Here is a 1,084,111-nt window from a genome sequence, read left to right on the forward strand (position 1 = left end):
AATTACTGATCTTTTTACAATCATTTTTTGGGGGGCCTTTTTTTAGAGTGTCATATAATTGAAATAATATTGTATATATCCTCTTCAAACTGGCTTCTTTCACTTAGCAATATGTGTTAAAAAACCATCCATGTCTTGTCATGACTTGATAGCTCATATTTTTTTATCATTGGCTATTATTTCATTGTATGGATATACTATTGTTTATACATTCACCTTTTGAAACACATCTTGGTTGCTTCCAGTTTTTGTCAACTTTAAATAAGCCTGCTACAAATGTTTATGTGCAGGTTTTTGTGTGGACATAAATTTTCAAACTAAAACTGGGTAAATATCTAAGCATACAATTGCTGGACTGTATGTTAACACTATGTTTAGCTTTGTAAGAAACCGCCAAACTGTCTTCCAAAGCGGCTGTAGCATTTTGCATTCCCACCAGCAATGAATGAAAGTTCCTGTTGCTCCACACCATTGCAAGCAATTGGTAGTTTTTTGGATTTTAGTCATTCTAATAGGTATGGAGTGGTATCTCACTGTTGTTTTAATTTGCAATTCCCTACAGATGGGGTATATGGTTTCCATCTGTACATTTTCTTTGATGAAGTACCTGTTCAGATCTTTGCCCATTTTTAAATTGGTTTGTTTGTTTTCTTAATGTTGAGTTTTAAGGGTTCTTTGTATATTTTGCATACAAATCCTTTATCAGATAATAAGTTTTGCAAATATTTTCTCCCAGTCTGTGGCATGTCTTTTCATTCTCTTAACATTGTCTTTCACAGAGCAGAAGTATTTAATTTTTAAAAAGTTAAACTTAATCTATTTTTTTCTTCATGGATTATGCTTTCAGTTTTGTATCTAAAAACTTTTTGCCAAATCCATGGTTACCTTGATTTTCTCCTTTATTTTCTTCTAGAAGTTTTATAGTTTTGCATTTTACATTTGTGTCTATGATGCATTTTGAGAAAAAAAAATTTGAAAGGTATATGATATGTGTTTTTTGTTTGTTTGTTTGTTTTTGCATTTGGGTGTCCAATTATTCTACCACCATTTGTGGAAAAGTCTATCCTTTCTCCATTGAATTGCCTTTGCTCCTCTGTCAAAGATAAGTTGACTCTATTTGTATGGGCCTGTTTCTGGGCTCTCTGTTCTTTTCCATTGATCTGTGTGTCCATTCTTTCACCAATACCATGCTGTCTTGATTAGTGTAGCCGTGTAATAAGTCTTGATAATTGGGTACTGTGAGTACTCTTATCTTTGTTCTTCTTTAGTACTGTGTTGGTTATTCTAGGTATTTTGCCTTTCACTATAAACTTTAATGTTAGTTTGTCGATATCTACAAAATAGTTCATTGTAATTTTGATTGGAATTGGGTTGAATCTTAAGATCAACTTGGGAAAAATTGACATCTTCATAATATTGAATCTTTTAATTCAGGAAGACAAAATATTTCTTCATTTATTTAGATCTTTAGATGATTTCTTTCATCAGAACTTTATAACTTGCCATATACAGCTCCTGTACATACTTTGGTAGGCTTATACCTAATTTTTTTTTTTTTTTTTTTTGCCACACCACGCTACATGCAGGATCTTAATTCCCCAACCAGGGATCAAACCCCTGCCCCCTGCACTGGAAGCATGGCTTCTTAACCTCTGAACTGCCAGGGAAGTCCCTAATACTTCTTTTCTTTTTAGTGCTATTATAAACGGCATTGTCTTTTTAATTTCAAATTCCAGTTCATTATTCGTATGTTGGAAAGCAATTGACTTGTATATTAATCTTGTGTCCTGTGACCTTTCTATACTCACTTAGTAGTTTCAAGAGTTTTTGTTGTTGTTAATTCTTTGGGATTTTCTACATAGACAATCATGTCATCTGCAAGCAAAGGCAGTTTTCTTTCTTTCTTCCCAATGTGTATATCTTATTTCTTTTTCTTTACATATTGTCTGGGACTTACAGTAAAATATTGAGTAGCAGTGGTGACAGAGGACACCATTGCCTTGTTCCCAATCTTGGGGAGACATTGTCTGGTCTCTCACCATTAAGGATGTTAGGCTATAGGGTTTTTGTAGATATTCTTTATCAGTTTGAGGAAGTTCTCCTTTGCCCCTAGTTTGCTGAGAGTTTTTATCATGAATAGGTTTGAATTTTGTCAAATGCTTTTCCTGCATTAATTGATACTGATCACATGATTCTTCTTTAGCCTGTTTAAGTAGTAGATTACATTGGTTAATTTTCTAATGTTGATCCAACCTTGCATATCTGGAACAAATATCACTTGGACATGGTGTACAATTCTTGTTATATATTGTTGTATTCAATTTGCTAATATTTTGTTGAGCATTTTTGCATCTATGTTATAACAAATGTTGGTCTGTAGATTCCTTCTTTGTAATGTCCTTATCTGGTTTTTGTTTTGGGGTAATGTCAGGTTCATCAATGTTTGTTAAAGTTCATCTGTGAAACCATCTGCGCCTGGTGCTTTCTTTTTCGAAGGTTATAAGTTATTGATTTGATTTTTTAATAGATTAAGCCCTATTCAGATCATCACAGAAACACACATCTTTTTGTGTGTTTTGGTACTTTGTGTCTTTCAAGGAATTTGCCCATTTCATCTAAATTATCACATTTCTGGGTACAGAGTTGTTAATAATATTCCATTATTATCCATTTAATGTACATGGGATCTATAGGGATGTCCCTTCTTTCATTTCTGGTATTAGTAATTTGTGTCTTCTTTTTTGTTGTTGTTCCTGTACTAGCCTGGCCTAGAAGTGTATCAACTTCATTAACATTTTATGAGACCATCTTCTGGTTTTGTTGATTTTCTCTGTTGATTTCTTGTTTTCAGTTTCATAGGTTTCAGCTCAATTTCTATTGTTTCTTTTATTCTGCCTGCTTTAATTTTAAATTGGTCTTTTTTCTCTAGTTTCCTAAGGTCCACTTAGATGATTGGTTTTAGAACTTTTTTCTTTTCTAATATATGCATTTAAAGCTGTAAATTTTCCTTTAAGCACTGCTTTTGCTGTATCCCACAAATTTTGATAAGTTATATTTTTAATTTTCATTTAGTTTAAATATTTTTAAAATTTCTCTTGAGACGTCTCCTTTGTCGTATGTGTTATTTAGAAGCATGTTATTTAATTTCCAAATCAAGAAAAGTAGTTGATTTTTACTTTGTTCAGCTTTTCCTTATTTTAAGGATATAAGTGACAATTTCCAAGCTCTATATGTTAAAGCTGAAACCAGAAGTCCTTGGAAAGGTTTTTAACCACTTGAGCTTATTTTCTCATTTGGAGACATGACTTACTGTTGGGCTGCACCGCACAGGCCTATAAGGCCTGTGCTTGCCCAGCTTTGAGACCAAAGGAAGAGCCCAGAGTCAGCAACAGAGACATCAGTGGTTTAATGGACGAGGGAGCTTCCACTTCTGAGGACAGGCAGGAGGACATGGTGGCAGTCTTTCCTCCCAGGAGGGTCGGGGGGAGGGGGCGAAGTGGGTGGGAGGAAGATGAGTGGGGGGGGGAGATTATAAGGGAATTGACACTGGCATCAGGTGGGCTCGTTAGTTACTAGGGAAACCAGTAGAGGGGCACACCCCTCACCACCCCTTTGATAAGAACAGTCACTAGCTGGGGCAGGGGCAAGTATGTAGGAAGGTCAGTCATGTGAGTCATGTGAGTAGGGTACAGGTGAGACAGGCACTGGTCAGGCAGGGGAGGTACAGAGAACAAGAGAACAGCCATCTTGAGTGGCCTGACCATACACTTAGCACAGAGTTATGAGTTTTAAGCGGCTTGACTGGGATTATCCAGCACTTACTTATTAAGTGTTTAGGTACTTTTATTTCTTTATTTCCATCTTTTCACGCTTAATGAAAAGAAACTCATGAGCTTTAGAATAGTAACTTCATATGCTTAAGAGACATTATTAAATCGACCATCTTTATTCTAAATAATACTAATACCTTCCATAAATTCTATTTTCCAGCTTTTCCATCCTCTAGATCTTTTTGAACTACTATCTTTTTATTTATTTATTTATTTATTTTTATTTATGGCTGTGCTGGGTCTTTGTTTCTGTGCAAGGGGTTTATCTAGTTGCAGCAAGCGGGGGCCACTCTTCATCACGGTGCGCGGGCCTCTCACTATCGCGGCCCCTCCCGTTGCGGAGCACAGGCTCCAGACGCGCAGGCTCAGTAATTGTGGCTCACGGGCCGAGTTGCTCCGTGACACGTGGGATCCTCCCATACCAGGGCTCGAACCCGTGTCCCCTGCATTGGCAGGCAGACTCTCAACCACTGCGCCACCAGGGACTCCCCAAACTACTATCTTAACATCCTCTTAATCTGTGAAATCTAAACCACTACTCAATTATCTATCAAGGGTCAGAACATGATAAGGGCTTACTTTATGACCCTACATTTTACACCACTCATCTTATTTTCTTTATTTTTGAATCACAAAATGACTATGAGGATTCAATTTTAATTATTTACAGACTTTTTAAGCAAAAGTTTTGTTTAAACAAAACAAAAATTTTGAGATTATTTTTAACTACTAGGCAGTATTTTGCTATATTTGTTCTTAAACTATGCAATGCAGATGTTCACCCAAATTACTTTCACATTTTGTTAACTGGAAGTTGCCATATATTGCATATCATACACGCATATAGATATCCAGAGAATTTGAAAGCAACAAAAATATGTTAAACTTCAGTGGAGATTTTTTAATGAATCAGAAACAGAACCCTAGAATATTTATTATGAATCCCAGCTTTACAAGTGATAGGATTTCAGACTACATGTCTGAGTATGAGAGAGAGAGAGAGAGAGAGAGATTGAATGTGTGTAAAATTTTCTTTGTAGAAATATTCATTTGTCAAAGGACTTTAACCATTTATAATCTGAATCTATCCTATAGATTTTATGATATTAGTTTTTTCTTATTATTTGATAAAAGTAGAATATCAAAAAAAGCCACTTTTTCTTGGGCCTGAAAACCAAACAAGGCAAAAAATTGTTAAAGTGCAATGCTATAAGTCTATAAATGGTACCCAGGCTTACAAATGCTATAATGGTTGGTTCTTCTTTGGGATCTGGGGAGGGGGGCATTTCAACAAGGATCTAACATGTGAGTACAATCTAAAAAGAGAAGTACATATTTTCTAGGGAATTGGGATGAAGAGGTAGCAGAATGAACACAGGCACGAAGACATAGGCAGCGTGCTTCTTTATGAGTACCATACATCATTGATCATGGCTGGAGCATAACATGTGAGGATGATAGGATGAAAGATAATGTTGGAGAGACAAGCAAGGACTGGATCTTAGAGGTCTGTGTTTGCCTTGCTAAGAGTTTCATTTATCAATAGGCATGGAGAATCCCTGAAGAATGTTAAGCTAGATAGTAACACGACGAGATTTTCATATTCTTAAGACCATTCTTGCAGCAATTTGGAGGATGTATCTGAGCAAAGGGAAAAACTAGAAGCACAACCTCCTATAAATAGGTCATTGCAGTAATCTAGGTAAGAAATGTTGGAGGCTTGAACTAGGATAATAGCAGGGGGGAAAAAAGAGAAAATTCTCAAAAAGACAGAACAGGCCTTGGTGAGTGACTAGATTAGAGAGGAGAAGTATGCGAAGATACTCCATTTCTGGTTTGGACAGTTGGATAGAGGATGTTGCTATCTACTAACAGGGTGAGCCTCTCTGAAAGTAAGTTTGTTTCAGATGCCTGTGGGGATATCCCAGAGAAGATTTCCAACAGATTGTTGCATGTGCAGATCCAAAGCCCAGAAGAAAACTCTGAGGTGGGCTTCCCTGGTGGCACAGTGGTTAAGAATCCGCCTGCCAATGCAGGGGACACAGGTTCGAGCCCTGGTCCAGGAAGATCCCACATGCCACAGAGCAACTAAGCCCGTGAGCCACAACTACTGAGCCTGTGTGCTGCAACTACCAAAGCCCATGCGCCTAGAGCCCATGCTGCACAACAAGAGAAGCCACTGCAATGAGAAGACCGCACACTGCAACAAAGAGTAGCCCCCGCTCGCCACAACTAGAGAAAGCCTGCATGCAGCAGTGAAGACCCAACACAGCCAAAAATAGATAAATAAAAGTAAATTTTAAAAAATAAAATTAAAAAAATTTAAAAAGAAAACTCTGAGGTAAAGAAATGAATTTGTGGTTCATCAAATTTCAAATTATTTGAAGTCTGGATAAATGGGGTTTGTTATATGCCAATAGTATATAGTATAAGCAGTATATGTTACATGGGTGAACATTTAAAAATCATTTAGGCAACACTAAACCCAATGGGAAGATGGCATAATGTCTAACAAACACTCCTACCGTTCACTAAAAAGGATTATTATAAAATAATTAGAAGAGATTTCAAATAAATTAAATGACAACTAAAAAGTTCACACTAGATTGTAAAGAGCCACCATAATTAATGTTGTATTTACTTAAGTTGCTGTTGTCCCTCTGCCAGTTAGATCATTATTAGGAACTAGTTCTTTTTCTTTGTTTTTTGTTTTCTTTTGTCTGTGTTTTTTATTCTGTTTGGAACTAGTTTCTACAACTGATGTTTTATGGTGGATGGACATAACTGATATTAGGTGGATGGACAGTAAATACTAACTAAATAATGAAAATTTTATAAGCTGGTTAAAGTAAAATGTTGAACCATATAAAGTAATAAAACATTTTTAAAACAAATATTTACATGTTACATTGAGCGTTGTGCTTTGGTAGTCTTAAAACATGGTATGCTACTTATCCATTTAAATAATACTGCCCTTTCTTTAACAACATACACAAAAATAAACTCAAAATTGACTAAAGACCTAAATGTAAGACTGGACACTATAAAACTCTTAGAGGAAAACATAGGCAGAACACTCTGACATAAATCATACTAATATCTTTTTCGATCTGTCTCCTAGAGTAATGGAAATAAAAACAAAAATAAACAAATGGGACTTAATCAAACTCAAAAGCTTTCTCACAGCAAAGGAAACCATAAACAAAACCAAAAGACAACCCACAGAATGGGAGAAAATATTTGCAAATGATGCGACCGACAAGGGATTTATCTCCAAAATTTACAAACAGCTCATGTGACTCAATATCAAAAAAACAAACAACCCAATCCAAAAATGGGCAGAAGGCCTAAATAGACATTTCTCCAGAGAAGACATACAGATGGCCAAAAGGCACATGAAATGATGCTCAACATCACTAATTATAAGAGAAATGCAAATCAAAACTACAATGATATATCACACCTCACACCAGTCTGAATGGCCATCATCAAAAAATCTACAAACAATAAATGCCAGAGAAGGTGTGGAGAAAAGGGAACCCTCCTACACTGTTGGTGGGAATGTAAATTGGTACAGTCACTATGGAGACCAGTATGGAGAGTCCTTAAAAAACTAAAAATAGAGCTACCATATAATCCAGCAATCCCACTCCTGGGCATATATCCAGAGAAAATCATGGTTCAAAAGGATACATGCACCCCAATGTTCTGGCAGCACTGTTTACAATAGCCAAGACATGAAAGCAACCTAAATGTCCATCGACAGAGGAATGGATAAAGAAGATGTGGTACATACATACAATGGAATATTACTCAGCCATTAAAAAGAATGAAATAATGCCATTAGCAGCAACATGGATGGACCTAGAGATTATCACGCTAAGTGAAGTAAGTCAGACAGAGAAAGACAAATATATGATATCACTTACATGCAGAATCTAAAAAACAAATGATACTAATGAACTAATTTACAAAACAGAAACAGACTCACAGACTTAGAGAGAGAACCTATGGTTACCGGGGGGAAGTGTGGGGGGGAGGGATAGATTGGGAGTTTAGGATTGACATGCACACACTGCTATATTTAAATTAGATAACCAACAAGAACCAACTGTACAGCACAAGGAACTCTGCTCAATATTCTATAATAACCTAAATGGGAAAAGAATTTGAAAAGAATAGATACATGTATATGTATAACTGAATCACCTGAAACTAACACATTATTAATCAACTATACTCCAATATAAAATAAAAATTAATTTTAAATAAATAATACTGCCTATTCAAAACATTTTAGAAACATATTCTTTTGGTATTATTTTCAGAGCCTCCCTAGTGGCCATACAAGAAAAAAAACTTCATTGTTTTATAGTCAAGTCCCATTTTTCAGAAAAATCAGAACTTTTTTTCCTCTTTTTTAATGTTTTATTATGGGAAATTTAAAACATATACAAATTCAACAGAATAGAAAAAATGAACTTTTATGTACTGTTCACCCAGATTTAATAGTTGTCAACATTTTGCTGTTCTTAATGCATCTATATGTTCAGACACACTTCCCACTCTCACTTAATTTTTATTTATAATTTTTAAATTTTTAAGGTAAATTTCACATACATTGAAATACACCAATGTTAGCTGTACAATTTTGACAATGGATACACCTTTGGAACCCTACACCTCTACCATGATATAAACCATTTTCATCTACTAAGAATGTCCCCTTGTATCCCTTCTTAGTCAGTTGCACCTAAAAGCAACCACTATTTAGTGAATTCATCTTATGTTAATTTTGCCTGTTCTAGAATTTCAAATAAATGGAATCATGCAGTATGTACTCTTCATGTCCCGCTTCTTTTGCCCAGCATAAGAGCTTTGAGATTCACCTGTGTTGTTGCATGTATGAGCACTTCGTTCCTTTTTATGGCTGGATACTATTCCATTGTATGGATAGCCCACAATCTGTTTATCCATCCTTCCTGTCCCAGTTTCCTATGGCCACCTAACAAACCACTCCAAACTAAGTAGCTTAAAAAACTGACAGCCATTTATTTCACTAATGAATCTGCACTTTGTCCGTGCCATGGGAGGGACAGCCTCTCCCTGTTCTACATGGCATCAACTGGGGTGACTCAAAGGCTGGAGGTCACTTGAGGGCTAGAGGCTGGAATCATCTGAAGACTCACTCATGCCTGGTGGTTGATGCTGGCTGTCAGCTGGGAACTCAGCTGGGGCCTTGGCTTCCTCACAGCCTGGCAGCTGGGCTCCAAGAACATGCATCCCAAGAGAACAAGGCAGAAGTGTGGCATTTTTATGACCTAGTCTCAGAAATCACAGAGCATAGCTTTCTTCATACTCTATTAGCCATCACAGTCATAAAGTTCTATCTAGGTTCAATGGAATAGCACATAGACTTCATGACTCATAAGTGTCAATGTCACACTGTAAGATGTGTGAGATAGAACATATTATGATAGCCATCTTTAGATAATGCTATCTGCTACAGTCTCCCTTCTGGCCACAAGAGTTCACATCCCTCCCACATACAAAGTACATTCAACCCCTCTCCCAAGAGCCCTAAGCCTCTAACCATTATGGTATTCACTGACGGTCCAAAATGTCATCATGTCATGTCATTCAGGTCTAAGTGTGGTTGAGGCTCCTTGGGAGCAGTTCCTTGAATTCAGCTCCTTGAGTAGAGTTCTGAAGAACTATGAACTAAAGAAATAAGTTTTATACTCAACATAGACTCTCCATACAATGATGGTTCAGGCAGAGGATAACCACTCCAAACCCTGCTGTTCAAAAAGAGTTCTGCCCTCTGAGTAGTCATGTCTTTGCCATTAAATCTAGAAGGGGTTTTAAGAAAAGCCCTTCTCTACCTAGGAATCTCTGTGGGGCTGCTACTTGACAACACCCTCAAGATCTTTAGAAGGATTTTTTGTCCATTTGAAAAGGTCCATACAACACCATCTTGTCTTTCTGAGATCTTAACAAAGAAATTTCCAGTCATGTCCTTGGCTTCATATTTAGACCACATTTTTCTGCAGCACCACTGATTTTCCTAGAAGCCATTTCTTAATTTGAGTGTCATTTACCATCTGGAGAGGCTGAAAATGAGAAAGTTTAATTTTTGTACCCAGCAATTCCTGGGTTCTTCTAAGTTTAACTGTTCTTTCTCTTATCTCTCTTCTAACCCAGAGCCAGTGAGAGGTCAAGTGGCACTTTCACACTCGGCCTGCAAATCTCCTTAACTAGATTATTGACTCCATTGGGTGCATTTCCCATTTTCCATATTACTGCAGGTGACTTTGGGGACAACTCTCCAACACTATAAAAAAAAGGTCTTTTCCCCCAATTCCCAATGGCATTTTCTTCAATTTCTTTTCAGTCGATAATGAGCTGTCAGCTAGGACACTTACGCATGAATTCTTCTTGTTTCCTAGCACCATAGTGTCTGGGTTCCAAGAACTAGTGTCCCAAGAGAACTGGCAGAAGTGTGTGGCATTTGTATGACCTCGCCTCGGAAGCCACATAGTGTCACTTCCTCCATTCTCTATGGGTTGACACAGTTACACAGGTCTATCCAGGTGAGAATGGAGGGGATATGGGAGATATAATATGAGGTGGCAGCCATTTTTGGGAAATAAAATCTGCCACACTACTGTTGAGGGATATTACTTAGCTTTAACTTACAGTTTTAACTTGTATCTCATTCACAAGTCTAGGTCCCAAATGATATTTTTATATTTCTGAAGATCAAACACATTTTCAAGGAACTATAACTGAGGTAGTGGGACGAATACAGTGGAGGCTTTCAAATACCTAAAGAGTTTTTTAAATATTTTGAACAAAGATATTGGAAAGACTGTTTGAACCTATATTTAATTCTAACTCAACCCTTTAAAATAGATTGTTTATATGTGTAATTGAATGCATTGTCTACTTCTATTATCAATTACAATGGTTAGATTATCGCTATCAAGAAGAGAATTAAATTTTGCTGGCAAGGGGCAGACTAGTTAATTTCCCAAGCTCCCCAAAACCTGCGAATAATTTTATGAGATCTTTGATATGGTTAATTATTAACATGCTTAATTTTTCTTTCCCACTAGCACATTTCCATGAAGAAAATCAACTAATATATACTTTCTGTGAATATAGCCCGAGAGTATGTAACAATCTAATTGTATGCTTAATTCTTCCAAGAGGTAGCTTTTTAAAAGTTGGTTGTAGGATCTCTTGCTAAATTCTGTATCCAAAGGAAGACATAACTGATGCAGACTTTTAGGGAATCCCTGAGAAGTATTTAATATATAATCCTTTCTGCTATATTTGAGACACTCAACACGTGGAGAATACTCTATAGGCATAGGGCTACAGAAGAAAAATAAGCACAGGAAGAGAGATGCTTGCAGTGGCTACAGATATTCTGGATCATTGCAGTCACCCTGAATAGGACTTTTGACTTAAAAGTAAGAGAAGCAGAATGAGTAATAAAAAACAGTTTCTTACTCCAAAGTGATTAATAAGTTATGTTTTAGTGAAAATTGGCAGGTTTTACTTGGGTGTCTTCCTCTACATACTTGCTGTGTAGGTATAACAGTTTAAATCATGTTTGTTAGTAATAGTTACAAGTTCAACTTTTAAAACAACTGAAACTAGCACAACATTGTAAATCAACTATACTCCAATAAAATTTCTTTAAAAACAGATTTTAAAAGAAAAATTTTTAACCATCTTTACATGTCAAATAAGCATGCTTGGAATGACAGCCTTCACCTGGGACCATGTAACTCTTACCAAGACCTCACCACCATTTACTGTTGCTCTATTCTAATTGCAGAAGGAAGGAAACACCCAACCTTTAGAGTATTAGATTTGCAAATATAGTCATAGATTCAGGGGGTAATACTGTTTTAGAAAATAGTTTAAGTATGACTTTAGAGAAACTGACAGATTTTTCTTCTATTTACATTATGTGAGCCATCTTTAGGAGGGTTGCTGCGGCTCCTCAGCTTTCTCTCCTAGATTTAAGCATCAACCTAATTTTTCCAAGTCATATGATCTTGATTCTTCAACTGACTCTACTTTGTCATTGAGAACAAGGAGAGAGAGCCTTATGGAGATGGTGGGACTTGAAATACTTCTTAAAGGATAATAAGATGTTTAAAAGTATAATTTGGATCAATTTTATTTTGAGTCATTGTAGTATCTTGATTAACTAATTGAATTGTTCTATAAGCCAAAAGTAAACTTAAACATTAGTCATACTAATTAGTAATACATAAAAACTGATTTTACTACATAAATCTTAATGTCAGCCTTTGAATACAAAGGAAACTTCCTTGCTTATGTTCTTTTTTATTATTTAAAAAAAAATACTTAAATATTTATTTATTTATTCGGCAGTGCGTCACGCAGGATCTTTGTTGCGGCATGCGGGATCCTCCTTGCTGCATGAGGGATCTTTTTTTAGTTGCAGCACATGGGATCTTTAGTTGCTGCATGCAAACTCTTAGTTGCAGCATGTGGGATCTAGTTCCCTGACCAGGGATTGAACCTGGGCCCCCTGCATTGGGAGCATGGAGTCTTAGCCACTGGACCACCAGGGAAGTCCCACTTATGTTCTTTTTTTTAAAAAATTAAAATAAAAGTTTGTTCTTTTGAATCATTATTAAAGATAGATAGATAGGTAGATAGATAGATGATAGATAGGTAGATGATAGGTGATAGATAATAAACCTTCTTTAACACTGTACTGGTAGGCTATAAGAAATCTTAAAAGGTGAAAATGAATTTGGTTATTCATATTATTCAAGGTATATTCAAAGTTTTTGAGTCTGTATTTCTTGAAAACGATTAGTGGAGATTTGTCATTGCCTTCTCATTGCCACTACAAACACAATCATTTTGCTCCCAATAAAGTTATTTCTGATTCTCTCCTTCATTTTGATTTTGATTTTGTTCTAAATGGATCTCTCTTTGACAGCAACAGAGTAAAATTTCTTGAAGGGGAAATTGCTCTATATGATAGTTTTGAAATAGAATACCTGCCAAATTGGATTGATTGGGGCTCTGAATGCAGCAATATTAATATCAAGTGAAGAAGTTATCTTCCATAAAAACCTTTGGGTGAAATAATATGTGAGTTACAGGGCTATATTTCAAGATGTCAAATTGGGGTTCATGGCATGAAAATGAAATGCTCACTGAAATAATGCCAAATGCACTAGAAACTAGAGACACGTGCCTAGTGCTTGAGGCATAGAAAAGAAAGAAAAATTGTTTGGATCATCCAAGGCTTTTTAGTCTTTATTTCTTGAAACCCATTAGTGGATGGTCATCTACCTACTCATTATCACTACAAATCTAATCACTTTGTTCCCAATAAAGGTATTTCTGATTCTCTCCTTGCATTTGATTTTGTTCTAAATGGGTCTCTCTTTGACAGCAACACAGTGAAATGTCTCGAAGGGCATTTGGGAGGTCAGGTGGTAGATGGGGGGCATAGGAAAAAACCTCAGGCATCACAGTTCTTAAATCAGTGGATCTCAGACTTCCATGTGCTTGAGAATCACCTGGGGAAGGAGAAGTGTTAAAAATACAGATTTTCAGGCCTCATAGATGCATCCCGAGACAACCCCAAAGATCAATTAGATTTACCTCTAGGGCCAACAGAGTAACCCTTGACTGGATCTATGCATCAATTCCTCTCAACTTGGGAGAATTACCCTTTCTGGTTCCTTCCTCTGAAAACACTTTAAATGTTTCTTCTGAAGTAGCCTGAACACGGGGCCAAATCCTGATGTCATCTGGAAAAATTTCAGGTGCAGAGTTTACTCTCAAGCATCTTCAGGCTTTGAATGAATGTGTGTTCTCTGGAGGTCTAAAACATGTTACCTGGCTTTAATGTTTATTGTAGAACTAAACTATATTTGTTATACATTGAATATTGTTTTCAAAATGTTTCAGTCCAGTTATGTGTTCATTAAATATGTCTGTTTCTAGCAGGACGTTTTATTTGGGCAGGAATTTCTCTTTAACCTTCATCACTACTAGAATCTTTTTGGAACTGAGCCAACTTCATAGGTACTAAAGTGTAGATTCAGTCAGCTTAACTTCCACTGAAGTGCTTTGCATCCATTGATTTACGCATGGACTGAGGCGTCCCCTTGAGAGGGGAAGCAGCAAGAATGTAACTGCCATCCAATGAGGCTTAAGAATAAATCAACATTTCTGATGAACTGAGGTAGGACCAAACCAAGTCTGGATCACAGGAAATGGCTGTGGGATGCCTAAGAGCAAATGGGGATGTCTTAATTATTGTTAAATAAAAAACAACTCCCGAACTTAATGCCTTATAACAAAAAAATCATTTATCTTGCTCATAAGTCTGTGGGTCAGGAATTGGGACAAGGCACAGAGGGAATGGCTCATCTGTGCTCCATGATATCTGAAGGTCTTAGCTGGGATGACCCCAAAGTTGGGAGCTCCCACGACCTCCCCCACCCCTTGTCTCTCTCTCTGCACACAGCCTGTCCACATAGCTAGCTTGAGCATCCTCAAAGCATGACAGCCTCTGCGTTTTCAGACTTCTTACGTGGCAGTCAGGGCTCCAAGACAAGTGTCATTAAGAGGCCTGGGAGGAAGCTGCAAGTCTTCTTATGACCTAGCCTCAGAAGGTCCCAGAACATCACTTCCGCCACTTTCCATCAGTCAAGTGAGTCTCTAGGACCAGGCTAGATTCAAGAAGAAGGAAATAGACTCCGCCTCTCAGTGGAAGCAGTAGCAAGGAATTCATAGCCATTTTCAATCTTCCATAGTTTGTCGTCTGGCCACATTATTTACATTCATTGTACATGCAAAATACACTTAACCCCTCCCAAGGCTCCCAAAAGTCTCATCCCATTTCAGCACTAACCCAAAGTCCAGCATCTCATCGTGTAAATCAGGATGAAGCACCTGGGTGCCATTCCTTAAATACAGTTCGTATGAATCTGAAGACTTGGGAAATAAAGATACACGTTATCTGCTGTAAGGTAACTGCAATAAACACTGCCATTCAAAACAGAGAAGTTTGGAATAAAAGGCTCCTAAGAGTCTCTGGTTCACAATAATTGTGAAATCCGTCCAGATCCATATCAAGAGTTCATTTGCTCTGAAGCCATTTCTTACACTGAGAACTTTTGCTGAAAGAATCTGGGGATAACACAGTTTTATTTTCAAACCCAAAAATGGGAGACCTTCAAGGTGGCAGAGGAGTAGGACGTGGAGATCAGCTTCCTCCCCACAAATACATCAGAAATACATCTACATGTGGAACAACTCCTACAGAACACCAACTGAATGCTGGCAGAAGACCTCAGACTTCCCAAAAGACATATAATTTTTTCCTTTTTCTCTTTTTGTGGGTGTGTATGTGTATGCTTCTTTGTGTGTTTTTGTCTGTATAGTTTTCCTTTTACCATTTGTCCTAGGGTTCTGTCTGTCCGTTTTTTGTTTTTTGTGGGTTTTTTTGTATAGTTTTTAGTGCTTGTTATCACAGTTGGATTTGTTTATTGGTTTGGTTGTTCTTTCTTTTTTTTTTTAATGACTTTTAAATTTTTTATTTTTAATAATATTCTTTATTTTAATAACCTTATTTTATTTTATTATTTTTTTCTTTCTTTCTCTTTTTTCTCCCTTTTCTTCTGAGCCATGTGGCTGTCAGGGTCTTGGTGCTCTGGCCAGGTGTCAGGCCTGTGCCTCTGAGGTGGGAGAGCCGAGTTCAGGACATTGGTCCACCAGAGACCTCCTGGTTACATGTAATATCAAACAGCAAAAGCTCTCCCAGAGATCTCCTTCTCAAGGCTAAGACCCAGCTCCACTCAACGACCAGCAAGATACAGTACTGGACACCTTATGCCAAACAACTAGCAAGACAGCAACACAACCCCACCCATTAGCAGAGAGGCTGCCTAAAATCATAATAAGGTCACAGACACACCAAAACATACCACCGGATGTGGTCCTGCCCACCAGAAAGACAAGATCCAGCCTCATCCTCCAGAACACAGGCACCAGTCCCCTTCACCAGGAAGCCTACACAACCCACTGAACCAACCTTAGCCGCTGGGGGCAGACACCAAGAACAACGGGAACTACAAACCTGCAACCTGTGGTAAGGAGGCCCCAAACACAGTAAGGTAAGCAAAATGAGAAGACAGAGAAACACATAGCAGATGAAGGAGCAAGGTAAAAACCCACCAGACCAAACAAATGAAGAGGAAATATGCAGTCTACCTGAAAAAGAATTCAGAGTAATGATAGTAAAGATGATCCAAAATCTTGGAAATAGAATGGAGAAAATACAAGAAATGTTTAACAAGGACCTAGAAGAAATAAACAGCAAACAAACAGTGATGAACAACACAATAAATGAAATTAAAAATTCTCTAGAAGGAATCAATAGCAGAATAACTGAGGCAGAAAAATGGATAAGTGACCTGGAAGATAAAATAGTGGAAAAATAACTACTGCAGAGCAGAATAAAGAAAAAAGAATGAAAAGAATTGAGGACAGTCTCAGAGACCTCTGGGACAACATTAAACGTACCAATATTCGAATTACAGTGGTCCCAAAAGAAGAAGAGAAAAAGAAAGGGACTGCGAAAATATCTGAAGAGATTATAGTTGAAAACTTCCCTAACGTGGGAAAAGAAATAATCAACTTCAGGAAGCACAGAGAGTCCCATACAGGATAAATCCAAAGAGAAACACGCCAAGACACATATTAATCAAACTATCAAAAATTAAATACAAAGAAAAAATATTAAAAGCAGCAAGGGAAAAACAACAAATAACATACAAGGGAATCCCCATAAGGTTAACAGCTGATCTTTCAGCAGAAACTCTGCAAGCCAGAAGGGAGTGACAGGACATATTTAAAGTGATGAAAGGGAAAAACCTACAACCAAGATTACTCTACCCAGCAAGGCTCTCATTCAGATTCGACGAAGAAATTAAAACCTTTACAGACAAGCAAAAGCTAAGAGAATTCAGCACCACCAAACCAGCTTTACAACAAATGCTAAAGGAACTTCTCTAGGCAGGAAATACAAGAGAATGAAAAGACCTACAGTAACAAACCCAAATCAATTAAGAAAATGGTAATAGGAACATACATATCGATAACTACCTTAAATGTAAATGGATTAAATGCTCCAACCAAAAGACATAGACTGGCTGAATGGATACAAAAACAAGACCCATATATATGCTGTCTACAAGAGACACACTTCAGACCTAGGGACACATACAGACTGAAAGTGAGGGGATGGAACAAGATATTCCATACAAATGGAAATCAAAAGAAAGCTGGAGTAGCTATACTCATATCAGATAAAATAGACTTTAAAATAAAGCCTATTACAAGAGACAAAGAAGAACATTACATAATGATCAAGGGATCAATCCAAGAAGAAGATATAACAATTGTAAATATTTATGCACCCAACATAGGAGCACCTCAATACATAAGGCAAATACTAACAGCCATAAAAGGGGAAATTGACAGTAATACAATCATAGTAGGGGACTTTAACACCCCACTTTCACCAATGGCCAGATCATCCAAAATGAAAATAAATAAGGAAAAACAAGCTTTAAATGATACATTAAACAAGATGGACTTAATTGATATTTATAGGACATTCCACCCAAAAACAACAGAATACACTTGCTTCTCAAGTGCTCATGGAATGTTCTCCAGGATAGATCATATCTTGGGTCACAAATCAAGCCTTGGTAAATTTAAGAAAATTGAAATCATATCAAGTATCTTTTCCGACCACAATGCTATGAGACTAGATATCAATTACAGGAAAAAAATCTGTAAAAAATACAAACACATGGAGGCTAAACAATACACTACTAAATGAACAAAACCTATGGGATGCAGCAAAAGCAGTTCTAAGACGGAAGTTTATAGCAATACAATCCTACCTCAAGAAACAAGAAACATCTCAAATAAACAACCTAACCTTACACCTAAAGCAATTAGAGAAAGAAGAACAAAAAACTCCCAAAGTTAGCAGAAGGAAAGAAATCATAAAGATCAGATCAGAAATAAATGAAAAAGAAATGAAGGAAACAATAGCAAAGATCAAGAAAACTAAAAGCTGGTTCTTTGAGAAGATAAACAAAATTGATAAACCATTAGCCAGACTCATCAAGAAAAAAAGGCAGAAGACTCAAATCAATAGAATTAGAAATGAAAAAGAAGTAACAATTGACACTGCAGAAATACAAAGGATCATGAGAGATTACTACAAGCATCTATATGCCAATAAAATGGACAACCTGGAAGAAATGGACAAATTCTTAGAAAAGCACAACGTTCTGAGGCTGAACCAGGAAGAAATAGAAAGTATAAACAGATCAATCACAGGCACTGAAATTGAGACTGTGATTAAAAATTTTCCAACAAACAAAAGCCCAGGACCAGATGGTTTCACAGGTGAATTCTATCAAACATTTAGAGAAGATCTAACACCTATCCTTCTCAAACTCTCCCAAAATATAGCAGGGGGAGAAACACTCCCAAACTCATTCTACGAGGTCACCATCACCCTGATACCAAAACCAGACAAAGATGTCACAAAGAAAGAAAACTACAGGCAAATAACACTGATGAACATAGATTCAAAAATCCTCAACAGAATACTACAAAACAGCATCCAACAGCACATTAAAAGGATCATATACCATGATCAAGTGAGGTTTATCCCAAGAATGCAAGGATTCTTCAATATATGCAAATCAATCAATGTGATAAACCATATTAACAAATTAAAGGAGAAAAACTATATGATCATCTCAATAGATGCAGAAAAAGCTTTTGACAAAATTCAACACCCATTTATGATAAAAAAAAAAAAAACCCTCCAGAAAGTAGGCATAGAGGGAACTTACCTCAACATAATAAAGGCCATATATGACAAACCCACAGTCAACATCGTTCTCAATGGTGAAAAACTGAAACCATTTCCTTTAAGATCAGGAACAAGACAAGGTTGTCCACTCTCACCACTATTATTCAACATAGTTTTGGAAGTTTTAGCCACAACAATCAGAGAAGAAAAAGAAATAAAAGGAATCCAAATCAGAAAAGAAGTAAAACTGTCACTGTTTGCAGATGACATGATACTATACATAGAGAATCCTAAAGATGCTACCAGAAAATTATTACTAGAGCTAATGATGAAAAAATCTGAAAGAGAAATTAAGGAAACACTCCCATTTACCACTGCAACAAAAAGAATAAAATACCTAGGAATAAACTTACCTAAGGAGACAAAAGAGCTGTATGCATAAAACTATAAGACACTGATGAAAGAAAATAAAGCTGATAAAACAGATGGAGAGATATACCATGTTCTTGTATTGGACGAATCAACATTGTGAAAATGACTATACTACCTAAAGCTATCTACAGATTCAAGGCAATCCCTATCAAGGGATTTCACAGAACTAGAACAAAAAAAATCTCACAATTTGTATGGAAACACAAAAGATCCCGAATATCCAAAGCAATCTTGAGAAAGAAAAACGGAGCTGGAGGAATCAGGCTCCAAGACTTCAGACTATACTACAAAGCTACAGTAATCAAGATAGTATGGTACTGGCACATAAACAGAAATATAGATCAACGGAACAGGATAGAAAGCCCAGAGATAAACCCACGCACATATGGTCACCTTATTTCTGATAAAGGAGGCAAGAATATACAATGGAGATAAGACAGCCTCTTCAATAAGTGGTGCTGGGGAAACTGGACAGCTACATGTAAAAGAATGAAATTAGCACACTCCCTAACACCATACACAAAAATAAACTCAAAATGGATTCAAGACCTAAATATAAGGCCAGACACTATCAAACTCCTAGAGGAAAACATAGGCAGAACACTCTATGACATAAATCACAGCAAGATCCTTTTTGACCCACCTCCTAGAGAAATGGAAATAAAAACAAAAATAAACAAATGGGACCTAATGAAACTTCAAAGCTTTTGCACAGCAAAGGAAACCATAAACAAGACCAAAAGACAACCCTCAGAATGGGAGAAAATATTTGCAAATGAAGCAACTGACAAAGGATTAATCTCCAAAATTTACAAGCAGCTCATGCAGCTCAATATCAAAAAAACAAACAACCCAATCCAAAAATGAGCAGAAGACCTAAATAGACATTTCTCCAAAGAAGATATACAGATGGCCAACAAACACATGAAAAGATGCTCAACATCACTAATCATTAGAGAAATGCAAATCAAAACTACCAGGAGGTATCATCTCACACCAATCAGAATGGCCATCATGAAAAAATCTACAAACAGTAAATGCTGGAGAGGATGTGGAGAAAAGGGAACCCTCTTGCATTGTTGGTGGGAATGTAAATTGATACAGCCACTATGGAGAACAGTATGGAGGTTCCTTAAAAAACTAAAAATAGAACTACCATATGATCCAGCAATCCCACTACTGGGCGTATATCCTGAGAAAACCATAATTCAAAAAGAGTCATACACCACAATGTTCATTGCAGCTCTATTTACCATAGCCAGAACATGGAAGCAACCTAAGTGTCCATCGACAGATGAATGGATAAAGAGGATGTCACACATATATACAATGAAATATTACTCAGCCATAAAAAGAAATGAAATTGAGTTATTTGTAGTGAGGTGGATGGACCTAGAGTCTGTTATACAGAGTGATGTAAGTCAGAAAGAGAAAAACAAATACCGTATGGTAACACATATAAATGGAATCTAAAAAAAAAAAAAGTGGTTCTGAAGAACCTAGGGGCAGGACAGGAATAAAGACATAGATGTAGAGAATGGACTTGAGGACACGGGGAGGGGGAAGGGTAAGCTGGGACGAAGTGAGAGAGTGTCATGGACATATATACACTACCAAATGTAAAATAGATAGCTAGTGGGAAGCAGCCACATAGCACAGGGAAATCAGCTCGGTGCTTTGTGACCACCTAGAGGGGTGGGATAGGGAGGGTGAGAGGGATAAGCAAGAGGGAGGAGATATGGGGATATATGTATACATATGGCTGATCACTTTGTTACAAAACACAAACTAACACACCATTGTAAAGCAATTATACTCCAATAAAGATGTTAAAAAAAAAGAAGACATTTTCCAAGTGAGTTGAAAATCATACTGTTATTCAAATATTCAATAAGTATGTATTGAGTTCATACTAAAAACAAACAAACAAACAAACAAACAAAAATGTCCTGACTCCTTAATAGGTCTTCTAGATTCTCAAAAATTGAACAGTTCCATCTTTAATTTTTTCCTTCACTTCTCGTATTGTATAGTAAGTAACTAGGAAAAGCCAAGTAGCACTTTGAGGATTCTGCCTGGAGATCTATACAGCCAGATGCTCAAGATCTCTCTTTCCCACATTACCGCAGGCAACAGTTTGGCTAACTGTTCTACCAGGACAGAACGCGTGTGCCCTTTCCTCCCGCCTCTGATAACATTTTCCTCATCATCCTTCAAGGCCTTATGAAGAGTTTCCTGAGGCCCTTCCAGTTTCCGCATACCACCCAGTCCCAAACCAATGTTACCAGCACCCCATTCTTGGCACCAAATTCTGTTTCAGTTATCAACACTGTGCAGCTACTTAATATAATAATCATTTGTTTTGCTCATGAATCCGTGGCTTGGAATTCAGACACTGAACAGTGGGGAGGGTTAATCTCTACTCCGGATGTCTGAGGCCTCAGCAGGTAGGACTTGAATGGCTGGAAAGTATAACAGAGTAGGAGCTGGCTTGGGTGTCCTTACAGCGTTGCGGCATCAAGGTAGTCAGACTTTTAAAAGTGGTAGCTCAGAGCTCCAAGAATGAGTGTACTGCAGCCCAGGAGGAAGCTGCAAGGCTTCTCATGACATAGCCTCAAAGGTCCTTGAATGTCACTTTTGCCACATTGTATCTGTCAACCAAATCACTACGGCCAGCCCAGATTTAAGGGGAGTGAAATTAGATTCCACCTGTTAATGGGAAGAATAGCAGAGAATTTGCAGCCATCTTTGTTTGAAAGAGATCTACTTTTATAACATGATTTCATTACTTGGAATATGAACATTTGTATATATTGCAATGTCAAATAATAGCAAATGGGGACTTCCCTGGTGGTGCAGTGGTTAAGAATCTGCCTGCCAATACAGGGGACACAGTTCGATCCCTGGTCGGGGCAGATCCCACATGACGCAGAGCAACTAAGCATGCTGTGCGCCACAACTACTGAGCCTGCACTCTAGAGCCTACGAGCCACAACTACTGAGCCCTCGAGCCACAACTACTGAAGCCCGCGTGCCTACAGCCGGTGCTCTGCAACAAGAGAAGCCACCGCAGTGAGAAGCCCGCGCACCGCAACAAAGAGTAGCCCCCGCTCACCGCAACTAGAGAAAGCCCACGCACAGCAACAAAGACCCAACACAGCGCCCCCCCCCACAAAAAAAATAGCAAGTGGAAAGAGAAATGGGTGATTGACTATAATTAAGAAAAATTCAGACCATTGAAATGGTGAAGCAGATATAGCTATACATTAGTCTTCATATTTGTATTCTTTTAACTTGGCAAAACTTCGCTCAAATATATTTAGACACAAGGTGTCAGCACAAGCTTGAATTCAATTAATTCTCATCAAAATACCTGGATAATTGGGTAGGGAAGAGTTGGTCTAAAGAAGGCAATGTAGCTTAGTTTCTTTATTTTGTGTTTGGCATTCTGCTTAGTTATTTAGTACTAATCATTTTTAAATGCTATAATATAAACTCAAAGGGGTGCTCTAAAATGATATTAAGAAAAAGCACAAAGCCATAGGAAGGCAATAAAATTTATCCAATGGGATAATAAGTCATGTGAATTCTACAGAAACAATAAACCCTTAATATGATTGTGAACAATGTGTAAAGTTTACTTTTGTTTTGTGACTAATTAGAAGTCATGCCTCTCAGACTTTTGATAATAGGCAGCTATTTCTATAAATATATGTTATCACTAACAGGTACCTGCTCTGGCTCAAGCAGAATCCACGCAACTGTTTTTAACTGTAAGTTAAAGAACATATTTTTCCAGGTTTCCACTTCTTACAACAGGAATTGATTTATTTGTATCCCTCAACTGAGAATCTTACTTCTCCCACAGTCTTTAGAAATAAAGCTGGACATTACATACTGATAAAAGCGTCAATTCAACAAAATGACATAATCCTAAATGTGTATGCACTTAGAGCTGAATCTTTGCATTCATACTCAGTTATTTTCTTAGGATAAATTTGCTGGAAGTAGGTATGTACATTTTTAAACCTTCTGATAAATCGTGCCGTATTGCCCTCCAGAAAGGTTGCACCAGTTTTTACTCCTAGCCAGAAATATATGAAAAATGCCTGCCTCTCTTCATTTTCACCAAAACAAGATGGCCATTCCATCTAAGATTGTTTTTAAATGTGGTTTTATTACTTCTGATTTCTCCTACTGATAGCGACTCCAAAGGACAGGAATTTTTTTTTAAGTATGGACTCTTGTATCTGCTTTCAAAAACAATGAGAATGGGGACTTCCTTGGTGGTGCAGTGGTTTAGAATCTGCCTGCCAATGCAGGGTACACGGGTTCGATCCCTGGTCCGAGAAGATCCCACATGCCGCGGAGCAACTAAGCCCGTGCACCACAACTACTGAGCTTGCGCTCTGGAGCCCACAAGCCACAACTTCTGAGCCCACATGCCACAACCACTGAAGCCCGCGCACCTAGAGCCCCGCAACAAGAGAAGCCACCGCAGTAAGAAGCCCGCACATTGCAATAAAGAGTAGCTCCCACTCACTGCCACTAGAGAAAGATGGCGCACAGCAACGAAGACCCAACACAACCATAAATAAATAAATTTTTAAAAACCAAAATAAAACCCAATGAGAATGGTGTTATTTGTATGTAAACCTGGTGCTCTGAACATGCTTCAGAGTGGTTCAAAGTTTTTCTTTAAAATTTGATGTGGAATGGTCATGTCACACAAATATGTGTGTGTGTGTGTGTGTGTGAGACAGTGCCAAGGTAAGTAAATTCTCCCCTCACAGCCTATATACATATTTCTATCACTAAATTGTCACATCACTTTCTAATTATCAAAGTATGTTTTGCCTGATAAATTGTGACCTTCCTTAAGGTCAGGGATTTTTGTTTTATATGTTTTTGAGTTATCTCACAACTACAGAGTCTGGTATGATAACCATTCAATACAGGTTTGGTGAAGGAAGGTTGGAATGAAGGAAGAAATGAGGGAAAGAGATGTGAATTTCAACCTGGTCTTTGTCCACAGAATCACAGATTTCAGTTCACACAATCATATTAAAAGAGGTTAACTGTATCCTTTTTTAAATTAATATGTTGGCTTCTAAATCAGTCAATTATAATAAAATCCACATAGAATGCATTGCAGATGCCTACCTAGAGCCCATCAGGAAGTTCTCTCTGGGACTTCCCTGGTGGTCCAGTGGTTAAGAATCCATCTTGCAATGCAGGGGGCGTCGGTTCAGGGAACTAAGATCCCACATTCTGCGGGGCAACTAAGCCCGCACACCACAACTAAGACCTGACGCAGCCAAATAATAAATAAATAAATACTTTTTTAAAAAAAAAGAAAGTTCTCTCTTGTCTGAATTTTTTCATAAACACTAGCTGATAATCTGCCTTTCACACTAGTGAGAGAGTTTGGACTGGCTGATAATTGTCAGAATGTTATATGTGAACTTCCTCAACCCATGTATAGAGGATTTATATCCCTTTCTTTCCTGGTTAATTTCAAAAGTTGGCTTTGCTTTATTGAAATGAGGGTAAATTTCTCATTACAATTAGAATTTTATATTTGTGTAAAATGCTTGTAAAAGCCAATCTAATAAGTATTTTCATTAGTCTGAAACTTCTATTTAACCAGAATTTTGCTAGGCATTCAAAATGACAACTCTAAAGTTTGCATTGTTTTGAAATGCATTCTGAATTATCAAGGACTTAATTATATTTAATACAGGCTTATACATCATATTCAAATAATTTGAAAATTGACATTGTATGCAGAATCAGCAATAATTTTAGAACAATAGTTGATTTTAGAGATTATCAAATTCAACTGCATCATTGAACAGGTAAGAAAACTAAGGACCCAGATAGGTGAAGTCACTTGTCCAAAGCCACACAGCTGGTTAATGTCACAATGCAGCTGGATTCCAAATCTATTGAGTTCGAGCCAATTACTGTATCCATTTATTGGCCAGGTTGACTAACAGAGTACTTTTTTCTTCAATTGATCATATTCCTTACCTAGAGAAAAGTGAGATTTTTCTGTAATAATATACAAAAGAATAATGGGGCCATTGGCCAACCACACAAAAGACATCAGATCTCTATAATGAAGAAAAATTAAGTTAATATCCTAAGGTCTGAATATTTTGAAATGGAATCTCTCAGAATTAATTCTTCAGCCTAGAATCCTCCTTATGTTTTTATAACTCTAGTTTGGGCACATAGGTAAGCATCTGGTACCTACCTGTTAGCTAATAATGAAGAATGATAAGAATTAACAAGAAGCAACTCAATCCTTATTCTTCTCCCCCTAATGATCAAGCTGAGCATCTTTATCTCATTAATATCTGACTGTGAAATCTCTTGACACCTGAAAAGACTAGCAATTTATTTATCAGGATATGGTACCTGATTGTGAGGCTTTCTGCTGGCAGAGATTTTTTTCAAAGATTCATCTTCCTCCTGGAGTAAATATCATATTTTTAATTATTCATAATGTTTCTCCTGTTTTACCACAAGCTTCCTCAGAGGACAGAAGTGCATTAAGGCTCTTATGTTACTATAAAAGTGTGAAGGGTGAATAGGAAAAAAAAATTATATATGTATAGCATTTCGTTGTTCTTCTGGGCAAACAAAATTAAACGTGATTTGCAAATTGTACAGTCAGAAATAACAAAAGGTGTAAAGTGACGCAACAAAACTTATACTGCTTGCACACCAGAAAATGCAAATGAAAAATGTTCATAGCTGAAGTGGAAACTGGGAAGATTTCACATTCTTAACAGCTATATTAGAGAGGTAAAAATGTGAGCATGCCCATAAATATGAACGGAAAAGCGTTATTTAGATTCATGCTAGAGAGATACTCTACAATTGTAAGCATCTTTTATACAAGCTAACTTTGGTAACCTTCCTTTTCTCATATTGAAAACTTAATAATTAATCCAAAAAAAGGGAGAGACTTGCTCCATATGGTAAGGTTACCTGGAACCATTAGGTTACTATCTTATAAATGCTAAAGTTGAAAGTAGTCCTATATTGCGTTCAGGTTCATTGGGGAATAATTTACATGCAGTAGAATTCGTCATGTTTAGTGTACAGTGTACAGTCCTGTGAGTTTTGACAAACATTCACAGTTCATCACCACCACCACACCCAAGATACAGAACATCTCCCTCTCCCCAGAAGTTTCCTCATGCTTCTTTCTATTCAACCTCTTCCCCCAAGTTCAACCCACCACTGCACTAATCTTTTTTCTGTGTTTTGCCTTTTTAAGAACATCACATAAATGGACTCGTACAGTGTTAGACCTTTTGAGGCTGGTTTCTCTCACTTAGCATAATGCATTTGAGATTCACTCATGTTGTCATGTTTGTCTGCAGTCGGTTCCTTTTAATGGCTGAATACTCTTCCACAGTGTGGGTGTACCAGTTTCTGTACCCTTGTACCAGTGGACGAGCATTTGGTTTGTTCCCAGTTTGGGGCGATTATAAATAAAACAGCTATAAGCATTCATATACAATTTTGTGTGTGTGGACATAAGTTTTTATGTCTCTTGGATAAACACCTTGGAGTGGGACTTCTGGATCTTATAGGAAGTATATGTTTAACTTTATTAACAGTTTATTAACTGCCAAACTGTTTTCCACAAAGCTTGTAACATTTCTCATTCCCACTAGCAATGTATGAAAGGTCAAGGTGCTTTGCATACTTGTCAGCATTTGTTATCAAAAGAAGTTTTGGTTTTTTAATGTATTTATTTATTTATTTTTGACTGTGTTGGGTCTTCATTTCTGTGCAAGGGCTTTCTCCAGCTGTGGCGAGCGGGGGCCACTCTTCATCGTGGTGCGCGGGCCTCTCACTGTCGCGGCCTCTCCCGTTGCGGATCACAGGCTCAGTAGTTGTGGCTCACGGGCTTTGTTGCTCCGCGGCATGTGGGATCTTCCCAGACCAGGGCTTGAACCCGTGTCCCCTGCATTGGCACGCAGATTCTTAACCATTGCGCCACCAGGGAAGCCCCAAAAGAAGTTTTTATTTTGGTTTTTAATGTTAGCCATTACCTACGTTACACGCCTATTAGATGTGTAATTGTAACACACTGTGATGTGAATTTGCATTTCCCTAATGACCGGTAGTGTTGAGCATCTTTTCATGTACTTATTTGCCATCTGTATATCTTCTTTGGTGTGGTATATGTTTAAACACTTTGCCCATTTTCACATTGGGTTGTTTGTTTTTTCATTATTGCTTTTTAAAGTTCTTTATGTATGTAATGTTGTTACCAGTCCTTTAGGAGGTAAGTGTTTTGCAAATATTTTCTCCCAGTCTGTGACTTTCTTTTCATTTTCTTAACAGTGTTTTTGAAGAGCAGAGGTATTTAGTTTTGTTTTGTTTAGTTTTTGTGGGGTTTTTTTTGCATATGGGTGTCGAATTTCTAGCACTGTTTCTTAAAAAGACTATCTTTTCTGTATTAAGTTGCCTTGGCATCTCTGTCAAATATCAATTGACTGCACAAAGCGGGTCTATTTCTGGACTCTCTATTCTGTTCCATTTATCCATATGTCCATTCTTTCACCAAACACCAGAGTCTTGACTACTATAGCTTGATGGTAGGTCTTGAAATCAGATAGTGTGAGTCCTCCAGCTTTGTTCTTGCGTAAGTCAATGGGGAGTGATAAGAAATGCAGGTAAAGTGGAGAATGCATGACCAATCTATAAACACTCTAATTTTTAAAAATTTGTGTAGGCCAACAATACGTATCTGTAGGCTGAATTCAATCTGTAGACTGCCAGTTTGTCTAGAAGGAAAAGACTTCCTGGTGGATCTCTTGTAGAGCACCAGCCCTTGCAGGAGTCCTCTGCAGTCCCCATGACAACGAGGCTTGACCTCAGGAGCCTTCAACAGCTGACCCCAAGTAGGGAGGAGCTGTGTGGCACAGGGAGCCACGGCTGTCTTCAGTGAGGGCCCGGGGCACTCTGCAAAGCATCCTTAAAGAATGAAATCAGAGACTTCCCTGGTGGCGCAGTGGTTAAGAATCTGCCTGCCAATGCAGGGGACATGGGTTCGAGCTCCGGTCCGGTAAGATCCTGGATGCTGCAGAGCAACTGGGCCTGTGCACCAGAACTACTGAGCCTGCGCTCTAGAGCCCCCGAGCCACAGCTGCTGAGCCCACATACGACTACTGAGACCTGCATGCCTAGAGCCTGTGCTCTGCAACAAGAGAAGCCACCGAGATGAGAAGCCCACGCATCGCGACGAAGAGTGGCCCCCGCTCACCATAGCTGGAGAGAGCCCGCGCACAGCAATGAAGACCTAACGCAGCCAAAAATAAATAAATAAATGTGTTTTTAAAATTATAAAAAAAAGAGAGAGAATGAAGTCAGAGTTCCCATTGCTTACTGATGGTTGAAATTCCTTTAATTGAGGGAAAAGACTTGAAATTCACATTCAGAGTTGAGGCTTAAAATGCAACTAGCTGTTTCTTAAAAAGTTAACCATAAACTTACCATATGACCCAGCAATTCTACTCCTAGATACCTATCCAAGGGACATGGAAACATATGTCTGCACAAAGACCAGCATGCAAATGTTCACAGCAGCATTCTTCATAATAGCCAAAAATTGGAAACAACCCAAATGTCCAGTGAAGGTCTAGTGAACACATAAGCAAAATGTAGTATATCACAGAATGGAATACTATTCCGTAATAAAAAAGAATGAGTTGATGCCTACTACAGCATCTCAAAAATGCTATGCTAAGTAAAAGAAGCTAAACACAGAAGACCACATACAGTATGCTTTCATTTATATGAAATGTCTTGAAAAGGCAAATCTATAGAGACAGAAAGTAGATTAGTGGTTGTCTGGGGTTGAGGGTGGCTACAGGGATATACTGTAAATGGACATAAGAGAATTTGAGGGGGTGAAGAAAATATTCTAAAACTGGATTATAGGTATGGTTGCACAGCTCAGCAAGCTTACTAAAAATTGCTGAATTGGACACTTACAATGAGTGAGTTTTACAATATGTAGAAGATACTTCAATAAAGTTAAAAAATAACTGAGTGCCTGTTTGAGGTAACAGTTTAGTGTGAATGAGTCTCAAGTACACTGCAGTTAGTCAAACTCTGAACTAATATGGGTGGTTAGTTATAGAGCTTAGCCTCTTTTGTTTGGGGAGAGGTTGAGGAGAGCAGAAAGTCTTTTTGGGAGGGTGGAAGGGAAGAGGAGGGGCACAGGAGAGAGGCAGCACTGCAGAGGGATTCAGAGCTTGGAGAGCTAGAGCTTGGTCCCTATCCTGTTTCCACCACTTACTAACAAGTCATCGTGGGCAAGGTACTTATCTTTAAACTCCACTGCCCCTCAGTGAAATAGTGTCTCTTTTAGGACTACTGTGAAAAAACAATGAGATAATCCATGTAGCATACTTAGCATAGTGTCCAACCCATAAAAAGAGCTTTTATAATTACCTATTATTATTATTATTAAAATAGCAGTTTGTGAATAGAAGACCAAGTTGCAAGGTGTCACTTATTTGCAGATGGTGTTCCTTATTTATTCTCAAGTGGGAATAGATTAAGCCTTATCCTTCATAGCCCAAAGTGCAAGCTTGGATATTACCAGAGTCTCCCTCAATCCATCTGAAGTTTCTCTGATCTCACATGCACACCCTCACCCTTAAGCACAGGAGTATGATTGCTGGATCCTTTCTCAGGAATCTCCTGGTTTCTCCACCCTAATCTTGTGCCTTTTGAATCTTCCTCCTTCCACCCACTCCATCCTTCAGCTGGAAATGCCATCCACTTCCTCTCCAGGCAAGGAGATGTTGCTTTATTTCATATTCCAAGTTCTCTTATGCAGAACTTTATGTTCAGATCTTTGAGCTTTGGTTTTGGTAAGTAAAAGGAAGGCTTGACATTTTCTCTCTCAACCAAGCCTGGCTTTTAAGACTTTTCTCTTATTCAGATGCAAAAAAAAAAAAAAAAAAAAAAAAAAAAATGGCAGTCAGAACTGAACAATAACTTTGTTTTTCTAGCTGGTATCTGCCCTCTCTCTAAAACAATGAAATACTGATTCAGTGAGTAAAGACATCATCCAGTGAGCTTCACATTTTTAAATGAAATTTAAGATACATTGGTTTAAATTCTTCAAAATGATTATATCTATTACAAATGTACAGAGAAAAAAACCATTTTAAATACAAAGAATCAAGGAATTTTAAATTATTTTAGATTATCGGTGAAAGTGAGGAGAAGCAGACATTTTCATACATTTTTTTCTCACATTTCTGGTGGTTGATGAGTATAAATTTGCTGATGAATGAATCTAAAGGTCCAAGTGGTCACCTACTACAGCTCGTAACCTGTTCCCCTCTGCTCATCTCTACCAAACCCCTTTCTCTCTTTCTCTGAAATTTTAGAGAAGTGACAATAGATAGAAAATCTCTAAACATGGAGAATATTAAGAAAGAAATTAATTAGTTAATTTTCTCTTTTATAAAAAATTTAGGTTGCAAACCAATTTATATACATGAAGGGCATAACTTTCTGTTTCCAATTATCTTTCGAGATTTGGGATAGATTATCCAGTCCATTCATATCAAGAAGCATGTTATCGTGGAATGTATAGACTGCTTTTAATTTTGGCCATCTTGATTATATTTTTAATCTATTAATCTTGATTGTATTTTTTAATCTATTAATTTAGTAAATTCCTAATATGCTGGAAATGTTGATGCTTGCGGTCTGAAAGGTCTATATTCATGTAGGATATCCTGATTCAAATTTTCTGTTCTCCCAGTAGTAAGCTTTGCATTTAGAAAATGTGGCCTTTTCATCTAGGTCAACCCTACAGGCCTAATGGGAGAACTTTTTTCCTATTCCATATCTCTTAGAATGAAGCTTTTTTAAAAATAAATTTATTTATTTTATTTATTTATGTTTGGCTGCGTTGGGTCTTCATTGCTACGTGCGGGCTTTAGTTGAGGCGTGGACTTCTCATTGCGATGGCTTCTCTTGTTGTGGAGCACGGGCTCTAGGCATGTGGGCTTCAGTAGTTGTGGCTCACGGGCTCTAGAGTGCAGGCTCAGTAGTTGCGGTGCACAGGCTTAGTTGCTCCGTGGCATGTAGGATCTTCTCGGACCAGGGCTCGAACCCATGTCCCCTGCATTGGCAGGCGGATTTTTAACCACTGTGCCACCAGAGAAGTCTTAGAATGAAGCTTTAAGAAGCAAAAGAGACTTCTGATCAAACATGACAGATTAAGCACATATGTTTACCTCCACTTCCTTCCAGAACCTCATGACATGAAATAGATTTCCTAAAAGACATAAACCAAGAAAGGCCATGAGTAAGAGAAAGGAAATGACAGCATAACATGTTAGAATTTTGAAAGTAAATAGATGAGTGGTAAATGACTTATTAGATAAAAGAATGCTGAAATTTAAGCCAGCAGCGAGGCAAAGTAGGGTTATCCAGAATCAAAACAATGAACTTCACAGAACCTCAAAAAGGCTCAGAAATTATGGGTACCGTATACCTCAAAGTGCTGGTCAGGTGGGGCTAAAAACAGGACAGGGTAAATCTGTGTAGGAAATAAAGCTCTCAAATCCTTTCTTCCACCTCACATAGTGACTACCTTTTCAACATCCCAGTAGAAGACTGGTTTACTCTCTGAAGGAGCTGCACCAGGTGGCTTAGGACATAGGACATCAGGAAGCCAAAGACAGGGATACACTGCTGGTAATGAAAGTCTGCATATGAAAGGTGAGAATCTCATTGCCTTTCTTTAATCTGATGCCCAAGAATGCTGGTGTCCAGGCTGATACCCCCAAGTAGAAAATGGGAAGATTCTTCTCTGGGAAAATTGACCAACCCGAGAGACTCACAGATACTGACTGCAGAGGATACTTATGACACTGTCCACCCCAGTCACCCTGTGATGAAGATCACCATTCCAGAAGCATCATCACCACTCACACAAGGGCTTGAATACAGTTTCTTAGTGCCTCACTCCTCAAGTAAAATACACAATAGCAGAGAAAGATTGTGAGATAGAGCTGAACCACTCTCACAGAAGGAAAAAAAAGGCAGAGGTGGAATAAGAGAGAGAAAATTAGAGGACCAGTGTGGACTAACCAATAATCCATGTAATAGGTATTCTGGAAAGAATGAGTAGAGAAAATGAACAGGAGGGTGTTATTATAGAAATAATCCAAGAGAATGTCCTAGAACTCAATGACATGAGGTTTCGGATTATGCCCAACACCTTATCATGCCATGCATGACATGTCATAAAATTTCAGAACCCTGGTAATAAAGATAAGATCCTAAAAGCTTCCACAGATTTTTCAAAATATCATATACAACAGATCAGGAACCTGAAGAGCATCAAACTTCTCCATAATAACAATGGAAAGTAGAAAAAATGTAACAGTATTCAAAATTCTAAGGAAAATTATTTTCAACCCAGAATTCTCTACCTAACCAAGTAATCAAATAAGAGGATAAGGACATTTTTAGATGTGTCAAGTGGGTATTCTGACTGGGACAAGGAAAATTTATTATGAAGAATTATTAATTAGTAGAAGATGCTTAACTAATAAATGTGGTAAAAAACAAACAAACAAAAAACACAAAAAAGAAAAGAAAAGAACCCTAGGGGAGAAGGGATAAATTAGGAGTATATATTAACATATATACATTGCTATATGTAAAATAAATAACCAACAAGGACCTACTGTATAGTACAGGGAACTATACTCAATATTTTGTAATAACCTATACGGGAAAAGAATTGGGAAAAGAATATATATATATATATATATATATATATGTATATATATATATATAATGGAAACACTGTGCTGTACACCTGAAACTAACAACATTGTAAATCGACTATACTTCAATTAAAAAAAAAAGAAAAATAGATCCCTTGAAAAAGAACCCTAAAGCATACAGGAGTACCAGGTGTAGGCAGCAGTTACTTCGTCTAGGGCTGAGGCAGAGTACCCCAAACCAAGGAAGGAATAAACTCAGAAGAGCCTCCTCTCCCTAAGGCTGAGATTCAGACCTCATCATAGAGGGCGCTGCTGAGACCCATTAGTTGGTGGAGATGTTCACTAGGGTACCATGGGCCACAGCTGGTCCACAGGAAGCTGCCCACTGGGGTGTGGTGAACTGCAGCCAGTGTGCAGGAGACCACCCACTGGAGCGAGCGGGAGGTGGCTCACTAGAAGTCACTTGTTGGAGAACTGGAGGAACTCACTGGAGGTGAGTGGAGAAACTTGTTGGAGGGCAAGAGCCACTGAGTTCCCTGCACACCTGTTGGCAGCTGCACGTGGGACCCAGAAGGAGAAGCCCTTTCCTCTGCCATGCCTTGCAATGTCCTTCCAGAACCCGGTTATTGACCCAACCTAACACTGCTGGAAAAGGAGACATGTTCACAAGGTCCACCTCTACTTCCATAAAGAAGGACAATGGAGCTGAGAGGCAGTAATTGATAACTGGCACACAAAGTCTCAGAATATTTACCTCCCAAGTGCCTTTTCTCAGGAAGCTACTAAAAATGTGATCCCCCAAAAGAAAGTAAATTAGGAAAGAAGAATATATGAAATCCAAGAAACAAGAGATAGGGGATTGATCACAGGAATGAGGTAAAGGGAATCCCAGAATGATGATAAGGAAAGACCCAGAATGACAGCTAAAGGCAGCAGCCTGGGGAGCAATCAGGATCTCTGATTGGAGCAGGAAGATACAGGGCTCCAGGAGGGTTGCATCAAAAGACAGAAAGTGTGTGTGTGTGTGTGTGTGTGTGTGTGTGTGTGTGAGAGAGAGAGAGAGAGAGAAGAGTCAGGGGAGCGCTTGAGGGAGGGGGCAGTGAAGAGGAGGAAGGAAGGAAAGAAAAGAAGAAAAAAAAAGGTTTGAACTACTGATGAACTATTGAAAGGAAATTTATGCTCTGGCAGTGAGCTTGGAGGTGAATTAATGATAGATATATCAAAAACTAAGCAAAAGAGAGAGAAAGAAAGAAAGGAAGGAAGGAAGAAATGAAGGAAGAAAGAAAGAAAGAAACCCAACCCTGACAATTATTAATACAAGAGGGAAAAAAAACCCAATTTTACAAAAAAGGTTCATTACATGGCTTGTTGTGCGAAGTATTTACATAGTCATAAGAATCTAAACAAATATTCAACTAACCAAAAATCACGATATAACTATTGGGCTGGCCAAAAAGTTTGGGTTTTTCTGTAACATCTTACGGAAAAACCCAAACGAACTTTTGGGCCAACTCATGTATTAGGAAGATGAAGTGAGAAGAGGAAAGAATAAAAAGAGATATGCGAGTATTAGAGCCCCTTCTTACACAGAAATCAATGATACATGATAATCAAAATGAAAAACACAAGGAAGAAACATTATAAAAATGCTATTCAGAAATATGAAGGTAAATACCAAAAGAAAGACCTAAAAGTGTTACCAGGGGTTGTTTCTGGGTAGCAATAATTTGGGATGGGGAGAGGTGGGGTAGGGATTGTCAATTTTAGTTATAAGACTTACAGAATTTTGACATTTTAAACTATGTATATAAGTATCCTCAGTAGAAATTGGGGGAAAAATAAGTAGTAAAGGGAAAGTTCTTCCTTAAGTTTGATTTGGAACTTAAGTCCGGGTTAAACACATTCCTTCAAATGATTTCAACCAAAGACTTATCCAGGGTCTATCTCACTGCTTTGGACATATTCTCGGGAACATAAAGTCCTTAGGCAGTAAGGATACCCTCCTCAAATTGTGTGATAGTCAAAACCAATATGTTCCTGAGAGAATGAGAAACTACAGTGTAAGCATGACCCATCTTTACAGTAGAGAGTCAAGATTACCCAGGTGGAACTCATGGAAATCTTCTTTGTATGTATTAGAAAATATACGTATGTTATGGAGGATGGTGGAACATTCAAATACATTTCTGGAAAATTTTCCATGTGTTCATTCTTTGGTGTTACAGATACTTCAGAATTAAAATTAAGAACAGCCGTTAGAAATTACTTTAAGGAAGGATAGAGATTTGGATTACTTCGGCTGCTAAGATATATACATGGTTACACTATCATCAGAGGTTTTGAGAAGTGTCTCCTCCCAAGTACATGCCCCTCTAGCTCTTCACAAGTATATTACGTTTCAGTTCAGTGTGTCAGATATATATTGAACACTCCATTGTATGTTATGAGTTGAATTGTGTCCCCACCGCCAGCATTCATAGGTTGAAGTCCTAACCCCCAGTATCTCAGAATGTGGCCTTATTTGAAAATATCGTCATTCCAGATATAATTAGTTAAGGTGAGGTCATTAGAGTGGGCCCTAGTCCAACATAACTGGTGTCCTTATTAAAAGAGGAAATTTGGACATAGAGACACACACATAGTGAGAACGCCTTGTCAGGATGAAGGCAGAGATCTTGGTGATGCTTCTACAAGCCAAGGAATGCTAACGATTGCCAGCCAACCACCAGAAGCTAAGGGCTTGGTATGGAACAGATTCTCCCTCACAGTCCTCAGAAGGAACGAACCCTGCCAACACCTTGATCTAGACTTCTAGCCTCTAGAACCGTAAGAAATTAAATTTCAATTGCTTAAGCCACACAATTGGTGTTACTTCGTTATGGCCACCCTGGCAAACTAACACGGTATGTAATATGCTTTCTCTATTAAGTGAAGGTCTAATTCCCAGATGATTTTCTTTTTGCTGCAAATCTTTTCCAAAGAGTCAATATAGGTGTAATGTATCTTCTCAACATAAATGCATCATCAACTGAATTAGATTTCTTCTTAGAGTTACATTTGTATAGTTGTGTATGAGAAGCTGGGGGGGTGAGATAGCAGAGAAAGAAAATGTAATTATTAATTTCTTTAAACTGAACAAATGCATTTATTTTTACATCAGGGGTGGAAGGTATCAGATTCATTAAGACTTTCCAGTTGCGTTCTTTTTTTTTTTTTTTAACTTTGGGTTTATTTATTTATTTTATTTATGGCTGTGTTGGGTTTTCGTTTCTGTGCGAGGGCTTTCTCCAGTTGCGGCAAGTGGGGGCCACTCTTCATTGCGGTGCGCGGACCTCTCATTATCGCGGCCTCTCTTGTTGCGGAGCACAGGCTCCAGATGCGCAGGCTCAGTGATTGTGGCTCATGGGCCCAGTTGCTCCGCGGCATGTGGGATCTTCCCAGGCCAGGGCTCGAACCCATGTCCCCTGCATTGACAGGCAGATTCTCAACCACTGCGCCACCAGGGAAGCCCCCTCCAGTTGCGTTCTTTATTTGATTTTCTACCTAATCCAATTCCTGTCAGTTTACATTTCATTTGTAAGTTTTCTTAAAAGATGAATGCACATAGTTGTGTGTAGAATGCTTAATATCTATACACTGTAAGGCAAGAGTAAGCCTGCCTTTCCATTTAAAATATTCTCTGATGGCAAAATACTGTGGGTCTAACTGGACAACACTGTCCTGAGACATATGCATTACACAGAAGTTCAAGTGATTTAGGGATCTGTGAAAACAAATGGAATTGAAAATGTTGCCTAACACAGAAGAAATTTCTAATTAATGATATATACGTGTTTCAGTGCACAGTCAACCACTTATGTCTTTAGAACACATGGTCTCTCTCAATGTGCACAACTGGAGTATCTCTAGAATAAAGGCCTGAAAAGATTCTATTCCTCTTAGTATTAAGAACTTCAATTACTACAAGCAACTCTATGCCAATAAAATGGACAACCTGGAAGAAATGGACAGATTCTTAGAAATGCACAACCTACCGAGACTGAACCAGGAAGAAATAGAAAATATGAACAGACCAATCACAAGCACTGAAATTGAAACTGTGATTAAAAATCTTCCAACAAACAAAAGCCCAGGACCAGATGGCTTCACAGGCGAATTCTATCAAACATTTAGAGAAGAACTAACACCTATCCTTCTCAAACTCTTCCAAAATATTGCAGAGGGAGGAACACTCCCCAACTCATTCTACAAGGCCACCATCACCCTGATACCAAAACCAGACAAAGATGTCACAAAGAAAGAAAACTACAGGCCAATATCACTGATGAACATAGATGCAAAAATCCTCAACAAAATACTAGCAAACAGAATCCAACAGCACATTAAAAAGATCATACACCATGATCAAGTGGGGTTTATCCCAGGAATGCAAGCATTCTTCAATATACGCAAATCAATCAACGTGATACATCATATTAACAAATTGAAGGAGAAAAACCATATGATCATCTCAATAGATGCAGAGAAAGCTTTCGACAAAATTCAACACCCATTTATGATAAAAGCCCTGCAGAAAGTAGGCATAGAGGGAACTTTCCTCAACATAATAAAGGCCATATATGACAAACCCACAGCCAACATTGTCCTCAATGGTGAAAAACTGAAACCATTTCCACTAAGATCAGGAACAAGACAAGGTTGCCCACTCTCACAACTATTATTCAACATAGTTTTGGAAGTGTTAGCCACAGCAATCAGAGAAGAAAAAGAAATAAAAGGAATCCAAATCGGAAAAGAAGAAGTAAAGCTGTCACTGTTTGCAGATGACATGATACTATACATAGAGAATCCTAAAACTGCTACCAGAAAACTACTAGAGCTAATCAATGAATTTGGTAAAGTAGCAGGATACAAAATTAATGCACAGAAATCTCTTGCATTCCTATATACTAATGATGAAAAATCTGAAAGTGAAATTAAGAAAACACTCTCGTTTACCATTGCAACAAAAAGAATAAAATATCTAGGAATAAACCTACCTAAGGAGACAAAAGACCTGTATGCAGAAAATTATAGGACACTGATGAAAGAAATTAAGGATGATACAAATAGATGGAGAGATATATCATGTTCTTGGATTGGAAGACTCAACATTGTGAAAATGACTCTACTACCCAAAGCAATCTACAGATTCAATGCAATCCCTATCAAACTACCACTGGCATTTTTCACAGAACTAGAACAAAAAATTTCACAATTTGTATGGAGACACAAAAGACCCCGAATAGCCAAAACAATCTTGAGAACGAAAAATGGAGCTGGAGGAATCAGGCTCCCTGACTTCAGACTATATTACAAAGCTACAGTAATCAAGACAGTTTGGTACTGGCACAAAAACAGAAATATAGATCAATGGAACAGGATAGAAAGCCCAGAGATAAACCCACGCACATATGGTCACCTTATTTTTGATAAAGGAGGCAAGCATATACAGTGGAGAACAGACAGCCTCTTCAATAAGTGGTGCTGGGAAAACTGAACAGGTACATGTAAAAGTATGAAATTAGAACACTCCCTGACACCATACACAAAAATAAACTCAAAATGGATTAAAGACCTAAGTGTAAAGCCAGACACTATCAAACTCTTAGAGGAAAACATAGGCAGAACACTCTACGACATAAATCACAGCAAGATCCTTTTTGACCCAGCTCCTAGAGAAATGGAAATAAAAACACAAGTAAACAAATGGGACCTAATGAAACTTAAAAGCTTTTGCACAGCAAAAGAAACCATAAACAAGACCAAAAGACAACCCTCAGAATGGGAGAAAATATTTGCAAATGAAGCAACTGACAAAGGATTAATCTCCAAGATTTACAAGCAGCTCATGCAGCTCAATAACAAAAAAACAAACAACCCAATCCAAAAATGGGCAGAAGACCTAAATAGACATTTCTCCAAAGAAGATATACAGATGGCCAACAGACACATGAAAGAATGCTCAACATCATTAATCATTAGAGAAATGCAAATCAAAACTACAATGAGGTACCATCTCACACCGGTCAGAATGGCTATCATCAAAAAATCTACAAACAATAAATGCTGGAGAGGGTGTGGAGAAAAGGGAACACTCTTGCACTGTTGGTGGGAATGTAAATTGATACAGCCACTATGGAGAACAGTATGGAGGTTCCTTAAAAAACTAAAAATAGAACTACCATACGACCAAGCAATCCCACTATTGGGCATATACCCTGAGAAAACCATAACTCAAAAAGAGTCATGTACCAAAATGTTCATTGCAGCTCTATTTACAATAGCCAGGACATGGAAGCAACCTAAGTGTCCATCATCGGATGAATGGATAAAGAAGATGTGGCACATATATACAATGGAATATTACTCAGCCATAAAAAGAAATGAAATGGAGGTATTTGTAATGAGGTGGATGGAGTTAGAATCTGTCATACAGAGTGAAGTAAGTCAGAAAGAGAAAAACAAATACAGTATGCTAACACATATATATGGAATCTAAGGGGAAAAAAAAAAAAAAAGGCCATGAAGAACCTAGTGGCAAGATGGGAATAAAGACACAGACCTACTAAAGAATGGACTTGAGGATATGGGGAGGAGGAGGGGTGAGATGTGACAGGGTGAGAGAGTGTCATGGACATATATACACTACCAAATGTAAAATAGATAGCTTGTGGGAAGCAGCCACATAGCACAGGGAGATCAGCTCGGTGCTATGTGACCGCCTGCGGGGGTGGGATGGGGAGGGTGGGAGGGAGGGAGATGCGGGAGGGAGGAGATATGGGAACGTGTGTATATGTGTAGCTGATTCACTTTGTTATAAAGCAGAAAGTAACACACCATTGTGAAGCAATTATACTTCAATAAAGATGTTTAAAAAAAAAAAAAGAACTTCAATTCTGGCACTTGAGTCTATACATTCAAAGAAGAGTTGAGAATTGTGATATAGCTATGCTGATAATTCAAGTTAAAATCACATTTTCTTTGATTATCTGGATGTTGCAGGCAAATGTAGGAATCTATTAGCATGAATTATTATCCAGAGAATTGAATCAATTTTCCATTTCACTTTACTCATGTTAAGCATGGCCTAAATCATTGGGTGAGAAGTATTCCTAGCAATGGACTGCATTTAAAACCTCAATAAAAAGTCATTTTAATCTAATGGCCAAACATAACATAACAATAATAACAATGATTCCTTATATGTACATGGGTTTGCAATTTACAAGCATCTCCCTATTTGTTAAAAAAATTTGATCTGCTCAATTTTTCCCCCAAGGTGGGAACCGGTCAGAAAAATGAGGAACCTAGAGGTCAAAGGATTTGATGGAGACTACGCAGTTTAGGACTCATGAGTGTTTATTCCATTACATCAAGTGTTAATCTTTTTGTGCCATGAGCCTCTTAGGGAATTTGCAGAAGCCTTTGGACCCCTTCGCAGAAAAATGTTTTTAATTGCATTTTAGAAGCACCATATGATTACAAAGGAAACCAATTATATTAAAATATAATTATCAATTATCAAAATATTTTTAAATGTTTGATACAGTGATACATGGGCTTTTTATTAATGCATTAAATATCAATATACAGTAGCAAACCTAATAACTACCACAATTTCAAAGATATTGAAATTGATATATCTGCAACAACTGTACTGTGATATGCAAAAGGTTGTGATTCCTACTGGTGACAACGTAACTGGCACTGCTACATATGAGACCTTGGATGTCCCCAATAAATAGTAAGCCAAACAGGATGTGGTATTAGAGTTTTGAATGGAAATAGTTATTTGATCGGTTTCTGGAGTGGTTCAACAACTCTTGCTGGGTTGTGAAGAATGAGACAGAGACCTTGGAGTAGCTACATGTTGCACTGGGGTACAGGGTACCATCATTGGAAGGTCTGGAACCCAAGCTAAGTTATATGCATCCAGAAAAGCTCCTTCAGTGTATGTGGCAGTGGCATTTATTCATTCAACAAGGATTATCTGCTGGGAACCAGGAACTGAGTGGACCTTCCTCAGCAGCTTGATCCTATCTTCAGTTATTCAAAAGCCAGTCATAGGGCTTCCCTGGTGGTGCAAGGGTTAAGAATCCTCCTGCCAATGCAGGGGACACAGGTTCGATCCCTGGTCCGGGAAGATCCCACATGCTGTGGAGCAACTAAGCCTGTGCACCACAACTACTGATCCTGTACCCTAGAGCCCATGTGCCACAACTGCTGAAGCCCACATGCCTAGAGCCCGTGCTCCGCAACAAGAGAAGCCACAACAATGAGAAGCCCGCGCACCGCAACAAAGAGTAGCCCCCACTCTCCACAACTAGAGAAAGCCCACATGCAGCAATGAAGACCCAACGCAGCCAAAAATAAAATAAATACATTAAAAAAAAAAAAAAAAGCCAGTCATAAAAATCCAGGAAACACGCATCCTGATTATTGGGTTAGGCTTTCAGGACAGGGACATATATTCTACTTCTACTCACACCATTTCTTCTCCCAAAAATCTTGGTCAATTCACGTGCGTGTGTGTGTGTGTGTGAAAATATTTTTATAGATTTTGTTTTTTAGAAGTTATAGATTTACCAAAAAATGAGAAGATAGTACTAAGAGTTCCTGCACTTAGTCTCCCCTATTATTGACACTTACGTTAGTGTGGTACATTATTACAATTAATGAACTCACACTGATACATTACAATTAACTAAAGTCCATCATTTAATCAGATTTCCTTAGTGTCCACTTAATGTCTTTTCCTGATCCAGGACAGCACAGTACATTTAGTCATCCTGGCTCCTCAGGTTCCTCTTGACTGTGATAGTTTTTTAGACTTTCCTTGTTTTTGATGACCTTGACAGTTTCAAGGAATACTGGTGAGGCAGTTTTAGAATCCCTCAGTTGGGATTTGTCTGATATTTTTTCATGATTGGACGGTAGTGATGAGTTTGGGGGCGGAAGACTACAGAGATAAAGTGCCATTTTTATCACATCATATCAAGGGTACATACTATCAGCGTGATTTATCACTTTTGATGTTGACCTTGATCACCTGGCTGAAGTAGTTTTTGTCAGGTTTACATCATGGTAAAGTTACTCTTTTTTCCTCCTAACAACTCAATTTTTACATTTCTGTAATTAATTACTAAAGAAAAAAAAATAATTCCCATACAGCATGTTAATCTAGTCCTTTATAGAAGCATAGACATAGAGGAGATTTGGGGAGATTAGTTAGCTCAGTTTCTGGGCCCAAGCCATCCTGCACAGATGGGTTTCTGGCTGGCCTACTTTTAAAGATAAAAAAGGAAGGGAACTCCACAGTGAAAGAATTCTGAACTCTTGACAGTTGATGTTCTACAGCTCAATCAACAAATAAGTAGAATGTCCTCACCATGTGCAAGCTGCCTAGATATGTGTGTAGCTCCAAGGCCTTTACACCATCTTAAATCTCTCCTGGAACAAGTTGGTATATATGTAAATAAATATATGAGTGGAGAGACAAATGACTGAATAAAACAGAATGCAATATAACATAGTGGGAGTCAGGATGAAAAAACTCTAGTGAGCAGTTTTAGACTCATAAAATCTAAATTTATGCTCTGGGCCCACCAGACTGAGGCATACAACTTTAGACAAGTCACTTGGCCTTTCTAAACCTCAGTTTCCTTAACTGTAAGATGGAGATAATCACACCCACTATTAACATACAGAAAGCATTGGGCATGTAGTAGGCCCTCAGTATACTGTGGCTATTCTTATTATACAAGGAATAAGTAAGTGATCCCACTTCAGAGTCGCTCTAAATTAAATGGGATCTGTTTTAGGGGGATTTTCCTCTGCTGAAATTGAGTTTAAGGGATGCGCACTGTATATTCTTCTTAGTTTTCTTCTTGATTTCCACCTTCCTCCACTCCTTTCTTTCTCCCTTTTTTTTTTTTTTTTTTTTTCAGATTTCATTACCTCTCTGCTGCTGCCTTAGACTGCTGGAGGCCCCATATCATTTCCCACTGCCAAGCCCCCATTACACTGGTATTTCTGAAGCAGCAGAGCTTCTTAGTGCCTGGTAAGAACTGCTTCTCCCCCAGGTAGCCAGAGAGAGGCAGAAAGCTGGAGAGAAGGGGGGAAATGTTTCTGTGCCTCAGATTCCTGTGTGTGTTTATTTTGTTTTAAGTGGTCGCTTTGCTGATCCTATTACTGTAAAGGGTAATGATATTTGGGAATAAAAGTCTATGAATAAGTAATGATAATAGAAGTAAGAACCAGAACTGTGGGATATAAAGCGTGTGTTTAAAATAGTCTGTCATTTTCAACTCTGCCTACTAAGCTTTTTCCTAGACTGAAAGACACAGACCTTCGGGGAGAGAAGCAGGCAGCCTGGGACCCAGTCCACAGCCAAAGGGCAACCGCCGCTCCACAACAAACCAGCTTCTCTATTGTGGTCAAGCTCTATCTCCACCACCACCACTGGGTTTCTCTGATGCAGGCAATGAAACTTTTTTTTCAAAGTTAAATAACCAGAGTAATAAATGTAAAATGTATCGATTTAAGAATGGAAACTACAGAATGAGAACATTTGAGGGTCTGCTTTGAGAACTTTATGCTTCTTGAGACACAGTTATTCTTCTCGCAGAGCATCTGTGGTTGTGTACACTGCTGTAACAGGAAGGCCACCCAGGGATCCAATTAAAGCGCCAAAATGAGCCACGCTGAACCATAAGGAAATATGAGGAGAAGAGACTGCGGCTCAGGATGAGGATTCAAATCCTAGCATCTGAGACATCATGCATTTCATTATCTGGAAGACTGGTCAAACCGGCGTCCTGAAACTCAGCACAAATGGCTGCCAAATCCTGGTTCTAGTGAACTAAGAGAAAACAGATAACTATATAAGAAGCAAGGGCCCTGTGCTCAAAACACCCAGCCTACCGTCCACGAAGACCAGATCCTCAGCCTGCAAGCCAAGGCATTACAACCGATGGGAGCGATTGCTCTGGTGCCAATCATGGCCTCAGATTTATTGCTTTCGAGGCTAAGGTCACAGGCTAAGGCATTCTCCAGATTCTGCAATTGAGCACAGACACGCCACCCTTCCTGCTTCCCCCCCATCAAACGCCAGGAGTCTGTTAGGGCAGAACTGCACAAATGGGAAACACCCATCAAATGCAGCAGGAATATTAACTTCACTAGGAAGCCTTTATATGCCATTACTTTAGAAAGGATTCCTTGTTAGTCCTACCATTAAACAATTAAATTGTCAGAGATGAATTCTGTGCATGTGTGTGCAGAGCGGGCGTGTGCGTGCAGGATGTGTAATTTCCCACTCAGGTGATGTCTGCTGCAGGTCTCTCTGTCTCTCTGTCTCTCTCTCACTCCACCTCAATTGTATGCTTTTCCCTTTACATTATTGAAAATAAATACATCTTCTTGGTGGCATAAGCAGTTTTTGTTATGAACTTTGATATGCCTATGTATTTTATATCACTCAGAAACTAGGAATACAAAACGAAATGCTCAAAGGCAAATTTGTCTTCAACTATCCCCCTGGTGAAATATGATTCCTTATTCCCCTTTCCTGACACTAGTTATTGATACAGTTGGTTTACTCTATTGGCATTGTGTACATGGACATTATATGAAGTAGATCGAAATCAAGCTAATGCCTACAGATGGGCAGAATGATAACCACATATTTCCCTTACATTTTCATCCTAATTAGAGCTTTATGCCTTCACAATACCGATTTCCTTCTCCTAGTCTCTGTTGTAGAATGTTTGACCTGTGGAAATCAAACATGCTTGTGAAAAGCACACATATTTCACTTAAACCCAGTATTGATTCGTTCAGTAAAGAGAGAGCATACCACTTAAAACAAATTGGGTAATATTTAATAAATGTAATTACGGTCACACTTTAATCTCTATAATTTTATATAGCTTAAAATTTTACTTAATCAGATTACATCCTTGCCTTCGTCAGCTACCAAAACTCTTCTCTGCAGCTTTAATCTTTTAAAAACTGCAAAAAAAAAAAAAAAAAATAGAATAGCTATGCACCAAGATGAAAAGACCTCTAGAAATTACACGTATATAAGACAAAAGGCGAGCCCAAGAAAATACTGCCAACTCCTCAAGCTCCTGAAAGAACCATGTTGTATTAATTCTCTATGTGCCAATGCAATTATTAGTGACTTAATAAATGCTTCTTGATATGATGACATAGTATCATAAATATATCCTGCTGTTCTGATGTTAAGCCTCATAAAATGTTTAGCTTATCTGTTTTACAACAATGTACTTATCTGTAAATAAAGTAGGAAAGGGATTTTGAAATCAAATTGCAAGTAGCTACAGTTTCTCCACAGACTGCCCCCTTTTGGGGTCTCATTCCCCTTGGCTTATGCCTTTTTTTAAAAGGATGACAAAATTGTGAATTTTGGATCCTACCCTTGTTTATGTGGTGAGATTTCTATTCAGGCTTAAGATTAACTGGGGTCCACTCTGATGGCCAGCTCTGCATCCCCTCCTGCAACTCTGCCTAGCCTCTCCCTGGCCTCGCCAAAATCTGTCTTCAGGATTTAGATGAAACACTGCACCTCTTTATTCAGTAACTCAAGACTTCTGAACTAGTGCTCTGGCACAGGTGAACACATGTGTTTAAGTTTTTGGTCAAGAAAAAAACTGTACACGCCCTTGATCCCAAAGGAAGGAAAGGAATATGGGTGGGGAAATCTCCTTGGAAGAAGAAAAGGAAAATAGTTTAACAGAAAAAGGTGATATACCCAGAAAGTATTCATATCACATTTTTCATTTATTTATTTCCTAAATGAATATTGTAAAAAGTTCATATTGTGAAAACTTTAAACTCACCCCACCCCCAGTACACACACACACACACACACACACACACACACACACTTTGACCATTTCTTGCTCACATAATTCTTCTTTCTGACAATAACACAGCCATCTTTCCAAATATGAAGATCTAAACCTTAGAGTTGGCTTCTATCCATCCAGTCTCTCATCCCTGGATCACACCATGTAAGCACTTGCCCTTAATCCTCATGGGGGGTTCCTCCCTCCCTCCCCATCTCTGGTTATCCAGGTCCCACCCAACTTTCATGCTTCACATCGATCCATCTTCTCCCTGAAGACTTGGGTTGAATAGTAATTTTGATGTACACCCAAGCACCACACTCTTGTAGCTAATACAAGACTAACAGCATTAAAAGTGTTTTAATAGAAATTTTTAAATGGCAAAAATTACCAAGTAGGTTGGAAGAACATCTCTTTACAAATAATTGGTATGTTTACTGTAAGCCATTCCTACCTATTCACTAATATAGGTGCCCCCAAAGAGTACCCTGAACAAGGGATCATATATGTTGTGTGATTTCCATTCAGAAATAATACTTATTGGCTTGTGTTATACCTGAAATCATGTCATTAATTATTAATTACTTTGATTAAAATTTGTGTGGTAGAAAAAAAAAAATTTGTGTGGTATTTAGGAGACTCCTATTAAAATACAAATATCCCTGAGAGACATAACACTCCAAGCTTGTTATCAATGATTTACATCTTTTCAGGGATTTTCTCAAGATTCTTTGATGAAATATCAAATCCCTTTCCACCTGTGATGGCAAATCAGTAGACTCAGTCACACGAGGAAGCACAGCATATAACCACTTCTGTGTTGTGATGTCAGGATAGTCAGGAAAGATTGCCTGCTACCCCCCATCCACCAACCCATCCCAAATTTCTTCTTTTAAATTTAAGCCAAAAGGGTCTTAGTACACCATTAAATACAAATATCCCTGAAAGAGGTCACACATTAGCCCAAAACATTATTTTAACCTCTGAATAAACGCATTTATCAGATTCTTCAAGGTGCTGACCCAAGCTTTTCACTCTTAAATTCTCTGTAATGTCTTCAATTACCTCATCATGTCCTAAGACTGCCACCTCCATAGTTATTGAAATCATCCTAAATTTTTATAATTTTCTCTCAAATTCTATCCACAGCTAGACCAGAATATTCAGATGTCTGTCTGTTGGACATCTCCATCTGTCTGTTCCCTGAACATCTCATACGCAACGTAAGCAGAAGCAACACATTCTATTCCCTTCAAACTTGCCTCTTCTCATTTGTTGTGAGTTCACTTAACCACACGGTAACTCAAGCAGAAACCTCAGAGTCATCTTTCACTCCTCCCTTCCCCACAACCAATCAATGATAATATCCTAAAGATTCCAACACTGCAACATCTCGTACCTGTCTCCTTCCTCCTCTCCAGGGACCCCCACTGTAACAAGGACTCCCATTTCCCTTCACCTGGGCTGCTGAAACACCACTCTGCACTGTACACTACTCTTCCTAAAGCTGGGCTTTGATTGTGTCATTCTCCAATTCAAAACCCTTTATTGCTCCCCATTGCTCATTAAATTAAAATCATACTCATCTTGGTTTTCAATGTTTATTAACCTATGGCCTCATCTACCTTCCACTTTCACATGCTTTTTTTTAACCCCTCTAGTAAAACTGGAATACTCACTGTTGTCTGAAAATGCCTTTAGCTTTCCAACCTATGTGCCTCAAATGGTTTCCTCCACTCGAAATACTTTCATCCATTTTCCATTTCCACCCATTAAGAGCCTACCCTTCAAGGTCAACTTCAAGTTTTGCTTTCTTCAATAAGTCTTTCTGGAGTTCCCCACTGCTGGATGTGATCTGTCCCACCATTGAACTCCCATGGCAGCTACTATGCCCTGAATTACTAAATAGTATCATTATTTTTATGCCTGACTTATGCTATTCACTACACTGACAACTCCCTAAGCCTAGGAACAGTGTCTTATTCATCTCTACCTCACCTGCAGTTCCTAGCTCAATGCTCGCATATAAAATGCACATAATTATTGAAGGTTTCTTAGCAAGTTTTGATGGAGGATGAAAAAGACAGTAGAGGAGTTCCTGGCTTCTGAAAGGGTGGCTTTGCCAAGAAGTGACTTTACAGGGTTCTGGAGAGCAACTTTACATACTTTGTAACCTGAAGACTACAGCGTAGGACAAGCATCTTGGCAATGGATGGAAATCTGCTTTGGTGGAAAGGAGGGCTGGTCCAGAGCACCAGCACCCACCTGGATGAAAACATGGTACTGGGGACTTTCAATGAAGGCAGGACAGCATGAAACAGTTTGGGTGCTTGGGGATCTTGGGAGTGTCTTCAGGTCCTGGAATGCTGCAGGGCAGATAGGAGCACTGGGTCAGAGAATTCTAGAATAGGCAAATGAGTAGGTGATAAAATGAACTGCCTGTTTTACCACTCTACATACACTAGACTAAAGTAGCTCTATTTTAGCCTTGTTTGGGTTTCTGTACACATGTGAAACTGTCAGTTAATTGCTCAGTTAATCAGTACATAATTATTGAGTGCTTTCAGTATGCCAAGCACTGTGCTAGGTGCTGGAGATATAGGGGTGAATAAAAAAGACAAAAATCCCTGCCCTCAAGGACCTTTTTAGTGAGAAGAGATAAGTGATAAATAGAATAAATATATAAAATATAGAACTTATTAGAAGGTGATAAATTCTCTGGATAAAAATAAAATAAGATATGGAGATTAAGTGTTAGAATTTTGAGCAGAGTGGTCAGGGTTTGTTAGGAAGGTGATATGTGAGCAAAGACTTGGAAGAGGTGGAGCGCTGATCTGTGCATCTACCTGGGTAAAGAGCATTCAGACAGAGGGAATAGCCAGTGCAAATGTCCTGAAGTAAGCACAGGCCCAACATACTGGAGGAACAGGAAGAATTGGAGGTAAGCACAGGCCTGACACACTGGAGCCAAAGTAGCTGGAGACAGAGTGAGGTCAGAGAAGTAAAGGGAGACTTGCAGCCTGTGTAGGCCATTGTAAGGATGTGGTTTTTACACTGAGTGAAATGGAGACCGTTCGGAAGAGTCTGAGCAAAAATTGACAGCATTGGCTATTGGGTTGAGACTGAATGTAGAAAGGACCAGAAACTGAAGCAAGGAGGAAGCTACTGCAATATCCCAGGCAAGACTGATGATGGTGACTTGGACCAGAGTGGTGGCAGCAGAGATAATGAGAAGTGATCAGAGTCTAGAAAAACATTAAAGGTAGAGCCTTAAGGATTTTTGGATGTATTAGATGTAGGGTGTAAAGGAAAAAAAGAGTCAAGGATGACTCCAAAGCTATAGTGTGCTTTATTAACTGGAGTGGAGAATATTAAGGAAGGGGGAACAGAGACAATCGGGAATTTGGTTTTGGATCTGTAAATCCTCTGATTATTAAGCATCTAAGTGGAGTCTGGAGATCAAGAGAAAAATCTTGACTGGAGATCTAAATTTGGGAGTCATCAGAATATACACAGTATTTGAAGCTATGAGACTGAGTGATTTCCACAAGAGAGTGGTTAAAAGGAAGAGACAAGGTTCAATGACTGCGCTTGAGGCACTAAAGCTTTCAGAGGTCACAGAGAATCAGTAAAGGAGACTGAGAAGGAAGAACCAGTAGGGTGGGAGGCAAACCAGGTGTGTATGTTGTCCTGGAAACAGGATATAAGTTTTCAAGGAAGAGAGAGTGATCAACCTGGTCAAATGCTGCTTACAGGTCAAGAAAGATGAGAACCAAGAAAAGCCCTTTGGATTTAGCAACCCAGAGGTCACTGGTGTCATTGACAATAACAGTTTCAATGGAGTGATGGGATAAGAAAGCCTGATTAGAGAAGGTTTGAGAATAAGAGAAGAGGAATTGGAGAGATTTAATATTAGATATCTCTTTTTGTTGTTAAAAAAGGTTGCACTTTTTAAAAAATGCCAGTAATTCTGACTTTTTATAACCCAAATGGGCACTGTGTCCACAGTAATCTGAATATGTCAAATTTTACTTGAGAAATCCCCCTTTCAAATGATAACAAGTTTTTGAGAAATGGGTTTCAGCAGTTTTAAGTCTGGCACTCTCTTTGTTCACTGAAGAAAAACAATCACGGTCTTCAGTGAATTTGCAGCTCAAGATATTTTAAGTTTCATAATCAAACTTTTGTCTTGGAACTTCAAACACACACGCACACACATCCAAGAATGATGACATCAGAGCCCTCAGGTTGAATATTGCAACTCATAAATTACATTCATTCATTCCAAATATTTCATTATTGATGTATAGTGAGTCCTTTCCTTGTGCCATAACCACCACTTACTCACTTTAAATTTTTAAATGATGTTTCTCATTCCACGGACATTTGACTGCCTCCTCTGCCTGTAGACATTAGCTCGTGTTGTCAACAGTTGGGCCCTGAATTTCTGCAAACATTAAGCTTGAGATTAAAAGTAGGCCAGGGAAAGCTTTCGGTAAAACATGCTAACCTAACATATCTGAACAGGACAGGGTCAAGTTCTTACTCAGAACCACAAGGGTGCTGTGAAGTAGAATGATTTCATACTTCTGTTATGATGTCATTTTCTCGTAACATTAAAGCCAAGAGTCCTCCCCACCCAAGGGCAATGCCAGTTTCCCAGAAGGCTCATTTCTCAGAGCCAAGGCTCCAAAGATGCCAATGCAACCCATGCTGATACTTAAGTCTCATGTTTTTCTCAATTTTATGCTTAATTTGCTCCTTTTGGTTTTATGTATTTTGACACAGCTAAGGGTATGTGGGGATTTCCCCACAGTCCTTTAAATGCTATAAAACTTTAATACAGGGAGATAAAAACAATAATAAGCCATGCCTCCAAGCCCTCACATTTAGCTCTTTATTTGAGTTAGACACTAACCAGTTTTAGACACTTAGATTTTCAAGTACTTGCACTGCTTCAAATGCCCTTGTGCCTTTCCTTACCCCACCTAAATGAAAATTACATTCTATCCATAACCTGGGTAGAATCTTTACAATTCTTAAATTATCATCATAATGGCCTATATATCGTGCATGAGCCAATGCAATTTAATCTGGTTCAGAATAAAGCCAAGATGGATGCCCAATTCCCAATCCTAGGCATGCAACCCTGAAATGCCTTTAGGAAAAAATGATATAGTGCTCCTGGAAGTCTGTTGAGTTGGTCTGTTTTCAGCATAATTGCCTTCTCTCAGCTTCCTAATACCCTTAAAACCTCTGAGAGTCTTCAATGTACAAAATTCAGCAAAAATACCTTCAAAGCAGATTAGTTCTAATTATGTTTAATATTTGTTTGCTGCCTTATTGGATAAACTACATTTGCTTTAAAAAAAAAAAAGAAATTCACTTAACTGCATGTCAGTCACCCAAATTTTAAGCGTACAAATGAAATGGAAAACATTTATTACAGAAATTTAATTACAATTCTAAGAAATAAACATGCAAATTAGATAGGGCTCAATTTGCAGATGCTAATCCTCATCCTTGATCTTGTTCCTTTTCTCCCTGATTTTCAGCCTGTGCCTCCTCTTGATTCCTAGGGAGCCAGGCAGCAAGAGGTTTGGTTTTTCACAGTCGGAGGATCTCTGTTTTAAAGAAGTGTTATATTTAGCACATCTGGCATAGTAGCAGTAAACAAACATTACAGTCTTTGTAACACTTTTGTGCAGGTGCCTTCCCCCCATTTTATTAGGTCTATGCCTTCCAAGCCTCTGTGTTCATTACACCTGAAATGACCCATCTCGACTATGGAGGGGTCCCTAGACAGAAGTTATGAATTAATGTTTCAAAATACAAACTCCAGTTGAGCCCAATATAGGGAAAAATTACTATTTGCAAAATAATGTGATTCCGGGGCTTAAATTACATTCTTTTGACCAAGGACAGCCTCCTTTATTACTTTTTTATTTCCTGGAGGTTTTCCCTTGAGGCTCCCCACCCAGAAGGAGTTGCCAATTCAAGTTGCAGTCTGACCAAGGTTGCTTTTTTATACATATACAGCTCCAGAGGGGCGGGGGCGGGGGCGGGCGGCGAGGGGAGCATAACTGCTTGGTCCTGCAAAGGCATCTGTTTCTCATCTCCGTTTGCTGTGGCAAAGGAGAAGAAAGTCTTTTGCAAAGGGTGGGAAAGGCACAGATTTCTTTCTTTCTTTCTCTTTTAAATCACACGCACGCACAACAAAAAAGTAAACCAAATAAAAAAAGAGAAGACATCTCAGAAGGTTGCAGAGTGAATACATTATTCGGCTGGAGCCGAGCCCCCAGGGCTGGGGCGGGAGCCCGGGAGCGCGTGGGGTCTGCGCTGCGGGCTGGAGCTGGGCCCGCGTGTCCCCGGGCACCGGGAGGGGAGGGGAGTGGAGGGGAGGAGAGAAGGAGGGAGGGCGGGAAGGAGGGAAGAAGGCAGGGGGCGGGCTGGGGTGAGGGGAAGGCGCCCCGTGTGCTGCCTGAGGAGCGGCGGCGGCGGCGGCGGCGGCGGCGGCGGCGGGAGCGGAGGGAGCAGAGGGAGGGAGGGAGGGAGGGAGAGCGGGCGCGCTTGTCATGTTCCTTTTCTCACCCTGGGGGCATCCTGCAGAACCTCTCCTCGGAAATCCACGGGGAAATGGCAAACAGGATTGACGGGTTTCACACGCTCCTCGCTAGACAGAGCCGCTCATTACCATAACCGTCTGCAGCGACGGCGGCGCAGCGCCCCAGTCGCGGCGGCGGGACCTGCCGGGACCCTCGCCCGCCGCGCTCCAGCGGCCACCGCCGACCGGGCCGCCGGGCCGGGACCCGCGCGAGTGTGCACCGGCGGCCGGGCTGGCGCCGAGCCCGGAGAGGGCCAGCAGCAGCTCGAGCGCCGCGGCCGCCGCCTCCCGGCTGACCCCGCGGTAAGAGCCGGGCTGGGCGCGGGCGGCGGGGGCGGAGAGGCCGGGCCGGGTGGAGCGCGACAGCCGGTCCCCTCGGGCGTCTGCTGGGGCTGACTGGCTCCCGCGCGCCCTTCCGGCCCCGGGGCTGCTCCGGGGTCACCGAGTGGACGCGCACCGGCCGGAGCGGGACCCGGGGCGGCTGGGGGGCCGGGGCGCTGCTGGGCGCGGAGGCGGCGCGGGCTTTTTTCCCGGGGCTGGCGAGCGCCGCGGAGCCTTTACCCGGGCGGGAACCGCCGCCGCCTCTAGGGCTGCTCGCGCTGCAGCCCGCGCGCACCGAGGCGAGTCTAGGGGCGGGTGGGGACCGCGGCTCTGGTGAGACCCCAGGGTCCTCGGTGGCCGCTTCTTCCCTTGTCCTGGGGGACGGGGGTCAGTAGGAGGGATGCCACCAGGTCTGGACGCCGCGGAGCTTGGCAGGTGGGGAGGGAGGGATGGTGGATGTCAGGAGCGCGCGTTTGCAAGAAAAAGGAATAGCTGCAGGAGCTGACACCTTCTGTCCCCCCCGCCACCTCCGCCCCCGCACTCTCCTCCCAGGCAGCCGAGCCGCGCTGCGGGCGGCGGCGGCTCCTCTGTCCTCAGCTCACCTCCCCGGCGGGCTCGGCTGCTGCCCGCCTGGTCCACGCCTCCGCCTCTCTCCTCCCTGCCTCCCCTCCCGCCTCCACTGCCCTAGCAACTTTCCGGAGTGCCCGGCCGGGACCACAGAGGCGGGGGGAGAGGCGGCCCCGCGGCCGAGGGTGTCGCGGACACGGCGGGCGCCTGCGGGAGGCACGGGCAGAGTCCTGGCCGCCCGGGTCCAACGGATGCGCAGGGCGATCCCGCAGGCGCGGGCTCCGAGTGGGTTTGGCCGGCGAAGGGGGGAGGGCCGGGCAGGCATCTGCTGCGGGCTGGAGCGCGGGCCGGGGCCAGCCTCTCTAGAGCCCTGCCAACCGCCGTGAGTCATTTCCTTGGAATCCTACCTTTGGTGTTTATTGCCCTTAGAAGGAAACTTGGTTTAAAAAAAAAAAAAAAGAAGAAGAAGAAAAGGAAGAATAATCATAGCTCTTATTCTTCAGGAGAGGCGCACGGCTCCAGCACCGTGGAAAGACAACTTGCCTTTGTTCCCAGACACTTGGGGTGTTGTTTACTTTCTCCTTCGGTCGGCGGCCTGCAGGGCTCTGCCCGCTTCCCCGGAGAGGGGCTTGGGTTGCGGCACCGACACCCGAGGGTGTGTCAGTGTGGGAACTCGGACGTGGTGTCTGCTGCCCGCCTGCAGGGAGTGGGTCTCTAATCCTCGGACCCCAGCCTTAGGCCTGGGATGGGGAGACCTGGCGCCCGGGCTCGGACACCCGGGCACCCCCTCGTCTCCCTCCTGCTCAGCACCCGCATTCCAGCCCCAGGACCCCACCTAAAGATCTTGGCCTTTCAGAGCTGCAGCTGAGGAAATGCATTTCCCAGGGCAGACAGGTGTGCTGCAGGGACTGGTAGAAAAGTAGTATCTGTCTATTTAGAAGGGTTGAAGGATTTCATTCCACCCACCCAGCCCCTTCCACCACCACCACTACCACGAGCTGGACAAGCTGTTGAGGTCTTGTTAGGAACAGTGTCAGGTCAAGGGCTTGATTCCACCTGGGCAGGACAGCTAAGACCGGCAGTGTCAAAGGTGTATCGAAAATACCAGCCCTTTACTTCCTTGCTTTTCAGTATTGGAATCAGACCTCTAACTTCTATAATGCTCTTAATAAAATGTTTTCTAATGATGGATGAGGGGGAGGGGTGGGCAAAGAGTGACCAGTATCGCCTGTTGGATTGAAGGCATCACTGAATCTGCAGCTACCCAGTTATGTGTGCCACTTCTATTAGCATCATCATGGCTCCAAGGAAAGAAGAAGCCCAACTCATCTGGAAAAAACAAATTGTATAGAAATGCCTGGTAACTTTACTGTGAACATTTGCTGGAAAAACTTGACATTTTAGCCCTTGGCCTTCTGGGAATGCTTGAGGTGTCATTCTACTACATTCCCTTGGCTGACGAAACAGACATGCGGGAGCCTGAGGATAAAAGGTTAGGACCTTTCTAGTTTTTATTTTTTTAAACACTTGTGTAGACAAAACACACTTTAACACCCTTCTTTTGAATTCACTCACCGCTGATGTTAAAAAAAGCAAAATTTACTATACATGTACATCTTTGTGACTCTAGTATTAACAGCACATAAATTTGTGAATTTCAACTTCTGAACTCAGTAGCAGAATTATAATGTAAATCTCATTGTACTGAGAAAAAATGACACTTTGGATCTGTACATATAATACAAATAAAAAGAATCATGGCTTCGTGCCCCATACTCCAATATTTCATGAATGTTAAACTTGCCTTCTTAATTTCCTAACATCCCAGTGTAAGTTCTGGATAGACTAGGAAGACTCAATTGCAAAATCTCCTCCCCGCTCGCAAATAATCCCAACTCATTTATTTTTTATTCAGATTTACATAAATCACTCTTGGAACTCACCTCTCCAGTTTAGGAATTTGTGTGTAAAAGTTTCCCATTCAAAGAAAGAAAAACTTACTGAAACTAGATATCATAAAAGGAAAGAAACAGCCAAGATAAAAACTATTGTGCCATGTTTCAAGTTCAAATGCATGAGTAGACTTTTGTGCCGGAAACAATACTAACAAATAGAAACGCTGAAATCCTTAACAACCAAAAGGCTACAAGGATAAGTCATTAAAATATAAACAAACTCTTACTAACATAAAATAGCACAGGGCCCATATAATGTCCTTTTAAACAAAGGTAATTGCTGCTAGGGGCCTGCAAATGCTTCTCTGTCTTATGGGATATGGATTTGTCAACGTGCCTTGGTTTATATGTAATAAAATTTCCATGTAGGCAAAAAGCTTGGATCTTATTCCCAGAATCCAGCACAAAGTGAGTGTAAATTTCAAGCGAGAAAATACTGTTGTAGTCAATGAGACAGGGCTACCGACTCTGAGAAAAAGCTATATAATTCATGTGCTCCTGGCAACAGCACTTCCTGATATAGTTGTCTCTTAGATAAGTTAAGAAATTGGACCATTTCATGAGAGTCTTCCAGGAAATAAATACCTTGTTTGGATGTCGAGTTTGAGGGGTGATAGAATGGCTTAGTTTGTGAAATCAGTGTGGTCTAAATTTCTTGATTGATGACTCAAAGAACAGAATAAATGGCATGTCCGACCATTTCTTTTTAGAGAATTAATTGAACCTTTTTTATTCTCTTGAAATAAGGTTTTCAAATAAGTCCTTGCTGCTGCCTTTTTGGAGGGCATTTTAAAAGAAAGGGGGTAGGTAGTTTAGCAGCCCAAATCAGCTGGGTCCTAATTCCAGCCACTGACCTGGACACCTCCCCTGTATGTCAGAAGGCCTGGCTTACGTCTTCAGTGAGGTTGGGACAGAATTTCAGGTCTCAGAGAGAAGTCTGGGTGACGGAGTCATTGCTGCCAAGAGTTGCTCTGTTAGCCAGAAGGACATTGTCACTTAATGAAGCTATTTCCCCTTCCCCTTGTGCCTTTCCTCCTTTTACTTGGAAGTGGACCCTTGTTATAACATGTAGGTAATAATAGTCTCCCACGAGACAATAGTAGATTCACTCTTTCCCCCAAACATTACAAGCTGTATAATTTGGAGAAGAAAGCAAGAACTAGACCCTTAGCATCTATTTGAAAGACAATCAGTCTTCAAGAAAGCAGGCCTGTCATCTCTCTTTGTGACAGTTCTTTAAACGGCAAAGTGAGATAGTGGAGGTTTGGGTCTCGTAAAGGAATTGGTGGATAATAAGGCACTGAGGCTGATCTGCAGTCACCACTGATCTATGGCCCCCAGGTCTTTTGGCTTTAGATCCTCTTCTCCCTTGCACTCACTCTGGACCCCACTTTGAGCCCTACTTAGGACCAGGTGAAGACACTGAGCCCCCAGGGAAAGGCCCCCACCACCCAAGGTGCCGAGGAGCCCAGGGCACATCCCAAGAGTAGAGAGGCTTCCAGTTTCCCCGCAGACCCTAGGGAAGGGCGTGAACTGGACAGAAGGGCAGTGGTGTTTTGCCTCTTGGAAAGTTTCTGCCTCGCCTCTGGGCTTTGCGGTGTAGAGTTGTCCGCTGCCTCTGGCCCTGAAGCCCTGGCTCCTGTTTAATATTCCGCCTGCTCCGTTGATGTTGTGCTTGGCTCCTGTGGGACTGCAGCTCACGGCTGGAAACTGGAGCCAATTTTCTGTCTTCATCTCTCAGTGTTTTGACTGGAGGCAGATCCAGTTCAGGCCAATCAGGGCTGGTGGAAACAACTACCAAGTGTGTCTCTGTCTGCTTCGCTTTGGGAGAAGAAAGTGGAGAGAGCCCCAGAATGTTGTAGAGGAACTGGCCCTGCAGAAACAGAGGAAGAGGGGGCAGCGGGCAGCGGAACAGACTGAACCTGAGAGCATCAGTAGGGATTCCGGGGAAGACTTCTGTCTCCTCCTTCCTTTTCTTTTGATTGATTAGCGGATTTCATCAAAGGAGACTCTCAGGGGATTGACTAGAAAATTGATTTTGCCTTATTAATAGAAAGGAAGCGGCAAGGGTTTTGGCCTTGCCTCTTAGCGGTACATTTTCTGCGGGAAGGTCAGGAGGAAAATGTGTTTAGGAGGCAAAGCAGCTGTCTGGAAGAGGGCTGAGGGGAATCTGAGAACAATAAGAAATGGGGTTTTTAAAGATCCGCCCATGAAATGCAGATTGCTGAACACAGAGGCTGAGCTAATAGCAGCAAGAGAGTTTGCTGAGGTTTTCTTTGAAAAAATAATAAAATGTTTCAGGGCAAAGGGGAGGACTGAGACGTAAAAGTTTCCCAAAGCAAAAGAAGGAGGAGCCAAGGCCATCCCCTGGCTTGCTCTTGATTAGGGCTGTTTTCTTTTTTTTTCCAGATCTGAGGCTGTCAGAGATGACTCTGGTTCTGTCCATGAATAGATTCTGCGAGCCCATTGTCTCGGAAGGAGCTGCTGAAATTGCCGGGTACCAGACACTATGGGAGGCTGACAGCTACGGAGGCCCAAGTCCCCCAGGGCCAGCACAGGCTCCTCTGCAGGGAGACCGGGGAGCTGGTCCCCCGCTGGCAGGTACTGCCCTTGACCTTCCCCTGCTGCCTTCTGCGGCCAGACTGATGGGCAATGGTGGTGTCTGGGGTGCCCTTCTGAGCGGAGAGAGCTCGTGCTCCAGGGACGTCCCAGGCTGCCTGTGTACCGCTCATAAGTGAGCCCAAGGCTCCAGGGAAAGGACCAGGAGTGATGTTAATTGCATTCAAACCTGAGTTTCCATGTGCTGCTGCTTCGGGTAAAAGTCAGGCATCTGTATTTTTAAGAGAACCAAACCAGATCTTGAAACTTCAGTTTGAGTTTCAGTTTTCTACCTTCTGGAACTATATGGTTCTCTCAGAGCTACACAAGCCCTGGTGGGCTTGACAATGAAATCTTTATCCCATGAGACATAAGGGAATCTGCACTTTGGGCCGGCAGCTATGTGGCTCTTCTTTTTATTAAGCGCGCAATAGGCTTTGGAAAAAAAAATGTTTAAGACCAGAAAAAAATATGTTCTCCCTGATTCTTTATTCTTATACTTTAAGGTGAGTTCCTTTGGATTTTTGTGTAGTACCAGTGATTGGAAAAAAAACAAAAACCTAAAATGTAAAATGAGTACTTGTTGAAGTCAGATTTGCTAAAAAGGATTAAAAGCTTGGTCTTTAAAAATTAGACCCTATTTTTATTCATGGTTGATATGTTACATTTTTGAGAGCAAAAAGGACTTTTGTTACCCTGAATTTTAATTTTAAATTTAAAAAATTTAAATTTTATATTTTAAAAGAAGGAATATTATGACTCCAGTGTGCAGATAATAATTTGCTTACTTACTGAGAGCCCGTAATATTTAAATGTTATTTGGTTATTAGTGTTTACAGTTAAAGATATATACATCTGAACAGTGGTGTTATATTATGATGGGTTTAATTAAATAATTGGAATAAATACTAATATTATTTCGGAATTATTACACTACTCCCCTTTATGAATGTTGCTGTTTGCCTGTGCATAGAGTTAAGATTCTGAGTATTTAGTAAATGCTGAAATATGTCATTTTCCTCTATAATTGTCTAGAAATCCTTGCCTAGCCTGGGTCACAGGATTCTGTATGATAGCAACTATTAAGACTAATGTTTATTTTTAATCACCACATGTACAGACAAATACGTAGCCAAGTTATCTTCTAAAAGGCAAGGCAAGGAAAGTATTTTGTTTGGAGAACCTCTGGCAAACCGCATGTCATTTGTCGTATCTGATTTATTACCACAGGATCACATTACAGGGGAATTTCAAATCCTATAACAACATCCAAGATCACATACTTTAAGAGGAAGTATGTGGAAGAAGAGGATTTTCACCCACCACTCAGCAGCTGTAGCCATAAAGTATGTTTTTTTAAATAGTCATTATTTTTATTAAGAGTTTAAGATACTTAGCAACAGTTGCTTGATCCATTTCCAGAAATTAAAGTGTTCCACCCAAGCAATGAAAATGAGCCACTTCTCAGAAGAGCCATGTTAATCGTTGTCACTTTTTTGGGTCCTGTGTTATTTTTCACAAGTATTTGAAGAAAGAGCCAGCAAGAGCTCCTCTGCCCAGAAATAACAAAATTATATAATCTGAAGAATGTCTTTTTTACTAATGATTTCATTTTCCTCAAGTTGCATTAAGGGTCATGGCGACTGGTGCTTTCACATGTGCAGAAATGCACCTGTTCTTTCCTGACCTGTTCCCCGTATCTGAGCTCCAGCTACCATGGCCAGTACCACACGTATGTGCCTACACGGGGGTGGTCACCCAGGGCTTTTCCTGACCTCTCAGCGGGGGACTCACCATCCTTTGAATGTGTGCATGAAAGTAGAAACGTCCTTCATGGTGCATTCATTACACATGTTTCATTTGTTAAAATATATAATTCATTCCCAGGAAAAGAGCAAAGCTAACTTTTTTGCATGTATAAGAAGAAAATAACAGGATTGGGAAAGTGCACAGAAGTATGAAACTGGCTATCTAAGCTTTTGAAATACCAGTTCCTTTTCCTTGTGGCTACCTTCCTTCAAAAACAATCTGCTAATTTAATCGAGGAGAGGATAACCCAGACCAGAGTTTTTTGAAACGCAGAGAAGATTTTTAATTTTTTAATCATCTTCCTCACTTCTTACTCCCTCTCCCCCACCCCACCCCTTTAGATGTTGCTTTGACTCTGCTCATAAAAAGTCATCAGCATGCATTGGCAGATGTTGGGCTTTCCCCTGCATTTGTAGTTCCTCCGTTAGGTCAGCTTGGGCTGGTTTAATTCACAGCTCCTCAGGTTGGCGCTTTTTTTTTTTTATGACCTGGAAGAGCTGATCCCCAGGTGACAAGCATTTTAAGTCCTTTTTGGTTTCTGTGTTGTGGCTTATAGCAGTTTTCCAAATTGCCACTGGGTTTGTAGCAATGATCACACAGTGATGGTATCACACAGCTCAGGAGTGAGTCCTCTGATTCCCTCTCTGCATCTTTCCTCCTGCCCAACACCAGAAAAAGCCTGCTTTGGCCCTTCAACCAACAGTTCCTTTTAGGGTTTGAGCCTCATTCATTATTTTTGTCCCCCTATGAAGCAAAGATAATTGCAAGAATGAAACCCAGAAGAACAGCCAGAGAGAGCCATGAGATCTGACAGCCAGATCTCATGCTCCTTGATGGCTAGGCCAGGGTTTGAAGTATACTTATGATGACCTGCATGTTGGCATCTTAAAAAGGCATATATTGACATATATATGTGTCACATAAAGGCCCAAGTGTCATAAGAGTCCAGCTTGATGAATTTCACAAAGTGTGAAATAGCCATATAACTAACATCCAGATAAAGAAACAACATAACCAGCAACCCAGAACCTCTCCTGTGTCCCCTTCTAGTCACCAGCTCTCTGCCCTCCAAAGAACCCCCTCTCCTGACTTCTAACAGCATAGATCAGTTTTGTGCATTTCGGCATCCCCCTCACTGAGCCGTAAAAGGCAGACATCCTGACCTGTCCCTGCCGAGGTCTGCACTGTGGCTGGATTCCCCAATGCTCGACATCACCAGTGAGTCTGCTGGGAAGGGGAGACATTAGCAGCCCCTGGGACAGCATCTCTAAATGAACCTGGGGAAACAAGATCACAACATTCCCAGACTCAGAAACTGCCAAGAGAGAAATGTGCTGTGATGATATTTTAATATAGACCATTTCCTAAGCTTTCTCTTCCTTTTTTTGATTTTTAGACCATCTCAATCTTTGAGGAACGAGCCCACATCCTTTATATGTCCTTAGAAAAGCTAAAGTTTATCGATGATCCTGAAGTGTACCTCCGAAGATCTGTCCTTATAAACAATTTGATGAAAAGGATCCATGGAGAAATTATCATGCAGAATAACTGGTGCTTTCCTGCCTGTTCTTTCAATGGCACCTCTGCCCAGGAGTGGTTTATGGCTCAAGACTGTCCTTACCGGAAACGACCTCGGATGGCCAAAGAGGAGTGTGAAAAGTTTCATGCCTGCTGCTTGTACCAAGAATGTGGTGGTCACTACCTAAATTTACCCCTTTCTGTCAATGCTAATGTCGGAAATGCCTCCACCACTGCCTCTTCCTCCTCCTCCTCCTCCTCCTCCTCCTCATCTTCCTCTTCCTCTCCCCCTCTGCCTTTACCGAGTTGTTCCCACCAGGTGGATTTTGATGTAGGCAGTGCACCCATTTACAAGGGTGATGGCCAGATACCTGCCAATGAAATCTTTGTTACTAATGTGAGGTCACTTGGTGTTCAGGAAAAGGCCAAATTGAATGAGAAAGCAAATGATGACACCAACAGGGATGGTGGCCCCCTAAGCCATGAACCTGTGGGAAATGACCTTGCTTTTGAGTGCAAAGGCCAATTTTATGATTATTTTGAGACTGGATATAATGAAAAAAGCAATGTAAGTGAGTCGTGGAAAAAGTCCTTAAGGAAAAAGGAGCCTTCACCAAGTAACAAACTGTGCTGCAGCAAAGGAAGTAAAATATGAGCCACCTTCTCACCGAAACTTTGAAGCATGCACAGCATGATCAATTAGCTCTCATGAATTTTATTTTGAATGGATTTTATAGTTTTGTACAACTGATACAATTATGCCATGAACATGCCATGTCATTTTAATGCCTGGAGAGCAGATTGCATATAACATCTGTATAGTAGGCATCGGGGAGCTACTTATAAATGTGGTGACGTTACCGAGAAAACAGTTGACGCTTAAAAGTATATCTTAGTTTTCTTACAGAAAAGATCAGTAGATTAGAATGGGGGGCAATGTGCCCTTGTGATATTTCCGTGACCTCCAGGAGCCTGTCACTAGCGAAGAACCTTCCACCTGTTTGCCACTTAATTAGGTAGTTATTTGGTAAGCAAATCAATATAACCAGCAAGGAATGTCTGCTTCTTCTTTATGATACAGTATTTTTTTCTGACTAAAAGACTGAAGACAGGGAGCTAGGTGAAATGGCTTCCTGGTGCTGTTAAGTATTTGGATTCAACAGTCTTGTGTGACAGATGAAAATAGGATAGAACGTAATGAAGCACACCTGTCTAGGGGCAGCAATCAACAATATGAGTAGAGGCTAATCCCTGCAAGTTCCCAGCTTGCCTGTGATGGGTGATGAGGCTTTTAGAGATATATTATACAGGGCGATTTTTGGTGCCTTACTTTATCTTAATTTTTGCCAGTGTGAAAATTAAGGATAAATCAGAGTACAGCAGGGATTTAACAAAGAGGAAAACAAAAAAACACAGGGTGGATCAATATTGTTTGGAAACCGTTAATGTCGAACTATTGCGTTCAACTTTTGATTCAACATCTCTATTCTTCCTTTGTTTTTGATGCCCAATTGCTTTCGGATTTGGCATTTTTAGAAAGGGATGGAGGAAACAATAGACAGAGCTGTTAGAAACCAGCACTGGCTGCTCGAGCTTTTCTATGGCAACGGTCTGTTGCTGGGGTTTGGGTTTTCTGGGTTTTGGGTTGTTTTGTTTTGTTTTCTTGTCCAATGAAGTTCATGAACCAGTGGCATGCATCATACTTTAATCTGTTTTGCATCATTTCACTCATTTAGATTATAAAAGCATGTGGTTTTTTATATATGACTTTTGCTGTTGATTACGAAGCACAATGTTGATAAATGATGTGGTGATCAATAAGGTTTTATCTTAAAGAATGTAAAGATTTTAGTTTGGGGAAAGTTATTTTGGAGAAATGGGACTCAGTCGGCAAAAGCTCCTATGTATTTGGTCGTTTTTCTCAATCATTTCTTTCATTTGTGCATTGGCAAGGTACCAGAGTACCCTTCTGACCATCCTTCCTTCCACACCAGCCAACTCCTCCTGCTAAACTGTATTCCCATTTCCAAGGTTACTGGCTGACTTGGGCCTCCTTACACAATACTTCACAGGAACCAAATGCCAAACGGAGGAAGTAAGTAAGTCCTCCCAGTTTCTCCAAGATAAAGCTTTTTTATTATTGCTATTAATATTAAATATAGGTCTCATTCATACAGTGTATGAGTAGGATCATCATTTGGACAATGTCCACAAGGACCAATTTTTAAAACCTGTTCTTGTGTTATGGCTGAATAGTCTAGTGATGTTTTGTCCTTTATTTTCAATATTTGATAAACATTTGATGTTGAAAACTTAGATGATAGATGCTTGTATATGAATGTGTTGTTGTAATAAAGTGAAGTTTTCTTGATATATATTTATTAAAATGATCAAAATTCATTCAGATTTTCTTACTTTAATGACTGTTGGCTATGTTTCTCTTTTCCGTTGCTCTTTCTCCTTTAAAAAACTCAAAATGTCTAGAAACTGTCATGGGCAGTGGCCACACAGGCGTTTTCAAAGTTAAAGTGTACTTTGAGAGGCCCATCTAACAGGTGTTTCAGAATGCTCCTAGTTTGTAGGTTTAGATTTCTGTTGATTAAGAGCACAGTGTTAGTAAATGACGTGCTTTGTGATCGATAAGGTTTTATCTGAAAGGATCCGAAGGTTTTCATTTTTATAAAGTTTCTGAAAAAAATAGCATAACATGAAGCCAGAAATACTGAATCCTAGCTGATTCCTTTATGAAATGTCAAATTGTCAAGAAGATGGGCCACATGTAAACGGTTAAAATAGCTACAGAGGTTATTGCCGATAGTAGTCCGTGCAATTCTGTATTGTTGTTATTCTTAGAGGCTAATATTTCATTTGATAAAAGGGGCAAGCTATTTGGAAGCTAGTTAATTTGCCAAAAGTAGCATTCTTATTGTGAGCGTAATACATCATGAACATTTAAATATGAAAGAAAGGACTTACATTTTTGCTTTTTAAAAGCCCCCAGCATTACTCGATAATGGTGGCCAAAGCTGTAAAATGATGGAGTTGGTGATTTTCCACAGAACCCACTAGCGCTTCTTTGCAGGATGACGGGTGTCTTTGAATCCAGCAGCATTAAAATGTGTAATATTTAGTAATCAGGTTTTTGTTTCTAGGACATTTCCAGCATACTTTTTCTTTACTAAAAGATAATCCCTAAACACCCATCCAAGTAACAAAAATGTTTCTGGTGTTGGTATGAAAGCGTTAGGGCCTCCTCTGTGCCTACCTGGTGATTTCTACTCAAGAGATATTAAGTTAGATTTTGCAGAGTTGTCAAGGCTCCCCTTCATAGTTAAGTCTATGAATTGGGTTCTATAGTTATAGCCTCAGAGATGGGAAAATCTAAGACCGCCCTCCACAGCACACTGCTGTCTCTCCAGCTGGAAGTAACACCTTTTCTTATTGCTCTGCTTTCTTTGCTTTAAGGAAAACCTCATATGGCCGAATCCAGACTTTTAAAAGTTGAATGAAGGGAAATCTTCACTTAAGAAAATGGCCCAGCTCCCCAAATGTGCCTTTAATTGCTACTCCCCTAGGCATCTAGGTGCATGTCTGTAACCAAATCATTAACCTCTGCCTCTGGTCGTTCCTCTCTTAAAGTATGTGATTTGTAGAGGATAGCCTGGCAAAGGCCCTTTAAAAGGGCAAAGGTATCATTATATGCTTCCACTCTTAAAATCCTATTATTCTATAGTTCACCTTGAAGGTGTCCTAGGGACAGGGACCTGGGAGGAAGGTAGCTAGGAAAAACTTAAACCTAGTGGCAGTGACTATTTGACAACAATCAATAATTAGGGTAAAGCATCTTCGGCCTGATCTTTTAAGACAATGGAAATGTTGAACATTTTACCTGCTACTTTGTTAAATAGATGCTGAAGCGAGTGAATGTAAGGTATTTGCTTTTAGAGCTCATAGATTATAACTCCATCAAAGCATGGTTACCCATCCCTCCAAACGTGAACTTGCACTACAGCTTCCCTTGAGTACTTCCTTTCTGTGTATCAAGAAGAGAGCCAAGAACAACTTGCAGAAGACATGGGTGTTAAGAGGTGCCAGCCTCACAATAAATATCAGACAGGGATATGAGGATTTGTTTGCAATGCAGCTAAGCTTTTATATCCCTCAAACAAATTATGAGCAGAAAACGTTTTTGAAGATAATTAGTTGTTCAAATCCACTTTTATGACAGTCCCTGAAATTTGTAGTCATTGTATTTGTAGTGAAATCACATTCCTGCCAGTTTTACTAGGCCTTTTCAAAAACAAGGATTCAACATGGCATCAATAATGATGGTTTAAACTAGACACAGAAATGTCCTGTGAAGAGAAGAATGAAATCAATATTTAAATAAGAAAAGAGACAATGTATGTTTTCTAGGAATTCATTTTAAGATTGTTTTGCTCTGATTCTGTGGTTTAAAATAAATGCATTAAGGATCTTTTAAGTTAACTGCACGATGCCTCCAGTACTTTCTTAGTTATAGTATAGTGAATAAGCAAGGTATATTCTCTTCACTTGGCTAAAACGTCTCCATTTTATGTGACGTAGCTACATGACCTGGAGTAAGTCAGTTACTAGTTTAGAGATTATTTCCAGCCCTGTGTACTTGCCATATTTTAGCTGGGAGAATTCACTTAGGAAATGCACTTGCAAAGATGTAAGTTATGAACACTTGAATCTCACATCCTGCCATAAAGTGCATCAGCAAGTGAGTTTAATAAAACATGCTGTTTAAAATAGTCTGTAATTTCCTGTTTCTGCATTTCCCTTCAGTATCTGTGACAGGCTGAAGAACGATGACTAAACGAAGGGAATTTACACAAGCTAGTCTGGTGGTGTTTGCAAACCATCACCATGAGCTTCATCTTCTTTGGTAAACAATTCTCTGGTGGGCTGTCTATTGCTGTTTTTTTTTCCTTGGTGTCGGTCCAATTTGTTAATTTTTAAAATGCAAACTACTTATTCACAGCCTGGAAACACCTGCTTTTGACCACAATGAAATTGATGGAACGTATGGAGATGAATTAGTCGTTTCTCATGAAATTTCCCGTATTTCTCAACCCCATTCAATGGAACTGTTCCCTTCATTTAACATTATGAAATCTTATAAAATGCCATATCTTGGGGGGAGAACACACACAGAAAAGAACTGCAGAGATGTAAGTTGTGATCTTGCTTCCTGCTGAGATCCCAAGATGGTAAATAGCAGAACTTCGGGGAGGGGGGGATGGGTTTCAGCAGGAGTTGCCTCCAATCAGGTCATTCCATGGGAGCAGCTGAGTCCAGGCATCAGGTGTGTGATCCTCCACCACCCCATCTGATTGGTCAGCTCACACATGAACCCAACCCGGATACTTCTAGACACAGTACTTTTCTGCAGATGTCTTCTGAGGCAACTGCAATGAGCTAAGCTCAGATGTGACGTATCCCTTGTATTCTGTCAATTAAGAAGTGAGCAGATCTCTCTGAAACGCATCTGGCACAGTGCTCAGGCATCTATACCATCCTCAAACTCACACAACCCCTGTGTGCATAATAAGGAAAAGATGGAGAATGACAGCCTTCAAGGCAAGGGATTTCAGCAAAAGGTTGCGGAGTTGATTTCTGATGGAGTGGAGGGGAAGAAGTCTGGGAAATACAGCACTCCACGTGCACAGAGGAGTGTATTCACTTTCTTTACGGAGAAGTCTAAAGATTAAAAAGGAAAGAAGGCAATTTTTTGGTCAAACCTCTTTATGAAGACAAGAAAAACCATTTCAGGTACTAAAAGAGAGAAATGGCTTGTCCGTCCTTTCTAGGAGCTGGGAGGGGTTCTCATTGTTGTTCTTCGAGTCCTTAGATGCTGTGCTTTTCAATAAACCAACCAAACTGTCTTTGTGACTAAGTATAGGCATTAGCTCATCTCTCCTATTCAGTTCAGGCACAGTGGTTGTGGGTTTCTCGTGAAACTGGAATATAGCAGAGGGTTAAGAGTGCGGGACTTGGAGTCAAACTGCCTGGATGCAAATTCCAGCTCTGCCAGTGTAGCTGTGCAAACTTGGCCTTGGCCAGCAAGCCACTTTACTTCCTAGCACCTCAGTTTCCTTGTCTGTAAAATGGGGTGGCATGCCATACCCACCTTGTCAGTTTGTCAGGATTAAAGACTTTAATATTGGGGAAGTGGCTTGACCTTGCCTGGGCACGCACTATGGGTGTGAAATAGCAGTGAGCCTCCATGACTTTTCCGCTAATGTCCCTGGACCCCCTGAAAGCTGGAGCTGACAGTACCAGATCCTTTTCGGGGAAAGTATTCAGCCTCCTGGGTTTTGTACAGCAAGTTTGAAATTAAATAGAGGGATGGTGTCAAACCTGGGGACCCAGGACCCTTAGACAGCTATGAAAGTAGTCACTGGTGTTCCTGAGATATGTTTAATATTTCAAAAGCTTATTGGAAATCATAAAATTTCCTGAAAGCAGTTGTGCAGGAAATTGTCAGATTTCTTTACATTGTCAGATTTCTTTACCCTTGGCTGGAATTAAATCAGCTCTGGGTTAACACAGCACAAACTGAGAAGAAATTCTGGGAAAATGAAGGCATTTTTCCTAATAAATAAATTTATTTTGAGGATAGTATCTTTCAGAACATTGGCTACCTGAGAGGCATAAGAGATGTCCTTTACAAATGAAAAGATTAAAAACCACTGACCTCTGATTTATCCCTAGGATTCGCCAAAGTTCAAGTTTATCCAATTACTATATTGAATGATTCTCTTAGACCTAGTTTTTCCTCAGAAAAAAATACAATATGGAGTAAATAAATACAGACCAAGCATTATACCTTATGTTCCTATATCTGATAATGGAGGCCAAAGCAGGATTTTCTGTATAATTATAACTTCGAGGACATGGCCTCAAAGTAGTTATAAAATAACTTCGATACAGTTTCCACTTAGAAGATCTAAGTTTAAAAGCAGCTCAACTAGGGAGTGGTTGTCCCTACTTCAAGAGCTCATTTCTTTCTATGTTGCCTTTAAACTCAGAGCCCAATTGATGACTTCAAAATAGGATTTCATTTTTAAAATTACATTTCTGTCTCTCTCGATGTTCCAAGAGTATATATTTTTCCATAAGCTGAGGTACATCACCTGTAGTGATGCTTGCTGATTGTTAGGACTGAAATGAGGACAAAACTGAACCATATAGTTTGAGAATGAGAAATTGGTGCCAGAGTGAGAGAAAATGCAGTGTTGTGCCGTGATGGTTCCAGAACTTCTCTGGGACAGGTTCTCCTCCTTCCCAACTGAGCTCTAGGATCTCATAAGTGACACAGTAGTTGCCATTTGAGCTAGCAGAACAGCTGAGAGGGGCATGGGGGTGGGGGAGGACACCTCAACCTGCCCCGGGAGATCCAGGCTGGCCATCTCCAGACTCTTGTTCTCCCCTTACTTGGAAACTCAGCAGCTGGAGCAGATTTTTTTAAAAATAAATTTATTTATTTGGCTGCGTTGGGTCTTCCTTGCTGCGCGCGTGCTTTCTCTAGCTGCGGAGAGCGGGGGCTACTCCTCGTTGCGGTGTGCTGTCTTCTCATTGCGGTGGCTTCTCTTTGTTGTGGAGCACCAGCTCTAGGCGCACGGACTTCAGTAGTTGTGGCATGCAGGCTCAGTAGTTGTGGTTTGTGGGCTCTAGAGCGCATGCTCTGTAGTTGTGGCGCACGGGCTCAGTTGCTCCGCGTCATGTGGGATCTTCCCAGACCGGGGCTCCGAACCCGTGTACCCTGCATTCTTAACCACTGTGCCACCAGGGAAGTCCAGGCGGATTGTTAACCACTGCGCACCACGGAAGTCCCCTGGAGTAGATTTTTTATTTTCCAGTGGGTAGTATTCCAACCAGTAAGCATTCTCAGTTAGAATTCTTAACCAGTCTAGCCTTAACCTAGCTGGTATTAGCCAAGATGACTTAATGTGCAAGGGACATGAGGCATTGGCGGGTGTGTGTGGGGGGCGGGGATCTCTCTGGAAAAGGTATTAGTCTGCACAGAAAGGACCCATAAAGAAATCCTGGGACCATCTGTCTATCTGGGTGTTGCAATGGATGAATGAATAGATAAATGTTAGGAAGAACCCTGGGGTGGAGTTTGCAAGAATTGATTGATTTCCAATCCTTATGCTCATTATAGAGCAGACACGGTTTAACTCATTCTAAAATTTTCTAACTTTTTACCTATAGTCTATTGCATTGGTTTCTGATCAAATGACTTCTGTTTCTTAACCATAGAAATATAACCAAGTATGCTGAGGGCTCTAGATTAGGAGTTAGGAGACAGGTTCTTGCCTGGCTCTACCACTCACTAGCCGTCTAACCATCAACAAGCCCTTAACTTCTCTGAGTCTTAATTTCCCGTCTGTCAAATGATGAGGTTCCACTCAAAGGGCCTTGGTCTCTTCTGGCCCTGACATTTGTGATCCAAACAACCGGAAATCTTTCTGAAGATTTTCACTTGAGTTTTCTACACGTGTCACTCCTTCCTTTACTTCCCCAGTATGCCTTTATTATTTTTCCCCCAGTGAAACCGAGATACTGCTTCTGGATGTTTCTTAAAGAATAAATCTCTGAGTTTTCGTCCAGATGATTGTATTCTGCACATGGCTGCTAACCAATTGCCTGAAATGCATTCCTCCAGATAAACCACGCTCCCCCGCGGTGTCTCAGTACCGTTACCCTCCCCCTCCCCGGAGAGGGCTCCCCCCATCCATTAGCCCATTAGCTCCGCACATTCGGAGCCAGCCAGGCGCAGCGCCGCTCCTCCTGACACAAGATTGTCCTCCCCTTCAAGCAACCAGCCTGCCTGTCCTACGCAGGCAGGAGATCCGAGAACCCTCTTCTCTCTCATGTTTATGAGTAATGAAATAGCGGACTTTCCCCCTTCTTTTTGTGAAGACAGTCCTTGCAGCTGTGACTGCAACTTATTTTTTTTTTTCCATATGAGCCAAGATTATGGTCCCGTAACCCAATTAGTGTCATTTGGTGGTGGTCCAAGTGCTTCCCCTGCACGAGTTTTAATTTGGGGATCCCCGGAGGCTGCACTCCACATCTGTAGCCGGCCTGTCCTTCCTCTCCCCTTATTTGCTCGAGGTTTATGGGAGGATTAGCTGTGTGGTCTGGGAGGCGGCTGCTTCTCTTTCATCCGCACTGCTCTCGAGCCGCCGAGGAGCCTTTTACTTTTCATCAAGCCCTGGCACCTGGAAGGCAGGCAGCCGGGGTGACTGGAATGAATCAGTGGATGCCCTGCAGGCCCCGAAGGGCGCGGCCCTGCTAGCGTGGGGGAGGGGAGGACGGGGGGAAGCTGCGTTCGAGGGGAGCAGCCCACCACCCCGCCAGGCTGGGCCAAGCTGGGATCCAGAGCACAGGTCGCAGAGCAACCCCACACCCCGCCCCCACTCCCTGGCTGGCGAGGACTGGCGAGGGCTCGGGGTGCTCATTGTGCAGGCAGCTGGCACCAGCTGGGAAGGGGAATTAGCATAACAAAGAGCCGGAGCGAGCGCCGCGCGGCCCGGCTGGGGCTCTGCCGAGAGCCCCGGGCTCGGAGAAGCCGCGCTGTCATCAGCAGCGCACCCCGGGCCGCGGGACCGGTGACCCTCGGAGCTGCAGGGCGGGACCCCATTGCAGACGTCCGCGCCAGCGCGAGGTCGGCCAGAATCCCGGCCGCCGGGCTCCCCCGGAGAAAATAGTGCGTGTGGGTGTGAGTGCCCGTGACAACGTGAGTGGGCGTGTGTGTGTGCGCGCGCGCGCGCCTGTGTAGGGATGCTGTGGGTCCCTCTGAGTGTGCGTGAGTGTGTGCATGGGCGTGCATGTGGCTGTGGCCGTGGGCATGTGAAGAGGCCACCTGCAGACTGGAGGGGACCCACTAGCTCCCTTCGCTCCCTCCCCACCTAGGCCTCTTTGTTTATTCCTTCCCTGGAGAGGAAAGGAATCACCGGTTCTTAACTCTGGCGGCCCCGTGGAACCCCCTGGGAAGCTTTTACAAAGCCCCCGGCCCCCGACTAGCTAATAACAGGCCCCTGCGGGGGTCTCCAGCGCGGTGTCTCCTAATCCGCCCTCGCGGATTCCGACCCGCCCCTGGGGTGAGAACAGGTGAGAACTGGCTGACCCGGCCGCCAGCCAGCGACCGCGGAGGCAAGGACCTCCGAGCCCTGCGTTTAGGGCCTCGAAGCTTTGCCTTCGCCTTCACTGGCTGAGGTCAAGTGCACATTCCTCCCACACTAGCGCTTGGGTCTGAAGCTTCCGACTGGGCAACATCATCTCAGTGTTTGCATATAATCCTTAGAGCTGCCCGTGGGAAGAAAGCGGTCGGGAAACTAAGGCTCTGTTAAGTATCACAAAAGGTCACAAAGCAGTAATTCGGCCGACCGAATTGGAGCCCAGGGCTGTGGGACTCGAAGCCCACGTTCTTTCCACTGTGACATTAAACAACAACAAAAACAAACACCGCTGTTTAATGCGCAGCAGACCTCAAGCTGACCAGGTCCCTGGAAGGACCCACGGCCCGAGAAGGCAGACACAGACCAGACGACGTCCCTAGAAAATGCCCAGGGCCTCTCCTCCAGCCCCGATTTCTGCGCCACCTTCGACCTGATCGCCCCTTCCCCGATCTACCCGGCTCTCGGTACAGCCCTCCGCAGACTGCGGCCCCCAGCCCCCTCCCTACAGGAAGGGAAAATGACGGCACAAGCCACTTGCTGCCATCCGGGAGCTGTCGGCAACTGCGCAGCCAGGGGCGGGGTGGGGGCTGGAGAGAGAGAGCGCTGCAGCCGGGGACCCGGGGACCGGGGGACCAGGGAGCTACACCTCCGCGCCTCGGGCCCAGCGCCTGGGTCTCGCCTCGCTGCTCCGCGCCCGCTTCTTCCTTGCGGGCTCCGGGCGCCTTTGAGGCTCCTCACGCGTTCCGTGACAGGAGTCCCTGGCCTCGGCTGCCTGCACAGCCCTCCCGGAGAGGGAGGGGAGGAGAACTGGACGAGCTGCGACGCTCTGCCAGTCCCAAGCTTCCCCACTACCCGGAGGTCTGCATTTCCACACGCGCAGCCTGTATCAGGCGCCTTGGCAGCGCCAAGCTCTAGAGCCGAAGAGGCCTCCCACTCAGGCCACCGGGGCCCACTCACCCTTCTCACCGTCTGGGAGACCAAGGCCCCTGGGAGATGAAGTAAATCTCCAAGTTTCACCGTCCTCTGTCTGCCTGCCCAGCTTTGCTCAGCTGCACAGACTCTTTGATAGGCAAACCCCGGTGCTTACTTACCAGGGCCATAGTCTTTAGTAAGAACCCCAGTGCCGAGGAAAGGAGCCGCACTAGGAATGCAGGCAGCAGCTGCTCTTGGAGGTGTCCTGGAGACGAAGAGGGTTGAAACCCTGGGCCCCTAGCCTGAGTGCCACCCCATCGGAGTTAAGGAGTGCGGCAGGTGAACCGGTGGTCTAAAGGGGATGGTGATGGCTGCTGTTATTATTATTAAGAGTTCAGAATTCTCCTACGTTCTGACAACTGCGTTCATTCTCAGTAAATGGTTTCTTAATAATCATTTTAATTAGAAAAAAAGCTGTCTTATTAAAGCTAATTAAAGGCAATTTGGGAACCTTATTTTCATACAATCATAAAATTAGAGAAACAAGAGGCTGGAGAAATGGGGACTGCCTGAGCCTTTCTGCAGAAGGGGGCAGGGAGGAGCTGGGAAGGGAGATGCTAGCTCCAAGCCAGGCCTGCAGAACAGGAGTGTCGGGGGGATGCACAGGAGACCCCAGATTTGGGTGGCCTCATATTGTGCTGGGGACAGCTGTGGGGAGGGATCCTCTGTCCACATTGTCCAACTGGAGTCTCAGAGTCCCCTGAACTTCTCCCTCTGTCCCATAATTGGCCAGTTTTCTCCCTCTCGTTATCTTTAAATCGGAAATGAACTACCATGACAGCCCTGATTTACCCCACACCTCACCTCTTCTCAAAAGCTCCCCATCCGTCTCCAGGCATTCCTTCCTTCCCCATCCATTCTATGGCTGATTGTCCAAAATCACCAGGCTAGCAGTTTTCCTCACCTCTCAGGCCTCTCAGTGCCCTCCAGACTTCAGCCCAGGCTATTTGCCCAACCCCACCTCCTGCTCCCTGTAGGGAAGCATCTGCTCCAGCCACTTTTGTCTTCTCAGTATCCTCTCCTGCTGATCCACTCCTTCCCATCTCCCAGCCCTCACCCCTGCTTCTCCCTTAGCCTGCGATAACCTTCCTCTGTCCTCGCTTATGCAAAGAGTAACTTCCCCTCAAGGCCAATTCAAGGTACACATTTTTTTTTAAATTTTTTAATTTTATTTTATTTTTATACAGCAGGTTCTTATTAATCATCAATTTTATACACATCAGTGTATATATGTCAATCCCAATCGCCCAGTTCAGCACACCACCACCTCCACCCCCCCGCCGCTTTCCCCTCTTGGTGTCCATACGTTTCTTCTCTACATCTGTGTCTCAATTTCTGCCCTGCAAACTGGTTCATCTGTACCATTTTTCTAGGTTCCACATATATGTGTTAATAAACGATATTTGTTTTTCTCTTTCTGACTTACTTCACTCTGTATGACAGTCTCTAGATCCATCCACATCTCAACAAATGACCCAATTTTGTTCCTTTTTATGGCTGAGTAATATTCCATTGTATATATGTACTACATCTTCTTTATCCATTTGTCTGTTGATGGGCATTTAGGTTGCTTCCATGACCTGCCTATTGTAAATAGTGCTGCAATGAACACTGTGGTGCATGTGTCTATTTGAATTATGGTTTTCTCAGGGTATATGCCCAGTAGTGGGATTGCTGGATCATATGGTAATTCTATTTTTAGTTTTTTAAGGAACCTCCATACTGTTCTCCATAGTGGCTGTATCAATTTACATTCCCACCAACAGTGCAAGAGGGTTCCCTTTTCTCCACACCCTCTCCAGCATTTGTTATTTGTAGATTTTCTGATGATGCCCATTCTAACTGGTGTGAGGTGATACCTCATTGTAGTTTTGATTTGCATTTCTCTAATAATTAGTGATGTTGAGCAGCTTGTCATGTGCTTCTTGGCCATCTGTATGTCTTCTTTGGAGAAATGTCTATTTAGGTCTTCTGTCCACTTTTGGATTGAGTTGTTTGTTTTTTTAATATTGAGCTGCATGAGCTGTTTCTATATTTTGGAGATTAATCCTTTGTCCGTTGATTCGTTTGCAAATATTTTCTCCCATTCTGAGGGTTGTCTTTTCATCTTGTTTATGGTTTCCTTTGCTGTGCAAAAACGTTTAAGTTTCATTAGGTCCCATTTGTTTATTTTTGTTTTTATTTCCATTACTCTAGGAGATGGATCAAAAAAGATTTTGCTGTGATTTATATCAAAGAGTGTTCTTCCTATGTTTTCCTCTAAGAGTTTTATAGTGTCTGGTCTTACATTTAGGTCTCGAATCCATTTTGAGTTTATTTTTGTGTATGGTGTTAGGGAGTGTTCTAATTTCATTCTTTTGCATGTAGCTGTCCAGTTTTCCCAGCACCACTTATTGAAGAGACTGTCTTTTCTCCATTGTATATCCTTGCCTCCTTTGTCATAGATTAGTTGACCATAGGTGAGTGGGTTTATCTCTGGGCTTTCTATCTTGTTCCATTGGTCTATGTTTCTGTTTTTGTGCCAGTACCATATTGTCTTGATTACTATAGCTTTGTAGTATAGTCTGAAGTCAGGGAGTCTGATTCCTCCAGCTCCGTTTTTTTCCCTCAAGACTGCTTTGGCTATTCGGGATCTTTTGTGTCTCCATACAAATTTTAAGATTTTTTGTTCTACTTCCATAAAAAATGTCATTGGTAATTTGATAGGGATTGCATTGAATCTGTAGATTGCTTTGGGTAGTATAGTCATTTTCACAATGTTGATTCTTCCAATCCAAGAACATGGTATATCTCTCCATCTGTTGGTATCATCTTTAATTTCTTTCATCAGTGTCTTGTAGTTTTCTGCATACAGGTCTTTTTTCTCCCTAGGTAGGTTTATTCCTAGGTATTTTATTCTTTTTGTTGCAATGGCAAATGGGAGTGTTTCCATAATTTCTTTCAGATTTTTCATCATTAGTGTATAGGAATTCAAGAGATTTCTGTGCATTAATTTTGTATCCTGCAACTTTACCAAATTCATGGATTAGCTCTAGTAGTTTTCTGGTGGCATCTTTAGGATTCTCTATGTATAGTATCATGTCATCTGCAAACAGTGACAGTTTTACTTCTTCTTTTCCAATTTGTACTCCTTTTATTTCTTTTTCTTCTCTGATTGCCGTGGCTACGACTTCCAAAACTATGTTGAATAATAGTGGTGAGAGTGGACATCCTTGTCTCGTTCCTGATCTTAGAGGAAATGCTTTCAGTTTTTCACCATTGAGAATGATGTTTGCTGTGGGTTTGTTGTATATGGCCTTTATTATGTTGAGATAAGTTCTCTCTATGCTTACTTTCTGGAGGTTTTTTTTTTATCATAAATGGGTGTTGAATTTTGTCAAAACATTTTTCTGCATCTATTGAGATGATCATATGGTTTTTATTCTTCAATATGTTAATATGGTTTATCACATCGATTGATTTACGTATATTGAAGAATCCTTGCATCCCTGAGATAAATCCCACTTGATCATGGTGTATGATCCTTTTAATGGATCTCTTTGGATTGGATTGATTGGATTCTCTTTGCTAGTATTTTGTTGAGGATTTTGCATCTACATTCATCAGTGATGTTAGTCTGTAATTTTCTTTTTTTGTAGTATCTTTGTCTGGTTTTGGTATCAGAGTGATGGTGGCCTCATAGAATGAGTTTGGGAGTGTTCCTTCCTCTGCAATTTTTTGGACGAGTTTTAGGAGGATGGGTGTTAGCTCTTCTCTAAATGTTTGATAGAATTCACCTGTGAAGCCATCTGGTCCTGGACTTTTGTTTGTTGGAAGATTTTTAATCACAGTTTCAATTTCATTACTTGTGATTGGTCTGTTCATATTTTCTATTTCTTCCTGGTTCAGTCTTGGAAGGTTATACCTTTCTAAGAATTTGTCCATTTCTCCCAGGTTGTCCATTTTATTGACATAGAGTTGCTTGTAGTAGTCTCTTAGAATGCTTTGTATTTCTGCGGTGTCTGTTGTAACTTCTCCTTTTTCATTTCTAGTTTTATTGATTTGAGTCCTCTCCTTCTTTTTCTTGATGAGTCTGGCTAATGGCTTATCAATGTTGTTTATCTTCTCAAAGAACCAGCTTTTAGTTGTATTGATCTTTGCTATTGTTTTCTTTCTTTCTATTTCATTTATTTCTGCTCTGATCTTTATGATTTTTTTCCTCCTGCTAACTTTAGGTTTTGTTTGTTCTTCTTTCTCTAGTTCCCTTAGGTGTAAGGTTAGATTGTTTATTTGAGATTTTTCTTGTTTCTTGAGGTAGGCTTGTATAGCTATAAACTTTCCTCTTAGAACTGCTTTTGCTGCATTCCATAGGTTTTGGATTGTCGTGTTTTCATTGTCATTTGTCTCTAGGTATTTTTTGATTTCCTCTTTGATTTCTTCAGTGATCTCTTGGTTATTTAGTAACGTATTGTTTAGCCTCCACGTGTTTGTCTTTTTTATGTTTTTTTCCCTGTAATTCATTTCTAGTCTCATAGTGTTGTGGTCAGAAAATATGCTTGATATGGTTTCAAGTTTCTTAAATTTACTGTGGCTTGATTTGTGACCCAAGATGTGATCTATCCTGGAGTATGTTCCATGCACACTTGAGAAGAAAGTGTAATCTGCTGTTTCTGGATGAAAAGTCCTATAAATATCAATTAAATCTATCTGGTCTATTGTGTCATTTAAAGCTTCTGTTTCCTTATTTATTTTCATGTTGGATGATCTGTCCATTGGTGTAAGTGAGGTGTTAAAATCCCCCACTATTACTGTGTTGCTGTCGGTTTCCTCTTTTATAGCTGTTAGTAGTTGCCTTATGTATTGAGGTGCTCCTATGTTGGGTGCATATATATTTATAATTGTTATATCTTCTTCTTGGATTGATCCCTTGATCATTACATAGTGTCCTTCCTTGTCTCTTGTAACATTCTTTATTTGAAAGTCTATTTTATCTGATATGAGTATTGCTACTCCAGCTTTCTTTTGATTTCCATTTCATAGAATATCTTTTTCCATCCCCCTCACTTTCAGTCTGTACGTGTCCCTAGGTCTGAAGTGGGTGTCTTGTAGACAGCATATATATGGGTCTTGTTTTTGTATCCATTCAGCAAGCCTGTGTCTTTTGGTTGGAGCTTTTAATCCATTCACATTTAAGGTAATTATCGATATGTATGTTCCTATGACCATTTTCTTAATTGTTTTGGGTTTGATTTTATAGGTCCTTTTCTTCTCTTGTGTTTACCACTTAGAGAAGTTCCTTTAGCATGTGTTGTAGAGCTGGTTTGGTGGTGCTGAATTCGCTTAGCTTTTGCTTGTCTGTAAAGCTTTTGATTTCTCCATCGAATGTGAATGAGATCCTTGCCAGATAGAGTAATCTTGGTTGTAGGTTCTTCCCTTTCATCACTTTAAGTATATCATGCCACTCCCTTCTGGCTTGTAGAGTTTCTGCTGAGAAATCAGCTGTTAACCTTATGGGAGTTCCCTTCTATGTTATTTGTCGTTTTTCCCTTGCTGCTTTCAATAATTTTTCTTTGTCTTTAATTTTTGCCACTTTGATTACTATGTGTCTCGGCATGTTTCTCCTTGGGTTTATCCTGTATGGGACTCTCTGTGCTTCCTGCACTTGGGTGGCTATTTCCTTTCCCATGTTAGGGAAGTTTTCAACTATAATCTCTTCAAATATTTTCTCAGGTCCTTTCTCTCTCTCTTCTCCTTCTGTGACCCCTATAATGCGAATGTTGTTGCGTTTAATGTTGTCCCAGAGGTCTCTTAGGCTGTCTTCATTTCTTTTCATTCTTTTTTCTTTAGTCTGTTCTGCAGCTGTGAATTCCACCATTCTGTCTTCCAGGTCACTTATCGATTCTTCTGTCTCAGTTATTCTGCTATTGATTCCTTCCAGTGTAGTTTTCATTTCAGTTACTGTATTGTTCCTCTCTGTTTGTTTGTTCTTTAATTCTTCTAGGTCTTTGTTAAACATTTCTTGCATGTTCTTGATCTTTGCCTCCATTCTTTTTCCGAGGTCCTGGATCATCTTCACTATCGTTATTCTGAATTCTTTTTCTGGAAGGTTGCCTATCTCCACTTCATTTAGTTGTTTTTCTGGAGTTTTATCTTGTTCCTTCATCTGGTACATAGCCCTCTGCCTTTTCATCTTGTCTCTGTTTCTGTGAATGTGGTTTTTGTTCCACAGGCTGCAGGATTATAGTTCTTCTTGCTTCTGCTGTCTGCTCTCTGGTATATTTGTTTTTTTAAACTCTTATCCTTTATGCCTGCAGAGTCCAAAGCCCATCTCTGGACCCAGGTTGGAGTTGTAACAGACTGTGCTGGCAATGGATTGGATCCTGTGGCTGATGAAATGGCGGAAAACCAAGAAAACAGCTTTCTGGGCCAGTTGGGAAGTTCTGAAGGCTGGGAAGTCCAAGATCAAGATGCCGGCTGATTGGTCTCTAGCGAGAGCACCCTTCCTAGCTTGCAGCCAAGGTCCACATTTTGTATGAACCCTTCCCAGGCTATTATAGACTGGTCCATGACTTATAAAATGTAATATCCGCCCCCCCATCTATAATGCTTTTCAGCTAGAATCTTTTTATATATATATATAATTATAAAGTTGGAATTAAACATGGGTTTTAGCATCAGAGAACTTAGTTACAATCCTGGCTTTCCATAAATTTGTGAAGTGATTTATGGGCACATCCTTGCTATAAATATCTCATGTCTAGCAAATGGCTTGATTTCCCTAAGCTCTGGTTTCCTCATGAGTAAGTGAGGCTAATGATAATACCTACATCACTAAGTTATTAGGATGTGTAAATAGATAATGCATGTAAGTCATTTTACACAGTGCAGGCATATGATACTAATAGCTCTGTGCTCATTGTCATTGTTGATGTGGGGCACCATTCAGGGGGTATGAACAAGTACACTTGGAAGAGAGAGCCCACAGTCAAAGGGATTCCCTGGCTACCTGCACTCCTGCTAGCCACACCTCTAGGGGTTTCAGTGCCTCAGTGCCTCTCCTTCATCCCTTCTCTCCAGGGTTCCTCCCAAATCCTGGGATAGGACTCTTCTCTGGGGACCACAGGGCAGTGGTTTATGGGCACATACTTACTACTGTCAGAACTCAGCAGAAGAAAGACACTGGACAGTGGGTGTCAACTCCTTGCCTTCTTGCTTTAAGTTTCTCAGCCTCCATCCTCAGCAACCCTTCCTGTAAATGAACACATTCTGGCAGGGATCTAACAGTTAAAAAGAGCTCTCCAGTAAATCCTACCATAACACCGAGCATTCTTGACTGCACTTGAAAACATAGCTTGGGACATCTAATATTTTTGCACTGCAGACCTTGCACCTCTCCTTATCTGTTGCTTAGGCCACGAGACAGTGAGTGGCCGTGAATGAGCAGGAGCCTTCCCTGCTGTTCACCCCTGAGCATCTTTTGGATGAAGTCTTAACCATGGCAGAACTGACCACAGAGGAAGGACAATGAACAGATCACAATGCACTACTGTTTAGCTGCCTATTCTCCAAGTAATTGTTTAAATAGGGCCTCTGCCTTGATAATAACTATTATCACAAGACCTTATGTTTATTAGAGTCTCCTCATCAGAAGGAAATGCAAACCTATGACATTCTGATTCTGATAAGCAGCATACTTTCACCTACCAGGGTCTGTAATCAAAACAGAAGTGGCACACAAATTAACCAGCAGTCCCCCGCATACAAGACACAGTGTACATTTTCTTCATCTCAGCCAAGAAAGGGACTCATTTCCCATCCCTGAACATCAGCGGCTGTGTGAGCCTCACCACAGCTTCCGATGGGGCTGGGACTAGCCTGACATATATGATTAAAGCTCTGTGTTATACAGCAGCGGCTGTGTTTTCAAGGAGATGGAGGAAACCTCACAGGACCCCTGGGGCAGGACACAACACTGCTCCTCAGAAAATTCCCTTTAAAAAAGTTGTCATAAAATCCAATTAACCAGCTGGAAGGCCGGCGTGGGCAGCCCTCCTCGGGGTTAATAAATAATAGAACATGCCCTGTGTTGGAAGGGGTCTCTCTCTTCTCTGAGCTCAGAGGCTGTGACAAGCCCTCCCAGCAGGAAGAAATGGGTACCATCCCCACCACTACTCCCTCCCCTGGTCCCTGAAACCTCAGTGGGTCCAGCAGGTATGTTCCCCTAGACAGAGGCCACAGCATCCCGGGGGCATCTCCTCCATCCCCTCCACCGCAAGCCACAAGTTCATCAACCCAGCCCTGAGAGTAAGGGAATGATGGGGGCTTGTCTTGAGGGAATCCAGCATAGGAATGGGCGTCAGGAGCTCTGGTTTTAGTTCCAGGTCTGGCCCATTCTCAGATAAGCTCTGCGGAGGCTCCTAACCCCAGATGAACTTCATAGTGAGGCCTGTGAGGAGGGCATAGCAGGCCCTTCCTTGCTGGTCCTCTCTCCAAAGCTGACCACCCTGGATGGGCTCTTTGCTTCACTTTTGCAGGACCAGCACTGTTCAGTAGAAATATAGTGCAAACCAGGTATGTGATTTTAAATGTTCTATTAGCCACATTTTTTAATTTCAAAGAAATGAGCGACATTAATTTTAATAATATAGTTTATTGAACCCAATATGTACAAAACATTATCACTCCAACGTGTAATCCATAGAAAAATAATGAATGAGATATTTCATATTCTTTTTTGTTGTATATTAAGTCTTTGAAGTCTGGTGTGTATTTTACACAACACATACCACTTAGGACAAGATACATTTCAAGTGCTCAATAGCCACATGTGTCTAGTGGCTCCCATACCGGACAGTGTAGTTCTGGACCCTTTGGGCCAAGGCCTGGCTATGGGTCTAAGCCTGGATCCCCATGATCCCTTGTACAGGGAGACATGAAGCTCCCACCTGGCTCACAATCACATCCCTTCTCCTCCCTGCTGTCCGGGCACCATGTTCATGCTTCTTGGGGACCCTCAGGCCCAGCCCTCTAGTTCAAGGCCATGGGACCAGAGAAAGGCATCAAAAGCTCTGCCGCTCCCAGCGATTTCCAATGAAAACTCCCAGCACCAGGGGGTTAACATCTTGGGCTGGCCTGGCTCTGGTCCATTCTCTCCTCACATCATCCCCACTCCCCAGGAGGGGACGTGTGGGGGCCATTCTAGCACGAGTAGAGCCAGGACTGGGCAGCCAGGGGGTGGGAAGGGGCTGCAGACAGCCGTGTTCCCAGGGTGGCAAAGGCCTCTATTAGAAGCAGAGCAGTCTTTAATCCTCTGTGCTACCAGAGAGGCAGCAAGTAAAGTCTTGTCGGGGAAAATACTGGCAGGAAGGTGAGCCACATGCCCGGGTAACTGCCAACTCCACCACGCCCCTCCTTTGATGTCGTGCCTTGGTGCCATGCAGGCCAGGTCAAGCCTGTGACAGACACAGCCCACCCCGGGTGAGTGTGACTGGGTGTGTGAGTGTGTGTCCCAGCCTCTAATCAGGCTGCACCTGCCTGTCTCTGCATCCCTCCAGTCTGAGAGTATCCCGGGGGAATGAGTCCTGGGTTCATGTACTGACCCCCAAATTTAGACATGAGAAATGGGAGTGTGATGGAGAGGACCACAGGACTGGGAAAGATGGCACTGTACTCATCAAGTCCGTCCTTCCTCCCGGACTGCTCGTTGCCACCTTGTGGAATAGAAGTGGGTGGGTGACCACGTGACTGTCCCCACCATCAGTATGTTGAGTAGAGGGAGACGGGGGTTACAAGGAGCAGAGAGCTTTGATGGAAGTGATGTTCACAGGCCTGGACTGTGGAACGTGGCGCAGCCTCAGTGAGGCCCTGGGAGTGGGGAGAGGACCACCTGTCAGTAAGAGAACACAAGTGGGGCACAGTTCTCATATCAGGAATTCGGTGAGCTCTAGCTGCATGTCACCACCAGCCCCCAGATGTTGGAAAAGGAAAAAGTAAGCTGGCTAATTGAGCTCTCATATTATAAAATACTTTTTGGCTTATAAAACCTTTTACCTTGATTGTGGTATAATTCTCCTAACAATCCTATAACGTTGCCAGGGCAGGTATTATTATCTTTATTTTACAGATGAGAAAACTGTGTGGCTCAATGAAGCAAAAGACTCCTTCAAAGGGCAGCACCAAGATAAGCAGGCAGATAGGCCTTTCCAGCATCGAATTCGCCAAAATCATCGCCCACGGAGACCTGAGAGCAAAGTTCTTAAAATTTGGGGGTTTTAGTTTTTTGGGGGAGTCTGGTTAAAACTTTGAATCCCCTCACTGAAAACCTGGACTTCAAATGGTCTACAACCCCCTTGAAATTTTACAGAACGTATTATGTGTCCATTTTTTGGGGGTGGGGAGTAGAGACAAGGAGAAAGAGGATCAGACTTTTAACAGAGTCTATGACGTCCAAAAGGTTAAGAATTAGAGAGCTGTTCCAACGCCTTCACTGAACAGATAAGGAAACTGAAGCTCAAAGAGGGCTAGTGATGTACCCAGCATTACTCGGCCTCAGGGCAGAGGTGGGACATCTGAGTCAGGTTGCTCCTTTCACTGTTCACCAAGCTAATGAGGTCTGCAGGGGCCTGAGCTAGCTGCTCATGGATCCAGGGAATCACAGCTTCAGAAGCAAGATAGAGACTAAGAATGGATGTGCCGTCTCAGCTCTAGGCTTTGCCACTGCGCAACCATGGCCACGACTCTGCCCTCTCTGGACCTCACTTTCCCTTCCTGAACCATAGAGAGAAGTAGCCCCTGACTCCTTACTTCTGAGGATCAGTGTGAGGATACAAAGGCAGGAAAGGCTATGGAACTCCAGAGATGCAGGACAGTGGAGGGAAGAACAGAGGGAAGCAAGTGGATGTGGACCCCAGTTGAAGAGGCCAGGGCTGGGCACTCGATAAATGAGATAGGTTTGTTTTAGAGTCCCACTTCATTCCCTGGGACTAAATTTCCCCTGGGATGAGCCCCTTCCCTTGCACTGTATAGCAAAATTCTCCTCAAACTTTGCCCCTGAATCATCTGTATTATCGGAGTCCTTCTTTGTAAAACAAAACAAAACAAAAAAGCGGGAATCTTCTCCAGCTGGTTTAAGTATAATGAGATTTTTTAAGGATATTGGGAGGACTGAAAAAATAGACTCCAGCTGAGTTTCTAGGACAACTCCCAGAGCCACACTGCAGATCTGGCTGCCACGGGAGCTGCTGCCTCTGTCAGGAGCAAGAAGCTGCTAGCTCCCACCCATACTGTGCCTGTTGCAATCTGGTGCCAGCAAAAAAGGATGACCCCTGCTACATCCCTGTCTTTAGGTAACTCTGTTCTCAGTCAAAAGTGCATCTGACTGGTAGAACTTAAAGCCCTTATGTGCCCCCTCACAGCAAGGGAAACTGGAAAACCTGGGCAGGTTCATTTTGTTTTACTTTTCTTGGGAAAGTAGGATGTATGCTCTGAAGAACTATTAAAATATCGAGAGGGTGTCTAAAAGATTTGGGCAACCACAAATAACATATATCTATGATAGTGCCCCTTGGGATGCTGGGGACATAGTCCCAAGAGGTTTGCTACAAGAATTAAGTTTTTTGAGGTCTCTCATTTTAATTTAAATATTTTTTGGAAATTCATGGAAATTCTGTATTATATGTGTATATATCTCAATCTATCTACCTATATAGACATAGGTATGTATATATGTCTACCACAGCACACACATATACTACTCATAAGTACAAACACACACATACTCTATATGTATATATATATGTATGTATATATGTGTACATATATATGTTTTATTTAGCATAGTAATCATATTTCTTCTAAAATCTTCAAATAGAATTGAGGTGCTGAGGGCGATATTTGAAGCTAATTTTCTGGTTGCCTAAAACCTCAGCTGCACACACACCTAGGCCCTGAAAGATTTTAGGAAGGGAGGATAGTAAAATGTCCTGGTGTATCTGGAACAGTCCTGGTTTATACTTGTGGGCCGGCATAATTATTAATAACATCCCTTTCCCTCTCCCAAATGTCCCCATTTCAATGAGAAATGGTATGGTCATTTTATTCTTGAGGGACACCTGACAGGTCCTTGGCCTCTTGGATGTGCTGGCAGAGATGTCACTGCAGCCTGACCCAGCAATCCCAGCAGCTGGGTTTGAATCCCTTGGGGAAAACTTAGCAGTCCGTCGATTTGTCTTTATTCTCCTACTATCAGATGTTGGAGATCCAGGCCCTGCCTCACCACCCTGGATTAGTCAAACTGAGACCTCTGGGGAGGTGGGCTTCTAACTCCTGCTCCCTAAGAGCTAAGAATGTGCAGCTCATAGACTCTCATACTCAGCCTGTTGTCCTATTGTCCTTGCCAAGCCATGGCCCTCCAGCTGCTCAGAACTGCCCTTTTATTGGAAACATCCTTAACCCCATCCCACTGTAAATATAATTCCTTTGTGTCCTCACTTTGCATGAAATTCAGCGGAGCCTCTTTTCATGCTAATTTGGTATGAGTTTCGTGTCTGTTTCATTTACTACAGTCCTGCCTTCCCTATCAGACTGGAGACCCCAGGGTCAGGAGATGTCTATCGGGGATCCCTAAATGCAGGGATTGGATTTCCCCCATGAAAGTGGGGTTCTCTAAGGGCAGAGAACTGTCTCTTCTATCAGATGGGGGCTCCCAAAGACGGGAATCCTGTAATCTGAAAGACAAATATTTCAACTCATCCTGGTACTGTCTTTGCCTTCTGTGTCCGAAGTTAGCCCCCAAGGTTCAAGGGAAGTTATAGGCGTGAGGCGCATTCTCCTAACTCCTCACCCACTTGGGCTGAGTGAAGGGGTGAGATTTGTCCCTGTGGCTCCCCCTCAGAGCAGTTCTGATTTTTCCAGTCTGCCTGGGCCTCCAGGCTGCAGAGTGGACTCCTTGCTTAATGAAGCGCATTCTCCATCTGTGGTCTGGGCCTCCTGGCAGCCCCAGCTGCCGGGGGGCCTAGCTTTGGGGAAAGCAGTAAAGAAGTTCCCTCATCCCTGGCCCCCGCCCCTCAAGTACACACCAGGGGATCCACTCCCTCACGGCCAGCCCTGCCCCACCCATTTTACGCTAATGAGATCCAGACCCCACACCAGAGCTGCTCTGACTGGCTTGACCTATTTAATTAAAACAACAGCTTCCAAAAATGGAGGTTCTGCTCCCAAGGCTCTGCCCCTGTCCACAGAGACAGACTCTGGCCGTCTCCGGCCAGCTTGGACTTTGGCATTCCTTCATCAGCCCCTGACTTTCTTCTCTCCCTCCCTCCTTCCCTCTCCTCCATTTTCCAACATCTGTGTCCAGAAAGGAAGAAAAACCCTGTTTGGACTGGCCTCCTTCCATCTGTCATTTTTTTCCCCTTTCAAACGTCTTGTCTAAAGCAGAGTCAGTTACATAAACATTCCACCTCTTTCCATAAATTGGCCGCAGTTTCTGAACAATAGAGTTACTGTGAAGGGGAAGAGAGCCCAAGGCCACACCCCGCGAGGGCTGGTCCCCCAGCCAAATAGAACCAGAGACTTATTCTTTGAAAGAACCAAAGAGGAAATCCAGAATCTTCAGGCGAGACCTTTTCTGTTGTGCTTGGAACCGTTTCTTCACCAAACCCCCTCTTGCTCTGCCCCTCCCGCTGCCGTCCTTCCATCTCTTTAGCTTCAAGCTGTTTGAGCTGATGCCCAACTTCTGTTTTTTCCTCAGCTGCCTGACAGTGTATGTCAGTGTTCATCCCAGTCCCTAGGGCAGAGTGTGTGAATGATGGAGTTGGTGGCTGCGGTGGCGGGGTGTGTGTGTGTGTGTGTGTGTGTGTGTGTCTTCTGGCATGATTTTTGGAGGCACACCCTGAAGATTTTGTTGCCTTTTTCTTTAAATAGAAACAGTTGGACCTCACTAATTCAGACCAGTTGGAGAACAGTCCGGAGGGGAAGAAAAAATCCGACTTAACAGAATACGTTGAAATGTAGGCCTTCTTATTCCCCCCAAGTTCATCGAGTTACTGGAAATGGACTAACCACACTGGCAGATGTGGTCCTGCCTGGCCTGCTTCATGTATAGATGAAGTGTGTTATTAGCAACCTCTCGAATACCTAGTTAAATGTGAGGGCTCCTCAGCGTGTGAAAATACATTATTTCATAATAGGTCAGATACCTTCAACATTAGTAGCACTTCTCATTGGCTTAGCAAACTGTCTTCTTAGCCAGGCTGTATGCTCTTTAAGGACAAATTCCGCATCTTATCCATTTGCTAACCAGTGCCTATTGTAGCTCCTACTAAGTGGGCAAAATATGTGTTGAATAGTGGAGGGAGGGATAGGTTCATAAGATGAATGAGGTAGGAATGGGGGCATGCGGAAAGAGTCTTGGTAGGGGGAGGTGGGAAGGAAGCTTTCAGTGACCTCACCTGATGTGGGGAGAAGGAGCAGAGGTCTGCGGCAGAGCAAGAGCGTGTAACTGAGAGCATCCCCCTCAGCACGGGGCAGGAGACGGCAAAGGAGAGATGGCTGGGGATGTGGCTGCAGCAGAGAGTTAGCTTCGAGAGCTCCGGTGAAGCAGAGGTAAGGAAGGCTGGGATGGAAGGTGATTGGTGGGACAGTGTAATCATGTTAAGGGATCTGTGAGCAGGTCTGGGGCTGGAGGAAGATGTGGGTGGGCAAAGGTAAAAACAGATTAGTCTGTTTTGAGTAAACAAAGTTCAGCGGATGCTTAAGATGCTTTTTTTTTCTTTTTTTTAAGATGCTTTTGACAACAAGTAGCAAATAGTTTAGTTCGGTTGGCTTGCACCAGTGGTTCTCAATGGGGGATGATCTGATCCCCCTAGGGGACATTTGGCAATATTTGGAGACATTTTTGGTTTTCACAACTGGGATGGGGGATCTCTACTATTATTATCTGGTGGGTAGAGGCCAGGGACGCTGCTCAATATCCTACAATGTATAGGATGGCTACCCACGATAAAAGATTATGTAGCCCACAATGAAGGATTATATAGTCCAAGATGTCAGTAGTGATGTTGTTGACAAACTCTGGCTTAAACCAGTAAGGAACAATTTATTGTCCTGTACCACAAACAGTTCTATGGTTGGCTATTCTGTTTGCTAATTGAAGAGCTAGGTTCTCTCCATCGGTAGGCTTTGCCTCTGCCCTTTATGGGCCCTGTGTTCTCTCAGGGCCACAAGAGACTACAATGACTCCAACACTACATCTTAACCCGAGAGCCTCCTCCTGTCCCTTTTTAAAGCTCAACTTCCCTTCCTGTCTCACAAGCCTTGTATCCCGTGCTGACTCCTAAATCAGTCCTGGGCAAGGGGAGTCCCATGACTGGTTTTAAATTGTGATTCCTCACCTCCCCCACCCCCCTGGGGTCTGAAACCTGAAGGCAATTTATATTTTGTTAGAAAAATATGTGCCTTCCAGAGAGGAGAAAGTGCACTGTGTAGTTCATGACAAAATCTCTCTGGCTTACTGGGTTCATAAAACTGAGAGATGTGCTCCTGGCCCTCAAGACTGGAGCTTGCCACTCACCTATCCACTTTGGATCCAGCCCTCCTTAAGTCATTCAGTTCATGAGCAACAGCTATTACAGAAAGCCTTCTCCCTGTGCTAGGGGTGAAAGAGACATGGCTGCTGCCGGCCTGAAGCTTTTGCTCTTGTAGGGGAGATATTATTCAAACAATCTCATGGATGATATGCAATTATAGACAGAGATATGCTGTGGCTTAAAAGTACCTGGAGCTGTGACAGCATATGACAGAATCTTACAGGGAGGATGGAGGAGAGTCAGATCTGAAGAATGAATAAAAATTAATTAGGTAAAAGATGGGGAACAGAGGAGATTTTCCTGGGAGGATGGGCACTTGTGCACATCCCTCTGAAGGGAGGAGCACAGCTCGATCCAGGAATTGGCAAATGGCAGTGGAGTGCAGAGCAGAGATCCAGAGGAGGACGGCCCAGATTTTGAGAAGTTAGACAAGGGCTAGATCTCCTATGGCCTTGTAGCACATGCTAAGGATTCTAATCTTGATCTTAAGAGCATGGAAAAATCATTCAAGTGTTCTACACAGATCACGTTGTTGGCAGTGTGAAGAACAAATTGGAGAGAATCAGGTGAGATTTGGGAAGATGGGGAATGCCAGGGCTAGAGGCCTGTGAGGAGCGATGGTGGTTTGACTCAGGCTGGTAGTGAGAATGAAGAGAGGCTCTTAGATTAGACAGATATTTAAGAGAGAAAACTGACAGAATTTGCTGTGGATCAGGGGAAAGAAGAAAGGGTTACGGACGAGTAAGCCTGAGTTCTAAGTTTCTGGATTGTGAAAATGGGAGGAAGGTGGAGCCATTTCTGAGAAAGAAAACACTGGAAAAGGAGCAGACTTGTGGGAAAATTAGAGTTTAGCTTTGGACACGGTGAGATGGCAGTTCTTTTGAGACCTCCAAGTGGAGACGATGAATAGGCATTTGGAATATGGCTCTAGAGATCAAAGGAGAAGACTGGCGTGGAAATATAAATGTAGGAGATATCAGCGTACAGATAGTGTAGTGGTTGTCTACTGCCGAGTAACAAATTACCTCAACGCTTAGTGACTTAGAACAACAACAATCATTTATTATCTCTTATGGTTTGGGTCTGTTGGGACTTTGGACAGGGTACAGAGGGGATGACTTAACTCTGCTCTACAATGTCTGAGGTCTCAGCTGGAAGACTCAATGGCTGGGAGCTGGAATTATCTGATGTTGATGTTGGCCGTTGGCTGAGACCTTAGCTTAACTGCTTAGTTGTTGGCTGCAACACCCACATGTGGCCTCTCCATGTGGCCTGGGCTTCTTCACAATTGGATGGATTGGTCCCCAAAGGAAAAATCCCAAGAGAGAGAGCCAGGTGGAAACTGTATCCTTTACATGACCTAACTTCAGAGGTCATATAGTGCCACTTCCACCATACTTTATTGGCCAAGGAAGGCATAAGCTGCAACCCAGAGTCAAGGGGAGGGAACTCAGATCCCACTTTTTTGGTAGAAGTGTCAGTTACATTGTAAGAAGAATACGTGGGATGGAATAAATATATAGATGTGGCTATCCTTGGGCAATACAATCTGTCACAGATGGTAATTGAAGGTAATGGATAAGATCTCCCGAGGAAAGAGAATCTAGATGAGAAAAGAGCCTAGAATGGAGGCTTGGAGTCATCCCACATGGCAGGATGAAGGAGATGAGTCTACAAGGGAGACAGAGCAGGAGCAGGCAAGGAGAGAGGAGAAAACTGGAGAGTATGGCATCACAGAAGCCATTGGAAGACAGTTCGTTCATTCATTCACCAAAATTTATCAAGGATCGTCTATGCCAGCCTGTTCTAGGTACTGGGGCTATAGTAGTAAATGCAAAATTCCCTGACTTCATGATGGCTATATTCTAGGAGGAAAATATCTAGTTAGGTGAGGACCAAAAAAAAATGTGCCTGGATGTAGTGACATGAAGGTCAGTGGTGACTCTTATAAAAACGGCTTTATTTGGAAGCCAGATTGGGGCTGGTTGAGGAACGAATGTAATAAATGGATTGGGGAGGTGAAGATAGCTCTGGCTTTCTGGCGATAAAGATGGCCACTTAGAACCCCCGCCTGGGCATTGCATCCCCTCTATAGCATGTCCTGTTGTCAGTCTGGACATCTGTGTTGGCTCTTCAAGCCCAGGGATTCAGAAGTTGGGAGGAGCTGAAGCCCCATTGAAACTGGAAAGGAACCTGGATGAATTTTTCCCGGGCTCCACACGGTGTTGTTCGGGAGGGAACTGAGAGAATGTGCTGCCTTCTGCAGCCCCTCCTCCAAACCTTAGCCAACAGCTCTGTTGTCTCCCTTCCTGTCATGGATTTTTCCCTGAATGGCTTTTGGTTACTGCCCAGCTCCATCCTGAACCTGCAGCCCAGACTCCAGCCACATTGGTTTCCTCACAGGCTACACCTGGTCCTACCCTCTTGATGCCTGGACTCACTCCTCCCTTCCTTCCTTCCTCCCTCCCTCCCTCCCTCCCTTCCTTTCTTCCATTCCACTCACCACTTGAGGCCCAGTTCAAGACTCCTTCTCTTGAACACCCACTCCAGCCTTCATGGATCTCCTTACCCACTGCCCCAAGCTTGATCCTGCACCTGGTGTGGTTCTGACCAGCCCATGACCTGTACGTCCTATTTAGTCTCCCCAGACCCCATGCAACCTCCTTGAAAGAGGAGCAGGATTAAAATGTTTCCTATATCTTCACAGTTACCCTGAGCAGAGCTCAGCATTGAGCTAAGCAAACAGCAGGAGACCAATACTTGTTGCATCCATTGAATGAATCAGCATAGAGTCTCCCTGTGGCCTCCCACACCTGCCCAGACTACATGTCCTTCGAGCTTGTAGCAATAGCTGAATCCAGGAGAGGGATGGGGATGATTTTTCAAGAACCTGCTTGCTCCCTGGGGAACAAACAGCAGAAGAGACACTTTCTATACTCAGGAAGCTTCCATATGGGGACAGGGGAAAGAGGCTATGGTTCCCCATCCCCAGAAGCATTCCCAAATCAGGTAGGCAGAATACATGAACTCACAGCAACAGCCGAGCAAGTCCATTTAGGTACAGTGAATAAATACAGGATAAAGAATTGACTGAGGCAGGGTGGTCCTCTCTGGTAGTATTTTTTCCAAGTGAAATGTCTTAAATTTGATGTGGGAGAAATACAAAGCATCACTTGCTAGCTGTATCACATTGTGCAAATTGCATAACCTCTCTGAGCCTCAGTTTTCCAATCTTTAAAATGGGAATAACAATTCCCACCACATGAGGTTGCTAGAAAAAGTGAGTGAGATAATGCACAGTCAGCCCTCATTATTTGTGGGGTTCTATCTTTGCAAATTCACCTACTAACTGAAATGTATTTGTAAATCTGAAATCAATATTTGCTGTGCATTCAGGATCATTCCTGGACATGCACGAAGAATGCAGAAAGTTTGAGTCACCTGGTATGCACGTTTCCAGCTGAGGTCAAATAAGACACGCTCTGCCTTCTTGTTTCTGCTCCCATACTATAAACAAGTGTCCACTTTATGGTTTATTTAGTGCCACGTTTTTGGCATTTTTGTGCTTTTTGTTGACAATGTCGCTGTTTAAAATGCCCCCCACCCCCAGCACAGTGCTGATGTGCTATCTATTGTTCCCAAGCACAAGAAGGCAGTGATGTGCCTCATGGAGAAAATGCATGGGTTAGATGTACTTCATTCAGCCGTGAGTTATAGTGCTGTTGGCTGTGAGTTCAATGTTAATGAATCAAAAATATATATTAAATAAACACATAAAACAAGGTTGTATGTTGACTGGTTGATGAAAACATTGTGACCAGAGACTCACAGGAGCCTAACCCCATATTTTCCCCAAAAACAATGGTTCAGCAATGGTTTGCTAATTCAGGGTTCACAGCGACTTTACAAATAAAACCGCCATGAATAATGAGAACGGACGATGTGGAAGCACCTACACAGCACCTGGTGTAGATAAGCGTTTGGAAGCGTTGACTCCGAATCTCAGTGAGAAGAAGGCAGGAAGCCCTCCAGCCAGTTTAGTGCCATAATTGTTCATGCTTTGCCAGGAATTTGGTTCCTAAAAGAGTCAAAAAAATTCTTTTTGCACGTCCCCACACCATTCTCTCCTGGCAGAACCAGTAATACAACAGTGGGGTGTAACCACCCCTTACAGCTCCATCCCGCTGCTACAAATTATGTTCTTGTAAAGACGTTGCTCTCTTATTCCTCTTCTAGCCGTTGGATGCCTCACATTTCTGTCCTCAGAGAAGGAGCTCTAGGCACGTGCTAAGTCTCCTCACAGCCTGGGGATGTGAAGGGGGCCGTGACTCTTCCCCTGCGTGTGTTTTCTGCCCTCCTTCCCTCTCAGTCCCAACTATCTTCTGTGTGTTGCTTCCACTTTGATTGTTCTTCCTGGAGGGAAGAAAAAAAGGAACAAAAGCCTTGTGGGTGTCCAGGTTTCCTGGCCAGGTGAAGTCATCTCTAAGCTCCAGCCCTGGGGCAGGACCGGTGGAGAGGGCAGGAGGGACCCTGGCCACCAGCTTTCCCCCAGAGGAAGGCCCTCCCAGATCGGGCCACTCTTGTCTCCTCCCAGGTCGGGTGGAAGCAGCAAGAACAAGGGGAAGGGAAGAGAGGCTTTCTCTACACCTGGGTCTCATTAGACTCCCATTCCTGAGATTCTGGGCTTGAACACTTTCTCTCCAGGCAGCCAATTGGAGAAAATCTGTAAACCTGCGCTGAGGCCAGGCTTCAGGAGGCAGCCCCCGGTGAAATGGGAGGGCTGTGGGTACTTGATCTATATCAGAGCCCTCTCTGCCTCCCGGCCTCCTGCCAGCTCCCAGTCACCCCCAGCCAGGAGTCTTGAGGAATTCAGAGCCTGGGGATTGTATTACCTTCTGAATTCTATTAGCACAGGCTGGCTGGGGCGGGGATGGGGGCGGGTAGCAGTATAAAGGGGAGGGGGGCGTCCAGCAGCCTTTGGTGCCAAGTAGGGCCTTCAGTTGCTTGTCTCTGTTTCTCCAGGTTCCACTCCCCCTCTGCCCCCATCTCTCAAGCTCTCTGCAGGGAAGGATGTGGATTAAGTATATTCGAACTAAGAAAGATATGGCTTTTCAGATGTTCACAGGAGAACAGAAATTAACGATGATAGTAATAATAGCAAAACTGTGTTCCAGGCACTAGTTTAATTGCTTTATATACATTGGCACACTTAGTTCTCAAAATATCCCTATTTTACACATGAGGAAACAGGCAGACCTGTATGACCTTCAGGACGTCAACACATCCTTGTTTTGAACTGCAGTTTCCTCATAACTATAAAGAGAGGTTAGATGAGATAAAGCTAAGGTACCTTTCAATATCAATTTTTTTTTTCTTTTTGTTGGTCTCTTTTAACAACAAGAAGGAGGAAAAGGAAGGAGAAAGAAGAATTAAGTCCTTACTACAGGGGGTTCTGTTACAGAGTTGGTAAACACTTGTGTAAAGGGCCAGACAATAAATATTTTAGACCTTGAGGTCTGTGCAGTCTTTGTCCTCTGTTGTCACAACTACTCGACTCTACTTTTCATAGTGTGAAAGCAGCCATAGACAATGTGTGAGTCAATGAACACAGCTATGATTCAACAAAATTTAACCAAATAAGAAGAGGGCTGGATTTGGCCCTTTGGCCAGGTTGCTCTATAAGAAATCTGATTACCCACGCAGGGGCCCTGCCCTCAGAAAGCTTACACTCTGCACCAGGCTTCATCATGGGATGCATGCGGTGACTGACAGATTCCATTTGTTAACATGCAAACTACATGCATCTGTGGACACACACACATGCACACACACACACACACACACACACACACACACAGTGTTCCCCGGCCTTATGTCCATTTACACTAGCTAAGCTCCCTTTTACATATTGTTTGGCAGTTTATATTTCCAGATGGGGTACAGTTGACCCTTGAACAACATGGCTGTGAACTGCCCGAGTCCACTTATACATGGATTTTTTCCACTAAGTACATACTACAGTCCTACACGATCCATGGCTGGTTGAAACCGAGGATGCGGAACTGTGGATATGGAGGGTCGACTGTAAAGTTGTATGTGGATTTTCCACTGCTCGGAGGGTGGGTGCCCCTAACTCCTGAGTTGTTCAAGGGTCAACTGTAGTATTAAGCGGCCTTTTACTGGGCATTCACTGTGTGCCAGGCACCGTGTTCGGTGCTTTTCATATATTATCTAAATTCGTCCTCCTAACAATTCCATCAATAGAAGTTAGGGTCCCTGTGTTAGTTTGCTAGGGCTACCATAACCAAGTACCACAGACTGGGTGGCTTAAACAATAGAAATTTATTTATTTTTCTCACAGTTCTGGAGGCTAGAAGTCCAAGACCAAGGTGTTGGCAGGGTTGGTTTCTTGTAAGGCCTCTCTCCTTGGCTTGTAGATGGTCGCTTTCTCCCTGTGTCTTCACATAGTTGTCTCTTTGTGCCTGTCCCTGTCCTAGTCTCCTCTTCTTATAAGGACACTGGTTATATTGGATTAGGGCCCACCCACATGACCTCATTTTACCTTGATTACCTCTTTAAAGGTCCTATCTCCAAATACTCACATTCTGATATACTAGGGTCAGGACTCCAACACATGAATTTCAGGGGCAGGGGTTACGACCCAGCCCACAACAATCCCCAGCTACAGAAAGATAACAGAGACTCTGAGGGGCCAGGTAATCTGCCCAAGGTCACACAACAGTTTGAATACCTTACTCCAAAGCCCATGTTCTTAATCTCTTGAAGGTAGCTTTTTCATCATGGGAAAATCACAGCATTTTGAAAATCAGAGATAGTAGTTTCATAGAGCTTTATGACTGAAGGTTTCTCTATGGAGAACCCTTAAAGTAATAATCCAACACCAACGTGGCCATTTCCAATACTAGAAATATGGTCACTTTCAAGAGAAAGAAGCTATCCTCCCGCACCAACACCCCCGTGTTAGGAATTGTCCTGGAGCCCATTGCACACCACCACTGTTTTCCTCCTCTTCCTCTCTCTCTCTCATCCCCTCCTTGTCCTTCTTCCCAATAAAGCATCTTCCCAGGGGTAGAGATTTCATCCTAAGGGCCCAAGAAAAGGCACCAGGTCCCAAGAGAAATAGCCCTGAGACAGAAGAGGACCTTCCTAGGACCACTTAACCATAGCCCTACGGGGAAGTACCCTGCCCTATGAAGCCCAAGTGACCACCAGGTGGTAGGTCTGCAGTGGCCACAGGGCAAATTCAGGGCAGTTGTAGTCACTGAGGTAAGTAAACCAGGAGTTGATTGGGCTAAACATATTTCTTGGATGAGAAAGAATCACTCACAACTCCTCGATGCCTAGTACTTTCTCCAGAAGATTCTTTGGAGTTCTCTATAGCCTATTCAATCCTCAGATACCCTGACCACTATCTCAATCTTTCTTTCACTATTGATTAGTTTTTCCTGTTCTAGAACTTCATATTAAAGGAATATAGAGTATATATTCATGTTTGTCTGGTTTCTTTGGCTCAGCACAATGTTTTGGGGATTTATCCATGTTGCTGCTTGTATCAGAAGTTTATTCCTTTCTATTCCACTGAATGCATATATCACTGTTTTCTTATTCATGTTTTTCATTGATGGACATTTGTGTTGTTTCCAGGCTGCTATGAATAAAGCCACTCTGAGCCTTCTTACACAAGTCTTTTTGTGGACATTAGCTCTAATTTCTCTTCACTAAATATGTAGGAGTGGAATTGCTGGGTAATAGGGTAGGTGGAATGTTTAACTTTATAAGAAATTGCCAAACTATTTTCCAAAGTGTTTGTACTATTTTACACTCCCACCAGCAATGGATGAGAGTTCTGGTTGTTTCATATCCTCATCAATGTTCGGTTGTATTTTCTCTTTGTTACTGGGTTGTAGGAGTTTTGTTCAGGAGGTTGACTTCTGGCATGACAGAGTGGGGAGCTCTGCAGGACCACTCCCCAGTGAAACTGGTAACAATTCTTTAAAAACAACAACAACATTTAAAGGCTCTAGAAATGACCATAATGGCATATAGCAAATAAAGAAATTTCTACTAAAGAAAAATGGACAAGTATTTGGTGAGAAAAGTGATAGTCTGTGGTATTTAAAACATTACTTCTTTGTAGAAAGTTTCTTTGACAGGCTGATTCTAAAATTCTTATGGATTTGCAAGGGACTCAGAATAAACAAAAAAATCTTGAAGAAAAAATAAAACAAAGTAGGACTCATACGTACCAATTAAAAAACTTACTATAAAGCAACAGTAAACAAACATTGTGGTACTGGCACAGGAAAGACATATAATCACATTTCAAGTAGTTGAAATGTGAATAGCCACATGCAAAAGAATGAGGTTGGATCCTTACTTCACACCATATACAAAAATTAACTCAAAGTGGACCAAAGATATGTATGTAAGACCTAAAACTATAAAACTCTTAAAAAAAAACATAGGGGTAAATATTTATAACCTTGGATTTGGCAAAGGATTCTTAGATATGACACCAAAAGCACCAGCAACAAAAGAAAAATTAGATAATTTGGAATTCATCAAAATGAAAAACTTGTCTGCTTCAAATGACACCATCAAGAAAGTGAAAAGACAACCCACAAAATGGGAAAAAATATTTGCAAATCACATATATATAAAGGGACTGTATCCAGAATATATAAAGAATTCTTACAGCTCAATAATAACACAACAAGTAACCCAAGTTAAAAATGCGGAAAGGGGGGGCTTCCCTGGTGGTACAGTGGTTGAGAATCCGCCTACCAATGCAGGGGACACGGGTTCGAGCCCTGGTCCGGGAAGATCCCACATGCTGCGGAGCAACTAAGCCCGTGCGCCACAACTACTGATCCTGTGCTCTAGAGCTCGTGTGCTGCAACTACTGAAGCCCATGCGCCTAGAACCTGTGCTCTGCAACAAGAGAAGTTACCGCAATGAGAAGCCCGCGCACGGCAACGAAGAGTAGCCCCTGCTCGCCGCAACTAGAGAAAGCCCAGGTGCAGCAACGAAGACCCAACGCAGCCAAAAATAAATAACTAAAATAAATAAATTCATTTAAAAATAAAATGGGGAAAGGATCTGAACAGACATTTCTCCAAGGAAGATAAACAAACGGTCAATAAGCACATGGAATGTTACTTGACATCATTAGTCATTAGGGAAGTACCAAATCAAAATCACCTACTAGGATGGCAAGAATCAGAAAGTCATATGCCTGTGCATTTGAACTTTATAGCAACGGCCTTCAAATGCTAGGTACCTGTCTTCAGCACACAAGTGACTATGCACCTGAGAAAGAGTTTGGGCATATTTTGTAGCAACTTCACATGAGGGACTGTGTTTGTCCAATTCTCAGCTAAAGCAGCCTGAATAGTTGGAACCTGGGTGTGATTTTAAGGGAGTTGATAATCTAAACACAGGAAGCAACCAAGAGAGTTTTTCATCTGGGGTCTGGAGACCTCCAAAGGAGTCCATGAGTAGAGCTTTATCTCAATACAATTGGTTTCCCAGGTAATCCCATGTATTTATTTTATATATTTGAAAACACTGTTTGGAGAAGGGGTCTGGAGGCTTCACTAGTTTGTCAAAGTGGTCTATGGTACAAAAAAAGATCAAAAGGTTAAGAACGCAGGGCCTCTCTCTCCTGTCTCCTTTCTTTCCTTTTCTCTCCTCTCTATCTCCTTTCTCAGTTTTCCTAGCAGTGCAACTGCAAGACAAAAAAATGCCTTCTGATGTTAATACTGATCCCTTCTCATAGCACACTTTTTTTTTATTTAATAAGACTTTTTTTCATTTTTATTTTTTGGCCACACTGCGTGGCATGCGGAACTTCCCCAACCAGGGATGGAACCTGTGCCCCCTGCAGTGGAAGTGCAGAGTCTTAACCACTGGACTACCAGGGAAGTCCTCATAACATACTTCTGATATGTTTGTTTAAAAATGAAACATCCCTATCAGGAGAGAATGGGGAAAAACAAAGGCGCTGACCCCACTCTCACTTTCTAGTGGGGAAGGTATCCATCCAGTGGTTTATTTGTATTCCAGCTCCCTCCAGAAAGGGCTTGCGGCAAATAAAAATATTTCAACATATGCAAACCTATGTCTTAGGTATCAGGCAGCAGGATAGAGAACACAGGAGTGATCCTGGAATGCTGGCAGAGACCTTGCTCAGTGGTTGAAATCAGCATTAGCATTTGGCTCTATTCCAAAAAGCTCCTTCCTCACCTTTACAGCATATCTCAGAATCTAATAATAATCTACGTGAGTATTTTTGTCAAACTTAAAAAGCTTGGTATGTTCTGTCCTTTAATAATCCCTTCTCAGAAAAGGTAAGCTACTTAATAAATCTCAGTGGTAATGGATGGAATCAGTCAAGAGGAAGAAAGTTTATTTAACAGTCATTTGACTTAATTAGTCTTCAAAATATTTTCCTGGAGAGGAATCGGACAATTCAAGACTTTTTCTGTCAGTAACAGTGAGAAGTGGCTTTGGTACTTAGGTAGTTGAGGGGTCACTGTAGGAAGTTTCCAGCTTCCAACTCTGTGTACAGTTTGGCCTTTTGAATATTAGTCACAAACAACATGGTACAACTTTGCCAGGTATTTTCAGAAATCATCAGGAATAAAAATTCCACTTAGTTCCTAAAATATGCATTAACCCTATAGCATATTAGTTTGCCCCCAATATCCATTTTCCCTTCCCTTCTTTAGTATAGAATCACCAAGATTTATCTGGGCACATTATTACGTAGCTAAAGACCACATTTCCAGCTCTTTTGCAGCTCAGTGTGGATGTATGACTGAGTCTTGGCCAGTGAGATGTAAGCAGAAGTGATACGTGCACCTTCCATATCATTCCTTTAGGAAAAAGATGTGCCCATCATTACCCGTTCTCCCCTTCCCACTGGCTGGAAGGTAGAAGTTATGGCAGGAGCTGAAGCAGCCGTCTTAGACCAGGAGGTAGAATTGCAAGCAGCAATATAGAAGAAACCTGGCTCTCCAAGAAGATAGAAGAAGCCTGTATCTCCAACAACACAGAACCACCCCCCTAGCCTTAAACCATCTACCCTGATCTTCATGTAAGAGAAATATACGTTGTTAGAGACACCTTAATTTTGGCCTTTAACATAGTAGCCAAATCTGTGTTCTACCCCATCTTGGTCCCAGCCACATTTCTTCCTGCTCCTAGTTACTTTTATCCTCATCTAGACTCCATTTCATCCGGCTGGTCAACCTCTGACATTTTGCCACCATGATCCATTGCCAGTTTCCTCAGTCACTCTCCCTTACTTACTGCAGCTTATATCACTTCCCCATCCAATCCCATCCTCAATTCTCCACCATGGCCCGTCTCTAGACAATCTGTGATCTCCAGCTTCTGAAAAGAATCCATCGAAATAAAAGAACAAATACTGACAATATTTATTCAGTGCTTATCATGTGCCACTTTCTGTTCTAAACTAATTACTCATTAAAGTAATATCTAAACTAATTACAGTTCATTTTAACCTTTCAACAACACTTTGAGGTAAAAAGTTTTATTCCCTCTATTTTGGAGATGAGGAATCTGAGGCACAAAATAATGAGGGGATGCTCTTACCGTTAATCATACAGAGATCCTGACTCTAGAAATCCTAAACAGAGACACACAAGGATAAAGTCCTCGAGGTCACTGAAGAGTGTGAGAGCCAGGCTATATACGACCAAGGAGGTCCCAGGGGCAGCTGTGGGCCCTTCTCTGATGGCCCTGAAACCCACCGCTGAGGGCAGCCTCTTCTTGCACAAGTCACTCCAGGAGACCAGCAGCAGGTAACGGAGCAGAGCCTGGAGGAGCTGGCACTTCTTGTATTCCAGGTTGTTGAGCTTTATAGGACAAGCTGAAGGGATTCCCTAGGCAGACTTTCCTAAACGTGTAATTCCATATATTCTCCTCCTCCCCCATTATCATCTCCCTAGCTCCTCTTGCTAGACCTCGTTTTGTCATTGACCAAGTCAGTCTTCCTCGCCATGAACCACTGGGTCTTTGGCCAGTGTCCTTGAGCGGGTCTTACCTTAGCAGGGGAACAGTCCTGCCATCGATTCACCAGAACTAACATGAGGTGGGCATTCAGAGCCTAGCTTGTTCTGGTACCAGGGGTGGTTCTGGGCAGAACCCTACTAGGGGTGTAGAGATAAGCTAAGAAACTTTGGGGTCTCCTCCTGCACGTCTGGTTCTCAAGAAGCTACTCAGCTGCTCTCAGGGTTCTGTTGTCATTTACACACTGCCCTGCTCTTCCTCTCCCTCCTTGCTCCCCACACACATAGTTCCACAGTGGTTTTCAATGGTGTTCTCCCCCAGGGCCCTGCAGAATCCTCCAATCCTTACCCTCAGGCCCTCTCCATTTTATCTAATTATTTTTTCTTTGTCAAGCTTCGTGTTTAATTAGATCCACATTCTAGCAGAGAGTAAGTCACCAAGCCAGACCCCCAGAGGGCCCTAGGAGGAGGAACTGGGTCTCTCCCCTCAGCCTGAGGACAGCTGTGTCCTTTCCCCACCCCAGACACTGGCTAGCTGAAAGACACCCAGTACAGCCACAGAGAAACCAATCTGAAGTAAAAGATGCCTGTTCAAAATGGAAAATTCTTCTCCCTCTCTCATCCTTCCTCTTACCACCCAGAACATCCCTCTGTTTCTTGCACCCCACTTGCAGTTGCAACAAGGATGGTGTGTATCCTCAAGTTAATAGAGTGTAATTCCTCCTCCCATTAAAGTGTTTGTCCATGGGGGAGTTTCATGCTCTCCTACTAGGGGTGCCACAGACAGTTCTTTGTTCTTTACACTACCGTAGAATAAATGCAACGTGTCAGCTGTATTATTGTTATTCTGCCAAAATGGCTGAAAGGACTGCAGTGATGATGGTCGATGGTCACTCAGTATTTGTTCCACCTCCCCAAGTATGACTTCCTGGATTACACAGGCTGGTAAACTAAACTCTCTGTTTCTCAGACTCCCTTGCAGCTAGGATTTTGGATGAAGATTTGGGCTCTGCCAACTCGATGCACTTGAGGCAAGTAGGCAAAGGCCCTCTTCCTGCAGCTTTGGCTGTTGAGCATCTACCTGAGAACCAGGGATTTCAGCTTGTCAGACCTCATGGTCTTGCCCAGAGTAATCCTGGAACCTGCAGCGAGTGTGGCTGTGTAGACACTACGTGTTTCTGCAGCGGTCTTCCAGTGTTCTGTCACCAGTCTTGTAGGTGTCAAGAAGCAGTGGCTGTGGTGGTGGTGGTGGTGACAGATTCCTGATCCCTGAATCCAGCTATAGCCATGGCCATGTGGGTTTTTTAATTCATCAGCTTCAGATTCACCCACCTAGGTGTCAGCTCCCCTGTAGCGGCAGTTCCGGGGTGCTCTGGGAATTATCCCAGAGGCACCATCTAGAGCCTCCTGCTTCAGCCCTTCCAACAATTTTTCAGGCACCTAACTCCCAGTAGTAAATAATATTTCTGTTTAACATAGGTATAATGGTTTCTGTTTCCTACAAATTAACTCTTTTGAAATAGGAAGATTTGGAAGAAAAGAGAGTTGAGAACTATGGAAAAAAAGTTTTAGTATTTGCCTGTGGAAAGAGGAAGTCATATTACTCTTCTTGCTGAAATGCCCATAAAAAGCTAGAAAGGTATTTCTTTATGGCAATATTTATTCCAATTTGGAATGAGGACTTAGATTTCAAGCTTGCCCTAGGAAAGTTTAATTCATTCACTCAACAAACATTTATTTTGTACCAGAGACTAGACCAGGCACTGGGGTCAAATGAAGAATAAACCATGATTTTTACCCTCCAAGTACCTGGGGCAAGCATCCAAAGTTTAAGAAAAAAAAAAAAGAGGTAACTTGGAAGAAAAATTTTAATCAAAGTTTGGGAATAAGACCAAGCTTAAATTGTGATTGATGACAGTTAAAATTAATTGACTCTGTGTAGCTGTTTCCCTGAAATCCTTTTTGGAACTGACATGAGTCAGTAGATAGATATCCTTGCTTATGTGTTTTATTGAAAAGCTTGCTTCCTGAGCATCTTATCCAAACGGTTCATATGTTTTAGCAAAGAATTGTAATTTTCGTTTTTAAAGTATCTGAAAATTTTATCATTCCAAGCTAGATCTTAGGCACAACACACGTAGTGTAGTTTGGAACGTGATAGCGAAGCATCTACCACCAGCTGGGTGCAGAGCGTTCCAATTCTGGGAAAAATAGAGCATCCTGAGTGCTGTATTTGTAAAACTAAAGTTTTAAAAGGACAACAGTAAAGGGCCAGTGGCTGAGGCTTCATCTCTGTACCCAAAGCTTTTTGGTAATATTGATTGATTAAACTGACTGCTTATTTTAACATGTACGAAACAAAACCCTTCTTCGTTTTCTTCCCCAAACCTTTCCCTCTCGCAGGGCAGGGACCTTATCTATTTTGTTCAGTGCTGAATCCCTAGCAACTAAAATAGACATAGCTGAGCTCAATAAATATTTTTTGAATGTGGAATAAATGTTTTAAAAGGATCCTTCTGGCTACTGGGTGAAGGATAGGCTGTCAGGGGTAAGATGCGAAGTAAGGTGGCCGTTTAGTGGGCTGCTATGGTAATCCAGGTGTGGGATGGTGGTGGCTTGGATTAGGATTGTTGATGGAGATGATAATAAGTAGTCTGATTTGGGATCTCTTTAGAATGTAAACCTGTCAGGACTTGCTAATGGATTGGCTATGGAGTCTGGGGGAAAAAAAGGAGTCAAAGATGACTCAACTCCATGGCCGGAGCAATTGCATGAATCATGGGTCCATTTATGGGAACTGCAGGCCTAGGCAGGTGTGTGCTCAGCCTGTTCAAGGAGGCCAGTGAGTGAGCTGAGGTCACAGAGGTGGCTGGAACCAGATCCCAGAGAGCTGACCCTTTTGAGTGTTGCTCTAAGTGATGGGAAGGTCTTGGAGGGTTTTGCACCTTGTTGTAACATGATCTGATTTGCATTTTAAAAGGATCACTCGGGCTGCAAGTGTGGAAAATCAACCATAGAAAACAAGAAACAGAAATCGGGAGACTGGCTAGAGGCTATAGTAGTGAATCAGGTGGGAGACAGTGGGGGCTGACCAGGTTGGTAGCTGTGGTGCGGATGAGACAAACCAGATTGCGTCTCCCGTGTGATGAAAACTTGCTCCTTCTCAAGCACACCAAGCTCACTCGCTCCTCTGGGTCTGGACTGTGCTTCACTCTCCCACTCGCTTCACTCAGGTCTCTGCCCGAACGCCAGCTCCTTGGAAGTCTCAATCCCTTTTTTTGTTTAATTTATTTTTTGAAATATAGTTGATTTACAATGTCATGTTAATTTCTATTGTACAGCAAAGTGATTCAGTTATACATATATATATTCTTTTTCATTATGGTTTATCACAGGATATTGAATATAGGTCCTTGTGCTTTACGGTAGGACCTTGTTGTTTATACATCTATACCTCAATACCTTCTTGCATTTGGTGCCAGATACCCTCTTCTCTTTCACTCCCTTTCCCTGCTTCACTTTTTTTGGCAGGGGTTGGGGAGGGGTGTGGGCTAGGCCGAGAGGCTCGTGGGATCTTCGTTCCCCGACCAGGGATGGAACCCGGGCCCTTGACAGTGAAAGCACAGAGTCCCAACCCCTGGACCGCCAGGGAATTCCCTCCGTGCTTCATTTTTATTCACATTCTGTATCACTCCCTGTTCTGTAGTTTCTGTTCTATAGTTTATTTCCTTACTTTTATCATCTGTCTTCCCCCACTAGAAGGTAAGCTCCATGAGGGCAGGGGCTTGGATTTGCCTCTTGGCCAGTGCCTGCAAACAGACCTTTCACAGGTCTTTGGTGAACACAGTGAGGCACTTGTGTAGAAGCTGGGAAGGTTTTCTTTATATGAGAACAGGGTTTCATATGCAAATGTGTAGTGTAAACATGATTTAAGGGCAGTGGTAATATTCAAACTACCTTAGGGAACTTTCTATTCTAAATACCTGTTGCCACACAGCCAACTTGTGATAGGAGCACCGTTAGGTTGGTACTTATATGGATGTGAGCAATTTCTTGCATCTCAACACAGGTTTAAATGAAAAAAATTATTTATTTATTTTAAATAACTTATGACTGATTAATCTTCTAAAAAATAGCGCATATCCATAATACATATCTTTATACAAATGCATGTGCCCAGTGTATACATGCTCTTTTATTATTTTTTTTAATGCGGTCTTTCTTTTCATTTCCTTTTTTTATGGTCAGCCCTAGCTTAATGCCTTCAATATAGAGTATATTTTTCGATATTTTCTCTAGGCTCACATATTCTACATAGAATATATACATATACACATACTGAGGGGAAGCTGTTCATTGGTTCACAAATGTGGATCATTTATACACCTTTTATCCCCACGCCGTACTTTTCTCCCTCAATGACATTTCATAGAAATTCCTCTACGTTATCTGGCATAGCTCTGATTTTTCATGTTCGTTGGTTACGTACTGTTTCATGGTGTGGATGTATAGTAATTTATTTAGCTATTCCCTCTTGGAAGGCATTCTCTCTCTGTTTCCTGGCTTTTGCTCCTTTGAACTATGCCACAACACCCATCCTTGAAATGTACAGTTAGTTTCCGAGCCGGAGGTGAAGTTACTTGTTCTTTCTTTCAGTCCCATAGTTTTACAATTGAGGCAATGAAGATCAGAAAGGGAAAGCCATGTGTCCAAGATCCCACAGTTCTTTAGTATTTGACAAAAATTTGAATAGCCATTATTTCACATAATCTTCACAAGCAGGGCAAGTATTATCAAGTCATCCTTAAAGGTACAGAAACTGAAGCCAAAGAGACTAACTGATTTGATTTCATGGCCAGTGAGGGCGAAAGCCAGGGCTTAAAGCCAGGACTTTTGATTCCTGATTCCCAGTAGCTTCTTCCACTCCTAGTTTTATTGATGTCATTAACACAAACCATCTACAGGGCAGCCTTTGTTAATTTATTCTGGACTTAATGCACTCTGCCTGCAGAAAAGTTTTGCTAAAAGAATGACGCAGTTCGGATTTGCCCACAATTCAGGACACACGTTCCTTACCCATCAGGTTGAAATCATGGTTGGGGTTGTAGAAAACAGTCTTTGGAATCAGACAGATTTAATTTTCTGTGTTGGCTTGGCTGCTAACTCTGTGACTTTCAGCAGATGACTCAGTATCCCAAAAACCCAGTTTCCTCATCTGTAAACTAGGGATAGGATTGTACTGCACCTACCTTATCAGACATTGTTAGGATTAGATGACACAAGATGCGTGAGCAGATAGGACAGTGCCTGGCCTTAGTAAGCTCTCCATAAATGTTAGCTATTATTTTGGATGTTTGGCTCCACCCAACTGACTGGTAGATATCTATCCTTCCTAACTGTCTTTTATCTGGGATAGGAAAAGCCTTTCTCAGGGCAGGTCCAGGTCAGTTAGGATGTCCTTGCTGGTTGCCCTGTTGTTTCTTCATAAGCAGAAGGTAAGAGAGAGAAAGACCTGGAAAGAGTTTTCCCTTTTTGCATTGCACAGTGCCTTAAGTGGAGGGGAATCTGTCTCTTAAAAAGGAAAGCAGGACTTCCCTGGTGGCGCAGTGGTTAAGAATCCGCCTGCCAACGCAGGGGACACGGGTTCGAGCCCTGGTCCCGGAAGATCCCACCTGCCATGGAGCAAGTAAGCCCGCAAGCCACAACTACTGAGCCCGTGTGCCACAACTACTGAAGCCTGCGCACCTAGAGCCCGTGCTCCGCAACAAGAGAAGCCACTGCAATGAGAAGTCTGCGCACTGCAAGGGTAGCCCGCGCTCACTGCAACTAGAGAAAACCCCACAGCAACGAAGACCCACTGCAGCCATAAATAAATAAATAAATAAATAAATAAATATATTGGAAAAAAAAAAAAGGAAAGCAGGAACATTCTGACCTTCCTGAGTGTGCCTGCCTGTATGAGACACAGCGAGTGCAGACATTTTTCAGCAACAAAGCATAACTGTCAATGGATGTGTTACAGCTATTTTAGTGCCTTCTCCTCTCCAGGAGAAAAGCCATTTTCAAGCCAGTTGCTTGCAATGCATCAAGTGATGAAATACAGATAACAAATTGTGCATTTGTTTGGCTTCATGCTTATTACACCCCGGTTCTGGAAAGCATTGCACTTAGCCCCTTAATAATCCCTCTCGCGAGATCAATTACCGGGATTTATCTGGTTCCTCGATCATAAAAGTGTTTTATTGTTTTTACTTTTGCTCCAAGTGAAGTGTGAGGGGGTAGGCCAGGTTTAAAGGGACTGTCCCAGGCAAGAGTGTGAAGCGGGGATGATTGGCCCTGCTTTCCTGTCTACTAAATCCTCATGAACAGGAAAGTAGGGAACATTTGGAGGCGTCTCCCCTGAGGAGTGACCTGGCCCAGATGGTCTCATCTCTGATTATTTGCACTTAGAATGTAGGTTTGCAGGTGCCTGGGAAGGTGGGTGCTGCTTGAGGGGAGAGGCTGGAAAGCAGAGCTAAGTTACCATTTCAGACCAAATCATTTTTCCTCTAAAGTTTCGCTGTAATCCAAACCAGTTGAGCATTTGAGAAGAAGTAGGTACCATGAAAAGGGGTAATGGAATTAGCTTTCATGTTTTTCCAGGACTCTAAACCATATTTCCTGTCACAACTGTACATTATTAATACAAGGCATCTGTTAGCACAGAACTGCCCGAAAATGTGCACCCAAAACCTTACATCTGGTTTCGATAATTTATTTCTGACATTTGTAGTTGGTGGGGAAGGGCGGGGGGAGGATGGGAAAAAAGGGGGAATTAAACCAAGATGTTGCTTTTAACCCATCAGAAGCTCCTAGTCGGAGCCAAAAGACGGAGTTCTTAACGTGGTTTTTGCATTAGGTAATATAATTATATTAATTTAGCAGCAAATAGCATGACTCCGGGGCTGGTGGGTGTGGGTCCACGCTCGCTTTTATCCTGCCTTCTCTGGCTGCAGCAATTAGCTTCCTCTCGCGAAGGGGATTAGCAGGACCACCTCCCCCCCCCGGGGGGCTGGGGGGACTCGCTCAGAGCTGTCAGGTGTCACTCGGCTTTCCCGGGCCCCCTCCCCCTCCCCGCCCCCGCAATTAATTCCCTCTCCTACTTTGCGCGTAGACAAAGCGGTCTGTTCCCGAGGTGTCTGACCTCCCGCCCCCTCGGCGGGCCCAGCCCGGGTTCCTCCAGCAGGAATCGCCCCAGGCGCTGGGAGCCCGAGCTGGCCAGGTCTGAGACCCGCCCCAGACTTTCCACGATCAGATTTCAGCTCGTCTAAAGAGGAGAAAAGAAAGAAAGAACGCGCGACTTCCGCGAGCCGGAGCCGCTGGGGCCCGAGGGAAACGCGGCCCGGGTGGGAGGGGAGGCCGAGGGGCTCTGGGCTCGGCCTGTGTCTGCCCCGGGCCCGGCCGGAGGATGGGTCCCACACAGATGTCCGAGGCGGGCCGCCCTTGACCGGACGCGGACGGGCCCCCTGACCCTTCCTCCCATCGTCTCCCCAGAAATGCCTCTGCTTCTGCCGGGGCGTCAAGGTCGCGGATGCTGTGTGAGACGAATGTCCGCTTAAGCCAGCGGGCCTCAGTTACCCCGCCAGAACTGGGTGGCAGCGCCCGGATTGTCCTCAATAGAACACTCAGAAAACGGGGCGTTAGTGGCCTTTGGGACTTTGGGCACTGTTTTTAAGGCAAGAGATTTACTTGCTAGACTCGTCAGCTTCGAAACACAGTTTTTCTGTTTGTTTAATAGTAGAACCTCAAAGATCATCAAGTCCAACAGCCTTCTCCTTTTCCCAGATGAGGGAACTGGAAACCAGAGAGGTTTTGCGTTTTGCTCAAGGTCACACAGGTGAAGTTTGTGGTTGGGCTGGGAGGAACCAAGTCTGTTGAGCCCGGCTCAGTGCTTTCTGCAGCTACGATAGGAAAAAAAAAAAAGAAAAAACCTTGGCTCTGCGGGAGATGGGGGAGACATCCAGGCCTGACTTGGGCAGCCAGGAGTGAGGCTTAGTCCAGGGTTCAGATTTTCCTGGAGCCAGTCCACTGGCGGTCAGGCCACATGTGAGTAATAAAGGATTGAGTGTTGTATACTTTAGACTGGTCCCCCTCTTCTTGGCCCCCTTCCCCGGCCTTAACTTCCTTTTGGAGTCCCTACTGACTTCTGGGTGTCCACCATGGGCCTTGTTGGAAAAATTTCAGCTCCATTTCAGAATAAAAGGAATGAAAACCTGGGGAAAGAAGCCAAGGAGGAAAGCCACAAATACGCATCTGGCCGCGGCAGACGGAGCAGCTCCGAGTCTGCAGAGTGCACTGTGACGGCTGTTTGCAGATGTCGAGCTGCCAGAGGCTCGGGTGCCCTCCCAGGACGGTTCCTGAGAAGTGAGACCAGCCAAGAGAGGAGGCACATCTTCCCTACCACACTCTTCCTCCTGCCGCCCACCCAAGCCCCAAAAGTTTCTGCAGACGGTGGGGGAATAGCAAGAGCCATGGGAGTCAGATAGCCATGCGCTGGAATCCTAACTCCACAGCCCATTGGCTGGGGCCTTGAGCCAGTGACTTAACCTCTCTGAGCCTCAGTTTCTTTACTGATTACATGGGTAACGAGAGGACTGTACCCAGGGCCATATTGTGACTCCCATGGATCGTAGCCACTTTTACCTTTGTGGCGGTGGGCCCGCTCCTCAAACAACGTTTTCTTTTTTAATAAAAATATATTTTATGATTGCATGGGTATAAAGATGCATATACTTATGTATTAAAACATTTTTTAATCTAAAATTTTATTTTTTCTTCTGTTTCTACAAAGAAAAGATTTTCACGGACCCCCAAAAGTACTGTGGGCCCTCTGCATGGATAATCGTAATGGTAAGTGGGCCGGCCCTCACCCAGTGAGACTCTAGGCCGTCAGCTCAGAGTCTGCTTTGGGGGCAGCCCAAACTAAGACATACTGCGTTAGAGGAACTCCAGCAGAGAAGCTACTGAGATGGGAGTGTGTTGACTGGTGGCTGGGGGATGGAAAGGAACAGCTTCACAAACTCATCACCCACTGCCCCCTCCCATCCAGTCTCCACCTCATGCGGGTTGTGGTGCCAGACTTCCCTGCAGGATGGGTCAGACCATGCTTCCTTTACATGTGCCCTCTGCACCTTCACGCCTTCATTTCCACTCCCTCTGCTCATACCCAGGCAAGTAGAGTGAGGCCCAGCCACCCCTCTAGCTCCATCTCCTGGGTCCCTTTTCAGGGACGGGCATCTATTCTGCCCCTCCTGCCAGGGGACATCCCGGGCCCTGGGGCTCTCAGCCGGCCTCCCTCATGCGTGCCTCCTGAGGCCCACATCTGGCATATCTGGCTGTGCCTTCCCCACCCTCTTCCCTTCCTGGAGCAGGCCCCCTCTTCAGCTTCCGAGAGCCTCAGGAGGAGAGTGGACAGGAGAAAAAAAGCCGCTTTTGCATGATATGAGCTTCTTGCCTGTCTGAAGTCACAAGGCTGGATCCTGCCGCCCCTGGGGCCTCAAAGCCCTTATGATTCTCTTCAAGCTACCAGGCAACTGGCGGGAACTGAAGAACTTATGTTTCTAAAGTGGGAGTGGCTGGTGTTTATCAAAGACTGATGGGCTCCAGTGGCCCCTCCAGACGATGGCTGAGGCCTGTCCCGAGCGCTGTGGAAGCAGGAAGTTCCCGGCTAGGCTGGGGCTTGCTGGCTTTGCTGGAGAACTGGCAGGATCTGAGGAAAGCATTCCTCACCAATGTCTCCTTCAGAGGCTGCTGGATTCCTTTAACAGCTAATTAGTGAGGAGTCGCTACTGTGATGGGGGCTGACCTGGGCCTTCCTCCACCTCCTCCTAGGGGTCAAGGCCCCTGGGGAGGCCAGCAGTGCTTTACTATGGCCATATTTCCTCCCAATGTCAGCTGTTTCTTCGGGAATCATCTCTTCAGCTTAAGCCTTTTTTCAGAAACAAGCTTTTCCCTGACAAGTCTGCAGCTCAAAAGAAGCCGGCCCCTCTTAACTGTTGAAATCAGGCGCATCTGGAAGCAGTAAACTTTTCAACAGGCTGAGAGAAAGAAAAGACATATTGTAGGGGATGGATTCACCTCTGGGACTAATTATTCTTTATATTTCACCCGTCACATTTACAATCTTCGTCAGAGCAAAGAGACAATAAATGATCTCATTAAAACCCAGAAAGATGCTTCTCCCCGTCGAGAAGAACCTTCCCTCAACGCCCTGATCTCTGACGAGAGAGAGAGCCATGTCAGTGAGGCGGGCGCTGGGTCCCTGGGACCAGGGATGGGAGGGGCAGGGCTCTGCCAAATGTTTTTCCTTGTCTGAATACAATATCTAATTTTTCCATCACTGGAAATATCCTCATGAGTCTGAAATCAAAGTCTTCTCCGGTCACATTTTCCCCAGAGGCAGGATCTTGTGGCGGAGACAGTAATCAGGGGTGGGTGTTGGACTGTGAGGTTTAAAAAATCATCTGAACCAACAGAAAGAAAGAAAGAAACGAAGATGAAGAAGAAAGAAAAAAAAAGTTATCTGAATCAGCTCTTCTTCTTTCTTTCTCCCCTATCAAAAACCCATCCTGGGCTTCCCTGGTGGCGCAGTGGTTAAGAATCTGCCTGCCAACGCAGGGGACACGGGTTCGAGCCCTGGTCCGGGAAGATCCCACATGCCGCGGAGCAACTAAGCCCATGCGCCACAACTACTGAGCCTGTGCTCTAGAGCCCGTGAGCCACAACTACTGAGCCCACGTGCCACAACTACTGAAGCCTGTGCACCTAGAGCCCGTGCTCCACAAGAGAAGTCACTGCAATGAGAACCCTGCACACTGCAGAGAAGAGTAGCCCCCGCTGGCCGCAACTAAAGAAAAACCCGCGCGTGGCAATGAAGACCCAATGCAGCCAAAAATAAAATAAATTAATTAAAAATTTAAAAAAAAAAAAGGTCAAAAACCCATCCTGGTGAAAAGATTCCAGAGAAGACACTGAATCATATTCTTCCAGGGCTGGGGTGACGCCCACACAGTCATTGATATCAGGATCTGAGGGGGCTCTTGTTACCCCGTTTTCCAACCATACAAAGAAATGGCCCAGATTGGGCACCCTAGAGTCCTCCCAATCCATACCTCCTCATCCTCCACCAGGCACAGTGGCCTTAGGGCAACTTAGAAGCGCCCCCCCCAACTCCTACTCGACTCCCCAGTCGCTGGGGTTGTGTGCCAGAGGAGAAATTCTGCAATCTTGTCGGGTGTTGGCCCTGCAGGTGGGAACTCCTTCTGCTGAAGAGGGCTGGTGTTTTCCAGGTCCTTGCTACTTAAAATGTGATCAGAAGCATTCGCGTCACTTGGAAACCCCTTCAAAACACAAAATCACCTCACCCCTTCCACCCCCCCATCCCAGGCATTTTAACAAGACCTCCAGGTGATCTGTATGAATACTAAAGCTTGAGAAGTAATGCCCTAGACCAGCGGTTCTCAATTTTTTACTTGGCTCAGGTCACCTGGAGGGCTCATTAACACTCGGGATGCAGGACCCAGAGATTCTGATTCAGTAGGTTGGAGTGGCTAAGAATTTGCATTTCGGATACATCTCCAGGTGGTGCAGTTGCTGCTGGTCCAGGGACCACATCAAGCTGATTCCCAAGCCTAACGGGACGCACTTAAGGAATCATACTTAAAAATACCGATTCCTGGGCTTCCCTGGTGGCGCATTGGTTAAGAATCTGCCTGCCAATGCAGGGGACACGGGTTCGAGCCCTGGTCTGGGAAGATCCCACATGCCGCAGAGCGGCTAGGCCCGTGAGCCACGATTATTGAGCCTGCGCGTCTGGAGCCTGTGCTCCGCAATGGGAGAGGCCGCGACAGTGAGAGGCCCGCGCACCGCGATGAAGAGTGGCCCCCGCTTGCCGGAACTGGAGAAAGCCCTCGCACAGAAACAAAGACCCAACACACCCAACAATAAATAAATAAATAAATTAAAAAAAATACCGATTCCTGGGCTCCACTTGAAGAAATTCAGATTCAAAGATCTTGTCATCTAATAACAGTGTCCTTCCAACAATGTATATCTGTCTAGCACAGTTGACAAAGCACCTTGACAATCAATATTCCATTTACTCTTTGGGAATGAGAAACTTCTTACAAAGGATGAGGGAGCTCAGGCTCTGAGAGGTTATATGAATTACCTAATGTCTCTTAGACAGAGAGTGAGTAAGCCAGGATTTGAACCCAGAAATGCCGAAGTCACAACCTATACTTTCCCACCTCAACACAACCTGCCTTAACAAAATCAATTTAAAGATGGTTGAGTCCATTTCAGTTATTTCAGTTTCATGATCATATTTGAGTCAACTGTTCATAGCGTTTCCCAGAGGTGGTTTTATGGTCCTCTGGAGCCTGGTTAATGAACAGGTAAGACTATTTTGTACCGAGCAGCGTCCATTGAGATGCTGGTAATATCCTACAATACTTAGAAGCATGCCAAATAGATTGAGCGTACCTTCTCTGATCTTGCCTACCCTTTCGATTTACCTTTAGAAACTGGTTTTTTTTTTTAAATTTATTTATTTAGTTTATTTATGGCTGCATTGGGTCTTCGTCGCTGTGCACGGGTTTTCTCTAGTTGCGGTGCGCGGGCCCCTCACTGCGATGGCTTCACTTGTTGCGGAGCACGGGCTCCAGAGTGCAGGCTTCAGTAGTTGTGGCACACGGGCTTCAGTAGTTGTGGCGTGTGGGCTTAGCTGCTCCGCGGCATGTTGGATCTTCCCGGACCAGGAATCGAACCCGTGTCCCCTGCATTGGCAGGCGGACTCAACCACTGTGCCACCAGGGAAGCCCCTAAGTGAAAGGTGGGGGGCGAAGATGCGACTCATCTTGGAAGCGTGGTCACTTTCACAGTCCAGCTCGTCGTCGCCGGGCTCCACGGTGAACTTCCTCTTGCTGGGACTGATGGGCGGGGGCCCCGTGTGGTGACTAGTGAAGGCCGAGGCCACGGGCAGGGTCTACAGCCAGGGCTCCCCCCTGAGAGTTCATCATCAGCATGTACCAGGGATGTTGCCCTTGACAAGACATCCAATGGCGTCTCCAGTCCGCTGGGCGGCTCTGGGCTTGCCCGCCTCGGGCCAGCCGGGCCCCACTGGGGCAGAAACAGGTTTTTAAGAGAAAGCAAAAAGACCCAACCCTTTCTTCGAAGGTCAAAATGATCGGATTTTGATTTAGCTGTGTCTGAATCGGTGAGTTCACTGGAGTTCACACCTCCAGTGCCCATCACTGCCACAATGCCCAGTGAAGCTTTTTCAGTCAAAGTAAAGGCATTTGCTTGCATTGTAAATACTAGTTGTTGATTAAAAATCAAAACAAAACTCACACACAACATTGTATGCCTTAGGCCATAGCTATGAGAAGAAAAAATCTTCTCCTGAGTCTGTCCTCAGATCCTTTTAGAAGTGCAAGTTGAGACGAGGTTTCCAAGCTGGCTGGAACCGAGAACAATGCCCTGTGGGCGTCGGTGTGGGAGTGGGTGCAGCTTGTCATCCGGCAGCTTTTGAACAGGTGTCAAAAAAAGGCCAATTTGAAATAAATGCTCCTGTTGCCTCAAAGAGAGCAGTGCCTAGGTCAGAAATGTCCAGAGGTCTCTTTGAAGGAAAAAAACAAATTTTCTGCTCCTTCGTGTCTGGAGGGGAGCAGAGCTGGTATTTTCCCATTGACTGAGCACTTTCTCCCAGAGGTGTCTCTGGAAGCACAGAGATCAAATTACTAAGCCATTTTCTGCCTCACAATTACTTGGTTGGGTTTTTAACTTGTAAAACTTTCTTTTTTCAAAGTCTAGTGCTACATTTATTTTCCCTTCCCCCCCTCTGACAGGGGTGGGAATCAAGGTGTCATTAGCCATCCCAGAAAGTGAGCCAAGGGTGCCTCTGCGTTAGATCACATGTCGTAACCAGGAAATATTTTTAGAAATTAAAAAAAAAAAAAATCTCCTGGGCAAATGGTGTCTATCTTGTGCTGTTTGGGGAAAGTGGCTCATCAGAGTAAATGTTTCTTTCTCTGATGCCTTAAGTATCCTCCCTGCCTCAGATGAGCGGGTTATTAAGGTAATGTTACCCTTTATTGCTGAAAAGCCGTGTAAATAGACACCCAGACTACGGAGATTACCAGCTTTCAAACGGCAGAAATGAGACACTTTCTCTTACAATTTCCTTTTCCTCCAAATAACATACCCTATTTACTTAGGGGAATAGTCCCCTTCTTATAATGACCACACCCATTCGCTCAGACAGAAAAAGCTGGCGAAGTAGGTGTAGCTATCACGTGGGCAAATCTTTGCGTGTCTTCCCCCTCCTGTGTGCTCTGCTGTGTGCTTACTGCCCCCTGTTCATTTGGTCACGTACAGAAAGTACTGCCTCCTTTCTCCTGAGCCCTCCTTTGACAAGGCTCAGGGAACTCCCAGTCCTAGGACAGAGGATGCCTCTTGACTGATGGGGGAGGAAACCCTGAGATTGGGTGAGGAGACACAGCCATCTGCGGTTGGAGAGCTCCTAGTTGATGGAGCACAGCCCTGACACTGAGGAAACTTACATATATACATATACACACATATTTGTATATATCCACATACACACATTCATACATATGTGCACAACCATATACATTATATATTTCCACTAAACATTATTATACTTATTAATATATAAATTGTTTTTCTTAGACTGCTTCTAGAAAAGTGGCATTGATGAATAACGCTGAGACTTGAAAACAAGGACATGATTAGTATCAGCTGACCTAAACTCTGGAGTTAGTGCCGAGGGCAGAGATCTTTAAAGAGAGAGAGTGTGGCCGGGATATACTCTGAGTGCTTAATATTAGGCTAGGAAAGAATGGCAGAAACTCCGCCTGCTCCTTCCCGACGGAGATTCCTTCATAACCAAAGCACAACAGCTTCACCCAGCCCACTGTAACAGGATAAACAAGTTTGATGTAACTTCCAAATCTATTTTCCATTGTAAGTCCCATTTATTGAATAAAATAGCAATTCAACATGTTTGCAAATCATGGTGCTGTTAGATGCCAGTGCTGGCAGAGATTCATGTGTTTACTGTACAGCTCGCCCAGCTAGGCTCTGCGACTCAGCAGAGCATCATTGTGGAATTCCAAACAGCTGCAAGGAGTAAGTTGAAAGATATTCTGGTTAATCTTTCAGGGGGCTGTGTGGCATGGTGGAAGCTGGTTCCAGACAGCAGAAGGTACTTGCTTTTAGACGTAAGACTCAGAACAGCTCCTGGATACTTGCTTTTTGGACTGACGAAAATTAAGAACGAGGCTGTGACATGAGATTGCACATTTACATTTAGTATCGTCTAAACGTGAACCTGAATTTGCTTTATGTTCAAAAACCCCTACTTTTCAACATTTTTTCTCCCTGGTTCCCAGGCTCTGGGAAAATGCACAAAAGCAAAGATGTGGTCCACTTATGGAGGAAAATGGGAAAGCTAACACTACCTCCTCAAGCTCCTCCAAATGATTCAGAAATTCTTCAGAGAATTTGTTGTTGAGCTAGGTTGAAGGTAGAATTCACCTGCATGCATTTGGCTAGAGAAAAGTTGATCTTGATTTCCTGGTCAAAGCACATTTTCAAGATGGAGATGCAGAATTTGGTGGTGGTCTACCAAGTACACCTAATCTGTGAATCGCGCTGTTCAAGTTTGGCCACCATAAAATCAGGACTTTGCAGGCCTGCTGCTTGGGTCCTACCTTTTGCAGTGATTCCCAGCCCCATCCCACCACCCTGTCCTGCCTATAGCCCATGGAAGCCCAGCCTAGAGGCTGCGTTTCATTCCCATCAGGACCGGGATGGGAAGACCCTCTGCTGCTGCCTTTTGCTGGTAGCTGGAGCACTGTGGACACAGCCTTGAAACTGACTGTAAAATAGAAAAAATAGAAGTACACGAGTAGCCAGGCTGTCTGCCTGGTCCCTTCTGCCCTGGTCTTTGGCATGGAGGTAGGCCTAGCCTGTGTTCCAGCCGCCCGGCTGGTTGCTGCCAGTTCAGTTTCCCAGGACTTGGGTGTAATCCCAGTCTCACACCTCACATGGAGCTGGCTGGTTCCTGTTAGCGTTTCAGTCTACCCCTAACAGGGAGCAGAGCTGCTGCCAAGAACTCATGAAACTGGATTCCCATTTGGCCCCTTCTGATCAGACCCTGCCGGATCACTTTGCCTGCTTGGAAACAGATGGTAGCTGTACCACGTCTCTCCATATATTCTGATTCAAGTTACCCCCTGTCTCCCCAGCTTGTGGTGCAACAGGCTCTGATCTGGAATTCTAGGTAATGCTAGCCTCCTTTCAGAATAGTTCCTTAGAGATATAACCTATGCCAAACAAAATAAAGAAACCTTATCGAGTGAGGAGACTTTCAGAGAACTTTATCTATTTTTCAAAGTCTTCCACGGAAAGTTCCCAAGAACATTCTAGAAGATAACATGGTTTTATTTGCTTAGCGGCTTAGCTCAAGTCAGAGGGGATTTGATAGATTTATGACCGGGCCTTTTTCAAATGCAACGATCTGGTGATCTGGCTAGCTTTGACCTGCCCTCAAAAGAATGCTCTGCCCTGAAGCAGGCCCATCTGGTCAGACATAGTTACACAAATGGGTAGGTTCTTGCAAATGGTCAATCAACTTACAGAGAGCAAAACAACCAGCCGAGCCTTTAGTTGTGTCTCAAAGTACTGCTATTTTCAAAGCTATTTTCATTGAGACCTTCTGCCTGGAGGAAAACACTTGTTAAATCTGTGTGTTATGAAGTGTTAGGCTAGTGACATTCAAAACTGTTAACACTCAGACAGTTTTTATTTATTAATGGACTTTTCATCTTTTCAAACTGGCTTTTTAAAATCAATAATAATCTCTGTTAATCAAAATGCATACAGAAACACAATTTATGAGTTGGTCATTATTCTTTCTTGCTATAGAAAATTAGCCAACAGCTGTTCAACAGACCCACACAACCAGCAATAACTTTGAAATATAGTTAATAACAAACGTATTCATGATTTTTCACTATCTTGCTTGTTCTCAGTGATAAGAATCAATATAAATGTCTTGAGTTAAGATTTGTGTTTGTTCCTTTCTGGTGTGTGCAAAAGAAATAAAACAGTATTCCCAACAGTTAATATTTTAATTGCTTTGTTCTTTTCAGTGTATTTTAGAAATAAATCACTTACTCTGGTCTTATCCATTAATAAAAAGTTATTATGACTTCAAATCCTCTTTTGGCTAGATTGCGAATACAAATAAATATAGAATCCATTGAAAATCTACTACATACAAGTCACCTAAAACAGGGCTGTTTTCAGGACCTTTCTACTAAGCTATGGAGACCTTTTTGTTAATTTACGAAAACTTTCCTACTACAGGGAAAACAGATGAAATAGTGACGGTCATGGTTGAATTGGTGGTGAAAGGCCCAGAACCTGCCAGGAGCTACTCCCCCAATCTCAAGGTCTCTCTCAAGGGTCACCTCCAAGCACTCAGGCTACTGTGAAGCACAGTTAGAAAGCTACAACCTGAGAGGCGAAATGTGATTTCAACCCTAGTTCTTTTTGGGTACAGAGGGGGGTCACCTTAACAGCATCAATCCAAATTTTACTGAGTCTTCTTGCCGTGTATTCAATGAGGACCTTCAACCTATTTCAATAACGTCCCACCCAGACTCCACAGAGATGTCTCACATGTCCTTATGAATGGTGACCATGTTGTTACAGGCAACATGCAGATTCTCTCAGGTGCATCCCCTTTTCCCTGGCCCTGGCCCTATCCAAGGTCCTCTGTCCACAAAGCCTCTTGAGGGTGCCTTCCTGTGACCCCTGCTTCTGGCCACCACAGTCAGAATTTCAACTTTCAAGCCAAAGCAACTAAATATAGGGTCCAGAGCTGCCAATCCATTAGGGTCAGAATAGCGCTATGTTCTGGCCCATCTGTCCAGCAGCCTGTGTCATGCTCTCCTGGGGATATAAGAATGCTACTCGCAGAGTCCTTCCTGAAGACCAACCCTACAGCTTTGGCTCAGGCCCTCTTCTACAGGGCTCAAACACCAAACTAAAGCGCCAGGAGGGAACACATCCCATGCTGGCCTTTCATTTTCACCCCACCAGTCATCACTAAACTTCCTCCCTTCTCTTTCAGCACCATACAACAAAACTACAAACTGACTACTCTCATCTACTCAGCAGTTTAGGTACATTCTCTGACATGTGTGGACCTTGGTTTGGGCTCAAGGTGGAATTCATCAGACTATGTTACTTTGAGCCAAGTTTGATATCAGCTGTCCTGCTTTTCTTAGAATGACACCATTGACTTGTCCAAGCCAAGGCTCTGAGCCCAGCTCCTGAGGTGCCATGAGCTTAAACACAGAGATGTGCTCAGGATATGAGACAGTTTCAGCAAACACATCAATCCTTTTGGCCCTTGGAATGAATGTGCTACCCAAAGGGCAGCTACTGTCTTGATTATATTTCCCAGAAAGCTACAAGGAAAAACCAACCAACCAACCAACCACAAAAACTATTTCCTGGCTCTCCCAGCAACTCTGACTAGTTTTGAGTGGTTGTTTTTTATTATCCCTTCCTTTGGGGAACAAATTAAAGTTGTGTGTTTATTTCTGCAACGCTGAGAAACACAAAGAGAAAGCCTCCCAAAAGGATGATCCCGTTTCCCATTCCAGAGATTTGCCAACAACCACATGAAAAGGAAAACTAAACTTGAAGGCGTTGCATTATGTAATAGGTTTGCCCTCTTATATGACTTATAATTCCATTTCTGTTTTAAATTCACTCGAGGTATGACCATCCTCAACCCCCCAAAAAAGTCACGCTCCCCTGAGAAAGACATAGGTAATAAAGTGAATGCTCACTATATACCTAGTATATCTGTTATGTAGAAGTTCTCATTCTCAGGTTCCTCAAAGTGGGGCATAAATGTATTTTTCCCTTAGTTTCTGCGTGAGTCAATCCAAACCTTAGGGGCTTTTTATGACAGCTTGTACTCTAACAATGTCGTGGTCTCCCCCATGTCTCTGAGATTAGGCGTGATACAGATCGAACTGAGATATTATCACACACACTAGATTGTCAGGGACAGATACCCTGGCCGTGGCCTCCTTGCCTGGTCTAGCCTAGTCCTGGTCTTCACGCTCCAATACCCAGGCCAGATACATAGACTTGTCTCAGTCATTGTGGGTCTCCTACTTAGTCCCTGCTCCTGAGGTCTAGAGGTTGGATTGTGTGAGTGGGTAAGAAGCAACAAACCTGGGCTATCAATACCACAGGTCTTTGAGCTTTTCCTGTGCCACCCAGTTGCAGGTTCCTACACTGTTTTTCCTGGTGGGTGGCCCCTGGGATTTCCAGGGGATTGACCATAGCCCGGATGGTAACAGAAACCACTTAGCCCACATGTTTCCCCAGAAGGAGATCTGCTCCCATTGAAGGTGCACTGGCTGATCCCAGAGCTTGGGAGATCTCCTTGGGATGAAAGGACTTGCTAAAGAGAGCAGCGAAAGAGCATTGGAGCTTGAAGGCAGCAAGCCCCACTGGCCTGAAAGAACTTATGTGTCAGTTTCCTAGGGTGGGAGAAAAGTTGGAAGGACCCTGAAAGTTCTCTTTAGCTCTATGACTTCTGGTTTTAAGTGAACGCATCTGCCTTGAGAGCAGACCTCAGAGAGTTGGGGAAGAAATAAAACTGTTCCTGGTCCCAAGGGAGAAAATCAGGGACAGAATGGGGAGAGACACCAAGGACTTTGCTGTGCATCTGTCAGTGTCTGTGAAGAGAGTGAGGCTGCTTGCCTAAGGTTCCTGGGCTGATCATGTCCCCTCTTCCCTAAGCCCTCAGGGTCATCACCACTGGCTGTTGTCTCTCCCTAGTATTTTCACTCTCATGCTTGACCTGAGGCATTTTCTCAAAGGATCAAAGTTCCTTCTTTCTTTATTCTGCCCACCAGACTGGATAGGCTATTCTGCTGTTCCTCCAGCCACCTCACTGCTAAGACTGATGTTTAAGTTTCTGATCGTGGGGCTCTACCCTCATGACCTCATCTATACCTAATAACCTCCCAGAGGCTCCAATTCCTAATACCATGACATTGGGAGGTAGGGTTTCAACATATGAATATTAGGGGCACGGCGCACAAAGGTTCAGTCCATAACACTGGTCCATAAGCCAAGATGCACCACAGCTGGAAAGAGACACTCATACAGGACATCACCAGAGAGAAAACGATTCTAACAAAAGCCAGTCATGACCATATTCAGCATCTAGGATGGGGAAAACCTACTGCCTCCTTCCCCATTGGCTCTCCTTTTGGGTCATACTGGAGACATTCCTTCTTGAGGAATTCTCTGAGCTGGTTTCAGTTAGTGGCTCCTTAGAGTCCAACATTTTCAGAATCATCCCAAAACACCATTCTGAAGCAGTCTTTCTTCTGTCAATAGTGATGGCCTCTAATAACTGTGACATGTTATTGTGGTAAAAGAACTCCTTTTCAAGGTGAAGGAGGGATGGAAAAAAAGGCAGTGAAGGGAATTGTGAGATACACATGTATTAGTTTGCTACAGCTGCTGCAACAAATTACCCCAAACTTGGTAGCTTAAAACAATAGAAATTTATTCTCTCACAGGTCTGGAGGTCAGAAGTCCAAGGTCAAGGTGTTAACAAAGTTGGTTCTTTCTGGTAGCTCTGAGGGAAAATCTGCTCCATGCCTTTCTCCTAGCTTCTGGTGGCTGCTGCAACTCTTGGCATTCCTTGGCCTGCAGATACATCACTATGGCCTCTGCCTCTGTCTTCACAGCACCTTCTTCACTGAGTGTCTTCTCTCCTACATAAGGACACTTGCTATTGGACTCAGGGTGCATCCTAATTAAGATCCTTAATTAAATTACATCTACAAAGACTGTTTTTCCAAATAAGGTCACATTCACAAGTTCTAGGTAGACATATCTTTTGGGGAGATACATTTAACCAATACAACATGTAAAGGAAAATCAAGTAAATCCAAATAAGAAAGGTAACCAACATCTCTATAACAATTGTAGAACAGATAAAATAGACTGGAGTTGGGAACTGGGAGTGAAGATATTGGGTTATAGTCTTAGTTCTGTCAGTAATAGTGATTCTGCAATCTTGGGCAATATCCTCCCTTTTGTAGGCTCAACTGTTGCATCTCGAAAATGAGAAATGGATTAAATGAGCTCTTCCAGCTCCACTGTTCTATGGCTCCATTTGATAGTCTTTCTTCTAATTAGATCTCACATGTGTTCATGTGTGCACGTGCACACACACACACACATGCATGCATGCAAAGCACACCCCTCCCTACTGCAGATCAAGCCGGACACCTCTCAGACACCCAGCTGAGTATTGAATTTATACTGTTTCATGTGGGAAGTCTGGAATCTCGCTTCCATTGTGTCATGTTTGACTTGGCTGGAGAAATCTATTTGGCAGTGCTTAAAAATGCCGCACCTTTATATCCTGAGTTTTTCCACAATCTTCTTGTCCTGGGTTTTGGAACACTTCTTTTCTTCTTTTCCATTTGAGTATTTCAGTCTCTGGTCTTCAGCGGGTCCACTGTTCTTTCTGCCCCAGGAGTGGTCACGTCTCAGATGGTATGTCCTGGCTCTGGCAGATCATTCAAAAAGAGGGTGATAGATAAAGAAGAGAGGCTTGGAAATTCCAGGGCTTTGTTTCTTCATGGAACTCCTGATGGTATAATGACCAAGTACTGGAATTTACATCACGACCCTACTCCAGAAAACATGTGTGCCTCTAATTGTGGTAGATAAACTGTATCTTATTATCCCATAGTTTACATGTGAGGGCTGGGCAAAGGAGGAGTGTAGTCATGGAACACAGGATGAAAGAGCTGGAGAAATCGTTTGCAATCGTTCCTATGTGTATGAATGTTTAGAAAATATAAGTTCTGTGAGAGGACAGCGGTTTTACGGTCCTGTTCTTCACACCTGTATCCTCAGCGCCTAGCTCAGGGTGCGGCACATAGTAGACACCCTTTTAATTTCTGATTATGACTGAAAATGAATGTATGAATCAGATTCTTAGAGGAGTACAGATCTCATGCAATGCCCTCATTTCTGGTTCATTTTCAGTAGGCAGAAATGTTAATAGGCTAACACTTCTCTACTAAATAACTGATGATCTCAAAATGATTAAAGGTATTGAGGGAATTCTGCTCCTTATTAGCTCTGAGGTCCTTCCATTAATAGGTATTAAGAAAAATAACCCTCTACTTACCTCTTTTATAAATTTAGGTATTTTGATGTTGATTATTTTTCTTAAACTTCCGTCTTTGCCTCCTCATCCTCTCCACTGGGCACGCTCCTAAACGCACACACACAGACACACACACACCACATACAGGAGTAGCTGGGGAGGGTCTGGTCTCTGCCACCAGCTTGTCTCCAACAGGAACAAACAGGTGGTCTGTGCGGCCACCTAGTGGAACCTCTTCATCCCTGCAGTTCCTCGTAGCTTTTGAAGGAGCCGAGGGAAACTGCAGGCACGAGGTATTCTGAAGATTCCCCACTTCCTCAGGACTTTGGAGACCCGCCCTGGAATGTAAGCCAGAGGAGAAGGGCGGGTGAACTTGAAGGCGTGACCGGCTCGGGTCGCTGCCCCACTTCCGCAGGGATGGGTGGCCAAAGCCTGCCGCGCCTGAGGCTGGGCGACCCTGACCCAGCCGGAGGAAGTGATGTCACGGCCTCCTACTCAGAGATGCCTTTGAAACGGAGGGGGCGGTGTGGGGAGAGTGGAATGAGTGCCCGGGTGAGACAGAAAGTCCTTGTTTCCTGGGAAAGGTCAGGCTTTGAGAGACTTTTTAGCAAAGATCTCTCGCCTCAATTTTGAACTCTCCATTCGAGTTCCTTTAGAGAATTGTTCTTTGGGACTGAGCAACTGTAGCGATTGTGGAGGACACAGAAAAGGAGGAGCAAAATGGTGATCAGAGAACAGAGCCAGCAAAACTCAGCAGCCGCTGGGAAATGGAGTTTAAATGAGGAGTTTGGGCTGTGGCATAGAAAGAGGCTCCTAGGAGGAGACACTCTAGAACCTTCCCATGGGGCCCTCAATCTGCGTAGATCCCTGAGACCTGGGCCCCAAGAAGGGGGTGGCGCTGGGAGACGGAACTACAAGATCAGCACTGCTGAGACACACACCATTACCAAGAGCGTCCCCCAATTTCACACTCATCCTGCAGGTGCCACAGTGAATGGGACTATTGCGAGACGTCACCTTTCCTTTGCTAATTTGATCAGGTTTTGCCTGAATGTGCACCACATTGGAAATCACCTCTAGCCCTGGCTCCTACCTTTACCCAGATAGCTCTGTGTAAGCCCTTCCTGTGCGCCTATAAATTCTCCCTGTCGATCCTTAGGTTTCTCCATTTGGAGTAAGAAGAACTTGTCCTCAGGCCTGCTGTCATGCTCCTCCACATCCACTCTCCTCTCCGTACCGGTGTCTCCAAAGAGCAGTTTATTCTTTTTTTTACTTTTCCACATCTTTATTGGTGTATAATTGCTTTACAATGTTGTGTTAGCTTCTGCTGTACAACAAAGTGAATCAACCATATGCATACACGTGTCCCCATATCTCCTCCCTCTTGCGTCTCCCTCCCACCCTCCCTATTCCACCCCTCTAAGTGGTCACAAAGCTTCGAGCTGATCTCCCTGTGCGATGCAGCAGCTCCCACTAGCTATCTATTTTACATTTGGTAGTGTATATATGTCCATGACACTCTCTCACTTCGTCCCAGCTTCCCCTTCCCCACCCCATGTCCTCAAGTCTGTTCTCTATGCCTGTGTCTTTATTCCTGTCCGGCCTCTAGGTTCATCAGTACCGAAGAGCAGTTTATTCTGACCCCTGTGTCCTATTCCCGTCTGGTTTTTGTCTTAACCATTCCCTGGAAATTGCCCTTTTAGAGACTGCTCAGGACTTTCTCGGTGCCCAATCCAAAGGCCTCATTACTAATAACATGTCAGGTTTTATATTTCTTACAGTCACAGCCCCTGGTGTTCAAGGATATAACTTTATTTTCCTAGAACTGACCTCAGACCAGCAACTCAGCCTCCAATGTCTGCTTGGCAGCAGAAAACACAGCCTTTCCTAATTCAACATAAACTCAGCCAATTCTGTTTTATTTTTTGATCCATTTACAGACAATAACTTGAGGGATTATGATTCAAACATCAGCTTTGTTTTCTGGTACTGCGGGCAGTTCTGTTTTCTACATGGTTGTGTTACATATCACTTTGTCCTTTATATTATGGTAAGGAAAACATAACATAATAAAAGTATGTGTTTTTTATTGAGATGTAATCGACATATAACATTATATTAGTTTCAGGTGTACAACCTAAAGATTCAGTATTTGTATATGTTGTGAAATGATCACCACAATGAGTCTAGTTAACATACATCACCAAACATAGTTATAATTTTTTTATTGTGATGGAAACTTTTAAGATCTACTCTCTTAGCAACTTTCAAATATGCAATACAGTGTTATTAACTCTAGTCACCATGCTGTACGTTACATCCCCAGGACTTATTTATCTTATAACTGGAAGTTTGTACCTTTTGACCCCCTTCACCCAGTTCACCCATCCCCTCCCCCCTGCCCCTGCCTCTGGCGACTACAGTCTGTTATCTGTGTATATCTATGAGCTTGGTTTTTGGTTTTGTTTTGTTTTTTAGATTCCACATATAAGCGAGATCTTACAGTATTTGTCTTTCTCTGTCTGACTTATTTCACTTAGCCATAATGGCTTCAAAGTCCGTCCATGTTGTTGCAATGGCAAGATTTCATTCTTTTTTTAAAATTGGTGTATAGTTGATTTAAAATATTATATTAGTTTCAGGTGTACAACATAGTGATTCAGTATTTTTATCAATTATACTCCATTTAAAATTACTATAAAATATTGGTTATACTCCCTGTGTTGTACATTACATATTTGTATCCTACTTGTTTTATACCTAGTGGTGTGTACTTCTTAATTCCCTTCCCCTGTCTTGCCTCTCCTGACTGCCCTCTTCCCACTGGTAACCACCCCGTTATTTTCTATATCTGTGAGTCTGTTTCTGTTTTGTTATATTCATTTGTTTGTTGTATTTTTTAGATTCCACATATAAGTGAAAACATACAGTATTTGTCTTTCTCTGTCTGACTTACTTCACTTAGCATAATACCATCCAGGCCCATCCATGTTGTTGCAAATGGAAACATTTCATTCTTTTTTATGGCTGAGTAATATTCCATTGTGTACATATGCCACATCTTCTTTATCCGTCATCAGTTGATGGATACAGAGATTGCTTTCATATCTTCGCTATTGTAAATAATGTTGCGTGAACATCTGGGGTGCATGTATCTTTCCGAATTACTGTTTTTGTTTTCTTTGGCTATATACCCAGGAGTGGAATTGCTGGATCATATGGTAGTTCTATTTTTAGTTTTTTGAGGAACCTCCATACTGTTTTTCATAGTGGCTACACCAATTTACATTCCCACCAGCAGTTTACTAGAATTCCCTTTTCTCCACATCCTCACCATTTATTATCTGTTGTCTTTTTGATGTGAGCCATTCTGACAGGTGTGAGGTGATATCTCATTGTGGTTTTGATTTGCATTTCCATGATGATCAGTGATGTTGAGCATCTTTTAATGTGCCTGTTTGCCATCTGTGTGTCTTCTTTGGAAAAATGTCTATTCAAGTCTTCTGCCTATTTTGTAATTAGGTGTTTTGTTCTTTCTATGTTGAGTTGTATGAGCTCTTTATATATTCTGAATGTTAACCCCTTATCAGACATATCATCTGCAAATATCTTCTCTCACTCAGTAGGTTGTCCTTTCATTTCATTGATGGTTTCCTTTGCTGTGCAAAAGCTTTTAAATTTAATTAGGTCCCCTTTGTTTATTTCTGCTTTTGTTTCCCTTGCCTGAGGAGACAGATCCAAAAAATATATCGCTAAGACTTACGTCAAAGAGTGTCCTGCCATGTTTTCTTCTGGGAGTTTTATGGTTTCTGGTCTTACATTTAGGTCTTTAATCCATTTTGAGTTTCTTTTTGTATATGGTGTGAGAAAATGTTCTAATATCATTCTTTTACATGTAGCTGTCCAGTTTTCCTAACACCACTTATTGAAGAGACTCTCTTTTCCTCACTGTATATTTTTGCCTCCTTTGTTGTAGATTAATTGACCATATATGCATGGGTTTATTTCTGGGCTGTCTATTCTGTTCTGTTGATGTGTGTCTGTTTTTGTGCCATACCAACTTGTTTTGATTACTGCAGCTTTGTAGTATAGTCTGAAGTCAGGGAGTGTGATACCTCCAGCTTTGTTCTTTTTTCTCAAGATTGCTTCGGCTATTTGGTGTCTTTGTGGTTCCAAACAAATTTTAGGATTATTTGTTCTAATTCTTTGAAAAATGTCATGGGTATTTTGATAGAGATTGCATTAAATCTGTAGATTGCTTTGGGTATTATGGACATTTTAATAATAGTAATTCTTCCAATCCATGAACACAGGGTATCTTTCCATTTATTTGTATTGTCTTCAATTTCCTTCATCAGTGTCTTATAGCTTGCAGAGTATAGGTCTTTTTCTTGGTTAAGCTTATTCTTAGATATTTTCTTCTTTTTGATACAATTTTAAATGGGATTGTTTTCTTGCTTTCTCTTTATGATAGTTCATTATTAGTGTATAGAAAAGCAACAGATTTCTGTATATTAACCTAGATCCTGAAACTTTACTGAATTCATTTATTAGTACTAATAGTTTTGTGGTGGAGACTTTAGGGGTTTCTATATCATGTCATCTGCAAATAGTGACAGTTTTACTTCTTCCTTTCCAATTTGGATGTTTTATCATTTGATTGTTGTGACTAGGAATTCCAATACTACGTTAAATAGAAATGGCAAGAGTGAACATCCTTGTTCCTGATTTTAGAGAAAAATCTTTCAGTTTTTTACTATTGAGTATGATATTAGCTGTGGGTTTGTATAAATGGCTTTTATTATGTTGAGATATGTTCCCTCTATACCAACTTTGTTGAGAGTTTTTTTTTTTTCATCATGAATGGCTGTTGAATTTTGTCAAATGCTTTTTCTGAATCTATTGAGATGACCAAGTGATTTTTATCTTTCATTTTGTTAATGTGGTATATCACATTGATTGATTTGCAGATATTGAACCATCTTTGCATCTCTGGAATAAATTCCACTTCCAGAGATGTGGGATTTGGTATATGATCCTTTTTATATATTGTTGAATTCAGTTTGCTAATATTTTCTTGAGGATTTTTCATAGATTTCATTCTTTTATGGCTGAATTTTATATATATAATTATTATAATATATACAATTATATATTATCTGTAATATTATATATATATCTATATATCTATATATATATATCTATATCTATCTCACCTCTTCTTTATCCATTCATCCATTGATGGACACTTAGGTTGTTTCCATATCTTGGCTGTTATAAATGATGCTGCAGTGAACATGGGGGTGCATATATCTTTTTGAGTTAGACTTTTAATTTTCTTCAGTTAAATACCCGGAAGTGGAATTGCTGGATCATATGGTAGTTCTATTTTTAATTTTTTGAGGTACCTCCATACTGTTTTATAATTCTGGTTTTAAAACGGTATTAAAACATGGTCTCTTTTGGGTAGCTATTCAGGAGTTTTCGTCTCTTTATTCCTTCTACTTCTTTCAGTCTTTGTAGCTGCAGAGGACATCCATCTGGGGAGTGGAGCTTATGCATACCCTGATTTGGAAGGGAAAACAGCTGTTGTTCTTCCTGGGACATTCTGATAGGAGAGACACATGTGCCCTCTGCTATGGCATTTCTGGTATGTGCAAATTTCATTGACTGTGACTACAGTAGGAAATACATTTTACATCATGGCTGAGTACATGTACACAACATAAATGAAACAACAGCTTCATGAAACAATATTTACCATTACTCCAATGTACTCCATTGTACTGCAATGTACTCTGGTATTTTCTATTTCATTCTGTTTCCTTTAATACCAGTTTTAACCCAATAAATCAATCTTATTATCCAAGAGTAGGTCTCAACCCAGTTTGAAAAACACTGCCCCCTAATAGTGGGTTTCTATCCATCACTAGTCCTGGGATTTGGTTCATGGGGTGGGCACTGGGCCCCAAATCAAAAATCAGGAAACAGTTCCACACTTGGGTGTTTCTTTCTCAAAATGCACAGCTTTTGGAATAAAAGAAAGTTCTGCCTTTCAAGATGTTATCTCTACTACGAGTTATCCATTCAGACATTCAACAGACTTTTTATTTTCAGCTTTCTCTACTCTCTGAGAACAAAGTGTATAGAATATGACAGAATGGTAGAGGAAAGAGTAGCGGAAAGGCACAGAAAGAAATCAAACCTCAGTATTTCCAAACATCTCATAGTAATAATAATAGCTAATGATGACTGAGTGCATATTATGGGTCAGGCACTGTACTTGGCTTTTCACATTTATTATTTCAGTTAATCCCCATAACATCTCAGTGATATGGTACAAATATTATCCCCATTTTATAAAGAGGAAATGAAGGCTAACCTAAATTTGACTCTGTCCCCTCCCTCAACATCTAAAGACCATTTCTCATTTCTACTTCCTACTTTGTGCTTATTCCACCTCCATAAGATGAGGGATGGGGACTAGACTATCTCTTTCAGCTAAAAAAGAGCTCAGCAACCTTACACAAGGCACAGCTGCTTTCTGTGAAGTTTGAAAAGTAACAGTCTGTTGTAAGCCTGTAGTTTGACCTGCACATGATCCCTCCCACTGCTCTTAGTCACTTCCCATCCAGGGCTTCTTCCTATGGCCTAGAACTCAAGGCCATCTACAATCTTCTCCCGAACTAGAAGGGATTGGAGTCCTTCCTGGTTCTTAGCAACTGGCAGGCCCTCAGAGGAAATGACTCTAGTAACTTCTCTTTATCTTTTCTAAAACCCACATCTTTAGAAGGGAGAAAGATGCCTGGATAATGCAAACAAGAGATAAATCACAAACTATGAATTTTTTTCCCTTCCAATTTGGTTAGTTCGTGTATTCCACACATATTTATTGACTATGTACTAGGTACTATGTTATGTACTACTGGAGATTTGGTGGTGAACAAGACAGTTCAAACTCTTGCCCTTCTGGAGTTTATATTCTATAGGGGCTGTTTTCAGGGGAGGGTAGACACTGACAGGTCGGGTGCTTTTCTACCTTCTCGCAAATCACACCTCCCAGTAAGAATACTTTTTGCACAGCAGAGAAGTTCATTCCTTTTCTATTCTCCTCATCCAACAGAATAAAAAGTTTTGTAGAGTAACACTCTTATTACATATAAAAAAAAACCCCAAAATTAATATTATCTTATTAATACTTGAATGCAGTATAGAAAAAATTCCCAAATAAGCAATACATAAACAAAAATTAGGCAAGATTTTATTTAGTGCACTAGGTGCTCGTACGCTTCTCAGTTATTTCCAGTCCAGAACACACAAGGACGATACTTCATGCATCAACACACGAGCCTGCTTCTCTCCTTTGTTTTAATCAGTTTTAAAGTTTGAAAATCCTGGTTCATACAATAATGGTAATAATAGTGATGCATTCTTTTTACCTGGCAATGGAGATTCTTCTTTAATCTCACCCTAAAATGGTGACGAATTTAATGCCTTGTGATCATCCTTTAGTGCAAATGAAGAACTAAGGTTTAATAATTCATTTGCCTCTCTGAGGCACCAAGTTTAGGTCAATTATTGATTCAGAATTTTAAAAAAGAAAATGGTTTTTTCATCTGAAAGAATTTTCGTAGTATTTATAATTTCTCTTCTGGAAAGTAATGATTACACATTTGAAACTGAGAAATGGAATGTAACAATTTCCCTAATTTGATTTCCGTCCCTGTCTTTACTGATAATGTCCTTTCAATATGTTGTGATAATACTGGGAACAAATAGGAGCTAGGGTGATTGCTTTTACATCTTACTTGCCATAACAAAATGTCGTTTGGAATCCTGGATATGTTTAGCTTGCTGAATTATCATGTTGTTTTCTCCCTGAAGTTATAAATTTCAGTTCATTAAAAATATCAATATCATCAGTTAAATATACTAATTCTAAATCCCAAACATCATCTTCAAAAATGAGATTGCTTGCCAAATGAGATTGCTTTTCATCTAGAAAAATGTGACTCATTTCTGAGTTTACTAACCATGCTTAATACTTTCCCTTGGGTTCCCTTAGGACAGTCAGTGAACTTCATTCAGTGTGCTTCAGCATGAGGGTCTGGCTAGCTCCAGTCTGAACAAAACACGTCAATATTTTGGCTGTTCCATGAGCTCTCTTTAATAAATTTAACACCTTCACCATGTTTTTCTTTTTTTTTTTAACACTTCCATGAGATACAGCAGAATCATTTCTAGAGATGTCAAGTAGAATTCCTATTGATTCTAAGCACAAGTGTTATTAGTAGCTTTTAACAATATTTAAATAATTGTTGTTATGTTTTCTAGCCACATCTGCTGGCTCCACCACTCACACTTCCTTTATTATTTTTCCAGTTTGATAGATATTGACCGACAAGGCATTTTTTTCCAGTTTTGTAAATATATCTGACCCAGTGTATGCCAGGTTAAATTTAAACACACGCACATGCACACGCACACACACACACACACACACACACACATTCCTGTCATCTTGCATAAACTAGAAGAGTTGAATAACTTACAGAATCCATGCTCTTTTGGAGATGGATCTCAAACTCGATACTGGATTTTAACTACATGAGGAGCATGGCTTTGGAAGTTTCTGCAATAGTGCAGATTCAACTAGAAATAGTATTATCTCAAAGAGTTGTAAATTTTAATTTATCAGCTGATTTAGCATTAAAAATCATACGCATCATTTCTATTTATGTTAGAAGAGTAATGTTTTAACATCTGTATGAGCCATTTTCTCTTTGCCAAACCATATGCAACAAAATCTCATTAACATTCTGTAGAACAACTAAGAAATTGTGCCAATAATTTTTCGTCTTTTGTTTTCATTTAAAAGTGTTTGAGTGGTTTGTTGACAAGTCCAGTATGCTGTGTTTCTAAGTGTCCTACTAGTTTTGAAGGCGTCATTACAAATAATATATTGGGATTTGTCGCTTTTGTTGGATTTTACTCACTGAAAAAAATACTGTAAATAATCTGCCTCATAAGATCTTCCATTCTTTTTTTCTTTTTAGAATGCTCCTCCAGTGAAGTTGAAGCTTACTATTAGAGCCAATATATTTCTCAACATTGTCTACAGTTCTAGATACCTAGAGTTTGAACTGGGGCGCTCCTCCAATTTTCCCTTCATCATTCTTTGCTCTTGTAATGGTAAGGAGAAATCCCATTAAAGGGAAATTCATGCTAATTTAATTAAATGTACATTTGACGCAAACCTGAAACATATCATGTTTGATAACGTTCTTTCAGAAAAATGCTTTACAATGAAGTCTGAAAAATTTTAATATAAAATATAAATTCTGGTTAATTGTCCTGTAATGGTGATGGTCATATTCACATCATATACCAAAAAATCAAATGAGATGTTTTTTAGCAGAAGGCAGAATAACTTGTATTAGTCAACTGAAATTCATCATAGCCTTCCATTATTTCTCTTAATTCTGTTCATAGCAACCAGATGCAGTATTTCCAAGTTCACAATTCTTAATAAAAATCCACTGATGTGTTCTCATTCTATTCTATTCTACTCTATTCTATTCTACTTTGTTAAAAAAAATTAAGTCTAGTTATGATCCATTAGCTTTATTTTACAATCTACTAAAGTATTATGCCTTGCAAATAGCCTGAATAATACTGGCATAGATAATAAACACATGTTAAAAAACCAAGAGAAGTTCAGAGAGTGTCAGTGCTACACTAAAATATAAAAGAATAGTGTAATAAACAGAGAATGACTGGGCAGGGACTAATTTTGCCAGGGTGGTCAGGGAAGGCTTCTTGGAGGAGGTGGCATTGAATTGTGCTCTGTAGAGTTTACGCTACTGATATGAACCCATTCTTCAGCATTTATGGGTAGTTTGAATTATATTATTTTAAATATACTTATTATTTTTTAGCTGTTTTGTGTATATTTGATGAATCCTCAGCTAGACTGCCACTTCCTGTGGGACAAGTCTTTTTTTCACTTAAAAAAATCTCCCCCAGCATTCAATTTGTGCTGTGTGTAAAGTAGATGCTGGACAAATGCTAGGTCAATGTTGACTATTGCAAATCACCATAAAGTAGAGCCAACATCCTCGTAGGTGGAGCAGATGAGAGCCTGTGCCAGGTGGTGAGGGTTGGGAAGGCACTTGAATCCTTCCGAATAGCTCCCCGTTATTGCCTGTGCCTGAAATTTCATAATTAGAAATTCACTCCTTTATCTTTAAGCCTTTATCAATTAAGTCTCAACAATCATTCGTGCCTCTGTTGAATCAGTATAATATCTCTGAGTCATAGTTGAATTCACAAAGAAGAGTTGGCTGGTTAATCCTTCCTAAGCACCAGTCCTGCCATCTGGAGATTGGCTCCCAGGTGCTCAGGGCTGCCTGTCTAGACAGGAGGCCCCACTAGACTACTCAGGCCCCACTAACTGAGAGGGCTGGAGAGAAAACATGCCCAGTGAAGGCACCTGATTAATGACTTTAGGATCAAAATAATGGTATAAAGAGTGACTGACCATTAATTGCCCACATTTACATACTAATTTTGATATTTTTGCTTTTAAAGAAACATAATACCAAGGCACAAATTAGTTTCCTCTTTTAAACCTCAATTATCATCAATTTTGGTCATCAAGTTTACTCTAGGCATGGTTCGCTTCTCAACTCCAGGGAGGAATTTCTCTGGCTTTACTTGAATGGTCAGAACAGAAGCCTTCCAAGGCAAGGCAGCTCTGGCTATGTCTGGGCCCTGGACTGGCCACTTCAGCTGCAAGTCAGGGAGCTCCAGAACCCTGATACTTCTGCGCTAAGACAGGCACAGATCACTGAAGGCCAGATACTTCCGCCTACGTGTAAAGCACTGAAGAGAGAAGGGAAAATCCTCTCCTCTTCAACACCCACAACTTTTCTCCTGGTGTCTAGATTCTGACATTTACTGCAGTTATCTTCCCTCTCACTTCCAAAAGGGGCTGAATATCCAACCATCCGCTCCTTCCACTCTAAACCCTGGCCTTTGCAAGATGTCCATGCTTTTCAACAAATGGTGTTGGGAAAACTGGATATCCACATGCAAAAGAATGAATTTGGACCCTTGCCTTAACCAATTAACTCAAAATGGATCAAATATCTACTATAAAGAACTAAAATTATAAAACTATGAAAAAAAAAACCAGGGGAACATTAGGGGAAAAGTTTCATAACACTGGATTTGGCAATGATTTCCTGGCTATAACACCCAAAGTGCTGGCAGTGAAAAAAATAGATATACTGGACTTCATCAAAATTAAAAATTTTTGTGCATCAAAGGACACAATCAACAGAGTGAAAAGGCAACCCACAGAAGGGGAGAAAATACTTGGAAATCATATGTCTGATAAGTGGTTAATATCCAGAATATATAAAGAACTCCTACAGCAACTCAACACCAAAAAGACAACCTGATTAAAAAATGGGCCAAGGCCTTGAATAGACATTTCTCTAAAGAAGACTTGTAGATGGTCAATAAGCACATGAAAAATGGTCAGCACCACTGATCATTAGAGAAATGCAAATCAAAATCACAATGATTTATCACCTCATACCTATTAGGATGGCTGTTATCAAAACAAACAAATAAACACAACACAAAACAACAAAAAACAAATGAATTTCAAAATAAAGTGAGGATGTAGAGAAATTGGAATCCTTGTGCGTGTTGCTGGGAATGTAAAATGGTGCAGCGGCTATGGAAAACAGTACGGCTGTTCCTCCAAAAATTAAAAAATAGAATTACTGTATGATCCAACAATTCCATTTCTGGGTATATACCCAGAAGAATCGGAAACAGAGTCTGGAAGAGGTATTTATATACCCATGTTCACAGCAGCATTATTCAGCATAGCCAAAAGGTAGAAGCTACTCAAGTGTCTACTGACAGGTGAATGGATAAAGATTGTATATACATACAACGGAATATTATTCAGCTTTAAAAAAAGGAAGGAAATTCTGGCACATGCTACAACAGGCTAAGCCTTGAGGTCATTATGCTAAGTGAAATAAGCCACTCACAAAAGCACAAATGCTGTATGATTCCACTTATATAAGTGGCCTAGTGTAGTCAAATTCATAGAGACAGAAAGTAGAATGGTGGTTGCCAGGGACTAGCATAGTGAGGAGTTACTTTTTAATGGGTACAGAGTTTCAGTGCTGCAAGATGTAAAGAGCCTGAAGTGGCACAACAACGTGAATGTACTTAACACTGCTGAACTGTACACCTAACAATGGTTATGATGGTAAATGTTGTGTTATGTGTATTTTACTACAAAAGTTTTAAAAACTCTATGCTATTAAGCTTGTCCCCTTTTAGAATGTAAAACCCAAGGCTGTATATAATTTGCTGAATTAAAAAAAATATTTAAGGCACTTTAATTACGGTATGGTTATGTGAATGACTAAGTTGATAAATTCAACATAGAACAATTTGCTAAGATAGACCCTAGGTTAACAGACAGCATGCAGAGTTGGCTAAGGTGTTTATATTTAGGGAAAATGTTTTAAGGAGCTTTTACTGTTTAGATAGTTTTAGCATTTAATACATGATTGTGCAAAGGTGAGATTCTAGAGTTTGTAAAACTGACATTATAAGAAAAGTACTTTGTTTTTTAGGGGGTATCACCTTAAGATTTTTCTGTTATAAAATTAATTTGTGCTTAATAAAAATATGGAAAAATTAAGAATAGAGTCCCACCACCCAAATTTAACCTTATTTCCTTTCCAGTCATTTTTCCATGCACAAGTTTAAAAAAATATTTAGTTATGATCATATTACATATGAATAGTAACCATTATTTTAAGAGGTTGCAAGTATAATAGATGACAGAGTATATAAGTTTTAGTTTAATTTCCACTTTTTTATTTTTGGAAAATTAGGGAATTTTCAGGATATTCCCCCCCCCCCAGTTATAGTATATTTTGGTGCATTATACTATATTTTCCTTATTATGGTATAAATTAAAATGATATAAATTAAAATTGAAATCTTGGTTTGTAAAGAGCATTTTCTACATTATGGATTATCTCCTTTGGATTTACTCCCATAAACAAAATTCAAAATCAAAAGGTTTAAACATTAAGGGTTTTCGTAATTGTAAGGGTTTTGATATTGCCAAATTGCTTACCTACCTAAAAAGTGTATAAGTGCTATCACACAGCACCCTCGCCAGCCTTTAATGTCATTTATTAATTTTTGTCAAATATTTTTGTGAAAAATTGTGTTCTTATTTTACTTTGCACTTCTTTGAGCTTCTTTCAATATGTTTGTTTCCTTATTGTATATCCTAGTTTTTTTTTTTAGTGGATTGTTTATTCATGTGTCTTGCTCATCTACAATTGGATTCTAATGTTTTCTTATTAATTGTATTTAATTTATATATAATAAACAATAACACTTTGTATCATAGTTCCTGCAAATACTTTCCCCAGTCTATTGCTTACATTTCAATTTTGACTATTTTTATTTAATTGATGTTTCTAATTTACCTATGATGGAATCTGCCCTTATTTTCATTTGTGTTTTCCAGTGAATATGTTGTGTGTGCAGAAAGGGGTTAAATGTAAATGACAGTGAACCTACATTATTGTCCAACAGTGTCATTTAGAAATAACACAGGAGTTATCTCATTCCTGTCCCTGAGTCTGACACTACCTGAATAGTGAGAGTTCTTACTCTGTCCCTCCCTCTGCCAAACCCTTCAGGTGAGGGTTGCCAGATCAAATACAGGATGCCCAATTAAATTTGAATTTCAGATAAACAACAAATACTTTTTTTAAAAAAGCATCAATATGTCCCAAATATTGCATGGGCCCTACGGATACTAAAAAATAGTATTCATTGTTCATCTGAGACTAGATTCAATTTTAGCTGGGCATCCTGTATTTTTATTTGCTACATCTGGCACTCCTACTTGGGACTAGTTTATTTACACCTGCTTACTTAACACCATGCTGTACTATGTGTTGGGGCTGCGGATGGTGGGAGCTGAACGAGGAGATAGCTCCTGTCCTCAGAGAGTTTATACTCTGGTTTCCCAGAGAATTTTGCGATCAGAAAAATAATCTCCTGGACTATTTCAATGACCGCTAGAATAAACTTGGAGCACAGCCTCTGTGTTTTCCTGCTGCCTAACGCAGAGTTGTCCACGTTTACCTGACCACAGAACCACCTGAAACACCCCTCCCCTGGGGAGTCTGATTCTTTTGGTTTGAAGAGGGATCCAGGTACCAGCGGTTTTAACAAGAGCCCAGGTGATTCCCCGGCTCAGATAAGTCTGTGCAACTCTGGCAGCCTTGGCGTTGGAGGCCTCTGAGTAACACCTGGCATAAAGTCACGGTCCAAGGCAGCTTCAGATCTTCCACTCTTTTACGACCTATTCAAAATCACTGATACACGTTTTGCAGTGCTGATCATTTTTGTAAGCTGCTTTACAGTTCATGAAGTTCATCCCATTTGGTCCTCACTCTAATTCTACAGGAAAGCCGAGAAGCTTATTTCCGCTTTACAGAGAAGGACAAGGAGGCTCACAGGGGCTAAATTCACACAGCAAGCTCCAGAAGCCGCCCAAGCGGCAAGGCCCGCCCTCTTTCCACCCCACCGAGCTACCTCCTTTCGCTGACAAAAGGTACGTGGGGACCACTGGGGCAGGACTTCAGGTGACTTCCGCTCCCAAACCTGCAGCCCCAGGCCTGCAATTAACAAACGGGGGTGGAGAGGTCTGTGCGCTGCTGGGCGCAGGCACCGGGGCCCACGGGTGAGCGGGGGCTGGGGCTCCGCGGGCCGGCGCCAGGCGCTCCGGGTGCGGAGTGGCGGGCAGTCCTCCCGCGGGTCCCCTCCAGCCGCGCGGCCTGCTCGCCACCGCTCCCGGGGCGCCGCCTGCTTGTGAGCCCGGCGGCCTGGAGCAGCGCGCGCGGGCACGGCGGCGGCGGGGACGTGCTCCGAGGACGCGCGCGGGGCTGGTCCTCCAACCGCCGCTCCCGGGGAAGAGGGCGGCTTCCCGGGAAACCCGCCGCCGCCGCCGCCGCCGCCGCCGCCAACTCGGAGGTGCGGAGAGGGTTGTTGGGAACTCGGGGCGCGCGTGAGCGTCACCAACGCCGCCGCCGCCACCCGGGACAGCCCGGAGGTTGGTAGCTGGTGACCGTAGCGGGTCCTCGGGAAGTTAGGTGTTGACTTTCTGCTTCGATTGACTCGGTTGAGGAAAAGAAACGCCCGATACGCTTTCTGTTTCCAATTCCCGTTCCTGCGTGCGCGCCCGAGGGCGGGGCAGAGGAGCGGAGACAAAGGCGGGGGGGTGGGGGGTGCGTGCGCCCGGGTCAAGGCTGCGTTCCCCGCGGCCGGCCGAGTCCGGTCACGCCCCTGCCAGCGTCCCCCCTCCTTGGCTTCGTCACCAGCTTCTGGCACTGTTGCTCTAAGTGTGGACGCTGGTCCTCTTGGCGATCTTAGAAGTGAGCCTGCCTGACTGCTGCGGCTCCAGTGACCCCCAAAGTTAGAGACTTATTTTGCTTTCTACTCTCCGGACTCAGTTTCCCTCTTTTCTTCTACGTGTGGCCTTTAGGTGGCATCAGTCTTGATGTGGAAAGGCCCTCCTCCTCTCAATCCCTACAAAGTGGGCGGGAGAGGTACCAGGATGGATAGCACTGGTGTTAAGAAATGTGCTGCTTCATTGCTTCGTGGCTCTTGGATCAAGGCAGTCAGGCTAGCCAGTTGGTATCGTCGGTGGTTTACATTATATGGGGGTGCGACTCACTGTTTCTGTCCCTTTCTGATTTGCATTCCTCCTTCATTCATGTGCACAGCTAGGCGTTTACTTCCATGTGATAAGTGCTATGGGAACACAAGGAGAGGAGAGGGAAGGCTTTCCTGAGGAGGGGGTGGTTTTTATACTGGAATTTGAAGAATAAGTATGAGTTTTTTTTCCCTTTCATTCTTCATGTTCCGCCTTTCCTATAATTTTTCTCCCTCCTTTCTCAGTGGCAGCCCCTAAGTGTGATTAAGTGTTGGATAGGAACAGTCAGTTCTGACTTGAAAGATTCAACTAATAGTGATGGGCACGATGTGCTTGTCAGGTGCTTTAAATCCATTATTTTTGAACCTTGCAATAACTGGGAAGGATACCTAGTGTTAGCCCTTTTCACAGCAGAAGAAAGGAATACTTAGAAGAGATGCCAGAGCCACAAAGAGTAAGTGTTGGGATCGGGTTTTGCACTCCTCTTTCTGGGTCAAAGCCTGTGCTTTATCTGCTGTTTGCCCCCTCCTTGGGAAGTAAGTTATATAGACTAACTTAGAGTGAAGGCCAAGTCTTTAGAGAGAGCAGTCATTTTTGTGGGTGGCTAGATGTTGGTGGGAACTCTGAAGGTAATGTCAGGAACTAGCCAGGGTGAGCCTTACTCATCTGTGTGTCTTCTTCCAGGCCAGGGCCTGGCCAAAGGGGAGTGCTCCTTAACTCTTGCCTGGGAGTTCCATGGCTTGCGTGAGATCCTTGATTCTTTGCAGGGGTTCCTTACCCTTTTTTTGTGCCATGGACTTCTTTGGAGTCTGGGGAAGCCAATTTTTAAAAGGCATTTAAAAATACATAGAGTTACAAATTATATTGAAACAGTGATCAAAATAGTGTAAAAACCCCAACATTTATAATAGTATTTTTATTCTTGATTAGTGCGTTAAGTGACAAAATTCAGGGCTGTATCAGGTAAGTCTCAGAATTTCAAAGTAGTGATGCCCATGTAAATGATGTTTTGCAGTATTTGCAACAGCTGCAATTCTGTAGTATGACAGAATTTGTGACACTTATTGGTGACAGTCACCAGAAATGCTCTTACTAGTGTGATTTGCTCTTCACACTTATAATCAAATGAAATCCTGAATTTCAGTTAGAGGTTGGTGAAAATACAGACATATGAGAAAAGAAATTTAAGTTCATGGCCTCCTGAATTCTGCCTAGGGACATCTTGTGGGTGGAGGGCTGGGTATCTAGGTTACAAACCCAGCTAGTGGTGGTTTTTCTTGCTCCACGTTCTTGCTGGCCACCCTATAGCGTTACTAATGGCTGTTTCTTTCTCCTCCAGTTCGTGTCTCCTTTTCCGCAGGTGCACAGTTGTTTCTGGTGATAAAAGCTGTTGAGAGAGAATTGCTGGATTGTTTCCATGCTCTACCTGTCTTCCTCCTTCTGTGTGTAATTCTGCTGGAGAATATTCCAGTGATAGTGGACTTATTTGTGTCATATAATGCATGACCATCTTCCCTCCAATGGTTTATGGTATTACCAGTGTCAGGGAAGAAAAAAGGAGTTATCACTACATATCCTACAGACATTTAAAAAATCTTCAGATGTTATTATGAACAATTTTATGGTAATACATTTGAAAATTCAGATGAAATGGACAAGTTTTTTCAATAAAATACCTCATAAGACATAAGAACTAGAAAATCTGTATAGTTCCATATCTATAAAGAAATTAAGTATGTAATTAAAAATCTTTTCATTGCAGAATTTCCAGGCCCAGATGGTGTCACTAGTGCAATATTACAAACATTTAAAAATATGAAAAAGAAGGAATACTCCCGGACTGCTTATATAAGGCCAGCATAACCTTGTTACTAAAGCTTGGTAAGGAGGTTACAAGAAACTATAGGCCAAACTCTCACAGAAAAGACGCAAAAACCCTAAAATGGGTATTGGTAAATCAAATCTAGCGACCTATACCTACATTTGTAGGATACTAAACCATGACCAAGTTGGATTTATTCCAGGAATGTAAACTTTGTCTAACATTAGAAAATCAATCAATAATTTAACCACAGTCACAGAATAAAGGAGAAAAACTACTTGATAAACTTCAACACCCATTTGTGATAAAAATTCTTTGCAAACTAAAACATTATTGAGAGAACTTATAGTTTTAAAATAATGAAGGGTAAGTCATTGCTCTACAAATAAATGTGTGGATCCAGTATAATCCCAATCAAAATCCCAGCAGATTTTTTCCAAAAATAGTAAGCCAATTTTAAAATATATTTGGAAATTCTAGACAATCTAAGTAAAAGAACAAAACTGGAAAACTTAAGCTGATAGGTAGTACTGTACATAGTTTGTCAGCATGGTGTTGGCACAGTGCTAGACAGACCACGGAACTGAGTAGAGAATCCATAAACAGGCTCACATGTATGAGGTCTCTTGATTTATGACAGAAGTGGCACTGCAGTGCTCTGGAGAAAGGACAGCCTTTTCAGTAAATGTTGCTGGGCCAATTGGATATTGCAAATGGACAAGATGAATTTTGATCATCTACCTCACCCCATACACAAAAATTAATCAAGATACATTATACATCTAAATGTGAAATCTGAAACAAGAAAGCTTCTGGAAGAAAGCAAAGTAAAACACCTTTATGACAAAGGTTTATTGACTAGGACACAAAAAGCAGTAGTTATAAAGGAAAATATTGGTAAGAACTACTGTTCATCTAAAGATTCCATAGAGTGAAAAGGCAAGCTACAGAATGGGTGAAGGTATTTGTGATAGTTATATCCAATAAAGGACTCATACCCAGAATGTAGCAATAATTTTTTACAAATCATTGAGAAAAAGCCCAGTAGAAAAACGGGCAAGTCACTTCCCCAAAAGATTTCCAGATTCCCAATAAACATATGAAAAAGTGGTTAACCTCATTAGTAATTAGGGAAATGCAAATTCAAACTACAATGGGATTATCACTCTATACTCAACAGAGTGGCTAAAAACAAAAAACAAACCAAAAAACCTGTCAATGCTGAGTATTGGTTAGGATATGGAAAACTGAACTTCTCATACATTGCTGATTGTTATGAAAGTTAGTGTAACTGTTTTGGAAATTGTTTTGCAGTATCATTTACTAAAGATGGGCATACACATCCCCTATGACCTAGCTTACTGTTGAGTGTCTGTCATTCTTTGAGAAACACTAAGCAGTAAGACAGGTGTATTTGTACCAAAAGACATGTAAAAGAATATGCAGAGCAGTATTATTCCTGATAGCCCCAAGCTGGAAACAACCCATGGGTTCATCAATAGTAGAATGGACAAAAGCCTAAGTAAATTGCTTATACAATGGAATACTCCACAGTAATCAGAATGAACAAATTATTGCTTTATACACAACATGGATGAGCCTCACAAATATAAAGTGGAGCACAAAGAAGGTAAACACAACAAGAGGAAGTGCTAGTGGTCACCTTTAGTGGAGTTATAAGGAAAGAACAGAAGGGGCATTCAGTTTTTTATCTGAGCAGTAATTCCTGGCGTGAGTCTGCTTTTTGAAAGCCTTACATTGTTTTTTCTTTATCTAAGCATACTTTAATACAAAGTTTACTTAAAATATATTATAAAAAAATTTGATTCATTCAGATGCCCCTAATATGGGGAGTGTAAGATGTGCTGGGCATGATTCTTGGTGATTAAACAGGCTTAAAATAGGTTGAGAATTTTCCGGGGAAAGGGTACAATATCACATCAGTAGCTTTTCTGAACTAGGGGCTTATAAATCTGACTCCTTTTCTGCCAATCTTTAACAGCAGAGATCTGGCTTAAGGGCAGTTCATATAAAAGGACTTACGAGTTATGTTTCATATTAAGATTGATATCAGTGTGAGACAGAAGCCAAAAAAATGCTAAGTTGAGAACTGAATGCAAAATTTTGTTTTCAGATTTCATTTTCTTGCAATTTAAGTTTTTAAAGTTTATAACAATTAGATTAAAATATTCTGATGTTTTATATACATCCTTTTAATTAGGTACTTTCCTTCCACTAGGCCATGAACTAATTGAGGGCAGGGGTAGCATATTAGTTTCTGTAACAAATGACCACAAACTTAGTGTCTTCAAACAACAGAAATTGATTACCTTACAGTTCTGGGGATCAGAAGTCCAGAATGGGGTGGCAGGGCTGCATTCCTTCTGGAGGCTTGGAGTGGTGGGGGGCGAGGCAGAGGAGTGGTGTCTTTCTTCTTTGCTGCTGTTCTCTGCCTCTACCATTCCTTTGTTTTGGCCCCTTCCTCTCTCCTCAAAGCGTTATCACTCTAACCTCTGCTTCCATCATCATATCTCCTCTCTGTCTCTGACCCTCCTTCTTCCCTCTTAGAAGGACCCTTGTGATTACATGGGCCCACATAGATAATCAGGGATAATGTCCTCATCTCAAGATCTTTAACTTAATCACATCTGCAGAGTCCCTTTGCCATGTAAGGTAACATATTTACATGTTCAGGGATTAGGGCATGGATGTTTCTGGGGTAGCTATATTTGGGGAATCCTACAGATGGAATCTTTATATTTTGTCTTCACAAATAGTGCAGTTCCTGATCTTCAGTAGGAGCTCACTGATATTTGTCGAATGCAGGAATGAGTCTAAGATTTCACTATTTGAAGTATAGTTTCGGAAGAAGAGAAACGATGGTCTTGTCCTACTCTTGCTCTGCCACAGCTGGAATTTTGGTTTCAGCTTTAGGTACCTATACTATAAAGAGACAACTGACAGAATGGGAAAGGGTCTGGGAACCAAGCTACTGAAATGATTGAAGGAAGCATGGGGGTTTGTCCTGGAAGAGGGCTTGGGGTGGAGCGGGTAGCATTAATTATCTCTAAATATTTGAAGGAGTATGATTGGCAAGAATAATTAAGCCTTTCAGTATACTTAATAGTAGCAGTAATATTAAACACAACAAGAATGAGCATTTTAGAGCTTACTATGGCCAAGGTAATATTCTATCTCTTTGTAAACCCATTTAATCCTCACAGCAGCTCTCTGAGGATTATTATTATCTCTATTTCATAAGTAAGGACATTGAGGCACAGTGAGGTCATGCAACTTGCGCTGGGTCACACGGCTAGAAAGTAGCAAAGCTGGGATTCAGCCTTTGGCATTCTGACTCCAGGGCCATCCTCTAAACTATCATACTTTCCGGCCTCCGTGCTTTTAGTTCCTGCAGGTACAATAGGACTAGTAGCAGAACGTTTTTTAGAAATAGAGGGGCAGATTTTGACTCAGTTTAAGAAAAAAAAAAGATGATAACAATAAGAACTTCTTAGAAACAGAGTTTCCCTGCCTTGCAATGTTGCTGGAAGTGGTCAGGTAGGTTATTGTAAAAGGAATTCCCAAACTGGCTGGAGATTAGACCAGATGACAATATTGATTTTGAAATTTTGATTTGAGAACACAATTCTTTAAAATATACATCTCTCTCAACCTTTGTGACATCTTATGTAATAAAGACCTACTGTGAGATGTAGTTTTTCCACTAACTTTCCAGATTTTATTTATTAGGAATTCTAACGTACTGGTATGGTAAGCCACGTCCCCGCCCCTTTTTAAGATGCCATTGCTGTTCCTCCAGTAAAGAGATGGAAGCAGTTCTCTCTTCCCCCTTGAATCTGGGCTGGGCCCTTGACCAATAAAATGTTCTTTGAATTCTGGAACCTGGTCCTTAAGAGACCTTGCACTTCTTGCCTTTGTTCTTTTAAGACCCTGAAGCCACCATGCTATGAAGGGTCCAGCCTACTGGAGGATGAGTGCCCACATGGAGGAGAAGTAAGGCACCTAGCTGACAGCTGGCACAAAATGCCAGACATGTGGGTGAGGTCATGTTGTCCTCTCCAGTTTCCTTGAGCCGTGCAGTGACTTAGTCATACGAGTGATGCCAGGTGAGATCAGCAGAAGAACTGCCCAGATTGCCATCCCATAGAATCACGAGAGAGAATAGATCTTGTTATTTTAAGCCACTGTGTTTCGGGATGGTTTATTGCACAGTGATACATAACATTTGGTGCATATTTAGAAGTAGTGATATGTATTTTTAAATATTCTGTAATTAGACCTTTGCCCAGCCCAATGGACCTCTCCAGTCTAGCTTATCATTCCAGTGCGTGGGTGAAGGCTTTCTGGGTTTGGAAAAGCGTTTCTCTGTAGTATCATGTGGGTGGAAGAATAACACTCTTCGTAAGACTTTTAAGCAGGGTTTGGAGAACACTGTACTGTGAGAGGACATGATGAATCTGGGCCTGGTTTTCCTGGTGAAAGTCATGTAATGTATATTCTGCAAAATAGGTTTCATCAAATTCCACCTGGAAAAGAGTAAAAGTCTCCTAATATCTTTTCCAAATGTGCTAGAATATTGCTCTACTATTTCATTTTCTTTTCTTCAAAGCCGTTGTCATTTCAGTGGGCATGAGTTCCTTTTACTTTATTACTTTGTGGTCTCCAGAGTGCTCATTTGTTCCTAAATTTAGAACTATTTCAATTTTATTCAGCCCTTACCTCTGTATAACTGCTGACTTTCCCCTCTGATTTCCGAGGTAAATTGGTTTGGTTTAGTTTGTCTTCTTCAGTAAATCTTCTAAGGAATGTATGAATTAGATGTTTCATGTGTATTTTGATTACATCTAGTTTATCTTCTTCCTGGGGTATATCTACGTTATACATAACTTTAAATTCTTTTGCATGTATATAGCTTACATTATCTTCTGGCTTTCCCAGTGAATTGATTTTGTCATAGATGTTGAAAAAATGAATCCTGTGAACTCTGTAAGAATAGGGAGGTGGGTGAGAGAAGGCTCTGGAATTAGACTTGATGAGTATGAATCTAAGCTCTGCTGCTTACTAGCTGTGTGATTTGGGGCAGGTTTCTTGATTCTTCTGGGCTTTGGTTATCTTTTGTGTTAAATGAGGTACCAGAAGTACCAACCTCAAAGAGTTGTTATGGAGATTAAATGAAAGAATACTTGTAAAGTGCTTTCTCAGCATAGGTAATCTGTAAATACTACTTATTGTAGGACAGCTGTTGCTAAACTCTGGGTAAACTCAGTAGAGAAAAATTTCAGTTTAGTTAGTTGGGAGTGGTGATGGTGATGGCACTGGAGATTGTTAGCTTCATGCGGAGGGTGCCATTTTAACGTCCTCTCGTGCATGGGAGTATTTGGTGCTAGCCCATTTAGTGCTAAATGTCAAGGGTGAGGGACAGAAAAGAATTTAAAGTGGAAGTGTTGGAATCCATTTGTTGTACTTATCAACAATAAAGATAAAAGGCTTTTGAAAGGATATTGGAAGTTACTGGGGAAAAGCATCTTACAGAAGTTATGTGTATGCACACTTCAGGCTCTGGCATAGTGAGCTGTACTTTTCTGCCAAGAGTAAAGAACAGGATTTCTGCCTAAGAGAGTGGGAGTTGAGAACTTGGGTTCTATTTTTTGCTCCATTGCTGGCTTCTCTGGATCCTTGGGCAGATCACGTCTTTTCTCTGAGCAAGATTCTGATTCCTGAAAAAAGAGCTAACAGTTAGCCCTCCTGGTGAGTATGAGAGTGGATGGCATCTTTGAAAGCAGGTGGAGTGTTAAATTACAAAGTGAATGCAAATGTACATTGCTTCAGTATAGAAAAATCCCTCTTAGCTGAGGAATTCTTGCCATTTTCCAGCTAAGATTTTATTATGTGGGCCGCTTGAGTTCTACAGTTCCCAGATAAATATAATACTTTTTGGAAATACCCAGCTTGGGGCTCTTATACCCAGTATGGGGGTAGAGAAATCTTGTTCCTCCAGTTTGACTTCTTTCTCCTAATCCCAGGGAAACCTCTGCTATGATTTTCTTCCAAGACCTCATCTTAAATGCATTTTCTCTCTGTCTTCACTTTGTGCCTGTTTCTCACCTTCATCAATAATATTCAGCTTTGAGACACTGTAGTCTTGACAGCTTTGGAGATGCTATTTTATGTCCTTTATTTTCCTCCCCCCCCAATGCCTCCTGGACTAATTTGGTGCCAGGTGCAACTTAATTTTCCCTCCTCTCTGTTGCTTGGTTCTAGCACTTTCTCTCCACTTCCCACCGAGAGCCTGAATCGCTGACCTCCCTGCCTTTAGTTTCTACTGCTATGTCAAGGGGCTTCTTCTTCCTGAAGCTTCATGAAAAAATTAAATGTGCTGGCTCACAAGCCTGAGGTTTCTTCAGGTAATCAGATCTGAACCTGTCATCATATATGTTTAAGACCCTCCGCCACTTGCCTCCTAAACTATCCCCATTTTCTCTTCCTCACAGTCCTGACCAGTATTCCCACCAAAGTGGAAGTGTTCTCAGACACATCTTCACCATCAGACATCCCAGCAACCCGCCTTAGCTCTCACATATCAGTACTGTAACCTCCTTTGTATAGATTGATCAGGTAGCCTCCTACTTAAAAACAGGCTGTGTTGCTGTAGGTTGGCTGTTTCCTACAGAAATCATGTTATAAATGGTGACGAGTTTCTAGGCTATCGAATGGATGCCCACTTAGCTGATAATGTTGCTGCGGGACTGAATCTTATGTGTGAAAAACAGAAAAGAGGCATTACTTACACATTTGAGTAAGGACTTCTTTGATTTCATCGTGGTAGCTTATGCCTAAAGAAGAACATAAGCATGTTTAGAAAATGAGACATAGAAACTTGAGAATTCTCTGAGTTTTTAGGAACGTTTATGGGTTTGGACATGAAAAAAAAAAAAGTTCTAGTTACATTCCCAAAGGTACAGCTTTGTGTTGTGTCATTGAATCCTTTAAAACATATCTACTCTGATTGGCTCTCTGAGTGCACAGCTGAAATGAACAGGGAGCGGGGAAAACACTGGGGAGAGGAATTTTCCTGAGATGAGTGGACAAGAGTTGAAAAGAAGTATTAAGGAAGAAAGATCTGTTAAGGACAGGTGGGTGTCTGTGTGATGGTGGTGTTTTGAGGTCACATTCCTGGGATTGTGAATGATGAGGCAAGAAAAGGGAGGACTGCATATAATTCCTTTGGGGCTAAGAAAAGAGGTGGTGAGAAGAGACACTGGTCAGAAAGCTCTCCAGGTGGCTCCCAAGGACAGTTTGTTTGCTGTCTGGGGTGGCCTTGGGGCGAATGTGGGGAGAGGATGGGGATGAGAAATTGGAGAGAACTCTGGGGTTGCCGATCAGCTGAAGAGGGCCCAGCAGCAGGTAGGATGCTCACCCCCTCTCGCCATGGAAGGTCAGTTAGATGTCATCAGTTCTGAAAGAAAACCAGGGCTCTGGCTAGGTAAGCTCCTGACGAGTTAAATTCACTAACTGGTCCTGCTGGACAGGTCTTAGCTAATGTTTATTGAGTGCTTACTCTGTGCCAGGCCCTGGGTAAACATTTTACATTTAATCCATTCAATAACTCTATGAGGAAACGTATCTGGAAAGTTGTGATCTACTTAAATTCCTCAGCCAGTCAGCGGCAGAGCCCGGTCTCCCCTAGGTCTGCATCTCTCCCTGATGCATCTCTCCCTGCTATGCTGTCAGTAGGAGGCTATTTGGTCCGGTCCCCAAATTTTAAATATGAGGACACAGCCCTGCTGCTTTGTTGCTTATTACTGTGTATCTCTGTGTATATGTCTGCAAAACATATACACTGTAGCTAAGAGCAGCATCAAAAAGGAAAATGTTATAACGCTGAGTTTTCTAGTTTCCTGACAGTTAAATCACTAATTCAGGGGAACTGTCCTAGAAGGACAATGTCCATGAAAAGGTTCAAAAGAGCAGGGCTTCAGGAACTTTGATTTAATCTCCAAGATTATTTATGTTCAAATTTAGTAGCATTTGCAGAGGGGTTCAGCTCTTTGCTAATTGAGGAAGTCATCCAATATAGTAATACCAACATCCTTGGAAAGGAGAGACAATACGAAACCCAGAGGTTGAAATTCACTTCCCACTAAATTGAAAATTACTATATTCCTACAAAGTTCCAGAAAGAAATCTTAACATATTCTAGGAGATGCCAGGTATTTAAAAATAAAGTGTGACTAGAAATGTATGAAGCTAGAAGTGGTTCTGAAAAGTAGTAGGGGAACCTGAGAAGGCGTTGTTGAAGTACTAGGTCTTAGAGAGCTTGCGATTGAGAGCATGAGTGGCTGCTTCTGGATTTTTTAGGAGATCTGCAGGAGAAACTCAGACTAGACTGGCTTGGCAACTTTTAGGTAATGACCAGAGGGTCCTCTGGTTGGAGGACCACTGATTTCTGACCTCATATTTTATGAAAGTGTTACTGAGCCCAAGCTTGTACTGCTCACCACACAACAGGCCAATAAATTGAGAGACAAGGTGTTGGGGCAGGGAATAGCGACTTTATCCGGAAAGCCAGCAGACTGAGAAGATGGTGGTCTAGTGTCCCAAAGAACCATCTTACCTGAATTTGAATTCAGGTTTCTTTTATAGTGAAAGGAGAGAGGGTGTGGCTGGTTGCTGGAAACATCTTGGTGTCAGGATCCTTTGTTCTTGCAGCTGTCCTCCTAGGTCAGATGGTTATGATGTTCCTGTGAACCTCCAACAAGACAAATGTTATTCTCTGTCCTGCAACTTTTTATCTCTATATGAATGAAAAAGTGTTATACCATTAAAGGTCAGAGCCTTGAGAATGGGCTCTCCTGTATGTTTTAGGCTATAGGCAATATTTTTAACTTGTAGCAAAAGCAATAGAATACAAAGGTTAAAAGTTAAACAAAACAGATCCAACATGGAGTCAGATTTGTTCTTCCCTATTACAAAAGCTAAAGTTTCTATCCCTTCCTGCTGCGTCTCCCTGTAGCCTGAAGAAAAGAGTTTGTGTGTGGCAGATTCCGAGCCAGGCTCTAAGGACAAGTAACCCTGTGAACTGGCACTAATGGGGCTGAGCAGTGGGGTGGGGGCCCAGTGGTCTCAAGACCTGGATTTGAGCCCTGGCTCGGTTATTTCTGATTGTGTGACCTCACGGTGCTTCACATTCCTCATCTGTAAATGCCTACCTCCCTTGCTCCACCTACTTCACCGGGCTGTTGTGAAGGTAAAACGAGCCCATGTGTGAATTCTGATTTTTGGCGTTACTATTACATATTAGAAATGCTTGCTTGGGGCTTAAAGTTTTGCTGTTGTTTTAATTTGACATCCACAGTGAGACATATTTGAGAGGTTTAAGTAAAGCAATGAGGGCCGTAAAAGGGTTTACATTTAGTTAACTCTTTGTTATTTGGGAACTGATCATTTAATTTGCAGCATTTTAAGACTTTCTGTTACCTGCTTTATTACTTAGAATATAGACATGGCAGCCATAACAGAGAGATCGAGAACAGCACAGGCTTAAATATCCTGGGAATGCATTTCTCTTTCATGTAATGATCCAGATATAAGAGGTTCAGGGCATTTTGGGGGTGGGGGTGGGGTGGGGAGGTACATGCAGTCAGGGACCGAGGCGCCTCTGTCTTGTTTTTCTATGTGGCGTTTACCTCTTGGTCCAAAGGTGGCTGTTCCAACTCCGCCCAGCAGGAAGGGGATGACCACAGCCTCAGAGCCAGAACTGTTCGAACGTCCACACTTGGATACACTGTAGAGTTGAGCTCAGTATCCATGTGTTCAGATAGAAATTCAATTACTGTGTAAGACGGGAGATTGCATATACAGGGTGGGCAACTAGCAGGCTATTAACTTCTTTTTAAGAAGTGCCCAGAGGATGGAAGACAGAGTGGTTTTATTAATCCATTCTTATAAACAACTATGGGATGACATTTGAAGGGGAGAACAAAGAGGTTAATGCTGTTGGCTTAGAAGAGGTTTGGAGATGATTTGTGCTTTTCTTTTATTCAGGCTTTTGAATAGTAATTTATTATTTATTCGTGGAGCATTTCGTAGTCCTTTCCTGCTACATTCCACGTCCTGTGCTAGGTGCTGGGACTCAGAGATCATGGTCCCTACTCTCTAAAGGTCCGCTCCACAGGGGGAGACAGGTGTGGCAGGCAATGAGAACAGAAGTGTCTGGTGTACACTGTGATGGGAGACAGATGGGGGGCTGTGGGAGCTCATAGGGAAAGACCTGCCCACCCTGGGCAGGCAGAGTGTGTGTGTGTGATGTGATGCAGGTGGGATAAGGTCATGGCAGGAGGAGGTGTGATAGGAGGAGGGTTACGTCTGTATCCCCTTGAATAGTGATGGGTCCCTGGGAGAACAAGTAAGATTCTGTCCTCTAGTGTCATGTTTATGGTTTAATGTTTTGATTTCTGTTTCTCTTCCTAGAAACTCTCAGCGTGGGCCACGGGACCCTTTGTCACAAGGAGCAATGCTGCCCCGATGGGAACTGTCTTTTTACCTGTTTGCTTCCCTAGGCTTCCACTTCTATTCTTTCTATGAAGTTTACAAAGTCTCCAGAGGTAAGGCCCCGACTTTTCTAAACTTGTATCAGGAAAGAAAGATGGAGGAGGGAGTGCTCAGAGGTGGAAGATTCAGGAAGATAGCCTCATGGGCTCAGGATGACTTGAGCCCTGCTTTGCTTTCCTCCTGTCTTGGACAGTTTGAATCAATGACCTGAGTCGGTGGAGTTTTCCACCCTAATCCTGGATCTTTTAGGTGATCCTGTGGCTGGTCTTCTGTAATCAGAAGGTTTGATTCAATGGCTACTGAAGGCCATGGAGGTGATTTGCATTCATAATTAGCAGTAACCTCTTTAACTTCTCTCTCTCGCCATTACTTCTCTCAGACACATGGAGGCCCGGACTGCTTTACTCTTCCTGTTCTGCTGTCCACAGTGCTTTTGTGCACATGTTGAAGAGGACTCATTACCAAGTCCTCATGCCAGCCCATGGGAAGGGGCATGGGAACCCTCCTTTCCTTTAAGGGCAGCTTGGAATAAACATTGCCCTGTCACTTCTGCTCACACCAGCTGGCCAGCACTGAGTTCCCTGGCCACAGCTGGAAGGCTGGGAAATATTGTCGTTAGCTTGGTGGCCGTGTGCTACATAAAACTTCCCATACTGGGGAAGAATGGAAGAAAGAATTTTGGAGGGTCCATGAGTGATCTCTTCCGTAGTCAGGGACAGTTTCCTAGAGGTGATGGTGAGCCTTGTTTTAAGGAAGAACAGAAGTCAGCCAAGTAGAGAAAGGGGCAGAGGCTCTGTGGACAGAGATGTGTTTGCAGGCAAATGGACAAGCATGTGCAATGCCATTGGGGTGTGAGAAAACACAGCATGACCTGGGAACTCCAAACCACTCAGTAGGGCTGGAGTGTAGTGCGTGGAGGGAGAGTGGTAAGAGTTGAGCTTAGGTCAAAGAGCGGGATAGATTGTGAATGACATTGTGTATTCATTCGGCTGAGGAGTCTGGACTTTATCTTGAAGGCAGGGGAGTTTGCTGAAAGTAATTGTGGTCACTTAAAATGGCAAAGGTAGGTTTTGGGAAGCACAATTGACAGTGCTGTGCCCCCGGCAGCTGCCTCCCTGTGGATCACTGGGATTGATTTAAATCACTGGGGTCAGCTTTGCCCGCATTCTACGTGTGTCCCACTCAAAGCCATGGGAGAGACTGACCATCTAAAGTAGATGAAGACTGTTTGGTCAAGGCTGTCCAAGTAGCCACATTCCCTGGCTGGAGCCTCTGAGCTCTCAGGGCCCATGTGCAAGGAACTCACCTGGTCGATGCCAGGCAGCATGTTAGGTACTTTATGTACCCTGTCTCATTCTGTCTTTAGAGCAGCCCTGTGAGATGGTGTGTTACTTAGAAGATAGGCTTGGCTGCAGAAATATAGCCTCCACAATAACTGTGGTCAGGGCTGGTATGGTGTCTGGATAGCATCCGTGACCCTGGCTCCTTCTACTGTGTTCCTCTGCCATCCTTGACATATGGTTCCACCTCATGATGTGAGGTGGTTACTCCACCTCCAGCTGCCATGTTCGCTTTTTTCCCAGCAGGAAGCATGGAAGGGAAGGGGGAGGACAGACCCTCTCTTTTTTTAGAGCATAACCTTGAAAGCTGCTTATGTCGTATTCTTTCATGTACTGTTTGTTAGAACCTAGTCCTGTGGCCATATCAACTGTGAGGTTGATATTGGGAGGTAATCTTTTGTTGGGAGGCCATTTTTTTTCCAGCTAAACCGAAGGGTTTTATTATAGAGGAAGAAAGGAAGAATGGGTGTTAGCGGTTAATCATCAGTCTTTTCCATAAAATGGGTGTGACCGTTGTCCATTGTTACCTAACAAACCATCCTGAAGCTTTGTGATTTAAAACAACTACCGCCATTTATTATCTCTCACTGTTCTGTGAGGTTCTTTTCCTTTTAAATAGACTGTTTTTTTAAGAGTGGTTTTAGGTTCACAGCAGTATTGAGCAGGAAATACAAAGAGCTTCTATGCACTCAGGGCCCCCTGGCAACCACAGCCTCCCTGACTATCAGCATCCTGCGCCAGAGCTGATACAGTTTGTTACAATTGATAAACCTGTATTGATATATCATTATAATCCAAAGTCCACAGTTTATAGTAGGGTGCATTCTTGGTGGTGTTCATTCTGTGAGTTTTGAGAAGTATAAATTACATGTATCCATCATAGTACCATACAGAGTAGTTTCACTGCCCTAAAAATCCTCTGTGCTCTGTCTATTCATCCCTCCCTCTCCTTTAACCACTGGCAACCACTTATCTTTTTACCATCTCCATAGTTTGACCTATTTCAGTTTTAAAAAAAAATTTTTTTTTTTTTTGGCCGCACTGCACAGCTTGTGGGATCCCAGTTCCCTGACCAAGGATCGAATCTGGGCCCCCTGCAGTGGAAGTGCAGAGTCCTAACCACTGGACCACCAGGGAATTCCCAGTTTTATCTATTTCAAAGTATCATATAGTTGGAATCATACAGTATGTAGCATTTTCACATTCGTTTCTTTCACTTAATATGCATTTAAGGTTCCTCCATGACTTTTCATGGCTTGGTAGCTTATTTCTTTTTAGTGATGAACAGTATTCCATTGTCTGAATGTACCACAGTTTATTCATTCACTTACTTAAAGGCATCTTGGTTGCCTCCAGGTTTTGGCAATTATGAATAAAGCTGCTGTAAACATCCATGTGAAGGTTTTTGTACGGACGTAAGTTCTCAGCTCTTTTGGGTAAATACCAAGGAGCAATGGCTGAATTGTATGTTAAGGGTATGTTTATTTATTTATTTTTTTAAAAAAATTATTTATTTATTTATTTTTGGCTGTGTTGGGTCTTCGTTCCTGTGCGAGGGCTTTCTCTAGTTGCGGCGAGCGGGGGCCACTCTTCATCGCGGTGCGCGGGCCTTTCACTGTCGCGGCCTCTCTTGTTGCAGAGCACAGGCGCCAGACGCGCAGGCTCAGTAGTTGTGGCTCACGGGCCCAGTTGCTCCGCGGCATGTGGGATCTTCCCAGACCAGGGCTCGAACCCGTGTCCCCTGTATTGGCAGGCAGATTCTCAACCACTGCGCCACCAGGGAAGCCCAAGGGTATGTTTATTTTTATAAACAGCTTTCTTCCAAAGAGTTGCCAGTTTTCTTCCAAAGAGGCTATATCATTTTGCATTCCCGCCAGCAATGGGTTCCTGTTGCTCCACATCCTTGTAAGCATTTGGTGTTGTCAGTGTTTTAGATTTTGGCCATTCCAATAGGTGTGTAGTGGTATCTTGTTATTGTTTTAATTTGCATTTCCCTGATGTATATTGTGGAACATATTTTCATATGTTTATTTGCCATCTACATGCTTTGATGAGCTGTCAGGTGAAGACATTTGCCCATTTTAAAATCAGATTGTTCATTTTCTCACTTGATTTTCAACAGTTTTTGGTATCTTTTAGATAATAATCCTTTATAAGATATGTTTTTGCAAATATTTTCTCCCACTCTGTGGCCAGTCTTCTCATTCCCTTGACAGTGTCTTTCATGGAGCAAAATTTTAAAATTTTAATACAACCAGCTTATCAATTTTTTCTTTCATGGATTATGCCTTTGGTGTTGTATCTAAAAAGTCATTGCCACATCCAAGGTCATCTAGATTTTCTCTGATGTTATCTTCCAGGAGTTTTATGGTTTAGCATTTTACATTGAGATCTGTGATGTCCATTTGTGAAGGGTGTAAAGTCTGTGTCTGGATTCATTTTTTTTGCATGTGGATGTCCATTTGTTCCAGCACCTTTTTTTTTTTTAAACTTTTTTTTTTTTAATTTTATTTATTTATTTATTTATGGCTGTGTTGGGGCTTCGTTTCTGTGCGAGGGCTTTCTCTAGTTGCGGCAATTGGGGCCACTCTTCATCGCGGTGTGCGGGCCTCTCACTATCGCGGCCTCTCTTGTTGCGGAGCACAGGCTCCAGACGTGCAGGCTCAGTAATTGTGGCTCACGGGCCTAGTTGCTCCGCGGCATGTGGGATCTTCCCAGACCAGGGCTCGAACCCGTGTCTCCTGCATTGGCAGGCAGATTCTCACCCACTGCGCCACCAGGGAAGCCCTGTTCCAGCACCTTTTGTTGACGAGGCTCTCTTTGCTCCACTGTATTACCTTTGCTTGTTTGTCAGAGATTGGCTGTGTATATTTATGTGGGTCTATTTCTGGGCTGTCTGTTCTTTTGCATGGATCTCTTTGTCTGTTCTTTTACCCATACCACACTGTCTTGCATACCATAGCTTTTTAGTAAGTCTTGAAGTTGGATAGTACTGGTTGTCCGACTTTGTTTTTCTCCTTCAATATTGTGTTGTCTATTCTGGGTCTTTTGCCTCTCCATATAAACTCTAGAATCAGGTTGTTGATATATACAAAATAACTTGCTAGTATTTTGATTTGGGTTGCATTGAATATATAGATCAAGTATGGAAGAACTGATATCTTGACAATATTGAGTCTTTCCATGAGCATGGAATATATCTCTATTTATTTAGTTCTTCTTTGATTTCTTTAATCAGAGTTTTGTTGTTTTCCTCATATATAACATGCATATTTTGTTAGATTTATACCTAAATATTTCATTTTGGGGGGTGCTGTTGTTTTTAATTTCAAATTCTACTTGTTCATTGCTGATATATATTTATTTGTTTATTTATTTTTTGGCTGTGTTGGGTCTTCACTGCTGCACGCAGGCTTTCTCTAGTTGCAGCCAGCGGGGGCTACTCTTCGTTGTGGTGTGCGGGCTTCTCATTGTTGTGGCTTTTCTTGTTGCAGAGCACAGGCTCTAGGCGCGCGGGCTTCAGTAGTTGTAGCACATGGGCTCAGTAGTTGTGGCTCGTGGGCTCTAGAGCACAGGCTCAGTAGTTGTGGCGCACGGGCTTAGCTGCTCCGTGGTATGTGGGATCTTCCTGGACCAGGGCTCGAACCCATGTCCCCTGCATTGGCAGGCGGATTCTTAACTACTGTGCCATCAGGGAAGCCCCATTGCTGATATATAGTAAAGCGACTGACCTTTATATATTAACCTTGTTTCCTGCAACCTTGCTATAATTGCTTATTAATTCCAGGAGTTTTTTGTAGATTATTTGGTTTTTCTAGACAGACAATCATGTTATCTGCATACAAAGACAGTTTTATTTCCGCCTTCCCATTCTGTATACCTTATATTTCAATTTTCTCCTCTTACTGCATTAGCTAGGATTTCCAGTACAGTGTTGAGAAGGAGTGATAAGAGGGAACATCCTTACCTTTTTCCTGATCTGAGCAGGAAAGCTTCTAGTTACTCACCATTAAGGATGATGTTAGCTGTAGGTTTTTGTGGGTGTTCTTTATCCAGTTGAGGAGGGCCCTCAGGGTCCTCTCTATTTCTAGTTTACTGGGAGTTTTGAATCATAAATGGGTGTTGGATTTTTTTGAACGCTTTTTGTGCATCTACTGATATGATCATGTAATTTTTCTTTAGCCTGTTGTTTTGATGGATTACACTGATCGAGTTTCATGTTCTGTGAGACTTTGTTTTTAATAAATCTGGATTGGACTTAGCTGGGCAGTTCTTCTGCATTGTGTGTTGTTGCTGGGCTGCAATTATCTGGTGGCTCAGCTAGGCTGAAACGTCCAAGATGGCTGACTCACATGACTCGCTATCAGCCAAGAGCTCAGCTGGAGGCTGTCAACTGGAATGCTGTGGTTCTCTGTACGTGGTTCTCCACATGGCTTTGAAGAAGGAGTATCGCATGTGTGTAAAACCAGAAGCTGCAGATCTCTTAAAGCCCAACCTGGGAAGTTGAGTAGGTCACTTCTGCCTCACTTATTGGTCAAAGCAAATCATAGGGCCAGTCCAGATTCAAGGGGAGGAAAGACTATGGCTTTTTATGACTGGAGCAGCGCACATAGACACGGAGACAAGGAATTGATGGTGGCCATCTTTGGAGTCTCTCTACCACAATGGGTGTTATACTTCTTTACCCAGATGGGGATACTGAGGTTGAAAAATATAACTTGTCCAAGGCCACACATCTAATAAATAATGGAACAGGGTTGTCCAACTCTAGACCCAATATTTTATTCTATTCTGCCACTTGTATTTATTGGTAATTTAATTTCCTAAAGCAGCTTGCTTTACAGGAGAAGCCCTTTTATCCATTGTACTGTAAAACTTCAAACCTTAAAATTTTATCCCAGTGGAATAAAATTTTTCCTTCCTATGTGGTGAAAGCTACTGGGATGGAGGTGGGAGGGGATCCTTCTGCGGAGAATACAAAACTTTTCGGCACCTCAGTTGATCCAGCGGCTGTCATCCTGTTTGATTTATTACTGACCTCACCCTAGCCTGGAGCTTCTTTTATCCTTCAGGCTTTTTCTCTTAATATCAGTGCCAAAGTGGCCACTCCCAAGAAATGTCTTATTTCTCTATTCCTTTTTCCATTCAGCTCATGGAAGCCAGATCCCCCTGCCTTGCCAAAGCGTGTTTAACGCCATGTTGAGTCTTTTTGGCTCCACGTCTTACTATCTAATTCAGGGAAAAGTGCCACTTAACCCACATTATGGAAGTGGATCCACTGGGAAAACTGTCTCTTCTGTGAACTTTTTTGGAATGTTTGTTTCTGGAGCAAATATGGGGCCTAGAACATACTAGAGGCTCAGAACTTATTTGTTAAGTGGAATGCCGCGGGTGGGCACTTACACGGCTGCTTTCTCTGGGCACAGAGCAGGCGTCTCATTCACTGCTCTCTTCCCCATCAGCAGTAGCAGGGTGGTCTGACCATTAGGGACAGCAGACTGATTATAACAGCCCTAGTCACAAGGGATCTCTTGGTAAATCCACAGCAGGGACTGAACAGAACAGCCCTTCTTCCAGTCAGCTCTTCCAAGAGTCTACACAGAGTGTGTCAAAGTCATATGGAAATGCTTGGGGGTGGGAGGTGGTGGTAGTGGTGATCTTCTATGCTTGGTGACCTCTCCCCTGGCATTCTGCAGTATTGTGGCTAATCCAAACCTGCTACATTAAGTTTGTGTCTTATGGTTTAGAACATGTAGAAATACTTGTATGTCTCTCTGATTGCACTTAATTTGAGGAAAGATACAATGTGTCATGCAGTAACCTTGAAAGAATTAATGCCTCTGCCTAAAAGAGGGCCATGTATTTTTGTTGTTCATATCAGCTTAATGCAGTTCTTGGAATGAAAACAGTTGAATTCTCATCAGTGAAAACCATTGGTGATAGGAGGTCACCTGGAAAAGCATCTGGAAAGGGAAGTCATGGCCTACTGTTTCAGCTTACTAACTATTGATTTGTATTCAAAATTTCTATTTCTTCTTGTACCTATTTTGACATTTTGATCTATGCATTTTATGAAGGTTTTCAACTTGATTAGTATATTGTGGATCATAATACTTATCTTAGAAAAAATTTTTTGTTTCTCTAGTTGGCTTTTCTCTCATTGTGTATTTTGTTATTTACATCTTCTCCTTCACTCCCTCCCTCCTACTTTTTTTTCCTTTGATCAATTGTGCTAGAGATCTTATTAATCTTTTCAGCTTTGGCTTTGTTAGATTTCTCAATTGTTTCTTTTTGGTCTCCAATTCATTGATTTCTGCCCTTATCTGATTATTCCCTTCCTTATTGTTTCTCTGGGTTTGCTCTGTTCCTTCATTCCAACCTCGTGAGTTGAATGCTTAGCTCATTTATTTTGTGAGGAATCTATTTGTACTGTTTTATTGTACCTGATTGTTCTTCTCAGAAGGATTTCCAGAAGAGGAAGTATAGAGTCAAACTACATGAATGTTTTTAAGGTTCTTGATAGATATACCCAGACTGTTCTCCAGGAAGGCTGTGCCAATTAACATGTTTTCTATTGGAGAATGTCCATCTTACTGTAGTCTCAGTAAGTTTAGCCTTTATTCTTCAATCCACCTCTTCAATCCACCTCACATGTATTTGGTATATTGATAAGAAGTGTGAAGAGTTAAATTACTTTTTTTCCAAATAGGTAACCAAACACTATTTAATAAGTCTGTCTTTATTGAATTATAATGCAATCTTGATCATGTACTAAATTATTATATCTATTAATTCTTTTATGGATATGCACACATGCATACACACACAGTATGGGGGCTGTCTTTTCTGTTTCATTGATTTCTCAATCAATTCTTTCATCAGTACTGTGCTGTTTTAATTATTTTTGCTTTTTAAATGTCTGAATATGTGGTGGAGTAAGTTACCACTCCTTGTTCTTTATTTCCATTCTTTTCTTAGCTATTCTTACTGGTTTATTCTTCGAGATATGTTTGAAATTGGCAGGTTCCAAAAAAATCTCATTAGGGTTTTAATCAGAATTACAATAAGCCTAGAAATTAATTTGTAAATAATTGACAATCTTATAATATTGCATCCAGGAGTATGGTATCTTTTTCTCAAGGTTTCTGTTACTTCCCTTAAAAGAAGTTCATGGTTGTCTTCATAATAGGCCCTGTTAAAATTCCTAAGATTATTTATAAGTCTTTTTCTTCGTTTTATAATTGGGATACTTTCCAATTATATTTTCTATAATTTCTAGCTGATTATTTCTGGTCTATAGTAAAGTTGTTTATTTTGGTATCTCTATTTTATGTTCCAAAAATTATTGAATTCTCTTAGGGTTCCATTGGCTTTTATCATTTGATTCTCCTGGTTTTTGTATTTAGATAATATCCACACATAATGATAATGGTTTTGCTTCATCTATTATTACTTAGCCAGGACTTCTAGAACAATATACTAGTTGGAAAAGAATGCTATCCTTATTTTGTTATCCCTAACTTTAATGGAAATCCCTGTATTATTTTACCATTAGTGAAACGCTGAATAAGCTTTTCTTTGGAAAAAAAACATGTTAAGGAATATGTCTAGCTCCCTTTTACTAAAATTTTAAAATCAGCAATACATGTTGAATTTTATCCATTTTTTAAAGTAGCTATTCAGATGATTACATAGTTTTCCTTTCTCAACCTATTGATATTGTAATCATATTTCCAATATAGTTTATATGGTTTCCTACAACAAACCTACTGTGACTATGCTATTTTTAAATACACTGCTTGTTTCTGTGTTTAAAAAAATATTAATAATTTCTAAGTGAGATTAACTGGCCTGTAGTTTTATTGTTTCATCCTCAGATTTCAGTATCAGCATTCTGTTAAGTTTTTGAAATGAATGGGGAAGCTCCCCCACTGTCTCCGCCAATATTATGGAACTGTTTAAGTAGTGTACGAAGTGTCGACATCAAAGTTTGATATCATTCGCTTGTAAGTTTGTCTAGCCACAGAGTCTCTTTGGAAGTAGACTTATTGAAAAATTTTCAGTATCTTTCAGGATTATTGGTATACTTAGCTTTTCTTCTTAAGTCAGTGTGAGTAATTTATATTTTTCGATTTCATTGAAATTTTCAGATGTATTAATGTACAGTTGTATATCATATTCTTAAAATGTTTTGAATTCTAAGTGTGTCCCTTGTTTTAGGAAATTTAAAAAGGTTTTGTCTATTTGGTAGGTTGATTCTCTTTTTTGAACAACAAGCTCTTGGATTTATTTATAAATTCCACCCTTTTTCTGTTCTCTGTGATTACTTCCTGATGAACAGCAGCCACCCTAGATCTTTTTGCCTTTACAGAGCCCAGGCTCACCTTTCATGGAGTAGCTATCTTCCTGAAAATTTGCAGTTAGAGACATTTCTATAAAAGGAACTGTGCTTTCCATTGATTTGAGTTTTTATTTCACAGGTATTTTATTTTCATTTCTTTAATCTTCAGTGACAAGCAGTTAATGTTTCTCTAAATAAACTCTGTGACACCAGAGAGCCCTGATATTTAAGCAAATATGGAGCAAATCATTTGAATTGCCGCCTCCAGTTTCTTTTTGCTTTTTTTTTTTTTTATATAATAGGTGTTCTTAAAGTGGGATGCAAATATAGTTGAGCATATGCATCTTTTGGCTTTTGTTTGTTCCTTTACATGCCTGTTCTTATCACTTGTCACTAATCCCAGCTTATGAGAAAAGGATATAGCAGCTCATCTATAGATTAATTCTTTTATGTCGTTCATGCAGCATACTAACCTGTCATGGGGGACAGGCTTTGTCAATCTGGAGGTAATTTTTCCCACTTGCTTCTGTGATTAGAGGAGTTTGGTTGCAAGATGGCTGGGTACTTATCTGGGGGCCCCAGTTCAGGGTAGGGAAACAAAGGCTACCAGTCCTTTGTTTGTACAGGTGGCCTATGCCCTTGGAACCAGGTGAGCTGGCTGCCCATGGACAGAACCACTAGGGGCCCTTCAGTTAATACAGCCTTGTGGAAGGACCCAAGTGCAGGAGGCAAGGTCTGGACAGCCTGTCTAGATAGCCAGAATTAATAGTGTGTGCTGTGGTGCAGCTAAGACTCCGAGTGTTCTATTTGGCAGGGCTTCGTGTTATATTTGATCTTTTTTTTTCCATGTTACCTATGGCCAGGGTCATAGGAAACCATCAAGTCGCTGCCTTCCTACTGGAATTGCAAGTCTCCTGGCCCACCCCTTCCTCTCAGGCTTGCACTGGTGTTTTCTTCCTAGATTGACACTGATCTTCAAGGGAGGGGCTTGTTGGCTTCCAGAGAGTCTGCTTTCTTAAAGCCTGTGATTAACCTCTCACAATGACTGGGGACCGGGCCCCGGGCTGGAGGGCATTTGAAGGCAACCCTCAGTGTTCGACTCTACAGCGCCTCACTCCTCAGGCCCCCTGCTCCCCCAGCCTTTGCTCTGTGTTGCATCAAAGCTTACGGCTTTTTCTTTACTAGAGTGTTTCCATCTTAGTCTGGGGCTTCTGGCTCTCCAGGGAGCCCTAAGGATTCCCATGCAAACTGTGTGCCTGGTGGCCTGCCTTGATAGACCCCAGAATTCCTAAGGAGTCACAGATGAGCAGCTCTTTCAGGGAGATTTGAAGGTCATTTATGTGTATATCGCTTTGCATACTATTTACATATATGATTTGTTTTTGCTTGGGCTATTTCTAAACCACTTTATTATTCCCTGAGTGGGAACTGGAAGAGAAGAGAGAAGGAGCCCACGTACTTCAAGAATCTCATGGAAAAACCAGCACCTTTTCATCCCTCTTGTATATGATCATGTACTTGTGCATATTTGAGAGTTGCTTACTATTAAATTCTCTTATCTTTAGAAGCCCATCTTTTCGGCTCCCTTCCCCCACTCTCATTTACTACCATGGTCTGCTATATCCTCCGGCTTCCTAGAGAAATAAAGAATCCATAGGAGCTGATTGGAATTTTTCAAATGCATAGAGACAGCAGGACAGTTAGGCCACGGTTGGGTGTGCATGTCCCCGACAGCGGCTTGTATCAGACGAGGGTGTGTGTGTGTGTGTGTGTTTCCCTCCCCTTCCCTCTAATTACCGCTACCCCACACCGGAATTGATTTCCCATCAAACTGTTGAGGGTGAAAGGGTAGGTAGGTTAGAGACTTTAAGTGAACGGTTTACCACCACAGCTCATTGGCGACGATTGAAATGCGAACCCTCTCACTCAGCAGGTGGAATGGGGCTTTGATGTATCCCGTTGTTGGGTGGTGGTTGGTGGCGGAGGGCAGGGGAAGAATCAACAGCTGACATAGTACTGAGGGCTCATCAGCAGAAACTGCTTAATTTCTCTGCTCTCAGGCAGTTTTGTGGAGCGCTGAATTTGGGGAAATGGAACCAGGGCACCTAGAAGAGAGGGCTGGTTCTGCCCACAGTCAGGCCCGTGTGGTGTGGAGAAAAGTGCTCAGGTAGAGAAGGCTTCTCTCTATTTGCAGCGTCCTCTTGCTTGAGGGAATGTGAGTTATGATGAAATCTCGTCTTGCCCAAAGGGTGAGGGTGTGGGGTCCTCACCTAAGCAGGATAATCAGAGAAGTTCTGAGGGTCGTCCCCCTTCACGGAAAGATCTCCTGCTACAGTTTCTCAGCTTCCGTTCTACCAAATTTGGTAGAATTCAACCAAACTTTGGTAGAACTCTACCAAATTCTATAGCAATGCATTTCAGCTAACTCAAGATTGTCTGAAGACAGTGATCACCAAAGTATCATGAATGGATTTAAGTTGTAATTTAAATGTATGTCATACAGCATTTGTTTGTGTCAAGAAATCAGACAAGGGTGATTGGTAGGAATTCTCCAAAAGCTGAGGGAGGGTTTTGGTGTAGAACGATACTGTCCATTGCTATAGCCGCATGGGGCTAATGAGCTCTTGGAATGTGGCCATTTCAAATTGAGATGTTCTGTAAGGATAATGTGTCCATGGAATTTTGAAGAATTAGTAAGAAAAAGGAATGTAAAATAATTCATTAATAATTGTTTAATATTGATTCCATGTTGAAATAATGTTGGGACATATTAGGATAAATAAAATATTCTAAAATTAATTTCACTTTGAAAAATTATTTTTTTAAAGTGTGGCTACTAGAAACTTTAAAATTATAAATGTGTCTCAGATAGTATTTCTACTGGACAACGCCAGACAGGATTTCATCTTAATTCTCATGTCTGCATACGATTCCTTTTTCCCACTAGAGGGAGATGTGTCCTCATTTGGGGGAGTCAGCTGCTTAGCTTGTAAACTTCACTGCTTTGGAATGTATCCTTTTAAAAAAGAAGCAATCAAGTTTTTGCTTTGTTTCAATTCTGCATAATTCTGTTGTTTCTGGAGGTTGCACTTTGCAGGAAAGTGAAGCCAAAACAGAAGAGGCAAGAAAGCAGAGAGGTTTTCCCCCTTGTTTTTGTTAGCGTTCAGGGAGACCTGTTACTTTGTTGGATTGTAGTAGCTTGCTGCTTGTTTGTGAGTTGTTCCCTTGGAACCTGAGCCTGTGTACAGCACAGCGCACATACACAGACACACACACACACAGACACACACACAATGTGACCTGTGTGTAGCTGTAACAGAAAGGACCAAGGCAATCACACACCGCCGCAGCACCTCCTGGACCTTATGGAATTCAGTGTCAGTGTGTCCTGGAGTTGCGCCCTGTGGCACACTGGGCCCCAGTACTCAATGAGCCTCCCTTTTCTGCTTTTCCTGGGGGCAGTGTTGCCTGGGGTTTGAGGCTGGGGCTGCTGTTTGCATCTAGTGTGTGTAAATCTGCCCTTTGATCCTACTCTGAAACCAGCATCATTTCATGATTATGTTTTAGTGACGCGCTCTCTCCTGCTTTTCCTTGGATCTTTCTGGGTAGCTCCTTTGTGGTCCTCTGTGTTTTTTGTATGTTTGTTGGTCCGATGAGCACTGGATTTTTCTTTTCTTGTCTGTGCAGTCTGTGCCCTTTTGGGTGATCTCAGCCATTCTGGAGGCTTCATTACTACCCTTATACGGGGGACTCCTAAGTCTTTACCTCCAACTGAGGCACTGTTTTGAGCTCCATCCATGCCCATCCAGCTGCCTATTGACGTCACATAGACACCCCCAGACTCAGACCCCATAGCACTCCTTACCTCCCATATCATGGCATTCTTCAGCACCATTGTAATTTCTGATTATTTGTTTGTCTCTCTCATCCAGTGTACGGTAAGTCCCAGGAGAGCAAAAGCCTTGCCAGTCGTGTTCTGCGTCACTCCTGCTATTTCACACTGTGCCTGGTTATTGTTCACGCTTAGGAAGTATTTGAATAAGATTTTTTAGTATTTTTTGTTTTAAACCAATTGTACTGTTTACTTATAAGCATATGTATTACCATTATACAATTCCATCAATAATCTTGTTAGCTTTATATCACAGGGCTATGATCACCATCATTTTGTGGCATGGTCTGTTTAAAAATTTTTTTCACCATCTGTACAAGTGGGGCATTTGCCCTCATCCCTCCTGTGCTTCCTTGTGTTGGAAGCTTTTGAGCTTAATCCCTCTCCTTTTGTGACCCTTATGAAATATTAAAGGGACATTTCCATCAGCCCCACCATGTATTTCCAGGAACTGAGGTCACAGAAATGAAGGAGCGTGACATGTTTCCATGCCTGTAGCTCAGTCCACGGGCAGCTTTTCCAGGACGTATTCCAGCTTCCTTTGGTACCTCTCCTGTTAAACCAAGCCCGGTTTCATTTGGATTCGTGACTAATGCACACTGTTTTTCTTGTCAGAACATGAAGAGGAACTGGACCAAGAATTTGACCTGGAGACTGGCACTTTATTTGGAGGATTAAAGAAGGTACAGAGTGGATCAGTGATAAACCTTTTCAATTTTCAAACCTGGTTTCAGTGTTTTGTATCACTTTTGTATTTGGCATTGACCCAGCCATAGTTCTCAGCAACGACTGGACATTAAGTACCTTTCCTGCTGTAAAAGGTGCGAGTGTGCCGTGTGGAGAAAAGCATTCCCCGTGCTTTGTCTTTATCTCGTCCCATGTTCTCCTCTCAAGATACTAGAGATGTGGATCGGTAACCTTATCGGTTCATGCAAATTTCACTTTTGTAAAGTTTAGGAAGTTCCTTCCTGACCTAGCCATAGCGATTGGAATCAAATGTGGCTCCTGGACACTCCCTATACCAACTCATGGCAACTGTGGAACTGTTTCCTTCCTGCCTCTACTGCCCCTGGCTGTCCACACCCTGCAGAGCATGCTGGGAATCCCCCGCCCCTCTGCTCCCTGGTTCCAGGTGGCAGTGGGCCATTTATCCTCCACTGCAGCTCATTGTGCCTGCTTAGATCGCGGGCAGGGTGGCCACTGTTGCTCTCCTAGTGGTGACGGTTAGCACTTCTGTTCTTCACAGTATGTCATGGGTACGTACCAGACCCTCCTCTTTTGATTGCAAGATGTTAGACTACTTTCTGTGTCCCACCAGAACCCCTTTCCTCTTGAGTCTAGAGTTTTTCTCATTCTTCCCCTTTCAGTTTTCCAGGACCCCATTTCAGTAATGACTTGGATCACACGACGTCCAGCTTCAGCTCATAGTTTGGGGTTCAGGTCAACCCTAGTGAGGAGCTGTGTATTTGTTTTTCTGGGCATTTGGATATATTTAAAAAATGATATCCCAACATTGCTTTTTACTATTTTTGTTCTAAGTGTGTAGTGTGCCCGGTATATTGTAAGTTTAATCAGCTTTCGTTGGTTGGCTTGGGACATAGAATGATGCTTGCACTCCAGGTTCTGAGCACCTGACTTACAAATGAACTTTGGAAGACAATTCGTTTCCAAACTGGGTACTGCCTGTATTGATATCTTCCTACTTTGAGAGTTGCAGATCTTACTTAGAAATGAAGAAAATTGGCTTCAGTTTCCATTTGATTTTCTAGGGTAACCTGTCCCTTTTCTTCCAGCTCTGGCTCTGTACAGAGCCACCGTATTAAATACATGGCCCATGTTTGTCTGGGGCTGGGAAGAATGTCCTGCCCTGCGTGATGCTCTTCCCAGTTGTTCTACTCACCAGACATTTCCGTGAAAAGTTGGATATAAATTTAATTTTCGTTCATTGAATCCACTTGTAAATGTTTCTGATTTAAATAAGCCCTTTTTAGGATTATTAGTAAGACGTGTAATGTGGGTGGTATTGTGCCCACTTCAGAGATGAGGAAATTTGGGAAGCTTTATGTCACAGTGGAATTTGAGTTGTAACAGTGTTACAGAACTCAGGTTGAGCTGCTCATCGCTCAGGAATCCAATACTGAGAGATAAGTATTGGGTAAAAGGAAAGGTAGCTTTATTGAGGTAGCTGTTAATCCTGGCGAGGAGATGGACTCATGTCCCAAAGAACCAACTCCCCAAGTTTTGCCCAGAAATTATATAGGGAAAAGAGGAAGGGGCTATGTGCTGAGGAGAGGGTTGTGAGGTGCATGATCAGCTCATGGACATTCTTGGTTGGTGGTGAGGCAACCAGGAGTAAACATCATCAACCTTCTGGTTCTGATTGGTCTGGGGTCTACATGCTTGTGGGCAGCATATAGTTAACTTCTTCCACCCGGTGGGGGTTTCAGTATCTGCAAAACAGCTCAAAGGACATGGCTCAGAATATATCTATAGCCCCTGAGGAGAAACTAAAGGTCCTTGACTTCGTTTAGTGGCTAAACTATTATTATTTTGCCTTGTTTGACTTTTTCCTTTGTTTTTGCATTTTCTCACTTCGCTGATTAAACTTACTCTTTGACTACAGTTTTTCTGCAGACGAGCCAGGCGGAGGACAGTGGGCGGGGGGGGGGGGGTTGTTTGTCCTGGGAAGGCCCCATTGGATCCTGCTCTGGTTACAACAGCAGATAGCCCTTGTGAGTGTCTGGGATCTACTCTTCAGAAATATACTGCTATTGGATCTCTTACAACAGAAAAAAATGGTGATTTAAAAAAAATCTTTAGAGTCATAATTCAGGCATTTCAGGTAATACTGAATTGTTTGCCAGAGGCAAAAATAAGCAAACTCATTTTAGACTAAGAGACTTTTCGCTGAAGAGAAGCAACTGTGAGGCAGTTTGAGAAGCTGAACGAGGATCAGGCCCCGCCAGGTGTGGAGCTCCCGTGGATTTCATTGTTGCAGGCTCAGCCCTGCTGGGTGTTGCTACTTCTAGACAAAGGGGCTTTGTCTTCGCTGACTTCCCAGCTCCCACCACTCCATCACGTTCAGCTGCTTGACTCCCTGCCAAGGCTCCAGAATCCTGGGGACGTGACCTCTTCTGTGCATTCTCCGTGACAGCCCCCCGTAGTGACGGGCACAGGCAGTGGGTGTCAACGTTTAGGTCGACCCTGCCTTTGTGGAACAGTGCACAAGGCTCAGATAAAAGCTCCAAGGACTTTTTCTATTCTGAAAAATCTCTGTTCCTCTGTCCTGCTGACCATCCTTCCATCCATTCATCTGATGCTATTGAGAACCTCTTGTCCTCATCTTTCTGTATCTCATTACCCTGCGTAGGGGATGAGTAGTTTGGAGTCCTAGAATTTAGAGGGAAAATGATGAGCCAGGGTGGATAGCCAACAGCTGAAGGAAATTGATTCTGTGTCCTTGGTGAAGATCATAAAATAGACCCGGGGCCGTATGCAGTGACAGGAGGTTTATTGATGTCTGCTGAAAGTCTTATTTCAGCTAAAACAGAAACCTAATAGGTTCTAAGTATTTCCTTTGGAGGTTATGGGAGGTGGCAAGCAGATGCTATTCTGGTCTAAATTCTAATCAAAAGGCGAAATTAAGCATGAGTAGAAATCGTGAACTTCAGAAGGAAGCTTTTATGTTCTCTGACCAGTCCATCCTTTACATGTCGCTAAACCTCAGCACTGCTGACCTCCTTTGTTTGGGGGCCTGTTCTGTACATTGTAGGGTGTTTAGCAGCATCCCTGGACCCCACCTCGTAGATGCCAGTAGCACCTGCTGCTCCAAGTCATGACAGTCACAAGTGTCTCCAGGCATCGCCACATGCCCCCTAAGGACAAAACCGCCTCTCTTTGAGAACAGCCGGCCTGCAGTAATATTTAAGGGCTTTGTCATGCTGACTTGGCCATTTCCTACCTTTGCTCCTCCTGTTTCCTCCTCTGGACTGTGCTTCACCTCTTCCCTATCTGGTCCTCACTCACACTTCACGTCTGAGCCCAGCTGTCTCCTGTCACGGAAACATTGCCTGGACCTTTAATTTGGGCTTAATGCTCGTAGTTCCTGACACTTCTCTGCTTCTCTTTTTATCTCCTTCCACAAATACAGCTTTTAACGAATGTGTTTCTGAGCCCAAGTCCATGTGGAGTGCTAGGGACATAGTAGTGAACCAGACAGACAAACTTCCTGTCCCAGTGTCTCCTAGTGGGGACAGACCAACAGTAAGTAAATGGATAAACGTAACAGCCACAGATTGAGCTAAATGATATGAAGGAGATGAACAGGGTGATGTGTAGTCATGCTTTGGATTGAATCTTGTACCCTATTATGATAAATATATTTGTACAGGGTTATCTTGTAGTATCCATCCTCCACCAGACTGTGAATCTCACAGGGGCAGGGCTGGGATTTAATGAGTCCTGTATCTTCAGGGCCTGGGACAGAGTAGGTGAGTATTTTGCTGAATTTAACTGCAGGAAAGAGTGAGTAACACTGTGCCAGGTGGCAACATTGGCGTAAAATGCATCAGTCCTAAGTTCACCTGGATTGGCATGTACGTGAATGCCGAGTGGGACAGTGTTGACAGTCAGATCAGGGAGAGACCACCGTGGGCACAAGCAATCCCACACTGCTTCTGGGGGCAGACCTTCAGCTGAGCTCCACAGAATGGGTGGGATTTGGCAAGGTCATCGGTAGAGAAGATGCTCTTCCAGAGGGGCTCAGTGTGGTTGGAAAGGAGACGAACGTATCAGGGTGACGGTGACTCAAGGGGAAGCTTCCCTTAGGACAGTGAAAGGGTGCTGGGCCTGACCACGGTCCTCCGGTTGCCGATGATGGTAAGGAAGATTAGAGCCCAAATCAGGAATACCTTTGGGTCTTATCATTCCTTTGGTGTAAAGCTGCTTGTTTCTGCCGAGACGCCAGTTGTGGTGCGGGAGATTGCATAGGTGTAGCTCTCAAGGAGTGTTCAGGTTATATATGCTGTGACGTTTGCATCCTGTTTTGTGTTGTCTCTTTTTTCAGGCTTGAAAGTGCCTCCCCGCGTGGGCTCCAGTGGCCTCTTGGAGCAGTCCTGCGCTGGGAACCTGTGTGTGGCCAGGGACGGGTCGAGCCCGATGCCTTTCCAGTTCTGGCCATCTGTCTCGGTGTTTGGTGGTTCCCTTTTCTCTTGCCTAGTGTTCTTGCTAGATGTCCCAAAAATATGAAGGAAACTTTTTAGTGGCCATGTTCCTTGCTTGATATTTCTAGATAGTAGGTTCTGAATCAAAGTGACATGAATGAAGCTCCGTGTTGGGTTGTATTATCATGAATTTGTTTTCCCTTTATTTTTATTTCTGATTCAAGATAGTTGTTATAATGGAAAGAGCACAGGTGTGGAGTTGGATGGACTTGAGTTCAAAATGCAGTTTGCTCCATTTTGGAAATCATTCACCTCATTTGAGCCTTAGTTTTATTTTTTGGAGTATGGGAACGGGAGGTCTCATCGTGGAGAAAGAGATGATGATAAAACACCCAGCATGTATGTGGTTGGTATAGAATGGATCCTCAGTCCATGCTGCTGTGGTCATTATTTTGTCCTTCCATGGATGAAGACGTCCTTGCTTTAGAGCTAAGATTTGTTGATTCCCCCTGTCTGGCAAGGAGATAATGTTCTACAGAGAAACATTTAAATCTAGAAGGGGATGGATTGCTGCTGAAAGGAGCTCTCAAAAGCCTAATGCATTATGAAGAATTTTATATGTAATCAATTACTCATTTCTTTCCTGAGGACACCTCTTCCTGTGACAGTTCTGAAATTGGGGCCCACTTGTAAATGAGACGTTCTTTCAGAAGTAGAATCAGAGAGGAATTTTCATTGCCTGCCAAGAAAGTCAGAAAGAGAAAATCAGATCAGAGAAGGGAAGCTTGATCACTTATGTCTTTGAATGTTAAGAGAGAAGAGGTCGTTTCTAAAGTAAAGATACAATTTTTAGCTACTCAGATTTTACCTATAAAGATTTTGATATTCAACTTATTTATAAATTCCTCTGTATTTTGATACTGAAAAAAAAACACCTCAGCAAGCTCTATGTTGAATCATTTAACAAATATTCCTTGAGTGGCTGCTGTGTGAGAGGCTTCTAGGCTGAGTGCTGGGAGGCTGTGACCTTCCAGGCTCTGTCTTCACTGGGCCCTGAATTCGGGGGACACTGATGCTGAGACGGTGAGGTAAGTGATGCAGCTGCTCACGGGGCATGCAGAAACAGAAGGTGCCTGTAACCCAGACGCACAGAAATTAGAGCTGAGGTATTGGGGAAGGATGGGTGAAGGGAGTAGCAGGCCTAAGGACTGGATTTGAGAGAGTCATTCAGTTTGGCTGGGAGGTTGAGTGAGAGGAAGGGATGATACGAGATAGACAGGGGCTGGATCATAAAGGCCATTGGGTACCATAGGTGGAGTCTGGACTTTATTCAGAAGGCAAGGGATGGTTACTGAAGGGGTTGAGGCCGTTGCCATTTCTTCTGAGGACTCTTTGAGGAGCCTTGGGATTTCCCTGCCTTGCCCGCCTCTCCCGATCTCCCCCACTCAAGGTTTGTGCATCCCTGGAGTTAACGTCCTGGAATGTATATCTCATAGTGTCCCTCAAAACCCATGCATGGCTTCCCATTTCTTACAGTGTAAAGTCCAGACTCGGAGGCTGACATTCAGCCCCATTTGTCCACTGGCCCTACCTTGTTTTAGCAGCCTCAGCTGCATGTAGTAACCATGTGCTACTAAATAACAGGATCGTCTGCCATTCCCCAAGGTTGCCTTGAGGTTTCCTCCCCGTGATCCTCATGCAGACTGGGCACACTTCCCTGCGGCTCAAGGAACAGCCCACGTGGAACCTTTCCTGATGCCTCTCCCCCAGCTCCTCCCCCTGTTGGCATTGATTTCTCCCTCCTATGAGCTCCATTCCCAGGACTCCTCCCCGAGCCTGTGTTATAGAGCAGTTAACCTGTTCTGGATGTAAGAGGATCTTTCATCCCTGCCTCACTGGAGCAGGCATTCAGTAGTGGCGGTTGGATTAAGGTGGACATGGCTGTCTGGTTGGGCACTTATTGTGAAGGATCACTGGCCCCTTGGCAAGGTTTGCTTTGTTTCACGTGTCTAAGCTCTGGCAGGTTTAGAGAGTGTAGGCCTTACCTCATTTTCATTAAGCCGTAGCTCCTCGAAGATGATTCCGGTGTTCCGGTCGTGTCTGCCTTCCTCCATCTGATGGGAACAGGTGAATGTGTGGTTTGGCTGTTTGTGTGAATTTTCAGCCCGTCCTTATTAACAGAGGATTGGATTTGATGCAGCTTTGCCCCTTCACACGGGCTGCTCAGCAGACGTAGATTCTTGTGTCCTGGGCCAGCCCCTCCAGGCAGAGAGGGTGTGGGCTGAGGAGTCTCCAGATGGTCGGGGCAAGAAGCCCACAGACTAGTAATGGAGGGAAGGTTCCTGAGCACACGTTGGGCTTGATTCCCTCTCGTTAACACGAAGAACTCCTGCTCTTAACCCGCCAGTACGCTGTCTCTTGTCTAGTCTCATCCCTGCTGGATGTCCTTCCTGATGTGTAGGAGATTTGCAACTAGGCGGGGGGAAAAGTGAGGCGGTAGTGATTTCCTGGGGAGCACAGGAAAGGGAAGCTCTCTGCCTTATGTGAAAATAGGGTCTGTAATGCAGATGGATAAGCATCAAATTTGCTTATTAGCTCAGCGACTAAGGCCCCTGCTTGGCCCTCCTCTCTCTTTTATATCAGTCTCATGCAAAATATTGTTTTTTAAAAAAAAATTAATTAATGATTGATTGATTTTTGTCTGCGTTGGGTCTTTGTTGCTGCACGCGGGCTTTCTCTAGTTGCGGCGAGCGGGCGCTACTCTTCGTTGCGGTGCACGGGCTTCTCATTACGGTGGCTTCTCTTGGTGCAGAGTACGGGCTCTAGTCGCGCAGGATTCAGTAGTTGTGGCGCACGGGCTTAGTTGCTCCGCGGCATGTGGGACCTTCCTGGACCAGGGATCGAACCTGTGTCCCATGCATTGGCAGGCGGATTCTTAACCACTGTGCCACCAGGAAAGTCCCCCCAAATATTGTTTATTTTGTTGTAAAGGTTCTTGAAGGAGCCAGGAGAAGATAAGGTGAAGTTAGAACCCAGGGTTTAGCCCTGCAGGACTAAAAAATCAGGTGTGTGTATGTGTGCATGCGCACGTATGGAGGGAGAGAAGAGAGAAAAAGAAACAGATTGAGAGAGAGAGAGATTCCCCATGAATACTTAGTAAAACCTTGAGGTGATGTTATAGGTTTGGAGTGGTGAGACATTTCTCAGCCACAAGCCAGTCAGTTTACAAGTAATTCTTTGCTCATCAACTGCTTTTCTATAGGTGCTGTGGGTTAAGGGAAGTAAGAAGCATAGTTTCTCTCCTCAAGAAGCTAATACTCCACCTGAGAATGCCAGGCTGCCATGTGGCTTTAGTAGGGATGATGCTCTAATTATTTAACGAAGGGCAGCAGCGTCAGTCAAGCTGAAGAGGTAGCAGGTGTACACAGCCAGGACAACTGACCCTGTTTGTGTGTCCTGCCTGAAAATCGGCATTACATTTAACAGAGTGTTTCCATTTTTATGAGTGTCCCTGGTTGGTATAGCCAAAAATTGCCAGGTGAGTTTCCAACCTTGGAATGACCAGGGAAGGCTCCCCAGAGGAGGTGGATCTGAGCTGAGCCTTGAACAGAAGGATAGTGTTTTGAACTGACCCGAGTCTGTCTGATTGTTGAACAAAAGTCACATTCTTTGGTTTTACTCTTATTAGCTTCTGGTAGTTGGAGGTGGGTAGGAGTTAAATATCTTCCTTTCCTGTAACCTCACTACCAAGTGGTACGTCATAGGGAAAGAGTTCAAATCTGAATTCTGCCACGTGTGCAAACACTTATTATTTATTTCTTCAGTGGCAGGTACAGAATCTGCCACTGAACCTGTTCTCTGTCTTTAGGTTCTCCAACAAGCACCCTGCAGGAAGGATTCATCTGAGGCTGAGGCAGTTCTACTCTGTGGGCTGGAGCAGACACCCTGGTAGTCTGACAGGGGGAACGGAACCTTATGAAGTAAAGGGACACAGAAGCACAGGGGTGCTAGAAGGAGGGCTCTTTTCTCTGAAGCTCTGGGTGCCTGCTCCAGGGATTCTGATGCCTCACCCTTATGAGGTTATTGGAGGCTGAGAAGATTTCTAACCCACTGCCTATGTTGAACAACACTTCTTTCATTTGTAAATTACTTATTTCTAACATTCTGAATGCTAATAAATTCTCAGGTGCAGCTTTCAATACCAATATTGAAATCATTTGAATTGTAGCCATGTCTGGAACTGGATTTCTGACTGGGACCCTTCAGATGCTAACTCATTCCTTCTGGAATGTGGACTCTGCATTTGGGCACTTATATTGTCAAGAACAGTCCCTCGGGGTAGAGGGGGTTGTTTACACAACACATCCTATGTAAGTGCTCCAACAGATAGGATTCTGAGAGTAGAAGGAGTAGAGTTCAGCAGTGGCTTAGAGCTGAAATTTGGGGAGAGACATGGGGGAGTGGGGAGGAGGGGAAACACTTCCTTTTCCCAGTACATTCCCTAAAAGTGGTGCCTGTCACCATTCTTTAAAAGGTTATTACCTTTTAAAATCATGACATGACAGTTGATAAGTCTCTGTTAAAAAGAAATTAGAAGCAGCTGCAGGATAAGAGTAAGATCACGGGCCCGTGGGAGATGTGAAGGGCGGTGTCTTTGTGTGGGGAACTGACTGGAGCCGCTTTCAGGATCACAGTATCTGCTGAAAAGTTCAAATTGGTGAGGGTTCGTCCATTATAATTTTGCTTCTGGGTTGTATGAAGGCAGTTCTCCAGCTAAATTTGATCACACATGTAGACATTTATTAGGCAAGCAGTAGAAACCAGTTCATACCAGCCTGTTTGCTGGGCTGGATGAAGTTTCAGGAGGCTCTTTGTCATTTAGGAGCTGGTACCACTACCCACTACCATGCATTGAAGGTTCCTTTCATGGCTATGACATCATGCACTGGGGATTCTGGACAACCTGGCGTCAGACCACCAGATACTTTCCAACTTGTAGCTGAATACAGGACCTTTGAGTGGGGCTTCAGGGTCATCACTTAGGATATATGTTTTCAACATTTTAGATTCTTCATTATGTAGGAGAGGGAAGAGGAACAGTTCAGTTGTTTTAGCCAATGTTTCTGGCAAGTCAAGACTTCATCAGTGGAAATTCATTTCACATAAATTTATGACATTTTACTAGAACAGTTCAGGTAGAAAACCAATAAAACCTGTCTATAAGTTTCTTATTTATAATACTAAACTGTGTAGGTTTACCAGAACAGTTCAGGTAGAAAAACAAATAAAACCTTAGCCTATAAGCTTCTTACCTATAATACTAAACTTCATAGGTTAAGAGGAATAACGGCATGTTAAAAATGGCAGGAAGATGGGTTATTTCAGAGAAGTCATGTCTTTTATTACAACATCAGACATCAGCTCTGCCAAAGCAAGGCCTCAAAAAATTTGTTGAACACTCAGACTTAGTTCTCTTCATGGAAATCTTTAGTAAAAGGCAAAAGATTTAGTCTATTTGAAGAGAAACCAGAGTGTAAGACTGGCTTACTAAGCTCATTTCTCCAGTAACCGCAGCTCCTACTGCACTGATGGTGGCTCTTTGTCCCCAAGGGCACTTCCTGCTTAAAGTTTGTACAAGGAATTTTGTAAGCAAACTTCTCATAGTTGGAAATGTTGAGTTGAAAGGAATATTCTTTTAAACTTGAAAGGATCGTACTCTATGCAGGGTACTGTGGGTATGCAAATGAGAAGTCTGACTCATCAACTTTGAGATTCTGCCAATACCACAGTATTCCTAGCATGCCTCAGGAACCACCATTAGGGGGCGAAGCAGATGTCTACGTGGCTGGACTTTAAACCCCGTCCTGGTTCAACCACGGAAACTGCAGTTTTTGTATGTGGTATATTGGGACTTTGAGTGTGGTTTTATTCCTTTCCTTTCCCTAACCACCAGCACAGTTAAAATACAGAACCCGAAAGAACTCCCTTGCTGCCTCTTTCTAGTCACACCCATCCTGCTCTCGCCATCCCTAACCCATGGAAGCCAGTTTTGTTTTTCCGTCTCATGATTTTGTCATTTGAGAATGTTATATAAATGGAGTCATACAGTATTATAACCTTTTGAGACTGGCTCCCTCCCCCGCCCCCAGCTTAATGCCCTTGAGATTCATACAAGTTGTGTGTATCAGTAATTTATCCCTTTTCTTTGCAGGGTATTAGTTAATGATATGGATGGACCGCAGTTTGTTTAACCACTTGGCCTGTGAAGGACATTTCGGTTGTTTCCAGTTTTTGGCTATTATAACTAAATCTGATGTGAATATTTGTGTACAGGTTTTCGTGTGAACTTAAGTTTTATTTTCTCAGGGATAAATACCCAGGTGTTTGATTGCTGGATTGTATGATAAGTACATGTTTGGTTTTATGAAAAACTGTGTGAATTGTTTTCCAAAATGGCTCTACCATTTTGCATTCCCACCAAAAAAATGTATGAGATACTCAGTTTCTCTGCATACTTGCTGGCACCTGGCCTTATTAACATTTTAAATTTCAGCTATTCTGATTAGGTGGGTAGTGATATCTCATCATGGTTTTAATTTGCATTTCCCTAATAGTTAAAGATGTTGAACATATTTTCATGTGCTTATTTCTCATCTCTATATACTCTTTGGTGAAATTCTGTTCCTATCTTTTGCCCATTTTTACTTGGATTGTTTGGTTTAGTTTTACTGTTGAGTTCAGAGAGTTCTCTGTATAGTCTAGATACTAGTTCTTTGTCAGGTAGGTGGTTTGCAAATATTATTTCTCAGGCAGTAGCTTGACTTTTCATCCTCTTGGTAGGGTCTTTCACAGAAATTCAGTTTATTAATTTTTTTTTCTCTTAAGAACTGTGCCTTTTTTTTTTTTTAATTTATTTTTATTTTATTTTTGGCTGTGTTGGGTCTTCGTTTCTGTGCGAGGGCTTTCTCCAGTTGCGGCGAGCGGGGGCCACTCTTCATCGCAGTGCGCAGGCCTCTCACTGTCGCGGCCTCTCCTGTTGCGGAGCACAGGCTCCAGACACGCAGGCTCAGTAGTTGTGGCTCACGGGCTTAGTTGCTCCGCAGCATGTGGGATCTTCCCAGACCAGGGCTCGAACCTGTGTCCCTTGCATTGGCAGGCAGATTCTTAACCACTGCGCCACCAGGGAAACCCCAAGAACTGTGCTTTTAGTGTCATGTCTAAGTACTCTTGGCCTAGTTTTATGACCCAAAGATTTTCTTTTTTTTTTCCTCCCAAAGTTTCCTAGTTTTGCATTTTACCTTTAAGTCTATGATCCCTTTTGGGTTAATTTTTGTGTTAATTTAGGTAGAGGTTTATTATTATTATTTTTTTGCTTATGGATGTCCAATTGCTACAGCACCTTTTGTTGAAAAGGCTGTCTTCCTCTATTGAATTGTTTCGCACCTTTGTCATAAATCAATTGGCCAAACTTGTGTGGCTCTATTTCTGGGTTTTCATTTCTGTTCCATTGATATATGTATCTGTCTTTACACTAATGCCACATTTTCTTGATTACTGGTGAGTCTTAAAATCAAGTAATGTAATCTAACTTTATTCTTTTTTTCAAAATTGTTTTAGCTCATTTAGTTCCTTTGCCTTTCCAAATATGCTTTAGAATAAGCTTTTCTATATCTACAAGACTTTTTGCTGGGATTTTGATAGAATTCTGTTAAATTTATAGATCAATTTGGAAAATTGATGTCTTCACTATGTTGAATTTTCCAATCCATGAGCACAGTGTATCTTTAGATTTATTTACATCTTTTTGGATTTATTTCATTAGTATTTTGTAGTTTTTAGGAGACAAATTCTATACATGTTTTGTTACATTTATGCCTAAGTATTTTATTTTTTGAGTGATTATAAATGGTTTTACATTTTATATTTCAATTTCCACATGTTCATTGCTAGCATATAGAAGTCCAGTTGGCTTTTATATGTTGATCTTATATCCTATGGCTTTTCTGAGCTCATTTATTCCTTATTGGAGGGGTTTTTTTCCTTTCTTTTTGGACAGACTTGTTGAGTTTTTCTGTGTAAACAGTCGTGTCACATGCAAATCGGGACATTTTCATGTCTTCCTTTTCAATCTATATGACTCTTATTTTCTTTTCTTATTGTGCTGGCTAGGATTTCTAGTATTATGTTGAATAAGAGTTATGAGAGTGTACATCCTTGTCTTTTTCCCAGTCTTAACCATTAAGATCAGTCTTTCACCATTAAGTATGATGTTTCTGTAGGTTTTTCTGTAGATGTTCTTTATCAATGAGAGGAAGTTTCCCTCTATTCCTAGTTTTCTGAGAATTTTTATGAATTAGTATTGAATTTTGTTAGATGTTTTTTCAGCATCAATTGATATGATGATGCGATTTTTCTTCTTTAATTAAGAAAATGTTAATATGTTGGATTACTTTGATTAATTTTTGAGTATTGAATCAGCCTTGCATCCCTGGGATAAACTCCACTTGGTCATGGTGTATAATTTTTTTATATATGTAGCTAGACTACACTTGCTGATATTCTGCCGAGATTTTTCTTGTCTGTGTTCATGAGGGATATTAGGCTGTATTTCTCTCTTTCTCTCTGAGTACTGTCTATGTCTGATTTTTTATTTATTTATTTATTTATGGCTGTGTTGGGTCTTCGTTTCTGTGCGAGGGCTTTCTCTAGTTGCGGCAAGTGGGGGCCACTCTTCATCGCGGTGCACGGGCTTCTCACTATCGCGGCCTCTCTTGTTGCGGAGGACAGGCTCCAGACGCGCAGGCTCAGTAGTTGTGGCTCATGGGCCCAGTTGCTCCGCGTCATGTGCGATCTTCCCAGACCAGGGCTCGAACCCGTGTCCCCTGCATTGGCAGGCAGATTCTCAACCACTGCGCCACCAGGGAAGCCCCTATGTCTGATTTTTGACATTATATATGGTCTTGTATTTTTAATTTCAGATTTCATGTGTTTATTACTAGACTTAGAAAATGAGTTGGGGAGTATCTCCCCACTTAAAGAGAGGTTCTTTAGGTGTCAGGTAGAATTCTTTAGTGAAACGACGTGGGACTGGAGATTTCTTTTTAGGGATTTTAAAACTATGAATTCAATTTGTTTGATGGTTAAAATGATATATATATATATTTTTTTTAATTTAATTTTATTTATTTTTTTATACACCACGTTCTTGTTAGTCATCAATTTTATGCACATCAGTGTATACATGTCAACCCCAATCGCCCAATTCATCACACCCCTACCCCCATGCCCCCTGCCGCTTTTCCCCCTTGGTGTCCATACGTTTGTTCTCTACATCTGTGTCTCAATTTCTGCCCTGCAAACCAGTTCATCTGTACCATTTTTCTAGGTACCACATATATGCGGTAATATATGATATTTGTTTTTCTTTTTCTGACTTACTTCACTCTGTATGACAGTCTCTAGATCCGTCCATGTCTCAACAAATGACTCAATTTCGTTCCTTTTTATGGCTGAGTAATATTCCATTGTATATATGTACCACATCTTCTTTATCCATTCGTCTGCTGATGGGCATTTAGGTTGCTTCCATGACCTGGCTATTGTAAATAGTGCTGCAATGAACATTCGGGTGCATGTGTCTTTTTGAATTCTGGTTTTCTCTGGGTATATGCCCAGTAGTGGGATTGCTGGGTCATATGGTAATTCTATTTTTAGTTTTTTAAGGAACCTCCATATTGTTCTCCATAGCGGCTGTATCAATTTACATTCCCAGCAACAGTGCAAGAGGGTTCCCTTTTCTTCACACCCTCTCCAGCATTTGTTGTTTGTAGATTTTCTGATGATGCCCATTCTAACTGGTGTGAGGTGATAGCTCATTGTAGTTTTGATTTGCATTTCTCTAATAATTAGTGATGTTGAGCAGCTTTTCATGTGCTTCTTGGCCATCTGTATGTCTTCTTTGGAGAAGTGTCTATTTAGGTCTTCTGCCCATTTTTGGATTGGGTTGTTTGTTTTTTTAATATTGAGCTGCATGAGCTGTTTGTATATTTTGGAGATTAATCCTTTGTCCATTGATTCGTTTGCAAATATTTTCTCCCATTCTGAGGGTTGTCTTTTCGTCTTGTTTATGGTTTCCTTTGCTGTGCAAAAGCTTTTAAGTTTCATTAGGTCCCATTTGTTTATTTCTGTTTTTATTTCCATTACTCTAGGAGGTGGATCAAAGAAGATCTTGCTGTGATTTATGTCAAAGAGTGTTCTGCCTTTGTTTTCTTCTAAGAGTTTTATAGTGTCCAGTCTTACATTTAGGTCTCGAATCCATTTTGAGTTTATTTTTGTGTATGGTGTTAGGGAGTGTTCTAATTTCATTCTTTTACATGTAGCTGTCCAGTTTTCCCTGCACCACTTATTGAAGAGACTGTCTTTTCTCCATTGTATATCCTTGCCTCCTTTCTCATAGATTAGTTGACCATAGGTGCGTGGGTTTATATCTGGGCTTTCTATCTTGTTCCATTGATCTATGTTTCTGTTTTTGTGCCAGTACCATATTGTCTTGATTACTATAGCTTTGTAGTATAGTCTGAAGTCAGGGAGTCTGATTCCTCCAGCTCTGTTTTTTTTCCTCAAGACTGCTTTGGCTATTCGGGGTCTTTTGTGTCTCCATACAAATTTTAAGATTTTTTGATCTAGTTCCGTAAAAAATGCCATTGGTAATTTGATAAGGATTGCACTGAATCTGTAGATTGCTTTGGGTAGTATAGTCATTTTCACAATATTGATTCTTGCAGTCCTACAACATGGTATATCTCTCCATCTGTTTGTGTCATCTTTAATTTCTTTCATCAGTGTCTTGTAGTTCTCTGCACACAGGTCTTTTGTCTCCCTAGGTAGGTTTATTCCTAGGTATTTTATTCTTTTTGTTGCAATGGCAAATGGGAGTGTTTCCTTAATTTCTCTTTCAGATTTTTCATCATTAGTGTATAGGAATGCAAGAGATTTCTGTGCATTAATTTTGTATCCTGCAACTTTACCAAATTCATGGATTAGCTCTAGTAGTTTTCTGGTGGCATCTTTAGGATTCTCTGTGTATAGTATCATGTCATCTGCAAACAGTGACAGTTTTACTTCTTCTTTTCCAATTTGTATTCGTTTTATTTCTTTTTCTTCTCTGATTGCCATGGCTAGGACTTCCAAAACCATGTTGAATAATAGTGGTGAGAGTGGACATCCTTGTCTTGTTCCTGATCTTAGAGGAAATGCTTTCAGTTTCTCACCATTGAGAATGATGTTTGCTGTGGGTTTGTCGTATATGGCCTTTATTATGTTGAGGTAGGTTCCCTCTATACCCACTTTCTGGAGAGTTTTTATCATAAATGGGTGTTGAATTTTGTCAAAAGCTTTCTCTGCATCTATTGAGATGATCATGTGGTTTTTATTCTTCAGTTTGTTAATATGGTGTATCACATTGATTGATTTGCATATACTGAAGAATCCTTGCATCCTCGGGATAAATCCCACTTGATCATGGTGTATGATCCTTTTAATGTCCTGTTGGATTCTGTTTGCTAGTATTTTGTTGAGGATTTTTGCATCTATATTCATCAGTGATATTGGTCTGTAATTTTCTTTTTTTGTAGTGTCTTTGTCTGGTTTTGGTATCAGGGTGATGGTGGCCTCATAGAATGAGTTTGGGAGTGTTCCTTCCTCTGCAGTTTTTTGGAAGAGTTTGAGAAGGATGGGTGTTAGCTCTTCTCTAAATGTTTGATAGAATTTACTTTTGTTTGTTGGAAGATTTTTAATCACAGTTTCAATTTCATTACTTGTGATTGGTCTGTTCATATTTTCTATTTCTTCCTGGTTCAGTCTTGGAAGGTTATACCTTTCTAAGAATTTGTCCATTTCTTCCAGGTTGTCCATTTTATTGGCATAGAGTTGCCTGTAGTAGTCTCTTAGGATGCTTTATATTTCTGCGGTGTCTGTTGTAACTTCTCTTGTTTCATTTCTAATTTTATTGATTTGAGTCCTATCACACTTTTTCTTGATGAGTCTGGCTAATGGTTTATCAATTTTGTTTACCTTCTCAAAAAATCAGCTTTTAGTTTTATTGATCTTTGTTCTTGTTTTCTTTGTTTCTATTTCATTTATTTCTGCTTTGATCTTTATGATTTCTTTCCTTCTGGTAACTTTGGGTTTTGTTTGTTCTTCTTTCTCTAGTTACTTTAGGTGTAAGGTTAGATTGTTTATTTGAGATGTTTGTTGTTTCCTGAGGTAGGCTTGTATAGCTGTTAACTTCCTTCTTAGAACTGCTTTTGCTGCATCCCGTAGGTTTTGTATCATCATGTTTTCATTGTCATTTGTCTCTAGGTATTTTTTGATTTCCTCTTTGATTTCTTCAGTGATCTCTTGGTTAGTTAGTAATGTATTGTTTAGCCTCCATGTGTTTGTGTTTTTTACGTTTATTTCCCTGTAATTCGTTTCTAATCTCATAGCATTGTGGTTAGAAAAGATGCTTGATATGATTTCAGTTTTCTTAAATTTACTGAGGCTTGATTTGTGACCCAAGATGTGATCTATCCTGGAGGATGTTCTGTGCGCACTTGAGGAGAAAGTGTAATCTGGTCTTTCTGGATGGAAAGTCCTGTAAATATCAATTAAATCTCTCTGGTCTATTGTGTTATTTAAAGCTTCTGTTTCCTTATTTATTTTCATTTTGGATGATCTGTCCATTGGTGTAAGTGAGGTGTTAAAGTCCCCCACTATGATTGTGTTACTGTCAGTTTCCTCTTTTATAGCTGTTAGCAGTTGCCTTATGTATTGAGGTCCTCCTATGTTGGGTGCATATATATTTATAATTGTTATATCTTCTTCTTGGATTGATCCCTTGATCATTATATAGTGTCCTTCCTTGTCTCTTGTAACATTCTTTATTTTAAAGTCTATTTTATCTGATACGAGTACTGCTACTCCAGCTTTCTTTTGATTTCCATTTGCATGGAATATCTTTTTCCATCCCCTCACTTTCCATCTGTATGTGTCCTTAGGTCTGACGTGGGTCTCTTGTAGACAACATATATATGGGTCTTGTTTTTGTATCTATTCGGCAAGCCTGTGTCTTTTGGTTGGAGCATTTAATCCATTCACGTTTAAGGTAATTATCAATATGTATGTTCCTATGACCATTTTCTTTATTGTTTTGGGTTTGTTGCTGTAGGTCCTTTTCCTCTTTTGTGTTTCCCACTTAGAGAAGTTTCTTTAGCATTTGTTGTAGAGCTGGTTTGGTGGTGCTGAATTCTCTTAGCTTTTGCTTGTCTGTAAAGCTTTTGATTTCTCCATCGAATCTGAATGAGATCCTTGCCAGGTTGAGTAATCTTGGTTGTAGGTTCTTCCCTTTCATCACTTTAAGTATATCCTGCCACTCCCTTTTGGCTTGTAGAGTTTCTGCTGAGAAATCAGCTGTTAACCTTATGGGAGTTCCCTTGTATGTTATTTGTCGTTTTTCTCTTGCTGCTTTCAATAATTTTTCTTTGTCTTTAATTTTTGCCAATTTGATTACCATGTGTCTCGGCATGTTTCTCCTTGGATTTATCCTGTATGGGTCTCTCTGAGCCTCCTGCACTTGCGTGGCTATTTCCTTACCCATGTTAGGGAAGTTTTCGACTATAGTCTCTTCAGATATTTTCTCGGGTCCTTTCTCTCTCTCTTCTCCTTCTTGGACCCCTATAATTTGAATGTTGTTGCGTTTAATGTTGTCCCAGAGGTCTCTTAGGCTGTCTTCATTTCTTTTCATTCTTTTTTCTTTAGTCTGTTCCGCAGCCATGAATTCCACCATTCTGTCTTCCAGGTCACGTATCCGTTCTTCTGCCTCAGTTATTCTGCTATTGATTCCTTCTAGTGTAGTTTTCATTTCAGTTATTGTATTGTTCATCTCTGTTTGTTTGTTCTTTAATTCTTCTAGGTCTTTGTTAAACATTTCTTGCATCTTCTCAATCTTCTCCTCCATTCTTTTTCCGAGGTCCTGGATCATCTTCACTATCATTATTCTGAATTCTTTTTCTGGAAGGTGCCTATCTCCACTTCATTTAGTTGTTTTTCTGGGGTTTTATCTTGTTCCTTCATTTGGTACATAGCCCTCTGCCTTTTCATCTTGTCTCTGTTTCTGTGAATGTGGTTTTTGTTCCACAGGCTGCAGGATTGTAGTTCTTCTTGCTTCTGCTGTCTGCCTTCTGGTGGATGAGGCTATCTAAGAGGCTTGTGTAAGTTTCCTGTTGGGAGGGACTGGTGGTGCAGTAGAGCTGGCTGTTGCTCTGGTGGGCAGAGCTCAGTAAAACTTTAATCTGCTTGTCTGCTGATGGGTGGGGCTGGGTTCCCTCCCTGTTGGTTGTTTGGCCTGAGGCAACCCAACACTGGAGCTTACCTGGGCTCTTTGGTGGGGCTAATGGCAGACTCTGGGAGGTCTCACGCCAAGGAGTACTTCCCAGAACTTCTGATGCCAGTGTCCTTGTCCCCACGTTGAGCCACAGCCTTCCCGCGCTTCTGCAGGAGACCCTCCAACACTAGCAGGCAGGTCTGGTTCAGGCTCCGCTGGGGTCACTGCTCCTTCCCCTGTGTCCCGATGTGCACACTACTTTGTGTGTGCCCTCCAAGAGTGGAGTCTCTGTTTCCCTCAGTCCTGTCGAAGTCCTGCAATCAAATCCCACTAGCCTTTAAAGTTTGATTCTCTAGAAATTCCTCCTACTGTTGCTGGACCCCCAGGTTGGGAAGCGTGACTTGGGGCTCAGATCCTTCACTCCAGTGGGTGGACTTCTGTGGTATAAGTGTTCTGCAGTCTGTGAGTCACCCACCCAGCAGTTATGGGATTTGATTTTACTGTGATTGCATCCCTCCTACCGTCTCATTGTGGCTTCTCCTTTGTCTTTGGATGTGGGGTATCTTTTTTGGTGAGTTCCAGTGTTTTCCTATCGATGATTGTCCAGCAGGTAGTTGTGATTCTTGTGCTCTCACAAGAGGGAGTGAGAGCACGTCCTTCTACTCCAGCATCTTGGTTCAGGGCCTGCCCTGTGATTTGTCTGAGAGGGGCTGAGAAGCTAAGGGGAGGCCAAAATGATATATTTTTATTGGGTGAACTTTGGTAGCTTGTGCTTTTTGAGGAATTACGCCATTTAATCTGAGTTGTCAAATTTATGTATATAGAGTTTTTCTTAGTATGCCTTATTATCCTCATAATGTCTGTGGACTTTGTAGTGATATCCCCCTTTTTATTCCTGATTTTGGTAATTTGGGTCATCTTGTTCTTTATTTTTTGCTTGTTTTCTGGAAATTTGTGAGCGTATTGATTTTTACAGAGAACCAGCTTTTTGTTTCATGAGTTTTCTCTATTTTTCTCTTTTTGATTTCATTGATTTCTGCTCTTTATGTCTTTCTTCTTGCTTGCTCTGTGTTCATTTTGCTCCTCATTTTCTAGTTTCTTGTGGTGGTAGCTTAGAGTTTTGAGATTTTTACTCTAAGGTAACTGTTAAGTGTTTTGTATTTTCTTCAGCATTGCTTTAGGTATACATTTTGATAAATTGTCTTTTCATTTTTTAAAAAATGAATTAATTTTTGGCTGCGTTGGGTCTTCGTTGCTGCGTGGGGGATTTCTCTAGTTGTGGCGAGCGGGGTCTACTTTTTGTTTTGGTGCATGGGCTTCTCATTGCGGTGGCTTCTCTTTGTTGCAGAGCACGGGCTCTGGGTGTGAGACCTTCAGTAGTTGTGGCATGCAGGCTCAGTAGTTGCTCCACGGCATGTGGGATCTTCCCAGACTAAGGCTCGAACCTGTGTCCCCTGCATTGGCAGGTGGATTCTTAACAACTGCGCCATCTGGGAAGTCCCTGTCCTTTCATTTTTATTCAGTTATATTTATTTTTTATTTCCCTCAAGACTTCCTCTTTGACTCGTGTTATTTAGAAAAGTGTTTGGAGATTTTCCTATTATCTTTCTGATACTGATTTCTAGTTTGATTCCATTGTTGTCAGAGAATATACTCTGTATCATGAAATTCTTTTAAATTTGTTGGGATTTGTTTTATGGCCCAGGATATAGTCTATCTTAATGAATGTTCCATGGGTACTTGAAAAGAATGCGTATTCTGATGTTGAATGGCATGTTCTACAAATGTTGATTAGATCCTGCTGGTGGTTAGTGGTAAGTTTTTTTGTATCCTTAATGATTTTCTGTCTGGTAGTTTTATCAGTTGCTGAGAGAGAGGTGTTAAAGCCTCTAACTATAGTTGTGGATTTGTCTATTTTTATCTGTTCTATCAGTTTTTGCTTCATATGTTTTACAGCTCTGTTGTTTGGTGCATACACATTTAGGATTGTTATGTCTTCTTGATGGATTGACTGTTTTATCATAACTTTATGATCGTTTCTGATGCTGGCGATTTTCTTTCACTGAAATCTACTTTATCTGATATTAATATAGTCACTACTGCTTTCTTTTGATTAAGATTTGTAGGCCATATCCTTTCCTAACCTTTTATTTTCAACCTACCTATATCGTTATTTTGAAGTGAATTTCTTGTAGACGGCATAGAGTTGGATTGCTTCTTAAAAGTCCATTCTGCCAATCTCTGTCCTTTAATTGGTATATTTAATTTGATTGGGTTCAGATTCTTGAATCTTCAGGTTTATTCCTTTTGCAAATTTGGTAAATTTTTAGTTTTTATTTCTTTGAATATTTTTTCATCCCCACATTTTTCTCCTTTCTTTCTAGGATTCCAATGACACAAATGTTAGACCTTTTATAACCATGTTACAGGTCCCTGAGGCTCTGTTTATTTTTTTCAGCCTATTTTTTTTCTCTGTTATTCAGACTGTGTAATATTTGTTGACATATCTTTAGGCTCAGTGATTCTTTCCTCTGTCATCTACCTCTGCTATTAAGTCCATCCAATGAGTTATTTTATTTTATTTATTCCTCAAGTCCTGAGGTCCCTAGCCAGTCTGCCTTCTTCTTTCCATCTTTCAGAATCTTCTTATGTTTGTTTTATAATTACATCCAGGGCTTTTAGCTGTCCTTAGTGGGAGGGTTAGGGAGAAATGTGTGCACTGTATCTTGACTGGAACTAGAAGTCTCTGTGTTGAAGTATTTAAAATAAGTTCAGACATGATAAAAAAAAGATAAGTCATTTTCATAACAAATAAGTTTCTGCAGAGAGATCGTTGAGGCAATGCACTGTGGGGGAATGGTTGGTGGAGATGTGCCCGGAAGATGTGGTGAGCCTTGGATCTTGTTCTTGTTTGTCTCCATTCCTGGCCTTGGAGGTATCTCAGCTACTGTGATGGCTGACAAGTCTAAGGGATGCTTTGGGAGGGAAAGGTATGGAAAACCTCCCTTTTCCTGTGTGTTTCTCCTTTACTCTCATACTACTACCACACTTACAGTACTTCTGACACCAGCTGTGTGCATGGTTTCCCCACACCAAGCAGTTCTGCAAAACAGTTGGGTGTCCTACAGTTTAACTCAATTCTGACACTACCTGGAGATAGCATCAGATCCCACAGGTTAAGGGCTGAACGCCACAAGACTGCTCCCCCTACCTCCCTTAAGATGCCAACTGCAAGTCCAGTTTGTTACCTGTGTTTCTGACCAACTGGTTTTAAATTGGAGCTTCCCACCACCCCTTCCTCGGGTTCAATTAATTTGCTAGAGCAGCTCACAGAACTCAGGAAAATAGTTAACTTACTGTTTACTGGTTTATTATAAAAGGATATAATAAAGCATACAGATGATCATCCAAATGGAAGAAATGCATAGGGCAGGGTATGTGGGAAGGGGCATGGAGTTTTCATGCCCTCTCCAAGAGCATCACTCTCCCAGTACCTCTATGTGTTCACCAATCCGGAAGCTCTCTGAACCCTGTCCTTTTGGGATTTTTATGGAGGCTTCCTCATGTAGGCAGGATCGATTATTAACTTCATTTCTAGGCCTTCTCCCTTCTCTGGACAATGGGGAGTGGGGCTGAAAATTCCAAGCTTCTAATCCCGGCCTGGTCTTTCTGGTGACCAACCCGCATCCAGTAGCCCACTGAAAGTCACCTTATTAGAACAAAAGACACTGCTGTTACTCAGGAAATTCCAGGGGATTTAGAAGCTTTGTGTCAGGAACCAGGGTCAAAGACCAAATATTCAAACAAAAGGTGTTCCTAGTGCTCTTATCACAGGAAATTACAAGGTTTCAGAAGTTCTGTGCTAGGCACCATGGGCAGTCAACAATATACATTTTCTATTATTTCACAGGGAGGTCTCTCTTTGAGAGCTTGGGCAGCCAGCTAATGGGCGAAGGGGACAGATTGAAAAGATACATGGGAGAATCCTTCCACATACTCTGATTGCTCACTTTCCTGGTCTTTCATGCAGTGTGTAAAATTCAAGGAGAGAAATGGTATGTGGGATTATGAAAAGCTCCCCTCCTCCCCCCTGGATGGATGGCAAAAATGTCCGTTTTTCCTTTCTCTCTCGTATTATTCTTATCTTTCTTAATTGGCCTTCTGCCCTGGAGACCTTCAACATTTTGGGATTCCATCTGGAGTTGCAGTTTGCTAGTATTTGCCCACCACAGAGACGTTACATGTTAATGAGTTTTCTTGAATGTGTGAAGCCTTCCTAAGAAGAAAGCAAATTCTCTGAGCGTGAGAGCCATTTTAGGGGCCATGGCTTCCAAAGGACTGGGGATCATTTTTTTTCTCCATGTTACTGTGACTTAGTCTTTTTGGTGTTCTGGATGAGTGACACTAATGAGATGCATGATTCATTAGCATAGTTTGTAGCTGGGAAATCTTATGAGCTTGTATAACTTGCTGTCTAGCCATCCCATTCTATTACTTTTTTTTTTTTTTTTTTTTTTTGGTCATGACCCCTAACTTATTTAGCAGTTTTATTAATTGTTTATAGCTCATTTCTCCACATACCTTATAGAAAATATAGTTAGTGTTTTTCCAGTTTGAGAGATATAGAGACTATAATATAGTTTTTGTGCCTTTGATTTCATACCAGAATTTAATATTTCTTTAAAAAAATTGATTCTTTGTTAGCTTTAGGAAGAAAGAAAGGGAGAAATATGGAACTGACAAAGTATGGAGAGAGAATCTATATATGTCTGATCACGTATATTGCACATATCTTGAATAATCTGGAGCAACTTCTAGAAAGCAGGGAGGTAGAGGTATAGCCCGAGGATGTTACTGAGTTTGGGTTGGCAATTGGGTTGAAGAGATTCAAAGAATCCACCCACATTAATTAGGTCCCCTTGATGAATTCAGTCATTTTGAGAGGTTTTCTCTTTCCTTCTTGTGCAGAACACCTCCCACCCCCATTATACCCTGGACCTATTTGCAAGGCTTAGATCCTTAGGGCCAGTTAAGAGACTGGATGGTACATGTTAAACAGTACTGTTGTTACCGAGTCCAAGCTTGCTCTGCTTGCCACACGACAGGCCAATAAATCGGGAGACGAGGCGTTGAGGCAAGGAATAGCGACTTTATTCGGAAAGTCGGCAGACTGAGAAGATGGTGGACTAGGGTCCCCAAAAAACCATCTTACGGGGTCTGGATGACAGTTTCTTTTATAGAACAGAAGGGGAGGAGGTGAGGAAGTACAGTAAAAAGGCCATTTATCTTGTAAAATAGGATGGGATGTTCTGCAGCCATTCACAGGTGGGCAGGGTCAGAATGTCTCTCTGTGAGCTGAACAAAAACCTTTTAGTTTAACAGGCAGAGGGGCAGGGTTCCTTGTGGCAGGCCATTATGTACGCTTACAGCCATAGACAGTGATTATAATAACAAAAGCAGTGAAAAGCAAAGGTTAAAATAAAAGAAGCAGATCCAGCATGGAGTCAGAATTGGCTCTTCCCTTTTGCCCTGTTTGTGCTAGTCCTGTTGATGGTGTCCCCACCCTTGTGAGCATCTTCTTTACCTGGGCAGGATGGTAAAGACGTTTAAGCAGAGACTTGTTATTTACAGAAAAAAAAAGTTTTGTTAGTGAAAATATTTTATCTTTGAGGAAATGTTGGGGAAAGAGTGTTGTCTCTGGAAATTGTGAGCAGTAAAATAATTTAGTTCAAATTATTTTAGAAATAGCAAAGCATCTGTTGAAAGATAAAGAAAACTCTTCCAATAATTGCTAAATGAATCATTAGCCTGAGTTCATCCAGAGAGCAGTGCTGCTTCTGTGCAAAATCCCTGCAAATTAGTCATCTTTTTTTTCTTTCCCCTTTGGAGAATTATAGACCATTAAGGTGAGCTTGCTGCCTTTGAATGTGTAGGGAAACATTTCTGGATTCAAGTATCTTATAAAGGTTTTCTCTATTCATAGATAAGTTTTGCTCAGTGTGTTTGGGAATTAGGTATGGTCTCAAAGTAAATAATATGCACAAGTGCTGTTTAGGAAATAGATATGCAAAAGTGTTTAGTGTTTCTGTTGTATTGCTTTTTTTGTTGCAAAATGTTGGATATGAGGTAAGGAAAACAGTAAATATATACAGCTCTCCTTCTTTTCCCTATTCAAGGAGAAAATAGCTATGGTAATGAAAAATATAGACCAGTGGGTAAGGTAGATAATTTTCTATTTGGTTTTGAAATCCATAAATTGGTGCACTTATGAATGTGAAACACTCACTGCCTTCATTATCCAGTTCTAGAACACTCCTTGGAGTGATCTACCTGGTGTTTTTTTCTCCATTTATTTTTCTCCACCGAATAATGTTCTTCAAAGTGAATTATTTTCATAATGCTTCTATAATACAGCTAGAGCTGTACTGCAGTCAGAAGAAAAATCCTTTCCAAAGTATGTTGATCAAGGCTCCATTACAGACAACAGAATCCACCACAGTCAGTTTAAGCAGAAAGGACTTTATTGCAGGGATTTAAGGAGATTTCAGAATAGTCGAAAGGACTATAGGGATGGGCACTAAGTAAGGTTCCTGGAGCAATTCCCAGAGCCACCCTGTAAAACCGTGGCTGCTGCCCAGCCCCTGGCTGGAGAACGCAGTGCTATGGTGCACTAGCAAAAGCTGCCACACCAGGAAGCTACAGCACCTCTGGACTGACTGGACCCTGGAGCCTCCACCGTGGCTGCTGCAGAATAACAAGAGCCTCTGCCACCATCCTTTCAGAAGTCTCAAAGCCCATACATTTTTATGTTCGTTCTTTCACCTTCAAGTCTGCGTGTGTGTGTTTTTTCATCAGAAGCTAGGTCCAAAGGGAACATGCTAGCTACAGGGAATTCTGGGAAATGTAGTTTTTTGCCTTCTAACCTCTAATGTATAGGAAGTCAAGCTAGAAGTGGTCGGAGGAGTGTTGATTGAGGCAATTGGCAGTATCAGCCACGCAGAGCAGATATTTTATTTTGAGAAGAAGGTTAAGACGGTTGCTTTCCCAAGGCATTTTAGATGTTTCAGCTTTTCTGAATGCAGATGTTCCCCTTTTGTTAATCATGGATTCACTCCTTTCCAGTCCAGTTTCTAGAACCTGTCTGCTTTCCTTTCTTTTGACTGAGTTTGAGGGAATCTTGAGCAGGTCGCCTCTCTACCTCTATCTGTCTCCATATCTATGAGTATCTCTATCTGTTTCAGGATATACAGCTTGAAAACTCTCAGATTTATGTTTCTGGGGCTATCAGAATAAAATAGAGTGTGTTGTTTGTTTTTTTGTTTGTATATTTACTTAAACACACACATAGTACTTAATAAGTACTAGGCACTATTCCAAGTGTTTTCCATATTTTAATTTATTTAAGTCTTATAATTAAATCATGAAATAGACCCTCTATTATGACAGTACTCTATTTTGTCCATCTCTTTAGAGCAAGTAATTGATATAACCAGAGGGTGGGCCTTGAGTTGGTGAAGATAATCTGCAGAGCACATCATGCACTAGAAATATTCCATGAGTTTCTGTTCTCTAACTGTGATTATAAAGACATTCAAGGATAGGTGCCAGGTTCTCCACTTTTTGTGTCTCTTATTCCCTTTTCCCGGTAGACTGTGCTTACACTAGGTTCTTAAAAATGATTGGGGGGGGGCTTCCCTGGTGGCGCAGTGGTTGAGAGTCTGCCTGCCAATGCAGGGGACACGGATTCGTGCCATGGTCTGGGAAGATCCCACATGCCGGGGAGCAACTGGGCCCGTGAACCACAATTACTGAGCCTGCACGTCTGGAGCCTGTGCTCCGCAACAAGAGAGGCCGCGACAGTGAGAGGCCCGCGCACCGCGATGAAGAGTGGCCCCCGCTTGCCACAACTAGAGAAAGCCCTCGCACAGAAACGAAGACCCAACACAGCCATAAAAATAAATAAAATAAATAAATTTTAAAATGATTTGACCCATATGTCATTCAGTTTATTCAACAAGCGTTTATTGAGTGTCTAGTATGTGTTGGTTTCTTGGAGGATACAATGCTGAATGTACATGTAGTCCCTTTTGGGGCGGGGGGAGAGGTCACAGTTTAGTGGAGAGGCAGCTCAGTAACCTACAGTTAAAGTACAATGTGGTAAATTGCCATGATATGGGTAACCATCGTACATTGAGGGAGCATAGACAAGGAACAATCTGTCTGGACTCTAAATGGATAGATTAGGTAAAGCTTCCTGGGAGAGGGCTTGCCTGACCTGAGGCCTGAAAGATAGGTCATCATCCTGATATTTGAGGGACCGATTTCTCCAAGTAAAGGGAGCAAAGGGTGGGAAGTTTCGGCCATATGAACACAGCACATTCGGGTGGTCAGCACGGCCATGTTGCAGAACTGGGGAGAAAAGTTGGGTAGGATGATGAAGGCTGGGCAGAGCCAGATAGGAAGAGCTGAATGCATCTTGCTGAGAATGTTTCTCTGGTATGCTAAGGGGGAAACCTGAAGAATATTAAGTGAGAGAGTGACTTGATCAGGTGTGGTCTTAAAAATATTACTTTGGTGCTGTGAAGAGGGAACAGAATGGGGGGAACAAGACCAATTGTGCAGAGAATAATCCCCACCTTTGAAGTACGTCCAGCGCAGAGTACTGGGAGGAAAAAGATGTGCAGTAGCTCCGAGTTTTTCCTGGATAACCAAGGGTAATGGGTGTGCTGCGGCTGAGGCTTCTGTGGCCTTCGTAGAATCTGCTTCATCTGTAGATGTAGACTTCAGAGCTGATAGTAAATTACCTAAAAATGCCATCCATATGTGTAATAAGACAATGTTCCTGACCTACTCTCACTAGGAGATAAGTGGTGGGTCTAGGAGAAATGGTAATCCCTTAGAAGAGGGGCCTGCAAACCAGAGCCTTTGTACCAAATTTGGCCCTCCACCTGTTTTTGTGGGTACAGTTTTTTTGGAGCACAGCTGCTCCCATTTGTTTATGTCTTACTATGACTGCCTTTGGGCTACACCATCAGAGTTGAGTAGTTGCCACAGAGACTCTATAGCTCACAAAGCTGAAAATATTTACCATCCAGCCCTTTATTAAAGTTTGCTAGCCCTTGTTTCAGTGTGATTATTTTGATAGCAATAAGCAGGATGGATTTGGAGGGATGAGTTCAATTTTAGAGGCATTAACATTTTTTAACTTTAGACTTTGCACTTCACCAATCAATCCCTTTAGCTTTTATGATTACTTTAAACTCTAATTATATAAATGCCATTTGCAGCAACATGGATGGACCTAGAGGTTATCATACTATGTGAAGTAAGTCAGACAAAGACAAATATCATATGATATCATTTATATGTGGAATCTAAAATATGACACAAATGAACTTATCTCCAAGACAGAAACAGACTCACAGACATAAAGAACAGACTTGTGGTTGCCAGAGAGGTGGGAGGGATGGATGGACTGGGAGTTTCGGATTAGCAGATGCAAACTATTACGTATACAATGGATAAACAACAAGGTCTACTGTATAGCACAGGGAACTACATTCAATATCCTGTGATAATCCATAATGGGAAAGAATATGAAAACGAATGTATGTATATATAATACATATATGTATAACTGAGTCACTTTGCTGTACGGCAGAAATTAACATTGTAAATCAACTATACTTCAATAAAATAAATTTTAAAACATTCTAATTACGTAAAGGAGGACTGACCAGCCTGAGGTCACATAAGGGTAGGTGACAGAACTGAGACTCAAGCCTGGGTCTCCTGAACGTGAGCACAAGTCCAGTCTCTGCCACACACAGCAGACCACTGGCTCCATCAGCCACTTCGAGAATAAGGTCACTTTCCCTGCATTGTGATAGATGCAAATTCGAGGTGAGAATAGTATCTCTGGGAAACAGGCCTTCCTCTGAGGCCATCCATTACAATCACTTTCCTCTGTGTTCTTGGTGTCCTTTACTAGGAGGGATGTTAAAGCCCACGATCTCCTCATTAGTGATGTTAATTCCCTCTGTTAACTCTGTGGGAATCAACACCCTTGCTCCCTTCAAGGCCCCGGAAGAGTGTAGAAATGAAGGTCAGATTTAACTCTATTGAGTCAATGGAAGTAGCTGAACATTCCAGTTAGGCTGCAGCTCTTCCTGAACCCTGAGGAATTGAATTTTACAATTCTAAGGTCCTGAACCCTCCTTCTGGTGGGTACTGAGCCAAGACTGTCTGCACCCGGGAGATTTCTATCACGTTCTTTCAGTTCCTGATCGCGTTTATGGATGGTAATAAATTTGCTGGTCAGAGCAGATTTCATCATTAAGTAAATAGCCATTTTAGCCTTTGTATCGATCTTAACAAAAAAATAATTCTTTCATACAAACCGAAAGAATTATTGAATTTAAAAAATTCAGATGCAAAATCCTGCAGACTGACAGGATTAACTTTTCAGGGAGCACTTTATGTAATAAGATATATCCCAAAGCCAGTTTTTACCCCGTTATTTCCAGCAACTGCTGACGTTTGCCCCCAGGATGAAATTGGAATGTTAAAACAGCAGATTCCTCAAGTGTCTGCCCGAGGAGGTAAGCAGGCTCAGAGCAGGAAGAGGCCTTGTTGAAAGAGCTGAGTTCTCTGTGATGCTAGTAAAACTCCCTGTGGGCAGAGGGTTAGTTTTTTTGGCCTTAAAAACTCAAACTTGGAATGTAAAATGGTGTAGCCACTGTGGAAAACAGTTTGCACGTTGCTCAAAACATTACACATAGAATCATGATATGACCCAACAGTACTACTCCTAGGTATAGACCTAAAAGAATTGAAAATGGGTATTTTAACAAACACTTGTACACAGATATTTATAGCATTAGTCACAGTAGACAAAAGGGGGAAACAGCTGAAATATCCATTAATGGATGAATAGATAAACAAAATGTGGTATATCCCTATAATGGGATGTGATTCAGCCATAACAAAGAACGGCGTACTCGTACGTGTTACAATGTGGATCAACCTTAGCAACATTATGCTGAGTAAAAGAAGCCAAGTCACACATCGCAAGACTCCATTTATATGAAATACCCAGCGTAGCTAAATCCATAGAGATAGAAAGCAGGTTCATGATTGTCAGAGCCTGGGGGAGGAGGGTGGAATGGGGAGTGACCAATTAATGGATACAGAGCTTCCTTTTGGGGTGACGGAAATGTTTGGAACTAGATAGAGGTGGTGGTTACACAACACTGGAAGTGTAGATGCCACTGAGTTGAATTTAATGTGATTAATTCTATGCTATGTGACTTTACCTTAAACCAACAGCAGCAAAACAACAAATCCCCCCAACTCAAGCTTTTTCAGAATCCCTAAGTTGTGGAGTTTCAGTTCTGTTAAATCCTGGCAAATAATCTTCTAATAATATTTGAGTTAAAGTTTCAGCTACTGGTAAGAGCAGTGATCTACTGGAAAGTAGGCAAGGTCTTGGGAGAGTCTGGGTTAAAAAACTGGTGGTGGACTTGGTGTAACTGATTTTATCTGTGGGATGACTTTCTCAGCCTCCCTTGGGGTGTCTTGGTAGGTGGCTTGGGGTTGTACTTGGTACCGGGTGCTTTAACAACATTTGAGTCCAGTGGCCTGGCCATATTAGCCATGGGATTGTTATCTTCAGCCAGTGTTAATTCAACATGGTCTGAGGAATGCAGGAAAAAAGCAGAGATGGAGAGTTTTGGCCATCCCCCTGTGATAACACTGCAGGACTCCAGCTAAGGGGCCAGGAGTGAGGGTGCTGTCATCTGGTGAGCTTCAGGGCTGATGGGAATTCATGGCTAGAATAAGGAAAAATTTACTCAGTGGTGAGTTGGCAACATAAGATCTTCACTTGCCAGGAGTTTTTTCTTTTAACTTTCTGCCCTTGAAGTACTAGATGATTTTGAAAGAGATTTGAACCACCAGATATGAGTACACATGTTTAAAAAAAAAAAAAAGGTCATTTGGCAACATTAGGAAATCATTTAAAATTCAAAATACTAAAAAGTAAACCTTTAGCACACCCATGTTCATAACAGCATTATTCACAACAGCCAAGAAGTGGAAGCAACCCAAATGTCCATTGACAGATGAATGGATAAATAAAATGTGGGGTATCCATACAGTGGTGGAATATTATTCAGCTTCAAAAAGGAGGGAATTCTGCAGTATGCTGCAGCATGGATGAACCTTGAGGACATTGTGTCAAGTGGAACAAGCCAGACACAAAAGGACAAATGCTGTATGATTCCACTTACATGAGGTACCCAGAGTAGTCAAATGCATAGAGACAGAAGTAGAATGGTGGTTGTCAGGGGTGAGGGTGAGGTATGAACGGGGAGTTACCGTCTAATGGGTACAGAATTTCAGTTTTACAAAACAAAGAGTTCTGGAGGTGGATGGTGGTGATGGTTGTATCACAGCGTGAATGTACTTAATGCCACTAAGCTGCACACTTAAAAATGGTTAAGATGGTAAATTGTATGTTACATATATTTTACTACATGAGGCACAGACTTTGCAGCCTGAGGACCTGGGGTTTTAAAGTCAAGCTCTGGCATATATTAGCTGTGGGACCTTGGATGTGATATTTAACCTTTCTGAGGATAGTTTTCTTTTTCTTATCTTGCTATAGGCAGAATCATAGCACATAGTCAGTCTGTATGCTGTAGTTTCTTCCCAATCTGGGGAAGAGGCTGGATGACTGGGGAACTTTCTGGAACAGAGCAGGCTGACAGTGTGGATGTGGAACTTGGAGGCCTGGGTTGGTGCCATGGGAGTGTGAGGGGGGATCTCTCCCCTCTACCCTCCGAATCATGGGCACTCAGTCAGGACGCTGTTTGTAGGCAGGTTACTAGCTGTTCTCTTAGTACTTCTTTCCTTTAGTATTTTTTCCTTTAGGAAAAAAATAACTTTTTTTCCACCCTTTGAAAGCAATCTGCCCTTCATCTTACGTACAGGAAGGCTCAGGGCCAGATAGTTAAGTGACTCGTCCAAGTTTACACAGGGGGAGAAATGTGATGAGAACTTAGGTCACCTGATTTCACTTCCCCACCATTTTAAAGGCCTACTGATTGTTGGGTAATCATGATAGAAATTTGTGGTTAAGTCAAGGTTTTTGCTCTCAGGAACTTACTATTTTTTCCCTCTAGAGAGAAAATACATGAAATAGCCAGAATGAAAAGTGCTATAATAAATATGCTATAGTAAAATGTGCTATCATAAAAGTGCTAGAATTGAGTTGTGAATTGACAGAGAAAGGGATGCAGTGAGGTCCACCTGGAAGGGTGGAGAAGGCTTCACACCGGAGCTGACATGTCTGTGGATACGGGGCATTAAGGAGGCATCCCCGGGGTTGGAAACGGTTTGGTCGGATAGTGGGGTGTGTGTATGTGTCTGGGAGTGGTGGGGGAATCCAGGTAGAGCGTCAGCACAAGTAGAAACATCTTGGAAAAGGGCTTCTTCCTCTTTGGTATCAGACAGGACTGGGTTTGAAACCCAGCTCTGCCGCCTCTAGTTTTGTCTGCTCTGACCTCCAGTTAACTCATCTGTAACATGGATTAAAAAAAGGGAAAGGTCTCAATTGTATCTCTAGTATATGTAGATGAATGACACCACTGTTACCTGTCTTGCTTTACAGTGGTTTCCAGAGTCCGGGGTGTTAGTGTTGGTACCCTGACCTCCTCCAGGGTGAGGAATTCTACATTTCCCCCCACCCCGGCCCCGTACCTAGTGTAGAACTCTGCTCTCTATGGGACAAGAGGCCCAGATCCTTTTCCTTGTTAAGAGTAGGAGAAACAATGTTTCACCAGGAAGTTAGAGTCACTATTTAAGAGACCCAGAATCATCATGTCCTTAGAGTTCTCTGTTCTTGCCTCATTGCACACTGAAAGCCTCAGAATGAATAACCATGCTTAACTCACTCAGTTTATTAAATTCTCACATCTCGGCGCTCAGAGCTTTCCATGGTGAGCAGGATGATGGTCGCTCTGTTTGTGAATATTAGGTGGTCAGCTTTAGTGTGTCCCTGCCCGGGAATGGCGTGGGGTGGCGTGAGCTGTTAAGGGTTCTCTGGGCTTATGAACAATGTAGGGAATCATGATGGATGATGTCAATCTCTACTACTTGAAATGCGGTCCCCAGGCCAGCAGCATGGCATCCCCTGAGAGCTTTGATGAAAGACATAATCCCAGGCCCTATCTCAGACTTCTTGGATCAGAATCTGCATTTTAGCAAAATCTGTAGGTGATTTGTGTGTCCACTGAGGTTTGAGAAGCGCTGATGTAGAAGATTGGATGTGAGTCTTGGAGTTCAGCCTCGCCTTTCTCCACGGGGGAGCCTTCCTGGTTCTGTCCAGCTAGAATTTATCCCCGGTTTATATTTGACTTCCTTACAGAACCAAAGAAGAGGCTTCTAATTGACTAAGAATTACAGGATCGAGAAAGGAAATGGGGAGGGAACAGAACATGAAAAAGTTGTTCTTGATTTGAGACTTTAAGATTTACCTTGAGGGCTTCCCTGGTGGCGCAGTGGTTGAGAATCTGCCTGCCAATGCAGGGGACACGGGTTCGAGCCCTGGTCTGGGAAGATCCCACATGACACGGAGCAGCTAGGCCCGTGAGCCACAACTACTGAGCCTGCGCGTCTGGAGCCTGTGCTCCACAAGAGAGGCCACGATAGTGAGAGGCCCGCGCACCGCGATGAACAGTGGTCCCCACTTGCCACAACTGGAGAAAGCCCTCACACAGAAACGAAGACCCAACACAGCCAAGAATGAATAAATAAATAAATAAATAAATAAATGTACTATTAAAAAAAAAAAAAGATTTACCTTGAAATGAGTGAGCTCAGGGTCTATAAGGCTTTTGCTTATGAAATCAGGCAAGTCAACATTTTTCTTCCCCAAATCAGTAACTGCTACTTATTGGCCATCTTCTATTCATTAATTCAGCTTTTCTGTCTGGTTATTTCCTTTAGGTAAATATTTTAAATGGAGAAGAATAAACATAAGAAGAATGTTTTTATTTCCTTTAAATGGCCCTTTACTGAAATAATTAGTGATGAGAGACTGTGTAGTTTTGTTGATGGGATTTTAAAAAAAAATTTATTTATTTAACTTATTTATATTTGGCTGCGTTGAGTCTTCATTGCTGTGCGCGGGCTTTCTCTAGTTGCGGCGGGCAGGGACTCCGCTTCGTTGAGGTGCACGGGCTTCTCATTGCGGTGGCTTCTCTTGTTGCAGAGCACAGGCTCTAGGTGCGTGGGCTTCAGTAGTTGTGGCACGTGGGCTCAGTAGTTGTGGCTCATGGGGTCTAGAGCGCAGGCTCAGTAGTTGTGGCGCACAGGCTTAGTTGCTCCGCGGCATGTGGGATCTTCCCGGACCAGGGCTCGAACCTGTGTCCCCTGCATTGGCAGGCAGATTCTTAACCACTGCGCCACCAGGGAAGCCCTGTTGATGGGATTTTACCAGCACAGGGTTTTCAGTAGTTCTGGGCCTTAGGATGAAGCATAAAGATTTTTTTGGTTTCTTGAATGTTATGAGATATTATTTCATTTTTCCCCCCTAGAAATTAAACTTGGAAAAGTTTTGAAACATAGGTATAAGTCTGAGGTGATGAATTCTAATGTAATTTTGAATGTTCAATAACATTATTTATATTTAAAAAGCTAAAATGTTGGGATTTTTATTTTGAAGGGGGTAAAAAAATTCAATCTTGGTTTTTAGTGTCTGCATCCATGTTACAAAGTGGCATTTTACTAGCATGGCCTCATCACATGACCTTTGCGCCTTTAATCAGCTGAGTGACTCTCCACTAATTTGACATTTTTAAGATGGGGAAGTGAGCTCTGGAACAGGGATGAAGCCAGGTTAACGATTTGAGCTCTCTGCTCTGCTGCTGCCTGGGTGTGCAGCGTGGGCACGTCCTGGGCTCTGATGTAGTCAGTCTTTAAATGGAAGGAATTGGACCAGATCTATGATTTTCATGGGATGGGGACTCGATGAGCAGGTTGTGTGTGTTTCAGGATCTTGGTTGTGGGGAAAACGTGTTGTTTGAGAAGCACAGTACTGCTGTCTTTCTTTATTTGGAAAACAGAAAAACTTTTTTTTTTTTTAACAAGAGGCAACATGTAAAGCATGATACAATCTTAGCTGGCTAATACAGGATGGAAAGCACATGGGACTAGCAGTTAGTGGCAAGTAACAATTTTTAGTGAGTACTGTGTGCCGGGTACTGTTTTAAAATTTTGATATGCATGTATTTTCAGTTAAACCTCACAAATTCCTAGAAAATCAGTCCTGTTATCATATGAGCAGACAGCAGAAAGGTGAAGTATCTCACTCAAGGTCATCACAGCCAGTATGTAGGTAGATCTGGGATCCAAACCCAAGATGAATCGGCAGCCTTAGCTGCTACATTTGCTACCTCTACATCCATAGTCTGATATGAATCAAGATCACTTCAATCTATATTTTACCTTCTGAAAAAAAGAGTTTTGTAATATGTGTAACTTGTATGAAATTGCCCCTCAATCCTCAGGTGCAAAAAAAAAAAAGAAAAAAATAATAGAAAAAAATCCTATTTTCCTTTAAACCCAATTAAAAATTTGACTCAAAGTTTCACTTGTAGAGACTGATGAGATGTTCAGTATCGATAGATCAATAGTCAGCGGGGGATTCCTTTGTCCCCCACACGATTTGGCTAGAAAATTCTGAGGGCCTCAAATCTGCACTCCATCCTGGTGGTGCCGAGATGCTCATGGGCCAAGCCCGCATTATCCGTTTGAGAGTGGCCAATCACTGTGCTTATTCCCTCCATGCTCAGCTTGGCTGCCATGATCTCCCCAGGGCTCCTGAGGCCGAAGCTTTTAGGTGTGAGCCCCCAGGTGTCCACGGGTCCAATCTTGCCAGAGGTTTTCACCTGCCCCTGTCAGGGAGCCATATAGACACAGAGCCTGGTACAGACGCAGACAAAGGGCACTGATGGACATAGCTTCCCAAGGTGAAGGGAAGTATATCTTTCATTCTTTCCTTGTAATCTTATAGGGAATTAGTTAATTTCTCTATCAAATTATCCTCCTGCCTGTAAGTGACAGCAAGATTTAACATGACTGACCTTACACGATTTTATTAGTGTCCAGTGTACATTTCTCTTGCTGGTGAAAGCATCTAGGTGATGAAACTGAGATATGCTAAGTTGTTATTTGTACTATCTATGTGATGCTGGGTAAATGAACTGAATTCTTTAAGTCTCTGTTTCATATTTTATAATGTGGGGTCAATAATAGTTTCTATCCCATAGAGGGTCCAGAGGTTGGGGGATCAGCTTTAACAAAGACACTCAATGGGGGAATGGCAATGAAACCAGCTAAGCTGGAGGGGAGGGTATAAGTAGGTGCGGTGTGTGGTGGGGTAGATGCTGGAAATGTTGTGTCAATGCCGTTTTATAGCATTTGGACTCACATTGGCCTTCTTCTTGCAATTGTTTTATTAACTGGTGTTTGTGTTCTGCCTCAAACACGTACCAAGATCCCTCTGATGAACTGCTGTTTTGGCCAATTTAGGACCCAACTGACTTTGAGTGGAGCTTCTGGATGGAGTGGGGCAAGCAGCGGCTGGTGTGGCTTCTCCTTGGCCACATGGGTGTGTCTCAAGTAGCCAACCTGCTTGCAAGGAAGGTACGGTTATGTGCATCATTTCCGTTTAAGCTTCTTTCTCCTTTGCTTTTTGTGAAGAAAGAGACCTGAGCTAGGAAATCAGGAGACATGGATATTAAGCCTTGGAAGACTGGAAAAGATGAGAAAGAATTGTTACTGGTCAATAAGATAGATTATCAGATAAAAAGATAAAAATAAAAGATAAAGATAAGATAAATTGTTAATGATGTTGATAAGATAAAAATTTCATACATGCTTATCCTGTGCTTACTTCCTCCAACTCGTTTTTCAAACCAATGAATATGAAGGTTTTAGAGTAAAACTAACTTCAGATGGTATTCTTTAAGACCATTCTTAATCACATGATCTTATAAAAACCACCTGTTGAGAATCTATGTGATTTCAGTTCAGAAGAAAGAGAATGATTTCATTAAGAAGTGGGAATGATTTTCACGTCAAGTAATTTATGCTACAGTAGCTGTTGTAGATCAGAATCCTAGTATTTTGCTCTTTCCTTGGCCTGGTTTCGAGAACAAGAGATTCTTCCAAGCAGATGTTAGAAAAGTGCTTTTGCAAGAGGTGGGATTGAGAACCTCTTTATATTGTAGCTAATACGGGGCCTGAGATAGTGCCAGGAGGATCTTTCTCTAGTGTAGGGGCCAGGCTTTGTCCAGCATCCTCTCATATATGCATATTGCCTCTGTGGTTTCCTAATCTAAAAAAAAAATGAGTCTGTGCTTGGAAATCTACCCAGTAAAAACAAAGCACAGCCAAAAATGGACTTGGAAGTCAACCCAGGAGAAATGTTTGATTCTTAGAGGTTCACGGAGGTGAAGAAACAAGGTACAGAAGAAGCAGGAGCCTCTGGGCTCGAGAGACCTGGACGTGAACTGAGAAAGCAGTGCCATGTGCTTAGAGATGTCACCGGACTTGGGCTACTTTTCAGCTCTTTCCTAAAAATCGGTACTTTCTGGGCCTGCTTCTCATCCTGGAATACAGAAAATCCCAGTAGCACACCAACTTTCTTTGTTTTAAATATGATAATGATTACTTTTTTGTAGTCAAGTGGTTTCCATCTTCTAAAGTAGCAAAAGATTAAAAATTTTAGATGATGTCAGATCTGAATATATTTTAAAATTTCATACAACTTTCTTTTTTTCAGTTTTATTGAGATATAATTGACATATGGCACTGTGTAAGTTAGGTATACAGCATAATGACTTAACATACACATATTGTGAAATGATTACCACAGTAAGCTTAGTTAATATCCACTGTCTAATATAGATACAAAGAAAAAATGAGAAAAAAGAAAAGAATGTGTTTTCCTTGTCATGAGAACTTTTAGGATCTATTCTATTCTCTTAGCGGCTTTCAAATATACCATACAGCAGTGTTAACCATAGTCATCATGTTGTACATTATATTCTTAGTACTTATTTTTCTTATAACTGGAAGTTTGTACCTTTTGATCACCTTCTTTCAATTTTATATAACCTTCTGAGCAAACCTAATAATAAGTAATCCATTTTTTTTGTATTCCTAAACTAGTTATGAATATATCCACCTCAGCCTTCATTAATGTGTTTCTTTTCTTCCACAAATTTGTTTGGTATGTGCTAAGACATCAGTCTTTCTAGAAATTTAACATTTTTGTTTCTAACACAAAGCTTCTCTGCCCCTAGGTAAATGACTTACTGCCCCTAGGTCTTAGTTTTCCCATCTGTAAAATAAATAGCTTAATACTTGTGTTTTCTGTCTCTGTGGGGGGGAAGATGAACTATTTTGAGGAGTATCTGTGAAATTCAGCCAGTCTCACTACTGCTGCTGTGGGAAAGGGTCAGCTGTCATGGAGTGGAAGAGTGCTGGGTGATGGATTAGTTCCTGGGCTTTCTCACTTGTTAGCTTTCTGACCTTAGAAAGGCTTTTCACCACTGAATCTTAATTTATCATTTTCTGTAAAGTAGGGTTGATGAGATAGTATTATTCTTTTTCTTTTCCTCCTTTTAAAACATGGTGGGCTTCTCACTATTCACAATAGCCAAAACATGGAAGCAACCTAAATGTCCATCGACAGATGAATGGATAAAGAAGATGTGGCACATATATACTGTGGAATACTACTCAGCCATAAAAAAAAGAAATAATGTCATTTGCAGCAACATGAATGGACCTAGAGATTATCATACTAAGTGAAGTAGGTCAGAAAGACAAATACCATATGCTATCACTTATATGTGGAATCTAAAATATGACACAAATGAACTTATCTATGAAACAGAAACAGACTCACAGACATAGAGAACAGACTTGTGGTTCCAAGGGGGAGAGGGGTGGGGGAGGGATGGATTGGGAGTTTGGGATTAGCAGATGCAAACTATTATATGTAGAATGGATAAACAACAAAGTTCTAACTATATTCAGTATCCTGTGATAAACCATAATGGAAAAGAATATGAAAAATAATGTATATATATGTATAACTGAATCAATTTGCTGTACAGCAGGAATTAACACAACATTATAAATCAACTGTACTTCAGTAAAATAAATTTTAAAAATATGGTGGGCTTCATTTGTTAGAAATTTCACTAAAAAGTAAGGATGAAACATGGAAAAGGTAGGACAAAGAGAAAGCACCAAAGAAATGGCAGAAATAAATGCAAATATATCAGTAGTCACAATCAGTGTGAATGGACCCAATCCACCCCCCAACCCCAGAAAAGGATTGTCAGACTGGATAAAAGTAAAACAGAAAAAAAGGAAAATAAACAAAGAAGTAAAACAGCATCCACAGGGGTGCTTCCTAGCAAGATATACTTAAAATGGAAAGACGCAAGGACACAGAGTGTTTGAAAGTGAAAGGATGGAAAAAGGTGTTCCAGCAAATATAAGACTCGTCTTTGTCCCGTCCACCTAGATACTAGTGCAGTTTCATTAACAGCTGGCAAAGAACATTATTTGTGACAAAGAGGGTTCTTGTTTAATGATAAAAAGTTCATTTCATTAGGAAGATACTATAATTCTAAGTTTGTTTATTTTGCTTCCAAATATAGGAAGCAAAAGTTGATCAATACCATAAAGATAAATAGATATATCTGTGATTTTAGGGAGAGATTTTAACATAATTTTATCACTAATTGGTATATCAGATAGAAGAAAACAAATAATACAATTAATAAGCTTGATATACGAAACATAAATGGGGACTTTCCTGGCGGTCCAGTGGCTGGGACTCCACGCTCCCAAAGTGGGGGGCCTGGGTTCGATCCCTGGTCAGGGAACTAGATGCCACATGCCTCAACTAAGACCTGGCACAGCCAAATAAATAAATTAATTAATTAAAAGGTAGTTTATAAGCGGGCTATAAAGGATCTTAAATACTATAGTTTGGGAAGCAGGAATCCACTGAAGGTTTAAAAAAAAAAAAAATGAAACGTAAATGATTACATCTAACAACTGGAGAATTCACATCCTCTTAAAGAACACAGAATATTTATAAAAACTGACCACATCTTAACCATAAAGTGATTTTCAATGAATTTCAAAGGCTGTGTTTTAAATAGGTTACCTTCTCTAATCCCAGTGTAATTAAGTTGTAAACCAGTAACACGATGACCTGAAAACTCTAATTCATTTAGAAATTAAAAAAGAAAGCAAACTTTAAAATAACAATAGGTAAAAAAGAGATCATACTGGAAATTAGCAAATAGTTAGAAATGAATGAAAAATATATTACATATCAATACTTGTAGGGTGCTAGTTGGATAATTTTAAGTTTATGTAAGTGCATAACGTTACATGCTCCTATTAAAAGAAAAGCTGAAAGTTAATGAGCTAAGCATACAACTTAAGAAATTAGGAAAGAACAGAAAAAAGCAACAAAAAAGAAAAAGGAAGGAAAGAACAAAAATAAGAGTAGACATTAATGAAACAATCAGCGGCAAGATTGGTCAAGAAAAAACTGCACAAATAACCAATATTAGCTGTGGACAAGAGGATGAAAAAATATAGTAAGAGGATATTTTGCACAACTTTATGACAATAATTTTGAAAACTTTGGCAAAGCAGACATTTCTAGAAAATATAACTTACCAAAACTGACTCATGAAGAAATAGAAAGACTGCATAGTACTATAACCATGAAAAGAAGTTGAATAAGTAGTTAAAAATCTATTTGTAAAGAAAACAATAGTCTAACACACCACTTCTTCCAAACATTCAAAGCACAAATTATTTAAATCTTTTCCAGGCTTTTTCAGAAAATAGAAAAAGAGGAAACATTCATTTTATGAAGAAGAGAGCATAAAATTAATACCAAAATCAGAGTATGTGCCCTACCAGATACTATGACTTAATAAAGATATAATAATTAGGACATTGTTGTATTGGCACCAGGATAGATAAATAGACCAATGTAACAGAATAGAGTTTAGAAAATACTTGTACATAGATGGAAACTTGATTTTGACAGATGTGGCATTTCAGATCTGCATGGAAAAGATAAACTGTTCAATAAACAGTGCTGACACAATTGTTTAGTCATATTAAAAAGAAATGAATACTTAACCTCATACCATTCATAACCATTTTCAAGGTGAATTAAGTCCTTAAAATAGGATTTCCATGGTGGCGCAGTGGTTAAGAATCCGCCTGCCAGTGCAGGGGACAGAGGTTCGATCCCTGGTCCAAGAAGATCCCACATGAAGCAGAGCAGCGAAGCCCGAGAGTCACAACTACTGAGCTTTTGTGCCACAACTACTGAAGCCCGTGCGCCTAGAGCCCACGCTTCGTAACAAGAGAAGCCCACGCACCACAGCGAAGAGTTGCCCCCACTCGCCACAGCTAGAGAAATCCTGCGCGCAGCAATGAAGACCCAATGCAGCCAGAAAAAAAAAAGGACTTAAAAAAAAAAAAGAGTATGAAATTTTTCGAAAGCATGATGTAGGAGGAGAATACTTCTTGACGGTAGGGTAGAGAAAGATTTCTTAATTAAGACACAAAAAGTATAACTTGTAGAGGAAAAAATTGATAAGTTTAACCACATTAAAACCAAGAACTTATCAATGTATAATAATCAGTGTATACATCTTTGTATGTATCCAGAAACACAGTGAAGAAAGTGAAAAGGCAAGTCACTAATTGAGAAGTTATTTGCAACCTGACAGAGGTTTGGTATTTGGAATATATAAAGAAATTTCAAAAGGAAAAAACAAGTCACCCGATAGAAAAAGGGCTCAATATGGGAAAAGGAATTTGCAGAAGAGGAAACACAAATGTGTTCAACTTTATTAGTAGTCAAGAAAGTGTACCTTAAAACTACAAGATACCATTTCATACTTTCAGTTTGGCAAAGATAAAAAAACAAAAATCCCCTGATGATATCAAGTACTGGCCACCTGAACTCATACAGAGAGGTTGTGAGTATGTGTTGGTATGGCTTCTTTGTATTACATTACCTAGTGAAGTCAAAGAGGTGCAAATTCCACAGCTACCGGTGCTAACCCGGACATGGTCCCTGCAGAAGCTCTTCTCTGCCAATCAGGGGACATGAGCCAGGACGTTCATTGCAGCAATGGGATTGTAGTAACAAAGAGCCAGAAGCAATCCAAATATTCATTATGGGGAAATGGATGAATTGTAATGAATTTATTCCATGGAAAGGAATGAATTATAATTGTAATTGTCAACGTGGCTGAATTTCTGGATCACGACATTGAGCTAATAAGGCAAGTTGCAGAGGAATCTATCAGATATGATCCTATGCACGTAGAGCTGTACAGACTAAATGATACATTCACGTGTATGATCACAAAGATGAGATAGCCATGAAAATAAATTCAGGATAGTGGTCACATCTGGTTGGGGAGATAGAATCAGGGGGGAGAGGGACTCCCCTGGTGGCACAGAGGTTAAGAATCCTCCTGCCAATGCAGGGAACATGGGTTCAATCCCTGGTCCAGGAAGATCCCACATGCCATGGAGCAACTAAGCCTGTGCACCACAACTGCTGAAGCCCGCATGCTTTAGGGCCTGTGTGCCGCAACTACTGAGCCCACGTGCTGCAGCTACTGAAGCCTGTGTACCTAGAGCCCATGCTTCGCAGTAAGAGACGCCACCGCAATGAGAAGCCCGCGCACTGCAACGAAGAGTAGCCCCCGCTCGCCACAACTAGAGAAAGCCCGCTCGCCACAACTAGAGAAAGCCCGCGCGCAACAACGAAGACCCAACGCAGCCAAAAAAAAGCTGAAAAAAGAATCAGAGGAGAGATAACCAGGGCCCTTTTTTGGTTTGATTATGTATTTATTTATTTTTATTGAGGTATAATTGACATTTTTAAAATTGAGATGCATTTGACATATGCTCAGGGGCCCTTTAAAGCACTAATAGCTTTATCTTTCTTAAGCTGGTGCTGGGTATGCAGGTGTTATTTCATTATTCTTTATACCTTATAAACTTTATAAATATTCCTTTCCCTGTGTTTGATATGTGATGTATTTTTAACTGAACATGTGGAAGAATGGTGTGGCAGGGAGAAGGAAAGATGACGCTGCCCTGGGCACACTGAGTTTTCGTCCCCTGCCTTCCTCACCGTTTTGCCACGTGCATCAGGCCCAACATGGCCCCATCTGATTGGTCTCCTTTGCTTCCCACTCTTTGTCTTGCTACCTCTTGTTTGCTTCCTGTAGATCAGTGTTTCTCTAGCTTTCTTTTTTTTTTTTTCATTATTTCTCCCCCAGGAGCATTTTTAGCTGTTTTTCCCCAATTGTCACTTCCTCTTTATGACATTTTAATACCACAGATGTACTGTCTGTTTATGTACTGTGTACCTGCCTGTGCTTTATGCATAGAGGAAGGTTTTCTTGTCTGCAAGAACCAATTCCCCCCCTTCCCTTGGAGTAGATACAGCTCCAGTAGACAGTGCAAGATGTAGATTCACCCTCTGCTCGTGAGCGGATATTCCTCCCTCTTTCCAAATTTCCTCCGTTTTCAGCTCCTATTTTGCACCTACCACCATCAGAAATCTACCTAGGATAGGATATAGAGGTTCCTCGGGTTAATTTGCTTGTAACTTTGAGTTGTCTCTTCCTGTTAGGAGTCCACATTCAGGGTGGCTAAGAGCTCCTGGCTGAAACCCGGCTTTGTCGCTTTTTAGTGATGCAGTCTTAAGCCAGTTAATTAACATCTTGAAGCCTTTCTCCTCATTTGCACAACAGGGACGGTACCGCTTGCTTCCTGGGGTAGTGGTGAGAGTCCGATGGTTTTCAAGGTTGTGCTGGCATACGATGACAGCCAAGTAAGAGGCGGCTGCTGCTGGGGTCCGCTGGCCTTTGCTGTGCGCCGTGACTGCGGTCTGTGTGTGCTCCTGGGAGCAGTTCCCTCTGTGGTGTTCAAAAAGGAGGCGACTGTCAGAAATGCTGAAACCCCAGAGGGCAGAGGCTGTCTGTCCAGCCATACCTACCTTCCTCTCCTGCATGTCTTTCTCTGACCCTGTTTCAAGCTTGAGCTGGGCTGTGGGAGAAAGGATGGGGAGACACAGTCCCTCCCCCAGGAGCTGAGTGAGAAGTGACAGAGGAAACCAAGTCCTGGGAGGAGTGGGCCACATCTGCCTGGGGGTGTCAGGGAAGGCCCCCGAGGAGGTGGCTTGCGAGCTGTGCCTTGAAGGGACTGGAATCATCTGCTTATTTCAGCTTCCTGCATCTCATTACCAGGCATGGGTGGATAGGTGGACTTGTCTTTTTATCTGCAGAGCACATCTTATCCAAACTCAGTAGGAGGTTTTGTTTGCATTTTTCTTGGAATGTGGCAGAGTTCGCACTGAGCCGTGTGTGTGTGTGTGTGTGTGTGTGTGGTCTTCCATCTCTTTGTGACCACAGGTTTGATTTGTGCAACAGCTGGTGGGCAGGGTTCTGGTCGGGCTGGGGCACAGTGTGCTCTTTGAGTCCGCTTGGTCCTTATGTAAGCATGAACCACAACTTTGGCCCCATTAGTTCCATGCTTTCACCACCTGGACTGAGTGTTCCAGATGGCCTTAATTTGGGTGGATGTTTTTGATACTTATTCAGGGTGGAAGATTTGGGTTGCAGTTGTCTGTTGTTTCCCCATGCTCGGGGGCATCATGAACTGTGGACGATGCTGTGCAGAGGGTTAGGCGTTATCACTTCTTGCGGTTACAACCCTTGGACCCTGAAGGATGCTTCCCGCCTTCATCTACTATCTGATCCCGTCTCTGCCTTTGTGGCCCTACCTCCTCCCAGAGAGAGGCAAAGAAGAGTTTATTTTCAAAAGTGGGATTTTCTTTTTCTTCCTTTTTTTTTTTTTTTTTTTTTGCCATGACAAGTAATAAAACTTTCCACTAAGCTCCTCGGCCAAGGTTAAACACCTTTTCTCTGGGTAGGGCTCTCTCTGGGATTTGGCAAGACTACATCGCGGGCAGTGCCCTGGGAGGGAGCGGAGGCTGAGTAACGGCTCTGAGATTTGGCTCCGGGTTTGTTACGATTGGAACGTATGTGGGGTGTGTCAGACAGTGGCCTCCTTTCTTGAACACCGTCACCACCTGAGATGTTGCGTCCCCTGCCCTTAGAACCAAAAATACCCCTGTGCAAACTTTCTGAGAAGGCTGACCGCGCGGGGGGCCGAGGCTGGGTGCTGCTGCTGACCGCAGGGTGCGTTCTCACCTGACCTCTGACTGGCAGCACCTGCGCTACTAGCGCTGGGCCCCGGCTGGCTGAGCTCATTGGCCGCAGGCTGAAAAGCGTGGTCCCATGGCGCTGGCTGAGACAAGTAAACTAACCTCTGGAAGGCCGTGGTGAACAGGCGCTCCCTTCCAGCGTTATTATTGAAACCACACACCTGATAGGAATCTCATGCATTAATGGTTTTCCTGGAATCAGACTCTTCCACCTCCATCACTGCATCTCTAAGGAGGGATGAAATTGGCTTTATTTGGGCCCACTGGCCTTTACTCCCAGGAAAAGGAGGCTAGAATGCTGTTGTGTGGACTCTGGGATGGTTTTGGTTATTTTCCCTTTCTGTTTGTGTGGTGATACACACACACACACACACACACACACACACACATATATATTTTGTTTTTCAGTAGCAGCTGCAGTTGATTATGTAGTATGTAATAAACTATGCCCCCCCACTGAGTGGTTTCTGGGCAGATGTACAAAAAGAATTAATACACAGCAAAGTCTGGTCCAGTTGCCAGCAGGAGTCTTCACCAAGCCTTTGCACTTTGGTTCCTCCCTACAGAGGTGAGCTAATGAGGGGAACCACTCAGGCACATCATGTTATCACTCAGCATCCACAGCACAGAACAAGCTGAAGCAGAAGGGAAGAAGAGATGGTGTGAGGGGGGCATGGCCAGCCAGCTCTTCCTGTGGCTGGGTCCTGGCTCCCTATGAGGAAGATTTGAAGAATATAGATTTGCAAAAGAAAAGGCCACAAGTCCATGGTCATTTCTCAGGGGTGCTGATTTCAGCCTTTGAAACACGCCAGCTGAATTTGTTGATCTCTCGGAAGCCTTCCCTGGGGTGACAGGAATCAGGTTCTATCAAAGAGTCTGCTTTCAAAGGTTGGTGCCTGTACCCTATCAGTTGTGCACTATTTGAGGCTTCCCCCAACACAAGATTGTAAGAGATCCCTGTGAGTGAAAACAGGCAGTAGGCAGTGAGATGTGAAATAACACCTTTTTATCCTATCTGCATTGGCAAAGCAGTCTGTTCATAAGGGGTTAGGTGTACAAGCAGAGACTTTGGAAATCAGTAGGTTTTCACATTAGTGACTAAAAAGCCCAAAATGTTGGTGCTGATTTCTTGTTCTTAGTCATAACTGCCAGGTTAAATCCCAATACCTGGGGAAGCGTATCCATCTATCCATCCACCCATCCATCCCCCCATCTATCCATCCAACTATTCTAACCATTCATTTATCCAGTGTTTATGAAACACTTGCTATATGCTAGGTACCATGTAAGATGCTTACATTATTGTATTATGAACAAGACAGGATATTAATTTGTTAAGGGAGCCTATCAAAAAGAGGGACAGTTATGCCCTGTTTTGAGAAGTGGTTCAGTATAAACACAAGGAACAATGGGAGCAGAGGGCAAGTCTGCCTACCCCATTCAGTCTGGCCTAATTCCATCTGAAAGGCCATAGTATTTAGTCTGGCTTTATCTCAACTGCCACGAAAACAGAGTACAGTTTCTTTCTTATTGTTTGTTAAACTTTTAAAAGTTTCTCCTCTTCCCCTGCCTTCCTTTTTGTCTCCTATCAGGAACTGAAGAACCTGGAATAAAGAGAGTTAAGGGGGTCAGGATAGTTCTGATGGGCTGGCATCTTGTGCCCCAGCGAAGTTCACTCAGTCCATCTTACTGATGCAAGGTTCAGGTTGCTCACACTTTGATACTCTTTAAAAGAGCGTGATAAATGCAAGTTAAAGCCACAGTGGGATACCCCTGTCCAACTACCAGAGTTGATCAGGTAAAAAATAGTAACAACACCAAATGCTGGTGAGGATGCAGCATTTGGATCCCTTGTATGTTGCTGGTGGAAATGTAAAATGGCCCCTCTGGGAAACTGTTGGGCAGTTTTTATAGAGCTCTAAACATGCAACTACCATGCAGCCCAGCAAGCTCACTCTTGGGCATTTATCCTAGAGAAATGAAAACATATTTACATAAAAACCTGTACACGTATGTTCATTTCAGTTTTATTCATAATAGCCCCAAGCTGGAAAACAGCCCAGATGTCCTTCAACAGGTGAATGGTTAAAGAAACTGTGGTCCATCCACACCATGGAAACTACACAGCAATAAAAAGGGGGCAGTCCTTTGATACCTGTCACAACTTGGGTGGATTTCAGGGAATTATGCTGAGTGAAAAAAAGCCAGTCCTGGGACTTCCCTGGTGGCGCAGTGGTTAAGAATCCGCCTGCCAGTGCAGGGGACACGGGTTTGAGCCCTGGTCCGGGAAGATCCCACATGCCGCGGAGCAACTAAGCCCGTGCGCCACAACTACTGAGCCTGAGCTCTAGAGCCCGTGAGCCACAACTACTGAGCCCGTGCGCCTAGAGCCCGTGCTCCGCAACAAAAGAAGCCACCGCAATGAGAAGCCCACGCACTGCGACGAAGAGTAGCCCCCGCTCGCCACAACTAGAGAAAGCCTGCACCCAGCAACGAAAACCCAACACAGCCAAAAAATAAAAAACAAGGAAATTTATTAAAAAAAAAAAAAAGCCAGTCCTAAAGGTTACATACTGTATGACTTTTGAAATGACAAAATTTTAGAAACGGAGAGGATATTAGTGGTTTCCAGGGATTAAGGATGTGGGGTAAAGGAAGCAGGAAAAAGGTGGGTGTGGTTATAAAAGGGCAATGCAAGAGATGCTTGGGGTGATGGAGCTGTTCAGTATCTTTACTGTGGTGGACACTGAACCTATATGTGATAAAGCGTTTTATGTGATAAAACCGTATAGAACTAAAACACACATGCACACACACGAGTACAGGTAAAACTGGGGAAACCTGAATGTCTGTGGATTGTTGCAATGTCACCATCCTGGTTGTGATATATTCTGGTTTTGCAAAATGTTACCATAGGGGGAAATTGGGTAAAGTGTCCATGGGATCTCTCTGTGTTATTTCTTATAACTGCAGGTGAATCTACAACTGTCTCAATAAAAATCTCAATTAAAAAAAAAGCATCATATAAAAGTAATACTTGATTAGAATTTGAATCTCTAAATTAGAAACATCACAGCCCAACATTAAATTAAGATTGTTTTATGTGTACATGTTACTTGATCAACATGACTCTTTGTGCCTCATTTCAAGTGAACAGCAGTTTCCAATCATAATCGTCATTTGAACCTCTTAAATGAATTGGGCTATTCTGACTTTTAGGCAGATCTTTAATCAATTAATTAAAATTAATTAATTAAAATTAACTAATTGATTTTAATTAATTAATTATATTGGCTGCGCTGCCCGGCTTGTGGGATCTTAGTTCCCCGACCAGGGATTGAACCCAGGCTCTCAGCAGTGAAAGCACGGAGTCCTAACCACTGGACTGCCAGGGAATTCCCTAGGCAGATTTTTAAATCTTGAACTTGACATAGATTATGTCTGTGACCAAAACTGTGCGTATCTGCCCAGATTGCCCTGAGAACTTGCAGAAAAAGTTTTTAAAGCCCTTCTAGTGATGAATCAGAAGTATTGTTTTGGAATAAAACATAACACACTTTCTTTTTTGGTTTTGAAAAGTTAAAAGATTCCTGGCATATTTGATGTCAGAGGCTCAATATCTGATATTTAAGCATTTTTGCTAAAGAGGTGGACACAAGTTTGATAAATTAAATACATAAGCACTTTTGGAGTAGAAATAGGTGGGACAGGGCTGTCTTTAGGCCTTTGCATATGAAAATGGTCTTTGAAACACTTGGGCAAAGCCCTCCTCCTCCTCAGAGCAGCAGACCTTCTATGCTGCTGCCTGCACTGCTAGGCAGTGTCACATTTCTACTTCTCGCCCTCTCTGCCCTGCTTCTTGCTGGTCTAGGCGTGTGTGTGTGTGTGTGTGTGTGTGTGTGTGTGTGTGTGTGTGTGTGTGTGTGGTAGGGGGGGATAGCGGTTGGAGGAGGTGTGCCCTAAGGGCTGCATTGATAGTGGGGGACTGTTCCTCTGATGCCAGTCAGAGAACAAGGCATGGAAGACTAATCATGCTGTATCAGCATCTTAGTGGTGTTTTCAAGGATGGGATTCCAATTGCATTCACTTTATAGAATGAAAAAAATCAATATGTTAGTCGGGTTCTAATTTATGTTTTAAAATAGGTGATTATTTTTTGCACTGTTCACATCTTTCCCTTTTTATCACCTGCTCGCTGTGAATGTGTATAGCGGAGTTGTCTTTGCCCATTGGGGAGGATTAGTGGGTAATAGAAGGGATGGCAGAGAATATGAGGTTCACGTGGGTGCATTTTCTGTGATGTCTTAGAGAAAATTAGACGTTGTCTGCCTGTACTCTTTGGCAGGAGGAAGATGGTGAGGGATGAGAGTATAGGACAACCTTGTGTGCCCCCATGGTATCATTTGTGAGCACAGGTAAATTCATCAGAGAATCTCTGGAGCAGATGGGGTTTGCACAGCACTATTAAGTAGTTCCTGAAGGTTCCTCCAACTTTTTCAAGTTGAAGCAGCTTAAGTCTGTGGTTAAGTTCCCAAATGAATCCCAACAAACAGGCTTTTTCCAAGTGGATCAAATAGCACTCAATAAAAATGTAGCTGTGTATGTGTATATGTATGTAGCCATGCACACATGGAAAAAGATTCCAAGTGGTAAATGCTGTAGATCAAGTTGAAAAAGACACCCCTTCCCTTTTTTCGTTCATAAGAACTACTTCTTAAAATAGTCTCTGGTGACCTTGTTCCTTATAATTGAACTCTGTCCAGAGGTGAGTGCTTGGGGGAAAGTTTGAAGCAAATTTATGTGGCTGTTAAATGTGGGTAGTAGGATGGAAAAATAGTAAAAATGAACTGCAGATTTCTCTGATTTTCTTGGAACTTCAAAGTGGCTGACCTAGTCCCTCATTTAAAATGTTCTCTCTTAGGCTGGAGTATAAGTTTGGTAAGGAATTGTACTAAGACAGTATTTTGGGAGAGTTAGCACTGAAGGATGGGGTTTACAGTGTGCAGTCCACATCTGTCTTTCCCTTAAAGAAGTCTTGTTTTCACAGGAAGACCTAATTTCAAGCAGCCCCTACTTTTCAACTCAGTGTATTCCTGGAAATCCTATTTTTGAATGCTCACCAAAAAGCCACATCATATTTTCCTATAGGAATAATAACTAGTATTTGCCTTGTCCTTCCTGTGTATGCAGACACCGTTGTAAGCATTTTACATGCATTAACTTACTTAATCCTCACGACAACCTCATTAAGTAGATACTGTTATTATCCTAATTTTATATCTGAGAAAACCGAGGCACAGAGAGATTAAGTAAGTTGCCGAGGGTCACACAGCTAGTTAATGGGGATACCAGGATTTATTTAGGCAGTTGAACTTCAAAGCTTGAGTAATTACACCACTAAGATATGTTGCCTCTCAAACAATGTTAAAACATTATTGTGGTTTTTTAAGTAAGGATTTACCGGCCAGATATGACCAAGAGTATATTGTAAAAGCAAAGACATGTTAATTTATCTGTTTAGTTATTCAGTGTCAATAACTATAAAACTTGATAATGAAATAGAAAAATTCTCTCCTAAAATGGGAATAAATGTATTAATTGGATTGACTATGCAAAGGCCTCAATATCACTGAAAGCAGGTAAGCTATACTTTTTCTGTGACACAAACTTGACTGTAAATAATATGCTAATGAAATAAAAATGTAATTAGAGATTTACTTGTAAGTCTCTGGTTTAAACTTTAGAAAGCCTTTTGTGGTTTGGATGGTCCAGTTTTCTCAGTAAGACTCCCGAGAAATGTGCACCAATATTTTATCTTGCCTTCGTTTGGCAGAATAGTGTACGCAGGGGCTAGTGTGCCAGGTTGGCAGCTTTTCCAACTGTCTTCAGGCTACCATAATGTCTGCTGAAAGTCAGCCATAAATCTTATTGTTGTGGGATCCAGTGGTCTGGGTGGTTTTGGCTGAAGGCAGGAAAGTGGCTCCTTTCTCTGGGTGGATCTGGTGGAGTTCTGGGGACCTGGAGGTAGGCAGCCATCACTCTGGGGTTAATGTGGAAAGTCCCTCTGAATCCTCTTTGTCTGTGTTACACTAAATCCCCAGGCCAGTGAGAACAGTTTGGTTAACGGGTCACAAGACATTACCCTCTTTTATGTAGAACCTTCAATAGCAATGCCTGTTAACTTACCCTTCTCTTTTTTCTTCCTTCCCCCCTGTTCCCCCCCACCCCCCATGTCTTTCTCACTGGGTCCCTCCCTGTCTGCAGCACAAACCCTGGATCCTCACAGCCTATGGGATGTGGGCCTGCTGGTGTGTGCTGGGGACCCAAGGCACAGCCATGGTTCTTATTCACACCACCATCTCCTTCTGTGTTGCCCAGTTCCGGTCGCTGTTCCTGTCATGGCTGTGTTCTCTCTTCCTGCTCTCTACACTGAGGCTTCAAGATGTGGAGGAAGTTAAGGTAAGAGTCTCCGTTTTACCACAGGGAAGGAGAAGGCCCCTTTGGCAATGCCTTTATCCAGGTAGATGCCTTTGTTTTCAGACAAGAGTCAATTGAAGAACTGTGGTGGTGCTCCCTCTAGTGGCCACAGGGGGTCGATGCATGTGAACCCTGGTGTTGCATTCTGCAGTCTTTTTTATCTGACTATGTCTTAGTCCTTGGAGGTTGCCCAGCGCTGACCTTGTACCTTTTCTCCCAGTTTGGGCAGGCATGGATGGTGCCAGATGTCACAAGAACAAAGGGGGAAAAAAAGCAATAATCCCCTATGCATTTAATAAAACAGTCATCTGTAGAGTGCTGCACGGTTTATAGGGAACTCTCACACTCCTTATCTCATCAGAAGCCCACGATAGTCCCTGAACAGATAAGGCAGGTATTTTCCTTGCACAGAACATCTTGGGAAGCTTTTGATATTCTTTCTTTAGTCATGTGGAACTGGGCTTCCCGTGGTGTCTTTATTTTTGTTCATTCATTCGTTCACCTTTTCATTGATTTAAGTGATGGCACTTAGAATTGGTGAGCCCTGGATCTGCACAGTCATGGCAAAGAATGCGACGGGAAGGATGAGCCAGTGGTTTTCTAGTCTCTTCTATTCACTGTCTCTCCTGCTCTTGAAACTGGAGGCGGTGTTTAACCTCTGAGTCTTAATTTCATCATTTGGAAAATGGAGGTAATAGCTGCTCTGCCTTCCTCATGGAGTTGTTCTAAGGATCCAACAAGATAATACGTGTTAAGCAATTTTGTAAAAATGGTAGCATTTTGAAAATTCAAGAATTCTTGCTGTTGTTAGGCTACCTTAATTTTTCTTCACTCTTACCAATGGACTGGAGCGAATACTTCAAGCACTTGTCTCAAAACGTGGACTTAAGAGAAAAAGTAGGGTATCATAGCGTCTCTCTCCTAACAAAGATACGTAACTTCCCAGAATGATTAAACTAGGTGATCACTTAAATAAGTGTGCTTAAAAATAGATTTGCGATAAAAATAAAAACAAATTCACACCTAACTTTTGGGGGACCTGGCAAATGTTCAAAGACGGTCTCCAGTTGTAATTATCCTTTAATTGGTGACTGTTAGCATCAGTTATGGGTGTTGGTGGTAAATAAGTATTCCATTTGTTATGTAAGCTGGTGGTGTGAAAAATATTGCTGAAGGGGAGAGAGCAAATGACCAGAAACTAGTTGCCCTGGGTTTCCATACTTTCACACATGCAGTTTTCTTGGTTTTTCTTGGTGGCTGCTGAAGTCCTGGACGTGGAATAGAAACTCTGTTCGGTACTTAGTTTTTCAGTGTAAAGCCTTAAAAGACCCTCATGGATCAAGTGAACAACTCTTTCCTTTGTCCCAATTTTATTTCTTGTATCTATTTCCATAACCTGTTTTCTCATTAAAAAAGCAATACATATGTATTATAGAAAATATGGAAAATATAGAAAAATATAAGGATTATAAAATGATCCATAATTTTATTCCCCCAATATTAAGATTTTACCACATTTGCTCTTAGTCTTTTGTTCCATACCTAATTTTGTACGTGCTTGTTATTATTTCATGCTGTGTTGTAATTATACTTTTACATACCTATCTCCGGTATGAGAATTTAGGTACACTGAGGGCAGGGACTATTTCTTTTGACGATGTTTCTCTAAAACTTATTTGGAAAATAGTCTTCAACTACATGTGGAGCCAAATTAATGATAGAAGAACAGAAGGAAAGATACGCTGAACACATAAATCCCACGTGACATTTCCAGATACACCCCATTTTATTGCACTTTGCGGATATTACATTTTTTTTAACAAATTGAAGGTTTGTGGCAACCCTGTGTTGTCAGATGATCAACAGCATTGTTTCTTTTTTTCAGCGATAAAGTATTTTTAAATTAAGGTATGTTCTTTGTCTTTTTAGACATAATGCTGTTGCACAGTTTAATAGACTACAGTATAGCATAAACATAACTTTTATGTGCACTGGGAAAGCAAAAATATTGTGTGACTCATTTTATTGCAGTGTTCGCTTTAATGCGGTGGTCTGGAACTGAACCTGCAGTACCCTGAGGTCTGCCTGTATAAGTCTCTCTTTGTCTTTAGAGTTGTTGAAGGAGCTGTTAGAGTACCCACTGGATGTAGCTGATCTCCATGCTGTCCGCTGGTGTATCTGACAGATGCATATCTGGGAAAACCTTCACTCTGTGTTGCATCAGGCTTAATGCGAAGCTTCTGGCTGATGTTAGGGACACCCTCCTGCCCGTTGCTCATTAATTGCTTGTTCTGATGATCGATGATGTTTACCTGCTGTTCAGTGCTTCTCGACTCCCTGGACGGGACAGCTGCTCTGCCCGTGGAAGAGATCTCCTTCCTGGGAGACTGGATGACGTCCCTCCTTGACACTCAAGGTTGTTGTCTCCTTGTGACTTTGCAGAGAGGGTGGTACCAGACGGAAAATGAGTACTACTTGCTGCAGTTCACACTGACCGTTCGCTGCCTGTACTACACCAGCTTCAGCCTGGAGCTCTGCTGGCAGCAGCCGCCGGCTGAGCGCACATTCTGCTTCTTTCCCTGGATGGTGGCCTATGTCTTCTACTACCCAGTCTTCCACAACGGGCCCATCCTCAGCTTCCCGGAGTTCATCGCACAGGTGAGAGCCTTTCGGGGATTGGATGGGTGTTTCTGCAGATGATGCTTCTGTCTTTGCTGCTGTGGTCATCCGTGAGTCTTTTCATACAGGGGCGCCCACAAGTTTAGAACACACATTATTGTCATGATTTCTGATCATAAATGAAATACTTCGGGGAAATAAGCCTTCAAAATAAAGGTCAGCATATCTCTTGTGCATGTTGGTTGTAGGAGCTCCCACCTGGATTCTCTGTGGACTGTGGCAGCCAGAAATAATAACTGGGCACAGCCAGGAACTTGGGGGTAGGCATCCCCTGCAGGGCAGTCCCAGAGAAAGAAAACTGGCTTCTCATGGTATTACTTGCAAAGTGGAAGGAGAAACTGGCTGAGCTCTTAGCTGGCAAATAATAGGTGCCCTTTTATTTTCACAAACTGCTTCTGAAATAGCTCTGCCGTGGCCTGGGAATTGTTCAGGGCGATCTGGATGGGATGACAGAGTGGAGTTGAAGAGGGTTTGAAAGCAATGGTGTGTTTTCGGGTCTGGGTGCCTGTTTCTGCCCAGGATCTCGCCTGCCTACTTCTGGACAGCAGCCTTGTCTGGACAGCGGCCTTGTCTGAAGCTCATGGGAAGCCACCTTCGTCATTGCCACCTCACTTTTCCTCCTAGTTCGGATTTTTTTCCTCATTCCACAGCTAGCCTCGTGGAACACGTGTACTAAGTTAATTCACCTAAAGTGTGAGTAATCAATTGATGATCCCTAAAAACAGTGTTTCTCAAAGGACATTCCTGCCTCCCTCCCCCCAACAAAACAGTCCCCATGGAGGTGAGAACAATAACACGTATGCACACACAGTGCACACATGAGCAAGCACACACACGTACACATGTGCACACACACTGGGGCCTGGACACGTAGTTCGAAGAGCAGGGCCAGCAGCAGTGTTTGACATTTCCGGAGGGCAACCCGAAAGGTGCCCCCTGCACAAATAGGAGGGTTCTTAGAAATCCCTTATTTTGTCTTAAAAATTTCACTGAGTTACACATTGTACTCAGAAGTATATTTCTGCATTATAATAATAACTTAATGTTTAAAAATTGCCAGTTAAATCATTGAATGTTTTCCCCTCTGCAAATCTTTAAGTGAAATTGATATTCTGGGCAGATGTATGTTTAGTATGTGGTTTCTCATACCTCAGTTTGGGTTACCTAAGATCGTTCTTTTGCCATGAAGGAATTTAAAATCTGTGTTTGAAAATCATGGTTAAAATTGTTGTGTAAAAGAAAGAGGTGGTTTAGTGATGACAGCTGATCTTCTAACTCAGAGATTCTCAAAGTGTGGTCCCTGGACCAGCAGCTACAGTATCACCTGGGAAGTTATCAGAAATGCACATTCTCAGGCCCCACCCCAGACCTAATGAATCAGGAACCGGGGGGCAGGGCCCAGCAGCGTGGTCCTGATGCTGTTAGAGGTAGAGAACCACTATCCGAAGTTCTTAGAAGAGCAGGGGGTGGGGTGAGGGTGGGGTAGATCCAAGGTAGGGTGGGTTCAGGTCCTCCGAATTTTGTCTTCTTTACAACCTCCTTGCCACTGTAAGTTTTTAATTCTAACATTGCAGTCAATAACTTTTGGACTAAACATCCACAAGCACACCCCCACCCCTCTCTTGAAGGCAGATAATTCTCAGAGAAACATAGACTAAACCCATTAAGAGGAAACAAATTGGGACTTCCCTGGTGGCGCAGTGGTTAAGAATCCGCCTGCCAGTGCAGGGGACACGAGTTCGAGCCCTGGTCCAGGAAGATCCCACATGCCGTGGAGCAACTAAGCCCGTGTGCCACGACTACTGAGCCTGCGCTCTAGAGCCCGCGAGCCGCAACTACTGAGCCCGTGTACTGCAGCTACTGAAGCCCACGTGCCTAGAGCCCGTGCTCCGCAACAAGAGAAGCCTCCTCAATGAGAAGCCTGTGCACCGCAACGAAGAGTAGCCCCCGCTCGCCGCAACTAGAGGAAGCCAGCGTGCAGCAGCGAAGACCCAATGCAGCCAAAAATTAAATAAATAAATTTGTATATATAAAAAAAGAGGAAACACATTATTTTCCTAACTGCCTCTTATCCATTAAGGAGCTTAGCCCTATGGGATCTGTACTTCGTTGTTAGGCAAATCATCATTCTTCTTAGTTCCCGTCTGTCGTCTCCTTTCTGATTGTACCCTGTAGGGTCTTGAGGGAATATGAGAAGCGTGTCTCAGGGTCCTGAATATGTTACACAGAGGCGAGCTTTGAGATTGTCGCTCACCTAAATCCTTAGCCAAAGGCTCTTGTTCTCGAGTTTCAGCCTGGGGAAATGAAGGGGTTTCTCCCTGTAGGGAGTCAGGTCTGGAGACTGCAGGTAGCATCTATGTCCCCTCTCTCTGTTTCTTTTACCCCTTTCAAAATGGTAGCAATTGCCGAAAGCAGGGAACTCAAATAGGCAAGTTGAAACCTTTCTCTATGGTCTGAGAAGATTCATAGAAAAGTCAGTCTAGAAAAGGCGAAATGTTTAATAAGCTACAGGACAATAAAAACAAGCCAGGTGGTTTCTGCTGTTGCTGGGGGTGTCTATGGGGCAGTTAACCTCCTATGAGAAAAATGGGTCTAAAAGGAGAGCAGTTAAACTAGGGAGCTAATCTAGTAGTGAAAGGGCTCCTTCAGAGAAGCCGGGAGGGGGCAGAAGAAAGCCAACTGGAAGAGCTTGTAAGTAAGGTTTTCTCTGAACGAGTGCTTGTGTGAATGAATAAATGTAATAGGAAATGGTAGTATTGAAATTTTGGCTCTTAGCTTCTCAGGTCAACGCTCACAAACTCTAAAGAGCAGGCAGAGACTTGCCACCAGGGGGCGGCAGAGCCTCACCGTGGAGACGAACCCAGCTGGGCAAACCACAGTCCATAAATTTACGGTACTAGGTCCACCCTGGAGAATGTTCTCTTTCACCCAGTTTGTTTTTTTTTTTAGTGTGTAAATTTGCATATCCAAGATGAGGCAAGTATAGAAGAGGTGCCTCTGTAACGTATGGCATGTGAAATTTGTACACATCAATCATGAACAGGGGAAAATGTGCCTGTCAACGGGCCTCAGTGCCTTAACTTGAAGGCCATCTCTGATGGCATTTGGAGTTTCAGGAATATGGGCCCCGTTTATTTTTCTCCCAGGGTTCTATGGATCTCAGATACGGAGCCGGGGGTGAGGTCGGGGGACAGGGTCGGGGAGGTCTAGGGAAAGGCAGGAAATGCTGTTTATTTGCTGAGCTTGGAGCCTGGGGCCACCACATCTTAACTCTGAGCAGGTTGAATCATGCAGTGAGGGAGGAGCTGATATGGGGGAGGACGGTGAGCCTGGGTGTGGGAGGACCAGGGGGCTTTTCCTGGCTGAGGGCTGTCCTCCTGCCCCGAGGGGAAGAGCCAGCGCTCAAATAGGGAGCTAGGTTGGTGGTTAAGAGCAAAGACTCTTGTGCCCAATCCTGTTGTTACAGGGTTTGAATCGCTGCTCTGCTTTGGCGAGAGCTTTTGGTGACTCACCTTACTTGTGACTCAGTTTCCTTATCAATGAAATGGGAAAAGTAATAATACCTCCCTCGTAGGGTTGTTATAAGGATTAAATGATTTTGTATAGATAGTGGAGCTTGACATCTAACACTATGAGGTGTTAACTATTACTATTATTGTTGTTATTGTTATCCAAAAGCGGGGGCATTTCTGGGGTAAGCTGTTGAAGGAGGGCATTGAAAGGATGTGACCACCGGTTGACCCGCAGTCTGGACCTGGGCAGTTGGAAGCTCCTCACCCCTCCCCTGCCCTTGGAATATACGTTCTGCCTGCCATTCCCACACTAGGAGCCATTTCAGGGACATAGCCTTGACCTTGAAAGAGGAAGGTGTTGTTGAGACCGTCTGGACTGACTATGTGACTAAACCCAGGTAAGGCCTCTATTTAAACTTTAAAATTCTGGCCGGTGGATGCAGAGATCTACTTGCCTTTCAGCGCCCAAGACAAGGCTCATCTGTAAGCTCCCTTGCTTATTAAACCTGCCACCTGCCAATCCGGAAAGGTCTGGCTGTTTCTTTGGTCTCTCCTTGCCCCCTGTGTACAAGGGGCCAGTTTCAGATTTCACCCAGGGAAGCTCCCGAGGGTGAGAACTAACATAAGTTTATGCCAGAACCGAGGCCCTGGGTGTCCAGGCTGATAGGTGAGGGCAGCAGCAGGGGCCATTCTGGGCCGGATTCTGGGCAGGGACCATCCTTGATCTTAGAGGAGGCCAGCGGAAGACAGATGCAGGCAGTGGCTGCAGGTGCAGGGGTGGGCCCAGCCCCTGACGGACCAGGGCTGGCAGTCAGTGTCCCAGAGAAACCACTCGGGGTATGGGGTGGGCTCTGGTTCTAGGGCGCATCTGGAACGATGCCAACTGTGAGAAGTAACCCTAACCGAGCACTTACTCCTAACCAGGCTTTCCATGTTCTGATGCCTTTCATCCTGGCAACAACCCCAGGGGAGAGGCCCTGTCGTTACTCCCACTTCACAGATGGTAACACAGAGGCAAGGACAGGCTAACGCAATGCGCGTTGGGGTGGGAGGGACAAAGACCAGACAGAGCCTTGTTGCCAGCTCGGTGAGCCTCACAGCAGTTAGAGGGAGGAAGCAGTGTGGCCTCGTGGACGTGCGGGTCTGGAGGCTCAAGCTGGCCAGACCAGGTCCCAGTCCTGTGGCAGCTACACCGACTGCAGGCCCCACTTGCTGTTCTGCCAGAGACCACCCGGTACTACTGGCCTTGGTCTGGATGCTGGGGAGGGGCAGTGAGGGTCTGATTAGGGAATGATTTCCTGGGACTAGGGGTACGGTCTATGACCCTGGGCTGGAGAGAAGCTCCCGCGTTACAAAGGAACAAGACTCGGGCTACAGTGCCCTTGACCCAAGTGTGGAGGTTGGAGCAGAGGTAACTCAGTTGAACAGTTGCCTCTGGGGAAGGCTTCTGTTTGGTGCTCTCCAACATGGGTATTATTCGTATGTGAAAGAAAGAACCTTTCATCTTTGAGAACTGTCATCTTTAATCATTAGAATATCTTTGAAGGGCTTCGATATTCCTTTTTATGCAATTTGCATGAAATGAGGTTTTAAAATATAACGTGTTTTAAAATGCACTTCGCAGATGAGTTGGTGTGTATTTTTTAGGGGAGCCTTAACTAAAAATTCCCGTTGACGGCAGTTGCCAGTGGTCTTAAGATTGGCACTCCCCTCAGTTTGAAATATCTCAAGTGAAACGCTTTGCATGCAGAGGTTGAATAGTGAGCAACTCTGCTCATTAGGTGAGCTGTGTATGGTGTGTCTTTTCCTCCTGCTGAATTGACAAGGGGCAAATATAAATGGGCTGTAATAACAGTACAACTCTGCAGAAAGACTAATAACCATGTTTTTAAGTAAAAGCAAAGAGAATGAAAAATCGGATTGTTTTCCTTCTGCTCTGTTTACTTGTGCAGTTAAGGAATAGACGTTTCTCTTACTCTGAATGGGGAGGTATCCAGCGTCAAAAAGGGAGGATTGCAGAGAAAAGCCCAGCCCTTCTGGTCCAGTGGTGACACATAAGTATGCCTTGTTAAACCTGGAGAGCAAGTTTGGCCCTGGGGAAAGTAGGAAAGTCATTACTGGGAAGCCAGTCAGTCACAAAATGCACCTCATGTTTCTTCTTAATTACAGATACTCGTGTCATTTTAGACTGTGCATTGTTTGGGGAAGGAAAGGAGGGCCTCTGGACTGACCTTGAAATGTGGTGGCCTGGAGCTGGAGGTGATTGGACAGACTTATTTTCCTGATTGCCTGGCGTGGCTGTTTGTTCTGATCTCACAGTGGCTTCCCTCCCGTCTAGATGCTTCTCTCCCTGGGACGGGGCTGCACACCCAGTGATGCTCCAAGGCCTCGGGTGCAGGTCTGGTCTTCAGGGGACCTGAGCTTGGGGTTAGGCAACTGCTCAGGGTCCTGCAGGCCATGTGCATAGTTGCTTATTTGGGAACACTGGAGACAGTTGTGCAAAGATTGTCTTTTGTCAACACTGCTTTTGAGGTCGTTATCACATTCAGTCAGGGAATCTGCTTTCCTCCAAGAGTCTGGCACCAAGAAAGGCCCCTTCTGTTGGTCTGGAATGGTTTTAGGTGCCTCTTCATGTCTTAGCTTCCCCTGTTGCCTTGGTGTGAACTGTTTTAGCCTCCATAGTCTGATGGACACTGTATTCGTAATTGTTTCTTCATTTGCTGATGGTCATTTGGTCAAAATGAGTTTGCTTTAGAGAGCTGGAAAAGGGTTGAGAATGGACAAAGGGCAACTCAGCGTGTAACTAAGAAAGTCTCCAAGTGAGGTGGGAAGGTAAGGAGAAATAAAGATGGGTAGCACAAAAGAGAGAGAGGCTTGCTTGCTCATAGAGAGGATGGTGGGCTCCCCTGGGGAGGTCCTGAGACTTGGCATTTTTTACAAGAAGGCTGCAGAAACAGAGGGCTTGCCTCTCTAACAGAGAGGACCAAAGTCTTCATAATATTGTAAAATTACATTACTTTTTGCCCTGATTGCAAAAATAATAATTGTTAAAAAATAACTTAAGAATCTTACCATCCAAAGATTACCATCACTGCTGCCATTTTGGTGTCTGTCTCTCCAGTCTGTCTTTATGTACATTTATATCAAAAAATAGTTTTCATGGCTACGTAAGATTGAGGCGCACTCATGCATTTAACCAAGCCCCAAGCCCCTACTGTTGGAAGTTTGGGTTATTTCCTTTTTCTTCTCAATTATATAATGCAGACACGAGGGATCGGACAGGTAGGGCGTCTCTCACTGAGGATTTCGCCATCCACTGGCTTGTCGATGCTCTGCTCCAGACTTTGTACATGTACGCTTGACGTAAGGATTCATATGAAAACCACCCTCAGTTATGCCTAGAGAGGGAAAGGGGTCTGCATTGGGTTGCTGTGCTGCGGCTATAATTGCAGTGAGCTGCGGTCCCTGCAGGACTGCAAATTCCCCTGTGCCCTACCTTCCTTCCTGGATAACCTTCCCAGCTAGCGCTTCCCCTGTCAAACTTGGCTGGGTGGATCCTTCAAAGCAGTTACTTCTGTTTCCTAATAAATATCTTTCTGAGGTGACCTGAAGAAAATGAAAGGAAATTCCTGTTAATGTGATCAGCTTACATTAAAAAAATTTAAACCAACAGCTTTCCTGGGCGTAGCTAACCAAGCAGATGGCAAAAGGGGGAAAGCCATTTATGCAGCTTATTGCAATTTCACTGCGCCAGCCAGAATTTCTCGGTCTGGTTTCTTGCTGTAAGAGGACCGTTTGAGACCGTGGTAGAATAGATGCTCAAGAATGGAATAGAAATTAATTCCTTGGAGTGTAGATAGCCCATCACCTCTAAGGGCAGTGCCTGCCGCCCCTCCTGGCTGCCGTGGGACCCACTGCACCTTGATGGTTAGAGGAGAGGAGAAGTTAAAGAAGCGTGTCAGGATCACCTTCCCCTAGGGATGGGCCTCTCTTGTTCATGTAGTGTCTGGAGCCCTAATTGTCAAGCCCTTGCTGAACAAAGTCCGTATCCTCTGCCAGCTAATGTGTGCAGATACAACTTCATAATTAAGGCGGTCACTTCACCTCTGCATTTCCAGGCAGCCTTCAGTCTAATAAAATCGTGTCAGTGTAAGATCTGGAAAACTTATACGTGCTCTCTTGTTTTTCTGTGTTTGTCTAGGATACATCAGGAACTGCCCTCCATCCTGGGTTTTGGCAGGGCTGCTGCTGGGGTGAAGGGATGCAGAACCCCTTCTTGGTTCTCGGCACTGGGCTAGCTTGTGGCCTCCACCCTATTCTTGCTCTTGGACAGAGTTTTCTAGTTTGGACATGACTCAAAAAAATTTTTTTTATTGAAATATAGTTGATTTACAATGTTCTGTTAGTTTCAGTTGTACAGCAAAGTGATTCAGTTACCTATCTATCTATTCTTTTTTTAGATTCTTTTCCATTATAGGTTATTACAAGATATTGAACATCTTGTAATATATTACTGTGCTCTACAGTAAGTCCTTGTTGGTTATCTGTCTTATATACAGTAGTTTGTATCTGTTAATCCCAAACTCCCAATTTATCCCTACCCCCTTTTCCCTTTGGTCACCATAAGTTTGCTTTCTATGTCTGTGGGTCTATTTCTGTTTTGTAAATAAGTTCATTTGTCTCATAATTTTTAGATTCCACATATATGTGATATCATATGGTATTTGTCGGGCATGGTTTTTTTACCCGAGAACGCCGAGTGTTCCCAAGGCAAACTAAACCAGCCCTCCCTTAGAAGATACAGCGAAGATGAAAATTTATAAAAACGTTGTCTAGGGGACTCTGAAAGCTTTTAAAAATGGAGGTGCCATCTAATGACTTCTTCTGTTTCTACTTTAGATGCAGCAGCAGGAGCAGGGCTCGCCGAAGGCCAGCTTTTCCATCCTTGCCCTGGGGCTGGGCCGCCTGCTCTCCTGTTGGTGGCTGGCGGAGCTGATGATTCATCTTATGTACATGCACGCCATCTACAGCAGCACCTCCCTGCTGAGGGCCGTCTCATGTTGGACCTTAGGTAATGTTGGAGATCACTGGCGGTAGAACAAGCATCGAGACAGGTAGCTTCACGGCGAAGCTGGACCGGGGGCAGACAGGGGTGTAGTCGCCTTGAGCAAACCCTCCTTTTTTTCACCTTGTTCCTCTTGTGGCCGAGATGACGCATGTGTGAGGTGGTTGACAGAGGGGAGGGTCAGGCTTGCTGGTCTTGGAACCAAGGATGGTAGCAATCCCTCTTCCTAATGGAATCCTGCGTAGTTCAGCTGGGTCCGCGTCTTCCTGGTGTGGCCAGCATTGCACTTGACAGGAAAAGGCAAGAGATGCTGGGTGCAGCCTCTTAGTCCCTGCTAAGAGGTAAGGCTTTATGACCGAGTTCTGCAGTAATCCTTGTTGTTTTCCTGTATGATATAAAGCAAAGAGTATGAGCTTTAGAGTCAGACAGATACAGGTTTTTTGTTTTTTTTTTAATTGAAGTGTAGTTGATTTACAATGTTGTGTTAGTTTCAGGTGTACAGCAAGTGATTCAGTTATACATACATATATGTGTATATATATACACACACACACACGTACATATGTGTGTGTGTGTATATATATATATATATATATATATATATATATATATATATTTTCTTTTTCAGATTCTTTTCCCTTATAGGTTATTACAAAATATTGAGTATAGTTCCCCGTGCTATACAGTAGGTCCTTGTTGGTTATCTATTTTATGTATAGTAGTGTGTATCTGTTAATCCCAAACTCCTAATTTATCCCTCCCCACCCCAACCCGCTTTCCCCTTTGGTAACCATAAGTTTGTTTTCTATGTCTGTGGGTCTATTTCTGTCTTGTAAATAAGTTCATTCATATCATTTTTTTAGATTCCACATATAAGTGGTAGCATATGATATTTGTCTTTCTCTGTTTGGCTTACTTCACGTAGTATGATAAAACCTAGGTCCATCCGTGTTGGTGTGAATGGCATTATTTCATTCTTTTTTATGGCTGAGTAATATTCTGTTGTATATATGTACCACATCTTCTTTATCCATTCACAGCCAGATATAGGCTTGAACCTCGGCTCCACCAGTCGCTAGTGGGCAATCTTTGGCAGCTTGCTACAACTGTCTGCATGTTCACCTGTCAAATGAGCAGACTCATATTTGCAGGGTTGTTTGGAGGATTAAGTGAAACCATGAAGGTGAAGGGGTTACCTCGTAAAATGTCTGGTAGATAGAATTAATGGTGTGTTCTTATGTAGGCCCCTCTGTTGGCCCCTTTTTCTTGTCTACCCATTTCTTTCTGTCTGCAAGTAGGTGGGCTGCAGGTCTCATTTCCTTAGCAGGACACAGTCTCCAGTATAAGACTTTTCTGTGGAGATGCCATCGTTCTTTATTCCTCTGGCCGAAACAGCAGAGAACGTGCTCCTTTCTGAACGAAATCTTCTCATTTCTTTGCACTCCTTTCAAGAACTGAAATTCAGCCCCGTGGTCTGACCTCCAGCCTGTGGCTCCAATGGGAAATGTGTGATCTTCCGGCCAGATTAAGCTGCTCCCTGCCAAGGGCAAGAGTAATAGCCTGACTCCTTATCTGTTTGGTGATTTATAGATTTTTTAAAAAAAAATCTTGATTGCCCTTGTTATCACACATGCTTAATCAGAATGTTTTCAAGGAAGATGCCTTTTAGGATTGGAAAAATGCTGAGTTGTTTTAATGACAGTCTCTTCTTCCCAGACAAAATCTTTTTTCGTAGTTGGAGGTAACTAATAATCTAAGGCTTTAATGACACACTTAGGCAAACAAAATAGGATTAAGTGATGGCTTATGCTAAATCAGATCCCAGTTGTACTACATCCAAATTAAGAGATTGTATCCGTTTGGGTGATTTTAACTATGAAAACTGGAAAGCAAAACTGAAAATGGGGCTTAAACAAAAAGGAAAAGTTATCTCAGACAGCTATTACTCCTAAGGTCAGCACTAAGGGTGGTAAATCCAGTGACAAAGAAAAGTCATTAGGGGTCCATTTGGGTACCAACCACTCAGCTGAAGAACTAACCAGAATCCTACAAGCCCTTTGTTTGCACCCATAACCCCATCACCTCCTTTCACCCCCTCCACAAAGATAACCTGACTTTTGGGTTTATCATTCCCTTTTTATAAAATCTTTTTTAAAAAAAAAATAGACTTTATTTTTAGAGCGATTTTGGATTTATAGCAAAACTGAGAGCAAAGTACAGAGATTTCCCATATATCCCCTGCCCCACACGTACACAGCCTCCACCAGTATCAACGTTCCCACCAGTGTGGTACATTTGTTACAATTGATAAACCTACAATGACACGTCATTATCACCCGAAGTCCCTCTTTATATTAGCATTTACTCAGTGTTGTACAGTCTGTGGGTTTTGACAGATGTGTAATGACGTGTATCCACTCCTATAATATGAGACAGAGTAGTTTCACAGCCCTAAAAATTCTCTGTGCTCTATTCATCCCTCTCTCCCCTTTAATCCCTGGCAACCACTGATCTTTTTACCATCTCCATAGTTTTACATTTTCCAGAATGTTGTCGTATAGTTGGAATCATACGGTATGTAGCTTTTTCAGATTGACATCTTTCATTTAGTGATATGCGCATCTAAGGTTCCTCCATGTCTTTTTATGGTTTTATAGATCATTTGTTTTTAGTGCCGAATAATATTACATTGTCTGGATGTTCCACAGTTCATTTATCTGTTTGCCTACTGAAGTACATCTCAGTTGATTCTAAGTTTTGCAATTATGAATAAATTTGCTATAGATATCCACGTGCAGAGTTTTATGTGGCCATAAGTTTTCAACTCCTTTGAATAAATACCAGGGAGTGATTATATGGTAAGAACATGTTTATTTTTGTAAGAAACTGCCAAACTGACATTTTTCAAGCTGGCTTTTTTTTTTTTTTTTTCTTACCTGCAAGTTATGAGTGCCTGCTAGTCCACATACTTGCCACTATAACAGTACTTTATCAGGTGTGTCTTTCGCAAATATTTTCTCCCAGTCTGTGGCTTATCTTCTCTTTCTCTTGACAGTGTCTTTAAATGAGCAAAAGTTTTTAATTTTAATGAAATCCAGCTTATCAATTATTTCTTTCATGGATCGTGCATTTGGTGTTGTATCTAAAAAATCCACCATCCCCAATGTCACCTGGGTTTTCTCCTGTGTCATCTTCTAAGAGTTTTAGAGTTGTGTGTTTTATGTTTAGGTCTGTGATCTACTTCGAGTTAATTTTTGTGAAAGGTATAAGAAATTAGACATGAATTTCTTCCAGCACCATTTGTTAAAAAGACTGTCTTTGCTCCGTTATGTTGCCTTTGCTCCTTTGTCAAAGATTGGTCGACTTTATTTATATTTATGAGTCTATTTCTTGGCTCTCTGTTTTGTGCCATTGATCTTTTTGTTTATTCTTTCACCAGTGTCACACTGTCTTGATTAATGTAGCTTTAAAGTAAGTCTTGAAGTCAGATAGTGGCAGGCCTCTGACTTTCTTCTTCTTTTCCAATGTTGCGCTGGTTATTCTGGGTCTTTTGCCTCTCCATGTAAACTTTAGAATCAGTTTGTCGATATCCACTAAATAACTTGCTAGGATTTTGATTTGGATTGCATTGAGTCTATAGATAGAGTATGGAAGAATTGATATCTTGTTATCTTGAGTCTTTCTATCCATGAACATGGCTGGCTCCCCATTTATTTAGTTCTTATTTCTTTCATCAGACTTTTTTAGTTTTCCTCATATATAACTTGCACATATTTTGTTATATTTATATTTATACCTGAATTTTTTTGAGGGGGTACTAATGTAAATGATACTGTGTTTTTAGTTTCAAATTCCACTTGTTTATTGCTGGTAAATAGAAAAGTGATTGACTTTACTATATTAACCTTATTTTGTACAACCTTGCTACAATCTCTTATTCCAGGAGATTTTTTTGTTATTGTTGTTTCTTTGGGATTTTCTACATAGACAATCATGTCATCTGCAAGGAAAAGTAATTTTTTCCTTCCCAAAGTATGTTTTTTGTTTCATTTTCTTCTTTTATTGAATTAGCTAAGACTTCCAGTATGATATTGAAAAGGAGTGGTGAGAGGGGACGTCCTTGCCTTTTTTCCTGTTTAATCTCCAAGTATTTTGAGATTTCTTAGCTATCTATTGTTGATTTCTAATTTAATTCCATTATTATCCATTATTATCTGAGAGCAGACATTGTATGATTTCTGTTCTCTTAAATTTATTTTGGTGTGTTATATGGTCCAGAATGTGGTCTGTCTTGGAGAATGTTCCATGTGAGCTTGAGAAGACTGTGTGTTCTGTTGTTGGATAAAATAGCCTATAGATGTCAATTATATCCACTTGACTGATGGTGCTGTTGAGTTCAACCATGTCCTTACTGATTTTCTGCCTGATAGATCTGTCCATTTCTGTTAGAGGGGTGGTGAAATCTCTAATTACAATAGTTGGATTCATCTGTTTCCCCTTGCTTTTCTATCAGTTTTTGCCTCACATATTTTGACCCTCTGTTGTTATGCACATACATACTATATATTATATTAATATGTCTTTTTAGAGAAGTGACCCCTTTATCATTATGTAATGCCTCTTTTTATTTCTGATAATTTTCCTTGCTTGGAGGTCTGATGTGTCTGAAATATATCTACTCCAGCTTTGATTAGTCTTAGTATGGTATATCTTTCTCTATGCCTTTACTTTTAACTTAACTGTATCTTTATATTTAAAGTGGGTTTCTTTTAGACAATATATGGTTGGGTCCTATTTTTTGATCCACTCTGATAATCTCTGTCTTTTAATGGATGTATTTAGACCATTGATGTTTAAAGTGATTATTGATATGATTGGCTTATTATCTGTCATGTTTGTTACTCTTTTCTATTCATCGCCCTTGATTTTTGTTCCTATTTTTATGTTTCATTCTTTGCCTTTTTTGTTTTTAATTAAACATTTTATATCATTCCATTTTCTTTATTTTCTTAGCATATCAAGTATACTTCTTTTTTAACTTTCTTAGTAGTTGCCGTAAAATTTGCAGTATACGTTTACAACTACTCCAAATCTATTTTCAGATAACACAATATCACTTAACAGGTACTGCAAGTACCTTAAAATATTCCTGATTGTTCCTTATAATAAAATATTCCTAATTCCTCCCTCCTGTCGTTCGTGTCATTACTGTCGTTCATTTTACTTATATGTAAACTGTAGTGGTAAATACATTGTTGCTTTTATTATTTTGAACAAACTGTTATTTGTTAGATCAAGAATAGAAAAGAATTAGCAAAGGTTTTATTTTACCTTCATTTATTAGCTCTTCCCTTCTTTATATAGATCCAAGTTTCTAACCTATATCATTTTCCTTCTCTCTGAAGAATTTCTTTTAACATTTCCTGCAAGTCAAGTCTACTGGAAACAAATTCCACCATTTTTGTTTGTCTGAGGAAGGCTTTATTTGTCATTCACTTTTGAAAGATAGTTTCACAGGACCACAGTGTTCTAGGTGGTTGTTTTTTCTCCTGTCAGTACTTTAAATGTTTTCTTCTACTCTCTTTGCTTGCACGTTTCTAGGAGAAGCGGGAGGTAATTCTTATCTTTGTTCCTCTACAGGTTAGATGTTTCCCACCTCCACCACCTTGCTTCTTTCAGTGTTTTTTCTTCGTCTTTGGTTTTCTGAAGTTTGAATATGATACGCATAGGTGCAGTTTTGGGGGCATTTATCCTGCTTGGTGTTCCCTGAGCTCCTGGATCTTTGGTTTGGTGTCTCATGTTAATTTGGGGAAATTCTTAGTCATTACTGCTTCAAATATTGCTTCTGTTCTTCTCCTTCTGGTATTCCCATTACATTTATGTTACATCTTTTTTAATTGTCCCACAGTTCTTGGGTACTCCATTCTGTGTTTTATTTCCTTCAGTCTTTTTTCTATTTGCTTTTCATGTTTAGAAGTTTTTATTGACAAATCCTCAAGCTCAGAGGTTTTTTCCTCAGCTGTATGCAGTCTACTGATAAGCTCTTCAAAGGCTTTCTTCATTTCTGTTCAGTGTTTTTGAGTTCTAGCATTTCTTTGATTCTTAGCATTTCCATCTCTCTGCTTACATTATTCTTGCATGTTGTCTACCTTTTCCGTTAAAACTCTTCATATATTAATAATAGTTGTTTTAAATTCCCAATTCGATAATTCCTACATCCCTGCCATATCTAGGTCTGGTTCTGCTGCTTTGTCTGTGTTTTGGTTTGTTTGTTTGTTTGTTTTTTGCCTTTTAGTATGCTTTGTAATGTATTTTGGAAAGGTGGACGTGATGTGCTGAGTAAAAAGAACTTTAGTATATAAGGTGTTGGGAGAGGGGAAGTGTTCTTTAGTTCTGTGATTAGGTCTCAGGCTTTCAGTGAGTCTATGCCCCTGTGATGTAAACTTCACAAATGAGTCTCAGGTTTTTTTCCCCCTATCCTCTTTGGTAGTATAGGATGACTAAGGGGTACTGGAGTTGGGTATTTTTTCCATTCATGTGGAAGGCTATAGCAGACTAGAGTTGGGAATTTTCCTTCCCCCAAGTTGGTAAAGCTCTGATAAAATCCCAGTAGGTTAGGCTCTGGTAAAATAGTTTGTCTTAACAAGGAGGGCAGTCCTTGTTAAGAAGAACATATGGACAGGGCTGAGGGGGAGGGGTTGGACTGCAGCATAAATAAAGGTCCTGCTTGGTATGGGTTACTCTGCTGTACTCAGAGAACTGTGAGTTGTAAGGAGAGCTGGACGCAGAGTCTAAGGTATAGTGAGAGATTCTGCCAGAAAGACATGAAGGGTTTTTATTAGGAAGAGCTTCTGGACCATGCTAAGGAGGATTTGTTCTACCTTTTAGGTGATAGGGACCCATGGACGTATTTATATACTTTAAGTAATTTAAATACCCAAAGAGTGAAAACCACAAAGTATTTAAGGGGAGAGGAAACAGGATTAGATTTGGGGTTTAGAAATATTCTGCTTGCAGTGTAGAATATGAATCAGAGTGGAGTAAAACTAGAAATAGGAAAATCTGATAGAAAAAGGTCCATGTCTTTATTCAACAAATATTAAAGAGCCAGACCATGCTTTACATGATGGAACATTAGACTAAGTCAGGAGCAAGGTGATGATGACTTGAGTGAAGCAGGGAGGTTGGAGAAGAAGGGAGTGATGAGAAGGATGGAGGCACAGTCAATAGGCTCTGCTCACCAATGAGACAGGGAAGTTGAGAGAGGGAAGATCTAGGGAATCTTCTGGTTTAGAGTTTAGGTGATGATTGACACTTCCATTCACCAAGAGCAGGGAACATAGGAGGACTGGGGGCAGGTTTTAGGGAAGAATAAAGGGTCCAGTTTTTGACAAGTTATGCCGAAAACTGAACATCCAGGTGGAGACATCTCTGCTACAGTTAGATGGCACTGGAGCTCAGGAGAGGGATTGGGAATGCAGACAGACATTTGAAAGCCATCACATATATGTGATAGTTGAGTCCATGGGAGTGAAGGGATTTCCTAGAAAAATGTGTGGAGTGAGAATAAAGGAGGGCCAACTATAGAACTTGAAGGAATGCCAACATTTCAGAGGCAGGCAGAAAAGGAAGAGCCAGCAACAAGTGAGAAGGAATATTAATAAATGAAGGAGGAAGCAGATGGTTTTGTGAAGGTTTTGATAAGAAAGGGAGGCTCAATTTATCAGAAGTTGAAGAGAGGCCAAGGAAGAGGGGACTGAAGAGAGTGTTTCATTCTGAAAGTCATTGTTGACTTTGGCCACGTTTGACTTTTTTTGTTGTTGACTTGGTCATTTTTAAGCAATATAAACCAGGGTAGTAGAATAATCAGAAGTGAGAAAATAGAGGCAGTAGCTAACATGCTGCTTTAATGGTGTTAAATGATAATGCCTGTTGTGTTCTGTCTCCCTGTCAAGGAAGCTCAGATGGCCTGGCCGGCTTCTCACTTTCTTGTGGCAGACCTGCCACCCCTGTGTCTCTCCTCGGGGTTTCCCTTCCTCCTGGCTGCCATGGGATTGGAGTAGAGCCTGACAAGCATCCCCTTTCTTTACAGTGCACAGGATTTCCCCAGCCTCGGGGTTTGGGGGCTAATCCCTCTTGGGACGTTCAGAGAGATAAAGAAAATAAGCATCAGGGAGTATAAGGCTTACAAAGGCCCTTGGGCCCTGGTCTGCAATTTCTGATTTCCTTCTGATATAGTAAAGAAATACTTTTATTTTTTTATTCTGTTAGGCTTTTATTCTCTCGATGAAAGGGTTCTCTCTTCTTCTGTGATGGCCTTTTTTCCCCACCCTAAAGTTGCAGTTGAGTGTGAGGCAGCAGCGCAGGCAGAATAAAAGGTGCCTCTTTGTCTTACTTGCAAGAAGATATACAACTGGGTTTTCATCTCCAAGGATCTCAGGACTGAGTAACGTTCTACTCTGCCCAGAGATGACTCCCTCTGAGCACCACTAAGTAGGGTGAAAGCTGCTTTAGAGAAGGAACTATGCCACTACCTTTGGTGTCTTTCCCCCTCAGCGCTCACTAAAGAACAGTGCACTGCACAGGTGCTTAATGAATACTCACGTACACGTTCAGGTGAATAAAATAAATCTTATAGGAATTCTGCCTAGTGAATGTGAGTGATCAGGCATTCAAACCAGTGATCAATTCAAGATTCTGAATAAGGTGCCAAAGGGAAATCATCCAAAAAGTGATGAGTGCAGATTCAAATGATGATGGTGGAGTAGGAGGGCACAGAGCTCACCTCCCTCCATGAAAACGTCAAAAATACATCTACATGCAGAGCAATTCCCACTGAAAACTAACTGGAGACTGGCAGAAAGACTCTTGCAAAACCAAGGCTGTAAGAAAGATCCACATGGAGTTGGGTAGGAAGGGAATGGAAGCGATTAGGTTTGGGACCTGTGCCCCTGGGAGGGGACTCAGAAGAGGTGGGGGGTTACAGAGGTGGAGGTCCTCCCTTGGAAGTGAGAGGTTTGAGCCACATGTTGGGTGTCCCAGTCCTGGGGTCCAACACCAGGAAGACGAGTCTCCTTAGCTGGTTAGAAAGCCAGTGGGACTACCAAGAGGACTGTAAGAAACCTAGACTCCACTCAGGAAGAGCATGTACACACTTGCTTACTCCTGGGAACAAGGCGGAGAAAGTAGATTGAAACTGCATGGGACTCTGGCTGGTTTTCTGTGACCACCCTCGCATGCACCCCAGCCTGCACTGAGTGTCCACTCTGGCCCCACTTGCTTCGTGATGCAGCTCCACACTAGGGTGAGGGCTGTTGCAGCTGAGCGGAGTGCTTAGTTGTGACGATAGAGCCTGCTTGGACCTGGAATGACATCTGAACAGTGTGGGGACAGCCGTACTGGTCCTTATGGAGGCAGCGCATCAGAAGTGGTCTTGGACTCTAGGGCCAGGGCTGCCACAGCCTGAGCCCTGACCCATGCTGAGTGCCTGCTCCAGCCCCTGCTCCAGGCCCTCTTGCTCCAGCACTGCTCTGCTCTGGGGCAAGGGTGCCAGTGCTAGGAGTGGGGAGAGCACACACTTAAAGGGAATGGAACCATCTTGGACCCAACCCTCAGAGCTTCTGCTCCAGCAGCTTGGGGCCCACCCCTGCCCCTCGTAGGGTGGTGGTGGCCACTGAGCAGAGGAGAAGCCCCAGCTCACACCTGGCTCTGTCCCTATCTGCTCCATCTCCGGCCCCACCTCCCACCAAGGTGATAACTGCCAGCACACCCTGGGGAAAGACATGACTCCTGCTCACATCAGATCCAGCTCTCCCACTGTCAGATCCAGGCACTGGGCACATGCAGACTGTATAGGGAGACTCCCACACAAGAGCACACCTTCAAGACTGGGATAGGTAACTATTTCACCTAATTTCATACAGACAGAGAAAGTTAAGCAAAATGAGAAGAGAGAAGAATTTATTTCAATTGTAAAAACAAGAGAAAACCCCTGAAAAAACAACTAATGAAACAAAAATAAATAATTTACCCGATAAAGAATTCAAAGCATTAATAAAAAGAATGTTAACTGATATAGGGAAAAGAATAGATGAATACAGTGAGAATTTTAACAAGGAACTAGAAAATATAAAAAAGAACCAGTCAGAACTGAAGAATACAATAACTGAAATGAGAAACACATTAGAAGGAATTAATAGCAGACCAGGTGATACAGAAGAACACACAAGTGATCTGGAAGATAGAATAATGGAAATCACCCAATCAGAACAGCAAAAAGAAAAACAAATTTAAAAAAATGAGAACGGTTTAAGGGACCTCTTGAACAACATCAAGTGCACCAATGGCAAAAGTTAAAGAGAGAATTCTAAAGGCAGCAAGAGAAGAACAAAGAGTCATATACAGGGGAACCCCCATAATGTTGTCAGCTGAGTTTTCTGCAGAAACTTGCAGGCTGGAAGGGAGTGACATGATATATTTAAAATGCTGAAAGGAAAAAACCTGCAACATAGGGTAATCTACCCAGCAAGATTATCATTTAGAATGGAAGAAGAAATAAAGAACTTCTCAGATAAAGCAAAAACTAAAAGTTCATCAATACTAAACCTACCCTAAAAGAAATGTTAAAGCATCTTATCTAAATGGAAAAGAAAAGGCTATAACAAGGATCAGTAGATAAGGGGAAAATCCCACTATATAGTAAAGGCAAATATATGTTAAGGGCTGAGGATCAACTACTTAAATAAGCTAGTACAAAGATTAAAAGACAAAAAATTTTAAAATCAACTATAACCACAATAAATAGTAAAGGGATAAACATGAAGATGTAAAACATGACATCAAAAACACAAAATTTGGGGGAGGGGAGTAACAAAAGTAGATCTTTTAGAACGTATTTGAACTTAAATGACTACCAGTTTAAAACAAGTAGATACAGTTATAGGTCAACATTTATGAACACCATGGTAACCACAAATCAAAAACCTACAATAGATAACAAAAACTAGAGAAAGGAACACAAGCATACCATGAAAGAAAATCATCAAATCACAAGGAAAGAAACTAAAAGAAGAACAGAGAAGGACTACAAAAACAACCAGAAAACAGGTAATAAAATGGCAATAAGTACATACCTATCAGTAATCACTTTAAATGTCAGTTTCTAATCAAAAGATATATGGTGGCTGATTGGATAAAAAAACAAGACCCATTTATATGCTACTTACAAGAGACTCACTTCATATCTAAAGATACACACAGATTAAAGTGAGGGGATGGCAAAAGATATTTCATGCAAAAAGAAATGACAAGAAAGTGGGGGTAGCTATGCTCATATCAGACAAAATAGATTTAAAACAAAGTTTGTAACAAAAGACAAAGAAGGGCATTCTATAATGATAAAGGTATCAATATAAGAAGAGTATATAACACTCCTTATCATATATGTACCCAATAAGGAGCATCTAAATATATAAAGCAAATATTAACAGACATAAAGGGAGAAATTTACAATAATCATTGATAGCAGGGGACTTTAACACCCCACTGACATCTATGGACAGATCACCCAGAAAGAAAATCGGTAAGGAAACATTGGCCTTAAATGACATATTAGATCAGTTGGACTTAATAGATATCTACAGGACATTCCATCCCAAAACAGAAGAAACACATTCTTTTCAAGTGTACATGGAACATTCTCTAAGATAGACCACATTCTAGGTCACAAAACATGTCTCAACAAATTTAAGAGGATAGAAATTATATCAAGCATTTTTTTCTGACCACAATGGTATGAAACTATAATTGAAATCAATTATAGGAAGAAAAATGGGAAAAACACAAACACATGAAACTAAAAAACTAATGGGTCAGTGAAGAAATCAAAGAGGAAATCAGAAAATACCTCAAGACAAATGAAAATGGAAACACAACTTTCCAAAACCTATGGAATGCAGCAAAAATAATTTTAAGAGGGATGTGTACAGAGATACAGGCCTACCTCAAGAAGTAAGAAAAATCTCAAATACCCTAACCTACCTTCTAACAAATTAGAAAAAGAACAATGAAAAATGCCCAAAGTCAGCAGGAAAGAGGAAAAATTAAAGATAGAAAGGAAATAAATAAAATAGAGACTGAAAACTGTTAGAAAAGATCGATGAAACCAAGAGCTAGTTTTTTAAAAAGATAAACAAAATTGATAAACCTTTTGTCAGGCTTATCAAGAAGAAAAGAGAGAAGACCAAAATTTAAAAAATAAAAATGAAAGGAGAAATAACAACTGTACCACAAAAAATTATAAGAGAATACTATGAACCATTATTTGGCAAGAAATTGGACAACCTAGAAGAGATGGACAACTTTCTAGACACATACACCTTCTACAGCTGAATCAGGAAGAAATAGACAATCTGAACAGACTGATGACTAGTAATTAAACTGAATCTGTAATAAAAAAAACTCCCAGCAAACTGAAGTCCAGGACCAGACAACTTCACAGTGGAATTCTACCAAACATATAAAGAAGAGCTTAGTACCTGTCTTTCTCAAACTATTCCAAAAAATTGAAGGGGTAGGGGACACTCCCAAATACATTTGGTGATCCCACCATTACCCTGATACAAAAACCAGACAAGGACAATACAAAACAGGAAAATTACAGGCTAATATCTTTGATGAACATAGATGCAAAAATCCTCAACAACATATTAGTAAACTGAATCCAACAATATATAAAAAGGATCATACACCATGATCAAGTGGAATTTATTCCAGGAATGGAAGGATGGTTCAACATATGCAAATCAAACAATGTGATACACCACACTAACAAAAGGAAGGATAAAGATTACATGATCATCTCAAAAGATGCAGAAAAAGCATTTGACAAAATTCAACACCCATTCATGATGAAAACTCTCATCAAAGTGTTATAGAGGGAACATAACTATCTCAACATAATAAAGGCCATTTATGACTAACCTGCTGCTAACATCATACTGAATAGTGAAAAGTTAAAAGCTTTTCCTCTAAAATCAGGAAGAAAGCAAGGATGCACACTCTCGCCACTTCTATTTAACATAGTGTTGGAAGTCCTAGCCACAACAATCAGGCAAGGAAAAGAAACAAGAGGCATCCAAATTGGAAGGGAAGAAGTAAAACTGTCACTATTTGCAGATGATGTGATGCTACATGTAGAAAACCCACCACAAAACTATTAGAATTAATAAATGAATTCAGTGAAGTTGCAGGATACAGATTAAATACAGAAGTCTATTATAGCTTTTTATACATACCATATACAAAAATAAACTCAAAGTGGATTAAAGACCTAACTGTAAGACCAGAAATCATAAAACTCCTAGAAGAGAACATGGGTGGAACAATCTTTGATGTAAACTGTAGCAATATTTTTTTGGATCTTAAGGGTAAGGCAAAAGAAACAAAAGCAAAAGTAAACAATTGGGACCTAATTAAACTTAAAAGCTTTTGCACAGCAAAGGAAACTATCAACAAAACAAATAGACAATCTATTGAATGGAATAAAATATTTGCAAATGATATGACTGATAAGGGGTAAATGTCCAAAATTTATAAACAGTTTGTACAACTCAGTACATAAAAAACTTGTTTAAAAAGTGAGCAGAAGGCCTGAATAGACAGATAGCCAACAGCACATGAAAAGATGCTCAAAATTGTTAATCATCAGAAAAATGCAAATCAAAATCACAATGAGACATTACCTCACACCAGTCAGAATGGCTATCATTAAAAAGTCTACAAATAACAAATGCTGGAGAGGGTGTGGAGAAAAGGGAACCCCGTACACTGTTGGTGGGAATGTAAATTGGTGCAGTCACTATGAAAACAGTATGGAGGTTCCTAAAAAACTAGAGCTAGAACTACCATATGATCCAACAATTCCACTCCTGGGCATATATCTGAAGAAAATGAAAACACTAATTCGAAAAGATACATGCACCCCAGTGTTCATAGCCGCACTATTCACAGTAGCCAAGATATGGAAACAATCTAAATTCCATCAGCTGGTGAATGAATAAAGAAGATGTGATATATATATACATAAAATGGAATATTAACCATAAAAGAATGAAATTTTGTCATTTGCAACAACATGGTTGGACCTAGAGGGTATTATGCTTTAGTGAAGTAAGTTAGGCAGAGAAAGAGAAATAATCTGTTATCACTTACTTGTGGAATCTGAAAAATAAAATGAATGGATGTAAGCACATAAAAACAGATGCACAGTTACAGAGAACAAACTAGTGGTTATCAGTTTGGAGAGGGAAGGGGGGAGGGCAAGATAGTGGTAGGGAATTAAGAGACACAAACTACTATGTATAAAATAAGTAAGCAACAAAGATATATTGTACAAGCACAGGGAAATATAACCATTACTTTATAATAACCTTAAATGGAGTATAATCTATGAAATTATTGGATCACCATGTTGTATACCTGAAAGTAATATAATATTGTAAATCAGCTATACTTCAATTAAAAAAAAGTGATGACTGCAAAGTTAACAGGAATAGGGGTGTAAATAGAGCTTGTTTACTATGGGATTCATTTGGTTTGGTTAATCCAACAATGAAGATATTCACAAACTCTGTGGAAGGTATTAAATCCTCTCCTGGTGGAGATGGAAAAAGCACTGGTGGCTGGCTTGGCCATCAGAGCTCAAGTGCGCCTCACTAATTAAGAGGACTTTAGGAACTCCATGACAACAGGTGACATTTGCTTTTCTTTCATTCCCTTTCATACTCCCCTAGAGATGTCAAAATAAAATTTTCTTCCCATGTATTTTATCTCTTCTCAGCGAGATGTTGGTTTCTTTTCCCTTCTACTTCAATTTCCAGTGAGGCTTAGAGCTGCTATAATCAGATTCTCAGGTGGAGACCAGACTCTAGGAAGATCTGCTACATGAGCAAAGAGTGGACAGAGCTTTAGGGGCTATGGGTGGTGTCCATGTCAGGGTTGTGCATGCCCTCATGGGGCTACCTCTGCCCCCTGTGGAGCTGTGGGGCTGTTCCAGCACCTCCATTAGACATATCTTACTGGAAGGATAGAACTTTAGAAAACATCAACATTTAAGAGACAGGTAGAAAAGGAGGATCCAGTGACAAATGAGAAGGAGTGTTAATAAATGAAGAAGAAAGCAAATGGTTTTGTGAAGGTTTCAAGAAGAAAGTGTGCTCCATTGATCAGAATTTGAAGAGAGGTCAAGTAAGAGGGGACTTGAAGGGATTCTGTTTCATTTGGCAGTTAAGAAGTCACTGTTCTCTTTGATCATTTTGGAGGAGTATAAGCCAGGGTTGTAGAATAAGGCGGCAGTGAGAACATAGAAGCAGTTTGAGGGTAACTTTTAATGTGTCTGTTGAGACCAACTAAAAGCAATCAGAAGGGCAGACACAAGTGGGAACAGTGATAGTAATTGTACCTTTCTGAAGGCCAAGAGGAGGATGAATTCTGTCAAAACGCAGGAATTTACAGGAAGAGGATGCTGACCAGCTCCTCTTCATGTGTGTTGAGTTCAAACAAGATTTAAGTTAAAGCAAGGAGACCTTGTTAGATATGGTCCTCAAGTGCTTTGCCACAGACTGACCTTCTTCAAGAAGATACACAGCTATCCCTCACAGGGCGGGAAACATTCACTTCCTTCCCCAGAGAGGGACAACCCATCAGCAACTGCCTCCAAGTCCAAGTCCAGGCTCTCAGTGGGGTGCCCGTGTCTCCTTGAGTTCCATCGTAATTATAACATTCTATAACTGTGGGCTCAGTTGTAGAGTTCACCACCAACAACACACTTTACGTTAAATAGTAGGGGAATGGACTAGGAGTGAAGAGGAATATTAGTTAAAATTTATATGTGAATACAGTGCACAGCAAATAAGAAAAATGGTAAATGTTATAGAGCTAATTCTAATCAGAGGACTTATGACTTTTGTTCTCTACTTTCCATTCCATGTTCTCTTTGCCTTCAATCAGTACCTTTGTTGTTTGGGGTTCTTTGCCCAGTGGTGTGATCGAAATCTCCATTCCTGAGGGCTCTAAGCCCTAGGTGCTTCTATGTATGTTTGGCTGCTGTAGTCTTCCATTAACTAACCAGTAGAAACCGCAATACTGAGAAGCACCCTACAAGTTCCCTCTGTATTCCTTCCTGCCTCCAATGTGTAGGGGTAACTCTGTTTCCCCTTGACAGGGAGGATTAATTTACGCAGCTAACACCATTACCCCTCTTTGCTTGTTCACCTAGATCCATGAGGAGCCCCAAATGGCTACATATTTTAATAGTAGCTTTTGATTCGATGGAATCATTGTGTATTCCCAGATGGAAGCGTTTCCTTGCTGGGTGGTTAAGCCTCCAGACAAGTAGATCAGAGTTGCAGGGATGGGAAGCAGCTATTTTAGGAGTGGATTAATAGGTATAATAGGCATAATAGTGGATTAATAGGTATAATTAATCCACTTCTACTTCTTGGATACCGACTCTACTTATTTAAGCTATGAGTAAAAGCATATGTAGTTTGCTGGTTCAGAACACTTTCTACATCCCGTGAGACGGCACCTCAACATCATAGGCAAGGACAGCATCTCAGCGTCATCAGTGTCTTTCCTCTGGTGCCATACTGGAACTATTGACAGACTATTCTATAAGGTCAGCTGCTTCTGGGTGATGGCATAAGACCAGTGAATCCCATGGATGTAGCTCATTGTCTCACTCCATGTGATGCAGTCAGAAGCTGTGTTAGGTCTGATAACATGGCAGTGAATAAGACAGTCAATAAGTCCATGGATGGCAGTACTGGAATGAGCATTGTGGAAAGCAGTTTCACATCCAGAATAAGAATAATTCTCTGGCCCCTCCAGGATGGAAGAGGTTGAGTGTAATCAACCTGACACCAGAGTATGGAGGCTGGAAAGTTAGGTGCTCAGCAGCAGTGATAGGTTAATTTTGGGGAGGGGCAGTCCGTATTGTTGATCCCATGCAAAGCCTTCATTGCTGCCACTGTGGCCACTTTGGTCGTGGAACCCTTGAAAATCATTAGAATGGCTGTGGAAAGAGGCTGGTTGGTATGTACAGGGCACATCACCTTGTTGTTGAGAGCAGTAGGGCCCTTTGGTTGAGTATTTACATGAGTTACAATCTTCTCATTGGCTTCATTCTAAGGTGTTCACTTACACATCTCTTCTTCAAAATCTCCTTATCAACACTTCAAGCTTACCATAGACAGCCATCAGTGAACAGAGCTCATTTTTTCCCTCCTTTATCAAATCCTCATGGGGCCTTAGGTGTGGCATGAGAGAAAGATGGCAATTAGCAGGAGTCAACATACTGGGAAGGTGAGGTCCCTTTTCCTGCAACATATTTGTGACTTCAAGATCCTCTCTCTTTGTGTGTGTGTGTGTGTGTGCGTGTATGAATATATATGTATGTGTATATATGTGTGTGTATCCATTGATGATGGAGTGCTACCAGGCATGCCTGATTTTATGGCAAGGTGGATCAGATAACTCCCAGTGGATAAAAGACAACTCTGGTAGCATGGTCTTCTGGTATCCTGTGGTTAGGCATAGTTCATCTAGTAAATGATGAGTCAAAGCAGCATGCCCAACTATGTATATATTGCTTCCAAAGTCCCAAGAGGCTTACCAACAGTTGTACCTCTTTATTAGGACTAGTAGCACAAGGTGAATCTACTTGTCCTTTACTTGGATCTCAAGGTCCCCCACAGAAATTTCTCTAAGGTAACTCAACCCTATATTCTCTTTCATTTCTGGTTTGCTTATATCTTACATCTGGTATACCTGGAACTTCTAGGTTTATAGGTCTTATTAGCATGATCCTATTAAAGTACCAAATCAACTTCAGGTCTTCCGTGAGGGAAGAGACAAACTTGTTTCCTACAGATGAATTAGGGACACAGAACTGGAGAGGTAATATTACCCCTCAGGCAACACTGTAGAGGTGTCCTTTTGTCCTAACCAAGTTAAACTGTTCTACTTTTGATACTTTTTCTTATTAGGAAAGAGAAAAAATTTCCAGGTTAAGAGCTGAAAATCAGATGCCGGGGGCTGTGTGAATTTGCCCCAACATATTACAGCTGGAAGAGCACCTTCTAAATCTGTAATTGGAGTCCCTAACGGTATTAAATATACAGTAATGCATAGTCATTCTCTAAGGCTCATCTATCTCCTATACTTGAGAGATTGGCAAGTTAAATGACAATGTGATTAGAATCATTTTACCTACATCTTTTGGGTCTTTGGATGTTAGTCTTTTATCTCTGTAATTTCACCAGAGATGCCATGTTGCTCTTGAGTTACTATTTTGATAGGGAGAGTGTGCCTGTATCTTTACTTCCTAATAATAGACTTTAATTCGTAGACCTGGGAGCAAGGGTAGGGATTCTTCTAGTTCTTTCCTCAGGAACTCAGAAGATAACTACAGATGGATTTCGGGTCCCACTGGGGCTACTGTGAAACAAAGTCAGGTCCAAAGTCCATTTGCCACTTGCCCCCATTTGTTCCTACTCTGATTCATGGACCAGAATAGCATTTGGGGTTCCTACATATTAGTGTTAGCTTAGGGACAGTGTTCAAAGACCCCCAAATTCTGGATATTTTACTTTCTCTGCAAGCACAGTCATCCCAGGAAATGACCTCGTCTCTTTAGGGAGTGCTAGGAAGAAGAGATGAGTCATACTGTGTACTTGTGATATTGTTGTAGAATTTTTTCCCTCATAGTAACTTGGCCTCCCTTTCATTCAAGGGACTCTAGGTCTATGAATTGACTCAGGTCTTGGATTAGGTTGAAGAGCTATAACTGTCATGGTGGCTTAGGTCTGGTCTCTGTTCATTAAGACTTGATTTTTTCCCCTGGCTATTCATATAATAATAACGGTAGTGGTAATAATGATATCTAACATTTATTGAGCACTTACTCTGTGCCAGACATTTCCTTAAAACCTTTACATATATCGACATATATAATCTTCACAGCAGTCCTATGAGTAGGTAGTAGGTCTATACCTATATTACAGGTGGGGAAACAGACACAGAGAAATTTAGTAAGTGAAGAAGTTTGTCCAAAGTAAGTGATGAGAATCCCCATTGATTTAAGGTCCAGGGACCTCATGGTCAGTTACCCTTCACCAGAGATGCCTGTGGGTCAGAGCATTGTGACTACCAAGCTGGCCACATGCCTTACTGTCATAATTATGCTCACTTTGCCTTGAGGGTAAGGCACTGCTATTGAGTCTTTATCACTTAACATGGTCTCTGCATTGAAAGGTGGGATCTCATTTTCCCTAAACAGCCTCCCCAGCCCACAGAGAATGGCCTTGGCAACGCATTTCAGAGATGTTCCTGCTCTCCTCACTACTGTATAATCTCAAAGTCTTAGTGAAGGGAGTATCTTCTGGGCTCTCCTGGGGACATAGTTAGGGGTGGGTTAGCAGGTCACACGTGATAAATCTACCCGAACACTCTTATCTTCTGAAATGATTCTATTACTTCCTTTATGATTTCCTAAAGAATTTCTGGCATGTCAGTCCCATAAGTATGGGCAATTGTGGTGGCTGGGTTTCTAAACTCTCAAATGATTAGCACCATTCCCAGCTGCTACAGCTGACATATGGAATCCCGAGTTGCTGGTAAGTGCACTCATACTGATAATTCCACCCAATGTAGCGTTTGTTCTTTTCTCCTCCATCTAGAATCCTCAGAATCCATTTCCACAATTTTTGTCAGTATAAGATGACAAACTCTTGCCGTTCTTTTGGAGTGAAAGCCTTGAAGTAGGCTCCCTGGGTCATGCTGGGGTCCATCCTAGCTGGTAAAGAGTGGTAGGCAGAAGGGACGAGGAAAATGGGCTTCACTGGCACAGGAATTCCCTCAAGTGACTTCACTAAAGGAGTCTTCAGTCAAGGCCAGATCAGCCTTATCTCACAGGGGAAGAAGGACTGCTTCTACTGGCAAGGGATGCTCACTAAGGCTTGGGGGTTCAGGGTATTCTGGGTATTCTTCCTCTGTAGTTCTTAGGGGTCCCACTCTTTAAAGATTGGTGCCTGATGTTTGCATTAAAGGCACGGGTGAGAATTCAGTTAATGTTGTAATTCGATAAACCTAAGGATCAAACTTTTGGGTTGCTTTTGGCACTCTCAGACCTATGACTGCAGGAAATGAGATTTTTTTTTTAAAGCAGAGTAATAAAAGGTCCCTGGATTTCAATCCGTTGCTTGAGCTGAGAATTTAGGAATGTGAGCCTGCCATCCTCTTCTTACTCTCCTGTTAAAGCTCTCCATGGCTGTTGGAAGCAAGCAGCCCACACCATATTTCCTGGCTTTCACCAAGGGTGTGATGTCTATAGCTACTCTGGTATCAGTTTCTTAATCGGTCAGTTTCTTCCTTGGACGTAGCAAAAACCAGCTCTGGGTGATTCATGCAGAAAATCAAATGCATTAAAAGGAAAATGGGTAGTTCATAGAATCACAGGAAGGGCTGGAGAGCTGAATTCAGGGCATGCAGCCAGGAATCAAACCCCAAACTATGCCACAGAACTGATCTGTGAGGGTACCATTGCCCTCATCACAGCCACTGCTGGGCTACAAGCCCATACTGTCAACACCACCACTGGACGCTGGGTGCCACCATTAATGTCACTGCCCTCAGAGTGTCCCTGTCTGATTGGCAGAGCCTAAGTAAAGTGCAAGGGAATCTGGGGAAGCACGTGTCTGACATGGTCTACTTTTATAGTAGGAGGAAGACTGCACCAACTACAAAGGCTTGTAAGATGGGGAATTCCCTGAACACAAGAGGGTAGATGCTAGGCAGCCAAAAGTCATTATAAATGTTCACTGTATCATTTGAAACAAACAAACTTGACCACTAATTCCTTACATAGTCACCATTCTGTCTCTTTTTTCCCCCAGCACAACAGCAATAAGCTATTGCTTACATTTGCACTCTAGAAGATGATAATTTAATTTTTTATACCCCACCACCACTATACAAATGCATACTTCCCACCCTCCCATCCTTCCCATATAGTTATTTTCAATTCTGGTTAGATCAGGTAATGCTTTCATTACATGACAATCTGAATTAGGTATTTACCATCATTATTTTTCTTTTAGTGAATAGTTTTTCAGCTTCCCTGAAGTTAATAATTTTTGTTTGTTTGTTTGCTTTTCTATATATTCATCATTAATCTATTCCCACATTCTCCCCCAGCTACATACATGTCCTTTGAAGGTATTCACAGAGATTGGGTATATATGAATTTTATCTTTAAGCCTTTTCTGGAGTCTTCTGTCCTGTCGCCATCTGGGTTTGTTGATTTCCAGGCCTGCTGCATAACTGTTGTCCAGGGAAATTCCTTTCTCCATTTTCCTGGGGATTCCTTTTGCTGCTTTTGTGCGTGGGAGCCCTGTTTCCTGGAATACACTTGTTCTTTGAGTTTCTCCCTCATTTAGACAAAGTATATCCTCCAGTATCTTTCTGAGAAAGGAGGTAGGGAAGGTCAATTTTTGATAGTCTACATATCTAAAATGTTTTTATTCTGCCCTCTTCATGCTCTATAAGGTGGCAAGGTATAGAATTCAGAGTTGGAAATCATTTTTCCTCACCAGAGTTTTGAGAACATTGCCCCATTATTTTCTGGCTTGTGGTGCTACAGTTGAGTCTGACGTCATTCATTTTCTGGATCTTGTGTATGAAATTCGACTTTTTTGAGCCTCCTTTCTGGGAGCTTTTAAGGTCTTCTTTTTGTCCAGAATGTTCTAAAATTTCATAACGATATGTCCTGGTTTGGGACTATTTTCATCCATTGAACTGGATAGTCAGAGGCCCTTTCAAAAAAGGGAGCTGATTTTCTTTAATTCTGGCTAATATTCTTGAATTATTTTGCCAATGCTTTCCTTACCTCCATATTTTAATTTTAATTTTTTAGTTCTCTCTCTTTGATGCCTTTCATTCAGTTGTTGGACCTCCTGGACAGGGCCTCTTATTTTCTAATACTTTTTCCTTTATTTTTTTCACCTTTTTTTTTTTTTTTTTCTCTGTTTTGTGGGATATTTTTTTCAACTGTTTCTAATCTGTCTATTTAATATATTTTTTAAAAGTTTTGGCTTTCACAGTTTTAATTTTCATGAGTTCCTTTTGTTCTTCAAATGTTGGTATTCCCTAGCCTTCTGTTTTCATGGATCATGGTATCTTTTCTTATTTCACTGGTGATGTTACTTATGTCTTTGGGTGGGGGGTTCTTCTCTTCGCATTGCTCCTTTTTCCAGGTTCCTATTTTCTCCTTTGTTTTGTTGGTCTGTCTTTCATGTTAATAAATGACTGGTGACGCTTGGCCCTTTACTTTTGAGAGTGAGGCTCTTAAAGGTAGGAGCAGAGTTTCTTTTTTGCTGACTGTTGTATCCCCAGTTAGGTTGCACATAACGGAAGCCTGACTGTAGTAGCACAATCACATAGGCATTTATTTTTCTCACAGAACAAGAAATGGAAGGATGAGCAGGTCAGTGCTGGTGTAGCTGCTCTAGGGAGTTACAAGTGACCTGGGCTCCTTCCAGCTCTCTGTAGCTTGTGGTCTCAAGGTGGCCTCACTTAGGCATTATAAGAAGGAAAATGTAGGAAGACAGAAAGGTTAAAGATGAGTTTCAAATCATGCTCTACCTTTTGTTGGAAAAAGTCATTTTCCCAAAAGCCCGATGGAATGGAAAATTGCTTATTATATTCTCATGGGACAGATATGGATCATGGCCACTCCTAGGTGCTAAGCATCCTGGGAAGGTGATTATTTTTAAGAGGGCACATTGCTACTTGAGCAAAGTCAAGATTCTATTAGGAAGAAAGGGCAAATGGATATTGGATAGGCGAGTGGCAGTGTCTTCCACACCAAGCACAATATCTGGCACATCAATATCTGTTGAATGGACAAATGAAGAATGAGACAAATCTACAGAGCACAGACACGTATGTGCCAAGAAACCGAGACATTTAAAAGTAGACATGTGGGGTTAATTGTGAGATAATTAAGAATTCTGTGTGTTTTTGCAACTATAAATAAAAATAAGAGTGGATTCTCTTGGAAAATGCCGTAACTGTAGAAAAATAGGGCCAGTTTTGTCCCTTAGGTCAGAAGTCAAGTAATCTGGCATTGCTAGGATGCACAGTTCTGCCCCAGGAACTAAAATGGGAGAACTGTTGGTTTTCTCTGAGCTAAGAGCCTGTCTTTCTATGACTTTCTCGTTCTCACTTTTCCAAATCCTCATTTCCCAATTATGTTCTTTCTTGCCCAGTCTCCACTCTCAGACCTAACTTCTCCATGATGATATGGTCTATTGCTTTCTCATAAGTTGGAGTGTGTGTGTGTGTGTGTGTGTGTGTGTGTGTGTGTGTATGTGTGTGTGCATGCGTGTTGTATTTGTATGAATGTGTACACATATGTGCTATTTGAGTATTTCATACCTGTATGCTGGTTCTAGTGCATCTAAATATTTTGAGCAGACCCATGAGAAGCTAAGAACATCTTCTGTATGTCCTGAATGTGGTGCCATGTGAACTGGGTGTCTACCTGAGGCTTTCTGTTGGGGACAAGAGAGATGACAGTAAAGATCCTGGTGTTAGGAAAAGATCTCCTCTCACGCTGTGAGGCTATTTCTTTGTGGCATCTCCCTTTGCTCGAGGCTGCACTTTCTTTTAGGCCCCAGACTTTTGAGAAAAAGGGAAGAAAAAGACTTTTGAGTGCCTACTGAAAAATGGAGGCCAGATGTTCATTGTCAAGCTTTTTTTTGGGGGGGGGACTTATCTGATAGATACCATAGACACCACCTGAGAATTCTTCCCCAGCAGCAAATGCTTCTGTGCACGTATTTGTCAGATGTTGATACCTCTGAAGCCAGAGCAAGAGATGCAAAGATTAGAGTACCTTGCTCTGCTATTATGCAGCCTGGAGGATAGGCAGATCGAACCACTCAAATCAACAGGCCCCTAGAATAAGTCGTCTGAGACCACTATCACTTCTAGCCTTTGTAGTTATACTTGCCTCTCTAATTATCCCATCTCCTGTGTTATTCTCTTTAGATTCTTGGTCATTCTTCCTAGCCAAGAGTTCTATGTGGTTAAAGCCTGAACTTGAGCTGATATCCCTAAGGGAAAAATGATTAGATTAGGTGTGTTAACATTTCTTATCCACTGCACTGTTTGATTTGTGGGAAGTGAGACCTTACTTCTGGATATTTTTGTATAGTTAAAATTCAGTAAGAAAATGTACTTGGCCTTCAGAAGCGTGGATGATGAATTATTTCCTTCCAGCATTTCTTAGTAGGATCTCAGGCTCGCTCAGTGTCCTAACAAATAACTTAAAAAAAAATCAAGACATGGGACTTCCCTGGTGGCACAGTGTTTAAGAATCCACCTGCCAGTGCAGGGGACACGGGTTCGAGCCCTGGTCTGGGAGGATCCCACATGCCGCGGAGCAGTGAAGCCCGTGCGCCACAACTACTGAGCCTGTGCTCTAGGGCCCATGAGCCACAACTACTGAGCCTGCGTGCCACAACTACTGAAGCCTGTGTGCCTAGAGCCCGAGCTCTGCAACAAGAGAAGCCACCGCAATGAGAAGCCCGTGCACCGCAACAAAGAGTAGCCCCCGCTCGCCACAACTAGAGAAAGCCCGCGTGCAGCAACAAAGACCCAACGCAGCCAAAAATAAAAATAAATAAATAAATAAATAAATTTATACTAAAAAAAAAAATCGAGACACAAGATCCTATCATGCTAACAAATCTCTTTCCTTGTCTGTAGACCTGTGAACGAGAACATAAATGCCATTTGCTCCTGTGCTCATTACCCTTGAGTTTATCTCCAGCCACCTTACTGTAAGTTCTGTTGCAAAAGTATGGACATTGGAATCTTAGGGATGGAAACTAGAAATTTCATAGAGCTTCAGTTCAAGACCTTCTTATAGCATCCATGGATAAAGGTATAGTTCCAGGGCTGTTTGCCAGGAGTGCAGGCTAGAAAGATGGATTGGACTAATAAAGCCAGTCCCAGATTATTGTCCAAGACAGGAGAATAGAAGCTAGAGATAGAAAGTCCAGTAAGATTTGAGATGGGTGACCAGGGTCATGAGAGCTAGGAGGCTGTCCTGAATTGCTGGAATGGAACTCTGCAGGTGAAGATTTGGTTTTAGAAGCAATCCTGACTAAACCAGATGATGAATTTAAAGCTAGGGTTACAAGGCAGGTTAAAAGTTATCAAACTGGGACTACATAGAAATTATAAATACCCAGAATTCCTCAGGTATCTACCTGTAGGGGGTTCAGGGGGTTCCATGGCTGATCAAGGAAGAAGACATGAGCACGAAGTGGCAGTAGCACACGTAAGCTTTATTTGGGTGATGCTTTGACAGGTTGCGTTCAGGGGAAGTCCCTCACAGTATGAGTCCCTCCAGAGGCTATATAGTGTGGGTCCCCACTCAGAAGGGGAGGAGGGCAAGGGAACTCCCTGGGGAGAGTGGAATCAGAGAGGAGAGGGTGTCTAGGTGACGTCGCTCAGCACCATGGTTTGGAGTCTTTGAGTCAGAGAGCGCCAAAGGGGAACAGTGGTGTGGGTCTTTGTAGCCCTGAGGTTTGTCTTGTCTATGGCTAGTAGATGTTGGGCACAGTTTCACAGGGTATGCAAAGCAGGCAGGTTCTAGGTGGCAAAAAAGTCTGCTTATTTGGTCTGTGTTTTAAAAAACTGGATGTATAAAAATTTGAGTTTGGCACTAGTGGGGTTTTGAACTAATGGGTCTCAGCCTGATATGAAGAAATAAACAGTTTAGGAGCCAGTACACAGAAGCCAGTTTTGGCTCATTTATGTAACACTGTCTCCTCTCAAAGTGCTACCTATCAGTGCATTGGTCTTTTGCATAGGTCTAGCTTAGGAGACAGACAGAAAGCAGGTCACAACCCACCTTGGGTCAGAGAGTCTGGCCAGGAGGTGGAGCCTTGTGGCAAAGACACTGACAGGTAAAGAACTGTGCTGTACTCATTCACAAATGAACTAATTGATTCACACCTTTTTTGGTTAGGTAACAAGGATGTAAAGGTGAACAGGCAAGTTCAGCCTCTGTCCTGGCATAATGCGTGGTTTAAAGAGTTGTTTAAAAAAAAAACAAAATAAAGGAAAAACAAAAAAAGCAATAACAATGCAGGGAAATAGGTCCTGTGATCGTGGGAGTCCAAGGTGCTGTGCAAGTGTCAAGAAGTACGTAGCTCAGTCTAGGGGAGCCTGGAAAGGCTTCTCAGAGGAAGTGATGTCTGAGAGGAAACCTGAAGGATGATTAGGAATTAAGCAGATAATAGGTAGAGGAGGGAACGAAGATTGGGGGAAGGATGCTCTAGGCAGAGGCACCAGCACATCCAAAAGTCCAAAGAGGAAACATCTAAGGGCATGTTTGGGGAAAAGAGAGAAGTTCAGCATGGTTAGAAGCTCCTGTGATATGTACGTGTGTGTGTTTTGGTGGAAAGCAAGTTTGAAGTGAAGGCAGGCAGACAAGAGGTGATGGAAAGTTTCAAGATCTATGATAATGAACATAAAAGCAAATTGGGGACATTCATGAGGTGGAATTGACTGGCATTACTAAACAGCTGGTGGTGGGTGTGAGGGAGAGAGGGCGGAGTCAGGGATGAAGGCTGGGATTCTGCCTTGGAAACCTGGCAGGTGAGGTGCCGTCAGCCTTTTAACCCACACGTTCTGAGACTCTACCCAGACATTCTTGCAACTAAACATGTCTTCCCAACTCTCCTGTGACAGGTTGATTATTGCAAGCAACCACTATCAACTTCTCTGGAGGTGGCACACTGCATGAATGCACGTGTTGGTTTTTTAAAGACATGCCTGAGATTAAACTAGCCATTGCCTGAGTATGTAGAGAATTTCTGAAAACTGAGTGCAGGACACTTATTTTTCTTTTGTTCTGGTTCTAAGATTTCTCTGCATTTAAGGTTGGTTGTGAGCTCTCAGTTACTCCAGTGCTTCTGAATTCTGGCTGAGTCTAAGGGGTGACTGGGTACAGTTGGTTAATCACAGGCAGTAGAACAGCTTCCTTTCTGTCTTTTGGCTTCAGACATTCTTATCCTTTGTTCTTTGACTCTTTTTGAAAATTTCAGGTCAATTTCATAAATTTTGTTAGGTGCTCTGAAGGGTTACAGAAAGACACAATGTCTGTCATCTATGAATATGCAATGTTTTGGAAGAGCCAAACAGGTGGATATTCTGGTAATGCTCCTGTTTTTCTGTAATCTTAAGGGTAAAATAGTTAATGTTTTAACTTTTATTATAGGTAACCAGACTGGAGTCCATTTGAGAAATGTGTTTGTTAAATGTTTTGGTTAATATCCATTAATGATCAGCAGACATAGATCGTGACCTCCATGTGACTGTGTCTCTCTTTCATCATTGTTTGCCTGGTGTAGAAAAAGTGCTCCGTACATATTTGTCAAAAGGATCAACAGGTGAACAAATGGATTCCTTTGTTGACTCTTCTGTTGTCAGCCATATGTTTTCTTTGTTTTTTAGTTGATTTTTCTTTAAGACATTAATGACGCAGTGAAATAATGTATGGTGATGGTTCAATGCTAAAATAAGGGATTTTTCTTATTCATATGGCTTTTGTTGAATACTTACAAAAATCGCTCTGTGTGTGTTATGTGTTTTATTGGTTATAAAAAAAATCCTGCCAAACTAAGAGCACCTAATGGGACAAGGTGAATAAAGACACTTTTAATTAAGGACATAAGTGTCCTTGAGGCAACCCAAGGCATCCATTGCTGGTGATCTGCAGATGGTGTTGATTTGAGCAGCAGTGTGAGTACAAGTCAAAAAAGTGTTATATTTTGTTCTGACGCAGAGTGTAGAGGGTGTCTGGGGGGAAGCAAACCAAACAGAGAGCGTGTTGAGAGATAGAGTGACCCGACTGACATGGTTTGCCAGAGACTGTCCTGGATTTGGCACTGAGAGTTTTATCCTGGGAAACTCCCCAGTCCTGGGCAAACTGGGATGATTGGTTCCCCTATATGAGAACTCAGAGCCGAATATAGAGCAGATGAAGGGGTGCTTTTGCATGATCAAGTAAATGCATGTTTAAAAAAGAAGTGCTGTAAAGAATGGCTTCCCCAAGAGGCCCATAGAGGAGGCACCCAAACTGGTTTTACAGAGTCCAGATTTGTGCAGTGACAGTTACTGTAAAATGGAATTGTTTGAGAAGATCCCCTGGCCTCCAGGTACATTGGGCCATCTGTTTCCCATGGTCCAGGGATTTCTTTGGAAGTGAAATATTTGGGAGATATTGAACTCTGAAGTTTTAGAGCCAAATTAGACCTCACAGATTGTCTAACATTTATTCTGCAGATTAGGAATGGAGGCTCAGAGAAGCTCAGTGGCCTTTCCAGGGTCACGGTTGGTTGGTGGCCAAGCATAGGTGGGAGCCAAGTGTGTCCATTTCCAGGCCCCTGTTCTTTCTGTGGCCTTCACTCCCTCTCATCTGGTCCCGTTGCATTACCGGGTGCGTGAGTGTTGCCAGTCAGGGCTGATGTGGGCGTCTTCCTGTGAAAGAGGTAAGAATGCAAACCATTGATGTCTCTGCCTGGGTGATGCGGATGGATGGTAAGGAATGAGGACGAGGAAGGGGACTGTAGTCAAGTTTTGCCAAGTGTAGTGTCGATTTCAGACCACAGCAGCTTGTTGTTGCATGGCCTGAGAATCTAAGAGTTGCCACTGAGGCCTCCTGGGGGTTACTAGGCAATCTCAAGCCTGCTGGGCCCTCCGCAGGCAGGGAGCTCGGTGGTAGTTTTCACAGAGCTGCAGGCCCAAAGGTCTTTCGAAAAGAGACCTTGTGCCCTTCTCTGGTTGATCTTTCTCTGCACCCTCCTGATGCCAAACTCTTAACCCAAATGAGTTTCTAACAGTCACATGCTCTCCGGCGAGTGTACTAGCAGTTCAGAGAGTTAAAACTGCGAAAGTCTTCCCAGCCGCCCTCTACTTTCCCCATTGCCCTTTTGTTTCTTGTCCAGATTATTTACAAAGATTTGTGTGTTCCCCTGTTTACCTTCCAACTTTTTAACTGAATATATTCTGAATTTTTCCTTATGTGTTGAAAGAGTCTTTTAGATTCTAATTCCCTTAGAGTATGATTTTTACTAGTTTTATCACGTTCCTTCCTATGACTTGGCTGTAACTGAGTTGACGGATTCTCTGTTGTTGACCACTGTTTAAAATTTTGCCCTGTTGTAAATAAACTTTCAGCGAGCATACTTGTGTAAGCCTTTTTGAGCTCATCCCTCATGACGTCCTGAGGGTGATTTCCTAGGTCAAAGGCTACTGTTTGTTGCCAAACCAGTCTTTGGAAAGAAAGATAGGGCCGTTTTTCTTTCCCCGTGTCAGCAGTGTTTAAGAGTGGGTGTGGAGGGCAGTGATTTTTTATGCAATGAACTTCTATGTAGAAGGCATGTATCCTCCCTACCTTACCCTCTTCCTTACCCCTCACCGCTCCTCCCCCCCCATTCTCTCTCTCTTTCTCTCCCCGCCATTCTCTTTTCTTGACTCTCCTTCCCTGCTCGCCTCTTGGGGTGTTTTTGAACATCTCTTTGCTATGGGACAGCTATAGGTTTTATCTCAGAGTTGCGGAGAAAGCAGTTGTCAGGCTGCCATCTGAGCAGTGAGCTGTGGCAAAGCAGGATGGCCTTGAGCCTGAGGGAGACACTGCTTTCTGGGTGGGTGAGGGGAGGAGTCAGGCAGGTCCCCCCCCCCCGTGCCCCCCCCCCACCGTGTTTCTGAACTGAGCTCTTCTAGAAGGCAGTCAGTGCCTCCTGGGAGCCTCGCTGGGCCTCCTGGGAGCCTCGCTGGGCTTTCTGGAGCGCAGAGGCCATGAATCCACCACTTCTAAGTATGGGTTTTCATAGACAGGATTCCCAATGAAAATAATCAACAAACAACCTATAATAGGAACAGAAAAGAGTTTTATTTGAGCCACACTGAGGACCATAGCCCAGAAGACAGCTTCCCAGATTACTCTGAGAAACTGCTCCAGAGAAGCATGGTTTTCAACACAGTTTTATATCTTGTCAGAACAAAGAACGTCAAATAAGTCAGGGATACATTTCTTCAAGGTTTCAAAAAAACCCCAAACCAAAAACCAACAGATCAACACCTACACAGTGAGTCAGCATGGCTTTGGTACCTGGAAAGGGAGTCTTATCATTGAAGGAGTACCAGCACGGGCATCCCAGGAAGGGAGGCATTTCATCTTTATTTTTAACATGACATTCTTTACTTCTGGTCAGTGTGCCCATTTCTTTAATTGCACAGATGTGCAATGTGTGTTTGATAAGCCATGAACAGGCTATTTTACTTAGCATGAAATTCAAGTATAAGCCAGAATGGCTTCCCCAGACCTCAGTCTATGAAAATTTCTTTTATCAGGACACACCTTTCTCCTTCTCCCCAGATAACTCTGTTCTGAGTTTTTCAAATACCTCTTACTTGTTTATGGAAAGCATTGTAAGTTCATCAAAGACTTGAACCGTTGTGCCGTAGGAATAGTGAGCTGATTGAGACTTTGGAATTGAGGTGTAAAACCTATTCTAGAATGCTGTGACTTCTTTGAAAAGTGGCACATTTCCGTAGTAGCGTGATGGCTTTCCATTGTGCTTTGAATAAAATCTGACTGATCCTCCTTAACGAAAGGCCATGTGGTTTGACTCCCACCCACCTCCTGACTAGCCTTTTACCACCCCGTTTGCCCTCTGTTCCCCAGCGCACTGGACTTCTTGTTCTTTTTCAGACGTAGCCAGTATGGGCCCATCTCAGGGGACCACGCTGTGGTCTTAGCTGTCCCTTCCGGTTAGAATGCTCTTCCCCTTCATCATTGTATGTCTTCTTGGAATTTCCACCTCAGCTTAAATGTCCTTTCCCAGAGAAGCTTTCCCTGGTGACCCAAACGGAAATAGCCAATCAGCATTTGACATCCCCGACTTTTATTCTCTGCACAGGGCTTATCACCATCTGAATCTTTCCTTGTTTGTCTCTCACCACTGAATATATGTTCCATGGAATAGGAACCTTATTTAAATTCATCATCCTTTACCTATATGAGAAAAGAATCTGAAAAAGAATGAAAATATGTATGTGTATAACTGAATTACTTTGCCATACACCTGAAACTAACATAACATTGTAAATCAACTGTTCTCCAATAAAAGTTTTAAGAAAAGTAAAGTAGAAATCTTAGATCAAAAAACCCAAAAAGGATCCATCCACGTTGTAGCATGAAAAAAAAAAAAAATTCATCATCCTGGTGTTCCTAAGTGCCTAGAACAATAGGTAGCTGCTAACTGACAGTCCATAACTAGTTGTTATATAGGAGTAGGTCAGTCGGTCAGGCAGAGTTCCTTTATGTTTACTGTTAAGAGCTGGCTTCCTCAGTAGACTCACCTGGGATTCAACGATGTAAGTTGTAGTCTTAACCCTATATTCACTAATTCTGCAACCTTGGAAAAACCACTTACCATCTCTGAATCTCAGTGTCTTTATCTGTAAAATAAGAATCATAATATTTACCCAAAGAGCCCCAAAGGGTGCTTGAGAGGACTAGCTGCAATAAGGGATGTAGAAACTCTGTGTAAACTTCTAATCATTCAACAAATGGAAATTATCATTACCTGTTTATTGGAAGTCCATGGAACTACCGTGGTGCCTCCAAAAGCTTGGAAATAGGGACAGTACAGCCCGTTGCAGACAGCCGACTATGGTATCGGTGCACAGTGGAGCAGAGACACGGATCTCGGTCAGCACTGGACTGGTGGAAGCTTCACCGGAGGCTTCATCGTCCCCATGAAAACATCCTGCCAACCAGAAAGGGAGGTGGATTGGCCAGAACTGGACAGGGAAACATCTCAAAGGCAAGGCCTGATAATTCCCATTCAAGCATTGACGGGAGAAGGATAGATACGCTGTTCCAGAGATTTGCGTTGTTGTGTCCAGTGGCAGAATATTCCAGTTGTGGGGCAGACGACCCCATCTCTCAGAGCCGGATGCCTTTAAAAGTTCGTGTTCTCTGGCCAGTGCCCTGGCCCTGATTTCCTCCTCGCTAAGCAATTCTCGTGAGTGCATGATTTGATTTCCAGTGTGCCTGACCTAGAGAGAAAAGTGGTTCTTGTAGGAAAATATGAGGCCTGGGTTACCTTGGAGGCGATGATTCTCACTCTAAATTGGTACATTGGTGTTTATGTATTAGAGATCTGTCTCCGTGAGCTTGGTGAATGTGCATCTGCCCCTAGACACAGATCTGCCCTCAGCGTGCTGACAGATCGGGGACCAGGGGGTAGTCAGCTGGCTGGGGTGACCTTATCAGTGTACAGCTGCCTTATTCAGGGGTTCCCACTCGATATCACAGCCTTACAGTTGCAGTGTGATCATGGTTTAATTTGATGCTCTATCTAGCTGGAGATGCGTGAATGTGGTAATGGATTTTGTGTGTGTGTGGTTATCAGCACCACTGGTTCGGGGGGGGGGACATACCAGAAAGGGCCAGGAGGTGGCAGTAAAAGCTAGGCAGTCATCTGAGCAATTCCAATTAGACAACATTTTATTAACCTCATTTCAGCCTCTCCTGGGCAGTTTTCAAAGTTTTGAAGTGGGAGTAAGGTGGTGGTACTGCTGCTGGACCAGAGAGAGGTGGTCTACCATAGTGGCCATTCTCATCCCAGTTATCACAATATCCCTGAGTCTTACCACTCTAGGTTCTTTTTATGAAATTCCGTAAAATAATAATAAAAAATCTTAATATACTCTGATTTTCAGATTTTTTGTGGAACATGTTTTTATATACAGGCTGTCGATCAGATTTCACTGGATTTTAGCTGTGAGCGTCTCCCAGCCCCTTAATTTCTAGATAACGTGAACTTGACTTCTTGTTCAAGTCATTGAACTGACTGTCATTGGACTGAGCAGAGCCCAGTGCTTTTCTGAGACTCAGTTCGTGGCCTCCTCTGTCTCTCATCTCTTGCTTTTGTGGAGTTTGTTCTGTTTAGGGATCTTGTGCTGTCCCCACTGGGCATTGCCCTCATTATCACATGGTACTTGGTTCTTTTTCTTGACTACTACGTACACACACACACACGAACTGAAATCTGTTCGGGTAAAGCCTTTGTGTGTGTTAGAGGACTTTAGTAAAGGTTTGGCAGATAGCCACGCTAACGACTTGCAATAGACAACTGGAGCTCCCTGGCTCCTCCGCCACGTCGGAACTCAGGCTCAGGTCCCGGCTATGCTGCTCCATCCTCTTCTCTGTCCTCCTCCTCTTTCTGCCCTTCTCCTCTCGGGAACAAAACCATCCCCCGTTTCCTTATAGAGGTTTCTAAAATAAAACAGGGCTTCCCTGATGGCGCAGTGGTTAAGAATCCGCCTGCCAATGCAGGGGACACGGGTCCGAGCCCTGGTCCGGGAAGATCCCACATGCTGCGGAGAAACTAAGCCTGTGCGCCACAACTACTGAGCCCGCATGCCACAACTACTGAAACCCGTGTGCCTAGAGCTCAAGCTCTGCAACAAGAGAAGCCACTGCAATGAGAAGCCCGCGCACCGCAATGAAGAGTAGCCTCCGCTCGCCGCGACTAGAGAAAGCCTGCGCAGCAACGAAGACACAACACAGCCTAAAATAAAATAAAATAAAACAAAACAGATCATCTTACTTTCCTGATTGGTTTCTCAGGCCTTTTACTGTAAAGTTGTGCTTCTTAACTGACAGATGACCCTTTCTGATCATGCCTCTCGTGTCACTGAAGCTGCAGTACCATTCCCGCAAATGATTTTCCTTTTGGCATATTGAACCGGTTTTTTAAAAAAATTATTTTATTTAAGTATAGTTGATTTGCAATGTTGTGTTTATCTCTGCTGTACAGCAAAGTGATTTGATTTTACATAGATACATTCTTTTTAATATTCTTTTCCATATTGTTTATCACAGGATATTGAATATAGTTCCCTGGGCTATACAGTAGGACCTTGTTGTTTATCCATCCTATATATAACAGCTTGCATCTGCTAACCCCAAACTCCCAATCCTTCCCTCCCCCACCCTTAGCAACCACGAGTCTGTTCTCTATGTCTGTGAGTCTGTTTCTATTTTGTAGATAGGTTCGTTTGTTGGACCGTTTCATATCCTCATGCTTTGTACACGTCATTGCTTGAGGTTTCCTTTGTCTAACTCCTCCCTCAAAACATCTCACTTCTGGGCTACTTCCCCCATTGCTCAGGTTCCGGTGATGCCTCCCTTCACCCCCAACGACTGTGATGAATTACTTTTGGTTAGGAGAGCAAAGTTGAGTGTCCTCGTCCTGAATTGTCACCAACTTTGCAATACTGGGCATATTAAGGGAGTTGAGATGGGCTCAATGATTGTGAAGTGTTATTTAAGTGCTAAGCTTCCTCAGATCTAGCTGTGGTCAATGAAAAATTGATGGTCGTTTCATTCAAATCAATTCAACAAGGTTTCATTAAGCCTCCAGAAGGGAGTCACTCATTCTCCAGACCTTCATTAGGCGCATGTTGGATGCCAAATACTGTGTGGGGACCGGAGGTACGGAGATGAAGTGGAGGTGTCCAGGGGTGATTCCATCTACAGTTTTGGAATTCAAGAGAAATATCAGTGTTAGCGATATGTGTTTGGGTTTCATAGCGAATGGGTGGCCATTAAAGCTGTGGGAGCAGATGATACCAGTTGGGGAAAATGCAGTCCACATAGATCGCTGGGGTGTTGGGCACAGCCTGCTTTTCAGACATTTCTCTTCCTGTGAAAGGAAAGGTGCCCAGAGTGTAACTTCCGTTTTCTGAAAGATTAAAAGAAATCATTGTATATCTTTTATCACTGGTACATTTTAAATCATTTTCATGTACCTTAAGGACTATCACAATAGCAGAGAGAACATATTGTGATGAAACTATAGGTTAAATAAACACACAGATAAAATCTATAAACTTTTTTTTTCCTGAAATTCCAGCAGACTTACCAATTACCTGATGATTTACCCTTTGAGGGGAGCTTTGATACCTGCAGTGACTCCTTACACTATGGAATAGAATGGTGTTAAGTTTTTTTAATTTTTATTTTTATTTTCTTATACAGCAGGTTCTTATTAGTCATCAGTTTTATACACATCAGTGTATACATGTCAATCCCAATCTCCCAATTCAGCACACCCCCACCCCCACCCCCCCGCCGCTTTCCCCCCTTGGTGTCCATACGTTTGTTCTCTATATCTGGGTCTCTATTTCTGCCCTGCAAACCGGTTCATCTGTACCATTTTTCTAGGTTCCACATATATGCATTAATATACGACATCTGTTTTTCTCTTTCTGACTTACTTCACTCTGTATGATAGGCTCTAGGTCCATTCACATCTCAACAAATGACCCAATTTCGTTCCTTTTTATGGCTGAGTAATATTCCATTGTATATATGTACCACATCTTCTTTATCCATTTGTCTGTCGATGGGCATTTAGGTTGCTTCCATGACCTGGCTATTATAAATAATGCTGCAATGAACAATGGGGTGCATGTGTCTTTTTGAATTCTGGTTTTCTCTGGGTATATGCCCAGTAGTGGGATTGCTGGGTCATATGGTAATTCTATTTTTAGTTTTTTAAGGAACCTCCATACTGTTCTCCATAGTGGCTGTATCAATTTACATTCCCACCAACAGTGCAAGAGGGGTCCCTTTTCTCCACACCCACTCCAGCATTTGTTGTTTGTAGATTTTCTGATGAAGCCCATTCTAACTGGTGTGAGGTGATAGCTCATTGTAGTTTTGATTTGCATTTCTCTAATAATTAGTGATGTTGAGCAGCTTTTCATGTGCTTCTTGGCCATCTGTATGTCGTCTTTGGAGAAATGTCTATTTAGATCTTCTGCCCATTTTTGGATTGGGTTGTTTGTTTTTTTAATATTGAGCTGCATGAGCTGTTTCTATATTTTGGAGATTAATCCTTTGTCCGTTGATTCATTTGCAAATATTTTCTCCCATTCTGAGGGCTGTCCTTTCGTCTTGTTTTTAGTTTCCTTTGCTGTGCAAAAGCTTTTAGGTTTCATTAGGTCCCATTTGTTTATTTTTGTTTTTATTTCCATTACTCTAGGAGGTGGATCGAAGAAGATCTTGCTGTGATTTATGTCAAAGAGTGTTCTTCCTATGTTTTCCTCTAAGAGTTTTATAGTGCCCTGGTCTAACATTTAGGTCTCCAATCCATCTTGAGTTTATTTTTGTTTATGGTGTTAGGGAGTGTTCTAATTTCATTCTTATACATGTAGCTGTCCAGTTTGCCCAGCACCACTTATTGAAGAGACTGTCTTTTCTCCATTGTATATCCTTGCCTCTTTTGTCATAGATTAGTTGACCATAGGTGTGTGGGTTTATCTCTGGGCTTTCTATCCTGTTCCATTGAGCTATATTTCTGTTTTTGTGCCAGTACCATATTGTCTTGATTACTGTAGCTTTGTAGTATAGTCTGAAGTCAGGGAGTCTGATTCCTCCAGCTCCATTTTTTCCCCTCAAGACCACTTTGGCTATTCGGGGTCTTTTGTGTCTCCATACAAATTTTAAGATTTTTTTGTTCTAGTTCTGTAAAAAATGCCATTGGTAATTTGATAGGGATTGCATTGAATCTGTAGATTGCTTTGGGTTGTATAGTCATTTTCACAGTATTGATTCTTCCAATCCAAGAATGTGGTATATCTCTCCATTTACGTGTATCATCTTTAATTTCTTTCATCAGTGTCTTATAGTTTTCTGCATAAAGGTCTTTTGTCTCCCTAGGTAAGTTTATTCCTAGGTATTTTATTCTTTTTGTTGCAATGGTAAGTGGGAGTGTTTCCTTAATTTCTCTTTCAGATTTTCCATCATTAGTGTATAAGAATGCAAGAGATTTCTGTGCATTAATTTTGTATCCTGCAACTTTACCAAATTCATTGATTAGCTTTAGTAGTTTTCTGGTGGCATCTTTAGGTTTCTCTATGTATAGTGTCATGTCATCTGCAAACAGTGACAGTTTGACTTCTTCTTTTCCAATTTGTATTCCTTTTATTTCTTTTTCTTCTCTGATTGCTGTGGCTAGGATTTCCAAAACTGTGTTGAATAATAGTGGTGAGAGTGGACATCCTTGTCTTGTTCCTGATCTTAGAGGAAATGCTTTCAGTTTTTCACCATTGAGAATGATATTTGCTGTGGGTTTGTCGTATATGGCCTTTATTATGTTGAGGTAGGTTCCCTCTATGCCCACTTTCTGGAGAGTTTTTATCATAAACGGGTGTTGAATTTTGTCAAAAGCTTTTTCTGCATCTACTGAGATCATCATACGGTTTTTCTTCTTCAGTTTGTTAATATGGTGTATCACATTGATTGATTTGTGTATATTGAAGAATCCTTGCATCCCTGGGATAAATCCCACTTGATCATGGTGTATGATCCTTTTAATGTGTTGTTGGATTCTGTTTGCTAGTATTTTGTTGAGGATTTTTGCATCTATATTCATGAGTTATATTGGTGTGTAATTTTCTTTTTTTGTAGTATCTTTGTCTAGTTTTGGTATCAGGGTGATGGTGGCCTCATAGAATGATTTTGGGAGTGTTCCTTCCTCTGCAATTTTTTGGAAGAGTTTGAGAAGGATGGGTGTTAGCTCTTCTCTAAATGTTTGATAGAATTCACCTCTGAAGCCATCTGGTCCTGGACTTTTGTTTGTTGGAAGATTTTTAATCACAGTTTCAATTTCATTACTTGTGATTTGTCTGTTCATATTTTCTATTTCTTCCTGGTTCAGTCTTGGGCGGTTATACCTTTCTAAGAATTTGTCCATTTCTTCCAGGTTGTCCATTTTATTGGCATAGAGTTGCTTATAGTAGTCTCTTAAGATGCTTTGTATTTCTGCGGTGTCTGTTGTAACTTCTCCTTTTTCATTTCTAATTTTATTGATTTGAGTCCTCTCCCTCTTTTTCTTGATGAGTCTGGCTAATGGTTTAGTAAATTTGTTTATCTTCTCAAAGAACCAGCTTTTAGAAATGCAAATGAGATCCTTGCCGGGTAGAGTTATCTTGGTTGTACCTTCTTCCCTTTCATCAGTTTAAGTATATCATGCCACTCCCTTCTGGCTTGTAGAGTTTCTGCTGAGAAATCAGCTGTTAACCTTATGGGAATTCCCTTGTATGTTATTTGTCGTTTTTCCCTTGCTGCTTTCAATAATTTTTTTTTGTCTTTAATTTTTGCCAATTTGATTACTATGTGTCTCGGCGTGTTTCCCCCTGGGTTTATCCTGTATGGGACTCTCTGCGCTTCCTGCACTTGGGTGGCTATTTCCTTTCCCATGTTAGGGAAGTTGTCGACTATAATCTCTTCAAATATTTTCTCGGGTCCTTTCTCTCTCTTTTGTCCTTCTTGGACCCCTGTAATGTGAATGTTGTTGTGTTTAATGTTATCCCAGAGGGCTCCTAGGCTGTCTTCATTTCTTTTCATTCTTTTTTCTTTATTCTGTTCCTCAGCAGTGAATTCCACCATTCTGTCTTCCAGGTTATTTATCCGTTCTTCTGCCTCAGTTATTCTGCTATTGATTCCTTCTAGTGTAGTTTTCATTTCAGTTATTGTATTGTTCATCTCTGTTTGTTTGTTCTTTAATTGTTCTAGGTGTTTGTTAAACATTTCTTACATCTTCTCAATCTTTGCCTCCATTCTTTTTCCGAGGTCCTGGATCATCTTCACTATTATTATTCTGAATTCTTTTTCTGGAAGGTTGCCTATCTCCACTTCATTGAGTTGTTTTTCTGGGGTTTTATCTTGTTCCTTCATCTGGTACATAGCCCTCTGCCTTTTTATCTTGTCTCACTTTCTGTGAATATGGTTTTTGTCCCACAGGCTGCGGGATTGTAGTTCTTCTTGCTTCTGCTGTCTGCCCTCTGGTGGATGAGGCTATCTAAGACGCTTGTGGAAGTTTCCTGATGGGAGGGACTGGTGGTGGGTAGAGCTGGCTGTTCCTCTGGTGGGCAGAGCTCAGTTAGACTTTAATCTGCTTGTCTGCCAATGGGTGGGGCTGCGTTCCCTCCCTGTTGGTTGTTTGGCCTGAGGCGACCCAACAGTGGAGCCTACCTGGCTCTTTGTTGGGGCTGATGGCAGACTGTGGGAGGGCTCACGCCAAGGAGTGCTTCCCAGAACTTCTGCCGTCAGTGTCCTTGTCCTCATGGTGAGACACAGCCACCCCTGCCTCTGCAGGAGACCCTCCAACAGTAGCAGGTAGGTCTGGTTCAGTCTCCTATGGGGTCACTGCTCCTTCCTCTGTGTCCCGATGAGCACACTACTTTGTGTGTGCCCTCCAAGAGTGGAGTCTGTGTTTCCCTAGTCCTGTCGAAGTCCTGCAATCAAATCCCGCTAGCCTTCAAAGTCTGATTCTCCAGGAGTTCCTCCTCCCGTTGCCAGACCTGCAGGTTGGGAAGCCTGATGTGGGGCTCAGAACCTTCACTCCAGTGGGTGGACTTCTGTGGTATAAGTATTCTCCAGTTTGTGAGTCACCCACCCAGCAGTTATGGGGTTTGATTTTATTGTGATTGCGCCCTTCCTACCATCTCATTGTGGCTTCTCCTTTGTCCTTGGATGTGGGGTATTTGTTTTGGTGAGTTCCAGTGTCTTCCTGTTGATGATTGTTCAGCAGTTAGTTGTGATTCCAGTGCTCTCACAATAGGGAGTAAGGGCACGTCCTTCTACTCTGCTACCTTGAACCAAATCCTCTATTTCTGTTTTGTATATAGATTCATTTGTATCATTTTTTAAACTTCCACATATAAGTGATATTTTATGATATTTGTCTTCCTCTGTCTGACTTACTTCACTTAATATGATAATCTCTAGATCCATCCATGTTGCTGCAAATGACATTATTTCATTCTTTTTTATGGTTGAGTAATATTCCATTGTATATATACACCATATCTTCTTTATCTGTTCGTCTGTTGATGGATGCTTAGGTTGCTTGGCTGTTGTAAATAGAGTAGCACGACTTTTTGCGGACGTATTTATTTTAGCAGAACTCTTTGCATAGAAATTTGTGGCTTCCTTTCTCTAATGGAGGGTATCAGATTGGGCCCAGGAGACCACTGATCTTCCCTCTCAAGGTAGCAGAATATTGTTTCTTCACAATTAAGTTGCTGTTATCAAAATTATAGCAATCTTTAGCTAAGAAGATTAAAGGTCAGTCCTGTGGCTCAGATTTTCCTTTGAAATTCCCTGCATGTTCCCTTTTTTGGTAACTCGGCTATGAGTGTCAGAATGAGTCTGAAACATTACCTTTCAAATTCTGTCATAGAACCAACAGAGTGAGCAAGAGAGGTGTCTCTTTTCTGTATATGAAAATCAGAAAATATGAATGAACAGCAGCAGAAAGGTAACCTTACTTTCCCCAGGAAAATTGCTGTTTACACCTTGATGGATGTTTTTAAACATGGGGAAAGGGAATAGGGTGTGGATCTTCTAACTCAGAATTTCTCAAACTTGACTGAACATAACTTCCCAGGACTTGTTCTGCATTCAGATTTCAGGGCTCTGACCCAAATCTACTGAACCAGAATCTATCAAGGAGAGGCCTGGTAATCTCTGTGATTACCTGTTATCCTAGGTGATTCTTAGGACCAAATAAACTTGAGAAACGTGGTTATTGATGAAGATCACAGTGGGGCATCTTCCTATATGGAGACATGCTTCTTCCTGGGCTGCCAGTTCCCAGTGATTCAGGGACTGATAAGCAGGTTCATTATTCCGCCTCATGTCATTCTCTCCCTTCTCCTTCCTGTAATTGGCCTCTCCATTTTACCGTTTTCAGACTTTCTGTGCTCACAGTGTGAGAAGGAGGTGGAATTGTGCTGGTATTAGTCCATTTTGCTCACTATCCCCTGCAGATGTGTTTGGTTGGTGGATAAAGAGGAAGTTGAATATTTCTGGCTAAAATTCAGCGTTCTGGTGGGGGCTCTTAATGCCTCCCATTTTAAAAGTTCATACTTTGGAAAAATAAAAGCGTAAGCATATAATTAACCCCCATATATTCATCACCCAGGTTCAACAATTATCAACTCATGGGCATTTTTTCTTTCATCTGTACTCTCTCCGATACTACTGTTTGGAAGCAAATCCCAGGTGTCTTATCACTATACACAAACATTTCAGTAGTATCTCTAGAAGATAATAACTCTCATTTTCTTTTCTTTCATTCTTTTTAAAAAAGACTTTATTTTTTTTACAGCAGTTTCAGGTTCACAGCAAAATTGAGAGGAAGGTACAGAGATTTCCTATATATCTCCTGTTCCCCCTGCCTGCCCACTGTAAATATCCCCTATCAGAGAGGGTACATCAGCTAAAATTGATGAACCTACATTGATACATCATTATCACCCAAAGTCCATAGTTTACAATAGGGGTTCACTCTTGGTGTTGTACATTCTAGGGCTTTGGACAAATGTACGATGACATGTATCTTCATTTTCTTTTGAACATCAGAATCTTATAAGAAGACAAAATATGGCATCCTGAAACTATACCTGAATTTGAGTTTAGGAGTTTAAGATTAAGGAGGGCAAAGACAGTAATTTATGGCTTTTCTTTAAAAGACCTCAAAAAGATCACATTTCTTGAGTTCATTATTGAATAGTGTTTCACCATGGTAAATCCAGGTATATGAGGTTATGGGGATAAAAGAGAGCTTTGGCAAGGGATTTGAGAGTGATTGAAGGGGTGAGGTGGTGAAAATAATTGCAAATGAGTTGTTCTTACCTCATAGGTAAAGATATAATGAAGCTCTGCGGAATGTGCATTAGAGTCTTTTAAAATCTTAACTGTTCACTGGTTGGACTTCAGAGCCCCATCTCCTAAATACATGTAGTTTTGTAACTCATTGTTTAAGCACTAGCTGTTGTTGAAATAATGTCTGCGCACCTACCTAAATGCTAATGAAATGCTAACGAAGCCATCCATTGGCTTTTTCTCCTTCTACACATCACAGTGAGGGAAGAGGGATCAGTCGTTTGACATCTGATGTCTGTCTTGAAAACTAGGGACACAAACATATGTCAGATAGCGTAAGAGTCTCTTTGTTTTTTCACCCTTTGGAGGCATTAAATATGCCAAGGTTTGTTAAGATACAACAGAAAAATATTAATTTTTATAAATTCTCTCCTTGGATTAGAATCCTGAGGTTATTTTAAATTAATACAGTGTGAACCCGTAGCTATATTGGGATTTACTACTGTGGGACTTGACTGTTCAATTACAGGTGCTCTGTGTGGTGTGAGGATAATTTCATGGTGCAAGATTGCAGAATAGGAGAGATGTCTGCTCCATGCGGGGTCATAAAGGGTAGCAAGTTGCACCACAGTTATTTAAAACACTAACTATCCCTTGCCCTCCCTTTCCCTCCGCAGTATCCCTCAGAATACTGTGATCTTTGTTGATCCCTACCTAACCCATTATTGTGCTCATGTAGCTTAGCGTACAGCTAACTTTAGATAACATAAAATAGGCGTATTTTTCTTTTAAGCAAAGTTGATATATGGAAATCTAAATTTGTTGGATACTTTGGGGAGGCAATTATTTGCTTCCTAAAGGGATTTTGTGGTTTCTTGAGGATTTGCAATAGAATACTTTAATTAGTAGTTAATTTCCAATTCTTTTTGCACATAGATTTTACAGACCACTTCTGGGCAAAATGAGTTACACTGAAGCATCAAAATTCAAACAATAATCAACACCTGGTCTCTACCTGCAGATTTGCTTTTTAGAGTTTTCGGGTCACTCAACCCCGTGTAAATCTCCCTCCTTTTCCCACATAATTTCATTAAGTCTTACGAGGCTGTGTGTGTAGTATTACTTTGCTTCTGCTGCGTGGGTTCTTCTTCCCTCACAGTTTTTGGATGGGGAAGGGCCTTTGCAGACTTATATAAACTCTTAATTCAGCATGTCTATTCTGTTACATGACAATAGTCATTTTTTAAAAAGATTTAAAATTTATTTTACCATTTAAAAATGCTTCTGGAACACTTTGATTTTACTTTAAGATATATTTTGTGATGTATTTAATATTTTTATTGGAAAATTATAATTTGATGTTAAGTGTGATTTATTGTGGCTTATAGCCTTTTCCCTAAAGATGTTAACAATTTATAATTAAAGAGGATGGGAAAATAAGATTTAATATTCTACCCAGATAACTTTTTTTCCCCCTAGCAACATACCTTTTCTTTGAAGAGAGGCGTTTTGGTGCTTTAAACTCTAACAAGAAGAAAGTTTTGAAAACTAGATTTTGCATTAACTAGTATGCCCAAAGATTAAGCATTTTGGAAGGTAAACTCTCTTAGTTTCTGAGTTAATAACTACTTATTTTGATGCTATGAGGATCAGAATTCTCAAATCTGTGACTCCAGAGCTGCTCACCACAGCACATTTGTTTTTTGCACATCTTTACTTACTGTGTGCTCCTTGAGGCTGGCTTCCTGAGGATCTTTAGAGCTCGGTCCCTGGCTGTTTTATTCTGCTTGGAATACCTCCTTCAACTCCCTTTAGCAGCTCCCTTGTTGTCCTGTCATCTGGTCTACCTCACATAGACTCTGTTCCGAGTCTGGTCTCAGAGTTGTATGTGAATCTAGTAAATGTGGTGACTTGGAAGCAGCAGATCCAGATTCAAGTCCTGACTCTGCTACTTTAGTGTGTGATCTTAAGCAAGTTTTGTAACCTTTTTTTGTGCCCAGGTTCCTGTCTATAAAATGTGGGTCGTAATAATACCCATGCCCACAGAGGGGTATGTTGTGAGAATTAAAAATGATGATGCATACTGCTCGGTGTATATAGAGAGCAAGTGCTTAATAATCAGTAGCTGCTGCTATTATGCCAGAATGTATTCTCAGAAACTAGTTTGTTGGTAAACTTGTCCTGGCAGTGAGACTATATTTTATACACACACACACACACACACACACACACACTCTTGAGATATTTAAAAAGTCATTAAAAATATAGTGAATATGTGTTTATCCATCACTTAGTTTAAAAAGTAAAGTATTACCAACATAGTTGAAGCCCCCGTGCAGACCCCTCCTGATTGCCTTTCCCTTCCTCCTTCTAAATGGTAACCACTATCCCGAGTTCAGTGATTGTTGCTCTCATGTGTTTCTTTACACTTTCACTACGTATGTGACTATTGTTTTAAATGGCTGTTGGTAACTAATAGGGCACGTGGAAAATGAACTAGAGTTGTTTGAGGAGCCTCATGTAAAGGATGTGGTGGGTCCCACCCTCACAGTCGTAGGGAGAGAAGAAAGGGCAGAGCTCTGACTTACGCCCTGTCAGGAGAGCCCAGGCCTTGGTGTCCCCTTGCTTGGCTGCTGCCCCGCCCCTCGCTGGAATGGGGACCCACCTGAGGACTACAGCCTGGCCTCTCTGTCCTCTGCTGTACGTCACTTAGAAAGAAATTGTGTGGCCAGAAAGTTACATCTCCAGGATCACTCTTGAACAACTTGAGTGTGTTCTTGTTTCATTTGTCATCCACCCTCTTGGCTCACATCTAGTTTGGGGGTTTGGGCACTTTGATTACCATTCCTCTAGCCTCTCCAACTCATTGCCTTTTTTTTTTTTTTTTTTTGACTCCTCCCAGCTCCTTGGTTTGGCATTACTTGCACTGAATACTCAGTATTTGCATTTCTAAGAAGCAGCCTTCTCTGAACTGCTCATGGGGGAGATGCAGCCTGGGTGCTGGGACCACCGTCCCTCCTTTTTGAGCCCTGGAGGGTCAACTGCTGGGCATGGGTGACCTAGTCATCTACATGTACAGCCAGTTGTTTAGAGCATATTATTACTATAGTATGAGCAGGGAATCTTGTGATACAAACCATGCCCTGGTAGATAAATGACAGGTATTCACGTTAGTTAGAGATTCAGCTCAGGATGATGTAGTGGATGAGTCTGAACTCATTACTGGGTTCCAGCTGGTTTCTCCTTCAGTGGGTCAGTTATCCTGTTGAGCCCAGAAGGTGAGACACTGTCTCCTACCTGGTGGAGCTGCAGGTTCAACTTCTAAATCCTTAGGTTTAGGTTGAAACTACAGAATTTGCTGTAGTTACTTATTGAATTTCTTTTATCTCCTTGGCCTCGGCAGGCTGGACAAGGTTCATGAGCTCCGTCGGCGGCATGTCTCACCAGCATGCCGTTCTTTCCTTCCTGACTTCAGTGCTTGCTCTTCTGGAGCCCCTGGTAGCAATTCCTCAGTTTTATTATCTCATGCCCTTCCCCCATCAATCACGTTTACTGACTTTGTTTTCTCGGCACCGATCCATCTTCTCCTCCTGACAAAGAGTGTTATATAATCACTGCAAGGCAATAGCTACCTCTTCTTTAGTGTCTCAATGGGAACCTGTGAAATCATGGTAATTCTGACCACTGGTGTTGACCTTCCCAAGACGTGAGCTCCCCTTCCTCCTAATACCCCCAGCGAGAAGGGAAGAATTGCCAGTTCTATCATGGCACTACTTCTATTTAGGTTGTGGTTCCTGATCTGTATTCTTAATGACTAATCTTTATACTTCTAGTACTTACCCTGATCTTATGTAGGAAAGGTTCTTTTTTTTTTATTATTGTGGTAAGAATACTTAACATGAGATCTATGCTCTTACCACATTTTTAAGTGTAAACTACGGTATTGTTCACTGTAGGCCTGAAAATTCTTATAAAGAACTTTATGTGTGAGGAAACTTTTATAAAATATCTAGGCTTCCTAATCCGAACAGACAATCACAGAATGGTTCACAAAATCTAGAATAGGTTAGATGTAGGCAAGATGAAGGTGACTGGAGTCATTTGCTTGGAGCAGAAAAGGTCCAGGGTTGAGGTCAGGGTATGGACTGAGGCAGGAGCCTAGGACAGGCTGGAGATGGGAGTATAGTGGTGGGTCAGGGTGGCACAAGCTGGTGAGGACAGATACGACAGTATGATAGTGCAGAGACAGCATGCCTCCTGAAGCGGAGTGAAGCTGGAGCCAGTGCCTTTCACTGACTGTTGGCATCACAAGAACAGGGCTCAGGCATGCAAAGATGGCAGCTCTGCAGCAGGCCAGCAGAGCCGAGGGACGTCTCTCTTCAATCCTCGGCAAACTGTGGCATAAGACGTGACTTGACCCATTCTCTGGTTAGTGAAGGCTTTTCACTAGAGGGAGAGGTCATTGATTTTGGAAACAAGAGACCTGGGTTTTAAGATCCAGTGTTGATGACCCCTGAGACTCGAGGAGGTCATAATTCTTACAAATGTTTGTTTTTTTAAATCTGACAATGGGAGTAATACTTACGACCCAGGGTTGAATAAAAAATAGCAGTGGGTTAATATACATGAAAGTACATTTATTTTTTTCAGTGCATTTCTTCATTCAGCAAATACCCATTGGTCATATCCATGCTGTGTCAGACACTGCTTGGGGCTAAGGGGATGGAGGTAGAGAGGACAGCTGTGGCCCCTGCCCCATAGAGCTCACAGTGACTGGACTTCACAGAAAGCTGTCCCACGTTATGTACTTGCAAGGAAGCATGTGACTGTTTTGGCTGGAGCTTTTGGGAAGACTTTGTGAAATAATGGCCTTAGGTGGGGCCTTAAAGAAGGATACAGTTTCAGCAGACAAAATGGAGAGGGGAAGACCTTTAGGCAGAGGAATGAGTGAGCAAAGAGAGAGTGAAGGGTGCGATTCGGTAAAATGAGTAGTTTCAGGGAGGAAAAGTGAGTTGGGCCTGACTCACTTTCCCCTTCACACCTACCCATCCCCCCCCCACCAGCCAATATGAAATTCTTCAGCTACTTGTTTGAGGACCAGAGTTGAGAGGAGGGGGAAAGCCAAATGGGAGCCCATCACCAGCTGCTTTAGATCAGTTCAAATTATGGTGAGGTCATGTCAAATGCAGAGAGAGTATGGAGGGCTGGGTAGGTAGGGATGTCAATGGAGGAAGGGCTGAACTCAAGGGAACCCCAACATTTGGGGTTTTTTCTCAGTCCCCATTCTCCTAGAACTCTTTGTAGAATTAATCTCCTCCTGTCTCGAAAGTCTGCTCTGTTTCTGGTTTTGAGGGAGAGAAAGCCTCATTCTCTTTGGACAAGTTGAGTTTGAGGCCCTTCCAGTTGGAGGTGGCCCACAGGTGGTAGAATTCACTGCACATTCAGTCACTTGGAGGCAATAGCAAGCATAGACCTAGGTCTTCTGTTTCTGTCTCCCTTTCCCAGCTTTGTTCTTGATGCTGGGAGGTCCCAGACCCGCAGAGGATTCTTTTATCTGGTGGCAGGTCTGAACTTCAGTAGTGACTTAGTCCTCAGAATAGAAGATTAAGATTTTAGAATATCAGTATACTTCCCAGAAAAACCCTGATACAAATAGTTTTCATACTACAGGGTGAATTATCAATTTAGTTACTTTTCAAGGAAACATTTATTAAGCTTTAATTATAGGTCAGATATTAGGTGCTGGGAATACAAGAGGCATAAGATAGAATTCCTGATCTTGAAAAGCTTGTGGTCTCGCAGGATGGGTACAACTATGGTCTGGTGTGATAATCACAGCACAAACCGTAGAACAAAGTATGATGACAGCCTGGAGAGAGCCAGGGGGCTGCATAGCTCACCCCTTACCTTCACGTGTTTGCTCAAATATCCTCTTTTCAATGAGGACCACCCTGACTCCCCTTTTAAAAAATAGCAGCACCTGCCACCTCTGCATTCTGAGTTCCCTCACCCTGCTCAACAATTTTTATTTCTTTTTCCATTGCATTTATCACCCTCTGTCCCAGTTGGCTGTTGCTGAAAAACAAACCATCCCCAAACTTAGTTGAAAACAGTGATTTCCTCTCTCTCACTGTTCCGTTGGTTGACAGGAGTTGGTTGGGTAGTTCTTGCTTGGGGTCTGTCCTGTGGTTGCTGCCAGATATCAGCTCGTGCTGCAGGCATCTGAAGGTTCTACTGGGTAGGACATCGAAGGTGGCTTCTCACACGGTTGGCAATTGAGGCTGACTTGGCTGGGAGCTCAGCGGGCGCTGTCCTCTAGCGCATCTTCATGTGGCCTCTCTACGTGGCTCAGGCATCTCGCAGCCTGGCAGCTGGATCCAAGAGTGAGCGTTCCAAAGGGCAGGAAGCAGAAGATGCCAGGCCAATGACAGGCTACACTTGGAATTGGAACAGCATCACTTTTTCTGAATCTCTTGGTCCTAGGATCTGCCCAGATTTACTTTTGATGGGGGGAGTGGCAAGATTACATTACAGAAGGGCATGTGGGATGGAAGATATCATTGCAGCCACTGTTGGGGAATATGTTCTGCCATACTTCCTTAGTATCCCTATAGAATTTATTTATTTTTATGTCTGTTTTTTGTTGAGTCCTGTTAGGATGTAAGCCCCATGAAGGCAGGAATGTCCACTGATGTATACCAAGCATCTACACCATACTAGGCACATAATAATTACAACGAATAGTTTAATAGTTTAATAGTTTTAAGTTTAATAGTTTTAAGTTTCTGTCACTTTTAACACACTGTATACTCTATAAAGCAGGGATCTCATGTCTTTATTCAACACTGTATGGCTCAGTATCTGGTAAGCAGTCGGTGCTCAATATTTATATACTGAATTAATGCAGAATAAGTTATTGATTCCGCTTGAAGCATAGGGAAGTTAAGAAGAGGCCATATTGGAATTGGGGCCTGAAGGATAAATGGGATTTTGCCAGGAAACGGTGGGATAGGGCATAAAGGCAGAAGAAAACACCAAGTGCCAAGGGGAGAGATAAATGGAACTGTAATGAAACTGACCTGTGAGCTCCCTGAAGCCTGGGTCCCCACCTGGTCTGACCACTAGTCTACTTCCCATAGCAACTAACTAGTGATTCAGTGGTCAGGTGCTTGGGACATGCTTGTTGAATGAATGAGTGTAACGTATGAACTCATCTATGACTTTTTTGGGAGGAAAGTGTTGGGTTAGGTAAAAACCAATCATAACTCCTGCTAGTAAGAAGATCTTTTAAATATAATCCTGGCAAAAATGTTTTAAAGTATTAAAAAAATAGCTAAATTTTGTATTTTTAAATATAATGAAAGTGAGTTCAATTTATGTATGTCAAATAACTTTCAATCAGAGTAGAGTCACTTGTATTCTTTTTTTTGAATTTTTATTGGAATATAGTTGATTTACAGTGTTGTATTAGTTTCTGCTGTACAGCAAAGTGAATCAGTTATACATATACATACATCCACTCTTTTTTAGATTCTTTTCCCATATGGGTCGTTACAGATTATTGAGTAGAGTTCCCTGTGCTATACAGTAGGTCCGTCTTAGTTATCTATTTTATATATGTCAATCCCAATCTCCCAATTTATTCCTCCTCCTCCCTTTCCCCCCTGGTAACCATAAGTTTGTTTGTTTTACATCTGTGGCTCTATTTCTGTTTTGTAAATAAGTACATTTGTACCATTTTTTAGATTCCACATATAAGTGATATCATATGATATTTGCCTTTCTTATGTTGCCTTCCAGCATATCATATTCCTAGTGGGAGATTGTTAATCCTTAGGGTTAACCCTGAAACTTTGGGCCAAATCTTAAAAGGGAAAGACTAATCTTCAGGTCAAGGGGAAAGAAGAATGAGCCATGCGTCTTTCGTAGGGATGATGGAAATCAACAGCAAGAGAGCAGAATTGTTAAGCTCATGGGTATAAACACACTTTTTTTTTCAGAAAGACTAAACAATACAGAAATCACAATTATAATGTTTCAACAACCACTATGCATCATTTCTTCTTCTATAAGCTTATGAACCAGTTACTAAAATGTCAAGGAAAAAGTTAAGCCTTTTGTATCTTAATCCATAAAAGAATACTCAATATCAGGTAAATGGGGCACTTGTTGCATACTGATAAATATGTGGCTTCTTGTGCTTTCCATCCATATTGGGGGAAAAAAATCCCCAATTATGTTATCTTCAATTAGATCTAGCCACAGAGTTCTATTAAATACCTGTACAAAATCAACCCTTTCCTTAGCCTAGTTCCATATGAAAGTACTAACAAATGGTGACAGTTGTATGCAAATGGTGATTCATAAAAATGTAGATTCAGTTATGGATTTTAATTCATATGCCTCATATATAACAGCTGTACAAAAATAATGTCAAATTAAAGGCAGCATTGGAGACAAGGAGCAGCCTGTTCTCCCTGATCTGGTACCCGTTACCAAGGGAAAGAAATCTCTGATGCTTCATCTGTAAAAGAGCTCTGGGCGGCCTTGACCATCCATGTACAGTCTTCCATAGGTCCTTTGATACCTTCAGTTCTTCAGGCTGATCATTGTCAGCTCTGGAAGCTTTGTGCCTTTTAATTAGTCATTCTTACTTATGTCCTGCCTTTTAGTAGCTCTGGGACTTTTCTGACTAGAGCCTGGTGGTTCATTTTGAAATATTTTATAGTCTCCCTCACTGCCATCTCAGCCAATGGAACTGGTTTCTCCACCATTCAGGGTAGTCCTGTGCCCCCCAGCAAATGCTTTTAAGATGGTATTGTTAGCATATATATCCCTCTTCTTGATGAATTTGTATATACACACCCACACGCACATATATATGTATTCACATGCACACACATCAGCTTTTTTCTTGTCTCTTATCAGATACATCCAAGAAGGCTACCATTATATACCAGCCCTTCCAACAGATATGACTGTAGTCTGGTTTCCAAAAAGAACCTGTTTGACCACTCCTGAGTGGGACTGAGACATGGTGATTCCTGGGGTTTTCTCCTTGTAGGACATATGGCTGTTGAATTGGAACCACTGTTTGCCTTTGCCCAAATTGTATATTCAGAAAATGGCTTATGTGTTTCTTCTGGCACAGAGTTACTATTTATAGACACATATTCCATGGTAGTGATATTCTTTCAAGGATCCTCGTGTAACACCAAGAGGACCAGATAGTAATATCTTCTGCTGGTACTTCTTTAAGGCTTAGTTATTTCCTTCAGACTGTCCCACAGATAAGCTGGTCAGTGGCATCAGCCTGCCCTGCATTATTTCCCTGCACGCTGGGGAAGGTGAGTTTGGAGGTTGGACAGCACGTGGCCACTGGCCATCTACTCCAGGGTTTCCTCGTGCACTTTGCCCTTGGCCTTCTCCTTATGGGCACTGCTCTGGCAGACTCGCTTCACCTCCTCACCCCGCTGCTGAGGCCAGCAGTTTGCCCAGGTTTGTGGGGCCCCGTAGACCTATAGCCCAGATCCCCCGTCCTCCTCTCAGGGTGAAGAGGTTGGAAGCAACTGGCCCAGAAGCCCACAGGGGTGTGTCAATCAGGAGAGCATCCTGAGCTCCAGCTGGAGACATGCGTCACCCTCAGAGGCGGAGGCCTGTGACGCCAGAGTATGTGTCTCGGCCTCAGAACTCACCCTGCGCCCACACCCTGCATTCCTTTTGCTCCAGAAAGACACAATTGTGGCCAAGAAGCTGCTGATTCTTACAGCTTGGGGGCCTTATTTTTTTTTTTTAATAGCTTTATTGTGATAGAATTCACATATTATGCAATCCATCCATTTAAAGTGTACAACTCAATGGCTTTTACTATATCACAGATATGTGCAAATATCACCACCACCAATTTTAGAACATTTTCATCACCTCAGAAAAAACCCCTACCATTTAGCCACCACCCCGCATAATCTTGCTCTCCAGCCCCTCAGTGCTAAGGAACTAGTAATCAACTTTCTGTCTCTATTTCTGTTTTTGTTTCCCTCTTCTGGACTTTTCATTTGAATGGAATCATATAATATGTGGCCTTTTGTGGCTCACTTCACTTAGCATGTTGTTTTCAAGATTCATGTTGCAGCATGTATCAGTACTTCATTTCTTTCTTTTTTTTTTTAAATTTATTAATTAATTTATTTTTGGCTGCATTGGGTCTTCATTACTGCACACGGCCTTTCTCTGTTTGCAGCGAGTGGGGGCTACTCTTTGTTGCTGTGCACAGGCTTCTCATTGCAGTGGCTTCTCTTGTCGCAGAGCACGGGCTCTAGGTGCATGGGCTTCGGTAGTTGCAGCACGCGGGCTCAGTAGGTATGGCTCACGGGCTCTAGAGCTCAGGCTCAGTTGTTGTGGCGCACGGGCTTAGTTGCTCCAGGGCATGTGGGATCTTCCTGGACTAGGGCTCGAACCCATGTCCTCTGCATTGGCAGGCGGATTATTAACCACTGTGCCACCAGGGAAGCCCTTCATTTCTTTTTATGGCTGAATAATTTTCTACCATATGGCTATACTATGTTTTATTTATCCATTCATCTGTCAATGGGCATTTGGGTTATTTCCAACTTTTGGCTCTTGTGACTAATGCTGCTATGAACATTCGGGTACAGGTTTCTATGTGGACACCTGTTTTCATTTCTCTTGGGTATATACCCAAGGGTGGAATTGCTGGGTCATATGGTAACTGTATGTTTAATCATTTAGGAACTGCCAAATGTTTTCTAAAGTGGCCGCATCAGGACTTCCCTGGCGGTCCAGTGGTTAAGACTCTACGCTTCCACTGCAGGGTGCATGGGTTTGATCCCTGGTCGGGGAACTAAGATCCCCCATGCTGTGTGGCATGGCCAAAAAAAAAAGTGGCCACATCATTTTACATTCCTACCAACAGTGTATGATGGTTCCAGTTTCTCCACATCTTTGCCCCCTTGTTGATCTGACTTTATGCTTCTAACCATCCTAGTGGGTGTGAACTCATGTGAGGTTTTGAAAGGATTTGGGAAGGATTTTTCCTTTCTAATAGTTTTTAATGCCATATATATTTACATATCTATATGTTTTTAAAGTGTGCCCTTTTCTAGCATTTGTAAAAGCATGGCTGCTAAGAGGTCCTGTTGCCTGTCACAATAATAAAGGAGATTTCAATATTTGTTAATCCCCAAATATCATTGCCCAGAACCGACATGGGAGACTTGTTAAATGTGTGAGTTGCGGGGAGGGGCGGGGAGTGGTCGGAGAAGCGGGAGCAGGTAGTGTGTTTCTGGAGCCTTGCATCTTTCCCAGGAGACTGCTCCACTTCTCGTCGCTGTGTCTAACGGGTCCCTCTGTCTTTCAGGAGGACTGGCGTTGGCCCAAGTGCTCTTCTTCTATGTGAAGTACTTGGTGCTCTTTGGGGTCCCAGCTCTGCTCATGCGCCTGGATGGACTCACGCCGCCGCCCCTCCCTCGCTGTGTGAGCACCATGTTCAGTTTCACGGGGATGTGGAGGTCAGTGGCTTGGTTTATTAAGGCCCTTCAGGGACATCCAGTGGGAGGACCCATGGCTTGGCCGGCTTCAGAGCGCCTGGGCCACCACCCTTTCTCTGCCCTTCACTCGAGCCGCGTTTGGCACTGCGGTTTTTTTAATCTAACAGGATGACAATTCATGTTGTCTGAACCTCAAAAATATTGTCAGGCTTCGAAAATTGTGAATAAGAAAGTTTCTCACCAAGTTTGTGTACAGATACACGAAGGGTTATGTCTGAAGCGGTTTTTTACTAACTTGGGACATGACATATATATATATATATATATATATATATATATATATATATATATATATATATATATATACACTTTTAAAAAATTAATTAATTAATTAATTTATTTTTGGCTGTGTTGGGTCTTTGTTGCTGCGCTTGGGCTTTCTCTAGTTGCAGTGAGCGGGGGCTACTCTTCGTTGCGGTGCGCGGGCCTCTCACTGCAGTGGCCTCTCCCGCTGCGGAGCACGGGCTCCAGGCTCGCAGGCCTCAGTAGCTGTGGCTCGCGGGCTCCAGAGCACAGGCCCAGCAGTCGTGGTGCACGGGCCTAGTTGCTCCGCGGCACGTGGGATCTTCCCAGACCAGGGCTCAAACTCGCGTCCTCTGCACTGGCAGGCAGACTCATAACCACTGCGCCACCAGGGAAGCCCCCATGATGTATATTGTGATGATTTTATCGCTGTCTGTTTTTCTTGAAAATAACATCTTTGTATGTGGGACTGTAGATTAAAAAAATAGACTTAGGTTAATAGCACAGGCCAGGGCATTTACTAGCTCTCAGATCCAGGGCAACTTACTAAATCTAAGTTTCAGTTTTCTTATCTCTTACATGGTAATAATAATGATAATGATAATAATAATACTCATCTCTAAAAGCTGTTTTGAAGATTAAATAAGCTAATATGTACATTGAAAGCATCTGGCACATAGTAGGTGTTTAGCTTTCATCCTTATTTATTTATTTATTTATTTATTCATTTATTTATTGGCTGTGTTGGGTCTTCATTGCTGCACGAGGGCTTTCTCTAGTTGCAGCGGGCAGGGGCTACTCTTCGTTGCAGTGCGTGGGCTTCTCATTGCGGTGGTTTCTCTTGTTGCGGAGCACGGGCTCTAAGTGTGCGGGCTTCAGTAGTTGCAGCATGTGGGCTCAGTGGTTGTGGAGCATGGGCTCTAGGTTGCACGGGTTTCAGTAGCTGTGACTCGTGGGCTCTAGAGCGCAGGCTCAGTAGTTGTGGCGCATGGGCTTAGTTGCTCCGCGGCATGTGGGATCTTCCCGGACCCGGGATCGAACCTGTGTCCCCTGCACTGGCAGGCAGATTCTTAAGCACTGCGCCACCAGGGAAGTCCCTATCCTTATATTATTCCTACACTCATGCACTTGGCTACACAGGTGCTTCTTCCGAGTTTTCTTAGTCTTCTTGATTTTGCCCCATAAACATATAGTTGCCCTAGAGTCTTTGTTCTAAAAGATCCCTCAGCTCCCCCTGCCATTTCTGATTGTTGTTCTCCAGATGGGCTTGCTTGCCACTGTGTTTTATTATCACTTCCAGTGTGGAACAAGTGGCAGGCTGGCTTTTGAACTTGGAAAGCTAATGTAAGAACCTCAGGCTGGGGACTTGCACGTCTGTGGGAGGCAATGTCTACTTAAACTGTGCTCTTTAGAAGCCTCCATTTGCTTCACCCGAGTCCTGGCCCTGCTCAGAAAATCCATCCTGGCTCATCCAGTCTTATATTTTGTCTCTGAGCTCAGTGAATATTGTTATATCTAATGCTGCTCTTGGAAAGGGGGTAGACAGCATGCAACAAACATCCTGGTTTTCCATAGTAATTTATTGTGGAGGCTGAATTGATGTAAGCCTCTTGTACACATTTTATTTTTGGTCCAGTTTGCTTCTTGGGATTAGAAATGTCATGTGATTATTGTAAGGAGTGTTAAGTAATTGCTTTGATTTGTCTTTAATTATTTCATCAAATATCATAGGTTGCCCGGCTTTAATGGCAAGTTTAGGAAAGGGGCTCCCTCTCTAGCTAGGGGGCCAGGAAGTGGTTCTGTTTGAAAGGTGAGCCTGGTTGGAAGGCCCTGTTCACTTTTGACCTGCTCATAAAAGTAATTTACTGAATAGACGGGTTGGGACCTAGCATGGCTTGGGGGGACATGTGATGAATGCCTTGTGGGCACCCAGCACGGTTCCTCTGCCTCCTTGGTGTGAATGCTTGCTCTCATGCATTTCTTGGGAAGCACATTCTCCTAAAGGGCTTCTCCACTGTTGGCTGGGATAATTAAAAAAAACCTTGACTCTTGGCAGGCATGCTGGCTCCAGGCGAGTGAATTAATTATTTTATTTTTTGTCCAGGATCCTCTGTTGTAGACAAACCACTGAGGTGGAGAGAGTATGTCTGCCAAGACCTTTGTCATTCTTGTTTGGAACCAGACTCAAATAGTGTAGACCCCAGCTTGTTGAAACCCTCCCTCCTCCCTCTCAGTTACTGTGCGGGCAAGAGAGTAATAATGAAAAGTTACCCTGAGGGGGGGCTCTGGGGTGACTGCTTGGAGTGATGTGATTCTAAAGCACGGTGCTCACAAGAACGTGGGATGAAGCAGCAGACATGGTCTTTCCTGGGGGTGACCTAAACTTGTATCCTGGCTTCCTTTAGCAGGCATGGGTGTAGATCTGCCCCTTCATGTTTGTTTCAGTTTCTTGAAGGGTTTTCTGGTTTGCCAGTTATATGTAGAAACACTTGGGCCTTCATTCTTTGTACAATAACTGTTCCACATTAAGTAGATGAATTTAGGAAGGGAGATGAACTCTTTTTGAGCAATTCGGTGCCCAATTTAAGGTTCAGAAGAAGTAGTTTTTTAAGTGAAAAAAATAAAAATAAAAATTGTAGATTCTCCTTTGCACTATTTTTTTTAAAGGAATTCCTTTATTATTTATTTATTTATTTATTTATTTATTTATTTATTTATTTTTGGCTGTGTTGGGTCTTCGTGTCTGTGCGAGGGCTTTCTCTAGTTGTGGCGAGCGGGGGCCACTCTTCATCGCGGTGCGTGGGCCTCTCACTATTGCGGCCTCTCTTGTTGTGGAGCGCAAGCTCCAGACGCGCAGGCTCAGTAGCTGTGGCTCGTGGGCCTAGTTGCTCCACGGCATGTGGGATCTTCCCAGACCAGGGCTCGAACCTGTGTCCCCTGCATTGGCAGGCAGATTCTCAACCACTGCGCCACCAGGGAAGCCCCCTCCTTTGCACTATTTATGATGTTCCTCCACCCTTAGTTTACCATGCTCATAGTCAGGATCTGGTCGCATAACCCTGCCGTGGTCCTGGTCCCCATTCTCTTAACTTTTCTCCATAAGAAGGCATGCCAAAGGAAACTAAAATTTCCAATCTGTAGTTTCTATTTATATCCAATATTTCTGGGCCATCATTGAGGCATTGCTGTAGACAGGGCATTGCTCCCCCTTCTTGGGTTAAGGTTCGAGAAGAATTGAGCCATGAGCAGATGTGAAAGCTGGTGATGCAGATCGTTCTGCTGGGCTGTGGCAGCCACTCATACAGTGACACAAAGGACAAGGTGGATGGGAACTGGAGGGAAGAGATTTAAAAACAGTTTCCGGAGATTGTTTAATGGCTGCCTGAGCTTCTAGAAAATCCACACTGAATGAGGTTTACAGCTGAGGGTGAGAGATGGATTTTTAGCCTCCTATTTGAAAGGAGCCTTACACACCTGAACGCTGTGATGACTGATTGCACCATCTTTCAGTCCACTTAGCAGTGAGAGAAGACTTGAAGCCGGCAGCTCACCGTATCAGAGGAATCTGAGCTCTACATCACAGAAGAGATGAAACTGGCCATCAGCAGAGAGATAATGTTCCCTGACAGGATAGTTCAAATTGATCATGAAAAATTGCTATTCGCCCAGATGGCCCAAACGTAAAAGTTAGGACCTGATGTGTTTATTATTTTTTTTTCCTACTAGCTCTTCTGTTTCGTGTAATTCTTGCTCAGATATTTGCAGGCAGAACAAACCCCTAAGGAGTGTGTGTATTCCCGCTTGTGTGATTTTTCTGTGGCTGTACAGAGATGAGAAATTGAGAATTTTCTGCTTAATTTGGGGGGTTTCAGGTTTTAATTTAGGTAGGCTGAGATCTGTAATGAGCATCTTTTTCCAGGAGTCATTAAAGATGACATTGCGTGTCCGAGGTTCCAAATTAGAAATCTGATCATGTTCTTCTGATTTGATTTCTAGCTATGGAAGCAAAGTGATAGAATTTCCCATGGTGGCTGGTGAGTTATGGGTCAGTTTCAATTATCTCAGGAATCTCGCACAGCTTGCCCTCTGCGTTTCTTGAATTATGATGCTCTCAGGTCTTCACAGGCAAATTCATGCATCACTGCTTATCCCAGAGGGATCTGGGTGCTGTTGGTGGCTACTAGACCTTAACGTATGGAGACATCTTTGGGCTGGGGATGGGAGGAATCCGAGCCCCCTTTTTCAGTGGGGCATTGACTGCATGAACTGTTAGGTCAATAGAAGAATTTAGGTCCCCAGATGGAGAGTTGGTCCAGGCCTGCGGTAGATGATAAAAACCAGCTACACAAACTGCCGGCTTTGTATGAGTCCTGCCTTTGAATCACGTTTAACCTCAAGTTGCAGGGCAGGATGGCAAGCATGGAGTTTGTGAAATACACACCGTATCTACCAGCATTGTTGGGGGGAAAGCAGGGAAATTATGAACATAAAGGAGAAAAGATGCTTATTAACAGGTGCTGTTAATAAGAGTTCACTTGTTTTTTGGAGGCAAAGTAGTAACTAAGAGTTTGCTACGCCACATACTAGCTGTGTGATTTGGGCAAATAATTAAAAGTCTCTGGGTCAATCTTTTTGTTTCTAAAATGGAGATAATAATAGCCCTTGCCTCCTAGTGGTGACATGAGGGTTGATTGAGCCTGGGGTATAGTCGTTCCTCAGGAAGTGGTAGCTTCTTACTTTTTTGCACTTGAAAATCTAACAAAGCCAGAGGTGACTGAGAGATGGGCCGGGTTGGGGAAGCAGTGGGCAGTGTTGAGACTGGCTGAGGAGAGGCTCTTGTCCAGCTCTGAGCCTGAGATGTGACAATTCAGAGATACAGACTGTGGTGGAAAAGAGACGGGCTCTGCCCTCAGGAGGGGGCTTGATCAGGTTACTTTTACCTCAGTTTCCTCATCTGTTAAATGAAAGACAGACTCTTGTCACTAGATGATGTCTATGGTCCCTTGCAGTTCTACCATTATATTAGCCCCAGCCCCATTGGATGGAGATGACCACCAGTATCCTGGTGCTAAAATACTCCCACCCCTCCCCCACCTGTGCAATTGGGCAGGTATTTAATTTCCTTATGCCTGTGTCTTCTGAGGTATCAAAATGGGGCGAATCATAGTGTTTGCCTCACTGGGGAGGTGCGAGGGTTAAGTGAGACCATGTACTGAAGCAGTGAACACAGGCAGGCACACTGTAGACATCAACACATTAGCTATTAATCAGAATTGCAGACAGGAGAGTAAAGGCTGCACTGTTTGTTTTTTAATTTCTCAGAAATGAAAGGCCTGATCGGGTGGCTGGTTGAGGAGGTGGAAAGTGGGGATGGAGGGCGATATGTGGGAGGGGTGGATTTCAAAATGGAAGCATGGGGGTCCCCGAAATCTAGACCATCGCGACCTCCCCCTCACACCTGCGGGAATTCTTTTTGCAAATAGTTTCCAGCTGCTGGCCATTCGTATTACCTCACATTTTGGATACCTCTCTTAGTCTACCCTTCTCTCTTCTGATTCCCATCCCAACAGACTCAGAAAACCTATTTTCTTTCTTCTTCCATTCATATTTCAAAAATCCCCATACCTTTTCCTCCAAACACAGACTTCTGTAAATCAAAGCAGAAATGGGATGTCAAGCTGAGGCAGATTTTGTGAGCCATCATTATGTTTTGCTTCCTGGATTTATTTTTACTTCAGAGACAGTTGCTCTGCTCCTCTCTCCATTTCTCCCTGTGTGGAGAGTGTTTTCAGTTCACATATCACTGAGCGAACCCTCAAACTTTTTAGAGTACGAAGCGCTTTGATGCAGGAAGCACCAGGGCATCTTCAAACAGAAGGCTTTCGTTGGTCACCAGTCACCAGAGACCGACTGCCTGCATTTGAATCCTGGCTCTGTTCCTTATTACCCAGTGACCCCCTCTGTGCCTTAGTTTCCTCCTCTGGAAAATGGGGATATTATAATACTCACCTCTGGGAACTAAGACCCTGTACTTGTCACGCAGCAGCCTTGCTCCACAGTAGTTGTCTCTGTACTTGTTCATATCCCAGCAGACTATAAGCTCTTTGAGGGCAATGATCAGATCTTGTTTTGTTCAGTGCTGTGTCCCCAGCACCCTCTCTGGTGCCCAGCATGTAGTGGGCACTCAGGAAATATGTGCTGAATGGGTGAATAGTCACTCTTCTCTGTAATTTTGGATACTAGGTCTGAAGAGCCAGATTTTTCAAATAGTCTGATCTGGCGGCTGAGCAGTTGCTCTGTGTCACTGGCACTGACATGTCCTTGCTTAGGTACACACACCGTGACCACTGTCAATACCCCACCCTCTCTATCTCCCTGTTTTTCTTGTTAAATGTGTGTACATGGCTTGTCAAAATATTGTGTCTGCTTGCAGTTTTCCTGAGAATGAATCTGCCTTGTGAGGAATGAGGGATGTACGCCTTTCTCACTTAATTACTATCATTATTTTATCTGACATTGTGCCACGTCCTTGATACCAGGTGAGGGAGAACGTTGCAAACTTACAGGAAGAAAAGAGATTCCATTCAGACTTTGATGTGAGAGAGGAGTTTGACAACTGTTTCTCTTTGGAGATAGGATTTTTCCAAGGGAGGGGCTACAATGGAAGATGGAGAACACGGAACAGGACTTGGAGGGAAGTGCTTTGAAAACACGTCCTCACAGCGAATACAGTTGACCCCTGAGCAGCTCAGGGGTTGGGGCGCCGACCCTCCTGACAGTTGGAAATCCACGTATAATTTATGGTCGGTCCTCTGTATCCATGGTTCCGTGGTTCCGCATCCTTGGATGCAATCAGCCTCGGACCAAATAGTACTGTAGTATTTACTATTGAAAGAAATCCGAGTATAAGTGGACCCACACAGTTCAAACCCGTGTTGTTCAAGGGTCAACAGTTATGGCAGGAGTAATAATAATAATAGAGGCAGTGGCAGCAAACAGTGCATACATGATGCCAGGCACATTTCTAAACACTTTTATAGATTTAATTTATTTAATCCTCACAAAACTCCTACGGTGTAGGTTCTGTTATCCCCACTTTACAAATGATGAAACTGATGGAATCACACACCTTAAATCCTTAAATCACACTGCTAGTTAGTGGTGGAGCTGGGATTTGAACCCAGGCACATGGCTGTAGCATCTGTGCTCATAATCACTGCCTTTCACTGTCTCCAGTGAAATGGAGCTGAAGTGGATTCCTCCTCCAGGGTCTGGAATGTAAGGCTTGTGTGACAGGCTCTGGAACTTAGGGGTACTGAGAATGACGGTGGCTTTTGTACTGACTCCCTAGAAAGGGAGATGGTTCGGGGGTGAGGGGAGGGGGCAGTCGGGCAGTGGGTCGGCCTCTATGTACCAAAGGGATGAGGAGACAGGGAGCTGCCATTTAACCCTGAGTAGCTGACCAAGGGAATGGTGTGGGGTCCACGGGGTTTCTGTTCTTACGTTACATCCCTTATGTTACAAATGGCAATCCAGAAACGGCTGCCTCAGTGGAAGGGGGAAGGGGGCTTCACCTGGTGCCCACATAAAAACTGGACTTTGTTTCTCCTGCCAGTGTCTCCTCCTCCTGTGTCCCCTGGCACGTGGCCACCTTGAAGGCTGTCCTCCTCCTCCTGCTCTGTTTCTTTGTCTTACATCAGGCTGGGTCAGACCTTCTTTGTCAACAAGGATGGAGAATTGTCCCACATCTGCCAGCCGGTAACCTTATGGGCACTTAGCACTGTCTTGTTTCTAATTCACGCCCTCCCTTTAGCAAACCCGTGTTGCTTTTTGCCCCACCTCTGTTCTGAGGATTAAATTCACAGTGCAACCTGCTGTTTCTCTGAAATGTTTGTAGGCATTTTGATGTATCAGTTTTACGTTCGTATGCGGTCAGGTCTCTTCTTATTTTCCTGTGTAGTTTCTGCCTTTGGTGATAATCTGAGGAAGTCCATTTGACATTTACTAACTTTTATATAAGGCAAGAATCCTTCATTTGGGGATCCGTAAGCTACTGAAAGAGTTTTTCTGTAGATTCTCAGAAACCCGCTCTCCATAGTCTCTGCATCACCTAGCACTGGGCCTGGCACATAGTAGGCCCTCAACAAACAGATATTTCCCAAGTAAAGAAAGATGATTCTCCACGCCTCCCACTCCTTTAAGAGATTAAAGGGAAATTGGCTTATATGTGAAGTATGGGTCAAACTTAATTATTCCCAGTGGCTAACCTGCCATCCTGTCCCACTTATGGTGCATTTATACAATGCCACCTGCTTCCATATAATCTGTTTCCTATGTTGTACCAGAGGCTCTTTCTGGGCCCCCCCCCCCCTACAGCGTGCATTCTAGGTTCTGTGTTTCTTTCAAATGTGAATGTTTCTATCTTTTCTGTATTGAACGACTTACCATTAGAATCCAAGAGGGAATTTGTGTTTCTTTGTTGGGTCTGGTGCAAAAAAGAGCAGGGGGTGAGTAAAGAAAACAACTCTTTTATTCCTCCTCATTAAAGGCCCCAAACCAGCAAACCAGCCAGCCACCATCACCATCACCACCACCACCACCACCACCACCACCACCACCACCACAACAACAACAAAAAAAGAAAAATTTAAAGGACTTTCATTATTTCAGGGACAACAGACTAGGGAGAGGCTGTCCTCTTTTCCGCAGTGGGTGAGAAGGAGGGAAACCCTCATCGTGGACAAACAGTGGTGTTTGTGCAGAAGCAAAGGATAAGGGTCAAATTTGGAGCCTCCTGAGGGAAAGAAAGGGGCTGAGTAGGTGTCACCTGGGATGGGAAAATTATGCCCCCCCGGGGTTCTGAGTAACTGAACCTCAGATTCTCCTCCTTGGACCCCCTGGAGCTTTCCATCCATTGCTTCTCCTCTCTGTCCTCTCTCCCTGTTTTACATGATATAATGTCTCCTGCCTGGGCCTGGGCTTGGGAGGAGTAGGACCAGCTTGATTACTTATCAGTCGAGGGGAAGGCAGGCAGGCCCTTGCTTCTTTGCTTTGAGTGAAGATTGCTCCTGGCATCCCAGGTTGCCCCCCTGAGTGCATGTTCCCTTGGAAAATTGGTCTAAACCGTGGTCAGATTCCACATTACTATTACCAGTGGACTGAGGAGTAGGCCTCAGATGATAGTATGTATTAGAATCATCTGCAAGGCTTGTTAAATGGCAGAATAGGAGTCCATGTCTAGATTCTGTTTGAGTAGTTTGGAGTAGGGCCCAGTAATCTGAATTTTGTCAAGCAACTAAAGTATCTGTGGTCCATGGACCACACTTTAAGAAACATTTGCTACCATCACCCTTAGCCTTAGGAAGGAGAACAGATTCCTGCAGAGCCTTTCCTGATCTGGCCCCAGCTACTGTCTTTCATTCTCTTTATTCTGAGCACTTGCCATGTGGTAGTCTAATGGGGAAGAGGGATACGAATTCAAAGACTAATAGAATTGCACTGAGACAGATGATGTGAAGGGGAGATCCACAGTGCTCTTAGAACCTGTGTAGAGGGATTTGTTCTCGTCATAGAAAGCTCCTCTGCTGAGATATGGATTGACCTGAGGTCTGAAAGTTGAGTAGGAGGGGAAAGAGTTTTCCAGGAGGAGGAAATGGCATGTCCAAAGGTCCTCTGGTAGGAGAATGTGGCAGTTCTCTGGCCCGAAGAAGGCCACTGTGTGGTGTGCAGAGAGCACATGTTTGGGGGGTCGAGATGAGATTGCATACAGGTGGGGTCTCTGACCAAAGATGACCTTGTAGGCCCAGGGAGGAATTTAGTCTTCAAACAAGGACTGAGATTTTAGGACTTCAGCACTTTCAGCCTGGGTGGACAGGTTTGAGCCTGTAAAGCAGATAAAAAAAGGATTGGCTAGAGAAGGCCAACTTCTCTTGGTAAATAAAAAGGAACAACTAGGGAGCATATTTTACCAAGAAGAACAAAGAGTGTTTTGAGAAAGGAGGAAGCAGTTACCAGAGCCCAGTGCTTCTGAGAGGTTGAGGGTGATGAAGCCTTTTGGGGTTTGTCAACTGGAGGTTATTACTAACCTTATCAAGAGAGCTTGCTTCAGTGGAGCAAAGGGGCTGGGGGCTGGATGTGAGGGGTTGCAGTGTGAGAGGGGAGGGAGCCCTTATCTCCTTACAGTCCCTCCCTCAATTCGATGTTCTGGCTCTATCGGACTTTTTGTTGTCCTCCAAGGCCATCAGCTGTCTCTTCACTGAGAGCCTTTGCCCATTCGGCTCCTCCTCCACCCATTCTCTGTTCCCTCCTACTTCTGCATCTTCTGCTCTTACCTCACACTGCATCTTTTCTGGGATACCTGGTTCTCTAAGGTTGAATTAGGTACCCTTCTGCTGTGCTTCCATGATACTCTCTGTACTTTCACTATGACCATGGTTTGTACACATGGGCATTATAATCACTTGTCAACTTGCCCGTCTCTTTCGGTTGGGCTGTGAGCTCCTCAAGGCAGGGCCAGCACTGTGCTCCTATCATATCACATACGCCTTTTGCAGTTAGGAGGCATTCAGTAAATGTTTGTGGAACGAACAGTGAATGAATGAATGAGCGTATAATTCAGTTATGGCTAGAGTGATGTCTGTGGTAGGATCATTATCATGTATACCCCTATCATATATAACATATTGTTACTGACTATATGACAATATACCATTGTTATATAGCGGGTAATACGCGTGCTCTTAGCCATTCAGGACTCTTCTTTGTAGAGGTGAAACATACCGTGGTTCCCTCTTTCCTAATACTACTTCCATTCACTTAACACGTAACTATTGAGTATATCCCATGTGCTAAGAAGAACAGAGGGAAATAAAGAAATGTGAATTTTGTTTGCCCTCTGAGGACACGTGCTTAAATATCAAATACATGGCAGAATATGACAAGGCTTAAAGACTAATTTAGGCAGTGAGTGTATGTGGAGTACAGGGGCAACGGAGATTACGTGCAGCTGGGCTTATCAAGCAAGATGTTCTGAATGAGTTGGCATTAAGAGGAGGGCTCAGGTCCGTCCACCTAGAGTCTGTCATACAGAGTGAAGTCAGAAAGAGAAAAACAAATACCATATGCTAATACATATATACGGAATCTAAAAAAAAAGGTTCTGAGGAACCTAGGGGCAGGACAGGAATAAAGACTCAGACGTAGAGAATGGACTTGAGGACATGGGGAGGGGGAAGGGGAAGCTGGGACGAAGTGAGAGAGTGGCATGGACATATGTACACTACCAAGTGTAAAATAGATAGCTAGTGGGAAGCAGCCACATAGCACAGGGAGATCAGCTCAGTGCTTTGTGACCACCTAGAGGGGTGGGATAGGGAGGGTGGGAGGGAGGGAGACGCAAGAGGGAGGGGATATGGGGATATACGTATATGTATAGCTGATTCACTTTGTTATACAGCAGAAACTAACACATTGTAAAGCAATTATACTCCAATAAAGGTGTTTTAAAAAAAATAAAGAGGAGGGCTCATTTCTTCATTTATCATCATGTCTCCCATGAACCAGGCTCTGTTAGGTTTTGGCTGTACAAAAGTGTATGTGATAAAGTCCCAAAACTCTTGGAGGGTTGGGAAAGGAGTGGAGCAAGAGGGCTGAGCAAGTGATCACATGTGCCAGGTACTGGGCTGGTCATTTTCATATTCTTCACGTCATGGAGTGTAGTTCATGTGTTATCACCCTAATATACCAAATAAATGTAATCTCTCTATTTCAGACAGTTTATCCACTCTTCCTCATTACGATATCTGGGTATGGGTTTGGAAAGGGGCATTTCAGTTTTAAAAGCCAGTCAGTAAATGTTGAGTGCCTATGTGGGAGATGCTGTTTTAGGCTCATGACGTAAAGTAGTGAGAAAAAAAGCAGAACATCCTGCCCCTTATGGAACTTCCATAATAATAATAGGAGGAAGATAATAAGCAAAATAAGTAAACTAGGTAGTGTGTTAGAAATTCATAACTGTAGAGAAAGATAAGCCAGGTGAAGGGGATGGGGAGTGGCAGGGGTTGCAGTGTGAAATGTGGTGGACGAGGAAGCTTCACTGAGGAGGCGCCATCTGAGCAGAGCCTTGGACGAAATGAGGGAGCGGCCACATTGGTGGCTGAACAGAGCGTTCCCAGCAGAACGTACATGGAGGACAGAGCGTGCGCCTCGGTGTGGAAGGCGTGGCAGGGCTGCCAGTGCGGTGGGGCAGAATGAGCAAGAGTAAATGTAGAGGCAAATGGGTGGCCAAGAGAACAGGGGGCCATTTTAAGGGCTTTGGATTTTACGTTTGCTTTATGAATCTTAAGCTCTGCTACTGCGTGCGCAATCATTTGGGAGTATTATACTTTCTTGATGAAGGAACCATTTTATCATTTTATAATGATCCTCTTTATTGTTAATATTTCTTGTTCTGAGGTTTATTTTGTCTAATATTAATATAGTGAATCCAGCTTTTTTTTTTTTTTGATGTGTTTTCACGGCATATCTTATTCCATCCTTTTACTTTTAACCTTGTGTGTTTTTAAAATTAAAATAAGTTTTTTTGTAGACAGCATAGAGTTGAGTTTTACTTTTTTATCCAAACTGACAGTCTCTGCCACTGGGACATTTAGATCATTTAGAATTAATGTAATTATTGGTGTGGCTGCATTTAAATCTACCATCTTGATAATTGTTTTCTGTTTATCCCATTTGTTATTTGTTCTTTTTTTATGCCTTCGTATCTACCCATCTGTCTGTCTGTCTGTCTATCTATCTATCATGGTAACATACACAATTTAATATAAAATTTACTTTTTTTGTAGTATGAGGAGCTCACATTTATTGAAGGTTTACTCCATGTCACTATATAGAGCTATGTATTGTTCAAAGGTTATATCAATGCCCACAATATATCTCTGAAGAAGAGTTTATTTCCCTAATGAACAAGTAAGTAATTTGGAGTTTATAAAGTTTATCACCTAAGATCACTATACTAATGTGAACTTGAATGCATATCAGGTCAATAGCATCATCTGAGCTCTTATCAGTACTTTCCTTTTCTGTGATATTATGATGCCCTTCAGTTACTGAAGTATCTACATTTTTTCCCTTAACGAGATAGGAAAATTTACCGTTTTAATCATTTTATTTTATTTTATTTTGGCTGTGCTGTGCAGCATGTGGGATCTTAATTCCCTGACCAGGGATCAAACCCATGCCCCCCTGCATTGGAAGTGCAGAGTCTTAACTACTGGACCGCCAGGGAAGTCCCTTAACCATTTTACAGTGTACAGTTCAGTGGCATTAAGTACATTCATATTATTCCATGATCATCACCACCATCCATCTGTGCAACTTTTTCATCTTCCCAAACACAAACTCCAGACCCACTAAACGATAACTCTCCTCCCCCAGCCCATTTCTGGTACTATTAATTTCTTTGTATAAATCCAAATATTCCATTTGGTATTATATTTCTTTCTGCCTGAAGAACTTCCATAGCCTTCTGGTCTGCTGGCAATGAATTATATAAACTTTTATTTCTTTTTTGGGGGAAAATGTTCTTATTTTGTCTTCATTTTGGAAAGATATTTTTACTGGATATGGAATTTTATGTTGACAGTTATTTTTTTCTTTCAGTGTCTTAAAGATGTCTTTCCATTATCTGCTGGCTTGCATAGTTTCTGACAAGAAGTCTCATATAATTCCTCTGTATGTTATGTTTCTTTTTTTTCCCTCTGGCTGACTTCAAGATTTTCCCTTTATCTTTGGTTTCAGCAGTTTGACTGTGATGTGCTTAGGTATAGTTTTCTTTGTTTTCTGCCTGGAGTTCTCTGAGCTTGGATCTATGGTTTATTTTCTTTCATTAATTTTGAAAAAGTCTTGGCATTATCTCTTCAAATATTTCTTTCCTACCATTTTCTCTTTTCCTGCTGGCATTCCAATTGGACTGTCTGGTATTATCCCACAATTCTTTGATGCTTGGTTTGTCTTTTTGCCTCCCAATTCTTTTTTTTTTTTTTTTCCTTTCTGTGTTTTGGTTTGGATACTTTCTACTGGCTTATCTTTAAGTTCCTTGCTCCTTTCTTCTGTTGTGTCCAGTCTGCTTCTTCATATCCCTACCTAAAGTAGTAAAGGAAGATGAGGATTGACACTGGAGTTGCCCCTATGGAGGTCACTGGTGACCTTGACAGAAGCAGTTTTAGTGAAGTGGTAGGGGCAGAAGCCCCATTAAAGTGGACTCAAAGGAGAATGCAGATCTTATCTGAGCCCCAGGAACCTGTGCAGAGTCTAATGCAAAGAAGCTGGTGAAGCTGGCCCAGCCTTCCTCTCTTCCTGACTTGGCCTCATCCCAGTTCTTTTCACTAGGCAGACCCCTTTGAGTCTCGGCCAGGCCCTGGCAAGCCTGTGCACTACACTTTGCAGTGTACTCACCTTGCCATTCATCACAGGTGTCCCTAAACCAGGTTTATTGGCTCTCATCTTACTCCCTCCATGTGGAACTTCTGAATCTCTTTTGCCATAAGGTTGCTAAAGGAGGCTCAGCAAGCTACGCTCTCTCCTTCACTCTGCCTAACTATATATCTTCCAATATGCCCACTCTTTGTTGTAGAGAGCATCCTGAAAGGTGGTCTATCAGAGTTCCAACCAGAAAGGAAAGCCGGAGTCTCTCTGCTTGGGTTTTTATCTCCATCTGTATAATGGACTTCCCTTTTAGCATGTCATGGGGTGGGCTGATGGGAAGAGGAGCCGGGACAGGTTTCTGAATTCTTCCCTCCTCTTTCATCCCTTCCTCCCCTTCCCAGAGTTCACTGAGTCACAAGGGGCAGGTTTTCTATCTTCTCTTCTGACATATTCTTCTCCTCTAGGGCAGAGAGCCTTGTGGCCCAGGTATTATAGGTAGAAGGGGGTACTCTTTATTAATATGGTGAAAAATAAGATCCAATTCAGTTAGACTCGGTGCTAAATTTGTGAGCATTTGCACAACCCGGAAGTAGGGATTGCTGAGAACAAAATACATTGTTTTAGTTTTAAAAAGTCCCCTGTTAGAATTAACTTATTTTTTCTTGTAGTAGTATTGTTGGATAAGGATTTAAATATCATCATCACCATGTAAGAACTAGAGATGTAAGTAATGTTTCCAGAGTCACATAGGTAGTACATTCTAATTGCATTAAAATCTAAATCCTAATCCTCTTAATAAGAAAGGTTTAGATGCATAATGCATTTGCTTGTAGATGAGTATGTGAAAATTCATACCTTCACTAGCACCACAGGTAAATAGGTTTCCTTTTCCCGTTATACCAAGAAGAAGTGCAAAAATATTTGATGTCATCCACCTTGTGAGTCCTGAGATTTCAGACTACTTTAGCTCCAGACATGTTACCTGCCATCTTTATTCAATCCACCTGACTATAGTAGGCATTCAAAGATTTTTCTCTTGGTGTGCTAATAAAATTCTCTGATATTGTCCAACTACTTACCTAATGAACAAGATGAATACTGTCTCCTCCTGAGTACTGTAAGCTATAGATAACCTGCAGGGTAAAGTTAAGACTAATTCTCTAATAATATTTCATTGTTAAGCATGACATACAAACCTGGCTCCAACCTACCATTTCATATGCTTCTCACTCACCTTATAAGACAACGGGGCAGAACTGGTCGCTGTTCCTCAGTCGAGCCCATCCAGTTCTCTCACAAACCTTCATGACCTTGGTGCTGATGTGCTAGTACTGCAGGGCTCGCTGTCATGCTTCTCCTTCTATCAGGCAAGATACCGCTTAGTCTTCAAGTCAGTCCCAGCTTCAGTGTCTGTCAAGCTGTGCTCAACCCTCCAGCAGAGGGATTGCTCTCTCCTCTTTACTCCATGGTACCGTGTACGTTCATGTATTTTATTTAATATGTATACGTGCTCTTGCAGTCGTTGTGTCTAGCTCACTGAGCTTTTGGAGGCCAGGGACTACCATACCTTACTTATTTTGTCTTTTTGGTATTTAATACAGCCAATGTCTGTATTTAGCAAGAGCCATGCTATCCCAAGTACTGTCTGAGGAATAGCCTCTTCTGGGAGCTTGTTAGAAATGCAGAATATTGGGTCCCACCCAAGACCTACTGAGTCAGAATCTGCTTTTTAACAAGATCTCCTAGGAACATTGTGTGCACATTAAAACTTAAGAGGCACTGGGCTGGGCTAGAGGGCTCCTAAGGACTCCTCGTCGCTGACATGCCATGACCGTAGACTACCTGGAGGATGGCCTTGGGTGACTCTAAGTATCTGTGAATGTTCAGTATCTTACATTCACATGGGCCACAGGGACTGGGCCCCGGAAGAACTCCGGCAGGAGCTTTTGCTGGTGTTCTCAGGGGAGGGGACCACAGAGGGACTAAAGAGATGGGGGGGAGGGCGAACTCAATCAGCCCCAAGGTAAGGAGGGGCCTTGGGGGTAGCTCTTGATGCGGAGATAAGGAATCAGTCAAGCCACCCAAGCAAGATGGAGGCCACTGACCTACAGTCACAAAAACTTAGGAACAGTGAGCCGCCCCTATTTGTTGTCCAGGATGCGTTTGTCCTCCAGCTTGTTTTTCCTTCACGTGGACTTCTCCCTTTCTCTGCCCTCTTCCCTCAGTTCTCCTAGAATTGTTCCTCTTGTGTAAGAAGCCCACGGGTGAGGGAATGTGCCATCCAGGAAGGAAAGTCTGACCTCTCTCTCCTGGGAGCTGACTGTGTAGCTCCCTTCTTTGGATTTTGGAGGGCTTCCTTCCTGCTTCCCATTGCAGGGAGGGGCATGGCTTTCCCTATGAGACTATTTACACAGGAGATCTGGCCCACCAGACTTCTGGAAAGCAATGCCTGTGGACATGACCTTACTGTTAAAGTCGAGATGATAGATACAAGTAGTCATTATGTTTGTGGGAAATGTTGCTAGCAGCAGTGTATAGAGGATTTGCTAAGAAGTTAATTAAAATATACATCGTGGGTATCCTACAGGTGCCAACAGGTGCCAACTGTGTTGTGAACAGTGAGTGAGTTAGCAGCAGTCAGACGAGGTTGCTGGCTTCATTATTACAGTTGAGGTTCTTCCACTGTGGGTGGGAAGCAGGGTTGTTATCAGGGGGACAGAAAAATGGACTCAGAGGCTTGGTGGTGACGTAGCCCAAATCCCATTATGATACACTGTCATCCTAATGTTATCGAATGGGGGTCCCGCTGATCGCCGCTTGCAAAATCATGACTCACAAATGGTAGAAAGGAAAGTTGCCTTTAATCAGAATGCCAGCAATCTGGGGAGATGGTAGACTCAGTGTCCCCCAGAAACAACCTCTGAAGATTCTGCTCAGCCATGAAAGCATTTAAATAGCAACAGGGAAGTAATTTCGATTAAGCACTGAGATGGGGGTCAGAGTCGACACCACCCGCCAATGTGTGCAGGCTTGTCGACTCCTCATGATCTTCCTCTAGATGCTCTCTCGTTCACACGGTTTGTTCACGGCTTGTTCCTGAGATTACTGAAGGGGAAGCTAGGGAGGCGATCTGGTCATCTGTTAATTACTTATTCTTTGTTTCCACTTCTTTGATCTATGGAAAGAACGGACAAGTTAGGCAAGGTATTGTGTGATTAAAATATTTGAAAGCTGTGCTTGGGCTGGAAATGAGTAGAGCGTGCAGGTGCCTGGTTTGAAAGTTAGTTACAGTATAGCTTTGCTAAAGTGGCAAGAGAAGGGGCTTCCTGCTGAGGGCGGTTTCCTGTAAAGAGCTGCTTACAATAACATAAATCTGCATACAAAGATATTACTTGCCTAGCTGGCAACTGACTTAATTGGTAGCAGTAATTGTCAAAGCAATATATTTCCCAGACTACTTATATTTTTGTTACAGCTGGGATTAGGTACCCTTCTTGCAGTCTGTGGTTTTACTGCAAAAACTGAGCGCCAAAATTTTAGATTCCCTAGGATTTCTCAAGTGAGTTTCTACAACAGGGTGAGATGTGGTATATTTGAGACAGAGTGTGTTTTCTCCTAATAGTTGTATGGTCACTCAGTTTCATGAGGTTGGTCCATAAAGAAATCCGAGGGACTGGTTTTGTATGTTAGGTTTTCTGTGTTTCATTTCTGATTTGACAGCAGATTTAATTTCCTAAAGGTTGCTAGCAAGATCGTCTGCCAGAATTTTGTGTTTGACTCAGAATCATGAGCAACTACCATGTGGTCTGTGCACTTTACTTTCTGAAGGTCATTGGTCCCTCAAGTCCTATCAATAAAGCCAAGAAACTGTGCCATCACCTCTTGTGGGTTTGAGTGGGAGACCTCGGCTTGAATGACCTGAGGGATTTGACTGTGGTCCTTGAGTCCTTGGCATGGCAAAAGGGGAGGGTTAGGGCTACCTCTTGTAATCTGGGAAAATCCTTAGTAACCTGAGGTCCAGGTCTCCTGACTGAGGAGTCAGAGGAGAGGGGAGGGTATGAGGTGAGGTGGGGAAAGCGATTGTCTCCCTCTCTATAAAAGCTCTTCCCTGATGGAGCCTGGGCTACAGGGATTTAGTGCTATGTCAGCACAATGTAGAGAGGTACAGGAGCTGCCCTCCCGAACTCCACACAGGCTGTTCTTGTGAGTTTCTCAAACATGCTGCTCCTCCAAACACAGATGGATACTTGAACTGCTGGCAGCAGGGAATGTGCCTTGATGTTTTTCTGGTATCGAGAATAGTTGTCCAAAGCCCCTCCCTCCATAATGAGAGAAGGGCATTTGTGAGAGGATTAGCAGGATGGGGCGGTCTGTCTGCAAAGCCACTTGGACTGTGTGGGGTTAAATTCATGGCTGATGGCTCAGTGCTCGGACCACTGGTGGAGGTGCCCAGCAGCAGGGGCAGCAAAAAATCTGTCTGCTTTTCCAAGGCAAGTTTCATCAGCATCTCACTGAGCAGAGTGTCCCTGTTGCATGGGCTTATTTCCAAATTATTCTGCAACTTCATATTTGATTCTCAAATATTAAAATTATTGATTTTATTATTATCTTCCACTTACAAACTATTTAAATAAATTGTAAATGCCGTCTTAATGGATTATAACCAAAAGTCCAAATTCTCTTTGTTCAGTAAGTATTTATTGAGCACCTACTATGTGCCAGTCACCAATTTATGCATACAGAGCTGAGTAGGGGAGTCTCTGCCCTCAGGGAATTAAATGCCAACAAGTAGTGTATACCAAGACAGGCATGACCATCCTTGAGCCTGTAAAGTACTTCAGCATTTAAAAATACTTCCACATCTGTTGTCTCATTTGTGGGTTCAGTGGGTTAGTCAGAGAAGGTCTTATTTTTATTATTCCCATTTTATTGACAAGGAAAATAAAAGCCATAGAGGTTAAATGATTTTCCCAAAGAGGTAAGTAGTAAGAGCTGGGACCACACCATGTCCTTTCTCAATAACATGTCTTCATTTACTTAATGTTAGCTTTTAAAAAAATGTATTTTAGCAATAATTAGGTTTAAACTGTTATGTCTTTAAGGTACAAATATCATAGAGTTAATGGACACCATGAAAAATAAATTGATTTACACTAATTCCCTGAAAATATATAAAATAATTTGTTTCGTTTGGATAACAGTATGTGACCATTGACATAAAGTTGTTGAGAAAGTACAACAATTTTTATATCAATTTGTTTAAAAAGCATTTAAAGAATTACATAGTACAGAGAATAGGGTGGAGCTTTGGAGTCTGACAGACCCGACATCACATTCTTTCCTTAGTAGGTCTGTGACCTTGATTAAGTTTCTTTAACCTCTCTAAGTTTTAGTTTCTCCACCTGTTAATGGGCTAATGCTGCGTACGTGCTGGGGTGGAAATGAGGGTTTAATCTTTCTTTATAAATTAAATAAGGTTCATGTTCTGGTTGTTACTGAATCATGCAGGCATTAAAGATGTATGTGGTTGGGGTGAGCTGACTTAAAATATAAGCTGCACAGCATATCAGAATTCACTTGGGGCAGGATGGGTTGCGGTCACCCTACAGGTGTGCTGACAGCGAGCGAATGAGGATTGGGAGAGGCGTAGCCTGTGTGGTTCAGACTCCACGGGCAGAACACAAGCTGAGTTGTCAGAGTCGAGCCCCAAGTCAAAAGTTGCCCGGGCAGACACTCTGACCTGCAGCTGTTGATTGGTGAGACAGTCCTTCTTACCTGGGCACCTCTGGAGCTTATTCCAGGGGAACCAACGTCAGCAATTTATTTATCAAGGATTATTAATAATTCCTTTTAGCGGTTCTGCGTTGACCATATAGAGACCTAGGAATGGGTGCTCCTGGCGCCCCCGTTCCCCTCCATTTGGAGCTCACTGGATTCTGTGTCCCGGGTGATCTGCACCTTCCCAGCGTACACCACCTTTAGAAACCTCCTAACTGTCCACCTGGTTCAGCTTCAGAGCCTGCGGGCAGACTTTTTCTGTCCCATCTGGCCTCCACTGCCGTTAGTCCCAGCTGACCCTGAGCTGTTTTCTCTCACCTTCCTCTGATAAACCCTATCCAGCCCAGAATCGCCACCGTATTCCTTGTTTCCCTGGATGCCCTCGTGTGTGACTTACCCTTCAGGAACCTACTTGTCCAGACCCCTGCTTCAGGGGAGGTTCTGACTCTCCGTTGATTTGTGTGTTCGTTTATTGATCCAACAAATATTTTCTGAGTGCCTATTATACCAAAAACTGTACTAGGTGCTAGGGACAGAGTAGTGAACAAAACAAGTGAAAGCATGCCCTCTCACAGAGTTTACTTTCCAGCTGGTGAGACAGATAATAATCAACATAATAAATAAGTAATATGGCATGTTAGGACATAATAAATGCTGTGGCAAAACTCGAGCCAGGTAAGGGAGATCTGGAGTTCCAAGGGAAGCATTGCAATATTCAGTCAATAAAGGTTCGGCGAACACTGCATCAGCGAATACTGAGCCATCGCTCCTGGGGAGATACAGGATTAGGTTCCTGTGAGTCTCTGGTTGCAACATTTTTGTCAGCCGGTCAATATGTAACATTGTTTTAATGTATGTTTCTGTTTAAGAGCACTTATTTAATATATATTGTTGATTCATTAGCCTTGAGCTCATGGCCAACAGCACTATAACTCATGCCTGAGTGAGGTTGTCTAACATACATGTTTTCTCTGTAAGGGACATCACAGCCTTCTTGTGCTTAGGAACAGTAGACAGAACTTCAGCAGTATTCTTGGGGGCCATTTTAAACAGTGAAATCACCAAAAAAAAAAAAAAAAAAGCACGAAAGTACAAAACACATGGTACCAGACAGACTATGAAAAGGACACTTGTTTACAGTCTGAGAGCTGAAACAAGAAGGCAGAGTGCTGCCTCATTCCGTCTTGGCCAGGCACATGGCTGTTGGGCGGTTCACATTTTTTTCTGCTCTGAGCTTGTCTGTGAATGACTGCAAAAGTACCTCAAGTATTGATTTGGGGTTACAAATAAATTTTAGTGAGTAGGCAAATTCGCAGATACAGAATCAGAGAATAATGAGGACTGACTGTAAACGGGGTGATCAGGGTAGGCCTCACTGAGAAGGTGACATTTGGTGAAGACTTGGAGGAGACGATGTGAATCACACGGATACCCGGAGAAGGGTTCCAGGAAGAGGGTGCAGCCAGCGCAGAGGCCCCGGGCTGCAAACGTGCCCGAAGTGCTCAAGGAGGAGCAAGGAGGCCAGGGCAGCTGCAATGGAGTGCGGAGTGATCAGAGGAGATGGGAGTGGGGGGGATGGCAGGTCACGTAGGGCTTTGTAAGCCGTTGTGCATTTTATCGCAGTTAGAAGATTTACTAGATAGAGTTCTCCAGAGAAACGGAACCAGTAATCAATGCAGTTGACCCTCGAACAACGTGGGTTTGTATTGCGCAGGTACACTTAAATAGGTGGATTTTCTTCAGTAGTAAATACTACAGTACTACACGATCTGCAGTTGGCTGAGTTAGTGGGTACAGAGGGGCCGTATATACAGAGGGACAACTGTAAGTTATACCTGGATTTTTGACTGTGTGGTGAGTTGGTGCCCCTAACCCCCATGTTGTTCAAGGGTTGCCTGTGTATCTATACGTATGTGTGTATATATACATATGTATGTATACATATGTGTATGTATATGTGCACGTATATATATGTATACGTGTGTGTAAATGTGTATATATATAATTATGCACATACACATATAAATAAAATATATGTGTGTGTGTATGTATATGTGTCAGGTAGGGCTTTGTAAACTATTGTGCATTTTATCCGAGTTAGATAGTTTACTATTTAGGGTTCTCCAGAGAAACAGAACCAATAATATATGCAGTTGACCCTTGAACAACATAGGTTTGAACTGTGCAGGTCTGTTTATACATGGATGGTTTTCTATAGCAAATACTAAAGTACTACACGATCCAGTCAGTTGAATCTGTGGATACGGAGGGCCGACTCTTAAGTGATACATGGATTTTCGACTGCACAGAGGGTTGATGGAGCCCCTAACCCCAACAGTGTTCAAGGGTCAACTGTATATATGAGGAGATTTTTTATAGGAACTGACTCATGTAACTATGGAGGCTGAGAAGTCCCACTATCTGCCATCTGCAAGCTGGAGACCCAGGAAAGCTGGTGGTATAATTTAGTCTGGGTCCAAAGGCCCTGAGTCCAGGGGAGCCGATAGTGTAAGTCCCAGTCCAAAGGCTCGAGGATCCGGGGCTGATGGTATACATCCTGTTCTGAGTAAGAGGGTCTGGGAATCAGTAGTGTCTATGTCCGAGGGCAGGAAAAGATGGATGTCCCCGCTCTAGCAGAGAGCGCATTCCCCCTTCCTCTGCCGCTTTGTTCTATTCAGGACCTCCATGGATTGGGCGATGCCCACCCACGCTGGTGAGGGTGGATCTTCTTTACTCAGTTTACTGATTCCAATTGCTAATCTCTTCTGGAAACACCCTCACGAGCACACCCAGAAATAATGTTTCACCAACTATCTGGGCGTCCCTTAGCCCAGTCAAGTCAACACATAAAATGAACCATCACAGATGGGCAGACATGGAAAGGATTTGAGCTGGAAGTGACACTGTACTGTGTTATGAGACCAGGCCTTAGGGGTAAGGGCAAGAGCGGTGAGCAGTTAAGAGGGTGTTGTAGTAACCCAGAGCCAGGCCTTGACGTTGTGATGCTCACGGCTTACGAGAACTTTCCAGCCCCTCCTCTGCCCCTGAACCACTCTCAGGTTAAAAAAGGGAGCACAGCCTCAGGAGGAACTAAAAGAGAGCTGAACCACAGGCTTGCTGTACCCAGTGCTACTGGTGCCTGTCTGAAGATGTGCTCCAGCTTGAAATTGAACTAATTGAAGCTTTAGTTTCTATAAAGCAATTTGGCAATCTGCATTCTTAGTCTTGCACATTCAAATTAAATACAGGACGCCAAGTAATTAGATAGAAAAATACTCCATTGTTTTTCTTAATGAATGGTACGGATGTATCCTTACTGTTTTGACTTTCCTTTTCACAACCACAATCACATCCCTTGAGAACCACATCTCATTCACCTTGACAGGGAAGGGGAACGTGGCCAGACAGATTGCCTGCGTGAAGATATTTGTACCCAGAGTAGAGTGTAGAAATAATTCACGTCACGTTGCTGCACGGCTCAAATGAATACAGAAAAGACTTTGGGTAATGCATTATTAAAGGCACGCACGGCAGAGCTGCCTTGTGTACAATTTAAGTGTGAACTTACTAGCATTTCAGGTTGATGCCTCTTTTAGATTTAATTCGATTTCAGGCTTCAGTCGGTTTATTAAATGAATTTCTCACTGCTTAAAAGGTGTAATGTGCCCACGACGGTAGCTTTTCATCACTCTCTCCTCATTTCCTCACGCTCTCAAGCAGATCTCGGCTTCCCGTCTTGGATTCAAAGCCAGGGGTTATTTTCCAAAGATACTGTGTTGTATTGTGTAGCCACTTTTGTGCTTCTAGACGCTGGGGCCGTGGCATGGGCTGTTTTTGACCCACATTGTCTGATGTGAATGCACCTCTTGTAGATTTACCGCCAGTAAATTTAACTAATGCACAAATAATAGCACTGTTTTCTGTTTCCATGGCTCTTTGTCACTGTGAATCTTTCTACTGTTACTTTGGCACCGAGTCCACAGACCTTTACTTCTGTGGGAAGTAAAAGTAATGGTGGGAAATTAAAAGTAATGAATCAAACCATATTAGTGATTCTCAAGATGAGCTGGAGAGCTAGATTGTGAAATGCAGTAATTTATACTGATTGTATAAATTTGTTTAGAAGAGTACAGTGAATGCTTCTTGGAGCCTCTGGTGGATCCTAACCCCATTGTTGGTGTTGCCTGCTTGCATGAAATTAAGTCACCTGTGATTGCCTCATCTGTGAAGTGGGGCTCCTGATATCTTCTCATCCTAAGGCAGGGAGAGGTCTGCTTGATTTCTAATGGTTCCTTCCAGCTTTAGGTTGTGTTTGTGTGGGGTGGGGGGGCAAGGGGAAGTGGTGTGAAAAATAGATAAGCTTCCGATTGTGTTCAATAACCATGATCTAGATAAATAATTCTATAGTACAAAGTTGAAGGAGTGATGTATTTTAGATTTCTAACTGAACTAGGACCTCAGCTCCCAGAAGAAAGTTGTTTGTATTACATGTACTGTATATCTGCAAATGTATTGCATTTTGAAAGTTCAGTTGGAAAGGGGATTAAGACATAGCAACCAAAGTAAGATAACAGAAGTATAAATCCACCTTTTTCTATAGTATAAATCTATTTCTATAGTATAAAGATAAATCCATTTTTTACCACAAAGCAAAAGCTGGGTTCAGAATGCTGTGAATTCACAATTCAGAAAAAAAAAAAAAATGAGTTAAGAAGCAAAGCCCAGAGGCAAAATGGGATTGTGGCTGACTGGAAGGCTCATCTTCGAAGAGAGGGCTAACTTTATTTATTTTTGCAAGATTCAGTGTGGGCTAGGTTATGTAAGAGGTCTGTGAATGTAAAAAACCCCAACAACTTCTGATTTTCCACCCATTCATTATTCATATAGGAATGATAAACCCTATTATAAATTCCACGCCTGATGTCTTTCAGAGGAGAGAGTGGAAAGTTCTGGGCTGCCATGGAGCTGTGGTTGTAGGGTTTCCTCACACCTGGAAGATTTCCACAGCCCTTCTGTCTTTTATGACATTGAAGAGTATAGTTCCCCCTTATTTATTTATTTATTTTTCTAAAGCTGAAATCTTGAGTGTTACATCTATTTTTTTTTTTAAACTTTGGGTTTATTAATTAATTAATTAATTTATTTATTTATTTATTCTGTAGAGTCTATGGATGAACTTAGTGAATTTAGCTGGGGCTGAGGAACAGTAAGTCATTTAATGTAGAGGTTCTTTTTTTTTTTTATTTTTGGCTGTGTTGGGTCTTCGTTTCTGTGCAAGGGCTTTCTCTAGTTGCGGCAAGTGGGGGCCACTCTTCATCGCGGTGCGCGGGCCTCTCATTATCGCGGCGTCTCTTGTTGCGGAACACAGGCTCCAGACGCGCAGGCTCAGTAATTGTGGCTCACGGGCCTAGTTGCTCCGCGGCATGTGGGATCTTCCCAGACCAGGGCTCGAACCCGTGTCCCCTGCATTGGCAGGCAGATTCTCAACCACTGCGCCACCAGGGAAGCCTGGTTCCCCCTTATTTAATAGAACATTCCCCATTTTGGGTTTGTCTGCTGTTTTCTTGTGAGTAGATTTAGATTGTGTCCTTTTTAAAAAATTTATTTATTCATTCATTCATTCATTTATTTATTTATTTTTAGCTGTGTTGCGTGTTCGTTGCTGCACGTGGGCTTTCTCTAGTTGCAGCCAGCGGGGGCTACTCTTCGTTGCAGTGTGCGGGCTTCTCATTGTGGTGGCTTCTCTTGTTGCGGAGCATGGGCTCTAGGTGCGTGGGCTTCAGTAGTTGTGGCACGTGGGCTCAGTAGTTGTGGCTCGTGGGTTCTAGAGCGCAGGCTCAGTAGTTGTGGCGCATGGGCTTAGTTGCTCCGCGGCATGTGGGATCTTCCCGGACCAGGGCTCGAACCCGTGTCTCCTGCATTGGCAGGCGGATTCCCAACCACTGCAATACCAGGGAAGTCCTGATTGTGTCCTATTTAGGGCATCACATCTGGAGGCAGATCATGAGCAACAATCTCATTGGTGATGTTAGTTTTCACCATCCTGGAAGCGAATACTGAACACTGCAGTAGATAAGGATTTATCTACCGTACAGTTAGTACTACTTTTTTGGCCTTGTAACTCATAAGCATTCTGTAGGAGACACTTTAGTATGATACAAATATTCTGCTCTTCTTCAAGACGTTCCCCCCAGGTTTAGCATTATGGGTGATCGTTGCCTGAGCCAGTCTCCACTGTGGTGATTGCAAAATGATGATTTTCCAACTTTGGCGCTTACCAGTTGCCACTTGGTGTTCTATTGTAAACAGCAGCCTCTCCCCCATTTGTTTAACTCACTATTATCTGTGTAGTTGCACCACTTACTATTTTCCAGAGGTTTATAATTTATTACTGCACTTCATTTTTTAGTGCTCACATTGTCCCAGTCTTATCCGGTGGGGCCCCCATCAACCTGCCTTGGACATGCTCAAATGGTATTTGGGAAGGATACTTATATGTGCAAACCTCTGCCCTGCCAATAACCTTTCTCTCCTCTGGTCCCAGAAGTGTCTACAAATAAGTCCAGGGTCATGGCTATGTGCAGAGTACTAGTAAGATGTGGTTTTTGGGGTCTCTTTGCTCATTATTGGACCCAAACTTGAACTTCAGTGTCTTGCCTCATGTCAAGTGACTCAAGAAGAACAAGAGAGAGAAGAGGGTATGTGAGACTGTGAGTGAGGAAGGAGAAAGAACAAAGAGGCCAGACCTCCCCCAGTGTAAGAGGGGGCCCAGGACGTAGATGGGAATGAGAATAAGGAACACACCTGTGTGCTTGACTTTTAACACAGGAACTCCTCCCTCTAGTACATGTGGCACAGTTAGAGTTCCAGAATATGATCACTCGGAGGATGGTCCTTCTCTGTGGGTTCAGGTCAGGCTCTGTAGACTTGTTCATCAGGCATATCCGCTCAGAGCTATGGCCTCATCCCTGTGTTCACAGATGCTTAAGAACAGGGGCTATTTAATTGCCTCCTTGGGGGCTCCCAGCAGAACTGACATGTGGACCTCTTCCACCAGCAACTCTTCATGTCCCAGGGCCACTTGGACCATGGGATCAAAGACTGCGTGTCCTATGTTGTCTTGTGTTTCCAGAGGGCATCTAATAAGCTGTCATATTGGGCCTCAGTTTCCTTTAATGCTAAAAGAGGGACTAGAATTAGGGTCTTTAAAATCCTCCTCAGCTTTAAAATTCTCTAATTCTGAAAGTTGAGGTAGGGATTTTATGTGCTTGAATTGATACTCTCACATATTTGTCCGTACCCATCAACCCTACAGATTCTGCTCTTGGGTCAAGCAAAACAGGCACTTTGCATAGGTTACTTTCTTTAATAATTTCTTATCCTCCAAGTTATCTCTAGTGATAGAAGTATAATCAGGATATTAATTAATACTTTTGCTAGCTATAACGTAGAGATGCATAGACACAAAGTATTCTCGAAGGAAGGGAGGTGAATTTCTGTAACAGTCTGTGAAAGGGCACATTTCTGAATTCCTCCTGAGACTACATTTTAAGTTAACGCTTACCTATGATGAAGCCACTCCAGTCAGCTTCTCATTTCTTCTTCGCTCATTCTGAAGGATTGTTCTGGCGATGCTGAAAGTGCTATTCACGTTGTTAATAACTAGAGCTTTTGTCTAGAGATTGGGTGCTCTTCTAGGTACTCTGACCGTCTGCAGCTCTGTGTCCGCATCTGCTAGGTGATGGTAGAACTGGCTGAGGGTGTGAACATTTAAGGGGACAGTCAGAGTCGTCATGGAGACCTTCAGCGCAGGGAAGGAACAGTGGTTCCCATACGTCACACCAGCTTCTGAGGTGGTTAATTATAGCGGCTTTCTCCCAGTACTTTTTCTGTAGTTTTTGTACTTCGAAAGTTAGGGGGTTCTGCAAACTCAAGAGTCAGGAGCATCCAGCTCAGGAGTCAGTGTCATCTAAGAGCAAGCCTCTTGGTTCTCTTCTTATTGGCTTCGGTGACAGGCAGGCAAGTGTCCCCTCCTCCATGTCATTAAATCCTGCGCAGGCTGCTGGCCTAAAGGAAAGCTTGATCTGCTGTTTATACTGTGGCTTTGAAAGCCTCATCAGCTCCTTTTAAAAAGGAGGGAACAATCTGCCTCTGAGGAAGGTAAAAAGGAGGGATAATAAAGTCCCCAGTCCTTCTCAACCTAAAGCCATGTAATTATTTTAAATCGTTTTCATTGTCTACGCTTCCTACCTATGATGTGATTTTTCAGGTTTCACTCCTGAGAAATCGAGATCTTGGGGCAGAGGGTGGGAGAAGACAGAAGAGAATGGGGGCTGCCATGCATCTGTTTGACTGTGGAAGAGCTTGAGAGTCAGCCAGATGGCAACGCAGCAGGTGTGGACGGAGGGAGGGGCTCAGGACCACGGGTGAGAGCACAGGGGCGTTGCAGAACTGGGAGGGTATGGTAATGGCTAGGAATGCCTAGGATTAGTTAAGACTTAAAAATAAGGGAAAGCTACCAAGAAGGCTTTTTAGCAATGGAAGAGGATAAACACGGTTTCCTGCAGAGCCACACAACAGCTATTTGAGTTTCTTCCCGGACTTCAAAGAGAATGATCTTCGGGGCATCCAGCTGAAAGATGAAGATCAAGAGTGTTCTGAAGGAAGGTTCACGGTGGTCGCTGCAGAGCACCGTCCTCCTGCACATTTGTTTTGACGACCGGGAAAGATGGGTATATTTCATTGTGATGAGACATGAGAGTTGAATAGTGACACCTTGGAAAAGAGGTCCAGAGTTGCTGGAGAACTTGACAGTTCAGGGCAGTAGTTCATAGTACAGAGGGACACCTATAAAAGTCACCTGGCTCTTCCTTTCTTTCTTCTGGCCTTCCCCCAAACTTTTGTATCACACATTCCCTTATCTCCTTCAGGTCTTGACTCAGGGGTCACCTTCAACATGAGACTCACCCTGACCATCTCCACCCATCTTCCTTTCCCCCCTCTACTCTTTCTGCTTGCTCCAGCGCTCACCATCCCCTGACACACTATACGATCTACTTACCTGTAATGCGTGTTGATTATTGTTTCTCTCTCCCTGTTGGAACAGAGCTCCATGTTTGTGTTGTTCACTGATGTATTCCAAGAGACAGAACGATGCCTGGCACCTAGTAGGTGTTCCGTTATTATTTGTTCAATGGTTGAATGAAATGACTAAGATAGAAAACCTTCACAGATAGCCCAGAAGCCAAATAGGGTCCTGGAGGAATCCCATTATCAAGTTTGGTGTAAGAGGAAAAGGGAATTTCCATAACAAAAGGTGAACAACAGAAGACTCACCCTTCCCTCCCCCACCCCTCTTTCCCCCTTGGCAACCACAAGTCTGTTCCTTATGAGCCCATTTTAGAAACAACAGTAACTTGACAAAAGTCCACAATGCATCTGAAGCACACCATTTTGAGACCTGGTAACCAGCCAAGAGGCCCCTGAATCAGCCGAGGTTTGGCATCTGAGCTTGGCTCCCTGATGTCTGATAAGGGAGCTGGACTCCGGGCTCATAGGCTGCCAGACCTTCAAGTTACATTGGGCCTCAATGAAGTGATGGGCCAACCAATGTTTTAGAAGAAGGGGAGGCAAAGAGACTTGTTAAATTATTTATGACGTTAAATAAAGCCCTTGATTGAAAGTGGAAAGAGATGGGAGAGGGTCAGTGATTTCTTTATGTGCTGCTAAATCCTCTGTGACCCTAGTCCATGCTGGTGCAAGCCTGGTGCAGGCACCTTGGGCTGATCTCAGCAGGACCACCACCATCTCTCAGAACTGGCCTCCCCACCTCCTCCGTTCCCTCACTGGGGCCAGGGTGGGATCTTTGTAGAAGGCGAATCTCTGGCCAGTCATTCCTTTGCTTGAATCTGTTTAATGGCTGCCTAGTGCCCTTAGGATAAACTGCAAACTCTGAGGTGCAAGCTTGTTGAGAGAGGCAGGGTGAAGGCCCAGCTCGCCACTGTGGGCGTGGAGCCACACCTGCCAGGATAGGATTTGCCTGTGCCGCTTCCCAGCTGAGAACCCTTAGGCAAACTATTTACCTTTCTGGGCTTCTGCTGCCTCAACTGTAAAACAGATGATAGTAATAATAGAATCCTTTAGGGTTGTTGTGAGGATTAAATGAGTTCTAACACATGCCAAACACCCAACAAACATTCACTATTATGATGATTGCTACCTAAGGCAACTTCATGTGCCCAAAGCACAGTGAAGGCCAAACAAACCGAAACGGTGGAGTTTGGAGCAGAGAAAGGTTTATTGCAGGGCCATGCAAGGATACAGGTGGCTCATGCCCAAAAAACCCCCCAGCTCCCCTAAGGGGTTCAGCAAAGCATTTTTAAAGGCCAGGTGGACGGGGGTGGGTCGCAGGGTATGTGATCAGCTTGTGCACAATTCTCTGATGGTGAGGTAATAGGGCCATGTCACAGGGGTTAACATTTTCAATCCTGAGGCTCCAGGAGGCCTGAGGGCTGTGTGCTTATGGTCATCAGGTAGTTAACATCTTACATTTGGTGGGGTTTTCACATCTGTACAACAACTCAGGAAATGTGCATCAGATACTGTTATCTAGGTACTTCAGAGAGGAGCGAAAGCAGAGGATATGAGGGGAGGGGGCTGTCCCTGGAAGGCCCCATAGGGTCCTGCTTGGTTACATGATTATTTATATTTTGCTCTCATTTTGCTTCTGCCCCTCAGTCGTATCAACTGTTTGCAATACCTTCCCCACCTCCATTCACCTAATGGGACATATTTCCTCTGGTCTCTATTTCTATAAGCCGCTTCCTTTGATTGGAATGTCACCACACACACACACACACACACACACACACACACAGACACGCATGCACACACGCACTCTTACACATCTATGTACATCCTCTCCATTCGCCTACTATGTCCTCTGGCTAACTCTTCAACCTCCAAAGCTCAGCTCAGTCAAGTCTCCTTTACTCTGATTGGCCTACCCACATGTCATTGTCTGCATCTTCTAGGCTCCCACTTCTCCAGTTCTTGCTTTAATCCTACCACTTATCACACGGTAGAATGACGGCCTGTTCACCTGTAGGTCTTTCCTCACTGCTTTAGCCTTGTGAAAGAGGGATCATATCTTGGTCATTTCTGTATACTCACTATCTATGCACTGTGTGCTTGTGATCTTGGAGAGACAGCACAGAGTGGTGGCTTGAAGCAAGATCTTCGTTCCCTGGCCAGCAATTGAACCTGGGTATCCTGGGTGAAAAATCAGGAATGCTAACTGCTAATCCACCAGGGGCTAGGGGCTAGAAGCTAGAGGCAAAGTTTCCCTGGATCTTGCCCCGGCTCTTGCCCCATGTGAAAAATGAATTTCTCGAGGAGGCAAAAAACTGTAAAAACAGGTACAAAGCTTATTATTAGAGACACAGCACAACATGTGGGAGAGCACACAGAGAAACAGTTTGTTTAGTTAAGACAGAGGCAAGGCAGAAATACACACTGGGAGAGAAAGGGTGTGTGCGTCCTCCCTAATGAGGAGTAGCGCAGTAAAGGGGTAGTTAAATCATTTATGTAGGGCGGTTCTTCCCGGTCTTTGTTTACTTTTGGCCAGTTATCTTCTTTTCCCACACCTGACCTGTCCTAGGACCCTCCCGTATATGTGTGCACATCTTTTTGCCAAGATGGAGTCCAGCGCAGAGGCCTATGGGGAGGTTGACACCACCTATAATAGGGTGGCGCCCCCTCCCTTTTTGACCCCCAAGGAACTTTTCTGCACATTTGTAGTTGGGGAGGTCTCCTTAACCTCAGGAGTGGGCATCTTATCTCCTTACTCCAGCAGAGCTCAGCTCCTCCCATTAACTTTGTCCTTGGAGTGTCCAGGGAAAACAAAGCTCTAATTTTACTCCACTTGACAAACACCAGCTGTTGGATATGCTAAGTTTGAAACTTCTTTTAGACATCCAACTAGAGATGTTTAAAAAACACAGGGAGATGTGTGGGTCTGGAGGATAAGAGAGAGGTCTGGGTCGGAAATACCAATTAGGGAGTTTTTGTCATACAGATAGCATTTAAAATTTGGATATAGGATGGCGGGACTGCCAAAACAATGAATATATGGGGACGAGAAGGGGACCGAGGACCAGTGAGCCCACGCTCTCTGACCTGACGGGTTGGAGGTCGGCAAAGGCATCTGAGAAGGAGCAGCCAGTGAGTTGTGAGGAAAACCAGGAGAGTGTGGTGTCCGGATGACTAAATGAAGGTCAGGGGAGATATTTATATGCTAGATTACAAATAATATCAATATACATCATATGTAACAGTTAAGATGAATATGTAATAAATACTTCATATAAATATATCTTTATGTAAATACAAATAGATTAGAAAGTATACGTAATGGATTACATCTGGGGGAATAACCAGGAATCAGAACACCTGGGTGTTGGGCTCAGTTCTCCTGTTCTTAGTGTTTTGACTCTAGACAATTTAAATAGCTACTTTGAGCAACATTTTTTTACTCATGGGGAAAGTGGGGATTTTAATCCTGGTCTCACTATCCGAGTTATCGTGAGAATCAGTTGAAATAATTGATATAGTTACGGTTTGTTACCACGTACTCCCTCTCTCATATCTATATTCTCTGTCTCTATCCATATACACACATGTATATATGCATGTATACTTATATGTGTATATATGCCTTTATGGGATTCCAGATATTTGGTATATTATTAATGTCTCATGAATCACTCAGGTTTATGACCTATTGGTGGGTCATAATCATTTCGGTGGGTTGCAGACAGCGTTTTGAAAAAATAGAATAGAAAGCATCACTATGAATTGCTCAGAGTAAAGGTAAGTCAGATTTCTTGAAGCTCTCTGTTTCAGTTATATACCTGTAGTAGTTATCTCTTCCTATGTAACAAATCACCCCAAAACTTAGCAGTTTAAAACAACAAGCATTTATTATTTCTGAGGGTCAGTGGCTGCCCAGCTGGATGGTTTGACTCAGGTTGAAGACAAGCTGTCCTCCAGGGCTGTGGTCATCGGGAGACTTGACTGGGCTGGAGGAACCACTTGCAGCCACGCTTGTGCCCATTGGCTGGAGGCTCAGCTCCTGGTCATGTGGGTCTTTCCTTAGGGCTACTCATGACATCGTAGCTGGCTTCCCCCAGGGCACATGATCTGAGAGAGAGAGCAAGAGAGCCTCTCCAAGACAGAAGCCACAGTCTTGTTTATAACCTCTTGTCATCACTTCTGCCATGATTCTCTTCTATTCCGTTAGTCACACAGACCAATCCTGGCACAGTGGGGACTACACAAGGGTGTGACGCCGGGAGGCAAGGGCTGTTGAGGACCACATTGGAGCCTGGCTACCACAGCCTCTCTAGATATTTGTGAATACTGGGTTGAGATATAAACTACATTTCTTCATGTGGGTCATGTGAAAAAATGTTTAAGAAACACCGTTCTACGATGTCTCATACTGTGTATCATTGGACAGAGGTGTACATTAGCTGGCAGAAGCCCATTTAAGAAGCTCCGCTCTTTTATACCCATGGTTAATTACCAGTGACTTTCAGATCATGAATATGAACACCAGTGATTTTTACAATGAAACAATACAACTGAAGTCTAAATGGGCTGTGCGGGTCTGTTTATCCTTAAATAAAATGAGCCTGTGCTTGTGTCCTTTCCTAGTCCCCCATCTGATTTCTGTAGTGCTGCATCATTTACCCGTCTGGTCATCTGCCAACACATCTGCTGTTTGTGGGTTCTCACTTCAAATCTGTGGCCACATTTTATGCCAACTGTGTGACTTGTTTCATGTATCTTGTGGAATATGATATCTGGGTTTGTCATAGTAATTATACTTTCTGCCTTTTTTTTTTTTTCTGTTTGCTTATTGGCCTGTGGGTGTGGTCTGAGTAATGAACTTGTGGGAAATTTTACCTGTAGATAAAGGGGTTTACCTGTAGATAAAGATGTAGGTTTATAATTAAACTTTTATGTTTTGTGAAGAAGGCTTATTACATACAAAACAATGTGCCCTATTTAAAGGACTCTTATAGAGTATTTATAGCTGTGACTTTTAATATAGCTTAATGTACCCTGCTGTGAAAAACAAACCTGTTTTAGCTTTCCTAGCCGATTTTTAAAAAAATTAATGCTAAGTGACTGAAAAAGAACAAATGATCTTTGAAGCACTAATAGACTCTAAGCAGGCTAGGAAGTCTCTAGTTAAACAGTTAAGAGACCAGTGGAAAGCACAACACTAAGTAAAAACATATGGCCATTGGCTTTTAACTTAAAACTGTGGGAGTTTCAAAATGGAGTAGTTTCTTAGGGGTAAAGGGAGTGCTACGAATTAATTGGAAAGCAGCTGTTTTACAAGAAGCCTTGTGGTTTGCAGTTTACTGTTTGTGCTTCAGAATGCTCATACTGCTTCTCAGCCCTGCAACCAGAGGTTTTTTCTGACTTGTTGAGATCTTGTGACTGAGGGCTTTTCTCCGTCACAAGTTGCAGGGGAGGATCAGAAGAGGACTGTTATTCTCAGCAGGTTCCCAGGGACAGAGGCCCATTTGGTTCTCAAAGAGGAGCTCTCCTAGCAATCCGGGCTTACTGTATTTTTTATTTGTGTATTAGTTGCCTCCCTAACCAGTAAACTCTTACAAGCAGACACTGTCCTCAGCACCTGCCAGTAACTGGCTCAAGGCAGGGACTAGACACCTATTTGTTGAAGGGAGGAAGAAAATTCTTTATTCTGTTGAATGGGTTTATGTTTAGAAGAACAAGGTTTGTGGTACAATATGCATGTGATGCTACTTTTTCTCAGGGTTTCTATTAAGTGTAGTAAAATTTAATTTTCCTTGAAATATGTGAACTTTAAAATGTTGACGACTATTTACAATATCATTTTTCTTTCTTGAAGTAAGATCTTTTTTTTCCTTTGAAGCCTATCTCATTTTCGGTAACATTCAATGGGAGAAGGGCTTAATTTTCATAACGCAAATGTGGCCCACTGACAGTGTGCGTGAGCAGGTCGGGGACTGCTGAGCTAAAGGACTGAAGGTCTCTTGAGGTTCAAAGCTGTGTACATCCCTGAAGGCCAGAGTCCTTGTAGACCAGGCAGCATCATCTGTCAGCTGTATGAGATGCCTTCCTCTCTATCCACGTTACTGAACCAAACTTGGGTACTCTCCCGCCATGCGCAGTAAAGCCAATCTACTGACATTGGGTTGTGGTGAAGGAAACTGCAGCGTTTATCGTGAGGCGCCAGACAAGGAGTCCTGGAAAGCTAATGCTCGAAAAGCCCAAACTCCACAATGGGTTTCAGCAAAGCATTTTTAAAGGCAAGGTGAGGGAGGGTATTTCTAGGTCATGTGATCAACTCATGTCCAATTCTCTGATTGGTTGATGGTAACAGGGCGGTGTCACAGGGGTTAACATTATCCATCTTTAGGCTCTAGTAGGCCTGGAGACTATATGCTCATGGTCATCAAGTAGTTACCTTCCATTTGGTGGGGTTTTTCTGCATCTGTAAAACAACCCAGGAAATGTGCATCAGGTACTGTTATCTAGGTACTTCAGAGAGGAGCAAAAGCAGAGGATATGAGGGAAGGGCTGTCCCTGGAAGGCCCCATAGGGTCCTGCTTGGTTACATCCAGAACACGGAACAAAGGACCACTAATGAGGTTGACGTAGGCTTGGCCCACTGACCTGGCTTTGGCATTATAACTATGAAAAACAAAAGCAAATGTCTGCATGATGGTTTCTGAAAAGTCAAGAGCTTTTGTGTGTATTAGCTCTCTGCCTTGCTGTCTCTTGATTTTTCCTTGCTGGCTGTGCTGGGCTGATCAGTCCCATGCAGTGTGTCCTGTCTGGTTTGCGTAAGACCATCTGTGTCATGCTGCTTTAAGCCTCAGGCCTTGCACCGTGATACAGCCCTGCGAAGTTCCATCCTCATCTGTGCCTCTCTGCTACCTGCTCCCCGTTCCCTATACCTGTATCTGCTGGATTGCGATGTGAGTTATTTTCCCTTTGACAAAGGTTGCTGTGTAACCTCTTCTATTTTTTTCGTCTGAATTTCAATAAAGATAATTTGATAGAAAGTTACAGAAGGAAAGATAGTCATATTCACTTTGATTAGCTGGAGCCATCTAGGTAAAAGAGATGCCTAAGGAGAGACTAAGAAATTTTGCTAGTAATTAGCATAGGAGAGGCCGCAAAGAATTGGAGACCCATTGTTTTAAAACCCTGGAACTCTGCTTACATCTTGGACAGTCAAGTAGGGAATAAATAGCAAAGGGGCATTCTTATCAAGGCTCCCATATATAATTAGTATGAAAATAAAACTGAAGAGGGAAAGGGTACTAATTAGTGAGAATTGACACTAATATCAAAATTATTTATAAAATTTATTATCAAGTATCATTTTTATATATAATGATATATAATATATATTTCATTTTTTTTGAAATTCCAATTATGATAATGAATCTTTTGTTTCAGTATAAAAAAGAGGAAGAACCTGTGTCCCTCACCCCAGTTAAACATACTTGAGTCTTATTTCTGTCTTTTCAAACCTATTGGCCTTAGATTATTAATAGTGGCAGAACCAAATGTTTGACTGTCCCAAGGAGTGAAACTAGATCATTGATGATCATGTGATGCAGTTTTTCAGACCATAATGAACAGCTTCATCAGGCACATGGCATAAGTGATCACTCATCGTAATGTTGTATCCTCAAGAGAAATGTTGTATGGTGGAACAAGATTTTAATCAGATGACTGATTGTAAATATACATGTACAGGGAAGACTTTTCAACTTTTAAGACTGTGTTAAGATTTGCTCTGTGCTAAATCCCTGTGTTTTGGTGGCATTTTGGGGATAAGTATTGACTTGTTTAATTGCCTAGTTCCCAATCCCAACCTTCTGAGGCCTGACCTACTTTGTTGAGGTTCCTGAAACACTGAGTATCTTGGGTTCAGTTTACTTTATAAACAGAAGCTGAGGCCCTTGTCTCTATATATCTTCCCTGATGGGAGAATAAAAGGCAAAGATCAGATGTTCTCATTCTCTATTTGGAGATAATTCGGTAGTCAGGTTGTCAAGGGCAACCTGGGCAGAAAGATCAGCAGGGCCGTATCAGCAATTCCATGGGGGTATGTTTTCTCTCCTTTTATCTTGTTGCTTCTGGTTGCCTTCTGGCCATCATCACTGCAAGTGCTGCCTGGGAGAGAGAAGAGTACATTTATCACCGTCTCTTATGGCTCTGGAGCCAGCTCTCCTCTTACTCAGCAATATTTTAGATTCCAGCCCATAGTGGTGTTCTGCGGGGGTCCTAGTAACTGGCTTCCAGGGGGAGGAGCCTAAGTACCATGGAATTGACATGCTGCCTAGAAGGCACTTCCCACCCCATATGGGCCAACTTCTATTTATCCTACAAACCCCAGCTAGAACATTACCTCCTCTGGGAAGCCCTTACTGCATGCCTCCCCTGCTGTTATAATGTAAATACCTGTTTCGTGAGCGGCTGGACACTGTGTTTGCTTTTTGGGGGGTTTTTTGGTTTGTCTGATTTTTTTCAAGACCCTGGCCATCCCATCAGTAGGTGCTTTAATTTTATTAATGTGAGGGGACCCCCTCTTCCATAATCCTACCTCAGCAATTAATATCCCCTATTACTATGTTTCAGGTCCCCAAACCCAGTGTAGTCTTCTTAAGAATTAAAAAAAAAACTGTCCTAGTCCAGAAATTACAAACACAATCTTTTGATAAGCATATCTCATTTGGTTTATAATATATGTCACTTTAAAAGCCCTGAAATTTTTTTTTTCCCCGTCTTGCCCCTAGGTTTTTCTGACCATTTTCTTTTTTTTTTAGATTCCATATATATGTGTTAGCATACGGTATTTGTTTTTCTCTTCCTGACTTACTTCACTCTGTATGACAGTCTCTAGGTCCATCCACGTCACTACAAATAACTCAGTTTCGTTCCTTTTTATGGCTGAGTAATATTCCATTGTATATATGTGCCACATCTTCTTTATCCATTCATCTGTTGATGGACACTTACATTGCTTCCATGTCCTAAAGCCCTGAATTTTTAATGAGGAGATCTGAGTTCAAGTTGAAGTTGGGTTCCTTATTAACTATATGATTGGAGGCAAGTCATTTAACCTTCATTCATGCATTTATTCATTCATTCACGTATTTATTGAGCCTGTGGGCCAGGCCCTGTTAGGCACCCTGCATTGGCTTCCTTAGCTAGCAAATGGGCATAATATACGAGCCCTAATTTTCCTTACAGTTTGTTAAGAACTGTTTGTGACAGTGCTTTGTAAATGTAAAGCTCTATTGAGACATTATTTATTATTATTTTAATGGACAAGGACTTGTGCATTAGCAATAGAATAGAACAAAGAAGCAGAGAATTGCTTCTTTAGTAGAATTTGTTGTAGCCACCTCAGAAAAGTGTTATGGACATATCAAAGTGCAACATCTGGGGTGGATCAGCCTTAATTCTTTTTTTTTGTTTTTTCTTCCTTGCTATCTCTACATTTTTTTTTTTTTTTAGTATTTAATATAATTAATTATTTGTTTATTTATTTTAGGCTGGGTTCAGTCTTCGTTGCGGTGCACGGGCTTCCTCATTGCGGTGGCTTCTCTTGTTGAGAAGCACGGGCTCTGGGCGTGCAGGCTCAGTAGTTGTGGCTCACGGGCTCCAGAGCACAGGCTCAGTAGTAGCAGCACATGGACTTAGTTGCTCCACGGCATGTGGGATCTTCCTAGACCAGGGCTCGAACCCGTGTGCCCTGCATTGGCAGGCGGATTCTTAACTGCTGCGCCACCAGGGAAGTCCCGCTATCTCTACATTTGAAATATAATCCTGAGAACAAGCAGCCCATTGGCTTAGCCTCGGTGGCTTTCCTATCCTCCTCAGGAAGGCAGAAACAGGAACTGACTATCTCACTAGAACTGGACACAGTGGGTGAGAGGGAGGTCCCCAGAAGGACGTCAGGCCTCCTCCAAAATAAACAGGCAAGCAAACAGAAGCAGCAAATGTCTACCACGTAACTCTTATCCATTTTTCTCTCAATGGATGACTTTGTCTCATACTCTGTTAAAAGGCCTCCCCCTACTAATTCTGCTGGCTTCTGCAAACATCCCTTGGCACAGTGGAAAATTTCCCCCCAGATAAACAAAAAAAACACCTCGTTTGTCTCATCCTTCTGAAGCTACGACCCTCCCTTCTCTCCTTTAGGACCACACTGTATACCCAACATGGGAGTTATTTATACCCACTGTCCCTGCTTCCTCTCCTTCCCATTCACTCTTCACTCTGGCCTGGCTTCCATTTCAGCCACTCAGTGAGACTGCACTGGTCCAAGCTGCCAATGACCTTTCATGTTGGCCAGTATGTCTAGTGGATATTTTTACATGAAGAAATGAAAAGCAAGATGAACTTAGATCACCGTGCACAAAAGTTAACTTCAAATAGCTTAGGGACTTAAATATAAGAGCAAAACTTAAAACTTTTAGAAGAAAACATAGGAGAAATATCTTCAAGACTGTGGGTGAGGCAAAGATGTCTTAGCCATGACACTGAAAGCATGATCCATAAAAGAAAAGTTGATAAGTTGGACTTTTAAAAATTCAAGATTTTTGCACTTCAGAAGGCAATTTTAAGAAAATAAAAAGAGAAGCTACAGACTGCGAGAATATATTTTCAAGTCACACATTGGATAAAGGACCTGTTTCTAGAATGTACATAAGCTTAGGAACTTAGCTTTCTTGTTCACTGTTGTATTCGAAGCATCTATTGCAGTGCATGACATTTGGAAGGGGCTCCATAAATATTTGTGGGATAAACGAATGAATATAAATAGCACTAATGCAGTTTGGAGAAGAGTTTTTAGGAACATAATAAAGACTGAGGAGGAGAGAAAATAATCTCGAACACTTGTAGAATGCACTTGTACCCACTGCATTTATTCCTTTTTGGCACTGTAGGTATCAGCGTCTCCATGCCACAGTGAAGGAAACTGAGACATGCAGGGATGATTTATTTTTTTGCCTGAGATCAAATAGTATTAAGTGGGAGAGCCAGAGAGCAGACCCTGAATTTCTAATTCCACATAAGGAAACACGGGACGTGGTTTCCACCGTAGTTTAGGAAAGCTCTTCACTCCCGAGCCACTTATGCCTGGCACTGTGCCTTCTCTCCTTGTCTTTCTCCAACAGTATGAGATGTCTGGATCTCTAGGCTTTGGGGTTATTTTCTCAGAATTTGCTCCCTGATAATATGATGGCAGACACACTTGTCTGATACAGTGAAGAGCTGTCATGTGAAAACCTGGCACTAGCTTTCACTATGTTTGTTTTTGAGAATTTGTCCTCCCAGGACTACAATTCTCATTTTCTACCTTCCCGTCAAACTGTATTTCACCAAACATGTTTTGGCTGCCAACTGGGATCTGACTGGCCTAAGTTCACTTTCACTTTTCCCTGTTTTCCCCACATCACTTTCTGTTCGTGACTGTGCAGGCTCTAATCTCAAATTGATAGGCAGATTAGATCCAGACTGGGCCAGACTGTGGAAAAGCATAAGAAAGTGAGGGAATGGCATGCTGCAGATGTTATACACATGACTTTTACAGGTGGCGATGGAGATGGTGTGACCTGATGCCAGTTATTATATGATGTCAACAGGAAGCCTGTTCTAAGTAACAATATTATGTCCTGAGCATTCTCAGAAAATAAAGACACTGATTGAGGCCGAGAGGAGGGCGGTATTGTGACACTTTGAATAAATTAGAACTTGGGTCTAGGGGACCTGGACTGTTAAGCCTCAGCTCTGCTGCTCGTTGTGTAGTTGTGTTTCAAATTATTTCATCTTCCTTATCCTTTCTTTCCTCATCTGTCAAGTGAGGAGGTTAGAGCCGATAAACTTTAAGGTCTTTTTCACTCTTTGAAATTAAGTTAGGTAGCCCAACCAGAACTAACCAGGGCTTCTTGAGTCTGGGTGTAAACTTTATTCTCCTAGTGATGTGATTTCTTTTTTACCTCCAGCCCTCTAAGTCAGTCTTCAGACTTCCCAGGTAGGAATGTGAGAGCTAAACTTTGTCAGCCCACTCATGGGATAAACAGGTCTGGAGATGAAAAACTGTGAGGATTGTACATTGAAGAAGGCGAGGCAAGGATTGAGATCTGAATATGGTACCTCACCAAATACTGCCCCGCATGTGTCATGCTAAGTGGCCATAACAACAGTGGTTCTAAACCAGGAGTCCCCAACCCCTGGGCCGTGGACGGCTACCGGTCTGTGGCCTGTTAGGAACCAGGCCACACAGCAGGAGGTGAGCTGCCAGCGAGCGAGCGAAGCTTCATCTGTATTTACAGCCGCTCCCCATCGCTTGCATTACTGCCTGAGCTCCGCCTCCTGTCAGATCAGCGGTGGCATTAGATTCTCATAGGAGCGTGAACCCTACTGTGAACTGCGCATGCGAGGGATCTGGGTTGCATGCTCCTTATGAGAATCTAACGCCTGATGATCTGAGGTGGAGCTGAGGCGGTGGTGCTAGCGCTGGGGAGCAGATGAAAATACAGATTTTCATTAGCAGAGAGGTTTGACTGCACAGAGACCGTAATAAATCAATTGCTTGCAGACTCGTATCAAAACCCCATCAGTGAGTGGCAAGTGAAAACAAGCTCAGGGCTCCCACTGATTCTGCATTATGGTGAGTTGTATAATTATTTCATTATATATTACAATGTAGTAATAATAGAAATAAAGTGCACAGTAAATGTAATGAGCTTGAATCATCCCGAAACCATCCCCCCACCCCATCCCCGGTCCGTGGAAAAATTGTCTTCCACGAAACTGGTCCCTGGTGCCAAAAAAGGTTGGGGACTGCTGTTCTAAACCATACCTCACTGATTATATGACATTTGCAGCTTCTGGCCACAGTTCATTGCTTTTTATTTTTTAAAACTCTAGCCCCCAACCAGCCAAGATCAGCCTGGGAGAGAGGACCAGAACCCCAAAAGGCAGGCAGCCTGGCAGAGCAGACCAGATCCTGGATCTAACTGTGGGCACTGGTCTGAGTTCTGCCACGGACATGCTGTGTTGGCCTGACCCTTCCTTTTCTCAGAGGGGGTTCTCTGTGCTCTGTGAGTAAATGTAAGTGCACACCACTCTGACAGGTGGTACGAACCTAATTTTGATGCACTGTGAGGCCCCAACAGGAACAGCAGTCAGAATCATAATAAATAAACCGTCAGGGCTGCAATGGAAGCATTAACCCAGGCACAGTCTACTAATTTGCTGATGGTTATCAGACACGAGCTACTGCTATGGAAGCAAGGCTTCATACTTAGAGATGCTTCCAGAAAGTGATTGAAACAAGGAGTTGGAAGCCTGAGGCTAGGTGGCAGCTTTAAGTTCATCCATTCTGGTTTTCTATCTGATGGTTCAATCCCCTCTAAACACCCTTTTAACCCGTGCTTGAACTCGTCTTGTGATGGGAAATTCACTGCCTTGTTAGGATATTGCAGCTTGTTCCAAATTTCCCTCTCCTCTATCAAGCTGTTACTGCTATCAGGTGATGTTCAGACAACAAAAATGTCCATGTCACATATGCACACAGGAGATTTCCCATTTTTATTTTCCTTAAGGAACCAGGAATAATATGCACAGGACCACTGCTTCTTATGTCTCCTCATAAGGATATCTTGGTTTATTGTGAGCTGGTAGCCGTGAGAGATTACTTTCTTAAAAGGTGGTCAGAATAATTGTGCTCTAGTTTGGTAGGTATCTTATTTCAGGAGAGAAGCCCCATTTCTATCTGTGGGTATTTATTTTATGTATTTACATATAGTAGTGGATGTGTTAAATAATTACTTTTGAGCATCTGCTATCTGCAGTGTACTGTGCTAAGTGCCAGAGCAGGCAGAGGCGTTGGTGCCTTATTACAACACATCAGTCACACGTTGATTTGTTACCCATCTGGGTTCTTGGACTCTTTAATCAATAGAAATTGATAAGAGCCCAGACAAGAAATTCAGGCAAGGCTTTATTGGGACTCCTGCTGCAGCGTGAGGGGGCGAAAACAAGTAACAGGTTCCCTTGCTCTCTCCCGAGGAGGGGCCAGCTGGTCCCTTAAATGGGGTTAGGGTTGGGGCGGATGGGTGGGTTGGGGGGAGGAGTGGCTTGGGTGATCTGTCCATCCCCTTGTGGTGCTCTGTGAGTGTGTGTGAGGAGGGGATCGTGCGCAGTACCCTGCTTTCGCTCCAGGCACCTCAGAAGTGGCAGTTGGGTTTTGGCCTTTTTGTATCTTGTTCATAATTTGCCCCAGCTGTGCATGCATGCATTTATTTTTAGTCCCTTATAGTTTCTTTGTATTCTGTTGCTCAAGGAGACGTTTGTCCAGGTACACGCACTGCGGCAAAGAGTCCCGGGTCCCAGGTCCCAACCTGTCTCAGATTCACCCAAGAGATACTTACTGAGAATCTGCTTGGTGGCTGCCTTTGGTTCTTGCCCTTAAGGAGTTTGCAGTTCACCAAGGGAGACAGTGTGTGACATCGATCACACTGTATTGAATTATTATTGACTTTGCCACCCCTTTACTAGGCTCTGCTCTCCTTGAAGCGGGGGGTTATGTGCCATGCTTTTAGGGCCGCCATAGCTACAGGTGAAGCTGGGTGTACACTGGTGTGTATTGGTGTGCCAGTGTGAGATGCTGGTCAGGAGCGGGGCAGGCAGGGTGAGGCTCCGGTGCCCCCAGCCCTCAGCCCCGCACTCAGCTTCAGGGCTCGTTGTGGGACACTGCTCCTCCTGCTTGCCTGCCTATGCCCTCAGCTTGGTGCTCGGCCCTCAGAGTTCCAGCCCTACTGCCGCCTTCTCCAGGGCTCAGGCCCCGCCCATGCCCTGGATTTAAGTGGCCTCCCTTCCTGGGCTGCATCGTAAGACAATTTACGTCCTTCTTTTTAATGTGGCTTGCTTCTCCCGCTGAGTTATTGGGAATGGGGCTGCCATTAAAACAACTCTTAAAAACTGGAGGAAAGGAGACTACTGTTTATTGAGTACTCGTGATGGACCAATCACTGTGCTAAGCCCCGTATCTATTTTCTCGCATAATTCGCATAACCTGCCTACGAGTAAGGGATCTCCATTTTTCCCAGTGGGGAAAAAAATTCTCTGGAGCCCAGAGAATCGACACAACTTTCCAGAGCCTGGCTGACTCTAGGACCCGAGGAGGTAGGTGGCGCCTGCAGAGCCGGTGTGCTAGAGGGAGCGAAGCTGGGGGGCTTGCCCGGAGCAGGGCAGCCACTTTGGGGGAAGCAGAGGGCAGGTGGAGGTGGAAAGGGAGCGCTGATTTAAAATCAACAGCCGTTTTCAATTAGTAATAATGAGGGGCAGTGAGAGCCTGTGCTTTTAGTGGGAGGAGCACGTAATTCGTGGCTGTCAGGGCTCAGTTTGACTCCCAGCTCTGTCCTCTCCTAGCTGTGAGCTCTGTGCCAGTTACTTAGCCTCTGCACTCTAGTTCCGTCACCGATAAATGGGGACGCCAAAACCTACCTCGCCGGCAACCATGTACGTGTGTGAGTACTGAAAAGAGTAGTTGCCACCTTCTAGATGCTAAATAAATAACAATTTCTATGAATATTATTAGGTTTTTCATTATTGCTTCAGAATCTTCTTCCCCTACCGCACCTCTACACTGAGGGTCTCTGTGATTCCTTTCATGTCTGTTTCATCCTCTGATTCCTGTAACAGAGTCTGTTGCTGCTATAATTGAAAAGACCGAAATCTTTGTTTTAATCCACACATACTTCTACCGCCCATATTGCTGTTCCGGCAGACGTACAATTGCTATCTGTCGTATGAAGGTTTTACTTATGTGGCTTTGCAACGTAGCCTTGGTTTTGGTTGAGAGGAGGGATCATTTCTGTTTCGGTTTCTTTTTTTTTTTAATCTGTGTTAAATATGATTATAGGAATTGACCTTATCCAGGTCAATGTAAAATCAGCTGAAACAAATCAGCTATCCCTGCAGGTATATCTCCCTCTAGAGCTCTGTTCAGAGCCTTATGAGTAAATGGAATTTACGCACAATACCTTGACTCTGAGTTTCCCTGAATTATATGACTATTTCAGGTAAGTGATATAATAAATGAGGTACCTCGTATTTTGGCTTTGTTTCTTTATTCTCACCTACCCTGTGTCTATAATCTATAAACAGATGCTTGAGCGCATGAAAGAATCTTGTCATTTAAAGGTATCCCACAAGGAATCCTACTTAAGATCAATAATCACCTGCTATATGTCAGGGACGGTGGGGTGCCAAGTAGGCTGAGGTGTTCCAGGGAAAGGGCTAGGGTGGACCCGGATACTAGGGACAGTCAGGGCCTGGGCAGTTGGACCGCACTCTAGGGGGAATTTCTGAGTCCACTGCTTACTGTCTGTAGGGACAGAAGTCCCTCGGGCTTTCCCCAGGCTGCTTGCTAACTGGGGAGACCAGTCCAGTGGGTGGCACATAACCACCTCCATCCAGGTGTTAGGAGTAGTGATTATGCCTGGTGGGCGGCACCATCATGACGCGGGCCACCCAGTCTTTTTACTCACGGCCAGACCCAAAGGTGAGAGAAGGACACCGGCTAAGCAGCAGAGGTTTAGGGGGAACAAGCGTGCTCATTAGGGCAACCAAGGCAGTCCCACTCATACGGACTGAGCCAGTCTGGTGGTGTCAGAGGGAGGCTGTGACTGAAGGGGTCCACTACCGCCCAGGGCCTTCTGGATGCTGGTATGACGCCCAAGCACGATGCAGGCTCACCAGCGAGTGCGTGGAACTGCCTTCTCCCTTCCCTGCTAGAGCGGACCCGGATATGGGTGGGTTGTTCTCTCCTGCGAAAAGCTCCAGCGACTGTGGGCGGGAGGAGATAGAAGAACAGAGTTGACCTTTCCCCACCCCTGTTCTTCCCTCTGGCCAGTGTGGATTCATGCTTTTAAATCATAATTTCCTTTATTTTTGAGTAAATGAACATCAGAGACAACTAGTGTTATGAAATGACTCCCCTTTTGGAAAAGTGGTGAAGTTCACTTTTCTGGCTTCTGTTTCTAGAGAGAGAGAGTTTAGGCTTGCCGAGATACTTTTGCTCTCATGAAGCAGTGGTTCTGCATCAGAATCATCTGGCGGGCTTGTTAAATCTAATTGCTGGGCCTCGTCCCCAGAATTTCTGAATCAGTGTGTGAGGGTGGGGACTGAGAATTTGCCTAGGTAATGCTGCTGTGGCTGCTCCAGGGGTCATACTTCGAGAACCACTGCCATGGAGTAATCCATGTATTCACCATGTTCCAAATGTAAATGATATATTTTTGGTCAAGTCCACCACTGCTGTGAATATCTTCTATTGATATGCTTGTCTTTGTCTCCCTTCAACAGGTATTTTGACGTTGGACTGCATGATTTCTTAGTTAGGTAAGCCAATAGTTTTTATTTTAGATATCTTTGGAATAGTGTGTCTATTATGGTATGCTGAGATGAAAATAAAATCCTTGTGAAATATCTTGATAAATAATGGCAACCATATATTTGACAAGAAAACCCCACTAGCACTGTTTTTTGTGCCTCCCAGAATCACACAAGAATATCCTTTTTAAACAATCAAAGGAATTTATTTTTAAAGGGGTTTGTATCTGAAATGATAGTTACCCAACTATTGGGCTACTGGAAAGACAAATGGAAGAGTGAAGAGAGGACTTTCCTGGTGGCGCAGTGGTTAAGAATCCGCCTGCCAATGCAGGGGACATGGGTTCGATCCCTGGTCCGGGAAGATCCCACATGCCGCGGGTAGCCCCTGCTCGCCACAGCTAGAGAAAGCCCGTGCGCAGCAACGAAGACCCAATGCTGCCAAAAATAAATAATAAAATAAATAAATAAATTTATAAAAAAAAGAAAAGTGAAGAGAGCCAGCTTGCATTCATACATTAAACAACCCTCTTGAACAATTTTCCCTCCGTTGAATTTAAGCTTTTTAAACTGAATCTACTAGTTGTCTCACAATCATGAAGATACAGTCTTGTTCATAATTGAAAGAGATCACAGATGGCAGTTTATATCCTAGTATATTGGTGATTTTTACCAGAGTTGGCTTATGGGGCATATTAATTCCAAATAGCTATTAAATCAAACAGAGGTTAAATGGAAATATACCAGAAGATTAACAGTGTTGATAATAATATGCACGATATTTTTCCTGCTATAAACTTTGCTGTACTTTTTAGATTTTTTATTATACTGAGCATGTATTTGTTATTCTAATAATGGTGGAAAATGGTCATTAAAAATACCTATCAAATATATATGTGGGGAGCAGTAATGGTTGCTGAGGGACTATAAGCTAAGATCACAAGGAAACCAGAAATCATGTAGAGTGATTTACTTTCTGCAAATATGTAGCTCTAAATGCTAATTAATTCTGAGTCCACTAATAAAGAGTATTGTAAATCACATGTGATTTCTGGGTAGATGTTATAGTAGTTCAGTCCTCCACAATGCATGGCCATCTCCCTGTGGTTAAGATGCTGTCTGAGGGGACATGTACATCTTTGGCATCACCTTGATCCTAAACCTGCAGCATTTCCTCTGTGCCAGATTGCATATGGTGGTGTTCCGAGCAAGGCCATACATACCTTGTCCTTTCTCTAGGTCTTTATGCAAGGCTGTGCATGGAAATCTTGGCCTACCCCAGACCCAAGGAATCTGGATTATCCTGGCTTTCTCCAGGATATCACACACAGAAGGCAGTGTGTAAACAGTTACCCTTGACACATCAAGGGTAAATGTATTTTAGTAGGATGGTTCAAGGGCCAGTGGTCATGGGAAAGGCAGGCATGAGAATTCTATATCTAAACCGATCAGAAAAACTGTCTGGGTGTACTTCAGGGAGTTGTTTGGATTTTTTGAGTTAATGTCTTTGGTGCTTTGTATTACTCCTGTGCTACTGTTCACATAATTGCTGTGGTAGCTGCAAGTTTGTACTTTTCTTACTTTCTCTAGTAGCTTTCTTGAGGGCAGGGAACACGCCTCAATCACCTTTCCATAATTAAACTGTATGGAATCAACCTTCAACAAACATTTGTGTATGGGAATGTAAATTGATACAGCCACTATGCAAAACAGTATGCAGGTTCCTTAAAAAACAAAAAATAGAACTACCATACGACCCAGCAATCCCACTACTGGGCATATACCCAGAGAAAACCATAATTCAAAAAGAGTCATGTACCACAATGTTCACTGCAGCTCTATTTACAATAGCCAGGACATGGAAGCAACCGAAGTGTCTATCAACAGATGAATGGATAAAGAAGATGGGGCACATATATACAATGGAATATTACTCAGCCATAAAAAGAAATGAAATTGAGTTATTTGTCATGAGGTGGATGGACCTAGAGTCTGTCATACAGAGTGGAGTAAGTCAGAAAGAGAAAAACAAATACTGTATGCTAACACATATATATGGAATCTAAAAAAAAAAAAAAAGGTCATGAAGAACCTAGGGGCAGGATGGGAATAAAGACACAGACCTACTAGAGAATGGACTTGACACGGGGAGGGGGAAGGGTAAGCTGGGACGAAGTGAGAGAGTGGCATGGACATATATACACTACCAAATGTAAAATAGCTAGCTAGTGGGAAGCAGCCGCACAGCACAGGGAGATCAGCTAGGTGCTTTGTGACCACCTAGAGGGGTGGGATAGGGAGGGTGGGAGGGAGACACAAGAAGGAAGAGATATGGGGATATATGTATATGTATAGTTGATTCACTTTGTTATAAAGCAGAAACTAACACACCATTGTAAAGCAATTATACTCCAATAAAGAGGTTAAAAAACCCAAAAAAACCCCCAACCAAACAAAAAAACAAACATTTGTGTAGAAGTGACTGAATGAGTAAATGAATGAAATGAGGCAGAAAGGACACAGAGGGTGAGGATTAAGAAGAAGCTGTTCATTTATTCAACAGATAATTATTAAGCCTACCATGTGCCACTTCCTTGGTTATATCTGGGAATACCAAGGTGAGAAAAATAGACATTTGATTTAAAGCTTTCCCTGAGCTCATCTCTTGCCAGCCTTGTGGTTTGAGCAACTTGAAGTGAGGAGGAGGGGTGGTCTGCCTCTGGGACCCCCTCCTCCCTGTCCTTCTTCTGGGCTCCAACCATGTTTCCTATGTTGGGTGGGGAGGAGGCAGAGGGAAGGGTTAAGTGCCTCTAATGTAACTGGAACAGATGCTGGGACGCCCTGGCCCTGGCAGGAGGCCCTTATGGGTGCGTGCTAGTAAGATGCTCAACTAGTCACCTTAATCGGTTGTTCTGTGAACCAAGCAGAACTGGGGCTTCTTTCTGCCCTGCTATCTTCCTGCAGTTTTCCTTTCTTTTACTCTGGTAGGGGCAGGACAAATCAATGTGCCCACTGTTATCCACTGTGGGAGTAAAAGTCTCCCCTTCTTGCAGGCATGCCCAGTCTCTGGATGAAGTCTCTTCATCCCCTCCCCCAACATACAGCAGCACTCCCCATTAAGCCAGGAACCTAGGCACTCTAAGGGGTCTCTTCCTTGGTCCTCCTACCTGCTTGGGGATAGGGTGGGGCAGGGCGTGGGGTAGGGAGCTGGTTGGGGGAGCAGTCAGTTCTCCATCTCTTAGTAATCCCATGATGGGGTGCAAACCCCTTTGTTTGCAGCTGTCTTTAGAAAATGGGTCCTTTCTGCTCCCAGTTTGGGAGTCCCTAGTCCCCTTGTGGGGACTGAACCCTGTTGATCTTTGGGCACGTTAGTGAGAACTGTTTCATCTGCACGTCGACCCTAGAAGCCAGCGGGGTTGAAGAGGGTGTGGGCACAGTGAAAGTGGGAGGTGAGGGAATGGCAACCACAACTCCTTTAAGAAGTTAAGCTGTGATAGGGAGGAAAGAAAGACATGGCAGCTGGTGGAGAAGGTGGTTTGAGTGGGGATTTTTTTTTTTTTCTTTTTAATTGGAGGAGCTCTTGTATTTAGCCACCAGAAGGTCTTAAGTGCCCTTTAGACTTAGAGAAAGTGTTTTCAGTTGGGTGGAGAGAAGCAGCACACGATTGCCAGGGGAATGAAGACGCAAAGCAGTGAATGGTGACTTAGTGGCTCCAGTGGGCAATGGCGCTTTCCTGGAAGTATACCGCTGGAAAGCACCTTAGAGGTTGGAAGAATGTGGGATCGTACTTGTGGGACCCTTCTCGTTCTGTGATGGCCAGGAGAAGAAAATATATTTCCCTTTGTAAAAGAGGAGATGTTGGAGAAATTGGCATAGTTTTTTTGTTTTTGTTTTTTTTTTAATTAACTGCATTTATTGGCTCCAGTAAACTCTTAACGTGTACTCTGGGTTGTCACGCTGTATTGAATGCTTAGTGTTTGGAAGGAAAGAAGCTGCAGCATGCCTGAAATTAATCAGCTGCATCTTTTACGTTGATGGAAGCAATGTCAGCTTCTCTGGAATGACATCAGTTTCCACAAAGGCAAGAGCCCTATCTGTGATCTCAGCCTGGGCAACTGCAGGGAGGGACATGTTTCCTTTTAAGTTGTTGGAGTGCTTCACTGAGCTATGGGGCAGGAAGGAGCTGTCACGTTTAATGAAATGTGAGCATTTTTGGTATTGGCGTTTTATGATGACTGTGGGAAAACTCAGTGTGCTCAATCCTTCTGCATCTTATAGAAACCAAAGGGAAGACTTTCAGGAAACAGTAATCACACTCACTTAAGAAATAGCCTCAGAAGAAGAGTATTGGCTGGAATTCTTAATGTGATGCTACAAAAGAAAAAGGAAAAGAGTGACCAATCTAGGAAAAGAGATTACAGAAGAAACCAGCTCTTTGATTTTAGATAACAGGATGGCTTGTTTAAATTTAGCTTAGTTAAGTTTTGGCAAGAAAGTAGAATTGACTAGTGATGTTCGGTTTGGTTCTTGCTGACCGAGGCATATTTCATTTTACCCAGAATTGTAGCCAGCCCTACCCCTTTTATGAAAGGTGTACTATAATTGCTTTGTACCTACCGCCCCTGCCCCCTTCTAAGTTCCTCAGGTCGGGGAATCGGTTTAAGTAATACAGGATGCTCTCCTGACTTTTAAAAGAAAACCTGGAGACCTTCCTCTTACATATTGTCTGAAAGATAAAATTTGTCAGTGTTTTTTTTTTTTTAAACAATTGCTCCTACGCTTATGCATGTAAAAAACAGGAAAATATTCACCTGTGTTTTCGTCTTCTTTTCTATATTGTTTATATTTAGCTATTTAATCCATTTCAAATACATATTTCAAATAAGAATCTAACTTAAAAAAAAATAGCAGGAATTCCTTGGTGGTCCAATGGTTAAGTCTAGGTGCTTTCACTGCCGTGGGCCTGGGTTCAGTCCGTGGTTGGGGAACTAAGGTCCCACAAGCCTCATGGCACAGCGAAAAAAAAGCAAAATAAATTTTCTTTACCATCACTTTCCCTTTTTATTCTAAAGTCCATGTGTGAGTGCATCAGAGCCATTACTTTTGTCCTTAGGAGACTGTTTTGATATCCTGTCAGGACAAGCAAAATTGCAGTGTGGATGCCATGGGTACTTCTTAGGCAAATAGAAAAAGGCAGTGAGCCTCAGGCATGGCCCTAAAGCTATTTGAGAAGCTCTCTGGAGTTAATACACTCATCAGAAGATAAATTCCTTTGCATAAGCAAACAGATTCTGCTTAGAGAATGTTCAGTATAGTGCAGATTCAATCCTGTACAAACGCTAACGTGTCCATGAAACAGCACAGCTGTGCCCTTTTGAAGCGTGATTTTGTTCTGGTGAGAGAGAAGGTAGAATGGGCCAGCCGCTCACTCTGTAATGTCTTTTGTTCTTCTGGAGGTTGATCCTGGGATCCCACCATGGTCTGGAGGGTCTTTGAATTGTCAGAGGACAGCACATTTCAGTGATGTGTGAATTAATGGTTCACTGAATTCTGAAATAAGCAAAACGGTTTTTGGCTTTCCCTTAGTGACAACCTATACCTACCTGACCCATTCAGAAAACCAGCCCCACAGCAGAACAGAAGCTTCATGAATCACAGGGTAGTTTTTCTCCACCTTTATTCTGAGCACCCTGAAGTTCACCACCACATTTGCTGTAGTTAACGGTGCTGATAAAGAAGTCATTTGAAATATGTCTTGGATTGTGTGATGTCCAAAATGTTCAAAAGAGTCCGCCTTGCATCTTTAAGAAGCCTAGTAATCAAAAGTGAGATTCATTTCGGGCTAAAGACGTCCTCCTGAGAAGGAGAAGGAAGAGCGCTGGGGATAAGCCTGTCTCTTTCCTGTCTCCTTAGGACAGCTGAGACCTGTTAAGGCTCTGAGCTGCTCTGGAAGCGGAGACATTAAGGAAGAATGTGGGCATTTGGTCCTGGGAGTAAGAACCAGGAAGATAATTAGCATCTGTATTCAGTCTAGTAGCTTAGAAACAACTTAAATACGTACTTGAAACCATTATGTATATTTTTATAGACAAATATAAAAGGAAGGAAGATAAAACCAATATGTATCTATTTTTCAGCACACACAGAGGTGATAACCCAGAGGCCAAATACCTGATTTGTTACATAGGATTCTGAATTTGTTATTGTGTAATTATAACACGGAAGTCAACTTTTGTTTGTCTGAGTAGGTAATTCTTTAATAGTGGTATAAAAAGTATATGAGCCGATTAAAAAGCTGCCCCCGCCTGAGGGAGCCTGAACTCTGCATTTCTGCCCCTGATTAGGCACTGCTGATCCCCTCTTAGTGGCAATGGGAGGACAGATGTGGCACTTGGGTTGGAGCCACCAAGTCCCCTTGGTCCCTGGCTACTGCAGATTCCTCTCCTTTGCAGGAACTGCAGCCTCCCAGCCTTCTTTTTAAAGCTTCCTTTCATTCCACTTGTGGAATATGAAACCAGCAGCTAATGAGCTGTGTGGTGTTCCAGTAAGTAACAAAGTGTTTTCAATAAAAAGCGAGGAACATGTGTGTGAAGAAAGCCAGATCCCAAAGCAACCCCACGGAGGCAGATCATAGGATGCAGGCAGGATGCTGAAGAGAAAGTGACTGAAACCACCGTCGCTCCCGGGCCCCGTCAGCTTCCAGATCCCGTTGAGTCTGTCTCCTCACCATCTCTCACATCACCCTTTCCTTTGTTTCTGGAGAAAAGATACGCACCTTTGTCAGCAATTTGGGCTTCTTACCTCATAGGGCTGTAGTGAGGTTTAATACTATATGCAAAACACTTAGCTCCGTGCCTGGAAACAGTGGGGATGTAGTAGGGGTTAGTTTTGTCCTTCCCCCTTCCCCACTTCACCTCTGGAATCAGGGTAACAGGGTTTGAGGCCTGGCCCCTCTCCTACCTGTGTGACTTTAGGCAGCTCACTATCCCTTTCTGAGCCCTTGATGACTTACCTGATGCTGTCTCTCCCTACTCAGAAACAGTCAGTGATTCTCTTTCCTCTGTCAAAACCAGACTAATCCCCCCCCCCCCGCCCCATGTCCTGGGTCCACCACAGTAGGTCTCAGGCTCCCTTTCCATCTCATCTCACCGTTATTCTCCTTTGGGTCACCGCCAAACGGGTCTAAATGCTGCTTTCTGTCTTTCCCCCATTCCCTGGCTTCCTTTCTTGGCTCATGTGTTCCCTGTGCATGAAGTGCCCACTCTGCCCCCATATCCAAGTCCTGCTTCTCTCAGGTCCATCTCAGATGCGGCCTTCTCCATGCTCAGCAGAAGTGTCTCCATATTGGGCCCATTGTCTTGTTTTTAACAGGCTATATGTCAATTATATCTCCATTTTTAAATAATGTAATATTTATTCCATTAAAAAAAAAAAAGAGTAGAGCAGTGGACTGAGAAAGTTCCTTTCCTTGGTGACAGAGCTGAAACCAGTATCTCTAGTCTGACTAACCCAAGGACATAGAGCGTTGGGAAGTGGCCGCCTGAGCATTTGGCACCATTAATTTAAAAAAAATGTTTAATGAATACGTTTTATTTCTCAAAAATGTAACACGACTTAGTAACCATCTCCTTTTTTCTTTTAATCCACTTATTTATGCAACCAATTAAGTTGTCTAAGCACTATTCCAGGAGCTGGGATAAAAACAATGATGAGATAGAAAATACCCCTGCCCTCCCTTGGCTTGCCTTGTGTGGGTGAAGACGGAGAAAACAAGTAAGCAAGCCCTGTAATGCCCATGATGTGATGGAGGAGCAAGGTGGGAGAGGTAGCTCCCTTCGATAGCATGGGCAGGAAGGGCCTCTTGGAGGCGGTAGGTGACCCTGGGTAAGAGATGGGTGAGCCGTAGGAGGCATCCGGGGGAGATCTGAGGCTGCGCTGTTTCAGGCAGAGGGAAGGGCAAGTGCCAAGGCCCTGAGATGGGAAGGAGCCCCTTGAGGAATGGAAGGAGGGAAGCCCGTGGGGCTGGAGGGTGTGGAGCCAGGAGCCAAGAGTCCAAAATGATTCTGGAGGACGAGGCGATGGCCAAACTGTGAAGAAGAGCAGGGTCTCTTTTAGATGCGGTAGGAGCCATTGGAGGGTTTTCAGTAGGGGTGTAACAGGGTCTGTGTCAGGCTTAGCTAGGAACTTAGTGAAATTGTGATCTTTGAACCTCAGCCATTACCATGCTGCTCTGCCGTGAGCTGGTGCTTGGTGACCCAGGCCTGTCCTTGCTGCTCAGGGAAGTTTCTTGGACAACCAGCTGCTGTGAAAGCTACTCTGTGTTGAGTAACAGTAGCCCAACTATCCTTTAATTTCCTTCTGTTTATGTTTGCTTGGTGTGTTGTAAAAGGTGTGATTATACATGTGGACATGAACCTGGAGGCAGTTAAACGATGCTGGAACCTGGCAATAGGCATTTGGAGAGCGTGGCTTGGCTCTGGGAAGTCCACCTGGGGTGGTGTTTGTAGCTTTCTCATGGAGACAGGTAACCATCTTGTCTCATGAGCTCTCGCCCCTTCACTGTGGGGTCTCTGAAGGTCCAGTTCTGAGCCCTCCGTGCTCCTGTCTCTGTGCCGCTCCCCTCGGATGTCGGCCACCCTCAGGACAAGAGGCCTCCTCGATCTAAGTACAGCACTGGTCCCCCACCTGGGGGCTGCCTGGAGGAGAGCTCCATCTGGTTCGCTCATGAGAGCTGTTGCATAATGAGTTGGTATATTCTCCCCTCATGTTCTCGGTTGGTACATTCTCAGTTTTTGTCACAGACTGCACCCCTTCCTGGCTTCCCCCGTCACAATCACTATCCAAGACAGCATTTCTCTTCCCCCAGACTCCAACACCTGGAGTGATTTGTAGTCTTCTCCTTTCCTTTGTAGAATCTTAGGATGGAAGAGCTTTGATGATTAAGCCTCACATTACAATACTTTTCAGGTCTTAGAAGATTTCTCAGATCCACTCTTGCTTCCTTCCTACTGCTACCACTTCTGAGGAAAAACTTTCCAGAATTGTTCATCTTCATGGCTGTGCTATATCGAGTTTGTTAATTAGAAAATCCAGATTAAAAAAGAAAAGAAACCCTTCACGCTCTAAGAGTCGAAATGCATAATTCACTTCCCACCATACATAGCTTCTATCAATATAGATGTTCTGGTGAATAAATGTATCCTTTAAAAAATTGAAAAGAGCCCCTGGTGAATTAATTGAGAAAATTTGCAACATAGAGACATAATTTTAAGTGCACAAAGCTCTGGGTCAGGGAGGGATGCTGCTGAGTGGGATGGGCTGTAAAATCCATGGTCCAAACCAGTATAGATGGGGTATTTATTCAGCAGGGCATTTGTTACGTGGTGGTGGTGTCGCCTTTTTTTTTTTTTTTTAATTTATTTATTTTATTTTTGGCTGCTTTAGGTCTTCATTGCTGCCCCACGGGCTTTCTCTAGCTGTGGCGAGCGGAGCCGGGCCTTCTCTTGCTACGGAGCACGGGCACACGGGCTCTAGGCACGCGGGCTTCAGTAGTTGTGGCACGCGGGCTCAGTAGTTGTGGCTCACGGACTCTAGAGCACAGGCTCAGTAGTTGTGGTGCACGGGCTTAGTTGCTCTGCGGCATGTGGGATCTTCCCAGACCAGGGCTCGAACCCGTGTCCCCTGCACTGGCAGGTGGATTCTTAACCACTGCACCACCAGGGAAGCCCGGTGCCTTTTTAAAAAATTCTTTTCCTAATTCCTGGGGATTGTTCTGACCTGTGGGGCTTCTGCACCAGGTAGAAGCCAGAAACTTGCTTTCCTTTGTCGTAAGAGTCTCCTCCCCTCTATTTAGCTTCTACTGAGAATGACATGTGGAGGGAGGGGGCCGTAGAATGCATTCTGGTGATCCTGGCCGCAGTGCCGTCCAGCATGGAGAGGCAGATATCTGGGTGGTGCCGCTCCCCTGAGCCCTGTGGCAGGCACAGTAGGGTCCCCATCAGAGCAGTGGTGGTGTGATTTGACAACAGTACCTGACTGCATAGCCTCCAAGCCTGGCTTTGAGACCCTCTCTCAGAGATGGTGCAAACTGCTGATTCTTCCTTAATCAATTCCTTTCATATTAAAACTAACCAGAGTGGGTTCTGTTATTTGCAAGTAAAATATCTGATGTAGCTACTTACCCAGTGATGTTTGGGATGTCTCGCTCAGCAGGGGGAGTACATGATCTTTACTTGGCTTTGCCCATGAGCACCATTGATTCCACATGCCAGATTTAAATAAAATTGCAATTATTTTTGCATCGGTAACAGAAGCAGCCTGTGAAATGGAAAGGGCATTGGATCAGATACAGAAGGCCATGGCTCTAGCCTGCCTTGCCGCTCTCTCGCTGCGATGATTTTGTGCAAGTCACTTCTCCTGTTGGGGCCTTAGTTTTCTTATTTGTAAAATGAGAAAATTATACCCGATGAACTCTAAGGTTCCTTCCAATCTCGGCAGCCTCTGACGAGCAGCTTTGGTGTTTTTATTATTAGAGAGCCGCTTCTGTTGTCCAGATCTGTGCTCTTTAATACAGCAGCTACTAGCCACCTGTGGCTATTTAAGTTTAAATGGTTTAAAGTCCGACAAAATTACAAATTTTGTTGTTCCTTAGTTGCACTAGCCACATTTTAAGTGCTCAGTAGCCACGTGTAGCTGCTGGCTGTCATCTTGGACAAGGCAGATAGAGAACATTTCCATCATCACAAACGTTCTCTTGGCTAACACTGTTCTACATGATAATGCCACGTGTCTACTTCCTTTGTAGAGATGCTGGGTGTGCAATTGTATTTCTGCCTGCTTAGGTGAAAGATCAACATCCATCTATTAGCCGTTCAGCTTGCCCCAAAAGGAACTCCTTATCTACTCTTCCCCCCCCCAACCTCCCCTTTGTCCCATCCCTCTCTCCCCCCATCTTAGGGATGGCTCCCCACCCATATTAACCAATGCAGAAACCTTGGGGTCGGTCTGGAAATGCCCTTCGTCGCCACCCTTCACATCCCCCATTTTGGTCCCTGAGTTCTGTCAGTTCCTCCTGTTAAGTATTAACCGAACGTGCCCTGTTTTCCTCATTTGTACTGTGGGCCCCGTAACCGAGGCCCCTCATCTTCCGCTTCCCTTCTGCTGTGAACCTCACCTTGACTTTCTTCCTCATTCCGCCTGTCCCCTCCGTCCAGCCATTGAATCGAAACACAGTTTACAGGCAAACCAACAACAGGCAGTTTTAATCAGCCATTTTCCTCCCTCCACAGCCATGCATTCGACTGCCTTTTCCAGACTTAACTCTTAGCCCCATGAGCAGCCGCAGTAACTTCTTTCTGTTCCCTGAACAAGACTCGCTCCTTCATTTTCTTCTTTCTTTTTGTGCGTGTTTGCTTCCCTCTTCCCCTATAGGCCTTCTCAGCACTGGGGCCAGAGGTCACCTCTCTTTCAGAGCCCTTGCTGGCTCCCCTGGAGGAGTTAGGTGCTCCCCCTGGGGCGCCCTGCCGTCTTGAAGGTCACGGTTGGTGGTTTGGGGTTCAGGCTCCGGTGTTGGGCTGCCTGGGTTTGAATGCCGGTTGCATCACTGTTGATTCTATGACCAACTTGACAGCTCTGTGCTTGACTTTCCTCATCTATACAATGAGTATTAGTAAAAATACCTAATTCATGGGCGTTTTTTGAGGATTAGGTGACATTGATATATTTAAAGTGCTTAAAATAGCACTCAGCATGGAGTAAGCACTTAATAATTGTTCATTGTTGTCACCATCATTATACTTCACTTGACTCCTTGTTCATCTGCTGGGGGTGATAGCAGACTGAATGGCAACACCAATTTTTTTTTTTTAAAGAGAAATCTAGGATGGTGCTTTCTCTTCAGTTTGATGATTGACATGTAAGCTCCGTGAGCTTGCCTTCTCCTCCATTTTCCTTTGAGCATCTGGCAACAGGTGGTGTGTCCACAGGATGGACGTGAACAGGTGGAGTTGGCTGTAGCCCAAACCCAAGCCGGCTCTGGCACTTACTAGCAACGTGACTTGACTAGCAAGTTTTTTCATATCACGGTTGCCGTTTCCCCATTTGTGAAATGCTGCTTTTAGGAGGAAAGTCAGGCACTTCAAAAACATGAGTTAAATCAAGCAAATCAATACCACATGGGTGAGATCAATCATTCTAAATGCAGGGATCCACTCATTTATCATCAGATCATTTTAGTATCTACTGTGGGCTAGAACACAGTAGTAAGCAAATAGAGACATGGCTCCTACTCTCATGGAGCTTAGGGTTTGGGAGCAGAGAGCTGTCTGTGGGAGATCATACATGTATGTGGACAAGTATAGTAGCCAGTAATGCCAAGAAGGAGACACATGGTCCTACAAGTGCGTAGGACACTTGACCCAGGAGTGGAACAGGAGCTTCCCGGGGGGAAGGCTCCCCAGGAGGCAATGCTGAGGTGGAGGGAAAAGTATCCTCAAAGAGCAGGGTGCATTCCAGGGGGAAGGACAGAAAGGTCCTAGTGGTTGAAGCGCAGAGTGACGGGGGCACACGGAGGCTGGGAGGTTGTCCTGGATCAGGCCATGAAAGGTCTTGAGTGCTGTTTGTTGTTGTTGTTTTTACTTTTGAACTGTATGCCCTCCTCCTCGCTCTCCTCTGCATTGATTCAAGTCCTTGGATGGTGAGAATGACTACCTTAGCCTCTGTGTGCGTCCGTGCCTCTCACCTCACCCTCCTCAAATCCACCCTCTGCTGCCACAGATGCCTCAAAAAGTAGGTTGGGTCCTGTCATCTGTTGAAATCCGCCTGAAGCTTTCTCCTCATCAGGTCATACAAGCCCTATGAAGGTCTGACCCTGCCTCAGCTCCCGCCACTTTCCCTCCTGCTGCCCTGGCATCAGCCATAGTCACGCCGAACAGTGTCGCCCTAACCGGCGATGCTCTCTTTGGCTTTTATATCCTCTCCCGAATGTTCTTCCCCTTCCCCTTTGCTTCCAGGCTGTTTCCTACTCAACCCTTCAGTCACAGGCCATCCATCACCTCTTCAGAGTTGCCTCCTTGCTCTCCAACATGTATCCACAGCCTCTTGTGATTTCTTTTTCCTCACAGCTCTTACCCCACCACATCATCGTGGCGCACTTCCTGTTTCCCCAGAGAGGCAATGAGCTCCATGAGGACCATTTGTGATGTCATTTTTGTCTGTCAACATCTCCTGAGACAGGACCGTTAACTGGGGGGGGGGGGGGGGAAGTGTTGATATGTGTTTGTTAAAATAAGCTCCACTGAATGCTGTTTGAAAGATCAAAGTCAGGCAGGGAAACAACCTAACTGTCCATCAACAGAGGAATGGATAAAGAAGATGTGGTACATTTATACAATGGAATATTACTCAGCCATAAAAAAGAATGAAATAATGCCATTTGTAGCAACAGGGATGCAACTAGAGATTATCATACTAAGTGAAGTAAGTCAGAAAGAGAAAGACAAATACCATATGATATCACTTATATGTGGAATCTGAAATATGGCACAAATGAACCTATCTGTGAAACAGAAACAGACACACATAGAGTACAGACTTGTGGTTGCCAAGGGGGAGGGGGAGTGAGGGACGGATGGACTGGGAGTTTGGGATTAGCAGAGGCAAACTATTATATATAGGATGGATAAACAACAAGGTCCTACTGTATAGCACAGGGAACTATATTCAGTATCCTGTGATAAACCATAATGGAAAAGAATATAAAAAAGAATGTACATGTGTGTATAACTGAGTCACTTTGCTGTACAGCAGAACTTAACACACCATTAACACAACTATACTTCAATAAAAAATTTTAAAAAATTAATCAAAGTCAGGCTCAGATTCTAAGCAGTAACTTGGAAATGGGTGACTAAGGAGTTTGCCGGGAAAGTGTAGCTGTAGTTAGAAATTACTTACGCACATGTATCCTAACATATCTGAAGTCCTCACTTAGACAATGGAATTGATGTACGGAAGGGAAAAATCCTTCAGTAGAAAAGGCATAGTGTAGCCTATTAATTAATGTACTAGAGTGGGAAGATCTTTATCACTAATATGTCAATAATACTAATAATACCAACACTTAAAATGATGAAAACTTTTGTATTAATTAGAGAAGATTCATTTGCATTCAGAAAACCTCTACCCAAATGAGAAGAATGTGTGACGGAACAATCAGCGAGCTGGGAGTTGGGCATACCCTGCAGTCTGTGGGAATGAGGAGTTGCTGATGTACCAGGGAGGAGGTATGATGCTGTGAGTCAGTGTAGCGATTTTCTTCTCCATCATTCGTTTTGGGGGATTGTCAAAATCCTGGTGTGCTCGTGGGAATATGTTACTCCTTTGAACATGACCTGTTAATAAGTGCAGCCTTGGAACCTTGGGGATGTTTCCAAATGTTAGTCAACATACAAGATCAAGGTCTGTTGTAATGAGGTTGATACGTGCTGTTGAGTTGGTGGACATCAGACAGAACATCGAAGCAAGTACACCTGTGAGGAAAGGGGTCGACTTGCTATGGGGGAGGAGCTTGGTAGGGCACCAGCCTAGTACCAGGAGATCAGTGTTTGCCAAGAGTTGGGTAAAATTTGCTTCCTAAGTAGAGTGGACATTTGCTCCATACTCTGGCTACTCAGTAAGTACCTTTTGAACATCCTTCTGGCTTTGGGAGATGTCTGGCCTTCTGAACTCTACCTCCTCACAGTACAAGTCAAAAAGTCACTTTCTGCGTCTCCCTGGCGGCTAGTGCCAGAATATATTACAGGCTCTGCCAGTCAGATGCATCAAAGGGGTAACTGATTCAGAAGGCAGTCAGGAGAGGCATCCCACCGAAGTGTTTCTGCAGAGGGTGGTAGTAGCATCTGCAGTAGGGCCTGCAGGGCCTGTCTGGTGAATCAGTCATCTCCCAGCCTGATTCACTGGTCCGCCCAGATGTTCTGTGACCTAATGTCCTTAAGAAATTTCTATTCTGCTTCAGTTATCTAGAGTGCATTCTGTTGTTTACAACTAAAAACTCTGAATGGTATGGGAGACTATATAAATGGACATGGCCAAGGCAGCTCTGTTCTCACAGCAACTCAGTGCTGACCAGAGACCATGGGAATCTTGAGGAAACTGGACACAATTTCATCCTTTTGGTTGTGCTGCCAATTCAAGGTGTTTCTGCTGTAATGCGAGGCATACAAACTTGAAAAATCCCAGGTTATATAAAATGGCACACAAAAAGATAACAGGACTTACGGAAAAATAGAGTTGGATAGATCACCCCAAATCTGTGAAACTCCATCCAGAACACTAAGAAAAACAATAACAATCCTAATAAGGATATCAGCTCAAGTGGAAAGTCACACTGAATTACTAGGAAATAAATATTCTAGGCAGTATCAGCCTTTACCTTAAAATGTGACAGTACCTTGATGGAAGGGGGATAGAGACTGCTGAGTTCTGAAGGCAAGGTTAGAGGGAGGTGGGGAAAAGTACTTGTAGGCTTTACACAGATTTGAGTGATGACTGAGCTGGATGGCTCTGGATCCTTGTTTTGTGATGTTCTTTTACACTGCATCTTTGAGAACTATGCTTTATGTCTGTCTGTGACAGAGCAGAGTCTGTGGCTCTACTAGGCTAATAGGAAAAAGGGGCGGGATGAATGGGTACCTGGTACAGTAATGTAATCAGCTCTGTCTGTGAGCTTTGTGTTCAGATGCTTTTACTTGGGGCTGAGTATTAACAAGCTAAGAAAAAAATACATATAAACCGACATAATTTGTGTTTTGTATGGACGTTGTTCTCCTATTTACCAATGACATATGTACTATGGTATTTAGGGAAACATGTGCTATAGTAGATGAGAGTGTATTTGAAAGTGTTCCGTAAACCTGAAAATATGGAAGACCCTTGGCCTGTAGATAAAGGGACTGTGGGATAAAGGATCCCCAGCATTATTTAAGAGGAGGAACCCCAGGAGAAGAGTCGACTGTCTTATTGCTGAAGGCAAGAGATATGGCCTGGCATAGAAGTTAGAGACACAGGCTGTGGACAGACACACCTGGATATGAATCTCTCCTCTCCCATGTGCTAGGTCTGAGCCCTGGTTTGATCATTTGTAAAATGGAGATAATAAGGATACTGCCTTAAATGTGTTAATGCATGTGAAATACTCGGGGCAGTTCCCTAAATGATGGCTACTGTTGTTGACTTCTCATCCTTCTGTCTACGATCTGATCTGCTTCAAGGGTAAGGAGAGAAAGCTCGCGTGAAGTACTTCTCACAGGGTCTAACACGTAATAGGCATTCGGTCCACATTTGTTGAATTTGGATCCAGTGAGAACTATCCACATAGACTGCAACCAGAACAGTTTCCTTTCCTCCTCCTAAGTCAGTGTGGACACTGCTTACTGGCAAGGACGGGATGATCTGTATTGAAAGGAGAGATTCAGGAGCACGTTCTGGACTGGCGGGCTGTGTGTGCATCCCGGGTGCTTGAGAGTAGTAACATAAAATCCCAAGGGAAGGTCAGACCTTCAGAACAGAGCCTGAGTAGAAAGAATTTGCCTCCAGCCTGATTTCAGTTGCAACCAGGCCATTTCAATTAAAAACACTTTAGATGCTGGAAGCCACAGCGTCTGTTTCTAATTGAAAGGTTATTTGCAGACAATATGTTTTTCATAGAGTGACATTTGTATGTGTTTATTAATACAGAGTCTATTGCAGTAAAATCCATTTTGGAAATAGAAATAGATAATTATTTTTGAACCTTTTAATCATTTTTTAAGCCAAATAGTGAACTGGAAAGCATTTAGCCGAGGAAGTGCATCTGATTACACAAGCAAATTATTCAGTTGGGATGGGATGCAAATATATACTGTCTCCTTCTGTTCTATCAGGGTAGGCAGAGGGGAGAGGTTCCTCATTTTATCTCTAGGTTCTGTGACATTTTTTACTCACATCTGATGCTTTAGAGGCCTGCGATTCTAGTCCTGGCTTTTCCATTCATTTCATGGTCTTGGGAAAGTCACTTTACGTTTCTGGACATCAGTTACTCGTCTGTAAAATACCTTATGATTTAAAAGGCCTCTTCTAGCTCTGACCATATGTAATTGTAGGATTCTGTGCCTTGGTGAAAGTGGACAAATTCCTGTGAGCACCTGAGCCATTCAAGAACTCTGGTCTCCTTGAGGTCCCAGACTGGAGTTAAAGATACTAGATTTTCTGTTTTATTCAGCACCATGCACAGAGCTCCTACTGTATGCAGAGTACATTAAGGCCAGTGAGGGGACAGAAGAGTAAGCAACTGCTTACATTTCCTGTGGTCTAGTTGCAGAAGGAAAGCAAATTTATGACATAGTCAGGAAGATTAAGACGGTTAGAAATGCCAGTGCTTAAGCTTTCCCAGTTGTTGTGGAATATGGAAGGAAGAGCGTCCTAGTGGGAAGTCTGGGGAATTGGACAAATTCCTAAGGACAATATTTATAACTGAATGATGGGACTTGGTTTTCTACTCTCTTTGCTGAGCCAAATCTATTTATTTTCTTCCTTTTTTTTTTTTTCTATTTTTTAAAATTTTGGAGTATAGTTGATTTACAATGTTGTGTTAATTTCTACTGTACAGGAAAGTGACTCAGTTACACACATATATACATTCTTCTTTTATATTCTTTTCCATTATGGTTTATCACAGGATATTGAATATAGTTCCCTGTGCTATACATTAGGAACTTGTTGTTTATCCTAGACTATTTATTTTCTTTCTATCATTTTTTTAAATATAGTTGGGTGGGTCTTCCTCCCTTCAGCTTTTTCTTGAGTGTTTGAAAAACCCATGGCATCTAGTACAGCACTTTGTTTAATATAAATGTCTTGAATGGTGGAACGGCCCCCCCGCCCATCCTCACCCTGGGGAGGACTGGGTTAGATGATCTATGCAGAAGAACTTGGTACCCTTGTAAAATATCGTTAAGGTTAATTACCAGCCCGTTGTTCTAACCCACTGGGTTGTAATCTTGTGGGGACAGGGGACTGGGTAACATGGCAGTCGGTTGCCTCTTGTTGTTTTCTGAGGTGGAAAAAATGTGCCCTGCTTTCAAGGATCTAAGAGAAACAGATATATAAAAATAATCGATGTTTCGTAGCTGATGATTCTCTGGACATCGGCTGGAATCCCTGTGGTTGGGGGAGGGAGAAGAGCAGGAGAGGGAAGCCAGTCAGCTTCGTGTACAGAAAGCTCTGTCCACACATCAGACGTCAGACCTGGACTGGCCTTTTATAACAGAAGCTACTTTGAGGGATGCTCTTGCTGATGTGTGTGAGTGTCTGTATCTCCTTATGCTGCATCTGCATGGGAAATACAGCAAAGGTTTTGGTTGATTTTTTTTTTTTTGGAGGTGGGGAGAATCCCTGTGTCTAGCATACCCACGGGTGTATTTCCAAGAGCCAAAAACAAAGACACAAAATAAACGATGTTCCAGATCAAACCGAAGTGACAACCACAGAAAACATGCAAATATGCTAAGAGCGTCGCAACCAGTAGCATTACCCCCCGCGGTTCTGAATTACAGAGCCCGAAAGAGCATCTTGGCAGTGGGCTAATTCCAGCAATTACTCAGCCAGCAGCCAGCTCCTTGACTCAGAGAGCTGCTGCAGAGAGGCCTGGAGTACTGGCGTGTTACATCCAGCCGTGCCTCACCCTGGCCATCGGAGTGCTGGTGGGTAACTGGTCTGGTTGTCTTAAAGTGGCAGAGTTTTTTAAAAATGTTTTCTTCCCTTTAACTGGGGAAAATACTTTTAGAGCTTTCGTCAGGTACTCACTGAAGCCACTGCTGTTCAGTATACAGACACCTATCTGAAGGCGCTGAGACATCTGTATAAATGTAGCCCATTCCCGCACACGGACCCACGCCATCCGCCACCCATGCAGCCCAGAGGCTCCAACTCCTGTTGGTTCACAGCTGCTGCTGCTATTCTGAGGATGAGTTTCGGAGCGTCTTTCCGGTGCTCCTTCAACACCGTTTGTCTAATTAGACAAAATGTGTCCAGTTCGCCCCAGTTTCCCACTGGGGAACCCAGCTGTCTGCTGTTTTTGTGTGTGTCTACCCCAGTCATGCTGGGTTCGGCACCACTTTACTGCTGGTGGCCTGGGGGCTTTTAGTGATTGTGTGTCTCTCCTGCACTGCATCATCTGATGGGAAGACCGAAGAGGGCAAAAGCTGTCCTTTCCCATTTCAGCTAGAGAAAGATTTGTGTATTCTAATGAACAGAAAATTAATGTAGCTGGGGCATTCAGATAAGGGATGTGGTGCTAATACAGGTGATCGGGAGAGTAGCAAAGGCCTCTGTCAAATAGTTCCCACAAGAGCTACTGTCTAAATTGGACCCTTGCTAAAATATAAAGCAGGATTTCTCAACCTTGATGCTAGTGACATTTTGGATCAGAAACATCTTTGTTGTGGAAGGATGCCCTGTCTACCATAGATGTTTAGCAACATCTCTGGCCTCTAGTCACTAAATACCAGTAGTAGCCTCAGTTGTGACAACCAAAAATGTCTCCAGACAGTGCAAAATGTCCCTGAGGGTGGGGTGGGGAGGGAAGAATTGCTCTTGGTTGAGAAACTTCTATAAAATAAAATACCATGTCTGGTTTTGAACTGTACCTAAAGAGGATGTGGAAAAGGTGGCTATAAGGGCTTCAAGTTTAAAATGATGTCTGCCTGTGGCTTCTGATACAGCCTCACTCATTTACCCATGACGATGTCTAGAAAACACTGGAAGAGATGAAAATAAATACTGGAAAGTAGGGCTGGAATTCAGCTTGTTGTCAGAATCAATGAGAAATTTCCTTTAACATGGCACACGGAGCTGGTCTGAAGAAGGAACTCGGTGGCTCCTGCATGCTGCGCTGTGCAGTGCCCTCGCCCCTCTCCTGGTATCTGTTCCACCAGTTTAGAAACATGTGGTCTGTCCCCACCAGAAAAGTGAACTGCCCTCTGCCAGTCCATAGCTGTTGTATTTTGTCCCAATACAGTTGTTGTGTTCCTCCTCCCTTCATAAGCACCTCTATTTCTGCATCAATATGGAGACTCTGATGGTAATAAATTAGGTAGGCAGGAAGTGGGCGATGTGGGATTGGACTGGCAGTGGTGCATTTCTGCTGGAGGTGAGAGTGGAGACGGAGGGGCCCTGCCAATACATCGGAAATCGTCATTTTAATGTGTCATATTGGTTGGTTGATTGGATGAGCAAGGAAATGGATTGAGGAAAGATGAGCCATATCAGAGAATACCCATTAGAAATTGGAAATGGACTGGGTGCTGACACCTCGTTATGTTCTTCATGTGCATTGCCTGAGAAGGAGCTTGGACTCTTGTTTGTTTAAGAAGACAGAGAACATTCTGAGGGTCGTCTTTCAGTCTTCTTTATGGTTTCCTTTGCTGTGTAAAAGCTATTAAGTTTCATTAGGTCCCATTTGTTTATTTTTCATTTTATTTCCATTACTGTAGGAGGTGGGTCAAAAAAGATCTTGCTGTGATTTATGTCAAAGAGTGTTCTGCCTATGTTTTCCTCTAGGAGTTTTATAGTGTCTGGCCTTATATTTAGGTCTTTAATCCATTTTGAGTTTATTTTTGTGTATGGTGTTAGGAAGTGTTCTAATTTCATTCTTTTACACGTAGCTGTCCAGTTTTCCTAGCTCCACTTATTGAAGAGGCTGTCTTTTCTCCATTGTATATTCTTGCCTCCTTTGTCAAAGACAAGATGGCCATATGTGTGTGGGATTACCTCTGGGCTTTCTGTCCTATTCCATTGATATGTTTTTGTGCCAGTACCATACTGTCTTGATTACTGTAGCTTTGTAGCATAGTCTGAAGCCTGGGAGCCTGATTCCTCCAGCTGTTTTTCTTTCTCAAGATTGCTTTGGGGCTTCCTTGGTGGCGCAGTGGTTGAGAATCTGCCTGCCAATGCAGGGGACACGGGTTCAAGCCCTGGTCTGGGAAGATCCCACATGCCGTGGAGCAATTAGGCCCGTGAGCCACAATTACTGAGCCTGTGCATCTGGAGCCTGTGCTCCGCAACAAGAGAGGCCACGATAGTGAGAGGCCCGCGCACCGCGATGAAGAGTGGCCCCCACTTGCTGCAACTAGAGAAAGCCCTCGCACAGAAACGAAGACCCAACACAGCCATAAAATAAAAATAAATAAATAAATAAATAAGCAAATATGGTTAAGAAAAATATATTTTAAAAAAATTGCTTTCACTCGTCAGGGTCTTCTGTGTTTCTATACAAATTGTAAATTTTTTTGTTCTAGTTCTGTGAAAAATGTCATTGGTAATTTGCCCTCAGAATGGGAGAAAATATTTGCAAATGAAGCAGTTTACAAAGGATTAATCTCCCAAATACACAAGCAGCTCATGCAGCTCAATATCAAAAGAGCAAACAACCCAATCCAAAAATGGGCAGAAGACCTGAATAGACATTTCACCAAAGAAGATATACAGATGGCCAAAAAACACATGAAAAGATGCTCAGCATCACTAATCATAAGAGAAATGTGAATCAAAACCATGAGGTATCACCTCACGCAGGTCAGAATGGCCATCATCAAAAAATCTGCAAACAGTAAATGCTGCAGAGGGTGTGGAGAAAAGGGAAGCCTCTTGCACTGTTGCTGGGAATGTAAATTGATACAGCCACTATGGAGAACAGTATGGAGGTTCCTTAAAAAACTAAAAATAGAACTACCATATGACCCAGCAATCCCACTACTGGGCATATACCCTGAGAAAACCATAATTCAAAAAGAGTCATGTACCCCAATGTTCATTGCAACTCTATTTACAATAGCCAGGACATGGAAGCAACCTAAGTGTCCATTGACAGATGAATGGATAAAGAAGATGTGGCACATATATACAATGGAATATTACTCAGCCATAAAAAGGAACAAAATTGAGTTATTTGTAACGAGGTGGATGGACCTAGAGTCTGCCATGCAGAGTGAAGCAAGTCAGAAAGAGAACAACAAATACCGTATGTTAACGTACATATATGGAATCTAAAAAAAACCGGTACTGATGAACCTAGTGGCAGGACAGGAATAGAGATGCAGTTGTAGAGAACGGACTTGAGGACACAGCGAGGGAAGGGGAAGCTGGGACTAAGTGAGAGAGTGGCATTGACATATATGCACTACCAAGTGTAAAATGGATGGCTAGTGGGAAGCAGCTGCATAGCACAGGGGCATCAGCTTGATGCTTTGTGACGACCTAGAGGGGTGGGATAGGGAGGATGGGAGGGAGGCTCAAGAGGGAGGGGATATGGGGATATATGTATACTTACAGCCGATTCACTTTGTTGTACAACAGAAACTAACACAACATTGTAAAGCAGTTATACTCCAATAAAGATATTTAAAAAGAACAAAATGAAAGGCAAAGGATTGTTCCCTTTATCTTTTTCAGGTGAAGAAAAATTTTGAGAAACTACAGTCATTTGAAGTCCTACTCCATTATTAAATTTTTCTTTTTTTTTAATATATGTGCCACATTTTCTTTATCCATTCATCTGTCAGTGGACACTTAGGTTGCTTCCATGTCCTGGCTATTGTAAATAGTGCTGCAGTGAACATTGGGGTACATGACTCTTTTTGAATTATGGTTTTCTCAGGGTATGTGCCCAATAGTGGGATTGCTGGGTCGTATGGTAGTTCTATTTTTAGTTTTTTAAGGAACCTCCATACTGTTCTCCATAGTGGCTGTATCAATTTACATTCCCAGCAACAGTGCAAGAGGGTTCCCTTTTCTCCACACCCCCTCCAGCATTTATTGTTTGTAGACTTTTTGATGTTGGCCATTCTGACCTACGTGAGGTGATACCTCACTGTAGTTTTGATTTGCATTTCTCTAATGATTAGTGATGTTGAGCATCCTTTCATGTGTTTGTTGGCAATCTGTATATCTTCTTTGGAGAAATTTCTATTTAGGTCTTCTGCCCATTATTGGATTGGGTTGTTTGTTCTTTTGATATTGAGCTGCATGAGCTGCTTGTATATTTTGGAGATTAATCCTATGTCAGTGGCTTCATTTGCAAATATTTTCTCCCATTCTGAGGGTTGTCTTTTCTTCTTGTTTATGGTTTCCTTTGCTGTGCAAAAGCTTTTAAGTTTCATTAGGTCCCATTTGTTTAGTTTTGACCTTATTTCCATTTCTCTAGGAGGTCGGTCAAAAAGGATCTTGCTGTGATTTATGTCATAGAGTGTTCTGCCTATGTTTTCCTCTGAGCGTTTTATAGTGTCTGGCCTTACAGGTCTTTAATCCATATTGAGTTTATTTTTGTGTATGATGTTAAGGAGTGTTCTAATTTCATTCTTTTACATGTAACTGTCCAGTTTTCCCAGCACCACTTACTGAAGAGGCAGTCTTTCCTCCATTGTATACTCTTGCCTCCTTTATCAAAGATAAGATGACCGTATGTGTATTGGTTTATCTCTGGGCTTTCTATCTTGTTCCATTGATCTATATTTCTGGTTTTTGCCAGTGCCATACTGTCTTGACTACTGTAGCTTTGTAGTATACTCTGAAGTCAAGGAGTCTGATTCCTCCAGCTCCATTTTTTTCCCTCAAGACTGCTTTGGCTATTCGGGGTCTTTTGTGTCTCCATACAAATTTTAAGATGATTTGTTCTAGTTCTGTAAAAAATGCCATTGGTAATTTGATAGGGATTGCACTGAATCTGTAGATTGCTTTGGGTAGTATAGTCATTTTCACAATGTTGATTCTTCCAATGCAAGAACATGGTATATCTCTCCATCTGTTTGTATAATCTTTAATTTCTTTCATCAGTGTCTTATAGTTTTCTGCATACAGGTCTTTTGTCTCCCTAGATAGGTTTATTCCTAGGTGTTTTATTCTTTTTGTTGCAGTGGTAAATGGGGGAGTTTCCTTAATTTATCTTTCAGATTTTTCATCATTAGTGTATAGGAATGCAAGAGATTTCTGTGCATTAATTTTGTATCCTGCTACTTGATGAAATTCATTGATTACCTATAGTAGTTTTCTGGTAGCATCTTTAGGATTCTCTACATATAGTATCATGTCATCTGCAAACAGGGACAGCTTTACTTCTTCTTTTCTGATTTGGATTCCTTTTATTTCTTTTTCTTCTCTGATTGCTGTGGCTAAAACTTCCAAAACTATGTTGAATAATTGTGGTGAGAGTGGGCAGCCTTGTCTTGTTCCTGATCTTAGTGGAAATGGTTTCAGCTTTTCACCATTGAGGACGATGTTGGCTGTGGGTTTGTCATATATGGCCTTTATTATGTTGAGGTAAGTTCCCTCTGTGCCTACTTTCTGGAGGATTTTTATCATAAATGGATGTTGAATTTTGTCGAAAGCTTTTTCTGCATGTATTGAGATGATCGTATGGTTTTTCTCCTTCGGTTTGTTAACATGGTGTGTCACCTTGATTGATTTGCGTATATTGAAGAGTCCTTGCGTTCCTGGGATAAACCCCACTTGATCATGTTGTATGATCCTTTTAATGTGCTGTTGGATTCTGTTTGCTAGTATTTTGTTGAGGAGTTTTGCATCTATGTTCATCAGTGATATTGGCCTGTAGTTTTCTTTTTTTTGTGGCATCCTTGTCTGGTTTTGGTATCAGGGTGATGGTGGCCTCATAGAATGAGTTTGGGAGTGTTCCTCCCCCTGCTATATTTTGGAAGAGTTTGAGAAGGATAGGTGTTAGCTCTTCTCTAAATGTTTGATAGAATTCGCCTGTGAAACCATCTGGTCCTGGACTTTTGTTTGTTGGAAGATTTTTAATCACAGTTTCAATTTCAGGGCTTGTGATTGGTCTGTTTATATTTTCTATTTTTTCCTGGTTCAGTCTCGGAAGGTTGTGCTTTTCTAAGAATTTTTCCATTTCTTCCAGGTTGTCCATTTTATTGGCATACAGTTGCTTGTGATAATCTCTCATGATCTGTTAATTTTATAGAAAGTAATTTTGTGGGTCCTTTTTTGAGTAATTAAATGCTGTAAGAAGTTTTAGTGGTTTTCTTTTCTTCATAGTTAGAAATAGTAATTAGAGTATCTTTTATGTTACATGGCATTTTTCCTTTCAACAGTTGTATGTATTTTGTATTCTTTGCTCTTCTCCATATAGACTTTAATCAGAATGGATTCATTTTGTGCTATAATTTGCTCTTATCCTACTTCATGAAAATGAGTTATTTCCATCTCTGAAATATAATGCTGAATGTAATATATAAAAAAGTAAAAGGCAATATAGTTTTTGTTGATAGATATCAAGTTGTTGATAGATGTGCAGTCTGAATATAATTTACTTCATCTAGGGATTTATATATATATAAAAATAATATTTAGCCATTGAAAAACAATTCCATTATAAAATAAAGGCCACATCACCCTACATCTCAGCACAAGAGCAGACCTGTAAGGTGATTTATTGTAAGAAACAGGAGAAATATTTTAAAAATTCTTTACTCAGGATGAAACAAGAAGATGGTGGTATATAAGAAATAGGAGTGGTAAGCCATACATAGAGGAGAAGAAGGGGAGAAAATGGAGTTAGGGGAAATAAGAAAGGATTATAGGAACAATAAGGATGCAAACACATAATTAAAATTCACTTGAAGGATGTAAAGATCAGAATTGACACTTTTAGAATATTGACTCATTTGTGGAAGGCCGTCTTGAGATGTTCTTCCACAATGTAGAAAAAACAGATGAATATCATGAGAGAAAGTAGTAAATATAAAATAGAATTATTGAGGTTCCTGACGATGAAACCGGAACAATGAGAGCAGAAATCATTTTAAAAAGAGAAAAGAAAACTTTTCTGGGCTTAAAAGGACTAACTGTATTACAGACAAAATACACAGAAAGGGAGCCATATGGAGGCACAGTCTGCCATAATTTTAAAATTCCTGAACGAAGGAAGAAAGTGTATAAGGATCCAAGCAGAAAACAGGGTTGCTTATAAGGAGGAAAAAGATGTCAGACGTCTGCTTGGTAACACTTCATGCCAGACACAGTGAAATGATGTAACCGAGTACTGAGAGGAGAAGACGGTAATTCGAGAAGTTTATATCCAGTAGAATTGTTTTAATGTGTGAAGTCAACAGAAGGACTGCTCTAAAGATGCTTTGAGGTGCCTGCTGTGGTCAAGCCCTCTTCTCGTAGAATCACCTTCAACCCTAAGGACCCTGAGGAGTAGGTGGGCCCTTGGGCCATGTGACTTGCCATCTCTAGCTAACCTGGTTCGACTAGGAGTGGGCATCTCTCGGAAGTAACCTGTGAGTGAGAGAGTGGCATGGACATATATACACTACCAAATGTAAAATAGATAGCCAGTGGGAAGCAACTGCATAGCACAGGGAGATCAGCTCTGTGCTTTGTGACCACCTAGAGGGGTGGGATAGGGAGGGTGGGAGGGAGGGAGATGCAAGAGGGAAGAGATATGGGAACATACGTATATGTATAACTGATTCACTTTGTTATAAAGCAGAAACTAACACACCATTGTAAAGCAATTATACTCCAATAAAGATGTTAAAAAAAAAAAAAGAGTTGGCTAATGGAGATGAGCGAGCCAATTAGATTCTTCTTCAGGGATTTTGGAGCAGAGAAAATGTTGTGGTTGGTTTGAAGACTGGAGCTGGGAAGTCACAGGGATGAGAGTATTGCTAGCACCGTGGCAAGTCAAACCATGTGCAAACTAACCTTCAGGGAGAAGCAGAAACTAGGAGGACACAGAGAAGCTGATCGTGGGAGAGACAGGAGAAGAGACCAGGGTTGGGGAAGCAGAGAGGCTGTGAAAGGAGACAGAGTTGCTACCTCAGTTCCTTTCTTGTTCCCATGAAGCCCTTTCATCTTTTGAGTTTTATCCTGTGTCCTTACAGTAAATCCTCTTGGACATGAGCAAGTGTCTCTTCCTTCCAGTCAAGAAAAGTTCTTACTACAAGGATGTTTTCAGATAATCAAGGACTTATGAAGTATGCCACCTTGGAACCTGGAATTGAAAAAGCTGCTTGAAGTAGAATAAAAATTATAAATCAAATAATAATGAAGTATGAAAAGTTTGGATTGCTCTGTGGGCCTCTCATCAGGCATAATACTCAATTTATCACTAAATTCTTGAGGACACTCGTTGCCTAGTGAGCCACCCTGATGTCTTAGCCACTCTCATGACAGAAGATGGCGGAGGGTTTGGTGCTTCTTTTCACAGTGGCACCAGGATGAAACTTAAAAGTAAAGAATGTTGTTAGGGATCATTATTCCTAATCTAGGCAATAATCCTATAATCTGACATAAAGGATCTTCCAGAGCAGCTTCTCTCTGAGGTAGCATTTATCATCAGGATTTTCAGCAAATATTTATTAAGAATTAACAGTGTGTAGGCTACTTTGTTAGCTAAAGGTTATCTGTTGATTAGAATGCTTGGTTATAAGAGAAATAATGATCTTATATGTTTATCATAGGGCATTATCTTTGTAAAAAATTAATTAAAAAAATTGAAGTATAGTTGATTTACAATGTTGTGTTAGTTTCCGGTGTACAGCAAAGTGATTCAGTTGTACATATATATATATATTCTCTTTCATATTCTTTTCCATTATGGTTTTATCATCAGGATTTTAATTGCATTTAAATATAACTACAACAATGTAGCAAACATCTACAACGTAGCCTGGGAAGAAAACTGGGAAAAAAATACCAAAATATTGACATGATTTTTTTTGATGGTGGGACAAGAAGTGATTTTCTTTTTCTTTTCTCTCTCTCTCTCTCTCTCTCTCTCTCTCTCTCTCTCATACACCACATATCCACACACATGTTTGTGTGTGTATGTTTGCTTCAGTGAGTAAATATTGATTTTTAAATGAAAAGGTAAACTTTATATTAAAACATTTGAAAAAATACTGAGCAACATTTCCAAATAAAACCGTAGTAGTGACTTACTAAGAGCCTGCTATTTGTGGGTACCATGTTCAGGCTGTTTATAAGCATTGTCTCCCCAAATGTTGTGAATCCAACAAAGAGAGGGTGGGTTATTGCCATTTTCTAGAGTAGGAAACTCATGCTCTTTGAGGTTAAAGACTTGACAAGGTCTCACAGGCAGTAATTGGCAGGTCTGGGAATTTGAATCCAGATCCCTTCCACTCCCGAGTCCTCTCTCTACCCCACTGCACTGCATCTTCTGAATAAGCCAGGGATTGAGATGGGATTTGTAAACTTGTGTCACTGCACTGGGATTAATCCCTATGAGGAGGAATAGATGTTGGGGAGAATCCAGGTTTTTGAAGGAAGGTTATTTAGAGAAACCACCAGGTATATGATATGAAACAAGTCATCCACTCTTCTCTCTTTCAAGCTTCAGTTTCTTTGTGAAACTAAGGACTTGGGTCACCCAGTCCCTTGGCATCTTGCCACTCTTATGTTCTTGGGCTTATCTAAACAAGCACGCCAAACAGAATTGGGCTCGTTTCTTTGTTGTTGCTTGCTTTTTGTTTTTGCTTTAGCAGGGATTTGAGATGGGAACGAAAAACATGGGCAAGGTGGTAAAGTACAGTAGAGTTCAGCTAGAGAGTTTTATGGTTAAAGTCCCAGAAAGCAGTAATTATTATGCAATACATAATATGGGCTGAACAATGATTTGGAAACATGTAATTACTTTTTCATCTGAGTTGTACGTTTTTTATGGAAAATTCTAATTTTTTCATTCTAACCAGAAATCATAACACATGTTCCAGTACTTTCCTTAAATGACACTAGTTACAGACATACTCACACTATAATGACTCAATTGACCTAACCATAAGTTATTATCTTAATTTCTTTCTGTTTTTGTACCTGAATACATCATGTTCCACGTGTGTATTAAAGAGAGCAATGGCTTAGGAGCCAGGAGATTGCCCCTACCTATCTATATAAAACTGGCCAAGTTACTCTACCTATCGGGCTTCAATTTTCTCATCTATAAAATGAGTTGAACTATGCCCATTCCAACACTTGCTGTAGCCTACAAACTACTTTTTCCTCACTTTTTAAAGAGTTCTTGACTCTGCTTGACTGATAAAATACACAGAAAATATGACAGTAAGAGCCAGCATTTACTGAGTACTCATTAAGTTTCAGGTACTTTCTGAGTGTTTTGTATGTGTTATTTCAGTTAAATCTCAGGACATCCTTTTGATGTTAGAGAGTACTATTATTACTCCACTTAAAGTTAGAAAGCTCAGAGAATGTCAGTAACTGTAAAAGGTTGAACAGCTGAACATTTACTCAAGTAGTTCAACTCCAGGACCTGAGTTCTTGGGCACTTTGGTAATATCAAGGCCACATGGGGGTGGTGGAAGGGCCCCTGAATAGCAGTGCATATGTGGCTGGGGGTGAAGAGCTGCAGGGGTAGGTCTGTGCCTCTGAAGATGGCTTAGGGTAATCCCTTAAAATTGGTATTTATGCAGTACCTGTGAACCCACCCTCTGAGAAAATGTACATTACCCATAAAGGTTGACTGTCCTCAAAAAGAATATCCACTTCCACGGGGAATTTTAGAGAGCTTCGATGGAATCATCTGCATCCTAGTCTGAATCAGTCAGCCCGGGGTCCACTCGGCATTCCAGGCCAGCCATGCGACTCCTTGGTGATCATCTTCTGAGTTGGCTAGGGGAGTCTGTCAGGGTTTTTTTCAGTGGTTGCCTGTAGTGCCCAAGTGTCTAAACAGGGCAACTGACCAGTTGGTGGATTCGTCTCTCTCTTCCCCCTGCTTTCTCTTCCCGCTCCCCCTTGATGTCTTCCTGGCTGTTTTCTTTGCCTCCAGCCCTACTTTTTGGGTGGCAAAGGAAGGTGAAATTCAAACTGTTTCAAGATGGACAAGATGAGAAACTTGTCACTGTTGACAGAAATGATGCCTTTGCATCCTTATAGACCTTGACTATTCCGCTTTCCCATCTGCCAACCTCTCCAACCTGGAGGTGGGAAATAAACAGATGGGGGAGACTGGCTTCCAACTGCCTAGATGTCTCTTGCTGTCCCTGAACTGTTACCCCTGGATTACCACTGTCATGGTTATCCCACTGGGGTCATTGTGTTTGAAAAACACATCTTGATTCCTCTCCAATCCAGCAAAAGCATTAGCTTCTTTTCCTGTTTCTGCTGTTTCAGTGTTAGGTTTAGGAAATTAATAAAATTCTGAAACTGTTTTTACTGCTTCAGTGTTTTGTGTAAAAGAATCAGTATTATCCTAAGTCATATATGTGTTGTAGAGATATTGCATATATGTGTGTGATTATGTATTTTCGATTGTTTTGTTCTACATTTGCAAAAGGTTTCGGGGATGTCCTCAGAGCTGGTTGCCAATAGAGGTGGGTTAATGTGACACTGTTGCTCACAGGCAAGCATCATGGAGAAAATTACATTTACTTCACTTTAATGACCAGAGTTAAGCAGAGGTTTTAATTTTCCTGTTCCAAAGCCTCTATAGAACCTCAGTCCGACTGAGAGGGGGAAGGCACATTTAGTGAGTCCATGATCAGGAAACGACAAAGGAACTTTTTAAAAAAAGCAGGTGGGTTTTGAAGGAAAAGAAATTCAGCACATTTCATAAAGGTAGGCTAACTAGAAGGATGGGGGAGAAGGTGACAGGAAGGGTTAACCTCATGAGTGGGATGGTTCTCCATGCTTTATCTGAAAAACTGAAGGGGTTGCTCACATAATCTCTCTTGACACTTCTAAACTCAGGTTTTATGAATTTTTATAATTGCATGTTTTTCCTTTTAATTTGTTGTTAGGCTCTCATCATTTCTTCATAGGACCCTTCCAATAGTCTTCTCGCTGTGTTTCATATTATCGCCTGTGTTCTTTTGCCCTTTCAGCCCAGCCTTTCCACTGCCTCATTACCTTCTCAGAACATGGATCAGAGTCTCCTTTGAAAGCTCCCCTCCCTCTGCCCACAGGGTGAGGGTCAGAGGCCTGCCAATCAGAGGCTCTCATATTGGACCCCAGGTCACCTTTCCAACCTTACTTCTCTACACCTGCTTTCCCTACCTTGCACTTAACCTCGGAGCTGAAATGGTTTTTAGTCCAGAACACATTGTTGACAGTTCTCCCCTCTGTGCCTTTGGGTTGCACATAGCCTGTGAACTGTCTGTAAGATGCAAGATCTGTCTGTTCCGTGGTCCTTGGCCCTCTCAAACACCAGTCCCTGATAAAAGGTCAGAGAAGGAAGTGGTATGCACTGCCATCCCCTCTATTCTCCCAGCACTGGTCCTGAGGCAGGATCCTCTCACGCTCTAGGCATCTCCCTGGAGAAGGGTGTAGCCACCAATGCACACAGTTTTCGTGACTTTTGACTGGGTGGGTTCCTGTCAAGTGACTTGTCAAATATCTTCATCTAGGGAAAGTCAGAAGGGTCTGATGGGGTTCCAGGGTTCATTTCTCTTACATGTGGCCCCCTCCTGGTTTATCCAAAACATATTTGTTGACTAGAACTCATGACCTTTCCCCAAGATCTGATCTCTTCAAGAGTTGTTATCTTAGTAAGCAGTGCTATTACTTCTCCTGCTACATGTACCAGACTGCAGGAGTCATGTCTGATATCTTGTCCTCACCTCCAGATCAATCCATTACCAAGTCTGTTGATTGTAAGTCCCTAATGTCTCCCAGATTTGCCCATTGCCTCCAAATCTCCATTGCTACTCTCACCTCTTGTCTGGACATCTGAAATAATTTCTTCTATGGTCAACCTCCATTCATTCCCCCAGTCCTACCACCAGTCCATTCTCCATATTGTAATGAGAATGACTTTTTTGAAACACAGTTCTGATCATGGCACCCTTTGCTTAAACACTCAGTGGTTTCCTTGCTTTGAAGATGAAGACAAAATTCTTGAACTGACCTGGAAAGAGCAAAGCGGTTGCTCTGGCCTCTCACCTTTCTTACCCCTCCAGCCTCAACTTCTAGTGTGCGTCCCTTGCTCTCTGCACTTCAGCCTCATGAGTTCTCTTTCATTCCTTGCATGCACTCTTTCCCTTCCTGCCACAGGCACTTGCACAAGTCATTCCATCTGCTTAGGATACTATCCCTCTCTCACTTGCTTCATAAACTTTCCCTTTAGAACTCAATTTAGTCATTACTTCTTCAGGAGAACCTTTTCTGATCTTCAAGTCAAATTCTCCTATTACTTCTCTCTAAATAGTATGTTCTACCTCTTTGGGGCCTCATTACCGTTTTTTATTTATTTGTTAAATGATGCAGTTGCTTTATTTCCCTGTTGGGCTGTAAGCTCCATTAAGGCAGGGATCATGTCTGGTTTTGCTCATTATTAGATCACCAATACTTAGCTCAATACCTGATACTTAATAGGTTCCTTTAAATATTTGCTGAAGGCCACGAGGAAGTATGTTTACGGTACACTTAAGTTCATGTTGTTTTCTCACTGTCGCTCCTCTTTTTCCTCCTCTTACTTAAGGTTCAGTCTAGATGCCTGATCCTAGATTATACTATCCTGGTCCTCAGCAGCCTGAATTACTCTGTAATTCAACTGATCAGTTCAGCTGACATTCTCTCAGTGTCTGCTGTGCCTGGCAAGGCACTACTCCTTGGGGATATACGGATGGAAGAGACATGGTCCCTGACAGGGTGACCTATAGCTTACCAGAATGTGGTGTGACTGAGTGCTGTGCTCAGTGATAACATAAAGTGACAGTGAAATACAGAAGAGGAAGCATCAGCTCGGCCTGGGGAAGCCAGGGGAACGCTTCAGAGACTGTGACACAGGGGCTGGACATGAAGACCTGAGTGTGATTTTGCTAAGCCTGCTGGGCGGGGGAAGAGGGCATTGTTGGAGAGGAAGCCGTGGGAGCAGAGATGGGAAGATGAATGTGTGTTTGGAGAGAACGAGGTTCAGTGTGGCTGGAGCAGAGGTGTCAGGCCCATGTGGAGGGCTGTGGTTGTTACAGACCAGGGTTATTGGCCTCCTTAATCAATAGAAATTGATGAGAGGCCAGACAGGAAATTCAGGCAAAGCTTTATTGGGGGCCCCTGCTGCAGCACAAGGAAGCGAAAATAAGCAACAGGTTCCCTTGCTCGCTTGCTTGCCGAGGGGGGGAGAGCTGGTTCTTTATATGGGGTGAGGGTAAGCGTGTGTCCACGGGTTGGGCCAGAGGGGTGGCTTAGGTTTGCCCACCCCTTTGGTGGTGGTATGTGCCGGGGACATGTGCAGTACCCTGCTTTTACTCCGACACGGTGCTTTCCCTCCCGCAGCTCTTCAGAAGTGGTAGTTGGGATTTTGGTCTCTTTGTATCTTGTTGTCCATAATTTTCCCCAGCTGTGCATGCACACAGTTATTTTTAGTCCCTTATAGTTCCTTTGTATTCTGTTGCTTGAGGAGATGTTTGTCCAGGTGCAAACACTGCAGCAAAGGGTCCCAGGTCACAGCCTGTCTCATGCTGAGAGGGGAGGCTTGAGGAACAGGCCAGGGAGCTGGGGCTTAACCCTACCCAGGCACTGTGGAGCCTCTGCATGGCTTTAAACACAGGATTAACAGGATCATGTTTATGTTTTTAAAGCGATAACCCAGTCTTAGTGTGGAGAGTATGCGGCGGCTGGTGGTGGCAAGGATGGAGGCATAGTGATAGGTAAGAATGTTGTTACAGTGATCTGCGCCCTCAATGAGAAGGACTTGAATCTTCGCCATGGAAGTGGGAGGGGGTACGATGGGATGATTTGAGAAACATCATGAAAGTGGAAGAAACAGGACTTGATAATGAATGAGTCTTGATGGGTAAGAATGAGGAGAGAGTGGAGTCAAAGATGGCTTGGGGCTTTTAGTTAGAGGGAAGTGATAGATAATGATGCTTTGAATTGAGCTGGTCAAGACTTCTCTGGACCCTTTCAGATGGTCCCAGCTGGCCTTATTGGTCTGCAGATAGCAGGGTGGGTTGAAATGTAATACAGAGAATTAAATTTAATACAGTGCAAGAAAAAAATATTTGATTCATAATCTGAGTACAGCCTGAGCAGAAATTTGAACTGGTTTTCTATGAAAAAGCAAGCTAGGGGCTTCCCTGGTGGCGCAGTGGTTGAGAATCTGCCTGCCAATGCAGGGGACATGGGTTCGAGCCCTGGTCTGGGAAGATCCCACATGCCGTGGAGCAACTGGGCCCGTGAGCCACAGCTACTGAGCCTGCGCGTCTGGAGCCTGTGCTCCACAATGGGAGAGGCCGCGATAGTGAGAGGCCCGCGCACCGCGATGAAGAGTGGCCCCCGCTCGCCGCAACTAGAGAAAGCCCTCGCACAGAAATGAAGACCCAACACAGCTAAAAATAAATAAATTTAAAAAAAAAAAAAAAAGCAAGCTACCTGACTTGTTAATAGTATTAACAGAAAATGACAGGGGCATGTGTGAGCCCATTCAGAATCTGGATCCCGGCCCCTAAGCAGTGCTCTTGCTAGCTGTGATGAGGGCACATTGGTTTTATCTGCTTATTAAGGCAGGTCCCGAAGGGCCTCTATTTGGCAATACTCCAGTAATCTAGTTACTGTTTTTATTTTCTAGACTTATCGGACCCCCATTGTGTATACAACATTGAGTTGGGAGCTGTGAGGAATACAATTGAGTGAGTTGTGAAAACCTCAGTTCTTCTAAAGCCTCTGGTGACTCAGACTCCCAAGTTTCCCCCCAGATAGCTTTATTTTGTAAATCTGCCCAAGTGCCCTGGGGACTCCAGAGCCTCCCTCAGGGACCCACTTCCCATGGCCTGTACTGAACCTGGGCTACTTGAGCAGGTGTGTCACGCCCCGCAGGTGCTGGTTCCCAAGTGTGTGTGGAGAGCTCAGCAGATTGGCTTTGAAGTGCAATGGCTTGAAAAGTCACAATATGAAACTATTCACATAAAAGGGGTATAAAACAACCTAGCGGCAAGATGGTGTTTGCATGAAACAGAGTCCAAGAAGGTTTCGGGGGAGACTGATAAGAGAGCTGCATTTGCTCTCTCATTCCATATCCCACCGTACTTACTGTCACCAGAAGTGATGGGCCGTCCTCGGGAGTCGCTGTTGTCTTATTTGAACGTTACCATCTGCTTGGTGCCCACTCATGGAACTTGGGGAAAGCTCCCACAGACACCCGGGAAAAGGTCCTGACCAGTTACTAAAGCCAAGCGAGCCACTGTGAACTCAGGCCTGATCGTGGCCTGCGTTGGTGTTCTCGAGATGGGTGCTGGGGCAGATGGGAGGAGATACAGAGCTTCTGGGGCTCTGTTTAAGGGGACGTGATGCCAGGGTTAACAGAAACAGTAGCTGCTTTGAAAGCCTGTATCCCCCGAGCCTACAACAAGGCTTAGAAAATAGTAAATCTTTTTTTTTTTTAATTTATTTTATTTTATTTGTTTTTGGCTGTGTTGGGTCTTTGTTGCTGCACGTGGGCTTTCTCTAGTTGCAGCGAGCGGGGGCTACTCTTCATTGCAGTGCATGGGCTTCTCATTGCGGTGGCTTCTCTTGTTGCAGAGCATGGGCTCTAGGCACGCGGGCTTCAGTAGTTGTGGCACACAGGCTCTAGAGCACAGGCTCAGTAGTTGTGGCGCACGGGCTTAGTTGCTCCACGGCATGTGGGATCTTCCCGGACCAGGGCTCGAACCCGTGTCCCCTGCATTGGCAGGCGGATTCTTAACCACAGCGCCACCAGGGAAGTCCTGAAAATAGTACATCTTTAATAGTTATTTGTAAGTTGAATGAATGAATGAACAAATGAATGAATGAATGAAGAACAAATGGATGAAAGGATGAATCAGGGTCCAAGCCAAGGACCCAGAGTAGGAGGCAGGGAACTCCAGTGAGAAGGTGGGTAGAAGAGGCTGGAGACAGGAGCCAGGCTGCAGCTTGGTGCCCATGCCACATCCAGGGCTCTGGTTCTCCTTGGTGCACTGGGGAGCAGGCAACAGACTGTTCTAGACCCCGCTCACCAGGGGGAAGGTATTCTGTGCTTTACCACCAGCCTCTCATTGGGCGGGGCCTCCCAGGTGGTAGATGGCAGTACAGTGGTTAAGAACATGGACTCTGGAGCCCGACTCCCAGGTTGCAGTCTTGGCTCTGCCACTTACTGCCCTGGGCATCTAGTGCTTTAGTTTGCTCTTCTGTAAAATAGGATTAATAATAGTACCTACCTCACAGGGTCATTGTGAGGGTCAAATGGCATAATACATTCAAAGTGCTAAGTTAGGTATTATCGTTGTTTTTGTTTTCATTGTTATTTTTATTATTGAAAGTAGGGTGAAGGAGGCAGGATCAGATGTCATCTCTTTTTTTTTTTTCCACCAAGGCTTAGGTTCTTAGAATGAAGGGTCAGTACTGAGCCACTGGCAGTGAGGGCATGCGTTTTGTTGTTTATATACGAAGGATGGTCTAGCAGAGTGTGGTCTTGTGTGGGCTTTGACATTCAGAGTCCCTGGTCCTCTAGGAAGTCCATGGTAAGCTGACAGGGCTCCTGAACTTGTGAAACTGTATGAAGAAGAGTGTTGAGGAGGAGAACCCAGAGCTCTGGTCAGTTCTCTGTGGCCATTTCGTGGGAAATCATCCATCCCCCTGCAGGGTCTGGCAGTTAGGAGTCCTGAGTCTTAGGTTCACCATTAACCTGGGGCAGCTGTGGGTCAGTTACACCTCATTTTTCCTCTCTTTAAATTGAGCAGTATACTACGTGCCCTGTTAGCCCTATGGCATTATGACAGCATAAAAATGAAGAAGGGAAAGGTTTGAAAAGATTAAGATATCCATAAATGCACTTTTTTATTATTATTAAATTGGATCCCACTCCTCACATTCTGCCTTTTAGAACAGCATAATGAGTCATCACCTATCCTGGGACACATGTACCACAGCCTCATTACGGCCAACGAGGAGGAAATTTACTGTCAGTCCCCACCTCCCAATTCCCAGCACAGGCCTTTGTGCTGGTTCCTGAAGTGTTTTCTTTCCTATTTCTCGTTATCTAAACGTGACTCTGCCTTCGTGCCCAGCTTATGTTTCACACTCTTCTCCAAAGCTGTTTGACTCTTCCAGCCACAAGGCGTTCTCTCTTTTCTAAAATCCAAAACTCAGCATTGACTTATGCTTCAGCTAGCTTGGGTTTCTAACCTCTTTGTAGGCGACTTGCCTATACGAGCCACGGTTATCATGTGTACGTCCAGAAGTACGTTGGAGAAATAGATCTGTCTGTACAGCAGAAAAAGCGCTCTCAGTCTTGAGATTGGAATCCGCCTTCCACAATCTGTGTGCTTGGGTGAGTTACTTCAGCTCTCTGAACCTCAGTTTTCTCGACTGTGAAATGGTGATATTAATTTCTACTTCAGGATTTCTCTGCAGCTTAAATGATGGAAAGCTCTGAGCAGAGTGACGAGCACGTGGTGGGCGTTCAGTAAATGCTGCTTCGGTTCCCTTCTCCCCTGCTGGGAACGGCTTAGTGGGGTAGGGGAGGAGAGGTGAAAAAGATATTTTTAACCCCACTGAAACCCAACATTTACTTCTCAGTGGCTTGTCTCATCTTCAGAAGTGATGATTTCTCAACAGGAATGAGGACATCTTCTGAAGACTGACACCGGCCGGATGCACACATCTTGTGGTGCCAAGAATCTTGACATTACAAGGCAAGACTGAGAACTGTTTCAAATTACAGGAGTCCAAAGAGACAGCACAACTAAATGCAACATATGATTCGGGACTGGGTCATTTTGCTAGAAAGGACGTTATTGGGGCAATTGGCAAAATTTGAATGGAGTCTGAGGATTAGATCACAGTTGTGAGACAACATTAATTTTCTCATTTGGAGGGCTGTATTGTGGTTTTGTAGGAGAATGACATTGTTCCTAAGAAAGACACACTAAAGTATTTGGGGGTCGTGGTGATGGGACATCGTGCCCACAATTTATTCTCAAATGCTTCAAGGAATATAAGGTTCTTTGTACCGTGGAAAAAAAAAAAAAAAGAATTCTGACATTAGCCAGAGTGTGGGTTTCAGCAGCGATGTCCTGACTCTTCACAAGTCTTGGGTTCCTTGTATGGTGTGACACATACTCCACTGCACAAATTTAGGTGCCTGCAGAGGTTCTTAGTGCTGCCCTACCACAACCCCCAGTGGAAGTGCCATCCATGGGACAAGATCCAGAACCCTTGCCCTCCCCCAACCCTATCCCACGACCAGCTGGAAGGAGGGCACCCAGCCCTCCTTGCCCCCATTCTGATGATCCTGCACCATTTTAGAGACAGCTCAGATTTAGTAATTCTTCTGAAAATTCTAACCCTGCTACAAGATTGGTAGTTTGTTTTTCTAATTGTGTTTCTGAGTAATCCCCGAGGAGAGGCAGCTGGGCAGTTGGCTTCCAGGACCAGCCACCAGTGACTTCAAAGTGATGAATGCTTTCCCCCTTCATTATCACAAGGAATGACTTAATCAAAATGCCAGGAATCCTCTCGGTTATAAGAAATTTATTGGAATGATTCTTTTTTAATCTCAAGTCACAAAACCATTTTAAACTTTAAATGTCATAGCAACATTATGAACGATTTATGGGGGGGGGAAAACAAATTGGTTTATTGTCTCCCAGACTGCTCTGGTAACCAAGGTACTTTGGAGAAGCTTTTACCTTTGTAAATAGGCGTGCAAGCTTTGCAGAATGGCTGAGCTCCTGAAGGTTTTGTAATGTTGACGTTTTGGAAAGGGAAGCTAGTTTTTTAATTCACTCTCAAGGCCATCTCAGTTATGCCTGAGCTCTGATTTTCTGCAAAGAGGCGAAACTAGACTCTGATAGGGAAACAGGCTGTCCTTATTGACAGTCGACTACAATGTGAAGAGTTCAGTTTCCTTTCTTTCTGCTTCAAAATCCATGACCAGCAGTTAAAAAATAAATAAAAGGTTTGCAGTGACATTGTTCCCTCAGCGTTATTGATTGCCTTGAGAGCAGCTTTCCCCCCATTTGTATTCCTCATGACAGCGGTAACATTTTGTTTCTGTGGATAAACAGGGTTGTGAAGAATGAAGAGGGTCCACAGGGAAGCAGGTGGCGGGAATTAAGTTTCGAGAGAACTCCTCCAGGCATTAGGATTTTCCGTATAGATTCCTCCAGACGTCTCATAACTTTGAGTGCTTTGGGAGAAAGTTTCATCTTTTGACAAATAATTAGTGCTTTACTTGTTTAAAATGTAAGTTATTTATGCATCAGACTTATCTCCTTCAGAGATGTCTTCCCCAAAAACCTCTGCCTGTGCCCTGTACCTGGCTGAGGTAGTGGGTTATCTGGGAAAGAGACTCCAAGGTGGAGATTTGAGTGCAGATTCTTGGTTTTTCCCCTTTGGGTTTTTAAAAACTTTTATCGAAGTATAGTTGATTTACAATGTTGTGTTAATTTCTTCTGGACAGCAGAGCACCTCAGCTCTCTCTGTCTCTCCATATGTGTGTGTGTGTGTATATATATTCTTTTTCATATTCTTTTCCATTATGGTTTGTCACAGGATGGATAAACAACAAGGTCCTACTGTATAGCACAGGGAACTATATTCAGTATCCTGAGTGCAGATTCTCTTCTGGGAAGTGCTCTTTGGACAAACGCCTTTGAGGGAGTGTGGAAAGCGGGTTTAAGCAAAGGGAAGATTAAACTGCTGTCATTCACAAAGAGGCCTCCCTTAGTGAGCCCCACAGGTAGCTCTGAAGCTGGGATGCTCTTCACAGTTGAGACAGAGAGGCTAGACCTTTACAGCTCTCTCCCTCTTTTTTTTTTTTTTTTTTTTATCCATTTTGAGTTTATTTTTGTGTATGGTGTTAGGGAGTATTCTAATTTCATTCTTTTACATGTAGCTATCCAGTTTTCCCAGCACCACTTATTGAAGAGACTGTCTTTTCTCCATTGTATATCCTTGCCTCCTTTGTCATAGATTAGTTGACCATAGGTGCGTGGGTTAACCTCTGGGCTTTCTATCTTGTTCCATTGATCTATGTTTCTGTTTTTGTGCCAGTACCCTATTGTCTTGATTACTGTAGCTTTGTACTACAGTCTGAAGTCAGGGAGTCTGATTCCTCCAGCTCTGTTTTCTTCCCTCAAGACTGCTTTTGCTATTCGGGGTCTTTTGTGTCTCCATACAAATTTTAAGATTTCTGTTCTAGTTCTTTTAAAAATGCCATTGGTAATTAGAGGGATTGCATTGAATCGGTAGATTGCTTTGGGTAGTATAGTCATTTTCACAATGTTGATTCTTCCAATCCAAGAACATGGTATATCTCTCCATCTGTTTGTATCATCTTTAATTTCTTTCATCAGTGTCTTATAGTTTTCTGCATACAGGTCTTTTGTCTCCCTAGGTAGGTTTATTCCTAGGTATTTTATTCTTTTTGTTGCAATGGTAAATGGGAGTGTTTCCATAATTTCTCTTTCAGATTTTTCATCATTAGTGTATAGGAATGCAAGAGATTTCTGTGCATTAACTTTGTATCCTGCAACTTTACCATATTCATTAATTAGCTCTAGCAGTTTTCTGGTGGCAGTTTTAGGATTCTCTATGTATTAAGTATCATGTCATCCGCAAACAGTGACAGTTTTACTTCTTCTTTTCCAATTTGTATTCCTTTTATTTCTTTTTCTTCTCTGATTGCCGTGGCTAGGACTTCCAGAACTATGTTGAATAATAGTGGTGAGAGTGGACATCCTTGTCTCGTTCCTGATCTTAGAGGAAATGCTTTCAGTTTTTCACCATTGAGAATGATGTTTGCTGTGGGTTTGTCCTATATGGCCTTTATTATGTTGAGGTAGGTTCCCTCTATGCCCACTTTCTGGAGAGTTTTTATCATAAATGGGTGTTGAGTTTTGTCGAAAGCTTTTTCTGCATCTATTGAGATGATCATATGGTTTTTATTCTTCTATTTGTTAATATGGTGTATCACATTGATTGATTTGCGTATATTGAAGAATCCTTGCATCCCTGGGATAAATCCCACTTGATCGTGGTGTATGATCCTTTTAATGTGTTGTTGGATTCTGTTTGCTAGTATTTTGTTGAGGATTTTTGCATCTATATTCATCAGTGATATTGGTCTGTAATTTTCTTTTTTTGTAGTGTCTTTGTCTGGTTTTGGTATCAGGGTGATGGTGGCCTCATAGAATGAGTTTGGGAGTGTTCCTTCCTCTGCAATTTTTTGGAAGAGTTTGAGAAGGATAGGTGTTAGCTCTTCTCTAAATGTTTGATAGAATTCACCTGTGAAGCCATCTGGTCCTGGACTTTTGTTTGTTGGAAGATTTTTAATCACAGTTTCAATTTCATTACTTGTGATTGGTCTGTTCATATTTTCTGTTTCTTCCTGGTTCAGTCTTGGAAGGTTATACCTTTCTAAAAATTTGTCCATTTCTTCCAGGTTGTCCATTTTATTGGCATAAAGTTGCTTGTAGTAGTCTCTTAGGATGCTTTGTATTTCTGCAGTGTCTGTTGTAACTTCTCCTTTTTCATTTCTAATTTTATTGATTTGAGTCCTCTCCCTCTTTTTCTTGATGAGTCTGGCTAATGGCTTATCAATTTTGTTTATCTTCTCAAAGAACCAACTTTTAGTTTTATTGATCTTTGCTATTGTTTTCTTTGTTTCTATTTCATTTATTTCTGCTCTGATCTTTATGATTTCTTTCCTTCTGCTAACTTTGGGTTTTGTTTGTTCTTCTTTCTCTAGTTCCTTTAGGTGTAAGGTTAGATTGTTTATTTGAGATTTTTCTTGTTTCTTTAGGTAGGCTTGTATAGCTATAAACTTCCCTCTTAGAACTGCTTTTGCTGCATCCCATAGGTTTTGGGTCGTCGTGTTTTCATTGTCATTTGTCTCTAGGTATTTTTTTTATTTCCTCTTTGATTTCTTCAGTGATCTCTTGGTTATTTAGTAACGTATTGTTTAGCCTCCATGTGTTTGTCTTTTTTACGTTTTTTTCCCTGTAATTCATTTCTAATCTCATAGCGTTGTGGTCAGAAAAGATGCTTGATATGATTTCAATTTTCTTAAATTTACTGAGGCTTGATTTGTGACCCAAGATGTGATCTATCCTGGAGAATGTTCCGTACGCACTTGAGAAGAATGTGTAATCTGCTGTTTTTGGATGGAATGTCCTATATATATCAATTAAATCTATCTGGTCTATTGTGTCATTTAAAGCTTCTGTTTCCTTATTTATTTTCATTTTGGATGATCTGTCCATTGGTGTAAGTGAGGTGTTAAAGTCCCCCACTATGATTGTGTTACTGTCAATTTCCTCTTTTATAGCTGTTAGCAGTTGCCTTATGTATTGAGGTGCTCCTATGTTGGGTGCATATATATTTATAATTGTTATATCTTCTTCTTGGATTGATCCCTTGATCATTATGTAGTGTCCTTCCTTGTCTCTTGTAACATTCTTTATTTTAAAGTCTATTTTATCTGATATGAGTATAGCTACTCCAGCTTTCTTTTGATTTCCATTTGCATGGAATATCTTTTTCCATCCCCTCACTTTCAGTCTGTATGTGTCCCTAGGTCTAAAGTGGGTCTCTTGTAGACAGCATATATATGGGTCTTGTTTTTGTATCCATTCAGCCAGTCTATGTCTTTTGGTTGGGGCATTTAATCCATTCACGTTTAAGGTAATTATCGATATGTATGTTCCTATGACCATTTTCTTAATTGTTTTGGGTTTATTTTTGTAGGTCCTTTACTTCTCTTGTGTTTCCCACTTAGAGAAGTTCCTTTAGCATTTGTTGTAGAGCTGGTTTGGTGGTGCTGAATTCTCTTAGCTTTTGCTTGTCTGTAAAGCTTTTGATTTCTCCATCAAATCTAAATGAGATCCTTGCCAGGTAGAGTAATCTTGGTTGTAGGTTCTTCCCTTTCATCACTTTAAGTATATCATGCCACTCCCTTCTGGCTTCCAGAGTTTCTGCTGAGAAATCAGCTGTTAACCTTATGGGAGTTCCCTTGTATGTTATTTGTCGTTTTTCCCTTGCTGCTTTCAATAATTTTTCTTTGTGTTTAATTTTTGCCACTTCGATTACTATGTGTCTCGGCGTGTTTCTCCTTGGGTTTATCCTGTATGGGACTCTCTGCACTTCCTGGACTTGGGTGGCTATTTCCTTTCCCATGTTAGGGAAGTTTTCGACTATAATCTCTTCAAATATTTTCTCTGGTCCTTTCTCTCTCTCTTCACCTTCTGGGACCCCTATAATGTGAATGTTGTTGCGTTTAATGTTGTCCCAGAGGTCTCTTAAGCTGTCTTCATTTCTTTTCATTCTTTTTTCTTTAGTCTGTTCCGCAGCAGTGAATTCCACCATTCTGTCTTCCAGGTCACTTATCCGTTCTTCTGCCTCAGTTATTCTGCTATTGATTTCTTCTAGTGTAGTTTTCATTTCAATTATTGTATTGGTCATCTCTGTTTGTTTGTTCTTTAATTCTTCTAGGTCTTTGTTAATCATTTCTTGCATCTTCTCAATCTTTGCCTCCATTCTTATTCCGAGGTCCTGGATCATCTTCACTATCATTATTCTGAATTCTTTCTCTGGAAGGTTGCCTATCTCCACTTCATTTAGTTGTTTTTCTGGGGTTTTTTCTTGTTCCTTCATCTGGTACATAGCCCTCTGCCTTTTCATCTTCTCTATCTTTCTGTAACTGTGGTTTTTGGTCCACAGGCTGCAGGATTGTAGTTTTTCTTGCTTCTGCTGTCTGCCCTCTGGTGGTTGAGGCTATCTAAGAGGCTTGATGGGAGGCTCTGGTGGTGGGTAGAGCTGACTGTTGCCAGCTCTCTCCCTCTTGACCAGTTATTGACTGCAGCTGCCTCTAGGAAGCGGCTGGGCCCTTGGCAGCTCTGTCTGACTGAGGGCAGTTCCTGGAGAGAGACTGAGCTATTCACCAGGAAAACAAATGCACATGGTGGACGTGGTGGTCATGGTGGTTGTGTCCTGTCGCCCTCAGCACTCCTTTGAGAAGTGTTCTGTGACTTTCTCCCCCCGCAGGGTGATTCTTGCCCTCCTTTGTGCTTGGCTTCTGTGCGACCGTAGCTGTCCCGTCCCCCCATCCTGTCCCCTGCCCGCCCCTCTGTAGGACTGTAGGAGCTCCCTGAGGGCAGGGGCAGGTCTCCTCTACCTCCTCCATTTCTTGTCCCTGTATTTACTGCAGCTCCTGGGCTCAGTAAGCGCAGGTTGAATGAATGACTAAATGCAGTTTCTCTCTCATTCCAGCGACTGTGAACCATCTTTGCTTGTCTGCAGCATCTTTTACTGCTCCAGTAGACTGAGGGGCTGAGGAGAGGAGAGGATGACAGGTTTCCAGAGGCAGCTGTGGAGGTTTCCTGCCCCCAGGGGCTCCAGGGCTGCCCACAAGGAGGGGACCGCGGCTGGCTTCTCGGTCCACAGCAAGAAGGGCCAAGTCCGGTGAATTTTCAGAGCCTGGCAGCCTCTGCTGCCTGTTCTTCCTCAGCTCTCAGCTGGGGCCCCTCTCTGCACTCTGACTTCAGAGGCTCCCAGAGAGGTTGGGGTGGAGAGAGGCTACACAGCTTCCCTTTTCTCAGGAACCTTCCAGGCGGAGGGGAGGGACATTATTCCTTCCATCGAGCTGCTTCCAGGATCATGGAGAAGATAGACACACGCCCACGAAGGCAAAAGAGAGAGACTTTAGACACAAGAGCGTGCGCAGGGCACACAGGCTGAAACCCATCTGCATTTTGGAGTGGCAGCTCGCTTACCTATGGGGTCTCACAGGCCCCTCTGGCTTCTGTCCCTACACCTGCTACCTGCTCGCAGAGCATCCTACAGTGCTCTTCTCGGAGGCCAGGGTTAAACATCCTGGCGTTCAGGACTGGCCTAGTCCCCTGTGGTGTGAGCTTCCCACATCACCTCTCCGTGGGCCTCGGTTGCTTCCTCTGCAGACGGGGCTGTTGCGGCCACGCTCTGCCTCCTTTCCTCTCTCTCTCCCCGCTCTGGTCGCCCCCGGCCCTGGCGTCCCCTGGTGCCGGTACTTACCCACCTCATTAGTCTCCAGCTCCCTCCTACTCCTGTCTGGGGTTGACGTGTTGTTAGAAATGGCCCTGAGATTGTTTTCTCCCCTGGATAAGATATTCATCACTTAGATGTGTATTTTTATGGAGAGTTTCAAGAGGAGCAGGCTCCGTTTATGCTGTCGTATATCACGGGCACGTAAAGCCTTGCAGTGAGTGAGCGAGCGAAACCGAGGGCTGACGGGGTTTACGAGCAGTGTGTGTGGAGGGGCAGGGATGGGGACAGTGAGTGCCTGTGATTTTTCTAGCAGGAATTTTCAGAGAATGTAATAGTAGCAGCAGCAGCAGCAGCAGTAGTAGTAAAAACACATAGGTTAATAATTTTAGGACGAGGACAACCCACTGTTACAATTGTGTAATTAGAGTTTTGTTCACTGCTGTATCCTCAGTACCGTCTAGAGTGTTTATGATAATGTAGGGGTTCCAAAGTACTGTTGAATGAATGAATGAATGACTTCCAGGAAAATCATAACTCTCTACTCTCATTCAGCTAAGGGCATAGCCTCATTTCGTTGCTTTGTCCTCCTGGCTTGGTGGACAGGCTTTGGTTGGGTATTGTGCTCTGATGATGCTGTAACTCTGAGGGCCGAGGGAGTGATTTCGCTGTTCGGTGAAGTCCCGGTTAGAGCTCAGTGTAGGGTCTAGGCCTTGAAGGTTGAGATTTGGGTTTGGGGATGAAGGCACCATTCTCTACGCAGAGAGAGTCACGGGTCTGTGTGTGTGGGTCTGTGGAGGCGCCGTGAGCATGTGTGTCAGTGCATTGCTGGTGTGTGTAGAGGAGATGCTGGGGAAGAAGGGGGTATCTTTCAGCTTAAGCCTGTAAAGGTGCTGTGGCCCTTTAAGCGAGGAGATGCCATCCCTAAACCATGGCCAGGAGGGTGGGTTTTCCGGGATTTCCTGTCCTTAGGAATGGATTTATATGGAACCATCTAGTCTTCCTCAAGGTGCCCCATGTGATCAGTGGAGATCTGAGCTAAGGGTGGGTAACTGTTGGAACGTGATGCCAAGAGAGATTTTTCTTTTTATTCTGGGAAGCTGGTGAAAATCCAAAGCTGGGACAAGAGGCGATTAACCCCACATTCTAAGTTCAGAGTGCTGCCAGGGCTTATTGAAAGTTCTGAGTCAGAGAAGCAGCCCTACGTGCCCCCTCCCGCCACCTACCTGCCAATATTAAGGGACCAGAAGAGAGGAAAGGGGTTTAGGGGGAGTGAGATTTTTGTAAATAGATGCTCTCATTTCCTCCATTTCCTATCCCTGGGGGAAGGAGAAGGAGTATTTCCCCTCTCTGATGCTGAGAGAGGAAGATCCCAAGAAAATAACTCATAAAATTTGGGGGTGCCCAAAACTCTTCCCCCTCAGTTAAATCAGGACTAGTGATTACCTCACCTCTGAAAGTTGTCGAGCCACCAGGTTTGCAAAATCCCAAAGCTGCTGTGGTTTGGAGATGGGGTCAGGGGAGAAATGGAGAGTCTGGAAAGGGGTTGCCATCCAGCAGTCTGCTCTGTGGCCATCTGGCAAGGCTAGAATACCTGAGGTTCATGTCTGTTGGATGGGCCTCTTGGAAGGTGCCAGGGCTTGAGCCGTCTTGCTGGCATCTTCTCTTCTGCGCTTCTCCCCCTTCTTCTGCCGAGAAAGCTGTCTACCAGGTAAGGGGTCCCAGAAGCAAGAAGGTGTGTGTTGGGCCTCCTCTGAGAGAGACCAGAGGATGGATGGATGGGAGCTCCGTCGTGAACTTTTGGGTGGACACCTCACACCCAGACCCTGGAGGAGGGGGTCTCTCCTAAGAACCAATAAAAGTTTGCCACAAAAGACTGGCATTTGGACACATTGCCACAAGGAAAAACTAACCACGAGCCAGTTTCAAGAAACAGGGACAGGCCACAGAAAGGGGACTATCTCATTGCCATAAACCCTCACCTGAGAAGAGCTTTCTCTATCCGTTCCTCCCATGATCCCACCCTGACACCAGAAGTGAAGCACGCACTGGGGGAGGAGAAACGTGTGTTTACAGAACCCGCTTCCCCTTCTCTCTGAGCTGGTAGAACATACAACAATTCCTGCCTGTGCTGGGGCGACAGGAAAGAGATTAGTTTTAATTCATGTATGAGATTGGAGTTGTAGGTCACATGGCCTGAGAAGTCCTGGAATTGGGCTGAGATCCTGTTCAGGAAGTGGCACCCATCAGTGGGAGTTCCTGGGAGGGTGGGGATGACTTAGAATAGCTGGGGGCCATTAGGGAAATACCAGAAGAGGCCATCAGTCAATCACCGTCAGAAGAAGTTCTCTGGTTTTCTGTTTTCGTAGGGGAGTTTGTGCTATTTCACACCAGCCAATCTTTCACATGCCATCCCTGATAACCATCAGATAACAGTACTCAGCAGTGTGGCCGTGATCAGACACCTGGGTTGAAACCTTTAGAGGCTAACCAACAAACCAACTGAACTAATGGCCCGAGACTCATGTATGGTTGACAGACACTCAGGGACAGAAATGATGCCCGTTGGGCCCCGTGGAAGCCTAGCAGTAAATTCGGTGCTGGTGACCTCATTAGTATGCATGTGTGTGGACTCCAATCAGATAAGGGCCAGGAAGTGTTATTAAACCCAGCAAGGAAAAGTGGGCCAGCTGAGCCTTATTAGTAGTGATTGGAATTTCTTCCCACCAGTAAATCTGCTTATTAATGTTGATGTTTGGAGTCCTTGTTTTCATAAGAGCAGCCATCTTTGTTCTTTTCTCTTTCACCCTTCCTTCCACCTGATTTTTTTTTTTTTTTTTTTTTTTGCAGTGACAGTTTTCATTTGAAAACATAGTTTGTGAAGGCTCAGCCCTGTAATCTGCAGAGGGTTTGGTCTGCTCCACACTCTTGCTCCTCTTCCTTCTCCCCCACCCCTGTCTTTTTTTCTTAATTTATTTTACTGAAGTATAGTTGATTTACAATGTTGTGTTAATTTCTACTGGACAGCAAAGGGATTCAGTTATACATATATATACATTCTTTTTCATATTATTTTCTGTTATGGTTTATCACAGAATATTGAATATAGTTCCCTGTGCTTTACAGTAGGACCTTGTTGTTTATCTATTCTATATATAATAGTTTACATCTGCTAATCCCAAACTCCCAGTCCATTTCTCCCTCACTCCCCCTCCCCCCCGGCAACAACAAGTCTGTTCTCTATGTCTGTGAGCCTGTTTCTGTTTCGTAGATAAGTTCATTTGTGTCATATCTTAGATTCCACATATAAGTGATATCATATGGTATTTGTCTTTCTCTGTCTGACTTACTTCACTTAGTACGATAATCTCTAGGTCTGTCCATGTTGCTGCAAATGGCATTCTTTCATTCTTTTTTATGGCTGAGTAATATTCCATTGGATATATGTATCACATCATCTTTATCCATTCATCTGTCAATGGACAGTTAGGTTCTTTCCATGTCTTGGCTATTATAAATAGTGCTAAAATGAACATTGGGTATCTTTTCAAATTAGAGTTCTCTCTGGATATATGCCCAGGCTCCCTCACCCCTGTCTTTTCTCAGCTAGTCCCCAGCTCTCAGGAGGGGTGGGGATAGGCGGGGTCGGGGCGGGGAGGGCAGCAGCTGCAAGTCACAGTGCCGCCAACCACCTCCTCACGTCACCCAGCCTTCAGAGAGAGTCTCCTCTTAGGTGCTATCTTTCACCTAGTTTTCTTAAAACAAGCGAAACCCCTAAACCTTCTATAGTTTGACTCCATCTTTGCTAAAATGGCAGTTCTACTAGAGCAGCACTGTGTCCCTTTTGCTTATCACTACATGCCTTATCTGTGGTCAGCCCCACACACTGTTAAGTGCATGAATATGGAAAAGCGTCCTCACCCATCCTGTTTCCCACTTCTCCCCGCTGCTTCACCAGGACTCTGGGGGCTGCCCTCCCTGCCATCTTACCAACACGTGGTGCTGCCTTCCTGTCATCACCTTCCTACCCCTGCACATCCTTTCCTTCCACTGATACACACATAGACCATCCTGCAGGCTCAGAAGCAATCCGAAGTCCGACACGACAGCTCTGCTTTCGTGCCCGTGTTAGATTGATTGCAGTTTGGCAGATGCTGTCAATTAGCTCTTTGAGTTGGAGACTGGCACTGATGAGACCAAGACTGTGAAATTTAACTTCATGTAATTTGCCCCAAAATAGCAACTTGTTGACCACAGATGTTACCCCTAAAACTGGCCAGTCGCTCACAAATGGGTATGATTTGTTCTGGGAGAGTAAGTATATCAGACTCACCATAATTTAATACCACCAGGAAAACAGCTCAAAGTCAGTGACCTCCTGCAGGGCCAGATAGGCATTTCATCCTTTTACATGAGGGAGGGTGCAGCATTATGGCTGGAGGGGCATGGGAGCCAAATTCATGTGAGGTTTCCTATAGACTGTGCTGGTTGTCGCCCACACTCAGTCCTTACCCCTGAGTGTGTTGAAGGAGTGTGGACAAAGCCCAGTGACACTCATACATGAGAAAGAGACCTCAGGAAGAGAGGCTGTATTTGATGGGGCCAACTTTGAGTATATAGTTCATTTAAAGAGTAAAATGCATTACGTTATTAACTGACACTTGGCAAATTTCTGGATAAACGATACAGAAAGAAGGTCTTTCTTATGAGTCAAGGACTGGTTCCTTATAGTAAATACCCCCACAGATGTCAGCGTTTCCTTGGGTGACAGATGAGTCCCAGATGAGCCAACCTCCCCTCCCTACCTTTCCAGCTCCACAATCCCTGGTTCAGAGAGTTGAGCAGTTCTGTAATCTACCCAGTGTTGAGATCATAACCCAAGTCACATTTCTGAATGAATGCCTCCTGCTTGGGTAGTAGGTACCCAGGGCCAGTTATTTGTTGGCTACTGTCAGGGAAGAAGTGGGAAAGGTGTTAGCTGATCATTTGGGAGAACAGGAGTATGTAGGTAGAGCAGGCCAGATGACACTGTCTACATGAGCATTCAGACACATCTTCTAGGAGGGCCAGAGGGGCAGTCTTCCTACTTGACCTTCAACTGTGTCTTGGGCAAGTGGCTACACTTCACATGGGCCTGGATCCCCAAGGATTTTTTCTTCAGCTTAGGTAATAACAGTGGTTGACTCCACTTTGTATTTGGGGGAAATACCATATTGCCAGTGGCAGACACTTTCTTCTTACTCAGGTTTGAATATCCTATAACACCTAACACTGGACCTTCTACTAGAAGGTATTCAACAAATGGTAGTTGGATGAAAGCTAAAAAAAAATATGAAATGTGCTTCACAAAGCACAAATATTAGGTGGTTCCTAATATTACAGAAGGAATCAGGATAGTGGGAGCTTTAGCTGAAGGCTGGTGACTTTGTTTTGCAGAGTGCTGCAGCAGAGTTCTCCTACTAGGCTGACCCTGTGTTTCTTTCTTTTGCTACTTTATTCAGAGACAAAGGATGCATTTGTCCCAAAGGTCAGACACTTGCCACCTGCCAGGACTTGCCTTTGGGTCTGTTTTTGTTGGCTTGAGTGGTTTGTAGTGTTTCGTGATTCTGGTGGGAAAATTGCTAGGGAAAAGGAATAGGGAAGGGAAAAAAGCTGTCTAGCATTAGGAAATGGATTTAGTAACTTTTTTTTCTTGCTGCTTTCTGGTCAGTTTTGAGGTATTCCTCATTGAAAGGGCTCACACGTTTTGGCAAAATGAGGAAGGAAAATACTTTCCTTTCCATGTGGTTAAACAATCTCTGCTCTTTTCTTCATAGCTCCAGAGCAGCTCCAGAGGAAAGAGGTTTCTCTCAGGATTAGGCATCCATAGATTGGGGTCAGATGGTTGGTATGTGGTTTGATGGAGCATCCTTGGGAAAGGTGCCCAAAGAAATTGAAATGGAAGGCTAGGCATCTGTCTTGGCATCAGATCAGTTGCAAGGATGAGGAGTATATAAGATACCTCCTAGTCTGGAAATAGTGAGGAGACTGCATTTGTAAAGTTCCTATTTATTTCATAATGATGTCAAGTAGTAACTCATGGAATTAGATAACATCTAACTTGAAAGAATCCTCTTTAGCCAGTTCATTTTTAGTCAGTTGATAGGAATTTGCTGAACATTTGCTGTGTACTTCACACTCTAATAGATGTCATAGAGAATAAAGAATTTATAGGCATGATTTGTGTGCCCAAGAAGTTTATCTCCTAGTTCAGGATATGGATTAAGATACAGGAAAGAGTAGTGAATAACACGGTGTCATCTATAGTGAGATTCTAAATTACGTCATCAGACCCTAGCCCCTTATCTTGCTTTATTTTTTCACAGAAAGTATTATTAATTAATTATTGTTAACAAAAGTATAATCAAAATTATTATGGATCGAAGTATTTCACCTATTCATTCGTTTACCTATTTAAGTCTCCTCCACTAGAATCCTTCGTGAGAGCAGAGACTTTGTTTTGTTCACAATTTTAAATAAACAATTTAATCTCTGTCTGCTTGGCCCATATTAGGTGTTCAGTAAGTATCTGTTGAATCAGTAGAGTGGATCCTAAGTGCTAGAGGAGAGGTTTGTCAGAAAAGGTCAATGTGAGGCAGGATTTAGTAATAGGCCTAATTTTTAATTCCATTCAGCATATGTAATTCAGCACCCGTTGTACGTAGATTTTAGCTCACTCTGCAGAGTCAAGCTGATGTTTGGAGTAGTGGAGCTGGGGTTTGGACCCAGGCCTGTCTGGCTCCTAAAGCCACATCTTCCCACTGCAGGATGCTGCCATCTACAAAAATGGCCAGGTCTTCCCCCCAAAGGTCCTGGGGACCACAGGTCAAAGACAGAAATTCAGATCTGGTCTACATGTGCTCGACCAACCAGGGTTTAATTTGATTGTGATGCTGTGCTGGCAGCTCTGCCATGAGTTATATAGATGTTATTCCTTCTTTCAGCTGTCTAGTCATTTTGCTACCAGGAAAATGAAGGTATTTTGTGTGTGTGTGTGTGTGTGTGTGTGTTATAAGTGAAACAATGTGTTCCAGGCTCCATAACTTATTATCTAAGAAATTATAGCATTTCCACCCAGCAGTGTTTCTAATAAGGCTGAGAACCTGATGAGTCTGAAATAATTTGGGTGGTGGTCAGGGGCGTAAGAGCTTTGGTCCACTATGACATTAGAAGGCCCTAAAAGGCCATTTAGTAGGATCCAATGTTTGTTTCTTTTGGTTTGACCACCTCGTAGCTCTGCCACTCTGTAAAGTTTTCCTGTGCTTTCCTTTCTCACGAACCTTTAGAATCATGTGAAAATACTCAGTACTGAGGTGTTCAGGCCTCTAGGTTCTCTCTGGGACCATTCTAAGGAGTAGGCCCTACCTTCAAATTGGTATTTAGTTCTTGCAGATTAAATTTAGTTCTTGCTTATTCTCTTTTAGAAATGTGAACAGAGAAAGAAAGGATGAGAACGTATCTGACATCTTGCCTCTCTCATACTTGGTTGCTTTTCCCCAGATGGGATTATTCTGAGACATGTTTGTGGTGCAGAGCGCTTAACTACAGGTTAGAAAGAGCCAGTAGAAAAAGGACGGCAGTGACATTGTCAGATAGCATGAGCAGAGGACAGCATGGTGGATTCCTTTTTTCCTTTTTCTTTTTTCACTTTGAAAGCTTTGCAGATTAAGAAATGCCAAACCCTGAGCTACACTGACCATGGAGACAGAAGGAAGCTGTCTTAGTCCACTCGGGCTCCTACAACAGCGTACCATAGACTGGGTGGACTAGAAACGTATTGCTCACAGTTCTGGAGGCTGGAAGTCTAAGATTCGGGTGCCAGCATGGTCAGGTTCTGGTGAGGGTGCTCTTCCAACTGGAGACCACTGGTTTCTCATTGTGTCCTCACATGGTGGAAGGGGCAAGAGAGCTCTCTGGGGTTCCTTTTATAAGGGCACAAATCCCATTCATGAGGGCTCCACCCTCATGAACTAATTACCTCCCAAAGGCCCCACCTCCTGATACCATCACACTGGGGTTTAGGATTCAACATATGAATTTAGGGAGGATACAAATCAGTCCGTCGCAGAAGTTAATCATTACTGAAGGCCAGATTCTCTACAAGGTTCTTTCATAAACCTTTTCTCAAAGAAAGAATTGAGAGATATGGTGACAGTGGCCACCCTCTTTCCTAGTTTAAATACAGAATCATTTGCCATACTCCAGTCCCCAGCTGAGTTTGGGCCGAGCCCTGTGGAACCAGGTAATTTCTTTCCTGGCCTATGCTCTTGACTTTTGTTATGGCTTCTGGGTGATCATGGGCTACTTTTTTGGGCAGAGAGAGGAGCTATTGGTTTAGTCATAAAGAGTTTATAGGATTAGAAGACTAAGAACTCTTAAAAATAAATCTGTTTGTAATTTTAAAATATGAACTGGGCCCTTAACCATTCTATACCTCATTTTGCATAAATTTTATATAAATAAGTTTTAGCTGAAGAGGTTGAGCTAAGGGTTAGCATGGTATGGTGACAAAATGCCAGTTTCAGAGACAGATCTGAGTCCAAGTCTAAACTCACTGAGTAGTTTTCCTCTTCTGGAAAATGGGAAGTTTGTAACTTACCTGATAGGTTTAAATGTGGCAAGTGCCCAGCCAGGTGGCTGGCATATAGAAGGTACTGGATGAATGTTAATTGTTATTCCTCTTTCAGAGGCACTCACACTGCTGTCTCTTTCAAGCAGTGATTGTTTAGTCTGTCAATCAGATCATCAATTCCATGGAGGTAAGGAGTATGTCTCTAGCATTTTTATATTTCTCATCATGCCCAGCTCAATGTCTGATACCTAAAAGCCACTTAATAAATCCTTAATGAAGATTCACCTAGAGATGGTGAAACAAGAGATATCTGGTGCCATGACATTTTCAGGGAGACATCATTGAGGTGTGTATATCCCCAACACTTAGCCCAGTGCCTGGTGCATAGTGGGTGCCCAAAGTAGGGAATGAACGAATGAATGAGTGAATGAATGAATATGACAGAGGTTAACTGAATATGACAAGCTTCATCATATTAAATCAACCACTACAGAGCCCTGGCATTGCGGGGACTAATGAAGTCTTAATTACAGGATTACTACTCACAAATATCATGCAATAAGCCAGTTCAATTTTAGGTAGCTATTGAACTCTTAGGACATTGGGTATTTACTGCTATTTCTAGAACACCATTTAGTGTAAAGTATACTAGCCATACAAATCATGTAAACACTAATTAGAGAGGGTACTTGGGCATAATGTGTATTTTTCTAATCTGAATTGTTGACATTTGGGACTCCCACTTATCCAGTTTATTAAGGCATGTAATGCTCATAAAGAAAAGAGTGCTTTGTAGAAGTTCTTTTCAATCCGATCACTAAGGGTGAAGAGGGTGGGCGTGGGTGAAGAATTCTGAAGTTACTGTGGATGTGAGGACATTAATGCTTTGGAGAGAGGAGTAGGCTCTCTTGCTTTCTCTTCACTTGTCTTCTTCTCAGGTGTGTTTTCCTTGTCACAGCTGACATCTGACAGCTATTGGGTGCTTGCTGTATGCCCGGCACTGTTCTGAGCTCTTTACATTCAGTATCCCAGGTCATCTTTATGACATGCCTATGAGGTGGGTTTTATTACCTCCACTCGACCAGTCAGGACCCTGAGACTCAGAGCCTCACACTATTAAGTGAAGGTGGAATTAGAACCCAGGGGAGGAGTCATGCTCTCAACCACTGCACTTTAAGCTCCTTATGTTAATGCCCCTGGGTCAGGTGATTCTGCCCGTGGCGAGCACCTAGAGGGAATAAGGAGGTATACTGGGCATTTGGGGCTGTAGATTCAAGTAACAGACTAGGTCTGAACCCTAGAGCATTCAACTGTAGTCAAGAAAATGAAGCAACTGAAAACTTGTATAGTTATAAAAATTAAAGAATAGCAAAAAAAAAAAAAATTGTGTTGGAGGTCAGGGGTTGTCCTTTGGGTTTGGCAGCTGAATGATGTTAATCTGGGAAGGAGCTGAGAGGTGAAGCTGGGGTAGGTGGGGGAGTGGAAGGTAGTTCATGAGCGAGTGGGTGGGAAGGTGGGAGGCGTGGTGGGCAGGGTTCTAGAGTGAAATACAGGGAGCATTTCTTCAGGGTCACCTCCCAAGGGTACCTGTGCCCAGGGATTGATGGGGACTGATCACCCGAGGGGCCAGTTGGGAGCTTCTTCTTGCCCATTCAGTAGTGCATCTCAGCCACTGCGTGACAGATCCAGCTCTCAGCAAAGGCGTGAAGGAGAGAGATTGGTTTTGGTGCTTCTCTGTCGTTTTCCCTTCACCCCTTCTTTCTTCTTTTCCTTGCCCTCAGATGGGTCTACTGCTGGGGAAAGTCATGTCCCCAGCAGTACTGCTCACCAGAGCCCTTCTCCCCCTTCCTCTTGCCTTCTGATGAGTGTAGCAGATATTCCTTGAGCATCTTCTGTATATTAGAATCTCTGTTTACCTGTTCTATGTGTGGCTGACTAGCTGGCTGTGATAGGTGAACCCACACTCAGTGACAGCTTTGTCAGTGTGCCAGTGCAGCCCCCCAGTGTGAGCGCATAGAGGTCTAGGGAGAGAGCCCTGAGAAGCTGCTGACACTTTTAGAACGAGGCAGAGAGTGAGAAGCCTGCGATGGAGACTGAGAAGCGGTGGCTCTGGAGGTAAAAGGAAAACAAAGACAGTGGTTTCACTGGAGCCAAGGGAGGAAAGAATGTGAATAAGGAAGGTGGAGACATGGAAGGATGCTCGTGATAGATTAGGTGAACAGAGCAGTTTCCTAAAGTGGTACGTAATGTGTATTTATAGAAAGATGTCAGAGAGAACGTAGACAAAAAGGTCATTGGTGGTTATTTCTGGATTTTTTATGTATCTATTTTTAAATTTTCTATAATGAACATAAGTAGTGCTGTAACGGTAAGACAAAGCAGAAATTTATCAAAAGAGGAAAATACAAGACACAGGCAATGCCAAATGTAGCAGACAAGTAAGAGGAAGATATAAATGTATTCATTGGCTTTGGCAATCTGGAGGCCATTAATGATCTTGACAAATGTTGTTTGAATGGAATGGGGAGGGACAGAAGTCAGATTGCACCAGGTTAAGGATTGATTGGGAGTGGGGAAGCTTAGAGACTGGGTGTAGACTGCTCTTTCAAGGATCTTGAAATACTTGACTGTGATGAAAAGTAGTTAGGATCAAAGTTGAAGAAGTAGAAGTTGCAGGGTAAAAGAAAGGTGTTTATAAAATAGGAAGGACTGGAAAATATGTCTTTGTGCTAAGGAGGGAACCAGTTCAGTTAAGCTGGATAAGGATACAGGGTAATTGATGGCGCATGGTCCCTCAGGAGTCAGAAGGGGATAGAACAAAAGAGCAGAGGCAGCCTTAGTCATGGAAAGGACATCTCTTCCACTGTGGGAACATAAATGAATGAGTGGATAGGTACCGATAGAGATAAAAATGTATGTGGTTAGGAAAGAAGGTGAGGGCACTCATATGCGATGGTCTTGACTTTCTCAGAAACATAGTAGGTGCAGACTTTGGTATGAGATAAGGCTGCCTTGAAATAAATGTCACAATGGGCTTCATCATTATAATAGGTTAGATGTAAGCTCTCTGAGGGTAGTCTTCCATGGCATGTTCCTGAATGTCTCCACTGCTAATTGTTGTACCTGGAATATAGTAAATACGTAGAAAATGTTTGTTGATGATATGAATATATGGTTAGAAAAAGAATATGGTATTCTGAGTCTGTTCTTCACTATTCATGTCATTCCATAAATGTGCAACCTATTTCAGGTATCACAATCCCAGGGGAACACAGACAAATGAGGAAATATCTAGAAAAAGGGAAATTATAACAGGAGATTTGGAACTGGGTGTAAAAGAATGGATAAAGAAACTGAGGATACGTTGTGTCCAAAATCAAACCTTTGGAGAGAGATGAGAACCTTCATCAGATGTTTGACAGGCTGCCGGTTGAAGACCCGGTACCCATGTTCAAAATGTTGCTTCAGAGAGGAGAACCAGGGTCAACAGTGAAAAGTACAGAGAAGCACGCTCTCTCCAATCTAAGTTGTCCTAAAAGGGTAGAAAAGACTGTTTGAAAAAGCCAAGACTTCTTGGTCACTGAGAGTGTTGAGGTGTAGGCCGGATGGTTTCTGGTTGTAGGTATAGTACAGGGGGAGCCATACACAAGATGACCTCTCAGATCCTTACTGTCTCCAGGGTCCTTTGTGCCAATAAGAGGGGATTGTTCTTGACCTCTAGACTTTGAGGTGTTATAATACATTTCTACCAGGTTTATTTGAGTGGAAGTTCACTGGATTTTTGTCATCTCATAGTGATCTGAACACTTATCTAGAACTGTCATGCTTTGCTGCTACAAAGATAATTTAGGTTCACAGAAATGACTCTGAGGCACCAAAAAATGCTAAAGTGCCATCTAAATCAAATGAAATACTGTAGAAAGCACTGAATATGGTGATTGACGCCTATTTGGGATCAAAAGGTAGATAGTATTTAATCTAATATTTCTTAACTATCTTTTTAATGTTAGGCATACAGGTTATTTATGCCTCAAGTCTATAGTTATCGTGGGGAAACCACTTGATGTAGTGAAAAGAGCATGTGCTTTTGGAGGCAGACCTGAATCTCCTTCCCCGCTCCACGATTAGCTGTGTTCCTTTTCTCCTTTTAGACAGCTCAGAGTGAAGAGAACGTGCTTCCCTCTGATTCTTACCAGTTGGTCTGGGTCCTGTTCTCTGATGCAACATAGATCTAGTCTGCCAGTTCTTTGACTGGGGCTGTAAATAACCTTCTCGGAGCTTTATTTTCCTCATCTGTAAATGGGAGGAGGGGGCAGATTCCCTGGGTAGTTTTGAACATTGAATAACATGTAAAATGTTCAGCACAGTGCCCGGCTTACGGTGAGCAGTCAGCGTTTTCTCTCTCTCTTCCTTATTAAGAAAAATATTTAATTCATTGGAAATTCCTTCCTTGATTATTATGGATAATGGTAACCCTAATATACTATTATCTATATACTGTTAGTATAATAATCATTTGCTTTACATTAATTTTCAGTTCTTTTCATCCCTTTTGCCTTATCTGATGATCACATACAATCCTATGAGGTGAACTGGACGTGGATTATAAACAATGTATCTCCTAGATGGACACTGTGGTCCTGCCTGGGTCACAGCAGTTCAGGGTTATGGAGGTGGAGACAGATCCTGGCATGTACTCAGGGTGCTGCCTGCCAAGGCAGGCTCACCCCCCCAGGCAGCTTCATTAACATCCAGGTGTGGCATCTAGGTGACCTTGGTTCCCAGGTAACTCGTTAAGAAAGTCTCATTTTATTTCATGTGTCATGTGCCCAAATATCTCTCTGTAGCCTGCCATTTAGATTTTCCAAAGGGAAATGTAAGATTACATTTGCTAAAGATTTGTCAACTTTTAAGATTTTTTTTCCTTGAGAGATTTAAGAAGGGAATGATAAACTTTTTCCTCTGACATTGGCTTTGGGGGGAGTTTGCCAGCCTTATTAGGGTTAACTTGAAATTGATGTCAACTAGTCAGTAAAGGCAAAATAGAGCCCCCCCTTCTCTCTGTAGTACCTTCCTCCTCTATCTCAGGTGTGGCCTTCTCTATAAACCCTCCCCTGGGGACCATTCTACAGACCCTCCCCCTCCCCCTCTCCCCTCCTCTGCACACCCCCAGTACGTGCATGCTGTTTACATCTCTAGGCTGCATGTATTTCCTTCTGCTTTGATGTGCAGTTTTTAACTGTCCCTCTAGATGTCTGATTCTACCACTAGACCATCCACTCTAGGCAGCAGGACGTTTCTATTCATTTTTTTATTATCTCAGTGTCTCTCACAGTGCCTAGACTGTAGTAGGTAGTGGGCATATTTTTTTATAGGCACATTCCTTTCACAAAAGCAAATACGCACATGCATGATTTGGGAGCAAGGAGTCCCTTGGTTTGAGTCTAGTGGACAGTCACTGTACAGTTACGGGATACCAGGTTATACAGGTGCAACTCAGAGTCTCCGTTAGAGTTTCATATGCTTTGTACCCTTAAAGGATGGCATTTCCTTGGCAGAGTCCTGTGCCCTGCTCAGAGTGTGATGCCGTGGGGTGTCTTACTCCCGAGGGGACTTTGGACTCGGGTCCTCCAAAGAGCTGTGCAGCCCTGAGGGGCTCAGCAGAGACCCTGATGCGAGCTCCCTTCAAGATTGGTGTTGGGCACCTGTCACTGCACAGGGCAGCCCCTGAGAACGAGGGGTTCCTTGAGAGGACGGGAGGTGCTGGATTCTGCAGTTGCATCAGAGGCAGCACACGTGCAGGGGCTGGTGCTGCCGAGGAAGAGCATAAGCCCCCAGACCCCCCCCAAGGCTGTCTGTTGAGTGAGTTGTTGCCAGTGTGAGTTGGGAGTCACCCTTGACATCCAGTGTGGTGGAGAGATTTCCATTCTCCCAGCAGACTTCTCGCTGAGGAGCTAGAACACTGAGGACTGAAGTGACTGAGAATTGCAGTCCTGAAACTCCCCGGAAGAGGTCACTTAAGGCAGTGCCCTCAAGTCCAGCCTGAGGCCTCAGGGGTCGAGTCATGACCGTGACACAGCAGGAAGTTGTCGCAGACGTGATGACAACCAGATGGGTGGGGCTGTTGGCCCCAGAGTTGAACTCTGAAGAACAGATTGGTTGTCCCCTCCATCTGGTCCACTCCAGCAGCCCCCTGGATGGTTCTCGGCTCCTGACTCCCGAAGAGGAGTTGCTGTTTAAAGCCCATGGCCACACAGCCCGTGTGTGCTGTGCTTTGCAGCATGGGCGGCCACCCTCTCTCTCGGGAGGTTCCAGAGACTCATTCTAGAAGAGGGAATATTCTTGAAGGGGGCTCCCTGTCTCCTAGACTTGGCCATGGAATTGAAAAGGGTCTGTTTATTGAGTTCTCAAAACAGACTTCCTCATCTGTGCCACCTAAGGAGCCAACAGTAAACCGAGAGTCAGCTACCTCCTGCCCTTCACCTTGTCTTTGGGCACATGACCCAAATAGACTGCATCTCCTCCACGTCCTTTCCTCCTTCCTTAGGGAAGCTGATGATGTTGGAGGCCCAGACCTGCTGGACCGGTTACTGGGCCTTAGATGTGTGTTAGTGGCTGTAGCCTGAGTCAGTGAGACTCCACAGGCAGGCAGGAGCTCCGAGGGGACATCCTTGCCCTTTGGCCTCCACGGAATGACTCTGCTTGGGAGCTGCTCTTTGTCTGCAGTTTTACCAGGAGGCAAGATGGTGGTGTGGGAGGGGAGAGCTGGCAACAGCACTTCTTTCATTTGGACCCCAGCTGCCTCTCTGCAGGCTCAGACTCAAGATCTGGCTTTTCTCTGCAGCTACATTAGCCACAGGTTGCTTGAGAGAACCTGATTTCCCATCATCCTCTCTGCCCGCCTGTCTCAGGGATAAGGTAAAAGTCAAGCATAGTACTCTCCAACCCATAAAGCTTCTTTCTTCATCTCGACCCCACTTGAGAGGGAGCCTGGCGAGCAAAATCCCTTTCTGATGGTCTACGTCTTTCTCCAACCCTTGGGAAGTGACTGTTCCCCAACATGGATGACCACGTTAATATCCAGTCCCATGACTGACATCTTTGGATTTCGTATGGTTTTATTGTATAAACAGTGGCATTTTTAATCTACAGAAGACTCCCTTTTGTGACACACATTGAATGTCATCCTTAGACTGTCTCTGTAAAATGCTAGCTCTTAAAATATTAATCTCTAAATGTGCACTCAAGAGTTCATTCAATTATACCATAGCATCTTTTGAATAAGCGGCGTCATCTGGGTGGCTCTCACTGCATTAAGGGGAAAATGCTTATGGGGCATTGTTTCCCGGGCATGGGATGGTGATCTTGCTTTGTTTCCATTAAGTGTTGCACTGGCATGGTTTTGTTGGACGCTGCTGCAGATTTATCGTCATTCATGCCCAAACCCAAGCATTATCAGTTTTCCCTTCCAGTGCCCAGCCTTAAAAGGTATCATGTCTGGTAGGGATTGTGGATCGTAATTATGATAAATGAGAGGCAGTTGAAACAGTTCTGTCAAAGCTGATCTGTCAGAGTACTGATTTCAGTCCAGAGAGGGAGCAGCCTCTTTATTACCACCAGCAACCATTTCTCTTTGATATTTTTTTTTTAGGATAATTTCTTTCTTTTTTTTTTTTTAACATCTTTATTGGAGTATATTTGCTTTACAATGGTGTGTTAGTTTCTGCTTTATAACAAAGTGAATCAGCTATACATATACATATATCCCCATATCTCCGCCCTCTTGCATCTCCCTCCCTCCCACCCTCCCTATCCCACCCCTCTAAGTGGTCACAAAGCACCGAGCTGATCTGCCCGTGCTATGTGGCTGCTTCCCACTAGCTATCTATTTTACATTTGGCAGCGTATATATGTCCATGCCACTGTCTCACTTCGTCCCAGTTTACCCTTCCCCCTCCCTGTGTCCTCAAGTCCATTCTCTAGTAGGTCTGCGTCTTTGATTATTTTTTAAACAGCACTTCGTTGCCTGGGACCTTTATTTTTCTTCCTCCTGAAAACAGTCTTCAATGGCAGTGTTTTGAAAGGGGTGCCTGTATACCTGCTGGCATTTTCTCCCATTTTTCTCCCTTTCTGGGCATTGAAACCCATCTATGGCCCGCTCAGCTGAACATTTTTATTACCAATGACTGTTACTTTTTAAGGAAGTCCAGAATACATATGTTTGAACTGACGAAGCAGGTAAACTGGGGGTGGGGTGGAGGGGTGGAAATTTGCTCTTAGGAAAGGATTTGTCACCTTGAGTCAAGATTCACTTCAGGCTTCCTTCAGATAACCCTCTCCTTGTGCATTTTGCGTTAGTGCATAAGTTAGCTTCATGGCAGCAGAGAGGTGGGGGGAATGGGGAATTCACGAGCATAAGTTATGGTTTTAGGGCTCCGTGTCCTGAAAATCCATTAGAGAAGACAGATCTTTCTGTTTTAGCAGAGACCAGTAGCAAAGCAGCACACTGTTGTAATTGATCATAACTCTTCAAGACCATTCGTGCTTATGTCCCAAATGTTCCAAACTATATAGACCTCACCCCTAGTTGTCCCCTAGCCCTGAAACTTTTACCAGTTGTAAACCAAGGCCTGGAAAAGAGACCATCACTGAAATCTGTGACCCTGGCTTCCCCATCCACACTCCACTCTCCTTTGTGCTCTGAGGCACTGTGTGTGTGTGCATGCGTGTGTGTGTGTGTGTGTGCATTCGTTCATGTCCAACAGTGGTCCTGACCCCTCACTACTTTTCTTGTGGCCAAAGTGTGCATTGGACTTGGAAGTGACGTTTGTGGCAGAGGAAGAGATTTTGTTAGCAAAGTTAAGCCAAGCGATCCAGCGAAGGGCCAAAGCCACACTCCCGCTGGCCTCGTGAACACCCACCCCCGCACGCATCTGGTACCGAGGAGCGGTACCAGGATTTTATTTGAGGCTTTTAAAGTTAATATCACAAATCTTAAACCTCCCAATTTGGGTGCTCTAATATTAAAACCATTTAACGCTGAAGTTTTGCTTTTTGGTTAAATCTCCCGTTTGGGTAGTTCTGGCAGCTTCCTGGGGAAGCTGGAGTTGGTAATTGTCCCACCTCTCGGTCCCTGCCAGCTGTCCCCTCACTTAGGGGCACCTCTGGTTGGCATCTGTGATTTAGTCTGACTTTGTAAATATCACCCTCTAAACCCCAATGCGCTTTAGAGAAGAAAGTGGTGGAGGCAGATGTGAACAAGGACATTTACTCAGGAGGCCACGCTTTCCAGCTGGAGAATTCTCGTTTGCTTATATAGAGTGACAAGGAAAAGAGGAAGGGAATGAATGAGTGAGTCAGAGAAATGAGGAGGATGAGGAAAAGAACAGGAAAAGAAGGCAGTTGATCAGGGTCCATTGAGCACCCCCTGAGTTCAGAGTTTAAGTTAGATTCTGGGGGATATGAAAAGAGAAATGTTATAGTTCTCTGATCCATGTCTTGTCTGTGAGGTGGGGAGTCCCACGTACCCTCAGACCTGATGAAGTAGCTCAGAATTGCTAAGGAGCAGCACATCCACGAGTCTGAAGAAATAACTTAGCTCGAGACGAACACATGAATTCTGCAGAGATGAAGAATCATCGGGCCACCCGCATTCAATGGGATCAGCTGGGGAAATAGTCCCTGAAGTGAATGCCGAACCCATTTTGAAAGATCAGATGGTGGAAAGAACAGCCAGAGGTCTTACATGATTGAGGGGTGGGCTGGCATGATTGTAGGGCCCACACTTGTGCAAGAATGAAGTTCATTAATTGGAGTGGAGAATCTGTTTTGGAGACTCATAAGACGGAGTTGATGGCATAGGAGGGAGCCAGCTGGAGAATGATTTTAAAAAAGCCAGGCTGATGGGTTTTAGTTTAGGACGTAATGTGATGGGAATGCACCGTAAGCAGGACCCCTGAGGCTAGGGACTACCATTGTAAGACTGGATGCTTCCCGAGGACAAAGAATTGGCCTCTTCTTTGCCTCAGCAGTTCATTTTTGTTTTTGCCCGAGTGACCAACCTACCGGGCTTTATCACTTGAGATACTGTGTCACCATAGGAATGTAGAGTATACACCTGTCAAGGCTGTGGGCCTGCCTCTGTGGGGCCCTGTCCAGCACGGCTGTCTCAAAATCATCACACCACAAACCCAGATGGAGAATGAAACGCTTCAGCATTCAGTCAGGCATTTCTTTAGCGCGCTTGTCTTCAGAGCACGTTCTTCTAGAGGCCCCCCAAGGCGTTGTACCAGCACAGTCCATTTTTGAGTTGTACATGTTCGTTTTATAGTGAACATTTTCCTAACAGCTGTGATAAATGAGTGAGAAGATTAGGACCAGCAGGAGTGGCACTGAATAGGATGTGGGTGAGAGGCAGAGATGAAAAGGGAGCACAGAGGAGACACAGTACAGCCGCTGATAAGAGGAGGCATATGCCCCGGATGGTGGTAATTTGGACCCTGGGTTTGGGATCTGCTGATGGAGCAAAGGTTGAGAGGTGTGTTAGGAGCAGGGGACGATGGGGTCTCTCCCCTCAACCCTTTACCTCTGACTGTGAGACACGGAATCACACACACCTCCATCCTACAAACATGCGGGTTTGCCTGAAAAACAGCCGGCTTTTTGTACCCTCCCCCTCTTGGTCTGGCCTAGGGCAGCTTATAGATGCTTTCAGCATCCTCTCAGGAGGAAGGTGGGAAGACAGGCAGGCAGCCAGGAAATCTTGGTGGTTATTAAACTGAGGCTTTGAGGACCTTTTTATTAGCGATGAGACTCAACTCCACAGCACTAAAGAGTACAAACTGCTCACTCTCCTTTGCTCAGACCTCCAAAGAATCTGTTTTGTATGGTGTTTATGTATAACCCAAAATAGATGTGGGTCCGGGAACCCTGGGGATTGCTGAGGCTTCAGTGTGCTCTTAAGCAAAAGAGGTTTAGCAGCCCCGTGGAGGGAAAAAGCACATGCCCCTTTTTGTGCTCACTCCCCCCTGGGCCTTCCCATCTCTCATTTGTGACTGGAAGCTCATTTTGAAGAATGACATCTTAAAGACTTGTTTGTTTTTTCAGTCTGTAAGCATGAAGATTGTAACACTGCAAAGACTTATGCATCACCAAGACTCTAACCTCTGGAACATTAGTAGGCGCTGCTTTAAACGGGTTGAATGACTAAACCAGTATAAGCACTTTCTGGTCCTGCCCGCACAGCAGTCCCCCATTATAAGGAAAGGACTCGGTGAGGTGACTTGTACTCTGTAGATAAGAGGACACCTGAGTGGAAGGGCTACGGCGATTTGAAGGTGAGATGTTGGTAACAGACCAAGTTGTGGTAGAGGCTGCTTTGCCTTGATCCGCCCACATGGCCCCTACAGGATCTTCTGTAGCCTGTATCAGATGTCTGGGTTAAGCATAATCAACAAGTCCACGTGAGTGTTGAACCCATAACTTTGAAGGGGAGCAGAATGTGCCAACCCCCAAAGATGCCACTTTGGCATGTGGATTATTTTGAGCTGAAGGCAATCAAGATCCAGCAGACTCAGGAAAAACTTTTCCCTCTAACTTAACTATCTCAAGGAATTTAGATAGGGGACCTGTACCAGAAAAAGAGCTATTACCAGAGATAACATATTTATCTGAAAGACCTATCTGCAGGGCAGGGCAAACGTCTAATGGCCAAACATCTGCTCTTCTTAATCACCCTGTGAATTCCCTTCCTACACGTTGAAGCCCCAGATCCCCATCCCGTTCCGTAGCTCAGGACAGCATATGAGCCTCAACTGCCTCACTTGCCCTTGAGTCTCTCTGTCTTTGTGGACTCCCCTACATATGTAATTAAATTTGTTTTTCTCCTATTAATCTGCCTATGTCTCTTATGTTGTTAGCCCACCCAAAGAACCTAGAAGAGTAGGAGAAAAAAATTTTCCTACGCTATAGCTTTGACCCCTTAGCACTAAGCGACCTGGTGCCAATGGTGGCATATTTAAGGCTAATGGTTTTAAGTGAAGAACATCCCTGAGCAAGCAGGCCGGAGGTCTTGGTGCCTTGAAATGCTTGTGAAAAATATAGGCATGCTAATCATTATGATAACAGCATCTTGTTTTTCCTGAATGCAAGCATGCTGCTGCTGGCCGATTGTTAGTAAGTATGCATCCTTCTGTTTATATGGAGTGTTAAAATCTCCAAACTCCTTAAACATGTACTGTATCATCTGATCTTTACAACAACTCATACCAAAGAAGATTTTAACATTCCCAGTATGTGCTCAGTGTACAGACTTAAGCTGAGCAGCCTTAATTGTCAAGGTCAAGGTTACAGAGATAGGTAAGTGGCAGAGCAGGACCAAGGCCCCATCTCCAGCATCCAGGTGCTGCCCTCCTTCTTATTCCATGCCTTGCTGCTGTTGCTGCTTGGGCGTGTTCTAGGGCAGCTGGGCTGAGCCATTCATGCTCTTTTAGCGTCTTCCGCAGGGAGGAAGATGGAGCTTTTGGGGAGCTAGAGTTTGGGTTTTGGTTTATGAGGGTAGAGATGAATCTTTCTCTAGGATGGAAGTCATAGGCTTAGGTTCATCAGCACAGTACTTCAGCCCACTGAGCTACTGGCTTCGTGGAAAGAAAAAAATAATTAAAAAAAAAAATGTTGGCATCTAATTACATGAACCTAGAAGTTTAAATGTAGACTAAATATAGCCAGAGTTTAATCTCTGTTTTATAAATTCCACAGTACTTTGTTGCCAAATAGAACATAACATTTTTAATAGACAATTTTTCAGAGTTGCATACAAAACTTTTAGCCAACATCTTTCAGTAAAGGAGCTGAGAATTAGCCCAGCTCAGATGTGCCCTCTGCTTTGACAGTGGACCTCTCTTAGCCTCTGGAGATGATAAGGTCTGCAGCTGCTCATTAACCAACTGCTGGTTCTTACTTATTAAAATCCCATTATGATCTGTACTGGGCAGAAAGATATTAAAAGTAAATTATACTTTCTGCGTGCATCTTCCTTTGAAAACTTTTAATAAGTAAATATATAGTTTAGTTCCTTTGTGAGAACTAAACACCAGGCCTTTGTCCACTACCTAGAGGATGGGAATTTGACTGGTGGGTCATCACTGGGCTGTGAGAAAGAGAACTCAGATGTGGGCCAAGGCCAAAGCCAGAGCCAGGGTCGGGGTGCGGGAGCCACTGCCCGTGAGAGCTGGGTTTAGGAGAGCACGGCCACCTCTGCAGAGAACTCTAAGCAGGAACTCATCTCAGAGCCCAGGTGAAGCCAAGGAAGGTGGGGTCACCTTACCACCAATGAGACACAGCCAGAAGTCCTCCCTTACCAGCCACTAAAGACTCTAGTGTTTAAAAGGCTGGTACTTGTCATTTTTGAAATCTCTCGAGGTTGGGATATGTCTGGAGCTTTGGGGCTGCATGATTTTTACTTTAATAGGGGAAGTAGAGTTACAAAGTGTGGGGAGACTTCAGAGCCTTCAGGTGTCTGTATTCTTTGGGAATGGGTGTCTTCCGAAGTCTCCCCAATAATGAGAGCAGGTCCGTGTAATCCTTCCTTGTTTCCTAATCTTTCATAATGCGTCTGTGACAGTGTGACAGTTTATCACAAATGTAAAAGCTATTGGAGATTATGAAAAGTAAATGAAAATTATATTGTTAGGTATTTAAATACTGTTGACTAGTAACTGTATAATAACGCATGCATGCATACACACACACACACACACACATACATACATATGTAGAACTGCCTTAAAGAATTTTACAGTTTAGCTGAAATGACCATCATAATAGAAAAGACATCTTTTGATGAGTAACTGTTCAATTCAGTGGTACAAACAGTAGGTTCTCTGGGTTAAATAGAGAGTGGGAATATTTAAAAGAGACTTCCTGGAGGAGTTGGGAAACCAGAGAGGATGGAGGATGTGAAAATGGTATGACCAAAGGCACAGAAGAAGTGTGAAAGCCCCATTTGTTCAGGATTTCAGGATTTTTCAAGAGAACTAGTGGGAAATAGGGTAGAAAGATAAGGCAGAGCTAGAACAGGATGCCAGCCACTGCCTGCCCCAGCCCAGCCAAGTAATAGGTAATTGAAGATGGGAAGTCAGCAACTTCAACTCAATCCATGGGACAGTAAAAACCAAGTCTTTCAGTATCTTAGCTGCCTCATCCTCTTACCTCGCTAGGGTCTGGTGTTCGTGGCAAAGGGTTTGAAACTAACATGGCAAGCCAGGAAGCTATTGGGTAGGTCCTGGAAAAAAAAAGAGCATTGTGATTTTAAGAGTAATGTCTTTTTAAAAATTTTTAAAATTTGTTTTACATCTTTATTAGAGTATCGTTGCTTTACAATGCTGTGTTAGTTTCTGCTGTATAACAAAGTGAATCAGCTATATGTATACATATATCCCCATATCTCCTCCCTCTTGTGTCTCCCTCCCACCCTCCCTATCCCACCCCTCTAGGTGGTCACAGAGCACCGAGCTGATCTCCCTGTGCTATGCGGCTGCTTCCCACTAGCTATCTATTTTACATTTGGTAGTGTATACATGTCCATGCCACTCTCTCACTTCATGCCAGCTTACCTTTCCCCCTCCCCGTGTCCTCAAGTCCATTCTCTACGTCTGCATCTTTATTCTTGTCCTTCCCCTGGGTTCTTAGGAACCATTTTTTTTTTTATATATATATGTGTTAGCATACGGTATTTGTTTTTCTCTTTCTGACTTACTTCACTCTGTATGACAGTCTCTAGGTCCATCCACCTCACTACAAATAACTCAATTTTGTTTCTTTTTATGACTGAGACTTACATTATATTTTATTTTTATATATAATATAGTATAATTATATATTATATATAATATAGTATATATTATATGCTATATTATATTTATATTCCATTGTATATATGTGCCACATCTTCTTTATCCATTCATCTGTCAATGGACATTTAGGTTGCTTCCATGTCCTGGCTATTGTAAATAGTGCTGCAGTGAACATTGTGGTACATGTCTCTTTTTGAATTATGGTTTTCTCTGGGTATATGCCCAGTAGTGGGATTGCTGGGTCGTGTGGTAGTTCTATTTTTAGTTTTTTAAGGAACCTCCATACTGTTCTCCATAGTGGCTGTATCAATTTACATTCCCACCAACAGTGCAAGAGGGTTCCCTTTTCTCCACACCCTCTCCAGCATTTATTGTTACCATGTGGATTCTCACCACCCCTGTCCCAACTGTCAGACATTCTTGAGTTGTTTTTCAGAGTGGGTATGAGGGAAATAGATACTTTCTTCTCCCTTCACGTATGCCTACTACTCAGCAACAAGCCCCAACCATCAACCTCTTACACCTAACTTCTAACATAGACATCTGCAGGATGCCTGCCTGGACAAGACGGCAGGTGGGACAGAAGGAATTTATTTAGTCTGTTTAAAAATGGAACTTGTAACTCTGGCTTTCTGGCACAGAGCTCCTTGGCCTAAACTCCTTTGTAAATAATGAGCATCTTTCTTCCTAGTAAGACTCCTTTCCTACAGAGGATATTTCTTCAGTTAATAAAATACTGGTGGATGTTTCTGTGGAGACCGCTTTGAAGATTTGGTTGAATCAGAGGAACATATCACCAAGAGATGCTCCCATTACGGTAAATGGCTTCATAGAACACAGGCCTAGGGGTTCTGAAAGTAGAACATTCTAGGTTCGGATTCCACCTCTCCCATGTAAAATAGGGCTGGTCCTTGCAAAGTTGTGTAAGTGATTAGAAACAGTTTATATAAAGTACCTGGTACATGGATATTCAGTAGAGGGTAGACGTTATAAATAACATCTACATTTTACATAGGTTCCTCCTCCTGAGTTGGGGGTTTGCTTTGTTGCATTAATTCTGTTAGATGGTTTTAAATTAATAAGGTAGCACAGATGGATGGTAACTACCTCAGGCAACATTCTCTGCAAGCAGTGACCCCACGAAGCCAGCCTGGCAGGGGCAGGCCTTGTGCACACTCAAGCTCGCACAGTCACTGACAGGAAAAAAATCTTTTCATTTTTGCTTTGCTGAGAAGGTGGTACTGAATGCTTTCTTCCACTGGGAAATCAATTTCACTGTGCAGTGGGTCTAAGTAAGTGAGGTCGTACTACTGCTTTTCTAAAAGAGACACATATTTCTGTTTTTATTAATCATGGAACTGACCCAAGCCTGGTAGAATTTATAAAAGGAAACATGCTCGCTCTCCTTCTTGCTGTATCTACTGCCTTCTAGAAATTAAGAGAGGAGAAGGGACTTTTGTCTTCCAGTCTGGAAACCATACCCTCTTCTGGTTTAAAACAAGCAAGCAACCTCATGTCCTTGGAGACCAGCCATATGTGAGTTTCTGGAGTAAAAGGAATTTTCAGAGATTTTTGTCGGCTGTCACTTTTGAAGGCAAAGTAACAAAGCCATGAGGCCAAGAGATGCCTGAAATAGCTGTGCATGTAACTATGGGGCTAGATGCTTCCTTGTCTCAAGCTTGAAAACATGTTCTTTTTGGAGTTGAATCTAATATTAAGGACCATTGATGTGGATGATGCGAGGTTTTTATTCTATACTGGGGTTTTCTGATATATATAGTGCGGCTCACTTTAATGTAGTGAGATACAACAAAAATCTCAACATAAAACACACCAGTGTTGGATGAGAAGAGTATTAGGATCAGAATTAACTTGTTTTATAAAATGATTATCTGCAAAGTTTCTGTAAACAGCAGTTATTCCTTATCCTTTTGAACTTGGTTTGACCACCCCATTTTTTTTTTTTTAATATGCAACCTTCTTACACACAGAACTGACTGTATGAAGTGGCGTATAGCCTCACGGAGCTCCATGATGGGTCAGTGGTTACCTTCATGCAAGTAGGAGGCTGCAGAGGTTTGTGGTCCATTTTTTGCCTCTGCTGAGTATTCTACACCAATAACCAAGCAGCCTGTAGGGGGCAGCAGAATGCCAAATAAAACACCTGTTCCTGGGGCTGTCAGGCTTTTCTGGCTCATTGCCCACCCCTTCTCGGTCCATGATGCAGCACCCACCCTTCTCCCCTTTGCCTGGCAAAATTCATCCTCTAGGCCTTTCCAGGGTGGGGACCTTTACCATTAAGCCTCCCATAACCCACTCGCCTCCACTGACCCTGTTCTCCTCTACACTCTTAAGCCCTCCTGGTCTACTTTGTACCATATCATATAGCAAACAAGTACCATATCAGCTTAATGATGGGACTTGTTTGCTATTGTTTCACAACAGCTATACCTGTCCTTTGGACAGGAACAACGTCTTATGTCTCTGTGTTGCTCATAATGCCAGGACTGCACTGGAGGCCTAAATAAATGCTTGACAACAAATGGAGGATTCCTTAATCTGTAGTGAGTGCTTGATGCGTATTTGCTAACTTGATTGTCAAGATGGTCTTGTTTGTGCACAAGAGAAAATATTTTCTTTGCTTCGCTTGTTTCTGAAATACCTACACTCTCACATGCTTTCCGGTTTGTTTCAGATTGGGATGTAAGATAGGAGGGCTTTCAAAATAAACCCAGAGGTGTAATGGAAAACATTAACTCTGGTGCCATAGATGCAGATTTGCATCTAGGCTCTTCCCTTTGTCAGCCCGTTTTTCTCACCCAGATAGTGGGGCTAGCTAAGCTGATCACATAAGCTACCATCTAACCTGGAGCACCTTTGAAAGTGAGGGAGGACATTTAAAAATACTTATAGTCACATAGTCTTTAGAAGTATTTATTGACTGGGGAATGGTTTTTATTTTGTATTTTTTGACTTGCCTATAAAACTGTTCTATTCGAAAATGATTTTCAAAATAACATTTCTGAGAAAATATTAAAATAATATATAAACAAGACAACTTGTCCATGGGTTGGCATGCTAGAACAGCATATGGTGTTTCAAAGAATCAAGCCGAGTGATCCATGGAAAGTGTCTAGTGCCGTGCCTGGGACACACTGTGTGTTCAGGAAATGATGATTTCCTTCTCCTTCGTGGAAGAAGGTTGGACAAAGAAGCACTGACCAGCAGTAAACAAAAGCCTATGGGCTTTTTTAAAAAGGCTGCTGTAAGGAGGGTGTGTTCCTAGTTGTCCAGATCCTGACAACCCAAGATGTGAGTTTTGCCCAACTCTAACAGGAACATACTGATTGAAGAACATGGCTCTGTGGGTATGTAATCAGACAGCTGTCTCAGCAGTAGAGAACATACCTGAGGGATGGCTGTGCCTTTCGGGTGATAAGTTGGCTGCCCTGTGAGCACAGAGCTCTTCTCTTCACTAGCAAATTCCTTAATGCTCCTGGGCAACTTGCCGGGAAAGCTGGAGGATCTGGCCTTGGCACCCCTCTTCTGCAGGAGCTGTCCTGCCATTTAGGGGCCTGAGTTCAGCAATTGTGCTTAAATACTGGGTTTACCAGAAACTTAATAGTTTGAGCTGTAAAATACATACCTGCCTTGAAGTCTGGTGTCCCCATGTAACCAGAAACTTAATTGCCATTCTGTGAGTGAGCTTCTAGGGTTGGGTGATCCCTTTTAGAAACTCTAAATTCAATACTCCTCACCGTGCCTCCTATAAGTGCTATTTTGCTCTAGTAATGAGAGCTCTTTAGCCTGTGTGTTCATTTAAGCTAAAGCCCCTCGGAGCTGAGGTTCATGTGTTGCCACCTCCGTGTGTGATGGAGAATTCAGGGAGTGCTCTGTGGCTTCCTGGAAGTCAGGAAGGGTCTGCACACGGTGAATGGCGACGTGTGACGGGAGAATCACGCCCGGGAGCGAGTGGTATTGCCGGGACAGCCCTGCACATGGTTCCTAACAGCCTCTTCTGTCTCTAGGTATGTGTACATTCCAGCGGGCGGGTCCCAGCACGGCCTGCTAGGGACACTGTTTTCCACTGCAATGACATTTGCGTTTGTGAGCTTCTGGCATGGTGGGAATGACTACCTCTGGTGCTGGGCAACACTCAACTGGCTGGGAGTCACCGTGGAGAACGGAGTCCAGAGGCTTGTGCAGGCGCCGCGCGTCCAGGACAGCTTGGTGAGCTGGGTCCTTGCTTGTGCACTAGCGGGCAGCCAAGCTCGGTGGACCGGGTTTGGGAGGGAAGGCGGTCATCACGTTTACCCCATTGTGGGCCATTCTTGCTAGATGGGTTCAAAACTCGTGTGCTCAGAGGTAGGACAGCTGAAAAAGAGGCTTCTGTAGCTATTTTTAAAAAATAAATGTTTTAACTATAAAAGTAATACATATTTATTATATGAGAATTAGAAAATTCAGACAAGTATAAGGAAAGAAAAAAGTCTCCTCAAGAGAAACCACTGTTAATACCCATTCTTCTAAATTTTTTCTCTCTCTCTATACACACACACACACACACACACACACACACACACACACAAAACATTTAAAACATGCTATTATACTAGAGATACAGTTGTATCAGGACCCCTTTCTTTGTCATCAAATGCATTTCTAACAACCCTTTTTAATGACTTCATAGAATTCCATTATGTGGATATGTCATAACTTATTTAATTAGTCTCCTATTATTAACATATTGCTCCAGTTTGTTTGCAGTTACCAGTTGCATTGAGATGACTGTCCTAACCAGGATGCATTCTTCAGTGTAACATGGCTAAGTTAAAGGTTTTTCTCACTTTTAAGTTTTGCCATACATACTGCTTACCTGTTTCTTAACTGCCCTGTAGACAGAGTTTGCCAATTTACATTCCTACCCAACAGTGCCTGAGAATGCCCTTGCTAATACTGAGTAGTACTGGTATTTTTAATCGTTGCTATTTTGATAGGTTTTAGTAGCATAAAAATCAGGTAAGGATTTAAGACACATTCGCACTCTATAGGCAAGTGATTTGGAAAATTAAGCGCTTTTCTTTACACACATATTTTAAGTGATTTTAAACTGTGAGCAGGTGTTTTATCATGTAAATGTGGCATAGTATGTATTAGAATCTTACAGGAAATCATCAATTCTGAATATGCAACAATATTCCGAAAACCCTGAAAAAAGTATCTAAAAAGAAATATGCTAGCATCAGTGTTCACGGCAGGCAGTAAAACACAAGAAATTTACTGGGAAATGATTAATGTGGGTAAATTCCCCCCATATTTGCAACTAAAGCAAATATATTTCAAAAAGCCAACATCACCAAAATATGATACATTTGAGTGTTTTTCTATAAAGATAGCCATAGTACAAGTGGACAGTCGTTTCAATAAAAACTGATACAAAGCACATAGCAAAAATAACACTCCTGAAGGAATTTAAATATGTTTATGTATGTTTACAGATAAGTATTTTATTCAGTACTAGTACCCAGCAATCAGCAGGAAAGAAATGTCAGTGAATTCCAGTAGAAAGTGGAATTTCAATGAAAGTCATGGCTTTGTAACACAAAGAAAAACCATAAAAGGTGGTATCATAAAGGTTACAAACTTCACCCTCAAATCTAAGTAGTCTTCCCCAAAGTGGGAAACCCAGTCATCAGCCGTGACAGCCAGAAAATTCTTTTCAGCCCCGGCTGAAGCCCTGTAACACATTTCCATGTTCCCTCATGAAGGGTCTGACATTAACCTTGAACTTAATCTTAAGCAGAGCTCCGTAGACTTTGAGCCATGGCTTACATTACTAAGAAATCTAAAGAATCTAAAATATTAAAGGAGTAACCCACACTGTGCAATGTAGTGTATGGCTTGTTAATTTTGGTTAAAAATGAAGGAAGACAGTGAAAAAACATGCTCACGGGATGAAGCACTTGAATGTCTGCTCTGCCCCATCACAGCTCATTCCAGGACCTTCACGTGTTCACCTCATTTGAGCTTCCATCCGCAATTCAAGCTCCCAGGTGTATAGTAATTTCTGAACGTGCATTTTTTTGCTGAGATATATGTCTTGTATATTGCAAATGTGGTGTTTAGTTTACATATTTATTGAGCAAGAACACATTTTGTAAAACCTATTTTTATCACCTGTCTTGCATCCTGACAGCCTGGTGGTTGGTTATGGCTGTTTGGACTAAGAGCTCCTTGAGCACAAGGTCAGGACCCCATTATTACTTATATCCCCAAAGGTTAGCTGCATGTCTGAGTTAGCCTCAGTAAGTCAGTACACAATTAATGCTTCCAAATTGGGTTCTTTAGTTCTTCTTCCACTTGTCCAGTTATGGACTTTTTCTCCATTACTCTGCTTCTTATACAGTTCAGCACAGATTCTGTTTTCTTTCAGAAAAACATGGCTGGCATTCCAGATGTACACAGCCTTTTGAATAAATTGTTTCCCCACTTGGGTTACATCCTTCCCTCTCTTTCATGTATCCATTTCCCATTCATTTTTTTTTTTAAAGATTGATTGATTGATTGATTGCTATGCTGGGTCTTCGTTTCTGTCCTAGGGCTTTCTCTAGTTGCGGCAAGCGGGGGGCCACTCTTCATCGCGGTGCGTGGGCCTCTCACTGTCGTAGCCTCTCTTGTTGCGGAGCACAGGCTCCAGACGCGCAGGCTCAGTAGTTGTGGCTCACGGGCCTAGTTGCTCCGTGGCATGTGGGATCTTCCCAGACCAGGGCTCAAACCCATGTCCCCTGCATTGGCAGGCAGATTCTCAACCACTGCGCCACCAGGGAAGCCCATTCCCATTCATTTTTAAAATTGAGATACAATATTATTGTACAATATTATATAAGTTACAGATGTACAAAATAGTGATTCACAGTTTTAAAGGTAATACTCCATTTATAGTTATTGTAAAATATTGGCTATAAATTTACCATTCTTTTGTCAAAATCCAAATAAGCACTTAATGCCCCTTGGTACTTAATTTCATCTGATTTTAGTCTCCCCAGTTGATCTGATAGTATTTTTAAAATGTGGGCTCTCTCCCCATGCCTGTTATACACTCTCCCCATGCCTTTCATCCTTCATCTGTTTTTTTTGTTTTTTGTTTTTTTATGATGGATTGAAAGATATCTGAATAACAAGGATTATCATTCTTTTCCCATATCTTCTTCATCTTCAACCTCAAAGCTTTGTCTGGGACACAAAATACAGTAGGATTCTATTTCTTGGTGACAGTTGAACACTCACTGAAAGACCAGTCGGAGCTGAGTGTTGTAAATAGGAAGCCCTCTGACGTTCTAGCCAGGGCTTTCCCATCGAACTTTATGCAGTAACGGAAATGTCCATTGTGTTGTCCAATGCAAGTAATCACGAGACACACTGAGCACTTGAAATGCGCCTAGCTGAGGTGCACTGAGAAACTGGTTTTTAAATTTATTTAACTTTAATTAATTTGAATCTAAGCAGCCCCCTTGTGGCTAGTGGCTTCCATTTTGAACAATACAGTTCTGGAACGTACCCCTTTTCTAGAAAAAAAAAAAAAGTAAAAGAATATAGTGTTTGACTCTGCTATAATATAGAATGATTTTTATTATTGATGTGGTGCCTTGTATATCCAGCTGGCTACTGAACCTCTTCACTTGAACATCTCACAGATATCTCAGACTTAACATGCGTAATACTGAACACGTGGACCCCCGTCCCCCAATAATTCCAATTACCTCCTTTGCCTCTAGCATCCTCTATTTCTGCAAAAGCCACTGTCATCTTTCTAGTCACTCAAGGCCAAAACCATCAAGTTATCCTTTGTACCTCCCTCTCTCCCAGTTCTACTTGTATGTACTGTACGTTCTACCTCCTAGGTAGATCTTAATTTTTAAAAATTGTTTCCATTTCCACTGAATCATCCTAACCCCACTGTTATCATTTCTTGCCCAGTCTACCAAGTAGCTTTGAACTGGTCTCCCTGCTTCCACTTTTGCCTTCTTCAGTTCATTATTCTCAGTACTAAGTGACGCTTCTCAATAAAAACCTAACCATGTTGTTGTCCTTCAAATCCTTAGTGGCATCCCATTTTCTTGGGGCTCAGTCCACAATATTTAAGATGACCTATAAGGCCTTGGCTGATCTTGATCTTGCTACTCTCTCCATCCTCTCTGCCTCTCTCCCCTCGCACTCTGTCCTTCCTTCTGTTCGTTTACATACCTGGGCCCTCCAGCCCCAGCTCCCCCGCACAGGCTCTTCCATCTCTAGAATGCTCTTGCTCCTTTCCCTCCTATTTCACCCTTCAGATTTCACCTTCAATGACAGCTTGTTTGGGTACCCTTTACTGACCCTCCTAAGTCAATCAGGTCCCTAAGTCAATTAGTAACTCATTTGGGGCACCTTGTACGTGGTCTCTTCTGTTGTACTTACCACAGTTACAATGAAGTATTTTTATACAATAACTTGTTTAATCCTTATCTCCCTCACCAGACTGTAAGCCTCATGAAATCAGAGATCTGTATCCTTGACACATATCATGATGCCTGGCACAGAGTAAGCATGCAGTACATACTTGCTGAATGAATGAGTGAATATATTTTCTGACTTTCCTGAGGGGCATATAAGAGGAAATAAGCTTACACAGCAGCATGAAGAATATAGATTGAATACTGGAAGAACTCACTAAGGCTGAGGCTTATTGAACATTATATAGGGAGATTGTTTTGTAGCAGGGTAGACACTAATTGGTCTAGTGATGGCAAAATGCTAATTGGTCTAGTGATGCACAAAATATATAGAGAGGAAAGAAAAGGGTAGGGAGGAGTTAGCCTTCCTGGTACCCTGCTGCTTTATGAGAGGGGGGATTATTGGCTGTGACTCACTGAGGCCCAGAGCTGTAGGAAGCTGACAAAAGGCATTTTCACAAAGCACCAAGCAGGGTGGATGAAGAGGAGTAACTGCTAAAGCAGCATGCTTTTTCTCTGTACAAGTACTCTCCCGGGGAGCTAGAATTTGTGTTCAGCATAGAAATCTTTTAATAAGTGGAAACATTTTGAAGCATCAGTAGAGAGACACTACTTCTTGCCAATTCTCGATTTGATCTCTCCTTTTTTTTTTTTTTAAACATCTTTATTGGAGTATAATTGCTTTACAATGGTGTGTGAGTTTCCGCTTTATAACAAAGAGAATCAGTTATACATATACATATGTCCCCATATGTCTTCCCTCTTGCATCTCCCTCCCACCCTCCCTATCCCACCCCTCTAGGTGGTCACAAGCACTGAGCTGATCTCCCTGTGCTATGCGGCTGCTTCCCACTAGCTATCTATTTTACATTTAGTAGTGTATATATGTCCATGCCACTCTCTCACCCTGTCACATCTTACCCCTCCCCCTCCCCATATCCTCAAGTCCATTCTCTAGTAGGTCTGCATCTTTATTCTTGTCTTGCCCCTAGGTTCTCCACGACCATTTTTTTTTTTTTTTTTTAGATTCCATATATATGTGTTAGTGTACGATATTTGTTTTTCTCTTTCTGACTTACTTCACTCTGTATGACAGACTCTAGGTCCATCCACCTCACTGCATAAAACTCAATTTCATTTCTTTTTATGGCTGAGTAATATTCCATTGTATATATGTGCCACACCTTCTTTATCCATTCATCTGTTGATGGACACTTCGGTTGCTTCCATGTCCTGGCTATTGTAAATAGAGTTGCAATGAACATTTTGGTACACGACTCTTTTTGAATTATGGTTTTCTCTGGGTATATGCCCAGTAGTGGAATTGCTGGGTCGTATGGTAGTTCTATTTTTCGTTTTTTTAAGGAACCTCCATACTGTTCTCCATAGTGGCTGTATCAATTTACATTCCCACCAACAGTGTAAGAGGGTTCCCTTTTCTCCACACCCTCTCCAGCATTTATTGTTTGTAGATTTTTTGATGATGGCCATTCTGACCGGTGTGAGATGATATCTCATTGTAGTTTTGATTTGCATTTCTCTAATGATTAATGATGTTGAGCATTCTTTCATGTGTTTGTTGGCAATCTGTATATCTTCTTTGGAGAAATGTCTATTTAGGTCTTCTGCCCATTTTTGGATTGGGTTGTTTGTTTTTTTGATATTGAGCTGCATGAGCTGCTTGTAAATTTTGGAGATTAATCCTTTGTCAGTTGCTTCATTTGCAAATATTTTCTCCCATTCTGAGGGTTGTCTTTTCGTCTTGTTCATGGTTTCCTTTGCTGTGCAAAAGCTTTTAAGTTTCATTAGGTCCCATTTGTTTATTTGTGTTTTTATTTCCATTTCTCTAGGAGGTGGGTCAAAAAGGATCTTGCTCTGATTTATGTCATAGAGTATTCTGTCTATATTTTCCTTTAAGAGTTTAATAGTGTCTGGCCTTACATTTAGGTCTTTAATCCATTTTGAGTTTATTTTTGTGTATGGTGTTAGGGAGTGTTCTAATTTCATTCTTTTACGTGTAGCTGTCCAGTTTTCCCAGCACCACTTATTGAAGAGGCTGTCTTTTCTCCACTGTATATGCTTGCCTCCTTTATCAAAGGTAAGGTGACCATAGGTGCATGGGTTTATCTCTGGGCTTTCTATCCTGCGCCATTGATCTGTATTTCTGTTTTTGTGCCAGTACCATACTGTCTTGATTACTATAGCTTTGTAGTATAGTCTGAAGTCAGGGAGCCTGATTCCTCCAGCTCTGTTTTTCTTTCTCAAGATTGCTTTGGCTCTTCAGGTCGAAAGCTTTCTCTGCATCTATTGGGATGATCATATGGTTTTTCTCCTTCAGTTTCTTAATATGGTGTATCACATTGATTGATTTGCATATACTGAAGAATCCTTGCATCCCTGGGATAAACCCCACTTGATCATGGTGTATGATCCTTTTAATGTGCTGTCAGATTCTGTTTGCTAGTATTTTGTTGAGGATTTTTGCATCTATGTTCATCAGTGATATTGGCCTGTAGTTTTCTTTCTTTGTGACATCTTTGTCTGGTTTTGGTATCAGGGTGATGGTGGCCTTGTAGAATGAGTTTGGGAGTGTTCCTCCCTCTGCTACATTTTGGAGGAGTTTGAGAAGGATAGGTGTTAGCTCTTCTCTAAATGTTTGATAGAATTCGCCTGTGAAGCCATCTGATCCTGGGCTTTTGTTTGTTGGAAGATTTTTAATCACAGTTTCAATTTCAGTGCTTGTGATTGGTCTGTTCATATTTTCTATTTCTTCCTGGTTCAGCCTCAGAAGGTTGTGCATTTCTAAGAATTTGTCCATTTCTTCCATGTTGTCCATTTTATTGGCATATAGAGTTGCTTGTAGTAATCTCTCATGATCCTTTGTATTTCTGCAGTGTCAGTTGTTACTTCTCCTTTTTCATTTCTAATTCTATTGATTTGAGTCTTTTCCCTTTTTTTCATGATGAGTCTGGCTAATGGTTTATCAATTTTGTTTATCTTCTCAAAGAACCAGCTTTTAGTTATATTGATCTTTGCTATCATTTCCTTCATTTCTTTTTCATTTATTTCTGATCTGATCTTTATGATTTCTTTCCTTTTGCTAACTTTGGGGGTTTTTTGTTCTTCTTTCTCTAATTGCTTTAGGTGTAAAGTTAAGTTGTTTGTTTGAGGTGTTTCTTGTTTCTTAAGGTAGGATTGTATTGCTATAAGCTTCCCTGTTAGAACTGCTTTTGCTGCATCCCATAGGTTTTGGGTTGTCGTGTTTTCATTGTCATTTGTTTCTAGGTATTTTTTTATTTTTCCTTGATTTCTTCATTGATCTCTTGGTTATTAAGTAGTGTGTTGTTTAACCTCCATGTGTTTGTATTTTTTACAGATTTTTTCCTGTAATTGATATCTAATCTCATAGCATTGTGGTTGGAAAAGATACTTGATACGATTTCAATTTTCTTAAATTTACCAAGGCTTGGTTTGTGACTCAAGATATGATCTCTCCTGGAGAATGTTCCATGAGCACTTGAGAAGAATGTGTATTCTGTTGTTTTTGAATGGAATGTCCTATAAATATCAATTAAGTCCATCTTGTTTAATGTATCATTTAAAGCTTTTGATCTCTCCTTTGAAGGAAGACACCTTCAGGCTGCTTGTTAGTTATTCCTACACAAAGGAGAATCTACATCTCAAGCTGCTCACCCACCCCACCCCTGATTTCCATTTCATTGAATAATTTAAATACGTCCTCCTCCCCCCAGCCCTTGTCCCTTCTTCTTTGCCCCAAGAGTGTCCTGTTGAGCTGATTTATGTCCTTTCTGAAGCAGTAAAATTTCTGTGTATAGACTTAATTGAGAAAACATGCCTCCAGTGAAAATCATGGACGGTCAGTCTAATGGTTCTTGGAGGGACCTGATGCTCTGGTGTGTCAGAAAGAACCCAAAGCTCTGTGGTGATGTCCAGTCAGTTTATCAGTTATATTGATCAGTTTGATTTTGAAGAGGAGCTTGAGAGATCAGTCAGCTTGAAAGGATAATTGATTGTAAAACTATTGGCATGATCCACCCAATGGTTTCCTAGTTCTGTGGAACCCTAACTCACCAGTTGGCAAGATGTACATGGCAGTTGGCCTGATCAGAAAACCTTTTCACTGGAGGTCAGTGATCATAGCCCCAGCTAACTCACTGAAGGAATACAAAGCAAACCTGTCTGAGAAGAGTTATTCTGTTGGACAATGGCTCATGATCTTCTATTCCTCCACCACTTGGATTCATTTCGACAAACAGAGATCAAGTGCTTCCTGTCAATGGCCCTTTTCTTCAGACCAGAGCCCTTCTTAGACTGAGCCCATTTAGGCAGATTCAACCTGGTCCTTTGTTTCTGAGTTTGCTCATCTAGGAAAAAAGAATTTCAGCTCCCTGTGTGGGAGACACATTGCAGTTGGGGAACTCTGAGTGAAAAACTTGATCCCTCCCTCCTCATTCCTTTTTTTGCATATTCTCTTGGTGCTTCAGTGAATACAGTGTACTAGTCTATCAGTGTATAATGGTACAGTCTATTATTAGTCAATTTCCTCCATGAATAAGGTACCTCACCTGGCCTCCTATCAAGATGATCATCTTTGCAGTGGCTTCTTTGGATTAGAGAGACAATAAAACCATGGAATGAGAGCTTTTCTCTATGAGGAGCTAAGTGATTTATATTTAAAAAGCGGACTTGTCTTCATAAATATCATAAAATACTAATTGGCCTATTCTTCCCAGGCATTGCTCAGAAGAAAGGTCTGGGCTAGAGACAGATGTTTGGGAGCATGTAGATGATATTTTGGAGCTGTGGAATTGTCTGAGACTTTCTAAAGAGAGGGAGTACAGAAAGAGAGGAAAAGGAGACTGCTCAGGAATGAACCTGAGGACACCAATATTTAGAAGTTAGGTAGAGAAGGAGGGGCCAAGAGGTGGGAGGGAAATCTAGAGGATAATTTCACAGAGACCAAGAAAAAGAAGGTACTTCATGGAGGGAGTGGTCAATGGCGTTGATGCTATTGGGGTTTCAAGTCAGGTGAGGTTATGGCTCCATGTCAGAGTGCTAACAGTGGAAGAGAAGAGAGGCGAGTCATCATCCCCATCCCCACGAGTTTATGATTTGGTTGGAGAGGCAAGATGTGTGCAAACCAGTTGAGGACCAGTATGAGGCATTATGTGCAGAGAGACCAGATTGAGTCATAGAGGCAGCTGATGTTCATAAGGGGTGGTGGTCAGAGTGAGCTAAGCTTTTAGGAATGGTTTATTTAAAGATCTGGGGCTTGAGTAGGATTCTGAGGAATTACGATCTTGGATTTGGATAGGTAAGTAGAGAGAAGACAGGCTCAAGACCAGGGGAATAGCACACACAGCCTGAAGTCAGGAGTGGGCATGCCGTGTTCAGGTGAGGAGGCTGCTTTGACAGTCAAGGGGCTGTCACTCGGGAGAATGGAGGAAAAGAGGTTAGAGAGGCCAAATGGTCCACCCATAAAGAGATTTGAATGCCAGACTTAGAAATATAGAAATACAACACTTAACCAAACAGGAGAGCATCAAATCAACATATTAATCCCACATGTTAAATTAGCCTGTTGTAGTAGCTTGCTAGCCCTCACCTGCACCCCTCAGTCTCAAAAAAGCAATGCCCATTGTTATGAACAGTGTGTTCCTTGGTGGATGACGACCTGTTTGCGCCCCCCTCATTGTCTCCCACTCCAAAGGATCATTAACAATGCAGGAAACATCGTGCAATTCACTGGTTATACATTTTCTTCTCTGTGGGAAATCTGAACCCGTGCCTTAACCCCTCTTGGTCTGAGTGGTAGAATGCTGCAAATAATTCCACCTTTTAGTTCAAATATGTTTAGAAAGGCAAAAGCATTTTCAAAGGTTCTTTTTTAACTTTCCATTACTGAGTCTGCTATCTGACAGAGAGAAGGCTTTGAAATGGAGGCAATTTTCAGATATTCAGCCCCCCTGGTCTGGTCAGCTCTGGGGCTTCTGCTGCCTGTCCCATCCCTCTCAGTTTAGGCTTGAGCAAGGCAGGGGCTGCTCTCTCATCATTGCTGCTGCCAGGGCACTGTTGTCCATTCTCCCCTCTGAGTGCACAGCACAAACCCTCATCCTGGCAAACTCTAGCCTCGGGAAAGAATACTGAGCCAAAGATGAGATTCCACGGCTTGAATGTAAATGGTTGAAACAGGCTTTTCTAGGTGGCTCATGGTATGAGATTCTTTACGTGAGAGACCCTGATTTCTGCTTCTACAGCACAGATAAGTGGTGGTTACTCTAATCAGTCTAGTGCCTAGCAGTTTTCTATACATGAGCTTAGGAAGAAGTACAATCTTATTACGTATATGCTGAAGCTTTGGATGTGTGTTCCCAAATCTGGGTCTCTTTTTCCTCCCAGAAAATCCAAATTACCCACTGGAGGTAGCAGAGCTTGAGTTTCCAGTGTTCCTATTATCAGTGGAAGGGTAAAATAGTCCCTTCTTTCCAAAATAATATGCACATACTTAGTGCAATATATTTTTACAGTATGTATTTATTTACAGTGTATATTCATGTATTATGTATGATGTGTATTGTGTATATATGCTGTGACTGTGTGTAGCATATATATAGTGCATTTATATATGTGTATATGTGTATATATTCATATTATTTGGAATTATATTTTACTTATTTTTTTATACAGCAGGTTCTTATTAGTTATCCATTCTATACATATTAGTGTACATATTGTCAATCCCAATCTCCCAATTCATCACACCACCACCCCGCCCTGCCACGTTCCACTCTTGGTGTCCATACGTTTATTCTCTACATCTCTGTCTCTATTTCTGCCCTACAAACCGGTTCATCTGTACCATTTTTCTAGGTTCCACGTATATGCATTAATATACAATATTTGTTTTTCTCTTTCTGACTTACTTCACTCTGTATGGCAGTCTCTAGATCCATCCACGTCTCTACAAATGACCCAATTTCGTTCCTTTTTATGGCTGAGTAATATTCCATTGTATATATGTACCACATCTTCTTTATCCATTTGTCTGTCGATGGGCATTTAGGTTGCTTCCATGACCTGGCTATTGTAAATAGTGCTGCAATGAATATTGGGGTGCATGTGTCCTTTTGAATTATGGTTTTCTCTGGGTATATGCCCAGTAGTGGGATTGCTGGGTCATATGGTAATTCTATTTTTAGTTTTTTAAGGAACCTCCATACTGTTCTCCATGGTGGCTGTATCAATTTACATTCCCACCAACAGTGCAAGAGGGTTCCCTTTTCTCCACACTCTCTCCAGCATTTGTTGTTTGTAGATTTTCTGATGATGCCCATTCTAACTGGTGTGAGGTGATACCTCATTGTACTTTTGATTTCCATTTCTCTAATAATTAGTGATGTTGAGCAGCTTTTCATGTACTTCTAGGCCATCTGTATGTCTTCTTTGGAGAAATGTCTATTTAGGTCTTCCATCCATTTTTGGATTGGGTTGTTTATTTTTTTAATATTGAGCTGCATGAGCTGTTTATATATTTTGGAGATTAATCTTTTGTCCGTTGATTCATTTGCAAATATTTTCTCCCATTGTGAGGGTTGTCTTTTCGTCTTATTTGTAGTTTCCTTTGCTGTGCAAAAGCTTTTAAGTTTCATTAGGTCCCATTTGTTTATTTTTGTTTTTATTTCCATTACTCTAGGAGGTGGATCAAAAAAGAGCTTGCTGTGATTTATGTCAAAGAGTATTCTTCCTATGTTTTCCTCTAAGAGTTCTATAGTGTCTGGCCTTACATTTAGGTCTCTAATCCATTTTGAGTTTATTTTTGTGTATGGTGTTAGGGAGTGTCCTAATTTCATTCTTTTACATGTAGCTGTCCAGTTTTCCCAGCATCACTTATTGAAGAGACTGTCTTTTCTCCATTGTATATCCTTGCCTCCTTTGTCAGAGATTAGTTGACCATAGGTGCATGGGTTTATCTCTGGGCTTTCTATCCTGTTCCATTGATCTATATTTCTGTTTTTGTGCCAGTACCATATTATCTTGATTACTGTAGCTTTGTAGTATAGTCTGAAGTCAGGGAGTCTGATTCCTCCTGCTCCGTTTCTTCCCCTCAAGACTGCTTTGGGTATTTGGGGTTTTGTGTCTCCATACAGATTTTAAGATTTTTTGTTCTAGTTCCGTACAAAGTGCCACTGATAATTTGATAGGGGTTGCATTGACTCTGTAGATTGCTTTGGGTAGTATAGTCATTTTCATAATATTGATTCTTCCAATCCAAGAACATGGTATATCTCTCCATCTGTTTGTATCATCTTTAATTTCTTTCATCAATGTCTTATAGTTTTCTGCATACAGGTCTTTTGTCTCCCTAGGTAGGTTTATTCCTAGGTATTTTATTCTTTTTGTTGCAGTGGGAAATGGGAGTGTTTCCTTAATTTCACTTTTAGATTTTTCATCATTAGTGTATAGGAATGCAAGAGATTTCTGTGCATTAATTTTGTATCCTGCAACTTTACCAAATTCATTGATTAGCTCTAGTAGTTTTCTGGTGGCATCTTTAGGATTCTCTATGTAGAATATCATGTCATCTGCAAACAGTGACAGTTTACTTCTTCTTTTCCAATTTGTATTCCTTTTATTTCTTTTTCTTCTCTGATTGCCGTGGCTAGGACTTCCAAAACTATGTTGAATAATAGTGGTGAGAGTGGACATCCTTGTCTTGTTCCTGATCTTAGAGGAAATGCTTTCAGTTTTTCACCATTGAGAATGATGTTTGCTGTGGGTTTGTCATATATGGCCTTTATTATGTTGAGGTAGGTTCCCTCTATGCCCACTTTCTGGAGAGTTTTTATCAGGAATGGGTGTTGAATTTTGTCAAAAGCTTTTTCTGCATCTACTGAGATGATCATATGGTTTTTATTCTTCAATTTGTTAATATGGTGTATCACTTGATTGATTTACATATATTAAAGAACGCTTGCATCCCTGGGATAAATCCCACTTGATCATGGTGTCTGTTCCTTTTAATGTGCTGTTGGATTCTGTTTGCTAGTATTTTGTTGAGGATTTTTGCATCGATATTTGTCAGTGATATTGGTCTGTAATTTTCTTTTTTTGTAGTATCTTTGTCTGGTTTTGGTATCAGGGCAATGGTGGCCTCATAGAATGAGTTTGCGAGTGTTCCTTCCTCTTCAGTTTTTTGGAAGACTTTGAGAAGACTGGGTGTTCGCTCTTCTCTAAATGTTTGATAGAATTCCTATGAAGTCATCTGGTCCTGGACTTTTGTTTGTTGGAAGATTTTTAATCACAGTTTCAATTTCATTACTTGTGATTGGTCTGTTCATATTTTCTATTTCTTCCTGGTTCAGTCTTGGAAGGTTATACCTTTCTAAGAATTTGTCCATTTCTTCCAGGTTGTCCATTTTATTGGCATAGAGTTGCTTATAGTAGCCTCTTAGGATGCTTTGTATTTCTGTGGTGTCTGTTTAACTTCTCCTTTTTCATTTCTAATCTTATTGAGTTGAGTCCTCTCCCTCTTTTTCTTGATGAATCTGGCTAAAGGTTTATCAATTTTGTTTATCTTCTCAAAGAACCAGCTTTTAGTTTTATTGATCTTTGCTATTGTTTTCTTTGTTTTTGTTTCATTTATTTCTGCTCTGATCTTTATGATTTCTTTCCTTCTACTAACTTTGGGTTTTGTTTGTTCTTCTTTCTCTAGTTCCTTTAGGTATAAGGTTCGATTGTTTATTTGAGATGTTTCTTGTTTCTTGAGGTAGGCTTGTATTGCTGTAAACTTCCCTCTTAGAACTGCTTTTGCTGTATTCCATAGGTTTTGGATTGTCGTGTTTTCATTGTCATTTGTCTGTAGGTATTTTTTGATTTTCTCTTTGATTTCTTCAGTGATCTCTTGGTTATTTAGTAACGTATTGTTTAGCCTCCATGTGTTTGTGTTTTTTACGTTTTTTTCCCTGTAATTGATTTCTAATCTCATATTGTTGTGGTCAGAAAAGATGCTTGATATGATTTCAATTTTCTTAAATTTACTGAGGCTTGATTTGTGACCCAAGATGTGAGCTGTCCTGGAGAATGTTCCATGCACAGTTGAGAAGAAAGTGTAATCTGCTGTTTTTGGATGGAATGTCCTATATATATCAATTAAATCTATCTGGTCTATTGTGTCCTTTAAAGCTTGCGCTTCTTTATTAATTTTCTGTTTGGATAATCTGTCCATTCGTGTAAGTGAGGTGTTAATGTCCCCCACTATTATTGTGTTACTGTCAATTTCCTCTTTTAGAGCTGTTAGCAGTTGCCTTATGTATTGAGGTGCTTCTATGTTGGGTGCATATATATTTATAATTATTATGTCTTCTTCTTGGATTGATCCCTTGATCATTATGTAGTGTCCTTCCTTGTCTCTTGTAACATTCTTTATTTTAAAGTCTGTTTTATCTGATATGAGTATTCCTCCTCCAGCTTTCTTTTGATTTCCATTTGCATGGAATATCTTTTTCCATCCCCTCACTTTCAGTCTGTATGTGTCCCTAGGTCTGAAGTGGGTCTGTTGTAGATAGCATATCAATGGGTCTTGGTTTTGTAGCCATTCAGTGAGCCTGTGTCTTTTGGTTGGAGCATTTAATCCATTCACGTTTAAGGTAAGTATCAATATGTATGTTCCTATGACCATTTTCTTAAATGTTATGGGATTGTTTTTGCAGGTCCTTTTCTTCTCCTGTGTTTCCCACTTAGAGAAGTTCCTTTAGCATTTGTTGTAGAGCTGGTTTGGTGGTGCTGAATTCTCTTAGCTTTTGGTTTTCTGTAAAGCTTTTGATTTCTCCGTTGAATCTGAATGAGATCCTTGCGGATAGAGTAATCTTGGTTGTAGATTCTTCCCCTTCATCACTTTAAATATGTCATGCCACTCCCTTCTGCCTTGTAGAGTTTCTGCTGAGAAATCAACTGTTAACCTTATGGGAGTTCCCTTTTATGTTATTTGTCGTTTTCCCTTGTTGCTTTCAGTAATTTTTCTTTGTCTTTAATTTTTGTCAATTTGATTACTATGTGACTTGGTGTGTTTCTCCTTGGGTGTATCCCACCTGGGACTTTCTGCACTTCCTGGACTTGGGTGGCTATTTCCTTTCCCATGTTAGGGAAGTTTTCAACTGTAATCTCTTCATATATTTTCTCTGGTCCTTTCTCTCTCTCTTCTCCTTCTGGGACCCCTATAATGCAAATGTTGTTGTGTTTAATGTTGTCCCAGAGGTCTCTTAGGCCATCTTCATTTCGTTTCATTCTTTTTTCTTTATTCTGTTTTGCAGCACTGAATTCCACCATTCTGTCTTCCTGGTCACGTATCCATTCTTGTGCCTCAGTTTTTCTGCCATTGATTCCTTCTAGTGTATTTCTCATTTCAGTTATTGTATTGTTCATCTCTGTTTGTTTGTTCTTTAATTCTTATAGGTGTTTGTTCTTTAATTCTTCTAGGTCTTTGTTAAACATTTCTTGCATCTTCTCGATCTTTGCCTTCATTATTTTTGCGAGGTCCTGGATCATCTTCACTATCATTATTCAGAATTCTTTTTCTGGAAGATTTCCTATCTCCACTTCATTTAGTTGTTTTTCTGGGGTTTTATCTTGTTCATCTGGTACATAGCCCTCTGCCTTTTCATCTTGTCTGTCTTTCGGTGAATGTGGTTTTTGTTCCACAGGCTGCAGGATTGTAGTTCTTCTTGCTTCTGCTGTCTGCCCTCTGGTGGATGAGGCTATCTAAGAGGCTTGTGCAAGTTTCCTGATGGGAGGGACTGGTGGTGGATAGAGCTGGCTGTTGCTCTGGTGGGCAGAGCTCAGTAAAACTTTGTCTATCTATTCATTTTTAAATCTCTGAGAAGTCAGAAATGCGCAGAACTTCCAAAATATCTCACTTTCCTTCCAAAGCCTAGAAATAAATGTTGCTTTAAAAAGCATATCAAGCAGCTGCTGGCCTTATTTGAGATGAGCTGGGTTGGAATCAATGTACTGTTGATCACCAACATGTATTGAAACACACAATTTAAGGTGGCTCTTGCTTTCTGCTCTGGTGTCAACCCTGTAATCCACTCAATAGGCCAGAATGAGTGTTGGAACGGCCACTGTGTAGCCCCTGAAGGGTGACAGGAAAGAGTATAATATAAACGGTGCAGGACATCTGTCAAGCCAACTATGCAGCTATTGAAAGTGATGATGTTGAAATAATTTCACTGTGAGAAGATGAAAATGAAGAATGAGAAATAACAGGTAAAATAAAAATTCATTTTATTTAGAAATTTAAACATAGAAAAGCGTATGGAAGGTTATACACTAAAACGTCATTGGTGGGATTATTTATGTTGCATGTTTTCTTGTTTTTGCTCATTTATATTTTCATCCTTGTCTACAGTGAATAAGTATTGTTGTCTAATCAAAGGTTATTGAGGGAAAAGGGAAGAGGGTGGACTTACCCTCTGGTTTTGCTTAGCTGACCCTGGATGCTTAGGTTATGTTAGAAATTGAAAGTTAAAGTTGTCATTCTCAGGAGCAGACGGATGTGCGACTATTGTAACTGCCATCCTGTACTGTAGAAGGAACTGCACCAGACACTGCACAAAGGTCTTTCATGTTCGTTATATTATTTACCCATCACAACAACCCTTCAGGGCAGTGTTACTACCTCCAGTTTTACAGATGAGGAACCTAGAGATGAGGAATGTATAAGTAATCTTTCTAAGAACAGATGGTTAGTTTGATAGAAAGAAGTCAAATCCAGTTACTCATGATCTATTCAAGGCTCCTTGATTGCAGACTAGGAGTCTTCCGTGATAAACCCAAGCCACTTAGATTACTCATCCACGTACCATCTCCTTGCTGCTTGTGCACATTTGGCATTCAATGAATCGACAAAACAGCCTTCAGTTCTTAGACAACTTGTGTTTTAAGTGTGGCTCCACACAACTTGTCTGTGGAATAACTCTTCTGAAAAATTGGTCCAAGAGAAGTGAGAATGCTCCCCAAAGCACTTTTACTGCATTATCTCGTGTGATTTTAATAGTAGCTTGATAGGTAAGTATCATCATTATCCCTATTTTACAGTGCAAAATACCAAAACCCAGAAAGTTTAAAAAATATATGTTCATGGTTCAGAAGTCAAATATTACACAAGCCTTCATATAGATAAATAAATAGAAGAGCTGTCTCCATTCCTCCCGCTCTTATGTTCTTATCTCCATTAGCAACAACTTATTTTTTGAATTTTATTTTATTTATTTTTTATACAGCACGTAATTAGTTATCTATTTTACACATATTAGTGTATATATGTCAATCAAAATCTCCCAATTCATCCCACCACAACTTTCAATTCTCTTAGTTGTTTCTGATATTTACCTCTGTCTTTTTAAAGTGTATTCTATTATTCTTCACTTATGGATTATAAATATTAAGTAATTTCTACATGAGGTTTTAGCCTCTTAGACGTACTCCCCACTTCTCCTCCTAATTTAATAATATCTCTCCCTTTTGTTAAATCAGAACTCAGTTCACATTATCATCACTATGTTAAGTGTGGCTCCCTGCCAAACCAGTTAATGTACTATAATTGCATTTTCTTTCTTAGTCAACCATTTCCCCAACTCAGATTAAGAATTGCCTTGCCTATTATGTTTGATTAATTGGTTTACTGTCATCACTTCTTTCCAAACTCCCTAATAAAATTGGAAAATCCCTCAGAATAGTGTTTTATTTTCCATGTGGTCAGATGTCTCTGGTAATCTGTCAGTTCTCTTTATCTGGAGAATATTTCTTGAAGACCTTCCATCCTCCCTTCCCATCTGGATTATTTCTCTTCAGATCTGCTCTATGGCTGTTGTCCTGACATGTGCCCTTTCTTCTCTCCTAGGCTGAATCTCTGTGTCTTGGGCCCCAGATCTCCTTGTTTTTCCCCCTCCCTTTGATTTGCTCGAGCACATCCTTTAGTAGCTTCCTTAGAAAGGGATCATGGGTGATACTTTTTTTTTTTTTTTGAGACCTAGTATTTCTAGAACTCTCTTTATTCTACCCTCACATTTAATTGATTATCTGAGCACTGAATTTTAGGTTGAATAGTAATTTCTCCTGAAAATTTTCAAGATATTATTTGTCTTCTAGTTTTTAGCTTTACTGATGAGAAATGCCATTTAATTCTTGATTCCTTGTATGTAATCTGTTTTTCTCTCTGGAAGCTTAATGCAGATACCTTTGGTAATTCTGAAATGTCATTGTGCTGATTGTCCCTGACTTTAGAATCTCTTTGATGCAGTTTATTTATGGAAAAAATAACTTCATCATGGGCGGGGGTGGGGATGGGGAGAAAGAAGGATCTTTATCCGTGTGGTCCATATGCTCATTACCCAGGTTTTTAACCAATCTCTGATTTTTTCCTCCATGGTTTACTGTTGTCATCTGTAGTATATGGTATCTCTAATGCCTGGAACTTCTGGGGACCTGGTATATGAGTGACTTTTCTTCTCTTTGGCATCTAGTAGTATTCAGGTATCTCAGCTCTGCTAATTCATTCATCTGCTTTCTATCTTATAAAGATGGTTTGACTTTGCTCACTTGCTGTTCACTTCTCTTCCATTCCTTGTCTGTGGATTTATACCTTTCCAAATGTTTACTTTTCATTTTAATGGGGCTTGTGAAGGGAGCAGAGATGTCTCATCTACTATGTTTAACTGAATGTCACTAGAAGAGTTTTCTGTGCCATCATTTGGTGAATTATTTTGGAATGCTTTACCTGTTTGTCAGTTTTAGATTTTTAAATGTCAACTTTGCTTTAAAAGCAGGCCTTGCCCTAAGCTGTTGCTTCTGTGTTTGAACAGGATATAGCTGAGGCCGTAGCTGTGACATCCTAGGCTTATTTAATAGTCCCAATGGACCTCAGTGCTGCTTAGAGAGGGAGGACCCCAGTGCCATGAGCAGCCACGACTTGGGTGTGATGGTCGTCTGGATTCCATCTTTCCACCCATGTGCCTTGACTCTCTATACTCAGGGGAGGTGGCCAGGCTCTAGGGTCATTTAGTGGAAAGATTCCTAGATTTCCTTTTTTTATTCTTTTATTCTTTATAATTTATGAAGTCATTTATGACCATGTGATCTTGAAAAAAATGCAGATAAGGCTGAAGTTCCTCTAAGACACTCATCACCCAAACAGACACACCTTGTTCACTTTCCTCCCATGAAAGGTAGCCATTGTTATCAGATTGCAGTGTAGCCTTGCATACCTTTCATACTTTGTATGTACATATATGTGTGTGTGTGGTTTAGAAATGTATAAATATTTTTAACTTTTTACTTTTTTCCCTCCTCATGTTATGTTTTGAAGATGTTTCTATATTAGAGTATGTAGATCTGCATAACTGGACATAATATGGATATGTGATAATTGATTTATTCTATTGTTGAAAATTATTCTATTGAAAATTTAGGTTGCCTCTCTTTTTTTTTTTTTTTCTTTTGCAAATGCAGCTGCAGTACATTGCCTGTTCATGCCTCCTTGTTCATAAAGTGTTTCTTTAGGGCAATACCGAGAATAGAACAGAGCAGGAGTTGGCAAAGGATGGCCCAGGGACCAAATCTGGTCTACTGCCTGTTTTTGTATGGCCTGCAGCAAGAATGCTTTCTACATTTTAAAATTGTTTTATTCAGTGATCTTTCCCTCACTGAAAGATCACATTTAATATATTGTAAATATCCAAATACGCACGGGTTCATTTTTGGGCTCTCTTTTCTGTTTTATTGATCTATTTAATTAGTCCTGTTTAAAATATTAGAGTTTTGAATGTCTTGATTCCCAGTAAGGAAAGTCCTGTGCTCCTTTTTGTTCTTTTTCGGGGTTACATTGGCTGTTTTTGCACATTGCTTCTTCTATATGAATCTTAGAATTCCTCAAAAGTGAAGTTTCTCAAAACTCCCTTTGGTATTTATATTGGAATTTATTAGATTTGCTTTGAATTGTATCTTTGAGTAGAGTTGACATGTCTGTAATGCTGAGTCGTCCCAGCCTTGAATAGTTATTTATTCAAGTCTTCCTTTAAGTTCTTACATAAAGTTTTATCATTTCTTAGAAGTCTTGTGCATTTCTTTTTTTTTTTTTTTAAGGTTTTAGATTTTTCTTTTATTATTATTCTAAGAACAGTGAGTTTCCATACGCAAGTAAGTTTCATGATTCTGTTGCTTCAATATGCATATGGCTTTCACTTTCTTAACGCTTCACAACAATATATTTTTTAACATCTTTATTGGAGTATAATTGCTTTACAGTGGTGTGTTAGTTTCTGCTTTATAACACAGTGAATCAGTTATACATATACATATGTTCCCATATCTCTTCCCTCTTGCATTTCTTTTTGAATTATTGCTATTGTGTAGGAAAGGTATTATTGATTTTTGTTTTGAGTTGATCATTTTGCATCTACTTTAAATCTTTTTTTAGCTCTAGTGATTTGTCGGTTGTTTCTTTTGAATTTTCTAGATTGATGGTCATATCATCTACAAATAATGACAGTTTTGTTTTTGCCAACAATTTTAACTCTTGCTGCATTTAATTGTTTCACTATACTTCGTCCTTTGGTACAGTTTTGAATGATACAGAAAAAAAATGTCTTTTTCTTGAAGCTAGTGGGAATATTTTCTCTGGGTTTTTGACATACCCTCTTTATCAACTTAAAAAAACTTACTTTTTTGGCATCTATTGAGTGATCATATGATTATTCTGCTTTAATTATTTAATCCCATGAGTTACATGGATTTCTAATGTTTTTAATGTTGAATCATCCTTCCATTCCTGGGATAAATCCTACTTGATCTAGAGTATTCTTTGAACCATTCCTGTATTTGATTTGCAGCTATTTAATTTAGAATTTTTAAGGTAATTTCTGGAACAAAGATTGACTTCTGGTTTTCTTTTCTTGTTTTGGCTTTTTATGACTTTGGTATCAGAGTTATGCTGGCATCATCAAATGAGTGGAAGCTTCCCATGGTTTTCTACCCTCTGAAACAGTTCCTATGAGATGGAAATTATCTGTTTCTTGACCATCTGGTAGAACTTGCTCATTAAGAACATGTGGGCAGTTTTTCTTTGAGCATAGAGCTTTGACCACTGTTTCAATTCTTCTATGTTTATGCTTTTTTTTTTAGTCTTCCTACTTTTTCTATGAGAGTTTTAGGTAGTTTAAATTTTCTAGGTAAATTATCTTTTATCTAGGTTTCCAAATACATTGCTGTATACTCTCCAAAGATTTTTAAATGTCCTATATATTATTTCCTCTTGTTATTTCACCGTATTTTCTTAATTGACCACACTTGCCAAAGTTTATCCATTTTATTGTTCCTGCAATAAAAACTTTTAGCTAAAATGAATGAAATTTAAAGTAATTTGCTGGTGTGTTAATTTTTGCTAATTTTTGTTGTTGGTGAGCATAAACTTCGTGATAAATTTTTTAAATGTACTTATATTCCTTTCCTGGCTTAGTACATATTCAGTTTGATTATGGCCCACATGTGTATGAAAATTGCATGTATTCACTATTCAGCAGATCTGTCTATTAGACAAGGCCTAATAATTCTTGTGATAAAACATACATAACAGAAAATTTACCAGTTTAACCACTTTTACATGTAAAATTCAGAGTCATTAAATACATTCACATTGTTGTGCAACTGTCACCACCATCAGTCTCCAGAATGTTTTTATCATCCCAGATTGAAACTCTGTGCCTACTAAACAATGACTCCTATTACCTCTTCCCCCTAGTCCCTGGAAACCACTATTTTACTTTCTTTTTCTATGAGTTTGACTATTCTAGGTACTGTATACAAGTGGAATTGTGCAATATTTGCCCTTCTGTGTCATGATTATAACTGAGCCTAACGTCTTCATGATTCATCCATGTTGCAGTGTCTGTCAGAATTTCCTTTCTTTCTAAGGCTGAGCAGTATTTCCATTCTACATATATACCATAGTTTGCTTACACATTTATCCATCAATGGACATTAGGGTTGTTTCTACCTTTTGTCTATTGTGAATAATACTGCTATGAACATTGGTATACAAATATCTGTTCTGTCCCTGCTTTCATTTCTTTTGAATATATACCTAGAAATGGGTTGCTGCATTATATGATAATTCTATTGTTAATTTTTGAGGAACTGCCATACTGTTTTCCGCAATGGCTACACCATTTTGCATTCTCACTGGCAACGCACAAGGATTCAATTTTTCCACATCCTCATCAACACTTTTCTGTTTTTGATTATAGCCATTTTAGTAGGTGTAAAGGTGTGGTTCATGTGGCTCATTGTGGTTTTGATTTGCATTTCCATAATGAATAGTGATATTGAGCATCTTTTCATGTACTTATTGACCATTTGTATATCTTCTCTGGACAAATATCTATTCAAGCCCTTTACCCATTTTTGAATTGGGTTGTTTTTCTGTTGTTAGAATCCTTTATATATTCTGGATATTAGTCCCTTATTGATATGTGATTCTAAATATTTTCTCTCATTCTTTGGGTTGCCTTTTCACTCTGTTGATAGTGTCCTTTGATGCACGAAAGTTTTTAATTTTGGTGAAGTGCAATTTATCTATTTTTACTTTTGTTGCCTGTGCTTTTGGTGTCCTATCCAGGAAATCATTGATAAATCCAATATCATGAAATTTTTTTCCTATGTTTTCTTCTAAGAGTTTTATAGTTTCAATTCTGATGTTTAGATTTTTTTTTTTTGGCTGCACCACGCAGCATGTGGGATCTTAGTTCCCAGACCAGGGATCGAACCTGCGCCCCCTGCATTTGAAGCGTGGAGTCTTCACCACTGGACCACCAGGGAAGTCCCTGATGTTTAGATTTTTGATTCATCAACTTAATTTTTGTATCTGGTATAAAGTGAGGGTTCAAATGCACTGCTTTGCATGTGGATATCCTGTTTTCTTAGCACCATTTGTTGAAGATTTTAACTACCCCAGCCTTCTTTGGTTTACATTTTCATGAAATATCTTTTTCCATCCCTTCACTATGTGTGTCCTCAAAGCTAAAGTGAGTCTCTTGTAGGCGTCGTATACTTGGATCTTGTTTTTTAATCCATTTAGTCACTCTGTGCCTTTTGATTGGATAATTTAGTTCATTTACATTTAAAGTAGTTATTGATAGATATGAACTTACTAGTGCCATTTTGTTAATTGTTTTCTGTTTGTTTTGTAATTCCTTTGTGTTTTGGTACCTCTTTTGCTCTATTCCTTTGTGATATGATGATTTTCTGTAGTGGTATGCTTTGATTCCCTTATCTTTGTATATCTACTGTAGGTTTTTGCTTTGTGGTTGCCATTATGCTTTCATAAAACATCTTATACTTGTAACAGTCTATTTTATGCTGATAACAAGTTAACTTCAAATGCATACAAAAGCTCTAGGTTTTTACACTTCCACTCCACACATTTTATGTTTTTGATGTCACAATTTACATTTTTTACATTGTGTATTCATTAACAAATTATGTACTTGTAGTTATCTTTAAAACTTTTTGCTTTTAACCTTTATACTAGAGTTGTAAGTGATTTACCCACCACAATTACAACATTAGAGTACTCTGAATTTAGCTATATATTCACCATTACCATTAGGCTTTATACTTTCACATGTTTTCCTGTTACTAATTAGCATCCTTTTGTTTCAACTTGAAAAAAATCCCTTTAACATTTCTTGTAAGGCTGGTTTAGTGGTGATGAATTCCTTCAGCTTTTTTTTGTTTTTGTTCTAGAAAACTCTTTATCTCTCCTTCAATTCAGAAGGACAACTTTGCCAGGTAAAGTATTCTTGGTTGGCAGTGTTTTTCTTTCAACAATCTGAATATATTATGCTGCTCCTTCTGGCCTACAAAATTTTTGTTGAAAAATATGCTGATAGTCTTATGGGAGTTCGCTTGTACATAACAAGTTGCTTTCTCTTGCTGCTTTTAAGGTCCTCTCTGTCTTTAACTTTTCACAGTTTAATTATACTGTGTCTTTGTGTGGGTCTCTTTAGATTTATCTTATTTGGTACTGTTTAGGCTTCCTAGATATAGATGTTTGTTTATTTCCCCAGGTTAGGGAAGTTTTTAGCCATTATTTCTGTGAATAAGTGCTCTGCCTCTTTCTCTCTTTTCCTTCTGGGACCCCCATAATACAATGGTCTGCTTGATGGCATCTATAAGTCCCTTAAGCTATCTTCACTCATTTTCATTCTCTTTTTTTGGTTCCTCTGATTAGATGAAGTCCACTGCCCTGTCTTTGAGTTTGCTGATCTGTTCTTCTGCTTGATCTAGTTTGTTGTTGAACTGTTGAACCCTTCTATTGAATTTTTCAGTTCAGTTATTGTATTCTTCAGCTCTATGATTTCTGTTTGATACTTTCTTATATTTTATCGATTTCTTTCACAGGGAATTGCTCCATATATAGCTGTCCATTCAGTGCCTCCACGGGAGGAGTGGAGTTCAGGACCCCCTTATGTCACCATCTTGATTGACCCTCCTGTTCTTTTTCAAGATTGTTTTGACCATTCAGGGGTCCGTTGAGATTTCATGTTAATTTTAGTATGAATTTTTCTGTTTCAGCAAACAAAAATCTTTGGGATTTTGATAGGGATTTCATTGAAGCTAGAGGCAGCTTTGGGTGGTAATATCATCTTAACAATATTAAGTATTCCAGCCCATGAATATGGATGTCATACCTACAGTGTTTTGTAGTTTTCAGTGTACAATATTTTGCCTCCTTTGTTAAGTGTATTCCTAAGTATTTTATTCTTTTTGATGCTATTGTCAATGGAATTATTAATTTCCTTTTCAGATTGTTCATTGTTAATGTATAGACATGCAACTGATTTTTGCATGTTAATTTCATATACTGCAACCTTTGCTGAATTTATTAGTTATAACTTTTTAAATAGAATCTTTAGTGCTTTCTACATATAAGATCATGTCATTTGTGAACAGAGGTAATTTTTCATCCTTTTCAATTTGGATGCTAGGCCTATTAATTTCTATTCAGAAACTCTGTATTCTTTCTTACTTTTGGTCTGTTAGGTGTCATTTTCTAGGGAGATATCCTAAACCTCCTTCTGTAATTGTGAATTCCAATTACTTTTTAAAAGTCCAATGTCATTCTAAGCCATATTGTTCTTGAAGATATTGAGGTCCTGAAATTGACACTTGGTGGGTATCTATCAACCATTGCTAAAGGAACACATGCATGAAGTATCTGTGGAACAAACATTTCTTGAAAATCTACTTTGTATCTGGCACTGAAGAGATCAACTTCTTAAAGATTCCAGTCTAGAGGAGGGTATAATCACTGTTACACAGGTGTGAAGTTGTATAATGTAGTGGGGGGTAGGAAGACATTGAGTTAGAGAAACCTGTGTGAATCCTGCTCTGTACTACCAGTGTATGTAACCTGGGGCCAGTTACTTAATGTCTGCTCCTTTAGTTCTTCCTTTGTAAAATGGGAATAATTTAACCTACTTTGCAGTATAAGTAAAGCTCCTCACATAGTGAATTTTTTTACATTAAAAATTGTAAAAATTGTAGCTCTCTAAGACCTATAGATTGATGCTATCTATCCCATAGCTTATAGAAACAAAAAATAGGTGACCAACACTCCCAGGTTTAGGGTGGCCTACAGTTATCAAATACCAACTGTAAACTAGGTAGATGGGGAGCCTGAGCTCGCTCTGGGCAGCACAGTTAAAAGGTGGAAAGCCAGAACCTGAACCCAATTTGGGCTGGTCCAAAGCTATTGCTCTCCTGAGCTGACATTGGGCTGGAGCTTGAAGAAGGAATAAGGAGGGCACATTCTAAGTAGAGAAAACAGCTTTTACAAAGGCACAGAGATGTAAAAGTGCATGTTATGTTTGGAGAGCAGTGAATAGAGCTATACCATTGATAAACAGTGGTAGGAGTTAAGGTTGGAAAGTGAAATGGGCTCTGATTGTAAAGTGCCTTCCCAGTTTCGATTTTCGTCCATAAGCAACGAAAAACCGCTAAAATACTTTGCATAATGGAGAGTCATAGTCAGTGTGCTTGATGAACTAGAGGGATAAAGGCCAGAGTAGAGCATGCCAGTTAAGAAAGAGGCTTCTGCGAAATCCAGAGCAGAGACCTACAGACTGGAGGTGGGTCCATGGTAGTGGAAAAGTAAAAACACAGGGTGACACGGTTCTGTCGGCCATTCCAGAACTTTCAGCAGGACCCCAGGCACTTAATATATGGCTTAAGCTTTCTAAATGTAACAGGAGACAGCTGTTTGCTTAGTTATTTGAAAGTTGTCTGAAATTTCTTCATATGCTGCATGGATTTGGATCCTAAGTTATAGCCTCTGCTGTTTTTAACTGAACTGGACTTCTAAACTATGGAGCAGGTAACTGTTCCGTTTAAGCAAAACCGGCTTTGCCTTCATCACTGCAGGTATCTGACTCTCTCTTAGGAGCATGCATTGCTTAGATCACAGTAGCAAACAGAGATTGAAAAATTTAACTTCATTGGCCAGAGATTTTTTGATGCTCCATACATGTACAAGGGGGAAGGAAGTGTTGCTTTCTGAGTGCCTTCATGTATTCACTTGGCTTGGATATAGCGTGGGGATGGAATAGTAAGGAAATCAGGAGATTCTGTAACTTATGTAGGGAAAAGGGAGGAACAGGTGTAAGATAATTATTGAGCTCACACAGAGTATGCTTGGGCCTTGGGTGATACAGATTGAAGAATAGGCCACGCTGTCCTTCAGGAACTTACCATGCTGGTGGGAACATGAGAGAGATGGGTAACTGGTAAAACACAGACTTCTAAGTGGAAATGACCCAAGTGCCTTGAGAAAGGAAGCAAGGGGAGCAGTGTCCTGGCAGGTTGCTACAGAGATGGGACAGGGACACTGGAATGACTTTGGGGTTTGGGTCCTCCTGACGCTGAGCGTTTCACTCCGACCACCCTTCTCTTTCACAAGAACTCTAATTGTTTCTTTTGTTGTCTTTGGTCTCATCTTTATGGCCTGTGGGGTGTCCACCCCTCGTTTGCTCTCCCTGGTCTGCACTAGTCTCTCCCATTGCCATGTCCTTGTTTATCCTCTCTTTCCCTCTGGTTAGTGTTTTTATTAGAAAATGAAAAACTTCAGTGATTATATGGAAGAACTGTGTCCAGCTGCTCAAACCCACCCAGTTTCTTTTTTTAGCTTTTCCCCCACTTAAAAATAAACAGCATCAGGTCCCACTTGCCAAGCCTTTGTCACTGTCTCCAGCAGCCGTTCCTCCGGCCCATATGCTCCCCCAGATGCTCAGCCCGTCCCCTCCTCCTGTCTCGGCCCCACGTGCAGGCCCTCCGTGGACAAGTGCAGGGTCCCCGGAGCACAGCCACCTGCAGCCCCACCACACCATCTGCCTCTCACCCCCCATGGCCACTCTGAGCATCACTTCTGACCCAGATTCCATGGACCGCACCCCCCAGACCCTGGCTTGTTTGCCTGGCCAGTCCTGTGATTTCCAAGGACAGGATGTTGACTGGAAAAGATAGAGGGGTTGCCATGGAGATGTGAATAAACACACTTGCAGACACCTCGCAGCAGGAACTGCAAACTCTTCTGACAGACGTTTAGTTCAGCCCCAGGTTTCCTTTGTTTGGGTTACATGCCTCACCTTTGGAGTTGGTGTCTTAGAGGGAAGTTTAGAGCCATCGCTAAACTGTTAGTTATAGCATTTCCACACACCAGCTCTTGTTTCTTCTTTCAGAGACAGCGAGCTCACCCAGAGGAATTAGAGGGTACCTGCCCTTGGGCCTGAAGAGTGGGTTATATCGACACTAACATGGAGAGAAACTGCCCCAACCTGTCGCATGAGTTAAGAGTCTGTGCGAGAGCACTGGTCACCCCTGCAGGGGAACAAAGTGGTGCTTTCCAGCGTGCTCGGCCTCCCATTCCTCCTTTCTCCTCCAGGTTTCAGGGCTGTGAGGGTGAGGCGGTTGCTGCGTCTTGCCTGAACATAACTGGGGACACAAGTGGCTCCTCCTCTCTCAAATGTGATACCAGGTGGTAGTGGGGGGGAGGCGAGGGGGCCTAGCACTGGGACACTATAAAAGAACGCTTTCCCTGCCCTGGGATGCATTTTTTCTGGGCCCCAGGGGGAAAGGGGCATGTTTTTGCCATTGCTCCTAATGAGAGAGGAAGGGAGGTTCTGTGCCCCGTGGGCCGAGAGAGAAGTTAGCTCTATAATGAAAGTAGAAGAAAACCTTTGATCCTTTCTCAAGAGGGCGCTGTTGACATTTTGGGCAGGACGGTTCTATCCCACACATTGCAGTATGTTTATAATCCCTGGCCCATCAAATGCCACAGTTACCTCCTGGCAATTGCGTTGTCCTTGGGACAACGAAAAATGTCCAGCAAATTTCCAAACATCCCCTGGGGTACAGTGCCACTCCCAGTTTTTTTTTTGCTGCCAGAATATTGGATGGCCACAGACTCATCTATCCTCTGGGAAGAGACCATGACCAGACCAGGGCTCCTTTTTATCCTCATGTAGTCATGTTAATGAGAATGAAAATCTGTTTACTAATCAGCGCCTTATCTGATCAAGTTGGCGGTATGAAAATACCTGATGGCTCTTCATTGCACAATGATTTTATTTTTCTCCCTATTTGGTTTACAATTCCGCAACCTTTCAAGCACCTGAACCATGAGGATGGGTGACTAACATGTGGGGCTTGACCCTGCACATGAACAACCTGCATCCTAGATGTGAAGGACCACAGGAGTGATGACAGTAATTGCAATAGGACTTCAGAAGAGACAGTGCAAAAGATACAAAGTGTTTAAAGTGGGAATTTTGGCCCTGTGGCCCTAGGGGCTCAGAAAGTCATATTTATTGACAGAGTTGGCTGGGCCAAGGGATCTTCCAGCCTTGCCCAGATGGCATTTTTTTTTCTCCTGGGAACTCTGAATTTGGTGCTTACCTCTAGAGTTCCTGTAAACCAGTGACTAAGGCCAGATGGTTCCCAAGATAGAAAGAAATCCCTGATGTCAAATCTGTCACCTTCTACAATGAGGCGAGGGAACCCAAAGAGGAAAGACGAGTTGCAGCCAAGACTTCCATCCCCTTTGCTATTAATTATTACCCTCCTGTGGATTATCCAGACAGGTCCTCTTTTTCCTTCCTTCTGGCCCATCATTCTGCCTTCCCACTGATTCACAATGAAGAGACACAATGTTCTGTCAAGTTTGCTGCGTGTTGGCAAGGCTAATTTTGTCAGTTCAGAGGATGGGGCTATTAGTTAAAATTAGGTTTTTGGATTTTCTTTATCATCATCTATTTTGTCTTCCACCCACTCACCCTGGGGTCGGGGGCAGATAATCAAGAATTGCCTATGAGCATCTTGATTTCTCCTTAAGTCTTTCTAGCCTATTGATTCCAACAGCCTGTGCCTTTAACATTCTTGCTAATTTTTTTAAAAAATAAATTAACTGTTTCTAAAGATTGACTTGTAGTCGGTCATTTCAAATTTTAGATCTTCCCTCCTGTCTCTGAGATCAGAGGCTCCTTTGTATTTGCTCTTATTCTGACTTCTGTTTTTCCTGAGCAGAAATTGGAATTTATTGAGTCATGTAGCTGAGAGAGATACTGGGGTAATCAGAGAATCAAAGGAAGAGCAGTAGGAACCAGGGCCTCAGGTTCTGGAGAGAGGATCCCCATGCTTCCAGCCCTCACTGTCCCCTTCATCTCTTCCCTTGCTCTGCCTCTTTCCCCCCAGCTTTGCCTCCCCCTGTAGCCCGGCCCTCGCCCTGTACCAGGTAACCCGGCACCACAGCCCCGCTTAGCAACCCAACGCAAGCAGTGTTTTCCTCTCTCCTTATCTCTGTGTTGATTATTTAATAATTGTAATCATTTCCCACAAAAGGAGAACCACTTTGAGCTTTAACCAAGCAATGTGGCTCTCTGTAATTGACATTAAAAAGAGAAAGATCAATGGGGTCTTTGAACTCCCCTAACAGGATATAAGGTTAGGGAAGACTGATAGGGTTTGAACAGAAGTTCCTCACGTTCCTTAGAAATCAAATGTGTTATCAGTGACCCCTGTACCTGGAGAGAATTATTTGGGCACATTTATGTCAATTACAACAGTTCATATTTTCTTGATTTATCATTGTGGATTTTTCCCCCATCCCCCTGCTTCCTCTCACCCCACCTCCTGAGTCACTGCTAATTGAGTCAGTAACACTCAGAAAGTATCTTCCTCTGCTTGAAAATGCAGAAACTGGCAGATTAATGTCTCCTTATTCTCAGAGGTGAAGAGTGCTGAATTTCAATCCTGCTTCATCCCTATTTCTCTTTCATTACCAGTTGTTATGCTGTGTAGTTATCTCTTATCTGGTCTTGTTTGGCAGCATCCCCTGTGCATGCTTGTGGCCTCTCAGAGGAGGGGGAGAGACTAGAGGTCATCTTGTCTAGTGGCCTCTAACCAGGGGCATGTCAGCATCACTTGAGAGCTTTCCAGAACAACCGTGTGCAGGCAGACAACTTCGTCACTGCCTGCTACACACAGCTTATCCATGAGAAAGCCACACTCTCACATATGGTGGCAGTAAAACCCATGCTCCAAAATGATGCTGGAGGAGAGAGCCATGGATGGGAAGCTATAGGGTAGCAGGTATATCTGAGCCTACAGACCAGACCTGAGACTGGCAGGGGAGAAACGGGGAGGGGATCAGGAATTCATTTCTCTAGGCTTTCAGAGGACACTGACCAAGGCTTACAGAGTAGCCACAGATGATCCAGAGTAGGGTCACCAGGAATAAGTAAATCTCCTATTTGAGACTCACCCTCTAGCTTAGTCCTTTTTGCCTGTTAATTCAGAATTCTGTTTGTAACTGGAGCACAGCTGAAATCAAGATTCAAGTGACCCCAAGAGATGTGCAGGCTTTAGGAAGATATTCAGGAATGATCTCTAGAACCTCTGCTCTCTCTCTCTCTTCTATGTCTTTGTTTTTTTGTTTAAATCTTTAAAAATATTTATTTATTTATTTATTTATTTGGCTGCGTCGGGTCTTTCTGCGGCACGCGGGATCTTTTCATTGCAGCCCGCGGGCTCTCTAGTTGCAGCGCACGGGCTTAATTGCCCCGCAGCATGTGAGATCTTAGTTCCCCGACCAGGAATCGAACCCGTGTCCTCTGCATTGGAAGGCGGATTCTTAACCACTGGACCACCAGGGAAATCCCTCTTTTCTGTGTCTTTGGATTAGGCTGAGGTATTTGTCAGAAACCCTGGGTTGAGCCATAGCTTGTTCTCATTCTGAATCTGCAGTCCCGAAGGACATTCCCTGTGCACGTACTGATGGGGCACACACACTCCAGACACAGCATTGTGATCTCACTCAGTAGGGCACCAGAATGATCAATGCTGAGAAATAAACACTTTGTTTAATTTATGAAATCCCTGAGAAAATATTAAAAGGGGAGGAAAAGTGCAGTGAAGACCTTGGATGGACGAACAGAATTTTTTATCATCATTACTGGAAAACATCTCTCCAGTTCCTGCATATTTCAGGCGCTGTGATAAGCTGACCTTCTCTGATGCTGCTACAAGTTCACTCTCGGTGGGGCATGTACCCTGAGCTCTGATTCCAGGAAGGGGGTTGGCTTGTACTGATTCTCCTGAACCCTTTTAATGGGATTCCTTCTAATAGTGGGTCAGATTTATGGGGGTGCTTCCCAGGGTCAAGATAACTGGCCCAGAAGATCGCCCTGAGCTTGACCTCATTACATAGAGTTGTGCTTGTTATCATGGAGAGGAGTCTAAACAGATCTTGGACGTGTAGATTTATGTGCAGAAAGCGTGTGGAGACATTTCAGCTAGATCCTAACTAGGTTCGGTGCTTGTGTTACACATGTCAGAGGGAAGCCCATTTTGGCAGTAGGAAATAGCAACTTGGGAGCGTGTCACTTCGTTCCTTAGACCAGAATGAGCATCTTGCAGGAATAGAAGTTTTGAGAGCTGTTTAAATATCAACCTACCTCAGGCTCTGCAGGGAGGCATCCTGAGCTGGTAACAGAGAGAGGCTGCGTGAAGTCTCAGCCCGATTTTTTCCACCCTTGTGATGAGATGCCTTCTACCTTTTCCCCATAGGCCCAGTTCCTCTCCCCACAAGCTCGCCGTCGATTCCATGCTGCCCTTGCATCTTGTTCCACCTCCATGCTGATCCTGTCCAACCTGGTGTTTCTTGGGGGCAATCAAGTTGGGAAAATCTACTGGAATAGGATCTTCATACAAGGTAAGTTGCTGTTTTCAGACAATTTCTTGTTTTCCGCATTTGTGCAGCTGGTATCACGTATGTGACGGCGGGGAGGCATTCCTTGCTCTATGCATGGTGTGTGACCTATAAAAATACCAGCCAGGAGCAAAGTCCTGTGTTTAGCTGTGGTTTTAACTGTTCCCTATTTTGATGTACATTTTATCTGCCGTGTGTGATACTCATCATCAAAGTGTACCATCCCAAATCTCCCAAACTCTCTCATTCCCTTCTACTAAGTTACCTCTCCAATTTTTGGATTTTTCCTAATCTTCCCTGCTATCTTTAGATCACCCTTCACTATACTGTAGAGTCTTACCTTGTTCCACTTACTACTCTGAATGTCCTACCAGGAGAATGTTCTAGAAGCCCCATTGTGCTGCTGCTATGGGCATGGTGCCTGGTTTGCCACACCTCTTTGTTGTGGATGGTTTTTTCTGAACACTGGCTTGCCAGCATCAGCACCCAACCTGATGTTTAATGTACATGTGTTTAATGTCATGTATGTCTCCATGTCCACAGCAAAGTCACACCTGCAGCAGGTAAAATTGCATTAGTAATTGCACTGCATTAATAATTGGTCATCATTTATTTATGGGCATCATTTCCTTTGGGCTAGAACTGAGAGTTACATCACGTCCTAAGAGTATTGGGAGAATGTGAGCTACTCACAGAGCACATTATTCAGCCAGTTCACTGTGTGTTCAGAGCCAAGGTCCCCTGTTCCGTTTCCCTGACCAGTGACCTGGTTTTGTGTTTTTGGTTTCGGAAGTTTTGCCAAGTGGTAATGGTCATGGCTAGGCTGTTACCTCTACAGCTGGGTCCCCGACAAGCCAGCGATGCTTTGGCTGCAGCCCTTTTAACAACAGAAATAACCCCAACACAGCTGCATGATCCCAGGGTGCCAGGTCATGAATCTAAACTGTGGCAGGCTTAGGTGAGCCAGGCTCAAAGGGACCATGAGAGAGCTCTGTTCTGCTTTCATCTTGTCACTACAGTACCCCTTTGATCTTGCTTTCTGAGAAATGTTTTAGCTGATAGTTCCTGAAAAGACCAGGTACTTTTTAAGTGGAAGCTGCCCTTTAATAAAGATGGGAGGTGGACTGTCTTGGTGGCGCAGTGTTTAAGAATCCACCTGCCAATGCAGGAGACACGGGTTCGAGCCCTGGTCCAGGAAGATCCCACATGACGCGGAGCAACTAAGCCCGGGTGCCACAACTACTGAGCCTGCGCTCTAGGGCCCGTGAGCCACAGCTACTGAGCCCACGCACCACAACTACTTAAGCCCATGCGCCTAGAGCCCCTGCTCCGCAACAAGAGAAACCACTACAATGAGAAGCCTGTCAACACAACTAGAGAAAGCCCGCACACAGCAACGAAGACCCAACGCAGCCAAAAATAAATAAATAAATAAATTAAAAAAAAAAATCCACCTGCCAGGGCAGGGCACACGGGTTCGAGCCCTGGTCCGGGAAAATCCCACATGCCGCAGAGCAACTAAGCCCGTGCGCCGCAACTACTGAGCCCATGCACCACAACTACTGAAGCCCATGCACCTAGAGCCCCTGCTCCGCAACAAGAGAAGCCACCGCAATGAGAAGCCCGCACACCGCAACGAAGAGTAGCCCCCGCTTGCTGCAACTAGAGAAAGCCCACGCACAGCAACAAAGACCCAACACAGCCAAAAAAAAAAAAAAAAGATGGGAGGTAATGGGGTGCAGAGGACCTAAAGATAAAAGAATCCTCCTTGAAGTGGGCAACACAATGTCAACCTTTCTTGCCTCCTCCCACCATGCCTAGCACAGTGCAAAGAACACGATGACTCTGGAAAATGCTGACTTGGGCTTTGCTGGTCACATGAGCAAGAAGACTCTAATCTTTGCTTCAGTAAATAACCACAGCGGGTGTTTGCTACTTGTAAGGTGCTGAGAAGACAAGGGTGGAGAAAGAAGCACAAATGTGGGAGCCAGGCATGCAAACGTGTCAATAGAGTCAGATAATTGCTGTGCCAAAGGCATACGGGATTGCTGGACGTCACAGCGTGGAGGGCTGGCCTTCCCGTGGAAGTTGAATTTCACAGAGGAGGCGACATCTGAATTGGAGCTTTGAGCAAGAAGGAGGAACTTGCTAGATGAAGAAGGCAGGTGCATGGGGGTATTGAACACTAGTGGCTACGTCAGACCATCCCAAACTCTCAGCAATTTTTCCCCGTAGAAGTGTATTCCTCTCACAGTTCAGTGAAGGTCCAGTGTTTTTTTTCTAAGCAGTGATTCCAGGACCTAGACTGTTTCTGTTTTGATTCTTCACCTTGTCCCGGCATTACGGAGGAGAAGAGAACACAGGGACAGGTTCACCAGGTACTAAACTCCCCCGCCAGAAGTGACACTCGATGTTTCTGCCCACATTGCCTTGGCCAGAACCAGTCATGTCAGAACCCTAAATGCAGTTCAGGGAGATGTGGGGAAGCACACAGGTACCGTAGGCTATGGCACGGCAGGACAGGGCACATGAGGCAACCGGCTGGAGGCACCCAAGAGGCAGTTAAAAATGTGACCTGGCGTTGGGGAGGAGGATGGGACAGAATGACTGCGAGACAGGGCATGGAGGTGGTGGGTGAGGCCGTGGGAGTGGATACAGTTCGCCGAGCAGCATGCACAGAGTGAGAAGAGACAGGTGGGAGGTAAAACCTGGCGATGCTGGCATTTAAAGGGGCAGAGGAAAGATAGCAGCTGTAAGATGTTCTTTCTGCTTCTCAAAGACATGAAGGTCAAAGTGTGATTTGCCCTGTACCCGGTGGAGCTAACATCAGGCACACGGGGGAGTGGGGATTGGGGTTCTGAAATATCTGGTCTGCTTCTGCTGTGTGGGTCCTATTATGATCTACAACTGGATACACCTGTGTCCTCCTTGGAGCCAGGTGCTGGAGTCCCGAGCGAATGATTCTCTGAATATGGAGGGCTCTGGAATCGTTTCTCTCTGGGTTCTGAGGCCAGGGAAGCTCAGCTTAGAAGGCATTTTCTATGTCAGAGATAATTCACATCAGCCTGGTCCCATCTCAGCTGGTCTTTCCCATGGGTGCCCTCAGTCAGGGAAGGTTTCCTGGGGTTTTGGTGGTTACCTCGTTTGTTCCCCGCTGCAGGTCTTTTATCCCTGAGTGATTGAATTTAGATATCTCTTGGAGGAAAGTGAACCAGATGGTGCCAAATCCACCATCCTTGAGAACTCTAGATTTCTTTTCATAACGAATTTGATTGACCTGATAGAAGATTAGTATGAATATTCATGTTTTGGTACAAAAAAGTATTATTGAGTTTATAGGATGCTTCCTCAGACGCGGCTGGGGGTGTCATATTAGCTTTCTAAAATAAAAAAAAATCTGAATTCTGAAAATCGTCTGGCTCCAAAGGTTTCAGATAAGGGACTGTTGTGCTGTACCTCTAGCTGCTGATGGATGAGCCAGGACTTAGACATCCTGCTTGTCTCTGGCCTCTTCCTTCGGCCGCGTGATCAGGACCTGTTTTTCCAAGACCCATCTCTACACATGGAGGAAAATGCGATGGAGTGAGCCAGGAGGTCTGACTGGGGGGAACGGAGAGCGGTTAAGCTCAGTCTCTAGATTTCCAGGTTTCATGGGAAGGTAACTCTTCCTCCAAGGGTAACCACCCTTGTCCCTTTGTGCCTTGATGGGCTGGGACTTGCAGTGACAGAGAGGAGCTGGTAGCACCACAGACTTCCAAGGTGTCCAAGGAGGACAGGGATTATGGAGGAGATTACCAGTGCCCCACAGAGAATGGGATGTGGATACACACAGGCCTTAAAGGACAGCCTCATTAATCCTTAGGGAGCCTTTTCCCAGTATCACTGGTGTCTCTAGAAGTGTCTCATGATTAGCCTGGAGGAGTTGCCTTGTCTCCCTGACTCCAGTTCACTGCTTTAGACATGGATTTGTTTGCTTTAAGCTACAAAGCTTGTTTTAGTAAATATCTCAATATTTACCTTATGTAAATATCTCTATCCTGGTCTCAAAGGGGTTGGTGATGTGAGGCTGTAAAACCAGATCCTTCCCTTTCTGCTGTGCGCTCTGCCTAGCTGTCCAGAAAAGTGGACAATGCCAGCCACAGGATGGAAATGCTGAGTGGCTTTCTGGGGGTCTGGTACATGTCACACAGTGTTATCTCTGCTGCAGAGATTGGAAAAGTAATGTTCAGTTAATTCAGGGAAGAATAAAGAATCTTTGCCTTTAAAAAAAATCCCCCAACTTTTACTATTGAAATTTACTTCAAGCAGCTTGAGGAGTGTGACTGTTTAAGCCTATTATATATGAATTTAAAGGAACTTAGCTGGGTCTAGGGATCTGAGAAGGCTGTGGCTGGGGATTTGGTCCCTAAGCCTGCTCTAAGAGGGACCCTGCTGTGTCATGCTTTGCAGAGGCAAACACAGGTTGCTTCTTACATAACTCTGTGGCTCTGAAAAGGATTTGTTGTTGGAAGGAGCTTTCTCATGTCTGCCTTAAAATCTCGACATTGAAGTGTAAGTTAGTTTCTTGAACAAGCAGTTGATGACTGCTCTGTAACTCAAAAATATCAATGCATTATAACTCCAAATCTCCAAATCTGTGTCTCAAGCATTCTTGCAGTGCTCTGTCGTCCTGGGACAGTGGGGAGAAAAGGCAGTCAGTGGGGATGGGTATGCACTGGGAATGTATCTGGCCTTGAGGGGGCTGAGAGCTTTATAGTGTTGTTTGGGTGCAGGGTCGTGTTCCTTCTGAAAAGTCCATCTAGTCAACAGAAGGCATGGATTTTGTCAAAAAGGAACCTAATCATTTCCTAAGTGGTAGAGCCCCAGATCCTGCATCTGTTGGAGGTGGTAGAGACATGGTATATCCATCAACCATTCTCCTGCCTGACTCCTCATCTCTCTTACACACACACACACACACACACACACACACACACACACACACACACACGTGTTTGTTTTCCCTTCTTCTTGTTGCCTGATCTAGGTTGGCAAACTCCATCTCAACACTGAGCTCCTGACCCTGTGTCAAGGCGAGGAGAATTGGGTTGTTTTCCCACCAGCTTGCAATGAGAGAGGAGCTAGCAATTTTCTTATGCAGGTCAGAACCTTTACACTCCCCGTATGTGCTTGCTATCTCTAGCTGAGAAAGGAGACAGTATATTTTCTCCCTGATTACTAGCTTGACCAGGAGGTTCAGTCATCTCCTGACTCAGATGGCTCTGGACAGGCATTTTATTTAAAGCCGAATTGGGGTGTTGCACTGGAAATTCCTAAAGGCTGTGGTTAAATAGAAACTCATTCCCCTCACATCTCATTACATTCTTGGGACTAAAATTTCATCTTTGATGAGGGAAGACAGAAGGCAGATGTCAGTGTCTCAGGCACCTTCACCCTCTTCACTAGCCCTTACCTTGCAATGGAGTTTTCATTGCTCTGATCGATTCTGCTTCTGCCCCACTGGGTCCTCTGCAAGTTCTAGAAGAATTTGAGGAGCAGGAGCTTCCCACCCATTGTATTGGCGGTGAAGTTGATACGTAGATATAGGTGACGTAATTTATCTATGGTTGCACATTGGTCCATTACAGACCGTTCTTGGAATCTGAATTTCAAGACTTTCAGATGCCTTGGTTTCTTCTTTAGTCTGTGCCACATGGTCACCCAGATGTCGTGGGCATCAGTTTTCCTAAAAGTATTTCAGCACAAGTCACTAGGCATAGGACGTGAGAAACAGAGAGTGGGAGTTCTTCTCCAGAAGTGTGCCTGGGGTTATGTTAAAGCTGAGAGAATTTCTAAAATATCTAGAAAGGAGTTTGAATCATCGTGCATTTAAGTCCTGCTTTCTGTGAGGCTGTGTGAAACTTTTTGCTGTTAACTAGGAGTTTTTGCAAATTCATTTGAAAAGAGTTTTATGGAATTTGGGAACATTTTAAAGTGTCTTTAAATAGAATATCAAGTAAAGAATAGTATGGTTAGACACAGTTCATCGAATAAAAAGAAAATAATTTTGATTTTTACTGATTCGAAGTCTCTACCTCTCATTGGTCCCCAATCATATATATGCAGTGTGATATTCAAAAGCGTATTACAATCAAATCATTATATTGTACACCTTAAACTAATACAATATTACATGTCAATTATAGCTCCATAATTATATGTTAGTTATTTCTCAATAGGAAAAAAAAGCATGTTACAAATTAAAATCAAACCAAAATAATTTTAAAAATTTAAATAAGTTCCCTTTATCCTCTAATTAAACCTGATATGTGTTCAATATATAAGAGGCTATCTGTAGCAGGATTCCCAAGTCTGTACTCTAAGGCTCAAACCAGGAAATCACGTGGGATTTCTGAAATGAACACACATCCTGGAATTTATACTATTAATTTATTTGACTGCTTATCACAGTTGTTATTATATTACCAGTGGGTGCAGAAATAGCTCAGCACCAGCCGTGCCAGTGAATGCCAGCTGACAGTGAAAGGGGAGTGCCCTGGCTGTCTGAAATGGTTATCACACGCGCTGGAGACCCTTTTCACCAAACGTTCTCCTCAGGTCATTACTGAACATTTTTTTAAAGTGTTAAAAGTTAAGAATATTTAATTTGGAATTCAGTAACATTTTTGTAACAGAAGGGAAAATCTAGCAAGAGTCATCATTCTCAGGTGTCTCAGCTTTGGGAGCAGATTCTTTTGAGCAGTAGACCCCATCCTTGAGTTTGTTTCTGTTTACCAGCACACGGGGCAGTGACCACTTGCTTTATGCTGCCACTCGCATTAGTTTCCTGTGGCCACTGTAACAAATTATTATGAACTTAATGACTTCAAAGGGCACAATTTTATCTCTTACTGTTCTGGAGGTCAGAAGTCTGCAATCAGTCTCACTGGGCTAAAGTCAAGATGTTGGCAAGACTGGTTCCTTCTGGAAACTCTAGGGGAGAATTTGTTTCTTTGCCTTTTCCAGCTTCTGGAGGCCAGCTACATCCCTTGGCTCATGGCTTACCTTCTTCCTCTTCAAAGCCAGCAGTGTAGCATCTTTCTTTTTTAATTTTATTTTTTATTTGAGTGTAATTGCTTTACAATGTTGTGTTAGTTTCTGCTGTACAATGAAGTGAATCAGCCATGCATATACATATATCCCCTCCCTCTGGGACCTCCCTCCCCCCGCCCCATCGCACCCATCTAGGTCATCACAAAGCACCAAGCTGAGCTCCCTGCGCTATACAGCACGTTCCCACTAGCTATCTATTTTACACATGGTAGTGTATATATGTACTGACACATAATCTCCCAATTCGTCCCACCCTCCCCTTCCCGCCCCAGTGTCCACGTGTTCATTCTCTACGTCTGTGTCTCTATTCCTGCCCTGGAAATAGGTTCATCTGTACCATTTTTCTAGATTCCACATATGTGCGTTAATATACAATATTTGTTTTTCTCTTTCTGACTTACTTCACTCTGTATGACAGTCTCTAGGTCCATCCACATATCTACAAATGACCCAATTTCGTTCCTTTTTATGGCTGAGTAATATTCCATTGTATATATGTACCACGTCTTCTTTATCCATTCATCTGCTGATGGGCATTTAGGTTGTTTCCATGTCCCGGCTATTGTAAAATCTCCTCCTCTCTGTCCTGTTTTTCTGCTCCCATCATCGCATTGCCCACTTTCTAACTCCTCCTGTATCTCTCCTATAAGGACCCTTATGATTATTGAGCTCACCTGGATAATCCAGGATAATCTTCCCATTTCAAGATCTTTAACTTGATCACACCTGCAAAGTCACTGCAAAGCCAGGTAAGCTAACTTGCATGAGTTCCAGGGATTAGGACACGGCCATCCTTGGAGGAGCCATTATTTAGCCCGCCACGGCACGATTGAGTAACACTTGCTATTACACAGAACATCCACCACTGGATGTGGCACCACTGTGCCACTGCAATAGCTTCTTTCTCAAGAAATTTGATTATAAAATAGCAATTTGGACATACTGCTAGTCTTATTAAAATAAGAATCTGTCTGTGAAAAGAAATGATGCTTAATTTCACAGAAGTACACATGTGAGATTTGTTGTCTTGAGGGTATTTAGAGAGCAGTGTAGGGAAAAGCTGCAGTTTTGCTTGTTCAACACTTGCTCCGCATTCTTTGGTAACAAATCTCTGTTACCCAACTCTCAGTCTATGTCATACTGAGATCTAGGGGTCAACATGTGAGCAGGACTGGCCCGTCAGTATGGTCCGTCTCCCCACGTGGTGCAATTCCAGAGTTTTTGTTGGAACTGTCAGGGAGGAGAAGCTCTCTTTTGTTGCAGAGGTGTCAGAATATTGGGCTGGAGCTGCTGGCAGCCCTCTTGCTGTCACCAGTGGAGAGCCAAGTAGAGAGGGAAGCCGACTCTGAGGAAAGCAGAACTGCATGTGGGAAACTGTATTTTGGAGGTAGTATTTTGAGACAACCCACTGCAACATATTCTTTTTTGAAAAAATTTTATTGGAGTATAATTGATTTAGAATGTTGTGTTATTTTCAGGTGTACAGCAAAGTGATTCAGTTATACATATTTTTTCAGATTTTTTTTCCCACATAGGTTATTGCAGAATATTGAGTAGAGTTCCCTGTGCTATACAGTAGGTCCTTGTTGGTTATCTGTTTTATATGTAGTAGCATGTATATGTTAATCCCAAGCTCCTGATTTCCAGGAGATCTTGAAGCCAACATATACATGTACTTTTCAATAATAGGAGCCTCTATTCTTTACTCAGTTCACATAATTCTCCAGGGCTTTCTTGTGTTTCTGCATGTCTTTTGAGCAGATATACTGACTGCTTTTGTTCCAGGCTGTCTTTCCAAGAATATTTGTATAGCAAACATCTTTGGAAGATGGAGATAGTGTCTTTTTCCAAAGTAGAGGGTATTTGATTACTGTCCAGTACAATAAAAATAATCTCTCTGGGGCAAAGGTCAGGCAGGTTTACCGCCCATTATAAAATATTTAGATTCCTATGTCTGGGGCTTATCTCCTATAACATAACCACTGCATGTGCAGGCATCACCTGGCCCTCTTTGCATCGCATTGTGGGATCTGGGGCTCAGGGAAACGGCACAAATGCTCTGGCTACTTTTATTGCTATGAGCGAGAAAGTCCTTCATCTCTGACCTAAGAGTCTCATGTCTTCTGCCAGCATCCATGAAACTGTGTCAGGCTAATTTGTTGCTTGCAAGTAGAGTTAAATCTCAGATCCTTCACTTATTGACAATCCAGTTCAGTTAGGTTTCTGTAACTTGTAACCAAAAGCATATGATTAATGTAGATTAATGAGATAATGTAGGTGGAATACACCACTGTCACAGGTCCTTAAGGGAAGGATATTTGGGTAGATTCTTTTATACTGAATCATTTTTTTGGTATAATTTTTTTTGGCTTATGTGCCTCCTAATAGAGTAACTTTGAGAAATTATGTACCCGGTTCTGTGTTTTAAAGTAGGCATCTAATTTCTTGTATTATAAATTTAAATAATTATGAAAGATCTAATTTTTGCCATATTATAAATATTGACATTTAAAAGATAAACCAACACCTCTAAATAATATAAATTATAAATAACTTAGTGGTTTGATATCCACCATCATCCTTTAAAAATATAAATGAGCAAGATCTTCTTTCACAGTAACATTTCCTTGATTTCATATTTCTATTTCATTGCTCCCGCAGAATTTTGTCTTGTCTCAAAGTTATGTCCTTTATCTACTATCATACTTCTCTATAGCATTGGGTTTTTTTGTTTTGTTTTTCTACCACTGTAAGGCCAGAAGTGTAATCATTTTTCTCCTGGGTTGGGTTATCATTACAGTTCTTATTAGTGCATAACTCCTCTTAAAGATGATACCGTTTGATACATAATTATTAAACATAAAAAGTAAAATTTCTCTTGAAATGGATGGAGTAGGAATTTATGGTTATTTGGTTAAAGGAATTATCTAATTGTCCCTTTATGTTTTTCCTCTGTTGTAAAGCTTTTTATTGAAATATAACATAGCCTAGCAAAGTGCACGTATCATAAGAATTTTCTCTAGACAAACACACATGTATAACCAGCACCTAGAGGCTCCTTCTCATGACCCCGACCAGTTGCTACCTGCCCTATTCTGACATCTAAATGCATAGCTTTCTGTGAGGAGCTTGTTTGTTTAATGCATACACACACACACACACACACACACACACACACACACACAGATATATACATATTATGTGATTCTATAAAGAGAGAGAGAATCACATAATATGTATTCTTTCGTGTCTGACTTATTTTGCTCAATATCGTATTGAGAGATTCATTCATGTTTTTGAGTGTTGTTATAGATTTTTCCTGCTTATCACTACTATAAAGTATTTCATTGTGTGAACGTGCCACAATTTATCCATTCTAATGTTGATGAACATAATAGCTGTGAGCTCCTATGGGCTGTCATGTATATGACCCGTGGTGAAGCTCTGTATGCATTTTTGTTGGGTTTATACCTGGGAAGGGATTGCTGTGTCACTGGGTGTACATATATTCAGCTTTCATAGCCACTGTCAAATAGTTTCTCAAAGTGTTGTACTGATTCCCTTGAGGTTTTTACATACTGGAGCAATAATCTGAGATAAGAAGGATGGGGAGGAAGTTTGCTTTTTTTGTTTTTAAAGTGAGATGAAGGATATTTTATGAGAAGAGAAGGGGAAAGGAGAAACTTAGCCTTAGGTTAATTTTTAGGATCTGGAAATCCATTCTTCTAAAGTTTTCCATGTTGTTTATACTTTGGAAAGTCCTGCTGAATACACCTCGTGGTATGCATAACCCAGTTTGAAGACTACTGCTCTACTGGGGAGAGAAGGTCACTCTGTCCTTTGAGTCCCACCTCACCATCTTTATTCTAGCCCAAAGGAAAAGAAGTGTTAATTTGGACTGGACAGTGGTTGAGGTTAGCATGTATCAGTTAGCCACTGCTACATAACAAACCACCCCAAAACTTAATGGCTTAAAAGAATAAGCATTTATATAACTCATGGGTCTCTCTGTCAACTGGGGTCTGGCTGGTCTAGGATGGCTGCATGCATCCATCTGTGGGTCAGCTGTGGTTGGGTTGGATTTGCTCATCTTAGCTGGGCTGTCACATTTCTAGGGCCTTGACTAGGATGAATTGGCTGAGTCAGGTCTGCTCCATGTTGATTTCTTATCCTTCAGCAGACCTGTCCAGGCTTGTTCATATGGCAGTCATAGTGGTTCAAGAGAGAGGGCAGAAAGTATGCAAGGCTTTTCAGGCTCAGAACTGGCACATAATCAGTCTTGTTGCATCCTTTTGGCCAAAGCATGTGATATACTAGCCCAAATTCCAAGGGAGGGGAAATAGATTCCATCTCCTGATAGGAAGAGCTACGAAATCATATTGCACAGGGTGCTGATACGAGTAGGAGTGAAGGATTGTGACTGACCATTTTTTGCAGTCTACCTCACTTGACACAAGAGTGTGGTCGTTTAGACGATCCCATGAATTTGGTCCCAGTTTGCCGTCTCTCCCTTGACCTCTTCTTCCCAGATTCCCTCCCTCTTCTCCCTGCAGAGAGTTTCTCTGCCTCCCGTGTGGTAACTCAGACCCTTTGTTTTGGTTGGGGAAAGCCAGGAGCAAGCCTGGGGGCTAAGACCTTGGCCAGCTCTGCATCTTTCTGTGAAATAATCACTAACACTCTGTGTGTGTGTGTGTGTGTGTGAGAGAGAGAGAGAGAGATCCATATTGTTAAAATCTAGGACATTGAGACATTCAGGCTGATCTCACTTAAAGGAGCTTCTCTGTGGTCCAGCCTGGCCACGTGGAGTCCGCATAGGGTGTGGGACCAGAGCCCAAGTATTCCTTTCCTTTGCACAGATTTCTAGGCTACCTGGCATTCAGATTTTCCTGAGTCCTCTGACTCAATGTAATTTAATGCCACTTAGTAGCATCCATTGTTACTATTTTAACTCTTCATTGTTGGTTAAGTAATTTCCAGGTCACTAGTTCAGTTGATCTTCTCAACAACCCCCTGTGAGACAGTTAGGCAAACATCATCACAGTATTACTAATAACACTGAGGCTCAGAGAGGTCAGGAAACTTGGTTATTGTTACACAGCTAGGAAGCAGAGGAACCAGGTGAGTTAGAAGCCCTTTGACGCCACATCCCATAGCTTTGTATTATACTACACTGACCTCTCTGCTCTGTGAGAACTAAACCGTGCAGGTGACCACAGTTTTCATCACAGAACATGCCTGAGTGTCATTGTTGGAGACAAAGTCTAGGGTGCCTGGTTTGTTGTTCTGTTTCTGGTAGTTATCAGTAGGGGGTTGGGGCTAGGTGACAGAGATCAGACCTAGAGTTTCTAGAGCTGATAGGCCAGCCCGTGGCCACTAGCTGGATTGGCCGCTAGCTGGTCTTTGTCTCTCTGCAACTATAGCAGTACCCACTTATCCTCGGTTTCACTTTCCTCAGTTTCAATTACCCTTTGTCAACTGCAGTCTGAAAATATTAACTGGAAAATTCTAGAAATAAACAATCCTTAAGTTTTAAATTGCATGCTATTCTGAGTAGTGTGGTGAAATCTCATGCTGTCCTGCTCCAACCCGCCTGGGACATGAATCATCCCTTTGTGCAGCTTGTCCTGCCTATTAATCACTTAGTATGCGTCTTGGTCATCAGGTTAGCTGTCACGGTATCCCGGTGCTTGTGTTCAAGTAACCCTTATTTTACTTAATACTGGCCCCAAAGCACAGGAGTAGTGGTGCCGGCAATATAGATATGCCAAGGAGAAACCATGAAGTGCGTCCTTGAAGTGAAAAGGTGAAAGTTCTTGACTTAATAGGGAAAGAAAAAAAAATTGTATGCTGAGGTGCTAAGATCTACAGTAAGAATGAATCTTCTATACATGAAATTATGAAGAAGGAAAAAAGTTCATGCTAGTTTTGCTGTTATACCTCAAATTGCAAAAGTTATGGCCATGGTGCATTACAGGTACTTAGTTAAGATGGGAAAAGCATTAAATTTGTACGGTAAGATATTTTGAGAGAGAGAGAGAGAGAGAGAGAGACCATATTCACATAACTTTTATTACAGTATATTGTTATAATTGTTCTATTTTATTATCAGTTATTGTTGTTCATCTCTTACTGTGCCTACTTTGTAAATTAAACTTTATCATAGGTGTGTATGTATAGGAAAAAAAACAGTATATATAGGGTTCAGTACTATCCGCAGTTTAACGCATCCACCAGGGTCTTGGAACATATCTCCCGCAGACAAGGAGGGACTGCTGTAGTTTTATCCTAATCTTGCTCAGTTGGTGGAGGACTGGCTCACCCGACGAACCAGCCCTCGGGGTGTTGGTTTTGCCTCTCGTAGGCTTACTCGGGCATTGCATTAGCTTGCTCTCTTGTTTCTCATCACCCTTGCTCAGACCAAGAAAGCAGTGTAAGGAGAAAATGGTTTTGTATGGGTGTGCTATCTGAATTACCAAAAACGAAACGATCTCAGGAATGGCTATTGTAAGAGCCGAAGGCCTGTGATTGTGATATGTTATGTTGTGCAGTGCTGGAAATGCAGCAGAAGGCAGCAGCATGGGCTGCTTGGGGTTCTTTAATTTGCAATAAAGATCAGGAGCTGGAATCCAGGGGAATGTTCCCTTGCCTCAGGAATTCTGTCAGGCACTGTGGTCACCTCTCTGGAGTGTAATTAAGGCAGTCAAGTATTTCTGTGAATATTCAGTAAATGAGAATGAAAACTATGGAGAAAAACCTTTCATTGTCTTGAAATAAAGATAGAGAAAAAGAAGAATCCTGTTTTGGGAGCACCTGTTTGGTTCCACACAGGATTGTTTGGGAGGTTAGAGCTTCATGCTGACAGGCACTTGAGCCTCATCTGGACCATTTTACTCTGCACTGACCCTGCGATTGATTCTTGTAGCCTGCCAGCTGCCCCCGGTCATATTACCTGCTGTTGTGGAGTTTTCTTGACTCAGAAAATGCTCTACTCAGAGAGGAGGGCATGGCAAAGGAGGTGCTATGGATTGAATTGTGTCGCCAAAAAGATATGTGGAAGTCCTCATCCCAGTATCTCAAAATGTAACCTTATAGGGTCTTTACAGCGGGACTCAAGTCAAGATGAGACCATTAGGGTGAGCCCTAATCCATATGGCTCATGTCCTTATCAAAAGCGGAAATTTGGACAGACAGACGTACACAGAAGGAGGATAATGTGAAGTCACAAGGAAAAGATGACCATGTGAAGACAGAGGGAGAGACTGGACTTGAGCTGCCACATGCCACGGAAGGCCTGGGACCACCAGCAGCTGCAAGAGGCAAGGAAGGAAGCTCCCCTAGAGGCTCAGAGGGACCATGGCTCTGCCGACTGCTTAACTTCAGACTTCTAGCCTCCAGAACTGTGAGACCATAAATTTCTGTTGTTTTAAGTCATTCTGTTCATGGTACTTTGTTTCAGGAGCCCTAGGAAGCTCATACCGGTTGTGTGGTGTGGGAAGGTGGGTGGAGGGGTCGGATGCAGTGCTGAGTTGGGCGGGGAGCGACTCCTTCCCCACTATAAGAAATGCAGTACAGAGCATGAGTGCAGAGCTGGACGGTCAGAAATACACTCTTCAAGTGTTGAGATCCACACCTTAGACTTTGCTCTCTGGGCGCGGGCCTCAGGACAGGCATCCCAAAGGTGTGAAATGAGGGTGGGAGCAGTCACACGCCAGCAACAACAATGTCACATGGCAAATGTAGTCACTCAGAGTAGGGTATTCTGGGCCAGAAGGCCAGTGGTGAGAGCCCAGTGAAGGTGAGAAGCAAGGAAAGCTGACCTCCTAGTTCCTGGAGAAATCTTGTCTTTCATGGGTGATCCCTGTCAGGTTAAAGAGTGGTGATGGTTGGTGAAGATGGGCGGGCAGAGGCGGGGACCCACAGTGACCATCCAGGGATGCACTAACTAGCTGGTTTTATTTTTTTAATTTATTTATTTTGTCCGCGCCATGTGGCATGTGGGCTCTCAGTTCCCCAACCAGGCACTGAACCCGCATCCCCTGCGTTGGAAGCGTGGAGCCTTGACCACTGGACCGCCAGGGAAATCCCAAATCAGCTGATTTTCAAACAAAGCCAAACTTCCAACTACCACCTGCCTTAACATTTGTCTCTTGCTCGTGTGACCTTTTCTAACCATGACATTGATTATACAGGAAGCAGCAGATAGAAATAGCTGGTCTGGAGGTATACGTCACCCTACGTCAGGCTTCCAGGGCGGGCAGGCAGGGCCGATGCTCCACTCGGGAGCTGCCCAGCATCCAGCCAGCCCGAGGCTTGAAGCCTGTGTCCCCTGGTGGGGGACAGAGCATGCCCGCGGCAGCATGCCCGTGGCGCCTCTCTGCTCCCCTCTGTTCTCCTCTGGGTATTGTCACACTCCAGCTGCTGCCAGCTCTTGCCCGGAGAAGGAGGCAGCTGCTAATTTTAGCCCTATTTAGGTCTCTAGGCAGCACGTCTCCGGACTTTTCTTTATTTTTCTGGTGACATTTTCATGTGACCTTGGGGGGAAAAACCTGAGAAGATTCGCCTGCTGTCAGGAAAATAAAAGGGGAAATCTGATATCTTGTTTTAAATGGTGATTGTATTCCTTTGCTGTTAGAAGACTTCCAGGGGCCAGGGATATGTACCAAAGGGAGTTACCTATAACCTCTGGCTTTTAGGGGGAGAAGAAAACAGGTACCTGAGGGTTGAGCCAGGGGATATAACACTCTGCCCAGGAAGATGTCTCTGGGCTGTTTGGAGGAGGCCAGGCCACCCAGTTTATGACACGGGAACATGGGATTTTGCTTGATAAACCTGATTTCCCTTTCCCCAATTGTTTGTCTGCACATTGGGTAACAATGCGAGTGGGTCCAAATGAGAGTGGGTCCACTCTCATTTGTCTTGGTTCCAGGTTGAGTTTCCTATGTGAGAAGGTTTTTGACAACATTTGTAATAAGGGACAAGAAGGGACCATTTGCATTCTGAGGGCTGTCAATCACGAAGATGTCAGATAACATAATGAGTGCTGTTATTTGGCTGACTTTCAGATGACAGATAGACAAATGATGGTCACACAGACCTGTCGTGGGAGCCATGCCTTTCCTCCGAAAGTCATTGTTTTTTTAACAAAACTAAAAGAAAACAGATAACTTATAATAAAATTGTTTCTGCTCCTGTTTTATCATTCTATTTGTGTCCACAGTTACCTATCACTTACTTTTCTCATTTTTGAAGCTTGCCTCTTGGATTACTTTTCTCACTATGGCTGCCTCAGCAAGATTGCTGGAGGGTTGGGTCATACTTTTTGCCTTGCTGTAAAGAATTGCTACCATAGGGAGGATTTTACTAAACGAAGCAAAAGTACACAGTAAGAAAATAAGAAATGTGGGAAGTGTCTCTGCCTATTTGACTCAGGAAAAAGAGGTACAGTGCTCAGATGAGTCTGGCTGAGGCTAAGATCTTTCTTTACAGAGAAAATTGCTTAAAGGAGAGGGCCTTCCCGTATTCCTCCTGGTCATTGTGCTAGGTGCTTGGGAGACAGTGATAATCAAATACAGCAAAGTGTGCCACAGTGCTTCGGGACATAGTGTTTTGGGGACAGAGAGGTGAATGGTTGACTTTATCTTCTGGGTGAGAAATTCACCATGGAGGAGGTGACCTCAGAGCTGGGCTTAAAGGATGTTTAAGTAGTAGACCTAGGGGATGGGCACAGCTTGCACAAAGGCATGGAGGCATAAAATTGTACATTCAGGAAACTGCAAGCATCTTCGGATCATAGCAGGAGAAGATGTGAAGTATGATGTCAGGGAGTAGGCTGGTTGCACTAGGGGACACCAAAAAGGTAACCTGAAGACAAGATAACGAAGGCCGTGCATGCCATGCCATGGAGCATGGACTTCATCCTTAATAGGCTGAAATAGGGGTGGGTCACAGGAAGACTTTTGCGAGGGAGTGACACAAATCTCATTTTTGAAAGATCCACGTAGAGGTAATGTGGAGGCTGATTTGGAGGAAAACAGTACTAGGAACAGGAAGGCCAGTCAGGAAGGCTATGTGAGGAATGACAAGGGCTTCTGGGTGTCAAAGACAGGAAAGATGGAAGAAGGAATCTTCAGAATTCTCCCACAGAAGATTTTAGGGAATTGCTTAAGTCTTCATATTTGTACAGTTTAATGGTTTTGGCACCTGAGACAGGGACAAAAATACTTGAGGTTTATCCACTGTTTTTGTAGCTCACATAGATTAATTTCTGAATTTTGGAGAAAGAATGGCCAGTACAGATTTCTCCTCTGTTTCCTTACCTTTGCTCCTGAAATAATATTGGTAATATTATTACATTATATTATTATATTCTACTCACATGGCCTCTTTTTCTTCTATCAAAAATAGTTTGGTGGATATCCACATACAAAAGAATGAAGTTAGACCTTTACCTCATACCATATACAAAAATTAACTCAAAATGCATCAAAGACCTAAGTGTAAGAACTAAAACTATAAAGCTCTTCGAAGAAAGTAGAGGAGTAAATCCTTGTGACCTTAGATTAGCCAATAGTTTCTTATATATGACACCAAAAACACAAGCAACAGAAGAAAAAATGGATCAATTGGACATCATCAAAGTAAACATTTTTGTGATTGAAAGGACATCAAGAAAGTGAAAATGCAACCAGAGTACAAGAAAAATTTGCAACCCATATATCTGATAAAGAATTTGTATGTATATAAGGAATTATTACAACTCAATTATAGAATAACACATAACTCAATTTAAAATTGACAAAGGTGAATAGACATTTATCCGAAGAAGATATACAAATACCCAACAAACACACGACAAGATATTCTACATCATTAACCACCAGGAAAATGCAAATTAAAACCACAGTGAGATACCCCTAAGATGGCTATAATAACAAATAAACAAACAAAAAATGGAAAATAAGTGTTGGAGAGGATATAGAAATATTTGAACCCTCATACACTGCCTGTGGGAATGTAAAGTAGAAAACAGACACTTTGGAATATAGTCTGGCAGTTCTTCAAAAAGTTAAACATAGGGACTTCCCTGGCGGTCCAGTGGTTAAGACTCCACGCTTCCACTGCAGGGGGCGCAGGTTTGATCTCTGGCCGGGGAACTAAGATTCTGCATGCCGCGCAGTGCGGCCAAAAAATGAAAAATAAATAAATAAGTAACGTAAAATAAACAGGACTTAAAAAAAAAGTTAAGCATAGAGTTACCATATGACTCAGCAATTTTACTCCTAGGTATATACCCACACAAAAACTTCGTACATGAATGTTCATAGCAACATTATTGATAATAGACAAAAAAGTGAAAACAGCCCATATGTCTATCAGTTGAAGAGCAGATAAATAAGAAGTGGTATATCCATACAATGGAATACTATTCAGCAATTAAAAGGAATGAAGTACTGATTCATGCTACAACATAGATGAATCTTGAAAACTTTACTGTAAGTGAAAGAAGCCAGTCATTAAGGGCCACATATTGTATGATTCCATTTATATGAAATGTCCAGAATAAGCAAATCTATGGAGACAAAAAGTCTGTTAGGTTGCCTAGGGCTGGGAGGGATGGGGGTTTGGAGGGTGATGGCTAATGAGCAGGGGTTCCTTTTCTGGGGTGATAAAATGTTCTATAATTGATTGTGGTGATGGCTGCACTCCTCTGTGAGTATATGAAAAGTCATTGAATTATATACACTTTACATGGGTGAATTGTATGGTATTTTAATTACATCTCAATAAATCTGTTAAAAATAGTTTAGGGATAAAAGGTAATTGATCTGACATGGTTCTCTTATATTTTCTTCCAGCCATCTGTCCATCCCTCTTTCCATCCACCCATCTATCTATCATCTATCCATCCATCCATCCAACTCTTTCTTTATCAGTCCATGCGTTTATCCATTTACCTTGTCTTCCATCCTCTTATCCCATCCTATCTCATTTTCTCCTTCCTTGCTCACTCTATAAATCAAAAAAAAAAAAAAAAAAGATTTATTGGTTATCTGCTAAAGTCTAGGAACCATTCTAGTCCCTGACTTTCATCATGTTAGTTTGACATTTCTGGTGTCCTTATGCTTTGCAACTGCCTAGCATAAGGTGACTTTTCCAAGCTCTCCAGAGGAAATGCTCTTTATCAATCCATCTGGTAAACAGATGGATGCATACAAGTGGGGAGATTGATACGTAGTCAGGGGCATGCTGAAATGGCAGGGACATCTCACTTCTGGTCACATCTCACTTCTGATGAGTCCTCAGAATGGTGTGTAGGAAATTTTCTGGTTTTGTTTATTTGCTGTGACAACTCAGTGTTAAGTATGTATGACATTCTCTCCTACCTCCTGCCTGTGGCGCAGTGCAGGTTTGATGCCTGGTTGCTGCATTTCTCATTATGAACACAGTGTTGAGTGATTTCAAGGTTGACCTGGTCTAACACAGCTTCCTTAACGAGATTGCTCCCCTTTGTGTCATCACTAATCAGTATGTTGTCAGCCGTTCTCTTGCCCAACCTCCAGGACAGTAGTTTCATAACTTTATTGCCCATCAGAAGCACCTGACAAGCTTATTTAAAATGCGTAAGCCTGAGATTCTCTAAGAGATTCTGATTCGGTAGGTCTAGGATAGCACCCCAACTCTGTATTTTAATGAACACTCTTAATGATTCTAATTGAAATGCTCTCTGTGTCACCCTTGAGACCTTTGGTCGCATAATTCGATCTGTTAATTCAAGCATTAGTTAACAATATGGGAAATTTCTAGTTTCCCTTCTGGTGTCCTTCTCTTCAAGCGTGGAAGAGTTGCTTTATGGCTAAGAAGGAGCAAGCATTATTCTATGTGTGAACCTCTCCCACTGAGTTTAGTGGGTAGAATTTATAATGAGCTTTGAGGTTCTGGAAGGAGATAAGAACCCAACAGCCCAGCACTTCTAGGAAGCATCCATATATCCAATGATGTGGATAATCCAAACGAACTTATCCAAATAATCAGCATCTATGTTTATTTTTTATAAGATTTATTTATTTAGTTAGTTTCTTTGGTTTGTTTTGGCCACGCTGCATGGCATGGCATGTGGGATCTTAGTTCACCAACCAGGGATCGAACCCCTGCAGTGTAAACACGGAGTCTTAACCACTGGACTGCCAGGGAAGTCCAGCATCTGTGTTTAGAGGCATATTTTTAGATAACAGATTTTTGTGCCCTCTTCAATTTACTTGATAGAAAAAACAAACTCAAAATTTAGGAGACAGGATGGAGGGGTCTTAGGAAGAGAATGAACCAGGGTCAGGGGGAGTGGAAAGGGGGCAGTGTTAGCTGTAGCAAAAACTCTTCTCTGAACACAGATAACTGAGTGTTGACTCCAACATGGTGGGCAGGAAGCTTTACAGTGTCTCTAGATCTGCACGTACCTCCAAATGCTGAGTGGACACATGTTTTCCTGATGAAGACATTAATGCATCAGAGCACCAAATCCCTCACGACATCACCATCAAAATGCCTTTGTGGAACCCCTAATTACACACGAGGCTGTATAAAAAAATTGAGGCTAATGCCAGCCATCCTTGTTATTTGGGATTTTGATGTCCACAACCTTGTTGATGTACACCAACAGGGAAAGAGGAGGCTTAAACTAAATTTTAGTTAAACATGAGAGAGAAAGTACTGTATCAACATCTTACGCACGTGTATCTCTTTACATTTTGCAAAGCACTTTCATTTGCATTACAGTCCTATTTTACAGATTGAACAGAATTATTATACTTATTTAGTGGGTGAGGAAACTAGAACTTAGGTGAAGTGACTTGCCAAACCCAATTAGCTGGAAAATTGCACAGCTGAGACTTGAATCCATGTCATGTAGTTTCTTCTTCAATGCTATTTTCACATGGCTAAGAAAATGCTGCAGTTTCTGCTAAACTGTCTGGAGTTGATAATTTAGGAATCCTCGTTTGTAATTCTTTGGGGTGTGAATGATGAACTACTGAACACTGCATGAAAAGAGCTGTATAAATGTGACATGAGTGTCAGCGATTAGTGTACCCTGTGTTTTGCGAGGAACTGGATGTCCATACGGTGGGACAGGAAAATCTCAGTACTTATCCTAAAAGCCCAGGAAGCCTTCCTGAAAAGGGGCAGATTTTGTTTTTCAATTTTAGAAGTTTTTTTGAACTTTTATTTAAAAATATACATAAATCAAAGTGCACGAATCTTAAGTGTACAGCAGGCTGAATTTTCATAAACTGAACATACCTGTTTAGCTAGTACCTAGCGCTCCAGAAGTTTCTCCTTGTGATCCCTCCTAGTCACAACCCACTCTAGGGTAAACAACATCCTGATGTCTAATGTCACGGATTAATTTTGCCTGTGTTTGAACCTTATTTAAATAGAATAATAAGGTACTATCAGTTCTGCTGTAATGCTTGTTTTGGAAATGCAAATTTCCATCATGATTGATGCATTAGGGAACAATTTGAGCATCATGCAGTTTAGTGTTTGCTTATGCACAGTGTTATCCTCAAGAAACTCTAGGTGAATGCAGAAAACTGCACCCCGCTGAACTGAGCCCATAGGAATACACAACACGCACACACGCACACACCTCAAAGGTCTACCAGCCACCTCAGTTCAGCTCGCATGTTGAGAGCCACACCCAGCCATGTCTACTATTACAACACTCCATCCAATGTCAGTCAACCCTCCTTCCATCACTTTGTATATAGTAACTTGCAAGCTGCAGCCCTTCTGACACCCACTTCATAAGCAAACTTCAGCTCTTTGTAAACCTAAAGTACTGTTTATTTTAGTATTTACTCATTTCTTAATCATTTTACATGTGTAAAACCATGCTACCACTTTGATTAGATTTCTATCCTTTTTTTTTTGTTCTTTTGTGTGTCACTGGCAAGGTTTTTGAGTATTATGCCCCTAACTCTGTTTTTTTTTCCCCTTAGGCCCTATGGTTTTAACTGCATGATTTTGCATAGTGTGGTGATTTTTAGGAACACATACATCAGGTTTTAGCAGATCTTACTGTATTTCTCTTTTGTGTCTTGCTTCTTCTAACATTATGTTTGAGAGATTCATCAATATCATTACATATAGCTTTAGTTTTTTCACTTTCATTGATGTATAAGATTTCATTGTATGAATATACCACAATTCATGTATCTGTTCCGCTGGACTTTTTAGGTTGTTTTTAGATTGAGGCTATTACAAATAGTGTTACTGTGAAAAATCTTGTACAGGTCTTTTACTGGACATATATACACATTTCTATTGGATGTGAGCCCAGGAGTGGAATTGCTGGGTCTTAGAATATGTATATGATCAGTTTCCGTAGAAGTCACCAGTTTTCTAATGTTGTTGCACCAATTTATTCTCTAAACAGTGTGCACGAGGATTCCAGTGACTCTATATCCTCTCCAAAACTTGGAGTTGTCCATCTTCTTGATCTTCTGCTGTGTGTGTGTGTGTGTGTGTGTGTGTGTGTGTGTGTGTGATTTCATCATGAATTTACTTACATTTCCCTGATGACTAAAGTGTAATTATCTTTGCATATGTTTATTGACCACTTGTATATTCTCTTTTGTGAAATGCCTTTAGAAGTCTTTTGGCCATTTAAAAAAATTGAGTCAATTGCCTTTTTTTCCCTTTATTTGTAAGCATTCTTTATATATTCCAGGTTAAGAGTCTTTTGTTGGTTTTATATATTGCAAATATGTTCTCCCCCTCTGTGGCTTCCATATTTTACTCTTTTAATGATGTTTTCTGATGAACAGACGTTTTTCATTTTCATTAAGTCCTGTTTATCAATCTTTTCCTTCATTGTTAGTGGTTTCTGTGTCCTTGTTAAGAAGTGTTTGTTTACACCAAGGTCACGAAGGTATCACTCTATATTATCTTCTAGACCTTTTACTTTTTTACTTTTCCCATTTACATCTCCACTCCATTTAAAACTAATTTTTGTGTATGATATGATATAGGGATGAAGATTTTTTTTTTCTGTGTGAATATCTAATTGACCCAGCAACACTGATTGAAAAGATCACCATTTCCCCAATGATGTGCAGTGCAATCTTTGTCATAAATCAGATGTCCAGTGGTTTATTTGTTTCTTGGGCCAATACTGTAATGTCTTAATTAGTGAAGTTTTATAATTCTTGTTGCTGATAATGTAATTTTTAAAAAATTTTTATTTATTTATTTATTTTCATTTTTGGCTTCATTGGGTCTTCATTGCTGCATGCAGGCTTTCTCCAGGTGCAGAGAGCAGAGGCTACTCTTCATCGCGGTGCACGGGCTTCTCATTGCGGTGGCTTCTCTTGTTGCAGAGCATGGGCTCTAGACGCACAGGCTTCAGTAGTTGTGGGTCGCGGGCTGTAGAGCGCAGGCTCAGTAGTTGTGGGTCGCAGGCTGTAGAGCGCAGGCTCAGTAGTTGTGGCTCACATGCTTAGGTGCTCTGCGGCATGTGGGATCTTCCCGGACCAGGATTTGAACCCGTGCCTCTTGCATTGGCAGGCAGATTCTTAACCACTGCACCACCAGGAAAGCCCTGGTAATGTAATTTTAGTAAGTAGCAGGAGACAGAGGCTGTATTAAGTTTATGTGGTCATTGCAGAACATGAACTCTCCATTTATTTTTACTAAATATATTTGATTTTTGTTGCAAAGACACTTACGAGCAGCAGGACTTTAAGGCTCATTTGTGAAAACTCCTGAGAATAAGAGGACTATCCATGTTATTATACTATATCAGAAGAAAATTACCCTCACACTCCCTGGCTTGAGCCTCTTGTGCGGGCAGAATAAGTTCATTTTTTTCCAATTTCGCAAGGAACAAATGCATCCTACTACTGCATGCCCTATTCTAATCCTTTTAGGCCTAATCAGCAGGCTATGAACACATCCCCAAGCCCCAGGATTAGAAGTCAAGACAAAAGCCCATAAGACAAGGCATTGAATCCTATTTTTTACTTTTATGAAAATAATAATGTCTCTGGAAAGTAAAAGTGTGTTTATTTTGAAAATATTTTTTATACAATGAGGAAATTTTAAAAGTTACCAAAAAGGGCGAGCTGCTCAAGAGGGGGTGGGGGAAGCTGCCGCGGCCGGTCGCCTTTCTCCGCTGCTGCTGGTTGGCTCATTTCAATAAAAGTGTTTTTTCTCTCTCGCTCGCTCTCCCCGGGGGAACAGGCGGAGGCGTCAGTCCGCAGCCGCCGAGTGAAAAAGCGACGCATACGCAGTGAGCGTCTCCTCAGCTTCGCACGGCCCGGCCCCAGAGAAGAAGGAGCCCGTGTCCGGCCGGGCCGCCGCAACCGGGCGTCGGCGCCTCCCTGCCCACCTCACTCCCGCCGCGGCTCCTCCAAGGGGATTAGTGGGCCGCCTGCGCGGCTCGGCAGCCCGGGAGCCATGTTGTCCGGGGGGCTTGACAACGCGTGAGGGACCCGCGGCCCCTCCCGGAGGCTCGGACCCTCGGCGTGAGCTGGAAGGCTGCTGCGGCGGCGGAGGCCTGCGCCTCGGAGGCGCCTCGGGTCTGCCAGCCGCTGGGACCCGGACCTGCATCCGGTCGCCGCGGGCGTCGGAGGAGCCGCTTTCCTTGTGCGCCTCGCCTCGCCAGCTCTCGGGACGCGGCCCCCGCACTTGCTGGATTTTTCAAGTCACATTCAGTTGATAGGATGAAAAAATTTAAGAGAAGGCTATCCCTCACGCTTCGAGGAAGCCAGACTATTGATGAATCGTTGTCTGAATTGGCTGAACAAATGACTATTGAAGAAAACAGCAGCAAAGATAATGAGCCTATCGTGAAGAATGGCAGACCTCCAACCTCTCACAGTATGCATTCCTTCCTCCACCAGTACACAGGGTCCTTCAAGAAGCCTCCATTGCGGAGACCACATAGCGTTATTGGAGGAAGCCTTGGCTCCTTCATGGCAATGCCCAGAAATGGAAGCAGATTAGATATTGTTCATGAAAATCTAAAAATGGGATCAGATGGTGAGAGTGACCAAGCTTCTGGGACATCATCTGATGAAGTCCAGTCACCTACGGGTGTTTGTCTTAGAAATCGTATACATAGACGGATCTCAATGGAGGATTTAAATAAGCGGTTATCACTGCCTGCGGATATCAGAATACCTGATGGATATCTTGAAAAGTTGCAGATAAACAGTCCACCATTTGATCAACCAATGAGCCGAAGGTCTCGGAGAGCTTCCTTATCAGAAATTGGGTTTGGAAAAATGGAAACCTACATCAAATTGGAAAAGCTTGGAGAGGGTACATATGCAACAGTATATAAAGGAAGAAGTAAATTGACAGAGAATTTGGTGGCATTGAAAGAGATCCGGTTGGAACATGAAGAAGGTGCACCCTGCACAGCAATAAGAGAAGTTTCACTATTAAAGGATCTAAAACATGCAAATATAGTAACGTTACATGACATTGTTCACACAGATAAATCTTTGACTCTGGTCTTTGAGTATCTGGATAAAGATCTAAAACAGTACATGGATGACTGTGGAAACATCATGAGTATGCACAATGTTAAGCTGTTTTTATACCAAATTCTACGTGGTTTGGCATATTGCCACAGAAGAAAGGTGTTACACCAAGACTTAAAACCACAGAACCTCCTCATTAATGAAAAAGGAGAATTAAAGCTAGCAGATTTTGGACTAGCCAGAGCCAAGTCAGTTCCCACAAAGACCTACTCAAATGAAGTTGTCACGCTGTGGTACCGGCCGCCTGATGTGCTTCTCGGTTCCTCAGAGTACTCAACACAGATTGACATGTGGGGTGTTGGTTGCATTTTCTTTGAAATGGCTTCTGGAAGACCTCTGTTTCCAGGATCAACTGTGGAAGATGAACTGCACTTAATTTTCCGACTGCTAGGAACTCCATGTCAGGAAACTTGGCCAGGTGTTTCTTCAAATGATGAGTTCAAGAACTACAACTTTCCAAAATATAAACCACAGCCTCTAATTAACCATGCACCCAGGTTAGACTCTGAAGGAATCGAGTTGATAACAAAATTTCTTCAGTATGAATCTAAGAAAAGGGTTTCAGCAGAAGAGGCCATGAAACATGTGTACTTTCGAAGTCTGGGACCAAGGATACATGCTTTACCTGAAAGTGTATCAATATTCAGTTTGAAAGAGATTCAGTTGCAAAAGGACCCGGGTTTTCGAAATTCTTCTTATCCAGAGACAGGTGTGTTTGTCATAAACCATTTCACGTGTCGATCATGAAATTTTGCGTGGAACCAAGTTTTGGGTTTATAAATTGATCGGTAAAATTATTGATGTAAAAAACAATGTACAGTGCATTCCACAGCTGTGTATGTTTAGCATTGCACATACTCACTTTCCTGTATGATGTGGGCAGCTCAGTAATTCTTCAGAGAGAAATCTGACTCAGTCAAATCAGGGATCCTGAAAGCTGCAGATGGCACAAAGACCTTTTACAAGTGGCCTGGCTTGATCACTGCACACGCCATCCCTGGCACCTGAGGCAGAAGACACATCTTGTGCTTCCCTAGTCATCAGGTTCATCACTTCGAAGCATAGAAGCTATAGACTGACCCCATCAACAAAAGGGTCATTTAAGACAGTGCCGATCACTCTTACCGTGGAATATTAGCTTTTGCTGGTGGGAACATTAGCTTCATAGAGTCAACAAATACTGTATGTGGGATAAAACTGAACCTTGAACTGCCTCATAAAATGACTTTATATTTTAGGACATGGGAAGAACAGAAGACAGAGCATGCTCTTTTAAGTCTGGTAACATGGTTTCAAGCCCAGCCCCCCAGCCTTTCTTATCAATCAAGGACTCAGATCTGAAGGCAATTATTTCTTTTGGTGGACTTGGAATCTTCGTTTGTCTACACTGTCCACTTCACAGTGGAGTCTTTTTATTTCAGACCTACAAATTGTTTTTATATTTGTTGTCACAGTGTGACAATTTTTTTGTACAGTTGGTTTTAAGGTCTTCTCTGCCATTAGAGCCAGTAGGTTACAGCTGTTGATGTAACTGTAGCTGCAATTTTTGTGCAGGACTGAGAAACACAATGCATTATTTATTGCGGAATCATTGCTGCTAAATAACTACTGTCTGTTTATTTAACACAACAGTTGAATGCCTGAAGAAGTTGCAGTGGCTTTATTATACGTGAATGCATCTGTTTCTCCTCACAAATTGTTTTACTGCTGCATTTTTTCTTTGTTTGTTTTTAAAATTAAAGTACAGTGTTTCCTGGAATGTAAATCCAGCTTTGCTTAACAGTAAAATAAGTGAGCCAACTTGAACACTCTTACATTCATGCTATATAATTTTTTTATTGGACATTGGCAAATAGAGTAGTAAGAAATTGATAAGCACATTATGTTTAGGAAAGCATGTGATGCAGAAGTTGATTCAAGCAAGTGAATACCTGACATTTTGGAGATCTCGCATTAAATACCAGTAAATTAAAGCACCAAAATTATTTATTTTTATTTTTCCTCATTTTAGAAATATTTACTGCATATTATTGGATATTTGTATACTAATACACTTACCTATTTTACATCATGCTTTAATTTAGTTAAAACTAAACCATACAAGTCCAGTCAAACATCAGAGGTCTTGTTTTGTTTATTTGTTTTAAATACAATTCTTTTATTAGAATGGATGATACTTCATTGGGGAACAGTTTTATTTTTTAAAATTTAAAAAAAAAAGAAAAAAAAAAAAAAAAGTTACCAAAAAAAGAAAAATTACCCATAATCCCACAGCCCAGAAATAATCATTGTTAACATTTTTGTCTGTGCTCACAGATCTTGCAGAAATGCATCTTTTATCTTCTGTTTGTGAATTTGTTATACTATTAACCATGGAGTATAAAAATTATTTTAAGCCAAAATCCTAGATATTTTATATAAAACATGTTCTCATTTATATTTAAAATAATTTTGAGGAATTAAAGGGTAATTGGCAATATATAAAGGTCTACAATTTGGTCATCATTCTAAAACAAAAAATTTCAGCATCCGCAGTTATTCCAATTTTGAATAAAATTACACACTCAGATCTTCAAAGAAGGAATGGATGATTTTTTCTTTATCATATTAGGTCCCTAGAACTGATATAACAGAATACCATAAACACAGTGGCTTAAACAACAGAATTTATTCTCTCACAGTTCTGGAAGCTAGAAGTCTGAAATCAAGGTGTCAGCTAGGCCATGCTCTTCTGGGACCCTGGGGAGAATCCTTCCTCGTCTCTCTGTTTCTGGTGGTGGCCGGCAATCCTTGGTGTCCCCTGGCTTGCAGCTGCATCACTGTGATCTCTGCCTCTGTCATCACATGGCAGGCTCTCTGACTGTCTGTCTCTGTGTCTCTCTTTCTTCTTTTCATAAGGACATCAAACATATTGGATTTAGGACCCACTCCAATTGACTATGACCTCATACTTGATTACATCTGCAAAGACTGAATTTCCACATAAGGACACATGCTTTGGGGGTGATACAATTCAACCTATAACACCATTTCCTGTCCTTACCCACTCCACCAGGGGTGGGTGTACTTGCCAGGACATCTACCTTTCAGTGTGACCAGCAGAGATGCCTCAGACAGGCATGTTCTGTGACACATCTTGGGGGAGTCACCCTCTGCAGTGCCCTGACCACCACCTTCCCTGCTCCTCTCACCACCACTAGCCTTATTACCTCTCTACTCCCCTTTTCTTAACCTCATCCCAACGTCTCTGCTAAATAGTTTCGAGAGTCTTTACTAGAACTGATGGCCTCTCTCCAGTTTTTATAAGAATACAAACTAAGGGTAGAGATAGAACTATGGGAAGGAAACAGGTTTGTTTCTTTTTTGTTGTTAAATTTCCAGATTGAGATTCAGAAACAATTACTGAGTGTCTCTTTTATGCAGCCACTGAGCCAGTTTCCTCTGATATGTGTGACATCCTTTATTTTAAATGTTATGCAATTTTTACTGATGAGGAGAGAGTTTAAGTAGGTTGAATCACACGGTAGGTAAATTTCAGAGTAGGGTTTTAAATCCCTAAATGACAACTGGAAGATAGGAAGATGATAATAAATATTCTGGCCCCATTTTGGATGTTCGACTGCTGGCAGCACCCAAGCCCCACCCTCCTTCATCCCCTTGTGTCCCATCTCTGGGTAAGCCAACAGAAAAACGGACTCTCTGCTTCCCTGGGTGCTGGTGGCAAACTCAAACCATGCAAACCCAGCCACTGCTCACTCTGGCCCCGCCCCCAACCACGACAGAAACCAAAGCCATTTGCCCCTCCCTTTCAGGATGGCTTGGGTGCCTGCTTTCCCCAGAAATCCTCATTATGTGAGTAATACAACTTTTTATACCCTCTTGGTACACGTGTGGCATCATCATTTCTCAACACCTGAAGCGCTTTTGCAGAAGGTGGTGGCGTTCTGCAGGGCAACCACAGATAAAAATATTCAAGCAAATTGAGTGCTGTTGTGCTAATCCTCAGAGGACTGCTATGAACATATAGTCAGTGTACGTTTCGCTGAGGAGACTTGAAGCCATGCATTTATTTATTTATTTATTTTTATTATTATTATTTTTTAACATATTTATTGGAGTATAATTGCTTTACAATGGTGTGTTAGTTTCTGCTTTATAACAAAGTGAATCAGTTATACATATACATTTATCCCTATATCTCTTCCCTCTTGCATCTCCCTCCCTCCCACCCTCCCTATCCCACCCGTCTAGGTGGTCACAAAGCACCGAACTGATCTCCCTGTGCTATGCGGCTGCTTCCCACTAGCTATCTATTTTACATTTGGTAGTGTATATATGTCCATGCCACTCCCCTCTCACTTTGTCCCAGCTTCCCCTTCCCCCTCCCCGTATCCTCAAGTCCATTCTCTAGTAGGTCTGCGTCTTTATTCCCATCTTGCCCCTAGGTTCTTCATGACCATTTTTTTTTTTTAGATTCCATATATATGTGTTAGCATATGGTATTTGTTTTTCTCTTTCTGACATATTTCACTCTGTATGACAGACTCTAGGTCCATCCACCTCACTAGAAATAACTCCATTTCGTTTCTTTTTATGGCTGAGTAATATTCCATTGTATATATGTGCCACATCTTCTTTATCCATTCATCTGTTGATGGACACTTAGGTTGCTTCCATGTCCTGGCTGTTGTAAATAGAGCTGCAGTGAACATTGTGGTACATGACTCTTTTTGAATTATGGTTTTCTCAGGGTATATGCCCAGTAGTGGGATTGCTGGGTTGTATGGTAGTTCTATTTTTAGTTTTTTAAGGAACCTCCATACTGTTCTCCATAGTGGCTGTATCAATTTACATTCCCACCAACAGTACAAGAGGGTTCCCTTTTCTCCACATCCTCTCCAGCATTTACTGTTTGTAGATTTTTTGATGATGGCCATTCTGACCGGTGTGAGATGATATGTCATTGTAGTTTTGATTTGCATTTCTCTAATGATTAATGATGTTGAGCATTCTTTCATGTGTTTGCTGGCAATCTGTATATCTTCTTTGGAGAAATGTCTATTTAGGTCTTCTGCCCATTTTTGCATTGGGTTGTTTGTTTTTTTGATATTGAGCTGCATGAGCTGCTTGTAAATTTTGGAGATTAATCCTTTGTCAGTTGCTTCATTTGCAAATATTTTCTCCCATTCTGAGGGTTGTCTTTTCTTCTTGTTTATGGTTTCCTTTGCTGTGCAAAAGCTTTTAAGTTTCATTAGGTCCCATTTGTTTAGTTTTGACCTTATTTCCATTTCTCTAGGAGGTCGGTCAAAAAGGATCTTGCTCTGATTTATGTCATAGAGTGTTCTGCCTATGTTTTCCTCTAAGAGTTTAATAGTGTCTGGCCTTACATTTAGGTCTTTAATCCATTTTGAGTTTATTTTTGTGTATGGTGTTAGGGAGTGTTCTAATTTCATTCTTTTACATGTAGCTGTCCAGTTTTCCCAGCACCACTTATTGAAGAGGCTGTCTTTTCTCCACTGTATATGCTTGCCTCCTTCATCAAAGATAAGGTGACCATAGGTGCGTGGGTTTATCTCTGGGCTTTCTATCCTGTTTCATTGATCTGTATTTCTGTTTTTGTGCCAGTACCATACTGTCTTGATTACTGTGGCTTTGTAGTACACTCTGAAGTCAGGGAGTCTGATTCCTCCAGCTCCGTTTTTCTTTCTCAAGATTGCTTTGGCTATTCGGGGTCTTTTGTGTTTCCATACACATTGTGAAATTTTTTGTTCTAGTTCTGTGAAAAATGCCAGTGGTAGTTTGATAGGGATTGCATTGAATCTGTAGATTGCTTTGGGTAGTAGAGTCATTTTCACAATGTTGATTCTTCCATTCCAAGAACATGGTATATCTCTCCATCTATTTGTATAATCTTTAATTTCTTTCATCAGTGTCTTATAATTTTCTGCATACAGGTCTTTTGTCTCCTTAGGTAGGTTTATTCCTAGATATTTTATTCTTTTTGTTGCAATGGTAAATGAGAGTGTTTTCTTAATTTCACTTTCAGATCTTTCATCATTAGTGTATAAGAATGCAAGAGATTTCTGTGCATTAATTTTGTATCCTGCTACTTTACCAGATTCATTGATTAGCTCGGGTAAACTAGTAGTTTTCTGGTAGCGTCTTTAGGATTCTCTATGTATAGTATCATGTCATCTGCAAACAGTGACAGCTTTACCTCGTCTTTTCCAATTTGGATTCCTTTTATTTCTTTTTCTTCTCTGATTGCTGTGGCTAAAACTTCCAAAACTATGTTGAAAAATAAGCCATGCATTTATAACTCAGGCCCTTCCTCCCCTGGCTGTGTACTTGGTGGGGCTGGTGGTAGAGAAAAGGTTCCCCCCATCTTGGCAGCATCTGTTTTTTTCTCTGTCATTTCACTGGTCTGTGTTCATTACTCATCAATAAAGGTCTTCAGTCTTGCCCTCAGTATCCAATTTGCTTATTCAGTGCTGTTTGGTTATTATCCCAAGACCCTAAATCCATATGCACTTGGTGTAAAGCCCCACAAGCTGATTGATTATGCATACCACCATATGCATTCTCCAGCAGTTTTTTTTTTTTTCCTCTAAGGGAGGATTTATTTGTTTTGTAGAGAAATTAGTGGCTGTATGTATTGCATGTGTGTTCATACAAAATGCAGGATTAATTGTAAAATTGCACGGAGTTCTGAAAGTGCATTATGCAAAATGCAAAAACTGGTTGTATTATGAACATTTGAATTAACATGTCTGCATACAAAAATATTCAGGGAATTTGTGGTTCAGTTAAAGTGACACCAGAATTGAGCTTTTTAAAAACAGACCATTCCCAGCATAATGATTCTGTAATTTATTCAGACTCATACATCTACCACTGTTGAATTTTGTGTTAAATAACCCACCTGGGGTATATGAAACAGCTTACACTAATTTAAATCCTTGGAATAAGCCCAACTGTATAATCTTGGCCTCAGCCGTTTAAATACTTGAGGAGGGTACAAGGGATATTTAGCATATATTTGGCTATATATTCAACTCTAGTACATAGGGATTATCCTCAGATACATGGCAGCCTTCAGATGGCATTTGGAATCCCATTCTGGTTGCCCTCTGACCACCCAGCTTACACAGAAGTCCCTTTTCCCCCATGTCTCAGTGGGCTTAGGAATGTAGGCTCATTTCTAGGAGTCTAAGCATAGCACAATTACAAAGGAATTCACAAAACAAGCCGTGGATTCATATCAGCTCCCAAAGAATAACCTAGATAGGTCTGAGTGGGTCAGACCGAGGTAGCTCCCGCATAGTGCTGGCCACACTGAATACAGCAATGATTGGTGGTACTGGAGGCAAACATTGCCATGGCCATGGTAGACCTTTCTGTACAAGGATGACCCTCAGATAGTGGCATGCAGGTAGCACAGTATTTTTCCAGTTATGAGGGTGGGCTGCTTGGAGCCATCCACACTGCCCACACCATGTCTGAAAGGTGGCTGCCTCAGGTTCCATGTTATCTCTGGCAGTGACCACGTGGGGGTCAGAGTCACGAATGACCTTGACCTGTCATATGTAGGTGTCAACCAGCTTGTCTGGCTTATGGGAAGTGGGAAAGCAGAATGTTGAAATGTTGGGCATGGGGATCCAAGTTGGTGTTATAGAAATCATGCTGTTGACAAACAGCGATGCTGATGGGATGATAGGTTTAAGTAACAGCAGCAAGTTTGGTGTTAGAAACAACAAAATAGCAAAATGTTTATGCAGGCAGAGTATATTCAGGGTTTGTGTCTCCATACCTCTACAAGCCAGAAATGGGCCTGTTCAACAGCAGGTTTTAGGCATAAGGAAACCTTTTTGGACTTAGAGTTTTGGGATATTTTGCTCTCTTCAGGCATCCTACTGAATGAATGGAGAATCATAATAATTTTGTGAGTGGAGATTTCTAAATCTGGTTTTAAAGAAAAGAAAACAAGAGGTTCAGAGAAGTTAGTATATATAGCTAACACGAAGTTAGTATATATAGCTAACGTGAGGTGAAACTCAGACTCCTGAGTCCAAGGGCAGGGCTCTTTTCTGGGGCTGAGAGTTCTGGCTCCTGAAACTGGCCCAACCATGGAGGTAGGTAATATTACTCCTTTCTGCTTTGTGGTTCCTCATCCTAGAGAGAGGACGGAAGTAAGAGAGGATTTTTTAAAACTTATTTTTAAAGATTCCATTAAACAGGTTGGAGTATAGGTGCATTCTTGGGTGTAACAAAGGGGAGAACATAGTCTGATTATTTTTTCTTTTTATTAAAAGGGCAAACATAATACAAAAGCCTTTTATTTGCAGTTTTGGAATTTAGCAACTATAAACACATTTAAGGGGATCCAGCTACAACTGAAATTCTTATCAGAATGATTAGAAGCTCTTGGACAAAAGGCAATTTTTTAATTGAAGAATAGTTGATTTATAATATTGTATTAGTTTCAGGTATACAGAAAAGTGATTCAGCTATATATATACATATTTTTTACAGAGTATTTTCCAATATAGGTGATTACAAGTTATTTAATGTAATTCCCTGTGTTATACAGTAAATCCTTGTTGCTTATCTATTTTATGTATAGTAGTTTATCCCATAATCCTAATTTATCCTCCCACCTCCCCTTCTCCTTTGGTAACCATAAGTTTGTTTTATATGTCTGTGAGTCTCTTTCTGTTTTGTATATAGATTCATTTGTATTATTTTTTAGATTCCACATATAAGTGATATCATACAATATTTGTCTTTCTCTGTCTGACTTACTTCACTTAGTATGATCATCTCTAGGTCCATCCACGTCGCTGAAAATGGCAATATTTCATTCTTTATTACGCCTGAATAATATCCCATTATATATATATGTATATATGAATAATATCCCATTATATATATATGGCTGAATAATATCCCATTTATATATATATATATATATATATATTTATTTATTTATTTATTTATTTATTTATTTTAAAAATGGGACATAAGTATATCACATCTTAAAACAATCATTTGTCGTTGGGCACTTGGGTTGTTTCCATGTCTTGGCTAATGTACATAGTGCTGCTGTGAACATTGGGGTGCATGTATCTTTTCGAATTAGAGTTTTCATCTTTTCTGGAAATATACCCAGGAGTGGGATTGCTGGATTATATGGTAACTCTATTTTAGTTTTTTAAGGAACCTCTGTATTGTTTTCCATAGTGGCTGCACCAATTTACATTCCCACCAACAGTGTGGGAGGGTTCATTTTTCTCTACACCCTCTCCAGCATTTGTTATTTGTAGGCATTTTGATGATGGCCATTCTGACAGGTGTGAGATGATACCTCACTGTGGTTTTTAAAAAACATTTTTATTGAAGTATAGTTGATTTCAATGTTGTGTTAGTTTCTGATATACAGCAAAGTGATTCAGTTATTCTTTTTCATTATGGTTTATTACAGGATATTGAACATGGTTCCCTGTGCTATACAGTAGGACCTTGTTTTTTATCTATTTTATATATAGTGGTTTGTATCTGCTAATCCCGAACTCCTAATTTATCCCTCCCCTACCCCCTTTCCCCTTTGGTAACCATAAGTTTGTTTTCTATGTCTGTGAGTCTGTTTCTGTTTTGTAAATAAGTTCATTTGTATCATATTTTAGGTTCCACATATAAGTGATATCATATGATATTTGTTGTTCTCTTTCTGACTTTCTTCACTTCGTATGATAATCTCTAGGTCTATCCATGTTGCTGCAAATGGCATTATTTCATTCTTTTTTATGGCTGAGTAGTATTCCATTGTATATATATACACACCACATCTTTTTTTATCTATTTATCTGTCGATGAACATTCAGATTGCTTCCATGTCTTGGCTGTTGTAAATAGTGCTGCAATGAACACTGGGGTGCATGTATCTTTTCGAATTAGGGTTTTGTCTAGATATATGCCTAGGAGTGGGATTTCTGGGTTGTATGGTAGCTCTGTTTTTAGTTTTTTAAGGAACCTCCATACTGTTCTCCATAGTGGCTGCACCAATTTACATTCCCACCAACAGTGTGGGAGGGTTTCCTTTTCTCCACACCTTCTCCAGCATTTATTATGTGTAGACTTTTTAATAGTGGCCATTCTGATGGGTGTGAGGTGATACCTCATTGTAGTTTTGATTTGCATTTCTCTAATAATTAGTGATTTTGAACATCTTTTCATGTACTTATTGGCCATCTGTATGTCTTCTTTGAAGAAATGTCTATTTAGGTCTTCTGCCCATTTTTAGATTGGGTTGTTTATTTTTTTATATTGAGTTGTATGAACTGTATGTATATCTTGGACATTATTAACCCCTTGTCGGTCGCATCATTTGCAAGTATTTTCTCCCATTCCATAGGTTGTCTTTTCATTTTGTTGATGGTTTCCTTTGCTGTGAAAAGCTTTTAAGTTTGATTAGGTCCCACTTGTTTATTTTTGCTTTTATTTCTGGACAAAAGGAATTTTTTATTTCATTCTAGAGCAACTGGATATCCCTGTATAGCTATTAATTAGACAAGATAAGCTGTTGAACCCTTCTGTCCTTATAGGGTGATGGAGAAGGTAGGGAATGAGCTGGAGGTATGTGGGCACTGGGCAGGCCTACCCTTTATTAACTTATTTGCTTCATGGCACACTCCTTCACTAGTTTGTCCAGGAGGGCCAAATATAGGGGTTTTTTTTGTGTTTTTTTTTAAAAACATATTTTCACATTATACATTCAGAAGGAGAAAGAGAAGATAATTCACTATAAGAAATTTTAATGATTAAATGTTGTATTGAGAAGCCCTGGATAACTGTCTCCTGGGAGTTATACAGTCTCATCTCTGGTGGGGAGAGAAGAACCAGCTCAGAATGGAGCCTGGAGCAATTAAAAAAACTACAACAGGTCATGACTCTGACTATGGGAGAAATAATACTTGGATGAGAACCCTCCAGGTGATTCTCTTTAAATGGTGAACCCCCAGAATCTTGGGTCCCTTCTCTGTGCATGGCAGTCTCCCCCATTCACCTCTCCAGACTCAACATGATTGTTGTTTCTCCTTCCCTAGTCCTCCTGCTACCACAGGGGGCACTCATCAGGCTCTGGGCTAAAATTGGGAGTTAGGTGATGCACAAAGTCAAGGTCTAGTCAGGAAAATAGAGATGATGCAAGGTATTTCAAACAGAGGGATTTAATACAGGGAATTACATAAGTATCAGAAGGCTGAAAGAGCAAAAAGGGACCCTGAAGTAACCCAGATATTAGCAACTGTAGAAAGCAGTTACTAAGCCTAGGACTGGGGAAATAAAAAAGGAAGGGGTAGGATCACTGGACTGTGGGAGCTCGGAGAAGAGGCCCCTGGTAGCTGGTGTTCAGATCTCGGAGGGGTGCCCTCTGGCTTATGCTTGAACCTCAGACCAGGGGTGCTGTGGCTGGTTCTTAGACCTTAAGGGAGTTGAGTGCTGCTGAGTTTGAGAGTGTGAGTAGGAGCTGGAGTTTGAAGCCACTGCTGCCTTCTGGTGCTGGAGGAATACTGACAAGAACTGGAAACAGAAAGAAGTCCATTCTTCCCCTCCTCTTCCTCCTCCATTCTAGTAGAAATTGCTCAGAATTGAGGAGCAAAACAAGCTTAATGATCAGCCCTGGACCATCCTGGAGAGGAACATAGAAAACCCGGGTTTCACAGTAATAAGCAGACATTTGGACTTGCCACTGGTAGCCTCTAGGCCAGGACTTGGTTGGCGGTAAGGAAAGCCCAGAGAAGGGGCTAGTGGAGCAGTAGATGGGAGGCTCACAACAGCCCAGAACCCTGGCCTCGAGGCCCATTGCATGGTGTGGCTGAGGCTAATTTATATAATCCTTGCTTCCATCCATTGTGATTGGCTCAGAACTGAAGGAAGACCTAATTGTCAAGGAGGTAGAGGGTAAGCAATTGGAATAGATGCTAGATACGGTACACATGTCACCCAGCTATACTGGGAGATGCATGAGAGAAGGCTTAGGGAGCAAAGCCTTGCCTGCCCCACAGTTCAGTATTAAGTGAGCAGTGGATGGGGTGGATAGAAGGAAGAGAGGGGGGGGGAGGGGAAGGAGATGAATGAAAGGGAGAGAGCAGGGCAGGAAGGAAGGAAGGAAAGAAAGGAGGGAGGGAGAGAAGGAAGGCAGGCAACAGGCAGGCAAATAAAGCCTTGCCCCAGCTCCCAGCTGAAGGGCCGTATAGAGGGAGAATAGAAGTGTACAGCCTTTCCTGCCTGGCTCACCAAGAACTCTCTGCAGAGATTATGATGCCAATAGTAAAGAACTTTGTCTTGATTTCTTCACTTAATAAAGATTCAGAAACAGTGGAACACTGAGCTGCTATAGAAGGCAGAACCTAGTGCCGGCTGTGTTCTTTGGGCAGGGATCCCCGCATGGGGACCCCTTGATTGCTCAGGGCGACTGCTCCCTTCTCAGCAGCTTGTACCCAGGCCTGTCCCTGACTGTGGCCAGCTACCCACTGACTCAGCGCCCTTGACCTCACACTCCTGTTGATGGTTGCAGAATACCCTTCAGGCTGGGCCTAGTAATAACCACTCTCACCCCTAAAATTTGTGAGAAAAAAAGCACCAACTTAGTAGAAGAGTGGAAAAAGGACTTGAATAGACAGGTCACAGAAAGGTGAAACACAAATGGCTCTGAAACAAATGAAAAGATGCCCAACCTCACTCTTTTTTTTAATTGAGGTGTCACTGACATATAAAATTATACTAGTTTCAGGTGTACAACATAAGGAGTCAGTATTTGTATATCAGCCTCAATAAGAGAAATGCAAATTACAAGCACCAGATTGCACAGATCAAAAAGTTTAACCTCATACATTCGTCTTGGGGTATAAAGTGGTAACTCCTCTGTAGGGAATGGTTTGGAAATATCTACCAAAACTGACCCAGCAGCAATTCCACTTCTCGGAATTTGTCATTCACATATACTTTCATACATGTGAAATGAAATGTTATACAAAAATATTTATTGTGACATTGTTTGTATTAGCAAAAATTAGAATGGACATAATACCCATCAGAAGGAGTCAGGTAAATAAATTATGGTATATAAATTCAGAAATTTCCACAGCCATTAAAAAGGATGAAGCAGCATTACATGTACTTACATGGAACAATCCCCAATATATAAAACCTTAATAAAATAAGGAAATGAACAGTGTGTGTAGTGTTTGTGTTCAAAATAATACATATTTCAGAATGAAGAGTTAAAAACCATTTTAAATATATATGTGTATGTATGTATTTGTATGTGTGCATGTGTATATATGGATATATATATGTTTATGCTTCTGTGTGCATAGAATATCTCTGGGAGTAGAAATAAGGAACTGGAAACAGACCTTCTAGGGAGAGGAATTGGGTGGACTGGTCATGGGGGTTGGGAGATAGAGATTTACTTTTCCTTGCTTACTCTTCGATACATTTGAATTTTATATTTTGCCTTACTCTTTGGTACATTTGAATTTTATATTGCGCGTTACCTGGTCAAAAAATAAACAGATTAAAATCTGGGGGAAAAATCCATTCTGAGTCTTGTTGGATGGACAGTCTTGCTGGAGGGCAGGCCTTCTTCCACTGAGGGAGGGTTTATCCAGAGGATGGAAATTACTGGAAGGTATGTGCTTAAGAGAGTGGAATAGCTAGCCATGGCTGGCCCTTCTGGCTCACGCGCTGGTGATGGTCAAAATCAAGGCAGTCCACATTTCCTTAGCTCTCTCTGCTCCTGTGTCCTCCACGGCCGGGCTTTCAGTGCTCTGGGTCCTCCTTCTCCAGAATGGAGCTCTTTGAGCACAGAAGCCAGTTCTTCCTATCCAGTTTTACCAGCCTCTGACATTACGTCCAGTGCACGGAAAAATCCTCCACATTGGGAAACACCCTGAGGTCATGACTTATCTTTTTTACGTGGAATTCCTGTATCTGTAACTGCAAGTCAGCCTTTTCATCTCTCCAGTATCCCTAGCACTTAACCCGGTGCCCTGTCCGTAGTAGGAGCTCAGTGATGTTGAATGATGAGTCACGAAGATGATTAGTTTAAGATCAGATCCTTCCCAGCCCTTACAGCAAGAACGGAGCCAAGTCTTCCCAAATGGAACACAGGGCAGCCCCCTAGGGGAGGGAGGTGGAGGCTCTGCAATGAAAGATGCCAACAGCCAAGGTCAGTCCTCCACCCAGGAGTGTCATGGGAGAGGGGACTGTCACAGTTCCATCACCACTTCAAGCTCCGTTGCTGGGACACAAGTTAGGAAGAACTGGATAGATGTGACGGGTCAGATGGCGGGTCAGTCCGGATCCACGCCATAGAGCTGACTCGCGGAGACACTGCCTTGTCTCTTTAGAGGAATCCGAGAAAGCGCATTACGGGCTGGTTCCACGCCCTGGGTTGACCCACACCGAGGCAGCATCTGGGAACTCTGCAAGGAGTCCAGAGTGTAATGTGTGCTCTGAGGTCACAAGCAGAACCACGCCAGCAACTGCGGCAACTGAGATCCCTTCCCTGGAGGCTGTCCCTTCCCTGGAGGCCGACAATTAATCCCATGTAAAGACTACCGGGAAGAGAGTAAACAGTGGGATAAGTTTCCTTGAAGGGTCCCAGCCTCCCGCCACTCCTGCTGGCTGAGCAGGAAGCCCAGAGGAGGTGGCGGGGAAGTCATTCCTTATTAGTGACTACAGCTAATTGCCATTAGTTAATTCCTAACGTCCCTGGAGAGATCCAGGCTGCCTTTGCCTTGCTCCTCCTCGGCTCCACTTCAACAGAACCCTGTCCTGTCTTCTCCGCCCCGTAGAAAACTGGTTCGAGGTGTTTGATTCTGAGCAGATGGGCACGGGAGGAAGAGCGCTTCCCCGTGAGCATCCCCCGTGAGACTGCTGAATGTTTGCTCGCCGCAAAGGTTTGCGTGGGATCAGGTACATCCAGGCTGAGCAGGGGTGCCAGAAGGGACCCTTGGAAGCGGGGGACAAATCCCGGCTTCTGGCAGTACTGGCCCGTTGTCCCAGGCAGACCCACCCTCAGGATCATGGGCTGGAGTCAGTAGCCTGAGAGGAACACAATGTTCCTTTGGAATGGGATCTTTAAGGCACAAAGACATCTTTCTCTGTAATCAAAAAAGTGTCTGAGGGCTTCCCTGGTGGCGCAGTGGTTGAGAATCTGCCTGCCAGTGCAGGGGACACGGGTTCGAGCCCTGGTCTGGGAAGATCCCACGTGCCGCGGAGCGACTAGGCCCGTGAGCCACAACTACTGAGCCTGCGCGTCTGGAGCCTGTGCCCCGCAACGGGAGAGGCCGTGACAGTGAGAGGCCCGCACATCGCGATGAAGAGGGGCCCCCGCTTGCCGCAACTAGAGAAAGCCCTGGCACAGAAACGAAGACCCAACACAGCCCAAAATAAATAATAAATAAATAATAAATAAATTTTTAAAAAAAGTGTCTGAGTCACTTTATATGTCAGGTAAATATCTTCATAAGCACCTCGCTAAGAATCTGTCGTATCTTGTGACATTTCCACAGTTTGCTAGAACGCTGCTTTCTGTTCCCAGTCCAGACAGGATGCCCCTTCTCTCCCTGCTCCTGACCGCAGTGGTCTTTTAGTCTAACTTCAGTCTCTGTCTGTACCTTTCCTGGGGCAGGGGGAGGGGAAGATGATTTGAGGACTTGAATTTTACAGGGCTGTAATGTCTTTAAGAGCTGGAAGGGGTCATCTGGTCCCATCTCCCATCAGAGGCAGCCATCCTTAATATGAATGCTGACAGGGATGGGAATCCAGGATGCGGAGGCTGTAAATGTTACAGGCTCCTTGTGGTGGTAGCCAAAATCTGCTTCTAACTTCCATCTCTTGGCCCCAGCTCTGTCTTCCGGAGTGCCGTAGAACAAGTCTAATTAATTCTCTTTCCACATGGCCTCATGGCCTTTTTCCAGGCTAAACTTTAACTTATCAGCATGCCCACCCTGAGGAGCCCTTCTAGACCCTCCTTGAAGTGGTTTCTGTGTGATTGTGTCACTTGTAAAACATGGTGCCTGGAATTGGTCAGCCTTGCTCGAGTCCACACTCACACGTGTGTGCTTTCTCTTACTCTCAGGCTGAACACACATCCCTCCCACTAGCCCCTGTGTGCCCTGTGGCCTGAGGTGACAGCAGCAGTGACCATGGCTACTGTCCAGAGCCATGCTTGCCCCATGCTTGCACATGGCCCCATAGCCTTACCCTCCTGCAGAGGAAAAGCAGCTATGATGTGGGGCTGCTCTGTGCCTCTCTGTTCACCCTCAGCAGAGCCCTGGGTCTCCAGTGTGTGTGGGTTTGATGGGCGGGCCCTATGGAGTCTTCTGTGTTTCTTTTCCCTCCCCGGAACAGTGACCTAAGAGCCCTTGCCCCCATCCCATGGAAGCGCTGATTCTTCTTTAGCAGAGAAGGGCCCCGGGCTCCTTGAGACTGTGGTTGGCCGTTCCCTGTGCTGCCTTCACCTGGTGCCCAGGACCACCTAGGTGCTCTGTGCTACTGTGGGATAAGCAGGCTGCTACCCCCGCCTCAAGCTGGCTGGAGGGGGACATGTGGATGCTGCTTCCAGCAGCACATCCCCTGAACTTAGACACTCTTCTTACCTCTGTTTCCCACAGCCCTCCTTACGCCAGCACCTAGGAAGTGAAGATGCCTTTTCCGAATACCATTTATAAATGTTGGAGCCACATTTTTTCTGAACTCATCTCAGAGCTGTTTCGTGCTTCTAGCAAGTGCCTTTTGAAGAAGGTGGTTAAAGTCAGCACTAATGAGACCAAACCTCTGGGCTCAGTACCCTTAGAGAGAAACTACATCCTGGCCACTGACCGCACCCCAGGCACAGCCAGCCCGCCTTTGACCAGGCAGGGGGAGCAGGGAGAGAGAGGGCACGGCCCCTGGTAAGAGCAGCAGCCCCTGAGGATGGTGCACAGACAAGCTCTTTGCTCCGCAGTACCTCCTGCGCTCCATCTGGTCCCGTTCCTCAGCGTGGAGATGAGCAAAATACACTTTTGCAGACACGGTAAGTGGGAGCGGCGAGGTGAGAACAAAGGTGGCTCTGACAGGCAGGAACATTTCCTTCTCCTTCCCGAGGGGCGGCTGGAGTGCCTAGCCCGCTGTCGCCTCCAAGAGCTCCGGGGGAGAGATGCTGCTTCCGCCACCGCCGGGAGCTTGGTTTTATCATTGCGTTCTTTGCTGAGAAATATAAGTCAAGTAATTTGGAGTCATTTATCTAATAACTGCTTTAGGAAAAGAAAGTGTCAGACGGATCTGCTGACATCACCTTTTCAGAGGTTCGCATGGTTTAGGCGTCGCTCTCTTTCTCTTCCTTTCCAGCTCTCCCTGGTGTATTCCTTTAGTGGTGACAGGAAGCGGGATGACTGGAGTGGCCTTCCTGCTCCGCCGTCCTTTGCTAAAGTCTAGGTGTTCTCAGCCAGTACCTGCCAGGCGCCTCTTCTCCCAGGCACGCGCACAAGTGTTGATGATGCTTCAGCTGTTCAACTGTGGGCACTTCTGTGCATTGGCTGCATGTCCCATGGGCTGGGAAGATAGAGGCCAGATGTACATACATAGGGTTTCTTGATCAGGGATTTTGCAACAACTGTTATTTTTGATTACCTGTAGTAGGGATTTGGGAGTCTTGTGACTGAGTACTCACAAGTACTCATGTACCCATGTCTGTTTATTCATTGACCATTTTACCATGGATGCCCTGGTCCCAGTGACCTGGGAAGAAAGGAGCCGATTCACAGACTCTCAGACCTATTCCACCCCCAGTCCAGAAGAGGAGTCTCCTTGCCGCCTGTCCTGCCTCTGCTGCCTTCCCCTGGACGGGCGTGCTCAGAGTGTCCTGAGCTGGTTCCAGTGCTGGAGGCCTCCAGCTGCCAGAGTGTTTCGCTGCCTCCAGAGTGTCCCTCCCCCAACCAGCACCCGCTCTGGGGTGTGCACATGTCTCCTCGTCCCGCTTCCAAAGGGTAGACTGTGCTATATTTGCAGGTACTTCTTTTCTCTTCTCCAGAGTCTCCGTGATTCCAGATAAACGTTGCCAGGTCTGTCAACCCCTCCTCCCGTGACATGGTTCCCAGGCCGCCACCATCCTATGTGTGTATAGTTGGATTAGAAAACAAAACAAAAACCGTTAAGCTCAGCCATTTTTATCCTAGTGCAATGTCAGCTTACTAGCGTCAGCCCATCATCCCGGCTGGCCCAGGTGTTTGAGAATTTGTCTCTGTCGTCTGTGTTTCCCCAAGCCTTCCGTTACGTGCACGTTTGGAGGTGGAGCTGTAGAGCCAAATCTCAAGGTTAGGTGGAGAGTTGGGGGCCCCGAGCGTGCTCTTAGCCTTTGGGGGCACGTTCTCACAGGCCTCAGATGAAGGCTCAGACCGCTTGTGTGACATGTGTCAAGGCTGCCTGTCTACACGCTGGGCACATAGTAGGTGCTTCATAAATGCCCAGGTGGGTGAGTGGTTGTCAGGGCCGTGTGACAGGGAGCCTGCCCCACGCTGCGCCCCATCCCTTTGTTTGCGGGAAGCCGCTTCCCCGAGCTCATTTGCTAGGCAGTCTCCGCTGTGTTATGTTGTGTGGTCATGAATTAACGATGAACAATAGCCCTAATCAGGCTGTTTTTAAAAAAACACGTTAAGGAAGAGAAACAGCTGGGAAGCATGATCCGACTGCGCAGCTTCTGGCCCCAAGGGCCGGAGTTGGGGGCGTGGCAGCAACGGCAGGGACAGTTTTCTCGGCAGCAGGTCCCCCACCTGCCCTGGAGAGAGAAAATACGTGTTTTCTCAGCTCCACCTTCTACTCACGCTGTCAGGATAAGAAAAAGTGGCTCTGGTTTGTTCTCCCCACTTCCTCAGTTTCACGTGAAATGATTTTGCTTTATGGCAGCGAGTGCTTCAGTAAGCACCAGTCTGCGGGGCTTGTGCTGGGAGGTGGGGAAGGATGAAAACTACAGCACAGGTTGGCGTCCTCAGAATGTGAAATTGACTGTGAACAACGCGAGCTATTAAAGGCACGCTATTTGTGCCTGTTAAAATGTGCACACAGCGCCCAGCAAGTGACTCTTGCTCAGGATGGCAGGAAGCCCTCTGAGGGCCGTCAGTGACCCCTTCCTCTCTGTCTCCCTGCTGGATGCCCTGTGCAGGCTCAGCCCATGGCCAGCATCAAATAACTGTGACTCTTACAGTTTTAATAAAAGACCATCCAGGCACTGGGAACATGTTCCATAGTGGCCCCAGTCTAAATTAGGCAGCTGCCACCACGAGGGGTGTAAAATGTTCATCCAGCCTTTCTTTTCCCAATTATTACAAAGATGGGGAAACTGAGGACCCCAGAGATGGGGTGACCAAGCAAGTTAGTGACGGTGACGCCTAAAAATAAGACCCTGATGCTTCCCACTTCCTGTTGCCTTAGCACCATGAGTAGAGGGATGAAATGAGATTTGGAGGCAGAGGATTTAAAGGAAAGGCACCAGGCTAGGAGGTGGGGCTCTGATGTGAGCCTTTCCCCGATGTGCTCCGAGGCCAGTCACAGCTTTGGAGCTTAGGCGGCTGAGCACACTTGGAGCCACATGGTCCTGAGTTCCAAGTGTGACCTGATGACCAGTTGGCTGTCAGACCTCAAGAAAGTTACTCTCCTTCTCTGATCCTTAGTATCCTTTTCTGTGAAGTGGAGCGAATAATACCTCCCTGGGAAGGTGTTTGTGAGGATGCAGAGTGCACCCAGCAAAGCACCTGGCGACCTGTGATGCTCAGGGCTCGTCCATCCCCTCTGCTCGAGAGAGAGCCCAGTCAGTGCGCGGACCACCGGTATAAGCTCTTCCCTCAGCCCTGGGCAGAGTGCCCTGGATCAGGGGTCCCAAAGGGTGACTCTTGGACCAGCAGAATCCACATCACTGGGGATCGTGGTAGAAATGCAAATCTTAGGCCCACCCAGACATCCTGGATCAGGAACTCTGGGGGATGGGACCTTGCATTCTAACATGCCCTCCCGGTGATTCTGATGTGGGCTCGTGTTTGAGAACCAGTGCCCTAGAATTCCATGCTTCAATTTTGGACAAATGAGAACCACCTAGTTCTTCTTTCTCATGAGAGGGTGTGAAAGAGGCAGGTGAGCGTTTTTTGAAAGAACACCGAGGCCTCAAAACCTGGGTTTGAGGCCCTGGTTTATAAATGACATGAAGGTAAGAAATGGTTATTCTAACCCTAGTATAGCAAGACCCTGTTCTTTAGACCTTCTGTCCATATGCCCGTGGGTTTGAAAATAGACCCAGCAGTGTACAGGCTTGGAAACCTGGGCACCTGTGCTCTTGCTGTGTATCCTTCAATAAGGGAGCCCTTGGACAGGAAAAGGCTCCTGTCCTATAGCTTTATTAGGATGAAAGCTCTAAATTGAGCTGTGAAGGAAGGTCTGCAGGCTCAGGACCATTTGATGAACGGCTCCACAATATTTCCGGGCTGGGGCTACTCGGGAAAATAAGACTGAAATAAAGCTACCAAGGCCCTTTATCATTTCCCCACATCAGATCTGAGTATTGTTAAAAATAAAGTGCTGTCAGGAGCAAGCTGTTTTAATGAAGACAGCGTATAAAGTCCTTCTGAATAATTAATGAAATGACAGTAGTGAAGCCGGTGGGGCGGTGCGGTGAGTGCCCTGGTGTTTCTCAGATCCTGAGCCAGCCCCTCTGGGACTAGAGTCTGATGCACGAGCTCGTTCTCCAAGCAAAGAAACACTCAGCCTTCACTGGCCTCAGAGTAGAAAATGCCACCAAGGCAGAGCAATATATATGTAGGATGTGGGGATGGTATTCAAAATATCTAACAAATGGTAAGGCACGGGCACAGACCAGTCAACTCAAAGAGATGGTGGCTAAGGGCTGGAGCAGGTCCTAGAGGCCCCTACAGAGCCAGGTGTTACTCCTTTGGATGTTATATATATCAGAGGACAGGTCCTGAGGGGAGGCCGGGACCATGGCTTTTACTAACTAGTAGGGTAGCACATCAGTCTATTAACATAAGGTATGGTCTCTCTGATGTGCACCAGCTGGTGTCAGCCCTGAGGGTACTGTCTGAGGCCGTGCTCAGAGTCAGTGAGAGGGAATGTGTTCTTTGGCCCCCAGCTCCATCAGTCACCACATCCTATGTCTCTGTCTTCTGCAGCATCTCCGAGAATCACCTCTTCATTCCATTTCCCTATTGGGTATCCTCCGAGCCTGCCCATTCACAAAGGCCCTCTGTAGAGGTTGAAATTCATCAATCTCACATTCGTCTTCACCCAGATGGTGATGTGGGCTGTTATATATGCACCTGCATCCCCAGGGATGTGGATGGATAGGTTGGTGGCCCTTGGTGATCATGATACATCCTTCACATTGGTGTTCTAGGCTCCAGCCAAGGCGAGTTTGTCTGGAGAGGTGAGACTTGCTTCCTTTGTAGCCTGATGGCTCTTAGGATGGGAAGCTCCTCTTTTCCCTTTCTTAGAATGGCTGTGAGTCGCTGGGTGACATTGCTGCTTCATGGGGCCAGAAGGTGAGAGTCTCTCCGTCCAGCTGTAGGGACCCAAGAGCCAAGCTGAGAGGGTCAAGATGTTCTTCAACCCTCAGGAGAACTGTGACTCAGCAAGGGGAAGACTGAGCAGTGGATGAGTGGGAGGGACAACGGGCAACAGGGCGTCAGAGCCTCTGGCTAGAAATCTTGCCTGAGTGGATGGAGGGAGGAAGCTAGGGCATTGTTAATGGTAGATAAATGATAGATAATTGTAGATAAAACTAAAGGACAGACTCTAGTCCTTAGGACTATTCTCCAAGTAGAATTCAGTCTGACACCCTGGCCTTGGGATGTGGACTCTGGGCCCCTTTGAGGCAATATAGCTTCAGGAAAGAATATTAGTATAGGTTAGTAATTTCTATCTCAAGGTGTTGTGAGGATTCACTAAGATTGTGTATTCTTGGGCTTCCCTGGTGGCGCAGTTGTTAAGAATCTGCCTGCCAATGCAGGGGACATGGGTTTGAGCCCTGGCCTGGGAAGATCCCACATGCCGCGGAGCAACTAAGCCCGTGTGCCACAACTACTGAGCCTGCGCTCTAGAGCCCGTGAGCCACAACTACTGAAGCCCGCGTGCCTAGAGCCCCTTCTCCGCAACAAGAGAAGCCACCGCAATGAGAAGCCCGTGCACCGCAACGAGGAGTAGCCCCCGCTCGCCGCAACTAGAGGAAGCCTGTGCACAGCAACAAAGACCCAATGCAGCCAAAGATAGATAAATAAATAAACAAATAAACTAAAAAAACAAAGATTGTGTATTCTTTGTAAACTGTACAGTGGATTGCGTATTCTTTGTAAACTACTCACATATGGATAGGGACTATGTTTCCGGTTGACTGGAAGGAAGGATGGGAAGAAGGCTTCACTGCAAAGTTTGTTCACATGCTGGTCACCAGCCGTTTTCTTCTAAAAATGGTTAACAGTGGGATGCGGCCTTTAAACAAGCCTTGTTAGAGCCAAGATGGCGGTCACAGGCTCAGCAGCATTGCACATCCTGACAGCAGAGCAAGCCTTTGATGGGGTAATTCATAGCTCATACACAACTCAGCAACTCAGTTAACCCCTCTCCCATTAGGAAGGATTGATTTCTTCCCCAGGATAGGGATTTGTGCTGATTCAGCTGCTGAATACATCGGCATGGCTAAGAGAGTTCCTCTGGTTGTCCTCAGAGGCCCCAGCGGAAGGAAGCATGATGAGAGGAGCCCAGTGTTCAGTCCCACACATGGCAAGTCCTCCTGCCCCTAGGGAGGTGAGGGACTGAAGACACAGCATCATATAGAAAAATGAATCGCAGCCCACTATGGGGCATGTACTCTGAGAAAACCGTAATTCAAAAAGAGTCATGTACCACAATGTTCTCTATTTACAATAGCCAGGACATGGAAGCAACCTAAGTGTCCATCAACAGATGAATGGATAAAGAAGATGTGGCACATATATACAATGGAATATTACTCAGCCATAAAAAGGAACGAAATGGAGTTACTTGTAGTGAGGTGGATGGACCTAGAGTCTGTCATACAGAGCGAAGTAAGTCAGAAAGAGAAAAACAAATACCGTATGCTAACACATATATATGGCATCTAAAAAAAAAAGAAAAATGGTTCTGAAGAACCTAGGGGCAGGACAGGAATAAAGATGCAGATGTAGAGAATGGACTTGAGGACACGGGGAGGGGGAAGGGGAAGCTGGGACGAAGTGAGAGAGTAGCATTGACATATATACACTACCAAATGTAAAATAGATAGCTAGTGGGAAGCAGCCGCATAGCACAGGGAGATCAGCTCGGGGCTTTGTGACCACCTAGAGGGGTGGGATAGGGAGGATGGGAGGGAGAAGCAAGAGGGAGGAGATATGGGGTTATATGTATATGTATAGCTGATTCACTTTGTTATACTGCAGAAACTAACACCATTGTAAAGCAATTATATTCCAATAAAGATGTTAAAAAAAAATGAATTGCATTTTCTTGCATCTTTTGTTTGAATACCTTGGGGCATATATAGTCTAGGACATTGCAGTAGAGTACTGCAAGCCTGTGATTTGCTAATGTTCCAAGAACACCTTTAAAAAAATTTTTATGACAACTTTATTGAGAAATAATTTACGCACAATAAAATATATCCACTTAATGTATTTTCCAGTTGTATATACCCTGAAAAACTGTCCCATGATCAAGATGCAAAACATCTTCCTCATCCCCAAAGACTCCTAGTGCCCCTTTGTAATCTAGTCCTCCCTCTGCTCCAGCCCCAGGTGACCACTGACATGCTTTTTGTTACTATAAATCAGTTTGCATTTTATATAAGTAGAATAATACAGCATGTATTATTTTGTTGATGGCTTCTTTCACTCAGCATAATTTTTTTTATTGTGGTAAATTATATATATAACATAAAATTTACCATTTTAAGTCTACAGTTCAGTGGTGTTAAGTACATTCACATTGCTATGCAAGCATCACCACCATCCATGTCTAGATCTTTTTTCCCCTTGCAAAACTGAAACTCTGTACCCATTAAACATTAACTCCCCACTCCTCCCAGCCCCTGGCAACCACCATTGTATTATCTGTCTCTGTGAATTTGACTACTCTAGGTACCTTATATAAGTGAAAATCTTGCAGTATTTGTCCTTTTGTGACTGGCTTATCTCATTTAGCATGATGTCTTCAAAGTTCACCCATGTCGTAGCAGGTGTCAGAATTTCCTTTTTTAAGGCTGATTGATATTCTATTATATATGTAGACCACGTTTTGTGTATCCATCTGTCAGTGGATGCTTGTTGCTTCTACCTTGGGACTGTTGTAAGCAGTGCTGCTGTGAACTTGGGTGTACAAATACCTCTTCTAGTTCTTGCTTTTAATTCTTCTGGGTATATATGTGGTAATTCTATGTTTGATTTTTTTTGAGGAACCTCCATACTCTTTTCCACTGTGGCTGCACCATTTTACAACATTACTTTTTAAACAATATTTTTCATTAGACCTGCTTCTTGTTCTGATTATCCCTTCACTTTCCAGAAAACCAGCTGGACATATCCTTTGACTTCCATGGCCCTGCATGATAATGGTCTTTTCTTTCAGTGTCCTGAACCTCTGCCTTTCTAGTCCTTTCCTACTGATGTAATTGCTCAGAGAGTGGCTCAGCCTTATTAACCTCAAGTAAAATTACATGGCTCACTTTCTATTAGCTACAGCCATTCCCCTCTGTGTCCTGCCTGTCTCTCATTAGCTGTAGTTATTATACAACGCACCAATATCCTATTAACAATATCATGATACAACCACCTATTAACTCCATATATTATACACCTACCTTGGTCCTCTTAATTGACTTTATTGTACTAAACATCCTACTTATATGCATTTTGCTATATCTGTTAAATAATCTGTCCTATTAACTGTATACCCCAATCCTTTGCAACTGTTGTCTGACTCGCTAGCACACTGTTCTTAATATCTTCAGTGCTGCCTCGCTGTTCACCTGTTCAAACTGTTCACCTGTTTGCATCTTGTTAGGTCCAGGTATCAAAAGCTCACCAGGAAGCTGCACATATCATTGACTCTGGGGGCCTAGCCGTAAACGTACAGAGTGTGCAGGGGGCTTCAGCCCTAAAGTAGGATCTTTTCCTTTGACCAGTACAGTACAGCCCACCAGACTTTATAAGCCACACTAATGATGTGTGTGTGTGTATGCATGCATGGGTTGGAGGATGTGGGGATAAGGGAGTTTTCTGGACACATAGATTTGGAAAGCCTGGTGAGAAGGGACAACATGGAAGAAGAAAACTTAGTGGGGAAAGGCCAGGGGAGAGAGGGCCGAAGGATGAGATCTGTGTTCCTTTGGCAGGACAGAACCCTTTCTTTCTTTTTCTTTTTTTTTATAAAGTGACATACGCTTTTTTTTTTTTAAGGAATTCCTTTATTTTTATTATTTATTTATTTATTTTTGGCAGTGTTGGGTCTTCATTTCTGTGCAAGGGCTTTCTCTCATTGCGGCAAGCGGGGGCCACTCTTCATCGCGGTGCACGGGCCTCTCACTATCGCGGCCTCTCTTGTTGCGGAGGACAGGCTCCAGACGTGCAGGCTCAGTAGTTGTGGCGCACGGGCTTAGTTGCTCCGCGGCATGTGGGATCTTCCCAGACCAGGGCTCGAACCCGTGTCCCCTGCATTGGCAGGCAGATTCTCAACCACTGCACCACCAGGGAAGCCCCAGAACCCTTTCTGATGCCATCTTTTTTGTTAATGGTTGACAAGCCTGGATGACCGTGTATCACAGCAACCCTTGGCATGTTGCCAGAATGACAGTCCACTTATTTCCAGTTTTATGATCCTGTGCTTATCTGAGCCCTGATGAAGAGGGGCCTCTGCCCCAAGCACCCCGTCACACTTGGGCCACATCTGCTTGGCTAGCAGCAGCCGCAGTTGAAGAACAGGGCCAGGCACATAGCAAACGCTCGTCAAGTGTTGGTTGAATGCTGTCGAAGGGTGACTTGTGGAATCTGTCTTTTTGTTATCATCACATATCTCACTCCTGAGGTCAGGAAAGGAGAACGGGTTCTTGAATGCTATCTGGTACACACTGGGGTTAGTGTCTGGAGGAACACTCATGCGTTAAAAAGACCAATGAGCTGTGTGTACATAAGAGAATTCTCAAGTAATCCTTTGCCTTTCTGAAATACTTTTTAAAAGCGCTATCACACCTGTGATCTTATTTTATTTCACATGCTTTTATTTATTTTTGATCTCCCATTGTGTAGATAGAGAAACTGAGATCCTGCTAGGGTCTCCTAGTAGAGTCAGGATTACTGCCGTCTAGCTGCCTCTGTGCATGGCATGCAGTAACACTAGGGAGAATTTTCAGGGCCCAGCTGTGGTCCAGACTGAACATGTATATGCCTTACCTCTGGGCAGGGCTCCTTGCAGTTCTGTGTGCTGGGCAGAAGCTTTCACAGGGATGTCCCTTGACAGCCTTGGGGCCAAGCACAGCTGTGCAAAGCCCCAGGCCCAGCTTTGTGTAAATGAAACATCCCCATTCTCCCACTTCTGCAGCCAGCCTCTGGTTTCTGTGTTTACCAAACATGTGCTGATACCTTACCCTAAACACAGCTGAAGTCTGGGTTTGCCTCCTGCACCTGAAGCCCCCTCCCCTCTTCCTGCTTCCTGAGGCTACTGAGGACCAGGTGTTGAAAGGTCCCCTGGCATCTGTGTCTGAGCCACAGGGGTGAGGGATCTGAGGGCGCCTCCAGGCAGGATGGGTCTATCTTGAAGCTTGAAAAAGTACCTGGCTGTACTGGGCTGAATAGCACCCACAAAATTCATATGTACCTAGAACCTCAGAATGTGACTTCATTTGGAAATAGGGTCTTTGCAGGTATAATTAGTTAAGGATCTTGAGAAAAAAATTATCCTGGATTTAGGGTGGACCCTATATCCAATGACTGGTGGTGTCCTTATTAGAGAAGAGGACACAGGGAAGAAGGCTGCCATAAGCCAAGGAAGGCCTGGGGTCACCAGGAACTGGAAGAGGCAAGGAAGGATCCTCCCCACCAGAGCCTTCAGAGAGAGGGGAGCTCTGCCAACACCTTGATTTCAGACTTCTGGCCTCCAAAAGTGTGAGAGAATAAATTTCTCTTCTTTGAAGCCACTAAGTCTGTGGTAATTTGTTCCAGCAGGTATAGGAAACTCTTAGCCTGGCTGACTAGCAGATGGCAGGTGGGACTGCAGGGCTGGTCCTAGAGCCAGGCTGTTGGGCCTCCTCTACTGCCCTTTCTTCTCTTGCCTTCAGGGCCTGGGAAAACACTGTGCCAAGCCAGTCCCAGGAGCAAGTCGAAGATGGGAGTTAGGAGGAAGACCAGGGCTTGCTCTCCCTGTTGTCACTCTAATCTTGGTGCAGAAAGACTTCTGTACCCTCTCAATACCTCTATTACATTACTACCTTTCTTTAGTGCTCCACCATGGGCCAGGCACCGTGCAGGTCTTTACATCATTTCACACAATTGTTATATCTTAGCTCAGGCTGCCATCACAAAATACCATAGACTGGGTGGCTTAAACAACAGACATTTATTTTTCTGGAAGCTGGAAAATCCAAGATCAAAGTTTTATTGGTTGATGGTTTTGTTCTTGGTGAGGACTCTCTTCCTGACTTGCAGATGGCTGCCTTCTCACGGTGTCCTTATATGGCACAGAGAGAGAGGAAGCCAGGTCTCTGGTGTCTCTTCTTATAAGGGCACTAATCCCATCATGAGAGCCCCACCCTCATGACCTCATCTCAACCTATTTACCTCCCAAAGGCCCCACCTCCAAGTACCATCACACTGAGGGTTAGGGCTTCAACATATGAATTGAGGAGTGAGTACACAGTTCAGTCCATGGCACCTTATAAAGACACTATTCAGTAAGTTGCTCTGTCCCTCCTAGTTTTACATTTGAGATTCGTTAAGTTGCTCAAGGTCACACAGCTGGCAAGTGGCAGAGCCAGGATTTGAACTTGTGTCCAATTCCACTTCAGCAACTGCACACTTAACCGCTATGCCATATCGATTGAACCTATGTCATATTAATAATAGCAGCTAATGGTTGACATAGCAAGGAGAGAGCCTGCCAGAGTTATAATAACCCTCAGTGGCTTCCCTCCTCCTACTTCTGTCCCTACCCTGCCCGCCCCTCCCTGTGCAGTAGTCACATCACATGATCCCCGTTCCTTGGATGACCCCATTATGGTCACACGTCAAGCGGTCTCTCTGGTAGCTTGTCCCTGGTTCCTTTCCATCTGACATGCTCTTGCTCATCCCACATGGCACAGTTTAAATGTGCTCTGTACACATCATTACCTAGCACACATTACATGGCTCATAAATCCCACTGGAGCGTGTTTGTCTTTTCCACGCTGAAGTGGGAGCACCTTTGACACAGGACTGAATCTTTCTATTTTGGCATCTGGTACCTTCCACAGCACCTCTGGCTCCCCAAGCCCCCAATGTTTGAATAAGTGAAACATGTAGAAGACGTGGAGATCATTAAGTAACAAGTAGCAGAAAGGGCTGTTACTTTTTTCAAAAAGAAGAAAAAAACATCAGATATTCTAAGACAAGTACTTGTAGAAGGAACCACTAAAAGCTTTGACTTTTGAAACTGAATGTTTAATGTAGGCTCTCTCTTCTGTGTGCTGGCAGATGGCACTCAATTCAATATAATGGTCAATGTACAGTTTTGAGATTCACTATGGGTCTCATGGATGTTTCATCTTTTTTGATTATTAACTACGTTAGTCTTCTAAATATGTATTCTTTAAAAGCTTGTCCTATTTCTAAATGTAATTTGCATGTGCGATAGTGCACCCCCTCATTTTTTGCTGACCCATTCCCACTGGGGACATAGGGATCAACTTGCTGGTGTTCCAGTTAGTGCAGACTTTCTAGGAGGCATGTGTCTTAATGCATAAACGGAGGCCCATGTTGTTTCCTGAGTTGCCTTCTCCAAAGGGGACAGTTTGGGCCAGTGGGAGGTCCTGCCCCAGGCATTCCTAACCATCTTCCATCTCTGTCCTCCCCCTGCAGGCTGGCCGTGTGTGACCCTCTCTGTCCTGGGATTCCTGTACTGCTACTCCCATGTCGGCATTGCCTGGGCCCAGACATACTCTGCGAACTAATGGCGCTGGGCCCCGGTCAGCCCTTTTTGCTGACTTCCAAGACAAATAGTGCTTCACCCTGACCTTGCACCTCAAGGTAACTTCCAGGGGACCAGTGCCTGATCTGCTCATCTTTTGTTGAAGTTACCTCACTCCAAGACTGGAAGCTTGAGCTCTCATAACTTTGGGAACTTAGAGATCATCTTCCCAGCCCAATCATTTTCCTGTTGAGTAAGCTGGGGTCCAAAGCAGTAAAATGTCTTGCCTAGCTGCACATGGTGACATTGTGATCCAGAATCCAGTCCCAAGGGCCCTTTGGGTTCTTTCTCCTTTACCAAGAATGAAATGTAATAGACATTTCTTGACTGAGGCATAGAAATTCTGATTAGTGATAGGCCTGTCCTCCACTGGGCAGTATTTCTGAAACATGTTGGGTCAGTGGCATTTGAGTGTCCCCTTCCCCATGTCCTGCAGTGTAGTCTGTAGAACCAGCACTGGGTTTAGCTTCACACTTTAGCTCCTCAGCAGGGAGGTGACAAAGCCACAGCTGTGTTTCTAATTACCGGGTCGGAGAAGACTGAATATGTTCTGTGGCATTGCAAGGAGTCAGTACCCAAGGAGAGCTGTTACTTGAGCTTCATCAGGGTGATCTACATTTGCCTGCCTCTTCCCTAGATTTGCAGAGAAGTATAAACATGGCAGTTCCTCTACCTGACAGTTAACTGTTTCCCAATAAAGAAGCAGAATTAAAAAACCAGGGAATAGTGTATCACAGACAGGTGCTATCAGGCAAGTCGTAGAGGGTAAAGATGACTTCCTGTGGTCTCTCCTCTCTTCACACAAGTCCCAGCAGTCATCTTCCCACTGAGCGATTTACACTCCGTGGTTTACCTTGTTTGTTTTGTTTCAAATAAAATGGAGCCTTTTCTATCACATAGATAATTCATATTTTTGTAAAATTGTTTTCAATATTTTTTGAGGAAAATGTTTAAAATCAAAACACACTTAGCTAATTCTGAATTATTCACTCTTCTGGAAAGATGCTGACAGGCCACTAATGGCCCCAAGTGGTAGATAATTCAGAATACTTCTGTTTGGCTTTGGATTTTTTCTTCTGAGGGGGCAGAGGGTAAGTGAAGCAGTTTCAAAATTTGAATCCAGAGTGTACCCAATTATGGGAGAATAGAACATCTCAAGTACATGAATTGTCATTGAGTGAGGTGCACCTGGACCTGGTCTGTGCCCCGCTGTCTCCTGTTAGTCATTTGCTATTGTCCTTGTGTCCTGGCTGTACTTATTAGCTCCATGAGGTTTAAACTCCTAGTGCAGGACCATTTTGCTGACGTCCTTTCTTCCTGGCCACTCTGCTTGGAAGAGAGTGGGGAGGGGACCAGCCATGGATGCCAGGGAGGGGCACACACCGTGTTAGCTGCAGCAAAGGGCAGAGGCTGGAGGGAGGCAGGCAGACCAGGGCAGCAGTCGCCTTGGCAGCTGGCTTGGTAAAGGACAGGGGGGAGACAGGCAGGTGAGTCCAAGGTGCTGCGAAGTTTTAAGGAGGGGATGAAGTTGAGGAAGATTGAGCAGTCAGATGAATACAGTAAAACTTCATGGACTCTTAACACATTCAAGATTTGTGGTCAGCCAGAGCCCTCTTGGCTGAAGTTTACAGGGGAAGAAATAGTGTGAAGATAATTGCAGGGAAATGTCTAATGCATGTGCATATATAAACAGTGCGAAATATTTTCAACTCTTCAGAGACGCCATTTATATAAAAGTAAATAGGCTTATTTACTCATTAAACTATATTGGAAGAGTCAGTGAATACATTTGAAAGTAATAATCCTGAATTTCTTTCAAGCTATTCTATGATTTAGAGTGGTTCTCAGGAATGAGTAAATGATTACTGTCTTTAGCTATATATTTGAGGCCTGGTTAAAGAATATGTGGATTATCCAGGACCAGTGTTTTCTTTAACCTCTTGCTTTTCTCCAACTGTAAGATGAAAATGATGTCTCTTTTCATGCATATGAGCTCAAATCTTGCAGTTCCTTTAAATGAAAGACTCCTGAGGTGTCTGAGTAGACAGAGCAGTTCCAGCTGAGGAGGATCCGATGCGTCACTTCCCATAGTTATCAGCCCTGGGCCACTTCAAGCACAGGGAAGGGAAACAGCTAGGCAGTTCCCAAGGTCATTTCTAGCCCCAGGATCCTCCGACTCCAACCTAGCTCTGTGAGCAAACCGGAGAGCTCCAAGCATGATCGTCATGACGAGCCCCAAGGAGGCAAGTAAAACATCTGAAGGACAGCAAAATATTGGTCATTTTGACTAATTCTTGGGACCATGCAAGAAGACTGAAAAGTATTTATTTCGTTATTTCCTCAGATTAATTTATTTGAAAAGTGACAGCAGAAGCCTTTTGTTCTACTAAAGGCTGCAGACTTAGAAAGAAAATATATCAATCATATATATAATTGTATAATGATCTGCATATTGGGAGAACAGTAATTTAGTGGGAGGGGGTTTCCCCTTAGAGAAATTGAGACTGCTCATTGCTTATTTAAGGTAATAATATAATTACTGATTAAGTATAACAAATTAACCATAATATAATGAGTTTCTTTTCTAGCAAATGTACCAGAACACATCCATACAAAAAGACCAACTGTGGAGAAACCAGATTATCTTGACGGTCCTGGCCTTTCTCAGTGCATGTTGAGATGCCTCTCTGAGGCCCTTCTTCAGGGTAATTGTTTTATTTTAAAACCAACCAACAAAATCCCTCTTTTTTATTGTTGAAACCCATTTGTCATCCAAAATGTAATATCTATTACGTGGCTCTGTGTTACTTAGTCCTTTTGACTAATTATAAAAATCATAGTCACAAAGAAAGATTTTTTTTTCATCGTTGAGGATATCTAAAGGGTACAATATGTTTAGTGCTTTATTAGGTGAGACTTTTGAAATGAACATCAATCATTTGGAATTTTAAAAAATATCACCCTTAAATTAGTTTTATTATGCTTTTCTGCAATGTAAAAAAATAAATAATAGGGTGTGGGGAGAAAGTCATTAAAAATACTGGATTTATACTGTGGCCCAATGAAATCAAGCAGAGGCCTTAATATGGCTTGCAGATCACAGATTCCTCCTCCCTAAGTTGTACTGTCTATAAAAAGAAAAGTGCCATTTTTTGAAATGTAGTCCATCGGTATGAAATAAGAACTCATGTTGGCAGTATTGTGGAGAATCTTGCCATGAGCAGGAAGCAATACCTGTTAAAACCACAGCAGAACTGAAACAGTGCTGGTGTACAGGACTAGCTTAGGGACAAGCGGTCCTCTACCTTAATGGCTTCTGTGACGATTAGTGAATTAAAGCACAGATCAGAACTCATATTGTTGACACTGAGTCATTCCAAAAAGACTCAGTTAAGTTTTTGACAGTATGTTTTAAAAGGCAGCAAAGCATGAGTACACAAATTTTAATCCAAATTGTTCAAGAAAGATTAAAAAGAAGTTCAGTTCTAGGTGGGAGGTCAACTTCAGTTCTGTGTTCAATCAATCAGTGTGTTGTACTACAATTTTCCAGTGATGCCAGGTTTGGAGGGCATCTCTGTACATTTGTATAGCAGATGCAGCTCTGTTTTCAAGATCATATGGTGAAGCTCCTTCACAACTATTCTCTTGCTATGCAGTACTTTGACTGACACACAGTCTTGGTGTCTCTAGAATTTTAAGTTCTCCGAAAACCACAGTTACAGGTGCTATCCAAATGAGAGCTCCCCAGGCTCTTGAAAAGGACTAGAAAGTACCACCTTGTTCTGTCAGTCATGTTAGGTGCGAACACCCAATTCAATGCCTGGAACTTCTATAAGGCAAGGCAAAAGCAATCATGTATGATCATGTATAAAATAGTTTATTAATTACCATAATAAATAAAATTAAACTTTTTTTTTTTAACAAATATCATTTGTGCTTGTTTAAAAATATTGAGAAGGGAATATCAATGGAGGGGCCCATCTGTCCCTCTTGACATCCCCAGGCTGCAGTCATACAGTGGAGTTCTGTCAGCATACTCAGCTGACCACACAAGTAGTCTCAGCTCGTTTGCACTTCTGTTGATTCATGCTCCTTTGGACAAAGTGACAGATGCAAAGGAAGAAGAAAAATCCAGTGAAGGATTTGGCAGGACTCAACGGCAAGAGTGTTAATACAAGGAGGAGCCCCAGAATGACGAACTGCTCGTGAGTAGAAATGTCCTCGCAGTATCAGTGAGATGTCAGATGTGGGCAGTCTCCAACAGATGCACAAATATGGCGTCTGAATATTGAGAATACATTCATCGTGGGGGCGGTGGGGGGGGGCGGGTTTGCATCTTTCTTTGCATAAAAGCAGTTCATATCCTGATACAAGATCCGTGAACGTCTCATTGAACAACTAATGGATCTGTTGGCTGACTCAGAAGTCACAGATAAAGAGACAGTGGCTCTAAGAAAAGTTTAATGGTGGGCGGGGAGGGCACCCACCAGTCCGGCACCTGCAGGGTATTCAAGTCCAGTTCTAAAGGTTCCAGAATAAGTCTGATATGCTCGCATGAGAATGAAGTTTCATTTGAAACTAATTTAAGCAGGAGGCAAGTTCACATTGATTCTTTTGAACTGTGAGGGGTGGAAATGAAAACATCTCAACATGAACATGATGGGTGAGAAAATGGTGCTGTCTCTGATGGCTGCGGCTAGTGCTGGGAGGACAGTGAAATCTCGTCCAGTTGGAGGGCACGAGAGCTGGTGAAGGTAATTTTTATCGAAGCGAGCAGGAAGGCAGTACAATGATGATGGAGTGACAGAAGAGAGGCTGTCTGGGGGCCTGAGTGTGCCCTCAGTGGGCCTCCTCTTTCTTTAAGCAACAACACTACATGAGGAGGGAGGAGAGGGGAAAGAGTGTTGGCAGCTCCATCACAGTTGGAGTGCCATTCAAGGGTCTTAAGGCTAAACATCTTTATTGCAAAACACTGTACAATCTATGCATCAAGCGCACATCCACTTGTATGTCCACCAGGGTTCCTAAAAGTTCCCAGAGGGTGCATGTGCTAACTGGTGGTCAAGGCAGCAAGGGGAGACGAGGCTCTTCCTACACCTACCTGGTATTTCTAAGGCATTCATTCACTCCCCACAGGCTTGGGCACAAAGCTTAACAGCTGGCTTAATGCTTCCCCCTTCCACCTGAGGATTCAGGAGAGGAAGGTCGCTGGATGGGGTGGTGTGATGGGGTGCATTTTTACTCTGAGCTGTGCTAACTCCACTTCTGAAAGAGGATTCCAGGAAAGGGCCTGCTGGTTGGCCAGCAGCAGCGCAGAGGATGATCTAGAAAGCTGAGGGTAAAACAAGCCCAGGAATTGGATTACAAGAAACGGGAACAGCTTTGAAACGCAAGGGCCCATGTTGCTGTAGCATCAGAGTTTTTAGAAGCCATTGGTTGCCTACCACTAGCTACAAATCCTTTGCCCACAGATTTAATCTGAGGTCCAGAATATAAAGAAAAGTCTTAGAAGGAATCAAGCCAGGGTGTGTGAGTGCAAGGGAAGGGGATGGATGAAGGAAGGTGGAGATACCAAGACTGTGCACTGGACCAAGGCTTCTCAACCAGATGGCTGCCTCCCGTTCCTTCCTATGGGAATCTCGTCATACCCAGTGGGAGAGCCTTTGTAGGTCTATGGAACGGCAGCACTCATTGCTGGAGATGGCGCCTCCACCAAGAACAAGCACTCCATCTTGTTGACCTTCTTATTTCACAGACTCACCCCTCACTCCCACACCTCCAGGCGAGGCAGGAGGCGGGTGTGGGGGTGGGGGGTGGGAGTGGCTGTGTTCAGCAACCAACCAAGTGGTAGGGGCAGGACCTCCTACTCTAAACAGCCTGTCAGGGTACTCTGGGAAATGGAGCCGCCCTATGAATGACATTCAAAGTAAGGAATGGATGTAAGAGATCAAGTAACCAGCAATTACTCTGCAATGGTATAACGACATGTCCCCTTCCCTCGAAAAGAAAAAAATAGCTCAGGTAAATCTACATCTCTCAGCGTAACTTTTCTAAAGTCTAAAGGTTGGGTCCAATACCCAAATACCTTTTGTTTCCCTAATCTCTCTTCAGCCACCAAATAACGGTTTATAAGCGGAAGGCTGAGTCAATGGTATCTGAAGCTCGTGGTTCTTGCTTGGGAAGCCAGAGCAGCATCTGGGCAAGTGTGTAGGTAGTTAGTACAAAGCAGCCCACGGCCAAGTGCAAGTCATAAAAATGCAAGGAAAGAAGGTTTGGCTCATTTAAAAATGTTTTTGTTTTTTTTCCAGAGAAAACCATTATAGCAAAAATCCCTAAAATCCTTAAATCCTTAAGGGGAGAAGAATAAAAGCATATACAGCCATACCTGTGGTGCACTGTCACCCCCAGGAGCATGGGTTGCAGGCCCTGTGACCCCAAGATGAGCGGATCCGGGCTTCTCATCACTAGCCCAGTTTGAATCCTAGGAGTTGATCAAGCAGTACATTCACGAAGCATTATTTTCCCCCCAAAACAAGTCTGGACTTCAAAGCCTCACACATTAGCATCTTTGCCCCTCAGAACCAGCTGGGGAGTCATTTCTTAATAGACACCTGTACCCCTCAGGCAGAGCTGGAGGGAAGGGCCTGCAGGATGCTGGGCAGGTGCTTCTGAAGTTGGATGTTGCAGTTATCAGGGCCCTCGCCCTGCCTTACAAGTAGTGAGTCCTAAACTCTGGAAGCAGGTTGACGAGCATGTTTAGGGAATGGCAAACTGGAACGATTCAGGGGCAGCTGGCAGATGGGATTCCAGATATTTTACAGCCTCAGCCCCAAAGACTAGTTGGCAGCTTCTCAAGTTAAAGAGGCTGAAAGCCCCACGGCTTACCCAGAGTCATTAACAGTCATGACTCTCAGCCCTGGGAAATTTCACTTCTTCTTTGTATGCTGCCATCTGAGGCTGAATCCAATAATGTCTCAGCCTCGGGAAGCATCGGGGAACCCCTGTAAGCCTCACGGAAGAAGCTGCATGAGTGTGTGGGGCCTCTGGGGAAGGACCCTAACGTTGACCTTTCAGACTCTGCTCCCCAAGGCTGTCTGTGCCAACCCTGGCAGCCAGGAGAGGACAGCCCCACTCTGCACAGGCAACTGAGGTCCAAGTCCTGGGTCATGCCATGGCCACTGAGCAGGACTAAAGAGAGTGGGTAGGCTCAGACAGGAGGCTTTCAGAAGCACTAGATGTCTTTAGTAGAGCAGGCCCTGACCTGTCAGGTTCCCTTCTGAGTACTGAGGGACCTCAACATTGGGATCCAGAATCTCTGCTGCAAAGCAATGCCAGGCAGAGGTGCTAAGGACGGGATTGCCACAGCATAACATGTGCAGATCAGTGCCCTAGATGATTCCATGCTGTCACTAATCAGATCACCTGCACTCCTAATTTCACTCTCTCAAAGCTGAGTTTTTAGAGCTGAACTTCCGATCTTACTTATCAATTTTTAGGGTCCTGACCCCTCTCTCCACTTTGTCTGGGAGAGATCTTTCCTTTCTCAGACACCATTGAAAGGAGCCCAAGCACACGAATAACGTGAACCCAGGGGACTATGAGGCAGTGGAGAGTCCCAAGCATCATGGCATAGGGACTTGGATGGCCCATAGGTGGCTCCATGATCATCACTCTAAGCTCAGACCTTCCTCGTGGACCACTGCTCCACCGCCACCTCTCTCCATCACTTTACAGCGACTTTACGTCTGGAAACTCCTGCCTCTTTCTCTTTTTCCAGATCCTGAAGCCACTACAATCACAGCCCTGCAATCTCATGGTTTCCTCTTGAAGTCCTACTGACTTTAGTATGAGATAAAGAGATTAGCTTAAAAGTAAGGCCAAGCATGGCTCCCGAGTGTCCTAGAATGAACCCACGCAGTGGACAAAATACAAACTTCTCTAGGGAAATCCCAGCAAGAGTCATAATAGAAACATAGCACTCGCTACAATCATTTTTCTGAGGTCATGTGTGTGTGTCTGCTTTGCTAATAAAGCAAATCTGGGCTCATCACCCTTCCTGCCGATGCCCCATGCCCTGAGGGATGCCACAGGAACACTTGGGAAGAGGTCAAGAAGGAAAAGAAGCAAAGGGCCTGTGTGATGAGGCCAGTGGCATGGAGCCGGGCCAGAGATTCATCCGGGGCCTCCAGGGCCCTCCCCTTCCACTATCCCATAGGAGCAGGGTGCAGACCATAGCCCAGAGAATCCCTGGATCACCACCGCCCCTCTCCAGCTCTTACACTTGGCTCATTTCTTTTGGGAAAGGAGACCTGAAGATTCCCAGCTTAAGTGTCTACAGGAGGCACCCAAAGCACCTCAGCTGCTTTTCGGCCTTAACCATTAGAGACAGAAAGTCGAAAGGCTCTACCCTCCCCTCCCTGTCCCTCAAGCTCCCCTTGTCCCGAGCTTGTTACAAATGACTACAGTAGGGAAATAGACGGTGACCTCAGACACAGGCTGTCCAAGGGCAGGGAATGCTGGGAACTCCCTGTGCCCACCACAGTCTCTGGGGGTCCTGGCGAAGGAGCCCAGCGTGGTAATATACACGAGGGGTTCTCGGTGCTCTCCCACCAATCCCCAATGGCTGCTGTTCTTTCCTGGTGGTTTTCATCTTTTACAAATATCATGGCAGTAAAAAATTAAAAATGAAGGAAAATACCCTTTAGACGGCACGCCTCCTCTTCCAAAATTGTGCAAAGACAGTTCAGATGCAGCTGCCATCTCGCAGGGTGGTGGCACGCTTCTCTTCCCGGATCTTCCCCCAGGTAGAGAACAGGAGAGAGCGCGCCTAAGCGACTGGTCCCACTTGGATTTTCTGTCGGGAAGAGCCTACTTTGAAAGTTGTTGGTCATGTAGGTGTGTGTGGTGGAGGTGGTGTCTATAGGGCAGGAGGGTAGGGTGTTTTGTCTTCGACGTGTTTTCTTCAGCAGACCTCTCAGCTCGCTCCAAAAATGTCTCTCTCTGATTCTGGGGACTGGGGCCTCGATATTTCAAACAGCTCCTGAGGAGACTGAGAGGATCTTCTGGAAGTTAATATCCTGAGTATCTCAGAGAGCTGGTTCTCAATGTTCGTCATTTTGGTGTTCAAGGCCTTGATGTCCTCCTTCAGCTCGTGTTTCACCTCCAGGACGGTGGCCTGCAGTGTCTGCTCAGGGATGGGGTAGAACGAATGCTTGACCTCGGCCAAGATGGGGCTCCGGTCCTGGGGGCTCCTGGCCTCGCCCACGCTGTCCAGACGCAGGTCGCTCTTGGTGATGCCGCTGTCACACGAGTCTGTCTTCTTGAGTGTGGCCTCGCCGCTCGCCTTTGTCCTCTCGGGGAGCGTCTCCATGGACTCGGCCTTGGACACCTTGCTCCAGTCCTCAGCCTTCCCGCAGGAGTCCTTGAAGCGGGCCCAGCCCTTGCGCTTGGCCCAGTCACCCCCGCCGGCCTTGGGGCCCAGGCACTTGGCCCCCGGTGGCGCCTGCAGCCTGGCGTGGTCCAGCCCCGTGGATGCGGCGGCTGCGGAGAAGGCCACGGGCGTGGCAGGGCTCTCGCGGACGGTGACGACGCTGGCCTTCACCAGGCCGTGGTGGGTGTGCTCGGTGAGGATGCTGCCCTTCTCCACATCCAGGTCGTCCGGGTCCCGGCCGCCCCTCTCCGCGGCCAGCCTGGCCTCCTTCTGCTGTCGGAACCTCTGGAAGAGCCTCCGGACAGGGTGGTCCGGCGGCAAGATCAGGGGGGCCTCATTCTTCCGCTTCATGCGCTCTTCCTCCTCCCGTTTCACATCGCTGATCTTCCGGAACACTATCTGGAGGGAGAGAGAATGACACAGCCCGTTAACCCAGCTGTGGCATCAGCGCAGCTCGGCCCCTCTGCCCATCACGGGCCTGGTGTCCAGCCCCAGCCCTGAGGGAGGGGGCTCACGGTGCAGTCACATCCCTGCAAGGCCTCCAGGTCCTTGCTCAGTGACTGCCATCACTTTCCTTTTCTGACCCTTGTTCTCAGCTCTCCAACAGCAAGGAATTGACTCCTGCTGTCAGCCTCTTCCACAGAAACAAGCCCCCAACCTCTCCATCTCTACAGGCCTGGAGGTTGGAGATGCCAAGCGGCCTCCTCCCAGGAGACTGTCCTGGCCTCTGAGCCTGGGTCCCCTTTAACCCGTTCTGGCCTGCAATTCCAGTATCACCTGGTAAGCTTTTCAAAAATCATTTCTCTGACCCCACCTCAGACCCACTGCACTAAAAATCACCAGATGGGAAGCCCTTGAATCTGTAACTTAAAAGGCTCCCCCGGTGATTCTGATGCACTGAAGTTCTACACCACAGTCCAGGGCAAGAAAGTTCAGCTGAGTTCCCAGGCAGGGTGACGGCTAAGACTGCCCTTGTCCTCTGCAGATGTGGATCCTAAGTGAATGCAGTTGGCTGTGAAAAGTACACGCTGGTCTCACATAGAAGTCCTCCCTGTCCTCAGGGAGCTTACAGGAGAAGAAAGGCCCGTGACCTTAATGTTACTTCGTATATTTCTTACGACGACACTATAAGGTCACAGGGACACATTGTTATCCCCGTTTTAGAGAAGACGAGATCAAGGCTCAGAGTAGCTAAATGTCACGTAACAGATAGGTCTCCTCTAAGACACTTGTACTCAAGCAGTTGAGCCCCAGACCCATTCAGTGTCCAACAGCTTCTTCCTGACGATGACAATGCTTCATGCAGTGCATGGACAGCCAGCCAAAAATACTGTCTCAAGACTCTGGATCGGAGCGCAGCATAAGCCACATATCACAGGATTTCCCTTGGGCCGACATCCGATTATGGGAAAGCCCTGTACTTTCTGACTTATGTTGCATGTAGCAGGTACTCTCAGGGGCATGTCTGACTCATCCCGTACCTGAACTTGTAAGAAAGAAGCAACCTGCGATAGGTCATTTTTTAAACTGTAAATGCTGGTTTGGGGACCAGAGGGATTGAGATCCTTGAGAAGTAGGGGAGAGGTCTGTGGGAGGGAGAGGGGCAGCTTTTCCATCATCACAATCTGGACAGCCCTGTGCGGGCAGCCTCTGACCAGCCCAGAACCTGCCCCAAAGACTTGCTGCAGGACCCCCAGCTCTTGGGGAGGCACATGTGTTGGCATGCCCAGAGCCTGGGCTTTGGGGTCAGACAGAATTAAGTCCCAGCTCTGCCAATTAGCTGTGTGATCTCAACAGGTATCTTAACTTCTGAGTCTCTGTTTCCTCCTTCAAAAGTGGGAAAAATCCCTCCTTTTCCGACTTGATGTAAAGCCAACAGAAGAGTACTTATGTGAAAGCACTGGCTAACTGTGAATGCTCAAAATGAATCCTCCTGTCCCCACCATTTCAAGGCCTCTGCTTTTTGTTTTTTAACTTGTAGACACATATAATATGTGACTAATTCTACCTCCTCCAGGAAGGCCCCGCCCCACCCCACCCAGGGCTCTCGGATGGCACCACTCATTAGGTTCTCAGATATGACCGACAACATGGTCATTTTATATAAAGTGCCAATACATACAGAGGAACCCAACAAACACTGAATTGCGTGCTTGATGCCAGTTATCAGTCAGCAAATCGTCGGCAGACTGGAAGCTCACCTGTCATGTGACTTCTCCGTCAAAGCTTCTGTCACTGGATGACTTGACACTAACAGGTGGGTAGGACGGAGCAGCCGCCCCTCTTGCCACCTGGCTAAATCTTCAAGCCACATTACTTGGGTCCCAGTGAGTGGCTTTCTGACCTCCACTGGACAGCATTTCTCCCAGCCCTGCCCTTATCCATCCTCTGCCCTGCCCAGGGTTATGCAATTTTATAACCCTGTCTCCCCAGGCCCTTGTCAGCCATACCCCATCTGCTCCTGTAGTCTGGATCCTGCAGATCCAAGCCATGGCACTCAGGAGAACCCCATCCACTCTGAAGAAGAACCTAACTGAAGGCATCACAGGGATGGAGGGATGACGATTAGTGGAGTGATCAGGACCTTTTCTGTCCGTCCTCCCAGTGCTCTGAGTTGGCAGTCTTCCACCTCCGTCCTCTGTTCTGGCAATGGACCCTGATCTCCAAGAGGAGTCCAAATCCTCCTCACACCAAGGCCCAACTCAAACAGCACCTCCTCCAGAAAGCCTTCTTTGATTCCATGGAGCTCTAAGTCATCCTCCCACCTCCCAACCCTAACGGCCCTTGCTGTGCTCACACCACTCTTCTGCCCTAATTACTATCTTGCGTCCACTTGTAGTAGTGATGCCGTCTGTTGCCTCCCCTACTCACATCCCTTCTTAGAGAAGGGAGGAGGGGCAAAGGGGATAAGAAAGGAAGGTGGGACAGAGAGGAGAAATGAGAAAAAGAGGGAGGAAGGGAGAACATACAACAATGTGAATATACCCCAAAGAGATGATGGCGTTTAGAGCCGATTGCTCTGGTCCTGCCTTTATTCTGAAGGACATCTGATTCTTATCAATATCCCCCTTTTCACTTGAGCTCATTTGGGTGGGGTTCTATTCCTTGCAAGCAACAATTCCCAAACAAGATACCAGTTACTTACGTCCATACCTTATCCCCTCTGAAGGCTCCCTGCAGGTCTAGCACTGTACTTTGCATGTCACGTTGTGTCTTTTACTTTTTAAAAATTTATTACCTACCCTAAGAGAGCAGGGATTGTCCATTTTGTTCACTATTTCCAGCACTTAGAAAGTACCTGACACCTATCCTTGATAAATATTTGTAGAATGGATGAATAAATGAATGGATGAAAAACAGATAAATATGAGCTAACGAATCAATGTTAGAATGTCTTAACCTGGAAAGATGAAATCACAGAGGTCATAATGTTATAAAAGGAAGGGATTGGCTCAGAACACACAGGGTCCTCTTAACAGCTCTCTCAACATCAAAAGGTCAGGCGGCCCTTGAGACTGGAAATGAGATGTTTTAAGACTAAAGAAAAAGAAGTACTTCTTCAGATATTGAGGAGTCAACCCAAAACTTATACCAAGAGGTTGTACGGTGAAGTATGAAGTATACCAGTAGGCTTACAAATGCTTAATATGCATCCATGGTGGATATTTGTGATGGGAAATGGTAGCTCCTCCTTGAGGGCATGGAAATACTGGGCTCTTCAACCAAATGCCTCATGGGGGTCAGAATCCTGGACCAGGGGCCAGGGGCCTGGCCTGGGCAGCATATTCAGATGTTGTGGCCACATTATCAGTGGGGTCAGTTCAGCACTCACGGGCTGGGGCTCTCCTGGGGAGGGGATGTGGGTGTCTGGGTCTGTGCTGACTCTTCTGAAGCTTCTTGGCTTTTCCTAAAGGGTCATCTTGTGTGCCTGGGGTAGCCCCACCTCAACATCACTGGCTCATCCAATGGGCAAGTAAACTAGGGAAGATCTTTCTGCCCTGCAGAAATGCCTGAGCCTGCCTTTGAGAATCAGCAAGTAAAATTAGCATTCCCCCAACGGGACCAGAGCTGATGTGGTCTAACAGCTTTTCTAGTCGGAGGTCTAGGCCTCTGCTTACTAGCTTCAGCTGATTTTTTGGAGAAGTTAGTCATGGAGTCTTCATCTCCAGAGGCAGATGTGACCAGGCATTTGACCAAGTATTTTAGATCTAAGGACAACTGCTCTTGAATTTTTCTTTTATGTAAACATGGATCTTTCTGTGGAAGACAATCCGATGTCAATGGGAAGAGCCTGGACTAGGAATTGGAAGACTGGAGTGCTCATTTCAGCCCTGCTGGGCCCTGAGCAAGCCACCCCTTCGCACACACCCTCACCAGTGGGACAACCTCCTCCCTCAGCTCCCAGCAGAGTTGTGCCAGGTTTTCTTTCTTTCCATTTTCCTGTTAGGTATTGGGCTTCAATGTAAGATTTCATCCCAGGAAAGGATTCCGTGGCCTGAAATATCATTATGAAAACCACTGGATGAGATCATCTCTAAAGTCCCTTTGAGAATGAACAATTAATGATTTTAATAATACAGTACTTTGTGTTGTGTTTTATAGCTTATTCCACATACTCAAGTGCATCACCTCATTTAAGCTAAAGTTCCTGGGAGGTGTGCAAGGACTTCCTCCACAATCTGACAGTTGAGGAGACTGGGGTTTAGTTGGTAGAGTGGCCTGCTCAAGGTCACACAGCTAAGCAGAAAGAGAACTTCAGGGTATTGGCCAGTGCTCTTGCCTTGATGTCACCTTTCTTCACATCAGCAGTCCGTAGACAGGGGCCACATCAACAGAGAGGTGCCAGGGTCTGTCTGGAGAGGTTATTACCAGGGACCCCCACTAATCACCCACTGGGGAGGCCCAGCCCTAGAGACAGGCTAACACTGGTGCAGGCACCAGTGATGGGATAGGTCTGGATCTTCCCTAGCCAGACAGAGTCCTTCCAGCCCACAGGGGTGCCTGATGTGTTGGGCATGGGAGGCCCATGCTGAATGCTGAACAGCTCATGACTGACTGTATATGGGGAGACAGAGAATGCCCCAGGGCAGAGGTGGCTGCTGTGCCTCACTCATCTATCTCCACATTCCTCTGAAGGCTCAGCAAGCAGTGGCCTAGAGCCTGGGAGGCCGTTAACAAACAGTTGTTGAGCTGAACTGAATTGACACCCGGCTCTTCAAACTGCAGGGCTTCCTGAGCAGTTATTTTCAAGTTTGTTTGAAAAAGTAATCCCACGGAAGCTGAGGTGAGTCAGGACCATCGATTCCCTCTTCTGGGTTGCATTTAAGGAGGGCCCAGTCCCTCTTAAGCCCCCTTAAGACCAGACCAAGGGGAGGAGTCCCCTCAGGGTCACTGAGCAACAGGGTCCCTGCAGCATATGTAGGGGAAAGACAGCCCTGGGAGGGAAATTGACCACCTAGAGTTCTGACAGCACAGAGAACGGGAGTCCAGTTGCTTAAAAGAGCTTAGACTGGGGAGTAAAAAGATTTACATAATGTCAATTCTCAGTGGTTTGCATAAATAGAGACTGACGTATGAATCACAGAAAACCATAGATAAACCAAAGGGATTTATTTTGGTTTTAATTGAATTCAGACACATGGCCCAAATCTGAAACACACAGAGAACAGTAGAAAGAACACAGGCTTAGAGTGGTCCCAACTCTGCTGCTGACTGGCTGCTATATGACCTTGGGCAAGTCACGTCCTTGCTTGGCTGGACCAGAACAACAGTTCTCAAATCTAGCTGCACTTCACCTCCTTCACCTGGAGGAGGTGTTGTTATCTACTGAGGGAGAATTTCCCGTGGCAGGGTCGGAAACGGGCATTTGCAACAAGCTCCCAGGTGATTCTGACCCAGGCAGCTCAGGCCAGATCTGCTGATCAGGGACTCAGAACCCCAGGGCTGATGACTGGTGAGATCACTGCCACTCTGGTGCTAAATGTGCCCGGAGTGGGGAGGGGGAGGGCGGAGTCAGTGGAGTCACGTGGAACGTGAGCACAAGCTTTGGATCCCAGACAGACTTGGGATCATGGTCCCCAAGCCTCAGTTTCTTCCTCTGTAAAAGCAGATAAAGCTACTGATTTCATAAGGCTATCATGAGGATAAGGTTGGATAATATAAGTAAACTCTTAAGAAGAGTACCTGACATTTAATAGTTGCTGAGTAAATGTATTATATACCATTCTTTGTGGGGACGACCCTTGAGATGATTCTAGAAGGATGAGCTAGAATTGTGAATAAAAGGTGAAAGATTTGGGCAAAGGTGCTCACACAGGGAAAAGCACATGTAATGACACAAAGGCAGAAAGGCCACCCAACAGAGAAAAATGTCTTTGTGGTAGTAGTCCCAGTGGGAGGGGCTGACTTTGTTAAATTTTTGACTTTGTTAAATGTGTGCTATCTCATGACATCCTCATAGCAGCCCCAGCAGGTGGGGAAAGTCATTACCCTCATTTTTTAAATGAAGAAACCAAGCTTAGAAAGGGTAGGTGACCACCTAAGGATACTCAGATAGTGGAGCTAAGATTCAAACCTCAGCCATCTGAGCCCCCATCCATGCCCATGTTCTAAGCCACTGTGCTAGGAAAATGCCTTGGTTTTAGGGAAAAGGGTGATCTTCTCTCGTATACGTTGATAACCTCCATCCCTGCCCCACCACCTCTCTCCACTTGTTTCTCTTACTCCCAGTCCATCAGCAAGTTCTCTAAAGAATCCAGGGACAGAACTGTGAAGCAGAGAGATCGGGCCAAGGTGAGGGGAGAGGCCCTGAAGCCGAGGCTCTCAGAGCTTTTAAGGAGAGGACTCACTAGGTACATTAGGACCTATTAGTGTGGTCCTTTCATTTATCAGGATGGGGGTGTGACTTAGCGTGAGATTCAGGCTTTGATTGGTCAAGGCAAGAAAGAGGAGCTGTAAGACACATGAGCTGAGTGTTTTGGTTACTGGGAAGATCTTGCCTCCTTGCACAGTGGTGAGGTCACCAGTTACCCTCAGGGCACGGCACCGGGAAGGAGGAACAGGAATGCAGAGGTCCCAGTGGACTTTATCCAGGAAGAATCTAGAGGTTAGATGTCCTCTGCTCTCAAGTAGCCTGGTCCAGTGGCTCTCGGAGTGCGGCTCACAGGCCAGTCCCTCCCACCACCGTGAAACATCTGCACTTTCTTCTGGCATTAATCAAGAATGACCTTGTCCCTTAGGGACCAGGACCATGATCCCTTAGTGACATCCCATGAGGACTGGCATCATCTCATTCACTCTTGTAAGGGCCCCCACTGAGAACGAGAGGATCAGCAAGGTCTTCTGTTGACAGACTGGCCTGTGTCTGTAAGACTCCTACAGATGCACCTGTTCCTGTCTTCAGGAAGATTCAAACCCAAGAGGAATGAGGATCTCTCCTTCTCAACGCCACCAAGTGAAGGAGATACATCCCTTGTTTGCTGCTCAGAGAAGAGATGGCACTGCTGTGTGGGAGTCACTGGCCTCTGGCCTTTCACTAGGGCCGTATTTGCCACTCTCTTCCTTGCTTTGTGCTCCCTCAGTGTAGGAGACTGAATTACAGACACCAAAAGATACGTCCACCCGAACCTCAAAATGTGATGTTACTTGGCATAAGGGTCTTTGCAGATGTAACAAGGTAAGAATCTTAAGGTGAGATCATTCTGCATCAGGGTGGGCCCTAGGTCCAAAGATAAGTGTCCTTCTAAGAGACAGAAAAGAGAAGACACGAAACACAGAGCAAAAGGTCATGTGAAGACGGAGGTAGATACTGGAGTTTTGGAGCTGCAAGCCAAGAAATGCCAAGGATTGCTGACAGCAACCAAAAGCTAGGAGAGAGGCATGGAACGATTCTTTCTCAGAGCCTCCAGAAGGAGCCAACCCTACAGACAACTTGGTTTCAGACTTCTGTCCTCCACAACTGTGAGAGAATAAATTTCTGTTGTTTTAAGCCACCCAGGTGGAGATAATTGGTAATGGCAGTCCTAGGACTCGGTTCCTTTACGGCTTCTTCTTCCTCCCATCCCCTAAATGTGGTCCTCCCCCAAAGCCCTGCCCTTTGCTCTCTGCGCTCCATGAGGTCTTTCTGCTTCAATGCTCACCTCACCTTCATGCAGCTAAGAGCCAACAGAGGTGCTGACAAGACTGGTACAGATGCCCACCCTGCTGTGACCCTGAAGAAATTTCTTTATCTTTCTAAGCCTCAGTTGTCTGCTCAACAAAAATTCCTACTTCCAACCTTGCTGCAATGATTCAGTGAAGTGACACTTGTGAGAAACCTCTCCCTCCCTTCACATTCACAAAGCAATGTTGCTTTTCACTCCAGACCCAGCTCAAAACCTGAATTTTCCCACACACAGCACGGCTATATCGACGTCTCGTAGACCTTTCAACCTCCCCCAGCCAGAGCAGTCTCTCTTCCCACCATGTCTTTCCTCAGTGTGAGCCAAGTCACCAATCAGGCAGGAAGAAATGGGGCCAAATGTGGAGCTGGTGACACGCCGCCCCCATCAGAGGTGCTCCAGTGCTAAGACAGGTAGACCAGCATTCAGCCTCCAACACTCCCTCAACAACACTTCCCCCCGTGTCTAGGGAAGCGCTAATCATGACCTTTGAAATCAAGTTAACACTATGCTGTCTCATGATTCCACAGGAGAAGTTAAGAAAGTGGAAGATGCACAGAACTAGGACAAATAATCCTAAAATTTATATGGAACCACAAAAGACCCAGAATTGTCAAAGCAATCCTGAGGAAAAAGAACAAAGCTGGAGTCATAGCCCTTCCAGACTTGAGACAATGCTACAAAGCTACAGTAATCGTGGTGTGGGCACAAAAACAGACATATAGATCAATGGAACAGAATAGAGAGCCCAGAAACAAACCCATACACCTACAGTCAATTAATCTACAACAGAGGAGGCAAGACTATACAATGGAGAAAAGACAGGCTCTTCAGCAAGTGGTGTTGGGAAAGCTGGACAGCTACATGTAAATCAATAAAATTAGAATGTTCTCTAACACCATATATAAAAATAAACTCAAAATGGTTTAAAGACCTAAATATAAGACATGACATCATAATACTCCTAGTGAGAACATAGGCAAAACATTCTTGGGGCAGACATTGTAGCAATATTTTCTTAGATAAGTCTCCCAAGGCAAAAGAAATAAGAGCAAAAATAAACAAATGGGACCTAATCAAACTTAAAACCTTTTCCCATTAAAGGAGACCATCAACGAAACGAAAAGACAACCTACAGAATAGGAGAAAATATTTGCAAATGAGGTGACCGACAAGGGCTTAATATCCAAAGACTACAAACAGCTCATACAACTCATTATAATAATAAAAGAAAAAAACCCTCCACCCAATCAAAAAACAGGCAGAAGACCGAAACAGACATTTCTCCAAAGAGGACAGATGGCCAACAGGCACATGAAAAGATGCTCAACATCATTAATTATCAGAGAAATGCAAATCAAAAACACAATGAGGTATCACCTCACACCTGTCAGAATGACTTCATCAAAAAGTCTCCAAGTTATAAGTGCTGGAGAGGGTGTGCAGAAAAGGGAACCCTCCTACACTTTTGGTGGGAATGTAAATTGGTGCAGCCACTATGGAGAACAGTATGGAGGTTCCTTAAAAAACTAAAAATAGAGCTACCATATGATCCAGCAATCCCACTCCTGGGCACATACTCTGAGAAAACCATAATTCAAAAAGATACATGCACCCCAGTGTTCACAGCAGCACTATTTATACTAGCCAAGACATGGAAACAACCCAAGTGCCCATCAACAGATGACTGGTTTAAGAAGACGTGGCACACACACACACACACACACACACACACGCACAATGGAATATTACTCCATTAAAAAGAATGAAATATTCCCATTTGCAGTAACATGGATGGATCTAGAGAATATCATACTAAGTGAAGTAAGTCAGATAGAGAAAGACAAATATTATATGATATCACATGTGGAATCTAAAAAATAATACAAATGAATCTATATACAAAATAGAAACAGACTCACAGAAAACAAACTTATGGTTGGTTACTAAAGGGGAAAGAGAGTGGGAGGGAGAAATTAGGAGTATGGGATTAACAGATACAAACTACTATACATAAAATAGATAAGCAACAAGGATTTACTGTGTAGCACAGGGAACTATATTCAATATCTTGTAGTAACCTATAATGGAAAATTTTACATATATATATGTCTGAATCACTTTGCTGTGCACCTGAAACTAACACAATATTGTAAATCAACTATAATAATTTTTAAAAAGTGGAAGATGACCTGCGACTGGCAGAAACAGAATCCACCAAATACTTCCCTGTCTGAGGGTTCAGCTCATTGCCCTCCACCCCCTTCAACCTTATACTCCTGCACAATCCTGCTTATCATGGCTTTGGAAAATTGGGACCAGGTTTATCTCCACCCTAGGCATAGTCTTCTGAATATTCCTTTTGCCTTCCGGCCTGGAAAATAGGGGAAAGGCTCTGTCCTGAGGACAGCAGCAAGGGGAGCCCAGCGTCGGGAGAGACAGGCGAGCGCTGAAAGTTGACGTTTCATCACCACCTTCCATCCGAGTCCCTCTCCAGTGCTTCTCCTCCCTTCCTCAGCTGAGCCTTCAACACAATAGCAGCTAACACCAACCAGGCATTCAACAAAGGACCAGATATTGGGCTAAGCACTTGGTACACATCTGTGACTCACTCCTCACAGCCACCTGGTGAAGTGGATACAGAAGTCATTCACCCAGGCAAGTCTGCACCTGATGTACTCTGGATTACCTCTGCAGTTTGTACTTCTCACCGCCAAAGGAGGACAATAATTAAGGAAAGATCCACCCACCTCTCACCCCCAACATCTTCTGGTTGGCTGCATTCTCTTAATTTTTTCTGGATTAAAGAATCGGATACAAAGCATATATTTGCATAGTTGTAATTCCACTCTTAAAAATTGTTGCTTTCTACCAAAATGGACAAACAACTGAGAATTCTGAGAACTTGTATGTTACTGAAGAGTTGGCTCTGACATCACTGTCCTGTCCCTTGTGATCTGTGCCACCCTGTGGCATGTGATTGGGCTGCTGTGACACTCATCATTTCAGCCAGCAGATCATGCCATCCCACGCACAAAGCACTAGAGCAAATAATTCGATTCAAGCAATTGTCTAGTTTTGAAACATGATGGTTATAACAATTTCACTGGATTATTCTAAGGTTTGACTCTCCCAATAAATAATTTTCTGTTGCACTGTTAAAATTCCCATTTCTCATATTAGGATGCTGACTTTCAGAGCCATCAAATGCATGACCCCAAGTGGGGTGCCTTCCCACTGCTCCATCAGGGTGCAGCCGCTCAGCTGCCAAGGAAACTTGCCGGTTCTGCCCTCCTTGAGAAAGTATCCACTACCGTCCCACTCACATCTGAACTCCAGACATTCATCACACCTGGGCTATACGGTGAAGTCTCCCAACCCCCTCACGGGGAGAGGTGAGAGGTGGTGTGGGAGAATCCCAGAGTGAGGACCAGTTCTCTCCCTGACGTGCACTCGTGTACATGTGCCTTCTCACGAGCTCTCAGCAGAGCAGCCCTGAACAAAGCGATGGGACTCGTCTGGAGAGCTAGTCCCTTTTGCCCCTGTCCCTGGGGGGTGTTTCAGTGATGGGGATGGGGTGGGGAGGAACTGGGAGCCCAGTTGGGAGGAATCTTGCATTCCCCAAAGGGCCGTGCAGAAGCAAGAGCGCCTGGGTGGGTGTGGGGAGTAGGAAGAGTGGTCTGGAGACGGGCTCGCCGGAGGTGAAGGGCTCTTAATGATAAGGGAGAGGGTTATTGGCTCCCTGAGCTTTTCCTTTTGAGGCCTAGTCCCCTTCCCTGTGGAATATGGGGTGCATGTGTAAGAGGGGTGACTAGAGGGGGTCTCCTCCATTCTCACACTTGCATTCTCTGCCCATGCAGCACTGCGTTACAGGGAGGGTCTCTGCCCCAGTAGCTCCACTGCCTTCCTAGGCCAGGACAGAGGTCTCCCTGTCCCTGCTAAAGTGTGGGCACCATACCCCAGCTCTAGAGTCACGCCTGGTCCCACAATGACCACTGAGAGTCGGGGCTGCACTCAGGAGGGGTGCACAGGAGGCAGCAGCCTGGGCCATGTAGCAAGGTGAGCCCGCCCAAGGGCTCAAGCAGCCTTCTCTGCAAACACCATCAGAAGTAGAGGAGGCCAGAGCTTGAGTCTGCGTTCTGTTTTCTCACAGAATCCTCTTCCAGCACTGTATGTAGAGCCAGCTAACCATGTCTGAGTCATACCCCAGCCACAACTAGCTGAGAAACATTCCTCTCTGAGCCTTATTTTCCTCATTTGCAAGCAGAAGACGCTAATGCTTGTTTTGGCTCTCAGGCAGCGCTGGTGCAAGGTAGACTACTGTACACACGAGCTACAACAGAGCTACATCTCAATTATTCCCCTGTAACCTCCCAGCAGGGGAGGCATCTCCGAGCTTTGCCCCAGGGGCCACAAGAACCTTTCTCTTTGTGCATAGCACAAAGGGCAGCAAGGTTTAAGAAATGACTGGGTAAGGGGGGGTGGTGGGCTGTTTGGACAATTGAAGGGAGGGAGACCAGGAAGAAAGCTGTGACTCTAGCTAACGACAGGTATGGAGGGAGTGACCCAGGGAAGCAGAGGAAAGGAGAGATGAAATGAAACATGGCTTGCTTCTAGACAGGCATGCCAGCTCATGGTATAAGAGAAATGGACATGATCTGAAAACTCTGAATCTCAACCTGGGGCCTCACCTACACCAGGTTCCCAAGGGGCATTTGCAGCACTGTGGACATCTCCAAGAAACACACGCTACCAATTCCTCTGTTGTCTCCCACCCTAGGAAGCCGGATGAAACCATCTGTAAGCCATGAGGCTACCTTTAGTCCAACCAGAGGCAGTTTTAGTAGCCTGCCTGTCCATGCTTCCACTCGCAGGGGCCCCCACTCACCCCACTGGCCTTTCAGGGGGGAGGGTCACAGTGGCCCCATTCTCAGAAGACATCATTGGAGTAGAAGAAAACTTGGGGAGACCAGTCCTAAATGGCACCTCTTAGAGACTGAAGAGCTTTTAACCTCTCCCCACTTCTCATCAAAAGCTCCATCCTTGAAGAACATGGTCCAACTGTGTAACTCAGAGCTCCTTCACTTTGGCAATACCTTGTGGGAGGAAGCCTAGAGTCACCCACCTACCCTGTCCCAGCAGTGGTTGTCATCCAGGAAGAGGGCCAGAATCACCTGAGGATCTTTTAAAAAATAGATGTCTATGAGAAATGGATAAATTCTTAGACACATACAATCTTCCAAGACTGAATCATGAAGAAATATAATCTGAATAGACCAATTATTAGTAAGGAGATTGAATCAGTAATTAAAAAAAAAAAAAAACTCCCAACAAACAAAAGTCCAGGACCAGGTGGCTTTACAGGTGAATTCTACAAACACTCAAAGAAGATTAAATACCTATCCTTCTCAAACTTTTCTGAAAAGTTTTACTAGGCCAGCATTACACTGATACCAAAACCAGAGAAGGACACCACACAAAAGGGAAATTACAGACCAAAATCCCTGATGAACATAGGTGCAAAAATCCTCAACAAAATATTAGCAAACTGAATTCAACAACACATTAAAAGGATCAGACACCATGATCAAGTAGGATTTAGTCTAGGGATGCAAGGATGGTTCAATATTCACAACAATCAACGTGATACACCACATTAACAAAATGAAGAATAAAAATCATAGGCTCGTCTCAATAGATGCAGAAAAAGAATTTGGAAAAATTCAATATCCATTTATGATAAAACTCTGAACAAAGTGGTTATACATGGAATGTACCTCAACATAATAAAGTCCACATATGACAAACCCACAACTAACATCCTACTCAAATGTGAAAAGCTGGAAGCTTTTCCCTTAAGATTGGAAAGAAGACAAGGATGCCCATTTTTGCCATTTTTATTCAACATGGAATTGGAGGTCCTAGCCAGAGCAATTAGGCAGGAAAAAGAAATAAAAGGCATCCAAATTGGAAAGGAAGAGGCAAAACTGTCACTATTTGTTTGTGGATAACATGATTTTATATACAGAAAACCCTAAAGAATCCACCAAAAAAACTGTTAGAACAAATAAATGAATTCAGTTAAGTTTCAGGGTACAAAATCAACATATAAAAATCTGTTGCATTTTTATACACTAATAATGAACCATCATAAACTAAAATTAAGAAAACAATCCATTTACAACTGTAAAAAAAAAATACCTAGGAATAAATTTAAGAAGGTGAAAGATCTGTACACTGAAAACTATAAGATATTAATGAAAGAAATTGAAGAAGACAAAAAAATGGAAAGATATACCATGCTCATGAATTGGAAGAAATAATATTGTAAAAATGCCCATATTACCCAAAGCAATCTACAGAATCAGTGTAATCCCAACCAAAATTCCAATGTCATTTTTCACAGAAATAGAACAAAAAGTCTTAAAATTTATATGGAACCACTGAAGATCCCAAATAACCAAAGCAATATTGAGAAAGAACTATAATCTGGAAGCATCACGTTTCTAGACTTCAAACTATATTACAAAGCTACAGTAATCAAAACAGTATGGTATTAGCATAAAAAGAGACACATAGATCAATGGAACAGAATAGAAAGCCCAGAAATAAACTCACACACATATGGCTAACTAATTTATGACAAAGGAGGCAAAAACGGAGAAGGATAGCCTCTTCAATAACTGGTGTTGGGAAAATTGGACAGCTACATGCAAAAGAATGAAACTGGACCACTATCTTACACCATACACAAAAATTAACTCAAAATGAATTAAAGACTTGAATGTAAGACCAGAAATGTAAAATTCCTAGAAGAAAACATAGGTGGTAAGCTCCTTGACATCACACTTGGTGATATTTTTTTGAATCTGACTCCAAAGGCAATGGCCACAAAAGCAAAAATAAACAAATGGGACTACATCAAACTAAAAAGGTTACACACAGCAAAGGAAAAGATCAACAAAATAAAAAGGAAACCTACTGCATTGGAGAACATATTTGCAAATCATATATCCAAAAAGGAGTTAACACCCAAAACATATAAAGAACTCATACAGCTCAATAACAACAAAGCAAACAATCCAATTAAAAAGTAGGCAGAGGACCTGAATAGACATTTTTCCAAAGAAGACATACAGATGGCCATCAGGCACATGAAAAGATCTTCAACATCACTAATCATTAGAGAAATGCAAATCAAAACCACAATGAGCTATCATCTCACACCTGTCAGAATGGCTATTATCAAAAGGACAAGAAATAACAAGTGTTAGCAATGATGTGGAGAAAAGGGAACCCTTGTGCTCTGTTGGTGGGAATGTAAATTAGTGCAGTCACTATGGAAACAATATGGAGGTTCCTCAAAAATTTAAAAATAGAACTACCATATGACCTAGGAATTCCACTTCTGGATATTTAGCCAAAGAAAATGAAAAAACTTGTTTGAAAAGATATATGCACTTCCAATGTTTGTAGCAGCATTATTTACAATAGCCAAGACATGGAAGCAGACTAAGTGCCCATTGATGGACGAATGGATAAGGAGGTGCAGGAGATACACACACACACACACACACACACACACACACACACACAATGGAATACTACTCAGCCATAAAAAAGAATGAAATATTGCCATTTTTGACAACATGGATGGACCTTGAGGGTATTATGCTAAATGAAATAAATCAGACAGAGGAAAACAAATACTTTGAGAATTCACTTATATGTGGAATCTAAAAAACAAAACAAATGAACAAACAAAATAAAACTCATAGATATGGAGAACAGATTGGTAGTTGCCAAGGGGAGGGTATTGGGGAGTGGGTGAAACAGGTTAAGGAGATCAAGAGATACAAATTTTTAGTTATAAAATAAATCAGTCATGGGGATATAATGTGCAGCGTGGTGACTACAATCAATAATACTGTATTGTAAATATTAAAGTTGCTCTCATCACACACACCAAAAAAATTCTGTAACTTTCTATGGTGACAGATGGAAACTAGACTTATTGTGGTGATCACTGTACAATGTATACAAATGTCAAATCATTATGTTGTACAGCTAAAACTAATGGAGTGTTGTATGTCAATTATACTTTAATTTAAAAAATATGACAATTCTGGTCAATGCAATCTATAGATTCAGTACAATCCCAATGACATTGTTACACACATAAAATAATACATCCTAAAATTCATATATATTCTCAAGGAATTTTGAATAGACAAAACTATCTTGAAAAAGGAGAACAAAGTTGGATGTCTCATACTTCCTGATAAAAAATCTTACTACAGTGCTACAGTAATCAAAATATAGTGGTACTGGCATAGGACAGACTTATAGAACAGTGAATGGAATAGAGAATCCAGAAATAAACCCTCACCTATACAGTTAATTATTTTTGACAAAGGTTCCAAGGAAGGACAGTCTTTTCATCATATGATGCTGGGAGACCTGGATATCCATATGCAAAAGAACAAAGTTGGACCCTTTCCTTATACTGCATACAAAAATTAATTCACAGAGGATCAAAGATCTAAATGTAAGAGGTAAAACCATAAAACTGAATTTTATGTTGGAAGAAAACATATGGAGAAATGTTTGTAATATTGATTTGGCAATGATTTCTTAGCTATGAAACTGAAAGCATATGGAATAGAAGAAAAATAGGTAGATTAGACTTCATCAAAATTAAATACTTTTGTGCATCAAAGGATACAATCAAGAGAGTGAAAAGACAACCCACAGAATGGGACAAAATATCTGATAAGGATTTCATAACCAGAATATATAAAGAACTCCTACAACTCAACAACAAAATACAAGCCATCCAACTAAAAAATAGGCAAATAACTTGAACAGGCATTTCTCAAAGAAAACATACAAATGGCCAAAAAGCACATGAAAAGATACTCAGTGATACATGTCATAGGAAATGCAAATCAAAACCATAATGAGATACTACTTCACACCCTTTAGGATGGTTTTTAATAAAAAAACAAAAATAGAAAATAACTAATTTTGACAGGGTGTGGAGAAATTGGAACTCTCATACATTGCTGGCGGCAATATAAAATGCTGCAGCCTCTATGAAAAACCATTTGGCAGTTCCTCAAAAAGCTAACACAGAATTACTATGTATTCCAGCAATTCCACTCCTAGATATATACCTAGAGGGATTGAAAGCAGGCACTTGAACAGATACTTGCACACCAGTGCTCAAAAGCAGTATTATTCACCATAGCCAAAGGGTGGACACAAACCAAATGTCAATCAACAGATTAATGGATAAACAAAATGTGGTATATACATAAAATGGAATATTATTCAATCATTAAAAGGAATGAAGTTCTGACTCCTAAAACATGGCTGAATCGTGAGGACATTATGCTAAGTGAAATTAGCCAGGTACAAAAAGACAGATATTATATGATTCCACTTATAAGATCCACTTATCTAGTATAAGCAAATTTATACAGACAAAAAGTACATTAGATGCTATGAGAGTTTTGGGGAATGGGGAATGGGAGTTATTGCTTAATGGTTACTGAGTTTCTGTTTGTAATCATGAAAAAGTTTTGGAAATGGATGACGGTGATGGTCACACAATCTTGTACATGTAATTAATGGCACTGAATTATATACTTAAAAAATGAAATTAAAATGTCTATGCATCCCACCCCCTGCCCCAAACTTCACCTCTATTTGAGAACCAGTGCCCTAGAAATAGACATATATTGGGAAATACAGCAAGACTGCCACGTAGGCATATATTTCACTCTTGTTTAGAGGTCATGCACATGTACACACAGACACACACACACACACACTCAGAAGGCAAGATGTCTCTGCTCAGTGCCTGTGTACCAGCTGCACACACGTAGCCCCTGACCCTCCTGACTGCACCAGCCCTCTCTCCCTCTGTGCTTCCCTCCTGGACACCAGGCATCCCTATCCCCACTTCCCAGTCCCAAGTTCCATCTTGGACAGAGCCCTAAGATGATGAATCTGAAGACAAAAATAACTCTGCCAGGGTGATTTATGTCTGTACTGTCCGAGCCCTCTGCCTGCAGGGCATGTGCGGGTGGGGAGAAGAGCCACGCCCTGTCCCCCAGGTAGGGAGGAACTCTCAGGGGTCTGCAGCTGTAAGCACCCTAGAATGCATTCCATCCTAGGGATGGAATGGGGCCTGGATCCTATAGCCCATTCCTCTGACACCAAAGAGGCCCCAGTGAATCACCTGTGGAGTTGGACCACCCCATCTGGCCCCTACCCCCGCCCCAGACCCTGTCAGGAGAGCAGCCGGGGCCCTCTGTGCTCAGTACTTCCTTTCTTAGACCTATCTTGAATCCCTCGCCCTGGTTTTAAACCTCATGTTCTGTCTTACGGAGAAATGACACCCTCCCAAAACCTCATTCCACAAGGAAACAGCTCTGATCAGCCATTCAAAAAGGCTTCATGCAGTGCCCACTGAACATGAGACGGGTGAGGTGGTAGGTCCACATTTAAGGAAAGCAGAAAGAACCTTCCCCTCGGGAGCTGATGGTCCAATGGCTTTCCTGGCCTGAGCTGATCTGAAGCAGCTGCATTTTACAGAAGGGCCCACGGAGCATGAGAAAGAGTGGGAGGGAGGCCAGGCCAGGGGCTTCTCCTTAGAATCCTGGAGATGGTTTAGACCCTGTGTGCCTTTATCCTACTCGCACCACCCAGAGCAGCCCACCTTTTCATGATGCTGACACTCTTTACAGGTCGGCGCTGCTCTGTTCCTGAGCCGTGGATTGGGCCACTCTCCTAACGAGAGGGGGCAACGAACAGTTCCTGAGAGCAGCTCTGGCCTTGCCACTGAGGGCTCAAGGCCTTTGCTTACCTCATCCGGCTTCATCATGATGAGAGGCCCCCTGAGCTGCTGCTCTGCAGAATGTGCTTTGATGAAGAACCTTCCCACACCTGAGAGCAAGGCTCTCAGTTCACAGATGGGGAGGGTGACTTCAGAATGGCCACTGGCCATTCACTTGGGTTCTTGGTATTTAGGACATATCTGTCCCCTGAAGCCTGGACCCCTTCTAACCTCCCATTACACCTACTTGCTTTTGGTACGTGAGAGTATTGATGTATTTACCTGTCTATATGTGTGCTTTGATTATCTCCTCATCCCATTGTCTCCACTCCCCCAGTTATAATACAAGTGTCCTTACTGAGACAAGCTCTGTTTTGTTCACTGTTGTGGTCCTAAAGCTAGAACAATGCCTGGCACACAGTAGGCATTCAAGGACTATTTGGTGACTGACTGACTGATTTGGGCAAATCACTGAACTTCTCTGGTCTTTGGTTTTGTCTTTCTAACTTGGGAGTAAAACTCTTTACTACAATCTATATAGGAACACCAGGAGGGTGAAATTAGACAGTGCACCCCAGGGTGTGTGTGTGTGTGTGTGTGTGTGTGTGTGTGTGTGTGTGTGTGTATTAGTTATTTACTTATTGCTGATCAGCACCAAATCCACCCTCCATACTCTGCTTGGAAATGCTTGCACTGAGAGCCAGCCAACCATGTTTGCCAGACTCCCTGCCAGCTGGCTTCCAGTTAGGTTCTACCAATGGCAGGCCCCAGCAGGAGTGAAAGGCAGGAGGAGAAGAGACTTCCTCCTTGCTCTCTGCTCCTATATTTATGGCACCAGCAGCAGTGGTTAGCTTCAGCCCCACCCTCCAGCAGCATCCGTGGTGCTCCCTGCACAAGCTTTGCCATGCTTCCTCCAAGGCCCAGGCAGCAGCCCAGCTGTGTGCACATTGCAGTCAGAGTACAATTCCATGGCTTTCCTCATGAACTGAGCATCCCCAAGCCAAGCTCTGCCCGCAGAGCTCTGGGGGACAAGCCCTGGGGTATCTCTTCCTCAGGTGTCCCAGCACCAAACGTGCAGCACTCTTCCTCTGAGGTCTGACATCAGCTGCATGGAGCGCCCCTTCCAGAAACTGGGGCCCTCTTCTGGCCTTCCAGGATTTAATAATGCCACTTTTTTCTGCCCCCATCCCTGGGAGGGGGTGCTGCTTCTTCTAATTATTAATCTCTGGGCATCCTCAACATTTCCTTTTTGCTCTTTCACCAATTCCCTTATTTAAATCCTCTCTTAAAAAATTAGTGTAGGGCTTCCCTGGTGGTGCAGTGGTTAAGAATCTGCCTGCCAGTGCAGGGGACATGGGTTCGAGCCCTGGTCTGGGAAGATCCCACATGCCGCGGAGCGACTAAGCCCGTGAGCCACAACTACTGAGCCTGCGCGTCTGGAGCCTGTGCTCCGCAGCAGGAGAGGCCGCGACGGTGAGAGGCCCGCGCACCGCGATGAAGAGTGGCCCCCGCTCGCCACAACTAGAGAAAGCCCTTGCACAGAAATGAAGACCCAACACAGCCAAAAATAAATATAAAAAAAAAAACTTAGTGTAGTTTCTATTCACAATAGCAGGACATGGAAGCAACCTTATCAACAGAGGAATGGATAAAGAAGATGTGGTACATATATACAATGGAATACTACTCAGCCATAAAAAAGAACAAAATAATGCCATTTGCAGCAACCTGAATGGACCTAGAGATTCTCATACTGAGTGAAGTAAGTCAGACAGAGGAAGACAAATATCATATTATATTGCTTGTATGTGGAATCTAAAAAAAAGGCTACAAATGAACTTATCTACAAAAACCAAAACAGTTACAGATGTGGAAAATAAACTTATGGTTACTGGGGGGAAGGGGTGAGGGAGGGATAAATTGGAAGATTGGCATTGACACATGCACACTACTATATATAAAATAGATAACTAATAAGGACCTACTGTATACCACAGGGAACTCTACTCAATACTCTGTAATGGCCTATATGGGAAAAGAATCTAAAAAAGAGTGAATATATGTATTTGTATAACAGATTCACTTTGCGGTACACCTGAAACCAACACAACATTGTAAGTCAATTATACCCCAATAAAAATTTTTAAAAAATTAGTGTAGTTTCAAAAACAAGCAAACAACGCTTAACTATATGTTGCTTTCAAGAGACATATTTTAAGTACAATCATGTTACATAAAGATGAAAGGAAAAGGATGGAAAGAGATATACTGTGTAAACAATAAAGAAAGCTGATGTGGCAATACTAATATCAGACAAAAAGATGTTAAAGCAAGCAGCAGTATTAAACATAAATATTATATCCTCAGCAAAGAAGAAAAGAAAAAAATTAGTGTAGCTCCAATTTTCATTTTCCTGATTGGACCATCACTGAGGGGGGAGCCTTGAAGGAAGAAGCTTCCAGTGGAAACCTCACCACATATGAGAAGGAGAGGAACTTGAACTGCCACATGGTGACCCACAGCCCCTGTTTTATTCACCACAGGCTGCCACTGGGGGCTGGGGCAGGGGCCCTGGCAAATGTCACCTTTGCTGGTGTCATTAGCACTTTAGTCTCTCTCTCTGGAGCCTGTGAGGGCTACAGTCAAGGCCTTGACTTCCTCCTGGTTCTCTTGGCTACAAGAACTGAGGGTCCCCTCCCTCCCTCCTCTATGCTCAGTCTATTGTCGTCATTTAAAGGACCTGTTGTTTCCAAAGCTTCCAGAGAACAGTGTGCACAGAGGCCTGTGCAGGGAAGGCAGAGGCAGATTTTTACCCAAGTCTGTCCTAGAGATACTCCGTCCTTAGAGGAATCATCCACTGGCCAGCTGTGACCCTGGGTGAAGCAGTGTAATTCACAGCCGTCTACTGAGCCCAGCCCAATGCTAAGCCTTTACAGGCCTTATCTTAACTCTCAACCACAAGCCCATGAAGTTGGAACTATTATCACCCCTCTTTGAAAGGTGAGGGACTCAGGCTCAGAGAGGGTAAGTGCTCTGCTGACAGTTCGCTCAATTAGTCTGCAGAACCATGACCAGAGCCCAAGTGGGCTGATATCCAAGCTCTGTCATCAGAGCCGAGATTCCTGCAGATTCCAGGGTGAAGGGACCTTGGGTAGGGCAGAGGTTCATGCTTCTCTGCTCTGGAGGATGTGCTGGGCAGGTCACCAGGGCTCTGGAGAGAGCTGAGCATCTGGGGGCTAGTAGGACTTTTCCTGGTAGACTGAACACAAGAAACATGGCAGGATACCTACTTGCACTGGGCTTGGAGCATGTCCTGGGCTAAGCACTGAACACCCCTGAGGATTAATGAGATAATGATAAAGTAGGAGCAATGTCAATTACCCAGACCCAGTGCTGCCTCCTACACTGGGATCAGGCTCCAGGCCTGGGGGCTGAGAAGTCAATTCAGCCCTCAGGAGTCTTCCTCTGCTTCTCTTGCAGCCCCCTAAGACCCTTTAGCCAAATGCAGACATAGGGTGTGTTTATTTCAAAACCAGATGACTCCTCATTCCTAGGGAGCAAATGCAATAATTTGTCTCCCAAACTGCACATTCACACAAAATTACAGACTGTACGCTGGTTCTGCGGCCACTCACTGACACAGAGGGAGGGGGTTTGCTCTCCTTCTGGCCCATGGATCTGTGCTGAGCTCAGGGACCAGCTCCTTGCTAAAGGGGCCTGGCCATGCAATCTGCCAAAGGCCATCTTTTCCAAGGACCTTCATCTTGCTTCATCAGACACACCCCTGCACCAGGCAAGCCTGTTTCCAGTAGAGTAACGCACATCAATGCGTCTGGGAAAGTGATGTTTTAATTTTCAGGAAGCAGCTAATGCAACATTAGGGGGCTTGTGGTGCATATCAAGTGGCGACATCACTTCCACCTCCTTTTCCTCTGCATGTATTTCACACGATATCATTATAAGCACATGGTGCATGGATAGGCAGCTTACAGATTGTATTTCTCTCCTGCTTCTGATATCCAGATGGCAGAAGTTGGTCCTGAATCCCACACAGGATAGGAAGGCTGGTTTGTTGGGTTGCAGAATCTGGCCTTCAGTTTTTCAACATTTCTCTGATGAAGCCTTCACTGTAGGAACAACTTTTGGCGTTTGAGCTGACCCAGAATCTGAATGTCTGGACAATTTGTCATTCCCATCCCACGTCTATATCAGCCCACAAACTTGAAGCAGGGATGCCTGCAGTATTCTTGGCTTTCCTCAGGGAGAGGAGGCGATGGGAGCACAAGTGCTGCAAACTGGCCCCACTTGTCTCTTCTGACCACCGAGGGCTGGTGCCTCCCCCAGCTTAGCCTGTGGGAAATCCTCCGTGAGCAAGAAAGGGGCCACAGGGTCTGGAGGAAGCAGGAGAAGTGGGCCTGGAGGATGCCTGCTCCCGCTCAGGGGGAACGAGGCATCCTAGAGGGACAGAGGCCCTAAGAGAGGGCAGAACATAACAGAACAGAACAGAACATAGCAAGAGGGAGAGAAGAAGAGAAAGAGAAGAAGCCTTTGCAGAAGAGCCTCACAGAGAGGATAAAATAAGAAACAGCAAGAGAAACGGCAGAGAAGAGAGGGCACAGAGACATTAAACCCAAACCATGGAAGGGGAGAAGCAGGGGCTGCACCCCCAGAGGGGACCCAGAATCATTTGATGACAGCGGCTGCCAGGTGCTGTGTGCTCCCTGTGCATCAGGCCTTGTTCTAACACTGTGCGCACGTGATTTCAACGAATCCAGACAAGGTAGGAGGTAGCTGCTGTTGTCATCCCATTATACAGATGAGAAAGCTGAGGCCAAGAGAGGGTACACAGTGAGTGAGGTGCCAAGCTCAGGCTTGTCTGACACCCGAGGCTGTGGGCTGTAGCATCTACGTGCCTTCCAGCTTAAGCCTCCTCCAGGAGGCACATACAGCTGCTCCTTCCTCCTTGGTTCTCACCGGGAGTAGAAAACACCTTTATTTCAAAATGGGACTCACTTTCCTTCTTGCCAGTCTTTCCCCTAGCCTACTGTGTAACAGACCCACGTGGGTAAGCTTATGTCTTGTCAATGAAAAAATGTTGCCTGCCATATCAGTAAACAAAGGATGTTACAGCCAGGAGCCATCAGCCACTGTAGCTGCTCCCACGGTGAGCCCGGAGGGAACTCAGGATAGAAGCAGGATGCCCACCAGTGGTATACCCTGAGGACACTCGGATGAGAAACACAGGATACTGGCCCCAGATAGCTGAGGTGCATATCAAAGGAACGATTTCAATGAGCCCAGACTTTCGCATCTTCCCTTACCTAGTAAAGCGCTAAATTCATTAATTTGAGATGTCTGGTTTTCTTTAATTAACAGTAATCTTTTGATACCTGGTCTTTGTTGCAAAAACTCCTATATATCCTGGCTCCTCCTTTGCCTCTTCTGAGGAGCCCCTTAGCGCTATCTGAGCTGCATCCCAGGCTTAAGTCCTCAGTTTTGTCCGCCAGATAAAACATTACTCTCACCTTTTAGGTTGTGCATTTTTTTCAGTCGACAGTCTCCAGGCCAGATCTCTACCTGCGCCCTCTGCCTCTGTATTTTGGACCTTCTCCTCCCCAAAGCGGGTCTCTGCCATATTTATAGCCAGTATAAGGAGAAGAGTGTGCCCCCTGGGGTGGACATGTGGATTAAGGAATTAAGGGAGATCTAATACAGCACGCAGCATGGCACTCCTGATGCCCAGTAATAAGTGCAGTTCCTGCCCGGAGCCTCCCTGGATTGAAGGTCTCACCTTCCTCATTCTGCGAATGCGGTCCTCCTGTGTCACTGATTCCGTGGGAAGGGCAGTCCTGCCACCAGGGCCAAAGGAGCTGTGTGTGGTCAGACCTGGGCACTGTGTGCTCACAGAGCTGCTCAGACCAAGACTGGCAGAGGAATACCTTTGTAATGTGACTGTGGGAATGGCCAAGAGAGAGCCCCACTTGGTGGAGAAGAAGCTTCCATAAGCCATCTTTGGGGCAGGAGTAGAATCCCCCCACCCTCCTGTTAGGGAACTGATGACTGAAACAGCCCGCCTTGGCCAGGCATGATGAAAACCGCTTGCCTGAGTTGTCTCACAACAGGAGGTCCCAATAAGGAACAGGGTGCCGCCACCAAAAACTAACCGGGAGATCTCAGGAGGGGCCAAAAGGAGGGAGGAGACGCCAGCCCATAATATTGTCCTGCCACCATTCCAGAACCTGTTGCACTGGAATCCATCTTGGCTGAGAGATGCGTGCGCCACCAGGAAGGATGCTGAGTCAGACCAAATACGGGCACAAACAAGATAACTGGCCAGAGACAACCCGGAAACTAACCCCATTACCCCAAAACCTGAGACTGCGAACCACGCGGCTGAGCAGTTCTCCTGGGTTCCATCACCCTGCTGCTCTCTTCCCAGACGCCCCTTCCCAATAAAGTCTTTTGCTCCTTGGACAATTCATTTCCAAGAATTAGACAAGAGCCCACTCTCGGGGCTTTTGTCCCCCTTCCTGCAGCACTCCCCGCCTGGGGTCGGCCAATCTGCAGGCAGCAGGGGAAGTCACTCTGCATGACCAAAGGAGAAACGTGGGAACCAGAGAGGTTAGGATGGGAGGTGGCCAAAGAGTTTTACCGCCCACCACTGGCAGGATCCACAAATTCCTACGTGCCTTCCTCTGCGCCTCTCACCCATCCCCAATTTCCAGGGATATTTCAAAAGTATTTCATCAGTATACCACATTCTACACATGTTTTCTTTCTGGATAAAAAAAGAAAAGTCAACCTTACCAGATGAGTAGAGTCGGCAGTTGGGTTACAACGCTCATCATTTATTTCATAAGTGTGGACACCGAGGCTGAGAGGTTATTTGGTTGATAATTAGTGGAGCTGGGATTCAAACCTAGGTGCGAACCCACAAAGCCAGGCTTACTTCGCTTCCCTTCTGCCCAGCTGCCAAGGACACAGCCACTCCTCAGTGGTGACTCCCAGGATTAAGTTAAATTGACTAGAACGGCATGAGCAGGGAGCTGATGGTCCCAGGTACCCCTCCTGGGGGGTACCTAGGAGGAACCGCCTCCCTGATGCTGCCCCTTGAAAATCAGCCAGCCAACATGTGAGCCAATGAAGGCAAGTTGGGGGTGACAAGCCACCGAAGATACTGCTCACAAGACACATCTATCATATGACATAGGCAGGTCTTAATTTGTTGCTGTTTACATATGTTATAAAAACCTCCTTGTTTACTGGTTGGCAAACTTTTTTCTGTAAAAGACCAGACAGTAAATATGTTCTGTTTTTCGGGCTATACTGTCTCTGTTGCAACTGTGCAACTCTGCTATTGTAGTGCAAAAGCAGCCAGACAAAACGTAAATGAATGGGAGTGGATGTATTCCAATAAAACCTTATTTACAAAAGCAAGTGGTGGGCCGGATTTGAGTCTGGTTTGCTAACTGCTGTCCTGGTCCATAACTTTGTCTTTTAATCATTTTCTATGGTTTCTTGTCATACCAATATTTTTCACTTTGACGTGATCAAAATTTTCCATTTTTTTCACGTACACTTTGTCCTTTTTGTGTAATCCATTCACTGTATAGGTAAGGAAACTAAGGCCCAGAGAGGAGAGCTGGCTTACTAAGGTCACATAGTTACCCTGCAGCAGGAAGGGCTTTCTTCTCCTATAAGATCCGAAGGCACCAGGGACTTCCCTGGTGGTCCAGTGGTTAAGACTTTGCCTTCCAGTGCAGGGGGTGCGGGTTCAATCCCTGGTCCGGAGCTGAGATCCCACATGCCTCAAGGCCAAAAAAACCAAAAAACATAAAACAGAAGCAATATTGTAACAAATTCAATAAAGACTTTAAAAATGGTCCATATTAAAAAAAAAAAAAAATCTTAAGAAAAAAAAAGATCCTAAGGCACCAACTTTGGGATCAAACAGTCTTAGCTTCGAATTTTGCCACTTAGACAAGGTTTCTTCTGTTTTTGTTTTTGAATACAACCCTTTCTTCTTCCTGGATTTAATTATTATCTCAGACTTTTTAATTGGCCTCGTTGCCCATGAACCCATCACTAATTTATTTCCTATGTTCTAATACCTCCATTTTATGCCCATTAATGACATATCCCATGTATTTAAGTACATTAGTTCCATTTTTTACCCTTGGAGACACGATCTCTGGAACCCTCAGTCCCTTTGCTCCAATTTGGTCTGGCTGATCTTTCCAGTCCTAGGATCTCCCTCCACTGCTGTCCTATGGCTGGATTTTCTCTTTTTTTACTTTCCTCTCCATTTTGTAGGAGCCACGAGTGGCTCCACATGGGAAAAATGTCCTGAAAGTCATTTGAATCCCTGCATTCCTAAAAATGTCTTTATCTTCACCCTTGACTAACAGTTTGGGCACAGAATTCTGGGATAAGATATTTTCCATCAGAATTTTGAAAGTATTGCTCCAGTAGCTTTTGTATGTCAGCGTTGTTATTGAGATATCCACTCTGATTAACAGTCTTCTGAAAGTAACCTGTTACATCCCTCTGTAGGTTTTTAGGATTTATTTTTTAATCCCTTGAAGTTCTACAATTTCACAACAATATGCTTTGATGTGGACAAAGAGCTTCCTTCCTCAAAGAGCTGGACACCTGATGACCTTGAAACCTGAGGGTTCTTCTTCAGTTCTGAAAAGTATTATTATATTATTTTCTTCGATAGTTTTTCTCTCCTCCATTTTTTAATCTTCTTTCTTTATGGAACTCCTATGAGTTGAAATGTGGGATTGATGGTTCAATTTTATCACCTTCCCCCCACCCCCTTTTTTCTTACTCTGTTTTCTTATTTTACCTTCTGAAAGATTTCCTTTACTTTACCTTCCAGACTTATTATGTTTAAAATTTTCTGCTACCCTATATTTTAAGACTCAAAAGTTCTTGTTTACCTTTTGATTACTGCTTTTTTATAGCATTTTCTTTTTGATCCCTGCACTTACTCTACAGCTACCCGGTGGCACAAGGTTGAGATATAGAGCTAGAGAGCTTACTGTGACCAGATAAAGACTTTAAACCAACCGCCTGGTTTTAGTGCTGCAGTTTATCTCTCCCCACCCCCATGGTGATTTGAACTTCTAAGACGAGAGCTTTTCTAGAGTTTCATAAGAGGAAAAAAAAAAAATGACTCCTTTCTCATCTTCAGCCCCTTTTGCATCTGGGCTGCAGCTTCCTCCGCTTTACTAAATCAGTTACCATTCCTCCATCCACTATCTATCTGCTAAGAATTTATTGAAAGAATTCATTGGCTACTTTCTCTTATCTCAATTTTTTTTGCCCTTATGGGTTTCTTTTTTTTTTTTTTTTTAATTTCTTTAGTATAATTTCATTGGGTTTTCAGGAGAAAGAAGAAAAAATAGATGCCTATGTCCAATGTCCCCTGTTTAACATAATTTTACTATTTTAATTTTTAAAGAGACCACTGGAAGCCCTTTCTAACTAACTTGGAAACCAGAAGCTATAAATTAAAATAGTAGATTTGGTTACATAAAAAACCCTCTGCATGACAGAAGACAACTTATGCAAAATTTTTAAAGACAAATAACAAAATGGGAGAATATCTGTAATTTATATTATTACAAAACCTAGCTTCTAAAAATTGATTTAAAAAATTCCAGTTTTCAGAATGGACAAGGATATGAAGAGAGGTCACAGAAAAAGGAAATTTAAATGACTCTAAGCATATGAAAAAAAGCCAAATCTCACTCATAATAAGAGAAGTGTAAATTTAAACTATCCTGAGATACTTTTTTTTTTTTTTTTTTAATTATCAGAGAGGTAAAAATTCAGAAGTTTGGCAATCCACTTTGTTGATAAGGGTGTGGGGAAGCCAGCATTCTCACATATTGCTGGCAAAGTTTTTAATGTCTTTGAATATTAGTTTCCTCATCTGTAAAATGGAGCTAATAATAGTGCCTATCTACTTTATAGAATTATTATAAGGATTAAAAGAAATAATGTATGTAAAGTGCATAGCACATATATAACACACACTTAATGAATATTACCTATTAGTATTATTAACATATACTTGATCATGTCCTTTTGTTTTTCTTCACTGATGCTTCTACAAAAGATAGGATTAAATGCTGCCTTCCTAATTCTCTAACGAGATCTCTGAGGACAGAGACCACGTCTCATATTTCTGTGCCCCTCTCAGTTCCAGGCATAATGCAGGGCACACAGCATCTGCTTTTGACGTATAACAGTCCATTCTCCGGCTAAACCTGTAATCTTGGGCTTGTGCTCTCAGTTTCTCATTTTGCTGTGAAATGGTCCAGCTCCAAAGCAGGAAGGCATAGGCCGGCAGCTAAGATGAACAACAGGAATCCAGGAGCCCGGCAGGAGGGTCGTGTTCAGAGATGGAGCTCCAGGGCTGCAGTGCAGAGTGCAGCCCCATCAGCAGACAGCCCTGTGAGAGATGAGGCCCATCACTCTGCCACTGCCAAGACTGCCAATCACTGATGCCCAGCTTTCAGCTTAAGGAGGCAACGCCAGGGCAGGGAGAGGTGCCCTGGGCCAGGACAGACACCACAATGCTATCTCCCTGGGTCAAGGATGAGGGAAGCTTCTGGTGCCACCCGAGAACAAGTCTCAATGGCAGGGGCCCTTCCTGCCCCCTGCTGGGAAGCCTAAGGGAAGGGAGGGGTGAGGAGCAGTACAATAGGAGGATTCTTGACTTCCTGGCCATTTCAATGTTTAGATTATCATCCTCTTGTCTAATAACAATCGCTAAACCTCAAAGATTAGAGACCTCAGACCCCCCAAACACACACACACACAGCCTTTCCGCCAGACTCACTCCCATTCCTCCTCTTTTGTTTCCTAGTAGCTGGGGCTCCTCTGATAACAAAGGCAGAGGAGTCTGGAGAGCAGTGCTAGAGTCAGAGGGACCTCAGGAGGTCACCTGGTCCAGTCCTTCGTCTTCAGGCCAGTGACCTTCTCAACCATTCAATGCAACGGGCGTCACGCCTGGCATTATTAACAATATGACAACTGACATTTGCTCCCTGTTTACGGTTGACAGAAAGCTGGCACACACAATGTCTCCTTTGGGATCACAGTGGCCCCACAGTGTATGCGGGGCAAGTATTGTTACTTTCTATAGATGAGGACAGAGGCTGGGAGAAGCAAGGTCCCTGGCTCTTCCAACCCTGAATACTACTTTTGTTCTTAAAGGGCCATAGAGTCAATTCTGTATTTAATCATCCAATGGTCAATTTCATTTACACACACAGGTTTGTCTGCTTTTATTCAAATCCAATTCCACTTGCTCATTCCTTCTCAGACATGGAGAGCACCTTGTCAGGGCCCTTTCTTCCTATACATACATTGCAAAGTCAAGGACAGCAAATGATTCATTCAGAAGCCTTCTCCTTGCTAGGCTGCAAACTCAAGCTCTCTTTCCCTCCCTAGTGAGCAGAGGTCTGTGGGGCTGAACGTAGGTCGGGGAGGGGCTTGGTCTGGGTTTTCCCAGGTGGAAGGGAGAGGAGGGGGAAAGCAGGGAGGTGGGGCGGCGCCTGGTCTGGAGATGGGAATTTATCTCATCGGCATTGACAATTTTGGAGAAAGCCACAGACATCAACATCCCTCCCCTCTGCCTCCCTGCCAGCCCACGGTGGAGGGAAAAATAGAGGGCGCCTGCTGAGAAGGACCCGAAATAAGCAAGATCTGCCAGGCTCTCTGGGGAAAGGAACTGTCAGTTCAGGCCTTTGGTGAAAAAACCCTTTCTTCTAAGCTTCCAATCTGAAGTCTCCTGCAGCTGGGAGACTCTTCTCCACCTGAGGAGCTAACAAAGCTGGCAGAGAAGAATTACAGGCCTCTCAAGTCTCTCTTTCCTGGGGGTTTAACCTTCACCTCAAGAAATGCATGGAGGTCACAGGCCAGACAGAGAAACTGAACTTCTTGGGGTGTGGATTTTTGGTTAACCAAGCAGCACCCATCAGAGGGACAGTGACGGAGTCTTGGCGCTAGCTTTTGGGAGCTGGAAAGTTAAATTCTAGTCGCACTTGAGCCAGAGGTGTACCTGGGGAACTGAGGCCCAGACAGAGTCCATTTGGCTGCAATTTCCATAACCAAAAAAAAAAAAGCTAAAACACCCTGATTTGATTGCTCTGAAGATATTCAATATAAGAGAAGGAAAGTGATCAGAAGACAAATCTCAGGACTCCCAACTCTGAGGCTTCACTGCCTCTCCTTGGTCATCCTCCCCCTGGGGATCCCCTTGCCCTGTAGTTCTGAGTCAGGGTCCTTTTCCCTGCCCACACTCACCCCCTTAAGATCACCCCTCCTTACATCCTCCCTCCCAGGCTATACTGCATCTCTCCCCTATGCTGGAGCCTCCTAATTCCAATTCCAGCCTGTTCCTATGCCATGCCACCCCTAAACAATGCTCCCCCCACAATAATCATAATCAGCAGCAGCATTACTGAATGCTTACTGAGAGCCAGGAGATGTGCCATCTACTCTTTGCATGTTATATTTTATTTAATCCTTACAATAACCCTAAGGTAGGTACTATCACTAGCCCCATTTTACAGATGAAGAAACTGAGACTTGGAGAGGTTAAGTGGTATAATTGAGATTCATATCCAGAGAACTGGGCCCCAGATCCTGTCTTTTCGCCAATTAATTCTACTCCTCATTGTCACTATTTTCATTCATCCTGAAAATCTCCCCTTTTCGATGAAGACTTCTGTAGAAACAGGAAGAGGCAAAGCCTCTTCCAGACTCACTCAGCCTTTGCCACCATCAGCTTCACAAAATTCAGACACCACCACTCACAGCCAGGACTGTGTCAGGCGGAGAATATTCCCCAGAGGGCATGATGACGCCCCTTCCTTACCCAAAGTCACGGATGTACTCAGGGGATGCAAACAAAGCAAACAACCTTTAGTATTTGCCTGAGCAAAATGCAACGTGCAAAGTAAAATCTACCATAAAATAAACAAAATATTTGAAAGTCAAACAAAAATGACCTTTGCTTTAGTCACTACTTGGGATTGTGTGAGCCATGGCTGATGACTCAGAACGTGGGTGGTTGCTGCCGAATGATCTAATTAGAACCACAAACTGTCAAGGCTGGAAAGGACCTCAGTTATCACTTTGTTCAACTTCTCTGTGTCACAAATGAGGAAACTGAGGCCCAGAGAGGGGTAGGCATGTCCTACAGGCCCCACAGCCAGGAAACAGCAGCCTGAACTGGGGACCGGCCAGCTGTCCTAACTCTCAGACTGTCCCTCTTATCAGGTGGGTGGAAGGCAATAAGAGCGATTACTGGTAACATGTGCTAAATCACGGTGGCTAATTCTTACTGCAACGCCCAGGTACATGCGATTGTTTTCATTTCACAGATGAAAAGACTGAGGCTCAAGGACACATCAGCACTAATGGAAGAACCTGAGCATGGTTGTGGGGGGGGGGGGGTCCCTGATGGTCACTTCCTGTCTTCCCTCTCTTACCTCCCATTTGACAAACAGTACTAAACCCGAATGATGTCAGGACCACACAGAAGGTTGGGTGTGAGGCAGAAAGCATAGTCCCTCCTCTCTGGGAATTCAAGGTCCCGGAGAACAGCAGGTGTTAGGGGAGTGGGGAGGGAATACGTGCAGGGATGGGTACAAGAGGGCACTGAGGTCCGCTTTCCATTTACACTGTCGTTGGACCAATATCTCAGAGGAGTCTGGTAGGTGAGGGCAAGGGCAGCCATGCCTAGAAGGGGCAAGAGGGAGTGCCAGGTAATCAGTGGCCAAGCAGGGTCCCCCATGCCAGAAGTGAAGTGTCCATCCTTGTGCTCCCAGGACCGAGAAGCACAAGGCCTTAGCCCCCGCAGGGCATGCACAGAATCTTCCCGTAATGAGGTGGCGGGCATCCACCCTGGCTTGACCCAGACTTTGCTCCCAGAGAGAGCTATTTACATCAAGAACTGTTCAAGGACAGGGACAGCACAAGCAATTACTGGCAGTAAAACCCAAGCCCAGCTCTGCTCCACTCCCCTGTGCGTGTTTTATATGGTCAGTGAAGTGGCGACCCGAGCCGGGTTCTTGGCAAAGAACTTGGGTGTGAGTGGATCAGCCAGGAAGATGCTGGCTGCACAGGGGAAAATTGACCATCTTCCCCAGGCAGCTGGGTTCATGCCCGAGCCCGGGGTGGGTGGGCCATGGGCTCCAGATGTGGCCTGTCTGCAGGAGCATTTTCTAAAAAGCCCCTCTGGGCTAATGAAGATGAAAACTCCTACAGCCTGGCCATTCTTTCCCCTTCAGAGCCTATAAAAGGGCAATCAATGCATCTGGTCCTGGGGACGGAACAAATAAAAGGGGCCTTCCCTGTGCTCTCTGGAAATGTCAGATGAATCTATTCAAGCAGACACAATTTTCACAGAACTGCCAACGAGGCCTTCCTTTCGGCCTGCCACCCAGTCTGAAGTGTGCTCCGGCTACCTTACAGGCATGTAATTGGGGCACATGATGAGACTGGACACAATGCAAACACGGACACACCTGTGCATGTAGCACAGATGCGTAAACACAATGCAACGCATGGAGCTGCATCACATGTGTTTGCTAAAGCCCTTACTCTCCAGGCAAAGGACGCCAGTGCCACGTGCCCACCATCCACCCTACTCCAGAAGCTGTTCATGCTGCCTTCAGACTGGACTGCTCTCTCCTTCCCCCATGCCCATTTCCACTGGTTCAAATGCTATCTCTGCAGCAAAGGCCTGAGGAATGCCACTTCTTTCAGGAAGCCTTCCTTGATTGAGCCTCCCAGCCAGAAGTGCTCAACTCTTTTCTCAACATAGCTCCATCTCCGTTCTGCTCTAATTATAAGCAACACTTTCTACCCTGAATTAGCCTTTTGTGTAAATGTCCAAATTCCCCCACTAACTCATCAGCCCCTCAGGGCAGGGTTCGTGGCTGATTCACCTCAGCATGCCCCACAGAGCTGAGCACAGTGCTTGGCACATGGCAGGAGCTCAGGAACTGTCTCTTGAATGAATGAACACAACCTTCTTACACGATACACATGAAGAGCACACAAGGAGAGCAGGAAGCTTTTTCAGTTACTCTCACCTATTTCACTCCTTTTCCTGTTCACCCCTGGTAGAAGAATTTTGTTTCTGTTTTTGTTTTCTCTAATGAATCACTGAATTTCATTTCAAATTTGTGCAGTGAGTGGTAGCTGGCATCAGCGAAAAGGAAGGTTGTTGTCTGGGAGTCTGGCAGATGCTGCCTTCTCAAGGCTTGAAAAGTCAGCCATCTGCCCTCTCAGAGGGACTAAAAGGTCCACTGTGATTCTTTGAGGAAAGAGTCGGGACTCTTGACTCTTGAGAGGATGGTGGGGTTGGAAAAGGCTGGGGGACTGGTGGCTGAGAGAAGGGACTCCCCAGCCACCGGAGCTCTCCAGAGGCGGCCTCCACATGCACAGTGATGGAGAGAGAGGTAGGAAGGCGTTGGACTTCCTGTGAGCTCCTAAGAGTCTGACACTAAGACCGCGTTACCCTGGAGCCGACAGGGGCTGCAGAGCTGTGCCCCTTCCTGCAGTGAGGCACAATGCAGAGGCCTCCACACCTTATGGCACCCAGAGCACGCATCACACGTGAGGACCCGTGAGGTTTCCTCCATTCACGGCAACTTTCACCGTCTAGGAAACCTGAGCCTCTAAAGTAGGACGTATCCTTTCTGTGCCTGGATGTTTAATGAAACAGTAAACATCCCTAGATCTTCCATGGACACAGTTACAGGTGATAGACAGTTTCATATTTACTGGCTCCACAAATTAACCCTTTAAACTTGCTGATCACTCCCAGATTAGACAGAGTTCCTTTACTCTTGCAGGATTTACTGGAGTTCACCAAGGAGAAGGGTCCCCTCACTCATTCTCAAGTGCACTCACCCACTCAGGCACAAGTGCTGAGGCTACAGGCTGAAATAAGAAGGGATTCGAACGGGATCAGGATAATCTGTGAGAAGGCTTCCTGCAAGGCTAGAACATTTGGTCTTATTGCAACATTCAGATTCCCAATTCCAAAGTGAAAAGTCTCGGTTTGGTTACTTTAACAGTCTCCAAAGTCCTCCCACCAGCACAAGTCTTATTTCCCTGGGAGGAAGGACAAGCTGGGGGTGGTATCTGTGTTTGAGGCCTAAGATCAGGGGCTGTAGCACCTGGGAGGGGTGTGCAGACTAAGGGTACCCTGGTACTTCTCTTTCTTTTACACGTGGGGGAGACAGGCATAAATAATTCAAGATGATGAGGTCCAAGAGATAACATTAACCACCCACTTTTTAGGTCCTAGCAAATCAAGGTTGTGGATTCAAGTTCTAGCTTCTCATTTGACTCAAATCCCCCAAACTCCACTTCATTTTGTGGCCATGACCCTACACAGCCATGTCATAAATGCACGGGCAGTTGGATAAAAGAGTGGGAGATCATTATGGGTTGAACTTTGTCTTCCAAAATTCACCTGTTGAAATCCTAACCCCTAGAACCTCAGAATGTGGCCTTATTTGGAAATAGGGTCATTGCAGATGTAATTAGTTAAGATGAGGTCCTACTGGAGTAGGATGGGCCTCTAATCCAATATGACAGGTGTCCTTATAAAAAGGGAAACTTTCGACACAGAGACAGACATACACACAGGGAGAATGCCATGGGAAGATGAAGGCAGAGATCAGGGTGATGCAGCCAAAGCCGAGGAACACCGAAGGATTCCACAAGCCACCACAAGCTAGGGGACAGGCCTGGAGCAGACTCTTCTTCACAGAGCTCAAAAGGAACCAATCCTGCTGACACCTTAATCTCAGCCTTCAAGCCTTTGGGACTGTGAGACAATAAATGCCTGCTGTTTAAGCCATCCTGGCTGTGGTACTTTGTTATGGTAGCTTTAGCAAATTAACATAGAGTCTTAAGACAGACCATTTATGCTGATGGTGCCATCATGAAGCTAAGTTAACTAAGGGTCAGAGCCACAATCCTATTAGTTTAAAATATAGATACAGAGATAGATATAGATATAGAGATATATACACACATACATTCAGAAGCTAGAGATGGATGGATGGATAGGTAGATAGATAGATAGATAAATGGATCCAACAGCTATACAGGCACTGTGCCTGGGCCCTCCCCAGCTCAGCAGCTCTCCCACATGGGGCTGGGAGAGACTGTCCCCCTGCTTGGGGATGCATCACACAGGGAGACAATGAGCTCTACGTTGCACAATCACTATGTCAATTAGTCCTCCTGAACACACTGTGGTATAGATATTCTTATCCCCATTTTATAGAATAGAAAGATGAAGCTCAAAGAGGTTAAGTCTTTTGCCTAACACCACAGGGCTAGTAGGTGGCAGGGCTGGGATTCATTCTCAAGTCTGCCTGGCCTCAAACACAGGTTCTTTTGTCACACCTGCTGCTTTGCACAAACCCTGCCCTCATGGATCCCATGTTAAAATAAGGGAGCTCAGCAGACTCAGCCAGGGATCCAGAGTGACCTAGAAAGGGAAGGTTAGGGACTTCTCTGGTGGTGCAGTGGTTAAGAATCTGCCTGCCAATGCAGGGGACATGGGTTGGAGCCCTGGTCCGGGAAGATCCCACATGCCGTGGGGCAACTAAGCCTGTGAGCCACAACTACTGAGCCTGCGCTCTAGAGCCCGTGAGCCACAACTACTGAGCCCACGTGCCACAACTACTGAAGCCTGTGTGCCTAGAGCCCATGCTCTGCAACAAGAGAAGCCACCACAATGAGAAGCCCACGCACTGTAATGAAGAGTAGCCCCCGCTCACCACAACTAGAGAAAGCCCGCATGCAGCAGTGAAGACCCAATGCAGCCAAAAATAAATAAATAAATAAATACATATTTTTTTTAAAAAAGGGAAGGCTATGTCTTTACTCTCTATAATCCAGGCCAGCCCACCCTCACTTCTGCAGCAACAGAGGATGATCAGGGGTCATGATGAGCCCCTGCCCTCTGCTCCAAAATTCCAACCTGCCTCCCTTCAAAGTGCCAGCTCTAAACACGCTGCCCATCTGGCCCCTCCTGGATTCTGCTCTTCTGCAGAGGTCCCAGCTCAGTCCTCCTCTCTGGTCCCAGAGTTTCCTTTTACCTGTGGAACTCACCCCTGGTCCACTCCTAGCCAAGCCTGGCTAGCCCTGGCCCCTATCCGTGGGGAAGGGAGAGGAAGAAGCAAGACACTATGGTTGATGCAAATGCCATCATACTTGCAGTTAGAAATCTTGCTGGGCCATCACACCGGGGTTGCTACCTGGGACTCTGCTAAGATGTGAGTAAATCTTAAAGTCTTGAGGAGCTGGGGGGACTGGTGGAGGTACCCTCTTCAGGGCCCAGGCCTGGCTCCCCATCATCTCCCCAAACTGCACTCCCATTCCCAGGCCTCTCACAGGAGGAGGAAGAAGGAGAGAGGGAGAGAAGGAGATAAAGAGAGAGAGAGAGAGCGTCTTCCTGCTCTTTCCAGATCTGTTTGGCCCAGAATCTGTCCTTGGCAGTACAGCGAGTGAAGATTCGATGCTAGACCTACTTCGTTTTGACGTTTTCCTCAACTAGTTTGGCTGTCCATTCACCTAAAAACAATGCTGAAGGAAGCAGGAGGAGATGCCCAACTGTGTTGCTGCTGCCATAAATAATCTGGCTTCCAACTTTTCAGAAGACTCATTTTCGCTTTCTCTGAATGCCTGGGGCCCTCATGCTTTTGTCTTAAGTTCACTAAAGGGTCTGAGAGTTGCACATCCACACGAACGGGAATCTGCGAGCCCCAGAGTGCTAGCCTGTGAGCCCCCGCCCAGTGCCAAGGCCTTGGAGAAGCTGTGGACAGTCTCTTCCCTCCGCGTCCCAGCCGCAGAGCTGGTGGCCTCCCTTCTGCCTGGCTCACCCGGCACTTGTTCAGAGAGCTCCGCGCATCCTTTTTGCTCCAGCTTCTTCACCGGGAGGGTTGCTCTTATGCAGGCAATAATCCTTTACTTTGGTTTGCTCCTGTGTTTGCCAATTGATTTCACTCACCTTTAAAAAACCTTTTCTCCAACTCAATTCAAAAACCAACAGAATCGGAGGTGCTTTTTTAAATGCATAAAACACAAGATAAATGATAACATTAGCAAGAAAATGAGGAGAGAAGGAAAACAAAGGTAGCAAATGAGATATAGCCGAAAACCAAACACAAAATTCTAACAGATGCCATCAATCTAGTTCTGTGTCTCCTAGAGGCCAAAGCAAAGATGGCAATAGGACCAGGCACAAGATTGGAAGTTTCCAGCCCTTAACTCACAAAGACATCATCAAAGTCCCAAATCACACTTTCAGCACTAAAGATGCAGTTCTGTTCTGGCTTTGGGGAATGCAGTCCATTCTCTCTTTCTTCCATAAACGTTAAATGAGCATCTTCTAATTGCCAGGTCTGTAGGCTCTGGGGGTAAAATATATAACAAGATGTGATCCCTTTCCCTGATCTTCTTAAAGAAATAGATTTGCCTGCCCAATTATCCTTGGCTTTGGGTGGTGAGTTTTTGCCCAGAGGTGTGGGAGTTAGGGAAGCGGTTGGGGGGAAGAACAGACCAGCTGTCTCAGCTTTACTCTCTTCTCAGCCTGTAATGTCTGGCCCTTCATTCTATGCCCAGAGAACTTCTCCTCTTTCAAGTCCAACTCGAATGCCACCTCCTCCAGGAAGCCTTCTTATATATTTCCGGGCTAAAGTAATTGTTCCCACAGTTCATGGCAATTGCTACAATTTAGCACTTATTCATTTTTCCTTCTGACATAGACTTTTCTGCCTTTCCCTCTGGCCTGTCCTATTCTTGTCTGCATTTTCAGGACACAGCCCAGGGCCAGGCCCATAAGCAGTAATCAATAGACACCTGCTTGCATTGCATTAAAGAAAATCTATTTTCACGAAGTGGAAAGTTCAGAGGTCAAATACACAGAAGTTAACTTCATTCAGGACCAAAGTGGCTCTGGGTGGAACTAGCAGGAATTCAGCACCAACAAAGCAGACCTGTGTGCTGGGAGCCTCAGTGACCTAGAAGGGCTCAACCATTCTCCCACCACTCAGGGGGGTGGCTTCTCATGATTGTCCTAAACAAAATGGTGTGAATATTGATAACTTTCTCCAACCTACAGATCAATGTGCTGCCTGCACTGCTCCTGATGTGAGAAGTGAAGGGGCCTTTGTCTTGTGTCGGGTGCAGTGGGGGGGCACGAAGTTCACAGAAGGAGCTCTGGGCTGTGGAATTGCATGTGAGCTGTGATGCAGCGTCTCTGTGCAATGGCTGATGGCTGTGTGTGCTTAGTGCACATCACTTAACCTCTCTGACTCTCAGTTTCTCATCTGTCAATAAGAAGAGTAAAATCTATCTCGTGGAACTTTACGACAAACGTTATAAGGTAGATGAAAGGGTTTTAAATGAAACCTGGTTCGGGATAGGTGCTTGTTAAACATTTTCTTCTGTCCTTTCCGCCCCCCCCACCGCCTTTACCTGGGGTTGGGGCCCTCTGTTTCTTACTTACCATATGACTTTAGGCAAATTTCTCAACCCAAAACTCAGTGTACTCATCAGCGGAATGGGTCATTGAGGACTAAATGTGATGGTACATGCAATGAGTTTGTTGCGTTACACAAGGGGTCAGTATTACATGTTTATTACAGGGGTCAATATACATGCACACCCTAATTCATGAATTATGGTCTTAATTCATCCATTCACTCAGATATGTAGCCCCGTGGCTCCAGTGTTCTAGGCTATATTCTGGAGACACAATGAGGATCACCACACCATTCCTGTCCTCAGAGAGGATGTGGTCTGTATCCTTTTTGTCTTCATCTGTTATGCACTCCAGCTCCTCTCTATGCCATCTGTCTGTCTAGGTGTCTCTCCTTTGGGGGGAACAACCCAGAAGGTAAGAAATGAATGTGGGTACTTAATTCAGGCAGTACCCGTATGAGGCTGATGCATGATCCCACTTGCCAGTGGCATTGCTCTAACAGGAGTCCCTTGGAATGTTCTGGAGTGCACGCTGTCTCCTCAGACAGAGGACTGGTCCCCAAAGGGATGCTCCGTGGTGATGTCTGACCAGCACAGACTCTCTGTCGGAGGACTGTGTTAGTCCTGGAAGGAGGGCATGGGGCAGCCAGACCTCGGAGCAGGAAGACTTCAGATCAAGTCCACGGAAAAGATCTGCCTTCATGGGAAGGCCCAACAGCGGTAAAGACCAGTAATGACTCAGTGAAAGTTCTAGAATAGAAACTCCCAGCTCTCCTCTATCAGGGGCCAGGACAGGCCTCCACCCACTCCGATAGGCTCAGGACCATTTCTGGAAGGACAGATGTGCTGCCTGCACCAGATGACTCACGCCCAGGCACTGAGCACGCCTCTGGCCACTCCCTGCCTGTGGACCAGGAGGGATGCGGAGCCCAGTTTTCTTTTGCTGAGCCTCGACTGTCAACAGCCAGAGTTACACAACTCACAATAAAAATCTTAATGGGATTAGTCTGAATTGGTTCAAGTTTGCATCACTAATCTCTCATAACAACCTCCCCAGGATTTTGCACCATAATCACTAGGGCATAATTTTCCTATCAAGAGTTAATTGTTATACACAATCATGAGTCACTGTAATTTTTCAGGGCTGAGAAGAAAGGGCTTGAGGTTCTAACCCAATGTCAGCAACAATAATCATAAACACCAGCCCACGTGTGACTCTCTGTGGGGACTGGAGGAGACATGCTCTCTGAGGTGTACAGCAACACAACACAGCTTTTGGGGGCCCTGGGACAGGAGGAGCCCTCGGTGGGGTCTTTCTAGCCTCAGCACAGGCTCTGAGACCAGGGTAGCAGGACAGTTCTCCAGACAGAACTTCAGGAGATGCTGCAGGAGCCCTGCTGCCCTGGTGTCAGGGATCTAAAGGGAAGCAAATCCTGGGACAATGGGAATAGTCCCTCAGAGAAGGCCACCAGCAAGTTGACGCACCACGTTTCCTGGCGTCTGTTTTCTAAGCACCCCCATCCCTGCTCAAAGATGTTCTGTTTGCAACGCTCAGGTGGGTCTTGATTTAAGAAAGTGTGTGACCCACAAAAAAATCCAGATTTTTCTGAAACCCCCCCAACAACTGTATGTTACTATTGAAGGATTTACATTGTGGAATGATTTGCTGCAGGGTTCTTCCAACAGTGGGGTCTCCCTTACAGGCATTTTAAATGGAATTTGATTTCTGAACTCCAACTTGCCTGGGAGTTTACCTTCCCCAACATGTCTACTACATTCACTGAGGCCTCCTTTCCTCACCTCCAGGTGTTTATGTGCTCCATGGGCACAGTGACCCACGTCCTCTACAACCAAGCTCCCTGAGGGCTCCTATTCTCCCCATTCCAGCCATGGAGATCATTAGGGCTCTGCAAAGAGTAGGTGCTGGGCACACAAGTCGATTGACGGACTGAGAACAACAAAAAAGAGGAGTTCACCTCTTTGGTTTGAGTTTTGTCTTCTATTTGACCACACACTAATTCATTTCTAAATTGCTTTATAAGCGGCTCCTCTTTGCCTCCCAGGGAGCCTCTGGGATTAGGTGAGTCACTGTCTTCATTGGCCCAGTGTGTTCAACAAGCATTTCCCAAAGGACTTTGAAGGGCCAGGCCCTCAGCTAGGGTCTGGGGTAAGAGAGGGAGGATCCAATTGCAGACCTACGGACTGAATGCCTTGACTGGTGGTCACACCCAGAGGTGGGACGTGTTGGGGATGTGAGGGGATTCATCAGTCAAACCCTGATGGGTCAGCATATGAATGCACTTTAGTCCCCAGACTGCCCTCAGCAGGCCTCTGCTGCTCCCTCCCCTCAGGGATTCAGCTTTTGACAAGGTGAGGCGGGCCCTGCCCTAGGCTGAGGCTGACAGTACTTTCTCCCTCCCTCCTGGGCCTCACTTCACTCCCGGACAGACCCTCAGCCTGTAGGGAGGTCCAGCTGCAGGCTGGGAACCCTCTTCTCTTTTAGAATTCACTGGAGAGCCCAGGTGCTGGGGTAGGGGGAGCAACATTGTGAAATGTGTATTTCCAGTTCTGCCTTGACCCTTCCCCATCCTGGAGGCCAGACTCTCAGGAAGTGGATTTGCACCTCCCTCAGGAGACTCGGAGTAGCACGGTGATTCCCTTGATCAGTGCTCTCCAACAGAAATGCAAGCCAAGCCACAGATGTCACACATGTGAATCTTCTAGAACTACATTAAAAAAGTAAAAAGATAGAGATAAAACTAATTTTATATATTATATGTATAAAATATATAGGGATGGGGGAGTGGGAGGTATAAACTATTGGCTATAAGATAGGTTCAAGGATGTATTGTACAACTCGGGGAATATAGCCAATATTTTGTAATAACTGTAAATGGAAAGTAACCTTTAGAGATTATATAAAAATAAAAAAAATTTTTAAGCAAATTTAAAAAAAGAATAAGGAAGAATAAAACAATGGAAACTAAACAAAAAAAACCCACTAATTTTAATAATATGCAATTTAGCCTTATATGTCTAAAATATGATCATTTCTTTTTTTTTTTAACATCTTTATTGGAGTATAATTGCTTTACAATGGTGTGTTAGTTTCTGCTTTATAACAAAGTAAATCAGCTATATGTATACATATATCCCCATATCTCCTCCTTCTTACGTCTCCCTCCCATCCTCCCTATCCCACCCGTGTATGTGGTCACAAAGCACCAAGCAGATAATTTAAATTAATTTAAATAAAACTGAAAAGTCATTAGCTCAGTTACATTAACCACATTTCAAATGCTCAACAGTCACCTATGGTTAGGAGCTAGGTGCATGGAGCAGTGCAAATATGTTTCCATCATCACAGAAAGTTCTAATGAACAGTGCTGGCCAGAACTTGGATCACTCCCTGAGAAATGTGGGGAGTGGCCCCAAATCTCCTGAGTTGAACGTGCTGCCACTTGTAGTTATGGGGGCTTGAAATAAAACCTAAATTGATTTACAGAAAAATAAGGTCATTTTTCTTGCCTAACTGAATTTGTGGAATGAGATGCATAATTCTTTTAACTTTTAATAGACACTCTTTTTAACCCTTGGAGCATGTTGCTTCATTTGTAAATTTGGAAAGCAGCCCAATACTGCCTCACAAGATGTTATGAGGATCAAATGAGACAAAAAAGGTTAAATCCCCAACCCAAGGCCTGGCACATTGGACTCCCTTCCCTCCCTCCATCTCCTAGGGCTGTGTGTGTGTGTGTGTGTGTGTGTGTGTGTGTGTGTGTGTGTGTGTGTGCTTCCCCATCTCCTTTCCTCCACTCCTCTTGAATGGGGGAGTGGGCAGATTTTCAGCTCTCTGAAAGCGAGGGCCACACCACTGCCCTACCCTGAAGCCCCCATAGCAGGAGGGCCATGCTATGGCCAAACAGGACTTGTGAGAAGGCAATTTGCAAACTGCCAAGTAGGTAGAATTAACAGGAGAAAACCACTTTATAGAAGGTAGAAAGAGCATCAAGGATTTGTAGAAGCAGTAAAATTAGTATAGTGAGCCAGAACTTCTGGAGAGAGTACAAGAAAATAAAGATGTGTGGGAAGGAAGAATTGGGGAGGGGAGAGAATTGAGGAATTCTTGGCATTCTTTTGACTAAAAAATGAGGTGAGCCAAGAAGACAGCAGGGTTTAACCAAATAGAATTTCATGAAGGCTGACACTGCACTGGCTTGTCTAGACCATGAAACTCCCATCTTATAGGCAATGATATCAAAGTGAGACTAAGCAGCTGCAATTAAACAGTAAAGAAGGTAGAGTCACTCAAGGTCAGGTTAGCTGGGGGACAGTCTGGGGAAGAACACAGAACAATCTGTGCTAAAGAAAAGGGAAAAGTCATAAGGGTTATAATTTTAATTATATCTAAATGGGTTCACTTGAACCTGATTGCTCAAAAGAGCCGGGAACAATATAGATCTATTGTTTTTCTCACCAACTCTGGCCAAAAATGGCCATGTAGTGGCATCGCCACACTGTCTCACCTGTTCTCCTTGGCTGAATCCCTGCCTAGAGGGACCCTGGCTGGGAAAAGGTGGCAGATCTCACTCCTGACCAAGGAGAGGAGCAACTATAGCAGCTGAGATGTTATCTCTGCTCCTCACTGTTTGTCCAGAAAGTTGGGCCTCCTCAGGGGGCTAGTGGGAGGAGAACAGAGTCAACAAAAACTGGGTGTCATAGAACAAGGATAAGCCCTGACACTGGTGTCATCTTGCCCTTCTGCAGCTGCTTCCTTTATCATTCTTGCAAGCCATACTACTGCCCCTGGTGCTTTAGAGCTAGGAGGACCCTAAGGGACCCAAGTTCAACCTGCTTTTTTATAGCTAGGACTCAGTGGCCCAGAGAGCAGGAGGGAAGCGTTGGCTGTACACAGGAGCCTTGAGCTAAGGTGGGGAAGCCAGGCCAAGCCTCCTGGCTCAGCTCAAGAGCTCTCTCCACTGGATCTTGTGGCTTTTCCACCTGCCACTGGATTTGCACACACAATACATACCTGATGCTCTGGTGACTAAAAGCACCTAAATTTAACCAGCATGACCACGTCCTGCTGCCCTGGCTCTTAACCACTGCCAGCCTGGTCATCAGAGTGATTTTTAATTCTGATGAAAATTCTTGACTGCAAGAGCTCAGGCTCACAAAGGCTGAGACCAGCTGTATAAGCACTTGGTGGTTTGGGTTAATAAAATGTTTAGCTTTTATAAAATGCCTTTTCTCTTGAGGTGTTTTTGTTTCTGTTTTTTTTTTTTAGAATAATGAGATCCCTGATATGACTCTGAGACTTAAGTGCGTAGAAGTGGATGGCTGGAATAAAATTTAGACTCCCTCCGTGGATGAACACAATTGCCCCCAGGCAACAAGGCACAGAGTAGACTCTGTCTCAGCTCCTCCTCGCTTTTTGAGACATGTCAGAAGCTGCAGATAGAAGCTGTCAGAAGCCAGTTGCTACAGCTGAGCTGTCCTTTTCCCTGTGGCTCCAGGAGAGACCACAAACCTGGCCCACCTTTTTTCCTTAGGTTTCTAAGCTGACTCATGATCTGCTGAAGATTGCCTCTCCCTCATATACCCTCACCCTTCCCTCCATGCCCATCAGTCCATGACCAAGCACTGAGAAAGCTCCAGTGGGTTCCAGCCCCAGACTCTATAAGGAGACTAATGCCCTGAGCTGGAGCCTCACAAGAGACCACGAGCTTCACAAAAACATAAAATGGAAAATCTGCTCTGAGGCCAAGAGATTGCACTTTAAACCCAAGCAGTCTCCCCATACCCCACTTGTGAACAGGGATAACAATCTAGGCTGTGCTGCTTCTTGGGGTGGAGTGAAAAAGGTGAGGATGGAAAGACACTTGCAAAAGATGAAGCTCTACAGAGAGAAAGGACTATTGATTCATCCCCAGAGGGGTTCCTGGGGCTCCAAGGGCTGTTCTGGCTTTCGTGTTTGCTGTTATGTGTGCTTATACATAGTCACCATATTCATATTTTACTCTCCCATTTTGCAGGGAGGCACCCACCTCCCCCCATTATTCTGGCCATCACAGATAGACTGCGGCTGTCTTGTTAATTGCTCTATCCTTAAGGCTGAGGGCAATGCCTGGCACATAGCAGGAGCCCACTGATTAGCCAGGGAACGAAGGAAAGCCGGAGCTCCCTGAGCGAAGGGATCAGTTTTCCTGTGCCCAGGCAGCGGGTAGCAGAGAAGTGCCTGGTTGGGTTGATAGCGCAGATGAATTCTGCACTCCACCACCCCTGCCTCTGTGTGCACCTGCCCCATGTTTGTCGCCTTTATTCTTCGGAATGGTAATAGAGGAATAGTATTCCTCGTAGCCACCTGAGTTCCCTGGGGTCTGATTCATCTTCTGTCTCTTGGCTTGGCACAGTGTATGACTCAATACAAGTTGATGGAATGTATGACTATCCTTCTCTATGAATTTCTGAAATTCCCTATAATTGGGTCTAGTAAACTAAAATAATCTAAAGCCTGAGGGATGGAAGAAGAGAGATTCAGTTTACATGATGAACAGAGGACAGCTTCCCAGAAACTGGACTGTTTGTTTTAACCCCATATGTGTAGAGGAACAAAGGCATTCCTGGAAATATCTCATACTAGCCTTGCTGGGGTTAATGTACATCCTGTTCCTGTCAGGCCTCCAAGGAGATAACTTATCCTGATAAAACCAACACCAATTTATGGAAATGTAAATAGACTTGTGAAGGGCATTCAATTGTAAGGGTAAAATTAATCAGTAAAGATGTTTGACCAAAGTACTTAAGTAAGCAGGGCAGATCAGACAGGAAACCCATTTGGCCTCACCCACATCAGGTATCTCTGAAAAACTCTCAAATCCCTTTCTTCCTTGAAAAAAGATAACTTACATTTTTAAACTTAAAATTTAAAAACTATGTTATATATAATAAGGAACTACTGTATAGCATAGGGAATTCTACTCAGTACTCTGTAATAACCTATATGGGAAAAGAATCTAAGAAAGAGTGGATATATGTATATGTATAACTGATTCACTTTGCCATATAGCAGAAACTAACACAACAATTGTAAGTCAACTATACTCCAATAAAAATTTTTAAAAAATAATAAAAATAAAAAGCCTTGCACTTCTCTGTAAAACAAACAAACAGAAAACAACTATGTTATATAGAGTAAAAATATCACATCTCTCATCCTTTAGCCACCAGAAAAATGTTCTTTTGTGAGGAAGGTCATGGTGGTCATGGTCAATCATGGCAGTCAATGCTAACATCTCTGCGATAGGAGTGACTGCGGCCCTCGGGGAGAGAAGCCCTCCTTTGTGGGTCCAGCTACTCGTCAGAGGTGGAGGAGAGGAAGGGAGGAAGGGTTCACTCTGTCCCCCAGGAAGCCTTCCCCAGGGAAACACAGAAAAAACTCTTTCCTAATGTATCTTTCCTTTAAAGTAAAGCTAAGTGGTAACCTGATGACCTCACCAAAACAGAAAGGCCTTCTCATGACAGTCTGGGGACTGTCAGCCCACATGCTAAGCAACAAAGAGAAAAATAAAAACGAGGTGTTTTTGTTCCCATGGCTCTTCTGGCTTCAGGTCCTGACTTCTTGAAGATTAAAAAGAAAAAAACAAACAAGAAATCAATAATTCTAGAACAAAGAAGACAAACCATGGAAGTTAGCCATGGGAGTGGAGAAGTCCAGCCCTCAGAAGGTTAACCAAGGGGCACTTGTGAGTCAAGGCACAGCCGGTCGGACAGCATCAGATGTCCTCATGTGGAAAGAAAGCCTGTGATCTGTCCATGCAGTGAGCTGCCACACACCAGACATGGGTATCCACAGCCTCTCATGTGGTCCCCACCACGGCTGGGAAAGAGTGTGGCCTGGGTTGTTCACATGGGAAGCCCAAGGTCACCAGCTTCTATGGGCCATCCACAATCCCATCTTCAGCAATGTGGTAATAGCTGTCAGTAATCATCACTCACTGAACAGACCTTATCTGATTTCATCCTCACGATTCTGTGAGTTTCATATTATAATCCCCAGTTTACGGGCAAGAAAAAAATAAGACCCACAGAGGTTGGGTAACTTTTCCAAGGTGATTCTTTTAATACAGTAGTTCTCAACCATGGCTGACCCTTAGAACCCCAAATCACAGTGCCCAGACTGCATGGTCAGCCAATTAAATCAGAATCTCTGGGGTAGAGTATTTTTAAAGCACCCTGGATGATTCCAACGTGCAGCCAAGGCTGGATAACCACAAATCTAGTCAATAGTAGGATCTGAATCTGATTCCAGGCCTCTGCTTACTTTTCTCTGCAATATTGCCAATCCTGAAGGAATAATCTAGAGATTAAAAAAAATTCATCAAATGGCTTTCCTACTGGACATACTGGGAGACCTGGGTTTCAGAAAAAGGAAATCCCATTTGACATCATGTTTACTTTCCTTATAAATAGGATTCAAAAAACAGGCTGAGGGCTAAGAGTCTTTCCCATACAACAGAGTGCATGGGCTTTGTGAACAGGATTTTCAGACGTTCAAAATGTTTTTATTTTACCATCCAGTTCCACCATGTGCTTCTGGAAGGCTGAGCTGGAGATTGACTTCAGGGTCTCCTGTTACCTTTTAGGGCCCACAGTGAGTGTTTCAACTCACAAAGGCATCCACGGCCCACCCCATGCTGATACCTCATCTGTTCAGATAGATAGGTCCTGCCTGCCAATTCCAACGAATGCTTCAGTTAATAGCTCTCATTTTCTAGGGCAAAATCATCAGGATTTAAACATCCTCCACCGACTGCCATGTGGAACAGAACATCCAATCTCCCTGACTTTTCCTGTCATAAGGAAATGATGGAAAATAATTTTCCATATTAAAGCGTCTGTTTTTCGGAGGATGAGAGCCACCATGGCCACTTTAGCTGAGACAGCTAGTTTGGGTTGTATAATAAAGGCTTGGGTAATCAGAGGCTTCAGCCTGTCACTGCCATCCAATTAACCCTTTCCTCTTTACCCTATAAGATTATAGCTTATAACTGCCTTAAGGCATCCCTAACAGTTCATCTCATGCAACTTCCATTCTCACTGCTCATAGCCGCACAACGCAGACATGTTTTGGTGTCTGAATTACTTATGAAAGTATTTTTAAGCCCCTCAGTGTGACATGTTAGGTTCCATCTCACAGGGGAGTGTAGGGCACTCATTCAGTTTCCATACATTCATCCAAGATACATTTACTGAGCATCCTACCCGTGCTAGACACGACCCAAGATTCTGGGTGAAAAACACCAAGTAAGGTCCAGCCTCTGGAGCGGAGAGGAAGCAAGCTTCCGGTCCAGTGGGGTAAGCCTGATACATAAAAGGCAAACATAACCCAGCGTGGTGGCTCAATGGTGGACCTGCCCACGGATCGCTTAACTCAGCCGGGGAGGAGGGGATGAAGGGTGACAGGGGAAGGCCTCCTGAACAAAAGGAAATCTGAATGGAGGAAATCTTTACAGAGACATCAAAGATGATCAGGAGCTTAATGACCAGCTGTAGAAGCTCACTTCTGCAGGACAGCCAGGACTGCATTTGCCTCATTTAAATGTTTTAAGTCACCCTGAAGGCCCTTCACAAAATGGCTTTCCAGCCCCTTCTGCTTCCCAGTCCCCTGTGCTGAATCCCATACCACACCGTTCCCCAACCAGGCCATATATTAATACATCCATATATTTCTGTTCTTGCTGGGCCTGTATTCTTTGTCAGGAACGCTCATTACCCCTCTTGGTCCGCTAAGCTCCTATGAATCCAACAAGGTCCAGTACAAATGTTACCTTCTCTGTGAAGATTTCCCCACCTCTGGGCAATCACAGCACTTGTGACATTATATTATAGTTATCTGTTTGCCTCTCTAGGCTATATGCTTCTAGAAGACAGGAACTGTCTCTTAATCATTCTCACATGCCCAGTGTTTGGTAGACAGGAGACACATCAATGTTTTCTTTTTGACGAAGGAATGAAGGAACAAAGCAACACATCAAAAATTCACATGCTATGTGTGGTTAGGAAGACCACAAAGTCTTTTCATGCTCTCTTGTAAGTTCCTTGTACTGCAAAAGAAACTATTCTGGCCAACAGAACACAGAGAGATGTGTATTTCAAAGGGGAAAAGAAGTACATATTTCAATACTGAAGCCCTATTTTTGATCAGCAAAACCAAGGCAGATTCCTACAGGGTCTCCTTCATGGTAAGTATGTGATAGTTCCAACGTGCACACAGAGGCTTCCCTTACTCAAGAAGCCCATAGGGGCTTCCCTGGTGGCGCAGTGGTTGAGAATCTGCCTGCCAATGCAGGGGACATGGGTTCGAGTCCTGGTCTGGGAAGATCCCACATGCCGCGGAGCAACTAGGCCCATGAGCCACAACTACTGAGCCTGCACGTCTGGAGCCTGTGCTCCGCAGCAAGAGAGGCCGCGATAGTGAGAGGCCCCCGCTTGCCGCAACTAGAGGAAGCCCTCGTACAGAAACGACGACCCAACACAGCCAAAAGTAAATAAATAAAAAATAAAAATAAAGGAATTCCTTAAAAAAAAAAAAAAAAAAAAGAAGCCCATAGGACACAGGAGCACAGCCCCTGGTTAACTTTTCATTGTCGAGGACAAAATGGTGCAAGAGGTGTGTGCAACTATAGGCATGGGAGCAAACTGAGATATTGATAATCTTTAAAAAATATGTCTAGATGTTCTACCACCAGATATATAAGAAATTATCCTGACTTCAAACAAAACAAGCTCCTTTTCAATCAAAGCATGAGAAGGTCTGGTTCTTTGGAAATGACTTGACAAGCCTTCTCTGGAATGTAGCTTCTGCTGACATGTAAGAGCCAGGCACATCTTCATCCTCCCTCCAATATTCAAAAGAATACAGAAGACTGTCATGGGATAGAAAGCAGCAGAACATTTAAAAACAAAACCCTTCTGGGAACTTCCCTGGTGGTCTAGTGGTTAAGACTCCGCACTCCCAATACAGGGGGCCTGGATTCAATCCATGGTCAGGGAACTAGGTCCCGCATACTGCAACTAAAGATCCCGCATGCCACAATGAAGATTCCCCCATGCAGCAATGAAGATCCTGCGTGCTGCAACTAAAGACCTGGCACAGCCAAATAAATAAACAAATAACTTTAAAAAAATTAATAAATAAAAAATAAAAACAAAACCCTTTTGAACCCTATCTCCTGTCCCTAGGGATTTTCACAGCTAATCCCACAGGGATCTTGATGATCCTCCAAACAAGAGATTGATCTGAACCACAAAGCAAAGTGAAGCAACTGTGGCTGGACCACTAAAGGACAACAAAGGAGGCTTGGAGGTTCTAAACCTATATTCTTTATGGTCAGAGACCACCTGCATCACAATCACCTGGTACTTGTTAAAAATGCACACTCATGGGGAACACCCAATATCTACTGAATCTTAATTAATCTACTCTGGGGGTTGGCACAAGCACTTACATTTTTTAAAAATTAATTAATTAATTAATTAATTATTTTTTTGGCTGTGTTGGGTCTTCGTTTCTGTGCGAGGGCTTTCTCTAGTTGCGGCAAGCGGGGGCCACTCTTCATCGCGGTGCGCGGGCCTCTCACTATCGCGGCCTCTCTTGTTGCGGAGCACAGGCTCCAGACGCGCAGCCTCAGTAGTTGTGGCTCACGGGCCCAGTTGCTCCGCAGCATGTGGGATCCTCCCAGACCAGGGCTCGAACCCGTGTCCCCTGCATTGGCAGGCAGGCTCTCAACCACTGCGCCACCAGGGAAGCCCAGCGCTTACATTTTAAAATAAGCTCTTCAGGAACTAAAGTTGGCAGACAACTTCTCTAAACCATAATGAACTGAGGCCTAAGGGTCTGAAGACTCTTGGCACCTTTGTCCTAGTTCTGATGAGCTCTGTATTTCCAGACTGAGTTTGTGCCTTCTTTTTTGATAATGTCAGAGCCTCAGTCCATGAGAAAGAGACTGTGTCTGTCCTTTCCAGTGCTTGGCACATAATGAATTCTCAGTGAATGGTGGAGGGTGGAATAGGTGAATAGACTATACAGAGAGATCACATAGAAGGACAGGTAATTGCATAAATGAAACAATGAATGATGGAAACTATTGGAGAAATAATAGATTTCAATACAGCAATTACCAAACACGAACTTAGGGTGAGTTTTTTGCCTTGATGACATAGAAATCACAAATAAATTTCTCTCTGGTCATTCCATGTCAGGCACTTACTTGAAATAGGGAAAGAAATAGTGTGGATCATTGGTTTGAAGTATGTACACAGGCATGTGCTATATGCATGTATACACACACACACACACACACACACACACACACACACACACCCCTAGGGATCTAGCTGCCGCATTCAATATTGATCAGCTCAGCAGGAGGAGCCAGCTTCAAATGTATTTACAATGGAAAACTTCAGCCTTGGATTAGAAAGACCCTTAGGTAGAAGGTGCAGCCTTTCTTGATGGCTTTGCTACTTAACCTCAGGGGCATAAACAGAGCCAGAAAATGTCTTGCTGGAAATGGAAATTTAAAAATCCATCCTGTATTTTAAAATTCCCCAGCATGCAGACAGAGAGGGGAATGGAATTTACAGCACAAGGTACATTTATAAATCAAGAGAACAAATCAGTCATAATAAATGGCTTCTTCTTTAGGTTTCCTTTCATTTTGTATTTCCTTATTCTTACTGCTGCTGGCCTGAACTTTGGTTAAGAGAGTATCAAGAAAAAATTCACCTATCTTTCCCCCATGCTTCAAAAACAAAGGGAAACTTCAGGTGGAAATACTCCAAATCTAGCATTAAATACTTTGGGCAAGTGTCACCCTGACACGTGGCAAGGGCTGTTCAAACACACTGTACATTGCCATGTGGCCCTCCCAGCTTGTGAGCTATAATTCCCCCTTTCTCTCCACTCAAGAAAGCAAGTTGAAATACAAGTGAGTGAAATGGCATTACTATAAGTATAATCTTGAATGCAGTATAACTCTTTTAAAGTAAATCATCTGAAAACATTTGTAGTTGATTGTCATTAGTAACAAATTACTCGCAAAACACCTCATAACTTATTGGGAAAAAGAAATCAATCTATCTTACTCAGTAATAGATGGAGTACTTATTCCTCAGGGTGTGGAAAAAAATGAAAATTCTGAGCAAACTGAGAAGACCCTTCCCCCTGGATAAATATCCTTTCAAAAGCATATTATCAGTGCTCTATAAATAGCTCTCAAAGTTTGCAAATGAAGAGTTAAGTCAACACCAGAGCGTTGTAATGCTGGAGGTTGGCATATCACCTTGCTTGAGACTTATCCATTAGCTAAAGAATAGCTGAAGAATATCCATTGTCTTTTTGCCCACCCCACCCTCTTTCATAAACCACCCAGTGAAGGAATGGAGATTGGAGAGTCCCCCAGCCTCTGGCTGGGCCCTCCCTATTCATTCCTGCAGGCAGCTCTCAGTAAAGCCCAAAATCTTACTCTAAAATAAGGGTCAGTCGTCTTATTTTCCAGAGCAATTATGACACAAGGGTAAGATTAAAATAGTTACATCTGCAAAGTGCTAAGCATTGTGCCTGGCCCATAGTAAGTGCTGTATAAGTGTTTGCTATTATGATGGTGACGACATCTCAAAGCTACAGCTGAGAACCATCACTGCCTGAGGCTAGGCAGGAAAATTAGACTTAATGTCCAAATTAGTTTCTTTCTAAAAGGCAGGTGGTACCAGTTTCCAAAGGGACATGATCAGAGCTAAACCCCTGGGTGTCAAGGCATGGCTCATCTAACTCAGAAAGAGCTCTTGACTGGAAAGTGTAAAAAAAGAGTGAAATGGCCTAAGCCATTCACCAGGTGACCTTGGGTACCTAGTGGCTTCCCCGCAAGTCATCTTTTTAAGGATAGCAAATGGCTTTGAGCTGAGAAGCAGAGTGATAACCCTGTCTCATTCCCTACCTCTGACACCCACCAATTTTGAGTGTATCTAGTAATCAGTGATGAAACTTGCCAATATTTCCCATGCTTTTCTAACCTGTCCCACTGCAGTTCTTTTGGTGTCTTATGACTTTGAAGGAGAGTCAGGGGTGGGTAGGGGCAGGATGACTTTCTAAGAAGGCAGGAAGTCTGACATGGCAGCCAGCAAAAGTGAATTCAAACAGTCTGGATTCCTGGCCTGGCCTCAAAGGCTGCCTGGCCCTGCAGCAAGCTTCTTACCCAGGCACGAGCCCAGCACACCCTTGTGTTTCATACTTTTCCAATGACACTTAAAACAATTTGGAATGCTCATGTTGCCTACTCATGCTCAATCGTAATCAAACCAAGTGGCTTTTCTGTTTTCAACTGTGATCTGCAATATATTCAATGACCATTATAACCCGCTCCTCTGGACACCACCCAGGCAAGTACCTGGACATTTACCATACTTGTCCTGTCTTTTTAATTCTCCTCTTCCTTATTAAAGATGAGGATTCTGTTGTTTACAAGACAGCTGAATCTATGACAGAGAAGGGGCCAACTGATTAGAGAATACAGAGAGAAGATTTGAGAGTTGTCTCTGCCCTGTTATTTTCTTGTGTTTTATCTTTCCAGCTAGACTGCAAGGTTTTAAAGATCAGAAATGATGCTGAAATATTTCTAGCTCTTCCATCACCTCCCTTAACTTCCTATGAAATGTTATTTGTAGTTACAGTAATAATGTGTACATAGCTCTTCACATTTTATAAAATGCTCTTACTCTTGGGGTCCAACTCTTTTCTGCCACTTACCCCAGAGACATTAAGAGACTTTCCCATGTCAATACTACCCAAAACAATTTACATATTACCACATTATCACATTACCAGGTAGGAGAGACAGAGCCAGCATCGGGACCGAGGTGGTGTGGCTTCAGAGCCTGCATACTTCACCATCACTGTACAGCCCCTCACGATGGTGGGCCCACTTCTCTTTTTATTCTATCACAAGGCCTTCTCTCTCCATAGACAATTTATTTACAGAGTCTTAAAAAGTGAGTTACGGGAAGGAGAGGAACTCAAGGTCTTATTTCCAGTTACTGGAGAAATTTTATGAAAGAGGTAGGATTTCAAGAAATGTCACAAGCCCCTTGAAAAACTATGAATGGCGTAAATTCACATTAAATTACCTTTTCTAAAACACATATGTTGCTGTTCAAATACACAGCTGTCTTAGGGAGGCTCTGATGGAGTTCTCAGGTAAAGTAACAGAGCTCTAGGTACATTTATTAAACCCACAAATCATTACCTGAACAAACACCGGGCAAGTGAGAGAACCAATATACGAAAGTCAGCCCTGCCTGATACTTGCTCCCATTTCAGCAGGTGCCTCACCACCCACGCCAAGGAGGCGAGATCACACCTTTTATTCTCAGCCACTTCTGATTTTCTGTGCAGAGCTGACTTGTGTCAGCTTGGAGCAAATGAAGCAAATGAGTACTCTCCTGTAGCCCGAGGCCCGGAGTACCAAAGAGGGAGACAGCCCGTTGGCATCTCAGAATCATTTAGGAGCTCATCAGATCAGAGGGCGCTCAGGCCAGCTGTGGCCATAAGAACACTGAATATAGTGGCAGATGCTCCTCCTACCATGAGGCCAGGGCCCTGAGAGGGGCTAGCTAGCTGAGGATAAATTCCCCTCCAGGAACTGTGTTCTAAGCCCCGCTCCCAATAGGCAGAATGAGGTAACCCTGTGTGGGCTCCTCTGGGATTCACCACCAGCTCCAGTATCAACCCAGTAGCCTCACATTCAGAAACCAAGAAGTCCACGGACAGACCATCAACATGGCAGGAGAGGTACCTGGGGAGACAGCGGGTCAGACAAGAAAGGGGCACAATTTGTGCACAACCACTGGAGTCTACCCTGACCTCTGCCCTTATAGAGCTCCTACAACAGGGCAGCCTTGCCTTATACTTGGCCACAAGCCTGGCCATCTCATCTATTGCGTGTTCATGGCTCAGGGGCAGAGTTCTTCCCTCTAGCTGTCTTCTAGGACAGAACCTCCTTCAGTCTTCAGCACACAGGAGGCCCCAACACTTTCTGGATTAGGTGATGAGTCATTCAGAGCCCAGGGTGCAGCAGCTCCCTGAGCTGAATCCTTCAGATGCCCAGGGCCCCTCAATCTGTCAGAGTTGAACAGACAAGCTCCTTCCTACTTGCTTTTGGTGACAGAAGAACTAGGAGATCAAATTATCAATTAAATGAAGCAAGCCTAATGGAAAACAAAGTCTCATTTGACAGGGCCTAATTTTTCCTTTCTTTCTTGCCTTAAGTTTTTGAGAGAATGTACTTCTTTCCCTCCCCAGAAAGCTGTGCAAATTGTGTATGGACTTTCTGAGTAGAACTCAAGTCAAATGAGCTTAAGTTTTGAAAACGTTCTGACTTGAGAAAGAAGAAGCAAAGCTCATGGGAATTTGGCTCAGGGTTGGAATTTACCTGAAGGTTAATCCAGACTGATGGGCAGCTATAAAGCAGCACAATGCTTGTCCAGTTATGTGCAGATGAAGTAGGGTATCTGGCAGCTGCCAAGAGGCCCCCTTCACCCTCAATTACTTTCCATACCAGCCTGTCACAAAGCCTAAAAAAATCACACTATTAACAAATAATTGATAAGGTTCTGCATTAAAATTTATGTTTTAATTGGAGCAAATTCAAGATATCACTATAGTTAGTAAAATGGCATTGCCTCCTGTGATAAGGAAGCCATACCGGCCATGAGCATGTACCAGGGCTCTCCTGGGATTTTGAACTTTGTTGCCTAAGAGGAAGCCCTCATATGACTCACAGTCAGGGAACAGGACACAGATGCTTCTGAAGACAGCAGATTTGGGCAGGGCTGTGAAAGGAGAGACTGGGCTGGGGGATACAAATTCATTTGAGATGCACAACAAAGAGGGGAAGATCATGGGAGGAGAGGGTAGGAGGACAAGTCAGCTGCTTCATTGTTCTGCCCTGTGCAGGGTCTGGTCATAAACACCTTTTATCTCCAAAAAGTCAGTGCCTGGAGCACCTTCAACTAATCTTTCTATTTCTCACATTTCAGAAATCACACTCAGCTCCCCTAGAGTCAATAACAAATCAGTCCTGGCTCATGTAGCGCTGTCCATGGTGCTACTAGACAAGGTTCTGAAATCTTGCAACAAGGAATCATAGACTTAAAAGAACAAAGAAAAACCTTCAAATGTACATGACTGTCATTATTTATACTGCACTCAGTTCCAAAGAATGATGAACTTACAAAGCTGATGAACGGGGGGAGTCGTGGCAGGTGTCCCACTCCTCAGCTGGTCCCAACTACTCTCAGGCAGCCCCCACCTACAGAGACCTCGCTAGACGTTGTTTCTTCTTTGGGGGTCAGAACAATGGTTTCCTGAGCTTCTTAAACCTTCCCACCAACATGCTCCAGAAAGGGCAGAAAGCAAGAGGGAAAAGAGAGGCCCAGCTCAAGCCCCATCAAAAATGCAACATTTCTTTTATCTTACATTTGTCTTATAATTAAACAAAGTCTGCACCCTACTCCATAAAGCATCTGCTTTTATTCTTACATAATTCTCCCCCGACTCTGAAATTCCTGGGTACAGTGGATGCTCCAGGAAGCAGTTTTTTTGGAGCAGAGGCAGGGACCTCTCCGGGTAGCTCAGCCTTCTTTTTTGCCATCTGAGCCACATGTGGGCAGATGCTAAGCCCTGAGCCAGAGAGCTGCAGGCCCTGACTCTGTAATGGCCCGCCTGCTCTTGGGACCTCTTAGGACCTGGAGAGGGTGCCCACTTAAACACAAAGTCTTAATAGTACCGACCTTATAAGGCTGTTTGAAGGATTAAAGGAAGTAATACATATGAAATGCTCCATGCCAGGCACTCAAGAAATGTTAGCTATTAATATTAATATTTCTCTCCCCCTTGTATCTAGTTAAAAAAAGAAAAGACCATCCTTTCCCTATTTACAGCCCTTTGGAGGCCCCTCAGGCTACAAGGCCCTCCACAATGGGCCTCCACCAAGCTCTCTGGCCTCATTTTCTGCTTCTTTCCCCCAGTCACTCATGCTTGGACTCCACCATTTAGTCTGGGATGACTTACAGTCCCCATACTTCCCTGTTCTTTCACACCTCAGGGTCTTGTATGTTCTGAGTGCTCTCCCTGGAATGCCTACCACACAGCCTCCCAATCCACCTGTGACCCCCCTCACCTGATGAGACCCAGAAGAGGCAGCACCCTGTCTGTGAGACTTCTCAGCCCCTCAAGCCTTCACGGACCTAGTGTGTGTCCCTGAGGCAGCACCCATCATGCTTTATCTTCGTTATTTGTAATTTGTCCATCTCATCTTTCAGATGTCCTGCTCATTGCGGAGTAAGACTTCAGCTCTCTATGTATCTTCTGCACATAGAAGACACTCAACAAATGTTTGATGAATAAATGTGTGTATGTGGGTATGTGGGTGGGAGCATGTATAATGCTGGGATGGGGTGGTGGGTGCCATAGAAGATGAAGGATATACTTGTCCAGCACTACAGCCTGTAAACATGAACTGTCACACCCAGAGAGTAGGGATTCCATCTACACAAGTGGACTGGTCAGTCCTCAACCCAGTGCTGTGGGATAAGAAGGCCGCCAAAAAGTTTCTATATTTCGACTGCAGTGGATACAGGGTTTTTGCTTGCCTATGAGTCTAACAATACCATCTTCTCCCCACCAGCTGAGTGCACAGGTCCAGGCGACACACACACACACACACACACGCCTTTCCTGAAACTAGCTATTTCCTGTCACTTCAGTTTTGCCAAAACTGTTTCTTTACTCCTGCACCGGTGTTTTGTTCAAAGCTTTATATGTTTCATTTGAGTCATTTTCATTATCTTATCCATTTTGCTTTCTGCAGGCTGCATTTTAAGTTATGATTGTTTTGCATTATTTTACCTATTTTTTTTTTTAGCCTTTAGATTTTAAAAAAATGGGATTCTCCTGAGGAAAGGGAGCAGCTCTAAGATTGTTCAGGACCGGGGCACAGAGGTTGCATTCAGTCTGTGCCTTTGGGAATTCCCAGATTAATGGTAAAGACAGGAAACAAACCCTGAAAAAGAAGACATACCAATTCTTAAAAGGCACAGAAAAACGGGGCCCACATAGTCTCAAGCACCTCAATACCCAGGTTGCAGGGGGATGAGTGAAGGAGGAGGTTAGACAGGCAGGGCAGAGTCAGGGAAGTAGTTTCTCAAATGGTCATGACCACCTCTCAGATTGTCTAGGCTATAATTCTCAAAGTACTCGCACGTCCTTCCTGGGTTTTCCACACAGCATGGACAATCACTAGGCAAGATTATGAGGCTGGGCTGCTTGCTCACCCAAGAGCCTGCCCTACCCTCCCCCCAGGCATCACCATTTATGCTGAATTACATGATTCAGCACTTCCTAAAGGAGGCTGCAGCCACTTTCTGATACAGGACCAAAGCAAGGAAAGAAAGGAGTGGACAAAGCCAAGAGGTGATCAGATCTTTTCTTTCCAGCCTCCCCATGCCCTAACATCTGGGTTTCTACCAGAGAATTTAAGGTGGGAAGGAGGGAAAGAGGAAGGGTGGTCACTGGGCAGCCAGCAGGCACAGCAACAAGCATCTGTGCTCAAGATGTTGGTGGAAAGTGGTCTCAGCTAAGTGGTTCAGTCACAGAGAGAGCAACGATGAGGGGAGACAGCCAAAGGGAAGAGACCAAGGGAAAGAAAGAAAGTCATCTGTTGCATAATGAGAAGGTGGGCTTCTCATTATGCATTAAGGTATGCTTAATGAATGTTTTGATTGTTTTTCTTCAGTAACAAAAGACTACATGCTTCTCTGCTATCTTACCTCTTGACATTTAGAATTACGGACATTAGTCCTTCACTCAAGTAGTATTAGGTCAGTTAATATTTATACTCCTCTACTCAGGGTGGAGACCTCTGACCTCTTCCCTTTTCTATAGGTATTTTCTCTCCAGGTCATCTCATACTCATATCTCAGCCAGTACTGTGGCTTTATATTAGATAGGTAGATAGGTAGATAGGTAGGTAGGTAGGTAGGTAGGTAGATAGATAGCTCTCAAATTTATATAGCCAGTCCCTTTGATCTCTAATTCTGAATTCCTGATTCCACACCCCCATCCCTCACACTCCATCCTCTAAAAGTTTTCATCAACTTAGTCACAACTCCATCCTTCCATTTAATCAGGCCAAAGGCCTTGCAATTGTCTACCGCTCTCTCTCATACTCCCACAGGAAAGTCTGTTGTAGCATCCAACCACTTTTCCTCACACCTCTGCTGCTACCATGCTGCACCAAGTCACCATTATTTCTTGTCTGAATTATTATAGTGTTTTCCTAACTGATCTCCCTGCTTCCACCCTTGTCCTACTCTGTTCTCAAAATAGCTACCAGATTGATGTTTTCAAAATCTAAGTCAAAGCATATGACTCTCCTACTCAAAATCCTCCAACAGTTCCATCTGCCATAGAGTGAGAGTCAATGTCCACATATCATCCTTCAGGGGTGAGTCTCCCACCTCCACCTCTCTGATTTCATCTCCAAACACTCTTCTCCCACCTATTCCATCCAACAATATTGGTCTCTTTGCTTCCTCTTGGACACCCCAGGGCCTATGCACTTGCTGTTTCTTCTGTGTGGACCCTCTTCCCCAGATATCTACACAGCCTGCTCCCTCATATAATTTGAGTCTTTCCTCAAATGTTTCCTAATCTGTGTGAAGGCTTCTCTGACCACCCTATATCAAGTGATTCATGAAGGCACCAGTTTTGTTCACTGATATATCCCTGATACATAACACAACCTGACATATCAAAGACACTCATTACATGCTTTTGAAGGATGAGCAAATCTAGCTAAGTTGGTCATATGATCCAAGTTGGGACATTTGAGCTTTCTCTCCTGGGTCTGTGAATCCTGAGGAATGGGAGGAAGGAAACACCAACTGTAGTGTATCCATCCCAGCAGTGGTGCCCTAACTGTCTTGGCCTGGATACCTGGCCTGTCCTGGATCCATTTTTTCTCAGCCTGATTCTTCATCTATACCTTCAATTCTGTGAGCCACTCTACCTCTTTCCAATAAATTCTCTTTCTTTTTCAAATTAGCCAGTGTCATTTTCTGTTGTGTGAAAACTTAACAACTTTAATTGACGGGCCATCTCATTTCCCGATTCTTGTTCTCTCCTGTTCTGGGTTCCCCAGCCACTCAGCAGAAGTGTTACACATTCCATGAGAGTTCAAGTCAGACTAGTTTAGTTGTCTTGCTATTGACATTCTAAGAACTCCTCTCCCCTAAAATGTCACTATTGTACTAAAAATAATACTGACAGGCTCCCATATTCATCTATAGCTCTAAAATGTAGGTTAACTCCTCATTTAACTGAAAAGAAAATGGAAGCCCAAGAACTGAAGTGGCAGATTGTGTGAAAAGAGTCCAGAGTTTAGAGCTTGGTTGCTAAAGAAAGAACACAGAATTGAGAGGGAGAGTGGCCAACTGTGTGCTCAAAAATGCTCATTCTCAGTCCTGGCAAGTGCTAGAACAGTAGAGTCAGTCATCTTCCTGCACAGTGTCTAGGACTGATCCCTTCCGCCTAGAGCATAGTTGCTGGAATACGACAGCCCCCGCAAGCAATAGCTTGAGGCCCCCACTGGACTGTATGATTTGCTTTCTTGCCTTTGCAAGGCCATGTCTGGCCATGGAAAATCCTCAGAGATGATGCCCACCTGGCAGGACCCAAACCACCATGAGCTTTGTCTGTTGGGCTGATCCTGCACAATTTCTCTGACATCACCAGGCTTGTTTTCATTGGAAGGAGAGCGGCAGGGGTCAGAGAGAAAGACATGCTGGTAAAAGCTCTTTAACAGTCTAGCATGAGTGCCCACTGATAGTAATTCTCAACTCTAACTGAAATCAGCCATAGGGCCTTAGCCAAAATGAATTTTCGGTCTAAGATTTCTGGAAGTTCAGAAGTCATCTTAATTGAATGACAAACAGTTGATCAGCACCCTGGACAGTGTCCTCCATGAGCCCAAAGAGGATGGACCCCTGCAACCAGCTCCAGGAGGCCAGGTCCTACACTCTGCAGGTGGAAGAGCCCAGCTGTTCCATCTTAGTGCCTGTCCTCAAGATCACCCCAGAATACCAGGAGGAAAAACAAACACATGAACACAAACAAACAAAAAATCTGCAGCAACTCCGTAGAGTAAATATCAGGCTGCTGGAGGGATAAGAGCTAAATAAAGATAGTAAAGCTTTCTGGAAAAGAGAGGCCTACCCAGGGCTTTGAAGGAAGGGAGGAGCTTGGTGTGATAGAGGGAAGGGTACACAAGGCAGGAGGGCATAGACAGATAAAGACGAACCAGACAATCAAGTCCGACACACTGATTTCCGTCAATACATTTGAAGCGTTCCCCCATCACACCAGGAAATACCATCTCTGAAGAGAATGCCCAACCCTGTTTTCTTCAAATTATATTCAGATATATTCTTCAAATAGTCTCAAAATCAACTCTCTGATAAAGCTCTTTTCATTCCCTCCTATCTTTTTCTAAAAATGGACTTTTACCTTCTAACAATGGTGACTATATTTAGACCTGATGAAATATTAGCCATGCTATGAGACCTCTCACTTTTAGTGCTGTTGTTCCTCTCCTGATTACTCAGCTCTATTGTTTCTGGGTGCATTTTTCCTTCCTTTACTCCTAGATCCTCAGTCCTACACTCTGCCAGAACTGTTCTCTTCTGGAAGCCTTTTAGAATTTTACTTACAGGCTGCCAATGTCTTATTTCCTTTGCCCTTTGTTATTTACCTGTTGGGATTTAATTAGGCGAATTAGAATTAGCCATCTCCCTTTCTCCCTACTTTGAGAAAAAGTCTCTGATTAAATTTTATGATTAAAAAATATTTTTCTTTATTCAAGAGCCTTTTGAGGAACCAAACTCAGGCTAGTGAGAGCCAAAACACACTTAGCAAGTCTCTTTCATATGGTAATGACAGGGGGTGAGGAGGAAGGGAGAGAGGGATGAAGAGCATTTCTCAACAATGGACAAGAGGGAGGAATCCTAGATCATCAGGCAGAGCCAGTTCTAGAGGCCAAGACTGGGAAAGGTAAGCTGTCTCAAAACCAGAATTGAAGCAATGCCTTCAATCACTCCTAATCAGAGTGATCAAGGTGTCTGCTTTCTCCCCATACAATCAAGTCTCTAAAGAGACTAAATAACTTCCACCTAAAGGGACATGTGCTCATTTAAATTGGCCCACTGTGGGCTTTGATCACCTGTCACTAGGGCCCTTCAAATGGCTGGGGGGTGTGCTGTTCAGCGTGAGCAGGAGGGCTTTCTGAATCATCACCACATGACTCACGATCATGAAGACGTAGAAAATAATAGAATCTTGCCAAACTTCCTCTTCACTTTGGCTTCTGTAAACATAGAGCCTACCAACAATGGGATGGATGAATTCATATTACTAAACCAAAACACACTGGTAAATAAAAATGCTCCGATAAATGGTGCAAGAAAATCCCCAAAGGCAAAAAGAGTGCAGAGGGACCAGGCCAGATTCCTCCTTAGCAGTCTTGTTCCTCAGGACTTCTTGTACAGGCGTGGGAGGAGGAAGGAGGAAGGACAGGGAAAACACAGCAGCTGTAAAAGATGCGACCAGGCAGAAGTGAAGACTCAGGCCATCTTCCTTCCTGGGGCTTCAAGCCCTGGGCCTTGACACTAAGCTGCACCTGAGCAATTGTTCTACCCAAGCCCTGCTGCTGGGAAGCAGGCATGCGGAGGATGGAGGTACAAGTGCCGAATGCAAGGCCCTCACAGAGAGCCCTAGCCTACAGAGTGTGCATCCCAAACTTGTAAGCAGATAGGTTGGGGGTCCCCAGAGAAAGAGAACCAGGAATCGTTTTCTTGACATAAGAGAACCCATTTTGGCCTAAGCCATTTTGTGATCTAAGCTTGGCCACAATGCTTGCCCTTGAACAGGTCTCAGTAATTAATGATCCTAAAAGAACAAAGGAGCAGTGGTTAAGAATCCACCTGCCAATGCAGGGGACGTGGGTTCGAGCCCTGGTCCGGGAAGATCCCCCATGCCACGGAGCAACTAAACCCGTGTGCTCTACTATTGAGCCTGCGCTCTAGAGCCCGCAAGCCACAACTACTGAGCCCACGTGCCACAACTACTGAAGCCTGTGTGCCTAGAGTCCATGCTCCGCAACAAGAGAAGCCACCGCAATGAGAAGCCTGCCACCACAACGAAGAGTAGCCCCCGCTCGCCGCAACTAGAGAAAGCCCGCACGCAGCAACAAAGACCCAATGCAGCCAAATATAAATAAATAAAATAAATAAATAAATAAGTAAATAGAACAAAGGAATGCAGGAACAGAGGAAAGGCAGTCAAACAATAGTGCAGTGATAAAGCAGAGTCCTAATCCCTCCTCAAGGGATGTATATAATAATATATCTTTGAGTTCTACAGGAAGTAAGGCTCCCACCCAGGTGGAAGATGGAATGATGATGTTGACCCGCCTGACTTCAATCAACTAAAGCTTGGACTCTGTGGACCTTGGCCCCAACTCTATGCTGAGTTCTCCTCTGCTTAAGCCCCTTCATGAATATGCATGTACCCGTAGCCTAAAACTTCCCCAATTTTGCTGTTTGGGAAGACACTGCTTTGGGAATGATCCTCAGTGCTCTCCTTAGTTGCTGCAAATAATAATAAATCCTTCCTTCTCCTATCTTTGGCTTGGTTGTGTCTTTTGGCTCGACACCCAAGAGGTGAACCTGAAACAGTAGGGAAGGGGGCAGGGCACAACCTTTAAAAGAATGACAGCCATTGGGGATATGACACAAACTGGTTAGAACCAACTAGGTCCAAGATGGCAGAAGACTCGACTTCCAGTAAAACTTGAGCCTTATTATATGCTCACTGTAATACGTTAGCATGCTAAATGACACACCCTCAGGCACCATGACAGTTCCGAGGTCAACCATAAAAGGCCCCAAAGTGGGCGGGGCCCAGTTCCTGGAAATCCCCACCCCTTACCCCAAATAGTTGGAATAATCCTTCTACTCATTAGCCTATGAAATTACCCAGCCCATAAAAAGTAACCACCCCATATTTCGGGGCTGCTCTCACTTTCCAAGACGACCCCATGCCCTGGGGCTGCTCTCGCCTTTTGAGACGGACTGCATTCTTTCTATGGAATGTGTCTCTCTCTAATAAATCTACTTCTTGCCTATCACTTTGCCTCCCGCTGAATTCCTTCTGTGCTGAGACATAAAGAACCTGAGCCTTAGTAAGTCCTGACACCAGGTGAATGATTCTCATTAGAAGACCATGGGCTCAAGTCCCAATCTGGGTTTCGGCGGGGTTTGAGTCCCAACCTGAGGTGTGTGGTTTCAAGCTCAGTTTTCAGGCAACTAATTGAGTGTACAGCCAATATTCTGTGTGCCGGAGACCAGCCTTAGGTACCAAGTGGCAAGAGTCAACATCCCGCCAATCTGAAAGGACAGCCAGCCCGGGCACTTGGGGACCCCTGCAGTGATGGTCTGCATTAATTCACTTGACATCAATGTGGAAGTGTTCTAAAGAACTGCATTAAAAAAAACCTGTTGGAGGTGGGCAAAAAAGCATAGCTGGATTAAAAGGAGTAGTCCTGGCAGGCAAGATTTGGCTTAATTTGCCTGAGGTAAATTGATTACTGATAGCGCTCTCATAACTCCTGGAAGGAAGACAACTGGGTGAGCTGCCAGGGCTGAGTCAGGAAGTCACCTGCTGGAGCCCAGGGCAAGAGGGCATGACGCTGCACAGACGCAGGCCTTGTCAGAAGCACCAAGTTAGGGCACAGAAAGGCTGAGAGAACAAAAACAACGAAGAAAATGACAATGGATCAAATCTAGTCACCATGAATCCTGAAGGAATTATTCTATTTCTGGGAATTTAGCTGGAACAAATCTTATTTTATTTCTGAGAATTTGGCTGGAGTAAATCTTAGCAAAAGGGGACCATTGGTTCAAGGAGACCTTTGGCCAAAGAGAGTTGTCATAAAAGGATTCCCTTCACTCAACCAGAAGGCCTTATGCTAGTACCCATGGCTTTTCTCTCTAAGTCCCCACCTGAACCAGCTGGAGTCCAACAGAGGTAAAGTGGGATTCCTGATTTGAGAGTCCCATACCCTACATTTCCGGTGGGCTCAACACCCAGACCCCTGCATCACTCGTATTTTTCCTGGGCACACAGCAATGCTTGTGGGATTGGGCTGAATTACCGAGGGAGCATTGTGGTTCAGGTCTTAGTCTGCTTCTGCTGCCGCAGGCACTTTCCCAATAAAGGACAGTAAATAAAGGCCCTGGCTAGGTCCCTAATGTCCCACCCTCCCAGCTCTCACCTGTGGATGAGGTCCCAGAGAAGCTGCCTGGAGGGTAATCATACCTGGAGCAGGTTTAATGAGTTGCGGGAGCCTAATGCAGAGGAAGAGGAGGAATAATGTACCTGAGAGATTCAAGTTATAGAAACAGATCAGTGCAGCTCAGTTCATGGTGTGTCTGTGTCTGTGTGTGTCTGTGTCTGTGTGTATCTGATTGTCTGTGTTTTCAGGGGTGGAGGATACTACAAAAATACTTCAAAGCATTGTCAATGGCATTATTTATAGGTCCAGAAAATGTATTGCAGCAGGAAGGAAATAAGAAAGAAGATAGAGATTAAAGCACTGAAAAGAAATTAAGAGTCAACGAAGGGAGCCATTTGTAAATGTTTCATGTGATAAAGAGGTTACTTCACAAAAGATGGGGGAGAAATGTGAACTTCTGGCCAAAGCAAGAGGCATGGAGGGTAGAGGAAAGAGATGAGAGCCTGGGGTTGGGGGCCTGCCCACCAGACGGCCCCTGACATTTCCCGTAGGTGGCAGGGAAGGCGCTGTGTAATTGATTTCCCACCAGTTGTTCGGAGGCTGCTAATTAAGCAATAAAAGTCAATCAGAGTGCCCTGGGAGAGGCTCTTGGGAGAAATGGTGGGAATACAGGCAAGATCAGCTTTCCAAGGAGGGCCAGGCTGCCTCATGGAAAGGCTTTGGGGTCAGATCTTTAGATAGCTCTCCCACTGGGGTAGAAAGAAATACTCCCAGGCACCGTCTCTACCTGGGCGGTCCTGGGGGAGAGAGACTGGGACTGTTCACTGGCCTGAGTAGGCCTGACAGCCTGGGGGTGCTGGTTACAACCAGAGTAGTGGAACCGAGAACCCTCAAGGCCTCCCAGGAAGCCAGGCTGCCGGCACGGGAGTGAGGAATCGGGAAGTCCAGCACAAGCACCTGTTTTTAGGTATGAGGACCGGGGCTAACGTAGCCTCTGGCCTGCCCATCAAGAGAGATCATTAAACAATTGAGCTTAAATAATCGAGAGCAGTTGTGAGTCTGCTAGTGACCAACCCAAACCTCAGAAAAGCAGAATCAGTCTCAGAGTTGGAAGTGACCCTACTTATTCACCCCTAAAAGCTCGTAATGCCTGCTATGGGCCAGGGCTGTGAGCAGAGCTGCCCCAGGATGACCCTGGGATCTCACCCTGCATTGTTTGGGCAGTGAGCCAGCTGGGACTGGGAGCTTCCCCTTCTCCCTGTGGGCAGGGTGGCGCCCAAGCGGCACTTCCCAGGGGTGGGGGATCTCCATTCTGTTGGAGGGGGGTCTACAGCTTCTCCTGGGCCCCAGAGCTCTCCGGGTGCCAGGGAGCTAGCTTCCCCAGACTACTCCTGTAATCCGCTGGCTGCCCAGCCCCAGCCTGCCTGTGCCAAGGCCCTTCTAGGCCCTTCATGCCGGCCTGCTCTTTCCCTTACTGTCTGAGAGGGAAGATGCGCGAGCGGTGGGGTCCCTCCGCTGGAATGTAGACCCGGAATGGGCCCCGGCACCTCTCTCTGAGATGTCTCTCTTCTCTTACTGACCTTCAGCCCATGTAAGGCTGTTCCTTAACCCATGCCGTGTGACACTGTAGAATTGGTCCCAAACCCTAACGCAATGGTTCTCAAGATTTAGAGCCATTAGGATCACTACAGGAATGGACAAAATACAGGTTTCTGGATCTAGCTCCAGAGATCCTAAGTCAATAAATCTAGGGTAGGGCCAAGAATTTGCCTTTCCAACCAGGGACCACACCTTGGGAACCACTGCCTAATGCCTGAGAGGTAAAGATCAGAGGGACCCAGCCTGCAACACACAGGTACCATTAATTACTGGGGATACAGCAGGGGAAAAAACTCTGAGAAGCAAATATCAAACAAAGATTGTATATTTAAAATTATAAATTGTTTAAGGCTACAAAGGAGAAGAAGGGTGCTGTGAGTAAAAGCCAACAGGAGGACTAACTTGCATTGGGAGCACGAGGGTCAGGGGAGGTCTCTGGGAGGAGATGCTTTATGGGTGTGTTGTATCCCCTCCATTTTCTGGGGAAACCAGGATTTAAATATTCTCCATTTTTTTAAAATATGGAAATTCTGATATTGGTATATCCGAACTTTATTTCCAGATATCCATTTGCTCCTGAAAGCAGCTGAAAAGACCTTTGCAATGTAGGCCAGTTGAGAAACTACGGTCACCAGACTTAAACGCCATCTATCTGGGATAATGTGATGCGAGGCGGAATTCATGCTAGAGCATGCCTTGGCTTTGCTCCCGGGCAGAGCTGGTTTCACTCTGTCAAGGGGCCACAGCTGCAAGGGCACCAGGTCCTGGGACAATGCATCGTGTGTAAGATACAGGAGGCTAATAGGACCCAACAAGCCATGCTCCTGAGTCCAGCTGGACTCTGTGGGGATGGAGGGGAAGGGTGGGAATTTGGGTTCTCTTATCGCATGATTTCCACTCCTTAATGCCCAACCTTGACCATCAAAAACAAAACAAAAACACACATACACACACCACATTCAATGTGTCTCGCAGACAGCCACTTTTAAAAGATCAGAAGGAGAAAGAAATCCTCGGTTAACGGAGGAGTTATTGAGCAACTATTATGTATAGAAGTACATATAATCCCCCAAACATAATCCCCGCCCTTGAAATCCTTAGATTTGTTTTAGAGATGGCACGGTGCCTAGCACAGGGCAGCACATTAGGAAGAAACTCAGTACTGGGGAATGGTAATAAAAACAACCAACAACAACAAAAATGTTATGATATTGTGTAAATTATATAACCATAATCATAACTCTGCCAAAATACGTTGCTCCCCTAGGAGGGGAGCTTCCCAGGCCGAGATCAACAAACACAGGCCCTTCCAGAGGAGACCCAAACCCTTGTACCAAAGACCCTCCTGGCCCACTCCAAGCGGGCATCCACTCTGAGGTGCTTTTCTAACTGGAAGGCTGGATCTGGCTTTGTGGAGACCTGTCCCCTTCCCTGACTGGGCTGTCTGACCCCCCATGGTTCCCGGCACCCAGAGGCCTCCCTGCACAAGACCCCTTGAGCCAGGCCTGCCCCTCCTCAGCTTTCTTTGAAGTCTCAGGCCTGAAACCCTTACACTGTTCTGCCTGTTCCTACTGTCCCTGGCTTCAGCCTTCTAACATTTCCTGTTCACAGCCTCTCCTCCCCCTACATTTGCTCTGCTTTGGCCTCCTTGCTCTGCCCGAGACTGAATTCCAGTCTCCCGTCCCACTCAGATGTGGTCAGGGCTCCCACCAGGTTCACTTAGCCCCTCAAGAAGAACCCAAATAGGACAGGCCTCCAGTGCACCTGGCTGGGCAAGAAAGTTACCCACAGCAACCTCAGAGCCCAGGCAGGCATGCCGCCTGTACGCAGACAGACAGACGGGCTGTAGGGCACCAGGGAAGGCTTTTGGGAGTGTTTTCAACTGGGCTTTTAAATAAGAAGGGATGATACTGGATGGGCAGGTTTTTGCTAGCGTGAGAGAGGATACCTAGTAGAGGGGGATTGAACAGCAGAGAAAGGACAGCATGGGCAGTACTCAGAGAGCCCCAACGAGAAACAGCTCAGTACTATGCTCAGAACCTCAGCGTCAGGGGGAGAAGGGGCCTTCACCGCCATCTCTCCGGCAGGCCCTCACCTCCCACCCTGACTGTGGCCGCAGGGAGACCGCCTGTTTTCACCATCTGAGCCCTGGGTGATGGCAACCGATGACAACTGTTTCCACACAGAAGCACTGTCTCTCCACCCCGGGGATCAGCGTTCTGGGGCCTCTCAACGTCCTCGGCCACTTGGGGAAGAACAGTGGACTCCAGGGTCCAGGCCTGGGAAGCTATAGGTGCCTCACCCTCTCCGCTCTGCATGTGCCAACCAGAGCTGCCCACAGCCCTGCCACTCAAGTGTGCTCCTCGGAGTGTCCACAAGGAGCAGCGCCAGCGTCAGCCGGCACTCGTCAGAAATGCAGTCTGACCCCTCCCCAGACCTGCTGAATTAGAATCTGCATCTTAGCAAGACTGAAGCCGACTTGTGCGCGCATTAAAGATCGAGAGGCGCCAGTTTACAGCACTAACCCGGGGAGGAAGCAGCTCCCCTCGGCCACCTCTGTCAGTGCAGAGTTCTCAGGGCCCTTGTTGGAGGTGGGGGGAATCCAAGACTGCCCACCATCCCCGTGCAGGCACACACGGGCGGGTGGCCCAGTGGAGAGGACGTGGGATTTGGAGTTGGAGGATCTGAGTTCAAGCTCTGTTTTGCCACGTACTCCCACATTTCACTTGTTTGAGCCTCAGGTTTTGCATGGAGAAATAAGAGCATCAACCTCACCAAGTTATTGCAAGGATCAGACGAGATAAAATATGTGGAAGTAAAGTGGGTGCAGACGTTAACACGGTGTGTGCACCGCACGCAGAGACATGCACACGTGATAGATTTGGAAGCAGAAGGTCACCCTGCCCATTGCTTCAACAGATTCAGCTACATGGAAGACATCCAAGGGCAGCAACAAGTAGGTCCTGACAAGTTCATCTGGGGCACAGAGGGAAAAATGAGACATAGCTTTGGGTCCGGTGGAAACTGAGCCAGGGACAGGGCTCAGGAATTGAACCTCTCCTCCTAAATCTTCAGTTTTGGAAGCCACGTCATGGGAAAGGAATCATGGTCTTCGAATTGTACTTTAAAATCTCTTAAGCTGTAGGTGGCAGCTTTTTTTGTCCTATTCACAGCCAGGCCAGGATGGGATTATGGGGAATCAAAGGATAAAGATAGGAATTACAAGTCAAGTAGAGACAGGTGATAGGGGATGTGATCTCAGAGGCCTCCTGCCAATGCTGCCTTGCTTAGGACATTAGTATCTAGGCTCTCCAGAGCAGACAGGGTGGGCAGGTAGCCTTAGGATCCAAGTTTGGTAAGGCTGATAAAAACATTAGAGTTCACTCAACTTTCTCATTTTACAATGAACAAAACTGAGGTTCAGAGGTTGCCCAAATGGTAAACTTGTGGTAGAACCCAGGTCCCGACAGCTAGGCCAGGCCACCAGGTACTTTCCCCAAGAGGTCCTGCTCCATTCAATCACTTAGGAGCCCCCAGAGGACGAATGATGGGGGGTGGGGGTGGGTGATAAGCTGGCAGGAAGGAGTTTCCTGGGGAGACCTTCATGGAGGAGGCATCTTTGAGTTGTGGCTCCAGAGAGGGGAGGGTTCTGACTGGGATCCAGTCCTCCCAGGACCTCTTTGATGTGATAAAGGCAAGGAACTGGGAGGGGGAGGAGAAGGGAGCGGTCGCCTGGGAGGGGCAGCTACTTGGATCAGGTGAGTCTGGGTTGAGGTGGAACAGAAAAGACGGCAGGCCTATGAGGAGGCCGCTGGGCTGGGGGGAAGTTCACGGTCACATGTATGAGACCACACTGGGGGACGCCTTGGGGAGGCTGTGCAGGGCCAGGGCCAGAAAGACCCCCACCTGCCGGTAAGGAAAGCGGTTTTAGCGGCTATATGACAAATGTCTAGAGAGAGATGGAGGCTGACTTACAATTCGATTCACAGAGATCTTCAGCAAGAGTCAGGAGAAGGTGAGCGTGGAGTAGGGTGATCAGTTTGCCTGGGACTGAGGAGTTTCTGAGGATGTGGAGCTTTAAATGCTGAAACCAGCATAGCCCCAGGCAAATTGAGATGACTTGTCACCCTGGGGGGAGCAGCCGGCCTGGCCTGAGGGTGCCTGCTGGAGACAGGTGGACGAGAAAGCTGGCTGAGAACATGGGGCCACACCTGCGAACTTTAAACTTGAACCACAAAGGCAGGGTCAGTGGCAATTTAGTTGTGACTCTAGTAGCCTAAACTATTGTCTAAAGAGTGCCAGGCCCTGGAGGAAGAAATGCAAGGGATGAAAATACAAGGCCCCCAAATCCAGAGGAAAAATTAAATATGTGCTTAATCCTACATGAAACCGTGAGTGATAGCTCCTCTAAAGGACAAACAAAATAGCAGAGGAGAGAGAGATGCTAGCCGGATGCAGACTGAGGGAAGAAGTGGGAAGAAGAATCCGAGCTGGGGTTTGAAGACTGGATTGGTTTGAAGGGAGGTGGTGAGGAAGGGTGAAGGACATCCTGAGGGAGAGGACACATGCAGAAGTTAAGTACACAGCATGTTCTGTAACTTGTGGGGCTGGGCATCGGACAACAGCATGAAGATGCAATGTGCATGGCAGCTGGCATATGAGCTTATATGAGATCCCTGGGCCTGGACTTTATTTTGAGACTGGAGAAATCCATCAAAGATTTTCAGAACAAGAAAACGACAGAGATCAGAGCTAGACAATCAACAAAGGGTTGTTCTTAACCATTTGCAGGGAAGGGGAGTCCATAGCCCGCTTAGGTATTACTTACTGCATCTCATAACCTTTACCGGCAGGAAGTTCTCTCTAATGTCTAACACAAAGCTCTTTTCTGTGACTCTGATGCATCCTGTGCTTTGTGAATCTCTATGTCAAACCGAGAGTCCCACAGGGTTCAAAGGAGACACTACTCAAGAGAACGCAAGGGAAAATGATATTTTACTCTGGGACTTGAAGGTTTAACCAAATACTGGGACTTTATTCCAAGAACCATCCAGGAGAAGAAACACAACTTACACAAGACGATTCCTTATGAGAAAAAAAAATTCCTGTGCTGGAAATGCACTCAAGGAAGAGAAGAAGGGAGAGGAGGAAAGGGGCGGAGAGGAGAAGGAAGGAAGAAGGGAAGGATGAGGAGGCAAAAGAGTAGAAAGAGGAAGAAGAGAAGGCAGATGAGGAAGAGGAAAGGGAGGCGTACTGAGTTAAACTACACCCTTCCCCACCAAAGATATCCAAGTCCTAGATCCCAGTACCAGTGAATGTGACTTTATTTGGAAAGAGGGTCTCAGCAGATGTAATTAACTTAAGGATCTCGAGATGTGATCATCCTGGATTTAGGGTGGGCCCTGAATCCAATGACTGGTGTATTTACAAGTGAAAGGAGAGGGAGGTTTGATTCACAGAGGCAAAGGGCAAAGGCCATACAGAGGCAGAGATGGACGTTATGCCTCCACAAGCCAAGGGACGCCAGGAGCCACCAGAAGCTGGAAGAAGCAAGGAAGGATTCTCCCCCAGAGCCTTCAGAGGGAAGGCTGACACCCTGCTGACACCATTTCTGACCTCTGGGCTCCAGAAGTTGTGAGAGAATAAATTCCTGTTGTTTAAAGCCACGCAGTGTGTGGTCATCTGTTACAGCAGCTGCTGCAGGAAACTAATGCCCTTGGGGATCCCCTGTGTGAGTGCGTGTTGGGAGACGGTGGAGAGATACCAGTGTACCAACCTAGAGAAGCTTCTGGTCTGATGGCTTTCTTTACCCTGGGAAGCTCCAACTGATGAAGGAAATCTGAGACGGCTAGGCCATACAGGACATAGTCGTAAATAATAGTAGAGACATGCAGATAACGTGGAAACAAAGTCAACTACAATTGAAACTTGGAGTCCAAATGCCACTGACAGCCTAAGAAAGCCTGAGGCCTGGCTCCTCCGCGGGGCTGTCCTTGGCCTCAGTGACAGGAAGCGGCAACACGTGCCCTGGACATTTGTTGTCAGGCTCAGGCCAGGGCCTCGGACGCACGCTTCCCACTGTTTCTATGGAGGAGCATCTTTTGTTTCCTGAACCAAAGCCTCAGGATCATAAATAACCCATAGTAAACCCACTGGGGGGTTGTAGGCATGAATTATTTGTAAACGCCATGAAAGGCCCCTGGCCTAGAAGGTCCTGCACCCAGAGTGCATTACGTGCACGGTTCCTATTCTCCCCAGGCCCTTCCCCAGCCCTATAATCAGCCTATTGTACTTACGAAGGATTTGGGGCTCAAGCAAGTAGCCCCAAATGGGGACATTTACCCTCCAGAAAGTACACATGTAGATGAATAACAACGGATCACCACACGGCACATGACAGGGTTTCTGAGCTTACAGATGTCAGGTGAATCTTTACCTCTAATGCAAAGGAAGAAAAAAATACTTCCCTAGCCAAGCAAAGCGGACCCGACAACACCAGCTGGTGAAGGAACAAGATGCTTGGGGTGATTGGATCCAGGGAATGGTTGGTGGATTATCCAGCTCTCTTCTCCCTGGCTGCTTCCTTTAGGACTAGTATTTGACAGGAGGAAATGCTGCGTGTGTGCACGTGAGTACACACACACACACACACACACACACACGGCAACAGCAACACTGCTGGCAGACAGCCCGGTCCATGGGGAAGCCTGCAAACCTCTAGCCGTGGATGTGAGAAGGGCTCGCATGCCCACGTGCAAACGGTGCCTGGCTCTGCAGAAGGAGACAGCAGCCAAAGCCCACACGGTGACAGAGGGGCAGCTGCTATGCTCTGGCCGCCTCTGTGCGCCCTGAGCACATGAGCGGTCACCAGCAGTGCGGAGGGGGAGAAGAAGAAGCACAGAGCACCGCGGGTGCTGCCCCTGCACGTGGCACGGGACGCAGCTGCGCTGTCAGGTGAGTTGGGCTGGGGGACGTGGAGAAACACTGCTTGAAGTGACTGATTATAGACTCCAAGGAGTTTTGTCACTGGGACCGTAATTAGGAGCACCAGCCAACAAGCCTTGCGCCCAAAGCATCCCTGTTCAGGTTCTAACCTGAGAGGAACGTCAGAGTGGAATTAGGAGGTGCTGAAACGCAAAGCCCAGGATGAAAAGCCTGGCAGCCTCTCAGCTGCCTCGACATGCAGTGACACAAACAGTGAAACAAAGCCGCTCTGCCGCTGGATTCATCTGGCCTTGAGTCAGAAGGGTTGAGAAAATTGAATTTGGAACGCCGGCTCTGCCCTGGGTTTTTCTTCCAGCCCAGCTCACAGTTCGGGGTTAGCAAAGGCATCTGCCTCCCTGTGCGAAATTTCAGCGGTGCACAGCAAGGACCAGGTTCCCCTCTTCAATAAATAATGGCTGCCAAATCCGCTCATCCCCTGCAACTCTCCAGTCACAGGTATCCTTTGCCTTTATTTCTCTCTCCCCTTTCTTTCCCTTAGCCCAGTTCTTTCCCCACACCCTCACTGTCCTAGAGTAAAAGAAAGCGGCTTCCACTCAGAGCAAGTTTCCTGAGTCCTCCGCAGAGCCAAGTGAAAACCAGACAGAGAGGATGTCAGAGAAAGCAGCACCCTTCACACCCCACCCCCACCCCGAGCCTTACATAATCATTTCATCATCTCTTTTATGAAATCGAGTTCAAATTCCTATGGCGAAATTCCTCCAAGTGCTTGAGAATGGGACTTCAGGGAAGGAAATGTCACCAGTTTACTGCATGGCCTGCTGCTAGCTAGAGCCCTGAGTAGTGTACTTTGTCAGGATTTTCAGTATTGTTTTAATTGAGATACAATTGACAAGTACCATTCTATTAGTTTCAGGTGTACAGCATAATGATTCAATATTTGTATATATTGTGAAATGATCATCACAAGTCCAATTAACATCGGTCGCCAAGGATTTTAAGTGATCTATGCCAATTCCTAACTCTGCAGGTGTTCTCTTTTTTTTCCATGTCATTCTCCCACCCGCTGCCATCTGCCATAGGATTTGTCCCAGGCCTGGGGAAGCCCTCTCCCTGTTTCAGTTACTGGGACCAGCTTCTCTTCTCCATGCATCCAGTTGGTTACAGAGGTCCAACACGGTTAGATGCATTATCACACCTCACCAACAGGAGGCGCCAAATGTATGACGTGCTCCAGCTGGAGGAGTGCAGGATTTTTCCCTGCGATAATACAAACAAGTACCCTCTTTTAAAAATTCATACTCTGTGAACCAGAAGCTATTTCATGTCTGGTTTAAGCACTTGCGAGGAGTGTGCTGGGAAATGCAGCAGAACACAGGAGCTGTCTGCAAATTGATCTCCAAGGAAAAAGGCACCATCCTTGCATGCTGCCTGTAGCAAGGGGCTTCTTAAAAATTAAATCTGTTCTGGAAAATACGCAGGCTCTTGCTATTACAGGCAGCCCAGGGACAGTCAGGTGGATGTAAAAGCCTGGAAAGTAAAAAGGTTTGAGGAGCTGCTGGGTCCCTACAACACTGCTGGGTACAGAAGAGATAGCAAGCTCACTCTGGCCCCCGGAGAGCATCATATCCTAGCCCACTTCTCCTTGGGGTCTCTAGACCCCAAGCCTGTAAGTCTGGGACAAATGCCCTTTTGAAGTCTTCAAGCAACCTCTTCATAGGTAAAACCAGGTGGGGTTTTAGAAAAAAAGAAAGAAAAAAGAAAAAAAAATTGAGGGGTAAGGAGACTGGCTAGTGGTTCCCTCAGCAGGTCCTCTCTTCTCGGATTCTTACTGATTAGATTCACTATTTTCCCGTCATCCATGCAAAGACACGTTCCTGATTAAGTATCAGCCATTTAACCAGACATCTCTATGTGCTGTCCACCATGAGGCATGAAACCAAGCAGGACCCTGTGGGGCTCCTGGGCAAGGAAGCCCTTCTGTGTCCCCCATTTCTTGTTTGTAGGGAATAGACTCCAGCCTCCATGACCTTCCCTGAGTCCCAAAGGGCAGATTCGAACAGTTGCTAATCAGGGAAGGGAGGGGATGCAGAGACAAGGGGGGAGCAGTCAAGAAACAATAGCGCAGCCTTGGGGCAGGGTCCTGGTTCTCCCTCAAGGGATACACATAACAATATCTTCGAGCTCTTCTACAGAACTAAAACCCCCAACAAATGGAAGATGTCAGCATTCTTCATTCCAGAGAAGACCAACTGAGGCCAGATTAAAAGGATCAGAGAAGCTCATCAAGAGATTACCTGAGGCCAGATTAAAGGAGTGCAGGCCCTACACATACTCTGATCTTATCCGCAACCCCACCCTTGAACCATCTATAAAACTCCTCACCAGATCCTCCCGGGTTGGGACAAACAAATTTTCAGGGCACAAGCCCGCTGTGCCCCCTTTGCCTGGCAAAGCTATAAAGCTCTTCTTTTCTACTTCACCCAAAACTCTGTCTCTGAGATTTGATTCAGCACCAGTGCAGAGAGGCTGAGTTTTTGGCATCAGGCATGGGGCATACCCTCCATGGGGCATAGAGTTGCCTTCCATAAGACACAAGTGTACCCCCATAGGACTGGATTTCTCTCCCAGTCAGGTAAATTCCCACCTCCCCTCCATCAAGATCCAGCTCAAAGTTACCCCCTCAAAGCCTTTGCTAACTACTCCTGGGCTAGAAAGGGCTTAGACTCATGGTTCTCATGTGCCCACTCTGACGTTAAGGCCTTTCCCCAGCCCTGGCTGTGTTCCGGGCCCCAGCGTGACTCTTCAGCCTGCCCAGCTGCAAATCTCCAGCCCAGCTGGCCACCCAATTGAGAGCTGAAGGTCATTCCTCTGGCCTTTCATAATGGTCTGGGACAAACTGCAGCTCTGGATATTACTGCCACAGACCATCACAAGGATTTTATGCTACCTCCATGGTGCCAGAGCTGAGTGCCAAAGAGAACTTGTCAGGAGGATCACTCTGCCTCCGATTTTCTGGTTTCTACTCCATCGTTAGATTATGTGACTCACCTGGATCTCCCTCCCCCTTCTCTGAACAAACAGCAAACATTCAAATGCCATCAGTCATCTAGCCCTGGGGTGCCTTCCAGGAGGCCCAGATGCCCTTAGGCCACAGCTCTCTAATGGAATTACACAGGAGACAGGCAGGGCGTGCTGCAGCCTCCAAAGCCCTGTGTGGCTGACGGGCTCCTCAGGGGAACTGAGGGCACAGGGACCAGGGCTGCTATCCCTGGATCTGGGACATGGGGTCCACATTAGAGGAGGGGCACAAAAGCAAGAGTACAGTCTTGGTGATTGCCAGATCTGGGCTCAAATTCTAGCTCCAATTAGCTTACTGGATCTGGGGCAAATTATTTAACCTAATTGGGCCTCAGGTTGCTCTGCACAGAAATGAGATAATAATGCATATAAAGGTTTTAGCGTGTACTTGGCTGGGAAACAGTATATGAGGGTGATTGTTATTATTTTATGCTGGCATCAGTGGTACCTACAGAGGCTGAGAGATCTCTATACCCAGGGCCTGGGGAAGAAAAAATGGAAAAGGGATGGTGTGGGATATATGGGCAAAGATTAGGAGGGAGAAAGGAGAGGTGTTTCTACAGATACCATCTTACAGTCAAGGCTTCAAAAATCTATAGCAATAACAAGAGAAAGGCACATGGCCAATAAGTTGATGGACTTGTATGTTCATTTGTTGGTTTGTTGGTTGGTCGGTGAGTCCATTCATTCATTCACTCATTCATTCATTCAACTATTGAATGCTTACTTTGTACTAAGCTCTAAGAGAATTGATCACGACGGAGGCGAGTCTGGCAGACAAGGCTCAGCCCTCAAGGAGCTTCTATATAGCAAGAAAGACACACAGAGTTAATGGGAAGTATAGCGAGAGCTACCAGTGCTTATTGGATCAAAAGGACACAGGGCCTCACCTATACCAGAGAGACTGAAGAGAAGCTATATGGAGTCCTGGCATGACTGTGGATTTACTCTAGAAGTTTAAGTTAAGTAAGGGCAGGACAAGACCATTAAGCGACACTGGTAACAAGTAAATTACACCCAACAAAGTTTGCAGTGAGAAGCACCAAAACTGGGTAGCTCCGTGACACACATTATACTAGAAACCATATGCATGGGCATCTGGGCTGGGATAGATTTGCGTGTGAGCTCCTGATGCCGGCATCCCAAGCTCCCTTGGAGGGGTTGAACTAACATTTGATTCCTTTATTCTAATATCTCAGAAGGTAGTTATCATTATGACAGGCAGCCTAGGTTCAAATCCTGACTTTCCACTTCCTAACAGTAGGGGCTGGAATAAAAACCTCCATGACTCACTGGCAAAATTCATAAGAATGAGCTCATAGCCAAAGAGAAAACTTTTAAGAGTAGGAAGAGCATTTAAATAGGAACAAGGAAGCTCAGACACATGGCAGATGAGGTAGGAACATGAAATCTGACTGAGCCAATAAAATAACTGGAAAGTAACTTGCAAGGAGGGCCTTCGAGGCCAGGGAGAAAACATGTCTCAGAAGCCTTCTATTAGCACATGTGCAGCCAGATGCTCTTGGATAACGTAAGGCTGGCTGCCCTCTAGAAAACGATGGGCTACTGAGCGCTTATGGGGAGGTGAGGGAAAGCTGAGTTCAGGAGGCTGTTCAGGAAGCAGGGAGACTCCGCCAGCAACCTCTGCTGGGGATTTACCGAGGACCCAGTGAGGGACACTCCCTCTGCCACTCCCATTGGCTTCTTGATGTTTCACGGACAACACCTGTCCATTCTACAGGTCACTGACCATTTGAGCCAGAAGAGACATTAAAGATCATCTAGTTCCTGTTTCCCAAAGATGTTCTGCAAAACACTAGCTCTGATGGATGCTATGAAGTATATTAAAATAGATAATAGATACTTATTGGTATAATTCAAAAACGTGTTCAGGGGCCAAATAAATGTGAGAAATGTTGGGCTAAACATCTGAGACTTCGGGACGCCAACCTGCTCACCTGGGGACTGAGCCCATGGTCTGAGACTTATTAGCACCACCCTATTTATTATGAGTCAACCACACACTTCTAAGAAAATATTAGGAAGGTACATCACTCTCCAAAGGACTGCATTGGCGTGGCGGTCCTCTAAGGTACACCGGATCCTTTCTAACTTGTGGTAAACACACTGTGTCCCAGGACGTCAAGGATGATAAGAGTTCAGATAAATTACAGCGTCCCTCCCTCACCACTGCTTCCATGTTGGGCTCTTCCAGTCCCTCCATCTATTCTGTCCCAGGAGGAAATCGGATCTGTGATGATGAGTCCAACAGCACCATTCTTTACCAAACCTCCCTGATGAATCACCTGGTCCTCTGGTGCTACTTGCGGGGTCCAGGCACAGGTCTTGGAATCATCTGTCTGGGAGATTTCCAGGTGTTACAGTTTAGCCCCTACTCCCCTTTTAAAACTTGTAGCACCTGACAGGGTCTCTGAATTCCCAGAAAAGCTAAGCTCATCAATAACAATAACGATAGCAACACATACATTGAGAACTTGCTTCGTCAAAGCACCTTTCTAAGGTACTATTACCACTCCTATATTATCAATGAGTGAATTGGGGCCCAGAGAGGTTAGGTAACTGGCCCAAGGTCACTAAAAGGAGAGCCAGGATTTGAAGTATTTCAAGTATTCTTGACTTGCCTCCATATGATTATTCTATGAGCCAAACTATTACAGCCCCTGCTCTCCTTCTTTGCTCTGCTGCCTCCATTCCTACCGATAATGGAAGAGAACTAACCCAGCTGTGTACCTACTACCTGTAAGGCACTGTGCCTGGCACTTGATCACCCTTCCACAGCTACCCAGTGGGGTAGACAGGATGAATCCACAGAAGAGCAATAGTTGTACTTGTTCAAATTCCCCCCCGCCTGCTGCCCACACCTCCCCAGCTAACAAGTGGCTGAGCCCAGATGTGAAGATCTTCCTTTAAAGCCTATTCTTATTGCAGAACTTTATTGCTACCTTGGAAATGGCTGGATATAGCCTGACCACCTGCAGTTTAAGCAGAGTTATACATAATGAAGCATGGAGCCCTTTCATTATCTCCCACCCCCGGGATCATGATGGGGTTCTGCTATATGCTTTTTGGGGTACTAGGGAGGATCCCCGAAAATCCATGGAAGGCCTCCCAGGTCCCTAACATCACTTCTGATCCTCTTGATGAAAAAAGGACTTGGCTTTGGTTTGTATTTTGTTGTCCTGAAAGAATTATGGTCTTATCACTCACATCATGTGTCCCCTTCCCACCCTTAATTCCAACACCCTGATTTTAAAATAATCTTTATAGCTTGACAGTTTAATAGATGATTTTAATTCTACAGAAGCCCTCACTGTGGAAGAATGACAAGGAAAATATGGGCTGTGTAGAGATCATTTTGAAAACTTAGTTCTTCAGTGAGGAAGGGGATGTATTTCTAAGCACCTGGCTCTGTGGTGTTTTCTTTCCATCTTACCAACCTTCCAGAAGAATTTGTTCAGGGAGAAAACTGAAAGGCTTTCCAATGCCACTTATACACAGAGCTCTCTCCAAGCCTCCAATGCTTTGACCTCCTCTTCACCAGAATAAAATGCCCTTTTGTTAAAGTGGGCTAGAAATGTACATATAGTATTCAAGACAATTCACTACGGCAACCTCAGTTTTAGAAAACTGGTGCTTTGAAACCACCAGTAACTACAGTCCCAACTCCCTCCCAAACTCACTACGTTGGGGCCTTATCAAGATAAGAAAAATCCATCCTGGAACAAATTACTATATGCAAATACGATGCAAAACATACTTAGAAACATAAAAATACTGGCTTTAAAAATAAAGCGCCCTACACAGAGAATGAGCTCCACCCTACTAATTACCTACATGCCAATTATCCCATGCACTGACTGCTGCTAATTACCTAACTGCTTGTCTGCAATACATCATTTAATTGAGGTGCGCTTCCTCTACTGTCCTAACAATGAGCAGGAGAACCAGTCTCCTAGCCAGCACCTGGGAAGTGAGACCTCTTCCCCGGTCGTAAGGAGAGTAGAGCCCAGGCGAAACACTGATTCAAGAAAGGGTCTGGTTATAAACAAAGAGGGGCAAAGCATGAACTCAGAACCTCCCGGACTGAAGGTGGAAGGTGAGGATGGGTGGCAGGGAAGAGAGGGAATAAATATGTAGCGAGTGGTTCCTATAGGCACTATGTCAACTTTTTTTGTTTTAATGCATATGATCTTCTCAATAAACCTAGTTAGGAGGGACTTTTATTAGACCCTTTTCACAGATGAGGAAACTGAGGCTTAGAACAGTTCAGTAACTTGCACAAGGGCACACAGCTAGTCAGGAGCCACACCAGGGTTCAAAACCAGGTCCTTAACTCCAAAGCGGGTGCTCTTTTTAGTAAGTCACTAACATCACGGCCAAGCTGACCTGCTGGGCCATGCCTCCCCAGCACACCCACCAATGGCGTGGCTGTCACTTTGACGGGAAGACCTCTCATGTCTCGCAACCTGGGATATGACTGGGATTTACTGTACAATAAAGTATCCTCCAAGTGTCCTGAAGGATAGCAAAGGCCATTGGAGATATTTTGGAGACAATCTGTGCCACCCCTGAAAAGTCAACAGACTGGGAGAAAGCAGAAGCTGAAGAATGCCAACATGGGAAAAGCTGAGAGCCACACTTAACCACAGGATGCAATGCTGCTTATCAGGAAGGTGGGGGCAGGTGCCGGTTTGGAATCTACCCCTTAGGAGCTGGGTGGCCTTGGAAAAGTGATTCCCTTCTCCATGGGGTCCTAGTTTATACTTCTGAGAAGTGGGGTTGGTACTGTAATGTCATGAGGTTGTTCTGAGGATTTAATAAGCTGACATAAAACATATACTGACATTGTGACGTATCTGGAGTTGGTAATAATGTTACTATTAATAGTGCACAAAGCTCTGATTGCCTGTAGGAAAATGCCCGGAGAGCCTGACATCCTAGGAAGCCGAGGGTCTGAGATGAGGAAGGTCCCACTTCCCCTTTTTTTCATGAACTACATGCCACCTCCTCAGAAGAGAGGAGGATGCCGTGCTTTCCTCTTGGCAAAATACTGATGCCCTGGTACCTGACCTAACAGGTCAGAACAACCTCATTTTTCCCACCTAGAATGGAACTAGCCAAAAGAGTGGGTGTGCGCCGACCTCGCCACTGACAGGAGCTAAAGGGACAGTGAGGCCAGAGCAGCTGGCCCCTCCTTTGCTGCAAGAGGTGCAGAGAACCCTGGGATAACATCCACCCCACAGAACATTCTGCAGAGTAAGTGCCCTGCCATTCTGCAGAGCGAGTACCCTGTATACACAAAGGCAGGAGCCTAAGATAAGAAAGAAGGGAGTGTCAAGTGGATGAAACAAAATAATAACAACTCACAGTTTAATTGAGCACATACTATGTTCTAGAACCTGTGTGTAGGAGCTTTGCAAATATTATCTTATTTAATCCTCATAATGATCTTACAAGTAGACCTTTCCATCAGCCCCATTTTACAGATGGGGAAGCATTTAGAGCTTGCAGAGGCACTAAGTGGCAGAGCAGGATGCAGACTGAAGTCTCATCTGGCTCAGAGCCCACAGACAAGGAAAACCAAAGGTCAAAATGCTCGATTGGCCTTCAGGTTCTGCCTCCTTCATCCTTGCCTGTGACCTCAGGTGTCTTTGGAGGAAGGTAACAGGTCCTCCATGAGCTGGGTCCCAAGAGCAGTGCCAAGGGCTGGGTGGTGCCCATACACATGGGTTCAGGGATAAGGGGGTGAGACTTGGAATACAGAGGCCAGGGTCAGCCATGAAGCTGTGAGAAGCAGGAGGAGGCCTGGTCAGTGAGTCATTTCTGGCTCCGGTTCTTTCTTCACTATGACCTTTCTATAAAATGTCATATTTGTGAAATGAGGGTGGTGGTGAAATGGAGGAGAGAGTGGATGTACATTGAGGCCCCTTCCAGCACAGAGTTCTCGCTGTGCACTGGAGGACATCTACAGGACCGAACGACTCCCCAGACAGATGTCAAAGGCACTGCGTTCTCAGGAATCTTTGCAAATAACACACTCGATTTTGCCGAGATAGAAACAGCCGCAAGAATACACTTCATTTGGCCAGAAAAAAATAGCTACAAGAATGATTCATGCATGTAATGTTCTCATCTTCTATGCCCTATGTAACTAGGCATTAATTCGCAGAAGGACAAAATGAGAGACTACAATGAATATACCAAAATGCCTCTTTTTTTTTTTCTCTTTATGTAAAGGATCTCACTAAAATTCTCTCGGATCCACATCAGACTCATAGGCACTTGAGATTGGAAGGACATTTGAAGATCAACTGATCTGACTCTCCATTGGATGGCTAAGTCCCCTCCACAGTGTCTCTGAGGGGTCTCCAGGGGATGCCTAAATACCTCCAGGACAAGAAACCAGATACCTATTGAATTCAATGGGCAGCTCCGATCTTTTCCGAGGTCTTTCTTATACTGTCTACAGCTTTGGTTCCACCTCTGCACCTTGTGGCCACACAGACTATGCCAAATGCTCCTCCACACAGCCCTTCAGAAACGTGGTCCCCGAGTCTTCTCTTCTGCAGAGCTGTCAATCATTCTGCACTTACAAAAACAATCTGACCGCTGACACGTTGTTGTTTTTGTTGTCGTCCTTGTTTTTCTAAGACAGATTTACTTGATCCACAATTTTTCCAAGATGATTAGTCCTCCAAATAACCCAAACTGTGCATTTTTTCCAACCTATATTATCAGCAACACTGAAAGCTGATCATAATCAACTTGCTTTCATAAAAAGAAGGAATCCATCAAAAAATAGACTTTAAGAGAATCCACTTGGCTAAAACTATCACCAGCAAGCGTTCCATGTTCGCAGATAAACAAGGAAGAACTATGAATGCACATTTCTCCCCCACTACCCATTCCCCACTGGAATTTAAACGACCAGCTTTCCAATCACAGAACCATAAAAATCATCAATCATCTGGCCACAACCTCACATCTTATGATGTGGATTCTGAGGCCCAGAGATCCCCTCTCTTTCTCCATGCCATCCCCGGATGTTTTTATAATTCCCCGTGCTGGGTTAGGCACTGGGGATACCAAGCCCTTGCCCTCCCAGGTCTCTGAGCAGGGACTCACAAGGCAGTGCAATTCAAGGAATGTAAAATACGTAGAAGCACATTGTTGGGGTAACCCAATGACAGGCGTTTGGAACTTTGTACAAAAAACTTGGAAGACAAAAGGCTGTTTCCTTTCTCTGTGCCTTTACTCAAGCTGCTCCTCCAAGTGCAACCCTCCTCTTTGTCTGGCAAACTGATCCTTTAAGACTCAGCTCAGGTATCACCACCCCCACCGATACTTCCTCCCTGACTCCCCCTTTATCTGCCCTTCTCCTTTATGATCCCGTAACAAACACCTTGTACAAATCACACACATTGTACTTAGCATCGTGTACCACACTTAGCCTTCCCGTGTGGATTGTCTCCATTAGACTCGAGCTTCCTGAAGCTAGGGAACTGAGTTTTACTCAGTTTTACACATCTAGTCTGGTTCAGTTGGCATGTACTGGATTTGATGAACAAATAAACATTTCAGCAGACTCTTAAGGGTTAACAGGAATTTGTCACACACGGAAGAAGAGAAAAGAATTCCAGGTCAGGAAGCCCATACAGAGACACAGTGTTCTGAAAGGGTGTGGCATGTCTGCAGAGCTGTGTGGGCCATTCTCCTGGTGGGCGTGGTGGGCGTGGGAAGAGTGCTGGGGTTGGAGCTCGGGGGTTAAGTTTGGGCCAGATGTGAAAAACCACATAAGCCCTGCTGAAGTTTGCAGACATTATCCTGTAGTTAGGGTGGGGGCAAAAAGTCTTTACGGTGGGGAGTAACGTCATCCCATTAGTCTTTAAGGTCACATAAGTGGCCAAGGAGGAAACACCGCATTGAGGAGAGACACAGGGAAGGAGGATGTGTTTGGAGCCTATTGCTTGCTTCAGGACAGGGGGAGACTCTGTATCAGGGGCGCCGTGGTCCAAGAGCTCAGGAAGAGCCCTGAGGGGGGATGCAAAGTGTGGACTCAGGTTTGAGAGCATCGGTGGAACCAGCAGGATCTGATGAGTAAACTGAGGCGTGGGAGACGGGGAAGAAGCATCAGTGTTGACGGCAGTGTTTCTAACCTGGAACCCCGAGGCGAGACAGACAATGTTAATAGAGACAGGGACCACGAGAAGAGGAACAGTTTGGGGGGTGGGGCAGATCGTGAGGTCATTTCTGAAAAGATTCCTATGACAATCCTCCCAGATGATGTCTATAGGTTGAGAGCTACTTCTTAACTAAAGGACATAAATGAAATGCAAGAAAATCAGCCATGAAAACCTCAAGAGTACAAGACATATTTTAATCCTCGCAGAGAGAGACGGAGCAATTCTGATGATTTGAGGGTGAAAGAAACAAGCTCAGATGAGAAATCTTCTGGTTCTTAAAACTACAAATCATTTCTCAGTCCGTTAAATTGATAGTTGTATACAAAATATTCTCTAGGCAATCCGATTCCATCTCTTTCTTATTTTCTGGACTCAACTGAATCATTTTCATATCTTTTAAAAAAATTATTATTACCAGCTGGCTAATAGCCTCACACCATTTAGTGGGTCCTAGTCGCCAGGGAGAATTCAGTTTATATTAATTAAGTGGTCCCACTCAGCCATTTTATTGACTAACAACCTCATTTTTTACTCATCTTTTCAAAATGCTAGAAGGTCAGGATTTTACTGAGGAAAAGCCCTCAGACACACTCATGAACAAATCCCTTCTGCACCAAAATCAATCCATCTTTTACTCTAGCAACATCCTTTTCTCTCTCATTTCATAGCAAAAGCTCCGAAGAGCAAGCAACAAACAGAACCTCTACAGAACCAATTGCTCCATTTAAATAAACAGCAAAAGGACTTTCCTGGCCCACATGGTTATCCTAAGTGTACAGAGACTGCTCTTGGTAGAAAAGAAACTGAAACTGCCAGCTCACCCTCTTCCTCAAGTTGTAGGTGAGAATGAGGTTCCGGGAGAAGGAGTGGGAGAAGGCTGTGTAGAATTCCAGCACTTTCTGCAGGGCGTCCCGCTTGATCACATGCAGGTCACAGTAGGTCAAGGCCCTGACATTGGCACAGGACTGGGCAAGGGTGGCTTCCTTCCAGAACACGTCTCCAAACACGTCTCCCTTCCCTGAGGAGAGAAAACGGTGATGAGGAAAGTATCAGTAGGAGGTGTCTGGCCATCGGGGCTGGCTTCCCACTGTCTCCCAGAGTTGCTGTCCATTTGGCATTCCATGGCTTGGGCTCAGAAAAGGCAAAAATGGTTTTAATTTGGACCTTAGCAACATGCAATTTAAAAAACTTTAAAATACCATAGGATATATGTCAAAGTTCAACCAATAACTTTCGGTTCCTTTGTGACCTCCTGAACACCCTATCCAAAATGGGAACCCCATGTTATTCTTTATCACCCACGGTTTTCTGAAGCATCAATCATAGTCGGCAATTATATTATTTACTTGTTTTTTGTCTGTCTCCCAACATGAGCATTCCTGTGTCTCATCTGTCCACTAACACACAGTGTCTGGCACACAGTAGGAGTTCTCACAATATCTGCCGGCAAAAGAGCAGTGAGGAAGGAAGGCGAATTGTGGGTCTACGTTAGTGGGACTGAGAGGCGCACACTAGTCTGCGATGGGGAGGGTGTGGACTCTTCGTCAGAAGCTGAAGAACAGGGGGTGTCTCCCCCGTTTAGGATGACCTACAGGGAAGGAGTCAGGCAAGAGTGGAGTTCCTCTTCTCTCACACTCTGTCCATTGCCCTGAGGTTTATGTTTGTGTGGTGCCTCATTCCTCACCCTCTCTCCCATACCTCCTTCCATGTTCCTCCCCTTGCCAAATGCCCTCCTGTATAAAAGTATAAAAAGTATAAAAAGATGGGCCCTATATAAGTGGCATCTCCAGGATCCTCTATACCTAGTATTCCACAAGACTATATTTAACAATATATTTAATAAGTCAATAGAGTACTCATCTCACATAGCCATATTCTGGGTCAAACTTCTATCAATCTCCTCTAAATATCTGTTATATCTGCCAAGATCACACCTAGGGATATTCTTCCTACCTTTCCCAGAGACCAATGTTTTAACATATGTCTAATTCAAAGCTTAATTCATTCCTGGCACAGCCTCTGGTTATAAATAGCTTGAAATGTTGTTTCTCTTGCTTTTAAATTTTCAGCACAGATAAACACAAATTTGAATCCCCAGGGAGCCAGAGAGGAGTATTTGGGGGGTGTGGTGTGGTGGGGGGAAGGAAACAATGCAACAAGGGTGAAAACCAATCTAACAACTCTCAAGGGACTTGTCAGCCCATGCTTCCAGATCAGCCACACTCTGCAGCTAGAACCCAGGTACCCGCGACTCAGTGTGATTTACAGGGCAACTGGTTTCCTAATTCAGGCTAAGGAGGCAATTAGAGTTTTAAGCTTCTGGACAGAACTTGACTTTTTCTCAAACACCAAAAAGTGTCCACTCTAAGTACATAAGGTACTCCACGGGTACAGCCCTCTCTAAGCACCTCCATGACGTGAGCTGAAAAGCAAGTGTACTGGACACATTACTCTATGTGTTTGTGAAATAATGTGTAGTTCTAATTTATGAAGATGGTTTCACCAACTCAATATGAGTAGGATACATGCTTGGGGTAGCATTTAGGTAAATATGCCTTTAAAACTGTGCTATTTAAATTCCCTTACCAGGTGTTTTTCAGCCATCTGTTATATGAGTGGGCTAATGTAGGGCAGGGGCCAGCAGATGGTAATGTTTCTCTCAATGGGATACCACCTGGCTTCCACGGAGAGAGGTTCATTCAGTGTGTGCTCCCTAGCACGGAGTCCTCACCAAAAAGGCTGGCCAATTCATTCATACATATGGAGCATTCTATAACCCCTCTTTACTGCTCTGCAATGCCTCTCATGCCTTTCATAATTATGTAATCCTATTCTCCTAGAGAATGCTCTTTTTCTGACATGCAGTATGGTAAATAGTAAAAAAAAAAAAAAAATGGACCCTACACATATACTGCAACTTACTTCAAGAGGCAAAGCCTAATTCTCTTTCCTCGAATCTGAACTCACTTTAGTCTCTTGCCTTCACCAATAGAATGTGGCAGAAATGATGTTCCAGGATTTTCAGGCAGGGTCATAAGAAGCCTTGTAGCTTCTGCGTGTGTCTCTTGGAACACTTACTCTCAGGATGCTCCCTCTTGGACCCAACCACCATGTTTTGAGAAGAACAAACCACACAAGAGGTCACATAGAAGTGATCTGGGGACAGCCAGGCTCTGTCAGTCATGTAAGCAAGCCATCTTGGCCATCCAGCCTGGTCAAGCCTTCAGATGACTGTAGCCCCAGCCAATGCTGGACAGCAACCACACGTGGGAAGTTCAAGGGAGAACCAGCCAGCTGAGCCAAACAACCCACAGAATTATGAGAAACAATTAATTTCTTAGGCCACTAAATTTAGGAGCTGTTTGTTAAGCAGAAATAGATAACCAGAACACACAGAATCATGGACTTCTAGGATGAGAGGCCCATGAGAAATTACTTAATGGTTTACCTAATATTCCAGTGGAACACTGAAAATCATCCCAGCTCTGAACTGGCACCCCACTTCCTTCCCTGAAATAACAAGATGAGAAAGAGCTAGAGGTGGCTCTAATGGGCAGGTTCTCCTAAGTGAGCATTTTGCCCATCAGTGAGAAAATGCAGAATTTACAAGTTCTGCAGTCTCCTACTGTGATCAAATGTTGTATAACTAAGCCAGAACTATTGAGAGTAGACCATTGGTAATCTTGCCTAATTCTTATTAAGATTACTTCCTTTAAGCAACTTAAGCTTCCATCAACAGATGACTGAATAAAGAAGATGTGGTGTATGTGTGTATACATGTCACAAACACACAATGGAATATGACTCAGCCATAAAAAAGAATGAAATGTTGCCATTTGAAGCAACAGGGATGGACTTTGAGGGTATTATGCTAAGTGAAATAAGTCAAAGAAAAACGAATACTGTATGATATTACTTACATGTGGAATCTAAAAACAATACAACAAATTAGTGAATAAAACAATAAAGAAGCAGACTCACAGATACAGAGAACAAACAAGTGGTTACCAGTGTGGGGAGAGGGAAGGGGGAAGGGGGAATATAGGGGTAAGGGAGTAAGAGGTACAAACTATTAGGTATAAGATAAGCTACAAGGACATACTGTACAACATGGGGAATATAGCCAACATTTTCTAATAACTATAAATGGAATATAACCTTTAAAAATTGTGAATCACTATTCTGTATACCCATAACATATAATATTGTATGTCAAATATACTTCAATTTAAAAAGCTATAGAGGATTGGTTCAAGGTGGTGGAGTAGAAGGATATGCTCTCACTCCCTCGTGTGAGAGCACTGGAATCACAACTAACTGCTGAACAATCATCAACAGGAAGACACTGGAACTCAACAAAAAAGATACCCCACATCCAAAGACAAAGGAGAAGCCACAATGAGATGGTATGAGGGGGGCAATCACAATAAAATCAAATCCCATAAATGCTGGGTGGGTGACTCACAAACTGGAGAACAATTATACCACAGAAGTCCAACCACTGGAGTGAAGGTTCTGAGCTACATGTGAGGCTTCCCAACCTGGGGTTCCGGCAATGGGCAGTGGAAATCCCAGAGGATCAGACTTTGAAGGCCAGTGGGATTTGACTGCAGGACTCTGATAGGACTGGGGGAAACAGAGACTCCACTCTTGGAGGGCACACACAAAGTAGTGTGTGCACCAGGACCCAGGGGAAGGAGCAGTGACCCCATAGGACACTCAGCCAGACCTACCTGCTAGTGTTGGAGGGTCTCCTGCAGAGGCAGGGGGTGGCTCTGTCTCACCCTGAGGACAAGGACACTGGCAGCAGATATTCTGGGAAGTACTCCTTGGCGTGAGCCCTCCCAGGATCTGCATTAGCCCCACCAAAGAGCCCGGGTAGGCTCCAGTGTTGGGTCGCCTCAGGCCAAACAACCAACAAGGAGGGAACCCAGCCCCACCCATTAGCAGACAAGCAGATTAAAGTTTTACTGAGCTCTGCCCACCAGAGCAACAGCCAGCTCTACTCACCGCCAGTCCCTCCCATCAGGAAACTTGCACAAGCCTCTTAGATAGCCGCATCCACCAGAGGGCAGAAAGCAGAAGCAAGAAGAACTACAATCCTGCAGCCTGTGGAACAAAAACCATATTCACAGAAAGACAGACAAAATGAAAAGGCAGAGAGCTATGTACCAGATGAAGGAACAAGATAAAACCCCCAAAAAACAACTAAATGAAGTGGAGATAGGAAATCTTCCAGAAAAAGAATTCTGAATAATGATAGTGAAGGTGATCCAGGACCTCAGAAAAAGAATTGAGGCAAAGATCGAGAAGATGCAAGAAATGTTTAACAAATACTTAGAAGAATTAAAGAACAAACACCTAGAAGAATTAAAGAACAAACAAACAGAGATGAACAATAACATAACTGAAATGAAAACTACACTAGAAGGAATCAATACCAGAATAACTGAGGCAGAAGAACGGATAAGTGACCTGGAAGACAGCATGGTGGAATTCACTGCTGCGGAACAGAATAAAGAAAAAAGAATGAAAAGAAATGAAGATGGCCTAAGAGACCTCTGGGACAACATTAAACGCAACAACATTCGCATTATAGGGGTCCCAGAAGGAGAAGAGAGAGAGAAAGGACCCGAGAAAATATTTGAAGAGATTAGAGTTGAAAACTTCCCTAACATGGGAAAGGAAAGAGCCACCCAAGTCCACGAAGTGCAGAGAGTCCCATACAGGATAAATCCAAACAGAAACATGCCGGGACACATAGTAATCAAGCTGGCAAAACTTAAAGACAAAGAAAAATTATGGAAAGCAGCAAGGGAAAATGACAACATACAAGGGAACTCCCATAAGGTTAACAGCTGATTTCTCAGCAGAAACTCTATAAGCCAGAAGGGAGTGGCATGACATATTTAAAGTGATGAAAGGGAAGAATCTAGATTACTCTACCCCACAAGGACCTCATTCAGATTCGATGGAGAAATCAAAAGCTTTACAGACAAGCAAAAGCTAAGAGAATTCAGCACCACCAAACCAGCTCTACAACAAATGCTAAAGGAATTTCTCTAAGTGGGAAACACAAGAGAAGAAAAGGACCTACAAAAACAAACCCAAAACAATTAAGAAAATGGTCATAGGAACATACATATCGATAATTACCTTAAACGTGAATGGATTAATTGCTCCAATGAAAAGACACAAGCTCGCTGAATGTATACAAAAACAAGATACATATATATGCTGTCTACAAGAGACCCACTTCAGACCTAGGGACACATACAGACTGAAAGGGAGGGAATGGAAAAAGATATTCCTGCAAATGGAAATCAAAAGAAAACTGGAGTAGCAATACTCTTATCAGATAAAACAGACTTCAAAATAAAGAATGTTACAAGAGACAAGGAAGGACACTACATAATGATCAAGGGATCAATCCAAGAAGATATAACAATTATAAATATATATGCACCCAACATAGGAGCACCTCAATACATAAGGCAACTGCTAACAGCTACAAAAGAGGAAATTGACCGTAACACAATAATAGTGGGGGACTTTAACACCTCACTTACATCAATGGACAGATCATCCAAAGAGAAAATTAATAAGGAAACACAAGCTTTAAAGGGCACAATAGACCAGATAGATTTAATTGATATTTATAGGACATTCCATCCAAAAGCAGCAGATTACACTTTCTTCTCAAGTGCGCAGGGAACATTCTCCAGGACAGATCACATCTTGGGTCACAAATCAAGCCTCAGTAAATTTAAGAAAATTGAAATTATATCAAGCATCTTTTCTGACCACAATGCTATGAGATTAGAAATCAATTACAGGGAAAAAAAACACAAACACATGGAGGCTAAACAATACGTTACTAAATAAGCAAGAGATCACTGAAGAAATCAAAGAGGAAATCAAAAAATACAATGAAAATACAATGATACAAAACCTATGGGATGCAGCAAAAGCAGTTCTAAGAGGGAAGTTTATAACAGTACAAGCCTACCTCAAGAAACAACAAACATCTCAAATAAACAATCTAATCTTACACTTAAAGGAACTAGAGAAAGAAGAACAAACAAAACCCAAAGTTAGCAGAAGGAAAGAAATCATAAAGATCAGAGCAGAAATAAATGAAATAGAAGCAAAGAAAACAAGAGTAAAGATCAATAAAACTAAAAGCTGGTTCTTTGAGAAGATAAACAAAACTGATAAACCTTTAGCCAGACTCATCAAGAAAAAAAGGGAAAAGACTCAAATCAACAGAATTAGAAATGAAAAAGGAGAAGTTACAACAGACACCGAAGAAATACAAAGCATCCTAAGAGACTACTACAACCAACTCTATGCCAATAAAATGGACAACCCAGAAGAAATGGGCAAATTCTTAGAAAGGTATAACCTTCCCAGACTGAACCAGGAAGAAATAGAAAATATGAACAGACCAATCTCAAGGAATGAAATTGAAACTCTGATTAAAAATCTTCCAGCAAACAAAAGTCCAGGACCAGATGGCTTCACAGGTGAGTCCTATCAAACATTTAGAGAAGAGCTAACACCCATCCTTCTCAAATTCTTACAAAAAATTGCAGAGGAAGGAACACTCCCAAACTCATTCTATGAGGCCACCATCACCCTGATACCCAAACCAGACAAAGATACTACAAAAAAAAGAAAATTACAGGGCTTCCCTGGTGGCGCAGTGGTTGAGAATCTGCCTGCTAATGCAGGGGACACGGGTTTGAGCCCTGGTCATGGAAGATCCCACATGCCGTGGAGCAACTGGGCCCGTGAGCCACAACTACTGAGCCTGCGCGTCTGGAGCCTCTGCCCCACAACAGGAGGGGCCGCGATAGTGAAAGGCCCGCGCACCGCGATGAAGAGTGGCCCCTGCACTGCGATGAAGAGTGGCCCCTGCTTGCCGCAACTAGAGAAAGCCCTTGCACGAAACGAAGACCCAACACAGCCAAAAATATGAATAAATAAATAAATAAATAAATAAAGTAGCTATAAAAAAAAAAGAAAGAAAATTACAGACCAATATCACTCATGAATATAGATGCAAAAATCCTCAACAAAATACTAGCAAACAGAATCCAATAACACATTAAAAGGATCATACACCATGAGCAACTAGTTTTTTCCCAGGTATGCAAGGATTCTTCAATATACACAAATCAATCAATGTGATACACCATATTAACAAATTGAAGAATAAAAACCATATGATCATCTCAATAGATGCAGAAAAAGCTTTTGACAAAATTCAACACTGATTTTTGATAAAAACTCTCCAGAAAGTGGGCATAGTTGGAACCTACCTCAACATAATAAAGGCCATATATGACAAACCCACAGCAAACATCATTCTCAATGGTGAAAAACTGAAAGCATTTCCTCTAAGATCAGGAACAAGACAAGGATGTCCACTCTCACCACTATTATTCAACATAGTTTTGGAAGTCCTAGCCACGGCAATCAGAGAAGAAACAGAAATAAAAGGAATACAAATTGGAAAAGAAGAAGTAAAACTGTCACTGCAGATGACATGATACTATACATAGAGAATCCTAAAGATGCCACCAGAAAACTACTAGAGTTAATCAATGAATCTGGTAAGGTTGCAGAATACAAAATTAATGCACAGAAATCTCTTGCATTCCTATACACTAATGATGAAAAATCTGAGAGAGAAATTAAGGAAACACTCCCATTTACCACTGCAACAAAAAGAATAAAATACCTAGGAATAAACCTACCTAAGGAGACAAAAGATCTGTATGCAGAAAACTATAAGATACTGATGAAAGAAATTAAAGATGATACAAACAGATGGAGAGATATACCATGTTCTTGGACTGGATGAATCAATATTGTGAAAATGACTATACTACCCAAAGCAATCTACCGATTCAATGCAATCCCTCTAATTACCAATGGCATTTTTAAAAGAACTAGAACAGAAATCTTAAAATTTGTATGGAGACACAAAAGACCCCGAATAGCCAAAGCAGTCTTGAGGGAAGAAAACGGAGCTGGAGGAATCAGAGTCCCTGACTTCAGACTATACTGCAAAGCTACAGTAATCAAGACAATATGGTACTGGCACAAAAACAGAAATATAAATCAATGGAACAGGATAGAAAGCCCAGAGATAAACCCACACACCTATGGTCAACTAATCTATGACAAAGGAGACAAGGATATACAATAGAGAAAAGACTCTCTCTTCAATAAGTGGTGCTGGGAAAACTGGACAGCTACATGGAAAAGAATGAAATTAGAACCCTCCTTAACTCCATACACAAAAATAAACTCAAAATGGATTAGAGACCTAAATTTAAGACCGGACACTATAAAACTCTTAGAGGAAAACATAGGCAGAACCCTCTTTGACATAAATCACAGGAAGATCTTTTTTGATCCACCTCCTAGAGTAATGGAAATAAAACCAAAAATAAACAAATGGGACCTAATGAAACTTAAAAGCTTTTGCACAGCAAAGGAAACTATAAACAAGATGAAAAGACAACCCTCAGAATGGGAGAAAATATTTGCAAACGAATCAACGGACAAAGGATTAGTCTCCAAAATATATAAATAGTTCACGCAGCTCAATATTAGAAAAACAAACAACCCAATCCAAAAATGGGCAGAAGACCTAAATAGATATTTCTCCAAAGAAGACATACAGATGGCCACAAAGCACATGAAAAGCTGCTCAACATCACTAATTATTAGAGAAATGCAAATCAAAACTGCAATGAGGTATCACCTCACACCAGTTAGAATGGGCATCATCAGAAAATCTACAAACAACAAATGCTGGAGAGGGTGTGGAGAAAAGGGAACCCTCTTGCATTCTTGGTGGGAATGTAAATTGACACAGCCACTATGGAGAACAGTTTGGAGGTTCCTTAAAAAACTAAAAATATAATTACCATATGACCCAGCAATCCCACTACTGGGCATATACCCAGAGAATACCATAATTCAAAAAGACACATGCACCCCAATGTTCATTGCAGCACTATTTACAATAGCCTGGTCATGGAAGTAACCTAAATGCCCATCAACAGACGAATGGATAAAGAATTTGTGGTACATATATACAATGGAATATTACTCAGCCATAAAAAGGAACAAAACTGGGTCATTTGTAGAGACTTGGATGAATCTAGAGACTGTCATATTGAGTGAAGTAAGTCAGAAAGAGAAAAACAAATATTGTATATTAACGCATATATGTGGAACCTAGAAAAATGGTACAGATGAACCGGTTTGCAGGGCAGAAATTGAGACACAGATGTAGAGAACAAACGTATGGACACCAAGGGGGGAAAGTGGCGGGGGGGGGGGGGATGGTAGTGTGATGAATTGGGAGATTGGGATTAACATATATACACTAATATGTATAAAATGGATAACTAATAAGAACCTGCTGTATAAAAAAATAAATAAAATTCAAAAAAAAAGCTACAGAAAAAAAATATGAGGGAAAATTGTTGAAGACATGAAGTGGGGAAACGTGGGTCAGTTAGCAATGTAGTCATTATGTTCCCATGTGATAAGAATGGACATAAAAGAAGACTTAATGGAAATACATAAAAATATTAACTGTGTTACCTGGGGATGGGGAGGTGGATTTAAAATTGTGATTTTCCTTGTTTATGCTTTTATTCAAAGTGTAATATTTTGTAATCATAAAAAATATTACTTCATTTAAACAAAACCCAATATGTGAACATTCTCAAATGAATTAGGAGTAGTCTTTCTAATTATAAAAGAACCCATAATGTAAAATAATAGCCCCTCATGTGCATTTAACATATGAGTTTATCTGTAAAAATTCAGTTTATAAACAACTCTTCAGGAGCATATCTACTGCATGCAACAAAGGGCAAATATATTGTGTTTGAAACACTCCAGGAAATAAATCAGTGCATCTTTAGAAATGACAATATTCCCATTGTGAAGAGTATTCCAATCAAAGGTTTTGACAGAAACAATAAATGGAGACTAGTTCCTACTACAAAAGGTATTTCAAGGTAAGATAATCATCATTAACTTGTAGGGTCTAGGAAGTCTCAGTGTTGTCATAACTTGCATTTGATTTTCAACCCAAATTGAAAATCATACAATCTTTCTTCCTGTCAAGGCAGCCTTTTTGGTATAAATGACCTGTTAGTGAGATTGAAGAATGTGGTGTCAGAGGACCTGTCAGATTCAAAACAAACCCAAGACTATTCTGGCAAATGAGAAATAAAGTTATGACACATATAACTTGGGAAAACTGTCAAAGGGAAGGACGTAGAGCATTTGGCAGGCTGCTTGTAAGTTACACACATCGCTGGAATAATGACTTCCCAGGTCAGGGTTACGAATCGGAGGCCAGGACAAACTCTATAACCACATTCATCTCTTGTTCCCTAGTGTGAAATGATCGTTCGCCGAAGAACAAAAGGTAACCCAATGCACTCGGCAATCAAACTTCTTGAGACCCTCAGCCTATTGATTTGTTTATTACACTGAGGCGCTGGGTGCAGAATGTTAAAACCTAAGGTTCTAAGATTCTAAAAGACATTCTAAGTGGATATTCTGAGCTGGGGGGAAAAGAAAAAGGAAAAAAAGGGAGGGGGAATAAAGGAAAGGCAGTCTCATTAAAACTCCAAGCAAACATCCCTGTAATAATTAATCCTCCTCCCCTCCCACCCCCAATTATATGCAGCTTTCTTTACTGAGCCTCCACTTTTGCCATGGACATAAACAGCCCTCTGGGGTACAAACATGGGGCTGAGGAACATTCACAAAACAGAGGTGGGAGTTGGGACACAGGGCTAAGGTGGCACCAGGAGAGAGGGAGGGGAGATCTCTGCAAGGAGTCCAGCACAGGAGGAAACCAACATCCTGTAGACAATTTGGTGTCATGAAGGACAGAGGCTGGAACAGCCACTTGCAGAGGCTGAAGCGGGAAGGAAGATGGGAGAGGGGGGTTGGGACGGTTAAGAGGGGTGATTGGGGACAATTCAAGAGGTGCTGGGACTTGGGGACCTGAGAAGATCCACAGCCTACTGAATATTAAAGAGTTATAGAAACGGACAACCGAGTTTAGAACACTCCAGAAAAAGCCCCGTTTTTAAAAGACTGGCTGTGAGTGAGCTTGGCGGACCAGAGGGGTCAGAGCAAAAATGAAATTCCAGCTGCTTCTCTTCACTATTCCCTATCATGTCCTCTTATAAAGACCACTCACAGTGGTATCCTGTACTAAGCAAAACATAATTCTGCAGTTAAAGTCATCATATGCTGCTAAAATCATCAGTCATTTCTAGGCCCACACCACTGAGAAAGAACTGATTCGGTTATTCATGCAATTCTTGGCAGGCACTGGCCTGGGTGCTGAGGTATAGCAGTGGGATAACAGATGCAGTGGAGTTGAGAGAGACTCAGGTGATTCTAACATGTTAGGGGCTATGATGTGGAGAGTACAGGAGGGGTATCCGGCTCAAGCTCAAGCTTCCAGGAAGATGTGGTGTCTGTGCTGAGACCTAAAGGATGAGTTCCAGTGAACCAGCATAAAAACATAGCACAGAGATGATTCCAGGGAGCAGGAACAGCACGTGCAAAGGCCCTGAGGCACAGGCTATGTCTCTTTATCAGGACTGAAAGCCATTCGGAAGCCTCTGGGTTCTCCAGGTTTTGGTTTATCTGCTCCTTCACTTGCCTGCAGGGATGAGTGTGGACAGTATATTTTGTAATCCTTTGAGGAAAATGCTTGGTCTCCTCATTCAGCTGCAAACTCATCTAAGCACCTTCCAGACTCTACAGTGAGCATGTGATACCAACACTGCTAGGAGCTCCACCCAAGGTGCTGAGGTGCCAGGAATATAGACTGCGGTGAGGGCCAGCCCTAGTGCCTTTATTCCTTCTCTCTGGGGCATCAGGAAGTCCTCTGTCCTCAAGCCATCTCGAGACTAGAGGGGCCTTGTCACTCACTGCATCAGGACGGTGAAATGTGGCTGCAGAGATCCTGGCATAGTCGAGAGAGGCTCTGAGGGAGAGCCATTCTCTCTCCTGGCCCTTGGGATAATTCTGCTTATGGGACATAACAAAGAAGCTGGATTAATCCCTCCAGGCAAGTCCTGAGCAGACTGTGCACACCCACTGAACTGGGTAGCTCAGGAGGATGAGATGAGGACGGGGAGAGTTCTCAGACCTCCTGGACTCAGGATAGACACCAGGCATGTGAAATCCAGGTCCTCTCCTGGGTCCTCAGAATCATGGTTAAGACACAAAGAGAACTTGCCCAAATCTCCTCCTCCCTGGTACTTCCCCCAGCACATTTTCCAAGTACTTTATCATCCACTCTGTCAGCACAGGCTTCAGGGCCAGACAAGCTGGCTTCAAGCTCAGGTCCGCTTTGCTGGAGCAGCCCCTGTCAGCCCCTCCCCCTCACTCTCTGCCTCTAATCACAGTGGGTTCTCAGACCCACTGACCTCCAAGTCTGGCTCCCGGCTCACCTCTGGGCCGTCTCAGCACAGCCTCAGACATTCCGCCCTGCTCCTTGGTCTGGATAACTCCTTCTCATGCCTCGAACTACACCCACACCTCCCTGACCCTTGACCAGAGCAGCTCCCCATTACGTGTGCCCCTGCAATCTGCAAACACTCCTCATCCCTGTCATTGCCGGGTCCCCAGCAGGGTCTTGGGCACACAGCTGGCGTTCAATGGTTGTTCGATGCATAAATAAAGCAAAGGCACTAGGCATCTTACTAACCTCTCCCAGTCTCAATTGACTCAGCTAGAAAATGTGGGTAATAATACCCGCCTCACAGGGCTGTCGTAAGGCTTACATGAAATAATGTGAACAAAGCACTTAGCACTGTGCTTGGAACAGAGTAGGTGCTCAAAAAATAGTAGCCACAATAAAAGAAGAGTCCTCTATAACAGCCCTGTGAAGCAAATTCCACAGGGATCATCAGCCCCATTTTAAAGAGAAGAGAGAGCTCCAGAGAGGTTTAAATGATTGTCCGTGACCCATGGGCTTTCCCCCCGCGGCCATGCAGCCTCCACACTGGGAGAGGCCACGAAATGCTCCCAGTGGGCTGTCTTCTGCATCCCCTCTCTCAAGCGGCCTCCTCTTCAGTCAACATTTAGGGAGCTCTACCTGGGGCGGGCACCATGCTAGGTGATGGGAAAGAGGATAAATGAGGGAGAGCCTTGACCTTAAGGAGCCATGGCCTAGGAATCCACATGTTCCCCAGAACCAGTTCTCTCTTTTTATGGAAATAAAACCCATGCCTTATAGCTGGGCACAAAGATGACCAGAAGAAAGACTGCACTACAGCTAAATGTGGCCATTTGTCTGAGCTCTGGTAAAGGGGAGGGGCACAGAGGGATGTGTGCCACCTCTAGGGTCATGCCCTGCCCTTCCTCTCTCCCCGCTTCCTCCTGGCTGGGACAAGATGTGAGCTCTCTTGGACCAGGAGGCCAAGGTGACAACCTCGTTAGGATGAAGCAACAGGCTAGAAGGAGGTTGGGTGCCTGACACCATGAAGTCGCCACACCAGCCCTCTCTACCTGGACAGCTGGCTCCATGAGAGAAAAACACGTTTCTGTCTTGTGTAAGCTTCTATTATTTCGGGTTTTTGCTGGAGCAGCTGAATCCACATCCTAGCCAATTCAGGAGCCCACGGTCCACTGGGGCAGTACAGTGTGTTGGGTTCTGCGGGGGCAGGTATACACACATCTGCTTTCTTCACCTGCTCCAGGAAAAAGCATGGGCTTCCGCACCTCTGAAGGATCGGATGGACATGACGATGGAGGCTCTGGCAGCACATTCAGAGCAAAAGCTCCAACGACTTGAGCTAAACACCTTGGTGGTACCCACCCACCTCCCACACCAGCCCTGAGTATGGACAGGGGGCCAGGATCTGCTTAGGGGTCCCTGTGCATGAGGCCAGGCACTGGCCAGGGACCCCGCTTCAGGCATCCACCATGTACCTCACCCCAAAGGTGCTAAAGTCCAGGCTTTCAAGCTAATTTTGGAATAGTTAACTCTCCCGCATGCACTTATGGACATTTCCCTTGCATTATCTGAGACCATGGGGGATAGTAGCTAAGCAGAGTTCTGACACCTCGTAAATTTTGCCTCCTCTTATCTGTAGTGAAACCACCAAGCCCTTCTTGTTCTTACTGGAAAAAAAAAATGCTGCTGGCAGTCTGTGACCTCTGCTTCATCTGCTGCAGTTTAGAGATGTGAGAATGTACATCAAAGGCAGACAGACATGGTGGAAATCTCATCCATTTGCCTGCCTTCCCATCCAAGCCATGAAGATCTACTACTAGGAATAAAGCCTTAGCTTTAAGTGCCAGATCGTATCGGATTGTGTTGTGATGTCAGGTGCTGAGCCAACATGTTTTACTGGATTTTTTTTGTTGACAGAGAAAGCAGGGACTGGAGATGCTCAGGAAGCGTGGCTCCAGGGACAGGTGTGCAGTTCACCCCACTTCTCAGAGGGGCGTCTCCTTCTAGAAAGGTTTGGTCTCATGCTAGGCTTTTTAGGAGAGTTCAGAGATGTTCAGGAAACATTTGTTTTCTTTTGAAGTTGGTACAAAGGAGAACAATTGTTCTGCTCTTCTGCAAACCATCTCTGTATCAGGGATGGGACCATGGTGTGGTTCAGCCACATATCTGGTTAATGAAACCCACACGAGAATCTGTAACGTCATATACCAGGTGCGGTGTGAACTACCTCTGATTCTCCCAGGCAGCTATGAGATTGGGAGTTCCCAAAGGTGGGGTTACGTCTCACCACCCTTCTGCACACAATTCAAACCAGTTCAGCAACTTGGCCTGACCTATTATGGATCAGGCAGTGTTGCAGCAATTAAGGGAGATAGAACAAAAAGATAGGACATCATCTCTACGTTCAAGGGGCTTACAATATGAGACAAAACTTGCATGTATGTAACAGTGAAGTTAAAACAAACAAAAATGTAATACCAAGATATGTGGGAGCCTGGTCTAGGCAGAACTGGAGAGATTTCATAGAGAAAAAGGGAACGGAGCTAGCCTTCTACGGTGAGGCAAGAGAATTCAGATACATGAAAGAGATGGATAATCCCTTCAAACAGCAGGGGGAAAGCTGGATGGTCAGGAATGAAGAGAGCTGGTTTGGGCTATGTTCTCCTTTCTTTCAGGGCTCAATTTCTTGGTGGTGTTATTTACACTGCCTCCGTGCTCTGACTAGCAAGGGGGGAATGATTTGTTCCTATTCCTGATGTTTCCTGCCCAGAAGGCAGCTTCAGGTGCACCACACTCCTGGCCTCTCTCGTGCCCTCATCTGATTAATGAGTTTGGGAGGAGACCCTGCACGTGTGCAGGCCAGCCCCTTCGCTCTCCTTGGGATCTGCCTGCCAGGAGCTTGTTCTCTCTGTCCCTCCTGCCACCAGAGATACAGGGCAGACCCTCACAGGGGTAGGCTTGTGCTGGTCAGCAACACAAGGGTGGGTCTAATCCTGGGGCTTAATATTGGGAAGCCTTCTTGGATGCAAATATAATGCATATTCTCCGATATTAGCTTTATCACAAAAATAAAAGGTGATATTTTGACTGGTACCCATCTTACATATTATCTCTCTCTTGGTTCAGAACTCTGGGAGAGATGTATGCAGATTATGAAGCACCCCTGAACCCAACTCCCACCCTCTTCATTTCTCAAGCTCCTCTAATCTTGCTTCTGACCCTATACTCAGCATTACTCTCACCGTGGTCAATAACCCTTTTCCTGATAACAGCCTAAAAGATAGTTTTTAGTCCTCAACATATTAAAGCTCTTTGATTCTAAGATATACTTAAGTTGTTTAGCACTTTTATCTCTGAAATCAGAAGATGCCTTACAATCAATGATATGTCACAGTTTAATGGTAGCATTGTTTCTCAGTGGGCCATAGAATACTGGTGTGTCTTATCATCCGTGGCATCTTCTAGTCACTGAAACGTGGTTCTGTAGCATTTGAAAATGCCCTTTTCTGCCCCTCCTTGGCTTCTGTGACATCCCACTCTCCTGGTCTCTCCCCCTCAGATGGCGGTCCATCTCGGACTCCTACATGTGTCCCACATTAACTGGTATTCCTTGGGGCTTTGCTCTAGACCTTGTTGCTTCTTACCCTCCTCTCTCTCCTTGAGTTTTCTCAGCCTCTCCCTTAGCTTCAATTGTCACCTGGATCACAATGATCCCCAGGTTTATACCTCGAGCTTCGATATCTCTTCTGAGTCCATAGAATCTCCCACTGGATACTTGAACTTAGCTCAAATCCACAGATTCAAAACTGGAACTGGTCCTGCTCCCAGGGAAACCTGCCCATCCTCCAGTGTTTCTCCTCCCTGTGAAAGTTGTCCAAGTCATTGCAGACTCCACCCTCTTGCTTGTCTCCATATTCAATAAATGACCAAGCTCTGATAATTTTATTTATCAGATATCTCTTGGATCTGTCTACTTTTCTCCATTCCCACTGCTGTTAAGTCAGTTCAGGCCTCTCTCATCTCTCAGCACCCTCCTCACTGGTCTCCCTGCCTGCTATCCATTCTCTTCACAGCAGCCAGGATGATCTTTCTAAACACAAATGCGATTTTGTGACTCTTCTCTTTTAAAATCTTTGCAGATGCTGCCCCTCTGCCAGGGAACACTCTCTCTTTAATCCTCTATCCTCAGCACACCCCGCTCCCACGCACCTGGTGGAATTCAGTTCATCATGGAAGTCTCAGCTCAGATGCCACCCCTGTCAGGAAGCTTTCCTTGATTTCTTCTGGCTGAGCTGAATTAGATGCCTGTCTTATAAGCTCCCATAGCATCCTGTTCGTACTCTTATTACAACTCTTGGCACTCTATTTTATACGTGAAACTGCATATTCACTTGTCTGTTTCCCTGGTGAGACTGTTAGTTCCATGCCAGGAGTGTATGTTTGGTTCACTGTTGTATCTCCAAGACCCAGCACTATACCTGGCATTTTTATGGAATGAACTAATCAATAGATCAATGAAAAGATGGGTCTGAGTGGAATAATGTAAGGTGGGACAGGATTTGAAAGACTATGAATGACTTAGGATGGATGACTTTGAGGACAGGACTGGCCCCCAGTCCAAGTGCAAGAACCTTGGTGTCCTCAGGTGGCTACATTGTCAGCCTGACTCCAGAAGGAATTTGCTGACCTGCTCAGAAAAAGTCCTGTAATTCACTCTGATCTAGCTTAATGCTGAGCTGAAAATTTATGGACCTATTTAAAAAGAAGAAATAAAAATGATGGATGTTAGAAATTACCCTATGATACAAATTCTCTCCTTAAAGGAATTAAAATTTCACCCCAATATGGGTCACCAGCCTTCCTCCTGGAGACTATACTGCATCTGATGAAACAATGTTGACATAGCTATCTGAAGGGGGGCCCACACATAAATGGTTACATTAAAGCAGTGGCTTGGAAACATCATGACAATTCTCCTTCTGTTCTTCACAACTGCAGTGAGATAAAATTAAATTAGCCAAATGTCTCTCCACTAAGTGAACAGATCACAAATCTTCCACTGAAAGCAGGTGATAATTTTCCAGGATGGCTACAGATAAGAATTCAAAATTGACTTGATTTTTCCCTTTTTGTTTATAAAAGGATATGTGTGCACTGTAGAAAATAAATGAAATATATTGAAAAGTAGAAAATATTGGCTCTTAAGACCACCATGCAGAAAGCTTCAGTTAACGTGTTGGTACACTTTCCATCTTTCTTCCACTCATATGCATTTTTATGTAGTTACAGTTACTGCATATATAGTTATATATTCTGCTTTTTTTCCCCACTTAACATTATATTTGAAACATTTTGCATTCCAGTCAAACTTCTTATACCATCATCATAACAACTGCCTTGATTTACCATATTTTTTGATTTAACCAGTCCCCTCTGTCTGGGCTCTAAAGTTATGAGAATTTCCTTTAGAAAGCTCTATTCACTCTGCACCTATTTTTTCTACCCAAGTTCCTATTCTTTCCTCTGAATCCTAAATCTCTGTCTTGAGCCCTGGCTTCTTTTCCCAGTTCCAGACCTGCCTTTCTGAGTAGCTGTTAAACACTCCACTTGGATACCCCACTGGCCTTTAAACGCAACAAGTCAAACCGAGCTCATCACCTTTCCCTCTCACCACCTCTTCCTCCTGACTGGCTTCTTCTGTTGCCGGTGCCTCCATGTCTCCACCCACCGGAGGTCAGTCCCCTCTCACCTCCCTGTATCTGCTCCCCACATCCTATTATTTACAACCTTTCAGACTCTCCTCCCAGAATGTCTCAGCCACCTGACCCTTCCATGCCAGATTCAACAAATACAGGTCACCCAGTTAAATCTGAATTTCAGATAAATGGGTACATTTTAGCATACACATGCCCCATCAATATTTAGGAAATACTTCAGGTAAAAATTATTCTTTGTGTATATGAAATTCAAATTTAACTGGATATCTGTGTTTTATTTGGCAGCCCGACTCCTGTCTCGGTTTCTCCTGCCCACACCATGACACCTTTCATCCTTACTATAAGCCGCAGTCACCTAATGGTCTCCTTGCCTCTATGTCAAATTCATTAATTTTTTGCAAATCACAGCTCTAACAGTGTCACACTTTACTCACCAGCCTTGGTGGTTTCCCACTACCTAGTTCCTCAGGCTCACGTTTAGAAACGTCAACAGGCTAGCCCAGATCTGCCTCTCCAGCCCACGTCCCACCTGCCCTTCAGGGTTCTCAGCTCCAGCTCCACATCCTGGAGGTTCCCCCTCTCCTGCTCTCTCTGGCTCTTCCTCCCCATCTCCCTTCCACCACCTCACTCAGGCCCTCACGATTTCTCACCCGAGAGCAGAGGGGCAGGGACAGCCGCCTCGTCCCTCCTCATCCATTCTTTTGGAGCCTCCGTGTGCCAGGCGCTGAGAATAGCAGAAAACAAAGCCGATCGAGACAACCGCCCAGGGCGCTGGCATGCTAGTGAGGCCAATTGTAGACTTGAACTAGCCGCTCACCCCACGCGGCCATGGGAATTTAAAGCCTCCATGCCTCCATGCCTCTATATCTGTGGAACCTCCATGCCTCTATATTTGTGGAACCCAAATCTTCATGTCACTCCAATGTTTAAAACCCTCTCTGGGCCCCTCATCCCCCCAAGATAAAGTCCAGCCCCTTATTCTGGACCATGGGGCCCTTCACAGCCCAGCCTCTGCCTTTCAATTCAATTCAGCTCAATTCAGCAAACAGTCCCCAGTACCTTCCATGTGCTGGGCCATGCCAGAGATATGAAACCAAAGGACCTCAGCTCATAGGCGACAGATGAGTAAACATGCAGTTGATGCAGTGTGATGGTCTTAGCAGAACCACAGGAGGCCTTGGAGACTTAACCAGTTAGTGGCAACTCCTGCAGGGAGTTAGTGCAGAACTGGGGTTACAGTTAAATCTCCAGTCCCAGGTCCAGGGCTCTTTCCACTACTCAGTGTAGCCTGGCAACAAAAACGTCTGTCTTGCCCAAGACGATGAACCAAAACAAAACAAAAAGATACAAGATGATCTGAGATTAAAATATAAATTACGTATTAAAATGCAAAACCCATAAAACTTACTCCAGGGATTCTAAATCACAGTGAAACAGGAGCATTTAAACACTGAACTTATAAGATGGAAACACAGAGAGCTGGATCACACTCAAGCTGAGCCCCGATGAAAGCTCATCCCTCATTTACATTGGTCAACTAACACAGAACTGAGATAACAACTTACTTGCAGATGCTGAGAGTACCACTGGGGCAGGGACAGAATGAGCACCTGTGACTTTTTATTCTGATATCTATGAAAAACTAGAAGAAGATTACTTTTAAAAAATCTAATGAATAAAATGCACAGGCTAAAGTCTTGAATTTATTTCAAAGAGCCAAGAAACGAAATTAGAGAAGCCACGAAGGGATTTCTAAGAGAATTCCAAAAGGAGATTAGGAGGGTATCACCTCAAAAATCAGGCAGAGAACCTCAGAGGGAAAGGAGAACACAAGAGATCATCTAGTATATTCTCCATCCTCAGGGGACAGCATGGCTTTCAATCCAGGAGAGAGATCGTCTGTGTTTGTGGGACCATGTTTTTAAACTGCGGGCTGAGGGCAGGTCAAGTAAGTAATTCAGTGGGTCATGACAGTCAATTTCTTTTTAAATGAAAGTGAATAGAATCTAGTAGAAAACACGAGGTTGCATTTCATGCAGCAAGAGTTAAGTGCTGAGTTTTATGTATAATTGTGTGTGTGCACATGTGTTTATTAGTTCATAATACAATATACATTGAGTCAAGAAAGTTTGAAAAACACTTTTCTAGAAAACTTTTATTAGAAAGGGTTTTATTTTAAACACATACTAAGCACATTCAGTTATGAGTCCTGACCCTTTTCCTCGTTTTTGGAGTCTGTGCTAAAATTAAACAGAGAATGGGGGTGGAATGTTCGAACTGGAAGGAGGAAACAAATGAGCAGAGTGTAAATGAGTGAACTGATAACAAGAGACTAGAGACCAAAGGAATGAGATGGATTGAGTTCTGGGCTTTTTCCAAAAGCCTCCTGTTTTATGGTAACTAAGGATTCCCTGGCTATGCTCATTGGAGCCCTGGGTACACAGTAGCTGCTCAATAGTTACATGTCCTATAACCTTCTAGAAGCACCTGCATTCTCTCTATGGTAATAGTTGCCAAGCAGTGTGACTGGTGCCTTTTAAATAATGTCCGTCTCCTCCTGGAGAAGCTCCTTGCAGCAGCTCCTTGAAGGCTGGGCTCGTGTTTGATCCACTGATGCATTCCCACCTCTGTGACAGTTGCCTCAATAAATTTCAGTTGGATTGAACTGAAAGGCATCCAAGGACAGTAAAGATCTAGTTCTAATAGCTATTGGATGCTTAAACTCTCTCTACAAGAACAAACTGATTTCAGTTCATTGAGCAGAAGGTACTCTAATTAGAGGAAAACAACAACAACAAAACTCTGACGTTTCCAAGGGAAAAAGAGCTTGGACTCTCTTACACCTCTTGGCCCAGAGGTCAAGTTCATTCAAAGGACGTGTGTTATCCTTTTAAAGAATAAGAGCCTCTTGAAATGTCAAAGATTCTTTAGGACGTCAAGCTTGGACCTACTTTTGGGACCCAATCTGGCTCCTGGGGATACCTGCTTTTTCAAGTCTGGACAGCTTGAGGGCAGCAACCACTTTGAATCTGAAGCTGCTGAGCTATTTCAGAGGCCCCATCCACGCTGCTGGCTAGAGCTGGCAGGATGCCCAGGAGGGCCCGAGGCAGAGGGCTGGACTTGGAGAAGTAGTCAATTGACCAAATAAATCAAAATTGAACCAAGCCCTGGCTGCTTCCCCACAAGAAGCTCAGGCTGAGGAGAAATGAGACGGGGCTGGGAAGTAATCATTTGCCTTCCTCACCCTCTGCAGCTCTTCCTACCTCCATGCCTAGGTGTCCAAACCTAACCCCTAATAGTGCAGCTGTTTAGCTTGGGGCGGGGGTGGGGCATGGTGAGGTGTCGATAAGGAAGCCCTGAGCGTGAATATGTAAGGGAGATGGCACTGGTCTGAGGCTAGACTCCTTGGAAAGGCATATGGTGAGCTATCAGTGAAGGGAATGAGTGAAAGATGCCCTACACCAAAGGATCAAATTCAAATTCAAAGGAAAGCCCACTAGTCAGTAGTGACTCTTCTTCCCAGCCAGGCAAATGTCCTGAGAGAGCTATCACTAAAGGAAAGTCCTCTTTATTGGGGACACTGATTAGTATTAAAGGTAGAGATAAGTATCCTTTCCCTGCAGTGATACTAAAGCAATGGCTTTACCCTTAATGTGTGCTGTTCCTTACACACAGTCAAATCTCATGTCTCTATGGATGAGAAAGGCAAGGAACAGAATAATAATCCTGTCTGCAGAGTTCAGTGGACACTAGGAATCCAAAACTTATTTCGACAAACAGTTTCAGCCTCCATCCCCCACTGAATCTCTATCCCAGTCTCCCTCCCACCATCTGCCGGCACACACTGAAGGAATACAAAGCATCCTTGGGTTAACCTGAGTAGAATATAATCAAGAGGGCAAGTTGGCTCAGGGTCAGGGGAGAAAAGAGGCTGCATATCATATACTCTCAAATCAAGCAGAAACAGAGTTGAGGCTTTAGAAAAAAAAATGCTACCTATGTCTTGATACTTGGTTTGAATCTCAAGTCTAACTTCAGTGTAACAATGTCTCCCTGCCTCAGTTTCCTAAGAAAGCACACCCAAAGATAAAAAAAAAAAGTCCACAATGTCTAGCAGTGTCTGGCAATTGAATGGGCCAGCAAACTACATACTAACACTGGGAATGAAGTATTGCTAAATAGATCAGAGCAGAGGTTCTGGAGTCAGAGGGACCCCAGGATGCTGGCTCCATGGACCTCATCAGCTATGAAGACTTGGGAAAGTTCCCCCACCTCTCTGAGCTGCCAGTGTCTCATCTACAAAATGGGGAAAATAAAACTACTTCATAGGGTTACTGTAAAGATGAACTGAGAACCTGTATGTAAAATGCCTGATACAGAATAGATGACCATAAATGATGGGTATTATTATGAGGGCTTGCCCCCTCAGAGAGGTAAACATGCCCCCACTAAAGAGCTGTTCTGCAGCTGCCTCAGGCAACCAGGTGAATCTCTCAAAGGCCACTGATGCTCAAATACCAAATTCCCACATGTTCCCCCATGTCATTCCTCCTCCCCCCACACGTCCTATTACAGTGCATGGCACGCTGCCTCCCAAGTTTCCAAGTGAGAGACCTTGCAGTCCTCATTGACTTCCCTCTCCTCCCACAGCCAAACCATCATCAGGTGCTGTTGATTCTACTTCTTAAATATGTCAACTCCATTTGCTTCTCTCCCTCTGCCACCACAAATATTAGCTCGGGGCTCCACCAACTTGCCCCTAGATAACAGGTCTCCAGGCTCATCTCCCTGCCCCAGCCTTCCCCCTTCAATTAACTCTGCAACTACAATTATCTTTCTAAAGTACAAATCTGATCGTGCCTCTCCCTTGCTTTAAACCCTTCATTGGCTCCCCAAAATAAAATCCAAGTCCCTTAACATGGCTTCCAGAGCCTGCCATGATCTGCCTAGCGCTCAGAGCTCCCTTCCCAGACTCATCTCTCACCACACCCCTCCTTGCTCTGCGTGTTCCAGCCACACTGAGTACGTACACTTGTACAAATGAATCATGACTTCTCTCTCTCTCTCTCTGGAGTGATTTCACGCATGCTTTCCCCTCTGCTTAGAATACTCTTTTGTCCCTTCCCTTCACCATGTTAACACATATTCATTTTTTAGGTTTCAACTTAGATGTCATTTCTTCCAGGAAGCCATCCCCAATACCTGAATCCCGGGTTAGATGTCCCTTCCACTGTATACAAATGTCTGCTAATTTGTTCACCTCCCCCCAGTAGAGCCCCTGTAGGACAAAATACATTTCTTTCATTGAAACATCCCAAGTGCTTCAAACACTGCCTGGCACAAGATAGGCACTCAGATATTTGCTGGATAGATGTATGGATGCCAACCATTGGTCCTGCCCTGTGGAGCCATTTCTGGTTGAAGGCAGCAGCTAAACTAACCCCAGGTACCAGCAGGTTTCCATCCAGCAAAGGCAACACCTACCTAGAATGGCTACCACCTCGTCATCCTGGATCACCTCCAGGGAGCCGGAGACCACAAAGCAGAGGCTGTCGACACTCTCTCCCGCGTGGTAGATGAGGTCCCCGGGGGCGCAGTGCACCGTCTGGAACTCCATGGCCAGTGCCCGCAGGCAGCCGTCGCTGGCCAGCCGGAAGGCCGGGTGCTCCTTGAACACCTTGCGGTTCAGGTGCACGCAGATGTCAGCTCTCATGTCCTTGGGGCAGATCTGCAGGACCTGGCCAAGCATGGGGAGAAAAAGTGTCAGGATCCTAGGTGTGGCCTCCAGCTCACTGCTTCGCAGGACGGAAACAACACCCACTAGACTAGACCGTACTTTTCAAGGCACCAATGGACATGACAGCCGCAGTGACCCCAAAATCTGTGCTAAATGCTCAGGACAGGGGCCTGAGTCAGGGGCTGGGAGTATGTGGGACCCTTTAGACAGGAAATCCAGGAAGTCCTCTCTGAGGAGGTGACAATTAAGCTGACATCTACATAACGTGTCAGAGGGAGCCCTATGAAAGAAGAACATTCCAGCAGAATAGCCAAGGCTGTGAGGAGACCTGAGCAATAGCCAGTGTGAATGAGGGGAAAGGTGGGCATGGGAGACGAGGTTTCAGGAGAACGTCAAACACGGGAGCATGTGGAGACTTTTAAACTATGAAAAGATCTTGATTATGATACTGAGTGTAATGGGGACACGTTGGAGGACTTTGAGCAGGGGAGTGGCAGGGCATCCTCTATATTTTAAGATGATCATTGCAGCTGCAGAGTGGAGTTAGAGGGCCAACTGTAGGCTGGCAGGAGTGGAGCCAGGAATCGAGTTAGCTCACGCCTGCAGGTGTCCAGGTGAGCAGTGAGGGGACTTGGACTGGGTTGCTGGCAGGGAAGCCAGTGAGAAGTAATCAAATTCCGAATGTATTCTGAAGATACAGCTGACATGGTCTGTTGATGGATTGAAGGTGGATGTGATTTGAAGAAAGATATTAAGTAATATTTACTGAGCACTTCCTACGTGCCAGGCATTGCTAGGCACTTTGGAGTCATTCATTCATTTCACACACATCTACTGAATACCTTATTGTATGCCGGGAATCTTTCTAGGCTCTGAGGATGTAGCGCGAAAAAAATCCCCTGCCTTTGTGTGACTTACTCTCTAGTGGGAGAGGACAAATAAAAAGCAAAATAAGTAAAATTTAGTGGTTAGGGCTATTTGCAAATAAAAAGCAAAATAAGTAACATTTAGCAGTAAGTGCTAAGGAGAACAATGAAGAAAGAAAGCAGAGGGAAAGTCAGGAGGGTTGTGATTTTACATTTTCAAGCTAATTGAAATCTTCACATACACCCTATGATGTAAGTGCTATTATGGCACCATTTTACAGATGAGGAAACTGAAGTACAGGAAAGATCAATAACTTGCTCAAAGTTGCACAGCCAGGAAACTGCAGAGCTGGGCTCTCCAACTAGGTAGTCTGACTCCGGAGCCCAGTTTAGATACAAATCACTTCCTATATGATAAAGCTGCCCAAAACAAATGGGCTTGTAATTTGACTCTCAGCGTCTAGGAACTCAAGGCAAAATGGGAACTGTAAGAGACCATGTGGGTCTCATATTCCAAAGAAATAAAAATTTCTCAGCCTTTCCTATGGAGAGAAATATTTCTCTGGACTAAATTTTTGGGAGAAACCATTCATAGATCCTTACGTAGCAAGCACGAAGTAACGCAAGAGGACACCTTCAAGTGTACTTTTCCAGAGAAATCAGGAGTGTTCCTAAAATAATCCTTTCTCCTGTCCTAGCCTGTGAACAAAGCTGGGGGCATAAAATCAAACGTGTTAAGTGAAGACATTTCCTTGGGGTGCTGGTTACTTCCCCACCCCTGCTTCTCCGCCCCAGCACAGGCCGTTCGCCTCTGCATCCGGTGCTCACCTCCGAATTTGGAAGTCCCTCAGCCTCCTTCAAAACCCAGCTCAAATCTCACCTTGCCCAGGACAGCGCTGCTCCAATCCCGCCCCTCCGCATGCCCCCATGCTCTGCACTGGAAAGAGGAGGTCAAACAGTAGAAATCCCAGTTCCTTCCTCTCCAAGTGACTTAACTGCTCTACACTTCAGTCTCTTCTGTAAAAAAACATGCTGCTAACGTTGCCTTATGAGGATTAAATGAAATTATATCTACCAGTACACATCCTCAGGACAGCACCTGGCCCCAGTAAGGGACTCAATAAATGCAGGTCCCCGTCCTCTATGTGCCTCTGCATTCCTGCTCTGGGGCTGTAGGATGCCAAGGAAGTGAGCATGTTCTCTGGGAGCGGGGATGGAGGACTGACTGAGGCAGAGGAAAACTCAGACAGCCAATGCTTGGGCAGAGCGCTCACTAAGTACTTCTCCTTCAGGTTCAGTAAAACAAGACTCCTGTAGAAATGTAGGTTTAATTTGGATCCTCTTCTCTCCAAGCAGAACACCAGGGAGTGGGGAACACTTGCTTGTCATGTCAAAACTGTGCCCAGTGGTTTGAAACAAAGATTTGTTCTCTAGGTGATTTCACCTTCAAATATTTCCTTTCCCTTGGGCTGGGCTTTGCTGGCAGAGTGTGGAGATAATGCTTTATTCATGGGCGCTGTTCCAGAGCCACGGGAAAGCACGTGTGGAGAGGAGAGGGCACTTGGAGTGGAGAAATTACACTCTCATGGCCATCAGCATCTCCATCATTCTTCTGTTGGCTTCACACTGGTGGCACTCCTGAACGCCTCTCTCTGAGGGGGGGTGTCAGCTCAAGACCCCGCAGCCTTCCTGGGCCACCTGCCCTTCTACTTGGTTTGAGGAGACACCACTCTTGCTGATCTCTGAGGCTTCGAAGGCCCCAAGGAGATGTCACCACAGAGGTTCATGGAGTCTCCCTGGGGGAGTGGTGGGGGCAGGGGGGAGCATGGATGTGAGAACAGGCTTTAGGATCAAGCAGATCTGGATTCAAGTCCTGGCTTCCACATGTACTAGTCGTGTGGACCTGAAGCTATGCTCCTTTCCCCAAGTCTTCTTCTTCTAACTTGAGTATAGAATTCTTCAGAGGATTCCATGAGCTGCTGTGTGAAAGTCCTGGTACGATGCCTGGCACCTGACAGGGCTCAGTGCATGGGAGCTGTCATGTCTGACATTGTTATCACAGCAGAGCAGCAGGTCAGCCTGAGGGAGGCTTTGAAGTCCAGGAGGTCAGAGCCAAAAGGGCCTTAGAGGTCAGCCTTATTCTTAAAAGTCATCTAGTTTCCATGTGTCACAGACAAGGAAACTGAGGCTCAGAGGGACCAATAATGTGCTCAAGGTCATCAGATAATTACCGGTAACACCGGAGTTGCCCAGCACTCCCACCCTTCCACCGCACACACATCGCCTGGTCATCACCGACCATTCTGACCTGGATTGGAGGAGAGCGAAACCAGGGAAGGGCTCAGAACCTTGGGACTGGCTTTCTCCCCAGGAGCTGCCTGCCAAGGAAGAGCGGCCACCCCAGGCCGGGCTGGGCTCTGCACTGAGTGTCACAATAGTCCCTCTTCCATCTGGATCAGGACATGGGGCAAGTCCCAGAGCCCTCCAGGGAGACAGCAGGGAGGGGAAGGGAGGGCCAGTGCTGATGGGTGCTGTCTCCCATGCAGCCACCCAGCCCAGCCCTGCAGTGAGGGCAGGAAAGGGTTTCTTTCCCAACAACCAGATTTACAAAGGCATCCTGGCCCCTGGGAAAGGGAGCCCCAGGGCTGAGAGATCAAAGTTCCTTTCTGCTCCATCAGCTGCCAGGCACCCACAGAAGCTACAGGGGCCTGGTTGAGACAGCAGAGCAGAAACAACAGGCACAGTGGCGCCAGCGGTTAGCAAAGCCAGGGATGAAGTCCCACCCAACCGATGACCTGCCTGTCTGAGAAATGAGGACAACTTCACCTGGACTCATCCTTCTTCCCTCCAGTACATGTGTTAAATTAAAAACAACAACAGAAAAGTAATAGTAGGAAAAGCACAAGCTTTGAAGTCAGACAAAACTGGGTTCAAACCCTGACTCTGCCATTCTTAACTCTGTGACCAGGGGCAATTAATAAAATTAATTGGGTTTCTGTGTCCTCATCCCTTCAGTAGAAATAAGAGTGGATGCCTCCCAGGGTTGTCATGAAGCCTAAGTGAAGCACGAATGCAGGGCCAGGCATGTGCAGTTGTGCAGTAAACATCTGTTCTTAATGCACCTTCAAGACAGGGTAGCTGGTTATTGTTGTTATTATGGCAGATATTCAATAGAGTTAAGGTATTGTTCCTTTTAAGTTGGGATCAGTTAAATTTAGTTAAATTTCCCCAATTAAACCGTCAACTCTCAACTGACTCTTCCAACGGAGAAAGGCCAGGAGCATGGAGAGCTGATCCCCAAGGCAGCTGAATTTGGCTTTGAAGGTGTCATAAGGTATTTTTGCAATCGTGATACCGTTTTGTTTGCCTCATTCTAACAATGAAAGGTATCAGTATTCCCTGAGTACTTAAGGAATGGTGATTAAAGGGAGAAGTGCCATTAAAAAGACTTGAGAAGCAGAGAAAAACTAACCTAGGATTACATCTTTGCTCATAGAAAATATTACAAAGGAGATCATTCATAAATGATTAATCGAAAGTCCACTGTATCTTTTCTCTATTCTTTCCAGTACCACCAAATTTTCATCACTTTATTGAAATGCATCTAGAATAATGCAGCTCTTGGAGAATGATAGATATTTACTGCCATTTCCATTTTACAGGTGGGAAAACTGATGCCTAAAAAGGAGCCTAAGGGATGCTCTGGTTAAGTCAACTGCTTATTAAGGCACAAGCCCCTGGTCGGTATCTCCCAGGCTAGTCTAACAAATAGGACACTTGTTAAAAATGCAGATTTCCAGGGCTTCCCTGGTGGCGCAGTGGTTGAGAATCTGCCTGCCAATGCAGGGGACATGGGTTCGAGCCCTGTTCTGGGAAGATCCCACATGCCGCGGAGCAGCTGGGCCCGTGAGCCACAATTACTGAGCCTGCGCTCCGCAACAAGAGGGGCCGCGATAATGAGAGGCCCGCGCACCGCGATGAAGAGTGGCCCCCACTTGCTGCAACTAGAGAAAGCCCTCGCACAGAAACGAAGACCCAACACAGCCATAAATAAATAAATAAATTTTTTAAAATGCAGATTTCCAATCCCCATTCCACCCCATTCCTCCCCACAAAATTCTGATTCCAAAGATCTGGGATTGTGGCTGGGGATCTGTTTTTAATGACCATATCATGGGATTCTCAGCAGGGCCAAGACTAGAGTAAGGCAATAGCCTTGGACACAAAACTTAAGGAGATGCTAAAAACTCAGTCATCAAGATAAATCAGAGTTTAGGGCAATACTCTGAAAAATCAAAATTCATGCAAAAAAATCCATGATGAACAAAATAGCAAAAGTTTGAATAAAGAGCAGATCGGCAGCAATGCTGTGCCGTCTTGGAGTCTGAGGTGAAAGGAAAATCAGTAACGCTGGTCATCTCACCCTGGGTGGCCCTGATTCTTATCAGCATACCAGCCTGGGAAATCCTGTCCTAGACAGTTAGACTGCAAGTCCGTCTCTTCTCCAGGAGACACCCCTGCCTTTCCAATTTCTAAAATAATATCTCTTAATTGTTGGTTCTTGAGAAAGGCTGATCTGGAAGCAATCAAAATCTTTGGAGGTAGGACCTGGGATTCCAAAACTATACCCAGGAGAATTCAGATGCACAGTCAGGTGTGAGAAGCACTGCCCTAGGTGAGCCTCAGGTCTCCCTGGGAAAGCCAAGAGACAAGTGGTTTACCTGAGCCTGTCGCCTCCTTACCTTCTCTGTGTCGATGCCTCTGGACATGGACCAAGTAGACACGATGTAATCCATGACTCGCTCGCTCAGTCCCTTGGGAACCTGGTAGAGCTTCAGGAAGTCCCGGACGCTGTTGAGCATCTCATGATACCTGTTGGTGTTGGCGTACATCTGTTGGAAAATGGTGGTCACATTCCCGAAGATGGTGGCATACAGAAGTGCTAGAGAAAAGAGGAGGAGGAAAAATACACATCAGTGGTCCCTGAACTAGGGCCCAAGAATGCCCCACTTGCTCAGAGCAGGCCAGTGGTCAGAGCTGCCCACCCAATGGCAGATGCTTCTGACCTTCTCAGAAGAGCCTCATCCCATGAGCCTCTGGGAGTGGACCCAAAGAAGGAGTCTCCAAACACCAGGCCACTAGGACAAACTTGTGGGAGGCAGGGCTAGGGTGGGGCAGCTGGCATGACTGGGGCCAGAAGTAGGAGACAGACAGCAGTGGGGGCTGGGGACAGGACAGCTGGACTGCTTCACTGTATACGTTTTATCACAAAAAGCTTGAGCCATGCCTGAAGCCATCAGTCAAATGTGTTCTTATGTGCTCTGGACCAGCCCAAATCCAAACCTATCAGCAAGTCATCTTTTTAAAGCCCTGCTATGTGCCAACTCCACTACCTGCCAGAGACAGGATGGGGAATGTGCCACTCAGTCCTGGCTCTCACACAGCAAACAACATAGCAAACAGACTTTAAAAATGTAATCACAAATAATTAAATAATAGCAAGTCCGCCAACAGCATTGAGGGATGTTATATCTTTGCTTTGTATTTGTTGTTCAGGTGCACGTCAACACAACAGTCCACTTCACTGTGATGTGGCTCCTGGGGAAAAAAGCATGGCTTTGATATGAACAGAATAAAATCAGGTCCCCTGGAGATGTAACAAGCACCTACTACATGCTACTGCTGCTCCGCCTACATTAGTGTCATGAAGAAGGACCATTATGTCATCATAAAACCCCACATTCTATACGTAACCCCCATTTGCCCTTGAATACTAAGCTCAAGTGCTACCTCTTCCAGGAAGCCTCCCCAACACTCCTCCCCTCCATCTGTCCCCGTGAGGGTGACCGCAACTCTCCAGGCATACAGATCTTCCTCGATTTACGATAGGGTTACATCCCGATAAACCCACCATAAATTGGAAATATCATAAGTCGAAAATGCATTTAATACACCTAACCTACCAAACATCACAGCTTAGCCTAGTTACCTTAAACACGCTCAGAACACGTACATTAGCCTACAGTTGGGCAAAGTCGTGGAAAACAAAGCCTATTTTATAATAAAGTGTTAAATCTTATGTAATTTATTGAATCTTGTACTAAAAGTGAAAAACAGAATGGTTGATCCTTGTGATCGCATGGCTGACTAGGCGCTGCCGCTCACTGCCGCTGCCCAGCATCACAAGAGCATATCATACTGCATGTCACTAGCCCAGGAAAAGATCAAAATTCAAAACTGGAAGTACAGTTTCTACTGAAGGCATATCGGTTTCACACCATTATAAAGTCGAAAAATCCTAAGTCAGGGACTATCTGTATTTCCATTGAGCTCGTGTTATAGACACCATTTTGCAATCATATTCTTCTTTCTTTGCCTGTGCCCTTACAATAGGCTTGAAGGCTGGACTCAGCTTTTCCTTGCCATTGCAGCCGGGGGAGCTAACGCTATACCAGTACCCAATAAATATTTGTCATATTAGTGAATTTCACATGCTTTTGCTATGCCTTACTTTAAAAATGAGTTACTACTGACATGCAATGAACTGTACATGTTGATGTATACAATTTGATAAGCTTTGACGTATGTATACACCCATAAAACAATCACCACAAACCAGATAGTAACATATCCATCACCGCTAAAAGTTTTGTCATGTCCATTTACAATCCCTCCCCCTCCGCCTCCCATCTCCAAGCAACTGATGTTTTCTGTCACCATAGATTAGCTTGCATCTTCAAGAATTTTATATAAATGCGATCATACAGTATATATTCTTTTTAAACATCATAAAATACATTCATCTAAGATGTACAGTTCAATGGCTTTTAGTACATTTATAGAGTTGTGCAACCACAAGCACAATCTAAGTTTAGAATATTTTCATGCCCCCCCCCAAAAGAAATTCCTATACCCATTTATCAGTCATTCCCCATTTCCTCCCTAGTCCCCTAATCTTAGGCAACTGCAAATCCACTTTCTGTCCCTTTCGACTTCCCTATTCTGGATATTTCTTACGAATTAAATAATATATGTGGCTTCCTGTGACTAGCTTCTTTCATTCAGCATAATGTTTTCAAGGTTCATCCATGTTGTAGCATGCATCAGTACTTCATTCCTTTTTATCGTTGACTAATGTTCACAATATTAGGGATAGTATGGATATTCCATATTTCATTTATTCATTCATCAGTTCATGGGCACTGGGGCCTTTCGACTGATGAATAATGCTGCTATGAACACTGCTGTGCAAGTTTTTGTATGAACATGTTTTCAATTCTCTTGGAGTAAAATTACTGTGTTATATGGTAACTATGTTTAACATTTTGAAGAACTGCCATAGTATTTTCCAAAGTAGCTGCACCATTTTACATTCCCACCAGTGGTGTATGAGGGTCCCAAATGTCTCCATATCCTTATCAACACTTGTTATTATCTGTCTTTTTGATTATTGCCATCCTAGTGATTGTGAACTGCTATCTCTCTGTAGCTTTGCTTTGCATTTCTCACATGACTGATGATGTTAAACATCTTTTCATGTGCTTAATAACCATTGGCATGTCTTCTTGGAGAATGTCCACTCAAATCCTGTGCTCATTTTTTAGTTGGGTTTGTCTTTTTATTATTGAGTTATAAGAGTTCTTTATATATTCTGGATGTAAATCCTTTATCAGATACATGATTTGCAAATATTTTCTCACATCATGTGGGTTGTCTTTTCACTTTCTTGATGGTATGGTTTGCAGCATTCAAGTTTTTAGATGTGATGTAGTCTAATTATCTGTATTTTTTTTTGTTTTCTTTTTTGACTGGCTTATTCATTCAGCATAATTATTTTGAAATTTATCCATGTTGTTGCATATAGCAATAGTTTGTTATTTTTTAAAAAAAGTTTTATTTTAAAATAATTATAAATTCACAGAAAGCTGTAAAGATAGTACAGAGAGATTCCATGTGTGTACCCTTTAGCCAGTTTCCTCACTGGTTACAGCTTATATAACTAGAGTATAATATAAAAACCAGAAGATTCACATTGCCGTAAAGTGTATATATAATTCTGTGTCACAGTGTCACATGCGTAGATTCATGTACTGAGTACCACATTCAAAATACAGAACTGTTCCATCACCACAGCCATCTCCCTTATACTACCCCTTTATAATCCCTCCCCCCAGCAACCACTAATCTCTTCTCCTTTTTTTATAATTATGTCATTTCAAGAACATTATATAAATAGGATCATACAGTATGTGACCTTTTGAGACTGGCTTTTTCCACTTAGCAGAATGTCCAAGATCCATTCATGCTGTTGCATGTATCCATAGTTCATTCCTTCTTACTGATGAATATAACCCATTGTATGGATACACCCCAATCATTTCTTTCAAATAATCTTACTCAGGCTTGGCTGACAGACTGAGGGAGGGAAAAATAATAAAGGCATAGGTCTAGAAGGAAGGGAAGGAAATCTTCGGTTAAATCTGCCAAGTAGCACTGGACACGGCTGCCTGAAAAACTGAGGACACGAATCCACCCAACAAGAATTGCAAATGAGGATGGGAAAGAGGACTGCCAGCTCTGGAAAGGTGCCAGGAGTGGTGCCAATCTGAACAAAAGGAGCCAGATGAAAAGCAGAAGTCGTCAAGCCTGAATAACGCAGACACAGCTCTTCTAAGCTCATAAATAACCTCACACAAGATGGGATCGAAGCTGCTCCTCCAGCCCAGTAATGCCACCGAATGAGGTCAGTACCAGCCTTGTTCCCAGAGAGTCTGACCGTAACTCAACAAGCCTGCATGGCAGTCCTGCCTCAGCTCTTGTTTTCCAGTACACAGTGAACCAGAAGTCAAGAATGCAGAGTAGAGGTGCCTTTTTTAGAATGGCTGCTGAAAATTAATTGAATCTTAAGCTTAAAAAAATAGTTACACCAAATCAATACAGTAAGAATAGCTCTCTTGTCCATGATCTGAGAACCAGGTGCAGGTCTGAGACACTGGTGTGCTGGTCAGACAGTTAAGGCAGTGATGCCACGTCCATCATGTACAGCCCAGGGCTGCTCCCACCCTACTTTGTTTCTGAGGCATTCAGAAGGTTGAGGCTCCTCAGGAGGGCCTTATTCAATTATTATTACTATTAATGAAATGTTATTATTATTAAAAACGGATAATTTTGCTTTCAGTGTCCCTTCTCTAATTTTATGTGAAGTGGGGTTATATGTTCTGAATGTGTATATTTTATTGATTGATATCTATACATGAGGCATTATGCCTTTAAATACTCAAAACCTAACTGGAAGGGAAGACCTAAAGTCCATCTACGACTTCAACAGATATTTGAGTGTGGTATGGGGAGGGAGAGAGGGAGATTGTAACGTCGCTGTGTCACTGCCATAACTGAACCCCACAGTGAAGAGGATGACCTGGGTGACTCTCAGTGTGGATTAGTTAGGTCCTTCCAAGTTGGGAAAGAAGTAAGAAGACCTTTCCCAATGCCAAGGCAAAATGCTGATTTGGATAAGAGCAGGTTTCTTTATTTGAGTGGTTAAGAGTTAATACTGTATCACACCAAGAGCTCTGGGTCCTACCCAGGGAAAAACAAGACAGTATTCTCTGACCCTTAATTAGAAATTGCTGTATGGAATTTGGGGGGAAGGGCAGCAAAAGATTTCATTTCTCTTCAGAAAATTTAGTGTTTCTTTTTGTATACATTATACATACACATCATTTAAATGGCCAAGACATTTTTTAAAATCCTTAGTCCTCTCAGCCTTCTTCCTTTTCAATTTCCTGTTCTGCAGAAGCAGCCACTTTCAATTAGCTGATTGCTCTGCTATTGATCTCCACATCTGAACATCACGCTCAAATCACTGTGTCCTGATGCTTCAGTTTCAAGCATCATCCACTGAATTTAGCTTCCTCCTACTACCCCATCCCTTACTTCCAATCTCATACTCAAACTCCTCTCCTTTTCCCATTGCCCCATCGTCCCAGGATATTTATATCACCATTTTGGTGAGACAATTATCTGTGCTTATATTATTACAACTAGATGAATGCTAGTCACAGCTAAGTCATGTAATTACTTTTCATGTGATGACTGCGGTTACTTTTCCTTTCCTGCAATGTTTTCTAATAACAGACTTTGCCTTTTCATTTGCTTAGCTTACCTGTCGCTAATTTGACTCTAAACTCTCCCACAGATAAATAAGTCTCTTCTTAATATATTAAAACACATTAGTCGGTCTATCCACTCCATTTCCATAAAGAAGCCCTCCCTGGAGGCTTCTGAACTGGTCCACTGCCAGCTGTGTGGCTGTCTCCACTCCAGTATCCTGGGAAGTCACTCCACTTATTCCGGTTAGAGCCCCCAATTTCTGCACCCCATGTCTTCTGATGTCTTGGTTTACTTGTTTTTGTTGAAGACATCCTCTAATAGCTTTCTGAGCAAGGCTGTAAGGGAGCAAAACCTTTGAGACCTGATATGTTAACTCGTACTCAGTTAATAGCTTGTCTGGATGTAGAATTCTAGATTAGAAATCATTTCTCGTAGAATTTTGGAAGCATTCCCCATTGTCTTGCTGTTGAGAAGTCAAAAGCATTCAAATCCTTCATCTTTCACAGTGAACCTGTTTTTTTTCTCTCTAGAAGCTCTTTTTTCACAATGTTCTGCAAATTCATAAGGATGTACCTTTTGCTGTGGTTCAGTTTTCATCCATTGTGCTAGGCTTTCAATAATCCCTTTCGACCCAAGAATTTATGCCCTTCATTTCAAGAACATCTTTCTGGGTTTATTTCTTATTCTTTTCTCCCTTTCTTCTTTTCTTAACTTTCCTCCAGCAGATCAAAGTGACAAGAAAAGGAAAAGAGAAGAGAGGAGAGGAGAGGTGAGAAAGAGTAGATGATCAGGGTGGTGATAGTAATCACGGGATGGAGTGAGGGAAGGGTAAGCATTAATAAGGATACTTTTTATTTCTAGTCAGCTGTCTTTCAGTATTTGGGATAAAATTCACAGTTTCTCAAAAGGCAAGAGAGAAGGGAAATTGAGAGACTGTTCTATTCTACGAACCCTAGATAGAAGGAAGCCCTAGTCAGAAGCAACACATTAAGAGCAATGGCAAAGGAAGTAGGCATCACAACCCCTAGGATCTTTGGTGGGACAGAAAGGATATGGTCAAGGAGTGAGTCTGGAACTAAGAAGTGTGTTGAGCAGGAAGCCACAGGTCCTAAGCTCCTGGCTATTTTCTGCGGCATGTAACTGGCTCTCTAGCTCCCCATCCTCCTCACAGCATCCTGGTTTTGAGAGCCACCTGTCACACTCACCTCCCCTCTCCCATCTCTCTTTGGGACATCTACTCCAGGTGCACCTAATCTTCCTGCTACCAAAAGGAAGTGAAGACGGGAAGAACCCGTCCTTTGGTTAGAAGGGCATCTCTGGAATTCCAGGTGACCAGCTTCTGCAGAGCTGTTAGACCCTCACCACCATACTTTTAATAATTGGTGGGTTACTCTTGCACTGTTGGTGGGAATGTAAATTGATACAGCCACTATGGAGAACAGTATGGAGGTTCCTTAAAAAACAAAAAATAGAACTACCATACGACCCAGCAATCCCACTACTGGGCATATACCCTGAGAAAACCATAACTCAAAAAGAGTCATGTACCAAAATGTTCATTGCAGCTCTATTTACAATAGCCAGGACATGGAAGCAACCTAAGTGTCCATCATCGGATGAATGGATAAAGAAGATGTGGCACATATATACAATGGAATATTACTCAGCCATAAAAAGAAACGAAATGGAGGTATTTGTAGTGAGGTGGATGGAGTGAGAGTCTGTCATACAGAGTGAAGTAAGTCAGAAAGAGAAAAACAAATACAGTATGCTAACACATATATATGGAATCTAAGGAAAAAAAAAAAAAGGTCATGAAGAACCTAGTGGCAAGATGGGAATAAAGACACAGACCTACTAGAGAATGGACTTGAGGATATGGGGAGGGGGAAGGGTAAGATGTGACAAAGAGAGAGAGTGGCATGGACATATATACACTACCAAACGTAAAATAGATAGCTAGTGGGAAGCAACCGCATAGCACAGGGAGATCAGCTCTGTGCTTTGTGACCACCTAGAGGCGGGGGATAGGGAGGGTGGGAGGGAGGGAGACGCAAGAGGGAAGAGATATGGAGACATATGTATATGTATAACTGATTCACTTTGTTATAAGGCAGAAACTAACACACCATTGTAAAGCAATTATACTCCAATAAAGATGTTATAAAAAAAATTGGTGGGTTAAACAGACTTGTGGGCTTCTCTAGGAAGTTGGTCATTATTCATAAAATTATTTATGTTAGAAAATGCACCCCACCTTCTAATAAACAACTTGCACAGGATAATGGACTCCTAAACTCAAGAAGAAAAATAAATAAGTTGCCACTTCTGCAGTTGTATCAAAGCTTAGAGATAAAGAAAGAATATGAATCTTTTTCCTTTTTGTAATCATTTAAAAATCATTGCCCTCTGTTGGTAGCTTATGGGTCTATCCAAACTGACTTCGTTCAATGCAGAATTCCAGATAATAAGCTGGAATTTAAAGAAGACTCTACCTTCAAACCTATGTTTGTTTCTGTACTCTTAATTACCAGCAAAAGTTCAGCAGGGCTTTTAAAACAGTTTGGGGGCCTTACCGCTAGTTTCTGATTCAGTAGGTCTTGAGTGGGCCCTAGAGAATTTTTATTTCTAACAAGTTCCCTGGTGATACTGCTACAACTGAGAACTTTGAGAAGCATGCTACTAAGACTTTATATCTTTTATTGCAGTTCGTGTTTTAATTTACCATATGTTGTCAAACTCTCTGGACATAAACATTGGTTTTGATTTCTTCTTTAGGTAAGCTGGTTAGATTATTCACTGATTTTTTTTTTTAAGAGCAGGGATAGATCAAAAGAGTTGCTTATAGGGACCTCCCTGGCAGTCCAGTGGTTAAGACTCCGTGCTTCCACTGCAGGGGACGTGGGTTCGATCCCTGGTCGGGGAACTAAGACCCCTCATGCTGCATGGCCGGCAAAAAAGAGTTGCTTATCTATAAAAAGCCCATTTTCTGAATATAGACTATAACATTCTCTCTCCCTCTCGCCCCTCGCCCCTTCTTTAACTCTACTCCCTCCCTGGCTACCCTGCACCCCAGATTTCATAGGTACCCACAAGAAAAACTGAGGAAGTAGAAACCCCTTCCAATCCCTGTTTTTAAACCAGATAGCGCCTGAAATTCAATATCCATTAAGATTATGCCTCACTGCTGCTTATTTTAATGAGGCTTAATTTCTTCCTTTTTTTTTTCTTTTGAAGAAAAAAAAAGACGTTATATGAATTTCCCTTAAAACAAAATCACAAGTCTAATGATCCTAATTCCCCATTTGGAAGCCATCTGATGAGAACGAAATGCTCATTAAGTCAGGTAGCTACACTGGTGGATTTAGGGGGGAATGTTATTAACACACCCAACATTGGCACTGAGAGCTCAAAGCAGTCCAGAGACACCCTCTCACTTCCAAGACATTAAGGAGATACAGCAAGTAGAGTCTAAAAAGGCAGAGAAGGAGCTCAGAAGTTGAATCTTCCGCTTCCTACGTTAGGTGTAGCCCAGCAAATCCTGATTGGTGAACGCAGTGACTTGTGCACCCATAATGTTATCTGATAAGGAAATAAAGATGCAGGCTTCAGAGTTATACCCTCCTGGGTTCAAATTCCAGCTCAGTCACTTAGAGCTGTGTGGCCAGAGGCAAATTACTTTACTTCTTTTTCCCTCCATTTCTGTTAGTCTGACAAAAGGAGAAACACCTGCTCACCTCCCTGGGTTGTTGGGGAAATGGGATACTGTGTGAAAGTGCCTGGAGTATGGAGCAGGAACACACAGACCCTAAATATATCTTTCCCTACAGCTCACCGTCCTGCAGTCAACTGTCAAGAATACGCATATCCAAGAGCATTTCCTCAAGACAATAACCTGGAACACTAGCCTGAATGGGACTCTTGTCTTTCAATTGCATAGGTGGACTCAAAATTTATCATTACAGGAAAATACTGGAGTCCAGAAGAGAGATGTCTGAAACCAGTTCATCATGTACAAAGAGAGGCTTTCAAAGGAATCTCTAAAATCCATAAATGCTAAGAACTTTGACATACCAGCTGAAATACTCCCGACTTAGTGATTTTGAATGAAGCCATTTGTGCATGAGGAAGGACGGAAGAATAAGTGTAAGCAGGGAGGGGGAAGGGAATAAGGCCTGGGAACTAGATCTAGTCCTTATTCCATGTCATCTGGCCTACATGACAGCAACACATCTATTTCTGTTAATGTCGTATTTTTGGTCTTTGCTGCTGTTATTGCTTTTGCTTATTCTAATGTGATAATGATGGAGTGGGTGTGAGGATGTTTATATTGGCATGGTAACTGGTGACTAACTTTTACAATCTTATTTCCTATGACTTGAAATCCATAGCTAATGAATCTCATTGTCTGGGAAGAAATGGGTAGTAACAATGGGAAGGAAAACAAGTAACTGCTCATTGCCATGCTAGCAGATCAAGCCAGCATACGAGAACTCAAAAAGTCCTGCTTTGGAGACGAAAAGCTGCAATTTGGAATCCTGGTTCCACTCCCAACCTCAGGATGATCGTTCACCCTCTCTAAATTTCATCATATATAATGGAGTTAATTAATTACCTTTTAGTTTATTTTTAAATAAGTGGTATAAGGTACATAAAATGCTTATCACAGTACCTGGTATATAATAAATGCTCAATAAGTAATAACAAGAATTAATTGCAGGATGGTTAAGAATCGTTCCTAGGTTATCATTTCCTGGAAACGTTCCCTCACTAACTTAATCATCAGATGTTTTAATTCAACAAACGTTAACCCAGTACTCAGGTGAGTCATGTGCTATGCTGGGAAGCAACAGGGTACAATGAACATAGCTTGGGCTCCGAAGAGAAGGAACCCTGAGTTTGAATTATTGGCCCAGCCACTAATTCAAGTCATAAGAGCCTCAGTTTCCTCACATATGAAAGGGAGAGGGTAATCTCCACCTCTCAGGGTTTCTGTGAAGAATCAATGAATTAACATGACAAATGCCAACCACAACGCTGGCATGGGGTAGATCCGAAATAAATCTTAGTTTTCTTTCTTGAACCACCAAATGTTAACATCCCTCCAACAACCACCCCTGGACTCTAGTCTCCTCAGTCCTTGGCTTTGAGTGGGTACCTCTTCCTGAAATATATAGCTTGTGCTTTTCCTGAAACAGAAGACTTTCCAGAGTGCAGGAACTTTGGTGGAGTCATTTCAGGGGCATATTCCTTGGCAGGTGCACAGTAAATGCAATTGACTAACAATTGAAGAGAATGTTCCAAAGAGGTGAGTTTGCCCAGGTTCAATTACACAAGGTAAGAAGAGTTCTAGATCCAAATACAACGTGGGTGGGCTTTTCCCACACAGTATCACCAATTCTCCATCACCTGCTGGGTGTCTTACAACTCGGCTCAATTCTGAGAGCAACAGATTCCAGCAAGCTGAGGGCTCAGTCCCGAGACAGCCCTCCACTTCAGATGCCAACTGCAAGTCTAGGTTGTCACCTGTGCTTCTGATTGTCTGGCTATAGATCAGAGCTTCCCACAACCCCCTCTTTGGGTCTGATTAATTTGCTAGAGTGGCTCAGAGAACTTAGGAAACCCTTTTACTCACTAGATTACTGGTTTATCACAAAAGATATTAAGAGACAAGAATCAACAGCCAGATGAAGAGACACATAGGGTGAGGCTCCAAACAAAGGGACTCCTGCCGCTCTGGAGTTTGGGGTCTAGCATGGTGACATGTGGAAACATTCTGGTTCACCAACCTGAACGCTCTCAAAACCCATCCTTTTGAGTTTTTATGGAGGCTTCATTACAGAGGCATGATTGATTAAATCATTGGTGACTGCACTCACTCTTCAGACTTTCTCCCCTTCCAGGAGGGCAGGGGTGGGACTAAAAGCTCTAAGCCTCTAATCACATGGTTGGCTCCACTGGCAACCAGGCCCCATCCTTTGATGGGATCCACAAGTCACCCATTAACACAACAAGAGACACCTTTATTGGTTTCATCACAGGAAATTCCAAGCGTTTTAGCTCTGTGCCAGAAATAGGGACAAAGACTAAATATATTTATATTTCTTATTATAAATCATAATATCACACAAGAGCTTCTCAAAGTTTGGTCTTGGACATGGGCATTTGGTAGAAATGGAAATTCTCAGGCCCACCCCAGACCTACTGGATTAGAATCTCTGGGAATGATGCACAGGCATTTGTATTTTTTCAAACTCTTCAGGTGATGTTGATGCACCTTGAAGTTTGAGAAGCACTGCTTTAAATCATACTCATCCTCAGAATTTCCCTATAAGTTTTAAGTTTAAGGCCCTACCCGAAGGGAGGAGGATGGTCAGAGGCAAAAAAAAAAAGATAGTGGGCCAAACTGAGGAAGCACAAAGGAGCTATGAAGAAAGCTAACCTTACTCCACAGGACAGAACAATGGAAATAAAGCCAGGAGAGAATCAAAGAGCAAGCCTACAGGTCAGTAACACCATGATGCATGGGACACTGATGGAAAGACTACACTCAGCTCTGAATTTCCTGCTAGAACTATGCCCTCATTCCTCCTCAAGTTGGACAGCTATTGCCCTGGGCACAGAAAGTGCCCCCCCCAAATCAGAGAATATAAAACACTCCTATATTCCCTATTTTATAACAAGAAAAGCCTGCAAACTCTCATTTAATATCTTGCTAAGAATAGCACAAATTCCTATACCACGTTAAAACTCTGCCGTGCTGGTGACTGTCACTTAACAAGCAAAATTCTTACAGGGGAGACAGAAGGTTATTTTCAGCTATTTCTCATCTGTCGAATAAAACAACAGCTCCCACCCCACGGTAACCCATTAACAATGCAGCCTGTGCCACCTCATTACAACCAGTGTTTTAATAGCAACACAGATAAAGGCCCAGCAATTTCCACAGGGAATTACTTCTGCACATGAATCACGAAGGTCAGATGCAGGTTGGAAAGGTCTCCAAATAATTTGTTACTTTCACTTATTTTGTGCTTGCTGAGTTCTTGATCGCAAAGAGACGACCACTTAGGCACAGTCATACCTGGCTAACGGTAGGCTGGCTTGCAGGTTTGCAAACCCAGGTCTTGCTTTACTTCACAATGAGAGCCCTATTTCTCCAATATGAGTCATCAAAAAGAATCTAATTAACAAAGCCATCTAAAATGACATCGTTTTTAAAGCCATTTAAGCAAGCATGTTAACTACCATTGGAAAATGACCCCAGTTAAAGTTATGTCTACTTCTAAAGTTATAAGCTCACACAAAGCTCAAACTTTTTTCTTTTTTAAATGCTGGTGTCATTTCAATGGCCTTTATTTTTTTTTATATCTTTATCGGTGTGTAATTGCTTTACAATATTGTGTTAGTTCCTGTTGTACAACAAAGTGAATCAGCTATATGTATACATATATCAAACTTATCTTTTACATCTCAAAATGAAAAAAAAAACTTTTCAGAAGGTACTACTATCACCATGGTGAACTAAACTGGACCAGTACAATGACCACAGACAGGGCCTTTTAACGAAATACCTCCTTCAATAATAATAAAAGAAATTAAAATCACTTTTTCATTGTTGACTGCTCTGATCTCAATACCTCCAGCATCTGCTGGTTTTCCTCACTGAACCACCATCAGTCTCCTAGTTTTTCAAAAGCAGAATTGGAGGTATTTAGTTGCTAAGTGACACGGTAGGTCATGGTACCTCTCTCCACATTGCTTCTGAAGTAATAATTACCCAGAATGACAGATCCCTCAGCTTTCTACTGCCAAGAAGTAGAGAGTCGTAAACGATCATACTGGACAGAACTGTTGTTTCCTGAGTCAGTGGTCCTAATCCCGACTCTGCTGTCTAATATTAGCTGTAAAGCAAGTGACTCCACCCCTTTGGACACAGGATGCCCAAATACTTGTTTAATGAATGAATAAGTGAATAATAGTAACAGTGATAATGACAGCTGGTACTTATATGGTTTTTATGATGTAAGAGTTATTGTTCTAATCACTTTGCATAAATGACTTATCTTAATGATAGATACTATTATTATCTTCATTTTACTCATAAGGAACCTGAGTCAAGAATGTTTAAGTGACGTGCCCAAAGTCGCAGAGCTGGTAAGAGGCAGATGGAGGTTCACACCCAGGCAGTCTGGTTCGGGAACTGACTCCACCCCTGTTCCAGATGCCTCTCTAAACACATGTCTGCTGTGCCAGATACTGTTCCAATGCTTCACTGATATTGAATATTTAAATCTCTTAACAGTCCTATGAGGTAGGACTGCATCAGCCTTAATTGCAGATGGGCCACAGAGAGGTTAAGTAACTTAGCCAAGGTCACACAGCTAGCAAGTATGAAGCTGAATTCAAACCCATGCAGTCTAAATACAAAGTCCATGCCCTGAACCTTTACACCGGAGTTTTTCAGCCTCAGCCTTATTGATATGTTGGGCCAGCTAATTCATAGCTGCGTGAAGCTGTCTTTTGTGTTACAGGATATTTAGCAGAATCTCTGGCCTCTACTCACTGATGCCAGTAGCACCTCCCAGTTGTGGCAATGAAAAATGTCTCCATATGTCCCTTGGCGGGCAAATTCACCTCCAGTTGAAAACCATTGCTCTACACTCTGCTGCCTTTCCTTGAATAAATAAATCTGCCAAATGAGGAAGTCAGACAAGAAACAGGATGCATGGGATCTAAAGTCCCTCTCTGATCTCCAAAAAATGACCATGATTATGAATTCTGATTATGGAACTAGAAAGAAAACTTGAAGTGGATGATAGCACACTAGGCTACTCCTGATGATAAAAACTTGGCCTTTCTCATCTTCTTAGAGACATAAAGAAAATTTCCAGTCTAATGGTGATGTCCATAATTGACTCTGAGGACTTCTTATAAGCCCAGATATCTGTCTTCCACAAAGATTTTGATCAGGTACTAAATAATTCTCTTGCCAATACACACACCTTGAGTCTCTGTTACTTCCTTCCCACTAAGTCTGACATGTCATAGCAGTAGAGCTTTAGAGTCACACGACTGAGGGTTAAATGCCAACTCTGCTACTTACTTGCTGTAATTTTGGGCAAAGCACTTGATCTCTCTGATCTCTGTCTTCCTCATCTGTAAAAAGGGGATAACACTATCTGCGTTACAGTAGGATTTTGGTGAGGATTAAATGTGATGATGTACGTGAAGTCTTCCACGCAGTACATGCCCAATACAAGTCAGTTACTGCTATGTTGTTATCATTCAAGATCCAACTCAAAATGTAAGTCTTCCAGAAGCATCCCAGATCTATCACATCTGACTTCCCCACTGTGCTCCCCAGTGTAACTAATATGTGAAATCAACAATACTCAGATGGGTCCTACCCACCTGGAACCACCATGAGCATGATTCTCAACCAGGGGCCGTATTAGAATCACCAAAAAAAGCCCTTTAAAAATTATAGTTTCCTAAAATTTAGTTATACTCAGGGGTAAAGTGGGGTAAGAAGAGGTGAGTAAGTAGAGGTTTTAAAACATCCCATGATTCTTATAGGCACCATTATCTCATCCCCATCTGTGAACCTCTAAATTTGTCTGTGAGTAACCACTAGATGCCTTGTTTTGAGAAAGTCTGGTTATGTTCAACTGTCTTAAAAATGTTTAAGGAAAAGAGTGTGATGTCTTTCTGAAACAGATTATAAAACACAGGCTTAGCCAAGAAGTACTTAGTGCTAATTGGGTACTGATGATTAAAAGAATAAAACAGGGGGAGTAGTTAATTGAAGAAATTAGTACTAAGTTGATAAATGAACTTTCTTAGTTGAGAGAAATAATCATAGGCTAGTTTGAGATTTTACAGAGACTAGGAAAATATCACAGTCTATTTTTTTCTCTTTTCTCACTTTAAAGAGGAAAGTTTAAGAAATAATGTGTAGAGAAAAAAGGTACTTTTAGGCCTTGAAATTAGCAAGGTCATTATGTTTCATGAAGAGAGATGGCTAAGGAGACTCATAAGTGTCAGGGGGAGAAAACAGAGCCTTCACCAGGGCTTGAAACAGCCAAGCTTTAGTGTGTCTGCTGTGACACTTAGGACAGACCAAGGGTCCTGGGCTTTCTGCCCTGAATCACTGGGGCTGCAAAACAGTCAAGTTTACCCTGAGGGTAGGGAGGAAAATAAAAAGTAAGCTTAGCAGTGGTGGATGTGTTGAGCTTAGGGAGGAAAACAAACAACATTCAACTTGTATTTAGCTTATTTAATAATGTATTTCCATACCTTGATAAATTTGTCCCCAAAACAGCAATCAGAAATTACTGAATTCTACTGTTCTGTTGATAGTGCTGTTGTTAATAGAAAAGCCCCAAGTGGTGAATTCCTCTAGATTTCTGATTCAGTTTCACCACGGCATCACCACTGAACAGTTGACTTGGCAGAAGCCATCAGAGAATGTAAGAACAGTGCTTAGAAAAACACAATCAGCCTTGAGAAAGTAGAAGAAATAACCCTCAGAGAATTCTGCTGGAGGGGCAAGGCCAAGGTTAGAAGGAAGCACGTGGGAAGGTGTTCCAGATGACAGAAATAATGTCTGCAAAGGAGCTGAAAGCAGGGACAGGGCAACATGGGCTAGAGAACAGGTGAGGTTATTTGGCTGCAACATAAATATAATACATGAAAACAGAGTCTGCATCTAGCTGACCCCATTTGGGGAACTGAGCAAAGAAAGGCCTTCTGCATGAGAAGACGCCAGAACTCCATCTTGATTTATTCTAATAAATGAGGGAGTGGGGATACATAGAAAATTCTAGGCAAAGGGAATAGTATGTCCAAGGCATACTATTGCTTGATTTGAGAGAACAAATCTTGTCTGAGTAACTGCAAGTCTCTCAGCATAGCTGGTGCCTAGAATTCAGAGGGTAGTGGTGGGGCAATCCTAAGGGAAGAGCTTGGGGTATGACAAGACCCACATCACGAAGGGTATCCTCGGGTTTTTATCCTGAAGGCAATGGAACTCCTTACCTATACTTGCTACCTCCCACCCTGAGCTCAGCACGGACATGACCAACTGAACCAGCATCCCAGGATGCAGATGCTTCTCCGCTCATGGGTTTCAAGGGAGGGATCAGAGCAGCCCACCCATCGGCTGGCGTAAGGCCAAGGAAGACACTAACCATTTCCATGTTTATGAGTGATCCACTGGTAATTTGGTTTGCCAAGACAGGGTATCAATATCTGTTACAGAACTAACTTGCCATTTGCTAATTCTGATATAAAATGTTGGCTAGTAAAAGTTTTCAAATTGCCATAGCTTCTGTAACTTTTGAAATATTTTCCAACTTAATTCAGCACAAGGCAAGGAGTTTCAGAAACACACTGAGTGAGGTCTACGTGTGCAGGTTAATTGGAAGATCAGCAGTAGACCCTCCTCCCCTCCCTTAGACATCTCTCCCCTCCAGGCATACACACAGAGCAGAGGTCCTGGCTCTGTGACAGCCCTCCACTTCTCTTCTAAAACGTAGATTCCAACTCTACTCGGAGGAGCTCTTCTGAGCCAACTGACCCTCTGGATGCCCCCCTGAATCTGAAAGGAGGGTTGCAAAGAACCCAAGAAATGACAGGGCTGTCCTAGGAGGGTCGCTATGACATTGCCATCAACATGAGGAAAAGGGAAGTTCGAAGGGGCCCAGGGCTTAGAAAGAGCAGATAAATAGTCTGTATTCTGCCCTGAGAGGCATGATCAAAACCTTGTGCGGCTCCCCAGTGGGGCTCATTGGGTCGCTCTGAGGGACAAGTATGAGTAGTCTCTGAGGGGGAGGAGTATTCTATCACTGACACATTTAGAACTGCCAGCTCATGGTGATCACAGAAATATTCCAACTTTCAATTAGTACTTTAATATTTTTATTTTTTATTTTTTTAAAGTATTTATTTATTTTGGCTGCGCCGGGTCTTAGTTGCAGCATGCGGGATCTTTGATGCAGTAGATTGTGGCATACGGACTTCTTGGTTGCGGCACACATGCGGGATCTACTTCCCCGACCAGGGATCGAACCCCGGCCCCCTGCATTGGGAGAGGGGAGTCTTACCCACTGGACCACCAGGGAAGTCCCTGTATTTTAATATTTTTAAATTCTCACAGACAAACCACTAGCGTGGACCACTCCCACACCCATCTCCCACTTGGGACAGCCCTGCTCCTCCCTGGTCTCTGGTTACAACATCTGGGCTGGGCTGTCAGAATGATCAAACTGAACCCCATTTGGCATTTGGTTATTCTGCTGCTTAGAAATTTCAGATCTTGTGCCCATTCTGGAACTAAAAGCAGTACAACTACTTAACTGAAATTGAATGGGTTTTCAGACAATCACTTCAGTCCAATGGACAAACTTGATCTCTTCATTCATTTATTCCACAAACATTTGCCAAGCATCTCTTTTCTGGTAGGCCTGGCGTTAGCACTCAGATACAATGTCTGATAAGACCTGGTCGCATATGAACTAACAAACGAGCTGTGGTGTGGTCAGGGTGAGACCTAGACTGGGGGTGGCGGAAGCGGGCAGGGTGTGCAGCATGACCAGGAAAGAGGTTTGAAAGATAAATGGGAGCTAAGGGGTATGGCAGTGGAGTGGGGAAGGAAGACTCCCAAGCAAAGGCAACTAGTTCAGCCCTGGGGCACCAGATATGGATGGAGAGTGGTGAGAGAAGAGGCTGGATCAGTGGGCAGGGACCAGGCCTAAGACTTATGCCCGGCTAAGACACTTGGATGTGCATTTAATCAAGACTTGCTCACCAAACCACTAGTGTGTGCTATGAACCCATGGACATTTTCAGAGCTTCATTAAATATAATGAGGGTACAGGGACTGCCCTTTGCAGAAGAATGTACACACACTCAGTTATTTCCACCATTTAACTCTTATTGCTTGGTTAAATCCACTGCAGATAATTAGCCAATCGTTCAAAGAACATGGATTGAATGACTGACTTCCTCACACACCAACTCTCTTTCAACTTTTCTTATCAGTCCCATCACACAGGCTAAACATTTTGGTATCATTTCTGCATACTCCTTTCCTCACCCTTCTCAATTCCATTAACTGACATCTCTATTTCTTCTATGTGTCTTGTGTCCACTTTCTCCATTCCATTCCTGCTGCTTCTTCTAGAACCACTCCTTTTCAAAAGGTCCACATTTCAACTGCTTCCCAAGCCCTGGTCCTCTCTTCAGTTCCTCCCAAACCACCTCAAATCCTGCCTCTACACTGCAGTAGCCATCTTTCCAAAGCATTCATTTGGTCGTATCAATCCCAGCTCCAAACTCAGGGGTTCCCCATCCAGTCCATCCTCCTAAGCATAGTGTCCAAGCATGTAGCGCAACTGTAATAGGGAAGAACAAATCTGATTCCACATTAGATCTGTTTCTTTTACTTTAACCTCTTTATTCTATTGCTTTTGCTTTGAGTTAAGAATGTTGCCTAGGGACTTCCCTAGTGATGCAGTGGTTAAGAATCCGCCTGCCAATGCAGAGGATACGGGTTCGAGCCCTGGTCCAGGAAAATCCCATGTGCCGCGGAGCAGCTAAGCCCGTGTGCCACAACTCCTGAGCCTGCGCTCTAGAGAGCACAAGCCACAACTACTGAGCCCATGTGCCACAACTACTGAAGCCCACACACCTAGAGCCCGTGTTCTGCAACAAAGAGAAGCCACCACAGTGAGACGCCCACATACCACAACAAACACCCAACACAGCCAATAAATAAATAAATAAATAAATAAATAAATAAAATTCGAACACAAATCATTTGATTTAATTTTAAAAAAGCAATGTTGCCTATAGCCTAAAATATACAGGATAGCCTACTCTCGGGGCTCTGACTTTTGAGTCCATTCATGTAGAGATTAAAAGTTGCAGAACAGAGAATAACATTTGTCTTGTTGGAGGTTTATGGGAACATCATGACCTGACCTATCCAGACAGCTGCAAGAACAAAGGATTCCTACACCAATAAGTTTGCAACAACTAACCACGCCCCTCCCTCGAATTGCCTTTAAAAATGCTTTGCTGAAACCCTTCAGTGAGTTCGGGGTTTTTTGGGCACGAGCCACCCATCTCCTTGCATGGCCCTGCAATAAACCTTTCTCTGCTCCAAACTCTGACCTTTTAGTTGGTTTGGCCTCACAAAACTTGCATTCAGTAACACGACCTGCCTTTGCACACTTGTCTTCCACCACTCACAGTCACACAGCTATGCTTCAGACAACCCTGAGTCCTTCCCTTCCTCGTGTGCAGCCTGCATTGAGGACTGAGTCCATGGACATACAACCTGTGCAGTCACATGGACTCTGCCCTTAGAAGGTCCCCCACTTGGTTAAATGCTCTGCTGTCACTGATTTGAAATTCTTAATGATTATTGAACAAGGAGCCTCGCATTTCCATTTTGCACTGAGCCCCACAAATCATGTTGCTGATGCTGCCTGCTTTATTCTTTTTTTGGGGGGGGGCCATGCTGCATTTGGGATCTTAGTTCCCCGACCAGGGATCGAACCCACGCCCCCTGCATTGGAAGCACATAGTCTTAACCACTGGATCACCAGGGAAGTCCAATGCTGCCTGCTTTACATCCTTACCTTTAGTCATGTTGTTCTCTCCATGGAAAGACCTTTCCTACCTTCTAGAACCTGACCCCACTTTCAAGGCCCAGCTCAAATGCCATGAGGTCTTTGCCAGCCTCCCGGAGCCTTAAGCAGGCTCTCCACTGGGCTCCCAAAACACTTTTCTTTTACTTCTGTTTTAGCACTTGTCACACACAACTCACAATGTAGTTATTTGCAAACATGCCTCATCCTCCTTACCACAAGGACAGGCAAACTTCTCTGAGACGGGGGTGGGAGGTACATTCTTTCACTTCTGTTGCTTCTCAGTACCTGGCACAGAGTAAACTCTCAATACATGATTGATGAACTGAATTTCACTCTCCATAATAACCCAGTGATTTCTTGGTCCCTAGTGCCTCTTCTCCCAATGGGCTGCTCCCGGCCCAGCCCAGTTCTGCAGACTGTGTGCTCACGGTAACATCTGGCCACCTCAAAAACTATGGTAATGTAAGAACAGGCACTAGGCAGCCAATTACTTGAGGGGAGTGAAATGATTTTGTAACTAGTAAAGCACATGAAGTGCTGTTTGAGAGAAAAGGAGAAAAAAAAAATCAAGGCAAATTTGAAAGTTATTAGGCTAGCAAAATTTTCCACAGAAGAGAACTGACTCCCAGTTGTATGTAAAATTGCTCCTAAAGTAAGTGTTGCACTGGGATGCCCAAGAGGCTTTGTGAGCTTGAAGACTTCCACCCCAAACATAGCCAGTGGAACTCAGACGTGTTTTGCTCTGAGGACCATACTGCATCAAGAAAAGCTGAAACTACAACACACACCGTATGTATGTCACTTACAGCACATCTTAATCCAGTCATGTCTTTTTCTTGCTAAAAACCCTCTCAATACTCTCCTTACTAGAGAATAGAGTCCAAACACCTTAGTATAGCCAACACTTGTTGAGAGCTTTCTTTGTGCCAAACACCACATCAAGTATTTTATAGAGATTGTTTCATAAATTCTTACAGACTTAGATAATAGATGCTGAGACAGGCTGGGACCTGGGACATGGAACCCTTTGCTGCCATGCTTGCACCTGGACAAACATCTCCTGGAGCAACAAAATACAAAGAAACTATAAGGGACTACAAATAATTGCATGTATGTGCAGTTGGGGCAAATTATGGACAAAAAGATACAAAGAGACCAAAAACCCAACTGCCACTTCTGAAGAGCCCCCTGCACTCAACACTACCAAAGCAGTGGGCAAAACACCTAAGCCACGCCTCTGGCCCACCCCCTGGACCCGTCCCTACCCTCACCCCGTATAAGGAACTGGCTCACCCCCCGCTTGGGGTGTGAGTGAGCAAGGGAACCTGTTACTTGTTCTTGCCCCTCCCTGGTGTAGCAGGGGCCCCAGTAAAGCCTTGCCTGAATTTCTTGTCTGGCCTCTTTTGATTAAGGAGGCTAAGAACCCTGGTCGGTAACAGTGCTATGATTATCCCTATTTGAAATATTTGAAAACTAAGATAAAGAGAGGTTAAGTAATTTGCCCCACATCACACAGGAACCGAGTGGTGGAACAAGATTCGTAGCAGTTCATCTTCGAAGTGCCTGAGCACTTCATCACTGTGCAGGCCCCTGCCCACCAGCCAGCCCCCTGTCTCACACCTCTGCTCGCCTCCTGCCCCACACTGGCACCCATCTGAGCATGTACAGTCCTCTGAGCTGCTTAGCTCTCTCACTCGGGCTTCCAAGCCTTTGTTCCCAGAATGTACATTATCCTGGTGAATGTGACCCTGTCATACTTCGGCTTCAAATTTGGGTCTCCGGCCTCCTTTCCACTCTGAAAAGATTGTGGAAAACAAAGAGCTTGTATTTATGTGGATTACATCTATCACTATTCACCAGGTTAGAAATTAAATCTGAGGAAATTAAAAATATTTGCTTATCCACTTGAAAAAAATAATAAACTCCTATGTTAACATAGATAATATACGTGATGAAAATAGCAATATTGTCCAAAACATTAAAAAATTAGTAAGAAGACTGTTATTGCTTTACATTTTTCCAAATCTTTTTAATGTCTGGCTTCAGAGATGACAGACTTTTTATACGTGCTTCTGCACTCAGTCTTAAGTGATATGTTGTTCTGGTTGAAGTATGTAAAGAAAATCCAGTTTCACACAGATATGTAGATGGAAGAGGGAAGACTATTTTAACAGCCTTTTCGGATAATGTCAAAGAACATTGTTCTTTGGCACTATCCTAAAATTCAACAAGTGGTAGTTTCTTACAATTTAATGTGGGGTCTGAAACCACATCAATAAAATTATCATACTCTGTTACGTTAATCCATTGGTCTTTCTTACTCTTTGAAAGGACCTTTTTCTCATGCATGATTCTGAACATCACGCATTGGTCATTTAGAAAATATGGGTTCACTGAGTTATAAAGCTCTTCCAAAAATCACATTTCTTTGTGCCAAACCAAGACATTTCACTAAAAAAGGCCAAAAAATCCTATTTGTTAATCACATCAATTCCATCAAACCATTCTTTGGAAACCGTCAAATTCATGGTGGCAGATACCAGTTTTTCACAATTCTAATTTTTGCTTGAAAGCTTTAATTTTATCATTGGCAACGAATACTGTCAGTTGTTTTCCTTGAAGTGACAGGCTCACCTCATTGATTTTCAAGAAAATGTCTGCCAAATACCCAAGTCTGAATAACCCTAGTTTGTCGGTTGTTCTCTCAAGTAAAAACGGTACTGAAAACAGCAGCTATTTCAGTTAGAAATTCAATTGCACAAAATCTTTTCCTTGAAACAGCCATAGTATTTCAGTATGCAGAAGTGCTTTATGTATAATTCTCATTTTGTTACACAGGATATTAAAATATGTACTCAAGGGTCAAAATTTAATAAATTTAATCATTTTTGCTTCATCAAGGGCATTCTTGAGTGAAACCAAATTTTTTGTTTAATGAGTGCACAGCAGTGAAAAATACAGTGACTACAAATACAATTTGGCACTGCCTTTATTCATGCTAAGGGGCTAGTGTTTCACACAACATTGCTTTTGTACCATCAATGCACACATCAACACAGACAAACAATGCCTTAGTATTATTATGTACAGAGTTTTGACCTCACAAACTCCCTCCCAAAAGCTCTTGGGGATCCCCATGGATACACAGATCACGCTGTGAGAACTATTGCCCTACACACCTTTCTAGAGCCATCACAAATGTAACTTCCTGAGAAATTTTACCACCTCTCCTTCTCTGTGCCACCACTGTGATTTGTATAAACTTCTGGCATAGTACTTCTATTTTATTACATATAGTCAATTATATCTTCTTTCTCTCCTACAACTGTCAGTTCCTTTAGGGCAGAAACCATGTCTTATTTATCTTTGAATACTCAGCCCTTAACAGTATCAGGCACATAGTAGGTACCTGATAAATATCTGTTGAATGAATGAATGAATGAATGAATGAATGAATGTATAACTTGTATGGCAGATTGTATTTTCTAAAGATGGTTACAACAATATGTCCCATCACACACGCTCTTCTATAATCCTGCCACTTACCCATCAATAGGTCTGCTCCCTTCTCTTTTAATCTGGCGGGTCTTTGTGACTGCCTGTAAAGGCAGGTCTTTGTACATACAACCTATAAAGCTAGTAGAAGAGATGCTATGTGACTTCGGAGGCTAGGTCTTAAAAGCGCCAGGCATTTCTGTCCTGACCTCTTGGGACACTAACACTTGGAACCCAGCCATCATACTGTGAGGAAGTTCAAGCAGCTTGTGCAGAGGTCTACATGGAAAGCAACCTGGGTTGCTGGCTCAAAGCCCCAGCCGAGTTCCCAGCCTACATCCAGGGACCAATTTGCTGCCCATGTGAGTGAGCCATCCTGAGAGTGGATCATCCAGTCCCTATGTGAGCTGAGCCTACCGACAACCTAACAGAAATGAGACACTCTTATGAACCACGGCCCAGCTGCTGATGTATGAGCTAAATAAACAATTATTTATTGTTTTAAATCACTAAGCTTTGAGTAATTTGTTATGCAGCAACAGACAACCAACACCCTATATTTGTCAGCTCACAGACGACAGAAACTATGATTGACTAACTCTAGTATTCCCTACTACATCTAGCACAGGGCCTTGCATATTGTAGGTGTTCAAAATATATTTGTTGACCTGAAGCTAGCACCTTTTTTTTGATGCCACATATCCAGTTAAATATAATCAGTATAATCATGGATCTTACACATGGGATGGTGAAGACCTCTCATTCCTCCAGGACACAATTAGATACTACTGTACTCATTAGGAAATAACATGAAATGTAAAACACAAGGCATGAAACCCTGGTCTCCCTGTTTTTTCCATGAATTAGCCTACAGAGGGATTTTAAACAACAATTACTAGAGAAATGTCTTCCTACCCACCTCCTCGTCAGCTCACATGAGAAGTGTCGATTAAGAAGTCAGATGAGAGAGGCCACAAAAAGACAAGGAAGACAGAGAAAATGTAGGCATTGATTTACTTTTCTAAGATAGAGAAAATGTTGGCATTGATTTACTTTTCTAACTTATTATTCTCATGATTTCAATTTTTAATCAACCGTGCTTAACTTATAGCTTAACATTACTAGCTAAATTGAGAAAGAAAAAACTGTATTACTTATTTTTATTTCTAATTTACAAACAGTAAAAGAAATTACACATGACTTTTTTGTTTGTTTCAAGAAAAGACATACTTTATCTGAATGCATTGGTAGAAGGAAACCAAATAATGGCAATGGAAGTGACTCTGAAGAAATGGACACCAAAGACTTCATGCTAGTTTTATTTTGAAGGATCATTCCTTGTATACTAAGTTTGGGTTGGGTTTGTAGCCATGTTGGAGGATGGCATGCTAGACCCAAAAGTGTGTTACTGGCAGAAATGTTCTAACTAGTGATTCCTTCAAAACTTCTTGGGCAGCAATTTACTCACAAAAGGCTAAAAAAAAAAGCTCAAAACTAAAATAATTATTTGAAATAAAAAAGTATTGCATGAGAAAGCCACAGAAGCAAATGTTCAATATTTTACTTATTAATGCTTTGTGCACTTCTACTAAAATAGCACCTCAGGTTGCTAAGACCAAAAAAACCTATGCAATTGGTGAGACATTAGTGACAATCTGCAACAGCGGTGTTTGTTTGGAAACATGAATCTTTGGCAAAGAAAGTAGCTCCACTACCACTTTCAAATGACTCCACAGACTAACATACCAGGCTAATGATATGGAAGACCAACTCATAGACCAAATAAAGCAAGTGAAGTATTTTTCATTGCAACCTGACTTGTGCAATGATACTTGCTAATATGGCAATCTTTCAGTACAGATGTGATTTGAACACGATGGTGATATGAAGGAAGAATCTTTTTTTAAAAAATTTTTTCATGCTCATTGTCAAAAGACACAACTAGCTTTCAAATGTATAAAGCCAAAAAGAATTACATTGTCAACAGGTGTGGTCTGGAGTTTAAGTTTTGTGTACAAGTATGTTCTGATAGCACAGCTGCAATGATAGGAAAACATTCTGGAGTGAGTACCCATATTAATAAACTTACACCAGAATGTACATTAATGCACTTCTGCCTTCGTTGAGAAAGACTGGCTTCAAAAATAAGTCAGCTAAACTAAACATTGTACTTAGTGACGTAGTAAAGATAGTAAATTACGTAAAGGTAAATAAGTTAAATTCACGGCGACTCTGAATGAATAATCAAGAAGGCGGCTAATCATAAACAACAGTACTGCATGTTGATGTTTGATGGTTATCGAGAGGAAAAGCTCTCTCAACAATGTCTGCAGTGCGGAATAAACTCTTAGTGTTTTACAAGGTAAGAAATCAGCTTGGTCCCAACTTTGTAAAGATATGAATTAGAGCCAGACTTGTTTATTTGCCTGTCCTTGCTATTTTAATGATCTTAATACTTTCATGTAAGGGAGAAACAATTTTTTTCAATGGCAGATAAGATTAAAGACCTAAAACAAAAGCTAGACACTTAAAAGAACAGTTTCCACACTTACCCCATGTTCTAGAATTTAACAATTATCAGTGAAAGAGGTGATGATATTGATACAGCACATCTGCCGAAAGTTATCGCCAAATATTTTCTGAATTTGATAGAATGTTTTGAATCTATTTTCCTAGATTTATGCCTAAAAAATTCTATGGATTCATTTTTCATCAAAAGATAATTTAAAGTTAACTAATATTTTTGGAACTGGCTACTGATGAAGACTCAAATGTGAATTTTGAAAACACAGCACTACTTGCCTCATTTTAGATAAACACTGAAAATGAATAAAATAAAATAACAATAAAATAAAGGAGTCAATTCTCCAAGAAGTCATAACAGTTCTTAATGTGTATACACCTAATAACAGAGTGTCAAACTACACAAGGCAAAAACTGATAGAGCTGCAAGGAGAAACAGATGAATCCACTATCATAATTGGGAATGTTAGTATCCCTCTATCAGAAATGAACAGATACAGCAGGGATGAAATCAGTAAGGACCTAGTTGAACTCAACACCATCAATCAACTGGATATAATGGACATCTATGGACTACTTTATCCAACAACAACACAATACACATTCTTCTCAAGCTCACACAGAATTTTCACCAAGACAGACCACATTCTCGGCCATAAAACACACTTTCACAAACTTAAAAGAATAGAAATCATACAGTGTCTGCTCTCAGACCACAATGGAATTACACTAGAAATCAATAAAAGAAAGACAACTGGAAAATGCCAGAAAGAACAACCTAATCATCAACAATCTACCTTAATTCAGCACGCTTTTGTTGAGTGTCTGCTACATGGCATGTCCCCAGGGGCGAGGACCATGGCTGTGTCCTCTGTGCACTCATTCCCTGACTCTATGATCTCCATCAGTATTTATACAGTAAATAAGTAAGGTTTTAGGACAATACTAAAACTTACCTGGAGTTCATAATCTACTGGTGAGGGGTGAGGGTAGAGCGCCTGAGACCCTGACAAAGACAGCATATTCCATACGTGCTCTGAGATCTAGATATTGCTACAGGAACACTGAGGAGGCAGTCCTTATCAGTGCCTGATTTGTCACTTTTGTTTTATTGTGTTACATCCTTTGTCTGTTTCTCTTGTATTATATCGTGAGTTCCTGTGTCTAGGTTATCTTCCACATAGTGCAGTGCATGTAAGTGGGAGTTTAATAAAGGATTCTTGATGAAATAATGACACCTACCATCACTTACTGAGTTCCTCCCATCTTCCCAAACATTTTCTCAATTAATCCTACAATAGCCTATGAGGCAGATGTTATCTCCATTTCATAGATAAGAAGTCAGAAGCAGACTTCCCTGGCGGTCCAGTGGTTAAAACTCCGCACTTCCAATGCAGGGGATGTGGGTTTGATCCCTGGTCAGGGAGCTAAGATCCCACATGCCGTGCGGCCAAAAAAAAAAAATAATAATAATAATAAAAATTTAAAAGACAAGAAGGCAGAAGCACAAATGGGCTAATATATCCAAAATAACCAGCTAAGGTGATGACTGGCTTGTGAACCCAGATTCAACTGACCCCAAAGCCATGCTCTTAGCCAGCACTATGTTCTGGATCTGCCCTTTGCGGTGTGATCATAAGAAGATGATTTAATACATCCTATCTCCAGTTCCTCTTTGGCAAAATGGCATAACTCATTCTTGCCTATTTCATTGGGATGAGGGCAGTTGTGATGTTCAAATGTAGGCTGTAATGTATAAATAAGGTATTAAAATAATTACTTGTTTACTACATAGCAAATGCTCCTTTAGCTTAGAGACTGTCATGCATCTTTGATCTTCCCAATTCTCCACCTAGAGCCTTGAAATATAGCAGTATTTGTTAATGTTTGTTGGATGACAAAATTACGAGTTAAGGAGAGAATGCATATTCATGAAGGATTTTGCTAGCTGCTGTTTTTAAAAGGTTAGAATTGAATTTTGTAATTGAAAAAAGTAAATTTATATTCTACCCTGGTTTAAGAAACTAGGTCTTTGATGGTGAATATGTTTCCCACCAGACTTTGAGTCGCCACGTGCCACCTCGGCAGGCCCAGGGCAGACTTGGCAAAGGTGCTGCCCAGGCTCTGTGCCTACACAGCTTGGTCAAGAGGTCTAGTTAATTGCTCACTGGGCTCTGCACACAAAGGTGCATTTTGCAAAGCTGCTTTTTGCACGTCGTCAGTTGGAAATGTAACTCTCAGAGTGTAAGTCATTTTACTTTGTATGTATTCAGAGTGACTGCAGAATTGCTTTAGCAGATAATTTCATGGTGAGAAGGAAAATACTTCATAGATATTCTCAACTGAAATCCTAAACGCTGAACTGGAGGTTGTCAGCTTTCTTCTTTTGATAGCTGTGCTCCCTTTAGAAAGAAGGAAAAGGAAAAATAACCTTAAAGTTCTCCTTCCCATGAGGGGTAAGATGCCATGCCCCCTACATTGTTTGACCTTTTCAATTGACTCTTTTATAGCTGGCTTTATTGTCTCAAATGAGTTGGGCTGATGTGAAGTTCTATCTTTATTATTTTCATTTCATTCTCTGTGGGCAGCATTACTAACTCCATAGGGAACCACCTTGTGCAGTCATGGGTGTGAGGACAGGAGAATGGGGGTAGATGGCGTCCCATAAACCCATTGTTGTAAGTAGAAAACAGCTCGGAGCACAGCTGATGATGGGTCTGGAGAGTCTCCACAGGTAAGAGATAAAAATAGTGCCACATGCCCTCTTCTTAGTTTTCTAGTTCAGTGCTTCTCAAGCTATCTCTGGTAAAGAATTCATATCTAATTTTTTCAAATATCCAATCTATCTCAGATTAATACTTGTGTCAAAATGTAATAAGTTAAATTTAGAAAAGTTAAATTTTAAAAAGATGAATAAAATACAAGTCCCAATTTTTAAATTTGATTCAGACATAAATGTATATTTCAGTTAACGTATTCAGAACAAACACCAAGAAAAAGGAAAGAATTACGGACACTGTGCACATTTTTAATTTGACATGTGCACAGAGGTGATTAATATAGAAAATTCCTATTACACTTGTACTTCTGTCACTCCATAATCACAATTGAACAAAGTTACAAGTAAAATAGCAGTTCTTCATACTAAATGCCTATATGCACACTTTGAATGAATAGCATGCATATATGAGCTTGCTTCTTGCTTGCTAATTGATCTAATCTAGGTGGGATTGACAACAGTGCTATTCTCAGGGGACAGATGATAGAGCCAGAAGTGAGTCCATCAAGGACACAAGCCATGGTTCAGGCACTCAACAAAAGTGTGCTGAATTAGAGCAGGTTGCTGTTGACTAGACTGTCCTTTCTGAACTGTGGTTCTGGGAACTACTCATCCATGTCAGTGATCCCCAGGGCTCTACTCCCAGGTACGGGCCAGATCTTTATGACAGCAGCAGCTAATCCTCTGAACCATCCTCAGCTAAACCCCATTGTTCAAGAGCGAAGGCTTTCAGAAATGATTTACAATGTCTTTCTGAGTAACAATGAATCTTTATTACTGAAGAGTGGAATAAAACTGCTCCCAGGATAAAGGAATAGGTTCTCCTCCTATGGGGTCTGGAGATGGGAAAAGAAGGCCATCATGAAAGTGTGTATGGGTTATGTAACTAGGTATTTTCTGAAGGGCATTCAAGGTCATTGAGGATCCAGCCCTACATTTCCCCTTAGGGCGGTGGGACTGAAACTCGGCTCTCTGGATGCTCTGATCAATAAGAACCCCAGTCTAAGGAGGTGTCAGCTCAAAGTGGAGGGAAGCCTCTCTTCTACGATTCTGATAACGTACCTCTGGCCCCATACTGTAGTGCCCCACTCAGCAAAACAAAAAGCCTACAGTTCACTAGACCCACAGACCTCAGAGAGCATTCAGTGGATATCTTTGTTACCCAACTACTCATGTCCTTGATTAAATTTCATTGATACATACTGTACCTTCCCTGAGGTGAGTTCTGGTAGGAACAATCTTTTTCTTATAATAGTGCTATTTCAGTGCCCTTTACAGGTTAGTACCCTGTGTGGCTGCCCAGCCGGCTGCCTTATCACGTGGCTATTAGTTTTACCCCCCCAAAGTCTATTCTCAATAGAGCAGCCAGACTGACCTCTTAAAATCTAAGTCAGTCTTTACAACTCTTCATTTTATCAGAATGAAAGCCGAAGTCCTTATGGTGACCTTCTATCTGCCCCCCTCCCATCTCCCCACCCTCATTCTCCCACCCTGGCATCCTTGCTATTTCCTGAAGACACTCTTCTGCCTCATGGTCTTTGCACCGGCTGTTACCCGCACAGAAGGCTCTTTACCAAAATAACCGTATTGTTAACTCCATACCCCTTTTAAGTCTTTGCTCAATGGTGCGTTTTCAAAAAGGCTTCTCATACTCGCTTCGGCATGAGGATTAGCTTCTGCTGTCATATACTAAAATTGGAATGATACAGAGAAGATTAACATGGCCCCTGCTCAAGGATGACACTCAAATTCGTGAAGCTTTCCATAGTTTTACCTAGAGACTGTCATACAGAGTGAAACAAGTCAGAAAGAGAAAAACAAACATCATATAATATTGCTTATTGTGGAATCTAGAAAAATGATACAGATGAACTTACTTGCAAAGCTGAAGTAGAGACACAGACATAGAGAATGAACTTGTGGATACCACGGGGGGATGGGGGGTGGGATGAACTGGGAGATTGGGATTGACGTATATACACTACTATGTGTAAAACTGATAACTAATGAGGGCCTACTGTATAGCACAGGGAACTCTGCTCGGTGCTCTGTGGTGACTTAAATGGAAGGAAATCCAAAAAGGAGGGGATACGTGTATGCGTGTGACTGATTCACTTTGCTGTACAGTGGAAATTAACAACATTGTAAAGCAACTATACTCCATTAAAAATTTTTTAAAAAGTCATCAATAAATCCAAAGTCATCTAAAAAAAAAAGGTTTCTCAAAGAGGTTGTAACATTACAACCCACTCCCAACCCTCCCTTTGGCACTTCCAATTTTCTTTACCAAACTCTATAATACCCACCCCCCCAGCCCTGACAGGATTTACTGCCTTCTAACAAACACACAAAATTACTCAGTTTATCAAACACTCATGTAGCCCTTATTATTATTATAGCCCTTTAGAAAGAACTAATTTAAAACTTTGATTATATGCATTGATTATTTTCTGACTCCTTTCTCTAGCATATCAGTTCCATAAGGGCAGGAATTTTAAAACATTTACTACTGTATTTCTGGTGCTTAGAACAGTACCTAGCAAATCTTGGGTTCTTAATAAATATTTGTTAATAAATGAATGATTCTCCCACTACTTCTTTTCACAGAATCATCCTTGAGTTTCCTTTAAACATCTCAAGCCCTGGTGTTTCTCTCCCCTTGCATGTGCCACTTCCGCTCCCTGGAATGCTTTGCCCCCCTCACCTATGCCACAAACTCCACCCATCCTTTAATTTCATTTAACTTCATCACTGCCCATGAGAACTTTCTCTTGACCGTGTACAGACATAGTCAAGAGCTCCTTTCTCAGTGTAGCCAGATCAAACCAAGGATGCTTTCCCGAAGAAACTTAGTTCTGGCAAATAAATCATCTGTGTCTGCCTGGACAAGACATTTTCTCAGAGGGTCAGGGCACAGAGCTGATACCTGAGTTTCAAGCACAGGGCGGGTTGGAAAACATCAATGATAAAACACTTGCCTAGAGTATATTTTATCCCCATCCATTGGATAGGAGTAAACCCGATTCTGTATTGAATAGGAGAGGAGAGAGAAGGAAGGGGAGAGACCAGCTGCTTACACCATCCATTATCCAAAAGAGCAAATTAAAAGACATTGAAAAATAAACACCTAAGGTTAAAAAAAGAGTAGACAATGATTTCCCATGGAGAGTTTGGAAAATGGCAAGGTCAATCCAAGATAGCTGAGGTGTTCAGACCACAATCTGTCTCCAGTGACTCTACAGAAATGCAATTTCTCTTGACCTCTTAGACAGACAATCCTAAAGTATTTAATGAGTGTCATTTTCCTCCTCTGGTACTCTCAGGCAGCTTGAGAGTGTCGTTTCAGAACTCCAAAAGACCAATAAAACTGCCCAGGCTTGACCAGAACTGAGATTCTTAGGCAGGGCTACACCATTAAGCTTCAATTAAGGAATGTGCTCAGGTAACCAACCCTGGTTTCAGATTTCCAGAAATAATTATTTGAGTTCTCAGGCCTAGTCTCTTCAAAAGCTACTAAAGAGCTTTATAAATACCTACTCATTATGGTCCCTCAATTCTATATAAATTTGACCAAGTATTTGAGAAAGCATGACTTTGCCATTAAGATACCCTGCAAACACAGATCTCTCCAAACACAGGCCAACTATTTGCTTTGTGTCTTATCCAAGGAAAAACTGCTGCCAACTGCTAATTGATTATTTTATTCTGCTTAAGTTCAAGTGTATGAATATATAGGGTCTTGGATAACTGAAGGCTGCGTAGGGTTAGAAAACAAGGCCTTTTCATTATCCTCATCCATCATCCACCTGAATTTATTTTCAGAAAATATATCCCCATTTTTGAGTTTCCAGAAATAAATTTTTTTCTAGGCATAATTTCTTTGAAAGCTTTTCATGAACTTTGTAAATTACCAACCTCTCAAGGAGGGTTTAAATCAGATTAAAGCAGAACGGAGAGAGGGAGCTGAGTTTGGTCTCAGCCAGGCTACCAGGTACTTTCTATCACACATAATGCAGGAAGCTGCAGAGAGCTCTGAACCAATGCCTGAGTGTACTGGCTGGGCCGCGGCTCAGGGCCTGACATGCACAAGCAGACAAAGTCTGACAGCTGAGATGCTCATACTTCCTCTATAGTATCCTGGACAAGGGTCACCAAGAGGCGATATTTCCCCTCTTAGAGAGCTTCCGACTCTGCTTCTTCTGTTCCTGACTACCTCAAGTGTTGGAAAAATTTCCCCCCTGGTTCTTCCCCATTGGGCAAAACTGTACCTTCTGGGGATATGCAGTTTGAATCTATTCTTTCTTTTACATGAAATCCTTCAAGTATGCAGTGCAGCGCTGTCTAACAGAACTTTCTGCAGGGATGGAAATCTGTGTGTTGTCCAATATGATAACTACTTGCCACATGTGGCTATTGAGCCCTTGAAATGTGCAGGTGTAACTGAAGAACTAATTTTAAAATTTCTATTTAATTACTTTAAATAGTCACGTGTGGTTCGCAGCTATCATACTGAACAGTGAAGACTGAGACATTTTTCATGAATCTCTTTACCAAAAATCTTCCCTTTTCCAGGTAAATAGCCCTTGTTTCTTCAACAGTTTCTCAACCAAAATGCCTTCCAGAACTTTCTCCCTGTAGTCAGTCCTCTCTGGATATGACCTGATTTGCCAAATTCCTACAATGTACTAAAGCAGAGAACTCCTGGTGAGGTCTGCCCCAAAAGACCATGGCCTCTTATCTGATTCTGCTCAGATATCTGATAATCCTCTCCTTGAACCTTACCTAGCCAGTACATTTTTGGCATATACTCAGCCCTCAATAACTATTGAGGGCTGAGTATATGAGCCCTCAGTAACTAGCCTTCTTGAAAGAAAATAACTGTTATCTGGGGGAGAATAAAATTTCTAGGTAAGCACCTCCCTTCAGAGATCACAAGTGACACTCAAAGTGAGAGAAAGTTAAATTATCTACCCTTGGCTTCTCACTGAGCCCTGGAGGGCACTCAGAAGGGGTTGCAGACATCATTCTATTCACTGAAATGTCTTATATATTATACAGCACATCAAATATCAGCAAATTGCAATTGCGATACTCTTTAGACAAATCATTAAATGGGTGTTGCATTTCTACAAAAAAAGATATGTATAAATTGAATTCGAGAAACAAATCATCTCAGAGATTCTTTATCACCTTTGTGGGTTGTTCTGCAAAGAGCCAGCAGATCCCTAAACATCTTAGCTTTGTGTTTCTCTTCTCCTTCCTCTAGATTGTATACATGATCCACACACAGTCCCCAGGAAGCATTAAGAGAGGGCTATTTTCAGGAATTGGGGTAAATACACTTACTTGCAAAGAACTTTCTCAAAGTGAATAATCACCCTTAATAGAGCTGAGAATTACTGAATCTATTGTGTTTATGAATCAAATTTCTAAAGTGGGGCACAACCTCAGCATTACCTTACTGGACAGAAAGAATTCATTACATAGCCACCTAACAGGGCTGACAGGGAGCCCCTCACCCCAAACCTTGGTGGGCTTCTGAACATGAGCGGTAAAGCTTTCTGAAAACAGATGGGGAGAACAGGGCTAAGAAAGAAGAGAGAACTGGGCTGACCATCTTCAACAAAGTGCCTAAAAACTCTTACCCATAGAATGCCTTTCATTTCTTCCAATAAGTAATCCTTTACCAAATTTTATGTATGCAAATCCTTTCTCTGTGGCTCAAGAAAAAAATAACTACACTTTCACATGTAGGCACAAACAAACTGAGGTCTCTTTGATCTCTCTTAAGCCTCTTATTAATCCTGAAAAGCCTTTAGGCACAGAGTTCAGCCCCTTTTTCTGTAAGGCCAAGTATTAATTTTAACATATTCGGTAAAAGCACAAAGGCCATTAAATATACCCACGTGCGCCAGAGCTCGTGAGGTATAATTAAATTTTAACAAGAACAATAAACTGCGTGAATTCAAGGGAAATGTTACTTTCTTAACACTTACCCTTTCAATAAAGGATAAGTCTTTTACCTAAACGATGATTATCTCTGGGTTAAGGTCTTGGAAGGCATCTACTGCAAGGTGCAAGAATGTCTTGCAGTCAGTTCTGGAGAAGGGTATATGAGAACCTGGGAGGAAGACAGAAGAGAAGCCAAATCCCCCTCTTGTTGGAAGACATCAGGGTCCAAAAGTGATGGAACATAAAAACAAAACCAGTGAGTGCCTGTGAAAAGCTCCCTGTAATAATAGTTTGAAACTTAAGAGAACTAGATCAAAGTGAATAGTTAGGAGGGAAAATGTGGATGGTCTTGATTAGTGCTTTTCACAGCCCCTTTATTTAGGGGTGGGGAAGGGGTGGAAAAGGCAGCAGGACAAGGCTTTGGGCCCCCCAAACTGGCCCTGACTTCAGCAAGAACAGCTCCTTGTAAAAATCTGATTTCTCTATTTGGCTTCCATGGAGGCTTTCATATTTTAAAAGATAAAGAAATTTTGCAAGCCCCTTAGCTAAATGTCCATCCCCCATACAACTTACAGGGAGGAGAGCAGGGTTTCACTTACAATGTAGAGGGCACGTTCGTACTCAGGGACACAGGTAATAGAACCGAACGATACTACTCCCATCTTTTTTTTTTTTTTTTTTCCTATTCCCATCTTTAATTACTTGTGTTGAAGTCTAATTTGTTTTTAAGAGATGGCACAGAAGTTGTGTAAACATTACTAAGAGTAAACATTAAGCCTGCCAGGAAATTACCTTAAATCCCAGAAGAACGCTGATGCATTTTGGCAGAGTCCAAGTAAAGTCATATGCAATTCTCATCTGTCAACACCATTCAATTTACTGTAGAGCAAAGGAGTTCTACCCCTTCATCCTTCCTTTCCAACAGCCCCTTTAGTCCTTCTCAAAAAGGACCCTAGACTACGGCCATACTGAACTGATCCCCATCATGAACTTGAAAAACATGTACCAGACACAGTACTTGTACAGTGAAAATAAAGATTAAAAAGATACACTGGCTGCCTTTGAGGAGTTGAGGTCTAATAGGAGAGACAGGCACATGAATTGCAGTACAGGAAGACAAAGAAAGGGATGAAGGTTCAAGGGCTGAATGGACAGCCAGGCAGACCAGCTGGCTGCTGAAGGCAGCAAGTGAAGCAATTAAGTGTATCCCGGGGAGGCAGAAAAAGCTTGACTCACTGTCTCTGCCTTAGGTCAGGACCCTCATCATTTCTTATCTAGACAGTTGTAATAACCTCCTAAATGGGTCTCCCTGCCTCTAAGCTTACTTCATCTACTCTATCCCGCTCTCTACCTGACCTGCTTAAAATTCTTCAATGACACAGCCAACTGCAGAGCCAACACCGCTTACAATGACTTACAGCGGTCTTCATTATCAAAATCCTGCCCATCTCTCTGGCTTCTTTTCTTCTAAACTCAAGGTCACATAAAAGTTCTTGGCGGTCCCCAAAGGCTCTGTGCTCTCAAATATATCAGGGCCTTTGCACAAGGTATTTCTTCTGTCCACAACATCTTCCTTATCTCAATCTGGCTAATTCCCATTTGTTCTCGGAGAATCAACTCCCCTACAAAGCTTCTCTGGACAGTCCCTAGACTAGGACAGTGCCCCATCCTCAGTGTTCCCAGAATACCACATACTTAGCCCTAGTAGAACATTTTCCACACTGCTTGCATTTGTCACTGTGTTTTATCTGCTTAATTCCCCAAACTCGGATTGTGAATTCCTTAAGGACAGTAAGTTCATTATCTTTGTACCACCAAAGGTCATGCAGCACCTGGTGCATAATAGAGACTCAGTGAATGTTTTGAGTTCAATAAAATATTGACCTAGAGGCTCATGACATAGAAGGGAAAAAAATCAGTAAAAGGAAAAGGAAAAACGTTAAATCTTTTTTTGTCACTTCTGGTTGGGGCACCAGAATGAAGTCACTTAACTGATCTGAAACAGGATTCTCACTTGACACTAATGATTAAGAGGGCACACGAGGTAGTGGGAAGTACAAAAACCTTACAATCAACCATAGCTTCAGTTGAATCCTTTGCCTTAGCACTTACTGGTTGTGTGACTTGGGTAAAGTTACATAGCCCCTTGATGCCTCAGTTTCCACATCTGAAAATGGGGATAATAACAGTCTGTATGTGATAGGGTTATTGAGAAGATTAAATGAGCCTGGAAAGCACTTTGAACAGTGTCTGCCACATACTCAGCAACTGATAAACACCAGATATTTTACTGTCATTGTTATGTTTGTGAGAATACTTTGTAAAGAGCTAAACAAATTCCTATCATCTTAACCATAAAATAGCATTTTCACGAAGTCTTTCCAAGTTTACAGTAAGGAAAGTCCCCAGAGGGCTATAATACAGCATAGCTGTATATCAAATGTGACTTCAGTTTTAAAGTGATGTTCTACTCAATTTCATTTGGAAATATTCTGTGTATCTTTTAAAACTCAGTAGATAGACTTTAAAGAAAAAAATCTGTATTTATAGCAGAAGGAATTGACCTAGCACTCAGGCTGGATTCTATCTTCTCTAGAACAAATGAAGGATTTCTTGACTGTCTGTCTACAGGGGGATCTGGCTAGAAAAAGGGAATGGCCCCGGGACCCATGAGCAAGCTAACTAGTGCTGGGAGACGGAGGAGAGTGTGTGTGTGTGTGTGTGTGTGTGTCTGCACACGCACGTGCATGCTCTAATGTTTTCTTAAAGGTTTCTCCAGGAAATGTCTGATCACATATTTACTTTTCTCAGTCTATGACAGCATGGATCGTAGAATAGATGTCTCTCATCCACAGCATTAGCTGAATTACAGTGCTTTTCTTCCAGTAAAGGCAAAGTACACACCTTAGACAACGGCTCTGGAGTTGTTTTTCTCTCAAAAAAGTAGCCTAGGTCTGAAAAAACAAAAACATAGCAGCCATTCTCCTGAACATTTCCAGGCTTCTAGAGGGTTAAATGAAAGGCAAGGAAAAGAAAATACATTGTGAGAAAAAAGAAAGATGGAGAAGAAAACAAGGGAAAAAAACCCCATGAAAACCAGAAGTGGCTGGAGCAACTCCTCATGGTTACAGCACACGTGCCTGGGGCGAGGCAAGAGAGGTACTTAGCTGTGCTGAGGCTCTCCTCTGCACCCAGTTAGGAAAGATAAGATGGAAATGGTAACATCACACCAGGTGGGCCTGGATGAGACTTTTGGAAGCACCTGCTTCTAGCATTTTGCAAACAGGGGTTGCAAAAGCAAGTCTTAAGTCTTCTCCAGAGACAATGAGGAAAGTTAAAGTCTGTTTTCAAAGGATGGTCTAAAGGCAAGGGGATGGTCTGAGTCAGTATTCAAAGTGTTCTGAGGGGGTATCATTTCGGACACAACGGAATATCTCCTAAACTACAGCTGCCTCCCTGCTACTGTTGAAATAACAAAACTCAAACAAGTCACAAGATCACCCAAACCATCAGGAGGAATGATGCCATGGTTTACACCACTAGTAAGCACACTTCTAATGAGGTCAGACTCGAGGTTTGGAATCTTATGTTGGCCTGTTACCTTTCTCCCCTTAAATGGGCACCAGGCCAGCTGTCCTGCAATGTGAGCCAGTAAACAGAAAGGTGGTCAAGCAAAACAGAGCCTTAGCGTCTGCAAAAATCTGTCCCTGCTACTTAAAAAACGATTCAAAGCCTGAGCCCCCAAGTGGTCAGTCATTAATGGGATCACAAATGGGGCTGTTTCCTGCTTAATACCATTCAAGAATTTAAGAGATTCATTAGCTTATGCCTCACCTTCCTCCTAACTACTCTCATTTTAGTTAAATGTATTTATACCTGTCTTCTTCTAAAAGGGAGCCACGGTGGTTTGATATCATTAATACTACAACAGACCAGCCTCCAAGGCTCACTGTAAAACCCAGAGACTGTAAGCTCACAGCTAGTTCCTTCCAGCCCTAAGCCTCTGGGATCCTCTGCATTGTAAAGACAGTAAAGGCTGAATTTTAGAACATGAGTCGGGCTAGAGAAAATCATAATTAATTGTGAGATGGTGACTTTTACTACCCTATAAAGCTGGATTAAATGTAGATGCTCTTAAGACAGCTTAAGAAATTTACGTTTCTCTCCACCACCCACTGTGACAACTTAACCAACCTTCTGGGACAGGAGGAAAAGGTAACTGGGCCACAAGGATCCAGATTCTTGAATCTTTGTTGGAATAATAGCAGCTAATATATTTTACACCTCAAGGCTTCCACAATCTCTTCTCTTATTTTAATACAGGGGAAACTGTCCACTAATAGACTTTTCCCCCTGTATATATCAAGAGGCTGTCTTTTTTCCTAAGAACCAATGAATCAACAGGAGCAAGTGACCCTTGGGTACTGTAGCTACTACTGGAATGTAAGCACAAGCAGGGAGGGGCAGAGGGTTCAGAGGCAGGGACTTGATGCCTTTAAACCCCCAGGTACACGCTGGTGGGGATTAAGAAATACATGTGGATTACAGGGTGTGAGAAAATCCTGGAAACTTCTGAAAAACAGGTTTTAAATTGGGTACAACATGAGCTCCCTCTTTAACAAACTCCTGCAAAGAAACACCCCTTTGAGTGCCCTAATTCCACTGACTGCAGGCTGGCTGTGGACACTGACCCAACATGCACCTACACAGTAAATCTAACATACGCGCAAACTTGACTTTGGATGCACCAGCTCTGGATTTCACATTTGCTCCATTAGCCAAAAACAGCATGAGGGCACAAGAGTACCTTGTTTTCTCCCTACCACGACCAGGCTCATCTACAGAACACATAGTGTCTTAATTATCTTGATAAGACACTAAATTATTCCTTGCAAATAATAATATTCTATAGCACTCCATCTTAATAAAACCCAAAACATAAAAAGTGTTGTCTAAAAAAACTGAACTCTTCATTTATAAACATGAAGAAGGTTTTTCTAGGTTGGCAGATGGACAAGGAACACAGATGGTGAGGGAATGAGCTAACAAATGGACAGGATGAAAAATACCTATTATATACCAGCCAAAGGTATGATACCTTTAATGAGGTGATGCTCCAGGGATGATGGGGGAATTCAAATTCAACTAATATTTACTGAGTGGCTATACTTCCTTTAATCATGACATTTATTAGTCATAATCACCCTTGTGTGGTGTCACTATTTTCAGATTCAGGTGACAAAATAGCTGGAGTTTAAGTAAGGCGGGCTGAAAAACGCCTCAGTGATGATGGGGTTGACAACCCTGATAGACTGCAAGAACTCTAAGGAGTTGCTGTTTTCCAGCTGGGGATGGGTGCCCCGCCACCCACATTCCCTCATACATCTAGTAACAAGCCAACAAGCCAGAGTTAAGGGGAAAGTAGTTTTTCCTCTAAAACGTCTTAAGTGAAACAAATACAGAATGCGCCTACAAAATATTCAAAATCATCCAACATGGACCCATCACAAGACCTGCAGAAGGTTGGGAGAGCACTCTGCACAGAAGTGAGAAAAAGGGATGTTATTACATTGACTGTGTGCTGTATAGCTCTGCTCCTTCTCAGGTTGAATTAATGAGCTTTCAAGAAACGCAGGAGTGGCATTTCTAGACCACTGGACAATTACGATGGACCATTAATGGTGTTAACAGTGCTCAGGGCTCCATGAGGCAGAGCACCCACCTTCAGCAAATGGACCCCCTGGAGCAACCCGCTGTATCATTCATTAGCAAACCAACCACTAATACGCTTACCTCTTTAGAAGGTGGAAGGATCAAGCAGACCATGTGACAAACGTTTACGCTCCCCCTAGTCTTGCCGAATGCCGATCTTTCCATTTTGTAACTCTACTCTGGTATCTATTCTCAGCAGGTTTTTGGGTTAGAATTCTTTTGTCTCCACAATAAAATCTCCCAGCACCTGACATACTGGGGATGAACTGCACTTAAATGAACATTATTTGGCCCCTATGTGTTCTTATATCTTGGTCCACACTAATGTAGGCCTGGGGAGGCCAAGGCTAATTAAAAATAACCAAATGGAGGACCTTCAAGATGGCAGAGGAGTAAGACGTGGAGATCACCTTCCTCCCCACAAATACATCAGAAATACATCTACATGTGGAACAACTCCCACAGAACACCTACTGAACGCTGGCAGAAGACCTCAGACCTCCCAAAAGACAAGAAACTCCCCATGTACCTGGATAGGGAAAAGGAAAAAAGAAAAAACAGAGACAAAAGAATAGGGACGGGACCTGCACCTCTGGAAGGGAGCTGTGAAGGAGGAAAAGTTTCCACACACTAGGAAGCCCCTTAGCTGGCGGAGATGGGGGGTGGCAGGGGGGAAGCTTCAGAGCCACGGAGGAGAGTACAGCAACGGGATGCAGAGGACAAAGCGGAGAAATTCCCGCACAGAGGATCGGTGCCGACCAGCACTCACCAGCCCGAGAGGCTTGTCTGCTCACCCGCCGGGGCGGGTGGGGGCTGGGAGCTGAGGCTCGGACTTCGGGGGTCGGATCCCAGGGAGAGGACTGGGGTTGGCTGCGTGAACACAGCCTGAAGTGGGCTAGGGTGCCACAGCTAGCCGGGAGGGAGTCCAGGGAAAAGCCTGGACCTGCCTCAGAGGCAAGAGACCATTGTTTCAGGGTGCGTGAGGAGAGGGGATTCAGAGCACCGCCTAAACGAGCTCCAGAGACAGGCACGAGCCGCGGCTATCAACGCGGACACCAGAGACGGGCATGAGATGCTAAGGCTGCTGCTGCAGCACCAAGAAGCCTGTGTGCAAGCACAGGTCACTCTCCATACCTCCCCTGCAGGAAGCCTGTGCAGCCCGCCACTGCCAGGGTCCCGTGATCCAGGGACAACTTCCCCAGGAGAACACACGGCGTGCCTCAGGCTGGTGCAGCGTCACGCCGGCCTCTGCCGCCACAGGCTCACCCCGCATTCCGTACCCCTCCCTCCCCCTGGACTGAGTGAGCCAGAGCCCCATAATCAGCTGCTCCTTTGACCCCGTCCTGTCTGGGCAGCGAACAGACGCCAAAGGTTGACCTGCATGCAACGGCGGGGCCAAATCCAAAGCTGAACCCTGGGAGCTGTGCGAACAAAGAAGAGAAAGGGAAATTTCTCCGTGTAGCCTCAGGAGCAGTGGATTAAATCCCCACAATCAACTTGATGTACACTGCATCTGTGGAATACCTGAATAGACAGCGAATCATGCCAAAATTGAGGTGGTGGACTTTGGGAGCAACTGTAGACTTGGGGATTGCTGTATGTGACCGATTAGTTTCTGATTTTTATGTTTATCTTAGTACAGTTTTTAGTGCTTGTTATCATTGGTGGATTTGTTTATTGGTTTGGTTGCTCTCCTTTTTTTAAATTACTTTCTTATTTTTTATTTTAATAATATTAAAAAAAATTTTATTTTAATGATTTTATTTTATTTTATTTTATATATTTCTTTTTTCATCTCCCTTTTCTTCTGAGCCATGTGGCTGACAGGGTCTTGGTGCTCCAGCCGGGTGTCAGGCCTGAGCCTCTGAGGTGGGAGAGCCGAGTTCAGGACGTTGGACCAGCAGAGACCTCCTAGCCCCATGTAATATCAATTGGCAAGAGCTCTCCCAGAGATCTCTGTCTCAATGCTAAGACCCAGCTCCACTCAACGACCAGTAAGCGCCAGTGCTGGACACACCATGCCAAACAACTAGCAAGACAGGAACACAACCCCACCCAGGAGCAGAGAGGCTGCCTAAAATCATAATAAGTTCACAGACACCCCAAAACACACCAGAGGACACAGTCCTACCCACCAGAAAGACAAGATCCAGCCTCATCCATCAGAAAACAGGCAACAATCCCCTCCACAAGGAAGCCCACACAACCCACTGAACCAACCTTAGCCACTGGGGTCAGACACCAAAAACAACAGGAACTACGAACATGCAGCCTGCAAAAAGGAGACCCCAAATGCAGCAAGTTAAGCAAAATGAGAGGACAGAGAAATACGCAGCAGATGAAGGATCAAAGTAAAAATCCACCAGACAAAACAAATGAAGAGGAAATAGGCAGTCTACCTGAAAAAGAATTCAGAGTAATGATAGTAAAGATGATCCAAAATCTTGGAAATAGAATGGAGAAAATAAAAGAAACATTTAAAAAGGACATAGAAGAACTAAAGTGTAAACAAACAATGATGAACAACACAATAAATGAAATTTAAAATTCTCTAGAAGGAATCAATAGCAAAATAACTGAGGAAGAAGAATGGATAAGTGACCTGGAAAATAAAATAGTGGAAATAACTACCACAGAGCAGAATAAATAAAAAAGAATGAAAAGAATTGAGGACAGTCTCAGAGACCTCTGGGACAAAACCAAAATTCGAATTATAGGGGTCCAAGAAGAAGAAGAAAAAAAGAAAGGGACTGAGAAAAGATTTGAAGAGATTATAGTTGAAAACTTCCCTAATATGGGAAAGGAAATAGTCAATCAAGTTCAGGAAGCACAGAGTCCCATAAAGCATAAATCCAAGGAGAAACACACCAAGACACATATTAATCAAACTATCAAAAATTAAACACAAAGAAAAAATATTAAAAGCAGCAAGGGAAGAGCAACAAATAACATACAAGGGAATCCCCATAAGGTTAACAGCTGATCTTTCAGCAGAAACTCTGCCACCCAGAAGCGAGTGGCAGGACATATTTAAAGTGATGAAAGGGAAAAATCTACAACCAAGATTACTCTACCCAGCAAGGATCTCATTCAGATTCGATGGGGAAATTAAATCCTTTACAGACAAACAAAAGTTAAGAGATTCAGCAACACCCAACCAGCTTTACAACAAATACTAACAGAACTCTCTAGGCAGGAAACACAAGATAAGGAAAAGACCTACAATAACAAACCCAAATCAATTAAAAAAATGGTAATAGGAACATACATATTGATAACTACCTTAAATGTAAATGGATTAAATGCTCCAACCAAAAGACACAGACTGGCTGAATGGATACAAAAACAAGACCCATATATATGCTGTCTACAAGAGACACACTTCAGACCTAGGCACACATACAGACTGAAAGTGAGGGGTTGGAAAAAGATATTCCATGCAAATGGATATCAAAAGAAAGCTGGAGTCGCAATTCTCATAACAGACAAAATAGACTTTAAAATAAAGACTATTACAAGCGACAAAGAAGGACACTACATAATGATCAAGGGATCAATCCAAGAAGAAGATATAACAATTGTAAATATTTATGCACCCAACATAGGACCACCTCAATACATAAGGCAAATGCTAACAGCCATAAAAGGGGAAATCAACAGTAACACAATAATAGTAGGGGACTTTAACGCCCCACTTTCACCAACGGACAGACCATCCAAAAAAATAAATAAATAAGGAAACACAAGCTTTAAATGACACACTCAACAAGATGGACTTAATTGATATTTATAGGACATTGCATACAAAAACAACAGAATACACTTTCTTCTCAAGTGCTCATGGAACATTCTCCAGGATAGATCATATTTGGTTCACAAATCAAGTCTTGGTAAATTTAAGAAAATTGAAATAGTATCAAGTATCTTTTCTGACCACAACGCTATGAGACTAGATATCAATTACCGGAAAAAATCTGTAAAAAATACAAATACATGGAGGCTAAACAATACACTACTTAATAACCAAGAGATCACTTAAGAAATCAAAGAGGAAATCAAAAAATACCTAGAAACAAAAGACAATGAAAACATGACAGCCCAAAACCTATGGGATGCAGCAAGAGCAGTTCTAGGAGGGAAGTTTATACCAATACAATCCTACCTCAAGAAACAAGAAAAATCTCAAATAAACAACCTAACCATACACCTAAAGCAATTAGAGAAAGAAGAACAAAAAACCCCAAAGTTAGCAGAAGGAAAGAAATCATAAAGATCAGATCAGAAATAAATGAAAAAGAAATGAAGGAAACAATAGTAAAGATCAAGAAAACTAAAAGCTGGTTCTTTGAGAAGATAAACAAAATAGATAAACCATTAGCCAGACTCATCATGAAAAAAAGGGAAGAGACTCAAGTCAACAGAATTAGAAATGAAAAAGGAGAAGTAACAACTGACCCTGCAGAAATACAAAGGATCATGGGAGATTACTACAAGCAACTATATGCCAATAAAATGGACAAGCTGGAAGAAATGGACAAATTCTTAGAAAAGTACGACCTTACGAGACTAAACCAGGAAGAAATAGAAAATATAAACAGACCAATCACAAGCACTGAAATTGAGACTGTGATTAAAAATCTTCCAACAAACAAAAGTCCAGGACCAGATGGCTTCACAGGTGAATTCTATGATACATTTAGAGAAGAGCTAACACCTATCCTTCTCAAACTCTTCCAAAATATAGCAGAGGGAGGAACAATCCCAAACTCATTCTATGAGGTTACCATCACCCTGATACCAAAACCAGACAAAGATGTCACAAAAAAAGAAAACTACAGGCCAATATCACTGATGAACATAGATGCAAAAATCCTCAACAAAATACTAGGCAGCAGAATCCAACAGCACATTAAAAGGATCACACACCATGATCAAGCGGGGTTTAACCCAGGAATGCAAGGATTCTTCAATATATGCAAATCAATCAATGTGATAAACCATATTAACAAATTGAAGGATAAAAATATGATAATCTCAATAGATGCAGAAAAAGCTTTTGACAAAATTCAACACCCATTTATGATAAAAACCCTCCAGAAAGTAGGCATAGAGGGAACTTACCTCAACATAATAAAGGCCATATATGACAAACCCACAGCCAACATCATTCTCAATGGTGAAAAATTGAAACCATTTCCACTAAGATCAGGAACAAGACAAGGTTGCCCACTCTCACCACTATTATTCAACATAGTTTTGTAAGTTTTAGCCACAGCAATCAGAGAAGAAAAAGAAATAAAAGGAATCCAAATCGGAAAAGAAGAAGTAAAACTGTCACGGTTTGCAGATGACATGATACTCAACATAGAGAATCCTAAAGAGGCTACCAAAAAACTACTAGAGCTAATCAATGAATTTCGTAAAGTAGCAGGATACAAAATTAATGCACAGAAATCTCTTGCATTCCTATACAGTAATGATGAAAAATCTGAAAGAGAAATTAAGGAAACAGTTCAATTTACCACTGCAAGAAAAAGAATAAAATACCTAGTCATAAACCTAGGGAGACAAAAAACCCGTGTGCAGAAAACTATAAGACACTGATGAAAGAAATTAAAGAGGATACAAACAGATGGGGAGATATACCATGTTCTTGGATTGGAAGAATCAACATTGTGAAAATGACTCTACTATCCAAAGCAATCTACAGATTCAATGCAATCCCTATCAAACTACCAATGGCATTTTTCACAGAACTAGAACAAAAAATCGCACAATTCGTATGGAAACAGAAAAGACCCTGAATAGCCAGAGCAATCTTGAGAAAGAAAAATGGAGCTGGAGGAATCAGGTTCTGTGACTTCAGACTATACTACAAAGCTACAATAATCAAGACAGTATGGTAGTGGCACAAAAACAGAAATAGAGATCAATGGAACAGGATAGAGCACCCAGAGATAAACCCATGCACATATGGTCACCTTATCTTTGATAAAGGAGGCAAGAATATACAGTGGAGAAAAGACAGCCTCTTCAATAAGTGGTGCTGGGAAAACTGGACAGCTACATGTAAAAGAACGAAATTAGAACACTCCCTAACAACATACACAAAAATAAACTCAAAATGCATTAAAGACCTAAATGTAAGACGAGACACTATCAAACTCTTAGAGGAAAACATAGGCAGAACACTCTATGACATAAATTACAGCAAGATCCTTTTTGACCCACTTCCTAGAGTAATGGAAATAAAAACAAAAATAAACAAATGGGACCTAATGAAACTTCAAAGCTTTTGCACAGCAAAGGTAACCATAGACAAGACCAAAAGATAACCCTCAGAATGGGAGAAAATATTGGCAAATGAAGCAACTGACAAAGGATTAATCTCCAAAATTTACAAGCAGCTCATGCACCTGAATATCAAAAAAACAAACAACCCAATCCAAAAATGGGCAGAAGACCTAAATAGACATTTCTCCAAAGAATATATACAGATTGCCAACAGACACATGAAAGAATGCTCAACATCATTAATCATTAGAGAAATGCAAATCAAAACTACAATGAGATATCATCTCACACCGGTCAGAATGGCCATCATCAAAAAATCTAGAAACAATAAATGCCGGAGAGGGTGTGGAGAAAAGGGAACACTCTTGCACTGTTGGTGGGAATGTAAATTGATAGAGCCACTATGGAGAACAGTATGGAGGTTCCTTAAAAAACAAAAAATAGAACTACCATACGACCCAGCAATCCCACTACTGGGCATATACCCTGAGAAAACCATAATTCAAAAAGAGTCATGTACCAAAATGTTCATTGCAGCTCTATTTACAATAGCCAGGACATGGAAGCAACCTAAGTGTCCATCATCGGATGAATGGATAAAGAAGATGTGGCACATATACACAATGGAATATTACTCAGCCATAAAAAGAAACAAAATGGAGTTATTTGTAGTGAGGCGGATGGAGTTTGAGTCTGTCATACAGAGTGAAGTAAGTCAGAGAGAGAAAAACAAATACCATATGCTAACACATATATATGGAATCTAACAAAAAAAATGGTTCTGAAGAACCTAGGGGCAGGACAGGAATAAAGACGCAGATGTAGAGAATGGACTTGAGGACACGGGGAGGGGGAAGGGTAAGCTGGGACGAAGTGAGAGAGTGGTATTGACATATATACACTACCAGATGTAAAGCAGATAGCTAGTAGTAAGCAGCTGCATAGCACAGAGAGATCAGCTCCGTGCTTTGTGACCATCTAGAAGGGGTGGGAGGCAGATGCAAGAGGGAGGGGATATGGGGATATATGTATACGTATAGCTGATTCACTTTGTTATACAGCAGAAACAAATACAACATTGTAAAGCAATTAACTCCAATAAAGATGTTAAAAAAAGAAAAAAAGGGAACAAAGAAATAAATAACCAAATGACTGACAGTATTTACCAGAGAGTCACAGGATCACGTTCATTTAATGCATGTTTGTGTATGAAACATTAATATCCATTAACATATATTAATATTACTAATATATCATATACCATTAATAATTATTTATAATTATATTAATATATAATATATTGTTAATGTGTTATATATTCTTACTATATTATATAATTAATATATATTAATATTAACATTTACTCTATTAATATTCACATTTATTGTCAGGGATGAAAGGCAGCTGTTTACTGTCTGTAATCATATTTTGTTCTAGAAGCATATCTACCACAGTGTAGCTATTTCATCCCCTTTGAAAGCGCAGACATACTAAGGAGGCAACTTGCTTCGCATCTCTACCTTGCATACATTTCTCCTTCAGAAACCGTCAGCTGCCTTGTCCAGGTGAATAGCAACCGACTCTGAGTAAGTAAGAAGTAATATGATCCATTTGGCTTACTGTCAGTATATCATCTAGATAATTGTTTTCCCAACAGGAGATGATTTAATGATGAGATCACAAAGAAGGACTTCTGCTAAACCTGTTTTTATCAATCCCCATCAGCAGCATCAGATGCCTTTAGGGATTTCTATCAAACCAAGTTGCAATTTCCTTTTGGCTTTAGCTGGCTTTTGTTCAAATCAACCTGCTGGGGCCAGGGAAAATAACACTTTGATAATTAAGTGATACTGTATGTGAAAGTTCCTAACACTGTGTCTGGTGTAAAATCGACATTGAAATATATGTTTCCTCCTTTCTTCCATCTCTCACCTTGCAGGTAGATTGTTGTTTTATTTATTTTGCTAATGCAGGAAAATGGATGGGAATGAGAAGACTTCCAAAGCATTTGTGTGGGCTAGCAAATATAGGCATTTGTTACATGGAGAACAAGTTTAGCAGTCATTGGAGTTACCATCATGGCTTTTCCAAACTACATCCCTACCTGTTTGATTCAATTCAGCAAACATCTATAAGCACTTATACATGCCAGAACTGTGCTAGGGGTATAAGGATGAACAAGCATGGCCTCTGCCCCATGTGCTGACAAAACCACAGGAAGGCAACTTCCACATGCACATTTGGAGAGATGCAGGGAACAAAAATGAGTGAATGCCTACTCTCTGGGACAAGAGTTTAATTAATATAATCAAAGCATAATGAGACTAATTGTAGCATGCAAATATTGCCAGTTAACCCACAAATCTCCAATATTCCCACAAATTTAAAAATTACAGCCTTTTCCACAATTGCAGGAAGGCAAAGGCAGTGTCAACAAGAAAGGCAAGTTCTTTCCATATTTTTTGTGGGACGTCAAAAGACATCCCTGCCCCTTGAAATCTGCCTATGAGACAGGTACTAGATTTCAAAGCAAGGTGACAAAATCTCATCATTTATGTGCAGAGTAACACCCAATCCAAAAGTTAAAATGGCCTGTTGTTCAATGTCATGGCTAAAGAGCAAAATTCGGGCAACAGTGAAGAAGCACAATGAATGCCTCCATTCATTAGGGTCAAGTTACTCAGTTACTCTCACTGCAAATCATAATCACTGGTTAGAAGTTTCATTATGATCACTAGTGCCTATTAGGAAATTATACTATACTTAAATTTAAATTTCTTCTTCTAACATCTCCTACAGGGACCTAACTTAGGTCAAGTGTTCATGCAATAGTTCTTGTAATACATGAACCTACCACTCCTTTTCCCATTTTTTAGAAAATTTCTGCCATCTTCCCGGTGGTCAAGATGACCAGGAACAAAGGTAGGTAGAACATAGCCAGTCCCCAAACTCTAGGTTACAGGTCATGGTTGAAGGCATGGAAGGCAACTATCCTTGAAGATGAACAAGAGTTCTAATCTCTGGATAATAACCTGAAGGACGTTAAAAGTTGATAATGTCCACCTATGTGGTTAAGAACTGTTGAGTCAGGAATGCCACAGTTATAGGTTCTTGGAAGGTAGAGGTCATATCTTATGACTCTTAATACCTTCTAATCAGGCTTAGCAAGGTACCTTACAGATAGTAGACATTCCATAAATATTTGTTGAATTTCATTACTCAATACATGATTTCTCCTGCCTATCATTTTACACCTAGAAGATGATATGACATAAAGAAGTTGGGACATGAACAATACAAATCTTCTAAGGCTCAAGTCTCATTGGCTGGTTGGTCACACGCCTGCTTTCTCCTGACCCTTGTCTTAATGAATTCAATTCAACACGATAAGCATTTAAGTTGGGTTCTGTCAAGATTCAACAGTCCATATTAACCACCCGTTAGTGCAAGAGTGAGTGATCGTTAGTGCTGAGAGTGATCTTCAGCATCCCAATGTATTAATCAGCTCTGGCCGCCAAAACAAATGCCAAAGAGTGGGTGGCTTAAATAACAGAATTTTATTTTCTCATAGTTCTGGAGGTTGGATAGTCCAAGATCAAGGTCCAGCAAAGTTCAGTTTCTGGTGAGGGCTCTCTTTCTGGCTTGCAGATGGTCACCTTCTTGCTGTGTGCTCACGTGGCGTTTCCTCAGTGCATACATGTGAAGAAAGATAATGATCTCTTGTCCTCTTTTTATAAAACCACCAATTCTATCAGATTAGGACCCCATCCTTATGACCTCATATAACTCTATCTCCTAAGAGTCCTATCTACAAATATGGTCACATTGGGGGATAAGGTTTCAGCATATGAATTTTGGGGGTACACAATTCAGTCCATATCATTCCACCTCTGGTTCTGCAAAATTCATGTTCTTCCTGTGTGCAAAATACATTAATTCCATCCCAACAGCCCCAAAAGTCTTAACTCATTCCAGCATCAACTCTAAAGTCTAAAAGTCCAAAGTCTCATCAAAATATCATCTAAATCAGATATGAGTGGGAGCTGAGATACAATTCATCCTGAGGAAAAATTTCTTTCCAGCTCTGAACCTATGCAACCAGACAAGGTATGTGCTTCCCAAACACAGTTGTGGGATGGGCATAGGACAGACATTCCCATTCCAAAAGGAAGAAATCAGAAAAAAGAAAGGGGTGACGGGTCCCAAGCAAGTCCAAAACCTAGTAAGGCAAATTCCATGAGCTGTTGAGGCCCAAAAATAATCGTCTTTGGTTTGATACTCTGCCCTTCAGGCCCACTGGGGTGGCAGCATCAGCCTCGCAGCTCTAGATGGGGGTTCGACTCCTGAGGATCTGCTAAGCCAGGTCCTGCCCCCAAGTTTCTGGGAGGCCCTGCCCCCATGGTTCTGCAGAATATCCCACCCCCAATGCTTTAGGCAGAAGCCATCTGGCCTGGTGAAACTGAGGTGGTGGTCCTGGTGACCTCTGAAATGCCTTCAGGGTCATTTTTCTTCTTCTTGAAGGACAGCACACATTCACAGCCAAATAGCTCTATCATCCTGTCAGCTCTATCATCCTGTCTTCAAATTCAAGAAATCCAACAGCCTTCCTTCATTTTGCCCCATATCTGTCCCCTTTGGTTCAAACTGGTGGTGTTTCTGCTCGTATAATCCCCAAAACTCTTTACTGAGTAACAGTCCAGCCATACTCTTTATTTTCTCTTCAAATTCTTGCTCGTGTTTTGCAATGTGGATAGGCTGAGAATTTTCTAAATCTTCAACTTACGGCTCCTTTATTCTTAACAATTCCTTCCTAAATTCATCTCTCTGCTTTTGCATTTTACTATAAGCAGTCAGGAAGAATAAAACACTTCAATATTTTGCTTGGAAATCTCCTCAGCCAAATATCCAGTTTCATTGCCTGCAATTTCTATCTTCCACAAAACACTAGAACACAGTTAAGTTTTTGCCATTTTATGACAAGGAATGCCTTTCCTCCAGTTTCCAATAATAATAATAATAAATCCTCCCTGGGAGTATTCTCTGTACTGGGGAAGGAAGCTGAACACACGTGAGAAGGAGGAAAGCAAAGCATTCATGCACAGGCCCATCCAAGGAAGAAGGGCTTTCAGAAAAGGAAGAAGACAAAAAGTCAAGGAAGACATCAGCAGCAAAGGGGTAAAGCAAGCCATGTATTTTTTACCTAAAAGCATTTGCAGCAGGATTGAATGCAGAAAAGAGATGAACTGCTGAATTGAAAGTGCGCTCCAAAGATGGGCAGGCATATCACCCCTCGTACAGCTCTGCAGGTTCGGCCTGGGCAAAGCAGGGACTCCGGAGGGACTTTGGGGCACCAGCTCAGGTCTGACGCAGCAGCCCCAACAGCAAACCAAGAGTCAGAACAAGGCCACTCTAATATCAGTGACTTGCAATGAGTCAAAACCACAATAACAGCCTTTCATGGGAGGAAAGGGAAAATGGGCTCTGCTTGTCAGCATCCAGGAGCAGAGCAAAAGCCCACTTTCTAAAGCTTGTTCCAGATGCCCCTTCCATCTCTTGAGAGCCCACTGGCCTCCAATAGCCACGTTCAGTGTCTCCTTTCACGCCCAAAGAGGTCATTTCAGATCCAGGGAGTGAGAGGCAGCTCTCCGCCTTCTAATGCCTATCAAGTCGGCCTTCTTGCTCACCTACAGGGCTATTCAAAGTCAGTCTTCCTGGTTCGTGGATTCTCATAAGACAAAGCCATGTGCTGCCTGCTCTAGGACACAGAGAAGGGAGTCAACGCAGGCCTCTCTCCGGTCACGGCGCTGCCGGCCTTTGGGCATCTGTGACTCTTGAGCCGAAGGAGCTCCCTGTTACCAGAGGCTATGTTGTTTCCTCCTTCTAAGTGTTCACAGTCTGATGTGTCCAGGTATCTCATTTGGTACTTTCTCTAATCCTGAGCTAAGACATAACTACAACAGCTAAAAGAATCTGTTTCCATCAGCCCATCAATGAGGCAAGAAAGCTACGCTCTCTAAATAAAAGTCACCGGCACTGTAAAGTGAAGTGAGCACTGGATTTTGAGAGTCAGGAACTAGATTAGCATCCTAGCTTTTCCATTTACTAGGTGGGTGACTTTGAGAAGTCACATTACCTCTCTGACCTTCAGTGGCATCAACCGGGGATTACAAGACCCACTCCAAAATCAATAACTATTTACTGAGTGCCCGCTACTGTGTGTCAGAAGTTGTGCTAAATGCTAAGGATGTTCTGGTGAACAAATCAGCCTTGGCCTTTGCCCTCACATAGCTTAAAGTCTAGTGGGGGAGAAAGAAACAATCAGTAAACAAACAAATATGTAATTACAAATTAGATGTGTTCAGAAGGGTTAAAAAAAACAGTGTGTTAGAAAGCAAGATGGGGTAGGGGATGGACTTTCTTCCAGCCAGAGAGTGGGAAGAAAAAGCATCTCTGAGGGGAGGGATGAGGGATGAGGAAAAGCCAGCTAAGCAACAGTGGAGAAGGGGAGTTCCAGGCCAAAGGAACGTCACTGGCAATGGCTCAGAGGGAAGGAAGGGCTTGGCATGTTCAAGAGCTCAGAAAAGCTCAGGTGTTTGGAGCTGGGAGCTTGGGAACAAGGAAAGACTGTGAGGCAGAAGGCTGGGGAGGTGGCTGGCTGAGCGAGGTAACTCCTGGAAGACCCAATGTTGCACTGAGCACAGAGTAGGCTCTCAATTAATATGGGCTACAGTGTTCACTACAGCACTATTTACAATAGCCAAGACATGGAAGCAACCTAAATGTCCATCGACAGATGAATGGATAAAGAAGATGTGGTACGTATACACAATGGAAGATTACTCAGACATAAAAAAGAATGAAATAATGCCACTTGCAGAAACATGGATGGACTTAGAAATTATCATACTAAGTGAAGTAAGTCAGAAAGAGAAACACAAGTATCATATGATATCACTTATTCATGGAATCTAAAAAAATGATAAAAATGAACTTATTTATAAAACAGAAATAGACTAACAGACTTAGAAAACAAACTTAAGGTTACCAGAGGGGATAGTAACGGGGAGGGAGATAAATTAGGAGTTTGGGATTAACATACACACACTACTATACATAAAATAGGTAAACAACAAGGACCTACTGTATAGCATAGGGAAGTATACTCAATATCTTTTAATAACCTATAATGGAAAAGAATCTGAAAAAGAATATTCATGTGTTGTATATATATATATATATATATATATATATATACACACAGACATATATAACTGAATCATATATAACTGAACATATAACTGAATATATATTTATATAACTGAATCACTTCGTTGTACACTTGAAACTTAACACAACATTGTCAATTAACTATTACCTCAATAAAAAATAACATGGGCTCCATATAAATGCTTTGTTTGGCTGGTACAGTACATTTTAATTTATAATCTAAGTGATTTCTAAGAACCCTTCTATTTCAATGATTCTAGTCCACAATTTGCTGAGAAAAAAAAAGCCACTAAAACATTCATTTTGCCAAGGTAACATTTGTCAGTTGTGATAGAAAAGAGCAAGGGATCTGCAGTGAGACGGACCTAGATCCAAGCCACAGCTCTGCCACTTGCCACGTGAACTTCTGTTCCTTTCTGAGTCTCAGTTTCCTTTTCTGGCAAATAGAGATAACACGTAGCTGGCAGGGCCTTTGTGGCTTTAAAAAAGATCACATGGAAAATGCCCTAGTCCTGTGTATGGAGCACAATAGGCACAAAATAACAAAAGGCCAAGTTTGGAAGGTGGCCCACGTTTGGGATGTAGCAAAGCCCTTCCTGCCAGGGCTGCTCCCCAAAGGCCTGGCCACCAACACAGATGACAAATAGAGCTAGAGCTCGCCATGAGAGACCAACTCCACTGAGCTCACCAGTGTCCGAAATTTTCCAATGGACCTCAAATCCCCCAGGGACTCTGTCCTACAGGAGAACAAGAGGACCAAGGGCTCCTGGGTGGGCAAGGGCACCACAGACCAGGGAACCCCACAGAGCCCAGACTCAGCCTCACTGGGTAGAACTAACCAGAAAAGCATTCACCTTCAACAGCTCACAAAGCTACAACTCTCCCCAGCCCTGTGTCAGAGAAATACAATTTGGGGGAGATTTCTCAGCTTTTGCCATCACCCTCACTCACATCTTTTTTGCTAGATGGATCCACTGTTTGTTATTCCTGTTTTTCTGATCAATACCCTTGTTAAATTCTGCCTACAGACTCAAACCATCCTGGTTAAAATCAGCCCAGTTCTGCTTTGCCACTTGTGAATTCTTTGTCTAGCATTTCAATTCTTCTTCTAGGACAGTGATGAGTCTGAATCCATAACATTTTAATTTCCCTAGCAATAAAGGGATTTATCCAGTTAAAAATGAGACCAAAGTCTTTTCTAGTGGTGTAATGCATTTGATATTCTTGATAAAATAACCAAGGATCGAAAATCACATTATTCCAGAAATGTGCTACTCTCATTTATATGACTCTATGTTAAGTAGGAAAAATTCAGCAAATGATCCATTATCAGAAGAAAGGAGCCTTTATATTTGGAATCCATGCATTAACTTGAAATCCGCAAACCTGACTTTATATCACACAATAATGGAGTGTCCTTCCAATCACCATTTATTATCAAGCCATAATGAGAAAGCTTTTACTTCATTTCACAGAATAACAAAAATTGAGGGGGGAGCCCGTTAATTTACAAATGAGGAGATCGAGGCTCAGCTAGTTCATCTAGTCTAGGAGGAGGGGAGAATAATCAGGGCTGGATTCCAGTATGATCACCAACGAGGAAAAGGAAAGGGACTTCGACAAGCCACAACCATTGCAGAATGAATGGGATGACGGCAGAGCTCATGTCTGGGAGGCCTGGAGACCAGACTGGCAACTGGTGGGTGTCCACCAGTCACAACCAGCGACAACTGAGTGTATCACCGACCTGGCACCAGCCCATTCAGGTGCAAGTTGCACCTCATATCAGCCTATACATGTATGAGTACAGGGAATCGAGCAATTGTCCATAGCCCTGGCTTTCGTATTATGACAACCTCATGGAGAGGAAGTAGTAACTCAAACAACAGATTTTTAGCTAATGCTAGAAATGCCTGGGGACCACCCCCAGCCTACCCTTTGCAATTTCTTTCTCTTGAAAAGGCTGCCCTCCTTACTCATTTTGACCTAACTACACCTGGATACAAATGTTTAGTGATGAAGGAGAAAAAGAGCAAAGGTAACAAATGTGGGGAAGTTTGGGAAGTCTCCTCTCAAGAGCATCACCCAAAGAATTATCCACCTCCATACTGGTCCACAGCCCAGGCCAGTGATATCATCAGCCCTGGGCAAAGGCACCCACTGAGAGCGAGAGGAAGGAACCACAATAAGGAGGGGTAGAAACTGCAGCAAGGTGACCAAGACTTTGAGTCTCTCAGTCAATGTTTTAAACAAAGATTTTAAAAGAAAAGAGATGTGAACCCACACTTCCTCAAACCTCTCCTTATCTGTGTGAGCTTCTAAGCAGAGTTGATTCTCCTCCCCACCCCCCCCAAATAATACCTCCCCTGTGCTGGCCAGTGGCTCCACCAAAGGTGTGAGCACAGTGGCTGAGGCTGCAGGCAGCACCCGGGAAGAAGAGGGAGATCCAGGCTCTAGATGTCTGTTGATTTTTAAGGATATGAGCTTGACTGTGTTCTCCCTTTTTAGGCTGGGAACGAAACACGAGACATAGAGCAGATGATGGTACCAAGAATATTGTTTAGGGACTTCTGTGGAGGTCCAGTGGTTAAGACTCCACATTTCCAATGCAAGGGGTGCGGGTTTGATCCCTGGTTGGGGAACTAAGATCCCACATGCTGTGCGGCACAGCCAAAAAAAAAAGGAAGCTGCTCCATTGGCAACGCGGAGAGCAAGCCCAGCCTCAGTAAACCTCATGGGATGTTCAGGGTCCCCTGCCCTCCTCACCTACCTGCTGTTTTTCTATGACAGAGCCTCGCGGCTCAGCTGGGAATGCTGATGAGGCTTTCACACATGGTCTATGGGGTTGAGTTCTGCAGTAATCTACTTTTCCCCTTAGTATTTTCTCCCTCAGTGAGTCATCTACCTGCCAGTACTCGAACTATAGTTAGATAGCTCATTTATTTTCAAAAAATGATTTCACGAGCTTAAAAAAATCAGGCAATTATCTTGCTCTTAATCTAATATGCCTCTTGGCTGGCAGGTGACCTCATGCCCCAGGCAATGGTACTGATATTCTGGAGTCATCCTTGCCTCTTCCCCTATATGTCACTTCACCCTCAACATCAAGACACTTTCAAATGTTCCTCCTTACTGAATCTTGAGTTCTCAACTGAGTTTGTTATAGAGCAAGAGTTCCAAACTCTATGGGAAGCTGCCATCTAAAAACCCTATTTTTCATATTTAGCTAGAGTCAAAACTTTTCATTAAACTCATTCTTAGCATGAGTATCGACTACTCTTTAGAGAGACTTGCTGTGAGGGGTGTTTCGTGTAGCTTTCACAAACCAGATCCTGGCTATAGTAATCCCCATTCCTATTCCTCCAGGAGAGCCAGAAACACCCCCTCGAAGGAACTGAATGTCTGCTGCTTCTTTGCTCTTTGAATGGGTGTTCAGGGAAGATTTCTGCTGCCCATCCTCCAACCCAGACCTGTTTTCCCCACTGACCTCTGAGGCAGCTTACCTGGGTAGGGGTGGGGGGCAGTGAGAAAGCTGAGCAGGATGAAACACTGAAGCCCCTGAACACAGATGGATGCAAGGATCTTTGCCTGGCCTCTTCCTCCTTCTCTGGCTCTGTCAGCCATGTGGACAAATCACCCACTCGGGCACATTCTCACTGTAGAATTCTAATTTCTCTTTGTTTAAGCTTTTGCAGTGATCACCAGACAGTTACCCCTCACCCAAAACCCCCTGCTAGAACTTCCAGCAAGAAAACTTGGTCTCTGGGGTGGTTTATACTCAGGCCTGGTGTTTGCTCTGGGGATGCTCACCTAGTAGGTCTAATAATGAAAGTCTTAAATCTAAATTCTGTAAGAGCATCATAGATACACTCTCAATTGAGAAGCCCCAGCTTCGAGCCTGCATTAGTTTGCTAGGGCAGCCATAACAAAGCACCACAGACTGAGTGGCTTAAATACACACATTTATTTCTTCACAGTTCTGGAGGTAAGAAGTCTGACATCAAGGTGTCAGAAGAGTTGGTTCTTCTGAGGCACCTTTTCTCGGTTTGTAGATGGATCAATCAAGTCAAGTGGTATCTCATTGTGATTTTGATTTGCATTTCCTTGATGATTAATGAAGTTGAGCAACTTTTCATGTGTTTATTGACCATTGGTATATCTTTTTTTGGAGAAAAATCTACTCAGTTCCTTTGCCTCTTTTGCAATTAAGTTGCCTTTTAAATTATTGAGTTGTAAGAGTTCTATGTTCTGGATACAAATCCCTTATCAGATATATGATTCACAGATATCTTCTTCTCTTCTGTGGGTTATGTTTTCACTTGCTTGATGGTATTTTCTGCAGCACAAAGGTTTTTAGTTTTCATATAATCCAATATATTTTTTCTTGTGCATTAGGTGTCATAATTAAGAAGGCTTTGCCTAACTGAAGGTCATAAATATATACACCTATATTTTTTTCTAAGAGTTTAATAGTTTTAGCTCTCATTGTTTGGTCTATGATCCATTTTGAGTAATTTTTCTGTATGGTATGAGAAAGGGATCCAACTTCATTCTTTTGTATGTGAATATCCAGTGGTCCCAGCACCATTTGTTCAAAAAACTGTTCTCTCCCCGTTGAATTTTATTGGTACATATGCATTTTAAAAAAACTAAATATGGCCTTTAACATGCTTTTTGGATTCATATTTAGCATGTGCATCTATCAGCTGCCTTAGAAGAAGGATAACAATAAGAATAAAATGGGAATTCCCCCATCTTATTTGACTGTGGTTTGCCCCACAGGCTAAATTTCAAAATAAAAAGTATCTGTTTTAAGGGGTTGGGGAAAAGCACGAGCGGGGCCTTGTTCCACTTTGAAGAACAGAGATTCTGAGCTGTGCCCTTCTCCTCCCCACTCTGGAAACGTGACTAGGGGGGAGGAAGCTGGGGAGGGACCAGCAGGGCAACCCACACACCTAGCTTCCAACCCATCTGGAAGGAATGGGACTGCTTTCCAGAGTCTTTCTTTATTACATAAAATGCATTTATTAGCAAGAGAAATAGCATTTATGAGTTACAAGGCTTAACTGTGGCCTTGTGTGTACACTGTGAACCTTTAGGCATCAAATGAACAATTTCTGATGAATAAGAGGCTGCCTTTTTTTAAACCCTTGTTCCCACTACCCTAGAACCTAAGATCATTTTGTTTGCAGCACAATGTTCTGGAAAGATTATCAGATTTGAGTTTGAGTAAGTTGTTAACAGATTTAGATCTGGATTTGATACTGTTTCTGTGCTTAAAAACTACGTGACCTAGTGCAAGTTATCTAAACTCTTCGAGTTCCGTTTCAGGTGCAAAATGGGTTAATGATAAACTACCTTGCAGTGTTGTTGTGAGGACTAAATTAATGAGCTGTCATATGAAAACGTGGTCCAGACCGGCACACACAGCTCTGCGGTGGGAGAGTATGTGCCCAGGACTCTGCTAGGTAAAGGGCGTGAGCTCAGTGGATGCACTGATAGGGTCACCAGGTAAATCAGATCAGGCCTCTCTATCCCTTGGCAGATCTGAGCTTAGAATTTCCTTTTTTTGGAAGCTCTCCATGGATTCAAGGAAGTTCTCTTGGCCATTCCTTACTTTTGTGGGAAATAGGTATTGCTGGCTGCTCCCTTTGTGAACCTTCCAGCCTAAGTCACCACAACCTAACTCATCACGCATGCCCTGAAAGTTCCTTCTCCCACCTTCCAGGACAGGACAGATTCCATTAGTATTTGGTTTTCTTGACAGCACATTGGCTCCAGGGAATATGAGTGGAGGAAGGGGACACTCCTATCATGTTATACATTTTATCAGCTCAGCCAATCAGCTGTGAGCTGAGGCTTCCCCAGGTTGGGATAAGGCCCTCTCCTCTGTGTTCCTGAGTGTTTCTTTAATGTTGCATTTCCCACAAGCGCAGGGACCGGGTCTTCTTTCTGTTTTTATGCCCAATGCCTAGCATAGTGTACCTATCACATAAGTGGATGCTCATGGGTGTTTTAGGTAAAGCATGAAGAAACACTTTCCAGTCCTGTCCCTAACTATTGAAAATATCCAGGCAAATCTTCTTGATCTTAGGCTCACACCCCTGGGTGATACGACTTGGTTTCATCCAAAGGTCTGGTCTCATGCGTAAACAAAATAGGCATCCATTCTCATGGCATGATTTCTGGAGTGCTGGTAAGGACTTAGAACCCTCATTTATTCCTTTTCTAAAAACTGAAATATAGTTGATTTACAATGTTATATTAGTTTCAGGTGTACATAATGATCTAATAGTTTTATAGATTATACTCCATTTAAAGTTATTATAAAATATTGGTTATATTCCCTGTGCTGTACATTACATCCTTGTATCTTATGTATTTTACACCTAGTAGTTTGTACCTCTTCATCCCCTTCCCCTATGTCTCTCCTCTCTGAACCCTTCTCCCTGCTGGTAACTACTAGTTTGTTCTCTGTAAATATGAGTCTGTTTCTCTGTTATATTCATTTGTCATTTTATTTTTTAGATTCCACATGTAATTGAAAACATACAGTATTTGCCTTTCTCTGTCTGACTTCACTAAACATAATACTCTCCAGGGTCATCCATGTTGTTGCAAATGGTGAAATTTCATTTTTTATGGAATGGTGATACTCAAAAAGGCAAGTGGTGGTGATGATGCGGAGACAGCGGACCCTAGTAAACTGCTGGTAGGAATGAAAAATGGTGCAAATGCTTTGGGAAACAGTGTGGCAGTCCTCAAAATGTTAAACATAGAGATACCATATGACCCGTCAATTCCACTCCTAGGTATATACCCCAAAGAACTGGAAACATATGTCTACTCCAAAACTTGTCCATGAATGTGCATAGCAGCATTTCTCATAATAGCCAAATAAAGTGTAAACAGCTTGTATGTCCATCAACTGATGAAAGGGTAAATAAGATGTGGTATATCCACACAATAGAATATTATTCAGCAACAAAAGGAAATGAAGTCCTGATACATGCTACAACATGAATGAACTTTGAAAACATTATTCTAAGTGAAAAAAAGCCAGTCAGAAAAGCCACATATTGTATGGTTTAATTCATATAAAATGACCAGAATAGGCAAATATATATATATATATATATATATATATATATATGTATAATACACACACACACACACACATACACATATACACACATATATATGGGGGTAGAAGGGAGAGAGGAGATTAGTAATAGCCCTATTAATCTAATTAGGGCTAGAAGATATGGGGAGAAATAGGAAGTGACTGCAAATGGGTATGGGGTTTCTTTTGAAGGTTATGAAAATGTTTTAAAATTAATAGTGCAGATGGTTTCACCACTCAGTGAATATTGTAAAAACTGTTGTACACTTTAAATGTGTGAATTGTATGGTATGTGAGTTTTATTTCAATAAAGCATATGTACATATGTGCATATATATATGCATAATACATATACATACCTTTATATGCATAAAATGTCGTGTAAAACCTGGGCAATATCAAGAATGGAATGAAACACCTACAGGTGCTCTGCTTCAGCCTGGCATATGGGGCTGTGTGCCAGAGGTAGACTGAAAAGCAACTAGATGCTGCTTTCTAAAAAAACAACTTTACTGAGGTATAATTTATATGTGACAAAATGTCCCCATTTGAAGTTTACAGTTTGATGAGTTTTGACAAATGTAACCACCAACACAATCAAGATAGAGAACATTTTTATTACCCTCCCAAAGTTCCCTTGTGCATCTTTATCTATGCCCTAATGCCCAGCCCCAGGCAACTGTTGATCTGCTTTAGGTCACTGTAAGATAGCTTTGCCTTTTCTATAATTTCACATAAATTAAATCATACAGTGTGTACTACTTTGGATCTGGCTTTTAAACAAACTCAGCTTAATGTATGTGATATTCAACATGTGTATCTCTAGTTCATTTATTTTTTTACTGCTGATAGTATTACCTCATATGAATATACTACAATTTGTTTATCCATTCATCTGTTCATGAACATTTGGGATTTTCTGATTTGGGTTTTTATGAACATTAATGTACAAGTTTTGTGTGGACATATGTTTTCAATGCTCTTTGGTAAATGCATAGAAGTGGAAACACTGGGCATTATGGTAAGTATATGTTTAACTTCATAAGAAACTGCCAAACTGATTCCTAAAATGTTCATACCATTTTGCACACCCACCAGCAATAAATGAGGGTTGAAGTCTTTTTAATTTTAGTCATCCTAGTGGGTATCTCATTGATTTTAAATTGCATTTCCTTGATGACTAAATGGAGCATCTTTTCATGTGCTTTTTGGCCATTCATATAGCTTCTCTTGTGAAGTGTCTGTCCAAGTCTTTTGCCTATTTAAAAAATTGAATTGATTTTTTATTACTGAGTTGTATGAGTTCTTCATATATTCTGGATTCAAATCCTTTATCAGCTATGTTATCTTACTCTGTGGCTAGAAATTTCATTTTCTTAATGGTGTCTTTCTTAATAGCGTTTCTGATGAAGTCCAATGCATTCACTTTTTTCTTTTATGTGCACTAAGAAATCTTTGCCTACCCCACGGCTGCAAAGATTTCCTATGATTTCTGTAAGTTTCATAGTTTTAATTTTTATATTTATTTCAAGTTAATTTTTGTGTCTAGTGTGAATCGAGGGTTGAGGTGCATTTCTGAATATGATTAACAAGCCTTTAGCACCATTTTTTGAAAAGACTATTTCCCCAATTGAAATACTTTCTTAGCACCTTTTCAAAACCACAAGGATTCTTCATGTTTCCCTTGTATAACCACACACACTTCCCTCCCACTCTCCTCCCATCTTCCCTTCCTTAACCTCTGGCAACCACTAGTCTGTTCTCCATTTCTATCATTTTGTTGTTTCAAGAATGTTATATAAACAGAATCATAAAGTATATCACCTTTTGAGGTTGGCTTTTTACTCTTTTGTATTTACCCACATACGATGCTCTTCCCCCACTTGTGGGGATCTAAGTTTCACTGATATTAGTCACCTTGCATCTTAAGAACTTGCATTTCAGGTCTGCCGGTGAAGAATTTTGTCTGCATTGTTTCCCTGAAAAAGTTTTCATTTCATGTTTATTCCCGAAGGATATTTTTACTGTATATAGAGGTCTAGGTTAATAACTTATTTGGTGGTTGTTTTTGTTTCAGCACTTTAAAGATGACATTTCTTTTTCTTCTGCTGACAAAGTTTCTGGCAAGAAGTATGTGGACGTTGTTATCTTTGTTCCTCTGTAAGCAACGTTTTTAAGTCTGTATGTAATATTTTTCTATCTGTTCTTAAAATTTTGTATTTATAAACTGTTTTCAGTAATTTGGTCAGTAATTCCTTTGGTGTCATTTTCTTTTGTGTTTATGCTGATTGGAGATTGTTGAGCTGCTTGGATATGTGAGCTTATAATTTTCAAAAAATTTAGAAAATTTTTAGACATTGTTCCTCTGATTTTTTTTTACTCTCCTCCCTTTCTGGGACTCCAATTACATGCATATTTATAATAGCTCTTGTGAAGGAATTGCCTGCTAATTCTATCTTCTCTGCCATTTTGACCCTCTTTCTATTGATATTAAATGATCTTTCTCTTACTTATGGACTTTTTTTGCTATAATGCATGTCTAATAATTTTGGATTGGATATGGAAAATGGTGTCTTTTATGCTATTGAATGTTGGATTTTATTGTCTTCTTTAATGAGCGTTGGGCTATGTTCTCGTAGGTAGTTAATTTACTCGCATATCAGCTTGACCCTTTAAGTTCTATTAAAACTTTATTAAGCAGAGTTTACTTTAGAACTCATTTAATCCTATTACTAAGCTGTGACTCTTCGGGGTCTCTTTTGGAATGCCCTCAATGTTCATCAAGGATCCTCCACCCTGGCCGATTAGAACTCACACTTCTACTAACCCTGTATTACCTCTAGGAATTATTCAACTTACAGGTACTCAGTCATTCTTTGCTGGCCTCATGCAGTTTCACCCTACAGTTAGTACTCAGAGGTAGCTACAAGAGGACCTCTAGGCAGATCCTGACAATTTTCTATATAGCACATTCCAGCCACCTCAGCCTCTCCAAAATCTAATTTCTATCTCCTAAACTCTGTGATACAACCATGCTATGCTTGAGTCGGTACTGTGGTCCAGAAAGTGCCTCCAGACAGAAAACTAATACTATCATAGGGCTCACCTCATCTGTTTCTCTTCTCTGAGGGGTCAGAGAACTGCACTGCCTATTGTCTGGTATCTGAAAAGAGTCATTACATAGATTTTGTCCGGTTTTTCTAGTTTTTTCAGTAGGAGAACAAATCCAGTCCCAGTTACTCTCTCACATATGGAAGTAGAAGTAACTGATGCCATGAATAGAAAGCTAGTGGGAAGCAGCTACATAGCACAAGGAGATCAGCTCGGTGCTTTGTGACCACCTAGAGGGGTGGGATAGGGAGGGTGGGAGGGAGACGCAAGAGGGAGGGGATATGGGGATATATGTATATGTATAGCTGATTCAGGTTGTTACACAGCAGAAACTAACACAACATTGTAAAGCAATTATACTCGAAAAAAGATGTTAAAAAGAAAAGAAAAGAAAAGAAAAGACCTAGTGTTGTCCCTCCTTCCCACCCCACCCCTAAAACTGTCTCTGTGGTATTCAACATCCAAGATGTGATTTAGGTCTGATGGTTTCCTCTGAACCCAGAACACTGTGGGCTTCCCCAGCACCAGGGTTGGGATGAAAAAGCACAGGGTACTCTCCCAGGCAAGATTTTCAGCTCCCTTTTCCCATTGTAAGCAATGTCATCGAAAGCCCTCCTCAAAGCCCTATTTTAAATATACTCACATCTCTGCTAACAGTTGCAGCCTCTATTAGTCAGCTAGCTTTTCCCCAATGTTCTTATCCTGGTCCCAGCATCTTACTAGTCACAACTCATTAGTGGATATGCTGTGTCTCAAATCTTAGTTCCTTTCCTTTCTTAGTATCCATTGTCAAGGTGAAGATCTCTAACAGGGGGATGAGAACTGGCCCATTACAGAGTGACCCTAATATCACCATGGTCCTCAATGATATTTATACATTCTTCCTACGGTAGTTGCCTGTTTCTCTCCCTACTCAGCACCAACATGCTACATAGTTGTGAGATCCTTAGGCTTGAGGGTACATAACCATCTTCACTTCAACTCATCATTCCTCCACACCATCCTTCCTTAGAATGAGTAACACTGCCTTTGGATTCTGGTACCAGCTCTGCCACTTATTAGCTAGGTAGCCCTAGGCAATTTACTTACTCCCTTTGAGCTTGTGTTCATACTTTGGTATACGGATAATACATTCTGTGTACCTTTTATGGTTATTTTAAGGGTTAAGCAAGACAATCCATGTAAAGTACTGTGCCTGGGCCACAGCAAATGCTTAATAAATGTTAGTTATGATGGTGATGATTAAAGTTAGCTTTTCCATCTACTCTATACACCATCCCTCTGCCCGACCTATTACAATTATTCTTTAACTACCAGTTAAGAGGCTTCAATCTCCCTTCACTTCTGCTTCTAAACATTCCCAGATTTCCCCTATTTTACAAAAAAAAAAGGAGTATGTTCTTTTCTTCCCCTTCCCAGCTCTTCATAAACATGGCTTATCAATTCTCTCAGTTTTCTGCCACCTCATTCTTAACTCCCTTTAATCCAGCTTTTATCCCCCAACACTTTTAATCTCTTCTAAAAATCACCAGCAACCTCTGAGCCACATCAAGCAGCCTTTTAAAAGGCCTACTAGTCTGTGGCCTTTCTACAGCTTTTGACAGAATTGCCCATTCTCTTCTTTGGCTACCAGAACCACTGAATTGCCCTTTTCACTTCCTACCTGAGGTAGGTTGAATCATTGGTCTTACTTCTTCATTCTCCTGAGCAATTTTATTATCTACACCCCTACAATGGTCTTATGGTGGATGTAATGAAATTGCCTACTCCTTGTATTTGGACTTGACCATGTGACTTATTTGAAAAATGAGATATTAGAAAGTTTACCATGAACGAAGGCTTGAAATGTACTTGCATAGTTGGGACTTCCCTCTTGTGCCCCTGACTTTTGCCATGAGAAGAACATGCCATTGGTTCAAAGTCATAAAAAGAAAAGACAAAAATAATATATGAAATGGTTATGGAGAAATTACTCCAGATACAGCTGACAGCAAATAATCATAAAAAGACTGGTGATCATAAAAGAGTCAAATCAAAGAATTTAAAAATTCAGATAGACCAATAACCACAAAAGACATTGAGACAGTAGTAAAAAGTTTAGATAAAACATTAGTAAATACAGTTCAGATAAGCAGAATTGATAGCCTCTGATTCATTTTTTTAAGCTTCCAGGAGATTCTAATGTACAGCCATGTTTAAGTGTCACTCATATAAACCACTTGTGAGGGTTTTATTTCCCTGGCTGGGGAGTGGGTTACACCTCAGCATGTAATCTAATTCTGCCCAATGAGGCACAAAAGAAAGTCTGCTGAGCATGGAGGTGGAAGCTTTTGGGAAAAGTTTCCTCACTTTTAAAAGGAGTCAAAGAAAAAAGTTGTCTTCTACTTCTGCTGGGCACTGTAGTACCTGCATGTGAACCCTGGAACTCTGGCAGAGGGAAATGCCAACATGGAAGATGCCAGAGCTGAAAGATGGAAGGAACCTGATGCTGCCATTGAGCCAGCATGTGTGCAGGAGATCTACGTTAAGGTATCTAATAATGTGAGATAATAAATTTTCCCAATGTTTAAGTCAATTGGAGTTAGAAATTTCTATCTATAGCTAAAAGCATCCTAACTGATGACCAAGTAGGATTTATCATAGAAATGTAAGAATTGGTCAGTATTAGAAAACCTAGCAAACATGATACACTTTCATCTATATATACTCCAAAACAACTCTCCCAAAGGTCCTATGGAAACACGAACAAGGATATTCATCACAGCACTGTCTGTGGTAGCAAACCATGGGAAGTAACCTAAGTCCATCACTAGGGGACTGGATAAGTAAAATGTAGTTTTGTATAACATTTGCATTCTCTGCAGAATCACATCAGAAGTAATAGATTTCTATCATATCATTAAAAGTTTTCCAATTAATTTTTTAAAATTACGTATATTTATATGTAGCAGTATAGATATAATGCCAAAGACCACAGCGTTGAATGAAACAAAAAAAAACCATCATAGCACACTAACTTTTATGTAAATTAAACACATACACACACCCCAACATACACACAATATCTGCTATGTTTCTCAAGGATGTGCATATCTCTAGATATACAAATAAAAGGTAAAATGGGAGTTAAAGTGAAAAGAGTAATAATAATCAAAAAGAGGACTTTGGGAAGCAACCCAAGTGTCCACCAACAGATAAATGGATAAAGAAGATGTGGCACATATATACAATGGAATATTACTCAGCCATAAAAAGAAACGAAATTGAGTTATTCATAGTGAGGTGGATGGACCTAGAGTCTGTCATACAGAGTGAAGTAAGTCAGAAAGAGAAAAACAAATACCGTATGCTAACACATATATATGGAATCTAAAAACAACAAAAAAATGGTTCTGAAGAACCTAGGGGCAGGACAGGAATAAAGATGCAGACATAGAGAATGGACTTGAGGACACAGGGAGGGGGAAGGGTAAGCTGGGACGAAGTGAGAGAGTGGCATGGACTTATATATACTACCAAATGTAAAACTGATAGCTAGTGGGAAGCAGCCGCATAGCACAAGGAGATCAGCTTGGTGCTTTGTGACCACCTAGAGGGGTGGGATAGGGAGGGTGGGAAGGAGACGCAAGAAGGAGGAGATATGGGGATGTATGTATATGTATAGCCAACTCACTCTGTTATAAAGCAGAAACTAACACACCATTGTAAAGCAATTATACTCCAATAAAGATGTTAAAATAAATAAATAAATAAAATTAAAAAAAAAAAAAAGAGGACCTTGACAGACCAAGGGTGGGAGTGTCCCATATTCTGGGGAGTATGAGTAACTCAATTTTCTCTACCTGAGATAAGGGGAAGGAGAGAGGAGGGGAGGGAAGAGGGAGGAAGAAGGGGAATGAAGGAAGGAAGGGGAACAAACACCTGTCAATGTAATTCACATTAATAGACCGAAATAAAACATAGATTCTTCTCAAGAGACACAGAAGCAGCATTCAATAAAACTTACCAAGAATTACTCTTAAAAAGCCAAGGTTAGGAAAGCACTGCTTTAACCTGAAAAAGGCATCTATCCAAAACCTAGAATCAACGTTATTCTTGATTGTAAAACCTTAAAAGCTTTGCCTTTAAAGTCAAGAACAAAAGAAGAAAGCCTAATATGACTACTACTGTTGAATATTATATGGAATGTCCCCAAAATTCAATAAAAACAAAGAGCAATGATGATTAGAATATGAGTTAAAATTGTACATGTAGATTATATATTTATCTACATAGAGAACACAAGAACATCATCAGAAAATATTAGAATAGGAGGATGCTGGATATAAAATATACATGCAAAAATTAATAGCATTATTTTGAGAAGCAATATCAATTAGAAAATTTAATAAGAAAAGAGAGAACATTCACGATAGAAATAAACAGTGTAAAACATCTAGGAATAAACCTAATAAAAATGTGTAGAACATTTATGGAGAAAATTATCAAATCTATATCATAAGAAATCTGTTTAAATTCTTGAATAAATGGGGAAATAATACATTATGGTAAGACTCAATATTATTAAAACATTAAGCAAATTCCCAAGAGTTTTTAGGGCACTTTAACTTATCTTAAAATTTCAATACAAGAATAACAGTATATGAATAATTAAGATAATTTTTTAAAGAACAGCAAAGAAGGGACTTCCCTGGTGGTGCAGTGGTTAAGAATCTGCCTGCCAGTGCAGGGCACATGGGTTCGAGCCCTGGTCCAGGAAGATCCCACATGCTGCAGAGCAACTAAGCCTGTGCACCACAACTACTGAGCCCGTGTGCCTAGAGCCTGTGCGCCTAGAGCGCGTGCTCTGCAACAAGAGAAGCCACTGCAATGAGAAGCCCGCGCACCCCAAAGAAGAGTAGCCCCTGCGAGCCACAACTAGAGAAAGCCCGCGTGCAGCAACGAAGACCCAATGCAGCCAAAAATAAATAAGTAAAAAAAAAGAACAGCAAAGAAGAAAACTGAACTACTGGTCAAAACATATTCAACACCTACATTAAAGTAGATGTTTATGCCATGATAGACAAATAGATTGGTAGATCAGATTAAAGAACCCTGGAAACAACTCTCTTTGGCATCTCAAATTTAACAAGCACAAAACTGAACCCCTCATCTATCCTTCCCTGCCCCCAATCCTAAACATATTCTTCCCCCATCTTCCCCTTTTCCACTGACAAACACTCTTTGGAATCTGATTGCTTACCACGGGAGGAAAAGTGGTTTTGCCCATTTCCCTAAGATTCAATTCTTCCCTCCTCCATAGATGGGGACGGAGCAAGACTTATTCCCTGAAATTCCCTGAAATATACTAAAATAACCAGGGGTAAATGGACCTATGAGGAAAACTGAAATCTCTTCATTGCTCTTCTTTCTCCCTACAACTACAGAGGTCCCCTGAGCCCCGCCCCATCTCTGTAGGGCCTTTGATTTTATGGGCTTCTCTTGAGAACCGTGAAAATGCAGCAGCATTTAATGTCCACAAACAAAAGAAATCAATGGGATCTGTATTCTTTCAAGGAGCACTAAAGCAGCAAGGAACACAAACTACTGGGCTCTGTGTGGGGCTGCAAGGGACATCTAGTTTTCTCATGGAATCCTTTAGTGCCCTTATTGTAACTTAGCACCATTACACCCCCCTAAGTCCATGGCCAAATGCAGGCATAATTTGCTCTACCTCCAGCGGGTCACTATAAAAATCAACTCAAAATGGATTAAGTATACCAGCTTGCCCTCTCCACCCCTCCTTCCCCAGCACTTAACCCTAGCTCTCAGCTTGAGTTAACCACTTCCCAAATAATTTGGTGATTCCTCTTTCCCAAGGGAAATTCTAAGTCAATTTAGGGTGCAGCTTTCCCCCAAACTATAAAAAAAGAAAAAAAAAAGTGAATACCACCAAGCCTGACTTCCACAGCTCACCAGTCAGGATAAATAACTTGCTTTCAGGATGTGCTATTTGTCACCGGAGGCAGAAGGATGCTTTCTAGATGTTCAGCTATGCCATCCCTAATTAGAGGTGTAATTGATCTGCTCATTTGTGTGGAAAAGAAGAGAGAAGGGAGCAAGGGCAGGAGCTTAGCAGGAGGGCAGAAGATGGGCTGCAGAATCTGAAGCAGGACACTGACTGTAGTGACACAGGGAGTCTCATCAGTACCTAAATCAAATAGAAAAGTGGTTCTGAGGCCCAGATTCCATGGGGGCATGAAGGAAACTGCAACCTCAGGAAGTGAACAGGCCATCAAAGTCTTTAGCTAGCAGGACGCGAGATGTCCCATCTCCACACCTGCATCAACACACACCAGCTTCACTGGCAACAGTACTGACAATGAGGGGTCCCCATTATCACCCAAAACTTCCTCCCCAAATTTGTGCCCATTTTCTCACTGCACTATTGCATACAAATTATTCAATTCATGTGTTCTGCAAATAACTGAACAACTTCTACGTGCTTATTGCTATATTAACCTTCTGAGGAACGTATACAAGATATCTATAGCCTAAGTACTCATAGCACACCCACCAATGGGAATAGTTACTACTTACTTTATTTTCACTGAAGCATAGTTGATTTAAGCATTACTTAGTTCCAGGTGTATAACATAGTGAGTCAATATTTTTATAGATTATACTCCGCATAAAGTTATTATGAACAGTGACTATTTCCCTATGCTATACAAAATATCCTTGTTGCTTATCTATCTTATACATAGTAGTTTGTATCTCTCAATCCCATACCCCTATCTTGCCCTTCCCCGCTTCCCTCTCCCCACTGGTAACCAGTACTTTGTTCTCTATAACTGTTAAATTTGTTTCTGTTTTGTTTTACATACATTCGTTTTATTTTTTAGATTCCACATATGAGTGATAACAAATGGTATTTTGTCTTTCTCGTCTGACTCATTTCACTTAGCATAACACTCTATAGGTTCATCCATGTTGTTGCAAATGGCAACAGTTCATTCTTTTTTATGCCTGAGTAATATCCCATTGTATATACTACAGCTTCTTTATCCATTCATCTGTTGATAGATACTTAGGCTGCTTCTTTATCCATTCATCTGTTGATAGATACTTAGGCTGCTTCTTTATCCATTCATCTGTTGATAGATACTTAGGCTGCTTCCATATCTTGGCAACTATAAATAATGCTGCTATTAACATTGGGGTGCATATATCTTTTCAAATTAATGTTTTCATTTTCTTCAGATATATACCCAGAAGTGGAACTCCTAGATCATATGATAGTTCTCTCTCTAGTTTTTTAGGAACTTCCATACTGACTGAACCAATTTCCATTCCCACAGTGTACAAAGATTCCCCTTCTCCACATCCTTGCCAACATTTGTTATTTGTGGTCTTTTAATGATAGCCATTCTGAGCATCTTTTCATGTGCCTGTTGGCCATCTGTATGTCTTCTTTGGAAAAATGTCTATTTGGATCTTCTGCCCCCTTTTTTAATCAGGCTTTTTTTTTTTTTTTTTTTGGTATTGAATTGTATGAGTTACTTATACACTTTGGATATTAACCCCTTATTGGTCATATCATTTGCAAATATTTTCTCCCATTCAGTAGGTTGTCTTTCATTTTGTTGATGGTTTCCTTTGCTGTGCAAAACCTTTTAAGTAATTAGGTCTAATTTGTTTTATTTGTTTTTTGCTTTTATTTGATTTGCCTTAGGAGACAGATTCAAGAAATTTTTTGCTCCAATTTACATCAAAGAGCATTATGCCTATGTTCTCTTCTAGGAGTTTTATGATTTCTGGTCTTATATTTAGGTCTTTAATCCACTTTGAGTTTATTTTTGTGTGTGGTGTTAGAGAATGTTCTAATCTCATTCTTTTACATGTAGCTGTCCAGTTTTCCCAGCATCACTTATTTTTTTTTTGAATTTTTGAATTTTATTTTATTTATTTTTTTATACAGCAGGTTCTTCTTAGTTATCTATTTTATACATATTAGTGTGTACATGTCAATCCCAATCTCCCAATTCATCCCACCCCCCCACCCCCCACGCTTTCCCCCCTTGGTGTCCATATGTTTGTTCTCAACATCTGTGTCTCTATTTCTGCCCTGCAAACCGGTTCATCTGTACCATTTTTCTAGGTTCCACATACATGCATTAATATATGATATTTGTTTTTCTCTTCCTGACTTACTTCACTCTATATGACAGTCTCTAGATCCATCCACGTCTCTACAAATGACCCATTTCGTTCCTTTTTATGCCCAGCACCACTTATTGGAGAGACTGTTTTGTCTCCATTGTATAATCTTGCCTACTTTGTTGTAGATTAATTGACCATAGGTATGTGGGCTTATTTCTGGGTTCTCTATTCTATCCCATTGAACTATATGTCTGTTTTTGTGCCGGTACCATGCTGTTTTGATTACTGTAGCTTTGTAGTGTAGTCTGAAGTCTGGGAGCATGATACCTCCAGCTGTGTTCTTTTTTCTCAAGATTGCTTTGCAATTTGAGGTCATTTGTGGTTCCACGTAGATTTTAGGATTATTTGTCCTAGCTCTGCAAAAAATGTCATGGGTATTTTATAGGGATTGCACTAAATCAGTAGACTGTTTTGGGTAGTATAGACATTTTAACAATATTAATTCTTCCAATCCAAGATCATAGGATATCTTTCCATTTCTTTGTATTATTTTCAAATTCCTTCATCAGTGTTTTATGGTTTTCAGAGTATAGGTCTTTCACCTCCTTGGTTAAGTTTATTCCTGGGTATTTTATTAATTTAATGTGATTTTAAATGGGACTGTTATCTTGCTTTCTCTTTCTGATAGTTCATTATTAATGTATAGAAAAGCAATGGATTTCTGTATATTAATCCTGTATCCTGCAACTTTTCTGAATTCATTTATCAGCTCTAATAGTTTTTTGGTGGAGACTTTAGGGTTTTCTATATATAGCATCATGTCATCTGCAAATAGTGACAGTTTTACTTCTTCCTTTCAAATTTGGATGCCTTTTATTTCTTTTCCTTGTCTCACTGCTGTGGTTAGGACATCCAATACTATGTTAAGTAGAAGTGGTGAAAGTGGGCATCCTTGACCTGTTCCTGATTTTAGAGGAAAGGCTTCTAGCTTCTCACAATTGCATATGATTTTAGCTGTCAGTTTGTCATAAATGGCCTTGACTATTTTGAGATTTGTTCCCTCTATACCAACTTGATGAGTTTTTATCCTGAATGGATGTTGAATTTTGTCAAATGCTTTTTCTGTGTCTATTGAGATGATCATGTGATTTTTATCCTTCCTTTTGTTAAGTGGTATATCATACTGATTGATTTGTGAATACTGAAGCATCCTTGCATCCCTACAATAAATCCCACTTGATCTTGGTGTATGATCCTTTTTACGTATTGTTGAATTCAGTTAGCTAATATTTTGATGAGGATTTTTGCATCTATATTTATCAGAGATATTGGCCTGTAATTTTCTCTTTTTGTAGTGTCTTTATCTGGTTTTGGTATCAGGATAATGGTTGCCTCATAGAATGAATTTGGGAGTGTTCCTGCCTCTTCAATTTTTTGGAATAGTTTGAGAAGGACAGGTATTATATCTTCTTCATATGTTTGATGGAATTCACCTGTGATGCCATCCAGTCTTCGACTTTTGTTTGCTGGGAGTTTTTGTATTACAAATTCAATTTCACTACTAGTGATCCACCTGTTCAGATTATCTATTTCTTCCTGATTCAGTCTTGAAAGGTTGTATGTTTCTAGAAATTTGTCTATTTCTTCTAGTCCTATTTGTTGGCATATAACTATTTGTAGTATTCACTCATGACTGTTTGTATTTCTGGGGTATTGGTTGTTATTTCTCCTCTTTCATTTCTTATTTTGTTTATTTGGGTCCTCCCTCTTTTCTTCATGAACCTAGCTAAAGGTTTATCAATTTTCTTGACGTTTTCAAAAAACCAGCTCTTGGTTTAATTAATCTTTTCTATTAATCTTTTCTTTTTTGACCTCTATTTTATTTATTTCCTCTCTGATGTTTATTATTTCCTTCATTCTGCTGACTTTGGGCTTTGTTTGTTCTTTTTCTAATTCCTTTAGATGGTAGGTTAAGTTGTCTGAAATTTTTCTTGTTTTTTTTGAGGTAAGCTTGTATCGCTATAAACTTCGCTCTTAGAATTGCTTTTACTGCATCCCATAGATTTTTGGAAAGTTGTGTTTCCATTGTCATTTTTATCAGTATTTTCTGATTTCCTCTTTGATTTCTTCATTGACCCATTGGTGTTTTAGTAGCATGTTGTTTATTATCCATAACAATGTGCTCGTGCTTTTCACATTTGTCTTATTGCAATTGATTTCTAGTTTCATATGTTTGTGGCCAGAAAAAAATGCTTGATATAATTTCTATACTCTTAAATTTGTTGTGACTTGATTTGTGGCCTAGCATGTGATCTATCCTGGAGAACATTCCATGTGCACTTGAAAAGAATGTGTATTCTGCTGTTTTTGGATGGAATGTCCCATAGATACCTGTTAAGTCTAACTGGTTTATTGTGTCATTTAACACCACAGTTTTTTTTAATTGATTTTCTATCTGGATGATCTGTCCATTGATGTAAGTGGGATATTAAAAGTCCCCTACTGTTATAGAATTATTGCCAATTTCTCCCTTTATGTCTGTTAATATTTTATTTACATATTTAGTTGCTCCAGTATTGGGTACATAGGTTAACGAGTACAATATCCTCTTCTATTGATCCTTTTATCATTATATAATGCCCTTCTTTGTGTTTTGTCATAGATTTTGTTTTAAAGTCTATTTTGTCTTATACGAGTATTGCTACCCCTGATTTATTACCATTTCTGTTTGCATGAAACATCACTTTCCATCCCCTCACTTTCAGTCTGTGTATCTTTAGCTCTGAGGTGAGTCTCTCATAAGCAGCAAATAGATGAGTCTTGTTTTTTCATCCACTCAGCAACCTTACATCTTTTGACTGGAGCATTCAGTCCATTGATATTCAAAGTAATTATTGATAAGTATATACTTACTGCCATTATATTATTTGTTTTCCAGTTGTTTTTAGTTATTCTTTTTTTTTCTTATTTTTGTTTCTTCCCTTATGATTTGGTGATATTCTTCAGTGGTATGGCTGTGTTCCTTTCTCTCTAGTTTTTGTGTATCTATTGTAGGTTTTCATTTGTGATTACCATGCAGTTCATATACATTGACCTATAAGCATATCTGCTTGTTTTAAACTGGTAGTCATTTAAGTTCAAACATGTTCTAAAAGATCTACATTTTTTTACTCTCTTCCCCATATTTTGTGATGTCATATTTCATATCTTCATGTTTATCCCTTTACTGATTACTGTAGTCATAACTGATTTTATATTTTTTTGTCCTTTAATCTTCATACTATATTATTTAAGTGGTTGATCCTCAGCCTTTACTATATATTTGCCTTTACTAGTGGAATTTTTCCTTTCCTATAGATTCATACTACGTGTTATACCTTTTCTTTTCCACTTAGAGAAGACTCTTTAACATTTCTTTTAGGGTAGGTTTAGTATTGATGAACTCTTTTAGTTTGTCTGAGAAGTTCTTTATCTCTCTTTCAATCTTAAATGATAATATTGCTGGGCAGAGTATCCTAGGTTGCTGGTTTTTCCCTTCCAGCACTTTGAATATATAATGCCATTCCCTTCTGGCCTGTAAAGTTTCTGCAGAGAAATCAGCTAAGAGCTTTAAGGGGGTTCTCTTGTATATGACGCTTTGCTTTTCTCTTGTTGCCTTTATAATTCTCTTTAACTTTTGCCATTTTAGTTATGTGTCTTGGTGTGAGTCTGTTTGGGTTCATCTTGTTTGGGATCCTCTGTGCTTCCTCTACCTGGATATCTGTTTCCTTCTTCAGCGTTGGGAACTTTTCAGCCATAATTTCATCAAATATATTTGACTGTCTTCTCTTTTCTCCTTCTGGGACCCCTATAATGTGAATATTGGTACACTTGATGGTATCCAGAGATGCCTTAAACTGCTTTAACTTTAAAAAAAATATTTCTTTTTCCTCTTCTGATTGGGTGATTTCCATTATTCTATCTTCTGGACCACTTATGCCTTCTTCTGTAACACCTAATCTGCTGTTAATCCCCTCTAGTGTATTTTTCATTTCAGTTATTGAATTCTTCATTTTTGATTGGGTCTTTTTTTTATATTTTCTAGTTCCTTGTTAAAATTCTCACTGTGTTCATCCATTCTCTTCCCTAATTCAGCTACCATTCCTATTACTAATGCTTTGAATTTTTTATCTGGTAAATTGTTTACTTCTTTTTCATTCTTTTTCAGGGATTTTCTCTTGCTCTCTCAATTGAAACTAATTCTTCTGCCTTTTCATTTTGCTTAACTTTCTCTGTCTCTATGAAATTAGGTGAAACAGTTCTATATTGTGGTTTTGAAGGACTGTCCTTATGTGAGAGCATTCCGACACAGTCTGCACATGCCCAGTGGTTTTGATGGGACAGCTGGATTTGATGTGAACACAGGTCACATCTTTCCTCAGGGAGTGCTGGAAGCTATCACCTTGGTAGGAGGTGGACCTGGAAATGGAGGGGCTAGATACAGTGCCAGGTGTGAGGCGGGGCTTCTCTGCTTAGTGGCCATCACTGCCCTACCAGGGGTGGGGGCAGGTCTCAAGATGCTGGAACAGAAGCCCTGAGGGTTGAGTCCAAGCTGGTTCCATTCCCTTTAAGTGTGTGCTCTCCCCACTTCCAGCACTGGCACCCTCACCCCAGAGCAGTGCTGGAGTGAGAGGGGCCTGTGTGGGCTTTTGGCATGGCTCTGGGCATGGGCTGTGGTGGCCTGGCCAGAGACAGATATTGGGTCTGCTTCTGATACACTGCTGGTTTAAGCCCGAGTAACTCAGGTCTGCATCTTTGTCCCTCACAGCTGAGCTCTCTCCTTGGCCTCTGCCACCATCGTCCTGGTTTGGAGATGTGTTGCAGGGCAGGCTGGGCATGCAATATGTGGCTCAAACCACTCACTCCCCAGGGAAGATCTCCCTCCATGTAACCTCCTTTTCCTCTGAGTCTCCTCCATGGGGCACAGGTCCCAACATGATCCCTTCTCTTCCCTTCCTATCCAATTCTGTGTGGATCTTTTTTACAGCCTTAGTTGTATAGGAGTGTTTTTGTCAGTTTCCAGTTAATTTTCAGAGAGAACTTTTCAACATATAGATGTATTTTTGATGTGTTTATGGAGGGAGGTGAGTTCCACATCCTCCTACTCTGCCATCTTGATCTCCTCCCTCTAGTTACTAATTATTTTTCTGTTTCTCCATTAGGATGGCAGGGACCTTGTCTATCTTGCTCATCACAGTATTCCCAATAAGAGACTGCCTGGAAAACAGGTGGTACCAAATGAATGAGTGAATGAATAGTCCCTTTCCTCCTGTCATTGACAATATAAGCCAAACATACAAATGCACAGAAATAAATTAAATGCATAAATAATGAAGTCACTTAATTCTGTTTCTGAATTATAAATCTGGTAGGTGAATTCAATATTGTACTTAGTTATTTCTGTATGCTGGCATCTTTGGGCTTTATGGAATCTCTAGCTGAAAGAACTCCTTTAGATATTGTTAAAACAAGCAGTGCCCCCAAAGGGTGGTTTTCCTAGCCATGTGTACTTACGGATGCACATATCAAGCAAGTAAGCAATATGCTTACAAAACAGTGATTGGGCAAAGCCCATCCCCATGTGAAGACAAGAGAAAGAAGTTAAATTCCTATTGAGGAAGATCTCAGGATAGATTCAGAGAGTTAGTTCTGGAAGGAATTATCTTATGCCACCACCCAAGAACACATCTGACCTCATTCCTCAGATTTTTGATTCCTCAAGATCAAAAATCACCCTCAAGATTCTTGAGTGCTGAGACCTGGGCTTGTAGAGACCAGAGCAGGCTCACATGGCAAACCCAGTGGCACCTCCATTACTCCAAAGCATGAAACATTCAAGGTTAGAAGGGGAACTTGCTGACTCCTTTGCTGTGAGTCAGAGAAGCTTTTGGTATGATTGTGAGCAGCCAAGATGGGGAAGAAAACACAAACATAAGGAGGATGAGGAGTAGGAGGGAAAATCATTCCCATTTCAGGCTGCACGTGCTTGCCGGAAAATTGCTGAGGTGTTTCTCTTTGTTTAGAAGGAAGAAGTCAATGCTTGTATCTAATTTCCATCCTAATTAGAAGCCACATCAGGCAGAATCTCTAAAGCTTTTCAGCCCTGAAAAGAAAAAGCATAACCACATTATCACTCTGCAAAATGGAGTCATTAATACCCAGTAAAACACAGAAACTGTGAAAAAGACTGTGAAGCACGCAGCCACCAACATTTAGCAGGAATGAGTAATAAATTCTGGTAGAAGTGCTGGGGGTTAATGAATAAATCCTGCCCTAAAAAATAAAGTCACCTAATCTTCTCCCTAAATTACAAATCCAATAGACCAGAAACAAGCGCTAGGTATGACGTTGCGGTGGGGAGGGAGCATTTAGCAAAACTTTCAATTGGAGTCTAGGCCTTTTCAGAGAAATGAATGTAAATGAATTCAGTCATAGGTGGTAAGCTCAGTGCCTTAGAGCAGTGAATGTGTGCTAATGAAGACAAAGGATGCCATCAGGGATTTGCTTCCAATAGAGAAAAGCTCTTCTTTCCTGGCTGATACATGGGAGCCTAACCAAGTCAGCCTGTCTCCTGCATATTGGTGCTTGATCACCAGAGGCCAGACCAGATCTGGGGATGAAGGAGTTTCTCTACAAACCCTCTCTTGGCCCTAGAACAACACAAAGCACACATCCTAGCAGTTGTAGGCCTTCCTCACAGATGAGGCACACTGTGTCCTGTTATGAATGACACTGGGATTCTAGAATCAGAAGCTAGGATTGAATCCTGAGCCCATCACTTACTAGCTGTGCAACCTTGAGCAAGCTGCTTAATCTATTTTCATTCCAGCCAGGCTGTCTTCGAGTGCACAAAAATTACATTGCATACCTCATAGTGTCATTGAGAGTATTCAAGGCAGCCATGAGAACAGCGTTGTAGGGTATAAAGAAAGAGCTATACAAATTCATAGGCTTATGATATTCTGTCTTGGCCAGCCCAGTTTCATCAGTTCCAAGCAAGTTTGATTGAATTTGGACTACTCAGGAAAAGGAAACAAAACCTAGTACAGAGTCTGAAATAAAGAGATTCAAGCGATATTCATTGCACTGATGAATGACTACTGGACAAGGTTCATCAAAGGATTAAATATAGATGGTTAGACCAAGGGCCTGAGTTAGATCTGGTCTGATGCAAAACTCTTCATCCCAGCCCAGGCTCTGGACAATGATCTATCAGCCTCTATCAGTTCTGCAGCCACTAACAGCTCTAAGCCGTGCCCTTGGATGCCTACGTCAGATCTAGGGAGAGTTATGGACAGAAAAAGAAAGTGGGGAGCAGCAAAGAGAAGACAGAGAAATTGTTGCACCCACAAGCACGTGCATGCATAGAGCCAAGGCCATTACCCTTTAAAGGGCCATTACTCTTTGAAAAGAACAGAGCCTTCAACAAGCCTCACTCTAATGCCAGGCAAGGACCATGCCTGGCCATCTTCAGCTTCAACAGTATCAAGTCCAACAACATGGTATCTACAGCAAAGGCAGCCTCCTTCTCAAGAGCTACTTGAGAGGGCTCCCCTTCCCCCCAAGAACATCAGTACCTGTAGAGCACCTGAGGGTTCACAAAGCACACTTGCACCTATCACCTTATGAGCCTCAAGAATCCTGAGGTAGGTAGAAAAGTTCTTCCCAGCTCTATTACATAGATGAAGAACCTAAAGTTCAGGGAGATTAAGTGTCTTTGCCCAAGGGCACACAACTTGTAAGTCATGGAGGTGGGCCCTCAAGTCCAGGCCCGCATTCAGACCCCGGACTGATCTCTCCTTAACCTCAGGGTCACTCCCACTGTTGGTGGGGGAAGAGTAGCAGCAGCCAGGAAGCCTGCTCGCCACCCTCCATCCCTCCCCTCACTCCTCAGGCCTGGCCTGGAGCCATGTTTGCATCAGGGAGGTAGTCACTTCCCGAGCAAGGCTGTGCTGGGCAGAGCTGCAGATGTCTGTTCACAAACTGTCCTGCTCTCTGCCAGGTGTTCACGCCAGTTTGTACCACAATTCCTGAGATGAGGCTGAATGACATCTTCGGATGAGTGTCTTTCATCCCTTCTAGAGGAGACCCCAGGCAGAGGGGAAAAGGTCTGTCACTGGCCTACTGTGAGTGTACTTCACTCTTCCAAGACAAGCTCAGGATGAAAGTTCCCCTACTTGGCCCCAGACAGTTACTCAAACCTCTGAAGGTCAATTTCTCAGTTTAATTGAGTATCTGAAGCCAACACCATTTCCTATTTGCCTTCAGGCGGCATTACTGAGCACAAACCAAGACTGAAGTCAAGAATAAACTCTCACCATTAGCTCCTGTCCCCTTCCCGCAGTCATACTTATCATTCCCTGATGCCTGGAACTCAACTGCAAACCAGGCTTATTGTTTTTGCAAATTCAGTACCCTCTGCCAGGTACAGCCTTTCTCCACTTTCTGCTTGAGGAGATACCTATTCAGGCAGAGAGGCAATCATTTCTGGTGCTCTTCATTTTTATATGGACCCGTATTTCCATCCGGTACCATTTTCTTTTTAGTCTGAAGGACTTCTGTTTACATTTTTTATAGTGCTTGTCTATTGGTAATAAATTTTTTCAGATTTTGTATGTCTTAAATGTCTTCATTTCACCATTATTTTTGAAAGATATTTTTGCTGGATATAGAATTCTAGGCTGGTAGGGCTTCCCTCCTTCCTTCCCTCCTCCTTTCCTTTCACTACTTTAAAGATGGTGCTCCATTGTCTTCTACTTGCATTGTTTCCAGTGAGAAATCTGATATCTTTGTTCCTTAGTATACAACACGTTTTTCTCTCTGGTTGCTCTTAAGAGTTTCTTTTTATCACTGATCTTGAACAATTTGATTATGCTGTGCCTTGGTGTAGGTTGCTTCCCCCCATATTTCTGGTGCATGGGATTTCCTGGGTTCTTGGATCTGTGAATTCATAGTTTTCACCAAGTTTGGAAATTTTTCAGCCATTATTTCTTCAAATATTGCTTTTGTCCTCTCATCCTTTTCAAGGACTCCAATTATGTGTATATTAGCCCCTTGAAGTTCTGCCATAGCTCACTGATGCTCTGTTCATTTTTTTAAGTTCTTTTCTCTCTGAGTTTCATTGTGGATAGCTTTTATTGCTATGTCTTAAAGTTTATTAATCTTTTCTTCTGCAGTGTCTAGTGTCTACTTCTGCCATTAATCCCATCCAGTGTATTTTTTTTTAACCTCAGACATTGTACTTTTCAACTCTAGAAGCCTGATCTGGATCCAAAAAAAAAAAAAATCTTCCATGTCTCAACTTTTGTAACTTAAGGAATACAGTTAGAATTACTAATTTAGTGTCTTTGTCTACCAATGCTAACATCTGCATCAGTTCTGAGTCAGTTTTGATTAACTGATTTTTCTTCTCATCATGCATTGTATTTTCTTCCTTCTTTGTCTAACTGGTAATTTTTTACTGAATGCCAGACTTTGTGAATTTGAGCTTTCTGGGTGCTGGTATTTCTGTATTCCTATAATATATTCTTGAGACTTGTTCTGGGACACAGTTTAGTCACTTGGAAACAGTTTGATCCTTGCAGGTCTTGCCTTTGAGATTTGCTAGGTTGGACGAAGGCAGTGTTTAGTCTAAAGCTAATTATTCCCCACTACCGAGGAAAGAATCTCCTGAAAACTCGACCCAATGCCTACGAATTCAGGCTGGCTGGTGGGAATAGTCACTCTTCTCAGCCCTGTGTGAGCACCAAGCACTATTTTATTCTTTTGGCTAGTCCTTTTCCTAGTCTTGGGTAGTTTCTTCCTTGACATGCACTAATTAGTGGTCTCCTGAAGACTCGAGGGAGACACTTGGCATATCTCCAGAGTTCTCCTCTGTGCAGCCATCTTCTGTTTGACACTCTATTCTGTGAAATCTCGCTACCTTGGTCTGCCCCAGACTCTCAGCTCCATCTCCTCAGGCTCTGCCTCTACCTGGGTTTCCCCTTCCTGCACCCATGGCCTGGAAATTCTCCGAAGGCAGTAAGCTGGGGGAATCACATGGTTAACCTCATTTACTTCCTGTGTCTCAAGGATCACCATCCTTCATTGCTTGATGCCCAGTATCTTTAAAAGTACTGTTTCAGGGCTTCTCTTGTGGCACAGTGGTTAGGAGTCCACCTGCCAATGCAAGGGATATGGGTTCGAGCCCTGGTCCGGGAAGATCCCACATGCCACGGAGCAACTAAGCCCGTGAGCCACAACTACTGAGCCTGCACTCTAGAGCACGTGAGCTGCAACTGCTGGGCCCGTGTGCCACAACTACTGAAGCCTGCGTGCCCGGAGCCTGTGCTCTGCAACAAGAGAGGCCACTGCAATGAGAAGCCCGCGCACCACAACAAAGAGTGGCCCCTGCTTGCCGCAACTAGAGAAAGCCTGCACGCGGCAATGAAGACCTAACGCAGCCAAAAATAAATAAATAAAATAAATTTATAAAAGCATTGTTTCATCTGTTTTGTCTGGTCTTTTGTTTTGTTTTATTTTTTTTCAGGAAAGAGGGTAAATCCAACCTTCTTACTCAATCTTGACCTAATCAATCACACTGTATATTAACACTCAGTTTATGTGTCTACCATTCCACTGGACGCTGAGCTCCTTAAAGATAGGGTCTGTGCTTTATTCATCTTCATATCTTAACACATGCCTGGCACAGTAGTTGACAAAGGTTAATGCAGTATCACAGAGGTATGCTGACTTTTGCCATTGCTTCGAACACAATGGGGGATGACATGGGTGATCCATAGGACACTAATAGCATCTCAGGGTTGAAAGAGACTACATAGGTCCTCTGTTTTATCCCTTTATGAAACAGGAAGTCCTCTGATACATCCCTAACAAGGCATCAGAAGCTGATATGTTGGTTAGGTGGGGAAGGAAGATGAGAGATGAGGTACCATATCTCATCTGCTTGCAGGATGCAATAGAAGGCCCCTCTGGCTCATAATTATCTCCCCACACACCTATTATCAACAGAGATCTGGAGTCAAAGACATCAGGACCAGCAAATGTAGGGCAGGGATAAAAGTTGAGAGCAGAAGACAGGGTAGAGATAGTTATCAGAGAAGAGATATGGCCCAAACCAAAGAAAAAGGCTCTTTGGAGGAGGCTGTTGAAAAGGAAGAAGGCAGGGGCTCCTCATTTCCTGGATTCATATTCCTCCTTGGTTCTCACATTGTTCCAACTTAGCAGGACCATCTCTTTGCCTTCATTTCTCCAAGAGAGCTAAATCACACGCAGGCTCACTCATGGGCACATACACCCCCTAAACCTCATCGTGCAACTGAGATTAAAACAGACAGATCATCAGACAAGCAATCCTAATGACAACCTATATTACCCAGGATCTCTGGTGGCTGTAAATACTGCAGACAGCCACCAGAGATCCTGGGTAATGTAGGTTGTCAACAACTGTTACTGGTACTGCTTATCATGAGTTAGGGTGTGTGAGAAGAAACTTAACGTGAGCTACGACAAGGAGCTTTTATACCAACAATCTCCGTAAATCCTTCCCATCCCTGGACCTTAGTTAAGACAGGACCATGCTCCCTCATTTTACATACAGGAACCACAATCCAAAGTGATTAAATGACAAAGTCTAGAACTAGTTTTCCCAGTCCTTAATTCTAAGATCTTAGTCTCAACCACCCCAGATCAGAGGTAACTGATGAAGTTGGTGTCATCAATATACAGGATCTTTCTGAAATGTTACCTGACAAATCCCTGCCATCAAAAACAGAAACCCTACAGAAAACCTAACCAGTAACCAAGCTGTGGGCGGTTGCCTTCAAACTCCTAAGCAGTTCAGGGGTAAAGCTGTGATAAACATAAGTTCAAAGACTGCCCCCATAAAGACTGGAGATTTTTCTTCTTTCATTTTTCCTGTCTCCACCTTGGACAGACTGGCTGGGGAGCAGAATTTGGCAAGCAAGCAGATAGAATAAGGAAAGAATAGGGTCCTAGGCCCTAGAACCTCAGCTAAGTCTCTGAAGAATGTAGTTTATTCTACATATGAACCAAAGATCTATGATTTAAAATGAAGGCCTCTTCCAGAAAGCTCAGTTGAACCTGCCTAGCAACCTGATATGGAGACAGTCCAGATTCCTGCATCTGCCATCCCAGGGTCAAGTTCAGTTTTCTCTAGGAGAATTCATGCTGATCTGATACACAAAGAAAGAAGATAAGAAGGAAGAACAGAAGGGGATGACGAAGCAGGGAAATAGGGAGGAGGAAAGAACAGGAACAAAAGAGGAAAAGAAGGGAAAATAAGAAAAAGGAAGAAGGCAGACTTTGCTTTCCTACTCCTATTACTCCATGGAGGGGATAACAACTCCATCGTTTTGCATAATGGTACAATAACAAAATCCCATCTTTTTCTGGGTACTTCTAGCAAAGAAGATCCTATTTTTCTAAGCAATAGAATAGGATCCTCCCTCAGACCATGTCCCCGCAACATTTTTACACAAGCTTATCTGGTTTTGGCAAACAAACCCTTGCCCGTAACCAGTCCACATGTTTCAATGCAATCATCTTCTTCACGAAGGAGCATTCCATGGCCCTGGGGTTTGTACAATCACGGTCGGATCAGAAATGAGCTCTGGCTAAGCCAGCACCATGGTGACTAACACCTAGATGACTCAAAGGCAACGTGACCACAGTGATGGAGAGCACAGACAGGGGTTGGTCCTTAAGCCAGCTAAGGGCCAATAAGAGAAAGAGGTCAGCCAGTCGTGCTTCCTTCAGCAGAAAAGAGAAGTGGAAATCCTCTTATCTGGGAGCAGATGAAGCTACATGAACTGAACACAAAACTGGGCAGGCAAGGAGACTGTCGAAGGTCTGGCTTAAAAATCTTGAAACCTAAGACAAATAATTACCCATTCTATCTGGGTTGGTTATAATCTCATCAGGACATTAGAGATTAGGGATCCGCTTTAGGGACTGCCTGCCATCTCAAACACTCTGTGGTGCCCTGCACGGGGAGCCAAGGAGATCAATTGTTCTCTTCCAGACATATGATGATGACACCCTAGTCCTCCATCTGGGGCTCCTGCAGGCTCCAGTGGAGTAGGAAATCAGACAAGAGCCCTTCTATGATCTTCTAATGAGACAAGAGCATTTACTGAGATATTCATTTGGATTTTACATTGCTCTGGCTATGGTTTTCTCTTCCTTGCTCCAAGTAGGTACAGGCCTTGCGTGCACACCTGCCTTGGCAGGTATGAGGGGGGAGGGGCGGTGTACTTAGGAGAGCAAAAAGCAAATCCTGCCTTTAAATACCTTTTCCTGGGCTTTTGTTTCCTGCCATTCTGAGGACTTTCAGGGGGTCAGGTCACAGAGGGAGCCAAGAGGCAGAAAACAGAGAGGGAGAGCCACTGCTCCAAAACCAGAAGAGCTCTCTCTTCTTAGAGCCTGCTCCAGTCTGCAGGCTCTAAGAAGAGAGGGTTTCCTCAGGACCTGGCAAGATGATGGGGCTGGTGGGAGTGGCTGCTTAGTGACCGGTCAGGCCCACCTCTCAGATGGCTCTTCCAGTAACACCTGGATGAGTCTAACATCTTTCTAAATAACTCTAAGCCACTACCCTTTTTTTCCTCCCTGCAGATTGTGTTATTTTTTGGAAAATACTCAACATATGTCCACCACTGGCAAAGGCTTGGAAATCTCCTCTGTTAAACAGATATGTTTGTAGGAGCCATCTCTTGTCCATGGATCTGACGTGCCTGCTGATTGTCACTTGTTAATAATACCACTTTCTAAGGAGGACAATATTTCTTTGCACAAATGCAATGTGTCATCCACTGAACTGTGCATCTGGCAAGGGCAGAAAATGCACCCTCTACTTCTTTTATACAAAACAATACATATTTATAAACCTCAGCCCCATGGAAGGTACAGAAACATTAAGAGGCATGGTTTTGCCTCCCGTCTTACCATCTTGAGAAACTTGTTAAGAAACAACACAGCCTGCAGGTGAGCAGTAGATGCAAATAGAATTGACTTTAGGTACCATGGGGGTTCAGAGGAGGAGGATTTGGTGATGCCCAGAAGTGAGCTGGCAGGACTCAGTGGGTACAGTACCCATTGTGAAACAGGCCATGTGCCAGGTGTGTGACTTTGATCTCATTAGAACTATAAGACCCTTGAGGAGAGTCCTGGCTACCCTCTCTTACAGTTGAGGCAACCAATGCCTCATGAAAAATGAAATGCGTAGCCAGTTCTAGATGACTCCAGAATTCACACTCTTTCTCCTACATCACAGTGTCATACCCCAGAGAGACTCCTGGAGGGGACATTCAGGTGGTAGGTAATTAGAACCTGGACTCGGGTGGAGGCAGAAAGTATGGAGAAGATAAAGGTGCCAGAAGTCTCTGCAGAGAGCTATCTACCTGACTGGATGCAAGAGGAGGAAGAAAGATGGAGTTGAAGATGCTCAGACTTTGGGATGTGTGCAGCACCTTACAGGGTTTTCAATCAGTCTCATTGATTTCCTTGCCCAGATTAGCCCCAAATGTCTGACCATGATCCTAATTTTGGGAACCCAATACATAGAACAGCCATTCTCAAAATGTGACCAGGCAAAATAGCCATCATTTAAAAATCTACAAATAACAAATGCTGGAGAGGGTGTGGAGAAAAGGGAACCCTCCTACATTCTTGGTGGGAATGTAAATTGGTGCAGCCACTATGGAAAACAGTATGAAGGTTCCTCAAAAAACTAAAAATAGAGTTGCCATATGATCCAGCAATCCCACTCCTGGGCATTTATCCGGATAAAACTGTAATTCAAAAAGATACATGCACCCCTATATTCACTGCAGCACTATTTACAATAGCCAGGACATGGAAGCAACCTAAATGTCTATCAACGGAGAAATGGATAAAGAAGATGTGGTACAATATACAATGGAATATCACTCAGCCATACAAAGGAACAAAACTGTGTCATTTACAGAGATGTGGATGGACCTAGAGAGTGTCATACAGAGTGAAGTAAGTCAGAAAGAGAAAAACAAATATCGGATATTAACGCATATATGTTGAATCTAGAAAAATGGTATAGATGATCTTATTTGCAAAGCAGAAACAGAGACACAGATGTAGAAAACAAACATGGATATCAAGGGGGAAGGGGCAGGGTGGGATGAACTGTGAGATTGGGACTGACTTATATACACTGTTGATACTATGTATAAAATAGATAACTAATGAGAACCTACTGTATAGCACAGGGAACTCTACCTGGTGCTCTGTGGTGACCTAAATGGGAAGGAAATCCAAAAAAGAGGGGATATATGTATATGTATGGCTGATTCACTTTGCTGTACAGCAGAAACTGACACAGCAGTGTAAAGCAACTATAATCCAATAAAATAAATAAATAAATATGTTCATTGCAGCACTATTTACAATAGCCAAGACATGGAAACAACCTAAATGTCCATCAACAGATGAATAAAGAAGATGTGGTACCTATATACAATGGAATACTACTCAGCTGTAAAAAAAGAATGAAATAATGCCATTTGCAGCAACATGGACAGACCTAGAGATTATCATGCTAAATGAAGTAAGTCAGAAAGAGAAAGGCAAATACCGTATCACTTATATGTAGAATCTAAAATATGACACAAATGAACTTATCTACGAAACAGAAACAGACTCATAGCCATAGAGAACAGATTTGTAACATACCACTACCACTAACTGGTGGGCCAGGTCCTGTACTAGGCGGTTTATACTTGTAATCTCATTTGATCTTTGCAACAAGACTTTAAGGTAAGAAACTTGTCCCCATTTTGCAGATGAGGAAAATGAGGTACAGAGAGGTTGAGGAGCTTGCCCACGGTCACACAGGTATCAGGTGAGCGGAACAGGATTCAAGCCCAGGTCTGCCAAATGCTAAGGCCCAGTCTGTTAACCACTATCCTGCTCTTAAAAAAATCAATACTGCAAAGTCATACATGTTAAAGTTCGATTTTTAAAAAAAAACAAACCCATAATAGTAGAAATAGATAAGATCCACCATGAAGGAGGAAACTTCAGGATAAAAGGGTAGTAAATAAGTATAATTCTTTAACCCTAAGCTCCTGTTGCCTGCCAGGCACTGCCCTGTGCCCAGGGAATTCAGCAGTAAACAAGACAGACTTTTTTCCTTCCCTTTAAGGAGCTTACAGAGGGGAGGACAGATCTTAAACAGATAATTACACAAATATAAAGCAGTTCAAAAATACAGCGACGTCTGGATGGGAATCGAGTTTGCTCAGAACAGTCCCCATTGATGTACCAATGATGGGAGAACAAGAGCTCATGTGGCACAAGCCCTCTCTGGGCTCCTGTCAGATCCTAGCTGGGGCTGTTTAGACAGTTAGTCTGAGCAGAAACGCACTTTAAAATTCCTTCGTTTCTTTATTTTTCAGCCAGAGCCATCTCTGGACTACTGACGCTAGAGAAGCCAAGATTACCGTTTCGTTTGAAAGGACAAATATGTTTTGTGAGGCCTGGTGGGCTAGGGAAGGCCGTGGGAGGTGTGAAGCACTTGGGCATGTTTGCTCTGCATAGAGGGTTTCTGTAATAGGACTCTGGGAGGAAGCAGGAACCATAACCAGGCCGGTGGGTGGTACCAAGGTGGGTTGATGCAATTAGCCACACTCCTCGCTGTGGTGTGCAAACACTGGGCCAAGGTCACGATGGAGAGAGGAGATGGTGTGGATGGCTCACACAAGTCGCCTCTACATGGGGCTAACAGAAGGGCCATGGTCATTGTCATAGCCGTTGATTAAAGGAACAGCAGAATTCCCTCACTGATGGGCTCTTTTTTTTTTTTTTTAACTGCAGATGGTTCTTTGTTCTCCATTATTCCCACCCTCCTCCTCAACCTAGCCAGATAGAAAGAGGCCAGCTTCATACCCTGTTACAGTCATGCACAGCTCACGCTACCTGAGCAAAAATAAAACATGCACACTGCCTTCAAGGCTTTTAGTAGGGAAGCTGTATATAACAGTACGTACGCTATTAATGGCCTGATCTAACTGGGAACCTATGTGCCAGTGGCTCCCAGATCTCTATCTCTGGGCCAAACCGCTCTCCTTAGCCCCAGCCCCATAAGTCAATTCTCTATTCACATCTCTTGGAGAGCTCAAACTCAACATATTTAACCCAAGCTCACGATCTACCTCTTAGCAGGGCTCCCACCCCGACTTCCACACCCAGCTCACCTCCATCAAACCAGCCAACCACTAGTCTCAAAACCCGAGCCCCAACCCTTTCTCAGACAATCCATCACCCGGTCCTATTCGTTCCACCTTGAAAATCTATCCAGGCCCTTCTCACTTCCCTCCGTCTCCACTGCCATCGTCAGAGCCCACCAGGCTCTCACCCAGACAACTACACTACCCTCCTTTCAGGACTCTGCCTCATTCCACCCGCATCCTCTGATTCAACCTCCACATGGCAGAGGGTGGTTGAGTTGGGTGACCACGTGCAGGATGGGTGGAAGAGGGGAAAGCAAGAAGTGGGGATCAAATCAGGAGGCTCTTGCAGTATTTCCATGATGGGGTCAGGATTGGGGTGTGGTAATGAGAGCCAGCAGAGTGGGTGGACGCTGAGTTCTTGTGGAGGTGACTCTACAGGCTTTCCAGGGAGGAGTGACACCGGAAGGGAGGGGAAAGGCCAGGGACTGAGGTAGGGGCTTGGTATCTGGGGGTATGGTGCTGCTATTAAGAGAATTAAGAAAATCAGGAGGAAGAGTGGCTTTGCAGGTTCGGGTCAACCCTGCTGACCCCGAGATGGTGAAGAACAGTTTCATACAGTGCCTGTTGCCCCATGCGTGTGTCTTATGTGAGGGGATAACAGTCACTTGGATGATGAGCTACTTGGGGCCAGGACCCCATCTCCTATGACTTGGAATCCCTGACCTCTGAATGTCACTTCTTCTTCTCAAAATGAGAAAATAAGAGGCCTTTCCCTGCCTCTTCTACCCAGCTTCACACATTGTATCACTGCAGCCCAGGCCTCCTGGACCCACTTGTCCTACAAACTGGCATTCCTTGGCTGTGAGCTACCCATATTTGCTGGTTGTTTTGTTTAAATGTCTTCTAAGCCCACTAAATGAGGTCTTCCCAAGCAGGCGGGACCCCTGACTCTAGCCCTTCTGGCTGCTTAAGATCCAGGGTACATCCAGATGGATAGACGTCCCCACACCCAAATTATACAGAGCCTTCTTCAGCACCCACATCCAACACGGCATGGTGCACGACTAAATCCCTGCTTCCCCGGTAACGATAATGCCAAACCTCTGAGAAGCTCCCTGCCATTAACGCGGTGTCCTCACAGGCCTGCTCTCGTAGCCACAAGAGCTATTTCTTCCGGAAAGTCATTTCTCATTCTCCAAACTCTTGTAGCCCTTTCTCCAGAGACCTTTTTACAGCATTTATCACACCCACTTTGACTGAGAGTTAAATAACTCTCAACAATAACCACCAGATGATAAGCTCCTTGAGGGTGGCCTCAGAGTGATTCAACACCGGGATCGCCACAGCCTGGCCCAGCCCTGGAACTCAGAACTCCGCACATTCATGTGATGAACGAAGGATAAAGGAAAGTACCGTCCACACACACAGCTCTCCGTGTGGCTTTTAAAACCTGAGTGATGCTTAGAGGCTTGGAAACAATGTTGCCAGGTAAAGACAAAATGATACTACAATACAACTATAGTTCAGAGGAGCACATCACGGGGCGATTACGCAAGGTTCCTGTGTCGCCCCTACTGACGGCACCAATGGCTCGGTGTACACACAGAGAAAGGCAACAAAGTCCCCGGGGCCAGGGTCTTCTCCCCGCAGCCCGATCTACGGAGAGAAGGGAGCCATGTGACTTCCTATGCATCGGGGTAGAACCAACTCCAAGACAAACACCAACGAGGTCCTGCAAAGAAGAAACACAGAGGAAGGCAGAGAGTAGATTGTTTGCAGCCGGAGGGTCAGGGAGCCACACCAGGCCTTCCGGAGCTGCTGTTTCCACCGTCTAGGAGTTCACGGTCAGGCCAGAGGGCGCCTGCTGCAGCGTGGACACAGCCGAAGCCAGAGTAACAGCTCTAACTGGCCCTTCTCACTGTGGGTTCCTGGACCTTGAAGTGCTGCAAAGGCCTGTCACCACAGCTGCTGAGCTTAACAGGCGTAGCGACACACAGGCCCCACTCCATCGCCCCTTCTCTTCACCCTAGAAGAGACAATCCCTTCTATTCCTAGTAACTTCAAGGAAGCCAGTTTGGGTAATCAGGGCTGGCATGGGGTAGGGTGGGAGGGGCAGATGAGGAGTTTTAGAAAGACTGCTTCCCCCGTGCTTCTATCCACGTCGGCAGAAGCCAGCCCTGCGTTGGATGTAGGAGATCAGGAAGGAGGGGGTCTTCTTCCCGAAGCAGTTTCTTCCACAACTAACAAAGGGTCAGGGCCCTGCCTGGTTTCAGAGGCTGGGATCTGGATGCCGCTGGGACAGGCCCCAGGTGAGAGGCTACGACCCCCGAGGGTCTTTGAGCTCACAGCCAACTACCCCGGCACCGCCTTCAGCTCTGAGCAAAGCACAGGCCCAAAACCTGGCTGAGGAGGGAGCGAGAATCTCTCCTTCACAACCCAGCGAAGCTGCCGGGGAAACACCGAAGGCCCAGACTCGCTTAGGAAGAGGAGAATGCGAGAGAGCAGTGAGAAAGCAAGGCAAAAAGCCAGAAGGAAGGAATGCAACACCTGGGGACACAACAGGTTATGCGTGTGGTCGTTCCCACAGGCAGGAGGAGGGGCCACGGTGGGTGAGGAATACAAGTGTGGATAAGCCTGGACCCCAGGACCTGCGACCTTGCAGCAAAGTCCTAGGGCCCCAAATAAGAAAAGCAAATGGGCAGTGATCTCAGAAGAGCATACATCTAAGCATTTAGACCTCCCAACCCCAGGCATTTGGAGGACAGAGGTGAGCCTTCCCTTTTCCACCCACTGCCACCTCTCAGCCAGTGCTGAGGGCTGGCCTCCCCAAGGGTGCTGGGCACCTTCCAAGGTGCACACGTGGGTGGCCCAGAGGGGTGGGGGGCCCCGGGGAGACTGTGACAAACAGACCCTTTGGAAACATCAACCACGAGCACAGGAACCAGTTTGGGCCTCACCAGGCGGGGCAAGATCCACACGTGGTGAGGGGCTGGGGAGTGAGTCTTAGGATCGGACCGATTGTTCCTTTAATAAAATAATCCCGTAAAGACAGAGTATTTCTTCAGTTTTGCCCCAGAGGAGCTCAAGCAAAGGGCACTGCCGGAAAAAGGACAAATAAAGATGCTGCTGTGCTGTTGACCACGGTGTCTCTCCGCCCCCGGGTGACCCCCGGGCCTTTGCACACGGTGGCGGTGGGGGGAGGGATGCCGAGAGGGAAGTTTTGGCTTCAGGAGCCGTGCTCACCCATCATCGCTGCCAGCCAGCCGGCTGTTCCCCACTGTCGCTGCCCGGCCGCCCACAGACCCTCCATATGGCTGCAAGTGGCTTTTGGGCATTGTGAAAATGTCGCATCTACCTGCCTGGCTGGGAAGGAAGCCCAGAGCAAGTAGCAGTGCAGAGGCACGCTCTGTCCCCAGCCACAGGCAGGGACATGGCCAAGAACTGCCCAGCTCCTTAATAGTTTTGGAATCCCTCCATCTCCCTCCTTCCACATTACCACTGCCTTAGCTCACATCACCCACATTTCTCCACTGAAATAATACAAAAACATCCTGTCATTTCTGCCTCTGGTCTTGTTGCCCTCCAATCCATTCTCCGGTGGTAAAATTCCCCGGTGAACATCTTTGGATAGTCCCTCCCGCCCTCAGTCTAAAGTGCAAGCTCTTTAGCACTTAAGGCCCTTTAAAATTAACCCCAACTTTCTGCTGGAGCCTTGATGCTTGCTAGCTGCTCTCCTCCTACATTTCAGCTATGTGAACTCATTTCATTCTCTTCAAATGCTCTCTCTTCTTTGGATGGCCTCCACGCCCTCCCATCTCTCTTTTTTTTTTTCACCCAGCTGAGTCTAGTTGGCCTTCAGGCCACAGTAAACATCCATTGTTCCTTCGGCCCTAAGACTGGTTTAGGTAATCTCTACCCATGTCTTCCCTTAGAACTCTAATCATAGGACTTCTCACCTGCATTTAAATTGTTCCCCTTCTACTGTCATCTCTTTGCAACTTTATTTATTGTTTTATTTATTCTCAGCCTCTAGCTGCTCAATCTTTTGATTGAGCAATCAAATGAATAAAATATCCTTGTCAATCATAGGCAGTAAAATCGGCAATCTCTCTGGGAAGATTCAGGAAGGGCTGATAGCGCCCCAGGACGATGTCAAGCCTCCAGAGCACAATTAGGCAAAAGGATTTGTCTTTCCTTGAATAGCTCAGCAATATTCCCACCACCCACTCTAAGCACAGACGGTAGCTGCAGTATATATGTCATTACAGCAGCAAATAGCAAAAATTGTCATTGATATGCAGGCTGAGAGTAAAGAAAGGTCTATGTGGTTACCTGGAAATACCTAGGTATTTGTGTCTCTGCACACAGTAGGCATTCAATAGTAGTTTAGAAAAAAATGGAATGCCATAACCAAGAGATTAAGGCCCTGTTTACCTCCTGTTTAGAGTAACATACGCAAGTCAACCCTTGAGGTTTTTCCCACTGAAGTTCTCTCTGGAAAGTTCTGAACTAAATTACAGAGTAAATCTCAAATTTACCCCAAGTATCTGCCTCTCTCATGAAGGGGGAGATGGGGCTTACTTTCCTGTCTCCAGGTGGTAAATCATAGAGGCACGGAAAAGGAGAACTGCTCCTTGGGGGCAGACATTGAAGTGGGCCCTTCACCAACGTTTGTCTCTCCTCATCTCCACCCATATGAGGGAGACAGCCAGCCAAGATGCCCAGCCTGAGGATAGTGAGCTGCTGTCAGCATGGAAAGGCCTGGAGCCCTCCAGTAGGTCTCTTGTTCTGTGATCGCTTTACGTACCTGGAAACGTGCACCTAGAAGCCCAACTCGCGGCCTCTAAGGAACCTGGGAATGTAGCAGGCAACGGCGAAGCCATGTCAAGTACTTTTCTCACTCATATGCATAATTAAGGTCATTAAGTTATGAACGTGAGAACATTCAACTGGAGGTTATTTAAATAATGAGATAACTGCTTTGCAAGAAGCCTGATTAAAGGGGGAAAGCAGCAGCTGAGTCATAAGCCCTGCAAAGTGGGGACCTCGCAGAAGCCCCCACGCAGTGCAAGACAGAATCCTTCTCAGGCTCTGTCCCTGCTGGTCCCACAACCCTCTCTCCCCAGGCCTCCCCTCTCCCCATCCCCACCATGCAAGGGCTCCATCTTTACCGGACTCATAGCTGGGGAGGGAGGGTTGATAAACTCAGTGGAAAATATGGAGAAATTCTCTTTGGGGCACTGTTATTTATCTCAAAGGTCAATGGTATGAATAAGTGAATAATGCCTGCCATTTCACAACACGAGGAGAAGGCTCTGGAGCCAGGGTGCATGGGGGCAGGACACCTTCTCTCAGTTCATGGGCCTCTGTACCCTTTTTGAAAGTGACCTGGGGTCAGACAACTTTTTGCTCACTAGGCAATACCCACACCTCTACCTGGGTTGGGGACAGAGAGGAGGAGGAAGAGGAATAATAACAGTGATTATTAACTCCAGCCCTCTTTATTTGGTACTGACTCTGTGTCAAGCCCCCTCTCAGGGATTTCACAGACATTACATCTACACCTCACAACCACCCTGCCAAGTAGACATTATCATCTCCATTTTGCAGATGAGGAAACTGAAGCTCAGAAGATAACCCTTGGCTTTGGAAACTTCCCAAAGGCACACGGAGAGTGAGCAGTTAAGGTAACGCAAGGAGAAAAGAAGAACATCTCTACTGCCTATTTTCATCAGAGGGTCTCCATCACTTTGCCCTCCCTCACGACTCCTCACACCTTCAGCCCCTTAGAGAGGCAGAAGCAGGGGCAAAGAGTCAGCACAGAGGGAAGAAAGAGCCACACCCTGAAAGCTGCCTGTACCTCCAGAATCTGGCACAGGGTAGGTCTGAGTACCTGCAGTTGGAGTCTGTGAATCCCAGCTCCTCCACTTCCCAGCTGATTTGAGGCAAACGACTTACCACCTTTCTGTGCCTCTATTTTCATATCTGTAAAATGGGAATGATGATAATAGTCCCATCTCATAGCATTGTGAGGTTTAAATGAGTCATTAGGAGTTAAGAAACCCTGGTCTATAGTAAGTGTTCAGTAAAGCTGAACAGCTCTTAATATCATCGTCAGCAATGTCATTATCCTGACTGATCTAAACATAGAAAATCAAGACATCCTGGTACTGAGCTTCCAGACACAGAGCACTGGAGGCTTGTGGTCAATTGTCCTCCCTTATATTGACCACGGTGCAAGTAGCCAACACAGACCCCTCCCCAAAGCAGAGCACTGGTCCTCCTCTACGGTCAATCGGCCTTCAGTTCCTGACATGTGGCCCTGAGGCCAGTGAACTCAGACTATTGCTAATAATAAACAGTTCACACTGAGAGTTTCGAGCAAGAGAGCTCTTTGTGAGGCTCACGTCTTTCATCTCAGTGAAAAAAGAACAAGGTGGAACTGGCCCAGCTGCTCCTTGGTCTCAGTGGGGTTCCCAAAGGGGCAGCTGTGGGGTGCCCAGGGGACACCTCGGAACACTTCGATGTAAGCTCTGGTTCTTCCACTCAGTAGCTGTGCCATGGGAGAAAGTCGGTAAGCCACTCCGAGCCTCACTTTCTCAACTGTGTTACTACGAGGATTAGGTGGCATAATGTATACAATACACTCTGTTTACTGCAAAGCAGTGTATCAATGTGGGGAACTAGAATTCCTATTTTCATTCTCCCTGAATCAAATCCACTAACTCCAGTGTAAACATTTACTTCCCTCAAATCAAGCCTCACCTGCACACTCCTCTCAATTTCTCTGTCTCAGCTGGTTTCAGCGTCCCAGGGGTGCAGCTGGCTAAAGGGGCAATGCGGGCGAGAGAGGCACAGTCAGGTCTGAACTCCTGGAGATGGAAGTCCCTCCCAGGTGCTATTTTCAGCTGGGCCAGCTGTGGAAAGGTCAGCATGTGACCTCATACTAGTCCCCTCCCTGCCCCAGGCCTCGTGCTCAGCTTCCACACCTGGGAATTAGAAACAGCCAAGTCTCCAGGGCCAAGCTGATGGTGAGGAGGGGGGTCTGTGATTGAATACGGGGCGGGGCGAGCAGCAGCCAGCTTTGGCTGCCAGAGCATCGTGGCAGACCTGGTGCCAGGGGACCTGATGACAAGATGCTGCTGGGTCAGATAGCCCTGTTCAACACCACGTGCCCCCTCCCAGACTCAGGTAACACTCGGGAGCCTCCCCTGGAGAGCAATGCTGATTGTCATTCCACCCAGTGACCATCTCGGTTCCAGCTTTCAGCAGTATCCCAGAAAAATTAAGATATTTTCATAACCATTTCCCAGGTCTCCTTTTACCAATGGGAAAAAGAGACATTCAGTGGGTGAAATTCACAAAGCAGTGTTTCCAAGTATCCTATCCATAATAAAGTTGTGAATTTATGAGCTGTGTCTTGCTATCAATTCAGCACTTTTGGCACATTCACTCTGATTCTCTGATAGATTTAGGAAGCTTCCCTGTAAATTTCAGAAGTAGTGGGAGGAGGGAGTGTTACCAGAGTATGTACTACTATTACACAATAGAATGTGAAGGAATAATTAAATGGCTCAGAACACCCTCAGATTGATGACATGTAAATCAAATTCATGGATGAGGTAATAACCATAGTAACCATAATCTACCAATAATGGGTAGATTAAAGATCACCATCCTTAAACATGGCAAAAGCACAAGCAGCAAAAGAAAAAAATGAGAAAAACTGGACTTCATAAATTAAAAACTTTGTGCAAAGGACACCAACAAGAAGATGCAAAGGCAACCCACAGAATGAAAGAAAATATTTGCAAATCATATATCTGACAATCAAATAATCAAAAATAAATCTAAAATTGTAATTTGGTCAAAGCTGCATCCAAGCACACAGGAGCATAAAGGCTGGAATTTACATGCAAGGCTCCAGGAGCCGCTCAGATGAGAGCAGTGCAGGGAACTAACGGTGCTTTCCAGGGTTAAGACCTCCAAGTAGTCAGGGAACAAAGGCCCTCCTATAGCGTCAAGAAGTTGTACCCCAGTGGGGAAGGGTTCACCCTACTGGTAGTCATGGAGTTGGGTCCAAAAAGCCAATAGTAAAAGCAAAGAATGGTAGAAATGTGGTTTCTCCATATAGAGATGCTTGCCAAGCACAAGCTTTGTCTAGGAACTCGGGATAAGGTGAGATTCTGTGAGAAAGCAGGAGAGAGAGAGAGGACAGCATGCACGGTGTCTTCTATCCCAAACTAAGAGCATCCAAGTCAGGGTTTAAGAAAAGAAACCGGAATTAAAAGAAAAAATTTTTTTAAAGCAAGACAAATGAAAGTGTTCTACTACTGGCAACATAATGTGATCCTGTTCTGTCTTGGTGCCAGAGTTTAGCACAGGTGGGAGGAGAGCATTTCACTCGCACTGGAGCAAAGTCCAGAGCTCCTGCATGTCATTGCTGGTGACATGGAATGAATAACATCAGTGCTTTGGCAGAGAAAAAGATCCACAGCTCAGCGGGGTGGAGGTCGCAACTGGGGAACCATGTCGTAAGTGACAAGAGTGACCAAGGAAGGAAAATGGATACTACGTACCAGGTGGAAGCAGAAGGCATCTACAGTCACTCCTGAGTGATGAGACATCATTCATACCTCTTAAACCATAAGCTAGGTTCTAATGATCTTGCTGAAAAGGGATAGAAAAAGAAATCGTTGTTTTGTTCCTACTACAGTGACGTTGTCCCACGACTATATCACCAGATTTGTGCAGCCAAGGAAAATGGGGAGACACATTTGGATAAATGTCAGATCATGGACTTGGCCCCAAAAAGCCAACTAGAAAAGCAGAAGATGGTAGAAACGTAGTTCACAGTAGAACCTATGGAATAACTTAGGACTTCTAGCTGGTGCCAGTGAATTTTAATTAACAGTATCATGTAGTAGTCAAAACTACAAATTTGAAATAAGAGCAGGCTAAAGAGATGTTGAGATGCGGTGAGGCGTGATGGAAAGTGCTCAAACCTTGGAGGATTGGGAGTTTTGGAGACTTAAGTCCTTTTCTCGCTCTGCCACTAACTAGTTGAGTCACCTCCTCTCTCTGGGCCTCACCTTTTCAGCTGCATGATGACGCTGTTAGAACAGATGGTCTCTAAGACCCCTTCTAGTTCTGATGCTCTTTCAATCTATAAATGTGGTTTCACATGAGGAAAGCAATGGTCCCGCTCAGTTCTGCTCTAGTCACACTATAGGCAGACAACGGAGTTTAGTCCTCATAAGAGAGACACAAAAAATCATTATTATCTAGATGGAGAAAGTTCTCAGAACCACAGAGAAGAAGTTGGTTTTATCCGTCTTGAAGAGGTGAAGCCTCAAGGCAGACATAATAGTTCTCCAATGTTTGAAGCACTGTTGTGTAAAAGAAAAGCTAGATTTCTCCCACAAAGTCCCAGGAGTAAAGAGCCAAGAACAAGGGGTGAAATCCACAGGGAGGGAATTTTAGCTTTATATAAGAGGGAAATTCTCACCCTTGAGCTTATCTGGAAGTGGAATGGCCCCATCCTGGGGGCATTCAAACTTTAGGCAAGAGATTCAAGGATCTAACCGGTAGGTGACCTTGATGACACCTGAGGTCCTTCTCAATTCCAAAATTCTTTAAGTACCCACGAGATAACTGGAGATCTGGTTAATTATCACAGAAAAAGGATGGCTGATTATCCATATGTCTTCACCATTTCTAAGTGGTTGGCACACAGTAGGGGGTTAATAAATATCTGTGGAAGTGAGGGAGGGAGGGAGGGAGGGAGGGAGAGAAGCAAAGACCAAAGGCCCAGATCACACATTCCACTGTGTGCTCAGAAATCTGCCTCCTGTCTACGTGTTAAGATGCTGGGTTCCAGCCAAGGCCTCCAGTGTCTGCCTGTGAGCTCAGCCAGTGTAATTAAACACCTGAGTTTCCCAGGAGGGATGGAATCAAAAAGACTGCCAGAGGAGAACCTGTGGCTTCTGCTTCTTCCCTGCCTTTCCGCTTGCTTTGTGGCAAGGCCAGGCCTGACAGGTAGTCTCGTGGCCCGAGAGCTCCCCTTGCTTTGTGCTGTCTCTGCAGAGCTGCAGTCAGCCTGCTGTTCTCGGTTAAGCTGTGCATTTGTGCCTTGCTTTGCAGGGACCCTTTAGAGTTTTTGTTGTTTCTCCAATGGGTGCATTCTGTTTCCCTCATCCCTAACCCAGGGAACTCGGAGAAGGGGGCCTGGCCCTCAGTTCTGCAGTTATGATCAGGAAGAGGGATCCCCCTCCCCTGCTCTAGCTTTGCCACCCCCATTCCAGCCCAGCCCAGCCCTTCTTCCCATCCCTAAGGAGGAACAAAGGGTCACCCTGCTGCACGGGGTTAGTGCTACAAGTAGGGCACTGCAGCTCTACAGAACTCACTGGCAGTTTTTCACAGATATGATTTTCTTTCTCAGCCTCCTGCTCTGATTTTGCACTTCCTACCAAGACCTCTCTCCTTGCCAAGCTTTCTTGCGGTGACAGTGGGTTTTTATCACCATGTAGCTATGATTCAGAGCCAGACCTCTAGCTGAAAAGAACTAAAATTATTCTCTCTCACACACGCACAGAGGACCACAATGGGGAAAAGTGAAAGTGGAAACATTTTTCAAGTTTGCAAAGTCACTCTCAGGTGAGGATTTATGGAGTCGGCCCTGACAGCCCCTCATTTTGCAGCATCCTCACCAGAAGATTTCTGTCTTGACGTCTAGTTCCACCAACAAACCACTGTCAAGCTCTTCCGTATGCAAAGCATTGTGCTACCCTAATTCCATTACCACCTTTGAACACAACTCCTCCTTCACCTCTAAAACCCCAGCCAATGTCCCTGGCTGAACTGTTAAGCAAAACATGCAGACTAAAGGTGCTGGGAGAATGGCATCACCATCAAGCAACCTGCCATCTATGGCTCCAGGCTGAGCACCAGTCGGAAACATTCTGAGAGGGAAGACCCTTTACTTTCATTTATGCCAGTGAACGTGCATCATCCCCATTTTACAAATGAAGAAACGGGCTCAGGAATTAAGTACCTTGTTCACTTGACTATTAAGTTGTGGAACCAAGGATTCGTACCCATGCTGATCTCTTTTGGTCCCATGGACTGCCTCTGTCATAATGATTTCAGAAATTAAAATTATGCTCCTGACCTAATGTCTTTTGCACGTGCAGCTTGACAGGTTTTGATGGCAGGGAAGATTAGCTTTCAGAAACCATCCTCCTTATCTAGTCTCCTCTCTGGTAGCATCAATTCAAAAGGGAGCTGTCCAGGAAAATGGGGCGGTCTTTGATGGAGACAAGCTGACCAATACCGTGGCTGCGGCACCTTCAGTCTAACAGAGTGATAGAATGCAGAATTCACTGGTGGTATCCTCCAAGTAAAAAAATAAAATCTGCAAGCCAGTGATTTTTTTTCTAAATGACAGACTAAAAGATTGAGATCTGGTGTTCAAATACTCCAGCAGCTTAGCCTTACTGCTACTTGTTGCAATCCCTGTCTCTTGGCATGTGATGGGCTGTCGGAGGTGGTCACCAAGCACTAGCTTCCTGCAGCAGGGACTCTAAAAGGCTGACAAGCCAGGAGGCACACGGCGGACACTCAGCCCCTCTCAGATCAGCACGTCCTTCCTTCTTTCCTTCCTTCCTACCTTCCTCTCTTCCCACTGTCCTACTTGGCAGGAAGGGATGGCGCTGCTTTCCCTGCAGCCTTCTGCTGCACGGCCATGGTCATGGGTGGCAGTGCAGACTGGTGGACAGACAACGAGCTTGGGATTGGAAATCTAGGTTTCAATTCTGACTCTACCAGTCATAATAAGGTTGACCCAGGGGAAGATAATTGAATGCTTCGAGCCTCAGTTCCCTCACCTGTAATACTGGAATGATAACACCTGTGACATAGCAGTGTCAGGAGACTTAATGAAGAATATGTATAAAGTGTCCTACACATAGCATATGCTCACTAACATCATTATTAGTGCTATGCTTGCCTCTCCACCTGTACGTCACCCAAATCCTACCCATTATTCACTGGCCAAGTAAAATCTCCTTAATGCCACTCTTTACCTCCACTTTATAGAAATGATCACGGTCTCCCAGAAATCTGAAAGCACAAATTGGCTCCACTTATTTCACGAACATTCACTGCTTTCCAGCTTCACATGGTTTCTCCTGTTCACATTAGTATTTCCCAAACTAGATTGCAAGCAAATCGAGGAAGGGATGATGTCTTATTTTAACTCCTTTACTACATCCATTCAATATTTACTGAGCCCACTGTGGACCAGGTAATGGCCCACACGGCCCCCGACCCCAGGCACTGAAGTCTGACTGGGGAGACATCTGCAAAAATGATGCAATGAGAAAGATCTTGGGAAGGGCCAGGCCCAGAGCTCTTCCCAAATAAATGGGGTCTATACTCCCTGACCCCGCTCCTTGACCCCTGACTGTGTGAGGGGCCCCTGCACATATTTCCATAACAACCTGTCCTTTCCTTAGTAGAGACTCATCTCACGTCACAGCCATTTCTTATTTACTGATCTGGTCCCCCGCAGGAGACCATAAGCACCATGAGGGCAGAGCTTACATCTCTCTCATTCAGCGCTCCATCCTCAGTACTCACGATGCCTGGCACATGGCAGACACTCCAAAAATGTTTGTTAACCAAATAAAGAGGCACTCAGACTTGATTGATTGAGGTTCTGGGGAATTGGCAGGTAAATCTAATGTTTGCCTTCTTAGGGACCATACTTATTCATGTATTTTTTAGAAAACATTTCCCTGGTGGGCTTTCCTCTCCTCACCAATTGTAAAGAAGGAAAGGAACATGATTTTCTCCTGTATGATTTCGCCCTAGCTGTCTGTAGTTGTCAGCCTTGCATTTGAGAGCCACAGTAAAGGCTGGATAAAAAGCAGCTGAAGAGGTGCGCAACTTGATTAGTCAAGTTCCTTGCTGAAAATAGAATGGAGGTGAACCACCCTTCATCCACCTTCACCTCTTCTCATCAAGCTCTGAGGACATCCCACAAAGGAACCAGGTGCCACAGTCCACTGGCATAACCTGTGATCCATGGCTACCAGCACCAACTGCTACCATGGTGATCTGGAAGTGCAGGGAAAGCACTGAGCTGGGAGTGATGACACGGGCTGGAGCCCAGCTTTGCTTCTAACTAGCTGTGTGACCTTTGGCAAGTTACTCCACAATTTCCTTATCCAAAAAAACCAGAGAATACTACCTGTCCCATGGAGTATTGAGAATTTCAAAGGAGACAATAGACATAGAAACAAAAGACTTGACTACAGCAACATCTCCACAGGATAGCTCCCACTTGGATGAAAATTACATTTGAAAAGAGAAAGAGGATTTTGCAAGTGACATGGGTATCCACAAGGTCAGAGACAATACCCCTCATCCAGTTGGCTTCCCACAGTCAGAATTACCTAACATCTAAGACTATTGTTGTAAACGCTTCTGCCCAGTGCAGTAATCCAGTTACCTACAAACAAGTAATCCAGTGTCTTCCCACAACACACAGTCAGATATTTTTGTCACCATAATTATCATTTAAAATAACAGACAAGGCTTCCAGGGAAAGCGCGCCCTCTCTGCAATCCTTCCACAGCCCTCTTCTCTAACTCTTTTCCCTGCCCCCAACAACACACACACTGAAGAGAACACTTTCCCCTACCCAACATTCCAACGTAAATCAGCAAGGGAAGCAACAAAGTGAAACTCTGATGTCAGATAAAACTGGGTTCAAAACCCAGTTCAGCCACCTCTTACGCTGTGACCTCAGATAAGTTACTTTGCGTTTCTGAACCTCAGTTTTCTTACCTGCAAAACAGGAATGATAAAGCCCACGTATGAGGTTGTTGAGTAGAGTTCCCAGCATGGCATCGGCATACCTTGGTGCTCAGCGCATGAGTGTTTCTAGTCCCTTCTCTCCTCCAGGGAGAGCACTATCACTCCATTTGGTACCATTTCCCACCCAGTGAAAATCCTGCCAGTCAGGTCTGGGAAGTGATGCTTCCCGACCACACAAATGACTTTCTCCTCCTTTAAGAGCTTCCCCTAACGTGCTCTGCGGTCAGGCCAATTTTTTTTTTTTTTTTTTTTTTTAGAGACGCTTTGTATCTAGGGAACCTCACATCCAGATATACACACTTTAATGGCCTGTACATTAAACACTGCAGTGCACCTGATATTTTATGCAACTTCAAATCTGTGTAAAGTAGAGCACACCCAAAGGGCTAACAAATGACTGAGAAGCATCATACTTTGATGAGTCCTAGAAATGTAGTACAAGACAGGGAACCGGGGGTGGGGGGGGGGCGGCCAGGGAGAGAACTACCATTGTTTGAACACCCCATGTGTGAAGCACTGTGCTAGGTACATGGCATCATTTCATTTTTTCAGCCTGAAAATGTGATCAGGGAGGGGCTGGCATCTCCATTTTCAGTGGAGGAAACTGCCAAGGTTCAAAGCATTAATCAAGAGTAGAGTTCTATGCAATTAGAGATTATCATACTAAGTGAAGTAAGTCAGAAAGAGAAAGACAAATATCATATGCTATCACTTATGTGTGGAATCTAAAATATGACACAAATGAACCTATCTACAAAACAGAAACAAATTCAGACATAGAGAACAGACTTGTGGTTGCCAAGGGGGAAGAGGGGGAGGGAGAGGGATGGACTGGAAGTTTAGGGTTGGTAGATGCAAACTATTACATATAGAGTGGATAAACAACAAGGTCCTAATGTTTAGCCCAGGGAACTATACTGAATATCCTGTGACTAAACCATAATGGAAGAGAAAATAGAAAAAGAATGTATGTATGTGTACAACTGAGTCACTTTGCTATACAACGGAGACTGGTACATTGTAAATCAACTATACTTCAATTAAAAAAAAATTTTTTTTTTTACAAAGTAGAGTTCTAAAGAACTGGCCAGTTCTAAAGCCTGTGCTCTTCCCCACATTCCAACAGTATGTGTCCAGGCACAAAGGAGAAGTGGAAGGGCAGGGAGACCCACAGGTCCTGCCCTCTGGGAGCCTAGAGTTTCACAAGAGCCAGTCAGAAATACACTTGAGACAAGAAAGATAACTATGAAGTCATAAGAATATTTACAGAGCAGTGTGACTCTAAGTGCAAGTAAGTAAACCCAAAGCAGGGTCCTTCAGCCTTAAAAGTATGGAGACAATGAAGAAGCAGGAGGGAGTAACCAGAGACGGTCTTCTGGAGGAGAGGTGGCAGGGATGCAGAGGACAGAAAGTAGCCTGAGGTTGTGTTAAAGATGGGGAGACCCACCTGAAATGCAGAATGGCAAACAGAAGTTTTTAAAAAATCATGTTCTAAAGAAAAATAAGCTGATTTGCTGGCTAGGAAAAAAACTCTAAGAATAAATGAGAAATGAATAGTTATTTCTGCCATAGCATTCTGGACACTGCCCCATTTCCCAAAATAAACATAAACCCAAAATGAAATTAAACAGCATTCCCATGCTCCTGAGAAGGGAGAAGCAATCATTATTTTTTTTCTAAGAACAGGAAGCAAAAAAATTAACTGAGATGAGCAAGAAATAATCGCTATTAACAACAGTAAAATCACAACACCTGAATGTAGATTTTCAACTTTTCAAAGAGCTATCCTACGTCATTATCTCATTTAGTTGTCACTTCAACTAGGTGAGATGGTCAGGAGAGCTCCTTACCCCTAATCCACATGAAATGAGAGGGTACAACCTAAAGCAGAGAGCAGATCTAGGACTTGAAGCCAACTCTCTCAAATAACAATTCAGGGATGAAGCTCCAACAGGGCCTGCCTGTCACGGAGGGCTAATGTTTGCTGGTATCAACTGAGGGGAGATGAGGAGAGGGAGAAAAGCTGGGGTAGACACACACTGCTGGTCACCCCTCACTAACTGTTCTCCTTGTCTATATTACTGTTTTCCTACCTGGATACATGACCACCCAGAAGAAGACTACATTTCCCAGCCTCCTTTGCAGCTAGGTGTGTGGCCAGGTTACCAAGTGCCAGCCAATGTGATATGAACAAAGGCAATATGCACAACTTCCTAGTCTTGCTCTCAAAAGGAAAGAGTTCAGCCAGCCTTCCCCTTCCCCTTCTTTCTGTTTTCTGGAAAAAGAACATACGGCCAAAGCTGGAACGGCCATATGGGATCCCAATATGGAAGTCATGTATTTAAGACAGCAGAGAAACCTGGCCTCTGGTGACTGCAGAGCAGCCAGACCAGCCCTAAGCTTTTAGGAAACATAAACTCTGTTGATGCTACTATTACTGTGTCTCTGTCCAGTAACAGAACCTGTATCCTAACTAATAAAGATGTTTTGCCAGTATCACTGAATACCACTTCTAAAACTCCAGAACCTTCTCAATTGTTTGGATTCAACAAGACCATACATAGTTATTAAGAGTCTGTGATGTGTTTGAAGTCTCCTAAGAGTATCTTTACAGCCTCCAGGGAGATGCGCCCAGTCATTTTGGAAAAACCAGTATATTGGCATAGAATGCAAAAAGGCATATTCAGCAAAGGTGAATGAAAAGAAATAAGAATGTTTAAACAAAATCCTGAAGGAGCCAGGGAAAAGCTTGCAAATAATAATCTAAGCTGAAAGGGGGCCACAAGGCATACTGCATGGGGGTGAGGTGGTAGGGTCAAAGGTGCAGGGTGCAGGTTACTCGTGTCCCTTCCCTCCAAGAAAGGAGGTGATACAAGGAAACCCTAGGGCTGAGCCCGAGCTCCCAGCCCCCCACCTGGGGGAGGGAGTAGGGGAAGTTGACCGAAGCGCAGATCAGGATGAGATCTGGCCCAGCAGAAGAACTAGGAGGGGCTGCTGTGGACTAAATAGATACTCACAAGGGTCCCTTCAGCACTGACATTCTGCTCTGGATTTAAGGAGCTGAGATGGGGGAGGAAAAACAAAAATTCAAAGAGACAGGTGTCGTGCAGTGCTGGGGGGTGGAGAGTGTCTGGAATAGGAGTATGATGTCTAGACCCCCTGCCATTATCAGAGAGAAAGGAAACGAATGTGGCTTAATTATAATGACAGGATGACAGCAATGACATTATGAGGAGAGAACAGGAAAAGCACAAAGCCCATATTAAGAAAATGGGAACTGTCACTTCACCATCAAATTCTCCCTGGAGAGTATCCCCCAGACAGGGTCATATCCCTAACCTGAGATGGATACCCCCAGCTAAAGGGACTCTCGCCCACCCCCAGCAATCCCTCCCCCTTGGAGGGGGTCCCTCAAAGGCCCCGGCAAGGCTCAGCCCACAGGGGAGGCTCCGCCTCCAGGCCTTAGTTACTGGCTGGTGGGCAGCAGGGCCGCCATCTCTGTCATACTCACAGCCCCTACCACCACTAGACCACTGACTCCCGGCAGTGACGCCCACAGGTACAGTCTCCGATCCTCAGAGCCCATCAAGGGAGGCACTCAGTACGTGCCTGCTGAGTGGGGGCATCCTCTCCCAGGTGACACACTGAGGGCCAGAGTGGCCCTGTGTTTCTCTCAGCATCACCAACACACAGGAGGACCAGATGTGCAAAAGAGGGAACCCACCCATCACACCTCAGGGTGAGCCCTTGCTGGAGATCACCAAAGACCCGCGCGAAGACGGCAGGAGGATCAGGGCAGGGCTGGCTTGCCCCCGACCCAGGTCAAGACCCCAGAGTGGAAGTCAGACATACAACCAGGCATTTGGAGACACCATAGATCATCTACACCCAGAGATGATCACAAATGCTCATTTTAGCCAAGTCTTCACCTCTTCCTATTGCAGTTTTCTTTTTTTAAAATCAGAACTGAGAAAGGTGGGCAAGCTTGAAAATATTTAGTTTTCCAGCTTCCTGGCATCCTCTGGGGAATTAGCCAAGTTATAATAAGATATTCAGTAACAGAGCACAGAGAGGAGAAGCAACAGAGGCTTCTGGATAATCTATAATATGGTTAATACAGGGCAACAGAATAGTCAAGAAATACTATTACCAATGCATGTAAAATTCAATGCAAAGAGGAGAAAATCACAATGTTACCAGTACTTCAAAGTCCATTGGCTTTGTGTCTCTCTACTCTCCTTGAGGAATGCTGGCCTGACTGCCGGGGGGACGGGGAGGGAGAGGCACTGACCCCTTGGCATAAATGCAGGCTGCGGTCAGTGCTCTCTGTTGCCCGAGATCCTACTTCTGGGGTTATCCAATCCCGTGAACCATGCAGTAAGGATGCAAGCATGCACATGTGCATACAGGCAAAGCAAGATAAAAGAGAGCCCCGTAAGTCTAATAAGACATCAGCAGCTGTCCTGAACAAAGGTTGTTCGGAATGTGAGTTTACAAGGATAATTACCACCACATTACACAGAGTGCAATAACTCTGTTGTTAGCACCAGAATTTGTCAGATGTCACACGGAAAGGGGAAGAGCTGTAACTATAAGTGACAGGTTGCTGAAAAAATGGTTGGTTTCTGAAGCACCTGGTCCCCTGAGTCTGTACCGTAATCTTGTTCTTAAAACAACAACAATAGGCAAGAGTACAAACACTTTCCACTGCAGAAACTGCCAGTTTGTTCAAATTTATGGAGAGAATTTTCAAAGTGTGAGTGTGCCAGTGAGGGCAGGCTGCTGGACTCTGTGTTCTCAGCCCATGCCACCACAGGTGGGCACCGTGGGGAGAGCCGGGCTTGTAATTCAGGGAGTTCTGGACGTGAATCCTGTCTGCCCTGCTTACCAGCCCTGTATTCTGGGGAAAGCAGTTAACTTCTCTGAGCTTCCATTTCCTTGTAAGATGGACTTAATAATCTCTAAGGCATAGAGTTGTTGCGAACAGTAGTTGTATGTAGAGTACTTATCACAGCACCTGGCAAATAGCAAGTGATCAGGAAATGGGGCGACTATTAAGCTGACTTGCCTACCTAAATATCATAGTTTGCTGCATAATGCAGAGGTGACTGCCTGCGTATTACACTTTTTAAAAAAAAAGAAATGGAAACATCACAAAGCTCTGAGAAGGTGGGAGAGAAAAGAGATGATAATAATTGTTTGGGTTTTCCTTAGAGACTATAGCCAGGAAATTATGCTCTCCAGAGGAGAATGGTTTTGGAAAAACAGCTTATCCTCATATGCCACCAGAGCTGTTTTCTTTCTTTTCTTTTCTTCCAGGTAAAAAGCTGCAAGGAAGTCTCCTCATATTTGAAAGCCTTTGGGGAGCTCATGAAATGGAGCCCATTTCCTAACTGACCACCCATAGTAAATTTTCTGTAATGCATATACTGAAGTATTTCGATTGACAGAGCATCTCATCTTGCCCTCCAAGAGACAGAAATTGTGCCCCGAGCACGGTGCATCTGGTTGTTTACTGCTGCCCCAAGGCTCACAAAATGCTGCAAGCACAGCCTAGAAAACTGGAGATGTTAAGGCTGAAATAGTTCTAGAAAAGCAAAGGTCTTAAATCCTTTTACATGACATGAGAAAGCACCTCAAGTTCTAATTAAGCTAAAGCAATTAGCCACCCACAGATACTTAATGCTGCTTCCCATGGTCAGGCAGTCATCTCTATTAAAACCCATTTTAAAGAAAAGAGCAGACCCAAAAGCTCCACGGCACACACTTCCCACAAATCAATTATGCCTTAGACACATTGAGGCAAGCTCTGGGCCTGGCAGAGGGTGCTTTTAGGAAAAGATGGCATCAGACCTGGCGAGGTAATTGCAAAAAAGGAGGCGGCAAGGCAGCAAATGGGACACTCGGTGGTAACAAAATCCACTTGCAGAAGGGGACACTGGATCGCAGATGGGTTGGACAAAGCAAGACCGACTGAAGCCTCAGTTTCCCTGGCCTTAGAATTCCGTGGTTGGTGTAAGAAGGCGTCAACCCCACCCGAAGGAATACATCAAGCAGAGGGGTTCCTGCCTGCGCGTGAGCTGACTACCGTCCAAACTGATGCTGCACAGGGCCGTCCTCTCCCACGTCACAGCGTGTCATGGAAGCACCGACAGGGCGCATCTGGCAGGTTCACAGTGAGTCCAACCCACTCAAGTTCATGTGCTTTCCCCAGTCCAGTTAGGTCTAGTCAGGACTCCCTAAGTCTCCCTTTAGTGAGGGGAGTTCATTGTTGTTTCCAGCCCAAGGCTGTTTCCAGACGTGGCAATAGCAACAGCGACACAATGGTCAATGGTTGAGTGTTTGAAAATTAAGTACAGCCATCCCTCTGTCCACAGGCAATTGGTTCCAGGACGAATAGGTTTGCAGATACCAAAACCCACGGATAGTTAAGTCCCTTATATAAAATGGCATAGTATTTGCATATAACCTATACACATCGTCCCATAGACTTTAAATGATCTCTAGATTACTTTTAATACCTAATGCAATGTAAATGCTATGTAAATAGTTGTAAATACAATGTAAATGCTATGCAAACAGTTGCCGGCATGCCACAAATTCACGTTTTTGGAACTTTCTGGAATTTTCTTTTTAATATTTTCAATCCCTGGTTGGTTACATCTGAGGATGCAGAATCCATGCATACAGAGGACCAACTGTACCCTCCTCAAGAACTAGGGTTGTTTCTGTTTTTCAGTCCAGTCAAGTTAATCCAAAAACCCATTACTTCTCAACTGAACAAGAGACTTTTTTCTTTCCCATAGGTTTTTTTTTTTTTTTCTTTTGGATTTAGAAAATTTCTCAATCATCAAGCAGACATCAAAAATGCTGATCTAGATAAGCACTGTCCAACAGAAATAAGATTTAAAATTTTCCTAGGAGCCACATTAAAAAAAGCAAAAAGATATATGAAACTATTGTATTAGAATATTTTATTTAACACACTCTAACAAAAATATTACTGTATAATCAATACAAAAGATTATTAATGAGATATTTCAGATTTTGTTCTCATACTTTCTTTTTCTAGTACCATATTGGACTGTGCAGATCTAGAGCTATCTTTAAATTGACATGGAAAGACTTCCACAATTCACTGCTCTATGAACAAGGAGTTTACCAAGATATATAGCATGATCTCATTTTAACTATAAAAATCTGTTTCTGTGTGTTCAGCTATGGATAGACAATAATCTGCAACACCAAAAGGTGATAGCAGTTATCTCTAAGAAGTAGAATTATGTATGGTTGGTCATTATTTTCTACTTTGTGCTCTTTTGTACTTTCTAAATTTCTTTGCAGTAAACATGCACTGCTTAAATTATCAGGAAAACTATAAAGCTAGCCTTTAAAAAAAAAAATCTCTCCCTTATTTTAAGCTATACCACCCTGATCCTGCTGGCACTGTAGCCACTGTCCTATTTCCAGCTAACAGAAAGGATGGACAAACATAACACTCCCTGCCCCTTGCGCCAGCCACTGTCATACTTACAGCCAATCATCATGATGGCCACTGCAAAGATCTTCTCGATGTCTGTGGATGGGGCGATGTTCCCAAAGCCCACACTGGTGAGGCTGGTCATGGTGAAATACAACGAGGAGATGTACACGGAATTCTTGCTGGGACCCCCTTCCCATTTCCCTGAGCCGGACCCATTAAACTGGTAAGGGGTGCCAATGTCCATCGCCAGCTGGTAGAGCCAGCTGTTGTTGCGGATGGTCTTGGTGTCCTCGTCGAAGATCTCATAGTCCCCGATGCTGTACCAAATGCAGGCCATCCAGTGAGCAGCCAGCCCGAACACACACACCAGCAGGACCAGCACAGCTGCCCCATATTCAATGTAGTGGTCCAGCTTCCGGGCCACTCGCCCCAGACGGAGCAGCCGGACAACCTTCAGAGAGCTGAACAGGCTGCTGATGCCCTGGAAGAAGAGGAGCACAGGGTCAAGGCCAAGAAACAAAGATACTAACAACTCCTTCCCTCCACTCACCAGGGCTGGTCCTTCAGCACAGTGTATTCCCTGAGATGCAATATAAGGCAACCTTTAAAACATTGTTTCAAAGTAAGTCATAATATGGAGAAATGCTCCATATATATTGTATACTTATTGTATATATTTGTATACTTATGCACAATATAATAGGAAGTTTTTCCAAGGTATATGGAAGGGAGATTTCCATTAGCTTTTTTTTTGTTTTTTACTTCCTTTAAAAAGCAAATAAAAAAATAAGACAAATAAAACTGGAATTTTATTCTAATTATATTCTGTATAAGTATACAAATACATATGAGCATTTTTCCATATCATTACTCATTTTAAAATAATATTAAGCCCTCCAGAAAGTAGGCATAGAGGGAACTTTCCTCAACATAATAAAGGCCATATATGACAAACCCACAGCCAACATCGTCCTCAATGGTGAAAAACTGAAACCATTTCTACTAAGATCAGGAACAAGACAAGGTTGCCCACTCTCACCACTATTATTCAACATAGTTTTGGAAGTTTTAGCCACAGCAATCAGAGAAGAAAAAGAAATAAAAGGAATCCAAACTGGAAAAGAAGAAGTAAAGCTGTCACTGTTTGCAGATGACATGATACTATAAATAGAGAATCCTAAAGATGTGAACAGAAAATTACTAGAGCTAATCAATGAATTTGGTAAAGTAGCAGGATACAAAATTAATGCACAGAAATCTCTTGCATTCCTATACACTAATGATGAAAAATCTGAAAGAGAAATTAAGAAAACACTCCCATTTACCATTGCAACACAAAGAATAAAATATCTAGGAATAAACCTACCTAAGGAGACAAAAGACCAGTATGCAGAAAATTATAAGACACTGATGAAAGAAATTAAAGATGATACAAATAGATGGAGAGATATACCATGTTCTTGGATTGGAAGAATCAACACTGTGAAAATGACTCTACTACCCAAAGCAATCTACAGATTCAATGCAATACCTATCAAACTACCAATGGCATTTTTCACAGAACTAGAAGAAAAAATTTTACACTGTGTATGGAAACACAAAAGGCCCCGAATAGCCAAAGCAGTCTTGAGAAAGAAAAACGGAGCTGGAGGAATCAGGCTCCCTGACTTCAGACTATACTACAAAGCTACAGTAATCAAGACAGTATGGTACTGGCACAGAAACAGAAATATAGATCAGTGGAACAGGATAGAAAGTCCAGAGATAAACCCACACACCTATGGTCACCTTATCTTTGATAAAGGAGGCAAGACTATACAATGGAGAAAAGACAGCCTCTTAAATAAGTGGTGCTGGGAAAACTGGACAGCTACGTGTAAAAGAATGAAATTAGAATACTCCCTAACACCATACACAAAAATAAACTCAAAATGGATTAAAGACCTAAGTGTAAGGCCAGACACTATCAAACTCTTAGAGGAAAACATAGGAAGAACACTCTATGACATAAATCACAGCAAGATCCTTTTTGACCCAGCTCCTAGAGAAATGGAAATAAAAACACAAATAGACAAATGGGACCTAATGTAACTTAAAAGCTTTTGCACAGCAAAGGAAACCATAAACAAGACCAAAAGACAACCATCAGAATGGGAGAAAATATTTGCAAATGAAGCAACTGACAAAGGATTCATCTCCAAAATTTACAAGCAGCTCATGCAGCTCAATATCAGAAAAACAAACAACCCAATCCAAAAATGGGCAGAAGACCTAAATAGACATTTCTCCAAAGAAGATATACAGATTGCCAACAGACACATGAAAGAATGCTCAACATCATTAATCATTAGAGAAATGCAAATCAAAACTACAACGAGATATCATCTCACACCAGTCAGAATGTCCATCATCAAAAAATCTACAAACAATAAATGCTGGAGAGGGTGTGGAGAAAAGGGAACCCTCTTGCACTGTTGGTGGGAATGTAAATTGATACAGCCACTATGGAGAACAGTATGGAGGTTCCTTAAAAAACTAAAAATAGAACTACCATACGACCCAGCAATCCCACTACTGGGCATATACCCTGAGAAAACCATAATTCAAAAAGAGTCATGTACCAAAATGTTCATTGCAGCTCTATTTACAATAGCCAGGACATGGAAGCAACCTAAATGTCCATCGACAGATGAATGGATAAAGAAGATGTGGCACATATATACAATGGAATATTACTCAGTCATAAAAAGGAACGAAACTGAGGTATTTGTAGTGAGGTGGAAGGACCTAGAGACTGTCATACAGAGTGAAGTAAGTCAGAAAGAGAAAAACAAATACCATATGCTAACACATATATATGGAATCTAAAAAAAAAAAAAAAAATGGGCATGAAGAACCTAGGGGCAAGACGGGAATAAAGATGCAGACCTACTGGAGAATGGACTTGAGGATATGGAGAGGGGGAAGGGTAAGCTGGGACAAAGTGAGAGAGTGGCATGGACATTTATACACTACTAAACATAAAATAGGTAGCTAGTGGGAAGCAGCCGCATAGCACAGGGAGATCAGCTCGGTGCTTTGTGACCACCTAGAGGGGTGGGATAGGGAGGGTGGGAGGGAGGGAGATGCAAGAGGGAAGAGATATGGGGATATATGTATATGTATAACTGATTCACTTTGTTATAAAGCAGAAACTAACACACCATTGTAAAGCAATTATACTCCAATAAAGATGCTAATAAATAAATAAATAAATAAAATAATATTAAGGGTTGTGTAAAATTTCATATTAAGTAATGAAATATTTTAAGAGTTGCATATTTATTTCATATTGTATATTTCACTCTAATTATATTGTGCATACATATACAAATATTTATGTGTTGAAAAACAGGAAACACACACGGAAAAACATATAAAACATTAACAGTGGTTATTGCTGCACTGTCAAGTTATGAAATTACAGGCAATTTTTGTTATATTTGTATATATTTTTGTTACGCTTATACATATTTACTTTACAATTACAAAAAAATAGTTTTTAAGATAAAAATAAAGAAACAGCTGAGAAGAATAAAGAATTGAGATTCTGTTTTCTCAGGAAAGTTACAAATTCTTGGAAGGCTACATCACTTCTCTCAGGCCAGGGATACAATCAGACACAATGTACTTAATCACAGTCAATCAAAGAATCTCAGAGCCAGAAGAAGCCTGATTTCACCTGGTCAAGCCTCCTCCTTCCAGTCCCACCGGGACAGGCCTATTCTCTGAATAGTAGTTCTCTAGGGAATAGCACTGTGGTAGGGGCAGGAATACCAGTGTAGAAATCTGTCAAATGGGGTCTGACGCCCAGGTAAGCCGCTAACTTCCTATGTGAATGTGGACAATGCAGCTACCTCTTAGTTCCCTTGTCTAGACAATGTGGGAGGTGGACTGGAGGAGCTCTGCATCTTCTCCAAATGCTCATGAACTTTTATCTCCAAAGGGAACTGAAACATATTACAGAAGCTGTACATTCAAAACCTCAAAACTCCTATTTCAAAGTGATTCCAAGGTGTAGGAAAGGAGATTTCCATTAAACTTTTCCTACTTCTATTAAAAAGCAAACAAGCAAACGGCATAAAGACATTTCTTTGAACTAAGACTTCGGTCTCCCTTATGTAGCAAAAATCCAGCAGCAGAATGATGCCCTTCACCAGGTAGAATGAATGACTTTTCACTATCCTAAGGACTGGACAGTTTCCAGGTCACTGCTATTCTCTTTTGTCCTCCATACCCTTAATGACAACCCCCAAGGGTTAGGATATGTCACAGACAGAAGGAAAACGTGTAAATGCTTTCTAGTGAGTCTGTGTCAAAGGCTCACCAAGGCTGCTTTCTTCTCCTGGGCACATAGCTAACCACATTTCCCAGCCTCTTTCCATCTGGGTGGGTCTCTGGAACTAGTTCTGGCCAGTGGAATGTGAGGTGAAATGAGTGTCACTTCTAAGCCAAGACAGCTAAAAGTTAAGTGTGCTTTCTCTACAAGCTTTTTCTTTCCCCTGGCATGCGTTCCTTGAGGCCAAGTACTGAAGGTGGTGGATGTACAGCATGGAAGGGGCCTGGGTACCTAGAAGACTATGTGAAACACCCCCTCCCCCCCAAATCATCTTGAAACCTATTGTGATGTCAATAAAAAAAGGAACCTCTGAAGTAAGCCACTGAAACTTTTGGGGATATTTGTTACAGCAGCTATTATTAGCTGTCTCTGACAAATGAACACACAAACCATATGGAGCATAGCCTTCGCAATAAAAACCACAGATCAGGTTACCACAAATTATTTCACTGAGGTAGGGGTGAAGGAGGTGGGATTTATTGCCCTTTAAAAAAAAAAACAAAAAAACAGGGACTTCCCTAGTGGCACAGTGATTAAGAATCCGCCTGCCGGGCTTCCCTGGTGGTGCAGTGGTTGCGAATCTGCCTGCCAATGCAGGGGACACGGGTTCGAGCCCTGGTCTGGGAAGATCTCACATGCCGCGGAGCAACTAGGCCCGTGAGCCACAACTACTGAGCCTGCGCGTCTGGAGCCTGTGCTCCGCAATGAGAGGTCGCGATAGTGAGAGGCCCGCGCACCGCAATGAAGAGTGGCCCCTGCTTGCCGCAACTAGAGAAAGCCCTCGCACAGAAACGAAGACCCAACACAGCCAAAAATATAAATTAATTAATTAATTAATTTAAAAAAAAAAAATCCGCCTGCCAATGCAGGGGATATGGGTTCGATCCCTGGTCCGGAAAGATCCCATGCCGTGGAGAAAGTAAGCCCATGCACCACAACTACTGAGCCTGCACTCTAGAGCATGCGAGCCGCAACTGCTGGGCCCACGTGCCACAACTACTGAAGCCCGCATGCCTAGATCCCATGCTCTGCAACAAGAGAAGCCACTGCATTGAGAAGCCCGCGCACTGCAGTGAAGAGTAGCCCCCCTCTCGCCACAACTAGAGAAAGCCCGCGCACAGCAACAAAGACCTAACTCGGCCAAAAATAAAATAAAAATTAAAATAAAAAACAAATAACAGTTCTGTAGCCATAAAACTCACAAGAGAAATAATCATTTCTGGCCCAACATACACCTGCAAACAGATAATAATGGGTTTTTCTAGGTCAAGAGACTACATCCCCAGGGTCGGTTCATCCAAACTGCTAACTATGACGAAGTTTACCATTGGCATGTCCAATATTCATCCCCTGGATCCCCTTTTCCCTCCATGTGCTTTTCGCAAAAATCTGCCATGAGAAAATCCTCATATTAAGGTGTAAAAGACTGATGAGGGTAAATGGGTATCCCCTCTCCACAGAGTATTTGCATTTTATCAGAGGGAAACCAGTTTCCAATAGTGGAATTAAAAGCACCCACAGCCTGGATGAAGGAGATATTTTGGGAGGCAAAGGAGCCTTTTTGATGACTCAGAAATCAAACACATATAAGCAGCCACTTATTCGCCACCTCCTCATAAGGATGTTCCTGAAATCATCTTTCAAAGCAGTTCTACTCTGAAGCAGAACTTATTACCCAGGGCAAAATGACTGCCTCGTCATTTTTTCCTCACTCATATTCAACTCAAAGCAACATTTATGGAGAACTGACTATGTACTCCGTATGCTAATGCTACAGGGAAGAGATTAAAATGGTGCTGTCTTTGTCTTCTTGCTCACTATTGCATCTTCAGTGCCTGGCATGTGGAGGATGCTTGATAGAAAGAAAGGAGAGAGGAAGCAAAAGCCTAATAACTAATGAGAGATAGTAAATAACTAGTTATTAGCAGAAGCCTAATAACTAATATGATTAGTGAAGAGATACTTCTACCTAATAGTCACAGAACTTGAGAGCTGAGAGGGAGCATAAAAATCATCTAGTCCAGCTCCTCTGAGCCCAGCAAAGTCTTCTAGAGCTCCCTTAAGGAATGGTCATTCAGCCTCTCCTTGAACTCTCCCGTACCTCTTGAAGATCCCATTCTGTGGCAGGCATTCACAGAGATGAACAACTGGGTCCCATCATCTTTCACATCTCCCTTATGCTCCATCTGCACTTCATCCTTCTTCCCTTCTCCATCCCTTCCCAGTGGCCACCACATCACATGCAACTACCCAAAGGCTATGCTATCCTCTGGCCATATACTCTAGACAACACAAGCATCCCAGACAGTGGATGCATACGGGCATCTCTGTGCCTGCTCCCTCAGCCCAGAATGCCCAGGTCCCCAATTTCTGCCAGCTGGGACACTAGTTATCCTTCAGGTCTGCCACTACCTCCACCCTACAGACTTCCATGACCACCCCGGAGTCACAACCGATCCCTCACCCTTCCATGTGTCCACGGTATTCTGTATCCATCACTTTGCATTAAAGTTTCCTATACCCGGTTCCCCAACTACATCAGAACTACATCTTCCTGAAGGTAGAAGCCATTTGTTATTCATTTTAGAAGCTTCTTATATTGGGTTGAATAGTGTTCCTCCCCAAATTCAAGTCTTTCCCAGAACCCCAGAATGTAACCTTATGTGGAAATAGGGCCACAAGTGCAGGTAGTTAGTTAAGATGAGGTCATATTGGAATATGGTGGACCCAGAATCCAGTATGACAGGTGTCCTTATAAGACAAACACAGAAAGACACGTGTGACTATGAATGCAGAGGTTGGAGTGATATGTCTTCAAGCCAAGGAATGCCAAGGATTACCAGCAACACCAGAAGCTAAGAGAAAGGCATGGAACAGATTCTCTTCTAGAGCCTTCAAAGAGAGGATGGCCCAGCTTACACCTTGATTTTAGATGTCTAGCCTCCAGAACTGTGGGAAAATAAATTTCTGCTGTATTAAGCCACCCAGTTCGTGGTAATTTGTCACAGCAGCCCTAGGAAACTAATATATCTATACAAGGTTTAAAGCCAGCACCTTCTCAGAGAAGGTCTCAAATGTTTTCTAAACTAAATTGAAGAGTTTGGCTTATGAGAGAATTCTTTCTCATTTTAACGAGCTTCTGGAACAATATAAAATAAGCACTTCCTCATTGTGTTATCTGTGTATACACAGATGCTCTATTACACGGTTTTGCATCAGTTCCCTCTTATTGCACTAACAGTTGGAATTCTAGCTGTTTAAAAGCATTTCAAGCTATTAATTTGGTTTTGTTTCTTATTTGCCTGAAGTTCAGTGGATTAGATAAATAGAATATTCCAAACTTTTTAAAAATTTTAGTACACTAAAAATATGACAGCACCATATGGTAGAGAATCACATTTCCCCAGGGACTTCTTATATCAGAAGTCCTGCCTCACATTTAAATAGTTCCAAAGAGTTCTTTATCAAAACCTTAAAGTTAAGAAGAACCAAGGATTTCAAGTTGAGTCCACATGGCTGGAGGACAGTGAGAACCTGGGCTGGTGAGACTCATCATTGAAGGCCAACAAGTACAAATGGAAGGAAGCCTTCTGAAATCTCAATAACCTCAGTTGTAGTGATCTTGATGTTATTCAGATTGAAATGGACATTTGGTAATTATCAGATTCATTTGTGTGTGAACTATCAAGTTTTGCCTACTTACCCGGACCAAATTATTTCGTTAACTTGGGCTATACCTTGCCTCAACTAGCCGTACTCACCAATCTTCTGCTCTTTTTTTTTTTTTCCTGTCGTACACATGAAAATAACACTGTCACAGACTGATGACAAAGTGTTATTGAAAAGAACAACTCAATCTTTCGGGTTCTTGAAAAGTCTCCCCAGGCTTCCAAGTCTGTGTGGTGACACATAGCAACCATAGCAAATTCTGCAGGTACACTCTATTTTTTTTTATTGCTTTCAACCTCACATTACTCAAAATTACTCTTCTCCCACATCCTCCTCCAGCTAAAGGTCTCCTTCATATGCTTCCTCAGAGTCCTCTAGAACCTATCCTCATGCATAGAGAAATTCCCAGCCTCAGGATTTTCATGGATTGTTCCCACCACCTTCCTGCTTTAGTTGAAACTGGCTGTCCCAAGCACCTTGCTTGTCCCCATCCTGGAGTTAGGAGTAGGGAGTTTCAAACTCCACACTTCCATCAAAAAAAAAAAAAAAAAAAAAAAGAAAAGACATTCGCCTTCTTTAAGATTCATGCCATCCAGCAATACCACCTCCTCATTATTGTCATCTGATTATTGATAGTTAACATCTATTGAATGCTTACAAATATGCCAGAACTTGGGCTTCATCTTTTATTAATTATCCTATTTATCAACTTCTCTGTCCCTTCCTTTCATCACCTGGCTACCAGCCCATCTCCTGCTATCAGCATGGGAAACTTTAATGTTCATGGGGAAAAATCATTCAACACTCCAGTCTCTCTACTCCCAGTGACCTTCACCCCCCTTCCACATCCTGGGCCTGGTCATCACTGGGAACCGCTCCATCTCTGAAATCTTACACACCAGCATTCAACACAATGACTACACACTTCCATTCCTCCCACTTTCTCCTTTATCCCATCCAACCTGCTCTTGGGCTTCTCTTTCATATCTCTATCACCATCTATCTCTATCTCATATCTCTATCACCAAAACAAATGTTTTCTGTACCTAACATCCTTCTTTTTTTTTTCTCTCAAGTTCTAGAATTTATATACCAGTGCTATTCTCAATAGACACAAACTGAAAATCACTGATATTGTAATACACATTGGAATAAATTAATTAATAGTTGAATGTTTACACTATGGAATCCTATGCAACAGTGGCAATGCATGATCACAACAACAGGCAACCATATAGGTATATTCACAAACAACATAAGGAATAAAAAAGCCCAATCCAAAAGTGGTTATCCTGTGTCATAACTTAATAACCTTTTTCCTCCTTACATTAGCCAGACTTGAACCCTGACTACTACCACAATGTGGGATGGACTCTCCTCCCTTAGTTCCCACAACACGTCTCTTTTTTTTTTTTTTTTTTAACATCTTTATTGGAGTATAATTTCTTTACAATGGTGTGTTAGTTTCTGCTTTATAAAAATAATTCCCCAAAGCATTGCTCTTGGCCTTTTTCTCTTCGCAATATACCCCTTTCCCTGGGCAGCTGCATCCATTAATGTGGCTTTAACCACCATCTATATACTAATTACCTGTAAATCCATCTTTCTAAACCAGACATTTCTCCTGACCTTAAGACCCCTATGGGCATGTCACTGGGATACCCCATGGCTTCCTCAGTCTGACATGTCTAACCCTCAGCCCAGCTCCTATTCCCCAGCTTGGAGAATGTGCCCAAGGTATACAGTCTCCCAAGTGAAAAACTAGATGTCTTCATCTTAGCTATGCAAATTTTTAATTGAATGTTCTTTTTACAAGGGTGATGTTAAGGCATATCAGTATTCCAATGCATAATTTGCTGCCATTTGGATAAAAATAGAAAAATATTTTATTGTCTATACACATAATATCTATGGAACTATACATAAGATACTAGAAACACTGATGGTCCCAGGAAGGGAGATTCTTCATTGTAATATCCTTTTGAATGTTATACCATGTGAATTTTTGTTTATCCAAAAATTTTAAAAATTAAATTATAAAGATAATTAAATACAAGTTTTAAAATATGACCCAACCATTCAATGGCTTTCATTGTCTTCTGAATAAAATTCCATTAGTTTAGCAAAAAAAAAAAAAAAAAAAAAAAAAAGGCCTCTGTAATTTGGTCTTGGACAGCTTCATCATTCACTGCTTCCCTCCCAGGCATCCTCTGCTTTAATCATATCAAATCATTTGTGATTCCACAATCACACTATGCCCTCATGCCTTCACACATGCTGTTCCTTGAGACTCAAGCACTATTCCCCTGGTTGCCTGCCTGGCAAACTCTTACCCATCCTTAAGGACATTTCTCAATACCCCAGTGGTAAGATGAGTCACATATTTATTACTAAAATTATGACTGTATCAAGTTTAAAAGTAGTTCACCTTTTAAAATAAATATTAGAGTGAACTCAAATTTATCCCAATAATAGTATTACTCCCTTGTTTGAATTCTAATTTGCTTTCTTGACCCGTAGAGAAAGGAGTATAGGCACGGTGGCACCCTAGAAACTGTGGATCTGATATCATATTCAGGAACAAAATCCACTGAGTGTCTGTGATGGTTAATTTTATGTGTCCACTTGATTGGGACACAGGGTGCCCAGATATTTGGTTAAACATTATTCTGGGTGTGTCTGTGAGGGTGATTCTGGAGTGAGATGAATCAACAGACTGAGTAAAGCAGATCACTCTCCCTAGTGTGGGCAGGCCTCGTCCAATCCCTGGAGGCCTGAATTGAACTAAAAGTCGGATAAGGGAGAATTCATGCTCTCTGACTGCTTTCAAGCTGGGATATCAGTCTTCTCCTGCCCTCAGACTAGAACTTAACCACCTCTCCTGGGTCTCCAGCTTGCAAATGGTGGATTATGGGGCTTCTCAGCCTCCATAGTCACCATAATCCAATAATCCTGATCATAGATAGTGATAATATTTATTTTTATATATTTATAATATATATACATCCTAGTGGTTCTGTTTCTCTGTAGGTCCCTGACTAATACAGGGTCTTAGTGGGAGAAAGGTTGAGAACTGCTAGTCTAAGACATAACGCAGTCATCTCTCCCATGATGCCTTTCCTGATACCCACAGGCAGAGCTCAACATGCCCTGCGCTAGACTCCCGTGACTGGTCCTTGATTCATTCTTCCAACAAATACTTACTGAGCACCTATAATATGAAGCAAACATGGTTTCAAACACTGATAATAGATCAGTGATGAACTGGACCAATATCCTCACCCTTCTGGCACTTTCATTCAATTGGGAAAGACAGACAATAAGCAAAATAAGTAAAATAAATGGTATGTTATCTGTTATGACAATAAGATGAAAAACTAGCAGGAAATGAAAATAAGGAGTGCCAGGAAGAGGGGGTGACCCTCAGCGTTAAATAGGGCTGTGAAGGAAAACTTCACTGAGATCTTGGCATTTAAGTAACAGTTAGTGGAGATGAGAATTTGAGCCACCAGAGCAGCTAAGGGAAGCATGCTCCAGACAGAGGGAGCAGCAAGTACCAAATGTCCCAGGGTAGGAAGGTCACATGGTCTTTATATTAGGCTGGCAGGCCCTTGAGATCAGGAAACACACCTTCCATGAGAGTAATAGTTAATTATTTTAATTTAATGAAAATAGCAATCTATTGAGTACTTACTAAGTGCCAGACACAGTAAGGGCTTTACAAGCATTATCTCATTTAATCCTCTTAATCTTGTGAGGTAGGTATATTATATACCCAATTTACAGATGAAGAAACCGATAGAATCGTTTGTCCAGAATCACACAGGTAGAAAGTAGCAGAGTTGCAATCTGAACGCTGACCAACTGACTCCCAAGAGTATGTTTTTAACCCTCTGCTCTAAACACTCCACCTTTAATTTCCCGTCTTTTGAGTTCTAGCTCCTTGCAGATGTTCAATAAGCGTTTGTTGAATGGAAACTCACACTGAGACTTCCTCCAAGGAGAAGTGACAGTAGTAAGTCTAGCGGTCTGTTATAAGGATTTACTACTTTATTAACAGAGCTTAGTTTGTTTGTTATCTTAAAAACAGAGATGACTTCAAGAATAAATGTTCCATGACGATCCCACCACTCTGAGAACTGCAGATCCATTTTAACTGCATAATGGAATAAATTGGCTTACCAGATCTTATTGGAGGTTACTCCCTGAAGCTTAAATATAACTTGCTTCCCATTCATTGCTTCAACATTTTACTTTAGTCTCATTTAATTTGATTCAGTCATTTCCTGAAAACTTAGTACAGGAAGACATAGCCCAGAGCTACCAGTGATACAAAACCAACGCAGACGCAATCCCCTGCCCTCACAGTGCCTACGATCAGACCACAGAGAAGAATACAGCCTGCAAATGACACAGCCTGAAAACACAGACTGCAATGTGGCAGCAAACACAAGTTAGCTGCCACTATAAAGACTGAAAGAGCACAAGTCTGGTGGCGGTGCATAAAGGGAATTTGTTTCTAGTTCACTTAACAGGTCTGTGGACCATATTCAGGGGAAGGATGTGGTTAGGAAGTGTAAGGGAGCTTTTAGCCAGAAATGGGATAGCTTACAACCTTCCATTGGTTTAATCCAATAATGTATCCAAAAGGCACATCTGCAGTTTTCTTAGAAAACAATCATTGAAGGAAGTTTAGAAATTTTGCTTAAAACCATCCACTTTCTTTCTGTTTACAATTCAAACCATAAAATAAACTGTGTATTTAGTGGTGATATTATACCATCAGGCTCTTTTTCTTTCTAGAGGCTCCAAAAATGGAAATCTTTATCACTGGCCAAATGAAATCCAAAGGATATAGTATACAGAAGCTGGTTTTATCAAGCCCTGTCTCTGTCTTTCTCAGAATAGTAATCTCAGGTTTTCTTCTTCCAGGGAAGTGAAATGAATCCAAGTAGCCTAGACTGTACTTTCTCTCCTATGAAGGAAGAAATAAAATTATGTTGTGTCTGCAAGTCTGATATTGCTGCAGAATCAGCCATGCCCTCAATCTGTTTTAGGCTGATTTAAATTATCAGAGAATTTAAGTCAAATCAATGGCGCAGGTGAAAATCCCAGTGACTTCCAGGTGGGTCATGTCTGTAGGAGTTTTCAGCACTGGGGCCCAAGTAGGGCATTGGTTCACAAATTATTGCCTGGCCAGAGCTCTTGACAGGAAACAACACTGATATTATGAAAGCATCATCTTAACTAGTAACATGTGAAGACTCGGTTGGGCCTCCAGACCACAGGTGATAACACTAATTCATGGAGGGGAGAGGTGCAGATCATTCCCTGTGCAATCTAATTTGGCTTAAAAGACACCCTCCTTCCCCAAACATGATCCACTTCATTTTCATCTTCACCCAAAACCAAGCTTCAAAAAGACCCCAGAAGACCCCAAAAGCTGTAAAGTAGCCCCCAAATGTATAGCCTCATGACAAGCACTAGGAACGTGGGGTATGGCCTTGAGGCCTCCACCAGGGTGGCGAGGAGGGATGGCTCATGCAGCTGGTTTAGATGTGGGAAAGGTTCCTGAGGTCTGGGGAGCCTGGCAGAGCAAACAGCAGGCCAGTAGCCCACACACCCAGGTTGTATCTGTGAGAACTGGGGCAGGTGTGAAGTATTCCCAGAGCTCAGGAACTAGCTCACCTGCACTGGGCAAGCAAAAGCCCCGGGGGACAGAGCATTCCAGGACAAGAGCTACACAAGCTGCTGGGCACACTTCTTTTTTTTTAATTTTTAATTTTTATTTATTTATTTATTATTTTTGGCTGTGTTGGGTCTTCGTTTCTGTGCAAGGGCTTTCTCTATTTGCGGCGAGTGGGGGCCACTCTTCATCGCGGTGCGCGGGCCTCTCACTGTCTCGGCCTCTCTTGTTGCGGAGCACAGGCTCCAGACGCGCAGGCTCAGTAGGTGTGGCGCACGGGTCTAGTTGCTCCGCGGCATGTGGGATCTTCCCAGACCAGGGCTCGAACCCGTGTCCCCTGCATTGGCAGGCAGATTCTCAACCACTGCACCACCAGGGAAGGCCATGGGCACACTTCTGAGTGACCACAGGGAACTCAAAGAAGGGTCCCTGGAGTAGGCTATGGGGTCGGCTTAGCCCTAGGACCCTTCTCGATGTTACTGACACACAGGGCACTGAGAAAGGGATGGGGAGAAACAGAAGACTCTCAGATGACAGCATGGTCCTACCTTCAGGGATTCCTAGGTTTAAGGTAATAAGAACTCCCTTTTGGCTAGGAGGAGGGTCTGTGCTTCGCCTTTAGTATTGTTCATGGTTTTAACTCTGTCCCATCTTCACAATAGATTGAAAGCCCGCAAGGGCTATTCCTCCGTGCATCCTCAGCAGTGAGTGGTGATGGGATCATTCTAGACTCTTCCATTCCATGAAGCAACTGACAGACACAGAGCTTCACTCTACTAACATCTGGCCCTCTGAGAGTAAGTCTCTGTAGGAATACTGTAAGGAAAAGTTATGGCTCCTTTAAGAGTCTTCTGATAAGTAGAATTCCAAACTTTCTGGAAGCAGATGGAAGTAAGTAAAGATAATCACCTTTCTTTGTGGTTAAAATAATCAGCAACTACAACTTTGGGGAATAAGAGAAGCCACAGAGAAAAGAAATTATTTCCTCATTAGAAAAAAAAAAAGGCCACCATGAGGAGGTCCCATGTACACACAAAGCCACATGTAGGACTCAGGCTTGGGGCCAGGACCTACCTCTGGCATGCTCTTAGTAACTCTGTGACCCTAGTAGGTTACTCAACCTCTCTGAGCCTCATTTCTTCACCTGTAAAGCGGAGGAAATGCATTTACACAGGGTTAATGCTCACAGAAATATTAGCTGTTGTTGTCGTTACTCAAGAAGTGGTAGGCTTGCTTTCCTTCAGCTGTGAAAATTCAGCCAAAAAAAAAAAAAAATCACAAAGGGGAGAAACTATTTGCCCTCAGCAAAAAGGAGAGAAAGGATCTGAAATGTCAGAAAGAAGTCACCTCTAGGTGGTGATTAATAAAGAGGGAAAATAATACCCCTTCTCTGAAAAGGTGCAAACAAGCAGTCAAGGGTATTCAACAGTCAAGGGTGTACGCTTAGGAAAGCAGGCAGGGGTCCTGGCCTTGTGCTTCTGGAAACGCAGAGCCCCAGGGGTAAGTGAAAGTCAGTCTCGCCTGATGCTAGGCTGCAACCCACAAGCTTTGTAACTGCCCAGCCTCAAGACCAAAGAAAGAGCCCAGAGACAGCAACAGAGATATCAATGCAGTACTGGACAAGGGACTCTTACGCAGGCTGAGGAAGAAGGTCCTGAGCAACACCATATCATACGCAGCAGGCAGCAGGCAGAACATGGCAGTATCGCAGGCTAGCATTTATAGGGGAAGTGACGGTCAGGTTGGCTCATCAGTTACCAGGGAAACCAGCAGCTGGGGCACGCCCCTCACAGCCCCTCAGGTTAACGACCAACACAAGGGCAGATGTCTTCCTTTAATAAGCTAGCAGGTGGACCTGTTCTGGCCTAAGCATTAGAACAATCGCTAGCTGGGGTGGGGACAAGCACGCTCGTGGAAGTAGGGTGCAGGTGAAGCAGGGACTGGTTCAGAGGGCATACAAACAGCAAGAGAACAGCCATGTTGGGTGGCCTGGCCATACACCTGATAAGGATATGAAAGCCCGAGGATATCTGGAAAACGAATAGAACACAACTTACACCTAGGTATTTGTACTTCTAAATGGACTTTAAAGATCTAGCACTTTGATTACAATGATTACAAATTATTAAAATAACAAACATGCCACCTAGAAGTTTATTGTGATGGAAGAGTAGTGTATAGACCCTGACCTGTCAACCCCATGCTGCTAAGTCATAACAAATGATAACCACAATAATTCATTAAGCACTTGCAATATGCCAAGCAGTCCTAACTCTTATATGCATTAACTCACTTGATTCTTATAACTATCCTATAGGATAAATAGTATAATTCTCTCCATTTTATATAAACATATGGACTTTTTATGAATTAACTGATGGACAAGCAACCATGGGGGATGATGAGTTGCAATCAGATTTTAAAAACAAGCAATAAAATCAAACCCTTCCGCGGCTGTTCCAAAGACACAACGGGCCTGCTCTTTTCCTCCATTCACTCAGGAAGTCCTCCCCCAAAGCCAACCTGGCTATGGTAGGAGAGACTGATTGCCACCTCCTCTTCTAGCGGCGAGTAGGCTGTGTGTATATACAGCAAGTAGCAGAATGAAAAAGTAAAAAACAAAAGCAGTAGTAGAAGGAAAAGATGATGCTCCTTCCGTCACCTAAAAACCAATGACACGTGCTCGCTTCGGCAGCACATATACTAAAATTGGAACGATACAGAGAATATTTTTACACAGCCATAAAAAAAAACAAAAACAAAAAAAAACCACCAATGACACAAAAAAGCTTAGATTTGAACTGTGCTGTATTTGTACAGACTGAGGACTCTGGGCTCTTAAAAGGTGACCAACCTGCAGACAGGCAGGATGGCATCCCAGCACTACCCAGGGCAGCACCTCATGCATGTTCCTTGGAGACCCCGTAAATATGGGTTCCCCACACATAACAGTCCCAGTGACAGGAAACTGGCTCCAGTTCTTTAAGTGCTGTTTATTATTCAAATCACTTCACCAAAGCCACTGATGCCCAGAGAGGGGAAGAGACTAACCCAAAGGCCAGTGGCCAAGCTGGGGCCATGTTGCAGGTTTTCCAACTCTCAGCTGGTTCACAGAGCTACAGTGAGGCTACAGCAAAAAAAATTCATAGAGACATCTTTTGGAAAATTAAAATCTAAAGCTCTACAAGTGAGTGCTGGTGGCACTGTTGATATTATTTATAAATGGTTTTTAAAGTCATGATGCATTTATAGACAGTCATTTAAGTCCCGTCCTGGTGATAGTAGGACACAGTCCCATATTTATACAGAAAAGAGCTCTCAGCTGCAAAGGCCTCCAGGCAAGCGAACGGAGCCACGGTTCTCCAGCCCAGAAAGCAGACGGCCAAAGGAAGCTGCCAAAGGGTGGGACCACTAAATGGCCCAGACCTAAATGCAGGACATAAGCCTCACTCAGGAGTCCTGGGGTGACAGAAGTTTGGATCAGGAGAAGACGCCAGGGATCACAGAGCCCACATCCACCATCTTACAGATAAAAAAACAACGGTGCAGGGAGAGGTCACTGTACCCATGAAACAAGGATTCCCCATTCTCCCCTCCGCAGCCCCCAGAAATCTCAGATTTACTTCTCTCTCTAACATACCTATCCCCTTCCCTGTTTCATTTTTCTCCAGAGCATTTATAGTAGTTCCTTCTTACCTGCAGGGGTACATTCCAAGACCCCCGGTGAATGCCAGAAACTGCGGATAGAACCAAACCCTATCCAGTTGATCCTTGAACAATGCAGGGGTTAGGGGTGTCAATCCCCCGAGCAGTGGAAAATCTGTGTATATCTTTATGGTTAGCCTTCCATATCCACTGTTCAGCATTGGTGGATTCAACCAATTGTGGATTGGGTAGAACCATAGTATTTATTTTTTTAAATCTGCATATAAGTAGACCCACACAGTTCAAACCCATGTTGATCAAGGGTGAACTCTATATACTATATTTTTTCCTATACATGCATGCCTGTGATAAAGTTTAATTTATAAATTAGGCACAGTAAGAATATCCAAATTGCCAGCATAATGACTCTTGTATTTGGGGGCCATTATTAAGTAAAATAAGGGTTATTTAAACACAAGCACTGGGATACCATGATGCTACGACAGCCAATCTTGTAACTGAGGTGGCTACCAAGTGAGTAACGGACAAAGGGATGATCCCTGTCCAGGGTGAGACAGAGCAGGATGGCTGGAGATTTCACCACACCACTCAGAACAGTGCACAAGTTAGAACTTAAAAACCATTGCTTCTTTCTGGAATTTTCCATTTACTATTTTTGGACCACAGTTGACCGAGGGTATTTGAAACCGTGGAAAACAAAACCACAGATAAGGTGTAGGGGTGGAGGGGACTACTGTATAGGCTTTGCATTTTATATATTATAGGCTTTACGCTTGTTTATTGACTGTCCCCTGTACTAGAAGGTAAACACCATGCTGAGGAGCACTGCTGTATCCTCAGCACCTAGAACACTGCAACAAGCTCTCAGTAATGATCAGTTGAACGATGGATACCTTGCATCCACCTAGCACTTAAGAGTTTACAAAGTATTTCCATGAACATTATCCCTTGGTTTTCATTAAATAACTGAAAATGTCTTAGAGGAATCACAACATGAAGGTCAGACTTTATATCTCTCCCTGGTGTTGGAGCAGGTCCTAGTGGCCTGAGGCAGGGCTTGTACTTTCCTGGGGGAATTAGAGAGCACTGGGCCGGAAAGCAGCCCCAGCATACCTGTCCGTCCTGGAAGCCAGGGAGCAGAACAGCCTTCCTGAGGGAGGCAAGATGCCCTGCCCCTCACTGGTGAAAGCCTGGAGGCAAAACCATGTTTTAGAATTATAAATCCTTTTCCATTTGCTTCACTCAGGACCAAAACTAGGACACTAGTTTGTGAAGCGGACAATCACTGGGACACTCCTGGCTTTAGAAACTCCTGTAATACTCATCCAGCTTTAGATGCAGAGTACAGGGCACTGCCTTCTCTGGGGCATCTACTTCAGCCCAAAAGACAGATCTCACAATAAACAAGGGCGTATCATGTCTCCAGATTTGTGTTTTATTCTCCACCTGGATTATTCTCAGCCATGTGTCTAAAACTTCTACCGTTTTTCAATAAAAACCAGCTCAAACAATACCTCTTCAAGGAAGCCTGGTCTGAATCTCCCCTTCCCCTGCCCCTCCGCCCCTCTCTGTAATCAATCTCTTCTCACGGAATTCCCACAGCATTTGGTACCATTATTACAACATTCATCATGTCCTACCTTTTACCAAAGGTTTTTCTATCTGGACCTCCTATTACATATATAAACCCTTTCTTAGCAACAGAGCATGTTCCTTTCACCTAGATATGTCCCTAAGGCATCCAGCACAGACCCAGCACATGGCAGGCGTACAGTAATTGATTCCTGAATGATCATGAACACATGATCAGCTACTGGGAGGAACATGACAAGTTAGAGCTAAAACCCTACCCTCATCCTCAGGCCTGCATCCATCCAGAGCTCTCTGACTGAATTTGACCTACCTGTTTCTACCATCTTACACTAGTTTTATCAAATGACTCTCCCGTACAAAAAGCCATTTGTTGGTATTATAAACTGATTGCTTCTTTGAGAATGTACTACCCTCAAATCATATCAAGAACCTTCAAAGGTTATTTCCCAATAATCCTTTTACTGGACATTAATAGATGAAAAAAAATCTAAAAGACAGAAAACACCCATTCCAGAACGCTGGATGTTATCTTTGGCTTGGTTCCTCCTTGTCTCTCATTCCCCACATACAGGCAATCGTGCAGTTCTATTACTTGTGCCTCTACCTGTATCCAGAACCAGTCCAACTTTCTCCATCCTCATCGACATGGTCATTTGTCACCCGGATTGCTGCCCCAGCTGCCCTAACTGGCCCCTTGCCTCCAAGCCCACCCCTATCTAATTCATCCTCCACGCTGCAACCCCATTATTCTCTCTAAAAGGTAATTCTGGTCACACTCCTCTCCTTTCAGGCTCTTTAACGCCCTCATGATATACAGTCCGTGCTCCCCAGTGGGGCACACAAGTCTCTCGTTATCTGGCCCTTACCTGCCCCTCCTGCCTTCTCTCTCCCCTCCTCACACACCTACACTCCAGCCACACTGAACAGCCTGAATTCCTCAGACACACCAGCTCTGTCTTACCGCCTTCCCTTCACATAGACTGGTCCCCCTGCCTGAAACGATGTCTCCTCCCACCATCCTCTTCTCCCTTTTCACCCGGTCAACTCCCTACTTATCCTTCATTTGAAGACTCTTCCCTGAGCTCCCAGCCAAGGCAGCCTGGTGCCAAGAATCCAGACGGCATCCCCGTGTACTCACACTGTGTGCCATCACAGCCAGCTTACCTGTCCCTCCCCTTGCCTCCCATACATGACTTAGCTTCTTGACGGCAGGGGCCCTGTCAATTTCAACACCAAATCCCCAGAACCTACTTGGCCCTGTGCCTGGTGCTAACAGGAACTCCACAAATAACTATGAAATGACGTTGGAAATTAGATCAGCCTCTGAGGAGGCAGCTTCTGAACAAGGGTGAGACCAGCTGTTACCCCCCATATCCACAGCTCAATCCCTACCCCCATTCACACCACTGGAATGCTGAAAAGCACATTTAAAACAAATCTGAATGCTCCTTAAAATAAATGAAAGACAAAATAAGTCATATATGTTATGTTCACTGAGACACTACTGGTCAAAGTGAAGAAACGGGGACAACCTACATATCCAACAATAGAAAAAATAAAAGAATAAAAATAAATTTACATTAACTTTGGAAAAATTATATAATTATCAGAAGAACATATTGTAAAATAAAATAAATAAGGGATTTGGGGTCAGAAATCCTGACTTTACTTGCTTGCTATCTGTGTGACCTTGAGTTTATCACTTAATCACCAAGTCTCCCTCTTAACACATGGGTTGTTGTGATAATAAAACAAGACAATGGATATAAGGGCATTTTAACATTTTTAAAACACTATACAAATACAAGCTCGTTCAAATTATAATTATGATGACTATTACAGAAAATATTTACGACACAAAGTGAGAAAAGCTGTGTACAAACATGTGTACAACCATGTAAATTACATGTACATTTAGATAAAGACTGGAAGGAAATGAGCAGAAATGAAAAAGTAGTGGATTAGGGCAGGAGTCAGCAAACATTTTCTGTAAAGGGCCACACAGTAAATATTTCAGGCTTTGGAAGCCATACAGTCTGTCACAACTACTCAGCTCTGCCCATGTTAGCCCAAAGTAGCCAAAAATAATACATTAACGAATGAGCATGCCTGTGTTCCAATAAAACTTTATTTATCAACACTGAAATGTGAATTTCATGTCAGTTCCATATCACAAAATATCATTCTTCTCTACTGGCTTTTTTCAACCATTTAAAAATGTAAAAACTATTCTTAGCTCACGGGCAATACAAAAACAGGTGGTGGGCAGGACTTGGCCAGATGGTGACAATTTGCTGATCCCTAGGTTAGGGTGATATATAGTGAACTATTTTCTTTTAATATAATTTTCTTTAATATTGCTACATGATTTTTATATTTAAAGGGGAAAAAATAACCGATACCATGAATTCCCTGGGGTCTTCCAGAGCCATTAAAAACTGACCACCCTCAAATTCAAACATGAGTCAGCTGGACCTCATTTCCTCTGCGAACCCATGTCCCATAACAAGCCATCACAGCCCCAGAAGTCTAGCCTCATCTCTCCTTGGAGACTCTCATACAAGACTTGCTGATTCCTTAGCTTTGGCATTTCAAGTTCTTGTCTAAGGTCTTAACCCAAATCTGACTGAAATCAAGCAGGACCCTGTGGGGCACGGAAGCCTTTCTGTGTCCCTCATTTCCTGTTTGTAGGGAATAGACTCCAGCATCCATGACCTTCCCTGAGTTCCAAAGGGCAGATTTGAACAGTTGCTAATCAGGGAAGGGAGGGGATGCAGAGACAAGCGAGGAAAAGCCAAGAAACAATAGTGCAGCCTTGGGGCAGGGTCCTGGTTCCCCCTCAAGGGATACACATAACTATATCTTTGAGCTCTTCTACAGAACTAAAACCCCCAACAAATGGAAGTTGTTAGCATGCTTCATTCCAGAGAAGACCACCTGAGGCCAGATTAAAGAAACGCAGGCCCTACACATACTCTGATCCTTATCAGCAACCCTGCCCTTGAACCACTGCTATAAAACTCCTCACCAAATCCCCCTGGGTTGGGACATACAGTTTTTGAGCGCACAAGCCCACTGTGTCCCCCTTTGCCTGGCAAAGCAACAAAGCTCTTCTTTTCTACTTCACCCAAAACTCTGTCTCCCAGATTCGATTCAGCACCGGTGCACAGAGGCCGAGTTTTCAACATCATGACCAATTTCTTCAAGACCAAACTCTAGGCTCACCTTCTCCAAGGAGTCTTCCCTGAGTCACCACAATCCAAATAGGTCACTCTTTTGCATTATTATGTAATTTGACTATAGATTTTTTTTTTACACTGTTCCCAATTGTTACATCCCAGTGTGTTTTCTCTCCCAACAAGATACTAAGATCAAGGGCAGGACCCATGCCTTCTGCTACTTTTCCACCTCCCACAGCGCTTCCTAGAGGACTTCACAAATGTTAGTTGAATAAATGGTGAGAAGAGAACCCAGCCAATGAATGGGGTGCATCAGCAAATGGTCCAGGTTTCTGCTGTTGATTTTAGTAACGATATGATTAGCACTCTCTGCAGATCTTCCACAACGAGCCATATCGCCCATTGTAGTTGTTCATCTGGTCATTATATTGGCACATTCCAAGCTGCTGCAAAAGTAATTATATTCTGTTCACAGAACCACTCATCTCAATTATAGGCCTTAGCATCAACATTATGAGATTACATTATATAAAGATGCTATGAATCATTCGGCTGGGTATAGGGAGGATTTTTAAAAGAAAGAATGGTGAAGCCTGTGAAGCCTACTTTAATCAAATACAGTATTCTTCTGAAATCAGAAGTCAGTGAGGAAAAGATTATCAAGCTACACAGACACAGAACAAGAACGAAAACAGATGTGATGAAATAAAGTTTGTATTTTAAGGCAAGATGAGAAAAATTTAAACATAAAATTTTTCTCTGCCCCTTTGGGCCTCCTCCTTTCCTGCTACTGTACATTGTGCATCTGCATTATGCATTGAACAGACCTATGCAACAGCAGAAATATCTGCTCAACCATAAAGATCAATTTTTCTTCTTCTGGTGCCAACCGTGTAACTCTTTAGAAGATAACATTCTTTTCTTAATCTTATAAGGGGTCATGATGACCCACCACTCACCTTGTATGTGCAGACATCTTTGGTGAACTTTATGTACAATGCCAATATATCATTTCCCTTAAAAATAGTGATTGGTGCAGAACATACTGGGTGAGACACTGGGGAGATACAGGGCTGCATCTAACGGAAGTTCTTAGCTTAAATACGTACTTATGACCTTATTAATGTTACTAGCTATATCATTACTTCTATTCTGCCTATTTTACAAGATTATTGTTTCCTACATTACCAGATGTGTAACTGAGCCTTCAATAAAAGTAAGGATGACTAAGCGACTTGAAATGATCAACCAAATATATAGTTCTATAAGATCAAGGATTGTAATAGTTTAACTCTGGATAAGGGAGGAAGTAACAAGAGGGAACCATTTCCTGGACCATAACAGACTAGTAAGACAGACAGTCCAGAGGCTTTTGGCTAGTAAAAAGCCAAAAGGGCCTCGTCCAGTAACAGCGCATTGAATGGCTATCAATGAAATACTCATCTGACCTGGGAATGAGCATTCCTAGTGCCAAGGGGCAAACTGGTCATGAAATGCCTCCCAAACCTTGGTCCAAATTAAGGCCCAAAGGGAGGGGATTATAAAATAATGAATGTTGCCCACCAGCCAGTTCTACAAGAATCAAGTCATTAGCCACTACAGTCACTGACCTACAACACACCCTGAAAGGAATTAAGGGTGAAGATCAGAATGAGGCATGGGAAAACTGGCAAAACTGGTCCTCAGATAGTTAGACATCTGCAGGAGAAAATTTTATGAACCCCGTTTCTTGCATCTTCCCATACTCAGAAAAGCACTAAAACCATTAACCAAGATGTCTGTTCCTCATGAATAGTAGGAACCTTCTGCCAAGGTGTGTGCTTGACTGCATGTACCCCTTAGTGAAAATAACATATATACTGGCCTCCCCCATTATCTCTTAGGAACAGTTCTCAGAGCTCTCTGAGAGACTGTCTTCCAGGTTAAAATCCTCAGGTTGGCTCAAATAAAATGTTTCATTTCTTTCTTATGTTGATCACTGATTAATTTTTTTGTCAACAGATGTATAAGCAGGAGGTGAGTTTCTTCCCTTGTGTAGGTACCGCTACCTCCAGGTAATAGAACCCCTACAGAGCGCCACCTACTGGTCAGCATGGGGAGTGTAAGTGGGAAGCTGACAGCTGCCATTTCTCACTTCTCAGGAGTTGAGATATCTCAAGGGCAGGCCCTAAACAAGTACCCAAAATGTCTCCAGTTCCTTGTACTAGCTGCTACATACTGGGACTAATAACTAGTGTGCCAAATACTGTGCTAAATGCTTTACATGCATCATCTCATTTTATCTTCACAGTAACTCCATGAAATTGGTACATTTATCCTCATTTCAATAAAGATGCAGGAACAGCTGACACTAGTTTAAGAGGTCTACTTATTCAGTGGCCCCAACGTACCAGGAACTGTGCACTGGGGACCCAACGTTAAGCAAATCAGACAAATCAGACAAGCTCTACCTTCATGGAGCTTACCTTCTAGTGGGAGAGGCAAAAAAAAAAAAAAAAAAAGGTTTAACAAAATAATATCTAAATATGTAAAGTTCTATAAAGGACATAAGTTGGTTACATGGGGAAAGGACCATTTCTAATGAAAGGGAAAGGGGAGTTTCCCCAGATAGCCTCAGCCTAAACACAAAGTGAGAATCTCTGCAGACTCAAACAGCATACTCCAGACTCCAGAGGGCTGGGAACGAGGCCACTCTGATCTCAGGACTATTACAGAAACCCCACGAGAAGACCCCTTGTGCAATGTAAAAAGAGGGAGAAACATATGCCTGTGTAAATCCAGAAAATCTGGAAAAACATACAAAGGAAAGTACAGATAGGGTTTGTAAAGCATGGGATCCAGTGGAAAAAGTGAAATGGAAACCCTTACATTAACGTACATCAAAGAGGACGTTCTTGATGCTTTAATGTACCATCCGAACCTGGTACATGTAATTTATGCACCAGGGCAGGACTGCTGTGATGATGCTACTAGATGCCGTGACATCTGCTCGTAACTTGTTGGATTAAGCTGTCTGGCAGAAGCAGTTCCTTTCCAGGCATTCTGCTGGTCACGGTCCTTGGGGTTAACGGGATAAGCTTTCCTCAGGCATAGAAATGGGATAAAAAGACCAGTAGATTATGCTTTTTCTGTAATGGTGTTATTTTATTAAAATATCAAAGCATTATTGTAACTATTGACTAGCTATTAAATAGGCCGTTCAGGGAAAGGGCAAAAGCAACAATAGCTACCTTGGTACAAGCAGAACAGCTCCCCAACTGATTCAGGCGCCCTCCCCTGCACTCTCTTGAATGAAATCAGCTATATGCCACACACTGTATATGCTATATATACACTATATATATACACTATACATATACACTCTCTCTCTCTCTCTCTCTCTCTCTCTATATATATATATATATATACAGACACACACACACACACACACACTATATGCCTTGGTCTTCCTCCTCCTCTCATCACCTCCCCTCTCCCACAGCACCCACTCCCAGGGCCATATCTGAGGCTTTTCCACTTCACCAGGTTATACTAATTTCTAAAATCTCAAACATTGCCATACTCACCTCTGGCCACAAACCCCTTCCAGCTCCTTCATACCTTTATTCCTACTTCACCAGTCCTTGAAACACATCAAATGCACACTAACTCTTTCTTTTTACTGCGGTCCATAACTCTTTAATGATGTAACTTCCTTCCCCATGTACCTTGACCTTATTTATCCATCAGTCCATCCAACAGATATTTATGGGGTCCTTACTATGTGTGACCTGGCCATGGGAATATGGGGTCACACATGCACATAGTAAGGACTGACCACTTCTTTCTGGAGCTTACAGCTTCGGGGAGGAGACTAATAAGACTCATAGTACAGGGAGGAGATGAGACCATAGGAACATCTAAACTAGAACAGAGATTAAAGTTCAGCATTCCAGTTGCCCTCAAACAGTCATCTTTAATATCCAGCCCTTTGTCTTTCTACTCCATGCTCCCAAAAGTCCACTAACCTTGGATATTTAGGATCAATCCAAAAATTCACTCTTAGAGAAAAATCACACAAACATGCTGATTGTTCTTACTGCAAACTTAAGGTTTCTAATCTCAGTCTAGCCTGTAGCTAAGACTGCCAGGTACAGTTGTTCAGGTTGCATACTTCACAGCCCTCCAGGGTACCATTCACATAGACTATTATGAGAATATTGGTGTCTCTAGTCTTGTGCTGTACGTAAGCCAGACAACTATATGCACTGGCCCTAATCATAGCAGTAATTTTACGTGATTTTTTGTTTGTTTGTTTGTTCATTGGTCAGCTCCTTCTCTGTTATTACAGCTATTCTGAACTTCCATACCCAATTTCAAAAGTTAACTCAGCTCTAATCTGACCCAGACAATCAAATTTATCAAATACCAACTCCCTCAAATTCTGTCTCCTACACCTATAATTATATCTATATCTGTAGCCACCTTTGCCTCTTTTTTAGAGGCTTAGAGAAATTCTTTCCCTCCCTCCAGGCACAGACCAGTTTCCAGAAATAGAAGTTCTCACCCCAGGTCTCCACTTTCTCACCACTCAAGTTGAATCTGGGGCAAGCTGGCATCCACCTTCAGGACCCCACTTGGACTCACCGTATGACTTCTATCAGATCTACTATAGCTTTTTTAGTCCTGTGTATCTGATCTCCCTGTAATATGTACCATTGTTGACAATCATGTCTTTCTTAAAATTCTCTCTTCCCTGGCTTCTATGACAACTCACTCTTAGTTTTTCTCAATATTTTTCTGGAAATGTCTTGCATCTGTCCCTATCTCTCCATTTCTACACCACTCATCTTTTCTTGCATGGGTTTCTCCAACAGCATTTCAGCTGGTCCCCTGGCTCAGGTGTAACCCCCTTCAATCTGGCCTCCATAAGGAGAAATTTTCCATTCTTTTAAAATTCTAACCTACTTCTATCTCCTCCATTCATGAAATCCTTCAGTGGCTTTCCAGTACCTACAAGCAAAGTTCAAGTTAGGGTGGAACTCAGTGTGGTATTCAAGGCCCTCTCTAACCTGGTACCAGTCAACCTCCTACATCTTCTCTCTTCATAACTGACCTCTTCTGCTCCCAGCTCCAGATATATTGGACTACTTGCAGTTTTCCTTATGGGCCATGCTTTCTCTTGTCTTCATAACTTAACATAAAATGCTTTCTCTGCCAGAAATGTTCTTCACCACCAGCAACACTGTTAAATTTATTATTTAATTTTTATATAGATAAAAGAATTATTTAAATATACATGCTACATAAAAACAACAAACCACTACCCATTCTAAGAACTAGAACATTACCAATTCCATTGCAACTACCTATGTGCTTCTTCCCAACCTTCTCCGGAAGTAACTACTATCATAAATTTTAGATTATTTATTCTCTTGCTTTATGCAAAAATTTACTGAGGCATAATTAATTTTTGCATGTTCATCAAACCATCACCACAGTCAAGATAATGAACATATTCATCACCCCAAAAGTTTCCTTTTGTAATCTCCCACTCTACAGCCTAATCTGCTTTCTCCCAATATAAAATAGCTCGCATTTTCTAGAATTTTTATATAAATGAAATCATACAATATATATTCTGGCTTCTTTCACTCAGCAAAAATATTTTGAAATTCATATGTGTTGTTGCATATATCAATAGTTCATTCCTTTATGTTGCTAAGTAGTATTCTATTGCATGAATGTGCCACAGTTTGCTTATGCATTACCTACTGATGGACTTTTGGACTGTCCAATTAAACAAAACACAAATAAAGCTACCAAAAAGATTTGTGTACAAACTTTATATGGTCATATGCTGTCTTTTCTCTTTGGCAAATGAAAGTTGAATAGCTGGGTCATATAATAGGTGTATTATTTGACTTTTTAAGAAACTTCCAAACTGTTTTCCAAAATGATTGTTCTAGTTTACATAAATTTCTACCAGCAGTGTGTGAGAATTCCAGGTCCTCCACATCCTCATCAACACTTGGTATGATCAGTCCTTAGTTTTAGCTATTTTATAGGTGTGTAATGATATTATAGTTTTAGTTTCATTTCCTGATAACTAATGATGCTGAGCAACTTTTCAAATGCTAATTTGCCATCTTTATAGCTACTTTGATCAAATGTATGTTAAAAGTCTTTGCCTGTATTTATTTGGTGTTTGTTTTATTATTATTGAGTTTTAAGAGTTCTCTCTATATTTTGGTACAAATCCTTTATTAGATATGTGACTTGCAAATATTTCTTCCCAGAATGTGGCTTATCTTTTCATTCTCTTAACAGCATCTTTCAAAAAGCAATTTTTTTCACATGCTTTTTTCCCCTCTGTGTTTTATTATGGATTGCTTCTACCGGAATATCCTTAAGATTACTAATCTTTTCTTCTATATTTTCTATCCTACTGTTAAGTCCATCCAACATATTTTTTATTTCAGATATAGTAGTTTTCATCTCTAGAAATTTTATTTTTATTTTTTACAGTACGTCCTTGTTGGTTATCTATTTTAAATATAGCAGCGTGTATAGGTCAATCCCAAACTCCCAATCTATCCCTACCCCCCCTTCCCCCCCGCCCCCGGTAACTGTAAGTTCATTCTCAAAGTCTGTGTCATCTCTAGAAATTTAATGTGGGTCTTTTTATATTTTTCATGACTCCACTTAACATGCTCAGTCTTTTCTCCTTTCTTAAACTTATGGAATACAATTATAATAATTGCTTTAATGCCTTATCTGCTAATTTTATCATCTGTATCATTTCTGGGTCGGTTTTGATTAACTGAATTTTCTCTTCACCATACATCATATTTTTCTATTTCTTTGCATGCCTGGTAATTTTTTATTTGATGCCAGACATTGTAAATTTACCTCATTTGATGCTGGATATTTTTGTATTCCTATAAATATGACTGAACTTTGTTCTGGGACACCATTAAGTTATTTGGATATACTTTGGTCTCTTCAGGTCTTGCTTTTTTAAGATTTGTTAGGCATGGCCAGAGCAGTGTTTATGCGGTGGCTAATATTTTCTCTTTCTCTATTTTCCCCCTTCCTTCCTTCCTTCCTTCCTTCCTTCCCTCTCCCTCTCTATCTCTCTCTCTCTCCCACACACACATACATCTAACAAGTATAGAGATCCCTAAATACTAAGTTACTTAGCTTTGCTTGTTCTTGAGCTTTATAAACATAATAATTAGAGCTTATGCATTCTCCTGAGTTTTGCTTTGATTTTAGTAAACATTATAGTTTTAACATTCAGTCATGTTATTGCAAATAACTGAAATTTATTCATTTTTACCACTGAGTAACTTTCCATTGGGTGAATATACAATATATGTGTCTACTTTCCCATTGATAGAGATTTGCGTTGTTTTCAGGATTTTACTCTTAGAAGCAAAGCTGCTAAGAACATCCTTGAACATGTCACTTGATGCACCTTTGCATGAGATTCTAGGGATTTTAGGATTCTGTAGTAGTACTGCTGAATTTTATACGGTGCCATCACATTCTTGCCACTTGATGTTGTAAAACTTCTTAAATTTCGTGAGCTATGGAGTATGTAAGAGTATCTCACTGTATACTTATTTCTATTTTTCTAGTTACATAAGAGGTAAAGCATCACTTCCTATACTGTTGACCATTTGTATTTCCTCTTCTAACACCTACTCATGCATTTTGCCTTTTTCTTATTGCTTTGTTGAACTTTTAAAAATATATATTCTGGGGCTTCCCTGGTGGTGCAGTGGTTGAGAATCTGCCTGCCAATGCAGGGGACACGGGTTCGAGCCCTGGTCTGGGAAGATCCCACATGCTGCGGAGCAACTAGACCCATGAGCCACAACTACTGAGCCTGCGCGTTTGGAGCCTGTGCTCCGCAACAAGAGAGGCCGCGACAGTGAAAGGCCCGCGCACCGCGATGAAGAGCGGCCCCCACTTGCCTCAACTAGAGAAAGCCCTCGCATGAAACGAAGACCCAACACAGCCAAAAATAAATAAATTAAAAAAAAAATCCTTCCCTCTACTTTAAAAAAAAAATATATATATATATATATATATATATATATATTCTGAATACTTGTACTTTAATAATTATAAGTTTTGCATGGATCTCTCAACTGGTAACTTGTCTTTTATTTTCCTCAGGCTGTCTTTGCTGAATAGAAATTCTCAATTTTAACGTGGTTGAACATATCAAACTTCTATGGTTACCTCTTTTATAAAACTTTTATCGTTAACTTTTTTAAAGAAATTCTTTGTTATCCAAAGGGGATAGGGGTTTCCATATTTTGTTCTAAAAGTTGTAAAGTTTTGCCTTTTACATTTAAGTCAACAATTTATCCAGCATTTATTTTTATGTGTGGTATGAGAAAAAGAACCAATATCATTTTGCACACACAAATAATCAAATGTCCAAGAACTACTTATTTCCCCAGTGACTTGCAGTGCCACCTTGGTTCGTTATCAGATTTCCCTTTGTGTTGGCCTAAGTTCCATCAGCCAATGTGTCTATCTTGCATCAATATTACATTGTCCCAATTGTCCCGTTGTTATGAGAGAGTCTGGATATCTGTTAGAGAATATCCTCCCACTAAATTTTTCTTCTTTTGTTTCTTCCCAACCCTTACACTATTTCTTCTTTTTCTCTTACTGTACTAGTAAGGATTTCCACTACAATGTTGATTTGAAGCTGTGTTGTTCAGCAGCTTTGCCCTGATTTTTAAAAAAATGCTTTGTAAATGTCCCTATTAGAATGGTGTTTTCAGAGGTTTTTAGTACATATTCTCTACCAGATTAAGAATGTTCTCTTCTATTTCTAATATGCTAAGAGTTTTGATCATGAATGGGTGTTGGCTTTTAATAAACTGCCTTTTCTGCATCTTTAATATGTACTGTATTGCTTATCTCCATTTATCCATTAATGCAATGAATTAGACTTATAAATTTTCTAGTATTAAACCACCTATGCATTCTTGGAACAAAACTGACTTGTGAAATACTACCTTTTCTGTACAGTACAGCATTATATTTACTCTTTTTTGGTTATGAATTTTGCATTCACATTCATGAATGAGTTTGGCCTGTAATTTTACTTTCCCACACCACCCTTGTGTGCTTTGCTATTGTGATTTAACTGGCCTTACAGAATAAATTAGGAGGATTATCCTTTCTCTAGTCTCTGAAAAACTTTATAATAAGACTACCATGATATGTATCTTGAAAGTCCAGTATCTATAAAATCTATAAAATCACCTGGTATTGGTGTTTTCTCTATTAGAAGTTTATTAAATAACACTCAAAGTATTAATTGTTATAAGACAATTCAGGGTTTTCTATATTTTTTATTTAGTCAATTTTAAATCCCCTCCCCCAGACTTGTATTATTTTATCCAAGTTTGCAAACATATTGTTATAAGTCCCCAATTTCCCCTTACTCTTCTCTACATTTCTATTACATCTGTAGACATGCCTTATTTTTACTTTTTTGTTTGGGTCTTCTCTTATTTTCTGGATTAATCTCAGCAAAGTTTTGTTAATTTTGTGTCTCTTCAAAGAACCAACTTTTCACATTGGTGATCTTACCTTTGTATTTCTGTTTTCATCTTTATTATCTTTCTTCTACTTTTTAAAGATTTATTCACTTGTTTTTCACTATCTTGAGTGCTTATTTCATTATTTTTTAATCTTCCTTCTTTACTAATAGAAGCATTTTATATTTTAAATTGCCATGTAAGTAATATCTCAGCTTCATCCTACAAGTTTGGATACATAGTAGTTTTATCATTTTATAGGCCTAAATATTTTCTGATCTCCATATTAGTTCATCTGTAACCAGTAAGTTATTCAGAGCATTGTGTACTTGAACCCGCTCACATGTGCTCAAGTGAACAATTGTTAATTTTTCAGGAAGTCTGAGAGCTAGTTGTTAAAACACAGCCACTATTAAAAATAAAATTATATAAACAAAATTAAATTATATTAAAAGCAAATGTAATAAATACTCAAAGGATATTGCTTTTGATTTTACTCCACTTTACTATTGTCCATGCTCTCAAAGTTCTTACTTTTACTGTGTCAGGATAGTGAAAATATTATATAATGATGTACTACTCTGCATTTCTTCCCAAATGACATTCAGTGCTCTTGTGTTGGTAGCTGTATATCAGCTATGGAGGAAATATTTATACCATGGATATTAGTAAGCTCAACAAATCAGGATATTTTTTTCCTTTGGCTAGTGAGATGTTAAATAATTATTCATTTTTATATTTGTTTTCTAATATATATTATTTTATAGTTTAAGGGAGCTTTAAATATGCTACGTGCTGTCTCCTACTAAAGGCCACTCCTCCAAGGTGGGGAAACTTAACAAAACTGCTAGGTACATAGAAATAAAAACAGCAAATTAGGCAAAATGAGGTGACAGAGGAGCATGTACTAAAAGAAGGAACAAGATAAAACCCCAAAAGAAGAATTAAGTGAAATGGAGACAGGCAATCTACCTGAGAAAGAGTTCAAGGTAATAATCGAAAAATTATCAAAGAACTTGGGAGAAGAATGGATGAAAACAGTGAGAAGTTTAACAAAGAGTTAGAAAAGATAAGGAAGAACCAAACAGAGCTGAAGAATACAATAACTGAAATGAAAAATACACAAGAAGGAATCAACAGTAAATTAAATGATACAGAGGAATTGATCAGCAAGCTGTAAGACAGAGTAGTGCAGGGGTCCCCAACCCCCGGGCTGTGGGTCAGTACCAGTCTGCGGCCTGTTAGAAACTGGGCCACACAGCAGAAGGTGAGCTGCAGGCGAGTGAGCAAAGCTTCATCTGCCACTCCCCATCACTCGTATTACTGCCTGAACCATTGCTCACATTACCGCCTGAACCAACACTTGCATTACCGCCTGAACCATCCCCCACATTGCTTGCATTACCGCCTGAACCATCCCTCCCCCCACCCCCTGTCTGTGGAAAAATTGTCTTCCACGAAACCAGTCCCTGGTGCCAAAAAGGTTGGGGACTGCTGGAGTAATGGAAATCACTAAGCTAAACAGAAAAGAGAATAAAAAGAAATGGGGACAGTTTAAGAGACCTCTGGGACAACATCAAACATACTAACATTCACATTATTGGGGTCCCAGTAGGACAAGAAAGAGAGAAAGGGGCAGATAGCATATTTGAAGACAATAATAGCCAAAAACTTCACTAACCTGAGAAAGGAAACAGACATCCAGGACCAGGAAGCACAGAAAGTCCCAAACAGGACCAACCAAAAAAGGACCACACCAAGACACATTGTAATTAAAATGGGGAAAAATAAAAATAAAAAGAGAATAATACAGAGCAAGGGAAAAGCAACAAATTATGTACAAGAGGACTTCCATAAGGCTATAAGCTGACTTTTTAGTAAAAACTCTGCAGGTCAGAAGGGAGTGGCTTGATACATTTAAAGTGATGAAAGAGAAAAAACCTACAACCAAGAATACTCTACCTGGCAAAGCTTTCATTCAGATTTGATGGAGAAATCAAAAGTGTTACAGACAAGCAAAAACTAAGAGTTCAGCACCATCAAACCAGCTTCACAAGAAACGATAAAGGGACTTCTCTAAGCATAAAAGAATAGCCACAACTAGAAACGTGAACATTATGAAGGAAAAAGCTCATCAGTAAAGACAAATATACAGTAAAGGTAGTAAATCAACCATATACAAAGTTAGTAGGAAGCTTAAAAGACAAAAGTAGTAAATTATCTCTATCCACAATAAGTAGTTAAAGGATACACAAAACAAAAAGATGTAAAATATGATATGATATCAAAAACAATAATGATGAGGGGAGGTGAGTAAAAATGTAGCTTATTAAAATGCATTTGAAATGAAGATATCCAAAACTTAAAATAATCATATATAAACATATAGATATATGAACCTCAAAACCACAAACCAAAACTCTACAATAGACAAACACACAAAAAAGAGAAAGAAATCCAAACATAACACTATAGATAGTCATCAAATTAAAAGGGAAGAGAACAAAAGAAGGAACAAAAAAGAAATACAAAAACAACCCCAAAACAATGAACAAAATGGCAATAAGTAAATATCTATCAATAATTATTTTAAATGTAAATGGAATAAATGCTCTGATCAAAAGACATGGAGTAGCTGAATGGATACAAAAGCAAGACCCATATGTATGCTGTCTACAAGGGACTCACTTCAGATCTAAAGACACACACAGACTGAAAGTGAAGGGATGGAAAAGGGTATTCCATGTAAAAGAAAATGAAAAGAAAGCCGGGGTAGCAATACTTATATCAGACAAAATAGACTTTAAAATAAAGACTGTTACAAGAGGCAAAGAAGAACATTACATAATGATCAAGAGATCAATCCAACAAGAAGATATAACAATTGTAAATATATATGTACCCAACATAGAAGCACCTCAATGCATAAAGCAAATATTAATGAACATAAAAGGAGAAGCTGACAGTAATGCAATAATAGTAGGGAACTTTTACATCCCACTTACATCAATGGACAGATCCTCCAGAAAGAAAATCAATAAGGAAGCACTGGCCTTAAATGACACGTTAGACCAAATGGACTATATATGTGTGTGTGTATGTGTATATATACAACATTCCATCCAAAAGCAGCAGAATACACATTCTTTTCAACTGCACATGGAACATTCTCCAGGATAGATCATGTGATAGGCCACAAAATAAGCCTTGGTAAATTTAAGAAAACTTAAATCATATCAAGCATCTTTTCCAACCACATTATAAGACTAGAAATCAACTAAGAGAAAAAAAACTGCAAAAAACAACCACATTGAGGCAAAACAATATGCTACAGAACAACCAATGGATCACTGAAGAAATAAAAGAAATCAAGAAAATTCCTGGAGACAAATGAAAACAAAAACATGATGATCCAAAAATCTATGGGATGTAGCAAAAGCAATTTTAAGAGCAAAAGCAATACAAGCTTACCTAAGGAAATAAGAAAAATCTCAAATAAACAACCTAACCTTACACCTAAAAGAATTAGAAAAGGAAGAACAAACAAAATCCAAATTTACAAGAAGGAAAGAAATCATAAAGATCAGAGCAGAAATAAATTATATAGAGACTAAAAAAAAATAGAAAAGATCAACAAAACTAAGAGCTCATTCTTTTAAAAAGAAAAATTGATAAACTTTTAGCCAGACTCATAAAGAAAAAAAGAGAGGGCATAAATCAATGAAATCAGAAGTGAAAAAGGAGAAGTTACAACTGATACCACAGAAATACAAAGGATCATAAGAGATTACTACAAACAACCATATGCCAATAAAATGGACAACCTAGAAGAAATGGACAAATTCCTAGAAGGTACAATCTCCCAAGACTGAACCAGGAAGAAATAGAAAATATAAACAGACTGATCACTAGTACTGAACTTGAAACTGTGATTTAAAAACTCCCAACAAACAAAAGTCCAGGGCTGGATGGCTTCACAGGTGAATTCTATAAAACATTTAGAGAAGAGTTAACATTTATCCTTTTCAAACTATTCCAAAAAATTGCAGAGGAACGAATGTTTCTGAACTCATTCTACGAGGCCAGCATCACCCTGATACCAAAACCAGGCAAAGATACCACAAAAAAAGAAAATTACAGGACAATATCAATGATGAACATAGATGCAAAAATCTTCAACAAAATATTAGCAAACCGGATCCAACAATACATTAAAAGGATCAAACACCACAATCAAGTAGAATTTATCCCAGGGATGTAATCTCCACAAAGGGGATATAGAGGGAACATACCTCAACATAATAAATGCCACATATGACAAGCCTATGGCTAACATCATACTCAATGGTGAAAAGCCGAAAGCATTTCCTTTAAGATCAGGAAAAAGACAAGGATGCCCTCTCTCACCACTTTTTTTTTTTTTTTTTTTGGCTGCATTGGGTCTTTGTTGCTGCACGCAGGCTTTCTCTAGTTGCAGTGAGTAGGGGCTACTCTTCATTGCGGTGCACAGGCTTCTCATTGTGGTGGCTTTCTCTTGTTGCAGAGCACAGGCTCTGGGCGCGCGGGCTTGGTAGTTGTGGCATGTGGGTTCAGCAGTTGTGGCACGTGGGATCTAGAGCACAGGCTCAGTAGTTGTAGCACACTGGCTTAGTTGCTCCGCGGCATGTGGGATCTTCCCAGACCAGGGCTCAAACCCATGTCGCCTGCATTGGTAGGTGGATTCTTAACCACTGCGCCACCAGGGAAGCCCACCACTTTTATTCAACATAGTCTTGGAAGTGCTAGCCACAGCAATCAGACAAGAAAAAGAAATAAAAGGAATACAAATTGGAAAGAAAGAAGTAAAACTGTCACTGTTTCAGATGACATGATACTATATATAAAAAAGCCTAAAGACGGCACCAACAAACTACTAGAGCTCATCAATGAATCTGGTAAAGTTTCAGGATACAAAATTAATATATAGAAATATTTTGCATTTCTAAACACTAACAATGAACTATCAGAAAGAGAAATTAAGCAAATAATCCCATTTAACATTGCAGAAAAAAGAATAAAATACCTAGGAATAAACCTGCCTAAGGAAGTAAATGACCTGTGCTCAGGAAACTATAAGACACTGATGAAAGAAATGGAAGATGACACAAACAGATGGAAAGATATACCATGTTCTTGGATTGGAAGAATCATTATTGTGAAAACGACTATACTACCCAAAGCCATCTACAGATTCAATGTAATCCCTATCAAAATACCAAGGACACTTTCACAGAACTAGAACTAATAATTTTAAAATTTCTGTGCAAACACAAATGACCGTGAATAGCCAAAACAACTTTGAAAAAAATAACAGAGCTGGAGGTATCATGCTCCCTGACTTTACACTACACTATAAAGCTACAGTAATTGAAAGAGTATGGTGCTGGCACAAAAACAGACACATAGATCAATGGAACAGAGTCCAGAAATAAACACACGTGCCTATGGTCAATTAATCCACAAAAAAGGAGGCAAGATTACACAATGGAGAAAAGACAGTCTCTTCAATAAGTGGTGCTGGGGAAACTGCACAGCTACATGTAAAAGAATGAGACTAGAACATTTCCTCACATCCTATGCAAAAATAAACTCAAAATGGATTAAAGACCTAAAATAATAAAACTCCTAGAAGGGAATATAAGCAGATAGATATAGGCTGATTGATATAAATTATATCAGTATTTTTGGGGATCTGTCTCCTAAGGACAAGGAAACAAAAACAAAAATAAATAAATGAGACCTAATTAAACTTAAAAGTTTTTGCACAGCAAAGGAAACCACTGACAAAATGAAAAGGCAACCTACTGAACAGGAGAAAATATTTGCAAATGATATGACCAATAAGTAGTTAATATCCAAAGTATATAAATAGCTGATACAACTCAATAACAACAACAAAACAAAAACAAAAAACCCAATTTAAAAATGGGCAGAAGACTTAGATAGACACTTTTTCAAAGAAGTCATACAGATGGCCAACAGGCACATGAAAATGTGCTCAACATCCCTAATCATCAGATAAATGTAAATCAAAACCACAATGAGATACCAACCTCACACCTGTCAGAATGGCTATCATTAAAAAGACCATAAATAACAAATGTTGCCAAGGATGTGAAGAAAAGGGAACCCACATGCCCTGTTGGTGGGAATGTAAATTGGTGCAGCCACTGTGGAAAACAGTACAGAGCTTCTGCAAAAAAAATTAAAAATAGAACTACCATATGGATCCAGCAATTCCACCCCTGGGTATACAACCAAAGAAAATGAAAACACTAATTCAAAAAGATGCATATACCTCAATGTTCATAGCAGCATTATTTACAATAGACAAGATATGAAAGTAACCTAAGTGTCCATCAACAGATGAGTAGGATAAAGATGTCATATATATATACGTATACATACATATGTATATATATAATGGAATATTACTCAGCCATAAAAAAGAATGCAATGTTGCCATTTGCAACAACATGGAGGGTGTTATGCTTAGTGAAATAAGCCAGAGAAAGACAAATACTCTAAGTTATCACTTATATGTGGAATTTAAAAAATAAAACAAATGAACAAATATAACAAAACAGAAACAGACTCACAGATACAAAGAACAAACTAGTGATTACCAGTGGGGAGGGGGAATGGGGAGGAGCACAGATGTGGATAGGCGATTTAGAGGTACAAATGATTATGTATACAATAAACAAGCTACAAGGATATAGTATACAGCACAGGGAATATAGCCAATATTGTATAATTTTAAATGGAGTATAATCTATTAAAATTTTGAATCACTATGTCATACACCTGAAACTAATTTAATATTATAAATAAACTATACCTCAGTAAAAAAATCAATAAAAACTGATCCTTAAGTGTGAAATAAACTTTTTGAAAATGCTATATACTAAGAGAAATGGTAGATTTAGTGTCCATCCAACCTATTATTGGGTTCAACAAATAGTTGTGATCACAAGCATGTGGTAGTTCACATTCAAGGTCAAGGGAAGGTACAGACAAGACCTTAAAAATCCACTCAGGTGCAAATGCAGATGACCTTATGTAGGTTCTCTAAGTTCTCTTTATGCACTATTGGCTCATGCTCCCTACCCAATCATAAAGCAGTTTTTTCCTATTTTTCCCAAAATACCACCCACCAAGTTCTAATAATAACGTCATACATTTGAATAGTGCTTGATGGATTACAAAGCATTTTTATACACAGTATCTCTCAATATTAGCAAAGACCCCATGAGGTAGGTATTATCAGCTAGAAGACTGTCTCCCATTTTGTGTCTGAGACTTGCAGACCAGATTGTTTCCTCATAGCTTTTGTTAATTTAGACTCCAATTCCAACCCACTCCACCTCTGTAATTTCAGACTAAGGAGTTTTAATCTTTTTGTTGGTCCTCATCTGGAAACCTCTCCATCTCTTTAATGATTTTCAGTTGCCCTAAAGTTACTTTTTAAAAGGCCTATTTATACTGTGGGAGAAAAGAAAAGATAAAACCCTGCTTTTAACAAAGAAGCTGTCAAAATTGGCAGGCTAGTTTGTTTTTTGAAGCCGGTCATTGTAAGAGGCAGTAAAATGAGAAATTGATTTTTAAAATTCTTTCTTTGCTGCAGTAGAAAATTATCATTAGGGTAACAATCATTTCAGCTACAGAACACAATGAAATTGTGTTTGCTTCATCTGGAAAGGTCTATATCTGCCCAGCAAGGGTCCATTAAAGTCAGAGGGCTGAGTGCATTCACAGCAGTAATGAATGCAGGTGTTCTTCAAGCAACAATAAATTTTAGCCTAAAATCTTAAGGAAAATCTCTATAGCAAACCTTGTCTTGCTACTGACTTTTGTCTCATCTCTCTCAAAATAACATTTGAACAGGCTGCCTGCCTCCCATCTACTTAGTCCTCTACCCTTTGATATCTGACATCCATCACCTACCTTATCTTCCCTCTTACATGTCACAACGATGCCTAATCATCAACTTTAATGACTCTTCCTCATTTTCTAGCACCCACGGGCATATGGTTTCCATATCAATCCTTTCAGTCCAACTTCTCTCCAAACTTCTATTTCATTCTGACTTTTGGACATCTCAATGCGTAAATCACAGGGGCACTTCAAACTCAATATATCCAAAAGAGAAATAACATTAATTGAATATATTTATTTCAGATGCATGCTAAATAACATAACCAAAAATGGAATCACTCTCTTTGCCTGTGGCTCCTAGACTTATTCTCCTTGTATCTGTATTCCTTTTCCACTAATGGAGTCACCATCTTCTGAGACAGACACTCTTTTCTCTCTCTCAACCCCATATCCTAATCAACCACCAAATCATGTCAATTGAACCTATGAAGTAAAACTCCTATCCATCCATTCATTTATCCCTTCTTCTCTATTCAAATTTAAATGTCTCCAATACTGTCAAGTCATTATTTTTTCCTCATAGTGCCATGTTTGTTTTATTTTGACTATTCTATAGCAAGAGTAATGAAAATTTTTAAAGGTAAAAAAAAAAGATAGTCAACTATACAGTTAACATTCCCTTCCAGTGTAGGCCCAGTATACATAATTTTATACAATTTAACTATAGCAAACATTTAAGTTTAAAGCCTGTCTTGATTATAAGAATCACATTCATATTTATCCATGTCAGTCTTTGTAGCTATCTTTAAATGAAAATATCATATTTCATCCAAATGATGTATTAAACATTTTACTATTATGAGACTCTTAGGTTGTTTCCAGTGTTACATGTTTAGAGATAATGCTTCAGGAATATTTCACACACATGGGATTTTTTTTCTTCCTTTGAATTACTTCCAATGAATATTTTAAAGAGTGAGTTAAGTCCAAAAGTTTACATTAATATATTAATATATTTTTTCTAACCATCTATTACTACATTATTTTCCCAAAGGTTCATAACCATTTTCAAAGTATGAGTTTGTCCGTTTCACCACAACCTTTCAAGAATGAGCACTATGTTGAGTTAAGTGTGAAGTTCATGATGACTAGTAAATGTATAAGGTTGTGCAACCAACACCACAATGCAGCTTTACTACATTTCTAGTATCCTCCAAATTTTGGTTCATTCACCAGTTGAACATTTGGGTTGTTTCCAGGTTTTCAGTTACTATTAAAAATTCTGTTATGAACATTTACATATGTTTTTGTGTGAGCATATGCTTTTACATACCATAGGTAGACAACTAGGAGTGGAATTCCTCAGGCGTGTGGTGAATTTATGTTTAATGTTTTAGAAATTGCCCAAATACTTTTTAAAGTGGCTACATCATTTTACATTCCTACCAGCAGTGTATAAGAAGTCCAGTTTCATAACATCTTCATCAACACTTGATACTGTCTTTTTTTTTTTTTAAAGAAATTCACGTTCTTTTTATTTATTTATTTATTTATCTATGACTGTGTTGAGTCCTCGCCTCTGCGCGAGGGCTTTCTCCAGTTGAGGCAAGCGGGGACCACTCCTCATCGCGGTGCGCGGGCCTCTCACCATCGCGGCCTCTCTTGTTGCAGAGCACAGGCTCCAGACGCGCAGGCTCAGTAATTGTGGCTCACGGGCCTAGTTGCTCCGCGGCATGTGGGATCTTCCCAGACCAGGGCTCGAACCCGTGTCCCCTGCATTGGCAGGCAGACTCTCAACCACTGTGCCACCAGGGAAGCCCTGTCTTTTTTATTATGATGGATGAGTAGACATATCTTATTTTTGTTTTAATTTGTATTTCCCTAGTGGTTAATGATTTTAAGGATCTTTAGTCATGCTTATTAGCCACTGTATACCTTCTTTGGTGAAAAGTCTTTTCAAATCTTTTGCCAATTTTTAAGTGGATTGTTTAATTGAATTGTAAGAGTTCTTTATATATCCTAGGTACAAGTACTTTATTGGTTATATGATCTGCAAATATTTCTTCCAGTATGTAACTTGTATTTTCACTTTCTTAATGGTGTCTTTTGAAACACAAATGTTTTCAATTTTGATAAGGTTAAATTTTTCCATTTTTTCTATGTATTGTACTTTTGGTATTGTATCTAAGAATTCTCTGCCTAACGCAAGGTGGCAAAGATTTTCTCCTATGTTTTCTTCTAGAACTTTTATAGCTTTAGCTTTTACATTTGGAGCTATGATTCATTTTGAGTTAATTTTGGTATATGGTTTGAGGAAGGGATAAGGATACCTGATTGCCTCAGCACCATCTGGGGAAAAGATTATCCCTTTTCCCAGTGAACTCTTTTAGCACCTTTGTTGAAAAACAGGTGATCATAAATGTAAAGTTTATTTCTAGATTCCAAATTCTATTCTATTGATCTATATGTCTATCCTTGTGCTAATGCCATACTTTCTTGGTGCCTATGGCATTATAGTAAGTTTTGAATTCAATTAGTGTAAGTCATCCAACTTTTATTCTTTTTGATATTATTATAAATAAAACTGGTTTCTTAATTTCATTTTTTGGATTTTTTGTTGCTAGTATATAAGAATAGCATTGATTTTTGTATATTGATCTTGCATCCTATTATCTTGTTAAATTTGTTTATTAGTTTTGGTAATTTGTAGATTCCTTGCTATTCTACACACAGAATCATTTCATCTGCAGATATAGATAGCTTTACTTCTTCCTCTCCAATCTGAATACCTCTAACTTCCTCCCTTCCTTCCATCTATCCTTCCTTTTCTTTCCTCTATTTCTTCCTTCCTTCCTTTCTTCATTCCCTCCTACCCTCCTTCCTTCCTTCCTTTGTTTCTTTCTTCCAAATCTTAGGGATAAAGCATCTAGTTTTTCACCACTGTGATGTTAGCTGTGGGTATTTCATAGATGCTCTTTATCAGGTTGAGGGAGTACCTTTCTACTCCTGGTGTACTGAGAGTCTTTATCATGGGTGGGTGTTGGATTTCTTTAATGCCTTCTCTGCATCTATTAAGATGATCATGTGGCCTCTGTACATTATTCTATTAAAATGGTATATTACATTAATTACATTAATTAATTTTTGGATGTTAAAACCATACATTCCTGGGATAAATTCCTTTTGGTCATGGTGAATAACTATTTTTATATGTTGCCAGATTTGGCTTGTTAATATTTTGTTGAGGAGGTTTGTGTTTAAGTTCATAAGACATATTGGTCTGTTGTTTTCTTACATCTTACATTGTCTTTGTTATTAAAGTATTATTAGTCTCATAGAGTGTTCTCTGTCTGTTTGATGTGTTCCCTCTTTTTCCATTTTTAAAGAGTTTTGTGCTATTATTGTCATACATATCACATCTATATACGTTATACACTCAACAATACATGATTATAATTCTTCCTTCATTCAATCTTATGTCTTTTAAGGAAGTTAGGAGAAGAAATGATAAAGAGATACATTTAATAGTCTTTGAATACATGTATTTACCATTCTTATGTCCTTCTTTTCTTCCTGGGGATTCAAGTTAAATCTAATGCCATTTTCTTTCATTCTGAAGGACTTCATTTAATATATCTTATAAAGCATGTCTGCTAGCAACCAATTCTTCCATTCTTTGTTTATTGGGAATGTTTTTATTTTATTTTCATTTGTGAAGGATAGTTTTGATATATATAGGATTCTTGGTTGAATTTGGTTCAATAGAATTTTGCTTTTATTTTTATCACTTTGAATATGTCATTTCATTGTTTTCTGGCCTCCATTGTTTCAGATGAGAAGTAGGCCTTTAATTGTATCAATAAGCCTATTAGCAATTTTTTCTTTCAGACTTCACGATTTTCACTTTCTCTTTTACTACATAAATGTTTCTTCACTCTTCTCTCTGTTCTCTGTTCAGATTAGATCCTTTCTATTGATCTATCTTCAGATTCACTTATGTTTCTTCTTCCATCTTAAATCTGTTATTTAGTCCCTCTAGTGAATTTTTTATATTTCAGTTACTATACTTTTCAATTCCAGAATTCTTGTTTAATTCTGTGTTATAATTTCTGGCTCCTTATTTGTTGAATCATTATTTTCATACTCTCCTTTAATTCTTTAAATAGTTTCATTCAGTTCTTTGAACATGCATATAGCTTCTTTGAAGTCTTGGTCTGCTAAACCCAATATCTGAGGACACTGAGAGGCAGTTTCCATTGGCTGCTTTTTTTTTTCTAAGTGTGGGTCACACTTTACTGTTTCTTTGTATGCTTCAACATATTTTGTTGAAAATTGGATATTATAGAAAATAGAATCATAGAATCATAGTAACTCTGGATACTGATTTTCCACCCTTGAAGGTTATTGTTGTTTGTTTGTTTATACCTTGCCTGAGGGAAATCTGTGAATTCTGTCTCCCTCACTGTGTGTGGTCATGTTGCCTCTGCTGAGTTGTATTTCTTTTAACTTTTATTATTCTTATTTTTATTTTTAAGACTGGATTCTTAGGAGTCACTCCTGTGTCTACTGTCTACATAGCTTGGATGTCAGTCAATGATAGGACAAAGGATATGATCAAACACCTCAAGCCGACAAGGCTTCCTTCCTCTGCCAGTGAATATATATGTAGGTAGGGGAGTCCATTCAAAGTTCAAGTTGTTTAAATCTGCATAGTATTTTGCTTGCTGTTAGGCCTTTACTGTCTCCTCTGCATGTGCAAACAACCTCGATTGTCCAGGAGTATGTGGATAGTTTGGGGCCTCTCTGGTCTTTGCTATATCCCAGTCAGAAATATGCTTGCACTAATCACAGCTGTAACCTCAAGCTACTAGAGATGGTGACCTTCCCCATTCACCCTACCACTGAGATTGTCACTTGTATGACAATGCTGGTAGGTGTGGGCATCACCAGCTAATCCAAATCAAATGAATCCCCTTTGACTGTAGCAGTACAGCTGTGGGTCCTCGAGAGCCTGCCTTGCCCTGGCAAAAGCACCATGCCAACAGAGCTGTGGGGGAAGGAGAGGATATTATAAGACCCTCAAGCGAAAAGGTCACAAACTGCCACTATTCTTACCTGAAGTTCTGCAGGTTTTTAAGTATAAATGCTTCTCAGATTATTGTATAACTTGGGCCAATTTCTAGAGCACTGAAATTGTTATTTTTGCCGATTTTGTCAAGTTTTAGAGCTACCTTTTAGGGAGAGAATTTGCCAACCTCCTCATTCAGCCATAGGTAGCCCATATTTTTAATTTCTCATTATTGTTTCATTTAGCATTTTTAATTACTATAAAGGTTGAACTTTTTTATTTATTTGTGTTTCCCATTGAGTGAATTTTCTACTCTCCAATTTTGCTCCTATTCATCTTTCTCATCTCTGTGAACTATTATTATAGATATTAAATCTTTGCCTATATATTTGAGGTATTAATCAATTATTTTTCTTATATTATCTTTTCTTGTTAAATATTCTTTGTTTATTTCACTCATCTTTCTTTTTTAAAAATAATATTTATTTATTTATTTATTTGGCTGCCTTGGTGTTAGTTGTGTCATGCAGGCTTCTCTCCAGCTGTGGCACATGGGCTCAGTAGTTGCAGCACATGGGCTCTGTAGTTGTGGCATGTGGCATGTCTAGCTGTGGTGCGTGGGCTCTCTAGTCGTAGTGCATGGGATCTCTAGTTGTGGTGCGCGGGCTCTAGAGCACAGGCTTAGTTGTCCCACAGCATGCTCCCCAACTAGGGATTGAACCCGTGTCCCCTGCATTAGAAGGCGGATTCTTAACCACTGGACCACCAGGGAAGTCCTTATATTATCTTTATAATTTTTCCTCAGAGGCTTTTTATTTCAAGCTTTAGCGTGTTTTCTGGTGCTTTAAACCTGAGAATGCTCCCTAGTTACACTTTACTAAAACCAGTTTTAGTGGCTTCTCAACTAATCCCCCAATCTCTCACCTCCAGCCAACTTTATACAGTACTTTTTTTATACAGACAAGATATTCATTAAGTGTTTAATGAATTAAATTATTTGTAATAGGACATTGAAATAAAAGGCAAGATTAATTAGTGAAATCCAAATTAAAGAATATAATGCAGTCTTATTTATTATATTTATTGCACTATCCTTTGCATTTGACAAAGTAACACCAGGAGGTTCTAGCAGAATAATAAATGAAGACATTTGTAATTTGGCAATATAATTAACATATCCCAAAATGTTAAATTATTTCAGAAATTTGGATTAAATATGCTCTGTCCACCTCTTCCATCTCATTTTCCCTTGAAATGGCTTCCTTCATGGTTGGCAAGTTTTAGTCCAGGCTTCATCTGAAACACTTGCTGAATGAGTACCACATGAAATTGGTAGCAGGACAGGGGATATGAGCTCAAATGGAAACCTGATCCCCAGATGCAGGTCAAGGCAGCCATAATGGAGAGGACTAGGTGGAGCCCCACAAGGATCTTCACGCTGATAACAGGGCTTGCTGCCTGAGGTAACCATCCTATAGCTAACTTACCCTATCATTGGATTTCCAGGCAGCATGCTGTTGACAGCCCGATATTCCTATCCTCCAGTGCACTACCAGGAAGCAATCTACCTAGGAGGCTGTTGGAATAAATGTCTTGTGAGCTAAGAAACTATAACATTACAAATGCATATTGAAGAAAGATGATACAGAAATGGCATGTGCAAAGAAACAGATGGGTCAGCAGGAACCCCAGAGAAAAGAAAAGAAAAGAAAGGAATAATGTACAGCTTTATGATACAATCTTGGCTGAAAGAGATTCTGACTGTTGCAGCTGAATTATCTGGTCATGAAAAAGGTATTAGCAGTAATAGGCAGAGACAGTCCATCCAGCTCTCTACTCTAATCATAGGCTCTCCATAGGGAGACGGCACCTGATATACATTGAGAAGCAACAACATAAGAAGCTATGAGAACAGGCATCACGATGTATTGGGTTGGCCAAAAAGTTCGTTCGGGTTTTTGTAACATCTTACAGAAAAATCCGAACAAACTTTTTGGCCAACCCAATATTAGGCAATGTGTGTGTGTGTGTATAGGCATGTATACGTATACGTATATATATATGACATGGCAGATATTGCCAACTGTATTTTACATATAAAGGTAAGGAAGCTTAGTTATAACTGTTACTCTTGTCCTCTAGCTCCAAGGCCTATGTGTTTCCACTATGACAATTTTTCTAAATCTTCATTAGGCGTCTTAAAACTGTGAAGAAGATTTCATTAACATCCCATTGCTGGAACTTTTATATCCCTCTTTCTAAATAATCCTTTGGCTTTCAGGAACAAATTTTTCATGAATGGGGTAACATGTGCTAAAGTCATTCAGGTAAGATTTTTCCCAGTCAAGGCAGATAGTGTTTATAGCATATTTAGGCCAGATGGAAACAGGCAAGGAATCTAACCCAGGTCTTATTCTACACATCAACCATGTTGGACTACATGCCAGGGAACTGACTGCCAAAAAGAAAGCTGAGCGTTAGAGATATGATTGCTGTAGGAACTATGTCTAGTCCAAGGGACTCCTTAGCCTGTGAATGAGTCATAAGAGAAACAAACAAACAAAAATGAATCATCCCTTATCACGCCACAGCTGTACGAAGAAAATCACCAGCCTGAAAAAGAAGAGCCAGTGTTTGGCTTTCTTAATGATTGAGTAGGAGTGACTGTGTGGCTATTCCAAGTGACTTGGGTCATTAATATGGGGGAAACTTTTTCAATATAAAAATCTCTTGGCTGGCTAGCTATAAATACTATCTCAACTAGGAGTGATGTAATCTGAAACCAGATTCTCCTTCTCTACAAATATGTTCAAATTGCCCAAAGTCCATCTACACTGTCAAAGTGAAGCAGAAATGGGGCCAAAATTTCAGTGACTCAGGCAAAATTTCCTGAGACATTTTTTCCTCCACATCAGAGTCGTTTCCTTTGTTCCAACTGCCTTCATTTCCCACTTTGTTCTAGAAGGGAAGACTGTTTGGGGACAGAGCAAGGAGTTGAAATTTTCAAGGTATGATGGGGAGCGAGGGGGAAGGGAAATCCATATGTGTGAACACATGCATGTATGAACATGCGTGTGTAAGTCTGGTGTGTAGGTTGGGGAGGAGTTGTAGTCTGAAAGAAGATGTCAAAAATAAAGCCCATATCAGTTACAAGGAAAAGCTCAGGAACCAATCAGGCAAGAATTAGAAAATTGGTCTAGAAGTCAAGAAATCTGATCCTTAGTCCCACCCGCAATAAGGCTTTGAACAAGTCAATTGCTCCTGACCTCTGCCTTCCTTTTTCATAAAGTTTTCAATATCCACACAGGGATGTTGAAAATAAAATTAAATAACAGATAGGAAAAGGATGTGAAAAGTAATAAAAGCTTTATTATTGCGAGACAGGCCAAGAACTGTTTAAAAATTCAGATGAACCTAAAATAAACTAAGCACAGTAACTCAAGCCAGCGCCATTGCAATAAGCCATCACCTGGGAAAGTCATCTCCTGATAGTGGAATAAATATTTAGAAGTAACACATTTGAAAGTGTTGCCCCAAGACATAATAAATGGTCATAATGATTAATTTGGGAAATGAGAACTTAGAATTGGATTCTGTGAGAACAGAGGACCTATAAGCACTTTATACAAATATTTCTGTTTAATGTATGAGGCTCAGCAAGGAAGCAATGCCCATGTTCTAGTAGAGTGAAAAAATCAGATTCTTACTCTAGGATAAAAACAAAATAAAATAGGAGCTATGCTTTATGTTGTGCTGCCTGCTTGAAATTAGACTTGACAACATTCAATAAAGCAAGTAAATTTCATTTGCCAAATGGCAGTGCTCTCCCACTAGCTGTGTGTGTCTCTATCATGCCTTGGAGACGGACATGCCTAGTAGGATGAACATAAGAGATGGTCAACGTATCTCCTTAGGTTTTAGCAACAACCAGGGGAGACGCAGAATAAGTGTAGCAAGGTGTCCAACAGGAAATGAAAACTAGGGAGCTCCGTTTCTTTTTCCTTTTCCTTTTTTTTCACAAGAGAGGTGCTACTGTCATGCATTTTAGATTGCTTTTCCAGGAATGAACTGGGCCAAACAGTGGCATTTTCACATCCTCTGTAAGTGCTCCTGGGATCCTGGGCCAGCTCACCAGTGGTAAAAGAAAACACAGTGAGGCCAGGCTTTGTGGTTTTTCAATGCATCCTCCCCATATGAGGGCCACACTCTAAGTTCAGGATTCCTAGAGATGTGAACTTGTGCTGTGAGTGAAATCTTTGACAAACTTCCAATGTGTTTATGAAGCAAAAACAAAGGTAAACTACACCAAATACTAATTTTGTAAACAGATACAGACACCAAAACCAGTCTGTAAATTTTATTATAGCCATGAGCTGAGATTTGCTCCCCAGCTGGCATATATACAACAAACCCAATATTAGAGTCTATCCATTTAGATACTTAATTATTGGGTTGACTGTGACATCTACCTAGCCAGCCACAACAGGGGCATGTCCTCCAAAATATCGAGTGAACAGAGCCATATACCTCATATGCCCCAGTGCCTCCTAAAATCAGGCTATTAATAAAGGTTTGATTTGATGTTGAGGAACAAAAATGAAAAAAAAAACTGTAAAGAAATTGTGATCTAGAGCATCTTATATATCACATTTCAGGAGACTGAAAACAGTCAAACTTCTCAAATGCTGTGAAAACCATGGGGCTACTAGGAGAATCTGTAGATGTCAGATACCTATGGCTGGACATAACTCATCCTACCTGAAAAATCTTTGGTAATTACCTGAAGAGTCACCTACTCTGTTTTCTACTCTCATGTTTTGCAGTTTGGCTTTTATAAGGGGCACCCTGTAACTAGCCCAATTTATTTTTAAAGCTTCTAAGTACTTTCTCTTCCCCAGTCCCTACTATTTCTTCTGTGCCACTGTGGAAAAGCTGTTGTGTTATGAACACATGGCCCTGCTCTGTATATCCAGCTGCCTGGGAAAATACTCAGCTCATCTATATTTAATGTGTCTTTCCTGCTGATCCTTCAGGGTGCAAATCTCCCCCACCACATCTAATAAGCATGATGGATTATATTCAGTTTAGCTAATGCCAGCCTATAACTAATTACAGCAGCATCCTCAAAGCAGCCTGGAGTTACAGCCTTGTCAAAGTGTCCTTTATAAACAGCCTGTTTCTGGGGATTTACACAGCAAGCACAGGTGAATTCAATCGTAAATATGAGAAGAGGGTATAATGACTAAGCAGCCAACACTAGGAGCTTTGAGCCCTAACTATTAAGGGAAGGAGGACTGTGGATCCTTGGAGTAAATGAAGAAGAATGAATATTGCAACATTCCAGAGGGGCCAGCTGGCCATTTACTCATGTCATACTAAGTGTTATGCGAGGGAAATCTGGCAGCCAGCAGGCTGCTCACACGTCAAGAAAGACTCACAATGACGTGGACAAGCTACTGTTTCACCATTCCAAGTGTGATCCTGGGCAAGGTACCCTCTCTGGACATTAGGTACCCCATTGGAAGATGGGGTGGTAGCAAAGTTTGGTGGAAAGAACACTGACTCAGTAGTCAGACAAATGTGGCTTCCAAACCTGGCTCCACCCCTGGGGGCTCTATGAGAGAGTAAGCTACTTAGCCTTTCTAAGCCTTGGTCTCCTCATCAGCAAAACAGAAATAATCACAACTACCCTGCACAACTGGGAGGATTCAGAGTGACAATGTTTATGAAGCATTGGCACAGTGCCCAACACATATTAGGAACTCAATAAGTGATAACTATTATTGGTTCCAAGATCCATATTCCATCCATTTTGATTATGAGAAACAAAAATGAGATTTCATGTGGAAAAAAGCTATGGTATGGTAAAAACTTTAAGTGCTTAAAGCATTATAATATGGAGTTTAGTTAGAATTCTACAATAACCTAGACAACCTATATTTTGTTATACCAACATGGATTATGGGAAAACAGGCAAGATAACTATGTGGGATGCCCCCCAAAAGCCCTTGCTTTGGCCCCTACTGCAAGCAGCTTTGGGCAGGAAAGAGCTCTCTGCAGGAGGCACCCTTTCGTCTTGTCACTAACCTTAAAGCAGGTACCCCCATGCTCTACTCATCTCTGGTCCTAGCACACCATTCAGATCTTTCAATCACACAATACCTTGCCTAACTGGTTGGTTCTTTCTGTAGATCATAGAAGTAGAAATGAAGACTAAGTAATTAACAGATGACCAGATCTCTTCCCTAGCTTCCAGTTCAGTAATCTTGCGAACAAACTGTGTGAACAAGACAGCATCTACGAGCCTGCATGACAAGCCTGCACACAGTGGGGGATGGCGATGACTCTGACCCCCTATATCAATGATTAACTGAGATTACTTCCCTTTTTCCCTTTAAAAATTTTCATGGCTAAGCAGAATCTTCGGAGGTGGTTTTTGGGGAACACTGAGTCCACCATCTCCCCAGAGTGCCAGCGTTCTGATTAAGAGCAACTTTCCTTTCAACTCTCCTACACTGTTGGTGGGAATGTAAGTCCATGCAGCCACTATGGAAAACAGTATGGAGGTTCCTCTGAAAACTAAAAATAGACTTACCATATGATCCAGCAATTCCACTCCTGGGAATATACCTGAACAAAACTGTAATTCAAAAAGATACATGTACCCCTATGTTCATAGCAGCACTATTCACAATAGCCAAAACATGGAAACAACCTAAATGTCCATTGACAGATGAATGGATAAAGAAGATGTGGTACATATATACAATGGAGTACTACTCAGCCATGAAAAAGAACGAAATAATGCCATTTGCAGCAACATGGATGAACTAGAGATTATCATACTAAGTGAAGTAAGTCAGGAAGAGAAAGAAATACCATATGATATCACTTATATGTGGAATCTAAAATATGGCACAAATGAACCTATCTACAAAACAGAAATAGACTCATAGACAGAGAACAGACTTGTGGTTGTCAAGGGGAAGAGGGGGCAGGAGAGGGATGGACTGAGAGTTTGGGGTTGGTAGATGCAAACTGTTATATTTAGAATGGATAAACAACAAGGTCCTCGTGCGTAGCACAGGGAACTGTATTCAGTGTCCTGTGATGAACCACAATGGAAAAGAATATAAAAAAAGAATGTCTGTATGTGTATAACTGAGTCAGTTTGCTGTACAGCAGAGATTGGCACAATGTTGTAAATCAACTCTACTTCAATTAAAAAAAGAAAGCAATTTTCCTTTCTACCAACATTTGCCTCTCTTGAGTATCGATTTTTGAGTGGCAAGCAGCAGGACCTGATTCAGTAACACTACTGGACAAGACGATATAAAATCAATTCCCATTGTTGGAGTTAAAGTCTAGGACAAACGTTGTGTGTACCGCCATCAAAAGGGTACCCTAAACTCAGAGCCCTCCACGATCCAGCCCCACCCCACCTTTCAAACCTCATCTCCCAATTCCTTCCTCACACACTATGCTCTTGTCCTCTACAGGGCAGCTCCCCGGGCCCTGAACACACCATGCTGCTCATCTCCAGACTGTGGCTGTCCTAGAGGGTCTGTCTTTACTCCTACCTTCCGATACTACTTTTCCCCTGGTTAAATTTCCTCATCTTCAGCATTCCTGACCCCTCTCTAAGAGGGACCAGCCTCAAGACATGCTTCCTCAGACGGTCCTCAACCAACACAGGCCATCTTTTATTCTGGGACACCTCTGCTTCCTCTGAAAAGCTTAAAAATCTAAACATATTCTATATGCTTTCCACATTTGAAACTCTACTTAGTAAACTATGGCTCAAGGAACTCTATTATCAATATTAGCTAAATCATATCAACAGATGTCAAAGGTAGGCTAAGCCCCACCCAGATATGTGATGACATTCAAGTCCTTAGTGGATTGCTGGCATCACAATTCAGAATCATCCTCGCTGCAGCAGTGGAGGAAAATCTACTTGGTTACAGTGTCATCTGTCAAAACCAGACTTCTCCCTTAAGGCACAGGCCATCTGCCACCTGCGCCATGAAATCCCCCCCAGTGTCCATCTAACAATGCCTTCCTCTGCACTCTCAGAGCACTTTGCAAGGACCTCTGCATCCATTTGTTCACTTTCCCAACATCTGAGGGCGCATTTAGCTTATGTAAGGGGCTCTTGGGCAACTAAAGATTCAAGTCCCCCCTGACCTATCAGCAGAGGTTGACGCAAATACCAACCACTGGATCAACAAATTGGTGAAGAGCAGGTACTTGAAATCCAACAGTGAGAATGTCAGCTCCACTCTTGAACAAACTGTCACTCTAAGCATCAATCTCCTCTCCTCTAAAATGGGAGTAAGACTCCTTCATTGAGTTGTGAAGATAAAATGAACCAGATGATGAGCATAATCAGTTAGCCCAGCACATGCCTGGCACATGGTAAGTGCCCAAGAAGTAGTAGTTATTTTATGGTATAATTGTTCTTATCACCACTACAAGACAAAGAGATGTGTGCAATGGAGCAAGGCACAAAGAGCAAAGGCAGCAAGGACTCACTCTGCTTTGTTTGCTCACCTTACCTCTCTGAAGCTCAGTAAGTGTTCCTTGATTCAAATTTGGAGGGGTGGTGAAGAACTCAGGGAAGGCAAGGCTGAGAGAGAGAAGGGGAGCCAAGGTAGCCAGTAGGTCAATGTTCAAAGACATTCCAAGATGGAGGAAAACAGGGAAGAAGCAGATAAGGCCTGGAAGATTAGTGAGGCCACTACCAGCCTGACAGGAAAGTTTCCAAGTGGTCTGAGGCGACTCCAAATGCTAGTCAGGAGCTGGGCTGGCTACAGACAAACCAGCTGCGGAGGGTGTTAAAATGAGTTTCAGAACTCAGATTCAATAGACTGGGGTAGAGCCTGAGAATATGTATTTCAACAGGCAACCTAGGTGATTTTTAAAAATTTTTTATTAGAATATAGTTGATTTACAATGCTGTGTTAGTTTCGGGTATACAGCAAAGTGATTCAGCTATGTGTAGCTATTCTTTTTCAGATTCTTTTCCATTATAGGTTATTACAAGATATTCAGTCTAGTTCCCTGTGCTATACAGTAGGACTTCTTGTTACCTATTTTATATATAGGAGTGTGTATATGTGAATCCCAAACTCCTCATTTATCCCTCCCCCCCTTTCCCCTTTGGTAACCATAAGTTTGTTTTCTATGACTGTGACTCTCTTTCTGTTTTGGAAATAAGTTCATTTGTATCATTTTTTTAGATTCCACATATAAGTGGTATCATATGATATTTGTCTTTGTCTGACTCACTTCACTTAGTATGATAATCTCTAGGTCCATCCATGTTGCTGCAAATGGCATTATTTCATTCTTTTTACAGCTGAGTAATATTCTGTTATATATATATATACACCACATGTTCTTTATCCATTCATCTGTGGATGGACATTTAGAACAAGCAACCTAGGTGATTTTAATGTGCAGTCACGTTATACCCAGAACCAAAAAGCAGAATGAGCCCTCAGCACTGCCGTTCTGGTGTGGCCTTTAGAGCTGGCTCTGTGCAAAATCTCTCCTGCGACTGGAGCCTCTCGTTTTTAGCCAAGGCTCCATAAGGGGCTGAGTGTGAATGATCATCAGGTGGTTCAAGTCTGTAACCTCAAGAATAAAGATGAGCTTCATAATAGCAATACTTCCTGAAGCCAAGCATCCTTGTGGGGTTAGTAATTGGTTTTAGATCATTTCCAAGGCTAACAACAACAAAGATAATAATAGTAGTACTAGTTACCAAGTGCCAGCAATGTGCCAGGCACTGCACTAATCTACATGTTGTCTAATTTAACCTCCTCAACCTCCTGCAAGATAGACCCTGCCCTCATTAAAGGTAAGAAAACCAAGGTTCAAAGAGGATACCTACTGTGCCCAAGGCCACATAGCTAGTAACAGACAGAATCAAGCAGGCATTTTGTTAGTTTGTGATAAAAGGTGCTGCTGTTTGACCGAATGACAATTCTCTCTGCCAATCTCAGGCTACCCCTTTTTTGCAGACCTGGCTTGAAACCATCTACCTGAAGAAATTATATTTTTTCTAAAATTCCCAAAGCACTAAACACAGAGCTCCATTTCTGGTGCTATTTAATCAATAACCAGTGAATAAACAGAAGTGAGGTAGTACGTTTCTGTCATACCTTTTGCCAAAGAGCACAAAACACATTCATATTTACTACGTCATCTGTTCTAGTGGTTGCTTTAAAAACACACACACACACACACACACTTTTATTGGATTGAGACATAAATAAGGGGTTCTGTAAAACATCTGAAATGACATCTTTTACAAGGTCCCATTCTTTCCTCTAAGTGTTACCATGCTGTTTGTCACTGTCTCTATTCAAATAGAATCTTTTCATTTTTATACATCCGTTTCAAAGAAGTCTGGTTATACAAAAATGTAACTAAAAAAAGGAATTCTCCTCTATTGCCTAGCACTCTTTATCTTCTATTTTTTTTCATTATGCGTCACTTTAATGTGGTTTCATCTCTCTTTCCTAAATAGCCCCAAATGATCTGCCAATCTGTTTATTACACACCTAAATCTACACTCACTATTGGCACTGCTTTCATGGGTCCATCTTTGGACCATTGGGACCATCTCCAGCACCGCCATCCATGTCTCTGAGGCAGGCTATGCTTTGAAAAACTCTAGGCTGGGCCCTCGCCGCCCATGGCTGGGATCTGACCATGGAGTACACATTCTTCTCTCTTACTCACCGAAGTTTATGAGAGATCAGGCCCCCATCTCTACCCTCACAATTATAATGATTGAAAACTCATGCACTATTTTGATTTAAGTTACTTGGCTTAATATGAAAACATATAAGTAACAAGGAGCAACAACAACAAAAAAAGTCAAAGAACTGTTAAGTACCCTAGTGGGAGAGATGTTTTCTTTAAGTTTTTTTTTTTAAATTGAGTTATAGTTGACTTACAATGTTGTGTTAATTTCTGCTGTACAGCAAAGTGATTCAGTTATATACATACACTTTTTTTCATATTCTTGTCCATTATGGTTTATCACAGGATATTGATTATAGTTCCTTGTGCTATACAGTAGAACCTTGTTATTTATCCATTCTATATATAATAGTTTGCAGCTGCTAACCCTAAACTCCCATTCCATCCCCCCCACCCCCCTCCCCCTTGGCAACCACAAGTCTATTTTCTATGTCTGTGAGTCTGTTTCTGTTTTGTAGATAAGTTCATTTGTGTCATATTTTAAATTCCACATAGAAGTGATAGCATATGGTATTTGTCTTTCTCCTTCTGACTTAATCCACTTAGTATGATAAGAGAGATGATTTTTTAAGGGACTTTTCTTGATCATCTCATACCACTCTACTAGGGAGTATCTTATTCAACCTAGAAGGAGTGCTTCTCATACGCTCTAATTTCCAATATGCGTACGGTGACATTCATGTAGTCAATTAATAAGCACTGAGTACCATGTCTGCCTTCAAAAATTTTCAACACATTAAGAAGGTAACAGCACACACACACACACACACACACACACACACACACACACACACACACACAAACTACTGCTTCTTAAAGGAAAGTTTAGTCTTTAGTTCATACAAAAGCCTCTATCAAATAGTCAATGCGCACCTGTCTCCTAACCAGCACCCTGAGACACACCTCAGCTAATCCCCAAACCTTATGTCTTATCCATAGAGCTTTCCTGTGCTTGAAGGAATATGTTTGACACTAACTCCCCAAGAAGTTTGCATTCTCATAAACTTTTAGTAGAGTTTCCACATTTTTTGGACTCCTTTTTCTATATATTGTGGCTATGGCATGCTGTTGTTGGTACAGGCTGGATAATCCAATAGAAGTCACAATCATCTAAGCCAAATAGGGTCCCTAGTCTGCAGTGAACTCGAGGTTAAGTCATCATCCAAATATGTAGTAATTCTGGAACCTCAACTGAGAAAACAAGATTTGTTCTGTCCCTTACTGGCTATGTGCTTCCCAGCAATGGCACCAACCTCTCTGTGTCTTGGACTCCATCAATAGTCAGAAGGTAATACATATACAAAACCTGTACTTATAAAGGTTTTGTGAGATTCAAAGCAAAGATGTAAAAATAAACAATACAGAACACTATAGAAATATTAAGTAACTACATTAGTGTTAGGAAAGAAAGTCTCTTCTATAGAGTATTAGGGGGGAAAGTCTCTTCTAAACTTTAAAAGGCAATAAAAGAATTAAATGCAAATTTTAATTAACTCAAAACACAGAACTGCCAACATTCTCCTATAAACATAGCATACCCGTTCATGAGCAGCTGATATCAATCACATTCAAATGATGATACCACCAATTGTTAAGCATTCTAGTTAAAATAAAAACATACTTTCTGGGCTTCCCTGGTGGCGCAGTGGTTGAGAATCTGCCTGCCAATGCAGCGGACTATGGGTTCGAGCCCTGGTCTGGGAAGATCCCACATGCTGCGGAGCAACTGGGTCCGTGAGCCACAACTACTGAGCCTGCGCGTCTGGAGCCTGTGCTCCACAACAAGAGAGGCCGCGACAGTGAGAGGCCCGCGCACCGCGATGAATAGTGGCCCCCGCTCGCCGCAACTAGAAAGCCCTCGCACAGAAATGAAGACCCAACACAGCCAAAAATAAATAAATAAATAAGCTTTCATTTAAAAAAAAAAAAAACATACTTTCTGCAGACTTTTTTCCCTTACTATCCTGAACTGTGCGATCTTGATTCACTCTTTCATTGTTTCCTTTGTTCTGTCAATATTTGAGTGCCTGTTATGTGCCAGAAACTGTGCTAAGTGCTACAAATCACAAAAGAACAAGACACAATCCTTTTTCTCCTGTCAAATTGTGTCTGACCATAATTAATCATGTAACAAAATGATACGACGATAACATAAAGATATTTTGGTTTCTGTGTGCATGGAATAGTGTGGGAATGTACAAAAGGAAGGGACCATGTCAGCCTGGAAAGGTCTTCATGCAGAAGGTGCCATCTCTGCAGGGTCTTAAAGAATGGGCTCCTTTCCAAGGTCTTGCTAAGGAAAAGCACAAGGTTCAACAAAAGGGAGAAGAAACCCATAGCATGAAGCCACGGATCTGACTAGCCAGATAGGTAATCCAAACCACTTTGAAGCAATGAGGCAGGCCTGGGGATAGCCTAAACTCTTATTTTTTTACAATTAAGACCCTTCACAATCTGGCTTCTACCAAACTTTTCCATGTTTTACCCTAGCTGATGTATAGCAGACTGGCTGAAAGTGTACTCTAGACTCAAACAAGCCTGTATTCAAATTCCACTAGTAGTGCTACCTTAAGCAAATGACTAACCTCTCCAAGCCTCACTTTCCTCATATGTAAAATGGGATGATGACATGTCAGATTCATAAGATTCTTGTGAGGGGTTCAAGAGATAAAGTGTGTCATTTACTAAACATTTATTAAGTTCTCAAAAGATATTTATTATTGTAGCCAAGACTGCTAATTGTCTCTCCAATACGCATTTCCCCTTCCTACTATACTAGGAAGTATATTGTTGAGGCACAATGTACCAAGCTAAAAATTATACTTCCTTCCCTTACAGAGAGGAATAACAATATGGCGTGATTCTGACCAATGAGATATAAGCAGAAGTCATTGGATAGACTTCCAAAAAACCCCTTAAAAGGAGAACAGGTTCAGGCCACACATGCTCTTTTGCCTTTTGCCATTATTCCTTTTTCCTACTTGGAACATGACCTTGATGGCTAGAGCTAGAGCAGCCATCCTGTGCCCACATGGGAAGAGCAAGAGAATCACAGAAATCTCAGCCCAGACAAACTTAGGTCACTGAATCAATATTACCAATTGTCTACCAATAGATTTGTAATGGTGGGAGAAAAAGTAAACCCTTATTTCAAGGCCTGTTGTTTAGGTTCTCTGTCACTGTTAGCCAAATTTTAAAAATACACACACACACACACCTTCTAAGAAACTTAACTTAGTTCTATCAGGATTAAGACATGTTTCCTGAATTTAAAATATACACAACTACTTAAACAGGTCCAAAATACCTTACCCAAACCCCTTATACCCAGATGGCTTCAGAATTCAGATAGGTAATAGAGTCCATATACTGTGTATGACCAAATACCCCTGAGTAGAGTTGGGCAGCACCCTATCCTCAAGCACATTAACATTTCTGCAGAGAGACATCTGAGCATTTAGACTAAGTGGGATACATGAAGACCATAAGTAGTACCTATCAGTTCAGGTCAGGTTTCTCCAAGTACATTCAGGTCAGTGGAGATTCTGCAGTGAATAAGGTTATGAAAACTCAATTTTCACAGCCTTTTGGGTTTTGGAATTATGGATAATGCACAGTGAATCTGTAGTACAAGACAGAATTTAGCTATAATCCACGTCTAAATAATATTCTATGAGGATTGTATAGTATCAATTTGGACTACTCTAACAAAGTACCAGAGACTGGGTGGCTTATCAACAACAGAAATTTATTTCCCAAAGTTCCGGAGGATGGAAGTCCAAGATCAGGTTGCCAGCATGGTGGAATTCTAGTGAGGACTCTCTTCCAGGTTGCAGATAACTGATTTCTCATTGCATCCTTGCATAATGCAAAGAGAACTAGCTAGCTCTCTAGAGCCTCTTCTTATATAAAGATACTAATCTCACTCATGAGGGCTCCACCCTCATGATCTAATTACCTCCCAAAGGTCCCACCTCCAAATACCATCACATCAACATATGAATTTGGGGAAGGGGACACAAAAAGTCAATCCATTGAAAATATAAAAGTATATCACACCTGGCTCAGAGAAAGCAGAAAAGGTATCTAAAGTGAAGAATATCTGAGCTAAGCCATGAAGAGTGATTAAGATTTTGAGAGACAGACATGGGAATTAGAAAGAAATACATGGGCAAGACCTCAATAGCACTGGGGGAGGAATAGGAAGATGGCGGAATAGGAAGATGGCAGAATTCATCTCTCCTCACAAGTACATCAAAAAAACATCTACAAATGGAACAATTCTCACGGAGCACCCGCTGAACATTAGTGGAAGACTTGGACACCTAAAAGGACAAAAAAAAAAATCCCCTCACAACCAGGCAGGGCAAGAGAAAGAAAAGAGGAATCAGAAAAGGGATCAGCAACCCTGGCAGGAAGCTGAAGGTGAGCAGAGGTTCCTGCACTCAGAAAAACCCCCTCATGGTGGGGAAATCAGCTGGGGCAGAAAGGGACCTTCAGGGGATCAAAGGATAACACAGCAGACGTCTGTGGAAGGCAGGATAAAATAAGAACTGCGCACATGGTCTGTGCCACAGCCCTGCACACCCCAGCCTGAGTCGTGTGTCTCCTGTTGCAGAGGATGGCTGGGTGCTAGACAGTACCCAGACCAGTAGGGTTTGGAGTGTGCAACCAGGGAGGGGAGAGCTGTTGGCTGTGAAAAAACAGCCTGAAGAGACAGGAGTTAGGAGCTCCACAACCAGTAAAGTCTGCGGAAAAAGCCAGGGACACCATAAAAACAAGGCGTCATTGTTGAGTGGCGTGCAAGGGGTGGGGATGCCACTGCAACCCCTTTCCCCACCCACCAGCTTCTTCGGCCTCTAGGGGCACTGGAAGGGGTACGCATCTGAGCAGGACTGCCCGCCCCTCAAGCCAAGGCCTCCTCTGCCCCTGTGGGCTCCAGGGCCCTGAGCACTGCCCATCCCAAAGCCACCTTGAGAATCAGCCCTGGGTGCCTCTGCCTGAGACAGGAATCTGACAGTGCTGGCAGGGGCTGAGTCCCAAAGTGTGGGGTTAACAGAGCAGATCCAGGGAGAGGACTGCTGTTGGCTGCACAGATACAAAAGAGGGGATGAGAGTGAGGGGTTCCGCGGCTGGGAATGCCCCAGAGGAAGCGTGGTCTACCGAGGAAATGAGGCACCATAGCTGAGTGGCGCGCAAGAGGCAGGGCCACTGGTACCCCCACACACCAGTCCCTGCGTCGGCAGGCACTGGGAGGGACTCCCACCAGAGTGAGTGTGCCCCAGTCTGTTGTAACTGCCTGCTGGTCTACTCGCCACAGGCAATTCGCACACACCCCAGCTGCGGCCACCATACCCCTCCCCAGCCAGAGTAAGTGTGCACCAATCAGCTGCTGCTTTCACTCCCTCTTGCCTGGGTGAGGAACAGACGCCTAAGGGTGGCACACACAAAGAGGGGGGGCCAAAACCAAAGTGGAGCCCCAGGGGCGGTTGACTAAGGAAGAGGAATGGAAATCTTTCCTTGCAGCTGCACAAACCACAGATTAAATCCCCACGATCAGCTTGGTAAATCCTACATCTGTGGAATATCTGAAGAGGTGAGTGTTCTCACAACTGAAAACGGTCTACGTTAGCAGCAGTGGACTTTGGGGGCAAGCACATGTGGGAGTTGGGCCAGGTCAGAGTCTGAGCTGCTCCCACAGTGCCCACAGCAGGTCCAAGATCCACCTGGAGGCACAGGAGGGCCTGCTGGGGAGGTGGGGGTTGGCTGTGTCTCACTGTGGAAGCAAGAACACTGCGAGAGGAGGCACCAGGAAAAGATTCTTAGCACTGTTATTCTTTTTTTCTTTGTTTCATTTTGTTCAGTTGTTGCTGGTGTTGTTTTCATTGTGTGTTATTTTTATATTTTTAAAAATTTTTTAAATACATCTTTTTAAATTTTTTCTATTTTTACTTTACTTTGTTGTTGTTCTGTGTTTTTTTCTTGTTTTTGTTCTTTGTCTTCAATTTTTTAAAGTTTTTAATTTTTTGATCGTTTTTATGAGGCTGTTTTATGTTTTTTTTGCCTTTTCTTTTTAGTTTGCCTTCTGTTTTGATTTATTTTTCATTTTTTCTTTTTGTTAGTTTAGTGCTTATTGATTGTTCTCATTTTTGAGTTCTTTTGTTTGTTTCTTCTCTTGTTTTGCTTTGTTTTGTTTTTCTTCTCTGTCTGCTCCTTTGTTTCTCTTAGTTTGGTTTTGCTTTTGTTGTTATCATTTGTCTTGGATCTGGTGTATCTGTTTGTTTTCTTTCTTCTTTTTTTTTTCTGTGTGTGTTGTGCTGTTGTTGCTGTTGGTTTGTTTCTGTTTTTGCTATTTGTCTTGGGGTTTGTTTGTTTTCTTTTCCTTTTTTTTTTTCTTTCTTTTTTCTCTAGCCAAGCTGCGCAGCTTGCGGGCTCTTTGTTCCCTGGCCAGGGGTCAGGCCTGAGCCTCCGGGGTGGGAGTACTGAGTTCGGGACACTGGCCCACCAGAGAATTCCCAGGCCCAGGGAATATTAATTGGTGTGCACGTTCCCAGAAGTATCCAGATCAACACCAAGACCCAGGCCCACACAACTGCCTGCAGGCTCCAGTGCTAGACACCTCACATCAAACAACCAGCAAGACAGGAACACAGCCCCACCTATCAGCAGACAGGCTGCCTAAAGTCATATGAAGCCCAAAGACACCCCCAAAACACCACCTGATGCAGCCCTGTTCAGCACAGGGAAAAGACTCAGCTCCACCCACCAGAGTGTGTAGGCATCAGTCCCTCCCACCAGGAAGCCTACACAAGCCCCTGAACCAATCTCATCCATGAGGGGGCAGACAACAGAAGCAAAAGGAACTACTACCCTGCAGCCTGTGGAAAGGAGACCATAAACACAGTAAATTAGACAAACTTAAAAGACAGAGAAATTTGCTGCAGATGAAGGAGTAAGGTAAAAGTCCACAAGACCAAATAAAGGAAGAGGAAATAGGCAATCTACCTGAAAAAGAATTCAGAGTAATGATAGTAAAGATGATCCAAGATCTCAGAAACAGAATGGAGGCACAGGTCAAGAAGATACAAGAAATGTTTAACAAGGACCTACAAGAACTAAAGAACAAACAATCAGTGATGAACAACACAATAACTGAACTGAAAAACACACCAGAAGGAATCAATAGCAGAATAACTGAGGCAGAAAACAGATAAGTGAGCTGGAATATAGGATGGTGGAAATAACTTCCACGGAGCAGAATAAAGAAAAGAATGGAAAGAAATGAGGATGGTCTCAGAGACCACTGGGACAACATGAAATGCACCAATATTCGAATTATAGGTGTCCCAGAAGAAGAGAAAGAGAAAGTGTCTGAGAAAATATTTTAAGAGATTATAGTGGAAAAATTCCCTGACATGGAAAAGGAAATAGTCAATCAAGTGCAGAAAGCACAGACAGTAACACAATAGTGGGGTACTTTAACACTTCACTTACACCAATGGACAGGTCATCCAGACAGAAAATTATTAAGGAAACGCAAGCCTTAAAAGACACGTTAGACCAGATAGCCTTAATTGATATTTATAGGACATTCCATCCGAAAGCAACAGAATACACCTTCTTCTCAAGTGCACATGGAACATTCTTCAGGATAGATCACATCTTGGTTCACAAATCAAGCCTTGGTAAATTTAAGAAAATTGAAATCATATCAATCATCTTTTCTGACCACAACACTATGAAATTAGAAATCAATTACAGGAAAAAAACTGTAAAAAACAGAAACACATGGAGGCTAAACAATATGCTATTAAATAACCAAGAGATCACTGAAGAAATCAAAAAATATCTACAAACAAATGACGATGAAAACACGACAACCCAAAACCTATGGGATGCAGCAGAAGCAGTTCTAAGAGGGAAGTTTATAGCAGTACAATACTATCTCAAGAAATAAGAAAAATCTCAAATAAACAACTTAACCTTACACCTAAAGCAACTAGAGAAAGAATAACAAACAAAACCCAAATTTAGTCAAAGGAAAATCATAAAGATCAGAGCAGAAATAAATGAAATAGAAGTGAAGAAAACAATAGCAAAGATCAATGAAACTAGAAGCTGTTTCTTTGAGAAGATAAACAAAATTGATAAACCATTAGCCAGACTCATCAAGAAAAAAAGGGAGAAGACTTAATAAAATTAGAAATGAAAAAGGAGGTTAAGGTTACAATTGACACCACAGAAATACAAGGGATCATAAGAGACTACTACAAGTAAATATGTACCAATAAAATGGACAACCTGGAAGAAATGGACAAATTCTTAGAAAAGTACAACCTTCCAAGACTGAACCAGGAAGAAACAGAAAATATGAACAGACCAATCACAAGTAATGAAATTGAAATGGTGATTTAAAATCTTCCAACAAAAAGAAGTCCAGGGCCAGACAGCTTCACAATCAAATTCTATCAAATATTTAAAGAAGCGCTAACACCTATCCTTCTCAAAGTCTTCCAAAAAATTACAGAGGGAGGAATACTCCCAAATTCATTCTATGAGGCCACCATCACCCTGATACCAAAAGATATTACAAAAAAAGAAAATTACAGGCCAATATCATTGATACATAGATGCAAAAATCCTCAAAAAAATACTAGCAAACCAAATCCAACAACACATTAAAAGGATCATATACCATGACCAAGTTGAATTTATCCCAGGGATGTAAGGATTCTTCAATATACACAAATCAATCAATGTGATACACCATATTAACAAACTGAAGAATAAAAACCATATGATCATCTCAATAGTTGCAGAAAAAGCTTTTGACAAAATTCGACACCAATTTATGATAAAAATTCTCCAGAAAGTTGGCATAGAGGGAACCTTCCTCAACATAATAAAGGCCATATATGACAAACTGACAGCAAACATCATTCTCAATGGTGAAAAACTGAAAGCATTTCCTCTAAGATCAAGACAACAGTGTCCACTCTCACCAGTATTATTCAACATAGTTTTGGAAGTCCTAGCCATGGCAGTCAGAGAAAAAAAGAAATCAAAGGAATCCATATTGGAAAAGAAGAAGTAAAACTGTCACCGTTTGCAGAGGACATGAACCTATATATAGAAAATCCTAAAGATGCTACCAGAAAACTACTAGAGCTAATCAATGAATTCAGTAAAGTTGTAGGACATGAAATTAATACACAGAAATCTCTTGCATTCTTATATATTACCAACAAAAGATCAGAAAGAGAAATTAAGGAAACAGTCCCATTTACCATTGCAACAAAAAGAATAAAATACCTAGGAATAAACCTACCTAAGGAGGAAAACACCTGTATACAGAAAACTATAAGATACTGATGAAAGAAATCAAAGACAACACAAACAGATGGAGAGATATACCATGATCTTGGATTGGAAGAATCAACATTGTGAAAATGACTATACTACCCAAAGCAATCTACAGATTCAGTGCAATCTGTATCAAATTACCAGTGGCATTTTTCACAGAATTAGAACAAAAAAATTGTACAATTTGTATGGAGACACAAAAGACCCAGAATAGCCAAAGGAATCTTGAGAAAGAAAAATGGAGATGGAGGAATCAGGCTCCCTGACTTAAGGCTATACTACAAAGCTACAGTAATCAAGAGAGCATGGTACTGGCACAAAAACAGAAATATAGATCAATGGAACAGGATAGAAAGCCCAGAGATAAACCCACGCACTTATGGTCACCTAATCTATGACAAAGGAGGCAAGAATATACAATGGAGAAAAGACAGTCTCTTCAATAAGTGGTGCTGGGAAAACTGGACAGCTACATGTAAAAGAATGAAATTAGAACACTCCCTAACACCATACACAAAAATAAACTCAAAATGGATTACAGACCTAAATGTAAGTCCAGAAACTATAAAACTCTTACAGGAAAACATAGGCAGAACACTCTTTGACATAAATCGCAGCAAAATCTTTTTTGACCCACTCCCTACAGTAATGATAATAAAAAACAAAAATAAACAAATGGGACCTAATGAAACTTAAAAGCTTTTGCACAGCAAAGGAAACCATGAACAAGATGAAAAGACAGCGCTTATAATGAGAGAAAATATTTGCAAATGAAGCAACTGACAAAGGATTAATCTCTAAAATATGCAAACAGCTCATGCAGCTCAACATCAAAAAAACAAACAACCCAATCAAAAAATGGGTGAAGGACCTAAATAGACATTTCTCCAAAGAAGACATACAGTTGGCCAACAAACACATGAAAAGATGCTCAACATCACTAATGACTAGAGAAATGCAAATCAAAGCTACAATGAGGTATCACCTCACACCAGTCAGAATGGCCATCATCAAAAAATCTACAAACAATAAATGCTGGAGAGGGTGTGGAGAAAAGGGAACCTTCTTGCACTGTTCGTGGGAATGTAAATTGGTACAGCCACTATGGAGAACAGTATGGAAGTTCCTTGAAAAATTAAAAACAGAACTACCACATGACCCAGCAATCCCACTACTGGGCATATACCCAGAGAAAACCATAATTCAAAAAGACACATGAACCCCAATGTTCACTGCAGCATTATTTACAATAGCCAGGACATGGAAGCAACTTAAATGTCCATCAACAGAGGAATGGAAAAAGAAGATGTGGTATATATATGCAATGGAATATTACTCAGCCATAAAAATGAACGAAATTGGGTCATTTGCAGGGACCTTGATTGACCTAGAGACTGTCATACAGAGTGAAGTAAGTCAGAAAGAGAAAAACAATATTGTATTTTAACACATATATGTGAAATCTAGAAAAATGGTATAGATGATCTTATTTGCAAAGCAGAAATAGAGACAGATGTAGAGAACAAACATATGGAGACCAAGGTGGGAGGGGGTGTAGGATGAATTGGGAGACTGGGATTGACAGCTATATACTATTGATACTCTGTATAAAATAGATAACTAATGAGAACATGCTGTATAGCACAGGGAACTCCATTCATTGCTCTGTGGTGACCTAAATGGGAAGGAAATCCAAAAGAGAGGGGATATATGTATATGTGTAGCTGATTCACTTTGCTGTACAACAACTAACACAACATTGTAAGGCAACAATACTCCAATAAAAATTAATTTTAAAAAAGACCTCAATAGCATTGTCCTCTGGCCACTGATCAAGAACAGATAAATATTAATAACTAAAATAACAGTAAAACTAACATTCACTCAGAGATTTTAGTATACCAGGCACTGCTCTACTCACTTCACTTGGATTAACTCATTTAATCCTCACCTCAATCCCATGAGGTTGGTATAATCTTTATTGCAATACTTCAGATGAGAAACTGTGCACAGAGAAGTTAAATATAACTGCTCCAGGTCATATGGCTAGTAAAAGGCAGAAGCTGGATTCAAACCCAGACAGTCTGAATGATAGTCATAATAAAAACTCAGTGGAATTCCAATTCTGATCTATCTATTTAGCAATTTAAACAATTAATATCTGGTGTTGGTGAGGCGTGAGAAAATTAGCACTAACCTTTGTCAACTTGTACAATCTTACTGATAGGCAAGCTGGTGTCATATATCAAAAGCCTTTAAAATGTGCATTCCCACTGTCTTAATAATTCTACTTTTAATAATTTTCCCAAAGAAATAATCAGGGGCTCTGGTAATAGTGGAATAAGAAATTTAGACAAACTCTCCCACTGAAAACAACTACAAACCCTGGACAAACTTTTTTAAAAAAAGTCAGCTTGAATGCATCAGTAAGCTAGCAAGGCAGTGAAGAATTATGGAGGCAAATCCAGAAGATTATGGAAATGCAAAGAGTGAGTCCACCATTTGAAACGGTTTTCCCCTAGAGTATTTGCCAGTTCTGTAGAGTCAGCTAAGAGGCTAAAGATCTGAGCATTGCTTTTGACAGCTTCTTGGATTTAAGAGAACAAAAGTAAAAGTCTGGAGGCTACCAAAGAAAGGGGCCCTGGTAATCCTGCTTTGGGGTGGAACCACAGTGGCTATTCTTCAGAACAAAGTAAGCCAGAGAAAGTTTTGAAATACAGCTTCAAATCGCCTCAATACTTGGATTTATATTCAGGTGAGTCTGGATGCTAGTGGTCTTACAGTTACCTGCAAGAAGCAAATTTTAATATTCTCTGGAGGAAAATAACACCATCCTAGGACCCACAATATTTTACAATTTTTCACATAGAATGTCCACTACACAGTCAAAAATAACCAGGCACAGGAAGAGATGAAACAATATGTAAGAAAATTAAGAGAAACAATAGAATACAACAGGACAAAACCCACACAGACTCCAGATTATAGAGTTACTGAATACAGAAACATTAAGATAATTATCCTTAATGTATTTAGCAAGATAAAAGGCAAGATCAAGAATTTCAGCAGAAAACTAGAAACTGTAAGATAAGGTAATGGCAATTCTAACATTAAAAAATACAATAACCAAAATTAAGAATGCAATAGAAGGTTTTAAAAGTAATTAGGCAAGGCTAAAGAGTGAATTAGGAAACTGGGAAATAAATCAGAAAAAAAATATGCAGAATAAAACATGGAAAGACAAAACGTTAGAAAATACAAAAGCAAGTAGAAGAGATGGGGATTCAGTGAGAAGGGTTAACATATGTGTCCTGGGAATTCCAGAGCGGAGGAAAGAGAAACTAGAAATAAAGTTATAAAGAGGTAGTGGCTGAAAATTCCTTAAAATTGATCAAAAAAAAAAGAGAAAAAAACGCTCAATCCATAATAGGGATAAGCCAAGTTTGGCCAGTTGCCTATTTTGATATGGCCTGTGAGTTAAGAATGGTTTTTACATTTTTAAAGGGTCGTAAAAGAAGAAGAGAAGGAGGAGAGACCATATTTGGCCCACACAGCCTAAAATTTGTATCTGTTTCTTTACGGAAAATGTTTGTGACATCTGAACCACAGATTCAAGAATCCCTATGAACCCCATATGCTCCTCTAAATCCACTCTCAGGCTCAGTAGCCCAGGCTGTCATGAGAAGGAGACTGGAGGGAGAAGAAAGGAAAGTGAGATTGGGGTATTTATTCCCCCAGCTGTCTCCTAGGTCACATAGGTTGCTTGCCTCCCTTGACCAAAAGTGACAGTTCCTGTAAAGTGGCTTTCTCCATATTGTCTCTCTGTTTCCAGCTTTTAGTAAAAGTTCCTCTTACTCCTTCATACTTGGGGTGGTAAAGACTCTGAACTCTAATCCTAATCCAGCCTCCTGCTATTACTAGCTCCAGGTCTACACTATCTCCCACTGTTTTGCTATATGCTGTCCAATGCTTTTGTCAATCGCCCCTTCATTAATTATCTCTTACCCACAAGGTCCCCAACAGATGCTGGCCATACCTAGGTATATCATAATAAAACTGCTAGAAGAAGAAGGAAAAGGGGGTGGGGAGAAGGAAAGGGAAAAGGAGAGGGAGAAGAAGAAAAAAAGAAAACAAAAAGAAAGTATCTTAAAAGCAACCACATGAAAAAAGACAGAATTCCTACAATGAAACAACAATTAGCCCAAGAGCTGAATTCTGAAAAAATAATAGAAGTCAAATGATTATGGAAAAATATATCCAAATAACCAAAAGAAAGTAATTTACAATCTAGAATTCAATATCCAATGCAAACATCTTTCAAGAATTAAAGCAACATAAAGATATTTTCAGACAAACAAAGCTCAAGAAAATTCGTCACCAGCAGACTAAATTAAATACTAAAGGGTATTCTCTGGCTAGAAGGAAAAATTTACCAGATGGAAGCTAGGAGATGGTGGAAGCGATAAGGAACAATGAAAGGGATAACAGATATAAATGAGTACTGGCTGCATAAAACAACAGTGAAAATACATATAGAATATATATACACTTAACAACAGCTCATAAGATAAAAAGATGGTAAAAGAATCTAAAGTGTTTTAAAATCCTTGCAACATCTGGGAAGAGGCATAAATATTAATTTATCATAATTAGAAAAATCATGTTGTATTTTTCAGGGTACCCACTAAAAGAATAGTTAAAGAAAATAAAAGATTAATAGAGGGTTGGAATAACACAAAATTATCAATCCCAAACGAAGGTAATAAATGAGATAAAAAAAGAAACAAAGAAAGATGGGACAAAAAAGAGCAAAATAAGGCAGAATATATAAACCAAAATATCACATTAATTAAAGGCAATTAATTAAATCCTTCAAATTAAAGGCAAATGTACCAGACTGGATTAAAAGTAAGCTGCTTAGAAGATATATGTCTAAAAATAAAAATATAGCAGGGTTTCTGTTAAACAACGGAAAAAATATACCATGTAAACACTAAAAACAACTGAAAAAGCTGGTATAGCTCTATTAATATTGCACAAAGTAGACTTCAAAGGAAAATTATTATTAGACATACACATTTCATAATGTTAAAAGGCTCAAAGCACCAGAAATATTTTTAAAAATTCCAAATTTTTAAAACAAAGTTGTTTATTTGAAAATATTTAATAATAAAGCTAATAACCCCTGGCAATACTGATTATCCAATATCAGGAATTAACCAATTATCCAATTAACCAAAAGCAGGAATCAAGAATGAAAAAGAGACATCACTGCATGTCCTATAGACATTAAAAGATAAAAGGATATTATTTATGAACAACTGTATGCTAATAACTTTTGCAAATTGAAACTTATTAGAAAATTTTCTAGAAAAATATAGTTTACAAAACTGACTCCAGAAGTAACAGATAATTTGAATGGGTCTTTGATTATTAAACCTATAATTGAAAAACTGCTCTAAAAAAGAAATCCAGGCCCAGATTGCCTCATTGGTAAATTCTAATAAATATTTCAGGAAGAAATAAAACCAATGTTAAAATTCATTACAAAACTACATTAATTTACACAGTATTGGTGCAGGAATATATAGACAAATCAAGAGAAAAGAACTGAGGTCAGAAAAAGTTCCATGCCTATATAGATGCTTGATATGCTAAAGACTGGACTACAGCTTGATATGCTAAAGACTGGACTACAGACAAATGAAGAAAGAACAGTATTTTCAAATGAATGGTCCTAGGTCAACCAAATATCCATATCCATAGGGAGATTAAGAATGAACTTGATCTCTATCTTACACCATCCATAATAATCAGTTCCAAGTGGATTGCAGTTCTAATTTTGAATGGAAAACAATAAAACTTTTGGAAGATAATAAGAAAATATCTTCATGAACTTGGGAGTATGACATTTAAACAAGCCACAAAGGCACATAAAAAGACTGATAAATTTTTCTAATAAAATTAAGAACTTCTGCTCATGAAAAGACACCAGTAAGAGAGGAAACAGGAAAGCCATACAGTAGGGAAAAATATTTACAGCACATAAACTGCACATATCCAGACTATATAAAGAACTTCTACAAATCACTTCTGTTGAAAGAAAATCTATTACATATGGAAAGAGACACACAGGCACTTCACAAAAGAGGATAACCAAAAATGAAAACACCCAACTAAAATTTATAAAAAGATGCTAAACCTTTTCAGGCATTAGGAAAATACATATCAAAACTACAATGAGAAACCACTACAAGCTCACTTGATTAACTAGAAGTAAACAAACTGAAAAGCAAGAAAGCAAAGCAGTGGAATTCTCAAACATTATAACCACTTAGTACAACCACTTTGGACAACAACTGTTTGGCAGTATTTACTAACAATACACATAATACCTATGACCCAACAATTTCACTCTTTCCAATAGAAATGCACGTACTAGAGTGTGAATAAGAATATTCATCAAATGAAAACATAAATAACCTAAATGCATGTCAACAGTACATTATATTAATAAACTGAAGTATAGTCATACAATCCATTACATGCAACAATGACAATGAACTAACTATTGATACGCTCAAAACGCGCCTGACTGTCCCAACAGTGGTACTAAACAAAATACATAAGATAACATAAAAGAATACATTATTGTCTTATTTCATTCTGTAAAGTTCAGAAATAGGCAAGAGTAAATTAGGGTTAAAATAGTGGCTACTTTGGGGTGGTGGGGAGGAAGAAGTGATTAGGGTATATGAGGGATGTCTGAGGTGTTGGTAATGATCTATTTCTTGACCTTGATGATGGCCACATAGATGCCTACTTTGTAAGAATTCATCGAGAAGCATATTTCTACTTTGAGTACTTTCCTATGTTTGTTGTACTGCACAATAAAAAAAGAATAAGAAAATGAATAATCAGGAATGTTATACAGATTTATTTACAAAGATATTCTCTGTGGCTTGTTTATTATGATTAAAAAAGTAAAAAAAAAAAAAAAAGGAGGAGGGATTACCTAGATATCAAATACTAATTAAATTATATGTCCATACAACAGACTATCATTTAAATTCATGTTGTAAAAGAATATTTAATGTCATAGAAAGATAAAACCTATTGTTTAGACAATAAAATGGGTTACAACTCACTACACACAGTTTAATTCCATTTTAATAAAATATATGTAAACATATATATGCATATATTCCAAGGGAAAAAAAAAGACTTGAAACAATATATACCAAAATGTTAACAATGAGAGAAAATTATAGGTGATCTTTATTTCTTCATCTATATTTTCTAAATTTTTACAGGTAACATGTAAAAAAATTGAAATAAAAAAATTCTTTTTCTGAAAATTGTCCAGAGGCTTTCAAATTTAGCTAATAGTCTGGCTTCCCATGGAAGCACATCCTTGAAACAGAATATTTCTCCTCTGAAGCCTGAAGCACTCTTTCTTATAAGCTAACATATGTGGACTCCAGAGTTAAACATCACAATATAACATAGGAAGAAATCATAAGCTGTCTGCACAGCTCCACCTCAGACCACCAGTGTTCTCATCAGTTAGAGCCAGATCATGGACTTCCTATTGCTTTTTACAGTTTCACTTAAGTTAAGAAAGTTACTAATAAGTGACTAGTCCAGCTAATTTTTCACTAACATTTGTCTTACTTCACAAATAGAGACCAAACCAAAAAATAAAAAAAACCCTCCTGTTTCTTTCAGCCCCACATGCAATGCCTCGTGCTTAGTTTTTCCCACTCTCATGTGGTCCTTTTCCTTTCCCCACCATCAGAGTTCCACCCCTCTTCCAATCACTTCCCAAATAGTCCCCCCACACCCTAGGAAGCCTTCTGCAATCCATGTAACCCAAATCTGCTCAGAAGTTCTCTCAGCACGTAGGAGTCCAGTAGGGCCTTTCAGCAGGTCATTCCTCCTGTGCTACAACTTTATCTTCCAGTGGCTTCTATAACTTTCAATATTCTCACTTCCTACCTCTCTGAATACTTTCCTCTGCCTGTATTTAAATGTATGAGGAAGAAGAAAAACTAGTAAAGAACATCTGTTTTTTATAAAAGGAATCAAATGCCACCTCTCACCCATTAGGATGTCTACTCACATCTGTTAAGATGGCTATATACAGAAAATAATAACTGTTGGCAAGGATGAGAAGAAATTGGAACCCTTATGTATTGGTGGTGGGAATGTAAAATGGTGCAGCCTCTGTGGAAAACTATAGCAGTTTCCCAAAAAGTTAAACACAGAAGTACCATATGATCCAGCAATTCTACTTCTGGGTATATAGCAAAAGAACTGAAAGCAGGGAATTGAGTAGATATTTGTACCCCCATGTTCACAGTAACATTATTCAAAATAGCCAAAAAGTGAAAGCAACCCAAGTTCCATTGACAGATGAATGCATTAAAATGTGGTATACCTGTACAATGAAATATTATTCAGCAATTAAAAAGGAAATTCTGACACATGCTATGACATGGATTAACCTTGGAAACATTAAGTGAAAAAAGCCAATCACAAAGAGACAGCTACTGCATGATTCCAATATGAGGCACCTAGAGTAGTCAAACTCATAGAGACAGAAAGAAGAATGGTGGTTACCAGAGGCTAGGGGGAGTGGGAATAGGGAGTTACTGTTTAATAGGTACAGAGTTTCAATGCTGCAAGGTGCAAAGAGTTCTGTGGATGAATGGTAGTGAAGGTAGCACAACAATGTGAATGGACTAATGCTACTGAACTGTACACTTAAAAATGGTTAAGATGGTGAATTTTATGTTGTGAATATTTTACCACAATTAATTTTTTTTGGTCATGGTTGCACAACTCCGTGAATATACTAAAAACCACTGAATTGTACACATTAAAGGCTGAATTCTATGGTATATGAATTACACCTCAACCTGTTACAAAAGGAAAAAAGGAATCAAATAGGAATTCTAGAATTGAAAATTATATTTGACATTAAGAACTATTTGGATGGGTTTAACAGCAGACTGGTCAAAACAGAAGATAGAATTCATGAATTAGAAAATAAGTCAACAGAAATTAGTCAGATCGAATCAACAGATAGAAAAAAGAATAAAGAACAGAACAGAACATAAAAGACATGTAGAATATAGTCAAACAATCCTAAAATTGATATAATTGGAGTCCTAAAAGAAAAGAAGAGAGAGGATAGAGCAGAAGTATTATACGAAGATAGAAGAGCTAAGATTTATCCAAAAATTATCACAGTCATCAATCCACAAATTCATGAAGCTCAGCAAATATGAAGCAAGATAAATACAAAAAAAAAAAAAAAGAAAGAAAGAAAAAACAGCCCACCTAGGAACTTAATACTCAAAATGTTGAAAACAAAAAATAAAGAGAAATTTTTAAAAGAAGCCTCGGGGGGGGAAAAAATTACATTCAGGAGAATAATAATAGAATGGCATCTGAATTCTCATCAGAAGCAATAACATATTTAAACTGCTCAAAGTTAAAAATAAAAAGTAAACCTTTTATGTTTAATAATTTTATGCCCAGGAAAAATAAGGCAGAATAAAGATATTTCAAATAAATGATTAAAAAGTTCATCACCAAAAAAAGTGCACTATGGAAGAAAACTGGGAGATCTTTAGGCTGAAAGAAAAATGATCCCAGAAGTAAACATGAAATAAGGGAAGAGTAAAAAAATGCATGAATATAAATACAAAAGATATTGACTATTTAAAGCAATAATGATAACAAAGACTTGTAGGTTTATAGCAAAAATAACACAAAGGGCAAGAAGGAGGCGAAATAAAATTAAACTGTTTTAAAGATCTTATGTTGTTTGAAAAGTGGTAAAAGTACTAATTTAAATAGCTTTTAATATGTGTTGAAGGCAACTGTAATCTCTACAGTAAGCACAAAAAGAACAATACAAAAAGATACAACTAAAAAACTGAAAGGGGACTTCCCTGGTTGCACAGTGGTTAAGAATCTGCCTGCTAATGCAGGGGACACGGCTTTGATCCCTAGTCCGGGAAGATCCCACATGCCGCGCAGCAACTAAGCCCGTGCACCACAACTACTGAGCCTGCACTCTAGAGCCCTCATGCTGCAACTACTGAGCCCGTGTGCTGCAACTACTGAAGCCCACGTGCCTAGAGCCCATGCTCTGCAACTAGAGAAGCCAACCGCAATGAGAAGTCCACGCACCACAATGAAGACTAGCCCCCACTCGCCGCAACCAGAGAAAGCCCGAGTGCAGCAACAAAGACCAACGCAGCCAAAAATAAATAAAAAATTTTTTAAAAGGTCTTTAAGGGCTTCCCTGGTGGTGCAGTGGTTAAGAATCCACCTGCCAATGCAGGGGACATGGGTTCGATCCCTGGTCCAGGAGGATCCCACATGCCATGGAGCAACTAGGCCCGTGTGCCACAACTGTTGAGTCTGTGCTCTAGGGCCCGCGAGCCACAACTACTGAAGCCCACGTGCCTAGAGCTCATGCTCCACAGGAGAGGCCACCGCAAGGAGAAGCCTGCACACTGCAATGAAGAGTAGCCCCCACTCGCTGCAACTAGAGAAAGCCTGCGCGCAGCAACAAAGACCCAACACAGCCAAAATATAATTAATTAATTAATTAATTAATATATATATAAAAAAGAATGGTACACGCACCTTTAAAAAAATACTAAAAGAAAATCAGATGGAATAATAAATACTTGGTTAATCCAAAGAAGGTAGAAAGGGAGGAATAAAGGAACCTAAAAACAGGTAAGAGAAATAGAAAACAAATAGCAAGATGGTAAACTGAAACCCAATGACAGCAACACTTATGATAAAAAAATAAGCAGACTAAATATTCCAACTATCAATATAAGGCAAACATTGATGGACCAGATTTTCAAAAAATAAATAGACCCAATCCTTTGCTCTTTATTTACAAAAAAAATCCTTTAAAAATAAGGACACAAGAAACTTAAAGGGATGGAAAAAGGCATGCAATGCAAACACTATCTAAAAAACAGTTGATGTCTATATTAATATCAGACAAATGTAAATGCACTATAATGCATTTTAAAATGCATTATAATAAAAATGCATAATGCATATAATGCATTATTAAATAAAAATGGGAATATTTCATAATAACAAGAGGACCCATTCACAGGAAGACACAACAATCCTACATGTGTATGTATATAGCAGCATAGCTCTAAAACTATATGAAGCAAAAATCAATAGAACTGAGAGGAGAAATAAACAATTTCACAATCACAGTTGAAGATTTTACAAACCTCTCCATAAGTGATAGAACAAGCAGACAAAAGTTAGTAATAATATAGACAATTTTTAAAACTATTAATCTACTTGACCTAATTAGCATATAGAGAATACAACACTCAACAACTGCAAAATACACGTTTGTAAATTCATATAAAATATTTACCAAAATAGACCAGATACTGAGCCATAAAGCGAGTCTTAACAAAATTCAAAGAATTAAAATCATATATTTTCTTACCACTAAGGAATTAATCTAGAAGTCAATAATAAAATGATAACTAGAAAATTATCAAATATTTAGAAATTAGGCAACACACTTTTAAATAAAAGAAATCACAGTGGAAATAAGAAAGTATATTGAACTTAAATTATGGGTTATGACATTAAAATTTCTGAGATGCCTTTAAAAAGTCTTTAGAGGATAAAATAGCTTTAAATTCATATATTAAATCTTTGCTTGAATGATCAAAGATTTCATCCCAGTAAGCTAGGAGGAAAAATAGACTAAATCCAAACAAAATGTACAAAAAAGGAAAATAAGAATGAGAACAAAAATCAATGAAACAGAAAACAGACAATTAGCTAAGTCAAAAGTTGGTTCTTTTAAAAGATTAATAAAAGTGACAAAACACTACCACAACTGACCAAAATGAACTGACCAAATGAGATAAGATTCAAATGACCAATGAAGAATAAATGGAGAAAATCACTGTAGATCCAACAAACACTTAAAAAAGAATAATTGTATATTATATATACCTTCTTGCCAAAAAATTTGGCACACTAGATGAAATGGTTAAATCTTCAACAATGCAAAACCGACGCAAGAAAGAAAAAAAAAAAGAACATCTGAATAGTCCTATATCTGCTAAAGAAATTGAAATCATAATTTAAAATCTTCTCACAAAGAAAATTTCAGAGCCACACAGCTTCACTGATGAATTATTTAAGGAATAAATACTACCAATGTTACAAAAATTCTTTCAGAGACAGTGGAAGAGGGTACATGTCCCTGTGTATCATCCCTGACAAGGACATCACAAAGAAAAAAAATGAAAGGCCAATATCTCTCATGAACATGGATACAAAATTGCTAAATATTAGAAAATCATATACAATTATATAAAAGAAGACAATCTCTCATGACCAAGTAGGAGTTATTCCAGGAATGCATGGCTAATACAACATTCAAAAGTCAATCAACATAACTCACCACATGAACAAAAGTAAGGAGAAAAAAACATACCATTTCAATAAATGCATAAAAGGTATTTGGTATAATTTAAAACCTGTTAATGATAAAAATTCTCATAAAACTAGGAATATAAGAGACCTTTCTTAACCTAATAAGGAGTATTTGCAAACTAAAAACAATTAGTCAACAAAATACTTAATGGTGAAATACTGAACATATTCTCCTGAAGACAAGGATGTCTATTATCTCCACTTCCATTCATTTCACTGGATATCCTAGCCAGCACTAATTCAAGAAAAAGAAATAAAAGGTATAGATTTTGGAAAATAAATAAATAAAATAGTTTTTATTCACAAAGACATAATTGTGTATATAAAAATCCAAAAGAACCTACAAAATATTCACATTAATAAGCAAATTTGGCAACTTTGCTGCAAAGTCGGCAAATAAAATGGTTTATACTAACAATAAACAATTAAAAACAAAAAATGTTTAAATCCCACTGACAAAGCACCAAGAACATCAGGTATCTAGGAATAAGTTTAACAACAACAATAAAAAAAGTGTGTAAGACCTTGACACTGAAAACTATAAGATATTGCTAAGAGAAATTAAAGAAGACCTAAACATATGGCTGGTCAATGGTCATGAACTGGAAAACTCAATATTAAGATTTTCATTCTCTCCAAATTGGTTTTTAGATTCAATATAATCCCACTCAAAATCCCTACAGGCCTTTTATTTTTTTTATTTTTATTTTTTGGTTTGGGTGGAAATTAACTCTAAGTTTTAATGTATGTACAAAGATCCTAGAAGAGACATAGCAGTCTTGAAGAAAAAGAACAAAGGCAGTAACTGATTAATATTTACTATTATGCTATGCCAATTAACACAGTGTAGTAACGATGTTAATAACAGACAAACCAGTGGAACATCATAGGGTCCAAAAATAACCCTAAACATGCACAATTACTTGATTTAGGACCAAGACTCAGTGCCATGGTGGAGGTGACAGCCTGATTGCAGGAGAATCAACAGAACAAGAGGAGGGGAAGTGGAGACACTTGTCATTTCCCTCTCATTCACACCACCATTGTCTGGGTGCACTTCCAAAAATCAAAATCAATCATAAGATCATCTAATGAAAACCCTCGATGGTTTCTTTTTGCCCACATGATAAAATGTAAACTCCTTGGCAAGACCCTGGGATTCTATATCACTGGATCTTGCCTCCTACTCTCAACTTTCTTCTGTCCTCCAATGCTGACTCTCTGCTTTGGACATAATGAATGCCTTGCTAGTCCCCAAGAGCGCTTCCCTCTGCACACGATCTCTCCTCTTACAAGACTGCCCTCCTTACTCCTCACCAGACTAACCCCAGTCATCTCCTCCCAGGAAGACTTCCTAGATTCTCTCGATAGGCTAAATGCTCCTTGATAGTAAGACATAACACCCTGAGCTGACCCTCTCACATCCTCTATTGGTGTTTATCATCAGTGGTTCCCACTAGACTGGGAGAAAATTGAAGTGTTGTATCCCCATCCCCTACCACCTAAGTCAATAAGTTTTCTTTAAAGAAGGAACACCCTAAACAAGATTCCAAGAAAAGTTGGTGGAGAATTAAGAGTAGAACTTGGGTTAGCCAAAAAGGAGCCTGGGAGAAAACAGACAATGTGAGAGCAGAGGGGAATCAGGCACATCAGCTGAGTCTATTTTGCTCCAAAGTGCAATGCTTTTGGAGCATCATTAAGTTTTTCCATTTTTTTTTAAACTCTGGAATCACAGTCTCATAGTAAATCACTGCTTCCAGGAAGCCACCCAGGATCAACTTCCTCCCATTAAAAATGCCCCCCAGCCACTCCCCTGGTCCCCACACATGCACCTAGGGTGATCATGATTCAGGTGACTGTGTAGGGTACAGCGCCTACAGCCTGCTCTTCTGTTTGAAGCCTCTGCTTGAACAAGAGGCATGGAACCTCCACAATCCTTGACACAATCGTTGAGCTCACGCACAGCTCCTGTAAGCTCAAGTCAGGAAGAAGACTGATTTTTTTTAATTAAACTAAGAGGAAAATTTCTATGCCCGCTTGCCCTCACAGGTGAGAGGGGAGAGATGACAATATTGCCAGCATGGGGACAGTAGTGACATTGATAACATCAGTGAAGTCAGACCTCAGCCACTGGGCACTGCTGACAAGTCCCAATCATCAGAAGAGAAACACACCCAAGAACAACACTTCCTCCCACGAACGAGACACTTAGATGAAAATTACAGGGTGTCTGGTTTTGTCCTCTTTTTGCCAAAATAAATGTATGGTAGAAATACTCAGAACAAACAGAAAAGATAGAAATGCCAAGGAAAACAGTATGAAATGTAAGGATACTATAATACAATTTCGTTTTTCTGTCTGTTGTATTACTAGACATAATAACTTGAGTTAAACGTTTTCGGTTTTTACCCAGGAGATACCACAGGCTGCTGACATGGGCTGGTCTGCATGCCAGTGTCTCAGCTCCTCCCCACTCTCCATGTCCAAGGGATCACGGAAGGAGGAAATCCCAGGACCAGGCCTGTGCTGATCAAGCTTAAATAGCCAATGCTACCAGCAATGGGGTTTTAAAATTTCTATTATGAAATAATAAACTATGGTACATACATACAATGGAATATTATTCAAAAATAAAAAGAATATGCTATCTGATAGCCCCCCAAATATACAGAAGAACCTTAAGTACTTATTTCTAAGTGAGAAAAGCCAATCTGAAAAGGCTACATACTATATGAGTCCAACATTATGACATTCTGGAAAAGGCAAAATGGTGGAGACAGTAAATAGATCAGTAGTTGCCAAGAGTTAGCGGGGAGGGAGGGATGAATAGGTGGAGCACAGAGGATCTTTAGGGCGGTGAAACTACTCTGTGTGATACACAATGGTAGACACATGTCATTATCCATTTGTCAAAAACCCATAGAATGTATACTGCAAAGAGTGACCCCTAATGGAAACTATAGACTTTAGCTGATAATAATGCATCAATATTGGCCATAATAAGCATACCGCCCTCATGCAAGATGTTGATAATAGGGAAACTGCGGGTGGCAAAGGTGGTCTTTCTACTCTACTCTATTCTCTATAAACCTAAAACTGCTCTGAAAAATAGTCTATTAATAAAATTAACTGCTATGACAAGCCATGGGGACTGCCTGTATTGCTGGAAGTCTAGGAAAGAAAAGTCCTGGTCATCTCATGACTTTCAGCTGGACAGCAGAGGCGTCACCTGTGTGAGAACTCAAACGGTACCCATCTACCTAAATAGAAACCACAGGTAAGGTCTGAAAACTACAAATCAATAGGATGAGTAAGATACATGGGTCCAATTTGCTTTCAGCATCAGTGATAAGGAAATCATAGGTAATAGTGATCCTAGAAGAACCCAGAGGGGTGCCCATCTGCCAAGGAGAGAGAAGCAGGGCGGGCAACCAGCCTGTGGAGTCACTTCCGACCCCATGCTCATTGTCCGGCCCTACACACATGCACCAGCGACCTCAGCTTAGGGTCACCCAGGCTGACCGCCCAAACCTCTCACCCCTCAGCTGCAGAGGTCGGCGGTGGGGGGGAGGCGCTGTGCAGAAGGGGCCAGGCCAGGGAAGGATTGAGAGAGAGGGACTTGAGGAATGAAATACACAGCTTGGCTCACTCTGTCTCCAGATTTCTGATGAGGCAGCATGACTGGCAGGGTAAAGCACAAATCTAGCAGTCAGGAGACCAGAGTCCAGTTTCAACTCCCTGGACAACCTGGCCCTTTCCCCTCATCTGCAAAGCAGGCATAATACCTGTCCTAGAGTCACTGAAGGTTACAGCTGAAATGGACCATCTTACAGGTGAGGTAAGCAAAGTCCAATGAGATGAAATGACTTCCGTAAGTTTGCACAGCTGGGTGGCGGTCACACCTAGCTGACAAACCACCTTCCTCCCAGTTCAGTGCAGTTTTTTTTACCACCACAGATCTAAAACAGAGATAATCTGTGCAACAAAGAATACTGTCAATAATATTTTAATAACTTTGTATGGGGACAGATGGTTATTAGACTTAGCACGGTGAATGTTCTGTCATGTTTGCAAATGTCAAGTCACTATGGAATACACCTGAAACTAACATGATATTGTACATCAACCACATTTCAATAATAAAAAAGATAATCTGTGTGAAAGCATTTTGGAAAGTTAGATGCACTAGATAAAGGGAAGCTGCTGATCTTTCCATCAGCACATCTAGTCCTATTCTGCTCTGGCTGAGCATCTTCTGTGTGCTCTTGGCAAGTGTCAGCTGTGGCCACCACTAGCCAGTGGTGTTGCTGTCTGAGGTTACAGAGCCAGGGAAAGAAGGAAGCTCTTGGCCCCAAGGCACCAGAATTGTGACCTGGGAGGTGGCACAATTGGCTCCATTTCTCCTCGTTGCACTTCCATACTCCAATGGCCATAAACAATAAGGTCTCCTTAGGAGAGGGAATATGTTTTGTGACTAATAATTCCATACTTAATGCATTAAGCATACCAGGCCAATAATCCGCTAAGTGCTTGAAGGAGACTCATTTGACTTTTGCTTCGGCATACCCCTTCCTAGCTTTCGTTCACTCCATTTTCATACCTTTTGTCCTCTCACCAGCTCAACTAATATGCAAACATTTTCACGAACTGCCTCCAAAACAGATGATTACCAACAGACTGGAGAATGATGAAAATGTAGGCCATCTACATAAGTGAACCAAGCTGGCCAAAAGGGATCATCTGTGTGGCTTAAATCATGGAGATGGGCTACATCCACAGGGCTGAATTCACAATTGCTGGCTTTCGCAATCTAACCTAATTTCTTGACCCAAGGCTTGGGAGGGTCCAATCCTTTCACTCTAAGAGCCTCCACCCCAACACCCATGCCCACACCCTAAACCCCCCCACACACAGATGGCAAAGCCCCTGCTGCTCATTCCCCTCTTCCCTGGTGGTCTCCACTGCGACACAATTCCATTGGCATAATTAGGAAGACACCAGAGAGAGGGCAGCTCCATGTATTTTTTATGAGAAATGAGTCAATAATTTCCTATTTCTCCCCACACTCTCTTAGAGGAAGGGCCTAGAGCCGAGGGAGCTGCAATATTAGATGAGCAACCTCACAGCGGAGTGTGGATAAGAAGACCGCATATGGTGAATGTGGACAACAGATAGGTGCCCTTCAGAGGCCCCCCCACCTCCTCTAAGCCCCACCAGCCCTTCATGCCCACTGATTTAATGGTGCCTTTTAACAAAAAGGCCTGTACCTGGAAAATGGTGCTGGGTCTGTTCCTTGGTGAGCATCTTAACCTGCCCATCTCATCACCAACCCAGCTGCCTTGGGGAAAATGCAGCTGCCCACTTCCCCGTACCTAATACCCAACCTCCCAATCACGACAACCAAGCTAATGGGTGAGCCACAGACATCAGGAGCTTCTTGGTCAGTTTTGACTCAACAGTATTCTTCAGTGTTTTGTCCCTATTTTATCAAATCTGTCACTATTAGAACAGAGAAGAGTCAGAAGGGGACTCATTACTGTCACCATATGATTTGCTACACCATCTTGAGTGAGTCATATCCCCTGGGTCTGTTTCCCTATTTGTGAGTTAAGAGGGTTAAACTACATGATAGTTCAACTGGGCTCTGATCTCCAATAGGTCTACTCATCATAACCTGCTAAATGTCCCCACTTTCCTCCAACTCCCACAAAAGGTAGGAGGTCAGGGTGCTGGGCCTCTCATTTTTATAGTCAGTGTGGAGGTGAGACTAACACAAAAGAGATTTTAGAACTCACCAGATTTTGCAGCTGGCAGGGAACTCAAAATCCACCGCCCAAATGCCACGCCTTCAGGCAGGTAAGGTAGTATCAACCCTAAGATGTAGCTAGGAAAACTGTAACCCAGAAAGGCTAAATGACATGCACAAGGTTCCCAGCTGTCTTAGGAGGTGAGAACAAGAGGACCAGCAGCCAAATCTTCAGTTTCCTCGTGTTTCCCCAACTCCACCACAGTTGTCATGGAAAGGCATTATTTCAGGTGTGAGCCAAAGCTTTAAAAGGAGCTAATAAATATAAAAACAAGGCTTTACAGAAGCAAATCATAGCTAGAATCCCTTAATATTCATATTATTATTTATCATCAAGAAATGGTAGTAAGAGCTTTGATGCTAAACCCTTTGCCAACTAGTAAGCTACGGAGAAATTATGATTTTCCTACCTACAACCTATTTCATGAATCTGGAAATCAGAAACCATGTCAGGGGTATTCACAGTTAATGGCAAAGGAATTCCAGCCCAACATACACAGAGCCTGGGAAGAAGCTCTCTGCTCTGCTAACCTACAAGGTAATCTTGACACATTCACATATGTGTTTACAGTTCTGCCAGTGTTTAATAAGAAACTGTGGAAGCCGAAGAACTGTTCTATTTATCTGCAAAATTTTAATGCCATTGCTATAAATAACAAATGGTTTATTTTAAAAACTCAATCAGTTTTTTTAAAGTTAAATTTCATTTCCCATATGTGTATAAGAAGCTCTTTTAGGTTGAAATCATCAGTTGAATTATCTAAGCCAAAATGATCATATTTTCCTCACTAACTAACATAAAATTTTCTGGAAATGTGCTCCCAGTGAAAAATATCATTCCCAACATGTACTAAAATTCACATTTAAGAATCCCAACATTCACTTTAGGGACGATTTTTCTCTTGTAAATGATCAGTCTCGACCCATTTAATCCCCCTAAAAAATCCACACAAGCCACTCAGAGTATTATTCCTTGGGATTTTAAAGTCTATTAAAACACACCACACAGATGAAAGCAGGGGTTTTTCTGAGTCTGGAGCATCTGAACATCAGCTCCTCTTCACTGGAGAGAAAAGTAGTAGGTAGTTGGGTCCTCACAGAGGAAGGGGCTGGAGTCCTTGCCCACTGCTGGTACTGATCTGAAGGCAGAGAGGCATCATTATGCCACCAGCAAGACATCTAGTCACTGGCAGGTCTTGTTATCCTGGCAGGAAGCTGGCTGTTCCCTCCAACTATCTCAAGGCTGAGTCCCACTAGCCATTTAGCCCTGAGAGTGTATCAGCCTCCCGATGGCTTCCTGATGGCCCACTGAGTTAGCAGTCCAGCTGGACGGAGACCTCTGAGACCCTCTGTAATCTGAGGCAATGAGGGCCACTGCTATCTGAGGCTGAAGACTTACCAGGTGTACTGCCATCTAAAGTGTCAACTGAAGAGTAGGAAAAAGGAAGAACAATTTCCTAGAACACTTAAACTAGATTAAGAACCTGACATTTTCCTTTGCCATGATGTTACATCCTTGTTTTTTCAAAGGAGAAAATCACTTTAACCAGCCCAGCGGCCCCTTCCTGCTGCAACATGTCCTAGGCACCCATTCAGTGACTGTTTAAGCATGTCTTGATTCCAGCACATTTACAGAGCATTTACCTTCTTTTAATTCCTTCCATGGCCTGTAGGACTAACAACCCACAGCAGGCTAATCCAGTAGCAGTACTCCTCTTAGCCACAAGAGCCAGGCTTAACCACAGACTGACTACCTCAGCAAATTTAGGCAATGGAGAGCATGGACAATTGAATGCCATTGGTCACCTCCAAAACTCATTTCAGCAAAGAAACAACTCATTCTTTCACAACATTTACCAAAAAAAAAAAAAAAGAAAGAAAAGAAAGACAAAGAAAAAAAAAAAACGCAAGCAAACTTGGAGGAGAGTAGCATCCCTGTTGCCAAGAGTTAATTAGCTTTCAAACAGCCAAAGGTCAGCAGCAGATAATAGAAAAGTCCCCATAATGAGAGTAATCAGTAGGTAGGCATTCAGCAATTGTATACCAAGTGAAAGATTCACCAATGCAGTGGCAATGCATGCCTGCTTCCGCAGCCCCACCACCCACGCCAGTGGCTTGCACTCCACATGGAATAAGAAGGAAGTCTCTGGTCTCCTCCACATCCATCCATTGACATGCAGGGCCTCCAAACCTCCAAAGGACAAAAACACCAGGCGAGGATATCGATCAAGCATCATGCTCCCTATGTTCCAGACATCAGTCATGCTAGTTCCCACCCATTTAATTACTCTTCTGTTGACCACCACAATTAATTTAAAGACATGACAATAAGGTCTGAGATTTGAGGGATGTACCTGACTCTCTCTCCCCTCCAGGAGTGGTGGAATCTGATCAGCAAAACCAATCTTCCCTGGATCACCCATAAAGGCACTAACCTCATCCACGTTCTCAAAAGCGTTGATGACATCATATGGCAAACAGGACAGAAGGTCAATCACAAACCACGTCTTCAGATAGTTCATGCGGATGAGTTTGGGGTCAGAAATCACCTCCCCAGCTGGTCCAACAAAAGTGGTATGAAAATTCAGCACAATGTCCACCAAAAAGATAACATCCACGATGCTATCCACAACCAGCCAGGCCACGTTGTTCTGCCTGGTTTTAAAGGAGACATTATAAGGGACCAGGATGGCTGTGTAGAAGGTTAAGATCAAGATGATCCAATCCCACGTGGTCTTGAAAACACAATAATGTAAGATGATGTGAGGGGGAGTCTTTGGTGCCTCTTGCTTGTACTGGGGAAGGATGTCTGAGCCCAGCTGCAGAACCTGTACAGAAAAACATGGCCAAGAGAGAACTAAGTTAGGAATTCACTGTCAGCATCAAACCAGTCAGTATCTGTCACAGACGAATACTCGTAACACTCCAGACGGATCATTAGATGCAAGAACAGGTATCAAAGGACTACGGTAGAATGGAATTGAACATTGTAATATAATCAATCATAATGAAACAATAAAACACTGTTATTCGGCTTACTGTGAGCCAATCATTGTACTAAGTACTCCACATACAAGTATTATCTCACTTAATTCTAAACACAACTTTGTTTTATTAGCCAATTATTATTCTGTGTGACAAGTGAGAAACTGAGGCACAAGAGAATTAAGCAACTTGGTTCCTGAAGTCAAGATGGTGGTGGGAGAGGATGCAGAGTTCATGTCTCCCCACAACTAGGGCACCTGCCAGACGCTGGTGGAGGACCTCAGTGCCCAAGGAGCTAGGAGGAACCCCCAAGTGACCCGGTAGGACATGGAAGGGAGCGAGGGGGGAGGAGAAGTGGAGGCTGGGCAGGACGGGTGCCCCTGAGGGGCGGCTGGGAGAGGGGAGGGATTCCCACACCTGGAGGGACCCTTGGGAGCTCAGAGGATGGGGGGTGGGGCGCACCTAGCATTTCACCTGTCCAATCAGGCCCGGGAAAACTGCTGGGCTCCTGGGCCGGGTCCTCTGCCCTCTGAGGTCCCCTCTGGGCCACATTCATCCTAGGGGCGTAGTGGGGGGTGGGGAGGGAGGGAGAAGAGGAGAGGTGGGCGGGAGGGGCCCTCCAGGACCAGGGTATCAGGGGAAGCACCACAGGTGTTTCCCCCACTGACTCAGCCCAGGAAGCCTGTTGGGTTTCCAGGTCTGGTCCTCTGCCTTCCAGGGCCCCCTCTGGCCTCATCAGTCCTAGGGGCATAGGAGGGAGTGAGGCAGGGGAAGAAAAGAGGCCAATGGGGAGGGGCCCTCCAGGATCAGAGGATGGGGGGGAATGAGCCTAGACTGCTGTGGTCCTGGATCTGGTCCTCTGCCCTTCAAGGCCAGAGGCACTCCTGGGCCCCTCCTGCTGCATTGAGCCTAAGCCCCCCCCAACCCCCCACCGCCCCCCGCCAGGGCCTTTTCCAGCCCTGTGGGTCGTAAGCATAGGCCCCACCCACCACCTAAACCCTGCCCCTGCCTAAGCCCCACCCCCCACAGCCAGGGACTTTTCCAGCTTTTTTTTTTCCCTCCTCTTTTTTACTATTATACTTCTGTTTTACCTTCCAGCTGTTGTTTCACCTGTATTTTTACTTTTTTATTCTTTCTAACATATCTGTTAGTTTTCTAATCTTATTTTATTTTTGCCCCTTTGTTATTCTTCTGCTCCTGTTTTCTTTTTTTGCTGTCCCACGCAGCTTGCAGGATCTTGGTTCACGAGCCAGAGGTCAGGCCTGAGCTCCTGTGGTGGGAACTCCGAGTCCGAACCACTGGACTAACAGAGAACCTCAGATCCCAGGGAATATTCATTGGAGTGAGGTCTCCTGGATGTCCTCATCTCAGCACAAAGACCCAGCTCTACCCAGCAGCCTACAAACTCTAGTGCTGGAAGCCTCAGGCCAAACAACCACTACGACAGGAACACAATCCCACCCATCAAAAAACAAATAAGATGACAAAAAACTGTCACAGATGAAGGAGCAAGGTAAAAACCTAAAAGACCAAATAAATGAAGAGGAAATAGGCAACCTATCTGAAAAAGAATTCAGAGTAATGATAGTAAAGATGATCCAGAATCTTAGAAATAGAACAGAGGCACAGATTGAGAAAATACAAGAAATGTTTAACAAAGATCAAGAAGAACTAAAGAACAAACAGAGATGAACAACGCAATAACTAAAATGAAAAATACACTAGAAGGAATCAATAGCAGAATAACTGAGGCAAAAGAACAAGTAAGTGAGCTGGAAGACAGAATGATGGAAATAACTGCCTAGGAGCAGAATAGAGAAAAAAGAATGAAAAGAATTGAAGACAATCTCAGAGACTTCTGGGACAACATTAAACACACCAACATTCAAATTATAGGGGTCCCAGAAGAGGAAGAGGAAAAGAAAGGGTCTGAGAAAACATTAAGAGAGACTACAGTGGAAAACTTCCCTAACATGGGAAAGGAAACAGTCACCCAACTCCAGGAAGTGCAGAGAGTCCCATACAGGAGAAACCCTAGGAGAAACACACCAAGACACATATTAATCAAAATAACAAAAATTAAATTCACAGAAAAAATATTAAAAGCAACAAGGGAAAAGCAAAAAATAACATATAAAGGAATCCCCATAAGGTTATCAGCTGACTTTTCAGCAGAAACTGCAGGCCAGAAGGGAGTCGCCGGATATACTTAAAGTGACAAAAGAGAAAAAGCTACAACCAATATAACTCTACCCAGCAAGGGTCTCATTCAGATTCAATGGAGAAATCAAAATCTTTATAGACAAAGCAAAAGCAAAGAGAATTCAGCACTACCAAACCAGCTTTACAACAAATGCTAAAGGAACTTCTCTAGGCGACAAACACAAGAGAAGAAAAGACCCACAAAAACAAACCCAAAACAATTAAGAAAATGGTAATAGGAACATACATCTCCATAATAACTTTGAATGTAAATGGATTAAATGCCCCAACAAAAAGACATAGACTGGCTGAATGGATAAAAAACAAGACCCATATATATGCTGTCTACAAGTGACCCACTTCAGACCTAGAGACACATACAGACTGAAAGTGAAGGGATGGAAAAAGATATTCCATGCAAATGGAAATCAAAAGAAAGCTGGAGTAGCAATACTCATATCAGATAAAATAGATTTTGAAATAAAGACTGTTACAAGAGATAAGGAAGGACACTACATAATGATCGAGGGATCAATCCAAGAAGAAGACATAAAAATTATAAATATTTTTGCACCCAACATAGGAGCACCTCAATACATAAGGCAAATGCTAACAACCATAAAAGGGGAAATCAACAGTATCACAATAATAGTAGAGGACTTTAACACCCCACTTACACCAATGGACAGATCATCCAAACAGGAAATAAGTAAGGAAACAGAAGATTTAAATGACACAATAGACCAGATAGATTTAATTGATATTTATAGGACATTCTACCCTAAAGTGGCAGAATACACTTTCTTCTCAAGAGCACACGGAACACTCTTCATGATAGATACATCTTGGGTCACAAATCAAGCTTCGGTAAATTTTTAAAAATTGAAATCATATCAAGCAGCTTTTCCAACTACAATGCTATGAGATTGGAAATCAATTACAGGAAAAAAAAAAACTGTAAAAAACGCAAATACTTGGCAGCTAAACAGTGCGCTACTAAATAACTAAGAGATCACTGAAGAAATCAAAGAAGAAGTAAAAAAATACACAGAAATAAATGACAATGAAAACACAATGACCCCAAACCTATGGACACAGCAAAAGCAGTTCTAAGAGGGAAGTTTATAGTAATGAAATCTCACCTCAAGAAACAAGAAAAACCTCAAATAAACAATCTAACCTTACAACTAAAGCAACTAGAGAAAGAACAATGAAAACCCAAAGTCAGTAGAAGGAAAGAAATCATAAAGATCAGAGCAGAAATAAATGAAATAGAAATGAAGAAAACAATAGCAAAGTTCAATAAAACTAAAAGTTGGTTCTTTGAGAAGATAAACAAAATTGATAAACCTTTAGCCAGACTCATCAAGAAAAAAAGGGAGAGGACACAAATCAATAAAATTAGAAATGAAAAAGGAGAAATCACAACTGACACCGCAGAAATACAAAGGAGTATAAGAGACTACTACAAACAATTATATGCAAATAAAATGGACAACCACAAAGAATTGGACAAATTCTTGGAAACGTACAATTTTCCAAGACAGAACCAGGAAGAATTAGAAAATATAAACAGACCTATCACAAGTAATGAAATTGAAACTGTAATTAAAATCTTCCAACAAACAATAGTCCAGGACCAGACAGCTTCACAGGTGAATTCTATCAAACATTTGGAGAAGAGCTAACACCAATCCTTCTCAAACTCTACCAAAACAATTGCAGAAGGAAGAACACTCCCAAATTCGTTCTACAAGGCCACCATCACCCTGACACCAAAACCAGACACAGATATCACAAAAAAAGAAAATTACAGACTAATATCACTGATGAATATAGATGCAAAAATCCTCAACAAAATACTAGCAAATAGAATCCAACAACATATTAAAAGGATCATACACCATGATCAAGTAGGATTTATCCTAGGGAGGCAAGGATTCGTCAAAATACACAAATCAATCAATGTGATGCACCATATTAACAAATTAAGGAATAAAAAACATATGATCATCTCAAGAGATGCAGAAAAAGCTTTTGACAAAATTCAACACCTATTTATGATAAAAACTCTCCAGAAAGTGGGCATAGAGGGATCCTACCTCAACATAATAAAAGTCATATATGACAAACCCACAGCAAACATCATTCTCAATGGTGAAAGACTGAAAGCATTTCCACTAAGATCAGGAACAAGACAAGAATGTCCACTCTCACCACTCTTATTCAACATAGTTTTGGAAGTCCTAGCCATAGCAATCAGAGAAGAAAAAGAAATAAAAGGAATACAAATTTGAAAAGAAGAAGTAAAACTGTCACTTTTTGCAGATGACATGATACTATACATAGAAAATCCTAATGATGCCACCAGAAAACTACTAGAACTAATCAATGAATTTGGTAAGTTGCGGGATACAAATTTAATGCACAGAAATCTCTGGCATTCCTATACACTAACAACAAAAACTAAGAAAGAGAAATTAAGGAAACAATCCCATTTACCATTGGAATGAAAGAATAAAATACCTAGGAATAAACCTATCTAAGGAGGCAAAAGACTTGTACTCAGAAAACTATAAAACACTGATGAAAGAAATCAAAGATGAAATAAACAGATGAAAAAATATACCATGTTCTTGGATTGGAAAAATCAATATTGTGAAAATGACTTTACTACCCAAAGCAATCTACAGATTCAATGCAATTCCTATCAAACTACCAATGGCATTCTTCACAGAATTAGAACAAAAAATTGTACAATTTCTACGGAAACACAAAAGACCCTGAATAGCCAAAGCAATCTTGAGAAAGAAAAATGGAGCTGGAGGAATCAGGCTCCCCATCTTCAAACTATACTACAAAGCTACAGTAATCAAGACAGTATGGTAGTGGCACAAAAACAGAAATACAGGTCAATGGAACAGGACAGCAAGCCCAGAGATAAATCCACATACCTATGGTCACCTAATTTATGACAAAGGAGGCAAGAACATACAATGGAGAAAGGACAGCCTCTTCAATAAGTGGTGCTGGGAAAACTGGATAGCTACATGTAAATGAATGAAATTAGAACACTACCTAACACCATATAAAAAAATAAACTCAAAATGGATTAAAGACCTAAATGCAAGACCGGACACTATAAAACTCTTAGAGGAAAACATAGGAAGAACACTCTTTGACATAAACCACAGCAAGATCTTTTTTGACCCACTCCCTACAGTAATGAAAATAAAAACAAAAATAAACAAATGGGACCTAATGAGACTTAAAAGCTTTTGCACAGCAAAGGAAACCATAAACAAGACAAAAAGACAACCCTAATAATGAGAGAAAATATTTGCAAACGAAGCAACTGACAAAGGATTAATCTCCAAAATATACATACAGCTCATGCAGCTCAACATCAAAAAAAGAAACAACCCAATCAAAAAATGGGTGGAAGACCTAAATAGACATTTCTCCAAAGAAGACATACAGTTGGCCAACAAACACATGAAAAGATGCTCAACATCACTAATGATTAGAGAAATGCAAATCAAAGCTATGATGAGGTATCACCTCATATCAAAAAGTCTACAAACAATAAATGTTGGAGAGGGTGCAGAGAAAAGGGGACCCTCTTACACTGTTGGTGGGAATGTAAACTGATACAGTCACTTTGGAGAAAAGTACGGAGGTTCCTTAAAAAAACTAAAAATAGAACTACCATATGACCCAGAAATCCCACTACTGGGTGTATACCCTGAGAAACCATAATTCAAAAGGACACATGTACCCCAGTGTTCATTGCAGCACTATTTACAATAGCCAGGACATGGAAATGACCTAAATGTCCAATGATAGATGAATGGATAAAGAAGATGTGGTACATATACACAAAGGAATATTACTCAGCCATAAAAAGGAATGAAATTGGGTCATTTGTAGAGATGTGGATGGACCTACAGTCTGTCATACAGAGTGAAGTAAGTCAGAAAGAGAAAAACAAATATTGTATATTAACGCATATATGTGGAATCTCGAAAAATGGTACATATACAGATGAACCTATTTGTAGGGCAGGAATACAGATGTAGATGTAGAGAACCAACATGTGGACAGGGTGTGGGGAAGGGGAGGGTGGGATGAACTGGGAGATTAGGTTCGACATAAATACACTACCATGTGTAAAATAGACAGCTCGTGGGAACCTGCTGTATAGCACAAGGAGCTTAGCTCGGTGCTCTGTGATGACCTAGATGGGTGGGATGGGGGTTGGTGGGAGGCAGGTCCAAGAGTGAGGGAATATAAGATATACATATAGCTGATTCACTTCACTGTATAGCAGAAACTAACACAACATTAGAAAACAATTTTACTCCAGTAAAATAAAATAAAATAGAATAAAATAATTCACTACACTAAAAAAAAAAAAGCAACTTGACTCAACAAATATTGATTGCTCAGTGCCAGGTATTGTTCTAGATACTGGGCAAACAGCAATGAAGGAAACAGCATGATTCCTGCTCTCAGGAATCATGGAGCTCAGTCTAGTAGGCAAATCAAAATAATTTCAAATTGTAAGAAGAGCTAAATAAGATGTTGGGGGAGGGGCACACAGTGTTTTGACAGAATGTGACTTGAGAAGTAAGAGAAGGAGAGTGTTTGAACTAAAACCTCAATGAAAGCAAGACACCAGCCATTCAAACGTTGATGAAAAAATTATTCAAGGTAGAGAGGATAACTGGTGTAATGACCCCAAGGTAGGACAAATTTGATATTTTCAGGAAGAGAAAAAAGTCAGGTGTGACTAAAGCCATGAGGGGGGAAAGGATGCTAGATGAACTCAGAGGGGAAGCAGAAACCAGACCACACAGGCCCTAGTGGGCCACAGGGAGGTGTCGGATTTTATTCTCAGTATAAGTGGAGGGTCTTAAGTATGAGAATAATAATCTGATGCATGTTTTTGAAAGATCACCCTGGCTGCTGTGTAGATAATGAATTGAGGGAAAGGATTAGGGGGAAGAACAGCATCAGGGAACTTATTATAAAAGCCTGGGAAAAAGGGTGATGGAGAAAAGTAGTCCAATTTTGGATAGATTTTTGAAGTAAAACCAACTGGACTTGCTATTGGCTAGAAAGTGAAGAAAAGGGAGCAGTGAACGGTACTCATTACTTTATTCCCAAAACACAGCATGGTGGCAAGCCCAGAGCAGTCACTACAGGATGATGTTTAAGTGAATGACTAAACTTCAAGGTCACACAGCTAGCAAAAGATGGAACAAGGATCCCAAACTAGGTCTAGCTGAATTAAAAACACATGCTGTTCCACATCAAGGTTATATTTCTCTAAATAACAGACTTTTAAGGAAGCAGACTTAGCGAACGATGAAGTGCAGAGAAGCTTGGATCCAAGAAAGTATCATGGATGGTTTTCACCCTCTACAGTCAAAGGCAAAAAGCCCTGCTTTTAGAGGCCAGGCCAAGCTGGAAGGGACCCTCCCCACCCAATCCCACCCCAGCTGCTCCTCTGTGCCACTTATAGGTTTTTATAAACCCCTAGGTGAAACTTCCTCTAGTGTCATGGGAACTTCTCTTTTTCCTCTAGAGGTAAAGACCCCTTAGTGAATATGAAATAATCTGAATATCCCTGGTCCCCCTATGGTTGGCCCCAGGCCTTAAAGGTGAGCAAAAGAAAGCTATAAATTCACAGAGGGCCCAGTGTGCAGTTTGGGTATGGGAACTGTTTCCACCCTTCCCACCAATGCTCAGAGCTCTTCAAGAATTGGGATTTAAATTTCTCCCCCCATGAAAAGGAATTTATACAAGTATGATTAAGGACACTTGGGCCCTGAGATCTCAGGTAGGAAAAGTGATTGACCTGTAAGAATAAAACAAATAAAAGTAAACTGAATGAGACTTCTGCTTCCAGAAGGATGGAATAGACATACTTTTCCCTGTTCCTCCCTCTAAGTACCTCTGAAAGCCCTGGACATTATATATGAAATAAACACAGGAAGACTCTGAAAGGTGAAGAAAGGAAAGCAAACTGGCTAGGAATAATACAGTGGTGAATTCTCTGGGTTTTCTTTTTGCCTCATATATTCCTAGACTTGGAGCAACCTGGAAACACCAATGAGTGCAGACAAAAAGAATCCCAACAAAAGCCCACTCTCTCTAGCAGAAGAACTGGGAAGGGGACAGCCTCAAAAGAGAAAACTTTAGATAATAACCACTCTACCCTGTCCAAACACTACAGAAAAAGCTGTGAACCCATTCCCATCCAGGTCAGCAAAGCCTACTAGAAAGCCTAGATTCCCCCCTTCTTGAGGCTGTAATGATGCACCCAGCCTCCACCTTCTTCCTACTGGAGTATTACCAGAGAAGTCCCAGTAGGGAGCCTGGACTTCCTTTCACCTCCCCCCAGCAGTAATGAGGCCCCCCACCCCACAATGCAGAGAGGTATCAATGTAACCTTAGTGGGGAGCTATAACTCTTGTTCTTACCCATCAGTAACAAGGAGCCCCCATCAAGTTTCAATGGAGGCTGAGTTGGAAACCTGGACTTCTACCCCAACCTGGCAGAAATGAGGGGATACCTACTTCTTCCTCTGCCACATCTGTGTCAAAAGTATCCACTTAAAGCAAAAGATTTAAATAAGATCCAGAGGCTCATAACATAATATCCAAAATGCCCATTTCAACAAAAAATCAGTCATTATACCAAGAACCAAGAAAACATCAAACTGCCTGAAGAACAGAAAGTCAATTTTTCAGAGGAAAGAATCAGTGAACTTAAGGACAGAACAATAGAAATTATCCAAACTAAACAACAGACACAGAAAGGCACATTGCATAATGATAAAAAGGTCAATTCTCCAAGAAGATATAGAAATCCTAATGTATATGCACCAAACAAAAGAGTTCCAAGTATACATGAAGCAAAAACTGATTGAAAGGTGAAATAGACAAACCCTAAACACTCCTCTCTCAACCTTTGATAGAACAACTAGAAAGAAAGTAAGCAAGGATATAGAAGAACTCAATGACAACATTAACCAACAGGATTTAATCGACATTTATAAAATACTCCACCCAAAAAGAGCAGAATGCACATTCTTTTCAAGTGCACTGGAACATTATCCAGGCTAGACGATATACTAGTCCATAAAACAAACCTTGACAAATTTAACAGAATTTAAATCACACAAGGTATATTCTCTGATTATAATGGAATCAAACTAGAAATCAATAACAGAAAGATAACAGGAAAATATCCAAATACTTGGAAACTAAATATCCAAACACTTGGAAACAATGTAATTCTAAATAATCCATGAGCTAAAGAAGAAGATGCAAGGGAAATTTAAAAATACATTGAATTCAGTGAAAATGGGAATACAACATATCAAAATTTGTGGGATGCTGCTAAAGCAGTACTGAAATGGAAATTTATAGCACTAAATATTTGCATAAGGAAAAAGAAAGTCTCAAATCAATAATGTGCAGTCTCAAATCAAGAACCTATAAAAAAGCAAAATAAAACTAAATTAGCAAGCAGAAGGAAGGAAATAATAAGAGCAGAAATCAGTGAAGCTGAAAACAGGAAAACAATAGAGAAAATCAGTGGTTTTTAAAAATCAATAAAATAAAATAAAAATAAAATTGAAATCCTATATCAAGACTGAAAAAGAAAAAAAAGACAGAAAGGGACTTCCCTGGTGCTCCAGTGGTAAAGAATCCAACTTACAATGCAGGGGACGTGGGTTCAATCCCTGGTCAGGGAACTAAGATCCCACGTGCCGCAGGCCGACTAAGCCCAGGAGCCACAACTGCTGAGCTCACGTGCCTCAGCTAGAGAGCCTGCCTGCCTCAAACTACACAGCCTGCGCTCTGGAGCCCACGCGCCACAGCTACACAGCCCATGCGCCCTGGAGCCTGCACGCCACAACTAGAGAAGAGAAAACCCGCACGCCACAACTAGAGAGAAGCCCACGCACCACAACGAAGAGCCTGCGTGCCGCAACGAAAGATCCCACGTGCCAGCAACCGGGACCTGACGCAGCCAGAAATAAATAAATTAAATAAATAAATAAATAAATAATAAATCTTTTAAAAAAAAAGACAGAAAAGCCACAAATTACTAATATCAGGATTGAAACAGGAGATAAAACTATAAACTGTAGACACCCAAAAGATAATAGGGAATGCTACAAACAACTCTACACATATAAATTTTACTACTTAGATGAAATGGTGCTCGAAAAACACAAGCTACCACAATTCATAGCCCCATAAACTGTAAGAAAAGTGAATTCATAATTTTAAAACTCCCAAAAGAAATCTCCAGGCCCAGATGGTTTTAATGGATAATGGTATCAAAATTTAACAAAGAATTTATAACAATTCTACACAATCTCTTCCAGAAAATAAAAGTAGAGGGAACACTTCTCAATTCATTTTGTGAAGCTAGTATTACCCTGATTCCAAATCCAGACAAAGACAGTACAAAAAAAAAAAAAAAAAAAAGACAACTACAGAACAGTATCTCTCATAAATATAGGTGCAAAAATCCTTAACAAATAGTAACAAATAGAATTCAGGAATATATACAAAGAATGACCAAGTGGGGTATATTCCAAGGGTGGAAAGCTAATTCAATATTGAAAAATGAATCAATGTAATAGAAAAAGCATTTGACAAAATTCAACATCTATTCATGATAAAAACTCAGAAATAAATGGAAATAGAGGGAAGCTTCTTCAACTTGATAAAGAGCATCTATAAAAAACCTACAGCTAACATCATATTTAATGGTCAAAGACTGAAAGTCTTCCCCTTAACATCAAGAACAAGGCAAAATATCACCTTTCACTACTCTTATTCAATATAGTACTGCCACTGTAATAGGCAAAAAGAAAAGAAAAAAAAAGAGAGAGAGAAAGAGAGAACAGAGAAAAAGAAAAGGAATAAAAGGCATTCAGATCAGGAAGGAAGAAATAAAAATATCCCTATTTGCAAATGACATAATGGGGTACATAGACTATTCCAAGGAATCTACATACTAACTCCTAGAATAAGTGAGTTCAGCAAGGTCACACAAGATAAACATACAAAAATCATTGTATTTCTGTATACTAGAAATGAAGACCAAAGTTATACAGTACCATTTATAATCACTAAAAAAAAATACTTAAGTATAGGTATAATAAAACATGCACAGAACTTGTATGCCAAAAACAAAAAAAATGCTGATAAAAGAGATCAAACAGGATATAAATAAATGGAGACACGTAAATTAGAAGACTCAACGTACTAAAGATTTCCATTCTCTCCAAATTGAAATAGGTTTAGCATAATTCCTAACTAAATGCCAGCAAGAGTTTTTGTAGATATATACAAGATGATTCTAAAATTTATACGGAAAGGCAAAGAAACAGGAATAGCTAAAACGATTTTGGAAAAGAAGAATAAAGTGGGAGGAATCAGTCTAGCCAATTTCAAGACTTGGTATACAGTACAGTAATTAAGACAGTGTGATATTGATAGAAAAATAGACTCACAGATTAATGGAACAGAATAGAGAACCCAGAAATAGACCCACACAAATGCCCAACTGATTTTTGACAGTGGTGCAAAAAGCAATTCAGTGGAGGAAAGACAGCCTTTTCAACAAATGATGCTGGAGCAAAGGACATTCACAGGCAAAAAAAATGAACCTCAATATAAGGCTTATACCTTATATAAAAATTATCTCAAAATGGATTGCAGGCTTAAATGTAAAACATAAAACTATAAAACTTTCAGAAAAAAACATAGAAGAAAATCTTCAGGACCTAGGGGTAGGCAAAGTGTTCTTAGACTTGAAACCAAAGCACAACCCATGAAAGAAAAAAACTGATAAACTGAACATTATCAAACTTTAAAACTTTCGGTCTGCAAAAGACTCTATTAGAAGGATGGAAAGACAAGCTATGACTTGGAGGAAATATTTGCAAACCACATATCCAACAAAGAAATAGGATCTAGGATATATAATTTACAATATATAATCTCAAAACTCAACAATAAAAAACAATCAGAAATGAGGAAAAGGTATGAATGGACATTTCACCCAAGAGGATACACAGATGGCAAATAAGTGCATGAAAAGATGTTCACATCATTAGCCATCAGGGAAATGCAATGAGATATCACTATGCACCTATCAGAATAGCTAAAATAAAAAATAGTGACAACATCAAATGCTGATGAGACTGCACATAAACTAGACTTCTCATATATTGCTAATGCAAATGTAAAATGACAGCCACTCCAGAAAAGAGTTTGGCAGTTTATTAAACAACTAAATACACAACAGCAATTACACTCCTGGGCATTTATCCCAGAAAAATGAAAATTTATATTCATGCAAAAACTTGTACATGAATGCTCACAGAAAGTTTATTTGTAATATTAAAAATCAGAATTGGCCCAGATGTCCTTAAACAGATGAATGGTTAAACAATCTGTGGCACATCCATACCACAGACCAGGGGTCCACAACCCCCAGGCCACACAGCAGGAGGTGAGCGGTGGGCGAGTTAGGGAAACTTCGTATGCCGCTCCCCATCGCTCGCATTACCGCGTGAACCATCCCCTCTCCGCAGGTCTGTGGAAAAATTGTCTTCCATGAAACCGGTCCCTGGTGCCAAAAAGGTTGGGGACCACTGCCACAGACTACTACTCAGCAAGAAAAAGGTGCCAACTACTGATACATCCAACAATCTGGATGAATCTCCAGAGGTTTATAAAACCAGTCCCCAAAGACAACACACTACGTGATTCCATTTATATAACATCCTTGAAACGACAAAATTATAGAAATAGAGAACAAATCAGTGGTTGCCAGGGGTTTAACTCCTTAAAAGGCAGGAAGGGTGTGGCCATAAAAAGGCAACATGAAGTATTCTCATGGTGACGGAAATGTTCTGTATCTTGACTGCACCCATGTCAATATCCTGGTTGTGATACTGTACTACAGTTTTGCATGAAGTTACCATCAGTAGAAACTGAGTAAAGAGCACATGGGATCTCTTTGTATTATTTCTTAAAACTGCACGTGAACCTACAGTTACCTCAAAATAAGAAATTTGATTTTTTTTAAAATCAACTGAATATAGATGAATCACAAGCATTGTAAGAAAGGAGTCCTGGGCATTGAGCTAAGGGAAAGGCAGGGGAAAGGGAGGTGAGTTACTTAGGGGTTTATTGTATGTTTGCAAAATACAGTCTGGGTGATAAGACCATTCAGCAAGAAGTCAAAAGAATCCACAAGTAAGCAGCCGCCTGCTGACTGCACACCAGAGTCGCTTGGAACTCCAAGAAGGAAATATCCTTTCCATAATTATTCCTAGGTGGATTTCCCATTCTGATGCTTTCCAGGACACTATTAGGCCCACTTGAGTAAGGTCTGAGTCAACAGTATCTTCATACCTCCCAAGAATGCCAGGCTGACCCAGAGACTCTCCCTCTGCTGCTATTCCAACAACATGTGTTCGATGGGTATAGACAGAGGTGCTAGGATAGACAGGGAGGGATAGACAGGGAGGGATGTTAGGACTTGTATTCAGTTTCCTCTTCCCATCTCTGAGACGCAGACTTTCACACTGCAATCACAGGATATCTACATTCTGCAAGGAGGCTTGGAAGCTAGGACATTTGATGAGGATAAATGTGACACATTCTCTTTCCGAATCTTTATGTTAAAAGCTATGAATTTTTCCCCTAAGGCCAAGCTTTTATAGTCTGACTTGAGATCCTATGTATTTCACTCTGACATGAACTCTTTAGCAATTATATGGAAAAACAGAAGATGGAAATTCCAAGGAGTGAGTTCTTCATTACAGAAAATCAAGATTCTTAAGAAAACTTCCCAGACCAAAAGAGTACTTTGCATCCAGTTAACTATCTGACGCCAATAGTCTTTTCAGAGTGTAATGACAAATGACTTTCTGATAAACATCAGGTTCCTGATTCCTGTGAGACTCACCCACCTTCCTCCACAGAAATGTGTACAGGAATGGATTCAGACCAGAACAACAGGTAACAGCACGGCTCTGATGAGCTCCATGACTGCCACCCTCAGGAGGAAAAGCTTTCTCAGGATCATTCAGAATATTCTCATCTGGCAAAGGGTTAGTGTCCTCCAAAGGGAGAAGTCTCTGGGTGCAGAGTCAAAAGAGATGGGATACCGACCTTATGTCCAGCCATAACAAGTTTGCTCAATGTTAGATGCTCAGTGACGCTTCAAAACTTTGCAGAGAAACAGCTTCAGCAGAAGTGGAGACAGGAGAACGACCTGGTGCAGTGGTCCCGGTGACCACTGCAGAGTCAGTTCTCTCCCCCACCACTTTTCTATGCTTATCAGCATGAGCATGTGCTTCTAGATTCTTCCATCTGATAAGTCTTGTACAATGGAATCTTCCCAAGGCAGACAGCTCACAGCCCTTCCAGAACGCATTGCCTAAGAGTGGGCTTGCGTCTGTCCTACACGTCCAATCAGACAGGAGTTCCCCCAAACGCAGGTACCACTTCTCCTAGTGTAATGTTAGTTCACACTTTCCCCATCCCTCCCCCTACAACACCCAGGCTCTGCCCAGAGAAAGGGCTCATTATAAGCCATTATTGATGGAGTCAAAGAATGCTCATCTTGAAGAGTGATTCTGGAAGGAAAATAGAGTTAGGGCTTTTCCCTAAATGAAGAACAGGGAAATCAGGCTGATTATGACATTTCTCTAGCACTTTTACTTCCAAAGTCCTCTACTGTACTTCTGAATCCTTATGTTCACCCTGTGAGGGTGTTCTACAGATGGGAAAATGTAGGTTCAGTGCGGCAAAGTGACTCATCCTGAGTCATACCAGGGGTGAGTAAGCAGAGAGCTGTGAGTACAAGCCAGGCCGCCAGCTCCAAGCCCCCGAGTCTTTTCATGAATCTATTTGTACAGCCTGAAATGCCTTTCACAGAACACTGACATACGTCATCACATCTCACGCAACCTCATGAGATGGGAAGGCTGGTATTTTTCTTATTTTATAGACTGGGAAAATAAACGCAGAGAGTAAATGATTTGCTCATAGTCACATAGCAGATGACAAAACAGGACCATAAGCTCAAGTTCAGTTTCCTGATTCAGTGCTTTTCTTCTGTTGTATACTGACTCTTCATAAACTACTGATTCTCCATAGGACTTCTGAATGATGGCAACATGCCACCTGTCGTCAAAGGTACCATCTCCCATTACAGACCTTCTCCAGGACTTCCCAATTAAAGTCCTGAACCAGCCACATTGGCCAGAGCCTGTCTCCCTGAAGAGTAACTACCTTAGTCCCCAAGCCACACTGAGCTAGATTAAGAAAGAAGCAGGATCAAACTACACTTACCCTGAAACCTTTCTGTGTCAAATGAACGTCACCATGCAAAGTGATTTTTGCTGAAGTGGATTAGAGATCATAATATCTCACTCTAAGCTCTTATGTGCTCCTCTGCTACACCTCACTCTTAGCTCAAGTTTTTACCTAATGAATTGCTGAAAAAATAGAACCAGTCTTCCAATGGTCACGTATCTATAAATCAGTCTCCACCCTCATCCACCTGCCTCCTTCCTGTTTCTACAGAGGAAGTGCCTTCTTCCTATCAAAGGCCAATTCCTCTCATGTGTTTTGAATCTCATCCTCCTCCCCCTCCTCAAGTGCTTTACACCCCCCATGATTCCCCCTCTTTTCTTCCCATCAACCTCTCCTTGGACACAGGATCATTCCATCAGCATCTTTAGACATCAACCAACTGCCCTTTCTTGCTCAGTTCCTTTTGCTCTTCCCCCTTTATGGCCAGATTTTTTGAAAGAGTAATCTAAACACGATGGCTCCACGTTCTCCCCTCCAATCACCTTCAACACACCCCAACCTGACTACTGCCTCCACTCTCTAATCAAATAGCTATTGTCAAAGTCACCAACAATCTCAGTGTTGCTAAATCCAATGGACGTTTCCATCCTGATCTAACTCATGCTCTCAGGAGCTGTTTACAGATTTTCACACTTCTTCCTTCTTGAAGCACTCTCCTTGCTTGGCTTTCTTAATGCCACTCTCTCCTGCTATGGTACCACAAAGTGTGCAGCTGATATCTCCCTTCGAGAAAACCTCCGGAACTAACCCACCAGGGAGTTCTGCTGCTTCTACCAACAAATACATGTGACTCAGGATCCAGTCACCATTTTCCAACTTACTTCTACAACTCTATCCAGTGCACCACCCCTCTCACTGCAGCACAGCAGTAACTTCCTAACCTCTCCCCACTTCCATTCTGGCCCCCCGTCACGTTCATACACCATACAGCAACTCAGATTTGATCATATCACTTCCCTGATCAAAACCCTCCCGCTCCGGGCTTCCCTGGTGGCGCAGTGGTTGAGAATCCGCCTGCCAATGCAGGGGACATGGGTTCGAGCCCTGGTCTGGGAAGATCCCACATGCCGCGGAGCAACTGGGCCCATGAGCCACAACTACTGAGCCTGCGCGTCTGGAGCCTGTGCTCTGCAACAAGAGAGGCCGCGATAGTGAGAGGTCCACGCACCGCGATGTAGAGTGGCCCCCGCTTGCCGCAACTGGAGAAAGCCCTCACACAGAAACGAAGACCCAGCACAGCCATAAATAAATAAATAAATAAATAAATAATAAAAATAAAGGAATTCCTTTAAAAAAAAAAAACGCTCCCGCTCCTTACATTGAACTTCAAACAACATCAACAGACTTGCTGTAATTTACCTGCCCCTGGCAATTTCCAACCCCATCTAAGCCCTTCATCCCCACACCAACCACTCGACCCCATTGCTTTCTGAAAAAAAATACCAAAGCTCTTTACCCACCCGAGGGCAGCTCAAAATGTCCCTCCTCTACTCTCCACATGGATGGTTCTTCCCAACCTTTGGGTCTCAGTGTCATCTCTTCATAGAGGCCGTCCCTGACCACCTTCTGAAACAGACTCTCTACCACCTCCCTTCCTCTGTTGATTTCTATCACATCACCAGGTTTGTTCCTCTTACAGCACTCATCAGGAATTACAGTGATACATATATCTGTTTATTCAGTTGTTCACAGATATCTCTCCCACTAGATTGTAGGCTCCATGAGGGCACGAGCTTGTCTGTCTTCTTACTACCACATACTCTGTCCTTAGCAGTGTCTGGCATGTAGTAAGTGCTTAACAAAACCACCTGCAGAAATGAATGACTGACTGAACAAATAAAGCCAAAGAAAAGGCTAGAAAAGAAGACTCAAATAAAAGTATAATTCTTGACAAAAATGTAGTATCAAGAATGTTCTATAAACACAATAATAACCATGATATAGAAAAGAGAGAATGTGTTATATCTTAGGGACATATTCCTATTATATGTACTGTCATGAAGAAATAAAAATAAAAACCAGAGTCCACATATACCATTTAACATCACGAAAGTTTCCAGCAGGTGCCCTTCCCCAGAAGTATTATGGCATTGGTTATCATTTGTTGAGTGCTTACTGTATGCCCTACCCTGAGCTAGTAAGCCCTTTACATAGTCTTGCATTTAATCCTCACAACTCTGTGAGGTACATATTATTATCATCCCTATTTTACAATGAAGAAACTGAAGCTTGGGGAAGTAAAGTAACTTGTCCAAGGCCACAAAAGTTTTAAACAGTGCAGCCAGTGTTGAAAACTTTGTCAAGTTTAACTCCAAGTTCCATGCTTTTAACTGCTATGCTCTCATGCCAGGTTCTTGGCTGAGCACTTTATGTACAAAATACAATTTAATCCTTACAATAACCACGTGAGGTAGATATTAGTCTTTATTTTATAGGTAAGAAAAATGATCTCAAGGAGGCTATGTTGCCCAAAACCACAAAGCGAATTAAGTGCTGAAGCTGAGATTCAAACCCAAATCTGATTTGAAAGCCCATAGTCATTCACCAAAGGAAATATAATGCAAACCACAGATGTGGGTCTCATAAGTAATTTTAAACTTTTTAATAACCACATTAAAAAAAGTAAAAGAAAACAGATCAAATGAACTATAATATTCAACCCAATAACTGAACCCAATATATCCGAAATATTATCACTTCAACATGTAATCAATATAGGAAATTATTAGTGAGATATTTTACATTCCTTTTATCATAGTGATTTAAATCCAGTAAGTATAGTGTAACTTACTACCCCTCTCAATTCAGATGAACCACACCCAAGCCGCTCCATATAGCCACATACGGTCACCACACTGGACAACACAAGTCTAAACCATGACATTACACTGCACCGTAAGAATGTCCCGAACTAACTTAAACAAATGTAGGCATGGCTCTCAAAAGCAGATTTGGAATGGATAAACTAAGCACACACCAGACAACCAAAAAAATAGATTAAAAAACGTGAATCACAAACGTGTGTACACGTTAACTGTGTGCGAGTTGGGGTGGGGGGGTGGTGAGAAGGGAGGACATCAGATAACAAAGAGGTGGCTGGGGAGAGCATCAGAGACAGGGTGGCAAACACAGCAAGTCAATCAAGATACAGCTCTTGCAGGCTGAACCTGGCCAAGCCCCAGCCTGGAATCCCCAGTCTTGATTTCACAGCTGATCAACCTTTTTTAAAAAATTTATTTTATTGAAGTATAGTTGATTTACAATGTTGTGTTAATTTCTGCTGTAGAGCAAAGTGATTCAGCTATACATAGACATATGTTCTTTTTCATATTCTTTCCCATTATGGTTTATCACGGGATATTGAATATAGTTCCCTGTGCTACACAGGAGGACCTTGTTGTTTGTCCATTCTATATATAATAGTTTGCATCTGCTAATTCCAAACTCCCAATCCATCCCTCCCCCACCCCCCTTCCCCCCTGGCAACCACAAGTCTGTTCTCTGTGTCTGTGAATCTGTTTCTGTTTTGTAGATAAGTTCATTTGTGTCATATTTTAGATTCCACATAGAAGTGATACAGCTGATCAATCTTAAGCAAGGCAAGGCCTCCATGCCTCAGTTTCCTCACCTGAAAAATGAAGATTTTTGTACAAATAAAAAAAAAGACTGGTTCAGGAAATTCTCAGTGAGAATCAGGAAGGCTCCAACTCATGCAGTACATCCTTTTTACCTGAATGTTTTGGCTTTCTCAAGGATCAGGGACCAAGAATGACAGAACTAAAATGGCCTGGGAAGAAAGGGAGACTGATAAAATAGATTTGTTTGGGGAAAAAAAGGACAAAATGGCTTCACAGACCCCATCAATGCTATGGACCCTTATGGTCTCCTAATAAAAAGATCTATGGACACTTGGACACCAAAAGTTACCCACAAGGATCCAAAGATCCCACAGTTTAGAAGAGAAGAGAGATGTGCAAACAAACTATGAAAATATAATGCAACAAGTGGTAAGAGACCCGTGGATAAAAGTACTTTAAGAGCAGAGGGAGGGCTTCCCTAGTGGCGCAGTGGTTAAGAATCCGCCTGCCAATGCAGGGGACACAGGTTCCAGCCCTGGTTCGGGAAGATCCCACATGCTGTGGAGCAACTAAGCCCGTGCACCACAACTGCTGAGCCTGCGCTCTAGAGCCCACAAGCCACAACTACTGAGCCTGCGAGCCACAACTACTGAGTCTGCGTGCCACACCTACTGAAGCTGTGCGTCTAGAGCCTGTGCTCCGCAACAAGGGAAGCCACTGCAATGAGAAATCCGCGCACCGCAGCGAAGAGTAGGCCCTGCTCCCTGCAACCAGAGAAAGCCTGCGCAGCAACGAAGACCCAATGCAGCCAAAAATAAATAAATAAATTAAAAAAAAAAAAAAAGCAGAGGGAAAGAGACAGCAAACTGACTTAGGCCATCAGGAAAGGCTTGGGTGTGAGGTGACTGTCCCATATCCCTTGAAGAATGGGCCGCAGACAGACAAAACTCAGGGCGTTTCCAGCAGGCGGTATGTACAAGCTGGGATGGGTGAAGGAGGTGGTATAAGAGCTCAGTGTGGAAGGAGCCTGGCGTGGTGAGGCAGCGGAATTTTTTGCCTTTTGTTGTGGCTGTTGTTTGCATTTGGGAGGGGTGGGGGGGGAGGGATCTATAGAGGCCAATATTGAGAAACGAAGCTGAATATAAGGGAGGGGAGGGCAAGCCTTGACGTGCCCTTTACACCAAGGTAAGAATTGTAAGTAAGGGAGGGGCATAATCAAATCGCTCTGTGCGAGGGTACCTGAGTATCAGTGTGGAAGAAGGACCAGAAGAGACAAGCCTGGAAGCACAGGGAGACCTGCTACGTGATGCTGCACAACACCAGGAAAGCGAGGATGTGGACTTGAACCAGGGAGCAGCACCGGACAGAGTTGACGTGCCAACTCTAAGGTCTCCCTGGGAGCCTGAAAACCTGGCCAGTCCCCCATGGCCAGGAGGGCCCCCAACAAGAGTCAGAGGAGCCAGCCATCTCAAGACCAACATCTCATGGGGAATATCAGCATCATCACCCTGGATGATGGCAGAAGAAACCAGAGTCGAACGCAGAGAACCTCCTCTTTCAGGGAAGCCCGGAGGGGGTACTCACCACTTTGCCCACCAAACTGGCTTCATTCATCACTTAAGGCCACAGATAGAGCACCTCCACCAACAGCACCATCACCATCACCATCATCCCCCACGACTGCCTCAAACATCCTGCCCTGTGAGTGAAGAGAAACCTCGCTCCCCTAAACCCCTCACTCCAGGCATAACCTCTCCCTCTTATATGTGTGTCTCTTTCCCTTTCCCCAAGTACAGCTCCAAAAACCTCCCCTGTTTAGAAACAACATGGGTTTTTATGACCACAGAGTGAGGACAGAGTGTGTTCCCGCCAGAAAAAGTATATTCAAATAAAAAGGGAGAGCTGGATGTTAACGAGGCCCTAGCCACAGAATAAAACCTGATTTGGGGCTTCAGACATCTGAGCTAAACAACTGCATAATTCCTGTCATAAACACCCTTCTCCATAAACCAGGCAGGCTCTATTTTTAGAACTTTTTTCCATGATGCACTTGCTCTTTAATGGAAGAGATAAAGGCAGTGGGAAGCAATTAAAAGTACTAACCCATATACTTTATGTCACAGTAGCGTTCCAACCCATGATACCTCCACAAATATCAGCCCATAGTGAAATGCAATTGCGCAACAATCTTTGTTTTCTTCCTATTTTGCTGAGGAGTACTCCAGTGGTATTCTTTTAACTTTTTATTTTGAAATCTTCAACTACATTTTTAAAACTCACGTTTTTGAGAATTATGATGAGGTGATGAGGTGGAGTCATGGAAATGTGGCTTTCATCATCAAATCAGCTACAAATAGTTGTCCATTATCCATGATCAAGGCAGTCAACTTTCAGGAGGGGAGGAAGAGGTTAAATGTGGAAAGGAATCAATATTTACTGAACTAAGTGCTTGCACCCTTCTTCTTTCATTCAGTTAACGAACATTTATCAAGCACTTACTATGTGTTGGTACTGTGTTCAGTGGCAGGCATGTGGAATAAACAGGAGAGCTACTGCCCCTGCCTTCATGGACCTTTCATCTGTTGGAGGAAGCAAATATTAAACAACAGCCTTCCCAGGGGCCTGAGTGCTCAAAGAGGAAACTGCCCAGGCCAAGGAGGGCTTCCGAAAGGGAGGCTTACCTGGCCTGAGGTGGGGCAGGGGCAGTTGGGAAGGCCTCACAGGGGAGGTCTGATGTCTACATTGGGACTTGAAGGAAGGATGGGTAGGAACTACGCCAGCCAAGAGACACAGCAAGAGTTGCAGGCAGAGGAAGGGCATTTCCAAGGCCCAGGGGAGAGCCTGACAAGTGTGAATGCCACCTGACTGACACAGAGAGTGAGCGGAGAGCTAGCAGATCAGTCTGGAGAGGTGAGTTAGGTCTTGTAAGTCACAATGTAAATTTTAAATTTATCCAAAGAAATAACAAGACAATGTTAAAGGAATTTTAAGCAGGGAGAAATAAGATGGGGCTTGTCTTTTAAAGCATCACAAATCCTCACGACAGTCTTTCAGGGTAGGTAGTATCTTTATTTAATGAGGATGAGGAAAGATGAGTGAGGTTAAGTAACTTTTATAAAGTCACACAGCTGGAATGTAATGCAGTTTTGGATAGGACTCGGGTCAGTCTGACTCCAAATCCCCTTCTCTTTCCACTACATCATCCTGTCTCTAAGGGGGGAAAAAAAAATAAACCCTGCAGAAAATCCTTAAACGTCATTTCAGCTGTTCATTTACAACTTTTTTTTAACCAAAATCAAGTGTAGAGTTGATCCCTGGCATCATTGAACATCTGAGTTTTCCCCTGCCTGCTTGAATAAACAAAACGGCCCTCCTAGGAAAAAAGCAAAGAATCCGCCCATAAGACTTCAGCCCTTAGACAAGAGAGCGCTGACCAGAAGGAACCTCATGGCCCTGAGTGCACATAGAGCCACCAAGCCCAGGCTGCCCTTCAAAGCTGGACGCCAATGGGAAGGCCATTAGTCCAGCCACACTTCAAAGCTCACCTTCCATGTGCCATCAAGTGGTCTCCCAGAACACCTCCAGAAATGACACTTACTACCAGGCACAGCCTATGGCATATTGAGATAGTTGAGAGTGTTTAAAAAGACTCTTTGCAAGAGGCAAAATGAGCTCCAAACCCAGGTACTTGTGGCAGAGCTCCTGTTGCCAAGTTACTTTCCTGTGCAGAGCAATAGAATGTGATGCTGCTGGTGAGACGCCACTGAGTGTTGTTACCTTTCCCTGCGTCTGAAGAGTCAAATGAAGTCAACAAACAAAAAGCCAAAAAAAAAAAAAAAAAGCAGGGCAGGAAATCTCAAGTCACATAGAGACTGTTTCTCAGAAAAAACACCTTTGCTCACATACATCCTGGCAGCTTCTACTGGTGATTCTGGTCTGTGGGACAAAAAAGACTAGGGACCCTGACACTAGCTCAGACTGGACATACCCACCTTCTGCTCTCCCTCAGCAGAGGACAGCACACCTGCTTGTCACCTGGGAATGTGGACAGTAAGCCCAGCTGTACACATGTTCGGTAAGTAAACCTGAGCTCTCTGCACCTCTGTCCAGCTGCCTGCGGAGGTGGCTGGTGCCGGGCCGTCTCGTGCTCCTCGTGCCTCCCCTACTGATGGGCGGCAGCACTTTCATGCATGTAAGGAAGGCAGTCTCTATATTTATCAGACCAAATCCTTGAGCAGTTCATTAAAAAAAAAAAGATGATGTTCCCTTAAAAATTAATTGAAATGTTAATTATAGCAATTAATATTGGTAATGGTGAGAGAAGAAAGAAACTGGCAGTGTAAACTAGTACAACCTTGTTGTGTGAACGTTGGCAGTTTCTACCCAGTTTGAAACGTTTGTACCCTCTGTCTCCTTAATTCCACTTCTAGTAATCTACTATATTCATGCTAGCACAAGTATTTAGAGAACTAACAATCAATACAGTGCACTAAGTAAATATGGTAAGCTGTCCATTCACACTAAACACATTGAGATGCTGTTTAAAAATTTAAACAAACATTTAAAAAGAAATAATAAAGTTCAAAATCTTAGGTGCCAGAACCGTAACGGAAAAGCAAAACCAAAGCAGCCAGTAGGAACTGAAACCAAACAGCCCAGGAGTTTTTCAGAAGCAGGGGTTGTTAGAGCTGGGTGTGCACTGGAGGGAACAGGAAGGGAACCCACATGCTCTTGCTGGGGTGACAAAGGGCTGCCCTAGCAAAGAGACATGGAACAGGAAGTCTCTACCCATATCTCAGAGACATAAAAAAGAAACTGGTCATCTGTCCAGACTTTCGGGTAGAAAAAGGATTATCTGTAAGAGATCATAACCCCAGGTATGTGCCATATACGAGTGTGGAGCCAAACTCACGTTGTTGACATAGTTGGGAGCCCCAGGGCTAAAAACGTTTACAGGAAAGTTGGTCTGAACCAGGTGAAAATTTATGAATATGGCACAGGCAAACTCAACCACCACATCCAGATGTCTCGTCAATTGGGGACCCATGGGACTCCCACCAAAAAACTCAGATTGTACATAAGCTCACTACAAGAGGAAAGTAAACACCAAAAGAGAGGATTTAAAGTAAGCTGCCATTTCTAAAGCAATAAAAAAGGAAGAGATGTTAACAGAACTCAGTTAGAAAATGGGCAAGAGACATGAACTGGCATTTCACCAGCTGGAAATGTGGTTGTAAAACAAGCTCATGAAAAGATGTTCAACATCTTTAGCCATTACTAAAATGCAAATTAAGACCACAATGAGCTATCACTACATACTTATAAAAATGGTTAAAATAAAAAAGAGTGGCAATGCCAAATGCTGGCAAGGATATAGATAAACTGGCTGTTTCATACATTACTGGAGGGAATGCAAAATGATACAACCAACTGCAACTGGCAAATAGTTTGGCAGCTTCTTATGAAACTAAATATACACTTACATGTATATACAAAGGCACACGCACGCACAAATGAGTGCATGTAAAGACTGGTGAAATCTGAATATGATCTTTAGTTTAACAATATTCTACACATGTTGATTTCCTGTAGTTAGTTTTACTGTATACTATTATACTGTAGTTATATAAGATGTTACCATTGAGGGAAGCTGAGTGGAGGGTAGAGAACACCCTCTGTACTAGTTTTGCAACTTCCCGTGAGTCTATAATAATTTCAAAATAAAAAGCTTTCAAAAATCAATGTTGAGTGTAAAACACAAGTCATAATATATCACAGTATGATATCATTTGTGCAAATACATTTTTAAAACCACACAATTATAGTATATGTGTTTTAGGGATAAATATATAAGTAATAAAAATATCAAAACATCAATAGCAAGGAGACACACAACTGTAGGGCAGTGATTACCTCTGGGAATAAGTTCTAAGAGGACCTCAACTTTACATGTAATATTTTATTTTATTTATTCATTTATTTATTTATTTTTAAAAGTACTAAATTCATTAACTTGAGATGCCTGGTTTTCTTTAATTAATAGTAATCTCTTATTTATTTATTTATTTTTGGCTGTGTTGGGTCTTCGTTTCTGTGTGAGGGCTTTCTCTAGTTGCGGCAAGCGGGGGCCACTCTTCATCGCGGTGCGCGGGCCTCTTCACTATCGCGGCCTCTCTTGTTGCGGAGCAGAGGCTCCAGACACACAGGCTCAGTAGTTGTGGCTCACGGGCCTAGTTGCTCCGCGACATGTGGAATCTTCCCAGACCAGGGCTCGAACCCGTGTCCCCTGCATTAGCAGGCAGATTCTCAACCACTGTGCCACCAGGGAAGCCCTTTATTTTATTTATTTTTTTGGCCACGCTGCGTGGCTTGCAGGATCTTAGTTCTCCGACCAGGGATCGAACCCGGGCCCATGGCAGGGAAATCGCCAAGTCCACTGGACCACCAGGGGATTCCCCTGTAATATTCTAATTTTTAAAAAAGAATTTGGGGCTTCTCTGGTGGTGCAGTAGTTAAGAATCCCCCTGCCAATGCAGGGGACACAGGTTCGAGCCCTGGTCTGGGAAGATCCCACATGCCGCGGAGCAACTAAGCCCATGCGCCACAACGACTGAGCCTGCCCTCTGGAGCCCGTGAGCCACAACTACTGAGCCCGCGTGCCACAACTACTGAGCCCGCGTGCCACAACTACTGAAGCCCATGCGCTTAGAGCCCGTCTCCGCACAGGAGAGGCTACCGCAATGAGAAGCCCATGCACCGCAACGAAGAGTGGCCCCCGCTCGCCACAACTAGAGAAAGCCCATGCGCAGCAATGAAGACCCAACACAGCCAAAAATAAATAAACAAAAAATAAATTAAAAAAGAATTTGAAGTGAGAAATTGTCAGCATGTACTATAAAACAGAATAAGTAAATGAATGCTTTTTAAATTACTCTCTACTACTCTGAATATTTGAAAGGTTTCTAAATTAAAACCAAAAATACACATACAAGGAGGTTCACTGAAGCATTATCTTTAATAACCAAAGACTGGCAACAATCTAATTATGTATCAACAAGGGGACAGCTAAATAGCTTCGGTTATAGTCATGCAATGAATACATCGCAACCATTAAAAAAAAATGAAGGGGATATATGCTTTTAGGAAAATATCCCAAATATACTAGTAAGTGGGAAAAAAAGCGGATTGGAAAGTAATATATATAATAGTATGACAACATTTTTGTTAAAAAAATATCAACACAAATATATATGAACACTTGTTCATATATAGTTTACTAAACACATACACTGTTTAAAAATGGTTACTTCCAAGAAACAGTGGACGTTTCATCTTTTATTTTATATACCTCTATGTTTTAAAATCCAATAAAGAACCTGTTTTATTTCTGAAAATTGAGAAATTTTTCTTACTGAGATATAATTGACAGGTAACATCCTATTAGTTTCAGGTGTACAACGTAATGACTCATTATTTGTATACATTGCAAAATGATCTCCACCGTAAGGCTACTTAACATCCATCACCACATGTAGCTACTAATTTTTTTTCCTGTAATAAGAACTTTTAACTACTCTCTTAGCAACTTTTGAATAAACAATACAGTATTACTAACTATAGGCACCATTCTTTACATTACTTCACCAGAACTTACTTACTTTATAACTGGTAGTTTGTACCCTTTGACCCCCTACACCAATTTCACTTGCCCTCACCCCCTGCCTCTGGCATCCACCAACCTGTTCTCTAATCTATGAGATCAGGAGTTTATTTTGTTTTGCTTTGTTTTAGTTCCACATAAAAATAAGATCATACAGTATTTGTCTTTCTCTGTCTGACATATTTCATTTAGCGTAATGCCCTTGAGGTCCATCCATGTCACTGCAAGTAGCAAGATTTCCTTCTCTTGAGGAAAATTTTAAAAGCAATATAAGGAACCAAAAATTAAAATGTAATATTAAACTAACATTATTGAGCATTTACTATATACCAAAGTGTTTGTTCACATTCAGAGCCTCCCTTAGTCTTCACAAATCTATAAGTACATATTATTCTCAATTGAACACAATTCCTCCATTTGAAGAGAAGAAAGAGAAAGAAATGGAAGTTCTTAGAGGTGAAATGACTTGCCTGAAATCACACGGCAAGTTGTCAAGTGGGCTGTAACATTTGATGCTGTTTCAGCCCCCTATGCCTGTCACCTACATGAAAAACAGCAGCACATACGGCATTTACCCGATCTCCTTACAGTGAGATGTTGAGTGCCATGAGCTGTGAGCTGTGATTTGGCTGAACGCGTGTGCTCGCACTCCAGCCGTCACAAACGCACAGCTCAGATTTTATCTGGACCTGGGTCCCTCATAGGAAAGAGTGAGGAGATGTGACAGGAAAAGATGGTTTCTCGTCCATATCTTCCCCCCAGCCTTTCCATGAAGAGAGAAGCAGGCAGCAAAGAGTTGTCCCAGCCAGACCACAGCCCAGCAGGATCGCTCCCGCCTGAAGACCACAGAGTGAATTCTGCTGAGCAGGAGGGATGCTCTCTCATACACCGACCATGACTTTCCTTCCTATAAAGGCAGAAAGAGTTAGAGAAGCAAGCTGGTGGCAGACTTGGATCCTGCTTCAAGAAAGGATTCCCTGCCCCGCTGTGGAGTGTGCAGTTAGGTGACAGCCTCCTGTTGGCTTCCTAAGGGACAGAAACCTGAGCTTCCCAGGGAGGCACCTGCCAATAACTGAGCAAGAAGGTGGTTGAGGAGCCCGGCCCTTCCCGCTCTGTGTGGGGCTGCTCTACTGCCGTCTCTGCTGCAGAGCTCCCTGTCAGGCTGGCAGAGCCTCAGTCGGATCTGCACTGTGTCTGATGCTCCCCCTGCCCAATGCTGTTTCCTCCCCCTTTTCTTTCACAGATGTTACTCAGTATCTGCATCCCAGAGAACTCAACCTGTGAAAAGGGTCCTCTAGCCTGATCTATGTACTGACATAAGATTTTTTTTTAATTGAAGTATAGTTACTTTACAATGTTGTGTTAGTTTCTGGTGTATAGCAAAATGATTCATTTCATATATATATATATATATATATATATATGGTTTCATGTTCTTTTCCATTATGGTTTATTACAGGATATTGAATATAGTTCCATGTGCTATACAGTAGGACCTTGTCGTTTATCTATTTTATATATAGTAGTATGTATCTGTTAATCCCATACTCCTAATTTATCCCTCCCCCTCCTTCCCCTTCGGTAACCCTAAGTTTGTTTTCTATGTCTGTGAGTCTATTTCTGTTTGTAAATAAGTTCATTTGTATATTTGAGATTCCACATATAAGTGATATCATATGATATTTGTCTCTGTCTGACTTACTTCACTTAGTACGATAATCTCTAGGTCTATCCATGTTGCTGCAAATGGCATTATTTTGTTCTTTTTATGGCTGAATAGTATTCCATTATAAATATGTATACCACATCTTCTTTATCCATTCATCTGTTGATGGACATTTAGGTTGCTTCCATGTCTTGGCTATTGCAAATGGTGCTGCCATGAACATTAGGGTGCATGTATGACATAAGATATATTTAAGATCTGAAAATAAACTGGCCCTCCAAAAGAACAAGTGCTCACACTAGCCTGAGGGAAGAGGATGGAGTGCTGAAGAATAGCCAGATGAAGTGGACTTGGTGTCCCATCCTGAGATGAGGGAGACCACGGTCCCCTATCAGGTCTAAAGCTGGAAGGTATGGTAACCCTACTATAAGCAGTAGCAGAGGGCTGGGAAGAAGAGACAGTGCTCAGAAGGAAGTGCCCCAGATGGGAAACAGGTTGGGTTTGGAGTCACATAAACCTGGTTCTCAATCCAGAGTCCACCACTTACTGCCAGGTGAACCACAAACAAGTTAATGAACTTCCCTGTGCCCCAGTTTCCCCCTCTATAAAACTGCTCCAAGATGTCTAGGGGATTAAAGGAGAAGATGAGCAGCACAGATCCTGGCACACAGTACGTGCTTCCTTCTTTTCTAGAATCAGTCCAGGAGGGAGACAAGAGGACTAATGTGAGGACGAAAGCCAGATTGCCTGAGTTCAAACAGGGATATAAGTTGGCCTTGAAAATCACATGTGCAACCCATTGAAAGGCAAAACTGCTATTCCCATCCACTTGTGCATTGCGTCAATTTTTTTCCTGGAGGTGGGAGAGGTTTCAATGAGGTATCCATACTCTTACTCAATCTCCATTTGATCAACGGCATTTACCAGTGAGAAAACTCAGCAGGACACTGGCTGTAAGCTTTAGATAGGGAAAAGATTTTTCTCTGTTGAAAACTTACTAGCCAACTTCCAATTTCTGGTGCAGGTTGTAAGAAGCCTGGAAATTGTCATTCCATCCTAACAAGTAAAAAGCTGTACAAACTGAAAAATCAACAACTCTTCTTAGTTCCACACAAGAGGTGAGGTCAGAGGGCAAACTATTGCACCAAAAATTGGAGAGAAAGACAGGTGAATACAGAGAATCACAACTTGCCAGAAAAACCCAGAAGCAGAAACCTCCACAAGAATTAGTACTGGACAGGAAAGCATAAACTGTAACTAGCAAATTGCTAGAGGCTCAGCATGGACAAATCTGAGAGTTAAAAATTCTAGGGGGACCCAGTCATAGGCAGGGGCCTCGCACATTTGTGAGTTTTACTTGCAGGAGCTCCACCAGATTCTCACATTAAAAATCAAAGAAAAGTACCCCCGTGCTCCTGGAAAGAGGAATAGAAAAGTAACCACTTTTAAAAACACCACAGCACTCTGTTCCTCTTAAAAAGGCCTGCCCTCCAGAGAAACTAGTTAACCAGAGCCTAATTTGGGGGGTTTTATCAGAGCCTAACTCACGTGAGGATAGAAAAATACCCAGCTGCCCTAGCTTCTGGCATAGGGAAAGAGAAATACACCACTGCAGGCCATGCTGCCCCATCTTGTTTGGTCTAAATGGGGAAGGAACTGAGAAGCACTTGTGAAGTCCATAGCCCAGGGGCATAGGCTCACTAAAATACTGTGACCTAATCATGGGACTATAGAGTGATTCCTCTCCCCTGATATCTTATACCACACTAACGGCCTATTTACCCTAGTTCCTTTTACCCAGTACATCATGTCCAGATTTCAACAAAAAGTTGCAAGGCATAGTAAAAGGCAAAAAACACAGTTTGAAGAGACAGAGCCAGACCTAGATATGGCAGGGATGCTGGAATTATCAGACCAGAAATTTTTAAAACTATGATTCATATGCTAAGGGCTCTAACGGGTAAAATAGACAGCATGCAAGAACAGACAGACAATGTAAGCAGAGATGGAAATTCTAAGAAAGAACCATAAAGAAATGCCAGAGATCAAAAATACTATAACAGAAACAAAGAATGCCTTTGATGGGCTCCTTAGTGGACAGGACATGGCAGAGGAATGAATTTCTGAGCTTGAGGACATGTCAATAGAGACCTCCAAAACTGAAAAGCAAAGAGAAAAGGACCAAAAAATAAAACAGAATGTCCAAGGGCTGTGGGCAACTATAAAAGGTATAACACATGTGGAATAGGAATACCAGAAGGAGAGGAAAGAAAGAAATGGAAGAAATATTTGAAGCAATAATGACTGATAACTTCCCCAAATTCATGTCAGACACCAAACCACAGATACAGGAAGCTCAGAAAACACCAAGCAGTATAAGTGAAAAGAAAAGAAAAAACACTTAGGCACAGCATATTCAAACTGCATAAAATCAAACAAAAATTCCTGAAAGAATCTGGAGGGGGAAAAAAAAACCAAAAACCTAACCTATTAGGAACGAAGATAAGAATTACATCCTAAATCTCCTCAGAAACCACACAAACAAGAAGACAGTAGAGTGAAATATTTAAAGTGTTGAGAAAACAAACACCAACCTAGAATTCTGTACCCTGCAAAATTATCTTTCAAAAGTGAAGGATAAATAAAGATGTCTCAGATAAAAATTGAGGGAATTTGTTGCCAGCAGAAATGCCTTGCAAGAAATTTATAAAGAAGTTCTTCAGAGAGAAATAAAATGATATAGGTCAGAAACTTGGATCTACTTAATGAAAAAGAGGAACACTGGATAAGGAATAAGGGAAGGTAAAAGAAAAACTTTTATTTTTCTTATTCTTAAAATATATTTTTTAAATTTTTTTTATTTTTGGCTGCATTGGGTCTTCATTGCTGCGCGCGGGCTTTCTCTAGTTGCGGTGAGCAGGGGCCACCCTTCATTGTGGTGCAGAGGCTTCTCACTGAGGTGGCTTCTCTTGTTGCAGAGCATGAGCTCTAGGCGCACAGGCTTCAGTAGTTGTGGCATACGGGCTCAGTAGTTGTGGCTCGCGGGCTCTAGAGCTCAGGCTCAGTAGTTGTGGCACACGGGCTTAGTTGCTCCGTTGCATGTGGGATCTTCCTGGACAAGGGCTTGAACCTGTGTCCCCTGCATTGGCAGGCAGATTCTTAATCACTGCGCCACCAGGGAAGTCCCAATTTTTCTTATTCTTAATTGATCTAACAGATAACAGTATGTTCAAAATAACAGCAACAATGTATTTGATACTGTATACATATATACGCTTATGTATGCTTATGAATAAGTGAAATGAATCACAGCAATGACACAATGGACAGGACAGAGGAATTAGTAGTATTTTATTACAAGGTACTTGCACTACCCATGAAGCACTACGTACAGTATTACAGTCAGCCCTCTAAATCCGTGGGTTCTGCATCTGTGGATTCAACCAAGTGCAGATCAAAATATTCAGAAAAAAAATTCCAGAAAGTGCCAAAAAGCAAAACTTGAATTTGTTGCACACCAGCAACTATTTACATAACATTTACATTATATTTATGACTATTTACATAGTGTTTACATTGTATTAGGTATTATAAGCAATCTAGAGATAATTTAAAGTATATGAGAGGATGTGAATAATTTATATGCAAACACCACGCCATTTTATATAAAAGACTTGGGCATCCATGGATTTTGGTACCTGTGGGGGTCCTGGAACATATTCCCCTGTGGATACCTAGGGACCACTGTATTTGAAAGTGGACTTGGATTACTTGTAAATGTATACTGCAAACTCTAGGGCAACCACTAAAAAAATGTAAAAAAAAGTATAATATGCTAAGGAAGGGGAAAATATAGAATCATATAAAATGCTCAGTTAAAACCACAAAAGGCAGAAAAAAAGTGGAAGACAAAATAGGAACACAGAACAAGGGCAACAAATAAAAACCAACAACAAATATGGTAAATATTAATCCAACTATATCAATAATCACTTTAAATGTCAGTGGTGTAAATAGGCCAATTAAGACACAGATTGTCAAAGTGGATCAAGAAACAAGATCCAATTATACGTTGTCAATAAGAAACCCACTTTAAATATAAACACACATGTAGATTAAAATAAAAGGATGAAGAAAGATTTAACATACTCATGCTAAGCAAAAGAAAGTGGAAGTTGCAATATTCATTCCTGACAGACCAGACTTCACAGCAAGAAAAGTTATCAGGGATAAAGAATGGCATTATGTAATGATAAAGAAGTCAATTTTTCAAGAAGACATAACAGTCCTTAATGAGTATGCAGCAAACAACAGAGCATTAAAATACACGAGGCAAAAAGTGATAGAACTACAAGGAGAATAGATGAATCCACTATTATAGCTGGAGACATTAACACCCCCTAATGGAAATGTGCAGATCCAGCAGGCAAAAAGTCAGTAAGGATGTTGTGGAACTCAACAACACCATCAATCAACTGGATATAATGGACATCTATGAACTACTTCATCCAACGGTAGCAGAATATACATTCTTCTCAAGCTCACATGGAACATTCACCAAGACAGACCACATACTGGGCCATAAAACACACCTTAACAAATTTAAAAGTATAGAAATCATACAATGTCTGCTCTCAGATCACAATGGAATTAAACCAGAAATCAATAACAGAAAGACAGTTGTAAAATCCCCAAATACTTGGAGATTAAACAACACACTTCTATATAACACCTGGGACCAAAGAACAAATCTCAAGAGAAATTTTTAAATATTTTGAACAAAATGAAAATGAAAACACAACCTATCAAAATTTGTGAGATGCAGTGAAAGCAGTGCTTAAAGGGAAATTTATAGGATTGAACACATACATTAGTAAAGAAGAACGATCAAAAATCAATAAACTAAGCTTCCACCTTATGAAGCTAGAAAAAGAAGAGCAAATTCATTCCAAACTAAACAGAAGAAAAAATTAAAAATTAGAGCAGAAATCAGTGAAATTGGAAACAGAAAACCATTGGAGAAAATCCACAAACCAAAAGTTTGGTTCTTTGAAAAGATCAATAAAATCCATAAGCCTCTAGCCAGGTTAATTAAAATTTAGTAGCCCCTGGGATGGGACCCAGATGTTTGCCTCATATTGCCAATCAATGAGCAACTACTCATGCCAGACAGTTAGACAAAAACACTAACATCATTTCCATTCTTTCATCCATTCGATCAATTAAGGAAAAAAAAAACACTTACTACTGATGAGCATCTACTATGTGCTGGACACTGTTTTAAAGGCTTGGGATATACCAGTGAACAATAAACACAATAAATAAGTAAACTGTATAGTATATTGGAAGCCGTTAAGTGGAGCATAACGTAGAGCAGGTTAAGGAGAGGATTAAGAGTTAATGAGTGGGCTTCCCTGGTGGTGCAGTGGTTGAGAATCTGCCTGCTAATGCAGGGGACACGGGCTCGAGCCCTGGTCTGGGAAGATCCCACGTGCCACGGAGCAACTAGGCCCATGAGCCACAATTACTGAGCCTGCGCGTCTGGAGCCTGTGCTTCGCAACAAGAGAGGCCGCGACAGTGAGAGGCCCGCGCACCGCGATGAAGAGTGTCCCCCTTTTGCCGCAACTAGAGAAATCCCTCGCACAGAAACGAAGACCCAACACAGCCAAAAATAAAATAAATAAATAAATAAAAATTAAAAAAAAAAGTTACTGAGTATTTCTTATTTTGTTATTAATGTTTGTGTATATATATATATATATATATATATATACACTATATATTGTGTATATATATATAGTATATGGTGTATAGATAAGGCAAATACTTTTATTTTCTTCCCTCTTTTATCCCCTTATTATCTAACATAAGATGTTAAGAGTTAAGTTTACATTACACTGTTTAAATTGCAGGATATCAAGGCGTGGAGATCTCACCCGAGGACTTTGCATCCTCTTCTGGGGAAAGGGTTGGTATGTTTTGGTAATATGCAACATAACTGGATCATGTTAGGTGGAAGTATGACTGTTATTATCTTTATTTGGAGATTAAGTATGGTTTAAGGAAATGTATACAGGTGCCGAACTGACAAGGATTAAACTGTAATGGTTAGTTTCATGTGTCAACTTGGCTAGGCCATGGTACCCAGTTGTTCAATCAAACACTAAGTGCTTCTGTGAAGGTATTCTGTAGATGTGATTAACATCTACAATCAGCTGACTTGCAGGAAGGGAGATTATACTCCATAATCTGGGTGGTCCTCATCTAATCAGTTGAAAGGCTTTAAGAGCAAAACTGAGGTTTCCCTGAGAAGAAATTCCATCTGGGACTTCAGCACCAGCTCCTCCCAAGAGTTTCCAGTTGGCCAAGCTGCCCCACGAATTCTGGACTTCCCCAGTCCCCACGACCACCTCCTTACAATCAATCTCTTAACATACAAATATCCTACCGGTTCTTGTATCTCTGACAGAGGTAGACACATAGAGAAAATGACATCTGAGCAAAGACTTGCAGCTGGTGAAGGAGTAGAACACAAAAGTCTGGGGTAAGAGCAAGCCTGGTGTATAAGAGGAACAGCAAGGAATGTGGCTGGATAAGAGTGAGCAAGGTGGAGAGCAGTAGGAGAGGAGGGAACATCATTAACCAAAAGAAGCAGCGGGGACAGAGAAAGTGCAGGCTGTGAGCTGAAGGGCCTCCTTTATTATTCTTTCTACCACAAGGTGAGCCCACATCATGACAAAAACGATGCTGCCATCATCCAAGTATCTCACCTTCTCTAACACGACACAAATGAATGCCCCCATTCCCACTGCTGGCAGAAGCTTTTGGCTGCTATAAGGACATCTTCTGTACTCAACCCATTCAACATTCGGTGCACATATGCAGAGCACCCACTGTCAGCTGCACCGTGCTGGGAGTTTCTCCCTCAGGGATATGGAAGCCAAGAGGCAGGTCAGAAAGTGCCCTGTCATCTCAGCACAGATCAGGAACTGACTGGCTACCACCAGGCAGAGAGACAGCTAACGCTGTCATCTTTGGGTAAGACGGAAATTTGCTACATGGAAAGTATAATGCTCTTAATTGGTCCTACCCTGGTCTAGTTGGAAAAAAAAAAAAGTCCAGGCACCACCAAAGGGAGATAACAGTGATTTGGATGCAGGACCACCAAAGACAGATAATAATAATTTGGGTGCATTAAGCCTGATCAAACATCTTGTCCAGGCTTCCCAGCCTCTCACTTGTGCCAGCAAAAGGGAGAACACCACCACCATGAGTTTTCCTTACTACAAAGGTTATGGAAACAGCAATAATTTTAAGTATATTTATTAACCTGGAAAGATGTTCATAACTTTATAAAATGAAGAAAAGGCAATACAACCCACCTTAAATATACACATTGATTCCTAGATACATCTCAACTTCATTAATGCGAAAAAATGTATTTCTTAGGCTTTAGGAATAGAATATTTCTTAAATGCAAAAAAGAGTTAAGGCATGCCCACAAAAATAACAATGTTATCTGGTTAGTGGGATTCTAGGTGATCTTTATTTTCTTCCTCTTTGCTTCCTGTATCTTCTTTTCCTATAATAGTATGTATTGCTCAAATAACAAAATTGTTTATGGTTTATAAGTAAAACCCCCTTCATGTATATAGCACTTCTAGCTCCTTCCCTACTCCTTCAAAAGAGTCAGCTGACAGCTGTAATCTCAACCAATTTTGAATGGAGTTGTTTGCAGTTCCTTTTACATATCTGAGAGTACACAACTAACAGGAGTTAGATCACTTACCCAAAGTCACACATGGTGGTGTATAGACCAGCCAAGACAAGAGTCTGGGGTCCTGAAGGTCCCTTCCAAGCCATCACACTCACTGTGGACCATTTTCTCAGCCCAGGGACCCCATGGAAGTGAGGGTTAAGCTGAGCTAAACCTTTGCCCTTACCTCGGCCAGGCGGGAGTGCTTGTGGACGTTCTCGCCTTTTTGCACGCTGGGAGCCAGCTGCTGTAGGACACCCCTGCTGCTTGTCAGTGCTCTGGTCAGCCGAGCAAACTTCCCCCAGCCTGGAGCATGTGGAAGACAGGAGAGACAGGTTCAACCAGGTCCTGAAGGTGCTCGGACATTCATACCACGAGTTACCCTGTCAGAAGCAGACGCCCACCCTCCATGTCCTCCTGCACATCCGCAAGTCACTCGGCCATCCTCGCAATCAAGATTCGCTGATCAAAAAAGCACCTAGACATGCTCAAATCTGTGCAGTGATGCACTTTTCCCTTGTCCTTTCACTTGACCCTAATCATAGCTTGGTGAAGCAGGTACAGCAGGTCTTAGCACTGCTTTACAACTAGGGAAATCGAAGCACAGAGTGCCTAGGCAGCTAAGAGTCTAGAACCCAGATCTCCCCACTCTGGCCCAAGGCTTTTCTGCCAGATAACACCAGGCAATCAAGATGTTTCCCTGACTTTATGGCTCAGGCTGTTCCCAAGCCCCCTGTCGTCTGATCCTAGCAGAGACTAAGCGGGTTCGGGTTTTAAATGACTAGACAATCTAGTCAAATGGCCGTTCCATGTACTACCTTCTCCAAAGCCAGGGGAATAAGAAATGAATTTAATCCGTGGGCAGGTGGGGAAACAATACTAGTCGATTTTAGTCTGCTCTAGGATGGGGGAAGGACAGCTGATGGCAGGTAGGTCCCCTTAAAACTAGAAACGCAAAGAGCCGAGTACTGAACTTAGAGTAAAGAAGTCTGGATACAAATCCCATCTCTGCCTCCGGCCTGCTTGAGGTCACCAACAAACTGCTTAAATGATCTGGGCCTCAATGATCTCATCTGTAAAGTGGAAATTAAAATACTCTATCTACATGCCTTAAATGCAGGATGCATTTTCCTGGTAAAACAAAGTGGCTAAGTTTAGTGGGCTAAAACAAAGACTGTCTTGAGGCCTCCTTGGCCCTCTGGACTAGCTCCTTTTACAAGGAAAGTAAAACACTGGTCTTTTTCTAATCCAGACCACTCTATACTCCAAAATCTAAGATGCACCAGTGATCTTTACTAAGATTTAAATATGTTTGAGGAATCGTTTAAAGGTGCCCAAAGACAACCGTCCATTTCAATGTCCAACAAGCCATCTGCATCAAGGTTATGACCATGGCAATTGCCTCATGAGACCCCTGAAAGTCTGTAGGGGTTCTCAAAACCAAGTTTGGGGCGAGGGAGCTCCAAAGACCTGGATGTGGGGTACAGCAAATAAACAGAGCCTGCAACTATTTTTACATGACAGCTAAAAGCAAGACGAGGCGATTTGATTTTTGTCCTTTAGAGTTTAGAAGTAGCCAGCGCCTTGCAGCAGAAATCTCATTTACCAAATTTTACCCTGGAGCACATTTATAAGACGGACTCAGAATCCAGAGGACAATGAGGTCAAGCAGAGTGATGGCCCTTTTTCTGCACAACCTTTAAGAATCAAGATCTGTATAAATTTTGTCAACGTAAAAGAATAGCAAATCAAGTTCCTTTTTATCTCATTCCAGAAGTTCTAGGCTTTAATAAAAGATAGTGGAATTTTCATCCATCCCGATGCCACTAAGCAGAGATATGGGTCACCTTGAAAAGAGGCTCACGGTGGTCGGGCTGCGGGGACTCCCACTGATGTTGACAGGAGGGGACAGCCCAGACTCTCCAGGGGTATTTGACATCTTCCCCAAATGGGCCATTCATGAAAGTGTTCACTGGAATTTGCTTGTGTGAACTGTGGACTAGAATTTTTTAAAGTCTCTTTCAGAGTCAGGCTCTCCTTCACCTGAAAATAAAGCTGGAATTGAATTCTGCAAAGTTTTTCAAGAGGAGCAGAAAGTATATTTTTCAACTGGTGAGAAAACAGCTGTGCACTTAAACATCAGCAAGGGCTCTGAAACACCACCCCCCTCCATTCAATCCTACGCATCCACCACCACCACAACCTACACTCTGGTACCAATGATAAGAGGGAGCTAGCAAGGCAGATATCCCAGACCCTGCTTGGCAGGGCTCAGGGCCCTGGTCCATCAGATGACATGGCACAAAAAATGAAAAGAAAGATCCCTGGACTTCAGGGCACTTCCCCAGGCCCAGGCTAGCCCCTCACTCTAGGCCTGATTCTATTTTCAAGAATGTGGCTCTTAAAAGAGTTGGCTCTCAGGTGGCTGAGTGAAGGGCACAGGAAGGCGAGTGGGTGTTGGATTGGGAAATGGACAGGCAGTGTGAAATCTACCAGGATGGGCAGACTCTGCCTATTCTGAAGGAAGGAAGGAAGTTCTTTCCCAAGCTCCATCCCCATGTTGTCCTTTCTGGACTCTATAGACACTTTATAACAGGACTCATGCTGAGCCAGATGAAAGAACATCATTCATTCACATATTAATTCTAAACATAACTACTATGTAAATACCATCACAGTGCTAAATCCTGGGGATACTAAAATGAAAAATGGCACAGACTCTGGCCTCAAAGAGCTTGTACTCTAGTAGGGAAGACTGATAAGTAAATAAAAAAGTATGATATAGTAAGCTAAATTCTGTAACAGGTGAGTAGAGGACGCTATGGCCAAGACTGTCCAGAGAAGGCATATCTAATCCAGGCTGGGCAGTCAGGGAGGGCTTCCCACAGGAGGTGACACTAGAGCAAACTTTTAAAAGATGAGTAGGAGCTAGTTGAAGTCAGGAAGGAAAAGATTCCACACAGAAGGAACAGCACCTATGAAGGCAGAAAAATCCTAAAACAGGGTAATATGTCAGTGAAGAGTAAGACCTTCTTAATAGCTAGATGAATGGGGCATGGCCCATAGAGGGGAGGAGGATGCAGGCAGTGGCCTGAAGTAATGCTAAAGAGGTTGTCAAGGGCCAGGCTGAGAAGAACTTAGGTGGTAACAACCTAGATGGCAAGTTAAGAAATTTGAACTTCAACCTGAAACCCAAAGGGAATCCAATGAAAGAGTTTAAATATAGTAGGGGAATTTTAGGACAAAATGGCAGTGTGGATAGTGGACTATAAAGAGGGCGGAGGGGGGTTAACAGATAGAAGACCAGTCAGAATCCCAGGCAAGACACCATGAGGGCCTGGACCAGTGCTATGGCCTGAGCCAGGTGACAAGGGGAGACTTGAGAACAGCTGCAGAGGTAGAATCAATGGCTGTAGAGGGAGAGAAGAGGCAAGCCAGGTTGCCTCTGGGTCCCTGGTTTGGGTGACTGGAATGACAGCCATGAAATGAGATTAAAAACACAGAAGAAAGTCAGTCAAACTGAAAAAGACAAGTATATGATATCACTTATATGTGGAATCTAAAAAAATAATACAGATGAACTTATTTACAAAACAGAAACAGACTCACAGACATAGAAAACAAACTTATGGTTACCAAAGGGGAGAGGAGGAGAGGAATAAATTAGGAGTATGGGATTAACAGATACATACTACTATATATAAAATAGATAAACAACAAGGACCTACTGCATAGCACAGGGAACTATATTCAATATCTTGTAAGAACCTATAATGGAAAAGAATCTGAAAAAGAATATATATATATTGATATATATATCTGAATTACTATGCTGTATACCTGAAACTAACACAATATTATAAATCAACTATACTTTAATAAAAATTTTAAGAAAACACAGAAGAGAAGCAAATGGGTTTGGTGGAATATGAATGTACAATTTGGACCAACAATGTCCCTCATAGCAGAGCCATCAGGAAAAACACTCCTGGAAAAATCAATTTCCTATTGTCCAAAGGGTCAACTGGGTGAGAATAAGCCAATGAGAATCTGGCTCAAGATGATCTTGCTTAAGGGAAGCCACATGGTCATTTTCCACAAGGAAAATAAGGCAGCTGCCTTCAAGGAAGCCTTTCCCTGGTACCACCCTACCCTAGCAGAATTGCCTGCTCCGACCTGTGTAGCCCCATTTGCCTTAGGCAGACTTCTATTAGATCACTGATTAGGCTTTATTGTTCTTATTTGCTCACCTGTCTGCCTATCTTCCAAACAGACTGTAACGAGCAGGGGCTCTTAGACATTTCCTTAAGGTCAGCACCTAGCATAAGGCTAAACACCCCAAAGACACCCAGTAAGTGCGTGTGCTGAATAAATGTGCATGAAGAACAAATTGTGTTCTCTCATTGTCCTACTTCTACCTGGGTTTCCAGTAGACATAAAGCCCCAAAATATAAGTAGCCCATTTTACAAACTCTGTTAAGCTTTAGGAGGTATTTCTGCACCCACCCTTCCAATTACATCCCATTTGGGAGTTTAACAGTGAACTGAGCTCAAATGAAGAAACCCCTAGCTCAGGGTTCTTCCAGCTCTGTCATAAACATCACCACAAGGCAGGCAGAGGCAGGGCTGGGGGTGCCATGGGAAGATCAAAAGCATCACATGATCAGGAAAAATGAGAGGGGGCAAGCAGGAGGGGAAGAGGAAGCATGAAAGGGAAAAAAGGACAGAAGGACGGGAATGCAGTTTGCAATCTAGCAAGCAGCTAAAAACGATTTACTGGGTCCTTTCTCCATTCTCAGTAAGCACAACCACTATCTCCCTTGCTTGAGCCCACACTGGCTACAGGTTTCAACTGGGGTGAGTCCCCCGCTAGGCTGCTTTAGCCCACACATCCCTGTATCCTCCCTAGGCCAAAAGAGATGGTTCTGGGATGAGCTGGAATTCCAGTTCCTCCCAGGGTAAGTCCAGAGATACTAGGAAAGACAGACCTACAGGCCCCTCCCTGGGAAACCATGCTGAGCCACTTGGAAGAGAAGTTGCACAGGACTCCTTAAAGTATCCTCGCCCTGGTGAGGAGGCGATGAGGCCGGGCTTGTCCTAATCTGAAGAGTCACAGATTCTCTTAGAGGAGCTGGTGCCATAACCCAACATCCAGCAGAGAACAATGGACACAGGAGACCACCAGGTCAACGTCGACAATGACTAGGTATCCTCAAGTCTTCCGCCCCAGACCTTTTCCCTATTGATGTACAAATAACCAAAAACCTAGGATGGCTTCTTCAAGCAGAAGTCACTAAATCATCACCTTTCAGTCATCCTAAGGGCCGAGAGAGAAAAATGTTAATATTGGTGGTGAAGAGGGGGCCTGTGGCTTGTATCCATTACACTCTTTCTTCCCCAAGAGCACCTCACATATATCCCGCATGAAGACGCCTGGAGAAGGGTTGGCAGTTACAACAGCTTACCGGAGCCGTCAGCCCTGGATATTCTAAATCTTTGGCCTTTAAAAATCTCCTCTGGAGTTTTACATTCCGTTTATTGTCCACTCTTGGCTCAATTTTAACTCTGTATTTACAAGTAAATACTAAATTTACTTTAGTGGATCTTTGAAAATGAATCTGCTCCTTTAATGTGAGATGATTCAGTGAGGTAAGAGAGAAAAGAAGAGGGGTGACTCATCCTTGGGTGAACAATGTAGAGAGAAAACTCTGAGCCCTACACTCTAATTCTTCTCTACCCACTTGCCCAAGGCTCCTGGCTTAGAAGGGCGGATGGGACAGAGAAAAACACCCCTGCAACCTACTCCCAATTATCCAAAGTACCAGAAAAGCAAGAGATAAGGAAGAAATGAAACCCCTGGAGCCTCACTGAGTCTCATTTCAACCAAGAATTCCCACCTACTCTCTCATTCAGCCTTTACACACACACACACACACACACACACACACGCACGCACACACCCCAGAGCCGTTACCAAACAGCAAACCTAGCTTGCCTTCATCCCTTGCTCCATGCCACCTGTGGGCACTTTTTATCAGAGAGAAAAGGAAGTAGCCAAAAGATGAACAGGAAAGAGGAGATGAGGAAGTCAGGGGTCTGGATAATTCACGAAAAGGGTCACAAGAAATGATACACTAAATAAAAGAGGGGGTTCAGGGAGCATCCCCAGGGCCCATCACATGTGCTCAGGGCCAAAGGGGAGTTACTTTGTGTCAGATGCTAAAATAGTCTATAGCCAATGATCCCATGTGTTCTCCCCTTTGTGTGTCGTTTATGGGAACATGTTAGGCACCAACTGGCTTCCTGAGTCACCATTAGGATGCACTCACCCGACTCCCAAGCCCCAAAGTTAGGCACAACATGATGAGAGAAAACAAAGTCATTTTAAAGACAATCTGAGCACACTTGACTTTAAAAAGTCTAATCTAATGGTGGGAAAACATCTTGTATTGCTATGCCAAAAAGCAATTATCTGGGGATTTTCTGGGGTTTTCCATTATCCACCCTTCCATTCCATCTCAAAAGTGAATTCTACACAAGCCTGGGCCAGCAAGACTCTTAAGGCTCTTTATGCTAATCGAGGCACTGTACTGAAAACCCCGCCAGACCTGCTGGAATCTCACAATGTGAGAACGACTTCCGAGAAGAAATGTCAAGTCAGGAGAATAATCCAGCCACATGGCAGTGTATTTTCCATCTAGACTGGACCCTTACAGCCAGAACTGCAGTTTATAGACTTACAACGATAAAGGCCTGGAGAATTATCATGCTCTTCCGTCAGCAACAGACTAATATAAAATTTGACCTTGGCCTAAACAGACCACCAAATAGAAGTGGGTCAGGGGCACAGTGACACGACAAGTGGGAGGGTCGAAACGTATCTGCCACAGCATTTGGAGCTAACAGGCTTATAAAGTCATGTCCTGGAAGAAATATTAAGCATGATCCACTATCAGCATTCCTATATTGAGGGCTAAAGAGTATGTACGTGTGTGTGTGTGTGTGTGCATGTGTGTTTTAATTTTTAGAAATCAAGTCATGTATTACTCCAATTTATTTCACTGACAAAGAGAATTAATATCTGGTTCCCTTGGCTAACAGGGAATAGGGTGTGTGTGTGTGTGTGTGTGTGTGTGTGTGTGCGTGCGTGTGTGTGTGTGTGTGTGTGTGTGCGCACACCCACCAAAACCCTTATCAGCAAGGGAAATACATCAGCGAGGCAGGAAAAATGAAGTAGAGCATTTTATTCCTGGAAAATAAACCTCAGTGAGTCCCACTGCATCAATCTGATTTATCTCTTCTTTCAGGTTTCATGAGAATGCCAGGCAGACACCTAGGTGGCATGCAGGGAGCATTCTCGGTTGACTCTGCCTATCCTACTAAACAATCCCTCACGTCACCTGAAAATGTTCCAGTGGGGATGATAAGGAAATATTCTGACTCAACTACATCCCCTAGTTCACCTTTGTCAGAGAAAACTTGCAAAAATAATTGTGAAAATATCAGATTACCTTTAAAATGCTATTTATGAGTTTACTCAGTTAAAAAAGTAAACGGCCTTTCTAGATGGTAGCAAGATGACACTCATCATGAGTGAGCCTATCGCTGTGTAAGAGCTACTGCACTGAGAAATCTTCAAGTCAGAAACTAGAAATCAGGGAATCACAAATCTGCAGGAGAAAAGGAGACTGCCGGAGGGTGAGACAAGTTAAGAGACTTTATTTACATCTGCTCTGGTCTTGAACCCCAAAGGCAGGCTGTGATTGATTTACTGAGCTATAGATAGTTAAAAAAAAAAATAGGATGTACTGGTATACACAGCATTGTGCTCTGAACTCTATAAATATTAGCATCCAAATGTGGTAGGATTTTAAATATCCTCAGAGGACACAGCCCCCAAGGGAGCAGCCACAGAATATTTTTTATTTCTTGCCATTTAACAATCACAATTTTGTCACATCGAGGATAACATGCCCCAGTTTGACTCTCTCATGAACTCCACTCTTATCTCTCTGCTGCGTCTCAGAAAACTGCAAGGAGTAAGGTTCTCTGGTAGAGCCGGAAAATCAGCCGCAGAGCCAGGAAACACTGTGACATGAAAGAGCTCCTGGCCTCCTGGTTATCTTCAGGGGGATGGAAAAGACTGCTGTGATACCTCCTAATCCCAAGCCTCTGGGAATGACATCTTCTGTATTTCCTGATGAGCTGGACCTCTTCGGGAGTATAGTTGTTCTAGAAATCCCGAGCCATCTCCTCTCCTAGGTCCCCAGTGTTATTTAAACCATACATGCATGTGATATGGCTGAGGTGAGTGCTAAAATATGTGGTCCCAGAGCTGATTAAGTGACCCATATGGGAATGTTACTGGCCTCATTAATGCCATGTTTCCAATGAATTAACCAGTCACAGACTTAACCAACCAAGAGGCAGAGATGTACTAAAATCTACTTTAACACTCTTAAAATGCTAGAACTCAGTCAAATCTAAAGAAGTTTATATAGAAATAAGATGAATGTGACCATGAATTGCCACATTTGGGTGACTGACATCTGTCATGTGAAAACCTGCAAAGATTCTGACAATACCAGAGGTGCCCAGTTACCTTCTTCTGTCTACTTGGAAAGGGTTAATCTACAAAGGTATGAAATTGATTCAAATGCCTTCCTAACCAAAGCTTTTTTTTTTCTCACTTTCTTTTCCCTCAATACATTCCAGAACGATACAATGCTTTACCCAACACAAATTAAAGTTTAAATCTTGATCCTCGTGCAGAGATTGCCTTGGCAACCTCCAATTCTCTGTAACGAGAGTCACACTATAGGCAAAAAAATAAAGAAGGCATAAAATTATTTGTACAAATCAGAATTACAAACCTTTACAGGAATCATCCTCAATCGGCTGTTTGAAAGCTGTTATGTCACTGAAAGTGCAAAGAAATAAAACCACTTTATCCTGTTCATTTCGAATTGGAGCAATTTTCACAAAGAACCACACAGGTGTCCCTGAAAGAAATACCAAAAGGTTGGTCAGTAATTTGCATTCTCATTTGAGGGGCTATGGAAGTAAAGACTTGGGAATGAATAGGTACAAATATTAGTTTGTTTTTAGAATCATTTCATTCCTTCAGGGACTGGGTTTTACACCATTAATTTTTCCTCTTGCTGGAATAAAAGCTTCCATAGTAACTACTCAGTGGGGAGTTTTCTCCTGTTCAAATAATTTTGTAATTGCAGATTTCTTAACCCTTGTAAAATGATTAGAAAATGAGTTGAAAATCCCTCCTGAGCTAAGGTACAGAGACCTTAAGACTTACCTTAGACCATGTAGTGAACAAGTAAACAGTAGGGGCCAGTTTCGGTATTGCCAGCCATGGCCGGCCAACCATGAAACTCAAATTTCCATTGCTAAAAGCTCCCAGTGCCAAAATTCAGCTTGGGAATCCATCAATTTGGCTCAATGGACCATGGGCTAGAAACTATGTTTCTAAATCTCTCTCCCCAGAATAAAAATCCCAGAGGTCCTATACGATGGCAAATAAGGACACACTGAGGAAGGAAAAGAATCACCGCAACGATTCTCCTGGCAAAGGCTCCCCCAGAAAGGGACTTTCCAGGTGGGTTTCAGCTGTGATTACTTAGTACTTTAGGAAGCTCAATGAACGTTTCAACTTCCAATCCTTGCTCCTGAGCTAAACTGGGGGATAAATGAGCTCTTCCAAAGCACTGCCCTAAACCACAGAAGGAGAAGGTGGGCAGGGCTCATCTGACTGACTTCTCAGAGAGGTCACTCACTCAGGTATCTGTGGAGAAATACCTGCACAAAGTCAGTCTCTGGCTTCCAAAAACAAAAAAAAAAAAGAAGGAAAAGAAACAGATGTTTTCTATCTATTGAGGACATCACAGCAAGATCTATCAATCTCTTCTGTGATACAAAATTAAATGGGGCACAAAGCAATGGTATGTTCACCCCATCTTGTTCTTGTATCCCCGTTCCTAAAACAGCATCTGGCATATAAGAACTTAATAACTATTTGTTGAATTTTGCATAACCGGGATAATGCTTTACATACTATTTTATAACCATTTTCAAATTAAAATACAGTAAATATTTCCCCATGTTGTTAAGTATTAGAGAGGCTTCCTGTGCACCAGGTGCTGTGCTCAGCATTTTACATATTTTATTTTAGGAGATAGCAAGCAAACAACTCACTGAATACTGGAGATGGAAATAGATCCCCAAAAGGTCACCTGGGTCTCTCTGCCTGCAATCACATCAAACTCTATACTATACAACAAGGACAGAGAGACATCTCTGATTAACATTAGGATTAACCAATTTTACTTAACAATTATAAGATTATATATCTGACTATACCACTTATTCATATGTAAGTATGAATAACCCCACAATGTACAGTCAAACAGGCAGCAAATGGATCAGATAGGAATACATTCTCCTTAAATCTTGATTATTTATATATTCATCCACAGTTAACTTTAAACCTCTATCCACTTCCCCTTCCCTTTTTAGCTGCTGGTTTCTGGGTACTCTTAGAAGACAAATACATTATAGTGTCACCCTAAGAAAAATGTGTTTTGAAAGGAAAATCCACCTTACAAAAATCAGGGGAATTCCCTGGTGGTCCAGTGGTTAGGACTCTGCACTTTCACTGCCGAGGCCCTGGGTTTGATTCCTGGTCGGGGAACTAAGATCCCACAAGCTGACTGGCGCGGCCAAAAAAAAAAAAAATCACACATAGTGTTCCAAAATCAAGAAGAACATGGTCTCTGAGTTATCCACTGTTTTTGGAAGGTCTGTGTTACTATTCCTCCCAGTATCCTCCTCAGAACCTGCAGTGGGTTTTAAACCACTTTCAATTAAGCAACAGAAAACTCAAAAGAAAGCACCACACCAGTCGAGCCCACAAACCCACAGCTCTCAGTTGTATCCTAGCTGGTAAGACAAAAAGAGGAAAAAAAAATCTTTTCTTTTTGCTCTAAAGAAAACTGAACAATATTCTCTCAGCTGGGTAAACGAGAAAGCACTCCAAATTTACCAAACTAGTAATAAATCAGAAGAGAGGCCCCCCACTCATGTTGTCTAACACCAGAAGCCTCGTCTTGCTGCAATCCCCAGGACCATCCCCTTCACAGCTGCCGCCTATGGGCCATCCCCTGTGCTATACCAGCTGGGCCGGATATCTATGAACTTGTTCCACTTGGGACTGTGCCATCTAATCTTTATGACTACTAGGACTGATGACACTAACCCACATCTCCCAGATCACAAGAGCTACTGTATTTGTCATATTGGGAGGTCTTTTTCATTTCACCATAGTTCAAGCTCCCCATGAACTTTCCTCCATTTCAACAGGTCAATCTGTTTAAAGTTATGTGCCTCTCTTCACCACACTGTGCCCATTGCTTCCTTCTAGAAATGTTCCCTGACTAAATGCATGCTACTCTGATCATTCCATTTCAATATCTAAATATGTTTCTTGTGCCAAAAATTCATAGAGTCAGTATGTATTACTTTAAGAGTTCCTCGGTTGATCACTTGGGCTTGTTGAGGGTAGGAACCTCTTTTCTCCTGCTGGTGTTTCCTCGTGGAGGCACATCTTTCAGTGTAACACTCCAGGCCTTTTCCCTGGGTTGGCAATTTGGGGGACAAGAATTGGACATGTGTAGCCTGGCCACTTCTCCTCCTCTGCTTAGAGATTAGTGTGCTTTCTGCTCTACTTCCCCATTCAATAAATGTTAGGGGAGAAGTCAAAGGGCAGGGGGGATGGCTGGTAGGAGGAGAAGCCTGTGGTTCTCCGGTGTTACCTGGGTTGGGTGGGTAAGTCTGATTCTAGGATTCACTTTTAGAAACTCACCTGCCCACAGATATAAACTATATTTTCTAGGATCTGCTTTACTAGTCATAAAGGTGGTATTTTAACCTCCATTTGCCTGATTCCTGTATCTCTCCCAATTGTTTCTGACCACAGGCAGGAAAAGAAAGTGCTATGTATTGGGCCCCCTCAAAGCTTAACAGTTGAAGACTATTTCTGTAAATAATTCATAATGCACTCCAAGGGCAGGAGAACTGATCTACTTCCTCTGTCTGATGGTCCTGCACCCCTATTCCAATGGCATCCAATGCAGTGCTACCCATGGGGCGTCACATAGGCCATTACGATGCTCAACCCCGGGAGGCACCAGCCTGCAGCAGTGAAACTCAACAAGCTCTAGGAATGCTTGCTGAGTTTCAAAGAAATAAATCCTACTTCCAGTGTCTTCACAGTTACTCAGACCTACCTCTCTCCCAAATTGTCACACCCAAACAATCTAGGAATGAAGAATGGGTTTAAATTTTCATTTCTGAAATTCTTCCAAAAAAGACTATGAGTCCCTCTTAGATAGCACAGACCAGTCATTTCAACCTTTCACTTTTTAAGAGCGAAGGGTTTTTAACTAATGAAACATTACTCAAAGTCTCAGTACATGAAACAGTTCCTTCAAGCAAACACGAACCATTCAGAGCCCAGAGCGCCACCCACCCAGTTTCCCTTACACACCTCTGGATGCACCCAGGGATATTCAGGAACCCTTTGGCTCCATTCAAATGAAGACCTGCGCGGGGGCAGACGCCTGAGCAGTTGGCCTCCGGGGACCTCCCCTACAGCCCAGATTCTGCAGCGGCATCCATTCCATCAGGATACAAGAGAGACAATGAATGCACAAATATTCACACACACACACACACACACACAAAATCAGGAAGAGGTTAAAATTCTGGGAAAAACCAAGAAAAGCAAGTACTTAATGCCCTGTTTCTGCAAAAAAGAACAAAGGGTCAATGATAAATTTTCTATTAAAGGCAGATCAATACACAAATCCAGGAGAAACACATCCTACTGATGGCAAAGGCTGCAGCTCTGTCCTGGATGAGGATGCCCAGTAGAAGGGGAGTTCCAGGTCAGGCTCCTCCTTCTGGTCACTCTGCGATGGTCATCCCTAATGTAGCTCCCTTGGGTTATGCAGTAATTAACCTGACAACCTAACCTGGCTATAGGGTTTCTCAACCACAAGAGTCAGATAACAAAACAGCAAGGCTCAGGTGTATAAGAGAATTTTTGGCCTCCTACCCTGGACCTCCTCCCAGGTACTCTCTAGAGCCAGGCATCCAGGCCACGTTTGACAGCAACAGAATTGACCAAGCCACTGTGATTGGCTCTTGAGAAGGGCTGCATGTGCTGGGCCATTCGGATGGGTCCAGAAACTAGACTACAGAATGGCAGTCAGCCCCAGGAAACAGACCAATAGGATTTGAGTCAACTTTATTGAGACAAATGACAAGTGTAGAGAGGATGAGAAAGCATGAGGGGGGAAGTAGTGACCACTGGCCATTAGAACATCTGATTCAGAATCCCAAGCCGTGCATTTGAGCCCTATCTCTTCATGTATTTTATGTCTTGGCCACACCACTTTACCTTCTCTCAGAATCAGTTTCCTTATTTGTAAAATGGGAATAATAGACCTACTTTAGACTAAGTTAAAATGTATGATGATACACAGATATTTAAAACTATTACTTTTCTTTCTTCCTTCCTTATAAATTCTTTACCTATAAGGTTAAAATGTTCAATCTCACCTCACAGGGGTGTTCGTATGACTTTAAAAGAGAATGTATCTTAAGGTGTTTAATGAAACTCCAAAGTTGCCTGCACCTGTTCAGAAGGAAAAGGGCCAGTCTCAACCATAACAAGGGAAAAGCTAGAAAATTCAATGCTTAAGCCTCCATGTAATTTAAATTTGATTGAAGGGCAAAAAACAAAACCTCAATAAATGGAGAGAGTTACACTGTTTGTAGATTAAAAGAATCAATTCTGTAAGATGTCAAACCTCCCTTTTAATATATAAATTTAATGCAATTTCAATCAGAATCTCAATTGTTCCTTTTTTCGTTTGTTTTTCTCAGAGCTTGATGAATTGACATTCAATTCAAATAGAAAATTAAAGGTAGAAGAACAGCCAAGAAATCTTTGAAGAAAAAACGTATGACAGGGACTACCTACTATAGTAACTAGGAGCCATTGGCAATGACCCTAAAACAAGCAATAATGAAGACAATAATATCATTTACTGAGTGCTTCCAATGGGGCCAAACCCTGACACATCATGGTTTACCTTTCACAACAACTCTGTGAAGTGGAATTGCTACTGTGACATTATCCCCAATTTAAATATGGACAACCCAAGTGGGAAAGCATTTTAACCAAACTCACGTAGCTAATAAGTTACACAAGGAAAAAGAGGAGAGACACAAACCCATGAATGTGTGAGAACTTAGCATATTTAAAAAGAGCATTTCAAATTGGAAAGAAAGAGCTGGATGATAATAAATAGTGCTATAAAAGTAACAGAAGGAAAAATGGAAGAATATTTTTATTATTTAGGTAAGGAGAAGAGCTTTCTAAGTATTATATAAAGGTCAGAACCATAAAGGAAAAAGACTGACAAACATTTTTTACTTCTATATGGTATTTAAAAAGTCTTTAATTAAAGAGAAAAAATTTTAATAGGCAAAATTGTTTTCAATATGTGTGTGATTTAGGATCAATATCCCTCACATATAAGCAGCTTCTTGTACTGAATAAGTAAAAGACAATCTATTGGTAAAATAGGCAAAAGACGACTGTTTCCTATTAGATTTGTCTTCACAACAGATTGTCACCTCCTCAAAGGCAGAGTCGGTTTCTTATATGTGGATCTCTTTGGCTCAAACCCACAGGCCTGCAGTAGGTAATCAATAAGGACTTAGCCGGCAGCTTCTCTTGCTCTAAGCTGCCTTTCCCTGGGCTTCTCTACTGGAGAAGCTGATCCACAGCTCCCAAACCGGGGCCCCCAGCCACACCATGAATTGTAGAGTCAGTCAAATGCTGGGGGATGTTATCCAGAGGGTGGACTGCTTTCACTCAGGGCTGATACTTCTTAACTTTCTTGTTCAAAAAATGGAAAAGCTAATTGGCCAGCCCAAAAGTGGTCACCTAAATATTTGCTGAATGAGTTCATGAATGATGACTGTCATTGATATAAGAAAATTATCCAGCATACTGAGAATGAGTTAAATCACAACACAAAATATACAGCAATTCCAAAATGCCCAGGTTTACTGGTCAGACTGGCCAATAGATAGAAAGAAACCTTTCAAATAAGCCAGTCTCCAAGACAGGTAATAGTATTACACACACTCATTCCAAAACACACCATGAAGCCTTCTGCTAATTACTTCCAACTCCCCAAAAGGTAAAATAAACATGAATGCCTATCACTAGCGGATCCTTTCTACAAAGTTATCCGTGTAAATACTAAAGAATGGGAGGGGGAAGAATCAAAACAATTTATTAAGAGTTTATAAAAAAATCAATAAGAAAATCACAAGAATTAAATAGAACATATGGGCAAAGAATCTGAACAATTAACATAAAAAAGTAATTTTAAATGGATACTAAATAGGAAAAATACTTCAGTCTCATTAGCATTAAAAATTCTCATTAAACAAAAAAATGTAATTATAGGCAGTCTGATCATTTAAAAATAATACTATTCGGTGCTAGAGCAATTCAATGAGTCAGACACTCACAGTCTGCAAGTGAACTTGGAAATGCGTTCAATTCTGGAACACAATTTGGCAAAATGTCTCAGGAACCTTGGTTCACATTCTTTAACACAGTAATTCTCAACTTCTAGGAAATATTTCACAATGTCGACTAATATCTTTGCACGAAGATCTTCACCTCAACATTATATTTAATCAAGAAAATTTAGAGCCTCATAAATATCCAACAATAAAGGAGGTGTTAATAAAATTCCTTCTAAATTATATTTATGGGGAATTTTAATGATAAGGATATTTTTATGATAAAAAAATTAAATAAATGTACAATTTCAAATTGCATACATGTCAAAGTCTCAACTATGTAACACGTGCAAGACAAAAACACCAAAATGTTAATAGGCTGGTAGTATTTCTCCAAGTCTTTGAGTCTTTAGGGTGATTGATTTTCTTCTTTAAGCCTTCATATGTGTTCTCCATAGTAAAAATGCATTAATTTAAAAATCAGAGAAAAAAGAAAAAAACCATTCCTTTAAATGATGACATTTCACCTTTTAAAATCTCAAATGGGGTGACATTTCCCCCACGGGACTCCATACTGCTTTAAAATGCTGAAAGTTTCAATCTATTGAACTACAAATTGTGAAAGTAGCAACAAACCTGCCTCCTCCTTTCTCTCCTCCCATCCATCTCTGTTCAGTCTGCTCCTCCCGGGCCAGCTGGTCAGTTCAGCCCCACAAGGCTTGCTCCTTGGCTCCGAAGCTCTCACTCTGAATCACATACCCCTGGGTCACTCATCTGTTTCTTGGTAACTGTCAAGTTCCTTTCACAGTCACTCAGCAAACATGTGCCGAGCGCCTCCTCTGGGCTGGGCTGTGTGCTAGACACTTGCCAGTCAGTGGGCTCCACTGGCAAGTCCCTAGGCTCAGCCTCCTCCCACTTCCCCGGACACCTCTCCTTCTCAGCTGCCTCTTCCCCACCCCTCCCCCAGCAGGCCACAATCATCTTGCCACCGCGGTGATTCCTAACAGGTCTCCCACCTCTGGTCTCCTGTGATGCATTCCATCTCCACTCTCTAAGGGAGTCATCTTTCTGAAATGAAAATCTTATTATTACACACTTAACCCTGCTTAAAACCGCTCAACGCCTCTCACCCCACCCTCTGTCCCCACCACCTCTGCTCTTAAGACAAATTCTAAACTCTTTAACGTGGCTGCGTGATGGGCCCTTCTCAACCTCTCCAGCTACACTGGTGACCCATTCATTTACAGATTTATTTAATTACTCCATGAGTTCAGGTGGAACACCTTCTGGGTCAGGCACTGTGCTGGGTGCAGGGGATCCAGCTGGTTATAGATGCACCCTGTAGGCGTGGAAGTCAGCCTTCACTGCAGCTGCTTTCTGTCCCTGCTACTCAGAGTGTGATTCTTGGACCAGCGGCATTAGTATCACCTGGAGCAGAATCTCGGGCCCTTCTGCAGACCTACTGAATACAAATATATATTTTGTTTGATTTGCAGGTGATGTTATATATCCTGTCAAAGTCTGAGGAGTCCTGCTTTGGGTCTCTTCAAATGTCAGTGCTGCTCTCCCCTATTGCCCTCTCCACATGCCTTTCATCAGCCTGGGATACTCTTTGCCCTTCTCTCTGCCTAACTCCCCGCTATCCTCCAGTTTCTGCATGAATTTCCTGCCTCCTAGAAAGACTTCCTTCCCTGACCTCCTAAGTTAGGGTGAAGGGACACCCCCCATGTGGTGTCACCATCAAAACACTTACAGCTCTATACTATGATGCCGCCCCCGACCCCTGCAAACGCTGTGGGAGCAGAGGCTGGGTCTGTCTTTTTGTAACCACATTCCTAGGAGCAAGCCTAGTGTCTGACAGAGTATAGTCAGACCTCGCTTTATTGCGCTTCACAGACAACACATTTTTTTTCTAACAAGTTGAAGGTCTGTAGCAACCCTGCATTGAGCAAGTCTATTGGCGCCATTTTTCGAACAGCATTTGTTCACTTCATGTCTCTGCGTCACATTTGGTAATGTGAATTGGTAATTCTCACAATATTTCAAACCCTCTACAGCAAAAAGATTACAACTCACTGAAGGCTTATATGATGATTAGCATTTTTTAGCAAAAAATTAATTAATTAATTTTAATTGAGGCATACACATTGGTTTTTTATAGACATAATGCTACTGCACACTTAATAGACAGTTACGTTTACAGTATACCACTATAACAACTTTTACATGCACTGGAAAACCAAAAAATTTGTGGAACCGAACTTACAATATCTCTGAGGTATGCCTGTGGTTGGTCAATAAAAAGCCATTAACAAAAACATAGAATTTGGTGCAACTGTAAAATACCCAGGCTTAAAAAATAACTTAAAGTTTCTAAATTCCTCAGGTGAGGGTGGATTTGGAGGAGTTGGGGACAGTGAACCAGTTCCTAGGAAGAAACCAACACTATCTGCATCCATTTCTGCTTCATGTTTTATGTACAGGCTTAGCCTTGGACGAAACCCCTGCCAGCCCACTGGACATCCTTGTGCAAATTAGAAAGAGAAGTTCCTCCCTCAGCACAGATGCAATTCTAGGCCAGGGTGCACTGAGGACCTAGCAAGCAAACTGGTTTCTGGTTGCCCCCATGCAGGGTATAGCCTGCACCACCGTATGTGGTGGCCCTGCCTTGTGCCCCGACTAAAACCAACCCGGTCTGGAAAGAACAGCCATGGAGCAAGCACTGGAAACCAGGTCCTGGCTCTGCATGACCTCGGGTGAGGAATTTACCTTGTTATACAATGGAGATACGTAACGTCAGCCATGACTACTTCACAGGGCTCCCTCAACATTTTTAAATAAAGTGGCGTCATACCTTCCACAGAGTGTATTTTCTAAAATCAGAGGGTAAGGTAGAAGTTGCATATGACCACAGTTGCTCTTGAGAATGCCTTCACATCACCCATGGAGTAGAGTCCATGCCCAGGCTGACATGCCACTCTGGAGACTGGCATGCGTCTCTCTCAATAAGCCTGCCACAACCTCCAGGGAGGGAAGAGATGCCAATTCTTTGATAAAAAACATCAGTTGAACTGACTGGCTTCCATGCCTAGGCCATGTCTACCTAATGTACAGAACCGGAAGTACCAGAATCACCCGCAGTGCGATGAGGTACTCACAATACGAGGCCTTCAGCCCCCGAGGCAGCTGAGGGAACAGCAGATCCCCCCCTGCCATCTCATACTCACTCTGGGGTACATGCCCACTGAAGAGAATAGCAAGTAGAATCACTAATTCAGTTTTAATTATGTTTCCCTCTCTCTCCCTTTTATGCTCAACATGTATAGTTGACTTTGAGCAAGTTAAATGCATAGTCTAATGAAGCTTGAAAACTCTGAAGCAAAATATAAACGCAAGGCATTATCTTTGCGATACGCCTACCTGATTAGTATTCTGTGACGTGGGGAAATCCACACTGTTCAGGACACAAAGCTACCAGTGTGGGAAACCTTTAACTCACTCTCTTAGCTCTGGGCACACGGCAGAGCCCCTCCTCCCATGAGAAGGCACTGCTGGCGTGCTCCTGGGAACAGCTGTTGCTTTGAGTTGTGTCCCCCGCAGAGGAAGGGCTGGCACAGAGCCAGTCACAGTCTTTCACCTCATTCCTCTCAGGCCTATTTGGCAAAATGTCTCAGGGTAGGAACTAGGGTAGGTCTCGAGGTAGGAACTAGACCTACTAGCTGAGGAGGTGAAATGGAGCAAGGCAGCAACTCTAGTGTGAAAGCGCAGGACCAACCCTCTCAGAGTTGCTGATGCCCAAAGCTAATCTCTCAGCTCAGCGTCTGCACTGGCCACCAAGCAAAGAGTCCTCTCAGTTGCCTGCACCAACACTCCAGACTGAAAAAAAGTCCCAGCTGCTTCCAGATAAAAGCCACATGTGCCCACTGCTTTCCAGAGCAAAACATATCATCCTGAACACCACCAAAATAAACACTTATCCTAACGCGTCACCTGGGCCACTCTGGAAATGTTCTAGTGAACCAATGACCTACTTAGTTCAATCCTACATATAAAGAACAGGATTCCTTACAACCAAATAGTGTTTTTAAAAACAAAGCACTCGGGCTTCCCTGGTGGCACAGTGGATAAGAATCTGCCTGCCAATGCAAGGGACATGGGTTCGATCCCTGGTTCGGGAAGATCCCACATGCCGTGGAGCAATTAAGTCCGTGCGCCACAACTACTGAGCCTGCGCTCTAGAGCCCACAAGCCACAACTACTGAAGCCCGCGTGCCTAGAGCCCGTGCTCTGCAACAAGAGAAGCCACTGCAATGAGAAGCCCGCTCACCGCAACAAAGAATAGCCCCCACTCGATGCAACTAGAGAAAGCCCGCGCACAGCAACGAAGACCCAACACAGACAGAAGTAGATAAATAAATAAAAATTAAATTAAAATAAAAAAACAAAGCACTCTTCAACACCTCTGCAGCCCTGCTATGGCTGTGTTTCCATACAGCCCACTTTCCGTACTTCCAATACAATTAATCTCCATTCAACAGGAAACTGCTAAGAGAAAGCAGGTTCTACACTTGTGTATAACTATTGACCTAGATTCTTCATTAATATACTTGTGGAAGTTATTATACACAAAACAAATACAAATTAACAATATATTTTGACTAACAGTGATTACAGTATTAATTTGATTAATACTGTCTCTGACAGAAAACTGGGGTCACCAGGGAAACAAAATTTTATTTAGAAACTCTTAACTGGGCATCTACCGGTGTTACCCACTGTGCTAAGTGCTAAAGGGAGATAGATACAAAGGTGAACTGGGCAGAGATTCTAACCCACCTCCTCCCTCCCCACCTAAGAAGCCTTAAAGTCTACAAGTGCCTTAGGCCAACAACTCAACATAAGGAAACCAATAGGAAAAACACTAACTCTGGGCAGAAAAGAGATCTAGAAGTCTTAATTGGTTAGTGACAAGTACAAATGTTCCTGTGCAGAACAGTAACTCATCAATCCATACCATTTACCCCAACATACACACTGGCTTCAACATTTAGCTGATGGGAGAAAAGAAAACCTAAGACAGCAACAGAGAAAGAGGAGATATTTCACTCTTCGAAGCACATCAAGGTATGGTTCAGAATGGTCTGAATACTCACTGTTCTTCTTGTACATCAAAATTTCAAAGGAATTCATCTCATAGTTCTCAAATGTTTGCCGCACCTTTTCAATGGTGTCTTTATCAGTCAGCTCCCCGTACATAAAACTGCAAAGCAACCAAACAGTCCAAGTTAGATGAACAAGTATTTATTATTCTACAAGCATCTGCTACATACCTGCTCTATACCCAGCACTGTGCTATGCACTGTGGAACACACGCACACACACACACAATGAAGACATTTGTTCAATCAAAAACAATTTATTGATTGAGCTGGAATCAAGACTCCATCCCTGTCCCCCCAAAACTGACAGTCTAATGAGACACACTAGAAAACAGTAGATTAGAGAACAGTATGACCAACACATAAGGAATTACAGCACGAAGAATAGGCACAGAGCCCTGTCTGAGCAGTCAGAAAAGGCTTCCCAGAGGCAAGTACAAAAGAGATCTAAAGAGCAGGTGGAAATCTGCTGAGAAAAGGAGGGAAAGGAACATTCTAGGTAAAAGATAAGCATGTGCAAAGGCACAGAGGTGAGAGGAAGGTTAATTCTGGAACCTGAATACGGTTCAGTTCAGTATGTCTGGAATGTAGACAGTAAGGGGAAAATTAGCAACAGGTAATATGGAGAGGTAAGCAGGGGCCAAATCATGGAGGAGACCATGGTATTACAGGTCAGGTGAAGTCATTTAAACTTTATCCCGAAAGCAACGCAGGGAGGGCCACTGGAGGGTTTCAGGCAAAAGAGTTACATAATGAGATCTGCATTTTAGAAATACAACTCTGAGAGACGTCCTGAGAAGGATGGCAGAATAAATTTGGACCACAGATTTTTCCTCTTCTAATTCCTAACAAATTAAACAAAAGAATAGGAAAAAAACCACAAAAGGTCACCAACCAAACAAGAGAAAGGGCGCAATTTGATGCTCTAAACATCAAGACATACTGTAGCTAAGGAAGGAAAAGAAGATTCAGCAAACAGAAGACTCAGCCACTGTCTGTGCAGCTCTTTTTCCTACCCCACCACTAAGAAAGAAAAAAGAGCTCTGGGTTGAATAAATCAAGATGACAAAATTCTACAAATTCTTTCTAATACATCTCCACACTCCTCACATTTGGAGAAAAGTAAACTAACAGGGTAAATAAGCAGCCTGAAAAAAAAAATTAGAGAAAACCTCTGGATAGCAGAAGCTTCTGCCTACTAACACTGGTTCTCAGCAGAGGCAGGAAAACTGCCAGGACGGTCCATTTTCTTGGGTCCACACACTGAATATGGTCTGAAGACCGAGGTTTTTCCCTCTAGGAATGGGATAGCATTCCCAACAACTAGGCTGAGCGACACTAACAAAACGTGAGAGGAGAGAAGCCATCCTTCAATGGGGCTGGAAAAGCCAGTCCTCCAACAAAGGCTGCCCATGGACCCCCCAAGCATGTCCCCCGCCCTCCCCAGGCCTTCAGACGACACCAACAAGGAAGGACAGCCATGCTTAGCCCTCAAGGCTTATGTAATGTGTAGAAGCAGTGGCGTGGGTTCCCAAACAATACACAACCCATCTTCTAAAACTGTGCATACCTAACTGTGCAATTTAGCTTTTTCTTGATGACTTGAATCATAGAATCACAGAATTTCAGAACTAACAAGAACCTCAGAAGTTATCAAGCACAATTCCTGAACCACCAAATCAAGCGCCATGCTCAGCTTGATACTGGAACAGGCGTGGGCTTACTGTGAGCTTCCAATTTCCAGCACCCTGCAAGAAAAGTGCCCTAGCTATTGACTTTATGAATTCTGTGTCACTTTTGTTATCACGTCCCTTCCCAGCCCACTGAGAGATGCTATTATCTGTGGTTCCCTGTGTGCCCATCTCATGTAGTACTCTGCTTTGGGGCTGTGTTCTTCATCTATAAACCAGGAAAACAGATAACCGAGCTTGGTGAATTACCTTTAAAAAGAAGGATAGATCAAGACTAAATTAGCCGTGCCTGAGAACAAGAGGATTTCTTTCTCCTAGGAGGTAAAAACTTAAGCTCTATAACCATTTTACTTAGCCGGTTTTGCTCTAAGGCCTTTTTAGCTTCCGCCCACTTTCCCTTTCTGAATGGATTTGCTAGATAAGTGACCTCAACTTATGTGATGGTGTATAGGCTGGCAATTTCCTTCACAAGGTAAAACCAATCCCTGCAAAGTGGAGTCTTCAAATAAATGAAGTGCCATAATTATGCCCAGCTTTCCTTACTCTTATGTACTTTTTCAAGTTGTAGTTTTTAGTGGTAGGTGTAAATTTCCTTTGTCTGGACATTAGATTTCAGATGCCTGCAATGCAAGAAATAAGCCAAAAGGCTCCTGAGCAATCAGGGATGTGGCTAACACAAAGGCATGTTTACTTTCCTTCTAGAGAAGGGACACCTTCAGGGAATTAAATAAGTTTCTTAGAGTTGTGTGTAAAAGAAAGTTGGCTAGGAGATTAACCAAGATGGCGGAGTAGAAGGACGTGCTCTCACTCCCTCTTGCGAGAGCACCAGAATCAAAACTGGCTGCTGGACAATCATTGACAGGAAGACCCTGGACTTCACCAAGGAGGATACCCCACGTCCAAGGACAGAGGAGAAGCCACAGTGAGACGGTAGGAGGGGCGCAATCAGAGTAAAATCAAATCCCATAACTGCTGGGTGGGTGACTCACAGACTGGCGAACACTTATACCACAGAAGTCCACCCACTGGAGTGAAGGTTCTGAGCCCCACGTCAGGCTTCCCAACCTGGGGGTCCGGCTACGGGAGGAGGAATTCCTAGAGAATCAGGCCTTGAAGCCTACTGGGAATTGATTGCAGGACTTTGACAGGACTGGGGGAAACAGAGACCCCACTCTTGGAGGGCACACACAAAGTAATGTGTGCATCGGGACCCAGGGGAAGGAGCAGTGACCCTGGGGGAGACTGAACCAGACCTACCTGCTGGTGTTGGGGGGTCTCCTGCAGAGGCGAGTGGTGGCTCTGTTTCACCGTGGGGATAAGGACACTGGCAGCCGAGGTTCTGGGAAGTTCTCCTTGGCGTGAGCCCTCCCAGAGTCTGCCATTAACCCCACCAAAGAGCACGGGTAGGCTCCAGTGTTGGGTTGCCTCAGGCAAAACAACCAACAGGGAGGGAACCCAGCCCCACCCATCAACAGTCAAGTGGATTAAGGTTTTACTGAGCTCTGACCGCCACAGCAACAGGGAGGGAACCCAGCCCCACCCATCAACAATCAAGTGGATTAAGGTTTTACTGAGCTCTGACCGCCACAGCAACAGTCAGATCTACCCACCACCAGAGCCTCCCATCAAGCCTCTTAGATAGCCTCAACCACCAGAGGGCAGACAACAGAAGCAAGAAAAACTATAATCCTGCAGCCTGTGGACCAAAAACCACAGTTACAGAAAGATAGAGAAGATGAAAAGGCAGAGGGCTATTTACCAGACGAAGGAACAAGAAAAAACCCCAGAAAAACAACTAAATGAAGTGGAGATAGGCAACCTTCCAGAGAAAGAATTCAGAATAATGATAGTGAAGATGATCCAGGACCTCGGAATAAGAATGGAGGCAAAGATTGAGAAGATGCAAGAAATGATTAACAAAGACCTAGAAGAATTAAAGAACAAACAAACAGAGACGACCAATACAATAACTGAAATGAAAACTACACTAGAAGGAATCAATAGCAGAATAACTGAGGCAGAAGAACGGATAAGTGACCTGGAAGACAGAATGGTGGAATTCACTGCTGCGGAACAGACTAAAGAAAAAAGAATGAAAAGAAATGAAGACAGCCTAAGAGACCTCTGGGACAACATTAAACGCAACAACATTCGCATTATAGGGGTCCCAGAAGGAGAAGAGAGAGAGAAAGGACCAGAGAAAATATTTGAAGAGATTATAGTCGAAAACTTCCCTAACATGGGAAAGGAAATAGCCACCCAAGTCCAGGAAGCGCAGAGAGTCCCATACAGGATAAACCCAAGGAGAAACACGCCGAGACACATAGTAATCAAAGTGGCAAAAATTAAAGACAAAGAAAAATTATTGAAAGCAGCAAGGGAAAAACGACAAATAACATACAAGGGAACTCCCATAAGGTTAACAGCTGATTTCTCAGCAGAAACTCTGCAAGCCAGAAGGGAATGGCATGATATACTTAAAGTGATGAAAGGGAAGAACCTACAACCAAGATTACTATACCCGGCAAGGATCTCATTTAGATTTGATGGAGAAATCAAAAGCTTTACAGACAAGCAAAAGCTAAGAGAATTCAGCACCACCAAACCAGCTCTACAACAAATACTAAAGGAACTTCTCTAAGTGGGAAACACAAGAGAAGAAAAGGACCTACAAAAACAAACCCAAAACAATTAAGAAAATGGTCATAGGAACATACATATCGATAATTACCTTAAACGTGAATGGATTAAACGCCCCAACCAAAAGACATAGACTGGCTGAATGGATACAAAAACAAGACCCATATATATGCTGTCTACAAGAGACCCACTTTAGACCTAGGGACACATACAGACTGAAAGTGAGGGGATGGAAAAAGGTATTCCATGCAAATGGAAATCAAAAGAAAGCTGGAGTAGCTATACTCATATCAGATAAAATAGACTTTAAAATAAAGAATGTTACAAGAGACAAGGAAGGACACTACATAATGATCCAGGGATCAATCCAAGAAGAAGATATAACAATTATAAATATATATGCACCCAACATAGGAGCACCTCAATACATAAGGCAACTGCTAACAGCTATAAAAGAGGAAATCGACAGTAACACAATAATAGTGGGGGACTTTAACACTTCACTTACACCAATGGACAGATCATCCAAAATGAAAATAAATAAGGAAACAGAAGCTTTAAATGACACAATAGACCAGATAGATTTAATTGATATATATAGGACATTCCATCCAAAAACAGCAGATTACACGTTCTTCTCAAGTGCGCACGGAACATTCTCCAGGATAGATCACATCTTGGGTCACAAATCAAGCCTCAGTAAATTTAAGAAAATTGAAATCATACCAAGCATCTTTTCTGACCACAACGCTATGAGATTAGAAATGAATTACAGGGAAAAAAACGTAAAAAAGACAAACACATGGAGGCTAAACAATACGTTACTAAATAACCAAGAGATCACTGAAGAAATCAAAGAGGAAATCAAAAAATACCTAGAGACAAATGACAATGAAAACACGACGACCCAAAACCTATGGGATGCAGCAAAAGCGGTTCTAAGAGGGAAGTTCATAGCTATACAAGCCTACCTAAAGAAACAAGAAAAATCTCAAGTAAACAATCTAACCTTACACCTAAAGAAACTAGAGAAAGAAGAACAAACAAAACCCAAAGTTAGCAGAAGGAAAGAAATCATAAAGATCAGAGCAGAAATAAATGAAATAGAAACAAAGAAAACAATAGCAAAGATCAATAAAACTAAAAGTTGGTTCTTTGAGAAGATAAACAAAATTGATAAGCCATTAGCCAGACTCATCAAGAAAAAGAGGGAGAGGACTCAAATCAATAAAATCAGAAATGAAAAAGGAGAAGTTACAACAGACACCGCAGAAATACAGAACATCGTAAGAGACTACTATAAGCAACTTTATGCCAATAAAATGGACAACCTGGAAGAAATGGACAAATTCTTAGAAAGGTATAACCTTCCAAGACTGAATCAGGAGGAAACAGAAAATATGAACAGACCAATCACAAGTAATGAAATTGAAACTGTGATTAAAAATCTTCCAACAAACAAAAGTCCAGGACCAGATGGCTTCACAGGTGAATTCTATCAAACATTTAGAGAAGAGCTAACACCCATCCTTCTCAAACTCTTCCAAAAAATTGCAGAGGAAGGAACACTCCCAAACTCATTCTATGAAGCCACCATCACCCTGATACCAAAACCAGACAAAGACACTACAAAAAAGAAAATTACAGACCAATATCACTGATGAATATAGATGCAAAAATCCTCAACAAAATACTAGCAAACAGAATCCAACAACACATTAAAAGGATCATACACCACGACCAAGTGGGATTTATCCCAGGGATGCAAGGATTCTTCAATATACGCAAATCAATCAATGTGATACACCATATTAACAAATTGAAGAATAAAAACCATATGATCATCTCAATAGATGCAGAAAAAGCTTTTGACAAAATTCAACACCCATTCCTGATAAAAACTCTCCAGAAAGTGGGCATAGAGGGAACCTACCTCAACATAATAAAGGCCATATATGACAAACCCACAGCAAACATCATTCTCAATGGTGAAAAACTGAAAGCATTTCCTCTAAGATCAGGAACGAGACAAGGATGTCCACTCTCACCACTATTATTCAACATAGTTCTGGAAGTCCTAGCCACGGCAATCAGAGAAGAAAAAGAAATAAAAGGAATACAAATTGGAAAAGAGGAAGTAAAACTGTCACTGTTTGCGGATGACATGATACTATACATAGAGAATCCTAAAACTGCCACCAGAAAACTGCTAGAGCTAATTAATGAATATGGTAAAGTTGCAGGATACAAAATTAATGCACAGAAATCTCTTGCATTCCTATACACTAATGATGAAAAATCTGAAAGAGAAATTATGGAAACACTCCCATTTACCATTGCAACAAAAAGAATAAAATACCTAGGAATAAACCTACCTAGGGAGACAAAAGACCTGTATGCAGAAAACTATAAGACACTGATGAAAGAAATTAAAGAAGATACCAACAGATGGAGAGATATACCATGTTATTGGATTGGAAGAATCAACATTGTGAAAATGAGTATACTACCCAAAGCAATCTACAGATTCAATGCAATCCCTATCAAATTACCAATGGCATTTTTTACGGAGCTAGAACAAATCATCTTAAAATTTGTATGGAGACACAAAAGACCCCGAATAGCCAAAGCAGTCTTGAGGCAAAAAAATGGAGCTGGAGGAATCAGACTCCCTGACTTCAGACTATACTACAAAGCTACAGTAATCAAGACAATATGGTACTGGCACAAAAACAGAAACATAGATCAATGGAACAAGATAGAAAGCCCAGAGATTAACCCACGCACCTATGGTCAACTAATCTATGACAAAGGAGGCAAAGATATACAATGGAGAAAAGACAGTCTCTTCAATAAGTGGTGCTGGGAAAACTGGACAGCTACATGTAAAAGAATGAAATTAGAATACTCCCTAACACCATACAAAAAAATAAACTCAAAATGGATTAGAGACCTAAATATAAGACTGGACACTATAAAACTCTTAGAGGAAAACATAGGAAGAACACTCTTTGACATAAATCACAGCAAGATCTTTTTTGATCCACCTCCTAGAGTAATGGAAATAAAAACAAAAATAAACAAGTGGGACCTAATGAAACTTCAAAGCTTTTGCACAGCAAAGGAAACCATAAACAAGACGAAAAGACAACCCTCAGAATGGGAGAAAATATTTGCAAACGAATCAACGGACAAAGGATTAATCTCCAAAATATATAAACAGCTCATTCAGCTCAATATCAAAGAAACAAACACCCCAATCCAAAAATGGGCAGAAGACCTAAATAGACATTTCTCCAAAGAAGACATACAGACGGCCACGAAGCACATGAAAAGATGCTCAACATCACTAATTATTAGAGAAATGCAAATCAAAACTACAATGAGGTATCACCTCACTCCTGTTAGAATGGGCATCATCAGAAAATCTACAAACAACAAATGCTGGAGAGGGTGTGGAGAAAAGGGAACCCTCTTGCACTGTTGGTGGGAATGTAAATTGATACAGCCACTATGGAGAACAATATGGAGGTTCCTTAAAAAACTAAAAATAGAATTACCATATGACCCAGCAATCCCACTACTGGGCATATACCCAGAGAAAACCGTAATTCAAAAAGACACATGCACCCGAATGTTCATTGCAGCACTATTTACAATAGCCAGGTCATGGAAGCAACCTAAATGCCCATCAACAGACGAATGGATAAAGAAGTTGTGGTACATATATACAATGGAATATTACTCAGCCATAAAAAGGAACGAAATTGAGTCATTTGTTGAGACGTGGATGGATCTAGAGACTGTCATACAGAGTGAAGTAAGTCAGAAAGAGAAAAACAAATATCGTATATTAATGCATGTATGTGGAACCTAGAAAAATGGTACAGATGAGCCAGTTTGCAGGGCAGAAGTTGAGACACAGATGTAGAGAATGGACATATGGACACCAAGGGGGGAAAACTGCAGTGAGGTGGGGATGGTGGTGTGCTGAATTGGGCGATTGGGATTGACATGTATACGCTGATGTGTATAAAATTGATGCCTAATAAGAACCTGCAGTATAAAAAAACAAACAAAACAATTAATACTAAACTTTCATTGGGTTATTTGTATGGAAATATGTTAATATAAATGTTTCAGACATTACATGAAATTTCTAAAAATCTTATATTTGTATTTGTATGGAAATATGTATGGAAATATGTTAATATAAATGTTTCAGACGTTACATGAAATTTCTAAAAATCTTATATTTGTATTTGTATGGAAATATGTATGGAAATATGTTAATATAAATGTTTCAGACATTACATGAAATTTCTAAAAATCTTATATGTTCTGGTATAATGTTATAAGTCATAATCCTAGTTATTACTTTAAAATGTATATCTCAGAAATAACTAATTTTCTTGTCAAATGCATTATTATGAACTTTCATCAAATCTTTTACCGTGGTCATTTTTAAGTCTTTTGTCATTTACAGACAGTTCTGGGTGTACTCTGATGATTTTGCAAATATGTTCCTATAAAAGGGTTTCATCTTCAAGAAATTCATGGAAAAGACTCTGACAAGTACAGGTTTCTGGTAACTGACTGTACTGCTGAACTGAATGAATAAGCATTTTCAGAACTCTGATGAAAAACTGATGAACTCATAAAAGTGCTAACAAAAGATCAAGATGAAAAAAAAAAACAACAATTAATTACATGGGACTGAGTGAACTGATGAGGATGAGTATAATTTTTGTGACTTTCTGCCTGAATTTAAAAAAAAAAAAAAAAAAAAAAAAATCCCACAAGGACTCAGAGGCAGGGAATATACAAATCAATTTTCACTGCAAAGTAAAGGAGCTGTTACAGTGGAGGATTACTGGACTGAATGGCAATATTATGACATAGTATGAGTGTGTTTCATGTTTGGTAATTGCAATCATTGTTGCTTTTGTTGTGGTCATCCATGTACAATGCTTGGTGTCAGTCTATTTATCTCTTGTAAAAATAAAATACAGTGTGTGTGTGTGTGGAAAAAAAAAAAAAAAAAAGAAAGTTGGCTAAATTATCCAGTTCTCTTATCTGATTTTCTTAAAGTGTCTGATTATAGCCAATAAGAAGCAAGAAAGGTAAGGAACGGCTGCTCAAGTCACACAAAAAAGCAAAGCTCACTCTCCCAGTGTGTTCTGATTGTGTACGTGCACGTACAGATGGAGACAGAGATGCAGATAAACAGATACTTAAGAGGATAACAGCACACCAAGAATATAAGAGAATTTTATCATAATACTTGAGTCATAATTTTTAAACCTTTGAGGGAATCTTTTTTTTTTAACACCTTTATTAGAGTATAATTGCTTTACAATGGTGTGTTAGTTTCTGCTTTATAACAAAGTGAATCAGCTCTACATATACATATATCCCCATATCTCCTCCCTCTTGTGTCTCCCTCCCACCCTCCCTATCCCACCCCTCTCCTTTGAGGGAATCTTAAATTTTCCATTTCCCAGTCCCAAAAACCTAAAAGTTAAGAAAATGATAATATTTTCAAAACATTTAATACTTTTCACCAAATGAGTTACTTGGCTGATTTAATACCAAGAAAATGCAACTTCTGAGAAACAAAGACTATGACTGGGTCAGATGGGTTTTTCCACCCTTTGGAGATGAGTTCACTTTTGGGTGTAGCAGGTTTAGGAAAATGATTCCACTGCATGCGAACACCACTGAAGACAGAAGACTCTGAGGAAGGCGAGGAGTGAGAGGAGACAAAGGCTGTGGAGCCAAGACCCTGTTGGGGCAGCGCAGGGTCCAGGCCACATGCTCCACATGACACCTTGAAGATGCTCTAAAAGAGCTTTTCTGGTGCCACGGCCCAAGGGCGCTGCTTGGTTAGTAACCCTGTCAAATGCACAAGCTGCACAGCACCCTTTGCTTCTGCCTTTGAGTCAGTGATCAGAGAGAGATGTGACAGCAGCAAGGCAGCAAGACATGGTTCTCTTCTCGTTTTCTGATGAAAAGCCCTATGAACAAGGCCCTTGTCTCCAACATGGTGTTTATTCTTAAAAAACAGCCATACATGTTTTAAAATTAATTTAATCATCTAAAATCATCCATTTCATTTTCATTGATTTTATTTAATCTTCTAACTTTCACATAATTTCCATCTAAAACCTCATAAAATTTTGAGTTCACATTTTATTGATAAAATGATTGTCCTGAGTTTTTCTAGGTTTTCTCCCATCTCACTGACTGTAAATTCATTAGTTGTAGGGACTATGTTTTAGATCTTCTTTGATTTTCCCAGTACAGTGTGTGAACTAGAGATGATAGTGCAATAAATATTCCTGAATGAACGCTGCATGAAAGGAAATTCCCAAGCTGAGTAAGCCATTTTCTTTTTCCAAAAAGATACCATGATAGAGTGTTGAACAGAACCCCAAACATAAATACCTGCAGGTACTGCTTTTTTGCATCACTTCCGCCCTGTGATAGCCAGACAGCTTGCAAAATCCATCATTGCTGTACACGATGGGCCAGTCCACTATCTGGGCATTCCCCAACACAAAATTAGTATCTGTTAAAAAAAAAAAAAAAAGAAGAAGAAGAAGAAGAAGAAGGGGAAGGAGAAAAGAAAAGGGCACATGAGGCAAGACATTAGTTGAGATTCAATGAGGACATAAATAATAACCAATCCAGGTATTTTTGTTTCCCTCCAAAATGGCCCTCTGAGGAATACAGAAGAACAGAGCTTTAGAACTGACTATCTGGAATGCAAATGCTGAGGTTTCTGTACTCCAAAGGAAGCATGCTTAACCAACCAACCAACGTTTTCTGCAGAAATCCAGTGATTTCTATAAGACATACTCAAGTCCTAATTTTTCATCTCCATGAGATTATGCTGGTAATGTGGAGCCAGAGAGAATCCAAAAGTAATTTCTTCTGCACTCCATCCAGCATCTTGGCCCTGTCAGTCTTTGGGACAGAAGCTACAAACTGACCTAATTCACCCTGATTAATATTTGCTGATCCTTGGAGGAGAAGGCCTTCTTAGAAAGGCAAGGGGACAGCAGGTTGCCTCCTGGAATACACACACCAGAGAGCCTTCCTCTCCATAAAGAAGTGACTAGACCCTCCTAATGCTAGGGCTCCATAGAACCTGATCAAGATGCTGGCAATGACAAAAACTTTCTTACTAATTTTGAAATCATGGAGCCACAGAAAGCACATTTCAGAGCTCTTTCATGGAGCACGGGCCCACCATTCACTTGTGATGCAGGGATTAAGTAAGCCAGATATGTTGGGCTGCTCAGTGTGTTCTCACCACTTTCCACATTTTTAAAGATCAAAAGTCTTCGATATCTTTTGTGCTCAGGAAATCAAGTGTCCCTCTTTTCTTTTCAAGACCTTAAGCAAATAATATCCAGAACTTAAATATAATCATTATTTTGGCTTGGCTCTCTCCTCTCCACAGAATAATCACTGCTTCCACACCTTCCCCCCACCAAAAAAAGGAATGAAAGAACACACATACAGACCCTTCTTTTGTTGTAAACTGTAGGGGGTTTTGTTTATATATGTACACTATGTGGAGTGGAATAATGGTGACATGTAACGTCCTCATTTAATGGGAGGTTAATTTTGTTCTAGTACAGCATTTACAGTTTATGCACAATATGGGTAACCATCCTTTCCTGTCTACGTGGGAAGGAATAGAGGAAGGAGAGGCAGGAAGAATAGCTAAATACCATAATCTACTCTTTTTTCCGACATTTGGTTTGTTTATTAACACTTGCAAACATTCGAAAGCTTTTAGATTCGAGTGGGCAGCTTAGCTGCCACCAGCTTTAAGAAGACTCTCTGCAGTGCTCCAGCTACACAGCGTACCTGGATACCTGCTCCTTTCTGGTGGTCCAAAAGGACGGTCCCTACCTCACTGTGCCCTCACAATCTGCTGCAGCCCCTTCCAGTGTGAGCAATGTTGGTGAAAGGTGATGTCTCTGCTTGGTGGTTTCTACCACCAGGAAAGCTGACAGCTAAAGGGGCTGTAGCAGTGGCTCCCCACCCCACCAAGAGAGACCTTACCTCAGCCAGATGGACCCCACGCACCTGAGCCTCTGACAGTGGACACGAGAGGGAACTAGCAGATGGTCACCAGGTGGTGGGGTGCTCATCCACCCCTTCCTGCTGGGAGAGCACGGCTGCATCCCTCACCCAGCCTGCAGATGCCTTCAGGGTCACCTGGGATCCTACGCCTGGCTCCCCAATCTAAGGTGGGTGCTGTGGCTCCTTCATTTCCTACTCAGAATTCCCTTTTACTCCAAGTAGTCAGAGCTCAGCTGTGTACTGGAAGTAAGACTCCTCACTGAGAACCCCTGGGTGTGGTGCTGTGGGCACTGCTGACCCCATGGGCTACGGCACTTGCAGCCAACCTGAGCCTCATAGGGTCAGAGATTCAGCATCAGATAAAACAACAATATTGGTTCCACAGTCGGAAGTAGCAGAATTAAAATGAAAGAAGAGCTTACTTACTTATTTATTAGCAATGGAAGCTACGCTTACTGTCACTCTGAGCAGGGACTTCAACTAGAGGGATTCATTTTACGAATATGCACAGCTTCAAAGTTCTAACCCCTGGCTAAATTTACAGAGTGCCTATCACTTCTTATTTGTTCAATTTCTTTCTCTTTGCTGAAGATACACATCTGTGTACATATCTATTGTGATGAGTAATACAGTAAGTTACTCTTAATGTACTCTTGGGAATGCTTTGATATACTGAAAAGGAACAGAAAACAGCACCATCATGAAGTGCAACTGCAAACCTGCTAATCTTATAAATATGCCTTTAGTAAAAATACACAACCAGTCCTTCTCTCTGTCTCTCCCCATATATGCACAAATACTTCAAGTTCCCATCAAGCACAATGCAAAATCCTGGGATATCCAGCTTGACAAGGTATGGTCCATGCCCTTCGGGAACTTACCAGAACAGATAGGCCTGCACACAACTAACTAAACAGGGCATGAAATGCTTAACTCTGTTCAAGGGAGGTAAAGGACTGTGTCTCAGAGTGGTCACAGTGGAAGTTGCTCTCGTCTGGAAGGATGAGTAAAATTCACTTAAACATTTTGAATGCCTAAAATGTACCTGCCACAGATGACACAAAAATAGATAGAGAACTGAAAATACAACACCTGCCTCTGGTAAACGTAAGAGGCTGTGGGAAGAACAGAAAATTTCAGGCAGAGGACCCAGCATGAGCAAAGGTCAGGCAGCACAGGACACAGAGCAGACTGGTGTACACACAGGGCAGCCGGGAAGACGAATGAGCAGGACGTGAGCCTGCAGACCAGACTGCAAAAGGTCTAGAATATCAGGGAGCTCTGACTTTATTCTGGAGACAACCTATCCCTTCATGCTGGTCTTCTCTCCCTGAAAAAACTCACATTTCTTGAACTGAGTAACTAAGCCTTAAAAGAAGTACAAAATTAACTGAATTATCCCTGAGTTCATATGAAGTCTCGTCAGTTTAACTCTCTCTCTTAAGTTCTTAAGAAGAACTTAAAAAACAAAAACAAAACAAAACAAAAAACCTAGTTAGTATCCTCAGAAAGACTCAACTGATTATATACCCATAAAACAAAACCAAGATGCTGGGTGGGGGTGGGGCTGGGGGTGGGGAAGACCCATAGGAGAACAAATGAACAAGTAAATAAGAGCTCCTGTAAATTGAAAGTGAGTAACAATTAAAAATTAAACATAAATGTTAGAAGGCAAAATAAAGTCTCACAGAGTATAGTACAGAAAGAGACATAAAAAAATAAGACACAGAAGATCAATCAAGAAAAACAGCATGCATCCTAATAAGAACAGCAGAAAGAACAACACAAGAATAGGACAGAAGACATTTTCTTTTAATTAAACAATCAAATCTGAGGGTAGAATAACAATATTTTCAGATGTGATCTTCAGATAAGATCTGGGAAATTTATTTCCCATATATTCTTTCTTAGGAAGTTACTTGAGGATGTGTATCAGCAAAATGAGGGAGTAATACAAGAAAGAAGACAACATGGGAACTAGGAAAAAAAAGTGGCTCCAAATATAGAAAGCAAAGAAGGAAGCTAATAGAAAACATTCAATACGGAATGCTTCAGAGAACAGAAGTTCCAGAAGAGAACTTATTTAGAGATAAAGGAGGTCAGGAGTTAATGATATTCTTGATAATCTGGAATAACATAAAAAGTTTAGTAAACGTATATAATTTGGGGGGCAGGAAAGAAAACTAGAAACATCAAAGAAAGCAAAATCTGTGCAGGAAGGGAAACCAAATCATACTATATCACATCATTGTCATGTAAACACATTATTAAATTTCAATTTCTACAACCAAGTCAAAATGGACAGATCATCCAAAATGAAAATAAATAAGGAAACACAAGCTTTAAATGATACATTAAACAAGATGGACTTAATTGATATTTATAGGACACTGCATCCAAAAACAACAGAATACACTTTCTTCTCAAGTGTTCATGGAACATTCTCCAGGATAGATCATATCTTGGATCACAAATCAAGCCTTGGTAAAATTAAGAAAATTGAAATTATATCAAGTATCTTTTCTGACCACAATGCTATGAGACTAGATATCAATTAGAGGGAAAAGATCTGGAAAAAATACAAATACATGGAGGTTAACCAAGACACTACTTAATAACCAAGAGATCACTGAAGAAATCAAAAAATACCTAGAAACAAATGACAATGAAAACACGACAACCCAAAACCTATGGGATGCAGCAAAAGCAGTTCTAAAAGGGAAGTTTATAGCAATACAATCCTACCTCCAGAAACAAGAACATCTCAAATACACAACCTAACCTCACACCTAAAGCAATTAGAGAAAGAAGGACAAACAAACCCCAAGTTAGCAGAAGAAAAGAAATCATAAAGATCAGATCAGGAATAAATGAAAAAGAAATGAAGGAAACAATAGCAAGGACCAATAAAACTAAAAGCTGGTTCTTTGAGAAGATAAACAAAATTGATAAACCATTAGCCAGACTCATCAAGAAAAAAAGGGAGAAGACTCAAATCAATAGAATTAGAAATGAAAAAGGAGAAGTAACCACTGACACTGCAGAAATGCGAAGGATCATGAGAGATTACTACAAGCAACTCTATGCCAATAAAATGGACAACATGGAAGAAATGGACAAATTCTTAGAAAAGCACAACCTTCCAAGGCTGAACGAGGAAGAAATAGAAAATATAAACAGACCAATCACAAGCACTGAAATTGAGACTGTGATCAAAAATCTTCCAGCAAACAAAAGGCCAGGACCAGATGGCTTCACAGGCGAATTCTATCAAACATTTAGAGAACAGTTAACACCTATCCTTCTCAAACTCTTCCAAAATATAGCAGAGGGAGGAACACTCCCAAACTCATTCCACGAGGCCAGCATCACCCTGATACCAAAACCAGACAAAGATGTCACAAAGAAAGAAAACTACAGGCCAATGTCACTAATGAACATAGATGCAAAAATCCTCAACAAAATACTAGCAAACAGAATCCAACAGCACATTAAAAGGGTCACACACCATGATCAAGTGAGGTTTATCCCAGGAATGCAAGGATTCTTCAATATATGCAAATCAATCAATGTGATACACCATATTAATAAATTGAAGGAGAAAAACCATGTGATCATCTCAATAGATGCAGAAAAAGCTTTCGACAAAATTCAACACCCATTTATGATAAAAACCCTGCAGAAAGTAGGCACAGAGGGAACTTACCTCAACATAATAGAGGCCATATATGACAAACCCACAGCCAACATCATTCTCAATGGTGAAAAACTGAAACCATTTCCACTAAGATCCAGAACAAGACAAGGTTGCCCACTCTCACCACTATTAATCAACATAGTTTTGGAAGTGTTAGCCACAGCAATCAAAGAAGAAAAAGAAATAAAAGGAATTCAAATCCTAAAAGAAGAAGTAAAGCTGTCACTGTTTGCAGATGATATGGTACTATACATAGAGACTCCTAAAGACACTACCAGAAAACTACTAGAGCTAATCAATGAATCTGGTAAAGCAGCAGGATACAAAATTAATGCACAGAAATTTCTTGCACTTCTATACACTAATGATGAAAAATCTGAGAGAAAAATTAAGGAAACACTCCCATTTACCATTGCAATAAAAAGATTAAAATACCTAGGAATAAACCTACCTAAGGAGGCAAAACATCTGTAAGATGTAAGACACTGATGAAAAAAAGTAAAGATGATATAAACTGCTGGAGAAATATACCATGTTCTTGGATTGGAAGAATCAACATTGTGAAAATGACTCTACTACCCAAAGCAATCTACAGATTCAATGCAATCCCTATCAAATTACCAATGGCATTTTTCACAGAACTAGGACAAAAAATTTCACAATTTGTATGGAAACACAAAAGACTCTGAATAACCAAAGCAATCTTGAGAAAGAAAAACGGAGCTGGAGGAATCAGGCTCCCTAACTTCAGACTATACTACAAACCTACAGTAATCAAGACAGTATGGTACTGATACAAAATGGAAATATAGATCAATGGAACAGGATAGAAAGCCCAGAGTTAAACCCACGCACATATGGTCACCTTATTTTTGATAAAGGAGGCACGAATATACAATGGAGAAAAGACAGTCTCTTCAATAAGTGGTGCTGGGAAAACTGGACAGCTACATGTAAAAGAATGAAAGTAGAACACTCCCTAACACCATACACAAAAATAAACTCAAAATGGATTAAAGACCTAAATGTAAGGTCAGACACTATGAAACTCAGAGGAAAACATAGGCAGAACACTCTATGACATAAATCACAGCAAGATCCTTTTTGACCCAGCTCCTAGAGAAATGGAAATAAAAACAAAAATAAACAAATGGGACCTAATGAAACTTAAAAGCTTTTGCATAGCAAAGGAAACTATAAACAAGATGAAAAGACAACCCTTAGAATGGGAGGAAGTATTTCCAAATGAAGCAACTGACACAGGATTAATCTCCAAAATTTACAAGCAGCTCATGCAGCTCAGTATCAAAACAAAAAACAACCCAATCCAAAAATGGGCAGAAGACCTAAATGGACATTTCTCCAAAGAAGATATACAGATAGCTAACAAACACATGAAAGAATGCTCAACATCACTAATCATTAGAGAAGTGCAAACCAAAACTGCAATGAGGTATTACCTCACATCAGTCAGAATGGCCATCATCAAAAATCTACAAACAATAAATGCTGGGGAGGGTGTGGAGAAAAGGGAACACTCTTGCACTGTTGGTGGGAATGTAAATTGATACAGCCACTATGGAGAACAGTATGCAGGTTCCTTAAAAAACGAAAAATAGAACTACCATACGACCCAGCAATCCCACTACTGGGCATATACCCTGAGAAAACCATAATTCAAAAAGTGTCATGTACCACAATGTTCATTGCAGCTCTATTTACAATAGCCAGGACATGGAAGCAACCTAAGTGTCCATCAGCGGATGAATGGATAAAGAAGATGTGGCACATATATACAATGGAATATTACTCAGCCATAAAAAGAAATGAAATTGAGTTATTTGTAGTGAGGTGGATGGAGTTAGAGTCTGTCATACAGAGTGAAGTAAGTCAGAAAGAGAAAAACAAATACAGTATGCTAACACATATATATGGAATCTAAGGGAAAAAAAAAAAAGGTCATGAAGAACCTAGAGGTAAGACAGGAATAAAGACACAGACCTACTAGAGAATGGACTTGAGGATATGGGGAGGGGGAAGGGTAAGCTGTGACAAAGTGAGAGAGTGGCATGGGCATATATACACTACCAAACGTAAAATAGATAGCTAGTGGGAAGCAACCTCATAGCATAGGGAGATAAGCTCGGTGCTTTGTGACCACCTAGTTGGGTGGGATAGGGAGGGTTGGAGGGAGGGAGATGCAAGAGGGAAAAGATATGGGAACATATGTATATGTATAACTGATTCACTTTGTTATAAAGCAGAAACTAACACACCATTGTAAAGCAATTATACTCCAATAAAGATGTTAAAAAAAAAAAAAAAGTCATGTACTACAGTGTTCATTGCAGCTCTATTTACAATAGCCAAGACATGGACACAACCTAAGTGTCCATTTACAGATGAATGGATAAAGAAGCTGAAGCACATATATACAATGGAATATTACTCAGCCATAAAAAGAAACGAAATGGAGTTATTTGTCGTGAGGTAGATGGACGTAGAGTCTGTCATGCAGAGTGAAGTAAGTCAGAAAGAGAAAAATAAATATTGTATGCTAACACATATATACGGAATCTAAAAAAAAAAATGGTTCTGAAGAACCTAGGGGCAGGACAGGAATAAAGACGCAGACGTAGAGAATGGACTTGAGGACACAGGGAGGGGGAAGGGTAAGATGGGTTGAAGTGAGAGAGTGGCATGGACATATATACACTACCAAATGTAAAATAGATAGCTAGTGGGAAGCAGCTGCATAGCACAGGGAGATCAGCTCGGTGCTTTGTGACCACTTAGAGGGGTGGGATAGGGAGGGTGGGAGGGAGATGCAAGAGGGAGGGGATATGGTAATATATGTATACGTATAGCTGATTCACTTTGTTATACAGCAGAAACTAACACAACATTGTAAAGCAATTATACTCTAATAAAGATGTCAAAAACAGAATGTCAAAGCATGGAATATTTAACTGTAAGTATCTGAATAACCACATCAATTCTAACACTGCAAAAATACAAATGATAAGCTTAGAGAGAGAAGAGAAAACAATCATGAGATGGTATTTAGAGCTGATACAGTAAAAAGAAAGGTATAAATATTTCACTTAAAGCTGCAAAGATAACCAATAAGGGAGTAATGTAACTATATTAGGAGGAGGGGTAGGAAGTAGATAAAGTGAGCTAAAAGCTCAAATAAATTAACAGAAGTCAACGGATAATACCTAAAATTGATAAATCTGGAAATAGCTATAATGCATGTTATTTAGAGATCTGGCAGAAACTATAAGAAGAAACAGCTAAAATTAGAAAATATGGCCTCTGGTGAGCAGGATGGGTGAAAGGACAAGGCATAGGATGACTGTTTTTCTTTATGAGTTTTTCAGTTTGATATTTTTAACCATGAACATATACTACTTTGATAAAAATAAGTATATTCTTAATTTTTAATGAATTTAATCAGAAAAGATTAACTTATTGATTAAATTTTTCAGTTACTAAAAATATTAGAACAGGATATATTTCAAGCTCCAGATATCACTGTAATTTCTCATAAAAGTATTCTGGTCATCTTTTAAAGGTATTGATTGTTCCTCAAGCATTGCCACTGTTCCTGGGTGCATATTACAGCCTTATCTGGGAAAAACCAAGTCCACTAGCATCTTCTTTGACTTTAGAAAGGAAACAAAGAACAGGAAGTGCAGTAGAAATAGAATCATCAGCCTATTGATCATCCACTTAGAGGATTTCTCATCATAGAATAAAATTCCAAAAGAGTTTCCTTTCATTGCTAACCCAAGCAAGAAATTGTAGCTTCCAAATAGCAAGACTCCTTTTTCACTATGTTATAGAAGAGCTAAGAATTCCCTCTTTTGAATTAGAGTTTTCTCTGGATATATACATGCACCCCAATGTCCACAGCAGCAGTATTTACAATAGCCAAGACATGGAAGCAACCTAAGTGTCCACTGACAGATGAATGGATAAAGAAGATGTGGTGTATACACACACACACACACACACACACACACACACACACACACAGGAATATTACTCAGTTATAAAAAAAAGAATGAAATAATGCCATTGCAGCAACATGGATGTACCTAGAGATTATCATACTAAGTGAAGTAAGTCAGACAGAAAAAGACAAATATCATATGATATCACTTATATGTAGAATCTCAAATATGATACAAATGAACTTATTTACAAAACAGAAACAGACTCATAGACATAGGAAACGAACTTATGGGAACCAAAGGGAAAAGATGGGAGGGAGGGATAAATTAGGAGTTTGGGATTAGCAGATACAAACTACTATATATAAAGTACATAAACAAGGTCCTACTGTATAGCACAGGGAACTGTATTCCAATTATCCTGTAATAAAGTATAATGGAAAAGAATATGAAAAATTATATTTATATATGTATGTATAACTGAATCACTTTGCTGTACACCAGAAACTAACATAATATTGTAAATTAACTATTCTTCAATTGAACAAACAAATAAATTAAACAATATGCCTTGGGAGAAAACAAAAGAATTCCCTCTTTATCCAAGGACTTGGAGTGAATGAAGGAAAGAATTCTAGTTCCAGTCACAAACCCATTTCCTTCTAATACCAGAGAACCCAAGCATTTAGAAATTCTTCCCCATTCCCCACCCCATCCCTAGCACATGCATGTGTACTCTGCCCTGGTTGGCTGGAAAAGGGCATATTCTGGATTCTCTTCAATTTATAAGATATAAATAAGTAACCTATAAATTACGTTCCAGAGCACAATCTCTGGATTTGTAAATTGGGGGCTACCCATACAAATACCATAACATCACATATCATCAAGAACTAAGGGATTCTACATAGGTGATATTCCAGGTATTGATGAGAACGGATACCATCCACTGAAATTTACTCTGTGCCAGGCTCTGTACTTTATCATATACCAAAGTGGGTTTTTTTTAACCTTTACAACAATCTTTGTGAGGTGGTATTACTTTATTGAATGAAGTGTCATGGACTTTATCATTTTACTCATGAAAAAACTGTCTAAGGACATAGTTACAGCAGGGTACAGTTGGGATTTGAACCTGGTCTATCTGACTTCAAAATCCATACTTTTAATCATTATATTACATAGTCTCCTTCTTATTCCACTAAGTACTAAGATCAGACCATTTCTATGAAAATCTTTACAACACATTAGATTTATGTACTTTCCTAAAAAATGCTAGGTATAATGAGACCTTTAATTGATGAGTTACCATTACCATTATTGTCATCATATATTATGATTCTTCCTTGTAATATACAATGATGCCCCCAGGAAATATTGACGTGGGTGGAATGAATTGTTCCTCCTCTAAATGCTTGGGTTCTCCTGTCTATCTTTCCAATGTTTCGTCTCTTCTCTCTCGTGAACTATCACCTCTTACTTCTTAAAATTTAGTGTGCCAACCTATTTCTAGAGCAGTCCTCCTTCCACACAATGATAGAAGAGGAGGAAGGACAGGAGAGGAGGAGGAGAGGGGAGATGTTGTGTCTGGATCTCCATTCGAGACTCAGGGGTGGGAGAGACCACCACACTGGTGACTCAAAGGTGCTGGTCCTGTCAGCACTCCTGAGCCTCCCTCAGCTCCCATGGGGTCTGGAAAGGATCCAGAAGGTTCCAACTGTCCCACTGCTGCTGTAGTTGCCTAAGCAGATGGTTATCACAGTGGAGTGGGGTGACCATGTAGACAAATGCTGCATGTCAAACTGCCCAAGTCTAAGATCAACTTGAGGGTTCAGGAAACTATCAGGGCCAGTGAGAGCCTCGATTAGACCAAGTTACATACACACATACACACACACACACACACACACACACAGAAAGAGAATATATGCTGAGTTGGGGCAGAGCACCAAGTTCTGTTCAATCCAAAGAACAGAACATAAGTTCACCAACTGCAGACTTGAGCCCCACAGATCAACTGGTCACCCAGCGACCAGCAGACCAGGGGCCATTGCCAGAGACCCAAAGAAATAGTGGGGGAAAATAAGGCCTTGCATCTGGGGATCTGAGGTCCCCAAGGTGACGCAAGTGCCTGCCTCCACCACACATACCATGTAGAGAGAAGCATATGGGGTGGGTAGAATCGGCATCTGAACACAAACCGAGTTGCCCCAAGAGACTACCTAAACTAGAAGAGCTTGAGATACTAACTGGGAGGTTCAGAGTCCCCCCACTAACTAATTTCCCCTTGCTGGTCAGTGGGGTGGGAGCTTGTGAGGGAGAGATAAGATCTGTTAAATAAAATAAAGAAGTGGACCTAGGTGGGTCTGAGTCAATTTGCCATCATTCCTCCAGAAGTGTATCTGTCATAAGAATAGACAGGCTCAGAAAGTGGGAATCTCCTGAAAAAAGTGCATAAATTCTGGTGCAATGACTACATGACAGCAACTTTGTTGAGCCAAGGCTCCTTAATTCCTCCAGGCAGCTGGCTATATTCTTGCTGGTTAAGAATGCCAACTAAGAGGGCTCTAGTGAAGTGACACAGATCTTCTAGCCAAATGGAGAGATGTGCATTCCACATCCAACCATAAATGACTCAGATTATTTACTATTTCCAAACTCAGTAAATGAAAACTAATTTTGAAGCCAAGCAAAACAATTGGGAAAGTAACCCACTGCATGGACAAAATATCAAAAAAAAAAATGTAATCTCCTAAGACTGCATCAGAATTGGCCAGATCTGGGGAATTCCCTGGCGGTCCAGTGGTTAGGACTCCACGCTTTCACTGCTGAGGGCCCAGGTTCAATCCCTGGTCAGGGAACTAAAATCCCACAAGCCACAGGCTGTGGTGAAAAAAAAAAAAAAAAAACCTCAAAAACAAACAAAAAGAATTGGCCAGATCTGGATCTCTGAGATTTGGAGATTTTAAACTGAGAAATGTTAGGATATCTAACATTCTTCATCTATGAAGACAGCATCATCACCATCAAGACCACGTGTATTAATACTCATCTGTCAGGTGGGCAGGCACTAGTACTAACACATTTTTATAGATCTTGTAAGAGGGCTTAGAAAATCAAAGGAACTTTTCCTACGTCATACATCTAATAGAGCATATACTGTCTCACATCTAACACTGTATCAGTCAAGGCTACTCAGAGAAACAGAACCAATAGGAGATATATATAGACATATATATAGAGAGAGACAGAGACAGAAAGACAGACAGAGATTTATTATAAGGAATTGGTTCATGTGGAGGCTGACAAGTCCCAAAGTCTCAAGCTGGAGACCCTAGAGAGCCAGTGGTATAGTTCTAGATCGAGTCCGAAGGCCTAAGAACCCAGAGAACTGATGGTATAAGTTCCAGTCTGAAAGCTGGCAGGCTCAAGGCCAAGGAAGAGCCAATGTTTCAGTTCAAACCCAAAGGCAAGAAAAAAAATACCAATGTCCCAGCTCAAAAGCAGTAAGGCAGGAGGAATTCCCTCTTATTCGGGAGTGGGTCAGACTTTTGTTCTATTCGGGCCTTCAACTGATTGGATGAGGCCCACCCACATTAGGGAGAGCAATCTGCTTTCCTCAGTCTACTCATTTAAATGCTAAACTCATCTAAAAACATCCTCACAGAAACACCCACAATAATGTTTAACCAAATATCTGGGCATCCCGTGGCCCAGTTAATCTGACGCATAAAATTAACCATCACAAGCACCAAAGCCAATGTTCTTAACTGTATGACATTCTGCAATAATCTTTAACAGAATCAGCAGAACCAGAGCTCACAAATTCTGAGACTCCTTCAGAGTCCTTGATAGTACTCTGGGACTCTAGGTTAGGCAGAATACAGTAACTCTATAAAGCTCTACTTTAGTAAAGGGCTTTTATGAAGGCAACACTTATCCTTCCACACCTGGGCATTTCGCTAGAAAGAAATGTTGTAATGAATACTTTCGACCCCTTTCTCCCTCCCCCTCACTTATATCTCCTTAAGTAGAGTCATCAAGCTATCAGTAGGCATATCAAGAGCAAGAGGTGTCCACTCTGTGTGTCTTGGCCTCTCAAACTAGCCTGAGCCCCAGTGTGGTGGAGAAGAGAGGGAGGGCTTGAGCTACCTGTCTCCTTATGACACTCAGAACCTCCTTGTGACAGGCCCTGCCAGCCCTCTGCTGTCAGATTCTTGGCCTAGGAGTAGGTCAGTAACTCACAGCCTAGAAGCCAACGCCTAGGCTTGAGGAAGGAGACAGATAGCACTGCTATGTTCTCTAATCTAGTTTAACAGTAAAAAAGCTGATGCTGTATTTTGACCTGCATCTGGCTCCTTCAGCCGGTCTCCAATGAGGATAAAATGGGCTCTAACACATGAACAAGGAGCAAACCTCTAATACCCCAAAGGGTACTGAGAGAGCATCTGCTCTCCTGCCTCCTGGCATTACTGAATCACACTGGTGAGAGTCTTCACAAAATACCTACAGAAAAAGAGACAATACAATCCCTTCTAGAACACTACTGGTGCTTTGTCAGACCTTTTCACTTTCTCTCTTCTTTTTTTAAAAAATGTTTTTTAGAAAGACCAGCCCCTTACATGTCTCAGGCCCTTGACTCAATGGTAGCTGGTACAGTCAAAGCATCACTATAGGACTTCCCTGGTGGTGCAGTGGTTAAGAATCCGCCTGCCAATGCAGGGGACACAGGTTCGAGCCCTGGTCTGGGAAGATCCCACATGCTGCAGAGCAACTAAACCCGTGCGCCACAACTACTGAGCCTGCTCTCTAGACCCCGCAAGCCACAACTACTGAGCCCGTGTGCCACAACTACTGAAGCCCACGCCTAGAGCCCATGTTCTGCAACAAGAGAAGCCACCGAAATGAGAAGCCCACGCACTGCAACGAAGAGTAGCCCCCGCTCGCCGCAACTAGAGAGAGCCCGCGTTCAGCAAGGAAGACCCAATGCAGCCAAAAATAAATAAATAAAATTAATTTTTTTAAAAAATAAAGCATCACTATAAACAGTTGAGATTATACTGGTAGCCCCCGATAAACTTTGCCTCCCTGCATTCATGCTTTTCTTTTGTCCCCTTAAATCTAGGTGGGTCTGTGATATGCTCCAATCAACAGACTGCAGTAGAATGGATGTCACTCCAATCCCATAAGCATTAAGGTCCAGCAGCTTCTGCTTCTGTACTCTTGGGAGCCCTGAGCTGCCATGTGAGAAGTCCAGCTAGTGGAGAGGCCATATGGAGACTCTACAGGCAGAGGCCACCTAGTGAGAAAAAGGCCCTGAGATGACATGGAGAAGCACCAAGGAACCGAGTCAACAAAGAAAGTCAGTGGAAGAATGAGGGGTAAGAGCCACCTTATTAATCCACCATTCCCCAGCTATTCCCTAGGTTGCCAGAGCACCAAGTGGAAGAGTAACAATGGGGACAATGACAAGTTGGGTTCTAGTGGCAGTGTTGCCCCTGGTGAGCTGTGTGGCTTAGTCACTTCAGCTCTGTGAGTCTCGATGGGGGCAAACTAGAAGATCTCCATGTTTCTGGCAGTAATAAAATCTGATGCTCTAAGTAACTGGGTTCATAACAAAGAATGAGTAAGAAGACACCTCTGCAACCTTGCAAGCTTCACACCCATGTGGAGTAATCAACCAGCCCTCACCTTGAAATATCACTTCTCCAAACGCTGGACTCTGTAGGGCCTGAGTCACTTTAAAAATAGCAGAAACACCTTCTAAACTCGACTCAGTGGGACGTGATACTCACATTTCAGGTGAACCGTGTTGTATCTGGCTTTTGCTCAGTGGAATTGTTTGAATTTGGAGACAGGATGTGATGTACAGTATTAATGTAAAAATGTACTGTATTGTCAAGGGATTCTACAGTAGCAATAAATCACATATTGGTGTGTCCATTTATGTATACAAAAATTGCCTAAATGTGTCTTTGGAATCAATAAAATTCAGGTAAGATATATGCTCTTGACATATACATACATATCTTGTGTGTGTGTGTGTACACACATATACAGGTTTTTCAGGTAGAATGTGTAACTTCCAATCAGCCAGTGGCCCATCTGAAGCACTAAGCCTGCCTCCAAATTCGTATTTTCTGAATTGATCACGTCTCTTCCACATTGTTCAGTAAAACATGGGGGTTCAACCTGGCTGCCCTTGCTTGAGGAAGGAGGCATAATTTATTCATTGGCTCTCATCTGAAAGTTCCCGTTGGCTCCAGGTCTTTGATGCAAATTAACCAGATTCTACAGTCTCCCTCTGATTCCTTTTTACTCCCTGAGGGTCTTTAGCTGTCAGACTGCACGCAATTAAATGTAAGGCTTCCTAAATTCAACCGTTCTCAGCCCACACACCAGTTTTCCTCCAGTTGGTAGAATAAAACAAACATTCTCTAAACATTTGAAAGATTCCCCTCCCCCAAGCATGTAAAGTTTCTTTGGAGGATGGGGTATGAGCCAAACCACACTGCGGTAGTCAGATGTGTCAAAATCATCCCAAACCTACCATTTGCCCATAAAGCATAACACAGAGATATTCTAAAAAGAAATTATTAGAAAATTGCTTTTCATCATAATTACCACAAGTAACAAAGGAGAAACTAACTAAAGCAATGACTTAGAAAAGTGACTCAGTTTGGGCAATTACACAGATAAAAGCTACATTCAGCGAGCCATTCACACAACTTTATTGTTCCCTGCCAACACCGATTATTTAGAGGGCTACAGTAAATATTTCACAATATGCTTCTCATAACTCGGGATATTTTTCTTAGAAGAGAACACGTCTTCACGACACTCTCAATGTTATAGATTTACTAAGGATATCAGCGCTCTTACAAAAAGCAGGTTTGAGTAAAAATATATATTTTTTTCTTTTAGAACAATAGAAGACTGAGATAAATGATGAGGACAAGAGGTATGTATATACGCACTAGACAAAGACTAGGAAACAATAATTTTATTTACCTGAACCTAAATAAAATCCATACCAGAAATTAATTTTTATAAAACCAAAAAACACCTAACCAAATGTAGGACTCTTAGCATATTTGCCAATCGTTTGTCCCTTTCCTATAGCTATCCAATGAATCAACTAATTAAAAAAAAAAAAACTCCACCTGACAACACCTGTTTCCTTTCCCCTTACTTTCTCCAAGCACTTTACACCATCTGACATGTTATACATCTACTTGTTTGCTTATTATCTGCCTCCCCAGTAGAATGCAAGCTTCATGAGGGAGAGTGCCTTTTTTTCTTCCTTTCACCACTGAATGCCCAACATCTAGAACAGTGCCTTACACATAGGAAGTAGTACTGAATGAGTGTTTGTGGAATGAATGAATGAATGAATGCACTTAGAACAGTACCAGGCATACCTGATGTTACCATTGTCATTGACATCATCATCATCATTATCTTTATTATTAACTCACATGAATTGCAATCTCCCCTGGATTGTTTCTGAAATATTAGTAGCCAAAAAAATTCTGGACTCAATTAGAAATGACAACTGGTCTTTAGATTCTCTTTGGGCACTAGTTATCTTTTATCTACAGTTACTAGAGGATTTTGCCACTTGTATGTTATATGTCAACAATGTTTACAATATAGTGAAGATCTGGCTTAAGCAAGATTGTGAAGCAGATTAAATTTGGGATATTTCATCTCCTCTTTCTGTACTTTTCTCTTTTCTGAGCTTTCTGTCACTTAGATCAACTTATTTCTCCCATCATGGAAAAACATTGTCTTATAAACAAATTCAGAGTTAGCTGTTAGTGATTTAAAGTATCATCTCTCTCAGAAGGTTTGACTTTTAAGACAGGACACTAGGAACAGAATAATGCTTAACCTGATGCCCAGAATCCCTAATGCTGAAGGTGTTGACATATGGTTGGGTGGGCGGGGCAGATGGGGATGGGTCTTTCCATTGCACCTGAAGTGACATTATGGCGGGGACTTTGGCCCGTGGTAATTAGTGGCTTAGATCACCTCACCCTTCACTTACAGGCTCACTCCTTCTAAACAACATAAGTATGAGAGGGCAGAGGATGACAATGGACCCCAGTGACACCAAAGTGCTTTCCAATTAATGCTTTCATTCTTTCATGTAAAACGCATGCAGTGAAAAGAGAATGGGATTGCGGGTTAGAAGTCCTGGCCCTGCCTCTAATTAAGAAGCACTAATATTTCACTGCCAAGGGCCTCAGTCACACACACATGGAATGTGGTTGCTAAATGAATGAATCAATAAAATTTTAAAACATAAAAGACAGATCAAAAGATTTGGTAATATTTGGGAGAATGGAGAGGATGGGATGAGAAGAAGCAAAGTCAGTATGGCATATCTAAAATCTTAATATCAGCAAAAGTCATTTTGTGGCTCTACTGTGGCTTTTCAACAATAAAATTCCATGAAAATGACTCTTCCAAATTGTCAAGGGCCCAATCTTTGCGCTAGACAAACTGAACTCCCAAGAGATTTAATAGTTGTTTGCTTTGTCTCTGATTTTAATATCCTACAGAAATACATTTTGATTAAGTCAGTAAACTGCAATGGGGAGAGACATTTCAATTTCAAAAGCAAATTCAAACACTTTATTGACTGGGTAGTTACCCCTAAGTACGTGGTTTCAAAAGCCTGACTTCCATCTTCATTCAGCATCAAATTAAGGGATTTTAAAACAATAAAAACAGATGAATTCGTTTCACAAGCAGAATGGAAGGGAATGAGAATATACATGAAATAGTGTTAGAAACACAGACTTTTTCATTACTCAGTGATATTTTACTTAATAAGTAAGAGGTCAATGATATGTTGAATTACTGCTAAGAAACATTTATTTGTATGATCAAGTGCTAAAAAGTGGTGCAAGAGATTAGTCAACCAGGTGTTTTATTCTCATTTTTATAGTCATAATAATTTCTTAACACACAACTGTACATATTATATGCACTTTAGACAAAACTCCTAGACCATCACTGAATAACACAAAAATTTCATTTCCAGAACTAAAAAAAAAGTGGCTTAAAGTAAGCAATATAAAAATATTGAATGGGGCTTCCCTGGTGGCGCGGTGGTTTAGAATCTGCCTGCCAATGCAGGGGACACGGGTTCGAGCCCTGGTCTGGGAGGATCCCGCGTGCCGCGGAGCAACTAGGCCCGTGAGCCACAACTACTGAGCCTGCGCGTCTGGAGCCTGTGCTCCGCAACAAGAGAGGCCGCAACAGTGAGAGGCCCGCGCACAGCGATGAAGAGTGGCCCCCGCTCGCCACAACTAGAGAAAGCCCTCGCACAGAAACGAAGACCCAACACAGCCAAATAAATAAATAAATAAATAAATTTTTAAAAAATTGAATGGTACTAGAAAAAGATTTTTTTTAATTAGTTTTACATTTACCTCCTGTGTTATTTTAACACTTTCATGGCAAATGGCTCAGTGAGGACAGGGTATAGCATCAGGGTGGATGGAAGGAATCTCAGAGCAGCTTAGTTTAATGCAACAAATATTTGAGTATCTACTTTGTCCCAGGCATTACAGGAGTGCAGGGGACACTTCTGTCCACTGGAAAGCTCTACCCAACTTCCCTGCCTAGCTTTATCTGTGTATCACATAGCTCCACCTCTTGCTCCCCCATCCAGGACCCACACACAGCAGAGTAGACCAGGAGTGGACAACTGGCCAAACAACCCACAGTCAGTGCTGGGCCAATCAGATTCTCTCTCCAGAACAAACACTAAACCCTGAAGCTGAGAGGTCGGCAGAGCTGACCAGGCGCAATGCTGGTGAGTAGGTGGAGAAAGGCCATCTTGGAAGAGAAATGGGAACCTCGGACAGATACACAAAAGAGCAGAGACTGAGGCAACGTGAGGGGAGAACTGGACAGACAAGAGAGGGGCAGAGATGCAGAGATGGAGGCAGAGACTACAGACAAAGAGGGAGAGCAACAGAGACAGATGGAGAGAGATGACAGACAGAGACTGATGAAGACAGATGGCAGCAACAGAGGCAATCAGCGGCAGGGCAAGCAGCAATGGGCAGAGACGAACAGGAAGACCCAGAGATGAGGAAAGGAGAGAAGAGGGAAGGGGATGGAGGGGCATGGAGCCAGGGGCGGGGAGGGCAACAGAGCATGAGGCAGAGCTGAAGAGGGCACTGCAGAGCAAGAGACCCACAGCAAGACCCAGGGAGTGAGTGAGGAGAGAGCTTAAGACCCTCGGAGACGGTACAGGAGAGACTGAGACCCAGAGAGAGATACAGAGAGAGAAGAAAACCAGAACATTCCAAGAGAAGGCACTGCTAGAGACAAGTGAGAGGCAGAGACTGTGAAGCTGGGGGAGAGAATGACAAAGTTAATTCCTGTATCAGGACCCACGAAACAGAGGCCACCCCAGTGGCCCACAGCACAGATCTCAACCTAAGTCAGCCTGCACTTACGGGAAACAACTCACTGTCAAGGAAACCTAACACCGGTCACAGTCCTCCAACGCAGCTTGAGCTGGCTCACCTTACCCTAGAAAACAGGACCAGCTAGCCTTCTAAGGAAATCCCCAACCGCCCAGGCGAACGTGCCCTGGGTCTGAGATGCCTCTCCTAATGCTCTATAAAACCCGCTCCTGCCCCAGATCCCTCGGGAAGGGTGTTCCACGGCTGGTAAGGCCCTGCACTCCCCCCGTCCATGGATTGCTCTCCCTTAAATAAAGGACATCGAAGTCGTTACTAAATTGCTTTAGTTTTATCATTTGACAAGAATAACAGAGAAAGGTGGCGCAGTGAATGAAGTTGGGCAGGAGCAAAATCCCTGGATGGTCTAGCCAGGTGGGAAAAGTATCAAGGGGAGTTTTACCTGACAGAATGAGAATGACTAGAATTTAGGACCTCCTTCGTTAGTTAGTTAGTTAGTTAGTTATGGCTGTGTTGGGTCTTCGTTTCTGTGCGAGGGCTTTCTCCAGTTGCGGCAAGCGGGGGCCACTCTTCATCGCGGTGCGCGGGCCTCTCACTATCATGGCCTCTCTTGTTGTGGAGCACAGGCTCCAGACGCGCAGGCTCAGTAGTTGTGGCTCACGGGCCCAGTTGCTCCGCGGCATGTGGGATCCTCCCAGATCAGGGCTCGAACCCGTGTCCCCTGCATTGGCAGGCAGACTCTCAACCACTGCGCCACCAGGGAAGCCCCCTCCTTCGTCTTTTAACACTACCAATTATTGTTTCAAAATGGCAGATTGAGCACATGCATTTACTCCCTCATTCTTGAATAATAGCTGAAAAATTCAAGAGCTATACACACGACAGCAAGAGAAGAGTCACCAGCAGGCATGAGCTCAGTTTCTGGAAGATGAAAAGTAGTGATGTGCAGCAGAAGAAGCCACGATTTTAAAATTCCAAAGGGATCTGGACGAGGAGGGGGCTAATGAGACTGAGGACCTTGAAATGCTAGTAGCTACTACCTGAGGCAGGAATGGGATCTGAGCAAAAACTGGGAAACCGATTGAAAGTCTATAGAGAAAAAGTCCGCTCACCCTCGAATACACGCCCTCCTCCATCCAAACACCCCGGCAGCCACGTAGTTACCTCTCAAGTAAAGAGATGCATGGGGTTGGCTCGGAAACAGTGGTCCTGCAACTACGACATCTACCAGAATTGCCTAGAGGACTGAGTAAAACCCAGGTAACTGGGCCCCATCCTCCAAGTTTCTGATTCACTAGATATAAGGTACGGCCCAAGAATTTGCATTCCTAACAAGTTCCTAGAGATTCTACCACTAGAAATTAACCAAAGGCAATTTACTTGATCTCTTTATTAAACCTGAGTTTCTGCAGTGGGAATAGTGAGAGTGCCCACAGCATAGAGTCATAGTGAGATTAGAGGAGATGACACATGTAAAACCTTTGGCTCACTGCCAGGCGCACATGTGAGAAAGGCTGTTTAATCTGTGCAAGGTCATGGTTTTAACCAATAATTATAATCGGTGCTCACAACTAGTATAACTCTCTGGGGGAGAAAAAGCCCTGATTTATACCATTTGCCAATTTCTGAGGTGTAAATACTCCCACATGGCAGCGTTCAAGCTATCAAGATGAAGTCCCTGAACCAGGAATAGGGAAAAGATGGGCATAACCAGATCTTGAGATCTGGTTATCAGCCGGCTGCACCTGCCCCAGCACACCATGGAGGAAAACTTCAGGGACAGCAGGACCCCCAGGGTTAGTAACAGTTGCAAATTTTGAGGTTTACCCAAACCCAAAGAGAGCAAGCTGCAGATGTAACCTTTAATCAAGGTAAAACAGATAGGCTACAACGATGACCTTGCAGAGAGGAAACGAGGAGAATAAGTACTACAAACTCCCACCCTTCCTTCCCCATCTCATGGTGGTGTGAAGCCAGCCAGGAAGCAAGGGAGCCTATTGACATAAGCCATGTAGGTCAGCCTCCCAGGATGCAGAACAGGTTACAGAAGAGAAGAGAGTGGCCTGAGGGAGGCACAGAGAAGATAAGCAGTGCACTGGCCCTTGTAGACACTCAAAGAACAACCTTAAAGATTGCAGCATGGAACTCTAATCAATTCGGTCCCAATAATGCTAAGAGGAAACAAAAGTAAAGAAAATGTAAACTTAGAAACCCATGTAGATGAAATATAGTTTTATCACTCAACTCCATTTTCTTTGCCATAGTTATAAAGCTCTACTCTAAAATATGCTTTCCAAATTCACTCTTAATAGAAACCTAAGTTAAGCAGGAGATAAATATTGGTAAAATTTGCCAAAATAGAATCATCTTTCAAATGCTGACTCCAGGCCTCTGAGAATGCTGGTGGCGAGTGCCTACATCATTGCTTTAAGGGAAGAAGGAAGTAACGAGAGGCCATCCCTCTTCTTTATAGAAGCACCTGATGTCATCATAGACCCTTTAAGAAGCTATGAGAAATGAGAGCCTTGAGGTACTCTCGGTTAATTGTTAACATTAATAATTACAGGATTGACTCCATTAATTTCAGAACATCAGTTTTATGCAACATAGGACTAATCAGAAGAGTTGTCATTTTAATTGACAGAATGAACAATCTTACGATGAGTAAGCAAACCGATTCTGATAATTGGCATAATTCTCTATTATCCAATCAGAAGAGCTAAGTAGTTTTGTCCTTAACAGCCAGACATGACTGTTAGAGCCGAGACCAGGAGAACTGAGGGAGACGCGGAAGTTGGCCAAACTGCAATCTGTTCAGCAAGACTGCACTTGCACAGAGAACGGCCGGAGCGTCAAACAAATTCCAGCATCTAAGATAGGCTGGAAACGCACAGCAATGGGTAAGCAACCCAAAACCTCATGCCAAAGAAGACAGGGCAATGGGACATCCCAGAGGAGTGAGAGGTTGTTAAGAAAACTTCCACCACATCAGAACAAAGCTTCACACATCCTGCAATCTCCCCCTTTAAGTTAACATAAGGGATCTGGTTATCCCACATTCAGTCTCACAAAAAAATAAATAGATATAAAATCTCAGAACGGGCTTCCCTGGTGGCGCAGTGGTTGAGAGTCTGCCTGCCAATGCAGGGGACACGGGTTCGGGCCCTGGTCTGGGAAGATCCCACATGCCGCGGAGCAACTAGGCCCGTGAGCCACAACTACTGAGCCTGCGTGTCTGGAGCCTGTACTCCGCAACGAGGCCGCGATAATGAGAGGCCTGCGCACCGCGATGAAGAATGGCCCCCACTTGCCGCAACTAGAGAAAGCCCTCGCACAGAAACGAAGACCCAACACAGCCATAAATAAATAAATAAACCCAAAGTTAAAAAAAAAAAAAAATCTCAGAATAATTTGGGGTGAGATGTTTACAACGGAAAAAAAATGTGTGGTGAGTATTGAATTGGCATAGCATCTCTTAAATTTTTGGCAAGTTTGCAACGCACGTTGGTCTTCATCATGCACTCCTCAATGAGCCCCAGCTTCACAAACATCTCGCTCACTTTTGCGAGTCCCAGTCTCTAGCACAGTATGTGGCACAAAGGAGGTCTGCCATGTCTATGAAACCGAACCGTAAGCTAGTCTTGGCTTTTCATTTTAATTTGTCTTTGATTTTTTGATTCCTCCATGAAATCGGCACCCCTCCTTCAGTCATTTTGTTCTATTTCTTTCACTAAAATAAACATGTCATTCACCTCCTAGTCCCTTCTCACTTCCAGCTCACAATTCTTACATAATATGTCCACAAGGCTTCTCAATTTAACAAAATGAGTCTCCCAGACACGCACGCACGCACGCACACACACACACGCACACACTTGCATGTGTCCTTTGCACACAGTTCTAACTGTGCGAGTCTTTCATACCATTTACCATTACGGTGAGGGAATTCACACTGTAAGAACATTTAAACACACAGTAGATAGTGAAGCCTCCCAAAGGACAAGGGCAAGTTCTGTTTCCATTTCATTTTGATCATGTGCTCACTATTAACATCACTCTAAGTGATCCTGTTTTACTGGTTACTAGATTGTTTGGGCAATGCCATTATTAAGGAGAAAATAGCAAGTGCTGGCAAGGGTATGTTGTGGAGTGATGAAAACTCTCGTACACTGCTAGTGGGAGTACACACCCAATATATGCCCAAAAGACACGTGCAAGAATATTTGTAGCATCAGTAATAGCAAAAATCTGGTAACAACTCACTCGTTGTTGGAGGAGGTCAGCGAGAGGACATGACCGCTAGTTGACCCTTGAACCGGACCCGGGCAATCAGAGACTCCTCACCCCCTCCCCTGTCCATGGAATGTACACTCTGCCCACCATTCCCACAGTAGGAGCGGTTCCAAGGAGAGAGGAAGGTGTTGTTGAGACCATCTAGACTGAATACGTGACTTAACCCAGTTAAGGTCTCTATTTAAACTTTTTAAGTTTTGGCAGGTGGGTGCAGAGATCTACTCGTTTTGCAGTGCCCACGACATGCCTGGTAAGTAGGTTCCCTTGCTTATTAAACCTGCCACCTACCAATCTGGAGTCGTCTGCCTCTTTCTTCCGTCTCTCCTTGCCATCCCTGTAAGGGGGCCAGTTTACAAAGCAACACGTGACCATCAACAGCAGAATGGATAAATACAATAATGTGTGGTATGGTCATACCATAAAGTACTATACAGTGAAAATGAGCCGACGACAGTACATGCAACGACAGGGATGAATCTGCAACTGACAAAGGATCCATGCTGTATGGCCCCACACATACAAAGCTCAAAAGCAGACAACAGTAAACTGTAGTGTCCAGGAATGCAACACAACGTGGTAAAATTATGGGGAAAAATTATGAGGAAATTATGATCACCGTAAACTCAAGAGATGTCTCCCTTTGGGGAGTAACGGAGTTGGGAACAGGATGGGTCCCGGGGATTCTGGAGAGCTGGCAAGATGTCACTTAACGTGGCGACAGCACAGTATTTACTTTACACAAATGTGTTAAGCTGCACAAAATTATTTTATGTGCTTTTTTATTATGGTATTAAACAATAAAAAATGTTTTGAAAAAACAAGGGAGAGGAATGGAGACAAGATAACTGTTATTAAACTACCAAAAAGATGGTTTTCAGGTGGAAAGAGGAGTGGGCTAGGTTTTGTTCCACAGGGCAGACTTGGAATGAGCGGTTTCTGTAAGAGGGCAGATTTTGGTGAGACCAGACAATGACGATAAAAAGAAAGAAGGAGGAAGGGAAGGAGGGAAGGGAGGGGAAGAAACCGGTTCACAATTACAGTTGCTTAAGAAAGAAAAGTGAATGTCCCATCACTGAAGCTCTCCAAGCATGGGCTGGATAACCACTGGGAGGGATGCTCTGCAGAAGATTCAAACACTGGAAAAGGAATTGCAAAGTGTATCCCTTCAGACCTGAGCTTCTGTGATTCTATATCTCGTTCTCACCAGTTACAGCTGTAACCACTTAAAGAGAAAAAAACAACTACAACCATGGTCCAAATACCCTGAATGTATAAGCAGATACTCACTTTACAAAAAGGGCTTCTTTGAATAAATAACAAAAGTATGTTTTAAACGTTCATTTGCAAGCCATTAACTATCTAACAAAAAATAAAGAGGAAGGGACGAATTGAGGAGCTTCAAGGTAATGCTGAAGAAACCACTGCCAAAGGAAGCCCAATCATAAATGAAGAGCTGGTGTTGGAAAGAACGAAGCCAAAGATTCCATTTACCACAATGTGCCTCAAATGCATCTATTCTTTTATGATAGATTATTAAAATATATGGATTTTATAAAAATCATGGAGTTTAGAAACCTTGCTGCCTTACGTTATATCACAAGGCTTCATCCTCTCAATCCCCCAGCCAATGTCAGTCAATAGATTAAACCTGTGACTCTTTCAGAGAAAGACAGCTGAGCCAGGGTTGAAGGTTATCTTAGAACACATTACAAGAAAAAAACAAGTTCTGTTGAACTGGTAGTAACCCAGATTATCACCCACTGCCCATTCAGAGTAACAATGGATTTTAACAAATGTTCTGTTTTATAAATAGTCCCACGGCTCAGCCCCTCTCTGAGACACAACATTACCCATGGCTCTCACCCTGTTTGCTAACTACTTACATCAACAACCTGAACCAACTTAACTGTTACAAAAACACAGCTGATTTAGCAATCTGTAAATTATACATGTACATAAATCTGTGCCAAAATGTGTTGCGCTTCACTCCTGCTAACATGCATGGGTTCTTAACTGGCACCTACAATTGTTTGATATAGGTTTCCGAATACTAAAACATATGTTCTGCCTAGAATGGGACCATTTAGGGTAATATTTTTGTAGTTTCCTGGCACTGAGGCCTGCCAGCCTTCCTAAGACAGATCTATTTGCTTCAGTGAGCATTCTGACAGTAAGTGCCTACAGATTTAAGCAACTATCGAAAAATATTCTGGAATAACACTTTCCAACCATGAATATAAAGAGAAACAGGCTGGCTTTGCCTATGTGGCCATGAAGTCAATAGAAGGATCTGAAATGATCATAAGCAAAATCAAACCCCATCTAGGGTGCTAATTATTCCTGCTGATTACTTACAACTATGCAAAAAAAAAAAAAAAAACAGATAATTATCAAATCTCACCTTCAAATGGTTTCAGAATATATCAAAGAAAGTTAAACTAGATTTTAGTCCACCAAGACCAGTAATCTTTTAAACTTTTTTTAAAAATACAATGTCAGGTTTAAATAAGAGTTGCAGCCAGGAAACATTGTGGAATAGGGGCAGGATCCTTGGACCAAGATTCAATAGAATGTAACTCACTAAGGGTAAGGAGGATTTCTTGTTTTCCACTATATCCCCAGTGTCCAATAAATATGCTCAATAAATCTTTGTTGAATGAACAAACCAGTAACAACTGCTGACTACTCCCTGAGCTGCCTCTAACTGCCTTTTTCTAACTCTGCCTCTTACTAGCCAGCTGTAGGTAAATTACTTAACCTGAGGATTCTTAGTTCCTGAAATCCGAAATGGAGACACTGCATCTCCTTTGCTGGCTTATGAGGATCAAAGGGATAGTCCATGAAAAGTAACTTAATACTTTACAAGGGGCACACAGATAAGTGCCGTTATCCTCCCTATGGCTCCAACTAAACCATTGACAAAGGTGAAAATACTGCCCTTCCTTGAAACAGAATTAGCTTCTCCTTCGCCCTATTATTCGGTTTGGATGCGGTGGCATGGCTGTTAGCCAAAAGGGATGCTGTTCCTGTTGTTATAACATTTTATTTAATCTCCACTGGGAAATTGTGCTCCTCTAGAGAAAATAATGGTAATACAAGGAAGGTCGTTTCATGGTGTACCATAAGGAACACGACGCTGGGGTCAAGGGGCTTAGGGTCTCATCAGTTCTGCCCTTAAGTATTTGAGAAAGTGTACTTGCTTTCATTTCTTCATTTACACAATGATAGGGAAGGAAAGGCAGACGACAGAGCACCTAAGATCTGTCTCAGCCGACAGTTTGATGATTTCCCAGACACCAGATATTCAAATGCCCCAGAACAAAGCCAGTTCTATTATCCATTAGCATATAATGAGAGATTTTTTTAAGGATGATAAAAACAGTTCCCCAGGCTAAGTCATAGTGGCTGGAGAAACAATGATGCTACAAGAAGGATGAATGATCCGCTCTAAAGAACTGCCTCAGGCACTGTCTGCCTGCCACTTTCAATAAGTCACTTAATATTCCTGGGACTCAGTTTTCTGATCTGTAAAAGAGGAACAATAATACTGCATAGGGCCACTAGGAGAAAATACCTAATAAAATGATCAGAAAGTATTGCTATTTTGCTCGATTTACAATAGCCAGGACATGGAAGCAACCTAAATGTCCATCGACAGATGAATGGATAAAGAAGACGTGGCACATATATACAATGGAATATTACTCAGCCATAAAAAGAAACGAAATTGAGTTATTTGTAGTGAGGTGGATGGACCTAGAGTCTGTCATACAGAGTGAAGTAAGTCAGAAAGAGAAAAACAAATACCGTATGCTAACACATATATATGGAATCTAAAAAAAAAAAATGGTCTGAAGAACTTAGGGGCGGGACAGGAATAAAGATGCAGACGTAGAGAATGGGTTTGAGGACATGAGAAGGGGGAAGGGTAAACTGGGACGAAGTGAGAGAGTGGCATGGACATATATACACTACCAAACGTAAAATAGGTAGCTAGTGGGAAGCAGCCGCATAGCACAGGGAGATCAGCTCGGTGCTTTGTGACCACCTAGAGGGGTGGGATAGGGAGGGTGGGAGGGTGACACAAGATGGAGGAGATATGGGGATATATGTATATGTATAGCTGATTCACTTTGTTATAAAGCAGAAACTAACACACCACTGTAAAGCAATTATACTCCAATAAAGATAATAAATAAAGTATTGCTATTTTAAGGTAAAATGCTATTTAAATACTTTAATGCCCCTCCAAAAAAGGGGCTGGTGGATTTTAGGAGACAATCAATATTTTTAAATAGATATTTTTCCATCACAGTAAAATAACATGATGCTTCTAGATACTGTGATATTTCCAAGAGTCCAAATTGTTTTTTCTCTTTGGGTTCAGGAAATCCAATGAAAGGGGGTCACTAAAAACTTAAATCCCACATTTCAAGATCACAATCTTTCTGAAATAATAGATCATTTTAAATGTTCATCCACCTCTCCTCCCAAGATGTTTTGGTTTTGCTGTTGATGTTTGGTTGGTTGGTTAATCAGAGTCAAGCTGTTGGAACTGGTGCTGAAATTAAAAAGCCAGTGCTAACAATGCTACCAGGCACTTATTCTATTGACATTCTACACCTGCTTACCGTGGGGGGAAGGGGGGGTGGTCCTAGAAGGTATTCTGCCTTCTCAGCGCCAGGACTTTTTGTAATTGTGTCAGCTCCAGAATTCATGGTTTTTATTATTTTACTGTGGTATCAGCTCCAGGATTCTTAAATTCCTCCAACAAGCCTAAGGAACCCTGTGATTGTGATTGCTACGTTTAAGATTCTCTTGCTGCTCTCTCCACTCAAAAACAGAATACGGTAAATGTTAGATGCAGTTTCACCTCTAACTTAAAGAACACTGCCTCGTCACCAAAAAATGGAATTGTCATTGATATTTCTGAGAAAGTTTATGTCACTGGCAATGGGATCCCCAAATAGCAAGACTCTCTTCATCCCCCTCAACAGGCCAACAACAAAGCAATCACAGCAAATTAACTCTTAGATGGTGATTTTACTTAAAAAGCCACAAACACCTCCAGCTTTTTCATGGCTGAAGGGTTCATTGTGTCTGTTCATGTAGTAATTATAATCCCCTTCCCTCCCCAGGTAATGGCTGTGACCTTGTTCTAAAAGCCACCTTAGTTTGAGTGAGGAAGTCCTTGAAAGGAAAGGTGATTGACCCAAAATTCTTCAAGAGTCACACAATAAATGATCTTTTTTTTTTAAAAGTACTTGAATAATACACGACGATCTGCTATCCTAGTGATAAGTTTTTTATTATAAGATAAACTTAAATCACTTTTTAAATTAAAGAGTATTTCCTAGTAGCATAAGTCACTTTCATGCCCTTCCCCTGAATCCCTCACTAAATCCCAATAGAAGCGCACAGTTTTAACACAAGCTCCTTAAGGCTCCGGAATGGTGATATTTACACATTTTTAAAGTCCACTTCCTGAGTTGGCGCCTCACCTCCTCCTAATAGAATGTCATCTGTCTCTGGAACGAGAGTGGTCCAGGAGCCTGTAAAGAGCGTCTCTAGGCTTGCCCTCTTTCATTTTAGCCCTTTGATGAACGGGTGTGCACTGCACCTTCCAACTGCTGGGTTCCTGTTTGCCCTGTAAGTGCTTTAGCCGGGAAGCTTTGCTGTGGGTACTAAAGGCTTTTGAAATGTTTCCATTCCATCCCTGCTCCTAGGACTCTCGCCTCCCACCGCTTCACGCAGTCTTAATGCCGCTGGGAAAGAGAGGATCCGGGAGCTCTGTTTCATTGAGTAATAGATACATTTACAGGTTTGGTGAGTTTGGGAATGTATAGGGGAGCAAGAATTATAGACATAAAACACTGCTGTGGTTTGGAAGAGAGGAACGACGACAGGTTTGTACCTGTGACCACTTGGCCAGCTCTGCACTTGTGCCCCTCCACTTTCCACCTGAGTCCAGGAAACTCTGCCCCTCAGGAGACTTCACTTAACCTCGAAGGGTTGGGTGGCTGAGGAGGTGGAATCGGGCAGCCTGCAGCCCGTCCCTAGGTCCCTACATTCGTACTTTTCAGCTGCCTGGATGGAAGGTGGAAGCAGCCGCATCCTCCCGTCCCTCGGGGGCCGGGACTCGGAGTTGCGGGTCTCTACTGGGGCTCTCTCCCGGTAGAGGCGGCGCCGTGGGGAACGGCCAGAGAACCCAGAGAGCCTAAGTGGAGGGGCGGGCAGTACCGATGGGGGAACGCGCTGCCGTTCCTGCTGAGACCAGCTTCCCATCACTTTTCCCAGTACTTTGCTCATCAACTGTCACACTCCCTGAAGATGAGACCGAGAAGGCGCGAGAAAGGCCCAAAAAGCGACCCCAGGAGAGCTCTCCTCTTGGGATGGGGGCCCATCAGACCCCGCCCCGCCCTGCCCACCTCTCCTAGCCTCCGGGAGGCAGCCCCCAGCGCCCGCGCCGCGGCTCCCAGCAGAGCCCCGGGGTTCTGCTGCATCTGCTGGCGCCGAGCGGCGGGAGGCGTCTGCAATAAAGGCACAGATAAAAAGCAGGGGTAACAAATCCGAATGCATCTCTTACCATTGGACCGCCGGACAATATTCTCCAGAAACGTGTTTTGCGGGGCCACCAGTCCCTTCCTGCCACCGGCCATGGTCATCCTCCCGGCAGCTCGGGGTCTGGGGGCGCCCCGGCGCGGCTTCTCAGGACAGCAGCAAGCTGGGCGCGGGGCCCGCGAGCGATCCCGGCTCGAAGCGCCCCATGCGCCCCACGGGGACCCGGCCGGGCAGGGGCGGCGGCTCCCACCGGCTGCCGCCCTCGCGCCCTCTTCGCGCCTCCCTCCCCGCGGCCCGCCTCGCACTGCACTCGCGCGGGGCTCGCCTCGCCGCAGCCGCCTCCGGGTGGGCGGAGGGAGCCGCCGCGCCCGGGCCCGCGGCGCCCCCTACCGGGCGCGTGCCCCCCCCCCCCGCCGGCCTGCGGGAGACCTAGCGGGGCGCTCCCGCAGCGGCTGGGAAGCCGAACGCGGCGGCGGGCCAAGGCTGGGCGGGCAGCGCCACCCTCTGGGCACAGCCGGGAAACGTGTTCAGGACGCGTCTTGGGCTGGATGGAGAGGACGATAGAGGAACAGCTGTCTTAGTGGGTTAATTCCCGACGAGGTCGCACGGAGTCGAGGGGGAGCATGATGCTGTGCCTCTCCTCCTTTGATCCGTTTCAGGCCGGAGCCCTTGGGACCTCTGAGGCTCCTAGAACATCTTCTTGCTGGCCCCTAGGATTTCTTACCCTCAGTTGTGAAAGTTGCCCCACCTGGATTCTGAAGCCAGTGTTTGACCACTAATTAATGAAGCATTGTAAGCGGTCAGACTTGCAGAGTGACTGGCTGAGCTCCAGAATAGCTGTCTTGGTTTGTTTTTAAAGATAACCAAAGGCAAAAATGCAGGCTCCAGACGTTTGACAAGTTTGCTTGCTGACTGACTTGATTTCCACTCTTATCCAGAGAATATTTTACTAAAAGACCAAGAAAATACATGCATATATACAGAAAGTTTTTTGTTTTTGTTTTTGTTTTTGTTTTTAGCTGAAGCACAACCTGTTATGATCAGTGTGTGACATTAGGACACAGGAACAGTGTGTCTGACAAACATATAAACAGAGGGGCTTCTCTCTGAGGGCAAATTCGGGGGGGGGGGCGGGCATTGGAGGGGGCAGCTTCCCCGGACATTTGACATCAATTAAAAAGTGCAGGGCTTCCCTGGTGGCACAGTGGTTGAGAGTCCTCCTGCCAATGCAGGGGACACGGGTTCGAGCCCTGGTCTGGGAAGATCCCACATGCCGCGGAGCGGCTAGGCTCGTGCGCCACAACTGCTGAGCCTGCGCGCCTGGAGCCCGTGCTCCGCAACAAGGGAAGCCACTGCAATGAGAGACCCGCGCATCGCAACGGAGAGTGGCCCCCGCTCGCCGCAACTAGAGAAAGCCCGCGTGCAGCAGCAAAGACCCAACGCAGCCAAAAATAATAAAAATTAAAAAAAAAAAAAAAAAAGTGCAGCCTTGGCTTGATGGATGGGCCACCCTGCTGAGGATGATGTGCTGGTCTTCACATCTGCCTCCTGTTATAAGAATCACATCAACCCAAGGTTTCTGGGTAGGAGCTCAGACAAGTTTGTTCACCAGTTTTGGGAGATTTCTACCTGCACATAGGCTTTATCTACACAAGAATGTAAGAGGAAAAAAACTGTGCAACCTCACTTGTCTGGGTTTACCATCCTGACACATCCTAATGTACTGCAGATACCATCTCAGTTTATTCATCTCCAAAACAGAGGAACTAATTCTTGCCCAGCAATCTCTCAGAGTTGCTGTGAAGATCAAACGTAATTATGTAGGGGACAACACTCTAAATTGTGAAGTACTACACCAAGGTCAGACGTCATCATTAGAGTGACTAAATAAATTGGGACATCACCCTGTGTCTCATCTTGTGGAGACACAAAATAAACAAATGACGGCTGTTTGCAGAGTTAGGAAGGCTTGCATGGGCTTTGAAATCAGTAATGATACACTTCTTCCACAAGGTAACATTCTACCCGGCACAGCTGTCACCAACTTAGAGCTGTGATTTCTTAAACCCTAGCTCCGTCTAGTGGTTCTTTGTTCTATTACAAATGAGATAACAGTGTCAATGAGACCTTTGAAATGTATTGATGCTGAGTTGGTTCAGTGGTGTCTGCCCACTTCATTTGAATACATTCATTTGAATAAGGTTCTTAAGATTATGTTATCTACTGCATAAACATGCCCAAGGGAAGACTTTTCATGACGATATTAAAAACCTATCAAGCAACTTCATAATCCTGCTTGTGAAACGAAGATAAAGAAAAGAATGGGGGGGGGGAGCTATCAGAGAGAGTTAATAAAATTTCTCAGATTTTAATGAGCTCTCATGTTTCAGGGCTCGAGTATAAAGGAAACAGATTATATTCATTTGAGGTGAGAGATGTTAAAGCCTTGGTATGCTACCTGATAAGAAAAAGAAACAAGGAGATATCTTCCATTTTAATTTCAGATGTGCTACTCCAGTGGCTCTCTGCATGCTCTGTGTGTGTGTGTGTGTGTGTGTGTGTGTGTGTGTGTGTGTATTGGCACCGTTTTGAATGCTATAATTTTTAGTGGCACACTCAAAGAGATTAAAAGACTTAACACTTAAAAAGTCAGCAATCTTTAACCACCATCACTACTCAGTGTGAGGATATCTCACAGCATCTACAAAAGCACATCCTCTGTTCCCCCGTTCCCTTGGCCTACCCTCAACACTATCTGACTGTGGGAATAAAGCCGTGTTCTGCCCTGTCCAGGTTCTCTTTGATATTTGTAGGCCTAGGTTGCACGTGTTCAGTAAACACAACATCTTTTTTTTTTAACTTTTTATTTTATATTGGAGTATAGCCAATTAACATTGTTGTGATAGTTTCAGGTGCACAGCAAAGCAACTCAGCCATACATATACACGTATCCATTTTCTCCCAGACTCCCCTCCCATCCAGGCTGCCACATAACATTGAGCAGAGTTCCCTGTGCTATACAGTAGCTCCTTGTTGGGTAAACATACCATCTTTGTTGGGGCTGGCTTGACAGTACCGTATACTATGCTTCTTACCTCTTACTTCCCACCTTCTGGTCCCTACTCTGTATTCAATTCCAAAGTTCTGTCTGAGATCTAGCACTATAATGTAGGAAACTCAGCTAGAACACACTTTAATCTTACAAACTGGTCAAAATTGGTAACACCTTTGTAATAGATTCACAATACACCATTGTGCCTTGGCAAAGAGCTTCTGTAGTTTCACATAACAGGCAAAGCCACTTTTCATTCAAAGGGACAACTTTAAATACCTGGGACCAGAGTGCCAATTAAACTGCCTCTGTCCCTCCCTGCAGAAATTGGGTTCTATCTGTCTAGAACTTCTACCAAGAACAATACAGAGTATGAAATGAAAACTTCTAAAATTTTACACCAATGTCTGTAGCCAGTGTCTCAGTGGTCCTCCTCTCCTATACCCTCAGTATTGTGGTTACCCCTGGATTATAACACATGGTTATGTCTGTATCATACAATAGATGGCAAGCTCCCTGAAACACAGATGAACTTTATCAATCTTTGTTCTCATAAATATAATTAAGCCATGGTGTAATTTGTGACTTCACAAAATGAGTTCATAATGATGAAGGCATAACACTACAGAGAGAGCATGGAGATAGAGCTCTACAGACTGGCTGGGAAAAGAGTCCAGGAGACGACAGAAAAATCTCAAAGCACAACAACAAAATTTATCAAATGAAGAGGAAGGCAATGCCACACACCAGAGGGGACAGATGGCATCATACAAAGACAGGAGTTACATTTTTTTTCTTTTATTAAGACCATTAGATATAGGTGACATATTTCAGAAAGCCAAGAACCCCTCAGACATAGGAGAGTTGCCTATGAGTCCTGGAAGTCCTGGGAGCCAGAATGGGCAAGCAGCAGTGCTTCCTCATCAGAAAACTAGTAGCGTTATTAGGAGAAACTGAACCTAGAGATGATTTCGCCTACCCGGCCACCATGAGTGAAATATCTAAAGGGGGAGGATTATGCAGTATGGGAAATTTCAGCTTCTATAACCCAATGACTGACTTATTATTTATTATATGTAATTTCTGTTCACAAAATATATTTTCTAATAGACATATAGGAAGTGTTGGGCAGGCCATATCCATTGAAAGGATCTATTCTGTATTATAGATATCTCCTCCCTGCCCTGTTCCCACCAAGTGCTGGGAAAAAGATGAGAATCTGTCTCAATAAGAATCATAGTTCATGAATGTAATTGACTGCAGAGAAAAGATGCACTAATGTGTGTGTGACACTCAACTGTGGCTAACCCAATAGGCATTTTTAAATGTTTGTCAAACTGGGTTATATCCTTCTAAATGCCCAAAGCTATTATCCTTCTTTCTCATTTCCTCTTATCAAAAGAGAACAAGATCTTTTACCTCATCCTTCTCATGAAAAATAATGAAAAGCCATTTACAACAGTCTCATTTTATTATAACAAACATCCGCTTGGAGTCTAGCGTACACCAGACACTGAACTAGGTTCTAAGGAAGAAAAGATGGCTATGAGTGGCACCTGCCCTCACAAAGCTCAGTAAACACTTAGTGAGCTCTTAACTTCTTTATGATTTCTCTCCTTTTGGCTACTTTCCTCTCTCAGTTGTGTCCTCCAAATCTTGCTGTCCTTGTCCACAAACTACATTTCAGCTTGATGTCTTCACTAAAGACTTTCCTGCCTTCTCTTCACTGAGACTTGGCTCTCCCCTAAGGCCTTCGAGTCCCACAGACCCTACTCCTTTGGAAGATATTCATCTGCCATAGCCCATGTACCTAGAAGCCAGAAGTTGAGATGAGAATTCATCCAGTTCCTCACTACCATATCCAAACCACTATTCTTCTACATTCATATAAAATTTCTCCTTTGAAGTTCATGATCAATAAAAATAACTCTATTCCTCTTCAATTCTTTAAATAGATTTAAGGAAAATTGTATTCCATTTTGAAAAGGTTGAGGTGCCTGAGGGACATGGCAGAGAAATATCAAGTGGGCAGTTGGATGCACAGGTGCAGAGCCCAAGAGAAACATCTGGATGGAGCCAGAGATTGAAAATCACCAGTTTATAGCCTTCAAAAGAGAGTGATAAGGAACAACCTGGAAGTGGGGAGAATTGGGAGAAGCCATTTCCTAGAAGGTCAGAGGGCGAGGATCTTTAAATGGGAAGCGTAAAGAAAAGAATCATATGCTGTAATAGAATGGTTAGTCGGTCATTTGAGACCTTAGTAGGAACATTTTCAATGGAATAGTGGGGACAAAGCCACATTACAATGGGTTTAAAGGATAATTAGAAAGTTACAATCCAGATAGGGACTGAGCTAGTAAGTATTGCCTTTCTACCCCAAACATATAGAAATGCCAAATAAATTGTTTTTAAGCTTATCTTTAATATATAGCCAAGATCAAAAGGAAATAGGGGGAAATTTTAGAGGTCAAAAGTAGGAAGGAATCCATAGCAGTTGGTGGGAATACAGGGGGGGGATAGGGGGAGTGTAACCCCAAAGAAATGCTCCTTAGCGTCTGCAGTTTTAGTATTTGCGTGATGATGTCAGCTGAGGACACAGGCCCCATTCATGGTGGGGAAACTGGAACTGAATCCCTGATGGACTCAGGAACCTGGAAAAATAGAACCTACAAGCCCAGGCTCTCAGCTGGTCCAGAACATGGGTGGAAAGAGTTAACCGTCACAAATCAGAACCCCTTGACCAAGTTTTCCACATATGTGGGATAGAATTGTCCCAGCTACCCTCACAGTGTGGGAATTTTGTGCCAAGAAATTTATACAGAAATGTCACATGACCCTGTCAGAAACCAGTAAGAAACTGCCCTGATAGGAAAAACTTATACCAACCAGTACACTTTAAGGTCCAACTGATAAAAATTACCCCCAATAGTAAACATACAGACGTAATTACAAATTATACCAAAAATAATTCTACACCATAAATGAGGTCAAATTAAAAATTGGAGAAAATGACAACTGAGGAACAATACAGACAGGAGCAAGTTGAAAGAGACTTTAAGATGCATATTTTAAATATTCAGAGAATAAGAAAGAAATGTAATCCTTAAGGTGAAAACAAGACACTATGACAAAAAATAAAAAATAAAAAACAGGCAGATTTTGATAAAAATAAAGAAAATTTAAAATATTCACAGAGATTAAAAATCCCCTGGGTATTTTAAACAGTAGTCTAGACCCAACTAACTGGAAAGGAAATTACACAGAACGTAACCTAGAGAATAAATAGATGGGAAATGTAAATGATAAGTGGATGGAGTGAAAGACTCAAACATATGTCTGAAAAGAACTCCCTAAGGAATAAAAACATAGATAGGGAAGAAGCAATATTCAAAGAGATAATGAGAATACATTTTCCAGAATTAAAGAAATCAAATATCTCACAATTAAAGAAATTCTCAAATTGAAAAGGAAGGATAAATGAAAACAAACAACGAATTGGATTCGTTCAAGATGGCAGAGTAGAAGGACGTGCTCTCACTCCCTCTTGCAAGAGCACCAGAATCACAAGTAACTGCTGAACAATCATCGACGGGAAGACACTGGAACTCAACAAAAAAGATACCCCACATCGAAAGACAAAGGAGAAGCCACAATGAGACAGTAGGAGGGGCGCGATCACAATAAAATCAAATCCCATGACTGCTGGGTGTGTGACTCACAAACTGGAGAACACTTATACCACAGAAGTCCACCCGCTGGAGTGAAGGTTCTGAGCCCCACGTCAGGCTTCCCAACCTGGGGGTCTGGCAACAGCAGGAGGAATTCCTAGAGAAACAGACTTCGAAGGCTAGCGGGATTTGATTGCAGGACTTCGACAGGACTGTGGGAAACAAAGACTCCACTCTTGGAGGGCACACAAAGTAGTGTGCACACGGGGACCCAGGGGAAGGAGCAGTGACCCCATAGGAGACTGAACCAGACCTACCTGCTAGTGTTGGAGGGTCTCTTGCAGAGGCAGGGGGTGGCTGTGTCTCACCGTGAGGACAAGGACACTGACAGCAGAAGTTCTGGGAAGTACTCCTTGGTGTGAGCCCTCCCAGAGTCTGCCATTAGCCCCATCAAAGAGCCCGGGTAGGCTTCAGTGTTGGGTCGCCTCTTGCCAAACAACCAAAAGGGAGGAAACCCAGCCCCACCCATCAGCAGTCAAACAAATTAAAGTTTTAGTGAGCTCTGCCCACCAGAGCAACAGCCAGCTCTACCCACCACCAGTCCCTCCCATCAGGAAACTTGCACAAGCCTCTTAGATAGCCTCATCCACCAGAGAGCAGACAGCAGAAGCAAGAAGAACTATAATCCTGCAGACTGTGGAACAAAAACCACATGCACTAAAAGACAGACAAGATGAAAAGGCAGAGAGCTATGTACCAGATGAAGGAACGAGATAAAACCTCAGAAAAACAACTAAATGAAGTGGAGATACACAACCTTCCAGAAAAAGAATTCAGAATAATGATAGTGAAGATGATCCAGGACCTCAGAAAAAGAATGGAGGCAAAGATCGAGAAGATGTAAGAAATGTTTCACAAAGACCTAGAAGAATTAAGGAACAAACAAACAGAGAGGAACAATACAATAACTGAAATGAAAACTACACTAGAAGGAATCAATGGCAGAATAACTGAGGCAGAAGAATAGATAAGTGACCTGGAAGACAGAATGGTGGAATTCACAGCTGTGGAACAGAATAAAGAAAAAAGAATGAAAATAAATGAAGACAGCCTAAAAGACCTCTGGGGCAACATTAAATGCAACAACATGCACATTATGGGTGTCTCAGAAGGAGAAGAGAGAGAGAAAGGGCCCGAGAAAATATTTGAAGAGATTATAGTTGACAACTTCCCTAACATGGGAAAGGAAATAGTCACCTAAGTCCAGGAAGCACAGAGATCCCATACAGGATAAACCCAAGGAGAAACACACAAAGACACATAGTAATCAAATTGGCAAAAATTAAAGACAAAGAAAAATTATTGGAAACAGCAAGGGAAAAACAACAAATAACATACAACAGAACTCCCATAAGGTTAACAGCTGATTTCTCAGCAGAAACTCTACAAGCCAGAAAGGAGTGGCATGTTATACTTAAAGTGATGAAAGGGAAGAACTGACAACCAAGATTACTCTACCCCAGAAGGATCTCATTCAGATTCAATGGAGAAATCAAAAGGTTTACAGACAAGCAAAAGCTAAGAGAATTCAGCACCACCAAACCAGCTCTACAACAAACGCTAAAGGAACTTCTTTAAGTGAGAAACACAAGAAAAGAAAAGGACCTACAAAAACAAACCCAAAACAAATGAGAAAATGGTAATAGGAACATACATATAGATAATTACCATAAACGTGAATGGATTAAATGCTCCAACCAAAAGACACAGGCTTGCTGAATGGATACAAAAACAAGATCCATATATATGCTGTCCACAAGAGACCCACTTCAGATCTAGGGACACATACAGAGTGAAAGTGAGGGGATGGAAAAAGATATTCTATGCAAATGGAAATCAAAAGAAAGATGGAGTAACAATACTCATCAGATAAAAAAGACTTTAAAATAAAGAATGTTGCAAGAGACAAGGAAGGACACTACATAATGATCAAGGGATCAATCCAAGAAGAAGATATAACAATTATAAATATATATGCACGCAACATAGGAGCACCTCAATACATAAGGCAACTGCTAACAACTAAAAAAGAGGAAATGGACAGTAACACAATAATAGTGGGGGACGTTAACACCTCACTTACACCAATGGACAGATCATCCAAACAGAAAATTAATAAGGAAACACAAGCTTTAAATGACACAATAGACCAGATGGATTTAATTGATATTTATAGGACATTCCATACAAAAAGAGCAGATTACACTTTCTTCTCAAGTGCGCACGGAACATTCAACATGATAGATCACATCTCGGGGCACAAATCAAGCCTCAGTAAATTTACGAAAATTGAAATCATATCAAGCATCTTTTCTGACCACAACACTATGAGATTAGAAACGAATTACAGGGGAAAAAACGTAAAAAGCACAAACACATGGAGGCTAAACAATACGTTACTAACTATCCAAGAGATCACTGAGGAAATCAAAGAGGAAATCAAAAAATACCTAGAGACAAATGATAATGAAAACACGATGACCCAAAACCTATGGGATGCAGCAAAAGCAGTTCTAAGAGGGAAGTTTATAGCTATACAAGCCTACCTCAAGAAACAAGAAAAATCTCAAGTAAACAATCTAAACTTACACCTAAAGAAACTAGAGGAAGAAGAACAAACAAAACCAAAAGTTAGCAGAAGGAAAGAAATCATAAAGATCAGAGCAGAAATAAATGAAATAGAAACAAAGAAAACAATAGCAAAGATCAATAAAACTAAAAGCTGGTTCTTTGAGAAGATAAACAAAATTGATAAGCCATTAGCCAGACTCATCAAGAAAAAGAGGGAGAGGACTCAAATCAATAAAATCAGAAATGAAAAAGGAGAAGTTACAACAGACACCGCAGAAATACAAAGCATCCTAAGAGACTACTACAAGCAACTTTATACCAATAAAATGGACAACCTGGAAGAAATGGACAAATTCTTAGAAAGGTATAACCTTCCAAGACTGAACCAGGAAGAAACAGAAAATATGAACAGACCAATCACAAGTAATGAAATTGAAACTGTGATTAAAAATCTTCCAACAAACAAAAGTCCAGGACCAGATGGCTTCACAGGTGAATTCTATCAAACATTTAGAGAAGAGCTAACACCTATCCTTCTCAAACTCTTCCAAAAAATTGCAGAGGAAGGAACACTCCCAAACTCGTTCTATGAGGCCACCATCACCCTGATACCAAAACCAGACAAAAACACTACAAAAAAAGAAAATTACAGATCAATATCACTGATGAATATAGATGCAAAAATCCTCAATAAAATACTGGCAAACAGAATCCAACAGCACATTAAAAGGATCATACACCACGATCAAGTGGGACTTATCCCAGGGATGCAAGGATTCTTCAATATATGCAAATCAATCAATGTGATACACCTTATTAACAAATTGAAGAATAAAAACCATATGATCGTCTCAATAGATGCAGAAAAAGCTTTTGACAAAATTCAACACCCATTTATGATAAAAAGTCTCCAGAAAGTGGGCATAGAGGGAACCTACCTCAACATAATAAAGGCCATATATGACAAACCCACAGCAAACATCATTCTCAATGGTGAAAAACTGAAAACATTTCCTCTAAGATCAGGAACGAGACAAGGATGTCCACTCTCACCACTATTATTCAACATAGTTTTGGAAGTCCTAGCCACAGCAATCAGAGAAGAAAAAGAAATAAAAGGAATACAAATTGGAAAAGAAGAAGTAAAACTGTCACTGCAGATGACATGATACTATACATAGAGAATCCTAAAGATGCCACCAGAAAACTACTAGAGTTAATCAATGAATCTGGTAAGGTTGCAGGATACAAAATTAATGCACAAAAATCTCTTGCATTCCTATACACTAATGATGAAAAATCTGAAAGAGAAATTATGGAAACACTCCCATTTACCACTGCAGCAAAAAAAATAAAACACCTAGGAATAAACCTACCTAAGGAGACAAAAGACCTGTATGCAGAAAACTATAAGATACTGATGAAAGAAATTAAAGATGATACAAACAGATGGAGAGATATACCATGTTCCAGGATTGGAAGAATAAATATTGTGAAAATGACTATACTACCCAAAGCAATCTACAGATTCAATGCAATCCCTCTAATTACCAATGGCATTTTTTAAAGAACTAGAACAAAAATCTTAAAATTTGTATGGAGACACAAAAGACCCTGAATAGCCAAAGTAGTCTTGAGGGAAAAAACCGGAGCTGGAGGAATCAGACTCCCTGACTTCAGACTATACTGCAAAGCTACAGTAATCAAGACAATATGGTACTGGCACAAAAACAGAAATATAAATCAACAGAACAGGATAGAAAGCTCAGAGCTAAACCCACGCACCTATGGTCAACTAATCTATGACAAAAGAGACAAGGACATACAATGGAGAAAAGATAGTCTCTTCAATATGTGGTGCTGGGAAAACTGGACAGCTACATGGAAAAGAATGAAATTAGAACACTCCCTAACACCATACACAGAAATAAACTCAAAATCGATTAGAGACCTAAATGTAAGACCAGACACTGTAAAACTCTTAGAGGAAAACATAGGAAGAACACTCTTTGACATAAATCACAGCAAGATCTTTTTTGATCCACCTCCTAGAGTAATGGAAATAAAAACAAAAATAAACAAATGGGACCTAATGAAACTTCAAAGCTTTTGCACAGCAAAGGAAACTACAAACAAGACAAAAAGACAACCCTCAGAATCGGAGAAAATACTTGCAAATGAATCAACGGACAAAGGATTAATCTCCAAAATATATAAACAGCTCATGCAGCTCAATATTAAAAAAACAAAGAACCCAGTCAAAAAATGAGCAGAAGACCTAAATAGACATTTCTCCATAGAAGACATACAGATGGCCAAGAAGCACATGAAAAGCTGCTCAACATCACTAATTATTAGGGAAATGCAAATCAAAACTACAATGAGGTATCACCTCACACCAATTAGAATGGGCATCATCAGAAAATCTACAAACAACAAATGCTGGAGAGGGTGTGGAGAAAAGGGACCCCTCTTGCACTGTTGGTGGGAATGTAAATTAATACAGCCACTATGGAGAACAGTATGGAGGTTCCTTAAAAAACTAAAAATAGAACTACCCCATGACCCAGGAATCCCACTCCTATGCATATACCCAGAGAAAAGCATAATTCAAAAAGACGCATGCACCCCAATGTTCATTGCAGCACTATTTACAATAGCCAGGACGTGGAAGCAACCTAAATGTCCATCAACAGAGGAATGGATAAAGAAGATGTGGTACATATATACAATGGAATATTACTCAGCCATAAAAAGGAACGAAATTGGGTCATTTGTAGAGATGTGGATGGATCTAGAGACTGTCATACAGAGTGAAGTAAGTCAGAAAGAGAAAAACAAATATTGTATATTAATGCATATATGTGGAATCTAGAAAAATGGCACAGATGAACCAGTTTGCAGGGCAGAAATTGAGACACAGATGTAGAGAACAAACGTATGGACACCAAGGGGGGAAAGTGGCGTGGGATGGTGGTGTGATGAATTTGGAGATTGGGATTGACATATATACACTAATATGTATAAAACGGATAACTAATAAGAACTGGCTGTGTAAAAAATAAATAAAATAAAATTCAAAAATTAAAAAAAAAAGAAAACAAACAAATCCAAACCTAGACATATTGCAGTGAAAATCCAGAGCATAAAAGGAAAAGATGAAATCTTAAAAGCTATCATAGGAAGAAAATAGATTAGCTACAAAAATGTGAAGATGATACAAAAATGAGAGATCTCAACATAATAACAAAAAACAATGGAATATGCCAGTGAGTTCCCAGCACAATGGCTAAAATTCAAAAGGCTGACAGGACAAAATGTTGACAAGGATGTGGAGCCATCAGAACTCTCAAACATTGCTGTGAGAACGTAAAATGATAAAAACCATTTTGGAAAATAGCCTGGCAGGTTACAAAACTAAACATTCACCCATCCCGCAACCCAGAAATTCTGCATGTGTCCAAAAAATATTTGTTCATATCAGCTTCATTCATAACAGTCAAAAACTATCAATAAAAGCAGTGTGTGTCCATCCCCAGGAGAATAAATAAACAAACTGTGCTATACTCATACAACAGAATACTGCACAGTAACAAAATGAAACAAACTACAGATAAATGCAAGCAACACAGATGAATCTCAAAACACTATGTTGAATGAAAAAAGCTTTAGATAAAAGAGTATATGGTGTATTATTTCATTCATACAGAGTTCTAGAACAAGCACACAAAGTTATGGTGAAAAATAAATCAGAACAGTATTTGTCTCTCAAGGGGGATACTGGAGATTGCCTGGGAAGGGGCATGATGAAACTTTCTGGAGTGATAGCAACATTCTATATCTTGATGAAAGTGTGGGTTACACAAGTATATAATTTGTCAGAACTCATATAATGATACATTTAAGTTTTATGCATAGCACATATTTTATTTCAAAAAAGTAACTCTAACCACATATTGAACCTTAGCTAATTATATTCAGGCTAATTGTTTAGGAGTAAAGTATATGGATGTCTACAACTTATTTTGAAATGCATCAAAAAATAAGGTGGATAAATAGACATATGATAAAACAAAAACATGGCAATGTTAATGATTGTAGGGTGGTTGGTATGTAAGTGTTCACTGTACAAGTCTTTCCACTTTTCTGTATGTTTGAATTATTTCATATCTATCTGAATTATTATTTTAAAAGGAGAATGAAGTAAAGGCATTAACAGAGACAGAAAGGCTAAAACTTATAGACATTTGCTCAAAGAAGTAATTAAGAATATACCAGAGTAGGAAAAAAGTAAACTTATAAAAGTGGATTACATTTCTCTAACGATTAATGATGTTGAGCATTCTTTCATGTGTCTGTGGGCAATCTGTATATCTTCTTTGGAGAAATGTCTATTTAGGTCTTCTGCTCATTTTTGGATTGGGTTGTTTGTTTTTTTGTTATTGAGCTGCATGAGCTGCTTGTAAATCTTGGAGATTAATCCTTTGTCAGTTGCTTCATTTGCCAATATTTTCTCCCATTCTGAGGGTTGTCTTTTGGTCTTGTTTATGGTTTCCTTTGCTGTGCAAAAGCTTTGAAGTTTCATTAGGTCCCATTTGTTTATTTTTGTTTTTATTTACATTTTTCTAGGAGCTGGGTCAAAAAGGATCTTGCTGTGATTTATGTCATAGAGTGTTCTGCCTATGTTTTCCTCTAAGAGTTTGATAGTGTCTGGCCTTACACTTAAGTCTTTAATCCATTTTGAGTTTATTTTTGTGTATGGTGTCAGGGAGTGTTCTAATTTCATACTTTTACATGTACCTGTCCAGTTTTCCCAGCACCACTTATTGAAGAGGCTGTCTTTTCTCCACTGTATATGCTTGCCTCCTTTATCAAAGATAAGGTGACCATATGTGCATGGGTTTATCTCTGGGCTTTCTATCCTGTTCCATTGATCTATGTTTCTGTTTTTGTGCCAGTACCAAACTGTCTGATTACTGTAGATTTGTAATATAGTCTGAAGTCAGGGAGCCTGATTCCTCCAGCTCCATTTTTCGTTCTCAAGATTGCTTTGGCTATTCGGGGTCTTTTGTGTTTCCATACAAATTGTGAAAATTTTTGTTCTAGTTCTGTGAAAAATGCCAGTGGTAGTTTGATAGGGATTGCATTGACTCTGTAGATTGCTTTGGGTAGTAGAGTCATTTTCACAATGTTGATTCTTCCAATCCAAGAACATGGTATATCTCTCCATCTATTTGTATCATCTTTAATTTCTTTCATCAGTGTCTTATAATTTTCTGCATACAGGTCTTTTGTCTCCTTAGAAGATATACAGATTGCCAACAGACACATGAAAGAATGCTCAACATCATTAATCATTAGAGAAATGCAAATCAAAACTACAATGAGATATCATCTCACACCGGTCAGAATGGCCATCATCAAAAAATCTAGAAACAATAAATGCTGGAGAGGGTGTGGAGAAAAGGGAACCCTCTTGCACTGTTGGTGGGAATGTAAATTGATACAGCCACTATGGAGAACAGTATGGAGGTTCCTTAAAAAACTACAAATAGAACTACCATACGACCCAGCAATCCCACTACTGGGCATATACCTTGAGAAAACTATAATTCAAAAAGTGTCGTGTACCAAAATGTTCATTGCAGCTCTATTTACAATAGCCAGGACATGGAAGCAACCTAAGTGTCCATCATCGGATGAATGGATAAAGAAGATGTGGCACATATATACAATGGAATATTACTCAGCCATAAAAAGAAATGAAATGGAGGTATTCGTAGTGAGGTGGATGGAGTTAGAGTCTGTCATACAGAGTGAAGTAAGTCAGAAATAGAAAAACAAATACAGTATCCTAACACATATATATGGAATCTAAGGGGGAAAAAAAAAGGCCATGAAGAACCTAGTGGCAAGACAGGAGTAAAGACACAGACCTACTAGAGAATGGACTTGAGGATATGGGGAGGGGGAGGGGTAAGATGTGACAGGGTGAGAGAGTGGCATGGACATATATACACTACCAAATGTAAAATAGATAGCTAGTGGGAAGCAGCCGCATAGCACAGGGAGATCAACTCAGTGCTTTGTGACCACCTAGAGGGGTGGGATAGGGAGGGTGGGAGGGAGGGAGATGCAAGAGTGAAGAGATATGGGAACATATGTATATGTATAACTGATTCACTTTGTTATAAAGCAGAAACTAACACAACATTGTAAAGCAATTATACTCCAATAAAGATGTTTAAAAAAAAAAAGTGGATTACATGATGCAATAGTGAACAGAGAAACTTGTAAAAACATGGTATTATACATAAATAAATATTGACTCCTAGAAATAGTGAGGACAATAACAGATAAATTGGAGGAGTCTTAAAAATATGATGACATTAAAATACTTGACAACAGTAGAATGAATGGTGGAAACTGAAATGTTGTAAAGTCCTTACCTTGTAATAGCAAGAAGACTGCTACATTTTAGACCCTGTTAGAAAATTTATAACTTCCAGACCAGTGAGGGGAAATGGGAATGGGTATAAAGAGAATATAATCAAACCAAAATATGCCATGAAAAGAGAAAAAAGATGTAAAGAATTAATATGGTAGATTAAAAAATACATTAAAAGTCATAGAAATACACTAAAATATGTCAATAATCACAATAAGTATACATGGATTAAATTTGTTTATTAAAATAAACACAAATCAGATAAAAAACAAAACAATCAATTTTATGATAGTTTAAAAAAATCTCACTTGGAACACAATTACACAGAAATGTTTAAAATAGAGAGGGATGGAAAAGGACATAGTAGGACTTTGGATTTGGGCAACATTTCTAGTTTGAAAACATTAAAACCCTCCTATAAGAAATATCAAAAAATTTTGGATAAAATTAATAAATAATAAATAAGTTGTGTATATATTATATATGTATGCAACTTATACTATATATACACAGATATTGGGTTGGCCAAAAATTCGTTTGGGTTTATCCATAAGATGTTACAGAAAACCCAAATGAACATTTTGGCCAACCCAATACACACACACACACACACACACACACACACACACACACACACACACACACATATATATGCTTTTTAAAATTTTTTATTTTATGTTGGAGCATAGTTGATTAACAATGTGTTAGTTTCAGGTGTACGGCAAAGTGATTCAGTGATATGTATATATATGCTTTTAATTGAATAGCTGTCAAATGAAATGAAAAGAGTTCCCCAAGGACCAAAAAACAAAACCAGAACTAAAACCAAAGCAATGAAGCACAAAGACTGACAGGACTGCTGCCCAAGCAAGGTGGGGAGGGAAGGATAGAAAACCAGACCAAGTCCAGGTCAGGAAAAGTTTTGTTGTCAAACTGAGTTTAGCATTTAGCCCTTTAGTTTAAAGTTCACTTTATTCTGGGAACAATCTGGAGGAATAAAGTTTTAAGCAGGTGCATGAATAGCTCAAGGTTCTGGGGATACAACAGTGAAGAAAATAAATATTCTGCCCTTAAGGAGCTAAATACTAGTTGGGTGAGACTGGCAAAAATAATAAATACATTATTTTATATGTTAAAACACAGATAATTTTCAATTGCTTTAATTATTTTACTTTGGAGCTAAAATGGAATGACTTAGAGTAGGCTCATATTATACAAAATGTGGACTATCAGTATTATTTTACCACATGGGACCTTGGAGACGGGCACTATTATGCCAAGTCAAGGGGCTATCTCAGTTGTTCTCAGCCTTCCAAAAGATCCTTTGATACTCGTTTCCAATTGACTTCCTCAGTTCATTGGTGGAACTGGAACCTATAAAATGTTACTCTAATTCAATTTTAACATGACTTTTGTGAAAAGACCTTATTTTATCTTTAAATAAAACCCTGTAGTATCTAATTAGTACTTTGATTACCCTGCTGTCTTAGTTACTTACTGCTGCATAACAAACTATCTCCCAATTTAGTAGCCTAAAACAACAAATTTTTTTTATTGGAGTATAGTTGCTTTACACAGCTGTGTCAGTTTCTGCTGTACAGCAAAGAGAATCAGCCATACGTATACATATATCCCCTCTTTCTTTGGATTACCTTCCCATTTAGGTCACCACAGAGCACGGAGTAGAGTTCCCTCTGCTATACAGGAGGTTCTTATTAGTTACCTATTTTATGCATAGTAGTGTATATATATATGTCAATCCTAATCTCCCAATTCATCCCACACACCCCCATTCCCCCTTGGTATCCATGTTTATTCTCTACATCTGTGTCTCTATCTTGGCTCTACAAATAAGATCATCTATACCATTTTTCTAGGTTCCACATATATGCGTTAATATACGATATTTGTTTTCTCTTTCTGACTTACTTCACTCTGTATGACAGTCTCTAGATCCATCCACATCTCTACAAATGACACAATTGCGTTCCTTTTCATGGCTGAGTAATATTCCATTGTATATATGTACCACATCTTCTTTATCCATTCCTCTGTTGATGGACATTTAGGTTGCTTCCATGTCCTGGCTATTGTAAATAGTGCTGCAATGAACATTGAGGTGCATGCGTCTTTTTGAATTATGCTTTTCTCTGGGTATATGCGTAGGAGTGGGATTCCTGGGTCATGGGGTAGTTCTATTTTTAGTTTTTTAAGGAACCTCCATACTGTTCTCCATAGTGGCTGTATTAATTTACATTCCCACCAACAGTGTAAGAGGGTCTCCTTTTCTCCGCACCCTCTCCAGCATTTACTGTTTGTAGACTTTTTGATGTGAGGTGAGACCTCATTGTAGTTTTGATTTGCTTTTCTCTAATAATTAGTGATGTTGAGCATCTTTTCATGTGTTTGTTAGCCATCTGTATGCCTTATCTGGAGAAATGTCTGTTTAGGTCTTCCAGCCATTTTTTGATTGGGTTGTTTGTTTTTTGATGTTGAGCTGTATGAGCTGTTAGTATATTTTGGAAATTAATCCTTTATCAGTTGCTTTATTTGCAAATATTTTCTCTCATTCTGAGGGTTGTCTTTTCATCTTGTTCATGGTTTCCTTTACTGTGCAAAAGCTTTTAAGTTTACTTAGGTCCTATTTGTTTATTTTTGTTTTTATTTTCATTACTCTAGGAGGTGGGTCAAAAAAGATCTTGCTGCGATTTATGTCAAAGAGTGTTCTGCCTGTTTTCCTCTAAGAGTTTTATAGTGTCTGACCTTACATTCAGGTCTTTAATCCATTCTGATTTTATTTTTGTGTATGGTGTTGGGAAGTGTTCTAATTTCATTCTTTTACATGTAGCTGTCCAGTTTTCCCAGCACCACTTATCTCCATTGTATATCCTTGCCTCCTTTGTCAGAGAGTAGTTGACCATAGGTGCATGGGTTTATCTCTGGGCTTTCTATCCTGTTCCATTGATCTATATTTCTGTTTTTGTGCCAGTACCATACTGTCTTGATTATTGTAGCTTTGTAGTATAGTCTGAAGTCAGGGACTCTGATTCCTCCAGCTCCGTTTTTTTCCCTCAAGACTGCTTTGTCTATTCGGGGTCTTTTGTGTCTCCATACAAATTTTAAGATTTTTTTGTTCTAGTTCCGTAAAAAACGCCATTGGTAATTTGATAGGGATTTCATTGAATCTGTAGATTGCTTGGGTAGTATAGTTATTTTCACAATATTGATGCTTCCAATCCAAGAACATGGTATATCTCTCCATCTGTTTCTGTAATCTTTGATTTCTTTCATCAGTATCTTATAGTTTTCTACATACAAATCTTTTGTCTCCTTAGGTAGGTTTATTCCTAGGTATTTTATTCTTCTTGTTGCAATAGTAAATGGGATTGTTTCCTTAATTTCTCTTTCTGCTCTTTCATTGTTAGTGTATAGGAATGCAAGAGACTTCTTTTTTTTTAACATCTTTATTGGAGTATAATTGGTTTACAATGGTGTGTTACTTTCTGCTGTATAGCAAAGTGTATCAGCTATACGTACACATATATCCCCATATGCTCTCCCTCTTGCGTCTCCCTCCCACCCTCCCTATCCCACCCCTCTAGGTGGTCACAAAGCACCGAGCTGATCTCCCTGTGCTATGCAGCTGTTTCCCACTAGCTATCTATTTTACATTTGATAGTGTATATATGTCCATGCCACCCTCTCACTTCTTCCCAGCTTACCCTTCCCCCTCCCTGTGTCCTCAAGTCCATTCTCTATGTCTGCATCTTTATTCCTGTCCTGCTCTTGGTTCTGCAGAACCTTTTTTTTTTTTTTTAGATTCCACATATATGTGTTAGCATACGGTATTTGATTTTCTCTTTCTGACTTACTTCACTCTGTATGACGGTCTCTAGGTCCATCCACCTCACTACAAATACCTCAGTTTCGTTCCTTTTTATGGCTGAGTAATATTCCATTGTATATATGTGCCACATCTTCTTTATCCATTCATCTGTCGATGGACACTTAGGTTACTTCTATGTCCTGGCTATTGTAAATAGAGCTGTAATGAACATTGTGATACATAACTCTTTTTGAATTATACTTTTCTCAGGGTATGTGCCCAGTAATGGGATTGCTGGGTCATATGTTAGTTTTATTTTTATTTTTTTAAGGAACCTCCATACTGTTCTCCATAGTGGCTATACCAATTTACATTCCCACCAACAGTGCAAGAGGGTTCCCTTTTAGGAATGCAAGAGATTTCTGTGCATTAATTTTGTATCTGCAACTTTATTAAATACATTGATTAGCTCTAGTAGTTATCTTGTAGCATCTTTAGGATTTTCTATGTAATAATATCATGTCATCTGCAAACAGTGATGGCTTTACTTCTTTTCCAATTTGGATTCCTTTTATTTCTTTTTCTTATCTGATTGCCATGGCTAGGCCTTCCAAGACTATGTTGAATAGTAGTAGCGAGACTGGACACCCTTGTCTTGTTCCTGATCTTAGAGGAAATGTTTTCAGTTTTCACTATTGAAAATAATGTTTGCTGTGGGTTTGTCATATATAACCCTTATTATGTTGAGGTAAGTTCCCTCTATGCCCACTTTCTGGAGAGTTTTTATCATAAATTGGTGTTGAACTTTGTTGAAAGCTTTTTCGGCATCTATTGAGATGGTCATGTGGTTTTTATTCTTCAATTTGTTAATATGATGTATTACATTGATTGATTTGCATATATTGAAGAATCCTTATATCCCTGGCTTAAATCACACTTGATCATGGTGTATGATCCTTTTAATGTGCTGTTGGATTCTGTTTGCCAGTATTTTGTTGAGGATTTTTGTGTCTATGTTCATCAGTGATATTAGCTTGTAATTTTCTTTTTTTGTGATATCTTTGTCTGGTTTTGGTATCAGGGTTATGGGGGCCAGGTAGAATGAGCTTGGGAGTGTTTGTCCCTCTGCATTTTTGGAAGAGTTTGAGAAGCATAGGTGTTAGCTCTTCTCTAAATGTTTGATAGAATTCGCCTGTGAAGCCATCTGGTCCTGGGCTTTTGTTTGTTGGAAGATTTTTAATCACAGTTTCAATTTCATTACTTGTGATTGGTCTATTTATATTTTCTATTTATTCCTGGTTCAGTCTTGGAAGGTTGTACTTTTCTAAGAATTTCTCCACTTCTTCCAGGTTGTCCATTTTATTGGCATATAGGTGCTTGTCTCATGATCCTTTGTATTTCCGTGGTGTTGGTTGTAACTTCTTTTTCATTTCTCATTTTATTGATTTGAGTCCTCTCCCATTTTTTCTTGATGAAAGGGTAAAGTTTTATCAATTTTATCTTCTCAAAGAACCAGCTTTTAGTTTTATTGATCTTTACTGTTGTTTTCTTCGTTTCTATTTATTTATTTCTGCTCTGATCTTTATGATTTCTTTCCTTCTACTAACTTTGGGTTTTGTTTATTCTTCTTTCTCTAGTTGCTTTAGGTGTAAGGTTAGGTTGTTTATTTGAGATTTTTCTTGTTTCTTGGGGTAGGATTGTATTGCTATAAACTTCCCTCTTAGAACTGATTTTGTTGCATCCCATAGGTTTTGGGTTACTGTGTTTTTGTTGTCATCTATTTCTAGGTATTTTTTTATTTCTTCTTTGATTTCTGCAGTGATCTCTTGTTTATTTGGTAGCACATTGTTTAGCCTCCATGTGTTTCTGTTTTTTACAGTTTTTTTTTCCTGTAATTGATTTCTAATCTCATAATGTTGTGGTTGGAAAAGATTCTTGATATGATTTCAATTTTCTTAAAAGTACCAAGGCTTGATTTGTGACCCAAGATGTGATCTATCTTGGAGAATGTTCTGTGTGTACTTGAGAAGAAGGGGTATTCTGCTGATTTCGGATGGAATGTCCTATAAATATCAAGTCTATCTGGTCTATTGTGTTATTTAAAGCTTGTGTTTCCTTATTAATTTTCTGTCTGGATGATCTATCCACTGGTATAAGTGGAGTGTTATAGTTCTCCACTATTACTGTGTTACTGTCGATTTCCCCTTTTATGGCTGTAAGCATTTGCCTTATGTATTGAGATGGTCCTATGTTGGGTGCATAAATATTTACAATTGTTATATCTTCTTTTTGAATTGATCCCTTGATCATTATGTACTGTCCTTCCTGTCTCTTGTAACAGTCTTTATTTTAAAGTCTATTTTGTCTTATATGAGAATTGCTACTCCAGCTTTCTTTTGATTTCCATTTGCATGGAATATCTTTTTCCATCCCCTCACTTTCAGTCTGTATGTGTCCCTAGGTCTGAAGTGGGTCTCTTGTAGACAGCATATATATGGGTCTTGTTTTTGTATCTGTTCAGCCAGTCTGTGTCTTTTGGTTGGAGCACTTAATCCATTTACATTTAAGGTGATTATCGATATGTATGTTCCTATTACCATTTTCTCAATTGTTTTGGATTTGTTTTTGTGGGTCTTTTTCGTCTCTTGTATTTCCCACCTAGAGAAGTTCCTTTAGCATTTATTGTAGAGCTGGTTTGGTGGTGCTGAATTTTCTTAGCTTTTGCTTGTCTGTTAAGCTTTTGATTTCTCTGTCGAATCTGAATGAGAGCCTTGCTAGGTAGAATAATCTTGGTTGTAGTTTTTTTCCCTTTCATCACTTTAAACATGTCCTGACACTCCCTTCTGGCCTGCAGAGTTTCTGCTGAAAAATTATCTGATAACCTTGTAGGGATTCCCTTGTGTGTTATTTGTTGCTGTTCCCTTACTGCTTTTATTTTTTTTTCTTTGTATTTAATTTTTGTTAGTTTGATTAATGTGTGTCTTGGCATGTTTCTCCTTGGGTTTATCCTGTATGGGACTCTCTGTGCTTCCTGGATTTGATTATTTCCTTTCCCATGTCAGGGAAGTTTTCAACTATCATCTCTTCTAATGTTTTCTCAGACACTTTCTTTTTCTCTTCTTCTTCTGGGACCCCTATAATTCAAATGTTGGTGCATTTAATGTTGTCCCAGAGGTCTCTGAGACTCTCCTCATTTCTTTTCATTCTTTTTTCTTTATTCTGTTCCATGGCCATTATTTCCACCATCTTATCTTCCAGCTCACTTATCCTTTTTCTGCCTCAGTTATTCTGCTATTGATTCCTTCTAGTGTATGTTTCATTTCAGTTATTGTGTTGTTCTTCACTGATTGTTCTTTAGTTCTTAGAGGTCCTTGTTAAACATTTCTTGTATCTTCGCGATCCATGCTTCCATTCTATTTCCGAGATCTTAGATCATCTTTACTATCATTACCCTGAATTCTTTTTCAGGTAGATTGCCTATTTCCTCTTCATTTATTTGGTCTTGTGGGTTTTTACCTTACTCCTTCACCTGCAACATATTTGTCTGTTGTCTCATTTTGTCTGACTTACTCTGTTTATGGTCCCTTTACACAGGCTGCAGGGTTGTAGTTCCTCTTGCTCTGTTGTCTGGCCCCTGGTGGTTGAGTTTGGTCCAGGGGCTTGTGTCGGCTTCCTGGCGGGAGGGACTGGTGCCTGCACACTCTGGTGGGTAGAGCTGAGTCTTTTCCCTCTGATGGACAGGGGACCAGAGATTGGGGCACACTCGCTCTGGTGGGAGTCCCTCCCAGTGCCCACAGAAGCAGGGGTTGGCGTGTGGGGGTACTGGCGGCCCTGCCCCTTGCGCACCACTTGAGCATGGTGCCTCATTTCCTAGGCAGACCACACTTCCTCTAGGGGCATTCCTGGCCACAGAGCTCCTCACTCCTATCCCCTTTGTTGTATCCGCACAGCCAACAGTGGTCTTCTTCCCAGATCTGTTCTCCTAACCCCATGCTTTAGCACTCAGCCCCCACCAGCACTGGGATTCCCGTCTCAGGCAGAGGCATCAAAACAACCAATATTTATTATCTCACTGTTTACCTGAGTCAGGAATCCAGATGCAGCTTGTCCTGGGTGTCTTGGTACAAGGTTTCTCATGAGACTGCAGTTGTGCTGTTGGCTAGGCCTGTGGTCTCATCTGAAGTTTCAGCTGGCAGAGGATCTCTTTCCAAGCCCCGTCAAGACCTTCTGGCAAGATTTAATTCTTCACAGGTGTTAGCCGGAAGCTTTAGTCAGTCTTTGACATGTGAGCCTCTCCGTAAGGTGGCTCACAGCATGGCAGCTGGCTTCCCTCAGAATGGCTGAGTGAGAGAGCACAAGTGGATGCCCAAGATGGAAGCCACAGCCTTTTTGTGACCTAATCTAAGTGCATCCCTCCTCTTCTTCACTCACTGCTGATCTGTAAAGAATTGCCTAAACTCACTATTTCCATTTCCTCCTATTCTTTTCTCCATCCAATCCATCTCCCTTCCCTCCCATCACTCTGCTGAAATGATCCTCACTAAAGTCACTAGTGACTTCCATGTCACTACAGCCAATGAACAATTCTCAATCTTCATAGTACTAGGCCTCTTGGTGGCACTTTTTCCTTGGCTTCTGTGACGCCGTATGACTGATTTTCCTCCTGTGTCTCTGCAGTGGTATTATTCATATTTAGGGTTTCCTAGCATCTTTCAAACACATTCTATATTGTGTTAATTTCCTTCATTATGAGTCCTAACTCCCAAAGCAAAGACAGTGGCTTGCCTTACCAGCCTCCCTTGCAACCAAGTGTAAGCATGTGACATAAGTCCCACTACTTACTGCATTCACATGAGACTTGGAATTAGAAGAAAATGACAGGAAAGCAAGTCAAACTCATTTTGCTTGTGTAGGTTGTTGTGAGGATTAAATTTGATAATATATAGAGAGCAATTAGAACAGTGCCTGGCACAGTACAAGCACTGTGGAAGTGTTAGCTATTATTATTCTTAAGGGAAAAATGGTAGCTTCTGACAGTCTTTGGGGGTATAGTAAACTTTCTTAGCTATCCTTAAAAAAAAAGAGTTAGAGCTCATTACCTTATTGTATGCAGTTTCAAATAATGCAAAAAATGTTTTTAAAAAAAAGAGTCTTAATATCAACTTATATCAGTGAAATATCTTCATCAAATATAATATACACAAAGCCATCTGAGGATCTGCTATTATGGCTATATTGCTGGTGAAGATCATGGATAGATCAACAAATAAAGAAACAGGTCAAGAAGTTTGACATGATCTATAGGGAGCTGGAAGATTCAGTGTGATTTCAATAGTGGTATGAAATGCTAAATCAACATTTCTGGGTGTGGCCAACTGCAGAAAAATGTGACCAGTCTTCACATGTGGAATTTATTCCTTCAGGAATTAAAAATAGGAAAGGGGGGTGGGAGGGATGCTTTGGACTAGAGGGCAGAAATTAACTCAGTTACTCAGAAACAAGGACGCCCCCACTAACTCCCCCTAAACCCACCAAGGTTTGGGATTACACATGACTGTAAATCATGTAAAACAAGAAGAGTCCCTTTTTAAATGGATCACTACATTGCAAGGCTAAATAGCTGAGTAATATAGGATAATACATGTAATATTATATACCCTGCACATCTACAAAATGGACATACGTATTATCTGCTTTACTTGGTTGTGATGAGGATTAAACACATTAATAAATGTAAAACACTGATAGCAATGTCTGGCACACCATTGTCCACTTGTTTGTTGATTTGTTTTTGGTCATACACTTTATGCCCTGCCTTTCCCTTTAGTTTTCTAAAAATAGTTTATGCAACTAAACTGCCTATAATTCAGGGGAATGGAAGAGGGACACTGCATGAGAAGAGAAAGAAGGAAAACCATGAATTCTAGGAGTTTATCTTTGAAGCTAAAGTCTCCCCCCGCATCTTTCCGGAAGTTGTAGCAGAGGTCGCCTAAGAGAAGCAGTGGGCAGAAGCCTTGAGGGTGCCTACTGATGACAACATGCTTAAGGTGAGAGCTACCCACCTCAGCCTGGATTTCCACCCACTCTGGTGTCTGCCTCAGGTAGTGCCTTCCTCCCCCACCCCAGGCCAGGGATCCTCAATCCCCTCAGCCTTGTGAGCAGCAGTTTTTATAGCCTGAATCACAAAAATGATTGTCTAACAGCACCCAGAGCATCCTGGAGAGCAGCATAAGACCTCCCTCTCTGTGCCTAACACAGGGCACAATTCAGAAATGAAAATCCAACTGAGTAGTAATTTCTGTTTGTGCTTTTAAGTCACTGGGGAATGATTGTGATTCTCTTTAGATAGCTTTGGTTTGTTTACATAATACAAGTCCTTGCTCTCACAAGATTTCACTCTCACCAGAATGGGGTCTACTTACCTCTGCTCTTCAAATGCCACTTTGATTACTCACTGTGGCCCTCCTTCTCTGAAAATACTGTCTCAGCATTAACAGGCCCACTCTGTGGCTACTTAGTAAGTCACTTAGTAAAGCATCTTTTAGTAAGAACTGATGCCAAAAACTCAGCCTCTATGCACAGGTGCTGAATCAAATCTCGGAGACAGAGTTTTGGGTGAAGTAGAAAAGAACAGCTTTATTGTTTTGCCAGGGGGGAACACAAAGGGGGACACAGCGGGCTGGGGCCTCAAAATCTGGGTGTCCCAACCAGGGAGGATTTGGTGAGGAGTTTTATAACAGTGGTTCAAGGGTGGAGTTGCTAATAAGGATCAGGGTGTGTGCAGGGTTTGCACTCCTTTAATCTGACTTCAGGTGGTCTCCTCCCTTGTCTCTGCATCCTCTCCCTTCCCTGATTAGCAGCTGTTTGAATCTGCCCTTTGGAACTCAGGGAAGGTCATGCAGGCTGGCGTCTGTTCCCTACAAACAAGAAACGGGGGACACAGAAAGGCTTTCATGCCCAGGCTCCCCACAGGGTCCTGCTCAGTTTCAGAACTACATAGAATGAATTATCAGGAGGCTTAATTCAATTTACCTCTTTAAAGTAACTATTGACTATTACAACACAGTTCTAAAAGTACTATGATAAATCACCCCAATAAGGAAGAAAGAGCATAAAGAAACCAGAGCATCTATGGCTCTCCAAGTAGTTCAAATTTAGAAGGACATAAATACAGAAATGACAAAAGATAAATGACAGAGAGTTGTATCAACCTGTGAACCAAATGCCAGAGACTGACTCCTTCAATATTCTGAGAACTGTGGAAAATGCTGTAGGCTGCCAAAATCTTATTCTTAGAGCAAGTAAATGAATACACAAGGCAGAGGAACACCATTTGGAGAATATGCATGCATATAAATATAACAAATGACAGAGAAAATGAGATTACTAAAGGTCCCTTTTGCTGTTACCTTCTTTGTTAAAGAGAATGCTATTTAAACTGTACTCAACTTTCCAAAGTCATAAAGAAGAAATTGAAGTCTAAGATATGGGAACATACACTGAGAAACTGTAGAGCTAGTTAAAGTTAGTGCAAGTCTCCAAGCCCAGCTGAATGAAATATTAGAGGCACCAGAAGCCTAAGCACAAGAAAATATTTTCCTGATTTTGTTCAAAAGGAGAAAGAAATTAATTATTTTGCAAACCACTGGTTAGCTTGATATTGATTCTGAACAAATTGCTGATAGGTTATTAAACAGATCGGTTGGGAGTGTCTAGAAAGAAAAGAGTTAACCACTGGGAACCAGTATGGGTAAACCAAATGGGGAAAAAGAGGAGCAGAACATGGTAGAAAGAGAGTATAAAAAAAATGTGAAAGCCTTAGAAATGGACCAAAAAGATTGTGGGATGCCTTCAGTGAAAACCAGGCAGTGTCTAGCATATCCTTCCAAGGTGTCTGGTTTAGGGGGTCTTTGTGTATTTCATGATCTTTGAGCTATTTACAACTCTGTAATTTGTAGACAACTTATAGCAATGCAAATGATTCTTGTCCAGAGATGTACAAATGAATAGTTTCTGATGGAAGTTAAGTTGATTCTCCTCCCCCAATGTGGAATAAGCCAGTTTTGCACTTTTGAAGAAAATTCATTTAAATATTTCTGATGGCCTATGTACATTGCTACTCTTTGGATTCTCCTTTGAACCAGTTGTAGCATCTTACTAGCTCCCTCATTAATTGAGTTAAATAAAATCTTTGACATGTTTTTATTTTATATTTGTATAAAAGGCATGATTTTCCTTTAAAATATATATTTTAAATAAATATAAACATATATACTTCCAGAAGAAGTAGCAACATGTTTTTAAAATATGGGAAGGGGGAAGAATGTAGTGTGTTGATAGCAGAAAATGTACATGGAGTAGTGGGGAGATGAGGCTTGGAAGGGTAAGCAAAATTAGATCAAAAGGGCTTCGTGATATAATGAAAGTGAAAAATGTATTATCTTAAGAGCTGGTACCAGAATTCTTCTTAAGAAGGTTACTATAATTTTTTGAGCCAGTACTTGGACTGCTGCTTGGTGATAGACCACATGGATATCAGCAGAGACCAAGGTAAACATTTTAGGAGGTAGCTAGCGTGATCTTCCTAAAGCAAAGAAAGAAATGTGTTTTAGCTCCTGAAAATGGAGGGGAAGAGGAGAATCAGGAATATGGTGTGCAGTTGGAGACCAGGAAGGGTGAAGAGCCAGTAAAAATTCTTTGTGTTTGAGTAACTAAAAGGCATTTCAAAAAGAAGCATGCTTAATATTCAATTTGAAGTCATTTGCATTAATGCAGTGTAAACCATTCCAAGATTAGCTTTGTGTCAGCTAATTTTATAGCCAAGTTCTATGGGATTCCTTAACTGTTTGTAGAACTTGAAAAGAAGCAGAATTAAATATCTGAGTTGCTGCAGAGGCACTGCCCACTAAAACTCAAGCCCAGAAGTAGGAGTGTTCATGCAAAAGGCTCAGAGACTCTTGAAGAGGAACTTGGATTTCCTGCGGTTTGACATAACCTTATTTAGGCATCAGTGGGTAACAGATCTACAATTGACATGTGGGTTACATAAACCAAGAATAAAGAGTTTCTATTTGATCTTGGAGATGATAGCGAGACACTGAGGTTGCTGACATAGAGAGGTAGTCATGCCTAGAGGTTAGAAAATGACATGAAAATAGGCGATCAAATGCTCAGTTGGGGTTGGGAAGGCACACAGAAGAGTTGCAAATTACAGAGCATCTTAGTTTGTGAATGGGACCATTAAAAATAAACTCATAAAACCCAGGACAGAGAGCAATGCTCTGATTGTCAAAGTAGTTGGAAAAGATAAGATAGCTGCTCAAATCATCAATTCATTGTTTCATATTTCTAGTTCCTAACAGAGAGAGAAAGTCTAAATTTAGCTTCTCACATATTGTCAGCATTTAAGAAACCATATTAGCATTAGGGCAGGGGGAAGTGGGAAATGATGTGTGAATTGTTTCCCAGGGAGTATCGACATTTTCCAGAAATGGTTCATGGAAAGACTGTCTTTCTTATCAACCACATTTTTTGAGGATCAACTCATACTAAGACACTCTGACAGATCCAGCTGATTTAGAGCTAGCTCAATACTGAAGAGCAAAGAGTAGAAATAATCTCCTATTGGAGTCAGGTCAGCATTATGGTTGAAAATACAAGTTTTAGAGTCAAACAGAACCAGTTTGAGACATGACTCTACCTCTTACTGTCTATGTGATCTTGGCCAAGTTATGTAAGCTCTCTGTGCCTATTTTCTCATCTATAAGTAAGGGTTAATAATGGTAACTTTCTTAAGAGTATAAAGATTAAACAACAACAACAACAATAGCTTAGCACTTAATACTTGCCACACTGTGTAAAGCACTTTGTATGCTCTTTTAGATCCCCATAAAACTCTATGAGGCAGGCCTTATTATTATTCCCATTATACAGATGAAATAATGCATGTAAAGTACTTACACGATGACTGGCACATAGTGCTTGATAAATAAATGTTAGCTATCATCATTTTCATGTTATTACAGGTGAGCTTGATGTCTGAGTGTACAATTTGGATAGTTAGGGCCAGCGGTCACTTCATGACCTTTTCTATGTCAGAGAAGTGCATAGCAATGATCTATCACCCTTGAACACTCTGCCTAATGGTCTAATAGGAGAGAGATTTTCCTCAACACCTCCTGCAATAACTCTACTTTATATTTATTTAGTATGCAGTAAGGAGCTATCGGAGATGTTTCCGTAGAGCAATGGCATGATCAAAGCATATGCAAGGAAAATTGATCTAGTGAAAGTATATAAAATGAATAAGAAAGAGGAGAGGAGAGGCAGAAAACCCAGCTAGGAAACCCTAACATTACTGTAGACAAGAGATATGACAGTAGAATAGGATTAAGAGCCCCATGAGAGATTTTAGAAATTTTGCTGTATACAAGGGATAATGGTCTGTACTTTTCTTGTAATGTGTTTGTCTGATTCTGGTATCAGAGTAATGCTGGCCTCATAAAATGAGTTGGGGAATATTCCCTCCTCTGCAATTTTCTGGAAGAATTCTTCCTACTGTCATATATTTTACTATACATGTTATAAACACCACAATGCATTCTTATTATTTTTGTCTAAAGAGTCAATTATCTTTTAAGGAGATTTAAATCATTTTAAATCTTATATATTTACCTTTGAAGTGACCATTTATGGTAAACGATTAGATATAAGCTTCCATATGTTGTTAAGTTGGTGTGTGTTCCTTTCATGTGGAAAAAGCATACTGAAACAAACAAAAAAATAGCCTGAGAGTGAGAAAAGATCATTGTAACATCTCTTAACCTTTCTTACTTGCAAAAGTCTTACTGCCTAACTGACAACTCTAACTTTACATACAACTTAACTTCCTAAAGGGAATTGAGGGGGGAAATTTCATGTTTGTTGAATCTCAATGTGAACAGAACTTTCATGCTAAGGGGAGAAAATTGTATTCAGTGATGTGCTTGAACTGGCTCACATCAGTTTATGAGAAATGATTGACAGATTTTCAAAAATTTTGCAAGCCAGTTGTTAAATACAGCCATTATTCAACATTAAATTAAATTAGAATACAATTAAATTATAATTAAATAAATGATATTAAAAATTAAGATAACAAATACTCAAAACTCATCAGTTCCTAATTATTTCATTACTTTATTACTATTCTATTTTGCTACTTTACTATTATCTGCCTCCTTGAAGTTATTTACACCTATTTTATCTGTCCAGGGGAAATGCTACATAGTGGTATGCTACTGCAGGTTGGGACCTTGAAATAGGCCATGGTGGGAATATGTCCACCACAGAAAGAAGCAAATATGACAAATATGGGCTTTCCCCTCTCCCTTAGAGGGCTGGTTGTTACACATTTACCAGTACATGTCTGATGGTATTGCCTTAAGAATGATAAGAAATTAACAGAGGGCAATAATTCAGTTACCTCTTCAATTACATTGATATTTCTCATTAATTCTTATAGCTATCTTGGATCAAACATTTTGAAACATGGGAAGAGCATGATAACTGAACCCAAGTACAGAAAGATAGCTCACCCAGGAGAAAAGCTAGATTCTTAGACCCAGAGATTCTTGCATGCCATATAATCCAGTTTTTTACCCAATGCAGGAACCATGAAACTACACAAGATCTTGCGAAAGAGAAGCAAACAGCTTTGTTTTTAATGGGAACAGAGATCCTAGTCATTTATGTGATGGAGGCAAAACTTACCAATTCAGGACTGTTCCTTCCCTGTGCCTTCCAGCCTCTCCACTTCCCTGCATCCCCAGAAAGATCAAAAGAGTGGATGTGCTTTACCATCAAAGTTCCCAGATCTTTGATGATGTAAAATTAGGAAAATGGGTAAGAAGAGTAAGAACAGATATGTAGGGCACGAGGAGAGAAAGTGAGGTCTAACTGAGACCTGAAGAAAAAAAACAGAAGTGGAGTAAAAACCTGACAGAAAATAATGGAGCCACAGTGAACCTGACTGGAGGAAGAAGGGAACTGGGCTGGTGGTAACAATGACCTTCAGCAAAGGGATGAACCAGTGTCCAGCCAGCCAGTGAGCCCTGGTTCATTCTCTTTAGGTCTCTCCCAAAATGAGTCCATCACCTTCCCTTGCATCAGGAAGAAATGTCAGTTTGCCTCCTAGCCCCTAGCTCTGCTCTACCCACTCCCATACCCATGCACCCAACTCAGTCCTAGAAGCTGCTTAAATGCCAGCCCTATAGGATTTAGGGCTGATAAGTGCTGAGTCTCCCTCACTGCCAGATGCCAAGTTGGAGAAGATGAGAAGTACAAAGGTTGATCAGTGACCCGCATTCATGTGCCACAGTGGCTACCTTATGTCACTTTTGAGAATATTCCAAATAGTAAGTGAATTGATACAAAATAGAAATTTCTCCTGTGAAAATCATTTCGTATAGAGCACTCATGACGGTGAAAAACTAGTTGAAACAAAACCAAAACAAAGTAAACCTTTGGCTGTTACTCCGAAAATTAATGTGTAAACTGTATGTGATGTAACAATGAAACAACACTGCACATTGGATCCAACAGGAGCTTGGGAGCAGCTACGTGGGAGGCCGGTTCATTTCACACACCCTAAGGTGCTGAGGTGACATATGAGTGGCTCTCGTCTGAGCTCAGTGGGCTGAATCTCCTAGAGAAAAATGGTCTCAGGAGTTTACAGTTTATCTCAGGAACTACTTATACTCCTGCTTTTTGGGGACTAATGATAATTTTCTCCTCCAGGAAGGCAAACTTTCTTGCTATTTCCCAAACTTACTTCTCTAGCTTTTTAATTTGGTTAAGGAAAAGAAAAATAAGGAAAGATATGAGTAATTACTAAATGCTATTGAATGATCCTTTCAGCATAGTACAGGAACATGAAGCTCTTTTGTTATTGTCACTATTAAATCTGAATTATCATGTCTAAAATATGTATTAAAACTTGAGTTTAGAATTGTATTATAGCTTGCTTTTTAGAGAACCTGCATAATGGAAAAATAAATGTTTTTTAATTTATGCATGATGTACATTGCTAATTCATGTGATAATATGTGGACTCATGTTCTAGGTATATGGAGAGTAAAATAATATCTGTTTCAAGCTCTATCTTAGGGTCTGTCATCCAGCAACATTTCATGCTGGTTTCATTCACACACTATAGAACTATGGCGGTTCAGAGGAAACTTTTCCAAAACAATTGAAATTGAAAAAATCATGTAACAATACAAATGTACACTGAAATATAACCAATTATAATGAAACTTAAAATCAGTAGTATTAACACAACAAAGATTTTTATGGCATAGGTCAAATATTGTAGCTTACGATAGTGTAGTTGATAGTAACTTGAACATTCAAATCAAGTGCTCTTTACAAGGAAATGATAGATTTACAGCATGCCAGAGTGTGAATCAGTTAACATTTCAAATGAGAACATTAACCAGGATTAGGAGTTCTTCAGGAATAATAATGATTTTATTACGTGGAAAATGAAAAGACATTAAAATATTTTACAAGTAAAAATAAGAAAATAAATTGAGACCTGCAGGAATTACCCATTCTAAGGATCAGTTGGTAGGGGGAGCATTACAGGCTGAGGAAATAGAAGGTCAAGAGGTGGTGCAGCTTAACTAAGAGGATGAGAGGACACGTGGGTAGAGATGTGTTTAGGGAGGCTGATGGGGTGCTTGTGTCAGACCTTGTTAGCCCTGTTAGAGGTTTGCTCTCTCAAAGAACAACTGAAGGATTTTAAAGAGAGGAGTCATAGGATTAGATTCGCATTTTCCAAAGATCATTTCGGCTGCAATGTAGAAACTATATTGCTAATATGGGCTAGGCCTGGAGGCAGTGAGACCAGTTGACAGTAATCTGATGGTAATGAAAAATTAAGGAAGTTATGGGAAGTTTACACCTTTGCAGGAAGGGGAGTGGGAGCAGGTAAATCAGGCAGAAAGACAAGTTTCATGTAGGCATTGAAAAGTCACTTGACTACCTGGGAGCTTAGTTTTCTTAACTTAGAGAATGGCATCATACCTGGTCTTGCAGAGTCCTCCCTCCCTTATCACAATGATACAGAGCCTATTATGTGCAAGTTCCTCAGGATAGAGTAGACTTCTAGCATTCCAAAAAGAATTTAAATTATTAAAGATATATCCCTTCCATTTTTGTGAAATGCCTCTTTTCTAAGGAACCAAAAGCACTTTACTAACTTTGTCTTCTCAGACTAAGGGTTCCCAGTGAAGCTGGAATAATCAGTAAGCACAGTTGATTGGCTCAGTAACAGGGTTGAGCATTCACTGACATATTGATAAACTTTCCAGAGAAAGAAGGGGTTCTCTGCTTTGAGGGTTTTCTACATCATCAACATTGATAAACCAAATGTGTTCTCCAGGCCACCTCAAAAGATTAAGATTTAAGAGGACCAGTGAACAACTATAATTTAGAGTTCACTTATAAAAGGTATATATGTGTTCCGACCTATTATTAGAATAACCACTAATGATATCACATCTTGTATATACACTTTCCCTAGATATTTTTAGTTTGGAATAACTTGATCCCAATTTTCATGCATTAATTTAATCATAATTAACACATCTAAAAGTGTAAGGCAATAGATTGTCTAGCTGTTGTTAAAACTGTGTCTTTGTTAGTTCTACCTTTCTCTAGAAGAGCTATACGTAAACACTTCAATCTTTTATGCACTCATAAAGAAGTGGTTCTGTTTTGAGAACATTCAGTGTCTATATATTTTAATTAAATATCTGTAAAATTCATAAAGAAACAGAAAACAATACAAATCTTTCATATACATACACGTGTACATGCACACACACACATATACATACACCATTCTAGAAAAAGTAATTAACTATGGTGGAATATTTGTAATTCTGCCCCCTTAAACATTAAAGTTTATTTGAAACCTAGCATCCGTATCAGACTGTGAAGTTTAGCTGTTGATAAACTCTCTGATGAAAAGAGGTTAACATACCAGAAAGGATACTTTTCAAATTCAAAGTCAACCATAGGACCATGAACCTATGATCAAACAGCTGAAATTCATGGCAATATTGTCCAAGTAGTAAACCTGACTACAGAGAGGTGGGAGATAAGTATTATAGGAAAAGTGCTCAAATGTTAGAATAAGTCAAGAAGAGCCCAAACCACAGTAGAGAGTAAAAGAGGGGGACCCCCCCAGGAAAGCAAGTGTACTGTTTCTCATTCATACTGCAAATAAGACCTATAACTTAGGTGCTCTCACAACATTGAATGCTAAACGGCTCCTTGCAGGTGAACTGTCCAGGTTTCAGTTCTGTAGCTCTGAACATTTGTTTGTTCAGCAGATACTGAGCATCTCGGTGTGCTATGCCCTATACCAAGGCCAGAGATAATGAGTTAAAAGGTGCTTAAGGGCTCTTGGGCTGAAATAGGAGCAAGCAAAGGAAAAAGAAACAATTAGGTAGTATGCTTGAGCAGAGTTCCACAGAGTACTAAGGGTTGGAAGATAGTATAGAAGACCAAAAAAAGTAGCTATGTTTAGTGTACACTTACATGCCAGGCACTGTTGTAAACCTTTTATGTGCATCAATTCATTAAATCTTCACAACAACCTAAGAAATCCGCATTTTATAGAGAAGGAAACAGAGGTTCACAGAGTTTATGTTATCTGCCCAAGGTCACACTAAGTTTCCCACCAAAAGTTCAGGTTTCTTCCAGAAAAATGCTTGGGTCATTTCCAAGAAAGCAGTGGAGATAATAGTAATAATAACAATATTATTATTATTATTTATAAACTTTTATTCAGTACTTGCTATGTGCTAGGCACTTGTTCTGCTTTATTTATAATAACTCATCAAACCCTCCCAATAACCCTCTTTTTTTTTTAAGTAGACTTTCTTTTCTAGAGCAGTTTGAGGGTCACAGGAAAATTGTGTAGAAAGTACAGAGTTCCCTTATACCCTCCTTTTCCTCCTCCCCCTTCCACCCCACCATAAACACAGTCTTCTCTATTACTAACATCTTGCATTAGTGTAGTACTTTTATTACATTGATGAGCCAATATTGATACATTATTATTAACTAAAGTCCGTAGTTTACATTAGGGTTGACTCTTTGTGTTGTTAAAATCTGTGGGTTTTAACAGATGTGTAATGACATGTATCCATCATTTCAGTATCATACAGAAGAGTTTCACTGCCTTAAAATTCCCCTGTACTCCACCTATTCATCCCTCTCTTCCTAACCCTGACCCTCTGGCAATCACTGCAATTTCTGCCTTCTTCATAGTTTGTCTTTTTCAGAATGTCATATGGTCAATACCATACAATGTGTAGCCTTTTCACAGTGGCTTCTTTCTTTCATCCAACAGTATGCATTTAAGGTTCTTCCATGTCTTTCATAGCTTGATGCTGAATAATATTCCATTGTATGGATGTCCCAGTTTGTTTGTCCATTTAGCTACTGAAGGGCATCTTGGTTGCTTCCAAGTTTTGTCAATTATGAATAAAGCAGCTATAAACATTCATGTGCAAGTTTATGTGTAGGTATAAGTTTTCAACTCATTTGAGTAAATGTCAAAAAGTATGACTGCTAGATCAGATGGTAAGAGTATGTGTAGCTAGCTAAGACATTGCCAAACTGTCTTCCAAAGTGACCACAGCAGTTGGCACTTCCCCAGCAATGATGAGAGTCCCTGTTTCTTTGCCTCCTCCCCAGCGTTTGGTATGGTCAGTGTCCCAGATTTTGGCCATTCTAACAGGTGTGTAGTAGTAGCTCATTGTTGTTTTGATTTGCAATTCCCTAATGACATATGACCTTGAGCATCTTTTTACACACTTATTTGCTATCTGTCCAAATATTTTGCCCATGTATTAACTGAGTTAAGAGCCCCATTTTCAGGGCTTCCCTGGTGGCGCAGTGGTTGGGAGTCTGCCTGCCGGTGCAGGGGACACGGGTTCGGGCCCTGGTCTGGGAGGATCCCACATGCCGCGGAGCAACTGGGCCCGTGAGCCACAATTACTGAGCCTGCGCGTCTGGAGCCTGTGCTCCGCAACAAGAGAGGCCGCGATAGTGAGAGGCCCGCGCACCGCGATGAAGAGTGGCCCCCGCTTGCCACAACTGGAGAAAGCCCTAGCACAGAAACGAAGACCCAACACAGCCAAAAATTAAAATAAATAAATAAATAAAGAAGCTTTCATTAAAAAAAAAAAACAAAACCCATTTTCAGATAGGGAACTGAGGCACAGAGGGGTTCAACAAATTGCCCAAGGTTATAAAGCTGGGGCTGAGCCCAGGCAGGTGGGCTCAAAGCCCACAGTCCTAACTACTAATCGGTGAATCCTTCAGCATACAGGTCTTAGAGCTAAAAAAAAACCTGGGTCTCAATTCTAGTTATGCAATTTATGTGATGTCTAACCTTGGGTAAGTTATTTAATCTCTCCAAGCCTCAGTTTCTTCTTATGTAACATAAGGATAACTGATCTCAGTGTTGTCGTGAGTCTTAAATGAGACAGAGTAGAGAAACTGCTTAACTTGTTCTCAGAACATAGCAGCTGCCAATAAATGGTAACTATTATTAGTCCAATGCCACAGGAGAGAGTGAGAGAGGCCTGCAGTAGCCATAAGAATTAGCACCTGCTTTGAAACTAAAATAGATCAGTCTGGGGCTTTAAATTCTATAGAAACTCAGAGATTTCTTGATGAGGTTTTCATAATCAGTTGTCAAGTGACACCTCAAATCCTTATATATAGTGCACATGAATGAATAAAGGGGGTTACAATTCTTAAAAGAAGAATAGAACTTTACTGTATTCATTTTCCTTTACCTGTTCATCTTACCCTCCTGCTGTCCCTGCAAAAAAGAAAAAGTCACATTGTATTATCCTTGCAACTAATGAAGCATGCCTGTAACCAGATGTGCCCTGCTTGCTTCCACTGAAACTGGGATGCTGGTAGAAAAGAAAAACATCCAAGCACTTGCACCTGATGTGTGTAAATGACTCTCAGAGGATGCCGGTCTCCTCTGAAACCAAGGGCGTCCTGGGTTGTGAGTGCCCTTAAGACCTTAATCTTCAGAGAGTGGTTCCCAAACCTGGTTGATCACCAGGATCTCCTGAGGAGCTTTTAAAAAGAACAGATTCCTAAATGCTTGGTTCAGACTTAACTGCATCAGAATCTCCTACGGGTTGGTGAGGAGAGAATGGGATTCTGATATGTGTGCCTTTAAAAGATCTGAGAGCCTCTAATGATCAGGGAACTGCTGACTAACGTCATTTCCATCTGATATTAGGATCCTCCTTTTGTGTGTGGGAGGGCCTGGGGGTAGAGGAGAAAACAGGTGAGTGCTGTGGGAAAATAGAGCATTATGAGATATGAGCCTCTATCGATAAAAGTAGACGCAAACAGAATAAGCATTTACTGAAACTGTTTTCTAATAAGAGTGATTTAAAAACTAAGGCTATCAGTTCAAAGACGAAAAAATGCTAAAGAAGGAACCTGATCTTCAGACCTCCCACTTTATTCTGTTGCTATAGAATCTTTAGAATATCTTAAATAACGACTCCGCTAATTTGGATAATTTTTTCCCCGCAAGAGTTAACAAAGATAAATAATTTACCTAAATATTTGGGATCAAAATCTAAGTTCTTTCCCTTAGGTTTTCAAGTTTCTAGAACTTTAATAAGTTAATGAGAAAACTGCATTTGGTAAGGTAATAAATTAATTATATTTGGAAAAAATCAAGTTTCATGGGCTTCAACTAGTATTAAAACTCTACAAAGTACTTTGCTTTTGATTTTTTAAAATTTTACCTTTTGATTTTCATTTACTCATTCAACAAACTTTTTTGAGTACTAATACTATGGTATATCACTGATTTAGATGTTATTAATATGAAGATGAGATCCCCATATAAGCAAAGGTGGAAGGGTTGGGGAGCAGTTGGTGTGGGAGAGAGAAAAACTAACATTTTAATGAGCACTTAGTGCCAGTCTCATTTACATACTGTATTCTATTTAACACAACAATCTTATGACCTAATTTGATCACTGAGAACAGAAACTAACACACTCCCTAAACCTATGTTAAACAGTCCTGGAAATGGACATACCTTCCTATCCCCATGTTAGTCAGTGCTGAAAAGAAGCGAAAACGACCTAACTACTCGCTCCAGGAAAATAAGAGTATGAGCCAACTAAAATAGGTTCATTCCAAGATTAACAACCTGCTTGTCCCACTGGGCCCACCAATTCAAAGCTATTATGTCATCATTTCTGCCCAATCTCAACTAGTTCTCCACCTTAAAAAATTTGCAGCCTAACTCTAAATCCTATAAATATCCTCCCTGGACCTCTCTCTTCTGAGATATTCCTAAGTCTATCAAGGTGATGTTCACCCTTACCACAGTAAATCCAATACACTTAGATTTGTTTGATCAATAGTTGTTTGTTTTTTCTGGTGGTCTTTTGGGGAGTCACAGTCAATATCACTGTTCTTTGATGAAAACATTTGCTCAAATTCATGCAGCTATTATGAACTACTTTCTTGAAGAACCAGGTGGTAAACACAGCTGTGACTGACTCTGAAGTTCATATTCTGTCCACAGATGTGTACACTTAGCCATAAGTGCTAGATGAGATAAAGGACACACAGATTTTTACTGTAGATTCTCAGATGTTTACAAGCAAGCAACTTCAAAAGAGAAGGCAGCATTAAATTTGGCAATCCATAAATGCAAGGGAAATTCAAGTCCTTAAATCAAGTCAAAATGTACTTACTGCCATCTGCTCTTCACGGTGACACAGCAATAGATGCATAAATAAGTGACTCACAGACCTTAAAAGAATTGCCTAAATGAGTCCCATAAACAGAAGCAAACAAACAAGAACTGAAATCTAACTATTGATTGGTAACAATAATTAAAGCTCAGAATTTTGTACACGATCCTAAGAAAATGACATAAGCCCTCCTCTCTCAGTGTTCCATGTGTTCATAATCTTAGACTTTTTGAGGCCTAAGTTTTTGAATGGGTATTGGAAATATAAAACATCAAATAAAAATGCAAAAGTATTTAAGTTTCAAATGCACTGAAGACACTGTGTTGACTTCAAAATGGAATATGGTGAGCCAACAAGTTTTGTGGGACAGAGGAGGTGGAGTTTGGGCAGTAGTCCCAGTTTGATTAGCTCTAAAAGGAGGTAAAGAGACCTTCAAGATGGCGGAAGAGTAAGACGGGGAGATCACCTTCCTCCCCACAAATACACCAGAAATACATCTACATGTGGAACAACTCCTACAGAACACCTACTGAACGCTGGCAGAACACCTCAGACCACCCAAAAGGCAAGAAACTCCCCACGTACCTGGGTAGGGAAAAAAGAAAAAAGAAAAAACAGAGACAAAGTATAGGAATGGTACCTGAACCTCTGGGAGGGAGCTGTGAAGGAGGAAAAGTTTCCACACACTAGGAAGGCCCTTCACTGTCAGAGATGGGGGGTGGCGGTGGGGAAGCTTCGGAGCCACGGAGGAGAGTGCAGCCACAGGGGTGCGGAGGGCAAAGCGGAGAGATTCCCGCACAGAGGATCGGCACCGAGCAGCACTCACCAGCCCAAGAGGCTTCTCTGCTCACCCGCCGGGGCGGGCGGGGACTGGGAGCTGAGGCTCGGGCTTCGGAGGTCGGATCCCAGGGAGAGGACTGGGGTTGGCAGCGTGAACACAATCTGAAGGGGTTAGTGCGCCACGGCTAGCCGGGAGGGAGTCCGGGAAAAAAGTCTGGAGCTGCTGAAGAGGCAAGAGACTTTTTCTTCCCTCTTTGTTTCCTGGTGCGCGAGGAGAGGGGATTAAGAGCGCTGCTTAAAGGAGCTCCAGAGATGGGTGCGAGCCGCGGCTATCAGCGCGGACCCCAGAGACGGGCATGAGACGCTAAGGCTGCTGCTGCTGCCACCAAGAAGCCTGTGTGCGAGCACAGGTCACTATCCACACCACCCCCTCCGAGAGCCTGTGCAGCCCACCACTGCCAGGGTCCCGTGATCCAGGGACAACTTCCGCGGAAGAACACATGGTGCGCCTCAGGCTGGTGCAACGTCACGCTGGCCTCTGCTGCCGCAGGCTCGCCCCGCCTCCGTACCCCTCCCTCCCCCGGCCTGAGTGAGCCAGAGCCCCCGAATCAAATGCTCCTTTAACCCCATCCTGTCTGAGTGAAGAACAGATGCCAGAGGGTGACCTACACACAGAGGCACGGCCAAATCCAAAGCTGAACCCCAGGAGCTGTGAGAACAAAGAAGAGAAAGGGAAATCTCTCCCAGCAGCCTCAGGAGCAGCAGATTAAAGCTCCACAATCAACTTGATGTACCCTGCATCACTGGAATACCTGAATAGACAACAAATCATCCCAAAATTGAGGCAGTGGACTTTGGGAGCAAGGATATATATATATTTTTTCCTTTTTCTCTTTTTGTGAGTGTGTATGTGTATGCTTCTTTGTGTGATTTTGTCTGTATAGCTTTGCTTTTACCATTTGTCCTAGGGTATTGTCTGTCCTTTTTTTTTTTTTAGTATAGTTTTTAGCACTTGTCATCATTGGTGGATTTGTTTTTTGGTTTGGTTGCTCTCTTCTTTCTTTCTTTCTTTTTTTTTCTTTTTAATTTTTTAATTTTTAATAATTATTTTTTATTCTCTATTTTAATAACTTTATTTTATTTTATTTTTTCTTTTTCTCTTTCATTTTTTCTGCCTTCGGAGCCATGTGGCTGACAGGGTCTTGGTGCTCTGGCTGGGTGTCAGGCCTGAGCCTCTGAGGTGGGAAAGCCAGGTTCAGGATATTGGTCCACCAGAGACCTCCCAGCTCCACGTAATATCAAATGGCAAAAGCTCTCCCAGAGATCTCCATCTCAATGCTAAGACCCAGCTCCACTCAACGACCAGCAAATTCCAGTGCTAAACACCCTATGCCAAACAACTAGCAAGACAGGAACACAACCTTACCCATTAGCAGAGAGGTTACCTAAAATCATAATAAGGTCACAGACACACCAAAACACACCACCAGACATGGACCTGCCCACCAGAAAGACAAGATCCAGCCTCATCCACCAGAACACAGGCACTAGTCCCCTCCGCCAGGAAGCCTACATAACCCACTGAACCAACCTCACCCACTGGGGGCAGACACCAAAAACAATGGGAACTACGAAACTGCAGCCTGCAAAAAGGAGACCCCAAACACAGTAAGTTAAGCAAAATGAGAGACAGAGAAACACACAGCAGATGAAGGAGCAAGGTAAAAACCCACCAGACCAAAGAAGTGAAGAGGAAATACGCAGCATACCTGAAAAAGAATTCACAGTAATGATAGTAAAGATGACCCAAAATATTGGAAATAGAATGGAGAAAATACAAGAAATGTTTAACAAGGACCTAGAAGAATTAAAGAGCAAACAAACAATGATGAACAACACAATAAATGATATTAAAAATTCTCTAGGAGGAATCAATAGCAGAATAACTGAGGCAGAAGAACGGATAAGTGACCTGGAAGATAAAATAGTGGAAATAACTACTGAAGAGCAGAATAAAGAAAAAAGAATGAAAAGACTGGAAGACAGTCTCAGACACCTCTAGGACAACATTAAACTCACCAACATTCTAAATATAGGGGTCTCAGAAGAAGAAGAGAGAAAGAAAGGCTCTGAAAATATTTGAAGAGATTATACTTGAAAACTTCCCAAACATGGAAAAGGAAATAGTTAATCAAGTCCAGGAAGCTCAGGGAGTCCTATACAGGATAAATCCAAGGAGAAACATGCCAAGACACATATTAATCAAACTATCAAAAGTTAAATGCAAAGAAAAAATATTGAAAGCAGCAAGGGAAAAGCAACAAATTACATACAAGGGAATCCCCATAAGGTTAACAGCTGATCTTTCAGCAGAAACTCTGCAAGCCATAAGGGAGTGGCAGGAAATATTTAAAGTGATGAAAGAGAAAAACCTACAATGAAGATTACCCAGCAAAGATCTCATTCAAACTCAACGGAGAAATTTAAAACTTTTCAGAGAAGCAAAAGCTAAGAGAATTCAGCACCACCAAACCAGCTTTACAACAAATGCTAAAGGAACTTCTCTAGGCAGGAAACACAAGAGAAAGAAAAGACCTACAATAACAAACCCCAAAACAATTATGAAAAAGGTAATAGGAACATACATATCAATAATTACCTTAAATGTAAATGGATTAAATGCTCCAATCAAAAGACATAGACTGGCTGAATGGATACAAAAACAATACCCGTATATGTTCTGTCTACAAGAGACCCACTTCAGACCTAGGGACACATACAGACTGAAAGTGAGGGGATGGAAAAAGATATTCTATGCAAATGGAAATCAAAAGAAAGCTAGAGTAGCAATTCTCATATCAGACAAAATAGACTTTAAAATAAAGACTATTACAAGAGACAAAGAAGGACACTGCATAATGATAAAGGGATCAATCCAAGAAGAAGTGATAACAATTGTAAATATTTATGCACCCAACATAGGAGCACATCAATACATAAGGCAAACGCTAACAGCCATAAAAGGGGAAATTGACAGTAATACAATCATAGTAGGGGACTTTAACACCCCACTTTCACCGATAGACAGATCATCCAAAATGAAAATAAATAAGGAAACACAAGCTTTAAATGACACATTAAACAGGATGGACTTAATTGATATTTATAGGACACTGCATCCAAAAACAACAGAATACACTTTCTTCTCAAGTGCTCATGGAACATTCTCCAGGATAGATCATATCTTGGTTCACAAATCAAGCCTTAGTAAATTTAAGAAAATTGAAATTGTATCAGGTGTCTTTTCTGACCACAACACTATGAGACTAGATATCAATTACAGGAAAAAATCTATAAAAAATACAAACACATGGAGGCTAAACAGTACACTACTTAATAACCAAGAGATCACTGAAGAAATCAGAGAGGAAACTAAAAAATACCTAGAAACAAATGACAATGAAAACATGATGACCCAAAACCTATGGGAGGAAGCAAAAGCAGTCCTAAGAGGGAAGCTTATAGTAATACAATCCTACCTCAAGAAGCAAGAAACATCTCAAATAAACAACCTAACCTTACACCTAAAGCAATTAGAGAAAGGAGAACAAGAAAACCCAAAGTTAGCAGAAGGAAAGAAATCATAAAGATCAGATCAGAAATAAATGAAAAAGAAATGAAGGAAACAATAGTAAAGATCAAGAACACTAAAAGCTGGTTCTTTGAGAAGATAAACAAAATTGATAAACCATTAGCCAGACTCATCAGGAAAAAAGGGAGACGACTCAAATCAACAGAATCAGAAATGAAAAAGGAGAAGTAACAACTGACACTGCAGAAATACAAACGATCGTGAGAGATTACTACAAGCAACTATATGCCAATAAAATGGACAACCTGGAAGAAATGGACAAATTCTTTGCAAAGCACAACCTTCCAAGACTGAATCAGGAAGAAATAGAAAATATAAAGAGACCAATCACAAGTACTGAAATTGAGACTGTGATTAAAAATCTTCCAAAAAACAAATGCCCAGGACCAGATGGCTTCACAGGCGAATTCTATTAAACATTTAGAGAAGAGCTAACACGTATCCTTCTCAAACTCTTCCAAAATATAGCAGAGGGAGGAACACTCCCAAACTCATTCTACGAGACCACCATCACCCTGATACCAAAACCGGACAAAGATGTCACAAAGAAAGAAAACTACAGGCCAATATCACTAATGAACATAGACGCAAAAATCCTCAACAAAATACTAGCAAACAGAATCCAACAGCACATCAAAAGGATCATACACCATGATCAACTGGTTTTATCCCAGGTATGCAAGGATTCTTCAATATACGCAAATCAATCGATGTGATACACCATATTAACAAATTGAAGGAGAAAAACCATATGATCATCTCAATAGATGCAGAAAAAACTTTTGACAAAATTCAACACCAATTTATGAAAAAAACCCTCCAGAAAGTAGGCCTAGAGGGAACTTACCTCAACATAATAAAGACCATATATGACAAACCCACAGCCAACATCATTCTCAATGGTGAAAAACTGAAACCATTTCCACTAAGATCCAGAACAAGACAAGGTTGCCCACTCTCACCACAATTATTCAACATAGTTTTGGAAGTTTTAGCCACAGCAATCAGAGAAGAAAAAGAAATACAAGGAATCAAAATCAGAAAAGAAGAAGTAAAGCTGTCACTGTTTGCAGATGACATGATACTATACATAGAGAATCCTAAAGACTCTAACAGAAAACTACTAGAGCTAATCAATGAATTTGGTAAAGTAGCAGGATACAAAATTAATGCACAGAAATCTCTGGCATTCCTATACACTAATGATGAAAAATTTGAGAGAAAAATTAAGGAAACACTCCCATTTACCATTGAAACAAAAAGAATAAAATACCTGGGAAAAACCTACCTAAGGAGACAAAAGACCTGTATGCAGAAAACTATAAGACACTGATGAAAGAAATTAAAGATGATACAAACAGATGGAGAGATATACCATGTTCTTGGAATGGAAGAATCAACATTGTGAAAATGACTATACTACCCAAAGCAATCTACAGATTCAATGCAATCCCTATCAAACTACCACTGGCATTTTTCACAGAACTAGAAGAAAAAATTTTACAATTTGTATGGAAACACAAAAGACCCCAATAGCCAAAGCAATCTTGAGAAATAAAATGGAGTTGGAGGAATTAGGCTCCCTGACTTCAGACTATTCTACAAAGCTACAGTAATCAAGACAGTATGGTACTGGCACAAAAACAGAAATATAGATCAATGGAACAGGATAGAAAGCCCAGAGATAAACCCACACACATATGGTCACCTTACTTTTGATAAAGGAGGCAAGAATATACAATGGAGAAAAGACAGCCTCTTGAATAAGTGGTGCTGGGAAAACTGGACAGCTACATGTAAAAGAATGAAATTAGAACACTCCTTAACACCATACACAAAAATAAACTCAAAATGGATTAGAGACCTAAATGTAAGTCCAGAAACTATAAAACTCTTACAGGAAAACATAGGCAGAACACTTTTTGACATACATCAAAGCAAGTTCCTTTTTGACCCACCTCCTAGAGAAACGGAAATAAAAACAGAAATAAACAAATGGGACCTAATGAAACTTAAAAGCGTTTGCACAGCAAAGGAAACCATAAACAAGACCAAAAGACAACCCTCAGAATGGGAGAAAATATTTGTAAATGAAACAATGACAAGGGATTAATCTCCAAAACGTACAAGCAGCTCATGCAGCTCAATATCAAAAAAACAAAAAACCCAATCCAAAAATGGGCAGAAGACCTTAACAGACATTTCTCCAAAGAAGATATACAGATTGCCAACAAACACATGAAAGGATGCTCAACATCACTAATCATTAGTGATATGCAAATCAAAACTACAATGAGGTATCACCTCACACAGGTCAGAATGACCATCATCAAAAAGTCTGCAAACAATAAATGCTGGAGAGGGTGTGGAGAAAAGGGAACCCTCTTGCACTGTTGGTGAGAATATAAATTGATACAGCCACTATTGAGAACAGTATGGAGGTTCCTTAAAAAACTAAAATTAGAACTACCATATGACCCAGCAATCCCACTACTGGGCATATACCCTGCGAAAACCATAATTCAAAAAGTGTCATGTACCACAATGTTCATTGCAGCTCTATTTACAATAGCCAGGACATGGAAGCAACCTAAGTGTCCATCGACAGATGAATGGATAAAGAAGATGTGGCACATATATACAATGGAATATTACTCAGCCATAAAAAGAAATGAAATTGAGTTATTTTTTGTGAGGTGGATGGACCTAGAGACTGTCATACAGAGTGAAGTAAGTCAGAAAGAGAAAAATAAATACCGTATGCTAACACATATATATATGGAATCTAAAAAAATAAGGTTATGAAGAACCTAGGGGCCAGACAGGAATAAAGACGCAGATGTAGAGAATGGACTTGAAGACATGGGGAGTGGGAAGGGTAAGCTGGGACGAAGTGAGAGAGTGGCATGGACTTATATATATTAGCAAATGTAAAATAGATAGCTAGTCAGAAGTAGCTGCATAGCACAGGGAAATCAGCTCAGTGCTTTGTGACCACCTAGAGGGGTGGGATAGGGAGGGTTGGAGGGAGATGCAAGAGGGAGGAGCTATGGGGATATATGTATATGTACAGCTGATTCACTTTGTTATAAAGCAGAAACTAACACACCATTGTAAAACAATTATACTCCAATAAAGATGTTAAAAAATTAATTAATTAAAAAATAAATAAATAAAAGGAGGTAAAGAAGAGCCCAACATCTTAAAGGCAGAGTCGAATGAAGGAAAACAATGAACGATTTGCCAGAAAATAAAAGATATGTCCTGGATATGCTGGCTGAGGGCTCCGAACTCAGCCAGTGGGATTCTAGGATCAGGATGAAAAGCTGGGGTCAAGCCATGTTGGGTACTGACACTCTGCCATTAAGGAGGGACCAGAGGGACACAGGCTGGGGGATGGGATAAGCAATTTCCACAGCAGGGAAAGTTTCTCTCAACTCCTCGTAGGGAGACGCACCATGGAGTTAGTGTTATTAATATTGAAGAATGCAAACTGTACTTTTGATGAATGAGTTAATAACAATAACAACAACAACAGCTAATACTTTTATGTCACGCTTGTTTTGTACCAGGCAGTGTTCTAAGCATTGTACACATACTAATTCGTTTAAGGTTCATTCTGTGAGTGCCTACGAGGTAGGCACTATTATACTTATTTTACCTATGAGGAAACTGAGGCACAAAGAGTTTAAGTGACTCGTCCAGATCTTCCGCTAGTAAATGGCAGAGCCAGGATGAATCAATCAATCAATTAATTAACAGTGAAGCCACTTGTGATGCTCTGTCTTAGCAGACAGACGCACATGCTATTTTCTACTCTAATAATGTAGAAATATGCTCTACACTCAGCTGTCCACTTTAGCCCCCGGTACTGAGTACTCAGTGTTCCTACGGAATGTAGGCATCTCTCCTTTCTCTGTGGTACTTTGCGATTATTTATCACTTAGAAGGCACACCGTTTCTTGCATTTTTATCTCCCATTTCATTAGAACAACCTGAGCAGTCCTACTTAAACTGTGCTCTGAAAATGTCATTAGGTTAGTTGGCTAAAATTGATTTGTTATATTCTATTCATTTTCTGAATTATATTAGTCAACTTGAAGGATTATTTTTATTTTTTATATTTAGTATAAATTTTCTGTCTTGGAACAATCTCAAACTTACAGAAAAGTTGTAAGCAGAATTCAAAGTCCTTTTCTTTCTGAACCATTTGAGAATAAGTTGCCAACCTGATGCTACATCACCCCCCAAATACTTCAGTGTGTATTTCCTACAAACAAGAACAGCCTCCTACAGATCCACAATACAACCACCACAGTCAGAAAGTTAACAGACACTACACTCCCATTTAATCTCCAGACCCCAACTGTCCCATTAATGTCCTTTATAGGTATAGTTCACAGTCACATACTGCATTTAGTTGTCCCTTCTCTAGTCTTCTTCAGCCTAGAACAATGCTTCAGTCTTTCCTTGACTTTCACAGCCTTGACACATTTGAAGATTACAGGCCAGTTATTTTACAGAATGTCTCCCAATGTCTGGTGTTTTCTCATGATGAAATTCAGCTGATGCATGCTTGGCAGCAATATTATGAAACAATGATGTGATCTTCTGATTGCATTCTATCAGGGGTGCAAGATTTTGATTTATTCCTTTACTGAGAAAGTCAACTTTAATCATTTGATTAAGGTGATGTCTGCCAACTTCTCCACTGTAAATGTACTCTTCTCTTTCTAATAAATAAATAGTTCCTGTAGAGGCACTTTTTTTCCAAACTTTATCAAAAGTTTTTATTTAAGTAAATCCACTTTAAAAAAATTAAGCAGAAATTTTATTTCCAAGCTCTTCAAATATTATAACAAACACAAATAAAGTATCCTTTTAGAAGTGCACCAAATTAAATCAAAGGTACATCATCAAAGTAAAACACTTGTGACATTAAGAATTCATTTAGGTTGTAATATTTTCACATTACTTTAAAAAAATCATTTACAATGTTCTATAGATCACATTTAAACATTGTTTTAAAGACATGAAATAATTTAGTATTTAAAAATATTTTTACTTTATATTGGAGTATAGTTAACAATGTTGTTTTAGTTTCAGGTGTACAGTAGAGTGATTCAGTTATACACATACATCTATCTATTCTTTTTCAAATTCTTTTCCCATTTAGGTTATTGCAGAGTATTGAGCAGAGTTCCCTGTGCTGTACAGTAGGTCCTTGTTGGTTATCTATTTTAAATTTTAAATTTTAAATATAGCAGTGCGTGCATGTCAATTCCAAATTCCCGATCTGTCCCTCCCACCAACTCTTCCCCCCTGGTAACTGTAAGTTCATTCTCTAAGCCTGTGAGTCTGTTTCTGTTTTGCAAATAAGTTAGTTTGTATCATTCTTTTAGATTCCTCATATAAGCGATATCATATGATATTTGTCTTTGTCTGACTTACTTCACTTAGTATGATAATCTCCAGGTCCATCCATGTTGCTGTAAATGGCATTATTTTGTTCTTTTTAATGGTTGAGTAATATTCCATTGTATATATGTACCACATCTTCTTTAACCATTCATCTATCAATGGACATTTGCAAATATCCCATTCTTCATCAGACTTTCCATTTAGGAATTTACATTAGCATGGACTCATGACTTCATCTTATATTCAAGGGGTTACCACCACTTAGATAACAGCTGTCATTATCTTTCTGATGCTCAAATTAATCAGTGGGATCTCCTTTAAGCTGGCTTCTGTGTCCTTTGGACATGGTCCTATCATTCCCAGAATACTTGTACTCTCTGGCTCAATAAGATGTGCCAAAAGTTTTGACAGAGCCCTGAAATCAGTCATCTCCAAGAAGCTCTGATTCTTTTGAGTAGAAAAGGATACTTAGAAACCTGGGTGAAAAGGTTGTTCAATGCGATTGGGAAGGGAGGGAGCAGGTGATACTGCAAGGCGATGGCACACACACACACCTTCACATCTATATTTAATTCTATATTTATTTAATTAATTTAATTTATTATATGTATTGAAATCCATGAGTCCACACATATACAACCACAGTGTTCATTCTAGTTTTCTCCCTTTCCATTAAACAATGAAAATCCTGACTCCTATTTTTTCTGGATATCTTTACTTTTTTGATCAATCCCCCTGTTTGTAATCCATCTCCCATTAGCATTGCCACGTCTCCCCTGCCTAACGCCCTCTTTGTTCTGTTCAGGCTCTGGAACCTCTTGCCAGGCTGCCCTATGCTGGCGCCCTTCTCACCCTGCTTGGCTCCAACACTCCCCTCTGGGATGCCCTCCACGTGAATGCCCTCCTCACCCAGATCAGCTGTAAATCCCACACTGCGCTGCCCCCAAACATAAAGGGCCCCCTCCCACTGGGGCTCTACACTCCTCACACTGGATGGGAATGGGATCAAGTCCAGTTGGATGCTCTTCACTGCTGCGTGGGCTTTGGTTCTACCCTCCCACCCTCTCCCCAGGCCAGGCCCACTTTGCTCTGCATCTCATGACTTTACATCCAAACTCTTCAGAGACCAGAAGGGAAACAAATTGATACATTTTCAGATGCTATTTAAATACATGGAAGTTGTTCAGAAGAAAAGGAAATCACTGGAGATGTTGGTTTAAAACTGCTTGAAAAAGATATTCAAAGCAAGATTTGTGTTTTTTTTTTAAATGAAAACAGTTATAACCATGAAGAAAATGTTTATTTCCCATGAAGATCTTATGTCAACCAATAAACAAAAATGTATTCATCATATATGACTTTGTAGAACCTTCCCTAATATTTGCACGGCCCCTGGCAAGAGTACTAATGGAGACTCACATACCAATAGAGAAAATACTTGAAAGTTATACAACACGTGAATAAGCTTTCAACTAAAGTATGTTCTATCCTCTTACCTTGACAAATTACCTTTCATAACAACAAAAAAATTTTAATATCTAAAACTATGTTTTCATATGACCAAAAGTCAGCTAAATATCGAAAGCAACTGGAGTTAATTACTACTGGACGTGTCTGGGTGTTGTTCTTTTGATGAGCCAGTGATTACCAACGAAACAGAACAAAGGCATACACAATTCATTAATTACATTTTTTGTATGAAATTTACTTTTCTAGTTTTCATTCTAGCAAAATCACTGATTACGTGGTCATAATCAAGATTTTCACATAATTTCTTTTACTCTAAGTTATCCCAAATTAGATGACCTTTCTTGAACAACAGAAGTTCTTATATAAGTTTTGGATTTTTTTTTGTTTGTTTTTTACCAATTTCAATTTAGAGAAACTTTGCTGAGGTAACAGCACCTGAAGTAAAATCTCTAAAGCATTACTTAGATTCAGAAACAAATCATGAACTTTATGTATCATGTTCAAACATGATAAATTTGTTAACATAAATATAAATAAAATATAAATAAACTTATTGTAATAAATGTATAATGACAAATTATTGTAATTGTTAAATATTACAAAGTACTTTAATTTCATCACATAAATTATCATATAAAAATATTTTACCATCTCTTAAATCAATATTTATATCCAAGTTTTTATGTAAAGGATCAGTATCACACTTCACCCATGTTATATCTAGACCTACATATATATCAATCTAAGAGTAACATGAATCATTTAATATTACAAAATGTTTCTCAGATGCCATGTTCAATTGTTGTGAGCAAGAAAGTGGATGCTGAGTAATATTCCATTGTATATATGTACCACATCTTCTTTATCCATTCCTCTGTTGATGGGCATTTAGGTTGCTTCCATGACCTGGCTATTGTAAACAGTGCTGCAATGAACACTGGGGTGCATGTATCTTTTTGAATTATGGTTTTCTCAGGGTATATGCCCAGTAGTGGGATTGCTGGGTCATATGGCAGTTCTATTTTTAGTTTTTTAAGGAACCTCCATACTGTTCTCCATAGAAGCTGTATCAGTTTACAGTCAAAAAGGAAATTGTGCCATTTGCAGAGACGTGGATGGACCTAGAGACGTCATACAGAGTGAAGTAAGTCAGAAAGAGAAAAACAAATATTGTATAATATCGCTATATTATTATTCCTATAATCTGAGAGTTAATTTTTTTTTTCTCTTACTTAGGAAATTTTACTGCTCAAATCCTTCCCTCAGAAATGCTGTTTGATTCTGATGTTGGCAGTGGCACAACCTGTCACCTTCACTGCACTCAGATATGGTCCACTTTTATTTTGAGGACATTGAGCAGGTTAGTCTTGAGGGAGGCTGTTTAGGATTGCAGGTTCTGCTCTGCCACAGCTCAACAAATCACAAGTGACATACTGCCCATGGGTTACTTAACACATTTATATTTTGTGTGTACAATAAATGGAGCCCTCTGAGGCATATGGTCCAAGACAAAGTCCCCTTTGTTGGAGTCTAAGGACAGTAATGCTATACTGCCTACAGTGCCTTAAGTGCTGTGTAAAATAAAAGATGAAATTATAAGACATGGCATGTTTCTTCATAAGAGTGTGAAATCTAACTGTGGAAGGGGAGAGTACTAGGACCCATAAGTGAACAAACATGGTAAGACAGAAGTTGCCCAAATGTCCAGAAAGATGACGCACTTTGTACCTCTACACCTGCAGTAGCCCCATGAGTCCCAGGCTACCTCAAGGGCAGGGGCTGTCGCAATAGTCATGGAGCCTTGCGGAACACCTGGTACAAAATCAATACACAGGAATCGCTGAGGATGAAAGAAAGGAGCATACAGCTCCTGAAATAATGAGATCAATTTTCTGATGCCTTAAAAATAAGTCCTTCTCACCCCAATTTTTCCTCCACTTCTTTCTCTTTCTCTCATCTGCCCTCTTAATTCATCTTGTCCCCCACAAAGGCATATTCTTAGAAGTTAAACTTATCCACCTTCAAGTTTGACTCCAATGCATATTTGATATTTTCCCCCTATTTGATGTTCTTTTAATTAATATTTACCATGAGCATGTTGTATATACTTGTATACATATTAAACTATTTCACTGACATTAGGGAATTTTTTCCTCTGCATCCTGTGTGATTTCTATTTGTGATTTCATTTCTGTTCATGAAGTTTCGGACAAGGAAGTGAGTCATAGTAATCTTTAACTTTGTTAAACGTTTTTATAACAAAGTAACATTCTTGAGATGACTTTGTAGACTCATTGAAAACGGGAAGTGTTAATCATGCCTGGTATGGATGAGAAAAGAAATAGCTAATGTGAAATGAAACCAAATCGTTGTTCATCTGTTTTGGAACAAAGAGCTATATGTGCACAAACACTCATATAACCACTTGCAGCTATACTCTAATTCGCTCTCTTAAATGCCTGATATTTGACCCTATCTTGGTTTAGCTCTGCTTGCTTTAATTATGATCAAAAGCTGAGAGTCAAGAAATAATCCAGATATTTGTCAAGCACCCACAAAATTCATGGTACCATATGAGGTCCTCGGAACATGGCATACAGAAAAGGCAGTCCTTTTCTTAAAGACCTTATAATCTAGGAAGAAAGGAAATAAGAATATACAATTATAGTAACTACAAAATGAATAGGTCAAAGATTGCATTTGCAACTTAGAGAATGGGTTGAATAAATTCAAGTCTTACCTAAACCTGGGTTTGCACAAAAGTATACACAGAAGGAAAGAAAGAAGCCAACTAAGAGCATGATATACTCAATTTAATTTTTTTAACATAAGGTACAACATACAGTGAAATGCATAGGTCTTACGTGTACAATTCAATGAGTTCTAAAAAATGTACACACCGTGTAACAAAATAACAATTATGATATATAATATTTCCATCACCCCAGATAACATTGTAGAATCTATATAGTGCTATCCCCTCTTTCATTCCTGATTCTAGAAATTTATGTTTTCTCTTTTTCTTTTTGTCAGTCAATTTTATTACTTCTTTCAAAAAACTAACTTTAAACTGTTAATTATTCTCTATTGCTTGTACTTTTTCTATTTTATTGATTTCTATTCTTTATTATATTTTTTCTTGTACTTTATTTGGTTTTAATTTGCTCCTGATTTTCTAGCTTCCTAAGGTAGAAACTGAGATCATTGACTTGAGAACTTTGCAATTTTCTAGCAAAAGCATTAAAAAAATAAATTACCCTCTAAACATTTTTCATAACTTTAATGTTTTATTTTTTATTATCACTCAGTTTGAAATATTCTCTAGTTCCCTCTATGATTTTTTTTTATGGTTTAGAGAAAAAATGTGTTAACTTCCAAATATCTGGAGTTTCTTTAGATATTTTATTTGTAATTAATTTTTAATTTAATTCCATCATGTTCTGACAATATACTCTGTAAGATTTCAACCTTTTGAAATATACTGAGAATTATTTTATGACCCAGCATATGGTCCAGCTTAGCAACCATTCCATATTCACTTTGAAAGAATTCATATTCTGCAGTTGTTGGGTGAAATAGTCTATAAATTTTAAACAAGTCAAGTTGGTTGATCTGTCTTCTACGTCCTTATAGTTTCTTGTCTGCTTGTTTTATCCACTTATTACTGAGAGAGGGATGTTAAAAATTGTGGGGACTTCCCTGGCGGTCCAGTGGTTAAGACTCTGCACTTCCAATGTAGGGGACATGGGTTTGACTCCTAGTTGGGGAACTAAGATCCCACGTGCCACGTGGTGTGGCCAAAAAAATGTGGATTCATTTATTTCTCCCTTTTGTTCTGCCAGTTTTGTTTCTCATATTTTGAAGTTCTGTTATTAGGTTTATAGATACTTAGGATTGTTATGTCTTACTAATGAATTAATGCTTTTATCATTATAAAACGTTCCTCCTTTACCATATGATCCAGCAATCCCACTCCTGGGCATATATCTGGAAAAGAAGAAAACTCTAATTCAAAAAGATATATGTACCCCAAAGTTCATAGCAGCACTATTTACAATAGCCAAGACATAGAAGAAACCTAAGTGTCCATCAACAGATGTGGATAAAGAAGATGTGGTATATATATAGAAAAGAATATTACTCAGCCATAAAAAAGAATGAAATAATGCCATTTGCAGAAACATGGATGGACCTAGAGACTATCATACTTAGTGAAGTGAGTCAGACAGAAAAGACAAATATCATATGATATCACTTATATGTGTTATCTAAAAAAATGATACAAATTAAATTTCTATTTATAAAACAGAAATAGACTCACAGACATAGAAAACAAAGGAGAAGGGGGAGGAGAGACAAATTAGGAGCTTGGGATTAACATACACACTTCTATATATAAAATAGATAAATGACAAAGATTTATTGTACAGCACAGGGAACTACATTCAATATCTTGCATTATAATAACCTATAATGGAAAAGAATCTGAAAAAGTTATATATATATAAAACTGAATCACTTTGTTGTACATCAAAAACTAATACAACATTGTAAATGAACTATACTTCAATTTTTTAAAATGTTCCTCTTTATCTATGGTGATATTTCTTTAAGTCTACTTTGATATCAATATAATCATGACTCTTTTCTTATGCTTATTATTTCATGGTGTATTTTTTCTCATCCTTTTACTTTGAACTTATCTGTGTATTTATATTCAAAGTACATTCTCTTGTAGACAGTTGGGTCTTTTTTTTTTTTTTAATCCATTGTGACAATCTTTCCCTTTTAATTGAAGTATTTAATCCAATTACAGTGAATCTAATCATTGATATAATAGTTGGAATTGAGTTTACCATCTTGCTTTTAGTTTTCTGTGTGTCCCATCTATTATTTCATGTCTTCCTCCTTTCCCTTTTAGCTTACTCAAATATTTTTAATATTACATTTCAATTCTTCCTTTGTTTTTGTTTGTTTTTGAGTTATTTTCAGTCGTTGTTCTAGGAATTACACTGTACACTTTCAACTTACTATGGCCTAAGTTAAGGTTAATATTATACAATGTAAGAAGAGTATACAGTATGATTCCTTTCCTATCCCTCCATATTTTGTGCCATTTTGTGATGTATTTTATTTCTATATATATTATAAATCCCTGTATGCAATGTTACTATTTTTGCTTTAAATAATATGCTTTTTAAAATACAGTAAGCAATCTAGTGTGTGTAATTGGAATCCCAGAAGGAAAGAAGACAGTGAATGAAGCAGAAAATACATTTGAAGGAATAATGACTAAAATGTCCACAAATTTTGTGAAAAAAAGATGTATTTAGACACATATTTGTCTAAGAAGCTTAGTGAACCCCAAGTTAGACAAATTCAAAACACACACACACACACACACACACACACACACACACACACACATACCCCAAGCTGGAGAAAAAGAGATACATTACATACAGGGGAACAATGATGAGAAACATCAAATCAGCTAAATTGTCACTAGAAACGGTGGAAGCCAGAAATCAGTGAACAGATCTGAAAGTGCTGAAAAAAAAACAAGAAAATGCTGTCAGAAGAGAATTCTAAATGCAGTAAAAATACTTTTCAAAAAGAGAGAAAGTCTGGTTTCCCATATTTGTGGGGTGACGTGTTCAAGCAAATCCTTCCACATGTCATAATTATGAAATCTGGATGAAATATTTTTTAAAAGCCATTATTTAAAGGCTTTCAGAAGAAACCAGATGAGAATTTATGCTTGAAAATCCACAAGTGAAATGAGTAAGAATATGAGTTTCTGGTGTTTTTGTCTTAAAATATTCCCCTAAACTCCATATTTCCAGAAGCAGAAAACTGAAGCCTTAGTCATTCAACGTGACAGAGGACAGAGCTCAAGGATGAAAGAATAGCTAGAAGTTTAGGAACACAATTCTAGAAGTGCAAAAGTGTCAAAATATGAATATAAATCTACCCATATTACTGGCCAACGACTAACTTATGAGTGCCTGGGAGATACCAATGGGACAAAAACTGTTTTAGCTCAGTCAAGTTAACTGCTTATTAAAATAAAAACCCAACAATCCTTAGAAAACTATAAGAGTATCCAGTGTTGCTACAATGTATTATCTACAATATTCAGTTTTCAACCAAACATGACTAGCTGTACAAAAAAACAGGAAAGCATGACCCACTCAGGAGAAAAAGAAGTCAATAGGCAATGATCCCAAGTGGGCCCAGATGTTATATATAGAAATCAAAGATATCAAAGCAAATTTTGTAAAGAATTAAATTGTGTTCAGAGGACCTTCAAGATCGTGGACGAGTAAGACGTGGAGATCACCTTCCCCTCCACAAATACATCAAAAATACATCTACATGTGGAACAACTCCTACAGAACACCTACTGAATGCTGGCAGAAGACCTCAGACTTCGCAAAAGGCAAGAAACTCCCCACGTACCTGGGTAGGGCAAAAGAAAAAAGAAAAAACAGAGACAAAAGAATAGGGATGGGACCAGCACCTCTGGGAGGGAGCTGTGAAGGAGGAAAAGTTTCCACACACTAGGAAGTCCCTTCACTGGTGGAGTCGGGGAGTGGATGGGGAGGAAGCTTAGGAGCCATGGAGGAGAGTGCAGCAACAGGGGTGCAGAGGGCAAAGTGGAGAGATTCCCACACAGAGGATCGGTGCTGACCAGCACTCACCAGCCCGAGAGGCTTGTCTGCTCACCCGCTGGGGCAGGTGCAGGCTGTGAGCTGAGGTTCGGGCTTCAGAGGTTGGATCCCAGGGAGAGGACTGGGGTTGGCTGCGTGAACACAGCCTGAAGGGGGCTAGTGCACCACAGCTAGCCAGGACAGAGTCTGGGGAAAAGTCTGGACATGCCGAAGAGGCAAGAGACCATTGTTTTGGGGTGCGCAATGACAGGATATTCAGAGCTCCAGAGATGGGCACGAGCCGCAGCTATGAGTGTGGACACCAGAGACAGGCATGAAACACTAAAGCTGCTACTGCAGTCAACAAGAAGCCTGTGTGCAAGCACAGGTCACTATCCACACTGCCCCTCCCGGGAGCCTGTGCAGTCTGCCACTGCCAGGGTCCCGTGATGCAGGGACAACTTCCCCAGGAGAACACACTGTTCGCCTCAGGCTGTTGCAATGTCATGCCGGCCACTGCCGCCACAGGCTCGCCCCACATTCTGTACCCTCCCTCCCCCTGGCCTGAGTGAGCCAGAGCCCCCTAATCAGCCACTCCATTAACCCCCTCCTCTCTGGGCGAAGAACAGATGCCAGAGGGTGACCTACACACAGAGGTGGGGCCAAATCCAAAGCTGAACCCCAGGAGCAGTGGATTAAATCTCCACAATCAACTTGAGGTACACTGCGTCTGTGGAATACCTGAATAGACAATGAATCATCCCAAAATTGAGGAGGTAGACTTTGGGAGCAACTGTAGAATTGGGGTTTGCTGTATGCGACTGACTGGTTTCTGAGTTATATGTTTATCTTAGTTTAGTTTGTAGCACTTGTTATCATTGGTGGACTTGTTTATTGGTTTGGTTGCTCTTCTCTTTTTTTTTATTACTTTTTAAATTTTTTTATTTTAATCATTTTTTTTACTTTAATAACTTTATTTTATTTTATTTTTCTTTCTTTCTTTTCTCCCTTTTCTTCTGAACCATGTGGCTGTGGTGCTCCGGCTGGGTGTCAGGCCCGAGCCTCTGAGGTGGGAGAGCCGTGTTCAAGAGATTGGTCCACCAAAGACCTCCTGGCCCCACGTAATATCAATTGGTGAGAGCTCTCCCAGAGATCTCCATCTCAACGCTAAGACCCAGCTTCACTCAACGACCAGCAAGCTACAGTGCTGGGCACCCCATGCCAAACAACTAACAAGACATGAACACAACCCCATGCATTAGCAGAGAGGCTGCACAAAATCATAATAAGTTCACAGACACCCCAAAACACACCACCAGACATGGTCCTGCCACCCAGAAAGACAAGATCCAGTCTCATCCACCAGAACACAGGCACCAGTCAGTCCCCTCCACCAGGAAGCCTACATAACCCACTGAACAACCTCACCCACTGGGGGTAGACACCAAAAACCGCAGGAGCTACGAACCTGCAGCCTGAGAAAAGGAGACCCCAAACACAGTAAGTTAAGCAAAATGAGAAGACAGAGAAATAAGCAGCAGATGAAGGAGCAAAGTAAAAACCCACCAGACCAAACAAATGAAGAGGAAATAGGCAGCCTACTTGAAAAAGAATTCGGAGTAATGATAGTAAAGATGATCCAAAATCTTGGAAATAGAATGGAAAAAATACAAGAAACATTTAACAAGGACCTAGAAGAACTAAAGTGCAAACAATGACAAACAATACAATAAATGAAATTTAAAATTCTCTAGAAGGAATCAATAGCAGAATAACTGAGGCAGAAGAATGGATAAGTGACCTGGAAGATAAAATAGTGGAAATAACTACTGCAAAGCAGAATGAAGAAAAAAGAATGAAAAGAATTGAGAACAGTCTCAGAGACCTCTGGGACAACATTAAACACAGCAACATTCGAATTATAGGGGTCCCAGAAGAGGAAGAGAAAAAGAAAGGCTCTGAGAAAATATTTGAAGAGATTATAGTTGAAAACTTCCCTAATATGGGAAAGGAAATAGTCAACCAAGTACACGAAGTGCAGAGAGTCCCATACAAGATAAATCCAAGGAGAAACATGCCAAGATACATATTAATCAAACTATCAAAAATTAAATACAAAGGAAAAATATTAAAAGCAGCAAGGGAAAAGCAACAAATAACATACAAGGGAATCCCCATAAGGTTAACAGCTGACCTTTCAGCAGAAACTCTGCAAGCCAGAAGGGAGTGGCAGGAAATATTTAAAGTGATGAAAGGCGAAAACCTACAAAGAAGATTACTCTACCCAGCAAGGATCTCATTCAGATTCAATGGAGAAATTAAAACCGTTACAGACAAGCAAAAGCTAAGAGAATTCAGCACCACCAAACCAGCTTTACAACAAATGCTAAAGGAACTTCTCTAAGCAGGAAACACAAGAGAAGGAAAAGACCTACAATAACAAATCCAAAACAGTTAAGAAAATGGTAATAGGAACATACATATCAATAATTACCTTAAATGTAAATGGATTAAACACTCCAACCAAAAGATATAGACTGGCTGTATGGACACAAAAACAAGACCAGTATATATGCTGTCTACAAGCAACCCACTTCAGACCTAGGGACACATACAGACTGAAAGTGAGGGGATGGAAAAAAATATTCCATGCAAATGGAAATCAAAAGAAAGCTGCGGTAGCAACTCTCAGACAAAATAGACTTTAAAATAAAGACTATTACAAGAGACAAAGAAGGACACTACATAATGATCAAGGGATCAATTCAAGAAGAAGCTATAACAACTGTAAATATTTATGCACCCAACATAGGAGCACCTCAATACATAAGGCAAATGCTAACAACCATAAAAGGGGAAATCAACAGTAACACAATAATAGTACGGGACTTTAATGTCCCACTTTCACCAATGGACAGACCATCCAAAATAAAAATAAATAAGGAAACACAAGCTTTAAATGACACATTAAACAAGATGGATTTAATTGATATTTATAGGACATTCCATCCAAAAACAACAGAATACACTTTCTTCTCAGAATGCTCATGGAACATTTCCAGGATAGATCATATCTTGGGTCACAAATCAAGCTTTGGTACATTAAAAAAAAATTGAAATTGTATCAAGTACCTTTGCTGACCACAACACTATAGACTAGATATCAATTACAGGAGAAAACTGTAAAAAATACAAACACATGGACGCTAAACAATATGTTACTAAATAACCAAGAGATCACTGAGGAAATCAAAAGATACCTAGAAACAAATGACAATGAAAACACAATGACCCAAAACCTATGGGAGGCAGCAAAAGCAGTTCTAAGAAGGAAGTTTATAGCTATAAAATCCTGCCTCAAGAAACAAGAAAAATCTCAAATAAACAACTTAACCTTACAGCTAACAGAATTAGAGAAAGAAGAAGGAACAACAACAAAAAACCCAGGGCTTTCCTGGTGGCACAGTGGTTAAGAATCCACCTGCCAATGCAGGGGACATGGGTTTGAGCCCAGGTTGGGGAAGATCCCACAGGCCACGGAGCAACTAAGTCCATGAGCCACAACTACTGAGCCCATGTGCTACAACTACTGAAGCCTGCATGCCTACAGCCTGTGCTCCCCAACAAGAGAAGCCACTGCAATGAGAAGCCATGCACCGCAATGAAGAGTAGCCCCCACTCGTCACAACTAGAGAAAGCCCGTGTACAACAATGAAGACCCAACACAGCCATAAATAAATAAATAAATAATAATAAAAAAAGAAAACTACAGGCCAAAATCACTGATGAACATAAATGCAAAAAATCCTCAACAAAATACTAGGAAACAGAATCCAACAGCACATTAAAAGGATCATACACCATGATCAAGTGGGGTTTATCCCAGGGATGCAAAGATTCTTCAATATACAAAAATCAATCAATGTGATACATCATATTAACACAGTGAAGGAGAAAAACCATATGATAATCTCAATAGATGCAGAAAAAGCTTTTGACAAAATTCAACACCCATTTATGATAAAAAACCCTCCAGAAAGTAGGCATAGAGGGAACTCACCTCAACATAATAAAGGCCATACATGACAAACCCACAGCAAACATTGTTTTCAATGGTGAAAAACTGAAAACATTTCCTCTAGGATCAGGAATAAGACAAGGGTGTCCACTCTCACCACTATTATTCAACATAGTTTTGGAAGTCCTAGCCACGGCAATCAGAGAAGAAAAAGAAATAAAAGGAATACAAATCGGAAAAGAAGATGCAAAGTCGTCACGGTATGCAGATGACATGATACTATACATAGAAAATCCTAAAGATGCTACCAGATAACTACTAGAGCTAATCAACGAATTTAGTAAAGTTGCAGATACAAAATTAATACACAGAAATCTCTTGCATTCCTATACACTAACAATGAAAGAGCAGAAAGAGAAATTAAGGAAACAATCCCATTTACCATTGCAACAAAAATAATAAAATACCTAGGAATAAACCTCCCTAAGGAGACAAAAGACCTGTGTGCAGAAAACTATAAGATACTGATGAAAGAAATCAAAGACGACTCAAACAGATGGAGAGATATACCATGTTCCTGGATTGGAAGAATCAGTATTTTGAAAATGACTATACTACCCAAAGCAAACTACAGATTCAATGCAATCCCTATCAAATTACCAATGGCATTTTTCAGAGAACTAGAACAGAAAATTTTACGATTTGTATGGAAACACAAAAGATCCCAAATAGCCAAAGCAATCTTGACAAAGAAAAACAGCTGGAGGAATCAGGCTCCCCAACTTCAGACTATACTACAAAGCTACAGTAATCAAGACAGTATGGTACTGGCACAAAAACAGAAACATAGATTAATGGAACAGGATTGAAAGCCCAGAGGTAAACCCATACACCTATGGTCACCTTATTTTTGATAAAAGAGGCAAGAATATACAGTGGAGAAAAGACAGCCTCTTCAATAAGTGGTGCTGGGAAAACTGGACAGCTACATGTGAAAGAATGAAATTAGAACACTCCTTAACACCGTACACAAAAATAAACTTAAAATGGATTAGAGACCTAAATGTAACCCAGACACTATAAAACTCATAGAGGAAAACATAGGTAGAACACTCTATGACGTAAATCACAGCAAGATCCCTTTTGGCCCACCTCTGAGAGAAATGGAAATAAAAACAAAAATAAGAAAATGGGACCTAATGAAACGTTAAAACTTTTGCACAGCAAAGTAAACCATAAACAAGATGAAAAGACAACCCTCAGAATGGGAGAAAATATTTGCAAAGGAAGCAGCTGACAAAGGATTTATCTCCAAAATTTACAAGCAGCTCATGCAGCTTAATATCAAGAAAACAAACAACCCTACCCAAAAATGGGCAGAAGACCTAAATAGACATTTCTCCAAAGAAGACATACAGATTGCCAACAAACACATGAAAGGATGCTCAGGGTCTGGGCAAGATGGCGGAAGAGTAAGACGCGGAGATCACCTTCCTTCCCACAGATACAGTAGAAATACATCCACACGTGGAACTGCTCCTACAGAACACCCACTGAACGCTGGCAGAAGACGTCAGACCTCCCAAAAGGCAAGAAACTCCCCCACGTACTTGGGTAGGGCAAAAGAAAAAAGAAATAACACAGACAAAATAATAGGGACAGGGCCTGCACCAGTGGGAGGGAGCTGTGAAGGAGGAAAGGTTTCCAAACACTAGGAAGCCCCTTTGCGGGTGGAGACTGCAGGTGGCGGAGGGGGGAAGCTTCGGAGCCACGGAGGAGAGCGCAGCCACAGAGGTGCGGAGGGCCAAGCGGAGAGATTCCCGCACAGAGGATCAGTGCCGACCAGCACTCACCAGCCCAAGAGGCTTGTCTGCTCACCCGCCGGGGCGGGCGGGGGCTGGGAGCTGAGGCTCGGGCTTCGGAGGTCGGATCCCAGGGAGAGGACTGGGGTTGGCGGCGTGAACACAGCTTGAAGGGGTTAGCGCACCACAGCTAGCCGGGAGGGAGTCCGGGAAAAAGTCTGCAGCTGCCGAAGAGGCAAGAGACTTTTTCTTGCCTGTTTGTTTCGTGGCGCACAAGGAGAGGGGATTCAGAGCGCCGCCTAAACGAGCTCCAGAGAGGGGGCGTGAGCCGCAGCTATCAGCGCAGATCCCACAGCAACAGGGGCGCAGAGGGAAAAGCGGAGAGATTCCCACACAGAGGCTTGGCGCCGAGCAGCACTCACCAGCCCAAGAGGCTTGTCTGCTCACCCGCTGGGGTGGGCGGGGGCTGGGAGCTGAGGCTCGGGCTTCGGAGGTTGGATCCCAGGGAGAGGACTGGGGTTGGCGGCGTGAACACAGCTTGAAGGGGTTAGCGCACCACAGCTACCCGGGAGGAAGCCCAGGAAAAAGTCTGCAGCTGCCGAAGAGGCAAGAGACTTTTTCTTGCCTCTTTGTTTTGCGGCGCGCAAGGAGAGGGGATTCAGAGCACCGCCTAAACGAACTCCAGAGACGGGCGCGAGCTGCGGCTATCAGCGCGGACCACAGAGACAGGCATGAGAAGCTAAGGCTGCTGCTGCTGCCACCAAGAAGCCTGTGTGCGAGCACAGGTCACTCTCCACACCGCCCCTCCCGGGAGCCGGTGCAGCCAGCCACTGCCAGGCTCCCGTGATCCGGGGACAACTTCCCCGGGAGAACGCACGGCGCGCCTCAGGCTGGTGCAACGTCACGCCGGCCTCTGCCGCCGTGGGCTCGCCCCGCATCTGTACCCCTCCCTCCCCCCGGCCTGAGTGAGCCAGAGCCCCCGAATCAGCTGCTTCTTTAACCCCGTCCTGTCTGGGCGGGGAACAGACGCCCTCAGGCGACCTACATGCAGAGGCGGGTCCAAATCCAAAGCTGAACCCCGGGAGCTGTACGAACAAAGAAGAGAAAGGGAAATCTCTCCCAGCAGCCTCAGAAGCAGCGGATTAAAGCTCCACTAACAACTTGATGTGCCTGCATCTGTTGAATACCTGAATAGACAAAGAATCATCCCAAATTCAGGAGGTGGACTTTGGGAGCAGGATATATTAATGTTTCCCCTTTTCCTTTTTTTGTGAGTGTATATGTGTATGCTTCTGGGTGAGATTTTGTCTGTATAGCTTTGCTTTCACCATTAGTCCTAGGGTTAGGTCCGTCCGTTTTTTGTTTTTTTTGTTTTTTTTTTTTTACTTAAAAAAATTTTTTTCCCTAAAAAATGTTTTCTTAATAATTTTCCCCTTATTTTCTATTTTAAAAAATTAAAAAAAAATTTCTAATAAGTATTTTCATATTGTTTATTTTAAAAAATTAAAAAATTTTTTCTTAATAAATTTTTTTCTTAATAATTTTTTTCTTATTTTTTATTATAAAAAATTAATAAATCTATTTTTAAAAATTAAAAAAATTTTTTTCTTAATAAATTTATTCTTAATAATTTTTTTCCTTATTTTTTATTACAATAGCTTTATTTTATTTTATTTTATCCTCTTTCTTTCTTTCTTTCTATTTTTTCTCCCTTTTATTCTGAGCTGTGTGGATGAAAGGCTCTTGGTGCCCCAGCCAGGCATCTGGGCTGTGCCTCTGAGGTGGGAGAGCCAACTTCAGGACACTGGTCCACAAGAGACCTCCCAGCACCACGTAATACCAAACGGCCAAAATCTCTCAGAGATCTCCATCTCAACATCAAGACCCAGCTTCACTCAACGACCAGCAAGCTACAGTGCTGGACACCCTATGCCAAACAACTAGCAAGACAGGAACACAGCCCCATCCATTAGCAGAGAGGCTGCCTAAAATCATAATAAGGCCACAGACACCCCAAAACACACCACCAGACGTGGACGTGCCCACCAGAAAGACAAGATCCAGCCTCATCCACCAGAACACAGGCATTAGTCCCCTCCACCAGGAAACCTACACAACCCACTGAACCAACCTCAGCCACTGGGGACAGATACCAAAAACAACGGGAACTACAAACCTGCAGCCTGTGAAAACGAGACCCCAAACACAGTAAGATAAGCAAAATGAGAAGACAAAAAAACACACAGCAGGTGAAGGAGCAGAGTCAAAACACACCAGACCTAACAAATGAAGAGGAAATAGGCAGTCTACCTGAAAAAGAATTCAGAATAATGATAGTAAAGATGATCCAAAATCTTGGAAATAGAATAGACAAAATGCAGGAAACATTTAACAAGGACATAGAAGAACTAAAGAGGAACCAAGCAACGATGAAAAACACAATAAATGAAATTAAAAATATTCTAGACGGGATCAATGGCAGAATAACTGAGGCAGAAGAACGGATAAGTGACCTGGAAGATAAAATAGTGGATATAACTACTGCAGAGCAGAATAAAGAAAAAAGAATGAAAAGAACTGAGGACAGTCTCAGAGACCTCTGGACAACATTAAATGCACCAACATTCGAATGATAGGGGTCCCAGAAGAAGAAGAGAAAAAGAAAGGGACTGAGAAAATATTTGAAGAGATTATAGTTGAAAACTTCCCTAATATGGGAAAGGAAATAGTTAATCAAGTCCAGGAAGCACAGAGAGTCCCATACAGGATAAATCCAAGGAGAAACATGCCAAGGCACATATTAATCAAACTATCAAAAATTAAATATAAAGAAAACATATTAAAAGCAGCAAGGGAAAAACAACAAATAACACACAAGGGCATCCCCATAAGGTTAACAGCTGATCTTTCAGCAGAAACTCTGCAAGCCAGAAGGGAGTGGCAGGATATACTTAAAGTGATGAAGGAGAAAAACCTACAACCAAGGTTACTCTACCCAGCAAGGATCTCATTCAGATTTGATGGAGAAATTAAAACCTTTACAGACAAGCAAAAGCTGAGAGGGTTCAGCAACACCAAACCAGCTTTACAACAAATGCTAAAGGAACTTCTCTAGGCAAGAAACACAAGAGAAGGAAAACACCTACAATAACAAACCCAAAATATTTAAGAAAATGGGAATAGGAACATACATATCGATAATTCCTTAAATGTTGATGGATTAAACGCTCCCACCAAAAGACACAGACTGGCTGAATGGATACAAAAGCAAGACCCATATATATGCTGTCTACAAGAGACCCACTTCAGACCTAGAGACACATACAGACTGAAAGTGAGGGGATGGAAAAAGATACTCCATGCAAATGGAAATCAAAAGAAAGCTGGAGTAGCAATTCTCATATCAGACAAAATAGACTTTAAAATAAAGACTATTACAGGAGACAAAGAAGGACACTATATAATGATCAAGGGATCGATCCAAGAGGAAGGTATAACAATTGTAAATATTTATGCACCCAACATAGGAGCAACTCAATACATAAGGCAAATACTAACAGCCATAAAAGGGGAAATTGACAGCAACACAGTCATAGTAGGGGACTTCAACACCCCACTTTCACCAATGGACGGATCATCCAAAATGAAAATAAATAAGGAAACACAAGCTTTAAATGATACATTAAACAAGATGGACTTAATTGATATTTATAGGACATTCCACCCAAAAACAACAGAATACACATTTTTCTCAAGTGCTCATGGAACATTCTCCAGGATAGATCATATCTTGGGTCAAAAATCAAGCCTTGGTAAATTTAAGAAAATTGAAATCATATCAAGTATCTTTTCCGACCACAACGCTATGAGACTAGATATCACTTACAGGAAAAGATCTGTAAAAAATACAAACACATGGAGGTTACACAATACACTACTTAATAACGAAGTGATCACTGAAGAAATCAAAGGGGAAATCAAAAAATACCTAGAAACAAATGACAATGGAGACACGACGACCCAAAACCTATGGGATGCAGCAAAAGCAGTTCTAAGAGGGAAGTTTATAGCAATACAAGCCTACATCAAGAAACAGGAAGCATCTCAAATAAAGAACCTAACCTTGCACCTAAAGCAATTAGAGAAAGAAGAGCAAAAAAACCCCAAAGCTAGCAGAAGGAAAGAAATCATAAAGATCAGATCAGAAATAAATGAAAAAGAAATGAAGGAAACAATAGCAAAAATCAATGAAACTAAAAGCTGGTTCTTTGAGAAGATAAACAAAATTGATAAACCATTAGCCAGACTCATCAAGAGAAAAAGGGAGAAGACTCAAATCAATAGAATTAGAAATGAAAAAGGAGAAGTAACCACTGACACTGCAGAAATACAAACGATCATGAGAGATTACTACAAGCCAATATGCCAATAAAATGGACAACCTGGAAGAAATGGACAGATTCTTAGAAATGCACAATCTGCCGAGACTGAACCAGGAAGAAATAGAAAATATGAACAGACCAATCACAAGCACTGAAATTGAAACTGTGATTAAAAATCTTCCAACAAACAAAAGCCCAGGACCAGATGGCTTCACTGGCGAATTCTATCAAACGTTTAGAGAAGAGCTAACACGTATCCTTCTCAAACTCTTCCAAAATATTGCAGAGGGAGGAACACTCCCCAACTCATTCTACGAGGCCACCATCACCCTGATACCAAAACCAGACAAAGATGTCATAAAGAAAGAAAACTACAGGCCAATATCACTGATGAATATAGATGCAAAAATCCTCAACAAAATACTAGCAAACAGAATCCAACAGCACATTAAAAGGATTATACACCATGATCAAGTGGGGTTTATTCCAGGAATGCAAGGATTCTTCAATATACGCAAATCAATCAACGTGATACATCATATTAACAAATTGAAGGAGAAAAACCATATGATCATCTCAATAGATGCAGAGAAAGCTTTCGACAAAATTCAACACCGATTTATGATAAAAGCCCTGCAGAAAGTAGGCATAGAGGGAACTTTCCTCAACATAATAAAGGCCATATATGACAAACCCACAGCAAACATTGTCCTCAATGGTGAAAAACTGAAACCTTTTCCACTAAGATCAGGAACAAGACAAGGTTGCCCACTCTCACCACTATTATTCAACATAGTTTTGGAAGTGTTAGCCACAGCAATCAGAGAAGAAAAAGAAATAAAAGGAATCCAAATCGGAAAAGAAGAAGTAAAGCTGTCACTGTTTGCAGATGACATGATAGTATATATAGAGAATCCTAAAGACTCTACCAGAAAACTACTAGAGCTAATCAATGAATTTGGTAAAGTAGCAGGATACAAAATTAATGCACAGAAATCTCTTATATTCCTATATACTAAGGATGAAAAATCGGTAAGTGAAATTAAGAAAACACTCCCTATTACCATTGCAACAAAAAGAAAAAAATATCTAGGAATAAACCTACCTAAGGAGATGAACGACCTGTATGCAGAAAATTATAGGACACTGATGAAAGAAATTAAAGATGATACAAATAGATGGAGAGATATACCATGTTCTTGGATTGGAAGAATCAACATTGTGAAAATGACTATACTACCCAAAGCAATCTACAGATTCAGTGCAATCCCTATCAAACTACCAATGACATTTTTCACAGAGCTAGAAGAAAAAATTTTACAATTTGTATAGAAACACAAAAGACCCCGAATAGCCAAAGCAATCTTGAGAAAGAAAAATGGAGCTGGAGGAATCAGGCTCCCTGACTTCAGACTATATTACAAAGCTACAGTAATTAAGACAGTTTGGTACTGGCACAAAAACAGAAATGTAGATCAATGGAACAGGATAGAAAGCCCAGAGATAAACCCACACACATATGGTCACCTTATCTTTGATAAAGGAGGCAAACATATACAGTGGAGAAAAGACAGCCTCTTCAATAAGTGGTGCTGGGAAAACTGGACAGGTACATGTAAAAGTATGAAATTAGAGCACTCCCTGACACCATACACAAAAATAAACTCAAAATGGATTAAAGACCTAAGTGTAAGGCCAGACACTATCAAACTCTTAGAGGAAAACATAGGCAGAACACTCTATGACATAAATCACAGCAAGATCCTTTTTGACCCAGCTCCTAGAGAAATGGAAATAAAAACACAAGTAAACAAATGGGACCTAATGAAACTTAAAAGCTTTTGCATAACAAAGGAAACCATAAACAAGACGAAAAGACAACCCTCAGAATGGGAGAAAATATTTGCAAATGAAGCAACTGACAAAGGATTAATCTCCAAGATTTACAAGCAGCTCATGCAGCTCAATAACAAAAAAACAAACAACCCAATCCAAAAATGGGCAGAAGACCTAAATAGACATTTCTCCAAAGAAGATATACAGATTGCCACAAACACATGAAAGAATGCTCAACATCATTAATCATTAGAGAAATGCAAATCAAAACTACAATGAGGTATCATCTCACACTGGTCAGAATGGCCATCATCAAAAAGTCTACAAACAATAAATGCTGGAGAGGGTGTGGAGAAAAGGGAACCCTCTTGCACTGTTGGTGGGAATGTAAGTTGATACAGCCACTATGGAGAACAGTATGGAGGTTCCTTAAAAAACTAAAAATAGAACTACCATATAATCCAGCAATCCCACTACTGGGCATATACCCTGAGAAAACCATAATTCAAAAAGAGTCATGTACCAAAATGTTCATTGCAGCTCTATTTACAATAACCAGGACATGGAAGCAACCTAAGTGTCCATTGACAGATGAATGGATAAGGGAGATGTGGCACATATATAAAATGGAATATTTCTCAGCCATACAAAGAAATGAAATGGAGGCATTTGTAGTGAGGTGGATGGACCTAGAGTCTGCCATACAGAGTGAAGTAAGTCAGAAAGAAAAACAAATACCATGTGCTAACACATATATATGGAATTAAAAAAAAAAAAAGGTTCTGAAGAACCTAGGGGCAGGACAGGAATAAAGACACAGACGTAGAGAATGGACTTGAGGACATGGGGAGTGGAAAGGGTAAGCTGGGACGAAGTGAGAGAGTGGCATGGACATATATACACTACTAAATGTAAAATAGATAGCTAGTGGGAAGCAGCCACATAGCACAGGGAGATTAGCTCGGTGCTTTGTGACCACCTAGAGTGGTGGCATAGGGAAGGTGGGAGGGAGACGCAAGAGGGAGAAGATACGGAGATAAATGTGTACATAGAGCTGATTCACTTTGTTATACAGCAGAAACTAACACAACATTGTGAAGCAATTATACTGCAATAAAGATGTTTTTAAAAATGTGTTCAAAAATTAAAGGAAAACATGGTCTTGATGTGTGAACAGATAGAGAATCTCAACAGACATGTGGAAATTATTTTTTTTTAAGAACAAATAGAAATAAAGAGTAGAATGATAGAAATGGAAAGTTTACTGGATGGACTCAACATCACATTTGAGATGGCAGTAGAAAGAATCAGGGAACTCTAAAAAGATCAAAAGAAATTATCCAATATGAAGGACAACGAGAAAAAAGAATGAAGCATTTCAAAACCCTATGGGACAATGTAATTGGAGTCCCAGAGTAAGAGAAGAGAGAGGATGGGATAGGAAAAATATTTGATGAATAATAGCTGAAAATTTCCCAAATTTGGTGGAACATGTTAACTAGCAGATCCAGTAAGCTCAACAAACCTCAAGCGGGATAAATACAATGAAAACCACAGCTAGTTAGCATATCAGAATCAAACTGCTGAAAACCAAAAATAAAGAAATATCTTAAAAACATATGTTTTGCCTGGTTTTCTTATTGTAGGTAGGATAGGAAATTCAAGACTAATTATTTCAGTAATGGTTGGAAGTAGAAGTCCTATATAGTCCTTTTAAGTCTCGTTTTCACAAGACCAGTTGATTAACTTGTACCTATTCTACCTTTATTTCTGTTATGCTCCGGCTACATGTCCCATCACTTACTTTTAAGATTGTCCTGTACATCCCATGACTACTACTCTCTTAAACCTATCTATATTAATCAGCTCAGGCTGTTATAACAAAATACCATAGACTTGGTGACTTAAACAACAGACATTTGTTTCTCAGAGTTCTGGAGGTTGCAAGTCCAAGATCAAGGTGCTGGCAGATTCAGTTTCTGGTGAGGACTCTCTTCCTGCTTGTAGATGGCTATATTCTTGCTCTTATGGGGGAGAGAAAAAGAACTCTAGTGTCTCTCCCTCTTCCTATAAAGATACTAATCCCACCATGCAGGTCCCTCTCACATGATCTCATGTAAACCCAATTACTTCTCAAAGACACCACCTCCAAATACCATCACATTAAATATTTTGGAGAGACAGACATTCAGTCCCTAACACTATCATTGGTCCCCTTAAAACAATGAAAACAATCTGAATTGCTTTGCTATTTTGGTTGAAGTTTTGGTTAAGTTCTTAGCATTTAAAAAAATAAACTCCTAGGACTTCCCTTAAGGCAAAATAAACTCTGTTTGTTTGAGAAACAAGATGCCTTCGAGGACTTGAATTTAGGAAGAGCAATGGGAGGAATGCTGCCATCTGACCCAGTTTTCAAACATTTGAAAATTGTTCTTTGGATGAATCTTTCCTTTCCTTCTTTTATCTCTTTCTGGGTCACTATCTTGGAAATTGGAATAAGAGTATGGCTTAACATATTGTTAAAATAATCACCTAAAGCATTCTGCTTCCTTTCCCCACCCCCATTTCAAAGCATCAGATGATAACCTATATTAACAACTTTTTAACTCATAAACATCATTGACATGGCACCTCCCAACCTGCTCTCCCTTTATCAGAAGGAAAAAACTCTTCTCTCAGTGAGACAAAATATAACACAAAAATATTTATTTAACTGGACTCATCCTTTTATTTCTAAGACTGTTTTAATTGTGGCAGCCTAGCCTGACACTGGAACAAAACTGAAACAATTGAAATCTGAAAACAAATTGCACACATTTATTAAATTGGAGCACTATATTTAACTGCACTTCAAATAAACTTAAAGGATTTTAAAAACACTTCGCTAGTTCAAATTGGAAGTGAGTGTGTAGCTGTTTTTATAAAATTACTAAGTAAATTTGGTCTACAAAAAATATTCTCCAAAACAACCTAAAGAGAAGTGATATTCATGTGGTTAAGGTTCTGCCCCTTGAGAAGGGAAGGCAGTGCTTTTAACCTTGAGTATTTTATGGTATATCTCTAGGAGAACTGGAAGTTTTGTTTTGCTTTTGTTTTTATGAAGACATCACCACGTTTAATATAGTGGTGAATGGCAGATGTTAGGGAAGAATAATGGATGGAAAAGTTGAGGGAGAGAAGGGGCCATGTTTGAACTCCCTGGGTCTAGCCACAGTAGAGTGGCATTTCCCCCAGACCAGAGTCAGCACATTTCAGTAGAACCAGACCCTAGTCTGAGTTTGGTGACTTGTGTTTTCTTTTGTAATTCTAATCACATTTTTATTTGTTCTGCACTCTTTTCCTGGCCCTCTTAATTATTGACACAAGGGACAAATTGGTCAAATTTGTGGCTAAAAATTGGGATCTTTGTACCTGACAGGACTTTGTGTTTATCTTTTATAGCCTGGAGTATAAGACTCCATCCAAAAGTGAGCAAGTGAGATGTTTAAGATGCAATGGGTAGAAATGGAATTTTTCAGCCCTTAAGAAGGGCAAGAGGACAAAAATATGTATTCTTGTACTTTTAGTCTAGGTTTACTTTTCTCAGCACATTTTACCCATGTGAAATACGAGGAGGAAATTACTTTACCTTGGATGGCTGTAAATTTCAAATTCCTTTGGCTGTAATACAAAGAACTTTTGAAAACTGGTCCAGATTGTTAAGTGTCTGTCAGTTTGGTTTTGCTTCTCCGCATTGAGACAAACTTGACAAGCTTGTCAGAGGAGCTGCATCTTCCTTGGTTTTCCTCCACTTTCTCTCTCATGGAGTTCCCTTCCTGCATATCCAAGCATTCTCAGTATTTCCATCTCCCCTATCCCCCCAAATTATGGTCATTAGTTTCTTCCTTGCTTTTTTCATCTGTGTGGAAGAGGGCATGCAGGAAAAACTACAAAATTAGCTTTTTCCAAGGGTTTCCAAATGTGAGTAATCATAAAAATTATCTGGGAGCTGGGCAAAAATGCTGATTTCTAAGCCCCATGTCATGGACTTGAGTGAGCAATAAGGCTTTGAAATTTATTTAATTTGAAAATCTCCCTGAGGGATTAGGGATCAGTTAGGTTCTGGGGATCCACTGCTTTAGTGTATTTTCTTATAAAGTAATTATTAAATTAAGTTAGGATGATAATATACCAAGTTATAGTTGAGTATCTACATGACTCAACTCAGTGGTTTTGCATGATGACAGAAAATATTTTGCTTAAGTTATTTATAGATTCATGGCTGTGTGTCAAGCTGGCCTGAATCTGGAGGGCTTTCTCTGCTTACACTGCTCTTCCCTCTCCCTACTATACCCTCATCTGAAAAAATTACTTTTATCCCCCAATAAAATATCTTTATTGTTATGGTAAGATTATACAAAAGTGTATGGATGGCAAAAATTTAAACAACACATAAGTAAAAAAAACAAAATGTAGGGGACTTCCCTTGTGGTGCAATGGTTAAGAATCCACCTGCCAGTGCAGGGGACATGGGTTCGAGCCCTGGTCTGGGAAGATCCCACATGCTGCGGAGCATTTAAGCCCGTGAGCCAAAACTACTGAGCCCACGTGCCACAACTACTGAAGCCAACATGCCTAGAGCCCATGCTCTGCAACAAGAGAAGCCACAGCAATGAGAAGCCTGCACACCACAACAAAGAGTAGCCCCTGCTCGCCGCAACTAGAGAAAGCCCGTGCGCAGCAACAAAGACCCAACACAGCCAAAAATAAATAAATAAATAAATTTTTAAAAAAGTAAAAATGATTTCAAAATCTACCATGTTCACAAAACTCCTATTAATTTGAGGTCTAGCCTTTCATAAAACTCTTTATGTACACATAGAAATGCATAACTCTAAATATTTATTTATATTTACATTTGTAGATTAGCTCAGAATTATTATCTCCCTCTCCTATCCCCAAGTCTAGGCTTAGAGTACACTTCCTCGTCCCTTGGCTTTGTCACTCTCTTTGGCCAATAAGTGACAATGTGCCAGTGTCAAGCCGAGGCCCAAAGATGCCTCTCATATCTCCTCTTGACCTCTTGAGTGAAGAGCCTGTCCCAGCCTTCCTGCTGATCCCAGGAAGAGGGTGAGAGCCACATTGAGTGATGTCTTCCCTGCCAGCCCAGCTAAGCCACAGATATAGAAGATAAAGAAATGTTTATTCCAATGTCACTTAGAGTTTGCAATTTTTTGTCCATACAACAATAGATAGGCAATGAAAAAAATTTTTTTTAAATAATAAATTGTATAATATTATCCATGCATACATGGACATCATATTTTTTCAGGTTTTGTTGTTGATTTAGGGGGTTTTTTTGGTTTGCTTGCTTACTATATCTCTCCCACTCTTCTTACTGGACCCTCCCCTCTAGTCCCCATGTAACCGATGTTACCAGTCTAGATTGTATCTTTCTATACCTTTCTCCATTTTCATATTATTATACACAAATATACAAACTTTATATAAAGGAGAATATCATGGTTTGTTTTACAAAAATGAGATAATATTACAACTATGATATGTCATGAAGGAGAAGTGTAGGAACATTTATGTATGTGTGTGTGTGTGTATAAAACAGAGGGATGCAAACTTCTTCCAGAGTCAGGAAGTGCTTCCCTGGGGAAGTGACATTTAAGCTGAGCCATAAAGGATGGTGTTACGGGATGGTGTTACGGGCTGAACTGTGTCTCTTCCCCAAAATTCGTACGTTGAAGTCCTAACCCTCAGTACCTCAGAATGTAACTGACTGTATTTGGATATAGGGTCTTTAAAAAGAGGTAATTTAGTTAAAATGAGGTCATTGGAGTGGGCCCTAATCCAATATGACTGGTATCCTTATATAAAGAGGAAATTTGGATATAAACACACAGAGTAGAGAACATGTGAAAACATATGAGGAAGACAGCCATCCACGAGCCAAGGAGGGAAGCCTCAGAAGAAGCCAATCCTGTCGAAGACCTTGATCTCAGACTTCTAGCCTTCAGAAATGTAAGAAAATAAATGTCAGTTGTTAAGCCATCCAGTCTCTGTGGCCTTGTTATGGCAGCCCTAGAAAACTAAAACAGATGGATAGGAGTAATTTGTTACAGGGACATAGGAAAAAGGGTACTTATACACTGTTGTGGAAATGTGAATTATAACATTTCCATTATACTCTTTCTGGAGAGTAATTTGCCAATAGCTATTACAAATTTGTTTCTATGGACAAATCCTCAAGAGTGGAATTTCTGACACCAGATCATTTTTAAAAATGCTTTCCGGGGCTTCCCTGGTGGCGCAGTGGTTGAGAATCTGCCTGCCAATGCAGGGGACATGGGTTCAAGCCCTGGTCTGGGAAGATCCCACATGCCGCGGAGCAACTAGGCCCGTGAGCCACAATTACTGAGCCTGCGCATCTGGAGACTGTGCTCCACAACAAGAGAGGCCGCGACAGTGAGAGGCCCGCGCACCGCGATGAAGAGTGGCCCCCGCTTGCCGCAACTAGAGAAAGCCCTCGCACAGAAACGAAGACCCAACACAGCCATAAATAAATAAATAAATAAATTTTTAAAAATGCTTTCCTTGTGGGTTCCCCAGAGTTCTATTTTTCCTGCGACTACACTGTAAAACTGCTGCTCTCAAAATATTTCATTTTCAAAAACTCAAGCAGCATACTAAGTGTGAAAACCAGTTAGGAAACTCAATATCAACAAAATAAAAGGTAGCAAAATTCTGTAACAATGTAGATTGTGTTAATTTTCTATTGCTGCCTAACAGATTACCACAAACTGAGTGGCTTAAAGTAACATACATTATTATTTCACAGTTTCTGTGGGTCAGGAGTCTAGGAATGGCTTATCTGGGTCCTCTGCAAGGCAGTAATCAAGGTGTTAGCTGGGCTGTGCTCTCATCTGGAAGCTCAACTGGTGGAAAATCAGCTTTAAAGCTCATTCGAACTGTTGGCAGAATTCAGTGTGTTGTGGCTATAAGAGCCCAGATTCTTACTGGCTGGAGGCTGGAGGCCACCTGTAGCTTCTTGCCAAGTAGGTTTCCCCAACATTGCCATTTACTTCATCAAGCCAGCAAAAAGAGCTTGTAAGTGAATCTGCTAGCAACACAGAGTCTTACTTAACCTACCATAGTCACAGGAATGGCATCCCATGACGTTTGTCATATTTTATTGGTTAGAAGCAAGTCATAAATCTTGTCTACACTCAAGGGGAAGGGATTACACAAAGGTGTGAACTCCAGGAGACAGAGGTCATGGAGTGACCTTACAGTCTGTCTGCCACACAAATTTAAAACCTTCCTTGTCTGTGAGTTAAGACATACACTCCTTTTTTGTACTCCACTAATCAAACTTATTAGTGTGCCTGACTTCCCAAAACTAGTCAATAATGTTACCTTTTGTTTCTTGCTTCCTCGCTGGGCTTTCTATGGCTTGATGTTGCTTTCACTTGCTTTGTTACAATTAAATTCAAATCAGCAAACATTTGTTGAATATCTTCTAAGCAGCAGTCTTTCCAGAGGTTGTGGGAGGTCTGATGACTTCTATCTTTTGAGGCTACTATTATACTAAAAAATTAGGAAGAATGCCTAGTAAGGGTTATAGCATTGTTGCATATTTTGAATGGGAATCTTAGAACTGAAAAATATAATATCTGCAATTAAAAAATTCACTGGGTGGACTTAATAGTGGAACAAAGATGAGAATAGAAAGAGTCGGTTAATTTCAAGTTAGATCACTAGAAAATATCCAATCTGAAAACAGAGGGAAAATTATCAAAAAATTAACAGAGCCTTAGGAATCTGAGGGATAAAACCAAAAGGTCTGACATACAGGCAACTGGAATTTCAAAAAGAGAGACAAGAGAGAGTGGGATAGGAAAAACTGTGAAGAAATGATGACAACAAACTTCGCAAATTTGGTGAAAGACATACATTTACAGATTCAAGAAGCTTAGCAAATCCCAGTCAGGATAAACACAAAGAAAATCATGTCTAGACATATCATAGCCTAACTGCTTGTGGTAGTTTCTGACATGGTTCCCAATGACCCCAACCTCCTTGTATTTATTCCTTTGTGTAATCCCTCCCCATGAGTATGAGCTGAATCTTGTGACTTGCTTTTGATGAATAGAATACAGCAAAGCTATGGGATGTCGCTTCCATGATTAGGTAACAAAAATTATAACTATTGGTAGCACTCTCTCTCTGTGTCTCTCTGTCTCTGTCTTTCACTCTCTCTCTCTCCCTCTTGCTTGCTTGCTTTCATGAGAAAAGCTGCCATATTGTGAGGTGCTCTATGGAGAGGACCATGTGGCAAAGAACTGAGGGAAGCCTCTGGACAATAGTTCATGAGAAACTGAGTCATCTGGCCAACAGCCCATAAGGAACTGAACGTTGGCAAAAATCACATGAGTGAACTATGTGCAGGTTCCTCACAGTCAAACCTGAGAAGACTGAAATGTGTGAGAGACTCAGAAAGTTGTGCCCAAATTCTGGATTCCTGACCCATAGAAACTGTGAGATAATAAGTGTGTACTGTTTTAGCTGGTAAGTTTTGAAATAATTTGCTACACAGCAATAGGTAACCAATGCACTGCTGAAACCAAAGATAAAGAGGAGATTCTGAAAACAGCCAGGAAAAAAAAAAAAACGCAAAAAAAACCAATACATTACACACAAGAGGAAAAGTATTCAATGACTTTGGACTTTTCCAGAAAATATGGGGACCAGAAAACAGTGAGCAATATTTTTCAAGTGCTTAAAGAATGAAACTATCGATTTACCTTGCTGTATCTAACAAAAATCTCCTATGAGAATTAAAGAAAACTAAAAATATTTCCAAGTAAAGTTAAACTAAGAGATTTCACTACCACCAGATGTGCACTAAAGAAGAAATGCTAAAGGGATTTCATCAGACTGAAGAGAAATGACACCAAAGGAAAGCTTAGATTTTCAGGAATGAATTAGGACTATCAGGAATGGTAAATACCTGATAAATATATACGTCTATTTTTCCTATAATTTATTTAAAATAAACATGATTGTTTAAAGCAAAAATTATAGCATTATCTTTTGGGGTTTATAACATGTATGGATGTAATACACATGACAACCAGAGCATAAAGGAATGGCAGATAGATGGTTAAATGGAACTATACAAATGGAAATTTATATATTTTTTTGTGTTTGTGACATGATACATTAAATCCAAACAGACTGTGAAAAGCTAATGCTATGTATTATAACTTCTGGAGTGAACAGCTAGAAATTAATGCAAAAAAATATAGTTAAAAAGCTAGTAGATAAATAAAGATAGAATTCAAAAAATTATTCAAATAATTCAAAGAGGGTTGAAAGTGAGGAAATAGCAAAACAAACAAACAAAACAGAGGAGACAAATAGAAAATAAATAATAAAACACCATACTTAAACCATATCAATCATTACATTAAATGTTAATGGACTAAACACTTCAAAAAGGGGGAAGGGGAGAGGATTTATCAGAGTAGATAAAAAATCAAGGCCCAACTCAGAAATGTATTTAAAACCATGTTTATTAGCTGTTATCCAGTATTTCTAGATGTTTTTAGCAGAAAGGTTTTCAGGCCTACTATTTTTCAGGGACCAGAAAACTTATTGTCCTCTTTTATAAAAGATTACTAGGAAAAAGAAGTAGAATGACAACCAATACATACCAACTCACTCCCTAAATTCTATCCATGGTTGGTGATATCCTTAAACAATAGGCGAGGAAGTTTACAGAAAAATGATGTCCTAGGCATATGGACAAATTAGTGACTCTCAAAAAGGAACATGTTGTACAATATGTCTCCTGTGGGCTTTAGACCTTTATCTTTTTTCCTTCTGCTTCCCATTTGACAAATATTTTTTGACCACCTTTCTGCCAGCCACTGTGCTATGAATTTGAAATATGGAAAGGAACAAAACAGACATAGTCTCTGCCCTTAAGAAGCAGCCCAGTTGGATAAATAAACATTTTAAAATTACTCAAATTATTATTTAATAACACATTATGACAAGTGCTAAGTATAAGCTACTGTGAAAGCCAGAACTGCAGCTGACTTCAGCTGAGTTTCCAAGCCTCATCCATTTGGAGCACTCCATTATCTTCAAGAACCAAAAAAGAAAGCTCAGTGGGTTGTAACAAACCTCATTCCCCATGCTGTCATCAGTTTTCTGTGTTGGGCTGAATTTATTATGAGAAATTTCCATGCTTTAGAAATCAGTGATTATATACTACCTTGTTCCTGTCTGATAAGGAAAGCTTTATGTAACTGTATATGCTCCTCACCTGGAATCCAGGAGGTATGGAGCCCCATTGATATGAATATTGGCCATCTTCTATATACCTTTAGTGTACCATAAACCTATGGTACTTCTTATGGAAGAAAAAAGATGGCACATATGCATCAGTCAGGGTCCAATTCAAAAGAGAGAAACTATACAAGTTATTCAACAGAGAGAATTTAACTTAAATAGTTGTTAGTCATTTGTAGGAAACTGAAAAGGCAAACATGGAAGCTAAGTTTTCACAAAGATAATCATTACGGGAAGCAAGGACTGCTCGTAGGGCTGTCACTTTTAAGGTGAAGAATCACTGCTTGGTGACAATGATCATAAACAGGAAGGAGGAAGTTTCTTTTTCCTCCAGACTTATAGCTTTCCTCTAGCATCCCCTATTATCAAAGCCTAAGGTGGAGTGGGTCAGCTGGTAAAGCAAAAACTGTAGTTTGCAGGGTCCAAGAACACAAAGCAGAGAACAGAATGGTGGGTTTGGAGAAGAAACTAGTTGATAACTGTCACAATGTGAAAGAGCAGATCAAAACTATAGAATTAAGGTCAGTGGGAATTTAGGAAGCTGAAAGTGGACTGATCAGCTCATGAAGAGAAAAGTTGAACAGGATGAAGTTTGCTGACTTTATCCAGTGAGTGGCCTTTGTTTCCCACTAGTTCTTTACCACTTGGGAACTAAAAGCAGAAGCTTCCAAGAATGAGTTAAAAAATTACCCTTAAGTCTGTCCTTATTCATTCATATTATAGTATTTTTTTTCAATTAGGACCATCTAAAATATGCCATAGTGCTTGTCTTTCCCCCACAATCTCCCCAGCTACATTGTCTGGACTTTCTCTTCATACATATCACCCTATTTATCTGGTACTTAGACTTCTAGGAACCCCCACTCTGGAACACCTGTGAGCCTGACAAAAGGCTTAAAGTAAATGCAGAAAGTGCCTGAAGCTAGTTTGAAATAGATGTCATAAAAGTCATGCACTTTATCTCTATCCAGACACAGAATATTTAAATTAATATTACACTTAATACTTACTTATCTGGTTTCCATTGGCAACCATGCAGAAGTGGCTGAACAAAAAAGAAAAGAAAAAAAGTTACATCATTCTGGCAGCTTCAAGAAGTTACCATGGAGAAGAGAGATGCAACAAGAAAGAAAAAAAAAACATTATCACCACCAAAAAGAGAATAACAGCATGCAATGTGGAAACAGCCCTACAAACCTCACAGTTTCAAAAGCATCAGTGATGGAGAATACAGATCAAATATAACTCAAGACAGTGCAACAGCATGGCAGTATTCAAGAAAAAGAGTGGTTAAGTTCTACCTGTCTCAGACCCCTGAGGCATGTCATTTTTATCACAGACTAGAACAGCCATGTGTCTATTCACCATTTGTATGCTCAGTGCCTGAAACAAGACAGGCATTCAGTTGAGGAATCGTGGATAACCATATGGATGCCAAATCACCAAAAGAGTTTAAAATTATGATGAATATAGTCTAGTGGCAAATGCAAAGATGTATCAATTGCCTTTTGGAAAGTCACTACGATGATAAGCTACTACCTGAGGGCTATAGAAAGTAGGACCAGAGAAAGTTATTTCAAGAACAAAAATGCACAACTATAGGCCACTACCCTGATTCTAAATGGGAAAAAGGCAAGGATTTGATTCATCATGATTTACTTAAGAAAGAACTGTATTTCTCCCTCTCAGCTAACGTATTTGGCCCCTTTTGTTTTGTTGCTATTCAAAGACTCTTCTGTTGGGATAGATGTAATAGAAGAGATAGATAGATACATAATGAACAGTTATATGATTATATCACAAGGAGAGAACAACTTTGAAAGCCATCTGCTATTTGGTGTAACAGAAGATACTAAAAATCTATAAGAGTCTAATAAGTAGTAATTGGAAATGGTATGGTTCTTTTAACATTAAAAGGCTTCATAGGCTTTAGACTTCCAGTGTTTAAGTCTAAAGTTAAGCTTTTTAAGAGAAGCTCTTCTCAAACTAACACTCCCATCAAGAACAACTATAAACGTAGGTAAAACACAAAAATAAGTCAGTTATTTGAAGACATTGACGAGCAACCAAGGTAGCCAGGCCCAAGAAGTCAAGATCATTGAGGAAAGGGAAACAAACTGGAATAAATGACGTCCTCCACCAGTTTTTCCTCTGAAGGCCTCTTCCATTTTATAGCTAGGAGATAGAGGCACAGCAAAGAGCAGTGGCCAAGAGCTTTTAACAGTCACATGGGGATGGAAAGACCAAAGTTGGAATTCAGACAAGTGGAGTAGCTAAGACTTGAACAGCCAGGATCCCATAGAGAAGGTAATCATAGAGAAATGAGTATGACATTCTGCAAGGATTTTGCCTCAAGGAATATTCTGAATCCTAATTCTCTAGATAATGGGGGAAGGAAGAGGAACAGTTGCAGTAAAAAGAAAAATAAAAAACACCTCACAGTGGTTAAGGTGTTTAAAGGGTAAATGGAGATTTGGGCAGTCTCTTGAAGCTCAACATACAAAAACAGGAGTTCAGAGCCTGAAATGGAGAAGGAATCCTAGACAATCTGCCAGTTTTCAAGCCAAGACCTCTGAATGACTATTCCCTAGGTTAAAGACAACAACAGTAATATATCATTCCTCACAAAGGTTTAAATCCAGACTCCAACTATCTCAAAGCCTAATGGGAATTAATGTAAACTGTGCTAGTTAAATGAGGGCAAAAAGAAAATGTAATCCTCTTTGGAGGAAGATAACATCATCCAGTGCCTCTAAATAGTTTCATACACAATGTCTATCATTCAACCAAAAGTGTACTGGGCTGAATGACTGGAAAACAAAACAAAAACAGAAAGTAGAAATAGATACTCAGAAGACCCAAATTTCACAGTTACTAGAAATATAATTTAAAATAACTTAATTAATATGTCCAAGACTATAAAGGGACTGATGCAGAAAATAGATGGAAGTATGGAGAATTTCATTAGAGATCTGAGATATATAAAAGTAAATCAAGTAGCAATCTTAGAAATTAAGAATAAAATTTCAGAAATAAATACTCAATATATAGGATTAACAACAAATTAGACACAACTGTAGAGATCACTAGTGAACTGAAAAATAGGACAGAAGAAACTATACAGATTAAAAAAGAGATAAAAAGATTGGAAAACAAAGAAAATTATAAAACAGACTTGTAAGACATGATAGAAAATCAACATATGTAGTCCCAAAGTGAGAGGAGAAAGAGAAGGAGCAAAAATCATGTTTGAAGAGATACTGTCTGAGAATTTTCCAAAATTGGTGAAAGACAATAAGCCACAGATTTGAAAAGCTCTAAAATCCTCAAGAAAAGCAAATATAAAGAAAATCATAGCTAGACACATCATAGTAAAACTGTTAAAAGTTAAAGAAAAAAGAAAAAGTCTTAAAAGCAGGAGAAGAGAGGGAGATGCATAATTTTAAAGGTGTAAAAACAAAACTGATGGCTGACTCTTCAAAAGAAAATATGGAAGCCAGAAAACAATGGAATAAAATCTGAAGGAGAATAACAGCCAAGCTAGAAAGTTATATCCAGTTAAAATATCCTTTTAAAAGTGGGGGTAAAATAAAGACATTTTCAGACACACAAAAACTTTTGGGAATTTAATGTCAGTTGACCTACACCAGAAGAAATACCAAAAAATTTTCCAGGCAAAGGAAAATCATCCCTGGTTGAAGCTCAGTAACACAAGATATAAAAACAGATGAAGGACTTCCCTGGTGGCTCAGTGGTTATGAATCTGCCTGACAATGCAGGGGACATGGGTTCAATCCCTGGTCTGGGAAGATCCCACATGCCGTGGAGCAGCTAAGCCTCTGCGCCACAACTACTGAGCCTGAGCGCCACAACTACTGAAGCCCGTGCATCACAACTACTGAAGCCCATGCGCCACAACTACTGAAACCTGCATACCCTAGAGCCTTTGCTCTGCAAAAAGAGAAGCCACCACAATGAGAAGCCTACGCACCTCAACGAAGTGTAACCCCTGCTCATCACAACTAGAGAAAGCCTGCACACAGCAATGAAGACCCAACGCAGCCAATAATACATAAATAAAACTTTAAAAAAGTAAAAACAAAAAAAAACAGATGAAAGCGTAGATATATGATTAAAAGTAAATGAATATTGACTGTTTAAACAATGGTAATATCTTGTTGAGGTTAAAATATATGTAAAATACATGTAGAGTTAAAATACATGGTATTGATGACAAAAATAGATGTGAAGGAGAAACAGAGTTTACCACACTATTTTTCAAGAATAAGTGTAAAGTGAAAGCATTTTCAGTCATAAAAGGATTATGAAAGTTCAGTAGTAATAAGTTCTTTGTGAAAAAACAACTAAAGGATCTTTGTAAAATGAAAATGAGCCCAGAAAGAAATAGTGGAAGCAAATATATTAATAAATATTTTTTATACATGAGAACTTCCCACAATCCCCTCTTTAGCTTTGAATAATTTAATAGAGCAACTCACAGAACTCAGAGAAACATTTCACTTACCAGATTACCAGTTTTATCATACAAGGATATAATTCAGTAACAGCCAGATGAAAGAGATGCATAAGGCAAAGTATGTGGAAAGGGGCACAGAGCTTCCATGCTCTCTTGGCACACCACTCTCCCCCCATCTCCAAGTGTTTACCAGCCCAGAAGCTCATTAACTCTTATTGTTGAAGAGTTTTATAGAGCTTAATCTACAGCTGCCCTTCTCTTCCTCTTCCCAGAGGTCAGTGGGTGGGTCTAAAAGTTCCAACCCTCTAATCACTTGGTGTTTCTGGTGACCAGCCCTATCTCAAGGCTCTCTAGGGACCCCACCCTAAGTCATCTCATTAGCATAAACTCAGGCGCGCTCAAAAGAGACAGCTAATGAGTGACAAAAGACATTTCTATCACTCAGGAAATTTCAAATGTTTTTGCTGGGGACAAAGACCACATATATTTCTTATTATACTACTCTAGTCAATGCAGCTACCTCTTATCTATCAGATGAGGCTGTTGCTTTAACAGTGAAGACCTTGTCTGAATGTCCTTCATGCCTTTCTCATATACATATCTCATTGCTCCAGTTTCATAACTAGAGCTGAAACTCAGCTAGTACCACCAGTGAAGCTATACTGGTTGCTCATAACTGGAATCTATTTTGATTAGCTTAGCATCTCCTCTGATTGAATGGTGACCATACCTAAATAGCTAGAGTCAGACCATAGTCTATCAGTCTATAGTCAGGAAACAGAAACCTCTCTAGGCATTTCAGGCAGGAGGGTATTTAGTGAAAGGAATTAGGTGTTTACAAAACTTTTGAAAGCACCAAAGAGGGCAATAGACAGGGAAAGTCATCAGTTATCTTTGGAAATCAGAAAATGGCAGGAAACTACCACTAATGATCTCAATAGCCTATTGCACCAAAGCAGATGGTTCTCAGTAGAAAGCCCAGAAGTCACTGCAAAATCTCACATTTAATGTCTGCTGAAGACCACATGCCTGCTTGTTGAGGCTGAGTAATAATGATTTCCGTTGTCTTCCACCTTCCAAAATCTAGCATGAATAACTCTTATTAGAAGAATCAAAACCATAACTCTGCTGGCAAGGGATTCTGGGAAACATAGTTTTCAGATTCTGAAATATAAAGGAACACTTAGAAGGGCAGGGATGATGCTGAGTTAGCATCAGACAATATCTGGCAATGCCAGAAATCCCCTGAGAGATGATTACAATTTTTCTTATTAAAATATAGTTAATTTACAATGTATTAATTTCTGCTGTACAGCAAAATGATTCATATACATGGATACATATATATGTATTTTATACATGTATATATATATTTAAATATTCTTTTCCATTATGGTTTATCTCAAGATATTGAATATAGTTCCCTGTGCTATACAGTAGGACTTTGTTGTTTGATAATTACAAATTTAAAACAAGAAGAGAAGGATTACAGTTCTCAATAATTGCAAGATTTTGCTAATTTATGCTGGCAAAAGTCTGGAGAGTAAATGTGAAAATGAATTCTGAAGGTGGTAGAACAAGAGAGGAAGAATATAATCTTAGATGCTCACTGAATTTACTTGTCGACCTAAATAAAGAGGTAAACTGAGGTAAGCTCAAAGAGATGACTTTATTTGGGAATAGCAGAGAAACTGCAATTCAGGACACACAAACTAGAGCAAGCTACAGATGAGTCCGCTGAGGGTTTGGGGTAGGCTGTATTTATGGGAAGGGAATGTAAAGAGGGGAGAGTTCTGTTGGAGTCTGTTAAAATCGAAACAAAGAGAGACCAACTTTGAAAATTCAAGCAGACAAAACCAGTCCAGTCATACAAACAAAGTTCACTTCAGCTCACTTGGCAAGACCAACTCAACCTGGGTCATTTCCCATTCATACCTCTGGAAACCATAAGCAAAAACCTTCCAAAGTTGATATGACATAACCCCTGATTAACTCCCTATCATTTAAGAAAATTCCAACATTTTCAGTTTTCAGTACATCAGGAAATCCGTTTTTCATTCCTTAAGTTTTGTTTTTCTGAAGGCACATGAGTGAGACTTTCCATTTTATATCCTCTGGCTCCATTTTAGATTGAAATTCTTTCTATATCGATATTGGTATTGAAATAGACATGATAAAAACAAATTCTGGAGAGGGTGTGGAGAAAAGAGAACCCTCCTACACTCTTGGTGGGAATGTAAATTGGTGTAGCCACTATGGAAAGCAGTATGGAGATTCCTCAAAATACTAAATAGAGTTGCCATATGATCCAGCAATCCCTCTCCTGGGCATATGTCCAGACAAAACTATAATTCAAAAAGATATATGCACCCCTATGTTCATAGCAGCGCTATTCACAATAGCCAAGACATGGAAGCAACATAAATGTCCATCAACAGATAAATGGATAAAGAAGATGTGGTACATATATACAGTAGAATACTAAGCCATAAAAAAAGAATGAAATAGTGCCATTTGCAGCAACATGGATGGACATATGTAGTAGGGAAGAACCTTTTGTATTTTATTACAAGTTAATCACTAAAGGGATGTTGCCTATAAGCTTAAATTATACATAATGGCCCATCTCTCATCTCTGTCTCCATCTTCACATTGCCTTCTCCGCTGTGTCTCTGTGTGTCCATATCTCCCTTTCCTCTCTTTTACAAAGATACTAATCATTGGATTTATATCTTTGTTTTTTCTTTCCTTTTTTTTTTTTTTTTTTGGTTGTGCCAAGAGGCTTGTGGGATCTTAGTTCCCCAACAAAGGATTGAACCTGGGCCCCCTGCAGTGAAAGCATGGAGTCCTAACCACTGGACTGCCAGGGAATTCCCTAATCACTGGATTTAGAATCCAGTCTAAATCCAGGAAGATTTCATCTCAAGATCATTAACTAATTACCCTATTCAAATAAGGTCACATTCTAAGATTTCAGGTGGACACGAATCTAGGGGAGGGAAGCTATTCAACCCACTACAGTAAAATTCTTCTCAATTATATGAACTACGCTTGGGGAGTTACACCTAAGGGAGTGGTAGAAAGGTGATATACGTTTCCCCTTTCTGGCCCAAAATGAGAATGTGAGGAAAGAAGATACTTTGTGTTTCTATTATCTAGTGCTGCATAACAAACCACTCCTCCAAACTGGAGACTTAAAACAGTAACAAATTATTGTTTCTCACAATCTATGAGCTGACTAGGCAGTTATGTTACTTCTTTGGTGTCTCCTGCAGTGTTGGGTGCTGGAAGGTCCAAAATAATACCACTCACATGACTGGCAAGTTGGTGTTGGCTGTTAGCTGAGCTGGGGCTGTTACCCAGGGCATTGATTCTCCTCCATATGGCCTCTCCAAGAGGGTAGTTTGGGCTACTTACAGGATGACATATGGCTTCCCCAAGAGTGCAAAAGCAGAAACTTTCAGGACTTTGTAAGCTTTAGGACTGAAACCAACAGCATCAGTTCCATGCCAGTCACCCAGTCAGTTCAGATTCGAGGCAAGGAGATACACAAGGGTGTAAAGAGTAGCGTGGTTCATTGGGGCCCACCAAAGTTTCAGTCTACTCACTTTCCTTCTCTCCTACAACTGTGATTAATGGGGGACCATTTCAAGTGGCAAGTAATTTGCAAAAATAAAATGTAGAGGTGGGTTAATGGGGCCAAAGCTGTCAAAGATCTTTGAGGCTTTGATGTTGGATAGAGCACCTAGGATGTTGGCAGATGTTGGGGTGAAAATGCTATGAGGCAGAAGCCAAAGTCTTCACTGAATGAGGAGAGTAACCTGAAGATATAAAGAGTTCAGCAATGAGGGAAATCAGATAGTAAGAATTCCAAAGAAAGAAGTATTGTCACATAAGGATAGAAAAGTAATGGTCTACAATATGGCACTAGCATAAGGTTGACTGCCCCAGGGCCCTTCCCTATGGAAATGTGAGAATAGGCAGCCTCCATTAAAGTAATCTTTCAGAAATATTAGAAACAATAATAACATGTCTTTGCTGCATGAGAAGTAGAATACTTTTACCAGGTTTCAGAGAAAGCATTGATCAGAATCCCTCCAAGCACTTGAGAATGCTTCTTTAGGTAACTGTCACATTAGCATGGAAGTGTGACAACTTGAAGGGGTTCAAGATTGATTTAGGGAGCAAAACTTAGAAAAGATAGTCTAAATCTACCAATAAATGTATTTGGTTTCACTGAATAGTACTTTAGAAAGTACTTGAATAACTCCAGGTGAATAATAGAGACCCCCTCCCCCCAAAAAATCCATAAGATAGTTGATTAGCATACAAAAAGGCAAAATTTGTAATTGGTTGTTTTCTTCTATATACTCAAAATGTTTAATATAAAGAAGAAATTTATATTGTCAAAAAATTAAAGGTGATGTGGAGATCAAAACATGAACTTTTACTATTAAACTCATTCTAAACTTTACCTATTAAAGGGACTTCCCTGGTAGTCCACTGGCTAGGACTCCATACTCCCAATGCAGGGGGCCCGAGTTCCATCCCTGGTCAGGGAACTAGATCCCACATGCCGCAACTAAGAGTTTGCATGCCGCAACTAAAGATCCCGCATGCCACAGCTAAAGATCCTGCATGCCGCAACGAAGATCCTGCATGCAGCAATGAAGATCGCATGCCACAACTAAGACCTGGGGCAGCCAAATAAATTAATTAATTAATTAATTAATTAATTTTAAAAAAACCTTTACCTATTAAATGTACCCACCAAGAGCTGCGTGCCTCTTGGCAGCCAATAAAAAAAGAAGAACACATGCCCTCTGGGGGGCTGGTAGAGCCTCAAAGATGGTGCTGAGCAGGGTCAGGTTATGCATGCTAAGAGAATCAGAAAAGGAAGAAGAGACCTGTGAATACCTACAAGAAGGCAGAGGTCCCATTCATGGGCTGATAAAATGTCTTCCTCTACAGCTGGCTGTAAGAATAGCCACTACGGGAAATGTCCACGGAGGAAGATATCTCCAGGGGGAAGCCAGGTTTTAGTTAGGGGAAGACTTGGAGATAAGTTCCTAGCTGTAGCTTAAGTAATGGTAGTTTGTTTGATTTGTGGACTAGGAGTTCCTAAAGATGCAGTGAAATGATTTGAGGAGAAGAAGGAGATAATGTTTAAGACTGTGTCAAGGACAAGAAAGTTAGGCACTGATTAATGAAAACAGGGATAAGCAGCGAGGTGAATTTAATTCTGACAGCCTCTTTTAGGATGACAGGCACCTGGTTTACCTGGCTTGGGGGTCGCATTTCCAGGCCACCATCTAGCACCCTGGGCTTTGAGCACACCTCACGCAGCTTGAGCTCCTATCACTCCAACAACAGTTCTCTTATCTGTTTACTCAAGTTTGTTCATCCCAATGACCACAGTCTCAGACCTTCAGAAAAAGATACTTTGGACGTATAACCTATAGTTCTTGTATTCTAGACTGCTTATCTCTAAAAATTAATCATGCATTCCTCATGGTGCTTAAAACGTCCATATAGAAGAATTTCCCTGCAGATTCAGGATAATGGGCAAAGATGTCACTGAAGGTGATAGACTATATATAACTTGTGTCTGGATGTGGTAGAGGTCCTTTGCAGAATTTCCTTTGCTTTTTGAAATGTGAATTTCTTCTATCGATAAAGGCAAATTCTATTTTCAATGCAAAAACATAATTATTTTCTAGGTGCAAATTTACCACCTCTGTGGTGCCCCCTAGGGTGGTATCCTGTTAACCACAGAAATATATCAAAACCTGGAAGCAGTCAGCAAAGCTTTAGGTTTTGGGAAGAACATTTTCAAAGACCGGCTCACTAATTAACACAAAACAAGGCAAAACAAGACAAAAGCCTTACTTAGCTCTCTGGGTTATAAAAATAAAATTTTTAAAATTTATTTATTTATTTATTTTTTGGCTGCGTTGGGTCTTCGCTGCTGCGCGCGGGCTTTCTCTTCATTGCGGTGCGCAGCCTTCTCATTGCGGTAGCTTCTCTTGTTGCGGAGCACGGGCTCTAGGCGCGCGGGCTTCAGTAGTTGTGCTTCGTGGGCTCTAGAGCGCAGGCTCAGTAGGTGTGGCGCACGGGCTTAGTTGCTCTGCAGCATGTGGGATTTTCCCGGACCAGGGCACGAACCCGTGTCCCCTGCATTGGCAGGCAGATTCTTAACCACTGCGCCGCCAGGGAAGTCCCATAAAATGTTTTTATGAAAAACTCCGAAAAAGAGTTTTAATCAAAAGTCAGAAGCTTGTTAAATCTTTTCTTTAGTCTTAGCGTGCAGTGCATTAAAATGCATAAGAACAAGCAACAGGTAAAGCTTTGTTCTTGAACAACTCCCTGTATGCCTGCAGATTTGATACTTTATTTTAAGTTCAAGGTTGGGAAGACTTTTCTTCTTGTTTCAAAGACCTTCCATAACAGCCTCTTACCAACAGTTCTTGAGATAATATGATGACAAATGCAATAGAAACTGGGAAAGGGGGTGTAATTAGTATTTCAAAAGCAATTTCTCTTTTTGAGGAATCTAAAATTTTTAATAAAATATTATTTTAAGACACGTTATCAGGGCCTTATAAGCACTTGATATCTCAAAGACCTTCCATAGCAGCCTCTTACCAACACTTCTTGAGATAATATGATGACAAATGCAATAGAAACTAGGAAAGGGGATGTAATTAGTATTTCAAAAGCAATTTCTCTTTTTGAGGAATCTAAAATTTTTAATAAAATATTATTTTAAGACATGTTATCAGGGCCTTATGAGCACTTGATATCGGCCAAGAAAGTTACTCTCCCCACCCCCCCAAATTGGAAAAACTTCTGACCTCATTTAAAATGTATTATTATTTTATATGCCCAAAGTCTACCAAATGAATTTACTCATATAACAGTGACCGTAGGAATGTGCTCTACTTCGGGGGACTTTTTATAAATGTGGAATATGGCCCAGTGTCTGTTGCCATGTAATATCAAGAAATTGTTTTCAATAATTACAATTTTGTGGTTCAGAATACTCCCTCAGTAGTTTTGCCTAGGTTCGTATAAAAAAATTAATATGTATTGTTGCTGAAAGTTGAGAAATTGCTAAATCCGGTTGTCAGTTCCCTGTTCTCACATTGTTTAACCACCCAGCAGCATCTGATGCAGTCGGTTACCCTCGCCTCATCTTCTTACTTGGCTTCCGTGACAGGATACTTCCCTGTTTTCCTCCTACCTCTCAGTTTCCTTGGCTGGCTCCTCCTCTTCCCTTGACTCTCTTCATTCCAGCATGCCCCAGGTGTCAGTGTCTGGTCCTCTTCGCCATCATGTTCATTCCTCTGATGCTCTCATCCAATCTCATGGTTTTAAATATCATGTATATGCCCATGACTCCCAAACAAGGCCAGTTCCATGCATGTGCAGCCTGTGCCCCCCTCAGGAGGACCCCACACTCAGTTAATGCTCTGCTGTCAAGATCTTGAAAATTCTTAGTAACTGTTTAACAAGGGGCTCTCCCTTTCATTTTGCATTGAGCCCTGCAAATTACATGCATGTCCTCCTCTCAGCTTTATATACCCAGACTAGCCATCTCTCCAGACCTGTACGCCTAACAGCCTGCTCCACACCTCAACTTGAATATCTAACATATCTCAAACTCAGTAAGAACAAAATTGAACTCTTGAATTTTCTTCCCCAAACCTGCTCCACCTCTAGCCTCCCCAGTCTCAATTGATAATATCTTCATGTTTTCACTTGCTCAGATAAACACTTTGGAGTTATTTTTGATTCTGCTGCCTCTGTCATGTCCCCCAACCAATCCATCAGCCAATCATGTTGGCTCTGTCTTCAAAACGTATTCAGCATCCAACGGTTTCTTACCACCTCCACTGCTGCCATCCTGGTCTGAGCCACCATCAGCTTTTCCCTGGATCACTGCAGGAGCTTCCTGTAGGCCTTACAGTCTATGCGCAACATAGAAGCCACTGTGGCCCCTTTAGAACATAAGCCTGATAACATCATTCCTCCGATCAAAACCCTCCAATGCTTCCCCATTTCACTCAGAGTAAAAAGGAGAAACTCCTTATCAAAAACACCCACATTTCTCTAGGATCTTGTTTCACCACCACCACTGCTCCTCATCCTATTCTTTGAGCTCCTCTCCTATTATCTGCCTCTCACTCTCCACTCAAAAACCATCCTGGCTCCCTTGCTTTGCCTTGAAAATGCCAGGCTTGTGATCATCTTAGGGCCTTTCCACAGGCTGTTTCCTCTACCAGGAATGTTCTTTCCCTGGTATTTTTTTTTTTTTTTTTTTGGCTGCGTTTGGTCTTTGTTGCTGCCAACGGGCTTTCTCTAGTTGCTGTGAGCGGGGGCTTCTCATTGTGGTGGCTTCTCTTGTTGCGGAGCACAGGCTCTAGGCACAGAGGCTTCAGTAGTTGTGGCATGAGGGCTCTGTAGTTGCGGCTCGCAGGCTCTAGAGCGCAGGCTCAGTAGTTGTGACACACGGGCTTAGTTGCTCTGCTGCACGTGGGATCCTCCCGGACCAGGGCTCAAGCCCGTGTCCCCTGCATTGGCAGGCAGACAACCACTGAGCCACCAGGGAAGCCCCTTTCCCTGGTATCTTTATGGCTGACTTCTTCAAATTTTCTCAAATTCAATGAAACCTCTAGACCCACAGTGTACATCCTATTTAAAATTGCAAACTGCTCACTTCCTGAACTCTCAATGCCCCTTATGCCCTACTTAAAATTTTTTTTTCTGCAGCATATATCACCTTCTAATATAACATAATACATCACCATATACTATACAATATTATACATTCTAATATGTATACATATATATATAATATATATACCCTATATATAGTATTTTGTATATGTTTTTTAATTTGTTTATTGTTCATTGGGTCCCCTTTCTAAAATGTAAGCTCCACAAGAACAGGGATATATACTATTCAATAAGCACAGTACCTGGCACATAGTAAGCATTCAATAAATATTTGCTATTAAATGAACAGTATATAGTACAATCCATATTTATTATAGAAAAACTTTAAGCAAGGGATTTAATCAATACGTATTTCAATTGTTCTGTCATTTATATAGAGCTCAAGTGATCAGCTTAAACTCCCTCTCCAATATTTAGCATGATGCAAAAGTAAAAACTCACCTTCAGCTGTTCTTTATTCAGTTATTATTCACATGAATGCTATTCCCTTCAACCGTTCATTGTTCAGATAAATGGTATTATTCTCAAAGATGGTGTAGTGAGAGTGAGTGGATTAAGAATAAATCACTATTAAGTGAGATGCTCCAAGATTGCATGCAATAATGATGCCTATTTAGTAGCATCTGCTATAGCAAAGGAATTTTGAAGTAACTAACTAAGTATAACATAACCTCTTTAAGATCCAACTATAAAGAAGCTACTTAGAAGTCTGTAGATAGTGGACTTCTGAGAACTGGAAATAATTTTTGCTCGTGAGTAGTAAGGCAGTCATTCACAGGAAGGAAATGTAGCTTTCCCCAAAGTTAAATCTTGCCATATTTTTCTTGGTGGTGAGATGAAAGGGTTAATAGTCTCTAATATTTAAAATAATTTTGGGGACTTCCCTGGTGGCGCAGTGGTTAAGAATGCATCTGGCCAATGCAGAGGACACAGCTTCGATCCCTGGTCTGGGAAGATCCCACATGCTGCAGAGCAATTAAGCCGATGCACCACAACTACTGAGCCTGAGCTCTAGAGTCCGTGAGCCACAACTACTGAGCCCACGTGCCACAACTACTGAAGCCCATGTGCTCTAGGGCCCACGTGCTGCAACTACTGAGCCCGCATGCTGCAACTACTGAAACCTGTGTGCCTAGAGCTGTGCTCCACAACAAGAGAAGCCACTGCAATGGGAAGCCCGTGCACCGTAACAAAGAGTAGCCCCTGCTCGCCACAACTAGAGAAAGCTTACTCGCAGCAACAAAGACCCAATGCAGCCAAAAAATAAATAAATAAAAATTAATTAATTAATTAATTTAAAAAACACTTTATAAGAAACAATGTTTAAAAAAATAAAATAATTTTGAAGCTAACTTTGTTGGTGCTTTCAAAGAAAAGTTACAGAGAAAGGTTTCACGTTTGAGCCTAACACTACAATGAAGAAAATGCAAATGAGCAAAGAATGCCTTACCTCTCTAAAAACTAGAATCCTAAGTCAGGCGTAGGGCAGCCTGAGGCAGGCCTAGGAATTGTGTCCAGCCTGGTATGAGGAAAAGTTTGATCTAAAGGATCAGTGTAGGGCTATATTTCTGCCTGTAATTTAACGGGGTTTCAAAAACCAGTATCAAGAGTTTGTGTGGTTGGAAATGAAAATCTATTAAGAAAAGTTAACACATTTAGGATGATTCCCTCTGGGGAAGAGAAGAGGATGGTTCCTGTCTTTAACCATGGCTCTTAGAATCTTTTGTGCAGCATTTTACAATTTACATGTTGCTTCCATATACATTATCTTATTTTGATCATGACTAAGCTATTTACCAAACAGGTTAGATAATAAGAAAATAATCAAAATGAGTTTTTCCTTTTTAAATGAGATTTAAACACATTTTAAAATTATATTTATAAGTATAGACTTCGAATATATTAAGTTTCAAAATTATCATTGTGGCATAAAGACTATAACTTTTTATTACATAGCACAGATGGTCCTCCTCAGTTTTAGACATGGTTGAAGTTAAGGGAAAATAAGGCAGAGTTAGCTGACTGGCTGTACCTTTGGGAAGCCCAGTCTGTCCCAGGGAATGTCCACAACTCAATTTTGTTGTAATGTCCAGAGCTGGTGCAGCTTTCAGGTCCTTCCCCATACTAAACAAACACTCAACAAGCCTGAAAAGAGTATTTCCCCATAGTAATTAAGAAAATTACTTCCTGTTTTATAAATATTCAAGGATTTTGTGACACAATAGAGGGAAACAGATAAATACATCATTTAAATGAAGTATTGTGGTTATTATCAACCGATCTGCACAATCTATTCAGGGGAGTAAAACCCATAGTTTCCCTGGGGTGGAATCAGAGCTGATCTTATGAGAGAACTGCATCTTTAAAAAAATCATTGCAATACCAGAGAACATGAATAATAGCAGAACTGGGATACTTGATTCAAATAATAACTAACATACTAGTATTTCTGTTTTGAAGCTTTTTAATTCATAAATTAAAATGTAAGACTAGGTATTTAATGCAGTTTAAATTTTAAAATCATACATTAAGTAAAATGAAAAATTACAAAAATTTAAACATTAAATATAAATCATTACCAATATCAGTGGTTGGCAGGTAAAACAAATGAAGTGTTACAAACGAATATACACACTACATGAAATAAAGAAAATGTAATTAATCATGAAAAATAGAAGATGAAATATGATATCTTTTTTTTTTTTAAGAAAGATGTTTCTTTAAGTGCCAATTGGTTTTTATTAGATAGTGAACTTATTTTTGTGCACATTTTTCCAGTTGCTGAGAAAGCTCTTTCTAATTCTACACTAGTTGGAAGAGGACATATTGGTTATTAGCTAACTCCAGATATTTTCTTTTTACTCCATCTCCAAATGATCTTTGTCTCTGTCTCTCTCTGTCTCTCTCTTGTTGACTTTAATGACATATTTTTAATAGCTATCTTTTCCATGGGTTGTGATCTTTTTGTTGACAGCAAGCTGTTTTCCTAATTCTTTCAAAAGAGATATTACAGTTCCCTTTCGGCTTCTTTAGTTTCATAGTGGGATTCCATGCAGAGAGTTTCTTGCATTAATTTCAATACTGGCATTTTCATATCCTATTTGTTCAGAAGTTCCTGGAATACAAATAAGTATTATTCCTCCAATAGGAGATTTTCCTTTCAATTGTCATTAATTCTTCCTCTTAAGGATTATGGAGACAGTGAAGAATTTTATCTAAACAAGTGAAACAGTTTGATTAGAAATTGTAATCCAGTTTAATATGTAATGATTCAAATTTCAGAAATTTTTAGAATAATGGTTTTATTCCAACAAAAAATACTGATCTTCTGGTACCTTAAAATATCATAGGATATGAAACACTAAAAATTTTTTTAAAAACCGATATTGCATTTACTTGCTTAAAAGTGAAATGTAATCCACATAATACAAGGCAGATGTGCGGTTCAGTCCCAGCATTAAAAGAATCACAAATCCAGCAACCTGAAGTAATTAAAATAGAAATTCAAATCTTTACTATACCCTCTGAAGAAAATCCCCAAGGAGAAATATTTACTTAAAACTTCAACAAAATCCCCTTTCTTTATCACAATTGCCTGGAACACATCTGGAAAGTTATTCAAAAGTCTTTCTTCTTTGTTCATTACCAAAGTTCTCAGAACTTTCATTTGAACACATACAGGGTGAATTCTTGTCTTCCCATTATCCTTCACCTTCCAGAATTACCATTTGTTCTTTTCCTTGTAACCCTCCCCTCTTTCCCATGAAGGTCTCCTGTGTCCTCAGGTTAAAGATGGAATGGGAGGTAAGGGACTTGAGGTAGTTCCTATATTCTTTCAAGGAGCATGCCTACATTGAGAAAGAGGAAGATAGAACAGTAGCCTGAGGAGGCCACAATGTTGAGGGAGGGATTCTTTTTTGCATTGCTTTTGAATATAAGAAACATTAACATGTTTATAAGACATGGAAAAGGGGCCAAATGGAAAGAGAGACATTAAAAACACAGAAAAGATGGACTAGAATAACCCAAAGATGGAGGTTCCGGGCCTTTGCACATGTTGTTCCTCTCTTGCCCGAGACTCCCTTCTATGTACTCCATCTAGCTGTCTACTGCTTGTTCTTCAGGACTCAATTCAGAAATCAGGTCCTACAGAAAGTCTTATAGGATCCCCCCTCCATGTTTCCATAGCTACTGAAGCTCATCCTAGTGTGGCCCTCACCCCTGTATTTAACGGTCTTGTGCACTTGCAGACTCCATCTCTAGAGACCAGGTCTACAAAGCAATCTTGAGAAAGAAAAACAGAGTAGGAGGAATCAGGCTCCCTGATTTCAGACTATACTACAAAGCTACAGTAATCAAGACAGTATGGTACTGGCACAAAAACAGAAATATAGATCAATGGTACAGGATAGAAAGCCCAGAGATAAACCCACACACATATGGTCACCTAATTTATAACAAAGGAGGCAAGAACATACAATGGAGAAAAGACAGCCTCTTCAATAAGTGGTGCTGGGAAAACTGGACAGCTACATGTAAAAGAATGAAATTAGAACACTCCCTAACACCATGCACAAAAATAAACTCCAAATGGATTAAAGACCTAAATGTAAGACCGGACAGGAAAAACACTCTTTGACATAAACCACAGCAAGATCTTTTTTGACCCACATCCTAGAGTAATGAAAATAAAAACAAAACTAAACAAATGGAACCTAATGAAACTTAAAAGTTTTTGCACAGCAAAGGAAACCATAAATAAGATGAAAAGACAACCCTCGGAATGGGAGAAAATATTTGCAAATGAAGCAACTGACAAAGGATTAATTTCCAAAATATACAAACAGCTCATGCAGCTCAATATCAAAAAAACACACAACCCAATTAAAAAATGGGCAGAAGACCTAAATAGACATTTCACCAAAGAAGACATACAGATGGCCAAGAGGCACATGAAAAGATGCTCAACATCACTAATTATTAGAGAAATGCAAATCAAAACTACAATGAGGTAACACCTCACACCGGTCAGAATGGCCATCATCAAAAAATCTACAAACAACAAATGCTGGAGAGGGTGTGGAGAAAAGGGAACCCTCTTGCACTGTTGGTGGGAATGTAAATTGATACAGCCACTATGGAGAACAGTATGGAGGTTCCTTAAAAAACTAAAAATAGAACTACCATATGACCCAGCAATCCCACTCCTGGGCATATACCCTGAGAAAACCATAATTCAAAAGGACACATGTACCCCAATGTTCATTGCAGGACTATTTACAATAGCCAGGACATGGAAACAACCTAAATGTCCAACGATAGATGAATGGATAAAGAAGATGTGGTACATATATGCAATGGAATATTACTCAGCCATGCAAAGGAACAAAACTGGGTCATTTGTGGAGATGTGGATGGACCTAGAGTCTGTCATACAGAGTGAAGTAAGTCAGAAAGAGAAAAACAAATATCGTATATTAACGTGTATATGTGGAATTTAGAAAAATGGTATAGATGAACCTATTTGTAGGGCAGGAATAGAGATGTAGACGTAGGGAATGGACATGTGGACCTGGGGGGAAAGGGGTGAGTGGGACAAATTTGGAGACTAGGTTTGACATAAATACACTACCATGTGTAAAATAGATAGTTAGTGGGAACCTACCATATAGCACAGGGAAAAGCCTGCATGTAGCAACGGTGCTCTGTGCTCGGTGCTCTGTGACGACCTAGATGGGTGGGATGGGGGGGTGGGAGGGAGGTCCTCGGTGCTCTGTGACGACCTAGATGGGTGGGATGGGGGGGGTGGGAGGGAGGTCCAAGAGGGAGGGGATATAGGTATACATGTAGTTGATTCACTTCATTGTACAGCAGAAGCTAACACAACATTGTAAAGCAATTTTACTCCAATAATAGTAATTTAAAAATAAGACCAGGTCCAGTTGATCCTTGTAACCCCAACCTCAGGCAGAGGAAGTGGTGCACACTGTAGTAGGTTCTCAATTAACATTTGCTGAATAAATGAATGAATGCTTTAAAGAGAGGAAGAGGTGGGTTTCCCTGGTGGCACAATGGTTAAGAATCCACCTGCCAATGCAGGGTACACAGATTCGAGCTCTGGTCCGGGTAGATCCCACATGCCGTGGAGCAGCTAAGCCCATGTGCCACAACTACTGAGGCTGCGTGCCACAACTACTGAAGCCCACACATCTAGAGCCTGTGCTCCGCAACAAGAGAAGCCACCGCAATGAGAAGCCCGCGCACCGCAAGGAAGAGTAGCCCCTACTCACCGCAACTAGAGAAAGCCTGCATGCATCAACGAAGACCCAACGCAGCCAAAATATTAAATAAGTAAATAAATAAAAAAATAAAGAGAGGAAGAGGTGGTCACACAACCATAAAAATAGGATGAGTCTTCTTCTTTTTGAAAGAAACTACTTAAAACCATCATTTTCGTGGTCTCTTTAACTAAGATAGGAATCCTGACAGCTCCCATATCATCTGAAGGCCCAAAGAGAAGGTATAAAGGAACTAAATATTCTACAATTTAAAATAACTAATTGATTCCAAGACTGGCGGGCTGTGGAAGGCAGCCCACTTCAAATCTCATGTAGCCTATCTCAAGTCCCGAACATGCCCTTCTTCTTTAAGGCTTTAGATTTAACCGTTCCGGAGAATTAATGTTTGTTTTAAGCAATATATTATTTAATATAACATGTATTATCTCACAGTTCACATGGGTCAGGAATCAGAGCACGGGTTAGCTGGGTCCTCTGGGTCAGGATCTCTCACAGGGCTGCTGTTAAGGTGTTGCCCGAGGCTGTAGTAATCACAAGGATGAGCTGAGGAAGAATGTGCTTCCAAGCTCACTCACATGATTGTTGGCAGGATTTAGTTTGTCACGAGCTGTTGGGCTGAAGGTCTCAGTTCTTTGCTGACTATTGGCCATTGGCTTCCCTCAGTTTCTTACCATGTGGTCTTCTCTACAGGGTATCTCACAACATGGCAGCTGGCTTCATCAGAGAGACAAGTGGGAAGACCCAAAGGGAAAGTGTGAACAGGATGGGAGTCAGTCTTTTATAACCTAATCTCAGTAGCGACAACCCATCATGTTTGCTCTATTCTATTTATTAGAGTCAAGTCACTGGGTTCCACTCACACCCAAGGGGAAGGGAATATACAATGGAGTGAGTATCTGGAGCACAGATCACCAGGAACCATTTTAGAAGCTGCCTGCGCAATGGTGTTTTCACGTTTGTGTCATCAGGTAAAGTAGTAGAAGAACAGTTCTGCAATTTACACCGATAGGTACATCAAAGAGAGGACCCAACCCAGAAGTCCTACATCTGTCTTGGACCCACTATGAGAGCAGGTGTGTCAAATCTCCCCACTGCTACATGTCAAAAAAAAATCTGTGGGACTTAGCCTCCCTGACCAGCCTCTAAAACCACAGGGCACAACTTCAGATCGAATGACAGAAATTTATAGAATTGTACAAATGAGGCAAGAAGGATGAATCCAGGGAGTCGTGCCCCTCCTTGGTTTACCAAAAGGTTGGTAGGATTTTCAGGGGAAAGAATTAAAGAAAGAGGCTGAAAAGAAGAAAGGTAGAATCTTAGCCTACTTCCTCAGAAAGCAGAGCCTGAAACAAAGGCTGAAGTCTACATTCTTTTTTTTTTTCTATTTCTTTATTTATTTTATTTATTTATTTATTTTCACTGCGTTGGGTCTTCGTTGCTACATGCAGGCTTTCTCTAGTTGCGGCAAGTGGGGGCTACTCTTCGTTGCGGTGCGCGGGCTTCTCACTGCAGTGGCTTCTCTTGCTGTGGAGCACGGGCTCAAGGCGTGCGGGCTTCAGTAGTTGCAGCACGTGGGCTCAGTAGTTGTGGCTTGCGGGCTCTAGAGTGCAGGCTCAGCAGTTGTGGCACACGGGCTTAGTTGCTCCGCGGCATGTGGGATCTTCCCGGAACAGGGCATAAACCCGTGTCTCCTGCATTGGCAGGCGGATTCTTAACCACTGCACCACCAGGGAAGCCCTGAAGTCTAGTTCTTTATGGAGGAATGTGAACTAGGGAGCAGGAGCAAGGGATGGGGGATAGAGGCAGGGAAGATGGAAAACTGATGCAACGATGCATCATCAAGTTGGCCATCACTATGGGTGACTGGCTGTGGGATCCAGTGGGACTACCAAGGAGTCCCCTGAAATGCATCTCAGGACAATCAATTAGGGATAAAAGGGGGGTAATATTCTGCAGTCAAATCCCATCCCCCATTGCTCAAAGGTCCCCCCAAGGGTGTGAGCCCCACTACTTCTGGGTTGCATAAACATGAGCACCATGGTGGGTTTCCACAGTGTTCTTCACCATGGAGCCAGCAGACAAACCCCAAGTGGAGGGTGAGGGGCAAGATTACAATTCAAGATTATGAGCCCCTTAAGGTCATGGACTATGCATTTTTCATCTTTGTGTTCCAAATAGCTCAAAATTATGATGGATAAATGTTCATGGAATAATGAAGGAATGAATTTTAAAGCCTCTAGATTCACTGAATGTAGTTTGTGACTTACATGCTCCTGCAAACTAAGAAACTGTGAAAAAGTAGAAAAATATTTAAGAACCAGGAAAGCCATTTCTGGTTTATTAATAAATAGGAAGAAAAATATGAAGACTGAGTTAGTCTGAAAACCTAACAATGTAACACCTTAAAACACAGCTTTTGCTTTATAATAGTTAAAAATTTAAAACATTTGGTTGGTTAAAATAATTGCATGTATATTTATATTTTATTCCATTCCACAGAAATTGGAAATAGTTTTATATGTGTTTGTAGAGAAAAAAATATACAATTACATAAGACTTGTTTAAAATAGTATTATTCACAGTGAGGTGTTAAACCCCTAAGGATATTCAGTGGTGGGTTCACAAAACTTACAAAGTAAATATGCCATATCTTCCAGAAACAAGAGTGTTACAATGATTTTTCCTCTGGGAGGGTGGGGAAGGGGCAACCTGAGAGGTAGGTTGGGGATGAATACTGTTCTCCTAAGTATACATAGCATAAAGAGGCTGTGACGGTTAATTTCATGTGTCAACTTGACCGGTCCACAGGGTGTCCAGATACTTGGTCAAACATTATTTTGGGTGTTTCTGTGAAGGTGTTTTTGGATGAGATTAACACTTAAATCCTTAGCCTGAGTAGAGCAGATTGTTCTCCCCAATGTGGGTGGGTCTCATCCAATCAGTTGAAGACCTGAATAGAACAAAAACGCTGAACCTCTTCCAAGTGAGAGAATTCCTACTGTCTGATGGGCTTTGAACTGGGACATCAGCATTTCTCCTGCCTTCAGACTTGAGCTGAATCATAGGCTCTTTGGACTAGAACTACACCATCTGCCCGCCTGGGTCTCCAGCTTGCCAACTCACCCTGCAGATCTTGGGACTTTCCAGCCTCCATAATCACAGGAGCCAATATACATACGATAGCTAGATGGATAAATAGATAGATAGATAGATGATAGATGGATCCATCTTCTCTGAAGAACCCTGATCAAAACAGAAGCCAAGAACATTCATACTTGACCTGTTGAATTAGAAATGATTCCCTTCCCAAAGTCTTCACTAGTATTTACTAACTTCGGTAAACAAAATAATAACCATTCCATTTCCAAATTGGCCTCAAACAGAAATTGACATAACATAAAAATAAATTGTAGAATCCAGGTGGTAGGTAAATTAATTCTCCCTGTATAATTCTTTCTACATTTCTGTATGTTTGATAATTCTCATAACAAAATATTGAGGAAAAGAAATTTATTGGCCAGCCAAGATGGCTGCCCCCGCGGTGAAGGCTGCACGAGGGTGGTCGGGCTTTCTGCTGGGCGTGCGGAGTGTTGTCCTGCGGCTTCCAGGGCTGACCCAGGTGAGGTGGAGCCGCGATGGTCCTGAATACCAGGACCCCCAGATTGACAAGGAATATTACCGCAAGCCCTCGGCCGAGCTGACTGAGGAGGAAAAGAATGAGCGGGAGCCCAGGAAGACTCCGGTTATCAAAGCTGCTCCAGAGACGAAAACAAGCTCTGTGTTTGAAGACCCAGTGATCAGCAAATTCACCAACATGATGATGAAAGGAGGAAACAAAATACTGGCCAGATCCCTCATGACGCACACTCCGGAAGCTGTGAAAAGGAAGCGGTTTGAGAAGTACCACGCTGCTTCTGCAGAAGAACAGGCAACCACTGAACGCAACCCTTACACCATCTTCCACCAAGCACTGAAAAACTGTGAGCCTGTGATTGGGCTGGTACCCACGCTCAAGGGTGGCCGTTTCTATCAGGTCCCTGTACCGCTAGCCGACCAGCGTCGCCACTTCCTGGCCATGAAGTGGATGATTACTGCGTGCAGGGAGAAGAAGCTCCGGCGGATGCTGATGCCGGAGGAGCTGTCTCGGGAACTGCTGGAAGCTTTTCACAAGCGGGGCCCTGTGATAAATAGAAAGCACGACACGCACAGGGTGGCCGAGGCTAACCACGCGCGGGCCCACTACCGCTGGTGGTAAGGCGCGGGCGGAGGAGCTGGGAGGAGCCCAGCGCGCTCTGTTGCAAGAAATGGCGTGAGCCACCGCCATGTTGCAGAACACCTGGGTTAAGCGTATACTTCCCTTTCAAGGGCAGGCGGGCCTCATAGGAAGGATGGAGCAGCATGTTTACTGATTGTTCGTCCTTTCTTTGGGGGCTAGAACTCGCTCTCCCTGCCCCATCTCCTTGCAAAGAGGGGACATATCAACTTGGATTTCCCCCAAGAAACTTAGGGCTCATCAACCCTTCTCTTCCTTCAGATTGAGGTGGATCTTTGGGTCATATGGAAGGAAGCAGTTTTAGTATCAGAAAAAGTTTATTAGAAAATTCTCATCCTGAGCTAGTGTAGCATGTGATGTGGTATTGCCATTCATTAAAACCAACTGGAGGAAACATGCTCGGTTCCAAAGTGGTCCTTGTACAAAATGTATAAAAAGCAGTTTCTGATGTGAAAAAAAAAAGAAAAGAAATTTATTTAAAATGCATAGGTTGTGAGAAAAAAAAAGCTTTAGGTTGAAAAGGAAAATGAATGTTTATAAATAGAATAAAGTGGAACAAAATCCGTACTAGGATTTTAAATCAATTGAGTTTAATTCAAATCCCCCCAATTCCAAAATGGCAGTAACAAGATGCCATCTCAGCAGATGACCTTGACCCTTAATTCATAGACAAGAACGATACCTTCAGGTATGAAGTACCCCAAATGTCCAGCACCCTCTCCTACAGACTTACCTCCAAGTATCTCCTTTTTAGCTTTCTCTAGTCTCAGAGGATGAAGTGTACTGCCTCTTGGTCAAGACCAATCCAGCCACCTTGTCCTTGTCGCTCCTTCATTCTTCAAAGTCGTGCTCCATCAGTTAATCTCTCTCTGCTCTTGTTTCTTCAGCTCCTTTCTCATTACTGGTTTCTTCCCCTACAATATTTATGAAATGCTTAAGAATCGACTTTTCCAAAACATCCCTTCTTTGTCTCAGATACACAAGATAACTATTTCATGGAGATTCCTGTTTAGAAGAGTCTGGGTCTTCCTTGGGTAATGCTGGTCTGTGAACTGTCTGTTACTGATCAGAGATTGAGATAAGGAAGTTTCATCGAAGTGTAAAGCAACTACACCAATAAGCACGCAGTTTCATTCAGCTTTTTTTTTTTTTTTTAAGTAAGACTTTCTCAATGAAATAAACAGTGTGTTCGTTTATATTCTGGCACCTTACCTCACTATGGTTACGGTCTAGTAATGAACAGTTTGTGGACCGGCACCCGTCAGTGGACTAGCTTGTTTGTGGACTACACATGGAGTAATACTGACTGGAGTGACAATAATGCAAATCTCACTATATCCCCACACCAACATCCTACCCCAGTCAAGTGAGGCTGGAGAGAGAATTGTCAGAATTAACTCAGTTTCGTGTTCAGATTACACTTCTAAGACATAGATCACGTATGTTTGAATCAACATCCCTCTGGAAAACTGTTTTTCAAACTACAGCTCTTGACCCAAACTACTTCCTAAGAATTGTTTTATGGAACTTTTGATTCAGTTATATTTATATATTTTTGATAGGTTATTGTTTAAAAATATTCATTCCCCTTATCTCTGTGAGTATACTTTTCTGTCCTTGACTTAGGGCTTGCCATTGACTTGCTTTAGCCAGTGGAATGTTAGATGTGACATGATCAAAGGTTTGAAGAATATTTGTGCAACTGGGCTTACTATTTTGCACCTCCGCCATTTCCATAAGAAAAATATGCTCAGGCTAGTCCACGAGTATCAATAATAGGATGAGAGACGCATGGGGCAGAACCACCCAAGTTAGACCCCACCAGCCAGGATCAGTTTATATCAGCTAACCACCCACCAACCCACAGACCCATGAGCAAGCCCTGCCAAGATCAGCCGTGACACCCAGCTGAGTCCAGCATAGATCAGCTGACCCTAACCAACACACAACTGAGTGAAAGAAACGCTTGCTCTTGTATATCCCTAAGATGTTCTGGCTGCTTTATTACAAAGAAATAGCTGATTGATACACATTTATATGTCTGTATTGGGTTGACAATATAATGTGTATTGCAGTGGGTAACAAAAGGTTTGAAAGCCACTGGTCTAGAAAAATACCATGTTTCTCCTGCATTCCTTGCTATTTAATGAACTTAAAGGAAGTTCCTCTCTGGGAGTGGCTGCTTGCAGTAATAAAGAATGAAGGTAAACAGAAAATAGAGCTGAGAGATGAGAAATGGGGGGGGGGGTGCAGAAAGAGACAGAGACTTAAGAGCAACAAGCCTTTATTTTATATGCTGAGGTCCCTAAAATTGACTGTTTCCTGTTGCTTTTTCTTTGAGAAGCTTTTCTCAAGTTCTAATACAATAGTATTTATTAATAGTATTAAGTCCTGGTTTTCACACTGGCATATATTCATTGTTTATAATCCATCTCCTTGCAGTATTCTTAGCTTAAATCATATATAAAATTAAATGTTGGAAACAACGGTAGGATTTTTCTTCACAATTTAATTCATCCTACCCATTATCATTACATCTCAAACTATAAAATGTTGGATGCCTCACAGAGGCTTAAATATCTTATAATTAAAACACTTTAGTTTCAAAATGCAATTCATGGCTCAGAAGTAATGAGAAGTAATAATTTCTAATAACTGTCTCAATTAATAACTCCCATTATTATGAATTTTATATTTACCATGTTTTCAGTACTCCATTTAAGAGGGCTGCCCACCAGGTGAGGGTTACAGCAGTAAGACCTGTGGGGTGAGTCACCCACAGTAAAGGCTGAGGGACAGTGGAGGAGGTAAAGGCCTTTTTTGGGGGGGAGGGGGATTTATTTTATTTTTTATTTTTGAATTTTATTTATTTTTTAAACAGCAGGTTCTTATTAGTTATCTATTTTATACATATTAGTGTATATATGTCAATCCCAATCTCCCAGTTCATCCCAACACCCCCCCAGCCCCCTACCCCGGTAAAGGCCTTTTGAAGACCAACAAAAACACCCCCAGAATTTGGAACTGCCATAACCAGCGAGTGTTAGAGAAGCAGCAGTAATGACAGAGTGAAGGTTACCACACTAAGAATAGTGAAGTAAGAAGACAATCTGCCTCCATTCTTCTTCTTCCCTGGACCCACTTCAAAGGGCTGGGGGATGACAGGGGGAGGGTCCCATACCCACTGCAAACCCCACAAACTTGGCCTATGTTAAATAGAACCGCATTACTCTGATAACCGAAAGTAATGGAATTAGATCAAGATGTAGCTAAGAAACCCTGTATCCAGAGGGAAAGGGGGACTTTTTAACAGTTACTTTTTAAAAATCCTGTTTATATCCTAATAAACTGAGATTCTTTAGGGAACCTCTTTCTTTGTATTGTTATCTCTAGGAATATTTCTATCCAAATAAGGGACCGTTGTATATATTTGGGGTGCCATCTCCTTGGTCAGTTCTGGAGAAGCTTTGATTTTACTTCTAATCTCTATATTTAATAATAATAATAATAATAATTAACTTCTGAATATTTACTATGTGCCAATGACTGTGTTTTTGTCAATGTCTAAGTGCCAAATTTATAGATTATTCTATACATTATATTTAGATTACTATCTCCAATCTCCCAGAATTTATTTTAGGAGCCCCTAATCTCATGAGCAGCATGTTTCTGAAACATTTTCAAGTTACTTTCACAAGTCAATTTAATGTTAGTTTGTATCCGTTTCAGAGGTTGACGCGTCTAATCTTATCCCCGGATCTTCAGATTACCTCACAATTTGGATTCTATAGTTCCCTACAGACTGATTTTAATGAATATTCGTTTTTTGTTTTTTTTTTTTGGCTGCGTTGGGTCTTCATTGCTGCGCGTGGGCTTTCTCTAGTTGCGGCGAGCAGGGGCTACTCTTCGTTGCAGTAGCTTCTCTTGTTGCAGAGCATGGGCTGCAGGCGCGTGGGCTTTCATAGTTGTGGCACGTGGGCTCAGTAGTTGTGGCTCGCGTGCTTAGTTGCTTTGCGGCATGTGGGATCTTCCCAGACCAGGGCTAGAACCCACGTCCCCTGCATTGGCAGGTGGATTCTTAACCACTGCACCACCAGGGAAGTCCCTAATGAATATTCTTGCAAACACCTTTTTTAAGCAAGAAAAATTGATTTGTGAATTTTCTTTTATGATTTGTGAAGCCAAGGGAAAGAAACGAATGAGTTGGTATATTCTGTATCAGGGGCAGAATTAAAATATAAACTTTAAACTTTTCACTGTCTAGTCTTTTTCTTTCTTTTTTAAAAAAATTTAGCCAAACAAATCATTATAAAATCATATCTGTATGATTTAGAAGTTTAGCAAAATTGTTTAAATCACCTGCCTACTCTTAAAAGACTGTATACACATTTAAATATAATTCTCCCAGATAAAAGTCTATATTATTTTTAAAGACAGGGAGATTTCATAGTCTCCTTTCATAAACAATTCCAGAACTTAAAAAAAAAAAATTCTTCCAGAAAATGCTCTTTATGTCTAACTGCATAATTCATTCCTTAAACAAACATCTACTATGCATAGGCATTGTACCCAATGCTGAGAATATAAATTAAGACACTGTTCCTGACCTTAAAGATAAATTTCATTTATCACAGGTAGATATGCCCACAGCCGAGTCATTTAGTATGTTGGGTAAGAAAGTCAGAATTCAAAAAGTTCTCAAAAGTTTCAGGTAAGCTAAAACAAGCCAGGTGAAATTAAATGGCAATACATTTAAACTCATTTACTGAGGAGGGAGGGGGGGGAAGGAAAATAAAAAATCTACTGGAGTCTAAGTGGGGAGAGACCAGGCAAAACACTAACAAATGTAAAAGCCTGGAGGATGCAGTTGATTCCAGATTTAGTAACCATGTGCAGTTGTTGCCAAGAAAGCTAATTTTAGGATGGCTTAATAAAAATATGGTGCAAAGAAAAGGGGTCAAAATATTTCCAATTGATTTTGTACCAATTAGATCTCACACTGTCGTGGGGGGTGGCTTATTCTAAGTATTCAACACAAACTAGAGCACGTTAATAGGACAGTTGAAAAGGTGAAGGGTCTGAAAACAGTATCACTGTAGATTTGTCAAAGAGAATGATGATGTTTACCCTAAAAGAGAAGCTGAAGTGGGACATGATTGCTGTTTTCAAATATTTAAAGGACCCATGTGACAGAGCTTGCTAGCTGCCTTTCAGTACTCATTTTTCCCTTCATCCTTAGCTACAGAGCCCTGATTCTTAGCAGAGCACTTTGACATTTCCCAGCCTCCTTTGAGGTTAGTGGGCCATGTGACTAAGTTCTGAACATTGATATATCAGCATAAATGGTATATGGTACTTCCAGAAAATCTCCTTAAAGAGAAGGGGTGTGCCCTCCTGCATTTCTTCCTCTATCCTGCTGTGAGGAGTGTGATCGTGATGACTGCCCTCTAGCAGCCACTTTGGATCATAAGGGCAAAAGTGACACTCCAGGAATGGAGGAGGGGTAGGAGAGAAGGAGCCTGGGTGCCTGACACCTTCATGGCAGTTGTCATTTCAGCCGAGGACTTTCAACTTCTGGATATCTTTTACGTGAAAAGAAATAAATTTTCATTTTGTTTAAGACACTGTTATTTGGGGTTTTTCTTATATGTAGTTGAACTTTGGGTGCCAAAAAAAAAAAAAAAGATATTTTCTAAGACCTAGACATCTTTAAAAAAATGAAATGATCTACTTTGTGATGCAGTTACCTATCTCTGTATCTGTTTAAATGGAGGCTGTAAGACGAGCTTCAGAAATGGTAAATATTCCAGGGGGTGAAGAGAAAGTGGGTTATAAGACCTCTAAAGTTCCTTGCAGCTCTTAAGGTATGATTTCCCCCCACCCCACCTGGGGATCAGTGGCTCTAAAAAACAAAACAAATACAAAAACACACAGCTCCTTCTTCCTGTTGAAAACATGTTTGGACTGTCCCTACCAGACTTGGTCCAACATGAGTGGCTTAGTGGTGGGTAGTCTCCTGGCCATGCTGCCTGACTCTGTCTTGGAGTTAAACTTATTCTAAGACAGGCACTTCTAAAGTAAAAATAAAGGAGAACCAAAGAGCAAATCAATAAACTCTTCAGCAAAAGTGGTGTCATAAAGACACTCATTATGAATCTGGAAATGAATAAAACAGGACCTCTGTGGAGGTCCTTCCTGTGTGCCTATTGTAGTTGGCAAATCAAGGTGTAGCCCACAATCATCACCATGCTTAAATTTTTTTCCTTCTGTAAAATGAGGATAAAACCCCTATCGCCTTTCCATCTTTCCTCTTCCATTCTACTTCCCAGCTTCTAATAACTGTAACATTACTTTGTTTACTTTGTTACATTGTCTTAATATTGTTTTTTAACTATATTTACCTGTGTTTTGTCTATTGATTCTTTAAACATTTATTTCCTTGAAACAGTAATACATACACATGGCAAAAGTCCAACCGTGAACAGAACACACAAGAGATAAAGTCTCCCTTTCATCTCAGAGTCTGACACCCATCCTCTAAGCATGTATAGGCTGCTATATATATTCATAAGTGTTTTCTAGAGGCACTATTATTTTATCTTTTACATTTAGGCCCACAATCTATTTAGAACTTTTGCATAAGTAAAATGTTCACATAAGCATCTGTTTGGGAACCCTATTCAGGTCCATTGGTCTACTTTCTAACATCTGGTAGTATAAATCCCCCAACTTTGCTCTTCCAGATTATCTTGGCTGTTCTTGATTTTCTGACTTTCAATATACATTTTAGGGTCAGCTTGTCAATTTACACAGACACACACAGACACACACACAAAATCTGCTGGGATTCTAGTAGGGATTAGACTGAACCTACAAATCATTTGGGAGAACTGACACTTTTACAGTATTAAGTCTTCTGATCCATGAGCATAGAATATCTGTAGAGCTACTTGGGTCTTCTCTGATTTCTCTCAATAACACAATTTTCAGTACAGAGTTCTTGTACCTCTTTCATTAAAATTTATTCCTAGGTGCAGTGGGTGGGATGGTGCCCCAAAGACATTAGGTCTTAATCCCCAGAAACTGTAAAATGTTTTCTTATTTGGAAAAAGCATCTTTACAGATATGATTAAGGATCTTGAGACAGGAGATAATCCTGGACTATACAGATGGGCCGTAAATGCCAGTAGTGTCTTTACATAATAAAGAAAAAGGGAAATTCAAGACACACACAGAGGAGAAGGCAATGCGAAGATGGAGGCAGAGGTTGGAGTGATTGTGGCCTCAAGCCAAGGAAGGCCAGCAGACACGAGAAACTGGAAAAGGCAAGGAGCAGATTCTCCCCTAAAGCCTCTGGAGGGAGCGTGGCCCTGCTGACACCTTGATTTCAGACTTTCAGTTTCTAGAACTGTGAGAGGATGAATTCATTTTAAGCTACCAAGTTTGTGGTAATTTGCTACAGCTGCCACAGGAAACGAATACACTAGGTATTCAATAGTTTTGGTGCATTCGTATATGGTATCACTTTTTAAAAAATTCATTTTCTAATTGTTTAGTGCTGGTACATAAAATATAACTGATCTTTACATACTGACTGTATCAACTTGCTAAATTCATTATTAATACTAAATGGTTTATAAATTATTATAATTTTATAGAGACTATCACCCTTTCTCCAAATAACAGGTTTATGTATTTCTTTCTAATCCTTATATATTTTTACCTTGCCTTTTTACAGTCGCTGGGAGGTCTAGCACAATAGTGAATTATAAATTCTTATACATTTTGATTTTGTAACTATGAAAATGTACTGTCTGTTCCAAACTTATAATATAATGAAAATGTTAAAAAATTTTAATACAGTAAAAAAGCAGCCAAACAAAATAATCAACATCCTTCTAGTTAACAAATCCAAAGGACTTTTCTTAAACCCCTCTCATGACTCTGCATCCTTAGACATTATTAACCCAGACATTGTTTATTAACCCTTTTTAATGCTTGCTTCTTCCTTGTCCAGATTCTTTTCTTCCTCTAACCCCTTATAGACATCCCCCAAATTTTCTTAGAACTTTTCTCTTTCTATATTGTCCTTGTTCACTGTTGGGATACCATTTTGAGGCCTATTATTATTCTTCAGAACCCTTTTCTTCAGGGGCAAAACAGAAACTTGCTTCCCTTCCTTTTTTTAAAATGCCATACCCCAAGACCCCTTATTCATCCGAGTAGAATGCAGTCTTCCCTGCTCTGCCTTCTTTGCTGTACTCAAGAAAATCGTGAAATCTCACTTTAAGGGTTTTACTAATAAATAGAAGTTACAGAAGTCCCCAAACCTTCACAATGTTTTGGTCCTGATCTATATACAAAAATTCCTTTCTGTAGAAAAGTGGCTGGAAGGTGTTGCAAAGTTGGGGTGTCAGAAAGCTGGCTGGCCAAGCAGCCTCAGAGTGACATTTATCTTTGTGAATTCACTCAGTTCAGGGTCTGGCCTTTGTGTTACATGACCACAGATGCTGAATCATGATCATTAGAACTTGTGTATGAAAACCAAAATACCAATGTGTTAATTCACAATGAAAAATGTAACTGTCAAGGGAAACGACTATTCATTTCATTCGGCGAAGACATTCTCTCCTTGTAGAAAAATTATATGGGAATTAAAATAATATTCAGAACTGTATTTGGTAAGAAAAGGAATAAAAGGTTTAGTTTTATGATTCAAATATTTAATGGCATCATATCAGGTTTTGATAGAGACGAAATTACCTCCACTACCAAAACCAGATAGGTTTTGTACCTGCTCAGGAGACCTTCCCCTTTAGACTGAGACGCTGTCAAATACTTACTTCCCAGGCTTTTCTTGGCTCAATTCCTGATTTAGACATTCTGCTTTAGGGATGTTGTTTCTTTCAGTGAACTATTTTCTGGCCAGAGAGGCTTATTTTTGGTTTGATCCATTCTGCATTGACCTACTATAGAAATCTTCCAGGACAATCTTTATTTTTAAGTGTTTGAAGAATATCTTACTGTGGACCTCAAATACCACTCTGCATACATCTGCATACTAGATGTTCACAACAAGTCCTCACTTCTACTTACAGGTGAGCAAAATTATAAAAAACAAAAACCCCCCAAAAATAAAAAAAATAAGAAAATCCTAAGTAGCCCCCAATGCCAGGCAGCCTGGCGCAGAGCAGACGTCCTCAAATCTGGTGAACGAAAAATGCAGTTCCTACTCCTGCCTAATGAAATTCAGGAAAGCATTACAGAGCGCATCGCCTGCCAGGCTGGAAACTCTGCCAGACTGCAGCTCTGGCCTCACCTCCACTCCGGGCCTCCGCCCTCTCCAGAGTTCTGCTCCAAGGCTCGACCGCAGGTCAGCGCACTGAGAAAGCGCCAACTGGGCAAGGACCCTGTCCTAATTTTATTTCACAACTGACAGCACCCACTCCCCTAATGAAATAGCAAAGACAAAAAAGAAAAAAAAAAAGTAAGTCAAGGAAAACGGAGGAAAAAGGTTACCAAAACAACCCAACAAAAACAACCACCTTTTAGCAATATACAGCTGTATTGCTCGGCACTGGGAACTCATCTCGGAAGCCTCAGTCTCTCCAGGGAATCAGGCCCCAGTTCTGAGGATCAGAAACAAAACTGCAGCGTCTAGATGGTTGGGACCGAGCCTACTTCTCCGGCCACCTGGGCCTCGGGACCCGAAGACCGCCCTGTTACTCCGCCCGACTCCACCGCGGGCAAGCGCGCGACCCTAGCTCGACGCTGTTGGAGAAGCCCTGAAACTGGGCAGCCGGTCCTCCGCAGCATCTCAAGAGGGCTGCGCTCCTGCCGAGGTCTACCCTGACATCTCGCCGCGCAACCCTCTAGAAAAAAGGGGGAGCCGCACCCAGAACTCGGGCGCCTAGGGTCGCACCGGGCCCTTTCTCAGGCCGGCAGCGTTCCTTCCGCCCAGAGAGGGCAAAGAGTCCGGATGCCTCGCGTGCGTCTCCGCCCGCGCTCCGGAGCGCCCCCTAGAAAGGAAGCCCGAGAGGCGGCCGCGCCTCTGCGGCGATTTTATTAGCGCTCGGTTGGGGTTGCCCGGTCCGTCGGCGAGCGGGACTTCCCCTCCCCTCCCCCTCTTCCCCGGCGCCCCTCCTGCCCTCCCCCGCCCGGAGGCCGGAACCTCCCTGCGGGGCGGAGTGATACCGGCGGCGCCGTAGAGCTCGGCGCGGCCGAGAGGGGCGCCGGGGACTGCGCGGGGCGGCCGGCGGGCGGAGGAGGAGGGGAGAGAGGCGGGGCCGGGGCGGGTTGTTGTGAGGCGACTGCGCTACTGCCGGACCGGGGCGGTTATGGCGGCTCCATATTAACACCCTCCTCCTCCTCCTCCGCCGCCACCGCCGTCTCCTCCTCCTCCTCCTCTCCCTCCCGCCCGCGCTCGTAAGCCATCTCCCCCTTCACCCTGACGCCTACCTCTTCTCCTCACCTTTCCCCCTCCCCTCTTCTACCATGCCCGGCATGATGGAGAAAGGGCCCGAGTTACTGGGGAAGAACCGATCGGCCAACGGCAGCGCCAAGAGCCCGGCGGGCGGCGGTGGCAGCGGCGCCTCGTCCACCAACGGCGGGCTGCACTTCTCGGAGCCCGAGAGCGGCTGCAGCAGCGACGACGAGCACGGTGGTAGCCTCGAACTCCTCCCAGCCAGCCCGCCTGCCCCCCTCCCTCCTCCCCTCCCCCAGCCCCCTCCCCTCGCCGCGCTCCCGCCCTCTCTCCCCTCGGAGCCCGGGCGCTGCGGTAGCCTCGAACTCCCGGTGCAGTGCAGCAGCACCCGCCGCGACCCCCGTCCCTCCGCCCTCGCCCAATCCTCCGCCCTCGCCCCCCCCCCAGCTCCCCGCCCCCATCCGCTGCCATCTCCCGGAGTGCCCGGAGTTAATATCTTCCCATCCACCCGCCGCTTCTTTCCTCCCTTCAGCAATTTTCATATTTTATTAAGTGTCTCTTCCTTTTTTCTTTTTTCTTTCTTTTTCTGCCCCCACGCCTTTCTCTTTTTTTCTGTTTTGACCTTGCTTTGCAGATGTTGGGATGAGAGTCGGAGCTGAATACCAAGCTCGGATCCCTGAATTTGATCCAGGTAGATCTGTTTGCTTAAGCAAAATCCTGTCTCCCCTTTTCTGGGATTGGTTTAGGGTGGAAGGGGTAGAGGGCGGGCGGGTGGGGTTGGGGTCCGGGTGTGCGGTTGGGAGGAGATGCGGGGCTGGGATGGGCAGGCATCTTTGGCGGGGAGGCTGTCACGCTTGGCAGGGCTGTGACACAGGGCGTGTGGGCAGATGTGTGCATTGCAAGGTTAACATGGTTCCTTTGGAGGCCACTTGCCCGCTAGTGGCATCACCTTTCTACCGCTTGAGCCCGGGGTGAACGGAGGAAGACGGCCCCTCGGCGGATTCAGGGGTCGGAGGCCGGGGGTGGAGCGGCTGCGGGGCCGAGAGCTGGAGGAGAGGGTGTGCGGGCTGTGTGTGGAAGAACCATGCAAATGTCAGTTGCCACACCACCGGCCCCCGGGAGCGGAGGCCCGCGCTCTGCCAGGGCGGCGATCCCCGGGCTGCTGTCACCGGCCGAAGCCGAGGGCGAGCCCTGCCCGACCCGCGCACACACGGGATTTTCTTTTTTCTTTCTTTTTGGCTAGGTGGTGTAGCTTTGGTGGCGACAGCTTTGCGGAGTGTAGGAGCCGCGGAGCGAATGGGATTGGGGGAAGAGGGTGGGGAGAAGCCAGAGGCACACCTCGCTCCAGAGCCAGCCCTGGGAAGTCAGACCACAGGACAGTGACTGCAGCTGCCAAGGAGACATTTTCTCCCCTAGCAGCCAGGTTCCAGCGTCCTCTGCCAACCCAGCTTGCGGGCTCCCTGTCTACTTTTCTCCAAACAGGCTCTCTGGCGGTCACGGGATTTCAGCCTGGACGGGGATTGGGCGAGAGTTCCGCATATGGAGGCGCCCTTGTTGGAGCCTCTCGGAGTGGAGCGTGTTTCCTTCTCCCCCCAGCCCACCACAGACCCTCTTCAGTTCAGGCTTTGGGCAGACTTTGAAGGGGCTTCCCCACCCCACACCCCCGCTTCTTGTACTTAGTTTTTGCCCATTGCCCGCTTATAGTAATGTTGTGTCTCTGTCAGACTCTTGAATTCTATATTAGATATTAATAGGGGTTACTTGTATTTCTTGGGGGGAAATAGCATGTTTATTTGATTATAGGGTCTCGATGGGTATTTTCATTCCTCTCCTGCCCATTACTGCAATGCAAAGTGATATTTACCAACCATTTAAAGATTTTTAGGGTTTAGACAGCTTTTCTTGTCCCAAGGGAGAGGGTAAAATAATGTGTGTTAAAAGGATTGTCAGTGCAGGCTATTTTTCAACAGGTAAAAACAATGATACAAAACTGCTCACTAAATCAGAGTTGCCTTCTAAATGACATGGCTTTGATACATTTTATTCAAAAGCTGCCTTCTAAATGACATGGCTTTGATACATTTTATTCAAAAGCTATCACTGTGTGTGCTGGAGGGCTTCAAATAATTTTAAATGTTGTGAAACTAATTTTCTTTGTTAATGTAGCTAGTAGGTGAATGGCACTTTCACATTACAGTGCTCTGCCTCAGGTTTTAGCTTGACATTTGGAAAGTGCTTGCTCTGGCTTAAGACAGACTGAATTAATCACTCATCTCTTATTTTTGTACCCTGAGCAAGTCACTGGCCCTCCCTAAACCTCAGTTTCTCTAGCTGTAAAATGGAAATAAAAATACTTCGGGGAATTCTTGCCAAGGTTGTGTGAGCGGGCAAATGGCAGTTACTCAGTGAAGATTAAATTTCATAATTGTGAAGAATGATTCTGCATACATTTATTCCTTTCTGATTTGGGGCTTTCATTGGTATACTGCTTTTTCTGGAATAAACTTATTTCCAAATTAGAACTCAGCAGCATAATAAGCATACCTATCTTTTTGCCCCATTAGATAGGTTTATATTTCATAGACAACTATACACAAGTTGATTAAGGATGTTGTATTTAAGACCCAGACTTCATGCTAGGCCAAATTTATGCATGCCATGGCCTGATCACTGTAGCAACTTCTGGAAAAAATTTCAAGCAAGCAAATACTAGAACAAATTTCAAAGTTTGAAAAGTAATTCATTGAAAGTACAGAATACTTTTTATGTGGTTTCACATGGCCACTATTTGTATTATCCAATTTACATTATCATATTTTGTCTAAGTAGAATATTTGAGGGAAAAATCACAAATATTACAATTTTTAAAGTTATATTCTCAATAATTTACTCAGACTATAGTTGATACTTTTTATTAGAATAAGGACAAATATGATATTCTTTAAATTCATCAACAGGTATGCCTCAGAGATAATTGCAGGTTTAATTCTAGACCATTGCAATAAAGCAAATGTCACAATAAAGCAAGTTACACGAATTATAGTTTTCCCAGTGCATATAAAAGTGTTCAATAGCATTAAGTCTAAAAATGCAATGTACATACCTTAATTAAAAAGTACTTTATTGCTAAAAAATTCTAACCATTTACTGCAATAGTAACATCCAAGATTGCAGATCACCATAACAATGTAATAATAATGAAAAAGTTTGAAATATTGCAAGAATTACCAAAATGTGACACAGACATGAAATGAGCAAATGCTATTGGAAAAATGGTGCTGATAGACTTGATCGACATATCTGTGAAGCACAATAAAATGAGGTATGCCTGTATTCATTTTCTCCTTAATAATCTGCAGAATATTGAACCCAAGGACACAACTAAAACCAGTTATCATTTAAACTTAGGTGGGCTTTTCTATAGTTGTTATAGGCAAATCTTGTCAAGCAAATGTAGATTATCAATTATTAGACAACTTTTACAAGGAAATTTTGAGCCTGTATGCCATTCAACATAGTACCACTGCTCTATCTTATTCTAAGTGTTGTGGTGGTGTGTGAAGTTTTTACCCCACATCAATCAATATCATTGGGTGAGAACTTAAACATATTTCTTTGGAAGAGATAAAGAGGAAAAGATGTTTATTAATTAATGATAGAAATTGAGAAATGGTCAGCTCCTCTCCTTTTCCCTTCTTCGTACTCTTATCTTTAGTCTCATAAACCACTCAATCTATCTTCATGAAGATTGCTCACCCGTAGCCATCCAAGTCACTTGGAAGAAAAATTCCTGAGGTATCAAGATTATGATGATCAGAATGTAGGAAACTAAAAGAGGATTTTTTTGTGGAGGATATTTTTATTGGAGGAGACGATAGAAATTAAGGACAGAAAGAATGAATTATTAATATGAGTATTTTAGAAAATATGAGAAGAACTGAGATTTAAATTGGAATTACTGAAGTTAGGAGATTAGGAACAGTTTATGTTAATTGATGGACCATTGCTAAGAATGCTGTTATAAAAATTTACTAAGTGGATTTTTGATTCTTTTTTAGGTGACTCTTTTCCTTTTGATTCTTTGCTAGGCCTCCCCAACTTTTATTTAGTGCCTACTGACTATGCTTACATCATGAGGAGCAGTTTTGTGTGGTGATTAAGAGTCTTACCTCTTATGCCTTTTAGCCACTATGGCGTAGTGACCTTGGATGAACTGGGTACCTGATATATCCAAGCCTTAGTTTTCTCATTTGTAAAAGGGAGATACTATTAACTATATGACAAGATTAAGTAAAATTAATGTATATAAAGCAGTGGCATTCAAAATATTTTGCCTGCATACTTGTAGAAGAAATTTGAAAAAACAGATTCCCATATTTTTAAGTTGACATCTGTTATTTGTCACTGAGTTTATTAGTTGAAAAATGTAATCTCCAGTGTACTGAAAATGTTAACACTTTGAAATAAAGTTGTTATATACTTATTTGAAATGCATCCAATTAAATGTAAATACGATAGTAATGTGGTAGTATCTATTTTATAAAATACATGAACAGGCTCCTAACATTGTTCCTTTTGTTGTTGAAATCATTTCCGTGCATTTTCCTCACAGAATTTTGTAATACATTTTTGTGCTTGAAAGTGCATTATTGATCACCTATCCAATTTATCTACCATCATAGTATGTATTCTTGTGAACAAAAGGTTCTAAGTGTTAAATCTCTTCTGGCTTGAGTTATTATAATTAATGTGTAATTAATTAAAACTGTAATAGTCATGGTGCCTTGAGTAAAAGAGAGCTTTGCTGATGTTCATTTGACATCATAGAGGTTTTTAAATTTTAGGCAGTGTACTCTTGTAAGATTTGGGATGGGTAAGAGACCTGCCTTTTTTTTTTTTTTTTAAAGTGAGGGAAGGGTGTTTGTGAAGAAGGAAGTCAGAAGTAGAATAAGTGTACAGCTTAGACTGCAGGTGAGTTCTCAGGCAGATTGTCTTGGGGAAGAAAACACAGGGAAGTTTGAAGTTCTGAAAACTGATTCCCAGAAAACTTATTCATGCTGTGTACCTCTTGGAATGTCTTTGTTTACCTCAGTTTGAAATTGGTGAATTAAGTATATTTAAAAAATATTTGTAGTGTCTTACTGATCTCAGTATTTAAGTTCTTTATATAGAATATTTGTTCCACAATTTCCATCAAAATCCTTAGTTGGAATGTCTTAAAGGAAATCTTAAAAGAAATAGAAGATTTATATTTTTGTACTTACTTTGAAACTTGCTATTGGTATAGAAATCCTAATCAAAATTATACTTTTGTTGTTGGTTTCCCCCAAATTGGTCTCATAAATGTATTTTACCAACTGCAGTTAAGGAGATCTAAAAGTTTTCAGAAGGCTTGAACTTTTGTTTCATTTAATACTTTAAAAAACTGATTGCTCAATAATTTTATTTTCATAACTGTTGAGCTACTATAGTCTTTTAAAATTGTGGTTGCTTGCTGTCTAAATTTTGGTTTGTTTATTTTTGATCCATTCAGAAGCTAGGCTACTTCTAAGGCCTTGGTTATTTTGTTGCTGAGTCAAATTGGATTCTCGGTATTATTTCTGAATATCAGACAGTTTTGAGGTATAATCTTAAACACTGTTTTAGATAAAAGCAAAATAAAAATTGGGTTTATGTCCTTTAAATATTTTGGTTTACTTCAACTTTTATGATGGAAAGGGTAAAGCTTTACTGAATGCAAGTCATCCTGAGAGGTAAATTGTTTTTAATAATGCAAGTTACTTTCTCCTATTTTATAGGAGAGGAATCAGATCTGAGTTGTCAGTAAAACAAAAAAGTCATTTCAGCTATTCAGTTTCATTTTCAAAGGGTTGGTAAGAGAGGTCATCAGCTGTTTGAGTTAGAGCCCCATGAGATTTTTATACATTTGTATTTTTATTTGATTGATAAGGTAAGAAGAAGCCTTTCCAGCGTACAGAAAGAAGGGAACTTAAAGACTGTCTTCAGTAAGCATATAGTAGTAATCATAAGTCTTAGATAGTGCTTACCACATGCCAGGTACTTTACATATATGAATTCACTTCATTTTTGAACAACTCTGTGAAGAAGGTGCTCTCATTATCCCTATTTTTTAAGATGGGTTAAACTGACGCACAGACAGATTAAGTAAATTTGCTCAAGGTGACAAAGCTAGGAAGTGGCAGAGCTGGGATGCAAACCTGGAGTCTGGCTCTGTAAGTGGTTACACTCTTAACCATTATGCTAAGATATCTCTCATTTCCTATAAACATCAGTCATCTTTTGGTCCTAGTGGGACACATATATGAATGAAAATGGTGGAGTCCAATTCAAGAGTCAGGGAAAGAACATTGTGAAATGCCTAATTAGGCATTCTCTATACTCCAGACATACACACCCATACACCCATATTAGAAGAGCTGTTAGTCTCCACAGTTTGGATGCCAGTTTGTGTCAGAAGATCGGGCCCTTAATTACAGTGCTAAGAATTTTTGAGGAAACTTAACTATTGTTCTTCATGGGCAAGAATACAAAAAAAACCAAAATAGTTTATATCTGTTTAAGAAGAGATATTTAATGAAAATATTTTAATTCAGACTTTCTGTAATACAAGAATCAGATGCAAGGAAATATGTCTAAATATTAAGCATGTATGCTATTAAGACTTGAGACTTAATGGAAGCCTTTTCTTTGTTGCATTCCATGTTCTGTTAAGTAGTATTTAAATTATCTTACTGTCACAATCCATAGTGAAAAAGAATCAGTCCCATATTTAAAGGATTGACGTTTAGGATACTCACTAGAAATAGCAATAGATTTTATTAATTAAATAAAGGCTTCTCATCAACTTAGATGTCTGTTTTATTTGCACTGAGTGGTTTAGCTATTTTGCTTTTGTGTTTTTATTTTATGTGGTTAAAAATTAAATATATATCTTTATATTTTTTAAAGAAGTTTTTTAAAGACAGCTTAAAATTTATTTTTATTGAATATAAATTTTAGATAAAGTACTTCTAACTTGCATTTTCTTAAATTCTCAGCTCCTATTTTTATCCTCTTATTAAAGATAGTTATGACAAAATGCAATATGTTTTGCTTTTAGCTTTATTTTGTAATTATGCTTTTTCTAATACTTTTATAGTATTCTCTCAATTCTTTTTTCTCCGTACCTAATTTTTCCTTATAGTAAAACGTACATAACTTAACAATTTTAGCTTCATATTGCACTAACAGTGTGTCATTCTCTAACTAAAATTTGTTGATTGAATATACAGTAGTGATGTGTTATGATTCTCCAAAAATAAAGAACGGCTGAATGACATTAAATTATTGCTTGATAGATAAAGTCTCTAGTTGGGAGTATAATAGTAGTTACTTTTACCCCTGGAAATGAATGTTCTTTATTCTGAATATCTTATAACTTTATAAATGATTACAGTTTAACCTTAGAATTGTATTAATGTTTTCTGTAAGTAATTTTGGAATTCTAGTCATTAATTGCTGGTGGCTATCAACAGCTCATAGTTTTAATTGACTTGAATGCACCTAAGAATTAGGAAGAAGCCAGAAAAGGACCATCGAGTATTTAAAGACAGAACCTACTGGCATGGACTTGGCTCTGGGATAGCTGTGTCAGGCCTTTCGTGCATTCTGTCTATTCTTAATTTACATGCAGTTTCAATAGAGCTTGATTTTTCTGACTTTTTAGATTATAACAGATTAGAAATAAATTAGAAACAGCAATAGTATGCTTCTAGATTAGAGGTAGACTCTCAGATTACATTAAGGAGAAATAGCATTATTAACTTTTCCATGGTTTGACTTTGTTATCCTCTTACACAGAGTACAAACTTTTATAAATATAAAAAGTAATAAATGAAATTAACTCTAAAAAGGAATAACTGGCAGACTCCTAGCAAGGAGAATAAGATTAAATAAAAAACATAAAAAGCAGATACAGGTATTTAAAAATTATAATAATCTTGGCCCATTTAGATATGGGCAAAACAATTAACTCATCACCTGAGGTATTCGCTCTAGTTTTAAAGCCAGAGTTTTTAATGACTCCTAAGTAACGTATAGAAGGTTAAATCAGATTTACTACCCGTTAAGAAGTAGGGATATAAAATGTACTTAATAAAGTCTTTCTTTTTAATTTAAAGAGGGTAAGCTTCAGTGTTTGTGAAATTTCGTTCGTATCTATAAATGGTATATTTACTATATTTAATGTATATCTGTTTTCCTTCCTTTGTTTTCCTGTACTTTGTTTCTTTGTCCTCTTTTGCAGGTACTGTACTAAAATAGAAATAAAACTTACTTTGTTTATACTTATTTTGAATGTAAAGTTCATCATATTCAAAATAATTAATTTTTTCCCCAGGTGCTACAAAGTACACCGATAAAGACAATGGAGGAATGCTTGTATGGTCTCCATATCACAGTATCCCAGATGCCAAATGTAAGTTTTCTGAAATTGAATGTTTATGTCAATAGGGAATCTATCAACCAATTCAAAATGCAACTTATATTTGTTTTTGGGTCTCTTAGATTCTCATAAGAAATCAGTTTGTCTTTGTTTTGTTTTGTTTTTTTGATGGAGCTTGTTATGTTAGAATGTTTTTCCTTTTGAAAGATAGTGGGTTGATCATTCCAATTTGTGTCAGGCCCAGGAAGACTGAAAAAACCTAGGATCTGATGGCATTGCTGCTTAAATCCTCAAGCAGGGGAGGGAGTTACTATGTAGACATCTGCACAGGCTATTCCTCAGTATATGAAGCTGTAAAGAAATGCCTTCAAACTTCCAAGAGCCCACTATCATTACCATTTTAAAGAGGAAAGGGGAAAGAACTGACTTCAGCAGCCATCAATCAGGTCATCTTTGTGCTCTCCATTTCTGGACGGAGACCTTCTGGATCATTGACCATGCACTTCTTGAATCATGGTGTGGCTTTAGACTTCAATGTGATGTAGCGGACCTGATCCTTTGCGGCACATCAGATATAGGAAACGTGCAGGTAACAAAACTAAGATCCCCACCCCTCCATTCAGTTATCATTTGATTTATTAAAACAAACAAACAAAAACCACTGAACAGCTATTCTAGTGGCTGTAAAATAAGCTTGTCTTTTAAAAATATTTACTAAATCTTAAAGATGTCCCATGATGGTTTATTTAGTTTCATGAAAATTAATGATGTCCTATGTATCATGTGCATAGTAAGTCTAGTCATACTTATTGATGCAGTAAGAGAACTAAAAATTGAAAACGGGGTATTATTCTGCATACCTGATAATTCTTCCTATTTAAGAGCTTCAGAATACCAGCAAAAAGTCTAGCTGGTAAAGTAGGAATTATATGCCCTTGAGGTATTCTTAACAGAAAACACAAAATTGTACATTCTGTGTACTGAGAAACCTGAAAGAGACGATCAGGTTTTTTGGTTCAATCTTCATTATAGGCAGAGGTTTTCAGTCACAAACTGAGCATTAGGGTGTCATTGGTTTTTGCTGTTTTAGCACTGTTTTACACAATGGTGCATTTCTTAGCAAAATGGAAAACAAAATTCAGAAAGCCAACATGTCCTGGTAGTGGTGTGTCCATGTGGAATATCCAACTGAAGGTACAGGGCAGTGACTTTCATCCCTGGCTGTGCTTTGGAATCACTTAGGGGAACTTTAAAAAAAATTCTATTGATGTCTGGCCTCTACCTCAAACTGATTAAATCAGAAATCTTGGGGGTGGAGCCAGGACTTACTTTTTTAAAGCTCCCCTACTGATTCTAATGCATAGCCAGGGTTGAGAATCACAGGGTGATTGGTATTGTTCAGCCTTCTATTTATAGGACTATAAGACATTTTTGTTAATCAGCATGTGTTTAGACCTGTCATATGTTTAAGTACTATGGGTTCTAAATAGAATATAATATTTGGATTTTCTTCATCAAAAGCTTCCAGTCTTAGGGAGATATAATAACATCCATAAAAATTAGTTGTTAATCTAACAGCATTATTGTTATACTAGCATATTTATATATTAAACTGTGCTGTACTATTAATAACAGCAAACTCTTAGAAAGTACTTAAAATGGGCCAGATGCTGTTTCAAGCACTTTACGTATATTAGCTCATTTAATCCTAGGAGGAATAGTACTAAATATAGTACTATTTTTATCACTATTTATAGTGAGGAAACTAAGGTACAGAAAGGTCAAGTTAATTGCCTAAAGTCCAAAAACAAGTGACAGGGCTGGGAACCAAGTCCAGGTAGACCAGCTGTTCTACGATCAGAATTCTCAACCACTGCTTCTCAAAAATGTGCTTAAAGAATTTATTTATTTATATATATATATATATATATATATATATATATATATATATATATATTATATAGGATCAAGAAGGACTTAACGTAAAACTGAGTCCTGCTGAATGTGAAGTGGCAGATTTCTTAGCAATGAAGCCTTGAAATAGCCAGTATATATATCATCATAGAAACTGTGCTTATTTAAACAACTCTACTGGCTTGATTACAATAATTGAGGATGAAGAAAAATGGAATAGTCAAACATCTTTTGTATAGCTAGCAGGAAGAGCTGAAGAAAATTTTAGGGATTCTGAAGCATATTTAAATTGTTATTATGTATAGCTGGCAAAACTATAGATAAACCATCCTTTATACAGTAATCAGAAACGGAAAGGTAAAAGCTTTGGGAAAACTCTAAACATGAGATGGGGTCTTAAATAATTAAGTCTCTTCAAATAAAGACTGCAATAGAAGTTACCTAATATTTTATACTGTAATTAGGCTTTATTGGCTAACCACAGTTTGGTCTTTTTTTTAATACAAAAATAATTTTAGTAATGTCAGTGAATTTAATACATAGATGCTGTATGGTCACAGAGATAACTCATACTAAGTAAAATTTTAAACCAAGTGAACTTCTGATCCTGGTCATAGAAGTGAAAGTCTTTTTTATAGTATTTCATGGAAAAAGACTTTGGCTATTTTTTTACCCCTAGAGTGTAATTGTTTTTAAACTTTGCTTTGTTAAAAAAAAAAAAAAAAAGTCAACCTGGGCAAATGAAGTAAATGAGAATAATTAATTATATAACATTGTTTCATTACAGTGGATGAATATATTGCAATTGCAAAGGAGAAACATGGCTACAATGTGGAACAGGTATGTAGAGAAATATTTTAATATTAAGGTTTGCCTCAGTATTTATCAAATCCAAAGACCATCTCATGATAGTTTCTGTCTTAAGAAAGTGCATAAGTTCAACCAACTTTATAGATACTACAGAAGTCCTAGCAAAGTCTGACCTTTCATCATCAAGGATTTTGCTTTTATAAACATTATTTATCTCAAGGCCTTGAACATTTTTCTCTCGATACCTCTGTTTCTTATCTGTTTTGAGTTCTTAAACTATCTGAAAGCCTTCAGGATTACTCTAGAGATGCTCAAGAAAAAGGGAAAATTTTTTTTAAGTAGAGGTAGTTCTCTTTGACTTTTTAACCTAAAAGACCTAAAAGTTAAACTTTTTATTTAAAGAAATACTTAAGATTTTTAGATTTTGAAGGAAATAATTCACAAAGGGCTTTAAAAAAAAGATTAGGTAACTTTAAAAGGAGATAATATATGGCATATGGTTCATTAGCCCTAATAATAAGGGAATGGAGAACATGGAAAAGTGAAAGTGAAATAGAAATTCTTAAATTTCATTTCGACTAAGTACAAAATCAACCTTTATCAGAACTAATATAAAGTAAGTGAATTTTCTGTAACCTGGATTATTAAGAGCTAACTTTATAGTTAGTAACATGATTAAATAATAGAAAGTCATTTCAGTGAAACGGAGATATTTATCTAAATGTAGTTAACTATTCTGTGGATTTTGCAGACTTTGATTACGTATTTTGTTTTTAAGCCTTGACTTTCTTTTTAATATTTGTTTGAGAAGGTTAATCCTTCAAAATGTGACTATACATGTGTTCATTCTCATGTTCATTTTCAAGGAGTATTACCAAAGTACAGAAATTAAAAACTCACTATTTAAAAAGTTGCTGTATCTCTTCTTAAAAAATAAATCTTTATCCCCTAAATGATACTCTGTACCTTACGGTAAAGATAAAGGCCTACCGCTTACTTACAACAGAAGGGAAAGTTGTTGAATTGTTAGAAATTATCCATTTCAGGCTTTCCTGTGATTTAGTAATAAAGTCATTGAAGTTATTAATATGCCTCATAATAATTCTTTGTGTATATTATGATAATAAAGAACATTAAAAAATATATGTGGTAAAATATTGTTAAAGTTGCAGTTGAGGTACTCTTACTTCTTAGAAGTACTTAGCCCATGATACACTTCTGACAGGTTAAAACATAAATATTTCTCCACTGAGTCTTGACTGAGCACTTCTAGTTTTGTGTTATAATTGATAGTCTCATTTAAGTATTGACTTACAGGTTATTTTTCCTTTTAACATATTTTTCAATACACATTGACAAATGAATAAATGTGAGTGAAAGTCTTGATATGAGCCTACAAACCTGCTTTAGTAATTATAGCCACTCTCCTCAGCTCACTTTTTCTAGATTCTACAGCAAATATGGTATGTAAGAACATTTACTGTTCTGAGGCCCTGATTAAAAGAAATAAATAAATGAGGTCTGCTACCTGGGCACCCCTGATTAAAAGCCCCAAACTGTGAGTGTATCTTCAGTTGAAGTCATAGGCTTAAGATTTTAACCTAATTTGTGTTTAACTCTCTTAAGTGTGATGGAACATAAGTCCATTAAAACCAAAGGGGAATGATTTCTCTTCAAAGGCACTTGGCATGTTGTTCTGGCATAAACATAACATTGAGAAGTCCCTTGCTGATCTCCCTAATTTCACTCCCTTTCCGGATGAGTGGACAGTGGAAGATAAAGTCCTATTTGAACAAGCCTTTAGTTTTCATGGGAAGAGCTTTCACAGGATTCAGCAAATGGTATGGTAATTTTGCTCTTACTGTGATTCATACCTGAGTGATAAGCTTATTCTATTGTTAAACACTTCCTAATTATTAAATACAAAAAAGTTTTCCAATCTAATTTCAATTTTTAAAAACATTTTGAAATAAGTATATTTACATACAGTCTTATTTTCTACTATTCTAATGCATGATCATTATGTGCCATTTCATTGTAATAAATTAACATTTATTATGACTTAAGTATACGTTTAATAGAGTTATTAAATACGTTTGTCATTTCAGAAAAAAATCACAATTTCAATTTTATTTTTAAATGTTTCATTTTTCCAACATTAGGATTTTATTTTCAAATTTATATTTCTTTGGATATGAAAACCAATTTTTAGAAATTCTGTATTATTTCAACATTGTTCAGGTGCTGTTGCTTTTATTTTTTTAAAGAAAAGCTATTTCTAGTTGTTAAATTTCTAGTATTGTGTCAAAATAATATAAATCTGAGAAGTTGCTCCATTAAACTCTTTTAACTTGAATGAATGGAAATTAGATAATGGTTGCAGATATATCTAAGTGTCTTCCATAATCAAAGAGAGCATTTTTAATTGGGAGTGTGTGTCATTGTTTGCCAGTATGACAAAGCAGTACATGATCATTAGTCATTTTAATACCCAAGACTTTATTTTGTAGCTTAAGTCTGTTTGCATCATTTATCATTTTAATTTTATCTCTCCTTTCCCTGCTCAGAATAAATAGGAATATTTATTTAGAAATGTGAGTGACATAGGTATGGTGGGGTGCTATGACTATAGCTGCATTTTTTAGCTCTATAATTCATAAAGGTACCTGGGAAAATATTTTTTGTCTATGCTTTTGTTTGCTAAGTATCAAAGAATAATAGAAATATTATTCATTCTGTTAATCAGAGTTTATGAATAAACTTGCTTGATATTAACATGATTTTTTTTTCAAGCTTCCAGATAAGACAATTGCTAGCCTTGTGAAATATTACTATTCCTGGAAAAAAACTCGATCTAGGACAAGCTTGATGGATCGCCAGGCTCGTAAACTAGCCAATAGACATAATCAGGGTGACAGGTGGGTTGAATGCCTTTATGCAGTTACAGGTATTGCTTGTATTTCCTAAGGCAGAACAATTATCACAATACAGTGTAAATGCTTCTTATCCTTACATTCATGTTTCTGCTCTGATGAGAAGAACTGAATGATCAGAAATCTTAATAGTAAGAACTCTCTTCAACTCTTTAACTGTTAATCATAGCCAGCAAACCTTGCAACTGAGTTATATGTGCGTTGTATTTAACTAATCACAAATGCTTCCTTTCAGTACTGATGTAGTCAATACATATATTTAGAATATATTAAGAAATATATTCTCTGGAAGATGGTCTTTCCACAGTTATCTGAGTAACTGAGGTCCGCATTATTGTAGCTGTATCTTTCTGGTAGTATAAAAGATCCTTTTTTCAGTTCTGCACTTGGAACACATTTATTAATTTGATATAATACTTATTATTTCAGTTCTCCAGTTGGAAAATAAGTATTATATCAAATTAATAAATGTGTTCTTTTTCCCAAATGATATTTCTTTCTAAATATCTTTCCTATTGGGTCTCTGTTTTTTAGCTAGAAATGTTTGCTTAAATGATTCTATATACCTAAAAGGGTAAATGTTTCTAAACACTACAGAAATCTAAACTATAAAAGCTCGTCTTCCCAAGGACAACTCCTGGGGAATATTTAGTAAAATTATTAGCCAGGTATATTGCAGTTTGATGAGAGCACTGGAATAGAATAAAAGGAAGTGAATTAAGTTTATTAATCTTTGGTTTTTTTCAGTGATGATGATGTGGAAGAAACACACCCAATGGATGGAAACGATAGTGATTATGATCCCAAAAAAGAAGCCAAGAAAGAGGTAATGATAATCATTAGGGTGCTTATAATTGTTCTACAAATCCACTCCAAAAAACGAATAGTACTTCATATTAAGAAAAACATTTTTATATAATGGGTTAAAAGGTAGTAAATTTCAATGTTAATTGGAGGTTTTTGGAAAAACGGTAGCATCTAGAAGTCCAATTAGCCAGTGATTTAAGTAATTTTGGGGTTATCTCATCCACTCCGAAGTATAAAAGCCCTGCCACGCTGCCTATTCTTTTTTTTTTTTTTTTAATAAATTTATTTATTTATGGCTGCATTGGGTCTTTGTTGCTGCGCTCAGGCTTTCTCTAGTTGCGGCGAGCAGGGGCTCCTCTTCATTGCTGTGTGCGGGCTTCTCATCTCAGTGGCTTCTCTTGTTGCAGAGCACGGGCTCTAGGCTCACGGGCTTCAGTAGTTGTGGCTCGAGGGCTGTAGAGCACAGGCTCAGTAGTTGTGGTGCACGGGCTTAGTTGCTCCATGGCTTGTGGGATCTTCCCGGACCAGGGCTCGAACCCATGTCCCCTGCATTGGCAGATGGATTCTTAACCACTGTGCCACCGGGGAAGTCCCCATGCCTATTCTTTTTTTTTTTTTTTTTTTTTTATTTCTGGCTGCCCCAAGTAGCTTATGGTATCTCACTTTCCCGACAAGGGATTGAACTCAGGCCACAGCAGTGAGAACCCGGAATCCTAACCACCAAGCCACCAGGGAACTCCCCACGATGCCTATTCTTTAATCCATAGAAAAGAAGTAGAACCACCCTCAGGTAATACAATATTAGGTGTAGAATATTCTTGGAAAACATTTAGTTTATTCCATGTTATAACAAATTATTAATTAGTACCAGGTATACTGATAGCAGTGAAAATCGAAAGCTGCATCAAAGGAAGAGATGGAAGAATCCCCAACTAGAAGGGCACTCATATTCCTCAATTTAATGATAATAATGATGACTTAAAATCATTAAAAAGAAAAGTTTTAAATTGATATGCGTGCTCATTTATTAAGGCAAGGAATTACATAATTGTAAAAAAAATAGACCAAATGTTGATGGGTAAAGGCTTGTGATGTATTGGCAACTGTGGAATAGTGAAAATAACATTGAAAATTGGAGAATCTGACTTCGTCCAATTTAATGACTCCCATTCCTCCTCTTAAGGAACTCGATGCCATGGCCCATTCTGGCCCTTGTCATCTTTCATCAATGAAATTTAATAAATCCTACTCTTAACTTGATATTTTACTGATTTTCTTATTACTGCTAAATGTTCTCAAATTCCTTGATTCCTTCATTTCTTTTCCAAGTCTCCTTGTTTCCCTAAACCGTAGACCAAATGACCAATTACTTAAGTTGCTCTCTTCCCAGTATCTTTGACTCCCCATTTCTCTCACCCTTCTGCTATTCTTTCTCTAACCCTATAAACCCACAATGCTGGATCAGTTGCTATTCTTGGTCTGGTGTAGCAGGAGAAAATTGCACGATCATGTACATTGTTGCTACTTACAAAAAATAGTTTCCAATCTCAGTGTAGCCCTTATTACCTCTCAGTTTTTAACCTGTAATTTTCAGTTTTTTCCATTGGTAAAATTAAAAGGTTTGTTCTGACAATCAAAGAGGTACTACGTATAAAAGCACTTATTACAGTACCCAGTACATAATAAATGTTGAATAAAATTTATTATGTAAGCAACTATTTGAACATTCATCCTTTTCTACACATCACCTACCACCTCTCCACTGCCCTCAAAAAACTTAGCAGATAACTTCACTTTCTCCTCCATGGAGAAAATATCAAGCAGGAACGCCCTTAAATTCCAGCCCTTCCCCTAACTCTGTGCTGCCATACTACCCTTTTTATCTGAGTATATTTACACTTAGGATGTTATATTAAAATTATTGTATTTTGCCCACTAAGCTGTGAACTCTTTGAAGTCAGGGCCTCAGTAACACTGGAACACCTGGTATCCCCTAGCACTTTACATAGTACTCATTGTGCACTTCCTTGCTGGTACTTGATAGGATCAGATTTTTAAAATGTCACAAATCCAGTAACATGAAATTACTGAATGAACAGTCTGAGCTGAATGGCTCTCTCCCACAGTAAGAGAGGTCCCTCCCCTTGTTCTGTATAATTTCACTGCTTGTTTGACCTATCTTATCCCTTCATATTGCCTCTAGGACCTTCTGTTTGCCATACTTTCAACCTTTTCATTGCAGCCCAGAAGTAAGCTCCAGTCTTTCATTTAAAAGCATGACTATCTCTCAACCAGTCTAGAAAGAATTATCCTCCTTAGCATTACTTCACTCTTGAGTTTGCTTCAGTCAGACTTCTGTCCCTTTACTTCACTGAAACTGCTGATAGGTCAGCAGTGACCTCCTAACTGCCACATCCAGGGACTGGTTTCTCAGTGTACTCTGCTTGTGCTTCCTGTATTATTTCAAGTTATCGACCCCTCCCTTCTTCTGAAAATCTCTTTTTGAGTTTTGTAACACCATTCTATGATTCCTGTATACCTTTTTAACCATTGTGTCTCAGTTTTACTGACTTCTTTTTCTCAATTACTCTGTTCATTTTGTCATTACCATTTTTAATTCTCTCTCTCAAATAACTGTAAATTTTGTTCTTCTCTCTTTGGTCTTCTAGGTGACTGCCTTATTTTTAGGTTCTCATCTCTTCCCTGAATTACTGACATTTTCTATCTTATCTTAATTTACCTTATCTCCATGCCTCCAGACTCTGCACCACACCTTCCAAGTCCATTCTTCACCCTGCTGCCAAAGCAATCTTTTTAAAACCAAATTTACTGTTTGCAACCCTTCCATGGCTTTGTCCATAGGATAAAACAGTCTTTCTAGTTAGGCATTCCCTGCCCCACCCCACTTATTTCGCATTACTAAGAGAGTTTCAGGTAAGTGTTTTAGTTCTCCCAGCTTTTGTTCTTTGTTGGTCCATTTTTTTTCTAGAATTCCCTTTCTTCTCAAATCTGCCAGGCAAATTCCTCATAACTCTGCAACATGTAGCTTGTCTATGAACTCTCCTGTGCCTTATGTTGAATTGACCACCTCCTTAGTTTTCTTTAAATCCATTGCAGTACTCATTGAGCTAAGTGGTACTTGTTTACATCTGGTTTCCCCTCACCTGCCTACCTATCCCTGGGTGATAAGCTCTTAAAGAGCAAGAATTGTGTCTTAACTACAGGGCCTGGTAGATAGTAGGCTTTCAGTCAAATTAATTTTCACAGATGAGAATATATGTTATGAATTCTTAATTACTGTACAAATATGAGAGATTAGGGATTTGGGTTTAGTTATGTAGGAAATGTATGTATGTGGAATACTGTTTTTTCCAACTATGAGAGATGGTACTTACACATTTGGTCTTTTGTTTGCCTGTGATCTCATCCTGTTAGCAAATATAGTGAGGGGAGTAAAAGTTAAAAAGTGTTAAAAACATACTGCAAGGTTGTGGTGCGAGACTGGCACTGTTTGTCAGCAGCTTCATTAATTTCTCTGTTCTTTCACAGATGATAGGGACACCACGCAGGGAATGATACTATATCATTGCCTTTAACACACATCTTTATAGCTGCTTCTGCATGTTGTTGACACGTTATATGGAAAGGTTTTTATTTTTGACTTTTAAAAATTATGAACTATACATACCATAGACTGTACAATTTAAAGAATAATAATAAAACAAACACCAGTGTGTCCATGACTGAGCTCAAGAAACGGAAGTCTTTTGTGTATGTTTTCTTTATTGCACCCCTCCCTTCTTTCCAGTGGGAACCTCTATCCTGAAATTTATCAATTATTCACTCCCTTTTTTATAGTTTTATCACAAAGTTATGTATCTCTGAGCAACTCACATTTAGTTGTGTACATTTCAGACTTGACTTAAATGGAATCATATAGTATGAGTTCAGCTACCTGCATTTTTTTGTTGCTGTCCAACATGTTTTTGCGGTTCATTTTCATTGCTGTATTATAGTTTTCCGTTGTATGCATATGCCACAACTTACCCACTCTCTAATTAATGGACATCATTTCTAGCTTTTTATTATTATGAACAATACTGATAAGAACATATCCTGGATACATATATATAAGAGTTCCTTTGGGACAGTGGTTCTCAGCTAGGTTTAGTATTACCCACATAAAGGGCATTTAAAAATTATGGACGTGTTTTTGGTTGATGGGCACCACTGGCATATAATGGGAAAGGGATGCCAGCTCTCCTCAAATGCACAGCACAGATTGTTCCACCAAAATGCCAGCAGTGACTTAGTGAGTAATAATACCCTAGGATTGTTTGGAGTGGAATTACGCTATTTTAGGGTGTAACCATGTTTAACTTTCCTAGGTAATGGCAAATCATTTTCTACATTTGATGTACTTCTGTTGAGCTATGAGAGTACTCATTATCCATTTCCTTGCCAATACTTTATGTGGTAAGACTTTCAAGCTGTTAGAAATCTGATAACCTGAAATGGTATCTCATTGTGTTCTCAATTCGTTCATGAGATTACTAATAAGGCTGATTATTTTTCCATCTGTTTGTTGTCCATTATTGTGTCTTTTTTTAATGCTTATTTGTGTTTGTTTTTTATCTATTGGTTTGGTTTTGTCTTTTCTTAAAGACAATGTATAAAATTTTTTTTTCTTAATGAATTCCTTATATATTCTGGATACTAATTCTTTGGTTAAATATGTTGCAGAGATCGTTTAGCAGTTCCTAGTTTATCTTTTTTTACTCTCTTTACATGCTTTGATGAACAGCTATTTCATCAAAAGCATGTAAATATTCAAACTTCAATATTCTTCTATATTTTTTTCTTTAAGTTTTAAAGTTTTGTTTTTTACACTTAAGTCCTTGATCTTTCAGTAATTAGGTTTTGTTTATGTTGTGAGATAGAGACCCGTTTTTATTTATTTGTTTTCTAATATGGAAGTGAGTTCATTTCTTTCAACTGGTCTGCCATGTCAGCTTCATCATAGATGAGGTTTCTCTATATGTATGGCTGTCTCGTCTGCTTCTCTTGTCAGTTATATATCCCTTGTCAGTCACACAATGTCTTAATTACTATAACTTTATAATAAGTCTTGATAGCTGCTAGGATGAGTCCCATTACTTGGTAGTGCTTCTAAAAGTGAAAGTCCTTGGCTATTTTTGGACTTTTGCTCTCAAACTTCAAAGTAGGAAAGTGCTACTTGATGTTCCGTTGAATCTACATATAAACTGGAGAGAAATGAAATCTTTAATTGTTTATAGATTAGTTTGCATTTCCTATATAGAGGTTTATATTATCTGAAAATAATAGCAGTTTTATTTCTTTTCAGTCCTTATAATACCTTTTTTTTCTTCCCTTACTGAACTGGTTAGAATCACCAGTATAATGTTGAATGAAGTTATGATAGCAAATATTTTTATCTTATTCCTGACTTTAGAGAGAATGATTTTTATGTTTCAACATCAAGTAGGATGTTATTAAAGGTTTTTGACTTGCGCACATGACTGGTAGTTGATATACTAGCTGTTAGCTAGCATTCCTCTCTAGCCTGGTGGTCCCTTAGTAATTTGGTTTCTGACCATGGCTGGTTTCCTCCAAAGTAATCATCCCCAAATCTACTGCATTCTGTTGGTTATAGTGAGTTACTAAAGTTGGTCCAGAATCAAGGAGAATGGGAGAGAGTCCCACTTCTCAGTGGTTGGAATGTTGAGGAATTTGAGGATATGTTTTAAAACCTCCAAGTCTAGAATGTCAAATTTTCATAAATGTTTTTCCATGTGTGCTTGAGAGTAATACATACTCTAATTATTGGTTACAGGTTTTTTTATGTGTCTTAATTGAAGCTTGTCAGTTATATGCTTGAAATCAATATTCTGTTACTGCTTGCCTACTTGCTATGGTTGTTTTTGTTGGTGTTTATGTGCTTATCTGATGGATTATTGAGAAATAATACTTTTTATATTTTGAAGCTGTTGTTATTAGGTACATAGAAATTGTTTTATCTTGTTGAATTGAACCTTTTATCAATATGTAATGACCCTTTCATCTCTTTTGATGTCTTCTACTTTTCAAGATTATTTTGTCTGATATAACTCTATCACCTTTCTTTTGTTAAGTGTTTGCCTGGTATATCTTTATTGCTTACTTTCAACATTTCTATGTCCTCACATTTTGAGTATGTGTCTTACAGGAGCATATAGGTTGGATTTTATATTTTATCTACAGAGTTTAGCTCCTATATACCAGTCATGATCATTGATATTTGTATTTTTGTTCTTTCCTATTTTTACCTTCTATTTGACTTGCTTTTTCTGGTTTTCTTTCCCCTCCTTTATGGCCTTCTTTTTGGATTAAGAATCCATCTCTTGTTTGATTTTTTTTTTTTTTTAACTGTCTAGTAGTTTGGAATGGTTCTATATTTCTATTCTTACTGTGTATTCTGGAAATTTTATCCTGCATATTTAACTTAAAGCCTAATATTGGTGTTTTTAATGGGATTCTGATTAATATAAGACCCTTAGGCTGCTTTGACTTCAACCACTATCCTCTTGATTTATATGCTATTTTTGCCAAGTTTTAGTTACATCTTATTTTTTGAAGTATCTCATATTAAACACATAGTCGGGGTTAGTTTAGATTTACCCACATGCTTAAAATTAATTTTGCTCACCATTCTTTCTTGAATCTTAGAACTTTCTTTGAAAATAATTTTTCTTTTTTCTTAAGTGTGTCTTTTACAGGTTAATTTAGTGAGAGTCTATTGATTATAAACACAGTCAGTTTTGGAATGTCCAAAATGTCCTTCCTTGTTCTTGAACGCTTAATTTTGCTGGGGTTAGACTCCTAGGTTGACGGATATTCTTTGAAGATATTATTCTACTGCTTTCTGATTTCTGTCATTGCTTTAGAGAAGTCTGCTGTCAGGCTAGTTACCACTCCTTTGGAGGTAATTTAGCTTTTCTCTTTGTCTGCTTTTATGATCTCTTCTTTGTCTTTAGTGTTCTGTAGTTTCATTTTAATGTATCTGGGTATGGATTTCTTTTTTTAAACTTGCTTTGGATTCATTTGTACTTTCTGAATCCTGTCTTAAGTTCTGTAAAATTCTCATTTGTTGTCTCTTTGAATATAGATTCTCCCTCATTCTCTCTATTCTTTCTTTTGGGAATTCTTTTAGAAATGTAATGGACTTTTCACATGTCTCTTAACCACTCATATTTTCCATCCTTTTGTCTTTCCATACTTCTGTACTATGTTTTGGGCATTTTTCTCATATGTGCATTTGAAGTCACTAATTTTCTTTTGAGCTCTGTCTGATGGGCTAAGTAACCCATCCATTGAGTTTGTAAGCTTATTTATAATATTTCTTATTTCTAGGTGTTGTATTTGGTTCTTTTGCATATCTGCTTGGTCAGTTTTGATAGACTCATTTCTTATAAGAATATTCCATATTTTCAGTTCTTTTATTTCTTTATACACATATAACACATTTATTGTATTCTCTTTATTGTAATATTTGTCATCTTTGCAGATATAATTCTTTTTTAAATTAATTAATTAATTAATTTATTTATTTATTTATGGCTGTGTTGGGTCTTCGTTTATGTGCGAGGGCTTTCTCTAGTTGCGGCAAGTGGGGGCCACTCTTCATTGCGGTGCGCAGGCCTCTCATTATTGCGGCCTCTCTTGTTGCGGAGCACAGGCTCCAGACGCACAGGCTCAGCAATTGTGGCTCATGGGCCTAGTCGCTCTGCGGCATGTGGGATCTTCCCAGACCAGGGCTCGGACCCGTGTCCCCTGCATTGGCAGGCAGATTCTCAACCACTGTGCCACCAGGGAAGCCCTGCAGATATAATTCTATTGTTTGCTTTCTGCTGTGTTTCACTCATGAGGATTGTTTGGCAGTTTGTGGTTGTGAGCTCATTTTCCTTGGAACATATTTGTTGAAAAATTTTGAGACCTGGTTTTACAGTGCATTCTTCTGAGGATAGTTTGCTTTTACTTCTGCTAACTGTCTGAAGGCCCTACCAACCTGAGACACTTAAAAGTAAATTTTCGATTTGGGGTTTTTCAGGCCAGACAGTTCCTATAAATGTAGTCCCCAAACCTGCCTGAATATAGGCCTGTGGTTAGGGATTCTTAGGGAAGACTTTTTGGTTTCTTTCCTTTCCTTTCGGCCAAAGATGAAGTAGGCATGACTTTCTTTAATCATCCTCTCCCTCTGCAGGGCAGGGGCACTTTTCCTACTTTGCACAATGATAGAGTCCCCTTCCAGAGTTCTGGCTTTAACTTCTGTGCCCGGCACCTGTTGTCCATTGAAGCCTAGGCAAATGTCAGCTCCTGCATCCTTGCTTATCCCTCTGGATTCCTGCCCTCTCATCATTTCTGGTCTCTGAGGGATTTCCTCACCTCTCTGCCAGCTCAGAAATGAATTTAAAAGATTTAAAAAATATATTTGATCTAGGGACTTCCCTGGTGGCACAGTGGTTAAATATCCATCTGCCAATGCATGGGACACGGGTTCGAGCCCTGGTCCAGGAAGATCCCACATGCCACGGAGCAACTAAGCCCATGCACCACAACTGCTGAGCCTGCGCTCTAGAGCCCGTGAGCCATAAGTACTGAGCCCATGCACCACGACTACTGAAGCCCTCGTGCCTAGAGCCCGTGCTCCGTAACAAGAGAAGCCACCACAATGAGAAGCCCACGCACCGCAACAAAGAGTAGCCCCTGCTCACCGTAACTACAGAAAGCCCGCACGCAGCAACGAAAACCCAATGCAGCCAAAAATAAATAGATTTATTTAAAAAAAAAAATACTTGATCTAGCAATTTTAGAAGTGCTATACTGGGAGGAGTCTCCCTGAACGTCAAATCTGCCATGTGTTGCTTTGAGTTGAGTTTTAAGCAACAAAGTGGATTATACTTCACTATACAATCATTTTGTGACTTTTCTTGGAGTTTCTTTTCTAAAGAATTGGATTATTAAGTCTCTTCAGTGAAATAGCCTTCAGCCTAATGGACACAAGTTTCTAATGGATTCCTGTCTCAGAAGCACAGAATAACATTGTATTTTTACATCACAGTTTAAGAATATTGCAAGTAATAATGAAATCCTCCTTAAGAGTTCATGGTGATCATTGTTAGAACTTTTCTAACCTCTTCCAAAATGCAAATTTGAACTTTATTTTATTCGCAGATAAATAGACTTGTAGTTTAGAAACGTTGTTAGGATTAAAATAATCCTGTGCCCTTTTTAATTTTTACAAGGCATAGTGCTCTTTCAACAACTCTAAAGTGAGAATGAAATGTTATCTCTTTTTTACCAGTTGTCTAATTTGCCACTTGTCATGATTCCTAATTTGCCCCTTTTTTTACTTTCTTTAAAACTTTGCACTTAATAAGTTATAGCTTCCCCCTCCCCCCTTTATTGCTGAGGGAAAATATATCCCATCTTGAAATCTTGAAGCAAACAGAAATAGTTTAGAGTTCACCTTATTTTTTCATTTGTTCATAGTCCTCTGGGCATAGAAACCAAACATTTTATTGAGTGGATTAATCAAAGATACGTTATGTTATATGCGCATTTCCCCCTAATTGATGAGTTGCTGTGTGTGTGTGCATTTGGACTCGTATGTAATATAATTGGTTAGAAGCATTTTGTAGGTGTACTTAGTGTAACAGATACTTCTACTAGTAATAGACTGTTTTCAGTTTATACATTTGTAAAAACCAAATGACCTATTATTCTGTCTTTATTCTTCCAGGGTAATAGTGACCAACCTGTCCAAACAAGCAAGATTGGACTTGGGAGGAGAGAATATCAGAGTTTACAACACCGCCATCATTCTCAGCGTTCTAAGTGCCGTCCACCTAAGGGCATGTATTTAACCCAGGAAGATGTGGTAGCTGTTTCCTGTAGCCCCAATGCAGCCAACACCATCCTGAGGCAACTGGACATGGAGTTGATCTCTTTAAAACGTCAGGTATTTTATAAAAATCATATTTTTTGATGATTCTATCTATTTTGCTTATATACTTTTATCTCAGTAAACTCAAGTATTTTTGCAGATTTTCTCAGCCACGCGTTTACATAAGTTTTGTTTTTTTATTTACCTTGTTTTCAAGTTATAAGACGCCTCTGTCTTTCTAGGTTTGAATCCCAGCATTGCTACCTGTTAGCTTTATGATGTTGGGAAATAAAGTCTCTATAAGCTTCAGTTTTTTATTTGTAAAATTGGGCATAATAATCATACTTCTTTCACAGGTTATTGGGAATTATTTGAGATAATACATGTAGATTGCTCAGCAGTGTTTGGCACGTTTTGAATGCTCAGTGAATAATGGCTGCCCTCTTCATTATCATCATTATCACCAGCAGTCGTAGCAGCAGTATTATTTAAAAGTATCATTATCATAATCAGGTAGTGGTTAAGTTAGGTTTCAGAGTCAGTGCTCCTAAGTTCTAACCCTAGCTACACTGTCTACTTCCTGCACAACCATAGAGGAGCTTGTTTAACTTCTCTCAACTTCAGTTTACCATCTCAAAATGAGGATAATAATATTTTGCTTGGGAGGAATTAAACAAGATAGTATATGGTAAGTGCTTAAAACATTACTGCCTTGCACATAATATGTACTCAATTAATGGTTGTTATTAGGTCTCCAGTCTTTCTCAGTCATGTTTTCCTTTATTTATTTATTTGTTTGTTTCTCTTGTTGTTTTAGGTACTCTTCTAAGTCTGTACTTTCTTGCTCTAAATTAACCAGCCTTACACTATTTGCCAGTGACTTCTGAGTCTACTTCTCAAGCTGTGGCTTTTCTCCCAAGCTCTATAGCTGCATTTCCAGCTACGAGCTAGACATCTCATCTCACCCCCAAAAGATTTCTTTCTGTGTTCCTTGTCTGTTGAAACATCTGAATCATCTTTGACTCATCCCTTGCCTTTATCACTCCCCCAACACACACAGACATAAGTGGTAAGTTATGTGAGTTTCATCTCTGAAATTTCCTTTAAATCAATCCCCTTATGTTTAATCTCATCCCTACTACCCTTGTTCAGGCCCTTATCACCTCTTATCTGACAATCCCTGTCTTGTTGATTCTCCTTGCTGTCCATCTCTCTTCAGCTCTATGTTACGCATTGTTATCAGTGTTATCCTTTTAAAATTCTGGTATAATCCAGATGACTCATCTTAAAGCTCTTCATTAATTTCCACTTGCCTTTAGCAGGTTACAGCAGAGGGAGACAGGAATTTATAGGAAGGTCATGTTAAGAAATTTAAAATTCATCATGAGTTAGGAAACCACTGAAGGATTTAAAAGAAGTATAACATGGTCATATTTACGTTTTTCAGCTCTATCTCTTCGTTTTTTTTTTTTTTTCAGTAGTTGCTCTAGGGGTTATAATATGCATCCTTAGCTTACAGTGTCATCCTTGCTTAGATATTACAATATGCATCCTTAGAGTTAATATTATACCACTTCACATATAATGTAAGAACCTTGCAACAGGGTAGTATGGACCAAGGTAGTTTTTCTCTATACCAAACATTCAGATTTCTCTATCCCTTGACCCTGGTTACTCACCCAAACTGCTTTTATATTTCTCTTTTCTTCTCCAGCAAACTTCCTGAATAAATATCTACCACATTAGCTTACTCTGCTTTCTTACCACTTATTCTCAGAGGCTTCCCAATCTAATTTCTGCCCTACATCCCATCCCAGTTCTGCCACTGAAAAAGCTATCTTAAGATTGTTTGTGAACAAGTTGCCAGGTCTAATGCCCTCTTCTTGGTTCTTACCTCTTTTGGCAACCACTTCTTCCTTCTTAGAATTCCTTTGTTTTGACTTATATGACCCTGGACTCTCAAGTATATATATAGTATATATTTGATTGAATGCTTTGCCTTTAGTCAAAACATACTTGTGTGCAAGAATCCCATCTTCCAACCCACGGCACTCCTTCTCTTTAGAGAACTTCTGAAACACTTTGCCTGTGACATTTTTAAAGTGCGCAGAATTTTCTTAAGTAATGAAGGAATAAAATGTACTCAGTCACCTGTAATTATACTTAATCCTCAACACTACTACTTCACTACTACCTCACTTAAGACTATTTTTATTGATTTTTTAAATTAATTTATTTTTTAAATTTATTTATTATTTTTGGCTGTGTTGGGTCTTCATTGCTGCACGCAGACTTTCTCTAGTTGCCGCGAGCGGGGGCTACTCTTCGTTGCAGTGCGCGAGCTTCTCACTGCGGTGGCTTCTCTTGTTGCGGAGCATGGGCTCTAGGCACGTGGACTTCAGTAGATGCGGCATGTGGGCTCAGTAGTTGTGGCTCGCGGGCTCTAGAGCGCAGGCTCCGTGGTTGTGGCGCACGGGCTTAGTTGCACTGCAGCATGTGGGATCTTCCCGGACCAGGGCTTGAACCCATGTCCCCTGCATTGGCAGGCGGATTCTCAACCACTGTGCCACGAGGGAAGTCCTATTGATTTTTATAAAGGAACTTTTTTAAAGCTTTAAGTTCCTTTCTTGCATATTCGTTTGATGTGTAACATAGTAAAGATTTGCACTCTTGGATTTGCAAGTTCTACCACTTTTATATCCCAGACGCATCTCATAAGCAGTGTCCAGACTGAATTCTTCCGTGCCCACTAGTTATCTGTTCCTCTTTTTGCATTCCCTGTCTGGGCGAATAGCACCACGTACACTCAGTTACTCAAACCAGTGACCAAAGAGTTATCCTTGATTCCTCCTCCTCCCTAATTCTCCACAATCAGTTGTTTACAAAGACATCTTAATTTTGTTTCCAAGTTATTCCTTAACCCGTCTCTGTGCACCACAGCCACCGCCACCCCTTCATTTCTACTGTTTAAATCGAAGTCCTCAACGTTTCTTATTCGGATTGTTACATTAACTTCTATCTTCTTCACCCCATTCTATTCTCCAGATTACTACTGGAATTATCGTTATAAAAGTGAAATATGGTTATGTTGCTCCCTTGCTTAAGGTTTCCTTCGATCTTTAGGCAAGATTCAAATTCTTTGGTCTGGCCCCAGCCTAACTGCTTGCCGCTGCTTTAGGGCTGTCGTGTCTTTCTAATGCTATTCTGCCTGGAAGACATTCCTTCCCCACAATCTTGTCTACCTGCTTCATTGTTATTAATCCATTAAAACCAAATACAGTATGCTAACACATATATATGGAATCTAAGGGAAAATAAAGGTCATGAAGAACCTAGTGGCAAGACGGGAATAAAGACACAGACCTACCAGAGAATGGACTTGAGGATATGGGGAGGGGGAGGGGTAAGATGTGACAGGGTGAGAGAGTGGCATAGACATATATACACTACCAAATGTAAAATAGATAGCTAGTGGGAAGCAGCCGCATAGCACAGGGAGATCAGCTCGGTGCTTTGTGACCACCTAGAGGGGTGGGATAGGGAGGGTGGGAGGGAGGGAGATGCAAGAGGGAAGAGATATGGGAACATATGTATATGTATAACTGATTCACTTTGTTATAAAGCAGAAACTAACACACCATTGTAAAGCAATTATACTCCAATAAAGATGTTTTAAAAAAAAAAAAAAAAAAACGACTCAATTTAGGTGTCATCTCCTCTGGAAAACTTTCCCTAATCTTCCCCATGATCCACACCTGCTAACACATGCAAACACACTCTCTTCTTTCTCTCTCCAAGACCAGGTGAGGTGTTTTAGCACTTATCATACTTTTATATTTATTTATCTCCCCACTAATCTATGAAATCCCTAAAAACTGAGACTTCACATTTTATCTCTGTATATCTATCTAACGTGGCTGATCAATTAACCGCATTTGAACCAACCTAGATTTATACATTTTAGCTTTGTTTTTAAGATCTTAGGTGAAAAAAAATTTTGCACATCACTTTATAAATATCAGATTGTCCATACTGGAAAAACAAGAATAGAAAAAAACTAAACAAATGAACAAACAAAAAATCCTAACCCTTAATATTCTAGGTAGAGATTAACAAAATTGCTAGTGGAATAGTAGTTTAAAACTTGGCATGGTTCAAAATCAGGTTCTACCTCCTATTTCTATAGCCTTGGGAGTTTCTTAATTTCTCTGTACCTTACCTTCCTCATCATTAAATTGTTACAATAGAAATAGAGTCAGTTCTGCTATAATGCTTGTTTTGAAAACATGATTTTTTTCCAACACAGTTGATATACTAGGGAACAGTTTGAACATAATGTGACTTTTGCATTTGCTTACATGTGATTTTTGTTAGGGAAGAACTACATCTTGCTGAGTACATGCCCACACACTTCAGATGTATAGCAGCTACCTCAATTCACTGTGTGTTATGTGCCATCCACATCCACATCTGGTGTTAAAACCTTTTATCTTTTTTCAAATAACCCTTCTTCTACCACTTCCCAATGACTCACAAATTGCAGTTATTTTGACACCCACTTACGTAAGCAACCGTTTAAGGTAAAGTATCATCTTTATTGTAACACTTGTGAATTTCTTTACTATTTAGAGTGTATAAAAACTATGCTATCATTTTTATTAGGTGTCTATCTTACGTGTCACTGATGAAGTTTTTAAGTGTTGTGTCCCAAGCTCCTTTTCCGCATAAGCCCTGTGGTTTTTATTGTGCAGTTTTGCATAGTACAGTGGCTTTTGAGAATGCGTATGTCAGGTTATAACAGAACTGATTGTACTTACTTCACAGAGTAGTTATGAGAATTAAGTGATTTATTACATATGATGCACTGACAATGATGCTTAACATAATAAACACCTAATAAATATTATCCACTGTCATCATTATTATTCTTATTAGAATAATTGTTATTTGGTCAAAGCATTATGGTAGTGAGAAATATTGGTGGAATTTAATCCCTATATATACCAGTTGTCTTGGATTATAAGAGACATTGTTACAGATATTCAAACACTATGATTTATGAGTCTGTTAGATATGTATATAGTTGATGTGTATATTACTTGAATGAGTGTTGTATCACACCCTAAGTGTGATAAGTGTCTTATCCTCACGAACTTCAGTTTAACAGGGTGATGATATATATCCTTTTCACTTATTGAATACTCAAAATTTCACCTAAGTAGATGATCTGATTCATATTTTGGGTTATTTTGTTGAAGGTTCAGAATGCTAAGCAAGTAAACAGTGCACTTAAACAGAAAATGGAAGGTGGAATTGAAGAATTCAAACCTCCTGAGGTATGTTATTGAAGAGTACATGTGCTAAGTACAGTGAAACCTTGTTCTTTGAGTTATCCAGTGTTCAACTACTATTTTGGTTACGTGTTAATACTTTGAAGGTTTTATAATATGGATAATTTATTATGTCTCTATTTTGTCATTTAGATAGTTACTCTCTTGAGACTTGGCTAATGATTTACATTAAATCATTTCGTTCCTGTCCTTAGCACTTCCTATCAAGCAAAGTAATTAGGGAAAATAGTGATACTAGTAGGCCCAGTGCATGTGAAACTAGAAGGTCATTAATGAACAAGCCAGGGCATTTTTAGGTCTAGAGCAGTGTTTGTTCAAAGCCCTTTCCTACCTGTGTAAATTGGTAACAGGAAGAAAAGATCACAAGAAAAGGAGCTCGTTTTAACAAAATTTTTCTTTAATTTCGTGTATTTGGATTTTGGCTCAGGTTTCCAATTAGGATTTTAGTAGGTGGACTTACATTCTTGTACTCATATCCCGGAAAATATGAAATCTAAAAACAAGATATAGATTGACCATTTTCTCAAGTCTTACTTGTACTTCAGCTAAAATTTAATATGTTTTTTATATTTGTGATGACTAAGGGTGTACTTAAATGCTCATAAAATCCAATCAAATATTTTTACAGAAGCTTCTATTATAAAGTCTTTTCTCTGTTCTCTCTCTTTTTTAAGACTCCTGTGTTATGCTTCATATCCTGGACTTGCTTTTCTATGTATGTAATAATCAAATAATCCTACTTGGTCTTAATGGGATGTTTTTTCCCCCAAATCACAGGTTGACTGAAATATCTACAAAGGAAATATGTATGAGGGGATGGGGGGAGGCAGAAGAGTAGTACTTCATATGCCATCTTACTCATTAGAATCTTTCAGAAAGGAAGAATCATTATGAAGGAAGTTGTTTTTGTTTGTTTTGAATAGTCTCTTTCAAGAAGGTCAGGCAATGGAAAAGAATGAAATATACGTAGACTAATATCTCATTCCAAACCCCCAGGTAAACTGACAAATAGTCTAGTGATATTTAAATAAAGATAGTGTAATACAAAGAATACTGCTTTATTTTATGTTATATTATTGCGACAAAAAATTAAATTTTGTATTGGAATTAATTTAATATTTAATTATGCATTATAAAATGCATAAAAGCAAAAAACTTAAAATGCCTATGAGTTTATAATTTAAAAATTAAATTAAAAAGTATAGCAGATGTTGAAGACATTATGGGAATATCTTGAAGAACTTTATGCCAATAAGTTTGAAAACTTAAACAAAACTTAGAAATTCCTAGGAAAATATGGCTTACCAAAAGTGTCTTAAAAAGAAAGAAAACTGAATAATTTATAACCATTAAATAATTGAAGGAACAATTAACATTTTTTCTCAGAAGAAAACAGCGGGCCAAGACAACTTTACAGAAAAAGTCTACCAAATTTTCAAGGAAATAAAATTCTAATCTCAAATTTTCCAGAAAATTGCAGAATAGTCTCATTCATTAACATTATATAAAGCAAGATGTGAAAGTACAATAGCATTTATAACTTTCCTATATGCTGCTTCTTTTGATGATTACATAAGTCCAAAGAAGTAGATGAAGTAAATGCTGTTATTTTACATGAGGAAGTTGAGCCTCAGAGAGATTAACTGACGTGATCAAGGTCACACATCTAGTAAATAGTGAAACTGGCTATATTTCAGATCCTTAGAGTCCAGTTTAATGCCATGCTGTCCTAGATTAATGCCATGCTGCCTCTTACTTTTGGAAGTTTTCATATAATAGTAAAAGTGTATATTAGATTCTCACATTTAAATGCAGTTATTGGGGGACTTCCCTGGTGGTCCAGTGGTTAAGACTTCACCTTCCAATGCAGGGAGTGCAAGTTCGATCCCTGGTCGGGGAGCTAAGATCCCACATGCCTCGTGGCCAAAAACATAAAACAGAAGCAATATTGTAACAAATTCAATAAAAACTTTAAAAATGGTCCACATAAAAAAAAATCTTAAAAAATATTTAAAAAATAAATAAATGCAGTTACTGGTTTAGAATTTATCATTTATTACATCTCTTGGTTTATTGTAAAAATAATGATCAAAATGAAACAATCAAAATCTTAACACACTACAATCCATACACTGAAGTTTGTATATTACTTTGAGGTTGATTTTGAACTCACATGACTTGAAAAATGTATATATGTTTTATCATCTAGAAAATGCCTAGGATATATTTATATTTATCATATTGTTCCTATTGCTTTACAGGGGAGAGCAACCTGAATAGATATATTTCAAAACATAGATTAACAGTCATAGTAAAGACCTTGAAAAATCATGTAATCTATCCCCTTACCTTTAGGTTAGCTGGTACCTAACCTAAAAAATTTCTCCCTAATACCTAATAAAAGAATTTTATTAACCTTTTAAACCATAGGCTACTAAATTACGTAACTCAACTGGAAATAAACAGTTACTAAGATGCTTTACTTATTCATTTGGTTGTATTTGTTATTTTCACTCATTTAGGGAAAATATTGGTGAAGAAAGTCCATTCACTTCCCTAAGTATTTATGATCACCTGTTTCATGTAAGGCACTGCATTAGGCACTGTGTGTGGGGGGAAGAGGCGACACCTAAAAAGGAGGAAGGATACTTTTTCCATCTACTTTTTGAAAGAAGAATTTATAGTCTAGATATTATAAGACAAACTGATTAAAGTTATAGATTTATAAGTAAAGATCTTAGGAAAACAAGTGGCTATTATTCATTCCAGCTAGGGTAATCAGAGAGGACTTCCTAGAGGGGGAAGTTTCAGCTGAAGTTTGAAGGATGAGTAGGAGTTTTGCACGTACAAAAAGGGCAGGTGAAGGGAATAACGTGAACAGTGGTTTGGTGTTGAGCAGTGCATTCAAAATATAAATACAGTGGGGAAAAATAAAAGCACTGGATATTCCCTGAGCACTTATTATGTGCTCATTATTGTGCTAATTACTATTGAGAATTCAGTGGAAGTATAATACAATGTTTTCTCAAGAAGCATATTGTCTACTTGGGAAGGCAAACTTGGTTGCAGAGGATGAATGCACAGGGTGTATGAGAGATGTTAATAAGGTTGAGTTTAACAGGGACTTCTTTGTGATAGAGGTCAGTGGGCAAGACCACTGTGAAAACAAAAAGTCTTTGTGAAAGCTAGGAAGAGAAGTTTGCCTTTTAAATTAAGTCATATGGAAAGGCCCTATAGCTTCTTCCATTTAGGAAGGATGTAATGCAAAATTTTTATTTTGGGAAAGGTATCCTGGCAGCGTTTTACAAGATACATTAGAAACTTTAGAGCTGCTAAAATACCAAGCATGTGAGTGATAAAGTAAATGGTAAATGGGTACTGGGTAGTGTCAGGTATTAGTTGTAGGAATGGGCAGCAAGTGATAAATCTAGAGAACATTACAAAGTAGAGGATACTGTATCTCCTGGAAAGTATGTGAGAGTGTTGTGGGGAGCGGTGTTATGTTTGGTTATGCTTTGATTTGTTGTGGGAGGAGGTAAGTGGGGAGCAAGGAGATTAATGAATCTAGGAAGGAAGAAACTGAAAAAGGAGTGCCTTTTGAAGCTAGAAATTTCCCAGTCTGTGGGTATTTTCATGGATAGGTGTGTGACATCCTTTCATTATGGATGTTGGATGGAATTTTCAACATTGAGTAGCGGTGACCTTTTCTAACTCTTCCAAGTCAGAGGTAGTATGAATCTACTACTGACAAAAATGGGAAAGATGTGAAGACAGTTTAGCAGGGGAAGGATGTAGTAAAGATGCTGAATTCACTAAGGATGTCATAGATTGTTCTAGAAGGCTCTTTGGGGCCTTCTACATTATTATCGTTACTATTATATACTGGATTGTTTTATATTAATATTTTATTATTTTTAAAACAACAATATTTCAGACTGGGGTTTGCTGCAAAAGAATATTCTCAGTGGTACCTCACAGCTCACCATAACTACCACACAGTTTTAGATTCCTAGATATAGTCTAGTTGTCCTTTCCTTAAGTTAAACAAATCTCTACCAAAGTTTCTTGGGTCTAAAATATAAAAATCAGTAACTTAAAGGAATCTTGTGTATTTTTTAAATGTTGATTCTCTTTCTCCTATAGTGTTCCCTTTCTTCCACTATTTCCATTTTGTAACATATAGACTTTTAAATTCCATACAGTTTCAACTCCCTCTCTGCATTTTTCCACTGATGCGTCTTCTTAAAGATTAATATTTGTGCTAATGACCAAATTCCACAGCCCTAACTCATTTCCCTTGCCTTTTTCTGAGCCCTTCACATAGTGATGACCTCCTTCTTCCTCTAACTTTTGAGAGGTTATGTTCTCTTTTATAACTATTATTTTCCCTTCTCAGCCGTAGTTTTTCTTTCTCTACATAAATAAAGACATTCTCCAAATTTGTATCCTCAGAATGCATTTCTCTTCTGTTTGGAAATATACAGTCTCATCACTTTGCTATATTAAAGTCATATCATATGTACCTTTAACTGACATAAATTCAACCATAGCTATCAGCCAGATAAAAAAGAGAGAGTACGTTTAGTAATAGCAAATGCTCTAGTACTGGCAATTCTGCCTAAACTCCATTTATTGAGTATATGCCCCAGAGTGAGCAGTTATGAGCTGGAAACTGTGAATCCACCATTCCTTCAGTCAGTTTAGCTTCCACATGCCTCCTGAACATTTCCTTGAACTGAACGATATTCTAGTATTTAAATAAGTATTTATATTTTTCATTCAGTACTATCCTAAATTTGAGCCACAGGCTTCATCTGGGATTTAACTGAGAAACTAGTGGCCCATTCCAATGCTGGAGGAATAATTGGCTATGTGGACTTTTTGAGAGACTGTGCCTATCTCCGTGGCTACCTTTGTAAGAACATTTCAAGAGTAATTTTAGGAGGAAAAAAAAAAAAAACTGAAAACAATTCACAGGCTGGTTTTAGTAAGATGACTCCATTGTTTTCCCTCATAAACATTTTCCAGACACTTAAAAAAAAAGTTTGAATAGATGACTCTATTTTAGCCTCCTGCCTAATACCTTTTTTCAGTGTATCCCAAGTTAAATTCCTTATCTTAGCCTTGCCTTCCCACATCTCCCAAATCCTAAATCCTTAACATCATCACCCTTCTCCCAGCTTTCTAGGCTTAAAGTCTTATTCTGCTCAAAATCCTACCCTTCTCCCCTTGCTCCTTAACCCCCCCACCCCCCCGCCCAGCACAGTTGCTTATTAAATCTAGTATGAACTCATCAACCTTGGTTTTTATGGCACTTCCAAAAGTGGTCCTTACCGTATTTTGGTTTAGTTAAGTATCACCAACCTTCCAGGCTTATTTATCACTTCTTCCTGGCAAAAATCCTCTTGTTCCCTGTCATGGTATGCCTTCTCCTCATTTTTGCCTTTCAGAAACTTCTCCTATTCTTAAACCCATCTCAGACTCCAGTCCCTTCAACTTCCCTTTTTCCCTATTCTAATCATTTTGACTTTTCCCTCTCATCTTTGAATCCCCAGTATACTCTGTACTTTTTAATTTTAATAATAGTTATTCATCTTCATCCCATCTCCTGATATGCTTGTAAACTGAAAATAAGTCTTCATAGTGCTTGTTATTTCTCTTTCAGCTTTTGTTCCCTTTTCACTAATGACACCTTTTCCTCCAGTTTATGCCTTTCAGGTTTAACAAACATCGATTGATCAATTTCTGCTGCTAAGGCACTGTGCTAGATGTTCTACATATATCCTAACTTTAATCCTAAGAACAACTTGCAATGTAGTATTACAAGAGATCCTCAGTATCCAAATGTTCATTAATCTAAGGGATACATGGAGAAGCAAAAGTTGCCAAATAAGAAAATATTCACTAATGAATTGAGCACCTATAAAATGAGGCTCTACTCACCAATTCTCCCTAATTAACTCTAGCTGTTATCCTTCCCATCCATCACAGCAACATCCTTCTCTGTTCCTCTCTTGCTAATATAATGCAAATACAAAATGAAATTGTCAGCCTTGCAAAAGTTGTGAAACTTCATGAAGTCTATGAAAGTACACGAGAATGACTTTAATTGCTTGCAAAATTGTTGACAAACGGGTATCTAGCAGAATTAACAGTGGAAAAAAAGAGGATGGTGACTGAGACAAGCACTTTAAAAAAGAATAATTTGAGTAACAAAGAATTAAGAGGGGTTACACAGAATTAAGAGAAATTTGTTGAAGTCTTCAAAACAAAAATGGCCTATATGCTATGCTCATGTTGTAAATTGCAAAGCTAGAGAATGTTATACCATTGTATAGTCAGAAGACGTATGCCAAAAAATAAAATTAAAGCATGTAAGTGGAATCAGTGACTATTTTTTAATGAACTAATTTTCCTAAGTTTTAGTTTCATATTTCAGATCAAGTTACAATCAACCCTTTATTTTTTAACCATTTACTCTGAAATATTTGGACCTGTTTTAAATAGGTTCCAGTACCAGTTATCCTTGGGTACCAAGGGCCTCTTCTGTCTACCTGTCACAGCCACGGTAGCAACAGATTGCCTGAGTATTAACTCAAATATTAGCTCCTACTTCATTCTTGTTACTCCTCTTGGGGGATTAATTGCTAGTTTTTCCTCTGTCATCTCCTTTTTCTTTTCACTTTTTAAGCCTTGGTTCACCCTTATTACTGCTTCTGTATGTCCTATTTCCCCTCTTTCTCTTTGCCTGTTTACTGTTATTCCTTTACCTTATCACCAGTATCCTAATCTGGAGGCTTATCCAGGCTTTGCCTGGCCTGCCTTGCTATCCCCTTATAATCTCATCATCTGGAATTCAGTGCTTTGTGTTTTAGGTTTTTTCCTCCTTTACTATAGGTGTTTTTTTTACTTTTTTCTTTCTTCTCTCCTAATTTTTTTTTTGAATCTTTGTTTCATTCTTTCTTCCAAATGCTTGCTTATACCTCTTCACTCATGGTGAGAAAGTTGGTATTACCCAGAACCGCTGTGTACTGTGGAAACACTTATTGCTAAGACTACAAGTGAGATAAGACCTAAACACCCCTTCTCAGAGGAAGCCTTTCTTACTGTTTTGTCCAGCATGTGCATGTATTACATTGGCCACTTTATCTGGGCAGTTTCTACTGCAAACCTCTGTAGGCTGGCATGCTTATTTCTGTCCCTCCATCTACTGCCAGAGGTTCTTGATTACTCAGCAGTGGGCATACACTAGTGAAATTTGGTTAGGTGTTTAATTGATATTGTAATGCTGCCATAGTAAAAATCTTAAACTTAGAAATTTTTTAAACAAAAATACTGGAAAGAATGTAGGAGATCTTGGGGGGAAAATCTATTCTTATAGTGGATCACTCTCTGCTTTAGAAATTTAAAGAAGTATTTTAGGGCATAGGCCTGATCTACAGTTTTATGTTAATTTATGCAACACTGTTTTTGATGGAGTAAGGTATAGTCTAAATGTGAAGAGAAGAAATTTTAGAGAGAGTCACAGATCCTTCTCTGAAGAAAACGAAGTCTCTTAAATGTTTAAAACTAGGCTAAAATTAACATCTGCAACGTATGATAGGAACATTGTAGTTGGAAAATGGGCGATTAATAGATTTTCTCAGTTTTGATATCTCTGCCTAGAGTATAAGTGCGAATGTTGTTCATTCTCCCAAAATGGTACATTTCCCTTTCATTATCTTTTTGTGTTGGTAAAAGGTAATTCAGAATATATTTTTTAATTCTTATAAAAATGAAATCCTCATAAATCAGAGTTTTAGTAATCTCTTGTCTGTGATTTGGTGAAAAGTTTAAAAAAAATAAGCACTTTGGAAAAATGTCTGTCTTCATATCCTCATTAGGAAACTTCTCTTTAATTTTGTAGTCAAATCAGAAAATTAATGCCCGTTGGACCACAGAGGAGCAGCTTCTAGCAGTGCAAGGTATATTAAAGATAAGCAGTTACTGTTGTTAATAATTATTTAACTTGTCGTGAAAGGTGACTACCATAGTTCTTCCCTTCCTTTAGAAATGGATCAAGAAAGGGGTCTTGTGTTCACCACAAAGTCCTGGTGACCATGAATTCTGTTTTGTACTTGTGGATGTGACATACTGAGCCTGTGTGCATTTTGGGTCCTGAACAGCATGTAATGCATTCTCAGCACTAAATAAATGATGGTGATGACAAGCTTGAACAAGTCTTGGTCTCTCCGTGCCTCTGCTTCAGTATTTCTGCAGTTGGGTTCATTCTTACTGTATCAGTCAATAACTCATTATTTAAAGCATAGACTAATTTATGTTTCTGGTTTCCCTGATTACTCTGTATTTGATAAATGTCAGGTACTGAAAATATTAATGATATGCTTTACTTTCAGTGTACCATAACTTACTTAAGAGATATGCCACTGAATGCTTCAAAACCTGACTTTAAATATATCTATTTATACAAAAGAGAGGCTTAAGATATATATATATATACACATACAATTTTAAATGCACTATTTATAAGAATGATTTGTTGAATTGTATGGCAGAAAACTTTTTGTAATATGAATACCCATGGGCAAATTGGAAGCACTATAAACTTGGATTTTCTTGTATTTGAATTACTTAAAGAAGGGCATATTGTATGTTTTAATTCAGTGTTGTAGATTTTTTTCCCTTTCAAGATGAACTATCTGCAGGACTGATTGTGTGATTTAAGTTTGGTTTACAATTTGTTTCTTCCTGGCTGAGCCCTCTGTATTGAGTACTAATAGCTTTTTTGTCTAGGTTAACTACTATAAGAGAGTTGGGCCCCAGTGAAACATATATCTTTAAAAATAGTTCCAAGTATTCAAACATAGAGAAAATATTTAACTCAAAAATGTTGTGCAAGTATCATTCGGATATGAGAATAATGTAGTTAAAGATTGATTAATAGATGACTCTGCAGTTAGAATTAGAGTAAGAATTACTCACCCAGTGTGATTTGAAAATGTCACAGGAGGGTGCCAGCAGGATAATGTGAGCCTTCCCTTTGGTATACAGTCATTTCATAAATAGAAATACTTGATTCGATGGAGGCAGGGTGCTGGATGTGCATTGAGCACATCTGTAATTGTAGAATTAAGTTTCTGAATGAGTCAGAACAAAGTTTAATTAGTTTATAATGTTCAATAATAGCTGTTTTAAAACTAAAAACTGACAATTTAAATTTTTGATTAAAAAATTAGTATTTTCAATGGCTGTCTCATATTTATTTAGAATTATGTCTTATGGCTCTAACATAGTTATTTGAGTAGGCGTTGGTTTGACTGATGTAAAGCCTGTTTCCCTTCATCAGAGTAGCCTATAGAATTTAACCCCGTCTTCCAGTATTTCATTGCTTAAAGGTTAGTATACTAATCCTGTACTCTTCATATAAGAAATTATCCCAGTGAAAGGGTTTTCTTAAGGGAATCGGCTAGGAAGTCTGGGTTAATCTTTCTCTGTATGTACAGAATCAGGATTTGATATTGTTCTACAGTACTCCTTTAAGTGGTAGGGTCCACTGAATCTTATGGCTGGGTTGGATATTATGAAAAGCTGCGTTCAAGAGAAGGACAATGGAAAGATTTACATATGGAGTTGAGCTATATATGTGGACACTATTTCAGCTTATAAATATTACAAGAATGGAGTATTTATAGAAATAATCAAACATTTCCTCTCTCCTGAGGGATATTCAGTGTCATATTTTTATGCACGTTTGAAAAGTAATCCTTAAATAAATTACACTAATGGAGCAATTTGTATGGAAAGATTCATGTTCTTAGGATTTTGAAAGCACTCTCTTAGTATGTTAATGTCTTCGTTTTTATTTAAATATTTATTTTGACTCTGTGTGTGAAATTTTTATTTTCACTTTGAGTTTTTAGGTTTTTTTGGTTTTGTTTTGGGTTTTTTTTGTTTGTTTTTGTTTTTGTTATTTACAATAAAACAAAGCTAAGCTATTTGTGTCCAAAATAGTTATTTGAGGGAGAATTAAAAAGTGCCAGCTTTGCTTCATGTGCCCATGTATTTATATAATACTCAAAAGTGTGTCTTATAAACAGTATAATCGTATAGTAATGTCACCTGTACCTGAGTCTCAGTGTGGTTAAGGTACATAATTGAACTTTTTATTTTAACATGTGTAATCCAGAAGTACTTATCTTAGCAGGCAATTGTTTTTGGTTTTTTCTTCTTCTTTTTAATCTTTATTTATGATAAGCCTTTATATGATATTATTCTTCTGGCCACTTCAGTTTCAAATCATTTATGTTTTGATATTAACATGTTTTAATTTATATAGAACTTTCTATTCAAGACATTTTACATATAGATTCTGATTTGACATTCATTTGTTAAATGCTTTATTTTATCTTGCTCGTAGTTGACCATTACAGTGACCTAGAGAGAGAAATGTTGACTCTAGTGTCACTAGTGAGATTTATAACTCTATTTTTTTTTTTTAACTCTACTATTAAATAAACTTTTTGTTGTAATTCTGAAAACTAAATAAGTATATTAAGATCATTTCCTAGGGCTTAAATATATATTTCCCACTTCCATCTGCTCATATTGTTGTTAACTAAGTACTAGCCATTTAAATTGTAAATAAATATTATTTTAACAACAAATATTTAAATAAATAAATAAGCCATTTCCCCTTCTTTCTCCCTTATTTGGAAGGGGGGAAAATCATGCTCAGACCAGATAGGAATGTCTGCTTTTACTTGTGTAATCTATCACTTTATTATGTTGATTTTAGTTCTAACTATGTTATAACTTCAATAGCATTCTTTGAGAGTCCCCAAGTGGGATATTATAAATGCTGCTTTAATTTAATTTAATCCTCTTAAAATACTTACCAAGAATGGTATTTCTACAATTTCTGTAATCTGTTTCAGCTTTGAGTATCTAAAATTTCTATTATAACAAATTAGTTAACAGTAAGGCCAGTTATAGTCTTCACATATTTGTGTTAATGGTGAAATACCCCTGTTTGTAGCTTATGTCATATATATAAATATTTTTTTCTAATCTATGGTGCTTTTAGAAATTATCCTAAAATCAATCTTGATATTCATATGATAAACATTCCTTATTAAGCAAGAATTAAGAAAAGAATTAGATTCTAGGTATATTTTTTTTCATGTAAAATGGAACAATTATTATCTGTTTTCAAAAAGTAACAATACATTTAAATGATAGTGCAAAACATCTGCTCTTTAAAGTGTATAGGAGCAGAAACATGGTATACAATGTTTGACATTTTTATTTTATGTCTCCTCTTAAATGTATTCATTTCATAGTCATTAGTGGTAAAAAACTAAAAAACAAAAACAAACAAAAAAAATATGCTTCCCAACTACAATATTTGTGCTATATTAGGGTAAACAACAAAAAATTTTTCTAATTTTATCAAGGCATCAACTTTAATTTTTAGTTTTTTTTTTTTATATTACTTGCCTTCTCGTATAAAACAGGAAATGACAGAACTATGTTCAAGTGAGTTATGCTTACAGTTGAATTTTACCTTCTCTCCCGATAGTTTATACATTCATTCCTTTTTAGGAGCAATGAAGTTGCAAGTCTAGAAATTGTCTTCTTTCTAATTTTATCTCCTACTTTAAAAAAAGCTAGAATGGTCCCTAAAGTAGGGGGGGAAAAGAGATTTGGCTGTTGATTAAGGCATAAGGATTGTAACGATCCTTACATGATCCTCAGTACATGAATGATCAAAAGGAGGTGGAGATAGATTCGTACTTTTCCATCTAAAAGTTATCTGTTTGCATTAGAGAGTTTCTTCTGTTATAACTGATATCACAAGAATGGAGACCCAAAAGTATAATTGTCAACCCTCTGATGCACTTGCTTCAGATAATTAATGATTCAAAATTCCCAGCATTTTGGGGATGGAATTTAACTTGTAGCAAGAAGATGGGAAGCTTCAGAAGAGAAAGGCTAGACATTGGAAAGACAATATATGATTTTGACTTTTAGCCGTCGCCCAGATGCACCAATCATTGTCCCACTGCTGTTGATATCTTTTTTACCTTCTTTACTAGGAATTCTTGACAAGATTTACAGGAGGTGAAAAGAAATGCATGTTCCTGAATGGTTTGAGTTTAAAATTAACCTGTTATTGATAGGAAAGAACCGTATCCCTGGAGTTTCTAGATGTCACTGCGTTCTTACTTCAAAAATAGATTTTTGAAAATTAATATTTCCCAATTATACCAAGTACATGCTCACTTTAAGACATTTGTGCAAGAAGCAGGGAAAAAAATATCCCCCAAATTTTCATTACCTATATCTAGAAGTAGCTTGTCACTGTAGTGTTGGCTTTGTGGGGTTTTTTTATAGTCCAAAATAAGATTTTAAAAATAACTTTTTAAACATACCAAAAGCAGATTTATGATATCCTTTCTGTCAAAGTAAAAAAAAGTCTAAATACCACGTTCAGAGTTGGGAAACACCATATTACAAATGCTCCTGAACTTACTATTTTACTACCCAAAGCTCTAAAAATACGAATTGTTTTTTGGTTGGGTAATATAGAACACTGGTTGGAAAATAAAATAATGATAACACAATATCCTAATGAGTAATATTTTTATGTTAATTCCCAAACAAAACTTTAAAAGTATATATTATAAAGATTATACGGTTTCATCTGCTAGTGTAGAAGCCATGTTGTTTCACTGTAACTTTGAAATGAAATTTAGCAATTTTACTGAAAACAATTTTTTCCTCTCCCTGGGAAATATTTAATTTCCCTCTTCTGGGGTTCTCTCAAGTTTTTTCCCACTCACCTTTGAAAACTGACCTCTTGCCCTAAAGGTCACAAGTTTAATTTAAAACCGTGGTTCAGATGGACCTAACTAAGCCTTTTATATCTTCAGGAGGAGTGAGAGAGATTTAATCTTTTTTTTGTTTTGTTTTAGAGAGATTTAAAAAGTGTTCTACATTTATTTGTTATTTCATAATGAGATAATGAGTGATTAGATGATTTAACTTGTTTACTTTTTGATACCTTTAGTGAATTGTCAATCAAGTGATAGAGATAGTATTTCACATAAGGAAATAGAGTTACTAATTAGGAATAGTTGTGCTATCTTATTGTCTCACAGTATTACTTTATTGATTCAGCCTGTGATACGGGATATAATTCAGACCATAAAAATCCGTTTATTGAAGAAATTCATGAGAAGTTGATCCTTCATTAGAATACAAATTAGGGTTTTCAAGGTCATTACTATTAGTATTCCCATTTTATGTGTTTTTTTGTGCCTAGAATTTTTATCAAGGTGAACATATTTTAAAGCATAGCAAAATTCTCATACCTGTGGTATTTAATGATGAAAACGAAGGAGAAATTTCAAGTTTTGTAGTAAGAACTTCCTAAGTCATTCTAGCACCAACTCTTATGAGGGATATAACATGAGATATGATGGACCTCGTTTTTTATAAACTGTGGAAAAAGAATGGACCACCCTTTCCCCAGCTACGAGTTGTAACAAAGTAGCTCTGATATCATAGGTTGTTAAAGATGTTTGCTCAGCACCGCTACCTTGTTAGGCTGACCTCCAGAAGCCTACCTGGGGATTCATCGGAAGGAGTCAGTCCCATTAAGTCTTCAGTTGGTGTTTCACTAGAGTTTGACTAGTTATCAGCCATAGTACAGAGCTTAAGAATTCCACCTTCTAGCCAAAATGTGCAACGTCACTGGGAATGTGAAAGTGATAAAGAAGTCAGCCATATGTGACTTGTAGCTTGGGAAGAATAAGAGAATGAAGCCCTATGGAGAAGAAAAATCAGTCGTATTTCCTGAGCACTTCCTCTGTACTCTGCGCTGTAGTAATGCTGGTGGTACTTTGTATTCCATAGGATAGTACTTTCCAACCTTTTTCACATCGTGGCACACAGAGAAAACTATGAAAATTTTCATAGCACACTGAGGCAGGCAGATGAGGCTGTTGTCTGTCCAGAGGAGACTGCCGAGGAGCTCGAGCTCTTCCAGACCCGGCCCAGCCACCCTGCAGGTTAAAGACATTAATATCGGGACCCACTTATTCTCAGGACGTGATTGAGCTCCTTAGCCAGACTACAGAAGTCTACAGTGTGGTCTGAGCCTTAAGACTTTGCAAAGTAGTTGATACGAGACTAGCATACACAAGTTAATGATAAACTTACCTAGGTGACTCAGAAGCTACGTGACCTGAAGAAAATCCAAAGTGTCTGGGTAAACTAAAGTTCCTATAGGAAGTAGTTTTGGTTTGGGGGCATGCAATTCTGGAAATGCAACAATATTAGTGACAAGGCGAAGTCCATCGAGCAAGAGAAAATAAAGTGGAAGACCAAAAAACATAGAGTCAGAAGAAGAGGGGACAGTTATATAGTGGAGTTAGACTTGGGGACAGCTTAGTGGTAGGTTTTAGAGTATATTTTGCTAAACAAATGGGTGTTCGGAGGGTTGTAATTATTGTCAGACTTGGAGTCAGAGTTACTCTTAATGTGACTTCTTGCTAAGAATATAGCAGATCTAATCCTAGATTTATTTAAGGTTTTCATTTCTAAACTCACGTATTCAGTAGCATTGGTCATTTCTAGAATGTAAATTAAATATCCATTATGAAAATTAGTACACTGGTAGAACACTGTGTGTGATTTCCAATTAGTATTTGTTTTTCAGTGCAGTCATCTCAAGTTGAGTTGCTGTTTTCCAAAGTACAAGTAGTAGAGAAGTACTTGAGTATGCAGCAGTAATTCTTCATATGAAATGACCTTGGGTTCTTATTGCCAGATAAACCCTTGGTAGAACCTAGTCACCATTAGAATTTATACTCACTTATGAAGTTCAAACTGGAAATCAGCTCATGGATTTAAGAGAATATAAATTCATTTATATTGTAAATGAATATAAAATAAAATATTGTAAGCAATGTTTAAGTATCATTATTACTTTGTTGTCATGCATATGTCTTTCCCTTTGAGAACAGAGCAAATGAGCATAGTTTATAAACCCAAAACTCTGTATTAACAATGGGATATGGTTATAGCTTAATAATGTCAGGCCTCCTACCCAAAATGCTCTAAGAGAAAGGAACTCCCCATAGAGTCAAGCCTAGCAAGTTGAATGTAGCAAGAGATACTTATTCCCAAGTTTTCAATAAACAATAAGCACAGAATTTAAAAACAGGAGTTATATCATGCTGGTGCTTTAGGTAATAGGTGTATCACCCAAATAGCTATCAGTAAGAATATGTCTAGCATTTCTGCTGGGGTATTAATATGTCCTTATATTATTCTCTTATGTGTGATTGTATACATGTTAAGTTTATCTAAATCCCTGTATTTCTGGCTGCTTAGGTTAAACTACAGACTTTAATGTCATAGACATCAATATTTTTTTTCTCCTTTCTCATCTCTAAATAATGAGTTACTGTTTTCTGGTATTTTAAAAAGCAGTTATCAAATTGTAAACTAAAAATTTTGACAGCTTTTATATTTTGAGCTAAGTGCATCTCTTTCTAGAATGAGTCAGTGAATTTCTTTTAGAATTCCCTTAAGAGCAAATTATTGTCCATCTGATTATATAAACTCACTTTAAACTCTGTAGCATAATTGACTATCTCAAGTTCATAAATCAAATATTATCCTTCATTTAATAAAATTTCCATAATTTTATGGAAGTTAGGTTTTTTAATAACTGAATGTACAATCCTTCTTAAATTTAAGGGAGTGATGATAAGCACAAGTATCTACAAGTGGTCACTATTATACCCTGATTCTTTAGGCTACAGAGCATATCTAGGAATCCTTCATATATACAGTCCTTAGAACTGTTAGATGAGTTAAAATCCAACAAACTCTGAAAAATAGCTTCCCCTTTTATTGTCCATCAGATTGTGATGATTCTCCTGCTTTTTATGTTTAAATTCTTATCTCATTTCTATTCATTGGTACCTGGTAAGATAGGCAATTAATTATGTTGAAGTTGGTGTTAAGACCAAAATTACAATGCTTTTCTTAATGGGGGAACCCTAAGACTACTCGCTCAGTCCATTGAGGGGATAAAAGAGATGGTTCATTCCCATCCAGTTTTGTTTACAAACGGTGTTGCTCAAATTTAGGTGACTGGCTACTAGGGAAATAAATGAATGTGGAATTGAGGATGGAACAAAGAATTCAATGCTTTACAATAAATGGACTGTATTTGAGAGTTCAAGAGAGGATTGGAGAAAATAACTGAGTATGTAAAAAATGGTAAGTCTCTGATTGTTCAGTTGAAGGCAAGTGGCTGGCTCGATGAAATGACATAATTGATAGTTTTCATCTGTGACCCTGATATCTTAGCCTCTATCTCAGAATTGAGAAATGAGCAGAGTTTATCAGAAAGGATTTTCATTGCTGGTATCTTGTGTGTGTGCATGATGTATAGTACACACAGCTCTCCTTACTGATCCTTCACAGGTGTATTATTTACTTTGCCTTCCAGGTGTCCGCAAATATGGTAAAGATTTTCAAGCTATTGCAGATGTAATTGGCAACAAGACTGTTGGCCAAGTGAAGAACTTCTTTGTAAACTACAGGCGTCGGTTTAACTTAGAGGAGGTATTGCAGGAGTGGGAAGCAGAACAAGGAACCCAGGCTTCTAATGGTGATGCTTCTACTTTAGGGGAGGAGACAAAAAGTGCTTCTAATGTGCCATCAGGGAAGAGCACTGATGAAGAAGAGGAGGTGTGTTTGTGTATGGAATTTGAGCTAATATGAGCTGAGGAATCACCATTTTGTGTGGTGTTCTGTAAGGTTAATTTGTCAGAGGACTAGCTAAATGAGCATGAAAGGTTGACAATACACTTACTCAGTGGTGCATCTCTCGTGACTTTTAAGTCATAATGACATGCTAAGTTCTGATCCTAGAAGAATGGAGAGTGTATTGTTCTTTCATAGTCTTATTTTTATTTCCAGTGTTAAGCTGTTTACTAATAAAGATGCCTGTTTGGTAGCTTCATTGCTTTTTCGGTTTTTGGTTTTTTGTTTTGTTTTGTTTAAAATAAAAGAAGCTTGTGCTTCCAAAAAACACTGGTGTTATGTTTTTGTTTTGTTTTGTTTTGTTTTTCCTGTGACAGCCCAAACTATATTGTATTAAGTTCATTAGGAACTGTCATCTCATACGTGTATTTTTGTTTCTTCACCTCTAGGCACAGACCCCACAGGCTCCTCGGACTCTGGGTCCATCACCTCCTGCCCCATCATCCACTCCAACACCAACAGCCCCCATTGCCACTCTGAACCAGCCTCCACCACTTCTTCGTCCAACACTGCCTGCTGCCCCTGCTCTCCACCGGCAGCCTCCTCCACTCCAGCAGCAGGCTCGGTTCATCCAGCCCCGGCCAACTTTAAATCAGCCTCCACCACCTCTCATTCGCCCTGCTAATTCTATGCCACCCCGTCTAAACCCAAGACCAGTGTTGTCCACAGTTGGTGGTCAACAGCCACCATCACTTATCGGAATTCAGACAGATTCACAGTCCTCACTGCACTAAGATTAAATTGGACAGAGCTGCAGTAACTTTTCACCCCATCATTATACCAGTGCTCATCTGACTGATGCAAAAGAAGAAAGAATAATCCTTCCTAGATACTGAGGCTGCGAACTAGTTCTGTGGCAGTGGGCTAGCATAAGTAGATGCCTAAGAAATTTTTTAGTTCACGCAACTGAAATGTTATACCACAGAAAGTCTACAGTTAGCCTCCTTTCTAGAGTATACATTCAGCGACATGATCTCATTAAAGGAAAAGAGATTAAGTATTCTATATACCGAGGGTTGTTGTTTTGTTTTTACTGTATTTATTTTATTGAGAATCTTTATATTCCTGCCTCTTCATAGTCAAGGCTCTTAGTACAGGAATATTGATTTAGGAATTGTGAAAACTCCTTAAGTTTCATAAGTTAAGGATGTTCGACTTTTTCTCTTTTTTCTTTAATTTAATTTTTAACATTTTCCTATGTTAGGAGTGCAAGAATAGATAGCCTGCATTTCAGATTTTGACATATGTTCATTTAATGCATATTTAAGAAATTATAGCTGCATATCCCTTTTTTCAAAAACTCTTGCTTTTTTTTCTAAAGGAATTTAAATATATTCCTTTAAAAGAAAGCAATTTAATCAATTGCAAAGCAATTATATGAACCCACAAAGAATGTACTGAACCTGCTAACTCTTTAACACACAGTTTAGGGTCCTAGCGCAAAGTCCTTGCTTAAAGGTCATTGACTCGCCATCTTGCAGTAGTAAGAGGATCGGAGTAATAATTTTACATATAAATGAGGATTTAATCTGTTCAAGTACAGTGTCTTTAAGTTCCTTGAAAATGGAGTTAATTTTGATTTTTTTTTTTTAATCTTTCTAAGTGCTATCTGCTTTTAACTAGTAGTTGCCTACATTGGGGACTTTAGAAGAGAATTATATTTTGTCAGTTATGTGGAGATAGTGGTTATGGAAGCATTTATTTACAGTACCCTTTTTGTGTTTAGGTTCTGAACTTTAAATTGCCGTCAGACTTATTAATATGGTCTGTATTTAATATAAAGGATGTTTTCTTGGTAAATCTCTATTGTGCTATTTGGATACATTTGTGTATTCCTTGCAGCTGACCTGTACTTCTGGGTTTGGTTTAGGGTTAAATCATCAACATTATTTCATAAAATATATTTAAGAATTTGTTCTGTGTTATCCAAAGATGTATCAGTATATTGTCACAATTATGCTGTTAACTTAAAATGCTGAGACCCCTTTTATAAAGAAACAAAAAATTTCAAGTCTTCTTAATTCAACACATAATCATTAAGCACCTACAAAGAATATTTTACAAGTGATAGTATTTCAACAATGTATTACTAATATTTTTGATAACAATGATTTCATATTGGAATCATGACCTGTGCAAAGGGACAGATCGATTAGATTGCTATACTAGTGGAACTTAAGCTAAATGTTTGCACATTCACATTCTCACATTTAGAACTATTTCACGAAATGGTCAACATCAAAGGCCCTAGTTTATATTTCGAGATGTCATATATTCCCCAAATATTGGGTAGTCCCTACCTTTGGCTCTAAAGTGTTAAAGAGCTATTGACTTAAATCCATTGATTAGTTTTAATTTTGAAGTTTAGACCACTTCTTTCCATAAGGACCTTAAGTTCTGGCATAATCTAAAACTTTTTCCAGGATGTGTTCTTTCTCTCTCATTGGATCATCATGATTTAAAATTCCTAATATTCAAGAATTTATACTTATTTTTACTTTAATAGCCATGGGGACAGTTATATATCTTAAAGGAAAATATCTAAAGCATTTTTTTAAAGTATTTAGATTGTCTTGCATATGTGCATACTATACAGCTTCTATTGTCTTGTCTCTTGTCAGTAGACCTTCAGTATACAGTGTGTGGGATATGTGAGTCAAGTTGGTCAGCACCAGCATCTGTCCAGCTGTTAAGTATATTGTGATTCATTTAAAATCCGTTCTATCCCAACCATGGGCAAAGGTGCTGTATCTGAGGGATGTGCTGTAATTTGATTTACGTACACTAGAGCACACAGTAGAAAAATCTTAGCTTCATTCGTAATATGACACATGTATATAGTGAGATGTCTTTATTGTGTGCTTTGCATATTTTGTAAATATTTTGCACGTCATTATTTTTCTTTTTTGTTGAAGCAGTGTTTGGCCTGGAAGAGTGATATGCTTGCTGCTTAATCAAAGGATTAAAGAGTTAAAGATGTGTATGTCTTCTATTTTTATATAATTTCATGTTGTGTGAGAAATTTAGGACCTCTTCACTGTGAAATTCTAAATACTGATTTTTATAAAAAAAAAAAAAAAGCAAAACCTGAAAATCTTTTAATGACCATTTCATTAATTTCAAGTTTATCAGTTTAAAAAAAAATCTACACCCAAGTATTTTTTTCATTACGTAACTAAAAATAAATCACGCTGTTGATACATCTGGTGATATTAATAAACATTTTTTTCTATATGATTTAATTCCAGTGTAATACGATGGAGGTAAAAGTAGGTTATGATCAAAACTTTTTCTTAATAATCTTATAATAAAGTGAGTAAAATATAATGTAAAATAAAGGTGAAAGAACGTCAAATTCTGTCTTAATATAGGCCTACATTCTTTTTAGGAATAGATGTAGAGAACAAAAAAACCTGACAGTCAGGTTTTTCAACTATACTAAGAATGTTGTAAATACTTTGGTTAAAGTACTAAGTTTAGTTATTAAATATGTTGTATTTTAATGTTTCTTCTTGCTATCAAAAGAATATTATCCATGGATATTAATAACTGCTGATCACTTAACACTGGGGTGTCAGGGTCTCCTCAAAAATAATAATCTGACTTAGAACTCAAAGAAGGATCTCTCTTTTTGTGGTTTCCTGAAATAAATTATGAATACATTCTGATAATAGGAAACAAGAAAATGCGTATTAGTTTTTTAATTTGGACATTCATTATAGATACATCATTCATAAGATTACAGAGTAAGTGAATACAGAAAGAATCCAGGAATCAAGTTTGAGAAACCATGCTATATTATAAAATGTCTACAAGAAAGTACCTCACTTTTTGATGCATTTGTGGGGGTACCTTATCTGCCCTCTCTTAGGAAAAAAAAATAGGTCACATGTAACTCCTCCCAATTTAGGTCTTGATTAACTGCCTTAGTGAAGGAATGTTCTGCAACAATAAATTTTAATAACAATGGAGTTTGTGAGTAAAACATTAAGATGAATGTTCCTAAATGTGTGACTGTGTCTAAAAGGCCATGTGGCGTTATCTTCCCTTCTTCTGTTATCAGAAGAACACCTAAGGGAGAAACGGTGAAGACCAGAAATTAATGTTGGATTGAGATGTTTGCAAATTGTCTTTACCAGATTTAAAGTAGGCTAATGATAAGGAACGGATCTTTCTTTGCATTGTGGTGACTTAAACTTTACAATCGTAAAGCTGGAATTTGGGTGAGCAGTCTCAGAAAAAGATGCTGGGAAAGTGAAGTGGAGAGATCTAGGAGCAGTCTTCACACTGTAAATGGCATGAAGGGTAATCTTCCAGAATGCTTTATAGAATTATCTTTTTTTCTGGATTATTTTAAGAAAGGTTAAATTTTTATTCTATATAATTTAACTTTATTTAAATATATAAGGTACAATTACCGATAACTAAGAAGATCCTGAATAATACCACAACACAAGGTATCTATCTCTTGAGGTATCTATCTAGCTTACTGCCCAGAGCAGCTTTCATAATTGGCAGGATTTGGCTTCAAAAGGCCTGTATTCCCAAGACCATTTTTGTTCACATGCTGTGCCCTTTCCAAAAGAGAATTTGAAAACAATCAGAATTGTTGAGGGGCTTGTCACTTGACTTATATATAAAAAGTTCTCCATCTACCATGGTGACTCTTCCAACTCCACTGAAAAGTTACTTCACCTCCCTGTGCCTCAGTTTATTTATTTTTCTTCCCACCCCAAAGTTTGGTGAAACGACAAGAAATACAAAAATGAAAATAATGCTTAGCAGTGCTGGAAAGCCAGAGAAGGTGCCTCCAGCAGATAGAGACAGATTTATGACAAAAACCTCATAGAATTAAAGAAGCTCCAACTCCGCGAAGGCAAAAGAGCAGGAAAACACTGACATTCTCAAAAGGGTCCCATAATAACCTCAAATTCGAGGCAAATACGGAGCAGCCTCCAAGGATTCCTGCTTCCTGGTGTTCATGCCATTGTGTGTGGGCTGGACTTAGGGACTTGCTTCTGACCAATAGAATACAGCAAAGGTGATGGAATGTCACTTCTGTGGTTAGGCTAAAAGACTGGGACTTCTGTCTTGTTAGTAGATTTCTCTGCTTGCATGCTTTGATGAAGCAAGCTGCCATGTTGGAGAGGCCCATGTGGCAAGGATCTGAGGCAAGCACGCTGCCAACAGCCAGCAGAAAACTTAGGCACTCCGAATAACAACCTGCCAGGACCTGAATCCTGCCAACAACCACGTATGCTTGGAAGTGAATCCTTCCCCAGTTGGGCCTTGAGATGACTAGAGCTCAGCCAACACCTTGATTGCAGACTATGAGAGACCTTGAGACAGAGAACTCAGCTAAGCTGTGCCCAGATTTCTTAACACCACAGAAACTGTGAATTAAAGAGTTGTTTTGAGCTGCTAAGTTTTGAGGTAATTTGTTATGCAGCAATAGAAACAAATACAATGAACAAATATATACCATCTTCACAATTAAAAGAAAGTTGGAGTGACCGTATTAATGTCAGACGAAAATTTCAAAGCAAGGAGTATTGTCAAAGATAGAGATGTTCACTGCATAATGATAAAGGTGCCAATTCATCAAGAGGATCCCTGATAGAACTGCAAGAAGAAATAGGCAAATCTGCCATTAAAGTCAGTGACTTAAATACCCATCTCTTAATAGTTGATAGAACATGAAAACCCAAAATGAGTAAGAATATAGAAGATCTGAACAACACTATCAACCACTTTTACCTAATTGAAATTTATAGATCATTCCACCCAACAACAGCAGAGTAAACATTCATTTCATGTGCACATGAAATATTTCCAAGAATAGACCATATTCTGTGCCATAAACAAGTTTTAATAAATGGAAAAGTGTTCAAGTTACCCAGAATATGTTCTCTAAGAACAATGGAACTAGAAATCAACAACAGAAATATGGAAAATTCTCAAATATTTGGAAATTAAACAACTCATTTCTAAATAAGTTATGGGTCAGAAAATAAGTTACAAGAGAAATTAGAAAATATCTTGAACTGAATATAAGTAAAAACAGTATATAAAAAACCAATGGCTGTAGCAAAGTTGTGCCTAGAAGGAAGTTGAGAGTTTTAAACGTTTATATTATATAGGAAGATAAAATCAATCATCTAAACTTTCTTCTTTAAAAACTAGGGGCTTCCCTGGTGGCGCAGTGGTTGAGAGTCTGCCTGTCAATGCAGGGGATGCAGGTTCGAGCCCTGGTCTGGGAAGATCCCACATGCCGCGGAGCAACTGGGCCCATGAGCCACAATTACTGAGCCTGCGCGTCTGGAGCCTGTGCTCCGCAACAAGAGAGGCTGCGATAGTGAGAGGCCCACGCACCGCGATGAAGAGTGGCCCCCGCTTGCCACAACTAGAGAAAGCCCTCTCTTGCCACAACTAGAGAAAGCCCTCACACAGAAACGAAGACCCAACACAGCCCTAAATAAATAAATAAATAAATAACCCTTTAAAAAAACAAACAAAAAAAAAAACAAAAAAAAAACTAGAAAGAAAAGAGTAAATATAACTTAAAGTAAACACAAGAGAGGAAATAAAATCATAATTAAAATAAATGAAATAGATACCAGGAAAACAACAGAGAAAAATCCCCGAAACCAGTAGTTGCTTCTTGAAAAGATCAACAAAATAGAAAATTCGTTGGTTAGAAAATTTGTTAGATCAAGAAAAAAAATGTGCAAATTATCAAAATCTAGACTGGAAGATGGATCATCACTACATAACCTACAGAAATTAAAAGTATTTGTAAAGGAACCTTATGAACACTTTACGTCAACAAATTTGTAAATGTTTTTAAAATGGACAAATTCTTACCACAACTGTCTCAAAAAGAATAGAAAATCTGAATCAAGTAAAGAAATTGAATTTGTGATTAAAAGTCTTCACACATAGGGGCTTCCCTCGTGGTGCAGTGGTTAAGAATCCACCTGCCAATGCAGGGTACATGGGTTCGAGCCCTGGTCCAGGAAGATCCCACATGCCGCGGAGCAACTAATCCCGTGAGCCACAACTACTGAAGCCCGCTTGCCTAAAGGCCGTGCTCCACGACCAGAGAAGCCACCGCAATGAGAAGCCCACGCACTGCAACAAAGAGTAGCCCCTGCTCGCCACAACTAGAGAAAGCCCGTGTGCAGCAATGAAGACCCAGCACAGCCAAAAATAAATAAATTAAATAAATAAATTTTTTAAAAAATGTCTTCACACATAAAAAAGTCTTGGCCCACATAGCTTTATTGGTGAATTCTATCAAACACTTTAAGAAATAATGCCAAGCCTACACGAACTCAGAAAATACAGGAGGAAGGAACACTTCCCTATTCATTCTATAAGAGCATTATTACTCTGATTTGAAGCCAGATAAAGACAAAAAAAAAGAGAAACTTCAGACTAATGAACAGAGATGCAAAAATCCTTAACAGATATTAGCAAATAAAATTCAGCAGTAAAAGGATTGCAGAACATAACCCAGTGGTGTTTATCCCAGGAATGCAAGTTTGGTTTAACAAAAGAAATCAATTAATGTAATATACCAGAGCTTCACAACCTCAGCACTATTGACATTTTCGGCTAGATAATTCTTTGTTGTGCATTTAAGATGTATAGCTGAATCCTCAGCCTTTATCCACCAGATGCCAGTAGCATCCTCTCCCCCACCTCCAGTTTATCAAAAATATCTCCAGCCATTACCAAATGTCCCTCAGGGAGCAAACCCCTCAGTTGAGAATCATTGTAATACATCATATTAATAAAATAAAGGGAAAAGGAAAATGATCATAACAATAGACACAGAAAAGACATTTGACAAAATCCAACACCTATTCCTGATAAAAACTCTCAGAAAACTAGAAATATAAGGGAACTTTCTCAACCTGATAAAAGAAGCCTATAAGTAATATTACACTTAACTGAGTGCTTTCACCTAGGATTGGAACCAAGCTAAGGATACCTGTTCTCATCACTTCTAGTCAACATTTTACTGGTGGTTCTAGCCAATTCAATAAGGCAAGAAAAATAAAGGCTTACACATGGGAAAGGCAGAACAAAAATTGTCTTTATTTGTAGATGACATGATCTTGCATGTAAAAAATACTACTAAACCTCCAAACACTTATAGAATAATGAGTTCAAGAAGGTCACAGGATACAACATCAATATAAAATCAGTTGTATTTTTATATACTAGCAATGAATGGTCTGAAAATAGAATCAAGAAAACAATTTTACTCACAGTAGTATCAAAAAGAATAAAATATTTAACAATATATTTTAACAAAAATGTGACAGAGCTGTTCACTGAAATACATAAAATACTGCTGAGACAAATTAAAGAAGACCTAAATAAATGAGGGGACATACCACATTCATGAATTGGAAGACAATATTGTTAAGATGGCAATTCCCCTCAAATTGCTTTATATATTAAACCCAATCCCTATCAAAATCTTAGCCTTGTTTTGTACAAATTGACAAGCTAATTCCACAAGTTATATGGTATTGCAAGGACCTAGGCCAGGAGCCAGGAAATTGTTTCTCTAAATGGCCAAGACAGTAAGTATTTTAGGCTTTGCAGTCTCCACAGTCCCTGTGCAACTATTCATCGCTACCAATGTAGTTCAAAAACAGTCATAGAAAATACATAATGAACAGGCATGGTTATATGTCAATAAAACTTTATTTACAAAAACAAGTGCCAACCCGGAACTTAGACTAACCAAAACAATTTTGAAAAAGAAGAACAAAATTGAGTGACTTACACTAAGTGATTTCCATACTTGTTATAAAGTTTCAGTAATGAAGACAGTGTGATATCAGTGTAAGGATGGACACATAGATCAGTGGAACAGAATAGAGTCCAGAAATACACTCACAAATATATGGTCAATTGATTTTCCATGACAGTGCCAGGGTAATTCAATGGCAGAAAGGATAGAATATCTGTATGGGGAAAAAAAAAAAAAAAAAAAGGATGATCTTTAATTCACACCCCCCACATGGACATATATACACTACCAAATGTAACATAGATAGCTAGTGGGAAGCAGCTGCATAGCACAGGGAGATCAGCTCAGTGTTTTGTGACCACCTAGAGGGCTGGGATAGGGAGGGTGGGAGGGAGACGCAAGAGGGAGGAGATATGGGGATATATGTAAATGTATAGCTGATTCACTTTGTTATAAAGCAGAAACTAATACAACATTGTAAAGCAATTATACTCCAATAAAGATGTCAAAAAAAAAAATTCACACCGCCCACAAAAATTAACTTGTAATGGATTATAGGCCAAGATGTATGACCTAAAACTATAAAGTTTTAGAAGAAAATATAGGAGAAACAATGTAACCAATAGCATGATCTATAATAGAAAAAAATAAATTGGATTTCATCAAGATTTTAAAAGATCTTTTCAAAGGATGCAACTAAGAAAATAAAAAGGCAAGTCACTGACCAAGAGAAAATATTTATAAAACATAAAACTGATAAAAGATTTGTATCCAGAATGTATATGAACTCTTAGAACTAAATAATAATAACTCTTACAAGTCAATAAAAAGAGAACAAAAAAAAATAGGCAGAAGATTTGAAGACATTTGTCAAAGAAGATATGCAAATGGCAAATGAGCACATGGAAAGATGTCACATCATTAATCATAAGGGAAATGCAAAGTAAAGCCACAACAAGGTGTGTATAACACCCACTAGAATGGCTAATATTAAAAAGACTGATGATATCAACCGTTGTCAAGGATGTGAAGAAACCAGAACCCTGTCATATAGCCGGTAGAAATGTAATATGCTACAGTGATAAGCCACTTTGAAAAGCTGTTTGGCAATCTCCAACAGATTAAATGTACATGTACAACACAACCCAGTAATTTTATTCCTGGAATAAATTTCATTTATTTTATAAATAAAAGGAATTTACTTTCCTGGAATAAATTTATTTATTTTATAAATAAAAGGAATTTATTTTATTCCTAGGTCTACCTAAAGAGAAAGAAAATGTATGTCCACACAAAAACTTGTATTCAAATATTCACAGCAGCATTCTTTATTTTTCTTTTATTCATAGCAGCATTATTTATAATAGCCCAAAGCTAGAAATAATCCAAATATCTACCAGCTTGGTGAATGGATAAACAAAATGTAGTGTATCTATACAATGGCATACAATGCAGCAATTAAAAGGAGGAAACTACTGATATATGCAACAAAATGGTTGAACCTCAGAAACATTATGCCAGTTGACACAAAGTGGTACATGTTTATGTACATAAATTTTCCAGAAAATGCAAAACTATAGAAACAGGAAGCAGATCTGCTCTTGCCTGAGTCCAGGGCTGGGAGTGGGGATTGACCGCAAAAGGACAAGGGGTGATGGATTTGTTCTAAAATTTCATTATGGCTATGGTTGAAAAACTGTATACATTTACTAAAATTCATTGATTGGGTGAATGATATTGAAAGTATAACAGTAAAATTGTTTAAAAAAGGAAAAAGTATGAAACAAAAGTATGTGCAATAGGGACCCCAGTGTTTCCATAATGAGAGGCCCCCACTGTGCCCACAGAAGATCACATGGGATTTCTCAGGACAGAGGGGCAAGGTCATGGAATACTGAGTTGTGGCTGGAACCAAAGACATTTGAACTTTGTCAATTTTTCCCATGTTAACCCCTTCCTGAGCTTCTGCCTTTCCTTCTTAATTCTTCTGTCTTGTTTTCTGTGAAACAGAAGATGTGGTTAACCAAGGTACAAGAGCGTTGTTTAAAATCTCTTCATATAGATTAGCCACCATTCTCAAAAAGAAGAAATACCAAAAGAAAAAAAGGAAAGGTCTTCCTTGTTATCAACTTATTACAAAGTTTAACAAAGCCAAATCATGCCAATCAAACCCTTGATCTTACTTCATGGTTCCTAAGGTTAAATAACAACCTTAAAATCTATAGTTTAATGTCTTACAGTGACTAGGCAGAATTAATGTTAAAATGTCTTTCCAAGCACTGATGGGAATTTGCATGTGTGAATCTTATTAAAGGAACTGTCAAAATGGACAGAATCCACATTTCGCCAAGCATACAATGAAGACAGCAGGCCTAATTTTAAAATAATAAAAATCTCATTTCTCCTACAAAAAGAGTGACTATCAGATAATCAGACCATGAACAGAGAACGGGATGGGTGAGTGTGTGTACTGAGTGGGGGACCCCCTGGAACAAATACAGAAAATACAGGTACAGCATAAGTCTGTTTTCTTCAAATAGGCACTGAGCCTAGATGAGAATAGAGTGAATCAAGTAGAACAAAAGAAACATGGGTCTTTTTTGAGCTACTAAGCTAAAAGTACTTCTGCTGGATGCATGTATATATTAGATGTGTGTTCATGCCAAAACCTGCACACAAATTTTTATAACAGTTTTCTTCATAATTGCCAAAACCTGGAAAAAACCAAGATGTCCTTTTGTAAGCGGATGAATAAACAAACTGTGAGACATCCAGACAACGGATGTACCTTTGGAAAAAGACTTTGGAAAAGGAGTTTTTTAAAAAAATAAATCTATTTATTTATTTTTGGCTGCATTGGGTCTTCTTTGCTGCGCGCGGGCTTTCTCTAGATGCGGCTAGCAGGGGTTACTCTTCGTTGTGGTGTGCGGGCTTCTCATTGCGGTGGCTTCTCTTGTTGTAGAGCACAGGCTCTAGGCACACAGGCTTCAGTAGTTGCAGCACGCAGGCTCAGTAGTTGTGGCTCGCGGGCTCTAGAGCTCAGGCTCAGTAGTTTTGGCGCACGGGGCATGTGGCGCATGCTCCGGGGCATGTGGGATCTTCCCGGACAAGGGACCAGGGCTCGAACCCGTGTCCCCTGCATTGGCAGGTGGATTCTTAACCACTGCGCCACCAGGGAAGTCCGGAAAAGGAGTTTTTTTTTTTTTAAATTACATCAGTCCTTGGAGAAGCCTCCTTTCCCCCAGCACTCCCTGCCTCTCTTCCTGTGGTGGTCAGCACACTGACAAGCAGAGCGGGGTAAAGGTTATTTGATGAAAGCAAAGGAGCCACGTACCACTGGATCAAGAAGTTAAATACAGAAAATCCACAGGCATTCATTCATTTATCGTCTCAAGGCAGGACCTACTTAATGAGCAAGTGCTCATTCTATGTGCTCAGGACCCTGAGGTTTCGCTTTTTGCCTGGGAGGGGTATGCTGCTGTTATCACACTTTCCATGTGTCGTTCCATTACAGGCAAGGACTTTCCATTTTAACTTGCAACTGAATTTAGAGGTGCAATGTAAGCCCCAAGGAGAGGATTTTTCCTCCTTATATGATCTCACTGATCTCTCCGTGATAGAAGATATGACCTTTTATCCTGCTCTAACTAACCCACAATATTGATCAGTCTTTGCACAAAAGGGCAGCCCAACGAAGATAATGCATCCATCTATTATTCCAGTAGGTGGCGTCCTCCCCACTCCGTCAACACCATAAGTCCATTGACAGCCAAGGCTGCCATCTTTTATTCTTATCAATTTATCCAGCAAATTAAACAGCTGAAAGCCATGTCTGAAGTCTGGGGGTAATCTTAGGGTGTTTAGAAGAAACAGATTAAAAGTTTAGACCTTTTCTTCTGTGCAAAAATTTGGTGTATAGTCCAATCCTGCCCTTATTTTTCTAGAGGAATTTAGCTTGAAAACTGGATTGTTTATAACATTGCAAGTATTTCGAGAACACTAAAACTGCTAAAATTCATCTCCTTCTCAAAGTTGTTTTGTTTGAAGTCACACCAACCATTTCTTTGAGGGGCAAGGTGGCGTAGTGACTAAGAGCCTGCAAGAGCCAGACTCCCCAGGTTCAAATCCCACCTCTCCAAAACTAAGAATTTTGCAATTTGGGGCAAAGTGTTCAAGAGATGAATTTTCCAGACTATAAAATAGGGCTGATGATCAAATGGGTAAATATGGGTAAAGCACTGAGCACAGTACCTGGTGTATAATAAAACTTAATGTTAGCTATCATCTGCAAGTATTTTAATGTTTGTTTACATTATTTAATGTATATTTATGTCCTGTCCTTCCCATCCATCTTCAAGGTCCTTGAGGAAAGAGATAATGTCTCCTTCAACAGACTGGGCTAGGTCCCAGGGTTTGTTTTCTCTATTCTCCCAGACACCCTGCAGAGGATTCTGTGACCAACAAGGGGAACTAGCAACATGTCCTTGAGTTCCAACTATCACCCATCTAAAATTCCTCTACCTTCCCACTTAGCCTCCTAGCCCTGGAGTTGTGCAGCCTCCCC

At 41.7% G+C, this 1,084,111-nt stretch overlaps 5 protein-coding genes, 3 long non-coding RNA genes and 1 pseudogene across 33 annotated transcripts; 6 read left to right on the plus strand and 3 right to left on the minus strand.

Moving 5' to 3' along the window:
• Positions 1-52,656: 52,656 nt before the first annotated feature.
• SERTAD4 (SERTA domain containing 4) lies at positions 52,657-63,661 on the plus strand. 2 transcript variants are annotated; one of them, XM_082464392.1, is made up of 5 exons: positions 52,700-52,796; positions 53,885-54,873; positions 57,746-57,937; positions 59,165-59,280; positions 61,140-63,661. In XM_082464392.1, exons 3-5 carry the CDS (start codon positions 57,763-57,765, stop codon positions 61,914-61,916), a joined length of 1,068 nt encoding a protein of 355 aa, XP_082320518.1. In that variant the 5' UTR covers positions 52,700-52,796; positions 53,885-54,873; positions 57,746-57,762; the 3' UTR covers positions 61,917-63,661. The 2 variants fall into 2 exon arrangements, with proteins under 2 accessions (XP_082320517.1, XP_082320518.1); XM_082464391.1 differs by lacking the exon at positions 53,885-54,873 and having other exon boundaries at positions 52,657-52,796.
• Positions 63,662-105,455: 41,794 nt separating this feature from the next.
• On the minus strand, positions 105,456-107,224 carry LOC309662046. Its single transcript, XR_014264465.1, has 2 exons — positions 105,702-107,224; positions 105,456-105,597 (listed from the first exon to the last, which is right to left on the minus strand). It is a non-coding gene; the product is annotated as an uncharacterized lncRNA (long non-coding RNA).
• Positions 107,225-128,595: 21,371 nt separating this feature from the next.
• On the plus strand, positions 128,596-645,131 carry HHAT (hedgehog acyltransferase). Of its 12 annotated transcripts, XM_082464277.1 has the most exons (13): positions 128,596-137,046; positions 150,461-150,594; positions 164,730-164,797; positions 201,234-201,347; positions 216,283-216,477; positions 218,938-219,153; positions 227,586-227,757; positions 280,962-281,112; positions 328,060-328,095; positions 400,587-400,788; positions 433,242-433,386; positions 473,876-473,935; positions 488,183-489,195. In XM_082464277.1, the coding sequence occupies exons 1-13, from the start codon at positions 136,859-136,861 to the stop codon at positions 488,272-488,274; spliced, it is 1,773 nt and encodes a 590-aa protein (XP_082320403.1). In that variant the 5' UTR covers positions 128,596-136,858; the 3' UTR covers positions 488,275-489,195. The 12 variants fall into 12 exon arrangements, with proteins under 12 accessions (XP_082320403.1, XP_082320408.1, XP_082320402.1 ...); XM_082464282.1 differs by lacking the exons at positions 473,876-473,935; positions 488,183-489,195 and adding an exon at positions 623,290-645,131; XM_082464276.1 differs by lacking the exons at positions 473,876-473,935; positions 488,183-489,195 and adding an exon at positions 490,880-492,208.
• On the plus strand, positions 457,687-461,210 carry LOC309662034 (cyclin-dependent kinase 17). The gene is made up of 2 exons (XM_082464377.1): positions 457,687-459,726; positions 460,256-461,210. Exons 1-2 carry the CDS (start codon positions 458,193-458,195, stop codon positions 460,291-460,293), a joined length of 1,572 nt encoding a protein of 523 aa, XP_082320503.1. The 5' UTR covers positions 457,687-458,192; the 3' UTR covers positions 460,294-461,210.
• KCNH1 (potassium voltage-gated channel subfamily H member 1) lies at positions 492,150-910,017 on the minus strand. 4 transcript variants are annotated; one of them, XM_082464235.1, is made up of 11 exons: positions 909,746-910,017; positions 879,110-879,233; positions 868,326-868,432; positions 856,422-856,550; positions 847,736-847,854; positions 810,709-811,101; positions 725,154-725,583; positions 614,089-614,288; positions 608,228-608,480; positions 584,320-584,516; positions 492,150-498,120 (listed from the first exon to the last, which is right to left on the minus strand). In XM_082464235.1, the coding sequence occupies exons 1-11, from the start codon at positions 909,822-909,824 to the stop codon at positions 497,266-497,268; spliced, it is 2,886 nt and encodes a 961-aa protein (XP_082320361.1). In that variant the 5' UTR covers positions 909,825-910,017; the 3' UTR covers positions 492,150-497,265. The 4 variants fall into 4 exon arrangements, with proteins under 4 accessions (XP_082320361.1, XP_082320360.1, XP_082320363.1 ...); XM_082464234.1 differs by having other exon boundaries at positions 810,628-811,101; XM_082464237.1 differs by lacking the exons at positions 847,736-847,854; positions 879,110-879,233; positions 909,746-910,017 and having other exon boundaries at positions 810,628-811,101; positions 856,422-856,468; positions 868,326-868,392.
• Positions 548,770-581,494, plus strand: LOC309662044. Its single transcript, XR_014264464.1, has 2 exons — positions 548,770-572,225; positions 574,409-581,494. It is a non-coding gene; the product is annotated as an uncharacterized lncRNA (long non-coding RNA).
• An 81,390-nt stretch (positions 910,018-991,407) lies between the features above and the next one.
• LOC309665685 lies at positions 991,408-1,023,907 on the minus strand. Of its 3 annotated transcripts, none has more exons than XR_014266636.1 (4): positions 1,023,780-1,023,907; positions 1,014,042-1,014,222; positions 1,006,292-1,006,584; positions 991,408-1,005,851 (listed from the first exon to the last, which is right to left on the minus strand). It is a non-coding gene; the product is annotated as an uncharacterized lncRNA (long non-coding RNA). The 3 variants fall into 3 exon arrangements; XR_014266637.1 differs by having other exon boundaries at positions 1,023,767-1,023,904; XR_014266638.1 differs by lacking the exons at positions 991,408-1,005,851; positions 1,006,292-1,006,584 and adding an exon at positions 1,009,756-1,012,278.
• On the plus strand, positions 1,012,272-1,013,756 carry LOC309665501 (small ribosomal subunit protein uS7m pseudogene; annotated as a pseudogene). Its single transcript has one exon. The product of its transcript is annotated as a small ribosomal subunit protein uS7m pseudogene (transcript).
• On the plus strand, positions 1,023,500-1,073,756 carry RCOR3 (REST corepressor 3). Of its 8 annotated transcripts, none has more exons than XM_082471721.1 (12): positions 1,023,500-1,023,971; positions 1,024,366-1,024,422; positions 1,032,130-1,032,207; positions 1,034,876-1,034,928; positions 1,036,578-1,036,739; positions 1,037,692-1,037,816; positions 1,038,579-1,038,657; positions 1,048,438-1,048,656; positions 1,053,840-1,053,917; positions 1,061,839-1,061,896; positions 1,066,028-1,066,079; positions 1,070,096-1,070,228. In XM_082471721.1, the coding sequence occupies exons 1-11, from the start codon at positions 1,023,803-1,023,805 to the stop codon at positions 1,066,054-1,066,056; spliced, it is 1,107 nt and encodes a 368-aa protein (XP_082327847.1). In that variant the 5' UTR covers positions 1,023,500-1,023,802; the 3' UTR covers positions 1,066,057-1,066,079; positions 1,070,096-1,070,228. The 8 variants fall into 8 exon arrangements, 7 of the variants coding, with proteins under 7 accessions (XP_082327847.1, XP_082327846.1, XP_082327843.1 ...); XM_082471720.1 differs by having other exon boundaries at positions 1,023,501-1,023,971; positions 1,066,028-1,066,052; XR_014266382.1 differs by lacking the exon at positions 1,066,028-1,066,079 and adding an exon at positions 1,070,461-1,070,598 and having other exon boundaries at positions 1,023,503-1,023,971.
• Positions 1,073,757-1,084,111: the final 10,355 nt, after the last annotated feature.

The sequence above is a fragment of the Balaenoptera physalus genome (genome assembly GCF_965194825.1).
Source record: "Balaenoptera physalus genome assembly, chromosome: 1".
Lineage (NCBI taxonomy): Eukaryota > Metazoa > Chordata > Mammalia > Artiodactyla > Balaenopteridae > Balaenoptera > Balaenoptera physalus.

Bases quoted from the DNA above. Each gene is read 5' to 3' on its own strand.
- SERTAD4 (XM_082464391.1), top strand. From the start codon at position 57,763: ATGACTCTGGTTCTGTCCATGAATAGATTCTGCGAGCCCATTGTCTCG. The intron at 57,938-59,164 runs GTACTGCCCTTG...TTATTACCACAG, and splicing joins AGCTGGTCCCCCGCTGGCAG to GATCACATTACAGGGGAATT. The intron at 59,281-61,139 runs GTATGTTTTTTT...TTTGATTTTTAG, and splicing joins TCAGCAGCTGTAGCCATAAA to ACCATCTCAATCTTTGAGGA.
- HHAT (XM_082464272.1), top strand. From the start codon at position 136,859: ATGAAGTTCATCCCATTTGGTCCTCACTCTAATTCTACAGGAAAGCCG. The intron at 164,798-201,233 runs GTACAGAGTGGA...TGGCCAATTTAG, and splicing joins TATTTGGAGGATTAAAGAAG to GACCCAACTGACTTTGAGTG. The intron at 400,789-433,241 runs GTGAGCTGGGTC...TTTTCCCCATAG, and splicing joins CGCGCGTCCAGGACAGCTTG to GCCCAGTTCCTCTCCCCACA.
- LOC309662034 (XM_082464377.1), top strand. From the start codon at position 458,193: ATGAAAAAATTTAAGAGAAGGCTATCCCTCACGCTTCGAGGAAGCCAG. The intron at 459,727-460,255 runs GTGTGTTTGTCA...TTTATATTTTAG, and splicing joins TTCTTCTTATCCAGAGACAG to GACATGGGAAGAACAGAAGA.
- KCNH1 (XM_082464234.1), bottom strand. From the start codon at position 909,824: ATGACCATGGCCGGTGGCAGGAAGGGACTGGTGGCCCCGCAAAACACG. The intron at 856,551-868,325 runs GTGAGTATTCAG...TATTTCTTTCAG, and splicing joins TTTGATGTACAAGAAGAACA to GGACACCTGTGTGGTTCTTT. The intron at 725,584-810,627 runs GTACATCCCTCA...CTCTTCTTCCAG, and splicing joins TGGAGGGGAGAGAGAGTCAG to GGCATCAGCAGCCTGTTCAG.
- RCOR3 (XM_082471715.1), top strand. From the start codon at position 1,023,803: ATGCCCGGCATGATGGAGAAAGGGCCCGAGTTACTGGGGAAGAACCGA. The intron at 1,023,972-1,024,365 runs GTAGCCTCGAAC...CTTGCTTTGCAG, and splicing joins CAGCGACGACGAGCACGGTG to ATGTTGGGATGAGAGTCGGA. The intron at 1,036,740-1,037,691 runs GTATGGTAATTT...TTTTTTTTCAAG, and splicing joins TTCACAGGATTCAGCAAATG to CTTCCAGATAAGACAATTGC.